Source organism: Venturia canescens, chromosome 2 (genome assembly GCF_019457755.1).
Source record: "Venturia canescens isolate UGA chromosome 2, ASM1945775v1, whole genome shotgun sequence".
In the NCBI taxonomy this organism is placed as follows: domain Eukaryota; kingdom Metazoa; phylum Arthropoda; class Insecta; order Hymenoptera; family Ichneumonidae; genus Venturia; species Venturia canescens.
In genome coordinates this window covers 26,973,368-28,126,800 of record NC_057422.1, presented here as the reverse complement: position 1 = coordinate 28,126,800, position 1,153,433 = coordinate 26,973,368, and the positions used below count along the sequence as shown (strand labels likewise).

At 38.2% G+C, this 1,153,433-nt stretch overlaps 13 protein-coding genes and 3 long non-coding RNA genes across 39 annotated transcripts; 9 read left to right on the top strand and 7 right to left on the bottom strand.

Moving 5' to 3' along the window:
- Nucleotides 1–34,004: 34,004 nt before the first annotated feature.
- Nucleotides 34,005–39,607, bottom strand: LOC122406337 (uncharacterized). The gene is made up of 4 exons (XM_043411735.1): nucleotides 39,233–39,607; nucleotides 38,935–39,025; nucleotides 38,527–38,578; nucleotides 34,005–34,102 (listed from the first exon to the last, which is right to left on the bottom strand). Exons 1-4 carry the CDS (start codon nucleotides 39,529–39,531, stop codon nucleotides 34,005–34,007), a joined length of 540 nt encoding a protein of 179 aa, XP_043267670.1. The 5' UTR covers nucleotides 39,532–39,607.
- An 8,571-nt stretch (nucleotides 39,608–48,178) lies between these two features.
- Nucleotides 48,179–48,769, top strand: LOC122406336 (uncharacterized). The gene has a single exon (XM_043411734.1). It carries the CDS (start codon nucleotides 48,179–48,181, stop codon nucleotides 48,767–48,769), a length of 591 nt encoding a protein of 196 aa, XP_043267669.1.
- A 27,850-nt stretch (nucleotides 48,770–76,619) lies between these two features.
- Nucleotides 76,620–136,577, top strand: LOC122407180 (uncharacterized). 3 transcript variants are annotated; one of them, XM_043413211.1, is made up of 18 exons: nucleotides 76,620–77,479; nucleotides 77,680–78,025; nucleotides 78,213–78,413; nucleotides 78,581–78,907; nucleotides 79,002–79,120; nucleotides 80,403–80,568; nucleotides 80,645–80,725; nucleotides 80,972–81,031; nucleotides 81,128–81,202; nucleotides 81,505–81,561; nucleotides 81,658–81,732; nucleotides 82,031–82,087; nucleotides 82,184–82,258; nucleotides 82,561–82,617; nucleotides 82,851–82,955; nucleotides 83,022–83,135; nucleotides 135,974–136,209; nucleotides 136,292–136,577. In XM_043413211.1, exons 8-18 carry the CDS (start codon nucleotides 80,980–80,982, stop codon nucleotides 136,496–136,498), a joined length of 1,110 nt encoding a protein of 369 aa, XP_043269146.1. In that variant the 5' UTR covers nucleotides 76,620–77,479; nucleotides 77,680–78,025; nucleotides 78,213–78,413; nucleotides 78,581–78,907; nucleotides 79,002–79,120; nucleotides 80,403–80,568; nucleotides 80,645–80,725; nucleotides 80,972–80,979; the 3' UTR covers nucleotides 136,499–136,577. The 3 variants fall into 3 exon arrangements, with proteins under 3 accessions (XP_043269146.1, XP_043269145.1, XP_043269147.1); XM_043413210.1 differs by having other exon boundaries at nucleotides 76,620–78,025; XM_043413212.1 differs by lacking the exons at nucleotides 81,658–81,732; nucleotides 82,031–82,087 and having other exon boundaries at nucleotides 76,621–78,025.
- Nucleotides 136,578–184,937: 48,360 nt separating this feature from the next.
- brun (trafficking protein particle complex subunit brun) lies at nucleotides 184,938–780,483 on the bottom strand. Of its 6 annotated transcripts, none has more exons than XM_043411897.1 (12): nucleotides 779,417–780,483; nucleotides 709,652–709,925; nucleotides 709,368–709,566; nucleotides 709,072–709,283; nucleotides 681,961–682,159; nucleotides 568,924–569,338; nucleotides 461,887–462,107; nucleotides 461,408–461,771; nucleotides 349,300–349,456; nucleotides 296,105–296,282; nucleotides 185,621–185,844; nucleotides 184,938–185,411 (listed from the first exon to the last, which is right to left on the bottom strand). In XM_043411897.1, exons 1-12 carry the CDS (start codon nucleotides 780,301–780,303, stop codon nucleotides 185,199–185,201), a joined length of 3,543 nt encoding a protein of 1,180 aa, XP_043267832.1. In that variant the 5' UTR covers nucleotides 780,304–780,483; the 3' UTR covers nucleotides 184,938–185,198. The 6 variants fall into 6 exon arrangements, 5 of the variants coding, with proteins under 5 accessions (XP_043267832.1, XP_043267835.1, XP_043267836.1 ...); XM_043411900.1 differs by having other exon boundaries at nucleotides 780,039–780,156; XM_043411901.1 differs by having other exon boundaries at nucleotides 779,427–779,515.
- Nucleotides 245,290–247,391, bottom strand: LOC122406450 (uncharacterized). The gene is made up of 2 exons (XM_043411906.1): nucleotides 246,258–247,391; nucleotides 245,290–246,166 (listed from the first exon to the last, which is right to left on the bottom strand). The coding sequence occupies exons 1-2, from the start codon at nucleotides 247,120–247,122 to the stop codon at nucleotides 245,325–245,327; spliced, it is 1,707 nt and encodes a 568-aa protein (XP_043267841.1). The 5' UTR covers nucleotides 247,123–247,391; the 3' UTR covers nucleotides 245,290–245,324.
- LOC122406452 (uncharacterized) lies at nucleotides 687,128–687,986 on the top strand. Its single transcript, XM_043411908.1, has 5 exons — nucleotides 687,128–687,173; nucleotides 687,271–687,349; nucleotides 687,464–687,575; nucleotides 687,662–687,752; nucleotides 687,824–687,986. Exons 1-5 carry the CDS (start codon nucleotides 687,165–687,167, stop codon nucleotides 687,914–687,916), a joined length of 384 nt encoding a protein of 127 aa, XP_043267843.1. The 5' UTR covers nucleotides 687,128–687,164; the 3' UTR covers nucleotides 687,917–687,986.
- On the top strand, nucleotides 780,207–780,625 carry LOC122406453 (uncharacterized). Its single transcript, XR_006259966.1, has 2 exons — nucleotides 780,207–780,321; nucleotides 780,477–780,625. It is a non-coding gene; the product is annotated as an uncharacterized lncRNA (long non-coding RNA).
- A 2,338-nt stretch (nucleotides 780,626–782,963) lies between these two features.
- Nucleotides 782,964–866,810, top strand: Mtmr6 (Myotubularin related protein 6). 3 transcript variants are annotated; one of them, XM_043411904.1, is made up of 12 exons: nucleotides 782,964–783,118; nucleotides 783,443–783,556; nucleotides 785,356–785,518; nucleotides 785,950–786,107; nucleotides 786,191–786,316; nucleotides 786,419–786,553; nucleotides 786,635–786,767; nucleotides 787,171–787,531; nucleotides 797,391–797,504; nucleotides 801,925–802,065; nucleotides 802,203–802,599; nucleotides 866,263–866,810. In XM_043411904.1, the coding sequence occupies exons 1-12, from the start codon at nucleotides 783,086–783,088 to the stop codon at nucleotides 866,395–866,397; spliced, it is 2,010 nt and encodes a 669-aa protein (XP_043267839.1). In that variant the 5' UTR covers nucleotides 782,964–783,085; the 3' UTR covers nucleotides 866,398–866,810. The 3 variants fall into 3 exon arrangements, with proteins under 3 accessions (XP_043267839.1, XP_043267838.1, XP_043267840.1); XM_043411903.1 differs by lacking the exon at nucleotides 797,391–797,504 and having other exon boundaries at nucleotides 787,171–787,648; XM_043411905.1 differs by lacking the exon at nucleotides 797,391–797,504 and having other exon boundaries at nucleotides 783,088–783,209; nucleotides 787,171–787,648.
- Nucleotides 866,811–915,718: 48,908 nt separating this feature from the next.
- On the top strand, nucleotides 915,719–916,868 carry LOC122406451 (uncharacterized). Its single transcript, XM_043411907.1, has 2 exons — nucleotides 915,719–916,766; nucleotides 916,849–916,868. The coding sequence occupies exon 1, from the start codon at nucleotides 915,726–915,728 to the stop codon at nucleotides 916,737–916,739; it is 1,014 nt and encodes a 337-aa protein (XP_043267842.1). The 5' UTR covers nucleotides 915,719–915,725; the 3' UTR covers nucleotides 916,740–916,766; nucleotides 916,849–916,868.
- Nucleotides 916,869–954,232: 37,364 nt separating this feature from the next.
- On the bottom strand, nucleotides 954,233–955,561 carry LOC122406335 (uncharacterized). The gene has a single exon (XM_043411732.1). It carries the CDS (start codon nucleotides 955,559–955,561, stop codon nucleotides 954,233–954,235), a length of 1,329 nt encoding a protein of 442 aa, XP_043267667.1.
- Nucleotides 955,562–974,876: 19,315 nt separating this feature from the next.
- Nucleotides 974,877–975,539, top strand: LOC122406334 (histone H3.v1-like). The gene has a single exon (XM_043411731.1). It carries the CDS (start codon nucleotides 974,877–974,879, stop codon nucleotides 975,537–975,539), a length of 663 nt encoding a protein of 220 aa, XP_043267666.1.
- Nucleotides 975,540–1,044,489: 68,950 nt separating this feature from the next.
- Cnx99A (Calnexin 99A) lies at nucleotides 1,044,490–1,130,806 on the bottom strand. 3 transcript variants are annotated; one of them, XM_043410950.1, is made up of 7 exons: nucleotides 1,130,551–1,130,806; nucleotides 1,130,129–1,130,387; nucleotides 1,127,123–1,128,078; nucleotides 1,126,821–1,126,961; nucleotides 1,125,471–1,125,596; nucleotides 1,078,107–1,078,289; nucleotides 1,044,490–1,047,270 (listed from the first exon to the last, which is right to left on the bottom strand). In XM_043410950.1, the coding sequence occupies exons 2-7, from the start codon at nucleotides 1,130,376–1,130,378 to the stop codon at nucleotides 1,047,160–1,047,162; spliced, it is 1,767 nt and encodes a 588-aa protein (XP_043266885.1). In that variant the 5' UTR covers nucleotides 1,130,379–1,130,387; nucleotides 1,130,551–1,130,806; the 3' UTR covers nucleotides 1,044,490–1,047,159. The 3 variants fall into 3 exon arrangements, with proteins under 3 accessions (XP_043266885.1, XP_043266886.1, XP_043266887.1); XM_043410951.1 differs by lacking the exon at nucleotides 1,125,471–1,125,596 and adding an exon at nucleotides 1,078,456–1,078,578 and having other exon boundaries at nucleotides 1,130,551–1,130,805; XM_043410952.1 differs by lacking the exons at nucleotides 1,078,107–1,078,289; nucleotides 1,125,471–1,125,596.
- A 1,243-nt stretch (nucleotides 1,130,807–1,132,049) lies between these two features.
- LOC122406081 (uncharacterized) lies at nucleotides 1,132,050–1,134,536 on the top strand. Of its 10 annotated transcripts, XR_006259901.1 has the most exons (5): nucleotides 1,132,133–1,132,147; nucleotides 1,132,704–1,132,811; nucleotides 1,132,930–1,133,108; nucleotides 1,133,794–1,133,972; nucleotides 1,134,300–1,134,536. It is a non-coding gene; the product is annotated as an uncharacterized lncRNA (long non-coding RNA). The 10 variants fall into 10 exon arrangements; XR_006259899.1 differs by lacking the exon at nucleotides 1,132,133–1,132,147 and adding an exon at nucleotides 1,132,050–1,132,064 and having other exon boundaries at nucleotides 1,132,704–1,133,108; XR_006259896.1 differs by having other exon boundaries at nucleotides 1,132,704–1,133,108.
- Nucleotides 1,134,537–1,135,661: 1,125 nt separating this feature from the next.
- On the bottom strand, nucleotides 1,135,662–1,139,563 carry LOC122406080 (uncharacterized). 4 transcript variants are annotated; one of them, XR_006259894.1, is made up of 6 exons: nucleotides 1,138,380–1,139,560; nucleotides 1,137,929–1,137,987; nucleotides 1,137,389–1,137,547; nucleotides 1,136,426–1,136,546; nucleotides 1,136,121–1,136,273; nucleotides 1,135,662–1,135,966 (listed from the first exon to the last, which is right to left on the bottom strand). XR_006259894.1 is itself a non-coding variant. In XM_043411297.1 (5 exons), the coding sequence occupies exons 3-5, from the start codon at nucleotides 1,136,544–1,136,546 to the stop codon at nucleotides 1,135,866–1,135,868; spliced, it is 390 nt and encodes a 129-aa protein (XP_043267232.1). In that variant the 5' UTR covers nucleotides 1,137,389–1,137,547; nucleotides 1,137,919–1,139,563; the 3' UTR covers nucleotides 1,135,662–1,135,865. The 4 variants fall into 4 exon arrangements, 2 of the variants coding, with proteins under 2 accessions (XP_043267232.1, XP_043267233.1); XR_006259893.1 differs by having other exon boundaries at nucleotides 1,137,919–1,137,987; nucleotides 1,138,380–1,139,559; XM_043411297.1 differs by having other exon boundaries at nucleotides 1,136,411–1,136,546; nucleotides 1,137,919–1,139,563.
- Nucleotides 1,139,564–1,143,307: 3,744 nt separating this feature from the next.
- LOC122406083 (uncharacterized) lies at nucleotides 1,143,308–1,145,056 on the top strand. Its single transcript, XR_006259905.1, has 2 exons — nucleotides 1,143,308–1,143,783; nucleotides 1,143,946–1,145,056. It is a non-coding gene; the product is annotated as an uncharacterized lncRNA (long non-coding RNA).
- A 1,129-nt stretch (nucleotides 1,145,057–1,146,185) lies between these two features.
- Nucleotides 1,146,186–1,148,706, bottom strand: LOC122406333 (uncharacterized). Its single transcript, XM_043411730.1, has 4 exons — nucleotides 1,148,576–1,148,706; nucleotides 1,147,840–1,148,358; nucleotides 1,146,642–1,147,776; nucleotides 1,146,186–1,146,371 (listed from the first exon to the last, which is right to left on the bottom strand). Exons 1-4 carry the CDS (start codon nucleotides 1,148,704–1,148,706, stop codon nucleotides 1,146,186–1,146,188), a joined length of 1,971 nt encoding a protein of 656 aa, XP_043267665.1.
- Nucleotides 1,148,707–1,153,433: the final 4,727 nt, after the last annotated feature.

Genomic DNA, 1,153,433 nt, shown 5'->3' with positions numbered 1-1,153,433 from the left:
GTCATTTATCTACCAATCACAAATCGGCGAATTGACAATATACAACTTCGTATTGTTGATCAGGACGGAGATTTAATAAATTTTCGCGGCGAAGTAATTACCATACGACTTCATATAAAATCTCGATGGGGATAATTTACAATCACCGTATTGGCAATATTAATAAGCCAACATGGGATTACGAAACCACCAGTCGTCGAACGACGCTGAAAGCGTTAACACCTCAAAACCTTCTACTATTAAAGAGTTTGGGTCTCAAAATTCGTGGAGTTGCCGTGTGAGAAATTATATGTTGTGCATTTGCTGCTTGCGATGGAGGAAGAAATCATAAACATCCAAACACCCGTCATGTTTGACGAATCCATCATACATTATGAGGTTCATGCTCATCAACCATACGCATCGTCAACATACAACAATAGTGATGAAATACGTATTTCAATCCAACATCAAGATTTATCAATTTTACCGAGCAAAAGTTCAATTTACATTTGCGGTGAACTGACAAAGGCGGATGGTACAGCGTTAGCTGCAACGAGCCTCGTCAACAATGCCATTTGTCATTTATTCGAGGAGGTGCGTTATGAACTTAACGCAGTTGAAATCGATCGTAATAAAAATGTGGGAATCACATCTCTCATCAAAGGATATACATCTCATTCGTCGGCGAGAAGTGCAATGCTTGAGAACACCGGTTGGCTCGATGTTGAGGAGACTCAACAAATTGTAGACGTAGCAGGCAACTTTGACGTATACATACCACTGAGCATGCTGCTGGGATTTGCTGAAGATTATCGAAAAGTGGTGGTGAATCCAAAACACGAATTGATCTTGACTAGATCACGTTCCGATGATAATGCAATAGTTCAAGCAGCCGCTGAAGATTATAAAATTACACTACGAAAAATTGAATGGCTCGTTCCATACGTCACCGTGGCAGATAAACGGAAAATTCAACTGTTGAAATTCATCGCCAAAGATACTCCAATTCCAATGAGTTTTCGTACGTGGGAATTGTATGAATATTCAATGTTACCAGCGACATCGAAACACGTGTGGTCTGTCAAGACATCCACACAGCTGGAAAAACCTCGATATGTGATCCTGGCGTTCCAAACAGGACGAAAGAGCGTTAAAAGGCAAAATGCGAGCAATTTTGATCATTCCAATGTTACCGATGTAAAATTATACTTAAATTCACAATGTTATCCCTATGGTAACATGAATTTGAATATACCGCAAAATCAGTATGCAGTACTATACGATATGTATACAAACTTTCAACCGATGTACTACAATAAGGAGGCCGAACCGTGGCTTACAAAAACGGATTTTCTCAAATATGCTCCTCTCATTGTGGTTGACTGCTCGAAGCAGAACGATTCTCTCAAGTCTGGGCCTATTGATGTACGCCTTGAATTTGAAACAAGCACAAATATTCCTGCTCAAACATGCGCATACTGTCTCATTCTACACGATCGCATCGTTGAATACAATCCTGTGAGTGGTGGGGTGAAAAAATTGGTATAAAGTCATGGTGATGATTTTACTAATCGTCAGTCGAGATGGACTTTATCGTTGATCTCCAGGGTTTTAAGGGCTCACGCAATGAATTTATCCCGAAAGAAATATCAATTATTCGAGCCAACGACAAAATTTATAAACCTCTAACGCTGTTCTTCAAATCACCATGTACTTGGGACGCGCTACCCGGTCGATATAAAATAACAAACAAATGGTTGGAACGAAATGTTCACGGGATTTCATGGGACTATGAGGGTCTACCATACAAAACAGCGAAAATAATCATTCAAACAATCTTACAACGAGCTCGTGCTATATACGTGAAAGGGAGCGAAAAGTCTTTGTGGCTGAAGAATTTCTTGGATCTGTCATCGGAAATTATCGATATGGAGACTCTGGACTGCCCATCGTTGCAGAAGTTGCCGAAAAGTCGCCTCGATTGTCCTCACCATCACCATAACAATCCGAAATACAATTAGAAATAGAGTGGATGCGATATAAAACAAAACCGGGGGGGGGGAAGTAAGTCGCTAACGAGTCCGAGCGTACAACGGTTAGGTCTTGCGCCGCGATGAGGAAAATTCGCGTACGGCGGGCGCGAATCCGCCGGATAAGAACGATTAGCGATTCGCCCCGCGATCTCACAGGTGCCGTAGATAGACGACAACCGATGCTCTGACATGGCAGGTAACAGGTAGCCAGTAACCCGACAAGCGGGGCTGGAGGTAATAGGCAAAAGATAACCCACGTCAGAACGAACGGTGTCGCAGGTAATGCAAGGCAAAAGGTAGCGGCACCCGGTCGATCGAGAGGGGTTAGAAAATAAAGTAATAGAAAAATTAACGTTGGGACGGTATGAAACGGATTGAAATTTAGGACGTAACGCCGCTCGCAAAAATATATCGGAAAGTGATCAAAATACGACACGCAGTAGACATCGTAGCGTGAAGGCTCAGGCAAAAGAAAGAATCGAGAAATATTCAACGCAAAAGGTAACAGGTACTGCCGTATAAACGACGCGCGACCACGCGAGCAAGAGAGATGGAACGAAAACAACGGCGCGAACGAACAGGCCGGCGAGAGCCTCGGCGCGTGCAGGGAGAGAGAGAGAGAGAGAACACCTTTACTGCGTGGAAGGTTCCAGCGCTTAATAACACATTACAACAGATTAGAACTCAAGCTCTTTGAAATATTTGAACGGAAAAGGCTTTAATTAATTAACGCGAAGACCAAATGGACTGTGAGTTCGATATTCAAGTCGAGCCCCGCCAAACTGCCGTACTAAAGAATGAGCACGGGAAGTATCGGCCACAATCTCGCTCGATACTTCGCCCCGTGCCCGACTACAACGGCCAAAACGAAAAACTCTACAGAAACCGGAACTATATTCCGAAACTCAAAAGGGACTCGACTTAACTAACGAACTCGATGGAGAAAGAGACGTGGACTTACCGAGGAACACGCTCGCCGCACCAGGACCAAGAAAACTCGACTTCGGGAAGGTTCGGCTGTTGACTCGTCGTAACGATGCTCGAAGAAAGACTAATTGGTGCGTGCGAGCGGTCCTCGCGATTCGGCGTTATCCCCACCACGAGGCCCAGGTACTGCAGCGCTTCACGCGTTAGGCGCGAACCCGAGCGCGAACTCGGGGTTCGCGCTGCCGCGCGGGATTTTCAAACGGGGATTGCGTCAGAGTCGTAATTACTGTTACGTTTGTTGCACGATCGGATCGAATACTGACTCCTCCACTGCTCTCACCTTTCCCGCTCACTCGAAACACTCCTCCCTACAAGATGACCGTGATCCGGGTGTCCTTCCTCTTGGGGATCCGGCGGGCAGCTCCGAAAGGCTGAGGGGAGGCCTCCCTCACGACTCCTGACGTCTAGGATGCGTGGTGGGCCCACAAAATAACCACCAGGCAAAACAGCACCTCACCTCCGGAAAACTCCCCCAGATCCCACCTGACGAGGCGCCGGTTCACGCGGACTTTGACACCCGAATCTACGGTAGTGCGGGCGGTGCAACTCGGGGTTGCTACGGCGGGAAATACACGGGCGGCGTTCATGAAATGGCCAATGCCAGCGTGTTATTTCAACCGCCCGCAGGTCGAGATTGTTTTTCGGTGCTCGTAGACGGTGTGGGAGGACGGGTTCTTGCGAGCGAGATCGGCTCGAACAGCCGGAGAGACAGCCGACAAGTTTTAATTGTTAGGCCCCTGTGGTAGCGACAACACCAACTCGTTCCAATATCGAACTCCACTGTCAAAACGCAACGTCATTATTACTCAAAAACAGACAAACTAAAATTCTCTCTCCACCCTGCACTCAGAGGTAAAAGGTAGTCACAGAAGGTAATTAACGCTCGGTCGGTAATATAGGCGCATTCTAAGCTAAACTTAAGAGCCACGTGGTGCTGAGTCTCACTCCGAACATCGCCCGACGAGTCGAGGGGCGTCAAAAGGACCGTAAACCCGGTCCACTGGTCGACAACGTCCGTACGAGTGGCGGGGCAGAAATGTCACGTCACAAACCCCCACCCCAGAATTTGTTTGGCTTGGTGCTGGGCGACGCTCGGCGATGTCGGCGATGGGTGGTTGGCGATGTCGGCGATGGGTGTGTTAAAGATTTTCAAGAGAACCGCGGAGCGATTAGCTATTTCCGTTGAGGCACCAGTGCCCTCTGGCTGCGGGCTCGTGCGGGTGAGAGATCCGGCCGAGAAGTGGCAGTTGAAAAGAGAGCGCGTTTAACGACGGTCGTGGAGTTGCGGACGAGTAGAAAAAGCAATCGAAGTAGAACCGGGTGTTATACGGGTGGCGGGACAGACTCTTGGTAGTCGTGTGTGTCGTGGGCGGGCGATCGACCTTTTCTCCAGAACGAGGGGAGGCGCGTCGGGTGGGTCTCGGGCGTCGCTGTGTGCGAGGCAGATCGCGTCCACGTGGCGTTAAACGAGAGCGCGCAGTGCGAGCGCGGGCCTGTGTGGCCGCCACCATCTTGCTTAAAACAATTCATACTCATTCTCTCTCTCTCTTAATAGCGATAGCCGCATTAGTTTTACCTATTCTCTTTCTCTCTATTCTCTATGTACGATGTTTTTCGAATAAATAATATGATTTGTATGCTCTAAAAATTCAGAAGTGGGATACGAAGCGCGCGTGCTGAAAAGAAAAATAATAAGGGTGCAGATATAGGCTATTGGGCCGGTGAATGGCAAGTGAAACTGACTTCGAGAAGTTCGCGGCGGCGCGAATGCAAGCAATGGGTCTAAATCGCACGCAAGGAACTCCGAGTCGTTTCGCGCCTGGGCGTGGTACTCCGCGAGATCAAGTGGCGACAGGTGTGAGGCCGGGTCAAAATGGCGCCCAAGACGCGGGCGCGAACAGCATACAAGTTGGCGGGCGGGAAACGCCGCAGAGCGAGACGGTGGGGCTCGAAACGGCCGAGCACGAAACTCGCCCGGAAGTATCGCAGGGAGCGGGGGAACCGCGGCCAGAAATGCAGGCGTTACGCGCGGAGGCGGCTAACGTACCGGCCGGGCCGTCCGGCAATACCAGTGGTCAGTCCGATTTCCGAACGGACCCGACATTACCGGCAGGTCAGTCGTCGGTAAACGAAGGAGCCCAGTCGACGCCGATGGTAAACGCGATTCAGGCCTTGGTCGCGAGTGGTAACATGGAACCCGTAGCGCAGTTATTCGCGGCGCTGTTGACGGGCCAACATCAACCGGCGAATTCGAGTGTGTCGTCGACGCCGACTTATCACATCGCGCCGAATTTAATGGGCGATATCGACAAATTTACGGGTGAGGATGATGGAGTGAGAGCTCGGGAATGGCTGGAGAGCTTGGAAGTGTCCAAAGAGTTGCACCACTGGTCCGATGATTATTTGCTCGCGGCTGCTCGCGCTAACTTGAGCGGTGGCGCGCGCGATTGGGCTCGAGCTCGAATGACGGAGTTACGCAGCTGGGACGATTTCTGTGAAGCATTCCGGGACACCTTTATCACTAGAGAGAACAAATCAGCACGGTGGGCCCGAATGCAAGCTAGGCGGCAAGATAAGAACGAAACTCTGTCGACGTATTTCCACGCTAAGGTCCGTTTATGCAGCTCGCTGGGATTGACGTTCGAGGAACAAAAGGAGGAGATCCTGGCAGGATTGTTCTCCCGTGAACTGTTTCAAACAGTCTTGCCAGCAACACACGCAAATCTCGACGAACTGCTACACAGCATTGTGGTGTACGATAGGTGCATTCGGTCGCAAGGAAGTCGGGGAAATAGTGAATCTACGGGTGCGAAAAATCGTCGCGGCAGCAGTGCTCAGTTGACGGCCGGACAATCAAGTGAAAAACCGAGAGAAGCGGGTTCTAGTGGCGGCCGACAGAATAAGCCCCACGGTCCTAAGTGTTACAATTGCAGGAAAATAGGTCATCTGGCGCGCGATTGCCCTGAGCCGTTTCGACCTAAAAAGTGTTTTAAGTGCAATCAGGTTGGGCATTTGAGTAATCAGTGCACGGTGAACGCCGCAGCGAGCACGTCGGTGCAAACGGTCGATCGCGTGAGTGACGTTTCGGTACGCAAATATCTGAAGAACGCGATCGTGAACGGCTGCGTGATGGGTGCGTTCGTAGATCCGGGGAGCGCGGAGTGCATTATTCGCGAGTCGACTGTAGCCAGGGAAAAACTAGAGGTGACGCCTTCGACTGTGTCATTAAAGCCTTTCGGTCCTCCGGGTGCGGCGGTGCCGAGTTTGGGTACAGTGATAGCGGACATAAACGTTGACGGAGTAGTGGTCACTGGAATCGCGATCCAAATAGTGCCGGACGACCACCAATCGGTGGATCTGTTAGTTGGTCGGCCGTTCACGGACCACGAGTCAGTTGATTATCATAAAGTGGGAAATTCTTTGATGTTTTGTTACGCGAATTTGGACACGGGGGAGTGCGAGGCACCTGCGAGTGCCCTACGGGTGACCGACGACGTCGAGATACCACCGCATTCGGTGTGCCTGCTCAGCGTGGCGGAAGGAGCAAGGCGGTATGTGGTACCGATGTCGAATGATAAGGAGCTTTGTGCGACTGTGCAACGAGGGACGCTCGCGATACGAGGGGTAGTGTCCGAAGTGTGCGTGATCAATCGACGTGAACTCAACCCGAACGATGTGAGGTTAGAAGACGTACAAGTAGGCCCAGGGCAAACGGCGGATACTTGCAAGGAGCTGTGTTTGTTACTGCGGGAGTTTCGCGACTGCGTATCCACCGGTCTACACGATTTAGGATGTGCTGTCGATGTAGAGATGCCGATCGTAATAAAGGAAGGGACGAGGCCGGTCTCCGGTAAACCGTATAAGACATCTATAGGTGAGCGTGAGAAAATTCGAGAAATTATTAGGGAGTGGAGGGAGGCAGGAATTGTCACCGACACGGAGTCTGCGTATGCAAGCCCTGTACTTTTGGTGAAAAAGAAAAACGGAGACTCGAGGCTTTGCGTGGATTTCCGCAAATTGAATGCAATCACAGAGCGGACGCATTTTCCACTCCCGAACATTGACGACCACCTGGCGCAAATTAGAGATAGCGCACTGTTTATTGTTCTCGACCTCGCGCACGGATATCTACAGATCTCATTGACCGCGGACGCGAGGGACAAAACGGCGATCATAACGCCGGAGGAAACGGTCGAATTTACAAGGATGGTGTTTGGGTTGATGAATGGCCCCGCCTATTTTTCAAAGGCCATGCATCGGGCACTAAGGCCTCTACGTGACAGTGTCGCTCTGTTTTATCTTGATGATATACTCATTCCAGGAAGAAATTGGCTGGATCTGCAACCGAAATTGCGAGCGGTGCTGGAGGCTCTGCGGAAAGCAGGCTTCACGATCAAGCTAGAGAAGTGCAAGTTCCTGTTCCCGAAAGTATCGTACCTGGGACACGAACTCTCAGCCGAGGGGATCGAGCCGGGTTCCGAAAAAGTGGGAGCGATTCGCGACTTTCCACCACCTGGAAACGTGCACGAGATACGGCGATTCCTAGGGCTGACGAGCTATTTTCGCAAGTTCGTGCCTCGCTTTGCGCACATCGCTCAACCTCTGTCGCGGTTGCTTAAGACGGGTGCCAGCTTCCAATGGGACGAAGACCAGCAATCGGCGTTTGAGTTGCTGAAAGCGCGACTGACTGAGCATCCGGTACTCCAAACGTTTGACCCGCGGGCTCTGACGGAGCTGCACACAGATGCGAGCGCAGCCGGACTGGCAGGTATGCTGTTACAGCAAGATTCAAAAGGTAACATGAAGTTAGTGTACGCTGTGAGTCGTCGGACGTCCGAGCCAGAGAGCAGGTACCACAGTAGTAAATTGGAACTCTTGGCGATTGTGTGGGCCGTCACGAGGTTACGGGCGATGTTAGCAAATATTGCTTTCACGGTGGTTACGGATTGTCAAGCCTTATGTTATCTAGATACACAGAAGTCCCTGAACCCCCAGGTCATTCGTTGGAACGACCTGCTGAACGAGTACACCTTCAAGATTGTCCATCGACCTGGCCCGAAAATGGCGCACGTGGACGCGCTGAGTCGGGCGCCGACCGAGTTTTCGGTAGAAATGGACCCGATTGGAGTTTTTACGGTCTTGTCGGAGGAAGATCTGGTAGTGATGCATCAAGAGATGGACGAGCGGATCAAATTGAAAAAGGAAATTTTGGCAAAACCCCAGCAGGAACGAACGAAGGAAGAGCGCGGGCATGTGCAGGGATACGAGGTGCATCGAGGTATCTTATACAAGGAGAAAAATGGGAAGCTGTTGTTCGTGATACCGTCGAGTATGCGAAAGGGGCTGGTGATTCGATTTCACGATTTGAAGAGCCACCAAGGGACCGAGCGGGTGACAAATCGGATTCTGGAGATTTATTATTTCCCGGGAGTACGCGCTTATGTGAAGCGACATATTCGGGCATGTCTTACGTGTGCCCTGGGAAAAACGAAACCAGGATGTCAGGCTGGTATCTTGCATCCAATACCCCCGGGTCGGCGACCATTCGCCGTGGTGAATATCGATCATCTAGGACCCTTCGTTACGAGTTCGAAGGGGAACAAATACGTATTCGCCATCGTCGACAATTTGTCGAAATTTGCCATCATTCGTCCTCTCAAGGACACCAAAACGGCAAGTGCACTGCGTATACTCAGGGAGTTCGTCGGCGACTTCGGACCTCCGGAGCGGATCATCTCCGATCGAGGCACCTGTTTTACTTCCAAGGCCTTCGAAGAGTTCTGTCGTGAGGAGGGGATTAAACATACCATGAATTCACCCCGTCACCCGCAAGCAAACGGACAAGTGGAACGCTTGAATGCCACTCTCATTCCGGCGATACGGGCGAACTTGGAAGATGACGAAGGGAGGACTTGGGACAAGCACATTCGTCAAATACAATCGGATCTGAACGAGATGAGAAACGCTAGCACGGGGATGAGCCCGTTTGAAGTGGTCTTCGGGTATGTGCCGCAGCGGGGAGAGGGCGAACTGCGCCAGTTATGTCATGAGGGCGCTTCGCAGGTGCGACCACCGAACGAACGACATGAGGCGGCGCGCCAGAACATCGTCTGTGCTCAACAAGGGATGAAGGAACGTCATGACGTGCGGCGGGCTCGAAATCCGAATTTTGGAGTGGGGAGCATTGTCTTTATGAGAACAGTCCCGCAATCCACGGGAGAATCCACCAAGTTGGCTCCAAAATATCGCGGGCCGCTCGTAATTGTCGATCAACTGCCGGGAGACACGTACCGCGTGGCTGACGTGGATGTAGATGGACAAGGTCGGCGCTATGCTTCCACGGCTCACGCATCGCAACTGAAGATTTGGGAGGCACAGGCTTCGGATTCGACGTCCGGGGAGGACAGCGACAGCGAGGGAGACCCGAAGGACCCTGTGGAGGTGTGCGACGGCGTGACAGCAGAGAATCGAAGGGCAAGTGTCAGTGAAAGTGAAAACCCTAATAACGACGCAGTTGAGAGCAGAGTGCGTGCGTCTACGCGAGTGAAGCGTCGTCCCGAGCGAATGCGCGATTATGTTGAGTGGTAGCGATAACGAGGACGTGAATCAAATGTATACTACTCGAGGGCTGTGCCTTTCTTACTGTGATGTTTTTTTTTGTTGTTTCCTATAAAAAAAAAGAGAGAGGAGAATAATTTTTCATACGGCACGCTCGAGGACGAGCGTGGGGTAGCGTGGGCGAGTGTTAAAGATTTTCAAGAGAACCGCGGAGCGATTAGCTATTTCCGTTGAGACACCAGTGCCCTCTGGCTGCGGGCTCGTGCGGGTGAGAGATCCGGCCGAGAAGTGGCAGTTGAAAAGAGAGCGCGTTTAACGACGGTCGTGGAGTTGCGGACGAGTAGAAAAAGCAATCGAAGTAGAACCGGGTGTTATACGGGTGGCGGGACAGACTCTTGGTAGTCGTGTGTGTCGTGGGCGGGCGATCGACCTTTTCTCCAGAACGAGGGGAGGCGCGTCGGGTGGGTCTCGGGCGTCGCTGTGTGCGAGGCAGATCGCGTCCACGTGGCGTTAAACGAGAGCGCGCAGTGCGAGCGCGGGCCTGTGTGGCCGCCGCCATCTTGCTTAAAACAATTCATACTCATTCTCTCCCTCTCTTAATAGCGATAGCCGCGTTAGTTTTACCTATTCTCTTTCTCTCTATTCTCTATGTACGATGTTTTTCGAATAAATAATATGATTTGTATGCTCTAAAAGGTGGTTGGCGATGTCGTGCTTCCTTCGGGTGACTCGTCTGGTGGCCCACTCGCACGAACGTGTCTTCCTGCTTCCGAATTGGTCTGGTGTGATGAATCTGCAACAGAGCTAGTTCCTCGGCTCGCCCTTCTCGGAGCCCAGATTTTACCAGTCCACCACGCCGTAGGCGTGCTCCATCTCCATCACAATTTGGTCCAGAATCGACATAAAAGAAAACTCAAAACGACAACGAGACTATAGCCGACAGGCTGAGCTCTGAAAACGGAAGCGAGAGTTACTGACGTCCGGGCTTAGCGAACTCGAAATTCGCTTCGCCCGGGACGATAGCGGACGGCTCCCGAGGACGAGGACAGGGGGGCGTGCGGGTTCCATACAATCAACAAACTAGATCTTCACAACGACGTCAAGTTTAATATGCAAACAAACCCATGATGGGAGTTCGGTTTTCCGAACGGTTCATAATATTTATGAAGACTTAGGCAGAAGGCACAAAGACGAAGCAAAAGGCAAATCAAAAAAAGGAAAGGCAGAAGAAAAAAAACAAGGAGCGAAAGATGCGAACGCACTGGTTAACGGGATGATTTAACCACGAGGCGGGGTAGTTTCCCGCTGGCCAAAAAAAAAAGAAAAGAAAAAAAAAAGGGGAAAACGTTAAGCAAGCGATTTAGTGGTCACACCCAAAACCAAAAAAGGAAAACAAAACAACAAAAAAAAAATCTTTTAGAGCGCACAGGTGGGAAGTGGGCGGGCGCTAAATGTTCTCCGGCCGGGAGGCCCGGGGTTCATCGTTGTCCCTTGCGGCGTCGATTTTCTTCGGCGTATAATGCGCCGTGGGCCGGGCAGGTCCGGACGGTGACGTTTAGTTTGCCGCACTTGAAACAGAACACCTGTGGTGGCCGCTCGCAAGACTGGCGACGGTGGGAGGTGCTTCCGCAGTTGTAACAGCGGCCAAAACGGGTGTCGGCCGTGCTGCTTGGCCCTGGTACCGCCGAGACTGTCGGTGTCGTAGAGCCGGCGGGGTTCGATGGACCCGGGGTTCGTTGTAAGTCCGGTTGGGTGGCGGGTCCTGGTCCGTGGGCTACTATCGTGGCACGCAGCGCCTGCTCGATGGTTGGTTGCAACGATGTGACCATGAGATGCTCGACGGCGTCGCGAAGGAGGTCTACGGTTCCGTCTGGGAGCCGGTGTCACGAGTCGGGCGCGAGGCGGTCTGAGTGTCGGCGTCCCGTGTGGTAGGGAACTCCCGGATCGTGGCCGACGAGCCCATGGAACGTGGGTGGCGCAGGCCCTCGTAAATAGGGCAAAACCCTGAGGAGCGATGCGTAAGCGCCAGGACCAAGGTAGACAGGGCCTCCAGGAATCCGGGCCTCACATACTCGCACGCTTCGAGGAGGTTGGCGTACGGACGCATGGGGTTGAATACCGGGTTACCGTCGATGTCTCTGAACGTTTGGCCCTCCATAGCGGCTATGAGCTTCTCCACCAGGTCCATCGCGGCCGAGTAACGCTGCTCCGAGGGTCGCGAGCGAGGATGTTGCGTCGGGGCCGGTTCCGGGTGGGCCGCGGGTGACTCAGGCGAGGCGGGTTGTCCTCGGCGCGGAGATCTGGGTGACCGGTCCCGCGGTGACCTCGGGGTTGGGGCCCTACGCGACCGGTTTCGCCGAGCTCTCGGGGTCGAGGGCGGTGATGACTCCTAATCGGACTCCCGCAAGAGCTCCTCCTCGGACGCACTCCCCAGGTCCACGAGGGGAAAAGACTCGGGGCTACGGGTTCTGTCGTATTCGTCCTCGGACGGCGGGGAGAGGTCCGCTGGATCTTCGTGGGTGGACGCAGGGCGTCGTCTCATGTCCCGACCGGGAAACTGATTCCACTAGGTCCTCAGACCGGTTCGTTGGCGGGGATCCCAGTAGTAGGTGGTGGCGCGATGAAGGGAAGAGGTAATAGGCAGCTCAGGTGAGAAGGTAGTGCGCAAGGTAGTGGCAGGCAAAAGCAAGGGATCGCTGTAAATACAAAAAAAAATAAACCAAAACCCACCGATTAGGTGTCAAACCCACAAGCAACGGGGAAGGTAACAGGGAATAGGGAGTTGGGTCCAGGGGTGGGAGGTCAGTCCACGTAAGGCTTGAGGTCCTGTACGTGGACTTTTCCGCTCCACGTTCCTTCCAGGTTCGCGAGCTCCATGACCACCGGAGATACTTTCCTCCGGATGATGAAGGGGCCATGGAACTTAGTCGCTAGTTTTGCGGCTATGTGTTGCGTCGCGGAGGATAGCACGTGCTGTCTTTTAAGAACCAGGTCTTCGACTCGATAATCGCGATCGCGGTGTTTCCGGTTATAGTATAGGGCCTGACGCTCTTGGGCTTCGTTGATCGCGATCCGCGCGAGTCTCCGCAACTCTTCCACGTTTTTCATACGTTCGGCCCAGGACTGTGGGGTGTGGGGCACCCGTCCTTGGCCGTCCGGAGGCAAAAGGTAGCGCGGAGGTTGCGGCTCCCGCCCGTAGTTCAAATACGCGGGAGTCGCCTGAATCGACGTGTGGTGGGCGGTATTATACGCGAAACGCAGCGCGGGTAGGTGTTCGTCCCATTCACGATGGTCCGGGCCGAGGTAGGACGTGATCATGGTTTTTATGACGCGGTTGACACGTTCGACGGGGTTAGATTGCGGGTGGTACGGGGCGATCGTCTGGTGTTTTACCCCCAAACGCTCCGTTGGCGCCCTGATATCGCGATTGACAAATTCGGTACCATTATCCGTGAGGAAGACGCGAGGATGGCCCCAGCGGCACGCGATTTCGTTCTCGAAGGCTTCCGCGATTTTCTTTCCGGTCGCTTTGCGGAGAGGGACGATTTCGATCCACTTAGTGAACAGGTCCTGGAGGACGAGCACGTAGGCAAACCCACTTTTACTGGGAGGTAAAGGTCCCATCACATCACCGGCAACTATGTCCCAGGGTCGGTCGAGGTTGCGTTTGCCCATGAGACCAACCGGGGCGGCTTGTTCAATTTTACACCGCTGGCAAACCGCGCATCTCCGCACGTACTTGGCCACGTCGCGAAACATATTGGGCCAGTAATATTGGATACTAAGGCGGTGGAAGGTTTTTTCCACGCCTAAGTGTCCGGCCTGCGGGACATCGTGAGAATTGACTAGAGCCTGCTGTCGGCGTTCGAACGGTAGCACGAGTTTCCAGGCTTCTAGGTCCCCAACTTCGAGGGCTGGAAATCGAGGGGGGCGGTGGTGGTACAGGCGGTCATCCTGACAACGCCAATCTGGATAGCGATCGGGCGCTCGGCGGACGGTACGAAATTTTCGATTGTACCACCGATCTTTACTCTCGAGAGGAGGGCCAAGCGCGGCACAGGTCTCTTCCGGAATGCGCGAAAGGGCATCGGGCACATGGTGCAGAGCACCCTTCCGATGAATGATTTGATAATTATATTCCTGGAGTTCCAAAGCCCAGCGTCCAAGACGCCCGGAGGGGTTTTTTTTATTATGCAGCCACCGTAAGTTCGAGTGGTCGGTTATCACGGTAAAGTGGTAACCTTCCAGGTAGCATCGGAATTTTCGCACTGCCCAAATGACGGCGAGGCACTCCTGCTCGGTGGTTGTGTAATTCCTCTCGGCGGCTATGAGAGCGCGACTCGCGTAAGCGATCACGTGTTCTACGTCGTCCACGGTCTGAGTTAAAACGGCTCCTAAACCCACGCTACTGGCGTCGGTTTGTAAGACAAAAGGTAATTCGAAATCGGGGCAACTCAGGGTCGGAGAGGTGGACAACCGTGCGCGAATTTCTTTGAATGCTTCTCGTTGAGGGGCTTCCCAGGACCAAGCTGACGTCTTTTTCAACAAGGAGGTGAGCGGGTTGGCTAAAGTCGCGAACGAGGGAATGAAACGGCGGTACCACGACGCCATACCGAGAAAACGACGGAGTTGTTTGATGTTGTGCGGCGCGGGATAATTCACGACCGGCGCGACCTTCTCGGGGTCGATCTGTAGCCCGTCGCGGTTGACTAGGAACCCGAGATATCTCACCTCCGACCGGCAAAATTCGCTCTTGTCTGCGTTTATGGTTAGCCCGGCATTACGGATTTTCGCCAACACGCGCTGTAACCATTCCAGATGTTCTTCGAACGTCGCGGTTACGATTATTATGTCGTCGAGGTAGACGTAGACGTGGGGTTGCATTTCGGGACCGATAAGCCGATCGAGCAATCGTTGAAAGGTCGCGGGCGCGTTGGTCAGACCGAACGGCATACGGCGGAACTGGAACAGGCCCATTCCGGGGACCGTAAAGGCGGTGATCTCCCGACTTTTCTCCGCTAATGGGATCTGGAAATACGCCTGACTGAGGTCGAGGGTGGTGATATAATTCGCTTGACGTAATCGGTCCAAAATACTATTCATCAAGGGGATGGGATACGCGTCTCTCTTCGTTACCTCGTTGACTTTCCGGAAATCGAGACAGAATCGTAATTTACCGTTAGGCTTTTTGACCATGACGATCGGGCTGGACCAATCGCTGCTAGATGGTTCTATTATCTCGTCGGCCAGCATTTCTCGGACCGCGTCGTGAATGGCTTTCTCGATAGCCGGCGAGACGGCGTAATAACGTTGCTTGATTGCGGCGTGTCCGCCCACGTCGATGTGGTGTTCCGTCAGGGAGGTGCAACCGGGTTTTTCGGGGGGTCGCGGTATTTCTCGATTAACTAGCGCCTTCAAGGTGGCGTCCTGGTCGGGTGTTAAGACTCTTAGCCCACAACAAAGGTAATTGACCGCGGCCTGGCTCATTTGGACCTCGAACGAGTGGACGCGACGCGGTTCGAACCAACTAAACCATTTCCCGCTTGCGAAATCAACAACCCAATGGGTGGCGCGCATGAAGTCCAACCCCAAGATACAAGGTAATACTAATACAGGTAACAGGTACGCAGTCAACCGAAAGGGACTGCCGTTTAGGTAAATAGTGGGGCTCACGACTTCACTCGCGATGGCTTTCTGTCCGCCGGCCATTTCTACGCCTCGCGGGCGGCAGCGTTCTCTTGAGATTCCCAGGTTGTCGACCCACTGGATCGCGAGGGGGCCGAAAAAGGTACGGCTGGAGCCGGAATCGAATAATGCTCGTATCGGATGCCCTTGGATGGTGAAAGTTACAAAGAAGGCAGTTGGACTTTCCCCCGTCTGGACGGTTCCGCACCAGATGGTTTCGCCGTCACGCGGCGTTCGTTTGAGGGGCGTTCGGGGTAGCTCGTCATTCAACCGCGGGGAGGCAGAAGGTAATTCGCGCGGTGATTCTTCGTTCGAAGACGACAAGGCAGAAGGTATTTCGTGCGGTAATTCGTCGTTCGAAGACGGTAAGGCAAAAGGTATGTCGCGCGGTAATTCGTCGCTCGAAGACGGTAAGGCAGAAGGTATTTCGCGCGGTAATTCGTCGTTTGAAGACGGTAAGGCAGAAGGTATTTCAGCGGTAACGGCGGGTACCTTTCGCGCTTTCAGAGGACCCGCCCTCAACGGTTTCCCGAACACGGACACTCGTTCGATTTGTGACCCCGGCGTCCGCAGCGATAGCAAAATACGGCTCGGGGCTCTCCACACGAATTAAAGCGGTGGCCTGGTTTCCCGCAATTCCAACAGTTCGCCGGTCGGGGGTTAGTCGCGGCGTTTCCCTCGTTGGACGGAGGGTGGTCCAAGAACGGGTTTAGCGAGTGGAGGGGCTCTGCGGTCGCGCTCGGTTTCGGCGACGGTGACCCGGTCGCTTTAGGAGGTTCCCTGCGTCGTTGTGGAGGTTTCTTCGCGGTCTTCTGTACGGCGTTGACCCTCTCCGAGGTCGGGGTGTTGTCGGGATCGTCCGACCGATATTCTCCCGCGAGGGAAGGGGCGTCTTCGTCCTCTACCTCTGGCCAGGTCTCTACCGCGGCGAATAGCTTTCGCGAGGGGCCGTTAGACTGGTTTTTCGTTCCCCGGTAGGCTAATTCTGGGCAAAGAGATTGGTTTGGAGCGGGTGGGGCGCGATACGTGCGAGAGACAGCGAAGCTCTTCTCAATCCTCACGGCGATGTGTTCGAACGAATCAAAGTCAAAGACGTCGTCTCGGTGGATAGTGATGTGTAGTCTGGGGATTAGATTTCGGTGCGCGTATTGGATTTGCTCCGATTCGCTCCAGGGAGGCTGGAGGCGATTAAACAGTCCCCGGAGACAGGTGAGAAAATCGGCAACGGGCTCGTCTAGACCTTGCGTTCGACGCATAATCTCCTCCCGCAGGGCGTATTGATAGTCGGGGTCGCCGAAACGTACGCGGCACGCGGACGCAAATTCCGCCCACGTGCTCCAACGGTCGCTATCGTTACGAAACCACTGTAGGGCGACACCGGTTAGGAAAAAGGGAATACAACGAATTAGTTCGGCGTCGCCGACAGGTACTAGCGCGCGGCCTTCCGAGATACGGGTTAGAAACGTGTCCACGTCCTCGCCTCGCCGTTCCGCGAACGAAATGTTCCACTTCTTCATCAGGTGCAATACGGAAGCAGCGGAGACGGGCGCGCGGGCATGGGTGTACTCTGAATTATGCCGAGGAGGTGGCTCGTATACTGACCTTGGTTCGCCGGTGGTGGGGGCGGTATAATGTGGAGGCGCTCGTCCGCCGAGGGAGTGTTCGCCGGTTCGAAAGCGTGGATCGCCGCTAAGATGGCTCCCGGACGGATGGTTCGCACCCACCGACGTTTGGGTACGTGGCCGTGCGCCGGTATGCGTGGGAGGAGTGCTCGCAGGGAGTCCCATCCACGGCTGGTGATTTAGCGGGCCTGGGCCTAGGTTGGTTCCCGCGTGGATCAACCGAGTCCAGATCTCTTGGTGGCTGGATCGCTCCGGCCCCAACTGAGGTTCGGGCTGGCCGCCGTTCACTCTCGCCGCCGATGTAATCGGGCCTTTAAGGCTTTCCGTGACTCTGGTCGAGTCGCCGGACCACTGGTACGATGCACTCAATCCGTCTTCTGGCGGCAGGGTACGACCCATGCCGGAGTCCATTTCGGCTAGGCCGGGGACCGATTGAATATCAGATATCCGCGGGTCGGTGCCGAACGTCAAATTCTCTCCACCCTCGGCGCCCGCAGGCGGAGGGGAGGACGTACGCGGTGGGCCTCCGCCGGATTTCTGGGAGCCGTTACGGTTTTCTTGCGGCATCCCGGCAATTAAGGCAAAAGGTATTGCGATCCGCGACGTGTAGCGCCACGGAAGAAAATGTACGCGGGGGCCGCCGGGGCGTGTAGTCACGGGAAATAGGGGCCACGCACGCACGAAACCAACCGGGTATAAGTTCGAGACGTTATAGGGTGCACGCGGTCCGAGTGACGAATTTCGGCGAATGAGTCGAATGCCGAATTATTCCGGGGCCGTTCCCCAAAACAAACCCCCGAATGGTTGACTGCGAGAGCTCGGGCAGCGCCGCGCACGGGACCCAAAATTATTACCCACAAAAAAAATGTAAACGTCAGAGAGGGAGGGAACTTGAATTCCAGAGAATAGGTACGAATTCAAATTCACCAGGTAATCAGGAAGCGGGGAGTAAATGAAAGAAAGAAAAGAATAAACGCCAAGATAGGACTGAAAAATTCGAACCCGGTAAGCACGGCCTCGAGTCCGATTTGGTAGGGAAGAACTCGAGTCCGAAGGTAATAGGTAATGATTCGAATTAGTCAGATAGGTACTGGGAAAGAATTCGATTCCGAAGAGAGTAAGCGAGAGTTTGAATCCGAAGGTAGTTCAAATTTGAATGACTCCAAATTCGAAAGGTAATAGGTAAGAATTCAACTCCACCAGGTAAAAGGTAAGGAATCGAACTCGTCGGAGAGAAAAAAAAATAAAGACGCCTGATTACGTCAAAGAATTTCACGTAATGTTCAGGTTCGTCAAAAATGGAAGAAGTACCCCAAAAAAAATAATGCCGTACTAGCCGACGCGTACTCGAGCTCAACGCAGTTTTAGTACCAGGGAATGACTGAACGATGTTTGCCTCGCGGCGTAGCACGTCCGCGAAATTGGTACTAGGGTATTGCGAACTGGGTACCGAACGTAAATAGGAATTAATAATGCGAAAAACTGACGATGATGCGAGTAGCCGAATTAACGATGGTGGTCGGTCGAAAGATGAACCGTTCGCTAACGCGAATACTCGAAGAATGGCTGTGCCGGACGAGTCAACTGGCGAGCGCCCGCTCTCCCCCTTCCGGGGTGGTAGGAGGAGGGGACTTGCCGAACGCTCGACTCCCGAAAAAAAATGGTTTTCGAGAAACCGCTCGAGGCGAAGTAAACAACGGATTAGCGCTTCGCGGAAGGCGAACGAATGTCGAAATAATCTTCCCGGTAACGTTGATGGCTCACGCGTGAGTGATTTCGAGTCTTCTGTACGAACAATAGAGACTCTGTTTACATGTTCGGGGCTCACGGCCAACCTCGTACGCTTCAGCGGGGCGAGTTCGAGAGATGGTCTTATGCCCTCGGTCGCGAGAATTGTTTATGTTGGGGCTAATTGCCAACGTGGTTTGAGTTCGACCCGTTGGTCTTATGCCCTCTTGCGCGAGGCAATCGTACGGGACACAACGACTTTGCGCCGTTCGGCCACGCGATACTATCCGCCGATGACACAAAGGATTAGGGAAAAGACACAAGATATCGAAACAGGCACAAGAATTCAAAGTAATTTCTTATAGTTAGGGAACAGGAGGAGCAAATATAGCTTAGTCTAAGCGGCATGACAGAGTGGTCGGAAGCACAAGCGATAAGCAGTAGAGAGAAAAAAAAAATGTAAACAAACGGAGAAGTTATTATTACGGGCAATATATCATGGCCCGACACAGGGTGTACGAATATTTCAACAGCAAAATCTCTCGTAGTCACACGAGAGGTAAAAGAAAAAACAAAGTTATTCGGGCACCTTCTACCAACCATGCCTCTGTTCTCGGGAGTGTCCGCTAAGCACAATAATCTATGAAATACTCACAATAGCTAGAAAGAAAAATACTCTATAAATCTCTCAATCTCTCCAAGCACGTCGAGGTCTCTCGTTCGCTCGAAAACAAAACCTTACAAATACACGACAATCGAAATCTCTCGACGCGAATGGACGCGAATCCTCGGCGTAGCCGTTAAAAAAATAAATCACAACGAAAAAGGTTATAGCGGAAATCGAAAGTCGACATTAAAATTCACGAAACTCTAATAAATTGTTACTTTCGGGCCCCACGTTGGGCGCCATTTGTAACGAATTTTTCCCGGGGAGGTACGATTCGTCCCTTTCCGGCTCACTCACCTCGCCTCGCGCTACTCTCCGGCTGCGAGAACGGACTGGGCGCCAGGTACAAAGTACCGCCGAATGAATCGACTTGAATTTCGTCGGATCTCGCGATGGTAACGTCAGGCAAAATTAGAATGTAGAGAGCACGAGGGAAACAAGTGACCGAGGACGGTCCGGCTACTCAGCTCAGCTGAGGTACAAAAGGTAGAGGGGGGGATCCTTGGGAGAGAGTGACAATTCATAACGCAACAAAAAAATATAGCCGACACAAATCAAGTAATTCAGAAAAGGTTTCACAATTTATTCGAAAGCTCGAGGAATAGATCAGAATACAGCGAGAGATATATTAGAAATAGAGTGGATGCGATATAAAACAAAACCGGGGGGGGGAAGTAAGTCGCTAACGAGTCCGAGCGTACAACGGTTAGGTCTTGCGCCGCGATGAGGAAAATTCGCGTACGGCGGGCGCGAATCCGCCGGATAAGAACGATTAGCGATTCGCCCCGCGATCTCACAGGTGCCGTAGATAGACGACAACCGATGCTCTGACATGGCAGGTAACAGGTAGCCAGTAACCCGACAAGCGGGGCTGGAGGTAATAGGCAAAAGATAACCCACGTCAGAACGAACGGTGTCGCAGGTAATGCAAGGCAAAAGGTAGCGGCACCCGGTCGATCGAGAGGGGTTAGAAAATAAAGTAATAGAAAAATTAACGTTGGGACGGTATGAAACGGATTGAAATTTAGGGCGTAACGCCGCTCGCAAAAATATATCGGAAAGTGATCAAAATACGACACGCAGTAGACATCGTAGCGTGAAGGCTCAGGCAAAAGAAAGAATCGAGAAATATTCAACGCAAAAGATAGAAAGTACTGCCGTATAAACGACGCGCGACCACGCGAGCAAGAGAGATGGAACGAAAACAACGGCGCGAACGAACAGGCCGGCGAGAGCCTCGGCGCGTGCAGGGAGAGAGAGAGAGAGAACACCTTTACTGCGTGGAAGGTTCCAGCGCTAAATCAAGAGACGCGGTAGCGGCTCGACGCCAAGTATTAAAAGGAAAAACTGCAGCGCAAAAGAAAAGCCAGCGCGAGCCCTGCCGCTACTCTTATATACGCGAATATGCCGGTTTTATGACGTCACAGAATTTTCAAATGGTTCTCACAAATAAACCATTTCATAAAAGAACTTGAAAATTTGTGACGATTTTTTTTCGATTTTTCTCTTTCCATTGGTCTTTGTTGCAAGTAAATCCGTCCAGTAGATCCTGAGATATGTAACGTTAGTGATTTAAAATCCATCATTTCGGGATTTTCATTTTCTTAGAGACAGAGGGGCGTAAGTTACGCTTGTTTACATTTGGACTTACGTCCTTTGCACGATTTCTTACTTTTGTCACACTCTACGTCACGCACTACGCTGAACGCGGCTACCCCCTCTCCTTCTGCGTCGCCGAGCGAGAGAGACAGAGAATGGGCGCACAGCGGGGGCAATACCAGCTCCTGGTTTGCGCATAAAATATGTATATAATTATATAATATATATTTTATTTATTAATATTAATTAATAATAAAATATTATTATAATAAATATTTTATTATAATTAATATATAACCCTCGTTTGCTGATAATTCCACCCATAAAAAAAACTTTAAACAAATTTTTTTTTTAATTGTAAAAAAAAATTCTTTCATAAAAAAAAATACAGAACAATTCGAAAAAAATTTTACAAATCTTGAAAAAACGTTATGTTAAAAAAAAACTAATCTGCATCTATTTTTTAAAGTGTCAAAAGAATCAAATACCAAGTAAAAAATAATACCATAAACTTCCCCTAGGGAAAAAAATGTTGGGACAAGTACATTGATGGTCTCTTGTTTCTGGATGACATAGAAAAAAGATTCAGAACCAGGAAAAAAATTCTATAGAAATAATAAACGAAAAATTGAAAACTTCAAAAAAATTCAACAAAAATGGAAAAACAATCGAAAAAATTCTGTAAAGAAAAATAAAAAATTTTCAAAAAAATTCATAAATATTGGACAAATTGAAAAATAAACTATCCAAGTTACATGCAGTATAAAAATGTATGATATCAATTGAAGGCCAAGTTTTTATTGATAATTTGAAATATTTATCGAACAAATCGCAAACTTTAATTGAAATTCATGATAATTATTTTCAAGAAAAAAGTTAATGAAAAAAAAGTCATAACGGAAGTTACGTGCAGTACTAAAATGAATTATATCAATTCGAGGTCAAGTATTTATCAGTTATTCGAAATATAATCTCCGGCGACAAATGAGCGTTGAGAATCCTTGTCGGGCTCACAACGTTTTATCAAAATTACTAAAAAATTAATGGAAATAAAATCATTAAAAATTCACATGAAAGTCATTCGTTACTTCAACAAGATACACACTGTAAAGAATCGATTCCCCTCCGACTTTCAGGATCCCCTGATTCCCCTGGTATTATTCACAACATTCAACTTCGATTGGATCGGTACAAATTATGTTCAAATACGTCTTAAACGTACTTGTCCGGCCCATCACTTTTTATTCAAATTGCTCATTCGAAAACAAATCAAAAACGAAGTTAATGCATAATATTAACACATGCATTAACTTCGTTTTTGATTTGTTTTCGAATGAGCAATTTGAATAAAAAGTGATGGGCCGGACAAGTACGTTTAAGACGTATTTGAACATAATTTGTACCGATCCAATCGAAGTTGAATGTTGTGAATAATACCAGGGGAATCAGGGGATCCTGAAAGTCGGAGGGGAATCGATTCTTTACAGTGTGTATCTTGTTGAAGTAACGAATGACTTTCATGTGAATTTTTAATGATTTTATTTCCATTAATTTTTTAGTAATTTTGATAAAACGTTGTGAGCCCGACAAGGATTCTCAACGCTCATTTGTCGCCGGAGATTATATTTCGAATAACTGATAAATACTTGACCTCGAATTGATATAATTCATTTTAGTACTGCACGTAACTTCCGTTATGACTTTTTTTTCATTAACTTTTTTCTTGAAAATAATTATCATGAATTTCAATTAAAGTTTGCGATTTGTTCGATAAATATTTCAAATTATCAATAAAAACTTGGCCTTCAATTGATATCATACATTTTTATACTGCATGTAACTTGGATAGTTTATTTTTCAATTTGTCCAATATTTATGAATTTTTTTGAAAATTTTTTATTTTTCTTTACAGAATTTTTTCGATTGTTTTTCCATTTTTGTTGAATTTTTTTGAAGTTTTCAATTTTTCGTTTATTATTTCTATAGAATTTTTTTCCTGGTTCTGAATCTTTTTTCTATGTCATCCAGAAACAAGAGACCATCAATGTACTTGTCCCAACATTTTTTTCCCTAGGGGAAGTTTATGGTATTATTTTTTACTTGGTATTTGATTCTTTTGACACTTTAAAAAATAGATGCAGATTAGTTTTTTTTTAACATAACGTTTTTTCAAGATTTGTAAAATTTTTTTCGAATTGTTCTGTATTTTTTTTTATGAAAGAATTTTTTTTTACAATTAAAAAAAAAATTTGTTTAAAGTTTTTTTTATGGGTGGAATTATCAGCAAACGAGGGACCATCAATGTACTTGTCCCAAGCTTTTTTTTCCCTAGGGGAAGTTTATGGTTTGATATCACGTCTTTTTTCTCAAAAGATCCTTATTTATGTTCAGATGACTATAAGATTTTAGTTTAAATATCTATGAATTGTTTATAATTTTCGGCGTATAACGTTGGTTTTCACGAAAAAAGACCTATTTTTCGTCGACATTATACTGAAAATATTTCGATAGAGGTTTTTTCTTGGACTTTGGTGATTTTTCTCCTTGTCTTCTAATATTTTTCGTCCATTGGGAACTCAAGAGCATGGAGCAATGCGTGTTGCGGGCCGAGATATGATTTTCGGCTGATAACGTTAGGAAAAATAAAGGAAAAGAGGAAAGATAGATCAAATTCAAGACACAACAAATCCAACGGAATTGGCCCTTTTTAAATGTTGCTTTTGCATTCTGAATCTAGACATTTTCGTGTCATTCAAAACGTGTCCCCGATGAAATATATTTCCAAAGTTTGCAAGTGACCGCTGAGATCCAATTATCTACAGTTTGATAGTTGCTGAAAAAAGGCACCCGGAAACATTTATTATGTCAGAATTCAAAGAAGCAAAAAAAACTGAGCGTACTTAATTCAACAGGAGCGACGGAATTCAAAGACGTTTAAGGTATCTGCATTGGTTTTGGAGAAAAACAATTTCAGGAGAATTCAGGAATGAATTTAAAAGTTTAAAAACTCAGAATAAAATAGAAAACGGAAAATTTAGGAATTTAGAAAAGCTGAAGACGTTTGTGATGAATTTTTGAGATTAAATGTTACGGTTGGAGTAAAAAATTTAAATGATTGGCACACATGCTGCGACACAAAAATATGAAAGTTTGAAGGTATTCGCTTCATACCGCAGTAATACAAACTTCAATAGTATTTAAAAAGAAATACTTTAAAACTTGCTAAACCAAGTTCTATTACTCATTCTCATAATCAAAGATAGGGGGTGATACTTAACACACATATTTATGCACAGAAATTTCAGAGTTCGCAGGTATCTGCTGCGATTCAATATATCTGCGCAATAAATTTTGAAGACAGCAATTTAAAATCTATCGATAAATGAGCAACTGAAGACTTCTGTGATGAGTTTTTTACTTCATATATATGTTACAGTTAGTTTTAAAAAGTAAAATGAGTGGCACAGTATATGAATTTTATAATTCGTAGATTTTTGCTGTATTTCAATAATCCAAATCTATAGTATTATAGAGAAAAGTTGGCAAAAGTCATGATGTTACGTTGAAATGACATAGCGAACATTGTATTCAGAAATTCTGTATGTTCTCATGGATGTTAGCAGGCATTATATTTGATCGCATCCAAAACGGAGCAACTGTAGACTTAGTGTAATGAATCTTTTCACTAATAATTCCACATTTGTAGTTTGCAAAGTGGGAATACTCAACATACATGTCATTTCATAAGTATTGTTGTCAAAATTTGTGTTTGCCTACTGCATTCCAAAGATTCGACTTTTCATATGATCAGCAAACAAAGCATCCAAAGACTTTTTGGAATAAGTTTCAAAATTTGTTACTCGACAGACCAGGTGAAAAAAGAATAACTACACTTATATCAAGACCAGAAACTGTTTTGAGAATCTGATGTACAAAATGTGAGATTGATGATCATAGCTGGAAACCTCTTGAATCACGTTACTACAATCAGCATGAAGAAATAGTAGAAAATCATAGGACACATATTAAGCAATTAATTAATGATATGTATCGATCCGCTGCAAACCGATGGAGTGAAAACAAGGATCGGAGAGGGCAGAGCCAAACTGAATATGAAGCAAAATATGGGAAACATGAGAAATAAATTAGAAAACATTTATTCAATTAAAGTTTACAACATCATTCTAACAGTTCTGTGTGTTTTTGTTGTATTTATTCATATATATAATCTGACGCCTTCATATATATAACCTAGCCTACTGACGATATATTTACACTGGACAATATTTCTCGCACTCTGTTTTAATTGAAAGATTATTTTAGTTAACGTTTATTTCCAGTCGAACAAAATCATGAAATCTTGAAGTTTTCGTTGACATATGCATCGCGCATTTTTTATATCCTTTTTCGCACACATATCACAGACTACATTTACGCGGCCGCTTTGATACTGGTTTAGTATATCACAAAATTTAACGAAATAAATAGTAATATGCACTTCGTTAGATGACGAAAATTATTTTTAGTTATCCCGCACGCACTTCGTAACATCATAACCCCAAACGTCAACATGACGTGAAACTTCGGCTGGTGACTTTCGAGCTCTCGGCATGTGACGTCAGTCCGTGACACCGCCGTGAAGTTAGACCGAGGGACATGAGGCCTTTGATGGTATTATATACAGACATGTCAAATTTCTAAATGTGTTAGTAACTTTTGCATAATCTTGAGCCTGTGCAAAGTTTTTTCTCAGCAATTACGCTACTGATCGTGTTGGTTTCGGGCTCATTCGAAAGATATTTTGAAATTTAGTCTCCAAACTAATTTTCGCTTAACAAAACATCTCTTGAGCTCCGCAATGCCAGAAAATGACATGCCAGTTTTACCCCCACCACCGCGAATCGTTTTATTCAGAGAAAAGATAGTCTCGGCGAGAGCCTCAGGCCAGCAGACGACAGGGCTGTCAATGTACTTGTCCCGAGACTCTACCGAGTCTCTTGATATAATATAATATATATATTATATTATACAATATATAATATAAAATGATAATAATATAAGAAAACAAAAAAATTGAATAATACGAATAACATTAAATAATAAATAATAAAAATAAAAAAATATAAAATTCTGGTCGACGCCGCTGGATTTTTCAAGGATGTCTAGGGCGATAGATCATGGGTTTTGGAGGACTAGGTTTAGGTACATTCTATCGCGAATTTCGATTTCTAGGTGGACGACCCCATAGTTTTTTATGTCCAGATATATTCCTCCATGGTTTTCGCGATCGAGGTTGACGGCTCCACAGGTTTCGATGTCCAGGTATGTTTCTCCATGGTTTTCGCGGTCTCGGATAATTCCTCCATGGTTTTCAATGTCTAGGCATGTTTCTTCATGGTTTTCGTGGTCTAGGATAATTCCTCCATGGGTTTTGATGTCTAGGTATATTCCTTCATGGTTTTCGATGTCTGGATATGTTCCTACATGGTTTTCGTGGTCCAGGCATATTCCTCCATGTTTTTCGTCGTCCAGGTATATTCCTCCATGGTTTTCAATGTTTAGGCATGTTTCATCATGGTTTTCGTGGTTCAGGTATATTCCTCCATGGTTTTCGATGGCTGGATTTGTTTCTCCATGGTTTTCGTGGTCTGGGTACGTTTCTTCATGATTTTCGCAGTCGAGGTCGACGGCTCCACAGTTTTCGATGTTCAGGTATGTTTCTCTCGGGTTTTCGTGGTCGAGGATAATTCCTCCATGGGTTTTGATGTCTAGGTATATTCCTCCATGGTTTTCAATGTCTAGGCATGTTTTATCATGGTTTTCGGGGTCGAGGTCGACGGCTCCACAGTTTTCGATGCCCAAGTATGCTTCTCCATGGTTTTCGTGGTCTAGGATAATTCCTCCATGGGTTTTGATGTCTAGGTATATTCCTTCATGGTTTTCGATGTCTGGATATGTTCCTACATGGTTTTCGTGGTCCAGGTATATTTCTCCATGGTTTTCAATGTATGGATATGTTTCTCCATGGTTTACGTGGTCTGGGTATGTTTCTTCATGGTTTTCGCAGTTGAGGTCGACGGCTCCACAGTTTTCGATGTTCAGGTATGTTTCTCTCGGGTTTTCGTGGTCGAGGATAATTCCTCCATGGGTTTCGATGTCTAGGTATATTCCTCCATGGTTTTCAATGTCTAGGCATGTTTCTTCATGGTTTTCGTGGTCTAGGATAATTCTTCCATGGGTTTTGATGTCTAAGTATATGCCTTCATGGTTTTCGATGTCTGGATATGTTCCTACGTGGTTTTCGTGGTCCAGGTATATTCCTCCATGGTTTTCGATGTATGGATATGTTTTTCTATGGTTTTCGTGGTCTACGTAGATTCTTCCATGGTTTTCGTGGTCCAGGTATATTCCTCCATGTTTTTCGTCGTCCAGGTATATTCCTCCATGGTTTTCAATGTCTAGGCATGTTTCATCATGGTTTTCGTGGTTCAGGTATATTCCTCCATGTTTTTCGATGTCTGGGTATGTTTCTCCATGGTTTTCGTGGTCTAAATTGATGGTTCCACAGTTTTCGATGGCTAGGTCTGAGTTTCCATAGTTTTTGTTCTCTAGGTATATTTCTTCATCATTTCCGTGATCTAGGTCGATGACTCCATACTTTTCGATGTCTAGGTATGTGTCTATATATTTTTCAATGTCTAGGTATATTCCTCCATGGTTTTGGATGTCCAGGTATATTTCTTCATAGTTTTAAATGTCTACGTATGTTCCTTCATGGTTTTCGTGGTCCAGGTATATTCCGTCATGGCTTTTGATGCTAGGTCAACAATTCCATAGTTTTCGATGTTTGGTTATGGTTCTCCATGGTTTTCATGGTCTAGGTCGACGGTTCCATTGTTTTCGATGTCTACATCGACAGCTCCATGGTTTTCGATGGCTAGGTATATTTCTCCATGGCTTTCGTCGCCTTGGTATGTTTCTTCATGCTTTTCGAGGTCTAGATCAACGGCTCCGTAGTTTTCAATGTCCAGGTATGTTTTCCCATTGTTTTCGTGGACTAGGTGGACGACTTCATAGTTTTCACTATCCCGGTCGATAGCTCCATAGTTTCCGATGTTAAGGTGAATTTGTCAATGGTTCCCGATATGAAAGTCAATGGCTCCATAGTTTCCGATAGTGTGGTGAGTTTTTCTAAGCTTTTCGATATCTAGGTCGTCGGCTCTATAGTTTTCGATGTCTAGTTTGGCGACTATAGGGTTTTCGATGTCTAGGTGGATGCCTTCGTATTTTTCAATATATATTCGACAATTTTATATTTCCCGATATTTAGGTAAACGGTGCAATGGTTTACGATATATTTCCTCATAGTTATCGATATCTAGATCTGCGATTTAATAGTTTGCATTGACGAGGCAGGTTCAGACGTTACAGAAGACCATTAAAAAAATATCACTGGACACCAATAACCATAAAGCTGTGGTCTTAGACATTGAATACCATGGAAACATCTCCTTGGACATTGCAAACCATTGACAGTATCCATGTCAACATGGAATCCATGAATGAAAAGAAGATAGTTTCAAAAATCATTTTTCCAAGTAAACAAGTGGAACTTTTCAAAAAAAGGAATAGGAAATGAAAATATCATCCCATTGCATAGGAATTTCCCAATCTTTCATTGGAAAATTCGATTTGCTGAATGGATAATCAAAATCGTCACCATTATTGCTTGTAAAAGGTTTCAACTCACATGAACATAACCGCACAGTTTTCGTCCGTCTATATAGAAAAATTGGCTGTGTCGATTGCTTTTGGCACATAGAGAAAAGCACTCAACTTGAAACAAATCGTTTTAAAAATTTTCGTCGAAGACGATGAATGTATTTTTTTTCTTAAGTAAATATTGTCACGCCTCTAAAAAATAAGCTAAATTAGAAAAAAAAATAATTGACAAAGTAAAAAAAGAACGCCAATTATTAAAAGGTCGCGACCGTAGTTTCCAATAATTTTCTATATTTGTATTATCAATAAAAAACTTCAAAATAGAAAAAAAATGAGATCGTTTTCTGAAGTTGACAAATATAGTGAATGAAAGACGATTCCTATATAGTTGTCACGTCTCGCAAAAAGAAGTGAAATCAGTAAATATTAAAACTTCAAAAAGTAAAAAAGGCACGCCAAGTATTAAAAGGTCGTGACCGTCGTTTTAAATGATTTTCTATATTCGCATTGTCAATAAATAAATTTTAAAAAATGTTTAACTGTGAAAAAATATGAGATCTATTGTAACATATACAGTGAATGAATTACGTTTCCTGTAGGAATTCTGAATTTTGGAAATAAAAAAAAATGAGATCATTTTCTAACGTAGCCAAGTACAGTGAATGAATTAAGGTTCTTGTGGAATTCATTCGTGTACACTTTTAGCCCTAATCCCTCACTTATTCATAAAAATTTTCCAGCAAACGTCACAGAGCAACAAAGGTTTCTCGAATGATTCTGCAATTATTAAGAGATTATCATCTGTTTTTATGCTAGCACGGGTTATAAACTTAAAACAGTTTACGCGTACAAGTGCATGCATTGTATCTATACGATGAACTGCACAAATTCATTTTCAACATTACACACAAGCTTGGCGTGCATGGTTTTCAATCGGAAGCTCGGCGAAGGAATGCCTCATCCGTCCATATATTTGAAGAAAACTTGATGATCCTCTCATGTAATTGTTTTTTAATTTGCCATCCCTTTTCCATCCAACTATTTTATTGAGTAGTTCGACGTAAGATCCCGCGCTGTGTACACAAAGAAAAATATCTATTCTTGACCAGTTTGACTGATAAATTCATTACTTCAAAAGTTTCGTATTCAACGCGTTTTCTTTTCTCAAATCAATGTTTACACAGCTTACTTCTTTGTTCATCCATTTCAATACTTGTGTAATTCATCCAATCATCTGCCCATTTGGTAAAAAAAAGAGTGTACGGACAAACGAGTGAAAGTGACGCGTCGATAAATTAAAATGCGTATGGGCATGAAAGAATGGCCGTATCTATCCGTACAAGATAAAGGCATATAAAGGGATTGATTGATTTCATTTCTTTATCCGTTCGTTTAATTGTTCAATTTTATCCACAAATTTCACCCATCTGTATTGTTTACCAAATCATTATATAACAGGGCCCCTCTTATTTTATTGGGGGATCGGTTTTTTTCACACTCGTTCATACAATTCTAATTAATTATTGTTTTCATAGTAAATTTAAACAATTGTCTCTTCCCGAGCTTCCGATTGAAAACCATGCACGCCAAGCTTGTGTGTAATGTTGAAAATGAATTTGTGCAGTTCATCGTATAGATACAATGCATGCACTTGTACGCGTCAACTGTTTTAAGTTTATAACCCGTGCTAGCATAAAAACAGATGATAATCTCTTAATAATTGCAGAATCATTCGAGAAACCTTTGTTGCTCTGTGACGTTTGCTGGACAATTTTTCTGAATAAGTGAGAGATTAGGGCTAAAAGTGTACACGAATGAATTCCACAAGAACCTTAATTCATTCACTGTACTTGGCTACGTTAGAAAATGATCTCATTTTTTTTTATTTCCAAAATTCAGAATTCCTACAGGAAACGTAATTCATTCACTGTATATGTTACAATAGATCTCATATTTTTTCACAGTTAAACATTTTTTAAAATTTATTTATTGACAATGCGAATATAGAAATAACACATTACAACAGATTAGAACTCAAGCTCTTTGAAATATTTGAACGGAAAAGGCTTCAATTAATTAACGCGAAGACCAAATGGACTGTGAGTTCGATATTCAAGTCGAGCCCCGCCAAACTGCCGTACTAAAGAATGAGCACGGGAAGTATCGGCCACAATCTCGCTCGATACTTCGCCCCGTGCCCGACTACAACGGCCAAAACGAAAAACTCTACAGAAACCGGAACTATATTCCGAAACTCAAAAGGGACTCGACTTAACTAACGAACTCGATGGAGAAAGAGACGTGGACTTACCGAGGAACACGCTCGCCGCACCAGGACCAAGAAAACTCGACTTCGGGAAGGCTCGGCTGTTGACTCGTCGTAACGATGCTCGAAGAAAGACTAATTGGTGCGTGCGAGCGGTCCTCGCGATTCGGCGTTATCCCCACCACGAGGCCCAGGTACTGCAGCGCTTCACGCGTTAGGCGCGAACCCGAGCGCGAACTCGGGGTTCGCGCTGCCGCGCGGGATTTTCAAACGGGGATTGCGTCAGAGTCGTAATTACTGTTACGTTTGTTGCACGATCGGATCGAATACTGACTCCTCCACTGCTCTCACCTTTCCCGCTCACTCGAAACACTCCTCCCTACAAGATGACCGTGATCCGGGTGTCCTTCCTCTTGGGGATCCGGCGGGCAGCTCCGAAAGGCTGAGGGGAGGCCTCCCTCACGACTCCTGACGTCTAGGATGCGTGGTGCGCCCACAAAATAACCACCAGGCAAAACAGCACCTCACCTCCGGAAAACTCCCCCAGATCCCACCTGACGAGGCGCCGGTTCACGCGGACTTTGACACCCGAATCTACGGTAGTGCGGGCGGTGCAACTCGGGGTTGCTACGGCGGGAAATACACGGGCGGCGTTCATGAAATGGCCAATGCCAGCGTGTTATTTCAACCGCCCGCAGGTCGAGATTGTTTTTCGGTGCTCGTAGACGGTGTGGGAAGACGGGTTCTTGCGAGCGAGATCGGCTCGAACAGCCGGAGAGACAGCCGACAAGTTTTAATTGTTAGGCCCCTGTGGTAGCGACAACACCAACTCGTTCCAATATCGAACTCCACTGTCAAAACGCAACGTCATTATTACTCAAAAACAGACAAACTAAAATTCTCTCTCCACCCTGCACTCAGAGGTAAAAGGTAGTCACAGAAGGTAATTAACGCTCGGTCGGTAATATAGGCGCATTCTAAGCTAAACTTAAGAGCTACGTGGTGCTGAGTCTCACTCCGAACATCGCCCGACGAGTCGAGGGGCGTCAAAAGGACCGTAAACCCGGTCCACTGGTCGACAACGTCCGTACGAGTGGCGGGGCAGAAATGTCACGTCACAATGTATATCTAGCATTGTGTGAACGAGGGATTTTCAAATAAACAAAACATTTCTACGATGAGACTTTTTCCATATTTTTATTGCAAGCCCTCCTCCTCCTCCTCCTCCTCCTCCTCCTCCTCCTCTCCTCCTCCTCCTCCTCCTCCTCCAATCAGTCTACAATATTTCATATTATTATTACTATAATTAGTATGATTTTTCAATAATGATCGCAATTATACATTTTTTTCTCTTCACGAAGATTTTGGAATATGTTTGAACAAAATTTTACTCCACTTGTCGGCAAACGTTTCCATGTAGAGTTCTCTCGCTTGAGCCGCCTCCAACAGCTTTTTGAATTCATCCTCGTCTTGGTCGAAAGCCTCGGAAAGTCTCCCCGGTAGAAAAACCATGAATTGACCTCCGATGTTGGCGACGTATCGTTTTCCAAATTTCGTTTTCACCGATCGAATATGATGAATTGGATGATCAGTCCCGACCTCAAGTTCAATCAGCTTCTTCGTTGGTATGTTGTTTTCCAGCGTGGCAACTTTGTTCAAAGATGTAAACTCCATTTTTGAAGAGTGATTTTTTTTCTCGTCTGCTCTCGAACTAATGCAGCAGCTGACTGACGACGACGTTGCTCTCGATTTCTCTTGAATTTTTAGGGTTATTCCCCCTCTACCTCATGCATGTCCTCCCTCTCCCGACATTTTCTACAATTTTTCCGTAGAGGGGCCGGAGCATCAATGTGATCTTCCATCGAAGACATATTCCAATGATCATGGCATCGACGCAACGATTGAATTTCAACGTCGGATTTGTAGTAATATGGAAAACGCTCCCACAAAACATCCGTAAAGTCACTGAAATATTTCTTCAACGTTGATGGTGATATAATGAGGAGTTCTTCCGCCGTCATTTCACGACGGCTCCGTATACAATAAATTGCATAAATATTCACTAGTTGTTCCATGATCCAACATTTTTCACACTCTCGACGTATTGCTCCTAGAGCATCAATATGAGTCGACATCCACGGTGGATTAAAATGATCGTGACAATATTGATAAGACTGAACTTCACTATCACTCTTCAAATGTTCACGTAATCGATCCCATAGCGATGGAATGAATTTACCATAATATTTTATGAGCAGAATCTTAGGAATTGATTCGAGTTCATTTTTAGTCAGCATCCAATGTTCTTTCAACGGATGGATCGCATACATACTCGCACATCTATCCATCTTGAGAATACTTTTCATACTGAAGTCTTGAAAAAAAAAAAAACAACTAAATGTCGAAAAAATCTTGAGACCTCTTATAGAATTATTGTAGAATTATTTTGCTGCAGACCCTTCCCTATCCGGCCCGCACATGAGCGATGACGAATCAATGGCATTTCAAACTGAATGTTTTCATCTCGACATACACCCAGAGTTCAAAACTCTTAGAGAATATTTTTTCTCGTTCACTCTGTCTCTCTCATGCTTTTGCTCTCTACGGTCATTCTATTTCTCTCACACCTCTCTCTCCAACTGCAGACCCTTCGTTATGCCCCCCCCCCCCCTCCCTTATCTGCATCCGAGGCGAAGACAAATCCGTAACGCACTGGTCATAAATTAACACGATTTTTCTCATTCCATCTCTCTCACACTCACCATCGGCTCTATCTCTCCTTCTTTTTCAAGGGCCGCGAGAATGTGTGCGACACACACACACGGCCCTACGGCGCGCGGCTTTCCCCTTCGCTGCCCCCCTCTGGCCCTGGCGCTTCCCCGCACACCGCTCCCCCCTCGCCGCCATTTGAGCCAGAACCGGCGTAGCCTTACTACTACTAATGTAGGAGAAATCTTGATTTTTCAAGAACGGACACCAATTCAATGCTAAATATTGTTTCGATAATTAATTTTTGATATTTTTTGGTCATACGACGAGCGATAGTAACGGAACCGTCTCCTTGCATGAATAACGAAGGCTCAGTAAGTTCCAACAATCGTTATTCGATTTGAGAACGGAAATTGCGCGATCATGTTGGAAAAAATCACGATTTATCATGAATAGAGATAATTCCGATAGAGGAGGCGGTTTCTTCGTAAAGTTTTTGGTATGCTCTGATCGTTTAAAACACCATGACTATTGGCTGCACCTCCTTGAATGAGTCACGAAGGCTCAGTGAGCTCCAACACTCTTTATTCGATTTGAGAGCAGAGATTGCTCGATCATGTTAGAAAAAATCTTGATATCTAAAGAATAGAGACGATTCCGATAGAAAAGGCGGTTTCTTCGTATAGTTTCTGGTGTGTTCCGACCTCACAACGAAACACGAGGATTGGATTTACCTCCTTGAATGAATTACGAAGGCTTAGTAAGCCTTAACACTCGTTATTCGATTGGGAAACATAGATTGCTCGATCCTGTTACAGAAAATCTCGATTTTTCGAGAATAGCGACGATTCCGATAAAAAGGGCGGTTTCTTCCTATAGTTTCTGGTGTGCTCCGACCTTACAATGAAACACGACGATTGGATTCACCCCCTGAAATAAATTACGAAGGCTCAGTAAGCCTTAACACTCGTTATTCGATTGGAAAACATAGATTGCTCGATCATGTTAGAAAAAATCACGACTTTTCATGAATAGAGATGATTCCGATAGAAACGGCGGTTTCTTCGTAAAGTTTCTGGTGTACTCCGAACTTACAACGAAACACGACGATTGGATTCACCCCCTTAAATAAGTTACGAAGGCTCAGTAAGCCTCAACACTCGTTATTCGATTGGAAAACATAGATTGCTCGATCATGTTAGAAAAAATCACGATTTTTCATGAATAGAGATGATTCCGATAGAAAAGGCGGTTTCTTCGTAGAGTTTTTGGTATGCTCTGATCGTCTAAAAAACCATGACGATTGGATTCACCTCCTTGAATGAGTCACGAAGGCTCAGTAAGCTCCAACACTCTTTATTCGATTCGAGAACAGAGATTGCTCGATCGTTTTCGAAAAAATCTCGTTTTTTCAAGAATAGAGACGATTTCGATAGAAAAAGCGGTTTCTTCGTATAGTTTCTGGTGTGCTCCGAACTTACAACGAAACACGACGATTGGATTCACTCCCTTAAATAAGTTACGAAGGCTCAGTAAGCCTCAACACTCGTTATTCTATTTGAGAGCAGAGATTGCTCGATCATGTTAGAAAAAATCTTGATTTCTAAAGAATAGAGACGATTCCGATAGAAAAGGCGGTTTCTTCGTATAGTTTCTGGTGTGCTCTGACCTCACAACGGAACACGAGGATTGGATTCACCTCCTTGAATGAATTACGAAGGCTCAGTGAGCTCCAACACTCTTTATTCGATTTGAGAACAGAGATTGCTTGATCGTTTTCGAAAAAATATCGGTTTTTCAAGATTAGAACCGATTCCAATAGAAAAGGCCGTTACTTCGTATAATTTTTGGTATGCTCCGATCATTCAATAAACCATGACGATTGGATTCACCTCCTCGAATGAATGACGAAGACTTAGTCAGCTTCAACAGTCGTTATCCGAGCTGGGAACACAGATTGCTCTACTAAATTCGGAAAAATGTCGATTTTACACGAACGGAGATGACTCCAATGGAGATATTTTTTTTTTTCATGTTATGTTTAATATTTTTAGGCTGTACAGAAAGCGGTTACAATTGGATTCATCTCCTTGAACGAATACGAAAACTTAGCGGCCTCGAACCCTCGCTACTGGTCTCGTGAAAGGAGTTCGTTTCACTAACTTCGAAAAAATGTCGATTTTTTTAAGAATGCCAACCAATGCAATGGAAAATGTGGTTCTTTTTCATATTTTGCAATATTTTTCTTCCGTCCAACAAACCCTTTTAATATATTTCTCTCTTTGCATAAAAACGAAGGCTGAGTTGACTCCAAAACTCATTATTCGACTTGAGGACAAAGATTGCTCCACCGAAGTAAAAAAAATATTTATTCCTCCAAAAAGGAGACGATTTTGATTTATACGTAGTGTACCTTGGTGTATTCTTGGGTATAAACAGAGCAAAAATCGTTGGATTTACCTCTCTGAATAAATAACGATGAACGCTCAGTCGCCTTCAACACTCGCTATTGATCTCGAGAACGGACACCGTACCTGATGCAAAAAAAATCGATATTTTTGTTCTCTCGGAGCTCCAACGAAAATCGTTAGTATATCAAAAACAAGTAATTTTCCTAAAATTTCAGATTTTTGAAAAATTTTTTCGATAGTGCTTAAGCCACTTTTCCATATGTTCCTGTTTTGTCTAAAATATCGCGAAATAAATTTTTGTTTTGCCCTCATAGCAGAAAGTTTTAGTACTCCATGAAATTGTAATCAAATAAAATCTTTTGACTTGAAAAAAAATTGAAAGGATAACTTTCCTAACTTATTTTTCCTTTTCTGTATATCTAGCTGTAAATTATGAGATTAACAAATGTGTTGCTAAAAATAGTTATTATTGACGTCCTTCCAAAAAAAGGGGTGGAAGTATTTTGCAAAAAAAATTTTTTTAATTTTGTCAATTTAATTTCTCTATTTCAAAAGGTGGTATTTCACCGTAGAAGACGTTATAATTCGGGTATTTTCTAGTTTTTCCATTTGTCATAACAATTAGGAAAATATTTAGACTGAATTTCGATGAAAAATAACTGTCGACCAATGAATGGAAAATCGTAAAAATGTTTCGTTCCGATCTGTTTGTTTACAATCAAAAACTATTTGAGTTTAAAGAGGAAGGCAACCTTGTACAATAGGCCTATTTCGATCTTATTAATTTAATTTTCTTTGAAATCCGCAAAAATAAAGAGATTGATTTTGGAAGTTTGATGAAAAATGTTTGCGATTTTGCAACCAGTAGTCTCCATTTTTTGCTAACAGAATTCGGTCAAAATATTTTACTAATTATATTGCACGAAAAACTAGAAAATTCCCAAATTTCAACATTTTCTGCGGAGAAATATCAGACTTTGTGTTGCGTGAAGGATCTGGTGTTGGTGGGGAGAAAATAAATGACACAATGCGTAGCGGGATAAAAAATGTAAAAAGGTTTTATTGCTCGTAGAGTAACGTGGACAGTATGCCCACGATTGAAAGTACACCCGAACCGATGCAGGTTACCCGAGTGAGAAGAGCCGGTCAACGTCGAACGAGGCTCGTTCGACGAAGCTACGAGGAGCGCTCGAAGCGTGCTTTCGCGTGCCCGATAGTTATCGTGAGAAATACCCGCAATCGATGAGAGAAAAGTCCGAATGAGTAGTCCAATTTGTTCCCGTGAATGTCCCGAAGATATTGAGCGAGGTATTTTTGGTGAAACACCGTAATTACCGGAGGGATTTAGCCGAAAGTGAAACTTGTACCGAGAAGCACGTCAGCATGCTGAACGACCGGATCTAGACTAGTCAATCAATATGGAGGTCGATGAAGACGCGCCGTGGGCATGCGCCACACGTCGCGTCGACCGCACCCGAATTGCTTGTCCAGTACGTGCTGACCCCCCGCGAGAGCGTGAGAACTAGAGCACGAAAAGCCCATTGTCTCACGTTTCCCGAATTCCCGAGCCCGCGAGCTAGCGACGCCCGCGGTGGGGCGAGCATTCGAGCCCGAGAGCGCTCGCCGGCACCGAAACCTCGCTAATTCCCAAACACTTTGAAATAAAGAATTTGAATTAGGCAGAACACAGCTTTATTTAGCACGTTGTCATTTTCGTACGATGCCCTAGTAAGCTTTTGTGCATAAAAATATATTTAATCTATGATTGAAAATACAGAAAAATTGAAATCAATCGCTTGAGAAAACGCAAAAATCATTGTTATAACATGTCATTTTCAAAAACTATGTTTTTCTAAAGTACATTCACCTTTTCTTTTGGAAGGACGACCAACAGTGTCATTTAGAGTCTCACGTTTTTTAATCTCATAATTTCTATCTAAATATAAAGCCAAAAAAAAAGAAATAAACTATGCGAAGTAGCCTTAAAATTTTTTTGAGAGTGACAAAATTTTATTAGGTTTATGGTTCCATGAAGGACTAACACTTTCTGCTATGAGAGCGAAAAAAAATTGCTTCGCGATTTTAGAGAAAAAAACAGGAAAATATCGAAAAGTGGCTTGAGCACTATCCAAAAATTTTTTTAACAATCTGAAATTTTAGGAAAATTACTTTTTTTTTGATGTACCAACGATTTCCGTTGGAGCTCCGAGAAAAAAAAATATCGATTTTTTTCCATCACCTTAACCTCCATACTGAGGAAAATTGAGATTTCCCAGAAATGGAGACGAATCCAATGCAAAATATGGTTTATCTCTGTAGTTTTTGATATTTTTTGACCAAATCGAAGATGAATACTCCGACACGAAAAAAGTAGCGGGAAGCAACCTTCTACGGGCTTTGCAGGAACAGGAAAAAGTGCAAATAGAAATAAAGAACCTAGACATGGCAACATTGATACTGAAAAACTTTTTATTTACGTGAATTTCTTTTTTTTTAATATTTTTCTTCTCCTCGTTTGAGAATCCGCGAAACTCGGGTGATTGAGAAGGCCCTAAACGTGGACTTGAATTGGAAGCGAAGAGATCCCTCGATGTAGATGGTCCCATTGACTGCACCAATGAAAGAGAGAAGCAACATATTTATTAATAGTGGGATCCCCCATTTTCATGTGGAAGTAATAACTTGGTTAAAAATATATTTAAAATCAAAAATTCAATTTGGCCCCGAACTCGAAAAAATTAGTAGAATTCATTAGAGTTAAACGAAAATTAGATGTTCTATGATCGTACTTTGAAAATTCAAACGAAGATATTATTCTTAGAATTTCCATTTTGGGTTCGTTGTCAGCTATCCGGAAATATTTTCAATTACGAAAATACCCTTCCTTGGGACGTGATAAAAAATACCAATGATGATTGAAGACTGTTCGTATTTATCGATATTACGAAATAAATGAAACATTCACCTTGTTCTTTTCTCTTCCACCATTCGCATAACCCGCTGATTTCATCTTTTCGTACTGCACAGCTGCACTTCCAATATCGTAAAAACTTTTACTGTAACAAAATGTAAAAAATATTTCTTCCATATTCTTATGGTAACCTTCAAGTTTAGTAATTAAATAAGAGGAAATACCTATACTCTTGACCCATACTAATTGACTCATAATGAATATTAATATGGACTCATTGAGTCATAATGAATATGGGTTCAAGTACGCATGCAATTAAATAGAGGAGAAAAGAGATGAACATAATACTTACAATTCACTATTTTCGGTTCGTTTTGAAGTTATCTTCCGAATACTGATGAAATCGTTCATGGAATCGCTATTCTTGCTTACAAATTTCCTCATGTAATCACGCCTTTTATCAGGTACCGGCCAGTCATAGACAGATTTAATGACCCCGTCAATGTCTCGCGAGTTGAACGTTCGTGGATTTTTTCCATTTTCACGAGACGCGGCAACCGCAACAACTACGCGCCCAAAAACTTCGGGAACATTTTTTATATTTTTATCGAATTTCTTTATATCTGTTCGATCATAATTTTGAGACGACATACTGTTAGTTTGAACACTTCAACTCAACTGATCAGTGATGTACTTTACAATGCGGCGGAGTACCGAGCGGACACACCGACCCGACACTCTGTCTTCTTCCTCCCGTATCTTGTGGGAGAGGAGAACCTCGGTACGGTGTCCTCGGCTCGCCCAAGAAATGGCGGGGGGGGGGGGGGGGGGGGGAGGAGAAGATGAACGGTGTCTAGTTGATAGGTGTCAAATTGACACCGTATGTCAGAGTCGACGACAATCGCTTTCGTGATTTCCTTATCGATTCCTAGCTTGTACCGTCTGAGGAGATCATGTATAGTTAGTAAAATACCATGTGACACCAAGAAAGGTATGCAGAAAACAAATCTCCCATTAGCCTCTAATATTCTTTCGCTGAAATGAAAAAGAACAACCGCTGGATCTATCTTCATCAAAGCTATCAAAAACCTCATATTCGGGTCACAAATTAGATCGATTCACCAATTTCGAACAGAACCTGGTTTCTGAATAAGCACGATGATTTTTTTCTTTAGTACCAGGATTTTTGTGACAAAATTCGTGATACCCTTTATCGTTGTTCTTTGATTCTGTCGTCGTTCATGATTAGTTCATGGAGGTAAATACAATTGTCAAGGCTTGTTGTTGTTCTAAAATTACTTAGAAAAACATAATTTTGCATTGGAGTCGTCGCCGTTCTTGAGAAATCCTGATTTTTCCCACATTGGTGGAGCAATTTCTGTCCTCAATTCGAGAAACGAGTGTTCGGAGATACCGTTCGGGGAAAATCGAGATTTTTACGGATTTGGTAGAGCAAGCTCTGTTCTCAAATCGAATAACGAATATTCGAGGAAACCGAGCCTTCGTTATTCATGCAAAGAGGTGATTCCATTTTTTTGTCTTGTACTACGGCCAAAGAGTATCTTAAGGTTCCAAAAAAAACCACGTTTTCCATTGAATTCGTCTACATTCTTGAAAAATCGAGATTTTTTCGAATTTAGTAAAACGAACTCCTTTCACGAGACCAATACAGAGGGTTCGAGGCTGTTATGCTTCCGTATTCGTTCAAGGAGATAAATCCAATTGTCACGGCTACTTGTACAGCCAAAATAAATCAAAAAATACTAAGAGAAACAACATTTAGCATTGGAATCGTTTCCATTCGTGGAAAATCGACATATTTCCGAATTGGGTGCAGCACTCTCTGTTCTCAAGTCGAACAACGATTGTTTAAGGCTACTGAACCTTTGTTATTCATTGAGAGAGATTAATCCGTTATAATGCTTTCATGTACGATCAAAGCATGCCAAAAACTATACGAAGAAACCACATTTTCCATCGGAATCCTCTCCATTCATGAGAAAACGAGATTTTTTCTAACATGATCGAGCAATCTCTGCTCTCAAATAGAATAACGAGAGTTGGAGCCTTCGTCATACATTCAAGGAGGTGAATCCAATTGTCATGGTTTGTTGCACGATCGGAACGTGTAAAAGACTATACGAAGAAACCGCCTTCCCTATCGGGAACGTCTCTATTCTTGAAACATCGAGATTTTTTCGAACATGATCGAGCAATCTCTGTTCTCAAATCGAAGACTCAGTAAGCTACAACACTCGTTATTCGATTCCAGATAAGAAATTGCTCGATCGTTTTCGAAAAAATCTCGATTTTTCAAGAATAGAGACGATGCCGATAGAAAAGGCGGTTTCTCCATATAGTTTCTGGTGTGCTCCGAATTTACAACGAAACACGAGGATTGGATTCACCTCCTTGAATGAATTACGAAGGCTCAGTAAGCTACAACACTCGTTATTCGATTCCAGATAAGAAATTGCTCGATCGTTTTCGAAAAAATCTCGATTTTTCAAGAATAGAGACGATGCCGATAGAAAAGGCGGTTTCTCCATATAGTTTCTGGTGTGCTCCGAATTTACAACGAAACACGAGGATTGGATTCACCTCCTTGAATGAATTACGAAGGCTCAGTAAGCCTCAACACTCGTTATTCTGTTGGAGAACAGAGATTGCTCGATCGTTTTCGAAAAAATGTCGATTTTCCGAGAATAGAGATGATTCCGATAGAAAAGGCGGTTTCTCCGTATAGTTTTTAGTATGCTCCGATCATTCAATAAACCATGACGATTGGATTCACCTCCTTGAATGAATGAGAAAGGCTCAGTAAGCCTCAACACTCGTTATTCTATTCGAGAACAAAGATTGCTCGATCATGGTAGAAAAAATCTCGAGCCTTCGTAATTCATTCAAGGAGGTGAATCCGTTATCATCGTTTGTTTTGCGGTTAAAGGGTGTTTAAAACTTGTCGAAGAAACCACATTTTGCATTGGACTCGTTTCCATTCTTGAGAAATTGAGATTTTTCCGACTTTGGTGGAGCAATCTCTCTTCTCAAGTTGAATAACGATTGTTTGAGGTTATTGAGCCTTCGTTATCTATTGAGGGAGATGAATCCATTGTTATTGGTTTGTTGTATAATCGAAGCATTACAAAAACTACATGAAGAAAACCATACTTTCCATCTCCATTCTTGGAAAATCGAGATTTTTTCCACTCAGGTGAAACGATTTTCTCTGTCTAGTCGAATAACGAATGTTCGAGGCTACCGAGCCTTCGTTATTCATGGAGGAAGATGATTGCATTATTTTGTTTCGTTGTGCGGCCAAAGAGTATCTTAAACTTCTAAAAGAAAACCACCACTTGTATTGGGTTCACCCCATTCTCCGTTCCGTTTCTATCGCTTGTCGTACGGCCAAAAAATATTAAAAATTACTTAGAGAAACAACTTTTAGCATTGGAGTCGTCTCCGTTCTTGAAAAATCTAGATTTTTTCTACATAACTGGAGCCAGTTTTTAGCAATAATCCTCGGTACTGTCAAAATAGGGTTGAATTTTTTTTGTCAGACCAGTCTGACCGTCGTGTAATCGTACGTCGAACGCTCTGAACACTTGTTACAACCAAGCGATCCAAGCATTAATGGAATTCAATGGTATAAACGAGAAAGAAAAATGGAACGAGTATGAGGAAGAGAATCAGAACCACAACGAAAACGCGTAGGAAGAAAGAGACGATGACAAGGACGAAGACTCAGACCTTTCGTTTTATAAACATTTACGCAGACTCTTTGTAAAACAAAATAATAATAATAATTTTTTTTTTTAATTTATATACCGGGGCTGGGGAAAATAGCATTTACGCACTGGGGGGGCCTGTAAGGCCCCCTGTGTGCCGGACTCTCCATTAGCGGAACTACCGGCTAAAAACCCCATCCCCGGTCTCCTAGCAACCACCCCGGAACCGCTTTCGCATTACTTCGGGGTGGCGCTCTATCTCCCTGGACGCCCCTCAGGGCGTCCCATCCTCCACGAAGGCCCGCTTGCGGCGGAGGACGACCTCAACAAAGAGGTCGACCTCCGCCCAAGGCTCTTCGCCCAGGAGCATAACCCGGACAATATTATCCGGAGTTATGCTCCAGTACCTTTCCTCCAGTGGGGCCCTCCACACTCTCCATTCCTCGCATTCGAAGAACGTGTGGAGGGCATCGTCCCGCGGGGATCCGCAGCATCGGCAGGACGGATCCGGAACCTTCCCCATTTTGTGGAGATAGGCCCGAAACCGTCCGTGCCCCGTCAGCATCTGGGTGAGGTAATAATTTATCTCCCCGTGCCGACGGTTGACCCAGGCGTCCAGCTGAGGTATGAGCCTCGCTGTCCACCTGGCCCGCGGATCCCCCTCCCATCTTTCTTGCCAGGTCCGCATACTCACGGCCCTGGCAAGCTCTCTCCCACGAGCCCGGTCCTCCGGGTTGCCCTGGTGGACGGACTTCCGCTCTTGGGCGAGGAGGTCAATTGGGATGACCCCGGCTATGACGAGCACGGCTGGCTCCGAGACCGTACGGTAGGAGCACGCGATGCGGAGGGCCCCTCTCCGCTGTACTCCGGCCATGCGCTTGCGGTATTTGTCGTACCGAAGCGCATCGGCCCAGACTTCGGCGCCGTAGAGCATTATTGACTCGGCGGTGCGTAAGAGGAGACGCCTCTTGCAAGGTCGGGGACCGCCAATATTGGCCATGACCCTGCTAAGAGACGTCGTTATCGCAGCCGCCTTGTCTGCTCTCCTCCTTATTTCTTCCCCGAAGGTGAGTCTCGCTGTATCGGAATATGCTTCTTGGTGAGGAGGACGATCTCGGTTTTAGCCAGCGCTAGCTCCAAGCCGTGGTCATCCATCCAAGAGCGGACCCGACGCATTACCTGGTTGAGCAGCATCTGTGCCGCCTCAACGCTTCTCGCGATGATGACGGCGGCAATGTCGTCCGCATACCCAACCAGAAAAGTGCCCTCAGGTATCTCCATACGGAGGATCCCGTCATACGTTACGTTCCATATGTCGGGACCCAGTATGGAGCCCTGGGCTGCCCCAGCCGTTACCTCCCGGCTCACCGGACCATCCGCGGTGGTGTACTCCAAGGAGCGGTCCTTCAGGTAATCCTCGAGCATCCTGAGAAGGTACCCGGGGACCCTGAAATCCCGCTCCAGCGCGCTCAAGGCGTCGCTCCACCGCACCGAGTTGAACGCGTTCTTCACATCCAGCGTGACCAGTAAACAGACGGGGCGGGAGAAGTGATTCCCCCGCTCCGTGCCCCTGGCTGCCTCGACAACCTCCTGGATAGCGCTGATCGTCGACCTCCCTTTCCGAAAGCCGTATTGCCTTGCGGAAAGGTCTCCAGCGGCTTGGAGGGCCGCGTGGAGGCGAGGTCGAAGAAGCTTTTCCAGGAGCTTGCCGGCTGTGTCTAACATGCACAGGGGTCTGTAGGACGATGGACTGTCCACTGGTCCGCCTTTGCCCTTACCGATTAGTACCAATCTTGCCCGTTTCCAGCAGCGAGGGAAAACCCCCGCAGCCAGGCAAGCGTTGTACATCGTCAGGAAGAGCCTCGGATGTCCTTCAACTGCGGCTTTCAGCACCTCTGCTGGCAGGCCATCTGGGCCTGGTGCCTTCTTGTTTTTGAAGGTCCGCGCCGCGCACTTTAACTCCTCTTCCGTAAAGAAGGGGAGTGGTGCGTCCTCCGGTGTTCGAGGGCGGCGCGGCAGCTTGGGATGATCGGGGAAAAGGGTATCGACGATATTGCCGATGATCCTCGCGTCCATGGGAGCGTTTTCGGAAAAGGCTCCCAGTGTTCGGAGGACCAATTTATACCCTAATCCCCAAGGATCGTTGTTGAGATCCTCTCCAAGCTGTTTCCAGCAGCGGCGCTTACTCTGCGCGATGGTCCGGCGGAGCACTTTTCTCGCCGCCTTGTAGGCGGCAGTGCTCGGGGCTCGTCTTATCTCTGTCGATCCCGCCACTTCGAAGACGATGTACTGGTGGTCGCTGGCTGTATAGTCCTCAACCACCCGCCACCGCCTCAGTTGCGGCAGGATTCTGTCCGACGTCATCGTCACGTCAGGGATGGAGTCTCCGAACCCTGGTCGTCTGTACGTCGGCGTGTTTCCCGTGTTTACCACTACCAGGTCCAGCCTTGCGGCCATCTCCAGTAGCAGTCGTCCGCGTCTGTTCGTTTCCGTCATTCCCCACTCGGTCGCCCTCGCGTTGAGGTCCCCCGCAACGATGACGTCCCCGGGCAGGTCCCTGATTCCGTCTTCTAGGAGTGCCACCTTCCTCTCGAACTCCGCCGCGGTGCAGTTGGGCGTCAGGTAGACACTGACATAAGTGACAGCGCCCACCCTGGCCCAGACGAAATCGTCCCCTGCCCCGCGGTCGGAGACTCGCGATTGGGCGGCACCCCTTACCCAGATAGCTGTGGTCTCAGTTTCGTTCGTAATGTACGTCTGGGTCGTCCTTCTCCTGTATGGCTCACACAGGATCAGGATGTCCGCGTCGTGTTCGTCGGCTATCTGTGGTAGGAGCATGTCCGCGGTCCTACTTCGGTTCAGGTTACCCTGGACTATTCTGTCCGTCTTCCGGCCTGCTTCCTGCACTCCTCCAGCGCGGCCCGAAACATGGCGCACCTTCCGGTGCCGGCGAGGTGCGCCACGTCCTTGTGCCCAGCTGCGGAGCACAGTGGACAGACCGGTTTGTTTTTGCAGTCCGTCGCGTGGTGTCCGGACGCGCCGCATTTGCGGCAGCATTTCGTCCTGTCCACGTCTTTACAGTCGGCCTTTACGTGGCCGAAGCCAAGGCACCTGTAGCATTTCGTCACCGTCAGTCTTTTTCGAACGCGGCAATGCACCCACCCAATCCCGATCCGTCCGCGCCGAAGCAGCGCATCGGCTTCCCGCAAATCAAGTTCGCAGACCGCCATGTAATGCTCGGCACGGTTCGGACCGAAAATGTGAACTCGAAAGTCCACGTCTCGTCCCGTCTCCCGTCGAAAAGCGTCCGTTACGTCTGCCGGGGTCGCAACGCAGTCCAGGTCCATGATCTCCAATTGCACGTTGGAGTTCAGAGCCCTGACGCTGCCCGCTTCCCCTATGGCGTCCTGCACGCATCGCTCGAATTCGTCGCGTCCGTCCGGTTTGCTTGCGTCCGCCTGAAGCTTCAGCAAACACAAACCGTTTTTGGTCTTCCTTAGAGTTGTCACCTACACGTGACTCTTCTTCGGATCGACCGTCGTCCGTATCTTGCGTACTATGTCCGAGTACGTCATGTCCGTTCCCGGTTTGACGAGAACGACCGTTCCCCTTTGCCGGGGGGCCGGACCGCTCTGGCCAGCTCGGGTTGTCGCGTCCGTTTTCTTTTTCTTTTTCTTCGTCTCGTTCCATGTGACCGTTTGCCAGTCCGCGGCCGGCACCATCGTCGGTGGCCTCTTTTGAGAGGACTCCGGCGTGGTTCCGGTCGCCGACCGTTTTCGTTTCGACAAACCGGGGACGTGAATGCTCGGGGACCCTATAAACGGGTCCTACCGAAAAGCGAATGTCCGGGGACTTCTATAAATGGAGTCGCCCGTAAGCGAGTGAAGGGGATCCCTATAAACGGGCTCTCCCCATGAATGAAGCCCGGTTTGTCACTACGGGAACCCACACTCACGCACACTCTACAGGGGGGAACACAGAACCCACAGGGAAAGGGGGGGACCTCAGGGGCCGCGCGTTGTCCCAGCGCGGTTCGTGGAGTCGCGACCACGAGGGACCCGTAGCACGATGGGACAAACAAATATGGAAATGCACAACAAAAACATTGACTTACCTCAGGTGGTAACCCCTTCTCAGGGGGAATCCACCCCTGGTTCCGATCGGGTGAAAGCCCCGGTGGCCATGGGCAGCGGCACGGATTCTGAGGGCCGCACCTTGTGCACGGTGAAGAGGAGGACGACCCGGACCAACAACACGGACAGGACGTTACTTAACTTACCGAGACGAAACAGGACGGACAGCGTATCTAGCGGGAGCAGCGCGGCAAGCTATGCTTCCGCCGTAGAGAACGCGCTACTGACGACGAAACAAACAGCCACAACGACAAGCAACAAACGAGACTTGACAGAACTGCTTCGGCTCATCCACGAGACGGCGACGAAAATGGCCGAAGCAGCAAACGTTCAGAAAAACATGAACATGACTGTCAAGACGGGAATCAAGACGATCCTCGAGACCGCGGACATTGCACTGCACATGCAGTCCGAAACGGCCTCCAAGGGACGTCTTGTAGACACTAACAAGACAGTGACGGGTACAAACAACAGCGAAGAGACGCCACGCACGAAACGGAAACGTTCGTCGAACGGATCCACGCCGGAGTCCTCCCAAAAGAGGCCTCCGACGATGGGACCGCCCACAGACTGGCAGACCGTTACAAAGACAAACAAGGACAAAACAAAAAAGAAAACGGACGCAAAGACTCGAGCTGACCAGAGCGGCCCGGCCCCCCGGAAACGGGGACTGGCTGTCCTGGTCAAACCGGGCACAGACACGACGTACTCGGACATAGTACGAAAAATACGGACGACGATCGATCCAAAGGAGAGTCACGTGCAGGTGACGACCATGAGGAAGACGAAGAACGGACTGTGTCTGCTGAAATTACAAGTAGAAGCAGACAAACCAGACGGACGCGAACAGTTTGGACGACAGATCCAAGACGTGATCGGGGAAGCGGGCAATGTCAGGGCTATGACCTCCAAGGTTCAACTGGAGATCATGGACCTGGACTGTGTGGCGACCCCGGACGACGTGACGGACGCGCTCAGGCGAGAGACCGGACGAGACGCGGACTTTCGGGTCCACATTTTCGGTCCGAACCGCGCTGAGCAGTACATGGCGGTCTGCGAACTTGATTCGCGGGAAGCCGATGCGCTGCTTCGGCGCGGCCGGATCGGAATTGGCTGGGTACATTGCCGCGTTCGGAAACGACTGACGGTGACGAAATGTTACAGGTGCCTGGGCTTCGGCCACGTTAAGGCCGAATGCAAAGGCAAAGACAGGACGAAATGCTGCCGCAAGTGCGGTGCATCCGGACACCTCGCGACGGACTGCAAGAACAAACCGGTCTGTCCACTGTGCTCCGAGGCCGGGCACAAGGACGTGGCGCACCTCGCCGGAACCGGCAGGTGTGCCGTGTTTCGGGCGGCGCTGGAGGAGTGCAGGAAGCAGGCCGGAAGACGGACAGAGTGATTCAGGGAAACCTGAACCGAAGTAGGACCGCAGACATGCTCCTACCACAGATAGCAGACGAACACGACGCGGACATCCTGATCCTGTGTGAACCATACAGGAGAAGGACGACTCAAACGTACATTACGAACGAGACAGAGACCACAGCTATCTGGGTAAGGGGTGCCACCCAATCCCGGGTCTCTAACCGCGGTGTCGGGGACGATTACGTCTGGGCTAAAGTCGGCGCTGTCACTTACGTCAGCGTCTACTTGACACCCAACTGCACCGCGGCCGAGTTTGAGAGGAAGGTGGCACTACTAGAAGACGGTATCAGGGACCTGCCCGGGGACGTCGTCGTTGCGGGGGACCTCAACGCGAGGGCGATCGAGTGGGGAATGACGGAAACGAACAGACGCGGACGACTGCTGCTGGAGATGGCCGCAAGGCTGGACCTAGCAGTAGTCAATACGGGACATATGCCGACGTACAGACGACCAGGATTTGGACACTCCATCCCGGACGTGACGCTGACGTCGGACGGTATCCTGTCACGGCTGAGGGGGTGGCGGGTGATCGAGAACTATACAGCCAGCGATCACCACTACATCACCTTCGAAATGGCAGGACGGACAGAAACGAGATGAACGAGAGCCCACCAACCCCCGCGGTGGAACCTTGATAGACTGGACGGACGAAAATTTTCTGAGGAGTTGATGGCAGCACCAGCTCCGACGACGAAAATTCCCCCCGAGCTAACTGGCCGGCAAAGGGCGGAGAGACTGACAGACGAGACGGCCAAACTAATAGGCGGCTTGTGCAACAGCACAATGCCGAAACGACGACAGGCACAGAAAAGACGACCACAATACTGGTGGACGGACGAGATCGCTGAATTGCGCAGGATTTGCCTGGCAAATCGGCGACGAGTGACGAGGGCTGGGGGCGGACCCGAAAGGGAAAACCTCCAGGCTATATACAAAACAGCACGGAAGACGCTGACGAAGGCAATACGGGACAGCAAGACGCGATGCTGGAGGAAGCTTTGCGAGGAGGTGAACGAGGATCCCTGGGGAACCGGTTACAAGATTGTGACCGGCAAACTAGGGGCCCGAGTTCCACCAGAACTCAAAGACGCCGAAACAGCAGGACGGATTGTTGACGGATTGTTTCCGACGCACCCGATACGGACGAACGTGACGGACGACGCTGACGTGCCGGCGCCCCCGTCTTTGTCGCTGAGGAGCTCACCAGAGCAACGAAGGCGATGAAGAGTGGTAAGGCGCCGGGACCAGACGGAGTACCGGCTGAGATCCTCCGGCTCGTGGCTCGCCTACGGCCGGAGATACTTCTCGACCTGTACAACACGTGCTTGACGACTGGAACGTTCAGCGGTCGGTGGAAAGAGGCGAGGCTCGTCCTTATCCCGAAAGGTAAGGGCGACCCTAACACGCCCTCGGCCTACCGACCGTTGAGTTTACTTGACACGACAGGTAAACTCTACGAACAATTACTGAGACCGAGACTGACGGACGCGATGCAGGCCGGAGGGGGTCTCTCCGACCTGCAGTTCGGTTTCAGGAGGGGTCGATCGACGATTGGAGCAATCCAAAAGGTGGTTGACTCTTTCCTGGAACTGGACAGACACTGCCACGCAGCCCGACCTATCGTGCTGCTGGCGACACTGGACATCAGGAATGCTTTCAACTCGGCCAGGTGGGTGGATATCTTGGAGGCGCTGAAAAGCAACTTCGGGATCCCACCTTACTTGGCTCGGGTTGTGGAGGATTACCTGAAAAACAGACGTATAACGTACGAGACGATAGAAGGACAGGTAACGAGACAGGTCACCGCTGGTGTTGCCCAGGGGTCGATACTGGGACCTGACTTCTGGAATGGCTTATACGACAGCCTGCTTCGGCTGGAGATGCCGCTCGGAGTGATCCTCGTCGCCTACGCTGATGACGTAGCGGCGGTGATTACAGAGCGATCTCCGGAACTAGCACAGTTGAAGTTGAACCAGACCATGAGGCGAGTAGGACGTTGGATGACGGACCACGGACTGCAACTCGCAACGGAAAAGACGGAACTGACGCTTCTTACGAGAAGACGTATACAGACGATACTGCCTATGACAGTGGGGACATACGAGACAGAGACCAAGGGGGAAGTCAAGTACCTTGGGGTAACCCTTGATACGAAGATGACCTTCTGGCCTCACATACAGAAGACGGCCCAGAGGGCGGCAGAGAGGATAGCATCCTTGAGCCGCCTGATGGCCAACACGACGGGACCGAGACCGGGGAAACGGCGACTGTTAATGGCGACAGCTCACTCGATTCTCCTGTACGGTGCGGAGATCTGGGCTGACTCCCTGCAGACAAAGAAGTACTGCAAGACGATGACGATGGTACAGCGACAAGGAGCGCTGCGAATCGCTTGCTCCTACCGGACAGTCTCTGCACAAGCTGTTCTGGTGGTGGCGGGCGTAATTCCCGTGGATCTCCTTGCGTTTGAGCGTAAGAGGGTCTACGGGAGCAGCGCGGACATAGGACGGAAGAACGCGGCAATTGCCGAGCGCGAAAGGACGATAGACACTTGGCAAGGACGGTGGACAAACGGAAACGATGGCAACTGGACGAGACGACTTATACGGGACCTGAGGCCGTGGCTCGGAAGGAAGTTCGGGGACGTGAATTTTTACGTTACCCAGCTCTTGACGGGGCATGGTTACTTCCGACGGTACCTCCACAGAATGAACAGAGTACGAACACCTGACTGTAAGTACTGTGGACATGAACGAGACGACGCGGAACACACATTTTTTGTGTGTGACCGCTGGACGAGACAGAGACAAGAACTGGAAATAACAGTTGGCAGTATTACTCCGGAGAATATCGTAGGGGTAATGCTGCACGAACCCGAATGGTGGCGCTTAGTCGCCACCTACACGGAAACGATACTGCGACGTAAGAACGCGGACGGCTGCTTGACGGATGACTGAGTAGACGGAGTGACGCGACGTTACGATAACGGTGGGACAGAACGGACGAACGAACACAGACAGAACCCCCAGTCAGAAGTAATATCAACATAGTCCCTGGCTGGGGGGAAGGACAACAAGGAGGTGGCGGCGGTTTTAGTGGGTAGGCCTGTTTTTTTGGGAGTCCCACATACCCATGTAGTCCGTAAGACTACATGGAATCCGTAAAAAGGATTTCCGCAACTCCTTGGTAAAAAAAAAAAAAAAAAAAAAAAAATTATTGTTGTTGTTGTTATTAATAATAATACTTTCAGCATTTCGTACGACGTCACTTTCGCAGACCGTCACCTGAAATTACGGAGCATTTTCGTCCGAGTGGTATGACGTCACGTGCCTCATCCTATCGGTAACACAGCTGACAGCCACCTGTCAAGTGTCACTTGGAATCAAACAGCGTTTCGCGTGAACATAGCCTCCGCGCGAAGTTGACTCTCAAACAAACGATATCGCTGTCGGCTGATCGTTGCTGGCCCCAGCCACGATCGCACCCGACTTCTACGCTACTGAAGCGTCGCCTGTCATGGCGCCAGGCGACCTTCTGATTCGTTGAGAAATGCAAAATTCTATTGCTTCTCATTTAAAAACTATTGCACTCACAGAAAAACGCCTTTGCAGTTTTGCTTAAAAATGCGTCCCGAACACGCCAGTAACGGGTTTATAGGTTATTCTGAATCACCCTGTATATTCCGAAAAAGCAAACACACAAAAGGCTCAACAAGACAAAAGATTCGGGGAGATAAAGAACGGACTTACCGAGGGACCCAGCTCGCCGCACAAAGATTAGGCTCGATGGTTTTGGCCGGAACGTGGACTCGTCAGTACGGTGCTCGGAATTCGACTAATTGTGCGTGCGAGCGGTCCTCGGTGTTCGGCGCTCTCCCCACCACTCGGACCCAGCACCGCAGCGCTCACACGCCGGGCGCGAACTAGCGTTCGGCCTCCCAGCTCGCGGATTCGCGGTAAATTCAAAAGTGAAGCGCGTACAGAAATTACTTTCTGCACCGCTTCCAGGCTACGCTTCATCGCATGATTTCCTCCGCTGTTCTCGCCTCTTCCGCCCACGTGAAACGCTCCTCCCGACTAAGTGGCTGTGATCCGAGTGTCTTTCCTCTTGGAAATCCGGCGGGCATCTCTGAAAAGGCAGAGGAGAGGCCTCCCTCATGACTCCAGACGTCATGAAATCACTGTGGACCCACGACGATAAGCCACCAGGCAATTGCAGCACCTCTCCTCCAGGAAACTCCCCCGAACCCCACCGACCGAGGCGCCGTATTGCACGGACCGTGACACCCGAATTCACAGCTGTGCGGACGGTGCAGCTCTCGGTTGCTACGGCGGGAGAGGCACGGGCGGCATTCAACGAATGGCCTATGCCAGCGTGTCCTCTCAGCCGTCCGCAGGTCGAGAGTGATGTTCGAAGCTCGAAGACGATGTGAGAAGAGTGCTCCCCCTGAGCGAGATCGGTTTGAACAGCGAGATAGTGTGGATGGTATAGATTAGCGGTACCCTCGGCCCAATGCGATGGAGGCAGGGCCAAATGTCGGAAACTACAGTAGATTTCTGAAATATTGGAATCAAGGTAACTCAACGAAAAACTGAACTCTCTCTCTCTCTCTCTTCCCGGCACGGGCCAGGATTAGGTAAAACAATAAGGTAATTGTCGCGCAACAGGTAATAGGCGCGCGTTCTTAAACTAAGTCTTAATTTTACGTAGCGGTGAGCCTCGTTCCGAACAGCGACCGACGAGTCGAAGTGGCGTCAAAATGGGCCGCAAACCCGGTCCACTGGTCGACACCATTCGTACGAGTGGCGTGGCAAAATGTCACGCCACAGCATTTACTCGACCCAAATTGTATAAACTGTATAAATTGTATAAATTGTATAAATCATTACGAGGAAATAGAAATACCCACAACACACGTATTATCTAGAGAATAATGAATTGAAATTGGTAGGGATATTCTGTAAGCTAAGAAGGTAGAAAAAAGGGAGTGGAGAGCACAGCCAAACTCAATGAAAGAAAATATTAGAATGCACTAGATAAGACACTTTTATTTAATCAACATTTTTTTTAATTTAAATGATTTCATTTATATACAACCAATTTCGCGAGTTTTTTTTCAATATAATTGCATGACATACAATTTAGGAAGGCACTCAGTTTGGAAAGAGCGTTTGAGGTTATAATGAACGAACGTTTTTTTTTCTCGCAACTCTCCTGTTGAAAGTTTAACTAAATAAGAACAAATGATTGCAAGAAAATTATGTCACAAAATAAACGTAAAAGTCAAAGTGTTTATACAAGGAGACATTTCCCAACATTAATGTTTATATATTAACAAACACTTGCGAACACATAGCCATGAGATTGATCTAAACCGCACTGTTTCCACGAAATTCGCATAACACATTTTACAGTTATATAAGAACTGTGAATCGAATTTACACATCTCGCACTGTTTCCCCGAAATTTTATTATATGGACGATGAACGAATTTACGCAGACGGTGACCGAACGAAATTATTTTGACAGTAGATATAAATTATGTGACACGAAGGGTGCGTTCGACTTGGACGCTTACATGCTTTCAGCGTCCGAACGTAGAGTATCGTAAAACAAACATGGGAACGATGATGTTACAAGAAGACTGACGGTGTGAAGATAGACGACAGGACCATTGAAAAGTTTTCTAATCGGCGATTGGTTGAAACCGGTATTTTCTCGGTGCGGATTGGCTATGAAAGGCATCAAAATGCTCTTATATGTGTCGGTCAGAACGCGTATACAGATACCTCCAGTTCATAAGTGTGTTAGTAACTTTTGCATAATCTTAGGTCTGTGCAAAGTTTTTTCTCAGCAATTACGGCACCGATCACATTGACTTTGGGCTCATTCGAAAGGGATTTTGAAAATTAGTCTCCAAACTGATTTTCGCTTTACAACAAATCTCCTGGGCTCCGCAATTCTAGAAAATCACATGCCAGTTTTACCCCCACCATCGCGAATCGGTTTATTCAGAGATAATATAGTCTCGGCGAGCTCGGGCCAGCAGATGACAGGGCTGTCAATGTACTTGTCCCGAGACTCTACCGAGTCTCTTGATCTTGAAAAAAATTTCGCACCCATAGGTGGGGTGAGGATAAAATGTTAGAATTACTCAATTTCGAAGAGCTAAAATCTCGGGATTATAAACTTTGAATGATGTTATTCGACTAGAGCTTTAAATGTCGAAAATAAATAAGTAGAAATTTCAAAGTTCGAACCATGTTTACATCGAAACAATCACCCATAGAACGATGACTAGAATATCAATTTTCCAAAAATTCGACTATCACTCTTTCGATTTATAAATTACCACAATCAGCAATACTGTGAATTTTATAATTTCGAATATATAATAACGAATGACAAAATATTAATGTTTTCAAAAAAGCGAAACACCGAAAAGTCGAACGGTTGAAATAGCGAAACACCGAAAATTCGAAGGATCAACATAGAGACAGTCTCTAGAGCGCAAAGTATACATTTTTCATTTGTTGCGCTTCCCAACGAGACCCACAGGAGGCACTACTTGGTGCACGGAGAAGTTATAATGGGTCGTAGGGTTTTTAGAGGTGGTGTGCTCTAGCGGCTAAAACGGGGTCTAGTACGTCACCGTCAGTTGGACCCAATGGAATGGAAAAAAAGCATAAAAATTTGCAAATTTTTTTTTCACACTTTTTCTCAAAATTGCGCAGAACATGTAGCTCTGCATTTTTTTTACCATAAGATCTTGAAATTATAAACTTGAAGCTTCAAAATGCGTTTTTTTAGACCTTGATACGAGCATTTTTCACTGAAATACCCCATTTTTAAAAATCACTAAAAATTTGGAAAAATCTTTTGACCCTATAATTTCTTTCGTTAGTGTAGTATGGAAGACCTTATTATTTGATCTGTATATTGAATACTAATATACAATAGCTTCGGAAAGTAGGAAAAAAAAATTTACACATAAACCAGATTTAAAAAATCCAAATTTCTCCAATGATGCAGAAAAATTGATATTTGAATCCAAGTTGGGGAGCGGCGCGATCAATTTTTTTTTACCCATATTAAGGGCCACCCTACTATATATATATATACGAGAACAATGCGGAATCCGAATGCCGTGACGTACTGACACCCGCTGCCGTGTTTAAAAAAAAACTTTTTTTTACATTATTTGAAATTGCAAAAAAAAAATTTTGCGCAATTTTTGTTGCACAAGATCATCATTAACATAATATCTGCAATAGAAATTGCAGACAAATTTTAGGGTACCATCGTTTAATTCAAATTTCGTGAAAATAAACATCGACAGTTTTTATCGTTGTTCGTCTCGGTAGACTACTGTTTCCTCATGAAGGGTGTTTATTTTCATATTGCATTACGACTTTTTAAAAGAAAAATTACGACTCTGCTTAAAAAGAAAAAAGAGATGTTTTCCTGAATTATGGCGTTCTTAGTATGGAATTTAGTTGAAAATAATTGGTGTGTAATAAGTTTGGAGATGAAGTGAAATGTAGAGAACCATTAAAAGGCCTACATTTTAATAAATATTCCAAAGCAGAAAGTTTTCTTGCAAGATAAAACAAAACGATATAAGTTTTTCGTTTTGAATGGGTTTACTGGACAAAACAACCTCCAAATCTAAGTCTCCGATTATGCATTCCTTGTACTGACCCTGCTGACCGGGTTCAAAATTCGTCATGTTGTACTAAATTTGGAGCCTCGTAGAATGGCAATAAATTCGAAATTTTGTCACAAAAAATATGAATTTTTTTTCTCAATATCGTCATTATACTATTGTCATCCACACAAACTTTAAAAGTCGGAGTGCAAACACTCGATTCGATTTCAAAAGAATCCATATTGATTCGATATTTAACCATGATGATTTATAATTGATTTGAAATAAATTTATTCAATATATCACTGATTATAAGTTTATATAGGTAAATTACTAACAAAATCTGATTATTATTCATTTTACCATTTTTTTCATCTAATTTACACGTAAATCTTTTGAGGACGTTAGTGAAATGCCATTACTGATAATTAATTAAACAACCGAAAATTTTCGTATATTTTTTAGTGTCCCAGTTTGCCTTAATTTTTCTCCAAATTTGAGAAAAACACTCGGTTTTGAGTAAACAGAAGTAGAGAAGATAAATTAAACTTTGACTTGGCCCATTAATGTCCAGACGGACGTTTTTCGTCTTATTTTTCAACAGTTATTATTTCTATGAAATCCGTTAGAGAAAAAATGAGGAATATCATCGTTTCCGACGCAAAATTTCTTTAGTTTCCAGAACCCGTGCACAAAAACTTCAAAAAATGCAACTCAACAAAATTGAATCCTTTTATTAAAGAAAAAAAACGAATTTTTTCGTTTCAACATTCCACTTAATCGACAATCTATCATCAAAGTTCGATCGAAATCCCTTGAGGGATAAGAGGTCAAGAAGATTTCGTGTCTATGGAACTTTATCTTCAAAATCCATATTAAATTATTACAAAATTCACCACGGTGAAGTCAAATATGGCAGCTCAAAGCTTAAAATATCCTTATACATCCCCCTTACCCATGCAGACACGACTGTTTTGTTTCATTTGCATGGAAAGCTAGATATATAAGGGTTTTTGGGGTCACGTATTATAAGTCCGTTACAAGATTTACCAAATTCAAACTGGCTGATCGAATATGGCGTACGAAAATTTCGAATCGCTGTTTTTTTTCGTGAAAATTGGTCGATGGCGTTCATTATGAATTTTTATCCGATTTTCCAACATCAAATGGTGGTCCAACATGGCGGACGAAATTCTCCAAATTTTTATATTTTCTTTGTGAATTCCCACGATGCTCGGAATTCCGGCGCGTGCCACGAAGGAATTTTTAAAAATATTCATGACTTGCTTGAGCATCTAAATATGGTCAGTTAAGTCAACGATCAGGAATTCGACAATACGTGATTTTTTTTTCTTCCAATACATTAGACCTGTATAGTATATTACGCACCTAGAGAGGGAAAGTAGACTACATCTAACCGCGAGCAAAATTGGGACCCGAGCCAAAGCGAAGGTGATAAACACGCGGTTTGACAGGTAGTCTAATTTCACTCCTGTGGAGTGTATACTATTTTTCACCACACATACACCGAAAATTCAACCGTCTGATTTCAGAAAGTTCCGCACACGTGTGGTGAAAAGATATGTATTCCTTTCTGTAAAAAAGATATAAGAACTTCACAGTGTCTATTTACTTTCCATAATGCAAGTGAATACTGGAATACGGTAAGTGGGTTAATGAACTATACTCCATGATCCTCCATTTCCAGCCATAAATTAGTTTTTGTGTGTTTCAACTTGTTCAAAACGTGTATACTAATTTAATTGTTAAAGAAAAGTTGGAGGTAATAGGAAAATAATCGGTGCACATTTACTAACAAGTAAGAAGATTACCCATGTGCAGTGGACAAACTTTTAGAATAAAAATTCATTTAAAGTTAAGTCCATTCTTTCATGTTCTGCTGATTAATCATCTTATAAATACACCTTAATTTATCATGCGGTATTGCAGATACTTATTTTCTGCAGAAACTGCACAGAAACAATCAAGTTAAATATTGTGGGGTGATTACTTAAAATAGTTCATCGACATTTGACATCACTTTTTACAGGTAAGTAATCTCTATTGGATTCAAACTTTACGAAGTGATTAACGCATTCAGTATTGAGACTAGATAACAGAGCATGCGGCCGTACCGACGGCAATTAGCAATACGCGTATCACTCAAAGAGAGGCGCCAGTGTACGGGCTCGCTTATCGACCCACGCCACGTAGATCACCAGAAAAGCCAATTTTCAATAATTTTCATTAATGAATTCAGTTTTCTAACGACAAAAGACGGAGATGTAAAGAAACATTTGTGCGAATCAATTAGTGGCAATTTCAGAGCAAGTTCATTTTAAAAAAACAAGAAAAATTTATCAAATCATTGCGAAGCAATGATTTCAAATTCAAACAGGTTTTGCGCGCTGTTGCGACCAGGCTCGCAAGAGCCAATCAAAAAATTCAGCCAATAGGCGAATTCTTCGAACAACCAATGGGAAAATTAAGTAGTTTTGATTGGCGATTGTGAATTACCGCACAAGCGCATTTCATTAAATTAAAAATTCACGATTGGTCGAAAGCAAGCGACCAATAATAAAGCACACCGAAGATAAAATTGGCCAATTAGAAATTTTAGAGCAAACAAAGAGTTCGAGATTAAATTCAATAGCGAATCAGAAAAATTGGCGCATTCCGCCAAAAATTATTATCATTATTCTCCCTTGTTATTTCGCATATAAAAAGGCGTCGAGAGCTAGTCTCGAGAGCCAGTCTTGCCCTCATCACGCTTGATTCGCTTACGCACGTCGATCTGCAGATTGAGCAACTCAGATCCGCTTACGCAATTCACCAGCCGATTCTGACTTCGCAACTCAGAATCCGCTTTGCAAAACGTAGATCACCACCGACTCAGTTTGGAAGGGCAGGCCCCATTCGGCTCCGTTTGGGTTCAAGATTTCCACTCTGGGGCACCGATCTGACCAGAAGGGCGGGGACAGTTCGATTTCGTTCTGGACCAAGATTTCTGCCAGATTACCCTTCCTTTTCCTGCCAAGAGAGCGGTGACCGTTCGGCTCCGTTCGGTCACAAGATTCTTAGGGGAATCCTTCCCTTCATGCCAGGAGGGCGGGGGCAGTTCGGGTTCGTTCTGCCTTAAGATTCCTGGGTGGATTGAATTCCGGTTGATAGGTGCCAACGTTTAAGGTAAACAATTAAGATCTACCTTACTTTTGTATGAAATCGTAAAATTCTAAACTGCGTGCGAAATTCAAATTTAATTGCGAAAATTCACTTCTTTAATTTAAATGCGAATCTCAAAATTTAATTGCGAAATTCAAATTTAATTCTTTAACTGCGAAACTCAAATTTAAGTGCGAAATTCAATTCTTCATTTGCGAAATTTAATTATTTGCGAAAATTAATTGCGTAGCCAAAATTCGTTAGTTGCGAAAATCTCAGTTTGCGAAATTTATTTGCGAAAGTCATTTCTTTAATTGCGAACTTAATTTGCGAAATTAATTTGTGAAGTTAACTCTTTAATTTGCGAAATTCTTTAATTTGTGAAATTAATTCTTTAATTTGCGAACTTAATTCTTTAATTTGCGAAATTTAATTGCTTCATCGCAAAACCAAATTTAGTATCTGCGAGATTTATTTGTGAAATTTAATACGTTATTGGCGAAAGTTAATTCCCGATTTGCGAAATTTAATTCTTTAAGTGAGAAACTTACCTTATTTTGAGAAATTTGCTCTTACTATTCTTTAAATGCGAGATTAAGTCATTTGCGTGCGAAAAATACCAAAAGCAATAAGGAAAAGTTCTTTTGCTTGAGCAAAAAACATTCTCCTTTGTAAGCAACTCACAGAAAACAACCAAAAAATTGTCTTTTTTGAATAAAACTTCTGATTTTTCACAGATCTTTCCTCGCACTCTTGTTTTTCTTTCATGCCTGCTCCTTTATTTTATAAGAAGCTCGAATCCACGCGTAACGGGGTGTTTTGACACAAAATAGTACCGTTACAGTATATACTATAGAGAACTTCCAAGGAAAATCAACTCAATGTTTCCTTAACGTAGTTCGATAGCTAAGTGCCGTATAAAAAATAGAGTGCAGCCCCCTTGCTGTGTGAACATTATTCGTTATGAAATGTCCCAAAAATCCTTCAAATTGAAGTTAATCAGTAAAATCAGTAAAAAATGTATGCTTACGACATTTTACTAAAATTTCATAATTGCTCGTGATTTTGGAATTTTTATATTTTTTGTTTTGTGTACGCCCTTGCTAGAAGACATCTTCATGCTGTACGCACATATACGAGCATACAAATGAATGCTCAGAAGGACGTCAATTGTGATAACACTGTACACAGGCAACTGTTTGAGACGAGCGCAGCATTCTAAAGTATAGTGATAATCATTGCCGGTTTCACTCAACAGCGTTGCCCTGTCGCGAACCTTGAAATTTTCCTACTCAAAATCTCATACGATTTTTATTACAATTAATTTTTTTTTCCAAAAGCTTTTTTTTTAAATTTTTTCTTTAGAAGATACTCTAACTCCGTGTTTTTTTTTTTTTAATTAAAATGGTAAAAACCGTTCTATTATTTCGGTTCACATTTTTTGTTTGACGATTACCATGTATTCAGATGGAGAAACTACAGAACTTTAACTTGCAATATCTGAAAAACTAAACAGTAGAACTACTTTTTTTTTAATCGATTCGTTAGATTTTTCTGCGCGACATATATTTTTTTCAAAGTTTTCGTAAGAAATCGTGTTTTGGTATTGAACAACCTTAATGTGTCACCTTTACGAAATTTCATTTCACTCGAAGATACAATGGTTGAGCTGTTAAGAGATCATCAGTAGTAACCGAAGCGTTCTGAGATTTGACAATATGTTTTTCGATCCAGCATTGCTTAAAAAGGATTGATATGAATGATATTGAGCGGATAGGTGGTATTGACGGATAGGTGGTTTAGAAGAAGTGAGGGTAAAACGAACTGGCGACGAAAGCACTAGCGGAGCGAAGATACCCGACCAGCAAGACAAGTGATATAGTATAGATATACTTGCTTGAACTTGAATAGCAACTTCAAAACTTTAATATCGCGGTAAATATTTTGAGTCACCAAAAACCATTTCAGAAGAAGTTTTGTCTTGTATTCTTAAATAGAAGCAGTATGGCGAATTTCGGTTCGAAATTCGGTATTCGCGTTTAGGAAGTTTATCATTTTTTTCATCATAGCACCGCGGGAAAAATTTAAACAATTCGTCTGCGAATCAACTTGGAATGATGCTATCTATTAAACAGTACTTTCTAATCAGCGCGCAATAAATTAATGGGGACTTTTCTTATGTAGAGTTGAAGTAGTGCGAAAATATTTTGAATTCCAACATTTCTAAACATCCCATGTAGTTGTGATCTGCGCGTCGGCGTACGCGCTAGTTACTCGCTCGTACACGCTCGCACTCGCTTGCGTAGTCGCTAGTTGATTACTTTGTTATGGTACTTCATTCTGTGATGACACGCCGAGCGCATCGTACTGATTAACAAATTTTCCACAGTATTCTTTCTTTTTGCATTTTTCTTTATTATTGGTATTATCAAGCTGCCTGCTAAGGCTAATAGCTTTTCGTATAAATAGTGCTACTTAAGTTTTTTTCATAATCCCGGTTATTCAGTAGTAGAGCTAGGCCGGTTCCCCCTCATGTAGGAATCTACCTTACCGACCGTCGGTAAAGTAGATTCCCTCTGTCGGTAAAGCAGATTCCCCCGTCGGTAAAGTGGGTTCTCCTTTTACCCCAAACGTCGGTAAAAAAGGATGAGCACTTTAACCCAAACGTCGGTAAAAAAGGATGAGCACTTTAACCCAAACATCGGTAAAAAAGGATGAGCACTCTAACCCAAACGTCGGTAAAAAGGATGAGCACTCTAACCCAAACGTCGGTAAAAAAGGATGACCGCTCTGTCCCAAACAAACCCAAACGTCGGTAAAAACCCAAACAGACGGTCATGCAGATTTCCAAACCCAAACAGTCGATAAAAGGATGTCCACTCTAACCCAAACAAACCCAAACAGTCGGTTATGCGGATTTTTAACCCAAACGAGTTATCGAACTGGGATCAAACCCAAACACGGTCAAAGTGGGATAGTTCACGCAAATGCCGATAGATGGCGTTCGAGTAGTGGAGATCTCGTGTGCGGAGCGTCGGCTGGTCGAGCATATAAGGCAGCGAGTAGCGCGTGGATTTCAGAGATTTCCCGGATATATTACAATGGTAAGTCTATCTCAAAATAATTTTCTGGTCCCAAAACCGGAACGCTTTAACCCAACAGACCCAAACGTGCGCGGAGTGTGCGCCTCAAGATGGCCGCCGCCAGGATAACCGCTGGCAGCTATCAAGCGAACCACCTGGTTAGGAGTTTACCGGCAAAGTCGATCACGCCGGCACAGGATAGTCACTGATAAACGTGTGGGGGTTCGAAATGCACGCCGCAAGATGGTCGCCGCCGGCTATCGGGATGGCCACCGCCAGCTGTCGGGATCGCGGATAACCACCGTCAGCTATCAGGAGAGCCACCTGGCGGCGTGGCTAAAGTTTACCGGCAGTCGGCGAGGCAGATCATGATTCTGCGGTGGGGGGATTCGAACTCTGTAGTTTTTGGCGGGAGATTCGAATGCCACAATGGCTAGGAGTTCCTACCGACCGTCGGTAAGATAGATCATGCTTCCGCGGTGGGGGATTCGAACGCTGTAGTTTTTTGTGGAAGATTCTAACGTCACAGTTTTGGTGGGAGATTCGAACATTGTATTTTTGGTGGGAGATTCGAACCTCACAGTTTTGGTGGGAGATTTGAATTCTGTATTTTTGGCTGGAAGATTCGAACGCCTCAGTTTTGGTGGGACATTCGAATACTGTATTTTGGGTGGAAGATTCCAACGTCACAGTTTTGGCGGGAGATCCGAACCCCCACAGTTTTGGTGCGAGATTTGAATTCTGTATTTTTGGCTGGAAGATTCGAACGCCTCAGTTTTGGTGGGAGATTCGAATACTGTATTTTGGGTGGGAGATTCGAACGCCACAGTTTTGGCGGGAGATTGGAATGCCACAGTTTTGGGTGGGAGATTCGAGCGCTGTAGTTTCGGGCGGGAACTGTCAGTCAGGATGGCCGCCGTCAGCTATCAAGATGGCCACCGTCAGCTATCAAGATGACCACCGCCAGCTATCCGGATATCAGGAGAGCGACCTGGCGGGATGGCTAGGAGTACCCACTGACCGTCGGTTAGGTAGATTCCCCGCTTTGACCCAAACAGCTATAAATACGAGGGCTTCAACCCAAACAGTCGGTAATGCAGATTCTTAAGCCCAAACAGACCCATACAGTCGGTAATGCAGATGTTCAACCCCAAACGTGCGCGGGGATGTGCGCGTCTCGAGATAGTCGACTATCAGGATAGTCCACATTAGCGACCGCTGTTGGTTAGTCGATACCTCCGGGGGGAGATACCCCGAAAACTAAATCCCGAGACGTTAGTGGTAGCGGTGGCGGACGTCAGACTGGTCTGAAAAAACAAACAAAGTCTCTCTAGTCCGGATTCTATACTAATTCCTTTGTTACGCGCCTCAGGATAGCCAGCTATCAGGATGGCCAACTATCAGGATAGTCAGCTGTCAGGATAGTTAAGGTTAGGATATTCAGCTATCAGGATAGTTGAGGTTAGGATAGTCAGCTATCAGAATAGTTGAGGTTAGGATGGTCGACCGTCATGATAGTTGAGGTAACGATAGCCATGGGTGGGACATTCAAAGTGCCGGCCTTGGGATAGACAGCTATCAGGATAATTGAGGTTAGGATAGCTAACTGTCAGGAAAGGTTAGAATAGCCATGAGCGGGAAATTCAAAGTGCCGACCTTGGGATAGCCGACTATCTAGATGGGCAGCTATCAGAATAGTGGAGGTTAGGATTGTCAACTGTTGTGATAGTTGAGGTTAGAATATCCGCGAGCGAGAAAGTGCTGGTCTTGGGAAAGCCGAATATCAAGATGGGCAGCTATCAGGGCAGTTGAGGTTAGAATAGCCATCAGCGGGAAATTCAAAGTGCCGGTCTTGGGATAGCCGACTATTGGCGATCAGGATAGTCAACTATTTGTCGCCAATGAACCCGGAGTAGGATCCCATTGGTGGACAGCGGAGACACAAACCCAGGACAGAATCTCATTCGTGGACAGCGGAGACACGAACCCACCGCCGAACCTCATTGGTGGACAGCGAACCCAGGGCCGAATCGCATTCGTGGACAGCGAAGACACAAACCCTGAGCAGAATCTCATTTGTGGACAGCGGAAACAGGACCGAATCTCATTGGTGGAGAGCGGAGCCAGGGAAGAATCTCATTGGTGGATAGCACAGACACGAAACCACCGTCGGAATAGTCGACTATCGGTAGATCATCCGAATAGTTGGAGTCATATACAAACCCAAACGTGCGGGGATTCAAAGTGCACGCCTCACGATAACCAACTATCGGGATGGCTAGCTATCAGGATAGAGAACTGTCAGGATAGTCGGCTATCGGAATAGTCAGCTAACAATAAAGTTGAGGCTAGCGCGTTATCAAAGTAGATTTCCATGCAAACACGACGTTACTGCAGACTTCACAATCCAAACACGTCGGTAGTGCAGATTTCCCAAACGAGTCTAAACACGTCGGTAATGCATGTTCCATACCCCCTCCACAAACACCCGGGGGCACGAGCTTACATACGGGTCTGGAAACTCGGTCGAATTCGGAGGGTCTCTTATTGAAGAAAATTTTAGACTGCATTGGCCGCTAGAGGCGCATCTGTCTTATGGACCACGATGGCTAGGGACGGGGCAGTAGAGGTATCTGCCTATCTCCGTCGCACCTGAAGATTATGATTATCCGGCAGGCAAGATCTCAGCGCAGCGTGTTGTCGATTTTCCACTGAAATTTTCATGCTTAAGGGATCTACCCCCACCACCAACATTTGAACCCAGTCTCCAAACCCGTATGTAAGACTGTGTCCGGGAGTGTGTGGTGGGATCAGGATAGCCAACTATTGGGATAGGCCAACTGCGGTGGGGGTTTTGAACACTACAGTTTTGGCGGGAGATTCGAATGTTGCATTTTCGGTTGGAGATTCAAACACTGCAGTTTTTCTGGAAGATTCTAACGCTGCAGTTTCAGTGGGAATCCAAACCGTCGGTAATTAAAATTCCCCAAACTAACTGTCGGTAACTAAAATTCCCCAACTATCGGAATAGTCGATTATCGGGATAGATGAATTCCTCATGCGGAAATGTTACCGGGCGGTGATTCGAACGTTTTGATGGGAGATTCGAACGTTGCAGTTCTGGAGGGCGTTTCGAACACTACCTTTTTGGCGAAAGGTTCGAACGCGCGGGCCGTGCGGAGCGATCGGAACAGCGAACTATCAGAATAGTTGAGATTAGAATAGTCAACTTTCGGGATATTTGAGGTTAGAATGATCAACTGTCCGGGTAGTTGAGGTTAGAACGGCCGACTATAAAGATAATTGAGGTTAAAATAGTCTAGTCGACTGTCAGCAATCAGGATAGTCGAGGTTAGAATGGTCAGTTATCGGATAGTTGAGGTTAGAATAATCAATTGTGAGGATAGTTGAGGCTACAATAACCGACTATCAAAATAGTTGAGGTTGGAATAGCCAACTATCAGGATACTTGAGGTTAGAATAGCTTCCGGATAGTCAGCGATCAGGATAGCCGACTATTGGGATAGAGATCAAGATGGCTGACTATAACCCATACTGTCGGTAATGGCTTACCAAACGGCCGATGTCCAAACGGACGGTGGGAAATTTAATTTGCAACCCGAGCCCACTGGCGGAAGATTCCGCTGTATTGGTGGGAGACTCGAACGCGCGTGCTCCCGATCAAGATAGCCGGCCATCAGGATAGTCGACTAACCTGAACCTTCAGTGATGCATAAGTTCAACTAGACGATCGAAACCCTACCCAAGCACACATCGTCAATGCCCTACTGAACCGAAACAAATGGTCGGTAAACCCGAACGGTCCGTAAACCCAACATTATTTCTCACTTGACAAGCTTTTAACAAAACGAACTCGTAGAATCCCATTGATAGGAAAAACGCGAACCCGAGCAGCGGAGACACGAACCCGAGCAGCGCAGACGAGAACCCGGGCAACGGAGACACGAACCCATCGTCGAAAATCCGAGTCGTGAGAAATTGAAAGCGCTGGATAGTTTTCGGCGAAAAATCCCTGGCGGGAGATTAGAACGCAGCAGTTTTGGTGAGTCATTCGAACGCTGCAGTTTCAGTGGAAGATTGGAACGCGCGGGCCCCGCGATCAGAACAGACAATAGCAGAGTTCCTTCTGGAAGCTCAGGCGCCCTCGCGATAACCTCCTGCTGGGAGATTAGAACGCTGCAGTTTTAGCGGGAGATTCGAGAGCGCGCGGGCTAGCCGACCATCAGGATAGTTGAGGTCAACTATCAGGATAACTGAGATTGACCATCGGGATAGTTGAGGTTTGAATAGTCAACCATCAGCAGAGAACAACAGGGCCGCGGGAAATGTAGTTCCACTTATGGACTATAAAGCGCGCAGCGACATGCTTCACACATTCAAAGTGTCGGGCAACCCCCTCCACCTCTCTCATATGTCGCTGCCAAGCAAGCCATAGCATACGAGCGATGGCCGATTCGTATGGAAAAGAAATTCTTCGTGTCATTTTTCTGATGCAATTCATGAATATCTGTAAATTACATGGACTTGTAACGGCAGTTTCATAAAACTTCAGAAGACGTAACAGTTGGATTTGAGGGCAATATCACAGTGTGGTTTCAATTTTTGCTGAGTTTCCAGACCTGTATGTAAGGCCGTGGTTCGAGCACACTGATAGTGACACAGTAGCTAATTCCAGCACTAAGCGGACTCCAGCCCATAGGGCTCGTTGTTCCAGGTAAATCTATGTTCTCTGCTATCAACATAGTTGAGGTTAGAATAGTCACGTTGATTACGTATTCAGCATTCGAGATACATTGTTCGTCTGAGTGATGCAATCCAACTCTTTTCCCTGGAGGCTGCACTGGACGACTTCGGAGGGGTCATTTTTCCGGTTATTTGGCGACGCTGTACAAGTGACGACGATGAGAGGCCACGTTGGTTGGTTCCAGGGCCCACTGTCGCGATGAAACAGCGATCTTTCAATGGACGGGTGGCTCACCAGTAGAATCTTGCGCAAGGTCAGGGCGCAGTGTGGGTTAGGGACAGGGTGCCGACGATGTCTCGAACAACGACGTTCGTCGAGCCCGAATCGTTGGCTGCGGATGGTGCTTGCGGAATACCCAACTGTCGGGATAGACAGCAATCAGTATAGCCGTCCATCAGGTTAGTCGGCGATCAGAATAGCCAGCTGTCAGGATAACTAACTATCGGGATGGTTAGCTATCAGGATAGTCGAGGTTGGGATATTCAGCTATCAGGATAGCCGAGTGTTGGAAATGGCCGAACAGACACGACCCGATATTTTGATCTGTACGAATCCAGAGTCGAATCTCAGTGGCGGGAAATCCAACTAATGTTCTAGTTAACTATTTGAATAGTTAAAGTTCACTATCAGAATAGTTAAAGTTAACTATCAGAATAGTTAAAGTTAACTATCAGAATAGTTGACTATCAAAAGCAGTTGAATGACAAAAGTATGACATCAAATGACAAAAGTATGAAGCAGTTGACTATCCGAATAGGTGAAGTTGGCTATGGTAATAGTTGCAGTGACTATCGGAATAGTTGCAGTCAATGATTAGAAAACACACGGTCGTTATTTACGTCTTGAGTGGCACAGTCAAACGTGTGCTCTTGGCATCGCCGACACGCGGCGACTTCAGAGTCCATCCCGAATCGCTGAAACCTCACTTTACCTGGATGGTGCTGTGCAGAATCGACCGAGGCACACTCTTGATCTCGTAGTAGGGTAATTGCCGTATTTTCACCATAGTTGTGTTTGAGTCAGAGATGCATGCTTTTGCACCTAGGAGCGGATCGTACCACGGTGACTCGAAGAAGAAAGTCCGTGGAGTCACCGCTTCATGATGTGGTTCCGCTGGAAGCCCTGTACGTTTACCACGTACTCCCGATCTCGTAGTAGGGTACTTGCCCCGTTTTCAGCATAGTTCGAGTCAGATATGCATGACTTTTGATTTTGGTTGAGTTCGTATCATGGTGGCTTGAACAAAAAAATCACTGCCAGTTCTTTGACGATGAACTTGCCGTGGTTCTGCTGGAAGCCCTATCTGTCCATCACGTACCCCGTGACTGACGAAGACGCATGCCACAATATAACGGATATGTTGCCCTGGGGACACTCTGGAGCTGTGAAGGGGCGTGGGCAGCACACGCGACTTCAGACATCGGCACGATGGACAACGTCGGAAAAATGCTCAAATAGTTCCTGCTTGAGAAGAAACTGGCAGCTTTGTGCGTAAACGGTTCAAGGCATTGATCTGAGATAAATCACGGATATGACCCGACAGCCATCGCCAGGCTCGACAAAAAATGTCTTCCTACTGAAACGCATCACGGACGCGTTCGAGAAGGATCCGATGATGTTCGAACAGATTTTACAGACCGACGAACTCCCAAAGTACATGGACGGTAACGAAATTAAATTGAATCCACCATTGATTATAAATAATCTTTATTTATTGGAACAAATCTTAGCAAAAATTACAAATCTGTTTTATTTATCCAACTATTGTGCGAGTTATCGAATCACTTTACGTAGACTCCACTCTTTTTTCTCCACGAAATGCATCTCAGGGGACTCATAAGAGCTCTTCTTCGTAGAAACTTATGGCAATGGGCTCAGTAGTCCTTCAGATTGTGTGTTACTGTCGAAGTCACCACTCGACTCACCGTGTGACCGACCTAAAACTTGAGTGCTTTGCGACGGCGTTCACGAGGCAATGTTTAGACTTTGACGGTAATAACTTCGTTCCTTTTCATGCCAGTAGTACCTGACGTTGCTGCGTCCCTGAATCCAGCTACACAGCGATACTGGCCTCGCGCAACTCCTCGATGATCGAGAAGATTTCGTTGACGTGGCCAGCCGATCGTTCGGCCACCAGCAGTCGATCTACCAGCTCATTCGGGTCGTCCCAGTATGCGTAGTTCATTCGCGTGTCCCTTCGCGCGACCTTGTATCGAGGCAAGACACTACCTGTTTTCTGCCCTCCGAAGAGTGCCACGTAGTTCTTGCACTTGCTACTATTTTTCTTGCGTATATCTTCGTCCGGACTGTAGTGTTTCCTGTGGGCGTCAGTGCTTTGCAGGATCTTTCCATACGTGTTCCGGTCTTCCGCGCTAACGAGCCGGGGGTCAGGCTCCTTTCTGAAGAGCAATTCGAACAAGCCGACGCTCGATTGATACTTGTCATCACCCACGACAACACTCTCCTTCTCGAAACGAATGGGTGAGTCTCCGATCATCGTTCTACCATACGGTAGTTTTCGAACTCCGTAAGTTGTGTCGAGATACTTCTTTCTGTTTGTGTGGAGCATGTGAAGATATTTGCTGACGGCAGGAGCCGATACTCCTTTCCTATCCTCCAGCACCTCATAATATTCGTCAAATGTGCGTGGGTCAGCACTGCGTGAATCAGCTCCTGCAGGACTCTGTTCACGTAGAGATCAGCTGGACTGTGTCCGTATAGATCAACGGAACTGTGTGTGCTCTGCAAGAGTTTAGGAGAATATTTACTGCCAGTCGCAGGACTCCCGAGTCGATGAAGCCATTATGTGCTTCGACCACTCAACTACGGAAGTCGTTTTCTGCTCAAACCATTTTTCTGCGGGAGTCGGTATCTGCTCCGGCCATTCTTCTACGGGAGTCGTTTTCTACTTCGACCATTCTTCTGTATCGTAATGTTTTGAAGGAATTTTCCATCTTATCGTGAGAGGTCTTAGGCTTCTTACTTGCATTAACAAGACGTTCGAGAGGTTCGACGATGGGTTTGAAAGTTTCGGTTATAGCTCTTTCCCTTGATTGTTTATCCGCCTTCTGAATCATGTACTTGCGTTTAACTTCATCTCTCATCTTTTCTCATCTGACTGAGCGTTCGTTTCTCGCGACGGAACTGCGCCGCCGCACCATCGCTTCGACCGTCGATGATGCACTGCGAAGTGTCACGCGGTGCGCAATATATTAATAGCAAAACAGGCGGAGGTTTTTTTGCACCTGTCAGATCTGCTTCCACGATTCTTATCGATTACGAGAAATCCGTTTATTGACGTCAACTATTCCAATAGTCAACCGCAACTGTTTCAATAGTCAACTACAACTATTCCTATAGTTGATTTCAAATGTTCGCATGTCAACTGCAACTATTCCAACAGTTAACTACGACTATTCCGATAGTTAACTACGACTATACACATACTCAACTGCACTATTCCGGTAGTCAACTTCACCACAAACATAGTCAACTGCAACTATTCCGATGGTTAACGTCAGTTCGTTGGCTTTCCCGCCACTGGGATTTCCAGCGATGGGATTCGACTCTGGGTTCGTTCGGGTCGAAATATTGGGCCGTGTTTAGTAGGCCATTACCGACAGTTGGCTATCCTGACAGTTGGCTATCCCGATAGCTGGCTACCCCAACAGTTGGCTATCCCGACGGCCGACTATTCCGATAGTGTCTACCTTCCGCGGCTCCAACGATCGATAAACGTCGTTGCTCAACGGCACCCTATCCCTAACACGATTAACTCAACACGGAAAAGAGTCTGCTTGCACTACTCAGATGAGATGTATGTGGAATATGTGATCAACCGTGTATGACCTCAATTATCCTGAGAGCAGAGATTTACCTGGAACCATATGGGCCGGAGTACACTTAGTGCCGGAGGGAGCCGCCGTGTCGCTATCGGTATGCTCGAACCACGGTCTTACGTACAGACCAGGAAACTCGACAAAAATTATCACCACGCGACGCTTTTATATTGCCTCCCCAGATAACCTCCAATTGTTACGTCTTCTAAAGTTTTATGAAACAGTAACTCTGGTTACAAGAGTCCATGTAATCTACAAATGTTCATAAATGTCATCAGAAAGAATTTCTTTCCTGGCCATCTCTCTCGTATGCTACGGCTTGCTTAGCAGCGACATACGAGAGGGGGTAAGCTGACACTTTGATTGTGTGATCGATACGTCACTGCGCGCTCTACAGCCCACAAGTGGAACTACCTTTCACAAGCGGCCCTCTACTGACTAACCTCTACTATCCCGATGGGTAATTATTCTAACCTCGATTATCTCGATAGTCAACCTTAACTATCCTGATGGTTGGCTGTCCTGACTGATGGTCGACCCCAACTGTCCTGATGGTTGGCTGTCCCGACTGATAGTCGACCTCAACTATCCTGATGGTTGGCTGTCTTGACTGATGGTCGGCTAGCCCGTCAAAACTACGTGTCTCCCGCCAGTAGGCTCTCTCGACAAGGCCTCCCTACCCTACTTACCGTTTGGGGTTAGTGGAAAATCTGCATTACCGACGTTAGCCATCCCGTCTACGCTGGACAATTGACTATCCCGTTCGCGAGGCCCGCCATTTAAATTCTCCAGTCCTCTACCCAGCGTCTCTATGTGACTCCAACTAATGGTCAACCATTTCGATAGTTGACTTTCACAATCGAGATAGTCAACGATGGGTTCGTATCTCCGCTGTCCACCAATGAGATCCTGCTCTGGGTTCGCTGAACGGCAATGGGATTCTCCCTTGGTTTCACTGTCCACGAATGGGATTCAGCCCTGGGTTCAATGTCCACCAATGGGATTCAACCCTGGGTTGGCCGACCTCCAATGGGATTTTGCTCTGCGTTCGTTCGGTAGGCAATCAGCGACAGTTGGTTGGCAATCCTGATCGCTGACTATTCCGATAGCCGACTATCCTGACAGTTCTCTATCCTGATAGCTAGCCATCCCGATAGTTGGTTATCGTGAGGCGTGCACTTTGAATCCCCGCACGTTTGGGTTTGTATATGACTCCAACTATTCGGATGATCTACCGATAGTCGACTATTCCGACGGTGGTTTCGTGTCTGTGCTATCCACCAATGAGATTCTTCCCTGGCTCCGCTCTCCACCAATGAGATTCGGTCCTGTTTCCGCTGTCCACAAATGAGATTCTGCTCAGGGTTTGTGTCTTCGCTGTCCACGAATGCGATTCGGCCCTGGGTTCGCTGTCCACCAATGAGGTTCGGCGGTGGGTTCGTGTCTCCGCTGTCCACGAATGAGATTCTGTCCTGGGTTTGTGTCTCCGCTGTCCACCAATGGGATCCTACTCCGGGTTCATTGGCGACAAATAGTTGACTATCCTGATCGCCAATAGTCGGCTATCCCAAGACCGGCACTTTGAATTTCCCGCTGATGGCTATTCTAACCTCAACTGCCCTGATAGCTGCCCATCTTGATATTCGGCTTTCCCAAGACCAGCACTTTCTCGCTCGCGGATATTCTAACCTCAACTATCACAACAGTTGACAATCCTAACCTCCACTATTCTGATAGCTGCCCATCTAGATAGTCGGCTATCCCAAGGTCGGCACTTTGAATTACCCGCTCATGGCTATTCTAACCTTTCCTGACAGTTAGCTATCCTAACCTCAATTATCCTGATAGCTGTCTATCCCAAGGCCGGCACTTTGAATGTCCCACCCATGGCTATCGTTACCTCAACTATCATGACGGTCGACCATCCTAACCTCAACTATTCTGATAGCTGACTATCCTAACCTCAACTATCCTGATAGCTGAATATCCTAACCTTAACTATCCTGACAGCTGATTATCCTGATAGTTGGCCATCCTGATAGCTGGCTATCCTGAGGCGCGCAACAAAGGAATTAGTATAGAATCCGGACTAGAGAGACTTTGTTTGTTTTTTCAGACCAGTCTGACGTTCGCCACCGCTACCACTAACGTCTCGGGATTTAGTTTTCGGGGTATCTCCCCCCCCCTCCCCCCGGAAATATCGACTAACCAACAGCGGTCGCTAATGTGGACTATCCTGATAGTCGACTATCTCGAGGCGCGCACATCCCCGCGCACATCCCCGCGCACGTTTGGGGTTGAACATCTGCATTACCGACTGTATGGGTCTGTTTGGGCTTAAGAATCTGCATTACCGACTGTTTGGGTTGAAGCCCTCGTATTTATAGCTGTTTGGGTCAAAGCGGGGAATCTACCTAACCGACGGTCAGTGGGTACTCCTAGCCATCCCGCCAGGTCGCTCTCCTGATATCCGGATAGCTGGCGGTGGTCATCTTGATAGCTGACGGTGGCCATCTTGATAGCTGACGGCGGCCATCCTGACTGACAGTTCCCGCCCGAAACTACAGCGCTCGAATCTCCCACCCAAAACTGTGGCATTCCAATCTCCCGCCAAAACTGTGGCGTTCGAATCTCCCACCCAAAATACAGTATTCGAATCTCCCACCAAAACTGAGGCGTTCGAATCTTCCAGCCAAAAATACAGAATTCAAATCTCGCACCAAAACTGTGGGGGTTCGGATCTCCCGCCAAAACTGTGACGTTGGAATCTTCCACCCAAAATACAGTATTCGAATGTCCCACCAAAACTGAGGCGTTCGAATCTTCCAGCCAAAAATACAGAATTCAAATCTCCCACCAAAACTGTGAGGTTCGAATCTCCCACCAAAAATACAATGTTCGAATCTCCCACCAAAACTGTGACGTTAGAATCTTCCACAAAAAACTACAGCGTTCGAATCCCCCACCGCGGAAGCATGATCTATCTTACCGACGGTCGGTAGGAACTCCTAGCCATTGTGGCATTCGAATCTCCCGCCAAAAACTACAGAGTTCGAATCCCCCCACCGCAGAATCATGATCTGCCTCGCCGACTGCCGGTAAACTTTAGCCACGCCGCCAGGTGGCTCTCCTGATAGCTGACGGTGGTTATCCGCGATCCCGACAGCTGGCGGTGGCCATCCCGATAGCCGGCGGCGACCATCTTGCGGCGTGCATTTCGAACCCCCACACGTTTATCAGTGACTATCCTGTGCCGGCGTGATCGACTTTGCCGGTAAACTCCTAGCCAGGTGGTTCGCTTGATAGCTGCCAGCGGTTATCCTGGCGGCGGCCATCTTGAGGCGCACACTCCGCGCACGTTTGGGTCTGTTGGGTTAAAGCGTTCCGGTTTTGGGACCAGAAAATTATTTTGAGATAGACTTACCATTGTAATATATCCGGGAAATCTCTGAAATCCACGCGCTACTCGCTGCCTTATATGCTCGACCAGCCGACGCTCCGCACACGAGATCTCCACTACTCGAACGCCATCTATCGGCATTTGCGTGAACTATCCCACTTTGACCGTGTTTGGGTTTGATCCCAGTTCGATAACTCGTTTGGGTTAAAAATCCGCATAACCGACTGTTTGGGTTTGTTTGGGTTAGAGTGGACATCCTTTTATCGACTGTTTGGGTTTGGAAATCTGCATGACCGTCTGTTTGGGTTTGTTTGGGTTTGGAAATCTGCATTACCGACTGTTTGGGTTTGTTTGGGTTTGAAAATCTGCATGACCGACTGTTTGGGTTTGTTTGGGTTAGAGTGGTCATCCTTTTTTACCGACGTTTGGGTTTGTTTGGGACAGAGCGGTCATCCTTTTTTACAGACGTTTGGGTTTGTTTGGGTTAGAGTGCTCATCCTTTTTACCGACGTTTGGGTTAGAGTACTCATCCTTTTTTACCGACGTTTGGGTTTGTTTGGGTTAAAGTGCTCATCCTTTTTTACCGATGTTTGGGTTAAAGTGCTCATCCTTTTTTACCGACGTTTGGGTTAAAAGGAGAATCCACTTTACCGACGGGGGAATCTGCTTTACCGACGGAGGAAATCTACTTTACCGGCGGTCGGTAAGGTAGATTCCTACATGAGGGGGGGCCGGCCTAGCTCTACTACTTTATTCCTATAATAGTGATTTTTAAGATCTTAGCATACGTTTTTTAGCTGTTAGTCTTGTACATTTTTTTCATATTTTTTGTGTACTGTGTGTTGTTGCGTTGTGTTGTGTCGGACATTTAATATGCCGCCAAGGCAGCAAAAACGTTTGCCCTTATCCGACCGCATTAAGGCCGGACGAGTTTTCCATAAGAGCGGTACATCTCCCGATGGCCGGACCATGTAAGTTTAAATAATTTTGGACAATTTTCTTCTTGCATGTTTATTATATGGCTGGTTTTTATACGGTCTCAACTTTCATTGACCATATAGCTATATTTTTACCAGCGGTTTACAAACATGTGCGTGAGGCGGAAAGGTCGAAGCGAAAAATTGTATTATAGTTGCGAATCTATTTTTCTTTTTCATACTGAATATAAATAATTCCCATTTTTTACGATCAATAATCAAAATGGATAAACGCCTCATATTTTGGAATTTTTCCAAAAAACATGCAATTTTTTTTATGTGTAAACATACACGGAAATGCTAGGGAATGTATCGTCTCGGACAATGGAAAACTACGGTAGCAATAGGGCTGTTGAATGGGACGACCGGGGTTTGTTTACATCCCGTTAGCATCCCTGTGGCCAGCTATTTCTTTGGCCGGTCTCATTCTCTCTCTCTCTCTCTCTCTCTCTCTCTCTCGCTCTCGCTAGATTGGACTGCTTGAATGGGTTGGCTAATGCCTGGACATAGTGATCTTAGTTTTCTGTTGCTTCTTCTACTACATGTACATTTTCAGGTCTTTTCGGTTATTTTATTTGTCTTTAGGTTTTTTAATATTTTAGTCTATTCCATTGTGTTATATATTTTTTTGCGCTTTGTTTCGCTGTTATTTTAAGAAGATCACGTTGTTCGTATTTTTTGCGTCGTCAATTCTGGGTTGTTATTTTTCTTTTGCGGTTTATGTGGATTTTGTTATTTTTAATTTCAAGTAATAGTTGGCTTCAACACATACGAAACTATATACTTTCTTTTCCTCTGCTCGGGAGAGACTTAGTTTCAATACTTTTGATCTATAATTCTTCCAACACTCCTTAAAAACTTTGATTTATGTAACAAAAACGCCGGTTATCCTCTGCTAATAAACAATTGACTTCAATATAATTCGACAATAAGTTTACCCTTCAGTGATAAAACAATTTGACTTTGATCCAATTGAAATTTTTTTTCCCACTCCTGAAAATGAAAGTGGGCTGCAATAAACTTGTTTTTCCTCTGCCAAAGAAAAGGTTGGTTTCAATATTTTTAGTTGAATTATTCTCCAACGCTCCTTTAAAAATTCAACGGATTTAATAATAGGTGAAAGATCCCTTACTAAAAAACGAATGGGCGTCAACATTTTCAGACGACAGATTTTTCTTTTACTGGAAGAGAGTTTGACTTTGATATCATTGAAAAAAATATTATTTTCCTGTGTTGAAAATGGAAGCTGGCTTCTACCAACTTGGCAAAACTTTCATTTCTCCTACTGGGAAAAATCAAGAATATTTATCCTTTGCTCAAAAACGACTTTGCTTAAATATATTTGTACTATAGTTTTTTACTTCGCTCTTGGAAAATTCCACTTTGATATAATTTCAGTGTTTCACTCCTCTGTCTAAGTAAAAGTTGACCTATACACATCCCAAAGAACTTTCCTCTCCACCGCAGGAAAAAATCCTGATTTCAATATCATTAAAAGTTTTTTACTTCCGCTGAAAATGGAATGAAAGATCGCAATGATGTTGGAAAAAAGGATTTCATTCCTTCGCTGATTAAAAAACCCAGTTGTGATATCTTAAGTGAATTATTTTCCTTCGCTCATTGAAAAAATTGACTGATACTATCAAAATAAGGGTTATTCCTTGCTAAAGAAAACACGCGGGCTTCAACATATTCAGACAATAGTTACTGAAAAAAAATTTGACTGCGATATCATTGAAAAGTTTATGTTTCTGTGATGAGAATGAAAACTGGCTTCCGTTAACGTGGAAAAACTTTCATTTTCTCCGCTGAAAAAAAATCAAATTCCACGATCTGTCATTATTCTCTTCTCTACGTTCTTTGAAAAATTCAACTAATGAAACTTGAACAACAGTTATTAAAAAGCATTTCATTGCTCTGCTGATTAAGAAACCCTGTTGTGATATCTTTGATGAATTATCTCTCTTGCTGGGAAAATTTTTTTTTCTCTCTGTTGGGAAAAAACTTCGTTTTAATTCAATATATTCGTACATTAGTTAATTACAAAGCATAAGTATGCACGTCGTATTCGTGCGTGATCCAATTTAGAATTCTAAAGGGTTTGTTTGAAATCATTTTAAAAAAATCGAATATAATGAATCCTTCAATCTTATTACATAGTGCATCCCTGTATTGAAATCATCTGTTCAATAATTGAAACAAACTTCAGTTCGATTTCTCTTGATTTCCCAGTTATCTACGCTGTAGTTGGAAAACTATTTATCAAGGGACGGCAAAATTACTAAATGGGCTTATAGAAGATGGACATCCCCATTCGCAATACTGTGTTCCAGACGATATGGTTGAGCATATATGTCGCTTTAAAACTGTGTTATCGGATGCTCTTTCTCGGCATTGGTACAAATTAAAAGATTTTTACGATGCGTATGCAGTTCTGTAAGTTTTTTCGCGTAGTTTCATAGTTTTTCATATGTGCTTTTATGTATTCTCTAAAATAGTTAGCTTTTACTATACTGATTCATTGATAAATCTCAAAAACCGTATCTTTACGGCAACGAGTAAGACGTACTATTTCTTCTTAGCTTGTTGATCGGAGTTCTCACTTTTATTGTTATGATTGCTATTCCCATATCAAGTCATCCAGAAGCAGCCAGCCATGTTTCATTCCGATCCATCAAGAGCTTTATGAAAGAATGCAGAAAGAAGCATTATCCCCCGAGTCCACATACGGTCCGTGAATTCGTGGATCGACTCGTTGATCCAGTGTTTGCTCGCAATCTAGAGTACGATAATGGTCGACTTTCTGTGCGTTTGATCATTGCCAACAGCAGTGCACAGCATGCCCTATTTTTCGATAAAAATTTCGTGCGGCAAGAAATGGCTGAGGTATCAAGGCTTCTTATTGATGGAACGTTTTGTTCGCGACCCCGGATTGATGGAGAATATGAATTGCTCACTATTATGGGGATAAAATTGAATCACGTAAGAATGAATTTGCATTTAAAGCATGCTAAAGTATAAAACTAACAAATTCGATACGGTACAACAAAATAACAGGGTATGAGGTATGTTTTATTATATTAAACGTGATTGCAAATTGGGTTATAAAAAAAATTCATGATTTGATAGCGAATCCGATTCTAATTATGTTTACTCTCACGGCCTCTAGGGCTTCCCCTTCATATGGGTCATCATGACATCAAAGACGCAAAATGCTTATGAAGCATGTTTGCAATATGTAAAAACACATATTCTGCATGCGCATAACATTCTTCTTGTAATGAGCGACTTTGAACGCGCATTGCGGAATGCTGTTTTGAAAGCATTTCCAACCGCTCTAAGTACGGGTTGTAATACCCATCACGATCGTGTAAGTATTTTGAGATTAGATGATATGATTTTTCAAGAAAGAGAATGAATAATAATATAAAATTGATTTATCATCAACGTAAAACCATACTATTGAAGTTGACGTTTCATCAAAACAATAAGTATCCAAGTATATGTCAATTAAAATAATCATGTACTGGATTTTAGGCGATATATAAGAAAGCCAGGGCCCTCCATCTTCAAAATTTATTTCGGATCAACGCAGAAGCCAAAAGTTTTTTCAAAAAACTCTGGCGTATTTGCCTGCGGATCATATTGCCAACCAATTCGAAACTATCAAGAATAGCTTAACACCGACAGTCCGAAGACAGCTGAACCCACTATGCGACTATTACGCCCGGTATTGGCTAGGAATTGTCAAGCCAGAGGGCTTTAGCGTCTATGGGCTTAGCTGTCGGACGAACAATATCGTGGTCTTATCACAGCAGACTAAGCACAGGATAGAAGCTCGCCCTGGTCCTTGGGACTTTGTTTGTAGGTTTTGTTTTTAGTCGAACGTAACTACACGCAATTCTTATTTTCAATAAAGGGATGAAATGGGATTAATATTGACAATTTTGTCCAACAGGCAAGCTACTCAAACTACAAGCCAACGTTCGATCGGACATCGAACACTTAAAAAAAATGTACCGATCGGCAGGCACGCACGTTATTCGACAGTCTTCAAGCAAAAGAAATTGATAAAAGGTTAGATTAAACAAAGATCATTTTGATTCCGAATCAGCAATAACTAAATGCCTTAGAGATAGGTTATCATATTTGTTTACCGTAATTTCAGTTTGTAATTTGCGAATATATTTTTACATTATTTGATAGTTTATATATCTATAATAATATTTCGAATATATATGGGTCATTCCATACCAAACCGACCAAACCGTGACCCCGACCATTTTTGATTTTGCTGAAAATTTTCTATTTTGTACTTACTGAAAGAAGTCATTCCTAATTATTTTAGATATTTTCTTCAACTTATCTGATCACAATAGATTTTTAAAAATTTCGTACAATTCTTTTGTAAACGCCCATAACTTCTTTAATAACAGAGATATCGAAATAAAATAGTAGGTCATTTTTTTCGTCTTGAGTTGTAGTTTTTTGAAAAAAGTACAAAAAAAATAACAAAATAAATTTTCATACTTTTTTTCCAGTTTCTAACCAAAAATATTTTGATCAAAAATATCGGTTTGAACACATTTATATTGCTACGTACACTACCAGGGCACAGTATCCCGACGACAAGCTAGAAAAGTTGAATGAAATTCTAACACAGAAAAAGTATTTTTTTTTTTTATTTTTAATTCATTAGAGTTTCATCGCATTATTTTCTAAAATTTTTTTAACCTGAAATGTTTGCTCTCGGCGTTGATCCAGATTTTTCGTGAACTATGGAGTCTTATTAGAATATCTATAAAGTAAAAGAAGATCCATTTTTATATTAGAATTTTTCATTGATAAATATGTTGAAAACCTTATTGATAAAATCTTGGAAAAAAATCTGATAAAATTCTAATTAATTAGAAAACGAAAAAAATAAAACTTTTTTTTCTGTCAAAATTCCATAAACAGAACCCCCATCGTTTTCGAGTTACGACATTGAATGTACTTGAGGCCCTCGGCCCGCTTCGCGGTATCAGAGCTACATCGCGCCTTATCGCGGGAATGTAAATATGTACTACAGTCACATGCATGTGTCACACAGGTACAGGCACCTGTGGGTGACTCATACATACGTCTGGAGCTACGTTACGTTCATATTTAATTCTCGCAAAAAGTCTACGAGACCGGAAATCAAACCGAGGGCCTCCCGATGCTCTGGTTTAGAGGCAAGTACGCTAACCACTAGACCAGAGCGCAAGTATTATTTGATACATTACTTAAATATGTGAAGACGTGTAAAAGCATCGGTTTTCCAAAACAAAAAAAGGCACATCTTGTATAATAGCTAATCTATTAATATTCCATTTAGCGTGGTGTGAGCTGCACATGCTTGAAATTACGGTAAATGAATTCATCGAAAAGGCAGCGGCTTTAAAAGGCAATCGAAATAATCATGGCTAATCACCAAGATATGCAAGAAAATGACGAGGCTCATGAACATGAGCTGCAGGAAACTCCATCGGTCAATCCGTTAGGTAAAATTGTTTGTTTACATTAATTCAGGCTTATGAATCATGTTCGCAAAGTACAATCTCCCCGGAATCATTTTAGATCCAGATTTCGAGCGAGAAATATTCTCTGAGGAACCACTCTGATGGCTCCTGGACAATTCCGTAACTTTTCAAGAAAATGGTAAATAATACCGATTAGTCGAAACAAATTTTGTATTCTGTTTAGGTAATAGACGAAAGGAAATACCACGAGTATCTTCCTTTCTTAAAAATGTCAAGTAGCTTCCTCCAAGATTTCAATTATATAATGAACGTACTAACTTTTTAAAATAAGTAACATTTAAAAAATTTGCTTAGATCATAATCATGATTTTAAAAAATACAATTTCGAATAAATTAAAAATATATATGAATTTTTTATCCGTAGAACAATTTATGCCGATTGTGATCGATGACGACTCGGACGCTTCGTCACTTGTTTCTAATGGTAATTTGCATAAGACTGTTTTTGGAACCATTTTTATTCTATTCGTTTATACTGGAATTGAAAACGTAATTGCTTTTGTACACTTATTCTTTGCAGCCAACAATGAAGATGTGGGAAATTTGCTTCTGGGTGATGAAGAACGGAGGACATTCCCACAACCCAACATAATTGGTAATTATTTTCGATTCATTGCAAGCACACAGCAGTATCTCAAAATATTCTCATTTTTAAATTGAAAAAGAAATTATACATAGTAATTGAAAGCTTCAATTGATACATGCATATTTTAACACGCTGACGTATTGAACTGTGAGAAAAAAGTAGGCGAACTTTCTCCACAACGGTCTATGTTCAATTAAATCGTGTTTATATTTTTAATGACTAACATTCAGAATAATTTGCATTGAATTTTTATTTAACCGATTGCAAATATCAGATGTAAGGAAATACCCTCATCATTTTTTACTCTATAGAAAACCAGCCGATTGTGATCGACGACGACTCGGACGCTTCGTCACTTGTTTTTAATGGTAATTTGCATAAGACTATTTTTGGAACCATTTTTATTGTATTCGATTATACTGCAATTGAAAACTTAATTGCTTTTGTACACTTATTCTTTGCAGCCGACAATGAAGATGTGGGAAATTTGCTTCTGAGTGAGGAAGAACGGAGGACATTCCCACAATCCAACATAATTGGTAATTATTTTCAATTCATTGCAAGCACAAAGCAGTATCTCAAAATATTCTCATTTTTAAATTGAATAAAAAAATTGTACATAATAATTGAAAGCTACAATTGATACACGCATATTTTACTGACGTATGAAACTGTGAGAAAAAAGTAGGCGAGCTTTCTCCACAACTGTCTATGTTCAATTAAATCGTGTTTATATTTTTAATGACCAACACTCAGAATAATTTGCATTGCATTTTTATCTAAGCGATCGCAAATATCAGATGCAAAGAAGAATCCTCATGATTTTTTGCTCCACAGAAAACCAGCCGATTTTAATCGACGACGACTCGGACGCTTCGTCACTTGTTTTTAATGGTAATTTGCATAAGACTGTTTTTGGAACCATTTTTATTGTATTCGATTATACTGCAATTGAAAACGTAATTGCTTTTGTACACTTATTCTTTGCAGCCAACAATGAAGATGTGGGAAATTTGCTTCTGGGTGAGGAAGAACGGAGGACATTCCCACAACCCAATATAATTGGTAATTATTTTCAATTCATTGCAAGCACAAAGCAGTATCTCAAAATATTCTCATTTTTAAATTGAAAAAGAAATTGTACATAATAATTGAAAGCTTCAATTGATACATGTATATTTTAACACGCAGACGTATTAAACTGTGAGAAGAAAGTAGGCGAGCTTTCTCCACAACTGTCTATGTTCAATTAAATCGTGTTTATATTTTTAATGACCAACACTCAGAATAATTTGCATTGCATTTTTATCTAAGCGATCGCAAATATCAGATGCAAAGAAGAATCCTCATGATTTTTTGCTCCACAGAAAACCAGCCGATTTTAATCGACGACGACTCGGACGCTTCGTCACTTGACAGGAATGGTAATTATTCATGAAATGACTTTCGAAATTATTATTATTTCATTGATTTATACTGCATCCAAATACTAAATTGTTCTTCTATGAGCTGCTTCTTCAGTCAACAATGAAAACATAAGAAATTTCAATGAAGAAGTATCAAGGGCATCCCCACAGTCCAATAACCCTGGTTATTGTTGATCTGATGCAAGCATGTGTCTCAAATTTTCTGAGGAATATTCTGTGTTTCATAATAGCAAATCCGCTTCCAAGGCAAAGGAGAGAGGAAATTACTCCAGACCCTCCAACCTCTTCGACAACACAGGCGTTGAAGAAGCAAAAACGCAACAAGCGTCGAAAAGGTTAGACAATGCATTCAGTAAAAAGCATGGCTTAGGAAGTATATCAATGATTGTTCGAAATTACAGATATGAGAAGAAGAGCGATTGTACGAAGACAAGATGCTTCAAATTCGGGAAATATCGAACTTGGGCAGCAGTTGAGTACAGCAGAGAACCGGCTCCAAAATATGCAGAACAATGGTAACGCATCACATTGTTCATTCACTAGACCGACTATTCGTTCATTTTCGATTGTATTTTTATGGAACACAATCATAAGCGTTGCTAAAAATTCGTGTCCAACACTCTATTAATTCTCGGCACTGCATGAAACAATTTTGATTACAAAATCAGCATCAGTAGGAAAATATTCAATATTAACAATAGCATGTTGGCTTTTATTTTGACCTATTTCAAACTAGTTTTATTATAGGATAAAGAGGATCTTGGTTTCTTATATGCATAATTTTGCAAATTCACTTTCCTTTGAAATGGAGTTTTCACTAACTTATTTAAACTACTTTTATTCACGACTCACTGCATTACTGAGTCTTATACGAGTCCTTATGTTAATCGGAACAGTGCAATATAAAATATCGATATGGAAAAAGATGTCATAACTCTATTTTGATTGCACGGAAATTAACCCTCGGGTACTTTGTAGATTCTCTTTTTGATGAACTAATTTTCTGGCTCAAACGTTGCAAGATCACTATCGACCCCAAATATGGATTCACTGAATAAGAATTCGGACCGCTAAAAATTCACAGCATTTCGAATTTGTCGCTCTTAATACTTAGCCCGAGAAAAACCGACAAAGCGGAAGGTTTGGGGAACAATAAATTAGTCAAAGTAGAAAAATAAAAAGATACAAACATTAGGAGCGACGAAAGAATTATAAGGGATGACATTGAAAATAGCGATGAGTATGTGTTATACCTTGAATTGTATTTGAAAGTGAAAAAGAACAATTGAACATGGAAAAGCAAGGTGAAGAGGAGGGAATTATTTGCTAAATGGTATTCAGCTAACCGAAGGATTCAAAGTTCCGGCCGCAATCGAGAGTAGTAAGGCTATGCCAGTTCTAACCCATGGGGCTCTCAGGGGGGAGCGGCGACGGGGGAGCGCGGGGACCGTTGCGGGGCTGCACGGCATGTGGAGGGGAAGGTTCTCGCACAGCGGGGGTGCGGCGGCACTTTGAAGAGACAAAAGATTTTTTTACACTATACCCTCCAATGACTGATTTATGTTATTTATATTTATATCAGATTGAACGAAATTTTCTTTTTAAAATGCTCTTGCCGAAGATGATCTTAATTATCGGACTCCGTGACCAAAGATGTTTACATGTCACACTAATGACAAATTTATGTGTCCGGTGTTACGTATTTTGTATTGTGGCGCAAGTTCCGACAAGATTTCTTTTTCAAAATGCCCCTCCCCCAATGTTTGCTTAGAGGAATATATTGTTTTTTTCTGAGAAAAAATGAAAGTTTGCATCAGACTGGAAGTATTTGCTCTCAATGACAGATTTATGTGTCCTGTGTTACATTCCTGAGATGGCGATTTCTTTTTTCAAAATGCACCTGCCCCTCCCTCGACAAATTTATGTGTCCTGTGTTGCATCTTTTGTATTCCTGAGGTGGTACAAGTTTCGACGAGATTTCTTTTTTCAAAAACTAGTTTTAACTCAGAGATTTCAGGGGGAGTGCGTTGCGGGGGCTGTGTGGAGGTCCTCAGAGTAGTGAGGAAGTAGAGGGGGGATGCAGTGGTCCTGCTTGCGGCATTGCATAGACAAAAGTATATTCGAGGAAAAAAGAATTCGCTGATGCCCAATAACAGATTTATGTTTCCTGCATAGAAAAGTCAGTTGAGACGAAAAGTGTTCTCAATTATTGGTATCCGTGACGAAGGAGACCCCTAATGCGAGATTTATGTGTCCTGTGCTACATTCCTGAGATGGCAATGAGATTTCTTTGGGAAATGCGCCTGCCTTCCCACCCATTTTTAGCTTAAAAGTTGTCAAGAAGAATGTTTTCCGAGAAAAACTATAAAAATTTTCACATTGGACTAGAAATCTTTACAGAGATGCACAATGACAGATTTATGTGTTCGCTGTTGCACATTTTTTAACCTGCAGAGGCATTTCTCAAAAAGTGTAAGAAGGGATTTTTTGAAGTCAACCGTACTTTCTCCACTTTCTCGATTAGATCTTGGGAATCACATTCGAGTTTCTAGAAAAGTCAAGATTTTTCCGCCCTCCTACTCATCCCCACCTCAGAACCGAAAAAAACGCGTATATAAAATGAAACAATTTTGAGGAAGGTCCAGACTCTGTTGAGACGACGTAACAGTTACGAGTCGAATTCCGTTCAGCGCATCATGTCTCTCACTGTCGACATTGCTACCGAGCAATTGCTGCGTATGCAAGCAACTCTCCTGCGGACGTTGGAGCAATTTTTGGTGTGGGAACACCAATGTGATACCCTCATCGAATCGTTGGAGGAGCAAGTTCGATCGAAACGACCACGACTGGGATATCACCACTCGGTCACTTGCGTCTCGAATGTTTGAAGCAGGCAACACGCCAACGCTTCATACATTGGGGCGGAGGATTAAATGATCACGGATTAACATGGCGCGAAATTGACAGCGCATTTGAGAATCGCTTGTCAACTGGCGCTGTGATTAATCGTGATCATATCGACCCACGAAAGTTTCTATTGGATGCGTATGAGCTTGTTGAAGAACAAGTGCAGGCTCATATTCGCAAACACAATAGCATCAAAGTGAACACTTCGTTTAACGGAGAGTTTACCGTGGGTGATAAGCGAGCGAATAAAAGTGTCAACACGGCAAATGTTGAACTTTTCACAACATCGGACCTGAGTGAGTCGTATCAGAAGCGAGTCGTGGAGCCGACTCTAAAATCGCTCGAGGAGTTCCAAGAGAGTGACAGCGGCTGAACCTTGACATCCATAACCAATCTAACAGTGAACATCAACAAGTATAATGCCTTACGTGCAGGATGTCACGTTTCATTGGCAAAATGGATACAGTTGAAAAGAGCGGTGGTGAATGTGAAATCGACGGATAATGCGTGTTTTGGATGGGCAATGACTGCTGCTCTACATCCGGTAGACCGATACAGTGATCGCACATCTTCTTACCCGCATTATTCAACGATATTCGACTTCCGAGCCATCAACTTCCCTATGACGTTGTACCAGATTGGGAGATTTGAAAAGATGAATAATCTCTCAATCAACGTCTATAGCGAGAACAAGGAAGTCATTTTACCAGTCCGTGTAAGCAAGGAGAAGAAGGAGCGGCACTTCAACTTGCTTTACATCGAAGACGTGTCGGGATGTGGAATCGGACACTTCGCGTGGATCAAGAATTTATCCCGGCTCGTCAACTCACAACTGAACATGAATGGGCACAAGAAATACATCTGTGATCGGTGAGTAAATTAATATAAACAACTGTAGTCATTTCTTTTTTTCACCATTATGATGAAATATTTAAAAAAGAATTTGAAATTATTATTGTTACAGATGCCTCCATTACTTCTCAACCATCGAAAAGCTGCAGTCCCATGAGGTGGATTGCGGTGTTATCAACGATTGTGCCGTTCGACTACCAGCTGAGAACGACAAATGGTTGGAGTTTACCAACGCGAATCGGAAGGAGCGTCTCCCGTTCGTGGTATACGCCGACCTCGAATGCATTCTGGAGAAGACCAGCGCTGAAGAGAGGGAGAAAAACAAAAACCAACATCATCGTGTCTTCAGCGTTGGATATTATGTAAAGTGCTCCTATGATGATTCGTTGTCAGGATATCACGAACGCCGAGGTGAGGACTGCGTGGAATTGTTCGTGGAAGAACTGAAACAATTAGCTTTGCGCGTTGAAAAAATTCTTCTAACGAACGTTCCGATGAAAACATTGAGTCCGCAAGAGTGGAGAAAATTTCGGGAAGACAAAAAGTGTCATATTTGCGAGAAACCTTTTGTCGAGGGTGATGAGCGTGTCCGCGATCATTGCCACCTGACAGGACAATTCAGAGGTCCAGCTCATTCAGATTGCAATTTAAACTATCAAAACTCTTTTTTCATGCCAATAGTGTTTCATAATTTATCCGGTTATGACGCGCATTTTATAATAAAAGAAGTAGCAACTGCGTTCGCGGGGAAAGTTGATTTGCTCCCGATAACAAAAGAGAAGTACATCTCCGTCTCGAAAACTGTTCAAACATCTGAAGACACGCGGAAAAATATAAAATTACGTTTCATCGACTCTTTCAGATTTCTCAATACAAGTCTCGATAAACTAGCTTCATTTTTAACTGCGGACAAACTCTTAACCTTAAAATCACAATTTCAAGATTTAGACCATTTTCATTTATTAACACGAAAAGGTGTCTTTCCATACGAATACATTGCTGGTTTGGAAAAGTTGGATGAAACGGAGCTTCCACCGCGAGAAGCATTTTACAGCTCTTTAACTGATTCAACAGTTTCCGAAAAGGAGTATGCACATGCGAAAAATGTGTGGGAACGATTTTCAACGCGAACGCTCGGTGAATACAGTGATTTATACTTAAAGACTGACGTATTACTTTTAGCCGATATCTTTGAGAATTTCCGCGATACTTGCCTGAAAAGTTACGGTCTTGACCCTGCGTTTTACTATACTCTCCCCGGATATACCTGGGATGCCATGATGAAATATACAAAGGTAAAGTTTGAATTGCTCACTGACATCGACATGGTATTGTTCGTGGAGAGAGGTATTCGAGGTGGTCTTAGTCAATGCTCCAAAAGACATGCTCGTGCCAATAACAAGTACATGAACTCATATGACCCATCTATTCCATCATCATACTTGATGTATTTTGATGTTAACAATTTGTATGGATGGGCAATGAGTCAACCATTGCCTTATGCAGATTTCGAATGGATTGAAGATCTTGCAAACTTCAACGTTGAATCTCTGCCATCAGACTCTGAAATTGGTTATATACATGAAGTTGATCTGGAATATCCAAAACACTTGCACAATGCACATAGTGATTTGCCATTTTGTCCAACGCATGATAAACCTCCGGGCTCGAAGCAAGAGAAGCTTCTTGCAACGGTGAATGCGAAAAAACGATATGTCATACATTATCGTGCATTGCAGCAGTGTTTAAAACATGGTTTGAAAATCACGAAAATCCACAGAGTCTTGAAGTTTAAGCAATCTTCCTGGCTCAAAACATACATTGATTTGAATACACAATTTCGTACACGTGCGAAAAATGATTTTGAAAAAAATCTATTCAAATTAATGAATAATGCTGTGTTTGGAAAAACCATGGAGGATGTTCGTAGTCACGTCCAAGTTAAACTGTTAACGGAATAGGCAGGTCGATATGGAGCAGAGGCTATGATCGCTAAATCTAACTTTCACAGTCGAAGTATTTTTGCGGAAAATTTAATCGCTGTAGAGTTGCGAAATCTTCAAGTTATGTTTAACAAACCGATATATGTTGGCATGTCTATTGTAACGTAATATTTTCCCCGATGGGTACGATCACGTCCCTTCTCAGCTCACCCGTCTCGTCCTCTCGCACCACTCTCCGGCCATGAGTGAATTGGGCGCCAGGTACGAAGTACCGCCGATTACTCGACTTTTGATTCATCCACTCTCAACGATGGTAACGTCAAATAATATAATTTACGACACAGAGGGAACGAGAGACACGCGTGACTGAGGACGGTCCGGCTACTCAGCTCATCTGAGATACTGAAAGGTAGAGGGGGGGATCCTTGGGGAAAAGGTAGCAATTCGCAACGCAAAAAAATAAGCCAAGACAAAGCAGAATTCTGGACATATTTCAGGCTTTATTCAAAGTGACCGAATAAGTTCGAATACAACAAAAGAGATAAATTATAACCGGGTTGGACTCGATACAAAATAAAGTTTGAGGGAAATTAATTCGGGGGGGGGCATCAGATCGCAAAACTTTGACTGCTCGCGCCGTAACGAGGGACTTCGCGCGGGGCGCGCCCGAATTCACCGAGTAATAACGTGGTTAACGATTCGCCTCGTGGTCTCCCGGGTGCCGTAGGTAATCGACAACCGATGCTCTGGCGTGCAGGTAAAAGGTAATCAGCCGTCCGCCAGGCGGATGCTCTAGGTAAAAGGTAAAAGGTAAGCAACGCCAGAACAGCCGGCGCCCTAGGTAATCCAAGGTAAAAGGTAATCAGCACCCGTTCGATCGCGAGGAATCCGGCGATACGCGACGAAAGGTAACCGAAGGTAACAGCGGGACGAACTTCGGCCAAGCGCGAGGTAACGCCGAAGTTCCCGCGCGTTCAGTGGAGGTAATACGAGCTGACGCGAATAAAGAATGCGATAAAATAGGGATAATGAGCGTCGGATTAATATTGGCGAAGATAACAGAAATGATGCAATAATACGAGATCATAATGCTCGCAGAAAAAGGTAACAGAAAAGACGGTAAGCGTCACACGAAATAGAGAAAGAACAATATAGGCGAAGGTAAAAATAACGGTTGAAAAAGATTCGATACGAAAGACAAAATATAACGCCGTATAAACGATGCTCGCCAGCGCGAGCGAGAGAGACAGAGCGCAAACAAACGCGAGGTAACGTGCTCGCTAGAGCCTCGGCGCGTGCAGGGAGAAAGAGAGAGAGAGGCGTCGTCGCGTGGAATATTCCAGCGCGTACGACGCAATTTCACAAAGACTCGAATTCTATGATTGACTCTACGTAGCGCGAAACTTTAAAGAAATGACTGAGACCAAATTAATAACGAAAAACTGATCAAGCTAAGCCCTTCAAAACGACAACATCAAAAGACGGGAAACACGGGAAGTATCGGCCGCAATCTCGCTCGATACTTCGCCCTCGTGCCCCACTAAAACGCAACATAAACTACCAACAACCGGAACTATATTCCGAAATAATAATAGAAAAGAAAAGGGCTCGACTAGATCAGTGAATTCGGTGGAGATAACGAGTTGGACTTACCGAGGAACGCTCGCTGCACAAAGGGGTGGTCGTTGGACTCGACTGCACGCTGACTCACCGGAATGAGGTTCGGAACTCGACTCATTGTGCGTGCGAGCGGTCCTCGCGATTCGGCGCTGTCCCCACCACCGGGCCCCGGTACGGCAGCGCTCTCACGCTGGGCGCGAGCCCGAGCGCGGACTCTTGGCTCGCGCTTTCGCGCGGGATTTTCAAATGAGGAGCGCGCAATGAACGTAATTGTGGTTACGCCTTTTGCCTGAACGGATTAATAACAACTCACCTCTTGTCCTCACCTTCCTCGCTCACTCGGAACACTCCTCTCGACTTGATAGCCGTGATCCGGGTGTCTTTCCTCTTGGGGATCCGGCGGGCAGCTCCGGAAGGACGAAGGGAGGCCTCCCTCACGACTCCGGACGTCTCGGAGACGTGGTGGGCCCACAAAATAAACCACCAGGTACAACAGCACCTCGCCTCCAGAAAAACTCCCCCAGATCCCACCTGACGAGGCGCCGGTTCACACGGACTGTGACACCCGAATCCACGGTAGTGCGGGCGATGCAACTCTGGGTTGCTACAGCGGGAAAGACACGGGCGGCGTTCAAAATATGGCCTATGCCAGCGTGCTCTTTCGGCCGCCCGCAAGTCGAGAATGTTATTCGATGCTCGGTGACGGTGTGAGAGGGTGATCCTTATGAGCGAGATCGGCTCAGACAATCGGCAAGCCTCAAGCAAACAAATACTGGTGAGAGGGGGGGGGGACCCCGGCGGGTGGCAACCCCAAATCACTCCACTATCAAACGAAGCTGTCAAAATACACGTGATTAGAACTTAAAAAAGGCGAACTAAAATTCTCTCTCCCTCTTCTTTGCACGCGGAGGTAACAGAAGGTAAAACAGGTAAATTTCGCTAGCAAGGTAATACACGGGTTAATAAACTAATACTTAATGATACGTGACGCTGAGTCTTGTTCCGAACATCGCCAGTGATCGTACGAGTGGCGGGGCAGAAATGTCACGTCACACTATTTTAGACATTTCAAAAACTTGTTTATATGAATTCCACCACGAGTTCATGATGCCGATGTATCAAAATAGATGTAAAGTCATGTATACGGATACTGATAGTTTAATTTACCATATTGAATGTGAAGATGTGTACGAGGACATGAAATGTAATCTCGACAAATATGACACTAGTGACTATCCCCATGACAACATCTATGGTATACCGCTAGTCAACAAAAAGGTCCCGGGACTCATGAAAGATGAAAACAATGGGGCCATAATGACTGAATTCGTTGGACTTAGATCGAAGATGTATGCGACGCGAGTTGAAGGTAAGAACGATGTTAAAAAAGCAAATGGAGTAAAAAGTAATGTTGTTGCCAGAACCATAAGATTTGAGGATTACGTGACATGCCTTAATCAGCAGATCGAGATGAAACGTTCTCAATCTTCAATTCGCTCGATATTACACAATGTCTATACCATCACAGAGACAAAAATTGCTCTAAGTCCACACGATGACAAGCGGTATGTCATACTTGGAACGGTAGACACGTTGCCATGGGGCCATTACAGTATTCCTGAATTTCCAGAAGCTATGGAGTCATAGATCATACGAATGTGTGCTCATGGGTGTTAAAGATTGAGAGAATATATTTGTACATTGAATGCGAAAAATTGTGAGAGTGGGAACTTGTTCTCAACATTTATACATTTTAATTAATTATACATTTATACATTGTAATAAAAATTCTGTAATGGAGGACTTTTCTCCTCAAAAATTTGTACATTTGGAATATATATATTTTGTAATTGATGTTAAATAAATTTTTTTGTGAAACTGTCATTCTTTTTCCTTCAATCTGCTCTTCGTGCGGAGAACTTGATTGGGAAAGGGTCGTAAAAATAAATCAGACTTTGAATTTTCCATCTTTATCGTTTACAAATCATTTTTATTTATCCAACTATTGTGTGCTTTGTCGAAACCTAGCCACTTTACAAACAACTGACTACCACGTTTCTTCAACACTTTTTCAATGAGATATATGTCGGGATATTTTGCTCGAAGCAGCTCTTGCTCGTAAAAACCACCTGCGATGGGCTCATCTTGATGATCTTTTATATTATATGTAACTGGATTAGTTTTTCTCACTCGATATATTGTGAAAATTTTAGTTGTCCAGTTTGGTGTATAACCTTTTTCGAATACATTCTTAAATTTACTTATGCGCACTTTATCGCCGATTTTTAATTTTGCTTGGTTTCCTACTTCAGATCTATTGTATACATTATTCAATAATTGTTTTTCATTCACAGCGTTCACATCTTTCGGTTTCATTTTTATCGTACGATGTAATGTATCAATATATTTTATAATTAATGTATCGAGAATATCGATCCATTTCCAGTTTCCGCGAAAACTAAATTGAATCCACATTTTATTCATAAGTGTACGATTGAAGCGCTCACAAATTGATACTTTCAAATTACTAAATGTAGAATACAAGTGTATATTATACTTTTTCATCAAAGCCTTAAAGTTCATATTATAAAATTCTTTTCCTCGATCGACGTGAAGATTTTTCGGTATGCGTCCTTTGCTGAGAATCGTCTCCATTGCAGCACTCACATCTTTTCCACTTTTACTCTTCAACGGTGCGGCCCAGGCGAATTTGGAGAATATATCGATGACGGTGAGGAGAAATTTATGGTTCTAGTTGTGTTGTGCATATGCAGACATATCTACAAGATCAGCTTGCCAAGTCTCATCCAGGCCGCGTATATCCACATGTCGACGTGGATAATTCCGCTGAGCTGGCTTATGCGGTTCTTCAACCACCGCAAGCTTCCTTTCACTCATTTTTTCTTCTCCCCCCCACGGTCCTCATCAATTGCAGAAGATAAGAGTCTGGAGGATTTTTCACTGACTTATCATTAGATGATCTCGTAAAAACTTCATATCATCATGAAGTTCTGAGATTTCTCTCTTTATATTATCAATTTTTTCACGGAGATGGGCGAGCTCGGTTCTCACACGCTTTTCTGCAGCCGCCACATTCGATTCACACTTTTGATTCGTTGTATGAGTCACACTATGAGTTATAGAATGAATGTGTTTGCTGAATGCACCGAGTGTTACAACATCTCGAGCATTTACTGGCTCACCAACGTTGCTCAGTCGTTTTTGTTCCAAGTCGTAATGACCGTCCGATATAATTTTGAATCCAGCACCTGGTTTACCCGGTGGACCTGCACCACGTCTACTCAACTTTCGTCCAAACACATCGACGCTCATGTTGGGAATGTGGATGAAAGCAAGCCATCACATGTTAATAAATGATTTCAGCTTCACGCAACTCCTCGATAATCGATATAATTTCATTCGAATGTGATGAATTTCCAGCAGCTTGCGATGCAAGCAATAAGCGAAGACGATCTACCAGCTCATTTGGATCATCCCAATGAACATAGTCGACAGAGGTATGCTTTCGTGCTACCTTATACTGAGGCAGAGCACCACCTTTCTTATCGTTGCTACCGAGCATTTGGGATATATAATTTTTAAATTTACTATTTTTATCCTGACGTACCGCACCCGTACGTTTATAAAATTTTTTATGATCATTCGTTGTGATGACAATTTTCTGATATTTCTCCAAGTCATTTGGTGTTACATATTTGAGTTCGGGCTCTTTTTTAAACAACAGTTCCACCAAGCCAATACTTTTGGGATACTTTTCATCTCCAACCACTATATGATCGAGTTCGAAATGAATTGGTGAATCACCAATCATTAATCTGTTTTGAGCGAGATTTCGTACTCCATACACGCTATCTAATCTTGTTTTGTTATTACTACGCAGTAAGCCCAGATATTCATGTATCAAATTATCAACATCTCCAGATGATTCCAAGTTATCATCGTCCTCATCATCATCATTATTATCTTCATGAATATCATTATCACTATTTTTAGTTAAGGGTACACCGACATTCTCATCAGTAATTGCATCATGCCAAATATCATCTTTGAAAGAAATATCTTGCTTCATGCTATTTTCTCCAAAATTTGGAGACTCTTCCTCCTCCTCCTCTTCCTCCTTTTTAACATTTACACGTTGATTCTTAATTTTAGGTTTTTTCGTATATGAAACTAGTTCTTCTAATGGTTCAACAATCAGTTTAAACACATCTTACATTTTCTGCCGAGCACTATCACGTTCACTTTTCAACATTCGATGTTTTCGTCTGATTGCATCACTCGCCTTGGCAAGTTCACTCAATACAGCCGTCTCCTTTAAAAGTTCTTTGGGCTTCATGTTGACACGAGTAAGTCAGACTTTAGACTGTCTTGTAAAATCCAGGGGAACAATTATTTATCATTATCATGATCATCATCGACAGTGAGGAAAGAATCAAATCCCCTTCTATATCTTCCAGCATTCAATTCACTGTCCTTGTCAATCGTGATGAATCCATACTTGTCCGATTTCCAAAACTTGACACACATTTTTTTGATACTTGCATAAGTCATATCCGTATTGACATGATCATTATATACATGCTTGAGGTTCATATCATCTTGTTTGAATAGCACTATAAAATTTGCATTGTCTCTCACGAGATGTTTCGGAATACGAGTATACGTCTGACAGAGATAAAAACTATCCACAATCTCGTGTCTTCCCATGGAAAAAAATGCTCTCACGTTGTCCTGTTTCTCACACGCTATATCGTCAAAGATGAATATGGAGTTTGGGCGAGCTTCACTAGGTGCCACAACTTGTTCATGCTCGTTAAATTGAAAAAATTCCACTCCTTCCACAGGTTTAAGCAATTGCTCGAGCAATCGGTATTTTGGCTGCTTCAACGATTTCGAGTATAGATATATATTCTCAAATCTCAAACCATTTGGATGTATTAGGAGCGTGAGTAAGGCATTCGTTTTCCCACAATTCGAGGGGCCACAAAATCCGGCTCGAATGCTGTTAGGTAGTAAGTTTCCATGACGCTTCTTCACACTACCCGCTCCAACAATAAATTCATCGAAATTTATTATGGGGAGTTGACCGCTCGAAACTTGTTTCTTCGACTTCATCTCGCGTGCGACTGATTGAAAAAATCATATAAATGCAACTTTATAATGTTGGAATAGTCAGTCGAGTTGTAACCACTGCAGAGTGATTATTGTACATGATAAACCTGGTAAAGGTTTGGTAAACAGTATAATCAACAATCTCCCCGTGGAACTACATCTACCGGGCTATCAATATTTTGGACCTGGTACGAAATTGATCAAACGTCTTGCTCGTGGTGATCCTGGTATAAACGTGCTGGACGCTGCGTGTAAAGAACACGATATCGCATATTCGAAAAATCGTGAAAACTTGGAAGCACGACATCTGGCGAATAAAATTTTGGCTGAACAAGCCTGGCAACGTGTAACCTCGAAAGACGCAAGTCTTGGTGAAAGAGCAAGTGCTTGGGCCGTGACAAACATTATGAAGGCGAAAAAGAAATTTGGTCTAGGTATGAAACGAGTGACGAAAAAGACCAAAAAAAGTGTTTGCCTGAAAAAGATCATTAGTGCCCTTCCTCGTACCCATCTTTGCCGGCCTTAGCGCCGTTGGTGCACTGTCTGGTGGAAGTGCTGCAATAGTCAAAGCTGTAAATGCTGCTGAAGCGGCTAAAAAGGAATTGGAGGAAAGTAAACGTCACAACAGAACACTCGAGGCCATCGCTTTGGGTAAAGGTTTACATCTGAAACCATACAAACAAGGTTTGGGTCTTTACCTCGGGACAAAAAACGTATAATCACGCTACCACATCATCCACTCACCGACATCGATCTGCTAAAGTATGCGAGAGCCATGAAAATTCGTAACTTTCGTGGCGTTTTCATGCGTGACACTTTACCTGAAAATGGACCACTCAAGCAAGAATCAGCAATCGTGAATTTGGATGAAAATGTGGGCCCTGGGACACACTGGGTTGCATATAAAAAGACTGCGCAACGAATCACATACTTTGATAGTTTCGGCAATCTCCCACCTCCACCCGAACTCATGAGATACTTCAATGTTGGTAGCGTGAAATACAATTATAAAAAGTATCAGGAATACGATACAATAATATGCGGGCATTTATGCTTGAAATTTTTGTGTGGACAACTAAATCGACGAGACAATTATGCACTATATAAATGAGGACTATGGATCTGCGTGTTTAGTTCTAAATCTGCGAGCATCATGGATGATAGTTTGACGATCACCACTACTGGATCATCCTCCATACTCGGGGCACAATTTTTTCCACCCATCGAACTATCGCCCGACAAAAATTATACTCTTGGACTCGTCGAGCTGCTCACATTCAATTCGATTCCAAATATCGACATTGGTTGCAATGAATTTCACGTTGGAAATCATGTGGTGACCATTCCAACGGGCAGCTATGAAATTGAAGATATTGAAAAATTTTTGAAAACTGAGTTGGCATCTAAAAACATACAAATTCAGCTTATGCCGAATAATTATACGCTACGTAGTGAAATTGAGTGTAATCAATCGATTGATTTTACATCCAAAAATTCGATTGGACCTTTGCTGGGTTTTACGTCGCATCGATTGGAGCCCAATAAAAGACATGTGTCCGATCTACCCGTGTCCATTCTCAAAGTGAACGCCATTCGAGTCGAGTGTAACATAACCACTGGTGCATACATCAACGGGCGAAAAGTTCATACAATTCACGAATTTTTCCCACCTGTACCGGCCGGCTATAAAATCATCGAAGTACCGTCGAGCGTCATTTATCTACCAATCACAACTCGTCGCATTGACAATATACAGCTTCGTATTGTCGATCAAGACGGAGATTTGATCAATTTCCGCGGTGAAGTCATCACCATAAGACTTCATATAAAATCTCAATGGGCATAATTTACAATCATCGTATTGGCAATATTAATAAGCCAACATGGGATCGCGAAAGCAGTCGTCGATCAACGCTCAAAGAGCTAACACCTCAAAACCTTCTACTATTGAAGAGTTTGGGTCTCAAAATTCGTGGAGTTCACGTGTGAGAAATTATCTGCTTTGCTCGTTGTGCATCTGCTGCCTACAATGGAGGAAGAAATCGTAAACATCCAGCCACCCGTCATGTTTGACGAATCCATCATACATTATGAGGTTCATGCTCATCAACCATACGCGTCGTCAACATACAACAACAGTGATGAAATACGTATTTCAATCCAGCATCAAGATTTATCAATTCTACCGAGTAAAAGTTCAATTCACATTTGCGGCAAACTGACAAAGGCGGATGGTGTAGCGTTAGCTGCAACGAGCCTCGTCAACAATGCCATTTGTCATTTATTCGAGGAGGTGCGTTATGAACTTAACGCAGTTGAAATCGATCGTAATAAAAATGTGGGAATCACATCTCTCATCAAAGGATATACATCTCATTCGTCGGCGAGAAGTGCAATGCTTGAGAACACCGGTTGGCTCGATGTTGAGGAGACTAAACAAATTGTAGACGTAGCAGGCAACTTTGACGTATGCATACCACTGAGCATGCTGCTGGGATTTGCTGAAGATTATCGAAAAATGGTGGTGAATGCAAAGCACGAATTGATTTTGACTAGATCACGTTCCGATGATAATGCCATAGTTCAACCAGCCGCTGAAGATTATAAAATTACACTACGGAAAATTGAATGGCTCGTTCCATACGTCACCGTGGCCGATAAACGGCAAATTCAACTGTTGAAATTCATCGCCAAAGATACCCCAATTCCAATGAGTTTTCGTACGTGGGAATTGTATGAATATCCAATGTTACCGGCGACATCGAAACACGTGTGGTCTGTCAAGACATCAACGCAGCTGGAAAAACCTCGATATGTGATCCTGGCATTCCAAACAGGACGAAAGAATAATAAGAGGCAAAATGCGAGTAATTTTGATCATTGCAACGTTACTGATGTAAAATTATACTTGAATTCACAATGTTATCCTTATGGTAATATGAATTTGAATATAGAACAAAATCAGTATGCAGTACTGTACGATATGTATACAAACTTTCAACCGATGTACTACAATAAGGAGGCCGAACCATGGCTTACAAAAGCGGATTTTCTCAAATTTGCACCTCTCATTGTGATTGACTGCTCGAAGCAGAACGATTCTCTCAAGTCTGGACCTGTTGATGTGCGCCTCGAATTTGAAACAAGCACAAATATTCCAGCACAAACATGCGCATACTGCCTCATTCTACGCGATCGCATCGTTGAATACAATCCTGTGAGTGGTGGGGTGAGAAAATTGGTATAAAACCGTACCATCAACTTCTTCGACCAACAGTCATCATGGATTTTGTCATCGATCTACAAGGCTTCAAAGGACCCATCAATGAGTTTATACTCAAAGAAATTTCAATCATTCGTGCGGACGTGAAGAATGCTGAACCTCTCACACTTTTCTTCGCACCACCGTATGCATGGGATTCTCTGCCGACAAAGTATAAAACGACAAACAAATGGCTGGAACGTAATTTTCATGGATTGTCATGGGATTTTGGTGTTATACCATACGATGCAGCAAGAGGAATAATTCAAACTATCTTACGCGGCGCTCATACCATCTTCGTAAAAGACTGCGAAAAGTCTTTATGGCTGACGAACTTTTTGGATCTGTCAACGGAGATTGTTGATTTGGAGACTTTGGACTGCCCATCGTTGAAAAAACTGCCGAATAGTCCATCGAATTGCGACCATCACCACCACACCAACGAATCGAAATTTAATTGTGCAACGAAGAATGTAAAATCTTTGCAAAGCTGGTTATACGTATATCATGCATTATGTAATAGAGGGATCTTGGAATAAACAAAACAATTTTTTCATAAATGTGTAATTTTATTTATACAATATTCCTCCTCCTCCTCCTCCTTCAACATACATTTCATCGATGATTCAGATATATACATTTGGTATTTGCTGTCCTCACGTCCGAGACGCGATATTCTTCGTTGACTTGAAGTTCTTTCAGCTTCTTGGCAGGGAGATACTCTGACTTTGCGATAATATTGTTGATGGCGGAGAACTCCATTATGGATATAGTTTTTTGAAATTTTCTTTAAAGAGCATGTCTTGACTCAACTTTACGAAGACGTGAAGTGATGCTTTTTTCTTCTGAACTCTGCTATTTGTAGTTTTTCCATCTATCCCTACCCCAAAACTGGATCATCCCCTTCCACACGCTTTCAAACAGGTTCAAACGTGATCTATATTGGAATCGATGCAATCTCCTCCGGTGGTCCTTTTTTCTGTACAGGCTCTTTGATTCCGCCGACGTTATGAACACGTGCATTCTAAACTTATTCAAACACGTTCACAGCATTTCCTACAATTTCGACGTTGCGGAGCCGGACCGTCAATATGATCGTCCATCGATGATACATTCCAATGTTCAACGCAACGACGTAATAATGCAATCTCACTATCGGATTTGTAATATTCGGGTAAACGATCCCACAGAATATCTGTATATTCACTAAAACATTGTTTAAAGACGGTAGGAGATATAATTTGGAGCTCCTCCGATGTCATTTCACAAGGATTTTTTATGCGTAGAGTCGTATAGATATTCACAAGTCGTTCCATTATGTGACACTTTTCACAATCTCGACGTTTAGGTCTACAAGAATCAATATGCGTATGTAGCCAGGGTTGATTAAAATGATCGTAGCACAATTGATATGATTGCACTTCACTATCACACTGCAAATACTTGGGTAAACGATTCCATAAAACAGGAATGAATGCACTATAATACTTCAAAAGCAAAGCCTTCGGTAATGATTCAAGTTCATTTGCTGTTAATGCCAATGGATGTTTCGCCGGGTGGATAGCATACATACTTGCACATCTTTCCATCTCGACCTCGACTTCAGTAATGATCCAATTTTGAAAAAAGAAATCTCGTCGAAACTTGTACCACCTCAGGAATACAAAAGATGCAACACAGGACACATAAATTTGTCGAGGGAGGGGCAGGTGCATTTTGAAAAAAGAAATCGCCATCTCAGGAATGTAACACAGAATACATAAATCTGTCATTGAGAGCAAATACTTCCAGTCTGATGCAAACTCATTTTTTCTGAGAAAAACAATATAATCCTCTAAGCAAAAATTGGGGGAGGGGCATTTTGAAAAAGAAATCTTGTCGGAACTTGCGCCACAATACAAAATACGTAACACCGGACACATAAATTTGTCATTAGTGTGACATGTAAACATCTTTGGTCACGGAGTCCGATAATTAAGATCATCTTCGGCAAGAGCACTTTAAAAATAAAATTTCGTTCAATCTGATATAAATATAAATAACATAAATCAGTCATTGGAGGGTATAGTGTAAAAAAATCTTTTGTCTCTTCAAAGTGCCGCCGCACCCCCGCTGTGCGAGAACCTTCCCCTCCACATGCCGTGCAGCCCCGCAACGGTCCCCGCGCTCCCCCGTCCCCGCTTCCCTCTGAGAGCCCCGTGGGTTAGAACTGGCATAGCCTTACTACTATCGAGAAAACGGGGGAGTGGGGGGTCGAATTGATGTTTTCCGGAAGAGAAATTGAGTATGGATTACAACCGATCTTCGAGAGGAAACAGAGACCGGCGAAAAAAAACAGCTGAAGATTTGGGGTATAATTAATTAGTCATAGTAGTAAAATATAACGATAAAAACATTAGGAGCGACAAAACAATTATAAGGGCAGATTTTGAACATGGTGATGAATCTAAGGGGAAAAACTTTGAATTAGGTTTGAAAATGAAAAAGAAAAATTGTACATGGAAGAACGAGAAAAAAGATGGAAATTATTTGCTGAGATGATATTCAGTTAACCCAAGAATTGAAAGTTCTGGCCGCTATCGAGAAAAAAGAGGGGTGGGGCGTCGGATTGAAGTTTTCCGGAAGAGAAATTGAGTATGGATTACAAACGATCTTCGAGAGGAAACAGAGACCAGCGAAAAAAAACAGCTGAAGATTTGGGGTATAATTAATTAGTCATAGTAGTAAAATATAACGATAAAAACATTAGGAGCGACAAAACAATAATAAGGGCAGATTTTGAACATGGTGATGAATCTAAGGGGAAAAACTTTGAATTAGGTTTGAAAATGAAAAAGAAAAATTGTACATGGAAGAACGAGAAAAAAGATGGAAATTATTTGCTGAGATGATATTCAGTTAACCCAAGAATTGAAAGTTGTGGCCGCTATCGAGAAAAAAGGGGGGTGGGGCGTCGGATTGATGTTTTCCGGAAGAGAAATTGAGTATGGATTACAAACGATCTTCGAGAAGAAAGAGAGACCGACGAAACAAGACAGCAGAAGATTTGGGGTACACTTAATTAGTCATAGTAGTAAAATAAAAAGATAAAAACATTAGGAGCGACGAACGAATTATAAGGGCTGATTTTGAACATGGCGATGAATGTGCGGGGAAACACTTTGAATGAGGTTTGAAAATGAAAAAATATACATGGAAGAACGAGGTGAAAAGATGGGAATTATTTACTTAGATGGTATTCATCTAACCCAAAGATTGAAAGTTACGGCCGCGATAGAGAAAACAGGGGGGTGGAGGGTCGAATTGATGTTTTCCGGAAGAGAAATTGGGTATGGATTACGAGCGATCTTCAAGCAGAAAGAGAGACCGACGAAACAAGACAGCAGAAGATTTGGGGTACACTTAATTAATCATAGTAGTAAAATAAGAAGATAAAAACATTAGGAGCGACGAAAGAATTATAAGGGCTGATTTTAAACACGGCGATGAATGTGTGGGGAAACACTTTGAATGAAACACTTTGAATGAAGTTTGAAAATGAAAAAGAAAAATTGTAACATGGAAGAACGAGGTGAAAAGATGGGAATTATTTGCTGAGATAGTATTCAGCTAATCCAAGGATTGAAAGTTCCGGTCGCGATAGAGAAAACGGGGGGGTGGAAACACTTTGAATGAAGTTTGAAAATGGAAAAGAGAAATTGTACATGGAAGAACGAGCTGAATAGATGGGAATTATTTGCTGAGATGGTATTCAGCTAACCCAAGGATTGATAGTTCTGGCCGCGATTGAGAAAACGGGGGGTGGGGGATCGAATTGATGTTTTCAGGAAGAACAATTGAGTATGGGTTACAAACGATCGTCGACAGGAAAAAGAGACCGACGAAACCAGACAGCAGAAGATTTGGGGTACACTTAATTAATCATAGTAGTAAAATAAAAAGATAAAAACATTAGGAGCGACGAAAGAATTCTAACGGCTGATTTTGAACACGGCGATGAATGTGAGGGGAAACACTTTGAACCTAGGAAAAAAAAAGTTGGGACAAGGACATTGATGGTCCCTCGTTTGCTGATAATTCCATCCATAAAAAAACTTTAAAAAAAATACAGAACAATCCGAAAAAAATTTCACAAATCTTGAAAAAACATTATGTTTAAAAAAAACTATTCTGTATCTATTTTTTAAAGTGTCAAAAGAATCAAATAACAAGTAAAAAATAAAAAACCGAAAAATCGGTCTTGAAATCATTTTGGAAACCGATGCCTCATTCTTCTTATTAGATTCGAACAGCTAAATCAACTGAAAAAAATTCCATCTAATTTACGTGCGGCATTAAAATTTATTATATTAATTCGAGGCCAAGTATTTTCCAATGAATTGAAAAAAGTTACCACTTGAATTACGTGCAGCATTAAAATTTATGATATCAATCGGTGGACAAGTATTTTATTAGTAACTCCAAATTTTGACATTATTAAATTCTTCTAAGATGCTTTTAAATCCAAAAAAATCACATGAAAGCTAGTCATATGTTACTCTATGGTGGCAGACACTTATAAGAAAATCAATTCTTCTCAGACTTTCAGGATCCTCTGGTATTATTCACAAAATTCGACGTCGATTGGATCGATACAAATTATGTTTAAATATGTGTTAAAAGTACTTGTCCGGCCCATCACTATTCATTTAAATAAAAATCAATCATGAAAAAATGGAATTGTATGGCAGAATCCGGTTAAACATTTATTGAAATGCGATTCATTATTAGTTTAATGTTCTTAATAACCTCTATAGGTTAGTTCTTATTCCGAATGGAATTCGTTTGCTGGAAGAATAAGTGAGAAGCAAAAATTGCCGTCATTGAATACAAACTGGAGAATTATTTTTTAAACTTGAACATATTTATTATGTACAATTATTTTCATTTATCAATGGACAATAATATCCCTTGTATATTGCGGAACAATTTCTTTGCTTTTTTTATTAAATTAGTGCAATTACGTAAAAATTACGTGAAGATAATTCTCTCAATTCCCTCTGCATGGATACTTGTGATCCATCAGTTCTAGACAAGCACTGATTATTTTTGGGATGAACAATTTAAACGGAAAGTGATGGGCCGGACAAGTGCTTTTAACACATATTTAAACATAATTTGTATCGATCCAATCGACTTCGAATTTTGTGAATAATACCAGAGGATCCTGAAAGTCTGAGAAGAATTGATTTTCTTATAAGTGTCTGCCACCATAGAGTAAAATATGACTAGCTTTCATGTGATTTTTTTGGATTTAAAAGCATCTTAGAAGAATTTAATAATGTCAAAATTTGGAGTTACTAATAAAATACTTGTCCACCGATTGATATCATAAAATTTAAGGCTGCACGTAATTCAAGTGATAACTTTTTTCAATTCATTAGAAAATACTTGGCCTCGAATTAATATAATAAATTTTAATGCCGCACGTAAATTAGATGGAATTTTTTTCAGTTGATTTAGCTGTTCGAATCTAATAAGAAGAATGAGGCATCGGTTTCCAAAATGATTTCAAGACCGATTTTTCGGTTTTTTATTTTTTACTTGTTATTTGATTCTTTTGACACTTTAAAAAATAGATACAGAATAGTTTTTTTTAAACATAATGTTTTTTCAAGATTTGTGAAATTTTTTTCGGATTGTTCTGTATTTTTTTTAAAGTTTTTTTATGGATGGAATTATCAGCAAACGAGCGACCATCAATGTACTTGTCCCAACCTTTTTTTTCCTAGAGGAAGTTTATGGTTTGATATCACGTCTTTTTTCTCAAACGTTCCTTATTTATTTTCAGTTGACTATAGGATTTTAGTTTGAATTTTTATTGATTATTTATGATTTTCGTCTTATAACGTTGGTTTTCACGAAAAAAGACCAATTTTTCGTCAAAATAGTACTGAAAATATTTCGTCACAGGTCTGTCCTTGGACTTTGGCAATTTTTTTCTTTGTACTTTGATATGTTTTGTCAATTAGAAGCCCAAGCGCACGGTCGCAAGCAAGTTGGAGGCCAGGATATGATTTTCGGCTTATTACGCTGGTTTCCACGAAAGAGGACCTATTTTGCGTCAAAATTTTACTGGAAATATTTCGTCACAGGTCTGTTCTTGGACTTTGGCGCTTTTTTTCCTTTTACCCTAATATGTTTTGTCCATTGGAAACTCAAGAGCATGTAGCAATGCGTGTTGCGGGCTGAGATGTGATTTCCGGCTTATAACGTTAGAAAAAAGAAAGGAGAAGAGGAAAGACAGATCAAATTCAAGACACAACAAATCCAACAGAATTGGCCATTTTTAAATGTCGCTTTTGCATTCTGAATCTAGACGTTTTCGTGTCATCCAAAACATGCCCCCGATGAAATATATTTTCAAAGTTTGCAAGTGGCCGCTGAGATCCAATTATCTACAGTTTGATAATTGCAGAAAAAAGGCACCCGAAAACATTTATTGTGTCAGAACTCAAAGAAGCAAAAAAAACTGAGCGTACTTAATTCTACAGAGCAACGGAAATCAAAGACGATTAAGGTACCTGCATTGGTTGTGGAGGGAAACATTTCATTTCAGGATAATTTAGAAATAAATTAGGAAATTAAGAAATTTAGCATGGGTTTTAGAAAAAGGAAAATTAAGTTGAATAGTAAAGCTGAGAACTATTGTGATGAATTTTTGAAATTACATGTTACGGTTGGAGTAAAAAATTAAAATGATTGGCACACATGCTGCGACACAAAAATATCAAAGTTTGAAGTTATTCGCTCCATACCGCAGTAATACAAACTTCAATACTATTTGAAAAGAAACACTTTAAAACTTGCTGAACAAAGTTCCATTACATACTACCATAATCAAAGATAGGGGGTGATACTTAGCACATATACTTATCCACAGAAATTTCCAAGTTCGCAGGTATCTGCTGCGATTCAATGTATCTACGCAATGAGTTTGGAAGACAGCAATTTCAAATCCATCCATAAATGAGCAACTGAAGACTTTTGTAATGAATTTTTCACTTCATATTTATGTTACGGTAAGAGTCAAAAAGTAAAATGAATGGCACAGTATATAAATTTTGTAGTTTGCAGATTTTTGCTGTATTTCAGTGATCCAAATATATAGTATTATAGTGAAAGGGTGTTAGAAGTCATGATGTTACATTAAAATGACATAGCGCACATAACATTCAGAAATTCTGTAGGTTTCCATGATGTTGGCAGGCATTATACTCAATCGCATCCAAAACTGAGCAACTGTAGACTTATCGTAATGAATGTTTTCACCAATAATTCCACATTTGCAGTTTGCAGAATAGGAATACTCAACATACACATTATTTCATAAGTATTGTTGTCAAAATTTGTGTTTGCCTACCGCATTCCGAAGATGTAACTTTTCATATTATCAGCAAAAAAAGCATCCAAAGACTTTTTGGAACAAGTTTCAAAATTTATTACTCGACAGGCCAGGTGGAAAATGTATAACTACACTTATATCAAGACCAGAAACTGTTTTGAGAATCTGATATACAAAATGTGCGAATAATGATCATAGTCGGAAACCACTTAAATCAGGTTACCACAACCAGCATGAAGAAATGGTAGAAAATTAAAGGACACATATTGTCAACCAATTAATAATATGTATCGATCCGCTGCAAACCGATGGAGTCAAAACAAGGATCGGAAAGGGCAGAGCCAGACTCAATAGGAAGCAAAATATGGGAATATTCAAAAATAATGATGACACAAAAAATAAATTAGAAAACATTTATTCGATTGGAGTTTCTCACATTATATATACTAACAATTCCATGTGTTCTTGTTTTATTAATTATCAACCATAATATTTCAGATCGCAAAAAGAAAATTTGACGTTATAAGTTGACGAACATTTTTTCTTACAACTTCCAGATCTATTTTTGATAAACTGATTTGCCTTAGTTATATTATTCACTAACTATGCGAAAGTATGTTACATATGTCCCGCACTTCGTAACGTCAAACCCCGGCCGGTTCGTTACCGCACAGCTATCAAAGGGAACTCGTATATATAACCGACATAATTACACATGATATATAATCACGCAACTGACGATATATTTACACTGAACAATATTCCGCGCACTCTGGTTTAATTGAAAGATTATCTCAGTTGACACTTATTTCCAATCGAATGAAATAATGAAATCTTGAAAAGTTTCGTTGACATATGCATCGCGCATTTTTTATATTTTTTATTTGCACACACAGATCACAGTCTACATTTACGCGGCCGCTTTTATACCGGTTTAGTATACCACAAGTTTTAACAAAATAAATATTATCCACTTTTCACTAACCATTTTCATTTATTAATTAGAGTCCGCACACAACAGCACTTTGGGGATCATAACCTTGTTACGTCCTAGCATTACGCTAAACGCCCCTCACTTTTTCTTTTCAACTCAAACGCTATCACAAGTATATTTCTAACCTTTATCATCATTTGTCGATACATAGTTCGTATCTGAGAATATATATAAACACAGAGCGTATCCAGACCATCCATAACAAATACATCCTGCGAGACACTCGGTGCTCGCACATATTTTTTTCCTCAACTGTCCATTCTCTAAACACTCACAACGCGCGCCCTAGACTCTCCCCGACGTTCCGGCGCCATAAATAATCCTGCAAGACGAGCGCGGAAAACCGTAAGCAAACACTCCAAGACCGATTTCCTATCCTTGAATTTATTATGAATGCAACATTTCCTAAATCCACAGGAAATTCCAGAACTGCGTTTCGAAACTCGCGTTTCCCACGAGTCCCGAAAACAGATGCTCTTATCTCAAGTGCAACACGCGCACATCTCAGAACTCCGCTCAACACACTTTCCCTAATTCTAAGAAATCTCGAGCGACTTTTCCTCCAATCATATCTCCGGAAAAGTCTCCCCCATATTCAAATCCAATCATCAAATCAGACGATACTTTTTACCCAATCCAAACTAAAAAACCACAGAGAACAAAACCCCTCTACAGCATCCTACCCCCAAAAAACACATCCTCCTCTCGAACTCTAACTAGGCTAAGAATCTTAGTTGTTAGTCAGTTAGCAGCGAACCTCGAAACAATTCAGATCAGAGAACTCTCCCTCTCTAATCCAAATCACTTGGGAGAACTCTGTCATAATCGCTAACTCAAAAGTACATAGAAAAACATTTCAATTTCAAAGTGTAAATTAGTGTAATAGTCAATCAATAAATTCATCAATATATTTTGTAGTGAACAAAATATCATCGCATACACTTATTTCGCGAAGCCTTCGACACCGCTCAACAATTGGAAAATCCTTCCAATTCGCGGGCACAACCTCAATAAAAAGGTCACGTATACCTGAAAATATAGTATATGTTCTCGGGCCTCGCACAAGTCCCAAAGAAGACTCACTGGCAGAGGTACTCAACGTACACTCTGCTTCTCTAAATCGGCGACTGTGCGCCCCCAACTAATCCTCCTTCCTGGGACGTAACAACCTCACCTGTCAAAATGACGTTCAGTATGAAAACAAGTCTCGGGTAGTTTCGGATGTGCGTATCAATGGATTGATATCATATAACCTATTTACAAATGATATAAATGATAAACTTATTTTCAGTCAAACGAATTAATGAAATCTTTAAAAGTTTCGTCGACATGCACCGCGTATTTTTTTATTTTATTCTTTTTTACGCACGTCGGATCACAGACTACATTTACGAGACTGCTTTTATACCGGTTTAGTTTAGCATTCCACAGGTTTTCGACAGGCAACCTGTGGAATGCTAAACTATCTCATCTAACGAAGTGGTACTATGCACTTCGTTAGATGATCAAAGTTTTCTTTATTTACCCCACACGCATTCCATAATGTCAAAACTCCATTTGTTTATACGATGATCGAAAACTGATACATGGTTTATATATATATATATGTCGAAGTAAAACAAAATTGGTTGATGGTGTTACAAAGACGTCAGGCATAGGTGCTTGGGTGAAATTGAAGTGAGGCACATGTCAAGAGATGGATCGTTGCTAAGGGTTGTTTGAAAAGAAAAGAGGAGTCAGTAAGAAAAAGGGATCCGACGTGTGCACTCGTGACAAGATCACCGAGTTTTTGTAATCGATCATAATTGAGAAAGCGAAAGTTGTTTAACGCGACAAATATGACGGAAAATCAAAACGAGACAAGTGATAATTTAAATAATTCGACATCAGAGGTGGGATCATTTCGTGGATTCGAAGCCACGGAATCTATGAGCCTACATAATACAAATAAAAATAGTGATGAATCGTGGCGATCGTTATTCGAACAACAAAATCGAAATTTTCTTGCATTATTGGAAGTTATTAAACCTCCGTCAATTAATAATAGTGTGCGGTTACTTGAGTTTGATCCGGATAAAAACGCTATTAATGCTAAAGCATGGATAACAACTGCCGATATTTGTATGACGGAACAACCATTACAAAATGCTGCTTTGATGATTGTGTTAAGTCGTGCATTGAAAGGACAAGCATCATCATGGTTATCGGAAATATCGTATCCTGGCATGACGTGGCAAGAATTCAAACAACTTTTCATAACACGATTTGAGTCACTAGAAACTCCTGCTGCATTTTTGATCAATTTGATGGGTGGTAAACCAAAAGAAGGTGAGTGTATTGCATCATATGCTGCTTCGATGATAACGTCATTGACGTCTCGATGGAAAAACTTGAGTATAGAAGAAATTGCGGTGTCTACTACATTGGCACATGTTGCACGATTGGATTCACGCATTCAACGTCTTGCATTTACTACTGATATCAAGACAAGAAATCAGCTTCATAATGAATTGAAAGCTATGTCATTTTTAAAACGAAAGTTTGTGGATAATTGTAATGACCGAAATGAAGGAAATGATTTAAAACAATCTAAGCAAATAACAGTATCTTCCGCTGTCAAGTGTTTTTATTGCAATAAAATCGGTCATAAAGCATCATCGTGTCGAATGAAGAAAGGAAATGAAAAACAGGATAGAGCAAATGATGTTGTCAAAGAATCATTCAAGAAGAATACTTCAAGTAAATCTTCAAACTCAGTCACTTGTTTCAAGTGCCAAAGGGTTGGTCACTATGCTTCACGTTGTCCGGAGAAAAATGGAAAGGAAAAAACTGGCAATATCATTGAACACCGTGTCGATATGTGTGTGGTTAATACACCTACGAGTGTGTTTCGGCAATCCGGTGAGCAGTTTTCATTTTGTTTTGATTCTGGATCTCAATGTTCTCTTATGAAGGAGACTATTGCTAATAAAATTCGAGGCAAGCGAATAAATAATGTTGTAGCTATGACTGGTATTGGGCAAACCAGTGTTAATAGCACTTTACAAATATTGTCTACAGTGCACATTGATGATATCACTTTTGAAATTCTTTTTCATGTATTGCTTGATAAATATTTACGTCATGACGTCATGATCGGAGCTGAAATATTGAGTCAGGGTCTGACTGTATTGATGACAGTGGATACATTAAAAATAACAAAAACATGTGTGGTTAACACTTGTAATGTAAAACCATACGAGTCTGGTTTTGAAAATATCAATACTGATATTCCAATGGAATTTAAACCAAAATTATTAGCTATTTTGAATGAATTTAAAGCTCAATTTGTGTGTGGAACTCCAAATGGTTGTGCAAAAGTGGAACCGGTACACATCCGTCTTAAAGATCCAAACAAAACCGTTTATCGACGCCCATATAGATTGAGTGAAGAAGAACGTAAAGTAGTTCGTGACAAAATAAAAGAGCTTTTGGATGCTCATATTATTCGTCCGAGTTCTTCTCCTTTTGCAAGTCCTATCCTTTTAGTCAAGAAAAAGGATGGTTCGGATCGAATGTGTATAGATTATAGAGAGCTAAATGATAATACGGTTCCTGAACGATTCCCATTGCCGTTGATATCAGATCAGATAAACAGGCTTTACGGATGTTATTATTTCACCGTTTTGGATATGGCTAGTGGCTATCATCAATTGCCCATGCATCCTGATTCTATTGAGAAAACTGCATTTATAACTTCGGAAGGTCACTTCGAATACCTTACATTACCGTTTGGACTTCGAAACGCTCCAGCGATATTTCAACGTTCAGTTATAAATGCTCTTGGGGATCTTGCTAATACATATGTCATCGTGTATATGGATGATATCCTGATAATTGGAACTCAAGATATAGAGGAATCCTTGAACAGAATTCACAATGTATTATGCACACTCATAAAAGCGGGATTTTCTTTTAATATTAAAAAATGTTCTTTCATGAAACAAAAAGTTGAATATCTGGGTTATGAAGTGAGTCGTGGTGAAGTGAGACCAAACTCAAAGAAAATTGAGGCTCTAATCGCCTTACCCCCACCACAAACGGTAGCTCAGTTGCGTCAATTTATAGGATTGGCATCATATTTCCGTCAGTTTGTGCCAAAGTTTTCCCAGATTATGGCACCGCTTTTTGCTCTGACAAGTTCTTGTACAAGAAATTTTGAGTGGAAACCAGATCATGAAGCAGTAAGACAACAAATCATCATTATATTGACCAATGAACCAGTATTGACAATATACAATCCAAAATATCCAACTGAATTGCATACAGATGCAAGCTCTATTGGATATGGAGCTATTCTTATGCAAAAAATAGAAGGAAAGTTACGAGTGGTGGCGTATTTCAGTAAACGCACTACAAATGCAGAATCAAAATATCATTCGTATGAGTTAGAAACTCTTGCAGTTGTAAATGCAGTTAAGCATTTTAGACATTATCTGCATGGTTGTGAATTTACAGTGGTAACGGATTGTAATTCACTTGCAGCATCACGAAAGAAGTTAGATCTTACTCCACGAGTTCATAGATGGTGGGCCTTTCTACAGGCATTTAATTTTGAAATTACTCACAGAAATGGCAAGAGTATGAGCCATGTTGATTTCTTCTCAAGAAATCCCTTACCTGAAATAGCTACAAAAAGGGTTGAAAAAGTTGAGCAAAAAGAAGTTTATGTGGCAGAACTCTCTGAACATTGGTTGGTTGCAGAGCAACAACGAGATACTGAAATCTTAAAATTAATTAATGATTTAAACAAAGAAGAAATGGATAGTGACTTGGCTAAAACTTTTGAGATTCGATCTGGAGTACTGTATCGGAAGATTCAACGAAATGGAAGATCAAGATGGTTACCAATTTTACCTCGAGCTCTCAGATGGTCTGTCATTAATACCACTCACGAATCCTTAATGCATTTGGGATGGGAGAAAACGTTGGAAAAGTTGTATGACCTTTATTGGTTTGAAAATATGGCTAAATTTGTGAAGAAATTTGTGGACAATTGTGCTACTTGTAAAATTGCAAAATCACATTCGGGAAAGATTCAAGCGGAGTTGCATCCAATTCCAAAGATTGCTATACCATGGCATACAATACATCTCGATGTAACTGGGAAGCTTAGTGGAAAAAATGACAGGAAGGAGTATGTATTCGTGATAATTGATGCGTTCACGAAATTTGTGATACTACAACACACTCTCCACATTGATGCAGTGAGCAGTATTAAAGCGTTATCGTTTGGGGTATCTTTATTTGGATCTCCGAAACGAGTAATTGCTGATCAAGGTCGCTGTTTTGCGAATTCAGATTTCAAAGAATTTTGTCATTCACATAAAATTGATCTTCATTTAATAGCAACTGGTAGTTCTCGTGCAAATGGACAAGTTGAACGTGTCATGAGTACACTCAAGAATATGTTAACTGCGGTGGAAACGAGTAAAGAACGTTCGTGGCAAGATGCATTGTCAGATGTTCAGTTGGCTCTAAATTGCACTGTTAATAGAGTTACTAAATGCAGTCCACTTGAATTATTTATTGGAAAAATCGCTAGGCCTTTGAAGTTAATGTTTGCAGAGGATGATGAATCTTCAGTTGACATTGAAGAAGCACGAAGATTAGCGGTGATAAACATGAATAAAAACGGTGCATATGATAAAATGAGATTCGATAAAACCAAAGCAAAAGTAAACAAATTCACAGTGGGAGACTTTGTCTTGCTCCAAAATGAAGAACGTAATCAAGCAAAACTTGACCCTAAATACAGAGGACCCTTTAAAATAACTGAAATTCTTGAAGGAGATAGATACGTTCTCACTTCTCTTGATTCTAAACGGACGTATAAATATGCTCATGACCGATTGCGGAAAATGCCGGATAGTAATATGCAGTCTGATAGTGGGGATCTAGACTCTTTGTGAGTTAAGCCTCATGATATCAAGAGACTCGGCAGAGTCTCGGGACAAGTACATTGACAGCCCTGTCGTCTGCTGGCCCGAGGCTCTCGCCGAGACTATATTATCTCTGAATAAAACGATTCGCGGTGGTGGGGGTAAAATCGACATGTCATTTTCTTGAATTGCGAAGCTCAGGAGTTATGTCGCAATTTGAAAATTGAACTTTCAGCTAATTAAGAAATTCTCTTTCGATTGCGCCCAAAATCAGCATGATCGGTGGCGTAATTGCTGAGAAAAAACTTTGCACGGGCTCAAGATTATGCAAAAAGTACCAACACATTCACGCAGCTGACGTATCCGTATATGGGTTCATACCGATACATACAAGGGCTTCTTGATGCCTATCATAACCAATCACCGGTGAGAATCTATCCGTCTCGACCAATCGCCGATGAGAAAGTTTCTGATAGTCCTCAATGTTTTCTTGTATACCGTCTGTTATCGTCTGTTATGTTATTATAAAGTGATTGCGATCGTAGCCCCGTGGATCAACGGTGCAAGATTTGCAAATTTCGTTTAAATAAATAAAACATTATTGGAAATAGCAGTGGATATAATCAATTTTATTTTTTTCATAAAAGAAGTTTCAATAATTTTCGAGCCCAATTCACGACAATAATATCTATAATAAATAAAACCTCAAAAGTGGATTAATTGATCTCATACAGTGTACTGAGAGTGAGTAAAATATTGAGAAGTGGAAACGTGAATAATGTGTATCGTGAAAATTAAGAATTATCTGTTCTACTTCGATATCGTAATATATACATAGATAGCAAATTTGCGAGATTTCGCGTCATGTTGACGTTTGGGGTTATGACCGCCGGAGTGCTGTTGCGTGCAGAGTGTAGAAAAATAAAAGTGGTTATTGAAAAGTGGAAGGAATCGATATTATTAATGACGTGACTAATTAGTGTTGAATAATAATAATAATAACAATGAGAAAAAAAACGTTCGTTCATTATAACCTCTAAAATGTTCTTTCCAAACAGAAATTTTATGTTGTGTAATTACATTAAAGAAAGAGGTGGATGGTTGTGTGTAAACGAATTCAAATAAATTTTAAAAAACTTTGGTCAAGTAATTCAATGTATTGTTGTCATAATTTCTTTCATTTAGTTTGGCTGTGTTCACCGGTCCCTTTTTTCCACCTCCTTAGCTTACAGTGTATTGTCATACCAATTTCTATTTGTTCTCCAGACAATACGAGAGATATTCGTATTTCTATTTTTTTATATTAATTTCAACAAGATAATTTGAAATATTTATAACAAAAAGCCTTCATGATTGCTTGTTCATACACCCAAGTTTTGAAAAATCTTTGGGCCATGTAAATGCATAGATATATTCACTTGAGTTGTTATATGATAAATTTGGAAATTTATTTCAATAAGTCATTGGGTGCTTAATTTTCATGATATCAAAATTTGTATCTTCGAAATGCAATGAACACCTCTAAAGTTCGACAAAGTGATGAAGTGACATGTATATTGAATATTTCCAGACCATGTTTGCGATTGGCATTGTGGGTTGAAAAATTCATGTCTGCAAGTCTACACCTGATCATTTTTGGATGTGATCAAATATTTTGTCTGCGGATAACCAAGGAGACATACAAAATTACAGCATTTTGCTTGCTTCAACATGCATCGTATCTGTCACTTTTTTTTTGAATGTGTCATAATAAGTTTCAAAAATGTGGTTCATGTAATTTTGAAGTGTTTTTCCCTATAGCACCAAAGTCTGTATAACTGGTACGTAGCAAGTACCTATGAACTTTGATATTTCTGTGAAATAGCAGGTATGCCAATCTTTTAACTTTTTGGTTCCGACTGGAATATATTAACAAAGATATTCATTACTAAAGTCTTCACCTACTTATTTCTGAATAGATCTGAAATTACTGTCTTCAGAAACTAATGCACAGATACATGAAACAATTTTGATTTCTGTTCTCTTTCAATTGCGCTGTCTTTTTTCTTTTTAACTATGGCTCTGCTCTTTCCAATCCTTATTTTGACTCCATCGGTTTGCAGTGGATCGATACATATTATTAATTGGTTGCCTAATATGTGTCCTGTGATTTTCTACTATTTCTTCATGCTGATTGTGGTAACGTGATTCAAGAGGTTTCCAATTATGATCATCAATCGCACATTTTGTACAACAGATTCTCAAAACCGTTTCTGGTCTTGATATAAGTGTAGTTATTCTTTTTCCACCTGGTCTGTCGAGTAATAAATTTTGAAACTTGTTCCAAAAAGTCTTTGCATGCTTTTTTTCCTGATAATATGAAAAGTTGAATCTTCGGAATGCGGTAGGCAAACACAAATATTGACAACAATACTTATGAAATGACGTGTATGTTGAGTATTCCTATTCTGCAAACTGCAAATGTGGAATTATTGGTGAAAACATTCATTACGATAAGTGTACAGTTGCTCAGTTTTCGATGCGATTAAGTATAATACCTGCCAACATCATGGAAACCTACAGAATTTCTGAATGTTATGTGCGCTATGTCATTTTAATGTAACATCATGACTTCTAACAACTTTCCACTCTAATACTATAGATTTGGATCATTGAAATACAGCAAAAATCTGCAAACTATAAAATTTATATACTGTGCCATTCATTTTATTTTTTGACTCGCACCGTAACATAAATATGAAGTGAAAAATTCATTACAAAAGTCTTCAGTTGCTCATTTATGGATGGATTTGAAATTGCTGTCTTCCAAACTCATTGCGCAGATACATTGAATTGCAGCAGATACCTGCGAACTTGGAAATTTCTGTGGATAAGTATATGTGCTAAGTATCACCCCCTATCTTTATGGTAATATGTAATGGAACTTTGTTCAGCAAGTTTTAAAGTATTTCTTTTCAAATAGTATTAAAGTTTGTATTACTGCGGTATGGAGCGAATACCTTCAAACTTTGATATTTTTGTGTCGCAGCATTTGTGCCAATTATTTAAATTTTTTACTCCAACCGTAACATGTAATTTCAAAAATTCATCACAAAAGTTTTCAGCTTTACTAATTATCTTAATTTTCCTTTTTCTAAATTCTATGCTAAATTTTTGAATTTCCTAATTTATTTCTAAATTATCCTGAAATTAAATTGTTTTCCTCCACAAGCAATACAGGTTCCTTAAACGTCTTTGAATTCCGTTGCTCTGTTGAATCAAGTACGCTCAGTTTTTTTTACTTCTTTGAATTCTGACATAATAAATGTTTACTGGTGCCTTTTTTCTGCAACTATCAAACTGTAGATAAGTGGATCTCCGCGGCCACTTGCAAACTTTGGAAATATATTTCATCGGGGGCATGTTTTGGATGACACAAAAATGTCTAGATTCAGAATGCAAAAACGACATTTAAAAATGGCCAATTCTGTTGTATTCGTTGTGTCTTGAATTTGATCTATCTTTTCTCTTTTCCTTTCTTTTCACTAACGTTATAAGCCGGAAATCATATCTCAGCCCGCAACACGCATTGCTACAAGCTCTTGAGTTTCCAATGGACAAAACATATTAGAAGACAAGGAGAAAAATCACCGAAGTCCAAGAACAAACCTCTATCGAAATATTTCCAGTACAATTTTGACGAAATTTAGGTCTTTTTTCGTGGAAATCAACGTTATAAGCCGAAAATCATATCACGACCTACAACTTGCTTTTCACCGTGCTCTTTGGTTCCTAATTGATAAAACATATTAGAGTACAAGGAAAAAAATCGCCAAAGTCCAAGGAGAGACCTGTGACGAAATATTTTCAGTACAATTTGGATGAAAAATAGGTCTTTTTTCGTAGAAACCAACGTTATAAGCCGAAAATCATATTTCGGCCTCCAACCCGCTTTCCATCGTGCTCTTTGGTTCCTAATTGACACAACATATTAAGGTACAAGGAAAAAAGTTGCCAAAGTCCAAGAACAAACCTGTGACGAAATATTTCCAGTTCAATTTTTACGAAAAATAAGTCTTTTTTAGTGAAACCCAACGTTATAAGCCGAAAATCATATCCCGGCCTCCAACCCGCTTTCGACCATGCTCTTGTGTTCCTGATTGACAAAACATATTAGAGTACAAGGAAAAAAATCGCCAAAGTCCAAGAACAGACCTGTGACGAAATATTTCCAGTTCAATTTTTACGAAAAATAGGTCTTCTTTCGTGAAAACCAACGTTATAAGACGAAAATCATAAATAATTCATAGAAATTTAAACTAAAATCCTATAGTCAACTGAACATAAATAAGGAACTTTTGAGAAAAAAGACGTGATATCAAACCATAAACTTCCCCTAGGAAAAAAAAGGTTGGGACAAGTACATTGATGGTCCCTCGTTTGCTGATAATTCCATCCATGAAAAAAACTTTAAAAATATTTTCTTTTTAAATTGTCACAAAAATGATTTTATAAAAAAAAATACAGAACAATTCGAAAAAATTTTCACAAATCTTGAAAAAACATTATCTGTAAAAAAAACTAATCTGTATCTATTTTTTAAAGTGTCAAAAGAATCAAATAACAAGTAAAAAATAAAAAACCGAAAAATCGCGCTTGAAATCATTTTGGAAACCGATGCCTCATTCTTCTTATTTGATTCGAACAGCTAAATCAATTGAAAAAAATTCCATCTAATTTACGTGCAGCATTAAAATTTATTATATCAATTCGAGGCCAAGTATTTTCTAATGAATTGAAAAAGTTACCACTTGAGTTACGTGCAGCACTAAAATTTATGATATCAATCGAAGGACAAGTAATTTATGAGTAACTCCAAATTTCAACATTATGGAATTGTTCTAAGAAGCTTTTAAATCGAAAAAAATCACATGCAAGCTAGTCATTTCTTACTCTATGGTGGCAAAGACTTATAAGAAAATCGATTCTTTTCAGACTTTCAGGAGCTTCTGATATTATTCACAATATTCGACGTCGATTGGATCGATACAAATTATGTTTAAATATGAGTTAAAAGTACTTGTCCGGCCCATCACTTTCCATCAAAATTGTTTATTCAAATAAAAATCAGGGCTTCTCTAGATCTGATCGAGCACAAATATTCATGCAGAGCGTATTTAGAGAGTTATCTTCAAGTAATATTCCCTTAATTGCACTAATTGATTAAGAATGGAAACGAACTGTCCTGTACTATACAAGGGATGTTATTGTGCATCGATAAATAAAAAACATTTTGCACATTAAATATGTTCAAGCTTCCAAAAATAACTCCCCAGTTGGTATTGGAATGACGACAATTTTTACTTCTCACTTTTTCCAGCGAACGAATTTCGTTCGGTATAACTAACCTATACTATTATTAAGAACATTAAACTAATAATAAATCGCATGTCAATCGATTTTCAACCGGACTCTGCCGTACAATTTCGTTTTTTTATGATTGATTTTTATTTGAATGAGTAGTGATGGGCCGGACAAGTACTTTTAACTCATATTTAAACATAATTTGTATCGATCCAATCGACGTCGAATATTGTGAATAATATCAGAAGCTCCTGAAAGTCTGAAAAGAATCGATTTTCTTATAAGTCTTTGCCACCATAGAGTAAGAAATGACTAGCTTGCATGTGATTTTTTTCGATTTAAAAGCTTCTTAGAACAATTCCATAATGTTGAAATTTGGAGTTACTCATAAATTACTTGTCCTTCGATTGATATCATAAATTTTAGTGCTGCACGTAACTCAAGTGGTAACTTTTTCAATTCATTAGAAAATACTTGGCCTCGAATTGATATAATAAATTTTAATGCTGCACGTAAATTAGATGGAATTTTTTTCAATTGATTTAGCTGTTCGAATCAAATAAGAAGAATGAGGCATCGGTTTCCAAAATGATTTCAAGCGCGATTTTTCGGTTTTTTATTTTTTACTTGTTATTTGATTCTTTTGACACTTTAAAAAATAGATACAGATTAGTTTTTTTTACAGATAATGTTTTTTCAAGATTTGTGAAAATTTTTTCGAATTGTTCTGTATTTTTTTTTATAAAATCATTTTTGTGACAATTTAAAAAGAAAATATTTTTAAAGTTTTTTTCATGGATGGAATTATCAGCAAACGAGGGACCATCAATGTACTTGTCCCAACCTTTTTTTTCCTAGGGTCAAAATTTTATTTAAAAAAAAAAAAAAAAATGTAATAAATTTCAGTAAAATTTATGAAGGAAACATTGAGAGGGCATTCAGGTTACAATGTATGTTCTATCAATAGAAATGTTACAAGAATTCTATCGCATAATAAAAATGCTGGAGATAAGTGTGAAATGAGAAAAGGGTATACCTATCACTGGATGTAAGTGATAGACGTATTGGTTATTCTGCCATTGGTAAACGAAAAGTATTCCACTGGATGTAAGTGATGGATCGTTTATTCTGTAATGAGTAAATGAAAGAGAATTCCACTGGATGTAAGTGATGAAACATAATGCGATATTAAATGAACTGCAGTTGTGACCTGATCAGCCCTAACTATGTAAAAGATTTAAAATAATAATAATAATAAAATATGAAGATTGTCAGGATTGACCGAGTCGATAATTATTGATTGTATATTATTACAGATGAGTCACATGGGGACATGTGACAAATCAGAATGGCCGTGTCGAAGTAAAACAAAATTGGTTGATGGTGTTACAAAGACGTCAGGCATAGGTGCTTGGGTGAAATTGAAGTGAGGCACATGTCAAGAGATGGATCGTTGCTAAGGGTTGTTTGAAAAGAAAAGAGGAGTCAATAAGAAAAAGGGATCCGACGTGTGCACTCGTGACAAGATCACCGAGTTTTTGTAATCGATCATAATTGAGAAAGCGAAAGTTGTTTAACGCGACAAATATGACGGAAAATCAAAACGAGACAATGAATAATTTAAATAATTCGACATATATATATAATATTCACGGCGTCTGAGCGCGGTCGGGGTAAGACTCAAAAGTTAGAAGGCCTAAAATGGCGAACAGGCATTCTGTATTCTGTATAACGCATATATAGATATACAGAATGCCTGTTCGCTATTTTAGGCCATCTAACTCTTGAGCCCCACTCGCAGTCGGCCTAGCAGCTGAAGGAGCCGACATCGTTGAGCCAATCAGAATTCGTAGAGACACAACTCTACTACCACTAACTACGTCAAAACGCGTATACGTATACGTCGAACTCGTGATGTGTCGGTAACTTTTGCATAATCTTGAGCCCGTGCAAAGTTTTTTCTCAGCAAATACGCCACCGAGAATGCTGATTTTGGGCTCATTCGACAGAGAACTTCTTAATTAGCTTAAAGTTCAATTTTCAAAGGCGTACATAACTCATGAGCTTCGCTATTAAAGAAAATCACATGCCAATTTTACCCCCACCGCCGCGAATCGTTTTATTCAGAGAAAGTATAGTCTCGGCGAGAGCCTCGGGCCAGCAGACGACAGGGCTGTCAATGTACTTGTCCCGAGACTCTACCGAGTCTCTTGATGAGGTTTGAAAATGAAAAAGGAAAATTGTACATGGAAGAACTAGGTGAAAAGATGGGAATTATTTACTGAGATGGTATTCAGTTAACCCAAGGATTGAAAGTTCTGGCCGCGATCGAGAAAAAGGGGGGGGTGCGGGGTCGAATTGATGTTTTCCGTAAGAGAAATTGGGTATGGATTACAAGCGATCTTCGAGAATAAAGAGAGACCGTCGAAACAAGACAGCAGAAGATTTGGGGTACACTTAATTAGTCATAGTAGTAAAATAAAAAGATAAAAACATTAGGAGCGACGAAAGAATTATAAGGGCTGAGTTTGAACATGGCGATGAATGTGAGAGGAAACACTTTGAATGAGGTTTGAAAATGAAAAAGGAAAATTGTACATGGAAGAACTAGGTGAAAAGATGGGAATTATTTACTGAGATGGTATTCAGTTAACCCAAGGATTGAAAGTTCTGGCCGCGATCGAGAAAAAGGGGGGGGTGCGGGGTCGAATTGATGTTTTCCGTAAGAGAAATTGGGTATGGATTACAAGCGATCTTCGAGAATAAAGAGAGACCGTCGAAACAAGACAGCAGAAGGTTTGGGGTACAATTAATTCAGAAAAATTTTCCAGCAAACGTCACAGAGCAACAAAGGTTTCTCGAATGATTCTGCAATTATTAAGAGATTATCATCTGTTTTTATGCTAGCTCGGGTTATAAACTTAAAACAGTTTACGCGTACAAGTGCATGCATTGTATCTATACGATGAACTGCACAAATTCATTTTCAACATTACACACAAGCTTGGCGTGCATGGTTTTCAATCGGAAGCTCGGGAAGAGACAATTGTTCAAATTTACTATGAAAACAATAATTAATTAGAATTGTATGAACGAGTGTGAAAAAAACCGATCCCCCAATAAAATAAGAGGGGCCCTGTTATATAATGATTTGGTAAACAATACAGATGGGTGAAGTTTGTGGATAAAATTGAACGATTAAACGAACGGATAAAGAAATGAAATCAATCAATCCCTTTTATCAAGAGACTCGGTAGAGTCTCGGGACAAGTACATTGACAGCCCTGTCGTCTGCTGGCCCGAGGCTCTCGGCGAGTCTATACTTTCTCTGAATAAAACGATTCGCGGTGGTGGGGGTAAAATTGGCATGTGATTTTATTGAATTACGAAGCTCAGGAGTCATTTAGCAACTTGAAAATTGAAGTTTAAGCCAATTGAGTAATTCTCTTTCGATTCCGCCCTAAATCAGCATGATCGGTGTTGTAATTGCTGAGAAAAAACTTTGCACGGGCTCAAGATTATGCAAAAGTTACCAACACATTCAAGAATTTATGCGTCTGTATTTATAAACACCATCAAAGGCACTTTGATGCTCTCGAGTTTCTGATTCGTTGGATCTGACGACATCCATTTTTAGACGTTGTGATTGGTTGTTGAAATTAGTTGTTGATGATTGGAAATCTGACGTCAACTTCAGAACGTAGCACACGGCGCAGCACAGCTGGTAATAGCAGTCATAAATTCGACCGATATACATATATATATGTACAAACCATGTGTCAGTTTTTGATCGTATGAACAGAGTTTCGACATTATGAAGTGCGTGCGGGATCAGTAAAAAAATAATTTTCATCATCTAAAGAAGTGCATATTACTATTTATTTTGTTATTTTTGATATATTAAACCGGTATCAAAGCGGCCGCGTAAATGTAGTCTGTGATGTGTGTGTGAAAAAGAATATAAAAAATGAGCGATGCATGTATGTCAACGAAACTTTTCAAGATTTCATTATTTCGTTCGGTTGGAAATAAGTGTTAACTGAAATAATCCTTCAATTAAACCAGATTACGAGAAATATTGTCCAGTGCGAATATATCGTCACTGGCGTGGTTATATATCATGTGTACATAGGTTATATATACGAATAAATAGAACAAAAATACACGCAACTGTTAGAATGATATTAGAAACTTTAATTGAATAAATGTTTTCTAATTTATTTCTTGTGTCGTCATTATTTTTAAACATCCCTATATTTTGCTTGATATTCAGTTTGGCTCTGCCCTCTCCGATCCTTGTTTTCACCCGCTCAGTTTGCAGCGGATCGATTCTTATTATTAATTCGTTCCCTAATATGTGTTCTATGATTTTCTACTCCTTCATGATGATTGTGGTAACATGATTCGAGAGGTTTCTAACCATGATCTTGAATTGCACATTTTGTAAATCAGATTAAAAAAAAAAATCTGGTCTTGGTATAGTGTGTAGTTATTCTTTTCCCATTAGGTCTGTCGAGTGATAAATTTGGAAACTTTTCCAGAAAGCCTTTGGTTGCTTTTTTTGCTAATGATATGAAAAGTCGTATCTTAGGAATGCGGTATGCAAACACAAATTTTGATAACAAAACTTATAGAATGACATGTATGTTGAGTATTTCCACTTTGCAAACTACAAATATGGAATTATTATAAAAAAAATTCATTCCGATAAGTCTACTGTTGCTCAGTTTTGGATGCGATCAAATATGATGCCTACCAACCTCCCCAGAAACTTACAGAATTGCTGAATGCAATGTGCGCTATGTCATTTTAATGTAACATCATGACTTTTGATAACTTTTCATTATAATGCTGTAGATTCGGATCATTAAAATACTGCAAAAATCTGTAAACTATACAATTTAAATACTGTGCCATTCATTTTACATTTTGACTCTAACTGTAACATCTATATGAAGTAAAAAATTGATTATAAAAGTCTTCAGTTGCTCATTTATGGATAGATTTGAAATTGCTGTCTTCGAAGCTCATTGCGCAGATACATTGAACCGCAGCAGATACATGCGAACTCTGAAATTTCTGTGGATAAATATATATGCAACGGATCACCCGTTATCTTTGATTATGGTAATATGTAATGAAACTTGGTTCGGCAAGTTTTTAAGTGTTCCTTTTCAAATAGTATTGAAGTTTGTATGACTGATATACAGCGAATACTTCCAAACTTTGATATTTCTGTGTTGCAGCGTGTGTGCCAATCATTCAAATCATTTACTCCAACCGTATCATGTAATCTAGAAAATTCATCACAAAAGTCTTCCGCTTTTCTAGATACTTCAATTTTCCTTTTTCTACTCCATTGTGAGTTTTCGAATTTCTAAATTAATTTCTGAATTGTCCTGAATAGGTTTTCCTCCAAAACCAATGCAGGTACCTTAAACGTCTTTGAATTCTGTTGCTTTGTTGAATTAAGTTCGCTTAGTTTTTTTTGCTGCTTTGAGTTCTGGCATAATAAATGTTAGAAGTTTTCGGGTACTTTTTTTCAGCAACTATCAAACTGCGGATAATTGGACCTCAGCGGCCACTTGCAAACTTTGGAAATATATTTCATTGAGGGCACGTTCTGGATGAAATGAAATCTCTAGATTCAGAATGCAAAAGCAACATTTAATGTGGGCAAATCTGTTGGATTTTTCGTGTCTTGAATTTGATCTATTTTTCATTTGAATTTTGAAGAAAAGGGATAAATAAAATCTGTTCTATTAAGGAAATCTTTACATCAGTTCTTTCTTGGTATGAAGACTTGGAAAAAATCGCCAAAGGCCAAGGACAGACAGGTGACAAAATATTTTCAGTACAATTTTGACGAAAAATAGATCATTTGTCGCGGAAACCAACGTTATAAGCCGAAAATCATATTACAGCCCACGAGACGCATTTCTTCACTCTCTTGGGTTCCTTTTACACAAAACATATTAGAAGATAAGGGGGAAAATCACCAAGGTGGAAGAACAAACCAATGCCGAAATATTTCCAGTACAATGTTGACGAGTAATTTGTTGTTTTTCGTGGAAACCAACGTTATAAGCCGAAAATCATATTATGGCCCACAACACGCATTTTTCATGCTCTTGGATTCCCAATAGACAAAACATATTAGAAGACAAGGAGAAGAATCACCAAAGTCCAAGACCAAACCAGTGCCGAAATATTTTCAGTACAATTTTGAAGACAAATTGGTCTTTTACGTGGAAACCAACATTATGAACCGAAATTCATTTCACGGGCCTCATCCCGGATTCCTTCATGCTGTTGAGTTCCTAATAGGCATAACATATTAGAGTATAAGGAAAAAAATCGCTAAAGTTCAAGGGCAGACTTGTGACGAAATATTTTCACTACAATTTTTACGAAAAATTGGTCTTTTATGGTGGAAACCAACTTTATAATCCGAACATCATACCTAGGGAAAATAAGATTGGGAAAAGTACATTGATGGTCCCTTATTTGCTGATAATTTCATGAAAAAGATTATCCCATAAAAAATGTTCGTATGAGAATGGAATCTATAAAAATGTACTAAGCAAATAATTCATAGAAATTTATACTAAAATCCTATAACCGTCATAACATAAATGAGGAACTTTTGAGAAAAAAGGCAAGATATCAAACCATAAACTTCCCCTAGGGGAAAAAAGGTTGGGACAAGTACATTGATGGTCTCTTGTTTCTGGATGACATAGAAAAAAGATTTAGAACCAGGAAAAAAATTCTATAAAAATAATAAACGAAAAATTGAAAAGTTCAAAAAAATTCATAAATATTGAAGACATTGAAAAATGTACTATCCAAGTTACATGTAGTATAAAAATGTATGATATCAATTGGAGGCCAAGTTTTTATTGATAATTTGGAATATTTATCCAACAAATTGGAAACTTTAATGAAATTCATGATAATTATTTTCACGAAAAAAGTTAATGAAAAAAAAGTCATAGCGGAAGTTACGTGCAGTACTAAAATGTATTATATCAATTCGAGGTCAAGTATTTATCAGTTATTCGAAATATAATCTCCGGCGACAAATGAGCGTTGAGAATCCGTGTTGCGCTCACAACGTTTCATCAAAATTACTAAAAAATTAATGGAAATAAAATCATTAAAAATTCACATAAAAGTCATTCGTTACTTCAACAAGGTACACACTTTAAAGAATCGATTCCCCTCCGACTTTCAGGATCCCCTGGTATTATTCACAACATTCAACTTCGATTGGATCGGTACAAATTATGTTCAAATACGTCTTAAACGTACTTGTCCGGCCCATCACTTTTTATTCAAATTGCTCATTCGAAAACAAATCAAAAACGAAGTTAATGCATGTGTTAATATTAAGGAATAGTAATTCCCGAGAAAATAATTTTCCTTCGAATCGCTCTTGTCAAAATGAAACGAAAATGAAAGATGAAGTTGATTAATCTATTTATATTATATGGAGTCATAATTCACAACAAAATCATTTTTCTCCAAATTCCAGGAATCCACGTGTCGTACTCGACTAGTGATATTTATCAAAATGTGTACGTGACTATAGACAAAAAACATTGCATGGCTGAGTAGGTTCGAAAATTTCTAGTAATGCGCCTGATTATTTCTCATTTTCATTGGTTCACTGAAGAAAATGAGAATAAGTGGATATTGCTATACGAACTTGCGAACAATCAAGTTCAAATTAATTGGAGATCTTATTTTTATTTCTATCCATTTTATTATATTTGTCATTATAGAACAGCCCTGATTTGTTTTCGAATGAGCAATTTGAATAAAAAGTGATGGGCCGGACAAGTACGTTTAAGACGTATTTGAACATAATTTGTACCGATCCAATCGAAGTTGAATGTTGTGAATAATACCAGGGGATCCTGAAAGTCGGAGGGGAATCGATTCTTTAAAGTGTGTACCTTGTTGAAGTAACGAATGACTTTTATGTGAATTTTTAATGATTTTATTTCCATTAATTTTTTAGTAATTTTGATGAAACGTTGTGAGCGCAACACGGATTCTCAACGCTCATTTGTCGCCGGAGATTATATTTCGAATAACTGATAAATACTTGACCTCGAATTGATATAATACATTTTAGTACTGCACGTAACTTCCGCTATGACTTTTTTTTCATTAACTTTTTTCGTGAAAATAATTATCATGAATTTCATTAAAGTTTCCAATTTGTTGGATAAATATTCCAAATTATCAATAAAAACTTGGCCTCCAATTGATATCATACATTTTTATACTACATGTAACTTGGATAGTACATTTTTCAATGTCTTCAATATTTATGAATTTTTTTGAACTTTTCAATTTTTCGTTTATTATTTTTATAGAATTTTTTTCCTGGTTCTAAATCTTTTTTCTATGTTGCCTTTATCTTGTACGGATACATACGGCCATTCTTTCATGCCCATACGCATTTTAATTTATCCACGCGTCACTTTCACTCGTTTGTCCGTACACTCTTTTTTTTACCAAATGGGCAGATGATTGGATGAATTACACAAGTATTGAAATGGATGAACAAAGAAGTAAGCTGTGTAAACATTGATTTGAGAAAAGAAAACGCGTTGAATACGAAACATTTGGAGTAATGAATTTATCAGTCAAACTAGTCAAGAATAGATATTTTTCTTTGTGTACACAGCGTGGGATCTCACGTCGGACTACTCAATAAAATAGTTGGATGGAAAAGGGATGGCAAATTAAAAAACAATTACATGAGAGGATCATCAAGTTTTCTTCAAATATATGGACGGATGAGGCATTCCTTCGCCGAGCTTCCGATTGAAAACCATGCACGCCAAGCTTGTGTGTAATGTTGAAAATGAATTTGTGCAGTTCATCGTATAGATACAATGCATGCACTTGTACGCGTAAACTGTTTTAAGTTTATAACCCGAGCTAGCATAAAAACAGATGATAATCTCTTAATAATTGCAGAATCATTCGAGAAACCTTTGTTGCTCTGTGACGTTTGCTGGAAAATTTTTCTGAATAAGTGAGGGATTAGGGCTAAAAGTGTACACGAATGAATTCCACAAGAACCTTAATTCATTCACTGTACTTGGCTACGTTAGAAAATGATCTCATTTTTTTTTATTTCCAAAATTCAGAATTCCTACAGGAAACGTAATTCATTCACTGTATATGTTACAATAGATCTCATATTTTTTCACAGTTAAACATTTTTTTAAATTTATTTATTGACAATGCGAATATAGAAAATCATTTAAAACGACGGTCACGACCTTTTAATACTTGGCGTGCCTTTTTTACTTTTTGAAGTTTTAATATTTACTGATTTCACTTCTTTTTGCGAGACGTGACAACTATATAGGAATCGTATTTCATTCACTATATTTGTCAACTTCAGAAAACGATCTCATTTTTTTTTATATTTTGAAATTTTTTATTGATAATGCAAATATAGAAAATTATTGGAAACTACGGTCGCGACCTTTTAATAATTGGCGTTCTTTTTTTACTTTGTCAATTATTTTTTTTCTGATTTAGCTTATTTTTTAGAGGCGTGACAATATTTACTTAAGAAAAAAAATACATTCCTCGTCTTCGACGAAAATTTTTAAAACGATTTGTTTCAAGTTGAGTGCTTTTCTCTATGTGCCAAAAGCAATCGACACAGCCAATTTTTCTATGTAGACGGACGAAAACTGTGCAGTTATGTTCATGTGAGTTGAAACCTTTTACAAGCAATAATGGTGACGATTTTGATTATGCATTCAGCAAATCGAATTTTCCAATGAAAGATTGGGAAATTCCTATGCAATGGGATGATATTTTCATTTTCTATTCCTTTTTTTGAAAAGCTCCACTTGTTTACTTGGAAAAATGATTTCTTCTCATTCATGGATTCCATGTTGACATGGATACTGTCAATGGTTTGCAGTGTCCAAGGAGATGTTTCCATGGTATTCAATGTCTAAGACCACAGCTTTATGGTTATTGGTGTCCAGTGATATTTTTTCATGTAATCATTCTTCTGTAACGTCTGAACCTGCCTCGTCAATGTAAACTATTAAATCGCAGATCTAGATATCGATAACTATGAGGAAATATATCGTAAACCATTGCACCGTTTACCTAAATATCGGGAAATATAAAATTGTCGAATATATATTGAAAAATACGAAGGCATCCACCTAGACATCGAAAACCCTATAGTCGCCAAACTAGACATCGAAAACTATAGAGCCGACGACCTAGATATCGACAACCTTAGAAAAACTCACCACACTATCGGAAACTATGGAGCCGTTGACTTTCATATCGGGAACCATGGACAAATTCACCTTAACATCGGAAACTATGGAGCTATCGACCGGGATAGTGAAAACTATGAAGTCGTCAACCTAATCCACGAAAACAATGGGAAAACATACCTGGACATTGAAAACTACGGAGCCGTTGATCTAGACCTCGAAAAGCATGAAAAAACATACCAGGACGACGAAAGCCATGGAGAAATATACCTAGCCATCGAAAACCATGGAGCTGTCGACGTAGACATCAAAAACAATGGAACCGTCGACCTAGACCATGAAAACCATGGAGAACCATAACCAAACATCGAAAACTATGGAATTGTTGACCTAGCATCAAAAGCCATGACGGAATATACCTGGACCACGAAAACTATGAAGGAACATACGTAGACATTTAAAACTATGAAGAAATATACCTGGACATCCAAAACCATGGAGGAATATACCTAGACACTGAAAAATATGTAGACACATACCTAGACATCGAAAAGTATGAAGTCATCGACCTAGATCACGGAAATGATGAAGAAATATACCTAGAGAACAAAAACTATGGAAACTCAGACCTAGCCATCGAAAACTGTGGAACCATCAACTTAGACCACGAAAACCATGGAGAAACATACCCAGACATCGAAAACCATGGAGGAATATACCTGAACCACGAAAACCATGATGAAACATGCCTAGACATTGAAAACCATGGAGAAATATACCTGGACGACGAAAAACATGGAGGAATATACCTGGACCACGAAAACCATGTAGGAACATATCCAGAGATCGAAATCCATGAAGGAATATACCTAGACATCAAAACTCATGGAGGAATTATCCTAGACCACGAAAACCATGAAGAAACATGCCTAGACATTGAAAACCATGGAGGAATATACCTAGACATCGAAACCCATGGAGCAATTATCCTAGACCACCAAAACCCGAGAGAAATATACCTGGACATCGAAAACTCTGGAGCCGTCGACCTCGACTGCGAAAGCCATGAAGAAACATACCTAGACCACGAAAACCATGGAGGAATCTACCTAGACCACGAAAACTATGGAGGAATGTACCTAGACCACGAAAACCATGGAGAAACATATCCATACATCGAAAACCATGGAGGAATATACCTGGACCACGAAAACCATGAAGGAACATGTCCAGACATTCAAAAGCAAGAAGGAATATACCTAGACATCAAAACCCATGGAGGAATTATCCTAGACCACGAAAACCATGCAGAAGCATACTTGGACATCGAAAACTGTGGCGCCGTCGACCTTGACCGCGAAAACCATGATTACACATGCCTAGACATAGAAAACCATGGAGGAATATACCTAGACATCGAAACCCATGGAGGAATTATCCTCGACCATGAAAACCTGAGAGAAACATACCTGGACTTCGAAAACTGTGGAGCCGTCAACCTCGATTGCGAAAACCATGAAGAAACATATCCAGACCACGAAAGCCATAGAGGAATATACCTAGACATCGAAACCCATGGAGAAATTATCCTCGACCACGAAAACCCGAGAGAAACATACCTGGACATCGAACACTGTGGAGCCGTCGACCTCGACTGCGAAAACCATGAAGAAACATAACTAGACCACGAAAACCATGGAGAAACATATCCATACATCGAAAACCATGAAGGAATATACCTAGACATCAAAACCCATGGAGGAATTATCCTAGACCACGAAAACCATGGAGAAGCATACTTGGACATCGAAAACTATGGAGCCGTCGACCTCGACCGCGAAAACCATGAAGAAACATGCCTAGACATTGAAAACTATGGAGGAATATACCTAGACATCGAAACCCATGGAGGAATTATCCTCGACCACGAAAACCCGAGAGAAACATACCTGGACATCGAAAACTGTGGAGCCGTCGACCTCGACCGCGAAAACCATGAAGAAACATGCCTAGACATTGAAAACTATGGAGGAATATACCTAGACATCGAAACCCATGGAGGAATTATCCTCGACCACGAAAACCCGAAAGAAACATACCTGGACATCGAAAACTGTGGATCCGTCGACCTCGACTACGAACACCATGAAGAAACATACCTAGACCACGAAAACCATGGAGGAATCTACTTACACCGAGACAACCATGGAGGAATATACCTGGATGACGAAAACCATGAAGAAACGTACCTAGACCACGAAAACCATGGAGGATTGTACCTAGACCACGAAAACCATGGAGAAAAATATCCATACATCGAAAACCATGGAGGAATATACCTGGACCACGAAAACCATGAAGGAACACGTCTAGACATTGAAAACCATGAAGGAATATACCTAGACATCAAAATCCATGGAGAAATTATCCTAGACCACGAAAATCATGGAGAAACATACCTAGACATCGAAAACTGTGGAACCGTCGACCTCGACCGCGAAAACCATGAAGAGACATACTTAGACCACGAAAACCATGGAGAAATATACCTTAGACATCAAGAACTATGGAGAAATACACCTGGACATTAAAAACTATGGAGAAATACACCTGCACATCAGAAACCATAGAGGAATATACCTAGACATCGAAACCCATAGAGGAATTATCCGAGACCACGAAAACCATGGAGAAACATACCTGGACATCGAAACCTGTGGAGCCGTCAACCTCGATCGCGAAAACCATGGAGGAATATACCTAGACATCAAGAACTATAGAGAAATACACGTGGCCATGAAAAACTATGGAGAAATACACTCGCACATCAGAAACCATGGAGGAATATACCTAGACATCGAAATCCATGGAGGAATTATCCGAAACCATGAAAACCATGGAGAAACATACCTGAACATCGAAAACTAAGGAGCTGTCGACCCAGACCTCGAAAACCATGAAAAAACATACCTTGACGACGAAAGCCATGGAGGAATATATCTGGACATAAAAAACTATGGGGTCGTCCACCTAGATATCGAAAATCGCGATAGAATGTACCTAAACCTAGTCCTCCAAAACCCATGAGCTATCGCCCTAGACATCCTCGAATAATCCAGCGGCGTCGACCAGAATTTTATATTTTTTTAGTTTTATTATTTATTATTTAATGTTATTCGTATTATTCAATTTTTTCATTTTATTGTATTATTATCATTTTATATTATAGTATAATATAATATATATATTATATTATATATTAATTATAATAAAATATTTATTATAATAATATTTTATTATTAATTAATATTAATAAATAAAATATATATTATATAATTATATACATATTTTATGCGCAAACCAGGAGCTGGTATTGCCCCCGCTGTGCGCCCATTCTCTGTCTCTCTCGCTCGGCGACGCAGAAGGAGAGGGGGTAGCCGCGTTCAGCGTAGTGCGTGACGTAGAGTGTGACAAAAGTAAGAAATCGTGCAAAGGACGTAAGTCCAAATGTAAACAAGCGTAACTTACGCCCCTCTGTCTCTAAGAAAATGAAAATCCCGAAATGATGGATTTTAAATCACTAACGTTACATATCTCAGGATCTACTGGACGGATTTACTTGCAACAAAGACCAATGGAAAGAGAAAAATCGAAAAAAAATCGTCACAAATTTTCAAGTTCTTTTATGAAATGGTTTTTTTGTGAGAGCCATTTGAAAATTCTGTGACGTCATAAAACCGGCATATTCGCGTATATAAGAGTAGCGGCAGGGCTCGCGCTGGCTTTTCTTTTGCGCTGCAGTTTTTCCTTTTAATACTTGGCGTCGAGCCGCTACCGCGTCTCTTGATTAGTCATTGTAGTAAAATAAAAAGATAAAAACATTAGGAGCGACGAAAGAATTATAAGGGCTGAGTTTGAACATGGCGATGAATGTGAGAGGAAACACTTTGAATGAGGTTTGAAAATGAAAAAGAAAAATTGTACATGGAAGAACTAGGTGAAAAGATGGGAATTATTTGCTGAGATGTTATTCAGCTAACTGAAGGATTGAAAGTTCCGGCCGCGATCGAGAAAAAGGGGGGGGGGGGGCGGGGGTCGAATCGATGTTTTCTGTAAGACAAATTGAGTATAGATTACAAACCATCTTCGAGAGGAAAGAAAGACCGACGAAACAAGACAGCAGAAGGTTTGGGGTACAATTAATTAGTCATTGTAGTAAAATAAAAAGATAAAAACATTAGGAGCGACGAAAGAATTATAAGGGCTGATTTTGAACATGGCGATGAATGTACGGGAAATATTTTCCATTCGGTTTGCATTGAGTTTAGCTATTATTGGAAAAGTGAGCAAAAAAAAACATCCATTCACTGGCCCATGTGCTATTCGTGAAGAATAGAAGCAAGTCTGAGATACCTTTGGGAATATAGTTAACGAATGAAGAAACCTAAGGAGAACTCAGTAAATTTTTTAAGTCATGTGCTCAAGGAAAACGGTATCTTTTCTTATTGGTCCCTCGTAACAACTCTATTTAAATGTTACATTCTTCAATTCGCGTCTTATATTTTAAACATGAAATTTTTCAATCCGAAAAAGTCATGCTGCGAATCAAACTGTATGAATCTGTTTTGATAATGGAATCCCAGGAAACTTAAGCCTTTCTTTTCAAAATTGTTCATCAAAAATTGAGCGTGATAGCTTGCCAGCAGTTGGGCATTAATTAGCAGCAGTCCAAAACGTTTATTGACATGAATTAACTCGTACCCAATAATATTGACGTTTCAAGAAAGGTTTATACGGATCATTTAAAAAATGAGTTGGCAGAAAACTGTATGAATTAGAACTCCCAAAACGTTTTCCTCTAAGGCTCCAGGATTTTATATAGAAGGTGAATAATTTTTGCTATTTTGGGTTCAGATGATTTGAATGATCAATTTCATCTCATTCCTGCTAAAAAATTATGAAGTTGTTTCGAACCGACGTTCGATTAGAGTATTTGTAACTGTTCTTATTTAATGTAGCCCTCAGTTTTTCTAGTTGTTTTACGCGGTGAAAAAAAATATCCTGCTTATACTCCATAATATTTATACCCGAATCAACATCACGTTCAAGGCGTGAAATAATTAAATTCATTCTTCATACGAATAAATTTGATGCTCTGGACAAAAAATATGTTTTCACACTTTCATTAAAAACAGAATCTTGTATTCACATCAATGCCTGCACTCATATTTTCATCTAAACAATTCCTTATTGAATAATGATCGATTGTCATGAACCTTGGCGCCAGACACACGATCCGTAGGGCCGCTTCTCTTCGGAGTCAACGTGGCCCGCGGTGAAGTTGGTGTTTGAGACATGTCTTAGTTATTCTTTGGGCCGCTTCTCCTCGGAGTCAACGTGGCCTTATGGTTTAGCTAATACTTGTTTTATGCGTTTATAAGAAATACGGTGTTCATGCGGTTTCGAGTCCAAGTTGACAGTTGCGTTGTAATTATTAACGAGTAACGGGGGTAAAAAGTATATAACTTTCATATTCAAAAAAGATTCAAGTTCCGGCTGTACCTAGGCGTCAGACACACGATCCGTATAACCTCTCCTTCTCCACGTTCATGTGACTTATAGTTTTCATAATGCTTGCTTTATGCACTTTTAGAAAATGCGATATTCATGTTATGCGGAGCTCATGTTTGTAATTTTTTTTCAATAATCAATAGATCTTTTACATTTAGATGTACATTGGGCCAATTCATTGCAAAATTATGTTATATGTTTTGCTTCCTCATCGAAGAAGCTTTGTGACGATGAAAAATTTTTTTTTCCAGTTTTCAATGTCAATGTGCTCAAAATGTTCCAAAACATCGAAAAATCATATCTAGAAAATATCCGGATGTGTGTGCGTGTGTGCGTGCGTGCGTGCGTGCATGCGTGTGAGTGTGTGCGTGTGTGTGTATGTTATGGTACTGCAAAATTCAAACGCTTATAACTCGGAAACGGTTTGAGATACAGGGCTACCGTTATACACAGATGTTAATTTATACAAGCTCTTCACTCTCTGATAATTTTGTCAGAATTTGTAAAAAATTACGAATCTGACGACGTTTTGAAATTTTATGACATTTTGAATTTTACAAAAATATGAATTTTTCAAAAAATCGTTCAACCGCTTCAATTTTTGGAAATCTTGTAAGATATTATGTATAAGTCTGTACTTCCTCTATACTTTTCAGCAAAGTTGTCAGAATTATTTAATTTCAGTGTAAATAGAAAAACAATGAAAATTGAAAGTTGCAAACTGTTTTTTCTGGTGGCTCGTCATTCAGTTGTTTTTTATGGATTTAAACAAAGAGATAAATTAAAGTTCGTAAAAGAAGGCAGAGAAAATAATGTATTTACATTATTTCCTTGTATACAAAAAAAATGCTGCAAATTGAAATTTGCAAATTGCTTCCTCAAGATGATCAAGATGCACGATGCTCAAAGCTTCCTCTATGAGGAAGCCAAAATGATAAATATAGCACCTCATAGAGGAAACTTTGAGCATCGTGCATCTTGATCATCTTGAGGAAGCAATTTGCAAATTTCAATTTGCAGCATTTTTTTAGGGTGCTTAAAAAAAATCGATTTTTTTTTTTTCGTGGGCCGAAGAGAGATGTTAGTACATATAAAAAAAGTGACTTTCCCAAACTTTGAGATTAAAAAAAATATATTTAGCGGTCCCACAAACGATATTTCTATGTTTTTTCCTATTTTGAGGAAAACTCGTTATGGAAAAAGTCTTAAAAAGTCATGAAACGTTATGCAAACATAAAATGCACTTTCTTTGTTGAATAAGTGAAATATTGTGAGCATAAAATACATTGGAATAATGCGCTGAACATGTGTATTCCAGTATACTACGCAAATTCATTGCAAAATTATGTTATATGTTTTTTGAATATTTAGCTCGGAAATAATTTTTCTCTGCGCTGAATATGAAGCATATTTTTCCCATGTTTTTTGCGAAGCCCCTAGCTCATGTAGCTGTTGAGCTTCGTCCTTGTCGTGGTCACAGTAGCTCTGTTTATATTGCTTCACGGTCTACAATGTAACAAGTACAAGTGCACTAGTACGAACAAAAATGTCATACGAACAGAAAAGTCTTTTGAGGGACCGTTTAATTAATGATTTTTTTTTTTAACACAAAGGTAAAGTCTCATGTATTCAAGGGTGAAGTGCATTTTATGTTTGCATAACGATTTATGATTTTTTTCATGACGTTTGTCCCCAAAACAGGAAAAAAAATACAAAAGTCGTTTGAGGGACCGTTATATATTTTTCAAAAGATCTGAAAATTTGAGTAAGTTATTTTTTTTACATATACTAACACCCCTCTTCGGCCCACGAAAAAAAAAAATATCGATTTTTTTTGAAGCACCCTAGTGTATATACATTTTCATGATTTTGCTGTTCATTTAGAGGTTAGTCCTGTCAAGTTGTTTTGATGAATTCATTTGTAATTTCAATAAATAATTAAGTAAATTGAAAAACTTAAATAAATTAATTTATTAAACGTAAATAATTTTTTTTTTTCAAATGTTGTTCAAATAGAAATAAAATTTTTTCAAATGTTGTTCAAATAGAAATAAAATGATTTTAAATACAAAAAATTAGTGTACTGCCATTCACAGCCTGGATTGAAAGGAACGTATTAATTTTTTAAATATTTTTTTCTTCCTAGGCCAGCAAATAAAAAAATATTTCGTAATGAATATAACCATAAGGACTGGATTTGAAAGAGTGATCCATGATATCATTTTTCAACCAGAAACAATACCCAAAGGAAAAGCTTTGGTGAAAGCAAATCATGTACGGAATGTCGAAGAACGGAGAACGAATGGAGAAAGTTTTTTAATCCAGGCTCAAGTTATAAGGCAAACTTCGGTCACATCTCCACCTTACTGTACAAAATTGAATGTGAGCATACAGGATTTTTTCATACTTATATCTATTTTCATTGTATCGATTATTATTAACTTCGTATAATACATTTTTCCAGATCAATGCAGTTCGGAAAGTCATTGGTGTTTCTTGCAATTGTGTTTACAATAAAAGCGGACGTTGTAAACATATAGCAGCATTAATTTACTATATCAACTGTGAAGACAGCTTAACCAAAACAGATTTTGAACAACAATGGTGTAACAAATTCTCTTTTCTTTTTTGTTTATCGTGTTCCTACTTGTACAGAGATTCACTCACATAGACGACATATATATATATATATGTTGAAGCATTGTAACAAACAACAAAATGATTTATTATAACATTGGCGTACAGTTGCACACATATTCCTTCTGACTCACAAGCCCAAAATAGTGATTGATTTTTTCTCCTTTTTGTTTTTTTTCTTTTACACAATGATATCGTACACGTTATAAATTTTTACGACTTTGATACAATGAATATACCTTGATATTTAATTTGAGATCATTTTGCAGGACATTCATCAATATGATACTAGAGATTAACTTATCTAATCTTGCTCCTTATTCCGACCGTTGCACCATCGATGTAGTGAATGTTCAGGTGGATATTTCGGTTGAAGCCTCGATGTACTGCGGAGGTGCTTTCGAATGCTTGACGTCCCTTTACGGTTACACGACGAGTCACAACTTTTTGTGATTGACCCAAGGTGACGCTCAGTTCGAGGCACGATCGATTCGAAGGAGTATTTTTATGGAGATTGTTTTTTGGGTTGAATACACTTTTTCTTTTCCCTCTTTTTTTATATATTGTGACGTGACATTTCTGCCCCGCCACTCGTACGGACGTTGTCGACCAGTGGACCGGGTTTACGGCCCTTTTGACGCCCCTCGACTCGTCGGGCGATGTTCGGACTGAGACTCAGCACCACGTAGCTCTTAAGTTTAGCTTAGAATGCGCCTATATTACCGACCGAGCGTTAATTACCTTCTGTGACTACCTTTTACCTCTGAGTGCAGGGCGGAGAGAGAATTTTAGTTTGCCTCTTTTTGAGTAATCATGACATTGCGTTTTGACAGTGGAGTTCGATATTGGAACGAGTTGGTGTTGTCGCTGCCACAGGGGCCTAGCCATTAAAACTTGTCGGCTGTCTCTCCGGCTGCTCGAGCCGATCTCGCTCGCAAGAACCCGTCCTCCCACACCGTCTACGAGCACCGAAAAACAATCTCGACCTGCGGGCGGTTGAAATAACACGCTGGCATTGGCCATTTCATGAACGCCGCCCGTGTATTTCCCGCCGTAGCAACCCCGAGTTGCACCGCCCGCACTACCGTAGATTCGGGTGTCAAAGTCCGCGGGAACCGGCGCCTCGTCAGGTGGGATCTGGGGGAGTTTTCCGGAGGTGAGGTGCTGTTTTGCCTGGTGGTTATTTTGTGGGCCCACCACGCATCCTAGACGTCAGGAATTGTGAGGGAGGCCTCCCCTCAGCCTTCCGGAGCTGCCCGCCGGATCCCCAAGAGGAAAGACACCCGGATCACGGTCATCTTGTAGGGAGGAGTGTTTCGAGTGAGCGGGAAAGGTAAGAGCAGTGGAGGAGTCAGTATTCGATCCGATCGTGCAACAAACGTAACAGCAATTACGACTCTGACGCAATCCCCGTTTGAAAATCCCGCGCGGCAGCGCGAACCCCGAGTTCGCGCTCGGGTTCGCGCCTAACGCGTGAAGCGCTGCAGTACCTGGGCCTCGTGGTGGGGATAACGCCGAATCGCGAGGACCGCTCGCACGCACCAATTAGTCTTTCTTCGAGCATCGTTACGACGAGTCCACAACCGAGTCTTCCCAGAGTCGAGTTTTCATGGTCCTGGTGCGGCGAGCGTGTTCCTCGGTAAGTCCACGTCTCTTTCTCCATCGAGTTCGTTAGATAAGTCGAGTCCTTTTTCGAGTTTCGGAATCTAGTTCCGGTTTTGTAGAGTATTTTTGCTTTGGCCGTTGTAGTCGGGCACGGGGCCGAAGTATCGAGCGAGATTGTGGCCGATACTTCCCGTGTTCATTCTTTAGTACGGCAGTTTTGCGTGGCTCGACTTGCCTATCGAACTCACAGTCCATTTGGTCTTCGCGTTAATTAATTACAGTCTTGTTCATTCAAATATTCCGAACATATCGAGTTCAAATCTGTTGTAATGTGTTATTAAGCGCTGGAACCTTCCACGCAGTAAAGTTGTTCTCTCTCTCTCTCTCCCTGCACGCGCTGAGGCTCTCGCCGGCCGGTTCGTTCGCGCCTTTGTTTTCGTTCCGTCTCTCTTGCTCGCGGGGTCGCGCGTCGTTTATACAGCAGTACTTTCTATCTTTTGTGTTGAATATTTCTCGAGTCTTTCTTTTGCCTGAGCCTTCACGCTACGATGTCTACTGCGTGTCGTATTTTGATCACTTTCCGATATATTTTTGCGAGCGGCGTTACGCCCTAAATTTCAATCCGTCTCATATCGTCCCAACGTTAATTTTTCTATTACTTTATTTTCTAACCCCCTCTCGATCGACCGGGTGCCGCTACCTTTTGCCTTGCATTACCTGCGACACCGTTCGTTCTGACGTGGGTTATCTTTTGCCTATTACCTCCAGCCCCGCTTGTCGGGTTACTGGCTACCTGTTACCTGCCATGTCAGAGCACCGGTTGTCGTCTATCTACGGCACCTGTGAGATCGCGGGGCGAATCGCTAATCATGTTCACCCGGCGGATTCGCGCCCGCCGTACGCGAATTTCCATCGTCGCGGCGCAAGACCTAACCGTTGTACGCTCGGACTCGTCAGCGACTTACTTCCCCCCCCCGGTTTTGTTTTATATCGCATCCACTCTATTTCTAATATGTCTCTCGCTGTATTCTGATCTATTCATCGAGCTTTCGAATAAATTGTGAAACCTTTTCTGAATTACTTGATTTGTGTCGGCTATATTTTTTTGTTGCGTTATGAATTGTTACTCTCTCCCAAGGATCCCCCCCTCTACCTTTTGTACCTCAGCTGAGCTGAGTAGCCGGACCGTCCTCGGTCACTTGTTTCCCTCGTGCTCTCTATATTCTAATTTTGCCTGACGTTACCATCGCGAGATCCGACGAAATTCAAGTCGATTCATTCGGCGGTACTTTGTACCTGGCGCCCAGTCCGTTCTCGCAGCCGGAGAGTAGCGCGAGGCGAGGTGAGTGAGCCGGGAAGGGACGAATCGTACCTCCCCGGGAAAAATTCGTTACAATATATATGTCCACAGTATGAATTATGCGACGGTTACAGACAATATAGCGTTTGATGACGGCGTGGTTGACGCAGACATATAGATATCGTTATACAGATCTATACAGAGATTAACAATTATATGTTCACGGTAAGGTGGTCGACAATCAAGTGTCCTTTCTCGATCGCACGGTTGAGCGACAGCTCGGATCGACCAATCAATTTTTCGGGAGAAGGGGCAAACTCCCTACTCGCTCACACACTACCTTACATTTATCCCCCTTATTTCGTGAATAAGATGACAAACGAATTAGTGAAGACACATTATGCGCGAAATAACAATGTACAGTACGAATGACTCGTTACGAGCCTCCATTAATAGAATATTTTTAACGGTAACTTAACATAATCCCTTTTTTTTTTTTTTTCGCATTTAATACCGACAAGCACGAGTAAGCTAAACTGGGCTGATGTATTTTTTTAAGCTACATCGATTATACACATTTTTTACGACATTGTGATTATCGGGATCTACTAGCATAAACGCGTTTTTTCCGATAATTTTCGCAATCCTGTATGGTCCCTGATAGAGGTGGAAAAATTTGGCAGTCACCCGTTCGTGAGCCCTGGATTGAAATGGTACTCTGAGTAAAACAAGATCACCGATTGACAATGTAACTTTGGAGACATTACGTTGTGCATTCTTTCTGTGCTCAAATTGTGCTTTTATACGTGTATTGGCGAGCATAATCTTATCATGATGACTGACTCTAATCCCTTGGGGAAATGTGACCAGCGCATCGATTTTTTCCGTCGGACGTTCCCCGAAATGCAACTCGTGTGGAGTAAATCCAGTACTGGAGTGTACAGTGACATTTAAAAATGATTCGATGTTAGCAATGTGTAATGCCCATTTGGTATGTACGTCGGAACACAGTGTGCGGAATAACGGACCCAATTCCCTCATAACGCGCTCGGTAGGATTACTTTGCGGATGTCGGATTGAGGAAAAGGTAATTTTAATTCCTTCTTGAGCGAGTCGGGACCTCCATATAGGTGACGTGAATTGAGTACCATTATCGGAAAGAATGGTCACCGGTTTACCGACTTCCTTGAGATAATTCGTAAGAATCCATTTCAATGCTGCTCTAGTATTGGCCTTGCGTAACGTATATAATTTGACATATTTTGAAAATGCATCAAGCACAACAAAAATGTATTCGGTACCTCCGACGGATCGAGGTAAAGGACCATAAAAATCGACCGTCACTAGCTCATTAGGTTGACTAGCGGGGATTAAATTAAATTCTCCCTGCATGGAATAGTTAAGGCATTTTACTCTCTGACATAGGTCACAGCTGAGTACGTATTGCTTAACCTGATCGCTCATGCGATCCCAATAAAAATGATTCCGAATATATGCCAACGTCTTCGAGATACCAGGGTGCCCGAGTTTATGATGAGTGAATTCGATCATTCGCTTCCCCAGTTCAATGGGAGTGACAACCAACCACCGATTATCTGTTGAGGCTCTAAACAAGATTTCGTGTTGTATTTGGTAGGGCATAGCTGCATTACTATCGCGTACGAGGGACATAAGCTTCAATATATGTTCGTCATTCTGCTGAAGTTTTTTAATATTTTTTAAATCCCTTTGTAGTGATTTTGGCAAAGCATCCCATGATTTTGATAATTTAAACTGGTTATACGATACCGATTTGTCTTTATTCTGGACGGTCAAATTTGCAGTGATTTTAGCGATGATGAGGTGGTGGGGATTTTTTATAGCCTCGAAATTTCCATTCGGGTTTCTACTGAAGAAATCTGCGACGAGATTATCCGCACCCGTACAATGTGAAACTGTAAAGCTATATTGCTGTAAATAGAGACTCCATCTGATGAGTCGAGATGTATGAAATGAGGTAGTATTCAAGAAGGTAAGGGCTTCGTGATCGGTGATGATCTGAAAATGAGCACCGACTAGATACACCCGCCATTTACTAATTGCATACACGATCGCGAGTAGTTCCTTTTCACTAGTGTTATAATTCGATTCAGCGGCGTTGAGACAACGGCTAACGAGAGAAATGATATAATTGTCACCCTCAGCATCAGTTTGATACAAGATACCGCTGATTCCCGTATCTGAGGCATCTGTTTGAATTTTGAAAGGGAGGCTTGATATCACGTGACTAAGCATCACGCTATTTGCAAAACAATCCTTTAAAGCCTGAAACGCTTTAGAATGATCCTCAGTCCATCTCCACACACTCTTGCTTTTCAAAAGATCGCGAAAAGGGTCAATAAAATGAGAGTGACGAACGCTGAACTGACGATAATACGTACAGACGCCAATAAATGACTGCAGTTCCTTGCGATTCGTGGGTTCAGCAAAATTGCGAATTATTTCCAACTTATCATGAGCAGGCTTGATGCCTTCAGTCGAAAGTATGAAGCCGAGAAAACTCACTTCCTTTCTGAAGAAGAGGGACTTATCAAGCCTTAATGTGAACTTGTGTTCTTGTAACCTGTGAAACAATGCATCGATATGTTTTAAGTGTTCGTCCACCGTTTGCGAATAAATTAAGAGATCATCGATGTAACAGGTTACAAATGAATCGAACTCGTTACCAAGGGCCATATTTAAAGCGCGGATAAATCCGCTCCCAGCAGTTTTTAGGCCAAAGGGAATCCTACAAAATTGGTAGAGTTGTGAGCCATACAAAAAAGCCGTATATGGTCGTGACTCTACCGACAGAGGAATCTGCCAATATCCATAGGCCAAATCTGTAGTGGAGAGAAATTTCGTCCCATGATATTTCTGTAATAACTCATTAATGAGCGGGGGGGACTCATTATCAGATTCAATAATATCATTGATGAACCTAGCGTCGAGACAAATCCGAATACGACCGTCCTTTTTTCGAACTATTCTCAGTGGATTGCAATATTGACTGGATGATCTTTCAATGATGCCCGCTTCTACCATTTCTTTTAATTCCTGACCTACAGCTTCGCGCAGTGCGAATGGAATCGGATACGATTTCCGAACGATCGCCTTTGAATCCTTTAGATGAATTTTGTGTTCATAGCTCCCTGCTCCGCACGTTTCATACGAAAATAAATAACGATATTTCACAAAAAGCTGGTGAAATTGGTTCCGGCAGTCCTCAGAGCATTCCGGTAACGAATCAACAATCACTTGAACATCTGACAAATATTCTTTTTCTTCATTGGTTTTATATAAATTACTACATTCGTACGATTCAACGCGAGCAAATTTTATTTCATTGAACGGCTCCGATTCCAGTTCCTCGATCTCGATATTTACTTCGCAATCAGTCATTTTTGTTTTTTCGTTGTTTTTTATATAAGCTGAGTTTAATTCTTTACTACTCTGCCCATCGGAGCATACATTGTCGAGAATAGCTTTCTTAATTTCAACCCTTTCGACACTGCCGTTGGCGCTATCCCCCATCCGTGCGTATTCGGTGTCGTCTGCAGGATAGCTTGTACGTAGAATTTGTATATATGTAATATCTTCATCTTTTGTCACGTTTATTTTATCGGGCGCGATTTTACCAAACGATACGAGTTCCGCCGGAATGTTTTTGTGATTAACAGTTATCGTTTTATAACAGAAATCTATGATAGTACCCGTACGGCTCATCCAATCACTGCCTAGAATCATAGGACTTGATAAATGAGGGACTACGAGAAAGACTGTTTCAATTTTTTGTTCCCCTATCATAATCTCGAGGCGAATCTGTTTCCTTACCGGCGTAGATTTTTTTCCTATAGCGCCAAGCACTACGATATTCGACACGGGCAGTTCGACAAGCGCGTTTATGTTTTTTAGATAATTGTAAAATTCTTCTGAGATACAGGTTATCTGGCTGCCGGTATCCAATAAAGTCTGAGTGGGAAATTGACATTGAAATGTTATTACGTGGGGACATAAAGATAATTCGAGTGAACTTTCTTTTTTGGGCATTTTCATATCCGTTTTGATTGTTGACGTGAGGTCCTCGAATAGATCATAGGGTGTACGGCGCACGTGGGGACCTTGGCTCATGGCACCGCATATTAGTTTAAATCTTGAGACTCAGTAGATTCACTTGAGAATTGTGGTGGTGGAAATGCTATCGACTCACCAGGAAGTTCATTAGCATGATACGTCGGAGGGGGTACGGAAAGATCTGGAATAGGATACCACGGCTGGGCATTGACGTCTATCCCCCGAGCACGATATGCGGTCGGGTGCGTGTTCAAATTATTATTCTGCGGATTATTAGCCTGGCGTGAATAGCCACTACTGCCGCTAGTATTTGGTGAATTATTCGAACTCAAACTATTGTTATTATTGTTTGCATTCGGGGTTACAGCACGTCTAACATCGCGATTACGACTTTCTTCATATGAAGAGTCAAGTTGAGCGAGAGCTCGGGCTACTACATTGATATCACCGTAATCAATTGTCACTAAAGCGTCACGAGCTCTCATCGGTAGTTGCTGAACGACACTATAATTGATTTCGTATTGATCGATTTTGGGAGTGAAATATTGCGTGGCGCTGGCCTGTTGATGAAAATACGTTTGCATGGGACCGTTCGACGGATCATATCAACGCGCGGACCACTGTGCTTTTAAACGCACCTGTGTCGGGATCGAATAAAATTCGTCTATGAATGACTTTTTGAATTCTTGGAATGTTTTATGTACCCCTTGTTGAGCCCGATACCAATCTTTCGCCCGCCCCTCTAATAACGTCTCCAATACTAACAGTTTGCAATCGTCCGGTACCTTTTTGATTAGAAAATATTTCTCCACACTCTCCACGAATTCATTAGGATTTAATCGGAAATCATTTCCAAATCTTGGTGGTTTAATGTTTAAATTCATTGACTGTATACCTCTCACCAGCCCGTTGAGCATACCTGTTCTTGTTTCCGGTGGCTCCTCACTTGAAAATGATGCATGTCGTAAATTCTCATTCTCGGCTCGCAGTTGCCGGACTTGTTCATTCATTCTGATCATGTCATTCCGCATGTCTTCTATTTCGTTAACGAGTCTCACTCTGACGTTCTCCCACTCTATACGTTGCCGGTTGATACGTTCTCTATCAATTCGCAATTGCTCGACTTCAGGAGCAACGTTACCTGCTACAGGATTATCATTCGTATTATTTAGTGACATATTTAATAACATAGGATTATCACTGTTCTCGAACGATTTCGCAGGCACTTGTTTTTTTGTTTTAGAACGAGTATTCATGAGATACTATCTATTTGTACATCCGATCAAAACAAGGTCATAAATTATTACACAAACACTTTCTTTGCTAGGGATTTGAATTCGATTTATGAAGAGAAGTGAAATGATCTCGGTTTCGAAATGTGTTTTCCACGACGTATTTCGTCGTGGCCCCACGTCGGGCGCCAATTGTAACAAATTCTCTTTTCTTTTTTGTTTATCGTGTTCCTACTTGTACAGAGATTCACTCACATAGACGACATATATATATATATATATGTTGAAGCATTGTAACAAACAACAAAATGATTTATTATAACATTGGCGTACAGTTGCGCACATATTCCTTCTGACTCACAAGCCCAAAATAGTGATTGATTTTTTCTCCTTTTTGTTTTTTTTCTTTTACACAATGATATCGTACACGTTATAAATTTTTACGACTTTGATACAATGAATATACCTTGATATTTAATTTGAGATCATTTTGCAGGACATTCATCAATATGATACTAGAGATTAACTTATCTAATCTTGCTCCTTATTCCGACCGTTGCACCATCGATGTAGTGAATGTTCAGGTGGATATTTCGGTTGAAGCCTCGATGTACTGCGGAGGTGCTTTCGAATGCTTGACGTCCCTTTACGGTTACACGACGAGTCACAACTTTTTGTGATTGACCCAAGGTGACGCTCAGTTCGAGGCACGATCGATTCGAAGGAGTATTTTTATGGAGATTGTTTTTTGGGTTGAATACACTTTTTCTTGCTCCCCTAGCCGAAAGTACGCACTTTCCGGCCGCATTTCAGGCCGGGAAGAGCATTTTTCGTGGCCGGCTAACTCGGCTAACTTCAGTGTGCTCTGACGATATTTTTGCGGCCGGTGATCCTTTAACATTTCGATATATGAATGTGAAGCCTGTATTCGTTGCCATGATTTTGTTTATTCGTTGCCAAGCATCATTATTATTTGCTTCAAGCGGGCGCGTATAGCGTAGCTTTTATCATTCATGTTATGCGCTATACTGCCATAAACCCGGACGAATAACATACATTTGTTCGTTCAGATGCGAAAACAGAAAATAATGTAACCGAACTAATAAAATGAATATGGTCGTCCGGAATAATGTTGTATTTCCAAATTCCAGGTTCATAGGAAAGCACATATTCATATAAATTGTCAAGTATAGTGGGAAATATTCATATATAAAAATTGTTAACTATCATGGGACTTTGAATCAGACATGTATCAACGAATTATTTATTTGTACTAATAATATTGTTGTATCATTGTGTGATATTTTGTGTGTGTTTTTTTACTTTTTGTTTATGTTTTTAATGCCCGCCCCGACCAGCAAAACCTCGGTTTCGCCTCGGTCCTGCAAAAGTCGGGCGGGCATCCCCCCCCCCCCCCCCCTCCTCGCAATTGCTAGTAATTATTGAACGTACTTTCGGCTACGGGATCAAGAAAAATAGTATACAACCCACGGCCCAAATGTTAGATGCCCTGGCATGTGCGACATGAAGGCCTCGGCTTCGCCTCGGCCTTCATATAGCACATGCCAGGAAATCCAACTTTCGGGCCTAGGGTCGTAATATACTATTTCTTTTCCCTCTTTTTATATATATATATGTCCACAGTATGAATTATGCGACGGTTACAGACAATATAGCGTTTGATGACAGCGTGGTTGACGCAGACATATAGATATCGTTATACAGAACTATACAGAGATTAACAATTATATGTTCACGGTAAGGTGGTCGACAATCAAGTGTCCTTTCTCGATCGCACGGTTGAGCGACAGCTCGGATCGACCAATCAATTTTTCGGGAGAAGGGGCAAACTCCCTACTCGCTCATACACTACCTTACAATGGGGAAAACCGACTGCTCGTCAATTGGCGCAAGAAAAGTATTCAAAAGGAAAATATTTCTGTGAAATGTTTTCTTCCCAAAAGAAGTTCAAGGTGAATACAAACAAGCTAGACCCGACGAGCTTGACGACACCTTCACCACTACGGACAATCATGCTTGAAGCGAAGAAAAATAAAAACGAAAAAGTAATTAATAACTTAATAAATGACATGTTAAAAACAGTAGAAGTGTTTCTTGAAAAAGATGAGTGCGAGAGGTATTTAAATATATTCTTTTTAATGTGCGATGCAAAAGCGACGTACATAACAAGTCAAGGGATTGAAAAAAATCTTCACGATTTTTACGTCAAGAAAATCGTTATGTCAAGATACGATATTATAAATTTGTGCTGTGAAACACTGAATCAGTCCAAATGTAATGAGTGGTTTCTTGCCAGAAATTTAAGAATATCTGCGAGTAAAAGTGCTCACAGTATTAAGAGGGGCGGGATCAAAATTCCGAATCGGAAATGACTAGAAAGTTCGAAATTCCGAAATTATTAGTTTATACCCAAACTCTGTTGGAAAAATCATAATACCGAAATTTTTTTGACAGATTTACCCATATAACGAAAATAATACTACATTCAAGAATTAAATGACAACGTTCACGTGACCAACTGGTATAGCGTCGACAACAAAACTTAGGAAAAAGCAACTATCAACTTCCTAGAATCAGAGAGTTCAAAATTCCGAAAAATTGCCTAATTAGAAATTTGACTTCCTGAAAAGCTAAGCTTCCTACGGTGAAAATTTCCGAAAAAAAAGAGTAAGCAGGCTAAATTTCCGTATTTAACCCTCTCGGACCGTATGTTGCTTCTACGCAACACGCGCTTCCAGGCCCAATGAAACTGCATCGGTCAGTAAGGTCGGGGTTCTAACTGCCTATTTCAATCAAGCAAGGTTAGATTGCACCTTAGATACTCCTAAATCAAGAGATAAACTGCTTTAACTCATCGAAATATCAATATGAAGTCGGCGTTTCATGTTGAGTTGGCGTTGTGTGAAAAGGTGCTTTAGTTATCGCAAAAGAAAAGTGGGTATAAATTTTTTTTTCGTACTCCAAACGTTATTTCCTTTCAAAGGGAAGCTAATATGATGTATTTAAGGTATTCGGTGCTAGATTCATTCGTAAATTTTCCTGATTTTGCTCCCCAAGGACCTGGTACTGCGCGCAGCGAACATTCAAAAATTCATATTTCCGAACAAAAAAACCGAAATGTCACAATGGATTCGGAAACTAGAAAGTATTTTGAGATAAAATTATGAAGGGAATCATTTTCGGTCAACGCGAAATAGGTCTCGGTCTGAGAGGGTTAATATAGTTACTATAAAAAATGAAGAGTGATCCAAAACTGTACAAGAATTCTACCACGCAAGAAATCGTCGAAAATATGTTATACCGAAAGATCAAAACTCCGAAAAAGTTTTACCCGAAAAACCAAAATTCCGAAAATTCGGATAAGTAGTAAGGCTATACCAGTTCTAACTCTGGGATCTCAGGGGGGAGCGGGGACGGGGGAGCGCGGGGACCGTTGCGGGGCTGCATGGTATGTGGAGGGGGAAGGTTCTCGGACAGCGGGGGTGCGGCGGCACTTTGAAGAGACAAAAAATTTGGGACAAAGGTTTTTTTTCACCGCACCCTCCAATGACGGATTTATGTTTCCGGTATCAGATTGTATTGGACGAAATTTTGTGCTCTTTCCAAAGATGATCTCAATTATCGGACTCCGTGACCTACGATGTTTGCATGTCACACTAATGACAAATTTATGTGTTTTGTGTTACATTTTTTTGTATTCTTGAGGTGGTGCAAGTTCCGACAAGATTTCTGTTTTCAAAACCAGTTTTAACCGATGGGCTCTTAGGGGGAGTGCGACAACGGGGAAGCGCATTGCGGGGGCTGCATGGTGTGTTGAGGTTCTCAGGGTAACAAAGAGGGGGAGAGGGGATGCAGCGGTCCTGTTTGCGGCATTGCATAGACAAAGTATATTTTCAGGAATAAAAAGAACTCGTGGATGCCCCCCCCCCCCCCCCCTCGAATGACTGATTTATGTTTCCTGCGGAGTTTTAAGAAAAGTCAGTTGAGAAGAAAAGTGCTCTCAATTATTGGAATCCGTGACGGAGACCCCTAATGAGAAATTTATGTGTCCCATATTACATATTTTTACATTCGTGAGATGGTGATGAGATTTCTTTAAAAATGCACCTGCCCTTCCCTCCAACTTTTGACTTGAGAGATGTTTAGAAGAATGTTTTCCGAGAAAAAAAAAATGTTCACATTGGACTAGAAATCTTTACAGAGATGCACTCGCTCAATGACAGATTTATGTGTCCGGTGTTGCACATTTTTAACCTGCAGAGGCATTTCTCAAAAGGCGCAAGAAGGGATTTTTGAAGTCAACCGCACCTCCTCGATTAGATCCTGGGTACCACATTCGAGTTTCCAGAAAAGTCAAGATTTTTCCTCCCTCCTACTCATCCCCACCTCAGAAACGAAAAAACGCGTATATAAAATGAAACAATTTTGAGGAAGGTTCAGACTCTGTTGAGACGACGTAACAGTTACATTTCGAGTCAAATTTCGTTCAGCGCATCATGTCTCTCACCGTCGACATCGCTACCGAGCAATTGCTGCGTATGCAAGCAACTCTCCTGCGGACGTTGGAGCAATTTTTGGTGTGGGAACACCAGTGTGATACCCTCATCGAATCACTGGAGGAGCAAGTTCGATCGAAACGACCGCGACTGGGATATCACCACTCGGTCACTTCGCAAATCTTGCGTCTCGAATGTTTGAAGCAGGCAACACGCCAACGCTTCATACATTGGGGCGGAGGATTAAATGATCATGGATTAACATGGTGTGAAATTGACAGCGCATTTGAAAATCGCTTGTCAACCGGTGCTGTGATTAATCGTGATCATATCGACCCACGAAAGTTTCTATTGGATGCGCGTGAGCTTGTTGAAGAACAAGTGCAGGCTCATATTTGCAAATATAATAGTATAAAAGTGAACACTTCGTTTAACGGAGAGTTTACCGTGGGCGATATAAGCGGGCAAATAAAAATGTCAACACGGGAAATGTTGAACTTTTCACAACATCGGACTTGAGTGAGTGGTATCGGAAGCGAGTCGTGGAGCCGACTCTGAGATCGCTCGAGGAGTTCCAGGAGAGTGACAGTGGCTGGACATTAACATCAATAACAAATTTAACTGTGAACATCAACAAGTACAACGCTTTGCGGGCGGGATGTCACGTTTCATTGGCGAAACGTATACAGTTGAAAAGAGCGGTGGTAAATGTGAAATCGGCAGATAATGCGTGTTTTGGATGGGCTATGACTGCTGCACTTTATCCAGCAGAAAAAAACAGCGATCGCACATCCTCTTACCCGCATTATTCAACGATATTCGACTTCCAAGGCATCAACTTCCCTATGACGTTGGACCAGATTGGGAAATTTGAGAAGATGAATAATCTCTCAATCAATGTCTATAGCGAGAAGGAGGAAGTCATTCTACCAGTCCGCGTGAGCAAGGAGAAGAAAGAGCGACACTTCAACTTGCTTTACATCGAAGACGTGTCGGGATGTGGAATTGGACACTTCGCGTGGATCAAGAATTTATCCCGGCTCGTCAACTCACAGCTCAATTCTGATGGGCACAAGAAATACATCTGTGATCGGTAAGTATTTTTAATATACAACTGTATACATTTCTTTACGATTATGATAATATACTGTAAATATTTGAAATTTTTTATTGTTATAGATGCCTTCATTACTTCCCAACCATTGATAAGCTGCAGTTCCATGAGGTGGATTGTGGCGTTATCAACGATTGTGCCGTTCGACTACCAGCTGAGAACGACAAATGGTTGGAGTTTACCAATGCCAATCGGAAGGAGCGTCTCCCGTTCGTGGTATACGCCGACCTCGAATGCATCTTGGAGAAGACCAGCGCTGAAGAAAGGGAGAAAAATAAGAGCCAACATCATCGCGTCTTCAGCGTTGGATATTATGTAAAGTGCTCCTACGATGATTCGCTTTCGGGATACCACGAACGCCGAGGTGAGGACTGCGTGGAACGGTTCGTAGAAGAACTTAAACAATTAGCTTTGCGCGTAGAAAAGATTCTTCTTACGAACGTTCCGATGAAAGAATTGTCTCCGCAAGAGTGGAGGAAATTTCGGGAAGAAAAAGAGTGCCATATTTGTGAGAAACCTTTTGTCGAGGGTGACGAGCGTGTTCGCGATCATTGCCACCTGACAGGGCAATTCAGAGGTCCGGCTCATTCAAATTGTAATTTAAACTATCAGAATTCGTTTTCCATGCCAATAGTTTTCCACAATTTATCCGGTTATGATGCACATTTTATAATTAAAGAAGTAGCAACTGCGTTCGCGGGGAAAATCGACTTGCTCCCAATAACAAAAGAAAAGTACATCTCCTTCTCGAAAACGGTTCAAACAGGCAAAGACACGCAGAAAAATATAAAATTGCGTTTCATTGACTCGTTCAGATTTCTCAATACGAGCCTAGACAAATTAGCATCCTTTTTAACTGTAGATAAACTCGCGACGTTAAAGTCGCAATTCTAAGATGTAGACCATTTTCATTTATTAACACGGAAAGGTGTCTTCCCGTACGAGTATATTGACAGTTTCGAAAAGTTGGATGAAACGGAGCTTCCACCGCGGGAAGCATTTTACAGCTCTTTAACTGATTCAACAGTTTCCGAGAAGGAGTATGCACATGCGAAAAATGTGTGGGAACGATTTTCAACGCGAACGCTCGGCGAATACAGCGATTTATACTTGAAGACTGACGTATTACTATTAGCCGATATCTTTGAGAATTTTCGCGATACTTGCCTGAAAAGTTATGGTCTTGACCCTGCGTTTTACTACACTCTCCCCGGATATACCTGGGATGCCATGATGAAATATACAAAAGTAAAGTTTGAATTGCTCACAGACATCGACATGGTATTGTTCGTGGAGAGAGGTATCCGAGGTGGTCTTAGTCAATGCTCCAAAAGACATGCCCGTGCCAATAACAAGTACATGAACTCGTATGACCCATCTATTCCATCGTCATACTTGATGTATGTTGATGTGAACAATTTGTATGGTTGGGCAATGAGTCAACCACTGCCGTATGCAGATTTCGAATGGATTGAAGACCTTGCCAACTTCAACATCGAGTCTCATCCATTTGAATCTGAAATTGGCTATATTCTTGAGGTTGATCTGGAATATCCGAAACACTTGCACGATGCACATAGTGATTTGCCATTTTGTCCAACGCATGACAAACCTCCGGGCGCGAAGCAAGAGAAGCTTCTTGCCACGGTGAATGCGAAAAAACGATATGTCATCCACTATAGTGCATTACAGCAGTGTTTGAAACATGGTTTGACAATCACTAAAATTCATAGAGTCTTGAAGTTTAAGCAATCTTCCTGGCTCAGAACATACATTGATTTGAATACACAGTTTCGTACACGTGCGAAAAATGATTTTGAAAAAAATCTGTTCAAATTAATGAATAATGCCGTGTTTGGAAAAACCATGGAGGATGTTCGTAGTCACGTCCAAGTTAAACTGTTAACGGAATGGGCAGGTCGATACGGAGCAGAGGCTATGATTGCTAAACCTAACTTTCACAGTCGAAGTATTTTTGCGGAAAATTTAATCGCTGTAGAGTTGCGAAATCCACAAGTCAAATTGAATAAACCGATATATGTTGGCATGTCTATTTTAGATATTTCAAAAACTTGTTTATATGAATTCCATCACGAGTTCATGATGCCGTCGTATCAAAATAAATGTAAAGTCATGTATACGGATACTGATAGTTTAATTTACCACATTGAATGTGAAGATGTGTACGAGGACATGAAATGTAATCTCGACAAATATGACACCAGTGACTATCCCCATGACAACGTTTATGGTATACCGCTAGTCAACAAAAAGGTCCCGGGTCTCATGAAAGATGAGAACAATGGGGCCATAATGACCGAATTCGTTGGACTTAGATCGAAGATGTATGCGACGCGAGTTGAGGGTGAGAACGATGTTAAAACAGCAAAAGGAGTAAAAAGTAATGTTGTGGCGAGGACCATAACATTCGAAGATTACGTGAAATGTCTCAATGAGCAGATCGAAATGAAGCGTTCTCAATCTTCAATTTGCTCGACATTACACAATGTCTATACCATCACGGAGACAAAAATTGCTCTAAGTCCACACGATGACAAGCGATATGTTATACCTGGAACGGTAGACACGTTACCATGGGGCCATTACAATATTCCCGAATTTCCAGAAGCTATGGAGGCATAGATCATTGTAAATACGAATGTGTGCTTGTGAATGTTAGAGATTGCGAGAATATTTGTACATTGAATGCGAAAAAAAAAAAATGTGAGAGTGAGAACTTGTTCTCAACATTGATATGAAATAAAAAAAATTTTGTGCGAGAGAACTTTTCCTCAAAAACTTGTAAAGTTGTAAATATATGTTGTAATTTATGTAAAATAAAAATTTTTTGTGAAAATCTGTCATTCTTTTTCTTTAATCTGCTTTTCATGCGGAGTTGGGGAAAGGTCGTAAAAATCAATCAGACTTTTGAATTTTCCATCTTTATTGTTTACAAATCATTTTTACTTATCCAACTATTGTGTGTTTTGTCGAAACCTAGCCATTTTACGAACAACTGACTACCACGTTTCTTCAATACTTTTTCAATAAGATATATGTCGGGATATTTTGCTCGAAGCAGCTCTTGCTCATAGAAACTACCTGCGATGGGTTCATCTTGATGATCTTTTATATTATAAGTAACTGGATTAGTTTTTCTAACTCGATATATTGTAAATATTTCCGTTGTCCAGTTTGGTGTATAACCTTTTTCGAATACATTCTTAAATTTACTTATGCGTACTTTATCACCGATTTTAAATTTTGCTTGGTTTCCAACTTCTGATCTATTGTATACATTACGCAACAGGCGTTTTTCATTCGCAGTATTCACATCTTTCGGTTTCATTTTTATCGTACGATGTAATGTATCATTATATTTTATAATTAATGTATCGAGAATATCGATCCATTTCCAGTTTCCGCGAAAACTAAATTGAATCCACATTTTATTCTTAAGTGTACGATTGAAGCGCTCACAAATTGATGCTTTCAAATTACTAAATGTAGAATACAAGTGTATATTATACTTTTTCATCAAAGCCTTAAAGTCAGTATTATAAAATTCTTTTCCTTGATCGACGTGAAGATTTTTCGGTATGCGCCCTTTGCTGAGAATCGTCTCCATTGCAGCACTCACATCTTTTCCACTTTTACTCTTCAACGGTGCGGCCCAGGCGAATTTGGAGAATATATCGATGACGGTGAGGAGAAATTTATGGTTGGAGTTGTGTTGTGCATATGCAGACATATCTACAAGATCAGCTTGCCAAGTCTCATCCAGGCCACGTATATTCACATGTCGACGTGGATAATTCCGCCGAGCTGGCTTATGCAGTTCTTCAACCACCGCAAGCTTCTTTTCACTCATTTTTTCTTCTCCCCCCCACGGTCCTCATCAATTGCAGAAGATAAGAGTCTGGAGGATTTTTCACTGACTTATCATTAGATGATCTCGTAAAAACTTCATATCATCATGAAGTTCTGAGATTTCTCTCTTTATATTATCAATTTTTTCACGGAGATGGGCGAGCTCGGTTCTCACACGCTTTTCTGCAGCCGCCACATTCGATTCACACTTTTGATTCGTTGTATGAGTCACACTATGAGTTATAGAATGAATGTGTTTGCTGAATGCACCGAGTGTTACAACATCTCGAGCATTTACTGGCTCGCCAACGTTGCTCAGTCGTTTTCGTTCCAAGTCGTAATGACCGTCCGATGTAATTTTGAATCCAGCACCTGGTTTACCCGGAGGACCTGCACCACGTCTACTCAACTTTCGTCCAAACATACCGCGCTCATGTTGGGAATGTGGATGAAAGCAAGCCATCACATGTTAATAAATGATTTCAGCTTCACGCAACTCCTCGATAATCGATATAATTTCATTCGAATGTGATGAATTTCCAGCAGCTTGCGATGCGAGCAATAAGCGAAGACGATCTACCAGCTCATTTGGATCATCCCAATGAACATAGTCGACAGAGGTATGCTTTCGTGCTACCTTATACTGAGGCAGAGTACCACCTTTCTTATCGTTGCTACCGAGCATTTGGGATATATAATTTTTAAATTTACTATTTTTATCCTGACGTACCGCACCCGTGCGTTTATAAAATTTTTTATGAGCATTCGTTGTGATGATAATGTTCTGATATTTCTCCAAGTCATTTGGTGTTAGATATTTGAGTTCGGGCTCTTTTTTAAACAACTGTTCCACCAAGCCAATACTTTTGGGATACTTTTCATCTCCAACCACTATATGATCGAGTTCGAAATGAATTGGTGAATCACCAATCATTAATCTGTTTTGAGCGAGATTTCGTACTCCATAAACGCCATCTAATCTTGTTTTGTTATTACTACGCAGTAAGCCCAGATATTCACGTATCAAATTATCAACATCTCCAGATGATTCCAAGTTATCATCGTCCTCATCATCATCATTATTATCTTCATGAATATCATTATCACTATTTTTAGTTAAGGGTACACCGACATTCTCATCAGTAATTGCATCATGCCAAATATCATCTTTGAAAGAAATATCTTGCTTCATGCTATTTTCTCCAAAATTTGGAGACTCTTCCTCCTTCTCCTCCTCCTCTTCCTCCTTTTTAACATTTACACGTTCATTCTTAATTTTAGGTTTTTTCGTATATGAAACTAGTTCTTCTAATGGTTCAACAATCGGTTTAAACACATCTTGCATTTTCTGCTGAGCACTATCACGTCCACTTTTCAACATTCGATGTTTTCGTCTGATTGCATCACTCGCCTTGGCAAGTTCACTCAATACATCCGTCTCCTTTAAAAGTTCTTTGCGCTTCATGTTGACACGAGTAAGTCAGACTTTAGACTGTCTTGTAAAATCCAGGGGAACAATTATTTATCATCATCATCATCATCGACAGTGAGGAAAGAATCAAATCCCCTTCTATATCTTCCAGCATTCAATTCACTGTCCTTGTCAATCGTGATGAATCCATACTTGTCCGATTTCCAACACTTGACACACATTTTTTTGAAACTTGCATAAGTCATATCCGTATTGACATGATCATTATATACATGCTTGAGGTTCATATCATCTTGTTTGAATAGCACTATAAAATTTGCATTGTCTCTCACGAGATGTTTCGGAATACGAGTATACGTCTGACAGAGATAAAAACTATCCACAATCTCGTGTCTTCCCATGGAAAAAAATGCTCTCACGTTGTCCTGTTTCTCACACGCTATATCGTCAAAAATGAATATGGAGTTTGGGCGAGCTTCACTAGGTGCCACAACTTGTTCATGCTCGTGAAATTGAAAAAATTCCACTCCTTCCACAGGTTTCCACAGGCTCGAGCATTTGCTCGAGCAATCGGTATTTAGGCTGCTTCGAAGATTTCGAGTACAGATATATATTCTCAAATCTCAAACCATTTGGATGTATTAGGAGCGTGAGTAAGGCATTCGTTTTTCCACAATTCGAGGGGCCACAAAATACGGCTCGAATGCTGTTAGGTAGTAAGTTTCCATGACGCTTCTTCACATTACCCGCTCCAACAATAAATTAATCGAAATTTATTATGGGGAGTTGACCGCTCGAAACTTGTTTCTTCGACTTCATCTCGCATGCGACTGATTGAAAAAATCATATAAATGCAACTTTATAATGTTGGAATAGTCAGTCGAGTTGTAACCACTGTAGAGTGATGATTGTACATGATAAACCTGGTAAAGGTTTGGTAAACAGTATAATCAACAATCTCCCCGTGGAACTACATCTACCGGGATATCAATATTGTGGACCCGGTACGAAATTGATCAAACGTCTTGCTCGTGGTGATCCTGGTATAAACGCGCTGGACGCTGCGTGTAAAGAACACGATATCGCATATTCGAAAAATCGTGAAAACTTGGAAGCACGACATCTGGCGGATAAAATTTTGGCTGAACAAGCCTGGCAACGTGTAACCTCGAAAGACGCAAGTCTTGGTGAAAGAGCAAGTGCTTGGGCCGTGACAAACATTATGAAGGCGAAAAAGAAATTTGGTCTAGGTATGAAACGAGTGACGAAAAAGACCAAAAAAAGTGTTTGCCTGAAAAAGATCATCAGTGCTGCAAAGAAAGCCATGGTTCGTAGTGGTGACCCCCGTGAAATCGTCATGTCAGCATTGAAAGGTGCGCGTGCCAGTGTTAAAGGTGTTAAAGTACGCACGCCTCGGGTTCTACCTGTACCTCGCAAAATCGGCGGTTTATTGCCCTTCCTCGTACCCATCTTTGCCGGCCTTAGCGCCGTTGGTGCACTGTCTGGTGGAAGTGCTGTAATAGTCAAAGCTGTAAATGCTGCTCAAGCGGCTAAAAAGGAATTGGAGGAAAGTAAACGTCACAACCGAACACTCGAGGCCATCGCTTTGGGTAAAGGTTTACATCTGAAACCATACAAACAGGGTTTGCGTCTTTACCTCGGGACAAAAAACGTATAATCACGCTACCACATCAACCGCTCACCGACATCGATCTGCTAAAGTATGCGAGAGCCATGAAAATTCGTAACTTTCGTGGGGTTTTCATGCGTGACACTTTGCCTGAAAATGGACCACTCAAGCAAGAATCAGCAATCGTGAATTTGGATGAAAATGTGGGCCCTGGGACACACTGGGTTGCATATAAAAAGAATGGTCAACGAGTCACATACTTTGACAGCTTCGGTAATCTCCCACCTCCACCCGAACTCATGAGATACTTCAATGTTGGTAGCGTGAAATACAATTATAAAAAGTATCAGGAATACGATACAATAATATGCGGGCATTTATGCTTGAAATTTTTGTGTGGACAACTAAATCGACGAGACAATTATGCACTATATAAATGAGGACTATGGATCTGCGTGTTTAGTTCTAAATCTGCGAGCATCATGGATGATAGTTTGACGATCACCACTACTGGATCATCCTTCATACTCGAGGCACAATTTTTTCCACCCATCGAACTATCGCCCGACAAAAATTATACTCTTGGACTCGTCGAGCTGCTCACATTCAATTCGATTCCAAATATCGACATTGGTTGCAATGAATTTCACGTTGGAAATCATGTGGTGACCATTCCAACGGGCAGCTATGAAATTGAAGATATTGAAAAATTTTTGAAAACTGAGTTGGCATCTAAAAACATACAAATTCAGCTTAAGCCGAATAATTATACGCTACGCAGTGAAATTGAGTGTAATCAATCGATTGATTTTACATCCAAAAATTCGATTGGACCTTTGCTGGGTTTTACGTCGCGTCGATTGGAGCCCAATAAAAGACATGTGTCCGATCTACCCGTATCCATTCTCAAAGTGAACGCCATTCGAGTCGAGTGTAACACAACCACTGGTGCATACATCAACGGGCGAAAAGTTCACACAATTCACGAATTTTTCCCATCTGTACCGGCCGGCTATAAAATCATCGAAGTACCGTCGAGCGTCATTTATCTACCAATCACAACTCGTCGCATTGACAATATACAGCTTCGTATTGTCGATCAAGACGGAGATTTGATCAATTTCCGCGGTGAAGTCATCACCATAAGACTTCATATAAAATCTCAATGGGCATAATTTACAATCATCGTATTGGCAATATTAATAAGCCAACATGGGATCGCGAAAGCAGTCGTCGATCAACGCTCAAAGAGCTAACACCTCAAAACCTTCTGCTATTGAAGAGTTTGGGTCTCAAAATTCGTGGAGTTCGCGTGTGAGAAATTATCTGCTTCGCTCGTTGTGCATCTGCTGCCTGCAATGGAGGAAGAAATCGTAAACATCCAGACACCCGTCATGTTTGACGAATCCATCATACATTATGAGGTTCATGCTCATCAACCATACGCATCGTCAACATACAACAATAGTGATGAACTACGTATTTCAATCCAGCATCAAGATTTATCAATTCTACCGAGTAAAAGTTCAATTCACATTTGCGGCAAACTGACAAAGGCGGATGGTGCTGCGTTAGCTGCAACGAGCCTCGTCAACAATGCCATTTGTCACTTATTCGAGGAGGTGCGTTATGAACTTAACGCAGTTGAAATCGATCGTAATAAAAATGTGGGAATCACATCTCTCATCAAAGGATATACATCTCATTCGTCGGCGAGAAGTACAATGCTTGAGAACACCGGTTGGCTCGATGTTGAGGAGACTAAACAAATTGTAGACGTAGCAGGCAACTTTGACGTATGCATACCACTGAGCATGCTGCTGGGATTTGCTGAAGATTATCGAAAAATGGTGGTGAATGCAAAGCACGAATTGATTTTGACTAGATCACGTTCCGATGATAATACCATAGTTCAACCAGCCGCTGAAGATTATAAAATTACACTACGGAAAATTGAATGGCTCGTTCCATACGTCACCGTGGCGGATAAACGGAAAATTCAATTGCTGAAATTCATCGCCAAAGATACCCCAATTCCAATGAGTTTTCGTACGTGGGAATTGTATGAATATCGAATGTTACCGGCGACATCGAAACACGTGTGGTCAGTCAAGACATCAACGCAGTTGGAAAAACCTCGATATGTGATCCTGGCATTCCAAACAGGACGAAAGAATAATAAGAGGCAAAATGCGAGTAATTTTGATCATTGCAACGTTACTGATGTAAAATTATACTTGAATTCACAATGTTATCCTTATGGTAATAAGAATTTGAATATAGACCAAAATCAGTATGCAGTACTCTACGATATGTATACAAACTTTCAACCGATGTACTACAATAAGGAGGCCGAACCATGGCTTACAAAAGCGGATTTTCTCAAATTTGCACCTCTCATTGTGATTGACTGCTCGAAGCAGAACGATTCTCTCAAGTCTGGACCTGTTGATGTGCGCCTCGAATTTGAAACAAGCACAAATATTCCAGCACAAACATGCGCATACTGCCTTATTCTACACGATCGCATCGTTGAATACAATCCTGTGAGTGGTGGGGTGAGAAAATTGGTATAAAACCGTACCATCAACTTCTTCGGCCATCAGTCATCATGGATTTTGTCATCGATCTACAAGGCTTCAAAGGACCCATCAATGAGTTTATACTCAAAGAAATTTCAATCATTCGTGCGGACGTGAAGAATGCTGAACCTCTCACACTTTTCTTCGCACCACCGTATGCATGGGATTCTCTGCCGACAAAGTATAAAACGACAAACAAATGGCTGGAACGTAATTTTCATGGATTGTCATGGGATTTTGGTGTAATATTATACGATGCTGCAAGAGGAATAATTCAAACTATCTTACGCGGCGCTCATACCATCTTCGTAAAAGGCGGCGAAAAGTCTTTATGGCTGACGAACTTTTTGGATCTGTCAACGGAGATTGTCGATTTGGAGACTTTGGACTGCCCATCGTTGAAAAAACTGCCGAAAAGTCCATCGAAATGCGACCATCACCACCACACCAACGAATCGAAATTTAATTGTGCAACGAAGGCTCACCCGTCTCGTCGGCTCACACGACTCTCCGGCCACGAGAGTGAATTGGGCGCCAGGTACGAAGTACCGTCGATTACTCGACTTTAATTTTATTCACTCTCTACGATGGTAACGCCAACAGATCACGATACTCAGAGTGCGCGAGAGACACGAGTGACCGAGGACGGTCCGGCTACTCAGCTCAAACTGAGATACAGAAGGTAGAGGGGGGAATCCTTGGGGAAAAGTAGCAATCAGGAACGCAAAATAACATAATCGACACAAGATAGTAATTTGGCAAAATACTCACAATTTATTCAACTCCGTGACGACGCGTAAAGGTACAAGAAAGACATTAATGGGGATCGACGCAAACAATCGAGAACAAAATAATAAGATACGAGATTCGGTGAACTTTTAAGGATCGGCCACGATTTCAAACGATATAATACAAGTGACGGGTAGAATCTGGATAATGAAAATAATAGAACTGATCTGTCGCTTCGCATATTCGCACGCCTCACATTCGGTATTTCGACACCCACGAATTGAGTGTCTTACAAGGAAAGTCTTTCCGCTGTCCCTCTCCGATTTTAATGAAACTTGAATATGTTATTCTACATCAAAATCTAAGAGACACGTATTTTTTTTTATCGGCGGAAAAATGTTTCTAGGGGGTGAAATCATCGCTTGAAGTTGAGACCTCCGAGGGGTACTTTTCAGGTTTCACCCATTTCCACTTGAGATAATCGAATGCACCCAAATGGATAATTACCTTAATGATAAACGATGAAAAATGCAACTGGTTTCACATCGGGGGGTTGCATAAGAAAAAAGTTATAAGGGTTGAAATTCACAAAATCGTTATAACAAAAAAACTATTGCACCTATTTCGATGAATTCAATTGCATTTTGAAGGGGGTAAAAAAATAGTAGATACGGGTTTTTGCGTTTTCCTCGCAAATCAAGTTAAGGGGGTGAACTACCCCTATGTATGTTTACGTTTAATCTCAATCAAACGGCAGTAATTCTTTTTTTTCTTGTTTCCTCTCCTCGTAATACGTTTTTTCTTCAAATTTACAACAACAATGTTGCGGATATACCATTCAATGAACGATTTTATCTAAATGCCAACTTATTTATAGGTGAATCTTCAGATGGAAAAGTATTTATATCTGACTTATCGATAATTCTGACCGATTTATATTTGGCAATTAGATAATAACATAGGCATACGATAAGCGCTTACACATATACTCATATTCGTTCCGGTTGATAAGACCAAGTTTTGGGATGACGTATAGAAAAACTACATAGTCGAGTAAAAAAAAGTGTACAATATGCTTATATCTTTTATTAATAATATGTCAACAGTCTAACAAAATAATCACTATAGCGATAAATAGAAGCGAACATATAATGGTGTGCTCTATTAACCGTTGTAAGTACTGCAGTAATGATAATCATCGAAAAAGTGTTTAAAACATAGCGACTTTTTGCACCAGGAACAATAGCAACATTTTCGCATCCTGGAACTTCACAATGTGAGTTGCAGGAATCTCCAAATGCAAAATCTACAGGATTCTCAAAATTCGCAGGTTTTTCTTCTATGTAACCACTTTTGTACCAAGAATATTTGAAAAGATCGATATAACGTGGTGACGACAGTTGGTTATGAACGAGTGATTGCAGCTTTATGATATTGTTTCTCAAATGCAAATTAATATCATAATTCATCAAAAGACAATTATCAGAAAAATGTCTAACAAAATTTTTCCATATTCGGAATCCAAAAACATCGAGGGGTTGGATTTTTCCGGTAGTTCCTTTAGGTATAATCATTACTTTCACATCTCTATTTGAAGGTTTCACATCAAGTACAGCTTGGGGACAGTGTCCAGTCCAAGAATCAATCAGTAATAATGATTTTGGGCCAACTTTCAGGAAAAATACATGCTCCAACCAAATTTTAAAATGATCTGAAAATAGAAAAACGTATTATTTTTTCAATCGAAAAAATGTTTACACAAAAACAGTGGATGTAATTTATACCTGAAGTAAGCTTCCCAGACTTGGATACTTCTATGTACACATTATCGGGTCTGAAAAGCGTTTTCTCCACTAATGGACCAATCTTGCCAGTTGGTTCTTTTAAAACTAAAAATAGAGGAGATAGCAGCTTGCCGTCAGCTGATAGGGTGATTCAGAAAGACTTCCCGTCCGGGTAGCCTCGGGTTCGGAACGATATTCTAAGAATTCCTACTTAGCCGTTTTGAAAAATTTAAGGTACTTTTCAAATGGTAGGCAATCGAATTTGAGCTTTTTCAGCCAATGAGAAGGTCGCTTGCCGCCATGATGTACGACGCCTCAGTGTCGTCTGTCATAGGGGCTAAAACGGGGCTCCCGCTCGCATTCAGAGCGAATATTTTTGCCGACTGTTTTGAAGGCAATGTCACACGACACGACTTTCGCGCAAAAAGAATCTGTCAGTGGTGTGACGTTAGTGATGTGTTGTGACAGGCGCGATGGCATAGCCTCTGCATTTTCGTGGCGGATTACAAACGGGATTAATAACATGGACTTGAGGTTGGAAGACACCGAGAAGGTTCAGCGGTAATCTTTGGGATAATTTTTGAATGATTTGGCGGAACTCCTGGAACTACTTCAAACGTGCAATACGTGTGTACACGTATGTCAAGGTAACATTAAACGGTTTATCGATTTTTTGTTTTCTACTAAATATTCCACGTTATCTCATCCTGCGATACTTGGAGAAATGATCAACTTTACATTTAATAAAAACTTGTCGTTTTTTTCTTTACTGTAAAGAAATGTGCCCACCATGAAAGTTGACATTAATTGCAGATTTATCGACGATTTACAACTATCTGCAATCTCTGGAGTCGCAAAAAATTGCACATACCGAATCGGGTAGTGTGCGAGGGATATTGTCACGAAAAGTTCCAGACGAAACGTGCGTTGGAAATGCACATGAAAAATCACGACCAGAGTCATGCTCCGCACATGTGCAACCACGAGGGTTGTGGCAAGCGTTATTACACGAGTAACGCATTGGACTGTAAGGTATTCGACAAGCCTTGTCGTTTAAAGGCGCACAATAGATCCCACACCAGAAGTAAACCTTACACCTGTAATTACCAGGATTGCACATGGGCGTTCACCTCCTCGAGCAAGCTCAAAAGACACCAGAAAAAGCACACGATCGAGACGATGCTGAAGTTTGCATCGTTGGAATGCAACGAAATTCTCTTTTTTCTTGACCAGATCCCAAGATTCTTATGCAATATTTAGTCAAGACAATAAAAACATATTTTTTTTAAGATACAAAGACGAAATCGATACGAAAATTGTCATGATTTTTTAATTTGAATAAAAAATTAATGTCGAAATTACGAAGTTGAAATAGTTATTCGGATAATATTTACGTTTTATTTTAACTTTAGGTAGCAGGGAACCAAATTTCTGTCTACGAAATTAAATCTCGAACGTCGTGTTCAAAAATTGGACTTTCGAGAAAAAATACGATGCGATGAATTGAGGACGAAGACGAAAACGAGGACGAAGACGAAGACGAGGACGAGGACGAAGACGAAGACGAAGACGAGGACGAAGACGAAGACGAGGACGAAGATGAGGACGAAGACGAGGACGAAGACGAGGACGAAGACAAGGACGAAGACGAGGACGAAGACGAGGACGAAGACGAGGACGAGGACGAAGACGAGGATGAAGACGAGGACGAGGACGAAGACGAAGACGAAGATGAAGACGAAGACGAAAACGAGGACGAAGACGAAGACGAAGCTGAAGACGAAGACGAATCACCATATTGACATTATAATTTAAAAATCGCCGCGAAACATCACTGACAAAGCTTTCCGTGAACTCCAGCATTTTATTCGCAACTCTTTCTTTCAATTCAATTTCGGTGATTGTGAATATTTAAATTTCGTCTCAAAGTTTCCGAAAATTATGTCTGCAATTTTCGTTCGAGTAGAAGAAAAAAATACGAAAATTCTCAAACCTAAAATGCCCAGCCACGACATAATCTAGAAAAATATTCGGTCGGCTGGTGGAAAAGTGAATTTTTTCGGTCATTTCACGTGTATACTCCATCCGGTACGGAATGGCATAAAACGTGTTTCTGACCTGTCTTTGTCGGTGCTGTTTCGCGGCGATTTTCAAATTATGATGTTAATATTGCGATTAATAATTTATTATTAATAAAACTCCATTTAATCATCTACATCGAACGATTTGTGAATGAGAATCAAGACAGATAAGTAACCAATCATTCTCGATTCTTTTATTTTACTACTAATACTTTGTTACGTAAATTTACTTGCTTCCAGGATCATTTGATGTGAATGGATAAATGGAGAACGATGAGCCTTCAATACCCGATGTAAATTCTAAGTCAATGAATCATTCCATTTCCAAAATATTGGGGATTTCGATTAATTCATTATTTACTGAGGAAAAAAATGTTATTGACAGATTTTACTCTTTATAATATCGAAAAAAACGTCAATCCTGCGCAAAGGAAGTGAGGCTTACTGAGACTTCGTGATTCATTCAAGGAGGTGAATCCAATTGTCGTGTTTCGTTTTACGGTCAGAGCATACCTAAAACTATACGATGAAACCGGTTTTATACTCGGAATCGTCTCTATTCTTGAGAAATCGAGATTTTTTCTAACATGATCGAGCAATCTCTGCTCTCAAATCGAATAACGAGTGTTGGAGCTTACTGAGCCTTCGTAATTAATTCAAGGAGGTGAATCCAATCCTCGTGTTTCGTTGTGAGGTCGGAGCACACCAGAAACTATATGAAGAAACCTCCTTTTCTATCGGAATCGTCTCTATTCTTGAGAAATCGGGATTTTGCGAAAACCATCGCGCAATCTCGGTTCTCCAACAGAATAACGAGTGTTGAGGCTTACTGAGCCTTCGTAACTCATTCAAGGAGGTGAATCCAATTGTCGTGTTTCGTTTTACGGTCGGAGCATACCTAAAACTATACGATGAAACCGGTTTTATACTCGGAATCGTCTCTATTCTTGAGAAATCGAGATTTTTTCTAACATGATCGAGCAATCTCTGCTCCCAAATCGAACAACGAGTGTTGAAGCTTACTGAGCCTTCGTAATTGATTCAAGGAGGTGAATCCAATCGTCGTGTTTCATTGTAACGTCGGAGCACACCAGAAACTATACGAAAAAACCGCCCTTTCTATCGGAATCTTCTCTATTCTTGAGAAATCGAGATTTTTTAGAAAACGATCGAGCAATCTCTGTTCTTGAATCGAATAAAGAGTGTTGGAGCTTATTGAGCCTACGTAATTCATTCAAGGAGGATAACCCAATCGTAGTGTTTGTTGTAAGGTCAGAGCACCCCAGAAACTATCCGAAGAAATCGCCTTTTCTATCGGTATCGTCTCTATTCTTTAGAAATCGAGATTTTTTCTAACATGATCGAGCAATCTCTGCTCTCAAATCGAATAACGAGTGTTGGAGCTTACTGAGCCTTCGTAATTAATTCAAGGAGGTGAATTCAATCCTCGTGTTTCGTTGTCAGGTCGGAGCACACCAGAAACTATATGAAGAAACCGCCTTTTCTATCGGAATCGTCTCTATTATTGAGAAATCGGGATTTTTCGAAAACCATCGCGCAATCTCGGTTCTCCAACAGAATAACGAGTGTTGAGGCTTACTAAGCCTTCGTAACTCATTCAAGGAGGTGAATCCAATTGTCGTGTTTCGTTTTACGGTGGGAGCATACCTAAAACTATACGATGAAACCGGTTTTATACTCGGAATCGTCTCTATTCTTGAGAAATCGAGATTTTTTCTAACATGATCGAGCAATCTCTGCTCTCAAATGGAATAACGAGTGTTGGAGCTTACTGAGCCTTCGTAATTAATTCAAGGAGGTGAATCCAATCCTCGTGTTTCGTTGTCAGGTCGGAGCACACCAGAAACTATATGAAGAAACCGCCTTTTCTATCGGAATCGTCTCTATTATTGAGAAATCGGGATTTTTCGAAAACCATCGCGCAATCTCGGTTCTCCAACAGAATAACGAGTGTTGAGGCTTACTGAGCCTTCGTAACTCATTCAAGGAGGTGAATCCAATTGTCGTGTTTCGTTTTACGGTCGGAGCATACCTAAAACGATACGATGAAACCGGTTTTATACTCGGAATCGTCTCTATTCTTGAGAAATCGAGATTTTTTCTAACACGATCGAGCAATCTCTGCTCTCAAATCGAATAACGAGTGTTGGAGCTTACTGAGCCTTCGTAATTAATTCAAGGAGGTGAATCCAATCCTCGTGTTTCGTTGTGAGGTCGGAGCACACCAGAAACTATATGAAGAAACCTCCTTTTCTATCGGAATCGTCTCTATTCTTGAGAAATCGGGATTTTGCGAAAACCATCGCGCAATCTCGGTTCTCCAACAGAATAACGAGTGTTGAGGCTTACTGAGCCTTCGTAACTCATTCAAGGAGGTGAATCCAATTGTCGTGTTTCGTTTTACGGTCGGAGCATACCTAAAACTATACGATGAAACCGGTTTTATACTCGGAATCGTCTCTATTCTTGAGAAATCGAGATTTTTTCTAACATGATCGAGCAATCTCTGCTCCCAAATCGAACAACGAGTGTTGAAGCTTACTGAGCCTTCGTAATTGATTCAAGGAGGTGAATCCAATCGTCGTGTTTCATTGTAACGTCGGAGCACACCAGAAACTATACGAAAAAACCGCCCTTTCTATCGGAATCTTCTCTATTCTTGAGAAATCGAGATTTTTTAGAAAACGATCGAGCAATCTCTGTTCTTGAATCGAATAAAGAGTGTTGGAGCTTATTGAGCCTACGTAATTCATTCAAGGAGGATAACCCAATCGTAGTGTTTGTTGTAAGGTCAGAGCACCCCAGAAACTATCCGAAGAAATCGCCTTTTCTATCGGTATCGTCTCTATTCTTTAGAAATCGAGATTTTTTCTAACATGATCGAGCAATCTCTGCTCTCAAATCGAATAACGAGTGTTGGAGCTTACTGAGCCTTCGTAATTCATTCAAGGAGGTGAATCCAATCCTCGTGTTTCGTTGTGAGGTCGGAGCACACCAGAAACTATATGAAGAAACCGCCTTTTCTATCGGAATCGTCTCTATTATTGAGAAATCGGGATTTTTCGAAAACCATCGCGCAATCTCGGTTCTCCAACAGAATAACGAGTGTTGAGGCTTACTGAGCCTTCGTAACTCATTCAAGGAGGTGAATCCAATTGTCGTGTTTCGTTTTACGGTGGGAGCATACCTAAAACTATACGATGAAACCGGTTTTATACTCGGAATCGTCTCTATTCTTGAGAAATCGAGATTTTTTCTAACATGATCGAGCAATCTCTGCTCTCAAATCGAATAACGAGTGTTGGAGCTTACTGAGCCTTCGTAATTAATTCAAGGAGGTGAATCCAATCCTCGTGTTTCGTTGTGAGGTCGGAGCACACCAGAAACTATATGAAGAAACCGCCTTTTCTATCGGAATCGTCTCTATTCTTGAGAAATCGGGATTTTTCGAAAACCATCGCGCAATCTCGGTTCTCCAACAGAATAACGAGTGTTGAGGCTTACTGAGCCTTCGTAACTCATTCAAGGAGGTGAATCCAATTGTCGTGTTTCGTTTTACGGTCGGAGCATACCTAAAACTATACGATGAAACCGGTTTTATACTCGGAATCGTCTCTATTCTTGAGAAATCGAGATTTTTTCTAACATGATCGAGCAATCTCTGCTCTCAAATCGAATAACGAGTGTTGGAGCTTACTGAGCCTTCGTAATTCATTCAAGGAGGTGAATCCAATCCTCGTGTTTCGTTGTGAGGTCGGAGCACACCAGAAACTATATGAAGAAACCGCCTTTTCTATCGGAATCGTCTCTATTCTTGAGAAATCGGGATTTTTCGAAAACCATCGCGCAATCTCGGTTCTCCAACAGAATAACGAGTGTTGAGGCTTACTGAGCCGAAACCACTGCGACTCCTCGAAGCTCGAGGCAGTCAAAAAGTAAACAAAGCTCTGCTTCGAAAACACGAAGAGAACAAAGTAGTTGGCGTGAAAAATATTGAAAAATAATTGCACCTCAGTACCTCATCGTCAGCGAGCATCGTAAAGAGTTCGTGCCTGCGATATCTTGTTGCCTAAAAAAAACGCGAAGATTTGAAAAAAATGAGTAAAAAAAAGGGCCCTAATGTGAGTGTAGAAAAGCGTGCGGCAATTATTGTACTCAGCAATGAAGGATTTACGATTCGTTACATTTCGGAAAGATTAAAAGTAGCGAAATCGACTGTAAATGACACGATAAAACGATTTCGGGAGACAAACTCAAACAGAGACAGAAAACGTACCGGGAGACCTCGTGTGACGACAAAAGCGGAGGATCGGTCGATGATTATTTTGTCGAAAATGAATCGGAAGCTAACGGCGACTAATATCCGATCGCAGTTCATCGAAAGTCGGAAAAAAATAATTTCAGTGACGACAGTTAAAGATCGTTTGAGCAGTGCCCAGTTAAACGGGAGAGTCGCAACAAAAAAGCCACTTTTGCGTCGTGGTAACAAAAAAAAGCGACTTAACTGGGCACGCAAACACAAAAATTGGACGATCGATGACTGGAAAAAAGTTTTGTGGACCGACGAATCCAAATTTGAAATATTTGGAGGGAAACGTCGGGTTTTCGTTCGCCGTGGAGCCCATGAGAAGATGCATCCTGATTGTGTGATCCCGACGGTGAAACACGGGGGCGGTTCCGTGATGGTGTGGGGCAGTTTTTCGTACGCGGGTGCAGGCGATCTCTATCGCGTAAAAGGGATTCTGGACCAGAGGGGATACCATGCCATTTTAAAAAATCATGCTTTGCCGTCCGGAAAACGACTGATTGGCAAAGGGTTCGTTTTCCAACAAGACAACGACCCAAAGCACACATCAAAACTTTGCTGGAAATACCTCGAGTCGAAGCAAAAGAGCGGCGATCTTCGGATTATGCAGTGGCCTCCTCAGTCGCCCGATCTTAATCCAATCGAGCTTTTGTGGGACGAGATAGATCGGCAAGTACGTAAAGGCACCCATTCGTCCGCCGAAAATCTATGGGACTCTCTCGTGAAAGCGTGGAACGAAACGAGCCAGGAGACCTGCCAAAAGCTTGTGGAGAGGATGCCACGTCTCGTCAAGGCCGTGTTGTCCGCGAGAGGAGGGTTTTTCGACGAGACAAAAGTTTAAAATGTGAGTACAAAATTTTATTCAATCATATTAATGGTTTTTATAACAATCGAGCACCCACCGGAAATCAAGAAAAAAAAAATTGAAAAAAAAACTATTTAAAAAAATTCGTATGATTTTACCATAAAATATTACAACTTTTTATCCTCTTGAGGTTTTTTTGTAAACCTCATCGTTTACGTGCTCCGGAGCAATTTTCAAAATATCCCATTTTGCATAAAAAACACTATAACTTTAGAAAAAAAAATGCTAGAGAACTTTATAAAAAAAGAAATTAAAGCTAAGGCTTCCCCCTTTAAGATTTTAATCCGAAAAATGCATGAAACAATTTTTTATCATAAACGGGGTTCATTCGAAAGTCAACAAAAAAATGACAAAAAATTGTCGTTTTCAAAAATCGGTGGGGGCTGTAAAAAAAATCGTGCATAATTTTTAAATAGGCCAAAATGAAGCTAAATGTTTCTATTTTGAAATGCCGCAAGGGAAATTTGCCTACATCATTTAACGGCAAAATGGCGCAAAAAATAGTATCGGCTCTCTTTTCAATTTTTGTCCGGAAACTTTCCGACGGTAGTGTACTCATATTCGTTCCGGTTGATAAGACCAAGTTTTGGGATGACGTATAGAAAAACTACATAGTCGAGTAAAAAAAAGTGTACAATATGCTTATATCTTTTATTAATAATATGTCAACAGTCTAACAAAATAATCACCATAGCGATAAATAGAAGCGAACATATAATGGTGTGCTCTATTAACCGTTGTAAGTACTGCAGTAATGATAATCATCGAAAAAGTGTTTAAAACATAGAGACTTTTTGCACCAGGAACAGCGAACAATAGCAACATTTTCGCATCCTGGAACTTCACAATGTGAGTTGCAGGAATCTCCAAATGCAAAATCTACAGGATTCTCAAAATTCGCAGGTTTTTCTTCTATGTAACCACTTTTGTACCAAGAATATTTGAAAAGATCGATATAACGTGGTGACGACAGTTGGTTATGAATGAGTGATTGCAGCTTTATGATATTGTTTCTCAAATGCAAATTAATATCATAATTCATCAAAAGACAATTATCAGAAAAATGTCTAACAAAATTTTTCCATATTCGGAATCCAAAAACATCGAGGGGTTGGATTTTTCCGGTAGTTCCTTTAGGTATAATCATTACTTTCACATCTCTATTTGAAGGTTTCACATCAAGTACAGCTTGGGGACAGTGTCCAGTCCAAGAATCAATCAGTAATAATGATTTTGGGCCAACTTTCGGGAAAAATACATGCTTCAACCAAATTTTAAAATGATCTGAAAATAGAAAAACGTATTATTTTTTCAATCGAAAAAATGTTTACACAAAAACAGTGGATCAAGAGACGCGGTAGCGGCTCGACGCCAAGTATTAAAAGGAAAAACTGCAGCGCAAAAGAAAAGCCAGCGCGAGCCCTGCCGCTACTCTTATATACGCGAATATGCCGGTTTTATGACGTCACAGAATTTTCAAATAGCTCTCACAAATAAACCATTTCATAAAAGAACTTGAAAATTTGTGACGATTTTTTTTCGATTTTTCTCTTTCCATTGGTCTTTGTTGCAAGTAAATCCGTCCAGTAAATCCTGAGATATGTAACGTTAGTGATTTAAAATCCATCATTTCGGGATTTTCATTTTCTTAGAGACAGAGAGGCGTAAGTTACGCTTGTTTACATTTGGACTTACGTCCTTTGCACGATTTCTTACTTTTGTCACACTCTACGTCACGCACTACGCTGAACGCGGCTACCCCCTCTCCTTCTGCGTCGCCGAGCGAGAGAGACAGAGAATGGGCGCACAGCGGGGGCAATACCAGCTCCTGGTTTGCGCATAAAATATGTATATAATTATATAATATATATTTTATTTATTAATATTAATTAATAATAAAATATTATTATAATAAATATTTTATTATAATTAATATATAATATAATATATATATTATATTATACAATATATAATATAAAATGATAATATTATAATAAAATAAAAAAATTGAATAATACGAATAACATTAAATAATAAATAATAAAAATAAAAAAATATAAAATTCTGGTCGACGCCGCTGGATTTTTCGAGGATGTCTAGGGCGATAGCTCATGGGTTTTGGAGGACTAGGTTTAGGTACATTCTATCGCGATTTTCGATTTCTAGGTGGACGACTCCATAGTTTTTTATGTCCAGATATATTCCTCCATGGCTTTCGTCGTCTAGGTATGTTTTTTCATGGTTACCGAGGTCTGGGTCGACGGCTCCTTAGTTTTCGATGTCCAGGTATGTTTCTTCATGGTTTTCATGGTTTCGGATAATTCCTCCATGGATTTCGATGTCTAGGTATATTCCTCCATGGTTTCTGATGTGCGAGTGTATTTCTCCATAGTTTTTCATGTCCACGTGTATTTCTCTATAGTTCTTGATGTCTAGGTATATTCCTCCATGGTTTTCGCGATCGAGGTTGACGGCTCCACAGGTTTCGATGTCCAGGTATGTTTCTCCATGGTTTTCGTGGTCTCGGGTAATTCCTCTATGGGTTTCGATGTCTAGGTATATTCCTCTATGGTTTCTGATGTGCAGGTGTATTTCTCCATAGTTCTTGATGTCTAAGGTAAATTCCTCCATGGTTTTCGTGGTCTAAGTATGTCTCTTGATGGTTTTCGCGGTCGAGGTCGACGGTTCCACAGTTTTCGATGTCTAGGTATGTTTCTCCATGATTTTCGTGGTCTAGGATAATTTCTCCATGGGTTTTGATGTCTAGGTATTTTCCTTCATGGTTTTCAATGTCTAGACGTTTTCCTTCATGGTTTTCGTGGTCCAGGTATATTCCTCCATGGTTTTCGTGGTCTAGGTACAATCCTCCATGGTTTTCGTGGTCTAGGTACGTTTGTTCATGGTTTCAATGTCTAGGCATGTTCCTTCATGGTTTTCGTCATCCAGGTATATTCCTCCATGGTTATCTCGGTATAGGTAGATTCCTCCATGGTTTTCGTGGTCTAGGTATGTTTCTTCATGGTGTTCGTAGTCGAGGTCGACGGCTCCACAGTTTTCGATGTCCAGGTATGTTTCTCTCGGGTTTTCGTGGTCGAGGATAATTCCTCCATGGGTTTCGATGTCTAGGTATATTCCTCCATGATTTTCAATGTCTAGGCATGTTTAATCATGGTTTTCGCGGTCGAGGTCGACGGCTCCTCAGTTTTCGATGTCCAAGTATGCTTCTCCATGGTTTTCGTGGTCTAGGATAATTCCTCCATGGGTTTTGATGTCTAGGTATATTCTTTCATGGTTTTGAATGTCTGGACATGTTCCTTCATGGTTTTCGTGGTCCAGGTATATTCCTCCATGGTTTTCGATGTATGGATATGTTTGTCCATGGTTTTCGTGGTCTAGGTACATTGCTCCATGGTTTTCGTGGTCTAGGTAGATCCCTCCATAGTTTTCGTGGTCTAGGTAGATTCCTCCATGGTTTTCGTGGTTCAGGTATATTCCTCCAGGGTTTTCGATGTCTGGATATGTTTTTCTATGGTTTTCGTGGTCTACGTAGATTCTTCCATGGTTTTCGTGGTCTAGGTATGTTTCTTCATGGTTTTCGCAGTCGAGGTCGACGGCTCTACAGTTTTCAATGACCAAGTATGAAGGACCACGAAAACCATGTTCCTTCATGGTTTTCGTGGTCCAGGTATATTCCTCCATGGTTTTCGATGTCTGGGTATGTTTCTCCATGGTTTTCGTGGTCTAAGTTGATGGTTCCACAGTTTTCGATGGCTAGGTCTGAGTTTCCATAGTTTTTGTTCTCTAGGTATATTTCTTCATCATTTCCGCGATCTAGGTCGATGACTCCATACTTTTCGATGTCTAGGTATGTGTCTACATATTTTTCAATGTCTAGGTATATTCCTCCATGGTTTTGGATGTCCAGGTATATTTCTTCATAGTTTTAAATGTCTACGTATGTTCCTTCATGGTTTTCGTGGTCCAGGTATATTCCGTCATGGCTTTTGATGCTAGGTCAACATTTCCATAGTTTTCGACGTTTGGTTATGGTTCTCCATGGTTTTCATGGTCTAGGTCGACGGTTCCATTGTTTTCGATGTCTACGTCGACAGCTCCATGGTTTTCGATGGCTAGGTATATTTCTCCATGGCTTTCGTCGTGCTGGTATGTTTTTTCATGCTTTTCGAGGTCTAGATCAACGGCTCCGTAGTTTTCAATGTCCAGGTATGTTTTCCCATTGTTTTCGTGGACTAGGTTGACGACTTCATAGTTTTCACTATTCCGGTCCATAGCTCCATAGTTTCCGATGTTAAGGTGAATTTGTCCATGGTTCCCGATATGAAAGTCAATGGCTCCATAGTTTCCGATAGTGTGGTGAGTTTTTCTAAGGTTTTCGATATCTAGGTCGTCGGCTCTATAGTTTTCGAAGTCTAGTTTGGCGACTATAGAGTTTTCGATGTCTAGGTGGATGCCTTCGTATTTTTCAATATATATTCGACAATTTTATATTTCCCGATATTTAGGTTAACGGTGCAATGGTTTACGATATATTTCCTCATAGTTATCGATATCTAGATCTGCGATTTAATAGTTTACATTGACGAGGCAGGTTCAGACGTTACAGAAGACCATGAAAAAATATCACTGGACACCAATAACCATAAAGCTGTGGTCTTAGACATTGAATACCATGGAAACATCTCCTTGGACATTGCAAACCATTGACAGTATCCATGTCAACATGGAATCCATGAATGAGATGAAGATAGTTTCAAAAATCATTTTTCCAAGTAAACAAGTGGAGCTTTTCAAAAAAAGGAATAGAAAATGAAAATATCATCCCATTGCATAGGAATTTCCCAATCTTTCATTGGAAAATTCGATTTGCTGAATGGATAATCAAAATCGTCACCATTATTGCTTGTAAAAGGTTTCAACTCACATGAACATAACCGCACAGTTTTCGTCCGTCTACATAGAAAAATTGGCTGTGTCGATTGCTTTTGGCACATAGAGAAAAGCACTCAACTTGAAACAAATCGTTTTAAAAATTTTCGTCGAAGACGAGGAATGTATTTTTTCTCTTAAGTAAATATTGTCACGCCTCTAAAAAATCAGCTAAGTTAGAAAAAAAATAATTGACAAAGTAAAAAAAGAACGCCAATTATTAAAAGGTCGCGACCGTAGTTTCCAATAATTTTCTATATTTGCATTATCAATAAAAAACTTCAAAATATAAAAAAAAAATGAGATCGTTTTCTGAAGTTGACAAATATAGTGAATGAAATACGATTCCTATATAGTTGTCACGTCTCGCAAAAAGAAGTGAAATCAGTAAATATTAAAACTTCAAAAAGTAAAAAAGGCACGCCAAGTATTAAAAGGTCGTGACCGTCGTTTTAAATGATTTTCTATATTCGCATTGTCAATAAATAAATTTAAAAAAATGTTCAACTGTGAAAAAATATGAGATCTATTGTAACATATACAGTGAATGAATTACGTTTCCTGTAGGAATTCTGAATTTTGGAAATAAAAAAAAATGAGATCATTTTCTAACGTAGCCAAGTACAGTGAATGAATTAAGGTTATTGTGGAATTCATTCGTGTACACTTTTAGCCCTAATCCCTCACTTATTCAGAAAAATTTTCCAGCAAACGTCACAGAGCAACAAAGGTTTCTCGAATGATTCTGCAATTATTAAGAGATTATCATCTGTTTTTATGCTAGCTCGGATTATAAACTTAAAACAGTTTACGCGTACAAGTGCATGCATTGTATCTATACGATGAACTGCACAAATTCATTTTCAACATTACACACAAGCTTGGCGTGCATGGTTTTCAATCGGAAGCTCGGCGAAGGAATGCCTCATCCGTCCATATATTTGAAGAAAACTTGATGATCCTCTCATGTAATTGTTTTTTAATTTGCCATCCCTTTTCCATCCAACTATTTTATTGAGTAGTTCGACGTGAAATCCCGCGCTGTGTACACAAAGAAAAATATCTATTCTTGACTAGTTTAACTGATAAATTCATTACTCCAAATGTTTCGTATTCAACGCGTTTTCTTTTCTCAAATCAATGTTTACACAGCTTACTTCTTTGTTCATCCATTTCAATACTTGTGTAATTCATCCAATCATCTGCCCATTTGGTAAAAAAAGAGTGTACGGACAAACGAGTGAAAGTGACGCGTGGATAAATTAAAATGCGTATGGGCATGAAAGAATGGCCGTATCTATCCGTACAAGATAAAGGCATATAAAGGGATTGATTGATTTCATTTCTTTATCCGTTCGTTTAATTGTTCAATTTTATCCACAAATTTCACCCATCTGTATTGTTTACCAAATCATTATATAACAGGGCCCCTCTTATTTTATTGGGGGATCGGTTTTTTTCACACTCGTTCATACAATTCTAATTAATTATTGTTTTCATAGTAAATTTGAACAATTGTATCTTCCCGAGCTTCCGATTGAAAACCATGCACGCCAAGCTTGTGTGTAATGTTGAAAATGAATTTGTGCAGTTCATCGTATAGATACAATGCATGCACTTGTACGCGTAAACTGTTTTAAGTTTATAATCCGAGCTAGCATAAAAACAGATGATAATCTCTTAATAATTGCAGAATCATTCGAGAAACCTTTGTTGCTCTGTGACGTTTGCTGGAAAATTTTTCTGAATAAGTGAGGGATTAGGGCTAAAAGTGTACACGAATGAATTCCACAATAACCTTAATTCATTCACTGTACTTGGCTACGTTAGAAAATGATCTCATTTTTTTTTATTTCCAAAATTCAGAATTCCTACAGGAAACGTAATTCATTCACTGTATATGTTACAATAGATCTCATATTTTTTCACAGTTGAACATTTTTTTAAATTTATTTATTGACAATGCGAATATAGAAAATCATTTAAAACGACGGTCACGACCTTTTAATACTTGGCGTGCCTTTTTTACTTTTTGAAGTTTTGTAATTTATACCTGAAGTAAGCTTCCCAGACTTGGATACTTCTATGTACACATTATCGGGTCTGAAAAGCGTTTTCTCCACTAATGGACCAATCTTGCCAGTTGGTTCTTTTAAAACTAAAAATAGAGGAGATAGCAGCTTGCCGTCAGCTGATATAGTCGGCTGAATAGTGTAACTGTGAGTCGTAGAAGAGACTGATTGTACAAGACATTGTACTTGCTTTTCTCCTTCGATCGCTAAAGTTCTTCCTGAATGCATTTCTAGTTGGAAGCCACTCTGATCTGCGTTAAATGTATTTGACAATTCGTACGTTCTAATATTTTGCTTTACGTCATAGACAAATTTTTGACTTTGTTGTTCCAAGACTTTTCCATCTTCAATTGTTTTGGATGTAATGAATTTATTAATTTTTCTCGATACGATACGATGAGCTGCTTTGAATGAGTTTATCCACGTACGAGATGCTTTGAAACGAAAATCAGTATGCCCTACTTCTTTTTGAGCATGCAAGGCCCATTTTTTTAAATCGGAATCGTGCACTATTAAACCAGCATCCACAGCAGCTTTGAAATTTTCCAAAGTGTATCTACAAATTCGTGCTAATTTTTCTTTGTATGTCCCCCCCTTGTTCAAATTGTGGGCCCACCGCCGCAACTGTCGTATAGATTGCACTTTCTTGAACTTTTGTTTAACACTTCCCAAACCTAAATTTCCTGTCTTCCCGCTGCGCCAATACTCAAAGGCCCTTAATTTGTACTCGTAAGATAAGTCTTCGTCATCACGAGTACATGTATCAGGCGGAAGTTCTGGTTCATGCAGGGCGTCTGCCCATTCTTGATCTTCAACAATTTCCATTTCCCGATCCTTAAATGGTTCCTCAAAATGCAAAGAATTTTCTTCTACCATGTCGAAACCACTGTATTCGTTCATTGCAGTCAACAAAATATTTTCAATGTTTTCTTTCAACTGTATATCATCGTTATTCACTGGCGAATCCGGTAAACGCATAACTTCAAAAGTTGCGAGAAGCATTCTAATAACGTTCAAAGGATTTATCTTCATTTTGATTAATACTTGCAACTTTGTTTTAAATAGTCTCGAATTGTAAGGCACTTCTTTTGTGTAAAATAAAACTAACCGTCTGTGGTGAATACATTCCGCGATCGCAGTTTTATCACTGCTTCTGCGTCGTATTTCAAATTTAATTTTGGGAGCGAGTCACAGACCGGACAGAGGTGACTCCGAAATAACACCGTCAAGTAGAGGGGGGAGATATGATAACTATGAAAATACGTCAGTATTTACGAAATTTTTGTGAAAAGTATAAGAAATACATATTTTTAAATTTATCTTGTGGTTTATTCATTATTAACTAATAAAAAAAATTGTTATTCGTAAAAGTTATCCAATCTATAATTTTTCGCGGAAAAAATAAATAAGTGAATTCTTTTAAACTATGGATGTAATTCGTATGAATACCGTAAAAAGTTACAAAAAATAAAGAATTCATAAAATGGTAGAATTTTCAACGGAAAAATTCGATTTTTTCCAATTTTCCTTGCTCAAGTAGATCAAATCCATTGTTTAAATAAATTTTGAATAGAATCTTTTAAGTATAACTAGAAGAGTCTCAAAAAGCCTTAAATAAAAAACAAACCATTAAGATTGGACGCATACTTTGGGTTCTATCACTTTCACCAGTTAGGAAAATGTAATTGCAGGAAAAATCCATCCATCTGTTGATATGTGGATGTTGTAAATTTGAAGAAAAAACGTATTACGAGGAGAGGAAACAAGAAAAAAAAGAATTATTGCCGTTTGATTGAGATTAAGCGTAAACATACATAGGGGTAGTTCACCCCCTTAACTTGATTTGCGAGGAAAACGCAAAAACCCGTATCTACTATTTTTTTACCCCCTTCAAAATGCAATTGAATTCATCGAGATAGGTGCAATAGTTTTTTTGTTATAACGATTTTGTGAATTTCAACCCCTATAACTTTTTTCTTATGCAACCCCCCGATGTGAAACCAGTTGCATTTTTCATCGTTTATCATTAAGGTAATTATCCATTTGGGTGCATTCGATTATCTCAAGTGGAAATAGGTGAAACCTGAAAAGTACCCCTCGGAGGTCTCAACTTCAAGGGATGATTTCACCCCCTAGAAACGTTTTTCCGCCGATGAAAAAAAATACGTGTCTCTTAGATTTTGATGTAGAATAACATATTCAAGTTTCATTAAAATCGGAGGGGGACAGCGGAAAGACTTTCCTTGTGAGTGATGACTCCTTTCCGGTGCCGTCATCGGTGCCTGCAGAACTGCTAGGATAGCCAACTGTCAGGATAGCCGAGTGTCAAGATAGCCGACTGTCAGGATAGCTGAGTGTTGGCCGAATAGACCCGATATTTCGATTCGTGGTAGGAAAGCTTGCGAACTAACATTCAAGTTGACTATCAGAATAGTTGAAGTTGACTATCAGAATAGTTGAAATTGACTATCGGAATAGTTGAAATTAAGAAACGGACCGTGAAAGCGCACCTGACAGCTTCGACCAGTTTGGGTATAAATATACCGGGCACTGCGTGACTTTGCACAGTTCATCATGGTTGGTCGAAGCGACAATGTGATGGACGAGTTCCGTCGTAAAAAACGAACGCTCAGGCAGCTGGACAAGATAAGAGATGCTGTTAAACGCAAGTACATGATCCAGATGGCGGATAAATAATCGAGAGAGAGAACAATCGACGGAGGATCGGAACACCTACAGAACGATCCTGCAAAGCACGAGCGCCTACAAGAAACACTACAGTCCGGACGAGGATATATGCAAGCAAAACAGCAGCAAGTACAAGGACTACGTGGCACTCTTCGTAGAGCAGAAGACTGGTGGCGACTTGCCTCGATACAAGCGAAGGGACGACTCGAACGAGTTGGTTGATCGACTGCGTCTGCTGCTACCCGAGAGATCGGCTGACAACCACGTCAACGAGATCGTCTCGATCATCGAGGAGTTGCACGAGCCCGGTATCGTCACATAGCTGAATACGCAACAACATGGATCTGAAATTATTGCTACCAAAGTCGAACGCAAAGCGGCCCAGTGTAACAAAGGACTATCGAGACATTGGGTTCTACGAACGTCTCCTAACATGTATCTCGATTTTTTCAATAAATGAATATTATTTATAATCTTGGCTTTGTCGGTAGCCGTTTGTACAATCCGCTGAAATCTATCTATAATGCGTTTCAATGGGCGTTAGTTATCGAGACTGGACTTTTGAGTCATATTCCGTCTCAGATCGATGACTCGGAAGATACCGTTTAGTTTCTGCAGAAAATACTCGAGCAGGGCGATTTTTTCGATGGTTGCTGCCCCCGCGTCCTCTACAGCGGAGGTGGGACTCCGAAGTGTCATCAATACGTGATGGACACATAGGGCTTCCAGCGGTACCACGGGTTCATCGAATTGGAGTGGCCACCGATACGATTTCAGCCAGGGTCAAAAGCCATTCATTTCTGACACAATGCCGAAAACGTGGTGGCAGGATTCGGTATGGACATGTCAACGATGCCTAAAGCTCACAAAGGCAAGTTTGACTGTGCCACTCAAGAATGAAATCAACGTTTCCGATTCTTAAGTATTCCAATAGTTAACTCCTACTATTCTGATAGTCAACTCCAACTATTCTGATAGTCGACTTCAACTATTCCGATAGTTGACTGCAACTATTCCGATAGTTAACGTCAACGTTAGTTCGCAAGCTATCCTGACAGTTGGCTATCCTGGCAGTTCTGCAGGCACCGATGACAGCACCGGAAAAGAGTCACCACTCAGAGGGTGATCTCGAATCAACGTAACTAACCTCAACTATCCGGATAGCAGTGATGGCGCTATATCTGTATGCTCGAATTGCCTTCCGGGAAACCTCAAAAGAATTTCTTCCCCCGGCTATCACTCGTATGCCTGCTCAGCAGAGGGGGAGGGGGTTAGTGATACGTCACTGCAGTCCATAAGTGGAACTATCCGCGTCCCCGATACTATCCTAACCTCAAATAATAATCTAACCTAGATTATCGCGATAGTTGACTGTCCCCCTAATTGGATTCTGCTCTGGAGACGCTGTCCCCAAATCAGATTCTGCCCTGGGATTCGCCAACCCACCAATGGGATTCAGTCCGGTCGGTAGGCGACAGTTGATTGGCTATCCTCATCCCTGATCGTTAGTCGGCCATCTTGATCGCTGACTATCTCAATAGTTGGCCTTCTTGATAGCTATCTATTCTGATCGCTGACTATCCAGATAGTTGACTATCGTGAAAGCTATTACCCAAGTATCCTAGTTATTTTAACCTGATCGCTGCGCTTTCGCCAATAGATTTAGCGTTCGAATCTCCCGCCAAAACTGCCGCGGGAGCGTCTCCACAGTTAGCGCTATAGGGTGGGGGGCGTGGAATCTGCCGACGTGTTCGGGAAATCTGCTTTGCCGTCATATTCGCGTGAAAATCTTGATAGCTGACTATTCCGATAGCCGAATCCCCACCACACGTTAGTATGTGACCATTCCAACTCTTAACGGTGGGTTCGTGTCTCCGACAATGAGATTCTGTTCGTGTCTGCGCCAATGGCATTCTGCTCTGGGTTCGCTGTCCACGAATGAGATTCTTCCCTGGGTTCGTTTGGTGGGCCATTGACGACAAATAGTTAGCTAGCCTGCACTTTGAATTTCCCGCTGTGGCTATTCTATCCTGATCGCTACTGGTCGGCTATCCCCAAGGCCTGCACTTCGAATTTCCCGCTCGTGTCTATTCTAGCCTGACAGTTGGCTATCCTAACCTTAATTATCCGGACAATCTTAACCTGAACTATTGTGACAGCTGACTATCCTAACCTCAACTATTGTGACAGCTGACTATCCTAACCTCAACTATTATGACAGCTGACTAACCTAACCTCAACTATTATGACAGCTGACTAACCTAACCTCAACTGTTGTGACAGCTGACTATCCTGACCTCAACTATTGTGACAGCTGACTATCCTAACCTCAACTGTTGTGACAGCTGACTAACCTCAACTATTAGTAATTAAAAACAATTAGTGATCTCGACCTAGAGAGAGAGAGAGAGATTTACCTTGTTCAGAACAGTCTGATGTCCCAGCGTCCGCCCGAGCTGGCACTAGCGTCTCCGGGGTATCCCCTAGAGGCAAAGAACGGCGGTCGGTAATGTAGAACCACTGGCTAGAGACGCGCACGGGTCAGTGATAGCTGCATATTTCGATAGTTAACTCATTAGATCATCGTTAAGATCGTCCGCGCACTTTCAATCTCGACTTGTTTGGACTCGTTTGTATCCGCTCATCCTCCAATAGTCTGAAGTTATAGTGAAAAATTTTAGTTACTGATAGTTCGGACCCCGCCAAAACATTTGAATCTCCCGCCAAAACTGCAGCGTTTGAATCTCCCGCCGAAACGACAGAGTAAAAAATTTTAGTGACTGGTAGTTCGGGTTCCCGCCAAAACTACGCAATGCAAATCTCTGGCCGAAACTACTGAGTTCAAGTGTCCCGCCAAAAACATAGCGTTCGAATCTCCCCACCAAAATTAAAGTTCAAATGTCTCACCAAAACTACAGAGTTTAAATGTCCCGCCAAAAACATAGCGTTCGAATCTCCCCACCAAAATTACAGAGTTCAAATGTCTCACCAAAACTACAGAGTTTAAATGTCCCGCCAAAAATACAGCGTTCGAATCTCCCACCAAAACTACACAGTTCAAATTTCCCGCCAAAACTACACAGTTCAAATCTCTCGCCAAAACTACAGGGTTAAAATCTCTCGTCGCGGAATCTGTTTTACCGACGGGTGGAGCAGACTACGTAGTCGACCGGAAGCGAGCGGGCCTTAAACCGATTCGTTTGGGTTAGAGCGACCATCTTTATTACGGACCGTTTGGGTTAGAGCTGTCAAGCAAGGGTCCCACTCGTGACCCCCACACGTTGTTGTACACTTGCAAAATATGATGATTAAAAAAAGGTACATGAGAGAATTATTATGGGATAGACTTACCATGGTGAGCCCTGAAAATTCTCTGAAATCCAAGCACTACTCGCTTCCTTATATGCTCGCCTAGCCGTGGCTCCGCACACGAGATCTCCACTAGCCAAATCGCTATCTATCGGCGCGAACCATCCAGCACGCGGACTTTGAATGTTTGGTCTCAGTTCAATGTATGGGTGTGAGCTCAGTTCGATGACCTGTTTGGGTTTGAGTAGGCATCCTTTTTTGCCCACGTTTGGGTTGTAAACAATATATATAAATACCTTGTAGTAAGAGAAAATAAAAACCCGTCATAATCAACCGCGTTGACTATTCCGATTTTTAACCATTCTGATAGTTAACTCTAACTTTCCCTCTAGTTAACTTCAACTATTCCGATAGTCGACTGGAAGTATTCCAATAGTTTACCGAATTCCATGGGGGTTGCCGGTAATGCAGAACCGCCTACTCTTCAGAGGCGCACGCACGTTCGAGAATCTGCATTACCGGCTCTTTGAACGTGTTTCAAAATCTGCATTACCGACTGTTTAGGTTTGAATCTGCCGTAGCAGCGACAAGTAGGAACTCCCGTCATCCTGACAGTTGGCCATCCTGATAGCTGTCTGCGGCTATCCTGACGCCCCTCAAAGCGGTCTCGCGGCAAGTAGGAACTGCCGACAGTTGGCCATCCTGATAGCTACCAGCGGCTATCCCCCGGCACGCTTCGAAGCGGTCTCGCGAGTGTGTTTGAGTCTGTTTCGGTTTGGGAAAACGGCCTTAGCGACTGTTTGGGAAAACTGCCTTAATGACTGTTTGGGAAAACTACCTTAACGACTGTTTGGATTTGGTTGGCTTAGAGCAGCCATCTTCATTACAGACCGTTTGGGTTAGAGCGGCCATCTTTATTACCGACAAATCGCCATCTATCGGCATTTACGCGAACTATACGGCGCGCGGAATTTGAATGTTTGGGTTTGTTTGGGTTAGAGGTCAGTTCGATGACCTGCTTGGGTTCGAGCTCAGTTCGATAACATGTTTGAGTTTGTTTGGGTTTGAGCTCAGTTTGATGATCTGTTTGGGTTATGTTCGGGTTTGAGCGGACATTTTTATTACCGACCGTTTGAGTATGTTAGGGTTTGGGTCATCCTTTTTACCGACCGCTTGGGTTTGTTTGGGTTAGAGCAGGGGATCTACCTTACCGGCGGTCGGTAAGATAGATTCCTACGTCGCGCCGAATCAGCATAGCTCTACTAATTTTTGAATATGAGGCATTTTCTCGGTCGGCTCAAAATTCTTCCGTTACCGTGAGAAATGAACATATAGGTACGCAAATACGCTGAGTTGAAACTAATTTTTTTATTGTTATTAGAAAGTGTTCTAAAATTCCAAAAAAAAATGAATGGATTTGCTTAGTGGGATTGAACCCGAGGACGTAACACTATCATTTTGAACCATCGAGTAAGCTGGAATTTTTCACGATGCTAGCGCTCAATTATTGTAGTGTTTTTATCTATAATAATAATAATCTTAGGATGTTGAGATTCTTAATTCAGAGCATTCGACGGTATATACGAGCAAGAACTCTAAAACTCTCCACGGGCTAAAGATTTTTAACCCAATTTTTGCATTCACTTCATCGGGATGCTAACTTCCGGTCGATAGCATCTCATTTTGAAAAATGTGGTTTTTGGTACTTATTTTGACAGAACTATTGATAAAATATATCAGGAACTGTAGAACTATGTCGGATGCTATAAGAACTCCACTTAAAGTGTGAGATGCTGAGAATTGAGATGCTAACTTCACACGAGTTAATTCTCTTTACTCTCTGGCGTATTTATTCTTTTCGCCATCCACACCAGCCTCCTTGAAAAAACAACCTCATTTCGGTATGAGAGAGGAATAGGGTAAATCATGACTTTATAGGGTTTGTGGGTACGTTCAGCCGTCAAATAGTTCAGACGTCCCAGTTTTTTATCGGTCATCGTTCGATGTAAGTTTTGTAGTGTTCAGAACTTCTCTTTTTCTATTACGGTAAGCCTGGAAGTTTCTTTCCAGGCGTATCCATATATGAATATATACGGACGGTTATATGCGATTCGAGTTTTTCCGCGAACCGTGTGTTTTTCCGCGGTTGTAGAGTTATTGCCGCACACTTAAACACTGAAGACCGAATTGAAACGACTTTTATTATCTTTTCCTTTAATTATAGCTCGTGAGAATTCCATTCCCTCTACGGTATTCGTTTAAACTAACAATAAATTTGATATTAATAATAACTATAATCATGATTATAATAATTTCTTTATTTTTCAGCTAGATGGCATCAGTGTTGCTTCTTTACAATATATATAAACATGGAACACTATGCCAAAACGGCTAAATTGACGCAAGAATTGAAAGAAATTGAGAAGTTTCTTTAATGGATAAGTAAAGTACATACATATTTAAGTTGAAATAAGAGATAAAAGGTCCAAATATGATTTCCAATGTAAAATGCCCGATACCCATGATGTCATCTCATCGCAGGCTGTACGTGAAAAGATTTAATACCGTTCTTTAAAAATTTTACGATCGCTAACAGAAATTTCGATGGGTGGTATAAAGCGCCATGTGTGACCTGCATTCACGAGTTCTGTACAAATTGTCACCGGGCTTGGATCAGACTTAGAGCTGCCACATTGGATATCAATTTTGTATTGTCCTGCTGTGAAGAATACTACTCGACACTCGTGATATGCTCGACCGTATTCCTGCAACTATATGAAACAATTAAAAAACCTTGACTTTATATTGCTCTATAAATTTCCAATAAAATCTATGATTCCATTATCAATTCTTTGAAGACAATAGAAAAGAATTATTTCTAAACTAGGATTTTATCCGAACAGTTTTATATTGAAATTTTTTGAATGAACTTTCATTGAAATCAATTTAAAGTTTAATTGAAAAAAGAAAACCAAATTACCGCTGGAAGAACGACTTTGTTTGCACCCGCTATTGATAACCGTGTATCCAACCTATAGTTATTGACACCATTTTGATGATCTTGATAGAAGCTTATAATCAGAGTGAGGTTGTGAAGAGGGTGTTTTAAGGCATTGCAGATTCCAACACCGATAGTCATATAATCGCCCAGCGTACATGTTATCTCGTCCTGGGCTCTCACCACAGCTTCGTCTATGATGATTTCTATAAACAAGATCGAAGTTAATATTGAGAAAAATATGATATTCCATAAAAACATCACTGGGAATGCGTTAGTGTTTGTTCAAAAATGAAAAAATTGTGTGCGTCGAATTCACACACAACTGAAGTGAAGTAAAACTTTTTGCATGTTATGGAATAGGGTGATTAAAAAAAAAAATCCGTTTTCGAATGGAACCAAGCTCACAAGTATTTTTTAAGTACCAGAATAGACCAGTTCAAACATGAGTCCTTAACATTAATATTAAATTAGTGCGCATCGCTCTTGTTGATTTCCCACAAGGATAACACAGAAGAGCTCATTTTTTCCTTCTGATTTTTGTATCTCACGAACGAGATGTCATACTGTAAAGTTCTTGGCATATATTTGTAGATAACTTAATGCTTTACAAAATAGGCATGATGTCATTTTTCGCTAAGTCAACTCAGTCAATAGCTATTCAAGGTTAAAAACGAAATTCTAATCTTTCTTAAAAAATATTCAAAAGTGAAAAAAAAATTAGAGAATACTAATTTCACAAAAAAAATTGATAAACCCACTGTAAATAATTTCCACACAAAAATTCGAAAAAAAATTCACAAATCATGAACAAAAATTACATTAAAAAAAAAAAAAATACAAAACTGTAATTATTTTTTAAAGTATCCAAAAAATCTAATAAAACGTAAGAAATAAAAACGGAAAAATAAAATGAAAAATATTTGAAAATCAAATGAGAAAAATTTCCTTCCAAGTTACATTCAGCATTAAAATTTATAATATCAATTCGAGGCCAAGTATTTAATGCTAATTCAGAAAAATCATCCCTACGGCAACTATCGGGAACTTGAGAAAGTTCTATGAATCAAAAGATATATTATTTGTGTTACGTGCAGCATTAAAATTTATGATATTAATCGGGGGACAGGGAGCAGTACGTTTTGGCGGGGCCGTTTGGGCGCGACCGTTTTGGCGCGGCCGTTTTGGCGCGAGCCGTTTGAGCGCTGGGACGTTTTGGCGCGGGGACGTTTTGAGGCCGCCGATTGGGCGCGAGGACGTATTGGCCCGGGGATGTTTTTGCACGCGAAGATTTTGGTTTTCGCGTAATAACGAAATCGGTCCTCATCTACATCCACCCCCATAATACGTTTTAGAGACTCTGCCGTGTCAAGAGACTCGGCAGAGTCTCGGGACAAGTACATTGACAGCCCTGTCGTCTGCTGGCCCGAGGCTCTCGCCGAGTATACTTTCTCTGAATAAAACGATTCGCCGTGGTGGAGGTAAAATTGGGAAGTGATTTTTTTGAATTACCGAAGTTATGAGTCATTTGAGGCTTTGAAAATTGAACTTTCAGTTAATTAAGAAATTCTCTTTCGATTGCGCCCAAAATCAACACGATCGGTGGCGTAATTGCTGAGAAAAAACTTTACACGTGCTCAAGATTATGCAAAAGTTACTGACACTCTTCGCGGTGCATCCTGGATACCTCTAAAATAGTTGAAAATGATGTTCTCACTTAAAAAATATGAACTTGATCAAAAAATTTTTCCAACAAAAGTTGTTGGTTTTGTGCTGAAAAATTTTTTGGTGATGAAAAAAAGTTATGTTTCCATTCGAAAAAAACATGTCGGCCATTCTAACGCCGCCATTTTGAATTTTGGATCCACAAACCAATTTTTATCAAACGTTCCCCTTCAACCCCTAAAAGTTTTGTTCCACACAATATTTGATCCGAGCAATATTTTCCGAGAAAAGTCAGGTGTAAGATTAAAATGGGACACCCTGTATATATAAACCATGTGTTAGTTTTCGATCATCGTATAAACAAACGGAGTTTTGACATTATGGAATGCGTGTGGAATAAATAAAAATAACTTTCGTCATCTAACGAAGTGCATAGTACTAAAACATGTGGAATGCTAAACTAAACCGGTATAAAAGCAGTCGCGTAAATGTAGTCTGTGTGTGTGTGAAAAAGAATAAAATAAAAAAATACGCGGTGCATGTCGACGAAACTTTTTAAGATTTCATTAATTCCTTTGACTGAAAATAAGTTTATCATTTAAATCACTTGTAAATAGGTTCTATGATATTGTCACGTCCCGCGTGTGATTTCAATATACGCGGTTCGTGACGACGGCAGTAGTAAGTCTATGCGGGTTCTGGCTCAAATGGGGGCGAGGGGTAAGCGGTGCGAGGGGGGAAGCCCCGCTACGTCATCCCCCGCGCCGTAGTCCAGAACCTATATAGCTATACTACTGTAGGCCCTATATCGGTGGAGGGGAGGGGGGAAGGACCCATGACGAAGGGTCTGCAGGTCCGGAGGAGGAGAGAGAGGGAGATAGCTAGATGGGGTAAATGGTGAGAATGAGAGAGAGAGATGAATGTTTCCGAAAGGAAATAGCATGCAAGTGAGAGAGAGAGATAAATGAAAAACTTAAATGATGGACTTTTATTAAACTGAACTGTTTTTCAAAACTTCATTTTCAAAGTTGATCTCAAGATGGATAGATGCGCGAGTATGTATGCAGTCCATCCATCGAAAGAACCTTGGACATTGACTAAAAATGAGCTCGAATCGATTCCTAAGGTTCTGCTTATAAAATATTATAGCAGATACATTCCTTCATTATGGGATCGATTACCTGAACATTTGCAAAGTGATAGTGAAGTGCAGTCATATCAATATTGTCATGATCATTTTAATCCACCGTGGGTGCGCTTTCATGTTGATAATCTAGGACCACTACGTCGAGACTGTGAAAAATGTTTGATCATGGAGCAACTAGTGAATATTTACGCAATTTATCGTATAAGAACCCCGCGTGAAATGACGACAGAAGAACTCATGATTATATCACCATCTACGTTCAAGAAATATTTCAGTGACTTTACGGATATTCTGTGGGAGCGTTTACCATATTATTACAAATCTGACGTTGAAATTCATTCGTTCCGTCGATGTCATGATCACTGGAATACATCTTCGATGGAAGATCATATTGATGCTCCTGCGCCTCTACGAAAAAATTGTAGAAAATGTCAAGAGAGTGGAAAACTTGCATGAACCTGTCTCTCGCCATGCACGGGAGCGCTGTAAGGGGCGGGGGGGGGGGGGGGGAAGTAACAGTATCACGTTTGAACCTGATCGTAGGATGCATAGTGAAGGACATGGGGGAGGTTTTCGTCGTGTTTAAACTTGTTCAGAGTTGCAGCTGCATGTTGCGATAGAAAAAAGGTAGAGGGGGAATAGCCGTCAAAGTTCTAGAGGAAGAATCGACAGGAACATCGTCATTCAGCTACCGCATCAGCCCGAAAACAGACGAGTTTCTTTTCTTGACCACCCAAAAAAAAAAAAAAGATAAAAATCACTCTTCAAAATGGATTTCTCATCATTGAACAAAGTTGCTACCTTGGAAAACAACATACCGACGAAGAAGCTGATTGAACTTGAAGTCAAGACTGATCACCCAATTCATCATATTCGATCGGTGAAAACCAAATTTGGAAAACGATACATCGTGAACATCGGAGACCAATTCACGGTCTTTCTACCGGGGAGACTTGCCGAGGCTTTCGACCAAGACGAGGGCGAATTTAAAAAGCTGTTGGAGGCGGCTCAAGCGAGGGAACTTTACATGGAAACGTTTGCCGACAAGTGGAGTAAAATTGTGTTCAAACATATTCCAAAATCTTCGTGAAAAGAAAAAAAAATGTATAATTGTGATCATTATTGAAAAATCATATTAATAATTATAATAATATGAAATATTGTAGGCTGATTGGAGAAGGAAGAGGAGGTGAGATATAAAATAAAAATATGAAAAACAAAAGTTATATATTATAAAATGTTTTGTTTATTCAAAAATCCCTCGTTCACGCAAAGCTAAATATACATGTAACCAACTTCGAAGCGATTTCACATTCGCTTTCGCACAATTATATTTCGAATTCCGATTATTGTGTCGGTGGTGTGGACAGTCGAGGCGACTTTTCGGCAACTTCTGCAACGATAGATAGTCCAGAGTCTCCATATCGATAATTTCTATTGATAGATCCAAGAAACTTCTCAGCCACGAAGACTTTTCGCTCCCTTTCACGTATATTGCACGAGCTTGTTGTAAGATCGATTGAATTATCACTTTCGCCGTATCGTATGGTATACTTCCATAGTCCCATGTCAATCCATGGAAATTTCGTTCCAACCATTTGTTTGTCATTTTGTATTGACAGGGTAGAGCGTCCCAATTATATGGTGACTTGAAAAACAGCGTCAGAGGTTCTGCATTCTTCACGTCTGCACGAATGATTGAAATTTCTTTGAGAATGAACTCATTGATGGGTCCTTTGAAGCCTTGTAGATCGATGACAAAATCCATGTTGACTGTTGACTGAAGAAGTTGATGGTACGGTTTTATACCAATTTTCTCACCCCACCACTCACAGGATTGTATTCAACGATGCGATCGTGTAGAATGAGGCAGTATGCGCATGTTTGTGCCGGAATATTTGTGCTTGTTTCAAATTCGAGGCGCACATCAACAGGTCCAGACTTGAGAGAATCGTTCTGCTTCGAGCAGTCAATCACAATGAGAGGTGCAAATTTGAGAAAATCCGCTTTTGTAAGCCATGGTTCGGCCTCCTTATTGTAGTACAACGGTTGAAAGTTTGTATACATATCATACAGTACTGCATACTGATTTTGTTCTATATTCAAATTCATATTACCATAAGGATAGCATTGTGAATTCAAGTATAATTTTACATCAGTAACGTTGCAATGATCAAAATTACTCGCATTTTGCCTCTTATTATTCTTTCGTCCTGTTTGGAATGCCAAGATCACATATCGAGGTTTTTCCAGCTGCGTTGATGTCTTGACTGACCACACGTGTTTCGATGTCGCTGGTAACATTGGATATTCATATAATTCCCACGTACGGAAACTCATTGGAATTGGAGTATCTTTGGCGATGAATTTCAGTAATTGAATTTTCCGTTTATCTGCCACGGTGACGTATGGAACGAGCCATTCAATTTTTCGTAGTGTAATTTTATAATCTTCAGTGGCTACTTGAGCTATTATTGCATTATCATCGGAACGTGATCTAGTCAAAATCAATTCGTGCTTTGCATTCACCACCATTTTTCGATAATCTTCAGCAAATCCCAGTAGCATGCTTAGTGGTATGCATACGTTAAAGTTGCCTGCTGCGTCCACAATCGGTTTCGTCTCATCGACATCGACCCAACCGGTGTTCTCAAGCATTGTACTTCTCGCCGATGAATGAGATGTATATCCTTTGATGAGAGATGTGATTCCCACATTTTTATTACGATCGATTTCAACTGCGTTAAGTTCATAACGCACCTCCTCGAATAAATGACAAATGGCATTGTTGACGAGGCTCGTTGCAGCTAACGCTGCACCATCCGCCTTTGTCAGTTTGCCGCAAATGTGAATTGAACTTTTACTCGGTAGAATTGATAAATCTTGATGCTGGATTGAAATACGTATTTCATCACTATTGTTGTATGTTGACGATGCGTATGGTTGATGAGCATGAACCTCATAATGTATGATGGATTCGTCAAACATGACGGGTGTCTGGATGTTTACGATTTCTTCCTCCATTGCAGGCAGCAGATGCACAACGAGCAAAGCAGATAATTTCTTACACGCGAACTCCACGAATTTTGAGACCCAAACTCTTCAATAGTAGAAGGTTTTGTGGTGTTAGCTCTTTGAGCGTTGATCGACGACTGCTTTCGCGCTCCCATGTCGGCTTATTAATATTGCCAATACGATGATTGTAAATTATGCCCATTGAGATTTTATATGAAGTCGTATGGTGATGACTTCACCGCGAAAATGGATTAAATCTCCGTCTTGATCGACAATACGAAGCTGTATATTGTCAATGTGACGCGTTGTGATTGGTAGATAAATTACGCTCGATGGTACTTCGATGATTTTATAGCCGGCCGGTACAGATGGGAAAAATTCGTGAATTGTATGCACTTTTCGCCCGTTGATATATGCACCAGTGGTTATGTTACACTCGACTCGAATGGCGTTCACTTTGAGAATGGACACGGGTAGATCAGACACATGTCTTTTATTGAGCTCCAATCGACGTGATGTAAAACCCAGCAGTGATGTAAAACCCGATTGGACTGGTGATGCACACCAGTCCAATCGAATTTTTGGATGTAAAATCAATCGATTGATTGCACTCAATTTCACTGCGTAGTGTATAATTATTCGGCTTAAGCTGAATTTGTATGTTTTTAGATGCCAACTCAGTTTTCAAATATTTTTCAATATCTTCAATTTCATAGCTGCCCGTTGGAATGATCACCACATGGGTTCCAACGTGGAATTCGTTGCAACCAATGTCGATATTTGGAATCGAATTGAATGTGAGCAGTTCGACAAGTCCAAGAGTATAATTTTTGTCGGGCGATAGTTCGATGGGTGGAAAAAATTGTGCCTCGAGTATGGAGGATGATCCAGTAATGGTGATCGTCAAACTATCATCCATGATGCTCGCAGATTTAGAACTAAACACGCAGCTCCATAGTTCTCATTTATATAGTGCATAATTGTCTCGCCGATTTAGTTGCCCACACAAAAATTTCAAGCATAAATGCCCGCATATTATTGTATCGTATTCTTGATACTTTTTATAATTGTATTTCACGCTACCAACATTGAAGTATGTCATGAGTTCGGGTGGAGGTGGGAGATTGCCGAAGCTGTCAAAGTATGTGACTCGCTGACCAGTCTTTTTATATGCAACCCAGTGTGTCCCAGGGCCCACATTTTCATCCAAATTCACGATTGCCGATTCTTGTTTGAGTGGTCCATTTTCAGGTAAAGTATCACGCATGAAAACGCCACGAAAGTTACGAATTTTCATGGCTCTCGCATACTTTAGCAGATCGATGTCGGTGAGTGGTTGATGTGGTAGCGTGATTATACGTTTTTTGTCCCGAGGTAAAGACCCAAACCCTGTTTGTATGGTTTCAGATGTAAACCTTTACCCAAAGCGATGGCCTCGAGTGTTCTGTTGTGACGCTTACTTTCCTCCAATTCCTTTTTAGCTGCTTGAGCAGCATTTACAGCTTTGACTATTGCAGCACTTCCACCGGATAATGCACCAACGGCGCTAAGGCCGGCAAAGATGGGTAAAAGGAAGGGCAATAAACCGCCGGTTTTTTGAGGAACAGGTAGAACCCGAGGTGCGCGTACTTTAACACCTTTAACACTGGCACGCGCACCTTTCAATGCTGACATGACAATTTCACGGGGGTCACCACTACGAATCATGGCTTTCTTTGCAGCACTGATGATCTTTTTCAGGCAAACACTTTTTTGTGGTTTGGTTCGTTTGTCCACTCGTTTCATGCCTAGACCAAATTTCTTTTTCGCCTTCATAATGTTAGTCACAGCCCAAGCACTTGCTCTTTCACCAAGACTTGCGTCTTTCGAGGTTACACGTCGCCAGGCTTGTTCAGCCAAAATTTTATCCGCCTGATGTCGTGCTTCCAAGTTTTCACGATTTTTCGAATATGCGATATCGTGCTCTTTACAAGCAGTGTCCAGCGGGTTTATACCAGGATCACCACGAGCAAGACGTTTGATCAATTTCGTACCAGGCCCACAATACTGATAGCCCGGTAGATGTAGTTCCACGGGGAGATTATTGATTATACTGTTTATCAAACCTTTACCAGGTTTATCATGTACAATCATCACTCTGCAGTGGTCACAACTCGACTGACTATTCCAACATTATAAAGTTGCATTTATATGTTTTTTTCAATCAGTCGCATGCGAGATGAAGTCGAAGAAACAAGTTTCGAGCGGGCAACTCCCCATAATAAATTTCGATGAATTTATTGTTGGAGCGGGTAGTGTGAAGAAGCGTCATGGAAATTTACTACCTAACAGCATTCGAGCCGTGTTTTGTGGCCCCTCGAATTGTGGAAAAACGAATGTCTTACTCACGCTCCTAATACATCCAAATGGTTTAAGATTCGAAAACATTTATCTATACTCGAAATCTTTGAAGCAGCCAAAATACCGATTGCTCGAGCAAATGCTTAAACCTGTGGAAGGAGTGGAATTTTTCCAATTTAACGAGCATGAACAAGTTGTGGCACCTAGTGAAGCTCGCCCAAACTCCATATTCATCTTTGACGATATAGCATGTGAGAAACAGGACAATGTGAGAGCATTTTTTTCCATGGGAAGACACGAGACTGTGGATAGTTTTTATCTTTGTCAGACATATACTCGTATTCCGAAACATCTCGTGAGAGACAATGCAAATTTTGTAGTACTATTCAAACAAGATGATATGAACCTCAAGCATGTGTATAATGATCATGTTAATACGGATATGACTTATGCAAGTTTCAAAAAAATGTGTGTCAAGTGTTGGAAATCAGACAAGTATGGGTTCATCACGATTGACAAGGACAGTGAATTAAATGCTGGAAGATATAGAAGGGGATTTGATTCTTTCCTCACTGTCGATGATGAAGATGATGATGATAAATAATTGTTCCCCTGGATTTTACAAGACAGTCTAAAGTCTGACTTACTCGTGTCAACATGAAGCACAAAGAAATTTTAAAGGAGACGGCTGTATTGAGTGAACTTGCCAAAGCGAGTGATGCAATCAGACGAAAACATCGAATGTTGAAAAGTGGACGTGATAGTGCTCAGCAGAAAATGCAAGATGTGTTTAAACCGATTGTTGAACCATTAGAGGAGTTAGTTTCATATACGAAAAAACCGAAAATTAAGAATGAACGTGTGAATGTTAAGAAGGAGAAGGAGGAGGAGGCGGGGGAGGAGGAGTCTCCAAATTTTGGAGAAAATAGCATGCGGCAAGATATTTCTTTCAAAGATGATATTTGGCATGATGCAATTACTGATGAGAATGTCGGTGTACCCTTAACTAAAAATAATGATAATATTAATGATGTTCATGAAGAGCACGACGACGACGATGATGATGATGATGATGATGATGATGATGATGATGATGATGACGATAATTTGGAATCATCTGAGGATGTTGATAATTTGATACGTGAATATTTGGGTTTACTGCGTAGTAATAACAAAACAAGATTAGATGGCGTGTATGGAGTACGAAATCTCGCTCAAAACAGATTAATGATTGGTGATTCACCAATTCATTTCGAACTCGATCATATAGTGGTAGGAGATAAAAAGTATCCTAAGAGTATTGGCTTGGTGGAACTGTTGTTTAAAAAAGAGCCCGAACTTAAATATGTAACACCAAATGACTTGGAGAAATATCAGAAAATTGTCATCACAACGAATGCTCATAAAAAATTTTATAAACGCACGGGTGCAGTACGTCAGGATAAAAATAATAAATTTAAAAATTATATATCCCAAATGCTCGGTAGCATCGATAAGAAGGGTGGTGCTCTGCCCAAGTATAAGGTAGCACGAAAGCATACCTCTATCGACTATGTTCATTGGGATGATCCGAATGAACTAGTGGATCGTCTTCGCTTATTACTCGCATCGCAAGCTGCTGGAAATTCATCACATTCGAATGAAATTATATCGATTATCGAGGAGTTGCGTGAAGCTGAAATCATTTATTAACATGTGATGGCTTGCTTTCATCCACATTACCAACATGAGCGTCGATGTGTTTGGACGAAAGTTGAGTAGACGTGGTGCAGGTCCTCCGGGTAAACCAGGTGCTGGATTCAAAATTACATCGGACGGTCATTACGACTTGGAACGAAAACGACTGAGCAACGTTGGCGAGCCAGTAAATGCTCGAGATGTTGTAACACTCGGTGCATTCAGCAAACACATTCATTCTATAACTCATAGTGTGACTCATACAACGAATCAAAAGTGTGAATCGAATGTGGCGGCTGCAGAAAAGCGTGTGAGAACCGAGCTCGCCCATCTCCGTGAAGAAATTGATAATATAAAGAGAGAAATCTCAGAACTTCATGATGATATGAAGTTTTTACGAGATCATCTAATGATAAGTCAGTGAAAAATCCTCCAGACTCTTATCTTCTGCAATTGATGAGGACCGTGGGGGGGAGAAGAAAAAATGAGTGAAAAGAAGCTTGCGGTGGTTGAAGAACTGCATAAGCCCGCTCGGCGGAATTATCCACGTCGACATGTGGATATACGCGGCCTGGATGAGACTTGGCAAGCTGATCTTGTAGATATGTCTGCATATGCACAACACAACTCCAACCATAAATTTCTCCTCACCGTCATCGATATATTCTCCAAATTCGCCTGGGCCGCACCGTTGAAGAGTAAAAGTGGAAAAGATGTGAGCGCTGCGATGAAGTCGATTCTCAGCAAAGGACGCATACCGAAAAATCTTCACGTCGATCGAGGAAAAGAATTTTATAATTTTGAATTTAAGACATTGATGGGAAAGTTTAATATTCATATGTATTCAACGTATAGTAACTTGAAAGCATCGATTTGTGAACGCTTTAACCGTACACTTAAGCACAAAATGTGGATACAATTCAGTCTGCGTGGAAGCTGGAAATGGACTGACATTCTTGATAAGTTGATTACAGAATATAATAATACTGTTCATCATACCATTAAAATGAAACCGAAAAATGTAAGTATGATGAATGAAAAACAAATACTGCATAATATTTTTAGCAAAACTTTTGTTGATGGTAATAAACGATTGAAATTTAAAATAGGCGATAAAGTGCGCATTAGTAAGTTCAAAAATGTATTTGAGAAAGGTTACACGCCGAATTGGACGACTGAAATATTTACAATAGTTCGAGTGAGAAAAACCAACCCCGTAACATATTATTTGAAAGATTATCGAGAGGAACCCATTGCCGGAGGGTTCTACGAACATGAATTGCTCAATGTTAAGTATCCTGATATATACCTTGTTGAGAAAGTAGTGAAAAAGCGTGGTAATCAGCTGCTCGTGAAATGGCTCGGTTTTGACAATACGCATAATACTTGGATAAGCAAAGATGATTTGTAAACAATAAAATGAAAAATAAGGATAAAAAAAAAAATGACTTTCCTTTTTTTCTTCTTGACTTTCAGTGAAGCACTTCGTCGTCAGATGTTTTATAATATGTCATTAGTTACTATAGAAAAATGCGACTGTATAGGTCCCAAATTATAAGGAAAAAAAAGGACAACAACACAATGGGTTTTCAGGAAAAAAATAATTTCTGTATTATTCCACTTTTTTTTTTCACATAAATATACATCATGTACAACATTAGTTTCTTTCTCTACGTCTACACACACACGCGCACACGCGCGCACACACACACACACACACACATTGGGCGTTTTTGCATTTTTATCCATATAAATGTACAACCAATTTTCACTCTATTACATATACATTTACATATACATATTTACAATGGTACTTTATAGTGTCCCCATGGTAGAGATTGCACGGTTTCGGGGATGACATATCGCTTGTCGTCGTGAGGGCTTAGGGCAACTTTTGTCTCGGAAATTGTGTATACTTGATGCAATGTTGATCGAATGCATGATTGACTACGAGTCATTTCAATGTCTTCTCTCAAACATTTTGTATAGTCATCGAAGGTTATAGTCCTTGCGACGACATTACTTTTAACACCCTTAACTTTTTTAATCTCCTTTTTACCCTCAACACGAGTGGCATACATTTTTGACCTAAGCCCCACAAATTCCGTCATGATGGCTCCATTGTTCTCATCTTTCATGAGACCAAGAACCTTCTTATTGATCAACGGCATATTATAAATATTGTCTATTGGATAGTCACTCGTGTCAAACTTACTGATATTACGCTTCATATCCTCATATACATCGTCACAACGAATGTGATATATAAGACTATCTGTGTCTGTATACATAACATTGCATTTATCACGATATAATGGAGCCATAAAATCATGATGAAATTCATATAAGCATGTTTTTGAAATGTCTAGAATAGACATGCCAACATAAATAGGCTTATTGAACTTTACTTCGAGATTACGCAATTCCACAGCAATGAGGTTTTCAGCGAATATGCTGCGACTATGGAAATTGGGTTTCGCGATCATTGCTTCTGCCCCATAACGACCTCCCCATTTTGTAAGTATCTTAACTTGTACATGGGTGCGTACATCTTCCAACGTCTTGCCAAACACCGCGTTATTCATTAATTTGAACATCGTTTTTTCGAAATCATTTTTTGCATGAGTTCGAAAGTGAGTGTTCAACTCAATGTAGGATCGAAGCCACGGAGATTGCTTAAATTGCAGTATTCGATGTATTTTCGAAATTTTCAGTCCATGACGCAAGCATTGTTGTAAAGCACGATAGTGAATTACATATCGCTTCTTATCACGAACCGTTGCAAGCAACTTCTCTTGTTTCTTACCTGGAGGTTTTTCATGTATCGGGCAAAACGGTAAGTCGATGTGCGCATCATGCAAACTTTCAGGATATTCTAAATCAACTTCAAGGATGTAGCCGATCGGTGAATCTATCGCGATTGATTCTACATTGAAGTTGGTAATGTCTTTAACCCATCTGATATCTGATTCGGGCAAACATTCAGTCATTGCCCATCCGTACAGATTATTTACATCGAAATACATGAGGTATGACGATGGTTCAGATGGATTAAATGACTTCATGTACTTGTTATTAGCCTTAGCGTATCTACAAGAACATTGGCTCAATCCACCACGGATACCTCTCTCCACGAATAACACCTGATCGATGTCTGTTAATAATTCAAACTTGATTTTTGTAGATTTTAACATTGCTTCCCAGGAGTATCCGGGGAGAGTGTAATAGTGTGCGGGGTCGAGGGTATATCTTTGTAAGCACGTTTCACGGAAGTTTTCAAATACATCTGCTAATAAAAGAACATCAGTTTTCAGGTATAAATCACTATATTCACCGAGCGTTCGAATTGAAAACCGTTCCCACACTTTTTCCGCATGTTCATACTCCGCGTTGCTAATATTCTCGTTCGTTAATGAACTGTAGAATGCTTCGCGTGATGGTAAGCATGTCTCATCCAATTTTTTCATACTATCTATATACTCGTATGGGAATACACCTTTACGAGTTAATAGTATGAAATCATCAGCTGTTACATGTGGAAATTGCGACTTTAAAATTTTTAGTTGATCTAATATTAGTAATGACGAAAGTTTATCTAAACTTTCCGGGAGGAATTTGTACGAATCAATGAATCGTAATTTAATGTTTTTTCGACTGTCTCTTGATGTTTGCACTGTTTTCGAAAATGAAATATATTTTTCCTTTGTCAGTGGGAGGACGTTGGTTCTCCCCTCGAACGCGGTGGCTACTTCCTTTATAATGAAGTGTGCATCGTAACCCGATAAATTATGAAATACAATCGGAATGAAAAAAGGATTCTTATAGTTCAAATTACAATTCGAATGGGCCGGCCCTCGGAATCGTCCCGTCAGATGGCAATGATCGCGCACCCGCTGTTCATTTTCCTCAAATGGTTCTTCACAAATGTGACAATATTTATTTTCGCGAAATTGTTTCCATTCAACTGGTGTGAGCTCTATCGTGGGGACCGTATGCAGTAAAACTTTTTCTATTTTTAACGCTAGCTCTTTTAAACAATTTACAAACCATTCTATACAATCATTACCTCGATGAGAATGATATCCGGACAATGATTCATCGTACGAACATTTCACGTAGAAACCTGTACTGAAGGCCCGATGATGCTGATGTTGATTCTTTTTCTTTTGAAGATCATCGGTATCCTCCAGGACACATTCCAAATCTGCATATACGATGAATGGATGACGCTCTTTTCGATCGGGGTGATTGAAATGTAGCCACTTGTCCTTGTTGCTTGGTAGCCGGACAGCACATTCATTCATCTCCCCGCAATCCACATCATGTGTTTGCAATCTTTCCCGCGTTGGAAAATAATGCAAACAACTATAATTTAAAAAGAAAATAAATTCAAGCATTACAATAGAAACAAAAATTTTAATATATATATATATATGTAGTTTATTTTTCTTGAAAAACTTATCGATCGCAGATGAACAGCTCCGATTTATGTTTGCTCAAATTGGATCCCACGAGACGAGATAAATTTTTTATCCATACGAAGTGACCAATTTGCCCCTCGCAAGAATTTTCCACGTATAATAAATTTACGTGTCTGTCCATTTTGTTGCGTGTCACATGGATCGGCACTATACGATCCTTCCTCATCCCATAAACATTGATTGAAATTTTATTCAATGCTTCAAACTTTCGCACACTGTTAACTGTTACGGGGAAAGAGATTCCTGTGAAGTTCAGCACTGTGGAGTAATGCGGGTAAGAGGAAACGCGATCACTATTATTCTCCGCGGGATATAGAGCAGCCACTACCGCCCACGCAAAACACGCATTGTCTCGTGATTTTACATTTATGACCGCTTTCTTCACACTCACATTTTTCGGAAGTCTAATGTGACACCCCGCACTTAATGGTTTATATTTATTAATGTTTAAACTTAAATTCATAATTCGAGCTAATGCCCACCCACTATCTCGTTCTTGAAATTCTTCAAGTGACGTCAGTGTGGGCTCAACAATTCGCTGCTCATACCATGCACTCAAGTCCGTCGATTCAAAAAGTTCGGTGTTTCGCACATTTATACTTTTATATGCATGCTTATCGCCCGCTGTGAACTCCCCATTGAAAACGGTGTTCACTTTTACACAATTATGTATTATAATTGACTCACGCACTTTTTCCAATACTATTGTCTTAGCATCTGTAAGGAATAGACGCGGATCAATATGATTATGGTTGATCACCGCACCGGTTGTCACTCGATTCTTAAATGCACTTTCGATCTCTCGCCAGATTAGACCACTATCACTTCCTGCACCAATGTGAACAAATTTTTGACTCGTTTGATGTTTCAATCCTTCTAGCCGTAGAATTTGAGCAGCAAGTCGATGGTGGAAACCTAGGCTCAAGCGAATGCGCTTCACTTGTGATTCCGCTTTTAACTCATCAATAAGTTCGTTGCACTTTTTTTCCCACTCATTATACTCTATGATGGAAGTGCAGAGTGCAGCTTGTTCACAAAGTTTCTTCTCAACATCTGCGAAATCCATGGTGGATAGAGACGTTGAGGAGGTGATAGAGGATGTGGACTGCGTGACAACTCAACCAAAACTGTGTCACTTTTGCTTGCCTTTTGAATAAAAACCTTTAACTCACAGGTAAAAAAAAAAAACAATTCTTTCTGTTCTATTTTTCTCAAACATAACGATGGAACAAATCTGTTGCGAAAACTCAGGTTTCCTTATTGATTAAAGATATGGTCACCGAAGGCTATCGCAAAAACATGCACATTTTTCGGAGTGAGGACAAATTCTGAAAAAAAAAATCTAAAGGAATATCTTTCAGACCGCTAATCACATAAGGGTTCCAGCGTAGACACGTTTCAAAATGGTCAACAATTTATCTCACATGCTATCTGAGAAAATAGTGTGAGAAAAAGGTACTGCAGAACCGCTAGAAGAAAAATTCACATTTAAATTCTTTCTGTTCTATTTTTCTCAAATATAACATTGGACAATCTGTTGGGCAAACTCAGGTTTCCGTATTGATTAGAGATATGGTCACCGAAGGCTATCACCAACACAAGCACATTTTTCGGAGTGAGGACAAATTCTGAAAAAAATCTAAAGGAATATCTTTCAAACCGCTAATCACATAAGGGTTCCAGCGTGGACACGTTTCAAAATGGTCAACAATTTATCACACATGCTATCTGAGAAATAGTGTGAGAAAAAGGTACTGCAGAACCGCTAGAAGAAAAATTCGTATTCTTTTCAGTTAGACGTGTATTTTTACTATCCCAGAGATAATGTAGGATTGGATGTAGATAGTAGGTGGAAGTTTGAGAGTTTTTTTTTTTCATCCATTCTATAAACTTTAGCATTCATTTTTGGATGATTAGGTAAAAATTTTTTTACCTTTTATTACACTGAATATCTTCAAATATGATGAGATAAGTGAGCTGTTTTTTTTTTTGTTTTTGAGAAAAGTGGGAAAAGCTTGCAGAGTGGGGTGAGTGCAAAAGGGAATAGCAAATTTGTCAGGAGCTCACAACTCTGCAAAGTTTTCTCAAAGCACAGTCATTTTTATTTTTGTTCGAGAGTCGATTCCCTTCGGTTTCTTCGTTTTTTATATTAAAAAGCAACACAATGTCAAGCAACGAAAACATCGTTCAATCCTGTGAATGTGATTCGACAAATCATGGATATCTCAAAGTGCGAAGTAAATTTACCGAAGAGGAGAAAAACATGTTAAACGAAGACTCTAAGGTGTGCATAGTCTCAGTGTATTATCGCACCGAAAGAGGTGAAAAATTGTGCGGTGTGTGCGTTCTTGGAGCGGGTGGTGAAATGTTTGAAAAACTGACCGCCGTGCGCATACATGAAACGAAGTCATGGAAAACTGTGTCTACAGCGAGTTGTCAGGATTGTAGGACTCGCTTATATCACGTCGTAACAGCAAATATCTGTCCGGACTGTGATCCATTTTAAAAAGAGTAAGTACCTTATTTTATTATTAATTTGAATGGAATCATGTCACAAAGAATTGAAAATTAATTTGAAAATTTTACTTCTATCTGTTTCAGAAACAGCATAAATATGAAAGATGATTCAAGAAAAATAAACACATATTAATACACACACACACACACACACACACACACACACACACACACACACACACACACACACACACACACACACACACACACACACACACACACACACACACACACACACACACACACACACACACACACACACACACACACACACACACACACACACACACACACACACACACACATTTTATTTTAAATTTGTATATTTCTTTCGTATAATATATGATAAATTTAACCTAAACGTGTAAGTTTATTTCATTCAACACTCGTCTCTCTCTCTCTCTCTCTCTCACTTGCATGCTATTTCCTTTCGGAAACATTCATCTCTCTCTCTCATTCTCACCATTTACCCCATCTAGCTATCTCCCTCTCTCTCCTCCTCCGGACCTGCAGACCCTTCGTCATGGGTCCTTCCCCCCTCCCCTCCACCGATATAGGGCCTACAGTAGTATAGCTATATAGGTTCTGGACTACGGCGCGGGGGATGACGTAGCGGGGCTTCCCCCCTCGCACCGCTTACCCCTCGCCCCCATTTGAGCCAGAACCCGCATAGACTTACTACTGACGGCCTCCTCCGACAACTGCGCGACTTGACAACGGAGCGTCCTTGAGTGCGACCTATGTGCGTTGCCTCGTGTCGCCGCTGGCCGGAAGCCCTCGGAATCCGCCCGATCAGCATCGCCTGATCGCGAGTTCGAGGGACCTATCCATGGGAACGACTAAAGTGCTGAGATGCTGAAAACCCCGTCACGACGATCGCTTGCGAGCTCTCGTCGCCGTGGCGAGGATTTTTGTACATTAGTTCCGTTTGCTCTTAAGTGACTCTCGGTCGTCCACGTGGATAACTCCGTAATTCAGCAAGCTCGCGGCGGGGTAGTAAATCCTGAAAGATTGGTGAACCGCACAGAGAACCATAAGGCTGTTTTCCGTTAACAAACGCGAAGTGAGCAACACACTGCCCCTTGCCTCACGGACGTTCTTTTGCCGAGTCTTGCAGACTTTTGCGTGCACCCTTTTCTTAAGTTTATTTCTCAATTTGTTATTCTTCATAAAACCAAGTTAATTCTGTGCGTGTGTGTGAACCGCGCGTCAAACGAAGGCGCGGTTATTGTGTGCGGAGCGGAATGGGAGAATTGTTCCCGTTCGTGTGATATAAACCTTTTTGTATCTTTCCTTTTCGCATACTTTTCACATCTATTTCTGTTCTCGTCACACCTTCTATTTCCATGTCAATAAATCTGATTTCCCGGTTAACCTTTTAAGCGGCAATGACGCCATATGGCGCACATTTTTTCTAGGCCCAAAGCGGCAATGACGCCATATGGCGCACATCGATTATCTCGTGATTAAGTCAATCAATTATCACCAAATTTGATACTCGGGGGTTTCTGGGGTCGCTGATTACGAATCCGCTCTCAAAATTTCGAAATTCGAAATGGCGGATCCAATATGGCGGCCGAAAATGCAAAAATTCATTCGAATCGGATAAAAATTGGTACTCGGGGGTTTTCGGGGTCGCTGATTACGAATCCGCTCTCAAAATTTTGAAATTCAAAATGGCGGATCCAATATGGCGGCCGAAAATTAAAAATTCATTTTAATCGGATAAAAATTGGTACTCGGGGGTTTTTAGGGTCGCTGATTACGAATCCGCCCTCAAAATTTCGAAATTCAAAATGGCGGATCCAATATGGCAGCCGAAAATGCAAAAATTCATTCGAATCGGATAGGCATTGGCATTCAGGGGTTTTCGGGATCGCTGATTACGAATCCGCCCTCGAAATTTCGAAATTCAAAATGGCGGATCCAATATGGTGGTCAAAAATCCGAAAATTCATTTGAATCGGTCGAAATTTAGTATTCTTCGGGGTCGCTGATTACGGAGTATATAAATTGAAAATAGAAGATTCTCTATGACACATATGAATTGATCATGTAAAATTTTTGCAATGGCACCTTTCTCTTCATATTGATTTTATATTAACCCTGAGTTTTTCAAGTTTTATATGTGAATAAATGTAACACAAATACTATTAAAAATTGCCCCGTGCATGGTCGGCATATGAGATATTGTTTTCGAATTATAAATTTTGAGGGCGGATTCGTAATCAGCGACCCCGAAAACCCCCGACTACCAATTTTTATCCGATTCAAATGAATTTTTCATTTTCGTCCGCCATATTGGATCCGCCATTTTGAATTTTGAAATTTCGAGGGCGGATTCGTAATCGATGACCCCAAAAACCCCCGAGTACCAATTTTTATCCGATTCAAACGAATTTTGTATTTTCGGCCGCCATATTGAATCCGCCACTTTGAATTTCGAAATTTTGAGAGCGGATTCGTAATCAGCGACCCCAAAAACCTCCGAGTACTAAATTTCGTAACAATCTGAATACTTTTTTTTCCCGCATTTTGGGCACTATGAGGCGAATTGGTTCTGCCGCTTAAAAGGTTAATAATTATTTGAGCGACCCAATCTCCTGCTTCGGGGCCCGTACGGGACCATATAGGCACCCTTTCGTTATCTCTTAAATTATTTCGATTACTTCATCACTTCAATATTGCAATATTTCGGTTATTCCCATAATTATCCAATTATTTTAATTTCGTTTAGACCGAACAAAATATCTACTAAATATTTCACATTTCAAAAATCCTACACTTTGTGTAGGTTGGTGGCAGCGAAAACCAAGTAAATTTCCCAATTACGTTCGTCCCTTCTGGACGTAACAATATCAATACATCGATACGCACATCCGAAACCACCCGAGACTTGTTTTCGTACTGAACGTCATTTTGACAGGTGAGGTTATGATCCCCAAAGTGCTGTTGTGTGCGGACTCTAATTAATAAATGAAAATGGTTAGTGAAAATTGGTTAATGTATATTTTGTTAAAACTTGTGGTATACTAAACCGGTATAAAAGCGGCCGCGTAAATGTAGACTGTGATCTGTGTGTGCAAATAAAAAATATAAAAAATGCGCGATGCATATGTCAACGAAACTTTTCAAGATTTCATTATTTCATTCGATTGGAAATAAGTGTCAACTGAGATAATCTTTCAATTAAACCAGAGTGCGCGGAATATTGTTCAGTGTAAATATATCGTCAGTTGCGTGATTATATATCATGTGTAATTATGTCGGTTATATATACGAGTTCCCTTTGATAGCTGTGTGGTAACGAACCGGCCGGGGTTTGACGTTACGAAGTGCGGGACATATGTAACATACGTTCGCATAGTTAGTGAATAATATAAATAAGGCAAATCAGTTTATCAAAAATAGATCTGGAAGTTGTAAGAAAAAATGTTCGTCAACTTATAACGTCAAATTTTCTTTTTGCGATCTGAAATATTATGGTTGATAATTAATAAAACAAGAACACACGGAACTGTTAGTATATATAATGTGAGAAACTCCAATCGAATGAATGTTTTCTAATTTATTTTTTGTGTCATCATTATTTTTGAATATTCCCATATTTTGCTTCCTATTGAGTCTGGCTCTGCCCTTTCCGATCCTTGTTTTGACTAGATCGGTTTGCAGCGGATCGATACATATTATTAATTGGTTGCCTAATATGTGTGCTTTAATTTTCTACCATTTCTTCATGCTGGTTGTGGTAACCTGATTCAAGTGGTTTCCGACTATGATCATTATTCGCACATTTTGTATATCAGATTCTTAAAACAGTTTCTGGTGTTGATATAAGTGTAGTTATACATTTTCCACCTGGCCTGTCGAGTAATAAATTTTGAAACTTGTTCCAAAAAGTCTTTAGATGCTTTTTGACAATTTTGACAACAATACTTATGAAATAACGTGTATGTTGAGTATTCCTATTCTGCAAACTGCAAATGTGGAATTATTGGTGAAAACATTCATTACGATAAGTCTACAGTTGCTCAGTTTTGAATGCGATTGAGTATAATGCCTGCCAACATCATGGAAACCTACAGAATTTCTGAATGTTATGTGCGCTATGTCATTTTAATGTAACATCATGACTTCTAACACCCTTTCACTATAATACTATATATTTGGATCACTGAAATACAGCAAAAATCTGCAAACTATAAAATTTATATACTGTGCCATTCATTTTACTTTTTGACTCTTACCGTAACATAAATATGAAGTGAAAAATTCATTAGAAACGTCTTCAGTTGCTCATTTATGGATGGATTTGAAATTGCTGTCTTCCAAACTAATTGCGCAGATACATTGAATCGCAGCAGATACCTGCAAACTTTGAAATTTCTGTGGATAAGTATATGTGCTAGTATCATCCCCTATCTTTGATTATAGTAATATGGAATGGAATTTTGTTCAGCAAGTTTTAAAGTGTTTCTTTTCAAATAGTATTGAAGTTTGTATTACTGCGGTATGGAGCGAATAACTTCAAACTTTGATATTTTTGTGTCGCAGCATGTGTGCCAATCATTTTAATTTTTTACTCCAACCGTAACATGTAATTTCAAAAATTCATCACAATAGTTCTCAGCTTTACTATTCAACTTAATTTTCCTTTTTCTAAAACCCATGCTGAATTTCTTAATTTCCTAATTTATTTCTAAATTATCCTGAAATGAAATGTTTCCCTCCACAACCAATGCAGGTACCTTAATCGTCTTTGATTTCCGTCGCTCTGTAGAATTAAGTACGCTCAGTTTTTTTTGCTTCTTTGAGTTCTAACACAATAAATGTTTTCGGGTGCCTTTTTTCTGCAATTATCAAACTGTAGATAATTGGATCTCAGCGGCCACTTGCAAACTTTGAAAATATATTTCATCGGGGGCATGTTTTGGATGACACGAAAACGTCTAGATTCAGAATGCAAAAGCGACATTTAAAAATGGCGAATTCTGTTGGATTTGTTGTGTCTTGAATTTGATCTGTCTTTCCTATTCTCCTTTCTTTTTTCTAACGTTATAAGCCGGAAATCACATCTCAGCCCACAACACGCATTGCTGCATGCTCTTGAGTTTCCAATGGACAAAACATATTAGAAGACAAGGGGAAAAATCGCTAAAGCCCAAGAACAGATCTGTATCGAAATATTTCCAGTACAATTTTGACGAACTTTAGGTCTTTTTTCGTGGAAACCAACGGTATAAGCCGAAAATCATATCCCGGCCTCCAACCCGCTTTGGACCGTGCTCTTTGGTTCCTAATTGACAAAACATTAGAGTACGAAGAAAAAAACTGCCAAAGTCCAAGGACAGACCTGTGACGAAATATTTTCAGTACAATTTGGACGAAAAATAGGTATTTTCGTAGAAACCAACGTTATAAGCCGAAAATCACATCTCGGCCTCCAACCCGCTTTTCACCGTGCTCTTTGGTTCCTAATTGACAAAACATATAAGGGTGCAAGAAAAAATAGCGCTAATGTCGAAGAACAGACCTGTGACGAAATATTTCCAGTGAAATTTTGACGCAAAATAGGTCCTTTTTCGTGGAAGCCAGCCTTATAAGCCGAAAATCATAAATAATCCATAGAAATTCCAACTAAAATCCTATAGTCAACTGAACATAAATAAGGAATTTTTGAGAAAAAAGACGTGATATCAAACCATAAACTTCCCCTAGGAAAAAAAAGGTTGGGACAAGTACATTGATGGTCCCTCGTTTGCTGATAATTCCATCCATAAAAAAAACTTTTAAAAAATTTTCTTTTTAAATTGTCAAAAAAATTATTTTATAAACAAAAATACAGAACAATTCGAAAAAATTTTCACAAATCTTGAAAAAACATTATCTGTAAAAAAACTAATCTGTATCTATTTTTTAAAGTGTCAAAAGAATCTAATAACAAGTAAAAAATAAAAAACCGAAAAATCGCGCTTGAAATCATTTTGGAAACCGATGCCTCATTCTTCTTATTTGATTCGAACAGCTAAATCAATTGAAAAAAATTCCATCTAATTTACGTGCAGCATTAAAATTTATTATATCAATTCGAGGCCAAGTATTTTCTAATGAATTGAAAAAAGTTACCACTTGAGTTACGTGCAGCACTAAAATTTATGATATCAAACGAAGGACAAGTAATTTATGAGTAACTCCAAATTTCAACATTATGGAATTGTTCTAAGAAGCTTTTAAATCCAAAAAAATCACATGCAAGCTAGTCATATCAAGAGACTCGGTAGAATCTCGGGACAAGTACATTAACAGCCCTGTCGTCTGCTGGCCCGAGACTCTCGCCGAGACTATACTTTCTCTGAATAAAACAATTCGCCGTGATGGGGGTAAAATTGGCATGTGATTTTATTGAATTACGAAGCTCAGGAGCCATTTAGCAACTTGAAAATTGAAGTTTAAGCCAATTGAGTAATTCTCTTTCGATTCCGCCCTAAATCAGCATGATAGGTGTTGTAATTGCTGAGAAAAAACTTTGCACGGGCTCAAGATTACGCAAAAGTTACCAACAAATTCAAGAATTTATGCGTCTGTATTTATAAACACCATCAAAGGCCCTTTGATGCTCTCGAGTTTCTGATTCGTTGGATCTGACGACATCCATTTTTAGACGTTGTGATTGGTTGTTGAAATTAGTTGTTGATGATTGGAAATCTGACGTCAACTTCAGAACGTAGCACACGGCGCAGCACAGCTGGTAACAGCAGTCATAAATTCGACCGATATACATATATATATGTACAAACCATGTGTTAGTTTTTGATCGTGTGAACAGAGTTTCGACATTACGAAGTGCGTGCGGGATCAATAAAAAAATAATTTTCGTCATCTAAAGAAGTGCATATTACTATTTATTTTGTTATTTGTGATATATTAAACTGGTATCAAAGCGGCCGCGTAAATGTAGTCTGTGATGTGTGTGTGAAAAAGAATATAAAAAATGCGCGATGCATGTATGTCAACGAAACTTTTCAAGATTTCATTATTTCGTTCGATTGGAAATAAGTGTTAACTGAAATTATCCTGCAATTAAACCAGAGTACGAGAAATATTGTTCAGTGCGAATATATTGTCAGTGGCGTCGTTATATATCATGTGTATAGGTTATATATACGAATAAATAGAACAAAAATACACGCAACTGTTGGAATGATATTAGAAACTTTAATTGAATAAATGTTTTCTAATTTATTGGTTGTGTCGTCATTATTTTTAAACATCCCCATATTTTGCTTGATATTCAGTTTGGCTCTGCCCTCTCCGATCCTTGTTTTCACCCGCTCAGTTTGCAGCGGATCGATTCATATTATTAATTCGTTCCCTAATATGTGTTCTATGATTTTCTACTCCTTCATGATGATTGTAGTAACATGATTCGAGAGGTTTCTAACCATGATCTTGAATTGCACATTTTGTGAAGCAGATTTTCAAAAAAAAATCTGGTCTTGGTATAGTGTGTAGTTATTCTTTTCCCATTAGGTCTGTCGAGTGATAAATTTGGAAACTTTTCCAGAAAGCCTTTGGATGCTTTTTTTGCTAATGATATGAAAAGTCGTATTTTACGAATGAGGTATGCAAACACAAGTTTTGATAAAAAAACTTGTAGAATGACATGTATGTTGAGTATTTCCACTTTGCAAACTACAAATATGGAATCATTATAAAAAAAATTCATTCCAATAAGTCTACTGTTGCTCAGTTTTGGATGCGATCAAATATGATGTCTACCAACATCCCCAGAAACTTACTGAATTGCTGAATGCAATGTGCGATATGTCATTTTAATGTAACATCATGACTTTTGGCAACTTTTCATTATAATGGTGTAGATTCAGATCATTAAAATACTGCAAAAATCTGCAAACTATACAATTTAAATACTGTGCCATTCATTTTACATTTTGACTCTGACTGTAACATCTATATGAAGTAAAAAATTGATTATAAAAGTCTTCAGTTGCTCATTTATGGATAGATTTGAAATTGCTGTCTTCGAAGCTCATTGCGCAGATACATTGAACCGCAGCAGATAACTGCGAACTCTGAAAGTTCTGTGGATAAATGTATACCCTAGGGAAAAAAAGGTTGGGACAAGTACATTGATGGTCTCTTGTTTCTGGATGACATAGAAAAAAGATTTAGAACCAGGAAAAAAATTCTATAGAAACAATAAACGAAAAATTGAAAAGTTCAAAAAAATTCAACACAAATAAAAAAACAACCGAAAAAATTCTGTAAAGAAAAATAAAAAAATTTCAAAAAAATTCATAATCATTGAAGACATTGAAAAATGTACTATCCAAGATACATGTAGTATAAAAATGTATGATATCAATTGGAGGCCAAGTTTTTATTGATAATTTGGAATATTTATCCAACAAATTGGAAAGTTTAATGAAATTCATGATAATTATTTTCACGAAAAAAGTTAATGAAAAAAAAGTCATAACGGAAGTTACGTGCAGTACTAAAATGTATTATATCAATTCGAGGTCAAGTATTTATCAGTTATTCGAAATATAATCTCCGGCGACAAATGAGCGTTGAGAATCCTTGTCGGGCTCACAACGTTTTATCAAAATTACTAAAAAATTAATGAAAATAAAATCATTAAAAAATCACATGAAAGTCATTCGTTACTTCAACAAGGTACACACTTTAAAGAATCGATTCCCCTCCGACTTTCAGGATCCCCTGGTATTATTCACAACATTCAACTTCGATTGGATCGGTACAAATTATGTTCAAATACGTCTTAAACGTACTTGTCCGGCCCATCACTTTTTATTCAAATTGCTCATTCGAAAACAAATCAAAAACGAAGTTAATGCATGTGTTAATATTAAGGAACAGTAATTCCCGAGAAAATAATTTTCCTTCGAATCGCTCTTGTCAAAATGAAACGAAAATGAAAGATGAAGTTGATTAATCTATTTATATTATATGGAGTCATAATTCACAACAAAATCATTTTTCTACAAATTCCAGGAATCCACGTGTCGTACTCGACTAGTGATATTTATCAAAATGTGTACGTGACTATAGAAAAAAAAACATTGCATGGCTGAGTAGGTTTGAAAATTTCTAGTAATGCGCCTGTTTATTTCTCATTTTCATTGGTTCTTACCGAATGGTATGTGTTCACTGAAGAAAATAAGAAGTGGATATTGCTATACGAACTTGCGAACAATCAAGTTCAAATTACTTGGAGATATTATTTTTATTTTTATCCATTTTATTATATTTGTCATTATAGAACAGCCCTGATTTGTTTTCGAATGAGCAATTTGAATAAAAAGTGATGGGCCGGACAAGTACGTTTAAGACGTATTTGAACATAATTTGTACCGATCCAATCGAAGTTGAATGTTGTGAATAATACCAGGGGATCCTGAAAGTCGGAGGGGAATCGATTCTTTAAAGTGTGTACCTTGTTGAAGTAACGAATGACTTTCATGTGATTTTTTAATGATTTTATTTTCATTAATTTTTTAGTAATTTTGATAAAACGTTGTGAGCCCGACAAGGATTCTCAACGCTCATTTGTCGCCGGAGATTATATTTCGAATAACTGATAAATACTTGACCTCGAATTGATATAATACATTTTAGTACTGCACGTAACTTCCGTTATGACTTTTTTTTCATTAACTTTTTTCGTGAAAATAATTATCATGAATTTCATTAAACTTTCCAATTTGTTGGATAAATATTCCAAATTATCAATAAAAACTTGGCCTCCAATTGATATCATACATTTTTATACTACATGTATCTTGGATAGTACATTTTTCAATGTCTTCAATGATTATGAATTTTTTTGAAATTTTTTTATTTTTCTTTACAGAATTTTTTCGATTGTTTTTTTATTTGTGTTGAATTTTTTTGAACTTTTCAATTTTTCGTTTATTGTTTCTATAGAATTTTTTTCCTGGTTCTAAATCTTTTTTCTATGTCATCCAGAAACAAGAGACCATCAATGTACTTGTCCCAACCTTTTTTTCCCTAGGGGAAGTTTATGGTTTGATATCACGCCTTTTTTCTTAAAAGTTCCTCATTTATGTTATGACGGTTATAGGATTTTAGTATACATTTCTATGAATTATTTGCTTAGTACATTTTTATAGATTCCATTCTCATACGAACATTTTTTATGGGATAATCTTTTTCATGAAATTATCAGTAAATAAGGGACCATCAATGTACTTTTCCCAATCTTATTTTCCCTAGGTATGATGTTCGGATTATAGGCAAGAGTACGATTTCCGAGGCGCCAAGTTTTGACCATGCAGTCTTCATAATTAGCCCAAAATAAGATGTTTTTCAAAAGTAAAAAAAATCGAAATTTTGCCTTTAAGGGGGTGAAACGGGGGGTTGAAAGTTGAAGTATCATTATGATGTGTATGCTCCCTAATTTGGACCATGTAGCGCCCTTTTTTTTATCGGAAATGATACTATCTTGCAGTAAAATGAAAATCAAAATTAAAAAAAATAAAAAAATTTAAGGGGGTGGAACGGTGATTTGGGGAAAATTCGTCGAAAACAATTCGTCAAATCACAATTCATCGAATCGCAATCCTTTGAAAATTTGTCGAAAACTCGTTAGAAATACTGTTTTTGATTTTTGGCTGGGTCCGGAATATCACTCAATAGGGTTTGTAACGTTGAGGCGCGTTTTTTTGTCATTTATAAAAATGTTGAAATTCATTTCTCCATTCGACACATCTTTGATGTGTGTGCGGAATCGTTGGGTGGGTTTAAAGCACCTTCGGTGTGTGTACGGAATAGTTGGGCGAGCTTGGAACACCTATGATGTGTGTGCGGAATCGTTGGGTACGTTTGAAGCACCTTCGATGTGTGTGCGGAATCGTTGAGCGGGTTTGAAGCACCTGCGATGTGTGCACGGAATCGTTGGGTGGGTTTGAAGCACTTTCGATGCGTGTGTGCGGAATCAATCGTTAAATCTTGGCCCATCCGAAATCGTACTTTCCCCAATGAATTGAAGTTATATTTTGTAACAATGTTCGCTTATACTGCCAAATAAACAAATGAACGTAAATTGAAACAGGAGATGGTAAACAACACAAGACAACCTCCACGTGGTGTTTTCCGGGTTACACTAATAGTCTGCAATTTAGCGCACACATTTTGAAAATCAAGGCGCAATGTTTTAATATGGCATTGAAACACTATTAAAAATACTATTTTATTCATCGAAAAATCATTTCAACGCAAGATATTAATACCCTCACGTATTCGCGTGCGTTAGAAATTTATCATCAATAGCCAAAAAAACACTTTTTTTCAACTTCAAATGGTCATAACTCCTTAAGGAAGCCGAATACGCAAAAATTTTATTCTTGTAATTCGTTTTAGAATGGTCGAAATATAACGAATCAATCGTCAAATCTTGGCGCCTCGGAAATCGTACTCTCCCCGGATTATAAAGTTGGTTTCCACCATAAAAGACCAATTTCTCGTAAAAATTGTAGTGAAAATATTTCATCACAAGTCTGCTCTTGAACTTTGGCGATTTTTTTCCTTATACTCTAATATGTTATGCCTATTAGGAACTTAACAGCATGGAGGAATCCGGGATGAGGCCTGCGAAATGAATTTCGGTTTATAATGTTTGTTTCCACGTAAAAGACCATTTTTTCTTCAAAATTGTACTGAAAATATTTCGGCACTGGTTTGGTCTTGGACTTTGGTGATTTTTCTCCTTGTCTTCTAATATGTTTTGTCTATTGGGAATCCAAGAGCATGAAGAAATGTGTGTTGTGGGCCATAATATGATTTTCGGCTTATAACGTTGGTTTCCCTGAAAAAAGACCGATTTTTCTTCAAAATTGTACTGAAAATATTTCGGCACTGGTTTGGTCTTGGACTTTGGTGATTTTTCTCCTTGTCTTCTAATATGTTTTGTCTATTGAGAATCCAAGAGCATGAAGAAATACGTGTTGTGGGCCATAATATGATTTTCGGCTTATAACGTTGGTTTCCACGAAATAAGATCTATTTTTCGTCAAAATTGTACTGGAAATATTTCGTCACAGGTCTGTCTTTGGACTTTAGCTATTTTTTTTCTTCTACTCTAATATGCTATGCTTATTAGGAACCCAAGAGAATGGTAGAAAGCGGGTTGGGGGCCGAGATATGATTTTCGGCTTATAACGTTGGTTTCCACGAAAAAGGACCTATTTTTCGTCAAAATTGTACTGGAAATATTTCGGCACTGGTTTCTTCTTCCACGTTGGTGATTTTCCCCCTTATCTTCTAATATGTTTTGTGTAATAGGAACCCAAGAGAGTGAAGAAATGCGTCTCGTGGGCTGTAATATGATTTTCGGCTTATAACGTTGGTTTCCGCGACAAAAGATCTATTTTTCGTCAAAATTGTACTGAAAATATTTCGTCACCTGTCTGTCCTTGGCCTTTGGCGATTTTTTCCAAGTCTTCATACCAAGAAAGAACTGACGTAAAGATTGCCTTAATAGAATAGATTTTATTTATCCCTTTTCTTCAAAATTCAAATGAAAGATAGATCAAATTCAAGACACGAAAAATCCAACAGATTTGCCCACTTTAAATGTCGCTTTTGCATTCTGAATCTAGAGATTTCATTTCATCCAAAACGTGCCCTCCATGAAATATATTTCCAAAGTTTGTAAGTGGCCGCTGAGTTCTAATTATCCACAGTTTGATAGTTGCTGAAAAAAAGTACCCGAAAACTTCTAACATTTATTATGCCAGAACTCAAAACAGCAAAAAAAACTAAGCGAACTTAGTTCAACAAAGCAACAGAATTCAAAGACGTTTAAGGTACCTGCATTAGTTTTGGAGAAAAACCATTTCAGGACAATTCAGAAATTAATTTAGAAATTCGAAAACTCACAATGGAGTAGAAAAAGGAAAATTGAAGTATCTAGAAATGCGGAAGACTTTTGTGATGAATTTTCTAGATTACATGATACGGATGGAGGAAATGATTTGAATGATTGGCACACATGCTGCAACACAGAAATATCAAAGTTTCGAAGTATTCGCTGTATATCAGTCATACAAACTTCAATACTATTTGAAAATTAACACTTAAAAACTTGCCGAACCAAGTTCCATTACATATTACCATAATCAAAGATAAGGGGTGATCCGTCGCATATATATTTATCCACAGAAATTTCAGAGTTCGCAGGTATCTGCTGCGGTTCAATGTATCTGCGCAATGAGCTTCGAAGACAGCAATTTCAAATCTATCCATAAATGAGCAACTGAAGACTTTTATAATCAATTTTTTACTTCATATAGATGTTACAGTTAGAGTCAAAATGTAAAATGAATGGCACAGTATTTAAATTGTATAGTTTGCAGATTTTTGCAGTATTTTAATGATCCGAATCTACAGCATTATAATGAAAAGTTGTCAAAAGTCATGATGTAACATTAAAATGACATAGCGCACATTGCATTCAGCAATTCTGTAAGTTTCTGGGGATGTTGGTAGGCATCATATTTGATCGCATCCAAAACTGAGCAACAGTAGACTTATCGGAATGAATTTTTTTTATAATAATTCCATATTTGTAGTTTGCAAAGTGGAAATACTCACATACATGTCATTCTATAAGTTTTGTTATCAAAATTTGTGTTTGCATACCGCATTCCTAAGATACGACTTTTCATATTATCAGCAAAAAAAGCATCCAAAGGCTTTCTGGAAAAGTTTCCAAATTTATCACTCGACAGACCTAATGGGAAAAGAATAACTACACACTATACCAAGACCAGATTTTTTTTTAAAAATCTGATTTACAAAATGTGCAATTCAAGATCATGGTTAGAGACCTCTCGAATCATGTTACCACAATCATCATGAAGGAGTAGAAAATCATATTAGGCACTATGACGTGACATTTCTGCCCCGCCACTCGTACGATCTGTGTCGACAAGTGGACCGGGTTTACGGTCCATTTTGGGACGCCCCTCGACTCACTGGCGATGTTCGGAACAAGATTCAGCGTCACGTATCTTTAAGTATTAGTGATTAACCCGTGTATTACCTTGCTAGCGAAATTTACCTGTTTTACCTTCTGTTACCTCCGCGTGCAAAGAAGAGGGAGAGAGAATTTTAGTTCGCCTTTTTTAAGTTCTAATGACGTGTATTTTGACAGCTTCGTTTGATAGTGGAGTGATTTGGGGTTGCCACCCGCCGGGGTCCCCCCCCCCCCTCTCACCAGTATTTGTTTGCTTGAGGCTTGCCGATTGTCTGAGCCGATCTCGCTCATAAGGATCACCCTCTCACACCGTCACCGAGCATCGAATAACATTCTCGACTTGCGGGCGGCCGAAAGAGCACGCTGGCATAGGCCATATTTTGAACGCCGCCCGTGTCTTTCCCGCTGTAGCAACCCAGAGTTGCACCGCCCGCACTACCGTGGATTCGGGTGTCACAGTCCGTGTGAACCGGCGCCTCGTCAGGTGGGATCTGGGGGAGTTTTTCTGGAGGCGAGGTGCTGTTGTACCTGGTGGTTTATTTTGTGGGCCCACCACGTCTCCGAGACGTCCGGAGTCGTGAGGGAGGCCTCCCCTCGTCCTTCCGGAGCTGCCCGCCGGATCCCCAAGAGGAAAGACACCCGGATCACGGCTATCAAGTCGAGAGGAGTGTTCCGAGTGAGCGAGGAAGGTGAGGACAAGAGGTGAGTTGTTATTAATCCGTTCAGGCAAAAGGCGTAACCACAATTACGTTCATTGCGCGCTCCTCATTTGAAAATCCCGCGCGAAAGCGCGAACCAAGAGTCCGCGCTCGGGCTCGCGCCCAGCGTGAGAGCGCTGCTGTACCGGGGCCCGGTGGTGGGGACAACGCCGAATCGCGAGGACCGCTCGCACGCACAATTAGTCGAGTTCCGAACATCATTCCGGTGAGTCAGCGTCGAGTCGAGTCCAACGACCACCCCTTTGTGCAGCGAGCGTTCCTCGGTAAGTCCAACTCGTTATCTCCACCGAATTCACTGATCTAGTCGAGCCCTTTTCTTTTCTCTTGTTATTTCGGAATATAGTTCCGGTTTGTGTAGTTTATGTTGCGTTTTAGTGGGGCACGAGGGCGAAGTATCGAGCGAGATTGCGGCCGATACTTCCCGTGTTTCCCGTCTTTTGATATTGTCGTTTTGAAGGGCTTAGCTTGATCAGTTTTTCGTTATTAATTTGGTCTCAGTTATTTCTTTAAAGTTTCGCGTTAAGTAGAGTCAATCATAGAATTCGAGTCTTTGTGAAATTGCGTCGTACGCGCTGGAATATTCCCCGCGACGACGCCTCTCTCTCTCTCTCTCTCCCTGCACGCGCCGAGGTTCTAGCGAGCACGTTACCTCGCGTTTGTTTGCGCTCTGTCTCTCTCGCTCGCGCTGGCGAGCATCGTTTATACGGCGTTATATTTTGTCTTTCGTATCGAATCTTTTTCAACCGTTATTTTTACCTTCGCCTATATTGTTCTTTTTCTATTTCGTGTGACGCTTACCGTCTTTTCTGTTACCTTTTTCTGCGAGCATTATTACCACGTATTATTGCATCATCTCTGTTATCTTCGCCAATATTAATCCGACGCTCATTATCCCTATTTTATCGCATTCTTTATTCGCGTCAGCTCGTATTACCTCCACTGAACGCGCGGGAACTTCGGCGTTACCTCGCGCTTGGCCGAAGTTCGTCCCGCTGTTACCTTCGGTTACCTTTCGTCGCGTATCGCCGGATTTCTCGCGATCGAACGGGTGCCAATTACCTTTTACCTTGGATTACCTAGGGCGCCGGCTGTTCTGGCGTTGCTTACCTTTTACCTTTTACCTAGAGCCTCCGCCTGGCGGACGGCTGATTACCTTTTACCTGCACGCCAGAGCATCGGTTGTCGATTACCTACGGCACCCGGGAGACCACGAGGCGAATCGTTAACCACGTTATTACTCGGTGAATTCGGGCGCGCCCCGCGCGAAGTCCCTCGTTACGGCGCGAGCAGTCAACGTTTTGCGATCTGATGCCCCCCGAATTAATTTCCCTCAAACTTTAGTTTGTATCGAGTCCAACCCGGTTATAATTTATCCCTTTTGCTGTATTCGAACTTATTCGGTCACTGTGAATAAAGCTTGAAATATGTCCCGAATTCTGCTTTGTCTTGGCTTATTTTTTTTTGCGTTGCGGATTGCTACCTTTTCCCCAAGGATCCCCCCCTCTACCTTTCAGTATCTCAGATGAGCTGAGTAGCCGGACCGTCCTCAGTCACGCGTGTCTCTCGTTCCCTCTGTGTCGTAAATTATATTATTTGACGTTACCATCGTTGAGAGTGAATGAATCAAAAGTCGAGTAATCGGCGGTACTTCGTACCTGGCGCCCAATTCACTCTCATGGCCGGAGAGTGGTGCGAGAGGACGAGACGGGTGAGCTGAGAAGGGACGTGATCGTACCCATCGGGGAAAATATTACGTTACAGCACATATTAGGGAACGAATTAATAATATGAATCGATCCGCTGCAAACTGAGCGGGTGAAAACAAGGATCGGAGAGGGCAGAGCCAAACTGAATATCAAGCAAAATATGGGGATGTTTAAAAATAATGACGACACAAGAAATAAATTAGAAAATATTTATTCAATTAAAGTTTCTAATATCATTCTAACAGTTGCGTGTATTTTTGTTCTATTTATTCGTATATATAACCTATGTACACATGATATACAACCACGCCACTGACAATTTATTCGCACTGGACAATATTTCTCGTACTCTGGTTTAATTGAAGGATTATTTCAGTTAACACTTATTTCCAATCGAACGAAATAATGAAATCTTGAAAAGTTTCGTTATTGACATATATGTATCGCGCATTTTTTATATTCTTTTTCACACACACATCACAGACTACATTTACGCGGCCGCTTTGATACCGGTTTAATATATCACAAATAACAAAATAAATAGTAATATGCACTTCTTTAGATGACGAAAATTATTTTTTTATTGATCCCGCACGCACTTCGTAATGTCGAAACTCTGTTCATACGATCAAAAACTGACACTTGGTTTGTACATATATATATGTATATCGGTCGAATTTATGACTGCTGCTACCAGCTGTGCTGCGCCGTGTGCTACGTTCTGAAGTTGACGTCAGATTTCCAATCATCAACAACTAATTTCAACAACCAATCACAACGTCTAAAAATGGATGTCGTCAGATCCAACGAATCAGAAACTCGAGAGCATCAAAGTGCCTTTGATGGTGTTTATAAATACAGACGGATAAATTCTTGAATGTGTTGGTAACTTTTGCATAATCTTGAGCCCGTGCAAAGTTTTTTTTCAGCAATTACAACACCGATCATGCTGATTTAGGGCGGAATCGAAAGAGAATTACTCAATTGGCTTAAACTTCAATTTTCAAGTTGCTAAATGGCTCCTGAGCTTCATAATTCAATAAAATCACATGCCAATTTTACCCCCACCACGGCGAATCGTTTTATTCAGAGAAAGTATAGTCTCGGCGAGAGTCTCGGGCCAGCAGACGACAGAGCTGTCAATGTACTTGTCCCGAGACTCTGCCGAGTCTCTTGATACCCCTTATCTTTGCGAATACAGCGATATACAGCGAATACTTCCAAACTTTGATATTTCTGTGTTGCAGCATGTTTGCCAATCATTCAAATCATTTACTCCAACCGTATCATGTAATCTAGAAGATTCATCACAAAAGTCTTCCGCTTTTCTAGATACTTCAATTTTCCTTTTTCTACTCCATTGTGAGTTTTCGAATTTCTAAATTAATTTCTGAATTGTCCTGAAATGGTTTTCCTCCAAAACCAATGCAGGTACCTTAAACGTCTTTGAATTCTGTTTCTTTGTTGAATTAAGTTCGCTTAGTTTTTTTTGCTGCTTTGAGTTCTGGCATAATAAATGTTAGAAGTTTTCGGGTACTTTTTTTCAGCAACTATCAAACTGTGGATAATTGGACCTCTGCGGCCACTTGCAAACTTTGGAAATATATTTCATTGAGGGCACGTTTTGGATGAAATGACAGACAGGTGACGAAATATTTTCAGTACAATTTTGACGAAAAATAGATCTTTTGTCGCGGAAACCAACGTTATAAGCCGAAAATCATATTACACCCCACGAGACGCATTTCTTCACTCTCTTGGGTCCCTATTACACAAAACATATTAGAAGATAAGGGGGAAAATCACCAACGTCGAAGAACAAACCAATGCCGAAATATTTCCAGTACAATTTTGACGAAAAATAGGTCCTTTTTCGTGGAAACCAACGTTATAAACCGAAAATCATATCTCGGCCCCCAATCCGCTTTCTACCATTCTCTTGGGTTCCCAATAAGCATAGAAAATTAGAGTAGAAGAAAAAAATAGCCCAACTCCATGGACAGACCTGTGACGGAATATTTTCTGTACAATGTTCACCAGAAATTTGTTGTTTTTCGTGGAAACCAACGTTATAGGCCGAAAATCATATCTCGGCCCGCAACACACTTTTCTCCATGCTCTTGGGTTCCAAATAGATAAAACATATTAGAGTACAAGGAAAAAAATCGCCAAAGTCCAAAGACAGACTTGTGACGAAATATTTCCAGTACAATTTTAACGAAAAATAGATCTTATTTCGTGGAAACCAACGTTATAAGCCGAAAATCATATTATGGCCCACAACACGCATTTCATCATGCTCTTGGATTCCCAATAGACAAAACATATTAGAAGACAAGGAGAAGAATCACCAAAGTCCAAGACCAAACCAGTGCCGAAATATTTTCAGTACAATTTTGAAGAAAAATTGGTCTTTTACGTGGAAACCAACATTATAAACCGAAATTCTTTTCGCGGGCCTTATCCCGGATTCCTCCATGCTGTTGAGTTCCTAATAGGCATAACATATTAGAGTATAAGGAAAAAAATCTCTAAAGTTCAAGGGCAGACTTGTGATGAAATATTTTCACTACAATTTTTACGAAAAATTGGTCTTTTATGGTGGAAACCAACTTTATAAGCCGAACATCATACCTAGGGAAAATAAGATTGGGAAAAGTACATTGATGGTCCCTTATTTGCTGATAATTTCATGAAAAAGGTTATCCCATAAAAAATGTTCGTATGAGAATGGAATCTATAAAAATGTACTAAGCAAATAATTCATAGAAATTTATACTAAAATCCTATAACCGTCATAACATAAATGAGGAACTTTTGAGAAAAAAGGCGTGATATCAAACCATAAACTTCCCCTAGGGAAAAAAAGGTTGGGACAAGTACATTGATGGTCTCTTGTTTCTGGATGACATAGAAAAAAGATTTAGAACCAGGAAAAAAATTCTATAAAAATAATAAACGAAAAATTGAAAAGTTCAAAAAAATTCAACAAAAATAAAAAACAATCGAAAAAATTCTGTGTGAGAAAAATAAAAAAATTTCAAAAAAATTCATAAATATTGAAGACATTGAAAAATGTACTATCCAAGTTACATGTAGTATAAAAATGTTTTGTTTGAATGATTTAATGACTCCCATAAGGGTTACATCCTCCTGTTTCACATTTCCTCTTTCTTATTCTATTCCTTCTTATTCTACCTTACATCTAACGCGTCGTCTTACTTCTATCTTACTTTACTATCGCCTTTATTCGCCTTCTACCTTTCCATTTTCCATTCCATCTATTTCTACCTTTTTACATTTTTTCCCTTTACATCCTTATTGCTCTATTCGTTTTATTTCCGCCTTTGTGTTCCTTCTCCTCCCCCTCTCTCCCCTCTCACTCCCCCCTCTCCCTCACCCTCTCCCCGTCTCCGACTTCCGTTTCCGCCCTTTCATTCCATTCCTTCTTTCATTCATCTGTGCCTCTTCCTTCATCTCCTCGGTCTTCGCTTCTCCCTCTCCTCCTTTCTTCCATCTTCTTCATCCATCCCTCCCCCTTTCCTTCTTGATCCAGAATCTCCCTAATTCTTTCTTCTACTCCTCTCTCTGACTCCTCCCCTCCACCACATCTATCTAATACATGCTCCCATGTTTCTTCCTCTTCCTCACATATTCTGCATTTTTTCTCTTCTACCCCCTTCCAATACTGGCCCTCTCTCATTTCGTTCCCCAATCTATATCTCCCTATCCTTCTGTATCTTTCCTCCCCCCAACCTGACCTCAAGTATTTTGGGACTTCCTCTGTTCTTATCTCTCTATACCATCTGTTGTATTTCGAATCCCTTATCCTCCTTTCCCTTTCTTCTCTCTGTTCTTCCCTGTCTCTCTCCATCCATTTTTCCATTTTTTGTCTTTCCTCCACCCTCCCCCTTTCCCTGCTTTCCTTTCTTCTTTTTTCCCATCCCGATAGCTCCCTGTTTCCTTGCTCTCTCCTTCTAGTCTCTTCCCAACAGATTCTCGCTAATTCGCTTCCCCTCCCCTCCTCTAATTTCTCCTCGTACTTCCATGCCCTCCTAGCCGCTCTTGTCCTTATTTTCTCCCTCTTCGTCTCCTCCCTTACCATGTACCCTGGTGTTGTCCATTCTAAGCCCATCGTCCACCTTATATACCTATCTTGCAGCCTTTCCATTCCCTGCCACTCCTCCCATCCCCATATTTCCACCCCGTATGCCATCACCGTCCACACCAGCGAGTCGTAAAGCCACATCCTCCTCTCCCAGTTCTTTCCGAATTTTCTTTTCCCGATCCCCCACACCTGTCTCATTACTATCGCCGCTTTCCTAACTCTATCTTTTATCCTGTAGGAATTCTGAATTTTGGAAATAAAAAAAAATGAGATCATTTTCTAACGTAGCCAAGTACAGTGAATGAATTAAGGTTCTTGTGGAATTCATTCGTGTACACTTTTAGCCTTAATCCCTCACTTATTCAGAAAAATTGTCCAGCAAACGTCACAGAGCAACAAAGGTTTCTCGAATGATTCTGCAATTATTAAGATATTATCATCTGTTTTTATGCTAGCACGGGTTATAAACTTCAAACAGTTTACGCGTACAAGTGCATGCATTGTATCTATACGATGAACTGCACAAATTCATTTTCAACATTACACACAAGCTTGGCGTGCATGGTTTTCAATCGGAAGCTCGGCGAAGGAATGCCTCATCCGTCCATATATTTGAAGAAAACTTGATGATCCTCTCATGTAATTGTTTTTTAATTTGCCATCCCTTTTCCATCCAACTATTTTATTGAGTAGTTCGACGTGAGATCCCGCGCTGTGTACACAAAGAAAAATATCTATTCTTGACTAGTTTGACTGATAAATTCATTACTCCAAATGTTTCGTATTCAACGCGTTTTCTTTTCTCAAATCAATGTTTACACAGCTTACTTCTTTGTTCATCCATTTCAATACTTGTGTAATTCATCCAATCATCTGCCCATTTGGTAAAAAAAAGAGTGTACGGACAAACGAGTGAAAGTGACGCGTGGATAAATTAAAATGCGTATGGGCATGAAAGAATGGCCGTATCTATCCGTACAAGATAAAGGCATATAAAGGGATTGATTGATTTCATTTCTTTATCCGTTCGTTTAATTGTTCAATTTTATCCACAAATTTCACCCATCTGTATTGTTTACCAAATCATTATATAACAGGGCCCCTCTTATTTTATTGGGGGATCGGTTTTTTTCACACTCGTTCATACAATTCTAATTAATTATATACATATACAGTGAATGAATTACGTTTCCTGTAGGAATTCTGAATTTTGGAAATAAAAAAAAATGAGATCATTTTCTAACGTAGCCAAGTACAGTGAATGAATTAAGGTTCTTGTGGAATTCATTCGTGTACACTTTTAGCCTTAATCCCTCACTTATTCAGAAAAATTGTCCAGCAAACGTCACAGAGCAACAAAGGTTTCTCGAATGATTCTGCAATTATTAAGAGATTATCATCTGTTTATATGCTAGCTCGGGTTATAAACTTAAAACAGTTTACGCGTACAAGTGCATGCATTGTATCTATACGATGAACTGCACAAATTCATTTTCAACATTACACACAAGCTTGGCGTGCATGGTTTTCAATCGGAAGCTCGGGAAGAGACAATTGTTCAAATTTACTATGAAAACAATAATTAATTAGAATTGTATGAACGAGTGTGAAAAAAACCGATCCCCCAATAAAATAAGAGGGGCCCTGTTATATAATGATTTGGTAAACAATACAGATGGGTGAAATTTGTGGATAAAATTGAACAATTAAACGAACGGATAAAGAAATGAAATCAATCAATCCCTTTATATGCCTTTATCTTGTACGGATAGATACGGCCATTCTTTCATGCCCATACGCATTTTAATTTATCCACGCGTCACTTTCACTCGTTTGTCCGTACACTCTTTTTTTTACCAAATGGGCAGATGATTGGATGAATTACACAAGTATTGAAATGGATGAACAAAGAAGTAAGCTGTGTAAACATTGATTTGAGAAAAGAAAACGCGTTGAATACGAAACATTTGGAGTAATGAATTTATCAGTCAAACTAGTCAAGAATAGATATTTTTCTTTGTGTACACAGCGCGGGATCTCACGTCGAACTACTCAATAAAATAGTTGGATGGAAAAGGGATGGCAAATTAAAAAACAATTACATGAGAGGATCATCAAGTTTTCTTCAAATATATGGACGGATGAGGCATTCCTTCGCCGAGCTTCCGATTGAAAACCATGCACGCCAAGCTTGTGTGTAATGTTGAAAATGAATTTGTGCAGTTCATCGTATAGATACAATGCATGCACTTGTACGCGTAAACTGTTTTAAGTTTATAACCCGAGCTAGCATAAAAACAGATGATAATCTCTTAATAATTGCAGAATCATTCGAGAAACCTTTGTTGCTCTGTGACGTTTGCTGGACAATTTTTCTGAATAAGTGAGGGATTAAGGCTAAAAGTGTACACGAATGAATTCCACAAGAACCTTAATTCATTCACTGTACTTGGCTACGTTAGAAAATGATCTCATTTTTTTTTATTTCCAAAATTCAGAATTCCTACAGGAAACGTAATTCATTCACTGTATATGTTACAATAGATCTCATATTTTTCACAGTTAAACATTTTTTAAAATTTATTTATTGACAATGCGAATATAGAAAATCATTTAAAACGACGGTCACGACCTTTTAATACTTGGCGTGCCTATTTTACTTTTTGAAGTTTTAATATTTACTGATTTCACTTCTTTTTGCGAGACGTGACAACTATATAGGAATCGTATTTCATTCACTATATTTATCAACTTCAGAAAACGATCTCATTTTTTTAAATATTTTGAAGTTTTTTATTGATAATGCAAATATAGAAAATTATTGGAAACTACGGTCGCGACCTTTTAATAATTGGCGTTCTTTTTTTACTTTGTCAATTATTTTTTTTTCTAATTTAGCTTATTTTTTAGAGGCGTGACAATATTTACTTAAGAAAAAAAATACATTCCTCGTCTTCGACGAAAATTTTTAAAACGATTTGTTTCAAGTTGAGTGCTTTTCTCTATGTGCCAAAAGCAATCGACACAGCCAATTATTCTATGTAGACGGACGAAAACTGTGCGGTTATGTTCATGTGAGTTGAAACCTTTTACAAGCAATAATGGTGACGATTTTGATTATCCATTCAGCAAATCGAATTTTCCAATGAAAGATTGGGAAATTCCTATGCAATGGGATGATATTTTCATTGTCTATTCCTTTTTTTGAAAAGCTCCACTTGTTTACTTGGAAAAATGATTTTTGAAACTATCTTCTTTTCATTCATGGATTCCATGTTGACATGGATACTGTCAATGGTTTGCAATGTCCAAGGAGATGTTTCCATGGTATTCAATGTCTAAGACCACAGCTTTATGGTTATTGGTGTCCAGTGATATTTTTTCTGTAACGTCTGAACCTGTTTCGTCAATGCAAACTATTAAAGCGCAGATCTAGATATCGATAACTATGAGGAAATATATCGTAAACCATTGCACCGTTTACCTAAATATCGGGAAATATAAAATTGTCGAATATATATTGAAAAATACGAAGGCATCCACCTAGGCATCGAAAACCGTATAGTCGCCAAACTAGACATCGTAAACTATAGAGCCGACGACCTAGATATCGAAAAGCTTAGAAAAACTCACCACACTATCGGAAACTATGGAGCCATTGACTTTCATATCGGGAACCATGGACAAATTCACCTTAACATCGGAAACTATGGAGCTATCGACCGGGATAGTGAAAACTATGAAGTCGTCAACCTAGTCCACGAAAACAATGGGAAAACATACCTGGACATTGAAAACTACGGAGCCGTTGATCTAGACCTCGAAAAGCATGAAAAAAACATACCAGGACGACGAAAGCCATGGAGAAATATACCTAGCCATCGAAAACCATGGAGCTGTCGACGTAGACATCGAAAGCAATGGAACCGTCGACCTAGACCATGAAAACCATGGAGAACCATAACCAAACATCGAAAACTATGGAATTGTTGACCTAGCGTCAAAGGCCATGACGGAATATACCTGGACCACGAAAACCATGAAGAAACATACGTAGACATTTAAAACTATGAAGAAATATACCTGGACATCCAAAACCATGGAGGAATATACCTAGACATTGAAAAATATGTGGACACATACCTAGACATCGAAAAGTATGGAGTCATCGACCTAGATCACGGAAATGATGAAGAAATATACCTAGAGAACAAAAACTATGGAAACTCAGACCTAGCCATCGAAAACTGTGGAACCATCAACTTAGACCACGAAAACCATGGAGAAACATACCCAGACATCGAAAAACATGGAGGAATATACCTGAACCACGAAAACCATGATGAAACATGCCTAGACATTGAAAACCATGGAGGAATATACCTGGACAACGAAAAACATGGAGGAATATACCTGGACCACGAAAACCATGAAGGAACATGGTTTTCGTGGTCCTTCATACTTGATCATTGAAAACTGTGGAGCCGTCGGCCTCGACTGCGAAAACCATGAAGACACATACCTAGACCACGAAAACCATGGAAGAATCTACGTAGACCACGAAAACCATAGAAAAACATATCCATACATCGAAAACCATGGAGGAATATACCTGGATCACGAAAACCATGTAGGAACATATCCAGACATCGAAAACCATGAAGGAATATACCTAGACATCAAAACCCATGGAGGAATTATCCTAGACCACGAAAACCCGAGAGAAACATACCTGGACATCGAAAACTGTGGAGCCGTCGACTTCGACTGCGAAAGCCATGAAGAATCATACCTAGACCACGAAAACCATAGAGGAATCTACCTAGACCACGAAAACCATGGAGGAATCTACCTAGTCCACGAAAACCATGGAGAAACATATCCAGACATCGAAAACTCTGGAGGAATATACCTGAACCACGAAAAACATGGAGGAATCTACCTAGACCACGAAAACCATGGAGCAATGTACCTAGACCACGAAAACCATGGAGAAACATATCCATACATCGAAAACCATGGAGGAATATACCTAGACCACGAAAACTATGAAGGAACACGTCTAGACATTGAAAACCATGAAGGAATATACCTAGACATCAAAACCCATGGAGAAATTATCCTAGACCACGAAAATCATGGAGAAACATACCTAGACATCGAAAACTGTGGAACCATCGACCTCGACCGCAAAAACCATGAAGAGACAAACTTAGACCACGAAAACCATGGAGAAATATACCTTAGACATCAAGAACTATGGAGAAATACACCTGGACATTAAAAACTATGGAGAAATACACCTGCACATCAGAAACCATACAGGAATATACCTAGACATCGAAACCCATAGAGGAATTATCCGAGACCACGAAAACCATGGAGAAACATACCTGGACATCGAAACCTGTGGAGCCGTCAACCTCGATCGCGAAAACCATGGAGGAATATATCTGGACATAAAAAACTATGGGGTCGTCCACCTAGAAATCGAAATTCGCGATAGAATGTACCTAAACCTAGTCCTCCAAAACCCATGATCTATCGCCCTAGACATCCTCGAAAAATCCAGCGGCGTCGACCAGAATTTTATATTTTTTTATTTTTATTATTTATTATTTAATGTTATTCGTATTATTCAATTTTTTTGTTTTATTATATTATTATCATTTTATTTATTATATATTGTATAATATAATATATATATATTATATTATATATTAATTATAATAAAATATTTATTATAATAATATTGTATTATTAATTAATATTAATAAATAAAATATATATTATATAATTATATACATATTTTATGCGCAAACCAGGAGCTGGTATTGCCCCCGCTGTGCGCCCATTCTCTGTCTCTCTCGCTCGGCGACGCAGAAGGAGAGGGGGTAGCCGCGTTCAGCGTAGTGCGTGACGTAGAGTGTGACAAAAGTAAGAAATCGTGCAAAGGACGTAAGTCCAAATGTAAACAAGCGTAACTTACGCCCCTCTGTCTCTAAGAAAATGAAAATCCCGAAATGATGGATTTTAAATCACTAACGTTACATATCTCAGGATCTACTGGACGGATTTACTTGCAACAAAGACCAATGGAAAGAGAAAAATCGAAAAAAAATCGTCACAAATTTTCAAGTTCTTTTATGAAATGGTTTATTTGTGAGAGCCATTTGAAAATTTTGTGACGTCATAAAACCGGCATATTCGCGTATATAAGAGTAGCGGCAGGGCTCGCGCTGGCTTTTCTTTTGCGCTGCAGTTTTTCCTTTTAATACTTGGCGTCGAGCCGCTACCGCGTCTCTTGATATGCCTTTCTAACCCCCCGTTACTCTTAAACCAAAAGCCTAAATATTGCACTTCCCTCACTTCCTCTATTCTTCTATCCTTCCATTTCCATTCTATCTTTTTCCTTCTCCCCCCTCCCTTCCTAAAAACCATCACCTTCGTCTTCTCCGTTTTCAGCTCCAGTTTTTTCTCCTCTAGATATCTCTCCAACCTGCTCATCATTCCTTTCATCTCCCCCTCCCCTTCCGCCAGTATCGTCCGCATACGCCAACGTGCAAATTCTTCTTCCCCCAATCTTTACCCCCCTCCCCCCATCTCCCCCTTGCCATTTCCTCCTCTAGGTCCGATATCAATACATTGAACAATGCCGGACTCAGTGGGTAGCCCTGTCTCACCCCCCTGACGGTCCAGAATTCCTCCTCTACCACTCCTCCTACCCTTACTTTATTCCTCGTTTCCTCATAAATCTCTCTAACCCTTTCTCTTATCCCTTCCCTTACTCCCCTTTTTTCCATCGTTTCTACCAACACCTTTCTGTCCACTGAGTCAAACGCCGCCTTTAAGTCCACAAACATCGCTATTACTTTCCCTTTTTTTTCCACACATCTTCTGCCCACCAGGTAATTCATCACGTATATGCTGTCTATTGTTCCAGTCCCTCTTCTAAAGCCCGTTTGGTTCGGTGGCACAATCCTCTTCTCTTCTATCTCCCTCTCTAGTCTTCTTGCTAACACCGTCGCATATATCTTATATAGCGACGGCATTACCGTAACCCCCCTATACTCCTCCACCCTCTTTCCTTCACCTTTTTTCACTATTGGTACTATTATCCCCTCCTCCCATTCCTTAGGCCACCCCTCTCCCCTCCACACTCTTCTGCATATCTCCCACGCCCTTTCTTCCGTCCTTTCCCCTCCGTATTTCCATGCTTCGTTCGGTATTCCGTCCCCTCCCACTGCTTTCCCCTCCTTTATTTTCTTTATCGCCTTCTTTATTTCCTCTCTGCTTATTTCCTTCTCCTGCCCTTGCCTCTCCCTGTATATCCTTCTCTCCTCCCTTTGCTCTCTTCCCCCCAATAGTTCCATAAAATATCTTTTCCACTCCTCCAGTGATATTCTCTCGTCTATTTTCTTCCTAATTTTCCTCCCCCTGTTCACTATCTCCCATACCTTCTCCTCTGTCCTAGCCTCTGCTATCTCTCTAATCAATCTATCCTGTTCCTCTTTTTTCTTTGCTTCACACAGCTCCTTGTATTCCCTCCTTTTCTCCCTGTACTCTTCTCTTCCCACCCGTTCCTCCCTCCAACCTCTTAGTGCTCTTCTCAGCTCCATCTTTCTGCCTATGCACTCCTCGTCCCACCATCCGCCTCTCTTTTTTTGTTCCCTCTCTTCTTCTATTTCCTCGCTCTCCCTCATCACTATTTTTATCTTCTCTTTTGTCCTTTCTGCTGTTGCCTGTATGTCCCCTTCTTCCGACTCTCTTCTTTCCATCTTCCTCCTATATTCTTCTTTCTTTCTCTCCGACCATTTTCCGCCCTTCCTATTCCTTATCTCCCTCTCTACTCTTCCCCCCTTCTTCCTTCCTCCCTTCCTTATTGTCACCACCAAAGGCTGGTGGTTCGACTCCACCCTGTCTTCCACTATTACGTTCCTTACTTTTCCTCTCGTTCTCTCATCCCCTATTACGTAGTCTATTACCGTTTCTCCTCTTCCTCCTGTGTATGTATACTCCCCTTCTTCGTTTCCCTGTATATTTCCGTTCAGAATCTCCCACCCCGTTTCTTCCACCAATTCTATTAGTTTCTTTCCATCCCCGTTTTTTACACTATCTTTTGATTTCCTCTCTATTCTCTCTTCCTCTACTCCTTTTACTCTCCCCCCATCCCTTCCTGTTCTCGCGTTAAAATCCCCTCCTATTATCGTCGTTTCCGTACTCTCTTGCCGCTCCATCCACTGCCTCATCTTCCTTATTTTTTTCCCCATATCTCCTTGTACATACACTCCTACTATTGTCCAAGTATCCTCTCCTGCTTTCACTCTCCCCGTTATTATTCCCTCCTCTTCCTCTTCCTCCCAATTCCTCTCCTCTATTATTTCCAACCTTTCGCTTATTCCTATCCACATCCCTCCCTTCGCCCTCCCTTTTCTATTCTCTCTTTTCGCCCACTGTCTCTTCCACTTGTACCCCTTCGGTAGTCTCCCGCTTATTCTTTCAGCCCCCTTTTCCTCGTGCCATGTTTCTATTAAAACTACCACCTCCCAATTCTTCATTTCCCTCCAAAAATCCTCTTCCTTATTCCCCACCCCTGCTACGTTCCAGAAGCTGATTTTCCACGTTTCCTCGCCCTTCTCTCTTTCTTGTCCTTCACCCTCCCCCTCTTCCCCCCTCTCTCTCAATCGTTTTTTGTCCCCTTTTCCTGTCCTATCTCCCTCGTTTCCCTGTGCACGCTTCTCTCCCTCTCCCTCCTTTCGTGCTCCGCTTCTCCGGTTTCCACTTTTTCCCCTTTCCAGTTCCTCAAGCCCCCTTCTTTCTCATCCCACCATAGCGTTCTGCCATCGATCTTTATTTTTCCCTGTCCTACCCATACCCTTCTCCCCTTTCTTCTTTCCTCTTCCCCTATTCTCCTTAGATTCCACTGAATTCTTTTTTCCTCCCAGGTTAGGTCGTCCTCTATCCATACTCTTCTTCCCTTCAAATCTCTTTTATTCCACATCACCTTTTTCTTCTTTTCCTCACTTCCCAGATTTACTTCTAATGTCCTCTCACCCTTTCCTCCCTTCCCTCTTCCTATTTCCTTCACCTCTTCCATTCTTCCCTCCACCCCTATCATTCTCATTACTCTATCCGCTACCTCTCTTGCCGGCCCTTCCCCCACCTCCCCTTTTATTATTACTTTCCTTCTTCTCTCCTCTCTTTCCCGCCTTTCCTCCTTCCTTTCCATCATCTGTACCCTCTGCTCTATTTCTTCCAGTCTCTTTCCCTCTTCGTTTCCTACTCCTTTCTCCTCTTCTTCCGTTCCTCCCCCTCTTCCTCTTTCCACTATTCTTCTTATTCTGTCCTCCATTAACTCAATCCTTCTCTTAACTTCTCTCTTTTCTTCCTCCCACCTTTCTTCTCTCTCTTTCATCTCTTCTCTCATCTTCGCTATATCCTCCTTCAGCTCCTTTGCATTCCACCTCGCTTCTTCTCTCATCTCTCTTAGCATTCTTTCTACACATATTTAACACATATTTAAACATAATTTGTATCGATCCAATCGACGTCGAATTTTGTGAATGATACCAGAGGATCCTTAAAGTCTGAGAAGAATTGATTTTCTTATAAGTCTCTGCCACCATAGAGTAACATATGACTAGCTTTCATGTGATTTTTTTGGATTTAAAAGCTTCTTAGAAGAATTTAATAATGTCAAAATTTGGAGTTACTGATAAAATACTTGTCCACCGATTGATATCACAAATTTTAATGCTGCACGTAATTCAAGCGGTAACTTTTTTCAATTCATTAGAAAATACTTGGCCTCGAATTAATATAATAAATTTTAATGCCACACGTGTATTAGATGAAATTTTTTTCAGTTGATTTAGCTGTCCGAATCTAATAAGAAGAATGAGGCATCGGTTTCCAAAATGATTTCAAGACCGATTTTTCGGTTTTTTTTTTTTTACTTGTTATTTGATTCTTTTGACACTTTGAAAAATAGATACAGATTAGTTTTTGCTTTAATATAATGTTTTTTCAAGATTTATGAAATTTTTTTCGAATTGTATTGTATTTTTTTTATAAAATAATTTTTTTTACAATTTAAAAACAAAAATTTTTTTAAGTTTTTTTTATGGATGGAATTATCAGCAAACGAGGGACCATCAATGTACTTGTCCCAACCTTTTTTTTCCTAGGGGAAGTTTATGGTTTCTTACTCTATGGTGGCAAAGACTTATAAGAAAATCGATTCTTTTCAGACTTTCAGGAGCTTCTAATATTATTCACAATATTCGACGTCGATTGGATCGATACAAATTATGTTTAAATATGAGTTAAAAGTACTTGTCCGGCCCATCACTTTCCATTAAAATTGTTCATTCAAATAAAAATCAGGGCTTTTTTAGAACTGATGGAGCACAAATATTCATGCAGAGGGATTTTAGAGAGTTATCTTCAAGTAATTTTCAAGAGACTCGGTAGAGTCTCGGGACAAGTACATTGACAGCCCTGTCGTCTGCTGGCCCAGGCTCTCGCCGAGACTATACTTTCTCTGAATAAAACGATTCGCGGTGGTGGGGGTAAAATTGGCATGTGATTTTCTTTAATTGCGAAGCCTATGAGTTATGTACGACTTTGAAAATTGAACTTTCAGCTAATTGATTAATTCTCTATCGAATGAGCCCAAAATCATCATTATTTGTGGCGTAATTGCTGAGAAAAAACTTTGCACGGGCTCAAGATTATGCAAAAGTTACCAACACATTCAAAAATTTATGTGTCTGTATATTATATTATAACACCATCAAAAGCACTTTGATGCTATCGAGTTTCTGATTGGTTGGATCTGACGACATCCATTTTTAGACGTTGTGATTGGTTGTTGAAATTAGTTGTTGATGATTGGAAATCTGACGTCAACTTCATAACGTAGAACACGGCGCAGCACAGCTGGAAACAGCAGTCATAAATTCGACCGATATACATATATATATGTACAAACCATGTGTCAGTTTTTGATCGTGTGAACAGAGTTTCGACATTACGAAGTGCGTGCGGGATCAATAAAAAAATAATTTTCGTCATCTAAAGAAGTGCATATTACTATTTATTTTGTTATTTGTGATATATTAAACTGGTATCAAAGCGGCCGCGTAAATGTAGTCTGTGATGTGTGTGTGAAAAAGAATATAAAAAATGCGCGATGCATATATGTCAACGAAACTTTTCAAGATTTCATTATTTCGTTCGATTGGAAATAAGTGTTAACTGAAATAATCCTGCAATTAAACCAGAGTACGAGAAATATTGTTCAGTGCGAATATATTGTCAGTGGCGTCGTTATATATCATGTGTATAGGTTATATATACGAATAAATAGAACAAAAATACACGCAACTGTTGGAATGATATTAGAAACTTTAATTGAATAAATGTTTTCTAATTTATTGGTTGTGTCGTCATTATTTTTAAACATCCCCATATTTTGCTTGATATTCAGTTTGGCTCTGCCCTCTCCGATCCTTGTTTTCACCCGCTCAGTTTGCAGCGGATCGATTCATATTATTAATTCGTTCCCTAATATGTGTTCTATGATTTTCTACTCCTTCATGATGATTGTGGTAACATGATTCGAGAGGTTTCTAACCATGATCTTGAATTGCACTTTTTGTAAATCAGATTTTCTTAAAAAAAATCTGGTCTTGGTATAGTGTGTAGTTATTCTTTTCCCATTAGGTCTGTCGAGTGATAAATTTGGAAACTTTTCCAGAAAGCCTTTGGATGCTTTTTTTGCTAATGATATGAAAAGTCGTATTTTACGAATGAGGTATGCAAACACAAGTTTTGATAACAAAACTTGTAGAGTGACATGTATGTTGAGTATTTCCACTTTGCAAACTACAAATATGGAATCATTATAAAAAAAATTCATTCCGATAAGTCTACTGTTGCTCAGTTTTGGATGCGATCAAATATGATGCCTACCAACATCCCCAGAAACTTACAGAATTGCTGAATGCAATGTGCGCTATGTCATTTTAATGTAACATCATTACTTTTGACAACTTTTTATTATAATGCTGTAGATTCGGATCATTGAAATACAGCGAAAATCTGCAAACTATACAATTTATATACTGTGCCATTCATTTTACATTTTGACTCTAACCGTAACATATATATGAAGTAAAAAATTGATTATAAAAGTCTTCAGTTGCTCATTTATGGATAGATTTGAAATTGCTGTCTTCGAAGCTCATTGCGTAGATACATTGAACCGCAGCAGATACCTGCGAACTCTGAAATTTCTGTGGATAAATATATAGCTACGGATCACACCTTATCTTTGATTATGGTAATATGTAATGGAACTTGGTTCCGCAAGTTTTTAAATGTTTCTTTTCAAATAGTATTGAAGTTTGTATGACTGATATACAGCGAATACTTCTAAACTTTGATATTTCTGTGTTGCAGCATGTGTGCCAGTCATTCAAATCATTTACTCCAACCGTATCATGTAATCTAGAAAATTCATTACAAAAGTCTTCAGCTTTTCTAAATACTTCAATGTTCCTTTTTCTATTCCTTTCTGAGTTTTCGAATTTCTAAATTCATTTCTAAATTGTCCGGAAATGGTTTGCCTTCAAAACCAATGCAGGTACGTTAAACGTCTTTGAATTCTGTTGCTCTGTTGAATAAAGTTCGCTTAGTTTTTTTTGCTGCTTTGAGTTCTGGCATAATAAATGTTAGAAGTTTACGGGTACTTTTTTCAGCAACTATCAAACTGTGGATAATTGAACCTTAGCGGCCGCTTGCAAACTTTGGAAATATATTTCATTGGGGGCACGTTTTGCATGAGACGAAATCTCTAGATTCAGAATGCAAAAGCGACATTCAAAGTGGGCAAATCTGTTGGATTTGTCGTGTCTTGAATTTGATCTATCTTTCATTTGAATTTTGAAGAAAACGGATAAATAAAATCTGTTCTATTAAGGAAATCTTTACGTTAGTTCTTTCTTGGTATGAAGACTTGGAAAAAATCGCCAAAGGCCACGGACAGACCGGTGACGAAATATTTCCAGTGCAATTTTGACGAAAAATAGATCTTGTTTCACGGAAACCAACGTTATAAGCCGAAAATCATATTACAGCCTACGAAACGCATTTCTTCACACTCTTGGGTTCCTAATACACAAAACAGATTAGAAAATAAGGGGGAATATCACCGACGTGCAAGAACAAACCAGTGCCGAAATATTTCCCGTATAATTTTGACGAAAAATCGGTCTTTTTTCGGGGAAACCAACGTTATAAGCCGAAAATCATATCTCGGCCTCCAACCCACTTTCGACCGTGCTCTTGGATTCCTAATAGACAAAACATATTAGGAGACAAGGGGAAAAATCATCGAAGTCCAAGAACAAACCTGTGCCGAAATATTTTCAGTAAAATTTTGACGAAAAATAGGTCCTTTTTCGTGGAAACCAACGTTATAAGCCGAAAATCATATCTCGGCCCTCAACCCGCTTTCTACCGTTCTCTTGGGTTCCCAATAAGCACAGCATATTAGAGTAGAAGAAAAAAAATCGCCCAAATCCATGGACAGACCTGTGACGGAATATTTTCTGTACAATTTTGACGAGAAATTTGTTGTTTTTCGTGGAAACCAACGTTATAGGCTGAAAATCATATTACGGCCCACAACACGCATTTCTTCATGCTCTTGGGTTCCCAATAGACAAAACATATTAGAAGACAAGGAGAAAAATCACCAAAGTCCAAGACCAAACCAGTGTCTAAATATTTTCAGTACAATTTTGAAGAAAAATTGGTCTTTTACGTGGAAACCAACATTATAAACCGAAATTAATTTCTCGGGCCTCATCCCGGATTCCTCCATGCTGTTGAGTTCCTAATGGGCATAACATACTAGAGTATAAGAGAAAAAATCGCCAAAGTTCAAGGGCAGACTTGTGACGAAATATTTTCACTACAATTTTTACGAAAAATTGGTTTTCTATGGTGGAAACCAACTTTATAAGCCGAACATCATACCCAGGGAAAATAAGGTTGTGAAAAGTACATTGATGGTCCCTTATTTGCTGATAATTTCATGAAAAAGATTATCCCATAAAAAAATGTTCGTATTAGAATGGAATCTATAAAAATGTACTAAGCAAATAATTCATAGAAATTTAAACTAAAATCCTATAACCGTCATAACATAAATGAGGAACTTTTGAGAAAAAAGGCGTGATATCAAACCATAAACTTCCCCTTGGGAAAAAAAGGTTGGGACAAGTACATTGATGGTCCCTTGTTTCTGGATGACATAGAAAAAAAGATTCAGAACCAGGAAAAAAATTCTATGGAAATAATAAACGAAAAATTGAAAAGTTCAAAAAAATTCAACAATAAAAAACAATCGAAAAAAATTCTGTAAAGAAAAATAAAAATTTTCAAAAAAATTCATAAATATTGAACAAATTGAAAAATGTACTATCCAAGTTACATGCAGTATAAAAATGTATGATACCAATTAGAGGCCAAGTTTTTATTGATAATTTGGAATATTTATTGAACAAATCGGAAACTTTAATTGAAACTCATGATAATTATTTTCAAGAGAAAAGTTAATGAAAAAAAAGTCATAACGGAAGTTACGTGCAGTACTAAAATGTATTATATCAATTCGAGGTCAAGTATTTATCGGTTATTCGAAATATAATCTCCGGCGACAAATGAGCGTTGAGAATCCTTGTCGGGCTCACAACGTTTTATCAAAATTACTAAAAAGTTAATGGAAATGAAATCATTAAAAATTCACATGAAAGTCATTCGTTACTTCAACAAGGTACACACTTTAAAGAATCGATTCCCCTCCTATTTTCAGGATCCCCTGGTATTATTCACAACATTCAACTTCGATTGGATCGGTACAAATTATGTTCAAATACGTCTTAAACGTACTTGTCCGGCCCATTTCTTTTTATTGAAATTGCTCATTCGAAAACAAATCAGGGCTTCTCTAAAATGACAAATATAATAAAATCGATAGAAATAAAAATAATATCTCCAAGTAATTTGAACTTGATTGTTCGCAAGTTCGTATAGCAATATCCACTTCTCATTTTCTTCAGTGAACACATACCATTCGGTAAGAACCAATGAAAATGAGAACTAATCAGGCACATTACAAGAAATTTTCGAACCTACTCAGCCATGCAATGTTTTTTTTTCTATAGTCACGTACACATTTTGATAAATATCACTAGCCGAGTACGACACGTGGATTCCTGGAATTTGAAGAAAAATGATTTTGTTGTGAATTATGACTCCATATAATATAAATAGATTAATCAACTTCATCTTTCATTTTCGTTTCTTTTTGACAAGAGCGATTCGAAGGAAAGTTATTTTCTCGGGATTTACTGTTCATTAATATTAACACATGCATTAACTTCGTTTTTGATTTGTTTTCGAATGAGCAATTTGAATAAAAAGTGATGGGCCGGACAAGTACGTTTAAGACGTATTTGAACATAATTTGTACCGAGCCAATCGAAGTTGAATGTTGTGAATAATACCAGGGGATCCTGAAAATCGGAGGGGAATCGATTCTTTAAAGTGTGTACCTTGTTGAAGTAACGAATGACTTTCATGTGAATTTTTAATGATTTCATTTCCATTAATTTTTTAGTAATTTTGATAAAACGTTGTGAGCCCGACAAGGATTCTCAACGCTCATTTGTCGCCGGAGATTATATTTCGAATAACCGATAAATACTTGACCTCGAATTGATATAATACATTTTAGTACTGCACGTAACTTCCGTTATGACTTTTTTTTCATTAACTTTTTTCTTGAAAATAATTATCATGAGTTTCAATTAAAGTTTCCGATTTGTTCAATAAATATTCCAAATTATCAATAAAAACTTGGCCTCTAATTGGTATCATACATTTTTATACTGCATGTAACTTGGATACTACATTTTTCAATTTGTTCAATATTTATGAATTTTTTTGAAAATTTTTATTTTTCTATACAGAATTTTTTTCGATTGTTTTTTATTGTTGAATTTTTTTGAACTTTTCAATTTTTCGTTTATTATTTCTATAGAATTTTTTTCCTGGTTTTATCCCTTAATTGCACTAATTTAATGAGATTGGAAACGAATTGTCCTGTAATATACAAGGAATGTTATTGTGCATCGATAAATAAAAAACATTTTGCACATTAAATATGTTCAAACTCCCAAAATAACTCCCCAGTTTGTATTGCAATGGCGACAATTTTTACTTCTCACTTTTCCAGCGAACGAATCTCATTCGGCATAACTAACCTATACTATTATTAAGAACATTAAACTAATAATAAATCGCATTTCAATAAATTTTTAACCTGATGCTGCCGTACAATTTCGTTTGTTTATGATTGATTTTTATTTGAATGAATAGTAATGGGCCGGACAAGTACGTTTAACTCATATCGATCCAATCGACGTCGAATATTGTGAATAATATCAGTAGCTCCTGAAAGTCTGAAATGAATCGACTTTCTTATAAGCCTCTGTCACTATAGAGTAAGAAATGACTAGCTTGCATGTGATTTTTTTGGATTTAAAAGCTTCTTAGTTAGACCAATTTAATAATGTCAAAATTTGGAGTTACTCATAAATTACTTGTCCTTCGATTGATAACATAAATTTTAGTGCTCCACGTAACTTAAATGGTAACTTTTTCCAATTGATTAGAATATATTTGCCCTCGGATTGATAATATAATAAGTTTTAATGCTGCACGTAAATTAGATGGAATTTTTTAAAATTGATTTAGCTGTTCGAATCAAATAAGAAGAATGAGGCATTGGTTTCCAAAATGATTTCAAGCGCGATTTTTCGGTTTTTTATTTTTTACTTGTTATTTGATACTTTTGACACTTAAAAAAATAGATACAGAATAGTTTTTTTTTAAACATAATGTTTTTTCAAGACTTGTGAAATTTTTTTCAAATTGTTCTGAATTTTTTTTTTATAACATAATTTTATTGACAATTTGTTAAAAAAATTTTTTTTAAAGTTTTAGTATAATATATTTTATACATTATATAATATTATATATTATATAAAATAATATATAATGGATGTTCCTTTCTCTTATGATTTCAGTTTATTGGAGAAGAATAAACAAACTGTGTTTCTCTGCAAATAGAGAAACGACAATTAAAGTTTATATCTTTCTCTATTCACATTACAATATCTTTCTTATCTGGTTACTCACGCACGACTGATCGTTCCCGATATATCTCCGATACTCCCTTTCTATCGGTGATTAGACTCACGAGTGGTGTAGAGAGGCGTGGCCTATTTAAGCCTAACGAAGGTATATCTCTTTCGTTACATCTCCCCTCCCCTGGGTGAAAATTTGTACGATTTTCAGTCTTCGTCCCTGTTATCTAACATCGGCAATAATTTTGTTATATGGAAAAGTCCAGTTTCTTGGTTTCGTTTTCCCGTTTTTATTTTGTATACTGAGTTGGATACCTTTTCTATTATTTGGAAAGGTCCAATTCTCAGTTCATCAAGTTTTTTCCTATTTAGCCTGTTGCCATTTTCTATATACACTAGATCCCCCGTGTTAAATTCATGATTCATTCGATTTTTGTTGAATATATTTTTGTTATATTCGTGCGATTTTCTTGTTCTTTTTAGAGCTAATTCTCTATCCTTTACCCAAACTTCTTTATTATTCCCTATTTTTATTTCTTCAGGTAAAATGCTGGTGTTTGTGCCCTCTAGTAAGTATCTAGGTGTGAAGCCTGTCACCGTATGTTCTGTTTCGTTATATTTATTTACGCATTCTCTGGCAATCGTTGTCCAGGCTCTTTTTTCTCCCTTCTCGTTTATTTTACATCTTGCTTTATTAACTATCGTTTGGTTTAGTCTCTCGTTCAGACCATTGGAGAAGGGCGTATTGACGGCCGTAAAAATTAATCTGACGTCGTTTTCTACCAAGAATTCCTTAAATTTTCTCGCATTAATTCCCGGATATTGGTCTGCGAGAATTGTTTCAATTTTGTTTGTTTCTAACACGGTATTTACTAGCTTGATAAATTCTACCGCGTTCTGGTTTTTTGATGTGGAGATGAACGCATATCTCGTAAAGTGGTCCACCAGTAGATGAAGGTATCTTTTTGTTGATCTTTGTCCCCCAAAGCCGCCGATGGTGTCTATTGACATTATCTCGAATGGTTTCGTTGCCGGCCCTAATTGTGACATCGATCCATACTTCCTTTGCCCTCTAGATTTATTTTTTATACATATTTCGCAGTTTTTACATACTTTCTCTATGTTCGCGATTATGTTCTTAGCTGTATAATGAGGACATATTCTATTCATCATTTGTTTAATCCCTAGATGGCACCATTCCGAGTGTATTTCTTTAATTAATTCTAGGCTTAGCTTTTCAGATAAGACTATCTTTTTCTTGTTTTTGATAATTTTATAGACCAGTCCGTCTACTTCTGTAAATTTTGTTTTGGTTTTTTGCAGTGTTTTATTCTTTTTTTGGTCTTTTTCTATTTCTGTTGTTTTTATTAGATTAGCTGTTTGTAGAATTTCTTCTGTATTTTCGAGTGGTTCGAGTACCGGGTTTCTACTTAAGCTATCTGCTTCAGCGTTATCTTTTCCCGGAATGTGTTTAATGTCAAAGTCGTATTGTGACAAATAATAAGTCATTTCGCCCAGTTCCTCGTCTCTCCTAGCTTTTACATTCATGTTCTCTAATGGCTTATGATCGGAAAATACTGTAAACTTTTTCCCTATCAGCCAGTGTTGCCAGTATTTTACGGCTTCTTTTATTGCCAGGCATTCCAAATAAATTGCTTTTTTCCTTCTTTGTGAGTCGTTGAGTTTCTTCGAAAAATATGCCACTGGTTTTTCTTTACCATTATTTTGTATTTGTTTAAATATTGCGCCAATGCCGTTTAGTGATGCATCTGTATAAATTCTTATTGGTAAATTGTTATCAAATATTGCCAACACTGGCTGAGAACATAGTAACTTTTTGATATCCGTGAAAGCCTTTTCGCAATTTTCCGACCATGTAAATTTTTCACCTTTTCGTAACAGTTTGTGTAACGGGTCTAGCAGTATTGAACTTTTCGGTATGTACTCGTGGTAGAAATTGATTTTTCCGAGAAACTGTCTAATATTCTTTTGCGTTTTCGGGGTGGGGAAATTTTGTATTGAAATCAGGTTGTCTTTCATTGGTTTTACTGTATTGTTTTCTATTATGTGTCCGAGGTATTTTACCGATTTTGTTGCAAATGTACATTTTCTGAATTTTAGTCTGAAGCCTTCGTTCGCTATTGCTTTTATGACTTTTTCTATGTGTTCTATGTGTTCTTTGAATGATTTTGAGAAAATTAGAATGTCGTCTATGTAATTTTCTGAAAAGTCTTTTAGGTTGTATTTTCTCAAGATATTCGATAAGATTCTTTGAAAAATAGCTGGTGCTGTTTTCAAACCAAATGGTAGGCACGTCCATTGGAAGTGTCCTTCCTGTGTAACGAAGCCTGTTTTCTGTCTATCTTCGATGCGTAATGGAATTGACCAAAAGGCAGAATTTATATCTAGTGATGTGTAGAACATGCAGTTTCTTGTTTTTATGATTAAGTCGTCTATTAAAGGGAACGACTGAGCTTGTGGTGTAACTATTTTGTTCAATTCACGAAAATCTATGCACAATCTTGATCGTTTATTTTCTTCTCTTTTGAATGCTAGGGTTACTGGTGCCGCGAATGGGCTGTAAGATTCTTCAATTAATTTATTTTCTAATAATCTTGCCACTTGGTTTTCTATCTCTTTTTTATCCTCCCAGGTGCATCTATATGGCCTCTTACTACAATATTTGTCTACCAGTAAGTCTATTCGAGCTTCGTAGTCCGTAACAGTGCCTACGTCATATTTATTTTTTGCAAACACTGTATTATAGTCGTTTATTAGTTTTTCGATCTCTATTTTTTGTGTGTCTTCCAAGTGGTTTAGCATCATATTAGACTCATGTTCTTCTACGTGTTCGTTAAAATTAACTTTAATTTCTTCCCTTCTGTTATTCTGGTTCACTGTGTTTATTTCCTTTCCTAGCCCTGTCTCTGTTCTGTCTGTCTTTATTTCTTTCTTTTGAGATATTCGTAGATTTTCATCTTGAATTAATTGGAATTCCTTTATCATATCAAGGCCAATAAGGAAATCTTCAAAATCATCTCTTTCTACAATAAATACGTCTACGTGTTTCTCTTTTTCGAAGATTTTTACTTTTATGGTTACTAGACCTTTTGTTTGTGTCACACCATTGACCGTTTTTAAGAATATTTTATTCGCATCATCTGTTTTTTCTTTTATATTTATTAATTTTGAGTTTATCAGAGAGACTTGAGAACCTGGGTCATATGTTCCGTTTACTTCTAGCTTATCTTCTAATAACATTTTCACTTTAATCAATGGTGTGATTATTCGTTTTTTTGTTCTGCATTCAAATTTACTTCTATTACCGAATTGCTTCCAATTACTCTAGCTTCCTTTTCGTTTTTCTTTTTAAACCAGCATGAGTCTTCGGGATGGTATCTATTGCCTTTGTTCAGTTTTTCGCAATTCCTGCATGGTTTTTTTTCTTCAAATTTTTTTTTATTGTCTTGCCTTTCCTCTTTTTTTTAAAAAAAACTACTCTTACTCACCAGATTCTCGCATTTTCGAAGTTCGTGGAGTAGCTTGGTCGAATCCTCGCAACTTTCCCTGTCTATCTTATTTCTAATAAATTCAGGCAATCCTGCTGCTACAAGCATCACCAGAGTCCTTGTGCCCATATCGCTGTCCATATCTCGTAGCAGTTTTTCTTTCTTCATAGCGTATTCCATCAGTGAGCCTTCTCTATATCTGTAGGATATAGCGTATACGCCGGTGCTCCATCCTTTGTCCGCGAATGATTCCAGAAATTTTTGCTTCCATTCAGTCCACTCAGCTTCTATCGTCAACGTCGTTAATGTTGCTGAGTGCCAATCCAAACATGGTTTGTCCAGAAATAGTCGCAGCATTTCGATCTTCATGTTATCCTTGTTGATTTCGAATCTCTCACACTCCTTTTCGAATGTTTCGAACCATTGTTTTGCATTTGTGTGCTTACACACAAACTTTTCGACCATGAATCTCTCTGCTACGTTTTTCAGATTACGTCGGTCTTCCTCCCCCCGTGTGGGTTCATGTGTTGTTGTTTCTTCTATCCGTTCTAGGTATGTGTCGTTGAACATGATATTACCGTCTTCATCGAAGTAAACCGCTTCTATCTCTTTTGTGCATGTGATCCACACCGTTCTTTCTTGGCCTCTTTGATTAAGACTTTTTTTTACTCTTTTATAGATTTCAGTTTTTAATAGTTCGTCGTGGACACTTGCGAATTTTTCGTCATCTGGCAGTGCGTATTTCTCCTTGTCCTCCGTTGTGATAGAGAGTATCACAAATTTGCTTGTTTTTTTATCGTTGGGTGATGCCACATATTTGAATGTGAATCCCAATTTCCTTGCCATTTTTAACCAGAATTGTCGTTTTATAATGGATGTTCCTTTCTCTTATGATTTCAGTTTATTGGAGAAGAATAAACAAACTGTGTTTCTCTGCAAATAGAGAAACGACAATTAAAGTTTATATCTTTCTCTATTCACATTACAATATCTTTCTTATCTGGTTACTCACGCACGACTGATCGTTCCCGATATATCTCCGATACTCCCTTTCTATCGGTGATTAGACTCACGAGTGGTGTAGAGAGGCGTGGCCTATTTAACAAGGGGACAGCACGGCAGTCGGATTTTTGTAATTTTTCGTACTCATGGTACGCGAAGTTCAGAGCTCGAATATTAATATCCCAAAGCAGTTCGGCGCCATATTCAGAAATTTTCGAGAAAATTGACTTTGAAGTTTTCGAGCGCACTCTTATCCCACAAAGATGCAATGATATTCGAACCGGGCTCGTGGCGTACCCGGTAGCGCTCGAGTCAAGTAATCGCGGGGTCGCTGGTTCAAGTCTCACTTCGAATTTTTTTTTTTTTTCATTTTTTTTAAATGAAAAAACGCAAGTCATTTTTCTAATTATCTCTTGATTATAAACATACATTTTCAAGTATCAATATTTATAACCAACAACATTTTTAGGATGCAAATGAAAAACGTCGGGTAAGGAATTGAATACTTTATTATTCGGTCTGTATTCGTTTGTTTTATACATCGGGTGTAATGTTACACGAGCCAGAGTGGTAACCATCGTAAAAACAAGGAAAACAGTAATTTTCACGGCATCTCGCACACCGTACAAACGCTGCATTGTTACATTCGCAATTTTTTTTCAATACATCGATCGGAAAACAAACTTCATTCACGTTCATGAAGATTTCTCTTTGATCGCAAAGTTTCGAAGCAAACCACGCATATCTGATCATGTTATTGAAGACCGGAGAAGACAACTGATGATGAACAATAGAATGAATTTTTATGCAATCTTCTCTATCATTAATTTCACGTTCTTGTTCAATCAGATAGGCGCAGTTCTGCAGACGCTTTATGAAATTTTTTACTTGGCGGTAAAAATACACGTCACAAGGTTGGACTAATGGAGTGCATTTTGGTGGAATTACCTGCACCGTGCAAGTAGGCAGATGCCTGTCATTTCGAAACACCTCACTGTACATCACAGTATCGGTTTGGCCTCCCCAGGAATCGATAATTAAGAAAAACTTTTCTTTTTTTACGTAGGGTTTCAAAACGTTGATTAAAAAATCTTTGTATAACTTTGTAGTCAATTTTCCCGATTTTGATGACGTGACTACGACGTTTCCGTATTTTTTTAGGTACTCGTCGATCGATTTTTGAACTCTGGGACCAAATGAACCTGTTGTTTCTTGTAGGCATACGAACACCAGGGGCAACAATTTTCCTGATAGGGTGACAGAGTACTGCGCAGTATAGGAATGGGTGACTTTATTCATATTCTGCCGCTTTACCAGCACTACTTTTGATTCTTTGGTCGCCAGAGTTCTGTCGAACGTCGACTGGTATTGGCATCCTGAAAAAAATAGAAAAGGAATAAATTGAAAATACTATATACGAAATTCTACATTAATTTATTATGGAAAATGAGAACAAATTTTGAATACCTGTTTGGTCTGTATTAATGACGAAATCGGGACCAAAGTTTGGTATAACATCACGAGCCTGGATACGAAAATCTTCTGCAGCTTCCAGGATTTCATCCAGCGTTGCGGTTTCTCTTTCCGTTACAAACTTCGTGATTTTTCTTTGGCGAATTCGATGTTTCCGTTTAAATTTCATAACCCACCTATCGGAAGCTTTGAAATCAAAATTTTCAAATTGACTCGCAGCCGATAAAGCCCACTGCTGCAAGTTCCGGGTTGTAACTTGTTGGTTGTTCTGTCGCGCTTCTTCAAAGCGATCGTAAGTCCACGAATCGATGGTCGCGTATTTGTCTGTCATGGTTCCTCCGCTTTTTACATGTTTTTCCCATTTTGGCAATTCCTCCATGCGCTTTAAGCGGCTGCACCCGTTTTTTTGCAGAACTTTTAGGCTCCATGTCGGATGTGCTCGAACTATATTGATAACTTTCCTTTTATAATCCAGCGGAATATTGTCCGTGTACAATTTCGCCCTTTTCTCCTCTGGCTCATAATTTTCAGAAGAATCTTCGTTGTCAGATGCAGGCTCGTCAAAAGCGTATTCTTCGTCCAATTCATCAAACATAATTAGTTCTTCATCCGTTACAAACTTTTTTTCTTGTAAAGTTTGTACTGTATAATGGAACAAGTCTTCTGCTAGTAACATTCCCTCTTCAGTAATTACCTCCGATGGTGTTGGTGCCACAAGATTATTTTGTGTGAGAATTTGCTCGTAATATACGAGGGCATCCTTCAATCGTAATTTTGAAACTTCACTGCACAAAGAATATTCAATATCATCTTGTGCCGTCGAAGGCCCAGGCACCTCGTCGTCTCCCACGCCCGACATTTTGATCTTTTTTTATCGAATATTCTACAAAATCGTGCACGACGCCGAAAAACAGTACTTGCTGCTCCGAAAACCAACGGTCGAATGCTACTTCAAACAGGCATTCCTTGCGGAAGACGCCGTATCCCTTCCACCCGTTCTGGAATTCCCAGAAATCTTTTGTGTACAAGCAGCTGTGCCCGCTTCGCAGGTAGTTGATCAGGACAAAGGCAACGATGTACGAGATAATCAAAAATAAGACTTGAATTTATCATTGACAATTATAATTACATATATGTGAATTAGCATAGATTTTATGATTTTTATCCCGGGATTATTTATTTATTTTTTTATAAATAATCACCTATTGTTATATATAAATAATATATGATCATATATGAGAAAATATATAATTATGTATAACTATAATGAATTTTGTACATAAATAACTATATATGGATTTTGTCCATATATAAACATATATAGATATATTATATTAATTATATATAATAATATGTGATTATATACAATAAAAATTTATCGGGATATTTAAATGACGGAGGTATACGAATTAAAAAAAAAAAAATGAAAAAAAAAAAAAATTTCAAAGTGAGACTCGAACCAGCGACCCCGCGATTACTTGACTCGAGCGCTACCGGGTACGCCACGAGCCCGGTTCGAATATCATTGCATCTTTGTGGGATAAGAGTGCGCTCGAAAACTTCAAAGTCAATTTTCTCGAAAATTTCTGAATATGGCGTCGAACTGCTTTGGGATATTAATATTCGAGCTCTGAACTTCGCGTACCATGAGTACGAAAAATTACAAAAATCCGACTGCCGTGCTGTCCCCTTGTAAGCCTAACGAAGGTATATCTCTTTCGTTACATATTATATTGATAAAAATATATTATATAATTCATCTATTATATAAAAAATGATATAAAACGTATTATGGCGGTGGATGTAGATGAGGATCGATTTCGTTATTACACGAAAACCAAAATCTTCACGGGCAAAAACATCCCCGGGCCAATACGTTCTCGCGCCCAATCGGCGGCGCCCAAACGGCAGCGCCAAAACGTCCCCGCGCCCAAACGTCCCAGCGCCCAAACGGCTCGCGCCAAAATGGCCGCGTCAAAACGGTCGCGCCAAAACGGCCACGCCAAAGCGTAACGTAGTCCGGGGGAAATGTGTTTTATTAATAATTCCGAGTTTTAACTTTATGAAATTGTTCTAATGTTCGTCACATCAATACATTCTTGTACCTTCTTACCGATTTGCTTTGCAAAAGTGAGAACATAAATTGGCTATCAGTAGGCAAGAAAAAGTCGTAATAGAAAAAAAACTCTTGTATCACGTGTAACTTGCTGTTGATGAGCTCAAGAACAAAAAACAACAGAGTGTGGAATGCGAAATCGACAGACTCGGTAGAGTCTCGGACCAAGTACATTGACAGCCCTGTCGTCTGCTACTGGCCCGAGGCTCTCGCCGAGACTATTCTTTCTCTGAATAAAACGATTCGCGGTGGTGGGGGTAAAATTGGCATATCATTTTGTCGAATTACGAAACTCCTGAGTCATCTAAGGTTTCGGAAATTTAACTGGAGACTAATTAATAAATTCTATTTCGATTGCACCCAAAATCAGCTATATTGGTGGCGTAATTGCTGAGAAAAAACTTTGCACGGGTTCAAGGTAATGCAAAAGTTACCAACGCATTCAAGAATTTGTGTCTGTATTTACAACACCATCAAAGGCACTTTGATGCTCTCGAGATTCTGATTGGTTGGATCTGACGACATCCATTTACAGATGGTATGATTGGTTGTTGAAATTGGTTGTTTATGATTAGAAATCTGAGGACAACTTCAGAACGTAGCACGGCAGCGCAGTAGACATTTGAAAAAGATGTAGCACGGTAACAGTAAACGTAATTTCAATCGAAAGACGAGTGTCAGTGTATAACTAGTTGTGATTGTAAGAAAAAGTACAGTTAATAACCAAGTGAATAAAAAAAAACAGACGTTCCTCAGTAATTACAGTTGTTTTGTGCAGTTATCGTAATCAAGAGACGCGGTAGCGGCTCGACGTCAAGTATTAAAAGGAAATACTGCAGCGCAAAAGAAAAGCCAGCGCGAGCCCTCCCGCTACTCTTTTATACGCGAATATGCCGGTTTTATGACGTCGCAGAATTGTCAAACGGCTCTCACAAACAAACCATTACAAGAAAGAAACTGAAAACTGGTGACGATTTTTTTTTATATTTCCCTTTCCATTGGTCTTTGTCGCAAGTAAATCCGTCCAGTCGATCCTGAAATATGTAACGTTGGTGATTTAAAATCCATCGTTTCGAGAACTTTCGTTTTCCGAGAGACAGAGGGGCGTAAGTTCAGCATGTTTACAATTGGACTTGTGTCCTTTGCACGATTTCTTACGTTTTGTCACACGCTACGTCACGCACTACGCTGAACGCCGCTACCCCCTTTTTTGTGCGTCGCCAAGCGAGAGAGGCAGAGAATGTGCGCACAGCGGGAGCAATACCAGCTCCTGCTCTGCAAAATCCAACCCTATGTCCAAGATTTCTCACGTGCAGGGCGGACAACGTGTGCTTTCGCATACGGCTATCAGGACTCTGGTCACACACACACACCCACACCCACACACTACACAAACATCCACACGCACACGCCTTTCGACAAACCGGGGATGTGAAAGCTCGGGGACCCTATAAACGGGTCCTACCGAAAAGCGTATGTCCGGGGACTCTTATAAACGGAGTCGCCCGAAAGCGAATGAAGGGGTTCCCTATAAACGGGCTCTCCCCGTGAATGAAGCCCGGTTTGTCATCACGGGCACTCACACCTACGCACACTCTACAGGGGGGAACACTGAACACACAGGGGGGGGGGGGACCTCAGGGGCCGTGCGTTGTCCCAGCGCGGTTCGTGGAGTCGCGACCACGAGGGACCTGTAGCAAAATGGGACAGACACAAATGGACATGCACAATAAAAACAGTGACATACCTCAAGTGGTAACCCCTTCTCAGGGGAAATCCACCCCGGGTTCCGATCGGGTGAAAGTCCCGGTGGCCACGGGCAGCGGCACGGATTTTAAGGGCCGCAACTTGTGCACGGTGACGAGGAGGACGACACGGACTAACAATACGGACAAGACGTTACTAAACCTACCGAGACGGAACAGGACGGACAGTGTCTGCAGCGGAAGCAGCGTGGCGAGCTACGCTTCGGCCTTTGACAACACGATACAGACGACGAAACGAACAGCAACAACAACGGGCGACAAACATGACTTGACGGAACTGCTGCGGCTCATCCACGAAACTGCGACGAAAATGGCCGAAGCAGCTAACGTACAAAAAAACATGAACATGACGGTAAAGACAGGAATCAAGACGATCCTGGAGACTGTTGACATCGCGCTGCATACGCAGATGGAAGCAGCCACAAAAGGCCGTCTTGTAGACAGTGACAAGACGTCGACGAGTAAAACGAACGACAAAGAGACGCCACGGACGAACTGGAAACGCTCGCCGACTGGGACCACGCCGGAGTCCTCTCAAAAGAGGCCACCGACGATAGAACCGGCCGCGGACTGGCAGACAGTTACACAGAAAGACAGAAACAAAACAAAAAAGAAATCAGACATGATAACCCGAGCTGACGGGAGCGGTCCGGCCCCCCGACAAAGGGGAACGGCTGTTCTCGTCAAACCGGGAACGGATATGACGTACTCGGACATAGTACGGAAGATACGGTCGACGGTGGATCCGAAGAAGAGTCACGTGCAGGTGACGACTCTGAGGAAGACCAAAAATGGTTTGTGCCTGCTGAAGCTACAGGCGGACGCAAGCAAACCGGACAAACGAGACGAATTTGAGCGACAGATACAGGACGCCATAGGGGAAGCGGGCAGCGTCAGGGCTCTGACCTCCAAGGTTCAATTGGAGGTCATGGACCTGGACTTCGTTGCGACTTCGGATGACGTGAAGGACGCTCTTAGACGAGAGACGGGACGAGACGTGGACTTTCGAGTACACATTTTTGATCCGAACCGGGCCGAGCAGTACATGGCGGTCTGCGAACTTGATTCGCGGGAAGCCGATGCGCTGCTTCGGCGCGGCAGGATCGGAATAGGCTGGGTGCATTGCCGCGTTCAGAAACGACTGACGGTGACGAAATGCTACAGGTGCCTTGGCTTCGGTCACGTAAAGGCCGACTGCAAGGACGTGGACAGGACGAAATACTGCCGCAAGTACGGCGCATCCGGACACCACGCAACGGACTGTAAGAACAAACCGGTCTGTCCACTGTGCTCCGAGGCGGGGCACAGGGACGTAGCGCACCTCGCCGGCACTGGAGGGTGCGCCATGTTTCGGGCTGCGCTGGAGGAGTGCAGGAGGCAGGCCGGAAGACGGACAGAATAGTTCAGGGAAACCTGAACCGAAGTAGGACCGCAGACATGCTCCTACCACAGATAGCCGACGAACATGACACGGACATCCTGATCCTGTGTGAACCATACAGGAGAAGGACGACCCAAACGTACATCACGAACGCGACAGAGACTACCGCTATCTGGGTAAGGGGTGCCGCCCAATCGCGAGTCTCCGACCGTGGAGTAGGGGACGATTTCGTCTGGGCCAGGGTGGGCGCTGTCACTTACGTCAGCGTCTACCTGACGCCCAACTGCACTGCGGCGGAATTCAAGAGGAAAGTGGCGCTCCTAGAAGACGGAATCAGGGACCTGCCCGGGGATGTCATCGTTGCGGGGGATCTCAACGCGAGGGCGACCGAGTGAGGAATGACAGAAACGAACAGACGCAGACGACTGCTACTGGAAATTGCCGCAAGGCTGGACCTGGTAGTGGTAAATACGGGAAACACGCCAACGTACAGACGACCAGGGTTCGGAGACTCCATCCCTGACGTGACGATGACGTCGGACAGAATCCTGCCGCAACTAAGGCGGTGGCGGGTGGTCGAGGACTACACAGCCAGCGACCACCAGTACATCTTCGAAGTGGTGGGACGGACAGAAACGAGACGAACTAGCTCTCACCGACCCCCGCGGTGGAACCTCGACAAACTCGACGGACGAAAATTTTCTGAGGAGCTGATGGCAGCGTCAGCTCCTGTGACGAAAATTCCCCCTGAGCTGACTGGCCGGCAAAGGGCGGAGAGACTAACAGACGAAACGGCCAAACTTATAGACGGCTTGTGCAACAGCACAATGCCGAAACGAGGACAGACACAAAAAAGACGACCACAATACTGGTGGACGGACTAGATAGCCGAATTGCGCAGGATATGCCTGGCAAATCGGCGACGAGTGACGAGGGCTGGGGGCGGACCCGAAAGGGAAAACCTCCAGGCCATTTACAAAATAGCACGAAAGACGCTGACGAAAGCAATACGAGACAGCAAGACGCGATGCTGGAGGAAGCTCTGCGAGGAGGTGAACGAGGATCTCTGGGGAACCGGTTACAAGATTGTGACCGGCAAACTAGGGGCTCGAGTTCCACCGGAACTCAAAGACGCCGAAACAGCAGGACGGATTGTTGACGGATTGTTTCCGACGCACCCAATTCGGACGAACGTGACGGACGACACGGACGTCCCGGCGCCCCCCGTCTTTGCCGCTGAGGAGCTCACCAGAGCAACGAACGCGATAAAGACTGGCAAGGCGCCGGGACCAGACGGAGTACCGGCCGAGATCCTCCGGCTCGTGGCTCGCCTACGACCGGAGATACTTCTCGACCTGTACAACACGTGCTTGACGACAGGAACGTTCAGCGATCGGTGGAAAGAGGCGAGGCTCGTCCTTATCCCGAAAGGTAAGGGCGACCCTAACACGCCCTCGGCCTACCGACCGTTGAGTTTACTTGACACGACAGGGAAACTCGAAACACGACGGGTCTCTCCGACCTGTAGTTCGGTTTCAGGAGGGGTCGATCGACAATTGGAGCAATCAACGATTGGTTGACTCTTTCCTGGAACTGGACAGACACTGCCACGCAGCCCGACCTGTCGTGCTGTTGGCGACGCTGGACATCAGGAATGCTTTCAACTCGGCCAGGTGGGTGGATATCTTGGAGGCGCTGGAAAGCAACTTCAGGATCCCATCATACTTGGCTCGGGTTGTGGAGGATTACCTGAAAAACAGACGAATAACGTACGAGACGATCGAAGGACAGGTAACAAGACAGGTCACCGCTGGGGTTGCTCAGGGGTCGATACTGGGACCTGACGTCTCGAATGATTTATACGACAGCCTGCTTTGGCTTGGGATGCCGCTCGGAGTGACCCTTGTCGCCTACGCTGATGACGTAGCGGCGGTGATCACAGAGCGATCTCCCGAACTGGCGCAGCTAACGTTGAACTAGACCATGAGACGAGTTGGACGTTGGATGACAGACCGCGGATTGCAACTCGCAACAGAAAAGACGGAACTGACGTTTCTTACGAGAAGACGCATACAGACCATACTTCCCATGAGGGTGGGGACGTACGAGACGGAGACCAAGGGGGAAGTCAAGTACCTTGGGGTAACCCTTGATACGAAGATGACCTTCTGGCCTCACATACAGAAGACGGCCCAGAGGGCGGCAGAGAGGATAGCATCCTTGAGCCGCCTGATGGCAAACACGACGGGACCGAAACCGGGGAAACGGCGACTGCTTATGGCAACAGCCCACTCGATCCTTCTATACGGCGCGGAAATATGGGCAGACTCCCTGAAGACGAAGAAGTACTGTAAGACGATGACTATGGTACAGAGACAGGGCGCGCTGCGAATCGCTTGCTCCTACCGAACAGTCTCTGCACAAGCTGTTCTGGTGGTGGCGGGCGTAATTCCCGTGGATCTCATTGCCTTTGAACGCAAGAGGATCTACGGGATCAGTGCAGACATAGGACGGAAGAACGCGGCAATTGCCGAGCGCGAAAGGACGATTGACGAAAGGCAAGGACGGTGGACAAACGGACACGATGGTAACTGGACGAGACGACTTATACGGGACCTGAGGCCGTGACTCGGAAGGAAGTTTGGGGACGTAAATTTTTACGTTACCCAGCTCCTGACGGGTCACGGTTACTTCCGGCAGTACCTCCATAGAATGAACAGAGTACGGACACCGGACTGTAAGTACTGTGGACACGAACGAGACGACGCGGAACACACGTTTTTCGTGTGTGTCCGCTGGACAGGACTCAGACGAGAATTGGAGACAACGATTGGCAGCATCTCCCCCGATAACATCGTCGAGGTGATGTTGCACGAACCGGAATGGTGGCGCTTAGTTGCCACCTTCACGGAAACGATACTGAGACGGAAGAACGCGGACGGCTGCTTGACAAATGACTGGTAGACGGAGTGACGCGAAGTTAAGAGAACGGTGGGACAGAACGGACGAACGAACACAGACAGAACCCTCAGTCAGAAGTAATACCAACATAGTCCCTGGCTGGGGGGAAGGACAACAAGGAGGTGGCGGTTTTAGTGAGTAGGCCTGTTTTTTTGGGAGTCCCGCATACCCATGTAGTCCAAAGACTACACGGAATCCGTAAAAAGGATTTCCGCAACTCCTTGGTTAAAAAAAAAAAAACCAACTCCTGGTTTACGCATATCGTATATTGAATTTAAATAATATGGGTGTTCCATTTTAATCTTACACCTGACTTTTCTCGGAAAATATTGCTCGGATCAAATATTGTGTGCAACAAAACTTTTAGGGGTTGAAGGGGGACGTTTGATAAAAATTGGTTTGTGGATCCAAAATTCAAAATGGCGGCGTTAGAATGGTCGACATGTTTTTTTCGAATGGAAACATAACTTTTTTTCATCACCAAAAAATTTTTCAGCGCAAAACCAACAACTTTTGTTGGAAAAATTTTTTGATTAAGTTCATATTTTTTAAGTGAGAACATCATTTTCAACTATTTTAGAGGTATCCAGGATGCACCGCGAAGAGATCTTTAACGTCCCAAGTGCAAGTGCGTTTGCGTGTGCGTCTGCATATGCGTGCATACGTGGAGGTGCATGTGTGTGTGTGTTTTTTATTTTCATTTTATTTTTCAACTTTTTTTAAAAAGAGGGGCATGCAATGCCTTTATGCCCATAGGTACGAGCTCACAAGGATTAGGTCTCTGCGGTTCGTCACTACCGCAGTATTTTCGGACTCCAAACCCTCCTTGTGAGTGTACTCTGATCCCTCCCTAGAGATGTTCAAAGATCCCTCCATTCATGTTTAAACATGCCTGAACTCTTCTCTCAAAACCATCAACTGTGCGTAGGAGAACATCTCTCGGGATCGCACGGCAGGCAGCTCTTATCCGCTCCTTCATGTTCTCTCGTGATTCACGTCGATACAAATTTTCAGCTCGGAAGTAATTGCCCCGACACCTCCCTAAAATAAGGAGTATATCAACGATTTCGTTGGGACTGAAATCAGCCATTGTTGCTAATTTTCAGAATTTTCCTCTAATTTAAGAACTTTTAAAAATTTTGCGAATCAAGAATTTTTCTCTGATTTCAGAACCTTTACAAATTTTCGATTTCGTCTCTTGCTAATGGCTGCGGAGTCAGAAGATAAACGTTTCAATCAATTTTTCATCCGTGGGCGATCACAATGACTTCTAAAATAAAAAATTCTTCTCTGATTTACAACTCAAAAGTAGGCGTAAGTCTCGCTTACGTGAACTTATCTTTAAGCGTAAGCCTCGCTTGCGTGTACTTATCTTTAAGCGTAAGCCTCGCGTACGATTAAAGGTAAGTTCACTTTGTAAGAGATTAAAGAAAACATCATTGGTAGTACTGACGTAGTCTGATTTTACGTAGTTCTCTTACTTTAAAGGTTTAAATCAGAGAAGAATTTTTTATTTTAGAAGTCATTGTGATCGCCCACGGATGAAAAATTGATTGAAACGTTTATCTTCTGATTCCGCAGCCATTAGCAAGAGACGAAATCGAAAACTTGTAAAGGTTCTGAAATCAGAGAAAAATTCTTGATTCTCGAAATTTTTAAAAGTTCTTAAATTAGAGGAAAATTCTGAAAATTAGCAACAATGGCTGATTTTAGTCCCAACGAAATCGTTGATATGCTCCTTACACGCAAACGCACTTGCACTTGGTACGTTAAAGATCTCTTCGCAGTACATCCTGGATACCTCTAAAATAGTTGAAAATGATGTTCTCACTTAAAAAATATGAACTTAATCAAAAAATTTTTCCAACAAAAGTTGTTGGTTTTGCGCTGAAAAATTTTTTGGTGATGAAAAAAAGTTATGTTTCCATTCGAAAAAAATATGTCGGCTATTCTAACGCCGCCATTTTGAATTTTGGATCCACAAACCAATTTTTATCAAACGTTCCCCTTCAACCCCTAAAAATTTTGTTCCACACAATATTTGATCCGAGCAATATTTTCCGAGAAAAGTCAGGTGTATGATTAAAATGGGACACCCTGTATATTTTATTTATTAATATTGAGTAATAATAAAATATTATTATAATAAATATTTGATTATAATTAATATATAATATAATGCATATAATATTATACAATATATAATAAACATAATATAATAATAATATTATAAAATGAAAAAATATAAACCCTGGTCGACGCCGCTGGATTTTTCGAGGATGTCTCATAGGTATTGGAGGACTAGGTTTAGGTACATTCTATCGCGATTTTTGATGTCTAGGTAGACGACCCCGTAATTTTTTATGTCCAGATATATTCCTCTATGACTTTCGACGTATAAGTATGTTTTTTCATGGTTTTCGCGATCGAGGACGACGGCTCCACAGTTTTCGATGTCCAGGTATGTTTCTTCATGGTTACCGTGGTCTCGGATAATTCCTCCATGGGTTTCGATGTCTAGGTATATTCCTCTATGGTTTCTGATGTGCAGGTACATTTCTCCATAGTTCTTGATGTCTAGGTATATTCCTCCATGGTTTTCAATGTCTAGACATGTTCCTTCATGGTTTTCGATATATGGATATGTTTCTCCATGGTTTTTGTGGTCTAGGTAGATTCCTCCATAGTTTTCGTGGCCTAGGTATGTTTCTTCATGATTTTCGCAGTCGAGGTCGGTGCTCCGCAGTTTTCGATGTCCAGGTATGTTTCTCTCGGGTTTTCGTGGTCCAGGATAATTTCTCCATGGGTTTCGATATCTAGGTATATTTTTCCTTGGTTTCTGATGTCCAGGTGTGTTTCTCCATAGTTTTGGATGTGCAGGTATATTTCTCCATAGTCTTTAAAGCCTTGGCATATTCCTCCATGGTTTTGAATGTCCACGTGTATTTCTCCATGTTTCTTGATATGTAGGTATATTCCTCCATGGTTTTCGTGGTCTAGGCATGTTTCTTCATGGTTTTCGCGGTCGAGGTCGACGGCTCCACAGTTTTCGATGTCCTAGTATGTTTCTCCCTGGTTTTCGTGGTCTACAATAATTCCTGTATGGGTTTTGCTGTTTAGGTATATTCCTCTATGGTGTTTAATGTCTAGACATGTTCCTTCATGGCAGAGATCGGCAAAATATATTTTCCATTTTTCATTTTTAAATTGATCAAAAATGCACATTGCAAAAATCATTATTATCAATTGATTAAAAATCATTAAATATTAAAAATTACATTGTCAATTGATCAACCAATTTCTATTTAATGGAGAAGATATTACCAATTGACGAAAAATTTTCAATTGAATGAGAAGATATTGTCAATTGACCGACCAATTTCAAATTGATGGAGGAGATCAAGAGACTCGGTAGAGTCTCGGGACAAGTACTGAAGCGAAACACCGACTCGAGAACTTTATTTTATTTTCATTTCAACGACATGGCACGCACGGGTGTTTACACCGGCGGCCATGTTGAAAAACTGTCACTTCGCGAAGCGGCGCTCGGGAAGCGAGGCGCTCAGCGCTGCCAACTCAATTTTGCTTTCACAAAATTCCCTAGATTCTCAAAATTCTTGATTTTATTCAATTTCAATTAAACGAACTCTTTTTTATTGAGCATAATGATGCGGATTGTTAAAGAAACGTGTTGTGGACAATTTGGTGAAAATTTCAGAGTAAAATCATTTAAATTTTTAAGTAAACTTTTCTTTGAAAGATCGAGCGTGCACAGTGCGCATGCGCGATGACCTACATTCAACAGGCACGTGCAAGAACGAGACTTTCGGCAAATTTGTGAATAAAATCAAATAAAAATAATCTTATGGACAGAATTGATAGAAAATAAAACAAAATAATGGAGAAAGTCATAAAATGAATTAAAATTGATTAAAAAACTGTTTTATTAAATTTTATTGAATTCTTGCACATGCGCAGTGTGACTACAGCTCGACTCGGCCAATTGGGACCTACGCGGGGGAGTTAGCGCACCAATCAGAGAATTTAGAGTGGGAGTCTCTGGTTCGAGATTAAGTCGCGCAGCGAATTAGAGTAAGGGACAAAGTCCAAGCGTATTATTATTATTATTTCCTTTGTTCGGGAGAGTATAAAAACCCGAGCGCAGAAGCTCCGGTAGCTAGTCTCGTCTTGAATCTCGCCACGCTAGACTCGCTAAAGCAACAATGCTCACTGAGCAGACAAAGAGCCAGTCACGTCTCGAAACCTTGAGAGCTCGACTCGCATGCCGATAACCAAAAGCCAGTCTTGCCTCCGGATTTCGCCGCGTGTACTCGCCATTAAAACGAGAATAAAGAAACATCAAATTTTCCACTCATTTTGAAAATCGCTCTAAAATCAAAGAGCAAAATAACATCGATATTATACCACTCAGAATTCAAATAGAATAACTCCTTTCCTCTCTCACGCTAAGAGGGCCGGGTTCATTCGATTTCGTTTGAACTCAAGATTCTTAGGTGAGAGTTTCCGATCTATCCAGGAGGGCCGGGACAGTTCGATTCCGTTCTGTCTCAAGATTCCTGGTAGATTTCCAATCCTTTTTTCTATCCAAGAGGGCCGTGGCCGTTCGATTTCGTTCGGTCACAAGATTCTTGGGTAGGACTCCTACCTTTCCACGCCACAGGGGCCGGGACAGTTCGGCTTCGTTCTGTCTCAAGATCTCTGGGTGGATTCTTTTCCATCAACGAATCATTGTTTTCTGAGTGGTGATCAAATTCATTAAAAGTCATTAAAACCAAGCAAGTTTTCTTTATTCTCAAAACGAGACAATTTCGAGTTATTTATTATTTTGAGTTAATTAAATAATTCCAAAAGCGAAATCACTCCCTAAAAATCATTATTTGAATTATATCGAGTCAAAAGAGTGAGATCAGCAAGAAATCCACTCGAACAATCAAATTTTTATTATATCGAGCCAAAAAATGAGTTTCTAAGAATTATAGCTCAATTATCAAATTATCAAATAAAATTAATTAAAAATTTATCAAAACCAGCGTTGGCGAGATTATTATTGTTATAATTGCGAGAAATATTAGAAATTTGACATTAAAAACAAATTCCTTCATGCGAGATATCAATTATTATAATTTCGAAAAATAAATAATTGTGAAATTCCAATACAAAGAAAAATACCGGAAACACAATTTTCATGCAAAACAAAATTCATTTATTTTTGTAATTTGATCCGTGAATATTCAAAATTTAATAAATAGTTTGTTACTTTCAATTTAATTTCATTGCACTTTTGTTTTTCTTTCATGCCCGCTCTTCTTAATCATAGAATTGCTCGAATCCACGCGTGACGGTGTGCACAAGCACAAACCTACCATTACAGTACATTGACAGCCCTGTCATCTGCTGGCCCGAGCTCGCCGAGACTATCTTTTCTCTGAATAAAACGATTCGCGGTGGTGGGGGTAAAATTGGCATGTCATTTTGTTCAATTACGAAACTCCTGAGTCATCTGTGGCTTTGAAAATTGAACCGGAGATTAATTAATAAATTCTCTTTCGATTCCACCCACAATTAGCATGATCGGTGGCGTAATTACTGAGAAAAAACTTTGCACGGGCTCAAGATTATGCAAAAGTTACCAATACATTCTAGAATTTATGTATCTGTATTTACAACACAATCAAAGGCACTTTGATGCTCTCGGATTTCCGATTGGTCGGATCTGACGACATCCATTTACAGATGTTATGATTGGTTGTTGAAATTGGTTGTTGATGATTGGAAATCTGACGACAACTTCAGAACGTAGCACGGCAGTACAGCAGATATTTAAAATATTTTATAAAAAAAAAATACAGTACAATTCGAAAAAAAATTGACAAATCTAGAAAAAACATTATGTTTAAAAAAAAAATATTCTGTATCTATTTTTTAAAGTTCAAAAAAATCAAATAACAAGTAAAAAATAAAAAACCGAAAAATCGCGTTTGAAATCATTATGCAAACCGATGCCTCATCCTTCTTATTTGATTCGAACAGCTAAATCAATTGAAAAAAATTCCATCTAATTTACGTGCAGCATTAAAATTTATTATATCAATTCGAGGCTAAGTATTTTCTAATGAATTGAAAAAAGTTACCACTTGAGTTACGTACAGCACTAAAATTTATGATATCAATCAGTGGACAAGTATTTTATTAGTAACTCCAAATTTTGACATTATTAAAATGTTCTAAGAAGCTTTTAAATCCAAAAAAAATCACATGAAAGCTAGTCATTCGTTACTCTATGGTGGCAAAGACTTATAAGAAAATCGATTTTTCTCAGACTTTCAGGATCCTTTGGTATTATTCACAAAATTCAACGTCGATTGGATCGATACAAATTATGTTTAAATATGTGTTAAAAGTACTTGTCCGGCCCATCACTATTCATTCAATAAAAAATCAATCATAAAAAAATGAAATTGTACGGCAGAATCTGGTTAAAAATTTGTTGAAATGCGATTCATTATTAGTTTAATGCTTTTAATAATAGTAGAGGTTAGTTCTTAGTCCGTATGGAATTCGTTCGCTGGAAGAATAAGTAGGAAGTAAGAATTGACATCATTGAATATAAACTGGAGAGTTATTTTGGAAGCATGAACATATATATTATGTACAATTTGTTTCATTTATCGATGCAGAACAAAATCCCTTGTATATTGCGGAATAATTTGTTTCCGTTTTTTATTAAATTAGTGCAACTAAGTAAAAATTACGTAAAGATAATTCTCTCAATTCCCTCTGCATGAATACTTGTGACTTGTGAACCATCAGTTCTAGACAAGCCCTGATTTTTATTTGGATAAACAATTTAAACGGAAAGTGATGGGCCGGACAAGTACTTTTAACACATATTTAAACATAATTTGTATCGATCCAATCGACGTTGAATTTTGTGAATAATACCAAAGGATCCTGAAAGTCTGAGAAAAATCGATTTTCTTATAAGTCTTTGCCACCATAGAGTAACGAATGACTAGCTTTCATGTGATTTTTTTTGGATTTAAAAGCTTCTTAGAACATTTTAATAATGTCAAAATTTGGAGTTACTAATAAAATACTTGTCCACTGATTGATATCATAAATTTTAGTGCTGTACGTAACTCAAGTGGTAACTTTTTTCAATTCATTAGAAAATACTTGGCCTCGAATTGATATAATAAATTTTAATGCTGCACGTAAATTAGATGGAATTTTTTTCAATTGATTTAGCTGTTCGAATCAAATAAGAAGGATGAGGCATCGGTTTGCATAATGATTTCAAACGCGATTTTTCGGTTTTTTATATTTTACTTGTTATTTGATTTTTTTGAACTTTAAAAAATAGATACAGAATATTTTTTTTTTAAACATAATGTTTTTTCTAGATTTGTGAAATTTTTTTCTCATTGTACTGTATTTTTTTTATAAAATAATTTTTTTGACGATTTTTAAATAAAATTTTTTTTAAAGTTTTTTTATGGATGGATTTATTAGCAAACGAGGGACCCTCAATGTACTTGTCCCAACCTTTTTTTTCCTAGGGGAAGTTTATGGTTTGATATCACGTATTTTTTCTCTAAAGTTCCTTATTTATGTTCAGTTGACTATAAGATTTTAGTTTAAATTTCTACGAATTATTTATGATTTTCGGCTTATAACGTTGGTTTTCACGAAAAAAGACCTATTTTTCGTCAAAATAGTACTGAAAATATTTCGTCACAGGTCTGTCCTTGGACTTTGAGGATTTTTTTCCATGTACTCTAATGTGTTTTATCAATTAGGAATCAAAGAGCACGGTCGAAAGCGGGTTGGAGGCTGCGATATGATTTTCGGCTTATATCGTTAGTTTCCACAAAAAAAAGACCTATTTTTCGTCAAAAATGTACTGCAAATATTTCGTCACAGGTCTGTTCTTGGACTTTGGCAATTTTTTTCCTTTAACTCTAATATGTTTTGTCAATTAGGAACCCAAGAGCACGGTGGAAAGCAGGTTGGAGGCGGAGATATGTTTTTCGGCTTGTAACTTTGGTTTCCACGAAAATAGACCTATTTTTCGTAAAAATTGTATTGGAACTATTTCGATAGAGGTTTGTTCTTGGACTTTGGTGATTTTTCTCCTTGTCTTCTAATATGTTTCGTCCATTGGGAACTCAAGAGCATGGAGCAATGCGTGTTGCGGCCTGAGATGTGATTTTCAGCTTATAACGTTAGAAAAAAGAAAAGAAAAGAGGAAAGATAGATCAAATTCAAGACTCAACAAATCCAACAGAATTGGCCATTTTTAAATGTTGCTTTTGCATTCTGCATCTAGACATTTTCGTGTCTTCCAAAACGTACCCTCGACGAAATATATTTCCTTTGCAAGTCGCCGCTGCGATCCAATTATCTACAATTTGATAGTTGCCGAAAAAAGGCACCTGGAAACATTTATTATGTTAGAACTCAAAGAAGCAAAAAAAACTGAGCGTACTTAATTCAACAGAGCAACGGAATTCAAAGACGTTTAAGGTACCTGCATTGGTTGTGGAGGTAAACAATTTAATTTCAGGATAATTTAGAAATAAATTTAGAAATTCAGAAATTCAGCATAGAATTTAGAAAAAGGAAAATTAAGTTAATTAGTAAAGCTGAAGACTTTTGGGATGAATTTTTGAGATTATATGTTACGGTTGGAGTAAAAAATTTAAATGATGGGCACACATGCTGCGACAAAAACATATGAAAGTTTGCAGGTATTCGCTCCATACCGCAGTATTGGCACACATGCTGCGCCACAAAAATATGAAAGTTTGAAAGTTTTCGCTCCATACCACAGTAATACATTTTCAATACTATTTGAAAAGAAACACCTTAAAACTTGCTGAACCAAGTTCCATTACATATTACCATAATCAAAAATAGGGTGTGATACTTAGCACACATATTTATGCACAGAAATTTCAGAGTTCGCAGGTATCTGCTGCGGTTCAATGTATCTGCGCAATGAGCTTCGAAGACAGCAATTTCAAATCTATCCATAAATGAGCAACTGAAGACTTTTATAATCAATTTTTTACTTCATATATATGTTACGGTTAGAGTCAAAATGTAAAATGAATGGCACAGTATATAAATTGTATAGTTTGCAGATTTTTGCTGTATTTCAATGATCCGAATCTACAGCATTATAATGAAAAGTTGTCAAAAGTCATGATGTCCCATTAAAATGACATAGCGCACATTGCATTCAGAAATTCTGTAAGTTTCTGGGGATGTTGGTAGGCATTATATTTGATCACATCCAAAACTGAGCAACTGTAGGCTTATCGGAATGAATTTTTTTTATAATAATTCCATATTTGTAGTTAGTTTCCAAATTTATCACTCGACAGACAGGGAAAAGAATAACTACCCAGTATACCAAGACCAGAAATTTTTTTGAAAATCTGATTTACAAAATGTGCAATTCAAGATTATGGTTAGAAACCTCTCGAATCATGTTACCACTATCATCATGAAGAAAGAGTAGAAAATCATAGGACACATATTAGGGAACGAATTAATAATATGTATCGATCCTCTGCAAACTGATGGGGTGAAAACAAGGATTGGAGAGGGCAGAGCCAAACTGAATATCAAGCAAAATATGGGAATGTTTATAAATAATGTTGATACAAGAAATAAATTAGAAAACATTTATTCAAGTAAAGTTTCTAATATCATTCTAACAGTTCCGTGTGTTTTTGTTCTATTTATTCGTATGTATAACCTATTTACACATGATATATAACCACGCCAGTGACGATATATTCGCACTGGACAATATTTTGTAATCTGGTTTAATTGAAGGATTATTTTAGTCAACACTTATTTCCAATCGAACGAAATAATGAAATCTTGAAAAGTTTCATTGACATATGCATCGCGCATTTTTTATATTCTTTTTCACACACACATCACAGACTACATTTACGCGGCCACTTTGATACCGATTTAATATATCATAAATTTTAACAAAATAAATAGTTATATGCACTTCTTTAGATGACGAAAATTATTTTTTTATTTATCCCGCACGCACTTCGTAATGTCGAAACTCTGTTCATGCGATCAAAAACTGACACACGGTTTGTATATATATATGTATATCGATCGAATTTATGACTGCTGTTACCAGCTGTGCTGCGTCGTGTGCTACGTTATGAAGTTGACGTCAGATTTCCAATCATCAACAACTAATTTCAACAACCAATCACAACGTCTAAAAATGGATGTCGTCAGATCCAACCAATCAGAAACTCGATAGCATCAAAGTGCCTTTGATGGTGTTATACTATAATATACAGACACATAAATTTTTGAATGTGTTCGTAACTTTTGCATAATCTTGAGCCCGTGCAAAGTTTTTTCTCAGCAATTACGCCACCAATAATGCTGATTTTTGGCTCATTCGATAGAGAATTTCTCAATTAGCTGAAAGTTCAATTTACAAAGTCGTACATAACTCATAGGCTTCGCAATTAAAGAAAATCACATGCCAATTTTACCCCCACCACCGCGAATCGTTTTATTCAGAGAAAGTATACTTTTATAATCTATATATAGTCTCGGCGAGAGCCTCGGGCCAGCAGACGACAGGGCTGTCAATGTACTTGTCCCGAGACTCTACCGAGTCTCTTGATCAAAAGACGTAGCACGGTAAGGCCTGCTACACACGGTCAATAATATTGCGCAATATAGGTGATTGCACAATATTATTGAACGTGTAGATGTAGTATTAAAACATTGCGCAATCATTGAACAGACGTTTGAGCTATCTTAAATTTATGGCGCACTACACACCATATAAACTTATTGTGCAATATTACTGTGCAATATTATTGACCGTGTGTGTAGCGGGCTTAACAGCAGACATAATTTCGATCGAAAGGCGAGTGTCAGTGTACAACTAGCTGTGATTGTAAAAAAAAGTACAGTTAATAACTGAGTGAATAAAAGAAAAAAATAGACGTTTCTCAAAAATTTGAGTTGTTTTGTGCAATTATCGTGATATATACGAAGATAGCACATTTGCGAGATTTCACTTCATGTTGACGTTTGAGGTTATGATCCCCAGAGTGCTGTTGCGTGCGGAGTGTAAAAAAATAATAATGGTTATTGTAATGTGGCAGGAATCGATATTATTAATGACGTGACTAATTATATAGTGTTGAATAATAATAATATTAATGAAAAAAAACGTTCGTTCATTATAACCTCTCAAACGTTCTTTCCAAACAGGAATTTTATGTTGTGTAATTACATTAACCCTCTCGGACCGTATGTTGCTTCTACGCAACACGCGCTTCCAGGCCCAATAAAACTGCATCGGTCAGTAAGGTCGGGGTTCTAACTGCCTATTTCCATCAAGCAAGGTTAGATTGCACTTTAGATACTCCTAAACCAAGAGATAAACTGCTTTAACTCATCGAAATATCAATATGAAGTCGGCGTTTCATGTTGAGTTGGCGTTGTGTGAAAAGGTGCTTTAGTTATCGCAAAAGAAAAGTGGGTATAAATTTATTTTTTGTACTCCAATCGTTATTTCCTTTCAAAGGGAAGCTAATATGATGTATTTAAGGTATTCGGTGCTAGATTCATTTGTAAATTTTCCTGATTTTGCTCCCCAAGGACCTGGTGCTGCGCGCAGCGAACATTCAAAAATTCATATTTCCCAACAAAAAAACCGAAATGTCACAATGGATTCGGAAACTAGGTATTTTGAGATAAAATTATGAAGGGAATCATTTTCCGTCAACGCGAAATAGGTCTCGGTATGAGAGGGTTAAAAAAAAATATGCGTGGTTGTATGTAAATGAATTTAGATAAATTTTGAATATCTTTGGTCAAGGAAAAGTGTCTAATCCAATGTATTGTTGTCATATTGTCTTCCATTTAGTTTGGTTGTATTCACCGGGCCCTTTTTCTTACCTTCTTAGCTTTTACAGTGTATCCATACCAATTTCTATTTATTCTCTAGACAATTCGTATTTCTATTTCCTTATATTGATTTCAATAAATTGAAAAATTCATAACAAAAAGCTTTCCATGATTGCTTGTTTATACACCCGAGTTTGAAAAAATTTTTGGGCCATGTAAATACATAGATATTGACTTGAATTGTTACATGATGAATTTGGAAATTTATTTCAATAAGTCATTGGTTGCTTATTTTTCGTAATATCAAAATTTGTATCTTTGAAATGCAATGAACACCTCTTAAGTTTAACAACATGATGAAGCGACATGTATATTGAGTATTTCCAGACCATGTTTACGATTGGCATTATGGATTAAAAAATTCATGTGTGTGAGTCTACGCCTGATCATTTTTGGATGTGATCAAATATTTCGTCTGTGTATAACCATGGAAACATACTAAATTACACTATTTCATTTACTTCAACATGCAGTGTATCTGTCACTTTATTTTTTGAATATGATGTTACGTCCCGAGAGGGAGGATTAGATGGGGACGCACAGTCGCCGATTTAGAGAAGCAGGGTGTGCTTTTGCGTACCGCTGCCGGTGTGTCTTCCTTGGGACTAGTGCGGCGCCCGCGGATACACGTTATATTTTCAGGTATACGTGACCTTGTGATGATGCTGTGCTCGTGAATCAGAAGAGGTTTCTAATCACGGAGCGGTGTCGAAGGCTTCACGTAATAAGTGTATGCGATGATATTTTGTTCACTACAAAGTATATTGATGAATTTATTGATTACACTTATTTACACTTTGAAATTGAAATGTTTATACTATGTAATTTTGAGTTAGCGATTATGACAGAGTTCTCCTAAGTGATTTGGATTAGAGAGGGAGAGTTCTCCGATCTTAATTGTTTCGAGGTTCGCTGCTAACTGACTTACAACTAGAGTCTTTTTGACTTGGTCGGAGTTAGAGGATGAGATGCATCTTGGGGGTTGGATGCTGTAGAGGGGAGTTTTTCTATAAGGTTTTTCAGTTTGGATTGGTTAATAGGTCGTAAAGTGGGTGTTTTGACTTGGTGATTGGATTTGAATATGAGGGAGACTTTTCCGGAGATATGATTGGAGGAAAAGTCGCGCGAGGTTTTCCCAGGATTAGGGAAAGTGTGTTGAACGGAAATGATAAGATGTGCGGATGTTTTTGAGATACGAGCATCTGTTTTCGGGACTCGTGGGAAAGACGAGTTTCGAAACGCGGTTCTGGAATATTCTGTGGATTTAGGAAATGTTGCATTGATAATAAATTCAAGGATAGCAAATCGGTCTTGGAGTGTTTACTTACGGTTTTCCGTGCTCGTCTTGTAGGATTATTTATGGTGCCGGAACATCGCGCGTCTAGGGCGCGCGTTGTGAGTGTTTAAAGAATGGACAGTTGAGGAAAAAAATATGTGCGAGCGCGGAGTGTCTCGCAAGATAGTAGTAAGGCTATACCAATTCGAACTCTGGGATCTCAGGGGGGAGCGGGGACGGGGGACCGCGGGGGCCGTTGCGGGGCTGCATGGTATGTGGAGGGGGAAGGTTCTCGGATAGCGGGGGTGCGGCGGCACTTTGAAGAGACAAAAAATTTGGGACAAAAGATTTTTTTGCTACTAATTTATGTTTCCGGTGTATCAGATTGCACTGGACGGAATTTTCTTTTGAAAGTGCTCTTTCCAAAAATGATCTCAATTATAGGACTCCATGACCAAAGATGTTTACACTTCTCTAATGACATATTTACATATTTTAATTCCTGAGGTGGCGCAAGTTCAGACGAGATTTCTTTTTTCAAAACCAGTTCTAATGTTTTCAGGGGGGTGTGGGGACGGGGGAGCGCGTTGCGGGGGCTGCATGGTGAAGGCGAAGGTTCTCGAGGTGCGTGGAGGGGAGAGTGGTGATGCAACGGTCCTGCCTGGGGCATTGCATAGACAAAGTATATTTGAGGAAAAAAAGAATTCGCTGATGCCCCCTCCAATGACAGATTTATGATTCCTCCGGAGTTTTGAGAAGAAAAAAGCTCTCAATTATTGGAATCCGTGACGAAGGAGACCCCTAATGAGAAATTCATATCTCCCGTATTACATTTTTTTACATTCGTGAGATGACAATGAGATTTCTGTTGTGCCCGTACATCGCACTCATTAAAACAAATTAAGCACTCTCAGCGCAAACGCAGCAATGGTAAAATATCGATGCTCCCGAACGAGCGCATCGACCCTCGATGTCAACATCGAAACTTCCAGAAGGAAATCTAGGTTATATTCGCACGAAAAGGGGAAAACCCCCAAATCTATAAAATTATCGACTAACCCAAAATTCGGCAGTCTTTGACGAGAATTGTAACGATTGGTCTCGAGGCAATAAAACCTCGAATTTGTAACTTCTTAAGGAGTTTCGGTACAGGCGATACAATGTTGCCATGCTAAACCATGCTAAAAACATGAAAAATTTCAAAAAGTTTAGAATTTTATAAAATTTGGTGAACATCTTCTTCAGTGCCAAATTTGACAATACAAATTATTTAAGATTTTTCTTCTACACAGTTATCGAGTAATTGATCACTAAAGTTTACGTGTATAAGGATAGCGTTTCCATATATATAGGTAAACCGTAAACTTCCCCTAGGGAAAAAAAGGTTGGGACAAGTACATTGATGGTCTCTTGTTTCTAGATGACATAGAAAAAAGACTCAGAACCAGGAAAAAAATTCTATAGAAATAATAAACGAAAAATTGAAAAGTTCAAAAAAATTCAACAAAAATAAAAAATAATCGAAAAAATTCTGTAAAGAAAAATAAAAAATTTTCAAAAAATTCATAAATATTGGACAAATGGAAAAATGTACTATCCAAGTTACATGCAGTATAAAAATGTATGATATCAATTGGAGGCCAAGTTTTTATTGATAATTTGGAATATTTATCCAACAAATCGGAAACTTTAATTGAAATTTATGATAATTATTTTCAAGAAAAAAGTTAATGAAAAAAAGTCATAACGGAAGTTACGTGCAGTACTAAAATGTATTATATCAATTCGAGGTCAAGTATTTATCAGTTATTCGAAATATAATCTCCGGCGACAAATGAGCGTTGAGAATCCTTGTCGGGCTCACAACGTTTTATCAAAATTACTAAAAAGTGAATGAAAATAAAATCATTAAAAATTCACATGAAAATCAGTCGTTACTTCAATAAGGTACACACTTTAAAGAATCGATTCCCCTCCGACTTTCACGATCTCCTGGTATTATTCACAACATTCAACTTCGATTGGATCGGTACAAATTATGTTCAAATACGTCTTAAACGTACTTGTCCGGCCCATCACTTTTTATTCAAATTGCTCATTCGAAAACAAATCAGGACTGTTCTATAATGACAAATATAATAAAATGGATAGAAATAAAAATAATATCTCCAAGTAATTTGAACTTGATTGTTCGCAAGTTCGTATAGCAATATCCACTTCTCATTTTCTTCAGTGAACACATACCATTCGGTAAGAACCAATGAAAATGAGAAATAATCAGGCACATTACTAGAAATTTTCGAACCTACTCAGCCATGAAATGTTTTTTTTTCTATAGTCACGTACACATTTTGATAAATATCACTAGTCGAGTACGACACGTGGATTCCTGGAATTTGGAGAAAAATGATTTTGTTGTGAATTATGACTCCATACAATATAAATAGATTAATCAACTTCATCTTTCATTTTCGTTTCATTTTGACAAGAGTGATTCGAAGGAAAATTATTTTCTCGGGAATTACTGTTCCTTAATATTAACACATGCATTAACTTCGTTTTTGATTTGTTTTCGAATGAGCAATTTGAATAAAAAGTGATGGGCCGGACAAGTACGTTTAAGACGTATTTGAACATAATTTGTACCGATCCAATCGAAGTTGAATGTTGTGAATAATACCAGGAGATCGTGAAAGTCGGAGGGGAATCGATTCTTTAAAGTGTGTACCTTATTGAAGTAACGACTGATTTTCATGTGAATTTTTAATGATTTTATTTTCATTCACTTTTTAGTAATTTTGATAAAACGTTGTGAGCCCGACAAGGATTCTCAACGCTCATTTGTCGCCGGAGATTATATTTCGAATAACTGATAAATACTTGACCTCGAATTGATATAATACATTTTAGTACTGCACGTAACTTCCGTTATGACTTTTTTTCATTAACTTTTTTCTTGAAAATAATTATCATAAATTTCAATTAAAGTTTCCGATTTGTTGGATAAATATTCCAAATTATCAATAAAAACTTGGCCTCCAATTGATATCATACATTTTTATACTGCATGTAACTTGGATAGTACATTTTTCCATTTGTCCAATATTTATGAATTTTTTGAAAATTTTTTATTTTTCTTTACAGAATTTTTTCGATTATTTTTTATTTTTGTTGAATTTTTTTGAACTTTTCAATTTTTCGTTTATTATTTCTATAGAATTTTTTTCCTGGTTCTGAGTCTTTTTTCTATGTCATCTAGAAACAAGAGACCATCAATGTACTTGTCCCAACCTTTTTTTCCCTAGGGGAAGTTTACGGTTTGATATCAAGCCTTTTTTCTCAAAAGTTCCTCATTTATGTTATGACGGTTATAGGATTTTAGTATAAATTTCTATGAATTATTTGCTTAGTATATTTTTATAGATTCCATTCTCATACGAACAGTTTTTATGGGATAATCTTTTTCATGAAATTATCAGCAAATAAGGGACCATAAATGTACTTTTCCCAATCTTATTTTCCCTCGGTATGATGTTTGGCTTATAAAGTTGGTTTCCACCATAAAAGACCAATTTTTCGTAAAAATTGTAGTGAAGATATTTCGTCACAAGACTGCCCTTGAACTTTGGCGATTTTTTTCCGTATACTCTAATATGTTATGCCTATTAGGAACTCAACAGCATGGAGGAATCCGGGATGATAGGCCCGAGAAATGAATTTCGGTTTATAATGTTGGTTTCCACGTAAAAGACCAATTTTTCTTCAAAATTGTACTGAAAATATTTCGGCACTGGTTTGGTCTTGGACTTTGGTGATTTTTCTCCTTGTCTTCTAATATGTTTTGTCTATTGGGAACCCAAGAGCATGAAGAAATGCGTGTTGTGGGCCGTAATATGATTTTCGGCTTATAACGTTGGTTTCCACGAAATAAGATCTATTTTTCGTCAAAATTGTACTGGAAATATTTCGTCACCGGTCTGTCCTTGGCCTTTGCCGATTTTTTCCAAGTCTTCATACCAAGAAACAACTGACGTAAAGATTTCCTTAATAGAACAGATTTCATTTATCCCTTTTCTTCAAAATTCAAATGAAAGATAGATCAAATTCAAGACACGAAAAATCCAACAGATTTGCCCACTTTGAATGTCGCTTTTGCATTCTGAATCTAGAGATTTCATTTCATCCAAAACGTGCCCCCAATGAAATATATTTCCAAAGTTTGCAAGTGGCCGCTGAGATCCAATTATCCACAGTTTGATAGTTGCTGAAAAAAAGTACCTGAAAACTTCTAACATTTATTATGCCAGAACTCAAAGCAGCAAAAAAAACTAAGCGAACTTAATTCAACAGAGCAACAGAATTCAAAGACGTTTAAGGTACCTGCATTGGTTTTGGAGGAAAACCATTTCAGGACAATTCAGAAATGAATTTAGAAATTCGAAAACTCACAATGGAGTAGAAAAAGGAAAATTGAAGTATTTAGAAAAGCGGAAGACTTTTGTGATAAATTTTCTAGATTACATGATACGGTTGGAGTAAATGATTTGAATGATTGGCACACATGCTGCAACACAGAAATATCAAAGTTTGGAAGTATTCGCTGTATATCAGTCATACAAACTTCAATACTATTTAAAAAGGAACACTTAAAACCTTGCCGAACCAAGTTCCATTACATATTACTATAATCAAAGATAAGAGGTGATCCGTCGCATATATATTTATCCACAGAAATTTCAGAGTCAATGTATCTGCGCGATGAGCTTCGAAGACAGCAATTTCAAATCTATCCATAAATGAGCAACTGAAGACTTTTATAATCAATTTTTTACTTCATATATATGTTACAGTTAGAGTCAAAATGTAAAATGAATGGCACAGTATTTAAATTGTATAGTTTGCAGATTTTTGCAGTATGTCAATGATCCGAATTTACAGCATTATAATGAAAAGTTGTCAAAAGTCATGATGTTACATTAAAATGACATAGCGCACATTGCATTCAGCAATTCTGTAAGTTCCTGGGGATGTTGATTGGCATTATATTTGATCGCATCCAAAACTGAGCAACAGTAGACTTATTCGAATGAATTTTTTTTATAATAATTCCATATTTGTAGTTTGCAAAGTGGAAATACTCAACATACATGTCATTCCATAAGTTTTGTTATCAAAATTTGTGTTTGCATACAGCATTCCCAAGATACGACTTTTCATATCATCAGCAAAATAAGCATCCAAAGACTTTTTGGAAGAAGTTTCAAAATTTATTACTCGACAGACCAGGTGGAAAAAGTATAACAACACTTATATCAACACCAGAAACTGTTTTAAGAATCTGATATATAAAATGTGCGATTGATGATCATAGTCGGAAACCACTTGAATCATGTTACCACAATCAGCATGAAGAAATAGTAGAAAATTATAGGACACATATTAGGCAACCATTTAATACTATGTATCGATCCGCTGCAAACCGATGGAGTCAAAACAAGGATCGGAAAGAGCAGAGCCAAACTCAATAGGAAGCAAAATGTGGGAATATTCAAAAATACCGATGACACAAGAAATAAATTAGAAAACATTTATTCGATTGGAGTTTCTTACATTATATATATACTAACAGTTCCGTGTGTTCTTGTTTTATTAATTATCAACCATAATATTTCAGATCGCAAAAAGAAAATTTGACGTTATAGGTTGACGAACATTTTTTCTTACAACTTCCAGACCTATTTTGATAAACTGATTTGCCTTATTTATATTATTCACTAACTATGCGAACGTTTGCTACATTTGTCCCACACTTCGTAACGTCAAACCCCGGCCGGTTCGTTACCACACAGCTATCAAAGGGAACTCGTATATATGACTTACATTATTACACATGATATGTAATCACGCAACTGATGATATATTTACACTGGACAATATTCCGCGAACTCTGGTTTAATTGAAAGATTATCTCAGTTGACACTTATTCCCAATCGAACGAAATAATGAAATCTTGAAAAGTTTCGTTGACATATATATGAATCGCGCATTTTTTTATATGTTTTATTTGCACACACAGATCACAGTCTACATTTACGCGGCCGCTTTTATACCGGTTTAGTATACCACAAGTTTTAACAAAATATACATTAACCAATTTTCACTAACCATTTTCATTTATTAATTAGAGTCCGCACACAACAGCACTTTGGGGATCATAACCTCACCTGTCAAAATGACGTTCAGTATGAAAACAAGTCTCGGGTGGTTTCGGATGTGCGTATCGATGTATTGATATCTTATAACCTATATTCACAAATGATATAAATGATAAACTTATTTTCAATCAAACGAATTAATGAAATCTTAAAAAGTTTCGTCGACATGCACCGCGTATTTTTTTTTTTTATTCTTTTTCACACACCAGACTACATTTACGCGACTGCTTTTATACCGGTTTAGTTTAGCATTCCACAGGTTTTAGTACTATGCACTTGGTTAGATGACGAAAGTTTTTTTTTATATATTCCACACGCATTCCATAATGACAAAACTCCGTTTGTTTATACGATGATCGAAAACTGACACATGGTTTATATATATATATAATATTTACGGAGTCTGAGCGCGGTCGGGGTAAGACTCAAAAGTTAGAAGGCCTAAAATGGCGAACAGGCATTCTGTATAACGCATATATAGATATACAGAATGCCTGTTCGCTATTTTAGGCCTTCTAACACTTGAGCCTCACCCGCGGTCGGCCTAGCAGCTGGAGGAGCCGACATCGTTGAGCCAATCAGAATGCGTAGAGGCAACAACTCTACTACCACTAACTACGTCAAAACGCGTATACGTATACGTCGAACTCGTGATGTGTCAGTAACTTTTGCATAATCTTGAGCCCGTGCAAAGTTTTTTCTCAGCAATTACGCCACCGATCGTGTTGATTTTGGGCGCAATCGAAAGAGAATTTCTTAATTAGCTGAAAGTTCAATTTTTAAAGCCTCAGATGACTCATAACTTCGGTAATTCAAAAAAATCACTTGCCAATTTTACCCCCACCACGGCGAATCGTTTTATTCAGAGAAAGTATACTCGGCAAGAGCCTCGGGCCAGCAGACGACAGGGCTGTCAATGTACTTGTCCCGAGACTCTACCGAGTCTCTTGATACATTCCGGGCATAAGAAATCTGCTTTAATGCGTAATTACTCGATAACTAAGTAGAAGAAAATTTTGAAAAAATTTGTGTTTTCGCACTTGACGTTGAAGAACATTATCACCAAATTTGATCAATTTCTTAATATTTTGACTTCTGTACCGAAACTCCTTAAATAAACTTATTGTTAACTTGTTGTAAAAGTATCGAGTTGGAGTTCAGCTCTTTTGGCCTAAATCCTTTAAATACTCGTCCTAGATAACTCGTTCCTTCGCGACTGTCTTCGCGGACACAACATTGGTGGCAGCGGTGGGATAGCCACGACTCGAGAAACCCGACGCGTCTACGATAGTCAAACGGAAGGAATTCAAATTGCTAAGGAGGACCGATAATTCTAGAAAAGTCGATGAATCGAACGGACGTTTGATCACCAATCATCGTATCCAAGGCAGACCGATTCAATTATCTTGACTACGTCAAGATTCAACCCAAAATACGACTGGAGCTGGAGCGGAAGAAATTCAACACGACAACAAATCCAAACATCATGTTAGCGATCATCTTACTGTAAGTGACGGAACATTATTAAATAACATTGTAATCCGCCAAAGCCAGTTTGTATATAAAAATTTATATGTCAGACGACGAGTACGCAACGTCTCAAGTTACCGGGCGTAAGCACTATACTTCAAAAAAGTAAAAAAAGAACGCCAAGTATTAAAAAATCGCCCCTCTAGTTTCGAATGATCTTTACTATATTTTCAGTAAATGAAAAATTTCCTTACCCATTATTTATTGCTAAAATGACATAGTAGGATGATCAAGATAAGAAAAAAAATATGAGATCATTTTAGCATAGCCAAGGATTTTGAATAAATTTCGATTTCTGCAAAGAATCATGTTACACCTCCAACTGTACTGGCTAAAGAGTTTTGTGACTTCAAGCGTTCCCAGAATGATTTTGCGATTAAGATAGTGTTATTCTAATTTAATGCACAAATTCACTGTCAAAATTACACACAAACTTGGCGTAGATGGTTTTCGAAAGGATGAAAAAAAAGAGTTGGGGGTGAAATTTTCAGATTTTTCAATGTGAAAGTTTTTTACATTACATGAAAATTGCAAGTTTTTTAGGACACGAAACTCTTTTATTGAAATGAAAAAAAATCACTATTCCCTAAGGGGTGAAAAATAAGGTTTAAGAGTGAAATTTTCAGATTTTTCAACGAGAAATTTTATGCTTTTCCACATAGAAACTGTATGTTTTTTGTAGAGCATGAACGTCCTTTATCGAAATAAACCAAAACTCCCGATTTGCCAAGGGGTGAAAAATGAGGGTTGGGGATGCATTTCAATAGAAGAGTCTAGTGTTCTAAAAAACTCAGAATTTTCATGTAATATAGCACAAAAACTCCCTATTAAGAAATCTAAAAATGTCATCCCCGAACCTTATTTTTCACCCTTTCGCAGGTAGCGAATTTTATTTTACTTCGATGAAAGAATCTGGTACCCTCAAAAACGAACATTTTTTATGTAATATAACGCAAAAATTTCCCATTGAAAAATCTGAAAATTTTACCTCTAACCCTCATTTTTCACCCCCTCGGGGATAGTGAATTTTATTCATTTTCATCCTAAAAAATTTGGATTTTCCACGTAATATAATATAAAAACATGCCGCTACCAAATCAGAAATATTCACTTTCAACCCTTATTTTCATCCTTTTCGAAGGTAGCTACATGAAAATTAAGATTGGGAATGAAATCAACAACCTCGAAAATCCCAAGAAACAAATTTTCATGTATTTCGGTAATTTATTGACTCGTGCCAGTTTTGGCACGAAAACCAGAAAAAAAAGCTTACTAGTCAACCGGTTAATAATAAAAAATCAAAAGTAAAAATGAAATTTTTTCCACTCTGTATATTCTAATACGGCTCCATAGTTTTCGAAAATTCCAGATCAATTTATTAAAGTACCATGTAGAAATTTTTGGTTGACAAAAATTAGCAAAAACATCTGATAAAATTTGAATGTGTTGGAATTGAAGAAGTAAAATTTTTTCTCTCCGAATTTTCCAAAAAATCCCGTTGTTTTACTACAGTTACCACAATCAATGTACTCGAGGTTCCGCTGAAAAATTAAAAAAAAAAAAATATATCAAAAATTGAGGAGACAAATTGTTTTATCTGAACTTGCGCCCCAGTTGAAAAAGGAATTAAACGAACGAAAATATCAATGTTTGTTGAAACGATGTAGTACCCGTAATGAAAGTCGTAGAGACTTTTCGAATTTACCAAAGTAAAGCTAAATGTCTTCTCTTCAAGATGCGCCTTGTTGCATCCAAATATCTAAACCAGCGGTGCAGTAGCATTAAAAAGAACGTGAGAACATTTTTGGATATGCGTATAGATCTCTCGCCACGTTACGACGAGTGGGAGAGAGAGGGAACGAGTCTTCGCGCGCTGTCTCTCGCGCTCGATCGGGCGCGAGTAGAGGAGATATCGCGTTCAGTGGACTGGGCGAAACGAAACGGGACAAAAGTAACGTTTCGATTTTAATTGCTTAAATCATCATATCTCGGGATTGAGTAAACGAATTTACTTGCAATAAGGATCAATTGAAAGAGAAAAATCGAAAAAAAATTATCACTAATTTTCAGATTTTTAACTACAATGGTTTATCCGTGAGAACGGTTTGAAAAACGTTATGACGTCATAAATCGACATATTTGCGTATATAAGAGTGCGGCAGGGCTCGCGCTGACTTTTCTTTTACACTTTCGTTTTTTTTTTTTAATACTTGGCGTCGAGCCGCTACCGCGTCTCTTGATTTCGCGCTCGCTCAATTCATTTTTCGACGATAAACTCGACTACAATCGCGAAAGAAAAAACGAAATCACCTCGCAAATTAGAAGGCGACGAAGTAGCGTCCAATCTTTCAATCGATCTCCGACATCGGAAGACGATTATTTAGACGCGGAAAATACGCCGGAAAATTCGGTAATAGAAACCACAAATCTCTTAGTATCAACAATGGTTGAAACGGTAAATTTAGACACAACGGGAGATAATCAGAATTCCGGAAATCCCGGAAACAGTCGAAATAATAATCCCGGAAATCCTGGAAATAATGGCGAAAATAATAGAGGAAATAATTCTCAATATTCCCCGCCAAATCACTCGCGAAATAACAGACTTCGAGGCTCAATGTCTCTTAAAGAAGCGCGTAGTTTAATTCCTCGATTCGTCGGTTCAAAACCGGAAGAAGCGCGAGAACTTGTAGATTCTTTTGCTCACGTCAAAAACATATTTTAGAAGAGGACCAAGAGATTCTCTTAGAATCAGTGTTAACTACTAAATTAACTGGTAAAGCTCGAGCAGAAGTACGATATAAAAATATTCCAGATTTTGAAACATTTAAATCCGTTATGTTAGAAATATTCTGCGGTACGAGAACCGTAGGAGCCCTCCAAACAGAGTTATATTCTTGCCGACAAAAATTTAATGAATCAGTAAAAGATTTCGGAAGAAGAGTAGAAGACACAATGATGGAATTAATTGATGCAAGTTTAACAAAGCACTCGACTATGATCGAACAGATGGCGGTAGAAAAGCACATAAGCGAAGTAGCCCTTTCGAGTTTCGCGCAAGATCTCAAACGCAAATACCAAACTATTATTAAAGCTAGGGCATATCCAACTCTTAACGAAGCAATCACCGCCGCGATGGACTAAAAGAAAATACAGCAGGGAACTCGAAGAGAACCCGGAAATAATACGGTTACTTGCAATAGGTGTAATAAAAAAGGTCACATTGCGCGCGACTGTAGGAGCTCAGGGAATAAAAACGGTAATAATGGTAACTACTATCAGCATTACCAAAATAAAAGCATAAATCCCATCTTCTGCAATTATTGCAAAAAACCAGGTCACGTGTATGCTAGAATAGAAAAAATAAAAATGGCGATGAAAGAAGAAACAATCAGAATAACCAAAATAGAAATCAAGGAAACAGAGGTGTTCAGGATTGAGCGAGGCCTCGACGGTAGCGCGAGAGAATTCGGGCCGGGGCTCTCGCGCTCCGCCGCTGGCGTCGCCAGTTCGCGGGTTCGGACATTTTGGGCGCGTGCAATTAGAGCAGCCGGGTGCTCGTTTCACGCGCTCACGGGGGGCGTCGCCACCTCCTGGGCAGTACTTAGCACGGGACCGGGGAAGCATACCGCGCATGTGCGCGGGGCTTCATCATCGATCTCCATGATTGATGCCGCAGTCTTGATCCGGTCGCTGAAGTGTGCAATACGGCTAATCACTGCATCTCACCTTCTCACCAGTTTTCGGTATCAAATTCGGGTTCTCTTATTCATTTTCGGTTCAAATCATTACACGGACTCTGCGCATTTAACGGAACATTCTCTCGGACTCATTTTTAACGGAATATCTCAAAAATCATCGGGTTCTCTCTCACGAGCACGCTTCGGTCGTCCATCTTGTTCGTCTCGCACGTGCTCGACGAACACCGGGTCAACTCGCCATTTTCATCATCGGGCTTAATCGCACTAATTGTCGGGCAAATACTGTACTTTAAGATAGAACAGCGGAACAATAAATTCCTCACTATTTTTCTCGCACCACCGGCGTACTTATTCTTCGTTTACCACCTACACCAGACTCCTTGCAAAAACAAGAGGAAATAATAATAATCAAAATAATCGCGAAAATCAAGGAAATAGGGGTAAAAACAGAGGTTATCAAAATAATAGACCAAATAACGGTCAAAATAATAATCAAAATCAAAATCAGTCAGGTAATACGGAAGAAAAGAAAACAATTGGGTCACTGAACCTAAGTCCCCTCGAGCGGACGGATTCGAGAAACAATACACGTGTCAGCTGTCCGGAGGCCGAGCGAGCTACAGGCTCATTCACACCTCAGGTGCCAAAGACACAGATAAGATTCGAAATCAATTCTTTCAATTACTTGGGAATGGCTAGCGATTTCTACATAACGTCACCGCATGCGATAAATTCAGCTCTTCTCTTGAAAGCCGATACGGGAGCCCAATGTAGTATAATAAAAAAGTGCGTCCTAAAAGAAGACACGGAAATTATCGATGAAACCGTCGAACTGACCGGCGTAGGAGGTAAGGCTTTCAACGCTCTGTGCAAGGTAATCATCGAAATCGAAACACCTGCCGTCAACATCCTTCATGGATTTTTCGTCGTTGACAACGACGTTCCAATTAAAACGGACGGAATATTGGGACTCGATTTTATCAAAAAACACAAAGTCGACGTACTGGGTGGCCAAATAATTAAAATTTACGGTCACGTCGAACCTTTGATCAACGGTTCGGGAAAATTAAAATTACCTCCCCGATCCGAAAGCGTCCACTACGTAAAAGCAAAAAATTTAGCAGTAGTATGCGTATCAGCCCGTGAAATCGAAAAAGGAGTAAAAATAGGGCAAAGAATAGTCGCTGAAAGAAGAATGACTTTTCCGATAACTTTTCTAAACACTCTAGATCAGGAAATTAGCATAGATAGACCCACTCTCGAAATAGAAGAAATCGACGTTACTGATCAAGAAAACGCCCCAAAACTCAACGTGGAAAATTCTCCCATTGAGGAAATCTACGTTGCCAACGCTGAAGAAAAAGGTAACAACGTAAGTCAAATAATGATGCAAATTGGTGAACATTCGCACCTCAACAAAGAAGAAGAAAAATTTCTACAAGAATTTTGCCAGGAATTCGGAGGTGTATTCCACCTGGAAGGAGAAACTCTGAGAAATACAAGCCTCGTGGAACATCGTATCTATACAAAAAAGGACACCGTACCAGTCAATATCCGACCGTACAGATTGCCCGAGAATCATAAACAAGAAGTGATGACTCAGACGCAGGAAATGCTTAAAGCCGGAATAATTAGGCCAAGCAGAAGTCCGTGGAACGCGCCACTACTGGTCGTTCCTAAAAAAGCAGACGCTCAAGGTAACATTAAAAAGAGAGTCGTTGTCGACTTCAGAAAATTGAACGAGGTCACCGAGGGAGATTCTTACCCTCTGCCCAATATCACAGAAATCTTGGACCAATTGGGAAAAGCAAAATACTTCACCACACTCGATCTTGCCTCTGGATTTCATCAAATTCCGATGGCGGAAGAAGACAAACAGAAAACCGCTTTTTCAACACCGTTGGGCCATTACGAATATAATCGAATGCCTTTCGGACTAAAAAACGCACCACCGAACTTCCAAAGATTGATGGATGCCGTTTTAGCAGGTCTTCAAGGTCTCAAATGTTACGTATATGTGGATGACATCGTAATTCATGGATCAAGCTTCAACGAACATAACGAACGACTACGAGATGTCTTCAAACGGTTGAGAGAAGCTCAATTAAAAGTACAACCGAAAAAATGCCAATTTCTGAGAAAAGAAACGCAATATTTGGGTCACATCATCACAGAAGTGGGAGTGAAACCCGATCCGGAGAAAATCAAGGCTGTAAAAAATTTTCCCTCGCCAAAAAATGTTGAAGAAGTCCAATCATTCCTGGGACTCGCAGGATACTATAGGAAATTTATTCAAGATTTTTCCAAACTCGCAAAACCATTAACAGAGCTGACAAAAAAGGACATAAAATTCGAGTGAAATGAGCATACACAGGCAGCGTTCGAGACATTAAAAGAAACACTCAGCACCGCACCAATACTTCAATATCCCGACTTCACGAAGCCGTTCGTCGTCACCACCGACGCATCGGACAAGGCTATCGGAGCCATCCTATCGCAGGGAAAAATAGGGGAAGATTTACCAATTTGTTATGCAAGCAGAACTCTAAAGAAAGCGGAAAGAAACTACTCAGCAACTGAAAAGGAAATGCTGGCAATTGTTTGGGCCGTAAATCAATTCCGCTCATATATTTACGGTACGAAATTCACTATCGTTATCGACCATCAACCCCTCACCTGGTTATTTAATGTAAAAGATCCAGACTCCAGATTAATGCGGTGGAGAATAAAATTGGAAGAATATACATATAAAATCGAATATAAAGAAGGCAAAAAGAACACTAATGCTGACACACTAAGTCGCATATATGCAATCACACGCAGTCAAAATAAAAACATTGATCAACCGTAAAAAGGAGGAAGAGGAAGGCCGCAAAAAATTAGCATCGACGCGCCTCCATCTTCCGCAACAACACCAGCCTTCTCGGACAATCGGTCCAGCCCTAATCATAATAGCCGATTTAATAATCAGCCGAGTGTGGCTGAAGATAAAAATGAGACGCCCATAGTGGACAGCGACGAAGGAGATAGCGAGAGTGAAACCGAACACCTCGACTCCGACGCGACGAACCTGTCAGAGAGAGACAGAAAAACAATACTACGAGAGTATCACGACACGCCTCTCTGAGGACACCCTGGAATAAAAAGAATGACGCAACGAATTCAAGAAAAGTATCGTTGGCCGGGAATGAAAAAAGAAATAAAAGAATACGTGACGAAATGCGTCAAATGTCAAAAGAATAAAGTAACGAAACTAAATCGAGCATCGATGATTTTTACCGATACTCCAGAAAGAGCATTTGAAAAATGAGCGGTCGATATAGTAGGACCTCTACCCGAAACCGACCGGAGAAATAAATATATTCTAACAGCACAATGTTTATTAACAAAATTTTCCGAAGCAATTCCGTTAGAAAATCAGGAGGCACAAGAAGTAGCAAGGGCACTGACCACTCGGATCATTTGCCAGCATGGACCTCCTCAAACCATTTTCTCCGATCAGGGAACGAATTTTCTGAGCGACGTTTTTAAGGAGACGTGCACATTACTACGAATCAAGAAAATTCAAACAACCGCATATCATCCACAATCAAACAGAGCATTGGAAAGATCCCATCGCACATGAGCAGAATATTTAAAACATTTCATTCAAGAGGATCAAAGGGATTGGGACTTATGGCAACCATACGCCATGTATACTGTGACGTGACATTTCTGCCCCGCCACTCGTACGATCTGTGTCGACCAGTGGACCGGATTTACGGTCCATGATTGGACGCCCCTCGACTCACTGGGCGATGTTCGGAACGAGACTCAGCGTCACGTATCTTTAAGTAGTAGTTTATTAACCCGTGTATTACCTTGCTAGCGAAATTTACCTGTGTTACCTTCTGTTACCTCCGCGTGCAAAGAAGAGAGAGAGAATTTTAGTTTGCCTGTTTTGAGCCCTAATGACGTTTGTTTTGACAGCTTCGTGTGATAGTGGAGTGATTTGGGGTTGCCACCCGCCGGGGTCCCCCCCCCCCCCCCTCATCAGTATTATTTTGCTTGAGGCTCGCCGATTGTCTGAGCCGATCTCGCTCATAAGGATCACCCCTCTCACACCGTCACCGAGCATCGAATAACATTCTCGACTTGCGGGCGGCTGAAAGAGCACGCTGGCATAGGCCATATTTTGAACGCCGCCCGTGTCTTTCCCGCTCTAGCAACCCAGAGTTGCACCGCCCGCACTACCGTGGATTCGGGTGTCACAGTCCGTGTGAACCGGCGCCTCGTCAGGTGGGATCTGGGGGAGTTTTTCTGGAGGCGAGGTGCTGTTGTACCTGGTGGTTTATTTTGTGGGCCCACCACGTCTCCGAGACGTCCGGAATCGTGAGGGAGGCCTCCCCTCGTCCTTCCAGAGCTGCCCGCCGGATCCCCAAGAGGAAAGACACCCGGATCACGGCTATCAAGTCGAGAGGAGTGTTCCGAGTGAGCGAGGAAGGTGAGGACAAGAGGTGAGTTGTTATTAATCTGTTCAGGCAAAAGGCGTAACCACAATTACGTTCATTGCGCGCTCCTCATTTGAAAATCCCGCGCGAAAGCGCGAGCCAAGAGTTCGCGCTCGGGCTCGCGCCCAGCGTGAGAGCGCTGCCGTACCGGGGCCCGGTGGTGGGGACAACGCCGAATCGCGAGGACCGCTCGCACGCACAATCAGTCGAGTTCCGAACATCATTCCGGTGAGTCAGCGTCCAGTCGAGTCCAACGACCACCCCTTTGTGCAGCGAGCGTTCCTCGATAAGTCCAACTCGTTATCTCCACCGAATTCACTGATCTAGTCGAGCCCTTTTCTTTTCTCTTATTGTTTCGGAATATAGTTCCGGTTTTTATAGTTTATGTTGCGTTTTAGGGGGGCATGAGAGCGAGGTATCGAGCGAGATTGCGGCCGATACTTCCCGTGTTTCCCGTCTTTTGATATTGTCGTTTTGAAGGGCTCAGCTTGATCAGTTTTTCGTTATTAATTTGGTCTCAGTAAATTCTTTAAAGTTTCGCGCTAATGTAGAGTCAATCATAGAATTCGAGTCTTGGTGAAATTGCGTCGTACGCGCTGGAATATTCCACGCGACGACGCCTCTCTCTCTCTCTCTCTCTCTCCCTGCACGCGCCGAGGCTCTAGCGAGCACGTTACCTCGCGTTTGTTTGCGCTCTGTCTCTCTCGCTCGCGCTGGCGAGCATCGTTTATACGGCGTTATATTTTGTCTTTCGTATCTAATCTTTTTCAACCGTTATTTTTACCTTCGCCTATATTGCTCTTTCTCTATTTCGTGTGATGCTTACCGTCTTTTCTGTTACCTTTTTCTGTGAGCATTATTACCTTGTATTATGGCATCATCTCTGTTATCTTCGCCAATATTAATCCGACGCTCATTATCCCTATTTTATCGCATTCTTTATTCGTGTCAGCTCGTATTACCTCCACTGAACGCGCGGGAACTTCGGTGTTACCTCGCGCTTGGCCGAAGTTCGTCCCGCTGTTACCTTCGGTTACCTTTCGTCGCGTATCGCCGGATTCCTCGCGATCGAACGGGTGCCAATTACCTTTTACCTTGGATTACCTAGGGCGCCGGCTGTTCTGGCGTTGCTTACCTTTTACCTTTTACCTAGAGCATCCGCCTGGCGGACGGCTGATTACCTTTTGCCTGCACGCCAGAGCATCGGTTGTCGATTACCTACGGCACCCGGGAGACCACGAGGCGAATCGTTAACCACGTTATTACTCGATGAATTCGGGCGCGCCCCGCGCGAAGTCCCTCATTACTGCGCGAGCGGTCAAAGTTTTGCGACCTGATGCCCCCCCGAATTAATTTCACTCAAACTTTATTTTGTATTGAGTCCAACCCGGTTATAATTTATCTCTTTTGCTGTATTCGAACTTATTCGGTCACTTTGAATAAAGCCTGAAAAAGGTCCCGAATTCTGCTTTGTCTTGGCTTATTTTTTTTGCGTTGCGAATTGCTACCTCTTCCCCAAGGATCCCCCCCTCTACCTTTCTGAGTACTTCGTACCTGGCGCCCAATTCACTCTCATGGCCGGAGAGTGGTGCGAGAGGACGAGACGGGTGAGCTGAGAAGGGACGTGATCGTACCCATCGGGGAAAATATTACGTTACAATACATACAATACAACACCCCATTCATCTACAGGATTTACCCCGTATGAATTGAGGTATGGTCAAAAACCTGTTCTACCGACTGCATTCAAAGAGCCGCCAAGAACCACATATTCGTACGACGACTATGCAGCCGAACTTCGAGAATGACTCCGGGCGACTTGGCAAGTCGCGAGAGAGAAATTAGTGAAAAAAAGGAGAAAATAGCGGAAACGGCAAAAAACATCGAATATCGCGTTGGCGATAAAGTACTGCTGCTCGACCCAACAGTTCGTCGAGGCAGGTCAGCGGAATTAACGCCAAAATGGACAGGACCGTTTGAAATAAAAACAAGGATTCATCAGGGAACTACAGTATCGGCAGGGGACGCAAAACCGTCCGAGTACACGTGGAGCGGATCAAGCCCTACGTTACCCACTAGCCGACCGCAGTAAGCCTCGTCGGTATCACAGCAGACATAAAAACCGCTGTTCGGTAACCGCTAACTCTACGCGGTACTTCATGCGCGACAAATTGAAAAAGTAAAACCGGCAAATAAAACATATGGGCAAGAGATTTATGTACCCAGCTATACACATGCATCTACGAAACACACAATAATAATAATAAAATAAGATAATAATGATAATTCAGATAATACTAAAGGGACGCACTAAATAAACATGAATAAACGAGAATTTGTAAAACCAAAACAAAGTATTGTTGATTTATTAAACCAGACAAAGCTTAAATTACAAATTAAATTACAAAGCTTAAAATTACAAAAGAAAATAAGTTGAAAATATAAAAATTAGCTAGTCTGCATCATAAGCAGTGGCAACATCCAAAGGGTGAGACCAAGCCGGATGATCCCAGTCATCTTCCGGGTGTAGCTGGCCCCACCGCCCTTCAAACATCCAACGGATGAAACGAGTGTCGAACCCCTCGATTCCCCGGGGCCGACCGAACTCGTCTTTCGGCTCAGCCCGACAATACCGACGGAACTCGCAAAATCCTCAATAAATTCCTGCAACAAAAAAGGAAAAGGGAATTAAATAAAATAGGAAATTATACAAGTAAAAATAAATAAAATAAATGAAAATAACTTACAATAAATTCCTCACGGAAAACACGTGCCGCAAACTCCAGAATGGTGCCACGACGCCGTTTCGGCAAAGGGGGCCCATACAAAACGCGCTGAAAAGAAAGAAGAAACATGTTAAAAAATTAAAAATAAATTCATTATATAGATCCATATCTATACACAATTCACTTTATTTTAAACTTACCGACACTTCCGTACGGCGGGTTTACGCTACGACGAAATACATCGCTTGTCTCAAATTAATATGGACAATATTGGCCATTTTACTTGGAATGAAACGCACTCAAAAACGTTAGTACACTAAGTGAATACGGAAGACATTCGCGGTAAAATCAAAGACGAACGGGTATTTCAAAACGCAAATTCAGCGAATTGACAAGTAGTCGGAAAAGAAACAGAAAATAGGGGTCAAAATCCTTTCAAACACACGAGAAAAGAAATATCCTACAATAGCCACCCGACGCACTTACCGACATCGCGATAAGTTGATTTCTACCGTACCGATCGACTAGGGACTAACTCAAACAACCCATTACAGGTGTGCGAACGCAATAACAGTCGTAGGAGGGATCGAATCATCGGTAATCAATGAATACCCAATGAACAAATTTCAAACATCGCCAGGAATATACTTCGAGGAAATAGGATCATTATATTTGGTAAAAGGAACATGGAAATTAGTAATCCACATGGATCTACACTATATGGAAAGAAAAGCAGACGATTTATTCAAAACACTAGAAACTATGGAAAAAATATGCAACAAAACGACAGACGATTCACTATGTTCCACCGTAGACAGCACATTAAAACCATTATTGGAGAAAGTCAGTTCCTCAATAACAGCAATATACAACTTCGTAGGCACGGGAGAAAATAGAAACAAAAGGGGATTAATTAACGGTCTAGGATCAGTAATCAAAGCAATAACTGGGAATCTCGACCATGATGACGCAGAAAAAATCGATAAAAACATTGACGACATAATAACAAGACAAAAAACTGACGAAGATATGCTAAAAGAAAATGTACAAATTCTACAATCTACACTAAAACTCTACAACGAATCTACTTCCGAAATAATAGACAAAATGGACAATTTAATGCATATGATAGAAAGAATTAAAAACACGGTAGAAGGTCAATTTTCAACAATAAAAAGGAAACAAATGATAGACGAAAATATAAACGTATTTACAGCGACAGTCGAAGCTTTTACAAGCGACGTAAATCAACTAGCAAACTTTTTAACAGAAATTTACAAGGGAACAATAAACCCTACGATAATTTCACCTAAACAATTAGCCGACTATTTAATAGAAGCAACTCCTTACATTCCTAAAGGATTAAACTTTCCAACAATCATTAAGAGTAGTGAAATAACTAACTTACTGAAAAAAGCAGAAATCACTAGCTATACAGCAAAACTACGATTTGTTCTAATCATAAAATTCCCTTCAATCGCAAGTTCAATTTTGAAAGTCAACAAAGTCTACCCACTACCTACGAAAAACAATGAAAATCAGTTCCAATTCATAGAAACTACATCTAAAATAATAATCGTTGACAACTACAAAAGAATGTATATAACAATGTCTGAAGAAGATTTAAACAAAGCCAGAAAAGTCGACAATATTTATTATTATAAACCTAAACAATCACTACAAACAATAAACGGCAATACGCCATGCGAAATAGCGGTTTATTTAGGAAATAATCCCGAAAAACTATCTTGTTATCAACGAATTGTAAAACTCGAGAAAACATTAATAATCGCACTAGAAAAAGAAGGTAGATGGCTATTCGTAGCCCCAAAACCCGAAAGCGTAAGAATAGATTGTAAAAATAAATCTACGACACATGAAATAATCCACAATACAGGATTATGATTTCAAACTACCTTTAAGAAATAATATAATCAAATTGCAATCTTTATCTCATAATCAGTTGTCTTCTCCAAGGTATCAAAATTTGTTTCGATATGCTTGGTACAAAAGGGGTTTACAAGCGATAAAACTGAAGAATTTGTCAACCCTGTCAAATTTTCTTTCGGACAATCATCGACACCTCAATGTGATGTTCAAGGTTGTGAGAAATTGGCAATAATAAGATGTTCGTGGTGTAAGAAATTACTTTGCTTACAACACTTTTTTGATAAATACCATTACTGCACGGACTATAAAAACTAATAATAAATCTGAAAACTATATTAACGTATTATGATGGTAGTTGAATATGTATTTTTGAGTTTGAACACATTACAATAATATATATAAGTTGTTGTGCTACCGTACAACAATATAATTAAGAATAAAAATGTTTTTATAATGATATAAGGTATCACGACGAAAGGGGTGATTTACCCCCTTAAAACCGAATTTTTCCGAAAAACCCCGAAACACGTATCAACTAATTTTTCGACCTGTACAAAATGCAGTTGGTACCGTTCGAATCGGAAGAATAGTTTTTATGGTACAGAATAAAATTTTCGAATTAGAGGTTGTTCACCCCTTAAAAACCCTTTCCCCTAAAAAGTCTTAGGCGCGTTTTCGATGATTTATCAATATAAATATTTTAGCGTTGGTTTCATTCGAATACCTAAAGCGCTTATATGCAAAACTGAGAAACCACCCCGTGAGGTGCCCATCTTCGGGGGTTGTTTTCACCCCGTTAAACCGTTTATGGGCCGATAAGAAAAAATACGTGTCTCTTAGTTTTCGATGTACTACAATATATATAAATTAGATCAAAATCGGAGGGGTCGACCTCCCTATGTTTCCTTGTAAGATCACTGTGCACGGTAGCGGCATGTACATAAATCGGCTCAATTTTGCTCAACTCTCACAAATCACTGTTCACAGTGAGTCCCTCCCCTTTGTGAATGAGGTTCGAAATCTAGGTGTAACGTTCACTTCTAATCTCTCTTGGCATAAAACATTCTTTCGCTCTCCAAACGTATTCATTTCATACTTTACAAGCTTAAATATCACAGGTCTGCCCTGCCATTTAACCTTCGAGTCACCTTGGTCTCTACCTTGATTCTTCCGATCGTGGATTACTGTTGTATTGTTTTCATTGACCTGACTGATGAGCTTAATACCATTCTTCAGCGTGTCTTCAACTGCACCATCAGATTTATATTTGATCTCCGGCGTGACTCCCACATTTCGCCCTATACACGCGAGCTCGGTTGGCTCAGTCTGTCCTCTCGTCATCTCTATTTTCTTGAGATTACCACCTTTAATGTGATTGAAGGCAATTCGCCTGCTTATTTGAATGAGTTGTACATTCGGGCACCTCCTTCTCTACGGCCGTCTCGTCAATCTGTACCTTCCACCTTTTCCATTCCCCATTTTAGGACCACAACCCTGCGGAACTCTTTTGTTCTCTCGGGTATCTATTTTTGGCACTCCTTGCCGATATCCATTACTGCCTCTGCTACCCTCTCCTGCTTTAAATCTAGGCTCTTCAGGTTCCTTTTTAACTAAGAAACTTGATTTTGCATTATTTTCTATCCTAGGGTACTCACTCTGTTTGCTGGTTATCTTCCTGCATTTCTTACTTTTTCATATTATTTGCACTTTTACGCTTTAATATAATTATACTACTCCTACTCTTATTTTCATCTTGCTCACCTTTTACCTCTCGTCAGTAATTCTTGTTAGCCCTTCTGGATCAAATTTAGTTTTTATTCTACTCTAAGTATTTTTAGTTCTTTATAGTTTAGTTTCTGCCTTACTTTGCTTATTTTATTTTTTGTTTTCTATTGCTCTGTAATCTATCATGTAAGCCATCTTTAATGTGCCCCATAGCTCGCTAGGGCATTAATAAATGTAATCAATCAATCATTCAATTCATACGGGGTGAATCCTGTAGATGAATGGGGTGTTGTACTGTGTATCTACATGGCGTGTGGTAACCATAAATCCCAATCTCTTTGATCCTTTTGAACAAAATATTTCAAATATTTTGCCAGAGTACGATGGGATATTTACAATGCTCTATTTGACTCTGGATGATATGCGGTTGTTTGAATTTTCTTGATGCGTAACAATTTACACGTTTCTTTAAAAACGTCGCTCAGAAAATTCGTTCCCTGATCAGAGAGGATGGTTTGAGGAGGTCCATGCTGGTAAATGATCCGAGTGGTCAATGCCCTTGCTACTTCTCCTGATTTTCTAACGGAATTGCTTCGGAAATTTTTGTTAATGGACATTGAGCTGTTAGAATATATTTCTTTCTCCGGTCGATTTCGGGTAGAGGTCCACTATTGACTGCGCATTTTTCAAATGCTCTTTCGGGAGTGTCAGTGATAATCATCAGTGCTCGATTTAATTTCGTTACTTTATTCTGTTGATATTTGTCGCATTTCGCTACGTATTCTTTTATTTCCTTTTTCATTCCCGGCCAGCGATACTTTTCTTGAATTCGTTGCGTCATTCTTTTTATTACAGGGTATCCCCCCAGAGGCGTGTTATGATACTCTCGTAGTATCGTTTTTCTGTCTCTTTCTGGCGGGCTCGTCGCGTCGGAGTCGAGGTGTTCGGTTTCACTCTCGCTATCTCCTTCGTCGCTGTCCATTTTGGGCATCTCATTTTCATCTTCAGCCACACTCGGCTGATTATCAAGTCGGCCATTATGATTAGGGCTGGACTGATTGTCCGAAGAGACTGGAATAGTTGAAGAAGATGGAGTCGCGTTGGCCCTGATTTTTCGCGGCCTTCCTCTCCCTCTTTTTTGCAGCTAATTCGTGTTTTTGTTTTGACTGCGCGTGATCGCGTATATGCGACTCAGTCAGTACGTCAGCATTTGTATTCTTTTTTCCCTCTTTATATTCGATTTTGTATGTGTACTCTTCCAATTTTATCCTCCACCGCATTAATCTGGATCCTGGATCTTTTACGTTAAATAACCAGGTGAGAGGTTGATGATCGGTGACGATGGTAAATTCTGTTCCATAGTAGATGTACGGGCGGAATTGATTTACTGCCCAAACGATCGCTAGCATTTCCTTTTCTGTTGCTGAATAATTCATTTTTGCTTTATTTAAAGTTCGACTTGCATAGCAGATTGGCAAATCTTCTCCTATTTTTCCTTGCGACAAGATGGCTCCTATCGCCTTATCCGATGCATCTGTTGTGACGATGACTGTCTTGGTAAAATCGGAATATTGCAGGATTGGTGCGGTACTAAGAGTTTCCTTTAATTTTTCCAAAGCTGCTTGCGTATGTTCATTCCATTCGAATTTTTTATCAATTCCGTAAGCGGTTTTGCGAGTTTTGAGGAATCTTCAATGAATTTTCTATAGTATCCTGCAAGGCCTAGAAACGATTGAATTTCTTTGACGTTTTTTGGTGCAGGAAAATTTTTTACCGCTTTGATGTTTTCCGGATCGGATTTCACTCCCGCTTCTGTGATGATGTAACCCAAGTATTGCGTTTCTTTTCTCAGAAATTGGCATTTTTTCGGTTGTACTTTTAATTGAGCTTCTCTTAACCGTTCGAAGACTTCTCGTAGTCGGTCGTTGTGTTCCTTGAAACTTGATCCGTGAATTACGATATCGTTCAGATATACGTAACATTTGAGACCTTGAAGACTTGCTAAAACGGCGTCCATCAATCTTTAGAAGGTCGATGGTGCGTTTTTTAATTCGAAGGGCATTCGATTATATTCGTAGTGGGCCCAACGGTGTTGAAAAAGCAGTCTTTTGTTTATCCTCTTCTGCCATCGGGATTTGATGAAATCCAGAGGCGAGATCGAGCGTCGTGAAGTATTTAGCTCTTCCTAATTTATCCAAAATCTCGGTGATATTGGGTAGGGGGTAAGAATCTCCCTCACTGGCCTCGTTTAATTTTCTGAAGTCGACTACGACTCTCTTTTCGATGTTACCTTAAGCGTCTGCTTTTTTAGGAACCACTGGTAGTGGTGCGTTCCGTGGACTTCTGCTTGGCCTAATTATTCCCCGCTTTAAGCATTTCCTGCATCTGAGTCATCACTTCTTGTTTATGATTCTCGGGCAGTCAGTACGATCGAATATTGACTGGTACGGTGTCCTTTTTCGTGTAGATGCAATGTTCCACTAAGCTCATATTTCCTAATGATTCTCCTTCCAGGTGGAATACATCTCCGGATTACTGGCAAAATTCTTGTAAAAATTTTTCTTCTACTTTGTTAAGGTGCGAATGTTCGCCAATTTGCATCATTATTTGACTTACTCTGTTACCTTTTTTTTCGGCGTTGACAACGTAGATTTCCTCGGTGATGGGAGAATTTTCCAACGTTAAGTTTTTGAACATTTTCTCGGTCAATAACACCATCAATTTCTTCTATTTCGAGAATGGGTCTGTCTATGCTGATTCCCCGATCTAGAGTGTTTAGAAAAGTGATTGGAAGAGTCATTCTTCTTTCAGCAACTATTTCTTGCCCGATTTTTACTCCTTTTTTGATTTCGCGGGCTGATACGCATCCTACTGCAAGTTTTTTTAGCAATTACGTAGTGAATACTTTAGGGGGTAATTTCAATTTCTCCGAACCGTTCACCAAAGGCTCGACGTGGCTATATATTTTGATTATGCGGCCACCCAATATATCGACCTTGTGTTTTTTCATGAAATCGAGTCCCAATATTCCATCCGTTTTAATTGGAACGTCGTTATCGACAACGAAAAATCCATGAAGAATGTTGACGGCAGGCGTTTCGATTTCGAGAATGACTTTACACAGGGCGTTGAAGGCTCTTCCTCCGACGCCTGTCAGTTCGACGGTTTCATCAATTATTTCGATATCTTCTTTTAGAACGCCCCTTTTAATTATGCTGCATTGGGCCCCCGTATCAGCTTTCAAGAGAAGAGCTGAATTTATAGCATGCGGTGACGTGATATAAAAATCGCTAGCCATTCCCCAGGAATCAAAAGAATTTATTCCAAATTTTATTTGCGTTTTTTCCGCCTGAGCTGTGGATGAGCCTGTAGCCCGCTCGGTCTCCAGACAGCTAACGCGCGCATTGTTTCGCGAAGCCGTCCGCTCGAGGAGACTTAATTTCAGTAACCCAATTGTTTTCTTTATGCCTCGGCTATTACCCCTGTTTTCTTGATTTCCGCGATTATTTTGATTATTATTATTTCGTCTGTTTTCTTGATTCCTATTTTGGTTATTCTGGTTATTTCCTCGTTGATCGCCATTTTTATTTTTCCTGTTCTATCAATCATCATAGAAATGATCTGTTTTTTTGCAATAATTGCAGAAGACGGAATTTATGCTTTTATTTTGGTTATGCTGATGGTAGTTACCATTATTACCGTTTTTATTCCCCGAGCTCCTACAGTCGCGCGCAATGTGACACTTTTTATTACACCTATTGTAAGTAACTGTATTATTTCCGGGTTCTCTTCGAATCCCCTGCTGTATTTTCTCTTCGTTAATCGCGGCTGTTGTTGCTTCGTTAAGGGTTAAGTATGCCCTAGCTTTAATAATTGTTTGATATTCACGTTTCAGACCTTGAGGGAAACTCAAAAGGGCTACTTCGCGTATGTGCTTTTCTACCGCCATCTGTTCGATCATAGTCGAGTGCTTTTTTATGCTCGCGTCGATTAATTCCATCATTGTATCTTCTACTCTTCTTCCGAATTCTTTTACTGATTAGTTAAATCTTTGTCGGCAAGAATACAACTCTGTTTGAATGGCTCCTACGGTTCTCGTACCGCAGAATTTTTCTAACATAACGGATTTGAACTTTCAAAATCTGGAATATTTTTATACCTTACTTCTGCTCGAGCTTTACCAGTTAATTTAGTAGTTAGAACGGATTCCAGGAGAATCTCTCGGTCCTCCTCTAAAATATGTTTATTGACGTGAGCAAAAGAATATATAAGTTCTCGCGCTTTTTCCGGTTTTGAACCATCGAATCGAGGAATTAAACTACGTGCTTCTTTAAGAGATATTGTGCCTCGTAATCTGTTAGTTCACGAGTGATTTGGGGAGGAATTTTGAGAATTATTTCCTCTATTATTTTCACTATTATTTCCAGGATTTCCAAAATTATTATTTCGACTGTTTCTGGGATTTCCGGAATTCTGATTATCTCCCGTTCTGTCTGAATTTACGGTTTCAACCATTGTTGATACTAGAGGGTCAGAAGTGGATTCTAATACCGAATTTTCCGGCGTATTTTCCGCGACTAAATAATCGTCGTCCGATTTAGGAGATCGATTTAAAGATTGGGCGCTACTTCGTCGTCTTCTATTGTGCGGGGTGGTTTCGTTTCTTTTTTCGCGATTTTAGTCGAGTTTATCGTCGAAAAATGAATTGAGCGATCGTGAGATAGTACTAACTCCCGGTAATTTGAGACGTTCAGCGTACTCGTCGTCTGACATATACATTTTTACATACGATCTGGCTTTAGCAGAATTTGATAATGTTCCGTCACTTACGGTAAGATGATCGCTAGCATGATGTTCGGATTCGTTGCCGTGTTGAATTTTCTCCGCTCCTGCTCCACAGTCGTATTTTGGGTTGAATCTTGACGTAGATCGGTCTGCCTTGGATGCGATGATCAGTAATCGAACGTCCGTTCGATTTATCGACTTTTCTAGAATTATCGGTGCTCCTCAGCAATTTGAATTCCTCCCGTTTGACTATCATAGACGTGTCGGATTTCTCGAGTTGTGGCAATCCCACCGCTGCCACCAATGTTGTATCCGCGAACCAATCGTTACAATTATCGTCAAAGACTGTCGAATTTTGGTTAGTTGGTAAATTTATAGATCGAGGATTTCCCCTTTCTCGTGCGAATATAACCTAGATTTCCTTATGGAAGTTTCGACGTTGACATCAAGGGTCGATGCGTTCATTCGGGAGCATCGATATTTCGCCATTGCTGCGTTTGCGCTGAGAGTGCTTAATTTGTTTTAATGAGTGGGATGTACGGGCACAACAGCGCTGATTACAAATATGATAGGCAAAACGATTTTCTCAAAGTTTTTCGCGTTTATTGCGATAAATGCTGACGCTAGAGAAAAATGTTTTTGAATAAAAGTTGTAGGCCATTTAGTAATGGACATTTTTGGGTCTATACAATTTTTGTTCAGAACCAGTGGTTTTGAAGATAAATGCGAAAATTGTTAAAAATTTATATATGTTGGGAAAACTACACTAAACCCAAAGATGCTCCGGATCCGCCCAACGACAGACACATTTAAATTTAATTTAATTCCACACACATTTAAAAGGGCCGGACGCCGGCACAATTATTCCACACACATCCAAAGATGCTCCAGCCACACCTAACGATTACACACACCTCTAATAGTGCTTCCACGCACGCGCGCCCACACACACACACAGACACAGACCCGCCCAACGATTCCACAGACATCCAAAAGTACTCAACTCCTGCCCAACGACTCCTCCCACACATCCTACAAATTTTGTTTGAATTATTTCTCTCAAAAATCTATATACGAACGATAAACGTAAAAAAGAAAAGTGGCTTGATCATTATCTAAAAAATTTTTTTTTAATCGAAAATTTGAAAAAATCACTTCGAATTGATGTACTACCTATTTCCGTTCGAGCTCCGAAAAAAAATATCGATTTCTTCGCATCACCCTAATCTACAGGCTTCGAAAAATCGCTGGAAATGAATTTTTTCATGAATTGAATACGTACCCCATTGCAACGGGCTCATTCGCACGAGATCCAGCATGTCTTGAGTTAAAGTTATACCCGAAAGGGTTGCTTTTCCCGTGAGTTCAGTGCCAAATAATTGCCATCGCAGATCAACCAAAGAAGCAATATGCTCAGCACACAGCTTTTTTAGTTCCACTTCATCGCCGGCTTCATTGAGCTGTTGTAAAATTAAACGGTATGAAGAGTGTCAACATTGAAATGTGAGGTGTTTAATGTTTATTTTATAATTAAAAATCAATTGGATGGATTTACATAAAGCTTTGGGTAATTATGCATTTCGTTTGGGTTTCAATATTCGAGATTAATACGACGATTCCGCACATACATCGAAAAATGTTCCGGGCATGCACGCGCGATTTGTGTGCGGAATCATCTGGTGGATTCAGAACGCTTTCGATTTGTCTACAATTGTCATTAGATTATTTGATTATCAGTTTTCAGAAGTATATTCCAGACCAGGTGTGTATGTAGCCACCTGTCCCAATATGAACTCCAAAATATTGAGAGACTCAGTAAAGTCTCAGGACAAATACATTGACAGCCCTGTCGTCTGCTATCCCGAGTCTCTCGTCAAGATCAAGAGACTCAGTAGAGTCTCGAGATAAGTACATTGACAGCCCTGTCGTCTGCTGGCCCGAGGCTTTCGCCGAGTATACTTTCTCTGAATAAAACGATTCGCGGTGGTGGGGGTAAAATTGGCATGTCATTTTGTTCAATTACGAAACTCCTGAGTCATCTAAGGCTTTGAAAATTTAACTGGAAACTAATTAATAAATTCTATTTCGATTGCACCTAAAATCAGCTATATCGGTGGCATAATTGCTGAGAAAAAACTTTGCACGGGCTCAAGATTATGCAAAAGTTACTAACACATTCAAGAATTTATGTGTCTGTTCAGGATTGAGCGAGGCCTCGACGGTAGCGCGAGAGAATTCGGGCCGGGCTCTCGCGCTCCGCCGCTGGCGTCGCCAGTTCGCGGGTTCGGACATTTTGGGCGCGTGCAATTAGAGCAGCCGGGTGCTCGTTTCACGCGCTCACGGGGGGCGTCGCCACCTCCTGGGCAGTAATTAGCACGGGACCGGGGAAGCACACCGCGCATGTGCGCGGGGCTTCATCATCGATCTCCATGATTGATGCCGCAGTCTTGATCCGGTCGCTGAAGCGTGCAATACGGCTAATCACTGCATCTCACCTTGTCACCAGTTTTCGGTATCAAATTCGGGTTCTCTTATTCATTTTCGGTTCAAATCATTACACGGACTCTGCGCATTTAACGGAACATTCTCTCGGACTCATTTTAACGGAATATCTCAAAAAATCATCGGGTTCTTTCGCACGAGCACGCTTCGGTCGTCCATCTTGTTCGTCTCGCACGTGCTCGACGAACACCAGGTCAACTCGCCATTTTCAGCATCGGGCTTAATCGCACTAATTGTCGGGCAAATACTGTACTTAAGATAGAACAGCGGAACAATAAATTCCTCACTATTTTTCTCGCACCAAAGGCGTACTTATTCTTCGTTTACCACCTACACCAGACTCCTTGCAAAAACATTTTGGTCCTTCGAGCCGGATCTGGTGGTAAGTGCGCGCGGAGTGGGTGTAAAAGGTGAGTGAAAATTCAGTGGGAACAGTTTCAACGGGCTTTTCACGGCGCATCGCATCTCAACGGTACTTCGAACATTCTCGTCTCCACGGCGTGGTTCGCACGTGGTTCGAGTTCAACGGGCGGCCATCTTGGTCATCGACCGTGCACTCTCATCGATTCTTCGATCTCAACGGGTTTTTTCTCAGTGAGTCTTCACATCGGGTGAGTTTTTTCGCAAACTTTATTCATCAATTTATTTGGGAAAATGGACATCAGTGCGGGAAGTGAAGCAAGTGTGCGGTCGCGGGCTCAGCGGTAGCGCTTTCTCTCTCACTCTCGGCGCGCGGGAACATTGGCGTCGATCTCGGCTCTCATTCTCGGGACGCTCACCGCGCGGCGCGGCGCGGCGCTGCGCAGTCGGTAATCAGTCACTGGCATCGGGTCACGGGCGGTAAAGTAACGGTCACATTACCGCGCATCGGTAATTTATCGGTTTTCCACGGGATTCGGACATTCGGCGGCAACTCATCGGCTAAACTCAATGCATGGACAATTCTCACGACCGTTACGGGCAATTACTCGGTTTTTCACACCTTTTTGGGCAATCTGGGGTACTTTTCGGGAGTGGCCAGTGACTTCGGGCAAAATCAACGGACATTTCTCATGGGTTCTAGCAGTGATTAGTGACACTTCGCATTCGGGTTTACAGTGACGTTCCGTTATCGAATTTTGGACAAATTCGCGGGTGCTTTATCGGTATTCTGTGCACTTTCGGAATTAACGGTGACAGGTGGCGCGGGTCGGGCGGGTTCGGGGCCACCTCGTCTCTTCAAGCATTTCGGGCTTGTACAAAAAATACGGACTGCAGCATTCATACTCCGGGACAATATCCTCCGGTTTTTTTTGGGATTTTTGTCGGTTTATTGGGCTCCACGCAATTCTTTGGGAGCAATTGGGTCCCTTTCTCATTTGGATCGGATACCTCGCATTTTCGGACGGTTCTATCATTCGGTTGCGCTCAACAGGTAACATGTCGGACGGGGAATCCTCACACCCAAAATCGGAGCCGGGCGAAGAGCATCGGGTTCTCCTCGTCCCCACGGGACACGAGGTCGCTCCTCCAACGGGACCACCGGGATCCTCCTCACCGCGGCGGGACGTCTCCCCCGCAGCCTCACTCCAGGAGCTGGACGCGGGCAATCGGGATTTGACCTCACGCTCACGGGATAATTCTTGATCGGGCAGCCGGGAACCGTCACCGGGCACACGGAATCCACCCCGAGCGGGTAATCGGGCAACGGGACCGCTCGAGCTCAAGGTGGCTACACAGAACGCTCGGGTAAAACTCCTGGAGTCACTGCTCACTACGGTGACTCAGGCGGTCGCACGGGATTTCACCGCTTCGCAGCTCGACAATTTGCGGGTGCAGTCGACGGAGCTGTGGAGCAAATTCTCACAGGTGCACGACGCGATCTCGGAGTCGTGCACGCCAGCGTTCCTATCGGGAGCATACGTCACCGGGGACGTATATTCGCAGGCGTTCCACCTGCACCAGCGCATCACCTCAATCATTTCTCGGTTTCGGGACGAGATTCAGCCTTCCTCAACGGGAGCTTCCACATCGGGCGGCGCTGCAGCCATCGGGAGGGAGAATCTTCCGAAGATCTCTCTACCCACATTCACCGGGGACTTCTCAGCCTGGATTTCATTTCGGGATCTATTCACATCTTTGGTTCGGGACAACGCATCGCTCACTGATGTCGAGCGTATGCACTATTTGTGGACGGCCACATCGGGAGAGGCGGCGAAACTCATCGCCAGCCTCGCAATAGAAGCCGAATCTTTCGCAACGGCTTGGGAGATTCTCTCGGATCGGTACAACGACACACGGGTGCTCATCCGCTCTCACCTGGACAGCATTTTTCGCACAACGGTCATCTCACCAAACTCTGCACGGGATCTTCGCACTCTCATCCACGACGTCTCGGAGGCGTACAACTCACTCCGGGTTCTGGGGGCACCTATCGACTACTGGGACTGGGTTCTCGAGTATGCGATCACGCGACGTCTCGACACCTCGAGTCGCGTCGCCTGGGAAACAAAAGCGGGCCAATCACCAAATCAGCCAAAATTGGCAGAATTGCGGGCGTTCCTCACCAATCGGGCTCGGGCTCTTGAGGGCTCTGCTGTCTCCACGGGTCCTCCTCACTCTCGGAGCGGAAGCAACACGGGATCGGGCAAATCAGCACCGGGTACATCCTCAAGGCCGTCAGCAAGGGCTCATGCGGCAACAACGGGGAGCCAGCAATCATGCTCGCTCTGCCAGCAGGCGCACTTCATCGTCGCCTGCCCCAAATTTCGGGAGCTCACCAACGAGCAACGGCGGGAAAAGGTGCAGTCCTTGCGGCTGTGCTTTAATTGCTTGGGTCGGCACAACGTGTCGTCGTGTCAGACGACGACGAAGTGCAAGGAGTGCGAACGGAAGCATCACACCATGATCCACGTCGGGTGGAGTCGGGACGGGAGCACTCCTGCACCATCACGTTCGGTCAAGTCGGGCGAGGCATCGGGAGCCTCTACGGCGGGACCATCCTCATCAAGCTCTGCATGAGACAACGGGGCATTAACTTTGTCCGCCTCGGGAGCCGCCAGGCCGGCAGTTCTTCTCGCAACGGGTCAAGCTAACCTCATCACACCACACGGAGCTTCTCACCGGGTACGAATGTTGATCGACACGGGCGCGGAGATCACATTCATCACTGCTTCTCTCGTGCAGCAACTCAAGCTTCACCGGGAAGCATCGGTAATACCGATCATCGGGATCGGCGGGACGCATTCGGGCCACACGCGCGGGGTGGTTAGCGTAAAGCTTCGGTCTATGCACTCATCGAACATTGTCTCAATAAAAGCTCACATTTTGTCAAAGTTAATGCCTACTCTCCCTTCATTTACACCTCCTAACATCTCACTTTCTCATCTGCAAGGTCTTCCACTTGCAGACCCGGAATTTCTCTCACCAGGGTCCATCGATTTAATTCTCGGGGCTGACATCTATGGGCAACTCATTCGGGAGCAGATCAAGCGGGGGCCTCACGGCACACCGATTGCACAGAATACGGTTTTCGGGTGGATCGTTCTCGGTCCTATGGACTCTTCTCAACAGTCAGCCGGGTTGGTTCATCACGCTGCAGTGGATCACGGGTATCAGGAGCTTCAGGATCTCCTCACACAGTTTTGGGTACAGGAAGAAGTCTCGGGCTCGGGCGAATCGCACCTCACTCCTGACGAGCAGGAATGTGAGACTCATTTCTTGACGACACACAAACGGGACTCAGACGGGCGGTACGTCGTCAGATTGCCGGTTAAATCCGCATCGGGGACATTGGGCGGGTCTTTTCACACAGCTTCTTCCTGTCTCCATCGACTACAATGCAAACTCAATCGGGATTCAAGCTACATGGGTCTCTACGACACGTTTCTCGGGGAATACGAATCATTGGGGCACATGACTCGAGTCTCGGGCAATCACGCCCAGCTCGGGCCCATTTACTACTTGCCGCACCACAGGGTGCTCACCACAAAGTTACGTGTTGTATTCAACGGGTCGTGCAATTCAGATTCGGGAATTTCGCTTAACGACATTCTGCACACGGGCGCGAAACTGCAGCGAGATATTTCGGACGTTCTCTTGTGGGTCAGACGACACCGTTTCGTCTTCGCGACCGACATCGTTAAGATGTTCCGGCAAATTCGGGTTTACGAAAGTGATTGGGACTTACAACACATTTTATGGGTGGACGAGGGCGGGCGGGTCGTTCCATTCCATCTCACCACGGTCACTTACGGTACTCGGTCAGCACCATTTCTCGCGGGACGGGCCCTGGATCAACTGGTTACAGACGAGGGCGGGAAATATCCCGAAGCTGTCGCCCCTCTTACAAAGAGGCGATATGTGGACGATATTTACGGCGGTGCTGACCAGCTCGCAGATCTCATCACGCAAGCGGAGCAACTCATCGGGATTTGTACAGCGGGCTGCTTTCCTCTGGCCAAGTGGCAGAGCAATCATCCGGAGCTTTTCACGGCGGTCGGGGCGACCTTATCAACGGAAAACGCTCGGGTATTTGAAGAATGTGAGACAAAAGTCCTTGGTCTCGCATGGCTTCCTCACACGGATGTGTTCAAATTCACGGTTCACAAGTACACAGCCGGGGACGGGATCACGAAACGCATCATTCTCTCGGAGATCGCACAATTATACGATCCATTGGGTTTTCTCTCACCGGTAACGATTCGAGCCAAAGTTCTCTTACAAAGGCTTTGGTTAGAAAAGTTAAATTGGGACGACCTCGTGTCAACGGAAGTTCGCAACTCCTGGGTCGCGTTTCGGCAGGAACTATCGCATATCGGGACGGTTTCGGTACCGCGGTGGCTCAACATCGTGACGGGTACATCGGTCGAACTACACGGGTTTTCGGATGCATCTAAACTAGCAATGGGCGCAGCTGTGTACGTTCGGGTTTCGGGCGCGGGTAATCAAACAACGGTCTCACTAGTCTGCGCTAAGACTAAGGTCGCACCGATCAAACGGCTCACAATTCCTCGGTTGGAGCTCGCAGCAGCGGTGCTGCTTGCTAAACTCACACACCACGTGCAAAACGTGCTGGGCCTTGATGACTCACGGGTATACCTATGGACGGACTCAATGGTAACGCTCACTTGGGTCACTTCTCATCCTTCACGGTGGAAGGATTTTGTTCGGAATTGGGTATCACTGGCACAGGAGCTCGTGCCACGGGCCCAATGGAGATTCACACCGGGTCGGGATAATCCAGCAGATTGCGTATCACGGGGGCTAACCATCTCACAACTCGCGCGACATTCATCATGGTGGGACGGGCCTCACTGGTTAGCAAAAGACTCATTCCATTGGCCAACTCAACGCATCGGGACGGGGGACGCAGCGGCGCTCGAAGAGCGGCCAGGTCTTACACTCTCACTCGCAACATCACCCTCACCGGTTTACGATCTCATCTTGAAATACTCATCTCTCACACGGTTGTTGCGAATCACCTCATGGCTCTTCAAGGTGATTACAAACCTGAAAAGAGCGGGCGACGGTACATCGGGTTCAGCCAACATCACACCGGGAGACCTGGAGAACACACGGCTTTATTGGGTGAAAGCCATTCAGGGAGCATACTTCACTTCAGAGCTTAAAACACTCACATCGGGCTACACTCTCCCGAAATCGCATCCGATCACGCGATTAACGGGCTTCATAGATCATCAAGGCATTCTCAGGGTGGGAGGACGGCTGAAGCACTCAGCCTTACACCCTGATTGCAAGCACTCAGTCATTCTCCCTCGGGACTCACCACTTACGGCACTTCTCATCGCTGATGCCCACGAGCGCACTCTCCACGGCGGGACTCAACTCACTTTGGCTTATCTACGGCAGAGCTGCTGGATCATCGGCGGGCGTGGGCCAGTACGCTCATACATTTTGCGTTGCGTGCGGTGCGCGCGCTTCCGGGCGCTCAAGGCACAGCAACTAATGGGTCAGTTGCCAATCTCACGGGTTACGCCGGCAAGGCCGTTTCTCTTCTCGGGGGTCGACTACGCGGGGCCAGTTTCACTCAAAAGTTGGCGCGGGCGTGGGAGCAAATGTCACAAAGGCTGGTTGTGCATTTTCGTTTGTTTCGCTACCTCCGCTATGCACCTTGAAGTTGTTACAGATTTAACCACGGACGGGTTCCTCGCAACACTCAGACGGTTCACGGGCAGACGCGGGATTCCGCACACGATCCAAAGTGATTGCGGAACCAACTTTCAGGGTGCAGCAGCGGAGCTACGACAATTATTCAAAACGGGTACACGGGAATCCGAACTCATTCAGCACACTGGGGCAACTGACGGGATTAAATGGGTGTTCAACCCACCGGGGGCACCTCATATGGGCGGAAAATGGGAGGCCGCAGTCAAATCGGTCAAGTATCATCTCCGGCGGACGATTGGGGATGCCAGTCTCACGTTTGAAGAATTTACGACTCTTCTCACACAAATTGAGGGCATACTCAACTCGCGGCCGTTGGAGCCTCTGTCGGATGACCCGGATGATTATTCGGTTCTCACCCCTGGGCATTTTCTCATCGGGGACACACTCACCTCCATTCCTGAGCCCTCATTACGGGATGTGCCTCAAGGGCGCCTCACACGGTGGCAATGGCTCCAGGAGCGGGTTCAATACTACTGGGAGCACTGGTCATCGGGATACCTGCAACGGCAGCAGGCTATATCAAAATGGCATCATCCGAGTCACGACATCCGGGCCGGGTCTATGGTTCTACTCATGAACGAAAACACGTCGCCCACAAAGTGGCCACGGGCACGGGTCACACAACTACATCCGGGAAAGGACGGGCTCACACGGGTGGTTACTCTCAAAACGGCGACGACCACACTCACACGGCCTATCACCAAACTGGCACTCTTGCCAGTGCCTCAACCGGGATCAATCGACAGCACTGCTGCCGATGGCGGGCGGAATGTTCAGGATTGAGCGAGGCCTCGACGGTAGCGCGAGAGAATTCGGGCCGGGCTTTCGCGCTCCGCCGCTGGCGTCGCCAGTTCGCGGGTTCGCACATTTTGGGCGCGTGCAATTAGAGCAGCCGGGTGCTCGTTTCACGCGCTCACGGGGGGCGTCGCCACCTCCTGGGCAGTAATTAGCACGGGACCGGGGAAGCACACCGCGCATGTGCGCGGGGCTTCATCATCGATCTCCATGATTGATGCCGCAGTCTTGATCCGGTCGCTGAAGCGTGCAATACGGCTAATCACTGCATCTCACCTTCTCACCAGTTTTCGGTATCAAATTCGGGTTCTCTTATTCATTTTCGGATCAAATCATTACACGGACTCTGCGCATTTAACGGAACATTCTCTCGGACTCATTTTAACGGAATATCTCAAAAAATCATCGGGTTCTTTCGCACGAGCACGCTTCGGTCGTCCATCTTGTTCGTCTCGCACGTGCTCGACGAACACCGGGTCAACTCGCCATTTTCAGCATCGGGCTTAATCGCACTAATTGTCGGGCAAATACTGTACTTAAGATAGAACAGCGGAACAATAAATTCCTCACTATTTTTCTCGCACCACCGGCGTACTTATTCTTCGTTTACCACCTACACCGGACTCCTTGAAAAAACAGTGTCTGTATTTACAACACCATCAAAGGCACTTTCATACTCTCGAGTTTCTGATTGGTTGGATCTGATGACATCCATTTTCAGATGTTATGATTGGTTGTTGAAATTGGTTTCTGGTGATTGGACAACTTCAGAACGTAGCACGGCAGCTCAGCGGACATTTAAAAAAGACGTAGCGCGGTAAGACCTGCTACACACGGTCAATAATATTGCGCAATATAGGTGATTGCACAATATTATTGAACATGTAGATGTAGTATTGAAACATTGTGCAATCATTGAACAGAAGTTCGGGCTATCTTAAATTTATGGCGCACTACACACCATCAAGAGACTCAGTAGAGTCTCGGGACAAGTACATTGACAGCCCTGTCGTCTGCTGGCCTGAGGCTCTCGCCGACACTATCTTTTCTCTGAATAAAACGATCCAAAAAAAAAACTTTGAAAAAAATTATTTTTAAAAATTGTAAAAAAATTATTTTATAAAAGAAAATACTGAATAATTCGAAAAAAATTTCACAAATCTTGAAAAAAACATTATCTTTAAAAAAAAACTAATCTGTATCTATTAGGGTGATTCGTTTTGAGCGAACATTTTTTTTTCTTTACTCCCGCAGCCAAATATCATTCTTTACGCTGAAAAAAAGACCCTGCCCAAAGGGGATCTCTGAATTTTAATTCTAAGTACTTTTTTTTCAATTTTGAAGATTTCCCATTTAAAATACATGTAAATTTTTATTTTTTTTTCTTTAATTTTTATAACTTTACGGCATTTGATGGTATCATTACACCCACAAATAGGTTTTCTTCAGAATTGAACGCTCTACAAAAGTCCCCATTGCAGCGAAACCGTAACTCACACTGGTGAGTAATTGCGGGTCGCTAAACCTGATTTTTTCATGATATTATCATGAGTTCAGCCATTATCTCGTTAACAACGAGAGCTACAGAAAAAATGTGAATAATGAACTTTTAGGAAATTTAATTTCCTACAAAAAAGGTCTTATAAATGTAAGCGATACAATTGATAGTTTGAGAGATATTCAACATTTAGAAAAATAATTTGCTGAGAATCGATAAAATTGCTAGTTTTATGTCTTTTAAATCATCAAAACACTCAAAAAAAGTTATTTATTTTTTCATAAATAATATTTTTATAATTATTGGAAAACGTAATATGACATTAATAAGAATTTTTTCATTTAATAATTGTTTATTTATTACCAACCTTTTTATATGCAGAATCATTTAATCATTTCAATACACCTTCGTTTTCAATTTTAAATTCAGTTGAGTTACAGAGTAAATAACGTAGCATTGCTATCCAAAATAATTTTATTTTCTGAAACCCAATTTTAATTACTATAAAAAACGAAATTTTGTCAATTTGTGTCGTTATCAGTTCACTAAGTGTTAAGGTGATTTATCACTTGCGTAAGTGCGAGAGAAATTGCTGCAAAATGGTTACACGGTTCACTCGGACACTCTTGATTTTTCGAGAAAAATAAACGTTACACCTCTGATAAAATGAGAATAGCATGTAACTCATATTTTCTTTGAAATATCAAGCTACTTGCAATAAACCGTGCAACAGGATTTTTACCGATTAAACAAGTAATAGATCACCAATTAGTCATTGTCTAGTTGAATTTCAAATTAATATAAAAAGGTTAAAATTGATCATTGTGATCATGGAAAATTGTATAATTTCTCATGACGAATTTGTGAAGCCATAAACCTAGCAATTTTATCGATTTTCAGCAAATTATTTTTCTAAATGTTGAATATCTCTCAAACTATCAATTGTATGGCTTACATTTATAAGACCATTTTTGTAGGAAATTAAATTTCCTAAAAGTTCATTATTCACATTTTTTCTGTAGCTCTCGTTCTTAACGAGATAATGTCTAATCTCATGATAATATCAGGAAAAAATCAGGTTTAGCAAAGCGCAATTACTCACCAGTGTGAGTTACGCTTTCGCTGCAATAGGGACTTTTTTAGAGCGTTCAATTCTGAAGAAATCCTATTTGTGGGTGTGATGATACCATCAAATGCCGCAGAGTCATGAAAATTAAAGAAAAAAAAATAAAAATTTACGTGTATGTTAAATAGGAAATCTTCAAAATTGAAAAAAAAGTACTTAGAATTAAAATTCAGAGCTCCCCTTTGGACAGGGTCTTTTTTTCAGCATAAAGAATGATATTAGGCTGCGGGAGTAAAGAAAAAAAAATGTTCGCTCAAAACAAATCACCCTAGTATCTATTTTTTAAGGTTTCAAAAGAATCAAATAACAAGTAAAAAATAAAAAACAGAAAAATCGACCTTGAAATCACTTCGGAAACCGATGCCTCATTCTTCTTATTTGGTTCGAATAGCTAATTCAATTAAAAAAATTCCATCTAATTCACGTGCAGCATTAAAATTTATTATATCAATTCGAGGCCAAGTATTTTCTAATGAATTGAAAAAAGTTACCACTTGAGTTACGTGCAGCACTAAAATTTATGATATCAAACGAAGGACAAGTAATTTATGAGTAACTCCAAATTTTGACATTATTAAATTGTTCTAAGAAGCTTTCAAATCCAAAAAAATCATATGCAAGCTAGTCATTTCTTACTCTATGGTGGCAGAGACTTATAAGAAAATCGATTCTTTTCAGACTTTCAGGAGCTTCTGATATTATTCACAATATTCGACGTCGATTGGATCGATACAAATTATGTTTAAATATGAGTTAAAAGTATTTGTCCGGCCCGTCACTATTCATTCAAGTCCCTTTTTATCTTTCGGAGCTTTTCTCCATAGTGCGTCCGACGAATTATTCATTTAGAAATCATACTAACCATGGATTTGAAATTCCCCTACATAGAACCGCAACTTTGAGAAATTCTTTTTCCATGGCAACAATGTATTTCTGGAACTCTCTTCCACTTTCAATCACGTCGTCTCCGTCTCTTGTGGTTTTCAAAAACAGGTTACATGAATATCTTTTTGAGAAAGAAAGTGATAATATTCTTATTATTATTACTTAAAGTATGTATTTCTATCTGTCTCATTCATGCTCATCGCTTACTCCTGTCGCATGGCCTTTTATAATCCAGAAAGAAATTCGTGCAGTCTAACAAAGAGTATCTGCATGGTGACGGCACGGTGACTACGCGGCACTGCACGCGTGCCGTTACATACCCGTTATGTCTGTCCGAACATGACTGATTTCTAACGCCACGGCGTAACGGCACGGCGTGCTTATACCGTGCCGTTACGTGCTGCATTCGCATACACTTCAGAAGCGGCACGGCAACAGCACACAAGGGTCACATGAGGCGAGCATAGATGTTGCCGAGACTGCACAGTCCCGGCACGTTGTGTACACTCTGTGGCGTCGAAAGCTGCAGCACTGAGCCTAATCGGTGCTGTTACCGCCCATCATCTAATGCAATGCAGCGCTTCGCTGTCTGCAGGGTCGTTGAATGGTTAAAATCATTTTTCAAGTCTCCATTCTCCATACGAGTCAAATGATAAAAGTCCTAATTTAATCTATTCGATTATAATTTCATTATACAGTATCAATTTTTCATTTATTGATTGCAAAAAAAAGAATTTTTTTGATTTCAATGCTATGTAAAAATTTTTTTTTTCGGTTGGTTGATCAAACTTTTCGAGAACTGATAAATAATTCACTAATTTCACTTCGAATGAATGAGGCATTGGAATGCCGTAACCAACGACAGAAATAGTGCCAGACAGCTCTGTCGCTTAAGGATATTTGGTACAGGCTTACAATGTTGCCATGCTAAACCATGCTAAAACATAACAAAAGATCAGAATTTTATAAAATTTGGTCAACATATCCGTTAGTGCCAAATTTGACAATACAAATTTTTTAAGATTTTTCTTCTGTACAGTTATCGAGTAATTGATCACTAAAGTTCACGTCTATAAGCATAGCGTTTCCATATATATATATATATATATATATATACAGGGTGTCCCATTTTAATCTTACACGTGACTTTTCTCGGAAAATATTGCTCGGATCAAATATTGTGTGGAACAAAACTTTTAGGGGTTGAAGGAGGACGTATGATAAAAATTGGTTTGTGGATCCAAAATTCAAAATGGCGGCGTTAGAATGGCCGACATGTTTTTTTCGAATGGAAACATAACTTTTTTTCATCACCAAAAAATTTTTCAGCGCAAAACCAACAACTTTTGTTGGAAAAATTTTTTGATTAAGTTCATATTTATCAAGTAAGAACATCATTTTCAACTATTTTAGAGGTATCCAGGATGTACCGCGAAGAGATCTTTAACGTACTAAGTGCAAGTGCGTTTGCGTGTAAGGAGCATATCAACGATTTCGTTGGGACTGAAATCAGCCATTGTTCCTAATTTTCAGAATTTTCCTCTAATTTAAGAACTTTTAAAAATTTCGAGAATCAAGAATTTTTCTCTGATTTCAGAACCTTTACAAATTTTCGATTTCGTCTCTTGCTAATGGCTGCGGAGTCAGAAGATAAACGTTTAAATCAATTTTTCATCCGTGGGCGATCACAATGACTTCTAAAATAAAAACTTCTTCTCTGATTTAAAACTCTAAAGTAAGAGAACTACGCAAAGTCAGACTACGTCAGTACTACCAATGATGTTTTCTTTAATCTCTTACAAAGTGAACTTACCTTTAATCGTAAGCGAGGCTTACGCTTAAAGATAAGTTCACGTAAGCGAGACTTACGCCTACTTTTGAGTTGTAAATCAGAGAAGAATTTTTTATTTTAGAAGTCATTGTGATTGCCCACGGATGAAAAATTAATTGAAACGTTTATCTTCTGAAACACGTCAACAGATGTGGTTTCAGCAAGACGGTGCACCCGCTCACTGGGCTCATGTTGTTCGAAATCATCTGGATACAACATTTGGTCAACGGTGGATTGGTCGAGACGGTCCTGCAAATTGGCCTCCAAGGTCACCAGATCTTACGTCTCCTGATTTCTTTTTGTGGGGGTACTTAAAAGACGCTGTCTTCCGTCAAGCTCCAACAACACGAGAGAACATGAAGGAGCGGATAAGAGCTGCCTGCCGTGCGATCCCGAGAGATGTTCTCCTACGCACAGTTGATGGTTTCGAGAGAAGAGTTCAGGCATGTTTAAACATGAATGGAGGGATCTTTGAACATCTCTAGGGAGGGATCAGAGTACACTCACAAGGAGGGTTTGGAGTCCGAAAATACTGCGGTAGTGACGAACCGCAGAGACCTAATCCTTGTGAGCTCGTACCTATGGGCATAAAGGCATTGCATGTCCCTCTTTTTAAAAAAATTTTAAAAATAAAATGAAAATAAAAAACACACACACATGCACCTCCACGTATGCACACATATGCAGACGCACACGCAAACACACTTGCACTTGGTACGTTAAAGATCTCTTCGCGGTGCATCCTGGATACCTCTAAAATAGTTGAAAATGATGTTCTCACTTAAAAAATATCAACTTAATCAAAAAATTTTTCCAACAAAGGTTGTTGGTTTTGCGCTGAAAAATTTTTTGGTGATGAAAAAAAGTTCTGTTTCCATTTGAAAAAAAACATGTCGGCCATTCTAACGCCGCCATTTTGAATTTTGGATCCACAAACCAATTTTTATCAAACGTCCCCCTTCAACCCCTAAAAGTTTTGTTGCACACAATATTTGATCCGAGCAATATTTTCCGAGAAAAGTCAGGTGTAAGATTAAAATGGGAGACCCTGTATATCATGTGTAATAATGTAGGTTATATATGCGAGTTTCCTTTGATAGCTGTGTCGTAACGAACGACACAGCTAACTGTTCGCACAGTTAGTGAATAATAATACAAATAAGGCAAATCAGTTTATCAAAAATAGGTCTGGAAGTTGTAAGGAAAAATGTTTGTCAACCTATAATGTCAAGATTTCTTTTTGCGATCTGAAATATTATGGTTGATAATCAATAAAATAAGAACACACGGAACTGTTAGTATAAAATGTGAGAAACTCCAATCGAATAAATGTTTTCTAATTTATTTCTTGTGTCATCATTATTTTTGAATATTCCCATATCATGCTTCCTATTGAGTTTGGCTCTGCTCTGTCCGATCCTTGTTTTGACTCCATCGGTTTACAGCGGATCGATACATATTATTTATTGGTTGCCTAATATGTGTCCTATGATTTTTCTACTATTTCTTCATGCTGATTGTGGTAACGCGATTCAAGAGGTTTCCAACTATATGATAATCAATCGCACATTATGTACATCATATTCTCAAAACAGTTTCTGTTCTTGATATAAGTGTAGTTATTGTTTTTCCGCTGGATTGGATGCTTTTTTTGCTGATAATATGAAAAGTCGAATCTTTGGAATGCGGTAGGCAAACACAAATATTGACAACAATACTTATGAAATGACGTGTATGTCGAGTATTCCTATTCTGCAAACTGCAAATGTGGAATTATTGGTGAAAACTTTTATTACGATAAGTCTACAGTTGCTCAGTTTTGGATGCGATTAAGTATAATGCCTTCCAACATCAGGGAAACCAACAGAAATTCTGAATGTTATGTGCGCTATGTCATTTTAATGTAACATCATGACTTTTAACAATTTTCACTATAATACTACAGATTTGAATCATTGAAATACAGCAAAAATCTGCAAACTATAAAATTTATATAATGGACCATTCATTTTACTTTATGACTCTCACTATAACATAAATATAAAGTGAAAAATTCATTAGAAAAATCTTCAGTTGCTCATTTATGAATGGATTTGAAATCGCTGTGCTCCGAGCTCATTGCGCAGATACATTGAATCGCAGCAGATACCTGCGAACTTTGAAATTTCTGTGGATAAGTATATGTGCTAAGTATCACCCCCTATCTTTGATTATGGTAATATGTAATGGAACTTGGTTCAGCAAGTTTTAAAGTGTTTTTTTTTCAAATAGTATTGAAGTTTTACTGCGGTATGGAGCGAATACCTTCAAACTTTCATATTTTTGTATCGCAGCATGTGTGCCAATCATTTCCATTTTTTACTCCAACCGTAATATGGAATCTCAAAAATTCATCACAAACGTCTTCAGCTTTTCTAAATTCCTAAATTTTCCTTTTTCTATTCTTATCTGAGTTTTTAAATTTCTAAATTCATTTTTAAATTCTCCTGAAATTGTTTTTCTCCAAAACCAATGCGCAGGTACCTTAAACGTCTTTGAATTCCGTTGGTCTGTTGAATTAAGTATGCTCAGTTTTTTGCTTCATTGAGTTCTCACATGATAAATGTTTCCGGGTGCCTTTTTTCTGCAACTATCAAACTGAAAATAATTGGATTTCAGCGGCCACTTGCAAACTTTGGAAATATATTTCATCGGGGCACGTTTTGTATGACACGAAAATGCAATTCAGAATGCAAAAATGATTCAGAATGCAAAAACGACATTCAAAAATGGCCAATTCTGTTGGATTTGTTGTGTCTTGAATTTGATCTATCTTTCCTCTTTTCCTTTCTTTTTTCTAACGTTATAAGCCGAAAATCATATCTCCGCCCGCAACACGCATTGCTCCATGCTCTTGAGTTCCCATTGGACAAAACATATTATTAGGTGTACAAATAAGTTTTAGGACACTTCGATTTTGTATCATAACAGCTATTCTAAATTAATTCAAAGGTCCCGCTCACTTATCATAGATGGCGCTTGATATGTAGTATTGAAACGTAAAGGAGTCACAAACATAATCTATAAATTCTGTAAATTAAACATGCAGCCCGATAAGCTATTTATTAGACTCTGCATTCGCTATGAATTCCATCAAGGAAAAAGTGTTAGAAAGCGTGTGAATCGATGTGTTCTGTCCTCGGAGACAACATTGTATCTAAAAGTACATGTGAGTATTGGTATAAGCGATTCAAAGAAGGTGATTTCGACGTTAGTGACCGTGAACGCACCGGGCCTCCTGTAAAGGCAGACGATCAGGAACTGCAAGCGTTGCTGGATGAAAACTCTTGTCAGACGGAGAAACAACTTTCGGAACAGCTTGGAATAACTCAACAAACTGTTTCTTATCGTTTAAAAGCAATGGGTAAGATTCGAAAAGGAACAAAGTGGGTACCACACTTTCTGACTCAAGAAAATAGAAACAGCTGTTTTAACATTTGTGTGAGTCTTTACAACAAGCAACATAGAAAATCTTTTTTGTGGAAAATTGTGACCGGCGATGAAAAGTGGATTTATCAAGAGACTCGGTAGAGTCTTGGGACAAGTACATTGACAGCCCTGTCGTCTGCTGGCCTGAGGCTCTCGCCGAGACTATCTTTTCTCTGAATAAAACGATTCGCGGTGGTGGGGGTAAAACTGGCATGTCATTTTCTGGCATTGCGGAGCTCAAGAGATGTTTTGTTAAGCGAAAATTAGTTTGGAGACTAAATTTCAAAATCTCTTTCGAATGAGCCCGAAACCAACACGATCAGTAGCGTAATTGCTGAGAAAAAACTTTGCACAGGCTTAAGATTATGCAAAAGTTACTAACACATTTAGAAATTTTACATGTCTGTATATAATACCATCAAAGGCCTCATGTCCCTCGGTCTAACTTCGCGGCGGTGTCGCGGACTGACGTCACTTGCCGAGAGCTCGAAAGTCACCAGCCGAAGTTTCACGTCATGTTGACGTTTGGGGTTATGATGTTACGAAGTGCGTGCGGAATAACTAAAAATAATTTTCGTCATCTAACGAAGTGCATATTACTATTTATTTCGTTAAATTTTGTGATATACTAAACCAGTATCAAAGCGAAAAAGGATATAAAAAATGCGCGATGCATATGTCAACGAAAACTTCAAGATTTCATGATTTTGTTCGACTGGAAATAAGCGTTAACTAAAATAATCTTTCAATTAAAACAGAGTGCGAGAAATATTGTCCAGTGTAAATATATCGTCAGTAGGCTAGGTTATATATATGAAGGCGTCAGATTATATATATGAATAAATACAACAAAAACACACAGAACTGTTAGAATGATGTTGTAAACTTTAATTGAATAAATGTTTTCTAATTTATTTCTCATGTTTCCCATATTTTGGTTCATATTCAGTTTGGCTCTGCCCTCTCCGATCCTTGTTTTCACTCCATCGGTTTGCAACGGATCGATACATATCATTAATTAATTGCTTAATATGTGTCCTATGATTTTCTACTATTTCTTCATGCTGATTGTAGTAACGTGATTCAAGAGGTTTCCAGCTATGATCATCAATCTCACATTTTGTACATCAGATTCTCAAAACAGTTTCTGGTCTTGATATAAGTGTAGTTATTCTTTTTCCACCTGGTCTGTCGAGTAACAAATTTTGAAACTTATTCCAAAAAGTCTTTGGATGCTTTGTTTGCCGATCATATGAAAAGTCGAATCTTTGGAATGCAGTAGGCAAACACAAATTTTGACAACAATACTTATGAAATGACATGTATGTTGAGTATTCCCACTTTGCAAACTACAAATGTGGAATTATTAGTGAAAAGATTCATTACACTAAGTCTACAGTTGCTCCGTTTTGGATGCGATCAAATATAATGCCTGCTAACATGCATGGGAACATACAGAATTTCTAAATACAATGTTCGCTATGTCATTTCAACGTAACATCATGACTTTTGCCAACTTTTCTCTATAATACTATAGATTTGGATTATCGAAATACAGCAAAAATCTGCGAATTATAAAATTGATATACTGTGCCACTCATTTTACTTTTTAAAACTAACTGTAACATATATATGAAGTAAAAAACTCATCACAGAAGTCTTCAGTTGCTCATTTATCGATAGATTTTAAATTGCTGTCTTCAAAATTTATTGCGCAGATACATTGAATCGCAGCAGATACCTGCGAACTCTGAAATTTCTGTGCATAAATATGTGTGTTAAGTATCACCCCCTATCTTTGATTATGAGAATGAGTAATAGAACTTGGTTTAGCAAGTTTTAAAGTATTTCTTTTTAAATACTATTGAAGTTTGTATTACTGCGGTATGAAGCGAATACCTCCAAACTTTCATATTTTTGTGTCGCAGCATGTGTGCCAATCATTTAAATTTTTTACTCCAACCGTAACATGTAATCTCAAAAATTCATCACAAACGTCTTCAGCTTTTCTAAATTCCTAAATTTTCCGTTTTCTATTTTATTCTGAGTTTTTAAACTTTTAAATTCATTCCTGAATTCTCCTGAAATTGTTTTTCTCCAAAACCAATGCAGATACCTTAAACGTCTTTGAATTCCGTTGCTCCTGTTGAATTAAGTACGCTCAGTTTTTTTTGCTTCTTTGAGTTCTGACATAATAAATGTTTCCGGGTGCCTTTTTTCAGCAACTATCAAACTGTAGATAATTGGATCTCAGCGGTCACTTGCAAACTTTGGAAATATATTTCATCGGGGACACGTTTTGAATGACACGAAAATGTCTAGATTCAGAATGCAAAAGCAACATTTAAAAAGGGCCAATTCCGTTGGATTTGTTGTGTCTTGAATTTGATCTATCTTTCCTCTTTTCCTTTATTTTTCCTAACGTTATCAGCCGAAAATCATATCTCGGCCCGCAACACGCATTGCTCCATGCTCTTGAGTTCCCAATGGACGAAACATATTAGAAGACAAAGAGAAAAATCACCAAAGTCCAAGAATAAACCTCTATCGAAATATTTTCAGTATAATGTCGACGAAAAATAGGTCTTTTTTCGTGAAAACCAACGTTATACGCCGAAAATTATAAACAATTCATAGATATTTAAACTAAAATCTTATAGTCATCTGAACATAAATAAGGATCTTTTGAGAAAAAAGACGTGATATCAAACCATAAACTTCCCCTAGGGAAAAAAAAGGTTGGGACAAGTACATTGATGGTCCCTCGTTTGCTGATAATTCCACCCATAAAAAAAACTTTAAACAAAATTTTTTTTTAATTGTAAAAAAAAATTATTTCATAAAAAAAAATACAGAACAATTCGAAAAAAATTTTACAAATCTTGAAAAAACGTTATGTTAAAAAAAAACTAATCTGCATCTATTTTTTAAAGTGTCAAAAGAATCAAATAACAAGTAAAAAATAATAAACCGAAAAATCGCGCGTGAAATCATTTTGGAAAGCGATGCCTCATTCTTCTTAAGAGATTCGAACAGCTAAATCAACTGAAAAAAATTCCATCTAATTTACGTGCGGCATTAAAATTTATTATATTAATTCGAGGCCAAGTATTTTCTAATGAATTGAAAAAAGTTACCATTTGAATTACGTGCAGCACTAAAATTTATGATATCAATCGGTGGACAAGTATTTTATTAGTAACTCCAAATTTTGACATTATTGAATTGTTCTAAGAAGCTTTCAAATCCAAAAGAATCACATGCAAGCTAGTCATTTCTTACTCTATGGTGGCAGAGACTTATAAGAAAATCGATTCTTCTCAGACTTTCAGGATCCTCTGGTATTATTCACAAAATTCGACGTCGATTGGATCGATACAAATTATGTTTAAATATGTGTTAAAAGTACTTGTCCGGCCCATCACTATTCATTCAATAAAGAATCAATCATAAAAAAACGAAATGGCACGGCAGAATCTCGTTAAAAGTTTGTTGAAATGCGATTCATTATTAATTTTATGTTTTTAATAATAGTATAGGTTAGTTCTTATTCCGAATGGAACTCGTTCGCTGGAAGAATAAGTGGGAAGTAAAAATTGCCCGCATCGAATGTAAACTGCAGAGTTATTTTGGAAGCTTGAACATATACATTATGTACAATTTTTTTCATTTATCGATGCACAATAATATCCCTTCTATATTGCGGAATAATTTGTTTCCGTTTTTGATTAAATTAGTGCAATTAAGTAAAAATTACTTGAAAATAATTCTCTCAATTCCCTCTGCATGAATGCTTGTGATCCATCAGTTCTAGACAAGCTCTGACTTTTATTTGGATAAACAATTTAAACGGAAAGTGATGGGCCGGACAAGTACTTTTAACACATATTTAAACATAATTTGTATCGATCCAATCGACGTCGAATTTTGTGAATAATACCAGAGGATCCTGAAAGTCTGAGAAGAATCGATTTTCTTATAAGTCTCTGCCACCATAGAGTAAGAAATGACTAGCTTGCATGTGATTCTTTTGGATTTGAAAGCTTCTTAGAACAATTCAATAATGTCAAAATTTGGAGTTACTAATAAAATACTTGTCCACCGATTGATATCATAAATTTTAGTGCTGCACGTAATTCAAATGGTAACTTTTTTCAATTCATTAGAAAATACTTGGCCTCGAATTAATATAATAAATTTTAATGCCGCACGTAAATTAGATGGAATTTTTTTCAGTTGATTTAGCTGTTCGAATCTCATAAGAAGAATGAGGCATCGCTTTCCAAAATGATTTCACGCGCGATTTTTCGGTTTATTATTTTTTACTTGTTATTTGATTCTTTTGACACTTTAAAAAATAGATGCAGATTAGTTTTTTTTTAACATAACGTTTTTTCAAGATTTGTAAAATTTTTTTCGAATTGTTCTGTATTTTTTTTTATGAAATAATTTTTTTTTACAATTAAAAAAAAATTTTGTTTAAAGTTTTTTTTATGGGTGGAATTATCAGCAAACGAGGGACCATCAATGTACTTGTCCCAACCTTTTTTTTCCCTAGTTTAAATATGTGTTAAAAGTACTTGTCCGGCCCATCATTTTTTATAATTGATTTTTATTTGATTGAATAGTGATGGGCCGGACAAGTACTTGTAAACATAATTTATGCCGATCAAAAATCGACGTCGAATATTGTGAATAATACCAGGGAATCCTGAAAGTTTGAGAAGAATTGATTTTCTTCCAAGTCTCTGCCACCATAGAGTAACAAATTACTATACCTTTGATGTGTTTTTTTTTTTTTTATTTAAACGCTTCATAGAGCAATTTCATAATGTTAAAACTCGGAGTTACTAATAAAACACTTGTTCTCCGATTGAAAACATAAATTTTAGGTCTGTACGTAACTCAAATAGTAACTTTTTTGATTCATTCGAACTCTCTCAAGTTCCTGATGGTTCCCCCATAAGAATGAAAACCATAAACTTCCCCTAGGAAAAAAAAGGTTGGGACAAGTACATTGATGGTCCCTCGTTTGCTAATAAATCCATCCATAAAAAAACTTTAAAAAAAATTTTCTTTAAAAATTGTCAAAAAAATTATTTAAAAAAAAAAAATACAGTACAATTCGAAAAAAATTTCACAAATCTAGAAAAAACATTATGTTTAAAAAAAAAATATTCTGTATCTATTTTTTAAAGTTCAAAAAAATCAAATAACAAGTAAAAAATAAAAAACCGAAAAATCGCGTTTGAAATCATTATGCAAACCGATGCCTCATCCTTCTTATTTGATTCGAACAGCTAAATCAATTGAAAAAAATTCCATCTAATTTACGTGCAGCATTAAAATTTATTATATCAATTCGAGGCCAAGTATTTTCTAATGAATTGAAAAAAGTTACCATTTGAATTACGTGCAGCACTAAAATTTATGATATCAATCGGTGGACAAGTATTTTATTAGTAACTCCAAATTTTGACATTATTGAATTGTTCTAAGAAGCTTTCAAATCCAAAAGAATCACATGCAAGCTAGTCATTTCTTACTCTATGGTGGCAGAGACTTATAAGAAAATCGATTCTTCTCAGACTTTCAGGATCCTCTGGTATTATTCACAAAATTCAACGTCGATTGGATCGATACAAATTATGTTTAAATATGTGTTAAAAGTACTTGTCCGGCCCATCACTTTCCGTTTAAATTGTTTATCCAAATAAAAATCAGGGCTTGTCTAGAACTGATGGTTCACAAGTCACAAGTATTCATGCAGAGGGAATTGAGAGAATTATCTTCACGTAATTTTTACTTAGTTGCACTAATTTAATAAAAAACGGAAACAAATTATTCCGCAATATACAAGGGATTTAATTCTGCATCGATAAATGAAACAAATTGTACATAATATATATGTTCAAGCTTCCAAAATAACTCTCCAGTTTATATTCAATGATGTCAATTTTTACTTCCTACTTATTCTTCCAGCGAACGAATTCCATACCGACTAAGAACTAACCTCTACTATTATTAATAGCATTAAACTAATAATGAATCGCATTTCAACAAATTTTTAACCAGATTCTGCCGTACAATTTCATTTTTTTATGATTGATTTTTTATTGAATGAATAGTGATGGGCCGGACAAGTACTTTTAACACATATTTAAACATAATTTGTATCGATCCAATCGACGTTGAATTTTGTGAATAATACCAAAGGATCCTGAAAGTCTGAGAAAAATCGATTTTCTTATAAGTCTTTGCCACCATAGAGTAACGAATGACTAGCTTTCATGTGATTTTTTTTGGATTTAAAAGCTTCTTAGAACATTTTAATAATGTCAAAATTTGGAGTTACTAATAAAATACTTGTCCACTGATTGATATCATAAATTTTAGTGCTGTACGTTACTCAAGTGGTAACTTTTTTCAATTCATTAGAAAATACTTGGCCTCGAATTGATATAATAAATTTTAATGCTGCACGTAAATTAGATGGAATTTTTTTCAATTGATTTAGCTGTTCGAATCAAATAAGAAGGATGAGGCATCGGTTTGCATAATGATTTCAAACGCGATTTTTCGGTTTTTTATTTTTTACTTGTTATTTGATTTTTTTGAACTTTAAAAAATAGATACAGAATATTTTTTTTTTAAACATAATGTTTTTTCTAGATTTGTGAAATTTTTTTCGAATTGTACTGTATTTTTTTTTTTTAAATATTTGATAATCCGAAACACAAATATCATTGGGTTGACCCCGGCGAGCCGACAACATCCACGCCAAATGAGCCAAATGAATCAAGAAATTGAGAAGAAACGCTCATTTTCTGGTAAAGGAAAACGTCCAGTAAACCTGCTCCATGACAACACGCGCCCTCACGTGGGTAAACCGGTCAAGGATACGTTACTAGCGCTTGGATGGGAAGCTGTACCACACCCGGCGTATTCACCAGACTTAGCCCCATCCGATTATCATTTATTCCGGAAAATGCAGAACGATTTATCTGACGTGCGATTCAAAACATTTAAAGAAGTGGAAAAATGGCTCGCTAAATTTCTCACCTCGCAAGACGAAAGTTTCTTTGCGAAAGGCATCCGCGAGTTACCTGAGAGATGGCTGAAGGTCATTCAGTGCGATGGAGATTACTTCGATGAATAACTGTGTTTTACTTCTTTTTTAATAAATCTTGAATTTTTTGAAAACTGTCCTAAAACTTATTTGTACACCTAATAGAAGACAAGGGGAAAAATCACCACGGTGCAAGAACAGACCTGTGACGAAATATTTTCGGTACAATTTTGACGAAAAATAGGTCTTTTTTCGTGAAAACCAACCTTGTAATACGAAAATCATGAATAATTCATAGAAATTTAAACTAAAATGATATAGTCATCTGAACATAAATAAGGAACTTTTAAGAAAAAAGACTTGATATCAAACCATAAACTTCCCCTAGGAAAAAAAAGGTTGGGACAAGTACATTGATGATCCCTTGTTTGCTGATAATTATACCCTTGGGAAAAAAAGGTTGGGACAAGTACATTGATGGTCTCTTGTTTCTGGATGACATAGAAAAAAGATTCAGAACCAGGAACAAAATTCTATAGAAATAATAAACGAAAAATTGAAAAGTTCAAAAAAATACAACAATAAAAAACCATCAAAAAAAATTCTGTAAAGAAAAATAAAAATTTTCAAAAAAATTCATAAATATTGAACAAATTGAAAAATGTACTATCCAAGTTACATGCAGTATAAAAATGTATGATATCAATTAGAGGCCAAGTTTTTATTGATAATTTGGAATATTTATTGAACAAATCGGAAACTTTAATTGAAACTCATGATAATTATTTTCAAGAAAAAAGTTGATGAAAAAAAAGTCATAACGGAAGTTACGTGCTGTACTAAAATGTATTATATCAATTCGAGGTCAAGTATTTATCAGTTATTCGAAATATAATCTCCGGCGACAAATGAGCGTTGAGAATCCTTGTCGGGCTCACAACGTTTTATCAAAATTACTAAAAAATTAATGGAAATGAAATCATTAAAAATTCACATGAAAGTCATTCGTTACTTCAACAAGTTACACACTTTAAAGAATCGATTCCCCTCCGATTTTCAGGATCCCCTGGTATTATTCACAACATTCAACTTCGATTGGATCGGTACAAATTATGTTCAAATACGTCTTAAACGTACTTGTCCGGCCCATCACTTTTTATTCAAATTGCTCATTCGAAAACAAATCAGGGCTGCTCTAAAATGACAAATATAATAAAATCGATAGAAATAAAAATAACATCTCCAAGTAATTTGAACTTGATTGTTCGCAAGTTCGTATAGCAATATCCACTTCTCATTTTCTTCAGTGAACACATACCATTCGGTAAGAACCAATGAAAATGAGAAATAATCAGGCACATTACAAGAAATTTTCGAACCTACCCAGCCATGCAATGTTTTTTTTTCTATAGTCACGTACACATTTTGATAAATACCACTAGTCGAGTACGACACGTGGATTCCTGGAATTTGGAGAAAAATTATTTTGTTGTGAATTCTGACTTCATATGATATAAATAGATTAATCAACTTTATCTTTCATTTTCGTTTCATTTTGACAAGAGCGATTCGAAGGAAAATTATTTTCTCGGGAATTACTGTTCCTTAATATTAACACATGCATTAACTTTGTTTTCGAATGAGCAATGTGAATAAAAAGTGATGGGCCGGACAAGTACGTTTAAGACGTATTTGAACATAATTTGTACCGATCCAATCGAAGTTGAATGTTGTGAATAATACCAGGGGATCCTGAAAATCGGAGGGGAATCGATTCTTTAAAGTGTGTAACTTGTTGAAGTAACGAATGACTTTCATGTGAATTTTTAATGATTTCATTTCCATTAATTTTTTAGTAATTTTGATAAAACGTTGTGAGCCCGACAAGGATTCTCAACGCTCATTTGTCGCCGGAGATTATATTTCGAATAACTGATAAATACTTGACCTCGAATTGATATAATACATTTTAGTACAGCACGTAACTTCCGTTATGACTTTTTTTTCATCAACTTTTTTCTTGAAAATAATTATCATGAGTTTCAATTAAAGTTTCCGAATTGTTCAATAAATATTCCAAATTATCAATAAAAACTTGGCCTCTAATTGATATCATGCATTTTTATACTGCATGTAACTTGGATAGTACATTTTTCAATTTGTTCAATATTTATGAACTTTTTTGAAAATTTTTATTTTTCTTTACAGAATTTTTTTTGATGGTTTTTTATTGTTGTATTTTTTTGAACTTTTCAATTTTTCGTTTATTATTTCTATAGAATTTTTTTCCTGGTTCTGAATCTTTTTTCTATGTCATCCAGAAACAAGAGACCATCAATGTACTTGTCCCAAACTTTTTTTCCCAAGGGGAAGTTTATGGTTTGATATCACGCCTTTTTTCTCAAAAGTTCCTCATTTATGTTATGACGGTTATAGGATTTTAGTTTAAATTTCTATGAATTATTTGCTTAGTACATTTTTATAGATTCCATTCTCATACGAACATTTTTTTATGGGATAATCTTTTTCATGAAATTATCAGCAAATAAGGGACCATCAATGTACTTTTCACAACCTTATTTTCCCTGGGTATGATGTTCGGCTTATAAAGTTGGTTTCCACCATAGAAAACCAATTTTTCGTAAAAATTGTAGTGAAAATATTTCGTCACAAGTCTGCCCTTGAACTATGGCGATTTTTTCTCTTATACTGTAATATGTTATGCCTATTAGGAACACAACAGCATGGAGGAATCCGGGATGAGGCCCGAGAAATTAATTTCGGTTTATAATGTTGGTTTCCACGTAAAAGACCAATTTTTCTTCAAAATTGTACTGAAAATATTTAGACACTGGTTTGGTCTTGGATTTTGGTGATTTTTCTCCTTGTCTTCTAATATGTTTTGTATAATAGGAACCCAAGAGAGTGAAGAAATGCGTCTCGTGGGCTGTAATATGATTTTCGGCTTATAACGTTGGTTTCCGCGACAAAAGATCTATTTTTCGTCAAAATTGTACTGGAAATATTTCGTCTCCTGTCTGTCCTTGGCCTTTCGCGATTTTTTCCAAGTCTTCATACCAAGAAAGAACTGATGTAAAGATTTCCTTAATAGAACAGATTTTATTTATCCCTGTTCTTCAAAATTCAAATGAAAGATAGATCAAATTCATAACACGAAAAATCCAACAGATTTGCCCACTTTAAATGTCGTATTTGCATTCTGAATCTAGAGATTTCATTTCATCCAAAACGTGCCCTCAATGAAATATATTTCCAAAGTTTGCAAGTGGCCGCTGAGGTCCAATTATCCACAGTTTGATAGTTGCTGAAAAAACGTACCCGAAAACTTCTAACATTTATTATGCCAGAACTCAAAGCAGCAAAAAAAACTAAGCGAACTTTATTCAACAAAGCAACAGAATTCAAAGACGTATAAGGTACCTGCATTGGTTTTGGAGGAAAACCATTTCAGGACAATTCAGAAATGAAATTAGAAATTCGGAAACTCACAATGGAGTAGAATAAGGAAAATTGATGTAACTAGAAAAGCGGAAGACTTTTGTGATGAATTTTCTAGATTACCTGATACGGTTGGAGTAAATAATTTGAATGATTGGCACACATGCTGCAACACAGAAATATCAAAGTTTGGATGTATTCGCTGTATATCAGTCATACAAACTTCAATACTATTTGAAAAGGAACACTTAAAAACTTACCGAACCAAGTTCCATTACATATTACCATAATCAAAGATAAGGGGTGATCCGTCGCATGTATATATATCCACAGAAATTTCAGAGTTCCCAGGTATCTGCTGCGGTTCAATGTATCTGCGCAATGAGCTTCGAAGACAGCAATTTCAATTCTATTCATAAATGAGCAACTGAAGACTTTTATAATCAATTTTTTACTTCATATAGATGTTACAGTTACAGTCAAAATGTAAAATGAATGGCACAGTATTTAAATTGTATAGTTTGCAGATTTTTGCAGTATTTCAATGATCCGAATCTACAGCATTATAATGAAAAGTTGTCAAAAGTCATGATGTTGCATTAAAATGACATAGCGCACATTGCGTTCAGCAATTCTGTAAGTTTCTGGGGATGTTGGTAGGCATCATATTTGATCGCATCCAAAACTGAGCAACAGTAGACTTATCGGAATGAATTTTTTTTATAATAATTCCATATTTGTAGTTTGCAAAGTGGAAATACTCAACATACATGTCATTCTATAAGTTTTGTTATCAAAATTTGTGTTTGCATACCGCATTCCTAAGATACGACTTTTCATATCATTAGCAAAAAAAGCATCCAAAGGCTTTCTGGAAAAGTTTCCAAATTTATCACTCAACAGACCTAATGGGAAAAGAATAACTACACATTATACCAAGACCAGATTTTTTTTTGAAAATCTGATTTACAAAATGTGCAATTCAAGATCATGATTAGAAACCTCTCGAATCATGTTACCACAATCATCATGAAGGAGTAGAAAATCATAGAACACATATTAGGGAACGAATTAATAATATGAATCGATCCGCTGCAAAACTGATGGCGTGAAAACAAGGATCGGAGAGACGAGAGCCAAACTGAATATCAAGCAAAATATGGGGATGTTTAAAAATAATGATGACACAAGAAATAAATTAGAAAACATTTATTCAAGTAAAGTTTCTAATATCATTCTAACAATTCCGTGTGTTTTTGTTCTATTTATTCGTATGTATAACCTATTTACACATGATATATAACCACGCCAGTGACGATATATTCGCACTGGAGAATATTTCTCGTAATCTGGTTTAATTGAAGGATTATTTCAGTCAACACTTATTTCCAATCGAACGAAATAATGAAATCTTGAAAAGTTTCGTTGACATATGCATCGCGCATTTTTTATATTCTTTTTCACACACACATCACAGACTACATTTACGCGACCGATTTGATACCGGTTTAATATATCACAAATAACAAAATAAATAGTAATATGCACTTCTTTAGATGACGAAAATTATTTTTTTATTGATCCCGCACGCACTTCGTAATGTCGAAACTCTGTTCATACGATCAAAAACTGACACATGGTTTGTACATATATATATATATATGGGTCGAATTTATGACTGCTGTTACCAGCTGTGCTGCGCCGTGTGCTACGTTCTGAAGTTAACGTCAGATTTCCAATCATCAACAACTAATTTCAACAACCAATCACAACGTCTAAAAATGGATGTCGTCAGATCCAACGAATCAGAAACTCGAGAGCATCAAAGTGCCTTTGATGGTGTTTATAAATACAGACGCATATATTCTTGAATGTGTTGGTAACTTCTGCATAATCTTGAGCCCGTGCAAAGTTTTTTCTCAGCAATCACAACACCGATTATGCTGATTTAGGGCAGAATCGAAAGAGAATTACTCAACTGGCTTAAACTTCAATTTTCAAGTTGCTAAATGGCTCCTAAGCTTCGTAATTCAATAAAATCACATGCCAATTTTACCCCCACCACGGCGAATCGTTTTATTCAGAGAAAGTATAGTCTCGGCGAGAGTCTCGGGCCAGCAGACGACAGGGCTGTCAATGTACTTGTCCCGAGACTCTACCGAGTCTCTTGATACATCCATAAAAAAAATATGAATTTTTTTTTTTTTAATTGTAAAAAAATTACTTCATAAAAAACAATACAGAACAATTCGAACAAAATTTCACAAATCTTGAAAAAACATTATATTAAAAAAAAACTAATCTGTATCTATTTTTTAAAGTGTCAAAAGCATCAAATAACAAGTAAAACATAAAAAACCGAAACATCACGCTTGAAATAATTTTGGAAACTGATGCCTCATTCTTTTTATTTTATTCGAACAGCTAAATTAATTTAAAAAACTTCCATCTAATTTACGTGCAAGTATTTTCTAATCAATTGAAAACAGTCACCATTTGAGTTACGTGCAGCATTAAAATTTATGATATCAATCGAAGGACAAGTAATTTATGAGTAACTCCAAATTTCAACATTATGGAATTGTTCTTAAAAGCGTTTGAATCCAAAAAAAATCATATACAAGCTAGTTATTTCTTACTCTATGGTGGCAGAGACTCATAAGAAAATCGATTCTTTTCAGGCTTTCAGGAGCTTCTGATATTATTCACAACATTCGACGTCGATTGGATCGATACAAATTATGTTTAAATATGAGTTAAAAGTACTTGTCCGGCCCATCACTTTCCATTAAAATTGTTTATTCAAATAAAAATCAGGGCTTTTCTAGAACTGATGGAGCACAAATATTCATGCAGAGGGAATTTAGAGTAATTGTTTAAAATCGAATGCTCGAGAGAGAGAGAGAGAGAGATCGAGGTAGACGCAGTGGGTGATGAAGCATCGAGAGTGAATCCGTTGGCGGCGACAATAGAGCGGGGATGAATGATGAACGATGCCGGCGAGCCCTAGCGCTCGTGGAATGAAGTAGTCGAAATTTTGTTTGTCTTCACTTTCAAGGAGGTGAAACACCTCATTTATTTTACAAAAGGTTATTATTCTGATCCTTTGGATCGGGTACATAGAGGCGTTCTCGCCAAATTAATGGAGGGTAAGTAGTCGTGACCCGCCACCGTGAGCCTTTGAAGCTGACCGGTGGAACCGGGCACGGTGGTGTGTGCGGAGAGCCTTCCCTGGTGGTGCTGATCTCGGCGGCTTGTGAGACCGGCTCAGGACCCGGCAGATGGGGTGCCGTTACTGGCGCTCGGCTCGGAGTGGTCGCTGCTTCCCACTCGCTGTCTGAGCTGGCTTCCACCTGGATGCCTCGGTGAACTCGGCAAGCTGGCCGAGTTTGAGTGCCGGTGGAGGTGGAAGCTGGTGGAGAATTCGGCAGTGGCAACAGCAAGGGGAGAGCCCCGCCGAAAGATGGAGAAGTCCAGCGCCTGAGCCGGTCGTCGAACGGGTAAAGCGTAGCCCTGGGCGGACGAGTGAGCCGGAATTTCAGCCCCGAGATCGGGATGAGCTTCCACGGTGGCGGCGTTGCTGCAGCCTTCGCAATGCGGCGTCGTGCTGGTGGGTCTCGTGTAACGAGAAGAGGGTAATCAATGGGAGTGAGTATAGCTCAGCCCAGAGAGGGTTCGAATTTGATCCGATTTCGGCTTCGATCTTTGCCGTTTATATTCTCTTCCGGGGAACGCACGGCTGACGCGAATCTGATCGTTCGTGCGCCACCTCGCGGTGGTGGTGTGACTTAAACGAAGAGTCTCCGCTGAGTAGCCGCGTAGCGGTGATTGAGAGAGTCAGGGGTGTGCGCGAGCGCGATAGATCGAAGGCAGGCTCGGGAGGTGCTGCCGCGCTGCGTGCTTCGATGGTGGCTTATGGGTTCGAACGCAAGGGGCGGTGCTCTCCTTCTGTGGAGCCTCTTTCTCTCTCTATCTCGATTTTGTCAGTTCTTATAAGTAATCTCCAAGTAATATTCCCTTAATTGCACTAATTTAATAAGAATGGAAACGAATTATCCTGCCATATACAAGGGATGTTTATGTGCAGCGATAAATAAAAAACATTTTGCCTATTAAATAGGGTAATATGGGGCAAAATGGACACTGTGTCCGTTTTGCCCCATAAAGTTGAATTCCGGGGCAAAACGGACTTTCCCAAAAATGAAATTTCATAAAATGCATAAAATTTTTTTTTCGGTTCCAAATCATGTCCTAACCATAAATCATGGTAAATTGTTGAATTTCACGGTAACATCCTCAAAAAATTCAAGTTTCAGAGCAAAATAGATCCCAAACTACTTTCTCACTATCTATTCGCTTTTTTGACTTATTTTTAAAAACCACAATAGTAATCAAAGTACGAATAAGGAAAAAAGGTTTTTTATTACTCATAGTTGACATCTTCGTCTTCAACAATTGTACACAAGGTGTGTGCCCATTTTTTGCATGTTACACAGGAGATCCAATTTTCGGAGGACGACAAATATATAACCCTTCGCAATAAATGCAAGTAACGTCTTTAAAAGACGAGGACTTAGCTGTCTTGGTGAGCTTTTTTTTTCTGTCTGCTAAACTGCTACATTTCGAAAAATTTCGGTATTTCGATTTGGATGCCTCTTGAAGGTTGTATCCGTTGTGCCCCGAAATTTTTTTTTGAAGAAATTCCGGAAACTAGGACCATGAATCAATGGTGGGACTCCGATATAATGCGAACACGAAATATACCCCAGCACGATGGACCCAAAGTTGATTTTTTGCATTCCTCAAAAACTTGACAGAAATGGGATATAAGATTTGACTTATTTCTTTTCATTCACATCCAAGGAATGGAGCCTGAGTGGTCCCATTTCTTTTCTCATATTACCGAGTTGACATCCTATTCGGAAACAGTCGCTTGGAACGGCTGCATTTTGAAAAATGTTGATTTTTATGCGTCTAAGGGGCTGTGTCCGTTTTGCCCCGAAATTTTTTTTTGAAGAAATTCCGGAAACTAGGACCATGAATCATTGGTGGGACTCCGATATAGTGCGAACACCAAATATACCCTAACACGATGGACCCAAAGTTGATTTTTTGCATACCTCAAAAACATGACAGAAATGGGATATAAGATTTCACTCATTTTTTTCATTTACATCCAAGGAATGGAGCCTGAGCGGTCCCATTTCTTTTCCCATATTACCGAGTTGACATTCTGTTCGATAAGAGTCGCTTGGAACGACTGTATTTCGAAAAATGTCGGTTTTTCGATTTTTATGCTTCCGAGAGGCTGTGTCCGTTGTGCCCCGAAATTTTTTTTTTTACAGAATTCGGGAAACAAGGACTGGGCATCAATTTTGGGACTCAAAAATAGTTGAAAGACCATATGCTCATCAATGAAACTTGCTTAAATCCTTAAGTGTCCATTTTGCCCCATATTACCCTATGTTCAAGCTTCCAAAATAACTCCCCAGTTTGTATTCCAATGACGGCAATTTTTATTTCTCACTTCTTCCAGCGAACCAATTTCATTCGGCATAACTAACCTATACTATTATTAAGAACAGCAAACTAATACTAAATCGCATTTCAATAAATTTTTTACCGGATTCTGTCGTTCAATTTCGTTTTTTTATGATTGATTTTTATTTGAATGAATAGTGATGGGCCGGACAAGTACTTTTAACTCATATTTAAACATAATTTGTATCGATCCAATCGACGTCGAATATTGTGAATAATATCAGAAGCTCCTGAAAGTCTGAAAAGAATCGATTTTCTTATAAGTCTTTGCCACCATAGAGTAAGAAATGACTAGCTTGCATGTGATTTTTTTGGATTTAAAAGCTTCTTAGAACAATTCCATAATGTTGAAATTTGCAGTTACTCATTATATACTGCTTGTCCTTTGATTGATATCATAAATTTTAGTACTGCACGTAACTCAAATGGTAACTTTTTTCAATTTATTAGAAAATACTTGGCCTCAAATTGATATGAAAAATTTTAATGCTGCACGTAAATTAGATGGAAATTTTTTCAATTGATTTAGCTGTTCGAATCAAATAAAAAGAATGAGGCATCGGTTTCCAAAATGATTTCAAGCGTGATTTTACAATTTCCTTATTTTTTACTTGTTATTTGATACTTTTGACACTTTAAAAAATAGACACAGATTAGTTTTTTTTTAAAGATAGTGTTTTTTCAAGATTTGTGAAATTTTTTTCGATTTGTTCTGTATTTTTTTTATAAAATCATTTGTTTGACAATTTAAAAAAAAAATTTTTTCAAAGTTTTTTTTATAGATGCAATTATCACGAAAAGTGTAAAAAAAAATTCCATTCGAAAAATTATAAAACCAAGTGTAAATAATTTTAACAGAACAATTCGAAAAAAGTTCCACATCGATGCCTCATTCTTTTTATCCTGTTCTAAAACCCAAATCAATTGACAAAAAAATTCATCTAAGTTACGTGTAGCATTAAAATTTATGATATCAATTCGAGGCCAAGTATTTAATGGTAATTCGGAATATTCATTCTGATGGGGGAAGCATCAGGAACTTGAGAGAGTTCTAATGAATCAAAAAAGTTACCATTTGAGTTACGTGCAGCACTAATATTTATGATATCAATCGAAGGACAAGCGTTTTATTAGTAATTCCGAGTTTTTAACTGCCGACTGCCCGCAGGGCCAAAAGACGGGAGTTATGCGTTTCACTGCGATCAGTGCGTGGGGGGATATTCCTTTGTCGCCAGTTTTCTCGAAAACGGTGATAGTTGTCTTAACCAATTTTGTGCTTGTCCTTCTGTGAGTGGCAGAGAGTGTTCTAAAGCAAATTTAATCAAAATCTATTGAATATTTTCCTTTTTAATTGATATTTACGCTATACTCAGTTTAAATATATCGCATCATATTCGACTATCGACTACTTCACGCTGTTCTGGATCGCCTTTCATTCAGCTCTCAGCTATTAACGATCCGCACTACCGATGGCGGTGCTCGTGTCCCACGGAAATATGGCGCTATTGAAGTGCAATTTTGACAACAATTATGCATGATTTTTATTAGTTTTTTTTCCTAAATTATTTCTGGAAATAACGACACGAATGCAAAAAAAAATGCACCACTGATTTGTTACTCTTCCAATTTTTTTTTTCTATTACTCAACCCATGAATCGAGAAGTCTGCTGTTTGTTGTGGACACTGCATGTGAAACGGAGAATGCAAGCTGATACGAAGCTAATAAACAAATTGGGAAACTTGACAAAAGAAAGTCTTATTGTGTGCAGGACACTGAATTGTCGGATATGCAGCTCACAGTGATGTTACAACATTGTGTCACATTTTTGGACATTTTTTCTCGAAGTACATGTTCAAAAAATATACAGTACTTATTAGGACAGTTAATCATTCATTTTTTTTTAGTACAACGTGTACAATTAATACGACGATCGAAAAAAAAAATCAACAATTTCATTAACTTTTTTTCATTCAATAAGACTGATTTGATGGTATTCTACAAAAAAAACCAAAAAATAACGATTGATAGGCAAAAATAAAGGAAGAAAACTCCCGACTGAAAAAATTATATAGTGTATTGAAAAATATAGTGAAAACGAGAAAATATCATGTAAAATAATAATAAAAATTATTGGGACTGAGAAATCGTAGTGAACTTTAAAAATTATGAAATAATAAATGCTTTAGTAATAAAAAAAAATGAGTGTTCGAAAAAACGACTTTGTTAAAAAAAATGTTTGAAAAAAAGGTTTAAAAAAATTTATGTTATAAAAACAACTTTGTAAAAATAATGTTTTAAAAAAACATTTAAAAAACTCCCGACTGAAAAATTGTATAGCGTATTTAAAATAAAACGAAGTCGAGAAAAAAATGAATGTTAGAAAAAAACAATATTGTAAAAAAAGGATATGCGTTTCCAGAAAATGATTTTTAAACTCTTTTTCTTAAGAAAGTTGCAGTAAACTTTGAAAAGACTGAAATAAAAATAGATTAATAATAAGATAGATAAGAAACCATTTAATACAACTCCCTTAAGATTCGATTTTTATGGTTAATATGGATTGATGGTAGTTAAGTCATTTATAAAATGAAAACTTTCCTTACCCATTATTTATTGCTAAAATGACATAGTAGGATGATCAAGATAAGAAAAAAAATATGAGATCATTTTAGCATAGTCAAGGATTTTGAATAAATTTCGATTTCTGCAAAGAATCATGTTACACCTCTAACTATACTGGCTAAAGAGTTTTGTGACTTCAAGCGTTCCCAGAATGATTTTGCGATTAAGATATTGTTATTCTAATTTAATGCACAAATTCACTGTCAAAATTACACACAAACTTGGCGTGGATGGTTTTCAAATGGAAGCTCGGGAAGACACGATTGATCAAATATACTATTCAAAATTAATGGTTTGATGAATCAAATAGATTCCTGAGATAGTGTATAGATGAAAGAGATTAATGAAGAAAATAAAATAATTAGCAAATATGAATGATATAATGAATTATTACACAATAAATATCCAGGCGAATGGTTTAAATTATTGAATCAACAAACGAATAGAATGTGGAGAAAGTATGGTTTTAGGAATAAAAGAAATAGACAATCTGGTGAATGAATTAGAGAATGGGATACAGAATACTTGTGATGAACCAGTATATGGATAGGTAGACAAGTAAAAAATTCATACGTGGCTGGATGAAGGATAACGAAATAAGAAACAAATGAATTAGTGGGCATTGAAATTCGCTCTAGATGCAGACGGATGGAGCATTAGCATTCCTTCGCCGAGCTTCCATTTGAAAACCATCCACGCCAAGTTTGTGTGTAATTTTGACAGTGAATTTGTGCATTAAATTAGAATAACAATATCTTAATCGCAAAATCATTCTGGGAACGCTTGAAGTCACAAAACTCTTTAGCCAGTATAGTTGGAGGTGTAACATGATTCTTTGCAGAAATCGAAATTTATTCAAAATCCTTGGCTATGTTAAAATGATCTCATATTTTTTTTCTTATCTTGATCATCCTACTATGTCATTTTAGCAATAAATAATGGGCAAGGAAATTTTTAATTTACTGAAAATATAGTAAAGATCATTCGAAACTAGAGGGGCGGTTTTTTAATACTTGGCGTTCTTTTTTTACTTTTTTGAAGTATTTTTATAGTGATTTCGCTTTTTTTTTAGAAGAGTGACAATTAGTAAATATTTTGGAAAATTATACATTTTTTCTTATCTCCAAAAAATTTTTTACAAATGATTTGTTTAAAGTTGAGTAACTACCTTCAGATGGCGAAAGCAATCAACGCTACTAAATATTTATTTTTTCTATGTTGACGGACAAAAACTGTTTAGTCAATTTCAAATGATGTAAATCTTGTCTATATTAGAATGGTCTTATATTTTTTTCCCTATCATGAAACAAATAATGAGGAAGAAAATTTCAAATTAACAATGATAATATGGGAAGATCATTCAAAACTAAGGTTGCGGTCTTTCAATATTTGTCGCGCTTTTTTTTTACTTTTTTTCAAGTGTTTTCACTACCGAGGAAAAATTTCCGAATAAAAGACCAAAAATGTTCTGCGCTCTTTTTTCTTCTACTAGGCCACTGGTTTAGATCTCGGATACAAGAAGGAGCATTTTAAAGGGAAGAGCTTACTTTGGTTTATTTTGGTTTACTTTGGTTTATTCGAAAAGTCATTACGACCCTTTTTACGGGTGCTACGTCATTTCGAAAGACGTTGATTTTTGGTTTGTTGGATTCCCCTTTCAATTGGACCGCGTTTTCACATGAAATTTTTTCTCCTCAATTCTACGAGCGAATCCTCAAAAGTTGAGGTTTTAGATTCAATTTTTTTATTGGAAACGATTTTTTCGCTCAATCATCGCGTTTTTAGCAAAAAAAAAATTTTGAAAATTCCCGCGTATCGCGAGAAATATTAAATTTCACACAATATTTCAAGCGTAAAAAGAGTCGCGTCAGTGATTGTTTATTCACTAAATTTTTTTTAACATTTTCCGCCATGCAATTTTCAGTGAAACTTCAAGTACCTCGATTGTCGTAACTCTGAAAAAATGAGGTTTTTTAATGAAATTTGAAGGAAAAGTTTTACCTTTTATTCAATTTCAGCTCATGGGAATGATATCAGATTTTTTTAATTTTTTACTTCAAACAGTTATGGATTGATCTAGGTTTTTCGAGAATCATGAAGTCGTATTAGAATATTCAACGTAGAAAAAGTGTCATTTTTGCTTTTGAATTTTTTATTGATCGATTTCTTTATAATAAGACATGGCACGAAATACTGAAATGCATTCTTGAGAAACTCATAGAAAAAATACTGTGAATTGTGTAAAAAGTACTCATAAAATGTTTGTCTCATATCAAAGAAACTACCTTTGGTGTACAGCACTTTTTTTCACAATTCACGAAATTCACAAGTTTTTAAAAAACGAGCATTGGCATCTCATACCACGTATTCGCTCTGTGTACATGGGCGGAGCCAAAAATCTAATACTACTGCACTAATAGTATTAGTGTATTCATGCATACTGCCAGCACCACCGTAAATGGAACTCCGGCGTTTTTGGGGGAACACGTATACACGACACACGCTCACTTTCAAAGTAGTGCGAGCGCACTACTTTACGCGCACGGAGCGAATAACCTGTTGACTGGTATATACAAAAAAAGTCGGGTCAGTTCTGGTAATAATGTATGATATGCGTACATAATGAAATCTTGTTTAAAATTTTCAACCGATTGGGATGAAAAAGGGTTTACGAGGATTTTTGGTGTTGCCGAATCGACTTCCGGGCTTAATTTTCACCTTGAAAGAGGTGAAAATCGAGCGTTAAGGCTAATATTGTTAGATTTTTCAATGGAAAGTTATTATGCGATATTACCCGAAAATTCCAAGTTCCACACTAGACTCTTTTGTCGAAATAGAACTAAATTAACTATCCCCGAAGAAATTAAAAATAAGGGTTGGGGTGAAATTTTCAGGTTTTTCAATGGGAAGTTTTTATGCTATATTACATAAAAAGTATTCGTTTTTGAGGATACCAGATTCTTTTATCGAAATAAAATAAAATTCACCACCCGCGAAAGGATGAAAAAAAAGAGTTGGGGGTGAAATTTTCAGATTTTTCAATGTGAAAGTTTTTTACATTACATGAAAATTGCAAGTTTTTTAGGACACGAAACTCTTTTATTGAAATGAAAAAAAATCACTATTCCCTAAGGGGTGAAAAATAAGGTTTAAGAGTGAAATTTTCAGATTTTTCAACGAGAAATTTTATGCTTTTCCACATAGAAACTGTATGTTTTTTGTAGAGCATGAACGTCCTTTATCGAAATAAACCAAAACTCCCGATCTGCCAAGGGGTGAAAAATGAGGGTTGGGGATGCATTTCAATAGAAGAGTCTAGTGTTCTAAAAAACTCAGAATTTTCATGTAATATAGCACAAAAACTCCCTATTAAGAAATCTAAAAATGTCATCCCCGAACCTTATTTTTCACCCTTTCGCAGGTAGCGAATTTTATTTTACTTCGATGAAAGAATCTGGTACCCTCAAAAACGAACATTTTTTATGTAATATAACGCAAAAATTTCCCATTGAAAAATCTGAAAATTTTACCTCTAACCCTCATTTTTCACCGCCTCGGGGATAGTGAATTTTATTCATTTTCATCCTAAAAAATTTGGATTTTCCATGTAATATAATAAAACTTCAAAAAGTAAAAAAGGCACGCCAAGTATTAAAAGGTCGTGACCGTTGTTTTAAATGATTTTCTATATTCGCATTTTCAATAAATAAATTTAAAAAAATGTTTAACTGTGAAAAAATATGAGATCTATTGTAACATATACAGTGTATGAATTACGTTTCCTGTAGGAATTTTGAATTTTGGAAATAAAAAAAAATGAGATCATTTTCTAACGTAGCCAAGTACAGTGAATGAATTAAGGTTCTTGTGGAATTCATTCGTGTACACTTTTAGCCCTAATCCCTCACTTATTCAGAAAAATTTTCCAGCAAACGTCACAGAGCAACAAAGGTTTCTCGAATGATTCTGCAATTATTAATAGATTATCATCTGTTTTTATGCTAGCTCGGGTTATAAACTTAAAACAGTTTACGCGTACAAGTGCATGCATTGTATCTATGTACTGCACAAATTCATTTTCAACATTACACACAAGCTTGGCGTGCATGGTTTTCAATCGGAAGCTCGGGAAGAGACAATTGTTCAAGTTTACTAGGAAAACAATAATTAATTAGTATTGTATGAACGATTGTGAAAAAAACCGATCCCCCAATAAAATATGAGAGGCCCTGTTATATAATGATTTGGTAAACAATACAGATGGGTGAAATTTGTGGATAAAATTGAACAATTAAACAAACGGATAAAGAAATGAAATCAATCAATCCCTTTATATGCCTTTATCTTGTACGGATACATACGGCCATTCTTTCATGCCCATACGCATTCTAATTTATCCACGCGTCACTTTCACTCGTTTGTCCGTAAACTCATTTTTTTACCAAATGGGCAGATGATTGGATGAATTACACAAGTACTGAAATGGATGAACAAAGAAGTAAGTTGTGTAAACATTGATTTGAGAAAAGAAAACGCGTTGAATACGAAACATTTGGAGTAATGAATTTATCAGTCAAACTAGTCAAGAATGGATATTTTTCTTTGTGTACACAACGCGGGATCTCACGACGAACTACTCAATAAAATAGTTGGATGGAAAAGGGATGGCAAATTAAAAAACAATTACATGAGAGGATCATCAAGGTTTCTTCAAATATATGGATGGATGAGGCATTCCTTCGCCGAGCTTCCGATTGAAAACCATGCACGCCAAGCTTGTGTGTAATGTTGAAAATGAATTTGTGCAGTACATCGTATAGATACAATGCATGCACTTGTACGCGTAAACTGTTTTAAGTTTATAACCCGAGCTAGCATAAAAACAGATGATAATCTATTAATAATTGCAGAATCATTCGAGAAACCTTTGTTGCTCTGTGACGTTTGCTGGAAAATTTTTCTGAATAAGTGAGGGATTAGGGCTAAAAGTGTACACGAATAAATTCCACAAGAACCTTAATTCATTCACTGTACTTGGCTACGTTAGAAAATGATATCATTTTTTTTTATTTCCAAAATTCAAAATTCCTACAGGAAACGTAATTCATACACTGTATATGTTACAATAGATCTCATATTTTTTCACAGTTAAACATTTTTTTAAATTTATTTATTGAAAATGCGAATATAGAAAATCATTTAAAACAACGGTCACGACGTTTTAATACTTTATAGATATACAGAATGCCTGTTCGCTATTTTAGGCCTTCTAACTCTTGAGCCCCACCCGCGGTCGGCCTAGCAGATGGAGGAGCCAACATCGTTGAGCCAATCAGAATGCGTAGAGGTAACAACTCTACTACCACTAACTGCATCAAAACGCGTATACGTATACGTCGAACTCGTGATGTGTCAGTAACTTTTGCATAATCTTGAGCCCGTGCGAAGTTTTTTCTCAGCAATTACGCTACCGATCGTATTGATTTTGGGCGCAATCGAAAGAGAATTTCTTAATTAGCTGAAAGTTCAATTTTCAAATTGCGACATAACTCCTGAGCTTCGTAATTCAAGAAAATGACATGTCAATTTTACCCCCACCACCGAAATCAAGACACTCGGTAGAGTCTCAGGACAAGTACATTGACAGCCCTGTCGTCTGCTGGCCCGAGGCTTTCGCCGAGTATACTTTCTCTGAATAAAACGATTCGCGGTAGTGGGGGTAAAATTGAAATACCATTTCGTTCATTTATAGAGCTCATGAGTCATTTCAGGTTTTCAAAATTGAACTGGACATTAATTAGAAAATTATCTTTCGAATGAGCCCAAAATCAGCATGATCGGTGGCGTAATTGCTGAGAAAAAACTTTGCACGGGCTCAAGATTATGTAAAAGTTACTAACACATTCATGAACTCGACGTATCTGTTATACATTTTCTGACCAGTACATATAAGAGCATTTTGCTGCCCTTCTTAGCCAATCCCCGCCGAGGAAATACTGGCTTCAGTCAATCGCCGATGAGAAAACTTCTCATTGGTCTTGTCGACTGTTTTCACACCGTCGGTCTTACTTTACTTGTCATATGTTCGTTTATAAAATAACATCTGTTCATTATGGTCTTGTGGACTGTCTTCACATCGTCGGTCTTACTTGTCATATCGTTTAAACATCTGTTCGTTATATCTGTTTACGGTTTCGTCGGTTTTCCGTTATTGTTCACTACATCGACTGTTCGAAATAATTTCATTCCTCCATCGTTTTTTCTAATTCGGCCATCGTTTTGTTTGTTCGAAAATTTTCGGGAAATAGTGCGAGATGTGTGAATTTGATTATCAAAGATATTTATAAAATGTGTTATTATTGTGAGTTTTCGTTCACGAGTGTTTGTTAATTCTATAAGTTAATGTTTCCTTAAACACGGACTTCTCGCTATATTGTGACAATTGGTTATCATTCCTTTGAATTTTCAACATAACCTATTTTCCATATTTTCCATATCCATTCTCATTCTGGTTTTGTATTCTTTGTCAATTCTTCAATAGAAAGAATCGAAATTGATATTGAGGACATTCTGGTTTTGTTCTGTTCGAAATTGATATTGAGGACAATCTTCCCCACTTGGTGTTGGATGAAAGGGGATGGGATTGTAACAACTAAAATTGCCTGTTTCAGAAGTCTTCTCAAACTCTTTCAACATTGAAAAATGTATGCACCGTAAAAGAATTGGAGCAGGGTTCGATTTGCCTGTCCAGCATCAGAAGTTTTCATAAACTCTGACAAAATTGAAAAATGTTTTCACCATGAGGAATTGGAGCGTGGTTTGATTTGCCTGTTCAGCGTCAGGTCTTCTCAAACTCTGGCATCGTTGAAAAATGTATGCACCATAGAGGAATTGGAGCGTGGTTTGATTTGCCTGTTCAGCGTTAGGTCTTCTCAAACTCTGACATCATTGAAAAACATATGCACCGTGGAGGATATGCATTGGAGTGGGGTTTGATAATAAATGAACCACCTCTCGGTCATACTAAAATGGATGAATCTCTCTCCCAATTTATTGAATTTCATCACTATCCCTGCTTTCAACTGGGTAAACATTAGTTATGAAATTTTTCAATTTGTTAGGGTAATTTCATTTCATATGTATTCTTGAAACAGTGAGAGTCATTGTACTTCCTGCTGAATATGCTGGCACTTTGGTCGAGCATGGTCATCAAGTTTGAACAATATTTGATAAAAAAAACTTGTTATGTTTAAGAATAAGCGTCAAGAATTGAATGACAGAATAGATTGTCAGATAGAAGAAGAGGAAATGCTGAAGAGGAAAAAGGGTACGATGACCTGAACAACAAGATTTTTGGCTCTGAAAGAATGGAATCAACATTGACATCAAGGACAATCTTTCGCACTTGATGCTACATGAAAAGAATGGGATTGTGTCGGGGCCAGGCGGCTGGGACAGTCTCCCAAATTCGTCCAGCGTCAGAAGATTTCTCAAACAAATAGGAAAAAAATTGTACATCCGTCCCACCATCAGCATTACGGCTACCTCATCTACAATTTATGCAAAATTCTCAGGTTCGTCCAGTGGGAAATATTCAAAATCTTTAAACTTTTGATATTCTAAGTGCTTTCGAAAGTTTTTCATATATATTTTCGAAGTGTAGTGTTAGATGTTTGTTTTGAAAGTATTAATCAAGAGACTCGGTAGAGTCTCGGGACAAGTACATTGACAGCCCTGTCGTCTGCTGGCCCGAGGCTCTCGCCGAATATACTTTCTCTGAATAAAACGATTCGCCGTGGTGGGGGTAAAATTGGCAAGTGATTTTTTTGAATTACCGAAGTTATGAGTCATCTGAGGCTTTGAAAATCGAACTTTCAGCTAATTAAGAAATTCTCTTTAGATTGCGCCCAAAATCAACACGATCGGTGGCGTAATTGGTGAGAAAAAACTTTGCACGGGCTCAAGATTATGCAAAAGTTACTGACCCATCACGAGTTCGACGTATACGTATACGCGTTTTGACGTAGTTAGTGGTAGTAGAGTTGTTGCCTCTACGCATTCTGATTGGCTCAACGATGTCGGCTCCTCCAGCTGCTAGGCCGACCGCGGGTGAGGCTCAAGTGTTAGAAGGCCTAAAATAGCGAACAGGCATTCTGTATATCTATATATGCGTTATACAGAATGCCTGTTCGCCATTTTAGGCCTTCTAACTTTTGAGTCTTACCCCGACCGCGCTCAGACTCCGTGAATATTATATTATATATATATATATAAAAACCATGTGTCAGTTTTCGAATATCGTATAAACAAACGGAGTTTTGACATTATGGAATGCGTGTGGGAGTTATCTTCAAGTAATTTTCCCTTAATTGCACTAATTTAATAAGAATGGAAACGAATTGTCCTGTAATATACAAGGAATGTTATTGTTCATCGATAAATAAAAAACATTTTGCACATTAAATATGTTCAAACTTCCAAAATAACTTCCCAGTTTGTATTGCAATGACGGCAATTTTTACTTCTCACTTTTTCCAGCGAACGAATTTCGTTCGGCATAACGAACCTATACTATTATTAAGAACATTGAACTAATAATAAATCGCATTTCAATAAATTTTTAATCGGATGCTGCCGTCCAATTTCGTTTGTTTATGATTGATTTTTATTTGAATGAATAGTGATGGGCCGGACAAGTACTTTTAACTCATATTTAAACATAATTTGTATCGATCCAATCGACGTCGAATATTGTGAATAATATCAGCAGCTCCTGAAAGTCTGAAAAGAATCGATTTTCTTATAAGCCTCTGCCACCGTAGAGTAAGAAATGACTTGCTTGCATGTGATTTTTTTGGATTTAAAAGCTTCTTAGACCATTTTAATAATGTCAAAATTTGGAGTTACTCATAAATTACTTGTCCTTCGATTGATATCATAAATTTTAGTGCTGCACGTAACTCAAATGGTAACTTTTTTCAATTTATTAGAAAATACTTGGCATCGAATTGATATAATAAATTTAAATGCTGCACGTAAATTAGATTGAATGTTTTTAAATTGATTTAGCTGTTCGAATCAAATAAGAAGAATGAGGCATCGGTTTCCAAAATGATTTCAAGCGCGATTTTTCGGTTTTTTATTTTTTACTTGTTATTTGATACTTTTGATACTTAAAAAAATAGATACAGAATAGTTTTTTTTAAACATAATGTTTTTTCAGGATTTGTGAAATTTTTTTCGGATTTTTAACAATATTCGACAACGTTTTTGGATCGATACAAATTATGCTTAAATATGTGTTAAAAGTACTTGTCCTGCCCATCACTTTTCATTTAAATTTTTCATTCAAATAAAAACCTATAATAAAATAACGAAATTGTACGGCAGAATCCGGTTGAAAATTTACTGAAATGCGATTTATTATCCGTTTAATGTTTCCGATAAAAGTATGGGCTAGTTCTTATCCCATATGGAATTATTTCGCAGGAAGAAAGGAGAAGTAAAAATTGCCATCATTGTAATATAAATTGGGGGGTCATTCTAGAAGCCTAGACATATTTATTGTACAAAATGTTTTTCGTTTATTTATCGATGTACAGTAATATCCCCTATATAATATAGGAGAAGGATATAGTTCCGAAAGGGACACTTCGATTTGATCACCCAGCCTTTGCACACATAAAAAGGAGGTTAAAACAAGATCACACCTAAAATTTTAAACGTGGCAAATGTTTTTTTAAATTTTTATTACCATTTTTGTCTGGCGGTAGCCAACATGCGAAGACGCGCACAGAGCACCATCGATGTGTGTGCGGAATCATTGGGTGAGTTTTAAGCACCTTCAATGTATGTGCAGAATCGTTGGGTGGGTCTGAAGCGCTTTCGATGTGTGTGCGGAATCGTTGGGTGGGTCTGAAGGACCTTCGATGTGTGTGCGGAATCGTTGGGTGCGTCTGCAGCACCTTCGATGTGTGTGTGAAATCGTTGGGTGGGTTTGGAGCACCTTCGATGTGTATGCGGAATCTTTGGGTGGGTTTGAAGCACCTTCGATGTGTGTGCGGAATCTTTGGGTGGGTTTGAAGCACCTTCGATGTGTGTGCGAAATCGTTTGGTGGGTTTGGAGCACCTTCGATGTGTGTGCGGAATCGTTGCGTGGGTCTGAAGCACCTTCGATGTGTGTGCGGAATCGTTGGGTGGGTTTGAAGCACCTTCGATGTGTGTGCGGAATCGTTGGGTGGGTTTGAAGCACCTTCGATGTGTGTGCGGAATCTTTGAGTGGGTTTGAAGCACCTTCGATCTGTGTGCGGAATCGTTGGGTGGGTTTGAAACACCTTCTATGTGTGTGCGGAATCGTTGGGTGGGTTTGGAGCACCTTCGATATGTATCCGGAATCTTTGGGTGGGTTTGAAGCACCTTCGATGCGTGTGCGGAATCTTTGGGTGGGTTTAAAGCACCTTCGATGTGTGTGCGAAATTGTTTGGTGGGTTTGGAGCACCTTCGATGTGTCTGCGGATTCGTTGGGTGGGTTTGAAGCACCTTCGACGTGTGTGCGGAATCGTTGGGTGGGTTTGAAGCACCTTCGATGTGTATACAGAATCTTTGGGTGGGTTTGAAGCACCTTCGATGTGTGTGCGGAATCTTTGGGTGGGTTTGAAGCACCTTCGATGTGTGTGCGGAATCGTTGGGTGGGTTTGAAGCACCTTCGATGAGTGTGCGGAATCGTTGGATGCGTTTGAAGCACCTTCGACGTGTGTGCGGAATCGTTGGGTGGGTTTGGAGCACCTTCGATGTGTATGCGAAATCGTTGGGTGGGTTTGGAGCACCTTCGATGTGTGTGCGGAATCGTTGGATGGGTTTGAAGCACCTTCGACGTGTGTGCGGAATCGTTGGGTGGGTTTGAAGCACCTTCGATGTGTGTGCGTTATCGTTAGGTGGGTTTGAAGCACCTTCGATCTGTGTGCGGAATCGTTGGGTGGGTTTGAAACACCTTCTATGTGTGTGCGGAATCGTTGGGTGGGTTTGGAGCACCTTCGATATGTATGCGGAATCTTTGGGTGGGTTTGAAGCACCTTCGATGTGTGTGCGGAATCTTTGGGTGGGTTTAAAGCACCTTCGATGTGTGTGCGAAATCGTTTGGTGGGTTTGGAGCACCTTCGATGTGTGTGCGGAATCGTTGGGTGGGTTTGAAGCACCTTCGGCGTGTGTGCGGAATCGTTGGGTGGGTTTGAAGTACCTTCGATGTGTGTGCGGAATCGTTAGGTGGGTTTGAAGCACCTTCGATATGTGTGCGGAATCGTTAGGTGGATCTGGAGCACCTTCGATTCCGCACACACATCGAAAAGTGCTCTGTGCGCGTCTTCGCGAGTTGGCTACCGCCACACAAAAATGGTGATAAAAATTTAAAAAACCATTTGCCGCGGTTGAAATTTTATGTGTGATCTTATTTTAACCTCCTTTTCATGTGTCCAAAAGCTGGGTGTTCAACTCGAAGTGTCCCTTTCGGAACGACAGCCTAGGAGAATTCATTTGCAATTGTTATTAATCTCACGCAATTGAGTAAAAATTATTTGGAAATAACTTTCTCAATCCCCTCTGTATGCATCAGTATGATCCATCAGTCCTAGAAGGGCCCTGATCTTTATTTGAATGAAAAATTTAAATGAAAAGTAATGGACCGGACCAGTATTTTTAACACATATTTAAACATAATTTGTACCGATTCAAAATTGACGTCGAATATTGTCAATAATACCAGGGGATCCTGAAAATCTGAGGGGAATCATTTTTCTTCTTAATCTCTGCCACCATAGAGTAACAAATTACAATACCTTTGATGTGATTTTTTTTTTATTCAAACACTCCATAGAACAATTTCATAATATTAAAACTCGGAATTACTAATAAAACGTTTGTCCTTCAATTGATATAAATTTTAAGGTGCACGTAACTCAAATGGTAACTTTTTTGATTCATTAGATTAAGTTCCTGATGGTTTCCCCATAAGAATGAATATTGCGAATTATCCTTAAATACTTGGCCTCGAATCGATATCATAAATTTTAATACTGCACGTAACTTGGATGGAATTTTTTGTCAATTGATTTAGCTTTTAGAATAATATAAAAAGAATGGGGCATCGACGTGAAACTTTTTTTTCGAATTGTTCTGTTGAAATTATTTAAACTTGGATTTATAATTTTTTTTATGAAATTATTTTTATACTTTACATCTATACCTACGGTAAACGGTACTACTGCACTAACTACGACACACACACACACACACACACACACACACACACACACACACACACACACACACACACGCGCGCGCGCGCGCGCGTATTTCAGAGCCGTATTTCAGAGGATAATATGATTTCCTTCAAATCCTCTTATTCCCTTAAAGGTCAAGTTCCAAAAAACTGCGGAATACTTTTTAAATTACTTGTATTCTAGAATATAAACGTGGAATTTCAAAGTCATCAGCCAAAAAATACTCTCCCTCAGATAAAATTTAAAACCTGTCTTTCACGCTCTTAAAAACCAAATTTCGATTTTTTTTACTCTTGCAAAAAGTATTATTTTTGGCCAAATATGAAGACTACACGGCCAAAACTTGGTGCCACAGATATCGTAATTTCCCCGAGATTTGGTGATTAATTTCAGATTTTAATCGTCATCCCCAAACGCCCCGCCGGGGGCTCTGCCCTTAGACCCCCAGTGCCTGCAGTTGGATATATTACGGATATTTAAGATCGAAAGAATGTATATAGGGAAGTGAGGATGGAGCCCGTTTGCTAAATATTTATTACATTTAAGGCACCTGGAATGATATCTTTTAAAAACATTCAATGCTCCTGGTTATCCCCTTGAAGGTAAAGTTTCAAAAAACTGCTGGATACTTTTCAAATTACTCTTAGTCTATTTATCCCCCGTATCATATTTATGCGAAATTCCAAGGATATCTGCCAAAAAATACTGCATCTCATAAAAAATTTCAAACCCAAGTTTTACCGCCTTAAAGACCGAATGTCAAATTTCGTAACTCTTGAAAAAGTTTTATTTTGGTCTAAATATAAAGACTGCATCATCAAAACTTGGGGCCACAGATATCGCTATACTGCCCAAATCGCGTCCGGTATTCCGCGTAATAATTTCTTAATCTCAACTTATCAAAGAGAAATTTACAAAAATCATCTCGTATCCCCGGAATGTTACGTTCCCCACTTGAAATGCTCCTAATTCAGTTTTCATTTTTTGTGATAAAACAAGGATCCACGTCAGGAAAAAAATTTTCCGTCAAGTTTCGAGTATTATATATTATAACTAAAAGTGCGCATAACTCCTTAAGGAGGCCGAAACGGCAAATTTTTTATTCTTGAAAATCTTCTTATTTTAGCCCAAATATTCAGAATCAACCGTTAAATCTTGGCGCTCCGGAAACCGTAGAATCCCCCAAAGTCGAAAAACAAAACCATTTTCTTTATAAAGAGTGACTGCAAAATTTTTGTGAAGAATGAAAACTGATTATGAAGTTTATTCATTTGTATTGTGACGTGACATTTTGAGCCACGCCACTCGTACGGTTCCGTGTCGACCAGTGGACCGGATTTACGGTCCTACTTGACCGACGCACGCCGACTCACGGGGCTGGACCAATCGGAGACTCAACTGGCGTAAAGGCGAAGTATTTTAGTTGGTTTTATTTTATGAAGTATGATTCTGTCTTTTCGGCGAAACGCATGTAATTTCATCGCGTAACCCGCGAAAACGTGTTAACGCGGTCGAGAGTGTGTCAAGAGAGGAGACTGAGAGAGATAGAGCCTAGTAATTTTCTTTTTATTGCACTTTGGCCCATTTCACCCCACGTCGTTGCCCTTACGCGGGAAAACGCGCTAGTGTCTCAGCACAGTTCGTAAAAATAGTTTTTTTTGGTTAAATCACGTGCTCGAGTGCGGATCCGTATTCCGGGTTTATTCATCGAAATCTGTGAGTCGGTGTCAAGGACTAGCGCCGGAAAAAGGCCCAGTGTCAGTGGCCGCCCGCTAGTCCTCCTACCGTAGCAATCAAGAGTTGCAATCCCACCATCGTATCCTTGGGAACCGTGGTCCGAGTCAAATCGGCGCCTCGTCTAATGGGGTTCGGGTTCGTTTCCGAGTTGGAGGTGCTGAATTTCCTGGTGGTTCAACAGTGGGCCCACCGTGGGTTCAGGGACGCTTGGATTCATGAGGGAGGCCTCCCCTCTTTCCGGAGACGAACGCCGAATGGCCCTAGAGGAAGGCAACCAAGGAACGATTATTTGGAGGGACCTGTACTCGAACGCGGGGTTTGAGAACCGTATCAGCCACATCGATCCTCGTTCGCTGGATCGAAGTGGGGATAACATTCCAATGGAATACGCGAAAAACTCCGAAATACCACGTGAGGCGTGAGGATAGGAGAGACGGAGAATAATCCAGTGCTGAGACACGGGCGCGTGGCCCTTCGTGGGGGGTAATGAGTGGTGGGGATAGCGCGAATTCTGGAGCTCTTGCCTACGAACGAGGCGAGGGATCACCAGTCTACGATCGATAACCGGTGCTGTGAGTCGAGTGTAAGTGCCTTTTGGATTACCTAGCTGGTCTTGGCTGATTCGGAGGAACTCTCGGTGAGCTCGTTCCTCTTTTTCTCCATTGTCGCGTTCGGCCCCATGATTCCCTGATTATTTGGCGTGTCCTTTGCATTATCTTAGCGTTTATTATATTTGATTTCGCGAGCCACGCGGTCGTGTTCTTTTGCGATAGTCTCGCGTTCATCTCCGCGTGGTAATAATTTTGAGTTTGGGGAATCACGGGGAAGGACAATCACGATCCGAATCGGCCTTTCTTTATTGGGAATTATTTCATTCATATTAGAGTATTTTCTGTGAGGATTTTGAGGGTATACTATGACGAATATTACGTCGTAATATTCCCGATTTTGTAACTTCGTATTTGTGAACCCCCGGGTTCGCCTCAGTCTCTCTCTCAGCGCGCGCTCAAGGCCGGCGTCGTCCTCGCGTGTTTACCTTTTTTTTCCTTTCGCTTCGCACTCGCCGTGCGTGTTATCTCTCGCCGGGTTTGCTACCTTATATCCCGGCTTATTCTGTCTTGTGTATTTTCGTAGTCGAATCTCCCGGGCGAAACAGTATTACCTCGTCGGAATTTATTCTTTTGCGTACGATTATTACGTTATTATGTTTTGCTTTGTAAGTGGAATTCGTCAAGTTGCCTACAAGCCACGACGCGATTCCATCCTTTCTTTATCGGGATTTATTTCTTTCGCGTGCGATTCCTGCGTCATTAGGTTATATTATTCTTGTGTAAATGGAGCCGTCAAGTTGCCTACAAGCCACGATGCACCGCTGCTTACCTATCCGTTTCGGACTACCTCGCAGCGGTGATTCCATACTTTCTCTATCTGTTTATTTCCTTCGCGTGCGATTACTACGCCGTTACATTATAGTTTTCTTTTGTAAATGGAATTCGTCAAGTTGCCTACAAGCCACGACGCATCGCTGCTTACCTACCCATTCTGGACTACCTCGCAGCGGTGATTCCATATTTTCTTTATCGGGTTGGATTATTTCGGGTGCGATTATTGCGTTATTATATTTTGCTTTGTAAATGGAGCCACCCTTTAGCGGGTCAGGTGAGTCGAGAAGAGACAGGTTGGACCCTTTGCGGGGAAAAATCTCGTTACAGTATAGAATCCAAAATGTTTGTTCATTTTTGTATAGAATCCAAAAAGAACAATCATTTTTTTTTTTGTTAAAAGCGAACACGCAAAATCAGAAATTCATTTTTATTTTATAAATAAAAAGGGGAGAGTACGATTTCCGAGGCGCCAAGATTTGACGATTGATTCTTTATATTTCGACCATTCTAAAACGAATTACAAGAATAAAATTTTTGCGTATTCGGCTTCCTTAAGGAGTTATGACCATTTGAAGTTGAAAAAAAGTGTTTTTTTGGCTATTGATGATAAATTTCTAACGCACGCGAATACGTGAGGGTATTAATATCTTGCGTTGAAATGATTTTTCGAAGTATGAAATAGTATTTTTAATAGTGTTTCAATGCCGTATTAAAACATTGCGCCTTGATTTTCAAAATGTGTGCGCTAAATTGCAGACTATTAGCGTAACCCGGAAAACACCACGTGGAGGTTGTCTTGTTGTGTTGTTCTGTTTTGTTGTTTACCATCTCCTGTTTCAATTTGCGGTCATTTGTTTATTTGGCAGTATAAGCGAACATTGTTACAAAATATAACTTCAATTCATTGGGGAAAGTACGATCTCGGATGGGCCAAGATTTAACGATTGATTCCGCACACACGCATCGAAAGTGCTTCAAACCCACCCAACGATTCCGCGCACACATCGCAGGTGTTCCAAGCCCGCCCAACTATTCCGTACACACACCGAAGGTGCTTTAAACCCATCCAACGATTCGGCAAACACATCAAAGATGTGTCGAATGGAGAAATGAATTTCAACATTTTTATAAATTAAAAAAAAAAATGCGCCTCAACGTTACAAACCCTATTGAGTGATGTTCCGGACCCACCCAAAAATCAAAAACAGTATTTCTAACGAGTTTTCGACAAATTTTCAAAGGATTATGATTCGATGAATTGTGATTCGACGAATTGTTTTCGACGAATTTTCCCCAAATCACCGTTCCACCCCCTTAAATTTTTTAATTTTTTTAAATTTTGATTTTCATTTTACTGCAAAATAGTATCATTTCCGATAAAAAAAGGGCGCTACATGGTCCAAATTAGGGAGCATACACATCATAATGATACTTCAACTTTCAACCCCCCGTTTCACCCCCTTAAAGGCAAAATTTCGATTTTTTTTACTCTTGAAAAACATCTTATTTTGGGCTAATTATGAAGACTGCATGGTCAAAACTTGACGCCTTTGAAATCGTACTCTTGCCAACAAAAACTCAAAAAATCATTGTACATAATAATTTTGTTATTTTCAAAGGTCAAAAACACCGCATTTTCGTTGTTTTTTCATGTCCGCTCTTTATTCATTTAAAAAGCTCGAATTCACGCGTAACGGTGTGCACTAGCACAATCGTACCGTTACAATATATTTATGTGAACCTGCAATATCCTCTGAACTTCTGTCATTATTTTTCTTATTAATGAAATTTTCAAAACAATTAAGAACGCGATGGATTTTGTAAATAGTTTCTGACAGCGAAATTGCTTCGATATAAATGCACGTGTCTAGATTCGAGGTAGTGACTCGTTATTCTTTTTCGGGAGTATTCGACACTTTCATGCTATCAAAGAATTTTTCGATATAATGATGGTATTTGAAAGAAAATATTAAAAATTTGCAGCCTCTCTTTTATGAATAACGATCATAATTGAACAATGAGTGACGAAGAAGCTTCAGAATCCATATTTTCAGAACTCGCTGATCCCGTAAAGAAATAACATAATTTTGAATGTTTGTAATTTTTTTCCATTACCATGGATAGTTTGTTCAAGGGGTATCGATTAACTGGCACTGGTATACGACATGGTTCTCTTCCTTCCATATATATACACTTGTTTTGAGTATAGTGCAGCTCCATCTCGTGATTCGTCAAGTTAATGACGTCCAATACTAGATAAAATTTAGCTGGTCTGGAATGAAAGGAGAAAAAATTAAATTATTTAATTAATCAAAACAATGGGTGAAGAATGACGCACTCAATCTCACGACACCAAATGGATGGTCCTAACAAATATTGTGATTTTTTTACAGCATTTTCATCTTCAAGTTTTTACCAACGAAAATTATTTCATTGTAAAGATGATTTCTTATTATTTGTACTTCTCGAATTACGTTTGATTTGGAGGGATATAGAATTTTCAAGACTCCAATCACTCCTCCACATATTAAATGGCAATATGTATATAATGGGTGAATACATCAGGGGATGTCGAAAAAAGTGTTTTTATTCTTTAAAGTACACCCTTGAATAGGTTCAGTATTATCTAAAGTCGCGGCAGCGACTCTGAAACAAGTACATTTATAAGATATGACGAGTTGCTGCCAGAGACTCTTTAGTGGAGCGATAGCGTTTCCAATTGTTTTCGAAAATTTTCGAAATTTGTTTTTTAATCAATAATTAACTATAGTATTTCGGAGAATATTATAAGTTGACATATTTTTTATTTTTTTGTCTTTCGATTGCGACCTCTTCGAACTCTGTAGCTTAACGCGTTGAAGAGATATTAATTATTTATTTTTTAATTGAACCAAAAAATGGGTTGGATTTTTGCACACATTTTTGATGTTTATCAAGAGACTCGGTAGAATCTCGGGACAAGTACATTGATAGCCCTGTCATCTGCTGCTGGCCCGAGGCTCTCGCCGAGTTTACTTTCTCTGAATAAAACGATTCACGGTGGTGGGGGTAAAATTGGCAAGTGATTTTTTTGAATTACGAAATTTGTAAGTCATCTGAGGCTTTGAAAATTGAACTGGAGATTAATTAATAAATTCTCTTTCGATTCCACCCAAAATCAGCATGATCGGTGGCTTAATAGCTGAGAAAAAACTTTGCAGGGGCTCAAGATTATGCAAAAGTTACCAATGCATTCAAGAATTTATGTGTCTGTATATTATAACACTATCAAAGGCACTTTGATGCTCTCGAGTTTTTGATCGGTTGGATCTGACGACATCCATTTTCAGATGTTATGATTGGTTGTTGAAATTGGTTGTTGATGATTGAAAATCTGACGTCAACTTCAGAACGTCGCACGGCAGCATAGCAGACATTTAAAAAAGAGCACGGTAACAGCAAGCATAATTTCGATCGAAAGACGAGTGTCAGTGGATAACTAGTTGTGATAGTAAAAAAAAGTACAGTTAATAACAGAGTGAATAAAAGAAGATGTTTCTCAGAAATTACAGTTGTTTTGTGCAGTTATCGTAAAATACATAGATGTGAGAGATTTCACGTCATGTTGACGTTTGAGGTTATAATCCCCAGAGTGCTGTTGTTGCGTGCGTAGTGTAAAAAACTGGATATGGTTATTGAAAAGTGGAAGGAATCGATATTATTAATGACGTAACTAATTAGTGTTAGATAATTATCATAATAATAAGGAAAAATATGTTCGTTCATTATAACCTCTCAAACGTTCTTTTCAAACAGAAATTTTATGTTGTGTAATTACATTAAAGAAAAAATATGCGTGGTTGTATGTAAATGCATGAATTCAAATAAATTTTGGAAAACTTTGGTCAAGTAAAGCTGTCTAATTTGATGTATTGTTGTCATATTTTCTTTTATTTAGTTTGGCTGTGTCCCCCGGGCCCTTTTTCCCACCTCTTTAGCTTACAGTGTATCCATACCAATATCTATTCAATATCTTGTTACGTCCCAGTATCAAGCTGGACGACCCTCACTTTTTCGTTTTACATCTTCAAATCGTCAACACCATTCGTCGATAAATCAAGAGATGCGGTAGCGGCTCGACACCAAGTATTAAAAGAAAAAACGGGAGTGTAAAAGAAAAGCCAGCACGAGCCCTGCCGCACTCTTATATACGCGAATATGTCGATTTATGACGTCATAACGTTTTTCGAACCGTTCTCACGGACAAACCATTACAGACGAAAATCAGAAAATTGGTGATGATTTTTTTTTTTCGATTTTTCTCTTTCAATTGATCTTTGTTGCACGTAAATCCGGTCATTCCATCCCGAGATATAGTGATTTAAGCGATTAAAATCGAGTGTTTCGGTACGCTCTTGTCACTTGGAGTCAGAAAGGCTAGTAGCGTCTGTTTATAACATACGGACATACTCCCTTTGCACGAAACGTGACTTTCGTCCTGTTTCGTTTCGCCTAGTCCACTGAACGTGCTATCCCCTCTAATCGCGCCGGATCGTGCGGGAGAGACAGCGCGAGAAGACTCGTTCCCTCTCTCTCCCACTCGTAGTAGCGTACCTGGCGAGAGAACTATACATAAAAGTAAAAAAGGCACGCCAAGTATTAAAAGGTTGTAACCGTAGTTTTAAATGAATTTCTATATTTCCATTGTCAATAAATAAATTTGAAAAAAATATTAACTATGAAATGGGAGAGCGGCTGGTCCGATGGACAAAGATCCGGGCCCACAATCCGCGGGTCCCGGGTTCGAATCCCGGCCAAGACACCAATGAAAAATTGAAAATGTTTTTCAAGTGTTTTCTGCTGTTACCGCGGGTGGTTCGGACTCCACCTTTATAAATCCATGGCCTAGCACCTCTATGTGATACGTGTGCGGTCGCGGTATACGGCTTTGGGGGCCTCCGTGGACGGTTCTCATCGTGCGGATGGCCCTCTAGCCGTGTACTGGCTGGCGCAACGTATCACAGTAGAGGGGTGCATGATTGAGCACCTCTGATGGAGGCGCTTGAGCGTGCTCGCACTGCCACCAGAGGGGATCAACCAAGTACCGGCTGTATCGGCAAGGTTTTCTGCAGTTTCCCTTCGCCCTCGGCAAATGCGATACAGTGGGGAGTAAGTCGGCTGCAGCCGCAATAGGAGGGGAAAAATGAAATAAGGGAATAGGGGGGGATTGTAAAAAGGCAGAATGCCGTACACTGGTAACAATAAAAATAAAATGTTAACTATGAAAAAATATGAGATCTATTATCAAGAGACACAAAAGAAACGCCAGCGCGAGCCCTGCCGCTACTCTTATATACGCGAATATGCCGGTTTTATGACGTCACAGAATTTTCAAACGGCTCTCACCAGCAAACCATTACATGAAAAAATCTAAAGACTGGTGACGATTTTTTTTAAATTTTTCCTTTTCGATTGGTCTTTGTTGCAAGTAAATCCGTCCAGTCGATCCTGAGATATGTAACGTTAGCGATTTAAAATCCATGTTTCGGGAACTTTCGTTTTCTGAGAGACAGAAGGGCGTAAGTTCAGCATGTTTACAATTGGAATTACGTCCTTTGCACGAATTCTTAAGTTTTGTCACACGCTACGTCCGCACTACGCTGAACGCGGCTACCCCTTCTCCTTGTGCGTCGCCGAGCGAGAGAGACAGAGAATGTGCGCACAGCTGGGGCAATACCAGCTCCTGGTTTACGCATAACATATGTTATATTTATATATAATATCTTTTATTTATTAATGCTAATGAATAATAAAATATTATTATAATAAATATTTTATTATAATTAATATACAATATAATGTATCAAGAGACTTGGTAGAGTCTCGGGACAAGTACATTGACAGCCCTGTTCGTCAGCTGGCCTGAGGCTCTCGCCGAGACTATCTTCTCTCTGAATAAAACGAAACCATAAACTTCCCCTAGGAAAAAAAAGGTTGAGACAAGTACATTGATGGTCCCTCGTTTGCTGATATATCCATCCATAAAAATAAACTGAAAAAAATTTTTTTTTTAAATTGTCAAAAAAATTATTTTATGAAAAAAATATAGAACAATTCGAAAAAAAATTCATAAATCTTGAAAAAACATTATCTTTAAAAAAACTAACCTGTATCTATTTTTTAAAGTGTCAAAAGAATCAACTAACAAGTAAAAAATAATAAACCGAAAAATCGCCCTTGAAATCATTTTGAAAACCGATGCCTCATTCTTCTTATTTGATTCGAACAGCCAAATCTATTTTAAAAAATTCCATGTAATTTACGTGCAGCATTAAAATTTATTATATTAATTCGAGGACAAGTATTTTCTAATAAATTGAAAAAAGTTACCATTTGAGTTACGTGCAGCACTAAAATTTATGATATCAATCGAAGGACAAGAAATTTATGAGTAACTCCAAATTTCAACATTATGGAATTGTTCTAAGAAGCTTTTAAATCCAAAAAAATCACATGCAAGCTAGTCAATTCTAACTCTATGGTGGCAGAGACTTATAAGAAAATCGATTCTTTTCAGACTTTCAGGAGCTTCTGATATTATTCACAATATTCGACTTCGATTGGATCGATACAAATTATGTTTAAATATAAGTTAAAAGTACTTGTCCGGCCCATCACTATTCATTCAAATAAAAATCGATCATAAAAAAACAAAACGGCAGCATCCGGTTGAAAATTTATTGAAATGCGATTTATTATTAGTATAATGTTCTTAATAAATAGTATAGGTTAGTTATGCCGAATGAAATACGTTCGCTGGAAGAAGTGAGAAGTAAAAATTGCCGTCAATGCAATACTAACTGGGGAGTTATTTTGGAAGCTTGAACATATTTAATGTGCAAAATGTTTTTTATTTATCGATGTACAATAACATCCCTTGTATATTACAGGACAATTCGTTTCCATTCTTATTAAATTAGCCCAATTAAAGGAAAATTACTTGAAGATAACTATCCAAATTCCCTCTGTATGTATGTTGGGCTTCATCAGTTCTACAAAAGCCCTGATTTTTATTTGAATAAACAATTTTAATGATAAGTGATGGGCCGGACAAGTACTTTTAACTCATATTTAAACATGATTTGTATCGATCCAATCGACGTCGAATATTGTGAATAATATCAGAAGCTCATGAAAGTCTGAAAAGAATCGATTTTCTTATAAGCCTCTGCCACCGTAGAGTAAGAAATGACTAGCTTGCATGTGATTTTTTTGGATTTAAAAGCGTCTTAGACCAATTTAATAATGTCAAAATTTGGAGTTACTCATAAATTACTTGTCCTTCGATTGATATCATAAATTTTAGTGCTGCACGTAACTCAAATGGTAACTTTTATCAATTCATTAGAAAATACTTGGCCTCGAAATGATATAATAAATTGTAATGCTGCACGTAAAATCGATGGATTTTTTTAAAATTGATTTGGCTGTTCGAATCAAATAAGAAGAATGAGGCACCGGTTTCCAAAATGATTTCAAGGGCGTTTTTCGGTTTTTTATTTTTTACTTGTTATTTGATTCTTTTGAAACTTTAAAAAATAGATACAGAATAGTTTTTTTTAAACATAATGTTTTTTCAAGATTTGTTAAATTTTTTTCGAATTGTTCTATATTTCTATTATAAAATAATTTTTTTGACAATTTAAAAAAAAAAATTGTTTTAAGTTTTTTTTTATGGATGGAATTATCAGCAAACGAGGGACCATCAATGTACACGTCCCACCCTTTTTTTCCTAGGGGAAGTTTATGTTTTGATATTACGTCTTTTTTCTCAAAAGTTCCTTATTTATGTTCAGGTGACTATAGGATTTTAGTTTAAATTTCTATGAATTATTTATGATTTTCGGCATATAACGTTGGTTTTCACAAAAAAGACCTATTTTTCATCAAAATAGTACTGAAAATATTTCGTCACAGGTCTGTCCTTGGACTTTGGCAATTTATTTCTTCGTACTCTAATCAAGAGACTCGGTAGAGTCTCGGGACAAGTACATTGACAGCCCTGTCGTCTGCTGGCCCGAGGCTCTCGCCGAGTATACTTTCTCTGAATAAAACGATTCGCCGTGGTGGGGGTAAAATTGGCAAGTGATTTTTTTGAATTACCGAAGTTATGAGTCATCTGAGGCTTTGAAAATTGAACTTTCAGCTAATTAAGATATTCTCTCTAGATTGCGCCCAAAATCAACACGATCGGTGGCGTAATTGCTGAGAAAAAACTTTGCACGGGCTCAAGATTATGCAAAAGTTACTGACACATCACGAGTTCGACGTATACGTATACGCGTTTTGACGTAGTTGGTAGTAGTAGAGTTGTTGCCTCTACGCATTCTGATTGACTCAACGATGTCGGCTCCTCCAGCTGCTAGGCCGACCGCGGGTGAGGCTCAAGTGTTAGAAGGCCTAAAATAGCGAACAGGCATTCTGTATATCTATATATGCGTTATACAGAATGCCTGTTCGCCATTTTAGGCCTTCTAACTATTGGAATGCGTGTGGGATAAATAAAAAAAACTTTCGTCATCTAACGAAGTGCATAGTACTAAAACCTGTGGAATGCTAAACTAAACCGGTATAAAAGCAGTCGCGTAAATGTAGTCTGTGATCTGTGTGTGAAAAAGAATAAAATAAAAATGAAATGCATGTCGACGAAACTTTTTAAGATTTCATTAATTCGTTTGACTGAAAATAAGTTTATCATTTATATCATTTGTAAATAGGTTATATGATATCAATACATCGATACGCACATCCGAAACCACCCGAGACTTGTTTTCATACTGAACGTCATTTTGACAGGTGAGGTTATAATCCCCAAAGTGCTGTTGTGTGCAGACTCTAATTAATAAATGAAAATGGTTAGTGAAAAGTGGTTAATATTTATTTTGTTAAAACTTGTGGTATACTAAACCGGTATAAAAGCGGCCGCGTAAATGTAGACTATGATCTGTGTGTGCTAAAAAATATAAATAAATGCGCGATGCATATGTCAACGAAACTTTTCAAGATTTCATTATTTCGTTCGATTGGAAATAAGTGTCAACTGAGATAATCTTTCAATTAAACCAGAGTTCGCGGAATATTGTCCAGTGTGAATATATCATCAGTTGCGTGATAACATATCATATGTAATAATGTAGGTCAAGAGACGCGGTAACGGCTCGACGCCAAGTATTAAAAGAAAAAACTGCAGCGCAAAAGAAAAGCCAGCGCGAGCCCTGCCGCTACTCTTATATACGCGAATATGCCGGTTTTATGACGTCACAGAATTTTCAAATGGCTCTCACAAATAAACCATTTCATAAAAGAACTTGAAAATTTGTGACGATTTTTTTTCGATTTTTCTCTTTCCATTGGTCTTTGTTGCAAGTAAATCCGTCCAGTAGATCCTGAGATATGTAACGTTAGTGATTTAAAATCCATCATTTCGGGATTTTCATTTTTTTAGAGACAGAGGGGCGTAAGTTACGCTTGTTTACATTTGGACTTACGTCCTTTGCACGATTTCTTACTTTTGTCACACTCTACGTCACGCACTACGCTGAACGCGGCTACCCTCTCTCCTTCTGCGTCGCCGAGCGAGAGAGACAGAGAATGGGCGCACAGCGGGGGCAATACCAGCTCCTGGTTTGCGCATAAAATATATATATAATTATATAATATATATTTTATTTATTAATATTAATTAATAATAAAATATTATTATAATAAATATTTTATTATAATTAATATATAATATAATATATTGTGACGTGACATTTTTGCCCCGCCACTCGTACGAATCGTGTCGACCAGTGGACCGGGTTTACGGCCCATTTTGACGCCGTTCGACTCGTCGGGTGTTGGTCGGAACGAGACTCATCGTCACGTAATTATAAGATTTATTTTTAAGAATCGCGTATAGTACCTTTCGAGCGACAATTTACTAAGTCTAATAACCGTTACCTTTTACCTCGGTGCAAGGAAGAGAGAGAAATTCTTGATTGTTTAATATTGAGTTTGATGAAGTTTCCTTTTGACTATTCCGTTTGTTTTTTTGAGAGATTTGGTGTTAACGTCATCACATTGGTCCCCGCGAGCATTAGTTATTTGTCGATACTTTCCTGCTGTTCGAGCCGATCTCGCTCGCAAGAATCATCCCTCTCACGCCGTCTTCGAGTACCGAAGAACATTCTCGACCTGCGGGCGGTTGAAAGAGCACGCTGGCATAGGCCATTTATTGAACGCCGCCCGTGTCTTTCCCGCCGTAGCAACCCAGAGTTGCACCACCCGCAATACCGTGAATTCGGGTGTCAAAGTCCGTGTGAACCGGCGCCTCGTCAGGTGGGGTCTGGGGGAGTTTTCTGGAGGCGAGGTGCTGTTCTTGCCTGGTGGCTTATCTTGTGGGCCCACCGCGACATCCGGAGTCGTGAGGGAGGCCTCCCCTCGTCCTTTCAGAGCTGCCCGCCGGATCCTCAAGAGGAGAGACACCCGGATCACGGTCATCTAGTCGAGAGGAGTGTTTCGAGTGAGCGGGAGAGGTGAGAGCAGCAGAAGGGTAATTATTGCGATATTGGGTAAAGAAGCGTAACGGGAATTATCCTCCGTACACGCTCCCTTGTTTTGAGTTTCCCGCGAAAGCGCGAGCAAAGACTCTGTACTCTAGTTCGCGCCTAGCGCGTGAGCGCCGTTGTGCATGGGCCTAGTGGTGGGGAGAACGCCGAATCTGGAGGACCGCTCGTACGCACTATCAGTCTTCTTCCGATCACCTCACCGGCGAGTCACCAATACCTCCCGATCATCGAGGTTCCTTTGTCTTTCGGCGTGCGACGAGCGGGTTCCTCGGTAAGCCCTTTCTCTTTCTCCCGGAATGATTAATGGAGTTGAGCATTTTGAGTTTCGGAATTTAGTTCCGGTTTATTTGGCGTTTCGGGGAACATGTGTGTCGAAGTTTCGAGCGAGATTGCGGCCGATACTTCCCGTGTTCCCAAATTTTATAGTTTTGCGGCTCAGCTCCACTAATCGATTCGATATTAATTTGGGTCCATTCAGTATAGTTTATTTGACGTAATCTTGTTGCGCATTAATTAATTAAGTTTGAGTTTTGTAATGTCGAATTTTGGTAGTACGCGCTGGAATATTCCACGCCGCTACGTTTCTCTCTCTCCCTGCACGCGTTGAGGCTCTAGCGAGCACGGTCGTTCGCGCGATGTTTTCGCCCTGTCTCTCTCGCACTTATTGTCGCGCGTCGTCTATACGGCGATTTATTCTGTCTTTTGTATTGCGTATTTTTCAGCCGTTCCTTTTGCGTTCGCAGTTATTTCTTTTTCTCTATTTCGTGACGATCGTATTATTTTGTGCCTCTCTATGGCGAATTATCTTACGGCACTCTTCCGTTACCTCTGTTACCGTTTCAAAGATTATCTGGCTATTAGTTTCTGTGATTTATTTTATCGTATAACGCCGCTACCTTCGTATTATTGTACTGATCGTTCGGGAATTTCGGTGTTACCTCGCGCTTAGCCGAAGTCGCTTCACTATTACCTTCGATTACCTTTCGTCGCGAATTATTTTAGGGTTACCTAGCGTCAATTACCTTGCCTATGTTGCCTATGACGCTCTCGCGAATTATTTAGGGTTACCTAGCGTCAATTACCTTGCCTATGTTGCCTATGACGCTCTCGCGAATTACTTTCGGGTTACCTGGTGTCGATTACCTTTTACCTAAATTTACCTAAGACACCGTTTGTTCTGGCGTTGGTTACCTTTTACCTGTTACCTAAGGCATCTGCTCGTCAGACCGCTGATTATCTTTTACCTACAATGCCAGAGCGTCGGTCGTCGATTACCTACGACACCCGCGAAATTGCGATGCGCTTACCGATCACCTGAATTACCTGATGAATTCGAGTAAGCCACGCGCCGAAACCGCGTTGTCGTCCGATACGTATTGGCCATGCGATTCTAGCGAGCCGTAAATTGAATTTCCTTTTCCACTCTTATTTTATGTAGAATCCAATCTCGCGAGAATTAATCTTTTCTTGTACTTTTGTTTATTTGAATAAATTGTGAATCTTTTCTGAATCTTCTGTCTGTGTCGATTATTTGCTTTGCGTTGTGAATTGCTACTTTTCCCCAAGGATCCCCCCCCTCTACCTTTTGTATCTCAGATGAGCTGAGTAGTCGGACCGTTCTCGGTCATTCGTTCCCCTCGTGTACTCTAAGTTCTAGTTTTGCGTTGCGTTACGATCGCGAGAATCGACGAAAATAAAGTCGATTAATTCGACGGTACTTTGTACCTGGCGCCCAGTTCATTCTCGCAGCCGGAGAGTCATACGGGAAGGAGCGGGTGAGCCGAGAAGGGACTGGATCGTACCCTTACGGGGAAAATCTACGTTACAATATATATCATATTATACAATATATAATAAAAATGATAATAATATAATAAAATAAAAAAATTGAATAATACGAACAACATTAAATAATAAATAATAAAAATAAAAAAATATAAAATTCTGGTCGACGCCGCTGGATTTTTCGAGGATGTCTAGGGAGATAGCTCATGGGTTTTGGAGGACTAGGTTTAGGTACATTCTATCGCGATTTTCGATTTCTAGGTGGACGACCCCATAGTTTTTTATGTCCAGATATATTCCTCCATGGTTTTCGTCGTCTAGGTATGTTTTTTCATGGTTTTCGAGGTCTGGGTCAACGGCTCCTTAGTTTTCGATGTCCAGGTATGTTTCTCCATGGTTTTCATGGTTTCGGATAATTCCTCCATGGATTTCGATGTCTAGGTATATTCCTCCATCGTTTCTGATGTGCGAGTGTATTTCTCCATAGTTCTTGATGTCTAAGGTATATTTCTCCATGGTTTTCGTGGTCTAAGTATGTCTCTTCATGGTTTTCGCGGTCGAGGTCGACGGTTCCACAGTTTTCGATGTCTAGGTATGTTTCTCCATGATTTTCGTGGTCTAGGATAATTTCTCCATGGGTTTTGATGTCTAGTTATATTCCTTCATGGTTTTCAATGTCTAGACGTGTTCCTTCATGGTTTTCGTGGTCCAGGTATATTCCTCCATGGTTTTCGATGTATGGATATGTTTCTCCATGGTTTTCGTTGTCTAGGTACAATCCTCCATGGTTTTCGTGGTCTAGGTATGTTTCTTCATGGTGTTCGTAGTCGAGGTCGACGGCTCCACAGTTTTCAATGACCGAGTATGAAGGTCCACGAAAATCATGTTCCTTCATGGTTTTCGTGGTCCAGGTATATTTCTACATGTTTTTCGTCGTCCAGGTATATTCCTCCATGGTTTTCAATGTCTAGGCAGGTTTCATCATGGTTTTCGTGGTTCAGGTATATTCCTCCATGGTTTTCGATGTCTGAGTATGTTTCTCCATGGTTTTCGTGGTCTAAGTTGATGGTTCCACACTTTTCGATGGCTAGGTCTGAGTTTCCATAGTTTTTGTTCTCATCATTTCCGTGATCTAGGTCGATGACTCCATACTTTTCGATGTCTAGGTATGTGTCTTCATATTTTTCAATGTCTAGGTATATTCCTCCATGGTTTTGGATGTCCAGGTATATTTCTTCATAGTTTTAAATGTCTACGTATGTTCCTTCATGGTTTTCGTGGTCCAGGTATATTCCGTCATGGCTTTTGATGCTAGGTCAACAATTTCATAGTTTTCGATGTTTGGTTATGGTTCTCCATGGTTTTCGTGGTCTAGGTCGACGGTTCCATTGTTTTCGATGTCTACGTCGACAGCTCCATGGTTTTCGATGGCTAGGTATATTTCTCCATGGCTTTCGTCATCCTGGTATGTTTTTTCATGCTTTTCGAGGTCTAGATCAACGGCTCCGTAGTTTTCAATGTCCAGGTATGTTTTCCCATTGTTTTCGTGGATTAGGTTGACGACTTCATAGTTTTCACTATCCCGGTCGATAGCTCCATAGTTTCCGATGTTAAGGTGAATTTGTCCATGGTTCCTGATATGAAAGTCAACGGCTCCATAGTTTCCGATAGTGTGGTGAGTTTTTGTAAGGTTGTCGATATCTAGGTCGTCGGCTCTATAGTTTTCGATGTCTAGTTTGGCGACTATAGGGTTTTCGATGTCTAGGTGGATGCCTTCGTATTTTTCAATATATATTCGACAATTTTATATTTCCCGATATTTAGGTAAACGGTGCAATGGTTTACGATATATTTCCTCATAGTTATCGATATCTAGATCTGCGATTTAATAGTTTACATTGACGAGGCAGGTTCAGACGTTACAGAAGAATGATTACATGAAAAAATATCACTGGACACCAATAACCATAAAGCTGTGGTCTTAGACATTGAATACCATGGAAACATCTCCTTGGACACTGCAAACCATTGACAGTATCCATGTCAACATGGAATCCATGAATGAGAAGAAGATAGTTTCAAAAATCATTTTTCCAAGTAAACAAGTGGAGCTTTTCAAAAAAAAGGAATAGAAAATGAAAATATCATCCCATTGCATAGGAATTTCCCAATCTTTCATTGGAAAATTCGATTTGCTGAATGCATAATCAAAATCGTCACCATTATTGCTTGTAAAAGGTTTCAACTCACATGAACATAACCGCACAGTTTTCGTCCGTCTACATAGAAAAATTGGCTGTGTCGATTGCTTTTGGCACATAGAGAAAAGCACTCAACTTGAAACAAATCGTTTTAAAAATTTTCGTCGAAGACGAGGAATGTATTTTTTTTCTTAAGTAAATATTGTCACGCCTCTAAAAAATAAGCTAAATCAGAAAAAAAATAATTGACAAAGTAAAAAAAGAACGCCAATTATTAAAAGGTCGCGACCGTAGTTTCCAATAATTTTCTATATTTGCATTATCAATAAAAAATTTCAAAATATAAAAAAAAATGAGATCGTTTTCTGAAGTTGACAAATATAGTGAATGAAATACGATTCCTATATAGTTGTCACGTCTCGCAAAAAGAAGTGAAATCAGTAAATATTAAAACTTCAAAAAGTAAAAAAGGCACGCCAAGTATTAAAAGGTCGTGACCGTCGTTTTAAATGATTTTCTATACTCGCATTGTCAATAAATAAATTTTAAAAAATGTTTAACTGTGAAAAAATATGAGATCTATTGTAACATATACAGTGAATGAATTACGTTTCCTGTAGGAATTCTGAATTTTGGAAATAAAAAAAAATGAGATCATTTTCTAACGTAGCCAAGTACAGTGAATGAATTAAAGTTCTTGTGGATTTCATTCGTGTACACTTTTAGCCCTAATCCCTCACTTATTCAGAAAAATTTTCCAGCAAACGTCACAGAGCAATAAAGGTTTCTCGAATGATTCTGCAATTATTAAGAGATTATCATCTGTTTTTATGCTAGCTCGGGTTATAAACTTAAAACAGTTTACGCGTACAAGTGCATGCATTGTATCTATACGATGAACTGCACAAATTCATTTTCAACATTACACACAAGCTTGGCGTGCATGGTTTTCAATCGGAAGCTCGGCGAAGGAATGCCTCATCCGTCCATATATTTGAAGAAAACTTGATGATCCTCTCATGTAATTGTTTTTTAATTTGCCATCTCTTTTCCATCCAACTATTTTATTGAGTAGTTCGACGTGAGATCCCGCGCTGTGTACACAAAGAAAAATATCTATTCTTGACTAGTTTGACTGATAAATTCATTACTCCAAGTGTTTCGTATTCAACGCGTTTTCTTTTCTCAAATTAATGTTTACACAGCTTACTTCGTTGTCCATCCATTTCAATACTTGTGTAATTCATCCAATCATCTGCCCATTTGGTAAAAAAAAGAGTGTACGGACAAACGAGTGAAAGTGACGCGTGGATAAATTAAAATGCGTATGGGCATGAAAGAATGGCCGTATCTATCCGTACAAGATAAAGGCATATAAAGGGATTGATTGATTTCATTTCTTTACCCGTTCGTTTAATTGTTCAATTTTATCCACAAATTTCACCCATCTGTATTGTTTACCAAATCATTATATAACAGGGCCCCTCTTATTTTATTGGGGGATCGGTTTTTTTCACACTCGTTCATACAATTCTAATTAATTATTGATTTTATAGTAAATTTGAACAATTGTCTCTTCCCGAGCTTCCGATTGAAAACCATGCACGCCAAGCTTGTGTGTAATGTTGAAAATGAATTTGTGCAGTACATCGTATAGATACAATGCATGCACTTGTACGCGTAAACTGTTTTAAGTTTATAACCCGAGCTAGCATAAAAACAGATGATAATCTCTTAATAATTGCAGAATCATTCGAGAAACCTTTATTGCTCTGTGACGTTTGCTGGAAAATTTTTCTGAATAAGTGAGGGATTAGGGCTAAAAGTGTACACGAATGAAATCCACAAGAACCTTAATTCATTCACTGTACTTGGCTACGTTAGAAAATGATCTCATTTTTTTTTATTTCCAAAATTCAGAATTCCTACAGGAAACGTAATTCATTCACTGTATATGTTACAATAGATCTCATATTTTTTAAAATTTATTTATTGACAATGCGAGTATAGAAAATCATTTAAAACGATGGTCACGACCTTTTAATACTTGGCGTGCCTTTTTTACTTTTTGAAGTTTTCATATATACGAGTTCCCTTTGATAGCTGTGTGGTAACAAACCGGCCGGGGTTTGACGTTACGAAGTGCGGGACAAATGTAACAAACGTTCGCATAGTTAGTAAATAATATAAATAAGGCAAATCAGTTTATCAAAAATAGGTCTGGAAGTTGTAAGAAAAAATTTTCGTCAACCTATAACGTCAAATTTTCTTTTTGCGATCTGAAATATTATGGTTGATATTTAATAAAACAAGAACATACAGAACTGTTAGTATATATAATGTGAGAAACTCCAATCAAATAAATGTTTTCTAATTTATTTCTTGTGTCATCATTATTTTTGAATATTCCCATATTTTGCTTCCTATTGAGTTTGGCTCTGCTCTATCCGATCCTTGTTTTGACTCCATCTGTTTGCAGCGGATGGATACATATTATTAATTGGTTTCCTAATATGTGTCCTATGATTTTCTAATATTTCTTCATGCTGATTGTGGTAACATAATTCAAGTGATTTCCGACTATGATCATCAATCGCACATTTTGTATATCTGATTCTCAAAACAGTTTCTGGTGTTGATATAAGTGTAGTTATACTTTTTCCACCTGGTCTGTCGAGTAATAAATTTTGAAACTTGTTCCAAAAAGTCTTTGGATGTTTTTTTTGCTGATAGTATGAAAAGTTGAATTTTCGGAATGCGGTAGGCAAACACAAATTTTGACAACAATACTTATGAAATAACGTGTATGTTGAGTATTCCTACTCCGCAAACTGCAAATGTGGAATTATTGGTGAAAACATTCATTACGATATGTCTACAGTTGCTCAGTTTTGGACGCGATTGAGAATAATGCCTGCCAACATCATGGAAACCTACAGAATTTCTAAATGTTATGTGCGCTATGTCATTTTAATGTAACATCATGACTTTGAACAACTTTTCACTATAATACTATATAGAGTTGGATCATTGAAATACAGCAAAAATCTGCAAACTATAAAATTTATATACTTTGCCATTCATTTTACTTTTTCACTCTTACTGCAACATAAATATGAAGTAAAAAATTCATTAGAAAAGTCAACTTTTCTCTATAATACTATAGATTTGGATTATTGAAATACAGCAAAAATCTGCGAATTCTAAAATTGATATACTGTGTCATGCATTTTACTTTTTAAAACTAACTGTAACATATATATGAAGTAAACACTCATCACAGAAGTCTTCAGTTGCTCATTTATGGATAGATTTTAAATTGCTGTCTTCAAAATTTATTGCGCAGATACATTGAATCGCAGCAGATACCTGCGAATTCGGAAATTTCTGTGCATAAATATGTGTGTTAAGTATCACCCCCTATCTTTGATTATGAGAATGAGTAATAGAACTTGGTTTAGCAAGTTTTAAAGTATTTCTTTTTAAATACTATTGAAGTTTGTATTACTGCGGTATGAAGCGAATACCTCCAAACTTTCATATTTTTGTGTCGCAGCATGTGTGCCAATCATTTAAATTCTTTACTCCAACCGTAACATGTAATCTCAAAAATTCATCACAAACGTCTTCAGCTTCTGTAAATTCCTAAATTTTCCGTTTTCTATTTTATTCTGAGTTTTTAAACTTTTAAATTCATTCCTGAATTCTCCTGAAATTGTTTTTCGCCAATACCAATGCAGATACCTTAAACGTCTTTGAATTCGGTTGCTCTGTTGAATTAAGTACGCTCAGTTTTTTTTGCTTCTTTGAGTTCTGACATAATAAATGTTTCCGGGTGCCTTTTTTCAGCAACTATCAAACTGGATAATTGGATCTCAGCGGCCACTTGCAAACTTTGGAAATATATTTCATCGGGGACACGTTTTGAATGACACGAAAATGTCTAGATTCAGAATGCAAAAGCAACATTTAAAAAGGGCCAATTCTGTTGGATTTGTTGTGTCTTGAATTTGATCTATCTTTCCTCTTTTCCTTTCTTTTTCCTAACGCTATCAGCCGACAATCATATCTCGGCCCGCAACACGCATTGCTCCATGCTCTTAAGTTCCCAATGGACGAAACATATTAGAAGACAAGGAGAAAAATCACAAAAGTCCAAGACTAAACCTCTATCGAAATATTTTCAGTACAATTTCGACGAAAAATAGGTCTTTTTTCGTGAAAACCAACGTTATACGCCGAAAATTATAAACAATTCATAGAAATTTAAACTAAAATCTTACAGTCATCTGAACATAAATAAGGATCTTTTGAGAAAAAAGACGTGATATCAAACCATAAACTTCCCCTAGGGAAAAAAAAGGTTGGGACAAGTACATTGATGGTCCCTCGTTTGCTGATAATTCCACCCATAAAAAAAACTTTAAAAAAAATTTTTTTTTAATTGTAAAAACAATTATTTCATAAAAAAAATACAGAACAATTCGAAAAAAATTTTACAAATCTTGAAAAAACGTTATATTAAAAAAAAACTAATCTGCATCTATTTTTTAAAGTGTCAAAAGAATTAAATAACAGATAAAAAATAAGAAACAGAAAAATCGCCCTTGAAATCATTTTGGAAACCGATGCCTCATTCTTCTTATTTGATTCGAACAGCTAAATCAACTGAAAAAAACTCCATCTATGTTACGTGCGGCATTAAAATTTATTATATTAATTCGAGGCCAAGTATTTTCTAATGAATTGAAAAAAGTTACCATTTGAATTACGTGCAGTATTAAAATTTATGATATCAATCGGTGGACAAGTATTTTATTAGTAACTCCAAATTTTGACATTATTAAATTCTTCTAAGAAGCTTTTAAATCCAAAAAAATCACATGAAAGCTAGTCATTTCTTACTCTATGGTGGCAGAGACTTATAAGAAAATCGACTCTTCTCAGACTTTCAGGATCCTCTGGTATTATTCACAAAATTCGACGTCGATTGGATCGATACAAATTATGTTTAAATATGTGTTAAAAGTACTTGTCCGGCCCATCACTATTAATTCAATAAAGAATCAATCATAAAAAAACGAAATGGCACGGCAGAATCTCGTTAAAAGTTTGTTGAAATGCGATTCATTATTAATTTAATGTTCTTAATAATATTATAGGTTAGTTCTTATTCCGAATGGAACTCGTTCGCTGGAAGAATAAGTGGGAAGTAAAAATTGCCGTCATCGAATGTAAACTGCAGAGTTATTTTGGAAGTTTGAACATATACATTATGTACAATTTTTTTCATTTATCGATGCACAATAATATCCCTTCTATATTGCGGAATAATTTGTTTCCGTTTTTTATTAAATTAGTGCAATTAAGTAAAAATTACTTCAAGATAATTCTCTCAATTCCCTCTGCATGAATACTTGTTATCCATCAGTTCTAGACAAGCCCTGACTTTTATTTGGATAAACAATTTAAACGGAAAGTGATGGGCCGGACAAGTACTTTTAACACATATTTAAACATAATTTGTATCAATCCAATCGAATTTTGTGAATAATACCAGAGGATCCTGAAAGTCTGAGAAGAGTCGATTTTCTTATAAGTCTCTGCCACCATAGAGTAAGAAATGACTAGCTTTCATGTGATTTTTTTGGATTTAAAAGCTTCTTAGAAGAATTTAATAATGTCAAAATTTGGAGTTACTAATAAAATACTTGTCCACTGATTGATATCATAAATTTTAATGCTGCACGTAATTCAAATGGTAACTTTTTTCAATTCATTAGAAAATACTTGGCCTCGAATTAATATAATAAATTTTAATGCCGCACGTAAATTAGATGGAGTTTTTTTCAGTTGATTTAGCTGTTCGGATCAAATAAGAGGAATGAGGCATCGGTTTCCAAAATGATTTCAAGGGCGATTTTTCGGTTTATTATTTTTTACTTGTTATTTGATTCTTTTGACACTTTAAAAAATAGATGCAGATTAGTTTTTTTTTAATATACCGTTTTTTCAAGATTTGTAAAATTTTTTTCGAATTGTTCTGTATTTTTTTTATGAAATAATTTTTTTTACAATTAAAAAAAAAATTTTTTTAAAGTTTTTTTTATGGGTGGAATTATCAGCAAACGAGGGACCATCAATGTACTTGTCCCAACCTTTTTTTTCCCTAGGTATGTTTTGTCAATTAGAAACCCAAGAGCACGGTCGCAAGCGGATTGGAGGCCGGGATATGATTTTCAGCTTATAACGTCGGTTTCCATGAAAAAAGTTCTATTTTTCGTCAAAATTGTACTGGAAATATTTCGTCACAGGTCTGTTCTTGGACTTTGGCGATTTTTTCCTTGTACTCTAATATGTTTTATCAATTAGGAACCCAATAGCAGGGTGGAAAATAGGTTGGAGCCCGGGATATGATTTTCGGCTTATAACGTTGGTTTTCACGAAAAAAGACCTATTTCTCGTCAAAATTGTACTGAAAATATTTCGTCACAGCTCTATTCTGGGATTTTGCCGATTTTTTCCCTTATACTCTAATATGTTTTGTCAATTAGGAACCCAAGAACACGTTCGCAAGCGGGTTGGTGGCCGGGATATGATTTTCGGCTTATAAAGATGGTTTTCACGAAAAAAGACCTATTTTTCGTAAAAATTTTACTGGAAATATTTCGTCACAGGTCTGTTCTGGGACTTTGGCGATTTTTTTCCTTGTACTCTAATATGTTATGTCAATCAGAAACCCAAGAGCACGGTCGCAAGCGGGTTGGAGGCCGGGATATGATTTTCGGCTTATAACGTTGGTTTCCGCGAAAAAAGACCTATTTTTCGTAAAAATTGAACTGGAAATATTTCGTTATAGGTCTATCCTTGGACTTTGCCGAATTTTTTCCTTGTATGCTTTGTCAATTAGGAATCAAAGAGCACGGTGGAAAGCGGGTTGGAGGCCGAAATATGATTTTCGGCTTATAACGTTAGAAAAAAGACAGAAAAAGAGGAAAGATAGATCAAATTCAAGTCACAACAAATCCTACAGAATTGGCCATTATTAAATGTCATTTTTGCATTCTGAATCTAGACATTTTCGTGTCATCCGAAACATGCCCCCGATGAAATATATTTCCAAAGTTTGCAAGTGGCCGTTGAGATCCAATTATCTACAGTTTGACAGTTGCAGAAAAAAAGGCACCCGGAAACATTTATTATGTTAGATACTCAAAAAAGCAAAAAAAACTGAGCGTACTTAATTCAACAGAGCAGCGGAATTGAAAGACGTTTAAGGTACTTGCATTGGTTTTGGAGAAAAACAATTTCAGGAGAATTTAGAAATAAATTTAGAAATTTAAAAACTCAGAATAGAATAGAAAAAGGAAAATTTAGGAATTCATAAATGCTGAAGACGTTTGTGATAAATTTTTGAGATTACACGTTGCGGTTGGAGTAAAAAATTTAAATGATTGGTACACATGCTGCGACACAAAAATATAAAATTTTGAAGGTATTTGCTCCATACCGCAGTAATACAAACTTCAATACTATTTGGAAAGAAGCACTTTAAAACTTGCTGAACAAAGTTCCATTACATATTACTATAATCAAAGATAGGGGGTGATACTTAGCACATATACTTATACACAGAAATTTCAAAGTTCGCAGGTATCTGCTGTGATTCAATGTATCATCTGCGCAATGAGTTTGGAAGATAGCAATTTCAAATCCATCCATAAATGAGCAACTGAGGACTTTTGTAATGAATTGCTCACTTCATATTTATATTACGGTGAGAGTCCAAAAGTAAAATGATTGGCACAGTATATAAATTTTATAGTTTGCAGATTTTTGCTGTATTTCAATTATGTAAATCTATAGTATTATAGTGAAAAGTTGTTAAAAGTCACGATGTTACATTAAAATGACATAGCGCACATAGCATTCAGAAATTCTGTAGGTTTCCATGATGTTGGCAGGCATCAAGAGACTCGGTAGAGTCTCGGGACAAGTACATTGACAGCCCTGTCGTCCGCTGGCCCGAGGCTCTCGCCGAGACTATACTTTCTCTGAATAAAACGATTCGCGGTGGTGGGGGTAAAATTGGCATGTGATTTTCTTTAATTGCGAAGCCTATGAGTTATGTACGACTTTGAAAATTGAACTTTCAGCTAATTAAGAAATTCTCTTTCGATTGCGCCCAAAATCAATACGATCGGTGGCGTAATTGCTGAGAAAAAACTTTGCACGGGCTCAAGATTATGCAAAAGTTACTAACACATATATGGATTTACTGTGTCTGTACAGAACACCATCAAAGGCCTCTTGATGCCAGCTATAACCCATTTCTATGGAAGCTCGGGTCCCGGGATCGCGGCTACAGAAATAATGAGTTGTGATTGGTCAGGACACTTGCTGTACCGTTCCAGCGGAATACAGTTTATGAATATATATACAAGACCATCAGTCAGCCGTCAGTTATTGATGTTATAACAAACGGATTTTCGACATTACGAAGTGCGGGGTGACAAAAAAATATTTTTCATCTAATAAAGTGTTAAATATGTATTTATTTTATTAAAAATAGTGGTATGTGGTGTCATACAGTATTACGAAAACCAGACATATAGTGACTTTGACGTGATATATAATACATCCATCTGTCAGTTTTTGATGGCATAAGCAAATTAATAGCAACAGCGATCTGAATGATAAAATTTCGGAGAAATAGTGCGAGCTGTATGAATTCGATTCAAAATTCTTATATGACTATAAAAAAAAAATGTTATGTAAGTTTTGTGAAAACCATGTGGGTTAGTTTACGCTCATCGCAATCGGTTCGCGAGTGTTTGTTATATAGAACATATATTAGTATTGGGAAATTTCTCCTTGTACAAATTCTTTGATATTTTACGTTTATTTATGACATAATTTTGTTGCCATCCTGGTTCTGGTTCTTCAAAAATTTTCAACGGGAGTTATGTGAGAAAAATAAACTTTCGCTCATTATATAACCTCTCAAACGTTCTTTCCAAGCAGAAATTTTATGTTGTGTAATTACATTATAGAAAAAATATGCGTGATTGTATGTAAATGAAAGCAAATAAATGTTGAAAAACTTCGGTCAAGTAAAAGTGTCTAATTCAATGTATTATTGTCATATTTTCTTTCATTTCGTTTGGCCGTGTTCACCGGGCCCTTTTTCCCACCTCCTTAGCTTACAGTGTATCCATACTAATTTCTATTCATTCTCTAGACAATTCGAGTGACATTCGTATTTCTATTTCCTCATATTGATGTCAATAAATTGGAAAATTCATAACAAAAAGTTTTCATGATTGCTTGTTTACAAACACGAGTTTTAAAATATCTTTGGGCCATGTAAATACATAGATATTCACTTGAATTGTTGCATGATGAATTTGGAAATTCATTTCAATAAGTCATTGGTTGCTTATTTTTCGTGATATCAAAATTTGTATCTTCCAAATGCAATGAACACATCTTAAGTTTGACAACATGATGAAGCGACACGTATATTGAGTATTTCCAGACCATGTTTACGATTGACATTATGGATTAAAAAATTCATGTGTGTGAGTCTACGCCTGATCATTTCTGGATGTGATCAAATATTTTGTCTGTGTATAACCATGGAGACATACTAAATTACACTATTTGATTTACTTCAACATGCAGCGTATCTGTCTGTCACTTTTTACACTATTTGATTTACTTCAACATGCAGCGTATCTGTCACTTTATTTATTGAATATGCCATAATAAGTTTCAAAAATGTGGTTCGGGTAATTTTAAAGTTTTTTGCCCCATAGCACCAAAGTTTGTATTACTGGTACGCAGCGAATACCTATGAACTTTGATATTCCTGCGAAGCGGTAGGTGTGCCAATCTTTTCACTTTTTGGTTCCAACTGTAATATATGAATGAGATACATGAAACAATTATGCGTTCTGTTCACTTTCAAGTGCGCTGTCTTTTTTCCTTTTAGTTTTGGCATAATAAATTTTATGAATCGGTGGTAATTTTTTCTGTCTGTACCAAAATTTAGATGAATAAATCGCAGCGAATACTTGCAAATTTGGAAAATTCTGTGTATTGACATGCATGCCAGGTATTAGTACTTCCTTTTTTTGATTATGGAATATCGATATCTACAAATAATAAAAATTATACATGAATTATAGGATTTGGAAATGGATTATAAATAATAATCAATAATAAAAAATAATGATGAATGATACAAAAAGTCAGCGATGGCCTGTTTATGAATGGCATAAGAAGTTATGTTTTCAAAATGCAATGCTCATATTAAAAAGTAAGCAATTCTGTTGGTCTTGACGCACTTCATACTTTTTCTTTTGTCCGGTTGAACCTTGGTGGCTACATGCAGAGTTTGAAAATTTTGTGCATCGACGTGGGTGCGTCAACTTTCTATCTCTGGGAATGATAATACGAATGGAAAAGATTGCTTCAAAAAGTCCTTGGAAGCACGTTTTTTAATGAAATAAAAATAACTAGCATTAGAATTCATTAAACATATGTGAAAATTGCGAATTCTGGTGGACTTGGTGAACATTATATATATTTTTTTCTTTCTCCTTCTGTCAAATTTTAAGGAAAATCAATCGAAAAATTCGTTTCATTGAAAAATCTTCATGTTTTCTTTATTCACAATGATTTCATCAAAACAGATGAAAACAAAATTTATAAATGAAGGGGGAAAATTCCACAATGATACAAAATATTGAAAAACCTTACGGAATATGATTTTAATCCCAAAAAATTATAGACACGTTCGAAATGGTTGAAAAATTGAGGATATCACTTCAAACATTCGAAGAATATCAAACTGTTATAAATTGTACAAAACTTAAAGAAAATCATTGGAGAAAGGAGAATTATTTTTAAATATCACAATAGAAACATTGGAGAACTTGAGAAAATCTTATTTAAGAATATTTTTTGTGGTTTAGAACTACCACAGAAAAAAGATTTGATATCAAGCCGTAAAAATCCTTTCTCGGAGAAAAAAAATTTGGACAATTACATTGATGATCGCTCGTTTTCGCATTATACCAAAAAAAATGTAAACAAAACTTCTTAAATCACACAACAAAAATGATTTCGAACCGTAAGAAAATATCAAATATATTACAATCCTACAGCATTAGTGTATAATGTTCTTCACTAGTATACTGATTGTGCGGTATCAGTCTTTTTTCAACGAATCAGATGTTACAAGCCAAAATCATATCTCGGCCTCCAACCCGCTTTCCACCGTGCTTTTGGGTTCCTAATTGACAAAACATATTAGAGTACAAGGAAAAAAATCGCTGAAGTCCAACAACAGACCTGTGACGAAATATTTCCAGTACAATTTTGACGAAAAATAGGTCTTTTTTCGTGAAAACCAACGTTATAAGCCGAAAATTATATCTCGGCCTCCAACCCGCTTTCCACCATGCTCTTTGGTTCTTATTTGACAAAACATATTAGAATACAAGGAAAAAAATCGCCAAAGTCCAAGGACAGACTTGTGACGAAATATTTTTAGCACAATTTTGACGAAAAATAGGTCGTTTTTCGTGGAAACCAACGTTATAAGCAGTAAATCGTAAATAATTCATAGCAATTTAAATTAAAATTATATATTCATCAAAACATAAATAAGGAACTTTCGCGAAAAAAGACGTGATATCAAACCATAAACTTCCCCTAGGGAAAAAAAGGTTGGGACAAGTACATTGATGGTATCGTGTTTGCTGATAATTCCATCCATAAAAAAAAAACTTGGAAATCGATGCCTCATTCTTCTTATTTGATTCGAACAGCTAAATCAATTGAAAAAAATTCCATCTAATTTACGTGCAGCATTAAAATTTATTATATCAATTCGAGGCCAAGTATTTTCTAATGAATTGAAAAAAGTTACCACTTGAGTTACGTGCAGCACTAAAATTTATGATATCAATCAGTGGACAAGTATTTTATTAGTAACTCCAAATTTTGACATTATTAAATTGTTCTAAGAAGCTTTTAAATCCAAAAAAGATCACATGAAAGCTAGTCATTCGTTACTCTATGGTGGCAAAGACTTATAAGAAAATCGATTTTTCTCAGACTTTCATGATCCTTGGTATTATTCACAAAATTCAACGTCGATTGGATCGATACAAATTATGTTTAAATAAGTGTTAAAAGTACTTGTCCGGCCCATCACTATTCATTCAATAAAAAATCAATCATAAAAAAACGAAATTGTACGGCAGAATCTGGTTAAAAATTTGTTGAAATGCGATTCATTATTAGTTTAATGCTTTTAATAATAGTATAGGTTAGTTCTTATTCCGTATGGAATTCGTTCGCTGGAAGAATAAGTAGGAAGTAAAAATTGACATCATTGAATATAAACTGGAGAGTTATTTTGGAAGCTTGAACATATATATTATGTACAATTTGTTTCATTTATCGATGCAGAATAAAATCCCTTGTATATTGCGGAATAATTTGTTTCCGTTTTTTATTGAATTAGTGCAACTAAGTAAAAATTACTTGAAGATAATTCTCTCAATTCCCTCTGCATGAATACTTGTGACTTGTGAACCATCAGTTCTAGACAAGCCCTGATTTTTATTTGAATAAACAATTTAAACGGAAAGTGATGGGCCGGACAAGTACTTTTAACACTTATTTAAACATAATTTGTATCGATCCAATCGACGTTGAATTTTGTGAATAATACCAAGGATCCTGAAAGTCTGAGAAAAATCGATTTTCTTATAAGTCTTTGCCACCATAGAGTAACGAATGACTAGCTTTCATGTGATTTTTTTTGGATTTAAAAGCTTCTTAGAACAATTTAATAATGTCAAAATTTGGAGTTACTAATAAAATACTTGTCCACTGATTGATATCATAAATTTTAGTGCTGCACGTAACTCAAGTGGTAACTTTTTTCAATTCATTAGAAAATACTTGGCCTCGAATTGATATAATAAATTTTAACGCTGCACGTAAATTAGATGGAATTTTTTTCAATTGATTTAGCTGTTCGAATCAAATAAGAAGAATGAGGCATCGATTTCCAAGTTTATACTTAATCGCATCCAAAACTTACAAGGAAACATAGGGAGGTCGACCCCTCCGATTTTGATCAAATTTATATATGTTGTAGTACATCGAAAACTAAGAGATACGTATTTTTTCTTATCGGCCCATAAACGGTTTAACGGGGTGAAAACAACCCCCGAAGATGGGCACCTCACGGGGTGGTTTCTCAGTTTTGCATATAAGCGCTTTATGTATTCGAATGAAACCAACGCTAAAATATTTATATTGATAAATCATCGAAAACGCGCCCAAGACTTTTTAGAGGAAAGGGTTTTTAAGGGGTGAACAACCTCTAATTCGAAAATTTTATTCTGTACCATAAAAACTATTCTTCCGATTCGAACGGTACCAACTGCATTTTGTAGAGGTCGAAAAATTAGTCGATACGTGTTTCGGGGTTTTTCGGAAAAATTCGCTTTTAAGGTGGTAAATCACCCCTTTCGTCGTAATACCTTATATCATTATTAAAACATTTTTATTCTTAATTATATTGTTGTACGGTAGCACGACAACTTATATATATTATTGGAATGTGTTCAAACTCAAAAATACATATTCAACTACCATCATAATAAGTTAATATAGTTTTCAGATTATTATTAGTTTTTATAGTCCGTGCAGTAATGGTATTCATCAAAAAAGTGTTGTAAGCAAAGTAATTTCTTACACCACGAACATCTTATTATTGCCAATTTCTCACAACCTTGAACATCACATTGAGGTCTCGATGATTGTCCGAAAGAAAATTTGACAGGGTTGACAAATTCTTCAGTTTTATCGCTTGTAAACCCCTTTTGTACCAAGCATATCGAAACAAATTTTGATACCTTGGAGAAGATAACTGATTATGAGATAAATATTGCAATTTGATTATCAAGAGACTCGGCAGAGTCTCGGGACAAGTACATTGATAGCCCTGTCGTCTGCTGGCCCGAGGCTCTCGCCGAGACTATATTATCTCTGAATAAAACGATTCGCGGTGGTGGGGGTAAAATCGACATGTCATTTTCTTGAATTGCGAAGCTCAGGAGTTATGTCGCAATTTGAAAATTGAACTTTCAGCTAATTAAGAAATTCTCTTTCGATTGCGCCCAAAATCAGCATGATCGGTGGCGTAATTGCTGAGAAAAAACTTTGCACGGGCTCAAGATTATGCAAAAAGTACCAACACATTTACGCAGCTGACGTATCCGTATATGGGTTCAGACCGATACATACAAGGGCTTCTTGATGCCCATCATAACCAATCACCGGTGAGAATCTATTCGTCTCGACCAATCGCCGATGAGAAAGTTTCTGATAGTCCTCAATGTTTTCTTGTATACCGTCTGTTATCGTCTGTTATGTTATTATAAAGTGATTGCGATCGTAGCCCCGTGGATCAACGGTGCAAGATTTGCAAATTTCGTTTAAATAAATAAAACATTATTGGAAATAGCAGTGGATATAATCAATTTTATTTTTTTCATAAAAGAAGTTTCAATAAGTTTCGAGCCCAATTCACGACAATAATATCGATAATAAATAAAACCTCAAAAGTGGATTAATTGATCTCATACAGTGTACTGAGAGTGAGTAAAATGTTGAGAAGTGAAAACGTGAATAATGTGTGTCGTGAAAATTAAGAATTATCTGTTCTACTTCGATATCGTAATATATACATATATAGCAAATTTGCGAGATTTCGCGTCATGTTAACGTTTGAGGTTATGACCGCCGGAGTGCTGTTGCGTGCAGAGTGTAGAAAAATAAAAGTGGTTATTGAAAAGTGGAAGGAATCGATATTATTAATGACGTGACTAATTAGTGTTGAATAATAATAATAATAACAATGAGAAAAAAAACGTTCGTTCATTACAACCTCTAAAATGTTCTTTCCAAACAGAAATTCTATGTTGTGTAATTACATTAAAGAGGTGGATGGTTGTGTGTAAACGAATTCAAATAAATTTCAAAAAACTTTGGTCAAGTAATTCAATGTATTGTTGTCATAATTTCTTTCATTTAGTTTGGCTGTGTTCACCGGTCCCTTTTTTCCACCTCCTTAGCTTACAGTGTATATTGTCATACCAATTTCTATTTGTTCTCCAGACAATACGAGAGATATTCGTATTTCTATTTTTTTATATTAATTTCAACAAGATAATTTGAAATATTTATAACAAAAAGCCTTCATGATTGCTTGTTCATACACCCAAGTTTTTAAAAATCTTTGGGCCATGTAAATGCACAGATATATTCACTTGAGTTGTTACATGATAAATTTGGAAATTTATTTCAATAAGTCATTGGGTGCTTAATTTTCATGATATCAAAATTTGTATCTTCGAAATGCAATGAACACCTCTAAAGTTCGACAAAGTGATGAAGCGACATGTATATTGAATATTTCCAGACCATGTTTGCGATTGGCATTGTGGGTTGAAAAATTCATGTCTGTAAGTCTACAACTGATCATTTTTGGATGTGATCAAATATTTTGTCTGCGGATAACCATGGAGACATACAAAATTACAGCATTTTGCTTGCTTCAACATGCATCGTATCTGTCACTTTTTTTTTTAATGTGTCATAATAAGTTTCAAAAATGTGGTTCATGTAATTTTGAAGTGTTTTTCCCTATAGCACCAAAGTCTGTATAACTGGTACGTAGCAAGTACCTATGAACTTTGATATTTCTGTGAAATAGCAGGTATGCCAATCTTTTAACTTTTTGGTTCCGACTGGAATATATTAACGAAGATATTCATTACTAAAGTCTTCACCTACTTATTTCTGAATAGATCTGAAATTACTGTCTTCAGAAACTAATGCACAGATACATGAAACAATTTTGATTTCTGTTCTCTTTCAATTGCGCTGTCTTTTTTTTTTTTAACTATGGCTCTGCTCTTTCCGATCCTTGTTTTGACTCCATCGGTTTGCAGCGGATCGATGCATATTATTAATTGGTTGCCTAATATGTGTGTCCTAGGATTTTCTACTATTTCTTCATGCTGATTGTGGTAACGTGATTCAAGAGGTTTCCAATTATGATCATCAATCGCACATTTTGTACAACAGATTCTCAAAACAGATTCTGGTCTTGATATAAGTGTAGTTATTCTTTTTCCACCTGGTCTGTCGAGTAATAAATTTTGAAACTTGTTCCAAAAAGTCTTTGGATGCTTTTTTTGCTGATAATATGAACAGTTGAATCTTCGGAATGCGGTAGGCAAACACAAATATTGACAACAATACTTATGAAATGACGTGTATGTTGAGTATTCCTATTCTGCAAACTGCAAATGTGGAATTATTGGTGAAAACATTCATTACGATAAGTGTACAGTTGCTCAGTTTTCGATGCGATTAAGTATAATACCTGCCAACATCATGGAAACCTACAGAATTTCTGAATGTTATGTGCGCTATGTCATTTCAATGTAACATCATGACTTTTAACAACTTTCCACTCTAATACTATAGATTTGGATCATTGAAATACAGCAAAAATCTGCAAACTATAAAATTTATATACTGTGCCATTCATTTTATTTTTTGACTCGCACGGTAACATAAATATGAAGTGAAAAATTCATTACAAAAGTTTTCAGTTGCTCATTTATGGATGGATTTGAAATTACTGTCTTCCAAACTCATTGCGCAGATACATTGAATTGCAGCAGATACCTGCGAATTTGGAAATTTCTGTGGATAAGTATATGTGCTAAGTATCACCCCCTATCTTTATGGTAATATGTAATGGAACTTTGTTCAGCAAGTTTTAAAGTATTTCTTTTCAAATAGTATTAAAGTTTGTATTACTGCGGTATGGAGCGAATACCTTCAAACTTTGATATTTTTGTGTCGCAGCACGTGTGCCAATTATTTCAAGAGACGCGGTAGCGGCTCGACGCCAAGTATTAAAAGGAAAATCAGCAGCGCGTAAAGAAAAAGCCAGCGCGAGCCCTGCCGCACTCTTATATACGCGAATATGCCGATTTTTGACGTCACAGAGTTTTCAAACGGCGCTTGCGGACAAACCATATTATTAAAAAATCTAAAAATTGGTGAGAATTTTTTTTCGATTTTTCCCTTTCCATTGGTCTTTGTTGGAAGTAAATCCATTCAGCCATTCCCGAGATATGTCTCTTTAAAGAATTGAGACCGAACGCTTTACGATAAATTTCATTTCTTAGAGACAGAGAGGCGTAAGTTGAGCATGTTTACGTTCGGACTTACGGCCTTTGCAGGCCTGGTATACATTTCTCGACTCTCCTGTCACACAGTACGCTGAACGCGGCTACGCCCTCTCTTGCGCGTCGCCGAGCGAGAGAGACAGAGAATGTGCGGACAGCGGGGGCAATACCAGCTCCTGGCTTACGCATAACTCGTATTATTATATAATATATATTTTATTTATTAATAAATAATAAAATATATTATAATAAATATTTTATTATAATTAATGTATAATGGAATATATATATTATATTATACAATATATAATATAATATAATAATAATATAATAAAATGAAAAAATATAATAATGAAAATAAAATTAAATAATAAATAATAAAAATAAAAAAATATAAAATCCTGGTCGAAGCTGGATTTTTCGAGTATGTCTAGGTCGACGACCCTGTAGTATTTTATGTCCGGATATATTCCTCCATGGCTTTCGTCGTCTAAGTATGTTTTTTCATGGTTTTCAAGGTCTGGGTCGACGGCTCCTTAGTTTTCGATGTCCAGGTATGTTTCTCCATGGTTTTCGTGGTCTCGGATAATTCCTCCATGGATTTCGATGTCTAGGTATATTCCTCCATGGTTTCTGATGTGAGAGTGTATTTCTCCATAGTTTTTAATGTCCAAGTGTATTTCTCTATTATTCTTGATGTCTAGGTATATTCCTCCATGGCTTTCGCGTTCGAGGTCGACGGCTCCACAGTTTTCGATATCCAGGTATGTTTCTCCATGGTTTTCGTGGTCTAAGTATGTTTCTTCATGGTTATCGCGGTTGAGGTCGACGGCTCCACAGTTTTCGATGTCTAAGGTATGTTTCTCCATGGTTTTCGTGGTCTAGGATAATTTCTCTATGGGTTTCGATGTCTAGGTATATTCCTCCATGGTTTCTGATGTCCAGGTGTATTTCTCCATAGTTTCGGATATCCAGGTATATTTCTCCATAGTTTTTAACGCCTAGGTATATTCCTCCATGGTTTTGAATGTCCACGTGAATTTCTCCATATTTCTTGATATCTAGATATATTCCTCCATGGTTTTCGTGGACTAGGCATGTTTCTTCATGGTTTTCGCGGTCGAGGGCGATGGCTCCACAGTTTTCGATGTCCGAGTATGTTTCTCCATAGTTTTCGTGGTCTAGGATAATTCCTCCGTGGGTTTTGCTGTCTAGGCATATTCCTCCATGGTTTTCAATGTCTAGTCATGTTTCTTCATGGTTTTCGTTGTCCAGGTATATTCCTCCGTGGTTTTCGTGGTCCAGGTATATTCCTCCGTGGTTTTCGATGTATGGATATGTTTTTCCATGGTTTTCGTGGTCTAGATAGATTCCTCCAAGGTTTTCGTGGTCTAGGTATGTTTCTTCATAGTTTTCGCAGTCGAGGTCAACGGCTCCACAGTTTTTGATGTCCAGGTATGTTTCTCTCGGGTTTTCGTGGTCTAGGATAATTCCTCCATGGATTTCGATGTCTAGGTATGTTCCTCCATGGTTTTCTATGTCTAGACATGTTTTTCCATGGTTTTCGTGGTCCAGGTATATTCCTCCATGATTTTCGATGTAAAGATATATTTCTCCATGGTTTTCGTGGTCTAAGTAGATTCCTTCATGGTTTTCGCAGTCGAGGTCGACGGCTCTACAGTTTTCGATGTCCAGGTATGTTTCTCTCGGGTTTTCGTGGTCTAGGATGATTCCTCCATGGATTTCGATGTCTAGGTATGTTCCTCCATGGTTTTCTATGTCTAGACATGTTTCTCCATGGTTTTCGTGGTCCAGGTATATTCCTCCATGATTTTCGATGTAAAGATATATTTCTCCATGGTTTTCGTGGTCTAGGTGGATTCCTCCATGGTTTTCGTGGTCTAGGTAGATTCCTCTATGGTTTCGTGGTCTATGTATGTTTCTTCATGGTTTTCGCAGTTGAGGTCGACGGCTCTACAGTTTTCGATGTCCAGGTATGTTTCTCTCGGGTTTTCGTGGTCTAGGTATGTTCCTCCATGGTTTTCTATGTCTAGACATGTTTCTCCATGGTTTTCGTGGTCCAGGTATATTCCTCCATGATTTTCGATGTAAAGATATATTCCTTCATGGTTTTCGTGGTCTAGGTATGTTTCTTCATGGTTTTCGCTGTCGAGGTCGACGACTGCACAGTTTTTGAGGTCCAGGTATGTTTCTCTCGGGTTTTCGTGGTCTAGGATAATTCCTCCATAGGTTTCGATGTCTAGGTATATTCCTCCATGGTTTTCAATGTCTAGACATGTTTCTTCATGGTTTTCGTGGTCCAGGTATAGTCCTCCGTGGTTTTCGATGTATGGATATGTTTCTCCATGGTTTTCGTGGTCTAGGTGGATTCCTCCATGGTTTTCGTGGTCTAGGTAGATTCCTCTATGGTGTCGTGGTCTAGGTATGTTTCTTCATGGTTTTCGCAGTTGAGGTCGACGGCTCTACAGTTTTCCATGTCCAGGTATGTTTCTCTCGGGTTTTCGTGGTCTACGATAATTCCTCCATGGTTTTCGATGTCTAGGTATGTTCCTCCATGGTTTTCAATGTATGCATATGTTTCTCCATGGTTTTGGTGATCTAGATAGATTCCTCCAAGGTTTTCATGGTCTAGGTATATTTCTTCATGGTTTTCGCAGTCGAGGTTGACGGCTCCACAGTTTTTGATGTCCAGGTATGTTTCTCTCGGGTTTTCGTGGTCTAGGATAATTCCTCCATGGGTTTCGATGTCTAGGTATGTTCCTCCATGGTTTTCATGGTCCAGGTATATTCCTCCATGGTTTTCGTGATCTAGGTAGATTCCTTCATGGTTTTCGTGGTCTAGGTATGTTTCTTCATGGTTTTCGCAGTCGAGGACGACGACTCCACAGTTTTTGATGTCCAGGTATGTTTCTCTCGGGTTTTCGTGGTCTAAGATAATTCCTCTATAGGTTTCGATGTCTAGGTATATTCCTCCATGGTCTTCAATATCTAGGCATGTTCCGTCATGGTTTCCGTGGTTCAGGTATATTTCTCCATGGTTTTCGATGTTTGGATATGTTTCTCTATGGTTTTCGTGGTCTAGGTAGATTCCTCCATGGTTTTCGATGTCTACGGGGACAGCTCCATACTGTTCGTTTGTGGGGTATGCTTCTCCTTGGCTTTCGTCGGCTAAGTATGTTTCTACATAGTTTTCGATGTCCAGGTGTATTATTCCATCATTTTTTTTATGTCTAGGTATGTCCCTCCATGGTTTTCGTTTTTTTTCATGGTTTTAGTGCGCGAGGTCGCCGGCTTGATAGTTATCGATGTCTAGGTATGTTTCTCGATATTTTTCGTGGTCTAGGTTGACGGCTCAACAGTTTTCGATGGCTAGGTCTATTTACATAGTTTTTGTTCTCTAGGTATATTGTTCCATCATTTCCGTGATCTAGGTCGATGGCTCTATAACTTTCGATGTCTAGGTATGTGTTTACATAGTTTTCAATGTCTAGGTATATTCCTCCATGGTTTCGGATGTCCAGGTATATTTCTCCATAGTTTTCAATGTCTAGGTATGTTCCTTCATGATTTTCGTGGTCCAGGTATATTCCGCCATGGTTTTTGATGCTAAGTCAACAATTCCATACTTTTTGATGTCTGGATATGCTTCTCCATGGTTTTCATGGTCTAGGTCGTCGGCTCCATTGTTTTCGATGGCTACGTCGACAGCTTTATGGTTTTCGATGGCTAGGAATATTTCTTCATGACTTTTGCCGTCTCGGTATGTTTTTCCATGCTTTTCGAGGTCTAGATCAACGGCTCGGCAGTTTTCAATGTCCAGATATGTTTTCCCATTGTTTTCGTGGACTAGATCGACGACTTCATAGTTTTCACTATCCCGGTCGATAACTTTATAGTTTCCGATGTTGAGGTGAATTTGTCTATGGTTTCCGGTATGAAGGTCAACGGCTCCATAGTTTCCGATGGTGCAGTCAGTTTTTCTAAGGATGACTACGTTGACGACCGCATGGCTTTCGATGTCTAGATTGACGACTGCATGGTTTTCGATACCTTGGTCGATGGCTCTATTGTTTTCGATGTCTAGGTTGGCGACTATAGGGTTTTCGACGTTTAGGTGGATGCCTTCATATTTTTCAATATATATTCTACAATTTTATATTTTCCGATATTTAGGTAGACGGTGCAATGGTTTGCAATATATTTCCTCATAGTTATCGATATATAGATCGGCGATTTAACAGTCTGCATTGAGAATGCATGTTCTGACGTTATAGAAGACCATGAAAAAATATCACTGGACACAAATAACTATAAAGCTGTCGTCTTAGATATTAAATAGCATGGAAACGTTTCTTTGGACATTGCAAACCATTGACAGTATCCATGTCAACATGGAATCCATTGAAAGAGAAGAAGAAGAAGAAGATAGTTTCATAAATCAATTTTCCAAATAAACAAATGGAACTTTCCAAAAAAAGGAATAGAAAATGAAAATATCATGCCATTGCATAGGAATTTCCCAATCTTTCATTAGAAAATTTGATATGCTGAATGGATAATCAAAATCGTCACCATTATTGCTTGTAAAAGGTTTCAACTCACATAAACATAACCGCACAGTTTTCGTCCATCTACATAGAAAAATTGGCTGTGTCGATTGCTTTTGCCACATAGAGAAAAGTACTCAACTTGAAACAAATCGTTTTAAAAATTTTCGTCGATCACGAGGAATGTATTTTTTTTCTTAAGTAAATATTGTCACGCCTCTAAAAAATAAGTGAAATCAAAAAAAAAAATAATTCACAAAGTAAAAAAAGAACGCCAATTATTAAAAGGTCGCGACCGTAGTTTCCAATAATTTTCTATATTTGCATTATCAATAAAAGACTTCAAAATATTAAAAAAAATGAGATCGTTTTCTGAAGTTGACAAATACAGTGAATGAAATACGATTCCTATATAGTTGTCACGCTTCGCAAAAAGAAGTGAAATCAGTAAATATTAAAACTTCAAAAAGTAAAAAAGGCACGCCAAGTATTAAAAGGTCGTGACCGTTGTTTTAAATGATTTTCTATATTCGCATTTTCAATAAATAAATTTAAAAAAATGTTTAACTGTGAAAAAATATGAGATCTATTGTAACATATACAGTGTATGAATTACGTTTCCTGTAGGAATTTTGAATTTTGGAAATAAAAAAAAATGAGATCATTTTCTAACGTAGCCAAGTAAAGTGAATGAATTAAGGTTCTTGTGGAATTCATTCGTGTACACTTTTAGCCCTAATCCCTCACTTATTCAGAAAAATTTTCCAGCAAACGTCACAGAGCAACAAAGGTTTCTCGAATGATTCTGCAATTATTAATAGATTATCATCTGTTTTTATGCTAGCTCGGGTTATAAACTTAAAACAGTTTACGCGTACAAGTGCATGCATTGTATCTATACGATGTACTGCACAAATTCATTTTCAACATTACACACAAGCTTGGCGTGCATGGTTTTCAATCGGAAGCTCGGCGAAGGAATGCCTCATCCATCCATATATTTGAAGAAACCTTGATGATCCTCTCATGTAATTGTTTTTTTAATTTGCCATCCCTTTTCCATCCAACTATTTTATTGAGTAGTTCGTCGTGAGATCCCGCGTTGTGTACAAAAAGAAAAATATCCATCCTTGACTAGTTTGACTGATCTAGAGTCGCGGTAGTGACTCAAAGACAAGTACATTTATGACGTCGCTGCCAGAGACTCTTTACAGGAGCCATCGCTTTTCTACTTGTTTCGAAAATTTCTTTCTTCAATAAAATAATAATCACAGAATTTCATAGGATATTTCAACTTGACGTATTTTTTATTTATTTTTTTCTATCGATTGCGACCTCTTGCAACTCTGTAGCTTAACGCATTCGAAAGATATTAATTATTATTTTTTTAATTTCATCAGAAAATTGTGCATTTTTTCGCACACATTTTTGATGTTTATTTGTTTCAAGAACTAGGGATATCTGGTTCCAAACATATTTTGTATACCTATATATTTCCGTGTCTGACATTTCTATTATGTGCATGAAATAATGAGGTTGGAACGCCGTCAGTGTCCAAGTTGACCTAACATCGTGACCATGGATGACACCTATATATATTGTGATCGTGATCGTGATATGAAAGCTCACTGATTTTAGTGCGCAGTTACTGTGTTAGTGGTATTTTAATTCAATAATCATTTAGTAATCATACATGTTCGGGAATTAACGAGGTTTCGGTGCCGGCGAGCGCTCTCGGGCTCGAGTGCTCGCCCCACCGCGGGCGTCGCTAGCTCGCGGGCTCGGGAATTCGGGAAACGTGAGACAATGGGCTTTTCGTGCTCTAGTTCTCACGCGCTCGCGGGGGGTCAGCACGTACTGGACAAACAATTCGGGTGTGGTCGACGCGACGTGTGGCGCATGCCCACGGCGCGTCTTCATCGATCTCCATATTGATTGACTAGTCTAGATCCGGTCGTTCAGCGTGCTGACGTGCTTCTCCGTTCAAGTTTCACTTTCGGCTAAATCTCTCCGGTAATTATGGTGTTTCACCAAAAATATTTCGCTCAATATCTGCAGGACATTCACGGGAACAAATTGGACTACTCATTCGGACTTTTCTCTCATCGATTGCGGGTATTTCTCACGATAACTATCGGGCACGCGAAAGCACGCTTCGAGCGCTCCTCATAGCTTCGTCGAACGAGCCTCGTTCGACGTAGACCGGCTCTTCTCACTCGGGTAACCTACATCGGTTCGGGTGTACTTTCAATCGTGGGCATACTGTCCACGTTACTCTACGAGCAATAAAACCTCTTTACATTTTTTATCCCGCTACGCGTTGTGTCATTTATTTTCTCCCCACCAACACCAGATCCTTCACGCAACAATACATTTTTTATATACTAAAGATATCATGAGCATGATATTGTGTTAGTGGTGTTTTGAACTCAAATTCGAATTCTATTTTTTTGACAAGTGCTGGTGAGAATGCGGATGTGAAATTGTACTTAGGTCGACGGCTCCATGGTTTTCGATGTCTAGGACGACGGATCCATGGTTTTCGATGTCTAGGTCGACGGCTTCATGGTTTTCGATGTCTAGGTATATTTCTCCATAGTTTTCGATGTCCAAGCATATTGCTCCATGGTTTTCGATGTCTAGGTATACTTCTCCATGGTTTTCGAAGTCCAGGCATATTGTTCCATAGTTTTCGATGTCTAGGTATATTTCTCCATGGTTTTCGATATCTAGGCATATTTCTCCATGGTTTCCGATATCTAGGTCGACGGGTCCATGGTTCCCGATGTCTAGGTCGACGGGTCCATGGTTTCCGATGTCTATGTCGACGGCTTCATGGTTTTCGATGTCTAGGTATATTTCTCCATGGTTTTTGATGTCTCGGTATATTTCTCCATGGTTCTCCATGTCTAGGTCGACGGGTTCATTGTTTCCGATGTCTAGGTAGACGGCTTCATGGTTTTCGATGTCTAGGTATATTTCTCCATGGTTTTTGATGTCTCGGTATATTTCTCCATGGTTCTCCATGTCTAGGTTGACGGGTTCATGGTTTCCGATGTCTAGGTAGACGGCTTCATGGTTTTCGATGTCTAGGTATATTTCTCCATGGTTTTCGATATCAAGGCATATTTCTCCATGGTTTCCGATGTCTAGGTCGACGGGTCCATGGTTTCCGATGTCTATGTCGACGGCTTCATGGTTTTCGATGTCTCGGTATATTTCTCCATGGTTTTTGATGTCTCGGTATATTTCTCCATGGTTTTCGATGTCTAGGTATATTTCTCCATGGTTTTCGACGTCTAAGTATATTTCTCCATGGTTTTTGATGTCTAGGTATATTTCTCCATGGTTTTCGATGTCTAGGTATATTTCTCCATGGTTTTCAATGTCTAGGTCGACGAGTCCATGGTTTCCGATGTCTAGGTCGACGGATTCATGGTTTTCCAGGTCTAGGTCCGTGGCTCCATTGTTTTCGATGTCAAAGCAGATATCAGCCCCAATAATTTTTTTGCCACGAATTTTGATAGTTATTATTCATTCTCCGAAAATTAGAATCACGAAGAACACTATTGTTGTTTTCTTGAAAAAGTAGTAATTGGACAGGGGGTATTGCAAAATGCTTGAGAATTTGGAAGTTACCGTTAGTCGATTCTCAATTGATTGAACAGTTTAAATTTGTGGAAATGAAATGATCAATTATGGAAATTAATGAAAACTAATGAAAAATGTATTGCCAATTGACGGAAATTTTCCAATTGATGGAGAATGTTTTGCCAAATGCCGTAAATTTGTCCATTAAATAAAAAGTTTTTGGTCAATCGATGAAGACCAGATCGTTCTTCGTCAATTCGCCCACAATGTTGTTAAATGATTATATATTTATCGATAATGAGCGATACAATTTAGACATGGAATACGATAGATTGATGGAGATCGGGGGTTTTTGGGGCTGCTGAGCGCAATTCCAGTATCAGATTTCCTAGATTTCAAAAATTCAAAATGGCGGATCTTATATTCCAAACCACTTTTTGAAAAATTGATCCAACTGGCCTGAAACTTGTTATTCAGAGGTGTCGCTGAACATGAATCTACCGCCGACTTTTCAAAATTTCAAAAATTCGAAGTGATGAATCTGATATTTCGAATGATTTCTTGAACAACAATGCAATTGGCCCGAAACTTGTTACTGAAAGGTTTCCGGGATCGCTGAGCAGAAATCTGATGTCGAATGTTTAAAATTTCAAAAATTTAAAGTGTCAAATATAATATCTTGAAGGACTTTCTTAAAATCAATCCCATTAACCTGAAATTATTTCTCGAGAGTTTTTGTGACTGCTGAGCACAATTCCGATGTCAGATTTTCATAATTTCGAAAATCAGAAGAGTCGACCTAGCCATCGAAAGCTATAGAGCTGTCGACCTGTCAATATCGAAAACCATGGATCCGTCGAACTAGACATCGGAAACCATGGATCCGTCGACCTAGACATCGGAAACATGGACCCGTCGACCTAGACATCGAAAACCATGGAGGAATATGCCTTGACATCGAAAACCATGGATAAATATTCCTCGACATAGAAAACCATGAAGAAGTATACCTAGATATCGAAAACCATGTTGCAATATGCCTGGACATCCAAAACCATGGAGTAATATACCTAGACATCGAAAACAATAGAGGAATATGCCTTGATATCGAAAACCATGGAGAAGTATACCTAGACACCGAAAACCATGGAGCAATATGCCTGGACATCGAAAACCATGGAACCGTCGACCTAGACATCGGAAACCATGGAGAAAAATAACTAGACATCGAAAATCATGGAGCCGGTAGACCTAAGCGTCGAAGATCTTCACGGACGTATCGCATACTATGTATGCGTAAACCAGACAATGTATGATCTACCAATTGGTTAAAAAGGTCTCTAGAATTGAATTTTATATGATCAATTGACAGAATATTTTGGATCAATTGAAAAATTATCGTCAATTGGCAATATCACCTTTATTAATTAGAAATTGGTTGGTCAATTGGTAATATCTCCTCCATCAATTGGAAATTTTTTGTCAATTGGTAATATCTCCTTCATCAATTAGAAATTGGTTTTTCAATTGACAATGTAATTTGAAATAATGACTGATTTAAATTTTTAATCAACTGATAATAATTATTTTCCCAATGTGCATTTTTGATCAATGTAAAAATTAAAAATGAACAAATTTGTTTTTGACGATCTCTGGATGATACTAAGGTCGAGAAAAGAAGTTGGCCGAGAAACGCCAAAAATAGTTATGTGTTTTTCTTAGAACAAATTGAGAAATAAATCAACGATAACAGATCACATCTATATATTGTCGTAATATAAAAAAGAGATGAACCGGTCTTCACTATTATGATTTCGATTTTTTAATATCTTGTTAAATTTCAAGTTCACGGTGCACAAAAAGTCGGCAAATAAACATGAAATACAGCATGAATGCTGTGAAAAACTGAAGACAAGTACATTTATGTCCCCTGGACAGCCCTCGTCAAATATTAATTCATTACAACGTATGAAAAACTATGATCAAAAAAAATTCAACACCTATAAAAAATTACAAGCTCGTCATAGCAGCTCAAGAAAACATGATTGAACCCTCAAAAAATAAAATCATACATTGTTTCTTGAAATTGAAAAAGGAAATTGAAAATTGTCCGAGTAAAAGTCTGCTTCTAAAAAAAACTATCCAAAAACCAAACTCATCATACACTTTATGAAAAACCTTCTTCGTTATCATTCAAAAGAATATCGAACCTCGTAAAAACACGCTTCCTTCCAAATAATTATTACAAAATAATTCACAAAAATGACGTCTCAAATGACCATCTCAAATGCATTAATGAATAACCTCGAACCTGTGATATGGAAATACGTAATCTCAAGACGTTCCGCTCAAAGGAACTGAATGTTGTCAAATAAGTGCAAAAGTGAAAAGTACATTGCATTGAGAACCGAAAAAATACAAATGTAGTATATTTAAAGAAGATTAAAAAATACAAATAATCAAATGATAAACAAAAGAAAAACAAAAACACAAAAAAATCGCAAACACAAAAAGTTATAATAACAAAAAATTACGAAGATTTTAACTTACTGAATAGTCAACTAAATTATTGAATTTTAGCCGTTGTGAAATCATCTTCTAATGGGCTTTGAGAATACTCGTCTGCCTCAGAACGTTTTAGCTAAATTACTAAAAGATCGACAACCATAAAAGTTACAAAATCTTGATTTTAAGCAATTATATAGAAGAACAATGCCACCCATTTTTTTTATAACCAGCACATATAAAACTGTGGTTAATTTCGAGTTGAGAATACTCTTCCAGCCCAAGGAGTCCTGACTGAGTTACTATTCGACAGTAGAAACTTATAAGGAAACCGAAATCTTCCTGCCCATGACTTTTTGAGAAAATGGCTAATCCAAAATATCATATCAAAGGTGAAGTCATTTCTCACTTTATGATAGTAGAGATTTATAAGAAAATCGATTCTTCTCCGACTTTCAGGATCCCCTGGTATGATTCACTACATATTCGACGTCGATTGGATCGGTACAAGTTATTTTTAAATACGTGTTAAAAGTACTTGTCCGGCCCATCACTTTCTATTCAAATTGCTCATTCATAAGAAAATCAGGGCTCTCCTAAAATTGATGAACCACAAGTATGAATTCGGAGAGAGTTGACAAAAATATCTTTAGGTAATTGAATAAATTGTGAAAAAAATCTAATCGAATTTCCCCGTATTTTACAAGGGATTTCATTGTGCATCCATAAAATAAAAAAAATATACTTTGCACGATACAAATTTTCAAGCATTCAAGATAACTTCTCAGCTTACATTGCAAAATGATAGCAATTCTTACCTCTCATTTCTTTCAGCGAAGAAATTCCATAGTCAGTATAGGAACCATCCTATACTAATGCTGAGAATATTGAAATGATAATATGTCGCATTTTTCGAAAAATTTCGATCGGACTCAGCCATACAATTGTATGTTTATTTTTTATATCCACGTATACAATTTTATCCGGTTAAAATCAATAAATATCAACAGTTAAGTAAACACGAGCGTTTCGAGGAATTCAAAGAAATATGATTTTTTTGTTCCATGATATTAACATATGGATTAGCTTCGTTTTTGATTTTTTTATGAATGAGCAATTTGAATAGAAAGTGATGGGCCGGACAAGTACTTTTAACACGTATTTAAAAATAACTTGTACCGATCCAATCGACGTCGAATATGTAGTGAATCATACCAGGGGATCCTGAAAGTCGGAGAAGAATCGATTTTCTTATAAATCTCTACTATCATAAAGTGAGAAATGACTTCACCTTTGATATGATATTTTGGATTAGCCATTTTCTCAAAAAGTCATGGGCAGGAAGATTTCGGTTTCCTTATAAGTTTCTACTGTCGAATAGTAACTCAGTCAGGACTCCTTGGGCTGGAAGAGTATTCTCAACTCGAAATTAACCACAGTTTTATATGTGCCGGTTATAAAAAAAATGGGTGGCATTGTTCTTCTATATAATTGCTTAAAAGCAAGATTTTGTAACTTTTATGGTTGTCGATCTTTTAGTAATTTAGCTAAAACGTTCTGAGGCAGACGAGTATTCTCAAAGCCCATTAGAAGATGATTTCACAACGGCTAAAATTCAATAATTTAGTTGACTATTCAGTAAGTTAAAATCTTCGTAATTTTTTGTTATTATAACTTTTTGTGTTTGCGATTTTTTTGTGTTTTTGTTTTTCTTTTGTTTATCATTTGATTATTTGTATTTTTTAATCTTCTTTAAATATACTACATTTGTATTTTTTCGGTTCTCAATGCAATGTACTTTTCACTTTTGCACTTATTTGACAACATTCAGTTCCTTTGAGCGGAACGTCTTGAGATTACGTATTTCCATATCACAGGTTCGAGGTTATTCATTAATGCATTTGAGATGGTCATTTGAGACGTCATTTTTGTGAATTATTTTGTAATAATTATTTGGAAGGAAGCGTGTTTTTACGAGGTTCGATATTCTTTTGAATGATAACGAAGAAGGTTTTTCATAAAGTGTATGATGAGTTTGGTTTTTGGATAGTTTTTTTAGAAGCAGACTTTTACTCGGACAATTTTCAATTTCCTTTTTCAATTTCAAGAAACAATGTATGATTTTATTTTTTGAGGGTTCAATCATGTTTTCTTGAGCTGCTATGACGAGCTTGTAATTTTTTATAGGTGTTGAATTTTTTTTGATCATAGTTTTTCATACGTTGTAATGAATTAATATTTGACGAGGGCTGTCCAGGGGACATAAATGTACTTGTCTTCAGTTTTAAATTCATTACTCCAAATGTTTCGTATTCAACGCGTTTTCTTTTCTCAAATCAATGTTTACACAACTTACTTCTTTGTTCATCCATTTCAGTACTTGTGTAATTCATCCAATCATCTGCCCATTTGGTAAAAAAATGAGTTTACGGACGAACGAGTGAAAGTGACGCGTGGATAAATTAGAATGCGTATGGGCATGAAAGAATGGCCGTATGTATCCGTACAAGATAAAGGCATATAAAGGGATTGATTGATTTCATTTCTTTATCCGTTCGTTTAATTGTTCAATTTTATCCACAAATTTCACCCATCTGTATTGTTTACCAAATCATTATATAACAGGGCCTCTCATATTTTATTGGGGGATCGGTTTTTTTCACAATCGTTCATACAATACTAATTAATTATTGTTTTCATAGTAAATTTGAACAATTGTCTCTTCCCGAGCTTCCGATTGAAAACCATGCACGCCAAGCTTGTGTGTAATGTTGAAAATGAATTTGTGCAGTACATCGTATAGATACAATGCATGCACTTGTACGCGTAAACTGTTTCAGCTTTATAACCCGAGCTAGCATAAAAACAGATGATAATCTATTAATAATTGCAGAATCATTCGAGAAACCTTTGTTGCTCTGTGACGTTTGCTGGAAAATTTTTCTGAATAAGTGAGGGATTAGGGCTAAAAGTGTACACGAATGAATTCCACAAGAACCTTAATTCATTCACTGTACTTGGCTACGTTAGAAAATGATCTCATTTTTTTTTACTTCCAAAATTCAAAATTCCTACAGGAAACGTAATTCATACACTGTATATGTTACAATAGATCTCATATTTTTTCACAGTTAAACATTTTTTTAAATTTATTTATTGAAAATGCGAATATAGAAAATCATTTAAAACAATAAATTTTTTACTCCAACCGTAACATGTAATTTCAAAAATTCATCACAAAAGTTTTCAGCTTTACTAATTATCTTAATTTTCCTTTTCCTAAATTCTATGCTAAATTTCTGAATTTCCTAATTTATTTCAAAATTATCCTGAAATGAAATTGTTTTCCTCCACAAGCAATGCAGGTACCTTAAACGTCTTTGAATTCCGTTGCTCTGTTGAATCAAGTATGCTCAGTTTTTTTTACTTCTTTGAATTCTGACATAATAAATGTTTCCGGGTGCCTTTTTTCTGCAACTATCAAACTGTAGATATAATTGGATCTCCGCGGCCACTTGCAAACTTTGGAAATATATTTCATCGGGGGCATGTTTTGGATGACACGAAAATGTCTAGATTCAGAATGCAAAAACGACATTTAAAAATGGCCAATTCTGTTGTATTCGTTGTGTCTTGAATTTGATCTATCTTTTCTCTTTTCCTTTCTTTTCACTAACGTTATAAGCCGGAAATCATATCTCAGCCCGCAACACGCATTGCTACATGCTCTTGAGTTTCCAATGGACAAAACATATTAGAAGACAAGGAGAAAAATCACCAAAGTCCAAGAACAAACCTTTATCGAAATATTTCCAGTACAATTTTGACGAAATTTAGGTCTTTTTTTGTGGAAACCAACGTTATAAGCCGAAAATCATATCACGACCTACAACCTGCTTTTCACCATGCTCTTTGGTTCCTAATTGACAAAACATATTAGAGTACAAGGAAAAAAATCGCCAAAGTCCAAGGAGAGACCTGTGACGAAATATTTTCAGTACAATTTGGATGAAAAATAGGTCTTTTTTTGTAGAAACCAACGTTATAAGCCGAAAATCATATCCCGGCCTCCAACCCGCTTTCGACCGTGCTCTTGTGTTCCTGATTGACAAAACATATTAGAGTACAAGGAAAAAAATCGCCAAAGTCCAAGAACAGACCTGTGACGAAATATTTCCAGTTCAATTTTTACGAAAAATTGGTCTTTTTTCGTGGAAACCTACGCTATAAGCCGAAATTCATATCCCGGCCTCCAACCCGCTTGCGGCCGTGCTCTTGGGTTCCTAATTGACAAAACATATTAGAGTACAAGGGAAAAAATCGCCGAAGTCCGAGGACAGACCTGTGACGAAATATGTCCAGTACAATTTTGACGAAAAATAGGTCTTTTTTCGTGAAAACCAACGTTATAAGACGAAAATCATAAATAATTCATAGAAATTTAAACTAAAATCCCATAGTCAACTGAACATAAATAAGGAACTTTTGAGAAAAAAGACGTGATATCAAACCATAAACTTCCCCTAGGAAAAAAAAGGTTGGGACAAGTACATTGATGGTCCCTCGTTTGCTGATAATTTCATCCATGAAAAAAACTTTAAAACAAAATTTTTATAAAAAATGGGCAAAAAAATTATTTTATAAAAAAAATACAGAACAATTTGAAAAAAATTTCACAAATCTTGAAAAAGCATTATCTTTAAAAAAAACTAAACTGTATCTATTTTTTAAAGTGTTAAAAGAATCTAATAACAAGTAAAAAATAAAAACCGAAAAATCACGCTTGAAATCATTTTGGAAACCGATGCCTCATTCTTCTTATTTGATTCGAAGGGCTAAATCAATTTTAAAAAATTCCATCTAATTTACGTACAGCATTAAAATTTATTATATCAATTCGAGGCCAAGTATTTTCTAATAAATTGAAAAAAGTTACCATTTGAGTTACGTGCAGCACTAAAATTTATGATATCAATCGAAGGACAAGTAATTTATGAGTAACTCCAAATTTCAACATAATGGAACTTTTTTAAGAAGCTTTTAAATCCAAAAAAATCACATGCAAGCTAGTCATTTCTTGCTCTATGGTGGCAGAGACTTATAAGAAAATCGATTCTTTTCAGACATTCAGGAGCTTCTGATATTATTCACAATATTCGACGTCGATTGGATCGTTACAAATTATGTTTAAATATGAGTTAAAAGTACTTGTCCGGCCCATCACTTTCCATTAAAATTGTTTATTCAAATAAAAATCAGGGCTCTTCTAGAACTGATGGAGCACAAATATTCATGCAGAGGGAATTTAGAGAGTTATCTTCAAGTAATTTTCCCTCAAGTGCACTAATTTAATAAGAATGGAAACGAATTGTCCTGTACTATACAAGGGATGTTTTTGTGCATCGATAAATAAAAAACATTTTGCACATTAAATATGTTCAAGTTTCCAAAAATAAGTCCCCAGTTTGTATTGGAATGACGGCAATTTTTACTTCTCACTTCTTCCAGCGAACGAATTTCATTCGGTATAACTAACCTATACTATTATTAAGAACATTAAACTAATAATAAATCGCATTTCAATACATTTTTAACCGGATTCTGCCGTACAATTTCGTTTTTTTATGATTGATTTTTATTTCAATAAATAGTGTTGGGCCGGACAAGTACTTTTAACTCATATTTAAACATAATTTGTAACGATCCAATCGACGTCGAATATTGTGAATAATATCAGAAGCTCCTGAAAGTCTGAAAAGAATCGATTTTCTTATAAGTCTCTGCCACCATAGAGCAAGAAATGATTAGCTTGCATGTGATATTTTTGGATTTTGTGTTGTGACGTGACAATTCGACCCGCCACTCGTACGAATCGTGTCGACCAGTGGACCGGGTTTACGGCCCTGTGGACGCCGCTACGACTCTTCGGGTGGTGCTCGGAAGGGGAACTCCTCATTGCGTAGTTTTAAGTTTGTATTAAGAATTCTCTACTTTACCTGCGGAGCGCTATTTACCGCGCGAGACTCATTACCTACTGCGTGCTGGGGCAGAGAGAGAGAGAGAGAGAGGAAAATTTGAATTGGTCCGAGTAGTTCTCGTAATGTCATAATCTGATTAGTATTTCAGCTGCTCTTTTCACGTGAAAGTTTCGGTGTTGCCTCCATCGCTTCGGACTCACACATCGCTCGATACGTCGTGAGGTGGCTCTTCGTTCTACCCGATCTCGCTTAAGAGGATTGTTCCTCCCAAAACTTCGAGCATAAAACATCACTCTCGGCCCGCGGACGGCTGAAGGGACACGCTGGCATAGGCCACTTGTGAACGCCGCCCGTGCCCTTCCCGCGGAAGGAACCGAGAGTTGCACCGTCCGCTAGACCGTGAATTTGGGTATCGCTGTCCGTGAGACACGGCGCCTCGCCCAGTGGGGTCCGGGGGAGTTTCCTGGGGGAGAGGTGCTGTATTGCCTGGTGGTGGGCCCACCGTGATCCTGTGGGACGCCCAGGGTCGTGAGGGAGGCCTTTCAGAGATGCCCGCCGGATCCCCAAGAGGAAAGATGCCCGGACCACGATCGTCAAATCGGGAGGCACTATCCGAGTAAGCGGGGGAAGCGAGAACGAAGATGTAGAGTATCAGCGACTCATCCAGTAAGAAGCGCGGCGGAGAATCAATTTCGCGCACGCTTCCACTTTCAAAATTGCCGCGAAAGCGTGAGCCGGGGCCCACACTTCGGCCGCGCCTAGCACCCGAGCACTGCGATGTGATACCCGAGTGGTGGGGATAGCGCCGGGCTCCGAGAGCAGCTCGCTCGCATAAATTAGTCTACTTCCGAGCACCCGATCGGCGAGCCACGTCCCAAATTGCTGCGTCATCGATCTTTCTTCGTGCCTTTCCTTTGTGGCGAGCTGTTCCTCGGTAAGTCCGTCTTTCTCTCCACGAGTTCTTTCATCTCGTTGAGCCTTCCGTTCTCGTTTAGTGTAATTTCGGAATATCGTTCCGGATTATGAGTTGGTTTTATTGCGATTTAGTGGGGACGCGTGGATTGCGGTACCGAGCGGGATTGTGGCCGGTACTTCCCGCTTCTCCAGTCCTTTTGATTTTGTGGCTCAATTAGGTGAACGAGCTCGATATTAGTTTGGTCCCTAAATATAGAATAACTGTAAAAAACAGGCGTTATAATGTTCTTTCAATTTTGCCGATTGCGCGTTCGAAATTTCCACGCATTATTTTTCGAGTCGCTGTATCTCTCTCTCCCTGCACGTGCTAAGGTCGCTAGCGAGCGCGCTCGGTCGCGCAATGTTTTCGCGGCGTCTCTCTCGCTCTTACGTTCGCGCTACGGCTTGTATGGTGGCTCACACCTCGTATTGTATTAATTGTATTTCGTTCCTTTCTTCGTCCTTCGTTACCGCGTATCGGCTCGAATAATGTGTCGTGGATCGCATCAGGACTTTATTCGTGCGTAGTTTCTCCGCATTATTTTCTCATTTATTTCTCGCTTTTATTTACTGTATCGGTTCGAGATGTGAGGAAATCTCGGCGTACCTTCCGCCTGACCGAAGTTTCCTTCGCTGTTACTTGTGATACTCGCGCGTTACCTCTCGGATTACCTAACGTCAATTACCTTGCCTACGTTGCCTATGACGCTCTCGCGAATTATTTTAGGGTTACCTAGCGCCAATTACCTTGCCTATGTTGCCTATGACGCTCTCGCGAATTATTTTAGGGTTACCTAGCGTCAATTACCTTGCCTATATTGCCTATGACGCTCTCGCGAATTATTTTTGGGTTACCTAGCGTCAATTACCTTGCCTATGTTGCCTATGACGCTCTCGCGAATTATTTTAGGGTTACCTAGCGTCAACTACCTTGCCTATGTTGCCTATGATGCTCTCGCGAATTACTTTAGGGTTACCTAGTGTCCATTGCCTTGCCTATGTTGCCTATGACACTTTCGCGATTATCTCTCGTTACCTGCGGAATCCGGTCGGACCGTGTGCGTGATCGGCGATTACCTACTCGGACTCGGCGAAGCCTGTAAACGTGCGAATACTAGTATTCGAACCTGCGCTCTTTATCATTCTTCGTATCTCGACCGCACAACCAACTCTGTTAATTTGATCTCCTTCGATTTTGTCCATTAGTGTAAATTCGATCTGACAGAATAAACTGTTATTTAACATTTAATTTCCCGTTGTTTCGGCTATATTTTGTTTGTGCTGTAATTCGTGTTGCGACCATCGCTACCCTCTCTCAAGGATCCCCCCTCCTCTACCTTTCGTACCTTAGCTAAGCTGAGTAGCCGGACCGTCCTCGGTCACGTGTGTCCCTCAGGAACTTGTTATTCTTTTGTTTAATTAAGTTAACATCGCGAGAAGGGGAAAAATCAAGTCGAGTAATTCGGCAGTGCTCTGTACCTGGCGCCCATCCCATCTTCGTTGCCAGTGAGTTCATGAGGAGGCGCAGCTCGTGAGCCGAGAAGGGACCGATCGTACCTTCTTCGGGAAAATCGTTGTTACAGTGTTCACTGAAGAAAATGAGAAGTGGTTATTGCTATACGGACTTGCGAACAATCAAGTTCAAATTACTTGGAGATATTATTTTTATTTCTTTCCATTTTATTATATTTGTCATTATAGCCCTGATTTGTTTTCGAATGAGCAATTTGAATAAAAAGTGATGGGCCGGACAAGTACGTTTAAGACGTATTTGAACATTATTTGTACCGATCCAATCGACGTTGAATGTTGTGAATACTACCAGGGGATCCTGAAAGTCGGAGGGGAATCGATTCTTTAAAGTGTGTACCTTGTTGAAGTAACGAATGACTTTCATGTGAATTTTTGATGATTTTATTTCCATTGATTTTTTAGTAATTTTGATAAAACGTTGTGAGCCCGACAAGGATTCTCAACGCTCATTTGTCGCCGGAGATTATATTTCGAATAACTGATAAATACTTGACCTCGAATTGATATAATACATTTTAGTACTGCACGTAACTTCCGTTATGACTTTTTTTTCATTAACTTTTTTCGTGAAAATAATTATCATGAATTTCATTAAAGTTTCCAATTTGTTCGATAAATATTCCAAATTATCAATAAAAACTCGGCCTCCAATTGATATCATACATTTTTATACTGCATGTAACTTGGATAGTACATTTTTCAATTTGTTCAATATTTATGAATTTTTTTGAAAATTTTTTATTTCTCCTTATAGAATTTTTTTTGGTTGTTTGTTATTTTTGTTGAATTTTATTGAACTTTTCAATTTTTCGTTTATTATATCTATAGAATTTTTTTCCTGGTTCTGAATCTTTTTTCTATGTCATCCAGAAACAAGAGACCATCAATGTACTTGTCCCAACCTTTTTTTCCCTAGGGTATTATTTCTTAAAGGTAGTTTGAGATCATAATCGAGTAACAAGACAGTGTCTGAAAAATGTCGAGCAAAATTCTTCCATATTCTGAATCCATATACATCGAGTGGTTGACTTCTTCCGGTTGTACCTTTTGGTATGATCATTGTTTTGATGCTTTTTCCAATCGGTGTAACCTGCCTGACTACTTGTGTGCAATGTCCACTCCATGAATCTATCAAAAGTACGCTTTTTGAACCGATGTTAGGGAAAAAGACCTTTTCCAGCCACATCTTAAAGTGATCTGCAAAATTCAAGATAACGTTTGTTTTAATTTTTCTTTGCATATGTAGAATTGACAGATTTTGAAACAATTTTTTTTTCTTATAGCTGAAAATACAAAAGAAGGTAGGGTATACAAATACCTGAAGTGAATTTTCCTGACTTGGAAGCAGTCAAAAAGATATTACTTGGTTTGAATAAGGTCGTCTCTATAATTGGTCCAAATGTTCCGGAAGGTTCTTTCAAAACAATGAAAAGTGGCGATAGTAATTTTCCCTCTGCAGATATTGTGGGCTGTATAGTGTAGCTGTGAGTTGTCGAAGACACTGACTGCACAAGGCATTCGATTTGTTTTGTGCCTTCTACTGCCAATGTTCGTCCTGAATGCATTTCTAATTGAAACCCACTTTGGTCTGAATTGTATATGTTTTGTAAACCATATTGTTCAAGAAGAGATTTAATTTCATTAACGAAGTTATCTGCATCTCTTTGCAAATCTGCTCCTTCCTCTACAGTTTTTCGGGTTACAAATTTGTTAATTTTTCGAGATGTTATACGGTGAGCTTTCTTAAATTTCAACAACCACCAATCGGAAGCCTTGAACTCCCAGCGTCTTCAAATCCCATCTCTTTTTGTGCTTGTAGGGCCCACCTCCGAAGATCCACATCATGAACAATTAAGTCGGCATCAACAGCACTCTTCATATTTTCCAATGTATATTGAGATATGCGAGCTAGTTTTTCCATGTATGTTCCACCTTTGTTGACTTGATGAGCCCAACGTTTTAATTAACTTTTAGATGTCACTTTTTTGAATCGGTGTTTAACAGTGTCTACGCTTAAGTTCTTTTTCTTTCCGCTCCTCCAAAATTCAACTGCTCTTCTTTTATAATCATAGCTCAAATCTTCTTCATCGGTCGAACATATATCGTATGGTATTCCACGACTCCATTCCATCGCATTATCTTCTATAGGATTCGTCTCACACTCTTTATTAGGCTCTTGAAAATCTAAAGTATTTTCTTCAATATATTTCATTCCGGTAAAATCTTGTATACTTTGCAGTAAAAATTTTTCGATATTTTCTTTCAATTCCCGCTCTTCATTATTGATTGGGCTTTCAGCAATGTTCATCGCTTCAAACGTGATCAATAAAAGTCGTATAACATTTAATGGATTTACAATCATTTTGTATTACGCGTGCAATAGCGGTGTATATTTCACTTGAATATCCCGTGACGAACTGATATTTGTCTCCAAAAATTGCTTTCAGGAATATGAAAATATACGCAACACCCAAGCCAGATAAGCACGCTTGGCAGAACGATAAACAAGGAGACAGATGGCACAAGGCTACAACCTACGCACAACTATAACTACGCACATATCTATCTTCCGAATAACAGTCATATCACGATAAAATCACGATTAAGACACTTTGGAGTTTGGTAATCGGCGATGGATATCAAAGCCGTGATATTTTTATTCCGTTGTACTCTGATGTATCATTTAAGAGTATGGATCAGTCGACTAACCTCACTTGGAATTTTTGAAATTGGAATTCTCTGACACGGTTTGATCGATTAAAAAAAAGCTCTGTCAGCCTACGCAGAACGATGGCAAAAATCGACTGACAGAGCCTTTTTTTAATCGGTCAAACTGTGTCAAAGAATTTCGATTTCGAAATTTGCAGCTATCTCGCTCGCACTCACGGTTGCGATATACCGACTGATCCATCCTCTTTATATAAAGTTAAAAGCGTAGCATGGAGTGTTCACATCATTTAATATGGATATACATACTATACTTTATAATTAAATCTAATTTTCTATATTTTTCTGAACGGGGCTCTGCGGCAGGAATTCCTTTCGAATGTACAACATTCTATGGTCTATAGCTTATCACATTTAAATCTATGCTTTATTTCCATTCATAATAATTAAATCGTAACTCACAAAGGGGCGATGTGGAAATTATCGATACGGGGATGATCTCGCGTAGAAATATGGTCAAAGGTAAACTTATTTTCGAGTTTGAAGACATTCCAATAATATATATAAGTTGTCGAGCTACCGTACAACAATATAATTAAGAATAAAAATGTTTTTTGTAATGATATAAGGTATTACGACGAAAGGGGTGATTTACCACCTTAAAAGCGAATTTTTCCGAAAAACCCCGAAACACGTATCGACTAATTTTTCGACCTCTACAAAATGCAGTTGGTACCGTTCGAATCGGAAGAATAGTTTTTATGGTACAGAATAAAATTTTCGAATTAGAGGTTGTTCACCCCTTAAAAACCCTTTCCCCTAAAAAGTCTTGGGCGCGTTTTCGATGATTTATCAATATAAATATTTTAGCGTTGGTTTCATTCGAATACCTAAAGCGCTTATATGCAAAACTGAGAAACCACCCCGTGAGGTGCCCATCTTCGGGGGTTGTTTTCACCCCGTTAAACCGTTTATGGGTCGATAAGAAAAAATACGTGTCTCTTAGTTTTCGATGTACTACAACATATATAAATTTGATCAAAATCGGAGGGGTCGACCTCCCTATGTTTCCTTGTTAGCAACTGTAGGCTTATCGTAATGAATGTTTTCACTAATAATTCCACATTTGCAGTTTGCAGAATAGGAATACTCAACATACACGTCATTTCATAAGTATTGTTGTCAAAATTTGTGTTTGGCTACGGCATTCCGAAGATTCAACTTTTCATATTATCAGCAAAAAAAGCATCCAAAGACTTTTTCGAACAAGTTTCAAAATTTATTACTCGACAAACCAGGTGGAAAACGAATAACTACACTTATATCAGGACCAGAAACTGTTTTGAGAATCTGATGTACAAAATGTGCGATTGATAATCATAGTTGAAAACCTCTTGAATCACGTTACCACAATCAGCATGAAGAAATAGTAGAAAATCATAGGACACATCTCAGGCAACGAATTAATAATATAATAAGGAACAAATAGTACAGGTTCTTAAGCGGATACGTGATAATCAGTAGTTTATTTGCTAAATTACATAATATAAAGGTTGGATTAGAATGCCTAGATGACATAGTAAAATTTCATCGCGAGAGAGAGAGAATCGGAGCTGAGATGTGAATCGGAGAAGACGCCTCGCGTACCGCGTGGCGACTCGGCGCTTCGCAAGATGGCGGGCAGTCACACAGACGCGTACACTATTTAGAGTCAGTATACCGAGCGCGTGGCCCTAATGCAACAGGCACACAGCCTATACCGTCGGACAAACCGTCGGTGCCACGGAACCGCCACCCACACCCAGATACGACCCACTCACTACGTGTCCTTGTCGCACACACAACCGGAACCTCAAGGCCATACGTGTCCTCTCTTGCCGAGACCCGAAACGCACTACTCGTTTCTCGTTCGGCGACGCTGTCCCACGTGAGGCAGTGTCGCCCCAGGCGCCTGTCGGCGCGACACCTATGCGCTGGAGTGATGCGCGGTAATAATAGAGCTCAGCCCGCAGGCTTTCATTATCAAATATGTATCGATCCGCTGCAAACCAATGGAGTCAAAACAAGGATCGGAAAGAGTAGAGCCAAACTCAATAGGAATATGGGAATATTCAAAAATAATGATGACACAAGGAATAAATTAGAAAACATTTATTCGATTGGAGTTTCTCACATTATATACTAACAGTTCCGTGTGTTCTTGTTTTATTAATTATCAACCATAATATTTCAGATCGCAAAAAGAAATCTTGACATTATAGATTGACGAACATTTGTCCTTACAACTTCCAGAGCTATTTTTGATAAACTGATTTGCTTTATTTATATTATTATTCACTAACTGTGCGAACATTTGTTACATTTGTCCCGCACTTCGTAACGTCAAACCCCGGTCGGTTCGTTACCACACAGCTATCAAAGGGAACTCGCATATATAACCTACATTTTATTATACATGATATATAATGACGCAAATGACGATGTATTTACACTTGATAATATTCCGCGCACTCTGGTTTAATTGAAAGATTATCCCAATTGACACTTATTTCCAATGAACGAAATAATGAAATCTTGAAAAGTTTCGTTGACATATGCATCTCGCATATTTTTATATTTTTTATTTTCACACACAGATCACAGTCTCCATTCATGCGGCCGAGTATACCCCAAGTCTCAGTCACAGTCTCCATTCATACCGGTTTAGTATACCCCAAGTTTTAACTAAATAAATATTAATATGCACTTCGTCAGATGACGCGAAAATTATTTTTATTTTCCAGCACGCACTTCATAACATCATAACCCCAAACGTCAACATGACGTGAACTTCGGCTGGTGACTTTCGAGGTCTCCAGCTCCTTAGCTTTTCGCCAATCTTCCTTGCTTTTTTCATTGAATGGCATTGGTCCAGAAATTTTCTCACTCTTCATTGGTTGCAACAAAATTTCTCTCACCGGGGATTAGTGATCATGGGGGCCAAGGGACCTATGTTTGTAGCGGTTGGAGTACGCGTTTACAGATACACTAAATCCTTAATGTCTTATTTTGCATAATCTTAAACCCATGCATAGTTTTTTCTCAGAAATTACGTCACCGATCATGATGATTTCGGGCTCATTCGACAGAGAACTTTTAAATTAGCTGAAAATTCAATTTTCAAAACCATACATAACTCATGAGTTTCGTAATTTAAGAAAATCACATGCGAATTTTACCCCTACCACCGCGAATCGTTTTATTCAGAGAAAGTATAGTCTCGGCGAGAGCCTCAGGCCACCAGACGACAGGGCTGTCAATGTACTTGTCCCGAGACTCTACCGAGTCTCTTGATTCGCAGTGGTGGGGGTAAAACTGGCATGTCATTTTCTAGAATTGTTGAGTTCAAGAGATGTTTCATTAAGCGAAAATTAGTTTGGAGACTAATTTTCAAAATCCCTTTCGAATGAGCCCGAATCCAACACGATCAGTAGCGTAATTGCTGAGAAAAAACTTTGCACAGGCTCAAGATTATGCAAAAACTACCAACACATTTATAAATGTGACGTGTATGTATATAATACCATCAAAGGCCTTATGTCCCTGGGGCTAACTTCACGGCGGTGTCGTGGACTGACGTCACATGCCAGCAACTCCACCTCGTCGCTATATAACCGAGATATTATGAAAAAGGGTTATATTGTTTTGACATTGCGAAGTTTGGGATGTGTGTATCGTGTGCTTGATAAATTCGTGATAATCAGTTAATTGTGTCATTCTTTTCTCCGTGAATTCTTTCTAAACATAGATTTATTTAAATGAATAATTGGTTGAATGTAAATAAATTCCAATAAATTTTTTAAAACTTTTATCAAATAAAAATGTCTAATCCAATGTATTTTTGTCATATTTCCTTAAATTTAGTTTGGCCGTGCCTAAGGTTCCTAAACTACACAGGTTGTCTCATTGACACGCTTATGGGCCGGGGACGTAGCGGCGAGGAGGGGTCGTGACGTCACAGAGAACCCTCCAGAGTCGCTCATTCTACGGCTCCCAGTGGTTATCAATTTAAAGATACCACATGGCCAACATCGAAAAAAGCATATGAATTAACATTGAAGGATGATTAGTGGGTGCTAACCGATGATATTTAAAAATATTATTTAAATCGAATAACCGTATAATAACATTTAATAAATAATTTGTATCTATTGACTGGTTTTATTATTATTAAGCGTACGAAAACATTGTCATTTTTTCTTTTAAATCTAACCCAAAAACAATATCGACGTACCACAAATGGATTGATAAGAAGAATATCCCGCCGTACAAAACAAAATTTGAGCTTTAAATAAGATAACATATTAAAATAACTAATAACAGTGATGATATAAACAGTTAAATAATCGGTAAATCGCGGCACCACCTATAACTGGCTTATTAATTTTTTTACAGGTATGTTATGACTAAAAAACATTATTACTACACGTATCATCATGGCGCATGACCTTGGATCGGAGAAAAAAAAAATTTCGGAATGGATTTTTTTAGAAATATCTTTTATTATATATATTGTGACAGTTTTTTTTTGTCAACACTGTCAAGGAAAGAAAAGCTAAATCGAAGGCTCGGGGAAAAATCTCCTCCCGTCTCTAACGCTCGATACTTTGGCCACACAACGACTTCGCAAAACCTTTATAAAATCGAGACTTTTACAGAATAATTAATTGTCGCTAAGCGACTTATTTTATTTGTTTCCATGCGAGCTATCCGGAGGAAATAGGCAGGGAAGATAGAATTTTTGGAAAATCATAATCCAAGGGACAAAACATTCAAAACGTCGGCGTACTTCGAGCAGGGCTCGTACGCAAGAATACCGTTACGTCCCGTACAACACACTCACACACACAATTCCACGATACACGCTCGGACATAGCTTCGAAAATTCGAGAAGATCGAGAATTTGAAATTCGGAAGGAGTCATCGTCGTAGCAGTGCCGAAACCAGGGGAGTCCTGTCTGGAGGGACGTCGAACCCTTTTGAAGTTTCAGGATCTAACATCGAGAATCCAGGATCCGACGTTGTAATACTCCTCTTTCCCGTTAGTATTCGCGACAATAAATGTAAAATATAGGCCAGGGGTTATAGCTAACATCAAAAATTAAAATATTCAATCCCGCGAAAATTCGGGGCCCCGTCTAACGCCTAACGTCGAAAATTTCGAGTGACGCACCTGTCACTCAGTGAGCGAAGAGGGAGAGGAGGGGTGATAGCGCGCTACGGAACGAGGCCGGACTTCGACAGATTTTCGTGAAGTATCGAGCGGGCTGGACGTGATTCCTAGAGAACAGACAGAAACGTGAGTTTTGTCTTCCATTGTCCGTTTTGTTCGGTGGATTCTTGCAAGGAAAATAAAGTAACTCCTCCCGGGAATTATTATTCTTAATTAGATTCGCTCTTGTATAAAACGGGAAGAATAATTCGTATTTAGTCCCGGAATAAAGACTCGAGAAAACGCGGTCACGGCGGTGACTCTACCACGTGGAAATTCAGCCGGTAGTTGTTCGCGTGTCGATCTCGCGAGGCAATTTCTTCTAAAGTAAAGTCGTGAAAAAGTTGCGTGGCCGTCGCGAAATCTCTAAATTTTTGTGTCGTCGTACTATAACGATTGTTCGAGAAAACGTGGGAAGGAGTCGCGAGTTAGTATAATTGTGTGTGAGGGAGAGAGAGAGTGGATCGGGATTTCGATCGTGCGCCGTGGATTATAGCTCGGCCGAGTTACCGAATAGCGGGAGCCCGGTGATTTCATTTTCCTCTCGAAAAGAAAACTAAAATCTTTGATATTCTGACCGCGAGTAGAACCGCGACAGAATCAACGAGCTCGGTATAGTTTTTTTATAGCGAGTGTAGGATCCCGATCGGGTGCGTGTGTGAAGATCGCAGTGTGACTTCGCGACTCTTTCTCTCGTTATTATTGCGTAAATCTCCCGATAAATTCTCATCGAAGTAGAAGATAATTGTTGGAATTATTTTTCCGTAAATTTTTCAAAAGGAACAATAAGATTGATTACATATTTCTCACTGATAATTTGGCCATTTATTTTCCGACTACCCCGCCCTTCCCGTTGAGTAAAGCCGGTCAACCGTCTTTTTCTCTCTTTGTCGAGTCGCGTTGCGACTGGCGCCCACGGAGTTTTTCTCCGGTAAAATAAATCGAGAAAGAGAGAGAACGACTTTTGTGACATTAAGTTTTGTTTGACAAAAATTGTGGTCACAAATTTGGCGCCCGACGTGGGGCCAGTTGGGAAAATTTCATCGCGAGGTTTTACATCGTTACGGGAATATTGGCAGAATTTTCAGTTGAGAGTTTCAGTGAAATATTTAAGATCAAAAGTTAGTGAAAATATTCGATGAAGATTCGAGTGGTTTGAAAGTTTTTTTTTCCTTCCTTTCGGCTGTAGTTGCTTCGCGACATCGGAACGCGCGTTAGAATCACGCGTTTGTGTTTATGTTTCTTTCTCTCTTTCTTTTCGTTCTCGCTCGCCGGCCGTGTTTACGTGTTCACGTGTTTGTCACGAAATTTTGAGGCCTTGACGACAATAAGAGCCACAAAATTTTATCATTGCGCTCGCCTCGATCGAAATAATATTCTTGAAATAAAATTAGATCATATTGTTCCGTAAATCAACTTTGGGAAATCCCCGTTATCATTTCATGTACTTGGTAATACATAATTCAAATTACTGATTATTTAAATTGATTATTCTGATTTTTGGTATTTGAAAATTATTTATTTATTTGTTTATTTAATTATTGAGAATTTTTGGTTGTTTTTTTTTTTTGTGTGTTTTTGTATTTCTTTTTGACAATTTAACTGATTTTTCCTTATGTTTTGTGTTTTATGTTCCTTTTTGTTTAGTGTTATTTTTTTGACCATTTTTGTTTTTTCAGTTTTGATTTTCGACGTTGACAGACGTTACGGAAAACTTCTTGAAATTTATTTTCTTTTTACGTTATATTGGACACTAATCTTTCATTTTTCTCGCCCGTCGGACGCTCCAGGTCACTGAAGCAATAGAAATATAGATTCCCGGATTTCACCAAACAACCAAATAATATCCCGAATATATAAGAGGAAAAATATCTCGAGGATCAGCAGCGGTAGAGGTAGAAGTTGAGCGAAGAGAGATAATAGAGAAAAAGCTTCATAGAATTTATAAGAGGAGATAATCTTTTGATAGATTTGTAAGTTTTTGAACATTTAGCGACTCATCATTCATTATTGTTGTTATCAATAATATAACCGCTCTCTAATATTTTATATCGGAACTATAGTTGTTATTTCTTTAAATTTCGCTATTTAACTATGGCAGTTCGTGAGGTTCTAAAACCTTAGGTTAAATTTGATTTTCCCGATTAAAATTTTTGTTTAGTCAATAACTTTCGATAAAATTCGATATTAAATTTCTTAGTAAGTTATATTTTCACATTTTTACCGTGATGAACGGATTCGTTCTCTATCTAGGCTGTTTAATAATTTTTTTTTGTGAATCTCAATTATTTTTTTTACGTTAACCTTTTGCAACATTAATTTATTACGAATTCATATTGTCGGAAATAATTTGATCGAGTCACTAAATATAGTGTTTTGGCTACCAATTCTTTAAAATTGATATTTTGAAAGGAGAAAAAGAGAACGGGATTTGGATGTAATTTAAAATATTATAACGGACAATCGTTATTTTACATTGGAATTTGGAACTTTGGAAAATACGTCATTGGGACGTTAATTTGGTTAAAGCGCTTTTAGGTTAATAATCTTTTTCCGGAATTAAGATAAATTAGGAATATTAAACAGTTGGATAAGTTAAAATTAGTAGAATATTGCGCTTTGTAAACAATCGGGATTATCCGTGGCGCGAGAAATTGCAGCCTGAGGCCCGTCATTTGTATGATGTTGATTATTGAAATTTCCTTGATTTTATTTCATTGTAATTGTTATAACTCTGATTATTTCGGCTTATAGTCCTGTTTGATTTCACGCCCAACTCGCACAACCACTGGTGAATAAAATAGTGACTTAGTTTACTTTTTGGAAAAATTATTTAATTTGGCCTATTGAAAAATTTGGGAATTTGAAATGGCTCAACGGGAAGGAATTTATTCTGTGCGTTTGTTGGACGAACTTTCGGATGAGAATATCCGTACTGAACTTGCGAGACGACACGCTTCCACAGAAGGGAATAGGCAAGAGATGTTGGGTCGGTTACGTTATCTTATTCGGCGACCGTTTAGTCCTGAATATGATGAGACTGGTTTTACCGAATGGCATGCTCGAAACGCATTAGATCTTGCCTTCGATCCTCGAGTTCGTTCTACAATTTCAAACAGAATAGATCGTAGCACAGAAGCACCTCACACAACCTCTCACTATCGAGTTAGTTTTGTGTACCCCCCTGTAACGTGTGTCGAATCGCGCCCGATAAATGATTTTGTTTCAATTTCCATACCAGCAGATAACGGGAATAGTAGAGTTACGGATTCGGGAATAGAAACAACAGGGCCTAGCGTCACGTCGGTCCCGTTATCAATAAATAATTTCCCGGTTAATCAATATGTGAATGCCACATCGACCTTCCTACACACCACCCAAGCTACGAGTACAATTATGTCCAGTGGGTGTTCTCAAAATGGAGCGATACCACGTCGTTTGAATCGTACTGAGGTGGAGTGGTCGGAGGCGGTTCCTGTAATTAATGAAGATCACATCGTACACAGATCTACGCCGGTGACGACCGAACTTCCACCTGATTTATCGATCACATCCCGCCCTGCGTATGATACAATAAGGAAATGGAATTTAAAATTTTCGGGTTTGGCAGGAGAGGATATAGAGACTTTCCTGGTTCAAATTGAAGAGCGTCGCGCGATGGTCGCAGTTTCTGATCGGGATTTATTGAATTGCCTCCCAACATTTTTGGAGGGATTTGCGATTCATTGGTTCCGGAACAAGAGACAATTATGGGGATCGTGGGCTGATTGTGTCACTGCTTTACGTACTCGGTTCGGAGATCCGAATTTTCAGTTCACGTTGCGGGATCAGATTACGCGTCGGCGTCAAGGAGAATTCGAGCCGGTCGCGAATTATTTAACCTGTATGAGAACGATGTTTGACCGCGTTGAACCACCAATGGGAGAACAAGAACGAGTAAGCTACGCACATCATAATCTCCAGTCGCGATTGAGAATTCTAATACGTAGAAAAAATCTGTCTACAATGGATGAGTTAGAAGAAACGGTAGTAGAATTGGAGCGTAGTTATGACACCGAGGATATAGCTCCTATTCCTCCCGAGAAATTCGTATTTCCCGATTTGGCCTATAAACCTCCGCCTTCGGAGTCCAGGAAGAAGTCAGTTAACTTTTCCGTTGTTCCGAAATCGGGAGGGCAAACTCGCCAACATTTTCCGTCTTTCCGCTCACCAACACCGTCTAGGGCACAGGATAATTCCGCTCAAAAATCGGCGACTCAAACCTCCCGACCACAACCTGCTAGTAATACACAAGATGTAAATACTTCGGAAAAGAAAGATTTGATATGCTGGAATTGTCAGAAACCGGGACATTTAGCTAATAGTTGTACCGAACCTCGATCTCTTCATTGCTACCGTTGTGGAAAACCAGGCGTAACCACACGCAAGGAACACAATTGTCCGGGAAACGCGAAACGGGGTCAAGATTAAGGGCCGATACGACTCCCGTACGTTCACAACTGGCCCCACTCTTCTTCAACTTCTCAAATCGAAGAACTATTCAAGACTTTTGTAGTTCGTCAATAGATAGTCATACTCAATTGATCCTAGTAGTTCAAGCAGAAATTAGGAACCATAAGATACCGGTGATGGTCGATAGTGGATCGACTTACACCTATGTTGGTCCGGAGGGAGTTTTGTTACTTGCGAGATTGGGTTTCGTTCGCACTGAGGTCCCAGAGCGGCTGAGTACGATAGCTAATGGCGAACAGATCTCTTGTAACGAAGAAGTAGTTTTCCCAATATCAATTGAGGGTCGGAGCTGTGAAATTGTGGCGAGGGTGTTTCCGAGCCTTCCTGTCCCATTCCTATTGGGCTTAGATTCACTAAATAATCTTGGATTAGTTATAGATCATTATCGACGTGTTTGGCATTTTTCCGGATGTGCTGAAATTGAATACCGGTTCGAATCTGTGGAGGTATCGGATAGGTTGGATATTTGTTCTGCTCTTTTAGATCTGACCGTTGTTGAAGCGGGCCAATTAAACGAATTTTTGTCAGTAGAGATCCCATTGATGTCGGAAGCCGTTGGTAAAACATCCTTAATCGAACATAAGATTGACGTAGGAGATAATACTCCTATTAAACAGCGTTATTATCCGGTGACTCCGATCGTTAGAGACGCGATTTATGAGGAAGTAGATCGTATGCTCGCGGCGGATGTCATAGAGGAATCAAAAAGCGATTGGAGCACTTCTATTGTTATGGTAAAGAAACCGAATGACACGTACCGGTTCTGTCTCGATTTTCGGCGCGTTAATAGCGTGACGAAAAAGGATGCTTATCCTCTTCCACATATGGACGACATTCTGGACAAATTGAGATGTGCTAGGTATATTTCTACTATCGATCTGAGTCAAGCTTTCCATCAAATTCCACTTGAAGAGTCGTCCCGAGAAATCACAGCATTTACTGTTCCCGGTCGTGGCCTGTTTCAATTTAAAAGAATGCCTTACGGTCTCACTAATGCTCCCGCAACTTTCCAACGTCTTTTGGACAAATTGATTGGTCCTGAAATGGAGCCACACTCGTTTGCGTATCTCGATGATATTATAGTCTTAACGGAAACTTTCGAAGAACATCTTCCGTGGTTAAAGAGAGTTTTGAATCGGATCCGGGAAGCTGGTCTTTTGATCAATCCCGAAAAATGTGAGTTTTGTTGCTCTGAGGTGAAGTATTTGGGATTTCTGGTTAATCAGAGAGGGTTACAGATCGACCCGGCTAAAACCAAGCCGATTCATGGGTATCCTGCCCCGGTTAACGTATCTCAGCTCCGGAGGTTCCTCGGAATGACGTCATGGTATCGACGTTTCATACCGGCATTCGCAACTGTTGCCGAACCCCTCACTCGGTTATTGAAAAAGAAAAACTCGTGGAAATGGGAAGCAGAACAACAGGAGGCAATGGATCGTCTCAAACACGCTTTAGTTGAACCACCGACATTAGCTCGTCCCGACTTCTCGTTGCCTTTCACTCTCCAGACAGACGCAAGCTCGTTTGGAATTGGCGCAGTTCTGACACAGTCCGAAGACGGTGTGGAACACCCGATTGCCTATGCTAGTCGTACATTATCGGATGCAGAGCGTAACTACACTGTTACCGAACAAGAGTGCTTGGCTATTTTGTGGTCGATTCGAAAGTTCAGAGGTTATCTCGAAGGTTATCCTTTTACGGTAATTACGGATCATGGTAGCTTGACGTGGTTAAAGTCTTTGAAGGATCCTCAAGGTAGACTCGCGCGATGGGCTCTGCAGATGATGCAGTATAATTTTGAAGTAAAACATAGGAAAGAGGCATTACATCACGTTCCCGATGCTCTATCTCGTATGTATGAGTCTGAGAAATTGGATACTCCTGCCGACACCTTAGAGGACGAATTTCCCGAAATGATTTTACCAATATTAGATGTGAATGGTCCCCAAGAAATTGGCCCTCAACTACCTTTCATGGCTGATAGTTGGTATTCGAGACGGTGGTTAGAGGTGAGGGCTAATCCTGCGCGTTTTCCCGATTGGAAGATAGTAGATGACAAATTATACGTACGACGGCGGATAACTCGGTTGATTCCCGAAGACAGTGAGATAGAATGGAAATTAGTTGTCCCGAAACAGGAACGGGCGCGAGTTTTATATGAGTGTCACGATGTGCCACAAGCTGGCCATTTAGGAATTGACAAAACCTTCCAACGAATAGCCATTTCATATTATTGGCCTGGTCTCTTTAAAGATGTAGCTCGGTATGTGAGGAGGTGCGATACGTGCCAACGTACAAAGGTCGTACAAGCTCCACCGAACGGATTGTTAGGTAGGAGGGTGGTTGAGAAACCTTGGGGAGTAGTTGCTACCGATATAATGGGACCATTTCCACCGAGTAAGACAGGCTTTGTGTATGTATTAGTAATCCAAGACCTTTTTACCAAATATATCGAATGTTGTGCCTTACGTAAAGCCACAGGAAAGGCGATACAGGAGAAGCTCAACGATCTTGTTGTATGTCGACACGGAACACCTGACGTTATCCTGACAGATAACGGAACGGAATTCGTGAATAATACATTAGAGACTTGGATACAAGATAAAGGTATTCTTCATACCACAACACCCCCATACCATCCACAAGCCAATCCTGTGGAAAGGGTCAATCGTGTCCTTAAATCCATGATTGTCTCATTCCTGGGGAATGACCACCGTGCATGGGATGTAAATCTCCCGGACTTTAGATACGCGTATAATACCGCATATCACTCAGTTCTTGGCTGTAGTCCCGATTATTTAAATACTGGGCGAATTCCGAAACCGCATAGTTTCTATCGTCGAACGGAAGTTGGGGAGTTAGAAGAGATTCTTCCCCGTCCCGTCGAAGAATGGTCAGAACACATGAAAAAATTGACAGAACTACGAGAACGGATCCAGTATGCCTTAGAGGAAGCATATCAAAGGGAGGCAAAGCAATATAATAAACACCGTCATATCATTACGTTCAAAGTAGGCGATCTAGTATTGAGAAGGCAACGTATTTTGTCCTCTTCTTCCCAACATATTGCAGCTAAACTTGCTCCACGTTATCAGGGCCCTTATCGGGTTAGTAGGGTCATTTCGCCAGTGGTTGTCGAGTTAATAGCTGATGATGGTACTAAAGTCCCGAAAGTAGCGATTGCCGATCTAAAAAGGTATTATGATCCCGGTTATCCGGATGATTTAGATACTGAGAATGAGCGAAGCGAGGAAAATTGCCACTCTGCTGGGATACATCCTGGGGAGAGTAATGAAGAAGTGTTCGGGGGACAAAGGAGTCAGCCGATCCCGTGAATTGGCCAAAGAAATACTACATGAATATCAAGAGTGGACACAGCGGGCCCAATCCGAACAGCACGACGAACGTCTCGAGAATGTGTCGAGAATTCTGGGTGAAGCCTGGAATCGGATTATCCGAATGGAGGATAGTCGAGAGAGCACTCTCCTTATGGAGATCGAATTGGCACGGCAAGCGGACTTAGAACCTGATTCTCTGAGTGATGTACTACAGTCTGAAGCGGATGTGGAGCAATCTGTCGCTACAAGCCCAGTCAAATTCTCTTTGAAGCCAGAGAAAAATGCGTCCGAAGAAAATTCAGAGGTGGAGGTTCCCGAAACAACAGAGCAAGCCCGTGCTTCACTGCTGAATTGGATGGGAGTTGGGAAACGCCGGGATCCAGACGGTTGTTGGAATTGTGGAGAGTTGGGTCATCATCGTCCCCAGTGTCCAAAACCCAAAGGCAACCAAGTGTACTGTTACGGCTGTGGTAGACGCAAGGTCACCATGCGTACTTGCCCTGATTGTCGACAGATGTGGCTAGCGGAAGGAGGCCCTCTTGCCCCCAGGCGACATTAACTTTCCCGATTACTTGATTCGATATTTCAAAATTACAGTTTACATAAAATTATAGTTTACATTCTTCAAATTAGCATTTAAGGGACTATATCGACCGTACTCACTACCTGTCTAAGATTGCCGGTTGACTTCCCGAGAGATATTATGTTATCATTAATTATATTATTTTTTTTCTTTTATTTAGACTCTCCCGTATTATAGTACGTTGTGAATTTTAAAAAAAAAAAAAAAAAAAAATAAATCGTCTTCCTTCTCCGTTTTTCCCCGAAACTCCAATCATTGGTTCGTTAGTTTTGTCTGTACTGTCTTGTGGTCGTAATGTCGGTCCAGTCGAGTAAGAAAGAAAACGTCCGTTTCAAAATACTAAGAGTTATAAAGGCTTTGCGCAGTAGAGTTGTGGCCGTGACATGGAGTTATTTTTAGTTGTCAATTCCCGGGGGGAATTGCGAGAGTTCATTGACCGGGACGGTCAATGTCTGGAAAGGGGGAGTTGTGACAGTTTTTTTTTGTCAACACTGTCAAGGAAAGAAAAGCTAAATCGAAGGCTCGGGGAAAAATCTCCTCCCGTCTCTAACGCTCGATACTTTGGCCACACAACGACTTCGCAAAACCTTTATAAAATCGAGACTTTTACAGAATAATTAATTGTCGCTAAGCGACTTATTTTATTTGTTTCCATGCGAGCTATCCGGAGGAAATAGGCAGGGAAGATAGAATTTTTGGAAAATCATAATCCAAGGGACAAAACATTCAAAACGTCGGCGTACTTCGAGCAGGGCTCGTACGCAAGAATACCGTTACGTCCCGTACAACACACTCACACACACAATTCCACGATACACGCTCGGACATAGCTTCGAAAATTCGAGAAGATCGAGAATTTGAAATTCGGAAGGAGTCATCGTCGTAGCAGTGCCGAAACCAGGGGAGTCCTGTCTGGAGGGACGTCGAACCCTTTTGAAGTTTCAGGATCTAACATCGAGAATCCAGGATCCGACGTTGTAATACTCCTCTTTCCCGTTAGTATTCGCGACAATAAATGTAAAATATAGGCCAGGGGTTATAGCTAACATCAAAAATTAAAATATTCAATCCCGCGAAAATTCGGGGCCCCGTCTAACGCCTAACGTCGAAAATTTCGAGTGACGCACCTGTCACTCAGTGAGCGAAGAGGGAGAGGAGGGGTGATAGCGCGCTACGGAACGAGGCCGGACTTCGACAGATTTTCGTGAAGTATCGAGCGGGCTGGACGTGATTCCTAGAGAACAGACAGAAACGTGAGTTTTGTCTTCCATTGTCCGTTTTGTTCGGTGGATTCTTGCAAGGAAAATAAAGTAACTCCTCCCGGGAATTATTATTCTTAATTAGATTCGCTCTTGTATAAAACGGGAAGAATAATTCGTATTTAGTCCCGGAATAAAGACTCGAGAAAACGCGGTCACGGCGGTGACTCTACCACGTGGAAATTCAGCCGGTAGTTGTTCGCGTGTCGATCTCGCGAGGCAATTTCTTCTAAAGTAAAGTCGTGAAAAAGTTGCGTGGCCGTCGCGAAATCTCTAAATTTTTGTGTCGTCGTACTATAACGATTGTTCGAGAAAACGTGGGAAGGAGTCGCGAGTTAGTATAATTGTGTGTGAGGGAGAGAGAGAGTGGATCGGGATTTCGATCGTGCGCCGTGGATTATAGCTCGGCCGAGTTACCGAATAGCGGGAGCCCGGTGATTTCATTTTCCTCTCGAAAAGAAAACTAAAATCTTTGATATTCTGACCGCGAGTAGAACCGCGACAGAATCAACGAGCTCGGTATAGTTTTTTTATAGCGAGTGTAGGATCCCGATCGGGTGCGTGTGTGAAGATCGCAGTGTGACTTCGCGACTCTTTCTCTCGTTATTATTGCGTAAATCTCCCGATAAATTCTCATCGAAGTAGAAGATAATTGTTGGAATTATTTTTCCGTAAATTTTTCAAAAGGAACAATAAGATTGATTACATATTTCTCACTGATAATTTGGCCATTTATTTTCCGACTACCCCGCCCTTCCCGTTGAGTAAAGCCGGTCAACCGTCTTTTTCTCTCTTTGTCGAGTCGCGTTGCGACTGGCGCCCACGGAGTTTTTCTCCGGTAAAATAAATCGAGAAAGAGAGAGAACGACTTTTGTGACATTAAGTTTTGTTTGACAAAAATTGTGGTCACAATATATATATATCGATCGAATTTATGACTGCTGTTACCGTGCTACGTTTTTTTAATGTCTGCTGTGCTGCCGTGTGCTACGTTCTGAAATTGACGTCAGATTTCCGATCAACAACAACCAATTTCAACAACCAATCACAACGTCTAAAAATTAATGTCGTCAGATCCAATCAATCAAAAACACGAGAGCATTAAAGTGCCTTTGATGGTGTTCATAAATACAGACGCATACATTCTTGAATATGTTGGTAACTTTTGCATATTCTTGAGCCCGTGCAAAGTTTTTTCTCAGCAATTACACTACCGATCATGCTGATTTAGGGCGGAATCGAAAGAGAATTACTCAATTGGCTTGAACTTCAATTTTCAAGTTGCTAAATGGCTCCTGAGCTTCGTAATTCAATAAAATCACTTGCCAATTTTACCCCCACCACGCCGAATCGTTTTATTCAGAGAAAGTATAGTCTCGGCGAGAGCCTCGGGCCACCAGACGACGGGGCTGTCAATGTACTTGTCCCGAGACTCTACCGAGTCTCTTGATATTCATGTCGCTTCATCGCATTGTCAAACTTTGGAGGTGTCCAAAACATTTTGAAGATACAAATTCTGATATCACAAATATTAGGCACCCAATGACTTATTGAAATAAATTCCCAAATTCTCCATGTAACAATTCGAGTGAATATCCATGCATTTACTTGGCCCAAATACGTTTTTAAAACTCGTGTGTATAAACAAGCAATCGCATGACGACTTTTCGTTATAAATTTATAAATAATTTGGATAAAATCAATGTAAGAAAATAAAAATACACAACATACATATTTTCTAGAGAATGAACAGAAGGATGCACTGTAATATAAGGAGATGGAAAAAAAGAACCAAATGGCACAGCCAAACTAAATGAAAAAAAAATATGACAATAATACATTGAATTAAACACCTTTACTTGAGGAAAATTTTAAAAAATTTATTTGAATTCATTTACACATAACCAATTAAGCGTGTTTTTTCTTTGATATAATTGCACTACATAACTTTTCTGGTTGGAAAGAACGTTTGAGGTTATAATGAACGAACGTTTTTTCTCGCAATAACTCCGGTTGAAAGTTCAAAGGAAACCGAACAAGGATTGTGAAAAAATTATGTCACAAATGTACGTAGAGTCAAGTGTTTATACGAGGAGAAATTTTCCAGCACCGATATCTTAAATATCAACAAACACTCGCGACCGATTGACATGGGAGTAAAATAACCCGCACTGTTTTCACAAAACTCACGTAGTTCATTTTATAATCATATTAGAACATCTAATGGAATTCTCACATCATGCACTATTTTCCCGAAATTTTATTATTTAAATCGCTGTCGCTACTCGTTCGCTCGTACCGGTACCATCGAAAACTGACAGATGGTTGTACACGGTACATATAGGTATATTATGCGTTCAGGGAGCTAAGCGCGGAGCGCGGTCGGTCAGCTGGAGTGAGCCGAGATCGGTGAGCAAATCAGAATGCGTCGAGGCAACAACTCTACTGGCACTAACTACGTCAAACACGTATACGTATACATCGAATCGGGGTTGTGTTAGTCATTTTTGTATAATCTTGAGCCTGTGCAAAGTTTTTCTCTGCAATTACGCTACTGATCGTGTTAGTTTCGGGCTCATTCGAAAGGGGATTTCAACATTAGTCTGTAAACCAATTTTTGCTTTACAAAAAATCTCCTGAGCTTTCCAATTTCAGAAAATGACATGCCAGTTTTACCCCCACCACCGCGAATCGTTTTATTCAGAGAAAGTATACTCGGCGAGAGCCTCAGGCCAGCAGATGACAGGGCTGTCAATGTACTTGTCCCGAGACTCTACCGAGTCTCTTGATATATTTTCATTATGATATGACGTATGGCGTGTTGTTTAAATGCTAACTAGATGAGGTTATAAAGATCGCGAAAGTGACAATTCACCGACACTGTTCAAATTTTTTCCGGTTCTGTAGAAAATAGATAAAAACAGGACAATATTTTAGTGAAAGTGATGAGAAAAAAGGGAAGAAGAATAAAAGAGAAATACAGGCCGAGGAGTCCAAGAGTGTTATGTGATGGAAAATAAACCGAAAATTGTCAACAACGTACGGATTGATGATATAAAATATTTTATATAACCCAACCACGTTTTCCTCGCTTTTCGAGCCTGTCGGTGTTACGGAAAGAAATTGTGTTACCGACTGTTCCAGTAGATTAGTGGCGGGGAGTACGGAAAACACCACTTTTAACACCTTAGAGTTAAACCACCTTTTAACTCCTTGGCGTTAAAAGTAGTGTTTTACGTACTTCTCACCACTAATCCACTCCAACAGTTAGTAAAACACTTACTTTCCGTACCGCCGGCACGCTTGAAAAAGCTGGGAAACGTGGTTTGGTTATACAGGGTGAGGCGCTAACTATTGCCACTTTAAATATCTCGGTAATTACTGACGTTACAAAAAAATATTTCAGACAAAAGTTTGATGGTGCGAAAGGGTTCATCAAATGCGACCATTTTTTTCATTTCAGTGGAGGCGCTGATGCACGGTCAAGTTCACCTCCACTTTTTTAAAGAGTACGATACATTTTTTTTTTCAACCTTCTTGTAACGTATGGCGAACTGCATAAAAAACATCCGGGGGTCAAAGTTGTTCAAGGTCATTCAAGATCAAAAAGTGACATGAACTTTATTTTAATGTGAAATGAACTTACTTTACATAAGGTGTTCAAAGTGATTGCCATTGGAATCAATGCAGTACTGCAATCTCCTTGTCACAGATTGCGTAGAATTTCTTATCACTTCGGCACTGATCGAATCACATGCCCGAACAATTCTCTCTCGCATATCATCAGGCGTAGTTGGACGTTCTTTGTAAACACGATCTTTGAAGTATCCCCACAAAAAAAAATCTAGAGGCGTCAAGTCTGGCGAACGAGCCGGCCACGATACACCTCCTCCGCGTCCAATCCATCGATTTGGAAATCTCCGTTGCAACTCATTTCTAGCTATCAGCGAAAAATGTGCCGGACACCCATCGTGTTGATACCACATTCTGTTCCTAGTTTCTAAAGGTACTTCTTCCAATAACGGACCTAATGATTCCGCACGATATGCGAGAGAGAATTGTTCGAGCATGTGATTCGATCAGTGCCGAAGTGATAAGAAATTCTACGCAATCTGTATTCTACGCACCTTATGTAAAGTAAGTTCATTTCACATAAAAATAAAGTTCATGTCACTTTTTGATCTTGAATGACCTTGAACAACTTTGACCCCCGCATGTTTTTTATGCAGTTCACCATGCTCTACAATAAGGTTGAAAAAAAATGTATCGTACCCTTTAAAAAAGTGGAGGTGAACTTCACCGTGCGTCAGCGCCTCCACTGAAATGAAAAAAAATGGTCGCATTTGATGACCCCTTTCGCACCATCAAACTTTTGTCTGAAATATTTTTTTGTAACATCGGTAATTACCGAGATATTTAAGGTGGCAATAGTTAGTGCCTCACTCTGTATATAAAGTATCGTGTGCATCTCGAAGGCAGGGTGGATCTTTTACGCCTCCTTGTTACACAATGTACTATAGAAAGGTTTGTTTAATATGATTCGAATAATTTCAATCGCTAAAAGTCACGTACGCGTCCTATAGCCCATTAACGCTCTCTCCGCGCATGCGTCGTAGTCGCTTTTAACATTCATCATTATTAATTTATTTTTGTTACATTGATTTGACTTGTAATCATTTTTCTTCGATTCATTATAATTTCCCGCTTCATTTGAGCCTAGTTACAATATTTTACAGGATCGCGTTGAATTTTAATTAACAAAACAAAAAAATATAATAGTTCGAGTTTTTAATACGCGGCGCCGCTAGTGTCGCGCTCCGCCGCTTGTATCGGGCCTTTATATTGCCCATCAGTACGGTCCCCGCCGGTCAGCAGTGACGCGTCTCACCGGTCGTTGTACGCGCTCGGTCAAAAACATTGCGCCGCGTCGCGATGTTTTTCGAGGTTAGGTTGGGGTTCTAGTCAATTCGGGTTTATTCGGGTCGTTCAGGAGGAGGTTACGTTACAATATATATCTTGAAATGTAATCCGGATTCTGAAACATTAGAAATAAAAATCCATGCCTCCGCTCTTTCTCATCAGCTCTCTCTCTCTCTCTCTCTCTCTCTCTCTCTCTCTCTCTCTCTCTCTCTCTCTCTCTCTCTCTGAGCGGGAAAGTGACGTTAATTTCTGTTCCGTATAAAGTTTATGTTTTACCTGTGAAATAATAATCAGTATATATTTTCATAGTGTATTAGTTGTGATAGTTGTGCTCAGGATCATTGTGTTGTATTTTACTTATCTGTAAAACATCGAAATTTCTCAATTATTGAAATTTTTCAACTCAACGTGTGACTCCATGAGGATCTGTCAGTTGTAGCCACACAGTTCACCCTTGTTCAAAAGTGTTTTTGTGTGTTTGTATTAGTGCAATCAATTCTTCACCTTAATTTTTCTTCTGTGTGTATTTGAGCACTTGAAATACTGTATATGCTTGCTATAGTGGCGTTATTTTGCTATTATGAGAATTTTCTCATTTATTTTTTCTTAATTTCTGTGACTTTTTCGGCATCGAATATCACGTACTAGCTGCTTACATAACCCTATTCTGTCAGTGATTATAACGTACACGTATATACCAGTGTTATCAACTATCGATCTTAATCGCTTAATCAAGGAGGGCATTGGTTGCAGCTTCTAAGAACACTCTCTGAAGTTAGCTGGCGTGTTTGATCTGATTATCTCCAGTCTCTACCTTATCGATCAACGTCTACCTAACTCTTATATCTTAGCCATCTCTGTTTTATCGATCAGTAACTCCTCATTAGCGCGAACTATTTCAAATTTCAAATTTGTAAAACTTTTGTCTGTGCGCTTTTGTGAGTTAATCATGACGAAACGCTGTGTTCTGTGCAAGCGTATGGCTAAGGAGAACTTTGTCATTGTTCGGGTCCGTGTAATGACACTTATCATATTGAATGTGCATCGACTAAATTCGAACTTGATCTTCAAGATAATGAGCAATTTAAAACCTTTTGCTGTGGCCCTTGTCTCTTACGTAATCCTCCGATACCACACAACGTGCTAACTTCTGAACCATCAGTGCCCATCACTTTAGAAGAAGTTATACGTCAGATGCAAGCCAATACTGCTACAATAAATGAAAACTTGGCCTCTATACAGAATCAGATAACATCTAGATTCGAGTCTCTTTCTGAGACTATAAACGGGGTTGTTCAAGACATTTCACACCTCCGGTCGGAAGTCACTAATCTCACCACGACTCAAGCAAACATGGGAGAGACAATTTCGGTGGTTCGAACTGAAGTCTCTACTTTTAGTGATCAGACTACCATTATTGCAGCTGAGAACGTTGAATTACGAAATCAAATGGAAGGCATATTGACTAACGTTGCCAATCTGAACATGCAGGTCAGCTCTCCTGGAATCTTGATCCGAAATATTCCAACATCTCTAACTGATTCACCGAGAACATTAGTGGACAAGATTTTCACTTCCCTTGGTGTAGCGGAATTCAAGTCGGATATTATTGACGTTCGTGATCTCGAGAAAAAGCAACATAGTGCTATAGGTGATCAACTAGCAGCCACTTCTCTGGCTCGTGCTCGATCTTTTCTTGTTCGCTTGAAAACATCATCGGTGCGTGATGAAGTCCTACTCAAAAAGCGTAGGAAAAAAGTGCTCACTATTAATGAAGTATTCTCTATCAACACGAGTGGAAATATCATCATAAAGGAGTTTCTCCGTCCTCAAATTCATAAATTTCTTGGGCAAGTTCGCTCCATTACAAAGGAGAGAGGGTGGAAATATGCCTGGGCTACATCGCATGGAGTTCTGGTTCGGAAGACTGATGGTTCTGAAATACTTTCTATCAATTCCGAAACCGACTTCTCCAAGATCACCTGACTACTGCAAAATTCAACCTCCTGTTCAACATTGGCCACCAAGTCATCATCGACTCAAAATAAGAAGATTGTACCCTGTGATAATTCATTAATTGTAGCCTAATTTAATGCTAATTCTATACTCGGCCATATTGATCAAATACGAGCTTATTTTTCTCTTAACTTTGCGCACATTATTTCAGTCTCTGAGACTTGGCTCCACTCTAAAATATCTGATGATTTAGTAACGATAAATAATTATGCACTCATCCGTAATGACAGAGAGGGTAAATTTGGAGGTGGCGTAGCATGTTATGTCCATGATTCTCTAAGAGTTAAGATCCTTGCTTGTTCTTCTAGCCAATTTTCTAATGCGCCTGAATACATTATTCTAGAGATTCGTACCACTGCTAACTCTACACTTTTACTTGTATCGATGTATAGAAGGCCTAAAGGTTTACTCTTTCACACTTTTATTAACGACTTTTTACGGTTTTCTCAATTTTACGAAAATATCATTATTTCAGGAGACCTAAATTGTGATCTATCATGCTATAATTATGAAGGAAATTACTTGAGAGACCTTGTCTTCTCACAAGCTCTCCATATTATTGAATCTGATACTACACATCATACAAAAAGTTCCGACTCATGGCTCGATGTATTTATCATTGACAATCCCAACAAAATAACTTCGTTTAACAAATCTGAGGTGCCTTTTATCGCTCGCCATGATCTCCTCACTTTACGTTATACTTTTCCAGTGAATCGCCATATTCAACGTTCAGTTATCAGGCGAACTTTAAAAAATTTTAGTGAATCTGAGTTTACCAAAGCACTTTCCTCTTTGATAATGGAAAGTAATCTTTTATCATTTGATCTATGTCAGTCTACCTATAATCTTGACCTTTTGTTGGACTCTCTTTGTAAATCAATACTTACTTCCCTCGATATTCATGCGCCTCTCAGTACATTCAAAATAAATAAGCCACTAGCACCGTGGCTAACTGATGAATTGAAAACTCTTATAAAGCAGAAGAATGTAATGTATAAGCAAGCTAAAAGATCAGGAAATATTCTGACCATGGCTATTTACAAACAATTAAGAAATGATGTATCTCTTAGGTTGAGAAATGCTAGAAATAAGTACTACCTCGATAGAGTGACCTCTACTAGAGACCCTGCGACCCTCTGGCGTGTGCTCTCTAATATTGGTTTGATTCGTACGAATTCTTCTTCTCCATTTACATTTTTCTCGCGTGAAGAACTTAATGCGTTTTATGTTCAGGTCTCTTGTGCCACTTCGCTATGCTCCTTTGATTTACTATTAAGCACACTTGCTCCATTAGATGTAAATAAGCCGATTTTTGAATTTTCTAATATTACTACTGACTCTTTACTGAATACATTCATGGCTAAATCTACTACTTCTTTGTCTGCTGGACCTGATGGTCTCTCGCCATTTGCTCTGCGTAAAGGTTTAACGTCTATTTTACCTGCACTTGTATCTGTGTTTAATAACTGTCTTTGGCTTGCTTATTTTCCATCTCTATGGAAAAAAGCATATATTCGAGCACTAATTAAAGCTAACCCTCTAGCTACACCCTCTGACACTAGACCGATAGCTAACCTCAGTGAATCGGCTAAACTTTTTGAAAGATGTCTGTATAATCAAATTACTGTTTTTCTTGAAAGATACAAGTTGCTGGACACTTATCAGTCAGCATATCGGGAACGATTCAGCACTCAAACTGCCCTGCTTCGCCTTTGTCACGACATAAAAGAAGCTGTCGATAAAAGGATGGTGACCATCTTGATTTTATTTGACTTTAGTAAAGCTTTTGATACAGTACCACATTCCAAATTACTTATCAAGCTACGTGGCTTTGGATTTTCCGATCATGTTTTGAAATTCTTTCACTCTTATCTTACGGGTAGATCGCAGGCCTTCATTGATAGTTCTGGAATCTGTTCTAACTGGGCTTTTACTACTTCGGGTGTACCTCAAGGTTCAGTTCTTGGCCTACTTTTGTTCTCTCTTTTCATCAATGATATCGGTAGTGTTCTTTCTCATAACAAACATCTCATCTTTGCAGATGATACACAAATTTACTGTAGTTGTCATCCTGCCGAAATTGTTGATGAATTGAATAAAATGACAAAAGATGTACAAGCAATTTCCAACTACGCTTCAAGAAATGGTTTAAAGCTGAACTTGAGTAAATCCAAAGTTATCATACTTGGTAGCAGCCGATATGTCAATAATCTAAACTACAATTCCCTTCCTGTCATAAATATCGACGGCGTCACTCTTCCTTACGCACATGACGTCCGAAATCTTGGAGTCATGTTGTCGTCAAACTTGTCGTGGGCTAAACACATAAATAATATCTCGAGCAGGGTAAATGGAGTGTTGTATCGTCTTCGATATCATAGAAATGTACTCTCGACAGAAGTTAAAACCTCAGTGGTAGTTACTCTGGTTTTTCCAGTGCTCGACTACTGCTGTATGGTCTATAATGACCTCACGGTGGATCTAAATACTAAGCTGGAGGTTTTGCTAAACTCAGGTATTCGATATATTTTCAACTTAAAACGAGATGAACATATAACTCCTTATCGAAGACAATTACGTTGGCTATCTGTAAAGTCTCGTCGTCTCTACTTTATTGGTATCATGGTTTACCGTATTCTAAACAATCGTGCACCTAGTTACTTGACTGAACTCTTTCCGCGAGTAAGTGAATCTCTAAGGTCTAGCAGTCGAAGAGAAGCGTATACTTTCCATATTCCAGCACATCGTACTAGCTCTTTCAAAAATTCATTTGTTTTAACGGCTATTTACTTCTGGCACTCTCTACCGAATGTAATTCGCACCTCACCATCACTTAATGTTTTAAAGACTCGCCTGTTTTCATATTTGTTCGAAGTTATTGATGTTCAACAAGCAAATATGTGACTTATATTAGTGAACCACAGTTCCAATATTCTTGTATTATTCATCATTCTTTCTCTTCATCTATTTTTATACTGTTTGCTTCATCAAAACCCATCTTATGGTTTCATTGCGTTAATTATTACTACTTATTAACTTGATACTTATGAATTTATTTCGTTAAATATTACTACTTGTAAACTTTATACTTTTGTTACTTTTAGCCTCAAGGATTTGTCCAAGGCTTAATAAATTTATCAATCAATCAATCAATCTCTCTCTCTCTCTCTCTCTCTCTCTCTCTCTCTCTCGAGGTGAGAACGTGAGAAAAATCAGTCCGTATTTAATCTTATTTTTCAGTGGTTTTCTGTATGAAACCTTATGTACTAGTCACATACATTAATTGTTCATAGTGAAGTGAATATTTTTAGCCATCAGTGTCAGTTTTCCGGTGAATAGTCTCTGTGTATTTGCCGTTTTAGAGAATTGAATTTTTCATCGATCCGGTGTGTCTCAGTGAACCGCCTTATTACGTAACACTTGACAGTTAGCTACTTGAGTCGTATTGCTCTTGTAGTGTGAATACAACATTTCAATTATTATTGAAATCGTGTTCTGCTCTCATAATTTTATGTTTATTTATTGTGAAATGCCTCATTTTTTCTTCATTAGTTGAGTGTTTTTTAATCATTCTGACAAGTGTTGTGCTGTATTTCACATATACTTTCTCATCAGTATATTGGATTGTTCTATGTGTTGCTCGATCGATATTGATCTTAGCCATAGATTGTGAACTATATGATGTCAATCAGTACTACTCACTGTCTGAAGTAACTCACCTTCTAGCATGTATCTACTTGCTCTTTATTACCGACTGTTGGTAACTCTAAAACAATCATCGCTATACTTCTACTCTTCTTTATTGATCTGAATTACTATCACCTAGTGTACATTATTACTACTGTACATACTGTACATATTAAGTGAGTTTAAGTTACGTTTAGCATATCAATCATGTCTAAACGCTGTCCGATTTGCAAGCGTGCTCCAAAGAGTGACTTTATTGTCTGTGGTGGTGAATGCAATAACACTTTTCACATCAACTGTGCATCTACGGAATATGAGATTGATCTTCATAATGCTTCCTATAATTTTCTATGTGGTCCATGTCGTCTGCGCAAATTAAATCAACCATCTGATTCCAAGGTCACCGAATCACAGCTTACCTCTGCTGCCGGTCACTCTAATATCAATTGTGTTACGACAACCACTTTAGATGATATTTTAAAACAACTTCAGTCTAACTCTGAGTCCGTCAATGCAAATTTTGTAACTTTTCGTGCTGAAATGACGTCTAAACTCAATGACAGTTTAGCCTCGATTCAGAATACAGTCTCGGATCAACTTACAACCATCTCTGAAACATTAAATGGTGTTGTTAGCAATATTAATGATCTCCGTTCTGATGTCTCAAATGTAGTTACTGCCCAAAGAGCTATGGCACAAGATATAACAACACTACAATCTGATGTTGCTGAATTGAAAGCTGAGGCTGTAGCACTGAAAAATGATAACTCTAATTCCAATGCATTGATTAGTGAAGTTACATCATCTATCATGAGTCTGCGCTCTCAAATTCATTCGCCAGGTCTAATGATTCGTAATCTTCCGATTACCCTTCAGGACTCTCCGAAAGTGATGGTTGAAAAAGTTTTGAATGCTTTAGGCGTTCCTGAATTGGCTTCAGATATTTATGACATTCGTCCCCTCCCAAAAAAGCCGCAAGGAACAATTGGAACAAACAAAATACGTCGTCATCTTTTCTCGTCTGCTTCAAATCCACGGCAGCACGTGATCAAGCACTAATCAAGAAACGTGCGAAAAAGATTCTTTCGATACGTGATGTCTTCTCAATAAACAGCAATAATAATATTATTGTTAAGGAATTCCTACCATAACATATAATTAAATTGCTAATGCAAGCACGTCATATTGCCAAGGAGAAGGGCTGGAAATATACCTGGGGTACCTCTTATGGAGTCTTCACCCGAAAAACTGATGGATCTGAAATTCTTAATATCAACTCTGAGGCAGATCTTGTGAAAATTACATGACAAACATCGTCTATTGAGTCAACGTCGCAGTCTCTTCAAGATACTTCTGGATTCTTCGGAGCTGTTAACGATCACGATACGCTGCAAATTTCTCAATTAAATGCTAACTCTTTACTTGGCCATATCGATCTCATTAGAGCACACTTCTCATCTGATTTCTCTCACATTATTTCTGTCTCTGAAACATGACTTCATTCTGGTATAATAGATGATATGGTCAGTCTAAATAATTATATGTTAATCCGAAATGATAGAGTTGGTAAGCAAGGAGGTGGTGTAGCCTGCTATGTACATGAAACTTTAAAAGTCAAAATTCTTGCATCCTCACCATCGTAATTCTCGAATGCACCTGAATATCTCATTCTTGAAATTTCACCTGTCGAATCTGTTTCTCTTTTATTTGTATCAATGTACAGGAGACCGAAAGGACTTCTTTTTCACACCTTTCTTACTGACTTTTTGCGCTTTTCACTTTTTTATGAAAATATAATAATATGCGGCGATTTAAATTGTAATTTATTGAGTCAAAACTTTGAAGGAAACTATTTAAGAGAACTTGTGTATTCAAATGCGCTTCATATTGTTCCGTCTAGTGCTACGCATCATACAAATTCCTCTGAATCATGGCTTGATGTTTTTATAACTGATGATAATAGCAAAGTTGCCAATTTCTCTCAATCCGAGTCTCCATTCATAGCTGGCCATGATCTCATTAAATTATATTATAAATTTCCAGAAAAAATTTGCACTTCTCGAACTGTAGCCAGGCGTACACTAAAACATTTTGATGTTACACAATTTTGTCAAACTGTGAGGTCACTGCTCGTTATAAACTTGCTTCCATCTGTTATTTTCTGCTCAACTGATGAACTCGATTCTGGTGTTCTGAGTTTATGTGATCAATTATTAACTTCTCTTGATATCCATGCACCTTTCATGAAGTTCAAAGTTAGTAAGCAGGTTAACAATGATTGGTTACAATGATTGGTTCCCTGGTTAACAAATGATTTGAAATATAGTATTAAACATAAAAACTCACTCTACAAAAATGCCAAGAGAACTGGAAATGTATTAGCTATGGCAATTTATAAGCATTATAGAAATGAACTTTCGTTGCGAATAAAAACAGTCAAAAATGATTTCTATTACAAAAGAATACTGGCAGCTTCGAATTCGTCAAATCTTTGGCGTGAACTAGCAAACCTTGGATTAGTCAGACCTAGATTGTCATCGCCGTTTATGTTTTTTACACTTGATGAACTCAATATTTATTATGCTCAAATCTCGAATCTTCATCCGCCATGTAATTTTAATAATTTTCTCAGCTCGTTACCCCCTTTTCCTGTCAATCGTGATATTTTTTGCTTTTCTGAGATCACTAGTGGATGTCTTTCAAATTTACTATTGTCTAGAACTTCATCCTCACTCACTGCTGGTCCTAATAATATTTCTCCGTTTGCTTTAAGTAAAAGTTCAACTGAAATACTGCCAGTACTTCTTTCTATTTTTAATAATTGTATTTTGCTGTCTCACTTTTCTTCGCCATGGAAGAAAACTTACATAAGACCGCTAATAAAATCTCATCCCCCAACTTCACCATCTGATACACGACCCATTGCTAATCTTTGTGAAGAATCTAAATTATTTGAACGAGCCTTGTTTGATCAGATTTTCAATTTTATTAATGTGCATGATTTACTTGATCCGAGGCAATCTGGATATCGCAAGGGGTTCAGCACTCAATCTGCACTCTTACGTTTGAATCATGATATTAGGCGTGCTGTTGATGAGCGGAAGGTGATGATACTTATATTATTCAACTTCAGTAAGGCATTTGATACTGTTCCTCATCAGAGATTACTAGCCAAGCTCTATGACTTGGGCTTCTCAGTTGATGCTCTTAAATTAATTTCCTCTTATCTAACTGATAGAGAACAAGCATGTGTTGACAGCTCAGCAAATTGTTCAAGTTGGTTAGCTACATCGTGTGGAGTGCCTCAAGGCTCCGTTCTTGGTCCGTTACTTTTCTCGCCATACATAAATGACATTGGTAATGTTCTTTCACACTGTGATCATCTAATTTTTGCCGACGACACGCAAATTTATCGAAAATGTCCCCCTTCAGCCCTAGTAACGGAACTTGATTGTATTTCTCATGATGTTCAGGCTATTTCCAATTATGCTATAGGTAACGGACTCAAGCTTAACTTGAGTAAGTCCAAGATTATGATACTTGGCAGTAATAAATTTATAAATACTATCAATACAGATCTTTTGCCACCTATTGTTATAAATGGTGTCACCCTTCCGTATGTCAATGAAGCACGCAACCTTGGTGTTTTCATGACTTCGAATTTATCATGGACCAAGCATGTCAACAGTATATCTAGCAGGGCAAATTTTGTTTTCTATCGTTTGCGGTACTCGCGTAACCTTGTGACACAACCTGTGAAAACTAGGCTCGTCACTTCATTTATTTTTCCGATCATTGATTATTGTTGTGTTGTTTATAATGATCTTACGAGTGATTTAAATTCTAAATTAGAAACGATACAAAATACTGGCATTCGTTATATCTTCAATCTCAGAAGAGATGAACATGTCACTCCATATCGCAGGAAATTGAGATGGCTCACTGTAAAGTCGAGAAGACTCTATTTTATAGGTATATTGACGTATCGTATTGTTAGTGGTGATGCTCCTTTGTATTTGCGTGAACTTTTGTTCCTTCTCAGCACTCTGATCGCTCAAATAGTAGACGTATGCGTGATGTTTTTCATATACCAACACTACGTACGGCCACATTTCAAAAATCGTTCGTCTTGGTGGCAATCTACTTTTGGCATCAATTACCTGTTGAAATACGCTCAATTCAAAGTTTAAATAATTTTAAGTCTCGTCTTTTTACGTATCTGTTTGAGTGTGAAGATCCTAATTTAAGTGATTAATGTTATCAGTAGTGTATTGATTATCTCTCATCGTTTTTATTTTAATCTTATTTGTAGCTTTTTGATGTTATCTTTCATCAACTTTCTGTTTTTATTCTATTTTATATTTATTCTACTTCTATTGGTTGTAAAACACTTATTATTTTTCCACTGAAAATGTATGATTTTATGAATGTTAATACTGCCCTATGGATACTTCCAGGGTCAAATATATACTCAATCAATCTCTCTCTCCCTCTCCCTCTCCCTCTCCCCCCCTCTCTCTCTCTCTCTCTCTCTCTCATAGTGTGGACGTCAATCATATCGTGCTGTCAGAAGTACAACGATTCTGTAAGAACTAACCACCGGAATAAATTTCCTTCAATCAAGTAATAAGTGTAAGATTACAAACAACAATACGATATTGAACAATCATCGGAATTTTGGTGTGATAAGGACTATGCGGAAATTATAAAGTGACAAATTTTCTCGGAAAACAACAACGAAGAAAGACTGCTGAGGCAGTAGAAACATCTGCGCAAGCGCAGCCCGCGCTCGCCATATCGGTGAGTATTATCACATCAATATTGCCACTCATCGGCCACACACGATACCAGCAATCACAATCAGCTGACCACTGTTGTGTTGGCGCATGCGCACCTGGAGCGGCTGGAGCACCAACCAATCACAGCCACATAGAAGTGTAGGATCATTAATCGATAATAGTGGTCCGTCTAATACTTCCCAGGGCGTGGTGGTGCGCCACCTGTTGGATCGTATGGGAGGAGCGGGATTACTTAATCATATCGATCGGTATGATAGAGAGGAAGAACTAGAACCAAAACTAAAATAAAAATAAACACACGTAGCTAGAGAAATTATTAACAAAGAAATAAAGAACATATCCATAATTAAAGAATGGTCATGTCAGGCATGTAAAAAAGAAATACTCACAGAAGTAATAAGATGTATACCATGTATGAAAAGTTATCACCCGGGATGCATATCGAAACATAAAGCTTATAATTCATCTAATGAGCTGATCCTGTGTAATGGGAAAAAAGAAAGAATAATAAGAGATAGAATAAAAACAAAAGGAAGAAGCGATAGTCTCAGTAGTAACGGCAGTATGAAGGAGAGTAGGGAGAGAGATGATACGGAAGATAGAATGAGGAAAGAAAAGAGCGAGCAAGTGACATCTAAAAAAGTGATAGCAACACAAAAGAAAACAGAAGAAGGAGATAATGACGAAGACGGCGAGGGAAAAGAAGAGGAATCGAGGGGAATAGATGAAAACATTGAGAAAATATTAAAAATAGTTAAAAACATTAGAGACGAAAATATTAGTAAACAGGCTATAAAGAAGATAGTGAAAGAAACAGTAGAGAAAGAAATGGCACAGATTAGAAGAGAATTACAAGAAATCAAAAGGACTCTAACGGAATTAACAAATAGCATAGGGAACAACTCAGAAGGTACGAATAGGAGTGGACCTAGAAGTTACGTGGACGCGATTAAACAAAATAACAGGAAGGAAAATCTGCTTATTGTGAAACCAAAAGAACAACAGGAAAGCGAAACCACAAAGAATACAATTATTGAAAAAATTCAAATTAAAACTCTACCGATTGGAGTGTCGAGGATGACAAAAGGAAATAATGGGTCATTAATAATAGGATGTGAAAGTGGAATGGAGGTGGAACAACTGAAAGATACAATGCAAACCATGATAGGGAAGGACTTTGAAACGATAGTACCTAAACAGAAACAACCGAAGATAAAAATCACGGGAATTAATAAGGAGGCAATGGAACTCTCGGACGAGGAAATCATGGACTCACTAAAAGCCCAAAATAGATGGGTAAATGTTCAATTAAAAATAATCAAAAGACTGGCACCAAGGAAAAGCAGGGAGAGAGGTAACAGTAGGGAAGAAGAAGGGTCAATTATAATTGAAACGGATATAGAAACACATAAAATAATATTGCAAAAAGAAAAGTTAAATCTGGGATGGCGAAAATGTAGAGTATTTGACTTTGTAATAATAATAAATATGCTTCCAACATATGAAAAACTGATGGAATTGGCGGTAAAGAACCAACTGGAAAAATTCCTTGAATCAAACGATATCCTCATAGAGCAACAATGGGGCTTTCGTAAGAATTACTTGTGCGAAACAGCTCTACAATCGACCCTGGAAGACTGGAAGATAGCAGTGAGTGAAAAGAAAATAGTAGGAGTATTATTCATGGACTTAAAAAGGGCATTTGAAACAGTGGATAGATTAAGACTGATAGCAAAAATGGAATCATACGGAATAAAAGGAACAGTGTTAAATTGGTTCAAGTCATATGTTAATAATAGATACCAACGGGTAAAACTGGATAATGAAATATCAGAAAAAATAACCACAGAATATGGGGTATCACAGGGCTCTGTACTTGGACCAATTCTGTTTCTTATATATATTAATGATATAATGAAAGCAAAAATAGGCGAATCCGAAATTCGGTTATTTGCAGATGATACATTGATATATGTGATAGGAAATAGTATAGAGGAAATGGAAAAAGGATTGCAAAAAGCGTTATGGAAAGCGGAAAAGTGGCTAAACATAAATAAGTTAAAAATGAATGAGAATAAAACAAAATACATGGTGGTAAGAAGCACGAAAAAAGAGATGGTCAGAGAAACGAGGCTAACAACAAAAGGAGGAAAAGAATTGGAAAGGGTTAACATGATGAAATATCTGGGCGTGTTAATTGATGATAAGTTAATGTTTAAGGAACACTGTGATTATATGCTTAAGAAAATCGGTAAAAAAATAAGTTACCTAAACCGCATAGGGAACGAAGTATCGGTATATACTAGAAATATTATTTATAAAACCATAATAGCTCCACATTTTGATTATTGTTCTACGCTATTAATTAATATGGGAAAAACAGAAATGGACAAACTACAAAAAGGCCAAAACCGTGCAATGAGAGCTATACTTCATGTAAATAAATATACCCGCATTCGGGATATGTTAGAGACGCTATGCTTTATGTCAATAAAAGAACGAATGAAATATAATATTAATATTTTTATATATAAAGCTCTCCATAAATTAATGCCAAAAGAAATAAGCGATAGATTTCAAATAAAAGAGGAAAGAAATATAAGAACACGACAAACAGGAGAAATAGTACTAACAATGAGGAAAACAAAAAATGCGCAGAAGAGCCTGTTCTATGAAGGAATTAAAATGTATAATGAATTACCTATAGAATTAAAAAATTGTAAAGAATTTAGCAGTTTTAAGTCCTTACTAAAAGTATACATACTAAAGGAAAGAACATGAAATGTACAACTTATTGTAACTGAATAGCTGAGAAAGCTAAATATATATGAATCAATCAATCAATCAATCTCTCTCTCTCTCTCCCCCCCCCCTCTCTCTCTTTCTCTCTCTCTCTCTCTGACTTGGAAAAGGATACAGAAGTGTTTAAAATCAAAATAGTGAAAAAAAGCAGAAACAGAAAGGGTAATATCGATATTATTGTAGAAACGGATCCGAAAACTCACAAAACGATAATAGAAGGGAATAAATTAAAAATAGGATGGAAAAAGTGTAAGGTTTTCGATTACATAAGTGTGCTGCAGTGCTATAAATGTTGGGGATATAGCCATATGGCTAAAGAGTGTAAAAATATGATAAGATGTAGGAAATGTGCGGGTCCCCACCAGGAAAAAGAATGTTCGATAGCAGCAAACAAGTGTTGCAATTGTGAATATCTGATAAAAAAGTATAAATTAACAGAATCAAGAATGGATCACCAAGCAACAGATCGCACATGTGAACTTTATCAACGGATGGTAACACGAGCACAAAAAAATATTTCATACTCTGGAGAATAGCAACGACAGATCCAAAAAAAGAATAAAGAACGAAGTATAATGCTTCTTAATGCACAGGGATTCTTAAAAAATAAAGACAAAATAGAAAAGCATATGATAGAATACAAACCGGAAATCTTATGCCTTACTGAGACACATGTGACGGAAGAAGTGAATGATTTTGAACTTAAAATAGTAAATTATCAGACTATACGATGTAATAGTGCTAGTAATAGAACAGGAGGAGTATTAACGTATCTAAAAGTAAATATTAGCTATGAAGAAATCACCAATGTAAATAGAGATGGGAATGTATGGATTAGCACGATAAAATTAATAGGGAAATATGAAGGAATGACATTATGTAACATATACCATTCACCAAACAGAAGTGATGGGAGATTTATACAAGAAATAACTGAAGAATGTGAAAATATAATAGACAAAGGACGAGCAATAATTGTAGGAGACTTCAACATAGACGTAAACAAAAACAACCACTATGCTAAAAGATTATTAAGGAATTTATCAGAACTAGGACTAAAACAGTATGTGTCAAATCCAACAAGAGTAACTAAAACTTCGAAAACCACAATTGATCTAGTCTTCTCAAACTTTTTTATAAAAACAAAGGTACTCCCTACTCCAAAAATAAGCGACCACCAAATTGTAAATATATTATTAAATGGAGAAAACAGAAATATTAAGGACAAGGAAATTTTAAAGCGTGACTATAAAAAAATAAATGTAGATATGTACATAGAAATTTTTAATATGAGTTGTGACAATTTTTATTTTTCACGGTTGTCACAAATAAAGAATGTGAGAAAATAGGACTCGAGGAGACAATTTCCCGTCTCGCTAGCTCGTTACTTCGGCCACGCATCGACTACGCCGATCTTTTGTAGAATAAAAATTATGGGAAACATCTAATTTACGCCACGCGATTAATTTTATTTTATTTTCATGCGAGTCGTCCCGTAAAATTGGAAAGAAGGATCGGAGTTTGGTCAGGAGTTCACGAATTGAAGGACAGAACATTTGATACATCGGCGTACTTCGAGCAGGGCTCGTACGCAAAATACAATCACGTCACACCAACACACACAATTACAGATCACTCGCCACAGAGTATTCTCGAAAGTTCGAGAAGATCGAGAATTTGAAATTTGGAAGAAGTCATCAACACCGCTACATCGAAAACTCAGGGGAGTCCTGTCAAGAGGGGCGTCTGACCCTTAGAAAATATAAAAATCATCGGCAGTATCGTAATTCATAATGTGAAAAATCTCTTCTCCTCCCGTCATAAAAATATTCATCGTCGTTATAATCGGGCCAGGGGTTAAGTCACATCATAAAGAACCAATTAATTCTTCCCGCGAAAATTCGGGACCCCGTCTAACGCCCCACGAGCATAATTCATGCCACACACCTGTCATAGGGCGAGCATAGATCGAGAAAAGGGGAGAGAGAAGAGCGGTAACGTACTGCGTAACGAGGATCGATATCCTCAGATTTTCGTGAAGTATCGAGCGGGTGAGACATGTGATCTCGAGAGCGCGTAATACCGTGAGTCTTACTCTATTCATTGTCCGTTTTGTTCAAGCGAACTCTCGGGGAATGATTATCCCGGAAATTATTGTTCTTTTTGACAAATTTCGTGATCTTTTGGAAACGGGAGAAGTTATTCACGATCGATCCCGATATGAAATTGAAACTTGAGAAAAACGCGGTCACGGTGGCGATTCCGACATGTGCGATTCAGCCAGTAGTATTTTTGCTCGTGTTCCGATCTCGTGGAATCTCCCGAGGACGATTAGTGTTCGGGCTAATTGCGTGGCCGACTCGAAAATCTCAAATTTGGTTAATAATTGTTTTGTTCGAGAAAAGTCGTGAGAAAGAGTCGGGAAACAGTGTGGAAGTGTGAGTGAGAAAGAATGAGTGGATCGGGATTGCGAACGCGTGTAACGGGTAATAGCTCGGCTGAGTAACCGAATATCGGGGGCTCAGTAATTTTATCCATCCCGTAATTATTTTTTATCGAATTTTCCATCTTAAATAATTATCTGACCACGAGTAGATCCGTGACAGAAAGAACGAGCTCGGTATGATTTATAGTGAGTGTAGGATCCCGATCGATTGTGTGTGAAGATTGTAGTGTGAGTTCGTGACTTTTTCTCCCGTCTTTATTTCGCGGTTCTCCCGGAAAAATTCTCATCAAGATTGGATTATTGTAAAGTTGAAAAGTGATTGTTAAAATAACAAATAAGATATCATCCATTTAATAGTTTTTGGTTTTGCCAGTTATTCTCCAGCTCACCCCGCCCATACCGCTGCAAGCCAAGCCGGCAAATCATCATTTTCCTCCGATCATACTGTGTCACCCCGGTGACTGGCGCCCATGAGAATAAGACCTTTTTCTCAAAAATATAAAGCAGTATGAACGGAAGAATTTGATTTTGTGACAAGTCGGGAAAATTTCGGTCACAAAATATAAAACAGAATAAATATGACACATGTATTTCGGTAGACCAAATGGCCGACAATTATGTAAAGACAACAATAGACACAATAGACGAATTAGCTCCAGTGGAAACAAAAAAGGTGAAAGTAAAATGGATAAACAAACCGTGGATAACAAATGAAGTCAAGATAGCACAAAGAAATAGAGATAATGCGTATAGAAATGCATGTCAAACAAACAAAATGGATGATTGGCTATTATACAAAAACGAGAGAAATAAAGCAGTGCAAATAGCAAGATTACACAAAAAAAAATACTATGAAAATAAAATTGATCGATATAAAACAGATTCTAAAAAAATGTGGAAAGAGCTGAAACAACTTATTGGGACAAAAAAGCAAACAGAGGAAGTGGAATATATAATTTTCAGAGGAGAAAAATATACAAAACAGAAAGACATATGTGAAAAATTTAATGAATATTTTGTTACGAGTATCAATGAAATAATAAAAGAAATAGAAACTGAACCACAAAATTACAATATAGACAGACAAGTAGAAATAAAACTTGAGATGTTCAGAAGGGTCGAATGGGACGAAGTAAATAAGATAATTAAAAATCTTGAAAACAAAAAAGTTACAGAAGAGGGTATTACAGCGGAAATAATGAAATTAAACTGGAAAGCAAATAGCGCAGCATTCCTTACAGTGATAAACAAATCACTGGAAACAGGTATATTTCCGGAGAAATGGAAAACATCACTGATAATACCGATCCAAAAAGTAAAAGGAAGCAAGAAAGCTGAAGAATACAGACCAATTAACATTTTGCCCATTTATGAAAAGATCATTGAAAAAATAGTTCAAACAAGATTAATAGAATATCTGGAAAAATATAAATTAATAACAGAACATCAATCAGGTTTTCGTAAAGGTATATCCTGTGAAACGGCACTACAAAAAACGTTAACTGAATAGCGAGAATATATGGACAAAGGGGAAATGATAGGAGTAGTATTCGTAGATCTTAAACGTGCGTTCGAAACACTCGATAGAAATATACTAATAGGAAAATTACATAAATACGGTATTGGAGGAAAAGTTCTTGAATGGATAAAATCATATTTAACTAACAGGAAACAAAAAACTAAATATCAGAATATGGAAATGTTAATGTAAATCAGAATATGAAAATGGAAATGTAAAAATCAGAAATGGAAATCATCTATGGAAATGTTAATACCACACGGGGTTCCGCAAGGATCAGTCCTGGGGCCATTGTTATTCATTATATACATAAATAATATTGTAAATGAGCTTAGATGGATTAAATGTAACATGTTTGCCGACGATATGATATTTTATGTAAATAGTGACAACGTAGATATAATTGAACAAAAACTAAATCGAGAGCTTCAAAATATTGCAAAATATTTGAGATCAAATGCACTAAAATTGAATATACAAAAAACGAAATTCATGCTTGTAAAAGATCATAGGAAACAAATACAACAAAACAAATGTAATATTGAAATAGACAAAAAATTAATTGAAGAAACCAAAGAGACAAAATATTTGGGAATCGTAATTGACCAACACTTATTATTTAACCAACAAGCGGAATATATGATAAAGAAAATTGCTAAGAAAGTCAATTTTATGTACAGGATCAATAGACATGTCTCAATGTATACACGTGTCACTATTTACAAGTCTATAATAGCTCCACATTTTGAGTACTGCAATACCTTAATGTTAAATTTCAGTAAAATAAGTATACAAAGATTGCAGCGAACACAAAACCGTGCACTGCGAGCAATACTGAGATGTGATCGATATACCCCAATAAATAGGATGTTGGAAACGCTGTGCTTGATGAGTATTAGACAGAGAATATTTTATAATACATGTATATTTATTTATAAAATAGTTAACAATATGGCACCTGAATACCTGACGAGAAACATACGACTAACGGGAGAAAATCACAATTATAATACTAGAAGCAGAGGTCAAATACAAATCAAACGGTGTAGAACAAAAACAGCTGAAAAATCAATAACACAAATAGGATTCTCTATGTATAATGAACTCCCAAATGAAATAAAAATTATAAAATCTCTAAATATTTTTAAAAGGAGTCTAAAAGAATATGTAAAAATCAATGTGAACGCTGTCGTATGAATGGAAAAAAAAAAAATCGTCAGATGCTGAGTAAGTAAATAACTGTGAAAACGTGTCAGTAAGCTTGTAAATTTGGATCTCCTGTGGACAGGAAATGTAGTAGCTGCTAAACGAAGCTAATAAACGATCCATCAATCAATCTCTCTCCCTCTCCCCCCCCCCTCTCCCTCTCTCTCTTGAGAAGGAAAGACGTGTCATACTATTCTGTCACTACAAAGTTATATTTATTGTGGAAAATGTGATAAGAAAATATGAAAATTAGTGCAAAATTATAGTTAATTGAGTGAGGAATCCTGTGATCATTTTCAATTTATGTTAAAGTGAAAATTACTGTATTAAAATAAACAATTTCTATCTGAGGTGCCGCTTGTCGTAATTTTTGGCGGTTTGATATAACGGAAATCGTGTACCTGTGAAATTGTTACTAGTGTGTGTGTGTGTGTTCACCTACTGTATTTCACTGTTTAAAACTTTCTCGTCAGGTCATTTTGTTAATTTCGAATGTGTTATCTTAGTACTCACATCTATAGACACTCTTTAAACTGGTCTGACATTGAGTTTTTGTAAGAAAAATACTATCCGTGTGTTCTTGGATTGCTAGTGCCTGTTAAACATAACCTCATCTGTCAACGGACTGTCACCAATACATAGATCATCAAATCGATTCCGGATTGCTATGCGGTCAGTGGATCTGCTGCACACTCTCTGAAGTTAGTCGTAATCGCTGGACTAATTTCTCTTTACCTCGTTACCGACTGAGTGTCTCGGAAAACAGAGTTTACCGTTACCATCGCAGCATTGGTATAACGATTTGAACTGTCTTATGTCATATTGACATCGAAGTGTTTTATTTATCGCGTTTTCATTTATTCATAAATATTATTTGACGCGAAAAAAGATGTTGTGGCTTGCACAGGTGGTTGCAAGCACATTTTTCATATTAATTGTGCTTCGGCGGAATATGAGCTAGACTTATTGGACAGTGAGCATTTAGATAATTTTTACTGTGGTCCATGTCGTCTGAAGTTTGGTCCCTCACAACCTGAGCCATCACCTGGTGTGCAATCATCTACGACTACACTGGATGAAGTTATGAGGCAACTTCAGGCCAATGCAAATACCGTCAACTTGCACTTAACATCATTAGAGGATCAAATGACTACAAGATTTGAGTCCCTGTCCGATACCTTGAATAATGTAGTACAAGATATTGCTCATCTTCGTTCTGAGGTATCTAATCTGGCCAATACGCAAGAGACGATGGGGCAAGTTGTCTCTGGATTGCAAACGGATGTAGTTACTCTTAATAGCCAAAATGAGGCTATAATAGCTGAGAACATCGCTCTCAAATCGCAGATGGCGAGTATTTTAACATCGGTTGCTAATTTGAATTCCCAATTGAATTCCCCTGGCATTATAATCAGGAATTTACCAATGGCTACAAATGATACACCTCGAATTATGGTAGAGAAGGTTCTCACTGCTCTTGGAGTGCCCGAACATGCATCTGATATTCTTGATATTCGGGGCCTGGAAAGAAAATCACACGGTGCCATCGGAGTTCAACAAAGTGTGCAAACTCATCCTCGATCATTGACTCTTTTGGTGCGCTTTAGATCGACTGCAGTACGTAATGATGTTTTAGCCAAAAAGCGTGTAAAGAAGATTTTGTGTTTGAGGGAAGTTTTCTCTCGTAATCTAAATGGAAACGTTGTTATTAACGAGTTTCTCCCGCCAAAAGTACATCATCTCCTCGGGCAAGTTCGTGCTATCACGAAAGAAAAAGGATGGAAACATGCGTGGGGTACTTCTCGGGGGGTGTTTGCACGTAAAACAGATGGCTCTGATATCATCACAATTAGTTCCGAAGCTGATTTGGCAAACATTGTCTGACTACCTACATGCGGCATCTCTAGTTCAACACTGCAGTCGAAGAATTCATCGAATATTCAGCGCAACACTGTTTTTAATGATAGTACTCTAAAGATTAATTTATTCAATGCAAATTCGCTCCTAGGTCATATTGATTTAATTAGAGCTCATTTTACGACAAACTTTGCTCATATAATTTCCATCTCTGAAACATGGCTGCATTCCCATCATATTGATGAACTAGTTAAGCTTAATAATTATGTACTCATTCGGAATGACAGAGAAGGAAAGCAAGGAGGTGGTATTGCGTGTTATGTCCACGACTTACTTAAAGTTAAAATTTTATCTCTCTCTCCTAGTCAATTTTCAAATGCTCCAGAATACATCATACTGGAGATTCGTACCAACTCTAATTCTTCTCTTTTATTTGTTTCGATGTATAGAAGGCCAAAGGGTTTATTATTTCATACTTTTTTGGAAGATTTTTTACGCTTCTCTCAATCTTATGAGAATATTATTTTGTCTGGAGACCTAAATTGTGATCTTTCTAGCAACAACTACGAGGGAAACTATTTGAGGGATTTGGTTTTTTCGCAAGCTCTTCATATTGTTGAATCTGGTACCACACATCATACAAAAAATTCTGATTCGTGGATTGATGTATTTATCATTGATAATCCAAGTAAGCGTATCTCATTTACAAAAACTGAAGCACCTTTCATAGCTGGACATGATCTATTAGAATTATGCTACAAATTGCCTGAAATAGTTTCTCTTAATCATACTTGTACTAAGCGAACACTGAGGAATTTTAATGATTGTGAATTTGTCGAAACATTAGACTCATTATTCACAGTCAATAATTTGCTCCCATCGATGACGTACACTTCTTACGATCAACTGGATGAGGTGGTTGACTCTCTATGTAGTCAGATTCACAACTCACTAAATATTCATGCTCCATTACGCACTTATAAGAGTATAAAACGGTTAGCCCCATGGTTAACAGAGGAGCTAAAAAGTCGAGTCAAATTAAAAAATGTCTTGTTTAAACAAGCGAAGAGATCGGGTAACGTTTTGGGCATGGCCATTTACAGAAAATTTAGAAATGAACTTTCATTGAGTATAAAACATGCCAAAGATGAATATTATCGTAATAGATTATCATCTACCACAAATCCTGCTTCACTGTGGCGTGAGCTCTCAAATTTGGGTCTAATTAGATCGAATTCACTGTCACCTTTTAATTTTTTCACATGTCATGAATTGAATATGTTTTATGCTCAAGTCTCAAATTCTGCTCCGCCGTGTGAGCTTGAATTACTATTAAGCACACTAAATCCGTTACCTGCGGAGGAGCCTGTCTTTGAATTCTCTGAGATTTCGGTTCAAACGTTACATGCTATAATTACTTCGAAATCTTCTACGTCCTTAACTGCTGGACCAGATAATGCACCTCCTTTTGCCTTATGCAAGGGTATTTCAGTTATACTTCCATTACTTGTGTCATTGTTTAATAATTGTCTCCGACTTGCACACTTCCCATCTTTGTGGAAAAAAGCCTACATTAGACCACTTATTAAAACAAATCCTCCAGCAAAACCCTCTGATACTAGGCCAATTGCCAACCTCAGTGAATTGGCCAAGCTTCTTGAGCGTTGTGTGCATGATCAGATTTATGCATTCTTGAATACGTACAATCTGCTAGATCCTCGTCAATCGGCGTATCGTAGTAGTTTCAGCACCCAGACGGCTCTACTTCGTTTATCTCACGACATTAAAGAGGCGATCGATAACAGGAAAGTAACTATATTAATTTTATTTGATTTCAGTAAAGCATTTGATACCGTGCCCCATACTAACCTACTTGCCAAACTACGCAATTTTGGATTTTCAGACAACGTATTAAAATTTTTTCACTCCTATCTCACAGGCAGATCTCTTGCTTGTATTGACAATGCTGGAAATTGTTCAGACTGGGTTAAAACGACATCTGGTGTGCCTCAAGGATCTGTTCTTGGGCCACTCTTGTTCTCTCTATTCATCAACGACATTAGCAAATCACTCGTACATAGTAAACATCTTACTTTTGCTGATGATACCCAAATCTATAGTAGTTGTTTCTTTCCTGATATTGCAGATGAAATAAATCTAATGACGCGTGATGTTACAGCCATAGCTGATTTTGCATTAGCAAATGGTTTAAAATTAAACCTGAGCAAATCCAAAGTGGTGATATTTGGCAGCAGTCGGTTTGTTGGCAAATTAGATTTAAATATGCTTCCCACAATATCAATAGATGGTGTTACTCTCCCCTATGTCAATGAGGTACGGAATCTTGGTGTTTTTATGTCATCGAATTTATCTTGGGCCAAACATGTGAATAGCATTTCTAGTAGAGCAAACATGGTGTTATATAGACTGAGGTATCACCGTAATGTTTTGTCGTCTGGGGTTAAGACTATGGTCGTTACAGCATTGTTATTTCCGGTTCTTGACTATTGTTGTATGGTCTACAATGATCTTACCGTCGAATTAAACTCTAAGCTGGAGGTTTTGATGAACAGTGGTATCCGTTACATTTTTAATCTCAGAAGGGATGAACACATCACTCCCTATCGGAGACAGTTAGGTTGGCTGACAGTTAAGTCACGTAGACTGTATTTCATTGGTATTTTAACCTACCGTGTACTACATCACCAGGCACCGGCCTACTTAATTGAACTTTTTCCGAGGGCAAATCAGTCTCATAGATCAACAAATCGACGGTCTCATGAGACGTTTATCATTCCCGCTCATCGCACATCAACGTTTCGAAACTCTTTTATTTTAACAGCCATGTACTTTTGGCACTCGTTCCCAGATTATATATGTAATTCGTCATCTACTGATGTGTTTAAAACAAGCTTGCTTTCCTATCTGTTTGAGATAGAAAACTCCGATTAAATCTATACTATAATTTATTTTATGTTGAGATAGCATGTGCTAAGCTGCCGACGCTTTGCTGACGATTTCTTATATGTCTCTAAAAATTCATTAATATTTTTATGCACATTTATTATTGTACAGTGTACGCTTACATCATTTTTGAGATAGTGCATGTTAATGGTTCTCACATTGTTTTTTTTTTTTTTTTTCATGTTACTCTTTTTCATGTTTTATTACAATTTAATTTAATTTTGTATCATTTATAACTTTATCTGTATTCTTAGCCTTATGGATTTATCCAAGGCAAATAAACTCTTCAATCAATCAATCAATCAATCAATCTCTCTCTCAATCTCTCTCTCTCTCTCCCCCCCCCCTCCTCTCCCTCTCCCTCTCTCTCTCCCTCTTCCTCTCTCTCTCCCTCTCCCTCTCCCTCTCTCTCTCTCTCTCACTCTCGACAGTGAGAGTGCTCAGAAAATTTTGTTCCGTATAAAGTTTCTTTTTATCTGCGAAAATATATAGTATAAATGTATTTATTGTGCTTATGTTGTGAAAAGTAGTGTTAAACACCATTGTGTGATATTAAATAACGTTTGTGATGGCTAAACAGCTTAATTTCTGTGATTTTTACTCCGACAGTGACTCGTTTGGAAACTGACAGTTATTGATACATGTTGTTCCAACACATCGTTGTATGTCTGTGTCAGTTCAAATCTTTCACTTAGTTATTTCACTGTTGCTGCAGCTGATTTCCAAACTGTTCACATTGCACCAGCTCTATTTTGTGGCTATATCCACCGTACTGGGTCAGACTTATCGTTATTTATTACTAATATTATACGTTTTATTGATATACAAAATCTCTGAAAGCTGATTACATAACCTGATCTGTCAGTGATACGCACAAACACAACAACGCTGATATATCGACATATGATCGAAATAACCTTATCAGTGAAGGCACTGTCAGTCTAAACTTTATATTCACTGAAGTAGGCAGGGACATTAGTCCAGTTTTCCTTTGTCTTTGATCTCTACCTTATCGACCTCAACTGATATCAACAGATCAGATATTCATCGGCGCGAATTTTTGCGATTTCAAATATCTCGAACCTTGAATTTGTAAACGCACATGTAAGAGATGACGAAACGATGTGTTATTTGTAATCGACTCGCAAAAAATGATGTTATTATCTGTACCGGTCCGTGTGAGAAAATTTTTCACAGAAATTGTGCTTCGAATGAGTATGAAGTCGATTTACTCGTCATCGAACAATTCAAGATCTTTCGCTGTGGACCCTGCCTCATGAGTAATCCTCCTGAATCACAAGACTCGTCAGCCTCCGATCCACCTGCGCCTGTCACGCTGGAGGTATTAATGCGTCAGATGCAAACTAATGCAGCAGCAATGAATGCAAACTTTGCATCATTACAAAGCCAAATTACATCGAGATTTGAGACCCTTTCCGAAACCATTAACGGTGTGGTTCAGGATATTTCTGAACTTCGTACACAGGTCTCAAATCTCACCACAACACAAGGAAATATGGGACAAGCTATCACTGTGGTGCAAACCGATGTTACTACTCTGAGTGATCAAACTACCCGCATAGCTGCTGAGAACGTCGAACTAAAATCTCAGATGAACAATATAGTGACCAACGTCGCGAATCTAAACGTTCAGCTCGCCTCACCGGGTATCCTGATTCGTAATCTACCTGCAACCTTGGTTAAATCGCCTCGATCATCAGTGGAAAAAATCTTTACCTCTCTTGGGGCAGCTGAACTTACGTCTGATATTTTAGATGTCCCCAGTCTTGATAAAAAGCTCCCTGGTACAATTGGCAACCAACAAACCACTCCGTCTCGGGCTCGCTCGCACTCTCTCTTGGTTCGCTTTAAATCATTATCTGTACGCAATGAGATTTTATCAATGAAACGTAAGAAACGAATGCTCACCATTAACGAGATATTCTCCGTAAATACAAATGGAAACATCATAATTAAGGAATTCCTCTCTCCTCAAATGCACCAATTTCTTGGCCGAGTTCGCACCATCACAAAGGAACGAGGATGGAAGCATGCCTGGGCTACCTCGCGCGCAGTATTTGTGCGTAAGACCGAAGGTTCTCCTATACTTAAAATCAACTCAGAAGCTGACTTTGCCAACATCACCTGACTATCACGTGGCTCACCCTCCCGTTCACCGTCAACGATTGGAACCTCATTGACTCGTCAAACGAAGATTGTACCTTCAGAAAACTCACTAATTATTGCCTCGTTCAACGCAAAATCTCTGTTAGGCCATATCGATCAAATCAGAGCTCACTTTTCTCTCAATTTTTCTCATATTATCTCAGTCTCTGAGACTTGGCTCCACCCTCAACTCTCGGATGATTTGGTCAAATTAAATAACTATGCACTAATTCGTAAAGATAGAGAGGGCAAGCTAGGTGGTGGCGTAGCATGCTACGTTCACGAGTCACTCAAAGTTAAAATTCTTAGTTGCTCACCAGGTCAATTTTCGAATGCTCCCGAATATATTATTCTAGAAATTCGTACTGTAAATAACTCCACGCTGTTATTTGTCCCTATGTATAGAAGGCCCAAAGGCTTGCTGTTTCATGCTTTTATTGATGATTTCTTACGCTTTTCCCAATTCTACGAAAACATTATAATATCTGGTGATTTAAACTGTGATCTATCTAGTCTCAACTATGAGGGAAACTACTTAAAAGACCTGATTTTTTCTCAAGCACTTCATATAATTGAATCTGATACAACTCATCAAACGAAAAGTTCGGACACATGGCTCGACGTTTTTATTATCGACAATCCCGACAAAATAGTTTCTTTTTACAAGTCTGAAGCGCCTTTTATTGCAGGCCATGATATTCTAACCCTGCGGTATGCGTTCCCCGCGGACCAATATAAACAGCACATAATCATAAAACGCACGTTAAAAAACTTTAATATTATCGAATTTACAAAAACACTTGGTATTTTACTTGAGAACAATAACCTTTTATCTTTCGACTCATGTGACTCCACTATTAAACTCGATACCATGCTCGACTCTGTACGCAAACAAATACTGCAGTCACTTGACATTTACGCGCCATTTATCAAGAGACTCGGTAGAGTCTCGGGACAAGTACATTGACAGCCCTGTCGTCTGCTGGCCCGAGGCTCTCGCCGAGACTATACTTTCTCTGAATAAAACGATTCGCGGTGGTGGGGGTAAAATTGGCATGTGATTTTTTTTAATTGCGAAGCTCATGAGTTATGTACGGCTTTGAAAATTGAACTTTAAGCTAATTAAGAAGTTCTCTGTCGAATGAGCCCAAAATCAGCATTCTCGGTGGCGTATTTGCTGAGAAAAAACTTTGCACGGGCTCAAGATTATGCAAAAGTTACTGACACATCACGAGTTCGACGTATACGTATACGCGTTTTGACGTAGTTAGTGGTAGTAGAGTTGTGCCTCTACGCATTCTGATTGGCTCAACGATATCGGCTCCTCCAGCTGCTAGGCCGACCGCGGGTGGGGCTCAAGAGTTAGAAGGCCTAAAATAGCGAACAGGCATTCTGTATATCTATATATGCGTTATACAGAATGCTTGTTCGCCATTTTAGGCCTTCTAACTTTTGAGTCTTACCCCGACCGCGCACAGACTCCGTGAATATTATATATATTGAAACGGCACTCCCTTTTATTTTAAAGAAATATCACATTTGAATCCCGCGCCACGCGAGCTCGTACTTAGCCGCTCGACGCGACTCTCCGTGGCTCGGCGTAAAGGCTATTGTCTTATTGAATAAACTCTCTTCTCCCACACAATTACTCTTATTTTATGTCTCAAAGACACTATTAATTTCATTTTCAGAAAAGGCAAGGTTCAATTGAATAAAACAAATTAAAAATCCAGTCGAAAAGACAATTAAGAGAGTTCAGGTAAAACTTGTCCAGAAAACTCCAATTGCGTGCTGGCTCCAACGGAAATGACCAGTCACGAGCGAGCACTTGGTTCTAGGAGAAATAATGCTCCGAAATGATGTCAATTTATTAATTTCACGTTTACTAAAGACAAACTTGATCCATAGAAACTTAAAAAAGCAGAATACAATTTTTGTTCCTTAAAAACATTTATTTTCACACAGAAATCATTTATTTTACAAAAGCGAGGGAAAACAGCCTCTAGTTTGTCCAATTACAGTTCGGGAGGGAATTGGGGAACCAATCCCAGAATTTAGCAATCGAAACTCTGGTTCGAGTTTATTTTCCAAGCGAATCACAGTTCAAGTTATTTTTAGAGTGAATTATGATCATTATTCCTTTGTCTAAATCAGTATAAAAGGCCGTGCGGAGCAGCAACGGCAGCTCATTCTTGAATCAGCTCTCGCTCTAGTACAGAGGTAGTGACTCTGGAAACAAGCTCCAGCAAACCCTAGACCTTAAGAATTCCAAATTTCACGCCGAGAGGGAGGGGTCTGTGCGATTCCGTGCAGGCCAAAGATTCGAGGGTGAAATTCCTTTCCGATCACGCCAAGAGGGAGGGGACTGAGCGATTCCGTTCAGGCCAAAGATTCGAGGGTGATTTTCTATCCATTCAGTTTGAGAGGGAGGGGACCTTGCGATTCCGTGGGGTCTGAAGATTCTCAAACTTGATCCATCTTTCCTATGCTAAAGAGGGAGGGGACCCTGCGATTTCGTGGGGTCTGAAGATTCTTGGTATAGGACCATTTTCAAAATTGTCCTTTTTAATTTGTTGGAAGCATTAATCATTTATTTTGAGAGCATAAGCCTCCACTATTCTCTTAGAAGCGAGGGCTGATTAAAATAAAAATTAATTTAATTGTCAAGAAAAATTTAATCAATCTCAGTTGATTTATATTGAGCCAGTCCAACAATAGCCTTTAAAATTGTATAGAAGCAGAGAATTAGACGGATTGATTAAATTTGAGAATTGAGAGAAATAGGAATTAATTTCTGATCTCACAGATCAGAACTTATAAGAATTTATCAAAGAGAACAGAAATAATTACAATTGGACACGTTTCTTGATATTCGAGAGAGAAATCATAAATTGGACAAGTTTCTTGGACAAGTTTATTGAAATTAGAGAAAGAAAACCTAAAATTGGACAAGTTATTGATATTAGAGAGATATTTTCATTCGTACCACGAAACACCAACGATTCGCATCGCATTCTCATTTGTTTAATAAAGTTACTTTGAATAAACACTATTATTATAATTTTACACACAAATCCTTAATCTCTCGTTCATTTCATGCCTGCTCCTAAATTTTTAGTAGCTCGAAAACACGCGTAACGGGTGACGTCATAAAAGCGTACCGTTACAATATATATATATAAACCATGTGTCAGTTTTCGATCATCGTATAAACAAACGGAGTTTTGACATTATGGAATGGATGTGGGATAAATAAAGAAAACTTTCGTCATCTAACGAAGTGCATAGTACTAAAACCTGTGGAATGCTAAACTAAACCGGTATAAAAGCAGTCACGTAAATGTAGTCTGTGATCTGTCGTGTGTAAAAAAGAATAAAATAAAAAAATACGCGGTGCATGTCGACGAAACTTTTTAAGATTTCATTAATTCGTTGGACTGAAAATAAGTTTATCATTTATATCATTTGTAAATAGGTTATATGATATCAATACATCGATACGCACATCCGAAACCACCCGAGACTTGTTTTCATACTGAACGTCATTTTGACAGGTGAAGTTATGATCCCCAAAGTGCTGTTGTGTGCGGACTCTAATTAATAAATGAAAATGGTTAGTGAAAAGTGGTTAATATTTATTTTGTTAAAACTTGTGGTATATTAAACCGGTATAAAAGCGGCCGCGTAAATGTAGACTGTGATCTGTGTGTGCAAATAAAAAATATAAAAAATGCGCGATGCATATGTCAACGAAACTTTTCAAGATTTCATTACTTCATTCGATTGGAAATAATTGTCAACTGAGATAATCTTTCAATTAAACCAGAGTGCGCGGAATATTGTTCAGTGTAAATATATCGTCAGTTGCGTGATTATATATGATGTGTAATTATGTAGGTTATATATAAGAGTTCCCTTTGATAGCTGTGTGGTAACGAACCGGCCGGGGTTTGACGTTACGAAGTGCGGGACATATGTAACAAACGTTCGCATAGTTATATAGGGACTCAAGAGACGCGGTAGCGGCTCGACGCCAAGTATTAAAAGGAAAAACTGCAGCGCAAAAGAAAAGCCAGCGCGAGCCCTGCCGCTACTCTTATATACGCGAATATGCCGGTTTTATGACGTCACAGAATTTTCAAATGGCTCTCACAAAAAAACCATTTCATAAAAGAACTTGAAAATTTGTGACGATTTTTTTTCGATTTTTCTCTTTCCATTGGTCTTTGTTGCAAGTAAATCCGTCCAGTAGATCCTGAGATATGTAACGTTAGTGATTTAAAATCCATCATTTCGGGATTTTCATTTTCTTAGAGACAGAGGGGCGTAAGTTACGCTTGTTTACATTTGGACTTACGTCCTTTGCACGATTTCTTACTTTTGTCACACTCTACGTCACGCACTACGCTGAACGCGGCTACCCCCTCTCCTTCTGCGTCGCCGAGCGAGAGAGACAGAGAATGGGCGCACAGCGGGGGCAATACCAGCTCCTGGTTTGCGCATAAAATATGTATATAATTATATAATATATATTTTATTTATTAATATTAATTAATAATAAAATATTATTATAATAAATATTTTATTATAATTAATATATAATATAATATATATATTATATTATACTATAATATAAAATGATAATAATACAATAAAATGAAAAAATTGAATAATACGAATAACATTAAATAATAAATAATAAAACTAAAAAAATATAAAATTCTGGTCGACGCCGCTGGATTATTCGAGGATGTCTAGGGCGATAGCTCATGGGTTTTGGAGGACTAGGTTTAGGTACATTCTATCGCGATTTTCGATTTCTAGGTGGACGACCCCATAGCTTTTTATGTCCAGATATATTCCTCCATGGCTTTCGTCGTCAAGGTATGTTTTTTCATGGTTTTCGAGGTCTGGGTCGACGGCTCCTTAGTTTTCGATGTTCAGGTATGTTTCTCCATGGTTTTCATGGTTTCGGATAATTCCTCCATGGATTTCGATGTCTAGGTATATTCCTCCATGGTTTCTGATGTGCGAGTGTATTTCTCCATAGTTTTTCATGGCCACGTGTATTTCTCTATAGTTCTTGATGTCTAGGTATATTCCTCCATGGTTTTCGCGATCGAGGTTGACGGCTCCACAGGTTTCGATGTCCAGGTCTGTTTCTCCATGGTTTTCGTGGTCTCGGATAATTCCTCTATGGGTTTCGATGTCTAGGTATATTCCTCTATGGTTTCTGATGTGCAGGTGTATTTCTCCATAGTTTTTAATGTCCAGGTGTATTTCTCCATAGTTCTTGATGTCTAAGGTATATTTCTCCATGGTTTTCGTGGTCTAAGTATGTCTCTTCATGGTTTTCGCGGTCGAGGTCGACGGTTCCACAGTTTTCGATGTCTAGGTATGTTTCTCCATGATTTTCGTGGTCTAGGATAATTTCTCCATGGGTTTTCGATGTATGGATATTTTTCTCCATGGTTTTCGTGGTCTAGGTACAATCCTCCATGGTTTTCGTGGTCTAGGTACGTTTCTTCATGGTTTTCAATGTCTAGGCATGTTTCTTCATGGTTTTCGTCATCCAGGTATATTCCTCCATGGTTGTCTCGGTGTAAGTAGATTCCTCCATGGTTTTCGTGGTCTAGGTATGTTTCTTCATGGTGTTCGTAGTCGAGGTCGACGGATCCACAGTTTTCGATGTCCAGGTATGTTTCTCTCGGGTTTTCGTGGTCGAGGATAATTCCTCCATGGGTTTCGATGTCTAGGTATATTCCTCCATAGTTTTCAATGTCTAGGCATGTTTCTTCATGGTTTTCGCGGTCGAGGTCGACGGCTCCACAGTTTTCGATGTCCAGGTATGTTTCTCTCGGGTTTTCGTGGTCGAGGATAATTCCTCCATGGGTTTCGATGTCTAGGTATATTCCTCCATAGTTTTCAATGTCTAGGCATGTTTCTTCATGGTTTTCGCGGTCGAGGTCGACGGCTCCATAGTTTTCGATGTCCAAGTATGCTTCTCCATGGTTTTCGTGGTCTAGGATAATTCCTCCATGGGTTTTGATGTCTAGGTATATTCCTTCATGGTTTTCGATGTATGGATATGTTTCTCCATGGTTTTCGTGGTCTAGTTATGTTTCTTCATGGTTTTCGCAGTCGAGGTCGACGGCTCCACAGTGTTCGATGTCCAGGTATGTTTCTCTCGGGTTTTCGTGGTCGAGGATAATTTCTCCATGGGTTTCGATGTCTAGGTATATTCCTCTATGGCTTTCGTGGTCTGGATATGTTTCTTCATGGTTTTCGCAATCGAGGTCGACGGCTCCACAGTTTTCGAAGTCCAGGTATGTTTCTCTCGGGTTTTCATGGTCGAGGATAATTCCTCCATGGGTTTCGATGTCTAGGTATATTCCTCCATGGTTTTCTATGTCTAGGCATGTTTAATCATGGTTTTCGCGGTCAAGGTCGACGGCGCCACAGTTTTCGATGTCCAAGTATGTTTCTGCATGGTTTTCGTGGTCTAGGATAATTCCTCCATGGGTTTTGATGTCTAGGTATATTCCTTCTTGCTTTTGAATGTCTGGACATGTTCCTTCATGGTTTTCGTGGTCCAGGTATATTCCTCTATGGTTTTCGATGTATGGATATGTTTCTCCATGGTTTTCGTGGTCTAGGTACATTCCTCCATAGTTTTCGTGGTCTAGGTAGATTCCTCCATGGTTTTCGTGGTCTAGGTATGTTTCTTCATGGCTTTCGCAGTCGAGGTCGACGGCTCCAGAGTTTTCGATGTCCAGGTATATTTCTCTCGGGTTTTGGTGGTCTAGGATAATTGCTCCATGGGTTTCGATGTCTAGGTATATTCCTCCATGGTTTTCAATGTCTAGGCATGTTTCTTCATGGTTTTCGTGGTCCAGGTATATTCCTCCATGTTTTTCGTCGTCCAGGTATATTCCTCCATGGTTTTCAATGTCTAGGCATGTTTCATCATGGTTTTCGTGGTTCAGGTATATTCCTCCATGGTTTTCGATGTCTGGGTATGTTTCTCCATGGTTTTCGTGGTCTAAGTTGATGGTTCCACAGTTTTCGATGGCTAGGTCTGAGTTTCCATAGTTTTTGTTCTCTAGGTATATTTCTTCATCATTTCCGTGATCTAGGTCGATGACTTCATACTTTTCGATGTCTAGGTATGTGTCTACATATTTTTCAGTGTCTAGGTATATTCCTCCATGGTTTTGGATGTCCAGGTATATTTCTTCATAGTTTTAAATGTCTACGTATGTTCCTTCATAGTTTTCGTGGTCCAGGTATATTCCGTCATGGCTTTTGATGCTAGGTCAACAATTCCATAGTTTTCGATGTTTGGTTATGGTTCTCCATGGTTTTCATGGTCTAGGTCGACGGTTCCATTGTTTTTGATGTCTACGTCGACAGCTCCATGGTTTTCGATGGCTAGGTATATTTCTCCATGGCTTTCGTCGTCCTGGTATGTTTTTTCATGCTTTTCGAGGTCTAGATCAACGGCTCCGTAGTTTTCAATGTCCAGGTATGTTTTCCCATTGTTTTCGTGGATTAGGTTGACGACTTCATAGTTTTCACTATCCCGGTCGATAGCTCCATATTTTCCGATGTTAAGGTGAATTTGTCCATGGTTCCCGATATGAAAGTCAACGGCTCCATAGTTTCCGATAGTGTGGTGAGTTTTTCTAAGGTTGTCGATATCTAGGTCGTCGGCTCTATAGTTTTCGATGTCTAGTTTGGCGACTATAGGGTTTTCGATGTCTAGGTGGATGCCTTCGTATTTTTCAATATATATTCGACAATTTTATATTTCCCGATATTTAGGTAAACGGTGCAATGGTTTACGATATATTTCCTCATAGTTATCGATATCTAGATCTGCGATTTAATAGTTTACATTGACGAGGCAGGTTCAGACGTTACAGAAGAATGATTACATGAAAAAATATCACTGGACACCAATAACCATAAAGCTGTGGTCTTAGACATTGAATACCATGGAAACATCTCCTTGGACACTGCAAACCATTGACAGTATCCATGTCAACATGGAATCCATGAATGAGAAGAAGATAGTTTCAAAAATCATTTTTCCAAGTAAACAAGTGGAGCTTTTCAAAAAAAGGAATAGAAAATGAAAATATCATCCCATTGCATAGGAATTTCCCAATCTTTCATTGGAAAATTCGATTTGCTGAATGCATAATCAAAATCGTCACCATTATTGCTTGTAAAAGGTTTCAACTCACATGAACATAACCGCACAGTTTTCGTCCGTCTACATAGAAAAATTGGCTGTGTCGATTGCTTTTGGCACATAGAGAAAAGCACTCAACTTGAAACAAATCGTTTTAAAAATTTTCGTCGAAGACGAGGAATGTATTTTTTTTCTTAAGTAAATATTGTCACGCCTCTAAAAAATAAGCTAAATCAGAAAAAAAATAATTGATAAAGTAAAAAAAGAACGCCAATTATTAAAAGGTCGCGACCGTAGTTTCCAATAATTTTCTATATTTGCATTATCAATAAAAAATTTCAAAATATAAAAAAAAATGAGATCGTTTTCTGAAGTTGACAAATATAGTGAATGAAATACGATTCCTATATAGTTGTCACGTCTCGCAAAAAGAAGTGAAATCAGTAAATATTAAAACTTCAAAAAGTAAAAAAGGCACGCCAAGTATTAAAAGGTCGTGACCGTCGTTTTAAATGATTTTCTATATTCGCATTGTCAATAAATAAATTTAAAAAAATGTTTAACTGTGAAAAAATATGAGATCTATTGTAACATATACAGTGAATGAATTACGTTTCCTGTAGGAATTCTGAATTTTGGAAATAAAAAAAAATGAGATCATTTTCTAACGTAGCCAAGTACAGTGAATGAATTAAGGTTCTTGTGGAATTCATTCGTGTACACTTTTAGCCCTAATCCCTCACTTATTCAGAAAAATTTTCCAGCAAACGTCACAGAGCAACAAAGGTTTCTCGAGCGATTCTGCAATTATTAAGAGATTATCATCTGTTTTTATGCTAGCTCGGGTTATAAACTTAAAACAGTTTACGCGTACAAGTGCATGCATTGTATCTATACGATGAACTGCACAAATTCATTTTCAACATTACACACAAGCTTGGCGTGCATGGTTTTCAATCGGAAGCTCGGCGAAGGAATGCCTCATCCGTCCATATATTTGAAGAAAACTTGATGATCCTCTCATGTAATTGTTTTTTAATTTGCCATCCCTTTTCCATCCAACTATTTTATTGAGTAGTCCGACGTGAGATCCCACGCTGTGTACACAAAGAAAAATATCTATTCTTGACTAGTTTGACTGATAAATTCATTACTCCAAATGTTTCGTATTCAACGCGTTTTCTTTTCTCAAATCAATGTTTACACAGCTTACTTCTTTGTTCATCCATTTCAATACTTGTGTAATTCATCCAATCATCTCCCCATTTGGTAAAAAAAAGAGTGTATGGACAAACGAGTGAAAGTGACGCGTGGATAAATTAAAATGCGTATGGGCATGAAAGAATGGCCGTATCTATCCGTACAAGATAAAGGCATATAAAGGGATTGATTGATTTCATTTCTTTATCCGTTCGTTTAATCGTTCAATTTTATCCACAAATTTCACCCATCTGTATTGTTTACCAAATCATTATATAACAGGGCCCCTCTTATTTTATTGGGGGATCGGTTTTTTTCACACTCGTTCATACAATTCTAATTAATTATTGTTTTCATAGTAAATTTGAACAATTGTCTCTTCCCGAGCTTCCGATTGAAAACCATGCACGCCAAGCTTGTGTGTAATGTTGAAAATGAATTTGTGCAGTTCATCGTATAGATACAATGCATGCACTTGTACGCGTAAACTGTTTTAAGTTTATAACCCGAGCTAGCATAAAAACAGATGATAATCTCTTAATAATTGCAGAATCATTCGAGAAACCTTTGTTGCTCTGTGACGTTTGCTGGAAAATTTTTCTGAATAAGTGAGGGATTAGGGCTAAAAGTGTACACGAATGAATTCCACAAGAACCTTAATTCATTCACTGTACTTGGCTACGTTAGAAAATGATCTCATTTTTTTTTATTTCCAAAATTCAGAATTCCTACAGGAAACGTAATTCATTCACTGTATATGTTACAATAGATCTCATATTTTTTCACAGTTAAACATTTTTTTAAATTTATTTATTGACAATGCGAATATAGAAAATCATTTAAAACGACGGTCACGACCTTTTAATACTTGTAATTACGTGTTTGGGCGACTTAAAATAACAAAATACGAAAAGAATTAATTTCCAAAAAATATAGCGCGGCGAAGTTCAGAGCGGTGCCGGTTGTCCCGCTCGGGCTCATGCCTACCGGCCTAAGATGGCCGCCACCTGTCAACAACGACGAGCGTGGTCGCCGCGATGTTTTGTCCGCGATCTAAAGATCGCGGAGTTTCGTTAATTTCGACGGGCTCGGGCCGTCGCGCGAGTGTTCCGTTATAGTATCTATTTTTTAAAGTGTCAAAAGAATCAAATAACATGTAAAAAATAAAAAACCGAAAAATCGCGCTTAAAATCATTTTGGAAACCGATGCCTCATTCTTCTTATTTGATTCGAACAGCTAAATCAATTGAAAATAATTCCATCTAATTTATGTGCAGCATTAAAATTTATTATATCAATTCGAGGCCAAGTATTTTCTAATGAATTGAAAAAAGTTACAACTTGAGTTACGTGCAGCACTAAATTTTATGATATCAATCGGTGGACAAGTATTTTATTAGTCACTCCAAATTTTGACATTATTAAATTGTTCTAAGAAGCTTTCAAATCCAAAAAAAAATCACATGAAAGCTAGTCATTTGTTACTCTATGGTGGCAGAGACTTATAAGAAAATCGATACTTCTCAGACTTTCAGGATCCTCCGGTATTATTCACAAAATTCGACGGCGATTGGATCGATACAAATTATGTTTAAATATGTGTTAAAAGTACTTGTCCGGCCCAGCACTTTCCGTTTAAATTGTTTATCCAAATAAAAATCAGGGCTTGTCTAGAACTGATGGATCACAAGTATTCATGCAGAGGGAATTGAGAGAATTATCTTCAATTAATTTTTACTTAATTGCACTAATTTAATAAAAAACGGAAACAAATTGTTCCGCAATATACAAGGGATATTATTGTGTATCGATAAATGAAAAAAATTAGACATAATATATATGTTCAAGCTTTCAAAATAACTCTCCAGTTTTTATTCAATGAAGGCAATTTTTACTTCCCACTTATTCTTCAGCGAACGAATTCCATTCGGAATAAGAACTAAAATATCCTATTATTAAGAACATTAAATCAATAATTATTTATTTATTATTAATAATAATTATATTATTAATAATTTCTATAATTCATTATAATGAATCGCATTTCAATAAATTTTTAACCAGATTCTGCCGTACATTTTCGTTTTTTTATGATTGAATTTTTATTGAATGAATAGTAATGGGCCGGATAAGTACTTTTAACACATATTTAAACATAATTTGTATCGATCCAATCGCCGTCGAATTTTGTGAATAATACCGGAGGATCCTAGAAGTCTGAGAAGAATCGATTTTCTTATAAGTCTCTGTCACCATAGAGTAACAAATAACTAGCTTTCATGTGATTTTTTTGGATTTAAAAGCTTCTTAGAACAATTTAACAATGTCAAAATTTGGAGTGACTAATTAAATACTTGTCCACCGATTGATATCATAAAATTTAGTGCTGCACGTAACTCAAGTTGGAACTTTTTTCAATTCATTAGAAAATACTTGGCCTCGAATTGATATAATAAATTTTAATGCTGCACATAAATTAGATGGAATTATTTTCAATTGATTTAGCTGTTCGAATCAAATAAGAAGAATGAGGCATCGGTTTCCAAAATGATTTTAAGCGCGATTTTTCGGTTTTTTATTTTTTACTTGTTATTTGATTCTTTTGACACTTTAAAAAATAGATACAGATTTGTTTTTTTTTTCGAATATAATGTTTTTTCAAGATTTGTGAAATTTTTTTCGAATCGTTCTGTATTTTTTTTATATTTTTTTTTATTTTTTTCAAAGTTTTTTTTATGGATGGTTTAAACGTTATGAATTTTTGAACTGTGATGTCTCGGATCAATTCGGTGTAAAATTAGTCCACAGGATCCCATATGCTTCTCCATGATCTCTACGATTCTCGGGGGTTCCGTTTATCTGCGATCAAAAAACCAAGGAGCGTTTTGATTTATAAAGCAGTGGGTATCGCCTGAATTCAAATGATACAGAAATATTAAAAATTGAAGGATTATCGAGCTATGCAACATTTTGAAAAATTGAAATCAGGTGTTTCAAAATAGAAAAATCCTTCAATTTTCAATATTTCTGTTTGATTTTAATTCAGGTGATAACCACTGCTTTAATAATCAATACGCTCCTTGGTTTTTCGATCTTAGATAAACCGATCCCCCAGAATCGTGGAGACTATGAAGAAACATGTTCCTGTGGAGTAGCTTTACACCGAATCTACCAGAGATATCAGAGTTAAAAAATCCTACCATAGAGTTGAAATACCATTGAATAAACCCTTCAAATTTCAAAAGGCTATATTTTTTTTCCTTGCCTCTATAAAATCGCGAAACAATCCCACAAAATCCGGTTGCCACACGGGGTGACCACCTTATGTTGGATTTAATTATTCCAATCTATCAATATCGCGTTGTCTGAAAAAAAGATTCGAATGCCTTAGTCGTTGAAATCCTGTTGTTATTTAACGACATTGAAATTCGTTGCGATTTTTTGAGTTTTAAAATAAATTAGCCGTAATTTGATTAAAAAATTTTTGTTCCCTTTTTTTCGATATCTCTTTCAACGAGACGGGGAATAATTTTAATTAAAAATTTATTCAATAAATGTCTTTTTGCAAGTACATTCTGATGGGTAATAATCATTACATCTGAACGGTAGTCTCAGTGAATGAACTCTACATATGTTACTCATGTAGTGTGCATTCCTTGGAACGAACAAAAAATGAATTAACAATAACAGAATATTATCTATATTGTGCCCTAACATGAAGAATTTGATTTTCCAATAATCTGTAAAATTTTTTCAAGTTCACAGTGCACAAAAAGTAGTCAAATCAAATCATAAATAACAGCATGAATGCTGTGGAAAATTTGGAGACAAGTACATTTATGTTTTATGCCACCTGGACAGTAGTCTCAGTGAAACCCCATGTGACACTCGTGTAGTTCAAAACACAAATGCACAATGATTTATAAGAAGTTGTTCGATCTATTCTCTCGAAACTTGCTTCAAATGGCCAGCTCATTACTGAAGGTTATAAAAAAAGACCATTCCAAACGTAATGAAAAAAAAAAATTAATCTTCTAAATCTTGGTAATGTATGAAAAACGTTTGATTCAAAGGAACAAAACGTTGTCAAATAAATGCAAAAGTGACGAGTACATCGGATGTCGAATGAAAAAAATTCAAAACATAATGGCATGTAAAAAAAATTTCCAAACCAACTGTAAATTATTTAAACAATTAAGGAGTTTCGGTACAGGCGATACAATGTTGCCATGCTAAACCATGCTAAAAGCATAAAAAATTTCAAAAAGTTCAGAATTTTATAAAATTTCGTGAACATATTCTTTAGTGCCAAATTTGACAATACAAATTTTTTAAGATTTTTCTCCTACACAGTTATCGAGTAATTGATCACTAAAGTTGACGTGTATAAGCATAGCGTTTCCATATATATATAGGTATACATTCCGGGCATAAGAAATCTGCTGTAATGCGTAATTACTCTATAACTAAGTAGAAGAAAATTTGTGTTTTCGCACTTGATGTTGAAGAACATTATCACTAAATTTGATCAATTTCTTAATATTTAGACTTTTGTACCGAAACTCCTTAAGAAAAGCTTTCACACATCATGAAAAAACATTATATTAAAAAAAATACAAATCCGTAAATATATTTAAAGGAAAAAAAAATTCAAATAGAACGTGAGAAATTCATGCCTACGGGAAGCATCCGGAACTTGAGAAAGTTCTAGTTATAATCAAAAAAGTTACCATCTGAGTTATGTGCAGCACTAAAATTTATAACATCAATCGGAGAATGAGTATTTTATTAGGATATAATCCACAATTTTTCACAATATGAAATTGTTCTGAGAAGCGTTCAAATCCAAAAAAAATCAGGATCCCCTGGTATTCACAATATTCGACGTCGATTTCGTATCGGTACAAATGATGTTTAAATATGTGCTATGCTTGTGTCATTTAAGGCCCAGTAATCGTGTTCCTTTAATTTTTTGCAAAACTTTGATCTCTTGGGGCAGAAAAACAGTTCGCCCAATCAACTTGCAATTTGGTAGAGTTATTGTGGATACATCGAGCTGTAAAAATGATACTTCACATGCGTGATTTCATTGATATTCGTAAATTTGCAGTCGATTTTCTGAACAGCTGTAAAAAGCCATTTTTTACTTTTTTTTCAAATGAATATTGAGAATAGAACAATAGGAATTCCTTCGTAAATAGGGTAAGCATTTTATATTACGTTCATTCAAGTTTCCAAAACCGTCCTTGGAATTACTGTGCGATGATTTTTCGCTGAGATATCAATGATTCAATACGAAAATGCCTTTTTTTTATTCAGCCATCAATATCTCCGAAATAAAAAATCGTACGGAGACTTCTAAAAAACGAAATTGAAGGTCAATGGACAAGCTACCCGATGCTTATATTGATTTGGATTGCAAAAATTTTTTCAAGACTGTGCACACTCGGGAAAAAAATAAAAAACTTGCAGGTTTTTCCTCTCAAGATATTTCATGAAATTCCTCAGTATCCGCAATTTGTGAGTGAAAAATGGCCGGATATTTTCAAAGTCGAAGAACAAAGCTTAAAAATGTTTCTTTATTTATCGTGATATGAGTATTTTTGACTTTCAAATATTAGGAAAAAAAATGACGGAAATTTTTTGTTCCTTTAATTGTTTCCAGTAGTGTATTTGAAGAGTGGAAGAGAGCAGCGCGCAAGAAGAAGCAGGAAGGCGTAATATTGTTGCACTCTCCTTGCCCACTGCTCTCCCCCACTCTTTGTAGAAGTTTTGGGAGAACTACTTTTTTATATAAAAAGCGGAGTTATGAAGAAAAACAGACTCTTACGTTTCTGCAGGAAGAACATCCCAACTGGTGATTTGAACACTCGGTAATATTTCAATCGTCACAAAAACTGACGAAATTCGACAATAACCAGCAGCGAGTCCAGCACCACCAGAGTATTTTATTCTCAATTCACCCTCGGTTAGGTTTGAAGCAGGTATTGGTGCCGCTAGCGTTGATAAAGTCGTATTCGCCGACATCTTACTACTTAGAAGGTTCGGGCCAAGGCCCGATCGGAGTGATGATGTGAGCTCGGATTGCCTTTTAATATGTTCCGAGGGCGAATTCAGACGAGATGGCAGAGAACTGTGCCCCGAATGCCACATCGAACCACACATTTGACTCAAGTACGCACTATTAGACATTTCTGAAATATAGCACCAGTAAGAAATTATCACTCCAGTGAATAGAGAATATATAATTGTTTAATAATGATGGGGGGGGGGGGGGCAATTTGAAGTTAAAAAATCACAAATGCTCACGATTGTGTGCCGTTGGAGCTATAAAATCTGTTGCGGCATACAAGTACAGAGTTATACTTGCACTTGCACCAGGCTGAAGAGGTAGCTGCATTTTCAAGTTTTCTTCACTCCATTTAAATATCTTTTCCTCTGTTATTGCATCCAAAGTTGATTGCATGGAAAGTTCGATTATTTCGATAGATACCAACCCAGTATTCGTCAGTGTAATTGTGCATTCAGAGCTAAAATATAAATATATTAAAATAAGTATGGGCCCCATGAATAATGCTGGAATTACGTTTTGAGACAAAAATTTACTAGGTTTCAGCATGAATGTAAATTGTAAACGTGATTAGCATGAACTAACTTAATTTATGACAGTCACTTTAAAACGTTTTCTGGGTTTGTTTCCGAAAAAAAAATTTCAGTAAATGCATCGGTCCGAGCTACTTAATTCTAGACATGAACAGGTATGAAACAGGCAGAAAGATCCGGATTTCCGTTGAAAAATTATCAAAATATAATTTAAAGTTCAAAAAAATTCAACAAAAATAAAAAACAATCGAAAAAAATTGTGTAAAGAAATATAAAAAATTTTCAAAAAAATTCATAAATAATAAACAAATTGAAAAATGTACTATCCAAGTTACATGCAGTATAAAAATGTATGATATCAATTGGAGGCCAAGTTTTTATTGATAATTTGGAATATTTATCGAACAAATTGGAAACTGTAATGAAATTCATGATAATTATTTTCACGTAAAAAGTTAATGAAAAAAAAGTCATAACGGAAGTTACGTGCAGTACTAAAATGTATTATATCAATTCGAGGTCAAGTATTTATCAGTTATTCGAAATATAATCTCCGGCGACAAATAAGCGTTGAGAATCCTTGTCGGGCTCACATCGTTTTATCAAAATTACTAAAAAATTAATGGAAATAAAATCATTAAAAATTCACATGAAAGTCATTCGTTACTTCAACAAGGTACAAACTTTAAAGAATCGATTCCCCTCCGACTTTCAGGATCTATATATATATGCATTGTAACGAATTTTTCCCGGGGAGGTACGATTCGTCCCTTCCCGGCTCACTCACCTCGCCTCGCGCTACTCTCCGGCTGCGAGAACGGACTGGGCGCCAGGTACAAAGTACCGCCGAATGAATCGACTTGAATTTCGTCGGATCTCGCGATGGTAACGTCATGCAAAATTAGAGTGTAGAGAGCACGAGGGAAACAAGTGACCGAGGACGGTCCGGCTACTCAGCTCAGCTGAGATACAAAAGGTAGAGGGGGGGATCCTTGGGAGAGAGTAACAATTCATAACGCAACAAAAAAATGTAGCCGACACAAAACAAATAATTCAGAAAAAGTTTCACAATTTATTCGAAAGCTCGATGAATGGACTAGAATACAGCGAGAGATACATTAGTAAGAGAGTGGATGCGATATAAAACAAAACCGGGGGGGGGGGGGAAGTAATTCGCTAACGAGTCCGAGCGTACAACGGTTATGTCTGGCGCAGCGACGAGGGAAATTCGCGTACGGCGGGCGCGAACCCGCCAGGTGAGAACGATTAGCGATTCGCCCCGCGATCTCACAGGTGCCGCAGATAGACGACAACCGAGGCTCTGACATGGCAGGTAACAGGTAGCCAGCGACTCGACAAGCGGGGCTGGAGGTAATAGGCAAAAGATAACCCACGTCAGAACGAACGGTGTCGCAGGTAATGCAAGGCAAAAGGTAGCGGCACCCGCTCGACCGGGGGGGGGGGGGGGGTTAGAGGATAAAATACTAGAAAAATTAACATCGGGATAGTATGAGAACGGATCGAAATTTAGGGCGTAACGCCGCTCGCAAAAATGTATCGGAATATGACTAAAGTACGACACGCAGTAGACATCGTAGCGTGAAGGCTCAGGCAAAAGAAAGAATCGAGAAATATTCAACGCAAAAGATAAAAGGTACTGCCGTATAAACGACGCGCGACCACGCGAGCAAGAAAGACGGAACGAAAACAAAGGCGCGAACGAACAGGCCGGCGAGAGCCTCAGCGCGTGCAGGGAGAGAGAGAGAGAGAACAACGTTACTGCGTGGAAGGTTCCAGCACTTAATACCACATTACATCAGAATGGAACTCAAGATCTTTGAAATATTTGAACGGAAAAGACTTTAATTAATTAACGCGAAGACCAAATGGCTTGTGAGTTCGATAGTCAAGTCGAGCCACGCAAAACTGCCGTACTAAAGAATGAGCCCGGGACGTATCGGCCACAATCTCGCTCGATACTTCGGCCCCGTGCCCGACTACAACGGCCAAAACGAAAAACTCTACAAAAACCGAAACTATATTCCGAAACTCAAAAAGGACTCGATTTAACTAGCGAACTCGATGGAGAAAGAGAGAAGTGGACTTACCGAGGAACACGCTCACCGCACCAGGACCAAGAACTCGATTTCGGGAGGGCTCGGTTGTAGACTCGCCGGAACGGTGTTCGGAAAAAGACTCATGGTGCGTGCGAGCGGTCCTCGCGATTCGGCGTTGTCCCCACCACGAGGCCCAGGTACTGCAGCGCTCCCGCGCTAGGCGCGAACCCGAGCGCGAACTCTGGGCTCGCGCTTTCGCGCGGGAATTTCAAACGGGGAGTGCGTCAGAATCATAATCGTTGCTACGCTTGTTGCACGATCGGATCAAATACTTACTCCTCCACTGCTCTCACCTCTCCCGCTCACCCGAAACACTCCTCCCTACAAGATGACCGTGATCCGGGTGTCTTTCCTCTTGGGGATCCGGCGGGCAGCTCCGGAAGGCTGAGGGGAGGCCTCCCTCACGATTCCTGACATCTAGGATGCGTGGTGGGCCCACAAAATAACCACCAGGTAAAACAGCACCTCACCTCCGGAAAACTCCCCCAGATCCCACCTGACGAGGCGCCGGTTCACGCGGACTTTGACACCCGAATCTACGGTAGTGCGGGCGGTGCAACTCGGGGTTGCTACGGCGGGAAATACACGGGCGGCGTTCATCAAATGGCCAATGCCAGCGTGTTCTTTCAACAGCCCGCAGGTCGAGATTGTTTTTCGGTGCTCGTTGACGGTGTGGGAGGAAGGGTTCTTGCGAGCGAGATCGGCTCGAACAGTCGGAGAGCAAGCCGACTAGTATTCATTGCAAGGCCCCGGTGGCAGCGACAACACCAACTCGTTCCAATATCAAACTCCACTGTCAAAACGCAACGTCATGATTACTCAAAAATAGGCAAACTAAAATTCTCTCTCCACCCTGCACTCGGAGGTAAAAGGTAGTCACAGAAAGTAAGTATCGCTCGGTCGGTAATATAGGCGCATTCTAAGCTAAACTTAAGAGCTACGTGGTGCTGAGTCTCACTCCGAACATCGCCCGACGAGTCGAGGGGCGTCAAAAGGGCCGTAAACCCGGTCCACTGGTCGACAACGTCCGTACGAGTGGCGGGGCAGAAATGTCACGTCACAGCATATATTGTGACGAAACACTCGCGCGACGGCCCGAGCCCGTCGAAACTAACGAAACTCCGCGATGTTTAGATCGCGGACAAAACATCGCGGCGACCACGCTCGTCGCTGTTGACAGGTGGCGGCCATCTTAGGCCGGTATGCATGAGCCCGAGCGAGGCAACCGGCGCCGCTCTGAACTTCGCCGCGCTATATTTTTCAGAAATTAATTCTTTTCGTATTTTGTTATTTCAAGTCGCCCGAGCACGTAATTACGATCAAAATTTTCAGAAAAATAACATGAGTTTAAGAAAAATGATCACAAGTCAAATTAATAATGTAAAATCCAATCACAATGAAAAATGTAAAAATCGACTGCGACGCATGCGCGGGCAGAGCGCCATCAATGCGCATTGATGGGCTATAGGACGTGTACGTGACTTTTAGCGATTATAATTTTACGAATCATATTAAAACAACTAACAATGTTAAAAAATGAAAAAAATTAAATAATAATAGATCAAATTCAGGTTTTTGTTGTTAAAAATCGAAATAAGCTGAAAATCATAAAAAGCGGTAGTCCGCGCATCGTATGTTAGCCCGCTCGACCAACGGGCGAGCGTGAATCATGGCATTGGGCCAATCAGAGGAGGCGTTACAGAAAGGTGCGCAGAACTGAGCGAAAACGGAGATTCTCGGCGCTCGAGAATTTTGTAGTGGGGACACGGGTATAAGAAGTGCTGCGCGACTCATTCGGCAGACAGTTCTCCCTGGCTAAAGAATCAACTCGGACCTCTCTTAGCACACCTCTACATCAGCCTCAGCAATACTAAACCTATCCTCAAAATTTCTGGGGTTCCCGTAGCGCGAACTCTCGGATCGACTCGGCGACGTCTCGATCCCATAGCCCGTGGACGGTGAATTGCCTATTTTCCTTGGATGCCTGGATTCTCGGAGCGACTCGGCGACGTCTCGATCCCATAATCCAGGGTCCGCACCCAACCTCTAAAAAATTTTCCGGCTTTCCGTTGCACGGAGTTCTCGGATCGATTCGGTGACGTCTCGATCCCATAACACGTGGACGGGAAGTTACCTCTACCCTGTAGATGCTCGGACTCTCGGAAAGATTCGGCGACGTTTCGATCCCATAGCCCGCGGTCTACTTCCTACCTTTTCACACTTTATTTCTTTCTTATTGTTGAGGAGGATTAAAAAATTATCCTATTATCAAAAATTAAATTCTCGTTTGAAAAACATTGTCCGAGGTGTTCCAGGTAGGGAGATCTAGATCTATTTTAGAAAATAATCATCCAAGAGGCGATAGATAACACTAGAATTTATATCGAATCAAAAACGGAGATAAGAATTGTAAAAGTGAGAAATACTCTTAGTTGATTTTAAAAGAAAGCGTAACAGGACATCGGAAAAACCGCGTCAAACGAATTATAGCACGAAGCATTGAATCGAGAGGTTTTTAAGCTCGAGGCGTATCGAAAGATTAGAACGAACGCGACCATTTAATTTAAAATTGTTTTATTTCTAATTATTATTTTTGTACAATTAAATTCCGAAAATTAAGAAATTAAAAATTATCTCAGACAGAGAATGTGCAACGTTTTCGGGTCTGTCGAGTCTTTTTCTCGGCAGATCCGATTAAACAAAGCAAGACAGTTTAAAACCAAAAAAACAAAATTGTTTTCGAATTAGCGAGCCAAGGCGCAAAATTTCTTTTATTTTTGTCAGAATTCGGTCAAATAATTGAATAAAATTGATTATTTTTATATTTTACCAAAATTAACAGTGTCCGCGTTTCCTTCATACCTGCTCCTTATTATTAAGGTTGCTCGAACCGACGCGTGGCGGCGTTCAGGCCAGATCGGCAAGAGCGTTTCGTTACAATATAGATAAACCATAAACTTCCCCTAGGAAAAAAAGGTTGGGACAAGTACATTGATGGTCCCTCGTTTACTGATAATTCCATCCATAAAAAAAACTTTAAAAAAAATACAGAACAATCCGAAAAAAATTTCACAAATCTTGAAAAAACATTATGTTTAAAAAAAACTATTCTGTATCTATTTTTTAAAGTGTCAAAAGAATCAAATAACAAGTAAAATAAAAAAAAACCGAAAAATCGCGCTTGAAATCATTTTGGAAACCGATGCCTCATTCTTCTTATTTGATTCGAACAGCTAAATCAATTGAAAAAAATTCAATCTAATTTACGTGCAGCATTTAAATTTATTATATCAATTCGATGCCAAGTATTTTCTAATAAATTGAAAAAAGTTACCATTTGAGTTACGTGCAGCACTAAAATTTATGATATCAATCGAAGGACAAGTAATTTATGAGTAACTCCAAATTTTGACATTATTAAATTGGTCTAAGAAGCTTTTAAATCCAAAAAAATCACATGCAAGCTAGTCATTTCTTACTCTACGGTGGCAGAGGCTTATAAGAAAATCGATTCTTTTTAGACTTTCAGGAGCTGCTGATATTATTCACAATATTCGACGTCGATTGGATCGATACAAATTATGTTTAAATATGAGTTAAAAGTACTTGTCCGGCCCATCACTATTCATTCAAATAAAAATCAATCATAAACAAACGACGAAGCAGCTCCTGAAAGTCTGAAAATAATCGATTTTCTTATAAGCCTCTGCCACCGTAGAGTAAGAAATGACTAGCTTGCATGTGATTTTTTTGGATTTAAAAGCTTCTTAGACCAATTTAATAATGTCAAAATTTGGAGTTACTCATAAATTACTTGTCCTGCGATTGATATCATAAATTTTAGTGCTGCACGTAACTCAAATGGTAACTTTTTTCAATTTATTAGAAAATACTTGGCCTCGAATTGATATAATAAATTATAATGCTGCGCGTAAATTAGATTGAATTTTTTTCAATTGATTTAGCTGTTCGAATCAAATAAGAAGAATGAGGCATCGGTTTCCAAAATGATTTCAAGCGCGATTTTTCGGTTTTTTTTTATTTTACTTGTTATTTGATTCTTTTGACACTTTAAAAAATAGATACAGAATAGTTTTTTTTAAACATAATGTTTTTTCAAGATTTGTGAAATTTTTTTCGGATTGTTCTGTATTTTTTTTAAAGTTTTTTTTATGGATGGAATTATCAGTAAACGAGGGACCATCAATGTACTTGTCCCAACCTTTTTTTCCTAGGGGAAGTTTATGGTTTGATATCACGTCTTTTTTCTCAAATGTTCCTTATTTATGTTCAGTTGACTATAGGATTTTAGTTTGAATTTGTATTTATTTATTTATTTTTCTTTTTTATTTTGTTACCAGTGTACGGCATTCTGCCTTTTTACAATCCCTCCCTATTCCCTTATTCCATTTTTTCCCCTCCTATTGCGGCTTCAGCTGACTTACTCCCCACTGTATCGCATTTGCCGAGGGCGAAGGGAAACTGCAGAAAACCTTGCCGATACAGCGGGTACTTGGTTGATCCCCTCTGGTGGTAGTGCGAGCACGCTCAAGCGCCTCCATCAGAGGTGCTCAATCATGCACCCCTCTACTGTGATACGTTGCGCCAGCCAGTACACGGCTAGAGGGCCATCCGCACGATGAGAACCGTCCACGGAGGCCCCCAAAGCCGTACACCGCGACCGCACACGTATCACATAGAGGTGTTAGGCCATGGATTTATGAAGGTGGAGTCCGAACCACCCGCGGTAACAGCAGAAAACACTTGAAAAACATTTTCAATTTTTCATTGGTGTCTTGGCCGGGATTCGAACCCGGGACCCGCGGATTGCGGGCCCGGATCTTTGTCCAACGGACCAGCCGCTCTCCCTAGTTTGAATTTCTATGGATTATTTATGATTTTCGGCTTATAACGCTGGTTTCCACGAAAAAGGACCTATTTTGCGTCAAAATTTTACTGGAAATATTTCGTCACAGGCCTGTTCTTGGACTTTGGCGCTTTTTTTCCTTGTACCCTAATATGTTTTGTCAATTAGGAACGAAAGAGCACGGCGATAAGTGGGTTGAAGACAGAGATATGATTTTCGGCTTATAACGTTGGTTTCCACGAAAAAAGACCTAATTTTCGTCCAAATTGTACTGAAAATATTTCGTCACAGGTCTGTCCTTGGACTTTGGCGATTTTTCCCCTTGTCTTCTAATATGTTTTGTCCATTGGGAACTCAAGAGCATGTAGCAATGCGTGTTGCGGGCTGAGATATGATTTCCGGCTTATAACGTTAGAAAAAAGAAAGGAAAAGAGGAAAGACAGATCAAATTCAAGACACAACAAATCCAACAGAATTGGCCATTTTTAAATGTCGCTTTTGCATTCTGAATCTAGACGTTTTCGTGTCATCCAAAACATGCCCCTGATGAAATATATTTCCAAAGTTTGCAAGTGGCCGCTGAGATCCAATTATCTACAGTTTGATAGTTGCAGATAAAAGGCACCCGGAAACATTTATTATGTCAGAACTCAAAGAAGCAAAAAAAAACTGAGCGTACTTAATTCAACAGAGCAACGGAAATCAAAGATGTTTAAGGTACCTGCATTGGTTGTGGAGGAAAACAATTTCATTTCAGGATAATTTAGAAATAAATTTAGAAATTCAGAAATTTAGCATGTAATTTAGAAAAAGGAAAATTAAGTTAAATAGTAAAGATGAAACCTTTTGTGATGAATTTTTGAAATTACATGTTACGGTTGGAGTAAAAAATTAAAATGATTGGCACACATGCTGCGACACAAAAATATCAAAATTTGAAGGTATTCGCTCCATACCGCAGTAATACAAACTTCAATACTATTTGAAAAGAAACACTTTAAAACTTGCTGAATCAAGTTCCATTACATATTACCATAATTAAAGATAGGAGGTGATACTTAGCACAAATATTTATCTACAGAAATTTTAAAGTTCGCAGCTATCTGCTGCAATTCAATGTATCTGCGCAATGAGTTTGGAAAACAGCAATTTCAAATCATTTTCATTCAATTTCAAATCAAATTTCAAAGCATAAATGAGCAACTGAAGACTTTTCTAATGAATTTTTCACTTCATATTTATGTTGCAGTGAGAGTCAAAAAGTAAAATGAATGGCAAAGTATATAAATTTTATAGTTTGCAGATTTTTGCTGTATTTCAATGATCCAAATCTATATAGTATTATAGTGAAAAGTTGTTCAAAGTCATGATGTTACATTAAAATGACATAGCGCACATAACATTCAGAAATTCTGTAGGTTTCCATGATGTTGGCAGGCATTATACTCAATCGCATCCGAAACTGAGCAACCGTAGACATATCGTAATGAATGTTTTCACCAATAATTCCACATTTGCAGTTTGCGGAATAGGAATACTCAACATACACGTTATTTCATAAGTATTGTTGTCAAAATTTGTGTTTGCCTACCGCATTCCGAAGATTCAACTTTTCATACTATCAGCAAAAAAAACATCTAAAGACTTTTTGGAACAAGTTTCAAAATTTATTACTCGACAGACCAGGTGGAAAAAGAATAACTACACTTATATCAACACCAGAAACTGTTTTGAGAATCTGTTGTACAAAATGTGCGATTGATGATCATAATTGGAAACCTCTTGAATCACGTTACCACAATCAGCATGAAGAAATATTAGAAAATCATAGGACACATATTAGGAAACCAATTAATAATATGTATCCATCCGCTGCAAACCGATGGAGTCAAAACAAGGATCGGATAGAGCAGAGCCAAACTCAATAGGAAGCAAAATATGGGAATATTCAAAAATAATGATGACACAAGAAATAAATTAGAAAACATTTATTCGATTGGAGTTTCTCACATTATATATACTAACAGTTCTGTGTGTTCTTGTTTTATTAAACCATAATATTTCAGATCGCAAAAAGAAAATTTGACGTTATAAGTTGACGAACATTTTTTCTTTCAACTTCCAGACCTATTTTTGATAAACTGATTTGCCTTATTTATATTATTCACTATATATAACTATGCGAAAGTTTGTTACATATGTCCCGCACTTCGTAACGTCAAACCCCGGCCGGTTCGTTGTTACCACACAGCTATCAAAGGGAACTCGTATATATAACCTACATAATTACACATGATATATAATCACGCAACTGCGACGATATATTTACACTGAACAATATTCCGCGCACTCTGGTTTAATTGAAAGATTATCTCAGTTGACACTTATTTCCAATCGAATGAAATAATGAAATCTTGAAAAGTTTCGTTGACATATGCATCGCGCATTTTTTATATTTTTTATTTGCACACACAGATCACAGTCTACATTTACGCGGCCGCTTTTATACCGGTTTAGTATACCACAAGTTTTAATAAAATAAATATTAACCACTTTTCACTAACCATTTTCATTTATTAATTAGAGTCCGCACACAACAGCACTTTGGGAATCATAACCTCACCTGTCAAAATGACGTTCAGTATGAAAACAAGTCTCGGGTGGTTTCGGATGTGCGTATCGATGTATTGATATCATATAACCTATTTACAAATGATATAAATGATAAACTTATTTTCAGTTAAACGAATTAAAGAAATCTTAAAAAGTTTCGTCGACATGCACCGCGTATTTTTTTATTTTATTCTTTTTTCACACGTCGGATCACAGACTACATTTACGCGACTGCTTTTATACCGGTTTAGTTTAGCATTCCACAGGTTTTAGTACTATGCACTTCGTTAGATGACGAAAGTTTTTTTTATTTATCCCACACGCATTCCATAATGTCAAAACTCCGTTTGTTTATACGATGATCGAAAACTGACACATGGTTTATATATATATATATATAATATAATATTCACGGAGTCTGAGCGCGGTCGGGGTAAAACTCAAAAGTTAGAAGGCCTAAAATGGCGAACAGGCATTCTGTATAACGCATATATAGATATACAGAATGCCTGTTCGCTATTTTAGGCCTTCTAACACTTGAGCCTCAACCGCGGTCGGCCTAGCAGCTGCAGGAGCCGAAATCGTTGAGCCAATCAGAATGCGTAGAGGCAACAACTCTACTACCACTAACTACGTCAAAACGCGTATACGTATACGTCGAACTCGTGATGTGTCAGTAACTTTTGCATAATCTTGAGCCCGTGCAAATTTTTTTCTCAGCAATTACGCCACCGATCGTGTTGATTTTGGGCGCAATCTAAAGAGAATTTCTTAATTAGCTGAAAGTTCAATTTTCAAAGCCTCAGATGACTCATAACTTCGGTAATTCAAAAAAATCACTTGCCAATTTTACCCCCACCACGGCGAATCGTTTTATTCAGAGAAAGTATACTCGGCGAGAGCCTCGGGCCAGCAGACGACAGGGCTGTCAATGTACTTGTCCCGAGACTCTACCGAGTCTCTTGATACAGAATGCCTGTTCGCTATTTTGATCGTTCGCTGTTTCGACCCCCACCCTCGAAAATTTCTAGTAATGTGCCTGATTATTTCTCATTTTCATTGGTTCTTACCAAATGGTATGTGTTCACTGAAGAAAATGAGAAGTGGATATTGCTATACGAACTTGCGAACAATCAAGTTCAAATTACTTGGAGATATTATTTTTATTTCTATCCATTTTATCATATTTGTCATTATAGAACTTCCCTGATTTGTTTTCGAATGAGCAATTTGAATAAAAAGTGATGGGCCGGACAAGTACGTTTAAGACGTATTTGAACATAAATTGTACCGATCCAATCGAAGTTGAATGTTGTGAATAATACTAGGGGATCCTGAAAGTCGGAGGGGAATCGACTCTTTAAAGTGTGTACCTTGTTGAAGTAACGAATGACTTTCATGTGAATTTTTAATGATTTTATTTCCATTAATTTTTTAGTAATTTTGATAAAACGTTGTGAGCCCGACAAGGATTCTCAACGCTCATTTGTCGCCGGAGATTATATTTCGAATAACAGATAAATACTTGGCCTCGAATTGATATAATACATTTTAGTACTGCACGTAACTTCCGTTATGACTTTTTTTTCATTAACTTTTTTCGTGAAAATAATTATCATGAATTTCATTACAGTTTCCAATTTGTTTGATAAATATTCCAAATTATCAATAAAAACTTGGCCTCCAATTGATGTCATACATTTTTATACTGCATGTAACTTGGATAGTACATTTTTCAATTTGTTCAATATTTATGAATTTTTTTGAAAATTTTTTATTTTTCTTTACAGAATTTTTTTCGATTGTTTTTTATTTTTGTTGAATTTTTTTGAACTTTTCAATTTTTCATTTATTATTTCTATAGAAACCATCATCCAGAAACAAGAAACCATCAATGTACTTGTTCCAACCTTTTCTTCCCTAGGGGAAGTTTATGGTTTGATATCACGCCTTTTTTCTCAAAAGTTCTTCATTTATGTTATGACGGTTATAGGATTTTAGTATAAATTTCTATGAATTATTTGCTTAGTACATTTTTATAGATTCCATTCTCATACGAACATTTTTTATGGGATAATCTTTTTCGTGAAATTATCAGCAAATAAGGGACCATCAACGTACTTTTCCCAATCTTATTTTCCCTGGATATGATGTTCGGCTTATAAATTGGTTTCCACCATAAAAGACCAATATTTCGTAAAAATTGTAGTGAAAATATTTCGTCACAAGTCTGCCCTTGAACTTTGGCGATTTTTTCCCTTATACTCTAATATGTTATGCCTATTAGGAACTCAACAGCATGGAGGAATCCGGGATGAGGCCCGAGAACTGAATTTCGTTTTATAATGTTGGTTTCCACGTAAAAGACCAATTTTTCTTCAAAATTGTACTGAAAATATTTCGTCACCTGTCTGTCCTTGGCCTTTGGCGATTTTTTCCAAGTCTTCATACCAAGAAAGAACTGACGTAAAGATTTCCTTAATAGAACAGATTTTATTTATCCCTTTTCTTCAAAATTCAAATGAAAGATATGTTATGGCCGAGCCATTTATTTATAAATTACTGGTTAGATAGTTTAAAGTATATTAATTAATTGTCATAAATGTATTTTATCAATTAATCGTATAATTTCGAAACGCTCAGTACGAGCCGCTTCCTCTTGTGAAACCGAATTCCTCATACTATACGAAACCTCTTTTAGTCAATTGTGAAACGTATTTCACAGATTCTCAGATTTTCGAGTTCCTTCACCTCTAAGAAATGTAAGCGAAATGCACAATTCATTGCGAGAACCCCGAACAACACTCATTCGCTTAGACACACTTTTATATTTTTGCATACGCATTTGCTCAACCATCCAAATTCTTACGTTGCAATTTCCTAATATCGGAAGCATCGATAGAGAATTGACAACAAAAATTCGTCAGTCTTTCGCTAATCTTCGGTCTAAGCGGAGCTCCTCAGGTATTATTACCTCGAGTCCGAGTCTTGTTCCAGGTTCTTACAAGATAGTTAATAGTTACGCGTCTTCGAATCTTCGCGATCAAGCATCACTGCTCGAGGGCTAGTGAGGCACTGAGGTGCAGCTATTTCTTGGAGGCAAATAAGAACTCATTAATCAATTATTCACATACCCAACCCTTCCAAGTACTAATAAGAAAAATCCAGAGATCAAACATTATTTCGACATATTATATTCTCAAATTATCGAGTGTACTACGCGATCTGTGTACGTGGGTGTGCCGACTACACTGTCTTCGAGGAGACCCGCAACGTTCAGCGTCAGCACGTCTCAAATTACGCGTAGAACATCGACCGTAAGTCCAAAACTGTATCACTTTTTATTTCATTTATGTTATGTGATTGTAAACAAGAGGAAGTAGACTGCGATCTTATTCAACTGTAATCTAAATCTCTAATGCCGACTCCTTAATAAACAAGCTAACTCGTTACTTTTACCCGATATTTCTGTGTCTTGACCTACATCAATCTCCTTGAAATTCCATATTGTATATTAGCAACCGTAATAGGTGCGCCTAGCGCTTTAATAGCTATTCCGAACATCTACTATTTTTATCTCTTCTCCTTTTTACTAAATTGTTTATTTGTTCCTCTGAGAAATTAGTAACTTTAATATTTGTTATTCGTTATTTTCCTCTCAGCCCGCGCGTTCTCACGTTCGGGCGTAACAAATTGGTGGCAGCGGTGGGATGGCTACTACTAATACGGTTGACTTTTCAATATAATTTAATGTCAAAAATTTCGGAAATTCCATTCAACTAAGTTCTTTTAATCGTGTGATTTCCGTACTTTCGGCAATAATTTGATAAATTAGATTTGCAGTTATCTCTAAGATTCATCTTTTTATAAAGGTTTCGGAAGTATTTCCGAAAATGCCTGCTACTGAAGTTTCAGTTCAAAATCAAACTATGCTTGATAATTCCGCTTATTTGGATTATCTCGCAGTTAAGGATGCTATTGACAAAATTCCCAGATATGATGGAAGAAATTGGAAATTCCCGGATATGAAACTGAAATAAAATCATTACAACAGGGCCTTCCGGAAGGAGCCGAAAATAGGGTAATAAATGGCATCCTGGCCAGGCTCAGAGGAAGAGCTCGTACACATGTCGAAGGAAAATCATTTTCTTCTATCAAGCAAATTCTTAAAACCCTTAAAGAAAAATTCTCTCCTGGTTTAGATTATGAATATTATCGCAGTCAAATCCTCGATGCGGGTATGAGAAGCGATGAAGACGTATCAGATTTCTATTCACGCCTTCAACGTTATATTCGTAAAGCAGTCAGCGAAATCGAGGAGACCGAGAGCGAAAACGTCGCTAGTTCAACAAAAAGTCGACTCGAGGCTCGTGCCCTCGATGTTTACATTGATGGTTTGCCTGACGCTATGAGGAATTATGTTTTAAGTCGCGACCCTGCAACATTTCAATCCGCTCTAGAACTCGCTCAAAAATATGAAGGGCGCACCCGACGTTCGCGTAGTCGAATGTCAGCGCGCAAGGATTATAAGGAAGCGCGACGGAGCTATTATCAAAGGGATAGTTCCTCAGACGATAATTGTCGGTCTCTTTCTCGCGATAGTCATAATCGGGATTCTTCACCGTATCGTCGTACATATGCTATTTCCATCGACGAAATGTGTAACGATTGTAGACATTGTCCCTGTAGATCTCGTGGACGTAGTAGTCGAGATTCAACGAGTCGGGACGGTGACAGGAGCTATACTCCACCGAGAGGCATACTCAAACGCGAAAATAGAGATAGATATTCTCGCGATCATAAGCGGGACCGCGACTCCTCGGAGCGATGTGAATCGGTATCGCCGCGAGGTTTTTCCCCTCGCAGAGAGAGCACACCTCCGCCCCGTAAAATTAATGCCGATGCGAACGAAATTTCTTTAAACGAGAAATCCAGTCGTCCGAACGACGCGTCGACGGCTGCTCAGCAAAAATCGCGTCTAACACCGAGTGTGAATTTCCAATAGTTACGGTAAATTTAAAAAAGAATTCTCGACAGCCAAAATCTGTTGTAGAAATAGACGCCCCGGAATTAAAAAATAAGAAAGGAAAAGTTTTGGCTGATAGCGGCGCGGTTATTAATATGATCGAAGTCAATGCTCTTTGCGGAAACACTATGATCGATACAGATGATCGGGTGGGAGTATTGGGTATTTCGGATGGAGAAACGTTAAACGCAATTGGTACGACTACGTTACACATATTCGAACGATCAGTAAAATTCTATGTTTTCAAGACAACACTTCCATCTCCAGGCGTGGGTCTTTTGGGAGAAGAATACTTCGTACTAGAAAAAGCAGAAATCTTGTATCATCACAATGCTTTAATAATCACTAGTCGTCCGACAAAACCGATATTTTTCGTCTCGGAATACGAAAAAAGACGTGTACCTAATTTTACGGCAAGTACTGTAGAGTTAGAGTCTTCTGAGACACCTGACACCGCTGAGTCAGAAAACACGGCTCCCGAGTTGACTCATATTACTGTCCGTGCCCGCACGCGACAACCGGTCAAAATCAACTTAAAAGCTACAACGTTACAAGAAGGATATATCCCTCGAATAACAGCTGACGATGGCCTATTTCTCGGTGAAGCTGCTGTGAAAAATTCAAATGGCACTTGTTACATTATGGCGATAAATACAACAGAACAAGATGTTGAAATAGAAATCCCTCCTCAACATCTTATACCATTTGAATATCGAGGCCCGCCGGAAGAAATTTCTGACTCCGACTCACTTGATGAAAACGTTATTGTAGGAAAAGATCGAGTTACCGCGATACAAGATCAATTAAGTCTCGATCACCTCAACGACGAAGAATCGGAGCATGTACGCTCTCTTATAGCAGCGTATCCTGACCGTTTCCATTTACCTGGTGATAAACTTGGTCGTTCGAATCTGATGAAGTGTACGATACCAACTACAGATGACCTACCAGTAAATACACGTCAGTACCGATATCCCGTAGTCCATAAAGAAGAAATTAAACGGCAGATGGATAAACTCTTAACCGAAGGAAAAATTCATCCGAGTACTTCGCCGTATAATTCACCGTTATGGATTGTTCCCAAAAAAGCAGGTACCGACGGAAAACGTAAATGGCGCGTTGTAATAGATTATCGCGCACTTAATGAAAAAACTTTACCTGATGCTTACCCACTTCCCAACATAACCGACATACTGGATCAATTGGGAGGAGCGAGATACTTCAGCATTTTTGATCTCGCTAGTGGATTTCACCAAATCGAGATAGACCCTAAGGACCGCCCGAAAACCGCATTCTCAACCCCTGAAGGCCACTATGAATTTGCAGTAATGCCCTTTGGTTTGCGCAATGGCCCTCCAGTCTTCCAAAGACACATGAATGTGGCTTTAACGGGGCTCAACGGCATAGAATTATTCGTTTATCTCGATGATGTCATCATATATGCACCGTCTTTGGAAGAACACGGACGAAGAGCGCGGAATCTTTTTACTCGCCTACGTCAATGTAATCTTACTCTACAAACGGAAAAATGCCAATTCCTTCGCACGGACGTGACGTATTTGGGTCATATAATTTCTCGAGACGGAGTTCGGCCGGATCCTATGAAAATCGAAGCGGTCCAAAAATATCCTGCTCCCACGAATGTGAAGGAAGTACAGCAATTTAATGGCTTCGCTAATTACTATCGACGATTCATCAAAGATTTTGCCATTAAAGCTAAACCACTCAGCGATTTGTTAAGAAAGGATAAGAAGTTCGAGTGGACTGAAAAAGAACAGAATAGTTTCGACGCAATTCGTGAAGCTCTCTGTGCTAAACCAGTCCTTCAATATCCGGATTTCAGCAAACCATTCATTCTTGCAGCGGATGCTTCGGATGCTGGACTCGGCGCCGTCCTGGGTCAAATGATTGACGGAAACGAACGTCCAATAGCTTACGCCTCACGTACACTGAACCCTGCTGAAAAGAATTATCACAGTAACGATAAAGAATGCCTTGCAGCAACCTGGGCGATAGGGTATTTTCGACCGTACCTTTATGGCCGAACCTTCACCCTAGTTACTGACAATCAAGTCGTCGCGTGGCTGCATAATATGACTGACCAATCAAGTCGACGTGCACGTTGAAGAGCCAAAGTGGGAGATTATCATTTCACTACGAAATATAAACCAGGGAAACATAATCAGAATGCAGATGCTCTCTCTCGTAACCCGGTAACCACTACCGACGTCATCATAGCATTCCCGACTTTACCGACTGGTTCGAAACCGTGCACAAATCCGGCTCCAAAACCCTTGACGTCGATTCTACAACGACCGAGAGCTCGTGCACCCACCGACACCGGATCTACGAGACCTTCGACATCTAAGTTAATCCGAGGCCCCGAATCAATCGGAACTCGAGTCAAATGTCGAGAGGAAATCAGACCAAGCGCAAGGCGTGCCACTTATAAAGAGCCAGACTCTGAGGCCCCTAGTGACGAATCGTCGACGGATAATGTTCCACCGATTTCCAGTGTTCATCGTAGCATGATGCCCAGCATAGATCCAAGGACAATCCTGAATCATCTGTCGACCCCTGGGATATCGATGACGATGTATTCACACCGGAGGTTGAAGTACCAGTAGAAAATCCTATCGTCGAGATAATTCCTCCAGCTTCAAGTGAGAGTGAACCGGAAATTGCAGACAGGACATTAACGCCAGAAAAACCAGTTTCCAAGTCAACTCCTAGTAAAGCCTCTTCAGGATTTTTAGAAGAGTTGAAAAATTCATTTTCACGCTTCGACGAATCTATACGCATGCGAGAGGAGCTGGATGAAGCTACGGGCGATGATGAAGACCACCCTTCATCCCCAGAAGATCTGCAATATCTGTTGGAAAAAGGACAACGCTGTATAGAAGACCTTTGCAGCGCCCTTAAAGAACATGGCGTTGAAGTACCAGGATTAGCTTCGAACCCACCTTCGGAAACCCAATCAGCTGAGACCTCGAATATTACCCCAAGTACCAGGAGATCAACTATCCCAACTCCGTTACCTACATACAAACCTATGGCTAAATCGAGCCCTTTGGCGGGAATACCGAATACCATTTCCAGATCAATAATCCCCGATATGCGGAAAGATGCCAAAAAACAGGCTTCAACTCCTCCGAAGCCAGTAAAATTGGATTATCCACCGTCAATTGAAACTAGAAAATCTAGCGACATACAAACGATAATCATTGATGCGGACTCGAGTGATACCGATGACAAAGTCAGTTCACTTGAAACCGCAGAAAATTGTGTCGTCAAACAATGCAGAGAGGCTCTGACCTACTACAAGGATAACCTCGCTCATTTTATTAACGCGGACTGTCAATCGCTAAACACGATTGGAAACTTGCTGTCTGATCTGAATAAAATCGATCAGGATAATTTACGGAACAGTAACTTGTCGAAAGGGCACGTAGCCGTAACGAATAAAGGGAAACTTAAGATCTTCAGTATAGTCAATAAGAAGCATCATTTTGACAAGGCTAGCTTCCAGGACACCATTAAAGGGTTGGAAAATCTACGCATCGCCGTAGAACGTTACAAAATTCAATGTCTAAGAATTTCGAAATCCGGCGATGACCTTGAAGACATGCCGTATGATACGTTAAAAGAATTGCTGGAATGCATATTCCATGGGATACCAATCACCATCGTAATTTGTAGTGGTTTTACTCAACTGGACCCACCATTAGCACAGCGGACCGCTATGATCCGAGAAGCTCACGAAAGTCTGGTTGGAGGACACAAAGGAATCGCTAAAACTTATAAACGATTACGGGAAAGGTATCAATGGAAGGGTCTCAAAGAAGACACTGAGAATTTTATACGACAATGCAAGATTTGTCAAGAGGAAAAACTCCTCAGAATAAAAACGCGGATGCCTATGCTTATCACGGATACGCCTTCGAACACTCTGGAGAAGATTGCCCTCGATACCGTTGGTCCTCTACGAATCACTCCCCGTGGAAACCGACATATTCTGACGATTCAGGATAATCTTTCTAAGTTCTGCGCAGCCGTTCCAGTGCCAAACATTAAAGCCGAGACTTTAGCTTTGGCGTTAAGCAAACACTGGATTGCTCAATACGGCCCACCCAAGACCATACTGACCGATCGTGGTACCGCATTTACGAGCAAGCTCTTCGAACAACTAGCTGAAATATTTAAAGTGCAGAGAGTAACAACCACTGCTTACTGCCCTCAGTCAAACGGATCGCTCGAACGTAGTCATGCGGTCTTAGCAGATTATTTGAGAGCCTTCCACGATCGTTTTGATGACTGGGACGAACTTTTACCATTCGCAATGCACGCCTAGAATACTGCTGTTCACTCCGCAACAAATTTCACGCCTTTCGAAGTCATGTATGGAAAACCTGCGCGACCGATATCCGAGTTTCCGTCGCTCGAAAAAATTGATACGTATACCGAGTTCATGTCGGACTTAGTAACTCGACTCGATGAAATTCGACGAACTGCGACGAGGAATCTCGATGCAGCAAAACATCGCTCGAAAGAACAATACGACAGAAAAATAAATACAGTCCCTTTCAAAATCGGCGATGACATTTACGTTCTAAAAGAACCTCGCGTAAATAAATTAGACTCCTATTACCGAGGACCGTATGAGGTTGTTGAGATCACAGAAAAAGGAAATATAATCTTCCTTAATAGTCACGGCAAACTTGAAATGAAACATCCTAATAAACTTAAGCTGGTTCATTAGTAATTGTACACAAGTGTTTGTTACAGATTCAGGCCATGGAGTATTTCATCTTTGTTACGCTCTTGCTCTGCTCGTCATCTATTCAAGCAGGACCAGGTTACCACGTGCGCGAAATTCTGGATCACCCAGGACTCTTTTATGAACGTCTTCCCGATGTCAAAATCACCCCTACAACGTGGAAAATCGTTTCGTACATCGATGCTGAAGTACTCCTCAAATACCAACCATGGAACCCGTCACAACCATACCAACTTATGAATGACTGTCGCACTCACCTTCCGCTAGATCAGTGCGAGAGCCTGATCCCACGAGCACGCTTGAATAATCGACTGGAGGAAATAAATTGGCTAAGAAAACAAATTACAGGTGTTACATCACCGCAGGTCGCGTCACCGCTAAGTCGACAACCTAGACGCCGGAGAGCACCCCTAGCCTACATAGGAACGATTTCCCACGCATTATTCGGAACGATTACTGAGGATGAAGCCCAATTCTACGAAGACCGCATTGCCCAGCTGGAACGGGATAAAAGCGAGCTTGCTCATCTGATGGAAAACGCTACGCATATCGCCCGAGGCGCAGTTAACAATTTGGGAACGCACTTGAAGATAGCCGAGCGCAACATCGCCAAAATTATCAACACCACCACGGAGCTTCGAAGATCGTTCATCCAAGAAAAAACTGAGATACATAAACTGTAGTACGCTTTCCACCTGCTCCTTCTGTCCAATACTATGTTAGATACCTCAGACCTGTACATTAGGAAACTACAAGAGCTCCACGACATTATACGTGAAGCACAACGAGGACTAATCCATCCAAGTTTGCTCTCCCTGGACCAATTGATTGAAGCTGCGAAACATATAAAAAGCAACACGAGTCTCGAGTTCCCTATCTCTCTAAAGGATCTCCATACGACGGATATTTCTACCGTCAGCCATTTAAGCACGAAATATAGAAATGGCCTACTCCTGATCAGCCTGACAGTGCCACTTCTGGAACAGTCGCCCTTCCAACTATACCGACTATATCCATGTTTGAAGCATCAATCTGGCTTTAAAATGAATCAAGGAACAGCTTATGTTCAACCAAACCAACCATATCTCGCTTTGAGCAATGAACGAAGCAAATTCTTCTCCTTTGATGAAGAATATCTGAAGCAATGTTACCATCAGTCAGACACATATATATGCCCTATAAAGGTTGCTCTTCGAGAGATACATACGGCAGACACCTGTGAAGCTGAACTACTCCTCTCGCCTACACCCGCAACGCTCAAAAAATGCGAAATTAGGTTGACTATAAATTCTCAACCTCAATGGACATATCTGGAAAATACGCACGGCTGGCTCTACTCAGTTATAGACCCTGAAACGTTGCATATTCAATGCCGAAACGGAATCTCTACAAATTTGGCCATTCAAAAAACGGGCATACTACAAATGGAGGCTGGATGTACGGCCTTCTCTACAAAAGTGACTTTGCCGCCGATGGACCAAATCTCCTCATCCATTCAAAAGGTTTATTACCCGCCCGCTTCACTCAACATCACACAGCTGTCGCCTACTATATCAGAAGCAACGGACGAATTAACACCAATTTTTCTTTCCGCTAAAACTACATCGTTAGACGGCCAACTACATCTTGCAGATATTAGCCTTAAAATGGCCGAAAACCACCTGAAGGAAATAGCGAAAAGCAAGCCTGCAAGATGGTATCATAACCCACAAACATGGACTTTCAGCGGCGTAGGATTGTCGTTAGCCGCGTTAACTGGACTGTTCCTTTACGCACTTCGGAACAACCTTCTATCTTTACTTTTGAACTGTGGCCTAGCATGCTGCACGCCAAAACGCCGCTCACCGCGTTTCCATCCGAAGGATATCATTGGTCCACCGATAGCCTTGAATCCTCCGAGACTACCTGCGGAACCCCCTCGTGCAGCACCACCGTTACCAAAGCGTGAAAAATTCGAAATAACTTTGGTATCCTAAAATCATTTACATCCTTTAAACTATCTGTGACTCGGGGACGAGTGACGTGAAGCACGCGAACGTCATTCCAGCACTTCAATTCAAGGGGGGGGATGTTATGGCCGAGCCATTTATTTATAAATTACTGGTTATATAGTTTAAAGTATATTAATTAATTGTCATAAATGTATTTTATCGATTAATCGTATAATTTCGAAACGCTCAGTACGAGCCGCTTCCTCTTGTGAAACCGAATTCCTCATACTATACGAAACCTCTTTTAGTCAATTGCGAAACGTATTTCACAGATTCTCAGATTTTCGAGTTCCTTCACCTCTAAGAAATGTAAGCGAAATGCACAATTCATTGCGAGAACCCAGAACAACACTCACTCGCTTAGACACACTTTTATATTTTTGCATACGCATTTGCTCAACCATCCAAATCCTTACGTTGCAATTTCCTAATATCGGAAGCATCGATAGAGAATTGACAACAAAAATTCGTCAGTCTTTCGCTAATCTTCGGTCTAAGCGGAGCTCCTCAGGTATTATTACCTCGAGTCCGAGTCTTGTTCCAGGTTCTTACAAGATAGTTAATAGTTACGCGTCTTCGAATCTTCGCGATCAAGCATCACTGCTCGAGGGCTAGTGAGGCACTGAGGTGCAGCGTTTCTTTACTTCTTGGAGGCAAATAAGAACTCATTAATCAATTATTCACATACCCAACCCTTCCAAGTACTAATAAGAAAAATCCAGAGATCAAACATTATTTCGACATATTATATTCTCAAATTATCGAGTGTACTACGCGATCTGTGTACGTGGGTGTGCCGACTACACTGTCTTCGAGGAGACCCGCAACGCTCAGCGTCAGCACGTCTCAAATTACGCGTAGAACATCGACCGTAAGTCCAAAACTGTATCACTTTTTATTTCATTTATGTTATGTGATTGTAAACAAGAGGAAGTAGACTGCGATCTTATTCAACTGTAATCTAAATCTCTAATGCCGACTCCTTAATAAACAAGCTAACTCGTTACTTTTACCCGATATTTCTGTGTCTTGACCTACATGAATCTCCTTGAAATTCCATATTGTATATTAGCAACAGTAATAGGTGCGCCTAGCGCTTTAATAGCTATTCCGAACATCTACTATTTTTATCTCTTCTCCTTTTTACTAAATTGTTTATTTGTTCCTCTGGGAAATTAGTAACTTTAATATTTGTTATTCGTTATTTTCCTCTCAGCCCGCGCGTTCTCACGTTCGGGCGTAACAGATAGATCAAATTCAAGACACGAAAAATCCAACAGATTTGCCAACTTTAAATGTCGCTTTTGCATTCTGAATCTAGAGATTTCATTTCATCCAAAACGTGCCCCCAATGAAATATATTTCCGAAGTTTGCAAGTGGCCGCTGAGGTCCAATTATCCACAGTTTGATAATTGCTGAAAAAAGTACCCAAAGACTTCTAACATTTATTATGCCAGAACTCAAAGCAGCAAAAAAAACTAAGCGAACTTAATTCAACAGAGCAACAGAATTCAAAGACGTTTAAGAGTCATCGAGGGATGGCTTAGGCAGCGCCGAGTGGAGAAAGCCCGAACTAAAAATCGTAAATTCCGGATTACGTCGCGAATATCTTCGCTAGGTGAAAAAAGAAAATATTTAAAAATACGTTGAATTTACCTGGTTCCGGCTGTGGTCTCTTTTCGAACATTAAATAAATATCACTGACACAATAAATTTACAAAGATATGATGCGGTTACCTTGCGCCATGACAGCTCTGACTCCAGACACAAACTTTAATTTATTAAAAATTATCTGTACGTTTGCCGTAACAGAAGGGACCACAGCCGGAATCGCACTACTTCACTGCACATTTCGAAATTTTCCGATCCCGATTTCGATGAAAACTCGCGAAGTAATCCGGTAAACGGCAAACTTAGCGTGCACACTGGCCCGCGGCCATTTTGACACTGCGAGCCGTGGGTATTGGGTTCCGCATGCTAACCACAGGTTCGCTAGTCTCGATATCGGTAAAAACGCATTAGCAATACTGTCGGTAAGATGATATTTGGGAAATAATAATCAGCGATTTCTAAATTTTTTCGCTGTCGTTAGCTCATGGTCTTTTTTCAGAGTCCCACGACTCCCTTTGAAATTTTTTTTTTTTTCGGTCTCCACACGTATGTCTCATTCGATTCAGAATCGAATGAAACGTGTTTGTGAATGATCGTGGGAGGACATTTTATCGATTTTTGCAATTTTTGAAAAATGTCAAAGTCCCCGGATCTCTGACTTTCGTGTCCCACGACTCCCTTTGAAAATTTTTTTTTTTTCGGTCTCCACACGTATGTCTCATTCGATTCAGAATCGAATGAAACGTGTTTGTGAATGATCGTAGGAGGGCATTTTTTCGATTTTTGCAATTTTCGAAAAATTTCAAAGTCCCCGGATCTCTGACTTTCGTCAGAGTCCCACGCTCCCTTTAAAATTTTTTTTTTTTGGTCTCCACACGTGTGTCTCATTCGATTCAGAATCGAATGAAACGCGTTTCTGACCCATCGTGAGAGGACATTTTTCTGATTTATGAAAATTTCGAAAATTTTCAAAGTCCACGAACCTCGAAATTTTTTCAAAGTCCCACGGCTCCTTTCGAAAGATTTTTCTTCATCATATGGGACAGCAAAAAAATTTAACTAAATAAAAAAAAAATAAATGGCTCGGAGTGAGATTCGAGCCCAAGACCCCTAAAATTGTAATTCTGTGCGCTACCTACTGGACTGATAGACACTTTACAATAATCTTATAACGAAACTTCTATATAAATTGTGAATTCAGAATTCATATGTAAGTTCAATTATATTTCATATATTACATGTCTCGTAGCGTAGTAGATAAAGCATGATGAGACATGTAATATTTGAAATATAACTGATCTTACATATAAATTGTGAATCATGATTTATATAGGAGCTTCGTTTAATTCGAGGATAGTATGTCTGGTAGTCTAGTGGGTAGCGCACCAGAATGTAGCCTCAGAGATCCTGGGCTCCAATCTCACTTCGAGCGAATGTATTTTTTTTTTATTTAGTTAAACTTTTTTGCTGTCCCGTATGATGACAAAGATGACATAAATATTTCGAAAGGAGCCGTGGGACTTTGAAAAAATTTCGAGGTTCGTGGACTTCGAAAATTTTCGAAATTTTCATAAATCAGAAAAATGTTCTCTCACGATGGGTCAGAAACGCGTTTCATTCGATTCTGAATCGAATGAGACACACGTGTGGAGACCAAAAAAAAAAATTTTTTTAAGGGAGCGTGGGACTTTGAAAAAACTTCGAGGTTCGGAGACTTTAAAAAAATTCCGAGATTCGAGGACTTTGAAAAAATTTCGAGGTTCGTGGACTTTGAAAATTTTCGAAATTTTCATAAATCGGAAAAATGTCCTCTCACGATGGGTCAGAAACGCGTTTCATTCGATTCTGAATCGAATGAGACACACGTGTGGAGACAAAAAAAAAAAAATTTTAAAGGGAGCGTGGGACTTAGAAAAAAAACTCATGAACGGACCGCGGCGACGGGTCGAGATCGTGCTTGCACTCGATACGACATGGAAGCAACAGCTGTTATTTCGCTGTCCTTGTCGCTCGCATTGGGCTGGCAGAAATCAATAGTTGAAATATTTATCGCTAGGCGCGCTAGTGTCGATTCGTGGCTAGTTCAGACTTTTCCACCGTGAGGCGCTACCCTCGATTTTGAGTTGGTCACGTGAGCTCGATGACTCTTAAAATGGATTGATTCCGTAAAATTACCCGTTCAACGATTAATTCGTTGGAGAATACGATTACGCGAATATGAATACACCTTCTGTTACAAACCTGGGCGACTTAATTCAAACGCAGATGCGTTATCACGGAACCCGGTTGTACCTGACGCTACGGTATTACCTATATCATCTGGTGCCAGGAAGCCACCGATTACCACGGTTCCCCGTAAAGCTGCAGCTTCAAAACCATTAGCAAAAACAATTCAACCACCTGCAAGCAAGGGCAAGCCTTTGTCTACCGTATTGGAAGATTCAAATGTACCAAGAAGTACCATTGGTGAACGAGTCAGAAATCGTAAAATAATTACTACAGGCCCTCCTGTAGTCCCAGTAAAAATCCCTCGAACTCAAACCCGGGCAGCATCGACAAAAACGAGCTCCGGCTCCTCTGACACAGAACGAAGACCCCCTACTGTGCGGGCCCGGAACAGCGCTTTTCCTAGCCTGGCCGAAAAGAGGACAATTACCACCAGGGCTACGAAAGTCCCAGAACCTCCACCTTGGAAGCGTTACACAGACGCATTACGATTCGCATTTGATATTAATGAGTCTCTAGAGGAAAACACCACCTCCTCCGAAACAGAAAATTTACCCGCCCCTGTAAATAACCAAAATATAGTTGAAAAACAAGGAAGCCCAAAGGTAAATCAATATTGGTTGGACAATAATCAAAACAATGTTAATTAATAACTTTTAGACACCCTGTGGGTAGATCGACACCCGCCGTTACACAAAATGAAGAAGAGATAAGTAGCGAAGAAGAAGACCGCCGGCAACCTGAACCAAATTTACGACTAAATTTCAACAACTCCGAAAGCGAGTCTGAAGTAAGCAACCCAGAAGTGGCAGAAGAAGTACCAGTCAAAAATCCTGGAAGAACAGTTTCCCAGACCATAATTCCTGGAGTTTATTACCCCCACATGTGCAAAAGCGACAACCTCTTACAAGTAACCACCACAAACGAAAATTTAACTTATCATAAAAATAATTATCTACATTTCATATCAGCCGACTGTGAATTCACGACGGTCGTATCAAGACTATTGATAGAAACAGACAAAATTTATCCACAAGATTTAAAATTCAAAAAGCCAAAGCGTAAACAAGTTTTAGTAACAAACAAAGGAAACTACAAAATCCTGAGTGCGGTACTAATTAATAAACATTTTGATACATATTCAGTTCAGGAACTCAAGGAAGTACTCCTCACTGTTAAGGACACAATTAATAAATATCAAATTAAAACACTCAGAATTTCAAAACCGGAAGATATGCTAGAAAATTTTAGCCCCTCCTTTATTGCGGATCTATTAGAGGAATGCTTAGGAGAATGTGAGTGTGCAGTTACAATTTGCCGCGGGAATGTAACAATTCCAGACGAGGCTATGCGACAAGAAATAATATCTGAATAGCACGAGAGTTTAATCGGTGGACACAAAGGTATTACAAAAACGTATAAGAGAATTCGAGAACGATTCTATTGGCCAAATCTCAAGGATGAGGTAACCGAATACGTGAGATCATGTCCCGAGTGTCAACAACAAAAATTGACTAGAATAAAAACTCGTGAACCTATGATCATCACGGACACCCCATATGAAGCCTTCGACAAAATTTCCATTGACACCGTAGGACCGTTGCCCGAAACCCCAAATGGAAATAGACACATCTTGACCGTTCAAGACAACCTCACAAAATACTGTATTGCCGTCCCTATACCAGACATAAAAGCCGAAACAATAGCTGACGCTCTAGCTGGAAACGTAATCATTCAATTTGGTACACCAAAAATCATTCTGAGTGATCAAGGTAGATCATTTGTCGGGAAGGTTTTTAACAATTTAGCCAGAATTTTGAAAATAAAATATCTAACCACTTCCGGTATCACCCTCAAACCAACGGCTCATTGGAAAGAAGCCACATAGTTCTAGCAGAATTCATTAAACATTACATAGATAAATTCGAAGACTGGGATAAACTTGTTCCTTTTGCCATGTTTTCATACAACACATCGGTACACGAGTCCACAAAATTTACGCCCTTTGAGCTAGTATACGGAAGAATAGCTCGAACTCCAAGTTCTTTTCCCCCTCCCGAGAAATTAGAAACCTATAGAAGTTATCTATATGAACTCACCTCTCGATTCGACGAAATGAGGAGATTCGCGTCGAAATCTTTAATTAAATCAAAGTACCGCTCGAAGCAATATTATGATAAAAAGGTACATAGCGAAAATTTCAACCCTGGAGATATGGTGTACGTACTAAAGGAACTAAAAAGAGGAAAGTTTGACAATTGTTACATTGGACCTTATCAAATTACACAATTATTAGACAGGCACAATGCTGTACTCGAAACCTCAAAAGGAAAAAGAATCTTAAAACATTTAGATAAACTGAAACCGTATAGAGCCAGAAGAAGCATCGCAACTCTTCTTTAGAAAACGCGTCACATGCCATCGCCGCGCCAGCAAAACTAATAAAATAGAGAGAGGAACTACCCCAAATTAATGAATAGGGCCTACGAGTATGAAAATCCACACCTACACTAGAAAATCGTATACCCCAGATCTCCAGAAGTTCAACACATACAACTACAAGTACTACGGAGTTGTTTACATGAGAACGAATACATAAACATAACATTTAAACTCTCGCACACACTCTCTCTCTCTCTCTCTATGCTCTCCATTAGTATGGAAAATTTGGATCATACGAGAAAATCTTCTCCTTTTTTTTCCCCTCCTTATTGTACTCGCAAGGAAGGGATGAGGTTTGACTATAAAAGGGAAGAAAATCCCGACTAATATTCAGTCTAACAAAATTTTTCGTGGTGTCACATCAGAAATTCAGAGTAAAGTTCGTGGTAGTATAGTAGTCAAGTCGCTTCTAACTTAGAAAATTCGAAAAAAAAAAAAATCATACCCCTTCCAAACAACTAGACGAACCGCGACATTCACCATCAAAACCATCAAAGCATTCAACCTTGCCTATAGGTATTTGAGATTTATTTCAATTCAAAATAATCAACATATTCCAACCATTTTTTTTTACAGAAGATAATTATTATTTCCAAGTGTCGTATTTTTGTTTTAAAATCAACGAGGAAAAACATTGATGTTTGACTGAAGCCAATTTAATTCTATCAATAACATAAGGAGAGCTTTCCTTTCCATGTATCAAATTTTTTTTTTCCCCCTCTTTACTTCATGAAATTTTCGTTGAGTCTCACTAACATGCAAAACCTTTCCGGGACCAAGTGCAGAAACGTTTGCACGCCCATCACAACGCTGATCCATTGACGAGAATAAGTGCAGAAACGTTTGCACGCTCGTTTCCTTTTTGGGAATAAGTGAAGAAACGTTTTCACGCCCAACTGATACCCAAATCCATTGACACGAACAAGTGCAGAAACGTTTGCACGTTTGCTCCTTCCTACGGAGAGAATAAGTGAAGATACGGTTTCACGCACACCATACCTTCTCCAACACAGGAATAAGTGAAGAAACGTTTTCACGCCCGTGAAACCTTTAACTAACCATGGGACGAAGTCATCGTGCCGGAAGAAAATTTCAACTGCGAAAACTTCATGCACAGCAATCGAGACCAGAAACAAACCAATTGAATTATTTTCAAATTAGAAATATTCAACAAGAGCTCAGTCAAAGACCATCAATTATTTCCATCGAAACTGTTACCCCGAAAATTTACATAAAAAAATTAATTCCAGTCGACTTACCCCCGAAACGTCCAACCGACAATATACCAGAAAACGACCCACGGTTACCGAAATACCAACAAATCAACAAATACTTCAAAAACTTTTATCTACTTGAGAAGACCGAATCAATTTATCAACCACCCAGTAAGTCTTTTAATCACGAAACAATAATAGATATTTCCCTTTTTAACATATAATCAACCATATTTAACAAGCATGCATATCTCGGAATCAGATCTTAACTTTTTAAACGAACAAAAAACATTAGATTGGTTATATGAAATCCCTGCCACCAGAATACCGGGTAGAAATTACGAATTCTATAAGAGCATTGCTCAATCCAGATGTGTTAAAACCGTTTTAGAAACCTCTGTATGGTACATAGATACTTATGCCAGAACTTTTTGTAATGATTGCTACAAAGATATAACTGCGGATGAAACCGAAAAACCCGGGAAAATGGTCAAAACCCACCGGTTAGTGCCAGGACGCCATTACGGGGCATGCTGTAATATTTGTGGAATAGGATTATTAAATACGCGTACAAGTGCATGCATTGTATCTATACGATGAACTGCACAAATTCATTTTCAACATTACACACAAGCTTGGCATGCATGGTTTTCAATCGGAAGCTCGGGAAGAGACAATTGTTCAAATTTACTATGAAAACAATAATTAATTAGAATTGTATGAACGAGTGTGAAAAAAACCGATCCCCCAATAAAATAAGAGGGGCCCTGTTATATAATGATTTGGTAAACAATACAGATGGGTGAAATTTGTGGATAAAATTGAACGATTAAACGAACGGATAAAGAAATGAAATCAATCAATCCCTTTATATGCCTTTATCTTGTACGGATAGATACGGCCATTCTTTCATGCCCATACGCATTTTAATTTATCCACGCGTCACTTTCACTCGTTTGTCCGTACACTCTTTTTTTAACCAAATGGGCAGATGATTGGATGAATTACACAAGTATTGAAATGGATGAACAAAGAAGTAAGCTGTGTAAACATTGATTTGAGAAAAGAAAACGCGTTGAATACGAAACATTTGGAGTAATGAATTTATCAGTCAAACTAGTCAAGAATAGATATTTTTCTTTGTGTACACAGCGTGGGATCTCACGTCGGACTACTCAATAAAATAGTTGGATGGAAAAGGGATGGCAAATTAAAAAACAATTACATGAGAGGATCATCAAGTTTTCTTCAAATATATGGACGGATGAGGCATTCCTTCGCCGAGCTTCCGATTGAAAACCATGCACGCCAAGCTTGTGTGTAATGTTGAAAATGAATTTGTGCAGTTCATCGTATAGATACAATGCATGCACTTGTACGCGTAAACTGTTTTAAGTTTATAACCCGAGCTAGCATAAAAACAGATGATAATCTCTTAATAATTGCAGAATCATTCGAGAAACCTTTGTTGCTCTGTGACGTTTGCTGGAAAATTTTTCTGAATAAGTGAGGGATTAGGGCTAAAAGTGTACACGAATGAATTCCACAAGAACCTTAATTCATTCACTGTACTTGGCTACGTTAGAAAATGATCTCATTTTTTTTTATTTCCAAAATTCAGAATTCCTACAGGAAACGTAATTCATTCACTGTATATGTTACAATAGATCTCATATTTTTTCACAGTTAAACATTTTTTTAAATTTATTTATTGACAATGCGAATATAGAAAATCATTTAAAACGACGGTCACGACCTTTTAATACTTGGCGTGCCTTTTTTACTTTTTGAAGTTTTAATATTTACTGATTTCACTTCTTTTTGCGAGACGTGACAACTATATAGGAATCGTATTTCATTCACTATATTTGTCAACTTCAGAAAACGATCTCATTTTTTTTTATATTTTGAAATTTTTTATTGATAATGCAAATATAGAAAATTATTGGAAACTACGGTCGCGACCTTTTAATAATTGGTGTTCTTTTTTTACTTTGTCAATTATTTTTTTTTCTGATTTAGCTTATTTTTTAGAGGCGTGACAATATTTACTTAAGAAAAAAAATACATTCCTCGTCTTCGACGAAAATTTTTAAAACGATTTGTTTCAAGTTGAGTGCTTTTCTCTATGTGCCAAAAGCAATCGACACAGCCAATTTTTCTATGTAGACGGACGAAAACTGTGCGGTTATGTTCATGTGAGTTGAAACCTTTTACAAGCAATAATGGTGACGATTTTGATTATGCATTCAGCAAATCGAATTTTCCAATGAAAGATTGGGAAATTCCTATGCAATGGGATGATATTTTCATTTTCTATTCCTTTTTTTGAAAAGCTCCACTTGTTTACTTGGAAAAATGATTTTTGAAACTATCTTCTTCTCATTCATGGATTCCATGTTGACATGGATACTGTCAATGGTTTGCAGTGTCCAAGGAGATGTTTCCATGGTATTCAATGTCTAAGACCACAGCTTTATGGTTATTGGTGTCCAGTGATATTTTTTCATGTAATCATTCTTCTGTAACGTCTGAACCTGCCTCGTCAATGTAAACTATTAAATCGCAGATCTAGATATCGATAACTATGAGGAAATATATCGTAAACCATTGCACCGTTTACCTAAATATCGGGAAATATAAAATTGTCGAATATATATTGAAAAATACGAAGGCATCCACCTAGACATCGAAAACCCTATAGTCGCCAAACTAGACATCGAAAACTATAGAGCCGACGACCTAGATATCGACAACCTTAGAAAAACTCACCACACTATCGGAAACTATGGAGCCGTTGACTTTCATATCGGGAACCATGGACAAATTCACCTTAACATCGGAAACTATGGAGCTATCGACAGGGATAGTGAAAACTATGAAGTCGTCAACCTAATCCACGAAAACAATGGGAAAACATACCTGGACATTGAAAACTACGGAGCCGTTGATCTAGACCTCGAAAAGCATGAAAAAACATACCAGGACGACGAAAGCCATGGAGAAATATACCTAGCCATCGAAAACCATGGAGCTGTCGACGTAGACATCAAAAACAATGGAACCGTCGACCTAGACCATGAAAACCATGGAGAACCATAACCAAACATCGAAAACTATGGAATTGTTGACCTAGCATCAAAAGCCATGACGGAATATACCTGGACCACGAAAACTATGAAGGAACATACGTAGACATTTAAAACTATGAAGAAATATACCTGGACATCCAAAACCATGGAGGAATATACCTAGACACTGAAAAATATGTAGACACATACCTAGACATCGAAAAGTATGAAGTCATCGACCTAGATCACGGAAATGATGAAGAAATATACCTAGAGAACAAAAACTATGGAAACTCAGACCTAGCCATCGAAAACTGTGGAACCATCAACTTAGACCACGAAAACCATGGAGAAACATACCCAGACATCGAAAACCATGGAGGAATATACCTGAACCACGAAAACCATGATGAAACATGCCTAGACATTGAAAACCATGGAGGAATATACCTGGACGACGAAAAACATGGAGGAATATACCTGGACCACGAAAACCATGAAGGAACATGGTTTTCGTGGTCCTTCATATTTGGTCATTGAAAACTGTGGAGCCGTCGACCTCGACTGCGAAAACCATGAAGAAACATACCTAGACCACGAAAACCATGGAAGAATCTACGTAGACCACAAAAACCATAGAGAAACATATCCATACATCGAAAACCATGGAGGAATATACCTGGACCACGAAAACCATGTAGGAACATATCCAGAGATCGAAAACCATGAAGGAATATACCTAGACATCAAAACTCATGGAGGAATTATCCTAGACCACGAAAACCATGAAGAAACATGCCTAGACATTGAAAACCATGGAGGAATATACCTAGACATCGAAACCCATGGAGCAATTATCCTCGACCACGAAAACCCGAGAGAAACATACCTGGACATCGAAAACTGTGGATCCGTCGACCTCGACTACGAACACCATGAAGAAACATACCTAGACCACGAAAACCATGGAGGAATCTACTTACACCGAGACAACCATGGAGGAATATACCTGGATGACGAAAACCATGAAGAAACATGCCTAGACATTGAAAACCATGAAGAAACGTACCTAGACCACGAAAACCATGGAGGATTGTACCTAGACCACGAAAACCATGGAGAAAAATATCCATACATCGAAAACCATGGAGGAATATACCTGGACCACGAAAACCATGAAGGAACACGTCTAGACATTGAAAACCATGAAGGAATATACCTAGACATCAAAACCCATGGAGAAATTATCCTAGACCACGAAAATCATGGAGAAACATACCTAGACATCGAAAACTGTGGAACCGTCGACCTCGACCGCGAAAACCATGAAGAGACATACTTAGACCACGAAAACCATGGAGAAATATACCTTAGACATCAAGAACTATGGAGAAATACACCTGGACATTAAAAACTATGGAGAAATACACCTGCACATCAGAAACCATAGAGGAATATACCTAGACATCGAAACCCATAGAGGAATTATCCGAGACCACGAAAACCATGGAGAAACATACCTGGACATCGAAACCTGTGGAGCCGTCAACCTCGATCGCGAAAACCATGGAGGAATATACCTAGACATCAAGAACTATAGAGAAATACACGTGGCCATGAAAAACTATGGAGAAATACACTCGCACATCAGAAACCATGGAGGAATATACCTAGACATCGAAATCCATGGAGGAATTATCCGAAACCATGAAAACCATGGAGAAACATACCTGGACATCGAAAACTAAGGAGCCGTCGACCCAGACCTCGAAAACCATGAAAAAACATACCTTGACGACGAAAGCCATGGAGGAATATATCTGGACATAAAAAACTATGGGGTCGTCCACCTAGAAATCGAAAATCGCGATAGAATGTACCTAAACCTAGTCCTCCAAAACCCATGAGCTATCGCCCTAGACATCCTCGAATAATCCAGCGGCGTCGACCAGAATTTTATATTTTTTTAGTTTTATTATTTATTATTTAATGTTATTCGTATTATTCAATTTTTTCATTTTATTGTATTATTATCATTTTATATTATAGTATAATATAATATATCTCCCCTAATTTCTGCCGCCTTGACGTGGTGGGGGGGCTTACGTGTCCCTCACTATTCTGAGCTCAGCCCAGAGAGGGGCACAACTAAATGGCAGGACCCGGGTGAAGAATCGGACTTCACTGCGGCACGTCCCCTGGCTGGTCAACAGGGGATGCCCTTTTACTCAGTAGAGTTTAAGGGTAAGAGGAAATAGCTCCCTTACGCATCGGACGACCGAGTTTTGGCTCTCCGGTGGGTATGTCCCCGAAAGGGGAACGCCCTCTAGATATAGAGGGTAGGAGTGAAATAACTCTCGTGGACCAAAGCAAACCGATACCTTCCATGTGCTGCCTGCTACAGGTGGGAGGGGCCGAGCTCCGATGAACCCCTGAGCTATGCCGGCGGGGCCTTCGGGTACCCATAGGTCCTACCATGCCGGACAGGTCGGAGGCGAGGAGCCAGAGACTTAAAAGTAGCATTCGGGGAGACAACCCTTAAACAAAAACATTTTGAAGAACGATGCAATGAGTAAGAACTTAAATTCTTTACCTCAAGCGAGCAGCCTCAAAGAGGTGAATCTCGCCGTCGATTCCGATCGGGTGCAAGCCCCGGTGGTCGGCGTAAATGGTCCCACGGATTTTGGGGGGGACCAATTATCCATTGCAGGCGAGGGGAGGATGGGAGGCAAAGAGGCGTTGCGGAGCTACGCGTCGGCTGCGAAGTCGAACACGGACTCGGGCGCACTCGATTTGACGTCCCCCGAGAACGGGCGAGACACAGAAAGGCGTAAGGGGAAAGAGGGCTCCAGCTACAGCATGGTAGCCAATAACGAAGGCCGCTCGGTAGAACAACGCCGAGGGAACCTCCTAGACACGAAGGCAGCGGCTCAGAAGCCGAATGGCGCGAGGAAGAAGCGGCAGCGTTTGCAGCGCACGAAAGAGGAGCTCGTCGAGTTAAGAGAGCTTCTTATCGTTAGCGAAGAGCAAACGCAAGCCGGTCTCGCTGAAATGAGGAACCTGGTCCGGAAGATGTTGGATGCGATTAAAAAACAGCCTAACGTCAACCGGACCGTGAAGGACGGCATCCCTGCTCTGGTGGAGCAACTAGAGCAGTTGGAAGAATCCAGGCGTCCATTACAGCGGCTGAAAAGCTTGCTGGACAGCCCGGACCCTCCAGAGCGGGATGAAACAAGCCCCGAAGCAAGCCCCGGTTTAACCACGACAGAGCCCACCCCATCAACATCACGGGGAGGGCAAAAACGCTCGGCAACGAGCTCTCCCGTGGCCCCAACACCACTGGCCGTGAAGAAAAAGCGGGAGGGTGGCTCCCCAAAAAACAACGAGGGGGAAGGCTGGACCGAGGTCGCGGGGAAAAAGAAAAAGAAAAAGAAAAAGAAGAAGAAGAAGAAGAAAGAAGGAAGCCCAAAGGAAGGGACTGCAGTAGTAGCAAAAGAACTGCACACTACAGTACCCCCAGAAGGCACAACGCGGCGAAAGAAAGCGGCTCGACCAAAACCGGACGCTATCCTGCTTAGGCCAGCCCCGGGGAAGTCTTATAAAGACGTCTTGGGCTCAATTCGTAAATCGATTGAGCCCGAGACATGCGGGGTCGACATAAGGGAGATTCGGCGAACGGTTGCAGGTGACGTCCTGGTTGAGCTGCAGAAAACCACGGCGGAGGCTAGGGCCTCCTTCTTCGAAACCGTCAGAAAAACGGTGGTAGGTGCAAGCTATGCCAGGGAACTGGTCCCCAGGACAAAACTGGAGATCGACGACCTGGACTGCTGCACCACGAGGGAGGAGGTCGAAGAGGCGGTGCGAAGGGTCCTGCCGGAATACGCTGGGGTCCTGCAGATTAAACTGACCCGGCCCAATTCGCGCGAGCAAGTGGCTGCAATTGTGACCGTTGACGAAGAAAGCGCCACGGTACTTTTGCAGTCCGCCCGCGTAAAGATCGGGTGGGTCAGCTGCAGGATTCGGCGGCGGGTGGACGTACCGAGGTGCTTTAAGTGTCTCGGCTATGGCCACCACGGCCATCGGTGTACCGGTGTGGACCGCAGCAAGGCCTGCTACCGGTGCGGCGCAGGGGATCACACAGCATCGGGCTGTAAGGAAAGCCCGAAGTGCTTCCTCTGCGCTGAGGTTGAGAACGACCCTGAGGTCTGTCGTCACATTGCGGGGTCGGGCCGATGCGGAGTATTCCGTAAGGCCCTTGCAAAGGCCAAGCGGTGATGGCGGTAGTCCTCCAGGGGAACCTCCACCGGAGCAGGGTGGCCGATGACCTCCTGGCGCAGATCTGTCTCGAGAAAGCTGCTGATATTATACTCATCAGCGAGCAGTATCGGGACAGGGAAGGCCCAGGATGGTACTCGGACACCCTCGGCACGGCGGCTATATGGGTCCCGGATCGACGACGTCTCCAAGTCGTCGACCATGGTTCGGGCTCCGGCTTCGTTTGGGTGAGAGGCGGCGATGTTACCTACGTCAGCTGCTACTTCACTCCGAACGAGCCGATCGCGGATTTCCAGGCCAAACTCGATGGCCTGGAGGACGCAGCCCGGACCATGGAGGGCGAGCTGGTAGTGGCCGGAGACTTCAACGCCAAGGCGTTGGAGTGGGGGGAACCCTGGCAAGACTCTCGGGGTGGTCGAATCCTGGACACGACGTCCAGGCTCGGGCTGGTGGTCCTTAACACCGGCTCGACGTCCACCTTCCGAAGGCCAGGGTTCAGGGAGACGATCCCTGACGTCTCCCTAGCGACGGAAAACCTGACATCACGAGTCGAGGACTGGAGGGTGATCGAGGACTATACAGCCAGCGATCACCAGTACATCACGTTTCGTATACGTGATGTAGCTCCAGTCCGGGCCCGACAACATCAGGGCCCTGTCAGGTGGAACGTCGCAAAGATGAACCCCGAAAAGTTGTCTCCGGCCCTCATACGTGGCCAGCGAGCTCTATCCGGGACCCGACAAGGAGGAATCCCGCCCATGCAGGCCGAGGAGACGGTGGAGGTGGTTATGAGCCACCTTCACCGGGCCTGTAGGGACGCCGTGCCGCGGGTGAAAGCCCGGGGTGGACGACGTCCCGTATATTGGTGGACGGACGAAATCGCGGAGCTGAGGCGGGAGTGTCTCCGAACGAGGAGACTCGCCCAGCGAGCCCGGCGCCGCGATCCCGACGCAGCCTCGAGCACTGCCGCCTACAAGGCGGCGAGAAAAGTGCTCCGCCGGACCATCGCGCAGAGTAAGCACCGCTGCTGGAAACAGCTTGGAGAGGATCTCAACAACGATCCTTGGGGATTAGGGTACAAATTGGTCCTCCGAAAACTGGGAGCCTTTTCCGAAAGCGCTCCCATGGACGCGAGGATCATCGGCAATATCGTCGACATCCTTTTCCCCGATCATCCCAAGCTGCCGCGCCGCCCTCGAACACCGGAGGACGCACCACTCCCCTTCTTTACAGAAGAGGAGTTAAAGTGCGCGGCGCGGACCTTCAAAAACAAGAAGGCACCAGGCCCAGATGGCCTGCCAGCAGAGGTGCTGAAAGCCGCAGTTGAAGGACATCCGAGGCTCTTCCTGACGATGTACAACGCTTGCCTGGCTGCGGGGGTTTTCCCTCGCCGCTGGAAACGGGCAAGATTGGTACTAATCGGGAAGGGCAAAGGCGGACCAGTGGACAGTCCATCGTCCTACAGACCCCTGTGCATGCTAGACACAGCCGGCAAGCTCCTGGAAAAGCTTCTTCGACCTCGCCTCCACGCGGCCCTCCAAGCCGCTGGAGACCTTTCCGCAAGGCAATACGGCTTTCGGAAAGGGAGGTCGACGATCAACGCTATCCAGGAGGTTGTCGAGGCAGCCAGGGGCACGGAGCGGGGGAATCACTTCTCCCGCCCCGTCTGTTTACTGGTCACGCTGGATGTGAAGAACGCGTTCAACTCGGTGCGGTGGAGCGACGCCTTGAGCGCGCTGGAGCGGGATTTCAGGGTCCCCGGGTACCTTCTCAGGATGCTCGAGGATTACCTGAAGGACCGCTCCTTGGAGTACACCACCGCGGATGGTCCGGTGAGCCGGGAGGTAACGGCTGGGGCAGCCCAGGGCTCCATACTGGGTCCCGACATATGGAACGTAACGTATGACGGGATCCTCCGTATGGAGATGCCTGAGGGCACTTTTCTGGTTGGGTATGCGGACGACATTGCCGCCGTCATCATCGCGAGAAGCGTTGAGGCGGCACAGATGCTGCTCAACCAGGTAATGCGTCGGGTCCGCTCTTGGATGGATGACCACGGCTTGGAGCTAGCGCTGGCTAAAACCGAGATCGTCCTCCTCACCAAGAAGCATATTCCGCTACAGCGGGATATGCAGGTGGGAGAGGCGACGGTACAGACGACGGCGTCGGTTAAGTACCTGGGGGTGAGTCTCGATTCGAGACTCACCTTCGGGGAAGAAATAAGGAGGAGAGCAGACAAGGCGGCTGCGATAACGACGTCTCTTAGCAGGGTCATGGCCAATATTGGCGGTCCCCGACCTTGCAAGAGGCGTCTCCTCTTACGCACCGCCGAGTCAATAATGCTCTACGGCGCCGAAGTCTGGGCCGATGCGCTTCGGTACGACATATACCGCAAGCGCATGGCCGGAGTACAGCGGAGAGGGGCCCTCCGCATCGCGTGCTCCTACCGTACGGTCTCGGAGCCAGCCGTGCTCGTCATAGCCGGGGTCATCCCAATTGACCTCCTCGCCCAAGAGCGGAAGTCCGTCCACCAGGGCAACCCGGAGGACCGGGCTCGGGGGAGAGAGCTTGCCAGGGCCGTGAGTATGCGGACCTGGCAAGAAAGATGGGAGGGGGATCCGCGGGCCAGGTGGACAGCGAGGCTCATACCTCAGCTGGACGCCTGGGTCAACCGTCGGCACGGGGAAGTAAATTATTACCTCACCCAGATGCTGACGGGGCACGGACGGTTTCGGGCCTATCTCCACAAAATGGGGAAGGTTCCGGATCCGTCCTGCCGATGCTGCGGATCTCCGCGGGACGATGCCCTCCACACGTTCTTCGAATGCGAGGAATGGAGAGTGTGGAGGGCCCCACTGGAGGAAAGGTACGGGAGCATAACTCCGGATAATATTGGCCGGGTTATGCTCCTGGGCGAAGAGCCTTGGGCGGAGGTCGACCTCTTTGTTGAGGTCGTCCTCCGCCGCAAGCGGGCCTTCGTGGAGGATGGGACGCCCTGAGGGGCGTCCAGGGAGATAGAGCGCCACCCCGAAGTAATGCGAAAGCGGTTCCGGGGTGGTTGCTAGGAGACCGGGGATGGGGTTTTTAGCCGGTAGTTCCGCTAATGGAGAGTCCGGCACACAGGGGGCCTTAGAGGCCCCCCCAGTGCGTAAATGCATTTTCCCCAGCCCCGGTATAAAAAATAAAAAATAATATAATATATATATTATATTATATATTAATTATAATAAAATATTTATTATAATAATATTTTATTATTAATTAATATTAATAAATAAAATATATATTATATAATTATATACATATTTTATGCGCAAACCAGGAGCTGGTATTGCCCCCGCTGTGCGCCCATTCTCTGTCTCTCTCGCTCGGCGACGCAGAAGGAGAGGGGGTAGCCGCGTTCAGCGTAGTGCGTGACGTAGAGTGTGACAAAAGTAAGAAATCGTGCAAAGGACGTAAGTCCAAATGTAAACAAGCGTAACTTACGCCCCTCTGTCTCTAAGAAAATGAAAATCCCGAAATGATGGATTTTAAATCACTAACGTTACATATCTCAGGATCTACTGGACGGATTTACTTGCAACAAAGACCAATGGAAAGAGAAAAATCGAAAAAAAATCGTCACAAATTTTCAAGTTCTTTTATGAAATGGTTTTTTTGTGAGAGCCATTTGAAAATTCTGTGACGTCATAAAACCGGCATATTCGCGTATATAAGAGTAGCGGCAGGGCTCGCGCTGGCTTTTCTTTTGCGCTGCAGTTTTTCCTTTTAATACTTGGCGTCGAGCCGCTACCGCGTCTCTTGATCACAAACGCCGTATCAAAGCGATGATTGTATTCTGGCTTGGATTTTCAATAGAGTTGACGTAGAAAGTGGGCGCGAAGTCGTGGTAAATTGGACCGAATAAATTTTCCAAGTTTCTAATTATAAACACCTAGATCTGTTCCAGGATACCGATCATGCCAAACCTTAGTACAGAATATTACGTAAATTCAACCAGTTCCTCAGCACCACGTATCGTACAAAGACATCTTAAGAGACATTTAGTAATTTTTATCGCTTATGCAATAGAAATTCGTCGATCACGGCACCAACGTAGAGAGGAATTGTTAAAACTTTGAAAAGAAGACACCCGTAATAAAAGTCTAGTATGGTGGGACCCCGAAGCAAATCCCGGGGACATTTTTTACCTGCGATCCTTGTTTGGCCTCGCACCCCTACCTACCAGAGAGAGAGAGAAACTGATCCCCACTGGGAACATCTGGCAAAACAATAGCATGAACTCGTGCATGAACTCCTCCTATTTAAAAAAAAAAAAAAAAAAAAAAAAAAAAAAAAATTTGCCCTAAAAGCCCTAAAAAAAAACACATGCCTTTTTCCAAGCCTGCTAACCATAAAACAGCAGGACACTTTAAGACCTCTCTAAAGAGGCAACATAGTAGCAATTGGCATGCACCCTCACGTATATCGCTAGGACGTAAGAAGCTCTCCAGTTATAAATATGCTATTTTCTCTCATTGACTTCAGTAAATACTAAGGATAAACGTACATTTTCTTATTATTAAGGCTATACAAATAACCCTATTCCTATCGATTTAGATTTCAAGTCCAGCAATATTACCAGTAGGCAATAAATAAGTTTATAGATTTTTTTTTTTTTTTTTTTTTTTTTATAAAAATGTAATATACGGAGTACAAAACGCGAATAGGAATATTCCTTAGTAGATAGCATTAAAAACACAGGACAATGGACATCAACTAGCCACTCAGGTTAGATAATCAAGAGACTCGGTAGAGTCTCGGGACAAGTACATTGACAGCCCTGTCGTCTGCTGGCCTGAGGCTCTCGCCGAGACTATCTTTTCTCTGAATAAAACGATTCGCGGTGGTGGGGGTAAAACTGGCATGTCATTTTCTAGAATTGCGGAGCTCAAGAGATGTTTTGTTAAGCGAAAATTAGTTTGGAGACTAAATTTCAAAATCTCTTTCGAATGAGCCCGAAACCAACACGATCAGTAGCGTAATTGCTGAGAAAAAACTTTGCACAGGCTCAAGATTATGCAAAAGTTACTAACCCATTTAGAAATTTTACATGTCTGTATATAATACCATCAAAGGCCTCATGTCCCTCGGTCTAACTTCGCGGCGGTGTCGCGGACTGACGTCACATGCCGAGAGCTCGAAAGTCACCAGCCGAAGTTTCACGTCATGTTGACGTTTGGGGTTATGATGTTATGAAGTGCGTGCGGGATAACTAAAAATAATTTTCGTCATCTAACGAAGTGCATATTACTATTTATTTCGTTAAATTTTGTGATATACTAAACCAGTATCAAAGCGGCCGCGTAAATGTAGTCTGTGATATGTGTGCGAAAACGGATATAAAAAATGCGCGATGCATATGTCAACGAAAACTTTTCAAGATTTCATTATTTTGTTCGACTGGAAATAAGCGTTAACTAAAATAATCTTTCAATTAAATCAGAGTGCGAGAAATATTGTCCAGTGTAAATATATTGTCAGTAGGCTAGGTTATATATATGAAGGCGTCCGATTATACATATGAATAAATACAACAAAAACACACAGAACTGTTAGAATGATGTTGTAAACTTTAATTGAATAAATGTTTTCTAATTTATTTCTCATGTTTCCCATATTTTGCTTCATATTCAGTTTGGCTCTGCCCTCTCCGATCCTTGTTTTCACTCCATCGGTTTGCAGCGGATCGATACATATCATTAATTAATTGCCTAATATGTGTCCTATGATTTTCTACTATTTCTTCATGCTGATTGTGGTAACGTGATTCAAGAGGTTTCCAGCTATGATCATCAATCTCACATTTTGTACATCAGATTCTCAAAACAGTTTCTGGTCTTGATATAAGTGTAGTTATTCTTTTTCCACCTGGTCTGTTGAGTAACAAATTTTGAAACTTATTCCAAAAAGTCTTTGGATGCTTTGTTTGCTGATCATATGAAAAGTCGAATCTTTGGAATGCAGTAGGCAAACACAAATTTTGACAACAATACTTATGAAATGACATGTATGTTGAGTATTCCCACTTTGCAAACTACAAATGTGGAATTATTAGTGAAAAGATTCATTACGCTAAGTCTACAGTTGCTCAGTTTTGGATGCGATCAAATATAATGCCTGCTAACATCCATGGGAACATACAGAATTTCTGAATATAATGTTCGCTATGTCATTTCAACGTAACATCATGACTTTTGCCAACTTTTCTCTATAATACTATAGATTTGGATTATTGAAATACAGCAAAAATCTGAGAATTATAAAATTGATATACTGTGCCACTCATTTTACTTTTTAAAACTAACTGTAACATATATATGAAGTGAACACTCATCACAGAAGTCTTCAGTTGCTCATTTATGGATAGATTTTAAATTGCTGTCTTCAAAATTTATTGTGCAGATACATTGAATCGCAGCAGATACCTGCGAACTCTGAAATTTCTGTGCATAAATATGTGTGTTAAGTATCACCCCCTATCTTTGATTATGAGAATGAGTAATGGAACTTGGTTTAGTAAGTTTTAAGTAATTCTTTTTAAATACTATTGAAGTTTGTATTACTGCGGTATGAAGCGAATACCTCCAAACTTTCATATTTTTGTGTCGCAGCATGTGTGCCAATCATTTAAATTTTTTACTCCAACCGTAACATGTAATCTCAAAAATTCATCACAAACGTCTTCAGCTTTTCTAAATTCCTAAATTTTCCGTTTTCTATTTTATTCTGAGTTTTTAAACTTTTAAATTCATTCCTGAATTCTCCTGAAATTGTTTTTCTCCAAAACCAATGCAGATACCTTAAACGTCTTTGAATTCCGTTGCTCTGTTGAATTAAGTACGCTCAGTTTTTTTTGCTTCTTTGAGTTCTGACATAATAAATGTTTCCGGGTGCCTTTTTTCAGCAACTATCAAACTGTAGATAATTGGATCTCAGCGGCCACTTGCAAACTTTGGAAATATATTTCATCGGAGATACGTTTTGAATGATACGAAAATGTCTAGATTCAGAATGCAAAAGCAACATTTAAAAAGGGCCAATTCTGTTGGATTTGTTGTGTCTAGAATTTGATCTATCTTTCCTCTTTTCCTTTCTTTTTCCTAACGTTATCAGCCGAAAATCATATCTCGGCCCGTAACACGCATTGCTCCATGCTCTTGAATTCCCAATGGACGAAACATATTAGAAGACAAGGAGAAAAATCACCAAAGTCCAAGAATAAACCTCTATCGAAATATTTTCAGTACAATTTCGACGAAAAATAGGTCTTTTTTCGTGAAAACCAACGTTATACGCCGAAAATTATAAACAATTCATAGAAATTTAAACTAAAATCTTATAGTCATCTGAACATAAATAAGGATCTTTTCAGAAAAAAGACGTGATATCAAACCATAAACTTCCCCTAGGGAAAAAAAAGGTTGGGACAAGTACATTGATGGTCCCTCGTTTGCTGATAATTCCACCCATAAAAAAAACTTTAAACAAAATTTTTTTTTAATTGTAAAAAAAATTATTTCATAAAAAAAATACAGAACAATTCGAAAAAAATTTTACAAATCTTGAAAAAATGTTATATTAAAAAAAAACTAATCTGCATCTATTTTTTAAAGTGTCAAAAGAATTAAATAACAAGTAAAAAATAAAAAACCGAAAAATCGCCCTTGAAATCATTTTGGAAACCGATGCCTCATTCTTCTTATTTGATTCGAACAGCTAAATCAATTGAAAAAAATTCCATCTAATTTACGTGCAACATTAAAATTTATTATATCAATTCGAGGCCAAGTATTTTCTAATGAATTAAAAAAAGTTACCATTTGAATTACGTGCAGCACTAAAATTTATGATATCAATCGGTGGACAAGTATTGTATTAGTAACTCCAAATTTTGACATTATTGAATTGTTCTAAGAAGCTTTCAAATCCAAAAGAATCACATGCAAGCTAGTCATTTCTTACTCTATGGTGGCAGAGGCTTATAAGAAAATCGATTCTTCTCAGACTTTCAGGATCCTCTGGTATTATTCACAAAATTCGACGTCGATTGGATCGATACAAATTATGTTTAAATATGTGTTAAAAGTACTTGTCCGGCCCATCACTATTCATTCAATAAAGAATCAATCATAAAAAAACGAAATGGCACGGCAGAATCTCGTTAAAAGTTTGTTGAAATGCGATTCATTATTAATTTAATGTTCTTAATAATAGTATAGGTTAGTTCTTATTCCGAATGGAACTCGTTCGCTGGAAGAATAAGTGGGAAGTAAAAATTGCCGTCATCGAATGTAAACTGCAGAGTTATTTTGGAAGCTTCAACATATACATTATGTACAATTTTTTTCATTTATCGATGCACAATAATATCCCTTCTATATTGCGGAATAATTTGTTTCCGTTTTTTATTAAATTAGTGCAATTAAGTAAAAATTACTTGAAGATTATTCTCTCAATTCCCTCTGCATGAATACTTGTGATCCATCAGTTCTAGACAAGCCCTGACTTTTATTTGGATAAACAATTTAAACGGAAAGTAATGGGCCGGACAAGTACTTTTAACACATATTTAAACATAATTTGTATCGATCCAATCGACGTCGAATTTTGTGAATAATACCAGAGGATCCTGAAAGTCTGAGAAGAATCGATTTTCTTATAAGTCTCTGCCACCATAGAGTAAGAAATGACTAGCTTGCATGTGATTCTTTTGGATTTGAAAGCTTCTTAGAACAATTCAATAATGTCAAAATTTGGAGTTACTAATACAATACTTGTCCACCGATTGATATCATAAATTTTAGTGCTGCACGTAATTCAAATGGTAACTTTTTTTAATTCATTAGAAAATACTTGGCCTCGAATTGATATAATAAATTTTAATGTTGCACGTAAATTAGATGGAATTTTTTTCAATTGATTTAGCTGTTCGAATCAAATAAGAAGAATGAGGCATCGGTTTCCAAAATGATTTCAAGGGCGATTTTTCGGTTTATTATTTTTTACTTGTTATTTAATTCTTTTGACACTTTAAAAAATAGATGCAGATTAGTTTTTTTTTAATATAACATTTTTTCAAGATTTGTAAAATTTTTTTCGAATTGTTCTGTATTTTTTTTTATGAAATAATTTTTTTTACAATTAAAAAAAAATTTTGTTTAAAGTTTTTTTTATGGGTGGAATTATCAGCAAACAAGGGACCATCAATGTACTTGTCCCAACCTTTTTTTTCCCTAGGGTCTATATACCCCTAAGAAAAATATCAACGCCATGATTCCATCTATACTATACAGGGTGTCCCATTTTAATCTTACACCTGACTTTTCTCGGAAAATATTGCTCGGATCAAATATTGTGTGCAACAAAACTTTTAGGGGTTGAAGGGGAACGTTTGATAAAAATTGGTTTGTGGATCCAAAATTCAAAATGGCGGCGTTAGAATAGCCGACATGTTTTTTTTTCAAATGGAAACATAACTTTTTTTCATCACCAAAAAATTTTTCAGCGCAAAACCAACAACTTTTGTTGGAAAAATTTTTTGATTAAGTTGATATTTTTTAAGTGAGAACATCATTTTCAACTATTTTAGAGGTATCCAGGATGCACCGCGAAGAGATCTTTAACGTACCAAGTGCAAGTGCGTTTGCGTGTGCGTCTGCATATGCGTGCATACGTGGAGGTGCATGTGTGTGTGTTTTTTATTTTCATTTTATTTTTCAACTTTTTTTAAAAAGAGGGGCATGCAATGCCTTTATGCCCATAGGTACGAGCTCACAAGGATTAGGTCTCTGCGGTTCGTCACTACCGCAGTATTTTCGGACTCCAAACCCTCCTTGTGAGTGTACTCTGATCCCTCCCTAGAGATGTTCAAAGATCCCTCCATTTATGTTTAAACATGCCTGAACTCTTCTCTCAAAACCATCAACTGTGCGTAGGAGAACATCTCTCGGGATCGCACGGCAGGCAGCTCTTATCCGCTCCTTCATGTTCTCTCGTGATTCACGTCGATACAAATTTTCAGCTCGGAAGTAATTGCCCCGACACCTCCCTAAAATAAGGAGCATATCAACGATTTCGTTGGGACTGAAATCAGTCATTGTTGCTAATTTTCAGAATTTTCCTCTAATTTGAGAACTTTTAAAAATTTCGAGAATCAAGAATTTTTCTCTGATTTCAGAACCTTTACAAATTTTCGATTTCGTCTCTTGCTAATGGCTGCGGAGTCAGAAGATAAACGTTTCAATTAATTTTTCATCCGTGGGCGATCACAATGACTTCTAAAATAAAAAATTCTTCTCTGATTTACAACTCAAAAGTAGGCGTAAGTCTCGCTTACGTGTACTTATCTTTAAGCGTAAGCCTCGCGTACGATTAAAGGTAAGTTCACTTTGTAAGAGATTAAAGAAAACATCATTGGTAGTACTGACGTAGTCTGACTTTGCGTAGTTCTCTTACTTTAGAGTTTTAAATCAGAGAACAATTTTTTATTTTAGAAGTCATTCTGATCGCCCACGGATGAAAAATTGATTGAAACGTTTATCTTCTGATTCCGCAGCCATTAGCAAGAGACTAAATTGAAAATTTGTAAAGATTCTGAAATCAGAGAAAAATTCTTGATTCTCGAAATTTTTAAAAGTTCTTAAATTAGAGGAAAATTCTGAAAATTAGCAACAATGGCTGATTTCAGTCCCAACGAAATCGTTGATATGCTCCTTACACGCAAACGCACTTGCACTTGGTACGTTAAAGATCTCTTCGCGGTACATCCTGGATACCTCTAAAATAGTTCAAAATGATGTTCTTACTTGAAAAATATGAACTTAATCAAAAAATTTTTCCAACAAAAGTTGTTGGTTTTGCGCTGAAAAATTTTTTGGTGATGAAAAAAAGTTATGTTTCCATTCGAAAAAAACATGTCGGCCATTCTAACGCCGCCATTTTGAATTTTGGATCCACAAACCAATTTTTATCAAACGTCCCCCTTCAACCCCTAAAAGTTTTGTTGCACACAATATTTGATCCGAGCAATATTTTCCGAGAAAAGTCAGGTGTAAGATTAAAATGGGACACCACAAAAAAAAGTCGGACCCATTCTGGTTTTGTATCATATGTGTACATATTGAAATAACTTTTTCAATTTTCAACCGATTTGAACAAAAATTGGTATACAATGGTTTTTTGAGTCGCTGAGTCGATTTTTGAACTTAATTTTCACCTGACTACCTTTGGAAATGGGGAAAATCGAAGGTTGAGGGTGAGATTTTTCGTTTTTTCAATGGATTTTCATGCTATATGACATGAAAATTTTTAGTTATTTAGCACATTGGACTCTTTCATCGAAATCAAACAAAATTCGCTACCCCCCAAAAACGTGAAAAATAAGGGTTCAGGGTAAAATTTGTTAATTTATCACTGCGAAAATTTCATGCTTTATCACATGAAAATTCCAAGTTTTTCAGAATACAAGACGCTTTTATCGAAATAAAACAAAATTCACTACCCCCAAAGGGGTGAAAAATAAGGGTCGCGGGTGAAGTTTTCATATTTTCTAGCTAAGTTTGGAAATGGAATCAGGAACCTCGAAAATCCTCAGAAATAAATTATCGTGATTTTCGGTAACATATTGGTTCGTACCAGTTTTGGCACAAAAACTGGAAAAAAAACTCACCAGTCAACCGGTTAAAAGAAAATAGTAGGGTAATACAAATTATTTCTGCTAAACAGTTCAAAAGAGAGAAAGAGAGAGAGAGAGAGAGAGAGAGAGAGAGAGAGAGAGAGAGAGAGAGAGAGAGAGAGAGAGAGAGAGAGAGAGAAGAGCGGTGAAGGCAGAGTTAGTGATAGAATTACGTATCGGCAAGCAATGTGAAATTAGCCCACATGTTGATATTTGTCTTTTATAAGAGGATGACGAGTGAAAAAAATTCAAAACATAATAGTATGTAAAAAAAATTACGAAACCAATTGTAAATAATTTCAACAAAACAATTAAGAAAAGCTTTTACAAATCATGAAAAAATATTATATTAAAAAAAAATACAAATCTGTAATTATATTGTAAAGGGAAAAAAAAATTTAAATAGGACGTGAGAAATTTAATCTTACGGGACGCACCCGGAACTTTAGAAAGTTCAAGTGAATCAAAAAAGTTACCATCTGAGTTATGTGCAGCACTACAATTTATGGCATCAATCGGAGGATAAGTATTTTATTAGTATATAATACATAATTTTTCACAATATGAAATTATTCTGAGAAACGTTCAAATCCAAAAAAAAATCGCATCGAAGGTAAAAGTCATTTGTTACTCTATGGTGGCAGAGACTTACTTAGAAGAAAATCGATTCTTCTCAGACTTTCAGGATCCCCTGGTATTCACAATATTCGACGTCGATTTCGTATCGGTACAAGTTATGTTTAAATAGGTGCTAAAAGTACTTGTCTGGCCCATCACTTTTCATTCAAATTGCTCATTCAAACAAAAATCAGGGCTCTTCTAGATCTGATGAATCACATCTATGCGTACAGAGGGAAACAGAGGGAATTTAAAAAATTACCTCCAAGAGATTTTAACTTAATTGCATTCATTATAAAAAAATGCAAACAAATTTTTCTGTAATATCCAAGAGATATTATTGTGTATTTATGAAAAAGTATCCTTCGCACGATAAGCATTGTCCAGCCTCCAAATTAACTCCCCAGTTTATATTGAAATGACGGCAATTTTTACTACACATTTTATTCTTCAAACGAATTTTATTCGTTATAGCAACTAATCTATTCTATTACTGAAGATATTCAGCTGATAATAAATCGCAATTCAATAAATTTTCGAGCAGATTCGTCTGTACAATTTCATTTTTTTATGGTCACGTACACAATTGCACTTTGTTGAAATCAACATTAAAAAATGAGTGCGACACGGGCATTTCTTGAAATTCGATGAAAAGTGATTCCCTAGTGTATTACTATATACACTTTCTTAAAAAAAAATTTTCGATATATCAGAATGTAAAGCCTCTATCCGTTGCAATGGTTTTGTTTACTCGATGCCATGAATTGTTGGGAAGAGATAGTTGCCGCCGAGCATATGTGGAATGATGTCCAAATTCAAGTGGGCGTGTAACGCCAGCGTTAATGCTAGTTCCATAAAAATAACGCAGAAATTAACGTCTAGTTTGATTTTTATTTGAATGAGCAATTTGAATGAAAAGTGATGGGCCGGACAAGTACTTTTAGCACATATTTAAACATAACTTGTACCGATACGAAATCGACGTCGAATATTGTGAATACCAGGGGATCCTGAAAGTCTGAGAAGAATCGATTTTCTTCTAAGTAAGTCTCTGCCACCATAGAGTAACAAATGACTTTTACCTTCGATGCGATTTTTTTTTGGATTTGAACGTTTCTCAGAATAATTTCATATTGTGAAAAATTATGTATTATATACTAATAAAATACTTATCCTCCGATTGATGCCATAAATTGTAGTGCTGCACATAACTCAGATGGTAACTTTTTTGATTCACTTGAACTTTCTAAAGTTCCGGGTGCGTCCCGTAAGATTAAATTTCTCACGTCCTATTTAAATTTTTTTTTCCCTTTACAATATAATTACAGATTTGTATTTTTTTTAATATAATATTTTTTCATGATTTGTAAAAGCTTTTCTTAATTGTTTTGTTGAAATTATTTACAATTGGTTTCGTAATTTTTTTTACATACTATTATGTTTTGAATTTTTTTCACTCGTCATCCGATGTACTCGTCACTTTTGCATTTATTTGACCACGTTTTGTTCCTTTGAACCAAACGTTTTTCACGCATTACCATGATTTAACAGATTCATTTTTTTATTCATTGCGTTTGAAATGGTTTTTTTTTATATCCTTTAGTAATGAATTGCTCATTTAAAGCAAGTTTCGAGAGAACAGATCGAACAACTTCTTCTTATAAATCATCGTGCATTTGTGTTTTGAACTACATGAGTGTCTCATAGGGTTTCACTGAGACTACTGTCCAGGTGACATCAAACATAAATGTACTTGTCTCCAATTTTTTAACAGCACTCGTGCTGTTACTTATGGTTTTATTTGACTACTTTTTGTGCACTGTGAACTTGAAAAAATTTTACAGGATATTGGAAAATCAAATTCTTCATATTAGGGCACAATATAGATGACATTCTGTTATTATTAATTCATTTTTTGTTCGTACCAAGAAATGCATACTACATGTATGAGTAACATATGTAGGGTTTATTCACTGAGACTACCGTTCAGATGTAATGATCATATTATCACCCATCAGAGTGTACTTGCAAAAAGACATTTATTGAAAAATTTTTTAATTAAAATTATTCCCTGTCTCATTGAAAGAGATATCAAAAAAAAGGAAACAAAAATTTTTTAATCAAATTACGGCTAATTTATTTAAAAACTCAAAAAATTACAATGAATAATAAATTTCGATGTCGTTAAATAACGACAGGATTTCAATGACTAAGGCACTCGAATCTTTTTTCAAGATAACGTGATATTGATCGATTGGAATAATTAAATCCAACATAGGGGGTCACCCCGCATGGCGGCCGAATTTTGTAGGGTTTTTTCGCAATTTTCTTGCGGCAAAGAAAAAAAAACATAGACTTTTGAAATTTAAAGGGTTTATTCAATGGTATTTCAACTCGATGGTAGAATTTTTTAACTCTGATATCTCTGGTAGATTCGGTGTAAAGCTACTCCACAGGAACCCATATGTTTCTTCATAGTCTCCACGATTCTAGGTGATCGGTTTATCTGAGATCAAAAAACCAAGGAGCGTTTGGATTAGTAAAGCAGTGGTTATCACCTAAATTAAAATTATACAGAAATATTTAACATTGAAGGATTTTTCCGTTTAGAAAAACCTTATTTCAATTTTTCAAAATGTTGCATAGCTCAATAATCCTTCAATTTCGATATTTCTGTATGATTTTAGTTCAGGCAATAGCCCACTGCTTTACAAATCAAAACGCTCCTCGGTTTTTTGATCGCAGATAAACGGAACCCCCGGGAATCGTGGACACCATGGAGAAGCATATGGGATCCTGTGGATTAATTTTACACGGAATTAACTCGAGACATCAGAGTTAAAAAATTCTATCATAAAGTTGAAATATCAATGAATAAACTCTTTAAATTTTAAGTCTGTGTTTTTTTCTCGTCGCAAAAAATCGAGGAAACCCCAAAAAATGCGGCTGCCATGGGGGGTGACCTCCTCAAGCCGAATCAGTTTTTTTGAAAATAAAAATCGTTTTATTATGCATGCAAGTTGTTTTAGGTATTTTAATACCCACTAGGGTGGTAGTTATTTGGGATCAAATTTATTTTACCCTTTTCGCCCCCTAAATTGGTTCGAAATACATAAAAAGTAATGCTGTAATTTTGTCAGATTTGTAGAACAATGCTCAACCCTCGACCATGGGGGTTGAAGTTTTCTGTTCATAATACATGGAATTTTTCTGCGTTTGTGGTCACGATTATACTGTGGGCCTCAATACATTTGGAAAATTTTGAAATTTCCATAAATTGTTTTACAAGCATGTTGCTACACGAAAAAAATTTTCAATACTCCTACCCTTAAAATGTTATATAGCATCACTATAAGAACCCATTAATGCGCAAAACGACAATTTTGGACACACAATTTCAAGTACGCAGTTTTAACTAAAGAACAAAATCTGATATAGGGGGTTTTTGAGAGTGCTCTTTCAGAATCTTGCATTTATTTTGTAAAATTAAATCAAAATCTTCATTATTTATTCGTTTTTAATTGAAAAGTCAAGATTTTCTAACACTTTTTTTTTCAAAGCGATTTCCCTTACTGTTGCTGCTCTCAAATAACCATATTATCGCCAGCAAAGATGTTCTTAAGGTCGGACGAGTCCAGAACACTGGTTATAAACACTTTTTTCAAACTCAGTTTTTGCATAATGGCGGCTTTTGCAAAACAGCATGATGAAAATCTGTATGATTTTTTTTCTCGAAAGTCTTGACATAACAAAGAAATGTTCCAGAACAAAAAGTATTGAGAATCTTCTAAAGAATACGTGTGATTTTTTTCAAAAATTTTCTAGCTATTTTACCACCCTAATACACACATATACACACACGCGGACATATTTTATTTCGAACTTAAATTTTACTTTGTTGGAATTGAAGTGAAAACTCTCCGTGATTATCAATTTAGTCCTTTTGATGAAAAAATTTCCACCAATGCAAAAAAATACTGATTGCCTCAGTTTCGATTTGCCAATAGAAATTTTGTAATCAAGCACTTTCGAATAGTCTGTTATACGTTTACAGACAATGCGATTATACTGCCTTTCTATATTTTTGTAGTCCCTGGCTCTTTTTCGTCATTCCTGTTTTGGGTTATTTTATTACAAGACGATGCCGCGTCTTTAGATATTCTGCAATAACAAACATCGACAAGTCTGATGATACAATCAGAGAGAGAGCTGATGAGAAAGAGCGAAGGCATGGATTTTTATTTCTAATGTTTCAGAATCCGGACTACATCTCAAGATATATATAGAAAAAATCTAACCTTTCTAAATATTTTTACCATCAATCCGAACGTTGTTGACAATTTTCGGTTTTTTTTCCGTTACACAACACTCTTGGATTCCTCGGTCTTTATCTCTTTCTTCTTCACTTTTTTCTCACCACTTTCACTAAAACATTGTACTGCTTTTATTTATTTTCTACAGAACCGGAAAAAATTGGAACAGTTTCGGTGAATTGTAACATTCGCGATCTTTATAACCTCATTTAGTTAGCATTGAAATAACACACCATACGTCATATCATAACGGAAATATATAGGTATATACTTGTACTACCGACCGGGATATCGGTGAACTGTCAAATCGCGATCTTTATAACCTCATTATCTATCAGCATAAACAACACACCATACGTCATACGACACGAAAATATATAGGTATATATTGGTATTATGGCACCAGAAAAAAAATATATCGGTATATAAAATGTATTATGGCACCAGATTTGTCACTAGATAAAAAACAAATAAACATCAAAAATGTGTGCGAAAATCTGACCCATTTTTTGATGCAATTAAAAAATAAATAATTAATATCTCTTCAACGCGTCAACCTACAGAGTTCGATGAGGTCGCAATCGGAAGAAAAAAAATAATAAAAAATATGTCAACGTATAATATTCTCCGAAATGATATAGTTAATTAATTATTGAAGAAACAAATTTTGAAAATTTTCGAAAACAATTGGAAACGCTATCGCTCCGGTAAAGAGTCTCTGGCAGCAACTCGTCATATCTTATAAATGTACTTGTCTCAGAGTCGCTGCCGCGACTCTAGATACAGACTACATTTACGCAGTGCTCTTATTCCAATTAAGTAATACCTTATGTAGTAAAAATCAGCGTTGAAATTCGTATAAGCGGTACGTAAAACTCGGAGTAACCAGCCGGTCTGGTTATTCCGGAAGTTAAATATCATTTGTACGCATTGTTACACCCGTTTTTACTATACATAAAGTGTTACTAAATCGGAATATAAGTGCCGTGTAAATGTAGTGACAGCATATAGGAGCTCATGTAAACTATAGGTTCCCACGTATAGCAAATAGAACGGCGTATATCACTACTATTTTATATCTATACTAAAACACGTATTTTTGGGTATATAGCGCTGATTATTCAGTCCCTCTCACTCGCACACACACGACTAACGCATCATTCTCTCTCTCTCTGCTTCGATATCTTCCTCCTCTTTTCTGGTTTTACGATGCGGCTGACTGGCGGAACAAACAGTAAATAATCAACAAAAATTATCTGTTATGTTTCTCATCAGAAACAATGATTTTCCACATACAGATTTTATTTTGGAATATTCCGAATTATAATTTCAATTTGGACCAATTTAAAGTATAAAATTGTTTTGAAATTGAAATGTATTGGCATATAAAAAAAATCACCGTCAGAATAAAAAAAGTTGAATAATATGCATTTTAAACTCATAAAAAAAAATTATTTTCAGAATAATTGTACTGCATCTTGCAATTCCGAAAGTAAAATACTTGCAAATGTTAATTATTGAATGAAAATGTATTTTCCGTATGTATTTCTAAAGAATTGCCATACTCCGCAAATTTTGGAAATTCCATATTTAACTAGAATTTCGAAAATTTCCAATAACTCCATTCAATAGTTGTTTCTCCGTGAATTAGGGGCTTCATAAAATTCACCAACCCACAAAACGGAAAAAGAAACTTTGAAGAGTATTCTTTTGTATAAAATAAAAGAGATGAATTCAATTATTGTACGTCATGATTCACTTGCCAAAAACGTGTTTATCGTAGTATCGGAAAAGAATTTTCTTTCCTGGCATTGATAACCGTGCAGTAGTGATCTTATTTACTGATACTTACTTTTGTTTAGTTTTATTAACCCCTGCATTGCAGCAAAAAAAATCTTTAACCTTTCAGATACCGTTTTTAACATAGTAAAATTGGGTGGGCAGATCTTGTGTCAATGACCCTTTTCATTACTAAAGTATATATCATGCAGAACTCGGAAATGTTTTTTTTTCCATCATATCAACTTTTTTTTTACACTGGCCGTACGTTCGACCCGTTTAGTAATGGGAAAAAACTGAAATTTCAAAATGTAAGTAGATTCTTCTTGTAAACAAATTCTTTGGGGCCAAAAGTTCCGAAATCGGAAAGTTGAATTTTCGATGCATGTGTGGTAAAAAACAGTATACGCTCCAGTGGAGTGAACTTAGACAATTTCGAACCGTGTGCAGAATTGTCGCCCGAGCCGAAAGTGAGTGCGATAAGCGAGAGGTAGTCTACTTTCCCTCCCTGGATGCGCAATATAATATTTTTTTTAATTCGTAAAGCCGTTATTTTTTCAATTGAAGTTAGTACAAGCTCTTCGTGTATAGTCGATATTGATAGATGTAAACCAAAGTGATGCAAAAAAATCGATATTTTTTTTCTCAGAGCTCTAACGGAAATCGTTAGTACATCCAAAAAAGTAATTTTCCCAAAATTTTAGATTAAAAAAAAAATTAGGTAGTGCCGAAGGCACTTTTCGACATTTTTCTGTTTTTTTTTTCTGACAAATCGCGGAGCAAAAATTTTTTTTTGTTTTCATAGTAGAAAGTGTAAGTGTTTCGTGGAATCATAATTCTAATAAAAATTGTCACTTTTGAAAAAAAATGTGAAGGCTACCATGCATAATTTATTTCTTTTTTTTCTGTATATTCAGCCATAAACCATGAGATTAAAAAACATGTGGCTACGAATGGCAATTTTGGTCGTCCTTCCAGAAGAAGGAGTGAATGTCCTTTGCAAAAAAATATTTTTTCGGTAATTATGCAGAAGTGGGGCTCCACCTACAATCGGGTTGAATTTTTATATTTATTTTTTTTATGAATATAAAACATGAAAACACGCAATATTGTGGTGGCGCATGACTTTGGAGATCAAGAAAAATTTTTTTTTTCATTTTATTCTTTATACATTGAAAATAAAGTTATTATGCGTGTATATAAGTACGTTTAATGGTTGATTTGAAGGCTACATGGATGGCAAAGGTTGCGCTCCTTGGCTTGGCTACTCCGGGGATTTTGACCTAAAAATTCCACCCATTTTACTTTTCAAGAATTTTTTTCTTTTATTTTTTTAATTTGAACAAAGAAAAAAGAAAATTCTTGAAAAGTAAATGGGTGGGTCTCCCCGGAGTAGCCCAGCCAAGGAGCGCACCGTTTGCCATCCATGTTACTAGTGAATATGAATGGTTGTTTTGAGAACCGTCTTTTTGTATACATAAGACTGAAATAATCGTCATACGAATGTTGACATATATCCGAATCAGTGTTGCCATTGTAAGTACGAATTTATCAGAATTTCTCATAATTCTATAAATTTGCAAATTATGGGAATTTAAATAATCTTAGCCACCTTCCGCCACCATAAAATACATATTCCCATGCCATAGTATAGTCCTGAATCCAGAAAAAATTATTTGGAGTTGTTTTGGGGTGGAGCCCCACTTCTGCATAATTACCATTTTTTCAAAATTACATTTTATAAGAAATATTTTTTTACTCAAGCGATTGATTTCAATTTTCCTGTATTGTTCATACAAATATGTATTTTCATGCACGAAAACTTGTTAGGGCATCGTACAAAAATGACAACAAACCCAAATAAAGCTGTATTTTGCCAAATTCGAATTCTTTATTTCAAAGTCTGATATTTTACCGCAAAAGACGTTAAAATTTCGGAATACTCCAGTTTCCTCATGCGTTATAAAAATTAGTAAAATATTTTGACCACGTTCTGTTGGAAAAAATAAAGACAAAAGAATATAAAAACAAAAATATTTTTCATCAAACTTCCAGAATCAGCCTCGTAATTTTTGCGGATAAAAAAAAATTAAGTTGACAAAATCGGAATAGGTCTGTTCCACAGAATTGCCATCCGGTACAAACTCTAATAGTTTGTTTGTAATCAGACAGTTTGGAACTCAAATTTTTTACAATTTTACATTCATTAGCCTACATTCATTTTCCATCAGAATTCAGTCAAAATATTCTACTAATTTGTCGAACAATTAAGAAAACTAGAAATCCTCCAATTATAACGTTTTCCAGACTTCGACATACAGAACTTGAATTCAGAAAAAAATTGAAAAACTGTTTTTGCAATATACATTCACCCCTTCTTCTACAAGAACGACGAAAATTGCCATTTTTGTAGTGACACGTTTTTTAATTTCATAACTGATAGCTAAATATACAGAAAAAAATAAAAAAATTATGCAAGGTAGTCTTCACATTTTTTTTTGAAAGTGACAAATTTTATTAAAATCATGACTCCATGGAACACTAATACTTTCTGCTATAAATGCAAAAAGAAAAATTTTTACTTCCCGATTTTTCAGATAAAACAAGAAAATATCGAAAAGTGCCTTGAGCATAATAAAAACGTTTTTAAATTTAAAACTCTGGGAAAATTAGTTTTTTTTATGAACCAACGATTTCCATTGGAGCTTCGAAAAAAAAAATAGCGACTCTTTTTGCATCACCCTAATGTAAACCCTGTGTATAAAATTCAGACATTATCGGATTACTGATTTTTCCGTAATTGCAGTCATATAAGTTTTTCTCACCATACTGTAGTATGGTGTAGAAAGTAAAAGAGTTCAGCTATAGAACGTTAGTCTTCGTTTTCCATTCAAATGCTGAAAAATAGGTGAAAATTGCGCGCAGGCATGGGCGAAAACGACCGGGCACGCGGAAATGGTCGAGCGGTGCGGGTGGAACAGCAAACACGGGTAAGACGCTCAGTACGCTTCTTCTTCTTCTCTTCCTGAATGGCTATCTCCCACTGAAGGCATGTGCCACGCTCAGTACGCTTGAATTACTAAATATTCGCCTTCCCGCGGCAGCCGTTCGACCCTCACCATTCGACCACAACCGTGCGCTGGGCCGCAGGCATTGAAGCTTCTCGCTTCGGCCGCAGCGTTGCGCAAGAGGTGTTTCTCGTATGCGCACTATCCTCCGGGAGTGCATATATTGCCGGAGCCGCTACGTGACGCGACTGCCTGCAGAGTCGGCCATGTACCCTTATACCAGTATAGGTTGAACGTGTTTTATAAAACACATTCCCCATGCTGGTATCTAACAACGCTGCAAGTTTCTTTGATTTTTGCCAGCTTTGGAAAATTAATACTTTTCATGTATAGCTTGGAGAAAAATATATTTTCGAGAAACCGATAGAATAATCCAAGATGTTTATTTTTAAAAAAATTCCATAATTTCATGATGTAAAATACTTCATATTTACGAGTAACGAAATTTATCATATAATTAAACAAGCAATGATCGCAAGTTCCATAAAAATGAATATTAACAAAAAATGAGTTGCTAATTTATCAATAAATAAACAAATACATATCTGTGACGGCACAGTGCAGACCACGTTCCATTAATTAGGTGTGCCACCCACGTGACGCTGGTAGAAAAAACGTTACATATTGTTGAAATCTCATGTTAAAACAAAACGCTAAATGTTGTTAAAATCTCGCGTTAGAATAACGTTACAATGTAACGTTATAATGCTGGTATAACGTAACGTTATTATGCTGTTGAGACCTAACGAAAAAACACCGTTAAAACATGACGTTATAATACTGTTCAATTGTAACGCTAGATTGACGCCATGACCTAACGCTAGAATGCTGTTGGAACCCCAACGCCACGTTGGAGTTAGAAACGCGCCACACTTGTAGCGTTACTCGCTAATGCCAAATGAATATGAAAATAGCGAAGTAGATGGCGCGCTAGTGGCGTTACGGCGTGACGCCGAGCTCCACAGGCTAACGCATTTCTGGCGTTCATCTGACGCTAGAATTTTCTGAACGCCACGTTTGGTTATCGGGGATGTTATAGTTATTGGGAACCCAAGAGCACTGTGCAAAGCGGGTTGCGGTCCGAGATATGATTTTCGACTTATAACGTTGGTTTCCACGAAAAAAGACCTATTTTTCGTAAAAATTGTACTGAAAAAAATTCGATAGAGTTTTGTTCTTGGACTTTGGTGATTGTTCCCCTTGTTTTCTAATATGTTTTGTCCGTTAGGAACTCAAGAGCATGGAGCAATGCGTGCTCCGGGGGGAGATATGATTTTCGGTTTATAACGTTAAAAAAAAGAAAGGAAAAGAGGAAAGATAAATCAAATTCAAGACACAACAAATCCAATAGAATTAGCCATTTTTAAATGTCGCTTTTGCATTCTGAATCTAGACATTTTCGTGTCATCCAAAACGTGCCCCCGATGAAATATATTTCCAAAGTTTGCAAGTGGCCGCTGAGATCCAATTATCTATAGTTAACAGTTGCAGAAAAAAGGCACCCGGAAACATTTATTATGCCAGAACTCAAAGACGCAAAAAAAACTGAGCGTACTTAATTCAACAGAGCAACGGAAATCAAAGACGTTTAAGGTACCTGCATTAGTTGTGGAGGAAAACAATTTCATTTCAGGATCATTTAGAAATAAATTTAGAAATTCAGAAATTTAGCATGGAATTTAGAAAAAGGAAAATTAAGTTAAATAGTAAAGGTGAAAATTTTTATGATGAATTTTTGAAATTACATGTTACGGTTGGAGTAAAAAAAATAAACCTGCAACACAGCACGAATGCTGTAAAAAAACTAGAGACAAGTACATTTATGCCCTCTGGGAAGTCATCTGTAAAATCATGGAAATCAATGGTCGTAAGACTTTAAATCCAAGAAACAAAACGTTGTTAAATAAATGCAGAAGTTGCCGAGCACATCGCACTACGAACAAAAGAATTACAAAAGAAGAAAAATAGGACACAACAAATTACAACCACAAAGAATACAAAGACAAAACATTACAAAAACAAATTGCGACTAAAATAAATTAAGATCATAAAAATTTTTAAAAAATTACCCACGGAAAAAAATTATATACCAAAAAATTGAAACAAAAAAAATTTGGCCGTTGTACTTGGCGTTTTTTTTCTAGCTAATATTATCTAATTTACCTGTATCTTATACTCACAAATTCGAAAGTCGAGTAAAACGCCAAGTACAACGGCCAAATTTTTTTTGTTTCAATTTTTTGGTATATAATTTTTTTCCGTGGGTAATTTTTTTAAAATTTTTTTGATCTTAATTTATTTTAGTCGCAATTTGTTTTTGTAATGTTTTGTCTTTGTATTCTTTGTGGTTGTAATTTGTTGTGTCCTATTTTTCTTCTTTTGTAATTCTTTTGTTCGTAGTGCGATGTGCTCGGCAACTTCTGCATTTATTTAACAACGTTTTGTTTCTTGGATTTAAAGTCTTACGACCATTGATTTCCATGATTTTACAGATGACTTCCCAGAGGGCATAAATGTACTTGTCTCTAGTTTTTTTACAGCATTCGTGCTGTGTTGCAGGTTTATTTGACGACTTTTTGTGTACTCGAAATCTGAAATTTTATGGGATACATTGAAAAATTGAAATAATGATCATAAAATTGAAACATCTGATCACCCAATAAAGCAGTTTATATATTCACCTACACCCAGCTCTCTCTATATATTTATTTTGACATGCTGAAGCCGAATTCCAAAATACCGTGAAAATAGGTGAAAATTGCGAAAAATGGTCGTTGAGCAAAATTTTGTTGACCGCAATCTAGAATGTTTCTCGTGTTTTTCGAAAGTTCTGATAAACAAGGTTTCAGACAATATTTCGGATTTTTCGATTCTCACAAGTGACCCATGAATCTCATTGTCAGTATCCACTTATATATTTGAAGCCCCTGGCTCAAGGAATGTCTTGGTATGAATCAGTTGAGATTTCACACAATCTGGACAAGCGATGAGAATTTTTATTATGAGGTCCAAAAGCTTGGAATATTTCCATGAGGCGCCCGAGACTTTGTAAAACCATGTTGACCAATTGATTTTGTTCTTCCGAACAGATGTACCAATATTGCGATCGTAAAAAATCACTCCGTATCGGTTTGAAGTTAAAAGTATTATTAGTGTTCAGGATTGAGCGAGGCCTCGACGGTAGCGCGAGAGAATTCGGGCCGGACTCTCGCGCTCCGCCGCTGGCGTCGCCAGTTCGCGGGTTCGGACATTTTGGGCGCGTGCAATTAGAGCAGCCGGGTGCTCGTTTCACGCGCTCACGGGGGGCGTCGCCACCTCCTGGGCAGTAATTAGCACGGGACCGGGGAAGCACACCGCGCATGTGCGCGGGGCTTCATCATCGATCTCCATGATTGATGCCGCAGTCTTGATCCGGTCGCTGAAGCGTGCAATACGGCTAATCACTGCATCTCACCTTCTCACCAGTTTTCGGTATCAAATTCGGGTTCTCTTATTCATTTTCGGTTCAAATCATTACACGGACTCTGCGCATTTAACGGAACTTTCTCTCGGACTCATTTTTAACGGAATATCTCAAAAAATCATCGGGTTCTTTCTCACGAGCACGCTTCGGTCGTCCATCTTGTTCGTCTCGCACGTGCTCGACGAACACCGGGTCAACTCGCCATTTTCATCATCGGGCTTAAACGCACTAATTGTCGGGCAAATACTGTACTTAAGATAGAACAGCGGAACAATAAATTCCTCACTATTTTTCTCGCACCACCGGCGTACTTATTATTCGTTTACCACCTACACCAGACTCCTTGCAAAAACAATTAGCAAATTGTGCACCCTTTCCACTGCAAAATCTATCGACGTCAAAAAATCGAATTGAAACTTGAATATTACTTCAGAAATCAATTGACTGTAGAATTTTAATTAAAATTGAACATGACGCTAAACGAGTTTATCAGTTGTGCAGTTTATATTCTGTTTTAGGATGTTTTATCAAAAGGTAATGATTAAAAATGATGAATACAACGTTTTTATCACTCCTTCTTTCGGATCAACAAAATCTTTGCCGGTTCGTTTGCCTGTTTTGCTTTTGAACCAAGCAAATTTCCGGGTCCCTTCCTATTATTGTACCGCGAAACAAGACTCTGCAAGACCGGAAACGAAAAAAAAAACACGCATTAGTTTTGCTATGGCTGAATTTTCAAAAACCCAAGATTTCGCGATGTCGAGGACGAAATGAACGGTGGTGTGAAAATAATATATCAACTCGAGGAAAATACAAGAAATAATTCCCTGTCCGTCGAGTAAAGCTCGAATGACCGAGGAATGACCTTCCACAAGAAAAGCGAGTATAAAGTGTACGTAACAAGTTCTAATACTTTGGGAATCCATGAGCTTGGTTCGTTACGACAAAGTCTCCAAAACTTCTGTGTGAAATGAAAAATACCACCAAGCGGAACCATCTGACATTGCTCTGACTCGATAGCATACCATGAATAAATGACGAATGAGAAATAGTGAAGCTGCGACAACCCTCTTCCACATTTATCAGCACTGGGGATCAAGGGACGCGGTAGCGGCTCGTATTGTTACAAGATTCTGCAATCGAAAACATGCAATTACTGTTTTACTTTGGAAAAACGTTTATCAGAAAATCTTTTAATCATAAATGACATTTCAAATGATTTGATTCCATCCAATAGTCGTAAGACTTTTAAAAGTTCTCTTTAAATTCAAGTCAATAATGAACATTTTTCTGCTTACTGACAACTATAAACTACATGGCAGAACACACAGCACAGGCATTATTAGCATTTTTTTATAGAAGTATCCAAAAGTCTGAGAATTTCAAAACCATTGTCACCAGCTTGTACGTATGCAATTACAATCGCAAGATCTCTATCATCATTTTCTTTTCAGACCACCAGAAATTTTCTCAATGCGTCGAGCCCTTAACTAGAATTAAACTTTCTTAGTGTTTTTCCATACAATGGGTTTGCTTCTTCGGTAGATATTTTTGTAGTCTTTGATCTTATTCGTCACTCCTATCTTGGGTTATTTTATTTATATTTTTCAATGGAATCTATCCAATTTTTGATAAAATAGCATAATGACAATGATAATGATCATCTACAAATCTGATAATATTCAATTTTGGAGAGCTGATGAAAATTGTCGCCATGACAAAGATGCAGAGGCATGGATTTATTTATTTATTTAAATCTCCTTTAAAATGTAAAAGGATATTTAAAAACCAATTTCTCGTGAATTATTGAATAAAATGTTTTCCATATGATATAACAAATGAAACGAAAATGGAATGTGTAGGGAATTGAAATCTGAGAATATAATCAAACAAATATCGTAGACGAATATAAATTCTTCATTCGTTATTAAATAAAATGTTTTCCATGAGAATTGAATAAAGAATCAAAAATGTAATGTGTTAAATTGAATTATTGTAAAAATAGATATATTCAACAAATATACCCATCTATAATATTCAATTCAATTCTACACATTTCCGTTTGGATTCAATATTTATATCATACACAATACATTTTATTTGAAAATTTATTCCGAACTAGGGTGCATTCCGTGCGATTAAGCGTGTGAATAGTATTCTTGTAGCGCTGCAGCGCTACTTTTATTGCAACAGCGTCTTCAAGCCTACCAATCTTGAAGCAGTTCAATAAGAATAAACAGGAGTACAGGGGGATGGCTCCATAGTTTTCGATGTCCAGGTATATTTCTCAAGAGTTTTTGATGTCTAGGTATATTTCTCTACGGCTTTCGATGGCGAGGTCAACGGCTCCATAGTTTTCGATATTTAGGTCGCTATAGTTTATGGGGTCGAGAACAATCTCTCAATGATTACCATGTTAACACTGTTATTGTCATTGTTTTTCGATGTTTGAGAGGACGTTTCCATGTTTCATCATCTTTTTCATCTCGTATCATGTTTCATTAGGTTCCAGTATCTAGATTGACAGTTTCATGTTTATCAGTGTCCGGTGATATTTATTCACGATATTCTGGGTTCTTGAAATCTCCCCTGTTATTGAAGACCATGGTGTCTTTGATCGGGATATCGATAACCATGATGAAATATATCCAGACATCGCAAACCATTGAGTCATCGACCTCGACATCGAAAGCTACGGGGAAAATACCTAGACATCAAAAACTGTGGAGCCGTCGACCTGGACATCGAAAACTATAGAGCTATCGACCCAAACTTTGAAAACCATGGATCCATCAACCTAGACATCGCAAACCGTAGAGAAACATAGCTAGACATGGAAAATTATGGAACCGTCGACCGGGATAGCGAAAACTATGGAGAACTATACCTGGACATGAGAAACAGTGGAAAAAAATATACCTAGACATTGAAAACCATGAAGAAATATATCTGCACATCGAAAACTATGGAGGCGCCGACTTAAATGTCGAAAACCTTGCAGTCGTCGACCTAGACATCGAAAACTATGGAGCCGTCGATCTGGACATCAAAAACCATGGAACCGTCGGCCTAGACATAAAAAACCATGGAGCCTTCGACCTAGACATCGAAAACCATGGAGCTGTCGACCTAGACATCAAAAGCCGTTAAGAAATATACCTAGGGTCGAAATCTATGAAGCCGTCGATGTGAATGGCAACGACTATCATGAATCATACCTAGACATCGAAAACCATGAGGAAATATACCTAGACATCGGAAACTACGGACCCATCGACCTAGACATCGAAATTCTTGGAGCCGTCGACCTAGACATTGAGAATCGTGGAGAAATATACTTAGACATCGAAAACCATGGAGAAATATACCTAGACTTCGAAAATCTGGGAGAAATCTATCTAGACATCGAAAACCATGGAGCTGTCGACCTAGACTTCGAAAACCTGGGAGAAATCTATCTAGACATCGAAAACCATGGAGCCGTCGACCCAGAAATCGAAAACTATCAAGCCACCTACGAGAGATGGATTTTGCTTGTGCCCTTGGTGAAAAGGGGTCGAGATCGTTTCTCTACTGCGTATGCACCGACACATCATTCTAACCTCGTACGATGACGCGCATAATTATTTTTTTCCTGCAAGTTTTGCTCATACAAAAAATAAAGAATGTACGAATGTACATTTGGCGCATTCTTTACTTAAATTCACTCCAATGCTTATCATCAACGATAAGCACGAGTAAAAAAAAGCCCAATCCAACGATTTACTCGATAGCATCATACCTACTAAAAGAACATTAAACGATAGCATCACACCGACTAAAAGAACATTAAAAAAAAGATTCGGCCACAATACGTGACTCAGATTTCTTGGTAAAACGAACATGTGGTATCCTTTAATCCCTGAATGATTCGATAACATTTCGTGAAATTGACAGCTTAAATTTTGAATACAACGGGGAACTGTCACTTTCCAAATTTTTGAAGCATGAACAGATTCATGGAAATATATAGGTATACAATTTGTATTATGACACCAGAAAAAAATATATAGATATATAAAAAGTACTATGGCACCAGATTTGTCACTAAAGAAAAAACAAATAAACATCAAAAATGTGTGCGAAAAAATGCAACATTTTTTGATGAAATTAAAAAATAAATAATTAATATCTTTTCAATGCGTTAAGCTACAGAGTTCGTAGAGGTCGCGATCAAAAGATAAAAAAAAATAAAAAATACGTCATCTTGCAGAATTCTTTGGAATACTGTAATTATTCAGTTATTAAAGAAATAAATTTTGAGTGTTATCGAAAACAGCTGAAAAACACTCTCGCTCCGGTAAAGACTCTCTGGAAGCGACTCGTCATACATAAATGTACTTGTCTCAGAGTCGCTACCACGACTCTAGATTAAAATGATTGGCACACATGCTGCGACACAAAAATATGAAAGTTTGTAGGTACTCGCTCCATACCGCAGTAATACAAACTTCAATACTATTTGAAAAGAAAAACTTTAAAACTTGCTGAACAAAGTTCCATTCCATATTACTATAATCAAAGATAGGGGGTGATACTAGCACATATACTTATCCACAGAAATTTCAAAGTTCGCAGGTATCTGCTGCGATTCAATGTATCTGCGTAATTAGTTTGGAAGACAGCATTTTCAAATCCATCCATAAATGAGCAACTGAAGACTTTTGTAATGAATTTTTCACTTCATATTTATGTTACGGTGAGAGTCAAAAAGTAAAATGAATGGCACAGTATATAAATTTTATAGTTTGCAGATTTTTGCTGTATTTCAGTGATCCAAATTTATAGTATTATAGTGAAAAGTTGTTAGAAGTCATGATGTTACATTAAAATAACATAGCGCACATAACATTCAGAAGTTCTGTAGGTTTCCATGATGTTGGCAGGCATTATACTTAATCGCATCCAAAACTGAGCAACTGTAGACTTATCGTAATGAATGTTTTCACCAATAATTCCACATTTGCAGTTTGCAGAATAGGAATACTCATCATTATTTCATAAGTATTGTTGACAAAATTTGTGTTTGCCTACCGCATTGCGAAGATTCAACTTTTCATATTATCAGCAAAAAAAGCATCCAAAGACTTTTTGGAACAAGTTTCAAAATTTATTACTCGACAGACCAGGTGGAAAAAGAATAACTACACTTATATCAAGACCAAAAACTGTTTTGAGAATCTGATGTACAAAAGGTGCGATTGAATGTGTCACATAAGGTTCAATCTTTTAACTTTTTGGTTCCTACTGGAATACATTAACGAAGATATTCATTACTAAAGTCTTCACCTACTTATTTCTGAATAGGTCTGAAATTACTGTCTTCAGAAACTAATGCACAGATACATGAAACAATTTTGATTTCTGTTCTCTTTCAATTGCGCTGTCTTTTTTCTTTTTAACTGTGGCATAATTAATTTCATGAATCTGTGGCACTTTTGTCTGTCTGTATCATAACGTAGATGAAGAAATTGCAGCAGATACTGGCAAACTTTGAAAATTCTGTGTTTACACTTGTGCGCCAAGTATTAGCACTTCCTATTTTTGATTATGGAATATGCGTATTGAAGCGAAACACCGACTCAAGAACTTTATTTCAACGACATGGCACGCACGAGTGTTTACACCGGCGGCCATGTTGAAAAACTGTCACTTCGCGAAGCGGCGCTCGGGAAGCGAGGCGCTCGGCGCTGCCAACTCAATTTCGATTCCACAAAATTCCCTAGATTCGTGAAATTCTTTATTTTACTCAATTTCAATTAAATAAACTCTTTCTTATTGAAAATAATGATGCGGATTGTTAAAGAAACGTATTGTGGACAATTTGGTAAAAATTTCAGATTAAAATTATTTAAAAACTTAAGAAAACTTTTCTTTGAAAGATCGAGCGTGCACAATGCGCATGCGCGATGACCTACTTTCACAGGCACGTGCAATAGACGCAGTCACGAGCAAATAATTAATTAAAATGAAATAAAAATGTTATTGTTTAGAAATTTGTTAGAAATCATAGCAAAATAATTGAAAAAGATACGAATTGTGCATAAAAACAATAAAAATTGAGTTTATTAAATTTCATTAAATTCTCGCACATGCGCAGTGTGACTGCAGCTCGACTCGGCCAATTGGGCCCCACGCGGGGGAGTTAGCGCACCAATCAGAGAATTTAGAGGAGGAGTCCCTGGTTCAAGATTAAATCACTGAGCGAATCATGAAACGGGACAAAGTCCATCGTATTATTATTATTATTTCCTTTGTTTGAGAGGGTATAAAAACCCGAGCGCGGAAGCTCAAGGGGCTAGTCTCGTCTCGAATCTCGCCACGCTAAGAGCCAGTCACGTCTCGAATCCCTGAGAGCTCGACTCGCATGCCAAAACAAAAAGCCAGTCTTGCCTCCGGATCTCGCCGCGTGAACTCGCCATAAAATCGAGAATAAAGAAACATAGAATTTCCACTCATTTCAAAAATAGCTCTAAAAACAAAGAGTAAAATAACATCGCTATTATCCCACTCAGAGTTCAAACAGAATAACACCTTTCCTCTCTCACGCTAAGAGGGCCGGGTTCATTCGATTTCGTTTGAACTCAAGATTCTTAGGTGAGAGTTTCCGATCTATCCAGGAGGGCCGGGACAGTTCGATTCCGTTCTGTCTCAAGATTCCTGGTAGATTTCCAATCCTTTTTCTATCCAAGAGGGCCGTGGCCGTTCGATTTCGTTCGGTCACAAGATTCTTGGGTAGGACTCCTACCTTTCCACGCCAGAGGGGCCGGGACAGTTCGGTTTCGTTCTGTCTCAAGATCTCTGGGTGGATTCTTTTCCATCTACAAACCATTGCTTTCTGAGTGGCGATTAAATTCATTAAAAATTATTAAAACCAAGCAAGTTTCTTTATTCTCAAGCTGGACAGTTCCAAATCAGCTATTATTTTTCAAATTGAACTAACAAAATTATTCAAAACGAGACAATTTCGAGTCATTTATCATTTTGAGCTAAATAAATTATTCAAAACAAATTTAACTCACTGAAAACAATTTATTTGAATTATATCGAGTCAAAAGAGTGAGATCGATCAGAAAAATCCACTCGAACAATTAATTTGGATTGTATAGAGTCAAAAAGTGAGTTTCTAAGAATTATAGCTCAATTATCAAATTATCAAATGATCGAATTATCAAACAAAATTAATTTATCAAGACCAGCGTTGGCGAGAGAATGATTGTTATATTGAAAAATTATTATTGCAAGCGAAACTATTAATTGTTATTATTCTAATAAAAGCGAGCGTAAATTCATGCGAAGTTTATGATAATTAATTCTGCGAAAATTATTCTTTTTACAAAGAAAAATACCGGAAATAAAATTTTACATGCGATTAAAATAAAGCGAGAAAAACTCAATTTCAAATAAAAAGCCTTTATTTTTGTAATTTGGTTTAAAACAATTAAAAATTGAATAAAACATTTGTCATTTCAATCTAATTTCATTTTACTTTTGTTTTTCCTTCATGCCCGCTCTTCTTTATTATCGAATTGCTCGAATCTTGGCGTGACGGTGTGCACAAGCACGAACGTACCGTTACAGTATATATAAATTATGAAAATTATTTAAAAATTATAGAATATGGTAATACATAAATAATAAATAATTCAAAATGGTACAAAAAGTCAGCGGTGGCCCATTTATGATTGGCATAAGAATTTATGTTTTCAAAATAGATATATATATTAAAAAATAAGCAAATCTGTTGGTCCTGACACACTCAATACTTTTCATTTCTCTGATTGGAACTCAGTCGCTACATGCAGAGTTTAAAAATTTTATACATCGACATGTGTACATCAACTTGATATCTCTGGGTATGATACTGTGAATAGAAAAGAATGCTTCAAAAAGTCATTGGAAGTTTCCTGGTGGACTTGGTGAGCATTATATATATTTTTTCTCTCTCTCTTTCTGTTAAAGTTTACGGAAAATCAATCAAAAAATTCGTTTCATTGAAAAATTTTCATATCTTTTTTATTCACAACGATTTGATTAAAAAAATTGAAAATAAAATTCATAAATGAGGGGGGGAAATTCCTCAATAATACAAAGTATTCGTAAACGTTACGGAAAATAGTTTTAATCCCACAAAATTGTGGACACATTCGGAATCGATGAAACATGAGGGGATCATCGTGTTTCATCATCATCATCACCATCATCATGAGGGAAACATGAGGAAACATCAAACATTCGAAGAATATCAAACTGTTATAAGTTGCAGAAAACTTAACGAAAATCATTGGATAAATTATTTTCGATTATCATAATAGAAACAGTGGAAAACTTTCGAAAACCTTATTTGAAAATTTAGAACTACCACAGAAAAAAGATTGGATATCAAGCCGCAAAAATCCTCCCTCGGAGAAAAAAAATTTGGACAAGCCCTAGCGGATTGTACTTTTTTTGACCAATCGTTACATCCGTTAGGGAGTACATTGATGATCGCCCGTTTTCGCATTATACCACGAAAAATGTAAACAAAAATTATCAAATTTCGCAATGAAAATTATTTTAAACCGTGAAAAATATTCAAATACATTAAAACCCGGCGGTATTAGTGAATGATTTATCCACTAATATACTGATTATCGCGGTATTTTCAACGTTAATAAGAGTTTTCAATTGAATTTCAAGCATTGGACACACGAAACAAATATCTAGGGTTAAAATTGTTGACTATAATTATTTGTCAAAATACGGCTTTCGATCAAGAGACTCGGTAGAGTCTCGGGACAAGTACATTGACAGCCCTATCGTCTGCTGGCCCGAGGCTCTCGCCGAGACTATACTTTCTCTGACTAAAACGATTCGCGGTGGTGGGGGTAAAATTGGCATGTGATTTTCTTTAATTGCGAAGCTCATGAGTTATTTACGGCTTTGAAAATTGAACTTTAAGCTAATTAAGAAGTTCTCTGTCGAATGAGCCCAAAATCAGCATTCTCGGTGGCGTATTTGCTGAGAAAAAACTTTGCACGGGCTCAAGATTATGCAAAAGTTACTGACACATCACGAGTTCGACGTATACGTATACGCGTTTTGACGTAGTTAGTGGTAGTAGAGTTGTGCCTCTACGCATTCTGATTGGCTCAACGATGTCGGCTCCTCCAGCTGCTAGGCCGACCGCGAGTGGGGCTCAAGAGTTAGAAGGCCTAAAATAGCGAACAGGCATTCTGTATATCTATATCAAGAGACGCGGTAGCGGCTCGACGCCAAGTATTAAAAGGAAAAACTGCAGCGCAAAAGAAAAGCCAGCGCGAGCCCTGCCGCTACTCTTATATACGCGAATATGCCGGTTTTATGACGTCACAGAATTTTCAAATGGCTCTCACAAATAAACCATTTCATAAAAGAACTTGAAAATTTGTGACGATTTTTTTTCGATTTTTCTCTTTCCATTGGTCTTTGTTGCAAGTAAATCCGTCCAGTAGATCCTGAGATATGTAACGTTAGTGATTTAAAATCCATCATTTCGGGATTTTCATTTTGTTAGAGACAGAGGGGCGTAAGTTGCGCTTGTTTACATTTGGACTTACGTCCTTTGCACGATTTCTTACTTTTGTCACACTCTACGTCACGCACTACGCTGAACGCGGCTACCCCCTCTCCTTCTGCGTCGCCGAGCGAGAGAGACAGAGAATGGGCGCACAGCGGGGGCAATACCAGCTCCTGGTTTGCGCATAAAATATGTATATAATTATATAATATATATTTTATTTATTAATATTAATTAATAATAAAATATTATTATAATAAATATTTTATTATAATTAATATATAATATAATATAATATAAAATGATAATAATATAATGAAACAAAAAAATTGAATAATACGAATAACATTAAATAATAAATAATAAAAATAAAAAAATATAAAATTCTGGTCGACGCCGCTGGATTTTTCGAGGATGTCTAAGGCGATAGATCATGGGTTTTGGAGGACTAGGTTTAGGTACATTCTATCGTGAATTTCGATTTCTAGGTGGACGACCCCATAGTTTTTTATGTCCAGATATATTCCTCCATGGTTTTCGCGATCGAGGTTGACGGCTCCACAGGTTTCGATGTCCAGATATATTCCTCCATGGTTTTCGTGGTCTCGGATAATTCCTCTATGGTTTTCGATGTCTAGGTATATTCCTCTATGGTTTCTGATGTGCAGGTGTATTTCTCCATAGTTTTTAATGTCCAGGTGTATTTCTCCATAGTGCTTGATGTCTAAGGTATATTTCTCCATGGTTTTCGTGGTCTAAGTATGTCTCTTCATGGTTTTCGCGGTCGAGGTCGACGGTTCCACAGTTTTCGATGTCTAGGTATGTTTCTCCATGATTTTCGTGGTCTAGGATAATTTCTCCATGGGTTTTGATGTCTAGGTATATTCCTTCATGGTTTTCAATGTCTAGACGTGTTTCTTTATGGTTTTCGCAGTCGAGGTCGACGACTCCACAGTTTTCAATGACCAAGTATGAAGGACCACGAAAACCATGTTCCTTCATGGTTTTCGTGGTCCAGGTATATTCCTCCATGTTTTTCGTCGTCCAGGTATATTCCTCCATGGTTTTCGATGGCTGGATATGTTTCTCCATGGTTTTCGTGGTCTGCGTATGTTTCTTCATGGTTTTCGCAGTCGAGGTCGACGGCTCCACAGTTTTCGATGTTCAGGTATGTTTCTCTCGGGTTTTCGTGGTCGGGGATAATTCCTCCATGGGTTTCGATGTCTAGGTACATTCCTCCATGGTTTTCAATGTCTAGGCATGTTTTATCATGGTTTTCGCGGTCGAGGTCGACGGCTCCACAGTTTTCGATGCCCAAGTATGCTTCTCCATGGTTTTCGTGGTCTAGGATAATTCCTCCATGGGTTTTGATGTCTAGGTATATTCCTTCATGGTTTTGAATGTCTGGACATGTTGCTTCTTGGTTTTCGTGGTCCAGGTATATTCCTCCATGGTTTTCGATGTATGGATATGTTTCTCCATGGTTTTCGTGGTCTAGGTACATTGTTCCATGGTTTTCGTGGTCTAGGTACATTGTTCCATGGTTTTCGTGGTTCAGGTATATTCCTCCAGAGTTTTCGATGTCTGGATATGTTTCTCCATGGTTTTCGTGGACTAGGTAGATTCCTCCATGGTTTTCGTGGTCTAGGTAGATTCCTCCATGGTTTTCGTGGTCTAGGTATGTTTCTTCATGGCTTTCGCAGTCGAAGTCGACGGCTCCACAGTTTTCGATGTCCAGTTATGTTTCTCTCGGGTTTTCGTGGTCTAGGATAATTCCTCCATGGGTTTCGATGTCTAGGTATATTCCTCCATGGTTTCAATGTCTAGGCATGTTTCTTCATGGTTTTCGTGGTCTAGGATAATTCTTCCATGGGTTTTGATGTCTAGGTATATGCCTTCATGGTTTTCGATATCTGGATATGGTTTTCGTGGTCTACGTAGATTCTTCCATGGTTTTCGTGGTCTAGGTATGTTTCTTCATGGTTTTCGCAGTCGAGGTCGACGGCTCCACAGTTTTCAATGACCAAGTATGAAGGACCATGAAAACCATGTTCCTTCATGGTTTTCGTGGTCCAGGTATATTCCTCCATGTTTTTCGTCGTCCAGGTATATTCCTCCATGGTTTTCAATGTCTAGGCATGTTTCATCATGGTTTTCGTGGTTCCGGTATATTCCTGCATGTTTGTCGATGTCTGGGTATGTTTCTCCATGGTTTTCGTGGTCCAAGTTGATGGTTCCACAGTTTTCGATGGCTAGGTCTGAGTTTCCATAGTTTTTGTTCTCTAGGTATATTTCTTCATCATTTCCGTGATCTAGGTCGATGACTCCATACTTTTCGATGTCTAGGTATGTGTCTACATATTTTTCAATGTCTAGGTATATTCCTCCATGGTTTTGGATGTCCAGGTATATTTCTTCATAGTTTTAAATGTCTACGTATGTTCCTTCATGGTTTTCGTGGTCCAGGTATATTCCGTCATGGCTTTTGATGCTAGGTCAACAATTCCATAGTTTTCGATGTTTGGTTATGGTTCTCCATGGTTTTCATGGTCTAGGTCGATGGTTCCATTGTTTTCGATGTCTACGTCGACAGCTCCATGGTTTTCGATGGCTAGGTATATTTCTCCATGGCTTTCGTCGTCCTGGTATGTTTTTTTATGCTTTTCGAGGTCTAGATCAACGGCTCCGTAGTTTTCAATGTCCAGGTATGTTTTCCCATTGTTTTCGTGGACTAGGTTGACGACTGCATAGTTTTCACTATCCCGGTCGATAGCTCCATAGTTTCCGATGTTAAGGTGAATTTGTCCATGGTTCCCGATATGAAAGTCAATGGCTTCATAGTTTCCGATAGTGTGGTGAGTTTTTCTAAGGTTTTCGATATCTAGGTCGTCGGCTCTATAGTTTTCGATGTCTAGTTTGGCGACTATGGGGTTTTCGATGTCTAGGTGGATGCCTTCGTATTTTTCAATATATATTCGACAATTTTATATTTCCCGATATTTAGGTAAACGGTGCAATGGTTTACGATATATTTCCTCATAGTTATCGATATCTAGATCTGCGATTTAATAGTTTGCATTGACGAGGCAGGTTCAGACGTTACAGAAGACCATGAAAAAATATCACTGGACACCAATAACCATAAAGCTGTGGTCTTAGACATTGAATACCATGGAAACATCTCCTTGGACATTGCAAACCATTGACAGTGTCCATGTCAACATGGAATCCATGAATGAAAAGAAGATAGTTTCAAAAATCATTTTTCCAAGTAAACAAGTGGAGCTTTTCAAAAAAAGGAATAGAAAATGAAAATATCATCCCATTGCATAGGAATTTCCCAATCTTTCATTGGAAAATTCGATTTGCTGAATGGATAATCAAAATCGTCACCATTATTGCTTGTAAAAGGTTTCAACTCACATGAACATAAAAGCACAGTTTTCGTCCGTCTACATAGAAAAATTGGCTGTGTCGATTGCTTTTGGCACATAGAGAAAAACACTCAACTTGAAACAAATCGTTTTAAAAATTTTCGTCGAAGACGAGGAATGTATTTTTTTTCTTAAGTAAATATTGTCATGCCTCTAAAAAATAAGCTAAATTAGAAAAAAAATAATTGACAAAGTAAAAAAAGAACGCCAATTATTAAAAGGTCGCGACCGTAGTTTCCAATAATTTTCTATATCTGCATTATCAATAAAAAACTTCAAAATATAAAAAAAAATGACATCGTTTTCTGAAGTTGACAAATACAGTGAATGAAATACGATTCCTGTATAGTTGTCACGCCTCGCAAAAAGAAGTGAAATCAGTAAATATTAAAACTTCAAAAAGTAAAAAAGGCACGCCAAGTATTAAAAGGTCGTGACCGTCGTTTTAAATGATTTTCTATATTCGCATTGTCAATAAATAAATTTTAAAAAATGTTTAACTGTGAAAAAATATGACATCTATTGTAACATATACAGTGAATGAATTACGTTTCCTGTAATAATTCTGAATTTTGGAAATAAAAAAAAATGAGATCATTTTCTAACGTAGCCAAGTACAGTGAATGAATTAAGGTTCTTGTGGAATTCATTCGTGTACACTTTTAGCCCTAATCTCTCACTTTTTCAGAAAAATTTTCCAGCAAACGTCACAGAGCAACAAAGGTTTCTCGACTGATTCTGCAATTATTAAGAGATTATCATCTGTTTTTATGCTAGCTCGGGTTATAAACTTAAAACAGTTTACGCGTACAAGTGCATGCATTGTATCTATACGATGAACTGCACAAATTCATTTTCAACATTACACACAAGCTTGGCGTGCATGGTTTTCAATCGGAAGCTCAGGAAGAGACAATTGTTCAAATTTACTATAAAAACAATAATTAATTAGAATTGTATGAACGAGTGTGAAAAAAAACGATCCCCCAATAAAATAAGAGGGGCCCTGTTATATAATGATTTGGTAAACAATACAGATGGGTGAAATTTGTGGATAAAATTGAATAATTAAACGAACGGATAAAGAAATGAAATCAATCAATCCCTTTATATGCCTTTATCTTGTACGGATAGATACGGCCATTCTTTCATGCCCATACGCATTTTAATTTATCCACGCGTCACTTTCACTCGTTTGTCCGTACACTCTTTTTTTTACCAAATGGGCAGATGATTGGATGAATTACATAAGTATTGAAATGGATGAACAAAGAAGTAAGCTGTGTAAACATTGATTTGAGAAAAGAAAACGCGTTGAATACGAAACATTTGGAGTAATGAATTTATCAGTCAAACTAGTCAAGAATAGATATTTTTCTTTGTGTACACAGCGCGGGATCTCACGTCGAACTACTCAATAAAATAGTTGGATGGAAAAGGGATGGCAAATTAAAAAACAATTACATGAGAGGATCATCAAGTTTTCTTCAAATATATGGACGGATGAGGCATTCCTTCGCCGAACTTCCGATTGAAAACCATGCACGCCAAGCTTGTGTGTAATGTTGAAAATGAATTTGTGCAGTTCATCGTATAGATACAATGCATGCACTTGTACGCGTAAACTGTTTTAAGTTTATAACCCGAGCTAGCATAAAAACAGATGATAATCTCTTAATAATTGCAGAATCAGTCGAGAAACCTTTGTTGCTCTGTGACGTTTGCTGGAAAATTTTTCTGAAAAAGTGAGGGATTAGGGCTAAAAGTGTACACGAATGAATTCCACAAGAACCTTAATTCATTCACTGTACTTGGCTACGTTAGAAAATGATCTCATTTTTTTTTATTTCCAAAATTCAGAATTATTACAGGAAACGTAATTCATTCACTGTATATGTTACAATAGATCTCATATTTTTTCACAGTTGAACATTTTTTAAAATTTATTTATTGACAATGCGAATATAGAAAATCATTTAAAACGACGGTCACGACCTTTTAATACTTGGCGTGCCTTTTTTACTTTTTATGCGTTATACAGAATGCCTGTTCGCCATTTTAGGCCTTCTAACTTTTGAGTCTTACCCCGATCGCGCTCAGACTCCGTGAATATTATATATATATATATAAATCATGTGTCAGTTTTCGATCATCGTATAAACAAACGGAGTTTTGACATTATGGAATGCGTGTGGGATAAATAAAGAAAACTTTCGTCATCTAACGAAGTGCATAGTACTAAAACCTGTGAAATGCTAAACTAAACCGGTATAAAAGCCAGTCGCGTAAATGTAGTCTGTGATCCGACGTGTGTAAAAAAGAATAAAATAAAAAAATACGCGGTGCATGTCGACGAAACTTTTTAAGATTTCATTAATTCGTTTGACTGAAAATAAGTTTAACTTATATATGATTTGTAAATAAGTTATACGATATCAATACATGGATACGCACATCCGAAACCACCCGAGAATTGTTTTCATACTGACCGTCATTTTAACAGGTGAGGTTATGATCCCCAAAGTGCTGTTGTGTGCGGACTCTAATTAATAAATGAAAATGGTTAGTGAAAGTGGTTAATATTTATTTTGTTAAAACTTGTGGTATACTAAACTGGTATAAAAGCGGCCGCGTAAATGTAGACTGTGATCTGTGTGTGCAAATAAAAAATATAAAAAATGCGCGATGCATATGTCAACGAAACTTTTCAAGATTTCATTATTTCATTCGATTGGAAATAAATGTCAACTAAGATAATCTTTCAATTAAACCAGAGTGCGCGGAATATTGTTCAGTGTAAATATATCGTCAGTTGCGTGATTATATATCATGTGTAATTATGTAGGTTATATATACGAGTTCCCTTTGATAGCTGTGTGGTAACGAACCGGCCGGGGTTTGACGTTACGAAGTGCGGGACATATGTAACAAACGTTCGCATAGTTAGTGAATAATATAAATAAGCAAATCAGTTTATCAAAAATAGGTCTGGAAGTTGTAAGGAAAAAGTTGTGTCAACATTATTTTTGAATATTCCCATATTTTTTTTCCTATTGAGTTTGGCTCTGCTCTTTCCGATCCTTGTTTTGACTCCATCGGTTTGCAGCGGATTGATACATATTATTAATTGGTTGCCGAATATGTGTCCTTTAATTTTCTACCATTTCTTCATGCTGATTGTGGTAAGCTGATTCAAGTGGTTTCCGACAATGATCATTATTCGCACATTTTGTATATCAGATTCTCAAAACAGTTTCTGGTGTTGATATAAGTGTAGTTATACTTTTTCCACCTGGCCTGTCGAGTAATAAATTTTGAAATTTGTTCCAAAAAGTCTTTGGATGCTTTTTTTGCTGATAATATGAAAAGTTAAATCTTCAGAATGCGGTAGGCAAACACAAATTTTGACAACAATACTTGTATTGAATGAAATAACGTGTATGTTGAGTATTCCTATTCTGCAAACTGCAAATGTGGAATTATTGGTGAAAACATTCATTACGATAAGTCTACAGTTGCTCAGTTTTGGATGCGATCGAGTATAATGCCTGCCCACATCATGGGAAACTACAGAATTTCTGAATGTTATGTGCGCTATGTCATTTTAATGTAACATCATGACTTCTAACACCCTTTTACTTTAATACTATATATTTGGATCACTGAAATACAGCAAAAATCTGCAAACTATAAAATTCATATACTGTGCCATTCATTTTACTTTTTGACTCTTACCGAAACATAAATATGAAGTGAAAAATTCATTAGAAAAGTCTTCAGTTGCTCATTTATGGATGGATTTGAAATTGCTGTCTTCCAAACTAATTGCGCAGATACATTGAATCGCAGCAGATACCTGCGAACTTTGAAATTTCTGTGGATAAGTATATGTGCTAGTATCACCCCCTATCTTTGATTATAGTAATATGGAATGGAACTTTGTTCAGCAAGTTTTAAAGTGTTTCTTTTCAAATAGTATTGAAGTTTGTATTACTGCGGTATGGAGCGAATACCTTCAAACTTTGATATTTTTGTGACGCAGCATGTGTGCCAATCATTTTAATTTTTTACTCAAACCGTAACATGTAATTTCAAAAATTCATCACAAAAGTTTTCAGCTTTACTATTTAACTTCATTTTCCTTTTTCTAAATTCCATGCTAAATTTCTTAATTTCTAAATTTATTTCTAAATTATCCTGAAATGAAATTGTTTTCCTCCACAACCAATGCAGGTACCTTAAACGTCTTTGATTTCCGTTTCTCTGTAGAATTAAGTACGCTCAGTTTTTTTTGCTTCTTTGAGTTTTGACACAATAAATGTTTTCGGGTGCCTTTTTTCTGCAACTATCAAACTGTAGATAATTGGATCTCAGCGGCCACTTGCAAACTTTGGAAATATATTTCATCGGGGGCATGTTTTGGATGACACGAAAACGTCTAGATTCAGAATGCAAAAGCGACATTTAAAAATAGCCAATTCTGTTGGATTTGTTGTGTCTTGAATTTGATCTGTCTTTCCTCTTTTCCTTTCTTTTTTCTAATGTTATAAGCCGGAAATCACATCTCAGCCCGCAACACGCATTGCTACATGCTCTTGAGTTCCCAATGGACAAAACATATTAGGGTACAAGGAAAAAAATTGCCAAAGTACAAGGACAGACCTGTGACGAAATATTTTCAGTACTATTTTGACGAAAAATAGGTCTTTTTTCGTGAAAACCAACGTTATAAGACGAAAATCATAAATAATCCATAGAAATTCAAACTAAAATCCTATAGTCAACTGAAAATAAATAAGGAACTTTTGAGAAAAAAGACGTGATATCAAACCATAAACTTCCCCTAGGAAAAAAAAGGTTGGGACAAGTACATTGATGGTCCCTCGTTTGCTGATAATTCCATCCATAAAAAAAACTTAAAAAAAATTTTTTTTTAAATTGTAAAAAAAATTATTTGATAAAAAAAAATACATAACAATTCGAAAAAAATTTCACAAATCTTGAAAAAACATTATATTAAAACAAAAACTAATCTGTATCTATTTTTTAAAGTGTCAAATGAATCAAATAACAAGTAAAAAATAAAAAACCGAAAAATCGGTCTTGAAATCATTTTGGAAACCGATGCCTCATTCTTCTTATTAGATTCGAACAGCTAAATCAACTGAAAAAAATTCCATCTAATTTACGTGCGGCATTAAAATTTATTAGATTAATTCGAGGCCAAGTATTTTCTAATGAATTGAAAAAAGTTACCACTTGAATTACGTGCAGCATTAAAATTTATGATATCAATCGGTGGACAAGTATTTTATTAGTAACTCCAAATTTTGACATTATTAAATTCTTCTAAGAAGCTTTTAAATCCAAAAAAATCACATGAAAGCTAGTCATATGTTACTGTATGGTGGCAGAGACTTATAAGAAAATCAATTCTTCTCAGACTTTCAGGATCCTCTGGTATTATTCACAAAATTCGACGTCGATTGGATCACTTATTGTCACTTATTCTTCCAGCAAACGAATTCCATTTGGAATAAGAACTAACCTATACTATTATTAAGAACATTAAACTAATAATGAATCGCATTTCAATAAATGTTTAACCGGATTCTGCCATACAATTCCATTTTTTCATGATTGATTTTTATTTAAATGAATAGGGATGGGCCGGACAAGTACTTTTAACACATATTTAAACATAATTTGTATCGATCCAATCGACGTCGAATTTTGTGAATAATACCAGAGGATCCTGAAAGTCTGAGAAGAATTGATTTTCTTATAAGTCTCTGCCACCATAGAGTAACATATGACTAGCTTTCATGTGATTTTTTTGGATTTCAAAGCTTCTTAGAAGAATTTAATAATGTCAAAATTTGGAGTTACTAATAAAATACTTGTCCACCGATTGATATCATAAATTTTAATGCTGCACGTAATTCAAGTGGTAACTTTTTTCAATTCATTAGAAAATACTTGGCCTCGAATTAATCTAATAAATTTTAATGCCGCACGTAAATTAGATGGAATTTTTTTCAGTTGATTTAGCTGTTCGAATCTAATAAGAAGAATGAGGCATCGTTTTCCAAAATGATTTCAAGACCGATTTTTCGGTTTTTTATTTTTTACTTGTTATTTGATTCATTTGACACTTTAAAAAATAGATACAGATTAGTTTTTGTTTTAATATAATGTTTTTTCAAGATTTGTGAAATTTTTTTCGAATTGTTCTGTATTTTTTTTTTATCAAATAATTTTTTTTACAATTTTTAAAAAAAATTTTTTTAAGTTTTTTTTATGGATGGAATTATCAGCAAACGAGGGACCATCAATGTACTTGTCCCAACCTTTTTTTTCCTAGGGGTTTATTATTTGAAAACAATAAGAAAGAGATTATTTGCAAAAATTCAATTTATTCTAGCATACATGACATAGTATTCCTCGATAAATCGACCAATGTTTCAATTTCGCATTCCACACTCTGTTGATATTTGTTCTTGAGTTCATAAACAGCAAGTTACATGAGATAAAAGAGAATTTTTTACTATTACAACTATTTCTTGCCTACTAATAGTCAATTGTTTTTCTTAAATTTGCAAAACAAATAAGTAAGGACATACAAGAATATATGGATGTGGCGAGTACTGTTGTATCGTATGTGAATATTTAAAAGCAAAGTGAATAATTAAAAGATTGGTTCTATAAAATTTTCCATTTTCTGAACGTAGAGTATATAGTTTTTATTTCTTTCTTAACCCAGCGTGATTGTGCATGGTTAGCTCAGCTTAATGTAATCCGAAAAACAAGATTACCGAACTCTTGAGAAAAAAGATCTGATACAGAATATCAAAAATTCCCCTAGGGAAAAAAGGTTGGGACAAGTACATTGATGGTCCCTTGTTTCCTGATCATATCACGAAAAATGTGGAAAAACAATTCCATAAAAAAATTATTAAACCAACTGTAAACAATTTCAACAAAACGTATAAACAAAAATTCACAAATCCTGAAAAAACATTACATTAAAAAAATACAAATCTGTAATTATTTTTTAAAGTGTCAAAAAAATCAAATAAAACATAAGCAATAAAAAAATGACAAATAAAAAAAAGTTTTTTTCAAATCAATTGAAAGAAATTTCCATCCAAGTTATATCCAGCATTTAAACTTATGATATCAATTCGAGGCCAGGTATTTAAAGATAATTCAGCATATTCATTCCTACGATATAATAGATTAAAATTGCCAATTCTGTTGGATTTGTTTTGAATATTATTTATTTTTCGTCAAAAATTGCTTAAGTCTAGGGATAGATCTGTGCCGATAATTTTTTACATTAAATTTTACGAAAAAAAGTCTTTTTTCGTCGAAACCACAGTGATAAACCGAAAATCATATCTCGGCCTCCATCGCGCATTCCTCCGTGCTCTTGGATCCCCAACGAGCATAACATATTAGAGTACAAGGGAAAAAATTGCTCAAGTCCAAGTACAGACTTGTGACGAAATATTTTCAGTACAATTTTGACGAAAAATAGGGTATTTTCTCGGAATCCGACGTTAAGGAAGTTGAGGCTGTACAGTCTTTCTTTTTACCCAAAAATTATGATCTGTACCTTTCAAAAGTTAGGCCAGTTTACAGTTCGGCAATATTACTTTAAAGAAAAGTTGGGGGAAAAAAGACGAAAAACTGGTGAAAGCTCAGTCGAAAACACGAACGGTGACGATCCTAGCCTCCAAAAACTGCACGGGAAACAGATTATTATTAATATAATCTCAGAAAATCTCCTAATAAATCTGAAAAAAATTGACATTATTCAGCAAGTCTTGCTTATGTTGCCAAAAAATTTTATATTTTTAGTATCATTTTTAACGGAGATACTGAATGTTTCTTAACTTCCATAAGATTACATTTTATTTGGCCCAAATTGTTATTGATTTTTCTCAGCAACGACGCTTCTAACATGTCTGAAAATTTAACTGATTTTTTTTTACACTTCCCTTTATAAGATTCATTCGGTTTGAAAGCAACGACATCATTTTCATTCTAATGCCTCAACTTCCTTAAGAGCCGAAAATCATATTCCTACAGCCAACATGAATTTCCCCATGTACTTGGGTTCCTAATGGACATAAAGTGACGTAAAAAGAACGCGCCTGGAACTCTACCCCTGCGGTGGTGCGGGAAATAGTTCACAGTATCATATCATTATCGTGAGTGTTTAAAATCTTTGAAAATGCTCAAACAAAATAATAATCTTAAAAAACATACTAACAAAATAACACATGAAAATTGGAACTTAAATTCTATAGCCGTCAAAATGAAATCGAGGAAGTCGAGAAAAAAAAAGTGATATCAAACCCCAAAATTCCCCTAGGGAAAAAAAAGGTTGGGACAAGTACATTGATGATCCCTTGTTTCTGGATGACATAGAAAAAATATTCAAATCCAGGAAAACAATTCTATGGAAACAAAAAACGAAAAATTGAAAAGTTCAAAAAATTCAACAAAAATTAAAAACAATCGAAAAAAATTCTATAAAGAAAAAGTAAAAAATTTTCAAACAAAATCATAAATATTAAACAAATTGAAAAATGTACTATCCAAGTTACATGCAATATAAAAATGTATGATATCAATTGAAGGCCAAGTTTTTATTGATCATTTGGAATATTTACCCAACAAATCAGAAACTTTGATTGAAAAAATGACGTTTTATGCATAGGAGTCACTAATCATTCATAATAATTATTTTCGAGGAAAAACAAGCTCATGAAGCAAAAGTTTGTGACGTGACAATTCGACCCGCCACTCGTACGAATCGTGTCGACCAGTGGACCGGGTTTACGGCCCTGTGGACGCCGCTGCGACTCGTCGGGTGGTGCTCGGAAGGAAAACTCCTCATTGCGTAGTTTTAAGTTTGTATTAAGAATTGTCTACCTTACCTGCCGAGCGCTATTTACCGTGCGAAACTCATTACCTACTGCGTGCCTGGACAGAGAGAGAGAGAGGAAAATTTGAATTATCCCGAATAGTTTTCGTAACACCATAATTTGATTAGCATTTCAGCTGCCTCCTTTAGCGTGAAAGTTCGGTGTTGCCTCCATCACTTCGGACTCACACATCGCTCGATACGTCGTGAGGTGGCTCTTCGTTCTACCCGATCTCGCTTGGGGGGATGGGCCCTCCCAAAACTTCGAGCATAAAACATCGCTCTCGGCACGCGGACGGATGAAGGGACACGCTGGCATAGGCCACTTGTGAACGCCGCCCGTGCCCTTCCCGCGGAGCAACCGAGAGTTACACCGACCACTAGACCGTGAATTCGGGTATCGGAGTCCGTGAGACACGGCGCCTTGTCCAGTGGGGTCCGGGGGAGTTTCCTGGGGGAGAGGTGCTGTATTGCCTGGTGGTTGTGTCGTGGGCCCACCGTGATCCTGTGGGACGCCCAGGGTCGTGAGGGAGGCCTCCCCTTTGCCCTTTCAGAGATGCCCGCCGGATCCCCAAGAGGAAGGATGCCCGAACCACGGTCGTCAAATCGGGAGGTCCTACCCAAACAGGCGGGGGAAGGGAGAATGAAGAGGTGTGGTATTAGATAATCATCCGTTAAGAAGCGCGGCGAAGAATCATTTTCGCGCGCGCTTCCACTTTCAAAATTGCCGCGAAAGCGTGAGCCGGGGCCCACACTTCGGCCGCGCCTAGCAACCGAGCGCTGCGATGTGATACCCGAGTGGTGGGGATAGCGCCGGGCGCCGGGAGCAGCTCGCTCGCATAAATTAGTCTACTTCCGAGCACCCGATTGACGAGCCACGTCAAGATTGCTGCGCCACCCGTCTTTCTTCGTGCCTTTCCTTTTGTTGCGAGCTGTTCCTCGGTAAGTCCGTCTTTCTCTCCATGAGTTCTTTTATCTCGTTGAGCCTTCCGTTCTCGTTCAGTATTTTCGGAATATCGTTCCGGATTAAAGTTTAGTTTATTGCGATTTATTGGGGACGCGTGGGTTGTGGTACCGAGCGAGATTGCGGCCGGTACTTCCCGCTTCCCCAGCCCTTTTGATTTTGTGGCTCAATTAGATGAACGAACTCGATATTAGTTTGGTCCATAAATTTAGAATGATTGTGGAAAACAGACGTTATGCTGTTCTTCCAATTTTGCCGATTGCGCGTTGGAGATTTCCACGCATTATTTTTCGAGTCGCTCTATCTCTCTCTCCCGGCACGTGCTAAGGTCGCTAGCGAGCGCGCTCGGGCGCGCAATGTTTTCGTTGTGTCTCTCTCGCTCCTACAACGCGCTACGGCTAGTACGGTGGCCCACCTCTCGTTCTGTATTAATTATATTTCGTTCTTTTCTTCGTCCTTTGTCACTGCGTATCGACTCGAACACTGTGTAGTGGATCGCATCAGGACTTTGCTCGCGTGTAGTTTCTCCGCATTATTTTATAATTCATTACTCGCTTTTATTTATCGTATTGGTTCGGGATGTGAGGAAATCTCGGCGTACCTTCCGCCTGGCCGAAGTTTCCTTCTCTATTACTTGTGATACTCGCGCAGTACCCCTCGGATTACCTAGCGTCATTACCTTGCCTATGTTGCCTACGACGCTCTCGCGAATTATTTTGGGGTTACCTAGCGTCATTACCTTGCCTATGTTGCCTACGACGCTCTCGCGAATTATTTTAGGGTTACCTAGCGTCATTACCTTGCCTATGTTGCCTACGACGCTCTCGCGACTTATTTTAGGGTTACCTAGTGTCGATTACCTTGCCTATGTTGCCTATGACACTCTCGCGATTATCTCTCGTTACCTGCGGAATCCGGCCGAACCGCGTGCGTGATCGGCGATTACCTACTCGGCCTCGGCGAAGCCTGTAAACGGGCGAATACTAGTACTCGAACCTGCGCTCTTTATTACTCTTCGTATCTCAACCACACGACAAACTATGTTAATTTAATCACCCCGATTTTGTTCATTATTTGTAATTCGACCTAACGGAATAAATTGTTATTTAATATTTAATTCCCCGCTGTTTCGGCTACATTTTGTTTGTGCTGTAATTCGTGTTGCGACCATCGCTACCTTCTCTCAAGGATCCCCCCTCCTCTACCTTTCGTACCTCAGCTGAGCTGAGTAGCTGGACCATCCTCGGTCACGTGCGTCCCTCAGGAACTCGTTATTCTATCATTTAGTTAAGTTAACACCGCGAGAAGGGGAAAAATCAAGTCGAGTAATTCGGCGGTACTCTGTACCTGGCGCCCATCCCACCTTCGCTGCCGGTGAGTTCATCAGGAGGCGCAATCCGTGAGCCGAGAAGGGACCGATCGTACCTTTTCCGGGAAAATCGAGGTTACAAGTTATAAAGAAAGTTACGTGCAATACTAAAATTGATTATATCCATTCGAGGCCAAGTATCTATCAGTAATTCAAAATATAATCTCCAGCAACAAATAAGTGTTGAGAATCCTCATCGGGCTCAGAACGTTTCATTGAAATTACTAAAAAATTAATAGAAATAAAAAATTGCAGAATCTTCCTTTTGAATAATAAGAACGATGGCAACCTTTTTTTTAACCAGAACATATGAAAATCGGTAAAAACTCACATGAAAGTCATTCGTTACTTCAAGAAGGTACAGACTTTGAAAAATCGATTCCCCTCCAACTTTCAGGATCGCCTGGTGTTATTCACAACATTCAACTTCGATTGGATCGGTACAAATTATGTTCAAATACGTCTTAAACGTACTTGTCCAGCCCATCACTTTTTATTCGAATTGCTCATTCCAAAAAAAAATCAAAAACGAAGTTAATCCATATGTTAATATTAAGGAACAGTAATTGCCAAAAAAATAATTTTCCTTCGAATTACAGGAATCGCTCTTGTTGAAATGAAACTAAAATCAAAGACGAAAGTGATCAATCTATTTATATGATATGGACTTATCATTCACAACAGAATCATTTTTCTCCAGGAATTCCAGGAATCGCGCGTGTCATACTTGACTCGTGATATTTATCAAAATGTGTGCGTGACTATCGAAAAAAAAACATTACAATGCTGAATAGATTCAAAAATTTCTTGTAATGAGACTTATTATTTATCATTTTCATTGGTTCCTACCGAATGGTATGTGTTCACTGAAGGGAATGTGAAGTGGAAATTGCTATTATTGCAATACGAACTTGAGAACAGTCAAGTTCAAATTACTTGGAGATGTTCTTTTTATTTCTATAAATTTTATTATATTTGTGATCATAGAAGAGCCCCGATTTTTTTTTGGAATGAGCAATTCGAATAAAAAGTGATGGGCTGGACAAGTACGTTTAAGACGTATTTGAACATAATTTGTACCGATCCAATCGAAGTTGAATGTTGTGAATAACACCAGGCGATCCTGAAAGTTGGAGAGGAATCGATTTTTCGAAGTCTGTACCTTCTTGAAGTAACGAATGACTTTCATGTGAGTTTTTACCGATTTTCATATGTTCTGGTTAAAAAAAAAGGTTGCCATCGTTCTTATTATTCAAAATGAAGATTCTGCAATTTTTTATTTCTATTAATTTTTTAGTAATTTCAATGAAACGTTCTGAGCCCGATGAGGATTCTCAACACTTATTTGTTGCTGGAGATTATATTTTGAATTACTGATAAATACTTGGCCTCGAATGGATATAATCAATTTTAGTACTGCACGTAACTTTCTTTATAACTTTTGCTTCATGAGCTTGTTTTTCCTCGAAAATAATTATTATGTATGATTAGTGACTCCTATGCATAAAACGTCATTTTTTCAATCAAAGTTTCTGATTTGTTGGGTAATTATTCCAAATGATCAATAAAAACTTGGCCTTCAATTGATATCATACATTTTTATATTGCATGTAACTTGGATAGTACATTTTTCAATTTGTTTAATATTTATGATTTTGTTTGAAAACTTTTAACTTTTTCTTTATAGAATTTTTTTCGATTGTTTTTAATTTTTGTTGAATTTTTTGAACTTTTCAATTTTTCGTTTTTTGTTTCCATAGAATTGTTTTCCTGGATTTGAATATTTTTTCTATGTCATCCAGAAACAAGGGATCATCAATGTACTTGTCCCAACCTTTTTTTCCCTAGGGGAATTTTGGGGTTAATTAGAGTCCGCACACAACAGCACTTTGGGGATCATAACCTCACCTGTCAAAATGACGTTCAGTATGAAAACAAGTCTCGGGTGGTTTCGGATGTGCGTATCGATGTATTGATATCATATAACCTATTTACAAATCATATAAATGATAAACTTATTTTCAGTCAAACGAATTAATGAAATCTTAAAAAGTTTCGTCGACATGCACCGCGTATTTTTTTATTTTATTCTTTTTTACACACGTCGGATCACAGACTACATTTACGCGACTGCCTTTATATACCGGTTTAGTTTAGCATTCCACAGGTTTTAGTACTTATGCACTTCGTTAGATGACGAAAGTTTTCTTTATTTATCCCACACGCATTCCATAATGTCAAAACTCCGTTTGTTTATACGATGATCGAAAATTGACACTTGGTTTATATATATATATATATATATATATATATATATATATATATATATAATATTCACGGAGTCTGAGCGCGGTCGGGGTAAGACTCAAAAGTTAGAAGGCCTAAAATGGCGAACAGGCATTCTGTATAACGCATATATAGATATACAGAATGCCTGTTCGCTATTTTAGGCCTTCTAACTCTTGAGCTCCACCCGCGGTCGGCCTAGCAGCTGGAGGAGTCGACATCGTTGAGCCAATCAGAATGCGTAGAAGCACAACTCTACTACCACTAACTACGTCAAAACGCGTATACGTATACGTCGAACTCGTGATGTGTCAGTAACTTTTGCATAATCTTGAGCCCGTGCAAAGTTTTTTCTCAGCAAATACGCCCTCGAGAATGCTGATTTTGGGCTCATTCAACAGAGAACTTCTTAGTTAGCTTAAAGTTCAATTTTCAAAGCCGTACATAACTCATGAGCTTCGCAATTAAAGAAAATCACATGCCAATTTTACCCCCACCACCGCGAATCGTTTTATTCAGAGAAAATATAGTCTCGGCGAGAGCCTCGGGCCAGCAGACGACAGGGCTGTCAATGTACTTGTCCTGAGACTCTACCGAGTCTCTTGATATACAAGGGATATTATTCTGGATCAATAAATGAAAAAAATTGTATATAATATATATATGTTCAAGCTTCCAAAATAACTCTCCAGTTTATATCCAATGATGGTAATTTTTACTTCCCACTAATTCTTCCAGCGAACGAATTCCATTCGGAATAAGAACTAACCTATACTATTATTAAGCGCATTAAACTAATAATGAATTGTATTTCAACAAATTTTTAACCAGATTCTGCTGTACAATTTCATTTTTTATGATTGATTTTTTATTGAATGAATAGTGATGGGCCGGACAAGTACTTTTAACACATATTTAAACATAATTTGTATCGATCCAATCGACGTTGAATTTTGTGAATAATACCAAAGGATCCTAAAAGTCTGAGAAAAATCGATTTTCTTATAAGTCTTTGCTACCATAGAGTAACAAATGACTAGCTTTCATGTGTTTTTTTTTGGATTTAAAAGCTTCTTAGAACAATTTAATAATGTTAAAATTTGGAGTTACTAATAAAATACTTGTCCACCGATTGATATCATAAATTTTAGTGCTGCACGTAATTGAAGTGGTAACTTTTTTCAATTCATTAGAAAATACTTGGCCTCGAATTGATATAATAAACTTTAATGCTGCACGTAAATTAGATGGAATTTTTTTCAATTGATTTAGCTGTTCGAATCAAATAAAAAGAATGAGGCATCGGTTTTTAAGTTTTTTTTTATGGATGGAATTATTGCATTATTTCGAGAAAGTTATAGGAACGATTATTCGTTTGAGTTTTGAGAAAGCGCTGCGTATTACGCGCAGAAAATGTTGAGTTATCTTTTGTCTCCCTCTCCCTGCACGTGTCGAGGGCTCTAGCGAGCGCGCTCGCCGCGCGATGTTTCCGTTGCGTCTCTCTCGCTCTCATTGTCGCGTTCGGAATGTTCGGCGGTTAGCCAAGCCATTGTTTTTCAGTATTTTTGTTTCGAGTCTTTTTATATTGCGCATCTTTTCTGATATTCTGCTGTATTATTTCTTGCCTCACGATAGACGACTTTTCTGTTATCTTTTTCAAGTATTCTATTGTGAAATTCTGTTAATTGTCCTCGTCGATCTTATTTACACCTATCTTTTGCCTTTCGCGTTGCGCCTGAGTATTGTTCCAAATCGCGGAGCGCTAGCGTTCGCGATCTTTGTCGCCGTGGTGTAGGTTAGCTCGCAGATGAATCATTGGGTACAGAATTACCGGGTGTCGATTACCATTTGCCTTTGCGCTACCTACGACACTCGCGTAAGTTACCTGGGATTGTTTCACAATGGTCATTTTGTTGCCTCCCCTGCCGTAGTGGTCATCGCGTTACAATTTCCGTCATAGCAGTTACCTATTATCTATTATCTTGTTACGTCCCAGGAGGGAGGATTAGTTGGGGGCGCACAGTCGCCGATTTAGAGAAGCAGAGTGTACGTTGAGTACCTCTGCCAGTGAGTCTTCTTTGGGACTTGTGCGAGGCCCGAGAACATATACTATATTTTCAGGTATACGTGACCTTTTTATTGAGGTTGTGCCCGCGAATTGGAAGGATTTTCCAATTGTTGAGCGGTGTCGAAGGCTTCGCGAAATAAGTGTATGCGATGATATTTTGTTCACTACAAAATATATTGATGAATTTATTGATTGACTATTACACTTATTTACACTTTGAAATTGAAATGTTTTTCTATGTACTTTTGAGTTAGCGATTATGACAGCATTCTCCCAAGTGATTTGGATTAGAGAGGGAGAGTTCTCCGATCTTAATTGTTTCGAGGTTCGCTGCTAACTGACTAACAACTAAGATTCTTAGCCTAGTTAGAGTTCGAGAGGAGAATGTGTTTTTTGGGGGTAGGATGCTGTAGAGGGGGTTTGTTCTCTGTGGTTTTTTAGTTTGGATTGCGTAAAAAGTATCGTCTGATTTGATGATTGGATTTGAATATGGGGGAGACTTTTCCGGAGATATGATTGGAGGAAAAGTCGCTCGAGATTTCTTAGAATTAGGGAAAGTGTGTTGAGCGGAGTTCTGAGATTCGCACGTGTTGCACTTGAGATAAGAGCATCTGTTTTCGGGACTCGTGGGAAACGCGAGTTTCGGAACGCATATCTGGAATTTTGTGTGGATTTAGGAAATGCTGCATTGATAATAAATTCAAGGATAGGAAATCGGTCTTGGAGTGTTTATTTCTGGTTTTCCGTGCTCGTCTTGTGGGATTATTTATGGCGCCGGAACGTCGGGGAGAGTCTAGGGCACGCGTTGTGAGTGTTTAAAGAATGGACAGTTGAGGAAAAAAATATGTGCGAGCGCCGAGTGTCTCGCAGGATGTATTTGTTATGGGTGGTCTGGATACGCTCTGTGTTTAAATATATTCCTAGATAAGAACTATGTATCGACAAATGATGATAAAGGTTAGAAATATACTCGTGATAGCGTTTGAGTTGAAGAGAAAAAGTGAGGGGCGTTTAGCGTAATGCTAGGACGTAACAATCTATTACCTGTAGCTACCTTGTGAACGCGGGTAGGTCGTTTGCGGCATTTCGTTACCGGCGTGTAATTAGAGCTAACGCGAAGGCGAATCAAAAATATCGTTTCTCCGAGTTATTATTTTGTTAAATGGCGAATCGAACTATTGTTTTCTGAATTATCAATCTCTTTCAAATTAACTGGCGTGATTTCCCATTTCTCTCTTTGTATAATTTGTTTTCTCATCTAAATGGTTAATAAATGGCGAATACTGTTCTGCATTTTATATTTTGTTGTTGACTATTTCTTTTGTGTTTTGTCATTGCTACTTTGTCCCAAAAATCCCCCCCCCCCCTCTACCTTTTGTATCTCAGATGAGCTGAGTAGTCGGATCGTCCTCGGTCATTCGTTCTCCTTGTGTACTCTAAGCTCTAGTTTTGCGCTGTGTTACTATCGCGAAGACCGAAAGAAAATAAAGTCGATTAATTCGACGGTACTTTGTACCTGGCGTTGGTTCATTCTCGCAGCCGGAGAATCATACGGGAAGGAGTGAGTGAGCCGAGAAGGGACTTGATCGTATCTCCCCGAGAAAATCTTGTTACAAGGTATATACTTGTACTACAGATCGGGATATCGGTGAACTGCCAAATTCGCGATCTTTATAACCTCATCATCTATTAGCAAAAAACACACCATACGTTATACGTCACGAAATTATATAGGTATATTAGGATGTGTCGAAAAAAATCGATATTTTTTTTTTCGGGCTCCACAAGCATTTTTGTTCTTATTATGCCAAACGATGAAGCTAGCCGAAAGGAGAGCCCGAAATAAAATTATTTCGGCCGGCCCACCGCATACTTCAATTTTCCATAAAAATAACACGTGAAAAAAAAACTTCGGTGAACATTGTTCCATATCATCTTTAAGAAAAAATGCACAGATATTCTACTTACGTATTTTTGTAGAGAATTGAATTCCCTACAAAAAAAGTCTTTAGAATCATTGGCCTAGAACCAACCGTTTAATGGCTACAGCAGTTTAAAGTTTCTAACGTCACCTAGCCAGATTTCGCATGTATCATTTCCTATTTTCGAGGTCGCTCCCTTTAACGGTGCTGTTTAAATTGCGCTAAAGCCTATGTTTTTTTATATTTAAAAAAAATTAAGACTGAAGCAGTTCGATATTACACCAACGTGTGCGCTTACAGCGCTCAAACGGTTCGGTATAACGCCATAACATGTAATTATAATAAGTTAATCAATTCAATTGTAAGCACGGGAAATAAATTGAACTGTTCTCTCTCTCTCTCTCTCTCTCTCTTTCTCTCTTCCTATGTATATTTGAATCTGTGCATTTGGTTTGGTTAATTGAATTTCATAATTTATTCAAACAAATAGTGGAAAGACAAACAATTTATGTCGTTCGTTCAAACAAATGAGAACAATATGTACCCGATATTTTTGCCTAGATAACGATCCTAGAAGCTATTTTTGAAAAACTATACTTAAAAATAGTTTTCAGTCCAATTTAAACAGTACCATTAAAAGGAGCGACCTCGAAAATACAGAATGATACATGCGAAATCTAGCTAGGTGACGTTAGAAACTTCAAACTGCTGTAATCGTTGAACGATTGGTTCTAGGCCAATGACTCTTTTTTTGTAGGGAATTCAATTTTCTACAAAAATACGTTAGTAGAATATCTGTGCAATTTTTTTTTACAGATGATATGGAACAGTGTTCACCGAAGTTTTTTTTCACGTGTTATTCTTATGGAAAATTGAAGTATGCAGTGGGCCCGCCGAAATAATTTTATTTTGAGCTGTCCTTTTGGCTAGCTTCATCGTTTGGCATATCAAGAAGAAAAATGCTTATGGAGCCCGAAAAAAAAAATATCGATTTTTTTCGACACACCCTAAGGTATATATTTGTATTATGGGACCAGAAAAATAATATGTAGGTATATAAAATGTATTATGGCACCAGATTTGTCACTAAATAAAAAACAAATAAACATCAAAAATGTGTGCAGAAATCCGACCGAATTATTTATGATTTTCGTCTTATAACGTTGGTTTTCACGAAAAAAACCTAGTTTTCGTCAAAATTGTACTGGACATATTTCGTCACAGGTCTGTCCTCGGACTTCGGCGATTTTTTCCCTTGTACTCTAATATGTTTTGTAAATTTGGAACCCAAGAGCACGGCCGCAAGCGGGTTGGAGGCCGGGATATGAATTTCGGTTTATAGCGTAGGTTTCCATGAAAAAAGACCTATTTTTCGTAAAAATTGAACTGGAAATATTTCGTCACAGGTCTGTTCTTGGACTTTGGCGATTTTTGTCCTTGTACTCTAATATGCTTTGTCAATCAGGAACACAAGAGCACGGTCGAAAGCGGGTTGGAGGCCGGGATATGATTTTCGGCTTATAACGTTGGTTTCCACGAAAAAAGACCTAAATTTCGTCAAAATTGTACTGGAAATATTTCGTCACAGATCTATTCTTGGACTTTGGCGATTTTTTCCCTTGTCTTCTAATATGTTTTGTCCAATGGGAACTCAAGAGCATGTAGCAATGCGTGTTGCGGGCTGAGATATGATTTCCGGCTTATAACGTTAGAAAAAAGAAAGGAATGAGGAAAGACAGATCAAATTCAAGACACAACAAATCCAACAGAATTGGCCATTTTTAAATGTCGTTTTTGCATTCTGAATCTAGACAGTTTCGTGTCATCCAAAATATGCCCCCGATGAAATATATTTCCAAAGTTTGCAAGTGGCCGCGGAGATCCAATTATCTACAGTTTGATAGTTGCAGAAAAAAGGCACCCGGAAACATTTATTATGTCAGAATTCAAAGAAGTAAAAAAAACTGAGCGTACTTGATTCAACAGAGCAACGGAATTCAAAGACGTTTAAGGTACCTGCATTGCTTGTGGAGGAAAACAATTTCATTTCAGGATAATTTAAAAATAAATTAGGAAATTCAGAAATTTAGCATAGAATTTAGAAAAAGGAAAATTAAGATAATTATTAAAGCTGAAAACTTTTGTGATGAATTTTTGAAATTACATGTTACGGTTCGAGTAAAAAATTTAAATAATTGGCACACATGCTGCGACACAAAAATATCAAAGTTTGAAGGTATTCGCTCCATACCGCAGTAATACAAACTTTAATACTATTTGAAAAGAAATACTTTAAAACTTGCTGAACAAAGTTCCATTACATATTACCATAAAGATAGGGGGTGATACTTAGCACATATACTTATCCACAGAAATTTCCAAATTCGCAGGTATCTGCTGCAATTCAATGTATCTGCGTAATGAGTTTGGAAGACAGCAATTTCAAATCCATCCATAAATGAGCAACTGAAGACTTTTGTAATGAATTTTTCACTTCATATTTATGTTACGGTGCGAGTCAAAAAATAAAATGAATGGCACAGTATATAAATTTTATAGTTTGCAGATTTTTGCTGTATTTCTATGATCCAAATCTATAGTATTAGAGTGGAAAGTTGTTAGAAGTCATGATGTTACATCAAGAGACGCGGTAGCGGCTCGACGCCAAGTATTAAAAGGAAAAACTGCAGCGCAAAAGAAAAGCCAGCGCGAGCCCTGCCGCTACTCTTATATACGCGAATATGCCGGTTTTATGACGTCACAGAATTTTCAAATGGCTCTCACAAAAAAACCATTTCATAAAAGAACTTGAAAATTTGTGACGATTTTTTTTCGATTTTTCTCTTTCCATTGGTCTTTGTTGCAAGTAAATCCGTCCAGTAGATCCTGAGATATGTAACGTTAGTGATTTAAAATCCATCATTTCGGGATTTTCATTTTCTTAGAGACAGAGGGGCGTAAGTTACGCTTGTTTACATTTGGACTTACGTCCTTTGCACGATTTCTTACTTTTGTCACACTCTACGTCACGCACTACGCTGAACGCGGCTACCCCCTCTCCTTCTGCGTCGCCGAGCGAGAGAGACAGAGAATGGGCGCACAGCGGGGGCAATACCAGCTCCTGGTTTGCGCATAAAATATGTATATAATTATATAATATATATTTTATTTATTAATATTAATTAATAATAAAATATTATTATAATAAATATTTTATTATAATTAATATATAATATAATATATATATTATATTATACTATAATATAAAATGATAATAATACAATAAAATGAAAAAATTGAATAATACGAATAACATTAAATAATAAATAATAAAACTAAAAAAATATAAAATTCTGGTCGACGCCGCTGGATTATTCGAGGATGTCTAGGGCGATAGCTCATGGGTTTTGGAGGACTAGGTTTAGGTACATTCTATCGCGATTTTCGATTTCTAGGTGGACGACCCCATAGCTTTTTATGTCCAGATATATTCCTCCATGGCTTTCGTCGTCAAGGTATGTTTTTTCATGGTTTTCGAGGTCTGGGTCGACGGCTCCTTAGTTTTCGATGTTCAGGTATGTTTCTCCATGGTTTTCATGGTTTCGGATAATTCCTCCATGGATTTCGATGTCTAGGTATATTCCTCCATGGTTTCTGATGTGCGAGTGTATTTCTCCATAGTTTTTCATGGCCACGTGTATTTCTCTATAGTTCTTGATGTCTAGGTATATTCCTCCATGGTTTTCGCGATCGAGGTTGACGGCTCCACAGGTTTCGATGTCCAGGTCTGTTTCTCCATGGTTTTCGTGGTCTCGGATAATTCCTCTATGGGTTTCGATGTCTAGGTATATTCCTCTATGGTTTCTGATGTGCAGGTGTATTTCTCCATAGTTTTTAATGTCCAGGTGTATTTCTCCATAGTTCTTGATGTCTAAGGTATATTTCTCCATGGTTTTCGTGGTCTAAGTATGTCTCTTCATGGTTTTCGCGGTCGAGGTCGACGGTTCCACAGTTTTCGATGTCTAGGTATGTTTCTCCATGATTTTCGTGGTCTAGGATAATTTCTCCATGGGTTTTGATGTCTAGGTATATTCCTTCATGGTTTTCAATGTCTAGACGTGTTCCTTCATGGTTTTCGTGGTCCAGGTATATTCCTCCATGGTTTTCGATGTATGGATATTTTTCTCCATGGTTTTCGTGGTCTAGGTACAATCCTCCATGGTTTTCGTGGTCTAGGTACGTTTCTTCATGGTTTTCAATGTCTAGGCATGTTTCTTCATGGTTTTCGTCATCCAGGTATATTCCTCCATGGTTGTCTCGGTGTAAGTAGATTCCTCCATGGTTTTCGTGGTCTAGGTATGTTTCTTCATGGTGTTCGTAGTCGAGGTCGACGGATCCACAGTTTTCGATGTCCAGGTATGTTTCTCTCGGGTTTTCGTGGTCGAGGATAATTCCTCCATGGGTTTCGATGTCTAGGTATATTCCTCCATAGTTTTCAATGTCTAGGCATGTTTCTTCATGGTTTTCGCGGTCGAGGTCGACGGCTCCACAGTTTTCGATGTCCAGGTATGTTTCTCTCGGGTTTTCGTGGTCGAGGATAATTCCTCCATGGGTTTCGATGTCTAGGTATATTCCTCCATAGTTTTCAATGTCTAGGCATGTTTCTTCATGGTTTTCGCGGTCGAGGTCGACGGCTCCATAGTTTTCGATGTCCAAGTATGCTTCTCCATGGTTTTCGTGGTCTAGGATAATTCCTCCATGGGTTTTGATGTCTAGGTATATTCCTTCATGGTTTTCGATGTATGGATATGTTTCTCCATGGTTTTCGTGGTCTAGTTATGTTTCTTCATGGTTTTCGCAGTCGAGGTCGACGGCTCCACAGTGTTCGATGTCCAGGTATGTTTCTCTCGGGTTTTCGTGGTCGAGGATAATTTCTCCATGGGTTTCGATGTCTAGGTATATTCCTCTATGGCTTTCGTGGTCTGGATATGTTTCTTCATGGTTTTCGCAATCGAGGTCGACGGCTCCACAGTTTTCGAAGTCCAGGTATGTTTCTCTCGGGTTTTCATGGTCGAGGATAATTCCTCCATGGGTTTCGATGTCTAGGTATATTCCTCCATGGTTTTCTATGTCTAGGCATGTTTAATCATGGTTTTCGCGGTCAAGGTCGACGGCGCCACAGTTTTCGATGTCCAAGTATGTTTCTGCATGGTTTTCGTGGTCTAGGATAATTCCTCCATGGGTTTTGATGTCTAGGTATATTCCTTCTTGCTTTTGAATGTCTGGACATGTTCCTTCATGGTTTTCGTGGTCCAGGTATATTCCTCTATGGTTTTCGATGTATGGATATGTTTCTCCATGGTTTTCGTGGTCTAGGTACATTCCTCCATAGTTTTCGTGGTCTAGGTAGATTCCTCCATGGTTTTCGTGGTCTAGGTATGTTTCTTCATGGCTTTCGCAGTCGAGGTCGACGGCTCCAGAGTTTTCGATGTCCAGGTATATTTCTCTCGGGTTTTGGTGGTCTAGGATAATTGCTCCATGGGTTTCGATGTCTAGGTATATTCCTCCATGGTTTTCAATGTCTAGGCATGTTTCTTCATGGTTTTCGTGGTCTAGGATAATTCCTCCATGAGTTTTGATGTCTAGGTATATTCCTTCATGGTTTTCGATCTCTGGATATGTTCCTACATGGTTTTCGTGGTCCAGGTATATTCCTCCATGGTTTTCGATGTATGGATATGTTTCTCTATGGTTTTTGTGGTCTACGTAGATTCTTCCATGGTTTTCGTGGTCTAGGTATGTTTCTTCATGGTTTTCGCAGTCGAGGTCGACGGCTCCACAGTTTTCAATGACCAAATATGAAGGACCACGAAAACCATGTTCCTTCATGGTTTTCGTGGTCCAGGTATATTCCTCCATGTTTTTCGTCGTCCAGGTATATTCCTCCATGGTTTTCAATGTCTAGGCATGTTTCATCATGGTTTTCGTGGTTCAGGTATATTCCTCCATGGTTTTCAATGTCTGGGTATGTTTCTCCATGGTTTTCGTGGTCTAAGTTGATGGTTCCACAGTTTTCGATGGCTAGGTCTGAGTTTCCATAGTTTTTGTTCTCTAGGTATATTTCTTCATCATTTCCGTGATCTAGGTCGATGACTTCATACTTTTCGATGTCTAGGTATGTGTCTACATATTTTTCAGTGTCTAGGTATATTCCTCCATGGTTTTGGATGTCCAGGTATATTTCTTCATAGTTTTAAATGTCTACGTATGTTCCTTCATAGTTTTCGTGGTCCAGGTATATTCCGTCATGGCTTTTGATGCTAGGTCAACAATTCCATAGTTTTCGATGTTTGGTTATGGTTCTCCATGGTTTTCATGGTCTAGGTCGACGGTTCCATTGTTTTTGATGTCTACGTCGACAGCTCCATGGTTTTCGATGGCTAGGTATATTTCTCCATGGCTTTCGTCGTCCTGGTATGTTTTTTCATGCTTTTCGAGGTCTAGATCAACGGCTCCGTAGTTTTCAATGTCCAGGTATGTTTTCCCATTGTTTTCGTGGATTAGGTTGACGACTTCATAGTTTTCACTATCCCGGTCGATAGCTCCATATTTTCCGATGTTAAGGTGAATTTGTCCATGGTTCCCGATATGAAAGTCAACGGCTCCATAGTTTCCGATAGTGTGGTGAGTTTTTCTAAGGTTGTCGATATCTAGGTCGTCGGCTCTATAGTTTTCGATGTCTAGTTTGGCGACTATAGGGTTTTCGATGTCTAGGTGGATGCCTTCGTATTTTTCAATATATATTCGACAATTTTATATTTCCCGATATTTAGGTAAACGGTGCAATGGTTTACGATATATTTCCTCATAGTTATCGATATCTAGATCTGCGATTTAATAGTTTACATTGACGAGGCAGGTTCAGACGTTACAGAAGAATGATTACATGAAAAAATATCACTGGACACCAATAACCATAAAGCTGTGGTCTTAGACATTGAATACCATGGAAACATCTCCTTGGACACTGCAAACCATTGACAGTATCCATGTCAACATGGAATCCATGAATGAGAAGAAGATAGTTTCAAAAATCATTTTTCCAAGTAAACAAGTGGAGCTTTTCAAAAAAAGGAATAGAAAATGAAAATATCATCCCATTGCATAGGAATTTCCCAATCTTTCATTGGAAAATTCGATTTGCTGAATGCATAATCAAAATCGTCACCATTATTGCTTGTAAAAGGTTTCAACTCACATGAACATAACCGCACAGTTTTCGTCCGTCTACATAGAAAAATTGGCTGTGTCGATTGCTTTTGGCACATAGAGAAAAGCACTCAACTTGAAACAAATCGTTTTAAAAATTTTCGTCGAAGACGAGGAATGTATTTTTTTTCTTAAGTAAATATTGTCACGCCTCTAAAAAATAAGCTAAATCAGAAAAAAAATAATTGATAAAGTAAAAAAAGAACGCCAATTATTAAAAGGTCGCGACCGTAGTTTCCAATAATTTTCTATATTTGCATTATCAATAAAAAATTTCAAAATATAAAAAAAAATGAGATCGTTTTCTGAAGTTGACAAATATAGTGAATGAAATACGATTCCTATATAGTTGTCACGTCTCGCAAAAAGAAGTGAAATCAGTAAATATTAAAACTTCAAAAAGTAAAAAAGGCACGCCAAGTATTAAAAGGTCGTGACCGTCGTTTTAAATGATTTTCTATATTCGCATTGTCAATAAATAAATTTAAAAAAATGTTTAACTGTGAAAAAATATGAGATCTATTGTAACATATACAGTGAATGAATTACGTTTCCTGTAGGAATTCTGAATTTTGGAAATAAAAAAAAATGAGATCATTTTCTAACGTAGCCAAGTACAGTGAATGAATTAAGGTTCTTGTGGAATTCATTCGTGTACACTTTTAGCCCTAATCCCTCACTTATTCATAAAAATTTTCCAGCAAACGTCACAGAGCAACAAAGGTTTCTCGAATGATTCTGCAATTATTAAGAGATTATCATCTGTTTTTATGCTAGCTCGGGTTATAAACTTAAAACAGTTTACGCGTACAAGTGCATGCATTGTATCTATACGATGAACTGCACAAATTCATTTTCAACATTACACACAAGCTTGGCGTGCATGGTTTTCAATCGGAAGCTCGGCGAAGGAATGCCTCATCCGTCCATATATTTGAAGAAAACTTGATGATCCTCTCATGTAATTGTTTTTTAATTTGCCATCCCTTTTCCATCCAACTATTTTATTGAGTAGTCCGACGTGAGATCCCACGCTGTGTACACAAAGAAAAATATCTATTCTTGACTAGTTTGACTGATAAATTCATTACTCCAAATGTTTCGTATTCAACGCGTTTTCTTTTCTCAAATCAATGTTTACACAGCTTACTTCTTTGTTCATCCATTTCAATACTTGTGTAATTCATCCAATCATCTCCCCATTTGGTAAAAAAAAGAGTGTATGGACAAACGAGTGAAAGTGACGCGTGGATAAATTAAAATGCGTATGGGCATGAAAGAATGGCCGTATCTATCCGTACAAGATAAAGGCATATAAAGGGATTGATTGATTTCATTTCTTTATCCGTTCGTTTAATCGTTCAATTTTATCCACAAATTTCACCCATCTGTATTGTTTACCAAATCATTATATAACAGGGCCCCTCTTATTTTATTGGGGGATCGGTTTTTTTCACACTCGTTCATACAATTCTAATTAATTATTGTTTTCATAGTAAATTTGAACAATTGTCTCTTCCCGAGCTTCCGATTGAAAACCATGCACGCCAAGCTTGTGTGTAATGTTGAAAATGAATTTGTGCAGTTCATCGTATAGATACAATGCATGCACTTGTACGCGTAAACTGTTTTAAGTTTATAACCCGAGCTAGCATAAAAACAGATGATAATCTCTTAATAATTGCAGAATCATTCGAGAAACCTTTGTTGCTCTGTGACGTTTGCTGGAAAATTTTTCTGAATAAGTGAGGGATTAGGGCTAAAAGTGTACACGAATGAAATCCACAAGAACCTTAATTCATTCACTGTACTTGGCTACGTTAGAAAATGATCTCATTTTTTTTTATTTCCAAAATTCAGAATTCCTACAGGAAACGTAATTCATTCACTGTATATGTTACAATAGATCTCATATTTTTTCACAGTTAAACATTTTTTTAAATTTATTTATTGACAATGCGAATATAGATTGAAATGACATAGCGCACATAACATTCAGAAATTCTGTAGGTTTCCATGATGTTGGCAGGTATTATACTTAATCGCATCGAAAACTGAGCAACTGTACACTTATCGTAATGAATGTTTTCACCAATAATTCCACATTTGCAGTTTGCAGAATAGGAATACTCAACATACACGTTATTTCATAAGTATTGTTGTCAATATTTGTGTTTGCCTACCGCATTCCGAAGATTCAACTTTTCATGTTATCAGCAAAAAAAGCATCCAAAGACTTTTTGGAACAAGTTTCAAAATTTATTACTCGACAGACCAGGTGGAAAAAGAATAACTACACTTATATCAAGACCAGAAACTGTTTTGAGAATCTGTTGTACAAAATGTGCGATTGATGATCATAATTGGAAACCTCTTGAATCACGTTACCACAATCAGCATGAAGAAATAGTAGAAAATCCTAGGACACACATATTAGGCAACCAATTAATAATATGCATCGATCCGCTGCAAACCGATGGAGTCAAAACAAGGATCGGCAAGAGCAGAGCCATAGTTAAAAAGAAAAAAGACAGCGCAATTGAAAGAGAACACAAATCAAAATTGTTTCATGTATCTGTGCATTAGTTTCTGAAGACAGTAATTTCAGATCTATTCAGAAATAAGTAGGTGAAGACTTTAGTAATGAATATTTTTGTTAATATATTCCAGTCGGAACCAAAAAGTTAAAAGATTGGCATACCTGCTATTTCACGGAAATATCAAAGTTCATAGGTACTTGTTACATACCAGTTATACAGACTTTGGTGCTATAGGGAAAAACACTTCAAAATTACATGAACCACATTTTTGAAACTTATTATGACACATTCAAAAAAAAAGTGACAGATACGATGCATGTTGAAGCAAGCAAAATGCTGTAATTTTGTATGTCTCCATGGTTATCCACGGACAAAATATTTGATCACATCTAAAAATGATCAGGTGTAGACTTACAGACATGAATTTTTCAACCCACAATGCCAATCGCAAACATGGTCTGGAAATATTCAATATACATGTCGCTTCATCACTTTGTCGAACTTTAGAGGTGTTCATTGCATTTCGAAGATACAAATTTTGATATCATGAAAATTAAGCACCCAATGACTTATTGAAATAAATTTCCAAATTTATCATGTAACAACTCAAGTGAATATATCTATACATTTACATGGCCCAAAGATTTTTCAAAACTTGGGTGTATGAACAAGCAATCATGAAGGCTTTTTGTTATAAATATTTCAAATTATCTTGTTGAAATTAATATAAAAAAATAGAAATACGAATATCTCTCGTATTGTCTGGAGAACAAATAGAAATTGGTATGACAATACACTGTAAGCTAAGGAGGTGGAAAAAAGGGACCGGTGAACACAGCTAAACTAAATGAAAGAAATTATGACAACAATACATTGAATTACTTGACCAAAGTTTTTTAAAATTTATTTGAATTCGTTTACACACAACCATCCACATCTTTCTTTAATGTAATTACACAACATAGAATTTCGGTTTGGAAAGAATGTTTTAGAGGTTATAATGAACGAACGTTTTTTTTCTCATTGTTATTATTATTATTATTCAACACTAATTAGTCACGTCATTAATAATATCGATTCCTTCCACTTTTCAATAACCACTTTTATTTTTCTACACTCTGCACGCAACAGCACTCCGGCGGTCATAACCTCAAACGTCAACATGACGCGAAATCTCGCAAATTTGCTATCTATGTATATATTACGATATCGAAGTAGAACAGATAATTCTTAATTTTCACGACACACATTATTCACCTTTTCACTTCTCAACATTAAATTTTACTCACTCTCAGTACACTGTATGAGATCAATTAATCCACTTTTGAGGTTTTATTTATTATACATATTATTGTCGTGAATTGGGCTCGAAACTTATTGAAACTTCTTTTATGAAAAAAATAAAATTGATTATATCCACTGCTATTTCCAATAATGTTTTATTTATTTAAACGAAATTTGCAAATCTTGCACCGTTGATCCACGGGGCTACGATCGCAATCACTTTATAATAACATAACAGACGATAACAGACGGTATACAAGAAAACATTGAGGACTATCAGAAACTTTCTCATCGGCGATTGGTCGAGACGGATAGATTCTCACCGGTGATTGGTTATGATGGGCATCAAGAAGCCCTTGTATGTATCGGTCTGAACCCATATACGGATACGTCAGCTGCGTAAATATGTTGGTACTTTTTGCATAATCTTGAGCCCGTGCAAAGTTTTTTTTCAGCAATTACGCCACCGATCATGCTGATTTTGGGCGCAATCGAAAGAGATATTCTTAATTAGCTGAAAGTTCAATTTTCAAATTGCGACATAACTCCTGAGCTTCGCAATTCAAGAAAATGACATGTCGATTTTACCCCCACCACCGCGAATCGTTTTATTCAGAGATAATATAGTCTCGGCGAGAGCCTCGGGCCAGCAGACGACAGGGCTGTCAATGTACTTGTCCCGAGACTCTACCGAGTCTCTTGAAAAATCCTATAGTCAACTGAAAATAAATAAGGAACTTTTGAGAACAAAGACGTGATATCAAACCATAAACTTCCCCTAGGAAAAAAAAGGTTGGGACAAGTACATTGATGGTCCCTCGTTTGCTGATAATTCCATCCATAAAAAAAACTTAAAAAAATTTTTGTTTTTAAATTGTAAAAAAAATTATTTTATGAAAAAAATACAGAACAATTCGAAAAAAATTTCACAAATCTTGAAAAAACATTATATTAAAGCAAAAACTAATCTGTATCTATTTTTCAAAGTGTCAAAAGAATCAAATAACAAGTAAAAAATAAAAAACCGAAAAATCGGTCTTGAAATCATTTTGGAAACCGATGCCTCATTCTTCTTATTAAATTCGGACAGCTAAATCAACTGAAAAAAATTTCATCTAATTTACGTGCGGCATTAAAATTTATTATATTAATTCGAGGCCAAGTATTTTCTAATGAAATGAAAAAAGTTACCACTTGAATTACGTGCAGCATTAAAATTTATGATATCAATCGGTGGACAAGTATTTTATTAGTAACTCCAAATTTTGACATTATTAAATTCTTCTAAGAAGCTTTTAAATCCAAAAAACTTTTCATCACTTTCCGTTTAAATTGTTCATCCCAATAATAATCAGTGCTTGTCTAGAACTGATGGATCGCAAGTATCCATGCAGAGGGAATTGAGAGAATTATCTTCAAGTAATTTTTACGTAATTGCACTAATTTAATAAAAAAAAGCAAAGAAATTGTTCCGCAATGTACAAGGGATATTATTGTGCATTGATAAATGAAAATAATTGTACATAATATATATGTTCAAGTTTAAAAAATAACTCTCCAGTTTGTATTCAATGACGGCAATTTTTGCTGCCCACTTATTCTTCCAGTGAACGAATTCCATTCGGAATAAGAACTAACCTATACTATTATTAAGAACATTAAACTAATAATGAATCGCATTTCAATAAATGTTTAACCGGATTCTGCCATACAATTCCATTTTTTCATGATTGATTTTTATTCAAATGAATAGTGATGGGCCGGACAAGTACTTTTAACATATATGTAAACATAATTTGTATCGATCTAATCGACGTCGAATTTTGTGAATAATACCAGAGGATCCTGAAAGTCTGAGAAGAATTGATTTTCTTATAAGTCTCTGCCACCATAGAGTAACATATGACTAGCTTTCATGTGAGTTTTTTGGATTTAAAAGCTTCTTAGAAGAATTTAATAATGTCAAAATTTGGAGTTACTAATAAAATACTTGTCCACCGATTGATATCATAAATTTTAATGCTGCACGTAATTCAAGTGATAACTTTTTTCAATTCATTAGAAAATACTTGGCCTCGAATTAATATAATAAATTTTAATGCCGCACGTAAATTAGATGAAATTTTTTTCAGTTGATTTAGCTGTCCGAATCTAATAAGAAGAATGAGGCATCGGTTTCCAAAATGATTTCAAAACCGATTTTTCGGTTTTTTATTTTTTACTTGTTATTTGATTCTTTTGACACTTTGAAAAATAGATACAGATTAGTTTTTGCTTTAATATAATGTTTTTTCAAGATTTGTGAAATTTTTTTCGAATTGTTCTATATTTTTTTTATAAAATAATTTTTTTTACAATTTAAAAACAAAAATTTTTTTAAGTTTTTTTTATCGATGGAATTATCAGCAAACGAGGGACCATCAATGTACTTGTCCCAACCTTTTTTTTCCTAGGGGAAGTTTATGGTTTTCGAAAACTTTTCCCCGGTAATATATGGGCCATTCCATGTCCATTCAACGACTTTGTGACGGTGAACCTCTTTGATTTTTTTCATTTTTCAATATGTAATATATGTATAGTTCTCTCACCAGGTACGCTACTACGATTGGGAGAGAGAGGGAACGAGTCTTCGCGCGCTGTCTCTCCCGCTCGATCGGGAGCGAGTAGAGGGGATAGCACGTTCAGTGGACTGGGCGAAACGAAACGGGACAAAAGTAACGTTTCGTGCAGAGAGCGTATGTCCAAATGGAAACAAACGCTACTTAAGTCTTTCTGACTCCAAACGACTAGCGCGTACCGAAACACTCGATTTTAATCGTCTAAATCATCATATCTCGGGATTGAATGAACGGAATTACTTGCAATAGAGATCAATTGGAAGAGAAAAATCGAAAAAAAATCATCACTAATTTTCAGATTTTTAACTGTGAGTTCGAAAAACGTTATGACGTCATAAATCGACATATTCGCGTATGCAAGAGTGCGGCAGGGCTCGCGCTGGCTTTTCTTTTACACTCTTGTTTTTTTCTTTTTAATACTTGGCGTCAAGCCGCTGCCGCGTCTCTTAACTATACCTTTGATGTGTTTTTTTTGTTATTTAAACGCTTCTTAGAGCAATTTCATAATGTTAAAACTCGGAATTACTAATAAAACACTTGTCCTCCGATTGATATCATAAATTGAAGTGCTGCACGTAACTCAAATGGTAATTTTTTTGATTCATAAGAACTTTCTCAAGTTCCTGATGGTACCTGTAGGAATAAATATTCCGAATAATCATTAAATACTTGGCCTCGAATTGATATCATAAGTTTTAATGCTGGCCGTAACTTGGATGGAAATTTTTTTCAATTGATTTTTTAAAACTTTTTTATTATTATTTTTCGTTTTGTTTTTAATTCTTACGTTTTATTTGATTTTTTTGACACTTTAAAAAATAATTCCAGATTTGTATTTTGTTTAAAGTAATGTTTTTTCAGGATTTGTGATTTTTTTTTAATCGTTCTGTTGAAACTGTTTACAGTTGGTTTAATAACTTTTTTATGGTTGTGCTTTCTGAAAAATAAAAATGAAGCTTTTGCTATTCCTTCCGAAGCTGTTATGGCGAAAAGTGGAGAAAAAAATTTCCACTAGATAGGCAACGAGTTCACGAAAGCCATAAATAAAGCGCCTGCCAGCACCGAAAAATGTATTGAAAATATTACGAGGCAGCAAATTGTAGCTCGATTTGTTCTCTTTAAAATGACTTTTATAAAATTCGATTTTGTTGATTTGTGACCGAGCTAGTAAACTTTTAATGTGGACAGAAATTTCAACCGGTGAACCTAAACATTGAAGGGGGCGGGGAGGGGGGGGGGGGTATTTGACATAGTATTCGAACTTATTTCTGATAGCCCTAATTACTCACCTTTCTCCCCCATAAAGGGATACACTTGCGCTGGTAACAATATTTTCACCCGAGCTGAAGCTAGCAGTTTGCGGCAGGCTCGTAACGATTTCAATTTTCGGCAACGCTGGAATTATTTCGACCATATAATGTGGATATGGTGTAGCTTTTATATATTTCAATCGACAATTCGACTTGACTCCCAGTGTATGAGTGCTGAAACCCAAAATCTCAAGATCTCCGACCTCTTTCGGCGTACCAGCCAAAGTAACAACAATCGGTCTTGATTCGGCAGGGAGAGTAATACTCTCGGGAAGAGATTCGAAAACAATACCGTTCGTCAGTAACCGCATATTAGAGACGTTGAGTTCGAAGGGTAGAGGATTTATCAGTTGGATCGAAACTTCACAAATATCACCTTCCACCCATAAGTAATCTGGAAATAAAAAAATACTTAAAATTAAAATTCATAAAAAAATAAATTGATTAAACTTTATTCATTTTTTTCAAATTGTTATCGTCGACTCATTAGCACACAGACATTTTTCTTTTCTTTTTTGAAGGTGATTGAATGATAATTTCAATATTTCACCGTGAAAAAAAAAACACTTTTCTGATCTACCAATTGGTACAAGTTTATTCTGATTGCAAATTCAGTGACATCAATTTGGAATCAAAAAAGGACAAAATACGTTTGTAGAACTGTAGTCACGGGAACATTGAAGCGAATCGCTCAGCCGTAAACACAAAATTATAGCCAGTTAAGGGACAACACCAATGTGACCCCCTGTTTTTTTGCCGTTTTTCAAGAATTTTTTTTTGTGGGAAAAAAAGAGTATTGGAATATGAGCAAAAATAATCCATCAGCATAGTAATAAAACTTGATATTAAACAATACACATGAGAGCGTGCTCGCAGTCCTAGAAGTTTGTTTATATAACGAATATACAGATAAAGAAAGAGGTCGACACAAGGCCCTTTGTCGTTAGAGTCAGAGTCACTTTTTCGACCACTGCAACGCTCAGTTTATCGATAGATCTCTTAGAGCAAAGTTCATTGAATAAAATATATAATTGCTCTGCTTAAACTTTGTGCCATTTATTTCAAAACCTGCTTCCATAATCCAATAGGTTATGGGCCCAGGCACATAATAAGATACATTTAAAAGTTTTACTTGAAAATAATGAATATTGATTTACGATAAAATAATCTATATTTATTGATGGTGAAATATTGGTCGTGGTAATTGAAACTATAGTGAAGTTCAAATAGTTATCATGAGTGACGATATTGATAAAAAGACAAAAAGAAACATTACGCCGTTTAACGGTGAAAAATACAGTATATGGAAAATGCGAATGTTTGCCTTGATCGCGGAAGGAAATGCGTCATGTGTACTTAAAAGTGATCCACCAGAAAAAATGACAGAAGATTGGGAAACTAAGGAAAGATTTGCGAAAGGTGCCATAATTGAACATTTGAGTGATTCCGCACTTGGAGTCGCGAAAGACGATGATACCGCGCGTGAAATATTCAGAAAATTAGATTCTCTATATGCAAGATAGAGTTTGGCATCTCAGCTGACTATGGAGAAGAAATTGATTACTCTCAAATTTAAAGAAGATACTTCCTTGACAAAACATTTTATTCTATTTGATGAAACGATTGTCGAACTTGAAGCCGCCGGAGTAAAACTACAAGAAACAAGTAAAATTGCTAAACTCCTTCTAACTATGCCGACAAGCTACGATCCAGTGACAACAGCAATTCAAACGATGGCCGATGATAAAGTGAATCTTACGTTTGTAAAAACAAGACTCCTAGACTATGAGATAAAAATACAAAATGAGAGAAACGACACAAGTGGTAAAGTGTTGCAAACAGAAGTTCAACATCAAGATAAATCACAAAAACAAAACAGAAATGGAAAAAAATTCAACAACCGTCGACAGAATTTTAAACAAAAATCAATCAATAAATTTGCCCGGGGATCCAACTTTCAACAATATCAGCAAAACACGAAATACAAGAAAAATAATCACAACTTAAAAAATGATAATAATAAAAGGTGTGATTTCTGCGGACGAAGAAACCACGAGGAAAAAGATTGCTATTATAAGCAAAGAAAGCAAAACTCGGAGGACCGTCAACGAACAATCCAGACAGTGCAATTTCAAGATACTGAAGGTTTCGGTTTCATGACTGGAGTTCGAGTGTCATCTAATAAGCCGATTGACACAGAAGATAAGTTGACTTTTATTCTTGATTCTGGAGCAACTCATCATTTGACTAATCGAGATGATGCCTTTTCGAAGGTATGGGATTTGCCAGTACCAGTGGAGATAACAGTGGCGAAGAAGAACGAAGTTATCATGGCGACGAAGAGAGGAACCATAGAAGTGACGACAGATCAGGGAGTATCAGGAATCCTTGAGAACGTGCTATACGCTCCGGAAATTCCGTATACCTTATCAAGAGACGCGGTAGCGGCTCAACGCCAAGTATTAAAAGGAAAAACTGCAGCGCAAAAGAAAAGCCAGCGCGAGCCCTGCCGCTACTCTTATATACGCGAATATGCCGGTTTTATGACGTCACAGAATTTTCAAATGGTTCTCACAAATAAACCATTTCATAAAAGAACTTGAAAATTTGTGACGATTTTTTTTCGATTTTTCTCTTTCCATTGGTCTTTGTTGCAAGTAAATCCGTCCAGTAGATCCTAAGATATGTAACGTTAGTGATTTAAAATCCATCATTTCGGGATTTTCATTTTCTTAGAGACAGAGGGGCGTAAGTTACGCTTGTTTACATTTGGACTTACGTCCTTTGCACGATTTCTTACTTTTGTCACACTCTACGTCACGCACTGCGCTGAACGCGGCTACCCCCTCTCCTTCTGCGTCGCCGAGCGAGAGAGACAGAGAATGGGCGCACAGCGGGGGCAATACCAGCTCCTGGTTTGCGCATAAAATATGTATATAATTATATAATATATATTTTATTTATTAATATTAATTAATAATAAAATATTATTATAATAAATATTTTATTATAATTAATATATAATATAATATATATATTATATTATACAATATATAATATAAAAAATAATAAATAATAAAAATAAAAAAATATAAAATTCTGGTCGACGCCGCTGGATTTTTCGAGGATGTCTAGGGCGATAGATCATGGGTTTTGGAGGACTAGGTTTAGGTACATTCTATCGCGAATTTCGATTTCTAGGTGGACGACCCCATAGTTTTTTATGTCCAGATATATTCCTCCATGGTTTTCGCGATCGAGGTTGACGGCTCCACAGGTTTCGATGTCCAGGTATGTTTCTCCATGGTTTTCGTGGTCTCGGATAATTCCTCCATGGTTTTCAGTGTCTAGGCATGTTTCTTCATGGTTTTCGTGGTCTAGGATAATTCCTCCATGGGTTTTGATGTCTAGGTATATTCCTTCATGGTTTTCGATGTCCGGATATGTTCCTACATGGTTTTCGTGGTCCAGGCATATTCCTCCATGGTTTTCAATGTTTAGGCATGTTTCATCATGGTTTTCGTGGTTCAGGTATATTCCTCCATGGTTTTCGATGGCTGGATTTGTTTCTCCATGGTTTTCGTGGTCTGGGTATGTTTCTTCATGATTTTCGCAGTCGAGGTCGACGGCTCCACAGTTTTCGATGTTCAGGTATGTTTCTCTCGGGTTTTCGTGGTCGAGGATAATTCCTCCATGGGTTTTGATGTCTAGGTATATTCCTCCATGGTTTTCAATGTCTAGGCATGTTTTATCATGGTTTTCGGGGTCGAGGTCGACGGCTCCACAGTTTTCGATGCCCAAGTATGCTTCTCCATGGTTTTCGTGGTCTAGGATAATTCCTTCATGGGTTTTGATGTCTAGGTATATTCCTTCATGGTTTTCGATGTCTGGATATGTTCCTACATGGTTTTCGTGGTCCAGGTATATTTCTCCATGGTTTTCAATGTATGGATATGTTTCTTCATGGTTTTCGTGGTCTGGGTATGTTTCTTCATGGTTTTCGCAGTTGAGGTCGACGGCTCCACAGTTTTCGATGTTCAGGTATGTTTCTCTCGGGTTTTCGTGGTCGAGGATAATTCCTCCATGGGTTTCGATGTCTAGGTATATACCTCCATGGTTTTCAATGTCTAGGCATGTTTCTTCATGGTTTTCGTGGTCTAGGATAATTCTTCCATGGGTTTTGATGTCTAAGTATATGCCTTCATGGTTTTCGATGTCTGGATATGTTCCTACGTGGTTTTCGTGGTCCAGGTATATTCCTCCATGGTTTTCGATGTATGGATATGTTTTTCTATGGTTTTCGTGGTCTACGTAGATTCTTCCATGGTTTTCGTGGTCCAGGTATATTCCTCCATGTTTTTCGTCGTCCAGGTATATTCCTCCATGGTTTTCAATGTCTAGGCATGTTTCATCATGGTTTTCGTGGTTCAGGTATATTCCTCCATGTTTTTCGATGTCTGGGTATGTTTCTCCATGGTTTTCGTGGTCTAAATTGATGGTTCCACAGTTTTCGATGGCTCGGTCTGAGTTTCCATAGTTTTTGTTTTCTAGGTATATTTCTTCATCATTTCCGTGATCTAGGTCGATGACTCCATACTTTTCGATGTCTAGGTATGTGTCTATATATTTTTCAATGTCTAGGTATATTCCTCCATGGTTTTGGATGTCCAGGTATATTTCTTCATAGTTTTAAATGTCTACGTATGTTCCTTCATGGTTTTCGTGGTCCAGGTATATTCCGTCATGGCTTTTGATGCTAGGTCAACAATTCCATAGTTTTCGATGTTTGGTTATGGTTCTCCATGGTTTTCATGGTCTAGGTCGACGGTTCCATTGTTTTCGATGTCTACATCGACAGCTCCATGGTTTTCGATGGCTAGGTATATTTCTCCATGGCTTTCGTCGCCTTGGTATGTTTCTTCATGCTTTTCGAGGTCTAGATCAACGGCTCCGTAGTTTTCAATGTCCAGGTATGTTTTCCCATTGTTTTCGTGGACTAGGTTGACGACTTCATAGTTTTCACTATCCCGGTCGATAGCTCCATAGTTTCCGATGTTAAGGTGAATTTGTCAATGGTTCCCGATATGAAAGTCAATGGCTCCATAGTTTCCGATAGTGTGGTGAGTTTTTCTAAGCTTTTCGATATCTAGGTCGTCGGCTCTATAGTTTACGATGTCTAGTTTGGCGACTATAGGGTTTTCGATGGCTAGGTGGATGCCTTCGTATTTTTCAATATATATTCGCCAATTTTATATTTCCCGATATTTAGGTAAATGGTGCAATGGTTTACGATATATTTCCTCATAGTTATCGATATCTAGATCTGCGATTTAATAGTTTGCATTGACGAGGCAGGTTCAGACGTTACAGAAGACCATTAAAAAAATATCACTGGACACCAATAACCATAAAGCTGTGGTCTTAGACATTGAATACCATGGAAACATCTCCTTGGACATTGCAAACCATTGACAGTATCCATGTCAACATGGAATCCATGAATGAAAAGAAGATAGTTTCAAAAATCATTTTTCCAAGTAAACAAGTGGAACTTTTCAAAAAAAGGAATAGGAAATGAAAATACCATCACATTGCATAGGAATTTCCCAATCTTTCATTGGAAAATTCGATTTGCTGAATGGATAATCAAAATCGTCACCATTATTGCTTGTAAAAGGTTTCAACTCACATGAACATAACCGCACAGTTTTCGTCCGTCTATATAGAAAAATTGGCTGTGTCGATTGCTTTTGGCACATAGAGAAAAGCACTCAACTTGAAACAAATCGTTTTAAAAATTTTCGTCGAAGACGATGAATGTATTTTTTTTTCTTAAGTAAATATTGTCACGCCTCTAAAAAATAAGCTAAATTAGAAAAAAAAATAATTGACAAAGTAAAAAAAGAACGCCGATTATTAAAAGGTCGCGACCGTAGTTTCCAATAATTTTCTATATTTGTATTATCAATAAAAAACTTCAAAATAGAAAAAAAAATGAGATCGTTTTCTGAAGTTGACAAATATAGTGAATGAAAGACGATTCCTATATAGTTGTCACGTCTCGCAAAAAGAAGTGAAATCAGTAAATATTAAAACTTCAAAAAGTAAAAAAGGCACGCCAAGTATTAAAAGGTCGTGACCGTCGTTTTAAATGATTTTCTATATTCGCATTGTCAATAAATAAATTTTAAAAAATGTTTAACTGTGAAAAAATATGAGATCTATTGTAACATATACAGTGTATGAATTACGTTTCCTGTAGGAATTCTGAATTTTGGAAATAAAAAAAAAATGAGATCATTTTCTAACGTAGCCAAGTACAGTGAATGAATTAAGGTTCTTGTGGAATTCATTCGTGTACACTTTTAGCCCTAATCCCTCACTTATTCATAAAAATTTTCCAGCAAACGTCACAGAGCAACAAAGGTTTCTCGAATGATTCTGCAATTATTAAGAGATTATCATCTGTTTTTATGCTAGCACGGGTTATAAACTTAAAACAGTTTACGCGTACAAGTGCATGCATTGTATCTATATGATGAACTGCACAAATTCATTTTCAACATTACACACAAGCTTGGCGTGCATGGTTTTCAATCGGAAGCTCGGCGAAGGAATGCCTCATCCGTCCATATATTTGAAGAAAACTTGATGATCCTCTCATGTAATTGTTTTTTAATTTGCCATCCCTTTTCCATCCAACTATTTTATTGAGTAGTTCGACGTAAGATCTCGCGCTGTGTACACAAAGAAAAATATCTATTCTTGACCAGTTTGACTGATAAATTCATTACTCCAAAAGTTTCGTATTCAACGCGTTTTCTTTTCTCAAATCAATGTTTACACAGCTTACTTCTTTGTTCATCCATTTCAATACTTGTGTAATTCATCCAATCATCTGCCCATTTGGTAAAAAAAAGAGTGTACGGACAAACGAGTGAAAGTGACGCGTCGATAAATTAAAATGCGTATGGGCATGAAAGAATGGCCGTATCTATCCGTACAAGATAAAGGCATATAAAGGGATTGATTGATTTCATTTCTTTATCCGTTCGTTTAATTGTTCAATTTTATCCACAAATTTCACCCATCTGTATTGTTTACCAAATCATTATATAACAGGGCCCCTCTTATTTTATTGGGGGATCGGTTTTTTTCACACTCGTTCATACAATTCTAATTAATTATTGTTTTCATAGTAAATTTAAACAATTGTCTCTTCCCGAGCTTCCGATTGAAAACCATGCACGCCAAGCTTGTGTGTAATGTTGAAAATGAATTTGTGCAGTTCATCATATAGATACAATGCATGCACTTGTACGCGTAAACTGTTTTAAGTTTATAACCCGTGCTAGCATAAAAACAGATGATAATCTCTTAATAATTGCAAAATCATTCGAGAAACCTTTGTTGCTCTGTGACGTTTGCTGGAAAATTTTTATGAATAAGTGAGGGATTAGGGCTAAAAGTGTACACGAATGAATTCCACAAGAACCTTAATTCATTCACTGTACTTGGCTACGTTAGAAAATGATCTCATTTTTTTTTATTTCCAAAATTCAGAATTCCTACAGGAAACGTAATTCATACACTGTATATGTTACAATAGATCTCATATTTTTTCACAGTTAAACATTTTTTAAAATTTATTTATTGACAATGCGAATATAGAAAATCATTTAAAACGACGGTCACGACCTTTTAATACTTGTTATCAGTACGACAAATTCAAAACTCTGGTATGACAGTTATTTTTCATAAAAATGGCAAAACATCCATTGAAAGAGGTGACAAAATCATCGCAAATGGTAAGTCAGTTTATAATTTGATATGTGTTGACTTAATCATTCACAAGAAAATGTGTAATAATGCAAATGCAAATTCAAGCACATATAAACTTTGGCATGAGCGTTTAGGTCATATGGGCAAGTCAAAATTCCTAGAAATGAAAAGGAATAATTTGCTTTTCGATCGCAAAGAATTAGAAGCTATAAATCCCACGAATGACATTTGTGAAGCTTGTGTTTACGGAAAACAAGCACGTCTCAGCTTTTCAAAAGAAAAGGACAGATCACATGTAACAAGACCATTATTTGTCATTCATTCAGATGTGTGTGGACCAATCACACCTCCTACAATTGACGAGAGAAGATACTTTGTAACTTTCATAGATGAATTTACTCATTACACTGTTGTTTATTTATTCAGTCATAAATCCGATGTTTTAAAACGGTTTCAAGACTATGTTGCTAAAAGTGAAGCACATTTCAATTTAAAAGTAGCTCACTTGTATTGTGATAATGGAAAAGAGTATCTCTCAAATGAATTTAAATCTTTCTGTACGGAGAAGGGAATACAATACCACTTAACAGTACCGTATACGCCTCAACAAAATTCCGTAGCAGAACGTATGAACAAGTCATTGACTGAGAAAGCACGTGCTATGATACACGGGGCAGAGTTGAGCAAAGAATTTTGGGGAGAAGCGATTTTAACCGCAGCTTATTTACTAAACTTATCCCCGACGAAAGCTCTTCCAGCAAACAAGATCCCGTACGAACTGTGGCACAATAAAAGGCTAAGCGTCAATCATTTAAAGATTTTCGGTAGTACCGTGTATGTTCATGATAAAAATCGAAAGAGTAAATTCGATAAACGTTCATTCAAAGGAATATTTATAGGCTATGAGACAAATGGCTATAAAGTACTGAACACAGAAACAAATAAATTTATCATTGCTCGCGATGTTATTTTTGATGAAATAAATTTCAAAAATTCGCGTCCTCTCGTACAAAGTAAAGGGATTGAAAAAGAAAATTCCAATATTGAAAAACAAGTCAAAGAATCCGATCTTAACGAAAATTCTAGTGCCATTAAAAGGCAAAAACTAGAAATTGGCCAAAATTCTGAAACAAATGAAAGGGAAGAGAGTGAAATTAACAAATCTGATTATCAAACAGATAAAGTTAATAAAGCGTCATTCGAAGACGAAACTATCTCTCAAGAAAGTTCGAAAAGAAACGAACTACGACGAAGTGTACGTCTTAAAAACATGCCTACTATTTCTTATAATGAAGAGCATTGTTCCTATATAAGTGCACAGTCGACCGTCTCTGACATTCCCAAAACATTTGAAGAAATTAAAAATCGGGGTGATAGACTTGAGTGGGAGAAAGCAATGAAAGATGAAATTGCTTCCCTTATAAAAAATAAAACTTGGGATGTAGTGACCTGTCCGACTAATAAAAATATTGTAGGTTGCAAATGGATATTTGTAATAAAAAATGATATTTATGGAAACCTAACAAAATATAAAGCAAGACTTGTAGCCAAAGGTTTTAGTCAACAATATTTATCAGACTACAATGAGACGTTTGCACCTGTAGCTCGAATCACGACGTTTCGAGTTCTCTTAGCTTTTGCAAATCAAAACAATTTATTAATTCATCAGATGGATGTAAAAACAGCCTTTTTGAATGGTCTATTAAAAGAGGAAATATACATGCAAGTACCAGAAGGAATGAAAACCGATAAAAATAGTGTTTGTAAACTAAATAAAGCCATATATGGTTTGAAGCAATCAGCTCGGTGCTGGTTTCAACATTTCGATAAAATTCTCAAAGAACAAGGATTCAAGAATTCCTCAGTAGACTATTGTTTGTATTTTCTTGACAGAGGTCATATAAACAAAAACATTTATGTCATTTTGTACGTTGATGACATTTTGATAATTACATTCGAAGAAAACAGAATGAAAAATTTCAAACGATATTTAATGAATCAATTCTCAATGGTAGACATGAACGAAGCAAAGTTTTTCATGGGAATAAATATTGAAAGAAAGAACAATATAATAACTCTAGATCAAAGTGCATATCTCGAAAGAGTTCTCAAAAAATTCAACATGAATGATTGCAATGCAGTTAGTACTCCTTTACCAGTAAAGTTAGATTACACTGCATTGAATTCAGAGGTGACTTACGAAGCACCATGTAAAAATCTCATAGGATGTTTGATGTATGCAATGTTGTGTACACGACCTGATTTAAGCTTAGCTCTCAATTTGCTATCAAGATTCCAAAACAAAAACAATCAGGAATTATGGCAATGTTTGAAAAGAGTTTTAAGATATGTTAAAGGATCGCTGAAACTGAAATTGATTTATAAAAGAAATGATTACAAAGATATGCTGACTGGGTTTGTCGATTCCGATTGGGCAGGCAATGAGCTTGATCGTAAAAGTACATCTGGATTTTTATTCAAATTATTTGATCAAAATACTATATCTTGGAATACGAGAAGACAAAATTCAGTTGCTACATCCTCTACAGAAGCCGAATACATGGCTCTCTATGAAGGAGTGAAAGAAGCGTGCTGGTTAAAATTTTTATTAAATAGTATTCATTTAGATATGCCCTCTCCAATCGTCATTTACGAAGACAATAATGGGTGTATTGCAATAGCCAACAACCCCACGGATCATAAACGATCAAAGCATATCGATGTAAAATATCACTTTTCAAGAGAAAAGGTTGAACAGAAGGTAATAACTCTGAAATATATTCCAACAGGTCAACAACTAGCGGATGTATTTACGAAACCACTACCAGCAGTGCAGTTCATGAAAATCCGGAAACAAATAGGCCTGGAAGAAATCTAATCTTAGCATACATGTTATACAATAATGTTAATCATTACTGGTCTGATTGGGTTTTTATTAACGAGGGGTTTTTCCCAATCCATGCAACAAATGTTGGACCATGTCTATATATTCCCCGAAGTAAAATAAAATTGAATAAGATTAAAAGCAAAAGAGCAAAATTTGATATATATCATGATGGACTATTTTTGAGTGGGAGTATTGGAATATGAGCAAAAATAATCCATCAGCATAGTAATAAAACTTGATATTAAACAATACACATGAGAGCGTGCTCGCAGTCCTAGAAGTTTGTTTATATAACGAATATACAGATAAAGAAAGAGGTCGACACGAGGCCCTTTGTCGTTAGAGTCAGAGTCACTTTTTCGACCACTGCAACGCTCAGTTTATCGATAGATCTCTTAGAGTAAAGTTCATTGAATAAAATATATAATTGCTCTGCTTAAACTTTGTGCCATTTATTTCAAAACCTGCTTCCATAATCCAATAAAGAGATATTCTAAATTTTTGTTTGTTTTGTTTGTTATTTACTGAAGATACATAAAATTTTTTTTTAATTTTTCACGCCCCATGGTGGCGCTAGGGAAGCTCCCGCGTCAGGTGCTGTTGCCTCTGCAGTGATCCGCGGCACGCAGCGCAAAACTGTCTTCAAAGTCGATCTGAAAAAAAAATACCGAGTGTTTTCGTTAATAAAATGACATTTTGAAGAGAAGGATTTGAAAAATATTGATTTTTAAAAAATAGGCACGCTTTTGATATTTAAGGTCGATTTTCGAGTAAAATTTCTCGTCGAAAAAGGCTATAACTTTTTTTTTTTTTGAGATATCGGAAAAATCCTATGTACTTCTTTAGATAATCCAGTTATATTGATGCAGTCAAAATTTGAAGTCGATCGGATAAAAATTGCTTGAGTTCGGCTGCGTGCCGCACTCAAAAAATTGGTTTTGAGAAAAACGCATTCAAAATTAAAAATTTGTTAATTTATGTGATAAATTGAAAAAAAAATGTTTACCTTTAATCAGCGATTCCGGCACCATATAGCCGGCCTTCAAAAAGCAAATCAAGGTCCCCAGCATCTTTTCTCGAACTTGTAGAGGCTCTTCTTTCTTCTTTTGCAGCATCCGTGAGCGAGCACTCCACCTGCTCGATCCGCGCTACGTCGGTTTCAACGCAAAAATTGAAACAATTTGGGCCGATGGTTACCCCCAACGTCTCCATAACTGTCATGAGGCTTCTCAGGCCATCGTTGAATAATGATTCCGCGATATCAGCGGCAATACCGACGATTTTTTTGCTCCCGTACTAACACTTGGGGGCTATTGCCTGAACTGATTTGTTGTAGCTATCGTTATTGTTTTGCGTAAAGCTTCCGCCACGATCTGTCGCCTGAACCGATAACTCCATCCTCCATACCAATTTCCAACGAAATTCTCTTCTCTTCAAGTGCAGCCTTTTGTTTGCTCACTGCGCTCACAGCTTGAGTGGCAATCGAAATCGAATTTACGATTCGATCGTAGAAAGATTGAAATATGGGGCGCGGTAGGTTCATAAATGCACAAAACTTCATCAGGCCATTCAAACCGACGCCAAGAAGACGCATACAGAATACGATCCGACAATGTATTTCGTATGCATTGTCAATCATAGGACACGAATTAATTTGCACTTTTTTACAATAGCCGCAATCAACCTCAATTTTGAATCCGAGTCCGCGCAAACTTTTTTCAGTAAACTTTACCTAGGCAAAAAAAGGTTGGGACAAGTACATTGATGGTCCCTTGTTTCCTGGTCATATCACGAAGAGTGTAAAAAAAATTCCATAAAAAAAAATTATAAAACCGAGTGCAAATAATTTCAACAGAACAATTGGAAAAAAATTTCACATCGATGCCCCATTCTTTTTATCTTATTCTAAAAGCTTAATCAATAGACAAAAAATTCCATCCAAGTTACATGCAGCATGAAAATATATGACATCGATTCGAGGCCAAGTATTTAAAGGTAATTTACAATCCATAAAAAAACTTGAAAAAATTTTTTTTTTTTAATTGTCAAAAAAATTATTGTATAAAAAAAAACCCTAGGGAAAAAAAGGTTGGGACAAGTACATTGATGGTGTCGTGTTTGCTGATAATTCCATCCATAAAAAAAAACTTGGAAATCGATGCCTCATTCTTCTTATTTGATTCGAACAGCTAAATCAATTGAAAAAAATTTCATCTAATTTACGTGCAGCATTAAAATTTATTATATCAATTCGAGGCCAAGTATTTTCTAATGAATTGAAAAAAGTTACCACTTGAATTACGTGTAGCACTAAAATTTATGATATCAATTGGTGGACAAGTATTTTATTAGTAACTTCAAATTTTGACATTATTAAATTGTTCTAAGAAGCTTTTAAATCCAAAAAAAAATCACTTGAAAGCTAGTCATTTGTTACTCTATGGTGGCAGAGACTTATAAGAGAATCGATTTTTCTCAGGCTTTCAGGATCCTTTCGTATTATTCACAAAATTCAACGTCGATTGGATCTATACAAATTATGTTTAAATATGTGTTAAAAGTACTTGTCCGGCCCATGACTATTCATTCAATAAAAAATCAATCAATTTAAAAAACTTTAAAATTACCCGAACCACATTTTTGAAACTTATTATGGCATATTCAATAAATAAAGTGACAGATACGCTGCATGTTGAAGTAAATCAAATAGTGTAATTTAGTATGTCTTCATGGTTATACACAGACAAAATATTTGATCACATCCAGAAATGATCAGGCGTAGACTCACACACATGAATTTTTTAATCCATAATGCCAATCGTAAACATGGTCTGGAAATACTCAATATACGTGTCGCTTCATCATGTCGTTGTCAAACTTAAGAGGTGTTCATTGCATTTCAAAGATACAAATTTTGATATCACGTAAAATAAGCAACCAATGACTCATTGAAATAAATTTCCAAATTCATCATGCAACAATTCAAGTGAATATCTATGTATTTACATGGCCCAAAGATTTTTTAAAACTTGGGTTTATAAACAAGCAATCATGAAAACTTTTTGTTATAAATTTTCCAATTTATTGAACTCAATATGAGGAAATAGAAATACGAATGTCACTCGAATTGTCTAGAGAATGAATAGAAATTGGTATGGATCTACTGTAAGCTAAGGAGAGATGGGAAAAAAGGGCCCGGTGAACACAGCCAAACGAAATGAAAAAAAATATGACAACAGTACATTGAATTAGACACTTTTACTTGACCGAAGTTTTTCAACATTTATTTGCATTCATTTACATACAATCACGCATATTTTTTCTACAATGTAATTACACAACATAAAATTTCTGTTTGGAAAGAACGTTTAAGAGGTTATAATGAGCGAAAGTTTATTATTCTCACATAACTCCCGTTGAAAATTTTTGAAGAACCAGAATCAGGATTGCAACAAAATTATGTCATAAATAAACGTAAAATCAAAGAATTTGTACAAGGAGAAATTTCCCAATACTAATATATGTTCTATATAACAAACACTCGCGAACCGATTGCGATGAGCGTAAACTAACCCACATGGTTTTCACAAAACTTACATAACATTTTTTTTTTATAGTCATATAAGAATTTTCAATCGAATTCATACAGCGCGCACTATTTCGCCGAAATTTTATCATTCAGATCGCTGTTGCTATTAATTTGCTCATACCATCAAAAACTGACAGATGGATGTACTATATGTCACGTCAAAGTCACTATATGTCTGGTTTTCGTAATACTGTATGACACCACATACCACTATTTTTAATAAAATAAATACATATTTAACACTTTATTAGATGAAAAATATTTTTTTGTCACCCCGCTCTTCGTAATGTCGAAAATCCATTTGTTATAACATCAATAGCTGACGGCTGACTGATGGCCTTGTATATATATTCATAAACTGTATTCCGCTGGAACGGTACAGCAAGTGTCCTGACCAATCACAACTCATTATTTCTGTAGCCGGGATCCCGTGACCCGAGCTTCCATAGAAATGGGTTATAGCTGGCATCAAGAGGCCTTTGATGGTGTTCTGTACAGACACAGTAAATCCATAGATGTGTTAGTAACTTTTGCATAATCTTGAGCCCGTGCAAAGTTTTTTCTCAGCAATTACACCACCGATCGTATTGATTTTGGGCGCAATCGAAAGAGAATTTCTTATTTAGCTGAAAGTTCAATTTTCAAATTACGACATAACTCCTGAGCTTCGCAATTCAAGAAAATGACATGTCAATTTTACCCCCACCACCGAAATTTACTTTATTCAGAGATAATATAGGCTCGGCGAGAGCCTCGGGCCAGCAGACGACAGGGCTGTCAATGTACTTGTCCCGAGACTCTACCGAGTCTCTTGATACAGAACAATTGGAAAAAATTTCACAAATCTTGAGAAAACATTATCTTTAAAAAAAACTAATCTGTATCTATTTTTTAAAGTGTCAAAACAATCAAATAACAAGTAAAAAATAAAAAACCGAACAATCGCGCTTAAAATCATTTTGGAAGCCGATGCCTCATTCTTCTTATTTGATTCGAACAGCTAAATCAATTTAAAAAAATTCCATCTAATTTATGTTCAGCATTAAAATTTATTATATCAATTCGAGGCCAAGTATTTTCTAATAAATTGAAAAAAGTTACCATTTAAGTTACGTGCAGCACTAAAATTTATGATATCAATCGAAAGACAAATAATTTATGAGTAACTGCAAATTTCAACATTATGAAATTGTTCTGAGAAGCTTTTAAATCCAAAAAAACCACATGCAAGATAGTCATTTCTTACTCTATGGTGGCAGAGACTTATAAGAAAATCGATTTTTTTTAGACTTTCAGGAGCTTCCGATATTATTCACAATATTCGACGTCGATTGGATCGATACAAATTATGTTTAAATATGAATTAAAAGTACTTGTACGGCCCACCACTATTCATTCAAATAAAGATCAATCATAAAAAAACCAAATTGTACGGCAGCATTTGGTTAAAAATTTAATGAAATGTGATTTATTATTAGTTTAATGTTCTTAATAATGGTATAAGTTAGTTATGTCGAATGAAATTCGTTCGCTGGAAGAAGTGAGAAGTAAAAATTGCCGTTATTGCAATACAAACCGGGGAGTTATTTTGGAAGCTTGAACATCTTTAATATGCAAAATCTTTTTTATCTATCGATGCACAATAACATCCCTTGTATATTACAGGATAATTGGTTTACATTCTTATTAAATTAGTGCAATTAAGGGAAAATTACTTGAAGATAACTCGCTATATTCCCTCCGCATGAATATTTGTGCTCCATCAGTTCAAGAAAAGCCCTGATTTTTATTTGAATAAACAATTTTAATGGAAAGTGATGGGCCGGACAAGTACTTTTAACTCATATTTAAACATAATTTGTATCGATCCAATCGACGTCGAATATTGCGAATAATATCAGAAGCTCCTGAAAGTCTGAAAAGAATCGATTTTCTTATAAGTCTCTGCCACCATAGAGTAAGAAATAACTAGCTTGCATGTGATTTTTTTGGATTTAAAAGCTTCTCAAAACAATTCCATAATGTTGAAATTTGGAGTTACTCATAAATTACTTGTCCTTCGATTGATATTATAAATTTTAGTGCTGCACGTAACTCAAACGGTAACTTTTTTCAATTTTTTAGAAAATACTTGGCCTCGAATTGATATAATAAATTTTAATGTTGCACGTAAATTAGATGGATTTTTTATCAATTGATTAGCCCTTCGAATCAAATAAGAAGAATGAGGCATCGGTTTCCAAAATGATTTAAAGCAACATTTTTCGGTTTTTTATTTTTTAGTTGTTATTTGATTCTCTTGACATTTTAAAAAATAGATACAGATTAGTTTTCTTTTTTAAAGATAATGTTTTTTCAAGATTTGTGATTTTAATCGTAAGCTTCGTAAAGCTTACGAATTTTTTCCATCTTCTTCAAGTTTTTTCGCCGTATTTATAAATATTGCTTTCAATTTTTTTGATGAAATCATTTTGAATATAAAAGATATGATGGATTTGTAATGAAACAAATGTATTCGTTCATTTTTCCCAAAATTTGACGGAAATAGAGAGAGAGAAAGAAAAAGAACATATAATGCCCACCAAGTCCACCAGAATTGGCCTTTTTAAGAAAAATATATCGCATTCCGAAGCTAAAAATTTTTATTTTATTAAAAAATGTGCTTTCAATAACTTTTTGAAGCATTCTTTTCTATTCATATCAAGAGACTCGGTAGAGTGTCGGGACAAGTACATTGACAGCCCTGTCGTCTGCTGGCCCGAGGCTCTCGCCGAGACTATATTATCTCTGAATAAAGTAAATTTCGGTGGTGGGGGTAAAATTGACATGTCATTTTCTTGAATTGCGAAGCTCAGGAGTTATGTCGCAATTTGAAAATTGAACTTTCGGCTAATTAACCTTTTAAGCGGCAATGACGCTATATGGCGCACATTTTTTCTGGGCCCAAAGCGGCAATGACGCCATATGGCGCACATCGATTATCTCGTGATTAAGTCAATCAATTATCACCAAATTTGATTCTCGGGGGTTTCTGGGGTCGCTGATTACGAATCCGCTCTCAAAATTTCGAAATTCGAAATGGCGGATCCAATATGGCGGCCGAAAATTAAAAATTCATTTTAATCGGATAAAAATTGGTACTCGGGGGTTTTTAGGGTCGCTGATTACGAATCCGCCCTCAAAATTTCGAAATTCAAAATGGCGGATCCAATATGGCAGCCGAAAATACAAAAATTCATTCGAATCGGATAGGCATTGGCATTCAGGGGTTTTCGGGATTGCTGATTACGAATCCGCCTACGAAATTTCGAAATTCAAAATGGCGGATCCAATATGGTGGTCAAAAATCCGAAAATTCATTTGAATCGGTCGAAATTTAGTATTCTTCGGGGTCGCTGATTACGGAGTATATAAATTGAAAATAGAAGATTCTCTATGACACATATGAATTGATCATGTAAAATTTTTGCAATGGCACCTTTCTCTTCATATTGATTTTATATTAACCCTGAGTTTTTCAAGTTTTATATGTGAATAAATGTAACACAAATACTATTCAAAATTGCCCCGTGCATAGTCGGCATATGAGATATTGTTTTCGAATTATAAATTTTGAGGACGGATTCGTAATCAGTGACCCCGAAAACCCCCGAGTACCAATTTTTATCCGATTCAAATGAATTTTTCATTTTCGTCCGCCATATTGGATCCGCCATTTTGAATTTTGAAATTTCGAGGGCGGATTCGTAATCGATGACCCCAAAAACCCCCGAGTACCAATTTTTATCCGATTCAAACGAATTTTTTATTTTCGGCCGCCATATTGAATCCGCCATTTTGAATTTCGAAATTTTGAGAGCGGATTCGTAATCAGCGACCCCAAAAACCTCCGAGTACTAAATTTCGTAACAATCTGAATACTTTTTTTTTCCCGCATTTTGGGCACTATGAGGCGAATTGGTTCTGCCGCTTAAAAGGTTAAGAAATTCTCTTTCGATTGCGCCCAAAATCAATGTGGTGTAATTGCTGAGAAAAAACTTTGCACGGGCTCAAGATTATGCAAAAGTTACTAACACATCGATGGATTTACTGTGTCTGTACAGAACACCATCAAAGGCCTCTTGATGCCAGCTATAACCCATTTCTATGGAAGCTTGGGTCCCGGGATCCCGGCTACAGAAATAATGAGTTGTGATTGGTCAGGACACTTGCTGTACCGTTCCAGCGAAATACAGTTTATGAATATATATACAAGGCCATCAGTCAGCCGTCAGTTATTGATGTTATAACAAACGGATTTTCGACATTACGAAGTGCGGGGTGACAAAAAAATATTTTTCATCTAATAAAGTGTTAAATATGTATTTATTTTATTAAAAATAGTGGTATGTGGTGTCATACAGTATTACGAAAACCAGACATATAGTGACTTTGACGTGATATATAGTACATCCATCTGTCAGTTTTTGATGGCATGAGCAAATTAATAGCAACAGCGATCTGAATGATAAAATTTCGGAGAAATAGTGCGGGTTACAGCTCGTTTGGGCCAAAACCATTTGAGCCAAAATCATTTGAGCCAAAAAACAAGCGAGAATCGTGTAACTCTTGAAAGTGATGTAAGATGGCGCCACCGCTGTTTTGTCGATAATCTGACAATAAAACTACCAGAAACGATGAATTTCGAATAAGTTTGTATGCTTAAATCCATTTAATTTCACAGATTGGAAATACGGAAAAAAAAAAAAAAATCTGACAATAGTAGATTCGACGGAGATACCCGAAGGTGTACTTGATTTGACTAGTTCGGGTAGCGGATTCCGGGCATCCGGAATACGAGACCACAGCTGTGCATTCGAATCAGAAAAGAATTTCAAGCAATATATATAGTAATACTGATAATATTAGCGACAACATGGGGATGGCAGTATAATAACAAGAATGCTCGTGAAAAGTGTAATTGGGAAGCGGTGATCTTTGTTACGCATTGTATAAATTATTTATCAATAAAGTGGAAACACAACGATGAAAACACAATGTGATAAATTTTTTTTATTGTGTTATATAATTGCTAATTGACCAAGTAATTTTCAATTGATGGTAGACAGCGCCAAGGTTATCAAGAGACTCGGTAGAGTCTCGGGACAAGTACATTGACAGCCCTGTCGTCTGCTGGCCCGAGGCTCTCGCCGAGTATACTTTCTCTGAATAAAACGATTCGCCGTGGTGGGGGTAAAACTAGCAAGTGATTTTTTTGAATTACCGAAGTTATGAGTCATCTGAGTCTTTGAAAATTGAACTTTCAGCTAATTAAGAAATTCTCTTTAGATTGCGCCCAAAATCAACACGATCGGTGGCGTAATTGCTGAGAAAAAACTTTGCACGGGCTCAAGATTATGCAAAAGTTACTGACACATCACGAGTTCGACGTATACGTATACGCGGTTTGACGTAGTCAGTGCTAGTAGAGTTGTTGCCTCTACGCATTCTGATTGGCTCAACGATGTCGGCTCCTCCAGCTGTTAGGCCGACCGCGAGTGAGGCTCAAGTGTTAGAAGGCCTAAAATAGCGAACAGGCATTCTGTATATCTATATATGCGTTATACAGAATGCCTGTTCGCCATTTTAGGCCTTCTAACTTTTGAGTCTTACCCCGACCGCGCTCAGACTCCGTGAATATTATATTATATATATATATATATATATATATATAAACCATGTGTCAGTTTTCGATCATCGTATAAACAAACGGAGTTTTGTCATTATGGAATGCGTGTGGGATAAATAAAAAAAACTTTCGTCATCTAACGAAGTGCATAGTACTAAAACCTGTGGAATGCTAAACTAAACCGGTATAAAAGCAGTCGCGTAAATGTAGTTCTGTGATCTGTGTGTGAAAAAGAATAAAATAAAAATGAAATGCATGTCGACGAAACTTTTTAAGATTTCATTAATTCGTTTGACTGAAAATAAGTTTATCATTTATATCATTTGTAAATAGGTTATATGATATCAATACATCGATACGCACATCCGAAACCACCTGAAACTTGTTTTCATACTGAACGTCATTTTGACAGGTGAGGTTATAATCCCCAAAGTGCTGTTGTGTGCAGACTCTAATTAATAAATGAAAATGGTTAGTGAAAAGTGGTTAATATTTATTTTGTTAAAACTTGTGGTATACTAAACCGGTATAAAAGCGGCCGCGTAAATGTAGACTATGATCTGTGTGTGCTAAAAAATATAAAAAAATGCGCGATGCATATATGTCAACGAAACTTTTCAAGATTTCATTATTTCGTTCGATTGGAAATAAGTGTCAACTGAGATAATCTTTCAATTAAACCAGAGTTCGCGGTATATTGTCCAGTGTAAATATATCATCAGTTGCGTGATAACATATCATATGTAATAATGTAGGTCATATATACGAGTTCCCTTTGATAGCTGTGTGGTAACGAACCGGCCGGGGTTTGACGTTACGAAGTACGAGACAAATGTAACAAACGTTCGCATAGTTAGTGAATAATATAAATAAGGCAAATCAGTTTATCAAAAATAGGTGGAAGTTGTAAGAAAAAATGTTCGTCAACCTATAACGTCAAATTTTCTTTTTGCGATCTGAAATATTATGGTTGATATTTAATAAAACAAGAACACACAGAACTGTTAGTATATATAATGTGAGAAACTCCAATAAAATAAATGTTTTCTAATTTATTTCTTGTGTCATCATTATTTTTGAATATTCCCATATTTTGCTTCCTGTTGAGTTTGGCTCTGCTCTATCCGATCCTTGTTTTGACTCCATCGGTTTGCAGCGGATGGATACATATTATTAATTGGTTTCCTAATATGTGTCCTATGATTTTCTAATATTTCTTCATGCTGATTGTGGTAACGTAATTCAAGTGTTTTCCGACTATGATCATCAATCGCACATTTTGTATATCAGATTCTCAAAACAGTTTCTGGTGTTGATATAAGTGTAGTTATACTTTTTCCACCTGGTCTGTCGAGTAATAAATTTTGAAACTTGTTCCAAAAAGACTTTGGATTTTTTTTTGCTGATAGTATGAAAAGTTGAATCTTCGGAATGCAGTAGGCAAACACAAATTTTGACAACAATACTTATGAAATAACGTGTATGTTGAGTATTCCTATTCCGCAAACTGCAAATGTGGAATTATTGGTGAAAACATTCATTACGATATGTCTACAGTTGCTCAGTTTTGGATGCGATTCAGTATAATGCCTGCCAACATCATGGAAACCTACAGAATTTCTGAATGTTATGTGCGCTATGTCATTTTAATGTAAAATCATGACTTTGAACAACTTTTCACTATAATACTTTATAGATTTGGATCATTGAAATACAGCAAATATCTGCAAACTATAAAATTTATATACTTTGCCATTCATTTTACTTTTTGACTCTCACTGCAACATAAATATGAAGTGAAAAATTCATTAGAAAAGTCTTCAGTTGCTCATTTATGCTTTGAAATTTGATTTGAAATTGAATGAAAATGATTTGAAATTGCTGTTTTCCAAACTCATTGCGCAGATACATTGAATTGCAGCAGATAGCTGCGAACTTTAAAATTTCTGTGGATAAATATATGTGCTAAGTATCACCTCCTATCTTTAATTATGGTAATATGTAATGGAACTTGATTCAGCAAGTTTTAAAGTGTTTCTTTTCAAATAGTATTGAAGTTTGTATTACTGCGGTATGGAGCAAATACCTTCAAATTTTGATATTTTTGTGTCGCAGCATGTGTGCCAATCATTTTAATTTTTTACTCCAACCGTAACATGTAATTTCAAAAATTCATCACAAAAGTTTTCATCTTTACTATTTAACTTAATTTTCCTTTTTCTAAATTCCATGCTAAATTTCTGAATTTCTAAATTTATTTCTAAATTATCCTGAAATGAAATTGTTTTCCTCCACAACCAATGCAGGTACCTTAAACGTCTTTGATTTCCGTTGCTCTGTTGAATTAAGTACGCTCAGTTTTTTTTGCTTCTTTGAGTTCTGACATAATAAATGTTTCCGGGTGCCTTTTATCTGCAACTATGTTTTGGATGACACGAAAACGTCTAGATTCAGAATGCAAAAGCGACATTTAAAAATGGCCAATTCTGTTGGATTTGTTGTGTCTTGAATTTGATCTGTCTTTCCTCATTCCTTTCTTTTTTCTAACGTTATAAGCCGGAAATCATATCTCAGCCCGCAACACGCATTGCTACATGCTCTTGAGTTCCCATTGGACAAAACATATTAGAAGACAAGGGAAAAAATCGCCAAAGTCCAAGAATAGATCTGTGACGAAATATTTCCAGTACAATTTTGACGAAATTTAGGTCTTTTTTCGTGGAAACCAACGTTATAAGCCGAAAATCATATCCCGGCCTCCAACCCGCTTTCGACCGTGCTCTTTGGTTCCTAATTGTCAAAACATATTAGGGTACAAGGAAAAAAAGCGCCAAAGTCCAAGAACAGACCTGTGACGAAATATTTCCAGTAAAATTTTGACGCAAAATAGGTCCTTTTTCGTGGAAACCAGCGTTATAAGCCGAAAATCATAAATAATCCATAGAAATTCAAACTAGGGAGAGCGGCTGGTCCGATGGACAAAGATCCGGGCCCGCAATCCGCGGGTCCCGGGTTCGAATCCCGGCCAAGACACCAACGAAAAATTGGAAATGGTTTTCAAGTGTTTTCTGCTGTTACCGCGGGTGGTTCGGACTCCACCTTTATAAATCCATGGCCTAACACCTCTATGTGATACGTGTGCGGTCGCGGTGTACGGCTTTGGGGGCCTCCCGTGGACGGTTCTCATCCTGCGGATGGCCCTCTAGCCGTGTACTGGCTGGCGCAACGTATCACAGTAGAGGGGTGCATGATTGAGCACCTCTGATGGAGGCGCTTGAGCGTGTGTCACGTCCCGCGTGCGTTAGGGCACATCCGCGGGGCGTGACGACGCTCTTGAGACTTGGCAACGGAGCGACCTTGGCTCGACCTCTGTGCGTCGCCTCGTGCCGTCGCGAGTTGTGGGCCTCGGAATCCGCTGGCTCAGCATCGCCTGACCCGGGTTTCGAGGAGGAATATCCTTGGGTGCGACCGGGGTGCTGACGGCGCGGGAATATCACGCCACGACGATGGCTTTCGAGCAATCGTCGCCGTGGCTGATATTCTCGGCCTTAGTTCCGTTTGATCTTCTCAGACACTCGGTCGTCCCCACGGATAACTCCGTAAGTTAGCCACTCGCGGCGGTTAAGTAAAACCTGAAATAAAGGTGAAACCGCACAGAGATCGTCAGCCTAACTTTCGTTAATAACGCGTAGTGAGCAACGCACTGCCTCTTGCCTCACGGACGTTCTGTTGCCGAGTCTTGCAGACTCTTGTGTGCACCCCTCTATCAATCTTCTCTCACTTTTCATAATTTTTCGTTATTTCCCTTCGGTGTGTGTGTAAGCGTGTGAGACCACCGCGCGTCAATTGTAGCGCGGTGCTGCGGTGTGCAAGAGTGGAAAAGGGAGGGGAGAATTGTCCCCTCAAAACCGATAACTGTAAGTTCTATTTTCTGTTCATGTTCTACGTTTCTCACCATTTTATTACTTTCAATAAATCTGCACTATTTGTTCAATAAATTACAAGTAATAAATTGTCCTAGTTTTATTGACACCTTGAGCGTTCCCGTCAACTTTCCCCGGGGCCCGTACGGGACCATAGGCGAATCTAAAATCTCGGGAAATCCTACGCTTCACGTAGGTTGGTGGCAGCACTACTCATAGACCGTCTCAAATAATCATCATCTTTGTTCGTCCCTTCTGGACGTAACACGTGCTCGCACTGCCACCAGAGGGGATCAACCAAGTACCGGCTGTATCGGCAAGGTTTTCTGCAGTTTCCCTTCGCCCTCGGCAAATGCGATACAGTGGGGAGTACGTCGGCTGCAGCCGCAATAGGAGGGGAAAAAATGGAATAAGGGAATAGGGAGGGATTGTAAAAAGGCAGAATGCCGTACACTGGTAACAAAATAAAAAAAAATAAATAAATAAATAAATAGAAATTCAAACTAAAATCCTATAGTCAACTGAACATAAATAAGGAACTTTTGAGAAAAAAAACGTGATATCAAACCATAAACTTCCCCTAGGAAAAAAAGGTTGGGACAAGTCATTGATGGTCCCTCGTTTGCTGATAATTCCATCCATAAAAACACTTTAAAAAAAATACAGAACAATCCGAAAAAAATTTCACAAATCTTGAAAAAACATTATGTTTAAAAAAAACTATTCTGTATCTATTTTTTTAAGTATCAAAAGTATGAAATAACAAGTAAAAAATAAAAAACCGAAAAATCGCGCTTGAAATCATTTTGGAAACCGATGCCTCATTCTTCTTATTTGATTCGAACAGCTAAATCAATTTAAAAACATTCAATCTAATTTATGTGCAGCATTTAAATTTATTATATCAATTCGATGCCAAGTATTTTCTAATAAATTTAAAAAAGTTACCATTTGAGTTACGTGCAGCACTAAAATTTATGATATCAATCGAAGGACAAGTAATTTATGAGTAACTCCAAATTTTGACATTATTAAATTGGTCTAAGAAGCTTTTAAATCCAAAAAAATCACATGCAAGCTAGTCATTTCTTACTCTACGGTGGCAGAGGCTTATAAGAAAATCGATTCTTTTCAGACTTTCAGGAGCTGCTGATATTATTCACTATATTCGACGTCGATTGGATCGATACAAATTATGTTTAAATATGAGTTAAAAGTACTTGTCCGGCCCATCACTTTCTATTAAAATTGTTTATTCAAATAAAAATCAGGGCTTTTTTAGAACTGATGGAGCACAAATATTCATGCAGAGGGAATTTAGAGAGTTATCTTCAAGTAATTTTCCCTTAATTGCACTAATTTAATAAGAATGGAAACGAATTGTCCTGTAATATACAAGGAATGTTATTCTACATCGATAAATAAAAAACATTTTGCACATTAAATATGTTCAAACTTCCAAAATAACTTCCCAGTTTGTATTGCAATGACGGCAATTTTTACTTCTCACTTTTTCCAGCGAACGAATTTCGTTCGGCATAACGAACCTATACTATTATTAAGAACATTAAACTAATAATAAATCGCATTTCAATAAATTTTTAATCGGATGCTGCCGTCCAAATCAAAAGCAACATTAACTTACTTTTATCGTGACAGGAAGAATGCATAAAATACATAAAAATTCATAAAAATTACATAAAAAACACCCCCGAGTAAGGTCGAAGACGACTTTTATTATACTTTTAACAGTGATTTTCCGCAATGTTTGCGGTTTTTTGAAATTTACTCAAAATTTTGGGGATGTATCGGCGCATTTAACCTTGGATTTAGATTCAGCGCATCAAATTTCATAAAAAACACCCCCCCGAGTAAGGTCAAAGACAACTTTTATCATGCTTTTAACAGCGATTTTGAGCCATTTTTGCGGTTTTTTGAAATTAACTCAAAATTTTGGAGGTGTATTGGCCAATCTAACACTGGATGCGGATTCAGCGGGCCAAAATACGTAGAGACTGTTGAGTCCGATTCTATCCGCAGACAACTTTTTTTTGTATGCCGGTGTAATTTGATGAAGCTTTCATCAAATCCGCATTTATTGATTTTCGTACAAACCGTATTGGATTCAAACGGTTTGACAATTGAAAACATGAAATAACGCACAGAAAATCTTTACGGTCGATGTAATGTTGGGTCAGATGAAACGGATCCATCGGGTCGTATGGAATGGAAAAAATTAAGCGTTCTTTCTTCATCTAGTTTGTGTCCATTCGTTGAATAGCAATGTTCTGTTACGATTAATTTGATACGATAATTCGATCGTTGGATTAAGATTTTAGGGGGAATCGATCGATGCTAAGTCATTGTACAAATTTATCATGACAAAAAGGTTGGAATTGGATCACTCAATTAACGACTGAATGTTTTGATAACTTTTTGACTTTCGATCGAATAATCTATACCCGAGCTTGCCAAAGTACTTTTTTAGTCCTTGAGAGCGATATTTGTATTTAATACAGCAGTAAGTTGAGTAAACATTTCAAATCGTATATTTTTCAGAACGCCTTCGAAAAAATCGTCCAAGTTTCGCATCAGAGTTTTAAACAATTCTTCAAGTGATATTTATGGCAAGAGCCTGAGCCTTTTCTGGGGATTTCTTTTAAAAATCGAAACTTACGAAATAACTAGAACATAAGATCGTTTTCCTCACTCCATTGATTTCAGTCTCAGTGTTTACCGAAGACTTACCAAACATGGCTGATGATAAAATTCATCAACGGGAATGAATAATACACCGAGCGATACGACAATGATCGTTCATTGTATATCCATTGTCAAGCATTCTCGTAAACGAATACGGGATTTATAGTTACGACAAACGAGATTTACGCATAATCGAATTTAAATAATTACTATTCCTGATTTATTATTTAACATAATAAAAAAACAATTATCATATTGTATTTTCATCGTTGTGTTTTGTTGGGTTCAACCGCTTTATTGATAAATAATTTATACAATGTTGCGCAACAACGATCAACGCTTCTCAATTGTACTTTTCATGAGCCATCAGCGGGAATGAATAATACACCGAGCCATACAACCAGAGAAAGGAGAAAAAAAATGTTCAATTTGTAATTTTTGCATTGATCGAAAATGCACACTCGGAGAATTGTTATTAACAATTGACAGAAACTCAGTAAATATTTCAAATGACATCATCAATTGCCTGAATAATTGGTAATTGATGGAAACTTCATTCCAAATGATCTTTAAATTTCCAATTGGTGGAGGAGATATTACCAATTGACGATGATTTTCCATTGAATCCAAAATGTTCTGTCAATTGACCATAAAATTTCTATATTTTTTTATGTGTAGGTATATTTCTTCATAGTTTTCGCTATCTAGGTCGACGGCTCCATGGTTTCCGATGTCTAGATATATTTTTTGCACGGTTTTCGATGTCTAGGTCGACGGCTCCATATTTTTCTACGTTTTGGACAACGGCTCCATAGTTTTCGATATCTAGGGATACCTCGACATCAAAAACTATGGAGCCGAAGACGTAGATAGCAAAAACTATGAAAACATATATCTAGACATCAGAAACTATGGAGAAACATACCTAAACATCGAAAACTATAGAAGCGTCGACCAAGACATCGAAAAGCGTAGAGAAATATACCAAAACATGGGAAAATATGGAATAATATACCTAGACATCGGAAACTATGGAGCCGTCCATCTGGGTAGTAAAAACTATTAAGGAATGTACCTAGGCATCACAAACTATGGAGCCGTCGACCTAGACATCGAAAACCGTAAAGAAATATACGTGGACATCCATAACCATAGAGCCGTCGACCTAGATAGCGAAAACTATGAAAAAATATACCTAAACATCGAAAACTATGAAGCCGTCGACCTAGACACCAAAAACCATGGAGAAATATACCAAGACATCGGAAAATATGGAGAAATATACCTAGAAATCGAAAACTATGGAGCCGTCGACCTAGATAGCGAAAACTATGAAAAAATATACCTAGACATCGAAAATCATGGAGCCGTCGACCTGGATAGCGCAAACTATTAAGGAATATATCTAGACATCGAAAACCGTGGAGAAATATACCTAGACATCAAAAACTATGGAGCCGTCAACCTGGATAGCGAAAACGTTATTAAGGGATATACCTAAACGTTGAAAACCGCGGGGAAATATACCTAGACATCGATAATCATAGAGCCGTCGACCTAGACATCGAAAACTATGGAAACGTCGACCCAGACATCGAAAACCGCAGAGAAATATACGTGGACATCGAAAACTATGGAGCCGTCGACCTAGATAGCGAAAACTATGAAAAAATATACCTAGACATCGAAAATCATAAAGCCGTCGACCTGGATAGCGAAAACTGTTAAGGAATATACCTAGACATCGAAAACCGTGGGGAAATATACCTAGGCATCAATAACCATAGAGCCGTCGACCTAGACTTCGAAAACCGTGGAGATATATACCCAGACCTCGAAAACTATGAAGCCGTCGACCTAGATAGCGAAAACTATGAAAAAATATACCTAGACATCGAAAATCATGGAGCCGTCGATCTGGATAGCGCAAACTATTAAGGAATATACCTAGAGATCGAAAACCGTAGAGAAATATACCTAGACATAAAAACCATGAAAACGTCGACCCAGAGATCGAAAACCGCAGAGAAATATACGTAGACATCGAAAACTATGAAAAAATATACCTAGACATCGAAAATCATGGAGCCGTCGACCTGGATAGCGAAAACTATTAAGGAATATACCTAGACATCGAAAACTATGGAGCGTTGACCTAAGTAGCAAAAACTATGAAAAAATATACCTAGATCTCGAAAACTATGGAGCCGTCGACCTAGACATCAAAAACCATACGTAGACATCGAAAACTATGGAGCCGTTGACCTAGGTAGCAAAAACTATGAAAAAGTATACCTAGACATCGAAAACCCTGGAGAAATATACCTAAACATCGAAAATCATGGACCCGTCGACCTGGATAGCGAAAACTATTAAGGAATATACGTAGACATCGAAAACCGTGGAGAAATATACGTAAATATCAAAAACCTTGGCGCTGTTTACCAACAATTAGAAATTACTTGGTCAATTAGCAATTATATAACACAATAAAAAAAATGTATCCCATTGTGTTTTCATCGTTGTGTTTCCACTTTATTGATAAATAATTTATACAATGCGCAACAAACATCACCGCTTCCCAATTACACTTTTGACGAGCATTTTCGTTATTACTGCCATTCCCATGTCGCTAATATTATCAGTATTACTATATATATTGCTTGAAATTCTATTCCGATTCGAATACACAGCGTGGCCTCGTATTCCGGATGCCCGGAATCCGCCAACCGAACTAGTCAAATCAAGTACACCTTCGGGTATCTCCGTCGAATCTATCAGATTTTTTTTTTTTTTTTTTTTTTTTTTTTAAAGAAAATAGAGAAGGCTTTGAGGTTCTTTACCTCATACAGCCTGTACAAACATGTTTTAACTTAATTTCCTACTTTTACAAAAGATTCAACAATATTTAGATGATATTTCCTTACAGTGCTAGATAAAAATATTGATCTTATTAATAAACTGCGCTATTGGTCCCACTGACGCCTTATTAGCGGAGTGAAGTAAGCTCTCCAAGCAATATGGCGGGAATTCTTTCGATTTTACAAGTTTAGCTGTTAATATTCCCCTTTCATTATCGAATTTATCACATTGCCAAAACACGTGGTTCGGATCTTCTTCTGCTTTCCCACAATCACACAATGCTGACCGAACAATATTCAGTTTTTTTAAGCTTGCTTTTAAGGAGGAGTGCCCGCTTCGTAATCTATTGATAGATACAATTCCTCTCCTACATAAGTTAAGCTTATCAAACCACGGACGCGTATCTTGCTTATAATAATATTCAAAGTATTTTTTCCCTTTTAGACCTGATGATGCCAAACACCATTCGTGAAATTCCGCATTCTTTAACATTTTCCAGTGAGCTTTAAAATCTAAGTAAGGAACTAACAGTTGAGTGTCTCTTCCTGACATGATGGCTTCTTTTGCCGCAGTATCGACGATTTCATTTAACTCAACCCCTCGGTGACCGGGGATCCAATAAAACACTATTTCTTTTCCACTTTGTTTTAAATTTTTGAGATTATCTTTAATGGAGTAGTTCAAATATGAATATCGATGCACTTGAGGAGAGCCCGCGAGAGATTCGAGGACGCTTTTGGCATCGGAAAAAAATGCGAATTTACGTGCGTCAATTGTTTTAATAATTTCCAAAGCCTCCCTAATCGCCATTGTTTCTGCCGTATATATGGACGCATATTTCGTTGCTCTAAACATTTTGGTTTCGTTATTGTCTCCCCTAAAAATTGAAAATCCAACGAAAGGCTTATTTTCCATTTTGGATCCATCCGTGGAAAAGACGATCGATTCTTCCAAGGCTTCCTTAAATTGCTCTTGAAATCCCTTTTCACAGTCTTTCATTAATTGTATCTCTTTTCCTTCTTGAAATGAAACAATCGGTTTAAAAAAAAGGGAGTTATACTCATAGCTAAAACAATGAGGTTTCGGAGATTGCGCAAATAAGAAGCTTACACGATCAAGATCCTGGAACGTTTGAACTATTAGCGGTTTATCTCCTCGATGTACTACTGTAGGATTCTCGAATGATTCACACAACTTCTTCAGCGAGGGTATAATCTTGTGGCCAGGGTTTACCAGCACTCGTGTTAAATAGTTCCGACATAAATATCTAAACCTTATATCTAGAGGAGGTTCTTTGGCTTCCGCAAGAATCACATTTGTTGGTGTGGATTGTCTAAAACCCAACGCAATACGCAAGGCCTTATATTGTATCCTATCCAATTTTATCATTTGGGCTCTACTGCATTTGTGAAACAAAAATGCTGCATATTCAATGCGTGATCGAATTAGAGCTATATATAATCGCATTAAAAGAGTAGGATCTGCCCCCCACCATGTGTGTCCTAAACTCATTAGTATCTTTATTGGATTCTGGCATTTTTTAACAATAGACAAGATCTGAGGACTACAATTTAAATTTTCGTGAAAATATAAACCCAAAAATTTAGTCACTTTTGATGAGTTTAATCTGGTGTTAGAAATATACATGGCTGGCTGGAACGAAAGTTTATCTTTACTAAATACGCAAAGTTTGCTTTTTTCAGGAGCGATACTTAAACCGCTACTATCAAGAAATTCCATCATGGCCGTAACCGAATTTTCAATCTCCTCTATTGCATCGCGCACGAAAGGTGCTTCTGCGTAAATTGCAACATCGTCGGCAAAACTAATAATTTTACACTGTTCCGTCAATCTTTGTTCTAGCCCTGCCGTGTAAATCGTGTACAAAATAGGACTTAATACACTCCCTTGAGGTAATCCACGAAAGCTCCATCTTATTTCGTCCATTTCACCGAATCTGATATTGAGTTCCCTTGCTGATACCAGGTTATATACAAAAGCTAAAAGCCGCGGAGGAGAACCAAGTTCCTTCAAGCGCTTGATCAAAACTTCAGCCAAAACATTATCATATGCACTGTGAATATCAATAAACAAGGCCGCTACGTATGTATTGCTTTCAAAAGCATTCATTATGTCCGTATTTAAAATCGCTAGATTGTCTACGCAAGAACGCGACCGTCGAAAGCCAAATTGAGAGTCCGGTAATTTCATGTTATACTCTAACCACCAATTCAGCCTAAAGTTTATCATCCTCTCGAAGACCTTAAGAAGGCACGGAGCCAAAGAGATCGGCCGCATTTTTGTATTATCACTCTTTGGAATGAAAAAAATTAAATATTTTTTCCATTCGTTCGGAAACTTACCCGACTTGTAAATATCATTATAGATTTGTAACAAAGCGCTTCTTGCTTCGAAAGAAAGTTTTGTAATAATCATATAGTCTATACCATCAATACCTGGACTAGATTTTGTTCTTAAATTTACTAAAGCATAGTCAAGTTCATCCTCCGTAAAAGCTACGTCTAAAAAAGGGTCACCCTCTTCTTTAAATTCTGGTGGTTGCGCCTCAACCCACCCTGGGCAGAGACTATTGCAGACTTTTTCCACATTCTTAAGTTTTTCTTCATTGTATTCATTAGCGGTTTCTACGTAGTTCCACCTGTTTTTAAAGGCCTTGACCTTTCTCCATACGAAGGATGGATTCGTATTCTTGGTTAGTGTTTCACAAAATTTTTGAAAACTTTCCCTCTTTATCCTTCTTAAACCATACTTTACCTTAGCATCAGCTCGTTTATAGATAATAAATCTTTCGTAAGATCGATTACATTTAAAGCTCTGTAAAGCCGCCTTTCTTAATCTAATCAACTTATCGCATTCTTCGTTCCACCACACCGCTGGAGGAGCTTTTGTGTGCTTTGATTCCTTTCCTGAGTGAGAGGTCGCTTTTTTGGGAGTATTCTTTTCTATACATGAAACTAAGATAGATACAAAAGTAGAGTATTTAACTTGAATATCCGTATCCCCGTTACCTATTAATTCATATTCTTTCTTTGATATCGTCCGAAAATTGGACCCAATTGGTCTTTTTAGAGTAAAGTCTATTTTTTTTAAATGCATTTTTACCGGGGTCGAAACTGATGTCATATTCTATGCGAATGGGATAGTGATCACTGCCCCATAGTTCTTTTTCAACTCTCCAATTACAGCTTAGAACCGATGCACAATCCACAAAACTTATATCTATAGCAGACTCCGTACCATATTGTTGCGATAAATAGGTCATGTCACCATTATTTAGTACACTAATTTCTAGGTCTTCTATAGCCTCTGTAATATTACGACCCTCAATGTCCTCTCTAAAGTCTCCCCATAAACCGTTGTGGGCATTAAAATCCCCCAGGATGATAAACTTTTTGCCTATGAACTGAGAAAAGAAGTTTGACCATACATTCTTTGGAATGTGATTATCCGGAGCTATGTATACCGAGACAATCAGTATTTTGGTGTTTCGACCTAGTACTTCAATACCGCAAATCTCCAATTGACCTTGACAATCATCGATATTAGATAATACTTTATATTTCAATTTCCTATTAATGATGATTGCAACGCCGCCTCCTGGGCGATGAAAACGATCTTTTCTTACTACATCAAAACCTCTTATATATAGAGAGTCTTGTGGTTTAAGCCATGTTTCTGATAAGACGAAAATATCAATATTTTTACTTTTAAATTCAATCTCAGGTACTTTGAGTCTAATACTTTGACAGTTCCATTGAACTAGACTTATACCTCTATGTGTGAGAGCCATCTTTGGAGAAAATATCAGAAGTTCCTCTTATGTTCTGCGTTCTTTCGTGTTTGCCGTGATGTTCTATTTGACTGTGATGTGTACTACTCGAACTATCTTCACGGTCTGGTCCTGGATCGGAGACCCGATTAGCCTCGACGTGCAACTGCACTGTCCTGAAAAGCCTCTTCATGAGGCTAGCCATGTCTGGTACTATTGAAATCGCCAACAGTAGCTCTTGAATATCCTCTCGTATTCCTATCTGTGTCGTCTGTGTCGATTCTGACGGTGATACTTTTGATGATTGAAGTCCTTTCTTATTTGACGCAACTTGACTGTAAGTCATCGGGTTTTGCTTTTTACTTGTGCCTGCACTTCTCATTTCCTCATTATTTCCTTGTGCATTTTGGAGGATAGGAAAATCTCTGTGATCGAATGCCGTCCGAACTGGTCTCGCTTCATTTTCGATTTTTCTTCGAGCTGTAAGGAACGATACATTATCTTGTGCCATAATCTCGTTTATTTCCTTGGCTTTTTCATAGTCAGGGCATTTACGATCAAGTGTTCTGTGGGATCCACCACAGTTAATACACTTAGGGAGAAACTCGCATTGGTTCTTTTCACAATGTTTCTCTTTTGCACACGAGAGACATCTCTCTACTTCTTTACAATATTTGCTAATGTGTCCAATAAGACCACAGCGGTAACATTGTCGGACTGGCAATATATAGGGGTAAGTGCCCAGTATCGCTCTCCAACATTTGACTTTTTTCGGAATATCATTGTTTCTGATCTCCACACCCACAGATTCAGAACCATCTCTTCTCATTTGTCCTTCTACGAATATGCGCTTGGTAAAGCGAAAAGCGCTTACAGCTCTTAAATCGGGATTTTCCTCATTCAAGGTTTCTATTAGCTCTTCCATAGAAACATCCGAAGGAATCCCTCGGATCACCATACGTCTGAACACTCGAAAATAAGGGATCGACGTTATAATTCCCTTTTCTCTCAAAAATGGATTAGTAAGTGTAGAATTGGCAGTACTTTTTGACTTGAATTCGAGTTCAAATGTTGTTCTCGAAAGCTTACTAATTTGCTCGAATTTGACTTGTGCTTTAACCAGTGTTCTGGAAATTTCGATAATGTTGATCGCCTTACCCTTTTTTCCTGTGTCCTCACTTTGGTCTTTAGGTATACGTACGTGAACTACCCAGGGGCCTTTATCATTTTTGTCGTAGCACAGCTTTTGATTATCATCTGCCGACGGGCGGCCTGTAGTTTGCCTCTCCTCTGACTCCATGAATTGGCTATTTTCGTCATCCAGATCTCCATTTGTTGAGTTCTCGGAATTTCCCTTACGCTTCTTCTTTGACTTGCCCATACCTGCTTCTTCCAATAGGCTCTCCAGCAATTGATGCTCTTCTTCCGAATCCTTCTCGCTTTCTTCGTTCTCGTTTCTCCTCTTCCCTTTATTGTATCGTTGTACATCTTCAAAACTTTTATCTGTATCTACACTTCTTTTATTCTTTTTATATGTTTTTCTTATGGAACCGCCAGTGGCGGAGCCATGCACGTGTGCCACTTTTGAGGTTAAAAAACCTCCACTTTGTTGTACTGTTTTAACCACCTTTGCCCTTGAGTTTATTTTACTCTTTACTAACTAAAATTAAGACCTTTTACCTGACTGACTTTAAGATATATTGATTCGATAAAACCTTTACTGGGACAATTGCTTGAAAACTTTTTACAATCCCTCGATCCGCTCGAACCCCTATTCGCTCGGTTTCACCCGACCAAATCCACTCAAAATAAAAATCAAATCTATCAGATTATCGACAAAATAGCGGTGGCGCCATCTTACATCACTTTCAAGAGTTACACGATCCTCGCTTGTTTTTTGGTTCAAATGATTTTGGCTCAAATGGTTTTGGCCCAAACGAGCTGTAACCATAGTGCGAGCTGTATGAATTCGATTCAAAATTCTTATATGACTATAAAAAAAAATGTTATGTAAGTTTTGTGAAAACCATGTGGGTTAGTTTACGCTCATCGCAATCGGTTCGCGAGTGTTTGTTATATAGAACATATATTAGTATTGGGAAATTTCTCCTTGTACAAATTCTTTGATTTTACGTTTATTTATGACATAATTTTGTTGCAATCCTGGTTCTGGGTTCTTCAAAAATTTTCAACGGGAGTTATGTGAGAAAATATACAAACTTTGGTGCTATGGGGCAAAAACTTTAAAATTACCCGAACCACATTTTTGAAACTTATTATGGCATATTCTATAAATAAAGTGACAGATACGCTGCATGTTGAAGTAAATCAAATAGTGTAATTTAGTATGTCTCCATGGTTATACACAGACAAAATATTTGATCACATCCAGAAATGATCAGGCGTAGACTCACACACATGAATTTTTTAATCCATAATGCCAATCGTAAACATGGTCTGGAAATACTCAATATACGTGTCGCTTCATCATGTCGTTGTCAAACTTAAGAGGTGTTCATTGCATTTCAAAGATACAAATTTTGATATCACGTAAAATAAGCAACCAATGACTCATTGAAATAAATTTCCAAATTCATCATGCAACAATTCAAGTGAATATCTATGTATTTACATGGCCCAAAGATTTTTTAAAACTTGGGTTTATAAACAAGCAATCATGAAAACTTTTTGTTATAAATTTTCCAATTTATTGAACTCAATATGAGGAAATAGAAATACGAATGTCACTCGAATTGTCTAGAGAATTAATAGAAATTGGTATGGATCTACTGTAAGGTAAGGAGAGATGGGAAAAAAGGGCCCGGTGAACACAGCCAAACGAAATGAAAAAAAATATGACAACAATACATTGAATTAGACACTTTTACTTGACCGAAGTTTTTCAACATTTATTTGCATTCATTTACATACAATCATGCATATTTTTTCTATAATGTAATTACACAACATAAAATTTCTGTTTGGAAAGAACGTTTAAGAGGTTATAATGAGCGAAAGTTTATTTTTCTCACATAACTCCCGTTGAAAATTTTTGAAGAACCCAGAACCAGGATTGCAACAAAATTATGTCATAAATAAACGTAAAATCAAAGAATTTGTACAAGGAGAAATTTCCCAATACTAATATATGTTCTATATAACAAACACTCGCGAACCGATTGCGATGAGCGTAAACTAACCCACATGGTTTTCACAAAACTTACATAACATTTTTTTTTATAGTCATATAAGAATTTTGAATCGAATTCATACAGCTCGCACTATGGTTACAGCTCGTTTGGGCCAAAACCATTTGAGCCAAAATCATTTGAACCAAAAAACAAGCGAGGATCGTGTAACTCTTGAAAGTGATGTAAGATGGCGCCACCGCTATTTTGTCGATAATCTGATAGATTTGATTTTTATTTTGAGTGGATTTGGTCGGGTGAAACCGAGCGAATAGGGGTTCGAGCGGATCGAGGGATTGTAAAAAGTTTTCAAGCAATTGTCCCAGTAAAGGTTTTATCGAATCAATATATCTTAAAGTCAGTCAGGTAAAAGGTCTTAATTTTAGTTAGTAAAGAGTAAAATAAACTCAAGGGCAAAGGTGGTTAAAACAGTACAACAAAGTGGAGGTTTTTTAACCTCAAAAGTGGCACACGTGCATGGCTCCGCCACTGGCGGTTCCATAAGAAAAACATATAAAAAGAATAAAAGAAGTGTAGATACAGATAAAAGTTTTGAAGATGTACAACGATACAATAAAGGGAAGAGGAGAAACGAGAACGAAGAAAGCGAGAAGGATTCGGAAGAAGAGCATCAATTGCTGGAGAGCCTATTGGAAGAAGCAGGTATGGGCAAGTCAAAGAAGAAGCGTAAGGGAAATTCCGAGAACTCAACAAATGGAGATCTGGATGACGAAAATAGCCAATTCATGGAGTCAGAGGAGAGGCAAACTACAGGCCGCCCGTCGGCAGATGATAATCAAAAGCTGTGCTACGACAAAAATGATAAAGGCCCCTGGGTAGTTCACGTACGTATACCTAAAGACCAAAGTGAGGACACAGGAAAAAAGGGTAAGGCGATCAACATTATCGAAATTTCCAGAACACTGGTTAAAGCACAAGTCAAATTCGAGCAAATTAGTAAGCTTTCGAGAACAACATTTGAACTCGAATTCAAGTCAAAAAGTACTGCCAATTCTACACTTACTAATCCATTTTTGAGAGAAAAGGGAATTATAACGTCGATCCCGATCATAGTATTCGCTCGGGAAAAGTACATTGACAGCCCTGTCGTCTGCTGGCCTGAGGCTCTCGCCGAGACTATACTTTCTCTGAATAAAACGACCATCCATAAAAAAAACTTTAAAAATATTTTCTTTTTAAATTGTCAAAAAAATGATTTTATAAAAAAAAATACAAAACAATTCGAAAAACTTTTCACAAATCTTGAAAAAACATTATCTGTAAAAAAAACTAATCTGTATCTATTTTTTAAAGTGTCAAAAGAATGAAATAACAAGTAAAAAATAAAAAACCGAAAAATCGCGCTTGAAATCGTTTTGGAAACCGATGCCTCATTCTTCTTATTTGATTCGAACAGCTAAATCAATTGAAAAAAATTCCATCTAATTTACGTGCAGCATTAAAATTTATTATATCAATTCGAGACCAAGTATTTTCTAATGAATTGAAAAAAGTTACCACTTGAGTTACGTGCAGCACTAAAATTTATGATATCAATCGAAGGACAAGTAATTTATGAGTAACTCCAAATTTCAACATTATGGAATTGTTCTAAGAAGATTTTAAATCCAAAAAATCACATGCAAGCTAGTCATTTCTTACTCTATGGTGGCAAAGACTTATAAGAAAATCGATTCTTTTCAGACTTTCAGGAGCTTCTGATATTATTCACAATATTCGACGTCGATTGGATCGATACAAATTATGTTTAAATATGAGTTAAAAGTACTTGTCCGGCCCATCACTATTCATTCAAATAAAAATCAATCATAAAAAAACGAAATTGTACGGGAGAATGCGGTTAAAAATTTATTGACATGCGATTTATTATTAGTTTAATATTCTTAATAATAGTATAGGCTAGTTATACCGAATGAAATTCGTTCGCTGGAAAAAGTGAGAAGTAAAAATTGCCGTCATTCCAATACCAACTGGGGAGTTATTTTTGGAAGCTTGAACATATTTAATGTGCAAAATGTTTTTTATTTATCGATGCACAATAACATCCCTTGTATAGTACAGGACAATTCGTTTCCATTCTTATTCAATTAGTGCAATTAAGGGAATATTACTTGAAGATAACTCTCTAAATTCGCTCTGCATGAATATTTGTGCTCGATCAGTTCTAGAGAAGCCCTGATTGTTATTTGAATAAACAATTTTAATGGAAAGTGATGGGCCGGACAAGTACTTTTTACTCATATTTAAACATAATTTGTATCGATCCAATCGACGTCGAATATTGTGAATAATATCAGAAGCTCCTGAAAGTCTGAAAAGAATCGATTTTCTTATAAGTCTTTGCCACCATAGAGTAAGAAATGACTAGCTTGCATGTGATTTTTTGGATTTAAAAGCTTCTTAGAACAATTCCATAATGTTGAAATTTGGAGTTACTCATAAATTATTTGTCCTTCGATTGATATCATAAATTTTAGTGCTGCACGTAACTCAAGTGGTAACTTTTTTCAATTCATTAGAAAATACTTGGTCTCGAATTGATATAATAAATTTTAATGAAGCACGTAAATTAGATGGAATTTTCTTCAATTGATTTAGCTGTTCGAATCAAATAAGAAGAATGAGGCATCGGTTTCCAAAATGATTTCAAGCGCGATTTTTCGGTTTTTTATTTTTTACTTGTTATTTGATTCTTTTGACACTTTAAAAAATAGATACAGATTAGTTTTTTTTACAGATAATGTTTTTTCAAGATTTGTGAAAAGTTTTTCGAATTGTTCTGTATTTTTTTTTATAAAATCATTTTTTTGACAATTTAAAAAGAAAATATTTTTAAAGTTTTTTTTATGGATGGAATTATCAGCAAACAAGGGACCATCAATGTACTTGTCCCAAACTTTCTTTCCTAGGGGAAGTTTATGGTTTGATATCACGTCTTTTTTCTCAAAAGTTCCTTATTTATGTTCAGTTGACTATAGGATTTTAGTTTAAATTTCTATGAATTATTTATGATTTTCGTCTTATAACGTTGGTTTTCACGAAAAAAGACCTATTTTTCGTCAAAATTGTACTGGACATATTTCGTCACAGGTCTGTCCTCGGACTTTGGCGATTTTTTCCCTTGTACTCTAATATGTTTTGTCAATTAGGAACCCAAGAGCACGGCCGCAAGCGGGTTGGAGGCCGGGATATGATTTTCGGCTTATAGCGTAGGTTTCCACGAAAAAGACCTATTTTTCGTAAAAATTGAACTGGAAATATTTCGTCACAGGCCTGTTCTTGGACTTTGGCGATTTTTTTCTTTGTACTCTAATATGTTTTGTCAAGCAGGAACACAAGAGCACGGTCGAAAGCGGGTTGGAGGCCGGGATATGATTTTCGGCTTATAACGTTGGGTTCCACTAAAAAAGACTTATTTTTCGTAAAAATTGAACTGGAAATATTTCGTCACAGATCTGTTCTTGGACTTTGGCGATTTTTTTCCTTGTACCTTAATATGTTTTGTCAATTAGGAACCAAAGAGCACGATGGAAAGCGGGTTGGAGGCCGAGATATGATTTTCGGCTCATAACGTTGGTTTCTACGAAAAAAGACCTATTTTTCATCCAAATTGTACTGAAAATATTTCTTCACAGGTCTCTCCTTGGACTTTGGCGATTTTTTCCTTGTACTCTAATATGTTTTGTCAATTAGGAACCAAAGAGCACGGTGAAAAGCAGGTTGTAAGTCGTGATATGATTTTCGGCTTATAACGTTGGTTCCCACGAAAAAAGACCTAAATTTCGTCAAAATTGTACTGGAAATATTTCGATAGAGGTTTGTTCTTGGACTTTGGTGATTTTTCTCCTTGTCTTCTAATATGTTTTGTCTATTGGAAACTTAAGAGCATGTAGCAATGCGTGTTGCGGGCTGAGATATGTTTTCCGGCTTATAACGTTAGTGAAAAGAAAGGAAAAGAGAAAAGATAGATCAAATTCAAGACACAACGAATACAACAGAAATGGCCATTTTTAAATGTCGTTTTTGCATTCTGAATCTAGACATTTTCATGTCATCCAAAACATGCCACCGATGAAATATATTTCCAAAGTTTGCAAGTGGCCGCGGAGATCCAATTATCTACAGTTTGATAGTTGCAGAAAAAAGGCACCCGGAAACATTTATTATGTCAGAATTCAAAGAAGTAAAAAAAACTGAGCGTACTTGATTCAACAGAGCAACGGAATTCAAAGACGTTTAAGGTACCTGCATTGCTTGTGGAGGAAAACAATTTCATTTCAGGATAATTTAGAAATAAATTAGGAAATTCAGAAATTTAGCATAGAATTTAGAAAAAGGAAAATTAAGATAATTAGTAAAGCTGAAAACTTTTGTGATGAATTTTTGAAATTACATGTTACGGTTGGAGTAAAAAATTTAAAGAATTGGCACACATGCTGCGACACAAATATATCAAAGTTTGAAGGTATTCGCTCTATACCGCAGTAATACAAACTTTAATACTATTTGAAAAGAAATACTTTAAAACTTGCTGAACAAAGTTCCATTACATATTACCATAAAGATAGGGGGTGATACTTAGCACATATACTTATCCACAAAAATTTCCAAGTTCGCAGGTATCTGCTGCAATTCAATGTATCTGCGCAATGAGTTTGGAAGATAGCAATTTCAAATCCATCCATAAATGAGCAACTGAAGATTTTGTAATGAATTTTTCACTTGATACTTATGTTACAGTGCGAGTCAAAAAATAAAATGAATGGCACAGTATATAAATTTTATAGTTTGCAGATTTTTGCTGTATTTCAATGATCCAAATCTATAGTATTAGAGTGGAAAGTTGTTAGAAGTCATGATGTTACATTAAAATGACATAGCGCACATAACATTCAGAAATTCTGTAGGTTTCCATGATGTTGGCAGGCATTATACTTAATCGCATCGAAAACTGAGCAACTGTACACTTATCGTAATGAATGTTTTCACCAATAATTCCACATTTGCAGTTTGCAGAATAGGAATACTCAACGTACACGTCATTTCATAAGTATTGTTGTCAATATTTGTGTTTGCCTACCGCATTCCGAAGATTCAACTTTTCATATTATCTCATTTGACAGAGAACTTCTTAATTAGCTAAAAGTTCAATTTTCAAAGCCGTACATAACTCATGAGCTTTGCAATTAAAGAAAGTCACATGCCAATTTTACTCCCACCACCGCGAATCGTTTTATTCAGAGAAAATATAGTCTCGGCGAAAGCCTCAGGCCAGCAGACGACAGAGCTGTCAATGTACTTGTCCCGAGACTCTACCGGAGTCTACCGAGTCTCTTGATTCGCGGTGGTGGGGGTAAAATTCGCTTGTGATTTTCTTAAATTACGAAACTCATGAGTTATGTACGGCTTTGAAAATTGAACTTTTAGCTAATTAAGAAGTTCTCTGTCGAATGAACCCAAAATCAGCATGATCAGTGTCGTAATTTCTGAGAAAAAACTTTGCACGGGCTTAAGATTATGCAAAAGTTACTAACCCATTCAGGATTTGACGCATCTGTATACGCGTACTCCAACCGCTACAAACATAGGTCCCTTAGCCCCCATGATCACCGATGCCTGGTGAGAGAAATTTTGCTGCAACCAATGAAGGGTGAGAGAATTTTTGGGCCAATGACATTCAATAAAAAGAGCAAGGAAGTTTGGCGGAAAGCTCGAAATCACTAATCACTCGAAAGTCACCAGCCGAAGTTTCACGTCGTGTTGACGTTTGAGGTTATGATGTTAGGAAGTGCGTGCGGGAAAATAAAAATAATTTTCGCGTTATCTAACAAAGTGTATACTAATATTTATTTTGTTAAAACTTATGGTATACTAAACCGGTATAATAAAAGCGGCCGCGTAAATGTAGACTGTGATCTGGGTGTGAAAATGAAAAATATAAAAAAATGCGCGATGCTTATGTCAACGAAACTTTTCAATATTTCATTATTTCGTTCGATTGGAAATAAGTGTCAACTGAGATAATCTTTCAATTAAACCAGAGTGCGCGGAATATTGTCAAGGGTAAATATATCGTCGGTTGCGTGATTATATATCATGTGCAATAATGTAGGTTATATATGCGAGTTCCCTTTGATAGCTGTGTCGTAACGAACCGGCCGGGGTTTGACGTTACGAAGTGCGGGACAAATGTAACAAACGTTCGCACAGTTAGTGAATAATAATATAAATAAGGCAAATCAGTTTATCAAAAATAGGTCTGGAAGTTGTAAGGACAAATGTTCGTCAATCTATAATGTGTCAAGATTTCTTTTTGCGATCTGAAATATTACGGTTGATAATTAATAAAACAAGAACACACGGAACTGTTAGTATATAATGTGAGAAACTCCAATCGAATAAATGTTTTCTAATTTATTTCTTGTGTCATCATTATTTTTGAATATTCCCATATTTTGCTTCCTATTGAGTTTGACTCTGCTCTTTCCGATCCTTGTTTTCACCCCATCAGTTTGCAGCGGATCGATTCATATTATTAATTCGTTCCCTAATATGTGTCCTATGATTTTCTACTCCTTCATGATGATTGTGGTAACATGATTCGAGAGGTTTCTAACCATGATCTTGAATTGCACATTTTGTAAATTAGATGTTCAAAAAAAAATCTGGTCTTGGTATAGTGTGTAGTTATTCTTTTCCCATTAGGTCTGTCGAGTGATAAATTTGGAAACTTTTTCAGAAAGCCTTTGGATGCTTTTTTTGCTGATGATATGAAAAGTCGTATCTTAGGAATGCGGTATGCAAACACAAATTTTGATAACAAAACGTATAGAATGACATGTATGTTGAGTATTTCCACTTTGCAAACTACAAATATGGAATTATTATAATAAAAATTTATTCCGATACGTCTACTGTTGCTCAGTTTTGGATGCGATCAAATATAATGCCTACCAACATCCCCAGAAACTTACAGAATTGCTGAATGCAATGTGCGCTATGTCATTTTAATGTAACATCATGACTTTTGACAACTTTTTATTATAATGCTGTAGATTCGGATCATTGAAATACTGCAAAAATCTGCAAACTATACAATTTATATACTGTGCCATTCATTTTACATTTTGACTCTAACTGTAACATCTATATTATGAAGTAAAAAATTGATTATAAAAGTCTTCAGTTGCTCATTTATGGATAGATTTGAAATTGCTGTCATCGAAGCTCATTGCGCAGATACATTGAACCACAGCAGATACCTGCGAACTCAGAAATTTCTGTGGATAAATATATATGCGACGGATCACCCCTTATCTTTGATTATGGTAATATGTAAATGGAACTTGGTTCAGCAAGTTTTTAAGTGTTCCTTTCCAAATCGTATTGAAGTTTGTATGACTGATATACAGCGGATACTTCCAAACTTTGATATTTCTGTGTTGCAGCGTGTGTGCCAATCATTCAAATCATTTACTCCAACCGTATCATGTAATCTATAAAATTCATCACAAAAGTCTTTCGCTTTTCTAAATACTTCAATTTTCCTTTTTCTACTCCATTGTGAGTTTTCGAATTTCTAAATTCATTTCTCAATTGTCCTGAAATGGTTTTCCTCCAAAACCAATGCAGGTACCTCAAACCTCTTTCAATTCTGTTGCTCTGTTGAATTATGTTCGCTTAGTTTTTTTTTGCTGCTTTGAGTTCTGGCATAATAAATGTTAGAAGTTTTCGGATACTTTTTTTCAGCAACTATCAAACTGGATAATTGGACCTCAGCGGCCACTTGCAAACTTTGGAAATATATTTCATTGGGGGCACGTTTTGGATTAAATGAAATCTCTAGATTCAGAATGCAAAAGCGACATTGAAAGTGGGCAAATCTGTTGGATTTTTCGTGTCTTGAATTTGATCTATCTTTCATTTGAATTTTGAAGAAAAGGGATAAATAAAATCTGTTCTATTAAGGAAATCTTTACGTCAGTCCTTTCTTGGTATGAAGACTTGGAAAAAATCGCCAAAGGCCAAGGACAGACAGGTGACGAAATATTTCCAGTACAATTTTGACGAAAAATAGGTCTTTTTTCGTGAAAACCAACGTTATAAGCCGAAAATCATAAATAATTCATAGAAATTTAAACTAAAATCCTACAGTCATCTGAACATAAATAAGGAACTTTTGAGAAAAAAGACGTGATATCAAACCATAAACTTCCCCTAGGAAAAAAAAGGTTGGGACAAGTACATTGAAGGTCCCTCGTTTGCTGATAATTCCATCCATAAAAAAAACTTAAAAAAATTTTTGTTTTTAAATTGTAAAAAAAATTATTTTATGAAAAAAATACAGAACAATTCGAAAAAAATTTCACAAATCTTGAAAAAACATTATATTAAAGCAAAAACTAATCTGTATCTATTTTTCAAAGTGTCAAAAGAATCAAATAACAAGTAAAAAATAAAAAACCGAAAAATCGTGCTTGAAATCATTTTCGAAACCGATGCCTCATTCTTTTTATTTGATTCGAACAGCTAAATCAATTGAAGAAAATTCCATCTAATTTACGTGCAGCATTAAAATTTATGATATCAATCGGTCGACAAGTATTTTATTAGTAACTTCAAATTTTGACATTATCAAATTGTTCTAAGAAGCTTTTAAATCGAAAAAAAATGACATGAAAGCTAGTCATTTGTTACTCTATGGTTGCAGAGACTTATAAGAAAATCGATTCTTCTCAGACTTTCAGGATCCTCTGGTATTATTCACAAAATTCGACATCGATTGGATCGATCCAAATTATGTTTAAATATGTGTTAAAAATACTTGTCCGGCCCATCACTTTCCGTTCAAATTGTTTATCCAAATAAAAATCAGGGCTTGTCTAGAACTGATGAGTCACAAGTATTCATGCAGAGGGAATTGAGAGAATGATCTTCAAGTAATTGTTACTTAATTGCACTAATTTAATAAAAAACGGAAACAAATTGTTTCGCAATATACAAGGGATATTATTGTGCATCGATAAATGAAAAAAATTGTACATAATATATATGTTCTAGCTTCTAAAATAACTCTCCAGTTTATATTCAATAGCGGCAATTTTTACTTCCCACTTATTCTTCCAGCGAACGAATTCCATTCGGAATAAGAACTAACTTATACTATTATTAAGAACATTAAATTAATAATGAATCGCACTTCAACAAATTTTTAACCAGATTCTGCCGTATAATTTCGTTTTTTTATGATTGATTTTTTATTAAATGAATAGTGATGGGCCGGACAAGTACTTTTTACACATATTTAAACATAATTTGGATCGATCCAATCGACGTCGAATTTTGTGAATAATACCAGAGGATCCTGAAAGTCTGAGAAGAATCGATTTTCTTATAAGTCTCTGCCACCATAGAGTAACAAATGACTAGCTTTCATGTCATTTTTTTTCGATTTAAAAGCTTCTTAGAACAATTTAATAATGTCAAAATTTGAAGTTACTAATAAAATACTTGTCGACCGATTGATATCATAAATTTTAATGCTGCACGTAAATTAGATGGATTTTTTTTCAATTGATTTAGCTGTTCGAATCAAATAAGAAGAATGAGGCATCGGTTTCGAATATGATTTCAAGCACGATTTTTCGGTTTTTTATTTTTTACTTGTTATTTGATTCTTTTGACACTTTAAAAAATAGATATAGATTAGTTATTTTTAAAGATAATGTTTTTTCAAGATTTGAGAAATTTTTTTCGAATTGTTCTGTATTTTTTTTTGTAAAATAATTTTTTTTACCATTTCATTTATATCTTCATGAATATCATTATCACTATTTTTAGTTAAGGGTACACCGACATTCTCATCAGTAATTGCATCATGCCAAATATCATCTTTGAAAGAAATATCTTGCTTCATGCTATTTTCTCCAAAATTTGGAGACTCTTTCTCCTCCTCCTCCGCCTCCTCCTTTTTAACATTTACATGTTCATTCTTAATTTTAGGATTTTTCGTATATGAAACTAGTTCTTCTAACGGTTCAACAATCGGTTTAAACACATCTTGCATTTTCTGTTGAGCACTATCACGTCCACTTTTCAACATTCGATTTTTTCGTCTGATTGCATCATTCGCCTTGGCAAGTTCACTCAATACAGCCGTCTCCTTTAAAAGTTCTTTGCGCTCCATGTTGACACGAGTAAGTCAGACTTTAGACTGTCTTGTAAAATCCAGAGGAACAATTATTTATCATCATCATCATCGACAGTGAGGAAAGAATCAAATCACCTTCTATATCTTCCAGCATTCAATTCACTGTCCTTGTCAATCGTGATGAATCCATACTTGTCCGATTTCCAACACTTGACACACATTTTTTGAAACTTGCATAAGTCATATCCGTATTGACATGATCATTATATACATGTTTGAGGTTCATGTCATCTTGCTTGAATAGCACTATAAAATTTGCATTGTCTCTCACGAGATGTTTCGGAATACGAGTATACGTCTGATAGAGATAAAAACTGTCCACAATCTCGTGTATTCCCATGGAAAAAAATGCTCTCACATTGTCCTGTTTCTCACACGCTATATCGTCAAAGATGAATATGGAGTTTGGGCGAGCTTCACTAGGTGCCACAACTTATTCATGCTCGTTAAATTGAAAAAATTCCACTCCTTCCACAGGTTTAAGCATTCGCTCGAACAATCGGTATTTTGGCTGCTTCAACGATTTCGAGTATAGATCTAGAGACGCGGCAGCGTCTTGAGGCCAAGTATTAAAAAGAAGTTTTGTAGGCAGAGCGAGTCAAGACGGCCGTGTATCTTTACTTGAGATTGGTCGATTTCCCCTGACTCGTGAAGTTGAAGTGGCCGCCATTTGTTGGAAATTAGTCGGATGAAAAAAATAACAGTGGGACATGATAATGTGATGTATGCGCTTGGTATGATGAAAAAAATTAGTTTGGTGTGACATTGGGAAAAAGGTTAAAATGCAGTTATGAAAATTAGGGGGTGCAATTTCAGGATCGAAAATTTTCTTCAAGAATATATACATGTCTACTTTCCGTTCCCTTTCCATGGGTGAAAATTTGCTTATCGGGATAAATTCTTGGAATTGGAGCTCGAATCGGGTAGCAAAAAATTCTCAGAATTCGAGCTCGAATCGAGTAGCAAAAAATTCTCGGAATTGGAACTCAAATCGTTCTGAGCTATAATCTTGGAGGTTAGACCAACAAACTCATTTATATGATAGGCATATAGAATGCCAACGCGGGCAACGGGGGTCCAGGGGGCGGAGCCCCCCGCGAAAGGGGAATAAAATTTTTATTTGACCAGATTACAGAGTAACAAAAAAGCGAAAGTGATATTTTCGAGTCTATAACACTTGGATATGCAGAATAGCGATAGTTCGAAAGGCTCTCGCTCTCGCTTTTCATCGAAAAGGCTTTCAAAGAGGCGAGAGAGCGAGGTAGAGAGAACGAAAACGAGAGCGAGAGAGAGATTAAGAGAAAGCAAGCGAGCAAGAGAGAGAAAGAGATTGATTGATTGATTTGATATTTATTTGCCTCAGTATAACTTTTAGGCAGATTGCAGATTAACAACATGAATTAATATATATTCAAAGTAATCAATATTCAAAATATAATAAAATAGAAAGGTACTAACTAACAAAATTATAAAATACATGAGTCGTTCAAAAAAATATAAAGATAAAGACCGCAGCTACAACAACTAATATGATCCTCGCAACAGCCCGATATCCTTGTGAATGAGCTCCAAGTGGTAGCTCAAACATTCCTAGAACAATATAAATATGCGTAATATATATATCAATCAATATCTCGCACGCTCAGCATCCAGGAGAAACGTGTACAACTTGAGCTACAAAGAGAGAGGGAGAGATAGCGAGAGGGCGAGAGAGAGAGAACGAGGGCGATAGAGCGTAAGAGAGCGAGGTAGAGAGAACGAGAACGAGAGCGAGGGAGAGCGAGAGAGAGATTGAGAGCAAGCAAGCGAGCAAGAGAGAGAAAACGAGGGCGAGAGCGGGAGAGAGCGAGAACGAGAGTGAGAGAGAGAAAACGAGAGCGAGAGAGAAAGAGAGAGCGAGAACGAGGGCGAGAGCGGGAGAGAGCGAGAACGAGAGTGAGAGAGAGAACGAGGGCGAGGGAGAGGTCGAGAGAGAAAGGGAGAGAACGAGGGCGAGAGCGAGAACGAGAGTGAGAGAGAGTGAGAGAGAGTGAGAGAGAGAAAGCGAGCGAGCAAAAGAGAGAGAAAGAGAGAGAGAGAGAGATTTGATTGATTGATGTTTATTAGCTTTCTCAGCTATTTGTAGTATATTTGTTTACAAAATTTCTTACATCTAGGTACTATTTTACTGTGTATGTGTAAAATAAGTTTCCTCCTGCATACTCATTGATTTTCAGAAACGTATCGCTCTATTACCATTCTGTCATGTTATTCTTTTAGCGTTCTTTCACACATTGCACCTGCCGTGTGTCATTCACCTTTATAAACCTGATGACTGACATCACCCGATTTTGCACTATCTGCAGTTTATTCAACTCATTTACACTCATACCATTATTCGAAACTACCATACATATACTATTCCGACAATCCTTTTTTACTCTAATAATTCTTTCATAATTCTTTCACAATGCGGTCACCAAATCATATTTTCACACCATCGCTCACAAGAATGATTCTTCTATATCAAGAGACGCGGTAGCGGCTCGACGCCAAGTATTAAAAAAAAAAACGAAAGTGTAAAAGAAAAGTCAGCGCGAGCCCTGCCGCACTCTTATATACGCGAATATGTCGATTTATGACGTCATAACGTTTTTCAAACCGTTCTCACGGATAAACCATTGTAGTTAAAAATCTGAAAATTAGTGATAATTTTTTTTCGATTTTTCTCTTTCAATTGATCCTTATTGCAAGTAAATCCGTTTACTCAATCCCGAGATATGATGATTTAAGCAATTAAAATCGAATGTTTCGGTACGCTCTAGTCGCTTGGAGTCAGAAAGACTTAAGTAGCGTTTGTTTATCTTTGGACATACGTCCTTTGCACGAAACGTTACTTTTGTCCCGTTTCGTTTCGCCCAGTCCACTAAACGCGATATCCCCTCTACTCGCGCCCGATCGAGCGCGAGAGACAGCGCGCGAAGACTCGTTCCCTCTCTCTCCCACTCGTCGTAGCGTGGCGACAGATCTATACGCATATCCAAAAATGTTCTCACGTTCTTTTTAATGCTACTGCACCGCTGGTTTAGATATTTGGATGCAACAAGGCGCATTTTGAAGAGAAGACATTTAGCTTTACTTTGGTGTATTCGAAAAGTCTCTACGATTTTCATTACGGGTACTACATCGTTTCAACAAACATTGATATTTTCGTTGGTTTGATTTCTTTTTCAACTGGGCCGCAAGTTCAGATAAAACAATTTGTCTCCTCAATTTTCGATATATTTTTTATTTTTTTATTTTTCAGCGGAACCTCGAGTACATTGATTGTGGTAACTGTAGTAAAACAATGGGGTTTTTTGGAAAATTCGGGGAGAAAAAATGTTACTTCTTCAATTCCAACACATTCAAATTTTATCAGATTTTTTTGCTAATTTTTGTCAACCAAAAATTTCTACATGGTACGTTAATAAATTGATCTGGAATTTTCAAGAACTATGAAGCCGTATTAGAATATACAGAGTGGAAAAAATTTCATTTTTACTTTTGATTTTTTATTATTAACCGGTTGACTAGTAAGCTTTTTTTTCTGGTTTTCGTGCCAAAACTGGCACGAGTCAATAAATTACCGAAATACATGAAAATTTGTTTCTTGGGATTTTCGAGGTTGCTGATTTTATTCCCAATCTTAGTTTTCATGTAGCTACCTTCGAAAAGGATGAAAATAAGGGTTGAAAGTGAATATTTCTGATTTGCTAGCGGCATGTTTTTATGTTATATTACATGGAAAATCCAAATTTTTTAGGATGAAAATGAATAAAATTCACTATCCCCGAGGGGGTGAAAAATGAGGGTTAGAGGTAAAATTTTCAGATTTTTCAATGGGAAATTTTTGCGTTATATTACATAAAAAATGTTCGTTTTTGAGGGTACCAGATTCTTTCATCGAAGTAAAATAAAATTCGCTACCTGCGAAAGGGTGAAAAATAAGGTTTGGGGATGAAATTTTTAGATTTCTTAATAGGGAGTTTTTGTGCTATATTACATGAAAATTCTGAGTTTTTTAGATCACTAGACTCTTCTATTGAAATGCACCCCCAACCCTCATTTTTCACCCCTTGGCAGATCGGGAGTTTTGGTTTATTTCGATAAAGGACGTTCATGCTCTACAAAAAACATACAGTTTTTATGTGGAAAAGCATAAAATTTCTCGTTGAAAAATCTGGAAATTTCACCCTCAAACCTTATTTTTCACCCCTTAGGGAATAGTGATTTTTTTTTCATTTCAATAAAAGAGTTTCGTGTCCTAAAAAACTTGCAATTTTCATGTAATGTAAAAAACTTTCACATTGAAAAATCTGAAAATTTCACCCCCAACTTTTTTTTTCATCCCTTCGCGGGTGGTAAATTTTATTTTATTTCGATAAAAGAATCTGGTATCTTCAAAAACGAATACTTTTTATGTAATATAGCATAAAAACTTCCCATTGAAAAATCTGAACATTTCACCCCAACCCTTATTTTTAATTTCTTCGGGGATAGTGAATTTAGTTCTATTTCGACAAAAGAGTCTAGTGTGGAACTTGGAATTTTCGGGTAATATCGCATAATAACTTACCATTGAAAAATCTAACAATGTTAGCGTTAACGCTCGATTTTCACCTCTTTCAAGGTGAAAATTAAGCCCGGAAGTCGATTCGGCAACACAAAAAATACTTGTAAACCCTTTTTCATCCCAATCGGTAGAAAATTTAAAACAAGATTTCAATATGTACGCATATCATACATTATTACCAGAACTAACCCGACTTTTTTTGTATATACCAGACGACAGGTTATTCGCTCCGTGCGCGTAAAGTAGTGCGCTCGCACTACTTTGAAAGTGAGCGTGTGTCGTGTATACGTGTTCCCCCAAAAACGCCGGAGTTCCATTTACGGTGGTGCTGGCAGTATACATGAATACACTAATACTATTAGTGCAGTAGAATTAGATTTTTGGCTCCGCCCACGTACACAGAGCGAATACGTGGTATGAGATGCCAATGCTCGTTTTTTAAAAACTTGTGAATTTCGTGAATTGTGAAAAAAAGTGCTGTACACCAAAGGTAGTTTCTTTGATATGAGACAAACATTTTATGAGTACTTTTTACACAATTCACAGTATTTTTTCTATGAGTTTCTCAAGAATGCATTTCAGTGTTTCGTGCCATGTCTTATTATAAAGAAATCGATCAATAAAAAATTCAAAAGCAAAAATGACACTTTTTCTACGTTGAATATTCTAATACGACTTCATGATTCTCGAAAAACCTAGATCAATCCATAACTGTTTGAAGTAAAAAATTAAAAAAATCTGATATCATTCCTATGAGCTGAAATTGAATAAAAGGTAAAACTTTTCCTTCAAATTTCATTAAAAAACCTCATTGTTTCAGAGTTACGACAATCGAGGTACTTGAAGTTTCACTGAAAATTGCATGGCGGAAAATGTTAAAAAAAATTTAGTGAATAAACAATCGCTGACGCGACTCTTTTTACGCTTGAAATATCGTGTGAAATTTAATATTTCTCGCGATACGCGGGAATTTTCAAAATTTTTCTTTTGCTAAAAACGCGATGATTGAGCGAAAAAATCGTTTCCAATAAAAAAATTGAATCTAAAACCTCAACTTTTGAGGATTCGCTAGTAGAATTGAGGAGAAAAAATTTCATGTGAAAACGCGGTCCAATTGAAAGGGGAATCCAACGAACCAAAAATCAACGTCTTTCGAAATGACGTAGCACCCGTAAAAAGGGTCGTAATGACTTTTCGAATAAACCAAAGTAAACCAAAATAAAACAAAGTAAGCTCTTCCCTTTAAAATGCTCCTTCTTGCATCCGAGATCTAAACCAGTGGCCTAATAGAAGAAAAAAGAGCGCGGAATATTTTTGGTCTTTTATTCGGAAATTTGATTCGGAAACTGATGAACCACAAGTATGAATTCGGAGAGAGTTGACAAAAATATCTTTAGGTAATTGAATAAATTGTGAAAAAAATCTAATCGAATTTCCCCGTATTTTACAAGGGATTTCATTGTGCAACCATAAAATAAAAAAATATACTTTGCACGATACAAATTTTCAAGCATTCAAGATAACTTCTCAGCTTACATTGCAAAATGAAAACAATTCTTGCCTCTCATTTCTTTCAGCGAAGAAATTCCATATTCAGTATAGGAACCATCCTATACTAATGCTGAGAATATTGAAATGGTAATATGTCGCATTTTTCGAAAAATTTCGATCGGACTCAGCCATACGATTGTGTGTGTATTTTTTTATATCCACGTATACAATTTTATCCGGTTAAAATCAATAAATATCAACAGTTAAGTAAAACACGAGCGTTTCGAGGAATTCAAAGAAATATGATTTTTTTGTTCCATGATATTAACATATGGATTAGCTTCGTCTTTGATTTTTTTATGAATGAGCAATTTGAATAGAAAGTGATGGGCCGGACAAGTACTTTTAACACGTATTTAAAAATAACTTGTACCGATCCAATCGACGTCGAATATGTAGTGAATCATACCAGGGGATCCTGAAAGTCGGAGAAGAATCCATTTTCTTATAAATCTCTATTATCATAAAGTGAAAAATGACTTCACCTTTGATGTGATATTTTGGATTAGCCATTTTCTCAAAAAGTCATGGGCAGGAAGATTTCGGTTTCCTTATAAGTTTCTACTGTCGAATAGTAACTCAGTCAGGACTCCTTGGGCCGGAAGAGTATTGTCAACTCGAAATTAACCTGAGTTTTATATGTGCTGGTTATAAAAAAAAAATGGGTGGTATTGTTCTTCTATATAATTGCTTAAAAGCAAAATTTTGTAACTTTTATGGTTGTCGATCTTTTAGTAATTTAGCTAAAACGTTTTGAGGCAGACGAGTATTCTCAAAGCCCATTAGAACATGATTTCACAACGGCTAAAATTCAATAATTTAGTTGACTAAGAGTAAGTTAAAATCTTCGTAATATTTTCTTTGTAATTTTTTGTTATTATAACTTTTTGTGTTTGCGATTTTTTGTGTTTTTGTTTTTCTTTTGTTTATCATTTGATTATTTGTATTTTTTAATTTTCTTTAAATATACTACATTTGTATTTTTCCGGTTCTCAATGCAATGTACTTTTCACTTTTGCACTTATTTGACAACGTTCAGTTCCTTTGAGCGGAGCGTCTCGAGATTATGTATTTCCATATCACAGGTTCGAGGTTATTCATTAATGCATTTGAGATGGTCATTTGAGACGTAATTTTTGTGAATTATTTTGTAATAATTATTTGGAAGGAAGCGTGTTTTTACGAGGTTCGATATTCTTTTGAATGATAATGAAGTAGGTTTTTCATAAAGTGTATGATGAGTTTGGTTTTTGGATAGTTTTTTTAGAAGCAGACTTTTACTCGGACAAAACCTTTTTCAATTTCAAGAAACAATGTATGATTTTATTTTTTGAGGGTTCAATCATTTTTTCTTGAGCTGCTATGACGAGCTTGTAGTTTTTTATAGGTGTTCAATTTTTTTTGAGCATAGGTTTTCATACGTTGTAATGAATTAATATTTGACGAGGGCTGTCCAGGGGACATAAATGTACTTGTCTTCAGTTTTTCACAGCATTCATGCTGTATTTCATGTTTATTTGCCGACTTTTTGTGCACCGTGAACGTGAAATTTAACAAAATATTAAAAAATCGAAATCATGATAGTGAAGACCGGTTCATCTCTTCTTTATATTACGACAATATATAGATGTGATCTGTTAACGTTGATTTATTTCTCAATTTGTTCTAAGAAAAACACATAACTATTTTTGGCGTTTCTCGGCCAACTTCTTTTCTCGACCTTAGTATCATCCAGAGATCGTCAAAAAAAAATTTTTTCATTTTTCATTTTTACATTGATCAAAAATGTACATTGGGAAAATAATTATTATCAGTTGATTAAAAATTTAAATCAGTAATTATTTCAAATTACATTGTCAATTGAAAAACCAATTTCTAATTGATGAAGGAGATATTACCAATTGACAAAAAATTTCCAATTGATGGAGAAGATATTGTCAATTGACCAACCAATTTCCAATTGATGGAGGAGATATTACCAATTGACCAACCAATTTCTAATTAATAAAGGTGATATTCGCAATTGACGAAAATTTTTCAATTGATGCAAAATTTTCTGTCAATTGATCATATAAAATTCAATTCTAGAGACATTTTTGATCAATTGGTAGATCATACATTGTCTGGTTTACGCATACATAGTATGCGATACGTCCGTGAAGATCTTAGACGCTTAGGTCTACGGCTCCACGATTTTCGGTGTCTAGTTATTTTTCTCCATGGTTTCCGATGTCTAGGTCGACGGTTCCATGTTTTTCGATGTCTAGGTCGACGGGTCCAAGGTTTTCGGTGTCCAGGCATATTGCTCCATGGTTTTCGGTGTCTAGGTATACTTCTCCATGGTTTTCGATGTCAAGGCATATTCCTCCATGGTTTTCGATGTCTAGGTCGACGGGTCCATGGTTTCCGATGTCTAGGTCGACGGATCCATGGTTTCCGATGTTTAGTTCGACGGATCCATGGTTTCCGATGTCGAAGTCGACGGATCCATGGTTTTCGATGTTGACAGGTCGACAGCTCTATGGCTTTCGATGGCTAGGTCGACGCTTCTGATTTTCGAAATTATGAAAATCTGACATCGGAATTGTACTCAGCAGTCACAAAAACTCTCGAGAAATGATTTCAGGTTAATGGGATTGATTTTAAGAAAGTCCTTCAAGATATTATATTTGACACTTTAAATTTTTGAAATTTTAAACATTCGACATCAGATTTCTGCTCAGCGACCCCGGAAACCTTTCAGTAACAAGTTTCGGGCCAATTGCATTGTTGTTCAAGAAATCGTTCGAAATATCAGATTCATCACTTCGAATTTTTGAAATTTAGAAAAGTCGGCGGCAGATTCGTGTTCAGCGACACCAAAAACCTCTGAATAACAAGTTTCAGGCCAGTTGGATCAAATTTTCAAAAAGTCGTTTGGAATATTAGATCCGCCATTTTGAATTTTCGAAATCTAGGAAATCTGATACTAGAATTGCACTCAGCAGTCCCAAAAACCCCCGATCTCCATCAATCTATCGTATTCCAAATCTAAATTGTATCGCTCATTATCTATAAATATATAATCATTTAACAACATTGTGGGCGAATTGACGAAGAACGACCCGGTCTTCATCGATTGACCAAAAACTTTTTATTTAATGGACAAATTTACGTCATTTGGCAAAACATTCTCCATCAATTGGAAAATTTCCGTCAATTGGCAATACATTTTTCATTAGTTGCCAATAATTTCCATAATTGATCATTTCATTTCCACAAATTTAAACTGTTCAATCAATTGGGAATCGACTAACGGTAACTTCCAAATTCTCAAGCATTTTGCAATACCCCCTGTCCAATTACTAGTTCTTCAAGAAAATAACAATAGTGTTCTTCGTGATTCTAATTTTCGGACAATCAATAATAACTATCAAAATTCGTGGCAAAAAAATTATTGGGGCTGATATCTGCTTTGACATCGAAAACAATGGAGCCACGGACCTAGACCTGGAAAACCATGAATCCGTCGACCTAGACATCGGAAACCATGGAATCGTCGACCTAGACATTGAAAACCATGGAGAAATATACCTAGACATCGAAAACTATGGAGAAATATACCTAGACATCAAAAACCATGGAGAAATATACCTAGACGTCGAAAACCATGGAGAAATATACCTAGACATCGAAAACCATGGAGAAATATACCGAGACATCAAAAACCATGGAGAAATATACCGAGACATCGAAAACCATGAATCCGTCGACCTAGACATCGGAAACCATGGACTCGTCGACCTAGACATTGAAAACCATGGAGAAATATACCTAGACATCGAAAACCATGGAGAAATATACCGAGACATCAAAAACCATGGAGAAATATACCGAGACATCGAAAACCATGAATCCGTCGACCTAGACATCGGAAACCATGGACTCGTCGACCTAGACATTGAAAACCATGGAGAAATATACCTAGACATCGAAAACTATGGAGAAATATACCTAGACATCAAAAACCATGGAGAAATATACCTAGACGTCGAAAACCATGGAGAAATATACCTAGACATCGAAAGCCTTGGAGAAATATACCGAGACATCAAAAACCATGGAGAAATATACCGAGACATCGAAAACCATGAATCCGTCGACCTAGACATCGAAAACTATGGAGAAATATACCTAGACATCAAAAACCATGGAGAAATATACCTAGACGTCGAAAACCATGGAGAAATATACCTAGACATCAAAAACCATGGAGAAATATACCTAGACGTCGAAAACCATGGAGAAATATACCTAGACATCGAAAGCCTTGGAGAAATATACCGAGACATCAAAAACCATGGAGAAATATACCGAGACATCGAAAACCATGAATCCGTCGACCTAGACATCGAAAACTATGGAGAAATATACCTAGACATCAAAAACCATGGAGAAATATACCTAGACGTCGAAAACCATGGAGAAATATACCTAGACATCGAAAACCATGGAGAAATATACCAAGACATCAAAAACCATGGAGAAATATACCGAGACATCGAAAACCATGAATCCGTCGACCTAGACATCGGAAACCATGGACTCGTCAACCTAGACATTGAAAACCATGGAGAAATATACGTAGACATCGAAAACTATGGAGAAATATACCTAGACATCAAAAACCATGGAGAAATATACCTAGACGTCGAAAACCATGGAGAAATATACCTAGACATCGAAAGCCTTGGAGAAATATACCGAGACATGAAAAAACCATGGAGAAATATACCGAGACATCGAAAACCATGAATCCGTCGACCTAGACATCGGAAACCATGGACTCGTCGACCTAGACATTGAAAACCATGGAGAAATATAGCTAGACATCGAAAACCATGGAGAAATATACCTAGACATCGAAAACCATGGAGAAATATACCTAGACATCGAAAACCATGAAGCCGTCGGCATAGACATCGGAAACCATGGATCCGTCGACCTAGACATCGGAAACCATGGAGAAATATGCCTAGATATCGAAAACCATGGAGAAATATACCTAGACATCGAAAACCATGGACCCGTCGACCTAGACATGGAGAACCATGGAGAAATATACCTAGACATCGAAAACTATGGAACAATATGCCTGGACTTCGTAAACCATGGAGAAGTATACCTAGACATCGAAAACCATGGAGCAATATGCTTGGACATCGAAAACTATGGAGAAATATACCTAGACATCGAAAACCATGGAGCCGTCGACCTAAGTACAATTTCACATCCGCATTCTCACCAGCACTTCTCAAAAAAATAGAATTCGAATTTGAGTTTAAAACACCACTAACACAACATCATGCTCACGATATCTTTAGTATATAAAAAATGTATAATTACTAAATGATTATTGAATTAAAATACCACTAACACAGTAACTACGCACTAAAATCAGTGAGCTTTGACATGACGATCACGATCACAATATATATAGGTGTCATCCATGGTCACCATGTTAGGTCAACTTGGACACTGACAGCGTTCCAACCTCATTATTTCATGCACATAATAGAAATGTCAGACACGGAAATATATAGGTATACAAAATATGTTTGGAACCAGATATCCCTAGTTCTTCAAACAAATAAACATCAAAAATGTGTGCGAAAAAATGCACGATTTTCTGATGAAATTATAAAAATAATAATTAATATCTTTCGAATGCGTTAAGCTACAGAGTTGCAAGAGGTCGCAATCGATAGAAAAAAATAAATAAAAAATACGTCAAGTTGAAATATCCTATGAAATTCTGTGATTATTTTTTTATTGAAGAAAGAAATTTTCGAAACAAGTTGAAAAGCGATGGCTCCTGTAAAGAGTCTCTGGCAGCAACGTCATAAATGTACTTGTCTTTGAGTCACTACCGCGAATCTAGACACATATTTAAACATAATTTGTATCGATCCAATCGACGTTGAATTTTGTGAATAATACCAAAGGATCCTGAAAGTCTGAGAAAAATCGATTTTCTTATAAGTCTTTGCCACCATAGAGTAACGAATGACTAGCTTTCATGTGATTTTTTTTGGATTTAAAAGCTTCTTAGAACATTTTAATAATGTCAAAATTTGGAGTTACTAATAAAATACTTGTCCACTGATTGATATCATAAATTTTAGTGCTGTACGTAACTCAAGTGGTAACTTTTTTCAATTCATTAGAAAATACTTGGCCTCGAATTGATATAATAAATTTTAATGCTGCACGTAAATTAGATGGAATTTTTTTCAATTGATTTAGCTGTTCGAATCAAATAAGAAGGATGAGGCATCGGTTTGCATAATGATTTCAAACGCGATTTTTCGGTTTTTTATATTTTACTTGTTATTTGATTTTTTTGAACTTTAAAAAATAGATACAGAATATTTTTTTTTTAAACATAATGTTTTTTCTAGATTTGTGAAATTTTTTTCGAATTGTACTGTATTTTTTTTTATAAAATAATTTTTTTGACAATTTTTAAAGAAAATTTTTTTTAAAGTTTTTTATGGATGGATTTATTAGCAAACGAGGGACCATCAATGTACTTGTCCCAACCTTTTTTTTCCTAGGGGAAGTTTATGGTTTGATATCACGTATTTTTTCTCTAAAGTTCCTTATTTATGTTCAGTTGACTATAGGATTTTAGTTTAAATTTCTACGAATTATTTATGATTTTCGGCTTATAACGTTGGTTTTCACGAAAAAAGGCCTATTTTTCGTCAAAAATGTACTGCAAATATTTCGTCACAGGTCTGTTCTTGGACTTTGGCAATTTTTTTCCTTTAACTCTAATATGTTTTGTCAATTAGGAACCCAAGAGCACGGTGGAAAGCAGGTTGGAGGCCGAGATATGTTTTTCGGCTTGTAACTTTGGTTTCCACGAAAATAGACCTATTTTTCGTAAAAATTGTATTGGAACTATTTCGATAGAGGTTTGTTCTTGGACTTTGGAGATTTTTCTCCTTGTCTTCTAATATGTTTCGTCCATTGGGAACTCAAGAGCATGGAGCAATGCGTGTTGCGGCCCGAGATGTGATTTTCAGCTTATAACGTTAGAAAAAAGAAAAGAAAAGAGGAAAGATAGATCAAATTCAAGACTCAACAAATCCAACAGAATTGGCCATTTTTAAATGTCGCTTTTGCATTCTGCATCTAGACATTTTCGTGTCTTCCAAAACGTACCCTCGACGAAATATATTTCCAAAGTTTGCAAGTCGCCGCTGCGATCCAATTATCTACAATTTGATAGTTGCCGAAAAAAGGCACCTGGAAACATTTATTATGTTAGAACTCAAAGAAGCAAAAAAAACTGAGCGTACTTAATTCAACAGAGCAACGGAATTCAAAGACGTTTAAGGTACCTGCATTGGTTGTGGAGGTAAACAATTTAATTTCAGGATAATTTAGAAATAAATTTAGAAATTCAGAAATTCAGCATAGAATTTAGAAAAAGGAAAATTAAGTTAATTAGTAAAGCTGAAGACTTTTGGGATGAATTTTTGAGATTATATGTTACGGTTGGAGTAAAAAATTTAAATGATGGGCACACATGCTGCGACACAAACATATGAAAGTTTGCAGGTATTCGCTCCATACCGCAGTATTGGCACACATGCTGCGCCACAAAAATATGAAAGTTTGAAGGTTTTCGCTCCATACCACAGTAATACATTTTCAATACTATTTGAAAAGAAACACCTTAAAACTTGCTGAACCAAGTTCCATTACATATTACCATAATCAAAGATAAGGGGTGATCCGTAGCATATATATCTATCCACAGAAATTTCAGAGTTCGCAGGTATCTGCTGCGGTTCAATGTATCTGCGCAATGAGCTTCGAACACAGCAATTTCAAATCTATCCATAAATGAGCAACTGAAGACTTTTATAATCAATTTTTTACTTCATATATATGTTACGGTTAGAGTCAAAATGTAAAATGAATGGCACAGTATATAAATTGTATAGTTTGCAGATTTTCGCTGTATTTCAATGATCCGAATCTACAGCATTATAGTGAAAAGTTGTCAAAAGTCATGATGTCCCATTAAAATGACATAGCGCACATTGCATTCAGAAATTCTGTAAGTTTCTGGGGATGTTGGTAGGCACTATATTTGATCACATCCAAAACTGAGCAACTGTAGACTTATCGGAATGAATTTTTTTTATAATAATTCCATATTTGTAGTTAGTTTCCAAATTTATCACTCGACAGACCTAATGGGAAAAGAATAACTACCCAGTATACCAAGACCAGAAATTTTTTTGAAAATCTGATTTACAAAATGTGCAATTTAAGATTATGGTTAGAAACCTCTCGAATCATGTTACCACAATCATCATGAAGAAGGAGTAGAAAATCATAGGACACATATTAGGGAACGAATTAATAATATGTACTGATCCTCTGCAAACTGATGGAGTGAAAACAAGGATCGGAGAGGGCAGAGCCAAACTGAATATCAAGCAAAATATGGGAATGTTTATAAATAATGTTGATACAAGAAATAAATTAGAAAACATTTATTCAAGTAAAGTTTCTAATATCATTCTAACAGTTCCGTGTGTTTTTGTTCTATTTATTCGTATGTATAACCTATTTACACATGATATATAACCACGCCAGTGACGATATATTCGCACTGGACAATATTTTGTAATCTGGTTTAATTGAAGGATTATTTCAGTCAACACTTATTTCCAATCGAACGAAATAATGAAATCTTGAAAAGCTTCGTTGACATATGCATCGCGCATTTTTTATATTCTTTTTCACACACACATCACAGACTACATTTACGCGGCCGCTTTGATACCGGTTTAATATATCACAAATTTTAACAAAATAAATAGTTATATGCACTTCTTTAGATGACGAAAATTATTTTTTTATTTATCCCGCACGCACTTCGTAATGTCGAAACTCTGTTCATGCGATCAAAAACTGACACACGGTTTGTATATATATATGTATATCGATCGAATTTATGACTGCTGTTACCAGCTGTGCTGCTGCGTCGTGTGCTACGTTATGAAGTTGACGTCAGATTTCCAATCATCAACAACTAATTTCAACAACCAATCACAACGTCTAAAAATGGATGTCGTCAGATCCAACCAATCAGAAACTCGATAGCATCAAAGTGCCTTTGATGGTGTTATACTATAATATACAGACACATAAATTTTTGAATGTGTTGGTAACTTTTGCATAATCTTGAGCCCGTGCAAAGTTTTTTCTCAGCAATTACGCCACCAATAATGCTGATTTTGGGCTCATTCGATAGAGAATTTCTCAATTAGCTGAAAGTTCAATTTACAAAGTCGTACATAACTCATAGGCTTCGCAATTAAAGAAAATCACATGCCAATTTTACCCCCACCACCGCGAATCGTTTTATTCAGAGAAAGTATAACCTCGGGCCAGCAGACGACAGGGCTGTCAATGTACTTGTCCCGAGACTCTACCGAGTCTCTTGATACGAATGGAAAATATTGCTTCAAAAAGTCCTTGGAAGTACGTTTTTTAATGAAATAAAAATTGCTAGCATTAGAATTCAATAAACATATATGAAAATTGCTAATTCTCGTGGACTTGGTGAACATTATATATCTCTTTTTCTTTCTCCTTCTGTCAAATGTTAAAGAAAATCAATCAAAAAAATCGTTTCATTGAAAAATCTTCATATTTTCTTTATTCACAATGATTTTATCAAAAAAATTGTAAACAAAATTTATAAATGATGGGGGAAAATTCCACAATGATACAAAATATTGAAAAACCTTACGGAATATAATTTTAATCCCACAAAATTATGGACCTGTTCGAAATGGTTGAAAAATTGAGGGTATCACTTAAAGCATTCGAAGAATATCAAACTGTTATAAATTGTACAAAACTTAAAGAAAATCATTGGAGAATTTATTTTTAAATATCACAATAGAAACATTGAAGAACTTTAGAAAATCTTATTTAAGAAAATTTTTTGTCGTTTAGGACAACCACAGAAAAAAGATTTAATATCAAGCCGTAAAAATCCTCTCCCGGAGAAAAAAAATTTGGACGATTATATTGATGATCGCCCGATTTCGCATTATACCACAAAAAATGTAAACAAAACTTCTTAAATCACACAACGAAAATGGTTTCGAAGCGTAGAAAATATCAAATATATTAGTATCCTACAGCATTAGTGTATAGTATTCTTCAGTAGTATACTGATTGTGCGGTATCAGTCTTATTTCGATGAATCAGATGTTACAAGCCAAAATCATATCGCGGCCTCCAACCCGCTTTCCACCATGCTCTTGGGTTCCTAATTGACAAAACATATTAGAGTACAAGGAAAAAAATCGCCAAAGTTCAAGAACAGACCTGTGACGAAATATTTCCAGTAGAATTTTGACGAAAAATAGGTATTTTTTCGTGGAAACCAACGTTATAAGCAGTAAATCGTAAATAATTCATAGACATTTAAATTAAAAAGATATAGTCATCAAAACATAAATAAGGAACTTTCGAGAAAAAAGACGTGATATCAAACCATAAACTTCCCCTAGGGAAAAAAAGGTTGGGACAAGTACATTGATGGTGTCGTGTTTGCTGATAATTCCATCAATAAAAAAAAACTTAGAAACCGATGCCTCATTCTTCTTATTTGATTCGAACAGCTAAATCAATTGAAAATAATTCCATCTAATTTAAGTGCAGCATTAAAATTTTTTATATTTATTCGAGGCCAAGTATTTTCTAATGAATTGAAAAAAGTTACCACTTGAATTACGTGCAGCACTAAAATTTATGATATCAATCGGTGGACAAGTATTTTATTAGTAACTCCAAATTTTTACATTATTAAATTGTTCTAAGAAGCTTTTAAATCCAAAAAAAATCACATAAAAGCTAGTCATTTGTTACTCTATGGTGGCAGAGACTTATAAGAAAATCGATTTTTCTCAGACTTCCAGGATCCTTTGGTATTATTTACAAAATTCAACGTCGATTGGATCGATACAAATTATGTTTAAATATGTGTTAAAAGTACTTGTCCGGCCCATCACTTTCCGTTTGAATTGTTTATCCAAATAAAAATCAGGGCTTGTCTAGAACTGATGGATCACAAGTATTCATGCAGAGGGAATTGAGAGAATTATCTTCAAGTAATTATTATCTAACTGCACTAATTTAATCAAAAACGGAAACAAATTGTTCCGCAGTATACAAGGGATATTATTCTGCATCGATAAATAAAAAAAATTGTACATAATATATATGTTCAAGCTTCCAAAATAACTCTCTAGTTTATATGCAATGATGGCAATTTTTACTTCCCACTTCTTCTTCCAACGAACGAATTCCATTCGGAATAAGAACTATAACCTATACTATTATTAAGAACATTGAACTAATAATGAATCGCATTTCAACAAATTTTTAACTAGATTCTGCCGTACAATTTCGTTTTTTTGAGATTGATTTTTTATTGAATGAATAGTGATGGGCTGGACAAGTACTTTTAACACATATTTAAACATAATTTGTATCGATCCAATCGACGTTGAATTTTGTGAATAGTACCAAAGGATCCTGGAAGTCTGAGAAAAATCGATTTTCTTATAAGTCTCTGCCACCATAGAGTAACAAATGACTAGGTTTTATGTGATTTTTTTTGGATTTAAAAGCTTCTTAGAACAATTTAATAATGTAAAAATTTGGAGTTACTAATAAAATACTTGTCCACCGATTGATATCATAAATTTTAGTGCTGCACGTAATTCAAGTGGTAACTTTTTTCAATTCATTAGAAAATACTTGGCCTCGAATAAATATAAAAAATTTTAATGCTGCACTTAAATTAGATGGAATTATTTTCAATTGATTTAGCTGTTCGAATCAAATAAGAAGAATGAGGCATCGGTTTCTAAGTTTTTTTTTATTGATGGAATTATCAGCAAACACGACACCATCAATGTACTTGTCTCAACCTTTTTTCCCTAGGGGAAGTTTATGGTTTTATTGACTATTTTCCGATTCATTACATAATGGAATCTCGAATGGGGCGAGCTTCGAGGAATTCATAAAGCAATTCAATTGTTCAAAATATATGATGTCGTGGCTATTGTAAGGAATTCATGAAATTGGTAGACTTTCGTATTCGATTCAATGAACAATTCTAAATAACGTTGAAATTTGATGGTTACCAATGATAACACCATCACACAAAAAAAAGTGGTCAGTACTTTTGACTAGACCCATGTAATTCTATGTATTTTGACGCGCTGAATCAGAATTTGGGGCCAGTTCAGCGCCTACACCCAACAATTTTAAGTAAATTGCAAAAAACTACTAAAAATCCCAAATAATCGCATTTTTGGGTATTCAAACATCCTTCTTGACCTATATAATGCATGATTTTCATGTAATTTGATCCGCTGAATCAGAATTCGGAGCCAGTTCAGCACCTACACCCACCAATTTGGAGTAATAATCGCATTTTTGAGTCAAACAAATTTTTTTCGATCTATATCATGAATGATTTTTATGTAATTTGATGCGGTGAATTTAAATGCAGAGTTATTTTAGCATATACACCTTAACAATATTGAGTAAGTAACAAAACGCATTTTTAACCACTAAAAATTTGTTTTTACCTTTATCATGTAATTTTTATGTAATTTGATGTGCTGAATTCGTATATATTTTCATTAATTTTTTTGATGTCGGAAAAGATGGACTACACGTACAGGTAGTCCAGTAACACGTTGTTACTGCCAGTGGGTCGTTTCGACTTGGTGCGAACAGCGTTACTCCGACTAGTAGGCAAGTAAAACGTGGATAGTTCTAATGGGTCATTCTGACCCGTCGCAAACAGCGTTACATGCACTGATGGCCGAGCAACACGTCGTTACTAGCGTTGCATCATTTTGATCCGGTGCGAACAGCGTTACACGTATTGTTACAAGTTTTTACTGCCATTGGGTCGATTTGACCCGGCGTAAACAGCGCCATACGCACTGGTGGCCCGGAAACACGTCGTTTCTACCATTGGGTCATTTAAACCCAGGGACCACTGCATTACACGTGCAGGTAGTCCAGTAATACGTTGTAACTCCATCGGGTCATTTTGACTCGGTGCGAACAACGGTACACCGACTGGTAGCCGAGTAAAACGTGGATAGTGCCAATGGGTCATTCTGACCCTTGGCAGATAGCGTTAGACCTACTGATAACCGAGTTACACGTGGTTACTACCATTGGGTTATTTTGACCCAGGAGTCACTGCATTACACGTACAGGCAGTCCAGTAACACGTTGTAACTGCTATCGGGTCATTTTGACCCGGTTCAAACAGCTTTATACCGATTGGTAGCCGAGCAACACGTCATTACGACCATTGGGTCAGTTTGACCCGCGGTAAAAATGATTATCCTTACTTAAAAAATGTAATGCAATGTGTGAAGCAAATTTGATACCATTTCAAAATGCAATGTGATGAGAAAGAAAAATTTTCTACATTACAAAATTCAATGTAATGAATGATGAAATTTTTTTCCATTACAAAATTCAATGTAATGAGTGATGGAATTTTTTTCCATTACAAAATTGAAAGTAATGAGTAATGGATTTTTTTTCCATTAAAAAATTCAATGTAATGAGTAATGAAAATGGTAATGCATTACAAAAAGTAATGCATTACTTACAACCCTGGAGCTGTTGTGCTGCCAGTTAAGGGGGTGAATTACCCCTATGTATGTTTACGTTTAATCTCAATCAACCGGCAGTAATTTTTTTTTCTTATTTCTTCTCCTCGTAATACGTTTTTTCTTCAAATTCTCAACATCTACATATCAACCGATGGATGGATTTTTCCCGAAATTACATTTTCCTAACTGGTGAAAGTAATAGAACCAAAAGTATATCTCCAATATTAATGGTTTGTTTTTTATTTGAAGGTATTTTGAGACTCTTCTAGTTATACTTAAAAGATTCCATTCAAAATTTATTTAAAAAATGGATTTGATCTACTTGAGCAAGGAAAAAATCGAACTTTTCCGTTAAAAATTCAACCACTTTATCAATTTTTTTTTTTGTAACTTTTTACGGTATTCATATGAATCACATCCATAGTTTAAAAGGATTCACTTATTTATTTTTTCCGCGGAAAATCACAGATTGGATAAATTTTACGAATAACAATTTTTTTATTAGTTAATAATGAATAAACCACAAGATAAATTTAAAAATATGTATTACTCATACTTTTCACAACAATTTCGTAAATACTGACGTATTTTCATAGTTATCATATCGCTGTAACCTTTAGTTGATGTGGTAGGGGAGAATAGATAATGACAAATTCAAAGCTGTCTCAGATAATGTCCAATAAGGAAGCGTGAATATTTATTCAGAAAGAACACCATTCAAAATAAAATATACAGAAAGCAATAGAAAGAAACAAAACCAAAATCCGTTGAAATAACCCAAATCTCGATATATCCGCTCACTCACTCACATACAAAAAAATATACTGTCAAACACACTTTTCGATAAATTCGCTAGTCTCCACGCCAATACACAATTTCGTAGGAAAGAGTTCGTTAAAGTTTTTTTTTTCTTGATTGTAACTTATCTCGAATATCGTCGTGTGAGCGGACGTCCCTCGTTGGCTCATTCGCTCCCAGAACCTCGGAATTTGACGTTTCCTTCGTCTTTTTGTTAGATGAAATTTTCGATGATGCTTTGTCACCACGGGATGGGTTAACGACGCTGGCCAGGCTGATTCATACCCGTAGATCGTGAGAAATATATCGACGATAGAAGTCGGTGGTGTGAGAAGTCGACGGTTCGGAGGTCCCGGAGCGAAAGAGGACGAGAGACCAAAATTTATCGGGATCTCGTCGATGGAAATCAGAAAAGTGGGGAGGCAGGACAAACCATCATCTCGCTCGATCCCCGGATCGAGAATCCGCGGGGCGCGGGAAATTTGAAAGATGAAAATCATCTTACAACGCTCTCCCTTTTATGCGACTCCTCTATTAGACGAGGTAGGTACATAAAATCGGTAACAAACCCAACGAAGTGCCGGAAAGGCCCCGGCGGATGAATTCCTCTTCAACAGAGAATGTTCTTGGTTTTCCAATAAGACTTCATGGATCCCTCCAGAAAGCGAGAGCTGTAAACCTCGGTCTTGAGACTCCCTGTAGGTACCGGGCTTTATCCACGGTAGCGATGACTTGCAGATCGAAGTGGGAATCTTCCCGGAAAGTAGAGCTCGGAAAGTTCCATGAGCGATACCGATGAGACCTATGGAGCCGTTACTCAACAATAAAATGATAAGTCCGTAACACACAAAAATATGTGACGCATAACCAAAGAATTAAAGCGCGATCACATTTGTCGACAATTGCCGGCTAAACATTCATACACGCTTACTTCATTCATACCTACTACAAAGGTTATCTTTCATCTTGTAATTCCATACGATTTGCTAGCTTCGTCAAGAACAGAGAATTCGTAGTCAACATATACAGATTCCCCGATATTGGAATCGTGTCGTACTTTATACATAAAGAACAAATAACAAATAACGCGCGTCATAATCCGGGACATTGCCCGGATACGTCATTTACAATTGAACATTCAGACATTTTTCTTTTCTCTCTCATTACCTTTCTTACAGTGAACTTATCTAAATTAATCGACAGGGGACATTCGAGCGGAACCATTACCAACAACAATATTACGCACCGGTCTTGAAATAATATTTTCTCAAATTCCAGCGATTATAAGTACCAATCTCCAGGGTATCATCATATACCTCACAGAGTACAAAAGCATTGGCCCCGATACATCTCAAAATTTTGTACGGACCCTCGAATACATGAAAAAATTTCTTAGTCACGCGATTGAGCGCATTCGAAAGATGACTTACACGTAACAAGACTAAATCCCCAGGCATAAGGATGATTTTCGAGACGGAACGCTGTTGCTTTTTTCGCCGTTCGAAATTTTTTTAATTCTCTCGAGCCAAAGTTAGCATATATTCGTGGGTCACTCCGGGGTGGGGGTCAAAACAGCGAACGATCAAAATAGCGAACAGGCATTCTGTATATCTATATATGCATATATTGAAGCGAAACACACTCACAAACATTTTATTTCAACGACATGGCACGCACGAGTGTTTACATCGGCGGCCATGTTGGAAAACTGTCACTTCGCGAAGCGGCGCTCGGGAAGCGAGGCGTTCAGCGCTGCCAACTCAATTTCGCTTCACCAAAATTCCCTAGACTCGCAAAATTCTTGATTTTATTCAATTTTAATTAAATAATATTATTCTTGTTCAGAAAATTAATGCGGATCATTAGAAAAACATACTTTGAACAAATGGGTGAAGATTTCAAAGTAAAATCATTTAAAAATTTAAGAAAACTTTTCTTTGAAAGATCGAGCGTGCACAGTGCGCATGCGCGATGACCTACTTTCAACAGGCACGTGCAATAAACGTAGTCCAGAGCAAACAATCAATTAAAATAAAAGAAAAATGTTATTGTTCAGAAAATTAATAGAGAATGAAACAAAATAATGGGGAAAGTTATAAAATGAATTAAAATTGATTAAAAAACTGTTTTATTAAATTTTATTGAATTCTTGCATATTCGCAATGTGACTACGGCTCGACGTTATTATTATTATTTCCTTTGTTCGGGAGAGTATAAAAACCCGAGCGCAGAAGCTCCGGGAGCTAGACTCGTCTCGAATCTCGCCACGCTAGGAGCTAGTCTCGTCTCGAATCTCGCCACGCTAGGAGCCAGTCACGTCTCGAATCCCTGAGAGCTCGACTCGCATGCCATAACCAAAAGCCAGTCTTGCCTCCGGATCTCGCCGCGTGAACTCGCCCAAATTTTAAGAATAAAGAAACATAAAATTTTCGCTTATTTTCAAAATCGCTCACAAAAACAAAGAACCAAATAACATCGCTGATATCCCACTCAGAATTCAAATAGAATAACACCTTTCCTCTCTCACGCTAAGAGGGCCGGACCCTCATTCGATTTCGTTTGAACTCAAGATTCTTAGGTGAGAGTTTCCGATCTATCCAGGAGGGCCGGGACAGTTCGATTCCGTTCTGTTTCAAGATTCCTGGTAGATTTCCAATCCTTTTTCTATCCAAGAGGGTCGTGGCCGTTCAATTTCGTTCGGTCACAAGATTCTTGGGTAGGACTCCTACCTTCCCACGCCAGAGGGGCCGGGACAGTTCGGCTTCGTTCTGTCTCAAGATCTCTGGGTGGATTCTTTTCCATCAACGAGTCATTGTTTTCTGAGTGGTGATTCAACTAATCAATTAATTCATTTTCAATCAAATCTGAGTATTTTCTTTATTCTCAAAACGAGACAATTTCGAGTCAATTATTAAATTGAGCTAATAAATTATTCAAAACCAAATTACTCACCAAAAATAATTTATTTGAATTATATCGAGTCAAAAGAGTGAAAAAGCAAATAAAATTCACTCGTCACACTCAATTTGTATTGTATAGAGTCAAGAAGTGAGTTCGTAAAATTAAAGCTCAATAAAAAAAACAATTACTAAAGACAGAGAATCGATTAAGCAAGCGTTGGCGAGAGAATAATTGTTACATTTGAGAAAAATTATTATTGCAAGCGAAACTATTAATTATTATTATTCAAATTAAAGCGAGCTTAAATTTATTGCAAAATTTATTATTATTAATTCTGCGAAAATTATTTTATTGAAGAAAAATACCGGAAATAAAATTATTCATGCGAAATAAAATCTAATAAATCACGATTTCGAAACGGAAACCATTTATTTTTGTAATTTGATTAAAAAAACATTCAAAATTGAATAAAACACTTGTCATTTCAATCTAATTTCATTTTACTTTTGTTTTTCTTTCATGCCCGCTCTTCTTTAACATAGAATTGCTCGAATCCACGCGTGACGGTGTGCACGAGCACAAACGTACCGTTACAATATAGATATACTGAATGCCCTGTTCGCTATTTTGTCGTTCGTTGTTTTGACCCCCACCCGGTCACTCCGACAGAGTTGGGAAAATTTATCAGTTTCTTTATTTTATCTTGAACAGATTCGCCAGAGTGTAATTCTCACGGTGCGAATCCCGTACTTTAATGAACATCTCCTCGATTTTCGACAAATACATTACCAATTTGGTATGTTTATCGGCGCACAAAGTTCGAAAGAGTCGCCCCAGCTCTCGCATAACGCGTTCAGTGGGGTTAGATTGCGGGTGACGAATGGAACTAAATAAAACTTTTATCCCGGCGGATTCTAATTTCTCTCTCCACGCTCCCGACGTAAACTGCGTGCTATGGTCGGATAAAATTCGCTTTCGTTTACCAAACTTGGGACAAAACGACTCGAAGATTTTCTTCAAACAAGTATTGACGTTTGCCTTTTTAATTGGATAGAGGCTCACGTGCTTAGAAAAAGCATCGAGCATCACGAAAATGTACTGTATTCCTCCGCGAGCCATAGGAAGGGGGCCATAGAAATCTACGGTAATCGAATCGTTCACACCGTTGGACGCAACGTAGTTGTATGCCCCTTCCATGGATACGGATAAATATTTGACTCGTTGACAGAGGTCACATTCAAGCACATATTTTTTTACTTGTGAGCGCATGTTTTTCCAAAAATAAAATTGTCGAAGATATTCGAGGGTTTTAACCACCCCTGGATGGCCTAATTTCTCATGAATTTTCTCAACTAATAAACGCTGCAGTTGCTTTGGTATAACCACAGTCTAGCCGCCTAATCGGTTTCCACGATGAAATAAAATATGCTCATGACAGAGAAAGCGAGTGTTCTCGTTATTCACCTGGCATTCATCAATAAGCTTCTTAATCTCTTCATCTTGAGATTGTAATTTACTCAAATTCTTCAAATCGCGAGCGAGATTTGTAACGTACTGTAGCATGGCCATAGTTACGAGCGATACATCTTCCTTGCATTTGAAGGGCAAAAAACATTGATGAAGCGAAGAAATGACTATCCGATCGACGGTTTCTTCGTGAAAATCTTGAGTCGGATTTCTACTGAAAAAATCTGCCACGACATTATCTACACCTCGACAATAAGACACCGAAAACGAATATTGTTGCAGTAAGAGACACCATCGACTAATTCGAGAATTTTGGAACGATGCAGATGGTAAAAAAGTCAGTGCCTGGTGATCGGTGATAATTGTGAAGCGTGTTCCAATTAGATATACGCGAAATTTTGTAACCGAATAAACAATCGCAAGGAGCTCTTTTTCTGTGGTAGTGTAGTTGTTCTCACATTTCGTCAAACATTGAGAAACCACACTTATCACATTATGCTCTCCTGCGTCGTTGATCTGGTACAGAATCTCATTGATCCCGTAATTGCTCGCATCAGTTTGAACGCGATAGTCTCGACCCGGAATTATGTGTTTAAGGCAAATACAATTGCGAAAATCCGTTTTTAGCTGTTCAAACGCGCGTCTATGAAGCTCCGTCCACTTCCAATTCTGACCTTTCTGAAACAATTCCCTGAGCGGTGCTACCGAGATACTTTGATTGACGTTGAATTGGCGGTAATAATTGCACACACCCAGGAATTGGTGTAATTGTCGAGTGTTTCTGGGCTCAGAAAAATTGAGAATCGAGTCGAGTTTGTGAGGGTCAGGGACGATCCCTTGTTCCGATATCAAAAATCCAAGGAAAGGAACCGTAACTTGAAAAAAATAACATTTGGACAATTTGAGGGTGAAATTATACTCCGATAATCGCTGAAAGAGCTTATCTAGAACGCGAAAATGTTCATCCTTCGTTCGCGTTCCGATTAAAATATCATCAATATAAACGGATATATTATCCTGAAAATCTCTCTTAAGAGCAAAACTTAGACTTCGAATAAATTCGCTTCCTGCCGTTTTAAAGCCAAGTGGAATGCGACAAAATTGAAACATATTTGAATCAAATACAAAAGCCGTGTACTGCCGAGACTCTTTGTGTAGTGGGATTTGCCAGTACCCGTGAGTCAAATCAATTTTAGAAAACCAACGAGAACCGTGAAATTTTTGCATTACTTCATTAATTAAGGGGGGGGGGGGGATTCATGGTCATCCCTCAATGATTTCATTTAAGTGTCGCGCATCTAAACATACTCTGACAGATCCATCGTCCTTTTTAACGATCCTTAGTGGATTGCAGAAATTACTAGCTGCTCTCTCAATTACTCCATTCTTCAACATTTTATATATTGCCTGAGCGGTGGCTTCTCTAAATTGAAAAGGCACTGGATAATTATGTTTTATTCGCAGCTTGTTCGTAGTTACCGTAATTCTATGCTCGTATCCTATCGCACATCCGGGCTTATCTGAGAATAATTTCTTATGATTTGATAACAAACTACAAAATTGTTCTTTCTCCGATTCCTCTAACCGCGTTGCATTGAACGTTGAAAAGCATGATTCAACGGGGTCAATTGATACACTATACTCGAAACTGCATCAGGTTTATTGCCATTTTGATGTTTTTCTACATTATTTTTATGAATTTCATCGTTTTCCATCGCTCGAGCTACCTTACTAACTATTTCTTTATTCACATTAGTTTCATCTTTCTGATTCGTTTGTATTTTATCCATATTGACGCTTCTTTCTTCCGCGTTTTTTTCACATTTTTCATTATCATATTTTAAAGTTTCAACACTCGGATCAATAACATCCTCCTCAACTCGTAATTCATTAGCTCGAACGACGTACACATGAATTTTTTCATTATCTCGGGAGGCAAATAACATCGAGGCATACGACACTTTAGTTCCTCTAATCTCAATCTTATTGCTTCGATAATCGATAATTACCTCATTTCTCGACATCCAATCGTGCCCTAATATAATCTCAGAAGAAAGAAATGGGGTGACCAGAAACGTATATCCGATCACCATCTGATCGAGGGTAATTTGGACGTATATTTGTCGCTTTACCGACGTACCTTTTGTTGCGATAGCGGTTGACACCAAAATATTGGACACCGGGAATTCCTCTATTCTCATAATGCTTGATAATTGAATGTATAATTTTTCTGAAATCGCTGTAACTTGGCTTCCGGTATCAAGTAAGGCTACTATCTCTAATTTATCAATTTTTATTTTCAAATGAGGACTTTTTACAAACGATCTCACCGCACTCGAAGCTTTTACCTCCGCTCCTTCTTCGACACCTTCTAGCAAATCCTCAACGAAATCGAATCCTAATTGACACGCTGTCGGAACGGAGTACAGCGCATCATTATTCAGTTTAAATGCCCGTTATTATTTGGCTTCGGAACCCACTGCGATTGATTATTAGTACTCGCGTAATGGTGTGCAGCTAGTGGAGGGGGATATCTCGTGTCTGGTAATGTAAAATTCGGTGTTCCACTATTTTTGTACATATTATCATGAGAGTAATTTCCATTGTAGCCGTGATTATTCGTCTGGCTTCGTTTTTCGCGACGATTATTATTTCGATTTTGTTGTTTACGACGATTATTATGTCCGGGATCGTGAATTTCTAATTGATTTATACCCGGTCCATGGTATCTCGGTTGAAAGTTACTCTGATTTTGTTTCGCCTCCCGAGAATTCCTCTCCCCCCGAACCGCGTCAAGATTGGCGAGAGCCTGTGCTATGGTTACAGTATCCGTGAAATTTACCGTAGAGAGGGTTTCTCTCACCCACGCCGGATATTGTTGAACTATATTAAAATTAATTTCAAAATCGGATAGTTTCGGAACAAAATAACGTGCTTGAGCCGATTGTCGATAAAAATATGTTTGCAGAGATTCGCGCTGGATGTCACACTTTCGTTCTGTCCACCGTTTCTTAAATCGTACGCGGACTAGCACCGAATAAAATTCATCCAAAAATTGCTTTTTGAAATCTTCGAAATCATTAAAGTTTGCTTTCAAGTTATACCATAAGCTTGCCTTTCCCTCGAGAGAATACTCTACGATTGTCAACTTTCGATTTTCTTTTATATTTTTCGTTCTAAGAAACTTTTCCAATTCTTTCATGAATTCCGCGGGATGCTTTTCAATCTCGTCACTAAATTTCGGAGTTTTAATGTCAATATGAGTGTTCTGTACATTACTTATGATCGCTGTAATATCCTCAGCCACACTTCTCATGTTTGTTTGGCCTTCACGCGTTGTCTCTGTCGGATTACCCGATTGTTGTTGGTTACGGGTCGCCTGAGCATCGAGTCGCGCTCGCAATTCTTCTAGTCTCGCTCTCTCTTGCCGTAGTCTCTCCCACTCTTGATCAAAATTCACGCTATCTATTGACTCCATATTTATCGCTGGATTATCGTTCCTGTCAATATTTGAATTTATATTGGTGGTTTTTCTTTTTCGTGCAATGTGAAGAGATTCGGCTTTTCGTTTTCTGGAATCTAGTAAAGGCAATAATGATTTATTCAAAACAGTCGATTTTGCTCGAGTTGCTCGTGGCGAGAGAGTTTTACTGACTTTCGGCATGAGAGATTATTATTATTATTATTATTATTATATTATATTATTAAGTAATAATTTTTTAAATTTTATTCTATTTTTTATGGAGTTTCTAGCCTCCTAGTTGGGCGCCAAATTGTAACCTTTAGTTGATGTGGTAGGGGAGAATAGATAATGACAAATTCAAAGTTGTCTCAGATAATGTCCAATAAGGAAGCGTGAACATTTATTCAGAAAGAACACCATTCAAAATAAAATATACAGAAAGCAATAGAAAGAAACAAAACCAAAATCCGTTGAAATAACCCAAATCTCGATATATCCGCTCACTCACTCACATACAAAAAAACATACTGTCAAACACACTTTTCGATAAATTCGCTAGTCTCCACGCCAATACACAATTTCGTAGGAAAGAGTTCGTTAAAGTTTTTTTTTTCTTGATTGTAACTTATCTCGAATATCGTCGTGTGAGCGGACGTCCCTCGTTGGCTCATTCGCTCCCAGAACCTCGGAATTTGACGTTTCCTTCGTCTTTTTGTTAGATGAAATTTTCGATGATGCTTTGTCACCACGGGATGGGTTAACGACGCTGGCCAGGCTGGTTCATACCCGTAGATCGTGAGAAATATATCGACGATAGAAGTCGGTGGTGTGAGAAGTCGACGGTTCGGAGGTCCCGGAGCGAAAGAGGACGAGAGACCAAAATTTATCGGGATCTCGCCGATGGAAATCAGAAAAGTGGGGAGGCAGGACAAACCATCATCTCGCTCGATCCCCGGATCGAGAATCCGCGGGGCGCGGGAAATTTGAAAGATGAAAATCATCTTACATCTCCCCCCTTTACTTGACGATGCTATTTGGGAGTCACCTCTGTTCAGTCTGTGACTCGCTCCCAAAATTAGATTTTAAATACGACGCAGACGCAGTGATAAAACTGCGATCGTGGAATATATTCACCACAGTCGGTTATTTTTATTTTACACAAAAGAAGTGCCTTACAATTCGAGACTATTTAAAACAAAGTTGCTAGTATTAATCAAAATGAAGATAAATCCTTTGAACGTTATTAGAATGCTTCTCGCAACTTTTGAAGTTATGCGTTTACCGGGTTCGCCAGTGAATAACGATGAAATACAGTTGAAAGAAAACTTTGAAAATATTTTGTTGACTGCAATGAAGGAATACAGTGGTTTCGAAATGGTAGAAGAAAATTCTTTGCATTTAAGGATCGAGAAATGGACGAAGACTTATCTTACGAGTACAAATTAAGGGCCGTTGAGTATTGGTGCAGCGGGAAGACAGGAAATTTAGGTTTGGGAAGTGTTAAACAAAAGTTCAAGAAAGAGCAATCTATACGACAGTTACGGTGCTGGACCCACAATTTGAACAAGGGAGGGACATACAAAGAAAAATTAGCACGAATTTGTGGATACACTTTGGAAAATTTCAAAGCTGCTGTGGGTGCTGGTTTAATAGTGAACGATTCCGATTTTAAAAAATGGACCTTACATGCCCAAAAAGAAATAGGGCATATTGATTTCCGTTTCAAAGCATCTCGTACGTGGATAAACTCATTCAAAGCAGCTCATCGTATCGTATCGAGAAAAAATAAATTCATTACATCCAAAACAATTGAAGATGGAAAAGTCTTGGAACAACAAATTAAAAAATTTGTCTATGACGTAAAGCAAAATATTAGAACGTACGGATTGTCAAATACATTTAACGCAGATCAGAGTGGCTTCCAACTAGAAATGCATTCAGGAAGAACTTTAGCGATCGAAGCAGAAAAGCAAGTACAATGTCTTGTACAATCAGTCTCTTCTACGGCTCACAGTTACACTATTCAGCCGACTATATCAGCTGACGGCAAGCTGCTATCTCCTCTATTTTTAGTTTTAAAAGAACCAACTGTCAAGATTGGTCCATTAGTGGAGAAAACGCTTTTCATACCCGATAATGTGTACATAGAAGTATCCAAGTCTGGGAAGCTTACTTCAGGTATAGTTTACATCCACTGTTTTTGTGTAGACATTTTTTCGAATGTAAAAAAAATACATTTTTCTAATTTCAGATCATTTTAAAATTTGGTTGGAGCATGTATTTTTCCCGAAAGTTGGCCCAAAATCTATATTGCTGATTGATTCTTGAACTGGACACTGTCCCCAAGCTGTACTTGATGTGAAACCTTCAAATAGAGATGTCAAACTAATGATTATACCTAAAGGAACTACCGGAAAAATCCAACCCCTCGACGTTTTGGGATTCCGAATATGGAAAAATTTTGTTAGACATTTTTCTGATAATTGTCTTTTGATGAATTATGATATTAATTTGCCTTTGAGAAACAATATCATAAAGCTGCAATCACTCGTTCATAACCAACTGTCGTCACCATATTGTTATATATATGGTACATAAGTGGTTCCATAGAAGAAAAACCTGCGAATTTTGAGAATCATGTAGATTTTGCATTTAGATATTCCTGCAACTCACATTGTGAAGTTCCAGGATGTGAAAATGTTGCTATTGTTCGCTGTTCCTGGTGTAAAAAGTGGCTATGTTTTAAACACTTTTTCTTCATACCTCGGTCGAAAGTACGCACTTTCGGCCCCGATTTCAGGGCCGAAAGTTCAATATTCTTGCATTGATAAAAAAAAAAACACGCTCGCTGTGACAGCGGGCGCAATAGTATATTACACACCTAGGGCAGGAAAATAAGGAAAGTCTCAGATCACATGTAATTGTCGGTCGAGGCGAAGCCGAGGCTGACACACATGTGGTCTGAGGCTTCACTTTTTCCTGCCCGAGGTGTGTATACGATTTTTCTGTCCGACGCAGGCGGAATGTGGCAACTTCGGCCCGCCGTATACACACCTCGGGCAGGAAAAAGTAAAGCCTCAGACCACATGTTTGTCAGCCTCGGCTTCGCCTCGGCCGACGATTACACGTGATCTGAGACTTTCCTTATTTTCCTGCCCTAGGTGTGTAATATACTATTTTCTATATTCCGAAAGGTTTGACGTAATTATTTTTTTTACTTTTAACGTTTGACGTTTGAACCGATATTGCTTACGTGTTTTTTGAAGGTTGTGTCTAGACATCCGCAAACCATACGAATAAGGTTAGGCATGTTATTCATTCGGAAATATGTTATGGAAATGCCATATTATTTCCAAGCACTATTATCAAAACAGTACAAATCCGAACGAATAACATACATTTATCCTTCCAGGTAAAATCAATGTGAAAGCCAAAAATAAAGTGACCAGACTGATAAAATGAATATAGTCGTTCGGAATAATGATCTATTTTCAGGTTCCTAGGAATGCAAATATTCTTATTAATTATCTTTGCTAATATCTTGTTTTTTTTATGCCTGCCCCCCCCCCCCCCCCCCGACCAGCAGCTCTCGGTTCGCTCGTGCAGCAAATGTCGGGGCAGGCATCAAAATATCTTCCATCGATCGATGCGTATTTCGGAAGAAACGTACTTTCGACCGGCTATGAAGAAAAATAGTATACACCACACGGGCAGAAATTTGATAGGAATATCAAACTTTCTGCCTTTGTAGTGTAATATACTATTTCCATGATTATCATTACTACAGTACTTACAACGGTTAATAGAGCACACCATTATACAGGGTGTCCCATTTTAATCTTACACCTGACTTTTCTCGGAAAATATTGCTCGAATCAAATATTGTGTGGAACAAAACTTTTAGGGGTTGAAGGGGGACAGTAGTAAGGCTACGCCGGTTCTGGCTCAAATGGGGGCGAGGGGGGAGCGGTGTGCGGGGAAGCATCAGGGCCAGAGGGGGGCAGCGAAGGGGGAAGCCGCGCGCCGTAGGGCCGTGTGTGTGTGTCGCACACATTCTCGCGGCCCTTGAAAAAGAAGGAGAGACAGATCCGATGGTGAGTGTGAGAGAGATGGAATGAGAAAAATCGTGTTAATTTATGACCAGTGCGTTACGGATTTGTCTTCGCCTCGGATGCAGATAAGGGAGGGGGGGGGGCATAACGAAGGGTCTGCAGTTGGAGAGAGAGGTGTGAGAGAGATAGAATGACCGTAGAGAGCAAAAGCATGAGAGAGACGGAGTGAACGAGAAAAAATATTCTCTAAGAGTTTTGAACTCTGGGTGTATGTCGAGATGAAAACATTCAGTTTGAAATGCCATTGATTCGTCATCGCTCATGTGCGGGCCGGATAGGGAAGGGTCTGCAGCAAAATTATTCTACAATAAATCTATAAGAGATCTCAAGATTTTTTCGACATTTTGTTGTTTTTTTTTTTTCAAGACTTCAGTATGAAAAGTATTCTCAAGATGGATAGATGTGCGAGTATGTATGCGATCCATCCGTTGAAAGAACATTGGATGCTGACTAAAAATGAACTCGAATCAATTCCTAAGATTCTGCTCATAAAATATTATGGTAAATTCATTCCATCGCTATGGGATCGATTACCTGAACATTTGAAGAGTGATAGTGAAGTTCAGTCTTATCAATATTGTCACGATCATTTTAATCCACCGTGGATGTCGACTCATATTGATGCTCTAGGACCAATACGTCGAGAGTGTGAAAAATGTTGGATCATGGAACAACTAGTGAATATTTATGCAATTTATTGTATACGGAGCCCTCGTGAAATGACGGCGGAAGAACTCCTCATTATATCACCATCAACGTTCAAGAAATATTTCAGTGACTTTACGGATGTTTTGTGGGAGCGTTTTCCATATTACTACAAATCCGACGTTGAAATTCAATTGTTGCGTCGATGCCATGATCATTGGAATACGTCTTCGATGGAAGATCACATTGATGCTCCGACCCCTCTACGGAAAAATTGTAGAAAATGTCGGGAGAGGGAGGACATGCATGAGGTAGAGGGGGAATAACCCTAAAAATTCAAGAGAAATCGAGAGCAACGTCGTCGTCAGTCAGCTGCTGCATTAGTTCGAGAGCAGACGAGAAAAAAAATCACTCTTCGAAAATGGCGTTTACATCTTTGAACAAAGTTGCCACGCTGGAAAACAACATACCAACGAAGAAGCTGATTGAACTTGAGGTCGGGACTGATCATCCAATTCATCATATTCGATCGGTGAAAACGAAATTTGGAAAACGATACATCGCCAACATCGGAGGTCAATTCATGGTTTTTCTACCGGGGAGACTTTCCGAGGCTTTCGACCAAGACGAGGATGAATTCAAAAAGCTGTTGGAGGCGGCTCAAGCGAGAGAACTCTACATGGAAACGTTTGCCGACAAGTGGAGTAAAATTTTGTTCAAACATATTCCAAAATCTTCGTGAAGAGAAAAAAATGTATAATTGTGATCATTATTGAAAAATCATACTAATAATAGTAATAATAATATGAAATATTGTAGACTAATTGGAGGAGGAGGAGGAGGAGGAGGGCTTGCAATAAAAATATGGAAAAAGTCTCATCGTAGAAATGTTTTGTTTATTTGAAAATCCCTCGTTCACACAATGCTAGATATACATATAACCAACTTCTGAGCGATTTCACATTCGCATTCGCACAATTGTATTTCGGATTGTTATGGTGATGGTGAGGACAATCGAGGCGACTTTTCGGCAACTTCTGCAACGATGGGCAGTCCAGAGTCTCCATATCGATAATTTCCGATGACAGATCCAAGAAATTCTTCAGCCACAAAGACTTTTCGCTCCCTTTCACGTATATAGCACGAGCTCGTTGTAAGATTCTTTGAATGATTATTTTCGCTGTTTTGTATGGTAGACCCTCAGTCCCATGAAATCCCGTGAACATTTCGTTCCAACCATTTGTTTGTTATTTTATATCGACCGGGTAGCGCGTCCCAAGTACATGGTGATTTGAAGAACAGCGTTAGAGGTTTATAAATTTTGTCGTTGGCTCGAATAATTGATATTTCTTTCGGGATAAATTCATTGCGTGAGCCCTTAAAACCCTGGAGATCAACGATAAAGTCCATCTCGACTGACGATTAGTAAAATCATCACCATGACTTTACACCAATTTTTTCACCCCACCACTCACAGGATTGTATTCAACGATGCGATCGTGTAGAATGAGACAGTATGCGCATGTTTGAGCAGGAATATTTGTGCTTGTTTCAAAATCAAGGCGTACATCAACAGGCCCAGACTTGAGAGAATCGTTCTGCTTCGAGCAGTCAACCACAATGAGAGGAGCATATTTGAGAAAATCCGTTTTTGTAAGCCACGGTTCGGCCTCCTTATTGTAGTACATCGGTTGAAAGTTTGTATACATATCGTATAGTACTGCATACTGATTTTGCGGTATATTCAAATTCATGTTACCATAGGGATAACATTGTGAATTTAAGTATAATTTTACCTCGGTAACATTGCAATGATTAAAATTGCTCGCATTTTGCCTTTTAACGCTCTTTCGTCCTGTTTGGAACGCCAGGATCACATATCGAGGTTTTTCCAGCTGTGTGGATGTCTTGACAGACCACACGTGTTTCGATGTCGCTGGTAACATTGGATATTCATACAATTCCCACGTACCAAAACTCATTGGAATTGGAGTATCTTTGGCGATGAATTTTAACAGTTGAATTTTCCGTTTATCTGCCACGGTGACGTATGGAACGAGCCATTCAATTTTTCGTAGTGTAATTTTATAATCTTCAGCGGCTGCTTGAACTATTGCATTATCATCGGAACGTGATCTAGTCAAGATCAATTCGTGTTTTGCATTCACCACCACTTTTCGATAATCTTCAGCAAATCCCAGCAGCATGTTCAGTGGTATGCATACGTCAAAGTTGCCTGCTACGTCTACAATTTGTTGAGTCTCCTCAACATCGAGCCAACCAGTGTTCTCAAGCATTGTACTTCTCGCCGACGAATGAGATGTATATCCTTTCATAAGAGATGTGATTCCCACATTCTTATTACGATTGATTTCAACGGCGTTAAGTTCATAACGCACTTCCTCGAATAAATGGCAAATGGCATTCTTAACGAAATTCGTTGCAGCTAACACTGTACCATCCGGCATTGTCAGTTTGCCGCAAATGTGAAGTGAACGTTTACTCGGTAGAATTGATAAATCTTGATGCTGGATTGAAATACGTATTTCATCACTATTGTTGTATGTTGACGATGCGTATGGTTGATGAGCATGAACCTCATAATGTATGATGGATTCGTCAAACGTGACGGGTGTTTGGATGTTTATGATTTCTTCCTCCATCGCAAGCAGCAAATGCACAACATATAATTTCTCACACGGCAACTCCACGAATTTTGAGACCCAAACTCTTTAATAGTAGAAGGTTTTGAGGTGTTAACGCTTTCAGCGTCGTTCGACGACTGGTGGTTTCGTAATCCCATGTTGGCTTATTAATATTGTCAATACGGTGATTGTAAATTATCCCCATCGAGATTTTATATGAAGTCGTATGGTAATTACTTCGCCGCGAAAATTTATCAAATCTCCGTCCTGATCAACAATACGAAGTTGTATATTGTCAATTCGCCGATTTGTGATTGGTAGATAAATGACACTCAATGGTACTTCGATGATTTTATAGCCAGCCGGTACAGATGGAAAAAATTCATGAATTGTGTGAACTTTTCGTCCGTTGATGTATGCACCAGTTGTTATGTTACACTCGACTCGGATGGCGTTCACTTTGATAATGGATACCGGCAAATCAGACACGTGTCTTTTATTGGGTTCCAATCGACGCGATGTAAAACCCAAAAGAGGTCCAATAGAATTGTTCGATGTAAAATCAATCGATTGATTACACTCAATTTCACTACGTAGCGTATAATTATTCGGCTTAAGCTGAATTTGTATGTTTGTCAACTGAGCTTTCTCAATATTTTTCAATATCTTCAATTTCATAGCTGCCCGTTGGAATGGTCAACACTTGCGTTCCAACATGAAATTCATTGCAACCAATGTCAATATTTGGAATTGAATTGAACGTGAGCAGCTCGACGAGTCCAAGAGTATAATTTTTGTCGGGCGATAGTTCGATGGGTGGAAAAAATTGTGCTTTGAGTATGGAGGATGTGCCAGTGATGGTAATAGTTAAACTATCATCCATGATGCTCGCAACTTTAGAACTAAACACATAGCTCCATAATCTTTATTTATATAGTTTATAATTGTCTCGCCGATTCAGTTGATTACACAAAAATTTTAAACATAAATGTCCACATATTATCGTGTCATATTCTTGATATTTTTTATAATTATATTTCACGCTACCAACATTAAAGTATTTCATGAGTTCGGGTGGAGGTGGAAGATTACCAAAGCTGTCAAAGTATGTGATTCCTCGGGCAGATTTTTTATAAGCAACCCAGTGTGTACCAGGTCCCACATTATCATCCAAATTAACGATTGCTGATTCTTGCTCGAGTGGTCCGTCCGCAGGTAAAGTGTCACGCATGAAAACACCGCGAAAGTTACGAATTTTCATGGCTCCCGCATATTTTAGCAGATCGATGTCGGTGAGTGGTTGATGTGGTAGCGTGATTATACGTTTTTTGACCCGAGGTAAAGACCCAAACCCTGTTTGTATGGTTTCAAGTGTAAACCTTTACCCAAAGCGATGGCCTCGAGTGTTCGATTATGACGCTTACGTTCGTCCAATTCCTTTTTAGCCGCTTGAGCAGCATTTACAGCTTTGACTATTGCCGCACTGCCACCCGACAATGCTCCAACAGCGCTAAGACCGGCAAAGATGGGTACGAGGAAGGGTAATAAACCGCCGGTTTTTTGAGGGACAGGTAGAATCCTAGGCGTGCGTACTTTAACGCCCTTTACACCAGCTCGCGCACCTTTCAGTGCAGACATTACGACTTTACGAGAATCATCACTACGTATCATTGCTTTCTTCGCAGCACCGATAATCTTTTTCAGGCAAACACTTTTCGGGCGTTTCATACCCAATCCAAATTTCCTCTTAGTCTTCATAATGTTCGTCACAGCCCAAGCACTTGCTCTTTCACCGAGACTCGCGTCTTTCGAGGTTACACGCTTCCAAGCTTGTTCAGCCAAAACTTTATCCGCCAAATGTCTTGCTTCCAAATTGTCGCGATTTTTCGAATATGCGATATCGTGCTGTTTGCAAGCTGCGTCCAGCGGATTTATACCTGGATCACCACGAGCAAGACGTTTGGCCAATTTTGTGCCAGGTCCACAATATTGATAGCCTGGTAGATGCAATTCCACCGGGAGATTGTTAATTAGACTGTTGACAAGACCTTTGCCATGCACAATCATTACCACGCGGTGGTCGCAACACGACTGATCAGTATTATATTATAAAGTCGCATTTATATGATTTTTTCAATCAGTAGCATGCGCGATGAAGATGAAGAAACAAGGTGGTCAACTTCCCGTAATAAATTTCGATGAACTCGTAGGTGATGCAAAGAAAGTGAAGCGTCATGGGAACATACTACCTAGTAGCATTCGTGCCGTGTTTTGTGGACCATAGAATTGTGGAAAAACGAATGCTCTACTTACGCTCCTGATACATCCAAACGGTTTGAGATTCGAGAACATTTATCTCTACTCGAAATCGTTGAAACAGCCGAAATATCGACTTCTCGAGCAAATGCTCAAACCCGTGAAAGGAGTGGAATTCTTCCCATTTAACGAGCATGAACAAGTTGTGGCCCCCAGTGAAGCTCGACCAAACTCAATATTTATCTTTGATGATATAGCATGCGAAAAGCAGGATAATGTAAGAGCATTTTTTTCCATGGGGAGACATGAGATTGTGGACAGTTTTTATCTATGTCAAACGTATACCCGTATCCCGAAACATCTTGTGAGAGATAATGCAAATTTTGTTGTACTATTCAAGCAAGACGATATGAATCTAAAACATGTGTATAATGACCATGTGAATACTGATATGACTTATGCGTGCTTCAAAAACATGTGTATAAAGTGTTGGAAGTCGGACAAGTATGGATTCATCACGATTGACAAGGAGAGTGAATTGAATGCTGGAAGATATAGAAGAGGATTTTATTCCTTCCTCACCGTCGATGATAAATGATTGTTCTTTCAGTTTTAAAGACAGTCTAGAGTCTGACTTGCATACGTCAACATGAAGAGCAAAGAACTTTTAAGGGAGAAGGCTGTATTGAGTGAACTTGCCAAGGCAAGTGATACAATCAGACGGAAACATCGAATGTTGAAAAGTGGACGTGATAGTGCTCAGCAGAGAATGCAAGATGTGTTTAAACCGATTGTCGAACCATTAGAGGAGCTAGTCAAGAGCCGCGGTAGCGGCTCGACGCCAAGTATTAAAAGGAAAAACTGCAGAGCAAAAGAAAAGCCAGCGCGAGCCCTGCCGCTACTCTTATATACGCGAATATGCCGGTTTTATGACGTCACAGAATTTTCAAATGGCTCTCACAAATAAACCATTTCATAAAAGAACTTGAAAATTTGTGACGATTTTTTTTCGATTTTTCTCTTTCCATTGGTCTTTGTTGCAAGTAAATCCGTCCAGTAGATCCTGAGATATGTAACGTTAGTGATTTAAAATCGATCATTTCGGGATTTTCATTTTCTTAGAGACAGAGGGGCGTAAGTTACGCTTGTTTACATTTGGACTTACGTCCTTTGCACGATTTCTTACTTTTGTCACACTCTACGTCACGCACTACGCTGAACGCGGCTACCCCCTCTCCTTCTGCGTCGCCGAGCGAGAGAGACAGAGAATGGGCGCACAGCGGGGGCAATACCAACTCTTGGTTTGCGCATAAAATATGTATATAATTATATAATATATATTTTATTTATTAATATTAATTAATAATAAAATATTATTATAATAAATATTTTATTATAATTAATATATAATATAATATATATATTATATTATACAATATATAATATAAAATGATAATAATATAATAAATCAAAAAAATTGAATAATACGAATAACATTAAATAATAAATAATAAAAATAAAAAAATATAAAATTCTGGTCGACGCCGCTGGATTTTTCGAGGATGTCTAGGGCGATAGATCATGGGTTTTGGAGGACTAGGTTTAGGTACATTCTATCGCGAATTTCGATTTCCAGGTGGACGACCCCATAGTTTTTTATGTCCAGATATATTTCTCCATGGTTTTCGCGATCGAGGTTGACGGCTCCACAGAATTCGATGTCCAGGTATGTTTCTCCATGGTTTTCGTGGTCTCGGATAATTCCTCTATGGGTTTTGATGTCTAGGTATATTCCTTCATGGTTTTCAATGTCTAGACGTGTTCCTTCATGGTTTTCGTGGTCCAGGTATATTCCTCCATGGTTTTCGATGTATGGATATGTTTCTCCATGGTTTTCGTGGTCTAGGTACAGTCCTCCATGGTTTTCGTGGTCTAGATACGGTTCTTCATGGTTTTCAATGTCTAGGCATGTTCCTTCATGATTTTCGTCATCCAGGTATATTCCTCCATGGTTGTCTCGGTGTAGGTAGATTCCTCCATGGTTTTCGTGGTCTAGGTATGTTTCTTCATGGCTTTCGCAGTCGAAGTCGACGGCTCCACAGTTTTCGATGTCCAGGTATGTTTCTCTCGGGTTTTCGTGGTCTAGGATAATTCCTCCATGGGTTTCGATGTCTAGGTATATTCCTCCATGGTTTTCAATGTCTAGGCAAGTTTAATCATGGTTTTCGCGGTCGAGGTCGACGGCGCCACAGTTTTCGATGTCCAAGTATTCTTCTCCATGATTTTCGTGGTCTAGATACGGTTCTTCATGGTTTTCAATGTCTAGGCATGTTCCTTCATGATTTTCGTCATCCAGGTATATTCCTCCATGGTTGTCTCGGTGTAGGTAGATTCCTCCATGGTTTTCGTGGTCTAGGTATGTTTCTTCATGGCTTTCGCAGTCGAAGTCGACGGCTCCACAGTTTTCGATGTCCAGGTATGTTTCTCTCGGGTTTTCGTGGTCTAGGATAATTCCTCCATGGGTTTCGATGTCTAGGTATATTCCTCCATGGTTTTCAATGTCTAGGCAAGTTTAATCATGGTTTTCGCGGTCGAGGTCGACGGCGCCACAGTTTTCGATGTCCAAGTATTCTTCTCCATGATTTTCGTGGTCTAGGATAATTCCTCCATGGGTTTTGATGTCTAGGTATATTCCTTCATGGTTTTGAATGTCTGGACATGTTCCTTCATGGTTTTCGTGGTCCAGGTATATTCCTCCATGGTTTTCGATGTATGGATATGTTTCTCCATGGTTTTCGTGGTCTAGGTACAGTCCTCCATGGTTTTCGTGGTCTAGATACGGTTCTTCATGGTTTTCAATGTCTAGGCATGTTCCTTCATGATTTTCGTCATCCAGGTATATTCCTCCATGGTTGTCTCGGTGTAGGTAGATTCCTCCATGGTTTTCGTGGTCTAGGTATGTTTCTTCATGGCTTTCGCAGTCGAAGTCGACGGCTCCACAGTTTTCGATGTCCGGGTATGTTTCTCTCGGGTTTTCGTGGTCTAGGATAATTCCTCCATGGGTTTCGATGTCTAGGTATATTCCTCCATGGTTTTCAATGTCTAGGCAAGTTTAATCATGGTTTTCGCGGTCGAGGTCGACGGCGCCACAGTTTTCGATGTCCAAGTATTCTTCTCCATGATTTTCGTGGTCTAGGATAATTCCTCCATGGGTTTTGATGTCTAGGTATATTCCTTCATGGTTTTGAATGTCTGGACATGTTCCTTCATGGTTTTCGTGGTCCAGGTATATTCCTCCATGGTTTTCGATGTATGGATATGTTTCTCCATGGTTTTCGTGGTCTAGGTAGATTCCTCCATGGTTTTCGTGGTCTAGGTATGTTTCTTCATGGTTTTCGTGGTCTAGGATAATTCCTCCATGGGTTTTGATGTCTAGGTATATTCCTTCATGGTTTTCGATGTCTGGATATGTTCCTACATGGTTTTCGTAGTCCAGGTATATTCCTCCATGGTTTTCGATGTATGGATATGTTTTTCTATGGTTTTCGTGGTCTACGTAGATTCTTCCATGGTTTTCGTGGTCTAGGTATGTTTCTTCATGGTTTTCGCAGTCAAGGTCGACGGCTCCACAGTTTTCGATGACCAAGTATGAAGGACCACGAAAACCATGTTCCTTCATGGTTTTCGTGGTCCAGGTATATTCCTCCATGTTTTTCGTCGTCCAGGTATATTCCTCCATGTTTTTCGTCGTCCAGGTATATTCCTCCATGGTTTTCAATGTCTAGGCATGTTTCATCATGGTTTTCGTGGTTCAGGTATATTCCTCCATGTTTTTCGATGTCTGGGTATGTGTCTTCATGGTTTTCGTGGTCTAAGTTGATGGTTCCACAGTTTTCGATGGCTAGGTCTGAGTTTTCATAGTTTTTGTTCTCTAGGTATATTTCTTCATCATTTCCGTTATCTAGGTCGATGACTCCATACTTTTCGATGTCTAGGTATGTGTCTACATATTTTTCAATGTCTAGGTATATTCCTCCATGGTTTTGGATGTCCAGGTATATTTCTTCATAGTTTTAAATGTCTACGTATGTTCCTTCATGGTTTTCGTGGTCCAGGTATATTCCGTCATGGCTTTTGATGCTAGGTCAACAATTCCATAGTTTTCGATGTTTGGTTATGGTTCTCCATGGTTTTGATGGTCTAGGTCGACGGTTCCATTGTTTTCGATGTCTACGTTGACAGCTCCATGGTTTTCGATGGCTAGGTATATTTCTCCATGGCTTTCGTCGTCCTGGTATGTTTTTTCATGCTTTTCCAGGTCTAGATCAACGGCTCCGTAGTTTTCAATGTCCAGGTATGTTTTCCCATTGTTTTCGTGGACTAGGTTGACGACTTCATAGTTTTCACTATCCCGGTCGATAGCTCCATAGTTTCCGATGTTAAGGTGAATTTGTCCATGGTTCCCGAAATGAAAGTCAATGGCTCCATAGTTTCCGATAGTGTGGTGAGTTTTTCTAAGGTTTTCGATATCTAGGTCGTCGGCTCTATAGTTTTCGATGTCTAGTTTGGCGACTATAGGGTTTTCGATGTCTAGGTGGATGCCTTCGTATTTTTCAATATATATTCGACAATTTTATATTTCCCGATATTTAGGTAAACGGTGCAATGGTTTACGATATATTTCCTCATAGTTATCGATATCTAGATCTGCGATTTAATAGTTTGCATTGACGAGGCAGGTTCAGACGTTACAGCAGACCATGAAAAAATATCACTGGACACCAATAACCATAAAGCTGTGGTCTTAGACATTGAATACCATGGAAACATCTCCTTGGACATTGCAAACCATTGACAGTATCCATGTCAACATGGAATCCATGAATGAAAAGAAGATAGTTTCAAAAATCATTTTTCCAAGTAAACAAGTGGAGCTTTTCAAAAAAAGGAATAGAAAATGAAAATATCATCCCGTTGCATAGGAATTTCCCAATCTTTCATTGGAAAATTCGATTTGCTGAATGGATAATCAAAATCGTCACCATTATTGCTTGTAAAAGGTTTCAACTCACATGAACATAACCGCACAGTTTTCGTCCGTCTACATAGAAAAATAGGCTGTGTCGATTGCTTTTGGCACATAGAGAAAAGCACTTAACTTGAAACAAATCGTTTTAAAAATTTTCGTCGAAGACGAGGAATGTATTTTTTTTCTTAAGTGTCACGCCTCTAAGAAATAAGCTAAATTAGAAAAAAAAATAATTGACAAAGTAAAAAAAGAACGCCAATTATTAAAAGGTCGCGACCGTAGTTTCCAATAATTTTCTATATTTGCATTATCAATAAAAAACTTCAAAATATAAAAAAAAAATGAGATCGTTTTCTGAAGTTGACAAATATAGTGAATGAAATACGATTCCTATATAGTTTTCACGTCTCGCAAAAAGAAGTGAAATCAGTAAATATTAAAACTTCAAAAAGTAAAAAAGGCACGCCAAGTATTAAAAGGTCGTGACCGTCGTTTTAAATGATTTTCTATATTCGCATTGTCAATAAATAAATTTTAAAAAATGTTTAACTGTGAAAAAATATGAGATCTATTGTAACATATACAGTGAATGAATTACGTTTTCTGTAGGAATTCTGAATTTTGGAAATAAAAAAAAATGAGATCATTTTCTAACGTAGCCAAGTACAGTGAATGAATTAAGGTTCTTGTGGAATTCATTCGTGTACACTTTTAGCCCTAATCCCTCACTTATTCAGAAAAATTGTCCAGCAAACGTCACAGAGCAACAAAGGTTTCTCGAATGATTCTGCAATTATTAAGAGATTATCATCTGTTTTTATGCTAGCTCGGGTTATAAACTTAAAACATTTTACACAATATGATACAAGAACCTTTTATAAAGAAAAGCACAAATACGCGTACAAGTGCATGCATTGTATCTATACGATGAACTGCACAAATTCATTTTCAACATTACACACAAGCTTGGCGTGCATGGTTTTCAATCGGAAGCTCGGGAAGAGACAATTGTTCAAATTTACTATGAAAACAATAATTAATTAGAATTGTATGAACGAGTGTGAAAAAAACCGATCCCCCAATAAAATAAGAGGGGCCCTGTTATATAATGATTTGGTAAACAATACAGATGGGTGAAATTTGTGGATAAAATTGAACAATTAAACGAACGGATAAAGAAATGAAATCAAACAATCCCTTTATATGCCTTTATCTTGTACGGATAGATACGGCCATTCTTTCATGCCCATACGCATTTTAATTTATCCTCGCGTCACTTTCACTCGTTTGTCCGTACACTCTTTTTTTTACCAAATGGGCAGATGATTGGATGAATTACACAAGTATTGAAATGGATGAACAAAGAAGTAAGCTGTGTAAACATTGATTTGAGAAAAGAAAACGCGTTGAATACGAAACATTTGGAGTAATGAATTTATCAGTCGAACTAGTCAAGAATAGATATTTTTCTTTGTGTACACAGCGCGGGATCTCACGTCGAACTACTCAATAAAATAGTTGGATGGAAAAGGGATGGCAAATTAAAAAACAATTACATGAGAGGATCATCAAGTTTTCTTCAAATATATGGACGGATGAGACATTCCTTCGCCGAGCTTCCGATTGAAAACCATGCACGCCAAGCTTGTGTGTAATGTTGAAAATGAATTTGTGCAGTTCATCGTATAGATACAATGCATGCACTTGTACGCGTATTTGTGCTTTTCTTTATAAAAGGTTCTTGTATCATATTGTGTAAAATGTTTTAAGTTTATAACCCGAGCTAGCATAAAAACAGATGATAATCTCTTAATAATTGCAGAATCATTCGAGAAACCTTTGTTGCTCTGTGACGTTTGCTGGACAATTTTTCTGAATAAGTGAGGGATTAGGGCTAAAAGTGTACACGAATGAATTCCACAAGAACCTTAATTCATTCACTGTACTTGGCTACGTTAGAAAATGATCTCATTTTTTTTTATTTCCAAAATTCAGAATTCCTACAGAAAACGTAATTCATTCACTGTATATGTTACAATAGATCTCATATTTTTTCACAGTTAAACATTTTTTAAAATTTATTTATTGACAATGCGAATATAGAAAATCATTTAAAACGACGGTCACGACCTTTTAATACTTGGCGTGCCTTTTTTACTTTTTGAAGTTTTTGTTTTTCTACGCGCTGTTTCCACTTTATTTGCTCGGCAAATGACAATTTTGTATTCCCCTGTGTTGTTATCCATTTTTACCCTTTCTGTTGACTCCATTCCAGTCACTTCCATGTATGATGACTTCTCTTCCTTCTGTAATTGTCAATTCACCCACCCTGCTCTTCTCTTTTCTTCTTACATTGCCCTTTTGTACGTAGGATATTCCCGGTCCAACGCAGTATGTTCTTCGTTTATTTTCAGGCCGTACTATTGATATTTAAACATACAGTTCACACATCGAGTTTTCGACTCTGTACATTCCTTCGCGTTATGATTTCCTGCGCATTTACTACATTTTTCTTCTCTTGTGCAATTCTTTGCTATATGGTAAAAACCCCAGCACTTGTAACATCTTTTCACGTTCACATGATTAAAAACTAGACATTTTTCCCAACCAACATTGAGTTTTCCTTTGGCTAATAACACATTATGTGTCTGCTCATCGACTTCTATTATAATTGATCCTTCACCCCTGTCAAGATCTCTCCCTTTTCTCGCTTCATTCACTGTCTGGCCTTTTTTTCCAAAGATCCGTTTGACAAATTGAATTTTACCTTCTACGAGTGATTCAGTTCCATTCTGCATCTTAATTGTATCAACGAGTTGATTGTCTTCCAATTGCATTTCTTCTTCGTCAATATTTATAATCTTCAATTTTGGTTTCGTCTGTGTTGATTCTGTCACTTTGAAATCCTCTCCCATTTTATCTTGCATTTTTGCTTTCAGCGTTTCAATTTCTTCTCGTGTGTCACAACTCAGAATCACCGTTCCATGGTTGCCTTTCTTCAGTCTTGTCACACCCACAGCCATATTTTTGATATCCACTCGTTCCTTTATTGCTTTTTTTGTAGCCTCACTTTCTTGTGGTTTGTTAGGTTTAATAATTATAACCTTCTCTTTCTGTTGTTTATTCGCATCCTGGCTGTATGATACCGTTGGTACTGTTACGGGTTGCCCCGTCTCTTCCTTCAATAATTTTCTAAACTCCTCTATTACATATTGCATTTCTTCACGGACTATCTCCTTGATAATTTTTCTAATTTCGTTCTTACGTACCATCTCATCCTTCATTTCTTTCACAGTCGTAATTATCCAGTCAATTTTTACTCCTGCAGCTGACGGTGTACCACCACTACTACCTCCCACCGATGATGATCTATCTCGACTATTCTTCCGTTCCATTGTTGGCGTTGTTACCTTCTTCTGAATAATTTGCTCAAATGGTCCCGGGCACGGCACTACTTCCTTCTGTTCATTTAGCACTTTATGCTTAAACTTACATCCCGGGTGAAAGAATCGTTTCACGCAGGACTTGCACTTCAACACATTTGTCGAGATATATTTTTTACACGCAGAACACTTAAATTCATCAAAATCCGTCACCTCTATTATAGTTGAGTCATTGACACTCATGCCGGTAATAAATACCGTCTATATCACAAAACATAGAGTTAAGGCCCGCGACGTATATTACATACGCCCGGGGTTCAACGTTCTTAGCAACGACGTTGCACTTTTGGCAACCGCTCGGCACCTCGTAATTAATGGCGAGTACGTGTCATTAATTATCACCGATCAAAATTACGAAGTATAAACTCGATTTTAACTCATAAAATCAAGATATTTTCGCGAAATTTGCACTATTATGACTCTCTTTAATAAAATACAACTTTTTAGCTGTCTTCCAGAAATTTTCGACCGGTTTTACCCATAGGAAAATCGGTTTTTCTACGGAGCGACTTCAAACACGTCCGCACTCCCGCGAGAGAGAGAGAGAGAGAGAGAGAGATTTATAATTCTCAGAGGATCTATTGTTAAACATCTTACTATTTCTCCGTACATTTAAAGGTGGTAATTCGATTTTTACTCGTTGGAATTGATATTGATTTCCATTTTTTTCTCTCATTCATCATGCTGAATCTCATTCATCTCATTTTGAATGATCTCATGCTGAATGAGGCGTGTATGGTTTTTCAAACTAATAATTGTTAAAAATAATTTCAGCAAATAAACTCCTCATAGGCCTGTGCTAGCAGCGACTTCATTGAGCTTTCTATTTTATTAAAAATGAACGATGTCGTGATAATTTCATGTTGTTCCATACAACGTATGCTATAATTGCTGAATGAGATCGTGGCGATATTATGAGGGCAACGCATTCTCCCATGGAGGGGTAACAGAGAGGATTTGACTGTTCAGTTAATATTTGAAATAATCGGGAGCATAATAATATTGATATTCGTATCAATATCAAATTTATATGTGAGTGTTTACAACTTTTATGTTCAATATTTCACAAATTTTACGATATTATGATTTGTCTAATACAGTATTCTATCATTTTGTATTAATACCTTAGATTCCATTGATGCATCGGTGCATCATTCCACTTCTTGCTGATCGGAATTAATATACATTTGATGAGGTAGTGGATATTTTATTTTGTTAATACGACGCAAATTATGATCGCTAAACACGATTGTAGACACGATGAGGGCAACGCATTCTCCCGCGGAGGGGTAGCAAAAAGTAAAAATGTATATACAGTGAAGAAAATTTTCGATCGTGAAATTATGGTGCCTAATTTTTACAACTCCTAAACCAAATCCTATGATCTCATAATGTAGTTAGTTGGACTTCCGTATTTTTCATCGGATCAATCTTCTACCAACGGTGACCACTTCTACTTTACAATCATGGGAAATTATCTAATCTCGAGTACAGATACGCTGCTTGTATTATCTAGCCTCGACAAGCCTATAAAGTATATAGTTGGATTTGAACGCCCAGTTATCATCTGAAATAACCGAGGACATAAGTAAGGTTCTGTCTAATGGGTATTTATCACTACCATTATGAACGTTTCTGAAGCTATGTCAATATCAACTTTATATATGATGTGAGTGTTCATAACTTAAAGATAAGTAAAAAAATTACGCCAAGTATTAAAAAGCGCAAACTTGTTTATAATAATACTTATTATATTTTCCCCTCTAATTATTTATTCTGTTTCTTTGCAAAAATATAATCATATCAATTTAATCAAGCCAAGTACTAGTGATGTTTGTTTTTTATTATTTTGTTTACAAATTTAGAAAAAAAAACTCAAACTTTTGAACAAAAACTTGGCGTGCATGGTTTTTCAAACTAATAAGTGTTCAAAATAATTTCCGTAAATAAACTCCTCATAGGCCTGTGCTAGCAGCAACTTTATTGAGATTTCTATTCCATTTAAATGAACGTTAAATTCAGAAAAATGAAAGTTAAATTCAAATATAGTATAGTATAAACGAAGTAATCAAATATCATATGATAAAAAAAAACTCCCTTCAAATATAAGCACAAGTTTGAATATCCAAAAAAACTAATAAACTTGTCTTAATCGGCGTACTATTTAGTCCTTAAATTTAAAAAATCACAGACACGATGTTAGATGCATGTATACACGTGTACCTATGTATGTAATTGAATTAAAGTTTCTTTCAATTTGCCTCCGATACAGGGTAATGAAAAGCATCCTTACCGAACTCATTTGAATAGGAAGGAGCAAGAGCAACAAGAAGAATGTAAAATAGCCAAATTCGAGAAACCAGTGTAGAGAAACAGTGGTTTACTTTGGTGTATACTTCGGTCTATTTTGAACAATGAGAAGATTGGGAGAAGCAAGAAAAACAAAAAAAACGTAAAATAGTAAAAATTTGAATACTGGTGTGCATTGTTCATTTAGGTACATTTTGAAAAACCATGCACGCCAAGTTTTTGTTCAAAAGCTTGAGTTTTTTATTCTAAATTTGTAAACAAAATAATAAAAAACAAACATCACTAGTACTTGGCTTGATTAAATTGATATGATTATATTTTTGCAAAGAAACAGAATAAATAATTAGAGGGAAAAATATAATAAGTATTATTATAAACAAGGTTGCGCTTTTTAATACTTGGCGTAATTTTTTTACTTTGAAAAAGTTTTTTATGGAGATACTACACACACGAATGCTGTAGGCTAGTAATATATTTGATATTTTCTGACGGTTCGAAATCATTTTCGTTGTGTGACTTAAAAAGTTTTGTTTGCACAATCAGTATACTAGTGGAGAGTGTTATACACGAATGCTGAAGGATTGTAATATATTTGATACTTTCTTACGGTTCGAAATCATTTTCGTTGTGTGACTTAAGATGTTTTGTTTACATTTTTTGTGGTATAATGCGAAAACGGGCGATCATCAATGTAATTGTCCAAATTTTTTTTCTCCGAGTGAGAATTATTACGACTTGATATCAAATCTTTTTTCTGTGGCAGTTCTAAACGATAAAAAATATTCTTAAATAAGATTTTCTAAAGTTGACCAATGTTTCTATTGTGATATTTAAAAATAAGTTCTCCACTGATTTTCTTTAAGTTTTATACAATTTATAACAGTTTGGTATTCTTCGAATGTTTGAAGTAATACCCTCAATTGTTAACCATTTCGAACGTGTCCATAATTTTGTGGGATTATAATCATATTCCGTAAGGTTTTTCAATATTTTGTATCATTGTGGAATTTTCCCCCTTCATTTATAAATTTTGTTTTCATCTGTTTTGATGAAATCATTGTGAATAAAGAAAACATGAAGATTTTTCAATGAAACGAATTTTTGGATTGATTTTCCTTAAAATTTGACAGAAGGAGAAAGAAAAATATATATATTATGTTCACCAAGTCCACCAGAATTCGCAATTTTCACATATGTTTATTGAATTCTAATACTAGTTATTTTTATTTCATTAAAAAACGTGCTTCCAAGGACTTTTTGAAGCAATCTTTTCCATTCGTATTATCATTCCCAGAGATAGAAAGTTGACGCACCCACGTCGATGCATAAAATTTTCAAACTCTGCATGTAGCCACCAAGGTTCAACCGGACAAAAGAAAAAGTATGAAGTGCGTCAAGACCAACAGAATGCTTACTTTTTAATATGAGCATTGCATTTTGAAAACATAACTTCTTATGCCATTCATAAACAGGCCATCGCTGACTTTTTGTATCATTCATCATTACTTTTTATTATTGATTATTATTTATAATCCATTTCCAAATCCTATAATTCATGTATAATTTTTATTATTTGTAGATATCCATATTCCATAATCAAAAAAAGGAAGTACTAATACTTGGCATGCATGTCTATACACAGAATTTTCCAAATTTGCAAGTATTCGCTGCGATTTATTCATCTAAATTTTGGTACAGACAGAAAAAATTACCACCGATTCATAAAATTTATTATGCCAAAACTAAAAGGAAAAAAGACAGCGCACTTGAAAGTGAACAGAACGCATAATTGTTTCATGTATCTTCGTTGGAACCAAAAAGTGAAAAGATTGGCACACCTACTGCTTCGCAGGAATAGAAGTTCATAGGTACTCGCTGCGTACCAGTAATACAAACTTTGGTGCTATGGGGCAAAAAACTTTAAAATTACCCGAACCACATTTTTGAAACTTATTATGGCATATTCAATAAATAAAGTGACAGATACGCTGCATATTGAAGTAAATCAAATAGTGTAATTTAGTATGTCTCCATGGTTATACACAGACAAAATATTTGATCACATCCAGAAATGATCAGGTGTAGACTCACACACATGAATTTTTTAATCCATAATGCCAATCGTAAACATGGTCTGGAAATACTCAATATACGTGTCGCTTTATCATGTTGCCAAACTTAAGATGTGTTCATTGCATTTGGAAGATACAAATTTTGATATCACGAAAAATAAGCAACCAATGACTCATTGAAATAAATTTCCAAATTCATCATACAACAATTCAAGTGAATATCTATGTATTTACATGGCCCAAAGATTTTTTAAAACTTGGGTTTATAAACAAGCAATCATGAAAAGTTTTTGTTATGAATTTTCCAATTTATTGAACTCAATATATGAGGAAATAGAAATACGAATGTCACTCGAATTGTCTAGAGAATGAATAGAAATTGCTATGGATTGTGACGTGACATTTCTGCCCCGCCATTCGTACCGACGTTGTCGACCAGTGGACCGGGTTTACGGCCCAGTTTGACGCCGCTCGACTCGTCGGGCGATGTTCGGAGTGAGACTCAGCACCACGTAACTCTTAAGTTTAGCTTAGAATGCGCCTGTATTACCGACCGAGCGTTACTTACCTTCTGTGACTACCTTTTACCTCCGAGTGCAGGGTGGAGAGAGAATTTTAGTTTGCCTATTTTGAGTAATAATGACGTTGCGTTTTGACAGTGGAGTTCGATATTGGAACGAGTTGGGGTTGTCGCTGCCACAGGGGCCTAGCAATGAATACTAGTCGGCTTGCTCTCCGACTGTTCGAGCCGATCCCGCTCGCAAGAACCATTCCTCCCACACCGTCTACGAGCACCGAAAAACAACCTCGACCTGCGGGCGGTTGAAAGAACACGCTGGCATTAGCCATTTTATGAACACCGCCCGTGTATTTCCTGCCGTAGCAACCCCGAGTTGCACCGCCCGCACTACCGTAGATTCGGGTGTCAAAGTCCGCGGGAACCGGCGCCTCGTCAAGTGGGATCTGGGGGAGTTTTCCGGAGGTGAGGTGCTGTTTTACCTGGTGGTTGTTTTGTGGGCCCACCACGCATCCTAGACGTCAGGAATCGTGAGGGAGGCCTCCCCTCAGCCTTCCGGAGCTGCCCGCCGGATCCCCAAGAGGAAAGACACCCGGATCACGGTCATCTTGTAGGGAGGAGTGCTTCGAGTGAGCGGGAAAGTTGAGAGCAGCGGAGGAATAAGTATTTGATCCGATCGTGCAACAAGCGTAGCAGCAATTATGGCTCTGACGCACTCCCCGTTTGAAAATCCCGGGCGAAAGCGCGAACCCAGAGTTCGCGCTCGGGTTCGCGCCCAACGCGGGAGCGCTGCAGTACCTGGGCCTCGTGGTGGGGACAAAGGCGAATCGCGAGGACCGCTCGCACGCACCATGAGTCTTTTTCCGAACACCGTTCGGGAGAGTCTACAACCGAGCCCTCCCGAAGTCGAGCTTTTGGTCCTGGTGCGTCGAGCGTGTTCCTCGTTAAGTCCACTTCTCTTCCTCCATCGAGTTCGCCAGTTAAGTCGAGTCCTTTTCAGTTTCGGAATATAGTTCCGGTTTTTGTAGAGTTTTCGTTTTGGCCGTTGTAGTCTGGCACGGGGCCAAAGTATCGAGCGAGATTGTGGCCGATACTTCTTGTGCCTATTATTTCGTACGGCAGTTTTGCGTGGCTCGACTTGACTACCGAACTCACCTTTCATTTGGTCTTCGCGTTAATTGATTAAATTATTTTCCGCTCAAATATTTCGAAAATCTCGAGTTCAAGTCTGATGTAATGAGGTATTAAGCGCTGGAACCTTCCACGCAGTAACGTTGCTCTCTCTCTCTCTCCCTGCACGCGCCGAGGCTCTCGCCGGCCTGTTCGTTCGCGCCTTTGTTTTCGCTCCGTCTATTTTGCTCGCGTGGTCGCGCGTCGTTTATACGGCAGTACCTTCTATCTTTTGCGCTAAATATTTCTCGATTCTTTCTTTTGCCGGAGCCTTCATTCTACGATACCTACTCCGTGTGGTGCTTTAGTCACTTTCTGACCTTTTTTTTTTGTTTGTTGCGAGCGGTATTACGCCCTAAATTTCAATACTCTCTCATACCATCTCGATGTTAATTTTTCTACTATCTTGTTTTCTGACCACCCTCTCGGTCGAGCGGGTGCCGCTACCTTTTGCCTTGAATTACCTACGACACCGTTCGTTCTGGCGTGGACTATCTTTTGCCTACTACCTCCAGCCCCGCTTGTCGGGTTGCTGGCTACCTTTTACCTGCCATATCAGAGCCTCGGCTGTCGGTTATCTACGGCACCTGTGAGATCGCGGGGCGAATCGCTAATCGTTCTCACCCGGCGGATTCGCGCCCGCCGCGCGCGAATTTTCCTCGTCGCGGCGCAAGACATAATATTTGTACGATCGGACTCATTAGCGAATTACTTTTCCTCCCGATTTTATTTTATATCGCATTCGCTCTCATTCTGATGTATCTCTTCCTGTACTCTGGTTTATTCATCGAACTTTCGAATAAATTGTGAAACTTTTTCTGAATCGTTTGTTTTGTGTCGGCTACATTTTTTTTGTCGCGTTATGAATTGTTACTCTTTCCCAAGGATCCCCCCCTCTACCTTTTGTACCTCAGCTGAGCTGAGTAGTCGGACCGTCCTCGGTCACTTGTTTCCCTCGTGCACTCTACACTCTAAATTTTGCATGACGTTACCATCGCGAGATCCGACAAAATTCAAGTCGATTCATTCGGAGGTACTTTGTACCTGGCGCCCAGTCCATTCTCGCAGCCGGAGAGTAGCGCGAGGCAAGGTGAGTGAGCCGGGAAGGGACGAATCGTACCTCCCCGGGAAAAATTCCTTACAGGATATACTGTAAGCTAAGGAGAGATGGGAAAAAGGGCCCGGTGAACACAGCCAAACGAAATGAAAAAAAATATGACAACAATACATTGAATCCATCCATGAAAAAAACTTTAAAACAAAATTTTTATAAAAAATGGGCAAAAAAATTATTTTATAAAAAAAATACAGAACAATTCGAAAAAAATTTCACAAATCTTGAAAAAGCATTATCTTTAAAAAAAACTAAACTGTATCTATTTTTTAAAGTGTTAAAAGAATCAAATAACAAGTAAAAAATAAAAACCGAAAAATCGCGCTTGAAATCATTTTGGAAACCGATGCCTCATTCTTCTTATTTGATTCGAAGGGCTAAATCAATTAAAAAAAAATCCATCTAATTTACGTGCAGCATTAAAATTTATTATATCAATTCGAGGCCAAGTATTTTCTAATGAATTGAAAAAATTACCACTTGAGTTACGTGCAGCACTAAAATTTATGATATCAATCGAAGGACAAGTAATTTATGAGTAACTCCAAATTTCAACATTATGGAATTGTTCTAAGAAGCTTTTAAATCCAAAAAAATCACATGCAAGCTAGTCATTTCTTACTCTATGGTGGCAAAGACTTATAAGAAAATCGATTCTTTTCAGACTTTCAGGAGCTTCTGATATTATTCACAATATTCGACGTCGATTGGATCGATACAAATTATGTTTAAATATGAGTTAAAAGTACTTGTCCGGCCCATCACTATTCATTCAAATAAAAATCAATCATAAAAAAATGAAATTGTACGGCAGAATCCGGTTAAAAATTTATTGACATGCGATTTATTATTAGTTTAATGTTCTTAATAATAGTATAGGTTAGTTATACCGAATGAAATTCGTTCGCTGGAAAAAGTGAGAAGTAAAAATTGCCGTCATTCCAATACCAACTGGGGAGTTATTTTTGGAAGCTTGAACATATTTAATGTGCAAAATGTTTTTTATTTATCGATGCACAATAACATCCCTTGTATAGTACAGGACAATTCGTTTCCATTCTTATTCAATTAGTGCAATTAAGGGAATATTACTTGAAGATAACTCTCTAAATACGCTCTGCATGAATATTTGTGCTCGATCAGATCTAGAGAAGCCCTGATTTTTATTTGAATAAACAATTTTGATGGAAAGTGATGGGCCGGACAAGTACTTTTAACTCATATTTAAACATAATTTGTATCGATCCAATCGACGTCGAATATTGTGAATAATATCAGAAGCTCCTGAAAGCCTAGCTTGCATGTGATTTTTTTGGATTTAAAAGCTTCTTAGAACAATTCCATAATGTTGAAATTTGGAGTTACTCATAAATTACTTGTCCTTCGATTGATATCATAAATTTTAGTGCTGCACGTAACTCAAGTGGTAATTTTTTCAATTCATTAGAAAATACTTGGCCTCGAATTGATATAATAAATTTTAATGCTGCACGTAAATTAGATGGATTTTTTTTCAATTGATTTAGCTGTTCGAATCAAATAAAAAGAATGAGGCATCGGTTTTTAAGTTTTTTTTTTATGGATGGAATTATCAGCAAACACGACACCATCAATGTACTTGTCCCAACCTTTTTTCCCCTAGGTGTAAAATTTTGGCTGAACAAGCCTGGCAACGTGTAATCTCGAAAAACGCAAGTCTTGATGAAAGAGCAAGTGCTTGGGCCGCGACAAACATTATGAAGGCGAAAAAGAAATTTGGTCTAGGTATGAAAGGAGTGACGAAAAAGACCAAAAAAGTGTTTGCCTGAAAAAGATCATCAGTGCTGCAAAGAAAACCATGATTCGCAGTGGTGACCCCCGTGAAATCGTCATGTTAGCATTGAAAGGTGCGCGTGCCAGTGTTAAAGGTGTGAAGTACGCACGCCTCGGGTTCTACCTGTACCTCGCAAAATCGGCGGTTTATTGCCCTTCCTTGTACCCATCTTTGCCGGCCTTAGCGCCGTTGGTGCACTGTCTGGTGGAAGTGCTGCAATAGTCAAAGCTGTAAATGCTGCTCAAGCGGCTAAAAAGGAATTGGAGGAAAGTAAACGTCAAAACCGAACACTCGAGGCTATCGCTTTGGGTAAAGGTTTACATCTGAAACCATACAAACAGGGTTTGGGTCTTTACCTCGGGACAAAAAACGTATAATCACGCTACCACATCAACCACTCACCGACATTGATCTCCTAAAGATGCGAGAGCCATGAAAATTCGTAACTTTCGTGGCGTTTTCATGCGTGATACTTTGCCTGAAAATGGACCACTCAAGCAAGAACCAGCAATCGTGTATTTGGATGAAAATGTGGGCCCTGGGACACACTGGGTTGCATATAAAAAGACTGGTCAACGAGTCACATACTTTGACAGATTCGGCAATCTCCCACCTCCACCCGAACTCATGAGATACTTCAATGTTGGTAGCGTGAAATACAATTATAAAAAGTATCAGGAATACGATACAATAATATGCGGGCATTTATGCTTGAAATTTTTGTGTGGACAACTAAATCGACGAGACAATTATGCACTATATAAATGAGGACTATGGAGCTGCGTGTTTAGTTCAAAATCTGCGAGCATCATGGATGATAGTTTGACGATCACCATTACTGGATCATCCTCCATACTCGAGGCACAATTTTTTCCACCCATCGAACTATCGCCCGACAAAAATTATACTCTTGGGCTCGTCGAGTTGCTCACATTCAATTCGATTCCAAATATCGACATTGGTTGCAATGAATTTCACGTTGGAAATCATGTGGTGACCATTCCAACGGGCAGCTATGAAATTGAAGATATTGAAAAATATTTGAAAACTGAGTTGGCATCTAAAAACATACAAATTCAGCTTAAGCCGAATAATTATACGCTACGCAGTGAAATTGAGTGCAATCAATCGATTGATTTTACATCCAAAAATTCGATTGGACCTTTGCTGGGTTTTACTTCGCACCGATTGGAGCGCAATAAAAGACATGTGTCTGATCTACTCGTGTCCATTCTCAAAGTGAACGCCATTCAAGTCGAGTGTAACATAACCACTGGTGCATACATCAACAGGCGAAAAGTTCAAACAGTTCACGAATTTTTCCCATCCGTACCGGCCGGCTAGAAAATCATCGAAGTACCGTCGAGAGTCATTTGTCTACCAATCACAACTCGTCGCATTGACAATATACAGCTTCGTATTGTTGATCAAAACGGAGATTTGATCAATTTCCGCGGTGAAGTCATCACCATAAAACTTCATATAAAATCTCAATGGGCATAATTTACAATCATCGTATTGGCAATATTAATAAGCCAACATGGGATTGCGAAACTAGTCGTCGATCAACGCTCAAAGAGCTAACACCTCAAAAGCTTCTACTGTTGAAGAGTTTGGGTCTCAAAATTCGTGGAGTTCGCGTGTGTGAAATTATCTGCTTTGCTCGTTGTGCATCTGCTGCCTGCAATGGAGGAAGAAATCGTAAACATCCAGACACCCGTCATGTTTGATGAATCCTTCATACATTATGAGGTTCATGCTCATCAACCATACGCTTCGTCAACATACAACAATAGTGATGAAGTACGTATTTCAATCCAGCATCAAGATTTATCAATTCTACCGAGTAAAAGTTCAATTCACATTTGCGGCAAACTGACAAAGGCGGATGGTACAGCGTTAGCTGCAACGAATTTCGTTTGACAATGACAAAATGACAAATGACAATGCCATTTGTCATTTATTCGAGGAAGTGCGTTATGAACTTAACGCCGTTGAAATCGATCGTAATAAGAATGTGGGAATCACATCTCTTATGAAAGGATATACATCTCATTCGTCGGCGAGAACTACAGTGCTTGAGAACACTGGTTGGGTCGATGTCGATGAGACGAAACCGATTGTGGACGTAGCGGCAACTTTGACGTATGCATACCACTGAGCATGCTGTTGGGATTTGCTGAAGATTATCGAAAAATGGTGGTGAATGCAAAGCACGAATTGATTTTGACTAGATCACGTTCCGATGATAATGCAATAATAACTCAAGTAACCACTGAAGATTATAAAATTACACTACGAAAAATTGAATGGCTCGTTCCATACGTCACCGCGGCGGATGAACGGAAAATTCAATTATTCAAATTCATCGCCAAAGATACTCCAATTCCAATGAGTTTTCGTACGTGGGAATTATATGAATATCCAATGTTACCGCCGACATCGAAACACGTGTGGTCAGTCAAGACATAAACGCAGCTAGAAAAACCTCGACATGTGATCCTGGCATTCCAAACAGGACGAAAGAATAATAAGAGGCAAAATGCGAGTAATTTTGATAATTGCAACGTTACTGATGTAAAATTATACTTGAATTCACAATGTTATCCTTATGGTAATATGAATTTGAATATTGAACAAAATCAGTATGCAGTACTGTACGATATGTATACAAACTTTCAACCGATGTACTACAATAAGGAGGCCGAACCATGGCTTACAAAAACGGAATTTCTCAAATTTGCACCTCTCATTGTGATTGACTGCTCGAAGCAGAACGATTCTCTCAAGTCTGGACCTGTTGATGTGCGCCTCGAATTTGAAACAAGCACAAATATTCCAGCACAAACATGCGCATACTGCCTCATTCTACACGATCGCATCGTTGAATACAATCCTGTGAGTGGTGGGGTGAGAAAATTGGTATAAAATCGTACCATCAACTTCTTCGGCCAACAGTCATCATGAATTTTGTCATCGATCTACAAGGCTTCAAAGGACCCATCAATGAGTTTATACTCAAAGAAATTTCAATCATTCGTGCGGACGTGAAGAAAGCTGAACCTCTCACACTTTTCTTCGCACCACCGTATGCATGGGATTCTCTGCCGATAAAGTATAAAACGTAATTTTCATGGATTATCATGGGATTTTGGTGTTATATCATACGATGCGGCAAGAGGAATAATTCAAACTATCTTACGCGGCGCTCATACCATCTTCGTTAAAGGCTGCGAAAAGTCTTTATGGCTGACGAACTTTTTGGATCTGTCAACGGAGATTGTCGATTTGGAAACTCTGGACTGCCCATCGTTGAAAAGATTGCTGAAAATTCCATCGAAATGCGACCACCATCACCACACCAACGAATCGAAATTTAATTGTGCAACGAAGAATGTAAAATCTTTGCAAAGCTGGTTATACGTATATCATGCATTATGTAATAGAGGGATCTTGGAGAAAACAAAACAATTTTTTCATAAATGTGTAATTTTATTTATACAATATTCCTCCTCCTTCAACATACATTTCATCGGTGATTCAGATATATACATTTTTGCGTTGAGAATATTAGAAATCTCTTTGAGAAAATTCAATAGCGTTCCAATCACCACCGAGATATTTCATGTATAGTTGTCCACAATGAGCCGTTTCCAGAAGTTTCTCGAATACCGCTGGATTCTGATCGAATGCCTTGACAACTCGCGGTGGAAGGAATACGGTGAATTCATTCCTAATTTCGGCGACGTATCTTTTTCCGCATTTGGTATTTGCTGTCCTCACGTCCGAGACGCGATATTATTCGTTGCTTGGAGTTCTTTCAGCTTCTTGGAGGGGAGATACTCTGACTTTGCGATGATATTGTTGATGACGGAGAACTCCATTTTGGATATAGTTTTTTGAGATTTTCTTTAAAGAGCAAGTCTTGACTCAACTTTATGAAGACGTGAAATGATGCTTTTTTCTTCTGGACTTTGCTGTTTGTAGTTTTGCCATCTACCCCTACCCCAAAACTGAATCATCCCCTTCCACACGCTTTCAAACAGGTTCAAACGTGATCTATATTGTGATCGATGCAGTCTCCTCCGGTGGTTTTTTTCTGTACAGGCTCATCTCTTTGATTCTGCCGACGTTATGAACACGTGCATTCTAAACTTGTTCAAACACGTTCACAGCATTTCCTACAATTTCGACGTTGTGGAGCAGGACCGTCAATATGGTCATCCATCGATGATACATTCCAATGATCAACGCAACGACGTAATAATGAAATCTCACTATCGGATTTGTAATATTCCGGTAAACGATCCCACAGAATATCTGTATATTCACCAAAGTATTCTTTGAAGATTCTTGGAGATATAATTTGAAGCTCCTCCGATGTCATTTCACAGGGATTTTTTATCCGTAAAGTCCCATAGATGTTTACAAGTCGTTCCATAATCGAGCACTTTTCACAATTTCTACGTCTGGGTCTAACTGAATCAATATGAGTTCGCACCCAGGGTTGATTAAAATGATCGAAACACGATTGATATGATTGCACATCAGCATCGCACTGCCAATATTTGGGTAAACGATCCCACAACGAAGGAATGGAATTACTATAATGCTTTAAAAGCAAAGCCTTCGGCAATGACTCAAGATCATTCTCCGTTAATGTCGATGGATCTTTCGCTGGATGAATAGCAATAGCATTTTCAAAGCAATCAGGATTGGGGGCGAGGGGTAGGGGAGGGAGGGGGGTGGGGGGAAGGGCAGGTGCATTTTGAAAAAGAAATCTCGTCGGATCTTGCGCCATCTCAGGAATGTGGAGATATGTAACACCGGACATTTATCACTAGACGTCGTGTGACGTGCAATTCTCGGAATTACAATATATTTGTTCAAAGATACAAGTCTCATGTGAAAAGTCAGGGGAGGGGCATTTTCAAAAGAAATCTCATGAAAACTGGCGCCATCTCAGGAATACAAAAATATGTTTGTTTAGAGTAGTGCTTTGGTCCGATAATCAAGAGACTCGGTAGAGTCTCGGGACAAGTACATTGACAGCCCTGTCGTCTGCTGGCCTGAGGCTCTCGCCGAGACTATCTTTTCTCTGAATAAAACGATTCGCGGTGGTGGGGGTAAAACTGGCATGTCATTTTCTAGAATTGCGGAGCTCAAGAGATGTTTTGTTAAGCGAAAATTAGTTTGGAGACTAAATTTCAAAATCTCTTTCGAATGAGCCCGAAACCAACACGATCAGTAGCGTAATTGCTGAGAAAACACTTTGCACAGGCTCAAGATTATGCAAAAGTTACTAACACATTTAGAAATTTGACATGTCTGTATATAATACCATCAAAGGCCTCATGTCCCTCGGTCTAACTTCGCGGCGGTGTCGCGGACTGACGTCACATGCCGAGATCTCGAAAGTCACCAGCCGAAGTTTCACGTCATGTTGACGTTTGGGGTTATGATGTTATGAAGTGCGTGCGGGATAACTAAAAATAATTTTCGTCATCTAACGAAGTGCATATTACTATTTATTTCGTTAAATTTTGTGATATATTAAACCAGTATCAAAGCGGCCGCGTAAATGTAGTCTGTGATATGTGTGCGAAAACGGATATAAAAAATGCGCGATGCATATATGTCAACGAAAACTTTTCAAGATTTCATTATTTTGTTCGACTGGAAATAAGCGTTAACTAAAATAATCTTTCAATTAAATCAGAGTGCGAGAAATATTGTCCAGTGTAAATATATTGTCAGTAGGCTAGGTTATATATATGAAGGCGTCAGATTATATATATGAATAAATACAACAAAAACACACAGAACTGTTAGAATGATGTTGTAAACTTTAATTGAATAAATGTTTTCTAATTTATTTCTCATGTTTCCCATATTTTGCTTCATATTCAGTTTGGCTCTGCCCTCTCCGATCCTTGTTTTCACTCCATCGGTTTGCAGCGGATCGATACATATCATTAATTAATTGCCTAATATGTGTCCTATGATTTTCTACTATTTCTTCATGCTGATTGTGGTAACGTGATTCAAGAGGTTTCCAGCTATGATCATCAATCTCACATTTTGTACATCAGATTCTCAAAACAGTTTCTGGTCTTGATATAAGTGTAGTTATTCTTTTTCCACCTGGTCTGTCGAGTAACAAATTTTGAAACTTATTCCAAAAAGTCTTTGGATGCTTTGTTTGCTGATCATATGAAAAGTCGAATCTTTGGAATGCAGTAGGCAAACACAAATTTTGACAACAATACTTATGAAATGACATGTATGTTGAGTATTCCCACTTTGCAAACTACAAATGTGGAATTATTAGTGAAAAGATTCATTACGCTAAGTCTACAGTTGCTCAGTTTTGGATGCGATCAAATATAATGCCTGCTAACATCCATGGGAACATACAGAATTTCTGAATACAATGTTCGCTATGTAATTTCAACGTAACATCATGACTTTTGCCAACTTTTCTCTATAATACTATAGATTTGTATTATCGAAATACAGCAAATATCTGCGAATTATAAAATTGATATACTGTGTCACTCATTTTACTTTTTAAAACTAACTGTAACATATATATGAAGTAAACACTCATCACAGAAGTCTTCAGTTGCTCATTTATGGATAGATTTTAAATTGCTGTCTTCAAAATTTATTGCGCAGATACATTGAATCGCAGCAGATACCTGCGAACTCTGAAATTTCTGTGCATAAATATGTGTGTTAAGTATCACCCCCTATCTTTGATTATGAGAATGAGTAATAGAACTTGGTTTAGTAAGTTTTAAAGTATTTCTTTTTAAATACTATTGAAGTTTGTATTACTGCGGTATGAAGCGAATACCTCCAAACTTTCATATTTTTGTGTCGCAGCATGTGTGCCAATCATTTAAATTTTTTACTCCAACCGTAACATGTAATCTCAAAAATTCATCACAAACGTCTTCAGCTTTTCTAAATTCCTAAATTTTCCGTTTTCTATTTTATTCTGAGTTTTTAAACTTTTAAATTCATTCGTGAATTCTCCTGAAATTGTTTTTCTCCAAAACCAATGCAGATACCTTAAACGTTTTTGAATTCCGTTGCTCTGTTGAATTAAGTACGCTCAGTTTTTTTTGCTTTTTTGAGTTCTGACATAATAAATGTTTCCGGGTGCCTTTTTTCAGCAACTATCAAACTGTAGATAATTGGATCTCAGCGGCCACTTGCAAACTTTGGAAATATATTTCATCGGAGACACGTTTTGAATGATACGAAAATGTCTAGATTCAGAATGCAAAAGCAACATTTAAAAAGGGCCAATTCCGTTGGATTTGTTGTGTCTTGAATTTGATCTATCTTTCCTCTTTTCCTTTATTTTTCCTAACGTTATCAGCCGAAAATCATATCTCGGCCCGCAACACGCATTGCTCCATGCTCTTGAGTTCCCAATGGACGAAACATATTAGAAGACAAAGAGAAAAATAACCAAAGTCCAAGAATAAACCTCTATCGAAATATTTTCAGTATAATGTCGACGAAAAATAGGTCTTTTTCGTGAAAACCAACGTTATACGCCGAAAATTATAAACAATTCATAGAAATTTAAACTAAAATCTTATAGTCATCTGAACATAAATAAGGATCTTTTGAGAAAAAAGACGTGATATCAAACCATAAACTTCCCCTAGGGAAAAAAAAGGTTGGGACAAGTACATTGATGGTCCCTCGTTTGCTGATAATTCCACCCATAAAAAAAACTTTAAACAAAATTTTTTTTTAATTGTAAAAAAAATTATTTAAATACAGAACAATTCGAAAAAAATTTTACAAATCTTGAAAAAATGTTATATTAATAAAAAACTAATCTGCATCTATTTTTTAAAGTGTCAAACGAATTAAATAACAAGTAAAAAATAATAAACCGAAAAATCGCCCTTGAAATCATTTTGGAAACCGATGCCTCATTCTTCTTATTTGATTCGAACAGCTAAATCAATTGAAAAAAATTCCATCTAATTTACGTGCAACATTAAAATTTATTATATCAATTCGGACTAAGTATTTTCTAATGAATTAAAAAAAGTTACCATTTGAATTACGTGCAGCACTAAAATTTATGATATCAATCGGTGGACAAGTATTGTATTAGTAACTCCAAATTTTGACATTATTGAATTGTTCTAAGAAGCTTTCAAATCCAAAAGAATCACATGCAAGCTAGTCATTTCTTACTCTATGGTGGCAGAGACTTATAAGAAAATCGATTCTTCTCAGACTTTCAGGATCCTCTGGTATTATTCACAAAATTTGACGTCGATTGGATCGATACAAATTATGTTTAAATATGTGTTAAAAGTACTTGTCCGGCCCATCACTATTCATTCAATAAAGAATCAATCATAAAAAAACGAAATGGCACGGCAGAATCTCGTTAAAAGTTTGTTGAAATGCGATTCATTATTAATTTAATGTTCTTAATAATAGTATAGGTTAGTTCTTATTCCGAATGGAACTCGTTCGCTGGAAGAATAAGTGGGAAGTAAAAATTGCCGTCATCGAATGTAAACTGCAGAGTTATTTTGGAAGCTTCAACATATACATTATGTACAATTTTTTTCATTTATCGATGCACAATAATATCCCTTCTATATTGCGGAATAATTTGTTTCCGTTTTTTATTAAATTAGTGCAATTAAGTAAAAATTACTTGAAGATAATTCTCTCAATTCCCTCTGCATGAATACTTGTGATCCATCAGTTCTAGACAAGCCCTGACTTTTATTTGGATGAACAATTTAAACGGAAAGTGATGGGCCGGACAAGTACTTTTAACACATATTTAAACATAATTTGTATCGATCCAATCGACGTCGAATTTTGTGAATAATACCAGAGGATCCTGAAAGTCTGAGAAGAATCGATTTTCTTATAAGTCTCTGCCACCATAGAGTAAGAAATGACTAGCTTGCATGTGATTCTTTTGGATTTGAAAGCTTCTTAGAACAATTCAATAATGTCAAAATTTGGAGTTACTAATACAATACTTGTCCACCGATTGATATCATAAATTTTAGTGCTGCACGTAATTCAAATGGTAACTTTTTTTAATTCATTAGAAAATACTTAGTCCGAATTGATATAATAAATTTTAATGTTGCACGTAAATTAGATGGAATTTTTTTCAATTGATTTAGCTGTTCGAATCAAATAAGAAGAATGAGGCATCGGTTTCCAAAATGATTTCAAGGGCGATTTTTCGGTTTATTATTTTTTACTTGTTATTTAATTCGTTTGACACTTTAAAAAATAGATGCAGATTAGTTTTTTATTAATATAACATTTTTTCAAGATTTGTAAAATTTTTTTCGAATTGTTCTGTATTTAAATAATTTTTTTTACAATTAAAAAAAAATTTTGTTTAAAGTTTTTTTTATGGGTGGAATTATCAGCAAACGAGGGACCATCAATGTACTTGTCCCAACCTTTTTTTTCCCTAGGGGTTGAGATCTTTTCTGAAAAGAGCAGGTCACTTTTTCAAAAGAAAATTCCGTCCTATGCAATCTCATGATCACACCGGAAACATAAATCAGTCATTCGAGAAGTGCGGCAATCTTTTGTCATCAAAGTGCCGCCGCACCCCCGCTGGCCGAGAACCTTTCCCCTCCACATACCATGCAGCCCCGCAACGGTCCCCGCGCTCCCCCGTCCCCGCTCGCCCCGGAGATCCCAGAGTTAGAACTGGCATAGCCTTACTACTAACGTCAACATGACGACGTGAAACTTCGGCTGGTAACTTTTGAGCTCTCGAGCTCCTTAGCTTTCCGCCAATCTTCCTTTCTCTTTCTATTGGATGTCATTGGCCAAAAAATTCTCTCACCCTTCATTGGTTGCAACAAAAATTCTCCCACCAGGGATTGGTGATCATGGGGGCCAAGGGGCCTATGTTTGTAGCGGTTGGAGTACGTATACAGATACGTCAAATCCTGAATGTGTTAGTAACTTTTACAGAATCTTAAGCCTGTGCAAAGTTTTTTCTCAGAAATTACGACACCGATCATGCTGATTTTGGGCTCATTCGACAGAGAACTTCTTAATTAGCTGAAAGTTCACTTTTCAAAGCCGTACATAGCTCATAAGCTTCGCAATTGAAGAAAATTACATGGCAATTTTATCCCCACCACCGCGAATCGTTTATTCAGAGAAAGTATAGCCTCGGCGAGAGCCTCAGACTCAGACGACAGGGCTGTTAATGTACTTGTCCTGAGACTCTACCGAGTCTCTTGATATGACATTCGTATGGTCTGTAAGAATAGCATTGGAAATGAAAACTATCGAAATTTATATCATCGAGTGAATACAAATTCAGAGAATGAAAATTCGATTTAACACTTAGTCTGCTAAACAGTCAATCGAGAATATAAATTTCAAATTACTTATTTTTTATCAATCTAATATTACAATTTTAAAAATTTCGAAATATCGGTCGTTCTACAATTCGGTTATTCGACATTTTTTTACCCCACCTTTTTTAAAGTTTACTGCTATTTTCTTAAGCAACGGAGTTTGAAGATAAATCATTTTTTGAAAACACATATCTTTTTTACAATGTTGTTTTTTTCTAAAACTAATTTTTTTCTCCACTTCATTTTATTCCATCAACATTACTCGTAACCAAATCGATCCTTATCAAATGATTCTAAGGCAGTATACATGGCACTGTAAAAACGTGTTTACTAAAAAATTTAAAGTTATCTACTCACCGACTTTACTCTTTGAAGTATTTTTTCTCTCCAATGATCCGAAGTTTATTGGGGTAAAGAGAAATGGCCCGTGATCTTCTTTGACGCGTTCAATTTTTTGCGGCTGCAAATGGGGCTGAAGATTTTTCAAAACGAAAGACTTTGTTGTTGGTATATTTATCAAATTAGCGGGTGGTACGACAATTCCTGAGTCTAGAACCTGTTGTCAGAAAAAAAAATGAGAAAGATTTTTTGAGCTCATATGTACGGGGTCCCCACTCTTACGTGAAGAAATAACAAATTCATGATTATTATGAGTTTACTTGTGTGTATGAGATAAGGTTTGCAGTTCATATAATTTTCTTAACCGGTTGACCGGTATTGTATCATATATGTATATTGTATTCACCAATTATGGAATGAATTTATGCCGGAGGGTCTGAATTATGAGTACAGGTCATTGCTTTTCAATAGTTCGTGTCACTGTGAGCTTTCATGATTCTTTTCAAATTTTTCTGTTGAGCCGTTTTGAAGTTATAGAGGTTTGAAAATTTGCGATCGTTGATTTTTTGTGTTAGAAATATCGAATCCCTGAATTATTTTTTGGAATATTGAATGTTAATAATATTTATATAAAAAAATCTCAGCTTATTGCTAAAAATATTTTGAGTATTCTCAGATATCTGGAAAATCCCGAAAAAAAACGATTATAGCTTTAAAATCGCTTTTTTCCTAATGTATCATTTAAAAAATTTTCTTACTTATAATTTTCGTAAAGTTCAGATTTTTTTACAAAGGAACAGTACTATTTTATTTTGGGATTCTTAAAAAATCAACCACAAAACAATTGAGTTGAATATGAATTATCGGTGTGTGCTATGCTGCCGCAACGATCATCACGTTATTTCTGAGTTGAAATTCCTTGTTAAAAGAATTTCTATGTCAACAGGGTCGAAATCAGTTGTTGCGTCCGCGAAGACCGTCGCGAAGGGACGAGTTATCAAGGACGAGTATTTAAGGGACTTAGGCCAAAAGAGCTGAACTCCAACTCGATACTTTTACAACAAGTTAACAATAAGTTTATTTAAGAAGTTACAAATTCCAGGTTTTAGTGCCTCGAGACCAATCGTTACAATTCTCGTCAAAGACTGTTGAATTTTGGTTAGTTGGTAAATTTGTAGACTCGGGGGTTTTTCCCCCTTTCGCGACAATATGGCGTGATATGCTTTCTCAAAGTTTCGGTGATGACATCGAGGGTCGATGCGCTCATTCGAGAACGTCGATATTCCGCCGTCGATACATTTATGCTGAGAACGCTTAATTTATATACTCTTTATTTTAGGAGTGCGATGTACGGGCACAACACAGTGAAGACAATAAAGATTTAGAGCAATTTGAATAAAAAGTTATGGACCACACAAGTACTTTTAACACGTATTTAAACATAATTTTATGATGTTAAAATAAATGAAATATCACAGATAACGCTCTTAAGAGGATGGATCAGTCGGTATATTACAACCGTGAGTGAGAGAGAGATAATTGCAAATTTCGAAATCGAAATTCTTTGACACAGTTTGACCGATTAAAAAAAGGCTCTGTCAGTCGATTTTTGCCATCTTTCTGCGTAGGCTGACAGAGCCGTTTTTTAATCGATCAAACTGTGTCAAAGAATTTCGATTTCGAAAATTCCAAGTGAGGTTAGTCATCTGATCCATACTCTTAAGCGCGTCAATGTTGGAATGTTGGAAAACATCATTTTGGGGTAGTTCTAAATCATATAAACTGTTTTTCAATAAGGTTTCTTAATGTTTTTGAATGTTTTATGAGATGTTTAAAAAAACTTTCCTCAATAATTGTCGTTAATTTTTATGCATTTTATAATGATTTTGATGTCCTTCGAATGATTGAAGTAATCCCCTCAATTTGTTCACGATTTCTAATTAATGTTTCCACAATTTTGTGAAATTAAAATCATTTTCCGTAAGGTTTATGATTTTTTTCGATCGTTGTTGAATTTGTTCCCCTTATTTATAATTTTTGTTTGTAATTTGTTGTTGAAATCATTTTTACCCCTAATTACTCACTTGGGGTCTAAACGACCCCATTTGTTTTTTATAGTTCTGACGTTTTCCAGCAAGCGACACTGTAGAATATTGTGCAACACTGTGTAATGCAGTGTCGTATGGTGCCCGTGCTATTCCCTGTTGTTGCGACGCATTGTGTAACACAGTGTTGCTCTGTGATGTTTGCTGAAAAATGTTCCTAAAGAAGTGTGAGTGATTAGGGTTAATAGAAAAACATATGAAGACTTTTCAATATGTTTAGAAAAGGGCATAGTTCGTCGTTCTCGCGTGAGGCCCTCAGTCGACGGTTGATCTCTCGTTTGAGCCAAGTGGTGCCGTGTACCTCTGCGCGCGCCTCCTTGCCTTGTGTTCCGCACGCCGGTAGCTATAAACCGGCACTTTCTCGCTCTCTTCCCTTCGGATCGTGACGCGCGACGGATCGATACTTCCTCACGATTACATTTCTATTTTCGGGATTTTCTTTCCTTCGCATTGTGTCGTATGAAAGTGTTCGTGAGTGTCGCGATTTACGACCGCGTCATTCTCGTCCATCGAAATACGAAGATCAGAATTTGCTTCGGTGTTTTTCACTTTGACTTCGCACAATATTCTTTCGGAAATCATTCCATAACCGGCTCTCTTCGATGGCTTCGCCGCCATATTGACTCTCTGTAACTCTTCGATACGAATAAAGACTGATATTTTTGGATATTTTTTACACTGAATACTTTGCCTTCGTTTTCGTTCTTTTTTACAATACAAATTTTTACACTCCCATCCTCACAAACCAGGAATTCCTTCGAAATTAAACACAATAAAACAAATTTTTTTTTAATTGATTTTCCTCAAAATTTGACAGAAAGAGCGGGGTCGAAACTCGAACTGGTTAGAAAATCTAGAAAACACGCTGCGATTGAATCTTATTCACTTCAGAGAAACCCATCTGAAGATTTACAATTTTTTTTCAATTTTCTGTCGGATTCTCCTCTAGAAACACTTAAACCCCTGCGCGGATACGATTCGCATCGATCGACGAGTAAGGGATAGCATCATGAGCGCTCGATTTTCACAAATTTGGGAGTGGGACTAAAAGTAATCGCCGAACGAACCAAATTCGATATGGAGCACGATTTTTTCCGAAAGTATTGCACTTTCGGAAGATTATTGAAAACAATTTGTGCTCGATTTCGTTTCCGGTTCGCTCCGCTATTGAAATTCCCCGCCAGCTGCGGCGTTGAAGCTCGAACTCGTCAGAAAATCTGGAAAACACGCTGCGATTAAAACATATTTACTTCAGAGAATCCCATCTGAAGATTTGCAAATTTTTTTTCAGTAATCTGCCGTATTTCAAATATGTAGTAATCGACAAAAGAACTGAATCTGATATGGAGCGCGATTTTTTTCAAAAGTATTGCACTTTCGAACGATTATAATAATTATTCGTGCTCGAGTTCATTCTCGATTCGCTGTGGGATTCAAATGCCCTGCTATCTAATGCGCCGAAACTCATGCTACCCCCAACATCTGAAACACACAGAGATTCAAGAATCAAGGGTGTCCCATTTTAATCTTACACCTGATTTTTCTCGGAAAATATTGCTCGGATCAAATATTGTGTGCAACAAAACTTTTAGGGGTTGAAGGGGGACGTTTGATAAAAATTAGTTTGTGGATCCAAAATTCAAAATGGCGTCGTTAGAATGGCCGACATGTTTTTTTCGAATGGAAACATAACTTTTTTTCATCACCAAAAAAATTTTCAGCGCAAAACCAACAACTTTTGTTGGAAAAATTTTTTGATTAAGTTCATATTTTTTAAGTGAGGACATCATTTTCAACTATTTTAGAGGTATCCAGGATGCACCGCGAAGAGATCTTTAACGTACCAAGTGCAAGTGCGTTTGCGTGTGCGTCTGCATATGCGTGCATACGTGGAGGTGCATGTGTGTGTGTTTTTTATTTTCATTTTATTTTTCAACTTTTTTTAAAAAGAGGGGCATGCAATGCCTTTATGCCCATAGGTACGAGCTCACAAGGATTAGGTCTCTGCGGTTCGTCACTACCGCAGTATTTTCGGACTCCAAACCCTCCTTGTGAGTGTACTCTGATCCCTCCCTAGAGATGTTCAAAGATCCCTCCATTCATGTTTAAACATGCCTGAACTCTTCTCTCAAAACCATCAACTGTGCGTAGGAGAACATCTCTCGGGATCGCACGGCAGGCAGCTCTTATCCGCTCCTTCATGTTCTCTCGTGATTCAGGTCGATACAAATTTTCAGCTCGGAAGTAATTACCCCGACACCTCCCTAAAATAAGGAGCATATCAACGATTTCGTTGGGACTGAAATCTGCCATTGTTTGCTAATTTTCAGAATTTTCCTCTAATTTAAGAACTTTTAAAAATTTCGAGAATCAAGAATTTTTCTCTGATTTCAGAACCTTTACAAATTTTCGATTTCGTCTCTTGCTAATGGCTGCGGAATCAGAAGATAAACGTTTCAATCAATTTTTCATCCGTGGGCGATCACAATGACTTCTAAAATAAAAAATTCTTCTCTGATTTAAAACTCTAAAGTAAGAGAACTACGCAAAGTCAGACTACGTCAGTACTACCAATGATGTTTTCTTTAATCTCTTACAAAGTTGGCACCTTTACAAGACTACCACAAAAATAGTCTACCTTTAAGAATCTCTACCGCTCGATTTCCACCAAGGAAATGTCGACCTACAAAATAACATTATCACGTCTGAAACTACCAAAATTTTTTCACTACCATAGTAAGTTTACCAGCGATAGATCACTACCATAATAAATCTCTACCAACCCAATCTCTACCACTATCCTACTTTACCGACGAAAGCTATGCCACAGCCATGTCTACCATCATAATGGTCAACCGCGAAAAAATCTTTACCAAGCGTCATACCTACCATTGATGAAGATAAATTTTTACCGTCGATAACTCATCATTTCATGATATTTTTTTCAAAAAGTCTCCATAGATGGCAGCATTAATCATCAACATAAAAATTTGCGCGAAGCACAGTAGTGAACCGTTTTGAATTAAACTATCATTTATTTGTATCAATTGTATTGTATTAATACAGATGACGGTTTTAATCAGCATCGAAAGAAAATTTTGCAGGAAGCCATTTTGAATGTCAAATGTAAGAGCCCAAATCAAAGTTGCACGATTAATTGTCAAATTTTTCATCAGTTGTGTTTTATTTTCAATGAGATAGCTTTATATATCGGTTTCTGTAGCTGAATTGCACATTCGGGATTGTTGCTGCATCGAAGATGTACCGAAATGAACATACGTGGGCGCGTGATCTACGAACTTGTAAGCAATTGCAATTAAAGTAAATGTAAAATAATAAAAAAAATTTGTAACGAAACCTTCATGGAAGTGTAAATAATAGTTAAAGTTTTGCATTAATTTTTTATTTCATTGCAGGGACGTTGGGAGAAGATCAAAAACTGATATTATTGAGAGCTTTCAGTTATGACAATCTATTTCGGACACGATGGAGTCATGTCAAATATGTTGTTAATGAGGACATTTGGGGGTAAGTGTTTTTTATCTTTGGTTTAAAAATAATTAATCATTTCAAAGTATCATACTTTCTAAGTTTTTGCGTTAAATTAATTGTAGCAAAATGGCTGAGGAACCAATTTTTGTTCGGAGACAAAAAACCCCGCTGGAGCTGTACGATCGGTGGTGTTTATTAATTGATAAATTCGAGGTAAGTTATCAAGTATTATTATTATTTCAATTAAATTACAAATAACCTAACAGAATTTATACATTTTTCAGGAAATTCGAAAGGTTCCGAAAGAAGATCGTTGGTGTAAACATTATTGGGAAAATTACGGCTTATTAAGACGATTCTACAAAGACTGTGAATAATGAAATATTATTAATTATGTCTATATCCTAACGTAAATAAACCTATATCCTAACGAAATAAAATCGTCTTCCCTTGGTATTCAACAAATTATTATATGAATGCCAATTTATATTAATAAATGGCATTGTAACTAATATGAAATGTAACAATAAAAATTCATTGTAACTGAAAGTGTTTTATTTCTGTTGCTAGTGTTTCATTTTCAGTATCGGTGTGCTTGTATATAATGAATGGTTCATCATACGAATGTTCGTTAAAAAAATGATAGTTTCGACGATCTTTTGTTTTATATTATAGTTGCTATGACGACGTGCTTTTTGTTTTCTGTGCTAATGAAATATTTTAATAGTTATAATAGAGGCGTCGAAAAATAGTTCGATTACGATGATCGTGGTTCCGGGCCAACGTGTAAGCAGCTTGCGTTTCCTCCATGAAGGCCATATTTACCACCGAGACGTCAGATTCGAAGAAGACGAAAATAAATACGTATGTTCCCAAAGGACCACACAATCGCGATGTCCAGTGGTTAGCAAAGTGTCAGTAAACGGAGATATAGTTATAACAGGGCAACACTCGCATCCACGGCGGAATCTTGAAAACTTACTACGATTGGAAAGTATGAAGAAGGAGTTGAAGAGACATGCAACGATAAGTCAGGATCCACCAAACGAAGTCTTCAATGCAGTTTGTCGACAGTGAGTGTCAATAACACACGGCTATCCATGATATGCCCGTGGATATTACGAATTATAATTTTCCAGGTAATATATATATATATAAGTAAATATTTTAATAGTTTTATAATAAATTAAAGGTTTATGGATATTGCCCATCTTATCCATCCACTGGTGGGACGAAAAATTGTCGATAGGGAACGGCGGAAACACCGGCCCTTACTTCCCAGAACCATTCCTCATCTCGGTTTCATGCTCGATGATTTTCAAGATGCAAAAGACATTTATCTTGGAGAAGTGCAAGGGACCGATGATAGCTTGGGATATGTGTTTGGTTCCAAAACAATTCTTCAAGCAATGACGGATTTAACAGAATTACACATGGATGGCACGTTTCGTGTAAGTTTTTTTTCGTTAATTTATGTTAATTTTCGTTCATTATATGTAATTAATGGGTATAAGAAAATAAGATTACTTTTACTCCTTATAGTCTGTTCCTGACCAGCCTAGATGTGCACAACTTTTTATAGTCCATTTCAGATTGATGGATGTGGTAATTACTTTGCTGTTACCGTTGTTTTATTTCTATTTTTTTTTAAATATTTTTATTCACATTTTTTTTTAATGACAGGGTATTTCTCCATTCTTCGTTCTATGTGAACGGAGGACAGCTGAAATGTACGTAGCAATTTTGAATTTTCTCTGCGATAAAGTTCCTGGTTTGAAAGAAAATATCAGAGAAATTTCAGGAGATTTCGAAAGGGCTCTTATAAAAGCCATTCGGATAGTTTTTCCACAGGCAAGATACGTAGGATGTTGGTTCCATGAAACTCGAGTAAGTATAACCGATATTTTTTCTCACAACTTAAATGCGTACGTTGGAAATAAAATTGTAACCTACGATTTCATAGAATAATAATTAAATAATGTTCACCATTAAATTCAATAGAGTGTGACCAGGAAATGGCGTAGATTGCACTTGAACGAAGCACCGCCAAATATTTTATACATGGCATGGGCTCTGCCGTTGGTTCCACCAGAGAAATTTCCGGAAGCTTTCGAAGTCATTTATGAGCAGTCACAACGATTCACCAGACTTTTCCCTCGAATGAAAAACTTTATTGATTATCTACGAGAAACATGGATTTCTCATCCAGAATACGTCTCGGTCTTTGGTTCTGTTGCAAGAACCAATAATTTTTCTGAATCATGCAACCGACGTATCTTGACAAAATTAGGAGGAACTCGTCCCAATTTATTCAAGTTCATCTGTAAGTATAAAATTTGAATATAATTAATAAAGGTTCTATGCTTATTATCATTAATTTAGATTCCCATGTTTTTCCCTCTGTTCACTGTAATTATTAAATTGTTAATAACATTTTTATATTAATATTTTTCCCTTTTTACTTACTTTCGTCCATTGTGTATGAAAACTCCTTAATCTTCCTTTTCACAATAGCTGGAATGTCTAATATAATCAAAGACGAGACCTTAAAGTTCAACAGAATACAAGAAGGACATGATCTAACGATGGATCGAAAAAGATCCCAACTTATTATTGATACGCGGATACAATCGTTCCAAAATCGACTTCGCGTTGGAAGGTATATTTAATAATATTGGCAAACAAATTTTTGCATTGATAAATTTAAGAACAAGTATAATAAAAATTAATTTCATTACTTTTCCTTTTAATTACAGAATAAGCATGCATGAATTTTTAAGAGAAGTCGTGAAACGGAAAGTCGACATCGCCATTCACCAGGCAAACTTACGATTGGACGGTAAATATTTGATTCGGCGAACCGTTCGTTCTCCAGGCATAAGATTAAAACAAATTTTAATTATTGATTGCAGATGAAAATTATAACGAAATTGACGAACTACCGGACGTGGAAGATTTATACCCTGACGATCATCAGTATCCTCGAGCTTCCAGAACCCATCCAAGACAGCATGCATATTATCCTGTACATCAACAGAATATTCTCAGTGAACCGCACCTCCGGAAAAGGAACTTCCAAGACCGCCGAAGGAATCCTTCTGCTCGAATTAGAAATCCACATCGACGAAGTAACGAGTCTTTCACATTAGAAGACCTTGTGCCGGCTGATGAAATTGTTGATATTCCAATAGACACAAACAAAGAACAGGGTACACATCAAGAGCATACAACAGTAGCTGAGGCAATGGAAACGAACAATGGTGATTATCAGATTTGTAAAAATAATTATAATTACAATAATAATGATCAATATTTTCATCGACACAGAACTGCAATTTGAAGATGTGGTCAACGTTCAACAGCTGCCTCATGATTTACAACAAGAGCATCATCGTCAGCAAGCTCCGGAAGCTGCTCAACCTGTGGCTAATGAGCTAGTAGCAAATACAGAGGAAAATGCTGATGGTATATACTTATCTTTTTTTACAATTTTATTTGCATAAAACATTTCTTCCTATTGTTACATTTCATTGATTTGGCTATTTTCATTTAGCAGATGAACCCTTTCCAGTGAATATGTTTGATGAAATCGAGCCAGAACAACCAGCCATTTATGAACAATTACAAGTCTTGGATTTCCCTCAAGATGTAGTAGCGTCAGGAACAGCTGGAATTTGTGTTTGCTGTTTAATAAACCGCCCAAAAATTTTATTTTTACCATGCGGTCATTTATGTCTGTGCATGAAATGCAATTTGGGCCGAGATATATTAGACGATGGTAAAAAACAACGCGACCCTTCCTTTAAATCAATATGTCCGATTTGTGCTGAGCCGTATCAGACGAACAGAGAAATTTTCTACTCATCCTTAGAGTGACAAATGTTTTTAATTTACTTATATTCATATATTTTTATTTTAGCACAGCTTATCGATATCTTACGAAGTTAGATGACACATAATTGACTACGATAATTTTAATTTGCTTTGTATGTATATGATAAAATTAACATGACCTGACATTAAAAGAATAAAATGTTAAATCCAGAAAATATAATAATATGACAGCTTCGGCTTCATAACCTTTTAACACTCAAAATGGTTCACTACCATGCTTCGCGCAAATTTTTATGTTAATGATTGATGCCGCTATTTATGAAGACTTTTTGAAAAAAATATGAAATGATGAGTTGTTATCGACGGTAAAAATTTATCTTCATCAATGGTAGGTATGACGCTTGGTAAAGATTTTTTCGCGGTTGACAATTATGATGGTAGACATGGCTGTGGCATAGCTTTCGTCAGTAAAGTAGGATAGTGGTAGAGATTGGGTTGGTAGAGATTTATTATGGTAGTGATCTATCGCTGGTAAACTTTACTATGGTAGTGAAAAAATTTTGGTAGTTTCAGACGTGATAATGTTATTTTGTAGGTCGACATTTCCTTGGTGGAAATCGATCGGTAGAGATTCTTAAAGGTAGACTATTTTTGTGGTAGTCTTGTAAAGGTGCCACAAAGTTAACTTACCTTTAATCGTACGCGAGGCTTACGCTTAAAGATCAGTACACGCAAGCGAGGCTTACGCTTAAAGATAAGTTCACGTAAGCGAGACTTACGCCTACTTTTGAGTTGTAAATCAGAGAAGAATTTTTTATTTTAGAAGTCATTGTGATCGCCCACGGATGAAAAATTGATTGAAACGTTTATCTTCTGATTCCGCAGCCATTAGCAAGAGACGAAATCGAAAATTTGTAAAGGTTCTGAAATCAGAGAAAAATTCTTGATTCTCGAAATTTTTAAAAGTTCTTAAATTAGAGGAAAATTCTGAAAATTAGCAACAATGGCTGATTTCAGTCCCAACGAAATCGTTGATATGCTCCTTATTTTAGGGAGGTGTCGGGGCAATTACTTCCGAGCTGAAAATTTATATCGACGTGAATCACGAGAGAACATGAAGGAGCGGATAAGAGCTGCCTGCCGTGCGATCCCGAGAGATGTTCTCCTACGCACAGTTGATGGTTTTGAGAGAAGAGTTCAGGCATGTTTAATTAAACATGAATGGAGGGATCTTTGAAAATCTCTAGGGAGGGATCAGAGTACACTCACAAGGAGGGTTTGGAGTCCGAAAATACTGCGGTAGTGACGAACCGCAGAGACCTAATCCTTGTGAGCTCGTACCTATGGGCATAAAGGCATTGCATGCCCCTCTTTTTAAAAAAAGTTGAAAAATAGAATGAAAATAAAAAACACACACACATGCACCTCCACGTATGCACGCATATGCAGACGCACACGCAAACGCACTTGCACTTGGTACGTTAAAGATCTCTTCGCGGTGCATCCTGGATACCTCTAAAATAGTTGAAAATGATGTCCTCACTTAAAAAATATGAACTTAATCAAAAAATTTTTCCAACAAAAGTTGTTGGTTTTGCGCTGAAAATTTTTTTGGTGATGAAAAAAAGTTATGTTTCCATTCGAAAAAAACATGTCGGCCATTCTAACGCCGCCATTTTGAATTTTGGATCCACAAACCAATTTTTATCAAACGTCCTCCTCCAACCCTTAAAAGTTTTGTTCCACACAATATTTGATCCGAGCAATATTTTCCGCGAAAAGTCAGGTGTAAGATTAAAATGGGACACCCTGTATATTGTAACGTAACTCTCTTGCCGACCTGGCCTGAACGCCGCCACGCGTCGGTTCGAGCTACCTTAATTTTAAAAGGAGCAGGTATTTTAACACGTACTTTTAACACGTATTTAAACATAATTTGTACCGATCCAATCGACGTCGAGTGTTGTGAATAATACCAGGGGGTTCTGAAATTCAGAGAAGAATCGATCTTCTTAGGCCTGCTACACACGGTCAATAATATTGCGCAATATAGGTGATTGCACAATATTATTGAACGTGTAGATGTAGTATTGAAACATTGCGCAATCATTGAACAGAACTTTGAGCTATCTTAAATTTATGGCGCACTACACACCATACAAATTTATTATGCAATATTACTGTGCAATATTATTGACCGTGTGTAGCGGGCCTTAGAAGTCTCTACTGCCAAAGGGTAACAAATGACTCGAACTTTGATGTGTTTTTTTTAGATTAGCCATTATACCAAAAAGTCATGGGCAGGAAGGTTTCGGTTTCCTTATAAGTCTCTGCTATCGTAAAGTAACTTATGACTTCACCGTTACTTGGGCCGGAAGAGTATTCTCAACTCGCATTTACACACAATTTTATATGTTCTGATTTTTCATATGTACTGATTATAAAAAAATATTGGTTGGCATCGTTCTAATTGTTAGAAAGCAAGATTTTGAGATTTTTTGTAGTTGCTGATTTTCTGCTAATTTCCATAAAGCGACCTGAGTCAGACGAGTATTCTTAACGCGTATTAGACCAATTTCATAATGTTAAAATTGCGAATTACTAATAAAATACTTGTCCACTAATTGATATCATAAATTTTACAATTGTACATATGGGGTATTCCATGCGTAACGAGACAGGTTTCGGCCGAGAGTTTCAAAATTTTTTGTCCGTTAAAACATCGTTTTCTTGTATCATATGTAAGAATTCATTCAGTTTGGACAATAAGAAATAGAAAAAAAAGGAAACATCCTTGTCAAAATATTATAGATCTCTGATAATTAACCTTATATTTCAGAAATTCTCTTTTCTCGTTTCATACACCACACTAATTCGAATCTATCGCCGTCGTCACACTCGCATTCGCTCTCATACATACATTCGTTTTGTCGGCGGTACACATAAACAATCAATGGTTGATTCTATGATTTGATATAATTAAAAAGTTTCGAATAACTTATCTTGTCGAGAAGATGATCTTCGTTGGCTCTTGCCCGAGGACTAGAAGCTGAGATTTCGGTATAACAGGAACGGATCACTCGCCAATGTAACGCTGGCCAGCTTTATACTTGTAAAAGAGTCTTCTTATGATCCCACCTCGTTGACGTCCCCGAGCGAAGAGAGCTCTTACAATTTCGGAATTGATCTCAATCTTAGATTTCCAAGTGGGGATAGCCCCATAAGGGTTACCATTCGTACACAAAAGTAAATCAAAAGTTCATTCAGGGCGCGCAATTTCAATTTACGCGTTACACATATAAAAACATTTCTATATAGTTATGAACCCCAATTAAGACTTGGTTTTTGTGAAGTCCTAATAGAAAAATAAAAAAAAAAAAATATTTTACATACCTTTAATTGTGTGTCCCGTAAGGGTTAATACAGCAAAAATTAAATCCGACCAGTGCATTTTGACCGAAAAAAGCGCTCTTTTTTATAAAGCTGATGAAATATGAATCCGATTTGTAAAGAAAAATGTATAGCCAAAAATCGGAGATAAAACCAGTTTTTATTTTTTTTCGGCCTTAGGGTCGATTGGATTTTATCAAAAATTTTACAGGATATAGTTCAACATGTGAGAAACGTTCGGTAAAATTTTCAGCTTGCCTTCATTTTTTGTTCACTGGCAATTAAATGTGTAGTTACTCTGAAATAGTCGACGCTTCCTTCCCATCGGAACTCGTTTCGTAAAAACTGGACATAGCTTATCGGTGCTTAAGTTGGAAGACTCTCATGGCATTTGATTGGTGCGTTAGTTGGGACACAATACTTGCACGTGATTGGGCGAAGCCCCCCGTTCAGACTGTCTGGTCGACGAAACTGCCTCTCTCCACGGTCCGCGTGAACCGTGATAACCAGCTGGTTTATCACAGCTACGGTCTGTTTAATGAACAGCTTGAAAAAGTCTACATTTTACAAACATAGACGGTCCATTTGGTTTATTTGCGATGGTGAAAAACTACTGCCACAATCCGTTCAACAAAAAAAAATCATAAAAACAAGCGTGCGCGCGTGAAACTGGTAACTATGCACAAAATCGAGAGGGAGCCATCATTGACATTAGGACTTCATCTTCTTCATCTCGCATGGACTTCCGCTACCAAATGAAGAAATTGAAGATAATCGACGTAGACCGGAACCGGGAAATGCATTTGGATCTTCAGATAAATCGTATTGCATCGAATTTTCCATAAGTCAGCTTGGATCTTCTAACAAATCGGATATTATTCATGTCGCTATGAATCAACTTGATCCTAAACACTCAGCAAAATGCGATGCTAGTAATCTCGCTACAAATCAACTCAGATGGTATTTCAAGATGATAGTGATACGGAAAATCATGCGAAGCAACCCGGAGGTTTTTCTCAATATTCGTCAGTTAGTGAAGGAAAATCTGAACCAACTTCATCACATCAAAGTTTCGCAATTTCCAATCACAATAGTGGACTTCGAAAATTGCTCGAAGCCTTAGATGAGTCACCAATTTTGAAGAAACGTAAACACATCGTTAGATACTCTTCTGCTAAAAAGCAGAAAGTTATTGGGAAGGTAAACGAATTTTTAAAAACTGGTTTGAATGAGTCCGCAATGACCGTTGACGAAAAGAAATATCGGCTGTACGATGAGATGATACATCAAATTCACAACAAATTTAACAAGGAAACGACTTCTCGTCGAGATAAAATACAGCTTCTTCCTTTTTTGCCGCAAAGTCTGTCTTGCCACAAAAACCAAGTCTTAATTGGGGTTCATAACTATATGAGTAGATCCATTGGATTTCGCCCAACTTCTCGGGAGGGGTCTTTCGATTTTGCTCAAACTTGGGTACTTTAAAGTACCTTAAAAACTATGCCCAAATACCAAATTTGAACTCTCTAAGTAAGTGCTCAAGGTCACGAGAACGAGCCTTATAAACATAAAAAAATGACCATTTTTTGCCTCGTTTTAAGATGATGGTTCACACAAACTTTACGTTCAAGTCAAATAATATTGGTTCCATTTTTTTTAGTATACTATCTAGATTATAAAAAAACGTGGTTCAGTCTTCCAGATCATGAGGCCTTCCATTGTGATCAGGTTAAATTAACCTTTTAAGGGTACGTTACGTTTTGGCGCCGCCGTTTTGGCACGAGCCGTTTGGGCGCGAGGACGTTTTGGCGCCGCCGTTTGGGCGCGAGGATGTTTTGGCGCGGGGCCGTTTTGGCGTCGCCGTTTGGGCGCGAGGACGTTTTGGCACTGGGACGTTTTGGCGCCAGAATGGGTTTTGGCACTAAAGAATATGTTCAGCAAATTTCATTAAATTCTTATCATTTTGAAATTTTTAATGTATTTAACATGGTTTAGCATGGCAACATTGTATCGTCGCTATCCACCCTCCTTAAAATACTAAGGCGAAATAATCGAAAAATTGATTCATGGAAAAAATTGTACTGAGACAATTACCCGAGAAAAAGAGACTTGATTTGAAAGACTTGGAAAAGAAAAAAAAAATAATATTTGATAAATTGATGATCAATTTAAAATTTTATTTCAGCTATTTTACCGTTTATTTGCAATGGTAAGCCTAAAGGGGAAAAAACCAAAGACATACTTCGAAAGTACAAACATCAAGACACGATTTATGCCCTTTATTATTGAAAAATAATATGTTAAGGCTTCCGTATCGTGGATTGAAAAAAAAAAACAGACCTCGAAAATTGCGACTTTTTTGCTTTATTTTGCAAAAATATAATAAAAAAAGGGTTTTAACCAAATTTATATGGCACCATTGAAAAGAGCGCCCTCGAAAATAGTCGACGAAGAAGCTTACGAATTTTTTCGACGACGTTTTCATAGTGAATAATCCCGTAGAAAATGGTACATGCGAAAGGTGTCTTTTGGACGTTAAAGGGTTAATTAAAAATTTCCATAAAATGACCATTTTCAAATTGATGCTACAGGCTTCTTTCTAGCTGAATTGACTTCTAATATGGCTCATTTTTTTCTTTTTTTATACCTTCCAGGCGAGTCATGCCGAAAATTTGGATTGCGTGAAGAAGCCTAGAGAGATATCATTCCAAAGTTGGTCTTTTTCGGAATTTTACGAAAAATCGCTAACTTTGACCGTGCACCACGGATTTCTGTCAACTCCGAAGTTCACAAAAATTTGGTGACACGATATAATATCACATGAAAAAATATCACACGACAAAATATCACGGACAAAAATCACCGCGACAAAATATTCCACGACAAAATATCCCCGTGATTAAATATCACAAGACAAAATATCACGCGACAAAACATCCCCGTGATAAAATATCACTACGATAAAATATCACACTACAAAATATTACAATGAACATTCATCGAAGCCAGGCACGAATTTTTCAAATCGATTGATGTGTTCGACACTGTGTATACATGTGAGTGGTGTGTTTAAGACTATGGATAACGGTAACGTAGGTACGCGAGAGTGGGGATAATCCCTGATACACAGGGGCTAACGTATGTAAATAATTATAATGAGAATTCAGTATTAAGTCTGTATTCAATTGTGTGCGTGCGTGTGTGTGTTTGTATTTATGTGTGCTCGTGTTTGTGTTTATATGTGTGTTTGTGTGCGTGCGTGTTTGTGTTTGTATTTGGGTGTGTTTGTATGCGTTTTTTCGTATATACTGGTTGTTTTGAGAACCAATGGTGGTTTTGAGGGCGGTCCTCAAAACAACCATTCATTAGCAACATGGATGGCAAATGTTGCGCTCCTTGGCTGGGCTATTCCGGGGATTTTTTCCTTAAAATTTTCCTTAAAATTTCCTTAAAAAAAAAAAGACCCACCCATTTACTTTTCAAGAATTTTTTTCTCTTATTTTTTTAAATTGAACAAAGAAAAAAGAAAATTCTTGAAAAGTAAATAGGCGGAATTTTAAGGAAAAAATCCCCGGAGTAGCCCAGCCAAGGAGCGCAAAGTTTGCCTCGTGTGTTTTTTTTTGTCGTGTGATATTTTGTCGCGGTGATATTGGGTGTGCGTGAAGGAAGCCATGTTACTTTAAGTTTGTTACTTGAAGAATGTTTTAAACCTGACATCACCAGCATGAATGCTGTAAAAAACTAGAGACAAGTACATTTATGTTTTTTGAGCAGTCACCTGTAAAATCATGGAAATCAATGGTTGTAAGACTTTTCATTCAAGAAAGAAAACGTTTTCAAATAAATACAAAAGTGGCCAAGTACATCGGATTACGAACATGATTATGATTCCATTTTTCAAAAAATGTACTACTGTTTTTATGGTAAATATATATACACCTGTACTGAAAACTTCGAAAAACAGCCTTAAAAAAAATTAGAAACACTGCATCATACATTTTTCAATGACAAAGCACTCGGAGTTATGTAATTTTCAGCAGGCTGTAAAGAGTGATGGATGTTCGGACCAAGAAATTCCTCGAAGCGGGTCATTCTAGATACAAAGAACTACTCTCACCTAAATTTTTGTGAACTTCGGAGTTGATAGAAATCCGTGGTGCACGGTCAAAGTTAGCGATTTTTCGTAAAATTTCAAAAAAGACCAACTTTGGAACGATATCTCTCTAGGGTTCTTCACGCAATCCAAATTTTCGGTATGACTCGCTTGGAAAGTATAAAAAACGAAAAAAATGAGCTGTATTAGAAGTCGATTCAACTAGAAAGAAGCCTGTAGCATCAATTTGAAAATGGTCATTTTATAGAAATTTTTAAAATCTTGAAAAAACATTATCTGTAAAAAAAACTAATCTGTATCTATTTTTTAAAGTGTCAAAAGAATCAAATAACAAGTAAAAAATAAAAAACCGAAAAATCGCGCTTGAAATCATTTTGGAAACCGATGCCTCATTCTTCTTATTTGATTCGAACAGCTAAATCAATTGAAAAAAATTCCATCTAATTTACGTGCAGCATTAAAATTTATTATATCAATTCGAGGCCAAGTATTTTCTAATGAATTGAAAAAGTTACCACTTGAGTTACGTGCAGCACTAAAATTTATGATATCAATCGAAGGACAAGTAATTTATGAGTAACTCCAAATTTCAACATTATGGAATTGTTCTAAGAAGCTTTTAAATCCAAAAAAATCACATGCAAGCTAGTCATTTCTTACTCTATGGTGGCAAAGACTTATAAGAAAATCGATTCTTTTTAGACTTTCAGGAGCTTCTGATATTATTCACAATATTCGACGTCGATTGGATCGATACAAATTATGTTTAAATATGAGTTAAAAGTACTTGTCCGGCCCATCACTATTCATTCAAATAAAAATCAATCATAAAAAAACGAAATTGTACGGCAGAGTCCGGTTGAAAATTTATTGACATGCGATTTATTATTAGTTTAATGTTCTTAATAATAGTATAGGTTAGTTATACCGAATGAAATACGTTCGCTGGAAAAAGTGAGAAGTAAAAATTGCCGTCATTCCAATACCAACTGGGGAGTTATTTTTGGAAGCTTGAACATATTTAATGTGCAAAATGTTTTTTATTTATCGATGCACAATAACATCCCTTGTATAGTACAGGACAGTTCGTTTCCATTCTTAATCAATTAGTGCAATTAAGGAAATATTACTTGAAGATAACTCTCTAAATACGCTCTGCATGAATATTTGTGCTGGATCAGATCTAGAGAAGCCCTGATTTTTATTTGAATAAACAATTTTGATGGAAAGTGATGGGCCGGACAAGTACTTTTAACTCATATTTAAACATAATTTGTATCGATCCAATCGACGTCGAATATTGTGAATAATATCAGAAGCTCCTGAAAGTCTAAAAAGAATCGATTTTCTTATAAGTCTTTGCCACCATAGAGTAAGAAATGACTAGCTTGCATGTGATTTTTTTGGATTTAAAAGCTTCTTAGAACAATTCCATAATGTTGAAATTTGGAGTTACTCATAAATTACTTGTCCTTCGATTGATATCATAAATTTTAGTGCTGCACGTAACTCAAGTGGTAACTTTTTCAATTCATTAGAAAATACTTGGCCTCGAATTGATATAATAAATTTTAATGCTGCACGTAAATTAGATGGAATTTTTTTCAATTGATTTAGCTGTTCGAATCAAATAAGAAGAATGAGGCATCGGTTTCCAAAATGATTTCAAGCGCGATTTTTCGGTTTTTTATTTTTTACTTGTTATTTGATTCTTTTGACACTTTAAAAAATAGATACAGATTAGTTTTTTTTACAGATAATGTTTTTTCAAGATTTGTGAAAATTTTTTCGAATTGTTCTGTATTTTTTTTTATAAAATCATTTTTTTGACAATTTAAAAAGAAAATATTTTTAAAGTTTTTTTCATGGATGGAATTATCAGCAAACGAGGGACCATCAATGTACTTGTCCCAACCTTTTTTTTCCTAGGGGAAGTTTATGGTTTGATATCACGTCTTTTTTCTCAAAAGTTCCTTATTTATGTTCAGTTGACTATAGGATTTTAGTTTAAATTTCTATGAATTATTTATGATTTTCGTCTTATAACGTTGGTTTTCACGAAAAAAGACCTATTTTTCGTAAAAATTGAACTGGAAATATTTCGTCACAGGTCTGTTCTTGGACTTTGGCGATTTTTTTCCTTGTACTCTAATATGTTTTGTCAATCAGGAACACAAGAGCACGGTCGAAAGCGGGTTGGAGGCCGGGATATGATTTTCGGCTTATAACGTTGGGTTCCACTAAAAAAGACTTATTTTTCGTAAAAATTGAACTGGAAATATTTCGTCACAGGTTTGTTCTTGGACTTTGGCGATTTTTTTCCTTGTACCTTAATATGTTTTGTCAATTAGGAACCAAAGAGCACGATGGAAAGCGGGTTGGAGGCCGAAATATGATTTTCGGCTTATAACGTTGGTTTCTACGAAAAAAGACCTATTTTTCATCCAAATTGTACTGAAAATATTTCGTCACAGGTCTCTCCTTGGACTTTGGCGATTTTTTTCCTTGTACTCTAATATGTTTTGTCAATTAGGAACCAAAGAGCACGGTGAAAAGCAGGTTGTAGGTCGTGATATGATTTTCGGCTTATAACGTTGATTTCCACGAAAAAAGACCTAAATTTCGTCAAAATTGTACTGGAAATATTTCGATAGAGGTTTGTTCTTGGACTTCGGTGATTTTTCTCCTTGTCTTCTAATATGTTTTGTCCATTGGAAACTCAAGAGCTTGTAGCAATGCGTGTTGCGGGCTGAGATATGATTTCCGGCTTATAACGTTAGTGAAAAGAAAGGAAAAGAGAAAAGATAGATCAAATTCAAGACACAACGAATACAACAGAATTGGCCATTTTTAAATGTCGTTTTTGCATTCTGAATCTAGACATTTTCGTGTCATCCAAAACATGCCCCCGATGAAATATATTTCCAAAGTTTGCAAGTGGCCGCGGAGATCCAATTATCTACAGTTTGATAGTTGCAGAAAAAAGGCACCAGTAAACATTTATTATGTCAGAATTCAAAGAAGTAAAAAAAACTGAGCGTACTTGATTCAACAGAGCAACGGAATTCAAAGACGTTTAAGGTACCTGCATTGCTTGTGGAGGAAAACAATTTCATTTCAGGATAATTTGAAAATAAATTAGGAAATTCAAAAATTTAGCATAGAATTTAGAAAAAGGAAAATTAAGATAATTAGTAAAGCTGAAAACTTTTGTGATGAATTTTTGAAATTACATGTTACGGTTGGAGTAAAAAATTTAAATAATTGGCACACATGCTGCGACACAAAAATATCAAAGTTTGAAGGTATTCGCTCCATACCGCAGTAATACAAACTTTAATACTATTTGAAAAGAAATACTTTAAAACTTGCTGAACAAAGTTCCATTACATATTACCATAAAGATAGGGGGTGATACTTAGCACATATACTTATCCACAGAAATTTCCAAGTTCGCAGGTATCTGCTGCAATTCAATGTATCTGCGCAATGAGTTTGGAAGACAGCAATTTCAAATCCATCCATAAATGAGCAACTGAAGACTTTTGTAATGAATTTTTCACTTCATATTTATGTTACGGTGCGAGTCAAAAAATAAAATGAATGGCACAGTATATAAATTTTATAGTTTGCAGATTTTTGCTGTATTTCAATGATCCAAATCTATAGTATTAGAGTGAAAAGTTGGCAAAAATCATGATGTTACGTTGAAATGACATAGCGAACATTGTATTCAGAAATTCTGTAGGTTTCCATGATGTTGGCAGGTATTATACTTAATCGCATCGAAAACTGAGCAACTGTACACTTATCGTAATGAATGTTTTCACCAATAATTCCACATTTGCAGTTTGCAGAATAGGAATACTCAACATACACGTCATTTCATAAGTATTGTTGTCAAAATTTGTGTTTGCCTACCGCATTCCGAAGATTCAACTTTTCATATTATCAGCAAAAAAAGCATCCAAAGACTTTTTGGAACAAGTTTCATAATTTATTACTCGACAGACCAGGTGGAAAAAGAATAACTACACTTATATCAAGACCAGAAACTGTTTTGAGAATCTGTTGTACAAAATGTGCGATTGATGATCATAATTGGAAACCTCTTGAATCACGTTACCACAATCAGCATGAAGAAATAGTAGAAAATCATAGGACACATATTAGGCAACCAATTAATAATATGCATCGATCCGCTGCAAACCGATGGAGTCAAAACAAGGATCGGAAAGAGCAGAGCCATAGTTAAAAAGAAAAAAGACAGCGCAATTGAAAGAGAACAGAAATCAAAATTGTTTCATGTATCTGTGCATTAGTTTCTGAAGACAGTAATTTCAGATCTATTCAGAAATAAGTAGGTGAAGACTTTAGTAATGAATATCTTCGTTAATATATTCCAGTCGGATCCAAAAAGTTAAAAGATTGGCATACCTGCTATTTCACAGAAATATCAAAGTTCATAGGTACTTGCTACGTACCAGTTATACAGACTTTGGTGCTATAGGGAAAAACACTTCAAAATTACATGAACCACATTTTTGAAACTTATTATGACACATTCAAAAAAAAAGTGACAGATACGATGCATGTTGAAGCAAGCAAAATGCTGTAATTTTGTATGTCTCCATGGTTATCCGCAGACAAAATATTTGATCACATCCAAAAATGATCAGGTGTAGACTTACAGACATGAATTTTTCAACCCACAATGCCAATCGCAAACATGGTCTGGAAATATTCAATATACATGTCGCTTCATCACTTTGTCGAACTTTAGAGGTGTTCATTGCATTTCGAAGATACAAATTTTGATATCATGAAAATTAAGCACCCAATGACTTATTGAAATAAATTTCCAAATTTATCATGTAACAACTCAAGTGAATATATCTATGCATTTACATGGCCCAAAGATTTTTCAAAACTTGGGTGAATGAACAAGCAATCATGAAGGCTTTTTGTTATAAATATTTCAAATTATCTTGTTGAAATTAATATAAAAAAATAGAAATACGAATATCTCTCGTATTGTCTGGAGAACAAATAGAAATTGGTATGACAATACACTGTAAGCTAAGGAGGTGGAAAAAAGGGACCGGTGAACACAGCCAAACTAAATGAAAGAAATTATGACAACAATACATTGAATTACTTGACCAAAGTTTTTTAAAATTTATTTGAATTCGTTTACACACAACCATCCACCTCTTTTTTTAATGTAATTACACAACATAGAATTTTTGTTTGGAAAGAACGTTTTAGAGGTTATAATGAACGAACGTTTTTTTTCTCATTGTTATTATTATTATTATTCAACACTAATTAGTCACGTCATTAATAATATCGATTCCTTCCACTTTTCAATAACCACTTTTATTTTTCTACACTCTGCACGCAACAGCACTCCGGCGGTCATAACCTCAAACGTCAACATGACGCGAAATCTCGCAAATTTGCTATCTATGTACATATTACGATATCGAAGTAGAACAGATAATTCTTAATTTTCACGACACACATTATTCACGTTTTCACTTCTCAACATTTTACTCACTCTCAGTACACTGTATGAGATCAATTAATCCACTTTTGAGGTTTTATTTATTATAGATATTATTGTCGTGAATTGGGCTCGAAACTTATTGAAACTTTTTTTATGAAAAAAATAAAATTGATTATATCCACTGCTATTTCCAATAATGTTTTATTTATTTAAACGAAATTTGCAAATCTTGCACCGTTGATCCACGAGGCTACGATCGCAATCACTTTATAATAACATAACAGACGATAACAGACGGTATACAAGAAAACATTGAGGACTATCAGAAACTTTCTCATCGGCGATTGGTCGAGACGGATAGATTCTTACCGGTGATTGGTTATGATGGGCATCAAGAAGCCCTTGTATGTATCGGTCTGAACCCATATACGGATACGTCAGCTGCGTAAATGTGTTGGTACTTTTTGCATAATCTTGAGCCCGTGCAAAGTTTTTTCTCAGCAATTACGCCACCGATCATGCTGATTTTGGGCGCAATCGAAAGAGAATTTCTTCATTAGCTGAAAGTTCAATTTTCAAATTGCGACATAACTCCTGAGCTTCGCAATTCAAGAAAATGACATGTCGATTTTACCCCCACCACCGCGAATCGTTTTATTCAGAGATAATATAGTCTCGGCGAGAGCCTCAGGCCAGCAGACGACAGGGCTGTCAATGTACTTGTCCCGAGACTCTGCCGAGTCTCTTGATTCATTTAACGTGATCACAATGAAAGGCCTCTTGATCTGGATGACTGGATCATGCTTTCCCATAATCCAGATGGTATACTAAAGGAAATGGAACCAGTATTATTTGACTTGAACGTAAAGTTTTTGTGAACCATCATCTTAAAACGAGGCAAAGAATGGTCATTTTTTGATGTTTATAAGGCTCGTTCTCGTGACCTTGAGCACATAGAGAGTTCAAATTTGGTATCTGGAGATAGTTTTTAAGGTACTTTAAAGTACCCAAGTTTGAGCAAAATCGAAAGACCCCTCCCGAGAAATGGGGCGAAATCAAATGATACAAGAAAACGATATAGTAACGAACAAAAAATTTTGAAATCCTTGGCCAAAACCTGTTTAGTTACGCATGGAATACCCCATAGTTTGAGGAAAAATGATAGAGATCATAGAGTTGATGAGAATCACAACTCTATGAACGTTCTGTGATAATAGACATTACCAAAAAATATTCATTAATTTATTTATTAAATCATTGTATTATTTCCATATCGTTGAATTTTATTGATATTTTAATTTGGTACCAAAAAAGTTAATAAGTACACATTGATCCAAAAAATATTTTAATTATTATTTCAATTCATCTTACTCTATCAGAGCCTTCGCAGTTCTTACGTCCTCTTCCATTCCCATGTACAATCGTCAATTCGGTTTCTTATCGTCCATAAATTTATTATCAGCTAAAATGGGTGCACTTAAATTAATTGTGCCGCCTTAAAAGCGTACGCAAAAGCGTCCATTTACGTACCGCGTGATATAAAATTTATTAGTTTTTAATACGCGGTGCCGCTAGTGTCGCGCTCCGCCGCTTGTTTGGGGCCTTTGTGCCCACCAGTTCGACCGCCACCGGCCAGCAGTGACGCGGCTCACCGGTTGTTGTCGTGTTCAGTCAAAACATCGCGTCGGATCGCGATGCTTTTCGGGGTTAGGTTCGCTTTCGAGTCGATTCGGGTCGTTTGGAAAAACGTTACGTCACAATATGTATAGATGGCTCCAAACAATGAGAACATTGATTATTATCTAATAATAAATTAACAGTTTGCTCCATATTATCAGTTTGAATAGATTCAATAAATATTGGAGAAAAATTTAAAGTTCTTGGAACCAATTCACTGGCATTGACCGGAGAGCAGGTTTGTATGAGGCTGGACGCAGCTGGCAGACCATTCTGAGATAATACCGATTCTTCATTTCCTTTTCCGTCTTCTACTTTTTTCCCTTCTAATGTTTCTTCAGCATCGTTCATAATGACTGGATCATCGTTCTTTTTATTTTTCTTCAAATGCCTTTGCAATCGACTGCTCTGTGAAGTATCTGGCAAGTTGCACGAAGGAACTGCACTGGCTTTCAAATATTGCTTCTACGATGAATGATCTGGTAATATATATTGTAATGTTACTCTTTTGTGTCAGAGCACCCCGTTACGCGTAGATTCGAGCTACTTATCAATTAAAGGAGCAGGCATGAAAGAAAAACAAAAGTGTGGAAAAAGATCTGTGTGAAAGTAACAAAAGCAGTTTTATTCAAATTTAAGTTCTATTCTGTTACAAAAATATGTCGTTTTTTCGAAGTTTATTTAGCTCTGGTATTTTTCTTTGTCAAGCAATGGTTCATAAAACAATTCATGAGCAAACAATTCCGCACGCAAACAGACCAATCTCTTATAATCTTGTCAAATTCCGCAACTAAAAGGATTTCTAACGCAGTTATTTTGCAAATGTGAATTTCGTGTTTGGTAATTTTTATATTGCCTAGATGTTATTTCGTAAATTTTAGCTATCTCGCATTACATCATTTTTATTTATCAATTTTTAAATTTCTTTATTTTGCAATTTTAAACTCCGCAAATGTTAAATTCGTTACTCCGCAATTTTTAAATCTCTACACGGATTGATGAAGATTCGCTACAAAGAAAAGGATGAAGCTAAGATTTCGTGATACAAATTTTTGAGTTTAAATCAAATCATTGGATTGAAAGGAAAACCCCTACCGAAAAAGATTAGAGTCACCCCGGAATCTTGAGGCCAAACGAAACCGAACTGCCCCCGCCCTCCTGGTATGACGGAAATGATTCCCCCTCGATTCTTGTGATTGAACGAAGCCGAACGGTCACCGCCCTCTTGGTTGGAAAAGGATAGGTAACCCGGCAGAAATGTTGATCCAGAACGGAATCGAACTGTCCCCGCCCTTCTGGTCGGATGGATGGCTCAGTGTGAAAATCTTGAACCCACACGAAATCGAATGGGGCCTGCCTTTTCACAATGAAGTGGAGGTTGAATAACAATTTGGCGGACTTCGTGGTTGTTCCTGATTCGCTCTTTTATTTAATCGCAAACCCGTTAATTGACTCTAAATTTCCTGATTGGTTCGGGTTTGATTTCGTATGATATTTTATTGGTTGCATGATTCTGACCAATGATAAATTTTGATTTCACTCAACTGCGCTTGAGCGAAAACTCGTAATCGCCAATTGAGGATGAGTCGTTTTCTCATTTGTTGCTTCAAGGCCTCATGTATTGGCGGCATTTTGTGATTGGCTCTTAAAAGCTTGTCGCCGCCGCGCGCGAGTTGGGTTTGAATTTGAAATAGATGCTTGATTTTTATGACACAAAATTTTCTTAAGTTTTTGAATGCATTTGCTCTGAGATTGCCATCAATTAGTCTGTACAAAGATTCTCTATATATTTGACCTTATTTTCCAATGAAAAATGAATTATTTACTGTAAATCTGTGGGAATTGCTTTTCCCTGTGATCTATGTCGGGCGGGTCAATAAGCGAGCCCGGGCGCTGGCGCCTCTATTGACCGCGCGTTGCCGCGTCGGTACGGCTGCGTACGCTATTGTCGCGGTATCGTTCGTCTCAATATATTGATAAAATATACAGTAAAAGTTATTTATCATGAAATAGAGCAACTATATAGATAACACTCCAGTCAATTCTGAGATCATACAATTAATTTTGAGGTTATTCATTAGAAAAATGTATATTAACATACCTGGTAGTATATAATCGGTTTTCTTGATATGCAGAGAGCACACGTGGACGTTATTGTTAGTGTTCTTCATTTTTAAAGCATTTCTCCATGCTTTTGCTTTATCGCAGCTTATCACATTTCCAAAAATATCTTTGCTGTATGCTAACCTCTCACCAGTTCTCGGAATGGAGTGAAAACGAAGGTTCAAATCTTTTTGTGATTGGCTGTGGCAACCATTCACCCAACAATATCTTCTAGCACTTGATTTTTTTCTTGGGGAGAATCTTGCACCCTCCATAATATTTCGATTCACTTTAAATTGATAAATATTCACGCTCACTCACGAGTATTATGTATATTCCAAGCATACGTAACAAAAGTTTGCATCGGTGAACTACTTACAAAAACTGCTACCAAATGCCGCGGCAAAAATGTCAGATCCCAATACACACACGTCAAGTTCGTGATGTGTATAGTAACTGTTGCATAACCTTAAGGCCGTGCAAAGTTTTTTTTTTAGCAATTACGGCATCTATTATGCTGATTTTGGACGCCATTGAAAAGAATTTCTTTATTAGCTAAAAGTTGAATTTTGAAGTTGTGAAATGGCTTCTGAGCTTCGTCATCCCATAAAATCATATGTCAATTTTACCCCCACCACCGTGAATCTTTTCATTCAAAGAAAGTATAGTCTCGGCGAGCCTCTAGCCAGCAAATAATAGGGCTGTCAATGCACTTGTCCCGAGATTCTACTGAGCTTTTTGATGGCTGGACTACGAGTGTCTTCCAAAATTTTATCGAAAAGGTCCGTCATAAAAGTAACGTAATGGTTCATTTTTTAATTAGTGACATCTTTTTACGCTGACTTGTGAATGAAATATGAATCAGCCATAACATTAAAAAAAAAAACTAATTGGATTATACGTACAAGTGGTATTGGAGCGCCTTCGCATTGTTGTGAAGCACTCTGAAGTTGTAAAGCGATATCCTTACGTTCTGTAGGGCTCAGGTAATTGTACATTATTTGAAGTAAAAATGTCATGTGTCTAGTTGCAAGAGCAGGATTCCCCATTCTATTGGCAGCGGCTATAAGCTCGTTTATAACTTGAATCTGAATAGCTGGCCAGCCCCTTCGATAATCTGAATTCGGGTTTTAGTAAAAAGTATGTATTCCACCAATAGAAGTACTGCTCCTTTGAAAAAAATGTTTTATAGTTCCTATACCTTGTGACATTTCTGTTGGATCCATAGACAATCTGAATCCAGGTGTAGCTTGCAACATTAGATTGTAACATTGCCTCCAATCAGGTTCCGGGTTATTTTTGGAGACATGCCTTGTCGCTGCTAAACGCAAGCAGAATGAAGCTTTCCTCAAGAATCCAAATGATGAATACAGCTCAGATAACATTGTAAATCGATCAATCTGAAACATTCATTGTCGAAGAATAAAAAAATACATTTTATCATAGAGTTGAAATGCACATTTTCTCCAACAAAATGAACTGTACCTTCTCTTGATCATTCATCGTTAAATTGATTAATACAACATTGTTGAGAAAAGACGCAGCTTGAAGAGTGCAGTTTTGTTCAATTGAGATTCTGGTAGCTTTGAAACTAGCTTCCGTTTCGATGATTCCTGCATTTTGGTATTTGCTGTAGTGTACTATCGCTTCACGGTACTTTTTGGGTATATCTTCGGGTGGTAATATATTTGGCATTTCAGCCTTGATCTCTTCACTTGCTAGCGACACGCGTAAAGGCATTGGAGGTTGGAAGCTGAATCTGAAATGTATGAAAAGGGTTATTTGATTTATGACATCAATTTATCTTTGTTATCCGCTATTCACCATTAAGGAGTTTCGGTACAAAAGTCTAAATATTAAGAAATTGATCAAACTTGGTGATAATGTTGTTCAACATCAAGTGCAAAAACACAATTTTTTTCAAAATTTTCTTCTACTTAGTTATCGAGTAATTACGCATTAAAGCAGATTTCTTATGCCCGGAATGTATACCTATATATATGAAAACGCTATGCTTATACACGTGAACTTTAGTGATCAATTACTCGATAACTGTGTAGAAGAAAAATCTTAAAAAATTTGTATTGCCAAATTTGGCACTAAAGAATATGTTCACCAAATTTTATAAAATTCTAAACTTTTTGAAAATTTTTATGTTTTTAGCATGGTTTAGCATGGCAACATTGTATTGCCTGTACCGAAACTCCTTAATAGAATCGCTTAATAATTTAATGTATGTGTTACGTCCAGAAGGAACGAACGCAGTTAATATTGTAACATTGTGGAATACAACGTTGCGAGGACGATTCGAATTAAGTGTGGAAGGCGGCCTGGATAGCTCAGTTGGGAGAGCACTCGACCGGGAGTCTGGCTGTGACTGCGGGCGAGTGAGCACATGCCTCTTTTCTCGGTCCGCCAAGTCCTCTGTTATCTGTGCTAATAGTGGCCGAATCAGGTGTAAAAATACCTATTGGTTTTTTGTTCTCATAAGCTGGATGACTATTACTGCCCTCATTTAGCGCGCTAGACCGACTATCTGTGCGAATACGTTTTTTTTTTTTCTATTTAAAATTAGTTCTTTTACGGAGTGATAATCTCGCGTCGGCTCGTGGCCTCATGGCAAGATGGCTGATCCACACCTTGCAAACTCTACACCCAAAGTGAACGACCCGGCGAAACCTGAAATTGAAAACTGACGCAGGATAAGAACTTTCCGAAGCTTGGGTCAACACAGCTTGAGCAGCTTCTCAAGCAGACCCTCAAAGAAAATAACAGCAAACCGCAGATTTCAAAGGTAAAACCAAACCTTGCTTCATCTCGAAAAAGGAGAAATCGATCTCCCTCTATTAAGCCGGTAGCCGGCTCTCACAATTGCCCGTCTACCTCAGTAGAAGAATGGGAAACTCCGAAACGGCCCAGTAAGCGCCCCACTACAAAATCAGTAGTCGATAAGAAGGCTGTTAGCCTCACCGATAATAAATATCAGGCCTTATCTGATAACTGCGATTGGACCGACTGTGACTCCGAACACACTGAGCCCATAGACAACGAGGTACTCTTATCAAAAAAAAAGAGAAGCCTCCTCCAATCTACACTACTAAAACTTCAATGAAAGATTTAATAACTATCATCAATAACTTAATGATACCAAAAAATGGAATCACCATTCATGAAAACAAAACGAACGAGAGCATAAACCACACTATTTACGTGGCGGATTTGAAACATCACAGCAAAATCTTAGAGGCAATCAATTCGCTCGACCTTGAGTATTATACATTTACTCCAAAAAACCAAACTCCCAAATCGTTCCTTATCAAAGGTATCAAAGGGGATTTCTCTTCAGAGGACATCAAAAATGAATTAACCGAATTAGCCATCCCTGGCGTGAAAATTCTATCTGTCTCGAACTTTCACTTCGACAAAAGACAACCTGACAAACATCATCACTTAATTCAACTATCTAACGATAGCCCCTTGGAAGACCTTCTCAAAATAAGAGCAATCGCTTATCAAAGAATAAAATGGGAACGATTAAGGAAGCCCCTCATTTACCAATGCCGGCGATGCCAACGTATCGGACACTCAGCAAAAAACTGCCACTTAGAATTTCGCTGCGTAAAATGTGCCCAAACACACGGCCCTGGGAACTGCGCCATCGTAAAAGACGGCAACAAAGATTTACTAAAATGTGCTAATTGCGGACATCCGGGCCACCCGGCTTCCTATAAAGGCTGCCCCTACATTAAACTTGCCATAAGTGTAAAAAAAAAATAAAACAACATAAAATAACCGCAATTCAAAACAAAATTGAGCACCTCAGAACGACGCAACCAAACGTCTCATTCGCCCAAGCTACGAGAACACCGGAATCAGTCCGCCAGACTCCCGACTCTGGAGCCCCAATCGAAGACGCTCCGACGACCTCAAAAAGGACACCGTCATTTCATCAGCAGGCTCAGATCCACGCAGAGAAACCTCGCCCGGACTATCAACCTAATTGGATCAACGACCTTAAGAAAGATTTGGCCTCAATCATCACAGATCAACTAAAATCCATCGCGAACCAGGTCGCAGCAAACACAGCAAGAATCGACCTTCTGTTTAACTCCTTATTTCAAGAATAATGGCTGACACTCGATCAAATTTTAATTCTATCAACATAGCCGCCATAAACGTTAATTCAATAATTGCGTTACATAGAAGACTTGAACTGCAGAATTTCCTTGAAAAAAATAATCATGATATAATACTACTATCCGAAACGAAACTCAACCCTCGACATAAACCAGTCTTTCAAAATTACCACTTGATCCGAACCGATAGACCTAATTCCACACAAGGAGGAGGTACGGCCATACTAATAAAAAATAATATTCCATTCGAAATAATAAATGATCCGTCCTCTAGCTCTAACAAAATTATCAAGAGACTCGGTAGAGTCTCGGGACAAGTACATTGACAGCCCTGTCGTCTGCTGGCCTGAGGCTCTCGCCGAGACTATCTTTTCTCTGAATAAAACGATTCGCGGTGGTGGGGGTAAAACTGGCATGTCATTTTCTAGAATTGCGGAGCTCAAGAGATGTTTTGTTAAGCGAAAATTAGTTTGGAGACTAAATTTCAAAATCTCTTTCGAATGAGCCCGAAACCAACACGATCAGTAGCGTAATTGCTGAGAAAAAACTTTGCACAGGCTCAAGATTATGCAAAAGTTACTAACACATTTAGAAATTTGACATGTCTGTATATAATACCATCAAAGGCCTCATGTCCCTCGGTCTAACTTCGCGGCGGTGTCGCGGACTGACGTCACATGCCGAGAGCTCGAAAGTCACTAGCCGAAGTTTCACGTCATGTTGACGTTTCGGGTTATGATGTTATCAAGTGCGTGCGGGATAACTAAAAATAATTTTCGTCATCTAACGAAGTGCATATTACTATTTATTTCGTTAAATTTTGTGATATACTAAACCAGTATCAAAGCGGCCGCGTAAATGTAGTCTGTGATATGTGTGCGAAAAAGGATATAAAAAATGCGCAATGCATATGTCAACGAAAACTTTTCAAGATTTCATGATTTTGTTCGACTGGAAATAAGCGTTAACTAAAATAATCTTTCAATTAAATCAGAGTGCGAGAAATATTGTCCGGTGTAAATATATCGTCAGTAGGCTAGGTTATATATATGAAGGCGTCAGATTATATATATGAATAAATACAACAAAAACACACAGAACTGTTAGAATGATGTTGTAAACTTTCATTGAATAAATTTTTTCTAGTTTGTTTCTCATGTTTCCCATATTTTGCTTCATATTCAGTTTGGCTCTGCCCTCTCCGATCCTTGTTTTCACTCCATCGGTTTGCAGCGGATCGATACATATCATTAATTAATTGCCTAATATGTGTCCTATGATTTTCTACTATTTCTTCATGCTGATTGTATGGTAACGTAATTCAAGAGGTTTCCGGCTATGATCATCAATCTCACATTTTGAACATCAGATTCTCAAAACAGTTTCTGGTCTTGATATAAGTGTAGTTATTCTTTTTCCACCTGGTCTGTCGAGTAACAACTTTTGAAACTTATTCCAAAAAGTCTTTGGATGCTTTGTTTGCTGATCATATGAAAAGTCGAATCTTTGGAATGCAGTAGGCAAACACAAATTTTGACAATAATACTTATGAAATGACATGTATGTTGAGTATTCCCACTTTGCAAACTACAAATGTGGAATTATTAGTGAAAAAATTCATTACGCTAGGTCTACAGTTGCTCAGTTTTGGATGCGATCAAATATAATGCCTGCTAACATCCATGGGAACATACAGAATTTCTGAATACAATGTTCGCTATGTCATTTCAACGTAACATCATGACTTTTGCCAACTTTTTTCTATAATACTATAGATTTGGATTATTGAAATACAGCAAAAATCTGCGAATTATAAAATTGATATACTGTGCCACTCATTTTATTTTTTAAAACTAACTGTAACATATATATGAAGTAAACACTCATCACAGAAGTCTTCAGTTGCTCATTTATGGATAGATTTTAAATTGCTGTCTTCAAAATTTATTGCGCAGATACATTGAATCGCAGCAGATACCTGCGACCTCTGAAATTTCTGTGCATAAATATGTGTGTTAAGCATCACCCCCTATCTTTGATTATGAGAATGAGTAATAGAACTTGGTTTAGCAAGTCTTAAAGTATTTCTTTTTAAATACTATTGAAGTTTGTATTACTGCGGTATGAAGCGAATACCTCCAAACTTTCATATTTTTGTGTCGCAGCATGTGTGCCAATCATTTAAATTTTTTACTCCAACCATAACATGTAATCTCAAAAATTCATCACAAACGTCTTCAGCTTTTCTAAATTCCTAAATTTTCCGTTTTCTATTTTATTCTGAGTTTTTAAACTTTTAAATTCATTCCTGAATTCTCCTGAAATTATTTTTCTCCAAAACCAATGCAGATACCTTAAACGTCTTTGAATTCCGTTGCTGTGTTGAATTAAGTACGCTCAGTTTGTTTTGCTTCTTTGAGTTCTGACATAATAAATGTTTCCGGGTGCCTTTTTTGAGCAACTATCAAACTGTAGATAATTGGATCTCAGCGGCCACTTGCAAACTTTGGAAATATATTTCATCAGGGACACGTTTTGAATGACACGAAAATGTCTAGATTCAGAATGCAAAAGCAACATTTAAAAAGGGCCAATTCTGTTGGATTTGTTGTGTCTTGAATTTGATCTATCTTTCCTCTTTTCCTTTCTTTTTCCTAACGTTATCAGCCGAAAATCATATCTCGGCTCGCAACACGCATTGCTCCATGCTCTTGAGTTCCCAATGGACGAAACATATTAGAAGACAAGGAGAAAAATCACCGAAGTCCAAGAATAAACCTCTATCGAAATATTTTCAGTACAATTTCGACGAAAAATAGGTCTTTTTTCGTGAAAACCAACGTTATATGCCGGAAATTTTAAACAATTCATAGAAATTTAAACTACAAATCAATTCGAAAAAAATTTTACAGATCTTGAAAAAACGTTATATTAAAAAAAACTAATCTGCATCTATTTTTTAAAGTGTCAAAAGAATCGAATAACAAGTAAAAAATAATAAACCGAAAAATCGCCCTTGAAATCATTTTGGAAACCGATGCCTCATTCTTCTTATTTGATTCGAACAGCTAAATCAATTGAAAAAAATCCCATCTAATTTACGTGCAACATTAAAATTTATTATATCAATTCGAGACCAAGTATTTTCTAATGAATTGAAAAAAATTACCCCTTGAATTACGTGCAGCACTAAAATTTATGATATCAATCGGTGGACAAGTATTTTATTAGTAACTCCAAATTTTTACATTATTGAATTGTTCTAAGAAGCTTTCAAATCCAAAAGAATCACATGCAAGCTAGTCATTTCTTACTCTATGGTGGCAGAGACTTATAAGAAAATCGATTCTTCTCAGACTTTCAGGATCCTCTGGTATTATTCACAAAATTCGACGTCGATTGGATCCATACAAATTATGTTTAAATATGTGTTAAAAGTACTTGTCCGGCCCATCACTATTCATTCAATAAAGAATCAATCATAAAAAAACGAAATGGCACGGCAGAATCTCGTTAAAAGTTTGTTGAAATGCGATTCATTATTAATTTAATGTTCTTAATAATAGTATAGGTTAGTTCTTATTCCGAATGGAACTCGTTCGCTGGAAGAATAAGAAGGAAGTAAAAATTGCCGTCATCGAATGTAAACTGCAGAGTTATTTTGGAAGCTTGAACATATACATTATGTACAATTTTCTTCATTTATCAATGCACAATAATATCCCTTCTATATTGCGGAATAATTTGTTTCCGTTTTTTATTAAATTAGTGCAATTAAGTAAAAATTACTTGAAGATAATTTTCTCAATTCCCTCTGCATGAATACTTGTGACTCATCAGTTCTAGACAAGCCCTGATTTTTATTTGGATAAACAATTTGAACGGAAAGTGATGGGCCGGACAAGTACTTTTAACACATATTTAAACATAATTTGTATGGATCCAATCGACGTCGAATTTTGTGAATAATACCAAAGGATCCTGAAAGTCTGAGAAGAATCGATTTTCTTATAAGTCTCTGCCACCATAGAGTAAGAAATGACTAGCTTGCATGTGATTCTTTTGGATTTGAAAGCTTCTTAGAACAATTCAATAATGTAAAAATTTGGAGTTACTAATAAAATACTTGTCCACCGATTGATATCATAAATTTTAGTGCTGCACGTAATTCAAGGGGTAATTTTTTTCAATTCATTAGAAAATACTTGGCCTCGAATTGATATAATAAATTTTAATGTTGCACGTAAATTAGATGGGATTTTTTTCAATTGATTTAGCTGTTCGAATCAAATAAGAAGAATGAGGCATCGGTTTCCAAAATGATTTCAAGGGCGATTTTTCGGTTTATTATTTTTTACTTGTTATTCGGTTCTTTTGACACTTTAAAAAATAGATGCAGATTAGTTTTTTTTAATATAACGTTTTTTCAAGATCTGTAAAATTTTTTTCGAATTGTTCTGTATTTTTTTTTATGAAATAATTTTTTTTACAATTAAAAAAAAAAATTGTTTAAAGTTTTTTTTTATGGGTGGAATTATCAGCAAACGAGGGACCATCAATGTACTTGTCCCAACCTTTTTTTCCCTAGGGTTGAATTTACGATAATCAAAATAGCCACGACCCAATTTAAAAACATATATATAATAAGTATTTACGCCACTAACGACAATAGATCTCTCTTCATCAAGGAATTAGACATTCTGTTCGGCAAATTAAAATTAAATCTCCCAGATAATTACTATGTCATTGCAGGAGACTTTAACGCCAGACGTAAAGCCTGGGGGGACCGCGTCGACAATCAAAGAGGCAAATACTTCGCACAATGAGAGGCCAAGCAAGGCGTACTTTTCAAAATAAAAACACTTATACCAGCCCAGCATACATACCACCCAGCCCATTCGATACTCGACATTGGTATCACCGACTCCAGATTAATCCTACTAAACTCTCTTAACGGCAAAATAAATACACTCCCATACGACAGCGATCACGCCGCGCTCTCCTTCAGAATCCAACTTAAACATGATAACATAACGATGATATCCCAAGCCCAACCCGTTAAACGCTATAACTACAAATTCACCAATTGGCGTAGATTCAAGAATAAATTACACGAATTATACACAATATCAATACCCCCCAACAAGAACCTATCAAATATCGAGATAGATAACTACCTAAAGCAAATAAACGAGATCATTATGAACACGATAATAGCTACAGTCCCCGTAATTACCCCCAAAGACAGCCCCCTAAAATATCAAAATTCCCGTACCACAGCCTTACAGCGGCATAAATCTCAATTAATCACAATACTTCATACATTACACAACCTCGACCCAACCAACCGAACTTTACAAAAAAAGAACATAAAAATCGCACTACAAACGGTTCGCAACAATCTAAAAGCCGAAATAAAAAAATCTACAGAGAAATTCTGGTCTAACCAAGTCAAAAAAATAGATTACCGTGATCCAGCCAAATTTTTTCCTGTTATCAACCGACTCCTCCGCCCAAATAACTGGTCGCAAATTGACAATATACATATCGACAAGAACGATCTCCCTTTACTTCAACGAAGCTCTTGTAATCTACAAAAAACAGCGATCGAAAACGACAAATATATCATTACCTCTCCTATCGATAAACTCAATGCTGTAGGGGCATTCTATGAAAAAATCAACTCCCCCGTCCTCTTAATAATGGAATGAAAATAGCCACAATTGTCAATAATGCATCAGCTCAAATAAAACTTAACCTCAACATCGCCAGGAACGATAACGTAACTATCACAAATTTCTCCAACAACAATAAAGCCTACAATCCTAACCCCAATAATATGATCATACACCCCTTTTGTAATATAAACTCTCTTGATAAAATACTTAAAAAACTACCGAACAAAACCTCTTCAGGCCTAGACAACATACCTCCAATAGTACTCAAACATCTCCCAGACTCTATAACCCAAGCTCTAACGATTCTCTTTAATAACTCAATCAACAATCATTATTTCCCCAAAATCTGGAAAAATGCGAAGGTTCTCCCGATAATAAAAAAAAATAAAAATCCCAACGACCCCTCCAGCTACCGCCCAATAAGCCTCACTCCAGTCATAAGCAAAGTCTACGAAGCTATCATAAACAATAAAATACTCACTCACTGTTCCATCAATAATATCATCCCCGATGCCCAGTTCGGCTTTAAATACAACCACTCCACTACTCACGCCGCCCATAAACTACTCTCCGAACTAAACTCTTGGGTAGGGAACAGCCAAATTGTTGGAGCCGCCTTGCTTGACCTCGAAAAGGCCTTTGACTCCGTCTGGATCGACGGACTTCTATACAAATTAAAAAAAAAAATTTTCCGGATTGGCTCATACTTATAATTTGGGACATGATTTCCAACAAAACTTTCGTCACATGGGATGGCCTTAATGTCTCCTCAGTAACGTTTAATATAAAAGAAGGACTTCAACAGGGCACAGTTAACTCGCCGATCCTATTCAATATATTTACCAGCGATCTTCTTAACTCTTTTGACATGAACGCAAACAACTCCAACACGAATACAATCGCGTTCGCAGACGATCTCATTGTTTACACTAAAAGCAACCGAGCAAGTATTGTCCGACAAGAACTGGAAAAAATCACTAATAAATTAAATCAATATTATTGTACTTGGAACTTGCGTATCAATCCGTTAAAGTGTGAAACTATTCTCTTTAAAAAACCAGTTGACTCCCTTTCGTCAAAAAACAAAGCTGGTAGTACAAACTTTTTTATTGAAACCACCATACCGGGTTCTAATATAACCCAACGAATCCCCCACAAAAAAACCGTCAAATATCTCGGGATTCACCTTGATTATCTACTTAGAGGTAACACACATTTACAAATTCAACTGGAAAAAGCTAAAAAAGCGATCGCGGCTAACAGCGCAATTTTTTATAACAAAATCTTAAGCTCTAAAACTAAAATAATTTTATATACATTATTAGTAAGACCTATAATCACATATGCCGCCCCAGTATGGTGGAACACGAGCCAATCTGTCATAGAACAACTTCGAGCCTTTGAAAGAAAATGCCTTCGAATATGCCTTTCGCAGTATAGATCGGCTGACAGTGAATTCCAGCACTACATTAGCAACAACAATATTTACAAACTAGCTAACATCCCGAGAATTGATTCGTTCGCAATCAAACTTATAAGAAACTACTACAGTAACTTGCCTAAAATTCAAAATGAAATATTACACGACATTGCTTCTCAAGATCCTTTAATATCTGAGCGCCAGTTAAAAACCGGATACACTACACCTCAAACCTTCCTATACTGCGATGACCAAGGCCTCATTCAAAACGTAAACAACATCCCCATTTTATACCACTGGAAAAGAAATAAGGCCGACAAACGTATCACGTTACGCCCTGACGACCTGACCACTAGCCCAGAAAAATTCACAGGATCCACAGCGCTTCCCCCTTGCGACCGCACCGATTTCCATAGACTTAATTTTGCAAAATATTGGTGGCTGAACATAAACTCAGCACACTTAACCCTTCTAAATAGAACTAAACGAACACGTGAATTAAATAGAAACAGAAACCGAGGTCGTCATAGACAATAAATAATCTTCGATAGCCAAAATCTGGGAAACTCCCTGCTGTATTATAATGTACATATTTCTAATCATAGAATAGTTCGTATTGTGATATCAAGAGACGCGGTAGCGGCTCGACGCCAAGTATTAAAAGGAAAAACTGCAACGCAAAAGGAAAGCCAGCGCGAGCCCTGCCGCTACTCTTATATACGCGAATATGCCGGTTTTATGACGTCACAGAATTTTCAAATGGCTCTCACAAATAAAGCATTTCATAAAAGAACTTGAAAATTTGTGACGATTTTTTGTCGATTTTTCTCTTTCGATTGGTCTTTGTTGCAAGTAAATCCGTCCAGTAGATCCTGAGATATGTAACGTTAGTGATTTAAAATCCATCTTTTCGGGATTTTCATTTTCTTAGAGAAAGAGGGGCGTAAGTTACGCTTGTTTACATTTGGACTTACGTCCTTTGCACGATTTCTTACTTTTGTCACACTCTACGTCACGCACTACGCTGAACGCGGCTACCCCCTCTCCTTCTGCGTCGTCGAGCGAGAGAGACAGAGAATGGGCGCACAGCGGGGGCAATACCAGCTCCTGGTTTGCGCATAAAATATGTATATAATTATATAATATATATTTTATTTATTAATATTAATTAATAATAAAATATTATTATAATAAATATTTTAATATAATTAATATATAATATAATATATATTATATTATACAATATATAATATAAAATGATAATAATATAATTAAATAAAAAAATTGAATAATACGAATAACATTAAATAATAAATAATAAAAATAAAAAAATATAAAATTCTGGTCGACGCCGCTGGATTTTTCGAGGATGTCTAGGGCGATAGCTCATGGGTTTTGGAGGACTAGGTTTAGGTACATTCTATCGCGATTTTCGATTTCTAGGTGGACGACCCCATAGTTTTTTATGTCCAGATATATTCCTCCATGGCTTTCGTCGTCTAGGTATGTTTTTTCATGGTTTTCGAGGTTTGGGTCGACGGCTCCTTAGTTTTCGATGTCCAGGTATGTTTCTCCATGGTTTTCATGGTTTCGGATAATTTCTCCATGGATTTCGATGTCTAGGTATATTCCTCCATGGTTTCTGATGTGCGAGTGTATTTCTCCATAGTATTTCTCTATAGTTCTTGATGTCTAGGTATATTCCTCCATGGTTTTCGCGATCGAGGTTGACGGCTCCACAGGTTTCGATGTCCAAGTATGCTTCTCCATGGTTTTCGTGGTTTAGGATAATTCCTCCATGGGTTTTGATGTCTAGGTATATTCTTTCATGGTTTTGAATGTCTGGACATGTTCCTTCATGGTTTTCGTGGTCCAGGTATATTCCTCCATGGTTTTCGATGTATGGATATGTTTCTCCATGGTTTTCGTGGTCTAGGTACATTCCTCCATAGTTTTCATGGTCTAGGTATATTCCTCCATGTTTTTCATCGTCCAGGTATATTCCTCCATGGTTTTCAATGTCTCGGCATGTTTCATCATGGTTTTCGTGGTTTAGGTATATTCCTCCATGGTTTTCGATGACTGGATATGTTTCTCCATGGTTTTCGTGGTCTGGGTATGTTTCTTCATGGTTTTCGCAGTCGAGGTCGACGGCTCCACAGTTTTCGATTTCCAGGTATGTTTCTCTCGGGTTTTCGTGGTCGAGGATAATTCCTCCATGGGTTTCGATGTCTAGGTATATTCCTCCATAGTTTTCAATGTCTAGGCATGTTTTTTCATGGTTTTCGCGGTCGAGGTCGACGGCTCCACAGTTTTCGATGTCCAAGTATGCTTCTCCATGGTTTTCGTGGTTTAGGATAATTCCTCCATGGGTTTTGATGTCTAGGTATATTCTTTCATGGTTTTGAATGTCTGGACATGTTCCTTCATGGTTTTCGTGGTCCAGGTATATTCCTCCATGGTTTTCGATGTATGGATATGTTTCTCCATGGTTTTCGTGGTCTAGGTACATTGCTCCATGGTTTTCGTGGTCTATGTAGATTCCTCCATGGTTTTCGTGGTTCAGGTATATTCCTCCAGAGTTTTCGATATCTGGATATGTTTCTCCATGGTTTTCGTGGACTAGGTAGATTACTCCATGGTTTTCGTGGTCTAGGTAGATTCCTCCATGGTTTTCGTGGTCTAGGTATGTTTCTTCATGGCTTTCGCAGTCGAGGTCGACGGCTCCACAGTTTTCGATGTCCAGGTATGTTTCTCTCGGGTTTTCGTGGTCTAGGATAATTCCTCCATGGGTTTCGATGTCTAGGTATATTCCTCCATGGTTTTCAATGTCTAGGCATGTTTCTTCATGGTTTTCGTGGTCCAGGTATATTCCGTCATGGCTTTTGATGCTAGGTCAACAATTCCATAGTTTTCGATGTTTGGTTATGGTTCTCCATTTTTTTCGATGTCTACGTCGACAGCTCCATGGTTTTCGATGGCTAGGTATATTTCTCCATGGCTTTCGTCGTCCTGGTATGTTTTTTCATGCTTTTCGAGGTCTAGATCAACGGCTCCGTAGTTTTCAATGTCCAGGTATGTTTTCCCATTGTTTTCGTGGACTAGGTTGACGACTTCATAGTTTTCACTATCCCGGTCGATAGCTCCATAGTTTCCGACATTAAGGTGAATTTGTCTATGGTTCCCGATATGAAAGTCAACGGCTCCATAGTTTCCGATAGTGTGGTGAGTTTTTCTAAGGTTTTCGATATCTAGGTCGTCGGCTCTATAGTTTTCGATGTCTAGTTTGGCGACTATAGGGTTTTCGATGTCTAGGTGGATGACTTCGTATTGTTCAATATATATTCGACAATTTTATATTTCCCGATATTTAGGTAAACGGTGCAATGGTTTACGATATATTTCGTCATAGTTATCGATAACTAGATCTGCGATTTAATAGTTTACATTGACGAGGCAGGTTCAGACGTTACAGAAGACCATGAAAAAATGTCACTGGACACCAATAACCATAAAGCTGTAGTCTTAGACATTGAATACCATGGAAACATCTCCTTGGACATTGCAAACCATTGACAGTATCCATGTCAACATGGAATCCATGAATGAGAAGAAGATAGTTTCAAAAATCATTTTTCCAAGTAAACAAGTGGAGCTTTTCAAAAAAAGGAATAGAAAATGAAAATATCATCCCGTTGCATAGGAATTTCCCAATCTTTCATTGGAAAATTCGATTTGCTGAATGGATAATCAAAATCGTCACCATTATTGCTTGTAAAAGGTTTCAACTCACATGAACATAACCGCACAGTTTTCGTCCGTCTACATAGAAAAATAGGCTGTGTCGATTGCTTTTGGCACATAGAGAAAAGCACTCAACTTGGAACAAATCGTTTTAAAAATTTTCGTCCAAGACGAGGAATGTATTTTTTTTCTTAAGTAAATATTGTCACGCCTCTAAAAAATAAGCTAAATCAGAAAAAAAAATAATTGACAAAGTAAGAAAAGAACGCCAATTATTAAAAGGTCGCGACCGTAGTTTCCAATAATTTACTATATTTGCATTTTCAATAAAAAACTTCAAAATATAAAAAAAAAAATGAGATCGTTTTCTGAAGTTGACAAATATATTGAATGAAATACGATTCCTATATAGTTGTCACGTCTCGCAAAAAGAAGTGAAATCAGTAAATATTAAAACTTCAAAAAGTAAAAAAGGCACGCCAAGTATTAAAAGGTCGTGACCGTCGTTTTAAATGATTTTCTATATTCGCATTGTCAATAAATAAATTTAAAAAAATGTTTAACTGTGAAAAAATATGAGATCTATTGTAACATATACAGTGAATGAATTACGTTTCCTGTAGGAATTCTGAATTTTGGAAATAAAAAAAAATGAGATCATTTTCCAACGTAGCCAAGTACAGTGAATGAATTAAGGTTCTTGTGGAATTCATTCGTGTACACTTTTAGCCCTAATCCCTCACTTATTCAGAAAAATTTTCCAGCAAACGTCACAGAGCAACAAAGGTTTCTCGAATAATTCTGCAATTATTAAGAGATTATCATCTGTTTTTATGCTAGCTCGGGTTATAAACTTAAAACAGTTTACGCGTACAAGTGCATGCATTGTATCTATACGATGAACTGCACAAATTCATTTTCAACATTACACACAAGCTTGGCGTGCATGGTTTTCAATCGGAAGCTCGGCGAAGGAATGCCTCATCCGTCCATATATTTGAAGAAAACTTGATGATCCTCTCATGGAATTGTTTTTTAATTTGCCATCCCTTTTCCATCCAACTATTTTATTGAGTAGTTCGACGTGAGATCCCGCGCTGTGTACACAAAGAAAAATATCTATTCTTGACTAGTTTGACTGATAAATTCATTACTCCAAATGTTTCGTATTCAACGCGTTTTCTTTTCTCAAATCAATGTTTACACAGCTTACTTCTTTGTTCATCCATTTCAATACTTGTGTAATTCATCCAATCATCTGCCCATTTGGTAAAAAAAAGAGTGTACGGACAAACGAGTGAAAGTGACGCGTGGATAAATTAAAATGCGTATGGGCATGAAAGAATGGCCGTATCTATCCGTACAAGATAAAGGCATATAAAGGGATTGATTGATTTCATTTCTTTATCCGTTCGTTTAATTATTCAATTTTATCCACAAATTTCACCCATCTGTATTGTTTACCAAATCATTATATAACAGGGCCCCTCTTATTTTATTGGGGGATCGTTTTTTTTCACACTCGTTCATACAATTCTAATTAATTATTGTTTTTATAGTAAATTTGAACAATTGTCTCTTCCCGAGCTTCCGATTGAAAACCATGCACGCCAAGCTTGTGTGTAATGTTGAAAATGAATTTGTGCAGTTCATCGTATAGATACAATGCATGCACTTGTACGCGTAAACTGTTTTAAGTTTATAACCCGAGCTAGCATAAAAACAGATGATAATCTCTTAATAATTGCAGAATTATTCGAGAAACCTTTGTTGCTCTGTGACGTTTGCTGGAAAATTTTTCTGAATAAGTGAGGGATTAGGGCTAAAAGTGTACACGAATGAATTCCACAAGAACCTTAATTCATTCACTGTATAGTTTATACTCTTAGTCTAAGGTAACTGCCTACACATATCGATGGCGAGGTTTTTTTTTTGTTTGTCTCTCCCTTATCTCTCTCTTTTTCCTCTTGCCTTATAATCATACGCCTGGCAGTGCGTATACAAATTTCTAGCTTTATGCGTTACTTAAACCAAATAAAACTACGACACCCCTACATTAAATATGTATAGTACTACGAGCCCTACATAGAAGCTAGGCATATGTACTCACAAACACGAAAACTATGGTTTATTTTTTTTATATGTTTATTTCTAACCGTAAGACACTATATTTTTCATGAGACCTAAATAAACATTTTTTAAAAAAAAAAAAAAAAGGAGAGCACTCGACCGGCAATCGAGAGGTCCCGGGTTCGAACCCCGGTTCAGTCCCTGCCGCATTTTTTCGGATCGTTCCTCCTATCCCGATTTTTCTACCATCACAATATATATTTAATTAGTTTCGCTGAACACAACGAAACATAAAAAACAATTCGCTTACATTAAAAAAAAAAATAAAAATCTGTAATTCTTTTGTAAAGTGAAAAAAAATTTAAATAAAATATGAGAAATAAAAAATTAAAATATCGCGCTTGAAAACATTTTGAAAAACGATGCCCCGTTTTTCTTATCTTATTGTAACAACTAAATCAATTTAAAAAAATTCATCTAAGTTACTTACAGTATTAAAAAACCATAAACTTCCCCTTGGAAAAAAAAGGTTGGGACAAGTACATTGATGGTCCCTCGTTTGCTGATAATTGCATCCATAAAAAAAACTTGAAAAATTTTTTTTTTAAATAGTAAAAAAAATTATTTTATAAAAAAAAATACAGAACAATTCGAAAAAAATTTCACAAATCTTGAAAAAACATTATATTAAAACAAAAACTAATCTCTATCTATTTTTCAAAGTATCAAAAGAATCAAATAACAAGTAAAAAATAAAAAACCGAAAAATCGGTCTTGAAATCATTTTGGAAACCGATGCCTCATTCTTCTTATTAGATTCGAACAGCTAAATCAACTGAAAAAAATTCCATCGAATTTACGTGCGGCATTAAAAATTATTATATTAATTCGAGGCCAAGTATTTTCTAATGAATTGAAAAAAGTTACCACTTGAATTACGTGCAGCATTAAAATTTATGATATCAATCGGTGGACAAGTATTTTATTAGTAACTCCAAATTTTTACATTATTAAATTCTTTTAAGAAGCTTTCAAATCCAAAAAATCACATGAAAGCTAGTCATATGTTACTCTATGGTGGCAGAGACTTATAAGAAAATCAATTCTTCTCAGACTTTCAGGATCCTCTGGTATTATTCACAAAATTCGACGTCGATTGGATCGATACAAATTATGTTTACATATGTGTTAAAAGTACTTGTCCGGCCCATCACTATTCATTTGAATAAAAATCAATCATGAAAAAATGGAATTGTATGGCAGAATCCGGTTAAACATTTATTGAAATGCGATTCATTATTAGTTTAATGTTCTTAATAATAGTATAGGTTAGTTCCTATTCCGAATGGAATTCGTTCGCTGGAAGAATAAGTGAGAAGCAAAAATTGCCGTCATTGAATACAAACTGGAGAGTTATTTTTTAAACTTGAACATATATATTATGTACAATTATTTTCATTTATCAATGGACAATAATATCCCTTGTATATTGCGGAACAATTTCTTTGCTTTTTTTATTAAATTAGTGCAATTACGTAAAAATTACTTGAAGATAATTCTCTCAATTCCCTCTGCATGGATACTTGTGATCCATCAGTTCTAGACAAGCACTGATTATTATTGGGATGAACAATTTAAACGGAAAGTGATGGGCCGGACAAGTACTTTTAACACATATGTAAACATAATTTGTATCGATCCAATCGACGTCGAATTTTGTGAATAATACCAGAGGATCCTGAAAGTCTGAGAAGAATTGATTTTCTTATAAGTCTCTGCCACCATAGAGTAACATATGACTAGCTTTCATGTGATTTTTTGGATTTGAAAGCTTCTTAAAAGAATTTAATAATGTAAAAATTTGGAGTTACTAATAAAATACTTGTCCACCGATTGATATCATAAATTTTAATGCTGCACGTAATTCAAGTGGTAACTTTTTTCAATTCATTAAAAAATACTTGGCCTCGAATTAATATAATAAATTTTAATGCCGCACGTAAATTCGATGGAATTTTTTTCAGTTGATTTAGCTGTTCGAATCTAATAAGAAGAATGAGGTATCGGTTTCCAAAATGATTTCAAGACCGATTTTTCGGTTTTTTATTTTTTACTTGTTATTTGATTCTTTTGACACTTTGAAAAATAGATAGAGATTAGTTTTTGTTTTAATATAATGTTTTTTCAAGATTTGTGAAATTTTTTTCGAATTGTTCTGTATTTTTTTTTTTAAATAATTTTTTTTACAATTTAAAAAAAAAATTTTTCAAGTTTTTTTTATAGATGCAATTATCAGCAAACGAGGGACCATCAATGTACTTGTCCCAACCTTTTTTTTCCAAGGGGAAGTTTATGGTTTGATATCACGTCTTTTTTCTCAAAAATTCGTTATTTATTTTCAGTTGACTATAGGATTTTAGTTTGAATTTCTATGGATTATTTATGATTTTCGTCTTATAACGTTGGTTTCCACGAGAAAAGACCTATTTTTCGTCAAAATAGTACTGAAAATATTTCGTCACAGGTCTGTCCTTGGACTTTGGCAATTTTTTTCTTCGTACTCTGATATGTTTTGTCAATTAGAAACCCAAACGCACGGTCGCAAGCGGGTTGGAGGCCGGGATATGATTTTCGGCTTATAACGCTGGTTTCCACGAAAAAGGACCTATTTTGCGTCAAAGTTTTACTGGAAATATTTCGTCACAGGTCTGTTCTTGGACTTTGGCGCTTTTTTTCCTTGCACCCTAATATGTTTTGTCATTTAGGAACCAAAGAGCACGGTGAAAAGCGGCTTGGGGGCCGAGATATGATTTTCGGCTTACAACGTTGGTTTCTACGAAAAAAGATCTAAATTTCGTTAAAATTGTACTGGAAATATTTCGTCACAGGTCTGTTCTTGGACTTTGGCGATTTTTCCCCTTGTCTTCTAATATGTTTTGTCCATTGGGAACTCAAGAGCATGTAGCAATGCGTGTTGCGGGCTGAGATGTGATTTCCGGCTTATAACGTTAGAAAAAAGAAAGGAAAAGAGGAAAGACAGATCAAATTCAAGACACAACAAATCCAACAGAATTGGCCATTTTTAAATATCGCTTTTGCATTCTGAATCTAGACGTTTCCGTGTCATCCAAAACATGCCCCCGATGAAGTATATTTGCAAAGTTTGCAAGTGGCTGCTGAGATCCAATTATCTACAGTTTGATAGTTGCAGAAAAAAGGCACCCGAAAATATCTATTGTGTCAGAACTCAAAGAAGCAAAAAAAACTGAGCGTACTTAATTCTACAGAGCAACGGAAATCAATGACGTTTAAGGTACCTGCATTGATTGTGGAGGAATACAATTTCATTTCAGGATAATTTAGAAAGAAATTTAGAAATTAAGAAATTTAGCATGGAATTTAGAAAAAGGAATATTAAGTTAAATAGTAAAGCTGAAAACTTTTGTGATGAATTTTTGAAATTATATGTTACGGTTGGAGTAAAAAATTAAAATGATTGGCACACACACTGCGGTACAAAAATATCAAAGTTTGAAGGTATTCGCTCCATACCGCAGGAATACAAACTTCAATACTATTTGAAAAGAAACACTTTAAAATTTGCCAAACAAAGTTCCATTCCATATTACTATAATCAAAGATAGGGGATGATACTAGCACATATACTTATCCACAGAAATTTCAAAGTTCGCCGGTATCTGCTGCGATTCAATGTATTTGCGCAATTAGTTTGGAAGACAGCAATTTCAAATCCATTCATTAATGAGCAACTGAAGACCTTTCTAATGAATTTTTCACTTCATATTTATGTTACGGTGCGAGTCAAAAAATAAAATGAATGGCACAGTATATAAATTTTATAGTTTGCAGATTTTTGCTGTATTTCAATAATCCAAATCTATAGGATTAGAGTGGAAAGTTGTTAGAAGTCATGATGTTACATTAAAATGACATAGCGCACATAACATTCAGAAATTCTGTAGGTTTCCATGATGTTGGCAGGCATTACACTCAATCGCATCCAAAACTGAGCAACTGTAGACTTATCGTAATGAATGTTTATCACCAATAATTCCACATTTGCAGTTTGCAGAATAGGAATACTCAACATACACGTTATTTCATAAGTATTGTTGTCAAAATTGTCAAAAAGCATCCAAAGACTTTTTGGAACAAGTTTCAAAATTTATTACTCGACAGGCCAGGTGGAAAAAGTATAACTACACTTATATCAACACCAGAAACTGTTTTGAGAATCTGATATACAAAATGTGCGAATAATGATCATAGTTGGAAACCACTTGAATCAGGTTACCACAATCAGCATGAAGAAATGGTAGAAAATTAAAGGACACATATTAGGCAGCCAATTAATAATATGTATCGATCCGCTGCAAACCGATGGAGTCAAAACAAGGATCGGAAAGAGCAGAGCCAGACTCGATAGGAAGCAAAATATGGGAATATTCAAAAATAATGATGACACAAAAAATAAATTAGAAAACATTTATTCGATTGGAGTTTCTCACATTATATATACTAACAGTTCCGTGTGTTCTTGTTTTATTAATTATCAACCATAATATTTCAGATCGCAAAAAGAAAATTTGACGTTATAAGTTGACGAACATTTTTTCTTACAACTTCCAGACCTATTTTTGATAAACTGATTTGCCTTATTTATATTATTCACTATATAACTATGCGAACGTTTGTTACATATGTCCCGCACTTCGTAACGTCAAACCCCAGCCGGTTCATTGTTACCACACAGCTATCAAAGGGAACTCGTAAATATAACCTACATAATTACACATGATATATAATCACGCAACTGACGATATATTTACACTGAACAATATTCCGCGCAGTCTGGTTTAATTGAAAGATTATCTCAGTTGACACTTATTTCCAATCGAATGAAATAATGAAATCTTGAAAAGTTTCGTTGACATATGCATCGCGCATTTTTTATTTTTTTTTATTTGCACACACAGAACACAGTCTACATTCACGCGGCCGCTTTTATACCGGTTTAGTATACCACAAGTTTTAACAAAATAAATATTAACCACTTTTCACTAACCATTTTCATTTATTAATTAGAGTCCGCACACAACAGCACTTTGGGGATCATAACCTCACCTGTCAAAATGACGTTCAGTATGAAAACAAGTCTCGGGTGGTTTCGGATGTGCGTATCGATGTATTGATATCGTATAACCTATTTACAAATGATATAAATGATAAACTTATTTTCAGTCAAACGAATTAATGAAATCTTAAAAAGTTTCGTCGACATGCACCGCGTATTTTTTTATTTTATTCTTTTTCACACACAGATCACAGACTACATTTACGCGACTGCTTTTATACCGGTTTAGTTTAGCATTCCACAGGTTTTAGTACTATGCACTTCGTTAGATGACGAAAGTTTTCTTTATTTATCCCACACGCATTCCATAATGTCAAAACTCCGTTTGTTTATACGATATTCGAAAACTGACACATGGTTTATATATATATATATATAATATAATATTCACGGAGTCTGAGCGCGGTCGGGGTAAGACTCAAAAGTTAGAAGGCCTAAAATGGCGAACAGGCATTCTGTATAACGCATATATAGATATACAGAATGCCTGTTCGCTGATCTAGGCCTCACCCGCGGTCGGCCTAGCAGCTGAAGGAGCCGACATCGTTGAGCCAATCAGAATGCGTAGAGGCAACAACTCTACTACCACTAACTACGTCAAAACGCGTATACGTATACGTCGAACTCGTGATGTGTCAGTAACTTTTGCATAATCTTGAGCCCGTGCAAAGTTTTTTCTCACCAATTACGCCACCGATCGTGTTGATTTTGGGCGCAATCTAAAGAGAATTTCTTAATTAGCTGAAAGTTCGATTTTCAAAGCCTCAGATGACTCATAACTTCGGTAATTCAAAAAAATCACTTGCCAATTTTACCCCCACCACGGCGAATCGTTTTATTCAGAGAAAGTATACTCGGCGAGAGCCTCGGGCCAGCAGACGACAGGGCTGTCAATGTACTTGTCCCGAGACTCTACCGAGTCTCTTGATTAATGATATCAATTCGAGGCCAAGTATTTTCTATAAAATTAAAAAAAGTTACCACTTGAGTTACGTGCAGCACTAATATTTATGATATCAATCAGAGGATAAGTAATTTATGAGTAACTCCAATTTTCAACATTATGGAATTGTTCTAAGAAGCTTTTAAATCCAAAAAAATCACATGAAAACTAGTCATTTCTTACTCTATGGTGGCAGAGACTTTTAACCTTTTAAGTGGCAATGACGCCATATGGCGCACATCGATTATCTCGTGATTAAGTCAATCAATTATCACCAAATTTGATACTCGGGGGTTTCTGGGGTCGCTGATTACGAATCCGCTCTCAAAATTTTGAAATTCAAAATGGCGGATCCAATATGGCGGCCGAAAATTAAAAATTCATTTTAATCGGATAAAAATTGGTACTCGGGGGTTTTTAGGGTCGCTGATTACGAATCCGCCCTCAAAATTTCGAAATTCAAAATGGCGGATCCAATATGGCAGCCGAAAATGCAAAAATTCATTCGAATCGGATAGGAATTGGCATTCAGGGGTTTTTGGGGTCGCTGATTACGAATCCGCCCTCGAAATTTCGAAATTCAAAATGGCGGATCCAATATGGTGGTCAAAAATCCGAAAATTCATTTGAATCGGTCGAAATTTAGTATTCTTCGGGGTCGCTGATTACGGAGTATATAAATTGAAAATAGAAGATTCTCTATGATACATATGAATTGATAATGTAAAATTTTTGCAATGGCACCTTTCTCTTCATATTGATTTTATATTAACCCTGAATTTTTCAAGTTTTATATGTGAATAAATGTAACACAAATACTATTAAAAATTGCCCCGTGCATGGTCGGCATATGAGATATTGTTTTCGAATTATAAATTTTGAGGGCGGATTCGTAATCAGCGACCCCGAAAACCCCCGACTACCAATTTTTATCCGATTCAAATGAATTTTTCATTTTTGTCCGCCATATTGGATCCGCCATTTTGAATTTTGAAATTTCGAGGGCGGATTCGTAATCAATGACCCCAAAAACCCCCGAGTACCAATTTTTATCCGATTCAAACGAATTTTTTATTTTCGGCCGCCATATTGGATCCGCCATTTTGAATTTCGAAATTTTGAGAGCGGATTCGTAATCAGCGACCCCAAAAACCTCCGAGTACTAAATTTCGTAACAATCTGAATACTTTTTTTTTCCGCATTTTGGGCACTATGAGGCGAATTGGTTCTGCCGCTTAAAAGGTTAAGAAAATCGATCCTTTTCAGGTTTTCAGGATCGTCTAGTATTATTCACAATATCCGACGTCGATTGAATCGATACAAATTATGTTTAAATATGAGTTAAAAGTACTTGACCGGCCCATCACTTTCCATTTAAATTATTTATTCAAATAAAATCAAGGTTTCTTCAAGTAATTTTCACTTAATTGCACTAATTTAATAAGAATGGAAACGAGTTGTCCTGTAATATACAAGGGATGATATTGTGCATCGATAAATAAAAATCCTTTTCAACATTAAATATGTTCAAGCTCCCAAAATAACTCCCCAGTTTGTATTGCAATGACAGCAATTTTCACTTCTCGCTTCTTCCAGCAAACGAATTTCATTCGGTATAAGAACTAACCTATACTATTATTAAGAACATTAAACTAATAATAAATCGCATTTCGATCAATTTTTAACCGGATTCTGCTATTTATCGATATACAGTTATATCCCCTGTATATTATAGAAGAATTCATTTGCAAGTGTTATCAATTTAACGCAATTAAGTAAAAATTACTTGAAAATAACTTTCTCAATGCCCTCTGTATTCAAACATAATATTATTTAAACACCGATCCAAAATCGACGTCGAATATTATCAATAATACCAGGGCATCCTGAAAAACTGAGGGGAATCGATTATCTTCTAAATAAATAATAAATAAATAATAATAATAATAATAATAATAATAATAATAAATAAAAATGAAAACTAATAATAATAAATAAAATGAAACAATCTTTGAAAAAATGTTTACATACGAAATAAAAGTGCTCGTCACATCGATATATTCTTGTATCTTCTTACCTATTTTTTTTGCAAAATTAAGAAGAAATATTAGCTATTAGTAGGCAAGAATTTCAACATTTTCAATAAAATAGTAATAGTAAAAAAGTCATTTTTATTTCGTGTAGTTTGCTATTGATGAGCTCAAGAACCAAAATCAACAGAGTGCGGAATGCAGAATTTAGTTGATTTATCTAGGAATGCTCTGTCATACATGCTGGAATAAATGAAATTTTCGTAAATAATGTTTTTTTCCTTTCTTATTAAATATCAAATTTTCGTAAATAATGTTTTTTTTTTTTATTTCTTATTAAATATCAAATGAGAACAAATAATTATAGTCAACAATTTAAACCATGGATGTTTGTTTTGTGTGGCGAATGTTCGAAGTTCTCTTCAATACTCTTATTAACGTTGAAAATACCCCATAATGGGTATATTAGTGGATAGCATTATCCACTAATACCGTAGGATCTAGAGACGCGGCAGCGTCTTGAGGCCAAGTATTAAAAAGGAATTTAGTAGGCAGAGCGAGTCAAGACGGCCGTGTATCTTTACTCGAAATTGGTCGATTTCCCTGACTCGTGAAGTTGAAGTGGCCGCCATTTGTTGGAAATTAGTCGGATGAAAAAAATAACAGTGTGACATGATAATCAAGAGACTAGGTAGAGTCTCGGGACAAGTACATTGACAGCCCTGTCGTCTGCTGGCCCAAGGCTCTCGCCGAGACTATATTATCTCTGAATAAAACGATTCGCGGTGAATAAATGAATATTCTGAATTATCATTAAATACTTGGCCTCGAATTGATATCATAAGTTTTAATGCTGGACGTAACTTAGAAAGAAATTTTTTTCAATTGATTTTTTAAAAAAATTTTATTTTGATTTTTCGTTTTTTTATTTCTTACGTTTTATTTGATTTTTTTGATAGCTAAAAAAATAATTACAGATAAGTATTTTTTTAAATGTAATGTTCTTTCAGGATTTGTGAATTTTTTAAAATTATTCTTTGGAAATTCTTTTTGGTTTGATAATTTTTTTTATGGAATTTTTTTTCACATTTTTCGTTATATGATCAGGAAACAAGGGACCATCAATGTACTTGTCCCAATCTTTTTTTCCCTAGGAGAATTTTTGATATTTTATATCACGTCTTTTTTCTCAAAAGTTCTGCAATCTTGTTTTTCGGGTTACATCAAGCTAAGCTAACCATGCACAATCACGCTGAGTTCAAAAAGAAATAAAAACTATATACTCTACGATCAGAAAATTGAAAATTTGATTGAAGCAATCTTTTAACTTTTCACTTACAATTAGCTTTTAAATGTTCACATACGAGACAAAAGTACTCGTCACATCGATATATTCTTGTACCTTCTCACCTACTTTTTTGCAAAATTGACAAAAAAATTGGCTATTAGTAGGCAAGAGAAATGAGTAATATTAAAAAATTCTCTTTTATCTCATGTAATTTGCTGTTGATGACCTCAAGAACAGAAATCAACAGAGTGTTAAATGCGAAATTTAAATATTGGTCGATCTATCGAGTAATACTCTGTCCTACATGCGAAATAAATTAAATTTTCGTAAATAATCTTTTTCTCATTTTTTTCAAATTATAAATCAAAAGCCGTAATATGACAAATAGTTATAGTCAACAATTTAAACCCTGGATGTTTGTTTTGTGTGTCCAATGCTTGAAATTCAATTCAAAACTCTCATTAAGGTTGAAAATACCGCCGAAATCGGTATATTAGTGGATAATACCATTCACTAATGCTGCAGGATTGTAATGTTTTTGAATATTTTTCACGGTTTAAAATAATTTTTATGGCAAGATTTGAGAATTTTTGTTTACATTTTTTGTCGTATCATTCAAAAACGGCCGATCATCAATGTACTTGTCTAAACTTTTTTCCTCCGAGAGAAGATTTTTGCGCCTTGATATCAAATCTTTTTTCTGTGGTAGTTTCAAATTTTTAAATAAGGTTTTCGAAAGTTTTCCAATGTTTCTTTTATGATGTTTAAAAATAATTTATTCAATGATTTTTGTTAAGTTTTGTGCAACTTATAACAGTTTGATAATCTTCGAATAAAATTGACGTGATCCTCCCAATTTTTCAACGATTCCGAATGTGTCCACAATTTTGTGGGATTAAAATCATTTTCCGTAACGTTTATGAATATTTTGTATTATTGTGAAATTTTCCCCCGTCATTTATAAATTTTATTTTCAATTTTTTTGATGAAATCGTTGTGAATAAAAAAGATATGAAGATTTTTCAATGAAACGAATTTTTTGATTAATTTTCCTTAATATATGACAGGAGATAGAAAAAAATATAATAATGCTCACCAAGTCCACCAGAATACGCAATTTTCAGATATGTGTATTGAATTCTAATGCCAGAAATTTGTATTTCATTAATTAATGTGCTTCCAATGACTTTTTGAAGCATTCTTTTCAATTCATATTACCATACCCAGAGATATCAAGTTGATGTACACTTGTCGATGTACAAAATTTTTAAACTCTGCATGTAGCCCCTGAGTTCCAATCAGAGAAAGAAAAAGTATGAAGTTTGTCTGGACCAACAGATTTGCTTGTTTTTTAATATGTATGCATTGCATTTTGAAAACAGAAATTTTTATGCCAATCATAAATGGGCCACCGCTGATTTTTGCACCATTTTTAATTATTTATATATTTATGTATATCTATTATTTTCTTATTATATGTATATCTATAATATTCTATAATTTTTTAATAATTTTTATAATTTATATATACCCATATTCCGTAATCAAAAATAGGAAGTGCTAATACTTGGTGCAGATGTCTAAACACAGAATTTTCAAAGTTTTCCAGTATCTGCTGCGAATTCTTCATTTACGTTATGACAGACAGAAAAAAGTACCACAGATTCATGAAATTAATTATGCTAAAACTAAAAAGAAAAAAGACAGCGCACTGGAAAGTGAACAGAAATCAAAATTGTTTCATGTATCTGTGCATTGGTTTTCGAAGACAGCAATGCTTTTTAGACCTTTTTTTTCAGACCTATTTAGTAATAAGTAGCTGAAGACTTTAGTAATGAATATCTCGTTCATATATTACAGTCGGAACCGAAAAGTGAAAAGATTGGCATACCTGCTGCTTCACAGAAATATCAAAGTTCATTGGTACTCGCAACGGACCAGTCATACAGACTTTGGTGCTATGGGGAAAAACACTTCAAAATTACCTGAACCACATTTTTCAAACTTATTCTGTCACATTCAAGAAAAAAAGTGACAAATACGATGCTTCTTCAAGCAAGCAAAATGCTGTAATTTTGTATGTCTCTATGATTATACGCAGACAAATTATTTGATCACATCCAAAAATGACCAGGCGTAGACTTACAAACATGAATTTTTCAACCCATAATGCCAATCGCAAACATGATCTGGAAATACTTGATATACATGTCACTTCATCACTTTGTCGAACTTTAGATGTGTTCATTGCAATTTCGAAGATACAAATTTTGATATCATGAAATCTAAGCACCCAATGACTTATTCCAATTCATCATGCAACACCTCAAGTGAATATTTATGCATCTACATGGCCCAAAGATTTTTCAAAACTCTGGTGTATGAACAAGCAATCATGAAGCCTTTTTGTTATAAATATTGAGAATTATATTGTTGGAATCAATATGATGAAATAGAAATACGAATATCTCTCAAATTGTCTCGAGAATGCACTGTAAGCTAAGGAGGTAGGAAAAACGGCCCGGTGAACACAGCCAAATTAACCCTAGAACGCATGACTGGGGTGTGAGCACACCATACGCGAACTTCAAACTACGCTCCCGTCCTAACAAGCGACATTATCGATCGATTATCGACGGATTTTTTTATATATAAATTCAATTGAAATTAGTTTTATCGTACATCATTCTTTTCGTTATAAAAAAAACGAAGAAAATGGTGTAGGATAAAGTCAGTTTAGCATCGTAGGACCGGATTTATAAGCAGAAAAAGAGTGGGATGCGTTCAAACCCCGGTCATGAGGTTGAGGGTATGAAAAAAGGCACATGGGGTGTAGGGTTAAATAAAAGAAAATATGACAACAATACATTGGATTAGACACTTTTACTTGACCAAATTTTTTCAAAATTTATTTGAATTCATTTACATACAACTACGCATATTTTTTCTTTATTAATGTAATGACACAATATAAAATTTCTGTTTGGAAAGAACGTTTGAGAGGTTATAATAACCGAACGTTTTTTTCTCATTATTATTATTATTCAACATTAATTAGACACGTCATTAATAATATCGATTCCTTCCACTTTTCAATAATCATTTTCATTTTTTTATACTCCGCACTCTGGGGATCATAAACTCAAACGTCAACATGACGTGAAATCTCGCAAATGTGCTATCTTCGTATATATTACGATAACTGGACAAAACAACTGTAATTTATGAGAAACGTCTGTTTTTTCTTTTATTCACTTAGTTATTAAGGAGGGTGGATCGCGACAATACAATGTTGCCATGCTGAACCATGTTAAAAATATTAAGAATTTCAAAATGATAAGAATTTTATAAAATTTGGTAAATGTATTCTTTAAAAATATATAAGAGGATATAAATTTTTTTAGATTTTTCTACCAAATAGCTCTCAAGTAATTAAAAACTAAAGTTCACGTGTATAAGCATGGAGTTTACATATATATAGTTATACATCTCGTGCATAAGAACTTCGATTTAACGCTCAATTATGCGATAACCATGTGGTAAAAAAATTTGAAAAAAATTGTATTTGTACACAAGATGCCAAAGAATGTTATCACCAAATTTTATCAAGTTCTGATTATTTTGATTTTGTGATCCACCCTCCTTAACTGTACTTTTTTTACAATCACAGCTAGTTTATACACTGACACTCGCCTTTCGATCGAAATTATGTCTGCTATTACCGTGCTACGTCTTTTTTAAATGTCTGCTATGCTGCCGTGCGACGTTCTGAAGTTTTCGTCAGATTTCTAATCATCAACAACCAATCATAACATCTGTAAATGTATGTCGCTAGATCCAACAAATCAGAAACTCGAGAGCACCAAAGTGCCTTTGATGGTGTTGTAAATACAGACACATAAATTCTTGAATGTGTTGGTAATTTTTGCATAATCTTGAGCCTGTGCAAAATTTTTTCTCAGCAATTACGCTACTGATCGTATTGGTTTCGAGCTCATTCGAAAGGGATTTTGAAAATTAGTCTCCAAACCAATTTTTGCTTAACAAAACATCTCCTGAGCTCCGCAATTCTATAAAATGACATGCCAGTTTTACTCCCACCACTGCGAATCGTTTTATTCAGAGAAAGTATACTCGGCGAGAGACTCAGTCCAGCAGACGACAGGGCTGTCAATGTACTTGTCCCGAGACTCTTGATAAAAAATTCTATTTGTAGTATAATTAATCAGGGCTGTCAAGTACAACGACAGCCCTGTCGTCTACTGGCCTGAGGCTCTCGCCGAGACTATCTTTTCTCTGAATAAAACGATTCGCAGTGGTGGGGGTAAAACTGGCATATCATTTTCTAAAATTGCGGAGAACAGGAGATGTTTTGGAAAGCGAAAAGTAGTTTGGATACTAATTTTTAAAATCCCTTTCGAATAAGCCCGAAACGAACACGATCAGTAGCGTAATTGCTGAGAAAAATCTTTGCACAGGCTTAAGATTATGCAAAAGTTACTAACACTGACCTCCACCTCGTCGCTATATAGATAACCGAGATATTATGAAAAAGGGTTATGTTGTTTTGACAATGCGAAGTTCGGGATGTGTGTATCGTGTGCTTGATAAATTTGTGGTGATCGGTTAATTGTGTCATCCTTTCCTATCGTTAATTATATTTCTAAACATAGATTTATTTGAATGAATAATTGGTTGAATGTAAATGAATTCCAATAATTTTTTTAAAACTTTTATTGAATAAAAATGTCGTCTAATCCAATGTATTTTTGTCATAATCTCTTACGTTTAATTTGGCCGTGCCCTCTAGTCCCTTTTTTCCACCTATTTAGCTTACAGTGTATCCATACCAATTTCTGTTCATTCTCTGAACTATATATGTTGTGACAATTTTATTTTTGGCGATTGTCACAAACGGAAATATGACATGAAAAGATGTCTTTCGCAGTCTCCCGTCTCTCGCTCGTTGCTTCGACCACGCACGACCACGCAAACCTTTTGTAGAATAAGGATTTAAGAATAATGAATTTATACCCCGTGATTTATTTTTATTATTTTTCATGCGAGCCGTCCCGAAAACTAAGATCTCGATAATTCAGAGAGGAAAACCAGTCATCGTTGTATCAGTGTATTTCGAGTGGAGCTCATACACTTGGTTACTTCCCGGAAAGATCACAACATCGGCGTACTTCGAGCAGGGCTCGTACGCAAAACACATTCTTGTCACATCGAAACACACAATTACAGGCCGCCCGTTACAGAACATTCCCGAAGATTCTGGACGATTGAAATTTCAAATTCTGAAGTCATCGACATCTCAGGGGAGTCCCGTCTAGAGGGGCGTCAAACCTTTTTCGGAGTTCCAGAATCGTCAATTGAGATGGGAATTAAACATCGGCAAATTTCTGTTCCCGTCGTTAGTCTACGTCGTATGTCATATTCGGGCTAGGGGTTATTATAAACGCTGTTGAATTAATAATTACTCCCGTGAAAATTCGGGGCCCTGTCTAACGCCCATTATAGAAAATTGACGCGACGCACCTGCTAACAGTTGAGCGAAAATCGAACGAAGGGAGAAGGAGGGGTGGTGACACGCTGCGTGACGAGGATCGATCTCGTTAGATTTTCGTGAAGTATCGAGTGAGCCAGACGTGGAGATCTCGAGAGTTGAGTGTGACTGTAAGTTCCCGCTTTCTTTCATTGATCTGTAATCGATGACCTCTCGAAGAATTTATCCGAACATTATTGTCTTCACGGCGAATTGTATACTCGTCGTATCGGATAGTTAAATTCAATTAATCCCGTCAAAAGAGCCAAAACCTCTCGAGAAATACGGTCACGGTGACGGTTTCGCCTCGCGACTTTTGTTCAAGCTTAGAGTTTGTTCTTTTTCTGTTCGTACCCGCGTTCCCAGCTAGTGAGCGGGGTTTTTCCGACAAAATTAAAAGTAAAGTAAATGTAGCTTGCGTGGCCGTGCTCGAAAATCTCCGTGTCGTGATAACTGTGCGAGGATTCGTGGGGAAAAAGTCGGGAATATTTGAGTAAGTGTGAGTGAGAGAGAGTGAGTGGATCGGATTCGCTTACGCGTGCGATGGGAAAACAGCTCGGCCGAGTAACCGATTAGCGGGGACTCGGTGATTTCTTTCATCCCGTGAATATTTGTAACATCGTAATTTTCCATCTAAGAATTCCCTGACCACAAGTAGTTCTGTGACAGGACGAAACGAGCTCGATATTAAATTATAAAGTGTGTAGGATCCCGATCGTGTGTGAATGTGGTTCGCGACGTTTTCCCCCGAATTGCGTGGTAGTCACGTTAAAATTCTCACCAGCGATATAAAAATTTGTTAATCAAATATACGAATAAACGAAGTGTTCAACTAATCTTTAAATTGTAACATCAAATTGTGAGTTGAGATTCCAAGTTATTCTTCCTTTCGCCCACCCCCATCCCGCTGCCAGCCAAGCCGGTCAACATTTTCTCTTTCTCTTTTTCGTCGAGTCGCTCAGCGACTGGCGCCCACGGGATTTTTCCCGAAACAAAAATCGACGAGAGAGAGAAACGGAGAGTTTTGTGACAAAGTTTGAAAATACGAAAATTTCGGTCACAATGTATTGAGACGAACTAGATCATAGAGCGTACGGCCTTACCGACGGCAATGAGCGATACGCGTATCACTCCACGAGAGGCGCCAGCGTACGGGCTCGCTTATCGACCCGCACCACATAGATCACCAGAAGAACCAATTTTCATTAATTTCATTGAAAAAATTATTTCTCGTCAACAACAAAAGATTGAATTGAATAAGAAATTTTGGTGCGAACTAACCAGTGGCAATGTCAGAGCAAATCAATTTCATAAAATAAGAAAAACTTATCAAAGCAATCAATTCAAATTTAAATAGTTTTCGCGCGTCACTGCGACTAAGGCTCGTAAGAGCCAATCAAAAAACTCCGCCAATAGGCGAATTTTTCAAATCTCCAATAAGAAAATTACTTAGTCTCCATTGGCGAGTATGAATTATTGCACAGGCGCAGTTCATTAAAACGAAATTTCACTATTGGTCGAAATTAAGCGACCAATAATAAAGCACACCGAGGATAAAATTAGCCAACCAGGAATTTTAGAGCAAACGAAGGTTCGAGATCTTAATAAGCGAGCGAATCAGAAATCTCACGAGCCCGCCAAATTATTATGATTATTTCACGTTGTTGTATCGGCCCAGTATAAAAAGGCATCGAGAGCGAGTCTCAGTAGCCAGTCTTGCCCTCATCACGCTTGATTCGCTTCCGCACGCCGATCTGAGACTGAGCAACTCAGATCCGCACACGCAATTCACCAGCCGATTCTGACTTCGCAACTCAGAATCCGCTTTGCAAAACGTAGATCACCACCGACTCAGTTTGGAAGGGCAGGCCCCATTCGGCTCCGTTTGGGTTCAAGATTTCCACTCTGGGGCACCGATCTGACCAGAAGGGCGGGGACAGTTCGATTTCGTTCTGGACCAAGATTTCTGCCAGATTACCCATCCTTCTCCTGCCAAGAGGGCGGTGACCGTTCGGCTCCGTTCGGTCACAAGATTCTTGGGGGAATCCTTCCTTCCATGCCAGGAGGGCGGGGGCAGTTCGGGTTCGTTCTGCCTTAAGATTCCTGGGTGGACTGAATTCCGGTTGACAGGTGCCAACGTTTAAGGCAAAAACTTAAGATCGACTTGACTTTTGTAAGAAATCAATTATTTAATTTGCGAAATCGATTATTTAATTTGCGACATCAATTATTTAGTTTGCGAAATCGATCATTTAATTTGCGAAATCAATTATTTAATTTGCGAAATCAATTATTTAATTTGCGAAATCAATTATTTAGTTTGCGAAATCAATTGTTTAGTTTGCGAAATCAATAATTAATTTGCGAAATTGACTCTTTAATTTGCGAAAGTCAGCTCTTTAGTTTGCGAGATTGATTCCTTAATTTGGAAAAGTTAATTCTTTAATTTGCGAGATCTAATTCTTTACTTGCGGAATTTATCCGTAATTGCGAAAATTGCCGTTCTAAAGGCGAAATCAATCTTTAAAGGCGAGGTCAAGTCATCAGCGTGCGATCATATTTTTATAAAAGAAAAATACCAAAAGCAATAAGGACAAGTCCCTTTGCGCGAACCAAAATTCTCATTGTACACGACTCACAAGCCACATTTTGAATAAACTTTTTGTTTCTTCACAGATCTTTCCTCTCACTTTTGTTTTTCTTTCATGCCTGCTCCTTTACTCTATAAGAAGCTCGAATCTACGCGTAACGGGGTGGTCTAACAGAAAAGAGTACCGTTACAACTTTGGCGCCCAACGTGGGGCAGGCATTGCAAAAGGAAAGCAAGGGTATTGACGCTTAAGAGTTCGTTTTTATGAAAATTATTCGAGGGCTAACAATGGCAGAAAATAAAACTCAAACGGATGACGCTACTGCAGATTCCGGATTTCAAAATCCCGATCATGAATTACAAACCAATGATTTCACGATTCCTCCTCCAGGTGCGGGAAATATTTTCAATGAGAGTAGAGCGAATTTTGGGGATGAGTTAGCGGGTAATCAAAAAGAAGAGAATAGATTAGAAGAGTTCGGTACACCTAAATCAGACCGGGGTAAAATAGAATTTGGAGAAGTTAACAATCAATTGTTAGTGAGCCTAGTAGAAACAATGCAAGAGATGAAGAGCCAAGTTCAAAGCATGGCAAATGAAATTGCAAAAAACAATCAAGCGACTAGGGAATTAAAAACCGAGTTTAACGACAAATTAACCGTCATGCATGCCCAAATTGCAGCAGAAGTACACAAGATTTACGACCCTATCAAACGTCATCTCACAGGTCTTACACGCATAGTTCAGGAAAATGAGTCAAAAACCGCGGTACAGGAAGTTAGCATTGCCCAAATTCAATTGGACGTAAACGCGATAAAGAAACGGGTTGAAACATTAGAGAACACCGGTAAATTTCACATCCCTAACACTGAGAGCACTAGGATCATTCCAAGGCCCAGTGAAGAAATTGAGAATGAAGACTCAGAAAATGAAAATGACCATCTAGAAAGGCGGACGTCCCCGAGGGAAATCTCCTTACATTCAAATAAAATTAAAATAAAGCCCCCAACCTTTGACGGTTCGAGTAACAAATGACCAATTAAATTTATTAAAGAATTTAGGCAATATTGCGAAGTGACAGACCCGACTCTCGGAGAGATGAAATATTTGCTCGGTCAAAGTCTAGAAAAATCAGATAAAGAATGGTGGGTTTTGGTAGAAGATCAGGTCGATGATTTCGAAGAGCTTGAAAGAAAATTCATAAGTAGATTTTGGAGCCATGAAGTCCAGCGTCGTGTTCGGAAAGAACTTGAATTCGGAAAGTACCCGGAGAAAGATAAAAAATTAACGAGAGTCGAGTATGCGATCCGAACTTTCGGATCGGCTCGAGATTTAGTTCCCCCTCCGAGTGATCGAGACATCGTGGCTTCATTGTCACAACATTTCACGGAGGAAATTAGGGCCACGATCATAAGTCGCGGATTCGAGACCCTCGATAAATTAATCGAATTCTTAGAAAAGTTAGACCAAAGTGGACCGGTAAATGCCACAGTAAAGGAGGAAACGCCTCAGAATCAGAAAAATCAGAACAGCGAGCAGCGGCCTTTCCGCATGCCCCCGCAGAATAGCTGGAACAATAGTGGGGGGTATCACAATAACTCGAATAGAGGCTATTCCAATTGGCAAAATAATCGCCAAAACAATAATGGGTGGAATCAAGGCAGCAACGGAGGCCATAACAGTTGGAATAACCGTTCTTACCATCAAAATCCCAATCAAAGGCCGAATAACGGTGGCTTTAGTCAGCAGAGTGGGGGGGCAATACGGGCAAAACCGCTCAAATGCCAATTCAAACCCAAACTGGAGTCCTCCGAATCAAAATCGGGGACCACCCCAAAATAATAGCGGCTCCAGGCCCTTGCCAGGCGATAGCTTGAGACAACCTCCCATTCAGACCATTGAAATTACACCAGATCCTCAGCCTTCGACCTCAAAGACGGGAAACGAGTAGGCGTTGTACCTGCGCCCAACGATGAAAAGAAAAACAATAAAAATATCAAAGCGCGAGGTGCAACGAAAAAGGAAAAAATCAAGGAAATAGGAAAAGATATAAATTTTAAATCCTGTGACGTGACATTTCGCCCCGCCACGCCCGTACGAACCCGTGTCGACCAGTGGACCGGTATACGGCCCATACTTTTGCCGACGCCCGCCGCCCGCCGGTTTCATTCGGATGAAGATTCTTTAGTTTTAGCTGCGTCACGTAAAGTTAACTTTGCCTTACTTTGAATTCTTGAATTTCTTCCTTTGTATTATTTATCGCCTACCTGCGCACACGCCATCACGAATTGCCTGTAAAAAGAGAGGGAGACGCGCATTTGTAGTACCTACTCGTATGCTATCTTTTGTCGATCGTCGACGGACTTGAGGTCGAATCGTTGTTTCGCGACTATGCCTCGTGAGAGTTCCCTCGGGATCACCGAAGTACCTCGTTTCCTTCCCTTCCCCTCTGCCGACCGCGCGCGCGGGTCGCGCTTTCGCGTGCTCAATTTCTCTGTGTGAGGTTCGCGTGTACTTCCCTGTCAGCGTATCGGGGATTGGGCTCCGCACAACCGAGCTCAGCCCAGTGGGCGGTCAGAGGATCACGCTGGTTTTATCGGCCAATTTGAACGCCTCCCGTGACCTCTTCGCCGAAGCAACCGAGAGTTGTCCCGTCCACCGTCGTCCGCCCGGGCACTACAGTTCGGGAAACCGGCGCCTCGTCCAGTGGGGCTCGGGATTATCCACCGGGAGTCGGGGTGTAATCTTTGCCTGGTGGCGCCTAGTGGACCCACCGTGGCTCGAAGGGACGCCCCGAGTCGCGAGGGAGGTCTCCCCCCGGCTCTCCGGTAACGTCGGCCGAGTCCCCAAGAGGAACAGTGTCCGAGCCTCGACAAAACCACCGAACGCGGTCGGGAACTTTGCCCGCAGAACCCTTCATTTTTTGACTCCGGCGTTAGCCACCACCGGGCGCGTGAGAGGTTAACTCTCCCACGTGCCCGATTTTCGTATTTGCCGCGGGAAGCGCGGTGCGCGAGCAACCACAAGTCCGCTCGTGAGACGCGGGAGCGTGGCCCGTAGCGTGCGGCCCGGCGGAGAGGGGGAAGTGCCGAGACGGCGCACCGGCCAGCGTGCTAGTCAGTCTTCATCTGAACAGCGCGGCGGACGGTGCCTCCTACCTGACTTGAAGGGATCTCTCGGTAAGCCCGCTCCTCATGTTTCTCTTCATGCCTGTTCTCGTGTCTCTAGTCCCTTTTCTTTTAATGTCGTTTCTGGGGGATCGAGTCCCTGACGTCTACCTGTAAATTGTGCCTGATGAGAGATCGTGGAAGGGAATTGTCGGCCTCGCGGCCGGCGATCGTCCCGACTCTTTCTCCGTCGTCTTGCGGATATTTCTGGGATGAAACACGAGGACAGGAGCGATATTGTTTGGCCGATTGCTGATTCCGTCTATTCGTTTCCCTAGTTTTCGCCTCAAGTCTCTCGCCGTCGCGTTATTACATTTTTCGTCATATTACCTGGCGACTAGCGCGTGCGCTAGCGCCCTGCCTATCTCTCTCTCTTTCGCGTTGTCGCGCTTCGGGATGTACGGCGTTGAGCCCCGGCTTTGTTTATCCTAATATTTTACGTGCGCTTCTTCCGTCTCGCGTGTTACCCCGTCGTTGTAATGTAACTACTCTGATTTGTCCTCGGTATTGCCCTCGCGCGTTGCGCTGAGTCGATCATAATATCTTTCTGTCGAATCTTACCTGCGCTTACCTACAGCCTCCGCGGCTGTTCAATTTTTCCCTGCGCTTTACCTACGGTACTCGTTACCGGTTACCTGCGCCTTACCTCCGGTACTCGCTACCGGCTACCTGCGCTTTACCTACGGTGCATGTCGCCGTTTGTCCTCGACCTGCGTTCTATCTACGGCCATCGGCCCCTGCGGATGTTACCGGCGTGTTACCGTTTCGTTCTGAGGCACTCACTGTATTCTCTACCCATGTTTTCTTATGAATTTCTTGTCAGCATTAAACGGTGAATAAAATTGTTAATAATTTACTGATCCATTGATTTGTGTCGGCTACATTCTTTCGTGTCGTGAATGGTTGCCTTTTCCCCAAGTACCCTCCCCTCTACCTTTAGTAACTCAGAATCGAGCTGAGTAGTCGGGTCATCCTTCGTCGCGCGGGGAATCACGGGGTCGTGTATAACCTTCCAATTCGGGTGGGCAAAATTAAGTCGATTTCATCGGCGGTACGCTCGTACCTGGCGCCCAGCCCACCCGGGGCCGTGTGGACTCGTGATTCTCCTCATCGTGAGCGGAGAAGGGGCGAGGCAACCCTCTCGGGGGAAATGTCTCGTTACAATCCATAAATGCAATTGCGATAAACACTATCTTTAGCGACACTAGGGAGTTTCTAATGGGAGAAGAGATCAATGAGGAAGAAGTCCCAATAGTCGAATGTCCTGAGATATATGCTGAAATCGAAGGGATTCAGGTGACAGCTCTCGTTGATTCGGGTTCCAAAGTGACTACGATTTCCGAAGAATTCTATCTTGAGAATAAAGAAAATTTAAAAAACTGTCCACTTTTGCCTGTGACGGGAGTCACGGTGAAAGGAGCGATTAAAGGAAAAATGACGAAAATTAGACATCAAATAATGGCTGCCACACAAATTGGCGAAATTAAAACTTTTATAAACTATTTGATCATACCTGGCTTAATAAGAGATGTGTTATTGGGAGTAGACTCGCTCCAACCTTTAAAGAGTTTAATAGATTTGGGAGAAATGAACCTCCAGGTGAAATACAATGAAATCACTCAAACGATACCCACGGTGGGGGCATTGAAAAAGAAAAATTTAATTAAAGATGAGAGTATGGGAGAAAGGAAAATCAAAAAAGGAATTGAAACAGTTTTGATAGGAGAAAAAGGGAGTAAATTTGTGGGTGACAATAATCAAGGGAAGATAGAAGACGAATTTGATAAAGGAGTTAATGTTGTGGAGAAAGTCAAGGGAGTCATTGAGGGAGAAATTAAAACAGAAGAAGAAAAGGGAGTAGATAACGTTAGTGAAATGGGTGATAAAAATGTTGTAGAAAAAGGAGAAATCAAATTTGTGCAAACTAGAAACTCGAAAAAGGAGTCTAATAAAAGAATCAAGAGTAACGAGAAAATTATTAAGCCAGAGGATTTAGAAATAAAAGAAAAGAATACTCAGTCAATTCAAAATTTAACTTTTAACCGTGAAGATAATAGAATTACTATTGAAGAAATAAACGAAATCGTAGATCAAACCGGACTCTCCCAAAATGAAAAAGAAAATCATAAACAGGTACTTTGGAACAGGCGAGACGTCTTTCGCAAAGAAACTGGTCGAATCTCTGTTTACGAGCACAAATTAAACATCACGACGGACAACCCGATTGTGGCCCATGCATACGAGGTGCCCTTAATACACCGTGAAAAAGTTGACAGGGAAATAGAAAAGCTATTGAGGTACGGTATAATAAGAAGATCCAATAGTCCTTGGATTAATCCAATAATTCCCGTGATCAAAAAGGACGAATCAGTCAGGTTGTGTCTAGACGCCAGAAAACTGAATCAAGTTATGGAGGGAGATTATGAGTCAGTCCCTAATATTGAAGAAGTCTTCCAAAAATGTCACTCGGCAAAAGTCATGACCACCTTAGATCTAACTAATAGTTTTTGGCAAATACCACTACATCCAGATTCTATGAAGTATACAGCCTTCCGGTCTCGCGGTAAAGTCTATGAGTTTACGGTAACTCCCTTCGGTTTGAAAACTAGTACAGCTGCTCTATTAAGGGGTTTAGACATCGTGCTTCGGGGTTTGGGTGATCACGTGATCAACTTTGTGGACGATTTACTCTGCATTTCATCCAGTTTTGAGGAGCACATGGAACATCTCGATGAACTTTTGGAACGTCTGGAAAGTCACGGGATGACGATCAAATTAAAGAAAGCAAAATTTTTTCGAAAAGAGGTCGAATTTTTGGGACATGTTTTAACAACCGAGGGAATCAGGCCTCAGCCTGAGAAGATCCAAGCAATACACAATTTTCCGGCTCCCAGAAACGTGAAACAATTAAGGGGTTTTCTTGGGTTAATTAACTATTACACTAAATTCACGAGAAATCATGCTGAAGAAACCATCCCTCTACTCAAGCTCTTAAAGAAAGAAACAAAATGGAACTGGGGAGATGAAAAAGAAATAGCTTTCCAAAGAATCAAAGACTTGTTCGTAAATGACGTGTTGCTCAGACATCCAGACCCACACAGGGAGTATATCCTACAAACAGACGCGAGTAACTATGCTTTGGGGGGCACTCTGGCCCAATACGATGACGACAAAGAATTAGGGGTAGTGATGTTTGCGAGCCGAACGTTGAAAGGACCGGAATTAGCTTATACCACAACGGAAAAAGAATTGCTAGCTATTGTTTGGTCATTAAAGAAACTGAGAACCTACCTTTTTGGTGCAAAAATTCGAGTCATTACGGACCATCAAGCTATAACTTTCTTAAAGAACAGTCAGCTACTGAACGAGAGATTGACGCGATGGATTTTGGCCATACAAGATTATGATATAAAATTTGAATACTGCCCTGGAGCGAGAAACGTTGTCGCGGATGTTCTAAGCCGTTTGAATCCACCTGATACGGGGGGCAAAAAGGGAAAAGATTTCATTATCAACACCGTGCTCGCGATAAAGCCATCTAGAGAACTAGAAAACATGATAAAAAGCATCGGAGACTGGCAAACGAGGGATGACAAAATGCGCAAATTAAAAGAAAAACTCGAGAATCAAGAAAAAGAAGAAAACAGTAAATTTGAGATAAAAAATGATATCCTAGTAAAAACAAGCAATAGAAACTCAGGTAAAGTCGTGTTACCAAAGGAAATTTTTCAACGGTTAGTCTCTGAAACGCATCTAATGTATGGCCATATTGGCGCAAAAAAGGTTTGGAAAATGCTAAATGAAGATTTCACGTATCCAAAAATGTATCACTCGGTAAGAAAGATCCTTGCTCACTGTGATTCGTGTCAGCGGAATAAAGTCCCGAATCAGCACTCGTTTGCCGCACAGCAAAATATTGTTCCCGAAGGACCGGGAGATATCGTATCAATCGATTGTTTTGGTCCTTTGCCAGCCTCTCAAGGGGGAATGAAACACATTCTCGTCACTATAGATGCTTTTTCTAAATTTGTTCAACTATATCCGTTAAAAGCCGCAACTGCTCCAGCGACAATAAACAAAATATTCAATTATTTCATTCCGGAATTTGGTAAACCTCGGAAATTACAGTTCGACCACGGAACTCAGTTCACCTCTCGTCTATGGCTAAACAAACTAGCAAGTGAGGGAATTCAACCTATCTTTTCTTCCATAAGGCATCCCCAGGGCAATATTGTTGAGAGGGTCAATCGAGAAATAGGCAGGTTCTTTAGAACATTTTTAATCGATAAACACACCGATTGGATAAAATGGGTCAAAGTAATCGAAGATTGCATGAACGAAACGTACCATGAAACAACCGAGATGACCCCCTTAGAAATTCAAAAGAACGAAAAACCTCAGAGAATCTGGAACAATTGGTTGAAAATACAAAAGAATGACAATCTCATAGATGAATATAACCATCCAGTGGAAAGAAGACTCATGCTAGCAAGAGACAGAATCGAAAGAAAAGGGCGGCGAAGAGCCGAAAAATTCGATCGAAGCCATAAGTTGATTCAGTTTCAAGTTGGCGATTTAGTCTTAGCGAAAGCCTGTAACGTGAGCGACCCTGTCAACAAAAAGATGGCAAAATTTTTCTCAATATACGAGGGCCCATATAAGATTAAAAAGCAAGTCGCCACAGCGACATTTATAATTGAAAACCCTGAAAATGGCGTGGAAAGGGGCATGTACCATACCGCGAATTTAAAAAAGTACGAAATTCAAATGGAAAATGAAAATGACGAATAGTGTCGCTACATTGGAACGTTGACATGAGAAAAATCAAAAAATTTCACGGGTTGGAAAGATTCTCGGGAAAGAACGGTCATGTTACCCTATATTCTCTACGGACTACTCTTGCAGTGACCGACTTCACACCTCAGAAAAAATTTTCGAGCAATTTGTCCCTTTAAACCAGAGCCACATGTATAGCAGACGTTCACGAGCAAAAATTGAAGAAAAGTTAAGGAAATAAGGTAAAATCTCCACTTAAATCGTATTAAAACAATGAATTAAGTAGACGGAAAGGGTCTAAACGTAAAATTAAAATCATTCATAGAGAGACATGGACGTATCGACGCAAACAATCGACCCGGTCGAAAAGAAAAACTTTTCGATGCAGACAGGTGGTTGCGGAGAGTGGGAGGTGAGAGAAAAGGAAGAGGGATCGAAGGAGGTAGAGAGATTTCCGGCGGGATATAAGAAGATCGGGAAGGGATGGTCAATAAAACAGGCCACGGCGAGTCAGACCGCAGCGCCCAAAAACAAAGGGACGCAGGTATTTCTGTGGCGGCTCGTGCCCATCGAAATCGGTGAGGGAAAAAGATCTGACCCTAACAGGCTCAATGACTTCATCAAGGAGTCCCGATTCCGCCAAATTGTCGAGGAGTTTCGACTCCCCACTCTTCTCTCTCCGATTCGTGACGAACCCGGGGAGGAAAATTTCAAAGTACCTTTCACAACCGGGGAGTGGGCTTCCACTCGGAAAAAGAAGGCAATGGAAGAAAGGGAAATAGAACTAAGAAAAAGGAGAAGGGAAGCGGAGAAGAGAGAAAGACAAAAATATAGAGAAGAAATGGCTAACATCAACGAATGGAGGGAATGGAAGCCGGAAGAGTTCTATTGGAAAGAAAGGGAAGGGAGTGAAGAATAGGGTGTGCTCCGGCGTTATTATGAACAATTTAAATTTTTTTTTAAGGAATCCAGCGTGTTTCCTTACGTGATTTAGAGTAGGGTGTGCTCCGGCGTTATTATAAACCAAGTGATATTTTTTTAAGGAATCCAGCGTGTTTCCTTACGTGACTTAGAGAGTAGGGTGTGCTCCGGCGTTATGAAGAACAAAGAAAAGTTTTTTTTTAAGGAATCCAGCGTGTTTCCTTACGTGATTTAGAATACTAAGAACAAAGTGATTTATTTTTGGAAATATCTCACGCATTTTAAGCGTGATTATTACATTTTTTCTTGACAAGGAATTTAGTGCAATTTCTTTTTTTTTCATTTTGAGAAATATTAACCAGATAAATTTTTTTTGGGGTGAAGTCTCTTAAGATTCGCGACGATCAATGTCGAACATTATTCACCAAGTGAAATATAAAATTTTTTTTTGATGATCAAACAAAGCGCAGATATATTTTTGTTCAAAGGAGAAGTGAAATCATTGGAGAGACTGAAGTTTTTTTTTATTAGAGAAGGACCAAATAAGCGACACTTTTCTATGCTGGAAGATAGGAAGCCTACATTTTTTGACCTCAAACAATTGTCGGGAAACGAAAGTGCATAAAAATTTTTTTTTGAGCAGAATGTCAAATGAAGAAATTTTTTTTTGAGTTACAAACGCTACACAAACAAGCTATATTTTTTTGTTTGTGTCGAAAGACTATGATAGAGCGAAGATTATATTTTTTTATAAGTCAGTTGAGGATAAGAATTTTTTTTTGTGAAATAACAAAGATATCACGATGAGTTTTCTTTGCTATAAACAATGTTACGAGTATTATTTTTTTGTTATCTATCGAGCATCTAATGCCGACGGAGAGGAACCGAGTCCGACAAAACAATTTGTCGAAACGAAAGACTGAATAAAAACAAGATTTATTTTCTTTTGAAACAGAACAAATTTTGGTATTTTTCTTTCCCTTGTAAACACAGACTAATATTATCCTAGGTGTCAGATAAATAAAAAACTCGAAATTCGCCTGAAATTGCCACAACCTTTCAAATTTATCAAGAATTTTGTTCTTAATACTTTTATTATTTCGAGTGACACCAAATTTAAGAATCTCAAACGTCACTAAAAGAGAGGGCAGCACTTTAGCGGAATGGTAGGGATAAAAATTGTAAACCCCCACTCCCCGAATCGACGAATCAGAGCATCGCAGACAGAAAAAGAGGGAGGCGGCCGCACGAAAAGAGGGAGGCGCCGAAGCAGTATAAAACCGGGTGAGCCGAGCAACTGCTCAGCAGTCAGCGACCAGCCAAGTTGGAAGCAACACCTCGAACTCGAACAGATTAGTCAGCTCTTATCCAGCCAACAAAAAAATGATTCACCAAGTCGTTCCTGGCGTCCAGATGCCATCACCATGGCCAACCAGCTGGGAAGGCACCTTCGATATACAAATCCTGGAGTTTCTCAACCCCACGAATTTCACATATACTAAACCAATCAAGCTGGAGGAGCTGGGCAAATTTGAGGAGGAGATGCTTTTCGACATCGTCGGCGGATACCCGTATACGGGGCCAACATCGAACAACTATTATGCTGTCATGGAAGGGGATAGTATGTGTCGAGGTGAACTACTACACGTAGAAGATGGCGAGGCAACTCTAAAACTTATTGATTGGGGCACGACTCTTGTCCATCCGCTCCATGATCTATTCAAACTACCTCTTAAATATGACGCAATACCACCATTCTGTACAAAGGCTTACATCGGCAATATCCAGCCCTTTCACGGAGATCGGTGGGAGATGACCTGCAGTACTCATTACAAACAAAAATTGGTCAACAAAACGTCAAGAATCACCATTATCAGAGACCATCCGACCCGAGAGGGACACGAGGTGGAACTTTTCATCACTCCATATCAAATCAACCTAGGAGAGACCCTTGTAAAAAATCAATTTGCTCAATACGGTGAATACGACTACTGCCTTCTCGATGATATCCAATGTGCATCACCTGCGGAGATCCATTATCTTCTGGATGGGGAGCTTCCAGCATCATTCGATCCAGTGGCCACAGAAATTAGCCAACGCGAACATCTAGAGTTTCTGGACCTGGAGTTGGAACAGGAAAAAGAGGTTGAGCTTATGACCTAACTACTTCACCCACGAGCCCCTCAACATCGGCAAGGAGCTCATCAACACCTTCCAAGGCCACCGCCATCATCACCACCGTCGATCATCGCCCTGTCCTCCCATTGCCCCGACTTAGCATTGCGTTATTTACGATCCACGATTTTATGTTTTTTTTTTTGAGAACAAAAACAAAATTTTCGAGTCTCAAATTTCCTTTTTTGTTCTGGGGGGCGTTGAGACGAACTAGATCATAGAGCGTACGGCCTTACCGACGGCAATGAGCGATACGCGTATCACTCAACGAGAGGCGCCAGCGTACGGGCTCGCTTATCGACCCGCACCACATAGATCACCAGAAGAACCAATTTTCATTAATTTCATTGAATAAATCATTTCTCGTCAACAACAAAAGACTGAATTGAATAAGAAATTTTGGTGCGAACTAACCAGTGGCAATGTCAGAGCAAATCAATTTCATAAAATAAGAAAAACTTATCAAAGCAATCAATTCAAATTTAAATAGTTTTCGCGCGTCACTGCGACTAAGGCTCGTAAGAGCCAATCAAAAAACTCCGCCAATAGGCGAATTTTTCAAATCTCCAATAAGAAAATTACTTAGTCTCCATTGGCGAGTATGAATTATTGCACAGGCGCAGTTCATTAAAATGAAATTTCACTATTGGTCGAAATTAAGCGACCAATAATAAAGCACACCGAGGATAAAATTAGCCAACCAGGAATTTTAGAGCAAACGAAGGTTCGAGATCTTAATAAGCGAGCGAATCAGAAATCTCACGAGCCCGCCAAATTATTATGATTATTTCACGTTGTTGTATCGGCCCAGTATAAAAAGGCATCGAGAGCGAGTCTCAGTAGCCAGTCTTGCCCTCATCACGCTTGATTCGCTTCCGCACGCCGATCTGAGACTGAGCAACTCAGATCCGCACACGCAATTCACCAGCCGATTCTGACTTCGCAACTCAGAATCCGCTTTGCAAAACGTAGATCACCACCGACTCAGTTTGGAAGGGCAGGCCCCATTCGGCTCCGTTTGGGTTCAAGATTTCCACTCTGGGGCACCGATCTGACCAGAAGGGCGGGGACAGTTCGATTTCGTTCTGGACCAAGATTTCTGCCAGATTACCCATCCTTCTCCTGCCAAGAGGGCGGTGACCGTTCGGCTCCGTTCGGTCACAAGATTCTTGGGGGAATCCTTCCTTCCATGCCAGGAGGGCGGGGGCAGTTCGGGTTCGTTCTGCCTTAAGATTCCTGGGTGGACTGAATTCCGGTTGACAGGTGCCAACGTTTAAGGCAAAAACTTAAGATCGACTTGACTTTTGTAAGAAATCAATTATTTAATTTGCGAAATCGATTATTTAATTTGCGACATCAATTATTTAGTTTGCGAAATCGATCATTTAATTTGCGAAATCAATTATTTAATTTGCGAAATCAATTATTTAATTTGCGAAATCAATTATTTAGTTTGCGAAATCAATTGTTTAGTTTGCGAAATCAATAATTAATTTGCGAAATTGACTCTTTAATTTGCGAAAGTCAGCTCTTTAGTTTGCGAGATTGATTCCTTAATTTGGAAAAGTTAATTCTTTAATTTGCGAGATCTAATTCTTTACTTGCGGAATTTATCCGTAATTGCGAAAATTGCCGTTCTAAAGGCGAAATCAATCTTTAAAGGCGAGGTCAAGTCATCAGCGTGCGATCATATTTTTATAAAAGAAAAATACCAAAAGCAATAAGGACAAGTCCCTTTGCGCGAACCAAAATTCTCATTGTACACGACTCACAAGCCACATTTTGAATAAACTTTTTGTTTCTTCACAGATCTTTCCTCTCACTTTTGTTTTTCTTTCATGCCTGCTCCTTTACTCTATAAGAAGCTCGAATCTACGCGTAACGGGGTGGTCTAACAGAAAAGAGTACCGTTACAGTATATTGTATATTTCTATTTCCTCTTATTGAGTTCATCAACATAGTTTGAAGATTTATGACAATAATTGTTGTTCGATCTGATCGCTTGTTTATACAACCGAGTTTGAAAAAAATCTTTGTGCCAAGTAAATGCATAGATATTTACTTGAGTTGTTATATGCTGAATTTTGACGTTTATTTCAATAAGCCATTGGGTGATTTGTTTGATGTAGAAAAATAAGCAACTCTGTTGGTTTTGACACGTTTTATACTTTTTCTTTCTCCGGTTGAACCTTGGTGTCTACATGCAGAGTGAAAATTTTATGCATCCACATGTGTGCATCAACTTTCTATCTTTGGCTATCGTAATGTGAATAGAAAAGAATTCTTCAAAAAGTTATTGAAAGCACATTTTTTAATGAAATAAAAATTTATTGCTTCGAAATGCAATATATTTTTCATAAAATGGCCAATTCTGGTGGACTTGGTGGGCATTATACGTTCTTTTCTCTCTCTCTCTCTCTTTGCGGCAAATTTTGGGGAAAATCATCGACAAATACATTTGTTCCATGAAACATCCTTCATATCTTTTTTATTCAAAATGATTTCATCAAAAAAATTGAAAGCAATATTTATAAATAAGGCGAAAGAACTTCACGAAGATGGAAAAAATTCATCAAGAGACTCGGTAGAGTCTCGGGACAAGTACATTGACAGCCCTGTCGTCTGCTGACCCGAGCTTGCCGAGACTATCTTTTCTCTGAATAAAACGATTCGCGGTGGTGGGGGTAAAATTGGCATATCATTTTGTTCAATTACGAAACTCCTGAGTCATCTGAGGCTTTGAAAATTGAACTGGAGATTAATTAATAAATTCTCTTTCGATTCCACCCACAATCAGCTCGATCGGTGGCGTAATTACTGAGAAAAAACTTTGCACGGGCTCAAGATTATGCAAAAGTTACCAACACATTCTAGAATTTATGTATCTGTATTTACAACACAATCAAAGGCACTTTGATGCTCTCGGATTTCTGATTGGTCGGATCTGACGACATCCATTTACAGATGTTATGATTAGTTGTTGAAATTGGTTGTTGATGATTGGAAATCTGACGACAACTTCAAAACGTAGCACGGCAGTACAGCAGATATTTAAATCAAAAGACGTAGCACGGTAAGGCCTGCTACACATGGTCAATAATATTGCGCAATATAGGTGATTGCACAATATTATTGAACGTGTAGATGTAGTATTGAAACATTGCGCAATCATTGAACAGAAGTTTGAGCTATATTAAATTTATGGCGCACTACACACCATATAAACTTATTGTGCAATATTACTGTGCAATATTATTGACCGTGTGTGTAGCGGGCTTAACAGCAGACATAATTTCGATCGAAAGGCGAGTGTCAGTGTACAACTAGCTGTGATTGTAAAAAAAAGTACAGTTAATAACTGAGTGAATAAAAGAAAAAAACAGACGTTTCTCAAAAATTTGAGTTGTTTTGTGCAATTATCGTGATATATACGAAGATAGCACATTTGCGAGATTTCACTTCATGTTGACGTTTGAGGTTATGATCCCCAGAGTGCTGCTGCGTGCGGAGTGTAAAAAAATAATATTGGTTATTGTAATGTGGAAGGAATCGATATTATTAATGACGTGACTAATTATATAGTGTTGAATAATAATAACTGAGACGTAACGCTCGCGTAGCGGCCCGAGCCCGCTCGAACTATTGAATATTGCGCGAACCGAAAACATCGCGGAGCGATGACGGGCGTGCGACCCGACCGGCGGCCATCTTGGCTACTGGCACAAAGGCCCGAGCGAGCCGGCGGGCAACGCACTGAACGGCGCCACAAGCCCCAAATTCGAACCAAAATTGTATTTTTATTTTCAATTATTCCCAATCCTTTTATTAATTAATATGAACGTAATTAGGGTCAAAATGACGGGAAAAATGGCAGCTATCCGAGGAAAATAATAAAAAGACTAAATTTGGTAACAAATTTGTAACATAGAAAAAAGATTCAGAACCAGGAAAAAAATTCTATAGAAATAATAAACGAAAAATTGAAAACTTCAAAAAAATTCAACAAAAATAAAAAACAATCGAAAAAATTCTGTAAAGAAAAATGAAAAATTTTCAAAAAAATTCATAAATATTGGACAAATTGAAAAATAAACTATCCAAGTTACATGCAGTATAAAAATGTATGATATCAATTGGAGGCCAAGTTTTTATTGATAATTTGAAATATTTATCGAACAAATCGCAAACTTTAATTGAAATTCATGATAATTATTTTCAAGAAAAAAGTTAATGAAAAAAAAGTCATAACGGAAGTTACGTGCAGTACTAAAATGAATTATATCAATTCGAGGTCAAGTATTTATCAGTTATTCGAAATATAATCTCCGGCGACAAATGAGCGTTGAGAATTCTTGTCGGGCTCACAACGTTTTATCAAAATTACTAAAAAATTAATGGAAATAAAATCATTAAAAATTCACATGAAAGTCATTCGTTACTTCAACAAGATACACACTGTAAAGAATCGATTCCCCTCCGACTTTCAGGATCCCCTGGTATTATTCACAACATTCAACTTCGATTGGATCGGTACAAATTATGTTCAAATACGTCTTAAACGTACTTGTCCGGCCCATCACTTTTTATTCAAATTGCTCATTCGAAAACAAATCAAAAACGAAGTTAATGCATGTGTTAATATTAAGGAACAGTAATTCCCGAGAAAATAATTTTCCTTCGAATCGCTCTTGTCAAAATGAAACGAAAATGAAAGATGAAGTTGATTAATCTATTTATATTATATGGAGTCATAATTCACAACAAAATCATTTTTCTTCAAATTCCAGGAATCCATGTGTCGTACTCGACTAGTGATATTTATCAAAATGTGTACGTGACTATAGAAAAAAAAAACATTGCATGGCTGAGTAGGTTTGAAAATTTCTAGTAATGCGCCTGATTATTTCTCATTTTCATTGGTTCTTACCGAATGGTATGTGTTCACTGAAGAAAATCAGAAGTGGATATTGCTATACGAACATGCGAACAATCAAGTTCAAATTACTTGGAGATATTATTTTTAATTCTATCCATTTTATTATATTTGTCATTATAGAACAGCCCTAATTTGTTTATATTGTTAATATTGTTAAAAAACAATTTTAATGGAAAGTGATGGGCCGGAAAAGTACTTTTAACTCATATTTAAACATAATTTGTATCGATCCAATCGACGTCGAATATTGTGAATAATATCAGAAGCTCCTGAAAGTCTGAAAAGAATCGATTTTCTTATAAGTCTTTGCCACCATAGAGTAAGAAATGACTAGCTTGCATGTGATTTTTTTGGATTTAAAAGCTTCTTAGAACAATTCCATAATGTTGAAATTTGGAGTTACTCATAAATTACTTGTCCTTCGATTGATATCATAAATTTTAGTGCTGCATGTAACTCAAGTGGTAACTTTTTTCAATTCATTAGAAAATACTTGGCCTCGAATTGATATAATAAATTTTAATGCTGCACGTAAAATAGATGGAATTTTTTTCAATTGATTTAGCTGTTCGAATCAAATAAGAAGAATGAGGCATCGGTTTCCAAAATGATTTCAAGCGCGATTTTTCGGTTTTTTATTTTTTACTTGTTATTTGATTCTTTTGACACTTTAAAAAATAGATACAGATTAGTTTTTTTTACAGATAATGTTTTTTCAAGATTTGTGCAAATTTTTTCGAATTGTTCTGTATTTTTTTTTATAAAATCATTTTTTTGACCATTTAAAAAGAAAATATTTTTAAAGTTTTTTTTTATGGATTAGAGTATAAGGAAAAAAATCGCCAAAGTTCAAAGGCAGACTTGTTACGAAATATTTTCACTAAACAATTTTTACGAAAAATTGGTCTTTTATGGTAGAAACCAACTTTATAAGCCGAACATCATACCCAGGAAAAATAAGATTGGGAAAAGTCCATTGATGATCCCTTATTTGCTGATAATTTCATGAAAAAGATTATCCCATAAAAAATGTTCGTATGAGAATGGAATCTATAAAAATGTACTAAGCAAATAATTCATAGAAACTTATACTAAAATCCTATAACCGTCATAACATAAATGAGGAACTTTTGAGAAAAAGGGCGTGATATCAAACCATAAACTTCCCCTAGGGAAAAAAAGGTTGGGACAAGTACATTGATGGTCTCTTGTTTCTGGATGACATAGAAAAAAGATTCAGAACCAGGAAAAAAATTCTATAGAAATAATAAACGAAAAATTGAAAAGTTCAATAAAATTCAACAAAAATAACAAACAACCGAAAAAAATTCTATAAGGAGAAATAAAAAATTTTCAAAAAAATTCATAAATATTGAACAAATTGAAAAATGTACTATCCAAGTTACATGCAGTATAAAAATGTATGATATCAATTGGAGGCCGAGTTTTTATTGATAATTTGGAATATTTATCGAACAAATTGGAAACTTTAATGAAATTCATGATAATTATTTTCACGAAAAAAGTTAATGAAAAAAAAGTCATAACGGAAGTTACGTGCAGTACTAAAATGTATTATATCAATTCGAGGTCAAGTATTTATCAGTTATTCGAAATATAATCTCCGGCGACAAATGAGCGTTGAGAATCCTTGTCAGGCTCACAACGTTTTATCAAAATTACTAAAAAATCAATGGAAATAAAATCATCAAAAATTCACATGAAAGTCATTCGTTACTTCAACAAGGTACACACTTTAAAGAATCGATTCCCCTCCGACTTTCAGGATCCCCTGGTATTATTCACAACATTCAACGTCGATTGGATCGGTACAAATAATGTTCAAATACGTCTTAAACGTACTTGTCCGGCCCATCACTTTTTATTCAAATTGCTCATTCGAAAACAAATCAGGGCTATAATGACAAATATAATAAAATGGAAAGAAATAAAAATAATATCTCCAAGTAATTTGAACTTGATTGTTCGCAAGTCCGTATAGCAATAACCACTTCTCATTTTCTTCAGTGAACACTGTAACAACGATTTTCCCGAAGAAGGTACGATCGGTCCCTTCTCGGCTCACGAGCTGCGCCTCCTCATGAACTCACCGGCAACGAAGATGGGATGGGCGCCAGGTACAGAGTACTGCCGAAATACTCGACTTGATTTTTCCCCTTCTCGCGATGTTAACTTAATTAAACAAAAGAATAACAAGTTCCTGAGGGACACACGTGACCGAGGACGGTCCGGCTATTCAGCTTAGCTAAGGTACGAAAGGTAGAGGAGGGGGGATCCTTGAGAGATGGTAGCGATGGTCGCAACACGAATTACAGCACAAACAAAATATAGCCGAAACAACGGGAAATTAAATATTAAATAACAGTTTATTCTGTCAGATCGAATTTACACTAATGGACAAAATCGAAGGTGATCAAATTAACAGAGTTGGTTGTGCGGTCGAGATACGAAGAATGATAAAGAGCGCAGGTTCGAATACTAGTATTCGCACGTTTACAGGCTTCGCCGAGTCCGAGTAGGTAATCGCCGATCACGCACACGGTCCGACCGGATTCCGCAGGTAACGAGAGATAATCGCGAAAGTGTCATAGGCAACATAGGCAAGGCAATGGACACTAGGTAACCCTAAAGTAATTCGCGAGAGCATCATAGGCAACATAGGCAAGGTAGTTGACGCTAGGTAACCCTAAAATAATTCGCGAGAGCGTCATAGGCAACATAGGCAAGGTAATTGACGCTAGGTAACCCAAAAATAATTCGCGAGAGCGTCATAGGCAACGTAGGCAAGGTAATTGACGTTAGGTAATCCGAGAGGTAACGCGCGAGTATCACAAGTAACAGCGAAGGGAACTTCGGTCAGGCGGAAAGTACGCCGAGATTTCCTCACATCTCGAACCGATACAGTAAATAAAAGCGAGAAATAAATGAGAAAATAATGCGGAGAAACTACGCACGAATAAAGTCCTGATGCGATCCACGACACATTATTCGAGCCGATACGCGGTAACGAAGGACGAAGAAAGGAACGAAATACAATTAATACAATACGAGGTGTGAGCCACCATACAAGCCGTAGCGCGAACGTAAGAGCGAGAGAGACGTCGCGAAAACATTGCGCGACCGAGCGCGCTCGCTAGCGACCTTAGCACGTGCAGGGAGAGAGAGATACAGCGACTCGAAAAATAATGCGTGAAAGAACATTATAACGCCTGTTTTTTTACAGTTATTCTATATTTAGGGACCAAACTAATATCGAGCTCGTTCACCTAATTGAGCCACAAAATCAAAAGGACTGGAGAAGCGGGAAGTACCGGCCACAATCCCGCTCGGTACCGCAATCCACGCGTCCCCACTAAATCGCAATAAAACCAACTCATAATCCGGAACGATATTCCGAAATTACACTAAACGAGAACGGAAGGCTCAACGAGATGAAAGAACTCGTGGAGAGAAAGACGGACTTACCGAGGAACAGCTCGCCACAAAGGAAAGGCACGAAGAAAGATCGATGACGCAGCAATTTGGGACGTGGCTCGCCGATCGGGTGCTCGGAAGTAGACTAATTTATGCGAGCGAGCTGCTCTCGGCGCCCGGCGCTATCCCCACCACTCGGGTATCACATCGCAGTGCTCGGGTGCTAGGCGCGGCCGAAGTGTGGGCCCCGGCTTACGCTTTCGCGGCAATTTTGAAAGTGGAAGCGTGCACGAAATTGATTCTCCGCCGCGCTTCTTACTGGATGAGTCGCTGATACTCTACATCTTCATTCTCGCTTCCCCCGCTTACTCGGATAGTGCCTCCCGATTTGACGACCGTGGTCCGGGCATCTTTCCTCTTGGGGATCCGGCGGGCATCTCTGAAAGGCCTCCCTCACGACCCTGGGCGTCCCACAGGATCACGGTGGGCCCACCACCAGGCAATACAGCACCTCTCCCCCAGGAAACTCCCCCGGACCCCACTGGGCGAGGCGCCGTGTCTCACGGACAGCGATACCCAAATTCACGGTCTAGCGGACGGTGCAACTCTCGGTTCCTTCCGCGGGAAGGGCACGGGCGGCGTTCACAAGTGGCCTATGCCAGCGTGTCCCTTCAGCCGTCCGCGGGCCGAGAGTGATGTTTTATGCTCGAAGTTTTGGGAGGAACAATCCTCTTAAGCGAGATCGGGTAGAACGAAGAGCCACCTCACGACGTATCGAGCGATGTGTGAGTCCGAAGCGATGGAGGCAACACCGAAACTTTCACGTTAAAAGAGCAGCTGAAATACTAATCAGATTATGACATTACGAGAACTACTCGGGCCAATTCAAATTTTCCTCTCTCTCTCTCTCTCTGCCCCAGCACGCAGTAGGTAATGAGTCTCGCGCGGTAAATAGCGCTCCGCAGGTAAAGTAGAGAATTCTTAATACAAACTTAAAACTACGCAATGAGGAGTTCCCCTTCCGAGCACCACCCGAAGAGTCGTAGCGGCGTCCACAGGGCCGTAAACCCGGTCCACTGGTCGACACGATTCGTACGAGTGGCGGGTCGAATTGTCACGTCACAACACAAAATCCAAAAATATCACATGCAAGCTAATCATTTCTTGCTCTATGGTGGCAGAGACTTATAAGAAAATCGATTCTTTTCAGACTTTCAGGAGCTTCTGATATTATTCACAATATTCGACGTCGATTGGATCGTTACAGATTATGTTTAAATATGAGTTAAAAGTACTTGTCCGGCCCAACACTATTTATTGAAATAAAAATCAATCATAAAAAAACGAAATTGTACGGCAGAATCCGGTTAAAAATGTATTGAAATGCGATTTATTATTAGTTTAATGTTCTTAATAATAGTATAGGTTAGCTATACCGAATGAAATTCGTTCGCTGGAAGAAGTGAGAAGTAAAAATTGCCGTCATTCCAATACAAACTTATTTTTGGAAACTTGAACATATTTAATGTGCAAAATGTTTTTTATTTATCGATGCACAAAAACATCCCTTGTATAGTACAGGACAATTCGTTTCCATTCTTATTAAATTAGTGCACTTGAGGGAAAATTACTTGAAGATAACTCTCTAAATTCCCTCTGCATGAATATTTGTGCTCCATCAGTTCTAGAAGAGCCCTGATTTTTATTTGAATAAACAATTTTAATGGAAAGTGATGGGCCGGACAAGTACTTTTAACTCATATTTAAACATAATTTGTATCGATCCAATCGACGTCGAATATTGTGAATAATATCAGAAGCTCCTGAAAGTCTGAAAAGAATCGATTTTCTTATAAGTCTCTGCCACCATAGAGTAAGAAATGACTAGCTTGCATGTGATTTTTTTGGATTCAAAAGCTTCTTAGAACAATTCCATAATGTTGAAATTTGGAGTTACTCATAAATTACTTGTCCTTTGATTGATATCATAAATTTTAGTGCTGTACGTAACTCAAGTGGTAACTTTTTTCAATTCATTAGAAAATACTTGGCCTCGAATTGATATAATAAATTTTAATGCTGCACGTAAATTAGATTGAATTTTTTTCAATTGTTATGATATATGCATGAATACCGTTTGCATCATACTTTTTGAGTGATACAAATGTGACTTATAATAACTCTTTACTATTATGCAGGAATCACACGTCGTCCGTTGCAAACGCTTACTAAAAAACTTTGCACCCAATCCGGTTTCATTGAAAGCGATCGTCGTGGTCGTCACAGTACGAGACCAAAGAAAATTTCTGACGAGATTCGACAAACCGTCTTCGATCACATAAAACTATTTCCCAGTGTTGAATCACATTATTGCCGAAGTGACAGAAAAATTGAATACTTGGAACCAGGTTTAAACATCAGTAAAATGTACAGAATGTACAAAATATGGTGCAGTGATAATGGTATGCCGGAAATAGCTGGAGAACAGATTTACAGACATATCTTCAACTACGAATTCAATTTATCGTTTTTCAAGCCAAAAAAAGATCGTTGCGATGATTGTGAAAAATTTACAAACATAGCAAATGAAAATGAAAAAGAAAAAGCTCGAATCGAATGGTTTATGGAGCATCAAAAAAATAAAGATACCGCCAGAAATCTGAAAGCAAAAGATATTCAAGAGGCTAAAAAAAATGATTCGATCTCCGTGGCCTGTTTCGATTTACAGAAGGTCCTCTCAATTCCAAAAGCAGAAACATCATCATTATATTACAGACGGAAAGTTTCATGCTACAATTTCACGATCTTCAACATCACGTCTCGTAATGGCACATGTAATTTTTGGAATGAGACTATTGGCAAGAGAAGAGCGAATGAAATCGCAAGTTTTGTCTGGAGGTATATTTCAAAAGAAATTGAAACTCAGCAGGTCAACGATCTAGAGTCGCGGTAGCGACTCTGAGACAAGTACATTTATGTATGACGAGTCGCTTCCAGAGAGTCTTTACCGGAGCGAGAGTGTTTTTCAGCTGTTTTCGATAACACTCAAAATTTATTTCTTTAATAACTGAATAATCAAGAGACTCGGTAGAGTCTCGGGACAAGTACATTGACAGCCCTGTCGTCTGCTGGCCCGAGGCTCACGCCGAGTATACTTTCTCTGAATAAAACGATTCGCCGTGGTGGGGGTAAAATTGGCAAGTGATTTTTTTGAATTACCGAAGTTATGAGTCATCTAAGGCTTTGAAAATTGAACTTTCAGCTAATTAAGAAATTCTCTTTAGATTGCGCCCAAAATCAACACGATCGGTGGCGTAATTGCTGAGAAAAAACTTTGCACGGGCTCAAGATTATGCAAAAGTTACTGACACATCACGAGTTCGACGTATACGTATACGCGTTTTGACGTAGTTAGTAGTAGTAGAGTTGTTGCCTCTACGCATTCTGATTGGCTCAACGATGTCGGCTCCTCCAGCTGCTAGGCCGACCGCGGGTGAGGCTCAAGTGTTAGAAGGCCTAAAATAGCGAACAGGCATTCTGTATATCTATATATGCGTTATACAGAATGCCTGTTCGCCATTTTAGGCCTTCTAACTATTGAGTCTTACCCCGACCGCGCTCAGACTCCATGAATATTATATTATATATATATATATATAAACCATGTGTCAGTTTTCGATCATCGTATAAACAGAGTTTTGACACTATGGAATGCGTGTGGGATAAATAAAAAAAACTTTCGTCATCTAACGAAGTGCATAGTATTAAAACCTGTGGAATGCTAAACTAAACCGGTATAGAAGCAGTCGCGTAAATGTAGTCTGTGATCTGTGTGTGAAAAAGAATAAAATAAAAATGAAATGCATGTCGACGAAACTTTTTAAGATTTCATTAATTCGTTTGACTGAAAATAAGTTTATCATTTATATCATTTGTAAATAGGTTATATGATATCAATACATCGATACGCACATCCGAAACCACCTGAAACTTGTTTTCATACTGAACGTCATTTTGACAGGTGAGGTTATAATCCCCAAAGTGCTGTTGTGTGCAGACTCTAATTAATAAATGAAAATGGTTAGTGAAAAGTGGTTAATATTTATTTTGTTAAAACTTGTGGTATACTAAACCGGTATAAAAGCGGCCGCGTAAATGTAGACTATGATCTGTGTGTGCTAAAAAATATAAAAAAATGCGCGATGCATATGTCAACGAAACTTTTCAAGATTTCATTATTTCGTTCGATTGGAAATAAGTGTCAACTGAGATAATCTTTCAATTAAACCAGAGTTTGCGGAATATTGTCCAGTGTAAATATATCATCAGTTGCGTGATAACATATCATATGTAATAATGTAGGTTATATATACGAGTTCCCTTTGATAGCTGTGTGGTAACGAACCGGCCGGGGTTTGACGTTACGAAGTGCGGGACAAATGTAACAAACGTTCGCACAGTTAGTGAATAATAATATAAATAAAGCAAATCAGTTTATCAAAAATAGCTCTGGAAGTTGTAAGGACAAATGTTCGTCAATCTATAATGTCAAGATTTCTTTTTGCGATCTGAAATATTATGGTTGATATTTAATAAAACAAGAACATACAGAACTGTTAGTATATATAATGTGAGAAACTCCAATCGAATAAATGTTTTCTAATTTATTTCTTGTGTCATCATTATTTTTGAATATTCCCATATTTTGCTTCCTATTGAGTTTGGCTCTGCTCTATCCGATCCTTGTTTTGACTCCATCGGTTTGCAGCGGATGGATACATATTATTAATTGGTTTCCTAATATGTGTCCTATGATTTTCTAATATTTCTTCATGCTGATTGTGGTAACGTAATTCAAGTGGTTTCCGACTATGATCATCAATCGCACATTTTGTATATCTGATTCTCAAAACAGTTTCTGGTGTTGATATAAGTGTAGTTATACTTTTTCCACCTGGTCTGTCGAGTAATAAATTTTGAAACTTGTTCCAAAAAGTCTTTGGATGTTTTTTTGCTGATAGTATGAAAAGTTGAATCTTCGGAATGCGGTAGGCAAACACAAATTTTGACAACAATACTTATGAAATAACGTGTATGTTGAGTATTCCTACTCCGCAAACTGCAAATGTGGAATTATTGGGGAAAACATTCATTACGATATGTCTACAGTTGCTCAGTTTTGGATGCGATTGAGTATAATGCCTGCCAACATCATGGAAACCTACAGAATTTCTAAATGTTATGTGCGCTATGTCATTTTAATGTAACATCATGACTTTGAACAACTTTTCACTATAATACTATATAGATTTGGATCATTGAAATACAGCAAAAATTTGCAAACTATAAAATTTATATACTTTGCCATTCATTTTACTTTTTGACTCTCACTGCAACATAAATATGAAGTGAAAAATTCATTAGAAAAGTCTTCAGTTGCTCATTTATGCTTTGAAATTTGATTTGAAATTGCTGTTTTCCAAACTCATTGCGCAGATACATTGAATTGCAGCAGATAGCTGCGAACTTTAAAATTTCTGTGGATAAATATATGTGCTAAGTATCACCTCATATCTTTAATTATGGTAATATTGAGTATTCTCACTTTGCAAACTACAAATGTGGAATTATTAGTGAAAAGATTCATTACACTAAGTCTACAGTTGCTCAGTTTTGGATGCGATCAAATATAATGCCTGCTAACATCCATGGGAACATACAGAATTTCTGAATACAATGTTCGCTATGTAATTTCAACGTAACATCATGACTTTTGCCAACTTTTCTCTATAATACTATAGATTTGGATTATTGAAATACAGCAAAAATCTGCGAATTATAAAATTGATATACTGTGTCACTCATTTTACTTTTTAAAACTAACTGTAACATATATATGAAGTAAACACTCATCACAGAAGTCTTCAGTTGCTCATTTATGGATAGATTTTAAATTGCTGTCTTTAAAATTTATTGCGCAGATACATTGAATCGCAGCAGATACCTGCGAAGTCTGAAATTTCTGTGCATAAATATGTGTGTTAAGTATCACCCCCTATCTTTGATTATGAGAATGAGTAATAGAACTTGGTTTAGTAAGTTTTAAAGTATTTCTTTTTAAATACTATTGAAGTTTGTATTACTGCGGTATGAAGCGAATACCTCCAAACTTTCATATTTTTGTGTCGCAGCATGTGTGCCAATCATTTAAATTCTTTACTCCAACCGTAACATGTAATCTCAAAAATTCATCACAAACGTCTTCAGCTTCTCTAAATTCCTAAATTTTCCGTTTTCTATTTTATTCTGAGTTTTTATATTTCTAAATTCATTTTTAAATTCTCCTGAAATTGTTTTTCTCCAAAACCAATGCGCAGGTACCTTAAACGTCTTTGAATTCGGTTGCTCTGTTGAATTAAGTACGCTCAGTTTTTTTGGCTTCTTTGAGTTCTGACATAATAAATGTTTCCGGGTGCCTTTTTTCTGCAACTATCAAACTGGATAATTGGATCTCAGCGGCCACTTGCAAACTTTGGAAATATATTTCATCGGGGACACGTTTTGAATGACACGAAAATGTCTAGATTCAGAATGCAAAAGCAACATTTAAAAAGGGCCAATTCTGTTGGATATGTTGTGTCTTGAATTTGATGTATCGTTCCTCTTTTCCTTTCTTTTTCCTAACGTTATCAGCCGAAAATCATATCTCGGCCCGCAACACGCATTGCTCCATGCTCTTGAGTTCCCAATGGACGAAACATATTAGAAGACAAGGAGAAAAATCACAAAAGTCCAAGACTAAACCTCTATCGAAATATTTTCAGTACAATTTCGACGAAAAATAGGTCTTTTTTCGTGAAAACCAACGTTATACGCCGAAAATTATAAACAATTCATAGAAATTTAAACTAAAATCTTACATTCATCTGAACATAAATAAGGATCTTTTGAGAAAAAAGACGTGATATCAAACCATAAACTTCCCCTAGGGAAAAAAAAGGTTGGGACAAGTACATTGATGGTCCCTCGTTTGCTGATAATTCCACCCATAAAAAAAACTTTAAAAAAAATTTTTTTTGAATTGTAAAAAAAATTATTTCATAAAAAAAATTATTATTATATATTTTTTAAAGTGTCAAAAGAATCAAATAACAAGTAAAAAATAATAAACCGAAAAATCGCCCTTGAAATCATTTTGGAAACCGATGCCTCATTCTTCTTATTTGATTCGAACAGCTAAATCAACTGAAAAAAACTCCATCTAATTTACGTGCGGCATTAAAATTTATTATATTAATTCGAGGCCAAGTATTTTCTAATGAATTGAAAAAAGTTACCATTTGAATTACGTGCAGCATTAAAATTTATGATATCAATCGGTGGACAAGTATTTTATTAGTAAATCCAAATTTTGACATTATTAAATTCTTCTAAGAAGCTTTTAAATCCAAAAAAATCACATGAAAGCTAGTCATTTCTTACTCTATGGTGGCAGAGACTTATAAGAAAATCGATTCTTCTCAGACTTTCAGGATCCTCTGGTATTATTCACAAAATTCGACGTCGATTGGATCGATACAAATTATGTTTAAATATGTGTTAAAAGTACTTGTCCGGCCCATCACTATTCATTCAATAAAGAATCAATCATAAAAAAACGAAATGGCACGGCAGAATCTCGTTAAAAGTTTGTTGAAATGCGATTCACTATTAATTTGATGTTCTTAATAATAGTATAGGTTAGTTCTTATTCCGAATGGAACTCGTTCGCTGGAAGAATAACTGGGAAGTAAAAATTGCCGTCATCGAATGTAAACTGCAGAGTTATTTTGGAAGCTTGAACATATACATTATGTACAATTTTTTTCATTTATCGATGCACAATAATATCCCTTCTACATTGCAGAATAATTTGTTTCCGTTTTTTATTAAATTAGTGCAATTAAGTAAAAATTACTTGAAGATAATTCTCTCAATTCCCTCTGCATGAATACTTGTGATCCATCAGTTCTAGACAAGCCCTGACTTTTATTTGGATAAACAATTTAAACGGAAAGTGATGGGCCGGACAAGTACTTTTAACACATATTTAAACATAATTTGTATCGATCCAATCGACGTCGAATTTTGTGAATAATACCAGAGGATCCTGAAAGTCTGAGAAGAATCGATTTTCTTATAAGTCTCTGCCACCATAGAGTAAGAAATGACTAGCTTTCATGTGATTTTTTTGGATTTAAAAGCTTCTTAGAAGAATTTAATAATGTCAAAATTTGGATTTACTAATAAAATACTTGTCCACCGATTGATATCATAAATTTTAATGCTGCACGTAATTCAAATGGTAACTTTTTTCAATTCATTAGAAAATACTTGGCCTCGAATTAATATAATAAATTTTAATGCCGCACGTAAATTAGATGGAGTTTTTTTCAGTTGATTTAGCTGTTCGAATCAAATAAGAAGAATGAGGCATCGGTTTCCAAAATGATTTCAAGGGCGATTTTTCGGTTTATTATTTTTTACTTGTTATTTGATTCTTTTGACACTTTAAAAAATATATAATAATAATTTTTTTTATGAAATAATTTTTTTTACAATTCAAAAAAAATTTTTTTTAAAGTTTTTTTTATGGGTGGAATTATCAGCAAACGAGGGACCATCAATGTACTTGTCCCAACCTTTTTTTTCCCTAGGGTTACAGTATTCCAAAGAATCCTGCAAGATGACGTATTTTTTATTTTTTTTTATCTTTCGATCGCGACCTTTACGAACTCTGTAGCTTAACGCATTGAAAAGATATTAATTATTTATTTTTTAATTTCATCAAAAAATGTTGCATTTTTTCGCACACATTTTTGATGTTTATTTGTTTTATTTAGTGACAAATCTGGTGCCATAATACATTTTATATATCTATATATTTTTTTCTGGTGTCATAATACAAATTGTATACCTATATATTTCCATGAATCTGTTCATGCTTCAAAAATTTGGAAAGTGACAGTTCCCCGTTGTATTCAAAATTTAAGCTGTCAATTTCACGAAATGTTATCGAATCGTTCAGGGATTAAAGGATACCACATGTTCGTTTTACCAAGAAATGTGAGTCACGTATTGTGGCCGAATCTTTTTTTTAATGTTCTTTTAGTCGGTGTGATGCTATCGTTTAATGTTCTTTTAGTAGGTATGATGCTGTCGAGTAAATCGTTGGATTGGGCTTTTTTTTACTCGTGCTTATCGTTGATGATAAGCATTGGAGTGAATTTAAGTAAAGAATGCGCCAAATGTACATTCGTACATTCTTTATTTTTTGTATGAGCAAAACTTGCAGGAAAAAAATAATTACGCGCGTCATCGTACGAGGTTAGAATGATGTGTCGGTGCATACGCAGTAGAGAAACGATCTCGACCCCTTTTCACCAAGGGCACAAGCAAAATCCATCTCTCGTAGGTGGCTTGATAGTTTTCGATTTCTAGGTCGACGGCTCCATGGTTTTTGATGTCTAGATAGATTTCTCCCAGGTTTTCGAAGTCTAGGTCGACAGCTCCATGGTTTTCGATGTCTAGATAGATTTCTCCCAGATTTTCGAAGTCTAGGTATATTTCTCCATGGTTTTCGATGTCTAAGTATATTTCTCCACGATTCTCAATGTCCAGATCGACGGCTCCATAGTTTTCGATGTCTAGGTCGACGACTGCAAGGTTTTCGACATTTAAGTCGGCGCCTCCATAGTTTTCGATGTCCAGATATATTTCTTCATGGTTTTTAATGTCTAGGTATATTTTTTTTCACTGTTTCCGTTATCCAGGTCGTCGGCGCTATAGTTTTTAATGTCTAGGTATACTTCTCCATGTTTTTCGATGTCTAGGCATATTTCTCCATGGTTTTTCATGTCCAGGTATAGTTCTCCATAGTTTTCGCTATCCCGGTCGACGGTTCCATAATTTTCCATGTCTAGCTATGTTTCTCTACGGTTTGCGATGTCTAGGTTGATGGATCCATGGTTTTCAAAGTTTGGGTCGATAGCTCTATAGTTTTCGATGTCCAGGTCGACGGCTCCACAGTTTTTGATGTCTAGGTATTTTCCCCGTAGCTTTCGATGTCGAGGTCGATGACTCAATGGTTTGCGATGTCTGGATATATTTCATCATGGTTATCGATATCCTGATCGAAGACTCCATGGTCTTCAATAACAGGGGGGATTTCAAGAACCCAGAATATCGTGAATAAATATCACCGGACACTGATAAACATGAAACTGTCAATCTAGATACTGGAACCTAATGAAACATGATACGAGATGAAAAAGATAATGAAACATGGAAACGTCCTCTCAAACATCGAAAAACAATGACAATAACAGTGTTAACATGGTAATCATTGAGAGATTGTTCTCGACCCCATAAACTATAGCGACCTAAATATCGAAAACTATGGAGCCGTTGACCTCACCATCGAAAGCCGTAGAGAAATATACCTAGACATCAAAAACTCTTGAGAAATATACCTGGACATCGAAAACTATGGAGCCATCCCCCTGTACTCCTGTTTATTCTTATTGAACTGCTTCAAGATTGGTGGGCTTGAAGACGCTGTCGCAATAAAAGTAGCGCTACAAGAAAACTATTCACACGCTTAATCGCACGGAATGCACCCTAGTTCGGAATAAATTTTCAAATAAAATGTATTGTGTATGATATAAATATTGAATCCAAACGGAAATGTGTAGAATTGAATTGAATATTATAGATGGGTATATTTGTTGAATATATCTATTTTTACAATAATTCAATTTAACACATTACATTTTTGATTCTTTATTCAATTCTCATGGAAAACATTTTATTTAATAACAAATGAAGAATTTATATTTGTTTGATTATATTCTCAGATTTCAATTCCCTACACATTCCATTTTCGTTTCATTTGTTATATCATATGGAAAACATTTTATTCAATAATTCACGAGAAATTGGTTTTTAAATATCCTTTTACATTTTAAAGGAGATTTAAATAAATAAATAAATCCATGCCTCTGCATCTTTGTCATGGCGACAATTTTCATCAGCTCTCCAAAATTGAATATTATCAGATTTGTAGATGATCATTATCATTGTCATTATGCTATTTTATCAAAAATTGGATAGATTCCATTGAAAAATATAAATAAAATAACCCAAGATAGGAGTGACGAATAAGATCAAGGACTACAAAAATATCTACCGAAGAAGCAAACCCATTGTATGGAAAAACACTAAGAAAGTTCAATTCCAGTTAAGGGCTCGACGCATTGAGAAAATTTCTGGTGGTCTGAAAAGAAAATGATGATAGAGATCTTGCGATTGTAATTGCATACGTACAAGCTGGTGACAATGGTTTTGAAATTCTCAGACTTTTGGATACTTCTATAAAAAAATGTTAATAATGCCTGTGCTGTGTGTTCTGCCATGTAGTTTATGGTTGTCAAGTAAGCAGAAAAATGTTCATTATTGACTTGAATTTAAAGAGAACTTTTAAAAGTCTTACGACTATTGGATGGAATCAAATCATTTGAAATGTCATTTATGATTAAAAGATTTTCTGATAAACGTTTTTCCAAAGTAAAACAGTAATTGCATGTTTTCGATTGCAGAATCTTGTAACAATACGAGCCGCTACCGCGTCCCTTGATCCCCAGTGCTGATAAATGTGGAAGAGGCTTGTCGCAGCTTCACTATTTCTCATTCGTCATTTATTCATGGTATGCTATCGAGTCAGAGCAATGTCAGATGGTTCCGCTTGGTGGTATTTTTCATTTCACACAGAAGTTTTGGAGACTTTGTCGTAACGAACCAAGCTCATGGATTCCCAAAGTATTAGAACTTGTTACGTACACTTTATTCTCGCTTTTCTTGTGGAAGGTCATTCCTCGGTCATTCGAGCTTTACTCGACGGACAGGGAATTATTTCTTGTATTTTCCTCGAGTTGACATATTATTTTCACACCACCGTTCATTTCGTCCTCGACACCGCGAAATCTTGGGTTTTTGAAAATTCAGCCATAGCAAAACTAATGCGTGTTTTTTTTTTTCGTTTCCGGTCTTGCAGAGTCTTGTTTCGCGGTACAATAATAGGAAGGGACCCGGAAATTTGCCTGGTTCAAAAGCAAAACGGGCAAACGAACCGGCAAACATTTTGTTGATCCGAAAGAAGGAGTGATAAAAACGTTGTATTCATCATTTTTAATCATTACCTTTTGATAAAACATCCTAAAACAGAATATAAACTGCACAACTGATAAACTCGTTTAGCGTCATGTTCAATTTTAATTAAAATTCTACAGTCAATTGATTTCTGAAGTAATATTCAAGTTTCAATTCGATTTTTTGACGTCGATAGATTTTGTAGTGGAAAGGGTGCACAATTTCCTAATAATACTTTTAACTTCAAACCGATACGGAGTGATTTTCTACGATCGCAATATTGGTACATCTGTTCGGAAGAACAAAATCAATTGGTCAACATGGTTTTACAAAGTCTCGGGCGCCTCATGTAAATATTCCAAGCTTTTGGACCTCATAATAAAAATTCTCATCGCTTGTCCAGATTGTGTGAAATCTCAACTGATTCATACCAAGACATTCCTTGAGCCAGGGGCTTCAAATATATAAGTGGATACTGACAATGAGATTCATGGGTCACTTGTGAGAATCGAAAAATCCGAAATATTGTCTGAAACCTTGTTTATCAGAACTTTCGAAAAACACGAGAAACATTCTAGATTTAGGTCAACAAAATTTTGCTCAACGACCATTTTTCGCAATTTTCACCTATTTTCACGGTATTTTGGAATTCGGCTTCAGCATGTCAAAATAAATATATAGAGAGAGATGGGTGTAGGTGAATATATAAACTGCTTTATTGGGTGATCAGATGTTTCAATTTTATGATCATTATTTCAATTTTTCAATGTATCCCATAAAATTTCAGATTTCGAGTACACAAAAAGTCGTCAAATAAACCTGCAACACAGCACGAATGCTGTAAAAAAACTAGAGACAAATATATTTATGCCCTCTGGGAAGTCATCTGTGAAATCATGGAAATCAATGGTCGTAAGACTTTAAATCCAAGAAACAAAACGTTGTTAAATAAATGCAGAAGTTGCCGAGCACATCGCACTACGAACAAAAGAATTACAAAAGAAGAAAAATAGGACACAACAAATTACAACCACAAAGAATACAAAGACAAAACATTACAAAAACAAATTGTGACTAAAATAAATTAAGATCATAAAAATTTTAAAAAAATTACTCACGGGAAAAAATTATATACCAAAAAATTGAAACAAAAAAAATTTGGCCGTTGTACTTGGCGTTTTACTCGACTTTCGAATTTGTGAGTATAAGATACAGGTAAATTAGATAATATTAGCTAGAAAAAAAACGCCAAGTACAACGGCCAAATTTTTTTTGTTTCAATTTTTTGGTATATAATTTTTTTCCGTGGGTAATTTTTTTTAAATTTTTATGATCTCAATTTATTTTAGTCGCAATTTGTTTTTGTAATGTTTTGTCTTTGTATTCTTTGTGGTTGTAATTTGTTGTGTCCTATTTTTCTTCTTTTGTAATTCTTTTGTTCGTAGTGCGATGTGCTCGGCAACTTCTGCATTTATTTAACAACGTTTTGTTTCTTGGATTTAAAGTCTTACGACCATTGATTTCCATGATTTTACAGATGACTTCCCAGAGGTTTTTGTTTCTGGAGCGATAATTGTGGTGGACAAAATCGCAATCAAATTTTATTTTCAATGTACTTGACAGCTGCTAACGACTTCAAGATTAAAATTACTCACAGGTAACAAATTTTTCTTTATCATATTTAAATTAATAATCTGTCTACAGTTATTTTTTGCCTTGTACTTTATGTATGGGACATTTTTTTGGAATCCGTCATGCGAGTGGATCAGGGGGTTTTCAATCGCCTTGTAACTTCAGTATTCGAGTAGATATGTTAAATAAGAAGCACTTTTTTTAGATTTTGAATTGATACTTTGGTTGCTAGTCGAAAAAATGACCCATACGTAAAAGGTCAAATATAACTAGAAATAGATGACCAATTTAAAAAATATCAGGGATATAGCTATAAAGAAAAAAAATATAAAGGAATTTTGTGTATTGGGTTTCAAAAGAATGGCCCATATAACTTTATTTTATTTTATTTGTATTAAGTAGTAAATATTAACTTAAGTTTAATTAAATTGTATTGCAGATTTTTGGAGAAAGGACACACCCAGAATGAGGGTGACTCGATGCATGCGGCAATCGAAAGAGGTTGCCAGCATAAATCGGTTTATACCGAAGAAGAATGGTATGCAATCCTGAAGTCAGCAAGGCCCTCGAAGCCGTATGAGGTGAACGTGGTCCAACAAGAACAAATTTTCGACTTCGCTGAACTAGCGAAAAAATTTCAAAATTGGAAATCGATTCGCATTTCCGAAATTCGAGAAATTTGTTTTGATGGAAGCGTCGAAAAGATAAATTTCAAATATAGCTTTGATGATAGAGCTATCTCGGCTTCTGTTACAAAAAAAAACTGTGAGTGGACCGATTTTATACCAAAAAAAGCTTATAGCGAAAAGATCCGACTTTCAAAATCTAAAATTGATGATATTAGGTTTATGTGCGATAAAGGACTGAACCTGAAAATTGTCGATCGTTCTATGAAAATATAATTTCTTAATTTTTCAAAAATTTGTTTGTTCAATACAGTTTAAGAAAATTGAAAAACCTTACAGATAGAGTGGCTCTGCATACTAAAGTACCCCGAATGCCAGTGCTGTATCAATGAAAATATATTCACTGTTCGAGATAGCACGTTCTTCCATTATAATCTGAAATAACACGTTCTTCTATCACAATTTGAGATAGCACGTTGTTCTATCACAATTTGAGATAGCACGTTTTTCTATCACAATTTGAGATAGCACCTTCTTCTACCACAGTTTGAAATAGCACGTTCTTCTCTCAAGATTTGAAATAGCGCGTTGTTCTATCACAATTTGAGATAGCACGTTGTTCAATCATAATCTGAAATAGCACGTTTTTCCATACTGCCGTCGAAATGAGGAGGGAAAATTCCTCAATGATACAAAATATTCATAAACCTTACGGAAAATGATTTTAATCCCACAAAATTGTGGACACATTTAAAATTGTTGAAAAATTGAGGGGATCATTACAAACATTTGAAGAATATCAAACTGTTATGAACTGCACAATGATGCTGAAGTTTGCAACGCTGGAGTCCAACGATTTGAAATGAAAAAAAATTTTCGACTCTCCGGTTTTTTATTTCACGAATAATTTCAAAAGGTTGAAAAACTATGAATTCCAAATTTTGGAAGCAAAAAAATTTCCGGAACACCCCTTACAGTAGGGTTGAAATGGAAAATAATTCGCCAAAATCACGGTATGGGGATTCTCCAATTTTTTATTTCACGAATATTTTTCAATGATCAAAACACACCAACATGCCAAATTTCAATCAAAAATATTCTCCGGAACAACCCTTTTCAGGGGGTTGAACATTAAAATAATTCCCCAAAATTACGGTATGAGGATCCTCTAATTTTTTATTTTGCCAATATTTTTTTATGATCAAAACACACCAACATGCCAAATTTTAATCAAAAATAATTTCCGGAACAACCCCTTCCAGGGGGTTGAAGATGAAAATAATTCGCGAAAATTACGATATGGGGATTCTCCAATTTTTTATTTCACAAATATTTTTCGATGATCGATACACGCCACCGTGCCAAATATCAATCAAAAATATTTTTTGGAACACCCTCTTTTAAGGGGTTGACATGGAAGTTTTTCAAAACTGAATAAAAGTCTTCCCACGACGGGTCAGAAACACGTTTCAGCCTATTATGAATCGAATGAGATATACATGAAATGACCGAAAAAAGTTCCTTCTGAGGAAATGTCGTGGGACTTCGATGAAATTCGGGCTCGTGTTCAACACAAAAGTTGGAAAAAATGATAAATTACGAAAAAAATCATAAACCTCACTGAAAATTATTTTATTATTTTAAAAAATTGCGTGAACGAATTTAAATACGTAGGAAAACTTTGAGGATCACTGTAAAATATTTAAAGAATTTCAAAATCGTTTGCACAAATCTTGATGAAAATCATTTGAAACACAATTTTTTGAATATTACTATAAAAAAAAATGCAACGGTATGAAACTTTTGTTTACGCTTGTGTGAAAACAATAATTACTTGAAAATTTCAAATAGAATAAATAGTTAAAAATTTTTCTATGTTCCATAAATCAATAAAATCCCCTCTCGATGAAAAAAAAATCGAACTAGTATTTATATTTTTTTCTTGTTTTAAAATCATTTTCAGTAAGGTTTGAGACTTCTTTTTACAATTTTTGTGATATAATGCAGAAGTGGGCAATCATCAATGGACTTATACAAATTTTTTTTCCCGAGAGATTTTTATTCAATCGTAATATTCCGGTTCTTTCAATGCATAGAAGAAATTTGACAATTTTGAATCAATTCTAAAAATGCAAGTATCTACAGTGGCTGATTCAGTAGTGACCCTTTAGCTTTTTGATCTTGTCCGCAAGTTCTTTTAACCCTGCAGTCCAGCCCTAGCCAGGCATTGACTAAAAGCTAGTGAGGGTGCTTTTGAATCTCGACTCATCATTTGGAAAAAAATCAATAATAAGTTATTTGACGACGCTGAAGTTTCCAACGTTGGAGTCCAACGAAATGAACGCAAAAAACGTTTGTAATTCACCAATTTTTTATTTCACGAATCGTTGGTGCAGCTTGAAAAACTACGAATCGCAAATTTGGCAGGGAACAAAATAGGAGAATTACTGGAATTATTGGAGAGTTTTTTTCGATCATTTCGTTGGACTCCAACGTTGGAAACTTCAGCGTCATGTTATTTGCTGTAAAAGGCTTTACACATTATCTTATTATTGGTTGTAATGATAGAGACACAATAAGAAAAAAGCTTATCAATTTGAAACATGTTTTTTACAGCTAATTCATTGACATCTTAAAAATAACTAGGTTTCCTAAGTCTTTTTGGGAATGTTACTTTTGCCTGCTCCTACCATGCCTTTCATTTAGCCGATAAAAAAAAACTGAGCTTAGATGATTGATGCCGATGAAACAAAAAATGAACTAGAAAAGATATTACAGAATTAACTAAGCAAACCTTTGTTTACCCGGACTGCCCTCCTGCAATGATGAATTTCTTTGCAGTGGTAAGTTCCTACGCATATTGGGATAAAGAACAATGACAGATGCTGCACAGAGGCCCTCCAATGCAGCTCCTAGCCATAACCAATCGTTGACTCCTTGAAGAATAGTTGCAGCTGAATTATAGTGACTTAGTGCGTCTGAATGTAAGCTAGCTTGAAGACACAAATCCCCAAGATGTTTGGTCATACGTCCAATACATCTCTTCCTGTTGTTTCTTGACTCCATATCAAGCCCAATAAAATCCTTCTTCTCAAAAGGTGCCACAATTAAAGATACTCGTTCACTTTTTTCTCTTGACCTTTCTAGTCTCTTAGATTCCAGTATCCAGAAGAGCAGGTTTAAACATTCCATGATCTCAGTTTCTAATTCAGGACAAGATTCATCCAGAAAGAAGATACCGCTTGTCTTAAAATTTGATGGAGTTGTGAACCCTAGGGGAGGTTCCTTTAGACTGTTAGATTTTACAGGCCCAAAGAGAACTGTACGCGAATCATAAAGTGTCGAAGAATACCTGACTTTTAGAGTCTCATGTATACGACAGAGCTCATTTAACTCTGTTTGATCATTGTATTTACCAAAAGTAATAAGACCCAGTAATCTGCGATGCGTTTGAAAATCACCCCAATCACTGTTCTCAACAGGATAATCTTTGACAAAACGGGTGAAAATTTCGCGAGTCGATCCACTTGAATCTATCACCGTCAAACAACTACCACTTTTCATTATACGCTCGCACAATTTTGTCACAAGGTTTTGTTTTATTTGAGTGCCAATCGGGCGCAAAAGGACCAACAGGGTTCCATGATCGTGACATGTCTGCTCGTAATCGGAAAACGACATTTTACGAAATTATTGTCCGTAAGAAATCCTTTGTTTATTAAGTATCAATACTAAAAATAACTTTCATAAACGATTTGTTAGTTTTTATAACCGTTTCATGAGGTTATTAGATCAGTCCATAATCACGGTGATTAATTCAGGTGTTGATGACACTCCAATTTTCTTATTTTCAGTGCCAACGACCGTTGTGAAAGCATCACTGTCTCATCATGCGTATAATTTTTGTAGTTTAACTTATCGTGTCACTCATTAAATATACACCGTAATTGTATGTTTCAACAACTAGAAAAATCTAAAAAAATGATCTTAGCTTTGACGTTTATTAAGCTTGTTTTTTATTTTTCTTGTCCACTGTCATTCGCATTATGAACGATGATCTAGAAATAATAAAAAAATGTAATGGTATCCTATCGACGCAGCTTTGCAAGTTGTAAAGCAAAAATGAAAATTAGAAACCACCCTTCTAATGTGAATCCATATATTTTTTACTCAATATCAGCAAATTAAGTCAGAACCGGTTGATGCAGAACGCTTTTAGGTTAAAGCATTGAATAATTTGTTATGTGTGTTGTTGACTGAGCTGAGCCCAACCGTTGGCCTAACTCTAATTTTTCTAATTTTTTAATGATCCTCATATTTGGGTGGTCGTTGTTAACAGTACCACAATCAAAATGTTTTTTAGCAGTCACAAGTTATTACACAATCAAATCAATGAAACTTAGCTGCAAGTTAGTCAAACATTTTTTAATTTTTCATGCAATCAATCAATTGGATCAAGTGTTCTACTGATGGAGAATCGTTCGGTGGTTACAAATATTTTTATTGTATCATTAAGTAGTGAGTAGATTATTCAATATCTGAAAAATATTTATTCAACATTGGCGGCTATGCATTCAAAAGGTCTGTTCGCGCTGGCTGAACTTTCTACACTTTTCTGCACTTTCGTGAGTTAGGCCCGCTACACACGGTCAATAATATTGCACAGTAATATTGGACAATAAGTTTGTATGGTGTGTAGTGCGCCATAAATTTAAGATAGCTCAAACTTCTGTTCAATGATTGCGCAATGTTTCAATACTAGGCTTGCTACACACGGTCAATAATATTGCGCAATATAGGTGATTGCACAATATTATTGAATGTGTAGATGTAGTATTGAAACATTGCGCAATCATTATTGAACAGAAGTTTGAGCTATCTTAAATTTATGGCGCACTACACACCATACAAACTTATTGTGCAATATTACTGTGCAATATTATTGACTGTGTGTAGCGGGCCCTACATCTACACGTTTAATAGTATTGTGCGATCATGTATATTGCGCAATATTATTGACCGTGTGTAGCGGGTGGTAGCGGGGGTAGCGGGCCTAACATGACGTGAACGCAACCGGCGACACCGCGTTCACTTCAAATCGAACACGTTTTATGGCCGTTTTCTCCGACGCGGTTCAAATTCAGTTCAATTTTTTTCATATACCTTCGAGATAGGATGAACCGAGTTTAAACTCAGATTAACGTTGGAGAAAACGGACATATGCGGCAGACTTCCATCCCTACCAGAAACATCTCTACCAAAATTCAATACTACCAATTACATCTCTACCAAAATGCATTTCTATCCTAAAAACAAGTCCCGTAACATTTCTACCACGATAAAACACTACCCCGCAATAACTCGACACATTTACATCCTCTTACAAAAAACATCTCTACCAAAATTCAATACTACCGATTACATCTCCACCAAAATTAATGTATATCCAAAAAACAAGTCCCGTAACATTTCTACCACGATTAAAACACTACCCCGTAACAACTCGGCACATTTACATCCTCTTACTAAAAATATCTCTACCAAAATTCAATACTATATGCTAATTACATCTCCACCAAAATTAATGTATATCCAAAAAAGAAGTCTCGTAACATTTCTACCACAATTAAAACACTACCCCGTAACAACTCTACCAAAATGAATATAATTCATTTTATTAATGTCTACCACGTAACATCTCTACCAGAAAATATTTCCACCACATAAAATGTCTATCCGTATACATATCACAAAACCTCCACTTTTGTTGGTAAGGAAGGGTTAACTTTTATAAAAAGATAACCTATTTAACCGTGAAAATTGAGTCATTCGAGTCATTAAAATCTTTTAATGAATCAATTAACCTATTTAACCGTGAAAATTGAGTCATTAAAAGATTTTAATGACTTGAATGACTCAACTTTCACGGTTAAATAGGTTTATCTTTTTATAAAAGTTAACCTTTCCTTACCAACAAAAGTGGAGGTTTTGTGATATGTTTACGGATAGACATTTTATGTGGTGGAAATATTTTCTGGTAGAGATGTTATGTGGTAGACATTTATAAAATGAATTATATTCATTTTGGTAGAGTTGTTACGGGGTAGTGTTTTAATCGTGGTAGAAATGTTACGGGACTTGTTTTTATTTGGATAGAAATACGTTTTGGTAGAGATGTAATTGGTAGTATTGAATTTTGTTAGAGATGTTTCTGGTAGGGATGGAAGTCGTCTGCCTCCAAGTCCAATGTACCCCGTGTGTCTTAGGTATACGATGTCGATGATAGATGTCGTAGTAAGCGTTTTGTTGTAGAGGTGCCGTACATACATCTGACATCGTCGTGTCTATCTATAGTCTCTGTTCATAAACGTAGTTTATGGCAGTTTGTTAAATAAGGTCTTTTTTTAACCTGTATTTTTTTCGGACTGTTCCTGAATGTGATATTGTTCAGCGCAACAATACAATGAATGTCATGGATGAGATTAAAGTTGGAAAGGTTTGTACTTTCGATGAGTATAATCTAAATCTTTAGAGGACGGGACGGGTCCCTTTAGGGACCACCTGCTTGGTCGGAGACTTGTCCTGAGGTATACATTTGATTTATATATGTATTACACGATTTGAAAGATGTCGATTTGAACTGAAAATTTCCCGTCCTCTAAAGGTTAATCAAAAATCTTCGTTCTTAAAATGGTGACAAGTTTCAAATAAGAACTGATTTGGGTTGAAACCTAAATTGATTTTTGTGTTTTTTTTTGATGTTACAGATCAACATCTTTCTTTTTTTATAATGAGTCATAAATAACTATTTTAATTTCAGGTCGAAAATGTTCGTATGCTCGATCGGTTTACTAATAACCATTCTACTGGTACCTTGTTTCTTACACCCACTCATCTTATTTTTAAAGATCAGAATGGAAAAAAAGAAATATGGGTAAGTCACCTATGTTCCATTTTTTTCCATCCGATTAATATTTTCCTTTTGCTGTGTACATTTCATTCAATTATAGGTAATACATGAATTTTTAAACTACTAGATTTTTTAAGGTATTCCTTTTGCAGGACCATATTTTTTGGTGTCGCAAACTGGGGTACTTGACATTTGGACTAAGTCCTAACCTCTGAGAAGTCGCTGTAATATGGGAAAAGCTTCTGCTTCTGCCATTTTTCTAACTTCTATTGTTAATATCTTTTTTCAACATTTGATGATCCTTTTTTTTTTATTTTTTTATCTTTATTTTTTATTTTTTTATAATATTTATTTTATTATTATTATTATTATATTATTATATTATATATATAATATAATATATATATAATATAATATAATATATTATATTATAATATTATTATAATATTATTATAATATAGATAAAAATAATTTATCATCGCTATGGATTCCTTACATTTTTTTCTATCCGTGGGACAGTTTGTATCAGGTATTCAGTATATGAATTATTGAATAGAAATGTGGTCATGATGGAATCTCCGTAAACTCCCGTATAAATTTTATGATTTTTGAAATTTTAATTCTTCATTAAATATTCGATAACCTGACCCGAAATTTCGTCAATCTATTCGCATGCACTTGTATTTGACTGTAAATTAATAGTATATTACACACCTAGGGAGGGAAAGTAGACAACTTCAAACCGTGGGCAGAATTGTCACCGGAGCTGAAGGCGAGGGTGATAAACAGGTGGTTTGAGGTGGTCTAATTTCATTCCCGTGGAGTGTATACTATTTTTCACCACACATGCACCGAAAATTCAACCTTCCGATTTCGGAAAGTTGAACTTTCAGCGCAGGTGTGGTAAAAAATCAATTTTTTGTAGAGAGTTCGGATTCGTGAAAGGAATACCTTAAAGACTGCTTTTTAAACTCATGCGGAAATATGTTATAGGAATGTCAGACTATTTCCAAGCATTGTTACTACAATAACACTATGATCCTACGAATCTGGACAAATAATATATTTTTTTTCATTCAGATGAAGTCAATCTGAAAACAAAATAATATTATCACACTCATTAAATGAGTATAATTTTCCAGAATAATGATGTATTTTTAAGCTCATAGGAAAGCAAATATTCATATAAATTGTCAATTATAGGGAGAAGTATTCATAAAAATTGTTAATAATTATAGTGGCAAATGAATATGTGTGAAATAAATTAATTAAAAGCAGTGTCACATAATGAAAGTACACAGGATAAAAATTCTCAGCAATATATAATTTGTCCGATGTGAGATATTGGGTTACCGGACAACTATACAGTATGTTTCTTAAATATATGCCATTTGCCTTCACAAACAAATGCAGAATTTTTCACAAAATGTTGTGCTAATAGAATTATATTTTATTAAATGACTGAATAATATATTGAAGGCAATTTGCAGCTGTTCTGCAAGAGTACTTTTTTTTTTCATTTTTTACAACCGATACGTTTTTCTTTTTGAATTTTGCCACGTGCTCCCAATTACTTTCTGTACAGTGATTAATGCCCAAGTCAATCCATAGCTAAGGTCATCATCATAGTCAAAGACAGGATCTAATTTTTTTATTTTTTTATTTTTAATCTTTGGAAAATTCAAGTATTTCCATAGCATTTATTCACTAATGCAAACTTCAATGTCAAACGATTTTCCATTCACAATTACAAAAAACGAATCAACCTGTTTCATCTCATTCATATTTTTTTTATTTGTTTATCAATAACTCTTGCTTTCTAGGTTTGGAATACACATATAGCTGTTGTGGAAAAACAGCCATTAACTACAACAGGATCACCATTGTACATAAAGTGTAAACACTTTCTGACTGTTACATTCATAATATCTAAGGAACGTGATTGTCATAATATTTATGTGACACTCATGAAACTTTCATTTCCAGGTAATGATTTTGTCCACTAATTCTTTAAGACATAATTTATTGTCATAATACTGTTCAAAATGGCAACCAAATGCTGTGTTGGAAAGTTGTATCATTAGTTATAAATAATTGCGAGATAGTTATAAATAAGTGCAAAAATTAGATAACGAAAATAATCAAAAGCTCTAATTTAATTAATGGATATAGTTCAGAAGAAGACAAATAAATTGTGGGAATATCAAGGAGTTACAACTTTAATAAAAAACCAATGATCCAAATTTCTGATAGGAAGATGAAAAAGAATTGTGGAAATGAAGTTTTAACTTTGCTCCCTTTTTCAATTATATTTTTTTAATCTCCTCTTTGTTCCGTTTTGTCACAAACGAATAAATACAATTGCAAAGATTTTAGATTTATTCTCTAATGATCAATACTTTCTTTGGGGCTTGCAGTAAAATTGGAAGATTTATATTGCTTCAAATTTCGAACATTAGAAGATTCGGAAATCCAAAGAGATGGCTGGAATTCTTTCGACATCCAAAATGAATTTCAAAGGCAGGGAGTACCAAATAAAGAGTGGAATCAGACATATCTTAACACGAACTATGAGGTATATATACCATCCTTAATTACATGCGGAATCGATTATCTGACTGAATTTTTGTTCATTCATTTTTACTTGGTTGGTTTTAGCTCTGCGACACTTATCCAAAATACTTGTACGTTCCAGCCTCATGCTCAAATCAAACTTTGATGGGGAGTGCAAAATTTAGGAGTAAAGAACGATTACCAGTTCTCACTTATTTACATTCAAATAAGGTTGAAAAAATTGATTGATCTAGAAAATCAAATATCTATGAAAAAGCATAATCATCCAGTATCCAAAATTGGAAAAAATTTATAAAAATTGTCTATTTTCAGGCTGCGATTTGTCGTTGCAGTCAACCTCTTTCAGGCTTTAATGCTCGTTGTCCTGAGGATGAACAAATGCTGTATCAAATTCTGTGTACTAATCCCAATAGCAAATACATGTATGTCGTCGATACGAGGCCAAGAGTACGTTTCAAGCAGTATTTCGGAATTCAACTACAATCAAAAATTTTTAACACTTGATAATTTGTGTCATTGGATTTATAGATCAATGCTATGGCGAATCGTGCTGCTGGCAAAGGATATGAAAATGAGAATTTTTATGACAATATCAAATTTCGCTTCTTTGGTATCGAGAATATACATGTCATGAGAGCCAGTTTGAGCAAATTAGTCGAATGTAAGTTAACTATTTAGCGTCAGCTGATTTTTGTGGAAAAGCTTATTTTGGAAAATCTTCATTCATCTTATTTTTGTACCCTTTTCAATTTTTTTGTATTTTACTTAACACGAACGCACAGTTTCAGTTGAAAAATAGAAATCTCGAATTATCTTTTGAAAAGTTCTACCGAATGTCAAAATTTCCTTGCTAAAATTTTATTTCGCAATAAAAAGAGTTTTAATTTTCATCAACAACATTATGAGAATTTAATCTTTTTATTCAATATAAAAATTCGTTGGAGTATCACAATCTTGAGAATGCAGTTTTAATTTCACTCCTTTCAGTTGTTTTCATAGAAATCCACTAAATGTACAATTGTTCACTACTGTAATTGATATTTTGGATATTTTGTCGTGCCTAGTGCAAAGGAGTTCCTCAATAGGTTCATTCCTGAGTGGTTTAGAGAGCAGTGGCTGGCTGAAGCATATCCGTTCCATCCTTGAGACCGGTTGGTTCATAGCACGTGCAATTTCCAATGGAACCAGCGTAGTTGTTCATTGCAGTGACGGATGGGATAGAACAGCTCAAGTCTGTTCGATAGCGGCTCTGCTTCTAGATCCATTCTATCGTACTATGCAAGGCTTTCAAACTCTTATCGAAAAAGACTGGCTATCCTTTGGACACAAGTTCAGTGATCGCTGCGGTTACATTAGCAGCGATGGAAAAGAAGTTGCACCAATATTCACTCAATTCATCGATGCTACTTATCAGTTGCTTCAACAGTATCCTTACATGTTTCAATTTAACGAATGGTTTTTGTTGTCCCTCCATGATGACGTTCATAGTTGTCAATATGGCACATTTGTTGGTAACAGTGAAAGAGAACGACAGACCCTAAGGTACTTCATTTAACGTGTTCTAGTTTACTAATTTGGAACTGCAGTTTAATCAATTAAGAGGATGGATCAGTCGGTATATCGCAACCGTGAGTACGAGAGAGATAGCTGCAAATTTCGAAATCGAAATTCTTTGACACAGTTTAACCGATTAAAAAAAGGCTCTGTCAGTCGATTTTTGCCATCATTCTGCGTAGGCTGACAGAGCCTTTTTTTAATCGGTCAAACTGTGTCAGAGAATTTCAATTTCGAAAATTCCAAGTGAGGTTAGTCGACTGATCCATACTCTTAATGCGCAAGCCAATAATTTTGTACATTCATGTTCAAGTACACAGTTTTAATTGAAAAACAAAATATTTCTTCAAAATATTGTATAAAAGATTTTTGAGGGTTCTCTTTCAGAATTGGGCCTTAATTTCGTGAAATAAGATCAAATTATTTATAATTTTTGGGTTTGAAATACAATAAAATTAAGTTTTTTCAACCCCTATTCTTCTTTTAATAGAACTTTGTTGCTGTTGCTGTCTGATGCGGCAAATGACTATATCGCCAGCATTAGAAACCTTGGTTATGAACTTTTTTCATAACCAGACATCATGAAAAATTTCATTATTTTTCTTAAAAACCATTTTAATAGTATATTGTGCGCTTAGGGAGTAAAGTAGATCCTTCTCTACACACATATCGTTGTAGACAGATTCGCGTGTAGGGAGGCCTACTTTACTTCCGAGGTGCACATACTATTTTTTTTCCCACCGATGTGGAAAGTTCGCTAACGTATACAGTGTAGGTAATGAATGAACAGAGAGTTCAAAACTCGCTGAATTTTTTTCAGGGTTTATGAAAATTTATAAAAAAAATTGATTAATAACAGCGATTTATTTTTAAGTAGAAGAATAAAGTTTAAAAAAATAAAAATTTCGGAAGAAACCATTTTTTTTCAATAAAAAATTTATAAATTGAAAAAAATTTAATTTTTCAACGCTGAAAAAAAATCACAAATCATGAAGGAGATGAAAATTTTTCGAATTTTGAGAAACCAGATTTTTTTTTTAAATAAAAAAAGAACGGAATTTTAAGAGTTTTGAAAAAAATCATTTTTTTAAATTTCCAAACCATTTTTTAAACTTTTCAAAAGCCAAAAAATTTGCGATTTTTCTGCAATTTTTCTTTCAATACTTCAATTTTTAACATTCCGTAAATTTCTTTTTCGAAATTTTATTTCATTAAATAATTCCAAAAAATTCACCCTTTAATTTTGATCTAGGATTTCAATAGAAAAAGAAAGACAAAAAACAAATCTTTCGTTTCGTTTATTATCAATTTAGTACAATGTTTTTCGAAGTTAATTCTTTAAAATATACCAAGAATCGAGATTCATCAACACTAGTAGTTTTTTTATCCTTTTGCCATTGTTCAAAACCTTCCCAGCACTGTATATATTTCTTTTTTGATGTACAAGGGATCAGTTCATTACTACTTGGTTCCTCAAACACAAAAAAATACAACGAATTGAAAAAATAAAATAGGTTATGAAATTCACGCACCAAACATCAGCTGACAAGTCGCCACGGACAGTGAACTGTTACCGCTGGCTGTGTTGCGCATGCGCAGCGCGACTTTTGTATGTTTTCCCAAGAGGGCGAAGTTTTTACTTTTTTTACTCTACAGAGGGAATCGTTGCGAACTTTACACGTCGGTGGGGAAAAAAAAGTACTTTTCAATAGTATCGAAAAGTTGGCCAACAGTTTAAATTGTCATTTTACGCATTAATAGGTTAAGTATTTAGAAGGTTCTAAGTTTCAAGCGTAGAAGGCACAAAATGATTATAAGAATTTTCATTTCAACCGATTAGGACAATCATTCCATCATCTTTAAAGAAACGGTTTTTCGCATTTTTTTATTGCCTACACTTGGTAACTCTCTTCATACTCGGGGATTAATATGCGAACCGGAGTATGGCTTCATGATTACTTAATCAAGACAAGCTTGACAAGACAAATTGCAATAACTTCCTACTGATCATCACTGAAATCAAGAGACGCGCCCTGGCTGATCACGATACCATAAAATTTCGGTATCCGTTATCGGTATCGTTTGGTACGTTTTTTTCCGAAACTTCGGTATGACTACAGATACGGAACCCACGCAACTTCGGTATTGATACCGAACAGATTCGGTATGACTACTAATTCGGTACCCGCGCAGCTTCAGTATCGATACTGAAACTTTTCGGTAGGACTACTTTTTCCACGAAATTTGGAAAAAACCGAATCATTTGAGGAAGACTCGAACACGCGGCCATCGGAGTTTGAGTCAAGTGCGCTATCCACTACGCTACCAGACAACTTGTATTCAAGAAACAACTAGACTCATATATAAATTATGAATCACGGTTTATATATGAGTTCCGTTAGTCCTTGGATATAAGATATTTGGTGGCGTAGTGGATGGCGCACCATACTCGAACTCCGAGGGTCCCGGGTTCGAGGCTCTCTCAGATGATCTGGTTTTTTTCGACTTTTAAATGCAACAACGATGGTTTTTGCTTGGGTTCCGAATCAGGATTTATATCGATTCTGTTTCGTATCGATATTGAATCTGCGTGGGTTCCGAATCGGTTGTTATACCGAAAAGTTTTGGTATCGATACTAAAGGTGGGTTCCGAATCAGTTGTCATACCGAAAAGTTTCGGTATCGATACCGATGCTGCGTGGGTTCCAAATCGGCAGTCATACCGTGAAGTTTCGGTATCGATACCAAATAGAATCAAATTGGGATATATACCGTATTCGGTTAAATCGGTATCGATACCGAAATATTTCGGTTAAAAATGTATCAAACGATACGATATCATACGGTATCGCGATCAGCCAGGGCGGTAGCGGTTCAACACTAAGTATTAAAAGAAAAACCAGCGTGTAAAAGAAAAGCCAGCGCGAGCCCTGCTTCACTCTTATATACCTGAATATGCCGATTTATAACCTCACAGCATTTTTCAAATCATTCCGACAGATGAACCGTTGCAATTATATACGGTGTAATTATTTTTGGCTGATTTTTCAGCTTCAATTAGTCTTTGTTACACGTAAATCCGTTCAGTGAATCTTGAAATTCGGGATGTTCGGGATACTGTGCTTTATTGGGATCAGTCGGGCGTAAGTTACTACAAATAAGCGGAACATACGCCCGTTTAATAACAAAGAAAGAACATCCCTTTGCGTCGCGTCATTCAGTCCACTGAACGCGCCTATTCCCTCTATTTCCGCGCCAACAACCGAGAGAGAGAGAGACAGAAAGAGGCGCACAAAGCCTGTTTCCTCTTATCTCGCTCGCATTCGTAGTAGTGTGCCGGACTCGATTTTAGAGCGTAATATAAATAAAAATATTTTAATGATTAAAAATTCGATTTTGGACGCAAATAGACCTGTTTGAAAACACCATTTGTGCACGGTATAAGAAATTTCATTGGCTTTTGATTAAGTCATGTCCTATTTCGAAGGACATGGCTAGGAAATGAACAGTCTCACGAAAGTTAATGGGAAAATGCAAAATGCATCACCGTGACGGTCTTGAAAACTCGAATCAGCCTAACAGTTGATGAAACTCCCAAGTCGTTGAGAATTGAATTATTCATTTTATCTTTATTAAATAAATCATTTATCAAGAGCACGACATACTATAAGCCGTCATAATTGAATATTCAACATGAATCAAACTAATTGTGAATAATTTTAATTTAAGGTGGATGGGTGACGGCTACGTGATTTTTGCAGTAACTATATTTTTCGAAAATTTCAAAAGACGAAACTTGCTTGAAAACAATAATTTTATTATTTTAGAAATATAATTGGGAACGAACCAACATTTTTATACATTTCTATTACGAAAAAAACGTTTGAAGAGTTCATTTTGACTAGCGTGGTGCAGCAGCTGCCGCTGCTGTTGATGTCACGCTGTCAGTTTTGTTTACAAACTTTATAGGTTATGAAGTGAGTTTACTGTCCAAAGTAGTATTGTAGTGGAAGAAAATGAAAAAATGAATGATCAAAAAGTTTACTGGGATAAAAATCGTCGTTTTATAAAAATTTACAAGAAAACGTGGCGAACGACAAAATATGACCAAAAGGTAGAACTGACGTCACATGTGAACGTATATTGAATGCAGCGTTGTCAAACGTTACTGATCCATTTGTCGTGTAATCTGAATGACTTCTCATGAGATGTTTTTTCATATTTCAGTTGATTTTCAACGGTAATGTTAAAAAACTAAAATACTCATGTATTCTTGAATATCCACAAAATACAACGATCGATTTTTTTTTGCAAAATCTTGGATATAACAAACGAAAAAATTCAATAACTTTTCATGTGTGTACGGCTTTCATATGCCGGAGTGATAGGTGTTAGAGAAAGGTTAATATTCAATAATTAATTTGCTGCTAAACTACACGGTAAATAGCGTCGAAATTTTGCAAATCTATCCAGTACGTATTCATTTTTGCCTACCAAAAATATCATCGCGTAATCTTGGATAGCGAATATTCACCCATCGACCTTAAGCTGTTTTTTTTACTTGACAGGAGTAGTCGTTCCTTCATTACCTCTAGAGGACCGGAAAGCCGATATATCAGCTCGCCCTGTGATATGAACTTTGTATATAGTTAATCTGTGATACCAGACACTAATTTGGGCACTTTTCAATGGCAATTTGAACTTCTCAATCTCGGCCCTCTGAGGTTAAATAAAAGAAAATCATTCCATTTAAAGCGATTTTTGCGCGACAATTTGTTTCTTTTTATTTTTGTTCAGAAATCCGCGATCGCATTCGCCGGTTAACGAAAATTATGTTTCGCTCGAAGTTTTGAATTAAATTGATTTTTTTATTACGTGTTTTACGCTAGTTTTATAATCGCTCGTTTCAAAATCAAAATTCGAAAAGATTTGATAATCCCAAAGTGTTTTTGAATTTATATAAGAAAAGATTTTTATTTGATCAATCGTCGCACTATAACCTTGAAATCGTACCGTGTCCTTTTAAATTATCAAAAATTTACCGAAATTACAATAAAATCTGACTCATGCTAGTTTGTTTTCAATTTTAAATTTAAAACTTATGCACAAGAAAAATTTGCAAAATTTACAAAAATCCAATATTATTTACAAGAAAAATCTTCCTTGATTCTCGTTAAGCATAAAAAGTTGAAAAAATAAAGGTTAGGTTAGGAATGCGAAACCCAGACTACGGGATCGAAACGTCGCCGAATCTGTCTAATGTCCGGTGCATTCGCAAGGTTAGGTTATTTACTGTCCGTTACGGAATTCGACCGTCGCCGAACCCTTCCAATATCCCAGGGATCCAGACAAATTAAGGATAAGTGAGTTATAATGTTTTCTAGGATCAGGATGAGTGTTTGAGGACAGCGTTTGCTCTGAGTAAGGTAACTGAGAAAGGGGTTTTCGGGGTAGCTGACAACGAATCTGCATTCAAAATGTTGAAATTCCGAATGGTGAATTCAATATGGCTCAGGATCAATATAATAATGATCCTGAATAATACACTCCACTCGGTCAGCATTGTTTTTTGAATGCTAGTCGCTGTGTTAAATTCACTATTTTTAGGATTTTTAATAGCTTATTTATGATTAAAAAATATTTAGCACTGATTCGCTATCAGCGACTTCGATATCCCCTGAGTACTCACTTACACTTTCACTAAACGATTTTTTTCGTTTTAAAAATTTGTTTATCGCCATATGGAATTCGCCTTTTGAAATTTCGACATTTCGAATGCAAATTCGTTGTCAGTTACCCCGAAAACCTACGAGTACGCGCACTTTCACTTTCAATTAACGATTTTTTTTCACTTGTGGTCTGTCATATTGAAGTTACCATTTTGAATTAAAAAATTTCGAATTCGAATTCGTAATCAGTAGCCTCAAAAACCCCCTAGTATGGATTTGGGTATGGAAATCCAAAAACTTCGAGAGATCATGATTTTTATTTAGTAAATTAGCTATTTTTCAATGTTCCATTATTTATTGAAACTAAATCGACAATGATTTCGTATTATTTCATGTAAGAAATCTTAGACAAGTTAATTGATTAAGTGTCCGACTTTATTCTATCAACAGAACTATTGCATAATGATATTAGCACGTTGTAGTGGAGTGGTGTGTTCCACTCCGCGTCTTGTCCAAATCTGCCCCAGCCCTTCGCGTTGAGACCCGAATCCCTTGCCCTTGGACATAAGGCCCCATTGTACTCCCTAAGCGAGGCGAAGTGTCCTCAGGCATCTCAAGTGCTGGTGATGATATCACCAAACTTCTCGCCTTACGAGATAGCATCGAGCATTGCTTTCATTCATATCGATTCATATTCTCAATTATATGATTGGTAGTACGAAAGTGTTTGAACAATCTTTAACAGAAAATCAAAATTTTTCAAAATTGTTTCCAGAATCGAGATCTACGTGGAAAAGTACGTCAGAACAACATAGTTATAATTTGTCTAGACAATTTGTTTGAACAAATTTTAAACAAATGACAAAAAATAAATTTTTTCAAAATTATTGATTACGAGAAATAATTTATTGCTGATGTTTGTTTCACTGTTTGTTTCAAAAATTTATGTGATATGATGATATGGAGAAAGTATGATGAAAAATTGAAATTGAAGTTTTTTCCAGAATTGTGATCTGACAAGCGGGAAAATAGTGGAATAATTTTGCACAAAATTCGATTAAAATAAATTTTAAATAATTTCAACAACTTGATTTATTTTATAGAACAATTGTTTAAATAATTCAAATAATTTGTTTAAACAATCAGTAGCGACATTTTTATTTGTTTTTTTTTACAAGGAGTTGTGAAATCTTTTTTACAGATGCCTACTAGTCTTGCGAACTACGGGGGTATGTAGAACTCCCAAAAAAAATAGGCCTATCCACTAAACCACCACCTTCTTACTGTCCTCCCCCAGTCAGGAACTGAGATGATATCTCTTCTGACTGGGGGCTCTGTCCGTGTTCGTCTGTTTGTACGGTTCATCTGTATTTTGTAACGTCACGTCACTTCGCCTGTCTAGGCGGACGCCTGTTAGGCAGCCGTCCGCGTTCTTCCGCCTCAATATGTTTTCCGTATTGTAACGTAACGCTCTAACCGACCCGAGTTACCTTCTTCTTCTCTTCCTGAATGGCTATCTCCCATTGGGGGCATGTGCCACGCCCGAGCTACCTTAATGAAAAGGAGCAGGTATGCAAGAAACGAGTGGGGATCAGAAGTTAGAACGACTAAAATTTCGAACAGGCATTCTGTATATCTATGGGTCATTCCATACCAACCCGACCAATCCGTGACCCCGACTATTTTTGATTTTGCTGAAAATTTTCTATTATTTTGTAACTACTGAAAGAAGTCCTTCCAAATTTTATTAAATTGTTTCCCCAACTCATCTGATCACAATAAATTTTTCAAAATTTCGTACAACTTTTTGTGAACGCCCGTAACTTCTTCAATAATAGAGATATCGAAATAGAATAGTAGGTCATTTTTTTCGTCTTAAGTTGTAGTTTTATGAAAAAAATAACAAAATGAATTTTTATACTTTTTTTTTTAGTTTTTAACCAGAAATATTTTTTTTTCAAACTTAGACCGTTTTGATTTTTTTCAAAAAATTCACCACGTTTTAATGGACCTTTTTACACATGCAGAAAAATTTTTAGCTTGTGAAATTCATAACTTGTTACTTCATTTTCTATTTTTTACCTCGTGTCAAGCAATAAAGCGTTTTTCCCCCTTGAATGGACAACGCAAGTAATAGAGAAGAGATATTCCGCTTCATTTTTGTTTTTTTTTTATTGTCTCTACGTCTACGACCTTTTTTGTGGTTATTACGTCATTTCAAAAACGTCCGTTTTTTTACCCTTTTTATTCCCTTTCTAGATTAAATTTTTTTGTCCTCAATTCTGCGAACGAGTCTTCGAAGGTTCTTAGCTTCAATTTTGTAATTGGAAAAATTTATTGCAATCATTTTTTGCAGAATTATCACGTTTTTACAAAAAGAAGACAAATTTTCTAAACTGTCCCGTACCACCAAAACTATTGAGTTTTACAGAATATTCCAAAAATAAAAAAAGTTGCGTTTGTAATTGTTTTAGGTATAGGAATTTTTTAAATATTTTTTTTTAGAAATTTCTTCCTTCATTATTTTTTAAGTAAAACCTCTAGTACATCGAAAGTCGTAACTCGAAAACGATGAGGTTCTTTTTATGAAATTTTGACAGAAAAAGAAATTTGTTTTTGTCCTTTTCCAATTCATTAAAATTTTATCAGACGTTTTTCCAAGATTTTATCAGTAAGGGTTTCAAGATATTTATCAATGAAAAATTCAAATATAAAAATGAATCTTCTTTTACTTTAGATATTCTAGCACGTCTCCAGAGTTCACAAAAAAAAACCGGATCAACGCCGAGAATAAATATTCCAGGTTAAAAAAATTTTAGACAATAATGTGATGAAATTCTAATGAATTAAAAATAAAAAACGATTGTTTATTTCCCTGTTAAAATTTCATTTAACTTTTCTGGATTTTTGTTCGGAAACTTTGCCCCGGTAGTATACGTAACGATTTAAATGTGTTCAATCCGGTTAATATATACGATTGGAATAATTTTGAATCAAATCACTCTACTGCGGTGTCCATTCAAGGAGGAAATACGCTTTTCCGCTTGACACGTGGTAGAAAATAGAAAAAAAAGTACCAAGTTATGAATATCACAAGCTAAAAATTTTTCTACATGTGTAAAAAAAGTCTATGAAAATGTGGTGAATTTTTGAAAAAAATCAAAACGGTCCAAGTTTGAAAAAAAAATATTTTTGGTTAAAAACTAAAAAAAAATTATAAAAATTCATTTTATTATTTTTTTTGTATTTTTTTCATAAAACTACAACTCAAGACGAAAAAAATGACCTACTATTCTATTTCGATATCTCTGTTATTGAAGAAGCTACGGGCGTTCACAAAAAAATTGTACGAAATTTTGAAAAAGCCATTGTGAACAGATGAGTTGGGGAAAAAATCTAAAAAAATTAGGAACGACTTCTTTCAGTAGGTATAAAATAATAGAAAATTTTCAGCAAAATCAAAAATGGTCGGGATCACGGATTGGTTGGTTTGGTATGGAATGACCCCTATATATGCGTATATATTGGGTAATTTTTGAGTAGTAAAAAAAAATATTAAAACAGTAAAAATGGAAGTACCACGAAAAGTATGATTGCACATACGCATGTACATTTTCGGTTTCTCTCACACTCATCGCCATGGGCTCGTCTGATTGGGCGAGGTGAGCGAAAATTGAGAGGGAAATATACGTTGGTAGAGACAGAAATACCTTATACACAGTGTAGGCCTCTTAAGGTCCCCACTCTTACATTTAGTCGTGAGCCCTGACCTACAAGCAGGGTAGGAGCAAGAGAGAGTGGTGGGCACGCACATTTTCGCTTTCTCTTTCTTTCATTTAGGCAGTACTAGTTAGTTAGCCTGCGTTATACGAACGTTGATAAAAGCCCTATTCACTCCAAGCGTGTGGGCGGAGCCAAAAATATAATACTACTGCACTAATAGTATTAGTGTATTCATACATACTGCCAGCGCCACCATAAAGGGGGCTCCTGCGTTTTTGGAGACATACAGAATTATACACTGTGACCAATTTTTCTAATTTGCCTTAAAACCACAAAAGTTTGCCATCTTTTTCTCGTCTCGATTTATTATTTTATTGGGTGCCAGTCGCTCATGCGACTCGAGAGAGAAAGATAGAAAACGGTGACCAGCTATTTCAGCGAGAAAGGACGAGGTAATTCTCAAAAGAAAAGAATTCGAGCACGAAAGAAACTTGTAACTATAAAATGCCAGCCTTTATTTAACAGTTATTTATTAACAATTATTTGATTAACAACTATTTATTTTCTCGATACGGGATAATATTTTTAGTTATCAAATTTAACGTGACAATATGGGTTTTACGCGGGAAAATTCACGAAAGTTTACTGCGAGAACGAGAAAACCGTGGAGCATGTACGCACGCGACGCTCACACTCTTTCGGTCAAGACCTACACGCTGTACACTCTAAAACGAGCCCGTTTCTTTTATATCGTCCCGGGACTACTCGTGGACGAGATATCTAAGATAATGATGATGTTCCTCGCTTCGAAATGACCGCGAACCCGCTAGTCGGTGTCCAGGCCGGACTAATATTGAAATACGCGAATTTGATTTTCTTGACCGCACACAACCGTTCATTCACTCTTTTACAACCTGTTCTACGACCTTCCCGCACCCAAGTGTTCCCGAAAATTCTCATTAATTACTTTCACGACACGAGGGAGATCTCCGCTAACGGCCACGATGCGAAATTCTGTCCGGAATATTTTCACGACCTACAATAACCCGGGAGCCGAGAACACGCGTGACAAAATTCAAGGTTTCAATCAAAGGAAGCACACTTTGAGGCAATCGGTGACCGCGACCGAATATATTATTTCGGGATCCAATATTCAATTTATCTTTATTCAATTAACCGAACGATAGTGACAATAATAATCAGGAAACCCCGAGCTCACTAACCGAGTTCGAAAAGCGAGAGGAGAGGAACTTACAGCGTCCTTAATTTTTGTCGTCCGTCCAGTCGAACACCCAGCGAAAATCTAACGACAATCCACAGGGCAGCGTAACTGCTTCTCCCTTCCCCCCTTGGCTCTCAATACTTCTGAAAATGACCGACAGGTTCGTCGTAATACGAAGTAAGCGTGCAAGCGTGAGACAGGGTCGTTAGTTGTCACCGGTTTAAATTCTTCTTACGGTGGGAATTTCTCTCTTCGTACCCCTAGCTTGCAACTTAATATTTCCGACGATAATTGACCTTTCCCTTTTTATGATCCAAAAGCCCACGATATATCGGGATTATAAAAGAACGATGTTGTTTCTTGACGGCGGGAGAATAGAAGTTTTCGATGTTTTTCCCCTGATTTGAACTTCGCTCAGCGACGGAGAGACGAAACCAACGATGGAAAACGAAGATATCGTAGCTCTCCTAAATCCTTGCTCTGTTCTCGTGGTCTTCCCTGACTTGCAAATCTCACTGGGCAAGAATCGATGAGTGTACGAGCTCTGCTCGAAGTATGTAGACGTGAGATTGCTAACTTCCCTTTTCCAATTTCCCCTCTCGAATCTCGAAAGACTCTGACAATCGTTCTCGCTCCTCCCGCTTCTCAAAAGACTCCATCCATCGCTATCGCTCATAGCATGGAACAAAATAACATTCCCGGTCGTTTGTATTATAAATGCGGAGAAATCTTAACCTAACCGACTCTACGAGATCGCTGTGTGGCCGGGGTGTTAGACGGGAGGGACTCCAGCGTACTTTCGCCTTTTTCTCGTCCTTTTGGGACGATATAAAAAAAAACATCGTTACAACACATACACACGCTCACTTTCAAAGTAGTATGTGTACGTGCACAGAGCGAATAGGGGCAAGTGATAGAAATTGTGCGCGTATATTTTCTCTTCTCTCTTTTTCTTATTGCCAGTTCATGGAAAATATACATCTCAGTAAAGCGTGTGTGAGTTCTGAGTTCAGTAGCGTTACACGAATGATATGAAAACCACGCATGAAACAATAAAATTAAGTGATTTTATGAAAAATTTAAAAATTACAATAAGTGTAACACTTTTTAACAGAGGAAGTAATCCTCTACGAAAAATGACAAAGAAGTTTGTTCATGAAACGAAAAATTTTATTTTTACAGTTTATGAAAAAAAATCTCTCATCGATTCAACTTGAAATGGTGATAGCACCAAAACAATTGTTGTGGTTTTTGTGTGATTTTTTTCTAGAGAGTTATGATACGATGATCAGAGGTCTCAATAGTTTTTATCTTTGAAAAGACGAATTACACTTTCCCAACTTCGCCGTATAGTCCAATCATCTTGACATCAGCTCTATTTATGAACTGTAGAGGTCAGGCAATTTTTTTATCGGATGTTTGGACCTGTAGGAATATAGCCCTAAGTTTCCGTAAAAATCAAAGTTGCATTTTAGTAATAAAATACTATTGAAATATGAAAAACCTTTTTTTCAGTTTATACTTTTGGAATGTGTTCTATCGAAAAAAGTTTCAAATAAAAGTTGTTCATCATGACGTCTTCTATAAAAAAGGTTCTATAAAAATATGAGAAATACGCAATTAATTTTCGTTTTTGTAACCTCAAACAATTGTTTATCAAAATATCGGTTGGAAGTTCATATATGATGGAGGGGAACCGAACCCCTAGAGAATGGTGTAAGATTTATCGAACTGCGAGATATAGTTTAGCAACAATCTGTAATCATTGAAAAACCTTTAGCATTCAATAGAATTTTTCGATGAAGGCTTACAGCGTACAAAAAAATCGAAGAGCTTCGAGTCATTGTGCACAAGCGATATGGAAAATTGTTCTTGTTTAAAATAAATACTGTATTTTGACGTCTTCCGATTTTTTTTTTTTATCAACAAATAGCAATTCTGACTAAAGTTACAAAGGTATCTAAAAAATTTTAGCACTATTATAGAGTATTTTCATAAGTTTAATAATTAAATACTGAGAGACGATATATTTTTGATTTTTATTTTGTTGATTAATTATAAGCGCAACATGTTCATGATATAAGTGTTCGATCAAGATGGCTGATTCTCTCTTATTTTTTGATCGTTCCTTCTTATCCTCTTTCTCTTGATATTGCTTTATTCTCATATCAGTACATACGTAATGCCATTACTCTCATATTCCTACAGTATTCAATGCATTTTCGAAAAGCGAACAATTAAAAATAAAAGTCGAATATGTAATATGATGAGAGGGCGCCCTCACTCCGTTGTACTGCGCGGGCGGTTAAGCTGACAAATTTGATCCATAAAAATGACCGTAGATTAATTTTTTTTTATTTCACGTGTTTTTTTCTCGTGAACTCGATGGTACCCTTAAAAATTATGTTTGCCTCATAGCAAACCCATGATCATTATTTCTACAAATTTTACATATATCAATGCTTGAAAATTATTTCATTATGAATGAGAAAGGGTATCATAAATAAATATTCCCTCCGGTAATGTTTCATTCATTACAATGATGAACTTTAAACTGCTATTTTGAGAAACAATTGATTGCAATCGTAAAAACAAATAGTGAATATTTTTCTTCATTTGCAATTAACCGCCTAATTAGCAATGCTAGCACATTTCTGGTTAGGACTTTTTTCACAGAAGACGTAATGATGAACAATTTTTATTGGAAACTTTTTTCGATAGGACGCGTTCCAAAAGTATTTATTTATAAAAACCAGCTTTTCAATTTTCAACCAATTCTCATTGCTGAATTGCATATTGGATTTTTACAAAAACTCGAGGCTATGTTCTCATAGGTCCAAACAACCTATTAAAAAATTGTCTAATATCTGCACTTCTTGAATAGACAATATGGCTAAAGGTGACTAGACTACTAGGGGACCTCGCGTCTCCCTCGAACATTTTGTGGTACTCTGGGTGTAGAAAGCATGACAAATTTTGAATTCAACAAACTATACAATGTATGAAACATTTTATTCACGTTTCTGTAGTTGCGATATTTCCTTCTTTTCATCTTTATTGACTATCTCCCTCGTTATAGAGAATGGCCAATTTCCATATTTTGGTAAGAAGCCATAGAAAATCACGGTAAATTCTGTGCATTATTATTATATAGGCGTTATTATACTCAAGATTGGTTGATTTACTCTTACTCGTGGACTTAAAGTTTAACTTTTCTTTGAAATTAAACTAATTACCTTTGGCGCAAAAAATAGAGACAAATGATTTCACTCTGAAACAAGAGTAGAACCATATTTCTAGGGGTACAATTTCATATTCACTAGCGGTACTGCGGATACTCCGTATATATTATATCTGTTTGTGGGACTTCACAAAAAATATCGGAATGGAGCTTTGGACCTGAAATAAGCTAATTTTCTCACATAGCAGCGAGTTTTCGATATATTTATAGTTCAAAACCGATCATACCCTCATCGCGGTCGGTATTTGTCTGATTCAAGTAGTATTCCGTTAGAATTCAAAATTGGATTCACAAGCATTAAAATCTTAGCCAATAAAATAATACATCTGAAAACAACGATAAAAACTTCACATTACAAAGAGTTCTTCACTGCCATTGTTAATGTGCATTTTTTCCAATGGGATTCTAGATTATCCGAGAGAACAGATTCTCTTTGGAGCGGTGTAGCGAAACACATCAACGAGTACATCAATCCTCTGTACGCGTGTAATCGTTACAAAGATGATAGCAATAAAGTTTTGCAACCGAAACTCTCGCCGCAGAGTATAACGTAAGTTTTAAAAAATAAGTATCTATTTAATATTATTTGAGCAAGTGTTATTATATTCATTGATTCTTGTTTGTACGTTTTCATTTTTTAAATGTACTAATATACATTTTTTTCTAAATGCTTACCCCCATTGATAGTCTCTGGCGAGGCCTCTACTTTAGATTCGAGAGTGGTGTTCATCCTCGTGAAACTTGGCAAGACGTTTTACTAACTACTCATGACCACTCTTTCTCTTTGGAAGATCACGTCAAATTGCTTCTGAAGCATGTTGATTCTCTGAGAAACTTAATCGACGTGAAAACGTCGCGAAGCAAGAGTACCCAAGACCAGTATAATTATGACTATACCATCGATAATGATCATTCGCCAAATAAAACCATCGAGGACCAAAGGAATGATGAAACAATAGTGAAGGATAGTATGATGATTGAACAATTGGAGAGCGAATTGAAGAGTGTTGCCCTAGAATGGAAATCATCGAGAAAAATCGATGAATGCATTTGCTCAACGATGTTTGACGTTTTTAGTAAAAAGGTGAATTTCACAAAATGAAATTGTCTCATTATCTATTTACAATAAAATTCAAATGATGCAGGCTTGATATAACTTATCGAGATTTTTAAGTTTATCAAACAAGTTGAAGTCAAGATCGTAAAAAGCCATTGAGAGTACGTTTTTCAAATATTGAAAGTAAATGCTTCTGATAGTAATGAAAGATTGGAAAATTTAGATATCTTTATTCTAAATTCTATACTACTAGATCTAAAATTAAAATAACAGCGTTCATAATTCGAATGATTACGGCTATATATTTTGTGAAAATAAAAAAAATCTTTTTTAATCGAGTCGTAGAAATTAGTTTTAACCGGTTAACTGGTATAGTAAAAAAAAGTCAGGCCTATTTTGGTAATTGGTCAAATGGGTATAAAGGGTGATTCTTATTCGGGGTTGAATTTTTTTTCAAATTCCCCCCCGCCCCTCTGGTTCGATTCAAAATCACTAAAAAAGACACTACGAAAAATCTGGGGTCAGTAAAAAGTGGGAAAGGGTGTTGACAAGTCCGGTCATCGTTTTTACTTCAATCGAATTTGTGTTTGCTTTATCTTTGGCTGCTATTATTTTTCTATCTACAAATCACGTCGAGCCCTCCCAGTGTATTTGAAACTCTTGTCAATCGTCATTAAGAACAACCATTTAAGTATTTATGTAACATATAGTCGTTGAAAATTGAAACTACGTTATGCGTATTGTTCAATTCTAAGAAGTAAGCACGTCATGCGTCCACCTCTAATTGTTACAACTAATTATCTCTGTCTGCGATGCATTATTTTCTCGTATGCCCAGGAGTTAATCATCAGATGATTTTTTATTCTCTGCTTCTGAATTTCGATAATAGACAATTTTTCTATCGTTTTTCTATTCGTGGAGAGAATCATATTTTCTAAAATTTCTAGATCATTTCTTTGATATTTTCTTCATAACCTGGAGGAAAAACGGTACTGTTATATGCCATTACTGAATTTATGTCTGTCGTTTCCGGGATCCATTGCTCAATAATAGCCTTTTTTCAGCGTCAATGAAACAAAATAATTTTGTTTCATTGACTTATGTCAGCTTATCGAGAATAATGAAAGTGATGTATCTGAGAAGCAACCTCAAGAGGATGTCTTTGCTCTGTTTAAATACGGAGCTCGATGTACTTTGTTGTCATCATTGTTTCATTTGTTGTCATCGGTGTTTTGATGTGAATTCTGAGGAATTTCTTTTTAACGTGATAGTCAGACGCTATGTTGAGAGACACGAAATAAAAGATTTGTTTTGAGAACTTGTTTGTCAATAGATAGTCGAACGTATAATGCCTAAAGACTTTTTGATGAATAATTCGCAATAAGATGCTATTCCAGAACTATCGAGTGTTCTATGTCGGCATTTCATATGAAAGTTATAAAAGATTTAAGATTATTTAAGGAGATTAATATTTGAGGATAGAATTTGTAATTAAGGTGGCTTGGACTATGAGGAGGGAACTTATAAAATATCAGAAAGACTATCGTGCTAGCTGGACGTTGTACCAGGAGATACGATATCCGGAACGAGAAGGGCTTTCCCAAGGTAGTGTAATAGTTAGACCCTATGCCGCAGAGACTATAATAGGAAGAAAGATTGGAATAAAATGATAGGTAACTGGCCACAGCAGAAAAACATATATAATAATATGTTATATAAATGTTATATAATAATGTGTCAATACGTAGGTCACTCGGTAGGCCTTGTCGTTTTACTATAAAATTTTATTGTTTTTCAAAATACCGTCACTTAACACGCACTTATTCATACGCTCAAACCAGTTATCAAACCAGAGATTCCACTTCTCTTCTGGGATCGAAGCACCACATTCTTCCCAAGCAACCAAAATCTCTTCATCTGAATAAAACTTGCGCCCTTTTAGTTGGTTCTTTACGTACGGGAAGAGTGCGAAATTGCAGGACGCTTGGTCGGGACTGTAGGACTGTAGGGCGGGTGATCTAAGAGTCCAATACCGGAAGACGCCAGAAATTCCACAGTTTGCCTAGTGCGATGAGCATGCCAAGTGTGCGTTGAGCAAGCCAAGTCATGATTCAGCAGCCAAGTGTGCAGTTGACGCTTTGGTCGCAATTCTTTAAGCGTACTCATTAGCGGGATCAGACATGATTGAATATACCATTCTGCAGTAACAGTGCGTTGTGTATCTAATGAAATTGTTTTGATTATGCCGCGACGACCAAAAAAAACTACGATCATTTTTTTTTGACTGAACGTGACTGCTTAGGCATGGTTGGATAGTCTTCATTTTCAAAAACCCATACGCGACTTTTAGATTTCGTTGGAACATCATAATAATATAACCACGTTTCCGTTACAATTGCAGAAACCTCAGAAGAACGTCCTGATTTAAATTTAGTATGCATCTTTTTGCACCAATTTACTCGACAGTTTCTTTGTTCGTCAGTCAGTTTGTGTGGAACAAAAAGTGTACAAACTTTGCGTACCTGCAAATAGTCATGTAAAATTTTATTTACAGCCCATGCAGAAATGTTTCCTCAATTTGCTTGTATGTGATTCTGCGGCTTTCTTTAATCAGTTTTTCAACAGCTGCCGCTGTTTCGGTAGTAGTCACTTCACTCGGCCGGCCCGGACGCGAATCGTCTTCTAAGTCAAACGCACCTCTTTCAAACTGTTTATACCATCGCTCGACAGTCCTGAAAGATGGTGCTGTATCACCCAATATACGGTTCATTTCTTCGTAACATTGTTTACGAGACAGCTGACGTTGAAAATTGTAATAAATTAAAATAAACAGATAACTTGTAATAATGAAGCTGAATAACAGGACTTACCTAGTGACCTACGTATAAAATGCCTTTTTTTGAAACGATTCGGACTTATAGACACCATTTTCCATTATCCCACTGACCACAGCTTTTTGGTGGTATCTTTTTTAGTGATTTGGAATCGAACCAGGTCGCGAATTTAAAAAAAAAAAATTCAACCTGAAATCCTAGGGTACAGTGCATATATTACGGTAGTTCAAAAAAATCGACTATTTTTATTTTTTCAAAGCTTGTGTTTCAATTTTTGCAGTGAGGGGAAAAAAGATGCCTGACGAAATTTGAATTAAAAAAAAAATTTTTTAGAGGTCGCTCATCGTGATTTTCTATTTTCCATTTAAATAACACGGAGAAGCAGGGTTGCAAAATTTGTAATGAAAAAGTATCACTCATTACTTTTTGAATTTGTAATGGAAATGAAATCCATCACTTATTACTTTAAACTTTGTAATGGAAAAAAAATTCCATTACTCATTACTTTGAATTTTGTAATGAAAAAAAATTCCATCACTCATTACTTTGCATTTTATAATGGAAAAAAATTCCATCACTCATTACTTTGAATTTTGTAATGGAAAAAAATTCTATCACTCATTAACTATGAATTTTGTAAAGTGAAAAATTTTTTTTACTCATCACATTGCATTTAGCAATGGTATCAAATTTGTATCAGACATTGCAGTACATTTTTTAAGTAAGGGTTTTTACCGTGGATCAAACTGACCCAATGGTCGTAATGACGTGTTACTCGGCTACCAGTCGGTGTAACGTTGTTCGTACCAGGAAAAAATGACCCGATGGCAGTTGCAACGTGTTACTGGACTACCTGTGCGTGGACAAGTACACGTCTTGAATGCGATTATTATTATTATTTTCAACTAGAATATGTAAACGTAATATAATATGTAAACATTTGTCGAAACGTATTCCACTCGTGATTTTTTGCCAACTTTATTTTTTCTTCTCTATTGTTTAATAAAGATAAATCTGACTAAGCTTCAACATTTTTCGGCAGATGTTTTGGCTTTTCGAAGAATTGTACGGCGCTAGAAAAAGACGATAATCCATTATCACTGACATTATCTGAAGCAAAAGAAAAATCTCTCCCGAATTGGTTCTGGTTCCTTATCCGCGAATCATAGCGTAGCAGCAAAGCAAACCTGTAGAATCTCAATGTTACGTCGATGGATTTTTTTTATACTTTCGGCCACTCTAAGCGTTTCAAATTAAAAATAAATAGCTCGTAATATTGACTATTTTCCGATTCATTACCTAATGAAATCTCGAACGGGGCGAGCTTCGAGGAATTCATAAAGCAATTCAATTGGCGAAATTGGCAGACTTTCGTATTCGATTCAATGAACAATTCTAAATAACGTTGAATTTTGATGATTACCAATGATAACACCGGCATACAAAAAAAAGTGGTCAGTACTTTTGACTAGACCCATGTAATTCTATGTATTTTGACGCGCTGAATCAGAATTTGGGGCCAGTTCAGCGCCTACACCCACCAATTTTATGTAAATTGCAAAAAACTACTAAAAATCCCAAATAATCGCATTTTTGGGTATTCGAACATCTTTCTTGACCTATATAACGCATGATTTTCATGTAATTTGATCCGCTGAATCAGAATTCGGAGCCAGTTCAGCACCTACATCCACCAATTTGGAGTAAATTGTGAAAAACCGCTAAAATTGTAAAATAATGGCATTTTTGAGTCAAACAAATTTTTTTCGACCTATATCATGCATGATTTTTATGTAATTTGATGCGGTCAATTTAAATGCAGAGTTATTTTAGCATATACACCTTAACAATATTGAGTAAGTAACAAAACGCATTTTTGACCACTAAAAATTTGTTTTTACCTTTATCATGCATGATTTTTATGTAATTTGATGTGCTGAATTCGTATATATTTTCATTAATTTTTATGATGTTGGAAAAGATGGACTACACTTACAGGTAGTCCAGTAACACGTTGTTACTGCCAGTGGGTCGTTTCGACTTGGTGCGAACAGCGTTACTCCGACTAGTAGGCAAGTAAAACATGTATAGTTCTAATGGGTCATTCTGACCCGTCGCAAACAGCGTTACATGCACTGATGGCCAAGCAACACGTCGTTACTAGCGTTGCATCATTTTGACTCGGTGCGAACAGCGTTACACGCATTGGTACAAGTTTTTACTGCTATTGGGTCGATTTGACCCGGCGTAAACAGCGCCATACGCACTGGTGGCCCGGAAACACGTCGTTTCTACCATTGGATCATTTAAACCCAGGGACCACTGCATTACACGTACAGATAGTCCAGTAACACGTTGTAACTCCATCGGGTCATTTTGACCCGGTGCGAACAATGTTACACCGACTGGTAGCCGAGTAAAACGTGGATAGTGCCAATGGGTCATTCTGACCCTTGGCAGATAGCGTTAGACCTACTGATAACCGAATTACACGTCGTTACTACCATTGGGTTATTTTGACCCAGGAGTCACTGCATTACACGTACAGGCAGTTCAGTAACACGTTGTAACTGCTATCGGGTCATTTTGACCCGGTGCGAACAGCTTTATACCGACTGGTAGCCGAGCAACACGTCATAACGACCGTTGGGTCAGTTTGATCCACGGTAAAAACCCTTACTTAAAAAATGTACTGCAATGTCTGATACAAATTTGATACCATTGCTAAATGCAATGTGATGAGTAAGAAAAATTTTTCACTTTACAAAATTCAAAGTAATGAGTAATGGATTTTTTTTCCATTAAAAAATTCAATGTAATGAGTAATAAAAATGGTAATGCATTACAAAAAGTAATGCATTACTTACAACCCTGCGGAGAAGACGTTACTAGCTGCTTTTGAATTTTATTCCTCGCCGACGGATCTTTTCCATCCTTTCCCGTTCTGCTGGTATCATAGGATATTACCCTTACTGTAGAGCTATGATCCATTACTCCAAACATCATTTTCACCCAATTTTTCCAACTCAATTACATTGGACGTTTCAATTTATATATGGACAGATCCATTACTTTTCGACGAAAATGTGCGCGCTTAGGTCAGCATTTTTGATGATGATTTTTTCCTTGAAAGTACTTCAGAAAAGGAAATGATCCTCAAAATTTGAGCTCAATTCGATCAAACTCGGCTGCTGGAGAATTTTTTGAAATATCAAAAAAATCCGTTTTTTAATCATTTTCAAAAGTTTGCGTTTTACCGACTATATTACTTAGAGATTCCGTTCAAGCGGAATTCTTTTCGGTAAACGTCCTACTTTTAAGAAAAAAATATATATTAGTGATAAACTCAAATCCGGCTCAGCTGGTAGCCATCAATTAAACCACAGGGCTGTGCAGGGTTTTTGGGGGTATATTCAGCTGTAAAAGACATACTCAACATTAGTCATTTCATGATTATTTGAAATTTGGCTATTGGTTTTCTGAAAAACCATAAATTACCTTTTTTCCTGTTTTTTTCAAATGCACGACAAGGATCGAAAAAAAAATTCTTCAAGATCGCAGCGGAACCTTGTAGGACATTTATTCCAGTTTTCAGGACTGCCCTTCACTTTCCTGTGCGACCATTGGTTGCCGAGATATCGTCGATTAAAGACAAAAGGGTCCTTCATCTTGATTCAAAGTTTAACATTTCAGCAAAAAATGGTCCTACTGAAGTATTAAAAAAAGCAAATTGAAGCTAAATAAACCAGCTATCCAGTCCATACCATGGCTTAGTTGAAAAAAATAAATCTACGCTTGTGGAATTGATAAAAAAGCATAAAAATTTGCAAATTTTTTTTCTCACACTTTTTCTCAAAATTGCGCAGAGTATGTAGTTCTGCATTTTTGCCATAAGATATTGAAACTAGAAACTTGAAGCTTCAAAATCCGTTTTTTTAGACCTCGATACGACCATTTTTCACTGAAATACAACATTTTGAAAAATCACTAAAAATTCGAAAAAATTTTTTGACCCTTTAATTTTTTTCATTAGTGTAGTATGGAAGACCTTATTATTTGATGTGTATATTCAAAACTAATATACAATTGTTTCGGAAAAGATGAAAAAAAAATTGACACATAAACCAGATTTAAAAAATTCAAATTTCTCCAATCATGCAGAAAAATTGATATTTGAATCTAAGTTCATGCTTACAGGTACGTCTTCCTCTTAACGGACGTAGCTGCGGCTTTGCGTAGATTTTTTTTTTATCATTTGGAACCGTTTTGTGGGGCGGCACGATCAATTATTCTTTTACCCATATTAAGGTTCATCCTAATAAATTTATATATATAAATTGAAACGTCTAATGTAATTGAGTTGGAAAAATTGATTGAAAATGATATTTAGAATAATGGATCATAGTTCTACAGTAAAGGTAATATCATATGATACCGGCAGAACGGGAAAGGATGGAAAAGATCCGTTGGCGAGGAATAAAATTCAAAAGCAGCTAGTAACGTTTTCTCCGTGTTATTTAAATGGATAAAAGAAAATCACGAAAAAGTTTGTTTAAGAACTCAAATTTTGTCAGGTATCTTTTTTCCCCCTCACTGCAACAATTGAAACACAGGCTTTGAAGAAATAAAAGATGCACCTTAGTGTACATCTTGAAATAACGTTTTTAATTTTTAACCGATTTTAATAAAAATTAACACCCGACGGTTTTTTAGGTCGCTGATTCCATTTCTGCACTCAATTTCTTATTGCTATCCTTGAAAGGGATGAAAATCGAGGGTTGACGGTAACGGGTTAGATTTTTAAATGAAAAGTTTGAAAGCTGTATCATATAAAAAATATATGTTTTTTAGAGCACCAAACTATTTTATCGGAATAATAGTATATTACACCACATGCGCAGTGCGGGGCTAACAAACTTCTGCCCGTGTGATGTATACTATTTTCCTTCACAGCCTGACGAAAGTACATTTCTTCCGAAATATGCATCTCTCGATAGAAGATGTTTTGATGCCTGCCCCGACATTTGCTGCACGAGCGAGGCGAGTGCTGCTGGTCGGGATGGGGGGACAGGCATCAAAAAACAAGATTAGCAAAGATAATATACATATGAATATTAGCATTCCTATGAACCTGAAAATAGATTATTATTCCGAACGACAATATTCATTTTATCAATCTGGTCACTTTATTTTTGGCCTTCGCATTGATTTTATCTGAAAGGATAAATGTAATAAATGTATGTTATTCGTTCGGATTTGTAGCAGAATAGTGCTGTTTAGATAATAGTGCTTGGAAATAATATGACATTTCCATAACATATTTCCGAATGAATAACATAAGTAGTATGTGGACCACTATGGCGACCCCCACTCCCACCCCCACTCCTACCCCCACTCCTCGGCCTCCCCTGCCAGCTCGATTTTTTCGAGTGGCGGGGGAGGTGGGGGGTGGGTGTGGAGGTGGGGTGTGTGGAGCCGTCATAGTAGCCCGCATGCTTTTTTATCGTTTTATTGTTTTTACATACAATTTGAAGATACATGAAATCTTCATGAAGTATAAGTATGATTATGAATATGTATTAAGAATATTGGTAACAATATGATTAAAATGGTTGGTCATGAGACCGTGTTCAGAAAAGGGCATAGTTCGCTGTTCTCTCGTGGGAGGCCCTCAGTCGACGGTCGGTCTCTCGCTTGAGCTCGGCGGTGCTGTGCACCTCTGCGCGCGCTCCCCTCCCTCGTGCTCCTCTTGCCGGTGGTGACCGGCGCCTTCCTTCCCTTTTCTGTTCGGAACGTTGTGCAAGACACCACGTGTCTTTGCCTACCTTTGGTCTCATTTTCACTCTTCCAACAGTTCTCTTCTTCTTTCGGTTACGTTTTCTAAGTGCGCGTTTTAGTCTCGCGATTTACGCCCGTGAAATTATAACGTTCACTTCGATTGATTCACCGGCATTTTCCAAATTCTCTGTCATTATCGGAAACGACTCATTAACGGCTCTCTTCGAACACTTCGTCGCCATCTTGGCCACCTGTGAACTCTTCGATATTTCAACATTGTGAACTCTTCGACAAACAATAAAACTGTGATATTTTTGCCACCTTTTTTTACACAAACATTCTTCGTTTCGAATTCTTTCGTTTTTTTTTACCTGGCCATGCAACCTGTCCACAATCTCCCATTCACAAACCAGGTAATCTTCTCAAAAAATTAACATGGTCCTTCGAGCCGGATAGTGATTTGGGAACTCGTGGGCATTTTGTGTAATTTCGGTGTGCTTCGGTCGAACTTCGTGGAGAAAAAATTTGTCGGACTTCTGTAACCTAGTGATCTTCCAAAGTGAAAAGTGCGGTGAAATCTCGTGAGTGGGAACCACGTATTGTGCGCGCGCGAGCCGGTATTGACCTCCGCTTTGTGCGGATCTTCGTACCGCTGTCTTCGTCACTCTCGCCACGCTTCCAGAACGTTCTCCGCTCTAGTTCCTCATTCGAGCTCAGGACTCTTCACGGAGCACTTCGATCTCTCGGGACTGTGGCTGACCGCACTCAGCGCATCAACCGTTCTCTTCTATCACTCGCCGAGTGAGCATCGAGCCGTAAGTACTTGAACACTTCTCCCATAGTGACGTGCTTCGCTCAACGGCTTCCTTCGACAGTGTTCGATTTATTCTCGGGAGTGATTATTCTGCGGCTCTTCATAAACGCTTTCAGACATTCTTTCGGGTTCGATTCCGTTCTCTCGGGTCGCCGTACTACGCGAGTGCAAACTTGTTCTTGATCTCGAACTCTTCGATTTTTTTGATTGATTTTTTCTTCGACGTTTCGTGAGTGATTCATCGCGATACTCGAAACTTCCTTTTTCACGCATTTTTTTTGAACGATCCGCGAGTGATTTCGCCGCGATTTTCGAAATATACTTTTGTTCATTCTCCCGGAATTTTCGCGAGTGATTTCGCCGCGATTTTCGAAATATACTTTTGTTCATTCTCCCGGAATTCTCGCGAGTGATTTCGCCGCGATTTTCGAAATACTTTCTGTTCCTGTTTCCGGAAAATTCGCGAGCGATTTCGCCGCGCTCTTTCAGACACTTTACGTGCATCCCTCGGGTTTTTCGCGAGTGATTTCGCCGCGTTTTCTCAGACATTTTGGGCGCAGTTTTCCGGATTCTTCGCGAGCGATTTCGCCGCGCTCCAGACACTTTACGTGCATCCCTCGGGTTTTTCACGAGTGAGTTCGCCGTGTTTTCTCAGACATTTTTTGCGCAGTTTTCCGGATTCTTCGCGAGCGATTTCGCCGCGCTCTTTCAGACACTTTACGTGCTCCCCTCGGGTTTTTCGCGAGTGATTTCGCCGCGTTTTCTCAGACAATTTGTGTGCAGTTGTCCCGGATTTTTCGCGAGCGATTCAGCCGCGCGCTTTCAGACGCTTTACGTGCATTCCCTCGGGTTTGTCGCGAGTGTTATCACCGCGATACTCAAACGTTGTTTTTTCGCATTCCTTCGGACATTGGTTGCAAGTGTTTCGCCCAATATTTCAGGCTCTTTCGCGAGTGATCTACCGCGATATTCTTGGACATTCTCTTCGCACCTTTTCGGATTTCTCTTCAAGCGTCTCGCCATGACTACGGTTCAAGCCAAAGTTGACCGTCGTATCGCCGGACTCTACAGTACATTCCAGTGCATAATTGGCTTCGCTGAAAATGCACAGGAGGCTGCTACATGTAACACTTCACGAGTGCTCGCAGCGACGCGCTTAGAGCTACTCGAAGCAGAATGGACACGTTTTAAATCGGAACATGCGGCCCTCCTAGATATGAACTTGCGAAAACCTACAAGAGCAGGCGTATTTCCGGGAGTCCGTAGAGGCTCAATGCCTTCAGGCTTATGAGACGGCTAAAGTAGCCTATCTCACGATCAAAGAGCATTACGACCGCACCGAACCTACCGGCGCGATTCTCGCCGACGTCTCAGCCGCCGAGTGTCAGGTCGCTCTTCGTCGGTCCCTTCCAGAAATCAAATTAAAGACATTTTCCGGAGAATTCTCAAAGTGGCGGGAATTTCATGATGTTTGTTTCCATGGTTGGTGAGAACACATACATCACCTCCGTGGAGAAGATGCATTATCTTCGCACCTCACTAAAGGGAAAGGCAGCTCAATTGGTTCCGAATCTTCCTATTTCGGCTTCTTCGTTCGCAGCAGCTTGGGACATTCTCGTTGAACGGTATGAGAATAAACGCCTCCTCATCACGGCTCAGCTCGATTGTTTGCTCGGCATCCCAAACATAACTACTCGGTCCGGTAAAGCTCTTAACAACCTTCTCAACATATTGTCTGAGGTCCTCCACGCCTTACAAGCGCTGGAGGTCCCCATTCAATCGTGGGACTGCATCTTGGTTCACATCGTCGCTTCAAAATTGGATCAACCTCTTCGTGAACAATGGGAAGTTAAGCTCGGCGCTTCGAAAGAACCGGCATCTCTTCAACAACTTCGGGATTTTCTCAATACGCGGGCTCGGGCTCTGGAGAGCATCGAGATTCGTGTGCCTCAACACTCTTCTCGGCAGTCTTCAAACGCAACGCCTTCATCAAAACCGGCCACTTCGCGAACTTCCTCTTCATCGGGCGCCGTCAAGGCATATACAACGCAGGTCCCTTCGAAGGGTACGATCCCTACAACTGTGGATCACAAAGCCGCTATGGCATCCACGAAGCCTCTAAATCCAGGCGGTTCTGCAACCCAGTGTTGTCATCATTGCCTAGGCCAGCACTTTGTCGCGAAGTGCCCCAACTTCAAGCAGCGGACCCCTCAAGAACGTCGGACAATCGCCGAACAGAGACGATTATGTTTTAATTGCCTCGGACCTCATTCTGTGGTAAATTGCAAAGTCACCGGACGGTGTGCCGAGTGCAGTGGCAAACATCATATCTTAATTCACACCGGATCCATCTCGGTTACCCCTTCACCACCTTCCGGAGCTTCTCATCCGAAACCGACGGCGTCTTCGTCGCCGAATGAGCCTCAGGCTTGACTCCTCCAGAGTCACCTATCGGATACGTCAAAAGGAGCAGTTTCAACGGGCACTTCGCGCAGCAGCGCCCCGCTTTCATCGGACACTTCTACTACAATCGTAATTCCATCGGACTCTTCGAACACCCTTCTAGCCAACGCAACCGTTGCCTCATGCAATCGGCCGTCAGTGCTTTTGGCTACTTGCCTAGCGCTTATTTCCTTCTCAGCCGGTCTTACTTCTAACATCCGGATTCTCATCGATCCCGGTTCTGAACTTTCGTTCATTTCAGAACGCGTAGTGCAATCCTTGCAGTTAAAGCGCCAATCGGCCTCATTAAATGTGTTAAGCCTCGGCAATCAACGAACTGGGCGCACGCGGGGAGTAGTCACCGCTCACCTCTCGTCTCTTCACGACTGCTCGGCTTCCTTCTCGGCCACTGCGTTCATTCTCCGGGTTCTAACCACGTCTCTTCCTTCATTCACTACAACGGGTCGGAAATCCTGGCATCACCTCAATGGCTTACAGCTAGCCGATCCGGATTTTCTTCAACCTCGGCCCATCGATCTCATCATCGGAGCCGACTCTTACGGCAAACTAATTGAATCAGAAGTGATAAAAGGCCTTCCTACCGAACCAATCGCGCAACAAACGTTGTTCGGATGGATAGTGCTCGGGCCAATATCGGAAACTAGCCCTACTCCGGCATCCCTTCATCACACTTCAATCGAGGATGACGTGTCCCTTCAACTTCGGAAATTTTGAGAATTGGAAGAACTTCCGTCAGATTCTGCTCCAACTAAAGATGAGGATACAGAATTTTACGAGCAACACTTCAGAAGCACGCATACGCGCGTCGCTTCGGGTCGCTACACTGTTCGGCTTCCCTTCAAACTGCCTCCAACGTCACTCGGAGATTCCTCATCACTTCACCGACTTCGATCTCGGTTGGCTGAAAACGAGCATATCAACCAGCTGTACAAGGACTTTCTTCAAGAATACGAGGCTCTTCATCATATGATTCCGGTTTCCGATGTAAGACCGACGAAACCGTGCTTCATCCTTCCGCATCGCGGAGTCGTGCGTGAGCACAGTATCACCACAAAACTTCGTGTAGTTTTCAACGGGTCGTGCAAAACTAACACCGGTTTCTCGCTAAACGACATACTTCACACTGGGCCAAAACTCCAACAGGACATTTCAGACGTACTTCTATGGATTCGGCAGCATCGGTATATCTTCGCTACGGACATTACCAAAATGTAACGGCAAATTCTCATACACCCGGACGATCAAGACTTCCAACGGATTCTCTGGTTCGATTCCAGAAACGAGCAGATCAGCTATAAACTCACAACCGTAACTTATGGTTTGAGTTGCGCCCCGTATTTAGCTATTCGGGTAATGCTTCAGCTTGTCGAAGACGAAGGCCATGAGTTCCCTCTGGCCGTTCTTCCGTTAACCTTTTAAGCGGCAATGACGCCATATGGCGCACATTTTTTCTGGGCCCAAAGCGGCAATGACGCCATATGGCGCACATCGATTATCTCGTGATTAAGTCAATCAATTATCACCAAATTTGATACTCGGGGGTTTCTGGGGTCGCTGATTACGAATCCGCTCTCAAAATTTCGAAATTCGAAATGGCGGATCCAATATGGCGGCCGAAAATGCAAAAATTCATTCGAATCGGATAAAAATTGGTACTCGGGGGTTTTCGGGATCGCTGATTACGAATCCGCTCTCAAAATTTTGAAATTCAAAATGGCGGATCCAATATGGCGGCCGAAAATTAGAAATTCATTTTAATCGGATAAAAATTGGTACTCGGGGGTTTTTAGGGTCGCTGATTACGAATCCGCCCTCAAAATTTCGAAATTCAAAATGGCGGATCCAATATGGCAGCCGAAAATGCAAAAATTCATTCGAATCGGATAGGCATTGGCATTCAGGGGTTTTCGGGATCGCTGATTACGAATCCGCCCTCGAAATTTCGAAATTCAAAATGGCGGATCCAATATGGTGGTCAAAAATCCGAAAATTCATTTGAATCGGTCGAAATTTAGTATTCTTCGGGGTCGCTGATTACGGAGTATATAAATTGAAAATAGAAGATTCTCTATGACACATATGAATTGATCATGTAAAATTTTTGCAATGGCACCTTTCTCTTCATATTGATTTTATATTAACCCTGAGTTTTTCAAGTTTTATATGTGAATAAATGTAACACAAATACTATTCAAAATTGCCCCGTGCATGGTCGGCATATGAGATATTGTTTTCGAATTATAAATTTTGAGGACGGATTCGTAATCAGTGACCCCGAAAACCCCCGAGTACCAATTTTTATCCGATTCAAATGAATTTTTCATTTTCGTCCGCCATATTGGATCCGCCATTTTGAATTTTGAAATTTCGAGGGCGGATTCGTAATCGATGACCCCAAAAACCCCCGAGTACCAATTTTTATCCGATTCAAACGAATTTTTTATTTTCGGCCGCCATATTGAATCCGCCATTTTGAATTTCGAAATTTTGAGAGCGGATTCGTAATCAGCGACCCCAAAAACCTCCGAGTACTAAATTTCGTAACAATCTGAATACTTTTTTTTTCCCGCATTTTGGGCACTATGAGGCGAATTGGTTCTGCCGCTTAAAAGGTTAATACAAGGATGATATGTCGACGACATTTTCGGCGGAGCTGATTCTGTCTCAGAACTTCGAGAAATCTCTCTTCAATTAGAAAAAATTTGTACTCGCGGTTGCCTTCCACTTCAGAAATGGACTTCAAATTCACCAGCGGCTCTTCAACATCTAGACTCTTCAGCCTTACAACCTGAAGCAGTTTCGATTAAATCGGAGGATTCAACGACGAAGCTTTTGGGCCTAGTCTGGGATCCAAGCAACGACGTATTCCGGCTCAACCTTCAGTCAAACTTCTCGTCAACAATAACTAAGCGGATCGCACTCTCGGAAACTGCTTCCTTATACGACCCTCTTGGTTTCATCTCTCCGGTAGTTATTACGGTTAAAATCTTCATGCAGGAGCTCTGGCTCGCAAAACTGCAGTGGGATGACCTTCTCCCGGAACGACTTCAACTTCGGTGGTGGCAATTTCGCGAAAGCTTGAGCGATTTACCCCTCATTTCGCTTCCTCGGTGGCTACATTCGTCTCCAACGGACTCAGTCGAACTTCATGGGTTTTCTGACGCTTCGCAGCTAGCCATGGCTGCTGTGGTTTATCTTCGAACGTCTTCTCCGGACGGCTCGACTTCTGTCACGCTCATCTCTTCGAAAACAAAAGTAGCCCTTCTAAAACGGCTAAGCATTCCTCGCCTCGAGCTTTCGGCTGCTGTCCTTCTGGCTCGGCTCATTTCGTACGTCCAGAAAATGCTTCCGCTAAACGGCGCGCCTGTATATCTCTGGACGGATTCGTCAGTCACTCTCACCTGGGTCTCTTCACAACCAGCTCGCTGGAAAGACTTCGTCAGGAATCGAGTTTCACTCATCCAGGATCTAACTTCAACGGCAAAATGGCGCTTCATTTCCGGAAAGGAGAATCCAGCCGACTGTGCGTCACGAGGACTGACTCCTCTTCAATTATCTCAGCATCCTCTCTGGTGGTCCGGACCAGCTTGGCTAGCAAATTCTTCAGAAACTTGGCCGGCACAACCGATAAATCTTCCGATGGACGCTCCACTCGAGCATCGTCCTGGTTTAATCTTCGCGTCCAATGTCGAACCCATCGGCGATATTTGGGACCTAGTCATGCGATAACCTTCACTGATACGACTTCTACGCATCACGGCAATGTGCCAACGGGCTCTTCATCGGTTCAAGCGCTCTTCACCGTCTCTGACGGTTATACAGCTCACTCCAGACGATCTTGAACAAGCAAGGCTCTTCTGGGTGTTGCATACGCAATCGGCTCACTTCCCTGCAGAACTTCGATCACTTTCAAACGGAAACTTTCTCGCTCGGGGTCATTTCCTATCGGCCTTGACCCCCTTCATTGATTCACTTGGAACTCTTCACGTCGGGGGACGCCTACAGTATTCAATGCTAAATTCGGGAGCAAAACATCCGGCTATCATTCCTCGTCATTCAACGTTCACGACGCTCGTCATCGCTGACGCGCACGTCAAGACTCTTCACGGCGGAACTCAATCGACCTTGACGCTCCTTCGTTCCAACTACTGGATCGTCGGAGGTCGAGCACCCATTCGATCCTTCATTCTTCGCTGCACAAAATGTGTACGGTTTCGAGGACTTCGAGCGCAACAGCTCATGGGTCAACTTCCGGTCAGTCGTGCCACGCCTTCTCGAGCATTTCTTCACACCGGACTTGATTACGCCGGACCCTTCACGGTAAAAACATGGCGAGGCCGGAATACTAAAACGTACAAGGGGTATCTGGCTGTCTTCGTCTGTTTCTCAACTTCAGCTGTTCACTTGGAACTTGTGACGGATTATACTTCGGACGCCTTCATAGCTGCCTTTCGACGGTTCGCGGGACGTCGAGGCATCTGCCACACGCTCTATAGCGATTGCGGGACGAACTTCATCGGAGCTGATGCGCAACTTCGAGAACTTTTCAAGGACAGTGCGGCAGAAACGACACACATACTCTCTTCCCTCACAAACATCGGGACTCGGTGGTCCTTCAATCCTCCTTTGGCCCCACATATGGGAGGAAAATGGGAGGCCGCAGTCAAATCGGCCAAACATCACCTTCAACGGGTTATCGGGGACTCATCGCTTACGTATGAAGAATTTACAACTCTTCTTACGCAAGTCGAGTCAGTGCTAAATTCACCTCCGCTGGGCGCCATGTCAAACGATCCGGACGACTTCTCTGCCCTGACTCCTGGCCACTTCCTCATCGGCGAGGCCCTCAATTCGGTGCCAGAACCTTCGCTCACTTCAACTCCGGAGCTCAAACTTCCGCGGTGGGCCCAAATTCAATGGAGATTCCAGCTGATCTGGCAGCGCTGGTCATCCGACTATCTTCAACACGGTTTAGCCACTTCCAAGTGGCGACATCCTCGGAACGAGATCCAGGTTGGCTCCCTGGTCCTCGTCACGGACGAACGACTTCCGCCTTCAAAGTGGCCGCTCGCCAGAGTGGTCTCACTTCATCTAGGGGAAGACGAACTCACCCGAGTCGTCACACTTCGCACGGCATCATCGAGCTTCACGCGGCCCGTTTCAAAATTATGCATTCTTCCGGTCACTTCTTCGACAACATCGGTTGCCGAAGGCGGGGAGTATGTTCAGAAAAGGGCATAGTTCGCCGTTCACTCGTGGGAGGCCCTCAGTCGACGGTCGGTCTCTCGCTTGAGCTCGGCGGTGCTGTGCACCTCTGCGCGCGCTCCCCTCCCTCGTGCTCCTCTTGCCGGTGGTGACCGGCGCCTTCCTTCCCTCTTCTGTTCGGAACGTTGTGCAAGACACCACGTGTTTCTACTTTTGGTCTCATTTTCACTCTTCCAACAGTTCTCTTCTTCTTTTGGTTACGTTTTCTAAGTGCGCGTTTTAGTCTCGCGATTTACGCCCGTGAAATTATAACGTTCACTTCGATTGATTCACCGGCATTTTCCAAATTCTCTGTCATTATCGGAAACGACTCATTAACGGCTCTCTTCGAACACTTCGCCGCCATCTTGGCCACCTGTGAACTCTTCGATATTTCAACATTGTGAACTCTTCGACAAACAATAAAACTATGATATTTTTGCCACCTTTTTTTACACAAACATTCTTCGTTTCGAATTCTTTCGTTTTTTTTTTACCCGGCCATGCAACCTGTCCACAATCTCCCATTCACAAACCAGGTAATCTTCTCAAAAAATTAACAGATCGTCAATTAAAGACGCTTTAGATGTAGCAGACAGACCGCAACCAGCATCTGCCATCAGTATAGGGGCTAGGCCGTTTCTGGATCAGGGATCTCAGGGGGGTGCGGGGACGGGGGAGCGCGGGGTCTGCAGCGGGGCAGGGTATGCAGCGGGGCAGGGTATGCAGCGGGGAGGGTCTGTAGTGGGGGAAGGGGGAGCGTAGGGTCTGCAGAGGGGGTCTGTAGAGGGGATTGCAAGGAGAGAGATGGAACATGAATGTGAGAGAGAAAGGAGATGGGAAAAATGGGGGTTTGAAAGTATTTTTTTTTTTAACATTTTCTTTCAATTGCTTTTTCAAATTTATTACAAAATAGAATTAACATGAAAATTCAGTTACATCATAAAAATTTACAAATAAAAATACATTGAAATCTAATTTGATATATACAAATGAAAATTTAATTTTATTGAACTCGATAAATATATAGATTTTATTTTTCTAATTTTATGCGGCTTCATCCCCTGCAACAGAAAAATCCCACCCAAATTCTTATTTTTTTTTGTTTTTCTTACAAAAGAAGGGTAATGAAATTAAGTATAAAACTACTTACCGTTATTTCTTGCATACTCCACAAGTATTGTATGCGATGAACAGGGTGAGTGGCCGATCGCAGTTGTAACACCAGGCGTCCCCCATAACCTCGTACGGCCCGACGTGGTGCTCAAAATGGGCCACAGCACGCCCATAGGTTTCCGGGTCCCGTATGAAACAATCGACACATATACGATTGTCCATACGGTCTGTATAATATGATTTTATCCTACAGACCCGGGTCGAGGGTGCCATGACTAACGCTGTCGGCCGCGTCAGCCGCAGTTGAGTCGATTCCCCCTCATCGACGGAGGAATCCGACTCAAAACCTTCCTCCGCCGGTTCGATTTGATGAAACTGGACATCTCGCCCATAGTAAGCAAAGTCCCGCTCCATTTCATCGAGAATGTTATTCACTTCTTCGTCGTTTAATTCATCGATATAATCTCCATTATCGTGCACATTATTGTCCTGATTATTGACATTACCTCCGTCGTCGTCGTCGTCGTCGTCATCTGAGATATCAATAATCATATTATCTCTTTCACCACCCACATCATTGTCCACACTAACTTCATCACCTTCGTTGTCTGAAATGTCAATCACCATCACTTCTTCCTCATCACTACCATCATTACTCACGAGATCGACGATCTCCACTGCACTTTTACACGATTCAAAATTTTCGAACATCTTGTACGTTAATTTTCTTGCGAAAAAAGAAAAAATTGACGGGCGATGAGACTGGCAAAGTCTTCGACGGTTTTTGAAGGTTTGACTATTTTGCCGTAAGGGAAATGCCCTTTTAAAACATTTACAGGAGAAAAAAGAGGGGGAATGGGTTGTGTCACACCTACTATTTGAAACTATTTGCAAGCATAGCATCCTTCCCTTGAGAAAAAATTTGGAAACTCTCACCTTTCCCCCCGCAAAAAGTGGAAGTACTATGAAAATGACCACCAGGATACCAAAGACCTGCAATAACCGTAGTAATAAAAAAAAGGGATAGACTAGCCCTGAGTGAAAGTTTTTCCGGTCAGCGCGAAAAAAAAAGTGACAGACTAGTCCTGAGCGGAAATTTACCGTACGTTGCGGGGTATCTTCGAATAGCCCTTTTACAATTCAATTTGAAACACATTGGAAGACTTTTTCTCATGGGTCAGTGGATTGAAAAAAAAAAATGTGAACACCTGCACTTCCCGTCCTTCGCAAAGATGCATTCCAAGAATTTTCACCTGAATAGATGTCGTATTTTTCTAAATTCAGGTTAACCAGCACTCGGGAAATACTGATGATGAGAATATGGAGTGAAAAAAAAAATTATTAGATTGAGATGGAGAAAAGTATATGAACTGGTTTATAAAACGGAAGTGGGAGTGAGTAAATTTTTCAAAAAGACTTGAAAGGAAAAAATAAAAATCATTTCACAAGTTGAGCTCAAGATGGATAGATGCGCGAGTATGTATGCAATCCATCCGTTGAAAGAACATTGGATGCTGACCAAGAACGAACTCGAATCGATTCCTAAGGTTCTGCTCATAAAATATTATAGTAAATTCATTCCGTCATTATGCGAGCGATTACCTGAACATTTGCAAAGTGATAGTGAGGTTCAGTCTTATCAATATTGTCACGACCATTTTAATCCACCGTGGATGTCGACTCATGTTGATCATCTCGGACCATTACGTCGAGAGTGTGAAAAATGTTTGATCATGGAGCAACTAGTGAATATTTATGCAATTTATTGTATAAGAAACCCTCGTGAAATGACGGCAGAAGAACTCTCAATTATATCATCATCAACATTCAAGAAATATTTCAGTGAATTTACGGATATTCTGTGGGAGCGTTTACCATATTATTACAAATCTGATGTTGAAATTCAATCGTTTCGTCGATGTCATGATCACTGGAATACATCTTCGATGGATGACCATATTGACGGCCCAGCACCTCTCCGTCGAAATTGTAAGAAATGCTCTGAACGTGTTTGAACAAGTATGCAGGTGTTTGCAACACATTGGTGAAGTCAAAAACGGATGAGCCGAGGGATAGTCGGGGGAGGCTGCGCTGATGCGAGCGTTGATCAAGTTTAAACCTGTTTTTCCTTTTTTAAATGTGTAGTAGGGGATGATTCAGTTTTGGGGTAGGGATGGATGAAAAAACTACAAATAGCAGAATCCAGAAGAAAAAATCATCACTCCACATCTTCGTAAAGTTGAGTCAAGACTTGCTCTTTGAAGAAAAATCTCAAAAACTACATCCATAATGGAGTTCTCCGCAATCAACAAAATCATCACCAAGTCAGAGTATCTTCCTTCCAAGAAGCTGAAAGAGCTGCAAGTCAACGAGGAATATCTCGTCTTGGACGTGAGGACAGCAAATACTAAATGGGGAAAACGATACGTTGCCGAAATCGGGAATCAGTTCACCATATTCCTACCGCCGCGAGTTGTCAAGGCATTCGACCAGAATCCGACGGTATTCGAGAAACTTCTGGAAACGGCTCATTGTGGACAACTCTACATGAAATACCTCGGTGGTGATTGGAACGCAATTGAGTTTTCTCAAAGAGATTGTTAATATTTCTCAACAAAAAAAATTTGAATCGTCAATGAAATGTATATTATGTTGAAGGAGTAGGAGGAGGAATATTGTATAAATAAAATAACACGTATATGGAAAAAAAAATGTTTTTGTTTATTCAAAGATCCCTCTATTACATAATGCATGATATACGTATAACCAGCTTTGCAAAGATTTTACATTCTTCGTTGCACAATTAAATTTCGATTCGTTGGTGTGGTGGTGGTGGTCGCATTTCAATGGACTTTTCGGCAGTTTTTTCAACGATGGGCAGTCCAGAGTTTCCAAATCGACAATCTCCGTTGACAGATTCAAAAAGTTCGTCAGCCATAAAGACTTTTCGCAGCCTTTTACGAAGATGGTATTGGCACCGCGTAAGATAGTTTGAATTATTCCTCTTGCCGCATCGTATGGTATAACACCAAAATCCCATGATAATCCATGAAAATTGCGTTCCAGCCATTTGTTTGTCGTTTTATACTTTATCGGCAGAGAATCCCATGCATACGGTGGTGTGAAGAAAAGTGTGAGAGGTTCAGCATTCTTCACGTCCGCACGAATGATTGAAATTTCTTTGAGTATAAACTCATTGATGGGTCCTTTGAAGCCTTGTAGATCGATGACAAAATCCATGATGACTGTTGGCTGAAGAAGTTGATGGTACGGTTTTATACCAATTTTCTCACCCCACCACTCACAGGATTGTATTCAACGATGCGATCATGTAGAATGAGGCAGTATGCGCATGTTTGTGCTGGAATATTTGTGCTTGTTTCAAATTCGAGGCGCACATCAACAGGTCCAGACTTGAGAGAATCGTTCTGCTTCGAGCAGTCAATCACAATGAGAGGTGCAAATTTGAGAAAATCCGCTTTTGTAAGCCATGGTTCGGCCTCCTTATTGTAGTACATCTGTTGAAAGTTTGTATACATATCGTACAGTACTGCATACTGATTTTGTTCTATATTCAAATTCATATTACCATAAGGATAACATTGTGAATTCAAGTATAATTTTACATCAGTAACGTTGCAATGATCAAAATTACTCGCATTTTGCCTCTTATTATTCTTTCGTCCTGTTTGGAATGCCAGGATCACATATCGAGGTTTTTCCAGCTGCGTTGATCTCTTGACTGACCACACGTGTTTCGATGTCGCCGGTAACATTGGATATTCATACAATTCCCACGTACGAAAACTCATTGGAATTGGGGTATCTTTGGCGATGAATTTCAACAGTTGAATTTTCCGTTTATCCGCCACGGTGACGTATGGAACGAGCCATTCAATTTTTCGTAGTGTAATTTTATAATCTTCAGCGGCTGGTTGAACTATTGCATTATCATCGGAACGTGATCTAGTCAAAATCAATTCGTGCTTTGCATTCACCACCATTTTTCGATAATCTTCAGCAAATCCCAGCAGCATGCTCAGTGGTATGCATACGTCAAAGTTGCCTGCTACGTCCACAATCGGTTTCGTCTCATCGACATCGACCCAACCAGTGTTCTGAAGCATTGCACTTCTCGCCGATGAATGAGATGTATATCCTTTGATGAGAGATGTGATTCCCACATTTTTATTACGATCGATTTCAACTGCGTTCAGTTCATAACGCACTTCCTCGAATAAATGACAAATGGCATTGTTAACGAAATTCGTTGCAACTAACGCTGTACCATCCGCCATTGTCGGTTTGCCGCAAATGTGAATTGAACTTTTACTCGGTAGAATTGATAAATCTTGATGCCGGATCAAAATACGTATTTCATCACTATTTTTGTATGTTGACGACGCGTATGGTTGATGTGCATGAACCTCATAATGTATGATGGATTTATCAAACATGACGGGTGTCTGGATGTTTACGATTTCTTCCTCCATTGTAGGCAGCAGATGCACAACGAGCAAAGCAGATAATTTCTCACACGCGAACTCCACGAATTTTGAGACCCAAACTCTTCAATAGTAGAAGGTTTTGAGGTGTTAGCTCTTTGAGCGTTGATCGACGACTGGTTTCGCAATCCGATGTTGGCTTATTAATATTGCCAATTCGATGAGTGTAAATTATGCCCATTGAGATTTTATATGAAGTCTTATGGTGATGACTTCACCGCGGAAATTGATCAAATCTCCGTCTTGATCGACAATACGAAGCTGTATATTGTCAATGCGACGAGTTGTGATTGGTAGATAAATGACGCTTGACGGTACTTCGATGATTTTATAGCCGGCCGGTACAGATGGGAAAAATTCGTGAATTGTATGAACTTTTCGCCCGTTGATGTATGCACCAGTGGTTATGTTACACTCGACTCGAATGACGTTCACTTTGAGAATGGACACGGGTAGATCAGACACATGTCTTTTATTGAGCTCCAATCGACGCGACGTAAAACCCAGTAAAGGTCCAATCGAATTTTTGGATGTAAAATCAATCGGTTGATTGCACTCAATTTCACTGCGTAGCGTATAATTATTCGGCTTAAGCTGAATTTGTATGTTTTTAGATGCCAACTCAGTTTTCAAATATTTTTCAATATCTTCAATTTCATAGCTGCCCGTTGGAATGGTCACCACATGATTTCCAACGTGAAATTCATTGCAACCAATGTCGATATTTGGAATCGAATTGAATGTGAGCAGCTCGACGAGCCCAAGAGTATAATTTTTGTCGGGCGATAGTTCGATGGGTGGAAAAAATTGTGCCTCGAGTATGGAGGATGATCCAGTAATGGTGATCGTCAAACTATCATCCATGATGCTCGCAGATTTTGAACTAAACACGCAGCTCCATAGTCCTCATTTATATAGTGCATAATTGTCTCGTCGATTTAGTTGCCCACACAAAAATTTCAAACATAAATGTCCACATATTATTGTATCGTATTCCTGATACTTTTTATAATTGTATTTCACGCTACCAACATTGAAGTATCTCATGAGTTCGGGTGGAGGTGGGAGATTGCCGAAGCTGTCAAAGTATATAACTCGTTGACTAGTCTTTTTATATGCAACCCAGTGTGTTCCAGGGCCCACATTTTCATCCAAATTCACGATTGCTGATTCTTGCTTGAGTGGTCCATTTTCAGGTAAAGTGTCACGCATGAAAATGCCGCGAAAGTTACGAATTTTCATGGCTCGCGCATACTTTAGGAGATCGATGTCGGTGAGCGGTTGATGTGGTAGCGTGATTATACGTTTTTTGACCCGAGGTAAAGACCCAAACCCTGTTTGTATGGTTTCAGATGTAAACCTTTACCCAAAGCGATGGCCTCGAGTGTTCGGTTGTGACGTTTACTTTCCTCCAATTCCTTTTTAGCCGCTTGAGCAGCATTTACAGCTTTGACTATTGCAGCATTTCCACCAGACAGTGCGCCAACGGCGCTAAGGCCGGCAAAGATGGGTACGAGGAAGGGCAATAAACCGCCGATTTTGCGGGGTACAGGTAGAACCCGAGGCGTGCGTACTTTAACACCTTTAACACTGGCACGCGCTCCTTTCAATGCTGACATGACGATTTCACGGGGGTCGCCTCTACGAATCATGGCTTTCTTTGCAGCAGCGATGATCTTTTTCAGGCAAACACTTTTTTTGATCCTTTTCGTCACTCCTTTCATACCTAGACCAAATTTCTTTTTCGCCTTCATAATGTTTGTCACGGTCCAAGCACTTGCTCTTTCACCAAGACTTGCGTCTTTCGAGATTACACGTTGCCAGGCTTGTTCAGCCAAAATTTTATCCGCCAGATGTCGTGCTTCCAAGTTTTCACGATTTTTCGAATATGCGATATCGTGTTCTTTACAAGCAGCGTCCAGCGCGTTTATACCAGGATCACCACGAGCAAGACGTTTGATCAATTTCGTACCAGGTCCACAATATTGATAGCCCGGTAGATGTAGTTCCACGGGGAGATTGTTGATTATACTGTTTACCAAACCTTTACCAGGTTTATCATGTACAATCATCACTCTACAGTGGTTACAACTCGACTGACTATTCCAACATTATAAAGTTGCATTTATATGATTTTTTCAATCAGTCGCATGCGAGATGAAGTCGAAGAAACAAGTTTCGAGCGGTCAACTGCCCATAATAAATTTCGATGAATTTATTGTTGGAGCGGGTAGTGTGAAGAAGCGTCATAGAACTTTACTACCTAACAGCATTCGAGCCGTATTTTGTGGCCCCTCGAATTGTGGGAAAACGAATGCCTTACTCACGCTCCTAATACATCCAAATGGTTTGAGATTTGAGAATATATATCTATACTCGAAATCGTTGAAGCAGCCAAAATACCGATTGCTCGAGCAAATGCTTAAACCTGTGGAAGGAGTGGAATTTTTTCAATTTAACGAGCATGAACAAGTTGTGGCACCTAGTGAAGCTCGCCCAAACTCCATATTCATTTTTGACGATATAGCGTGTGAGAAACAGGACAATGTGAGAGCATTTTTTTCCATGGGAAGACACGAGATTGTGGATAGTTTTTATCTCTGTCAGACGTATACTCGTATTCCGAAACATCTCGTGAGAGACAATGCAAATTTTATAGTGCTATTCAAGCAGGATGATATGAACCTCAAGCATGTATATAATGATCATGTTAATACGGATATGACTTATGCAAGTTTCAAAAAAAAGTGTGTCAAGTGTTGGAAATCGGACAAGTATGGATTCATCACGATTGACAAGGACAGTGAGTTGAATGCTGGAAGATATAGAAAGGGATTTGATTCTTTCCTCACTGTCGATGATGATGATAAATAATTGTTCCCCTGGATTTTACAAGACAGTCTAAAGTCTGACTTACTCGTGTCAACATGAAGCGCAAAGAACTTTTAAAGGAGACGGCTGTATTGAGTGAACTTGCCAAGGCGAGTGATGCAATCAGACGAAAACATCGAATGTTGAAAAGTGGACGTGATAGTGCTCAGCAGAAAATACAAGATGTGTTTAAACCGATTGTGGAACCGTTAGAGGAGTTAGTTTCATATACGAAAGAACCGAAAATTAAGAATGAACGTGTTAATGTTAAGACGGAGGAGGAGGAGGAGGAGGAGGATGAGGGGGAGAAGTCTCCAAATTTTGGAGAAAATATATAGCATGCAGCAAGATATTTCTTTCAAAGATGATATTTGGCATGATGCAATTACTGATGAGAATGTCGGTGTACCCTTAACTAAAAATAATGATAATAATAATGATGTTCATGAAGAGCATGATGATGATGATGACGATAATTTGGAATCATCTGAGGATGTTGATAATTTGATACGTGGATATTTGGGTTTACTGCGTAGTAATAACAAAACAAGATTAGATGGCATGTATGGAGTACGAAATCTCGCTCAAAACAGATTAATGATTGGTGATTCTCGAATTCATTTCAAACTCGATCATATAGTGGTTGAAGATGAAAAGTATCCCAAAAGTATTGGCTTGGTGGAACTGTTGTTTAAAAAAGAGCCCGAACTCAAATATGTAACACCAAATGACTTGGAGAAATATCAGAAAATTGTCATCACAACGAATGCTCATAAAAAATTTTATAAACGCACGGGTGCAGTACGTCAGGATAAAAATAGTAAATCTAAAAATTATATATCCCAAATGCTCGGTAGCAACGATAAGAAGGGTGGTGCTCTGCCTCAGTATAAGGTAGCACGAAAGCATACCGCTGTCGACTATGTTCATTGGGATGATCCGAATGAACTAGTGGATTGTCTTCGCTTATTGCTCGCATCGCAAGCTGCTGGAAATTCATCACATTTGAATGAAATTATATCGATTATCGAGGAGTTGCGTGAAGCTGAAATCATTTATTAACGCGTGACGGCTTGCTTTCATCGACATTCCCAACATGAGCGTCGATGTGTTTGGACGAAAGTTGAGTAGACGTGGTGCAGGGCCTCCGGGTAAACCAGGTGCTGGATTTAATACAACGCCAGACGGTCATTATAATTTGGAACGAAAACGATTGGGAAACGTTGGCGAGCCAGTAAATGCTGGAGATGTTGTAACACTCGGTGTAATGAACAGTCGCATTAACTCTATGATTCGTAGTGCAACTCATACAACGAATCAAAAGTGTATATCGGGTCTGTCTACTCTAGAAAAGCGTGTAAAAGATGATTTCACCACTCTACGCAAGGAGATGAAAAATTTGGAAAGTACTATCGCGAAGCAAATAAAAAATGATCTCGCCAGCCTATTCAATGAGATGAAAGATTTGGAAAGTGTAATCGCTGAGCTTAAAAGTGACTTTCAACTTTTACGAGACGTTCGAATGGATGTGAAACGAATGAAAAAATCGACTCAGTCTTGAAAAAAAAAAAATGTAGATAGGACGTGTTTTTGTTGATGAGCGAGAAAATGAGTGAAAAGAAGCTTGCAGTGGTTGAAGAACTGCATAAGCCAGCTCGGCAGAATTATCCACGTCGACGTGTGGATATACGTGGCCTGGATGAGACTTGGCAAGCTGATCTTGTAGATATGTCTACATATGCACAACACAATTCCAACCATAAATTTCTCCTCACCGTCATCGATATATTCTCCAAATTCGCCTGGGCCGCACCGTTAAAGAGTAAAAGTGGAAAAGATGTGAGTGCTGCAATGCAGTCGATTCTCAGCAAAGGACGCATACCGAAAAATCTTCACGTCGATCGAGGAAAAGAATTTTATAATACGAACTTTAAGGCTCTGATGAAGAAGTATAATATACACTTGTATTTTACATTTAGCAACTTGAAAGCATCAATTTGTGAGCGCTTCAATCGTACACTTAAGAATAAAATGTGGATTCAATTTAGTTTTCGCGGAAACTGGAAATGGATCGATATTCTTGATATGTTAATTACAAAATATAATAATACTATACATAATACGATTAGAATGAAACCGAAAGATGTGGACACAACGAATGAGAAACAACTATTGCGTAATATTTTCAATCAAACTGCAGCGGGAAAGAAGCGAGCTAAATTAAAAATTGGAGATAAAGTGCGTATAAGTAAATTTAAGAATGTATTTGAGAAAGGTTATACTCCAAACTGGACAACTGAAATTTTCACAATATATCAAGTGAGAAAAACCAATCCAGTCACATATAATATAAAAGATTATCAAGAGGAGCCTATTGCAGGCAGTTTCTACGAACAAGAGCTACTTCCTGTTAAATATCCCGATATATATCTTGTAGAAAAAGTATTGCAAAAACGTGGTAGTCAGTTGCTTGTTAAATGGTTAGGTTTTGATGACGCGCACAATAGTTGAATAAATAAGGATGATTTGTAAAAATGAAAAATAAAAAATGTGAAAAAAAGGACTTGCTGATTTTTTTTTTCTTTCTATAGCATACCCCTCCAATTCTCGAGACTCGTATGGTCAAGCCTTATATTGTAGAGGTCTGAGTTTAGAAAAGCAGGTAGAATGAAAAAGGGACTTGTAGACCTGGTTCTTTTTATTCAACACAAAAATGTACAATATTGAAGAAAAATATTCTCTCTCTCTCTCACGCTTACATACATATTTACATTTCAACTATATCAAATTTTTGACAGATCTTAAACCTGCATCTCTTCTTGGGAAATGTTTGAGTACATGGGGATCTTGTAGTGACCCCACGGCAATGTCTCCACCGTCCCCGGTATAATATAACGCTTGTCATCATGTGGGCTCAGGGCAATTTTTGTTTCTGAGATGGTATATACCTGATGTAATGTTGAACGAATTGCTGATTGACGACGTGTCACTTCAGTCTCTTCGTTCAAACATTTTACAAAATCATCAAAGTTTATTGTTTTCGCAACAACATTGCTCTTCACACCCTTAACCTTCTTTACATCTTTTTTACCCTCGACACGCGTGGCATACATTTTTGACCTGAGCCCCACAAACTCCGTCATAATGGATCCATTATTCTCGTCCTTCATGAGACCCGGAACCTTTTTATTGACAAGCGGAATTTGGTAAGCATTGTCAATGGGATAGTCACTCGTATCAAATTTGGAGAGATTTTCTCGCATATCTCGATAAACGTCATCACACTCTATTTCATATATCAAACTATCTGTATCTGTATACATTACTGAACATTTATCCCCATACTTTGGAGTCATAAACTCATGATGAAACGTATACAACCATGTTTTCGATATATCGAGAATTGACATGCCTACGTATATTGGTTTGTCAAATTTCACCTCAAGCTTGCGCAATTCAACAGCTATCAAGTCTTCAGCAAAGATACTGCGACTGTGGAAATTCGGTTTTGCAATCATCGCTTCCGCTCCATATCTACCATTCCACTCTGTTAACAATGAAACATTTTTACGTTCGCGCACATCTTCCATCGTTTTACCGAAAACTGCATTATTCATTAGTTTATACATATTTTTGTCAAAATCATTCGTTGCACGCGTTCGCAATTGTGTGTTCAGATCAATGTAGCCTGCCAGCCATGGAGCTTCAGCAAATTGCAATATCCTATGTATTTTCTTGAGTATGAGCCCATGACTCAGACAGTGTTGTAGAGTTCGGTAATGGATAACATAGCGCTCTTTATCGAAAACGGTTGCAAGTAACTTTTCTTGTTTCTTACCCGGTGGTTTTCCATGTTCAGGACAAAAAGGTAAGTCTTTGTGTTTGTCATGCAAGTGCGCCGGATACTCCAAATCAACTTCAAGTATATAACCTTTTGTCGGATCTGGAGAGTTTATATCAAAGTTCGAGATGTCTTCGAGAAACTCAAAATCTCGATACGGTAATGGCGTTTTCATTGCACTTCCATACAGATTATTTACATCATAGTACATAAGGTATGTGGAAGCTTGTGATGGATCGAACGATTCCATGTACTTGTTATTTGCACGTGCATATCTCCTCGAACATTGACTTAAACCCCCGCGTATACCTCTCTCAATAAACAATACCATATCAATGTCGGTGAGTAGTTCAAATTTAATTCCAGTAAATTTAAGCATAGCATCCCAGGTGTACCCTGGGAGAGTGAAATAATATGCTGGGTCAAGCCCATAACTTTGTTGAGAACTAACGCGGAAATTTTCAAAAATATCTGCCAGTAAAAGGACATCCGTTTTCAAATAAAGATCGCTATATTCCCCCAGCGTTTGAATTGAAAATCGCTCCCAAACTGTTTGTGCATGTTGATATTCACTTTCAGAAATTGTTGTGTCTGCTAAAGAACTGTAAAAAGCGTCCCGAGGTGGAAGCTCTGTATCATTTAATTTTTCAAAAGAGTCGATATATTCATACGGGAAGACTCCTTTTCTCGTCAAAAGAGTGAAATCATCGTGTGAAATATTTGAAAATTGTGATTTTAAAACTTTAAGTTGGTCAATCAACAGGAGCGATGCTAATTTATCAAGACTTGAACTCATAAATTTGAATGAATCAATAAAACGGAGTCTTATCTGTTTTCTATAGTCATGTGACGATGATTTAACTGTTTTTGAAAAAGAAATGTATTTTTCTTTTGTTAAAGGGAGTAAATCGATTTTCCCCTCAAACGCTGTGGCCACCTCCTTTATTATGAAATGCGCGTCGTAGCCCGATAGATTGTGAAAAACAATCGGAATGAAAAATGAATTTTTGTAATTTAAATTGCAATTGCCATGAGCCGGACCTCGAAACTGCCCCGTTAGATGGCAATGATCGCGTACACGTTGTTCTTTCTCGACAAAGGGTTTCTCACAAATGTGACAATTTACGTCCTCTCGAAATTTTTTCCATTCAGCTGGCGATAATTCCTTCATCGGGACATTTTTTAGTAAAATTTTTTCTACGCGGAGTGCCAATTCTTTCAACTGTTCCACAAACCATCCAATACAATCTTCACTACGACGTGAATAGTATCCCGATAAGGATGAATCGTATGAACAGCTAACGTAAAATCCTATGCTGAAAACTTTATGATGGTGCTGCCTATTCTTTTCTCTTTCTCTCTCACCCGTCTTCTCTAATACGCACTCCAGGTCAGCATAGACGATGAATGGTAGGCGCTCCTTCCGATTATGGTGTGTGAATTCCAACCATTTATCGTTTTCCGCTGGTAATCGTATGGCACAATCATTCATCTTGCCACAATCCACCTCATGAGCTCGTAGCTTGCTCTTCATTGAAAAATACTGCAAACACCTGTAAAATTATCATGAATATTACCACATATTTTTGGGTGAAAAAAATGTTACATATATAAGTATAGAAATTTACTTACCGGTCACAAATATATTTTTTGTGGTTCTTGCTGCTCAGTTGGCTGCTCACTAAACGGGATAGATCTTTAATCAGTGTAAAGTGGCCAATTCTGTCCCCTTCCTCGTTTTCAATGTACAACAAATTGACGTGTCTTCCTCTTTTGCGCTTAGTAATGTAAAGAGGTGCAATACCACTTTTCGTTATACCATACACATTTATCGAGACATCGTTCAATTGCTCAAATTTTTTAATTTGATTCAGCGTCATCGGAAAGTCAATGTTCTGAAGATTCAGAATCGACGAGTAGTGCGGATACGAACTTTGACGATTAACTTTTAGTTCAGCTGGGTGGAGAGCGACAACCACAGCCCAAGCGAAACATGCGTTGTCATTTGATTTAACGTTGACAACGGCTTTTTTCAACATTATTTCTCGCGGCAATCGAATGTGGCACCCCGCACGCATCGGATTATATTTATTGATATTTACCGTGAGATTGGTGATTGAAACCAATGTCCATCCACTATCACATTCTTGAAACTCGTCAAGTGATGCCAAAGTGGGCTCAATCACTCGCTCTTCATACCACTCTTTTAAATCCGACGTTTGAAAAAGTTTCACATTAGCCGTATTGATACTTTTATGAGCACGCTGATCACCCGTAGCAAACTCGGCATTGAACTCTGTATTAACTTTAACACTATTAAATTTTACTATACAATCCTTCACTCGCTTTTCAACCAAATCGTATGCATCCTTCAAGAACTGGCGTGGTACTATGTAATTTCGATTGATCACGGTGCCAGTCACTATGCGATTCACGAACGCTGAATTAATTTCTTTCCAGACTAATTCTCGATCGTTTAGTCCTGCGCCGGTATGTTGAAACCGTGAACGTGTGACTTCCAGTAACCCTTGCAAACGTATTATTCTCGCAGTTACAGAGTGTTGATGTCCTGTGCTCAATCGAGGGCGTTTATTCGGCGAAACTTGCTCTTCCAACGATTCAATAAATTCAAGACATTGTTTTTCCCAATAATTATACTCTTCCACCGACTTTATAGAAGCTACTTGTTCGCGCAACAGTCTTTCAACATCGATACCGTTGGTATGAGCCATGGTTGTTGAAAGCGAAAAAAAGTATGTTGTTGACTCGAAGACGATCCGTCGCAAAGTGTGAAAATGTTGCTAACAAAATCATGGTCATCTCTCTTATATATATTTCCTAAAAAAAGCACATTTTGAGCATAGGTGGCGGGAGTGCATGAATGTGGGGGAAAAAATGCAAAAGTATCGATGTAAACCTATTGGAATATTTTCCTTCTATGTTAGCATGAAAAACGTTGCTACTTTATTTTTCCACGAAGTCATTTTTTCTTAACAAAGTGAGAGTTTAAAATATGTGTGGGAAAATGCAGACATCACAATGTCTATTGGTTTTGAAATTTTTAAAAGAAGAAATGTTGCTGCTTTTTTCCGTGAAGTCAACTATTTTTATTATTAACAAAGCCGTGGGGGTGTGAGAAAATGCAAGTCTATTGAAAACATTTTTATGTCAATGCGAAAAATGTTGTTTGAAAAACTGTGGCCGCTTTTTTCACGTAGTGAGCTGCTCTCACATTGTTGGAGATAGAAAATTTCGTGGAAATGGAAAATAGCCGGCTTTTTACTTTCGTTACACCGGTCTACATGAACAATAGGTCAAGGGAAAGGATGTGGGTGAGCACCCTCCCGTTGAGTAAAAATTTCTAGCTGGACATATTTTTCAAACACTATGACTCAATTGTGTTCGAATGCGATGGGAAAAGTGGCTCCACGTCTCCTAGAAGACACTGAAATTACCTGTTTGGAATTTTTTCTTTTATGTCAATGCGAAAAAATGTTGTTTGAAAAAAAAAATGTGGCCGCTTTTCTTTTTTCACGTAGTCAGCTGCTCTCACATTGTGGGAGTATAAGATTTCATGAAAATGGAAATTAGCTGGCTTTTACTTTCGTTACACCGGTCTACATGAACAATAGGTCAAGGGAAAGGATGTAGGTGAGAGCACCCTCCCGTTGAGTCAAAATTTCTAGCTAAACATATTTGTTCAGACACCATGTCTCAATTATGGTCGAATGCAATTTTACGATGGGAAAAGTCGCTCCACGTTTTTTCATAGAAGACATAGCCCACGGGGGTGGCAAGGCTTGAAAAAATTTCACCCTATTGTGTCAATTTTCATTTTTGTTTACGGCAGGTTGTCCTCAGCGGGAACTTCCGGAGAAAAAAAAACGAACCCCCTCCGCAATAGCATGATGTTTCCCTTTCTCTATCACATTCATCTTCCATCTCTCTCCTGGCAATCCTCTCTACAGATCCCCCGCTGCAGACCCTGCCCCGCTGCAGATCCCGCGCTCTCCCCTTCCCCGCTACAGACCCCCCCCCCCCCCCCCACTACAGACTCCCCCGCTGCATACCCTGCCCCGCTGCAGACCCCGCGCTCCCCCGTCCCCGCACCCCCTGAGATCCCTGATCCAGAAACGGCCTAGCCCCTATACTGCCATCGCTAATTTCTGGCTGATTTTTTCTCGTATTGTTAAACGCCTTCTCTTAATTTTCCGCCGTAAACGCTGCTTAGAGATTTTTGGGATTTCCATCGCAATAGTTTTAATCAATGTGTCCCGACATATTTTAACATCATTTCCGATGCCCGTAAGCCATGATTTGTGTGTGTTAATACTATGACTTACTGCTCGTAAACTAGAGAAGAACTCGGCCTCCGTAAGCTGGACTTGAAACAGGTTGTTATGCCATACAGTTTCTACGTCATGATTTGTTTCGTTTTGAATAATAATTACGGGCTGGTTAGCATGTTCCTCAAACTTCAATAAATAACGAACACCTTTCATGACAGTGTGCTGTGATGGTGTAGATGATCTTTTTTCTAATTGAAAACCTGCATGGTCCTCTTCTCCCTCCGACCATTCCTCTTTTTTTTCGTTATGTATCGATGATAGAGTGCAGCTACTGTAGGCCGGTAATACTGTTTTTCTATTTTTTCTAAAAAACCGAGAAATAATCATAAAGCGCTCTTCAAAATCAACCCACGCAGCAGGGTCCAGCACGATCCAACCACAGTTGTCACAAGTAATATGTATTACTATTTTCGGATCACTATTGTTATGAGCGTCCAAACCAACCCATACACATTTCGAGGCCTCCGTATTTAAGGGGTATAATGCTGATAATAATGACAGCTTCGGTTTCAAACCTGATGGCCGTAATCTCTTCTTCTTTTCATTTATCTTCTCGTTCAGATCCATGACATTTCTCGTAATAACAACGGTCAAAGTCAATTCTGGGCCGGCTTGAAGCGTATAAGTAAAGCACCGTCACGCGCACATTTCACCATTTGCTTGAAAAACTCTTCGTCTTCATCAAATGCTTTTGTAAAACGAGCTGGTAGATAACATGTGAATTCGTTTTTCACATCGATCATATAATTTACACCATATGCTGTATTAACCTGTCGAATATCCGAAAGACGGTAGTCTTGATCGCTAGACAGTGCAGATAATTTTTTCACGTCCAAGGAGGCACGAATGAGACTGATTTTGTTGATGCGTGAAAAGTCCATCGCTGATTTTTAAGCTTGTTACTTCACGTGATAAAAAATTTAATTCCGCTCTGTACCGTATGATATTTTTGATATGGGCGATATCTTTTATGAGACGATCCACACGTAATTTCAGCTCGCGTCGTTTTTTATGCATACGATTTGAATAGACTATTTTTTGGTCCGGTGTCTTCGTATCGTACTACGGTACAAGATAGATGCACTCCTTGCTGCGAATCATTTATATACGGGCATCCCCTCTTAAGAGCGAATATTCCCCCACCACCCCATCACAGATAGTACATATTTTTTGCAAAGCATGCAAAATTATGAAATACGAGACACCCGCAAAAAACGTGAGCGTGAACAACAGTTTTGAATGCAGTATACATTTTTTTCTTCAAACTGATCACGGTTATTAAAACTTCTAATCTTATTAGAAACAGAATCAACCATCACACTTTTATCACAGTGGCTGATAAAGTCTTTGTAATAATCATGCACTATTCGGTCATTGCGCGACAAGTCGCTTGAAAATATGCTTCTGAACTTATCAATACCGAACCCAGAACACATATAATGAAGAAACATAATGAAATACTGTCCGCAACATTGTGAATCCGCACTCTGAAGTTGAGAAGTGTTGCATCTGAAGATTCTACAGTTCCTTCGGAGGCTGCTGAGGTGCTGAGGGATGATCGGGGGCAATCCGTAGCTATCGAAGAACCAACCGACTCCATTTCGATTGACGTAGAAACCGACCCAGTGGGTACCTGGCTATTTGTGTCCATCATTATTAGCCACAAATGCTGTTGGTTTACCCCGCACCTTAGGGATACGGTAGCCGGATATACGCCTACTGTATGGTCCTTGATGCCTTGAAGAGCGTGTAGAATTTGAAGACTGTTCATAATAATTGACAGTTAATCAAGACCGCTATTTCTCTTCACAGATTACCACGATGGGCCACACCGTTCTTTGGTAGTTCTATATTTCCGTAAAGAACCAATACGATCGTTGTGAGATAGCCATGCTTTAATTCTTAAAGCATTGTCAAGAGAGCATGCGTACACGGTATTTTTTTTTTCACGTAGCATTCCATGATGAATACACGTTGTTATAGATTCAGAAAGATTGTGAAATGACGGCTCCTCAAAGTCATTTTCCAGATTTATAATGAAGCACCCTGTGAGCTTTTCTAGATATTTTGATTTGGTTGAGCCTCTAGTGAAGACTCGATCAGCACTCAGCACAGCCTCTTTCAAAATATTGTTTATGTCTTGTAGGCTTGTAGAGCCTTCAGACCACCTAACCCCGTGGTAATACCGTTGTAACCACGCATTTTCTCTTTTCAAATTATTCGGTAGTTCATTATAGATATGAGGAGGTTTTATTAGCCAGTGGCCTGTGTACGAACACTGCACAGACGCTATTGCAACTTCTTTTGGTACGAAAGAACGCGATTTATCTTTTAAGCCCTGTATATCTACAATGATGTTCATGATAGCTCTCTTCAACAGCAACTAACCATTTCACTGTTTAGAGAAGCTCTTTTTTTATTCAGCCACTGAAGTCCACAATTACCTGCCGTGACGCATCAATCTCCAACACATTATCATACTCAGCATACACAATGCAGTTAACTGTTGTACTTAATGCTTCCTCAAAACGGACCTCAATTTTGACACTACCATGGCGTACCAGATTCCAGTGGGTGTTACTATTTGCCGAAAAATCGGGTGTAAGATCAAAAGCAAAGAGACAATATTCTAGAGGGTAATTACTACGCGAGACCGTGTTCCCTTGATTTAAAAAATGAATACCTGTACCTGAAAATAAAGTATGATAAGCATCTACGTATAGACCAGAGGTACCAAAGCGCGGTTGTAGAGGTTTTGACGGTATTTGATTACCGTCCAGGTACAGAGAAAGATAATTAATTTTATAATTATCGAAATTGAAGGGGTTCGACGCTCTATTACCGTTGAAAGCCTTATTATCGACAAATCCTATAATGATTCGTTTAGGTAACTGCCCTAATATGACGTTGTCCAAGGTATCACCGTGTACCCCTGCATGCATTGATATAGCTTTAACCTCTACGCGTGTTAGCGGGTACTTTGCGGTTGCTTTAGTCAGAGCCCAAGCGTGAGCTAAAAGAACACCTGGGGCTATTTTTGCCCTTCTTACAAGAAGAGATGCCGCACTAACATGAATATTATAATCAGGTGAGTTTGTCATAAGACAAAAAGCCTCATTTGTGCGTACAAGTCGTAAACGCATTTCGACTTATGGCGCAGATGACCAAGAAGGTCAATCTCACCACTGTCTGTTGGGATATCTCTACGAGCAGCAAAACCTGTATTAGAAGACCCTAAAGTATCCATTTTACCAGCTGTATCACTATACCATAGAACAGTCGTAAGGTGTGACGATTTTGCACCAACACCATAATTCAATAATGTTTCAATGTATGCTCTGTACGCGTACGCGTTATTTGGAGGCGATACGAGTTTTTGGTTCAAGAAAATATCGACTTGATTAAACATCGAATGCAGTAAATTATTAACATGGGCTACTTCCGATATTAATTCAGGCTTTGCGTTTGTTGAAGTAATTTTAACCTTTAAACTCAACATAGTATGCGCTAGATCAATGTACTCATCCCCCTGCCCTGGCACTACGAATTCAATAGGTGCATCATCAGTGAGAGATGATATAGGCTTATAGTACACCCACTGTGTTCCTTCTATAGTTGTTTGCGTTGGCGGTAACGTAAACAACTCAAGCTCTGATTTCAAACACTCGCATGAATGTGTGTGTAAAAAAGCCATTTTTTCAATGAATAGATCTAAGAGAAAATATCAGACACTGTTCTTGATTTAGTTTTTACCTTCCTCTTTTTTCTTCTTATTGTTTTAAGACTGCCAGAAGATCTTGTCCTTCTAACCGCTTTTTTTTTTATACAGACGCTTCGCTTTCGTTGGGTAGAACGTGTGTTTCGCTTCTTCTTCTTTTTGCGAGCGATACATCGCTGTGTACTGTCGTTGAAGGAATGCATCAGTTTACGAATTTTCGAATCTTTATAACCTGAACCGCGCCTCAGTTTATTAATTTTTTCTTCAGCTTTATGTTTTAAATTTTCTCCCGATTCACGTAGCCGCGTTTTGAAGGCCTCTCGCGGCCGTACGCCGGTCTCTATATCGTTTATGACGTTGATACCTGACCTTAAAGCTTCTTTACCCACCGTTTGTGCTCCTTGTCTTAAGAGCGGTATGATACGTCGAAAAAGACCCCCTAAGAAACTACCTATCCCATGTCCCCGCTGGTTCGGGGACATACGTTTGAACTGTAGTGTCACCGTCAGCGTTCCTTCCTCGAATGGTATAGGTAACCCAAACTCGTCTCTTGTATCAATATCTATTGTTTGAAAATTCGTACGTAACAAGGGTATGTAATGAGGTGGTGAGAAACTACGGATTTTCATAGAACCGTAGCTATAATTGTTAGAAGCGTCAGATGAAACGACACGTAATAAGAGCGTGTGTACATCTCCTGTAATATACAGTTCACAAATATCTGTATACACAAAAAACATATCAGGAATTCTGTTAGTCAAACTTGCCAGTTTTGGTGCTGTGTATGGTGATTTATGCTGCACCACAAGACCTATTGAATGCGTAAAACCTAAAATTTAATTTAATATAGGAGAGAAGCGGAAAGAATGTTCTATATTTGTACAATTACGGCAGATGCGTAATCGTATAGGTTAACACCTAATAAAATGAATCATTACGATTTATATTTTGATACACAGACGGGTGCTGGTTCCAGAACAGGTTATGGTGGGATTAGTCATGTATACATTGGCTCCCCGAACAGATTAAGAGGGGATGGCAGCCAATGTATATGCAAAAAAAATATTTAGCATATAAGTCGATAGGCGATGATAATGAGACCATTTGAATTCAATTCAATCGTTTCAATGCGCAAAATGAAATTTGAGATTGTAGAGGTGTTTTACCCCCTTAATCTGTTTTCTTGGTAAAATCAAAAGACACGTCAACTTGAATTCTTTTTACTCTTCAAAATGTTGTCTATTCCATTAAAATCGAATGGAAATTTAAAAAAAAAAAAATTATGAATGTCAGGGGGTGAATCATCCCCATGTAATAGGGGTGCATAAGAAGTTGGACATGTCATATAGGTAATTTGACGTGATAACTATTTTGCAATTGGTTTCGTTACGATCGGTTGAGTGCTTCTACATGAAACACTCACCAGGTGCAAAACATACCGAACTTTGGGGATTGATTTCACCCCTTGTTGCGTGAAGATCTGGTGTTGGTGGGAAAATAAGTGACGCAATGCAGGTCGGCGTAAAACGTGTAACAAGGTGGTGCTTTATTTGATGTCGATGGTAAAGTTACAATAAAGGAATGTCCCGACAATGAATGATAGGCCCGAAATATTGGCCCGGTGAGATAGAACACGTGAGAAGTGACCCGGTCGTCGTCGTCGAACGCACGTTCGACGATGCCGTAAGGATAGCCGACGCGTGCTCGCGCTTGCCCGAAAGATAATCCCGAAATATATGAGGAATCCCGCGGTTGTAGGTCCCGTAAAACGTGTCAACTTGTAGCAGAGAATGTCCCGAATGCGTTGAGCACAATAGTTTTAGAGTAGCGCCCGAAATGTGTGAAATATTGCCAAAAGGTAAAGATGAAGAACACGGAGCACGTCAGCACGCTGTACGACCGGATCAAAGACTAAAGAATCAATATGGAGATCGATGAAGACGCGCCGTGGGCATGCGCCCCACGTCACGTCGATCGCGCCCGAATTGCGTGTCCAGTACGTGCTGACCCCCCGCGAGAGCGTGAGAACTAGAGCACGAAAAGCCCATTGTCTTACGTTTCCCGAATTCCCGAGCCCGCGAGCTAGCGACGCCCGCGGTGGGGCGAGCGCTCGATCCCGAGAGCGCTCGCCGGCACCGAAACCTCGCTAATTCCTGAACATTCCGCCCGCCATCGGCAGCCGTGCTGTCGATTGATGAAGGTTCGGTGAAGAATGACGGAGTAGTTGCATCCAGGTTGTAAGGCTGAAAGCTTCCGCCTTTCTTCAACTCGAAGACTGCCCGCTGAAGTGTCCGGAGCTCCCGTGAGGAGTGCGTTCCCGGGTTGGCTTCCCCCGTGAAGCCGTGAATGCCAAGTCTCCCGATGAAATGAGTGTGTCGGACGACCCGTAACCCTGCTGACCAGGTTTGTAAGCGCCTGGAAAGCCAGAACTAGTGTCCCAACAACCGTATGAGCCCCGAGTACCCATGAACCGTGATGAAGGGCTGGTGAGTATCGTGAGTTCGTGAGAATGGACTTGGTTGCTCGTCGAGTATCGCCGAGTTGACCGTCCCGATGAAGCTTGTAGCCGAGGGAGGAGATTGTGCTAACCGGTGTGGCCCGTGCCACCAGGTTGAAATCGCTATAGCTGGTTGAGGGTTAGCACGTGAGTTTCCCGCCCGAAGTATGAGAAACCGAATTTTCCCGCCCGAGGTAGAGGCTCCCTTGGCCCTAATGAATGTGCTCTCGAACTGCCGAAGTTCGCATTGATGCGAGATGATCCCGTCAAGAAATGGAGCCCGATTAAATTGAAGGCGTAGCCGTTGAAGTCATCACCCGTTTTTCTGAGTTTTTCTGCCCATCGCGGCACTCTCGAGTGCGCGCGCCCGGTCTGTAATGAATGTCCGAATGAGTGAGAAAGACGGTGGTTCCCGCGTCCGACCTGCTTCTATTTCCCAGGCTTCCCGCGTTTCTGGGTCGAAGCGTCTCCCGATGAGATAGACGAGAACCCAATTCCAATGTTCGATAGGGGCTCCCAAGACTGTCAAAGCGTTACACGCCTCCGTAATCGTGTGAAGAAGTTCCTGTAGATCCCGAGCTGACCGTGGTGAGATGACGTCACTGCGAAGGAGGCTTTCCAAATGTGAGGACACTGCGAGTTTTTTGTTCTCGTAGCGTTCCACTAGAGTCTCCCAGGCGGTCGAAAACGAATCCGCCTCGATAGCCAGGCTAGCGATTAACTTCGCAGCCTCTCCCGTAACAGATGCCCGTAGGTAATGCATCCTCTCTACGTCAGTGATGTCCCTGTTGTCCCGAACTAGTGAGTTGAACATGTCCCGAAATGAAGCCCACTCCGAATAAGCTCCCGCAAACGAAGGAAGAGTAATTTTTGGTAAACGCTCCCGACTCCAGAACGAGTGTGCCTCGTCCGATCCCGCTCGTCGAGGTGGCTGAATTTCGTCCCGTAGCTTGGCGATTCGTGCGGTGATGTCGCCATGGAGGCTGAGCGCCTGAGAATACACATCGTCTACAACGTAGCGATCCGCCAAAAACTCAGCAGCACAGGCATCAGTAATGACGTCGTGCACTGCAGAGAATTTTTCCCAAATTGCAGTTGAGGAGGCGTGTATGTCCTGTAGTTCCGAATATGAAAAATCTTTCGATTCGCCCGCTGTGACCCGACCGTGAATGGTTTGAAGCAATTTCACCCTAGAATTTTGCGTTGCAACTGTAAGTTGCTGTGAACCAGACCCGAGACCCGGTGATTTAACATTGAACTTTTCGTCGCTTGGCATGGCCGTTTCTGCGTGCGCGAGCAAAGCGTCCGAAAAAAAAACCGACTAGTGCCAGAAAATCACCAAAAGTACCGCCAAAGGATCTGGAAATGTCTGATCGTGTCACTTGCGCCGAGCCGCCCGAATGTTCCCGAAAAAATTTGAAAAAGTGGCAAAAAATGTCCCGAACCCGTAGGCACCCGCCGATGAATTGTCAAAAAAAAATCGACAGCCCGGTGAAACGACACTGTTCGAGAATTTAGACGAGAAAAAATGCCCGATACAGCACTGGCTCGAATGAAAATTCGCGCACTGAAAAATGTTCTCAATACCGCACTTGAGTTTCCCGAAAACGATGAGGTAATGTCCGAACTCACCAGTATAGTCGAAGAAAAGATTGAGGGGCGGTCGAGAACCCGGGAGAGAACGCTGAGAAGCGCCGGTGCACCAGTAGATTCCCAAGATGGCCGCCGTGTGGTCGAACCACGTCAGCCCGCGGCGGCACGCCGAAGCCCGATGAAAAGATGAGATTCCCGATGAAAAAATTCGTGCAACTTCCCGATGAGTCCGTACCGAAGCACTTTTTCCACTCTTTTCACACACACACACACACACACACACCAACTGCGTCACCCACCAGATCCGGCTCGAAGGACCAAAATGTTGCGTGAAGATCTGGTGTTGGTGGGAAAATAAGTGACGCAATGCAGGTCGGCGTAAAACGTGTAACAAGGTGGTGCTTTATTTGATGTCGATGGTAAAGTTACAATAAAGGAATGTCCCGACAATGAATGATAGGCCCGAAATATTGGCCCGGTGAGATAGAACACGTGAGAAGTGACCCGGTCGTCGTCGTCGAACGCACGTTCGACGATGCCGTAAGGATAGCCGACGCGTGCTCGCGCTTGCCCGAAAGATAATCCCGAAATATATGAGGAATCCCGCGGTTGTAGATCCCGTAAAACGTGTCAACTTGTAGCAGAGAATGTCCCGAATGCGTTGAGCACAATAGTTTTAGAGTAGCGCCCGAAATGTGTGAAATATTGCCAAAAGGTAAAGATGAAGAACACGGAGCACGTCAGCACGCTGTACGACCGGATCAAAGACTAAAGAATCAATATGGAGATCGATGAAGACGCGCCGTGGGCATGCGCCCCACGTCACGTCGATCGCGCCCGAATTGCGTGTCCAGTACGTGCTGACCCCCCGCGAGAGCGTGAGAACTAGAGCACGAAAAGCCTATTGTCTCACGTTTCCCGAATTCCCGAGCCCGCGAGCTAGCGACGCCCGCGGTGGGGCGAGCGCTCGATCCCGAGAGCGCTCGCCGGCACCGAAACCTCGCTAATTCCTGAACACCCCTTAAAAATAACTTTCAGCCGATAAAACAAATACGTGTCTGTTATTTTTCGATAACCTATATTCTATAAAAAAAATATTGAAATCGGAAGGGGACAGTGCTCGAAATAAAATTTGACGACTTAAGGGTGTTTTACCCCCTCAATTTTTTTGATCTGAGGAAAACCCAAAAACACGTCGATTTTATTTTTTTTGCTCTACAAAATGGCGTTTGTTTTATTAGAATCGGACGGTAAATTTTTTTTATACAAAAAAATTCTGGATATTCGGGGGTAAATCATCCCCATGTAATAGGGGTGCATAAGAAGTTGGACATGGTTATTTGACATGCAGAATATTTTGCAATTGGTTTCGTTTCGATCGGATGAGTGCTTCTATATGAAACACTCTACCAGACGCCAAACATGCCCAACTTCGGGGGTCGAATTCACCCCTTAAAAATCACTTTCAGCCGATAAAAAAAAATACGTGTCTCTTATTTTTCGATGGACTATAAAATATAAAAAAATTATCAAAATCGGAGGGGGACACTAAAGTACCTTTCCTTGTGAGAATCGACCCCATTGTAGCACTCACATCTTTTCCACTTTTACTCTTCAACGGTGCGGCCCAGGCGAATTTGGAGAATATATTGATGACGGTGAGAAGGAATTTATGGTTGGAGTTGTGTTGTGCATATACCGACATATCTACAAGATCAGCTTGCCAAGTCTCATCCAGGCCACGTATATTCACATGTCGACGTGGATAGTTCCGCCGAGCTGGCTTATGCAGTTCTTCAACCACCGCAAGCTTCTTTTCACTCATTTTTTCTTCTCCCCCACGGTCCTCATCAATTGACGATAAGAGTCTGGAGGACTTTTCACTGACTTATCATTAGACATATGATCTCGTAAAAGCTTCATATCATCATGAAGTTCTGAGATTTCTCTCTTTATATTATCAATTTTTTCACGGAGATAGGCGAGCTCGGTTCTCACACGCTTTTCTGCAGCAGCCACATTCGATTCGTTGTATGAGTCACACTATGAGTTATAGAATGAATGTGTTTACTGAATGCACCGAGTATTACAACATCTCGAGCATTTACTGGCTCGCCAACGTTGCTCAGTCGTTTTCGTTTCAAGTCGTAATGACCGTCCGATGTAATTTTGAATCCAGCACCTGGTTTACCCGGAGGACCTGCACCACGTCTACTCAACTTTCGTCCAAACACATCGACGCTCATGTTGGGAATGTGGATGAAAGCAAGCTCTCACACGTTAATAAATGATTTCGGCTTCACGCAACTCCTCGATAATCGATATAATTTCATTCGAATGTGATGAATTTCCAGCGGCTTGCGATGCGAGCAACAAACGAAGACGATCCACTAGTTCATTCGGATCATCCCAATGAACATAGTCGACAGAGGTATGCTTTCGTGCTACCTTATACTTGGGCAGAGCACCACCTTTCTTATCGTTGCTACCGAGCATTTGGGATATATAATTTTTAAATTTACTATTTTTATCCTGACGTACTGCACCCGTGCGTTTATAAAATTTTTTATGAGCATTCGTTGTGATGACAATTTTCTGATATTTCTCCAAGTCATTTGGTGTTACATATTTGAGTTCGGGCTCTTTTTTAAACAACAGTTCCACCAAGCCAATACTTTTGGGATACTTTTCATCTTCAACCACTATATGATCGAGTTTGAAATGAATTCGTGAATCACCAATCATTAATCTGTTTTGAGCGAGATTTCGTACTCCATACATGCCATCTAATCTTGTTTTGTTATTACTACGCAGTAAACCCAAATATCCACGTATCAAATTATCAACATCCTCAGATGATTCCAAATTATCGTCATCATCATCATCATGCTCTTCATGAACATCATTATTATTATCATTATTTTTAGTTAAGGGTACACCGACATTCTCATCAGTAATTGCATCATGCCAAATATCATCTTTGAAAGAAATATCTTGCTGCATGCTATATATTTTCTCCAAAATTTGGAGACTTCTCCCCCTCATCCTCCTCCTCCTCCTCCTCCGTCTTAACCTTTTAAGCGGCAATGACGCCATATGGCGCACATTTTTTCTGGGCCCAAAGCGGCAATGACGCCATATGGCGCACATCGATTATTTCGTGATTAAGTCAATCAATTATCACCAAATTTGATACTCGGGGGTTTCTGGGGTCGCTGATTACGAATCCGCTCTCAAAATTTCGAAATTCGAAATGGCGGATCCAATATGGCGGCCGAAAATGCAAAAATTCATTCGAATCGGATAAAAATTGGTACTCGGGGGTTTTCGGGGTCGCTGATTACGAATCCGCTCTCAAAATTTTGAAATTCAAAATGGCGGATCCAATATGGCGGCCGAAAATTAAAAATTCATTTTAATCGGATAAAAATTGGTACTCGGGGGTTTTTAGGATCGCTGATTACGAATCCGCCCTCAAAATTTCGAAATTCAAAATGGCGGATCCAATATGGCAGCCGAAAATGCAAAAATTCATTCGAATCGGATAGGAATTGGCATTCAGGGGTTTTCGGGTTCGCTGATTACGAATCCGCCCTCGAAATTTCGAAATTCAAAATGGCGGATCCAATATGGTGGTCAAAAATCCGAAAATTCATTTGAATCGGTCGAAATTTAGTATTCTTCGGGGTCGCTGATTACGGAGTATATAAATTGAAAATAGAAGATTCTCTATGACACATATGAATTGATAATGTAACATTTTTGCAATGGCACCTTTCTCTTCATATTGATTTTATATTAACCCTGAGTTTTTCAAGTTTTATATGTGAATAAATGTAACACAAATACTATTCAAAATTGCCCCGTGCATGGTCGGCATATGAGATATTGTTTTCGAATTATAAATTTTGAGGGCGGATTCGTAATCAGCGACCCCGAAAACCCCCGAGTACCAATTTTTATCCGATTAAAATGAATTTTTCATTTTCGTCCGCCATATTGGATCCGCCATTTTGAATTTTGAAATTTCGAGGGCGGATTCGTAATCAATGACCCCAAAAACCCCCGAGTACCAATTTTTATCCGATTCAAACGAATTTTTTATTTTCGGCCGCCATATTGGATCCGCCATTTTGAATTTCGAAATTTTGAGAGCGGATTCGTAATCAGCAACCCCAAAAACCTCCGAGTACTAAATTTCGTAACAATCTGAATACTTTTTTTTCCCGCATTTTGGGCATTATGAGGCGAATTAGTTCTGCCGCTTAAAAGGTTAACATTAACACGTTCATTCTTAATTTTCGGTTTTTTCGTATATGAAACTAACTCCTCTAACGGTTCCACAATCGGTTTAAACACATCTTGTATTTTCTGCTGAGCACTATCAGGTCCACTTTTCAACATTCGATGTTTTCGTCTGATTGCATCACTTGCCTTGGCAAGTTCACTCAATACAGCCGTCTTCTTTGAAATTTCTTTGCGCTTCATGTTGACACGAGTAAGTCAGACTTTAGACTGTCTTGTAAAATCCAGGGGAACAATTATTTATCATCATCATCGACAGTGAGGAAAGAATCAAATCCCTTTCTATATCTTCCAGCATTCAACTCACTGTCCTTGTCAATCGTGATGAATCCATACTTGTCCGATTTCCAACACTTGACACACTTTTTTTTGAAACTTGCATAAGTCATATCCGTATTAACATGATCATTATATACATGCTTGAGGTTCATATCATCTTGCTTAAATAGCACCATAAAATTTGCATTGTCTCTCACGAGATGTTTCGGAATACGAGTATACGTCTGACAGAGATAAAAACTATCCACAATCTCGTGTCTTCCCATGGAAAAAAATGCTCTCACATTGTCCTGTTTCTCACATGCTATATTGTCAAAGATGAATATGGAGTTTGGGCGAGCTTCACTAGGTGCCACAACTTCTTCATGCTCGTTAAATTGAAAAAACTCCACTCCTTCCACAGGTTTAAGCATTCGCTCGAGCAATCGGTATTTTGGCTGCTTCAACGATTTCGAGTATAGATATTAGGGTGCTTCAAAAAAAATCGATATTTTTTTTTTCGTGGGCCGAAGAGGGGTGTTAGTATATGTAAAAAAAATGACTTACTCAAATTTTCAGATCTTTTGAAAAATATATAACGGTCCCTCAAACGACTTTTGTATTTTTTTTCCTGTTTTGGGGACAAACGTCATGAAATAAATCATAAATCGTTATGCAAACATAAAATGCACTTCTCCCTTGAATACATGAAACTTTACCTTTGTGTTGAAAAAAAAAATCATTAATTAAACGGTCCCTCAAATGACTTTTCTGTTCGTATGACATTTTTGTTCGTACTAGTGCACTTGAACTTGTTACATTGTAGACCGTGAAGCAATATAAACAGAGCTACTGTGACCACGACAAGGACGAAGCTCAACAGCTACATGAGCTAGGGGCTTCGCAAAAAACATGGGAAAAATATGCTTCATATTCAGCGCAGAGAAAAATTATTTCCGAGCTAAATATTCAAAAAACATATAACATAATTTTGCAATGAATTTGCGTAGTATACTGGAATACACATGTTCAGCGCATTATTCCAATGTATTTTATGCTCACAATATTTCACTTATTCAACAAAGAAAGTGCATTTTATGTTTGCATAACGTTTCATGACTTTTTAAGACTTTTTCCATTACGATTTTCCTCAAAATAGGAAAAAACATAGAAAAATCGTTTGTGGGACCGCTAAATATTTTTTTTTTAATCTCAAAGTTTGGGAAAGTCACTTTTTTTATATGTACTAACATCCCTCTTCGGCCCACGAAAAAAAAAAAATCGATTTTTTTTGAAGCACCCTAAAAAACATATAACATAATTTTGCAATGAAATTGTGTAGTATACTGATGTTCAGCGCATTATTCCAATGTATTTTATGTTCACAATATTTCACTTATTCAACAAAGAAAGTGCATTTTATGTTTACATAACGTTTCATGACTTTTTAAGACTTTTTCCATGATGATTTTCCTCAAAATAGGAAAAAACATAGGAAAGTCGTTTGAGGGACCGCTAAATATTTTTTTTTTAATCTCAAATTTTGGGAAAGTCACTTTTTTTACATGTACTAACATCCCTCTTCGGCCCACGAAAAAAAAAATCGATTTTTTTTGAAGCACCCTAATAGATATATATTCTCAAATCTCAAACCATTTGGATGTATTAGGAGCGTGAGTAAGGCATTCGTTTTTCCACAATTCGAGGGGCCACAAAATACGGCTCGATTGCTGTTAGGTAGTAAGTTTCCATGACGCTTTTTCACACTACCCGCTCCAACAATAAATTCATCGAAATTTATTATGGGGAGTTGACCGCTCGAAACTTGTTTCTTCGACTTCATCTCGCATGCGACTGATTGAAAAAATCATATAAATGCAACTTTATAATGTTGGAATAGTCAGTCGAGTTGTAACCACTGCAGAGTGATGATTGTACATGATAAACCTGGTAAAGGTTTGGTAAACAGTATAATCAACAATCTCCCCGGGGAACTACATCTACCGGGCTATCAACATTGTGGACCTGGTACGAAATTGATCAAACGTCTTGCTCGTGGTGATCCTGGTATAAACGCGCTGGACGCTGCTTGTAAAGAACACGATATCGCATATTCGAAAAATCGTGAAAACTTGGAAGCACGACATCTGGCGGATAAAATTTTAGCTGAACAAGCCTGGCAACGTGTAACCTCGAAAGACGCAAGTCTTGGTGAAAGAGCAAGTGCTTGGGCAGTGACAAACATTATGAAGGCGAAAAAGAAATTTGGTCTAGGTATGAAACGAGTGGTGAAAAGGATCAAAACAAGTGTTTGCCTGAAAAAGATTATTAGTGCCGCAAAGAAAGCCATGATTCGTAGTGGTGACCCCCGTGAAATAATCATGTCAGCATTGAAAGGTGCGCGTGCCAGTGTTAAAGATGTTAAAGTACGCACACCTCGGGTTCTACCTATACCTTGCAAAATCGGCGGTTCATTGCCCCTCCTCGTACCCATCTTTGCCGGCCTTAGCGCCGTTGGTGCATTATCCGGTGGAAGTGGCTGCAATTGTCAAAGCTGTAAATGCTGCTCAATCGGTTAAAAAGGAATTGGAGGAAAGTAAACGTCACAATAGAACACTCGAGGCCATCGCTTTGGGTAAAGGTTGTGACCGATTTTTCAAGTGCCACAAAATCAAATTCCTCCGCTCATACTATTTTATGTTTTCGAGAAAAGTTCTTATCCTCGTGGGCGCCAGCCACCGAAATGACATAGTATGATCGGAGGGAAATGATGATTTGCCGGTTTGGCTTGCAGCGGAATGGGCGAGGTGAACTGGAGAATAACTGGCAAAACAAAAATTAAATGCATGATATTTTAATTACTAAATTAACAATTACTTTGAAAATTACAAACGTTAACCTCGATGAGAACTCTGCCGGGAGAACCGCGAAATAAAGACGGGAGAAAAAGTCGCGAACTCACACTACAATCTTCACACACATTCGATCGGGAGCCTACACTCACTATAATCTATCACGAGCTCGTATTTTCTGTCACGGTTCTACTCGTGGTCCGAAATTCGTTAAAGATGGAATACGATGACAAATAATTACGCGATGAATAAAATTACTGAGCCCCCGATATTCGGTTACTCAGTCGAGCTATTACCCGTCACACGCGTTCGCAATCCCGATCTACGCACTCTTTCTCACTCAAACTCTCTTACACATATTCCCGACCTTTCCTCTCAACTTTACAAGAAATGAACGATTACTAAACAAAATTTGAGATTTTCGCGTCGGCCACGCAACTGAAAATTTATTCGGCTTTACTTTTCTACCCCGAACTTTACGGAACGCGGGCGACAAGGAAATCAAAAGCCGACTTTCTACGGGACAGAGCCGCTGCCGTGACACATTTTCTCGATGTTCAAACTGATTAGACCGAGCGAAATTGCACAATAACATGAAATGAATTATGCAATATTAATTCACGGGAATAATTATTCAAAGAGTCCATCGACCGAAACGAACAACGAAAGGTTGAACTTACGGCGTATGAGACTGATCCCCGAGATCGCACGTCCAGTTCGCTCGATACTCCACGAAAATCTGAGGATATCGATCCTCGTTACGCAGCGCGTTATCATCCCTCCTTTCCCTCTTCGCTCTAAATTTTCATACGTTACACGACAAGTACATCGCACGAAATCTTTACCATGGGCGTTAGACAGGGCCCCGAATTTTCGCGGGATTAATCATTCGATCTTTTTACCATTTCTATAACCCCTAGCCCAGATCCGATGTTTACTATAGCGATTAATAACGGGAAGGAGAAATATTCCGACGTCATATCTTGAATTTCTGTCGAAGATCCTGAAACTGTCAAAAGGTCTGGCGCCTCTCTAGACGGGACTCCCCTGAGTTTTCGATGTAGCGGTGTTGATGACTCTTTACAAATTTTAAATCTCCGATCTTCTCGAACTTTCGGGAATATGGTGCGTGTCACTTGTAATTGTGTGTGTGTGTGTGTGTGTGTTGGTGTGACGTGATTGTATTTTGCGTACGAGCCCTGCTCGAAGTACGCCGACGGTTCAAATGTTCTGCCCTCCAATTTTGAATTCGACTCTCCCAAATTACATGAAATAATAAAATTAACAAATAAATTCAATAATGCTTTTCTTTAAACAAGGCCCTACGGAAATCTTTGTGGAATTGTTGCGTGGTTGAAGCATCGAGCGAAACGAACGGGAGAGCGTCCATGTCAGCTCTTTTATTTGCTTATTATTTTTCGTCCAAAATAAAAAATCGTCACAAGGTTTACATCTGAAACCATACAAACAGGGTTTGGGTCTTTACCTCGGGACAAAAACGTATAATCACGCTACCACATCAACCACTCACCGACATCGATCTGCTAAAGTATGCGAGAGCCATGAAAATTCGTAACTTTCGTGGCGTTTTCATGCGTGATATTTGGATGAAAATGTGGGCCCTGGGACACACTGGGTTGCATATAAAAAGACTGGTCAACGAGTCACATACTTTGACAGCTTCGGCAATCTCCCACCTCCACCCGAACTCATGAGATACTTCAATGTTGGTAGCGTGAAATACAATTATAAAAAGTATCGGGAATACGATACAATAATATGCGGGCATTTATGCTTGAAATTTTTGTGTGGACAACTAAATCGACGAGACAATTATGCACTATATAAATGAGGACTATGGAGCTGCGTGTTTAGTTCAAAATCTGCGAGCATCATGGATGATAGTTTGACGATCACCATTACTGGATCATCCTCCATACTCGAGGCACAATTTTTTCCACCCATCGAACTATCGCCCGACAAAAATTATACTCTTGGGCTCGTCGAGCTGCTCACATTCAATTCGATTCCAAATATCGACATTGGTTGCAATGAATTTCACGTTGGAAATCATGTGCTGACCATTCCAACGGGCAGCTATGAAATTGAAGATATTGAAAAATATTTGAAAACTGAGTTGGCATCTAAAAACATACAAATTCAGCTTAAGCCGAATAATTATACGCTACGCAGTGAAATTGAGTGCAATCAATTGATTGATTTTACATCCAAAAATTCGATTGGACCTTTGCTGGGTTTTACGTCGCGTCGATTGGAGCGCAATAAAAGACATGTGTCTGATCTACCCGTGTCCATTCTCAAAGTGAACGCCATTCGAGTCGAGTGTAACATAACCACTGGTGCATACATCAACGGGCGAAAAGTTCAAACAATTCACGAATTTTTCCCATCTGTACCGGCCGGCTATAAAATCATCGAAGTACCGTCGAGCGTCATTTGTCTACCAATCACAACTCGTCGCATTGACAATATACAACTTCGTATTGTTGATCAAGACGAAGATTTGATCAATTTCCGCGGTGAAGTCATCACCATAAGACTTCATATAAAATCTCAATGGGCATAATTTACCATCATCGTATTGGCAATATTAATAAGCCAACATCGGATTGCGAAACCAGTCGTCGATCAACGCTCAAAGAGCTAACACCTCAAAACCTTCTACTATTGAAGAGTTTGGGTCTCAAAATTCGTGGAGTTCGCGTGTGAGAAATTATCTGCTTTGCTCGTTGTGCATCTGCTGCCTACAATGGAGGAAGAAATCGTAAACATCCAGACACCCGTCATGTTTGATAAATCCATCATACATTATGAGGTTCATGCACATCAACCATACGCGTCGTCAACATACAAAAATAGTGATGAAATACGTATTTTGATCCGGCATCAAGATTTATCAATTCTACCGAGTAAAAGTTCAATTCACATTTGCGGCAAACCGACAATGGCGGATGGTACAGTGTTAGCTGTGATGCGGTTAACGAATTTCGTTAACAATGCCATTTGTCATTTATTCGAGGAAGTGCATTATGAACTTAACGCCGTTGAAATCGATCGTAATAAGAATATGGGAATCACATCTCTTATGAAAGGATATACATCTCATTCGTCGGCGAGAAGTACAATACTTGAGAACACTGGTTGGGTCGATGTCGATGAGGCGAAACCGATTGTGGACGCAGCAGGCAACTTTAACGTATGCATACCACTGAGCATGCTGCTGGGATTTGCTGAAGATTATCGAAAAATGGTGGTGAATGCAAAGCACGAATTGATTTTGACTAAATCACGTTCCGATTGTCACAACCGACAATAAATTTTTATTATTTTATTTTTCTTTTGCAACTTAACTAAAACGAACTCGAACTAAGTGCGCATATCACCTAATCAAGACAGCGAATATAACGCATAGACATATCATTACCAACGACACGTGCCCGACGCAAGTGTTCTGGGTTTTACGAAACTCCCATCCGAGCACTACTGCCCTAAATTTCGGGAATTCACCAATTGATTACACAGATGTTTTCTATTTATAAGGACCACAAAATAGAACTCTGAACACTTGTGTAAAAAGGCCAAGATTTGCAGTACAACTTGCATTCCGTTCCGTACCTAGATTTGCGTTTATACTGTTCGCAGTAGTTCGGTTGTCATTCGGTTAGCCGTCTTATACTTAACCTCTGGACGAACTCCAGGTCTTCTGTAGAAGAGAGCGAGTCAACTCCAGAAACGAAGGTGTTAAGGTATTTTACTCCGATACGAGACTTTAAATATTTTCCAATCATCTTGACTTTGACTTCGAATATTTACGATCGATCACGAAATCCAATAACGACCGCGCATCGACGAGTTGAAGACACCTCTCCGGTAACGTACCACGTATCATACCAAATAGTATCACTCATTGTAACTTACGCAATATCCAGAATATATAGAGAATCCTAGATCCCTCTATCATATTCTACAATTGTACTTTACTAACACCTTACATTGTATCACGAACATATAGAGAATCCTAGATCCCTCTATCATGTTCTACTACTGTATTTTACTAAAAATCTATTTTCATTAAAGAGTGTATAAAGAATCCTAGATCTCTTTGTCCACGACTTTTTATACCTTTCCTCAATCGCAACTAGACAAAAGCAAGACTTCTCAAGGTCTCTCAGCGTGCGTCCACGATACTCAAACGAGTATATCTATATAATAACGCTCTGCGTATACATGCTGAATGGAAAAGTCTATGGGACATAGCGTTTGCCGCTCGACGCTCTAACACCCGAACCTTTCCTTCACGCCCCTCCGGACGTGACACGATGATAATGCAATAGTTCAACCAGCCGCTGAAGCTTATAAAATTACACTACGAAAAATTGAATGGCTTGTTCCATACGTCACCGTGGCGGATAAACGGAAAATTCAACTGTTGAAATTCATCGCCAAAGATACTCCAATTCCAATGAGTTTTCGTACGTGGGAATTGTATAAATATCCAATGTTACCGGCGACATCGAAACACGTGTGGTCAGTCAAGACATCAACGCAGCTGGAAAAACCTCGATATGTGATCCTGGCATTCCAAGCAGGACGAAAGAATAATAAGAGGCAAAATGCGAGTAATTTTGATCATTGCAACGTTACTGATGTAAAATTATACTTAAATTCACAATGTTATCCTTATGGTAATATGAATTTGAATATAGAACAAAATCAGTATGCAGTACTGTATGATATGTATACAAACTTTCAACCGATATACTACAATAAGGAGGCCGAACCATGGCTTACAAAAGCGGATTTTCTCAAATTTGCACCTCTCATTATGATTGACTGCTTGAAGCAGAACGATTCTCTCATGTCTGGACCTGTTGATGTGCGCCTTGAATTTGAAACAAGCACAAATATTCCAGCACAAACATGCGCATACTGCCTCATTCTACACGATCGCATCGTTGAATACAATCCTGTGAGTGGTGGGGTGAGAAAATTGGTATAAAACCGTACCATCAACTTTTTCGGCCAACAGTCATCATGGATTTTGTCATCGATCTACAAGGCTTCAAAGGACCCATCAATGAGTTTATACTCAAAAAAATTTCAATCATTCGCGCGGACGTGAAGAATGCTGAACCTCTCACACTTTTCTTCGCACCACCGTATGCATGGGATTCTCTGCCGATAAAGTATAAAACGAAAAACAAATGGCTGGAACGTAATTTTCATGGATTATCATGGGATTTTGGTGTTATACCATACGATGCGGCAAGAGAAATAATTCAAACTATCTTACGCGGCGCTCATACCATCTTCGTAAAAGGCTGCGAAAAGTCTTTAGGGCTGACGAATTTTTTGGATTTGTCAACGGAGATTGTCGATTTGGAGACTTTGGACTGCCCATCGTTGAAAAAACTGCCGAAAAGTCCATCGAAATGCGACCACCACCACACCAACGAATCGAAATTTAATTGTGCAACGAATAATGTAAAATCTTTGCAAAGCTGGTTATACGTATATCATGCATTATGTAATAGAGGGATCTTTGAATAAACAAAACAATTTTTTCATAAATGTGTAATTTTATTTATACAATATTCCTCCTCCTCCCCCTTTCTTCAACATATCATACATTTCATCGGCGATTCAGATATATACATTTTTGCGTTGAGAATATTAGAAATCTCTTTGAGAAAATTCAATACCGTTCCAATCACCACCGAGATATTTCATGTATAGTTGTCCACAATGAGCCGTTTCCAGAAGTTTCTCGAATACCGCTGGATTCTGATCGAATGCCTTGACAACTCGCAGTGGCAGGAATACGGTGAATTCATTCCTAATTTCGGCGACGTATCTTTTTCCCCATTTGGTGTTTGCTGTCCTCACGTCCGAGACGCGATATTCTTCGTTGATTTGGAGTTCTTTCAGCTTCTTGGCGGGGAGATACTCTGACTTTGCGATGATATTGTTGATGACGGAGAACTCCATTATGGATATAGTTTTTTGAGATTTTCATTAAAGAGCAAGTCTTGACTCAACTTTATGAAGACGTGAAATGATGCTTTTTTCTTCTGGACTCTGCTATTTGTAGTTTTTCCATCTATCCCTACCCCAAAACTGGATCATCCCCTTCCACACGCTTTCAAACAGGTTCAAACGTGATCTATATTGGAATCGATAGTCTCCTCCGGTGGTCCTTTTTTCTGTAGAGGCTCATCTCTTTGATTCCGCCGACGTTATGAACACGTGAATTCTAAACTTGTTCAAACACGTTCACAGCATTTCCTACAATTTCGACGTTGCGGAGCCGGACCGTCAATATGATCGTCCATCGATGATACATTCCAATGTTCAACGCAACGACGTAATAATGCAATCTCACTATCGGATTTGTAATATTCGGATAAACGATCCCACAGAATATCTGTATATTGACCAAAGTATTTCTTGAAGATGGTTGGAGATATAATTTGGAGCTCCTCCGATGTCATTTCACAGGGATTTTTTATCCGTAAAGTCCCATAGATGTTTACCAGTCGTTCCATAATCGAGCACTTTTCACAATTTCTACGTCTGGGTCTAACTGAATCAATATGAGTTCGCACCCAGGGTTGATTGAAATGATCGAAACATAATTGATATGATTGCACATCAGCATTACACCTCAAATACTTGGGTAAACGATCCCATAACGTAGGAATAGAATTACTATAGTACTTTAAAAGCAAAGCCTTCGGCAATGACTCAAGTTCATTTTCCGTTAATGTCGATGGATCTTTCGCTGGATGGATAGCATACATACTCGCACACCTTTTCATCGCGACGTTTACTTTCAGAATAAGCGTTCGATGTGAAAATTTTTTTTCTCGGAAAACATTCAAACAACTCTCAAGTCAAAAGTTCGGGGAAGGGCAGGTGCATTTTGAAAAAGAAATCTCGTCGGATCTTGCGCCATCTCAGGAATGTAGAGATATGTAACACTGGACATTTATCATTAGACGTCGTGTGACGTGCAATTCTCGGAATAACAATATATTTGTTCAAAGATACAAGTCTCAAGTGAAAAGTCGGGGGAGGGGCATTTTTAAAAAGAAATCTCATGGAAACTGGCACCATCTCAGGAATGTTAAAATATGTAAGACACATAAATTTGTCACTAGAGTAGTGCTTTGGTTCGATACTTGAGATCATTTTTGAAAAGAGCAGGTCACTTTTTCAAAAGAAAATTCCGTCCAATGCAATCTGATGATCACACCGGAAACATAAATCAGTCATTCGAGGAGTGCGGCTTTTGTCGTCAAAGTGCCGCCGCACCCCCGCTGTCCGAGAATCTTCCCCCTCCACATAGCATGCAGCCCCGCAACGGTCCCCGCGCTCCCCCGGCCCCGCTCCCCCCTGAGAGCCCCGTGGCTTAGAACTGGCATAGCCTTACTACTAAAGAAGGTCAAGAGACGCGGTAGCGGTTCGACGCCAAGTATTTAGAGAAGATACATTATTTCCTTGTATACAAAAAAATGCTGCAAATTAAAATTTGCAAATTGCTTCCTCAAGATGGTCAAGATGCACGGTGCTCAAGATGCACGATGCTCAAAGCTTACTCTATGAGGTGCTATATTTTTCATTTTGGCTTCCTGCATCGTGCATCTTGACCATCTTGAGGAAGCAATTTGCAAATTTTAATTTGCAGCATTTTTTCTGTTGTAACGCATTTTCCCACGGATTTCGTACTGGAATTCGAGTAACGAGAACGATTTGAAATTTCTGTAACGTGACTTCTTGGAACTGAACCCCCCACCTTCAGTCTCCTCGTTTAATCGGGATGTTAACGGGTTCTTCAAGAACCTTCGCAACTAATCCACCCTCATAATAATTAAATTGTCGATGTTCGAGAAACTTCGCTGTTGACGTTGGATCTTGGTGCTGATAGACCCACCGAGAGTTCGACGGTTCAGGGTGAGGGCTTCGAGTTAGCGTCCCACCGCTCGATGTTTTAAAACTCGTACTCGATGACCAATAAGATCTACGATGAATTGACGGACGACCTTCTACATTCTGCCCAATTTTTCTGCTATCAATTCTTCTTCAGCGGCTCGTCGCTCGCTCATAAAATGTCTAAATGTGAAACAAAAAAAATAAAAATAGAATTCACAATAATGGTGACGTCATCGCATGAGACTTTTTCAGAGAAGTATTTGTTTCAGAAGAATTCAGACAACGTCGAAAGACGTATTCCCCCGAGCCATCTCTGTCGAATTTCACATTTCTCAGTGACGAGCAAAATTGCCACGTCACACTGTATATTTAGCTATAGTTCATGAGATTAAAAAATGTGTGGCTACAAATGGCCATTTTTGTCGCCCTTCCAATGAAGAAGCAGTAAATATACTTGGTAAAAACATAGTTTTTCAAAATTACATATTGCAAAAAACATTTTTGTGTTTTCTGAAGCGATTGATTTCAATCTTCCTGTATCAAGAGACGCGGTAGCGGCTCGACGCCAAGTATTAAAAGGAAAAACTGCAGCGCAAAAGAAAAGCCAGCGCGAGCCCTGCCGCTACTCTTATATACGCGAATATGCCGGTTTTATGACGTCACAGAATTTTCAAATGGCTCTCACAAATAAAGCATTTCATAAAAGAACTTGAAAATTTGTGACGATTTTTTGTCGATTTTTCTCTTTCCATTGGTCTTTGTTGCAAGTAAATCCGTCCAGTAGATCCTGAGATATGTAACGTTAGTGATTTAAAATCCATCTTTTCGGGATTTTCATTTTCTTAGAGAAAGAGGGGCGTAAGTTACGCTTGTTTACATTTGGACTTACGTCCTTTGCACGATTTCTTACTTTTGTCACACTCTACGTCACGCACTACGCTGAACGCGGCTACCCCCTCTCCTTCTGCGTCGTCGAGCGAGAGAGACAGAGAATGGGCGCACAGCGGGGGCAATACCAGCTCCTGGTTTGCGCATAAAATATGTATATAATTATATAATATATATTTTATTTATTAATATTAATTAATAATAAAATATTATTATAATAAATATTTTATTATAATTAATATATAATATAATATATATATTATATTATACAATATATAATATAAAATGATAATAATATAATAAAATAAAAAAATTGAATAATACGAATAACATTAAATAATAAATAATAAAAATAAAAAAAATATAAAATTCTGGTCGACGCCGCTGGATTTTTCGAGGATGTCTAGGGCGATAGCTCATGGGTTTTGGAGGACTAGGTTTAAGTACATTCTATCGCGATTTTCGATTTCTAGGTGGACGACCCCATAGTTTTTTATGTCCAGATATATTCCTCCATGGCTTTCGTCGTCTAGGTATGTTTTTTCATGGTTTTCGAGGTTTGGGTCGACGGCTCCTTAGTTTTCGATGTCCAGGTATGTTTCTCCATGGTTTTCATGGTTTCGGATAATTTCTCCATGGATTTCGATGTCTAGGTATATTCCTCCATGGTTTCTGATGTGCGAGTGTATTTCTCCATAGTATTTCTCTATAGTTCTTGATGTCTAGGTATATTCCTCCATGGTTTTCGCGATCGAGGTTGACGGCTCCACAGGTTTCGATGTCCAGGTATGTTTCTCCATGGTTTTCGTGGTCTCGAATAATTCCTCTATGGGTTTCGATGTCTAGGTATATTCCTCTATGGTTTCTGATGTGCAGGTGTATTTCTCCATAGTTTTTAATGTCCAGGTGTATTTCTCCATAGTTCTTGATGTCTAAGGTATATTTCTCCATGGTTTTCGTGGTCTAAGTATGTCTCTTCATGGTTTTCGCGGTCGAGGTCGACGGTTCCACAGTTTTCGATGTCTAGGTATGTTTCTCCACGATTTTCGTGGTCTAGGATAATTTCTCCATGGGTTTTGATGTCTAGGTATATTCCTTCATGGTTTTCAATGTCTAGACGTGTTCCTTCATGGTTTTCGTGGTCCAGATATATTCCTCCATGGTTTTCGATGTATGGATATGTTTCTCCATGGTTTTCGTGGTCTAGGTACATTCCTCCATAGTTTTCATGGTCTAGGTATATTCCTCCATGTTTTTCATCGTCCAGGTATATTCCTCCATGGTTTTCAATGTCTAGGCATGTTTCATCATGGTTTTCGTGGACTAGGTAGATTACTCCATGGTTTTCGTGGTCTAGGTAGATTCCTCCATGGTTTTCGTGGTCTAGGTATGTTTCTTCATGGCTTTCGCAGTCGAGGTCGACGGCTCCACAGTTTTCGATGTCCAGGTATGTTTCTCTCGGGTTTTCGTGGTCTAGGATAATTCCTCCATGGGTTTCGATGTCTAGGTATATTCCTCCATGGTTTTCAATGTCTAGGCATGTTTCTTCATGGTTTTCGTGGTCTAGGATAATTCCTCCATGGTTTTCAATGTCTAGGCATGTTTCTTCATGGTTTTCGTGGTCTAGGATAATTCCTCCATGGTTTTCAATGTCTAGGCATGTTTCTTCATGGTTTTCGTGGTCTAGGATAATTCCTCCATGGGATTTGATGTCTAGGTATATTCCTTCATAGTTTTCGATGTCTGGATATGTTCCTACATGGTTTTCGTGGTCCAGGTATATTCCTCCATGGTTTTCGATGTATAGATATGTTTCTCTATGGTTTTCGTGGTCTACGTAGATTCTTCCATGGTTTTCGTGGTCTAGGTATGTTTTTTCATGGTTTTCGCAGTCGAGGTCGACGGCTCCACAGTTTTCAATGACGAAGTATGAAGGACCACGAAAACCATGCTCCTTCATGGTTTTCGTGGTCCAGGTATATTCCTCCATGTTTTTCGTCGTCCAGGTATATTCCTCCATGGTTTTCAATGTCTAGGCATGTTTCATCATGGTTTTCGTGGTTCAGGTATATTCCTCCATGGTTTTCGATGTCTGGGTATGTTTCTCCATGGTTTTCGTGGTCTAAATTGATGGTTCCACAGTTTTCGATTGCTAGGTCTGAGTTTCCATAGTTTTTGTTCTCTAGGTATATTTCTTCATCATTTCCGTGATCTAGGTCGATGACTCGATACTTTTCGATGTCTAGGTATGTGTCTACATATTTTTCAATGTCTAGGTATATTCCTCCATGGTTTTGGATGTCCAGGTATATTTCTTCATAGTTTTAAATGTCTACGTATGTTCCTTCATGGTTTTCGTGGTCCAGGTATATTCCGTCATGGCTTTTGATGCTAGGTCAACAATTCCATAGTTTTCGATGTTTGGTTATGGTTCTCCATTTTTTTCGATGTCTACGTCGACAGCTCCATGGTTTTCGATGGCTAGGTATATTTCTCCATGGCTTTCGTCGTCCTGGTATGTTTTTTCATGCTTTTCGAGGTCTAGATCAACGGTTCCGTAGTTTTTAATGTCCAGGTATGTTTTCCCATTGTTTTCGTGGACTAGGTTGACGACTTCATAGTTTTCACTATCCCGGTCGATAGCTCCATAGTTTCCGACATTAAGGTGAATTTGTCTATGGTTCCCGATATGAAAGTCAACGGCTCCATAGTTTCCGATAGTGTGGTGAGTTTTTCTAAGGTTTTCGATATCTAGGTCGTCGGCTCTATAGTTTTCGATGTCTAGTTTGGCGACTATAGGGTTTTCGATGTCTAGGTGGATGCCTTCGTATTGTTCAATATATATTCGACAATTTTATATTTCCCGATATTTAGGTAAACGGTGCAATGGTTTACGATATATTTCGTCATAGTTATCGATAACTAGATCTGCGATTTAATAGTTTACATTGACGAGGCAGGTTCAGACGTTACAGAAGACCATGAAAAAATGTCACTGGACACCAATAACCATAAAGCTGTGGTCTTAGACATTGAATACCATGGAAACATCTCCTTGGACATTGCAAACCATTGACAGTATCCATGTCAACATGGAATCCATGAATGAGAAGAAGATAGTTTCAAAAATCATTTTTCCAAATAAACAAGTGGAGGTTTCAAAATAAGGAATAGAAAATGAAAATATCATCCCATTGCATAGGTATTTCCCAATCTTTCATTGGAAAATTCGAGTTGCTGAATGGATAATCAAAATCGTCACCATTATTGCTTGTAAAAGGTTTCAACTCACATGAACATAACCGCACAGTTTTCGTCCGTCTACATAGAAAAATTGGCTGTGTCGATTGCTTTTGGCACATAGAGAAAAGCACTCAACTTGAAACAAATCGTTTTAAAAATTTTCGTCCAAGACGAGGAATGTATTTTTTTTCTTAAGTAAATATTGTCACGCCTCTAAAAAATAAGCTAAATCAGAAAAAAAAATAATTGACAAAGTAAGAAAAGAACGCCAATTATTAAAAGGTCGCGACCGTAGTTTCCAATAATTTACTATATTTGCATTTTCAATAAAAAACTTCAAAATATAAAAAAAAAAATGAGATCGTTTTCTGAAGTTGACAAATATATTGAATGAAATACGATTCCTATATAGTTGTCACGTCTCGCAAAAAGAAGTGAAATCAGTAAATATTAAAACTTCAAAAAGTAAAAAAGGCACGCCAAGTATTAAAAGGTCGTGACCGTCGTTTTAAATGATTTTCTATATTCGCATTGTCAACGAATAAATTTAAAAAAATGTTTAACTGTGAAAAAATATGAGATCTATTGTAACATATACAGTGAATGAATTACGTTTCCTGTAGGAATTCTGAATTTTGGAAATAAAAAAAAATGAGATCATTTTCCAACGTAGCCAAGTACAGTGAATGAATTAAGGTTCTTGTGGAATTCATTCGTGTACACTTTTAGCCCTAATCCCTCACTTATTCTGAAAAATTTTCCAGCAAACGTCACAGAGCAACAAAGGTTTCTCGAATAATTCTGCAATTATTAAGAGATTATCATCTGCTTTTATGCTAGCTCGGGTTATAAACTTAAAACAGTTTACGCGTACAAGTGCATGCATTGTATCTATACGATGAACTGCACAAATTCATTTTCAACATTACACACAAGCTTGGCGTGCATGGTTTTCAATCGGAAGCTCGGCGAAGGAATGCCTCATCCGTCCATATATTTGAAGAAAACTTGATGATCCTCTCATGTAATTGTTTTTTAATTTGCCATCCCTTTTCCATCCAACTATTTTATTGAGTAGTCCGACGTGAGATCCCACGCTGTGTACACAAAGAAAAATATCTATTCTTGACTAGTTTGACTGATAAATTCATTACTCCAAATGTTTCGTATTCAACGCGTTTTCTTTTCTCAAATCAATGTTTACACAGCTTACTTCTTTGTTCATCCATTTCAATACTTGTGTAATTCATCCAATCATCTGCCCATTTGGTAAAAAAAAGAGTGTACGGACAAACGAGTGAAAGTGACGCGTGGATAAATTAAAATGCGTATGGGCATGAAAGAATGGCCGTATCTATCCGTACAAGATAAAGGCATATAAAGGGATTGATTGATTTCATTTCTTTATCCGTTCGTTTAATCGTTCAATTTTATCCACAAATTTCACCCATCTGTATTGTTTACCAAATCATTATATAACAGGGCCCCTCTTATTTTATTGGGGGATCGTTTTTTTTCACACTCGTTCATACAATTCTAATTAATTATTGTTTTTATAGTAAATTTGAACAATTGTCTCTTCCTGAGCTTCCGATTGAAAACCATGCACGCCAAGCTTGTGTGTAATGTTGAAAATGAATTTGTGCAGTTCATCGTATAGATACAATGCATGCACTTGTACGCGTAAACTGTTTTAAGTTTATAACCCGAGCTAGCATAAAAGCAGATGATAATCTCTTAATAATTGCAGAATTATTCGAGAAACCTTTGTTGCTCTGTGACGTTTGCTGGAAAATTTTTCAGAATAAGTGAGGGATTAGGGCTAAAAGTGTACACGAATGAATTCCACAAGAACCTTAATTCATTCACTGTACTTGGCTACGTTGGAAAATGATCTCATTTTTTTTTATTTCCAAAATTCAGAATTCCTACAGGAAACGTAATTCATTCACTGTATATGTTACAATAGATCTCATATTTTTTCACAGTTAAACATTTTTTTAAATTTATTCGTTGACAATGCGAATATAGAAAATCATTTAAAACGACGGTCACGACCTTTTAATACTTGGCGTGCCTTTTTTACTTTTTGAAGTTTTAATATTTACTGATTTCACTTCTTTTTGCGAGACGTGATTTTTCATACAGATATATATTTTTAAACACAAAAACTTGATGGAGAATCGTATAAAAATGTCAACATCCCAAATACATCTGTGTTTTGCCGAATTCAAATTCTTTTTATTTTATAAGACTTATGATTCCATACATTCTCTGCTAATGAAGCAAAAAAAAAATTTTTGCTTCGCAATTTTTGAAAAAAAAACCGGAAAATATCGGAAAGTGGCTTGACCAATATCTAAAAAATTTATGAAAAATCTGAAATTTTGGGAAATTATTATTTTTTTTTGATGTACCAATGATTTCCATTGGAGCTCTGAGAAAAAAAAATATCGTTTTTTTGCATCACCCTAGTAAATTTTTTTTGACAAAAGAATTGACCATATTTTTGACCCTGCTGTTTATAAACTATTCTTATTAAACGAGTTGAATTGTTCATTTTTACAGTATCACTGTTGGTCCTGCGGCAACGTTCTTTGTAAAAGATGCATAGGCGATCAAACTGTCTTAATCGGACATTTAAGCCAACGAGCCGTTCCAACGTGTAAATCGTGCTCGCAAAACTCGCCAGTTTCGTCTTGATTGCTGAATGGATATTCGCCATTGCTCATGTTTACCGATTTGGAATCTGGATGTGAACACCACTGTGTGCATTTTTATGCCAGTGGTATTTGGGATTGCGTTTACATCCGTTCTATCCGATAAGATTAGTTTAAGAAAGCGTTCTCATACTTTTGTATCTGGTAAGAAAAAATAGCCGTGAAAGATCGACCGTATAACGCTCGTCCACCGTGCGTTACTCTGGTGGAGTGATACATATTTCTGCTAAGGTAGATTTTTTATAAGCTTGCGAATTCAGTCTTAAACACTTCTTGGTACGATCTCGAGAGACGTAGCCGACAAGAGTCGAAGTTTAGAACTAGAAATACTTGTGAATGTTTTATGAATGAAATAAGAAAAAATAATAAATTTAATTTTGTTAAACTTAAAAACAATGGAATGAATTTTTATTTCGAAAAAAAACGTGTGGCATAACATAAAATTGGTAGCAGCTTAAGAGTACGGATTAGTCGACTAACCTCATTTGGAATTTTCGACATCGAAATTCTTTGACACAGTTTGACCCATTAAAAAAAGGCTCTGTCAGCCTACGCAGGACGATAGCAAAAATCGACTGCGGAGCCTTTTTTTAATTGGTCAAACTGTGTCAAAGAATTTCAATTTCGAAATTTGCAGCTATCTCTCTCGCGCTCGCGGTTAAGATATACCGACTGATCCATCCTCTTAAAAGGATAATTCAAACCAGTGTTCGAGGTCATTGACTTAAGAGGGAGGTAAGGTATTTAATTTTTTTTTTGTTTTTGACATCCACGAAGTTGGCACCACACTTTTAAGTTACAAATATTTTAAAGGTTGTTCCAGGTTGTTCTAGATTTGTTCTGCATTGTTCCAAAACGGCATGAGGCTGAGACTAAAATATTCGGAGAAAATTGAAAAAAAGACGATTTTAGAGCTGGCACCGCACTTTTAAGATATCGTGATTCTAACGGTTGTTCTGTGTTCTAGGTTTTTTCTATATTGTTCCAAAATATCGCGTCAAGAAAAAATTTATTTATCACTAATTTCGCGATGAACAATTTTTAACCTAGCACCACATTTTCGAGCTACGGCGATTGTAATGGCTGTTTTGCGTTGTTCGAAGTTCGTTCAACATTGTTCCAAAATATTGCGTTCGGAAGAAAATTATTTTTGAAAATTTTTGAGAGAATTGTGTATTCAACTAAAGTCCCACCTCTACAAACTAGCAGTTTTAGGGTTGTTCCAGGTGGTTCCAGGCTTGTCCAAGATTTTTTAAAGTTAGTTTCACGTTGTTCCAGCATATCTTGTTTAAAAAAATTGGTTTTTCGAAAATTTCCAGAAAATTGATTCTACAGCTGTCGACTTAATTCGGAGAAATCGCTACTATGTGGATTGTTCTGAGTTGTTCTAGGTTTTTTCTAGTTTTATCAAGTCTCTCCCCATTCTTCCGCAACAGCTCGTTTCAAAGAAATTTATTATTCAGAAACTTCAAGAAAATTTATTTTCTGCATCGCACTGGGATGCTAGCACAACCTTTATTTCTGCGATAGAAAATTGCAGTCGCAAATCAGAACGTAATGAACCTTCGTTCTTTTACAAAATCCATGAAAATGTCAGCTTAATATTTAATTTTAGAGAAATAATTTTATTTATTGGTAGTGCATCGCACTGAGATGCTAGCACAACTCAGCACAACCTTTATTTCTGCGATAGAAAATTGCAGTCGCAAATTAGAACCTAATGAACCTTCGTTCTTTTACAAAATCCATGAAAATGTCAATTTAATATTTAATTTTGAAGAAATAATTTTATTTATTGGTAGTGCATCGCACTGGGATGCTAGCACAACTCAGCACAACCTTTATTTCTTCGATAAAAAATTGCAGTCGCAAATCAGAACGTAATGAACCTTCGTTCTTTTACAAAATCCACGAAAATGTCAATTTAATATTTAATTTTAGAGGAATAATTTTTTTTTATTGGTAGTGCAGCGCACTGGGTTGCTAGCACAACTCAGCATAACCTTTATTTCTTCGATAAAAATTGCAGTCGCAAATCAGAACGTAATGAACCTTCGTTCTTTTACAAAATCTATGAAAATGGCAATTTAATTTTCCTATGGCAAATATCTGCAATGCATGATTTTTTAACATTGAAAAATGCAGACCGCCTGCAATTCAAGTAAACCATGTAATTCTTTTATTTAGCCATATACTTCAAGCATTACTTATGCGCCCGTGGACGCATCAAAAAAGGCGTTCTCGAAGACTGGCTTTGTTACTGCTATTTTTTTATGCAAAATGCAATAAAAAATTATTCCTACATGTACTCTTATATATTATTGATAAACGATAAAAAAAAAGTAGCTCGATCTTTTTCCAATAAAAAAAAAAATCATTCAATTTATGCCTTTCTTGCTGGGTTCAGAGTAGTGCTACCCTTCTAGATGAGTAAAAAATGATTGGATATCAATAAAAAAAAAACAAATTGACGATTTCTTATCGATTGACATTGGTTACGCGAACTTATTTTAACGTTATGGTTACGCATATGCAAGGAGGACCACGAGCAGGTTGTCAATACCCTCGTCGTTTTTTTTTATTACTGTTTTTGTTTAATTTTTTTTGATTTTTCAAATTTTTAAATTTGTTTTGTTTTTTTAATTTTTTTAAATTTATTATTATTATTATTATTATTATTATAAAAGGAATGATTTTTACAAAATACTTTTTTAATCAAATTTTTGTTGTGTAGTGTTTCCAATTTTCTCGTGTTGCCTTTTCTCAAATTTTAGAAATAGGATGCCTTAAAATTCGATCAATCTGAAACTTCTTTGGATGTAATCTTTACAAATAAAAAGTTTTTGAAACTATTGAATTTTATGTATCCAACGTTGAAAACGATAAATAACTTGAAAATCTAGTCCTCTTAAATTCTGAGAAGAAGCTGATGCTTCTTGAATCTTCTCTTGTCGGCTTTTTTTCACACTTTATGAAATACGATGCCTGAAAATCCAACTTAACTGAAATTTCTCGCGATATAAGCCTCATAACTATGGAAGCTTTTAAAACTATTCAATTTTGTGTAGTCATGGTTAAAAACTTAACAAATGCTTGGGCATTTCAGAAAACTTTTAAATTATCCAATTTGGTACACTTTTGCCGCATTATCAATTTACTCTTTTTTTTGTTTTTTCTCCAAACTTTTTAGAATACGACACGTGGAAAATTCAACCAAACTAGAATTTTCTGGTTTTCAACCTTACAACTAAAAAGCTGTAAAAGCTATTGAGTTTTATGTAGTCAACTTTGGGAACTATTAAAAACTCGGAGACCTATGAAACCTTCCAAATGATTAAATTTGATACAGTAGTCGCTTTTTGAATTGGTCATTTACAGTCGAATGTAAATGCAGAACACCGGATTGATGGTGGCATTTGTTGAAATCTGTTTTAGATAGACCTAAAACTCTCGGTCAAACTAACATTACTATTTGTGACCTATGTGAAGATGGCAACTGAGCAAACGATAATTGATTTTAGTGAGTTCCATTCAATTGTACCAGGAATGTACCCGTTTGTACCGTTATTTAAATCGTTTGTACCTTAAGGAAGTGGTATATATAGGGGTTGAAAAATTTGGTCTGCAACCCACTTAAAGATGCACGATTTTTTTTAATACGATCTCGAAGAATATCGTTTGTACGGGATTATACCGACACCAAAACTTCGAATAGCATGTTTTGAAAAAAAAAATTTTAATTATTTTTTCGTTTTCTTTAATTTTTCAATGTTGTCTTGTCAACGTGAAGTATACAAGGTGAGACTGATTCTGTCCTGCTAAGAGGGTGTAGACGAGAAGAAACCGAGCCCTGCTCGTCAAATTCAATCAATTCGTTGAACACGGACAACTCATCGCCAAAACCATAGTTTTGATCGGTGTTTTTCTCAGTCGGATTATTTCCGTCTGCGTCATGAAAGTACAATCGAAGTACTCGGCGATACAGACGGGTACAAACAACGAGAAACCGAGCACAGTTCCTGAACTTCTATTATCCCCTTACATTTTTATCGATGTTCTCTCGAAGAATATCGTTTGTACCGGCTTGAACGAGGTTTGTACCCAATCCTACTCGTATGATACTCAATCGTACCGCTTTTCGAATCGTTTGTACCCCACAGGAAATAAGAATTTTTGAGAATTCGGTATAAACGATATTCTTCGAAAAAACATCGAAAAAAATGTAGATTTTTGGAGTTGATAACAAACTGTACTTGCTCGACCGTAAATTTCTCATTTCATGTGAGGTACAATCGATTCGAAAAGCAGTACGATTCAGTATCAATCGAGTACGATTGGGTACAAACCTCGTTCGATCCGGTACGAACGATAATTTTCGAGAAAACATCGAAAAAAATGTTGATTTTTGGAGTTAGTTGCGAACTATACTTCCTCAACCCAAAAATTCTAATTTCTTGTGAGGTATAAACGATTCGAAAAGCGATACGATCCAGTATCAATCGAGTAAGATTGGGTACAAACCTCTTTCGATCCGGTAGAAACGATAATTTTCGAGAAAACATCGAAAAAAATGTTGATTTTTGGAGTTGGTGGCGAACTATACTTGTTCGACCGTGAATTTCTTATTTCCTGTGAGGTACAAACGATTCGAGAAGCGGTACGATCCAGTATCAATAGAGTAAGATCGGGTACAAACCTCTTTCGACCCGGTACAAACGATAATTTTCGAGAAAACATCGAAAAAAATGTTGATTTTTGGAGTTAGTTGCGAACTGTATTTTCTCAACCGGAAAATTCTCATTTCTTGTGAGGTATAAACGATTCAAAAGGCAGTACGATCCAGTATCAATCGAGTACGATTGGGTACAAACCTCGTTCGATCCGGTACGAACGATAAATTTCGAGAAAACATCGAAAAAAATGTTGATTTTTGGAGTTAGTTGCGAACTATACTTCCTCAACCCAAAAATTCTTATTTCCTGTAAGGTACAAACGATTTGAAAAGCGGTGCGATTTAATAATAATCGAGTACGATTGAGTACAAACCTCGTTCAATCCGGTACAAACGATATTAGCCGACTGAGATTGAAAAAACATTTCTTATCGATGTTCCTATCCGTCGATATACGGTACGAACAGTTACAAACGATTAGGAATCGAGAATCTTTCATAAAATTTCTGTATTCCATTAAATATATGAAACATCCATTTTTTATGAGTGTTTCCATATGCTTAATGAAGATACAAATGACATACTCAGCTGTACAAACGAGTACAAACGATTAGGAACCGAGTCCTGTTCGCAAAATTCTGATATCTCGTCGATTACTCCGAATAATTGAGAATTTCAGTTTCGATCATAGTTTTCGTTTGCGTGATGGAGGTACAAACAACATACTGAGCGGTACGAACGGGTACAAACGATTGTAAACCGACCCTTGCTCGTAAAACTCGATTATTACTTTCAGTGGCTGATTGAGATGAAAAAAACATTTCTATACTGACTGTTCTCATCGGTTGATTTGAGGTACGAACGAAGTACTCAGCGGTACAAACGGATACAAACGATTAGGAAGCGAGCCCCTCCCGTAAAATTCCATTGTTAAATAGACTATATACTTTAAAAATGCATTTCCGAACCGCGTTTCCGTCTGTGTAGTGAGGTACTAACATCATAACATACTTATTGCCATAAACGGGTACGAGATATGTGAAACCGAGTTCCACTAGTAAAATTGTATTATCTTCTTGAATTGTCGAATCAGTACAAAAATAAAATTCAGATCAGTGTTTTTACTCAGAGGATTAATTTCAACCTGAATACAAAATGGTACTCCCGGGCACAAACAATCGAGAAATAAGCCGCATTCGAGAATTTGCATTATCGAGTACAGTAGCCGTAATATTTTCAAAAGTTATGTATCATCGGTGTTTCCGTCTGTTAAATTGAGGTACACATGAAATACTCAATGAAGTAAGTGAGTACTAACGCTGAGAAACCAAGCCATATTTTATCCAGTAAATCATTTCATCTCATTTTGGTATAAGCATTAGACTGCAGTAGTAACGGACTCAAACTATAGAAATCTGAGTATCATTTGTAAAATTCTGTTATAAAATTGTAGAGTCATGTCAATATCAAATTTTTCGTCGATGTTGCATCACACAATTAATTTTTTAACACAGGGAAAGATTGCGTCAGGGACAAATTTTTTTTTTTCATGGTATAAATTTCGCATTTATAAAAAAATTCTCGCATTAGGATGCTCACTATTCAAGTGCTATTTATCTGCTATGTCGTTGGTTCTCGTTGGTATTTCTAGAATAACCGCAATATCGTCCGAGTACGCGCCCTGGCTTGCATAAATCATTCAAGTTTAATATGAAATTTCAAATGTTAAACTCGTAATCAGTCAAACTCTTGGGTACTCCGTTTTACCCACATAGAGTGATACCTTGTTTATATTTTTTTTAATGTTATGATACTGATCTTGAATTCTGAAAAGTTCATAATGACATGTTCAAACATGGTCGAAATGTAAGCTTTACTCATACCAGATGCTTCTTCAACGATTTAAAATAACCTTGAAGTAATATGACGATGCATTTGCTATTCCCAACTCATCAAAATATGTTACTTGTTTTAAATTCAGTAATCTCAATATTATCATGAGTTACCAGTTTCTTTAGTATTCCAACTGTTTTTTTAGATTTCCAATGTCCATAGTAGATGCCATAGTAGATTCAGAATTTGAAAAACTATCAAATTCGAATTTAAAGATTTACAAAACTCAATAGTGCCACGTTTTTGTAAAAAGAACATTATTTTGCTTGGTTGGTTCACCATTAGAACCACATTTTTTATTTTTGATAATTCTTCATTTGAGTTCCATAATTCGCATCCAACCACCTTACAACCCGTAAATTATGAGGTTTTTAAAAATAAACAAATCGAAATATTCAGTATTAAATTGAAAAAAAATGTGATTTGCTATTTTGAATTTCAGAAATTCGATATCCGATTCGAATTCGGTAACTCAATTAAGCCTATAGTGTAGCGAAACACACGTGCGACGGCCCGAGCCCGTCGAAACGAACGAAATTCCGCGATCTTTAGATCGCGGACAAAACATCGCGGCGACCACGCTCGTTGCTGTTGACAGGTGGCGGCCATCTTAGGCCGGTAGGCATGAGCCCGAGCGGGGCTACCGGCGCCGCTCTGAACTTCGCCGCGCGATATTTTATCGAGATTAATTCTTTTTGTATTTTTTTTATTTTAAGTCGCCCGAGCACGTGAATATGATCAAAATCATCAGAAAAATAGTACGAGTTTAAGAAAAATGATCTGAAGTCAAATCAATGTGACAAAATTAAGGTAATAATGAAAAATGTGAAAAGCGACTACGACGCATGCGCGGGCAGAGCGTTGATGGGCTATAGGACGCGTACGTGACTTTTAGCGATTATAATTTTACGAATCATATTAAAACAAATAACAATGTCAAATTAAAGAAGAAATTGAGTAATAATTGATCAAATTGAAGTTTTTATTGTTTAACATCGGAATAAGCTGTAAATCATAAAAAGCGGTAGTCCGCGCATCGTATGTTAGCCCGCTCGACCAACGGGCGAGCGTGAATCATGGCAACGGGCCAATCAGAGTAGGCGTAATAGAAAGGTGCGCAGAACCGAGCGAAAACGGAGATTCTCGGCGCTCGAGAATTTTATGGTGGGGACACGGGTATAAGAAGCGCTGCGCGACTCATTCGGCATTCAGTTCTCCCTGCCTCAAGGATCAACTCGGACCTCTCTGACAACACTGACCAAGCACTCTGCTCTAAAATTCATAAATTCCTTTCCTAAATTTTCCTGGATGCCTGGAATCTCGGAGCGATTCGGTGACGTTTCAATCCCAGAGTCCAGGGTCCACTCTTAGTTTTTCCAAATTTCCGTTGCACGGGATCTCGGAGCGATTCGGCGACGTTTCAATCCCAGAGCCCGTGGACGGTGAATTACCTAACCTAGTGGATGCACAGGATCTCGGAGCGATTCGGTGACGTTTCAATCCCAGAGCCTGTGGTCTACGCTATCCTGTCATATTCCATAGTAGATTCTATTTTGTCATTTTATGACCGTTAAAAGCAGAGCTGTAAATTCTTTCTTTTTTTGGGTTAATAAAAATTTTAAATTCAAATTTGATAAAAATCTTGTCCGAGTTGGCCGGGTACGGAGACCTAACGCAAATTAGAAAATTAACAAAAATCCAAGAGGCGATAGATCGAGTTAAAATTATATCGAGTCAAAACAAAATTGAAAAATTGTAAAAGCGAAGAGATCCTCTTGGATTCATTTATATTTTTTTTTTAGAGAAAACAAGCGTAACAGGACATCGGAAAAACCGCGTCAAACGAATAATAGCTCGAAGCATTGAATCGAGAGGTTTTTAAACTCGAGGCGTGTCGAGAGACTAGAACGAACGCGACCATTAATTTTAAAATTGTTTTATTCCTAATTATCATTTTTGTACAATTAAAATTCGAAAATTGAGAAATTAAAATTATCTCAGACAGAGAATTTGCAACGTTTTCGGGTCTTTCGGGTCTTTTTCTCGCCAGATCCGATTAAACAAAGCAAGACAATATTAAAATCAAAATACAAATTTTATTTTCCGCGAGCCAAAGTGCTAAATCTTCTTTATTTTTGTTAAATATCGATCAAAATTGAATAAAATCGATTATTTTATTATTTTCACAAAATTAACGGTGTCCGCGTTTCCTTCATACCTGCTCCTTATTATTAAGGTTGCTCGAACCGACGCGTGGCGGCGTTCAGGCCAGGTCGGCAAGAGCGTTTCGTTACAATAGATACCAAAAAAGTAGTAACATTGTCATAGTTTATTCACCATTCTCTCCTAAGGTCAATACACAACAATGGATTTTAGATATAAATGAATTTCTTCGATATTCAACCTATCAACTGGTAAGCGCTTAAGCCGTTTTTCGAGGTAAAACTGCTACGATCGAGGGCTTATTTCGGTAAAATTATTTGGGACGTTTCTCGTTTTGAAGACGTTCATAAGCAGATACTCATCGATTCCGAACACCCCCTCGATGTCCAGCCTCCACGTGGCATACTCTGGGGTCACGACTTTCAGTCGACATCTAATAGTGGGAGTTTTTTTCTGTTTCTAGGTACATATTGACTCACCATCTCGTGAACCGTTAAAAAATATAATTACAGATTCAAGTTTAACGGCCTAAAAAACCCAACAATACCGTGTTGTGTATCATGATATGAGTGTGAGTGAGTGCGTGACCGAGCGGGCGTAGCTCACACCGGACCAGGCTCAGTAGAGTGTGTACTACCGGCCCACACTGAATAGTGTACCCCGAACGGCCGTCTTATACCTCGTGTATGGTTACTTTAATAAATTCAAGTATTTCATTTTCGCATAGTTTTGGCTGTTGCACTTATTTCCCCAATACACCACAACCAGGCCCCCGGCACTCGAGCTTTTTCTTGTCCCCCTTACGTGTCTATGCCGCTAGAGGCGCTGGGAGTCATGTAGTCCACACGATACTCGCGTAATACGCGTTCACAGCGTACATATTGTAAATGATTAAACACCTTAAACACTTTATATCCTTTATATCTAATCAATTTTGACCTTGGAAGGAACAATTCACATTGACGAGAGAACCTTTTTTTTCTGTATTAAAATATTGTTTTATGTGAATTTTATTTCGAAATTAATTATAGTAATAATAATGGTAAAAATTACAATACCTATTGATATTCAATCTTTTTGAAAAGATTTGAACATTCACAAAGTATTACGAAATTTAATGTATTTCTACGTGATTTAAAAACGTTATAAATTTGGACGTAAATTCATTGAAAATGCCGATGTTTATATTAAGTTCATAAAAGTTTGTCGAACACTAGCTTCTCGAATATTCAGAAAAAAAACGAAGTCGAAAACGAGGGTGATTAAAAACGACAAGAAATTGGAAAAATATTTTTATTTCATTTCAATAACTAGGTTGAACAATGTTTCGCAATTTTTTTCTTCATCTGGTTGTTTTTTGTTTGTTTCTTGATTCATTTGATTTTTTGAAATAGAACCGGTTTCCATATGTTTCTGCAGAGTGTCTTCGCAGTTTTCACTCAGTTTTTTTTTACACTCGTTCAAATCCGATTTTAGCTGCTCCCGTACACTCACAGCTCTGTTTTTAGCTCTTACAGCTGATTTATATTTGGACTGTAAGTGCTGTATTTGGCTTCTTTTTTTCGGTGACAGAATTAATCGTAATCGTTGAGTATATTTGGGCTTTTTGCATCTCCGCAATCTTCTTACGATTTTGTTTCTCGTTTCAGTGCAAAACTGACAAACTTTAGAGTTTGATAATAATAATGCGCACTTGACACTGCGTAAACAACCATCATCATCTCTGTTAATTGAATGGCAAGTAGTCGACGGGACGTCAGGTGCCAATGAGAAACCTTGACAAATGTTCAGATTATTAATTGTCAACAGAACATCTTCAAGTTCATCTCTGGTAGATATTTTCAAGCTGAAGGTACATTGCGAAGGATCCAAAGTGTGCCCTGCGACATTGATTTGAAGTGAACCATCGGATGTAACAAATACTTCTTTTAAATTCGATACTTTAAAAAAAGTATTGACTCTCTTGCATTTCTGAAGATATAAGTGAGTTAAAATGGTTTCTCCACATTGAATACTTTGATTCATCCATCCTGGGGGCATGTTCAGAGTACCCTGTAATTGATCAGCCAAACATTTTTCTTCAACATTATTCAAAAAAGCACCAACGGGAGATGGAGCATCCTCATGTTGTTCATGACGTTCATCAGTGATAGGTTGCTCAATATTTCGTAATGATTCTATTTCAATCCAAGGAAATATTGATGGCACTGCCCCTTTTCGTAAGCGGGGAATTTTGTAGGAGCTCTGGATTACAAAAAATATGTTCCAAAAAACATTATTATGCTATTATTTGATTGACATAAATTTTTAAATCATTCGTTTAATAAATTCAACTTACAATGCCAAGAATTGAACCATCGGGCCCCAATATCTCACGGTGTTTTAGAATGTCGTTCGTTGTAAAATGTTTCTCACAAACAGTTTGGCCGTGTTTAACCTTAAAATTTTTTCGACGTAAGGCCTTTTTCCATAATTCTATACTAGTTTCGTTTTTGGGAACACGAAAAAAATGGACTTTTTCCGTGTTCGAGTTGTAACCCGACGTACAACCAACAGATATACACCGCGGCATATTCACTTGTTTAAATTTTGCTGTATATGAAAAGAAACAGACTTAAAAAGCAGTATACTATATGGAAAGCGAATTACACTAATCAAAACGAATTTTATTTAAAGTAATCGATGCACTTCACTTAAATCTGTGTTGTATACACTCGAAAATGAACGTCTTTACTTATCACAGAATGCACAGAATATTCGCATAACCTCAAACAACAATCATACACCGCTGAACGAACCAGAAAAACTGAACGGATCTAACCAACAAAATCACGGTATATAAGTGTATGAGTAGGACTACATGACCACCAGCGCCTCTAGCGGCATAGACACATAAGGGGGACAGCGTTTATACAGACAAATGGACTGAGTGCAGGGGGCCTGACCACAACTGGCGACGAGGATGGGTGAACAGTGATCGGAAATTAAGGCATGTGCCATCGAACAGGGAGGTGTTCGCAAATGGAGAAAGCTGTTTTGGAATCGAACAAGTCACGGGAAATGGAAGTGTGGAAGTGAGTGCTAAAATAGAAATTCATGGAGCATAACAAGCCAGGAACTGCCTGGATACAAAATCTAAATATGAATCAACTATTACAAGAGTTGAGAGCTCGTGGAGTGCAGTGCAGGGATGACGAACTGTTTAACGACCTAAGGGAACGATTAAGAGAAAACATTAAAACTGAAGAGCAGACAAAAGAAATCCAAAAAGGGATTTTCGAAGAATCCATATCATTAGCGAGAGATTCGGAAATTGAACCAGAACCGGAGCTAGAAGGAAGTGAAACGGTTAACACAGAGTTAATCGTAAACGAATCGGACGAGGACAGCGACATGGCAAGCGACTATAAGATAGAATTCAAACTCGAGGACGGAGATTGGGAGATTTTCACTGAAAAAATGGAGTGCTACTTATTGAGTAAAAATATAACTGACAATAAACTCCAAGTTGCAACATTAGTCACCCGACTGAGCAATGAGGCGCACGCGTTATTAAAGCAACTAGTTGCACCAGCAAAAATCATGGACAAATCGTATGCAGAACTAATTAAAACTATGACGGGTCACCTAGCTCCCAAACCGTCAGAAGCAATGGAACGTTGCACATATCACACCGCTAGACAGAATTCGGAAGAAACGGTTGCTGAATTTATCGCGAGACTAAAAAAATTAGCGCTTCACTGTAATTTTGACAATTTAAACGAAGCGTTAAGGGATCAGCTTGTATGCGGAGTAAAAGACAAGGAGATTCGCATCAAGTTGTTCGAAGAAAAAGCATTAACGTTTGATAAAGCCCAAGAAATCGCAATGTCAAGAGAAGCGGCAGTAATAAATGCGTCCACGTCGAGCAACACCTTGGAGCAAAAAAACACGAAGGAAATGGTCTACGCTATACATGACGGTAGACAGCATCGCCCAGGGCAGCGAGCCGGGGGGGTAGGAAGAACGAGAAGTGAGAATGCCGAAAGTACGGGCCAGCAACAGCAGCCGCGGCAACAACAGCAGAGGCAGCGAGCAACCGACGGATTATCGATACCGCGAAACGAAAACAGCCTAACCTGCTACTGTTGTGGGAAGCCGAACCATGTGAGCAGCGAGTGTCGTTTCCGAAATTATAATTGTAACTACTGTCATCAGAAAGGGCATCTAGAGAGAGCGTGCAAAAGAAAAGAAGCGGGGAGCCAACTATCCAGGACAACAGTGAACAACATCAGTGAAGAAGCAGAGAAGGGGGAGCCGGAGCCTGACCACAGAACCGACTATTTCGCATTGGAGATAAGTGAAAAAGCGAGCGAGGTAAATTATAAGTACGAAAAGAAAAACATAAGCGATGCTAAGCCGATGTTTGTAAACCTTCTTATAAATGGCGTCGAACTAGAAGTTGATACGGGAACGTATGCGTCGGTTCTTTCACATAAATTTTATAACGAAAACTTTAGCGATGTTAAAATATCAAAAACGATATCGGAGTTAAAGGCTTACGGGGGCATCAATTTAGAGCCGATCGGGAAGTTAATTAATTTGGAAGTCGAATTTAACAACAGAACTCGCCGTTTGAGCTGTTTTGTTTTGCCGGGATCGGGCCCGGCTTTAATAGGTCGCGAGTGGCTTTTGCAATTTGATGTTTGGGCTTTAAATTTCCCAAAGAAAGAAGCAAACGAAATAAATAAAATTGAGGAAACGACCGTGCGCGACTGCGTTGTACGGAAGTATCGATAACTGTTCAGCGACGAACCGGGATTATACAATAAGAGTAAAACAAAAATACACTTGAAAGAAGATTCGCGCCCGATCGCATCAAAGTGTAGGCACGTAGCGCATGCGTTAAAACCATTAGTCGAAAAGGAGATAGAACGCTTTGTAAATCTTGGTCATTTGGAACCTGTAGATGTATGCGAATGGGCTACGCCCACCGTCCCGGTATTGAAAGGGAACGGGGAAATTCGTATATGCGGGGATTTCAAAACAACATTGAACCCGTATATAATTACAGATAAATATCCACTCCATACAATTGATGATATTTTTGCAAAGCTGCAAGGCGGAGTCTCCTTTTCCGAGTTGGATTTGAAGCACGCTTACATGCAGTTTCCGGTAAATGAGAGTTGTGTAAATTTGCTCACAATTGTTACGCATAAGGGGCTTTTCCGGTATACGAAAATTCCAGAAGGGGTGTCACCCGCACCGGCAGACGTACAAAAAAAAATGGATGAGTGTTTGCGCGGTATAGACGGTACCATTGCATACCTCGATAACATTTACGTGACGGGACGAACCAATGAGGAACATGAGCGAAATTTAGAAAAGGTATGCGCCCGATTACAAGAATGCAATTTACGATTGAATTTAAAAAAATGTAGTTTCATGCGAAATAAAATTGATGTCCTGGGTTACGTTATTGATAAGAACGGGCTGCACAAATCGGCGTCAAAAATCTACGCGATGACAAACGCTCCGCGTCCAACTAATAAAAAAGAACTAGCATCGCTGCTAGGGTTAATCAATTTCTATGCTAGATTTCTAAAAAACCGAGTTGCTACTATGAAACCGTTATATGACGCATTGAAGGCAAAGAAACTCGAATGAAACAGCGAATGTGAAAAAGCTTTTAACAGTGTCAAAAACGAGCTGATTTCACCGGAATTTTTAGCTCACTACGATCCCAAAGAGAATATGGTATTAGCCTGTGATGCGTCCGATTACGGATTGTCCGCAATTCTATCACACCAATATAAAGATGGGACCGAAAGACCTATAGCGTACGCCTCTAAGAAAATACCGGTTAACGAGCAAAAACGCGCTATCATTGACAAAGAGGCTATGGCCATCGTGTTTGGATTCAAGAGATTTTACCAGTATGTATTCGGAAAAGAGATAACGTTACGTACAGATAACAAGCCGTTACAATTGATCCTTGGGCCAAAAAAGGTATCCCAGTAACCGCAGATAATAGATTGCAGAGATATGCATATAACTTATCCGGGTTCCGATACAAAATTGAGCATGTAAAATCGGAAGCAAATGCTAATTGCGATGCACTTTCGCGACTTCCAGTCGAAGATGATACGGACCTATCTGAAATTTGTGGAAATGAATACTCTCACATCTATTATCTGGAGAATAAAACGGTCGCATTTGATAGTAAAATACTAGAAAAGGAAAGCAAAAAAGATAAAGTGATCGGCGACGTTATTCGATACGTCAGAAGCAATTGGCCTAGTTTTGACGAGTTATCAGGCGAAATACTGTCGTACTACAAAAAAAGATTTGAATTAACAGTAGAAATGGGTTGTCTATTTTGGGGGGTACGTGCGTGCATTCCTGAGAGTATGCGTACAACAATACTAAAGGAGTTACATGCGACAGATTTCGGGATCGTCAAAATTAAAATGTTTGCACGATCGTATGTAGGCTGGCCAAGTATAGACCAAGTGATAGAAACCATTGTTAATGCATGCAAAACATGTTTAATGGAACAAAAAAAAAACCAGCGAAAACACCACTGACAATGTGGCCGTGGCCAAGCAAAGTATGGAGCCGTATTCATTGTGATTTCGCAGGGACATTTTTCGGATGTATGTACCTAATTATAGTTGACGCGCACAGTAAGTGGCCGGAAATCATCAATTGCAAGAAAAACACAAAAGCGGAAAACTTAATATCTATATTTAAAGAGTTAATCGCGTGACTAGGACCTCCGTTACATTGCGTCACGGACGGGGGACCACAATTCCGTAGCGCTGAATTTGCAAATTTTCTAAAAAGAAATGGGATATTCCATTCATTTTCGCCACCTTACCATCCAGCTACAAATGGTGCGGCAGAAAACTTCGTTCAAACATTCAAAAACAAAGTGACGAAAATCGTAAAAAGCGGGGAAAAAGTGGAAGATGCAGTGAATATGTTTCTGAGCGATTATCGCAGTTTTCCACATTGTACGATAGGCAGATCTCCAGCGAACTTGATGTGCAATCGAGACCTACGAACGCGTTTTGACTGCCTGAAACCAAGTGTGTTACAGACAGTAGAGAAACATCAGCGGGCGCAAGTTCTCTCGAGAGGAGGACGTAGACAAATTAGTGTAAGTGTAGGTAACGAAGTCCTGGTAGACGCCCACGGGGTAATAAACGAAAAACGCATAGCGGGCGAAATTGTAAAACAAACCTCGCCGTCTACATTTATAGTAGAAACCGAATCGGGAAAGTTTCAGAAAAGACATATCGATCAGATAATCAAACCAACCTTGCGGCGCTCCCCCCGACTGAACTGTAATTAAAACAGCGGGAGGGTTGTTGTGTATCATGATATGAATGTGAGTGAGTGCGTGACCGAGCGGGCGTAGCTCACACCGGACCAGGCTCAGTAGAGTGTGTACTACCGGCCCACACTGACAAGGAAAGTCTTTCCGCTGTCCCCCTCCGATTTTAATGAAACTTGAATATGTTATTCTACATCAAAATCTAAGAGACACGTATTTTTTTTTTATCGGCGGAAAAACGTTTCTAGGGGGTGAAATCATCCCTTGAAGTTGAGACCTCCGAGGGGTACTTTTCAGGTTTCACCTATTTCCACTTGAGATAATCGAATGCACCCAAATGGATAATTACCTTAATGATAAACGATGAAAAATGCAACTGGTTTCACATCGGGGGGTTGCATAAGAAAAAAGTTATAGGGGTTGAAATTCACAAAATCGTTATAACAAAAAAACTATTGCACCTATCTCGATGAATTCAATTGCATTTTGAAAAGGGTAAAAAAATAGTAGATACGGGTTTTTGCGTTTTCCTCGCAAATCAAGTTAAGGGGGTGAACTACCCCTATGTATGTTTACGCTTAATCTCAATCAAACGGCAGTAATTCTTTTTTTTCTTGTTTCCTCTCCTCATAATATGTTTTTTCTTCAAATTTACAACATCCACATATCAACAGATGGATGGATTTTTCCTGCAATTACATTTTCCTAACTGGTGAAAGTGATAGAACCCAAAGTATGCGTCCAATCTTAATGGTTTGTTTTTTATTTGAAGGCATTTTGAGACTCTTCTAGTTATACTTAAAAGATTCTATTCAAAATTTATTTAAACAATGGATTTGATCTACTTGAACAAGGAAATTTGGAAAAAATCGAATTTTTCCGTTGAAATTTCTACCATTTTATGAATTCTTTATTTTTTGTAACTTTTTACGGTATTCATACGAATTACATCCATAGTTTAAAAGAATTTACTTATTTATTTTTTCCGCGAAAAATTATAGATTGGATAACTTTTACGAATAACAATTTTTTTTATTAGTTAATAATGAATAAACCACAAGATAAATTTAAAAATATGTATTTCTTATACTTTTCACAAAAATTTCGTAAATACTGACGTATTTTCATAGTTATCATATCTCCCCCCTCTACTTGACGGTGTTATTTCGGAGTCACCTCTGTCCGGTCTGTGACTCGCTCCCAAAATTAGATTTGAAATACGACGCAGAAGCAGTGATAAAACTGCGATCGCGGAATGTATTCACCACAGTCGGTTATTTTTATTTTACACAAAAGAAGTGCCTTACAATTCGAGACTATTTAAAACAAAGTTGCAAGTATTAATCAAAATGAAGATAAATCCTTTGAACGTTATTAGAATGCTTCTCGCAACTTTTGAAGTTATGCGTTTACCGGATTCGCCAGTGAATAACGATGAAATACAGTTGAAACAAAACATTGAAAATATTTTGTTGACTGCAATGAACGAATACAGTGGTTTCGACATGGTAGAAGAAAATTCTTTGCATTTTGAAGAACCATTTAAGGATCGGGAAATGGAAATTGTTGAAGATCAAGAATGGGCAGACGCCCTGCATGAACCAGAACTTCCGCCTGATACATGCACTCGTGATGACGAAGACTTATCTTACGAGTACAAATTAAGGGCCGTTGAGTATTGGCGCAGCGGGAAGACAGGAAATTTAGGTTTGGGAAGTGTTAAACAAAAGTTCAAGAAAGTGCAATCTATACGACAGTTGCGGCGGTGGGCCCACAATTTGAACAAGGGGGGGACATACAAAGAAAAATCAGCACGAATTTGTGGATACACTTTGGAAAATTTCAAAGCTGCTGCGGATGCTGGTTTAATAGTACACGATTCCGATTTAAAAAAATGGGCCTTGCATGCTCAAAAAGAAGTAGGGCATACTGATTTTCGTTTCAAAGCATCTCGTACGTGGATAAGCAGCTCATCGTATCGTATCGAGAAAAATTAATAAATTCATTACATCCAAAACAATTGAAGATGGAAAAGTCTTGGAACAACAAAGTCAAAAATTTGTCTATGACGTAAAGCAAAATATTAGAACGTACGAATTGTCAAATACATTTAACGCAGATCAGAGTGGCTTCCAACTAGAAATGCATTCAGGAAGAACTTTAGCGATCGAAGGAGAAAAGCAAGTACAATGTCTTGTACAATCAGTCTCTTCTACGACTCACAGTTACACTATTCAGCCGACTATATCAGCTGACGGCAAGCTGCTATCTCCTCTATTTTTAGTTTTAAAAGAACCAACTGGCAAGATTGGTCCATTAGTGGAGAAAACGCTTTTCAGACCCGATAATGTGTACATAGAAGTATCCAAGTCTGGGAAGCTTACTTCAGGTATAAATTACATCCACTGTTTTTGTGTAAACATTTTTTCGATTGAAAAAATAATACGTTTTTCTATTTTAAGATCATTTTAAAATTTGGTTGGAGCATGTATTTTTCCCGAAAGTTGGCCCAAAATCATTATTACTGATTGATTCTTGGACTGGACACTGTCCCCAAGCTGTACTTGATGTGAAACCTTCAAATAGAGATGTGAAAGTAATGAAAAAAACTTTAAAAAAAATTTTCTTTAAAAATTGTCAAAAAAATTATTTTATAAAAAAAAAATACAGTACAATTCGAAAAAAATTTCACAAATCTAGAAAAAACATTATGTTTAAAAAAAAAATATTCTGTATCTATTTTTTAAAGTTCAAAAAAATCAAATAACAAGTAAAAAATAAAAAACCGAAAAATCGCGTTTGAAATCATTATGCAAACCGATGCCTCATCCTTCTTATTTGATTCGAACAGCTAAATCAATTGAAAAAAATTCCATCTAATTTACGTGCAGCATTAAAATTTATTATATCAATTCGAGGCCAAGTATTTTCTAATGAATTGAAAAAAGTTACCACTTGAGTAACGTACAGCACTAAAATTTATGATATCAATCAGTGGACAAGTATTTTATTAGTAACTCCAAATTTTGACATTATTAAAATGTTCTAAGAAGCTTTTAAATCCAAAAAAAATCACATGAAAGCTAGTCATTCGTTACTCTATGGTGGCAAAGACTTATAAGAAAATCGATTTTTCTCAGACTTTCAGGATCCTTTGGTATTATTCACAAAATTCAACGTCGATTGGATCGATACAAATTATGTTTAAATATGTGTTAAAAGTACTTGTCCGGCCCATCACTTTCCGTTTAAATTGTTTATCCAAATAAAAATCAGGGCTTGTCTAGAACTGATGGTTCACAAGTCACAAGTATTCATGCAGAGGGAATTGAGAGAATTATCTTCACGTAATTTTTACTTAGTTGCACTAATTTAATAAAAAACGGAAACAAATTATTCCGCAATATACAAGGGATTTAATTCTGCATCGATAAATGAAACAAATTGTACATAATATATATGTTCAAGCTTTCAAAATAACTCTCCAGTTTATATTCAATGATGTCAATTTTTACTTCCTACTTATTCTTCCAGCGAACGAATTCCATACCGACTAAGAACTAACCTCTACTATTATTAATAGCATTAAACTAATAATGAATCGCATTTCAACAAATTTTTAACCAGATTCTGCCGTACAATTTCATTTTTTTATGATTGATTTTTTATTGAATGAATAGTGATGGGCCGGACAAGTACTTTTAACACATATTTAAACATAATTTGTATCGATCCAATCGACGTTGAATTTTGTGAATAATACCAAAGGATCCTGAAAGTCTGAGAAAAATCGATTTTCTTATAAGTCTTTGCCACCATAGAGTAACGAATGACTAGCTTCCATGTGATTTTTTTTGGATTTAAAAGCTTCTTAGAACATTTTAATAATGTCAAAATTTGGAGTTACTAATAAAATACTTGTCCACTGATTGATATCATAAATTTTAGTGCTGTACGTTACTCAAGTGGTAACTTTTTTCAATTCATTAGAAAATACTTGGCCTCGAATTGATATAATAAATTTTAATGCTGCACGTAAATTAGATGGAATTTTTTTCAATTGATTTAGCTGTTCGAATCAAATAAGAAGGATGAGGCATCGGTTTGCATAATGATTTCAAACGCGATTTTTCGGTTTTTTATTTTTTACTTGTTATTTGATTTTTTTGAACTTTAAAAAATAGATACAGAATATTTTTTTTTTTAACATAATGTTTTTTCTAGATTTGTGAAATTTTTTTCGAATTGTACTGTATTTTTTTTTTATAAAATAATTTTTTTGACAATTTTTAAAGAAAATTTTTTTTAAAGTTTTTTTATGGATGGATTTATTAGCAAACGAGGGACCATCAATGTACTTGTCCCAACCTTTTTTTTCCTAGGGGAAGTTTATGGTTTGATATCACGTATTTTTTCTCTAAAGTTCCTTATTTATGTTCAGTTGACTATAGGATTTTAGTTTAAATTTCTACGAATTATTTATGATTTTCGGCTTATAACGTTGGTTTTCACGAAAAAAGACCTATTTTTCGTCTCAATAGTACTGAAAGTATTTCGTCACAGGTCTGTCCTTGGACTTTGAGGATTTTTTTCCATGTACTCTAATGTGTTTTATCAATTAGGAATCAAAGAGCACGGTCGAAAGCGGGTTGGAGGCTGCGATATGATTTTCGGCTTATATCGTTAGTTTCCACAAAAAAAAGACCTATTTTTCGTCAAAAATGTACTGCAAATATTTCGTCACAGGTCTGTTCTTGGACTTTGGCAATTTTTTTCCTTTAACTCTAATATGTTTTGTCAATTAGGAACCCAAGAGCACGGTGGAAAGCAGGTTGGAGGCCGAGATATGTTTTTCGGCTTGTAACTTTGGTTTCCACGAAAATAGACCTATTTTTCGTAAAAATTGTATTGGAACTATTTCGACAGAGGTTTGTTCTTGGACTTTGGTGATTTTTCTCCTTGTCTTCTAATATGTTTCGTCCATTGGGAACTCAAGAGCATGGAGCAATGCGTGTTGCGGCCCGAGATGTGATTTTCAGCTTATAACGTTAGAAAAAAGAAAGGAAAAGAGGAAAGATAGACCAAATTCAAGACTCAACAAATCCAACAGAATTGGCCATTTTTAAATGTCGCTTTTGCATTCTGAATCTAGACATTTTCGTGTCTTCCAAAACGTACCCCCGACGAAATATATTTCCAAAGTTTGCAAGTGGCCGCTGCGATCCAATTATCTACAGTTTGATAGTTGCCGAAAAAAGGCACCTGAAAACATTTATTATGTTAGAACTCAAAGAAGCAAAAAAAACTGAGCGTACTTAATTCAACAGAGCAACGGAATTCAAAGACGTTTAAGGTACCTGCATTGGTTGTGGAGGTAAACAATTTAATTTCAGGATAATTTAGAAATAAATTTAGAAATTCAGAAATTCAGCATAGAATTTAGAAAAAGGAAAATTAAGTTAATTAGTAAAGCTGAAGAGTTTTGGGATGAATTTTTGAGATTATATGTTACGGTTGGAGTAAAAAATTTAAATGATGGGCACACATGCTGCGACACAAACATATGAAAGTTTGCAGGTATTCGCTCCATACTGCAGTATTGGCACACATGCTGCGCCACAAAAATATGAAAGTTTGAAGGTTTTCGCTCCATACCACAGTAATACATTTTCAATACTATTTGAAAAGAAACACCTTAAAACTTGCTGAACCAAGTTCCATTACATATTACCATAATCAAAGATAAGGGGTGATCCGTAGCATATATATTTATCCACAGAAATTTCAGAGTTCGCAGGTATCTGCTGCGGTTCAATGTATCTGCGCAATGAGCTTCGAAGACAGCAATTTCAAATCTATCGATAAATGAGCAACTGAAGACTTTTATAATCAATTTTTTACTTCATATATATGTTACGGTTAGAGTCAAAATGTAAAATGAATGGCACAGTATATAAATTGTATAGTTTGCAGATTTTCGCTGTATTTCAATGATCCGAATCTACAGCATTATAATGAAAAGTTGTCAAAAGTCATGATGTTGCATTAAAATGACATAGCGCACATTGCATTCAGAAATTCTGTATATTTCCATAGATGTTGGCAGGCATGATATTTAATCGTATCCAAAACTGAGCAACTGCAGACTTATCATAATGAATCTTTTCACTATTAATTCCACATTTGCAGTTTGCAAAGTGGGAATACTCAACACACATGTCATTTCATAAGTTCTATTGTCAAAATTTGTGTTTACCCACTGTATTCCGAAGATACGACTTTTCATATCATCAGAAAAAAAGTCTCCAAAGGCTTTCTGCAACAAGTTTCCAAATTTATCACTCGACAGACCAAGTAGAAAAAGAATAACTATACTTATACCAAGACCAGAAATTTTTTTTGAAAATCTGATTTACAAAATGTGCAATTCAAGATTATGGTTAGAAACCTCTCGAATCATGTTACCACAATCATCATGAAGAAGGAGTAGAAAATCATTGGACACATATTAATGAACGAATTAATAATATGTATCGATCCTCTGCAAACTGATGGGGTGAAAACAAGGATCGGAGAGGGCAGAGCCAAACTGAATATCAAGCAAAATATGGGAATGTTTATATATAATGTTGACACAGGAAATAAATTAAAAAACATTTATTCAAGTAAAGTTTCTAATATCATTCTAACAGTTCCGTGTGTTTTTGTTCTATTTATTCGTATGTATAACCTATTTACACATGATATATAACCACGCCAGTGACGATATATTCGCACTGGGCAATATTTTGTAATCTGGTTCAATTGAAGGATTATTTCAGTCAACACTTATTTCCAATCGAACGAAATAATGAAATCTTGAAAAGTTTCGTTGACATATGCATCGCGCATTTTTTATATTCTTTTTCACACACACACATCACAGACTACATTTACGCGGCCGCTTTGATACCGGTTTAATATATCATAAATTTTAACAAAATAAATAGTTATATGCACTTCTTTAGATGACGAAAATTATTTTTTATTTATCCCGCACGCACTTCGTAATGTCGAAACTCTGTTCATGCGATCAAAAACTGACACATGGTTTGTATATATATATATGTATATCGATCGAATTTATGACTGCTGTTACCATCTGTGCTACGCCGTGTGCTACGTTATGAAGTTGACGTCAGATTTCCAATCATCAACAACTAATTTCAACAACCAATCACAACGTCTAAAAATGGATGTCGTCAGATCCAACCAATCAGAAACTCGATAGCATTAAAGTGCCTTTGATGGTGTTATACTATAATATACAGACACATAAATTTTTGAATGTGTTGGTAACTTTTGCATAATCTTGAGCCCGTGCAAAGTTTTTTCTCAGCAATTACGCCACCAATAATGCTGTTTTTGGGCTCATTCGATAGAGAATTTCTCAATTAGCTGAAAGTTCAATTTTCAAAGTCGTACATAACTCATAGGCTTCGCAATTAAAGAAAATCACATGCCAATTTTACCCCCACCACCGCGAATCGTTTTATTCAGAGAAAGTATAGTCTCGGCGAGAGCCTCGGGCCAGCAGACGACAGGGCTGTCAATGTACTTGTCCCGAGACTCTACCGAGTCTCTTGATTATACCTAAAGGAACTACCGGAAAAATCCAACCCCTCGATGTTTTTGGATTCCGAATATGGAAAAATTTTGTTAGACATTTTTCTGATAATTGTCTTTTGATGAATTATGATATTAATTTGCATTTGAGAAACAATATCATAAAGCTGCAATCACTCGTTCATAACCAACTGTCGTCACCACGTTATATCGATCTTTTCAAATATTCTTGGTACAAAAGTGGTTACATAGAAGAAAAACCTGCGAATTTTGAGAATCCTGTAGATTTTGCATTTGGAGATTCCTGCAACTCACATTGTGAAGTTCCAGGATGCGAAAATGTTGCTATTGTTCCTGGTACAAAAAGTCGCTATGTTTTAAACACTTTTTCGATGATTATCATTACTGCAGTACTTACAACGGTTAATAGAGCACACCATTATATGTTCGCTTCTATTTATCGCTATGGTGATTATTTTGTTAGACTGTTGACATATTATTAATAAAAGATATAAGCATATTGTACACTTTTTTTTACTCGACTATGTAGTTTTTCTATACGTCATCCCAAAACTTGGTCTTATCAACCGGAACGAATATGAGTATATGTGTAAGCGCTTATCGTATGCCTATGTTATTATCTCATTGCCAAATATAAATCGGTCAGAATTATCGATAAGTCAGATATAAATACTTTTCCATCTGAAGATTCACCTATAAATAAGTTGGCATTTAGATAAAATCGTTCATTGAATGTTATATCCGCAACATTGTTGTTGTAAATTTGAAGAAAAAACGTATTACGAGGAGAGGAAACAAGAAAAAAAAGAATTACTGCCGTTTGATTGAGATTAAACGTAAACATACATAGGGGTAGTTCACCCCCTTAACTTGATTTGCAAGGAAAACGCAAAAACCCGTATCTACTATTTTTTTACCCCCTTCAAAATGCAATTGAATTCATCGAGATAGGTGCAATAGTTTTTTTTGTTATAACGATTTTCTGAATTCAACCCCTATAACTTTTTTCTTATGCAACCCCCCGATGTGAAACCAGTTGCATTTTTCATCGTTTATCATTAAGGTAATTATCCATTTGGGTGCATTCGATTATCTCAAGTGGAAATGGGTGAAACCTGAAAAGTACCCCTCGGAGGTCTCAACTTCAAGGGATGATTTCACCCCCTAGAAACATTTTTCCGCGGATAAAAAAAAATACGTGTCTCTTAGATTTTGATGTAGAATAACATATTCAAGTTTCATTAAAATCGGAGGGGGACAGCGGAAAGACTTTCCTTGTGAGTAGTGTACCCCGAACGGCCGTCTTATACCTCGTGTATGGTTACTTTAATAAATTCAAGTATTTCATTTTCGCATACTTCTGGCTGTTGCACTTATTTCCCCAATACACCACAACCGTAGTTCATTATAATTACGTAATTTTCTCATTTATGTCTACTATATTGCATCCACCATCTTGAATTCTCAAATTTTGCTCTCAGATTCGGATTCAGTGTCCTCAAAAATCTTTTAATACTGAGTTTCATTGAAATTAGGCTTTTATTAAATCACACAAAGTTTATAGGATATATTCGATGCATGTATATTGTAACGGTACGATGGTGGCAGAACACCCCGTTACGCGTGAATTCGAACTTCTTATAAATAAAAGGAGCAGGTATGAAAGAAAAACCAATAGAAATTTAACAAAAGAAATGTTTTATTCAAATTGATGTGTTTTGTTTCTTGGTTGTAACAATGAATATGAAAGTGAGTTTTTTTTTTTTTCCAAGCACTTTTCTTTTTGAGTAGTTCGCAAATAATATCGTTCGCGAAATAATTAAGTCACAGATAATGAAGTTCGCAAAGAATTGAATTTCACAAAATAAAGCTCATGAATAAAGTTCGCAATGAATAAGGTTTCGCATGAGTGCAAGAGTTCGCAAAGAATTAAGTTTCGCAAATTAACGTTCGTAAACAATAAAGCTCGTAAAGGATAGAGTTTCGCAATTAATAAAGTCCGCACGGAATAACATTTCGCAAAATAAAGTTTGTAAATGATAAAGCTCGCAAATTCGTAAATAATAATTTTCGCAATTTAATCACGTTTCGCAAAATTCAGAAAGTTTTTTTTTTTTTATGTTTTGAGAAAGTTTCGCAGAATTTTACGTTTTGATAAGTTTCGCAATGTTAAGATATTTTGGGTTTGGTAACGCTCGCAATGTTTTAGAAATCTTTGATAACTCTTTCGCAATATTTAGAGAGTTTCGATTTAATAACGCTCGCAATGTTTTTAGAAATTTTTGATAAATCTTTCACAATGTTTAGAAATTTTTGATAACGTTTCGCGATATTTTAGAGGTTTTTGATAGAAAATGATTCCAAACTCAGGAAGCCAAGATTTTTGAGAAAGATGGACTCGAACCCACCCAGGAATCTTAAGACAGAACGAAATCGAACTGTCCCCGCCCTCCTGGCATGAGTGAAAGGAATCCACCAAGAATCTTATGATCGAACGAAGCCGAACGATCACCGCCCTCTTGGCAGACAAGGAACAGGTAATCTAGCCAGAAATCTTCAGAGGGAACGAAATCGAACCCTCCCCGCCCTCCTGACTAGATCGGTGCCTCACACTGACAATCCTGAACCCAAACGAAATCGAATGGGGCCCGCCCTGTCAGTATGAGTCGGTGGTTTATAAAAATGCTTCCTGAGCTCGTTTTTTGAATTAATTTGCGTAATGCAGACTCTGGTTTCCTAGGCCAGAGTCGGCGAGTTTGCGTAATACGGATCCGAGTTGCGAGTCTCGAGATCGGCTTAGTGAAAGCGGGCCTAGCGTGATGAGGGCTAGACTGGCTGCTAAGGCCAGTTCTCATTGCCTTCTTATACTCGCTCGAAACGACTACAAATCATCATAATAATTTTTGTCGCATTGCGACACTTTTCGCCCATTCGCTAATCAAATTAATCTCGAACCTTATTATTTTGTTGGAAATTCCCGATTGGTTAATCTTTGCGGGTTTGCTTTTTGTGATTGGTTGACCAATGATTAATTTTGGATTTTCTAGTTCTACGCAGCCGCGACACTTCATTGAGCCAATCGATGATGGATGGTCTCTTTATTCGTTGTCCTTGAAGTTTATCTTATTGGTCGGATTTTTTGATTGGCGAATGTGCGCTTGTTCTTCGGCGCGCGCGAAATACCTTTGAATTTGAATTAGCCTGAGTTATATTATGTCGTAAATTTTCTTTGATTTATCAGTGATTTGAGTGTGAGATTTCCACCAACCTAATTCTCCTTAATTGTTTTGTCAGGTTTAGAGATTTTATGCTAACGGATTGGAGTTTATAGAAGTAAAATTTCTTAAAGAAGTTGTTAACGTGTATGATCGATGCGAGGTGGGTCGATACGCGAGCCCAGGCGCTGGTGCCTCGATTGATTGATTGTCGTACCGCTCTCTACTTTATCGGTACGACCGATAACTATCTTATCGACCCGTCTGGATCGTCTCAACGCCCCCCAGAACAAAAAAAGAAATTTTGAGACTCACAATTGGTTTTTTTTTGTTCTCAAAAGAAAATAAAAACGCAGAGCTACTTTGGGTCTATGGAGGACAGGGCGATGATCCATGGCTGGTGATGGTGATGACACTTTTTTCAAGATCACAGGTACAGCTATTCGGCTGGGAGTTCGATCTCTTTCTCTTGTTCGAGCTCCAGATCCAAGACTTCCAGACGTTCGAGTTGGTTGATTTCGGCTGCTACTGGGTCGAATGAGGGTGGTAGCTCTCCATCCAGGAGATAATATATCTCCTCCGGGGATGCACATTGGATGTCATCCTCGAGGCACCATTCGTATTCGCCTTGTTGAGCAAGTTGGTTTTTTATGAGGTTCTCCCCCACATTAATTTGGAATTGTGTGACGTGGAGCTCCACCTCGTGTCCGTCTCGAGTCGGGTGGTCTTGGATAATTGTGATTTTGGCCCTTTTGTTGGTGAGTTTTCGTTGGTAGTGAAGACTACACGTCATCTCCCACCGGTCCCCATAAAAAGGTTTAATATTGGAAATGTATGCCTTGGAGCAAAAAGATGGTGCCCGGGCATATTGTAATGGTAGTTGGTAGACATCGTGATATGGATGCATCAGTGTCATCCCTCGATTCGAGTCACTTTCGTCTTTACAAATAATAAGTTTGGTCATGTTGGCGTGGCGTAACTTCGCTTTATCACAGCAAAAAAAATAAAAAAAATATCATTTAATAATAGAGAAAAAAAAATGAGAAACTGAGTACGTTGCTTTCGTCCCCTGGACTTACTCAAAATAAAAAAAAAATAGTTTTCTTCTTTATGCGATTCGAAAATTATTCGAAATTTTCTTTTTACGTTTTATCTTTTCATTCTTTATTTCTACTTCTTATTTCTAATTCTTATTTTCTAATTCTTATTTTCTAATTCTTATTTTCTAATTCTTATTTTCTAATGATTTCACTCTTTGCTCTCCACTTCCTCCTCATTCCAATAAAATTCTTCCGGCCCCCACTCAGTCCATTCTTTAACTTTTCTTATTCCCTCCCTGTACTCTTCTCTTTGTCTTTTTTCCTCCTCTCTTCTCCTATTTCTTTTCTCTATTTCACTTTCTGCCTGTCTTTTATTATTATTTTTTTTTCTTCCCCTCCATTCCTCGGTCGTTATTGGGACCTTAAAATTGTCCGTATCGGGATTGTCGTGAATTGGAGAGAGCATGGCCGGTACGCGAAATTCTTCCACTATCTGCCGAAATCTCGAATCCTTGATAAAATTAAAAAATTTTTCAGGATCGGATTTGCGGCCGATGTCGATTCGCGTCAATCGCCACATGAAAACCTGAGTCCCTTTCGTCTTTGCCGGTGTCGTTTGGCACTCGGTCGATTGTCGGTTCGATTTCCCGGGCGGAGCCTTTTCCCTCTCTATCACGAATCTCTCGACTTCTGTGATGCCGGCATCCCCGTCAACCGCCTCCCAAGCGCCCGCACTCCCAGTTTGCATCACGAAATTTTTCGTTTCGATTACGGGGACCGTTTGTGTGGATGCGTCCATTTTTTTCTAATTATTTCAAAATTTATTTATTTGGAGAGCTCTTTGGCAATTTTTGTAATAAATTTTTACCTTTTTCTTTGAGAATTTTGTCGTTTTTCTTGGTGCTTACCGCTCCTCTTACACACGTGTCGTTTTGCCGAATTTTTGGAAACAATTGTGAAGTTAGCTATATCTATTTTGCTCGGCCCGGCGTACCTAGGTAATATGACCGTAACTTTCCGCGCATCTTTCCAGCCCTCTCTATTGTTGGTCATTTGCCTCATTGTTCTCGATTTTATAAGTTTTTAGATTGGCCGTATGGTACATGCCTCTTTCTATATTGTTTTCCGGATTTTCTATTATAAAGGTTGCGGCCGCGATCTGTTTTTTGATCCGATAGGGCCCTTCGTATATCGAGAAGAATTTTGCCATTTTTTTGTTTGCAGGGTCACTCACATTACAAGCTTTTGTCAACACTAGATCCCTGACGTGGAATTGGATTAGTTTATGTTTGACATCGAATTTTTCGGCTCTTTTTCGTCCCTTTCTCTCTATTCTATGTCTCGCAAGCATGAGTTTTTCTTGGATTGTCTCGTTTTGTTCTAAGTTCGGATCTCTTTCGATCTTGAGCCAGTTTTGCCAAATTCTTCGGGGTTTTTCATTTTTTTGTAATTCTACGGGCGTCATTTCTGTTGTCTCATGGTACGTCTCGTTCATGCAATCTTCTATAACTTTCACCCATTTGATCCAATCTGTGTGTTTATCGACTAAAAATGTTCTGAAGAACCTGCCAATCTCCCGATTTACTCTTTCTACGATATTCCCCTGGGGATGTCTTATTGACGAAAAAATAGGCTGTATGCCCTCGGCAGCCAATTTGCTTAGCCATAAACGAGAGGTGAATTGAGTCCCATGATCAAATTGTAACTTCCTTGGTTTCCCAAATTCCGGAATATAATGATTGAATATTTTATTTATTGTCGCTGGGGCGGTTGCGGTTTTCAGAGGATATAGAGCGACAAATTTTGAGAAGGCATCTATTGTGACGAGAATGTGTTTCATTCCCCCTTGAGAGGCTGGCAAAGGACCAAAATAATCGATCGACACGATATCTCCTGGTCCTTCAGGAATGATATGTTGCTGTGCGGCAAACGAGTGCTGATTCGCGACTTTATTCCGTTGACATGAATCACAATAAGCAAGGATTTTTCTAATAGAGTGATACATTTTTGGATAAGTGAAATTTTCATAAATTATTTTCCAAACTTTCTTGGCTCCAATATGGCCATACATTTGATGTGTCTCTGAAACTAACTGATGGAAAATTTGTTTTGGTAGCATGATTTTACTTGATTTTAATAGAACATTACCTTTTATTTCAAATTTATTGTTTTCAGCATTTTCTTGATTTTCTAATTGTATTTTAATTTGACGGAGGTATTCATCCCTCGTTTGCCAGTCTCCGATAATTTTAATCATCTGTTCTAATTCTCTTGACGGTTTTGTGGCAAGCATTGTATTAATGATTAATTCTTTTCCCCTTTTGCCCCCCGTGTCGGGTGGATTCAAACGACTTAGAACATCCGCGACAACATTTCTTGCTCCAGGACAATATTCAAACGTTATATCGTAATCTTGGATAGCCAAGGTCCATCTAGTTAATCGTTCGCTTAATAATTGACTATTTTTTAAGAACGTTATAGCTTGATGGTCCGTGACGACTCGAATTTTTGCTCCCAAAAGATACGTTCTTAATTTTTTCAAGGACCATACGATCGCGAGCAACTCCTTTTCAGTGGTTGTATATGCTAGCTCTGGTCCCTTTAGAGTTCTACTTACAAACATTACTACTGATAATTCGTTATTTTTATCGTATTGGGCCAGAGTGCCCCCCAAAGCGTAATTACTCGCGTCAGTTTGCAGAATGTATTCTTTACTCGGATCTGGATGTTTGAGCAAAAATTATTCATGAATAGTTCTTTGATTTTTTGAAAGGCAACTTTTTCTTCATTACCCCAATTCCATTTTGTTTCTTTTCGTAATAATTTCAACAACGGTATTGTTTCTTCCGCATAATTTTTAGTGAATTTAGTGTAATAATTGATCAGACCAAGAAACCCTCTTAATTGCTTTAAATTTCTGGGAGCCGGAAAGTCATGAATGGCTTGAATTTTCTCCGGCTGTGGTTTTATTCCTTTTGTTGTGAGGATGTGCCCCAAGAATTCTACTTCCTTACGGAAAAATTTTGCCTTTTTTAATTTTATCGTCATCCCATGTCTCTCTAATCTTTCTAAAAGTTCATCGAGATGTTGCATGTGTTCTTCAAAACTTGCCGAGAAACATAATAGATCGTCAACAAAATTTATCACATGATCGCCGAGCCCATGCAAAACGATGTCTAATCCCCTTAACAATGCGGCTGTACTTGTTTTTAACCCAAATGGTGTGACTTTAAATTCATATACTCTACCACGGTACCGAAAAGCGGTATACTTCATTGAATCAGGGTGCAATGGTATTTGCCAGAAACTATTCGTTAAATCTAGTGTTGTCATGATTTTGGCCGAATGGCATTTCTGGAATACTTCATCGATGTTTCTTTATCACGGGTATGATTGGGTTGACCCACGGACTACTCGACCTTTGTATAATTCCATATTTAATTAATTTATCAATTTCTTTGTCCACCTTTTCACGATGCACTAGTGGTACGTCATAGGCATGCGCAACTATTGGCGTTTCGGACGTAATTTTTAATTCGTGTTTATACACTGCTATTCGGCCCGTATTTTTGCGGAAAACGTGTCTTCGATTCCACAGAATTTGTTTGTGGACCTGTTTTTCTTCTTCGGAGAGTTCGGTTTGGTCTACGATTTCATTAATTTCTTCCGGTGTAATTTCATCGTTATTATTTTCTTGATTGACATTTAGATTTTGAATTGGCTGCACATTTTTTTCACTAATAATTTATTTTGTTCTTAATTTTGGCACTGGCTTAATAGTTTTCCCTCGACTTTTGATTTTATCATTTGATTCTCCCCTTAATTCATCATTTTTCTTTTCAGTTTTGATTGCCCCCCAGCTAACAACATTCCTTTTTACTTCTTTTGCTTTTTCAATAACTTCATCTTCAACAACTTTTTCTTCCTTTACTTTAGCTTCACTTTCAACATTTTTCTCAGTGTCTACTTCTTCCATTTTGACTTGATCAACTTCAGTTACTTCTACTTCTCCTTCTTCATTTTTAATAACTTCTTCAATAACTTTTCCTCCCACTTTAATAACTTTTTCAATTTTTTTATCCCTCCCAAAACATTGGCTCCATTATTTTCTCCCAAATCATTAACTCCTTTTTCAACTTCTTTCTCAATTTTACTTCCTCTCTCTTTAATCAAAACTGTTTCACTTTTTTCCCCAATTTTTTCTTTTTCAAATGATCCCACTGTTGGAATAGTTTCAATTACATCATTATACTTTACCTGGAGACTCATCTCTCCCAAATCGATCAAACTTTTCAAGGGTTGTAGTGAATCTACCCCCAACAACACATCCCTTATTACGCCAGGTATAATCAAAAATTTGATAAATGTTTTTATTTTGCCAATCTCAGTTACAGCCATTATTTGATATTTGATTTTAGTCATTTTTCCTTTAATCGCCCCTCTCACTGTAACTCCCGTCACAGGTAGAAGAGGACAATTTTTTAAGATCTCTTTATTCTCAAGATAGAATTCTTCCGAAATCGTAGTGACCTTTGAACCTGAGTCCACGAGAGCAGTTACCTGAATTCTCTCGATTTTGGCATAGATCTCGGGGCATTCAACGATTGGTACTTCCTCTTCGTGGATCTCCTCCCTCATTAAGAATTCTCGCGTGTCAGAGAAAATAGTATTTATTGGTATTAACGCATCGAGTTTTTGGTTCTCTTGATTCTTATTGTTAAGATTTTCCGTTGTACCTCGCATTTTTCTATAATTTTCATTTTTTTGATTTTTCGTATTTATTGCGGGTACAACGCCTACGCGTTTCCCGCTTTTGACGTAGATGGTTGAGGTTCTATTTGGGCCTCAATTGTTTGAATCGGTGGTGGCTGTGGATTGTTATTCGGAGGTGGCCGATATCCCCCGTTGTTTTGCGGTGGTCCCCGATTTTGGTTCGGCAGACCCCAATTCTGATTCGTCTGATAGTTTGGGAGATTCTGCCCCCCAGGTCCCCCATTTGGCCGATTAAAATTCCCGTTAGGTGGCCTTTGATTGTTGTTTGGCGGGTAATTACGATTTTGTTGGTTATTCCAATAGTTATAACCCTCGTAATTGCCTTGTTGCCAACTATCATTTGGGCGTCTATTCTGCCAGTTTGGGTTTCCTCTACCTTGATTATTTTGATAGCTCCCCGTATTAGTGAAATTTGGCTGAGGCATTCGGAATGGTTTTTGATCGCTAGGTTGCCCTTTTTGATGCTGTGGAGTTGGAAGAGTTTCCTCTTTCGTTCCAGGGTTCACAGGCCCGCTTTGATCGAGTTTTTCTAGAAATTCTATTAAATCTTCGAGGGTCTCGAATCCACGACTTATAATCGTGGTTCGGATCTCCTCGGTGAAATGTTGCGAGAGTGAAGCGACAATGTCTCGGTCATTTGGGGGTGGGATGAGATCCCTAGCAGCCCCGAAAGTTCGAATCGTATATTCGACTCGGCTTAATTTTTTGTCTTTCTCCGGGTATTTTCCGAACTCAAGATCTTTCCGAACCTTTCGCTGGACCTCGTGGCTCCAAAATCGGTTTATGAATTTTTTTTCGAGGTCATTCAAACTATCGACCTCATCCTCAACCAACGCCCACCACTCTTTGGCCGTTTTCTCTAAAGTCTGCCCGAACAAATATTTCATTTCTGTCATTGAGGGGTTCGTGACCTCATAATACTGCCGAAATTCTTTAATAAATTTTATCGGGCGCTTAGTACTCGATCCGTCAAAAGTCGGGGGTTTTATTTTAATCTTGTTCGGGTGTGAGGGGTTTCCATGTCGAAACTTACGCCTCTCCCTGTCGACCTCCTCATCATCCGATATTTTGTCAAGATTTTCTTTACTGGGTCTGGGGATAATTCTAGTGCTCTCCGTATTTGGACTTTGACTGTTTTGGTTTGTCTCAAGATTTTCTAATCGTTTTTTTATTGAACAGACTTCCAACTGAATTTGAGCCACGTTTACTTCGGTTACCGCGCTTTTTTCCTCATTTTCTTCCACTATTCTTGTGAGTCCGGTCACATGTCGTTTAATTGGTTCATAGATCTTATGTACATCTGAAGCTATTTTTGCTTGAATTACCGTTAATCTTTCCGTAAACTCTGCTTTTAAATCTTTCGTCGCTTGGTTGTTTTTCGCGACTTCATTGGCCATGCTTTCGATTTGTCCCTTCATTTCATGCATCGACTCAACCAAACTCATTAATAATTGATTATTTACTTCCCCGAATTCTATTTTGCCCCGATCTGATTTCGGAGTCCCGAAATCTTCTAATTGATTCCCTTCTTTCTCTATCTCGAGTTTATTCTCAAATTCCTCCCCAAAATTCGCCCTAGACTGATTAAATATGTTTCCAGCACCCGGAGGAGGGAGCGTGGTAGTGAAATCGTTAGTGTTAATATCTTCTTCGGGATTTTGATACCCTGAATCCGCCGTGGCGTTATCTACTTGATTTTTGTTCTCAGCCATTTTTAGATTTCGAATAATTTTCATAAATGTTTAGATTCGTCACCCTTGCTTTTCTTTTGCAATACCTGCCCCGCGTTAGGCGCCAAAGTTGTAACGGTACAATGGTGGCAGAACACCCCGTTACGCGTGAATTCGAACTTCTTATAAATAAAAGGAGCAGGTATGAAAGAAAAACAAGAGCCAATAGAAATTTAACAAAAGAAATGTTTTATTCAAATTGATGTGTTTTGTTTCTTGGTTGTAACAATGAATATGAAAGTGAGTTTTTTTTTTTCCAAGCACTTTTCTTTTTGAGTAGTTCGCAAATAATATCGTTCGCGAAATAATTAAGTCACAGATAATGAAGTTCGCAAAGAATTGAATTTCACAAAATAAAGCTCATGAATAAAGTTCGCAATGAATAAGGTTTCGCATGAGTGCAAGAGTTCGCAAAGAATTAAGTTTCGCAAATTAACGTTCGTAAACAATAAAGCTCGTAAAGGATAGAGTTTCGCAATTAATAAAGTCCGCACGGAATAACATTTCGCAAAATAAAGTTTGTAAATGATAAAGCTCGCAAATTCGTAAATAATAATTTTCGCAATTTAATCACGTTTCGCAAAATTCAGAAAGTTTTTTTTTTTTTTATGTTTTGAGAAAGTTTCGCAGAATTTTACGTTTTGATAAGTTTCGCAATGTTAAGATATTTTGGGTTTGGTAACGCTCGCAATGTTTTAGAAATCTTTGATAACTCTTTCGCAATATTTAGAGAGTTTCGATTTAATAACGCTCGCAATGTTTTTAGAAATTTTTGATAAATCTTTCACAATGTTTAGAAATTTTTGATAACGTTCCGCGATATTTTAGAGGTTTTTGATAGAAAATGATTCCAAACTCAGGAAGCCAAGATTTTTGAGAAAGATGGACTTGAACCCACCCAGGAATCTTAAGACAGAACGAAATCGAACTGTCCCCGCCCTCCTGGCATGAGTGAGAGGAATCCACCAAGAATCTTATGATCGAACGAAGCCGAACGATCACCGCCCTCTTGGCAGACAAGGAACAGGTAATCTAGCCAGAAATCTTCAGAGGGAACGAAATCGAACCCTCCCCGCCCTCCTGACTAGATCGGTGCCTCACACTGACAATCCTGAACCCAAACGAAATCGAATGGGGCCCGCCCTGTCAGTATGAGTCGGTGGTTTATAAAAATGCTTCCTGAGCTCGTTTTTTGAATTAATTTGCGTAATGCGGACTCTGGTTTCCTAGGCCAGAGTCGGCGAGTTTGCGTAATGCGGATCCGAGTTGCGAGTCTCGAGATCGGCTTAGTGAAAGCGGGCCTAGCGTGATGAGGGCTAGACTGGCTGCTAAGGCCAGTTCTCATTGCCTTCTTATACTCGCTCGAAACAACTACAAATCATCATAATAATTTTTGTCGCATTGCGACACTTTTCGCCCATTCGCTAATCAAATTAATCTCGAACCTTATTATTTTGTTGGAAATTCCCGATTGGTTAATCTTTGCGGGTTTGCTTTTTGTGATTGGTTGACCAATGATTAATTTTGGATTTTCTAGTTCTACGCAGCCGCGACACTTCATTGAGCCAATCGATGATGGATGGTCTCTTTATTCGTTGTCCTTGAAGTTTATCTTATTGGTCGGATTTTTTGATTGGCGAATGTGCGCTTGTTCTTCGGCGCGCGCGAAATACCTTTGAATTTGAATTAGCCTGAGTTATATTATGTCGTAAATTTTCTTTGATTTATCAGTGATTTGAGTGTGAGATTTCCACCAACCTAATTCTCCTTAATTGTTTTGTCAGGTTTAGAGATTTTATGCTAACGGATTGGAGTTTATAGAAGTAAAATTTCTTAAAGAAGTTGTTAACGTGTATGATCGATGCGAGGTGGGTCGATACGCGAGCCCAGGCGCTGGTGCCTCGATTGATTAATTGTCGTACCGCTCTCTACTTTATCGGTACGACCGATAACTATCTTATCGACCCGTCTGGATCGTCTCAATATATACACGTCATATCAATTTTGGTATAGAAATTTTCCGCCCATCATTATCATTTAACTGGTTAGGAGACGAGAAAAATCAGAAACCGAACTTCGTTTACTGATTTTCAGTATAACTCTAAGCAACCAAGTTACAATCAGGAAAAACATTTTATCGTTGTGTACATTTTCCTGTTTCTGATGATTACAAATAACAGAAATCTACACTACATTTTTTTGTGAGTACTCTGTGTGAAATTTCCTTTTTTTCAATCTTGAACTCTCACAATTAGAAAAAGTCAAAATCTCTCTTGAATACGTAGCAGTCCTGAAGTGCGTGTTTAGGCTTGTATGACAGGTAGTAGTGAGTATCCCCCACTACGTGCGGTAGTTCCCACTCCTCGCAGTATCCAGCCTACGTCAGTCAGGTCATGCGCAGTGGTCCGCAGTTTTATTCCCACTACTTACAGTAAGCGCTCCCCGCTTTGCAGTCGGTTCACGGCGTCATTGAGGTCTCGCGTAAAGAAACGAAGCAAGTTTCTTAGAAATTCTGCTGTTCCTGACTACATCGCTGTTATGCTTTTGGCTATTAGCTTTTCTTAATAAAAAAACCATCATCATAGTTGCGGTGATACCGTTGTGAATTATTCTTTTATTTTATATTTTGATATTATAATTTAAGCAGATTCTGAATAACCGTTGAAAAAACATTGTACCACATTTGATTTTTTTAATGGTAGGGTTATATATATTGTAACGTAACCTCCTCCTGAACGACCGAATCGACTCGAACCCGAATATAACCTCAAAAAAACATCGTGACGCGGCGCGATGTTTTGACCGAGCGTGTACAACGACCGGTGAGACGCGTCACTGCTGGCCGGCGGCGGCCGTACTGGAGGGCAATACAAAGGCCCGATACAAGCGGCGGAGCGGGACACTAGCGGCGCCGCGTATTAAACACTCAAACTATTATATTTTTTTGTTTTGTTAATCGTTGTTTCAACGCGATTTCGTAAAATATTGTAACTAGGTTCAAATGAAGCGGAAAATTATAACGAATCGAAGAAAAATAAAGAAAAGATTATTTCTTTTAGAAAATTGGTGTCTCAATTCAAATAAAACAAGACGCGTGTTTATGACGCATGCGCGGATAGAGCGTTAATGGGCTATAGGACGCGTACGTGACTTTTAGCAAATGTAATTATTCGAATCATATTAAAACAACTAACAATGTTAAAAAATGAAGAAAATTAAATAATAACGGATCAAATTGAAGTTTTTGTTGTTGAACATCGTAATAAGCAGAAAAACATAAAAAGCGGTAGTCCGCGCATCGTATGTTAACCCGCGCAACCAACGGGTGAGCGTGAATCATGGCAACGGGCCAATCAGAGAAGGCGTTACGAAAAGATGCGCAGAACCGATCCGAAAATCGAAAATTCGGCGTTTGATAATTTTATGGTGGGGACACGGGTATAAGAAGCGCTGCGTGACTCATTCGGGAGGCAGTCCTTCCTCAAAATTCTGACTCGGAACAAAAAGGCTGACCTCAAACATTCTTCCTGATTTTAGTGTTACGTCCCGGTATGATTTGATCTTACCGTGGTCGCAACGGCGCTTCAGTTTCGGTCAGCTGTGAGAGACCGGGGATTGAAGCGGTGTCGAGTGACAGACGAACCCTTTTATTTTACAATTTGGATGGAACCCACTTACCTTTTCGCTGTCGCTTAAGATATTCGAAAAGAGTGCGGTGATATCTGTGGCAATGGTGCGGTCCCTCGTTCTACAACACCCGGTATGCAGCCGACGGCGATTGGAAAGAGACGAGTGGAGAATAGCGGGCGGGTCCGTTGTCCGCGGATATATTCGCGCAGGTGTAATAAAAACGGAACTCCGCGCGTTAAGTATTTAAAACAATAAAATTATATTCAAAATAATGAATTGATAATGCGATACAATTTTGGAACAGTTTTAATATTTGTCAGAGCGACCAAAGCCGGAGGAGAACCGATCGGTTTAATTCGCGAATCAAGACTGACTGCCCTTTTGCATTTTTCCCACTGACTCCGGCTATCTTGTCCGAGTCAGTCGAAAATGCTTAGGCCGAGGTTCCCATGATCTTGAATTGATGCTTCAGCATTTTCTCATGGCAAACCGTCTCACGGCGTTCGTCGCTGCTGATTTGCGTTTTCTTATCGCTAGGTGAGACGGACCGCGAGCGGTTCGTCTCTTCGAATAATTATTCAATTAACGTAATTTACTACGTTAATTATTTATTATATTTCTATAGATTCTATTAGGCAAAAATCAAAACGAATCTCCAGGACGTAACACCTCCCCCTTTAAGAAGAACGCTATGCTTGGGCTTAGCGTTCGATGAGAGAAACGTTCGTTGAGTTTCGTTTTGAGATTTTGCTTTCTTATTTTAATACGCTTATAATATTTTAATTTTATTTCGAGGCGTCGCGTATACGATGGCTCGTCGTCGCTGCATACGAAAGGCCCTTCTTTCGTGCTACATTGTAAGGCATTTCGTTGACTTTGTTCGTTTATTTTCTTTTAATTTATGTTCGGTTCGTTTTGGTTATTTATTGACCTTTCCATGATCTTCGGGTGTTGATCTTTTGATTTTCTTGATTTATTTATTTAAGTCTGATGCAGTGCTGCAGCTCTGCATGCGGGATGCAAACAGCCGCGCTGAGAGCTCGGGGTTGACACCAGCCAAGCTCGTTACTGACGTGGTTGCTGGTAGGTGAGGATAAGGCGTTCGTTTCGGTGGTTCGGGCGGCGGAGAGGATTCACGTTGTTTTGTTTCCGTTTCGTGTCCAGCTTCGGTGTCTTCGTCGCGTCGGTTGGTTTTGCGATGCGCTAAGGTGACGAGCAGTCCGGTAATCGAACTCCATATTGCTCCGAGGAGGTGAATGCTCCATCCATATAATGCGTGGAGGGCGTATCCCTGGATGCATGTATCGGTTACGAACTTGATTGCTGCGAGCACCAAGAGCACACCGACGACGCCTCCGCTGGCTGAGCCGAACTTCATGAAGCCGTTCCAGAATTTAGCTGCTGCGTTCTCGGCGATGTGGTTGAGCGTTTCTTCGTCGAGAAATTCGCGAATGGATACACTGCCGGCTGGTACTTGGTATCCAATTGTTCCTCGAGCGATGTTATTGAGCAGCGCTGGTTTTTCGGCCGGGAACATTATTCGCTCACGCAGCTTATCGATATCGGTTTCAGAATATATGCCACTACTGGCGAGATTTCCAGGTGATGCGTACTTCCATTCGGGTTGCGACAGTGGCGCCAAAGATTGTGGTGGCATAACTTCTATCGGATTTGGCGAGAGTCGGTACCAGGTCCCTTCGATTTAGTATTGTGCAGGAACGAGGGGGTCGCAATTTATTTGCGTCGCTGATCTCACAAGCATTCGCGACGTTGCTGAAAGGTAGAACGACTGATTCCTGTAAGTAACTGGGAGCTCTTGGTAACACTCCTCGGTTCGCCTTATTTTGCACTCGACGGGAATGCACTTGATAATGTGTGCGACTTCTCCGGCGATGACGGACATGTACCCGGGACCCTTCATAACGGTTCGAGCGAATCTTTCTGGTAATAGCGCAGCAATTGACAGTGCGCCCTGTAGTATTTGCCTTTCGAGGTTGCACCTCTGCGTAACTACGTCCTTGTAGAGGCTTTTCATTTGTTTGCGGACGTGTTTTTCGACATAAATGAATTTCGAGTTGATGTAGGAAAACATGTCGAGATTGTTCACCGAAATTTTCCTTTTGATGGCGAATGACTGCCCCTTTTCCGTTTCCAGAATGAATAACTTTGGGTGTTCGGTTTTTATGAGCCGATACCCGCAAACGAGGTACTCGGACGTTTTAGCTAGCGCAAACGTAGTTTGTTCGGTCACGAGCGTGTATACGTCGGGTAGTCGCGACCCGTCTTCAATTATGGTGAATTTGGATGCCATTCCTTCGTAGAGGACGTCGTACATCTCGAAGTTGCACGTGTCGGGTGGCGTAGTTTTCCAAAATGCGCTGTTTCCGTCGATGTCGATACAGTTGCCATTTGCTAGTTGGCATTGCGTTCCAGATTGGAGTGTTATTCTTCCGCCTTGCAGATTGACCGCCGCCTGGTAATTGAACAGCGATATCTTCACTGATGCTTGTACGAAAACCCCACTCCATGTTCCGAACGGGTCGCTGTACTGAGTTCCCTCGCATCTGCCGTTCGCCGACGTCGACCCGGCCAGCGTGATGCTTCTCGTCGTGGTGTCGTTGCGTCGAAGTCCGTGGATTTCCGCTGAATAACCGAGTTGGATAACTCCGGTCTCGTGTACGCGACGGCAGGATGTCTCGTCCAGTTCATGTAAGTATTCTTGAAAACCGTTGACGACTAATGAGTTGTAGGACGACATTCCGCAGTAATGCACGAGGCGGGATATTTCGACTCGACACTGAACTACTACGGTGTCCGAAAATTCAGATAATTGGAGTAGCTGTATGTACGTCTGCGTTGGTTCCGGTTCTTTTAACGGGATGTCGCATTCTTTGACGTCGTTCAGCGATAGCGTCGTGACGTTCAACGTTGATCCTCCACAGTCGTAGCCGACCAGGCCCTTGATTTCGCGCAGCCCTCCGATCAGTAGGAGCGTTGTGATCAGGACAAGCGTTTCGCTGAATCTCTGGTCACCCTTTCCCATTTTCCTCACGTTCTGCAAAAATATTTTTACGATAATTTTGTTTTCCTTAGTTTGTTCGCGTGAACTATTTTAGGTTTGCCCTTATGTTTAATTTTTACGTTAGAGTCTGTTAGGATTTCGAGAACTTCGCAAGGGTCGGTATATTGGTCGTAGAATTTTCCGATTTTAGGTTCTTTTAGGAGGAGGACCATGTCTCCGACTTTGAAGTTTTGGACATTTTGTTTACGATCGTAGTAGGTTTTAGATTTTTCTTTCGCGGCTCGTAATTTTTCGGCGGCGAGTTCTTGGAGGCCGTGAATTTTTGTGAAGAGTCTTCGCAGGTATTCCGCGTACGTCGGCTCCTGTTCTTCGATTCTGTCGCTCCTGGCTGGTTGTCTCGCTAATTTTCCATACACGAGCTCGTGCGGCGTGAAACCCGTACTCTCGTGCTGGCTGGTGTTGTACGAGAACATGGCCATTTCCAAGAATTCGTCCCAATCGTTTTCTTTGTTGACGTAGTGTTTGAGATACTCGACGAGCACGTGGTGCGAACGTTCGATGGATCCATTCGACTGCGGATGGAATGACGTCGTCTTGTATTGTTTGATCCGGAGTTTCCTGGCCAGACCCTTCATGAGGTCGCTGCAGAAATTTGTACCTTGATCCGTCAGGACTGCTTTTGGGGGGCCGAAATGAGCGATAAAGTTTTTAACGAAGGCGTCGGCTATATCTGATGCCCTCGTGTGCTGCAACGCGATTGCTAACGAATATTTCGTTAGCAGATCTTGGATCGTTAGGATATTCGTGTTGCCTTTACGTGTAGCGGGAAACGGGCCCAAGATATCCATCGCTATTTTGTCGAAGGCACTGCCCGGGGTGTCCGTTATCAGCATAGGTTGCCTCGTTTTGACTCGTACGAGTTTTTTCAGTTGACAACTGCGGCATTGTTGGATGTATTCCTGGATTTGAACTTTCATGTTCGTCCAGAAGTAGTTTTCCCGAATTCGCTTGAAGGTTTTCGTGACGCCCTTGTGTCCGCCGACCAACGAATCGTGGCATTCTTCGATGATGTTTCTTCTTTCTTCGGGGGCGGGGACGCGCACGAGTTGTTCGCAAACCGTGAGTTGTATTGGTAGATCGTTCAGGTGGCTTTCCACCATTGACAGCGTGTCCGCCCAGGGGATGTTGTCCAAAACGTTTGTTTTCGCGATGCTTACTGATTTTAACATTAATTCAACCATCACATCGCGAAGGGACTCTATGGATTCATTCAAGTCTTCCCTCGCGGCGTTAGCTCTCAAATCGTTTTTTATTGGCAACCCGATCAATACACGGTTCCCGATGCGTTCTACTCCTGCTCGTGAAAGGTTGAGACTTTGAAATATTGGTAAAATTAATGCGGATGCCAAATCCTTGGCTCCGTCGTCTACCGCTTGATTTTTTGTTGTTACGAAAAATACCAGATTATCTTTTCGCATTGAGAGTGTGTCCCTGGTTCCGATTATCCTAAAATTTTCGGCAGGTTCCGGTGAACTTGATCTACATGAGTCGGCGGAAGAATCGGTTGAACTGGCTGGAGTGTTATCGGGTGTGACTAGATTTTCGTCGCTAGATATTTCGTCAATTTCAGAATCGTCATTGTCAATAAGATTTGTCGACGGCGGTTCGGCCACATGGCTTTGCGAACAGCTGCCTTGTATCGGGTCAGCCGATTCTTCCCTCGCGACCTTTTGTTTTTTCGCGCTGTGAAAGACGATTTCGTCCTCATCTCCGGATGAATCGGGATGGCCTCTTGTCCGTACCGGTGTTACGAGAAAAACTGATTTATCATGCTCAGGGGGGTTGCGTGACAGTGCATCGGCGTTGCTGTTTGTCCTCCCTGGCTTGTAAATGATTTTATATTGATAATTTGCCAGTTTGAAACGCCAGGCGACCAGTCGATTAGCGGGGTCCTTAACCGAGTGCAGCCAAACTAATGGTTTGTGGTCTGTCACCAGTGAAAACTCCCTACCGTAGACGTACGGCCTAAAATAATTCACGCAATACACAATCGCTAAACATTCCTTTTCAATCACAGGGTATTTTTCCTCTGCTTTGTTCAGAGTTCGCGACGCGTACGCTATCGGTCGGTCGCTGCCTATCCTACCTTGGCTGAGTACACCACCGATCGCGGTCGCCGATGCGTCCGTTGTAATGATAAACGGCGCTGTAAAATCGGGATGTTGTAACACGGGTTCTTTACAGAGCGACTCCCTCAAAGTGGTGAACGCTTCTTCTTGAGCATTGTTCCATTTGAAAACCGTGTCCTTTTTCAACAGTTGCGTGAGTGGTCTCGCGGTACCGGAAAAATTGTTTATAAATTGGCGGTAGTACCCGGCCAAGCCAAGAAACTGTTTTATTTTCGTAGGACTGGTCGGCCTCGGATAATCTTTTAACGCCTCTAATTTTTTGGGATCCGGTCGGACACCATCTTCGCTTATAACGTGACCTAGGTACACAACCTCTTTGCGCAGAAATTCGCATTTATCTGGCTGGAGTTTTAAGCATGCTTTTCGTAATCGGTCGGTAAGTTTTTTGAATTTTGATTCATGTTCTTGCAAAGAACTCGCGTACAATACAATATCGTCGAGGTACACAAAAAGTTCGGTTCCTTGTAATCCGCACAGCACACGGTCCATCAGACGTTGGAACGTGGCTGGGGCGTTTTTGAGCCCGAAGGGCATTCGCGAAAACTGGTAATGCCCGAACGGCGTTGAGAATGCCGTTTTGTGCGCGTGTTCCCCGTGGAGTGGAATTTGGTGGAATCCGCTCGCCAAATCAAATACAGAGAAGTATTTCGCGCTTCCCAATTGGTCGAGGATATCCGTTATGTTAGGAAGGGGATAGGCGTCGCCGATTGTTTTTTCGTTTAATTTACGATAGTCGATTACCATCCACCATCTAGGATTCCCCTGTGAATCGGCCTTTTTCGGCACGATCCACAACGGTGAGCTATATGGGGAATCTGAGGTCTCGATTATTTTCCCGTCGATCAAATCGCCGATTTGTTTTGTGATTTCGTCTTTATGCGCTGGCGGAAAGCGGTATTGTCGCGTAAAGACGGGCTGATCGTCGGTCGTTATTATTTTGTGCTCGATGGCATTTGTTGAATTTAAAAATTCTCCGGGAATTTGAAAAAGATCGTGCGCGTCCAGAATTGATTTTTCAACGCTTGCTCGCTCCTCATCGTTAAGATGGTCGAGTCGTAGCAGCGATTTTATTTTTGATAATGCGGAATTTTTGTCGGCTGTACTTGACTTTACTGTCTGGACTCTAGGATCGTGCGTACGACGTTCGTCACTAGGCTGATCCCGCGAATTTTCGCTCAGGTCTTGCGAATTTTCTTCGTCGCCTGGCGGTTCGCGTGGATTCTTGTCTTTTCCCGGTTTTTCGTCGAGGAGCTCAAATGCCTCTAAGGTCACCGTTGGGACGGCGAGCTCCACGTCTTCTTCGGTCGTGTTGAACGCTCTCATATACGCTACGCCCTTTATATTGGACACAGCAGCTTCGCCTATATAGATCCCGTTTTTACTTTTTAAACGCGGAACGTAGCCTTGATTAATCTCGGTGTTTTTAACGCGCACGTAATACACGCAACTCGATCGGCTTGGAATTTTTACGGTTTCGCGGTTTTTGAAGGGTAACACGCGGTCATTCCATTTTACGGCTTCCGCGTCCCAATCTATTGCACCTCGATTTAATCCATAAAATTCCGCCCCCAAAATCGCGTCTTGATTTATCCCGAATGAATTTTCCACCACGTGAAACTCCGACGGAGTTCCCAATATATCTAATATCGTCGATCCGATAGTGTATACGGGTTCGTCAGTAATTCCCTGCAGTTTTAAGATATCGTTCGTGTTTATGTTGATTTTGTCCGTTAGCGCCTGAGTTTTTATCAAATTGGGGTCCGATCCGGAATCTACTAGGAACTCGGTCTTTTGATTTAATTGTGGGCCCTCGAACTCTACGACTGGGACGAATGTACTCCGGTTTAAGTGGATGTTGACGGTTCGCACTCGTCGTTCACCTGCACCGGTTTGACAGGGCGCTGGTCCGCGATGTCCTTGCGGCTTGCACCCTGTGAGGCCGAAGGTTGTTTTGCGTTTTCCGAATTCTCGGTTTCGCGAAGTCGTTGATAACAAACGCTTTCCGTGTGGCCTGTACGCTCGCAATACGTACAGGTTGGTCGAGGTTTTTCATTGCCCTGGGGACGGTTATTATTTTGTTTGCCCGAGTCGCGTCCTCCCTTGCTTTCGGGTCTTTGCGGTTTTTTCTCGGGGTGTTTGATGTAGCAGTCGGCGTCGACGTGCCCGGGTTTTTTGCAATATTCGCATTTTGACGAATTTGGTTTGCCCTGGCCTGCCGCGTTCGCGTAACTTTTCGCGCTTCTAGCAACCTCTTGAAAACGCGTTTTATCCCGGTCCATTTCCTTTTCGACCTTTATCGCGGTTTGATAGGCCGCGGCTAGGTTACTGCACCCTTCGAATTTCAGCCGTAAACGAAAATCGGGCGGGAGCCCTGCGATGAAGGATTCCATCGTTTCCTCTTCGAGTTCCAATTTTTGCATTCGCGATAGACGACCGGACGATTCGGTTTCGCCGTCGCAGATCGCCGAGTGGAGGTCCTTGACGCGGCTGATATAATCGAGGACGTGTTCCGTTTTGCCCTTTATCACGTTTCCCAGTTCGCCCCTGAGTTGATTCACCGATTTCGCGGTTCCGAAAATGTTTTTGAGGCGATCGGTTAACGCGGCGACAGTTCGAAACGTGTCGTCTTCGATCGCGGTGTATGCGCGCCCTTTTAATCGGTTACGTAGGAGACGCGTAAACGTCGGTTCGAGAGGTGGCGAGATCATGTCTTTCGCTCTTTTGCACGCCCGAATAAATTTCAAGATCGGGATATCATCGCCACTAAACGTCGGGACTGATTCGAGAATGTCCTTAAACGATAAGTGCGTGCTTAGTCCCGAGTAAGGCTCTGTAACTGGAAGAGTTTCCGCTGGTGGATCTTCGTTACGCGCTCTCAATTCGGCTAGCTCGTTTCTGAGTTCCCGTAGTTCTTGTCGCAACGCGGAATTAATGTCTCGCGAATCGCTGGGTTCGCCCTCGTTTTCGCGTTTGACAATCGCGGGGTTTGAGTTTTTTTCCGCGTCTAGAACAGCGAGTTCTCTCTCTTGAATTTCTATGAGTCTCTCTTCGTATTCTACCTCGCGAGCCTTATTAATTCTTTCGATTTCGATCAACTCGCGCTGTTTATTTAGTAATTGATTTTGCAATTCGTTAAGTTCTTCCTCCATGAGCGCGCTCAAGCCAAGGCCACGGTCTACGTTGTTTTCACTCATATTTTCTTTATTAGAATTTACCACTTCGATTCGCTAGGTCACTTGCGGATTTCGCCGGTCAATCGACACATGTATCCCACCGCTGTCACCAAAAATGTTACGTCCCGGTATGATTTGATCTTACCGTGGTCGCAACGGCGCTTCAGTTTCGGTCAGCTGTGAGAGACCGGGGATTGAAGCGGTGTCGAGTGACAGACGAACCTTTTTATTTTACAATTTGGATGGAACCCACTTACCTTTTCGCTGTCGCTTAAGATATTCGAAAAGAGTGCGGTGATATCTGTGGCAATGGTGCGGTCCCTCGTTCTACAACACCCGGTATGCAGCCGACGGCGATTGGAAAGAGACGAGTGGAGAATAGCGGGCGGGTCCGTTGTCCGCGGATATATTCGCGCAGGTGTAATAAAAACGGAACTCCGCGCGTTAAGTATTTAAAACAATAAAATTATATTCAAAATAATGAATTGATAATGCGATACAATTTTGGAACAGTTTTAATATTTGTCAGAGCGACCAAAGCCGGAGGAGAACCGATCGGTTTAATTCGCGAATCAAGACTGACTGCCCTTTTGCATTTTTCCCACTGACTCCGGCTATCTTGTCCGAGTCAGTCGAAAATGCTTAGGCCGAGGTTCCCATGATCTTGAATTGATGCTTCAGCATTTTCTCATGGCAAACCGTCTCACGGCGTTCGTCGCTGCTGATTTGCGTTTTCTTATCGCTAGGTGAGACGGACCGCGAGCGGTTCGTCTCTTCGAATAATTATTCAATTAACGTAATTTACTACAGTAGTAAGGCTACGCCGGTTCTGGCTCAAATGGGGGCGAGGGGGGAGCGGTGTGCGGGGAAGCGCCAGGGCCAGAGGGGGGCAGCGAAGGGGGAAGCCGCGCGCCGTAGGGCCGTGTGTGTGTGTCGCACACATTCTCGCGGCCCTTGAAAAAGAAGGAGAGATAGAGCCGATGGTGAGTGTGAGAGAGATGGAATGAGAAAAATCGTGTGTGACATTTAATTAATTTATGACCAGTGCGTTACGGATTTGTCTTCGCCTCGGATGCAGATAAGGGAGGGGAGGGGGGGGGGGCATAACGAAGGGTCTGCAGTTGGAGAGAGAGGTGTGAGAGAGATAGAATGACCGTAGAGAGCAAAAGCATGAGAGAGACGGAGTGAACGAGAAAAAATATTCTCTAAGAGTTTTGAACTCTGGGTGTATGTCGAGATGAAAACATTCAGAAGGGTCTGCAGCTCAAGAGCAAAATTATTCTACAATAATTCTATAAGAGGTCTGAAGATTTTTTCGACATTTTTCTATAAGAGGTCTGTCCGCTCAAGATTTTCAAAATTTAGTTATTTTTTGATATCCGATAGTTGCCGAGTGTAGGAGAGAGAGATGGGTGGTTTCAATAGGCTGAAATAGACTTTACTCATTTAGATTGAATTTATTGTATATTTTACAGAAAAACAAATTCTATAAAAAAGTTTATGCGTTTTATTCATAATGTCTGCTTTCCGATCGATGCTGGCACTGAAACAGATCAAGGTAAAAGTTTGAATAAGAATTTTCAAATCTATGCAAAAATTTTGCTCATCAATGAGGTACTTACCCCTTATTCAATCTAGATCACAGTCTGGACAGATATTCTGCGTCACCACCTGGTAGAGACGAGTCCTACAGTCCTGACAACTCGATGCAGAGGCAATATTCCAATACTCTGTTCTATGCTTTCGCACCGCTGTGAGCTTCTCGAACATTTCACCTCCAGCCCCGAGAACACAGACACCACACAATTTTTCGCCACGTTCGGTGCGGTAATATACCGAGACAATGCACACTCTCGATTTTTCACTCAAATTCAGTTTTTCTTCTTCAGTGAATGTACACCACACTTTTTCATATACATCATGTGTTGAATCACATTCACTAACTGTAGTAACCACCGATTCGTTTTGCGACATTGTTTTCTTCAAATAACTGAAGGGAGCGGAGTCTCGAACAGAAATGAAAATGTTTTGAAAAACCTCTTGTTCCAAATTTGGTGTTGCATCCCCTCTCTTCAAGTTTTTCCCCAAAAACGCACTTTTCTCAGAGATGACCCTCGAGCAGAAATAGTAAAAAAATTATCTCTACAAGCAACGTTAAAATCTACTCTCACGCTTTCTTGCAGACGAAAAAAAAGATGGCCGCGAGTACAATATATGATCTGAGATGCTGTAGTGAACTCGAAAATTCTGAGAAATCCTTTTTCCTTCCATCATATCTCGAGGAAAAAGTCTCTCTCTCTCTCTCTCTCTCTCTCTCTCTCTCTCTCTCTCTCTCTCATATTTAAATCTAGATGAGCAAAAAACGACGACTCCCAGCGATGCTCCCGAATAGGGCTCAATCTTCAGTTTGACTATTAAGCCCGAAAGAGTAAACACGAGAGGGACTGTGTCGTAAAACTCGACCGCATCATGTCTCTCGTCACCGACGTTGCTACGCGAAGCAATGGCTGCGTATGCAAGCGACTCTTCTTCGGACGTTGGAGCGATATTTGGTGTCACGAAAAAAGATGGCCGCGAGTCGAAACAATTTATGATCTGAGATGCTGTAGTGAACTCGAAAACTCTGAGAAATCCTTTTTCTGTCCATCATATCTCTCCCTCCCTTCCATATTTAAATCTAAATGACCAAAAGCGACTTCCGTCGATGCTTCCGAAAAGGGCTGAATCTTTGGCTTGACTAGTTAGTAAGTATCGAACCCCGAAAGAGTCAACACGACGAGATAACTTGAGAATGACTCTATCGTAAAACTCGACATCAACGCATCATGTCTCTGGCCACCGACGTTGCTACAGAGCAATTGCTGCGTATGCAAGCAACGCTTCTTCGGACGTTGGAGCAATATTTGGTGTGGGAACACCAGTGTGATACACTTATCGAATCGTTAGAGGCGCAAGTTCGATTGAAGCAATCACGACTGGGATGGCACCACGCAATCACTTCGCAAATCTTACGTCTCGAATGTTTGAAGCAGGTAACACGTCAACGCTTCATACATTGGGGCGGCGGAGTATCGAATGATTGTGGATTAATATGGCGAGAAATCGAGAGCGCATTCGGAAATCGCTTGTCAACCGGGGCTGTAATTAATCGTGATCACATCGACCCACGGAAGTTCTTACTGGATGCATTTGAACTTGTTGAAAAACAAGTGAGTGCTCATATACGCAAGTATAGCAGCATTAAAGTGAACACTTCGTTCAATGGAGAGTTCAGCGTGGGTGATAAGCGGGCGAATAAAAGTATCAACACGGGAAATGTTGAACTTTTTACAACATCGGATCTGAGAGAGTGGTATCAGAAGCGAGTCGTGGAGCCAACTCTGAAATCGCTCGAGGAGTTCCAGGAGAGTGACAGTGGCTGGACCCTAACATCAATAACCAATCTAACAGTGAACATCAACAAGTACAATGCTTTGCGTGCGGGATGTCACATTCCATTGGCGAAACGCATACTCTTGAAGAAAGCAGTCGTTAATGTGAAATCACGAGATAATGCGTGTTTCGGATGGGCAATGACTGCTGCACTTCATCCAGCAGAACAAAACAGTGATCGCATATCTTCATATCCACATTATTCGACAATATTTAATCTCCAAGGCATCAAATTTCCTATGACGTTGGATCAAATTGGGAGATTTGAAAAATTAAATAATCTCTCAATCAATGTGTATAGCGAGAAGAAGGATGTGATTCTGCCAGTGCGGGTGAGCAAGGAGAAGAAAGAGCGACATGTCAACTTGCTTTACGTCGAAGACGTGTCAGAATGTGGAATTGGACATCAAGAATTTATCTCGGCTCGTCAGCTCACAACTCAATACTAATGAGCACCGGAAATACGTTTGCGATCGGTAAGTAAATTGTTATACGAGTGTACTTCTTTTCCCCTTTATAATTGTGACAAAATATTAAAAAGAATTTGAAATTTTACAGATGCCTCCATTACTTCGCAACCATCGAAAAGCTGCAGTCACATGAGGTGGATTGCGGCGTACTCAACGATTGTGCTGTTCGACTACCGGGTGAAAACGACAAATGGCTAGAATTCACGAACGCCGCCAATCGGAAGGAGCGTCTCCCGTTCGTGGTATACGCCGATCTCGAGTGTATCTTGGAGAAGACCAGCGCTGAAGAGAGAGAGAAAAACAAGATCCAACATCATCGCGTCTTCAGCGTTGGATATTACGTAAAGTGCTCTTACGATGATTCATTATCGGGATATCACGAGCGCCGAGGTGAGGACTGTGTGGAATGGTTCGTCGAAGAACTAAAACAATTAGCTTTGCGCGTTGAAAAAATTCTCCTAACGAACATTCCAATGAAACAATTGACTCCGCAAGAGTGGAAAAAATTTCGGGAAGACAAAGAGTGTCATATTTGCGAGAAACCTTTTGTCGAGGGTGATGAGCGTGTTCGCGATCATTGCCACCTGACAGGCCAATTCAGAGGTCCGGCTCATTCAAATTGTAATTTAAACTATCAAAATTCGTTTTTCATGCCAATAATTTTTCATAATTTATCCGGTTATGATGCGCATTTCATCATAAAAGAAGTTGCAACTGCGTTCGCGGGGAAAATCGATTTGCTTCCGATAACAAAAGAAAAGTACATCTCCTTCTCGAAAACGGTTCAAACAGGCAAAGACACGCGGAAAAATATAAAATTACGTTTCATCGACTCTTTCAGATTTCTCAATACGAGTCTCGATAAATTAGCATCTTTTTTAACTGCCGACAAACTCGTAACGTTAAAATCACAATTTCAAGATGTAGACCATTTTCATTTATTAACGCGGAAAGGTGTCTTCCCGTACGAGTATATTGATAGCTTTGAAAAGTTGAATGAAACGGAGCTTCCACCGCGGGAAGCATTTCACAGCTCTTTAACTGATTCAACAGTCTCCGAAAAGGAGTATGCACATGCGAAAAATGTATGGGAACGATTTTCAACGCGAACGCTCGGTGAATACAGCGATTTATACTTAAAGACTGACGTATTACTATTAGCCGATATCTTTGAGAATTTCCGCGATACTTGTCTAAAAAGTTATGGTCTTGACCCTGCGTTTTACTACACTCTCCCCGGATATACCTGGGATGCCATGATGAAATATACCAAAGTAAAGTTTGAATTGCTCACAGACATTGATATGGTATTGTTCGTGGAGAGAGGTATTCGAGGTGGTCTTAGTCAATGCTCCAAAAGACATGCCCGTGCCAATAACAAGTACATGAACTCGTATGATCCATCTATTCCATCGTCATACTTGATGTATTTTGATGTGAACAATTTGTATGGATGGGCAATGAGTCAACCACTGCCTTATGCAGATTTCGAATGGATTGAAGACATTGCAAACTTCAACATCGAGTCTCATCCACTTGACTCTGAAATTGGTTATATACTGGAGGTTGATTTGGAATATCCAAAACACTTGCACGATGCACATAGTGATTTGCCATTTTGTCCAACGCATGATAAACCTCCGGGCACGAAGCAAGAGAAGCTTCTTGCAACGGTGAATGCGAAAAAACGATATGTCATACACATATCGTGCATTGCAGCAGTGTTTGAAACATGGTTTGAAAATCACAAAAATACACAGAGTCTTGAAGTTTAAGCAATCTTCCTGGCTCAAAACATACATTGATTTGAATACACAGTTTCGTACACGTGCGAAAAATGATTTTGAAAAAAATCTGTTCAAATTAATGAATAATGCTGTGTTTGGAAAAACCATGGAGGATGTTCGTAGTCACGTTCAAGTTAAACTTTTAACGAAATGGGCAGGTCGATACGGAGCAGAAGCTATGATTGCTAAATCTAACTTTCACAGTCGAAGTATTTTTGCGGAAAATTTAATCGCTGTAGAGTTGCGAAATCTCCAAGTCATGTTTAACAAACCCATATATGTTGGCATGTCCATTTTAGATATTTCAAAAACTTGTTTATATGAATTCCATCACGAATTCATGATGCCGACGTATCAGAATAAATGTAAAGTCATGTATACAGATACTGATAGTTTAATTTACCATATTGAGTGTGAAGATGCATATGAGGACATGAAATGTAATCTCGACAAATATGATACCAGTGACTATCCCCCAGACAACGTCTATGGCATACCGCTTGTGAACAAAAAGGTCCCGGGTCTCATGAAGGATGAGAACAATGGGGCCATAATGACTGAATTCGTTGGATTGAGATCGAAAATGTATGCGACGCGAGTTGAGGGCAAGAACGATGTTAAAAAAGCTAAAGGAGTCAAGAGTAATGTTGTTGCGAGAACCATAACATTCGACGATTATGTGAAATGCCTCGGTGAGCAGATTGAAATGAAGCGTTGTCAATCTTCAATTCGCTCAACATTACATAATGTCTATACGATCACGGAGACGAAAATCGCTCTAAGTCCACACGATGACAAGCGATACATTATACCTGAAACGATAGACACGTTGCCATGGGGCCATTACAGTATTCCCGAATTTTCAGAAGCTATGGAGGCATTGTGAATGTGTGCTTACGAGTGTTGGAGATTAAGAGTATATTGAAGGCGAAAAAAAAAAAAAAAAAATTGTGAGAGTGAGGACATTTATACGAAATAAGAAAATTCTGTAAGAGAGGAATTTTCCTCAAAAACTTGTACATTTGTAATTGATGTAAAATAAAATTTTTTGTGAATCTCTGTCATTCTTTTTCCTTCGAATCTGCTGTTCGTGGGGGAAAGGTCGTTAAAATAAACCAGACTTTGAATTTTTCATCTTTATTGTTCACAAATCATCCTTACTTATCCAACTATTGTGTGTATTGTCGAAACCTAGCCATTTCACAAACAACTGACTGCCACGCTTCTTCAACACTTTTTCAATTAGATACGTGTCGGGATTTTTTGTTCGAAGCAGCTCATGCTCGTAGAAACCACCTGCGATGGGCTCCTCTTGATAATCTTTTATATTATAAGTAACTGGATTAGTTTTTCTCACTCGATATATTGTAAAAATTTCCGTTGTCCAATTTGGCGTATAACCTTTCTCAAATACATTCTTAAATTTACTTATGCGTACTTTATCGCCAATTTTGAATTTTGCTGGTTTCTCCCCATCCACAGTTCTATTATATACGTTATGCAATAGTTGCGCCTCATTCGCAGCGTTCACATCTTTCGGTTTCATCTTTATCGTATGATGCTGTGTAGCATTATATTTCTCAATTAAGGTTTCGAGAATATCAATCCATTTCCAGCTTCCGCGAAAACTAAATTGCATCCACATTTTATTCTTGAGTGTACGATTGAAGCGCTCACAAATTGATGCTTTCAAGTTGCTAAATGTTGAATACAAATGTATATTATACTTTTTCATCAGGGCCTTAAAGTCCGTATTGTAAAATTCTTTTCCTCGATCGACGTGAAGATTTTTGGGTATGCGTCCTTTGCTGAGAATTGATTCCATTGCAGCGGTGACATCTTTTCCACTCTTACTCTTCAATGGTGCGGCCCAGGCGAATTTGGAGAATATATCGATGACGGTGAGGAGAAATTTATACTTGGAGTTGTGTTGTGCATATGCAGACATATCGACAAGATCAGCTTGCCAAGTCTCATCCAGACCGCGTATATCCACTCGTCGACGTGGGTAATTTCGTCGAGCTTGCTTGTGTAGCTCCTCTACCACCGCGGCATGCTCATTCTCTCGCAACTTTTCACTTTTTAAGCTCCGCGATTGCATTTTCCAAATCTTTCATCTCCTTCAACAGGATGGTAAGATCATCTTTTATTTGCTCCGCGATTGTACTTTCCAAATTTTTCATCTCCTTGCGTAGAGTGGCGAGATCATCTTTTACACGCTTCTCTAGAGCAGCCGCATTCGATTCGCACCTTTGATTCGTTATATGAGTCACACTATGAGTTATAGAATGAATGTGTTTACTTAATGCACCGAGTGTTACAACATCTCTGGCATTTATTGGGTCGCCAACGTTTTCCAATCGTTTTCGTTCCAAATCGTAATGACCGTCTGATGTAATTTTGAATCCAGCACCTGGTTTACCCGGAGGACCTGTACCACCACGTCTACTCAACTTTCGTCCAAACACATCGACGCTCATGTTGGGAATGTGGATGAAAGCAAGCCCTCACATGTTAATAAATGATTTCAGCTTCACGATCCGAGCAATAAACGAAGACGATCCACTAGTTCATTCGGATCATCCCAATAAACATAGTCGATAGAAGTATGCTTTTGTGCTACCTTGTACTGGGGCAGAGCACCACCCTTCTTATCGTTGCTACGCAGCATGTGGGATATATAATTTTTGAATTTACTATTTTTATCCTGACGTACTGCACCCGTGCGTTTATAAAATTTTTTATGAGCATTCGTTGTAATGACAATTTTCTGATATTTCTCCAAGTCATTTGGAGTTATATATTTGAGTTCAGGCTCTTTTTTAAACAACAGTTCCACCAAGCCAATACTTTTGGGATACTTTTCATCTCCAACCACTATATGATCGAGTTCGAAATGAATCGGTGAATCACCAATCATTAATCTGTTTTGAGCGAGATTTCGTACTCCATACAAGCCATCTAATCTTGTTTTGTTATTACTACGCAGTAGACCCAAATATTCACGTATCAAATTATCAACATCTTCAGATGATTCCAAATTATCGTCATCATCATCATGATTATCATTATTTTTAGTTACGGATACATCGACATTCTCATCAGTAATTGCATCATGCCAAATATCGTCTTTGAAAGAAATATCTTGCTGCATGCTATTTTCTCCGAAATTTGGAGACTCCTCCTTCTCCTTCTCCTCCTCCTCCTCCTCCTCCTCCTTCTTAACATTCATACGTTCACTCTTAATTTTCGGTTTTTTCGTATACGAAACTAGCTCCTCTAATGGTTCGACAATCGGTTTAAACACATCTTGCATTCTCTGCTGAGCACTATCACGTCCACTTTTCAACATTCGATGTTTCCGTCTGATTGCATCACTTGCCTTGGCAAGTTCGCTCAATACAGCCTTCTCCCTTAAAAGTTCTTTGCTCTTCATGTTGACGTATGCAAGTCAGACTCTAGACTGTCTTTAAAACTGAAAGAACAATCATTTATCATCGACGGTGAGGAAGGAATCAAATCCTCTTCTATATCTTCCAGCATTTAATTCACTCTCCTTGTCAATCGTGATGAATCCATACTTGTCCGACTTCCAACACTTTATACACATGTTTTTGAAGCACGCATAAGTCATATCAGTATTCACATGGTCATTATACACATGTTTTAGATTCATATCGTCTTGCTTGAATAGTACAACAAAATTTGCATTATCTCTCACAAGATGTTTCGGGATACGGGTATACGTTTGACATAGATAAAAACTGTCCACAATCTCATGTCTCCCCATGGAAAAAAATGCTCTCACATTATCCTGCTTTTCGCATGCTATATCATCAAAGATAAATATTGAGTTTGGTCGAGCTTCACTGGGGGCCACAACTTGTTCATGCTCGTTAAATGGGAAGAATTCCACTCCTTTCACGGGTTTGAGCATTTGCTCGAGAAGTCGATATTTCGGCTGTTTCAACGATTTCGAGTAGAGATAAATGTTCTCGAATCTCAAACCGTTTGGATGTATCAGGAGCGTAAGTAGAGCATTCGTTTTTCCATAATTCGATGGTCCACAAAACACGGCACGAATGCTACTAGGTAGTATGTTCCCATGACGCTTCACTTTCTTTGCATCACCTACGAGTTCATCGAAATTTATTACGGGAAGTTGACCACCTTGTTTCTTCATCTTCATCGCGCATGCTACTGATTGAAAAAATCATATAAATGCGACTTTATAATATAATACTGATCAGTCGTATTGCGACCACCGCGTGGTAATGATTGTGCATGGCAAAGGTCTTGTCAACAGTCTAATTAACAATCTCCCGGTGGAATTGCATCTACCAGGCTATCAATATTGTGGACCTGGCACAAAATTTGCCAAACGTCTTGCTCGTGGTGATCCAGGTATAAATCCGCTGGACGCAGCTTGCAAACAGCACGATATCGCATATTCGAAAAATCGCGACAATTTGGAAGCAAGACATTTGGCGGATAAAGTTTTGGCTGAACAAGCTTGGAAGCGTGTAACCTCGAAAGACGCGAGTCTCGGTGAAAGAGCAAGTGCTTGGGCTGTGACGAACATTATGAAGACTAAGAGGAAATTTGGATTGGGTATGAAACGCCCGAAAAGTGTTTGCCTGAAAAAGATTATCGGTGCTGCGAAGAAAGCAATGATACGTAGTGATGATTCTCGTAAAGTCGTAATGTCTGCACTGAAAGGTGCGCGAGCTGGTGTAAAGGGCGTTAAAGTACGCACGCCTAGGATTCTACCTGTTCCTCAAAAAACCGGCGGTTTATTACCCTTCCTCGTACCCATCTTTGCCGGTCTTAGCGCTGTTGGAGCATTGTCGGGTGGCAGTGCTGCAATAGTCAAAGCTGTAAATGCTGCTCAAGCGGCTAAAAAGGAATTGGACGAACGTAAGCGTCATAATCGAACACTCGAGGCCATCGCTTTGGGTAAAGGTTTACACTTGAAACCATACAAACAGGGTTTGGGTCTTTACCTCGGGTCAAAAAACGTATAATCACGCTACCACATCAACCACTCACCGACATCGATCTGCTAAAATATGCGGGAGCCATGAAAATTCGTAACTTTCGCGGTGTTTTCATGCGTGACACTTTACCTGCGGACGGACCACTCGAGCAAGAATCAGCAATCGTTAATTTGGATGATAATGTGGGACCTGGTACACACTGGGTTGCTTATAAAAAATCTGGCCGAGGAATCACATACTTTGACAGCTTTGGCAATCTTCCACCTCCACCCGAACTCATGAAATACTTTAATGTTGGTAGCGTGAAATATAATTATAAAAAATATCAAGAATATGACACGATAATATGTGGACATTTATGTTTAAAATTTTTGTGTAATCAACTGAATCGGCGAGACAATTATAAACTATATAAATAAAGATTATGGAGCTATGTGTTTAGTTCTAAAGTTGCGAGCATCATGGATGATAGTTTAACTATTACCATCACTGGCACATCCTCCATACTCGAAGCACAATTTTTTCCACCCATCGAACTATCGCCCGACAAAAATTATACTCTTGGACTCGTCGAGCTGCTCACGTTCAATTCAATTCCAAATATTGACATTGGTTGCAATGAATTTCATGTTGGAACGCAAGTGTTGACCATTCCAACGGGCAGCTATGAAATTGAAGATATTGAAAAATATTTGAAAGCTCAGTTGACAAACATACAAATTCAGCTTAAGCCGAATAATTATACGCTACGTAGTGAAATTGAGTGTAATCAATCGATTGATTTTACATCGAACAATTCTATTGGACCTCTTTTGGGTTTTACATCGCGTCGATTGGAACCCAATAAAAGACACGTGTCTGATTTGCCGGTATCCATTATCAAAGTGAACGCCATCCGAGTCGAGTGTAACATAACAACTGGTGCATACATCAACGGACGAAAAGTTCACACAATTCATGAATTTTTTCCATCTGTACCGGCTGGCTATAAAATCATCGAAGTACCATTGAGTGTCATTTATCTACCAATCACAAATCGGCGAATTGACAATATACAACTTCGTATTGTTGATCAGGACGGAGATTTGATAAATTTTCGCGGCGAAGTAATCACCATAAGACTTCATATAAAATCTCGATGGGGATAATTTACAATCACCGTATTGGCAATATTAATAAGCCAACATGGGATTACGAAACCACCAGTCGTCGAACGACGCTGAAAGCGTTAACACCTCAAAACCTTCTACTATTAAAGAGTTTGGGTCTCAAAATTCGTGGAGTTGCCGTGTGAGAAATTATATGTTGTGCATTTGCTGCTTGCGATGGAGGAAGAAATCATAAACATCCAGACACCCGTCATGTTTGACGAATCCATCATACATTATGAGGTTCATGCTCATCAACCATACGCATCGTCAACATACAACAATAGTGATGAAATACGTATTTCAATCCAACATCAAGATTTATCAATTTTACCGAGCAAAAGTTCAATTCACATTTGCGGTAAACTGACAAAGGCGGATGGTACAGCGTTAGCTGCAACGAGCCTCGTCAACAATGCCATTTGTCATTTATTCGAGGAGGTGCGTTATGAACTTAACGCAGTTGAAATCGATCGTAATAAAAATGTGGGAATCACATCTCTCATCAAAGGATATACATCTCATTCGTCGGCGAGAAGTGCAATGCTTGAGAACACCGGTTGGCTCGATGTTGAGGAGACTCAACAAATTGTAGACGTAGCAGGCAACTTTGACGTATGCATACCACTGAGCATGCTGCTGGGATTTGCTGAAGATTATCGAAAAGTGGTGGTGAATGCAAAACACGAATTGATCTTGACTAGATCACGTTCCGATGATAATGCAATAGTTCAAGCAGCCGCTGAAGATTATAAAATTACACTACGAAAAATTGAATGGCTCGTTCCATACGTCACCGTGGCAGATAAACAGAAAATTCAACTGTTGAAATTCATCGCCAAAGATACTCCAATTCCAATGAGTTTTCGTACGTGGGAATTGTATGAATATCCAATGTTACCAGCGACATCGAAACACGTGTGGTCTGTCAAGACATCCACACAGCTGGAAAAACCTCGATATGTGATCCTGGCGTTCCAAACAGGACGAAAGAGCGTTAAAAGGCAAAATGCGAGCAATTTTGATCATTGCAATGTTACCGATGTAAAATTATACTTAAATTCACAATGTTATCCCTATGGTAACATGAATTTGAATATACCGCAAAATCAGTATGCAGTACTATACGATATGTATACAAACTTTCAACCGATGTACTACAATAAGGAGGCCGAACCGTGGCTTACAAAAACGGATTTTCTCAAATATGCTCCTCTCATTGTGGTTGACTGCTCGAAGCAGAACGATTCTCTCAAGTCTGGGCCTGTTGATGTACGCCTTGAATTTGAAACAAGCACAAATATTCCTGCTCAAACATGCGCATACTGTCTCATTCTACACGATCGCATCGTTGAATACAATCCTGTGAGTGGTGGGGTGAAAAAATTGGTATAAAGTCATGGTGATGATTTTACTAATCGTCAGTCGAGATGGACTTTATCGTTGATCTCCAGGGTTTTAAGGGCTCACGCAATGAATTTATCCCGAAAGAAATATCAATTATTCGAGCCAACGACAAAATTTATAAACCTCTAACGCTGTTCTTCAAATCACCATGTACTTGGGACGCGCTACCCGGTCGATATAAAATAACAAACAAATGGTTGGAACGAAATGTTCACGGGATTTCATGGGACTATGAGGGTCTACCATACAAAACAGCGAAAATAATCATTCAAACAATCTTACAACGAGCTCGCGCTATATACGTGAAAGGGAGCGAAAAGTCTTTGTGGCTGAAGAATTTCTTGGATCTGTCATCGGAAATTATCGATATGGAGACTCTGGACTGCCCATCGTTGCAGAAGTTGCCGAAAAGTCGCCTCGATTGTCCTCACCATCACCATAACAATCCGAAATACAATTGTGCGAATGCGAATGTGAAATCGCTCAGAAGTTGGTTATATGTATATCTAGCATTGTGTGAACGAGGGATTTTCAAATAAACAAAACATTTCTACGATGAGACTTTTTCCATATTTTTATTGCAAGCCCTCCTCCTCCTCCTCCTCCTCCTCCAATTAGTCCACAATATTTCATATTATTATTACTATTATTAGTATGATTTTTCAATAATGATCACAATTATACATTTTTTTCTCTTCACGAAGATTTTGGAATATGTTTGAACAAAATTTTACTCCACTTGTCGGCAAACGTTTCCATGTAGAGTTCTCTCGCTTGAGCCGCCTCCAACAGCTTTTTGAATTCATCCTCGTCTTGGTCGAAAGCCTCGGAAAGTCTCCCCGGTAGAAAAACCATGAATTGACCTCCGATGTTGGCGATGTATCGTTTTCCAAATTTCGTTTTCACCGATCGAATATGATGAATTGGATGATCAGTCCCGACCTCAAGTTCAATCAGCTTCTTCGTTGGTATGTTGTTTTCCAGCGTGGCAACTTTGTTCAAAGATGTAAACTCCATTTTTGAAGAGTGATTTTTTTTCTCGTCTGCTCTCGAACTAATGCAGCAGCTGACTGACGACGACGTTGCTCTCGATTTCTCTTGAATTTTTAGGGTTATTCCCCCTCTACCTCATGCATGTCCTCCCTCTCCCGACATTTTCTACAATTTTTCCGTAGAGGGGCCGGAGCATCAATGTGATCTTCCATCGAAGACGTATTCCAATGATCATGGCATCGACGCAACGATTGAATTTCAACGTCGGATTTGTAGTAATATGGAAAACGCTCCCACAAAACATCCGTAAAGTCACTGAAATATTTCTTGAACGTTGATGGTGATATAATGAGGAGTTCTTCCGCCGTCATTTCACGAGGGCTCCGTATACAATAAATTGCATAAATATTCACTAGCTGTTCCATGATCCAACATTTTTCACACTCTCGACGTATTGGTCCTAGAGCATCAATATGAGTCGACATCCACGGTGGATTAAAATGATCGTGACAATATTGATAAGACTGAACTTCACTATCACTCTTCAAATGTTCAGGTAATCGATCCCATAGCGATGGAATGAATTTACCATAATATTTTATGAGCAGAATCTTAGGAATTGATTCGAGTTCATTTTTAGTCAGCATCCAATGTTCTTTCAACGGATGGATCGCATACATACTCGCACATCTATCCATCTTGAGAATACTTTTCATACTGAAGTCTTGAAAAAAAAAAAAAAAACAACAAAATGTCGAAAAAAAATCTTGAGACCTCTTATAGAATTATTGTATAGAATTATCCGGCCCGCACATGAGCGATGACGAATCAGTAGCATTTCAAACTGAATGTTTACATCTCACATACACCCAGAGTTCAAAACTCTTAGAGAATATTTTTTCTCGTTCACTCCGTCTCTCTCATGCTTTTGCTCTCTACGGTCATTCTATCTCTCTCACACCTCTCTCTCCAACGGCAGACCCTTCGTTATGCCCCCCCTCCCCTCCCTTATCTGCATCCGAGGCGAAGACAAATCCGTAACGCACTGGTCATAAATTAACACGATTTTTCTCATTCCATCTCTCTCACACTCACCATCGGCTCTATCTCTCCTTCTTTTTCAAGGGCCGCGAGAATGTGTGCGACACACACACACACGGCCCTATGGCGCGCGGCTTCCCCCTTCGCTGCCCCCCTCTGGCCCTGGCGCTTCCCCGCACACCGCTCCCCCCTCGCCCCCATTTGAGCCAGAACCGGCGTAGCCTTACTACTTACTACGTTAATTATTTATTATATTTCTATAGATTCTATTAGGCAAAAATCAAAACGAATCTCCAGGACGTAACATTAGCAAGCAATCTAACCTATCCTAATTTTCCTGGATGCCTGGATTCTCGGAGCGATTCGGCGACGTCTCGATCCCATAATCCAGGATCCACACCTAACCTCTAAATTTTCCAAGCTTTCCGTTGCGCGGAGTTCTCGGAGCGATTCGGCGACGTCTCGATCCCATAACACGTGGACGGCAAGTTACCTTAACCTTCCAAATGCTCAGACTCTCGGAGGGATTCGGCGACGTTTCTATCCCATAGCCTGGGGTTTGTTCCTTAACTGAACTTATTTTTTTTTTTATTATTCTTTTGCCTGCTATAATCAGGAATGATTTTTCTTGTAAATTGATTTGTAAATTTGTAAATTCTCTTTTTAAATTCAAAGTTGTAATTAATCGAGTCCGAGTTAAACAAAACCGAGATTTCTGTAAAGTTTGTAAATCTTGTAAATTTCAAATAATTAAAAAGGCCGCGGTACGAATTTGAGGTTATATCGCGTCAAACCTATAATAAACTCTTTTATTGTATAAAATCGAAACATGATTGAATTATTGAAACTTATATTTTGAAAATAGGCGAAAAACGCGTAAATTAAAAATTGTTCAAATTTGAAACGGTGAGTGAAACAAAATTTTTCACAATTGGCGAGCGCGATCGCGAACATTTCACGACCACAAATCAAAAAAAAAATTTATCCTGTGAAATCAATCAAAATTGAATAAATCGGAATTGTTAAATTCTTCAAAATCTAAATTCCGCGTTCTCACGTTTCTTTCATACCTGCTCCTTTTAAAATTAAGGTAGCTCGAACCGACGCGTGGCGGCGTTCAGGCCAGGTCGGCAAGAGCGCTACGTTACAATATATATATCCACAAATGTATATATTTTAAGATTTTATCAATTTCGGATTCTCTCGCCTTTTGTAAGCCAGCGGAAATTAAATGTAGCGGTTCATTGCGTATCATTGCGTTATTCTTTCGAAGCCAAAAAAACAAGATTTTTTTTCTGCAGCATATTTTTCTTTCTTTTGGCTGAAACCATTATTCATTCAAAATGCCTGCACCACCAGCTTATACAGTTGACGAAATTTTTGAAGCGTTCAAAGATTTGCACTTTCATTACGTAGATCAGAATAATGAGTGCAAGCCGAATTCATTATCTGATCCAGTATGGACTCATGCTCATGAAAAGTTGCCGAAAATGAGATTTTGCACACATAAAGTCGAGCCCTTTTACGTACATTGAAAATGACAAGCCAACTTTAGCGCCCGGCTGGACAAACACGCTCTATTCTTTGTTGTGGGAAAATTTAAAGCTTCCATGCCCATTTGCATTCCAATATGCCACAATCAACGACAATCCTGGAGAAATTTTTTTAACAGTCCGCGGAAAATGTCGAGAATGCTGCAACGTCGTACATATTTATCTGCCAACACTTATATTGTTAGACGAAGGAATGGCTATAAACGTTTCCACTCTTGATACCATCAATGTTAAACACGAAAAGAAACGGTATTTAACCGGCTCAGAACGGTTGGCCGTTGTAAAAGAGTTGCAGGGAAACAGTGTATATTAGGGTGGTTCAAAAAAATCGACTATTTTTATTTCTTCAAAGCCCGGGTTCCAATTATTGCAATGAGGTGAAAAATGATGCCCGACAAAATTTGAGCCCTTAAAAAAATTTTTTAGAGGTCGCTCATCGCGATTTTCTATTTTTCATTTAAATAACACGGGGAAGACGTTACTAGCTGCTTTTGAATTTTATTCCTCGGCAACGGGTGAGGGTACGACAACGCCCAAGGTGGTTTTTTGTAGGGATTTGAACGCTCTATAAAAAAAGTCTCTTGTCGTTTTACGCTAAACCTACTCCTACAAAAGTTATTCAACGTCAAAATTGGCTTTGAAGAAAATTTCGACATTTTTTCACTTTTCCGGCGAAACTATCGACCTTGTCACAAAACGCTGTGGAAACTTTTTCGGAAATCATGTGATTTAGTATAATATCGTGTTCTTAGATTGTTACAAAATTGAATAATTTATAATAAAACTACATTATGAGGTTATTATTAGAGGAAAACTGCAATTTCCGTTGCAGTTTTCCCAACCCAAACCCAAACAAAAAAAGTTCCAAGTTCCATTGAGTCATTAGGTAATGCTTATTTTTAGTGAAAATTCCAAAATGCATCGGATTTTTCCACCGTCCATTTAAAATTTATTTGGGGCATTAATTTTTTTTTACTGAAGAATGCAATATAAATTCAGATTTAATGTTATTTGAATTAACCCGGCGTGTGTATGCTGGGACTTTAAAGGAACAGTCGAAATTTCGAACTCAAAATTCTTTCTTGTCGATAGAAGGTCGATAGAAGGCAGGCTCCGGTTACCCCCCCCCCCCCCCCTAAAAATCTAGGTAGTAGTAGGGACTAAATGCCTAAGGGACCGCCGGTTCTGGCAGTTTACCTAAAAACGCCAGTGAGTGTAAGTCGCTCCCGTTCTCTGAAAGGGTCAGTGTACACACCGCGTCAGTATTTTCTAAGGTAAGTGGATAGTGTTGTATTTTTCGTTTTCGTAGTTTTTCAGTTTTTTTTATACTGAAATGAATGTTGCATGTATTTGATGCTGTTGCGGCTTTTTTTTACGAACTTTAACCTCGATAAAAAAACTTTTTTTGTATTTTTGGCGTATCAATCGGTTGTTTTTCCATTCTTTCTAGCAGTTTTTCAAAATGGGTATAAGGAGCTCATCCCAGATAAGGGACAGTTTACATGACCGTCGTTCCCAAGTATTTTACGATCAGGAAAGTGAGAATGAATCCGACGGGGAAGAGATTCACGAGGACATACCCAGTGAAGAAGATGGCAACGAGGACCACGATTTCAATTATCATCAATATATCATTCCTTTGTTTTTTGAATAATAAAAAATCATTTTTGTATCGTAAAATTACCTTTTCGTTTATTTTATGACACGCATGAATCCATAAAATGTTCCCCATTTTCAGGTGCTCAAATAATTCAACTTTTTGGAACCCACGCAAAAAACACTATATTCTTTTGAAGGCTCATAGTCAAAACCCTAGAACCGTTTATTTTTAACATTTGTTTATTTTGGAGTTACAAATTTGTTAACAAAAGTCCGCTTTTCCCACATTTTAGACGATTGTTTCATTTTTATTAACAACGGTTTTGAACTTTTGAGTTAGGTAGCTGCAGGGTCATGTAGTAGACACTCCAATAAGTAACCCAGAATTTTTTCAATTTTTTGGAAGCCTACAAAACTTTGTAAACTTGACTGTTCCCTAAAGTACCCAGTATACACACCGGTCACCGAAAAATATAGTGGACACACGCCGGGTTAAGTATAAATTGAAACGTCTAATATAATTGAGTGGAAATAATGTTTGGAATACTGGATAGCTCTACAGTAAGGGCTATGAACCATTATTCCAAACATCATTTCCACTCAATTTTTCCAACTCAATTACATTAGACGTTTCAATTTATACTTAATTCGAATAACTTTGAATCTGAATTTATATTGCATTCTTCAGAAAAAAAATGAATGCCCCAAAAGAAATTATAAATGGAAGGTGGAAAAATCCGATGCATTTTGGAATTTTCACTAACAATAAGCATTACCTAATGACTCAATGAAACTTCGAACTTTTTTTGTTAATATAACGATTCACTCAACGGAAATTGCAGTTTTCCTCTAAGAATAACCTCATAATGTAGTTTTATTATAAATTATTCAATTTTGTAACAATCTAAGAACACGATATTATACTAAATCACATGATTTTCGAAAAAGTTTCCACAGCGTTTTGTGACAAGGTCGATAGTTTCGCCGGAAAAGTAAAAAAATGTCGAAATTTTCTTCAAAGCCAATTTTGACGTTGAATAACTTTTGTAGGAGTAGGTTTAGCGTAAAACAACAAGAGACTTTTTTTATAGAGCGTTCAAATCCCTACAAAGAACCACTTTGGGCATTGTCGTACCCTCATCCGTTGCCGAGGAATAAAATTCAAAAGCAGCTAGTAACGTCTTCCCCGTGTTATTTAAATGAAAAATAGAAAATCGCGATGAGCGACCTCTAAAAAATTTTTTTAAGGGCTCAAATTTTGTCAGGCATCATTTTTCACCTCACTGCCATAATTGGAACCCGGGCTTTGAAGAAATAAAAATAGTCGATTTTTTTGAACCACCCTAGTGTATATACCTGGCGAAGAGAAAATGCCAATCAGAAGATGGAGTTCGGTGACATTGAGCCTGCACATTTGTATTCTGAAGATGTACTGTGAAAATCTAAACAACTTGAAAATGATAAACAATTGGGTCTTGTTAACGTTTCTGAGCCGATCCGGTCTATAGAAAAATTACAGTACGAGGCTGAATTTGCGGGTTTTCTAAAAGAAGTGTGTTCGAACAAGTTCTACACTTTTTATTGGAGTCCAGAGCAAGTATACTTGTATAAAGAAAGTATCAAATGTAAAGATTGTGGAGCTGGCGCTTTGTCAATTGACGCAACGGGTTCCGAAATAAGCCGAATCAAAAGACCGGACGGATCCAGCCGAAATATATTTTTGTATCAAGCGGTCGTTCCATTCCACGGTAAAATTCTACCTGTGTGCCAAATGATGTCAGAAAAGCATGACGCTAATATAATATCGTACTGGTTGACAGAATGGCTGCGCTACGATGTGCCGAATCCCACAGAAGTGGTAACGGATTATTCTTTGGCATTGCTGAACGCAGTTTGTATAGCGTTTAACGATTGCTGCTTGAGCAAATACATTGATGCCTGCATCAAATGGCTTCTGTCACCCGACGAAAATCCACGATCGCCGTGTATATCGCGCATTGACATTGCGCATTTAATCAAATTTGTCTGCGGATGGAAATGCTTTCAAGAAAAACATTTCAGCGTGAAGGATTTTTTGTAAGATGTGTTGGACTTCTAACAAAATGTGATAGCATCAATAGTTTTCGGGCTCTATTTTGCGATGTTTTGCAAGTCGCTTTGTCAGAAACAGAGTCCATCTAGGCTATTGAAGCTATTAAAAACGATGCTCATTGTTATGAATACGAAAATGATACTAAAATATCTGATCATATCGATGGCAATGAGAACAGTCCCGATGATTGCACGACTGTGTCCGAATTCATTCGTAATCTTGTTCCTGAATGTAAATCCTCTTTAGTCGATGGTGACCGACCGAATCCCTATCAGTGTCATGATTTTGCAATGAGTCTCATCAGATTGGCGAAGCACTTTCCTCTGTGGACAGCGGTTATGGCACGAGATAAGTCGTCAGTCGCCACATCTTCATACAGTGAAGAGTATTTTCGAGAGGTCAAGCAACTAATTTTGAGAGGAAAATCGGGCATAAGGGTCGACAAATTTTTAGTCATACACATGCGATCGATTGTAGGAACGACGAAAATTCTTCATGCCTTGTATCAAGATGGAAGCGATGCATTACAGCCTCGACGAAATATAAGGAAGTGAAACGAGAGAAAGTCCATGAGAAACAATGCGAAAGTGACGAAATACTGAGGCGGGCTCGAAGAATGGCGATGAGCTATCTAACAGCGAGGTCATGATGGGCGAGAATGAAGTCACGTGGGGCGTGGCCAGGCTGAGTGAGGACAATGTCATGGAGGACAAGATTACGAATGGTGACGATGAGATCATGGGGGATCAGATCAAAAAGAACGAAGTCATGAGGGACGATGGTACAGATGACAGCGAGGACGAAATGTTGGGTGACAAGGAAGCTCAATCGGGTAAGTTGGTAGTAGAATCCCCGGGAATCAAGAATAACTGTAACGACATACTCGATACGTGTAATTCCGAAAATAGCGATTGCCCAAATACGTATCTGAACGAGAAAGAAATATGGAAAGGTAAGAGCCGAGACAAAAAGAAACGCGGAAAATTTTTACGCTCATGTCCCGACATCCAACATCGCCATGGACGACCGAAATGTGTAACATTCACTGTTCCATTATTAAAAAATGGATTGCTTCTTGGGCCCGTGAAGTTGAAAAACAAACAAATTATGGTCCGTAACACATATCGAGTCTGGGCGAGCTATCAAAATTACGTCGAATGTACGAAAAATCGTTTTTTCGACTTTGTAAAATTACTAGATAAGGCCGGCTGCACGAAAAAAGTTTACAAGGAAAGAGCTGAATTAATAGCCGAGATTAAACAAGTTGATGGTGGAGTCCTTGATTGTGTTACGTCGCGGGTTTGTGTCCACCAGAAACGGATAGACTAAGAATCGACCAAATGGCGAATTAACCCAAGTAACGGTTTATTCGAGGTCCCTGTGTTTGGAAGGGGGTTTTCCCCTCCGGGATTGGAACCGCTTGCGCTGCCGATCTGCGTTGGCGATAGGGTTGGAAAAGGCGAAATAAATTAAATGGCGAAGTAGCGAGCACTTACCTTTTCCTCGTAGCGGTGAAGCGTTTAGGGTGTAAAGCGACTTACGGAGTGTCCGGGGGAGTCTCGATTTCAGGGGGTTCGGGAGTGCGAACCCTGATTATTGTTGACGCCTCCGAAGAGACTGGTGATACAGCACGATACAATTTGGGCGTGCCCTCGATGTTCGGGCTCAAAAGACGCCCGGTTGGGTACTCCTTGCTGATCACGTATATTTTGCAATGAAGAGTGATTTGAGAAATAATCTTGACGGATGGTTTCGATGGTCGTTCCAGATTTACGGATTTGAGTTTTGAAGAGCTTATTATTTTCAGAGTTCTGGGTAAATGAGAAATAAACAGATGATTCGAGTTTGACGAAAAGAAATACGCTCGTTCCCTTTTATTTAGTAAAGAGTTCGAAATTACAGGACGGCGGACGAACCGTTGCAACTTAATTAAAACGCGAAGAAAAATATGATTTTTACAATAGGTGTACGCGGTGAATTTTTGGCAAACTTGCTCGAGAGGTTTTCTCGAAACGCGCGAATCGAAGCAACCCGAATACCGGGAACGCGTATCGCGGTCCGTATTCGCTTGACGAGTCGAACAAAACAGAATTTCCGGAGTTTATGCGCACAAGAATTTCCGTAGTGGGGAGACACACTAATAATTTATCGGATGAGTCTAAATTTAAATTTAATAAAATTGAATTGAATTGATTGATTGATTAATTAACTGAATTTGGTTGATTGGTTAATTAATTGAATTGGTTAAAACGGGACTATTCGAGATTGATTTGTAAATTATTGAAATTTTGAAGGTAAATTTAAATTTTCGAAATAAGATTATTTGGGCTCGAATTCTTGGATTCACGTGGGGTGATTCAAAAATAAAGAAAAACGCGGGATTAAATTTGAATCGCTGAAATGATTTCAAGTTGTGATCGAAATTTAAATGTTGAATTGACAAAAATAAGTTAAAATACAAAATCGTGGAAACTATGTGAACCTGAAGTTTGAGTTTCGAATCAACGAAACAAACCCAAGATCACAGTTACCGATTCGAACTGTTAAAGCAAGCTTGTGGTTTGGAATTCGAATTAACGAAATAAACGCAACCTTGAGATTTTTAAATTTGAATTAATTATAAAGATGGTGAAACGTAAGTTTGTTTGGATAAATTAAGTCAATATGGATCAATGTGCCGACTCTTGAATTATTAGATGGTTTAATTTAATAGAGTGGACTTACTCGAATATTCGAAGGCAAAAGGGGTGAACTGGATTTTTCTCGTGGCGCACAAACTTTTACAGAATCGAAACACTTGATTCTGAAAGTGACACTCGCGAACGCGATATGCAGGTTGCTAGGATTTTATTTAGAAATACAAAATTATGGAAAAAAAACAAAACAAGGCAGATTTGAGCCGGTACCGACACTCAAACACACGCGCTTCGCGAAGCTCGAGAGTTATGACCACAACCGACGCGATTAAAAATGAATTTGCTCGGACACGAATATACTCCGAAAAAATTGAGTGAGCGAAGCGGGTGAGTGAAGATCGAAGACTGACTGACTCCTTGACACTTTTCGACTCCTCCGATTCGCGAATGGAGGGGGTCCAGGCATTAATCTTTCGCTAACAAGGAAAGGTACTTTAGTGTCCGCCTCCGATTTTGATAATTTTTTTCTATGTTATAGTCCATCCAAAAATAAGAGACACGTATTTTTTTTTATCAGCCGAAAGTTATTTTTAAGGGGTGAAATCAACCCTCAAAGTTGGGCATGTTTTGCGTCTGGTAGAGTGTTTCATATAGAAGCACTCAACCGATCGAAACGAAACCAATTGCAAAATGTTCGGCATGTCAAATAACCCATATGACATGTCCAACTTCTTATGCACCCTTACGGCAAAGGGATGAACCACCCCCGAATATTCAGAATTTTTTCGTATAACAAAAACTTACAATCCGATTTTAATAAAACAAACGCCATTTTGCAGAGCAAAAAAAAATAAAATCGACGTGTTTTCGGGTTTTCCTCAGATCAAAAAAATTAAGGGGGTAAAACACCCTTAAAATGTCAAATTTTGTTTTGAACACTGGCCCCTTCCAATTTTAGTATTCTTTTCATAGAATGTAGCTTATCAAAAAATAAGAAACACGTATTTTTTTTATCGGCCGAAATTTATTTTCAAGGGGTAAAATCAACACCCAAAGTTGGGGATGTTTTGCATCTGGTAGAGTGTTTCATATGGAAGCACTCAACCGATCGAAACAAAACCCATTGCAAAATGTTCTGCATGTCAAATAACCTATATGGCATGTCTAACTTCTTATGCACCCTTACTGCAAAGGGGTGAACCACCCCCGAATATTCAGAATTTTTTCGTATAAAAAAAACTTACAGACCGATTTTAATAAAAGAAACGCCATTTTTCAGAGCAAAAAAAATAAAATGTACGTGTTTTTTGGTTTTTCTCGTATCAAAAAAATTAAGGGGGTAAACCAGTCCTAAAATCTTGAATTTCACTTTGCGCATCGAAATGTTTACATTCAATTCATATGGTTCCTTTATCATTGCGTATCGACTTATATGTTAAATAATATTTATTTCACATATTCATTGGCTGACATCATAATCGTATAGAGAATCGAATACTTTGACATGCTTTACGTGAGAAGTGTTAGTTTTCGTTCTATTTATATAAGTTTCTATTTTGAACGATTTACGAAAACAGAATAAAACTCAAATATCGAGAGTCGCATCGACAATTCCCCGCCCAGAATGCAAACAAAGCTGACTCAAACCTTGCCATATTCTTATTCATATCAAGAACCGCTATAGCGGCTCGTAGCCAAGTATTCTTAAAAAAGCCAGCTGGCTCAGCCTAATGCTTGAGAGATATCCGAAAAACAAAAAAAATCTGTTTTTGTGATGATGTCAGATTAAGCCACCCATATCATTTAGCACAGACGATAGAATTTTCATATAGGAATAATAAGTTTCACTTCGTACTTCCATCTCAATTGTCATTCCTACATTCATTTATTGATCATAATTTGAACAGTAATGATATTCTTCGAAAAAATGTTTGAAACACAAGGACTTTTTACACCATGAACATCTTATTACGGCTACATTTGTACACCCTTTCATTTCACATTGAGTTTGGGATGACATACCGAAAGCAAATTCAATGGGGTTTTCGAAATGCTCAGGTCGTTCTTCAATATACCCACTTTTGAACCAGGCATATCGAAATAAATTTTTGTACCTCGGAGATGATAATTGATTATGTACTAGAGACTGCAGTTTGATTATATTATTTCGTAAATGTAGATTCAAATCATAATCAAGTAACATGATACTGTCGGAAAAATGTCTGACATAATTTTTCCAAATTCTAAATCCGAAAACATCAAGGGGCTGAATATTTCCCGTCGTCCCTTTTGGTATAATCATTGTAACAATCTCTTTATTATGCGGTGTAGCTTCGTCGACAACTCTGGGACAATGTCCACTCCAAGAGTCAATCAAAAGGACACTTTTCTCACCGACGTTTGGGAAAAACACTTCTTGAAGCCATGTTTTGAAATGTTCTGTAAACAAATGCATTTAATATAAGTAGCAGATCTATTTTTCACAATCAAAGTATCATATATGTACAAACGTACCTGATGTTGCCTTGCCAGATTTCGATACACTTATGAAGACATTGGAAGGTTGAAAAATGGTTTGCTCTACGATCGGTCCCAACCGTCCAGAAGGCTCTTTCAAAATTATAAGAAGTGGTGACAGCAATTTTCCTTCCGCGGAAATTGTTGGCTGTATGGTATAACTATGAGTCGTCGCTGAAACGGATTGTACAAGGCATTCCACTTGTTTCGTACCTTCATCTGCTAAAGTTCGTCCTGAATGTATTTCTAATTGGAATCCACTTTGATCGGAATTATAAATGTTTTTCAAGCCATATTCCTTAATTTTTAAGTGAACTTCAGACACGAATTTATGAGCAAGGTTTTGTAATTCTTTCTTGGATTCGACGGTCTTCCTCGTTATGAATCTATTAACTTTTCTACTTGTTATTCGATGCACTTTTTTAAATTTTTTAATCCATGTTGGGGATGCGCTGAAACGCACATCTTCGTGTCCGATTAATTTTTTAGCCTGTAACGCCCACCTTTGCAGATCGATGACGTGCACAATGAGTCCTGCGTCTATGGCGCTTTTGAAATTATTAATTGTATATTCAGAAATACGCGACAATTTCTCCTTGTAAGTACCGCCTTTATTCAGTTGATGAGCCCAGCGTCTCAACTGGCGCGCCGACTTGACAAGTTTGAAACTCTTTTGAACTGTTTCTATTTTCCTATTTCGTTTCGTTTTAGCACTTCTCCAAAATTCTACCGCTTTTTGTTTGTACTCATGGCTCAAATCTTCTTCATCGTCAGTACACGTTTCAAGGCTTAATGGAGATTCTCCAAGACCCCATTCGATGTCATTATCTTCGACAGGTTCTACTATGACATCTTTAAAAGGTTCTTGAAAATCTAATGTCGTATCTTCCACGATTTCTAACTGATTGAACTCTGCCATAGAAGCCTTCAGAATTCTCTCGAAACTTTCTTTCAATTCCACTTCATTATTGTTAACAGGACTGTCAGGAATGTTCATTACTTCAAATGTAAGAAGCAACAGTCTTATTACGTTCATTGGGTTGATAGACATGTTAATGACAATACGTTATTCACAATAGCGGACACGGTAGTGACAGATCAACAATCAAACAGCAACTAAACTTCTGGAGTAATATAAAGTCAGTTTTAGCTTCTTCATCTTGAGTGGGTGGCTTAATCTGACATCATCACAAAAACAAATTTTTTTTTGTTTTTCGGATATCTCTCAAGCATTAGGCTGAGCGAGCTGGCTTTTTTAAGAATACTTGGCTACGAGCCGCTATAGCGATTCTTGATATGAATAAGAATATGGCAAGGCTTGAGTCAGCTTTGTTTGCATTCTGGGCGGGGAATTGTCGATGCGACTCTCGATATTTGAGTTTTATTTTGTTTTCGTAAATCGTTCAAAATAGAAACTTATATAAATAGAACGAAAACTAACACTTCTCACGTAATGCATGTCAAAGTATTCGATTCTCTATACGATTATGATGTCAGCCAATGAATATGTGAAATAAATATTATTTAACATATAAGTCGATACGCAATGATAAAGGAACCATATGTTGTGCCCGCGAAAACCGTCTCGGAGGGATGAGTGATCGTGGACGAGGTATTTAAAGGTTTATTGCCAATAAATGAGTTGAACTCCAGCTCAATACTTTAAAACAGGTTAACAATGGGTTTATTAGATAGAGTTTTACAAAGTCAAAGTTTATTTGCCTTGAGACCAAATGATTGACGTGTTACTGGAATTTTGGCTGACTCTCGCAGACTGCCTGATTCGGGCAGTGTCAAGTGTTTTTGTACATTCGTCGATTTCCTCTAAAATGGTATCAATTTACCCCTACTATTGGATATTCGTTCTCGATCGTTCTCGGGCGATCGGTGGCATGACGCTCCGTCAGCATTCTCAGGGTGTGCACTTCTTGGGGTCGATAGACTCCAGCGTGAGTTTTGAGAATCGCGAATTAGCAATTCTACTGAATTAGCTTAGTTGCTGAATCTTTATGTACTGCCAATTTTGGTGTTACCATGGGCACAACACATATGAATTGAATGTAAACATTTCGATGCGCAAAGTGAAATTCAAGATTTTAGGACTGGTTTACCCCCTTAATTTTTTTGATCCGAGGAAAACCAAAAAACACGTCCATTTTATTTTTTTTGTTCTGAAAAATGGCGTTTCTTTTATTAAAATCGGATTATAAGCTTTTTTTATACGAAAAAATTCTGAATATTCGGGGGTGGTTCACCCCTTTGCAGTAAGGGTGCATAAGAAGTTGGACATGCCACATAGGTTATTTGACATGCAGAACATTTTGCAATGGGTTTTGTTTCGATCGGTTGAGTGCTTCTATATGAAACACTCTACCAGATGCAAAACATCCCCAACTTTGGGTGTTGATTTCACCCCTTGAAAATAAATTTCGGCCGATAAAAAAAATACGTGTTTCTTATTTTTTGATAAGCTACATTCTATGAAAAGAATACTAAAATTGGAAGGGGCCAGTGCTCAAAACAAAATTTGACATTTTAAGGGTGTTTTACCCCCTTAATTTTTTTGATCTGAGGAAAACCCGAAAACACGTCGATTTTATTTTTTTTTGCTCTGCAAAATGGCGTTTGTTTTATTAAAATCGGATTGTAAGTTTTTGTTATACGAAAAAATTCTGAATATTCGGGGGTGGTTCATCCCTTTGCCGTAAGGGTGCATAAGAAGTTGGACATGTCATATGGGTTATTTGACATGCCGAACATTTTGCAATTGGTTTCGTTTCGATCGGTTGAGTGCTTCTATATGAAACACTCTACCAGACGCAAAACATGCCCAACTTTGAGGGTTGATTTCACCCCTTAAAAATAACTTTCGGCTGATAAAAAAAAATACGTGTCTCTTATTTTTGGATGGACTATAACATAGAAAAAAATTATCAAAATCGGAGGCGGACACTAAAGTACCTTTCCTTGTAAGTGTCACACGGTAACTGGAGCTATAGGGCCGACCATGCACGTAGACCGGATGCTAGCAGTGCGAAAAATATCAGTAGAAACTCCACGTGCGTCGCTCTAGACTAAACCGAGGCGAGCTCGGACGCCCGGATGGAGATAAGAGATTCGCGTCGCCTCTCGGCAGACGTTTGCTTCGCGTAATCAGAAACTATGGGAAGGTATTCGTGCAACTTTGACTTATACAGGTCGGCTCGGAACTCTCCCGTTACCGTGAGAAACTTCATTTTGGAACGGTCTTGCGTTTTCGCTATCGCTGCGAAACATTATTTTTATAGTACTCCCGTGGTATTAATATAACAAGTATTTTTTAAAAATCCCCAAAAAAATAAAATTCGTTTACGGGGTTGAACCCGAGGACGTAACAATTATAAAATGAATGTGAGTAACCTCATAAAGCATCTGTATAAGGATGAACCATCATACACAATCCGTCACAATTGTATGTCCTGCAACCAAGAAGATGAGGAACAGGCTGCTGTAGTCGATGTGAACGTACATCCGTTTTATACTCATGGTATGAAAATTTTGCAGCAAGTTTTACGAGACCGACTACACCGAAAGAAGTATTCAGTTTGCAAGTCACACGACGTTGTATCAACGATTGCAAGTGGTAACCACATGATTGTAGACATTGAATGTCTTCAGTGGATTCGGCTTGCGGAGAATCTTGGATATCCTGATTGGCCAGGAACTCTAACAATAGGTCAGATCCCAGAAAAAATTGAAATCGAAAATCTGACTTATGCTCTACAGATGGCAATCGAATTTGTTGGCAGTTCACAATCAGCTGAGCACTCCGACGTAAAGTCAGAAAAATCGATGGGTCATTACATAGCTCACGTGCGCCGTGTCACGGGCCGGTGGGAGGTTCATAATGACCTTCTAAATGGCAGTAAGTCAATAATAGCGTCGTCACGGACGTTATTAGAAAAGAGACAGTTGTCTATTTTCATTTTCATTAAAACGGATTGAGAAAGAAATGCGCTATGCATTAAACAAGCCATGTGCGCTAAATTATGTTAGAAAGACAAAGTATGTTCGCATAATGAGAAAACCATTTTAGCCTATTTTGATAGGACTAATCACCTAGGACTTCTTTGATCGCAAAAATCTTTTTATTTATTTTTCTTGTTTTCTTTGAGTTTTTTTAAATATGAAAATTCGATCGCCAAAGATCTTTTTGTTTTTTGTTTTGTTCCTTTTTTATATATGAGAATTACATACTTGGTTGAAATAATTCTTCCTGAACTGAACTCAGCACCCTCGTCTGCTTGGGTTGCAAAAAATCTTTTCATTTCTTCTTTTGTTTGTTTTTGTGGATTTTTCTAATATTCACAAATTAGACCATTGATTGGCTTAAAAATATTATTTTTGTTTGGTCGTATGCGTCGGAAACGGAAATTGAAAAAAAAATCAAGGACATTTTTTTTCAATCTAACACGAATAGAAATACAATGACTAAAAATATATCTAGGTATAAAAAGATTTCTGCTTTAGCCCATCTTGAACACCAGGGCTCCATTCAATTTTTTTTTCATTTTTATTTCATGTTTATGTAAATGTCTTCAACATTCGTCGGATAGTACTGCTACTACTTACTTCGTTCATTGAGTAGGCTTAGAAAAGTCAGTTTCGTTTTATTATCAAGTTTCGTAATTGTCGATGTCTTTTTACTCTTACTGCGCACTAATCGATGCACACATCGACCAGATGAATTATTTTTATTTGTCTAGAACGAAAATTTTTAATTTGCAAACGCAATTTTCTTCATGAGTGTGAAAAAAATGAAGTGAAAAAATACAGATTTTTTATGTGAAAAAAAAAGTTTTAAAAGACCTTTACAATTAATACAACCTTTATGAATGGTGTTGAGGCATCGACTCAAGTGTATGGAGTGAACCATCGGAGTAAAAAAAAATGAAAGAAGAGTATCCGGAAAAAGAAATTTGCATATTAATAATCCCAATCATCCATTAGTGACATAAACATTACGAACCTGGACAACTACAACAAACAGAAAAAATAAGAAATCAAATCGGGTTGACAAATGTCGAGAATTATTAATCTCATGATTCTGGGGATCGTACGAAAAGAATAGGCATACCATTGGGAGGGTATTCATCACATTAGAATTATGAAAACGTATTGAGTTTTCGCTAGGACAACACATTGGGTTGTAGTGTGAAAAGAACGGGAAAAGCTCAATATCGAGAATAAGCTGCCGCGACTTACTTTTGAAAATCACATGTTTTATAATTGACAACCATTCATTCTATGGCAGGAATCAAATAACGCTCTTGGCTGATTGAATGGTAGACACGATGAAGACAATGACTGTTTATCACTATAAACAACTGGATATAACGGATTGCAATAAAAATATGCAGTACTAGTAATGGATAAACAGGTCGAAAATCCAGTTGTGCTTTCGAATTACGACAATTACAATAGACAGCTGAAATATCAGCAGAACAATGATGCCGATCTGAAATATATTTTTGATGTAATGAGGCTATTCCACGAAATAATTGAATTTGAAGAACACTGCTGGATTTCTCATTGTTGTACCAGTGTGAACCGCTAAGATTGTGGTATGTGCCTCCATCACGCAGACGGAGACTATGATCGAAATTTAATTTCTCAATTATTCGGAGTATTCAACGAGATATGTGATTTTTACGAACAGGACTCGGTTCCCAATCGTTCGTAGCCGTTTGTACCGCTGAGTACTCTGTTCGAATCTGAAGCCGACCGATTTAAGACAGTCAGGAGAAATGTTATTTTCATCTTAATCAGCCACTTAACGAAATAATCGAGTTTCACGAGCGAGGCTCGGTTTTCAATTATTTGTACCTGTTTGTACCGCTCAGTACTTTGTTTGTACCTCCATCACGCAGACCGAGACTATGATTGAAACTTAATTTCTCAATTATTGGGAGGATTCAACGAGATATCGGATTTTTACGACAAACAGGACATCGTTCCCAATCGTTTGTACCCGTTTGTATAGCTGAGTATGTCGTTTGTATCTCCATTAAGCACATGGAAACACTCATAAAAAATGGATATTTCGTATGTTTAATGGAATACGGAAATTTTATGAAAGATTCTCGATTCCTAATCGTTTGTAACTGTTCGTACCGTATATCGACGGATAGAAACATCGATAAGAAATGTTTATTCAGTCTCAGTCGGCTAATATCGTTTGTACCGGATCGAAAGAGGTTTGTACCCAATCTTACTCGATTGATACTGGATCGTACCGCTTTTTAAATCGTTTGTACCTCACAAGAAATGAGAATTTTCCGGCTGAGAAAGTACAGTTCGCAACTAACTCCAAAAATCAACATTTTTTTCGATGTTTTCTCGAAAATTATCGTTTGTACCGGATCGAACGAGGTTTGTACCCGATCGTACTCGATTGATACTGGATCGTACTGCCTTTTGAATCGTTTGTGCCTCACAAGAAAGAAGAATTTTTGGGTTGAGGAAGTATAGTTCGCAACTAACTCCAAAAATCAACATTTTTTTCGGTGTTTTCTCGAAAATTATCGTTCGTACCGGATCGAAAGAGGTTTGTACCCAATCTTACTCGATTGATACTGGATCGTACCGCTTTTCGAATCATTTATACGTCACAGGAAATTAGAATTTTTGGGTTGAGGAAGTTTAGTTCGCAGCTAACTCCAAATATAAACATTTTTTTCGGTGTTTTTTCGAAAATTATCGTTCGTACCGGATCGAACGAGGTTTGTACCCAATCGTACACGATTGATACTGAATCGTACTGCTTTTCGAATCGATTGTACCTCACATGAAATGAGAAATTTACGGTCGAGCAAGTACAGTTTGTTATCAACTCCAAAAATCTACATTTTTTTCGATGTTTTTTCGAAAAATATCGTTTATACCGAATTCTCAAAAATTCTTATTTCCTGTGGGGTACAAACGATTCGAAAAGCGGTACGATTGAGTATCATACGAGTAGGATTGGGTACAAACCTCGTTCAAGCCGGTACAAACGATATTCTTCGAGAGAACATCGATAAAAATGTAAGGGGATAATAGAAGTTCAGGAACTGTGCTCGGTTTCTCGTCGTTTGTACCCGTCTGTATCGCCGAGTACTTCGATTGTACTTTCATGATGCAGACGGAAATAATCCGACTGAGAAAAACACCGATCAAAACTATGGTTTTGGCGATGAGTTGTCTGTGTTCAACGAATTGATTGAATTTGACGAGCAGGGCTCGGTTTCTTCTCGTCTACACCCTCTTAGCAGGACAGAATCAGTCTCACCTTGTATATTTCACGTTGACAAGACAACATTGAAAAATTAAAGAAAACGAAAAAATAATTCAAATTTTTTTTTCAAACATTTTTTTTTTCAAAACATGCTATTCGAAGTTTTGGTATCGGTATAATCCCGTACAAACGATATTCTTCGAGATCGTATTAAAAAAAAATCGTGCATCTTTAAGTGGGTTGCAGACCAAATTTTTCAACCCCTATACCATCCCCTTAAGGTACAAACGATTTAAATTACGGTACAAACGGGTACATTCCTGGTACAATTGAATGGAACTTACTAAAATCAATTATCGTTTACTCAGTTGCCAACTTCACATAGGTGATAACTTGAATTGATGATAACTATGGAAATGTGTCAATATTTACCGAATTTTTGTGAAAAACATAAGGAATAGATATTTTTGGAATTTGTCTTGGGGGTTATTCAATATTAATTAATAAAAAAAATTGTTATCTGTAGAAGTTATCCCATCAGTAATTTTTGGCGGGAAAAAGTGAATTCTTTCAAACTATGGATGTGATTCATATGAATACCATGGAAAGTTACAAAAAACGAAATGATGAAGTGGTAGAATTTTCAACCGACAAAATTTTATGTTCTCGCATTTTTCTTGCTCAATTAAGTAAAATCCATTGTTTAAATAAATTTTGAATAGAATCTTCTAGGTATAACTAGAAGAGTCAGTTTGCCTTCAAATGAAAAATAAACCATAAGGATTGGACGCATACTTTAGGTTCTATAACTTTCACTAGTTATGAAAATGTAATTTCGAGACAAATCTATCCATCATTTAAGATGTAAATATTAAAAATGTGAAGGAAAAACGTATCACGACCAGAAGAAATAAGGAAAACAAAAAATTACTGCCGTTTTATTGAGATTTGATGTAAACATATATAGGGGTAGTTCACCCCCTTAACTTGATTTGCGAGAAAAACGCAAAAACACGTATCTACTATTTTTTTACCCTCTTCGAAATGCAATTAAGTTCATCAAGATAGGTGCAATACTTTTTTTGTTATAACGGTTTTGTGAATTTCAACCCCTATAACTTTTTTCCTATGAAACCCTCCGATATGAAAACAGTTGCATTTTTCATCGTTTATCATTAAGATAATTATCCATTTGGGTGCATTCTATTATCTCAGGTGAAAATAGGTGAAACCTGAAAAGTACCCCTCGGAGGTCTCAACTTTAAAGGGTGATTTCAACCCCTAGAAACGTTTTTCCGCCGATAAAAAAAAATACGTTTCTTTTAGATTTTGATGTAGAATAGCATATTTAAATTTCATCAAAATCGAAGGACGTCAGCAGAGAACCTTTCTTTGTTAGACCAACTCGGCGGAGCAAAATATTTTTCAATTTTCGATTTAGCATCCGGATTCCACCAAATAGAAATGGATCCATCCGATAAACATAAAACGGCATTTACGACCCCTCACGGTCACTACGAATTCAATAGAATGCTATTTGAGTTAAAGAATGCACCAGCTACTTTCCAACGTTTAATGGATCTTGTGCTTAAAGGTTTTCAAGGTAACGACCTGTTTGTATACCTAGACGATATAGTTATTTACGCTCGCTCTTTAGACGAACACAACTCAAAATTCAAGAAACTTGCTGAACGCTTACGCAGCGCTAATCTCACACTTCAAACAGATAAGTGCGAATTTTTGAGAACGGAGGTACGTTATCTGGGTCACCTTATATCAGCTGACGGTGTAAAACCCGATCCCAAAAATATCGAGGCAGTTCAAAAATTCAACGTACCTAAAACACCAAAAAACGTTAAAGAATTCTTGGGACTCGCAGGCTACTACCGCCGCTTTATAAAAAATTTCGCAGCAATAGCAAAACCTTTATCAGACTTGACGAGCAAAAATGTCGAATTTCATTGAAACTCAGAACATCAATTAGCATTCGAAACACTACGTGACAAGCTGTGCTCTACTCCAATTCTTCAATACCCAAACTTTGCAGAACCTTTTATCGTGACAACCGACGCATCAAACTACGCTGTCGGTGCAATTCTTTCACAAGGAAAAATCGGTCAAGACCCCATGGTAGCTGCCGCTTCCCGGGTCCTCAGTAAAGCAGAAAGGAATTACTCCACCACCGAAAAAGAGATGGTCGCAGTGCTCTTCGCCATCAAGACCTCTAGACCTTATCAAGAGACTCGGTAGTCTTGGGACAAGTACATTGACAGCCCTGTCGTCTGCTGGCCTGAGGTTCTCGCCGAGACTATACTTTCTCTGAATAAAACGATTCGCGGTGGTGGGGGTAAAATTGGCATGTCATTTTCTTTAATTGCGAAGCTCATGAGTTATGTATGGCTTTGAAAATTGAACTTTTAGCTAATTAAGAAGTTCTCTGTCGAATGAGTCCAAAATCAGCATGATCGGTGTCTTAATTTCTGAGAAAAAACTTTGCACGGGCTTAAGATTATGCAAAAGTTACTAACACATTGAGGATTTGACGTATCTGTATACGCGTACTCCAACCGCTACAAACATAGGCCTCTTGGCCCCCATGATCACCAATCCCTGGTGAGAGAATTTTGTTGCAATCAATAAAGGGTGAGAGAATTTTATGGCCAATGACATTCAATAAAAAGAGCAAGGAAATTTGGCGGAAAGCTAAGGAGCTCGAGAGCTCGACAGCAGAAAGCACTCGAAAGTCACCAGCCGAAGTTTCACGTCGTATTGACGTTAGGAGTTACGATGTTATGAAGTGCGTGTGGAAAATAAAAAAAACCATAAACTTCCCCTAGGGAAAAAAAGGTTGGGACAAGTACATTGATGGTCTCTTGTTTCTGGATGACATAGAAAAAAGTTTCAGAACCAGGAAAAAAATTCTATAGAAATAATAAACGAAAAATTGAAAAGTTCAAAAAAATTCAACAAAAATATAAAACAATCGAAAAAAATTCTGTAAAAAAAAATAAAAAATTAAAAAAAAAAATCATAAATATTGAACAAATTGAAAAATGTACTATCCACGTTACATGCAGTATAAAAATGTATGATATCAATTGGAGGCCAAGTTTTTATTGATAATTTGGAATATTTATCGGACAAATTGGAAACTTTAATGAAATTCATGATAATTATTTTCACGAAAAAAGTTAATGAAAAATAAGTCATAACGGAAGTTACGTACAGTACTAAAATGTATTATATCAATTCGAGGTCAAGTATTTATCAGTTATTCGAAATATAATCTCCGGCGACAAATGAGCGTTGAGAATCCTTGTCGGGCTCACAACGTTTTATCAAAATTACTAAAAAATTAATGGAAATAAAATCATTAAAAATTCACATGAAAGTCATTCGTTCAACAAGGTACACACTTTACAGAATCGATTCCCCTCCGAATTTCAGGATCCCCTGGTATTATTCACAACATTCAATTTCGATTGGATCGGTACAAATGATGTTCAAATACGTCTTAAACGTACTTGTCCGGCCCATCACTTTTTATTCAAATTGCTCATTCGAAAACAAATCAAAAACGAAGTTAATGCATGTGTTAATATTAAGAAACGGTAATTCCCGAGAAAATAATTTTCCTTCGAATCGCTCTTGTCAAAATGAAACGAAAATGAAAGATGAAGTTGATTAATCTATTTATATTATATGGAGTCATAATTCACAACAAAATCATTTTTCTCCAAATTCCAGGAATCCACGTGTCGTACTCGACTAGTGATATTTTTCAAAATGTGTACGTGACTATAGAAAAAAAACATTGCATGGCTGAGTAGGTTCGAAAATTTCTAGTAATGGGCCTGATTATTTCTCATTTTCATTGGTTCTTACCGAATGGTATGTGTTCACTGAAGAAAATCAGAAGTGGATATTGCTATACGAACTTGCGAACAATCAAGTTCAAATTACTTGGAGATATTATTTTTATTTCTATCCATTTTATTATATTTGTCATTATAGAAAAGCCCTGATTTGTTTTCGAATGAGCAATTTGAATAAAAAGTGATGGGCCGGACAAGTACGTTTAAGACGTATTTGAACATAATTTGTACCGATCCAATCGAAGTTGAATGTTGTGAATAATACCAGGGGATCCTGAAAGTCGGAGGGGAATCGATTCTGTAAAGTGTGTACCTTGTTGAAGTAACGAATGACTTTCATGTGAATTTTTAATGATTTTATTTCCATTAATTTTTTAGTAATTTTGATAAAACGTTGTGAGCCCGACAAGGATTCTCAACGCTCATTTGTCGCCGGAGATTATATTTCGAATAACTGATAAATACTTGACCTCGAATTGATATAATACATTTTAGTACTGCACGTAACTTCCGTTATGACTTATTTTTCATTAACTTTTTTCGTGAAAATAATTATCATGAATTTCATTAAAGTTTCCAATTTGTCCGATAAATATTCCAAATTATCAATAAAAACATGGCCTCCAATTGATATCATACATTTTTATACTGCATGTAACGTGGATAGTACATTTTTCAATTTGTTCAATATTTATGATTTTTTTTTTTAATTTTTTATTTTTTTTTACAGAATTTTTTTCGATTGTTTTATATTTTTGTTGAATTTTTTTGAACTTTTCAATTTTTCGTTTATTATTTCTATAGAATTTTATTCCTGGTTCTGAATCTTTTTTCTATGTCATCCAGAAACAAGAGACCATCAATGTACTTGTCCCAACCTTTTTTTCCCTAGGGGAAGTTTATGGTTTGATATCACGCCTTTTTTCTCAAAAGTTTCTCATTTATGTTATGACGGTTATAGGATTTTAGTATAAATTTCTATGAATTATTTGCTTAGTACATTTTTATAGATTCCATTCTCATACGAACATTTTTTATGGGATAATCTTTTTCATGAAATTATCAGCAAATAAGGGACCATCAATGTACTTTTCCCAATCTTATTTTCCCTAGGTATGATGTTCGGCTTATAAAGTTGGTTTCCACCATAAAAGACCAATTTTTCGTAAAAATTGTAGTGAAAATATTCCGTCACAAGTCTGCCCTTGAACTTTGGCGATTTTTTTCCTTATACTCTAATATGTTATGCCTATTAAGAATTTAACAGCATGGAGGAATCCGGGATGAGGCCCGAGAAATGAATTTCGGTTTATAATGTTCGTTTCCACGTAAGAGACCAATTTTTCTTCAAAATTGTACTGAAAATATTTCGGCACTGGTTTGGTCTTGGACTTTGGTGATTTTTCTCCTTGTCTTCTAATATGTTTTGTCTATTGGGAATCCAAGAGCATGAAGAAATGCGTGTTGTGGGCCATAATATGGTTTTCGGCTTATAACGTTGGTTTCCACGAAATAAGATCTATTTTTCGTTAAATTTGTACTGGAAATATTTCGTCACAGGTCTGTCTTTGGACTTTGGCGATTTTTTTCCTTGTATTCTAATATGTTTCGTCTATTTGGAATCCAAGAGCATGGAGAAAAGTGTGTTGCGGGCCGAGATATGATTTTCGGCCTATAACGTTGGTTTCCACGAAAAACAACAAATTTCTCGTCAACATTGTACAGAAAATATTCCGTCACAGGTCTGTCCATGGAGTTGGGCTATTTTTTTTCTTCTACTCTAATTTGCTATGCTTATTGGGAACCCAAGAGAATGGTAGAAAGCGGGTTGGGGGCCGAGATATGATTTTCGGCTTATAACGTTGGTTTCCACGAAAAAGGACCTATTTTTCGTCAAAATTGTACTGGAAATATTTCGGCACTGGTTTGTTCTTCCACGTTGGTGATTTTCCCCCTTATCTTCTAATATGTTTTGTGTAATAGGAACCCAAGAGAGTGAAGAAATTCGTCTCGTGGGCTGTAATATGATTTTCGGCTTATAACGTTGGTTGCCGCGACAAAAGATCTATTTTTCGTCAAAATTGTACTGAAAATATTTCGTCACCTGTCTGTCCTTGGCCTTTGGCAATTTTTTCCAAGTCTTCATACCAAGAAAGAACTGATGTAAAGATTTCCTTAATAGAACAGATTTTATTTATCCCTTTTCTTCAAAATTCAAATGAAAGATAGATCAAATTCAAGACACGAAAAATCCAACAGATTTGCCCACTTTAAATGTCGCTTTTGTATTCTGAATCTAGAGATTTCATTTCATCCAAAACGTGCCCTCAATGAAATATATTTCCAAAGTTTGCAAGTGGCTGCTGAGGTCCAATTATCCACAGTTTGATAGTTGCTGAAAAAAAGTACCCGAAAACTTCTAACATTTATTATGCCAGAACTCAAAGCAGCAAAAAAAACTAAGCGAACTTAATTCAACAGAGCAACAGAATTCAAAGACATTTAAGGTACCTGCATTGGTTTTGGAGGAAAACCATTTCAGGACAATTCAAAAATGAATTTAGAAATTCGAAAACTCACAATGGAGTAGAAAAAGGAAAATTGAAGTATCTAGAAAAGCGGAAGACTTTTGTGATGAATTTTATAGATTACATGATACGGTTGGAGTAAATGATTTGAATGATTGGCACACATGCTGCAACACAGAAATATCAAAGTTTGGAAGTATTCGCTGTATATCAGTCATACAAACTTCAATACTATTTGAAAAGGAACACTTAAAAACTTGCCAAACCAACTTCCCTTACATATTACCATAATCAAAGATACGGGGTGATCCGTCGCATATATATTTATCCACAGAAATTTCAGAGTTCGCAGGTATCTGCTGCGGTTCAATGTATCTGCGCAATGAGCTTCGAAGACAGCAATTTCAAATCTATCCATAAATGAGCAACTGAAGACTTTTATAATCAATTTTTTACTTCATATAGATGTTACAGTTAGAGTCAAAATGTAAAATGAATGGCACAGTATTTAAATTGTATAGTTTGCAGATTTTTGCAGTATTTTAATGATCCGAATCTACAGCATTATAATGAAAAGTTGTCAAAAGTCATGATGTTACATTAAAATGACATAGCGCACATTGCATTCAGCAATTCTGTAAGTTTCTGGGGATGTTGGTAGGCATCATATTTGATCGCATCCGAAACTGAGCAACAGTAGACTTATCGGAATGAATTTTTTTTATAATAATTCCATATTTGTAATTTACCATGTTACCACAATATCATGAAGGAGTAGAAAATCATAGAACACATATTAGGAAACGAATTAATAATATGAATCGATCCGCTGCAAACTGAGCGGGTGAAAACAAGGATCGGAGAGGGCACAGCCAAACTGAATATCAAGCAAAATATGGGGATGTTTAAAAATACGCTGTGGCTATTCGCACCCTTTTTTCGTACGTTTAAGCGTGCGTCGTACGTTTAAGCGTGCGTCGTAGGTTTAAGAGTGTGTCATACGTTTAAGAGTGCGTCGTACGTTTAAGAGTGTGTCGTGCGTATATAATAACCATAAAGGCTTAGAGACACGCTGCACGCCTTTTTAGAGAGATGTCTGCATTATCGATCAACAGCAAACGACCAACTGCTAATTCTCCGAAACATCTCCCTCCCTCTTAGAGATAAATATTTTCTTTTCTTGAAACAATGGTGTATAACGATTGTTTGTCTATATTGCCCCATCCACGCCTTCATGAATGTGTATAGTTTACGCACGCACACTCATGAAAGTATTATGTCTCTATTGAATAATGGAAAAGGTATATACTTACATACGCACGCACATAAGAAATTCCACAATAAATTTTGTGATCATGGATAAGATAATAAGTTAATATTTCTTTATTGCCTTTTTTTTATTCAATATATATATGCTACTTATGTCTTCAAATTATTTAAAGAAAAAAACTGGACGAAAATTACGAAAAAAAAACCGATTTTAGTTTCTTTAGCCTTTGCACTGAAGGCAAAACCACGACCTCGCTCTCGGTGCTCGTTTTAAATCCGCGCATTCAAAATGATGCCAAAGTAAGCATTGGTCGCACAGCACACACTTGTCCGTTGCGCTCTCCTTACAGATGCCACAAGTGAATACACCGCTATTCTTCTTCTTTTCAATCGCTTTCGTTAGCGAAATAAATGTTTTTCCTTCAAAATATGGCTCGACCAATCTTATATCAACCGATTTATCGACGAGGGAGTCCGGCAAATGAATAAGGTCGATATCCTTCTCTACGATAGAATATTCACCTTCTCGTGCGGCTTCTATTTTGTGCTCGTCGCCACATAAAAAATTAAGAAGATCGAGCGTTTGTTCGTACTTGTCTTTATTTCGGAATCCGGCTGTATTTGTTTTCTTGTTCACTGCCCCCTTTTTACTCGCACTCGTTGCTAAGTGCCCTGATGGTCGACCAATCAGTTTTATAGGAGTGGGCATTTTTATTTGCGATAAGCGACATTCGATGTCTGCTTCGTGAACTAGGGCTGTTGAAGAACATTCAATTTAACCAACATTTACTTCTTCGTTTGGTTCGAATTCCGTAAGGTCATTTAGCTTTAGGATTTTTACTTCATGCCCTTCGCTCCAAGAATGGCAAATGGTCTTCAAAATGTCCATCCTGTTGTCAAACCGAGGACCACATGCATTGCTCGCCAAATCGATTAATTGTTTTGCGAACGGAGTTATTTTTCTTCTCTTATCTTGAACGGAAACGGGCTTTTTCGATATTACAGTGTGTACTGACGGTACCGGGGAGTCTACAGTTTTTTGAATTTGTAATCCCGACTGGTTAAAAGATCGATGATTTTCCATTACGTATTGTCTCGTCCATCGTTGATTGCACAATTCTTCAGCGAATAGCGGCATACCAAAGTGTTTGCGAACAGCGAAGATATGACGACACGGTAGAAGAGAAGATGTCCAGACTTCGCAATGACATACCCGATCGCTCGCTTCAAGATTCGCTCGATTTGATTTTATGATGCATTTTTTTTCTGTTTCATCAATACATTCGTTTATTTGAATATATTTTACTTTTTCCAATTCACCGAGAACGGTAGGAAAAACAAATGGCATCAAATATCTTTTAAATTTGTATTCATCGGTCTCCGCGCTATAGGGTTCAACCGGAACTTTCAAAAAAGCTTTTGCCAATTTTGCATTTGCCTCGAAATTATGCGAGCGGAGCCAGCCGAAAAACTTGTTAATAAATTCCACCAATGAACTATTTTTTTGGACAACTTGTTTGATTTTTCCGTTCATGGACTCCAATCGTTTGTTGGTCATGTTTTTTAAATTTCCGTCGGTCATGCTATAAGCTGTCCAATCCTCCCGGATTTCGTGCCAGTTTTTTACAAAATAATTCAAAACTTGGTCTGGAGCTATTTCGCGAAACTGGGTGTACAGTTTATCATATTCGTCTTCTGATGAACTATACACCATTCGCTCCAGCAGTTTTAGACACTCGACTTTTTTAGTTCCAGCGATTTCGGTCGAGATAGCTCTTTTAAATGTTCTTAACGTGTGGAACCGACAAATGTAGACTGGAACACCCGAAAAAACTTCTTTCAATACATCGCGCTCCAGAAGATCTTTGTCTCCCATTATGCTCCGGATTCTGGAGCAAGCTTCGGTATTGGCATCCTTAAATGTTCGTAGAAACCACTCGAACGTTGGGCGATTTTCGTTGGCAAGCAATCCAACTCCAACGACTTCGGTGAGACCATTACCATCTTCTACTACGAGAAGCATCACCGTGAGACGTGTTTTGAGGAGCATATATGTGCCGTCGATAAATACTATGTCGGGCCACGCCGACATAGAATTTTTCATATCTTCGGTAATGAAAAACAAGCCCTTGAAATTCCTCTCTTCTTCCAACACTTTAACCGTTGCACCTGCCAAAAATTACAACTCGATAATAAGCTGTTCAGAATACATGAAGAAGATTTTATCGCTATAATTATAATAGTATACAAAGAGATGGCAAAATTATCAGATAGAAATTTTAATTTGAACTTACCATAGTCTTTTTCTAACAGCGCGACAGCTTTCGAAAGATTTTCGTCGTCCAAGCACTTAAGTTTTGCTCGTATGTTCGAAAAATCTTTCAGAGTTACATGTTTTTTTTTTCATCGATGACTTTGTTCTGCAACAATTTAAGATTACAGCCCATTTTTATAAATTTTTCAACCTCGGTGCGACTCCCTGGTGATAATCTTCGGTTTTCCGGAAGAGTATCGAAGAAGACCTATAGAAATATTAAATAAAATTACAAATTGTTTTTTTTCGAAAGAATACCGAAAACATCATGCTTGATTTTTTTTCTGATAACGCAATGATTGTAAATGGTTTTTGGAGAGTTATAAATATGCAATTTTCATTGGTAAAATTCAAAATATTTTGTTCATAAATAAATCCATTATTCAATAAAAAACAGAGCTCAAATATTTTTTCATGTGGCCGTGAAATCTCAAAAAGTATTTCGTCGATCAGCTTTAGATTTTTCAGGCTCATGTCTCACGAAGGATTTTTCGCGATATTCACGTTTAATGAGGAGACGGTGGTTTTACAGATAAATAAATTTATTTGTCCTTTAAAAACCTCATTTTTCTTCATGAAAAAGCTTTCGTTCCTGTTTTTATCTTCATATGCCAAATGAGCCTACACAATTTAAGCCAGTCGTCAGTAAAATATTTTTTGTGATTTCATAGTAATAAAAAAAACTAGCGGTTACGAATAATTGGCATTAGTCAACTTCAATCATTTTTTTCATATTTACCATTTATTGTTCAATTGAAAATAAAATATTATTTAAACTATAAGAATTCAACTCGATTTACCATTTCTTCCGGCATGACTTTAAAAAATAACAATGCTTTGAACTATTTTTTTTCTCCGACCTTGAGATCTTAAAAATTATTTTACCGAATCGCTCTTAATTGTTTAGACTCATGCCACTAATCAGAAACTAACGAAAGAATTAAACATTTTTTGCAATTTCCATGTTTACCGAGATGACAGTGGTATGACAGAAAAATCAATGTATTTGTCCTTCAAGAACTAGATCTCAGTTAATAATCTATGAATTACAGTATCTATCAATTTAATAATTCGGTCATGAACGTTTTATATCTATACCTTTGATGTTGGGTGATTTGAATGGTTGCAATTAATTGTTTTGATCTCCAACCATTGACGATCTTTTGTAGCCCGTACTGTCATTGAAAAAGGACATCCTTGTTTGTAGGTACTATATGGAAAAAAATGTTCATAAGTACAAACCACTTGTCAGAGATCAGTATGAGAGATTCTTTTACATTTCTTCTGTATGTTGAATATCTGCAAATCAGTTTTGTCGCAAATTTTTTATTTAAATTTTGGCGAGAATATTTAACCATAATTCGCACTACAATTTATATGCATAGTTATATTTAAATGATTAATTAAAAAAATGCAATTTAAATAATTTATTAGGGTACATGTTTTCACATGTATAGTTTAAACAATGTTTACCATTCAAAAATAATGCAGAAATCTTCGTGAGTCGTGATAGAAAAATACTGTGAGAGAAAGTCTCATGGAGAGGGGCTGACGAGTTAATATATTCGTTTATGTTAAACAATTTCTTCCCTATACTACAATTCCTTGATATATTTACCTGCTTTGCCGATAACCCTTCACATCTGTTCGGCAATTACGACCAAACTTGCAGCTATAGCTGATTTTTTTATACCTGATTAATTCTTGATTTTTTTCGTCAGGTTTAAGACGTTCGCTATTTCTCGTTGTTATTACCTGTCTCTGATCGTGTTCGTATTGTTGCAAGTATTTTTTTAATTCTTCAAAGCTTTCGAATTTCTTGCCCATTCTTTCCTCAGACAAATCCATTATTCAAGTGCACTACGAAAATAATATAATAAAAAATGTCGTACCAACAAACATGGACATATTTTTTACCAACATATATTAAAACGAATATATTTTAATATTGTACAAGTTATTTTAGAAAAATCGATTACAACTGTCTCAACTTTACATTTTGTCTCAATGTTGCATACGATATCAAGACTGGATTCACTAATCACGTAACATAATTATTGGCAAAAAATATGTTTTTAATGATAAATATTGCACAGAAAATTGTATTTTAAAAAGGGGTTGCCATAGAAAAACGCAAATATAATATCTTACCTTTATGACACGAACTGATGAGAAAACATTTCAATTAATTGAAACAAAAATCAATAATACTTATCAAATTGCTGGCACTAAATCAATATCGTATATGATGTTCGAAGACAATCCGAAATGTATAGCGACTGACTGACCATCCACCGAAACAACGAAACTAACCGTAGCGCATGGAGTGTTTTGTGTTGAGCGATACGCGCGAAGGAAAGAGACAGTTATATGTTTGTTTTGATTGCTGGTTCACGCACAGGACAAACTTTCTTACAGTCTCTAAAGAACTAGCCTCGATGTTGCATCGGTAGATAGCAATATAGCAGTAAAAAATAATAAAGAAGGTTATAATAAAAAAACCTTCACGATCATAACTTTAACACTTCCTTTCTTCATTTTATATGGAATTGCATTGACCATATGACCACACGTATTGTCGTAACGCGTATCTCATATATACCACGCAGTTTGTAAGAGTGTTCGCAGTTCTCTTTTTTTCGGATTATCCAGTTACACTCTTGATTTTAAAAGGTAAGTGAAGACAATATGAGTATATTTATTGACTGAACTTCGTAAAAATAAAGGATTAACGAATGAAATACAAGAAATCATGATTCTGGTGACGAACAAAGACGGACGAATAAATTCAATAACAAACTTTAAAAAAAGTAGCACCATTACGTGATATAACAACGATTATCGATAATAATATTCCTCAAAAGTTGATTACACATTGCTCAAAGGAATAAATATTTAAAAGGTCATTTCTCAATTCTTTTCTTATGCAAATCGAATTTGTCAATTTTTTAAAATTGTTAATTAGTTTTTTTCAAATTTTCTGATCTTTTTTGTATCTCAGTTTAAAAATTTTTGTAACAGCTGTAGTAGGTGGTGCACTATGGCGACCCCCACTCCTATCCCCACTCCTTTCCCCCACTAGGCCGAGCGGCCGGCGTTGTGGGCGAGAGGTTTGCGGGTGTGCGGAGGGGGGATGAGCGTGTCGCCATAGTGCACCATCGTTTTTTCAGGTATATATATATATTTTTATTTTATATTTCTGAAAAAATATAAAATAAAAAATCTCTCTCTCTATATTAATTTTATTTTTAAAAGGGATAAAAAAAAGCAGAAAATAAAAATAAAAAAATAAAAATTAAAAAAGAAAAAAATTAAAAATTAAAAATATATATCGAGAAACTTACCAGGGTGACGTGCCTCTCTCTCTCGCCCCGATCCAGACTCCACGGCGCTGGCTCGCACGCCACTGTTTTTTTCACGCGCGCACACACACACACACACACACTACTCCTCAGGGTCGTCAGGGGCTGCAGCAACGCCGACGAGCCCGTCTTCAGCCCCTTCGTCGTAGCCGCGATAGCCGTCCGGTAACTCGTCCACGAGAACACCCCCGAGCTCCCGGCCGTCCTCGTCAAACAGCTGGATGCTCAGGGGGTGGCGTGTAGGAGGGCCCACGGCCCTAGCCGTAAGAGGCCCCTCGCACAGCGCCTCCATCTCATGGGCCGGATAATGGAAGGCCTCTAAGTAGGCGACGCTGCGGAGGGAGCACTCTAGCACGAGCGCCGGTATCGCCTCTAATGCCGCTGACGGGTGGTACAGGCAGTTTAGCTCGTAAAACTCACTGTCACCATGATCCACCAGATGCACCTCGACAAAGTCACCGCTATCGCAGTACACGATCTCCCCACGGTACGCAATACGCGAGCCCCGCAATACCACCACACAGCACACACCCGGCGTTGCCTCCTCGCGTTGGAGGGGCCGGCCCAACCTCCTGTCTATAAATTCACTGTGCATTAAATTTACCACGTGGAGGTACAATTGTTCAAGAGCGTCGGTACGGATGTATAGGGACGCGACGCTCAAGAACCGTATGACGCGGCACGTAAATGAGTGGCACAAAAACTCATAATCCCGGTAGCGCGGATACACTTTTGGCGAAAAAATAAAAAAAAGAAAAAACTTGTAGAGGAGCAGTATATAAACGAGGCCGGGACGAGATACTCGCGCACGGTTCGGTTGAAGGACGTGTATGTTGAGTATGATTCCTATTCTGAAAAATGCAAATGTGGAATTATTGGTGAAAACTGTGACGTGACATTTTGCCCCACCACTCGTACGAAGTGTGTCGACCAGTGGACCGGGTTGACGGCCCATTTTCCACGACTTTTCGACTCGTCGGGTGTTGGTCGGAGCCGGACTCATTATTGCGTAATTATTGTATTAAGTTCGAAAAACCGCCTACATTACCGATTTGAGAGATTTTAGTTAATTTTAGCTACCTGTTACCTACGTGGCGGGAAGAGAGAGAATTCCGTTGTCTATTTTTGAGTTTAATCTGACGTTTATTTACAGAGAATTTCGTTGTCTATTTTTGGATTTAATCTGACGTTTATTTAAAGTAAAATTTCATTGTCGTTTTGGGATATTTGGTGTCGCCTCCGCGACTGGGTTTGCGAACCGTCTTTTATTGTGGCGATGCTTTGCTGTTGTTCGACCCGACCTCGTTCGCGAGAAACACCCTCCCACACCGTCTTCGAGTTACGAGCATCATTCTCGACCAGTGGACGGCTGAGAGGACACGCTGGCATAGGCCATTCGTTGAACGCCGCCCGTGCCTCTCCCGCTGCAGTAACCGAGAGTTACACCGTCCGCTACACCGTAAATTCGGATGCCACGGTCCGTGCGATACGGCGCCTCGTCAGGTGGGATTCGGGGGAGTTTTCTGGAGCCAAGGTGCTGTTTTGCCTGGTGGTTTATGTCGTGGGCCCACCATGACTTCTAGACGTCCGAAGTCATGAGGGAGGCCTCCCCTCGGTCCTTCAGAGCTGCCCGCCGGATCCCCAAGAGGAAAGGCACTCGAATCGCGGCAATTAAGTCGGGAGAAATGTTTCAAACGGACGAGAGAGGTGAGAGCAACAGGGAGGCAAATTACCGACGTGGCGCTTCTTAATTTGAATTCCCGCGAAAGCCTGAACTACGAGCCTATGCTCTGGCTCGCGCCTAGCGTGTGAGCGCTGCGGTTCGCGGGCCTAGTGGTGGGGATGGCGCCGAATATTGAGGACCACTCGTTCGCACAATTTGTCTTGTTCCGATCACCTCACCGGCGAGTCAGAAGTCCGAGTCTGCAGTCATCTAGGTCTCTTTTGTCTTTTCTTCGGGTGCGATGAGTGATCTCCTCGGTGAGCCCACTACTCTTTCTCCCCGGGTTCCTTGATAGAGTTGAGCGTATGGTTTCGGAATTTAGTTCCGGTTTTCTTTGAGTTTTGTTGCCTGGTGGCCTTTTCTTTGAGGGAGATCTGTGTGGCGAAGTAGCGAGCGAGATTGCGGCCGCTACTTCCCAATCTCCATTATTTTTCGTGTAGTTTATTGAGACGCTCAACTCTATCAGAGGATTCACTCTTAATCTGGTTCAATGCATTATTATCTGATTTCGAAGATGGTGTGAACGATTATTCGTTCGAGTTTTGATAAAGCGCTGAATATTGCGCGCAGTAAAGTTTGAGTTCGCTTTTGTCTCTCTCTCCCTGCACATGTCGAGAGCCCTAGCGAGCGCGCTAGCCGCGCGATGTTTTCGTTGTGTCTCTCTCTTTCTCATTGCCGCGTTCGGGATGTACGGCGGTTAGTCAAGGCATTATTTTTCAGTATTTTTCTCCCGTTTCTTTTATATTGCGCCTTCTTTCGTGCCTGCTATTGTATTATTTCTTGTCTCACGATCGACGTATTCTCTGTTACCTCTTTTGAAGTATTCTATTGTAAAATTGCGTTATACTCCGTCGTCGATCATAATTTCGCCTATCTTTTGTCTTTCGCGTTGCGTCCGTGCATTGCCCAAAATCGCGGGCTTCTATCTTTTGTGATTCCTGTCGCCGTGTGGTAGGTTAGCTCGCGGATGAATTATTGGGTAGTAAATTACCAGGTGTCGATTACCTTTTGCCTTTGCGCTACTTACGACACCCGCGTAATCTACCTGGAATTGTCTCACCGTGGTCACTTTGTTGCCTACCCTGCCTTAGTGACCAAGGCGTTACAATTTCCGTCATAGCAGTTACCTATTACCTATTGCCTATTGCCTGTAGTTACCTTGCGGACTCGGGTAGGTCGTTGGCGACGTTTAGTTACCTACTTGTAAACAGGGCCAACGCGATGGCGAATTAAAATTACCATTTTTTCCGAATTATTATCTTTTTCCGTTTAACTGGCGAATCTAAACTATCGTTTCCTGAAATATTATTTTGTTGAACATTAATTAGCGATCTCGTATTTTTCTCCTGTATAATTTGTTTTCCGCTAAAAATTGTGAATAAATGACGCATTCTGTTTCGAATTTTATATTTTGTTGTGGGCTATTTCTTTTGTGTTTCGTGACCACTACTTTGCCCCAAGGATCCCCCCCTCTACCTTTTGTATCTCAGATGAGCTGAGTAGTCGGACCGTCCTCGGTCACTCGTTCCCCTCGTGCACTCTAGACTTTAATTTTGCGTTGCGTTACCATCACGAGAATTGACGAAAATCAAGTCGATTAATTCGACGGTACTTGGTACCTGGCGCCCAGTTCATCCTCGTAGCCGGAGAGTAGCGCGAGGCGAGGTGAGTGAGCCGAGAAGGGACAGATCGTACCTTCCCGGGAAAATCTTGTTACAAAACATTCGATACGATAAGTCTACAATTGCTCAGTTTTGGATGCGATTAAGTATAATACCTGCCAACAACATGGAAAACTACAGAATTTCTGAATGTTATGTGCGCTATCTCATTTTAATGTAACATCATGACTTCTAACAACTTTTCACTCTAATACTATAGATTTGGATAATTGAAATACAGCAAAAATCTGCAAACTATAAAATTTATATACTGTGCCATTCATTTTACTTTTTGACTCTCACCGTAACATAAATATGAAGTGAAAAATTCATTACAAAAATCTTCAGTTGCTCATTTATGGATGGATTTGAAATTGTTGTCTTCCAAACTCATTGCGCAGATATATTGAATCGCAGCAGATACCTGCGAACTTTGAAATTTCTGTGGATAAGTATATGTGCTAAGTATCACCCCCTATCTTTGATTATAGGAATATGTAATGGAACTTTGTTCAGCAAGTTTTAAAGTGTTTCTTTTCAAATAGTATTGAAGTTTGTATTATTGCGGTATGGAGCGAACACCCTCAAACTTTCATATTTTTGTGTTGCAGCATGTCTGCCAGTCATTTAAATTTTTTACACAACCGTAACATGTAATCTCAAAAATTCATCACAAACGTCGTCAGCTTTTCTAAATTCCTAAATTTTCCGTTTCCTTTTCTACTCTGAATTTTTTATTCCTAAATTTTCCTTTTCCTTTTCTACTCTGAATTTTTTAATTTCTAAATTCATTTCTAAATTCTCCTGAAATTGTTTTTCTCCAAAACCAATGCAGGTACCTTAAACTTCTTTGAATTCCGTTGCTCTGTTGAAATAAGTACGCTCAGTTTATTTTGCTTCTTTGAGTTCTGACATGATAAATGTTTCCGGGTGCCTTTTTTCTGCAACTATCAAACTGTAGATAATTGGATCTCAGCGGCCACTTGCAAACTTTGGAAAGATATTTCATCGGGGGCACGTTTCAGATGAGACGAAAATGTATAGCTTCAGAATGCAAAAACGACATTTGAAAATGGCCTATTCTATTGGATTTGTTGAGTTGTGAATTTGATCTATCTTTCCTCTTTTCCTTTCTTTTTTCTAACGTTATAAGCCGAAAATCATATCTCGGTCCGCAACACGCATTGCTCCATGCTCTTGAGTTCCCAATGGACAAAACATAATAGAAGACAAGGGGAAAAATCACCAAAGTCCAAGAACAAACCTCTATCGAAATTTATACAGTGCAATTTTTACGAAAAATAGGTCTTTTTTTGTGGAAACCAAAGTTACAAGCCGAAAAACATATCTCGGCCTCCAACCCGCTATCGACCGTATTCTGTAGTTCCTAATTGACAAAACATATTAGAGTACGAAGAAAAAAATTGCCAAAGTCCACGGACAGACCTGTGACGAAATATTTTCAATACTATTTTGACGAAAAATAGGTCTTTTTTTTGTGAAAACCAACGTTATAAGCCGAAAATCATAAATAATTCATAGAAATTTAAACTAAAATCCTATAGTCTACTGAACATAAATAAGGAACTTTTGAGAAAAAAAACGTGATATCAAACCATAAACTTTCCCTAGGAAAAGAAAGGTTGGGACAAGTATATTGTTGGTCCCTCGTTTGCTGATAATTCCATCCATAAAAAAAACTTTGAAAAAAATTATTTTTAAAATTGTAAAAAAATTATTTTATAAAAAAAAAAACTGAACAATTCGAAAAAAATTTCACGAATCTTGAAAAAACATTATGTTAAAAAAAAATTAATCTGTATCTATTTTTAAAAGTGGCAAATGAATCAAATAACAAGTAAAAAATAAAAAACCGAAAAATCGCGCTTGAAATCATTTTGGAAACCGATGCCTCATTCTTCTTATTTAATTCGAACAGTTGAATCAATTTAAAAAATTTCCATCTAATTATGTGCAGCATTAAAATTTATTATATCAATTCGAGGCCAAGTATTTTCCAATAAATTGAAAAAAGCTACCATTTGAGTTACGTGCAACACTAAAATTTATGATATCAATCGACGGACAAGTAATTTATGAGTAACTCTAAATTTTGACATTATTAAATTGGTCTAAGAAGCTTTTAAATCCAAAAAAATCACATGCAAGCTAGCCATTGCTTACTCTACGGTGGCAGAGACTTATAAGAAAATCGATTCTTTTCAGACTTTCAGGAGCTGCTGATATTATTCACAATATTCGACGTCGATTGGATCGATACAAATTATGTTTAAATATGAGTTAAAAGTACTTGTCCGGCCCATTGTCACATCTTTCGCAGGTTTACTGCAAATTATGATTTGGTTTTTTGGTGAACAATGTACTAGTCAATTTGAAAACCTGCTCGTAAAACTTCAAGTTAAAATTATGTTGTAATTCGTTTTGCCACTTGTCCGTATTGCCATGCTCGTTTTACTCGTAGATTTGGGGTTACTTGGGATTCGTTGGGGTTATTTGGGGTTACTTGGGGTTACTTGGGGTTACTTGGGCTTAGTTGGGGTTACTTGGGGTTACTTGGGGTTAGTTGGAGTTACTTAGGGTTACTTGGGGTTATTTAGGGTTACTTGGGATTACTCTGGCGTTACTTTGGGTTAGTTGGGGTTAGTTGGCGTTACTTAGGATTACTTGGGGTTATTTGAGGTTATTTGGGGTTAGTTGGGGTTACTTGGGGTTAATCTGGGGTTACATAGGGTTACTTGGGGTTACTTGGGGTCATTTGGGGTTACTTGGGGTTATTTGGGGTTAGTTGGGGTTACTCGGGTTACTTGGGGTTACTCTGGGATTACTTGGAGTTACTTGGGGAACCCCAGAGTCACTTGTCCGTTTTGCCTGGGGATACTTGGGGAATTGTTAGAATAAGATAAAAAGAATGGAGCATTGTTTTATGAAAAATGTGCTTCCAATGACTTCTTAATGCATTCTTTTCTATTCATATCATCATACCCAGAGATGCAAAGTTGTTGCAGCACACATGTTGATGCACAAAATTTTCATCCGGAAATTGTCCGGATCCTGCCGGACAATTTCGTTTTTTTATGATTGATTTTTATTTGAATGAATAGTGATGGGCCGGTCTTTTAACTCATATTTAAACATAATTTGTATCGATCCAATCGACGTCGAATATTGTGAATAATATCAGCAGCTCCTGAAAGTCTGAAAAGAATCGATTTTCTTATAAGTCTCTGCCACCGTAGAGTAAGCAATGATTAGCTTGCATGTGATTTTTTTGTATTTAAAAGCTTCTTAGACCAATTTAATAATGTCAAAATTTAGAGTTACTCATAAATTACTTGTCCGTCGATTGATATCATAAATTTTAGTGTTGCACGTAACTCAAATGGTAACTTTTTTCAATTTATTAGAAAATACTTGGCCTCGAATTGATATAATAAATTTCAATGCTGCACATAATTAGATGGAATTTTTTTTTAATTGATTCAACTGTTCGAATCAAATAAGAAGAATGAGGCATCGGTTTCCAAAATGATTTCAAGCACGATTTTTCGGTTTTTTATTTTTTACTTGTTATTTGATTCATTTTCCACTTTTAAAAATAGATACAGATTAGTTTTTTTTTAACATAATGTTTTTTCAAGATTTGTGAAATTTTTTTCGAACTGTTCAGTATTTTTTTTTATAAAATAATTTTTTTACAATTTTTAAAAACAATTTTTTTCAAAGTTTTTTTTTATGGATGGTATTATCAGCAAACAAGGGACCAACAATGTACTTGTCCCAACCTTTTTTTTCCTAGGGGAAGTCTCTTTATGGCGGGCAATTCTTACTTTTGACAGACCACCGACCTCTCGCATGGGTCGATTCATTGAACGACCCAAATTCACGCGTACTCAGATGGAGAGAACGCTTGAAAGAATTCGATTACAAAATCGATTATAAACCGGGAAAGAAAAATACTAACGCGGACGCACTATCGCGCAACCCAATAACTCTCCCGATCAAGTTTAAATGGCGAATAAGTCAAACACCCACAGGTGGAGAAATATTAAGCTTAAACCCAGGCATCGCCAGAACACACTCTTCAACTTCAAATTCAGATAAAAAAAACGAATAAACTAAAAATTTCTCACTCTACATCGGAAAGAGATCAAAAAGGTCCTTCCATATTAAATTCTACCCCAGAGCTAACGGACTATAGTGATACGGAAATTCCGGGAGAAACGTACCTTAGTCAAAGTGGCAAAAGAACAGATAAAAGCTTAAATCAAACTCAGCGGTCTGATCAACCGACGGAGAAAACATCAAACTCAGAGCTCGAGGAAATAAATTCGTCCCAAACCACTAGTTCAGAACATCATACGAATTTACGAGAGCAACAAAAACAAAAGAAAACGAGTTCGTCCAAATCAAGCAGCACAGAATATCATACGATCTCACTTCTGTTACGTCGCGGGTTTGTGTCCACCAGAAACGGATAGACTAAGAGTTGACCAAATGGCGAATTAACCCAAGTAACGGTTTATTCGAGGTCCCTGTGTTTGGAAGGGGGTTTTCCCCTCCGGGATTGGAACCGCTTGCGCTGCCGATTTGCGTTGGCGATAGGGTTGGAAAAGGCGAAATAAATTAAATGGCGAAGTAGCGAGCACTTACCTTTTCCTCGTAGCGGTGAAGCGTTTAGGGTGTAAAGCGACTTACGGAGTGTCCGGGGGAGTCTCGATTTCGGAGGGTTCGGGAGTACGAACCCTGATTACTGTTGATGCCTCCGAAGAGACTGGTGATACAGCACGATACAATTTGGGCGTGCCCTCGATGTTCGGGCCCAAAAGACGCCCGTTTGGGTATTCTTTGCTGATTATGTAGACGTTGCAGATGAATGTTATCGTGGAAACTACTTTGATGCTCGGTTTCGATGTTCGTTCCAGATTTACGGATTCGAAATTCGCAATGTTTAATATGTTTAGAGTTCGGGATGAGTGAAAGTAAACAAATGCCACGATTTGTTGAAATGAAATGCACTTATTCCCTTTTATTAACACGAGGAATCGGTCGAGATTACAAAATGTCAATTGAACCGATTAAAATTGGATTACGATGAGTAAAATAATTTTTATAATTGATATTCGCGGCGAGTATCTGGGAAAAGAACTTCGTCGTTGTTACAAAACGAAACATGCGAATCTGAGCAACCAAGGTATCGAAGGTAGGTATCGTGGTGCGTATGCACTTGAAAAAGTCAGTGGAGTAAAACGGAAATTTTCGGGGCAAACACCCTCGAGAATTCCCGAGATGAGCCGAAAGCGCGAATTCTTGGGATGAGAACGTACACGTGTTTGAAATGTGAGTTATCGCGATTAATCCGAGTTTGGAATTTCGATTTCAATTTATTGAAACAAATCGCACTTGAAGGTTAAGTTGTCAAAAGAAAAGAACGTTCGAAAATCAAATTATTAAATTATCAGAGGAAGGCAACTTGAAATTTATTTGCTGATCGTTGAAATAGAATTTACTTGATAGTTAAATCGCAAATCATCACGACACGTCAAGGTCGAATCGTGAGTTACGGGAATAAAAGTAAATTTAAATTTGGATCGTTGAGATAAAAATCGTTCGAAAACTAACTTGTGAATTATTAGGATCTTGAAATTTAAATGTGAATCATCGAAATAAAAATCATTTGAAGATTAATTTGTAAATTATTCAAGTCATGAAATTTTTAATTTGAATTATTAAAATGAGAGTCGCTTGAGAAATTCACTTGTAAATTATTAAAATCGTGAAATTCTAAATTTGGATTGAAGAAGAAAAAAAATAAAATTACTCGAGCAATTAATTTGTATTTAAAAGCGATTTTGGGAATTAAGTTACTGAAATAAGTTCGCAGTGAAAATTGTCGAAAATGAAGACACTTGGAGGTTAAGTTGAATTGCCAAAAATAAAGATGACCTTGAATTTAATTTCGAATTTGTCGAGATAACTTCACTCACGAATTAAACTGGAAACTATTGAAATAACAACAATCTTGAAATCGGATTTGAGTTAGAATAAATTCTCTTGAAAATTATATCTTCAGCTGTTGAAATTAGAATTCGCTCGAAAATCAAACTTCCAATTGTCGAAATGAAAATTCACTCGATGATTAAACTTGTATTTAATGAGACACTCACTTTAAAGTTAACTTTTGAATTGACGAAATTAAATCCTGCTCAATAAATAAATTTCAATTTGCCAAAAGAAACACTTGAAAATAGTCGAAGTAAAACAATCCCAAATTTAGAATTCCGAATTATTGAAATAACGTAAACTTGAAGTTTAAATTTCGAATTAACGAAATAAACTCAAGATTGAAATTTCCAATTCGAATAATTGGAACAAGCTTCGAATTTGAATTTCGAATTATCGAAACAAATGCGAGCCTGTGAAGTTAAATTTGAATTGACGAACGAAACCTTGAAATTTTAAGTTTTAATTATTGAAATAAACTTACTCGGAAATTTAGTCGGGATTTGGCGAAATGAAACGAAGATGGAAATCTCGGACAACACACACTTCGAAACTTGTTAAAGTGAAAATGAAAATTTGCAAGTTGACGTGGAGCGACGGGCTTGAGAATTCTCGACACGAACAGCCCACAAATCACTGTTAATAATGATGGTCGCGACCACGATACGACGGTTGCTAAGATTCTACACATAAAAATACAAAAATAGAAAAACGAGGAAAATTTGAGCCAATACCGACCCTCAAACACTCTCGTTTTGTGGGTACACTCGCGAATTCTAACTATCGCCGGCACAAAAATGGTTAGAGAAATATTACTAACTCGTAAATAACCGGACAAGAGTATATTCGAAGAGGTGACCAAGTGAAACGGGCGAACGAGGATCGAAGACTAACTAACTCCTTGACACTTTTCGACTCCTCCGATTCGCGAATGGAGGGGGTCCAGGCATTATTCTTTCGCTAAGTGTCCCACGGTAACTGGAGCTATAGGGCCGACCATGCACGTAGACCGGATGCTAGCAGTGCGAAAAATATCAGTAGAAACTCCACGTGCGTCGCTCTAGACTAAACCGAGGCGAGCTCGGACGCCCGGATGGAGATAAGAGATTTGCGTCGCCTCTCGGCAGATGCTGGCTTCGCGTAATCAGAAACTATGGGAAAGTATTCGAGCAACTTTGACTTATACAGGTCGGCTCTCTCTCGCTACCGTGAGAAACTTAATTTTGGAACGGTCTTACGTTTTCGTTATCGCTACGAGACATTATTTTTATAGTCGGTTGTGGTTTTCTTAATTGATTATTAATATAACAAATATTTCTTAAAAATCCCCAAAAAAAAAATAAAAATTCATTTACGGGGTTGAACCCGAGGACGTAACACTTCCAAGACGGGAAGAAAAATTAAAAATAAATTCGTCTAAATCAAATAACTTAGAGCACCATACGAATTTATCAAAAAATTCTAAAACAGATTCGTCTAAATCAACAAATTCAAAGCATCACACGAATCTGTCTCCTAATCAAAATCAAAATCGCCAATCTCAAATTGACGATCCAGAAAGTCAAGAACTCTATCAAGAGACGCGGTAGCGGCTCGACGCCAAGTATTAAAAGGAAAAACTGCAGCGCAAAAGAAAAGCCAGCGCGAGCCCTGCCGCTACTCTTATATACGCGAATATGCCGGTTTTATGACGTCACAGAATTTTCAAACGGCTCTCACAAACAAACCATTTCGTCAAAGAACCTGAAAGCTGGTGACGAATTTTTTTCAATTTTTCCCTTTCAATTGGTCTTTGTTGCAAGTAAATCCGTCCAGTCGATCTTGAGATATATAACGTTAGTGATTTAAAATCCATCGTTTCGGGAACTTTAATTTCTTAGAGACAGACGAGCGTAAGTTTAGCATGTTTACATTTGGACTTACGTCCTTTGCGGGACTGGTATACATTTTTCGGCTCTCTTGTCACGCACTACGCAGAACGCGGCTACCCCCTCTCCTTGTGCGTCGCCGAGTGAGAGAGACAAAGAATGTGCGCAGAGCGGGGGCAATACCAGCTCCTGGTTTACACATGACATATGTATATATTTATATATTTTACTTATTAATATTAATCAATAATAAAATATTATTATAATAAATATTTTATTATAATTAATATATAATATAATACAATAATAATATAATAATAAAAATAAAAAAATATGATCGACGCCGCTGGATTTTTCGAGGATGTCTAGGGCGATAGCTCATGGGTTTTGGAGGACTAAGTTTAGGTATAGGTACATTCTATCGCGATATTCGATGTCTAGCTCGACGACCCCATAGTTTTTTATGTCCCGATATATTCCTCCATGGCTTTCGTTATCTAGGTATGTTTTTTCATGGTTTTCGCAGTCGAGGTCGACGGCTCCACAGTTTTTGATGTCCAGGTATGTTTCTCTCGGGTTTTCGTGGTCTAGGATAATTCCTCCATGGGTTTCGATGTCTAGGTATATTCCTCCATGGTTTTCAATGTCTAGACATGTTCCTTCATGGTTTTCGTGGTCTAGGTATATTCCTCCATGGTTTTCGATTTAAGGATATATTTCTCCATGGTTTTCGTGGTCTAGGTATATTCCTCCATGGTTTTCAATGTCTAGACATGTTCCTTCATGGTTTTCGTTGTCTAGGTAGATTCCTCCATGGTTTTCGATGTCTACGTGGACAGCTCCATACTGTTCATTTGCTAGGTATACTTCTCCTTGGCTTTCGTCGTCTAGGTATGTTTCTACATAGTTTATGTCGATCATATGTCCAGGTGTATTATTCCATGATTTTTTGATGTCTAGGTATATCCCTCTATGGTTTTCGTTTTTTTTTTCATTGTTTTCGTGGTCGAGGTCGACGGCTTCGTCGTTATCGATGTCTAGGTATGTTTCTCGATAGTTTTCAATGTCTAGGTATGTTCCTTCATGGTTTTCGTGGTCCAGGTATATTCCGCCATGGTTTTTGATGCTAAGTCAACAATTCCATAGTTTTTGATGTCTGGATATGTTTCTCCATGGTTTTCATGGTCTAGGTCGACGGCTCCATTGTTTTCGATGGCTACGTCGACAGCTCCATGGTTTTCGATGTCTAGAAATATTTCTCCATGGCTTTCGTCATCTTGGTATATTTTTTTATGCTCTTCGAGGTCTAGCTCAACGGCTCCGCAGTTTTCAATGTCCAGCTATGTTTTCCCATTGTTTTCGTGGACTAGATCGACGACTCCATAGTTTTCACTATCCCGGTCGATAGCTCCATAGTTTCCGATGTTGAGGTGAATTTGTCTATGTTTTCCGATATGAAGGTCAATGGCTCCATAGTTTCCGATGGTGCGGTAAGTTTTTCTAAGGATGTCTAGGTTGACGACCGCATGGTTTTCGATGTCTAGATTGACGACTGCATGGTTTTCCATATCTAGGTCGACGGCTCTATAGTTTTCGATGTCTAGGTTGGTGACTATGGAGTTTTCGACGTCTCGGTGAATGCCTTCATATTTTTCAATATATATTCGAAAATTTTATATTTCCCGATATTTAGGTAGACGGTGCGCAATGGTTTGCAATATATTTCCTCATAGTTATCGATATCTATATCGGCGATTCAACAGTCTACATTGACAAAGCAGGTTTTGACGTTATAGAAGACCATGAAAAAATATCACTGGACACAAATAACTATAAAGCTGTCGTCTTAGACACTGAATACCATGGAAACGTCTCTTTGGACATTGCAAACCATTGAGAGTATCCATGTCAACATAGAATCCATTGAAAGAGAAGAAGAAGAAGATAGTTTCATAAATCAATTTTCCAAAAAAACTAATGGAGCTTTCCAAAAAAAGAATAGAAAATTAAATTATTATCCCATTGTATAGGAATTTCCCACGCTTTCATTGAAAAATTCGATTTGCTGAATGGATAATCAAAATCGTCGCCATTATTGCTTGTAAAAGGTTTCAACTCACATGAACATAACCGCACAGTTTTCGTCCGTCTACATAGAAAAATTGGCTATGTTGATTGCTTTTGTCAAGTAGAGAAAAGCACTCAACTTAAAACAAATCGTTTTAAAAATTTTCGTTTAAGACGAGGAATATATTTCTTTTCTTGAGTAAATATTGTCACCCCTCTAAAAAATAAGTGAAATCAGGAAAAAAAATAATTGACAAAGTAAAAAAGGAACGCCAATTATTAAAAGGTCGCGACCGTAGTTTCCAATAATTTTCTATATTTACATTATCAATAAAACACTTCAAAATATGAAAAAAAATTAGATCGTTTTCTGAAGTTGACAAATACAGTGAATGAAATATATATGTATATGATACTATATAGTTGTCACGCCTCGCAAAAAGAAGTGAAATCAGTGAATATTAAAACTTCGAAAAGTAAAAAAGGCACGCCAAGTATTAAAAGGTCGTGACCGTAGTTTTAAATGATTTCTTATAATTGCATTGTCAATAAATAAATTTAAAAAAAAATTTAACTATGAAAAAATATGAGATCTATTGTAACATATACAGTGAATGAATTACGTTTCCTGTAGGAATTCAGAATTTTGAAAACAAAAAAAAATGAGATCATTTTCTAACGTAGCCAAGTACAGTGAATAAATTAAGGTTCTTGTGGAATTCATCCGTGTACACTTTTAGCCCTAATCCCTCACTTATTCAGAAAAATTTTCCAGCAAACGTCACAGAGAAACAAAGGTTTCTAGAATGATTCTGCAATTATTAAGAGATTATCATTTGTTTTTATGCTAGCTCGGGTTATAAACTTAAAACATTTTACACAATATAATACAAGAACCTTTTATAAAGAAAAGCACAAATACGCGTACAAGTGCATGCATTGTATCTATACGATGTACTGCACAAATTCATTTTCAACATTACACACAAGCTTGGCGTGCATGGTTTTCAAATGGAAGCTCGGCGAAGAAATGCCTCATCCGTCCTTATATTTGAAGCAAACTTGATGATCCTCTAATGTAATTGTTTTTTAATTTGCCATCCCTTTTCCATCCAACTATTTCATTGAGTAGTTCGACGTGAGATTCCGCGCTGTGTACATAAAGAAAAATATCCATTCTCGAATAGTTCGACTGATAAATTCATTACTCCAAATATTTCCTATTCAACGCGTTTTCTTTTCTCATATCAATTTTTACACAGCTTACTTCTTTGTTCATCCATTTCAGTACTTGTGTAATTCATCCAACCATGTGCCCATTTGGTAAAAAAATGAGTGTACGGACAAACGACTGAAAGTGACGCGTGGATAAATTAGAATGCGTATGGGCATGAAAGAATGGCCGTATCTATCCGTACAAGATTAAGGCATATGAAGGGATTGATTCATTTCATTTCTTTATCCGTTCGTTAATTGTTCAATTTTATCCATAAATTTCACCCATCTGTATTGTTTACCAAATCATTATATAACAGGGCCTCTCTTATTTTATTGGGGGATCGGTTTTTTTCAAAATCGTTCATACAATACTAATTAATTATTGTTTTCATAGTAAATTTGAACAATTGTCTCTTGCCAAGCTTCCATTTGAAAACCATGCACGCCAAGCTTGTGTGTAATGTTGAAAATGAATTTGTGCAGTACATCGTATAGATACAATGCATGCACTTGTACGCGTATTTGTGCTTTTCTTTATAAAAGGTTCTTGTATCATATTGTGTAAAATGTTTTAAGTTTATAACCCGAGCTAGCATAAAAACAGATGATAATCTCTTAATAATTGCAGAATCATTCTAGAAACCTTTGTTTCTTTGTGACGTTTGCTGGAAAATTTTTCTGAATAAGTGAGGGATTAGGGCTAAAAGTGTACACGGATGAATTCCACAAGAACCTTAATTCATTCACTGTACTTGGCTACGTTAGAAAATGATCTCATTTTTTTTTGTTTTCAAAATTCTGAATTCCTACAGGAAACGTAATTCATTCACTGTATATGTTACAATAGATCTCATATTTTTTCATAGTTAAAATTTTTTTTAAATTTATTTATTGACAATGCAAATATAAGAAATCATTTTAAATTCGATATACGACAAACACAGGCGAAAAATCTTAAGGAGCAAGAAAGATCGCGATAAACGACATAAAGCCTACAACACTTCAAAATCTCGGTCATCACGCTCCTCAAACGAACAGGAGGACAATACGGCTAAACCAGCCCCTCCAATTACAATAAATCATAGAACTCCTTCATCCTCAAACCAAGAATCAGATGAAGAACAAAACCAACCCTATATAACGCCTGAAAACTCACACTCTGAAAATTCCGACCCGGAAGACCAGATGGTAGTCCTATCGCCACATCATCCAAGCACACCCATACCTGGGCCTAACAATAAATCTGACGAAAATCCGCTCTACCTAACCCCTCGAACACCTCCGATCGACAAAAACCACATCTCAGCAAAGAAACCTAAACTAACACCAAGAGCTCCAGAAAAACGCACACCAAGAGAAGCAGAACTTACACCACCCCCTCCACAACGCGTGAAAAGGAAACTGCAAACCGCTAACGACTCTCCTATGGAAGAGAGCAATTTGGACCTAGAAAAGGAATTCCACATTAACGAATCACCTCCGGAACTTATTCGAACACCAGAGGAAACTAAATCTCCAACCCCTTCTCCACGTCAAAATAAAAATACAGACGCCGAGGAATCTATGGAGGTACCCTCCCAGAACGAAACTAACAACCAAGAAAATCCGGGCAGAAAAATAATTGAAACAATAATTAATGAAAAAAGCCCCGATTTCACACCCATCTCAAACAATACAACCCAAATAACAATTCCAGAAATATCTCAGAAACCAAGCGTAATTAGACCACCTCTGATAGCAACGCGCAAATCTTCAAGAGAACGCAAACCGAAACGTACTGCACAGAGATCGGACAGCACCTCCATGAGACGAGAGTACGTACACGACAGAAAAAACCAAAAGCACTAAATCACACACTTACATTGGCACACAATGCAACAAACTCGAACACAAAAACCCTTGCACCAAAACCAAATGTAAACAGTACTCTGAGAGAGAACAGAAATTTAATCTCAGACCAAATAAACTAAGTACCTTCGGAAAATGAAATCGCTTACGTCGAGGACAATTTAGGGCCCTCTTCAGGTGACGAAAGGCCATCAAACACACCAACACACATTCCAATTACACCGACTGTAAAAATCAATACGCAGCCGCAAATCGAGAATAGCCCAAACAATATTAAAATCGAAAGTGAAAACGAAAACGACAACACCGTTAATATTATAGAAACAAACGATAATCTGGAGATGACCAGAGACAACTACGTATGTTTCATATCAGCAGATGGAACCATGTCAAGCGAAATAAGGAAAAGACTGATTGAACTAGGTTTTCTCACTCTATCCCCCTCGAACAAATTGGAAATAGGCCAAGTACTAGTTTCAGGTACAAAGAGTAAAAAAACATTTGGTCTAGTCGTCCAAGAAAACGATACATCACCTCTCATTTTGGAAAATTTCACTAAATCTTTTCAAAATCTAAAAACAAAAATGGAAGAACTTAAAATAAGAACGGCAGCAATTTCTGAAAAAGAAGCAATTTCGACATCGCAACATGGTTCAAAATAAAAAATCTTATTCGCCAAATTTTCGCACATTCAAAAATTCAAATTAAAATTTGCAAAGACGAGATCATGACCCCACCTCAGGAGGACTGACTCAATATAATAAGAGAATTTCACGAAGCCCCAGCAGCAGGTCATAAAGGTGTAACTAAAACGTACAATCGAATTCGTCAAAAATATTTTTGGGACAACCTTAAAAAACAGGTAGAAGACTACATCAGGCAATGCGAAAGTTGCCAAAGAAGGAAACTGGTTCGAATAAAAACGAAACAACCTATGGTCATCACCGACACCCTTCTCAACATGTTTGACAAAATCGCAATGGATATAGTTGGACCGATAACACCGGTATCAAACCAAGGTCATCGTTTCATTCTCACCATTCAGGACAACCTCTCTAAATTCTCTTTCGCAATTCCACTCATGAGCGCGACTGCAAACGAAATCGCTGACGCACTAGTAACAGAATTCATATGTTTGTGCACTTGCCCCAAAATAATTTTAACCGATCAAGGTGCAGCATTCGTTGGCCGCATTATGAAACAGTTGTCGAAAATCTTCAAAATTAAACAAATTAAAACAACAGCTTTTCATCCACAATCGAACGGATCCCTCGAACGAAACCATCAGGTACTCACAGACGACCTGAAACACTATACTAACAAGAAAGACTGGCATAAATGGCTTAAACCAGCCACCCTTTCTTACAACGCAAGCGTACATGAAGGTACGAAATTCTCACCATATCATATAGTCTTCGGTAAGGAGCCTCGACTCCCATCTCAATTCACACACGTGGACGATTTTATTACATTTGACGATCACATAAAAAACCTCGCGACACAATTACAAGAAGTACGACAATTAGCGCGAAACAATTTAGAAACCGCAAAAATAAAGTCGAAAGCCTATTATGACAGGAAAATCCGTCAGGTAAAATTCGATATCGGCGATAAAATATACCTAATAAAAAACCCGAAAACCGGAAAATTCGACGATAACTACAAAGGTCCATACGTAATCACACGAGTCTTCCCAGATCAAAACGATATCGAAATTGAGCTCGAAAACAAGAAAAGGAAAATTATCCATTGTGACCGAGTCAAAATAGCACACTAAAACACACTAAAAGGGAACAACTCTTCAGAATTCACATAACAAAAAAACTGTCAGGACCATGGACGATGGACGAGTGATGCTGCTCCTCTCCTTCTTAACCATCTCATGGCAATCAAACCACGCGCTGATCGCATACGATTGCGGAGCACCGGCGATGAACATCACAACCTTATCACTACTAGACATCAAAGAATGCCACATTCCGATACACAAACCAACGGTCTCAACATCGAAGATCCAACTACTACAAAGAATACAATTTTCGCAAATTAAAGTGCGGCAGTGCAAAATTGAAATACACAGAACAATTCGTCATTGCGGCTCATTTTCCCACAACTCGGCCGTAGAAAATGGCATCGTAGAATTCACCCAGGAAACATCTGCGGAGGAATGTCGAAGAATACACTCATCCAAGACTTATCAGGCATACAACATTCTTTTCAATAAGTTGGCGATGAATTCATCCAACCCAAGACCCGTCACGATGGCAGGTACAGTCGATAAACATGGATCGTGTCAAGGAACATCATATTCTGGCCCCTACGGCAACTGGGAAAACGTAGTAGTCATAGGCCAACTCTACATCAATATTTACGAATGCATAGCAGAAGTGAGCCTCGACCTAAACGAAGTCGTTCTACGATCAGGCAACCGTTGCAAACACACACTAGGATGATGCCTCGACTGGGAGGGAGGATTCACTTATTGGGACCCCCTACCCAACGAACATGGCGGATTCAAAAACTACGAAGTTAGCTATGAGGACAAAGCTGAAAGAATAAAGGACACCCAAGGTTCTCTGAACAGAGAAGAAATATTCTCTATCACCTCAGCAGACATAACATTCGCACTGGCAGTTAGAGGGCAAACTTCGGTATGTGGCTACAAGCTTATCAGAACTGAGCATCCCAAACTTTTTATACTTGAACAAACGAATAGGGATGTCTTCACCACCAAACACATATCGGTCATGAATATGGATATATTCGCATATATGAATTCAAAATTTTTATACGTCGCAAAACATTTCGGAACTCAAATAATCAGCCTGTATAACAACGTCATTAAACAAGAGTGCGAAATCGAAAAACGGGTTCTTCGAAACACACTAGAATTTGCATCCCTCGCCCTAGCTGAATTCGCTTACCACTACATGAACGAGCCGGATTATATAGCACATGTAGCGGGCGAAGTAATCCCTATCGCAAAGTGCGTACCGGTCAACATAGCAATAAGAAGTACTGAAGAATGTTACGAAGAACTCCCAATTAAAAGGGGAAACGAGTCATTATTTTTGATGCCGAGAACGCGAATCATAACAAGAACCGGACATCAAATAGAATGTAACTCTTTCCTCTCACCTATGTACCGCATCAACAACAAGTGGTACCAATCCTTGCCACAACGAGCGCCAGCAATAATACCAGAAGAAATCATAGCCATGACGCAGCCTTCGTGGAACTTCATAACCCCCGCACACTTAGCAGAGAGCGGAATATATTCGTCTCGTGATCTCGAGAATCTTCGTACAAGCATCATGTTCCCAGTAGAAAGGAATGCAGTCTTAAACACGATCGCTCGAGGTGCAACAGGTCACAGTGCAGTTGACCAAGATATAACAATTACCCACTGGATCAACGACGAACTCATAAAAGAATCGATAGAAAGAGCCTGGAGAAAACTATACTCATTCTTCAATGCAGTGGGCACATTTAGCGCCACACTACTTGGTATGTGGGTCACCCTAAAAGTTGCAAAATTCATCATCGACACCTTGGTACATGGGTACGCACTCCATTCTATTTACGGTTGGAGTTTATGGCTCATAGGGTCAATCTGGGACTCACAAGGAACATCACTTTGGTGTCCCCCTCCGATTTTCTTGAAACTGCTGTATGTGAAAGAGCATTCGAAAGTAAGAGACACGTATTTTTTTTTATCGGCGGAAAAACGGTTTTAAGGGGTGAAACCACCCTTGAAAGTAAGGCATGTCAGGGGGTGATTTTGCAGTTTCACCAACAAGCACTCAACTGATTTTGATAAAACCAAAACCAAAATGTTTCGTATCTGAAGTGATGAAAAGTTCACCATGTGCACGAAAAAAAAAACAGGGGATTAACCACCCTTACATTCTTATATTTCTCACACCACAATGAAAAGGAACGAATATGATGGAATGAAACGGGTTCGATTTCCATGAAAACATGAAAATAAAGCTCACGTGTTTTTGCATTTTTGCAAAATAGCAGTCTTAAGGGGGTGAACTACCCCCTTTTTGAATTTTCGTACTGTAGGTGGTTTATTTTTGTTTCACACGTTTTTGCTGATTCGAAATATTATAATAGTTTCGAATCAAGATATTCTGACGTATCGAAGTCAATACAAGACTCTGAAAGGGTGAATCTCCCCCACTCGATTTTTCTCTTTATTCGCTATTTCAAAATTTCTCCCTGCATTTTGTTCAATTTGGTTGCTCTGCATCGAAATTACAAATTTAATAATTTTAGGAACATATAAAACTCGTTTTGACCTGGATGGCGGCGGTTTGGGGGGGGGGGGGGGGGGTTCCCACAACTACTTTTTCGGTGATCATAGAAAGCTTGTAAACTGCACGTAAATGAATAGATACCATGCTACAGATAAAAATGTCTCTATAAAACACTTTCTTAACTTTGGCGGAAAAATAGAGGCGTAGACATATAACCCCGGTGTTTGTGCTGGATAAGAATGTTATCAAGTAGTTATGATCACCTGATATTTTTGGCATTCTCACACACCAAATAACATTAGTCATTCCGAATATTCTTGAGTCATGCATCAGATAAAAACGTTATCAGGCATCGTGAGATTAATAAATATATTTTTCTTTCGATACTTATTTTCGAAGGCGGTAACCATTAGCATTGTACTAGTGCATATTTGAGTGAGCTCCAAATCGTGCGTGCTTTTTCTGTGCTTTTGGTGTATTGTGCCTACTACTTTTACCAGCATGAAAGTCAACCCAATCAACGTTATCAAATTGTTACTGGCTACATTTGAGGCTATGAACATTGCACAAACTCCTGTTAATAATGTAGAAATAGAGATTGTTTAAATCAATAGCGATGCGGAACGAGCGAGGATGGCTTTCTTCGACGAGAACCGTCGTTCGATGGGCGGCTGATGATCGATGAGTTGAGAGAGTGCGAGGAGCACTAGTAAATGAGATAGGCTTGTGTTTTAACCAACTTTCATGGAGGTGGGACACCTCATTTATTCAAAAGGTTATTATTGTGATCAGTTCGATCGATTACAATTAGGCTTTTTCGCCACAGTAGAGAAGGGAGAGTTTTTGTGACTCGCCACCTCGATCCTTCCAAGGAGATGGCTGGAATGGGGCAAGGCGGAGAGCCGGTCTCTTCTTCGTCGTTAAGCGGTGTCAGCGGCTCTGGCCCCGGCAGTTGTGGGGCTCGAGCTGGGGCTCTGGCTGATGCTGGAGAGGGCTCCCACTCGCTATCGGAGCTAAGGTCCGCCAGGATCCCTCTGTGTACTCTGCAAGCCGGCCTGGTTTGCGTGCTGGTAGAGGTGCACTCTCGAAGAGAGTCAGGCAGAGGCGACAAGCAGGGCAGCGTTCCCCCGTATGATGGTGACGTCCAGCGGCGCTGCCGATCGTCGTATTTGTGCAGCGTCGCTCTTGGAGGGCGTGTGAGATGATACTTCAAGCCGGTGATCGGAACTAGCTTCCACGCTGGAGGAGCGGTCTCGAGTGGTGAGGCTGCCGTCGTGGATGGCGATGCTAGCATGAGCTAGGCAAAAGGTAGTCTCTTGGAGCGATACTCTTAGTATTGTAGCCCAGAGAGGGTTCGAATTTGATCCGATGCTAGGTTCGAGCCGTGCCGTATTTATTCTCTCCAGAGAAACTTAGGACTGACGCGAATCCGATTGCTGAAGCGCCACCCTCCGGCGGCTCATTGTACTGAGCGAGAATGCTCGAGCTGAGCAGCCACGTAGCGGGGATCGTGGGAATCAAGGCGATCGCGCGCGAGAGCTGGGAGAACGATTGAGTAGGGAGGTGCCGCCCCGAATCGTGGATCGCGCGAACCTCGTGGGTTACTCGTCGGTATCTCCCTCTCTCTCGGCAGCGCAGTGTATCATGAACAGAGATGAAGGAGAATTTCGAAAAAATTTTAATCGATTCTATGCAAGATTACAACGGGATTGAGATGATACGGGAAGAAACTCTTGATTTTCAAGAACCATTTAAAGAGTTCGAAGCAATTGCTGTTGAAGATATCATATGGCAAAAGGATGATGATGTCGATTCCGACGCTTGTTCTGGGGACGATGAGCTGAGCTATGATTATAAAAAAAAAGCTGTTGAATATTGGAGATCTGGTAAAAAAAAGAATTACAGTGTTGAAACCGTCAAACAAAAATATAAATCTGTAAAATCCATACGGCAGTTACGACGCTGGGCACAACAACTGAACAAGGGTGGTACATATAAAGAAAAACTAGCTCAAATTTCTGAATACACATTACGGAATATGAAAACTGCTGTAGACGCTGGTGTCATTGTTCATGATATTGACCTTCGAAAGTGGGCTCTACAGGCACAGAAAGAAATAGGCCATGAAGATATACGATTCAAAGCCTCTCATAACTGGCTATGGAAATTTAAGAAATCGCATCGCATTGTTTCCAGAAAAATGAATAAATTTATAACAAGAAAAACTGTGGAGGAAGAAACGCTTCTGCAAACAAATGCGGACAAATTTGTTCAAGATGTTAAATTACTAATAGAAAAGTATGGGTCAAGCAATGTATATAATTCGGACCAAAGCGGTTTTCAACTGGAAATCCATTCAGCACGAACTTGAGCGATGGAAGGATCGAAAAAAGTTGAATGTGTTGTACAATCAGTGTCTTCAACGACCCATAGCTACACGATTCAGCCAACAATAAATGCCAACGGGAAACTACTTTCTCCACTTTTCATAGTATTAAAGGAGGCAAAAGGTGAATTTGGACCAAGAGTAACGAACGAATTGTTTAAGCCAGATAACGTCATAGTAACAGCATCAAAATCTGGGAAACTTACTTCCGGTGCGTATTATCGTTAAGGGTGCATCAACTTTTTCCAAAATATAGTTATAAATATATAATTTGTTATATGTTTACAGATCATTTTAAAATTTGGATGGAAAACGTTTTTTTCCGAATGTTGGAAGTGACAATGTATTACTGATTGATTCCTGGAGTGAACACTGCCCCAAAGTTGTACGTGAAGCCATCCCTCATGATAAAAAAATCATCACAATGATTATCCCAAAAGGTACAACTGGAAAAATTCAACCGCTTGATGTATTTGGATTCAGGATATGGAAAAATTTTGTACGACATTTTTCAGATAGTGTTCTATTAGTGGATGCTGATATAAATTTACATTTGAGGAATAATATAATCAAACTGCAATCTTTGACCCACAATCAATTGTCATCTCCACGCTATATCAATCTTTTCAAATATTCATGGTTTAAAAGTAATTATATTACGGAAAAACCGGAATATTTCGAAAATCCTGTTAATTTTGGGTTCGGTCAATCAAAAACACACTGTGAAATACCTGGTTGCAATAATATAGCGATTATAAAATGTGCATGGTACAAAAAATCTTTGTGTTTGAAACATTTTTTTGATGAATATCATTATTGTACAACGTATGAGCCATAATTGCTGGAAATAATAGGTTTTATTATATTTTATTTCGATATATGTATTTATCTAATAAAATCCGATTGTATACTATGAGACGGTTAATGAATTGTTAATGTGTATTGAAGTTTGATTTAAAAAATGTTAGTTAGTAAACAAGATCACCAGCATGGAACTTATTCAGACTTCAAAGTTGAATCGTAGTAAATATCAAATGGCTCCCTTCCTCCTTCCCTTGCCCCGCCAAGATTGAGGTCAATACAATTATTATACGTTCCTAAAATTATTAAATTCGTAATTTCGATGCAGAGCAACCAAATTGAACGAAATGCAGGGAGAAATTTTGAAATAGCGAATAAAGAGAAAAATCGAGTGGGGGAGATTCACCCTTTCAGAGTCTTGTATTGACTTCGATACCTCAGAAAATCTTGATTCGAAATTATTATAATATTTCGAATCAGAAAAAACATGTAAAACAGAAATAAGCCACATACAGTAGGAAAATTCAAAAAAGGGGTAGTTTACCCTCTTAAGACTGCTATTTTGTAAAAATGCAAAAACACGTGAACTTTATTTTCATGTTTTCATGGAAATAGAACCCGTTTCATTCCATCATATTCGTTCCTTTTCATTGTGGTGTGAGAAATATAAGAATGTAAGGGTGGTTAACCCCCTGTTTTTTTTTCGTGCACAGGGTGAACTTTTCATCACTTCAGATACGAAACATTTTGGTTTTGGTTTTATCAAAATCAGTTGAGTGCTTGTTGGTGAAACTGCAAAATCACCCCCTGACATGCCTTACTTTCAAGGGTGGTTTCACCCCTTAAAACCGTTTTTCTGCCGATAAAAAAAAATACGTGTCTCTTACTTTCGAATGCTCTTTCACATACAGCAGTTTCAAGAAAATCGGAGGGGGACACCAAAGTGATGTTCCTTGTCAGTCACGAACTTCCTTCTTCACCTCGCCAGAGGAATAAAGACAGACACGAACAGCGGTCACAACCAAACAACAAAAGACGAAGAAATACCACTGGGGATAATCAACACTAACGCCCCACCCAGCACAAGCGAGGCCCAAGCGTCACAAGCCTTTTCTCTCTGCCCCCCGCCAGGTACCGAAAGAACAACGACTCCCACTTGGCAACCACATACACGTCCAAGCATTACGGGCAACGAGAACATTTAAAAAATAATCTAAACGATAATAATAATTACTAATAATATAATTACTAATAATAATAATTACTAATAATATAATTACTAATAATAATAATTACTAATAATATAAGAAAGCAATTAAACCCTTCCCAAGACAAAAAACAACTCTCTTCGCTTCTTTCCTCTCCTTTTCTATTTCTTCCCCCTTTTCCGACGAGAAACGAACAGACGAGTAACAAGGAAACGCACACGGGAACAACCAACCCAACGACGACAACGAAAAACTTAAGATAAAAGCGACGAACGACAAATATAGCCAACGAGGTCACAAAAAAAATTCCATTGAATAAGAATATCTCTTTATTTTTATTTATTCTCCTACTACCCTTAAGGTAGAGAAGCGAACAAAATCCCAACTACAAACTACTCGCACAAATCATACGACACGCACACACATACTCATACTATCAATCGGCATCATACGCGGAGAGAATCCCATCTGGGTGACGCCATGCCGGGTGGAACCAATTTTCCTCTGGGTGAAGTTGGCCCATGCGACCTTCAAACAACCAGCGGATGCACCACAGGTCGAAGCCAGACTCGTTGGTAGGCTCCAACCACCACTTCATCCCAGAACGGAACGACTCCCGATCCTCTCGACAATAGCGTCTAGCTTCCCGGAAAATTTTCTAGAAAAACACAAATTATGAATAATCTGTAAACTCCTTCCTTTCCCTTTTCCTCAAAGAACCAGCATAGCATCAAACACTTACGAGAAACTCTTCCTTATATCGGTGCGCAATCGTGGCTACCCGAACGTCATACGAATCCAAATTAAATCGTCTCTTCTTACGGTCCAAGTAAGTAGCATCCTACAAAATGCAGTAACACAAAGAATTAATAAAATTCGCCAAATAAATGATTTACTCACAATTCCACGAACACAACACTTACGGCAAATACAGCCGAGTGAGCCCTCGCCAAGATCTTAACCGCCGTTGTCTGGGGACTCTTCGAATCGATCGGCACAGGATAACCGCAAGACATTTTATTCTCTCACTAATTCTCTCTCTTCTTCCGAAACTTCCAAAAGAACGCTCAAACGATTATGGGGAGATTGCCAAAACACAACCAATATAAACCCTTTCTCCCACCTTATTTCGTTTCCCTCACCTTTCTCCAGAAGAAATGACGTATGCAAATGAGCATGGTAGAAACACCCCTACAATGAGCGGTACACTCATCGAACTCTGTAATAACTCATCTTACTCATTTAAGATATGTAGTTAACAAGAGGCAATAAGCCTATGCTAATAAACTTCGGAACTAGGATAACCTTTTGTGAAAATTTACGGTAAGAACAGACTATAATATAAAGAATCACTTACCTTATTGTAAGTCGACAAACGACGATGACAATTTTTTTTTCTCCTACGATTAAAACTTCACCATCTATAAAAAAAACTTAAAAAAAATGTTTTTAACAAATTGTCAAAAAAATTATTTTATAAAAAATATACAGAACAATTCGAAAAACATTTCACAAATCTTGGAAAAACATTATCTTTAAAAAAAATCTTATCGGTATCTATTTTTTAAAGTGTCAAAAGTATCAAATATCAAGTAAAAAATAAAAAACCGAAAAATCGTGCTTGAAATCATTTTGGAAACCGATGCCTCATTCTTCTTATTTGATTCGAACAGCTAAATCAATTGAAAAAAATTGCATCTAATTTACGTGCAGCATTAAAATTTATTATATCAATTCGTGGCCAAGTATTTTCTAATAAATTGAAACAAGTTACCATTTGAGTTGCGTGCAGCACTAAAATTTATGATATCAATCGAAGGACAAGTAATTTATGAGTAACTCCAAATTTTGACATTATTAAATGGTTCTAAGAAGCTTTTAAATCCAAAAAAAATCACATGAAAGCTAGTCATTTGTTACTCTATGGTGGCAGAGACTTATAAGAAAATCGATTTTTCTCAGACTTTCAGGATCCTTTGGTATTATTCACAAAATTCAACGTCGATTGGATCGATACAAATTATGTTTAAATATATGTTAAAAGTACTTGTCCGGCCCATCACTATTCATTTAAATAAAAATCAATCATAAAAAAACGAAATTGCACGGCAGAATCCGGTTAAAAATTTATTAAAATGCGATTTATTATTAGTTTAATCTTCTTACTAAAAATAATATAGGTTTAGTTATGCCGAATAAAATTCGTTCGCTGGAAGAAGTGAGAAGTAAAAATTGCCGTTATTACAATACAAACTGGGGAGTTTTTTTGGAAGCTTGTACATATTTAATGTGTAAAATGTTTTTTATTTATCGATACACAATATCATCCCTTGTATATTACAGGACAATTCGTTTCCATTCTTATTAAATTAGCGCAATTAAAGGAAAATTACCTGAAGATAACTCTGTAAATTCCCTCTGCATGAATATTTGTGATCCATCAGTTCTAGAAATGCTCTGATTTTTATTTGGATAAACAATTTAAACGGAAAGTCATGGGCCGGACAAGTACTTTTAACACATATTTAAACATAATTTGTATCGATCCAATCGACGTTGAATTTTGTGAATAATACCAAAGGATCCTGAAAGTCTGAGAAAAATCGATTTTCTTATAAGTCTCTGCCACCATAGAGTAACAAATGACTAGCTTTCATGTGATTTTTTTTGGATTTAAAAGCTTCTTAGAACCATTTAATAATGTCAAAATTTGGAGTTACTCATAAATTACTTGTCCTTCGATTGATATCATAAATTTTAGTGCTGCACGCAACTCAAATGGTAACTTGTTTCAATTTATTAGAAAATACTTGGCCACGAATTGATATAATAAATTTTAATGCTGCACGTAAATTAGATGCAATTTTTTTCAATTGATTTAGCTGTTCGAATCAAATAAGAAGAATGAGGCATCGGTTTCCAAAATGATTTCAAGCACGATTTTTCGGTTTTTTATTTTTTACTTGATGTTTGATACTTTTGACACTTTAAAAAATAGATACCGATAAGATTTTTTTTAAAGATAATGTTTTTCCAAGATTTGTGAAATGTTTTTCGAATTGTTCTGTATATTTTTTATAAAATAATTTTTTTGACAATTTGTTAAAAACATTTTTTTTAAGTTTTTTTTATAGATGGAATTATCAGGAAACGAGGGACCATCAATGTACTTGTCCCAACCTTTTTTTTCCTAAAGGAAGTTTATGGTTTGATATCACGTTTTTTTTCTCAAAAGTCCCTTATTTATGTTCAGTTGACTATAAGATTTTAGTTTAAATTTCTATGAATTATTTATGATTTTCGGCTTATAACGTTGGTTTTCACGAAAAAAGACCTATTTTTCATCAAAATAGTACTGAAAATATTTCGTCACAGGTTTGTCCTTGGACTTTGGCGATTTTTTCCTTGTATTCGAATATGTTTTGTAAATTAGGAATCAAAGAGCACGGTGGAAAGCGGGTTGGAAGCCGAGATATAATTTTTGTCTTATAACTTTGGTTTCCACGAAAAAGACCTGTTTTTCGTCAAAATTGTACTGAAAATATTTCGTCACAGGTCTGTTCTTGGACTTTGGCGATTTTTTTCCTTGTATTCTAATATGTTCTGTCAATTAGGAATCAAAAAGCACGATGGAAAGCGGGTTGGAGGCTGAGTTATCATTTTCGGCTTATAACGTTGGTTTCCACGAAAAAGACCTGTTTTTCGTCAAAATTATACTGGAAATATTTCGTCACAGGTCTGTCCTTGGACTTTGGCGATTTTTCCCCTTGTACTCTAATATGTTTTGTTCATTACCAACCCAAGAGCATGGTGGAAAGTAGGTTGGAGGCCGAGATATGATTTCCGGCTTATAACGTTAGAAAAAAGAAAGGAAAAGAGGAAAGATAGATCAAATTCAAAACACAACAAATCCAACAGAATTGGTTATTTTTAAATGTCGTTTTTGCATTCTGAATTTACACATTTTCGTGTCATCCAAAACATGCCCCCGATGAAATATATTTCCAAAGTTTGCAAGTGGCTGCTGAGATCCAATTATCTACAGTTTGATAGTTGCAGAAAAAAAACACCCCGAAACATTCATTGTGTCAGAATTCAAAAAAGCAAAAAAAAACTGAGCGGACTTAATTCAACAGAGCAACGGATTTCAAAGACGTTTAAGGTACCTGCATTGGTTGTAGAGGAAACCAATTTCATTTTAGGATAATTTAGAAATAAATTTAGAAATTCAGAAATGTAGCCTGGAATTTAGAAAAAGGGAAATTAAGTTAATTAGAAAAGCTAAAAACTTTTGTGATGAATTTTTGAAATTACATGTTAGGGTTGGAGTAAAAAATTTAAATGATTGGCACACATGCTGTGACACAAAAATATCAAAGTTTGGAGGTATTCGCTCCTTACCGCGGTAATACAAACTTCAATACTATTTGAAAAGAAACACTTTAAAACTTGCTGAACCAAGTTCCATTACATATTACCATAATCAAAGATAGGAGGTGATACTTAGCACCTATAATTATCCACAGAAATTTCAGAGTTCGCAGGTATCTGCTGCGATTCAATGTATCTGCGCAATGAGTTTGGAAGACAGCAATTTCAAATCCATCCACACATGAGCAACTGAGGACTTTTGTAATGAATTTTTCACTTCATATTTATGTTACGGTGAGAGTCAAAAAGTAAAATGAATGGCACAGTATATAAATTTTATAGTTTGCAGATTTTTGCTGTATTTCAATGATCCAAATCTATAGAGTATTATAGTGAAAAGTTGTTAGAAGTCATGATGTTATATTAAAATGACATAGCGCACATAATATTCAGAAATACAGTTGGTTTCCCTGATGTTGGCAGGCATTATACTTAATCGCATCCATAACTGAGCAACTGTAGACTTATCGTAATCAATGTTTTCACCAATAATTCCTTATTTGCAGTTTGCAGAATAGGAATACTCAACATACACATCATTTCATAAGTATTGTTGTCTACATTTGTGTTTGTCTACCGCATTCTAAAGGTTCAACTTTTCATATTATCAGCAAAAAAAGCATCCAAAGACGTTTTGGAACAAGTCTCAAACTTTATTACTCGACAGACCAGGTGGAAAAAGAATAACTACACTTATGTCAAGACCAGAAACTGTTTTGAAAATCTGATGTACAAAATGTGCAATTGATGATCATAGTTAAAAACCTCCTGAATCCCGTTACCACAATCAGCATGAAGAAGTAGTAGGAAATCAGAGGACACATCCCAGACAACGAATTAATAATATGTATCGATCCGCTGCAAACCAATGTAGTCAAAACAAGGATCGGAAAGAGCAGAGTCAAACTCAATAGGAAGCAAAATATGGGAATAATCAAAAATAATGTTGACACAAGAAATAAATTAGAAAACATTTATTCGATTGGAGTTTCTCACATTATACACTAACAGTTCCGTGTGTTCTTGTTGTATTAATTATCAACCATAATATTTCAGATCGCAAAAAGAAATCTTGACACATTAAAGATTGACGAACATTTGTCCTTACAACTTCCAGACCTATTTTTGATAAACTGATTTGCCTTATTTATATTATTATTCACTAACTGTGTGAACGTTTGTTACATTTGTCCCGCACTTCGGAACGTCAAACCCCGGCTGGTTCGTTACGACACATAGCTATCAAAGGGAACTCGCATATTGTAACGAAACGCTCTTGCCGACCTGGCCTGAACGCCGCCACGCGTCGGTTCGAGCAACCTTAATAATAAGGAGCAGGTATGAAGGAAACGCGGACACTGTTAATTTTGGTAAAATATAAAAATAATCAATTTTATTCAATTATTAGACCGAATTTTGACAAAAATAAAAGAAATTTTGTGCCTTGGCTTGCTAATTCGAAAACAATTTTGTGTTTTTTGTTTTTAAACTGTCTTGCTTTGTTTAATCGGATCTGGCGAGAAAAAGACCCGAAAGACCCGAGAACGTTGCAAATTCTCTGTCTGAGATAATTTTTTAATTTCTCAATTTTCGGAATTTGATTGTACAAAAATAATAATTAGAAATAAAACAATTTAAAATTAAATGGTCGCGTTCGTTCTGATCTCTCGATAAAAAAAAGCTCTCGATTCGATGCTTCGTGCTATAATTCGTTTGACGCGGTTTTTCCGATGTCCTGTTACGCTCGCTTTTGAAATCAAATAAGACTTACTTTTACAATTTTGAATTTCTTTTTACTCGATATAAAATCAATCTTAAACTATCGTTTCTTGGATTATTATTTTCTAAATGGGTCTAGATTTCCCTGTCTGGACCACCTCGGACAATGTTGTTCAAATGCGAATTTAATTCTTAATAATAGGACCCTAGGGAAAAAAAGGTTGGGACAAGTACAGTTAAAACAGTTAATGCCTGGACCTATCAATTGTTACCGACCGTTCAAGTTGCATTATGACAGGTCCAGGCATTAATGGAACATAGTGTACATTGATGGTCTCTTGTTTCTGGATGACATAGAAAAAAGACTCAGAACCAGGAAAAAAATTCTATAGAAATAATAAACGAAAAATTGAAAAGTTCAAAAAAATTCAACAAAAATAAAAAATAATCGAAAAAAATTCTGTAAAGAAAAATAAAAAATTTTCAAAAAAATTCATAAATATTGGACAAATTGAAAAATGTACTATCCAAGTTACATGCAGTATAAAAATGTATGATATCAATTGGAGGCCAAGTTTTTATTGATAATTTGGAATATTTATCGAACAAATCGGAAACTTTAATTGAAATTCATGATAATTATTTTCAAGAAAAAAGTTAATGAAAAAAAGTCATAACGGAAGTTACGTGCAGTTCTAAAATGTATTATATCAATTCGAGGTCAAGTATTTATCAGTTATTCGAAATATAATCTCCGGCGACCAATGAGCGTTGAGAATCCTTGTCGGGCTCACAACGTTTTATCTAGAGTCGCGGTAGCGACTCTGAGACAAGTACATTTATGTATGACGAGTCGCTTCCAGAGAGTCTTTACCGGAGCGAGAGTGTTTTTCAGCTGTTTTCGATAACACTCAAAATTTATTTCTTTAATAACTGAATAATTACAGTATTCCAAAGAATCCTGCAAGATGACGTATTTTTTATTTTTTTTTATCTTTCGATCGCGACCTCTACGAACTCTGTAGCTTAACGCATTGAAAAGATATTAATTATTTATTTTTTAATTTCATCAAAAAATGTTGCATTTTTTCGCACACATTTTTGATGTTTATTTGTTTTTTCTTTAGTGACAAATCTGGTGCCATAATACATTTTATATATCTATATATTTTTTTCTGGTGTCATAATACAAATTGTATACCTATATATTTCCATGAATCTGTTCATGCTTCAAAAATTTGGAAAGTGACAGTTCCCCGTTGTATTCAAAATTTAAGCTGTCAATTTCACGAAATGTTATCGAATCATTCAGAGATTAAAGGATACCACATGTTCGTTTTACCAAGAAATCTGAGTCACGTATTGTGGCCGAATCTTTTTTTTAATGTTCTTTTAGTCGGTGTGATGCTATCGTTTAATGTTCTTTTAGTAGGTATGATGCTATCGAGTAAATCGTTGGATTGGGCTTTTTTTTACTCGTGTTTATCGTTGATGATAAGCATTGGAGTGAATTTAAGTGAAGAATGCGCCAAATGTACATTCGTACATTCTTTATTTTTTGTATGAGCAAAACTTGCAGGAAAAAAATAATTACGCGCGTCATCGTACGAGGTTAGAATGATGTGTCGGTGCATACGCAGTAGAGAAACGATCTCGACCCCTTTTCACCAAGGGCACAAGCAAAATCCATCTCTCGTAGGTGGCTTGATAGTTTTCGATTTCTAGGTCGACGGCTCCATGGTTTTCGATGTCTAGATAGATTTCTCCCAGGTTTTCGAAGTCTAGGTCGACAGCTCCATGGTTTTCGATGTCTAGATAGATTTCTCCCAGATTTTCGAAGTCTAGGTATATTTCTCCATGGTTTTCGATGTCTAAGTATATTTCTCCACGATTCTCAATGTCTAGGTCGACGGCTCCAAGAATTTCGATGTCTAGGTCGATGGGTCCGTAGTTTCCGATGTCTAGGTATATTTCCTCATGGTTTTCGATGTCCAGGTATATTTGTCCATAGTCTTCGATGTCTACGTATATTTCTCCATAGTTTTCGATGTCTAGGTATATTTCTTCATGGTTTTCGATGTCTAGGTATGATTCATGATAGTCGTTGCCATTCACATCGACGGCTTCATAGATTTCGACCCTAGGTATATTTCTTAACGGCTTTTGATGTGTAGGTCGACAGCTCTATGGTTTTCGATGTCTAGGTCGAAGGCTCCATGGTTTTTTATATCTAGGTCGACGGTTCCATGGTTTTTGATGTCCAGATCGACGGCTCCATAGTTTTCGATATCTAGGTCGACGACTGCAAGGTTTTCGAGATTTAAGTCGGCGCCTCCATAGTTTTCGATGTCCAAATATATTTCTTCATGGTTTTCAATGTCTAGGTATATTTTTTTCCACTGTTTCCGTTATCCAGGTCGTCGGCGCTATAGTTTTTAATGTCTAGGTATACTTCTCCATGTTTTTCGATGCCTAGGCATATTTCTCCATGGTTTTTCATGTCCAGGTATAGTTCTCCATAGTTTTCGCTATCCCGGTCGACAGTTCCATAATTTTCCATGTCTAGCTATGTTTCTCTACGGTTTGCGATGTCTAGGTTGATGGATCCATGGTTTTCAAAGTTTGGGTCGATAGCTCTATAGTTTTCGATGTCCAGGTCGACGGCTCCACAGTTTTTGATGTCTAGGTATTTTCCCCGTAGCTTTCGATGTCGAGGTCGATGACTCAATGGTTTGCGATGTCTGGATATATTTCATCATGGTTATCGATATCCTGATCGAAGACTCCATGGTCTTCAATAACAGGGGAGATTTCAAGAACCCAGAATATCGTGAATAAATATCACCGGACACTGATAAACATGAAACTGTCAATCTAGATACTGGAACCTAATGAAACATGATACGAGATGAAAAAGATAATGAAACATGGAAACGTCCTCTCAAACATCGAAAAACAATGACAATAACAGTGTTAACATGGTAATCATTGAGAGATTGTTCTCGACCCCATAAACTACAGCGACCTAAATATCGAAAACTATGGAGCCGTTGACCTCGCCATCGAAAGCCGTAGAGAAATATACCTAGACATCAAAAACTCTTGAGAAATATACCTGGACATCGAAAACTATGGAGCCATCCCCCTGTACTCCTGTTTATTCTTATTGAACTGCTTCAAGATTGGTGGGCTTGAAGACGCTGTTGCAATAAAAGTAGCGCTGCAGCGCTACAAGAAAACTATTCACACGCTTAATCGCACGGAATGCACCCTAGTTCGGAATAAATTTTCAAATAAAATGTATTGTGTATGATATAAATATTGAATCCAAACGGAAATGTGTAGAATTGAATTGAATATTATAGATGGGTATATTTGTTGAATATATCTATTTTTACAATAATTCAATTTAACACATTACATTTTTGATTCTTTATTCAATTCTCATGGAAAACATTTTATTTAATAACAAATGAAGAATTTATATTCGTCTACGATATTTGTTTGATTATATACTCAGATTTCAATTCCCTACACATTCCATTTTCGTTTCATTTGTTATATCATATGGAAAACATTTTATTCAATAATTCACGAGAAATTGGTTTTTAAATATCCTTTTACATTTTAAAGGAGATTTAAATAAATAAGTAAATCCATGCCTCTGCATCTTTGTCATGGCGACAATTTTCATCAGCTCTCCAAAATTGAATATTATCAGATTTGTAGATGATCATTATCATTTTCATTATGCTATTTTATCAAAAATTGGATAGATTTCATTGAAAAATATAAATAAAATAACCCAAGATAGGAGTGACGAATAAGATCAAGGACTACAAAAATATCTACCGAAGAAGCAAACCCATTGTATGGAAAAACACTAAGAAAGTTTAATTCTAGTCAAGGGCTCGACGCATTGAGAAAATTTCTGGTGGTCTGAAAAGAAAATGATGATAGAGATCTTGCGATTGTAATTGCATACGTACAAGCTGGTGACAATGGTTTTGAAATTCTCAGACTTTTGGATACTTCTATAAAAAAATATTAATAATGCCTGTGCTGTGTGTTCTGCCGTGTAGTTTATGGTTGTCAAGTAAGCAGAAAAATGTTCATTATTGACTTGAATTTAAAGAGAACTTTTAAAAGTCTTACGACTATTGGATGGAATCAAATCATTTGAAATGTCATTTATGATTAAAAGATTTTCTGATAAACGTTTTTCCAAAGTAAAACAGTAATTGCATGTTTTCGATTGCAGAATCTTGTAACAATACGAGCCGCTACCACGTCCCTTGATCCCCAGTGCTGATAAATGTGGAAGAGGCTTGTCGCAGCTTCACTATTTCTCATTCGTCATTTATTCATGGTATGCTATCGAGTCAGAGCAATGTCAGATGGTTCCGCTTGGTGGTATTTTTCATTTCACACAGAAGTTTTGGAGACTTTGTCGTAACGAACCAAGCTCATGGATTCCCAAAGTATTAGAACTTGTTACGTACACTTTATACTCGCTTTTCTTGTGGAAGGTCATTCCTCGGTCATTCGAGCTTTACTCGACGGACAGGGAATTATTTCTTGTATTTTCCTCGAGTTGACATATTATTTTCACACCACCGTTCATTTCGTCCTCGACACCGCGAAATCTTGGGTTTTTGAAAATTCAGCCATAGCAAAACTAATGCGTGTTTTTTTTTTTCGTTTCCGGTCTTGCAGAGTCTTGTTTCGCGGTACAATAATAGGAAGGGACCCGGAAATTTGCCTGGTTCAAAAGCAAAACAGGCAAACGAACCGGCAAACATTTTGTTAATCCGAAAGAAGGAGTGATAAAAACGTTGTATTCATCATTTTTAATCATTACCTTTTGATAAAACATCCTAAAACAGAATATAAACTGCACAACTGATAAACTCGTTTAGCGTCATGTTCAATTTTAATTAAAATTCTACAGTCAATTGATTTCTGAAGTAATATTCAAGTTTCAATTCGATTTTTTGACGTCGATAGATTTTGCAGTGGAAAGGGTGCACAATTTCCTAATAATACTTTTAACTTCAAACCGATACGGAGTGATTTTCTACGATCGCAATATTGGTACATCTGTTCGGAAGAACAAAATCAATTGGTCAACATGGTTTTACAAAGTCTCGGGTGCCTCATGGAAATATTCCAAGCTTTTGGACCTCATAATAAAAATTCTCATCGCTTGTCCAGATTGTGTGAAATCTCAACTGATTCATACCAAGACATTCCTTGAGCCAGGGGCTTCAAATATATAAGTGGATACTGACAATGAGATTCATGGGTCACTTGTGAGAATCGAAAAATCCGAAATATTGTCTGAAACCTTGTTTATCAGAACTTTCGAAAAACACGAGAAACATTCTAGATTTAGGTCAACAAAATTTTGCTCAACGACCATTTTTCGTAATTTTCACCTATTTTCACGGTATTTTGGAATTCGGCTTCAGCATGTCAAAATAAATATATAGAGAGAGATGGGTGTAGGTGAATATATAAACTGCTTTATTGGGTGATCAGATGTTTCAATTTTATGATCATTATTTCAATTTTTCAATGTATCCCATAAAATTTCAGATTTCGAGTACACAAAAAGTCGTCAAATAAACCTGCAACACAGCACGAATGCTGTAAAAAAACTAGAGACAAGTACATTTATGCCCTCTGGGAAGTCATCTGTAAAATCATGGAAATCAATGGTCGTAAGACTTTAAATCCAAGAAACAAAACGTTGTTAAATAAATGCAGAAGTTGCCGAGTACATCGCACTACGAACAAAAGAATTACAAAAGAAGAAAAATAGGACACAACAAATTACAACCACAAAGAATACAAAGACAAAACATTACAAAAACAAATTGCGACTAAAATAAATTAAGATCATAAAAATTTTAAATAAATTACCCACGGAAAAAAATTATATACCAAAAAATTGAAACAAAAAAAATTTGGCCGTTGTACTTGGCGTTTTACTCGACTTTCGAATTTGTGAGTATAAGATACAGGTAAATTAGATAATATTAGCTAGAAAAAAAACGCCAAGTACAACGGCCAAATTTTTTTTGTTTCAATTTTTTGGTATATAATTTTTTTCCGTGGGTAATTTATTTAAAATTTTTATGATCTTAATTTATTTTAGTCGCAATTTGTTTTTGTAATGTTTTGTCTTTGTATTCTTTGTGGTTGTAATTTGTTGTGTCCTATTTTTCTTCTTTTGTAATTCTTTTGTTCGTAGTGCGATGTACTCGGCAACTTCTGCATTTATTTAACAACGTTTTGTTTCTTGGATTTAAAGTCTTACGACCATTGATTTCCATGATTTTACAGATGACTTCCCAGAGGGCATAAATGTACTTGTCTCTAGTTTTTTTACAGCATTCGTGCTGTGTTGCAGTCAAAATTACTAAAAAAATAATGAAAATAAAATCATTAAAAATTCACATGAAAGTCATTCGTTACTTCAACAAGGTACACACTTTAAAGAATCGATTCCCCTCCGACTTTCACGATCTCCTGGTATTATTCACAACATTCAACTTCGATTGGATCGGTACAAATTATGTTCAAATACGTCTTAAACGTACTTGTCCGGCCCATCACTTTTTATTCAAATTGCTCATTCGAAAACAAATTAGGGCTGTTCTATAATGACAAATATAATAAAATGGATAGAAATAAAAATAATATCTCCAAGTAATTTGAACTTGATTGTTCGCAAGTTCGTATAGCAATATCCACTTCTGATTTTCTTCAGTGAACACATACCATTCGGTAAGAACCAATGAAAATGAGAAATAATCAGGCACATTACTAGAAATTTTCGAACCTACTCAGCCATGAAATGTTTTTTTTTCTATAGTCACGTACACATTTTGATAAATATCACTAGTCGAGTACGACACGTGGATTCCTGGAATTTGGAGAAAAATGATTTTGTTGTGAATTATGACTCCATATAATATAAATAGATTAATCAACTTCATCTTTCATTTTCGTTTCATTTTGACAAGAGTGATTCGAAGAAAAATTATTTTCTCGGGAATTACTGTTCGTTAATATTAACACATGCATTAACTTCGTTTTTGATTTGTTTTCGAATGAGCAATTTGAATAAAAAGTGATGGGCCGGACAAGTACGTTTAAGACGTATTTGAACATAATTTGTACCGATCCAATCGAAGTTGAATGTTGTGAATAATACCAGGAGATCGTGAAAGTCGGAGGGGAATCGATTCTTTAAAGTGTGTACCTTGTTGAAGTAACGAATGACTTTCATGTGAATTTTTAATGATTTTATTTTCATTATTTTTTTAGTAATTTTGATAAAACGTTGTGAGCCCGACAAGGATTCTCAACGCTCATTGGTCGCCGGAGATTATATTTCGAATAACTGATAAATACTTGACCTCGAATTGATATAATACATTTTAGAACTGCACGTAACTTCCGTTATGACTTTTTTTCATTAACTTTTTTCTTGAAAATAATTATCATGAATTTCAATTAAAGTTTCCGATTTGTTCGATAAATATTCCAAATTATCAATAAAAACTTGGCCTCCAATTGATATCATACATCAAGAGACGCGGTAGCGGCTCGACGCCAAGTATTAAAAAAAAAACGAGAGTGTAAAAGAAAAATAAGCGCGAGCCCTTCCGCACTCTTATATACGCGAATATGTCGATTTATGACGTCATAACGTATTTCAAACTGTTCTCACGGATAAACCATTGCAGTTAAAAATCTGAAAATTGATGATGATTTTTTTACGATTTTTCTCTTTCAATTGATCTATGTTGCAAGTAAATCCGTTCATTCAATTCCGAGATATGATGATTTAGACGATTAAAATCGAGTGTTTCGGTACGCGCTAGTCGCTTGGAGTCAGAAAGACTCAAGTAGCGTTTGATTACCTTTGGACATACATCCTTTGCACGAAAAGTGACTTTTGTCCCGTTTCGTTTCGCCCAGTCCACTGAACGCGATATCCCCTCTATTCGCGCCCAATCGAGCGCGAGAGACAGCGCGCGAACACTCGTTCCCTCTCTCTCCCACTCGTCGTAACGTGGCGAGAGATCTATCAAGAGACTCGGTAGAGTCTCGGGACAAGTACATTGACAGCCCTGTCGTCTGCTGGCCCGAGGCTCTCGCCAAGACTATACTTTCTCTGAATAAAACGATTCGCGGTGGTGGGGGTAAAATTGGCATGTGATTTTCTTTAATTGCAAAGCTCATGAGTTATGTACGGCTTTGAAAATTGAACTTTAAGCTAATTAAGAAGTTCTCTGTGGAATGAGCCCAAAATCAGCATTCTCGGTGGCGTATTTGCTGAGAAAAAACTTTGCACGGGCTCAAGATTATGCAAAAGTTACTGACACATCACGAGTTCGACGTATACGTATACGCGTTTTGACGTAGTTAGTGGTAGTAGAGTTGTGCCTCTACGCATTCTGATTGGCTCAACGATGTCGGCTCCTTCAGCTGCTAGGCCGACCGCCGCACTCAGCCTCCGTGAATATTATATATATATATATAAACCATGTGTCAGTTTTCGATCATCGTATAAAGAAACGGAGTTTTGACATTATGGAATGTGTGTGGGATAAATAAAGAAAACTTTCGTCATCTTACGAAGGGCATAGTACTAAAACCTGTGGAATGCTAAACTAAACCGGAATAAAAGCAGTCGCGTAAATGTAGTCTGTGATCTGTCGTGTGTAAAAAAGAATAAAATAAAAAAATACGCGGTGCATGTCGACGAAACTTTTTAAGAATTTATTAATTCGTTTGACTGAAAATAAGTTTATCATTTATATCATTTGTAAATAGGTTATATGATATCAATACATCGATACGCACATCCGAGACTTGTTTTCATACTGAACATCATTTTGACAGGTGAGGTTATGATCCCCAAAGTGCTGTTGTGTGCGGACTCTAATTAATAAATGAAAATGGTTAGTGAAAAGTGGTTAATATTTATTTTGTTAAAACTTGTGGTATACTAAACCGGTATAAAAGCGGCCGCATAAATGTAGACTGTGTTCTGTGTGTGCAAATAAAAAATATAAAAAATGCGCGATGCATATGTCAACGAAACTTTTCAAGATTTCATTATTTCATTCGATTGGAAATAAGTGTCAACTGAGATAATCTTTCAATTGAACCAGAGTGCGCGGAATATTGTCCAGTGTAAATATATCGTCAGTTGCGTGATTATATATCATGTGTAATTATGTAGGTTATATATACGAGTTCCCTTTGATAGCTGTGTGGTAACAACGAACCGGCCGGGGTTTGACGTTACGAAGTGCGGGACATATATAACAAACGTTCGCATAGTTATATAGTGAATAATATAAATAAGGCAAATCAGTTTATCAAAAATAGGTCTGGAAGTTGTAAGAAAAAATGTTCGTCAACTTATAACGTCAAATTTTCTTTTTGCGATCTGAAATATTATGGTTGATAATTAATAAAACAAGAACACACGGAGCTGTTAGTATATATAATGTAAGAAACTCCAATCGAATAAATGTTTTCTAATTTATTTCTTGTGTCGTCGGTATTTTTGAATATTCCCACATTTTGCTTCCTATTGAGTTTGGCTCTGCTCTTTCCGATCCTTGTTTTGACTCCATCGGTTTGCAGCGGATCGATACATATTATTAATTGGTTGCCTAATATGTGTCCTTTAATTTTCTACCATTTCTTCATGCTGATTGTGGTAACCTGATTCAAGTGGTTTCCGACTATGATCATTATTCGCACATTTTGTATATCAGATTCTCAAAACAGTTTCTGGTGTTGATATAAGTGTAGTTATACTTTTTCCACCTGGCCTGTCGAGTAATAAATTTTGAAACTTGTTCCAAAAAGTCTTTGGATGCTTTTTTTGCTGATAATATGAAAAGTCGAATCATTGGAATGCGGTAGGCAAACACAAATTTTGACAACAATACTTATGAAATAACGTGTATGTTGAGTATTCCTATTCTGCAAACTGCAAATGTGGAATTATTGGTGAAAACATTCATTACGATAAGTCTACAGTTGCTCAGTTTTGGATGCGATTGAGTATAATGCCTGCCAACATCATGGAAACCTACAGAATTTCTGAATGTTATGTGCGCTATGTCATTTTAATGTAACATCATGACTTCTAACACCCTTTCACTATAATACTATATATTTGGATCACTGAAATACAGCAAAAATCTGCAAACTATAAAATTTATATACTGTGCTATTCATTTTACTTTTTGACTCTCACCGTAACATAAATATGAAGTGAAAAATTCATTAGAAAAGTCTTCAGTTGCTCATTTATGGATGGATTTGAAATTTTTAAAGTGTTTCTTTTCAGTATTGAAGTTTGTATTACTGCGGTATGGAGCGAATACCTTCAAACTTTGATATTTTTGTGTCGCAGCATGTGTGCCAATCATTTTAATTTTTTACTCCAACCGTAACATGTAATTTCAAAAATTCATCACAATAGTTTTCAGCTTTACTATTTAACTTAATTTTCTTTTTTCTAAATTCCATGCTAAATTTCTTAATTTCTAAATTTATTTCTAAATTATCCTGAAATGAAATTGTTTTCCTCCACAACCAATGCAGGTACCTTAATCGTCTTTGATTTCCGTTGCTCTGTAGAATTAAGTACGCTCAGTTTTTTTTGCTTCTTTGAGTTCTGGCACAATAAATTTTTTTGGGTGCCTTTTTTCTGCAACTATCAAACTGTAGATAATTGGATCTCAGCGGCCACTTGCAAACTTTGGAAATATATTTCTTTGGGGGCATGTTTTGGATGACACGAAAACGTCTAGATTCAGAATGCAAAAGCGACATTTAAAAATGGCCAATACTGTTGGATTTGTTGTGTCTTGAATTTGATCTGTCTTTCCTCTTCTCCTTTCTTTTTTCTAACGTTATAAGCCGGAAATTACATCTCAGCCCGCAACACGCATTGCTACATGCTCTTGAGTTCCAAATGGACAAAACATATTAGGGTACAAGGAAAAAAAGCGCCAAAGTCCAAGAACAGACCTGTGACGAAATATTTCCAGTTAAATTTTGACGCAAAATAGGTCCTTTTTCGTGGAAACCAGCGTTATAAGCTGAAAATCATATCCCGGCCTCTAACCCGCTTGCGACCGCGCCCTTGGCTTTCTAATTGACAAAACATATCAAAGTACAAAGAAAAAAATTGCCAAAGTCCAAGGACAGACCTGTGACGAAATATTTTCAGTACTATTTTGACGAAAAATAGGTCTTTTTTCGTGAAAACCAACGTTATAAGACGAAAATCATAAATAATCCATAGAAATTGAAACTAAAATCCTATAGTGAACTGAAAATAAATAAGGAACTTTTGAGAAAAAAGACGTGATATCAAACAATAAACTTCCCCTAGGAAAAAAAAGGTTGGGACAAGAACATTGATGGTCTCTCGTTTGCTGATAATTCCATCCATAAAAAAAACTTAAAAAAATTTTTTTTTTAAATTGTAAAAAAAATTATTTTATAAAAAAAAATACAGAATAATTCGAAAAAAGTTTCACAAATCTTGAAAAAACATTATATTAAAACAAAAACTAACCTGTATCTATTTTTTAAAGTGTCAAAAGAATCAAATAACAAGTAAAAAATAAAAAACCGAAAAATCGGTCTTGAAATCATTTTGGAAACCGATGCCTCATTCTTCTTATTAGATTCGAACAGCTAAATCAACTGAAAAAAATTCCATCTAATTTACGTGCCGCATTAAAATTTATTATATTAATTCGAGGCCAAGTATTTTCTAATGAATTGAAAAAAGTTACCACTTCAATTACGTGCAGCATTAAAATTTGTGATATCAATCGGTGGACAAGTATTTTATTAGTAACTCCAAATTTTGACATTATTAAATTCTTCTAAGAAGCTTTTAAATCTAAAAAAATCACATGAAAGCTAGTCATATGTTACTCTATGGTGGCAGAGACTTATAAGAAAATCAATTCTTCTCAGACTTTCAGGATCCTTTGGTATCATTCACAAAATTCGACGTCGATTGGATCGATACAAATTATGTTTAAATATGTGTTAAAAGTACTTGTCCGGCCCATCACTATTCATTTAAATAAAAATCAATCATGCAAAAATGGAATTGTATGGCAGAATCCGGTTAAACATTTATTGAAATGCGATTCATTAGAAGTGTTGAATTGGGTGTGTAATTTTGACAGTGAATTTGGGCATTAAATTAGAATAACAATATCTTAATCGCAAAATCATTCTGGGAATGCTTGAAGTCACAAAACTCTTTAGCCGGTACAGTTGGAGGTATAACATGATTCTCTGCAGAAATCGAAATTTATTCAAAATTCTTGGCTATGCAAAATAATCTCATATTTTTTTTCCTATTTTGATTTCCCTACTATGTCATTTTAGCAATAAATAATGGGAAAGGAAATTTTTCATTTACTGAAAATATATTCGAAACTAAAGGGGCGGTTTTTTAATACTTGGCGTTCTTTTTTTACTTTTTTGAAGTATTTTTATAGTGTTTTTATACTGCATGTAACTTGGATAGTACATTTTTCAATTTGTCCAATATTTATGAATTTTTTTGAAAATTTTTTATTTTTCTTTACAGAATTTTTTTCGATTATTTTTTATTTTTGTTGAATTTTTTTGAACTTTTCAATTTTTCGTTTATTATTTCTATAGAATTTTTTTCCTGGTTCTGAGTCTTTTTTCTATGTCATCCAGAAACAAGAGACCATCAATGTACTTGTCCCAACCTTTTTTTCCCTAGGGGAAGTTTATGGTTTGATATCACGCCTTTTTTCTCAAAAGTTCCTCATTTATGTTATGACGGTTATAGGATTTTAGTATAAATTTCTATGAATTATTTGCTTAGTATGTTTTTATAGATTCCATTCTCATACGAACAATTTTTATGGGATAATCTTTTTCATGAAATTATCAGCAAGTAAGGGACCATAAATGTACTTTTCCCAATCTTATTTTCCCTCGGTATGATGTTCGGCTTATAAAGTTGGTTTCCACCATAAAAAACCAATTTTTCGTAAAAATTGTAGTGAAAATATTTCGTCACAAGACTGCCCTTGAACTTTGGCGATTTTTTTCCTCATACTCTAATATGTTATGCCTATTAGGAACTCAACAGCATGGAGGAATCCGGGATGATAGGCCCGGGAAATGAATTTCGGTTTATAATGTTAGTTTCCACGTAAAAGACCAGTTTTTCTTCAAAATTGGACTGAAAATATTTCGGCACTGGTTTGGTCTTGGACTTTGGTGATTTTTCTCCTTGTCTTCTAATATGTTTTGTCTATTGGGAACCCAAGAGCATGAAGAAATGCGTGTTGTGGGCCGTAATATGATTTTCGGCTTATAACGTTGGTTTCCACGAAATAAGATCTATTTTTCGTCAAAATTGTACTGGAAATATTTCGTCACCGGTCTGTCCTTGGCCTTTGGCGATTTTTTCCAAGTCTGCATACCAAGAAACAACTGACGTAAAGATTTCCTTAATAGAACAGATTTCATTTATCCCTTTCTCGTATTCTGGTTTAATTGAAGGATTATTTCAGTTAACACTTATTTCCAATCGAACGAAATGATGAAATCTTGAAAAGTTTCGTTGACATATGCATCGCGCATTTTTTATATTCTTTTTCACACACACATCACAGACTACATTTACGCGGCCGCTTTGGTACCGGTTTAATATATCACAAATAACAAAATAAATAGTAATATGCACTTCTTTAGATGACGAAAATTGTTTTCTTATTGATCCCACACGCACTTCGTAATGTCGAAACTCTGTTCATACGATCAAAAACTGACACATGGTTTGTACATATATATTGTGACGGGGTTTTTCGTCACTGCTGGCTGAAATGGTTAAAAATAAAAGGGGAATAAAAATGAAATAAATAAGGAATCAGTATTTAGTAGAAAGAAATGATAACAAAAAAATAGGCTTTATTTCACCAATTTGGGCGCCAGTTAGTTTTTACAAAAAAGTAACAAAAATAAATCAGGTCGATCTCTTCGGATCTCGAATGTTAACAACAGAGGACTCAACTACTACGGCTAATGCGGGGGGAAATGTACAGAACGGGGCTAGCTCGGAGAAAGAAAAAGAAAACGGTGGAAAATGGCTCAATGCTTTTGAGACTCAATATCTTCGGGTCGATGGGCACCTGTCGCTCAGGCGTCTTACATATACCCGTGAGGTTGCAAACGATAAAAAGAAACAATTACAATAATGGTTCGGCGAAATACGATGCGCGACTCGACGAAAAAGCCGGTGGGCTAGGAGTGGGGGGGGGGGGGGGGTAGATCACGCTACAAAGGGGCTTAATACTAGCACCACAGCACTCACTCGCATTTAACGCAAAAAGAATAATCTCCAAGATAAATCACAACCAAGGGAGAATCGATCACGAGCCAGAAGGGCTCGGGGAAAATTCGACCATGAAACGTGACCGGCGAAATCGAGACGCGATCTACGACGAAGATGGCGAGACAACCACGTATCTTCGTCGCAGAGTCAAGAGAGTGAAAACGACTTACTTGGCGCTGAGATTATGCGTCGTACGGTTTTTCGGGCTCAAGATTGCCGCTATGGTCTCCAAGGATCAAGCCGGTGGTCGTTGGGACAAAATAACTGGGGTCGAACGAAACAAAACTACAAGTCAGATTGCAAGTACTGGGAACTGGGCCGTGGTACGCACGCCGGAGTCGTGATGGAAGTGAGTGATCTCCGTGCTCGCTCGTCGTTCTTCCTCGTTGGGCATAAATTATTGATTATTGATCCTTGCGCGCGCCGATGATCATCCAATCGGACTTTTCTATCTCACGCAGGAGTAGCGACTCGGGGACGAGGGAGGGTGAGGAAGGAAAAGGGCTAACGACGAGAGCTATCGATTGGCGATTGATTGCTTGACGGCGCGGCGCTGTTATCAGCCGGCTCGATCGATGGCGCCGCCTGGACGAAGCTCGGCCCTGGGGCGCGAATTTTCGGTTCACTAATTCGTGATAACAGCGGGCTTTTTACAAGTGGGAGGGATCGTAGTCGGTGAATTTCACGAGTAGACAATTGCGAGCGAGTGCCAAGACGGCCGAAGAACTTATGGCTAATAATAATGGCGATACAGAAAAATGACTGATTAAAATAACATAAGAATATGGTGCGATGCGCAATTAGTTGAAAATGCCAGAAAAATATAGCGATTTTTGACGCTTCAAAAGTGAGTGAGCGGTGTGGTGGATTCCACCACGACGCGGGGCGTTGCGGCTCTGCCACAACGTCACAATATATGTATATCGGTCGAATTTATGACTGCTGTTACCAGCTGTGCCGTGCCGTGTGCTACGTTCTGAAGTTGACGTCAGATTTCCAATCATCAACAACTAATTTCAACAACCAATCACAACGTCTAAAAATGGATGTCGTCAGATCTAACGAATCAGAAACTCGAGAGCATCAAAGTGCCTTTGATGGTGTTTATAAATACAGACGCATAAATTCTTGAATGTGTTGGTAACTTTTGCATAATCTTGAGCCCGTGCAAAGTTTTTTCTCAGCAATTACAACACCGATCATGCTGATTTAGGGCGGAATCGAAAGAGAATTACTCAATTGGCTTAAACTTCAATTTTCAAGTTGCTAAATGGCTCCTGAGCTTCGTAATTCAATAAAATCACATGCAAATTTTACCCCCACCACGGCGAATCGTTTTATTCAGAGAAAGTATAGTCTCGGCGAGAGTCTCCGGCCAGCAGACGACAGGGCTGTCAATGTACTTGTCCCGAGACTCTACCGAGTCTCTTGATACAGACACATAAATTTTTGAATGTGTTGGTAACTTTTGCATAATCTCGAGCCCGTGCAAAGTTTTTTCTCAGCAATTACGCCACCAATAATGCTGATTTTGGGCTCATTCGATAGAGAATTTCTCAATTAGCTGAAAGTTCAATTTTCATAGTCTTACATAACTCATAGGCTTCGCAATTAAAGAAAATCACATGCCAATTTTACCCCCACCACCGCGAATCGTTTTATTCAGAGAAAGTATAGTCTCGGCGAAAGCCTCGGGCCAGCAGACGACAGGGCTGTCAATGTACTTGTCCCGAGACTCTACCGAGTCTCTTGATCACTGTCTTGTTCGGTTTTAATCGATGTCGGTACTGATTGATCAACTTCATCGTCTATTGTCTCGTCAATGTTTCCAGCTGAATCGTTTGCGACCACATCTTCATTATTGGAAGCAATTTCTTCCATCGTGCTATTTTCAGGAACCAACGAACCCGATTTTTCGCCATTATCTTTTGATTTGGTTTTTTTTGCAAGCAACATCACGGTTCCGTCTTCCTCACAATTCGTGCCTCTCGGAGCTTTTCCTAAATCGATGTTTAGTACATATTGCAAATTATGTTTAAAATGTTTAGCGGATGGATTATCGTTATGGCCAGAACGACTTCGCAAAACTGAAAATTGATTTTCTAATGGATCTTGATTCAAACGAGTTGTTAAAAGATAAAGAATTCCCTCCATGCGTAGATCATTCCATAACATTAAGATTGATTTTATAGCCATTTTCAAACCTGCAAAACAAGGTGGTTTTGGACTCCCCTCCACGGTCCATTGATCTATCCACGGAAGCGCACTTTCTAAACACTGCTGAACTTGAGGGGATTTTTCTGATAATGCTTTTTTCAAAGGGTTGGGATCGTTCGCGGATCGACTATTGAGATAATCGAAAATATCATTTAATTTTTTGATGAAATTAGCTGTCGCGATGTTACTTGGACTTTTTATATCTCCCTTCATTCTTCCCGTAGTCATTGCGGCGGAGACGGAAGCGCTAAAAACTTGGGTAGCATACCGTACGGTCATACGCTGGAAGGCATTTGGATCGATGTGGCGATCGGTGAATTTAGGCGCAGCTTTACATGCTTTATTGCGTTGCGCATTGTGAAGTTCTCTAATTGCGCTCCATGATAACGGCGAATTCCCTATTATGAAATCTTTGGAGTACAAATTGTTCCGGATACTTTTAAACAAATGAGGGACATCGAAATTGTGATAAATTTTATGGCCTGATAATATCACAAAAGGTGTATCCTCATTTATTCCCATGGCGTTGATGGCTTTCCTGTTAGGAGCTCCTTGGTCGCACACCATGGATCTCACAACAAATCCAGCAGCAAATACAGCACTCACAACCGTAGTGATAATGTCCTGTAATTGCACACCATTCATGTTTCCATGTGACACGTAAAATTTGATCACATTTTGCGACTTTATCGGTACGACCAAGATGACCTAGATCTTCGTACCCTTCCACAAGATCTTCTTTCGGATTATATTCCAGCACCTGTTTGATTGCCATTTCGTCCCACATCAAAACGCATTGACGTTGATATTCATCTAATGTCGAAGCTTTTATCTTTAGCAACTCAAAAACTTCAGTGCTAATTCCGGTCGTTAAATTCAAATCATTAACCCACTGTCTAATTAAAGTTACACAAGGCAAAGCGAGCTTTTTCTTTTCCCTCAAGTAATTGTAAGCTTTCGCTGAAGTATAAAATAAACTCAAAGCAAATTGTTTTTCTTCATCTAACCACGGCGAGACTTTAAGATGATTTAATTGCATTTTCAAAAGCAACAAACAGTTTCCATCAAGAAAATGAGAAGCAGCATCGATTATTTCAGGAATTGACAAACGTTTCACTGTTTTTCTTTTGAGATTACGGATTTCTTGACGAGCTTTTTTTAATTTCATTGCTTAAGTTTCGTTCTTCTTCATTAAAAGAATCTCTCGTCGGGATAAAGGAGGATCATTACGCGGCTGCGCAGCCACATCACGCGATACAGCAACATCCGCGGATCCCGAAACGCTCGGTTTCGATTCGATCGGATTCATTGATTCAATGGAAACATTCGATTGAACCAGATTACCAACGAAAATATTCACAGCTGGTAGTGCGTTATTTTTTAATCTTCGCTTACCCTTGATGGCTTTGTTCTCAACGAAATCTGTTATTTCAAAATGCGCCGAACAGATACGCTGATTTTCCAACTTTCGAGGTTCGATCTCCAACCACTCATTCCTCCCAGCTCGGACGACCCACTTTTTAAAGCTAAAAACACCGTAAAAAGCTACATGCAGAATGACATGCTTCGTGAACCCTTAAAGATCCCGTCGAAAAGTGAAGACATTCATTTAATTTATGAAGAGGGTTTTAATTTATACGAATTGCGCTGATTTATTTGAAAAAAAAAACAACAGCAGACAAATAAAAAATGTGAAAGTTGTGAAATTACCAAATTTTGTTACAAAACCCTTTTCGGTAAATGAATATCTGAGACCAGTAGGTAAGTCTGGGACCAAACGGGACACGAAGGAAAATTTTTTCTTTTCAGAACCTTGTGAAGCATTGTTTCTGTTTCACTCTTAAAAACTAAGAAATATACTATATATACTGTAATTTTTTATATAATATACTATATGTACTGTAATTTTTAACTTTTTTCAATAATTTAAAAGGAAAATAATATTTTTGGTGTGGACAAAACGAGTACCTCGCAAAACTTGGTAAAATTTTCCTTGCTCCAATATCATCCCAATAAAATGTACCTTGATTGTTTTTTTTAAAGAAGCAGTCAAAGTAAATTGGATGAAAATTGAAGTGATAAAACTTTTATGAATTTTTGAGATTTACCTCGTTTTGCCTCGCCGAAAGTATTGTTTTTCTTTTTAATTTGCACAAATTACGGTACATTTATTGGTTTTCAAGAGTGAAAAATAGACAAATATTCTCAAAACTCTTGACTGGTATTTTTAAAGAAGCAGCTTTAAAGAAGAATTGAATGAAGGGGTGAAAAAGCAAAAAAAAAGAAATTTCGAAATACATAAGTTGGAAGAATGGTAAAAAGCTTCCGTAGTTATTCGAGGACTCCGATTTGCCCCGGACTTCTTTATGTTGAATCGAACAAGCATTCTCATTCTTGTGGCAAAAAAAAAATGAAAAAAAAAATTTTCGAAATTCATTCAATGCATAAAAAATTCGAAGCATCGCGATGCAAATTAAATCAGTCATAATGTTTCTCGTAAGTAAAACAGGTCGTAAAAAAAGTATAGATAATATAGCTGAGGATTAATATAATTAAAGGTCGTGAGAGAGACATCTGAAAAATAGTGAAATGGTTTACTCCGTCATCCTTGAAATTTTAAAAAATATAATAGTTACACCTTATTCTTTGATAAAACTGTGTGCGGCTCATATTTTCTTCGAACTATCAAGACATTTGGAAAAAACCGTGTGATAGGATTTTCATCGACCATACAACTGATAGATGACCTTAATTGCAAAAAAAATTATACATCCACAGATTATTGAAAATGAAAAATGCAGAATATTAGACATAACAAAGTGTATAGTTTTTTATACCACCATGCATTCAATTTTGCCCGAAAGGCGTGTTTCGATTATAAAAAACGCTCGTTCTTATCACGAAATTTGAAAGTCACGAAAATGGAACACATTTATTGCAGTTTTACCCTTAATTCGCAATAGAGCTGAAAGGAGAAAACAAGTGCAACCTTCGAAAGTGCATAAATTGAGAACACGATTCCTGTTTTCTAATATTACTGTATATTGGTATAATGATTTTAATTATTAATTGTGAAAACAAAACGAAACTTGAAAATGACTATTTTCTCAATTCATTTTGCAAAAATTTAATAGAACAAATGATTTTAACCAAATTCAAAAAAGCAACCACGAAAATAGTCGACAATGTAGTTACCAAATTTTTCAAGACATTTCTAAACATGCTTTTCTAATTTATCAAATAAAATGATAGGAATGCATCTGTCAATAGTATGGTGTATGTTAAAAATTGTAGATAAATCATTCTCGTGCGAGCGTTATTGCAGAGTGAATTATTTACAATTACCTTATTGTGGCTGTCAGAGAAGCATATCCTTTGATTGCTATTTATTGCATCCTGATGAAAACACTGAGTTTTTAAAATAAATTGTGTTGGTCGAGATGAATCTACTTTTGCAACGTTTATTATTGAAATTCCTTTATGCTTATCATTCAAGTACATACCGTTCGATATCGTCACGAGGAAATCGGTGGAAACTGAGATCGGACTTCTTCAGTGCGGAATTACAGCATCCGTTGTAAGCACAGCGGTTATGCTCAGGCATTTTTTACTTTAACTTTAACTTTGATTTTAACTTTAATGAATAAAATGCAAAAGTATTGTTAAATGTAGAGAGAAAATACGATTCTTGCACAATAGATAAAACCAATTCTCGAAAGTCACACACGTGCTATGCCGCCGGGAGACGTTTAGCGAATGTCCGCGATATATTGTTGCTCTTCGAGAAAAAATGTGGAAGCAGTTGAAAACAGATGAAGGTAGAGGTGGAAAGGGGTACGAAAAGGACAAAGCGAAAACAAACCGATATCCGGGGACAAGCAAAACACGGGCCTTTAAATGGAATTAAAAGTCCGTAAGGCTGTCAGAACCTTTACGCACGTCGATGCAACAAAGTATGAAATTCTTCATATAACTGAAAATTTTAATATTTTAAATCGTAGTGGCTTAGAAGTCGAGACAGTTCATTAATAATCACTGTAATACCAGTAACAATTTTTACCAATAAGAAAGTTTTTCCAAACTGTTTTTCGAAAAAAACATTTGCCTAAAACTTTTTTCTGTAAGGAGTCAAGATTTTACTTTTTAACCCCATTCAAAATAATAGTTCAATCGTCATAAACCAATTTCTCATTCATAATTAATCATTTTTTTAGAAAATAAAGAAACCAAATTTCACGTTTAGGAATCGAACGATGAACCTTCGCGTTGTGAAACGTGCACGCTAGTCGGATACCTATTTCGAACTTGAAAAGTTACGTAACATTAATCGATCCCATTCATTAGAAAGGCTTAATATCTTGAATGGTTTATTTGCTGAACTGTCTAGAAAAAAAGCATCTTTATCGTTTATTATAAAAAAATACATTTTTACTATAGCGGAAATTCTATTCATTAATAAAAACGTGTGCATGCTTGGGGTCTGGGGTCAGGTTGCCTTGCATCGGGACCCCAAGTACCCCAAGTAAGCATGGCTGAACGCATGGGTGCGAGAATGCGCGCGCAAGGACCCCAGCGTCAGTGTGTGCGTGCTCATGTATATTGCACACCGCCATGGTGGCCGGGGTCGGTACTAAGCGGACCCCAGCCAAGTGCGCCCATATGGCCTGATGTTCCATGTAAATCTATGTTCTCTGGTATCATGGTCAGAGAATGGAGATCAGGCGAGGACCGGACCCGGGAAGCACTCATGGCGTATACGTGCGTCGCGTTTGGACAGACTTACAGACAAGGGAAGACCTTTGTCTGTCCCTTGTCAATTCTATGCCCAATCGCATGCACTGCGTCATAGAGAATAACGGGTCCTGGATTGATTACTAATCATCGTTTCTGGTAAACACTTACATTCATTTTCACAAGAAATGTTAATAATTCTTTCCCGTAATTTGCAGTTTATTAAGGAGTACAATCGTATTATTTCCAAGTGGTTCACATAGAAATAATTTGAAAATAAAACCCAAAAAAGTTTGTATGTTCGGGTGATGAAGGATAAAGTGAAAGGGAACGACAAAATTAAAATTTTTTAATGCCAACTTTCCAATTTGTTATTTTTCACTGTAAACAGAATAGTTTTAGAAACTGCTATAAAACTCATTCGGACTTTTATCCTAAAACTATTTGTTGGTAGCGTATATACATTTAATAAACAATTCTACGTGTTTAAACATCGGATGAAAAGTACACAACAAGAATATATGATAAAAACATTTTAATCATTTTTCGCATCTGGAAACATATTTCGTAATAGTGTAAATTCTATTATTCAATTACAGTTACTCCAAAAGTTCTTAATGGGATTTGCTTAACAAACCATAACTTGGACTTTGAAGTGTGAGAACCATGCTTCGATCTTGCAAGAAAACTGTTTGCAGAAAACGCTTTTCGACGCAAAACAGTAAGGAGTTTTCTAGGACGTTATCTTTCCAATTGATACGAGATGGCATTTCGCACAGAGTCATATGTCTAGAAGCGGAAATGCATTCCCAAAATCCGATCATTCTCCCACTGGGAGGAACGAAAGATAAGATCAAAAAGGTAATTGATACTCAAATCTTACATCGATCTCGAGTCTAGGTGATTGATCCATCCTTTCAAAAGAAATTAAAAAGAATCATGGCAGCATTCAAGTTGGTAGGGTGTTAGATCGGGTCTAGATCTTTCTATAATTAACCTCTAAAGGACCGGGAAACCTATATATCGGCTCGCCCTGTGATATGAACTTTGTCTATAGTTGACACGTATTACCAGGCACTATTTTGGGCACTTTTCAAGGGTGACTGTGATTCTCGAATTTTGGCCGTCTAAAGGTTAACAATGCGTTTTTTTAATTCTGCAGTTACTATTCTGCGGCCCTGTCCCGGTATGACTGGAGTTTTCTTCACTTCTTTCAATCGAGGTCGGGCTTCGGTTATTGTTGAGAACGGGTACCCCTGAACATATCGGCATAGCCGTTCGTCTTACTCCGTAGTCGTTTGCAGTGGGCACTTCTTATTCTTCCAGTGGTCACGGAGTGCCGCGTGTCCACCTCTCGCATGGCGATTCACCCATAGTTTAACCGTTTTTATGTTGCCATATTTTATTCGCCGACATTCCCTTGCTTAACCCGAATAATTATTACCGCAGACTGATGGATCAAAAATGAATTATTAAATAAAAAATGTTACATTCGTTGAAAAGATCAGTGAATGAAAATTTCTTTTATTACAAAACGGAAATGTCAGCATGCGTAATATAAGCATAGCTCAACGCCTCCGGAAACTTGCTATTCAACTGGAGAACAGAGATCGCTATACCAAGTAAGGAAAAATCTTGATTTCTTAAAAATGAAGATTATTCTGATGCAAATTTTTATTTCTCCATTCAGTGTGTTTTATTGGGATCCAATATACAGGGTGATTCAGAAAAACTCACTGTCCGGTGACAGTCGAGTTCGGGACGATGCTGTGAGCAATTCTACTTAAGCGTTTTTTGAAATTCGAGTCAGTTTTCAAATGGTGAGCAATAGAATGAGAGTTTTTGGAGCCAATGAGAAGGTCGCTCGCCGCCATGATGGGCGACGCTTCAGTACCGTCTAACATAGGGGCTAAGACAGGGCTCACGCTCGCTTTAGGACCACCTGCAACTATCGGGAAATGGTTTGACCGTTGGTCAATACATAAATTCTGAGAGGCTGATATTAGGATTGTGCGATGATAATGGACGGAATATCAAGTAGAAATTTAACAATTTATTATACAGTTTTCGTAAAAGTTTATAAAATCTTGATGAACAATGAGAAATGAAATTATGAGGTTTTGTTTCTTCATTTGCTTTTAAACACGTATTTAAAATCGCGAGTTCATTTTTGTAATGGATCTTTTTCATGGAAGACCATATGATGAATGACTTATTTGAATTTTTTCACGAATAGACTCGCTTCAGAGGTAAAAACTGAAAAAAATGGATTTTTTGACAAACGACCAATATGCGAACGACTAAAACAAAAACGAAGATGAAAACGCGGATGAAGGACGAGGACGAAGAAGAAAACCAGGAGGAGGACGACGACGAAGACGAAGACGAAGACCAGGACGAGGACGAAGACAGCCCAGAGCGAAGGCGAAGACGGAGACGAAGACGAGGACGAAGATCAGTACGAGGGCGAAGACTAAGACGAAGACGAAAACGAGGACGACGACGAATCGCCATATTGACATTATAATTTAAAAATCGCCGCGAAACAGCACCGAAAAAGCTTTCCGTCGACTCCAGCTTTTTTATTCGCAACTCTTTCTTTCAATTCAATTTCGGTGATTGTGAATATTTAAATTTCGCCTCAAACTGTCCGAAAATTCTGTCTCCAATTTTCGTTCGAGTAGAAGAAAAAAATACGAAAATTCTCAAACCTAAAATGCCCGGCCACGGCATAATCTAGAAAAATATTCGGTCGGCTGGTGGAAAAGTGATTTTTTTTCAGTCATTACGTGTATACTCCATCCGGTACGGAATGGCATAAAACGTGTTTCTGACCTGTCTTTGTCGGTGCTGTTTCACGGCGATTTTCAAATTATAATGTTAATATTGCGATTAATAATTTATTATTAATAAAACTCTATTTAAACATTTAAATCGAACGATTTGTGAATGAGAATCAAGACAGATAAGTATCCAATCATTCTCGATTCTTTTATTTTACTACTAATACTTTGTTACGTAAATTGACTTGCTTCCAGGAACATTTGATGTGAATGGATAAATGGAGAACGATGAGCCTTCAATACCCGATGTAAATTCTAAGTCAATGAATATTTCCATTTCCAAAATATTAGGGATTTCGATTAATTCATTATTTACTGAGGAAAAAAATGTTATTGACAGATTTTACTCTTTATAATATCGAAAAAAACGTCAATCCTGCGCAAAGGAAGTGAGGCTTACTGAACCTTCGTGATTCATTCAAGGAGGTGAATCCAATTGTCGTGTTTCGTTGTACGGTCGGAGCATACCAGAAAATATCCGAAGAAACCGTCTTTTCTATTGGAAACGTCTCTATTGATGAAAAATAGTGATTTTTTCGAACATGATCGAGCCATCTCTGCTATCAAATCGAAAAAATATACCTAGGGTCGAAATCTATGAAGCCGTCGATGTGAATGGCAACAACTATGATCAAACACATCTAAACATCGAAAACCATGAAGAAATATACCTTGTAACGCTTTTCCCGGGTGAGCTACAAATTACCCCAATTCCTTTGTTGTTGGACGCCAGCCGAGGCTTTCTCCTTGACACATTTTTATTGAATTTAAACAAAAGAAATAGGCTCAAGAATTGACCAGACTAGCTTTCGATATTCTCGGTAGAGGGGTGTGAGCCTTCTGGAGGAAAATAATTACGGGAATGCAGAGCCGGGATTACAAATATGATTTATTAGAAAACAAAATAGGAAGAAAAAAAGATAATGTTAAAAAGTTTCCAAATAATTCAGTTGATAATTCCGTCAATATAATATTTGATTAACAAATGTCACCTCTGTTGAATATCTGTTCTCGGATATAATTCAAACGATAATATCTCACAATTTACAATACGAAAGTAAGGCGTAGCCTACGAAATTACGATACACTGGGTCTCGGTGACAGAACACGAAATTACGATAATTCTTAACCTAGGACTCTGATCCGGATGTAAATCTTTAATTTAACGAATCCCTCTCGGCAATTCTATTAATTCCACAACGATAAGAAATTTACTATTGATTTGATTTGATTTGATTTGATATATATTTCCGCCCAAGCAAGCTAAAGGGCGCATGAACAAAGAAAGTACATAGTTTATAATAATAACAATTTAAATAGAGCGCTGTCGTAGAGAAAGGATACAATATTAAAAAAAATTAAAATTAAACACACAATTTAACGAAACTTAGAACTAGAGTAAAAGATAGTTTACAAACGCATAGAACTGATCGACTGTAGTACGGAGTAACCAGATGTGAAACTGGAATACTGAGATAATGATCGTGGACGCAGAGCTACTGATCAATTGTGTTTACGCAGTGAGTTCACGGTGTAATAGATAAGCGCGATGAACAAACAAATCGAAAAGGACGTTAGAATTCAATTCATTCGTGCGACAAAGTAACCATTCGATATCGTTCAATTTTCCGATATTTCACCGATTTTAATTTTACGCGCAAAATAATACAAAAACGAGACAAAATGATGAACGAGACAACGGCTCACCGCAATAGTTTCAGAAATTGTAACTCCGGCAATTATCTTCGAGATTACAAATCGACTTCGGGGCATTGGCTTCTCGAAGGCAAAAGATGAGGATCAAAAGAATGTGTCCTTCCTCGTTGTGGTCCGGATTTCGAGTAACGAGATCGATTCGAAATTTCTATAACGCGGTAGTATGGAACCTAACCCCCCACCCTTAGCCTCCTCGACTGATGAAGATTTTAACGGGTTCTTCGAGAATCTTCGCGAATAATTCGCCCTCATGATTTCAAATTGTCAACGTTCGAGAATATTCATGTTGACAATATCGACGTTGGATCTCGGTGCTGGTAGACGCACCGCGAGTTCGACAGTTCGGGGTGAGGGTTTTGAGTTAGCGTCCCACCGCTCGATGTTTTAAATCTCGTACTCGATGACCAATGAGATCTACGATGAAATGACGGACGATCTTCTATATTTGAACTGCCTAATTTCTCTGCTCTCGCTTCTTCCTTAATTTTTCCGACGCTCGTCGCTCGCTCATAAAATGTTTAAATGTGAAACAAAAGTAGTATAAAATAAAATTCATAATATTGGTTTCTTTATCGCTTGAGACTTTTGAGGAGTATTCGTTCGAGAGGAATTCAGACAACGTCGAAAAACGCCTTCCCCTGAGCCATGTTTGAGGAATTATACATTTTTAAGTGACGAGCAGAATTGCCACGTCACAACCTAGACATCAAAAACTATGGAGAAATATACGTAAATATCGAAGACTATGGATGAATATACCTGGACATCGAAAACCATGAAGAAATATACCTAAACATCAAAATTCTTGGAGCCGTCGACATTGAGAATCGTGGTGAAATATACTTAGACATCGAAAACCATGGAGAAATATACTTAGACTTCGAAAACCTGGAAGAAATCTATCTAGACATCGAAAACTCTCTGGAAGCGACTCGTCATACATAAATGTACTTGTCTCAGAGTCGCTACCGCGACTCTAGATATGGTCAGTCTAAATAATTATATTTTAATCTGAAATGATAGACTTGGTAAGCAAGGAGGTGGTGTAGCCTGTTATGATCATGAATCTTCAAAAGTCAAAATTCTTGCATCTTCACCATCTGAATTTTCGAATGCACCTGAATATCTCATTCTTGCGATTTCACTTGTTGAATCTGTTTCGCTTTTATTTGTATCAATGTATAGAAGACCAAAAGGACTTCTTTTCCACACCTTTCTTACTGACCTTTTGCGTTTTTCTCTTTTTTATGAAAATATAATAATATGCCGCGATCTAAACTGTAATTTATTGAGTCGAAACGTAGAAGGAAACTATTTAAGAGAACTTGTGTACTCAAATGCGCTTCATATTGTTCCGTCTAGTGCTACACATCATACTAATTCCTCTGAATCATGGCTTGATGTTTTTATAATTGATGATAACAGCAAAGTTGTTAATTTCTCTCAATTGGAATTTCCATTCATAGCTGGCCATGATCTCATCAAATTATATTATAAATTTCCAGAAAAAATTTCCACTTATTGAACTGTAGCCAAGCGTACACTAAAACATTTTGATGTTATACAATTTTATCAAACTGTGAGGCCACTGCTCGTTGTAAACAACTTGCTTCCATTTGTCACCTTCTGCTCAACTGATGAACTTGATTCTGGTGTTCTGAATTTATGTGATCAATTATTAACTTCTCTTGATATTCAGGCACCTTTCTTGAAGTTCAAAGTTCGTAAACAGGTTAAGGAAGTACCCTCGGTAAATCAATTAACAAACAGAAAATTATAAAAATTTGTAAAGATGTCAAAATCTTTCGAAAAATGACTTAGTTAAAATTTTGTGACCTTTGGTTGACTTTGAAAAGAGATATAAATGATTTAATTTGAAGCAGTTAACATGGAGTCTTATGTGAATCTGTAATTCAGACGCACTTTTCAATTTATAACGTTGAAGTTAACAAACAGATTTTTATAAAATTTGGAGAAAATATTAACGAATGTCCAATGAACATTTTTCTTTTTGGAAAACATGCAAAGCTTCTTTGTGTTCTAAGAAAAGACTGGAAATAAGACAAGGTTTTTGAGCAACACGCAAATGTGGCAACACCGCAGAATTGTAGGTTATGGCGCTTCATTCGAATATAAGTAGAGCAGCACTTTCGAAACCGTCTGAACATGCGCAAATTGAGCCAACGATAGAAACACAGTATTGCAAAAGAATTATAATATATTTGTAACGAACATTTTGTGTGTTTCGTGCATCAATTATTTTCGGAAACAATAAGAAATAGAAAATATGAAAAGAAGACACCGTCAATTTAATCATTTTTTAAGTCTTCTTTGAGGTTAGGGATGTTTCATTTCCCGTACACACTTGGGATTTCTTTACCCACGGATGAAAAACGAAACACGCAGAAGCTGGGTACTGGCCGATTGTAACCTTTCTTATACGCAACTATACGTAGATTCACTGCTATACGTGAGCACGTACACTAACTCAGGGGCTACGGTGTTGCCAAAATATATACTGCGTTACTCATATTGAAGACTAAAACTCTTCGACTCACTACGTACCGAGGGTACTTCGTTAACTAATGATTTGAAATCTTGCATCAAACATAAAAACTCACTCTACAAAAATGCCAAGAGAACTGGAAATGTATTAGCTATGGCAATTTATAAGCAGTATAGAAATGAACTTTCGTTGCGAATAAAAGAGGACAAAAATGATTTCTATTACAGAAGAATACTGGCAGCTTCAAATTCGTCAAATCTTTGGCGTGAACTTGCAAACCTTAGACTCGTCAAACCTAGATTGTCATTAGCGTTCACGTTTTTTTCACTTGATGAACTTAATATTTATTATGCTCAAGTCTCGAATCTTCATCCGCCATGTAATTCAATAATTTTCTCAGCTCGTTACCCCATTATCCTGTTATTCGACATATTTTTTGTTTTTCTGAGATCACCAGTGGATGTCTTTCAAATTTACTATTGTCTAGAACTTCATCCTTACTCACTGCGGGTCCTAATAATATATCTCCATTTGTTTTAAGTAAAAATTCAACTAAAATCCTGCCAGTACGTCTTTGTATTTTTAACAGTTGTATTTTAATCTCTCACTTTCCTTCGCCATGGAAGAAAACTTATATTAGACCGCTAATAAAATCTCATCACCCAACTTCACCATCTGATACACGACCTATTGTAACGTAACCTCCTCCTGAACGACCGAATCGACTCGAACCCGAACATAACTTCAAAAAAATCATCGCGACGCGGCGCGATGTTTTGACCGAGCGCGTACAACGACCGGTGAGACGCATCACTGTTGGCCGGCGGCGGCCGTACTGGAGGGCAATACAAAGGCCCGATACAAGCGGCGGAGCACGACACTAGCGGCGCCGCGTATTAAAAACTCGAACTATTATATTTTTTCGTTTTGTTAATTAAAATTCAACGCGATTTCGTAAAATATTGTAACTAGGCTCAAATGAAGCGGAAAATTATAATGAATCGAAGAAAAATAAGGAAAAGATTATTTCTTTTAGAAAATTGGTGTCAATTCAAATAAAACAAGACGCGTGTTTATGACGCATGCGCGGATAGAGCGTTAATGGGCTATAGGACGCGTACATGACTTTAATTATTCGAATCATATTAAAACAACTAACAATGTTAAAAAATGAAGAAAATTAAATAATAACGGATCAAATCGAAGTTTTTGTTATTGAAAATCGGAATAAGCAGAAAGACATAAAAAGCGGTAGTCCGCGCATCGTATGTTAGCCCGCGCAACCAACGGGCGAGCGTGAATCATGGCAACGGGCCAATCAGAGAAGGCGTTACGAAAAGATGCGCAGAACCGATCCGAAAATCGAAAATTCGGCGTTCGATAATTTTATGGTGGGGACACGGGTATAAGAAGCGCTGCGCGACTCATTCGAGAGGCAGTCCTTCCTCAAAATTCTGACTCGGAACAAAAAGGCTGACCTCAAACATTCTTCCTGATTTTAGCAAGCAATCTAACCTATCCTAATTTTCCTGGATACCTGGATTCTCGGAGCGATTCGGCGACGTCTCGATCCCATAATCCAGGGTCCACACCTAACCTCTAAATTTTCCAAGCTTTCCGTTGCGCGGAGTTCTCGGAGCGATTCGGCGACGTCTCGATCCCATAACACGTGGACGGCAAGTTACCTTAACCTTCCAAATGCTCAGACTCTCGGAGGGATTCGGCGACGTTTCTATCCCATAGCCTGGGGTTTGTTTCTTAACTGAACCTATTTTTTTTTTATTATTCTTTTGCCTGCTATAATCAGGAATGATTTTTCTTGTAAATTGATATGTAAATTTGTAAATTCTCTTTTTAAATTCAAAGTTGAAACTAATCGAGTCCGAGTCAAACAAAACCGAGATTTCTGTAATGTTTGTAAATCTTGTAAATTTCAAATAATTAAAAAGGCCGCGGTACGAATTTGAGGTTATATCGAGTCAAACCTATAATAATTTCTTTTATTGTATAAAATCGAAACACGATTGAATTATCGAAACTATTATTTTGAAAATAGGCGAAAAACGCGTAAATTAAAAATTGTTTGAAACGGCGAGTGAAACAAAATTTTTCACAATTGGCGAGCGCGATCGCGAACATTTCACGACCACAAATCAAAAAAAGAATTTATCCTGTGAAATCAATCAAAATTGAATAAATCGGAATTGTTAAATTCTTCAAAATCTAAATTCCGCGTTCTCATGTTTCTTTCATACCTGCTCCTTTTAAAATTAAGGTAGCTCGAACCGACGCATGGCGGCGTTCAGGCCAGGTCGGCAAGAGCGTTACGTTACACTATTGCCAATCTTTGTGAAAAATGCAAATTATTTGAGCGAGCCTTGTTTAATTAGATTTTTAATTTTATTAATGTGCATGATTTACTTGATCCAAAGCAATCTGGATATCGTAAGGGGTTCAGCACTCAATCAGCACTCTTACGTTTGAACCATGATATAAGGCGAGCTATTGATGAGCGGAAGGTCATGATACTTATATTATTTGACTTCAGCAAGGCATTCGATACTGTTCCTCAACAGAGATTACTGACCAAGCTTTATGACTTCGGCTTTTTAGTTGATGCTCTTAGATTAATTTTCTCTTATCTAACCGACAGAGTACAAGCATGTGTTGACAGTTCAGCAAATTGTTCAAGTTGGTTAGCTACATCGTGTGGAGTACCTCAGGGCTCGGTTCTTGGTCCATTACTTTTCTCGCTATGTTCTTTCACACTGTGACTATCTAATTTTTGCTGATGACACTGTTATGGCCGAGCCATTTATTTATAAATTATTTTTTAGATAGTTTAAACTATAAGTGTATTTTATGACTAAATCGTATATTTCCGAAACCTTCAGTACGAATCGCTTCCTCTTGTGAAACCGAATTCTTTCTAGTATACGAAATTAACCTCTTTTAGTCAATTGCGAAACTCATTTCACGGAATCTACAAATTTCAAGTTCCCTAACCTTTAAGCAACGTAAACGAAATGCGCAATTCATTGCGAGAATCCGGAAAGACACCCGCTCACTTAGACCTACTTTTATATTTTTGCATACGCAATTGCTCAACAATTTAAATTCTTACTCTGCAATTTCCTAATATCGGAAGCATCGATAGAGAATCGGCAACCAAAATTAATTAGTCTTTCGCTAATCTTCGGTCTAAGCGGAGCTCCTCAGGTATCTCTACCTTGAGTCCGAGTCTTGTTCCAGGTTCTTGCAAGATAGTTAATAGTTACGCGTCTTCGAATCTTCGCGATCAAGCATCACTGCCCGAGGGTTAGTGAGGCACTGAGGTGCAGCGTTTCTTTACTTCTTGAAGGCAAATAAGAACTCATTAATCGATCATTTATATATCCAAACCTTCAAAGTACTAATAGTAAAATTCCAGCAATATAATTTCAATATATCATATACTCAAATTTATCGATTGTACTACGCGATTTGTGTACGCAACGCCCTGCGTCAGCACGTCTCAGATTACGCGTAGAACATCGACCCGTAAGTCCAATCTGTATCACCTTTTATTTCACATAATTCTTATGATTGTAAACAAGAGGAAGTTGACTGCGATCTTATTCGTCCGTAATCTAAATCCCCAATTCGGATTCTTCAATAAACAAGCTAACGTGTTACTTTTACTTTCTGTTTGTGTCTTGACCTATATCAATCTCCCTAAAATTCCATATTGAATATTAGCAACCGTCGTAGGTGCGCCTAGCGCTTTAATAGCTATTCCGAACATCTACTATTTTATTTTTCTCCCTTTTTCTCTATTATTTATTTGTTCATCTGAGAGATTAGTAACTATAATATTCGTTATTTCCCTCTCAGCCCTCTCGTTTTCACGTTCGGGCATAACAAATTGGTGGCAGCGGTGGGATAGCTACTACTAATACGGTTGATTTTTCAATATACTTTGATTTCAAAAGTTTCAGAATTCCCATTCAATTCGGTTCTTCCAATTTCGTGATTTCCGTACTTCCGGTAATAACTCGATAAATTAATTTATAGTTAAAAAGATTCACGGTTACTACAAGGATTTATCTTTTAAGGAGATTTTCGGAAGCATTTCCGAAAATGCCTGCTACTGAAAATTCAGTTCAGAATCAAACTATGCTTGATAACTCAGCTTATTTGGACTATCTTGCAGTTAAAGATGCCATTGATAAAATCCCCAGATATGATGGAAGAAATTGGAAATTCTCGGAATATGAAACTGAAATAAAATCATTACAACAGGGCCTTCCCGAAGGAGCCGAGAATAGAGTAATAAATGGCATTTTAGCGAGGCTCAGAGGAAGAGCTCGTACACATGTCGAAAGAAAATCTTTTTCTTCTATAAAACAAATTCTTAAAACTCTTAAAGAAAAATTCTCTCCTGGATTAGATTATGAATATTATCGCAGTCAACTCCTCGATGCACGTATGAGAAGCGATGAAGACATATCAGATTTCTATTCGCGCCTTCAACGCTATATTCGTAAAGCAATCAGCGAAATCGAGGAAACCGAGAGCGAAAACGTCGCCAGGTCAACGAAAAGTCGACTCGAGGCTCGTGCCCTCGATGTTTACATTGATGGTTTGCCTGACGCTATGAGGAGTTATGTTTTAAGTCGCGACCCTGCAACCTTTCAATCCGCTCTAGAACTCGCGCAAAAATATGAAGGGCGCATTCGACGTTCGCGTAGTCGGATGTCAGCGCGCAAAGATCATAAAGAAGCACGATGGAGCTACTATCAAAGGGATAGTTCCTTTGATAGTAGAAATTCAACGAGTCGAGACGGAGACAGGAGGTATACTCCGCCGAGAGGCATACTCAAACGCGAAAATAGAGACAGATTTTCCCATGATTATAAACGAGACCGGGATTCCACGGAGCTACGTGAATCGGTATCGCCGCGTGGTTTTTCCCCTCGTAGAGATAACACACCTCCGCCTAGTAAAATTAATGCCGATGCGAACGAAATTTCTTTAAACGAGAAACCCAGTCGTCCGAACGACGCGTCGACGGCTGCTCAGCAAAAATCGCGTCTAACACCAAGTGTGAATTTCCAATAGTTACGGTAAATTTGAAAAAGAATTCACGACAACCAAAATCTGTCATAGAAATAGTTGTCCCGGAACTCAAAAATAAAAAAGGGAAATTTTTGGCTGATAGCGGCGCGGTTATTAATATGATCGAAGTCGATGCTCTTTGCGGAAATACTATGGTCGATACAGATGATCGTGTGGGAGTATTGGGTATTTCAGAGGGAGAAACGTTAAACGCAATCGGTACGACCACGTTACGCATATTTGAGCAATCGGTAAAATTCTATGTTTTCAAGACGACACTTCCTTCTCCAGGTGTGGGCCTTTTGGGAAAAGAATATTTCATACTAGAAAAAGCAGAAATTTCTTACCATCACAATGCTTTGATAATTGCTAGTCGTCCGACAAAACCGATATTTTTCGTCTCGGAATATGAGAAAAGACTTGTACATAATTTCACGGCAAGTACTATCGACTCAGAGCCTTCTGAGACATATGACACTGCTGACAAGGAAAGGTACTTTAGTGTCCGCCTCCGATTTTGATAATTTTTTACTATGTTATAGTCCATCCAAAAATAAGAGACACGTATTTTTTTTTATCGGCCGAAAGTTATTTTTAAGGGGTGAAATCAACCCTCAAAGTTCGGCATGTTTTGCGTCTGGTAGAGTGTTTCATATAGAAGCACTCAACCGATCGAAACGAAACCAATTGCAAAATGTTCGGCTTGTCAAATAACCCATATGACATGTCCAACTTCTTATGCACCCTTACGGCAAAGGGGTGAACCACCCCCGAATATTCAGAATTTTTTCGTTTAACAAAAATTTACTATCCGATTTTAATAAAACAAACGCCATTTTGCAGAGCAAAAAAAAATAAAATCGACGTCTTTTCGGGTTTTCCTCAGATCAAAAAAATTAAGGGGGTAAAACACCCTTAAAATGTCAAATTTTGTTTTGAGCACTGGCCCCTTCTAATTTTAGTATTCTTTTCATAGAATATAGCTTATCAAAAAATAAGAAACACGTATTCTTTTTTATCGGCCGAAAGTTATTTTTAAGGGGTGAAATCAACCCCCAAAGTTGGGTATGTTTGGCATCTGGTAGAGTGTTTCATATGGAAGCACTCAACCGATCGAAACAAAACCCATTGCAAAATGTTCTGCATGTCAAATAACCTATATGACATGTCCAACTTCTTATGCACCCTTACTGCAAAGGGGTGAACCACCCCCGAATATTCAGAATTTTTTCGTATAATAAAAACTTACAATCCGATTTTAATAAAAAAAATGCCATTTTGCAGAGCAAAAAAAATAAAATGGCCGTGTTTTTCGGTTTTCCTCGGATCAAAAAAATTAAGGGGGTAAACCAGTCCTAAAATCTTGAATTTCACTTTGCGCATCGAAATGTTGACATTCAATTCATATGGTTCCTTTATCATTGCGTATCGACTTATATGTTGAATAATATTTATTTCACATATTCATTGGCTGACATCATAATCGTATAGAGAATCGAATACTTTGACATGCGTTACGTGAGAAGTGTTAGTTTTCGTTCTACAGGTTCTACTATGACATCTTTAAACGGTTCTTGAAAATCTAATGTCGTATCTTCCACGATTTCTAACCGATTGAACTCTGCCATAGAAGCCTTCAGAATTCTCTCGAAACTTTCTTTCTCGTAGTCATGTATTCTTAAAAAAGCCAGCTCGCTCAGCCTAATGCTTGAGAGATATCCGAAAAAATAAAAAAATCTGTTTTTGTGATGATGTCAGATTAAGCCACCCACTCAAGATGAAGAAGCTAAAACTGACGTATATTACTTATATTACTAGAGAAGTTTAGTTGCTGTTTGATTGTTTATCTGTCACTATCGTGTCCGCTATTGTGAATAACGTATTGTCATGAACATGTCTATCAACCCAATGAACGTAATAAGACTGTTGCTTCTTACATTTGAAGTAATGAACATTCCTGACAGTCCTGTTAACAATAATGAAGTGGAATTGAAAGAAAGTTTCGAGAGAATTCTGAAGGCTTCTATGGCAGAGTTCAATCGGTTAGAAATCGTGGAAGATACGACATTAGATTTTCAAGAACCGTTTAAAGATGTCATAGTAGAACCTGTAGAACGAAAACTAACACTTCTCACGTAACGCATGTCAAAGTATTCGATTCTCTATACGATTATGTCAGCCAATGAATATGTGAAATAAATATTATTCAACATATAAGTCGATACGCAATGATAAAGGAACCATATGAATTGAATGTCAACATTTCGATGCGCAAAGTGAAATTCAAGATTTTAGGACTGGTTTACCCCCTTAATTTTTTTGATCCGAGGAAAACCAAAAAACACGGCCATTTTATTTTTTTTGCTCTGCAAAATGGCATTTTTTTTATTAAAATCGGATTGTAAGTTTTTATTATACGAAAAAATTCTGAATATTCGGGGGTGGTTCACCCCTTTGCAGTAAGGGTGCATAAGAAGTTGGACATGTCATATAGGTTATTTGACATGCAGAACATTTTGCAATGGGTTTTGTTTCGATCGGTTGAGTGCTTCCATATGAAACACTTTACCAGATGCCAAACATACCCAACTTTGGGGGTTGATTTCACCCCTTAAAAATAACTTTCGGCCGATAAAAAAGAATACGTGTTTCTTATTTTTTGATAAGCTATATTCTATGAAAAGAATACTAAAATTAGAAGGGGCCAGTGCTCAAAACAAAATTTGACATTTTAAGGGTGTTTTACCCCCTTAATTTTTTTGATCTGAGGAAAACCCGAAAAGACGTCGATTTTATTTTTTTTTGCTCTGCAAAATGGCGTTTGTTTTATTAAAATCGGATAGTAAATTTTTGTTAAACGAAAAAATTCTGAATATTCGGGGGTGGTTCACCCCTTTGCCGTAAGGGTGCATAAGAAGTTGGACATGTCATATGGGTTATTTGACAAGCCGAACATTTTGCAATTGGTTTCGTTTCGATCGGTTGAGTGCTTCTATATGAAACACTCTACCAGACGCAAAACATGCCGAACTTTGAGGGTTGATTTCACCCCTTAAAAATAACTTTCGGCCGATAAAAAAAAATACGTGTCTCTTATTTTTGGATGGACTATAACATAGTAAAAAATTATCAAAATCAGAGGCGGACACTAAAGTACCTTTCCTTGTGAGTCAGAAAACGCGATTCCCGAGTTGACCCATATTACTGTCCGTGCTCGCACGCGACAACCGGTCAAAATCAACTTAAAGGCTACTACGTTACAGGAAGGATATATTCCTCGAATAACAGCTGACGATGGCCTATTTCTCGGTGAAGCTGCTGTGAAAAATGAGAACGGCATGTGCTACATTATGGCAATAAATACAACAGAACAAGATGTTGAAATAGAAATCCCTCCTCAACATCTTATACCGTTCGAATATCGGGGCCCGCCGGAAGAAATTTCCGATTCTGATTCACTTGATGAAAATGCTATTATAGGGAAAGATCGAGTCACCGCAATCCAAGATCAATTAAGTCTCGATCATCTCAACGACGAAGAATCGGAACACGTACGCTCTCTTATAGCGGCGTATCCTGATCGTTTTCATTTACCTGGTGATAAACTTGGCCGTTCGAATCTTATGAAATGTACGATACCGACTACAGATGATTTACCAGTAAATACACGTCAGTATCGATATCCCGTGGTCCATAAAGAAGAAATTAAGCGGCAGATGGATAAACTTCTAACCGAAGGAAAAATTCATCCGAGTACTTCACCGTATAATTCACCGTTATGGATTGTCCCCAAAAAGGCAGGTGCTGACGGAAAACGTAAATGGCGCGTTGTAATAGATTATCGTGCACTCAATGAAAAGACTTTACCAGATGCTTACCCACTCCCCAACATCACCGATATACTGGATCAGCTGGGAGGCGCGAGATATTTTAGCATCTTTGATCTAGCTAGTGAATTTCACCAAATCGAGATAGATCCTAAGGATCGCCCGAAAACCGCATTCTCAACTCCCGAAGGTCACTATGAATTCGCAGTAATGCCCTTTGGACTACGCAATGGACCTCCAGTCTTCCAAAGACACATGAATGTGGCTCTAACGGGACTCAACGGTATAGAATTATTCGTTTATCTCGATGATGTCATCATATATGCACCGTCCTTGGAAGAACACGGACGAAGAGCGCGGAATCTTTTTACTCGTCTGCGTCAGTGTAATCTTACTTTACAAACGGAAAAATGCCAATTCCTTCGCACGGACGTGAAGTATTTGGGTCACATAATTTCTCGAGATGGAGTTCGACCGGATCCTATGAAAATCGAAGCGGTCCGAAAATATCCTGCTCCTACGAACGTGAAGGAAGTACAACAATTTAATGGCTTCGCTAATTACTATCGGCGATTCATTAAAGATTTTGCCATTAAAGCTAAACCACTCAGCGACTTGCTAAGAAAAGATAAAAAATTTGAGTGGACCGAAAAAGAACAGAATAGTTTCGACGCAATTCGTGAAGCTCTCTGTACTAAACCAGTTCTCCAATATCCGGATTTCAGTAAACCATTCATTTTTGCCACGGATGCCTCAGATGCTGGACTCGGTGCCGTCCTGAGTCAAACGATTGACGGAAACGAACGCCCAATAGCCTATGCATCGCGTACACTGAATCCTGCTGAAAAGAACTATCACAGTAACGATAAAGAATGCCTTGCAGCAACTTGGGCGATAGGGTATTTTCGACCGTACCTTTATGGCCGAACCTTCACCCTAGTTACCGACAATCAAGTCGTCGCATGGCTGCATAATATGACTGACCAATCGAGTCGACGAGCACGTTGGAGAGCCAGAGTGGGAGATTATCATTCCACTACGAAATATAAACCAGGGAAACTCAATCAGAATGCAGACGCTCTTTCTCGTAACCCTGTAACCACCACCAACGTCATCATGGCATTCCCGACGTTACCTGCCGGTTCAAAACCGCGCACGAATCTGGCTCCAAAACACTCGACTTCTATTCTGCAACGACCAAGAGCTCATGCACTCACTGACACCGGATCCATGAGACCCTCGACCTTTAAATCAACCCAAGGCCTCGAAACAATTGGAACCAGAGTCAAACGTCGAGAGGCAGTCAGACCAAATGCAAGGCGTGTCACTTACAAGGAACGAGACTCTGAAGTTCCCAGTGACGAATCATCAACGGATAATGTTCCACCGATTTCTAGTGCTCATCGTAGCATGATGCCCAGCATGAAGAAGTCAAAAGACAATCTTGGACCATCTGATGGTCCCTCAGAAACGGAAAATATCGTTGATGAGGTATTCACACCGGAAGTCGAAATACCAAAGGAAATGGAAAACCCTATCGTCGAGATAATTCATCCAGCTTCAAGTGAAAGTGAACCGGAAATTGCGGATAGGACATTAACCCCAGAAAAACCAGTTTCCAAGTCGACTCCTAATAAACCCTCTCCAGGATTTTTAGAAGAGTTGAAAAACTCAATTTCACGCTTCGACGAATCTATACGCATACGAGAGGAGCTAGATGAATTTGCGGATGATGATGATGATCACCCTTCATCTCCAGAAGATTTACAATATCTGTTGGGAAAGGGACAACGCTGTATAGAAGACCTTTGCAGCGCCCTTAAGGAACATGGCGTCGAAGTACCAGGATCAGTTCTGAACCCGCCTTCTGAAACCCCAACAGCCGAGACCTCGAATATTATTCCGAGTACTAGAAGATCAACGATTCCGACTCCGTTACCCACCTACAAACCTGTGGCTAGATCGAGTCCTTTGCCAGGAATATCGAATACCATTTCTAGATCGGTAATCTCCGACATGCGGGAAGACGCCAAAAAACCGGCCCCAATTCCTCCGAAGCCGGCAAAATTGGATTGTTCAGCATTAAATGAAACTAGAAAACCTAGCGATATACAAACAATAATCATCGACGCGGACTCGAGTGATACCGACGACAATGTCAGTTCACCTGAAACCACAGGAAATTGTGTCGTCAAACAATGCAGAGAGGCTCTGACCTACCACAAGGATAACTTCGCTCATTTTATTAACGCGGACTGTCAATCGCTGAACCCGATCGGAAATTTGCTGTCTGACCTGAATAAAATCGACCAGGAAAATTTACGGAACAACAATCTAGCAAAAGGGCACGTTGCCGTAACGAGTAAGGGACAATTCAAGATCTTCAGTATAGTCTCTAAGAAACATCATTTTGACAAGGCCAGCTTCCAGGACATCACTAAAGGGTTAGAAAATCTGCGCCTCGCCGTAAAACGTTATAAAATTCAATCTCTGAGAATTTCGAAACCCGGCGATGACCTCGAAGACATGCCATATGATACCTTGAAGGAATTATTAGAATGCACATTCCATGGAATACCAATCACAATCGTAATTTGGGGGCGGAGTTGAAATTCCGAACGGTGAGAAATCAGAAGGCTCAAAAGTCCCAAAATCTAGCCGGGATTCGAAATATATAGATATATCGCACTAGCGAGATTTTCGAACTTTTGAGCCTTCTGATTTCTCACCGTTCGGAACTTTAACCCGGCCCCGTAATTTGTAATGGTTTCACTCAACTGGACCCACCATTGGCACAGCGGACCGCTATGATCCGTGAAGCACATGAAAGTATGGTCGGAGGACACAAAGGAATCGCTAAAACTTACAAACGACTACGGGAAAGGTATCAATGGAAAGGGCTCAAAGAAGACACTGAGAATTTTATACGACAATGTAAAATTTGTCAAGAGGAAAAACTCCTCAGAATAAAAACGCGCGTGCCCATGCTTATTACGGACACGCCTTCGGACACTCTGGAGAAGATCGCCCTCGATACCGTTGGTCCTCTACGAATCACTCCTCGTGGAAACCGACATATTCTGACGATCCAGGATAACCTTTCCAAGTTCTGTGCAGCCGTACTAGTTCCAAACATTAAAGCTGAGACTTTAGCTTTAGCGTTAAGCAAGAACTGGATTGCCCAGTATGGCCCGCCCAAGGCCATCTTAACCGACCGTGGTACCGCATTCACGAGCAAACTCTTCGAACAATTAGCTGAAATATTTAAAGTACAGAGAGTAACAACCACTGCGTACCGTCCTCAGTCAAACGGATCGCTCGAACGTAGTCATGCTGTCTTGGCAGATTATTTGAGAGCCTTCCACGATCGTTTTGATGACTGGGACGAACTTTTGCCATTCGCAATGCACGCCTATAATACTGCCGTTCACTCTGCAACGAATTTCACGCCTTTCGAAGTTATGTATGGAAAGCCGGCGCGACCGATATCCGAGTTCCCGTCGCTCGAAAAAATTGATACGTATACCGAATTCATGACAGACTTAGTAACTCGACTCGATGAAATTCGACGGACTGCGACGAAAAATCTCGAGGTAGCAAAACATCGCTCGAAGGAACAATACGACAGAAACGTTAATACAGTCCCTTTCAAAGTCGGCGATGACATTTACGTTCTAAAAGAACCTCGCGTAAATAAATTAGATTCCTACTATCGAGGACCATATGAGGTCACCGAGATCACTGAAAAAGGAAATATCATCTTCCTTAATAGTCATGGCAAACTTGAGATGAAACACCCTAATAAACTTAAGCTGGCTCATTAATAATTTTACACAAGTGTTTGTTACAGATTCGAGTCATGAAGTATTTCATCTTTGCTACGCTCCTGTTCTGCTCGCCCTCTATTCAAGCAGGGCCAGGTTATTACGTGCGCGAAATTCTAGACCACCCGGGACTTTTTTACGAACGTTTACCCGATGTCAAGGTCACCTCGACAACGTGGAAAATCGTCTCATACATTGACACTGAAGTACTCCTCAAATATCAACCATGGAATCCATCGCAAGCATACCAACTTATGAATAACTGTCGCACTCATCTTCCGCTAGATCAGTGCGAGAGCCTGATCCCACGAGCACACTTGAATAATCGACTGGAGGAAATAAATTGCCTAAGAAAACAAATTACAGGTGTTACATCACCGCAGGTCGCGTCACCGCTAAGTCGACAACCTAGACGCCGGGGAGCACCCCTAGCCTTCATAGGAACGATTTCCCACGCATTATTCGGAACGATTACTGAGGATGAAGCCCAATTCTACGAAGACCGCATTGCCCAGCTGGAACGGGATAAAAGCGAGCTTGCTCATCTGATGGAAAACGCTACGCATATCGCCCGAGGCGCAGTTAACAATTTGGGAACGCACTTGAAGATAGCCGAGCGCAACATCGCCAAAATTATCAACACCACCACGGAGCTTCGAAGATCGTTCATCCAAGAAAAAACTGAGATACATAAACTAGAGTACGCTTTCCACTTGCTCCTTTTGTCCAATACTATGTTAGACCTAGGGAAAAAAAAGGTTGGGACAAGTACATTGATGGTCCCTCGTTTGCTGATAATTCCACCCATAAAAAAAACTTTAAACAAAATTTTTTTTTAATTGTAAAAAAAAATTATTTCATAAAAAAAAATACAGAACAATTCGAAAAAAATTTTACAAATCTTGAAAAAACGTTATGTTAAAAAAAAACTAATCTGCATCTATTTTTTAAAGTGTCAAAAGAATCAAATAACAAGTAAAAAATAATAAACCGAAAAATCGCGCGTGAAATCATTTTGGAAAGCGATGCCTCATTCTTCTTATGAGATTCGAACAGCTAAATCAACTGAAAAAAATTCCATCTAATTTACGTGCGGCATTAAAATTTATTATATTAATTCGAGGCCAAGTATTTTCTAATGAATTGAAAAAAGTTACCATTTGAATTACGTGCAGCACTAAAATTTATGATATCAATCGGTGGACAAGTATTTTATTAGTAACTCCAAATTTTGACATTATTGAATTGTTCTAAGAAGCTTTCAAGTCCAAAAGAATCACATGCAAGCTAGTCATTTCTTACTCTATGGTGGCAGAGACTTATAAGAAAATCGATTCTTCTCAGACTTTCAGGATCCTCTGGTATTATTCACAAAATTCGACGTCGATTGGATCGATACAAATTATGTTTAAATATGTGTTAAAAGTACTTGTCCGGCCCATCACTTTCCGTTTAAATTGTTTATCCAAAGAAAAGTCAGAGCTTGTCTAGAATTGATGGATCACAAGCATTCATGCAGAGGGAATTGAGAGAATTATCTTCAAGTACTTTTTACTTAATTGCACTAATTTAATAAAAAACGGAAACAAATTATTCCGCAATATAGAAGGGATATTATTGTGCATCGATAAATGAAAAAAATTGTACATAATATATATGTTCAAGCTTCCAAAATAACTCTGCAGTTTACATTCGATGCGGGAAATTTTTACTTCCCACTTATTCTTCCAGCGAACGAGTTCCATTCGGAATAAGAACTAACCTATACTATTATTAAAAACATAAAATTAATAATGAATCGCATTTCAACAAACTTTTAACGAGATTCTGCCGTGCCATTTCGTTTTTTTATGATTGATTCTTTATTGAATGAATAGTGATGGGCCGGACAAGTACTTTTAACACATATTTAAACATAATTTGTATCGATCCAATCGACGTCGAATTTTGTGAATAATACCAGAGGATCCTGAAAGTCTGAGAAGAATCGATTTTCTTATAAGTCTCTGCCACCATAGAGTAAGAAATGACTAGCTTGCATGTGATTCTTTTGGACTTGAAAGCTTCTTAGAACAATTCAATAATGTCAAAATTTGGAGTTACTAATAAAATACTTGTCCACCGATTGATATCATAAATTTTAGTGCTGCACGTAATTCAAATGGTAACTTTTTTCAATTCATTAGAAAATACTTGGCCTCGAATTAATATAATAAATTTTAATGCCGCACGTAAATTAGATGGAATTTTTTTCAGTTGATTTAGCTGTTCGAATCTCATAAGAAGAATGAGGCATCGCTTTCCAAAATGATTTCACGCGCGATTTTTCGGTTTATTATTTTTTACTTGTTATTTGATTCTTTTGACACTTTAAAAAATAGATGCAGATTAGTTTTTTTTTAACATAACGTTTTTTCAAGATTTGTAAAATTTTTTTCGAATTGTTCTGTATTTTTTTTTATGAAATAATTTTTTTTTACAATTAAAAAAAAATTTTGTTTAAAGTTTTTTTTATGGGTGGAATTATCAGCAAACGAGGGACCATCAATGTACTTGTCCCAACCTTTTTTTTCCCTAGGGGAAGTTTATGGTTTGATATCACGTCTTTTTTCTCAAAAGATCCTTATTTATGTTCAGATGACTATAAGATTTTAGTTTAAATATCTATGAATTGTTTATAATTTTCGGCGTATAACGTTGGTTTTCACGAAAAAGACCTATTTTTCGTCGACATTATACTGAAAATATTTCGATAGAGGTTTATTCTTGGACTTTGGTGATTTTTCTCTTTGTCTTCTAATATGTTTCGTCCATTGGGAACTCAAGAGCATGGAGCAATGCGTGTTGCGGGCCGAGATATGATTTTCGGCTGATAACGTTAGGAAAAATAAAGGAAAAGAGGAAAGATAGATCAAATTCAAGACACAACAAATCCAACGGAATTGGCCCTTTTTAAATGTTGCTTTTGCATTCTGAATCTAGACATTTTCGTGTCATTCAAAACGTGTCCCCGATGAAATATATTTCCAAAGTTTGCAAGTGACCGCTGAGATCCAATTATCTACAGTTTGATAGTTGCTGAAAAAAGGCACCCGGAAACATTTATTATGTCAGAACTCAAAGAAGCAAAAAAAACTGAGCGTACTTAATTCAACAGGAGCAACGGAATTCAAAGACGTTTAAAGTATCTGCATTGGTTGTGGAGAAAAACAATTTCAGGAGAATTCAGGAATGAATTTAAAAGTTTAAAAACTCAGAATAAAATAGAAAACGGAAAATTTAGGAATTTAGAAAAGCTGAAGACGTTTGTGATGAATTTTTGAGATTACATGTTACGGTTGGAGTAAAAAATTTAAATGATTGGCACACATGCTGCGAAACAAAAATATGAAAGTTTGGAGGTATTCGCTTCATACCGCAGTAATACAAACTTCAGTACTATTCAAAAAGAAATACTTTAAAACTTGCTAAACCAAGTTCTATTACTCATTCTCATAATCAAAGATAGGGGGTGATACTTAACACACATATTTATGCACAGAAATTTTAGAGTTCGCAGGTTCCGCTGCGATTCAATGTATCTGCGCAATAAATTTTGAAGACAGCAATTTAAAATCTATCGATAAATGAGCAACTAAAGACTTCTGTGATGAGTTTTTTACTTCATATATATGTTACAGTTAGTTTTAAAAAGTAAAATGAGTGGCACAGTATATCAATTTTATAATTCGCAGATTTTTGCTGTATTTCAATAATCCAAATCTATAGTATTATAGAGAAAAGTTGGCAAAAGTCATCATGTTACGTTGAAATGACATAGCGAACATTGTATTCAGAAATTCTGTATGTTCCCATGGATGTTAGCAGGCATTATATTTGATCGCATCCAAAACGGAGCAACTGTAGACTTAGTGTAATGAATCTTTTCACTAATAATTCCACATTTGTAGTTTGCAAAGTGGGAATACTCAACATACATGTCATTTCATAAGTATTGTTGTCAAAATTTGTGTTTGCCTACTGCATTCCAAAGATTCGACTTTTCATATGATCAGCAAACAAAGCATCCAAAGACTTTTTGGAATAAGTTTCAAAATTTGTTACTCGACAGACCAGGTGGAAAAAGAATAACTACACTTATATCAAGACCAGAAACTGTTTTGAGAATCTGATATACAAAATGTGAGATTGATGATCATAGCTGGAAACCTCTTGAATCACGTTACTACAATCAGCATGAAGAAATAGTAGAAAATCATAGGACACATATTAAGCAATTAATTAATTATACGTATCGATCCGCTGCAAACCGATGGAGTGAAAACAAGGACCGGAGAGGGCAGAGCCAAACTGAATATGAAGCAAAATATGGGAAACATGAGAAATAAATTAGAAAACATTTATTCAATTAAAGTTTACAACATCATTCTAACAGTTCTGTGTGTTTTTGTTGTATTTATTCATATATATAATCTGACGCCTTCATATATATAACCTAGCCTACTGACGATATATTTACACTGGACAATATTTCTCGCACTCTGTTTTAATTGAAAGATTATTTTAGTTAACGCTTATTTCCAGTCGAACAAAATCATGAAATCTTGAAGTTTTCGTTGACATATGCATCGCGCATTTTTTATATCCTTTTTCGCACACATATCACAGACTACATTTACGCGGCCGCTTTGATACTGGTTTAGTATATCACAAAATTTAACGAAATAAATAGTAATATGCACTTCGTTAGATGACGAAAATTATTTTTAGTTATCCTGCACGCACTTCGTAACATCATAACCCCAAACGTCAACATGACGTGAAACTTCGGCTGGTGACTTTCGAGCTCTCGGCATGTGACGTCAGTCCGCGACACCGCCGCGAAGTTAGACCGAGGGACATGAGGCCTTTGATGGTATTATATACAGACATGTCAAATTTCTAAATGTGTTAGTAACTTTTGCATAATCTTGAGCCTGTGCAAAGTTTTTTCTCAGCAATTACGCTACTGATCGTGTTGGTTTCGGGCTCATTCGAAAGAGATTTTGAAATTTAGTCTCCAAACTAATTTTCGCTTAACAAAACATTTCTTGAGCTCCGCAATGCCAGAAAATGACATGCCAGTTTTACCCCCACCACCGCGAATCGTTTTATTCAGAGAAAAGATAGTCTCGGCGAGAACCTCAGGCCAGCAGACGACAGGGCTGTCAATGTACTTGTCCCGAGACTCTACCGAGTCTCTTGATACCTCAGACCTGTACATTAGGAAACTACAAGAGCTCCACGACATTATACGTGAAGCACAACGAGGACTAATCCATCCAAGTTTGCTCTCCCTGGACCAATTGATTGAAGCTGCGAAACATATAAAAAGCAACACGAGTCTCGAGTTCCCTATCTCTCTAAAGGATCTCCATACGACGGATATTTCTACCGTCAGCCATTTAAGCACGAAATATAGAAATGGCCTACTCCTGATCAGCCTGACAGTGCCACTTCTGGAACAGTCGCCCTTCCAACTATACCGACTATATCCATGTTTGAAGCATCAATCTGGCCTTAAAATGAATCAAGGAACAGCTTATGTTCAACCAAACCAACCATATCTCGCTTTGAGCAATGAACGAAGCAAATTCTTCTCCTTTGATGAAGAATATCTGAAGCAATGTTACCATCAGTCAGATACATATATATGCCCTATAAAGGTTGCTCTTCGAGAGATACATACGGCAGACACCTGTGAAGCTGAACTACTCCTCTCGCCTACTATATCAGAAGCAACGGACGAATTAACACCAATCTTTCTTTCCGCTAAAACTACATCGTTAAACGGCCAACTACATCTTGCAGATATTAGCCTTAAAATGGCCGAAAACCACCTGAAGGAAATAGCGAAAAGCAAGCCTGCAAGATGGTATCATAACCCACAAACATGGACTTTCAGCGGCTTAGGATTGTCGTTAGCCGCGTTAACTGGACTGTTCCTTTACGCACTTCGGAACAACCTGTTATCTCTACTTCTCAACTGTGGTCTGGCATGCTGCACACCAAAACGTCGCTCACCACGTTTCAATCCTAAGGATATCATCAGTCCACCGATAGCCGTGAATCCTCCGCGACTACCTGCAGAACCACCCCGTGCAGCACCACCGTTACCAAAGCGTGAAAAATTCGAAATTACTCTAGTATCCTAAAACGCTTCACATCTTTAAACTATCTGTGACTCGGGGACGAGCCACGTGAAGCACGCGAACGTCATTCCCGCACTTCAATTCAAGGGGGGGGATGTTATGGCCGAGCCATTTATTTATAAATTATTTTTTAGATAGTTTAAACTATAAGTGTATTTTATGACTAAATCGTATATTTCCGAAACCTTCAGTGCGAATCGCTTCCTCTTGTGAAACCGAATTCTTTCTAGTATACGAAATTAACCTCTTTTAGTCAATTGCGAAACTCATTTCACGGAATCTACAAATTTCAAGTTCCCTAACCTTTAAGCAACGTAAACGAAATTCGTAATTCATTGCGAGAATCCGGAAAGACACCCGCTCACTTAGACCTACTTTTATATTTTTGCATACGCAATTGCTCAACAATTTAAATTCTTACTCTGCAATTTCCTAATATCGGAAGCATCGATAGAGAATCGGCAACCAAAATTAATTAGTCTTTCGCTAATCTTCGGTCTAAGCGGAGCTCCTCAGGTATCTCTACCTTGAGTCCGAGTCTTGTTCCAGGTTCTTGCAAGATAGTTAATAGTTACGCGTCTTCGAATCTTCGCGATCAAGCATCACTGCCCGAGGGTTAGTGAGGCACTGAGGTGCAGCGTTTCTTTACTTCTTGAAGGCAAATAAGAACTCATTAATCGATCATTTATATATCCAAACCTTCAAAGTACTAATAGTAAAATTCCAGCAATATAATTTCAATATATCATATACTCAAATTTATCGATTGTACGACGCGATTTGTGTACGTGAGTGTGCCGACTACACTGTCTTCGAGGAGACCCGCAACGCCCTGCGTCAGCACGTCTCAGATTACGCGTAGAACATCGACCCGTAAGTCCAATCTGTATCACCTTTTATTTCACATAATTCTTATGATTGTAAACAAGAGGAAGTTGACTGCGATCTTATTCGTCTGTAATCTAAATCCCCAATTCGGATTCTTCAATAAACAAGCTAACGTGTTACTTTTACTTTCTGTTTGTGTCTTGACCTATATCAATCAACCTAAAATTCCATATTGAATATTAGCAACCGTCATAGGTGCGCCTAGCGCTTTAATAGCTATTCCGAACATCTACTATTTTATTTTTCTCCCTTTTTCTCTATTATTTATTTGTTTATCTGAGAGATTAGTAACTATAATATTCGTTATTTCCCTCTCAGCCCTCTCGTTTTCACGTTCGGGCAAAACAACACGCAAATTTATCAAAAATGCCCTGATTCAGCCCTAGTAACAAAACTTGATCGCATTTCTCACGATGTTCAGGCTGTTTTCAATTATGCTATAGACAATGGACTTAAACTTAATTTGAGTAGGTCTAAGATTATGTTACCTGGTAGTAATAAATTCATCAATACTATTTATACAGGTCTTCTGCCACCTATTGTCATTAATGGTGTCACCTTTCCGTACGTCAATGGAGCACGCAACCTTGGTGTTGTCATGACTTCAAATTTATCTTGGACCAAGCATGTCAACAGTATATCGAGCAGGGCTAATTTTGTTTTCCATCGTTTGAGATATTCTCGTAACCTTGTGACACAACCTGTCAAAACTATGCTCGTCACTTCATTTGTTTTTCCAATCATCAATTATTGTTATGTTGTTTATAATGATCTTACGAGTGATTTAAATTCTAAATTAGAAATAATACAAAATTCTGGCATTCGTTATATATTTAATCTTAGAAGAGATGAACATGTCACTCCATATCGTAGGAAACTGAGATGACTTACTGTGAAGTCGAGAAGACTCTATTTTATAAGTATAATGACGTATCGTATTGATAGTGGTGCTGCTCCTTCGTATTTGTGAGAACTTTTTGCTCCTTCTCTCATCGCTCAAGTAGTAGATGTATGAGAGATGTTTTTCATATACCGACACAACGTACGGCTACATTTCAAAAATCGTTCGTCTTGGTGGCAATCTACTTTTGGCATCAATTACCTGTTGAAATACGCTTAATTTAAACTTTAAACAATTTTAAGTCTCGTCTCTTTACGTATCTGTTTGAGCGTGAAGATCCTAATTTAAGTAATTTAAATAATTAATGTTAACATTTGAGTATAGATTACCCCTCATCGTTGTTATTTTAATCGTATTTATAGCCTTTCGATGTTATTTTCCATCAAATCTCTGTTTTATACTATTTTTTTTAAATTTATTCTATTTTTATTGTTTTTCCACTGAAAATTTACGATTGTTTAAACTGCACTATGGATACTTCCAGCGCCAAATATTGTTACGTAAAGACCCGGAAAAACGGAGCATCTTTCTGCATGAAAATCTTTGACTGAATTTTCAAATTTGTTTTATTTCTATTTGTACAATAAAAGACGCTTGAGCTATTTGTCGTGTTCCCGCTTATTTTATATTCCTTTCCTGCACGCTTTGCATGAGATTTTTTAGAAAAATGGGATTCGGTATTTTAATTGATTGACAGACGATGTCCTGGATGCCTAACCGCTTGAGTCTGGATCTTTACGCTTCCTGTCAATTCAAGAGTGTTGTACACTTATTCTTTTACAATTTTGTTTCTTTAATCGCTTTGAAGCTACACAAACTTTATACCACAGCCTCTTGAATTAATGCTTTTATTTGATTTTATTCGCTTTTGTTTGATAAGAATTTGTTAAACGATTTATTTCGACTTGAGTGTCGTACGATGGCCCAAATGGACAACGAATTATGGAACTATTAAATTATTTATCAATTCTTAAATTAATTGGTTCGTTTTGCCGAACCAATTCGGATAATTTCAAAACAATCTTGAATTTAATAAAAATAAATCATACAATCAATTATTTACTGCTTCTAATCTCAATAAACCCAAAAAAGATAGGTGGAAAAGATAGAAAGTTTGTGCTAGACCACGGGCCTCAAACGTCGTCGAATGGCACCAATGTTCAAAGACACGTGCGTGCAACGAAAATTCGGAAATTTTTAGGTTATTTGGAGTCGACCCTGGACTACGGGATCGATACGTCGCCGAGTCTCACCAATATCACAGGCATCCAAAGGAAAAATAGAAAAAAGGATTTTTAGGTTGTACTAGAATAGAATGTATTTTTCTATTTGAGGTTAGGAGAGTCCTTCCAGGAGATCTGAGTTGTTTCTAGAGGTAGGGTGGACTGCCTCCCGAATGAGCCGTGCACCGACTCTTATACAGCGTTCCCCACTCTAAAATCTCTCAAACGCCGAATTTTCGAGTTTCGGACGCGTTCTGCGCATTCTCTTGTAACGGGCTTCTCTATTGGTTCTATTGGTTCTATTGATTCTATTGGTTCTCTATTGGAATCTACCATGATTCGCGCCTTGTTATTGGCCGAACGCTATTTTGCCCGATGTGCCGAATTCCGCTTTTTATGATTTACAGCTCAGCGTGATTTTCAAATAATAAAAATGTAATAACAATTGACATTATTTAATTATTTGTACCATTTGGCTTCATTGTTTTATTTAGTATTGTTAAATTCAATTTTATTCAGAAAATCGGGAAAAGTCACGTTCGGGTTCCTATAGCCCATGATCGCTTTCCCCCGCGCATGCACCGTAAGCCCGCGTCTTGCTTTATTTGAAATAGTACAAATTTTCTAGAAGATTTAACCTTTTCATCAATTTTCCTGAATAGCGGCCATTTTTCCCGACATTTTGAGCCTAGTTACGCTCATTTTGGTTAACAAAAAGCTTAAAAACAGTTAAAATAAAAGAATATAATTTTAGTGTGATTTTTCGTCAAGTGGCGCTGTTCAGAGCGTTGCCCGCCGGCTCGCTCGGACCTTTGAGCCAGTAACTAAGGTGGCTGCCGGTTGGGACGCACGCTTGTCCATCGCTCCGTGATGTTTTTAGTTCGCGTGACATGTCGGTCGTTTGAGCGAGTTCGGGCCGCCCCGCGGGCGTTACGTTTCAATATATATTCAATCAATCAATCAATCAATCAATCAATCAATCAATCAATCAATCAATCAATCAATCAATCAATCAATCAATCAATCAATCAATCAATCAATCAATCAATCAATCAACCGACCGACCGACCGACCGACCGACCGACCGACCGACCGACCGACCGACCAACCAACCAACCAACCAACCAACCAACCAATCGCACGCACGACTCTCAAAGGTGCGGCAACAGTGGCCTTAACAGCTGTTGTCAGTCACCATGTGCCTATCTGTCCACCTCCTCGTGGTGAGAGTCGGACAACGGTGAGTTTTCATTTTTTCGAGTTATGGAATCCACTGGCTAAGTGATGGAAGGCTGTATTTCGTTGCTTAAGGAAGTTGAGGCATTAGAATGAAAATGATGTCATCGCTTTTAAACCGAGTGCATCTTATAAAGTGAAGTGTAAAAAAAAATCGGTTAAATTTTCAGACAGTTTAGGAGCGTCGTTGCTGAGAAAAATCAATAATAATTTGAGCCAAATAACATGTAATCTTATGGAAGTCAAGACACATTCAGTGATATCTCCGTTAAAAATGATGCTAAAAATATGAAATTTTTTGGGCAACATGAACGAGGCTTGCTGAATAATGTCAATTTTTTTTCAGATTTATTAGGAGATTTGCTGAGATTATATTAATAATAATCTGTTTCCCGTGCAGTTTTTTTAGGCTAGGATCGTCACCGTTCGTGTTTTCGACTGAGCTTTCACCAGTTTTTCGTTTTTTTTCCCCAACTTTTCTTTAAAGTGTATGCAACATTGCCAAACTGTAAACTGGCCTAACTTTTGAAAGGTACAGGTCATAACTTTTGGATAAAAAAAATGACTGTACAGCCTCAACTTCCTTAACTAGTTATTATTGAGTTTCTCCTTTCCACGCTCAGGCAAACTCATATTTTCGAACTATGAATATTTCATTTCCTTTTTTCTGAGTGATGGGCTCATTTGCGACCCATGGTTTCTTTCTGACTTTTGTTTCTCTTCATTAGTAGAAATTTTGAAGCCAGTAAAAAAATTTGACCTTGAGTTTCGGGGTCAAGGTCAATTTTGCGGGTTCATGTTAAGGGGTAATTTTTGCCGAACGTGACCTCGAGAATCACCTGGCGAAGTGGCGACACATAATTTTTATACACCCTGAACAATGGGGCCCCATGTCCAAGCACTAACGGATTCGGGTCTTGGCGAGAAGGACTGAGGCAGATTTGAACGAGACGCGGAGTGGAACACACTACTCCACCACGACCCGCTAATATCATTGTGCAATACTTCTGTTATTAAAATAAAGTCGGAAACATAATCAATTAGTTTGTCCAAGGTTTCTTACATATATCTAATCAAATCCCGGTTGATATGCCAAGGAACAAAGTAATTTGCTACGTAATAAATTGAATGCATGGAAATCTGTTTGAATATCCGCTAAACGATGCCGGGACGCGTGTGGGTACTACTTCTCCTCGGAGGTACATTTTCTTATACTTCATTGCAAGAAAATTCGTACCGGATCAACAAATTCGATGGTAACGCGGGTCTATATTATGAACATGAAGGTCCCATGCACGTACAACGCACGGATTGGTGAATTACGCGGCACATCGATAACTACAAATTCATAGCAGCCATTCCGAATGAGATCGATAACATCGAGAGAATTGAAAAGGAGTGTCGACGATATAATAGCCGTTTCAGACGCAAAAAAACTGCTCCGAAAAGCCTATATACTGATTCGTCTGAACCACGCGCATGACATGGTGGCTGAACTCTAGGCAATCACCGGCCGACGAGATTTACAAGTCGCCAGTAAGCCTCTAAAATTGATAAAAAAACGTGCGGCTCTATTCGGGTTTATCGGTAGTATCAGTAAATCACTGTTCGGTACCGCGACTCAGGAAGACGCCGCATTTCTATCCGGCCAAATCGACCGGTTGTTTGTTGACCAGAAGAGACCATCCATTTACGCGATAAACAAATGCATATCGTGGAAATTAAAGCCGGCCATACACGCTACGGTATACCTGACAGGCTTGCCTGTGCAGTTGTGCCTGCGTAGGTTGACCGGAATGTGTATGGCGACAGACCTGTGCAGGTCTTTTGACCTGCGCAAGCGACCGGAGCAAAATCGAAAATCAATTTTTTCGGGTCTGACCATGCGGTGGATCTGAGTGTCTGTGGATGTCTTTCGATGCCCCATACACGCTACGCGTCAGGTTGACCTGTACAGGCACAAGTACACAGGCAAACCTGTCAGGTATACCGTAGCGTGTATGGCCGGCTTAAGCTTCAAGACCTGCATAATGAACACGTCACAGAAGTTCAGCGCGTCAAGGACGTGTACCGGATCATGTCGGAGATGCACACGGAATTACGCGAAATCGCGAACTTGACTACCATCGCATATTAAAATTTGACGATAATCAATTGCAGTAATCGGATCATTGATCAAATCGAAAACTATATCGGCGCATGCGAAAAATACATATCTATCATCGGATGCGCGATAAACGGTCGCTCTGATCCTAGCGCGATTTCCAGGCCTCAGCTTCTCACTATTGCTCAAGAAGCTGAAATATATGATGGTGGTCTAGAATTCCCGTATCCGATCTCGTACCTACGCCTGGAAAATTTAGTGCATTTAGTGCGCACCGATATATTGTCTCAGGAATCACATGGGAGCAAGGAAATCATATGAAAATAGATGCAAAAAAGTATTCAATAACACGGGGTGTGAAATAACTGAAGGAGTAAGACACATAAATACATTTCACGATTCAATAAAATTTTATTATAGCCTCAATCTTTATTTTTAATTTTTTAGCTATCCTGTAATAATAAGTGATTAGACATTGAAACAAACTCTCAATGCCTTCCAAGTGCTAAATTGGTGATCAACAATTTTTCATAACATAACTATAATACTACGTATTCATTAAATGGATTCCACAGAAATTCGACTTTGTTGTTTCTTTATAGTTACCAGTGTTAAGGCCAATACTCCACGAAAAAAGATAATCTTCCATTTAGGACTTCTAAAAAGATCGCTCCAGGAACGTTTGGTTATTTTACTGTTGCAAAAAATTATAATGTAAAATTACCAATTTTTTAGTGTCTAAGTGAATGTTTCAGTTCCGAATAAAAAATCTATCTCAACATCTGAGTTGGAAAAACAAGAATTTAGAGGCTTAACTGAAATCTTCAATTTGATACGATATTCGAATATCAGGGTTCGCAGCACGACAAATCTATGTATTATTTTTTTATCCTCAATCAACTCTATGGGTGTTAGCTCAGTTCAATTATACCTCTGTTCATAATTATCTCCCTTGAAAATAACTGTATGAGTAATTAACCTGAGTTCAGAAACAACTCTTTGTAAAATATTTCTATGGTAAATCATCCTTTTCATATCATCTTTATGTATAGTCATTTTTATTCATATATGTAACTCTATACTTCAATTTTTGCAAGAAATATCTATTACGATATGACTCTGACTTTTCATTTCTAATCATGTACAAATTCATTCTGATAAAACGTTACATGAAATAATCGGTAATCAAGTCGCTCTGCTTTATTCGATGAATGAATAGCAGCGAATATAGCAGTGAGTGAATGAATTAATGAGGATATATTCATCGAATTTGCTATATTCGATAAATTACCCTCATGAATTCATTCACCGAATATAGCAACGCGACTTGATTGTCGATCATTTCATGATTCAAGTTTTATCGGAATGGAATTGTACGTGAATAAAAATGAAAAGTCATAAAGTTGTATCTCGATAGAAATTTTTTTGCAAATATTTAAGCATAGAGTTGTATATGAATGGAGATGACTCAACATAAAAATGGTTTGGAAAAGATGATTTAACATAGAGTTATTTCTGAACTCAGTTTAATTACACATACAGTTATTTTCAGGGGAGACGTTTATGAATAGCGATGTATTTGAATAGTACTATTACCTACAGTATGGAATTAGAATAAAGAAATAATATATAGTTGTCGAGCTGCCATTATAATTTTTAGCAGTAGAATAAAATAATCTGAACGACACTGGGGACAAGTCTAATAATTTTCTGGAAAGATTTTAATTTAAAAAAGTGAAATTTCCGTTAAATTCTCAAGAAATTAAGGGAAATATTTTTTTATTCGCGATATGTACAGAAGCTTCAAAGAAATTAAAAAAAAATTTGTTGAATTGAAAAAAGTATAAACATCTGAATATCGCATTGGTAAAACCTGAGAAAATTTTTTGAAAGGTGCAAAAGATGAAAAAACTCTTCGTGAAATATTGACCCGATTACTTGCGCCTATGAGAAAAAAGAAAAGTTAATTAGATTCAATCATCTCAATAAAAATTCACTAATGTATGAAATTCGAAATTATGATCGATCGTTCTTAAAACATAGGATCCCAACTTTACCGCGGTCAAGTGCCCCGTGCGTTAATTGCCCATTAGATATATCTATATGAAAGGGCATATGTATATATATATATATATATATATATATGCATGGACAGCTGGTCGCTGTAGTTAAGACCCTACCTATTGAATCTGCGTGATGTGGATGTCAGATTTCCGTAGAAATTGTAATGCACGACTTTCAATAAATTACATTTTTTTTCAGCCTAACTCAACTTTCTCTATGAGGCATACATGATCGTGAACTGAATGATAAAAACATTTTTGAACATCCAGAAAGTAGAACCATTTCCATTTCATTTTCATCGGGAGCGAAATAATGACAGAGTAAGCATTATCTAAACTGAATGATAATTATTCGAAAAGTGATAAAGGATCAAAATCCATACTAGAGCATGAAAGGCAATGTGTATGTTCGATGTAAACAGACGATTCTCTTTATCAATCGATGTAACCAAGCAATCTGTTGTTGATAGAAATTAGAATCAATTTTATTGGATAAACCATGGCACTCAGTTCTGAAGAATACATGTATGATTTATTTTAGACACGAAGGTGCCTATGGTTTCCGTATTGGTTGAAAAGTATATAAGATAAGATGTTAAAGTTTACAAGAGTAGGAAGAAAATTAATTTGGAACGCAGTAGTCAGGCGATCATTTTTTCAACATTGGAAAATCGAGAAAGTTTCAAAAAATGTTATGGCAAAGTGAAAAACGAAAACATCTGTGATGTTGCTCCAAAGATACGAGCGTTCGGATACGGTTCGGTCCTTTCGTTTCATTTTTTTAAAGGAATGTGATGCCGCTAGCCCAAAGATCCTTTTCACAGTTAAAAACACGTAATTTCGTATTTCAAAGACCAAAATTGTAATCGCAATAGTGTAATAATAATAATAATAATAATAGACTATGATCTTCCATCATATTGATCATCAATGAGATGTGTATCTGGTGTGGAATGTGAATATATTACAGAGCTTCGAGACGACGGCAATAGATTTACTTTACGTTGCTTTGACCCGTTTTTTCCATTAGCTCCTCTTGCGATTCTATGAATTCTTTATTTGGTTTCCTCCGTCGTGGTCCATCTGCAACGATCGACGATTGTTTCTGCAACAAAGATGTTTGTATAGAAAACTCATCGTAACTGATGAATTTAATAAAATTCAATCTAAAAAATCCTTGAAGGACATTTTCGGATTTGGTAAGAAAAATAGGGTTTTGGTAACCAGGAATGATGATACAAAAAATGTTTGATAAAATCTGATAGTTTTGGCCGATAGAATAAAACAAAAGGTAATTTTTATTTTTGATACAAAATATTCCAAACCTAACGGTCTTTAGCCACCTCGTGAAAAATCTGCCTTTTTGAAAATTCCAAGAAAAAACTCTAGGTCATGAAAAAAATAACACTTTATTTTTCCAAAAATCAAAGTGAAACTCGAACGATCCTTCTTGAGATTCCTCGTTCGGAAGTTGATTAAATTTTAGATGCCTAGTACTAGGTTTTTTAAGATGGAAAAATCCGGAAAGATAGGCACATTCAAAAAGCAAAATAAGGCTGAAATTGTTTAACCATTCCAGTCACAGTGGGACTGCTACGGTCCCACCCAATAAAAAATTACCGCAAAGCTCTAATATTAAACCAATTTCACTGAAAATAGGTATATAGGGATTTTTATAGTCGCTGATCATGAATATGAGGTCTGATTTTGAAAATTCAAAATGGCGGATCTAATATGGCGGACGAGAAATTGCAAATACTTATCAATTCTTGAAACCTTGGTACTCACGGGTTCTCAAGGTCGCTGAGTACAAATCAGGCATTCGATTTTGAAGTTCAAAGTGGTAGATCCCAAATGGCGAACGTAGAGTTCCAAATACTTATTAAATTTTCTAAAACTTTGTACTCAGGAGTTTTTAAAGTCGCTGATTAGAAATTCGGCATTCAATTTTTGAAATTCAGAATAACGTATCCAATATGACGAACATGAATTTTCAAAAAAACAAAAAAAAACGATAAAAAAAGTGGAATTAGATGCTCTCCACATCCTCGTAGTTAGTTCCGGGTCCTAAAAGAGAGCCCCAAATGCGTCGTCAAAAAATGTGAACTTCGTGACAGAAAAAAAATCGTTCGAGGAACAAGTTTCGATAATTTTCTATACTTTTTCATCAACAATATTGGATCCAAGATTTTGGATTGAAGAATTACAAAATTCTAGCTTGAGATTCATTACCAGGACTGCTAAGAACCTCGGAGGAACAAGTTTCGCGTTGTCCTATCAAAGATTTTTAATTTTTTCAATTTTTCATCCACGGTCTTAAATCTGCCATCTTAAATTTAGAAATAATGAAATTCTAATTGAAATCCCTCAAGAATAAATTGAGGCCGAAATATTGAATAGAAAGATATATAAAACTTAACGCCTATTATATTGGATCGACTATTTTGAATTTTCAAAATTCAATGCCGGATTCATAATCAGCTGTCACGTCCCGCATTTAGTCATCATTAAATGCGAGACTTGATAACGATTCCTCTCAATGTTAATATGTTTCTTTCATTAAAACTGCTAGAACGTCCTTGATACGGTCAGTACACGTTGCCTTGTACCATTGCAAATCGAAGAAGCCGCTTGGAATCCGCCGATTCGGTATCGCCTAATCGCGACCTCCGAAGTGGCTCGTGGATACCCTTGGAAACAACTAAAGTCATAATTTAAAGACTAAAGTGCTGAGATGCACTGAAAACCCCGTCACGACGATCGCTTTCGAGCTCTCGTTGCCGTGGCGAGGATTTTTATACATTAGTTCCGTTTGCTCGATTTTGATTCTCGGTCGTCCCTGTGGATAGCTCTATAATCCAGCTAGCTCGCGGCGGGGTAGTAATTCTTGGTACAATTATACAGGTGAACCGCATAGAGGTCATAAGTCTGGGTTCCGTCAAACCACGCGAAGAATCTCGCGACTTAATAGTGTTAAAATTTTCCAAAATTTATATCTCTTCATTTGTAAACCTTCGATTATTTGTGTGTGTGTGCGCGCGCGTGCGTGTGTGTGTTTGTGCGTGTGTGTGTCTGTGATATACGTCTGCCTCGAACAAATATTTATATTAATCCTCTGTAATATCAAAATTCAACCTTCGGATTTATACTATATACCTTATTTCAGACCAATAAACTCAAAATCTTTGTTCCAACTCGTAATTCTCGTCTATCTCATTAATTAATTAAATCTAATTAATTGAACCTCTGAGTGATCCCATCAACCTATTCCGGGGCCCGTACGGCATCATATAGGCCAATTCAAATTTTGCTTTTAAACAGTATGAAAATCCTACACGCCGTGTAGGTTGGTGGCAGCATAAATTCTTGTTCTTTTAGCATTCTCGAATTCGCCTAATTAAACATATATATTAACTGCGTTCGTCCCTTCTGGATGTAACACAGCGACCCCGAAAACCCCTCCAAGTACAAGTTTTTAGAAAAATTAACAAGTATTTGGAACTTCACGTCCACCATATTAGATCCGCCATTTTGAATTTTCACAATCTAATGCTAGCTTAGTAATCAGCGCCCCCAAAAACCTTTGGGTACAAAGTTTTAGAACAATTAATAAGTATTTGGAATTTCACGTCTGCCATATTGAATCCGCCATTTTGAATTTCGAATATCTTATGCCGGATTCGTAATCAGCAATACAAAAAACTTCTGGTTACCAATTTTCATGGGAGTTGATGCAGATGAAAAATGCATAACTGGAAGGGTTGAAAAGGTTGGAACGTTAGCCGAAATGCAAAATTTTGTTTTTAAAAATGTATAGAATTAGTTGGACTACTCAGAATGTTCACGATTTTTTTCAATTTTTTTCATCGCAAAACACCAGGGGAAAAAATGATTCAATATACATATAATTTCAAATGCGGTTAGACGGGAAAGATGATCAGGCGATGAGTTGTGGTATTATTTTGACAATGTAACGCCAAGATAAACTATTTCTAACAACGCCTGAACACAAACTAAATCTCCATAAATGATTTAAAAAAAACGTCTTGCCCACCGAAAAGTATTTAAGGTAGAACGGTACCATATATCAAAAAAGAGGGATTTTGATGAAAATTGACAAATACGTTCGAAAGTTTGTAAACTATTTATTCGCGAAATTTCAACGGGTTCGACCATTCCGTTTTCTGAGAAAATTGAATTAGGTTTTTACATTGGATCTTATAGAAAAGCATAAAAAAACGCGAAAAACTACTGTGAAAAAAGTCACTTTTTAATAAAACGAACACTAGTATATGAACCGAGTGTCAAGATAACTCTCGCGGAATTTTCAGTGATTTCATCGTACCGTTTATCTGCAATGTGCAAAAGAAAATTAATAAACGATATTTGTCTCTCTTCTTGCGGACACAGCTTCAAACGCGGCAACGTCACATCGATCAACGCACTCTCGTATACTTATATATAAAAGTTCGACTTACAGCTTACCCTCGAGTTTGAGCAGAGCGACAAACAGTCAAAAACTGAACCCGTAACCCTGCATTGCTACTGTCAAACCAAATGTTTGATGTTTTGAAATATAAAACAAGAAGTTTTTTCGCCAAAATTAGGAATGTTATGGTTAAAATAATTATTCTTTCATTTTAAAGTACACAATTATCATATTTCCATGTAAATTGAAAACCAGAAACTAAATTCACGTGCAGTTGGTAAGACAAGGGACTTTTCATGTTAAAAGCATAGGAGCACCCCCCTCTCACCGCCTGCCTCACAAAAGAGGTGCCGTTCTATCTTAATATTTAATCAAGAAGGTATGATGACATGAAAAACTTTGAGTCGCGATTGAATGAATATGGCAACGCTGCGTGAACTAGTGACCAGAACCTGAAAATATTTAGTACCACGAATTTTAGCCTCCCCGGTTTGAAATGTCAATGCAAACATCGCTCATGCATTTTAAACATAAAATTGTTCCTGTTTTCTAAATAAATACGTGTCGTTATTTTAACTTTATAAATCAAATATGAATTATATATTTGTCTAAACTGTCATTTGATTAAACTGGAGCGCTCTGCCGTCTTTAAGAGCATGGATCAGTCGGTATATCGCGACCGTGAGTCCAAGAGAAATAGCCGTAAATTTTGAAAGAAAAATTTTTTCACACCGTTCGTCCCATCAAAATAAAAAATGAACCAGCCTTTTTTTGTCATCGTCCTGCATGGGCTGATCCATTTCATGATCGGACTAACGGTGTCAAAAAATTTCAATTGTGAGGAGCGATTAGGGGGCTGATTCATATTCTTAAGTCAAAATTGTATTCATTCCATTTCATTATGTTTTTTTTTTTTTCGATAATATGGATACAACAACCACAGAGTGCATGATACTCCTGCACAAGACTGTGTGTATGAATAATATGAGGTTTTCCATGTGAAACCGGCAGACTTTTTACTTGACCTCTGCTAATTTAGTTAATTTTTTTTTAGGTGATTACATTGTTGATCTCTGAAGACATACTAAATTCTTTTTCTGATTTTTCTGAACAGCCTTTATTGAAAAAAATAAGTGTGCTTCAGTCCAAACAGCTAAAGTAAAAGTTTTTTCGCAACACAGTGACTCCAAGTGAATCCAATGTGACGATTTTATTTTCGATATCCCTTCGTCGCAAATGACGATAAAAATAAAGAACGTAGAAAGACGTTTTCCCATATATTTTGTTCAATACTTCGGCCACGCATCAAGTACGTAAAGATTCTGTAGGACAAAGATTAGGGAAGGAAACATGTATTTCATCACGCATTTATATTTTATATATTTCCATATTAATAATTCTCGGTTGATTGGAATTGGGATCCAAAGGAAGGCTAATCGTCGTTACAACTGTATTTCGAGCGGGGCTCATACATTTGACCGTTTCCCGAACAAAATAAAACGAAGGAAAGATTCCGAGGAGAGGGGAAAACACCCGAAACATCGACGTTACTCGCTACAGAATATTCCCGAAAGTTCGAGCAGATCGAAATTTTCAAATCCGCAAGGAGTCATCAACATCGCTACACCGAAAACTCAGGGGAGTTCCGTCTAGAAGGGCGTCAGACCTTTTAGAGTTTCAGGATCTTCGATCGAAATCCGAATTGAGAATCGGAATATTTTCTTCTTCCGCCGTCGTTTATCGTAATCATCGTTATTCTCGGGCTAGGGGTTATTATCTTCAAAATACTATCATTGAAAATTAAATAATTAGTCCCGCGAAAATTCGGGGCCCCGTCTAACGCCCATTAGAAAAAATTGATACGACGCACCTGTCACTGGACAGTTGAAAATTAGGGAAGAGGGGTGGTAACGCGTCCCGTAACGAGGATCGATATCCTCAGATTTTTGTGAAGTATCGAGCGGACTAGACATGCGATCCCGAGAGCTTTGTCACCCCGTAATTTCAATCTTTTATTTTCGTGTCGTTCGGTGAACTCTCGCTCCAAAGAATTATTCCCGAGAAATATTGTAGCGTTGTTATTTTCGCTTCTTTTCCAAAACAGGAAGATTAAATTAGAGATCAATCGTTTGTCGAGAACGACCCAAGAAATCTGTGGTCACGGCGGCGTCTCCGCCACGTATTGAATTGGTCTTCATAATTTTATTTCACCATAATCTGCGTTCCGATAGCTTGAAATAAGATCCCAAAATTATAAAACTGTAAAATCAGTGAAACGCAAATTGTGTGGCCACACGCGAAAATCTCAAACTTGGCTTAGTAATTGTTCGTTTAGTAAAAGTCGTCGGAAAAAGTCGGGAATACGTGTGGGGAAATATAAGTGAGAAACAGTGCGTGGATCGGGGATTCTTGTGTACGCGAAGGGAAATAGCCTGGCCCAGTAACCGAATATCAGAGGCTCGGTGTTTTATTCACTGCCGAAAATTTCATTAACAGGAAAATTCCATCTTTAACAAATTTCTGACCGCGAGTAGAACCGTGACAGAAAATACAGGCTCGATAGATTATAGTGAAGATAGATATAGAGATAGATTATAGTGAATGTAGGTCTCCGATCGAATATGTAAATACCGTGTGATTGTGAATTTGCGACTATGTCTCCCGTCTTTTGGTTTAATTCGTGGTTTCGCCTGGTAAAATTCTCCTCGCGATAAACTTGTTATTTTTCATATTCATTTGTTAAGCGTGATTAATTTTCCCGGATTCTGTTAATAATTGTTGAAAAGTGGCTTAAGAATAAAAAGCTAACAATTCTTCATTTCAATTGTGTGTCTTTGTCAATTATTTTCCGGATCACTCCGCCCTTCCCGCTGCAAGCAAACTATCATTTTCCTCCGATCAGTGCGAAATGTATAAATTCGATTTCAGTCTTTATATAACTGTAAAATGTGAAAAACTTCAAAAAGTAAAAAAGGCACGCCAAGTATTAAAAGGTCGTGACCGTCGTTTTAAATGATTTTCTATATTCGCATTGTCAATAAATAAATTTTAAAAAATGTTTAACTGTGAAAAAATATGAGATCTATTGTAACATATACAGTGAATGAATTACGTTTCCTGTAATAATTCTGAATTTTGGAAATAAAAAAAAATGAGATCATTTTCTAACGTAGCCAAGTACAGTGAATGAATTAAGGTTCTTGTGGAATTCATTCGTGTACACTTTTAGCCCTAATCCCTCACTTATTCAGAAAAATTTTCCAGCAAACGTCACAGAGCAACAAAGGTTTCTCGACTGATTCTGCAATTATTAAGAGATTATCATCTGTTTTTATGCTAGCTCGGGTTATAAACTTAAAACACTTTACGCGTACAAGTGCATGCATTGTATCTATACGATGTACTGCATAAATTCATTTTCAACATTACACACAAGCTTGGCGTGCATGGTTTTCAATCGGAAGCTCGGGAAGAGACAATTGTTCAAATTTACTATGAAAACAATAATTAATTAGAATTGTATGAACGAGTGTGAAAAAAACCGATCCCCCAATAAAATAAGAGGGGCCCTGTTATATATCGATATGGTAAATAATACAGATGGGTGAAATTTGTGGATAAAATTGAACAATTAAACGAACGGATAAAGAAATGAAATCAATCAATCCCTTTACATGCCTTTATCTTGTACGGATAGATACGGCCATTCTTTCATGCCCATACGCATTTTAATTTATCCACGCGTCACTTTCACTCGTTTGTCCGTACACTCTTTTTTTTACCAAATGGGCAGATGATTGGATGAATTACACAAGTATTGAAATGGATGAACAAAGAAGTAAGCTGTGTAAACATTGATTTGAGAAAAGAAAACGCGTTGAATACGAAACATTTGGAGTAATGAATTTATCAGTCAAACTAGTCAAGAATAGATATTTTTCTTTGTGTACACAGCGCGGGATCTCACGTCGAACTACTCAATAAAATAGTTGGATGGAAAAGGGATGGCAAATTAAAAAACAATTACATGAGAGGATCATCAAGTTTTCTTCAAATATATGGACGGATGAGGCATTCCTTCGCCGAGCTTCCGATTGAAAACCATGCACGCCAAGCTTGTGTGTAATGTTGAAAATGAATTTGTGCAGTACATCGTATAGATACAATGCATGCACTTGTACGCGTAAACTGTTTTAAGTTTATAACCCGAGCTAGCATAAAAACAGATGATGATCTCTTAATAATTGCAGAATCAGTCGAGAAACCTTTGTTGCTCTGTGACGTTTGCTGGAAAATTTTTCTAAATAAGTGAGGGATTAGGGCTAAAAGTGTACACGAATGAATTCCACAAGAACCTTAATTCATTCACTGTACTTGGCTACGTTAGAAAATGATCTCATTTTTTTTTATTTCCAAAATTCAGAATTATTACAGGAAACGTAATTCATTCACTGTATATGTTACAATAGATCTCATATTTTTTCACAGTTAAACATTTTTTAAAATTTATTTATTGACAATGCGAATATAGAAAATCATTTAAAACGACGGTCACGACCTTTTAATACTTGGCGTGCCTTTTTTACTTTTTGAAGTTTTAATATTTACTGATTTCACTTCTTTTTGCGAGGCGTGACAACTATACAGGAATCGTATTTCATTCACTGTATTTGTCAACTTCAGAAAACGATGTCATTCTTTTTTATATTTTGAAGTTTTTTATTGATAATGCAGATATAGAAAATTATTGGAAACTACGGTCGCGACCTTTTAATAATTGGCGTTCTTTTTTTACTTTGTCAATTATTTTTTTTCTAATTTAGCTTATTTTTTAGAGGCGTGACAATATTTACTTAAGAAAAAAAATTCATTCCTCGTCTTCGACGAAAATTTTTAAAACGATTTGTTTCAAGTTGAGTGCTTTTCTCTATGTGCCAAAAGCAATCGACACGGCCAATTTTTCTATGTAGACGGACGAAAACTGTGCGGTTATGTTCATGTGAGTTGAAACCTTTTACAAGCAATAATGGTGACGATTTTGATTATCCATTCAGCAAATCGAATTTCCCAATGAAAGATTGAGAAATTCCTATGCAATGGGATGATATTTTCATTTTCTATTCCTTTTTTTGAAAAGCTCCACTTGTTTACTTGGAAAAATGATTTTTGAAACTATCTTCTTTTCATTCATGGATTCCATGTTGACATGGACACTGTCAATGGTTTGCAATGTCCAAGGAGATGTTTCCATGGTATTCAATGTCTAAGACCACAGCTTTATGGTTATTGGTGTCCAGTGATATTTTTTCATGGTCTTCTGTAACGTCTGAACCTGCCTCGTCAATGCAAACTATTAAATCGCAGATCTAGATATCGATAACTATGAGGAAATATATCGTAAACCATTGCACCGTTTACCTAAATATCGGGAAATATAAAATTGTCGAATATATATTGAAAAATACGAAGGCATCCACCTAGACATCGAAAACCCCATAGTCGCCAAACTAGACATCGAAAACTATAGAGCCGACGACCTAGATATCGAAAACCTTAGAAAAACTCACCACACTATCGGAAACTATGAAGCCATTGACTTTCATATCGGGAACCATGGACAAATTCACCTTAACATCGGAAACTATGGAGCTATCGACCGGGATAGTGAAAACTATGCAGTCGTCAACCTAGTCCACGAAAACAATGGGAAAACATACCTGGACATTGAAAACTACGGAGCCGTTGATCTAGACCTCGAAAAGCATAAAAAAACATACCAGGACGACGAAAGCCATGGAGAAATATACCTAGCCATCGAAAACCATGGAGCTGTCGACGTAGACATCGAAAACAATGGAACCGTCGACCTAGACCATGAAAACCATGGAGAACCATAACCAAACATCGAAAACTATAGAATTGTTGACCTAGCATCAAAAGCCATGACGGAATATACCTGGACCACGAAAACCATGAAGGAACATACGTAGACATTTAAAACTATGAAGAAATATACCTGGACATCCAAAACCATGGAGGAATATACCTAGACATTGAAAAATATGTAGACACATACCTAGACATCGAAAAGTATGGAGTCATCGACTTAGATCACGGAAATGATGAAGAAATATACCTAGAGAACAAAAACTATGGAAACTCAGACCTAGCCATCGAAAACTGTGGAACCATCAACTTGGACCACGAAAACCATGGAGAAACATACCCAGACATCGAAAAACATGCAGGAATATACCGGAACCACGAAAACCATGATGAAACATGCCTAGACATTGAAAACCAAGGAGGACGACGAAAAACCATGAAGGAACATGGTTTTCGTGGTCCTTCATACTTGGTCATTGAAAACTGTGGAGCCGTCGACCTCGACTGCGAAAACCATGAAGAAACATACCTAGACCACGAAAACCATGGAAGAATCTACGTAGACCACGAAAACCATATCCAGACATCGAAAACCATGAAGGAATATACCTAGACATCAAAACCCATGGAGGAATTATCCTAGACCACGAAAACCATGAAGAAACATGCCTAGACATTGAAAACCATGGAGGAATATACCTAGACATCGAAACCCATGGAGGAATTATCCTAGACCACGAAAACCCGAGAGAAACATACCTGGACATCGAAAACTGTGGAGCCGTCGACCTCAACGGCGAAAGCCATGAAGAAACATACCTAGACCACGAAAACCATGGAGGAATCTACCTAGACCACGAAAACCATGGAGAAACATATCCATACATCGAAAACCATGGAGGAATATACCTGGACCACGAAAACCATGAAGGAACATGTACAGACATTCAAAACCATGAAGGAATATACCTAGACATCAAAACCCATGGAGGAATTATCCTAGACCACGAAAACCATGGAGAAGCATACTTGGACATCGAAAACTGTGGCAACGTCGACCTCGACCGCGAAAACCATGAAGAAACATGCCTAGACATTGAAAACCATGCAGGAATATACCTAGACATCGAAACCCATGGAGGAATTATCCTCGACCACGAAAACCCGAGAGTAACATACCTGGACATCGAAAACAGTGGAGCCATCGACCTCGACTACGAACACCATGAAGAAACATACCTAGACCACGAAAACCATGGAGGAATCTACCTACACCGAGACAACCATGGAGGAATATACCTGGACCACGAAAACCATGAAGGAACACGTCTAGACATTGAAAACCATGAAGGAATATACCTAGACATCAAAACCCATGGAGAAATTATCCTAGACCACGAAAATCATGGAGAAACATACCTAGACATCGAAAACTGTGGAACCGTCGACCTCGACCGCGAAAACCATGAAGAGACATACTTAGACCACGAAAACCATGGAGAAATATACCTTAGACATCAAGCACTATGGAGAAATACACCTGGACATTAAAAACTATGGAGAAATACACCTGCACATCAGAAACCATAGAGGAATATACCTAGACATCGAAAACCATAGAGGAATTATCCGAGACCACGAAAACCATGGAGGAATATATCTGGACATCGAAACCTGTGGAGCCGTCAACCTCGATCGCGAAAACCATGGAGGAATATATCTGGACATAAAAAACTATGGGGTCGTCCACCTAGAAATCGAAATTCACGATAGAATGTACCTAAACCTAGTCCTCCAAAACCCATGATCTATCGCCTTAGACATCCTCGAAAAATCCAGCGGCGTCGACCAGAATTTTATATTTTTTTATTTTTATTATTTATTATTTAATGTTATTCGTATTATTCAATTTTTTTGTTTCATTATATTATTATCATTTTATATTAATTATAATAAAATATTTATTATAATAATATTTTATTATTAATTAATATTAATAAATAAAATATATATTATATAATTATATACATATTTTATGCGCAAACCAGGAGCTGGTATTGCCTCCGCTGTGCGCCCATTCTCTGTCTCTCTCGCTCGGCGACGCAGAAAGAGAGGGGGTAGCCGCGTTCAGCGTAGTGCGTGACGTAGAGTGTGACAAAAGTAAGAAATCGTGCCAAGGACGTAAGTTCAAATGTAAACAAGCGTAACTTACGCCCCTCTGTCTCTAAGAAAATGAAAATCCCGAAATGATGGATTTTAAATCACTAACGTTACATATCTCAGGATCTACTGGACGGATTTACTTGCAACAAAGACCAATGGAAAGAGAAAAATCGAAAAAAAATCGTCACAAATTTTCAAGTTCTTTTATGAAATGGTTTATTTGTGAGAGCCATTTGAAAATTCTGTGACGTCATAAAACCGGCATATTCGCGTATATAAGAGTAGCGGCAGGGCTCGCGCTGGCTTTTCTTTTGCGCTGCAGTTTTTCCTTTTAATACTTGGCGTCGAGCCGCTACCGCGTCTTTTGATATGCGAGTTATTTCGTGAAAACAGTTCAATCTCATGACAATCTGTTCGCGAGCGTTGGTTAACATACAAGATATTAATGTTGGAAAATGTATTCTTGTATAAACACTTTGACTTTACGTTTATTTGTGGCATAATTTTCTTGCAATCATTTGTTCTCATTTCGCTAAATATTCAACAGGAGTTGTGAGAAAAAAAAAACGTTCGTTCATTATAACCTCAAACGTTCTTTCCAAACTATGTGTCTTTCTAAATTGTATGTCGTGCGCAATTATATTGAAAAATGAATCCAAATAAATTTAAATTATTTCAATTAAGTAAAAGTGTCTAATCGAATGGATTGTCATATTTTCTTTCATTTAGTTTGGCTGTGCCCTCCAGTCTCTCTTTCCACCGCCTTGGCTTACAGACTATACATACCAATTTCGATTAATTCTCTAGACAATATGTGTGTTGTGTCTATTTCTGTTTCCTCGTAATGATTTTCACAACATAATATGAAAAATTTATAACGAAAAGTCTTTGCACGGGCTCAAGATTATGCAAAAATTACTAACACATCGCCGATTCGATATATATGTATACGCGTTCGGCGTAGTTACCGGTAGTAGAGTTGTTGCCTCGACGCATTCTGATTGGCTCACCGATCTTGGCTCACTCTGACCGACCGCGCTTAGCTCCCTGAACGCATAATGGTAATATATCTATTATGGTGGTCCTTAATAGGGGTGTTGACGAATTTCGATAAGTGCGCCCCTCAGTTACGTTCGAAATAAATAAAAAAAATTCTGTACGAAACCTGAGCGCTGTAGGCCAATGAGAAGACGTGCCTGCAATCTCGTTCTGTTTCCCATTTGAAAAACATGGGTTTTTTAGATTAACTCAGTCATTATTTTTTTAAAGTGCTCCTAAGCATTGAAAAAAAAAATTATTTATATAAATCTATTTTTAATTTACATATCTAGGTGTAAATTTTTTTTTCATGGCGTTATCATAACCCTTACGCCCCCCATCCCCCTTATATTATAACCGATGATGAATGAGTCAACTTGACTACTTGTTTTTAACTGCTTGGTGCTTCACTGTATGTCACCCATCAAAAAAAAGTCTTATATATGTAATAAGTTTTTAAAAATGATAATTGTACGTGTTGGAGAAAATATTTGTTTTAATTAGCGTACTCTAAAATACATTGATTACACTTTTTTCAAAATAATAACAAAAATTAAAATCTTTTCATCACCGTTTGTTTTTTAGGGTCGGGAAAACGTTTACGATATTCTGACACAATCTGAAGAATATACTTCTTTTGATCTTCGTTCCGTGTGAGAATATTGTTATATTCTTCCATTAAATGGACTGCTTTCTCAGCCGTATCATTTACAACCTTTAAATGCTTGTCCACATGTAAACCTTTTTTGAAATCGTCATCTTGAGGCCAAAAAGAGGGATCAGTTTCAAAAAATTCGTACTTTATCTTTGGGATTTATCTGTATGCGATTAGAGTAATCCTCTTCGGTTTCGTCACTCGTGTTTAACTCGAGCAACATTTTTCGTTCCACGCATAGTGATATTTCTTCGTCAAAAAACGACATCGCTGCAGTTTGCGGGTTGAGATACCACAAGTGCTTTATGAGTTTTTGAATTGTAACTCGAGAAATATCAGGATCAATTGACTTGTAATTATCAAGTTTTATCAAAAACTGCAAGTCGTGGTTCGGTGCTTGAGGTGCAAATGGAGCTGTAAACCATGCTCTTACGTATATTAAAACAATAAAAATACAAATCTCAGCAATTGCTTTTTGTTCTTTTGAAGTTAACCAAAAGCTTTCGCGAAACAAATATATTTTCAAGCAATAGATCGCCTTTGCCATCCAACGAGCATGATGATACGGGGAACCGGAATATAACACTGTTACGTCCTAGCATTACGCTAAACGCCCCTCACTTTTTCTCTTCAACTCAAACGCTATCACAAGTATACTCCTAACTTTTATCATCATTTGTCGATACATAGTTCTTATCTAAGAAGATATTTAAATACAGAGCGTATCCAGACCAACCATAACAAATACATCCTGCGAGACACTCGGCGCTCGCACATATTTTTTTCCTCAACTGTCTATTCTTTAAACACTCACAACGCGCGCCCTAGACTCTCCCCGATGTTCCGGCGCCATAAATAATCCTACAAGACGAGCACGGAAAACCGTAAGTAAACACTCCAAGACCGATTTCCTATCCTTGAATTTATTATCAATGCAACATTTCCTAAATCCACAGAAAATTCCAGAACCGCGTTTCGAAACTCGTGTTTCCCATGAGTCCCGAAAACAGATGCTCGTATCTCAAGAACATCCGCACATCTTATCATTTCCGTTCAACACACTTTCCCTAATCCTGGGAAAACCTCGCGCGACTTTTCCTCCAATCATATCTCCGGAAAAGTCTCCCTCATATTCAAATCCAATCACCAAGTCAGAACACCCACTTTACGACCTATTAACCAATCCAAACTGAAAAACCTTATAGAAAAACTCCCCTCTACAGCATCCAACCCCCAAGATGCATCTCATCCTCTAACTCCGACCAAGTCAAAAAGACTCTAGTTGTAAGTCAGTTAGCAGTGAACCTCGAAACAATTAAGATCGGAGAACTCTCCCTCTCTAATCCAAATCACTTAGGAGAACTCTGTCATAATCGCTAACTCAAAAGTACATAGTATAAACATTTTAATTTCAAAGTGTAAATAAGTGTAATAGTCAATCAATAAATTCATTAATATATTTTGTAGTGAACAAAATATCATCGCATACACTTATTTCGTGAAGCCTTCGACTCCGCTCCGTGATTAGAAACCTCTTCTAATTCACGAGCACAGCATCATCACAAGGTCACGTATACCTGAAAATATAACGTGTGTCCTCGGGCGCCGAACTAGTCCCAAGGAAGACTCACCGGCAGCGGTACACAAAAGCACACCCTGCCTCTCTAAATCGGCGACTGTGCGTCCCCATCTAATCCTTCCTCTCGGGACGTAACAACACCATGAGACGGAGTAATTCCGATAAATATTTGAGTTAATTCCAGTAACTCTTGATAACCTTCCCTTGGCTGACTATTCATCGACCTTTTTTCCACGAATGATTCGATACTTTCGATATGCTCGATTAATATGTTTTTGACATCCGCATCTTCGATTCCATTTTTCCATGAGGTGTGATCTGTCTTAGTCCATGATTCTTGAAATCTTTTAAAAATAGCGACGTTTGGGCCGCTCGATGCAGGCATTTTTTGATCGAAAACACTTCTTAGAATGATCTCAAATATATGGTGACGGCAAGGTAAGAATAAAATATCTCGTTTCTAAATCTGTTCTAAAACGACTCCTGCGCCTTTTATGTGACCGAGGTTAGAAGCTGTCGTATCGCAGCATAGTGCCTTGATTGTACGAGAGAGGCCCTAATCCTCAAGTACTTCGTATATAGCGTTTGCTTGGGATATACCAGTTCCGTCCTCTAACTCTGGTACTCCCAAAAGTTTCTCGACATTCTCATTCGTTATGACGATAGGTAGTCTGTCAATTACCTCATGTTTCAATACATTGGGCAGCATTTTTTTATCCCAGTGCAAGACGACTGCATCGAGTTTCATTTCCTTAAATACTCGTTTAATATTTATGGCTTTTGCAGCCCACAATTTTTCTCTGTAGCGTCGAATTGACGTTCTATTAAGAACCAACGAGTTGAGGTCGTATTGTAAAGATTGAACAACGGCAGCAATTACATGGACGGCATCTCTGTCGCTTAATTTGCACTTATATAATACCGCGACGATTTTCTCGTTAATTATATTCACGCTCCCACATGATCGTTTGGGCTGCGACGGTCCGGCTTCAGACTCATCGATTAAGAGAACCGACGAATCCATATCATCGTCTATAGAAACGTTAGAATAAGTGCCAACGCTCCTTTAACTCAGTGTGTTTAAGGAAGTACCCTCGGTAAATCAATTAACAAACAGAAAATTATAAAAATTTGTAAAGATGTCAAAATCTTTCGAAAAATGACTTAGTTAAAATTTTGTGACCTTTGGTTGACTTTGAAAAGAGATATAAATGATTTAATTTGAAGCAGTTAACATGGAGTCTTATGTGAATCTGTAATTCAGACGCACTTTTCAATTTATAACGTTGAAGTTAACAAACAGATTTTTATAAAATTTGGAGAAAATATTAACGAATGTCCAATGAACATTTTTCTTTTTGGAAAACATGCAAAGCTTCTTTGTGTTCTAAGAAAAGACTGGAAATAAGACAAGGTTTTTGAGCAACACGCAAATGTGGCAACACCGCAGAATTGTAGGTTATGGCGCTTCATTCGAATATAAGTAGAGCAGCACTTTCGAAACCGTCTGAACATGCGCAAATTGAGCCAACGATAGAAACACAGTATTGCAAAAGAATTATAATATATTTGTAACGAACATTTTGTGTGTTTCGTGCATCAATTATTTTCGGAAACAATAAGAAATAGAAAATATGAAAAGAAGACACCGTCAATTTAATCATTTTTTAAGTCTTCTTTGAGGTTAGGGATGTTTCATTTCCCGTACACACTTGGGATTTCTTTACCCACGGATGAAAAACGAAACACGCAGAAGCTGGGTACTGGCCGATTGTAACCTTTCCTATACGCGACTATGCGTAGATTCACTGCTTGTACGTGAGCACGTACACTAACTCAGAGGCTATGGTGTTGCCGAAATATATACTGCGTTACTCATATTGAAGACTAAAACTCTCCGACTCACTACGTACCGAGGGTACTTCGTTAAAGAGGTCTCATCGCTTTATGCCAATTCAACGAATTCTCCTACAACAAATTATTATCATTTTGAGTTGTATCAAATATAAATAGACCCTTCGCGTACACAAAACCCCCATTTCCGCACCTCGTAATATAAAATTTCGTATAACACGCGTACGAGAAACTTTTTTGTCCTAGTGTTATAATGTACTATCATCATGGCGAACAGTTTTCAGAAATATTGCTATAAAACGAGTCGGTAAATTTTTTTGACATTTTTAAAAGGTTCTCGAAATGTAATGCGACAACATTTTCTTCTGAAAAATATTTTGTTAGCGTCAACTAACGCACATTTACGTATAAACAAGATTTTCAGACGTATTGCTGTGGGTTTTTTTTTAGTCTCATTTCTAATTTTTTTAAGTGATCCTCTGAGTTCGGGCGACACTATTAACTTCTGAAAAATATGTTTCCGGTATCTTAGAGCTATCATTCAACTACCTTCCAATAATCAGACATATTGCTATAAAACATGTCGACTAAATTTTTTGACATTTTTGAAAATTCGGTCACATCAAACGTTACGCGGAAAATTTCTGATATGGATATTTTTAAGTTCAGGACAATCGTGGCTATCAGTTTGATGCGGTTTTGGCCGTATTGCGATGAGACCGAAATTTTGGTTGTGGGCTCTCGTACTGTAACCTCAAACGTTCTTTCCAACCAGAAAATTTATGTAGTGCAATTATATCAAAGAAAAAACATGCGTAACTGATTAAGTGTAAATGAATTCAAACATTTTTTTTAAATTTTCCTCAAGTAAAGGTGTATAATTCAAGGTATTGGTGTCACACTTTTTTTTCATTTAGTTTGGCTGTGCCCTTTGGTTCCTTTTTCCACCTCTTCAGATTACAGTGCATTTCTGTTCATTCTCTAGAATGAACAGAATGAATAGAATATGTATGTTGTGTATTTTTATATTCTTACATTGATTTCATCTAAATTATTTATAAATTTATAACGAAAAGTCGTCATGCGATTGCTTGTTTATACACATGAGTTTTAAAAACATATTTAGGCCAAGTAAATGCATAGATATTGACTTGAATTGTTACATGGAGAACTTGAGAATTTATTTCAATAAGTCATTGGGTGCCTAATATTTGTGATATCAAAATTTGGATCTTCAAAATGCAATGGATACCTCTAAAGTTTGACAATGTGATGAAGCGAAATGAATATTGAGTATTTCCATGTCATGTTTGTAATTGGCATTATAGGTTAAAAAATTCGTGTCTGTAAGTATACGTCTGATCATTTTTGAATGCGATCAAATGTTTGGTTTACGTATAACCATGGAGACATACGAAAATGTGGTTCAGGTAATTTTGAAGTGTTTTTCCCCTGCAGTATCAATGTTTGTATTAATGATATGCAGCGAGTTCCTACAAACTTTGATATTTCTGTGAAGCGGCAGGTGTGCCAATCTTTTCACTTTTTGGTTTCGACTGTAATATATGAATGAAGAAATTTTATTACTAGAGTCTTCAATTGGTTATTTCTGGATAGGTCTGGAATTACTGGCGTCGAAAACCAATGCACAGATACATCAAACAATTTTGAGTTCTGTTTGCTTTTAATAGTGCGCTGTCTTTATTACTTTTAGCGTTGTCAACATTCATTTAATGAATCTGTGGTACTTTTTTCTATCTGTATCAAAATGTAGATGAATAAACCGCAGTGGGTACTTGCAAACTTTAAAACTCCTGTATATTCACATGTGCGCCAAGTATTATAACATCCTATTTTTGATTACAGAATATGGGTACCCTAGGGAAAAAAGGTTGGGACAAGTATATTGATGGTACCTCGTTTCCTGATCATATCACGAAAAATGTGAAAAAAAATTGCACAAAAAAAATTATTCAACCAACTGTAAATAATTTCCACACAAAAATTCGAAAAAAATTTCACAAATCATGAAACAACATTACATTTAAAAAATCCAAATCTGTAATTATTATTTGAAGTGTCAAAAAATTCTAATAAAAAGTAAGAAAAAAACGAAAAATCAATACGAATAATTTAAAAAAATCAATTGAAAAAAATTTCCATCTAAAAGTTACGTTCAACATTAAAACTTATGATATCAATTCGAGGCCAAGTATTTAGTGATAATTCAGAATATTAATTCCAACGGGTACCATCAGAACTAGAGAAAATTCTTATAAATCAAAAAAGTTACCATTTGAGTTACTTGTAGTATTAAATTTACGACAGTAATCGGAGGACAAGCGTTTTAGTAGTAATTTCGAGATTGAACATTATGAAATTGTTTCAAGGAGCGCGAAATCCAAAAAAAACACATCAAAGGTATAGTAGTAGTTTGTTACTCTAGGGTGACAGATACTTGGAAGAAAATCGATTCTTCTCAGACATTCAGGATCCCCTGGTATTATTCACAATATTCGACCTCGATTTTAGATCGGTACAAATTATCTTTAAATATGTGTTAAAAGTACTTGTCCGGTCCATCACTATTCATTAAAATAAAAATCAATCATAAAAAAACGAAATCGTACGGCAGAATCCGGTTGAAAATTTATTGAAGTGCGATTTATTATAAGTTAAATGTTCTCAATAATAGTATAGGCTAGTTCTTATACCGAATAGAATTCGTTCGCTGGAAGAAATAAGAAGTAAAATTTGCCGTCATTGCAATATAAACTATATTTTAGAAGCTTGTACATATTTATTATGTAAAACGTTTTTAATTTATTCATGCACAATTATATCGCTCGTATATTGCAACAGACTTCGTTTTCATTTTGTGTTAAATCAACGCAATTGAGAAAAATTACTTGAGAATAACTTTCTCAATTCCCTCTGCATGCATACTTACGATCCATCAGTTCTAAAAGGGCGCTGATGTTTATTTAAATGAAAAATTTCAATGAAAAGTGATGAGCCGGACAAGTACGTTTAACACATATCTAAACATCATTCGTACCCATCCAAAATCGACATCGAATATTGCGAATAATACCAGGGGATCTTAAAATTCTGAGAGCGTCAATTTTCTTCGCAGTCTCTGCCAGCAGATAGAGTAACGAAAGAAAAGGAAAAATTGCCGTCGTTGCAATATTAACTGAGGATTTATATTAGAAGCTTGAACATATTTATTGTGCAAAATATTTTTCAACTATCCATGCACAATAATATCCCTTGTATATTACAGGAGATATCGTTTGCATTTTTTATTTAATCAACTTTCTTGAAAATATCTTCCTCAATTTCCACTGTACGCATACCTATGATGCATCAGATCTAGAAGAGCCCTGATTTTTATCTGAATAAACACTTTAAATTAAAAATGATGGGCCGGACAAGTACTTTTAACTCATATTTAAACATAATTTGTATCGATCCAATCGACGTTGAATTTTGTGAAAAATACCAAAGGATCCTGAAAGTCTGAGAAAAATCGATTTTCCTATAAGTCTTTGCCACCATAGAGTAACAAATGACTAGCTTTCATGTGATTTTTTTTGGATGTAAAAGCTTCTTAGACCAATTTAATAATGTTAAAATTTGGAGCTACTAATAAAATATTTCGTCACACGTCTATCCTTGGACTTTTGCAATTTTTCCCCTTGTTTTGTCCATTATATGTTTTGTCCATTAGGAACCCAACAGTATGGAGAAATACGTGTTGCGGGCCGAGATATGATTTTCCGCTTATATCGTTGGTTTCCACGAAAAAAGACCTATTTTTCGTCAAAATTGTACTGAAAATATTTCGTCACAGGTCTATCTTTGGACTTTGGTGATTTTTTCCCTTGTACTCTAATATGTTTTGTCAATTAGGATTCCAAGAGCATGGTGGAAAGCGGGTTGGAGGCCGAGATATGATTTTTGCTTGTAACATCTGATTCGTCGAAAAAAGACTGATACCGCACTATCAGTATACTAGTGAAGTATACTATTCACTAATGTTGTAGGATTGTAATATATTTAATATTTTCTTACGGTTCGAAATCATTTTCGTTGTGTGATTTAAGAAGTTTTGTTTACATTTTTTGTGGTATAATGCGAAAACGGGCGATCATCAATGTAATTGGCCAAATTTTTTTTCTCCGAAAGAGGATTTTTACGGCTTGATATCAAATCTTTTTTCTGTGGTAGTTCTAAACAATAAAAAATATTCTTAAATAATATTTTCTAAAGTTCTCCAATGTTTCTATTGGGATATTTAAAAATAATTTCTCCAATGATTTTCTTTAAGTTTTGTACAATTTATAACAGTTTTTGATATTCTTCGAATGTTTGAAGTGATACCCTCAATTTTTCAACCATTTCGAACGTGTCTATAATTTTGTGGGATTAAAATCATATTCCGTAAGGTTTTTCAATATTTCGTATCATTCTGGAATTTTCCCCCGTCATTTATAAATTTTGTTTTCAATTGTTTTGATGAAATCTGTGTGAATAAAGAAAATATGAAGATTTTTCACTGAAACAAATTTTTTGATTGATTTTCCTTAAAATTTGACAGAAGGAGAAAGAAAAAAATATATATAATGTTTACCAAGTTCTCCAGAATTCGCAATTTTCACATATGTTTATTGAATTCTAATGCTAGCAATTTTTGTTTCATTAAAAAACGAGCCTCCAAGAACTTATTGCAGCAATCTTTTCCATTCATATTATCATACCCAGAGATAGGAAGTTGACGCACCCACGTTGTTGCACAAAATTTTCAAACTCTGCATGTAGCCACCAAGATTCAACCGGACAAAAGAAAAAGTATGAAGTGCGTCAAGACCAACAGAATCGCTTACTTTTTAATATGAGCATTGCATTTTGAAATTTATGCCATTCATAAATCGCTGAATCATAAATCGCGATGGCTTAGGCCATCGCTGAATTTTTGTAACACTCATCATAATTTTTTATCATTGATTATTATTTATAATCCATATCCAAATCCTATAATTTTTATTATTTGTAAATATCCATATTCCATAATCAAAAATAGGAAGTACTAAGTACCTAGCATGCATGTCAATACATAGAATTTTCCAAGTTTGCAAGTATCCACTGCGATTTATTCATCTAAATTTTAATACAGACCAAAAAAATTACCACCGATTCATAAAATTTATTATGCCAAAACGAAAAGGATAAAAGACAGCGCACTTGAAAGTGAACAGAACTCATAATTGTTTCATGTATCTTCATTCATATATTTCAGTTGGAACCAAAAAGTGAAAAGATTGGCACACCTACTGCTTCACAGGAATATCAAATTTCATAGATACTCGCTGCGTACCAGTAATACAAACTTTGGTGCTATAGAGCAAAAAACTTCAAAATTACCCGAACCACATTTTTGAAACTTATTATGGCATATTCAAGAAATCAAGTGACAGATACACTGCATGTTGAAGTAAATCAAATAGTGTAATCAAAAGACTCGGTAGAGTCTCGGGACAAGTACATTGACAGTCCTGTCGTCTGCTGGCCCGAGGCTCTCGCCGAGACCATATTATCTCTGAATAAAACGATTCGCGGTGGTGGGGGTAAAATCGACATGTCATTTTCTTGAATTGCAAAGCTCAGGAGCTATGTCGCAATTTGAAAATTGAACTTTCAGCTAATTAAGAAATTCTCTTTCGATTGCGCCCAAAATCAGCATGATCGGTGGCGTAATTGCTGAGAAAAAACTTTGCACGGGCTCAAGATTATGCAAAAAGTACCAACACATTTACGCAGCTGACTTATCCGTATATGGGCTCAGACCGATACTTGATGCCCATCATAACCAATCATCGGTGAGAATCTATCCGTCTCGACCAATCGCCGATGAGAAAGTTTCTGACAGTCCTCAATGTTTTCTTGTATACCGTCTGTTATCGTCTGTTATGTTATTATAAAGTGATTGCGATCGTAGCCCCGTGGATCAACGGTGCAAAATTTGCAAATTTCGTTTAAATAAATAAAACATTATTGGAAATAGCAGTGGATATAATCAAAAGTAAAAAAGGCACGCCAAGTATTAAAAGGTCGTGACCGTCGTTTTAAATGATTTTCTATATTTGCATTGTCAATAAATAAATTTTAAAAAATGTTTAACTGTGAAAAAATATGAGATCTATTGTAACATATACAGTGAATGAATTACGTTTCCTGTAATAATTCTGAATTTTGGAAATAAAAAAAAATGAGATCATTTTCTAACGTAGCCAAGTGCAGTGAATGAATTAAGGTTCTTGTGGAATTCATTTGTGTACACTTTTAGCCCTAATCCCTCACTTATTCAGAAAAATTTTCCAGCAAACGTCACAGAGCAACAAAGGTTTCTCGACTGATTCTGCAATTATTAAGAGATTATCATCTGTTTTTATGCTAGCTCGGGTTATAAACTTAAAACACTTTACGCGTACAAGTGCATGCATTGTATCTATACGATGTACTGCACAAATTCATTTTCAACATTACACACAAGCTTGGCGTGCATGGTTTTCAATCGGAAGCTCGGGAAGAGACAATTGTTCAAATTTAATATGAAAACAATAATTAATTAGAATTGTATGAACGAGTGTGAAAAAAACCGATCCCCCAATAAAATAAGAGGGGCCCTATTATATATCGATATGGTAAATAATACAGATGGGTGAAATTTGTGGATAAAATTGAACAATTAAACGAACGGATAAAGAAATGAAATCAATCAATCCCTTTACATGCCTTTATCTTGTGCGGATAGATACGGCCATTCTTTCATGCCCATACGCATTTTAATTTATCCACGCGTCACTTTCACTCGTTTGTCCGTACACTCTTTTTTTTACCAAATGGGCAGATGATTGGATGAATTACACAAGTATTGAAATGGATGAACAAAGAAGTAAGCTGTGTAAACATTGATTTGAGAAAAGAAAACGCGTTGAATACGAAACATTTGGAGTAATGAATTTATCAGTTAAACTAGTCAAAAATAGATATTTTTCCTTGTGTACACAGCGCGGGATCTCACGTCGAACTACTCAATAAAATAGTTGGATGGAAAAGGGATGGCAAATTAAAAAACAATTACATGAGAGGATCATCAAGTTTTCTTCAAATATATGGACGGATGAGGCATTCCTTCGCCGAGCTTTCGATTGAAAACCATGCACGCCAAGCTTGTGTGTAATGTTGAAAATGAATTTGTGCAGTACATCGTATAGATACAATGCATGCACTTGTACGCGTAAACTGTTTTAAGTTTATAACCCGAGCTAGCATAAAAACAGATGATAATCTCTTAATAATTGCAGAATCAGTCGAGAAACCTTTGTTGCTCTGTGACGTTTGCTGGAAAATTTTTCTGAATAAGTGAGGGATTAGGGCTAAAAGTGTGCATGAATGAATTCCACAAGAACCTTAATTCATTCACTGTACTTGGCTACGTTAGAAAATGATCTCATTTTTTTTTATTTCCAAAATTCAGAATTATTACAGGAAACGTAATTCATTCACTGTATATGTTACAATAGATCTCATATTTTTTCACAGTTAAATATTTTTTTAAATTTATTTATTAACAATGCGAATATAGAAAATCATTTTAAACGACGGTCACGACCTTTTAATACTTAGCGTGCCTTTTTTACTTTTTGAAGTTTTAATATTTACTGATTTCACTTCTTTTTGCGAGGCGTGACAACTATACAGGAATCGTATTTCATTCACTGTATTTGTCAACTTCAGAAAACGATGTCATTTTTTTTTTATATTTTGAAGTTTTTTATTGATAATGCAAATATAGAAAATTATTGGAAATTACGGTCGCGACCTTTTAATAATTGGCGTTCTTTTTTTACTTTGTCAATTATTTTTTTTTCTAATTTAGCTTATTTTTTAGAGGCGTGACAATATTTACTTAAGAAAAAAATACATTCCTCGTTTTCGACGAAAATTTTTAAAACGATTTGTTTCAAGTTGAGTTACTTTTCTCTATGTGCCAAAAGCAATCGACACAGCCAATTTTTCTATGTAGACGGACAAAAACTGTGCGGTTATGTTCATGTGAGTTGAAACCTTTTACAAGCAATAATGGTGACGATTTTGATTATCCATTCAGCAAATCGAATTTTCCAATGAAAGATTGGGAAATTCCTATGCAATGGGATGATATTTTCATTTTCTATTCCTTTTTTTGAAAAGCTCCACTTGTTTACTTGGAAAAATGATTTTTGAAACTATCTTCTTTTCATTCATGGATTCCATGTTGACATGGATACTGTCAATGGTTTGCAATGTCCAAGGAGATGTTTCCATGGTATTCAATGTCTAAGACCACAGCTTTATGGTTATTGGTGTCCAGTGATATTTTTTCATGGTCTTCTGTAACGTCTGAACCTGCCTCGTCAATGCAAACTATTAAATCGCAGATCTAGATATCGATAACTATGAGGAAATATATCGTAAACCATTGCACCGTTTACCTAAATATCGGGAAATATAAAATTGTCGAATTTATATTGAAAAATACGAAGGCATCCACCTAGACATCGAAAACCCTATAGTCGCCAAACTAGACATCGAAAACTATAGAGCCGACGACCTAGATATCGAAAACCTTAGAAAAACTCACCACACTATCGGAAACTATGAAGCCATTGACTTTCATATCGGGAACCATGGACAAATTCACCTTAACATCGGAAACTATGGAGCTATCGACCGGGATAGTGAAAACTATGCAGTCGTCAACCTAGTCCACGAAAACAATGGGAAAACATACCTGGACATTGAAAACTACGGAGCCGTTGATCTAGACCTCGAAAAGCATAAAAAAACATACCAGGACGACGAAAGCCATGGAGAACCATGGACGACCTAGCCATCGAAAACCATGGAGCTGTCGACGTAGACATCGAAAACAATGGAACCGTCGACCTAGACCATGAAAACCATGGAGAACCATAACCAAACATCGAAAACTATGGAATTGTTGACTATGAAGAAATATACCTGGACATCCAAAACCATGGAGGAATATACCTAGACATCGAAACCCATGGAGGAATTATCCTAGACCACGAAAACCCGAGAGAAACATACCTGGACATCGAAAACTGTGGAGCCGTCGACCTCGACTGCGAAAGCCATGAAGAAACATACCTAGACCACGAAAACCATGGAGGAATCTACCTAGACCACGAAAACCATGGAGAAACATATCCATACATCGAAAACCATGGAGGAATATACCTGGACCACGAAAACCATGAAGGAACATGTCCAGACATTCAAAACCATGAAGGAATATACCTAGACATCAAAACCCATGGAGGAATTATCCTAGACCACGAAAACCATGGAAAAGCATACTTGGACATCGAAAACTGTGGCAACGTCGACCTCGACCGCGAAAACCATGATTAAATATGCCGAGACATTGAAAACCATGCAGGAATATACCTAGACATCGAAACCCATGGAGGAATTATCCTCGACCACGAAAACCCGAGAGTAACATACCTGGACATCGAAAACAGTGGAGCCGTCGACCTCGACTACGAACACCATGAAGAAACATAAGTAGACCACGAAAACCATGGAGGAATCACCTACACCGAGACAACCATGGAGGAATATACCTGGATGACATAAACCATGAAGGAACATGCCTAGACATTGAAAACCATGGAGAACCGTACCTAGACCACGAAAACCATGGAGGATTGTACCTAGACCACGAAAACCATGGAGAAACATATCCATACATCGAAAACCATGGAGGAATATACCTGGACCACGAAAACCATGAAGGAACACGTCTAGACATTGAAAACCATGAAGGAATATACCTAGACATCAAAACCCATGGAGAAATTATCCTAGACCACGAAAATCATGGAGAAACATACCTAGACATCGAAAACTGTGGAACCGTCGACCTCGACCGCGAAAACCATGAAGAGACATACTTACAAGGAAAGGTACTTTAGTGTCCGCCTCCGATTTTGATAATTTTTTTCTATCTTATAGTCCATCCAAAAATAAGAGACACGTATTTTTTTTTATCGGCCGAAAGTTATTTTTAAGGGGTGAAATCAACCCTCAAAGTTCGGCATGTTTTGCGTCTGGTAGAGTGTTTCATATAGAAGCACTCAACCGATCGAAACAAAACCAATTGCAAAATGTTCGGCTTGTCAAATAACCCATATGACATGTCCAACTTCTTATGCACCCTTACGGCAAAGGGGTGAACCACCCCCGAATATTCAGAATTTTTTCGTATAATAAAAACTTACAATCCGATTTTAATAAAAGAAATGCCATTTTGCAGAGCAAAAAAAATAAAATGGACGTGTTTTTTGGTTTTCCTTGGATCAAAAAAATTAAGGGGGTAAACCAGTCCTAAAATCTTGAATTTCACTTTGCGCATCGAAATGTTGACATTCAATTCATATGGTTCCTTTATCATTGCGTATCGACTTATATGTTGAATAATATTTATTTCACATATTCATTGGCTGACATCATAATCGTATAGAGAATCGAATACTTTGACATGCGTTACGTGAGAAGTGTTAGTTTTCGTTCTACAGGTTCTACTATGACATCTTTAAACGGTTCTTGAAAATCTAATGTCGTATCTTCCACGATTTCTAACCGATTGAACTCTGCCATAGAAGCCTTCAGAATTCTCTCGAAACTTTCTTTCTCGTAGTCATGTATTCTTAAAAAAGCCAGCTCGCTCAGCCTAATGCTTGAGAGATATCCGAAAAAATAAAAAAATCTGTTTTTGTGATGATGTCAGATTAAGCCACCCACTCAAGATGAAGAAGCTAAAACTGACGTATATTACTTATATTACTCGAGAAGTTTAGTTGCTGTTTGATTGTTTATCTGTCACCATCGTGTCCGCTATTGTGAATAACGTATTGTCATGAACATGTCTATCAACCCAATGAACGTAATAAGACTGTTGCTTCTTACATTTGAAGTAATGAACATTCCTGACAGTCCTGTTAACAATAATGAAGTGGAATTGAAAGAAAGATTGCCAACATGGACCTTCCGAAACCATTCTTTCCGATCAAGAGACTCCGTAGAGTCTCGGGATAAGTACATTGACAGCCCTGTCGTCTGCTGGCCCGAGGCTCTCGCCGAGACTATACTTTCTCTGAATAAAACGATTCGCGGTGGTGGGGGTAAAATTGGCATGTCATTTTGTTTAATTACGAAACTCAAAAGCCATTTAGCAACTTAAAAATTGAAGTTTAAGCCAATTAATAAATTCTCTTTCGATTGCGTCCAAAATCAGCATAAACGGAAGCGTAATTGCTGAGAAAAAACTTTGTACGGGCTCAAGATTATGCTAAAGTTACTGACACATCACGAGTTCGACGTATACGTATACGCGTTTTGACGTAAGTTGGTGGTAGTAGAGTTGTATCTCAATGCATTCTGATTGGCTCACCGATCTCGGCTCACTCCAGCTGACCGACCGCCCTCAGATTCGACTCCTTGAACGTATAATGGTAACTATATGTATCGTGTACATCCATCTGACAGTTTTCGATGGTATGATCGAACGAGAGTAGTATAACTACTCGTTCGACTAGTAACATGACTATAAAATGTGCTATGTGTGTTTTGTGAAAACAGTGCGGGTAAAAATAGTTGGTTTACTCTCATGACAATTGGTTCGCGAGTGTTTGTTGATATATAAGATATCATGCAGTGTTGGGAAATTTCTCCTAGTATAAACACTTTAACTCTACGTTTATTTGTGGCATAATTTTTTCGCAATCCTCGCTCTTATTCCTTAGAATTTTCAACCAGGGTTATTACGAGAAAAAAAAGTTCGTTTATTATAACCTCAAACGTTCTTTCCAAATTTGTGCTGAATATTGTTTTCCAAATTTGTACTCAAAATGTATTGAGAACATTAAACTTATAATAAATCGCATTTAAATAAATTTCCAACCGAAACTGCCGTATAATTTCGTTTTTGTATGATGGATTTTTATATCAATGAAAAATTTCAATGAAAAGTGATGGGCCGGACAAGTACTTTTAACACATATTTAAACATAATTTGTACCGATCCAAAATCGACGTCGAATATTGTCAATAATACCAAGGGAGTCTGAAAGTCTGAGGGAAATCAATTTTCTTCTAAATTCTGCCACCATAAAGTAACAAATTACTATACCTTTGATGTGATTTTTTTTTTGGATTTGAACGCTTCATAGAACAATTTTATTTAAACTCGGAATTACTAATAAAACGCTTGTCCTCCGATTGATATCATAAATTTTAGTGCTGTACGTAACTTAAATGGTAACTTTTTTGATTCATTAGAACTCTCTCAAGTTCCTGACGGTTCCCCCATAAGAATGAATATTCTGAATTACCCTTAATTACTTGGCCTCGAATCGATATCATAAATTTTAATGCTGCACGTAACTTCGATGGAATTTTTTGTCAATTGATTCAGCTTTTAGAATAAGATAAAAAGAATGGGGCATCGGTGTGAAACTTTTTTCGAATTGTTCTGTTGAAATTATTTACACTTGGTTTTATAAGTTTTTTTATGGAATTTTTTTTACACTTTTCGTTTTATATATGTATATTATACGAAGATATTGTAAGTACTTGCCTAAGTTTCTTATTTTGTCTCTTCTAAATCTGTCCTTCCTCCTATTTTTCTTATTTTGGGTCCTCAACTTCCCACCTTGAGAATAGAGTCGAACTAATGGAATTAATTATTGATTGCTAACTCCTGATGGGATAAGCTGCCGCCTAACATATCTGTTAAAGGAATATTATTTGAACTAGAGCCCTGATAGCCATTGACCCAGGCCGCGTCAAGTGAGGGTAATTCGTTAAATACAACGAGAGGAGTAATACCCGTCTCAACCCAAACCTTCAAAGAAATTAATAATAAAAGTTCAGAAATCAAATACATTATTTGGATATTATACTATACGTAAAATTATTGAGTGTACTGTGCAATTTATGTATGTGAGTGTGTCGACTACACTGTCTTCGAGATGACCCGCTACGTTCCGCGTTAGCACGTCTCAAATTACAGTAAAACATCTACCCAAGTCCCAAACTGTATCACCTTTTATATCGTATATAAATTCTTATGATTGTACCCAAGAGACAGTAGACTGTGATCTTTTTCGACTGTTATTTAAATCTCCTATTTTCATTCAGGGATAAATTAGCGAATTTTCCTTTTGAAGCTCCTGTTTATACCATTTTTTCCAACATTCCAAATAATATATTGTCAACTGTAATAGATGCGCATAACGCTCTTATAGCTTTTCCGAAAATCTACTATTTATATCTATTTTCCCTTTTTACTCTTTCATTTATTCGTCCATCTGAAAGATTAGTAACTTTAAGATTTATTATTCATTATTTTCTTTCAACCCGTTCGTTTTTACGTTCAAGCATAACAGACTCATTGTAACCACGTAAAAAAAATTAACCAAATTGGCGGGGACCGAGGAAAAAGTCCGCCGATTTCATATGGAATTTATAGATTATTTATAGATTGATTTACTTTGTTTATTTATTTATAATTATTTGTAATTATTGTATATAATTATTTATAATTAATTATATTGATTATCAATTATTTATAATTATATAAACAATTATTTATTTATAAATTATAATTAGATACGTATCCAGTAATTAGATAATCGATCATGTATTGTATACATTGTATTCGTATACATCGTCGATTGTAAGCTGCTTGTAAGTTAATATTGCTTACCCCACCCCAATGTATAAGCATAGGAACTTCGTGCCTTTCCCCTTCTTCAGAAAGATTCAACATCAACGTTAAGGAGTTTCGGTACAGAAGTCAAAATATTAAGAAATTGATCAAATTTGGTGATAATGTTCTTCGACATCAAGTGCGAAAACTCAAATTTTTACAAATTTTTCTTCTACTTAGTTATCGAGTAATTACGCATTAAAGCAGATTTCTCATGCCCGGAATGTATACCTATATATATGGAAACGCTATGCTTATACACATAAACTTTAGTGATCAATTACTCGATAACTGTGTAGAAGAAAAATCTTAAAAAATTTGTGTCGTCAAATTTGGCACTAAAGAATATGTTCGCCAAATTTTATAAAATTCTGAACTTATTGAATTTTTGAATTTTTTTAGCATGGATTAGCATGGCAACGTTGTATCGCCTGTACCGAAACTCCTTAATACAAAGCAAGGAAGCTTCTTATTCTTTGAGCAATATATACCTTTTGGCTGTCTGCAATATCTTCAGTCCCATGATTGTCGCGTTCATTTTCAGTTTCCTTGGTCTCGATCTCGGGTTCCAAATTTTCGGTCTGGGGCACTTGATCGTCGATACCCAGATTTTCATTGAGATCTTCAATACAATCAAGAGACACCTTGTCTTCGGCAACGTTGTCTTGTTTACCCTAACAATTGGTATGGCATTATTTATTTACAAAGGCTAGTTCACGAAATAAGAACAGAAATATTCTTGCAATAATAAATTTAATGTTTCGAAAAATTGCGTTGCGTACTGGAGGATATGGTAGGACCGATTGATTTCTAAGGTTGGGTGATTACAGAATACTTTACCTGGGAGACAAAGCAGCAACAATAGACTATCAGAAGGATGGGTAGCCCAGCGACTAATATATATACAGCCCACATCCAAGGATGTTCAGCGGTGAACGCCATGAATTGACGCCAAATGCTCCACTACGATAGAAAAACAGTGCTGGGTTAATAACCCCTACGAAATATGGTTATTTTAACATATCTTTATCTATGTTCTTCATAAAACCTATGGACTTCAAAAAATTTATCTCTCATTTTCGCGTACTTGAAACACGTTTCAATATCAAACAACAAAAGGAACAGGCAATTACATCTCTTTCATTCCATTACTAGGTGGTATACAGATATTGAATCCTTTTTGACGGGTCTCATAATCCAATGGCTCGAACAAGCAGGAATTACTGTTGAAGCCATTTTTTTGTGTGAGGTTTCTTTTTTCGACTCTTTTCAAGAACTTTTTTGGGGAACTTAACAAAAGTACAGCTGCGAAATTTTTACCACATATGAATCAACGTTTTGAGCACTATTCGTGATTTTTTTAGCCTGGAATGGGTACTCTCATTGCTAAGCAAACATTGTTCATGGAACATTCTCAAAAAAACGGACAAGTGAACATTTATTTACAAATGAATTTACCTATTTAACGAGTTTATAACGTATTTATTTATTCATTAATACGTTTTTTACACAAACCACAAATAGAGGTAATGATGCCCAGCAACGTGGAGAGCGGAGGTAAGAAGACAGCAGCTGAGCACACGCCGTCGGGACTTGAGCGGAGATATATTACATGAAGAGCATCTGCTCAGCTGTCCCCCCCCTATCCTTGCTCTCCGCGTGTCTGCGCATCATATACATCTAATACAGCCTTGCCCTCTTTCCGCCGCCGGTAGCCTTATTCTCTCGAAGTGCCGTTTAATTTCGTTTTCCCAGATAAGTAGAACGCTCGCAATTGTACCCAAAAAAAAAATATTGAAGTGAAACTTCTATGGGAGGTATTAGAATTTTTTGTCACAATAAAGCGTTACGGCCGCGTGGAGGGGGTATATGATATATCGCGTGGTGAGAGGCGGCAGCGGGCACTTCAACCCACGAAGTCTGAACTAGTCTTGGAAATAGAATCATCAAAAAACATTAAACAGTTGGTTTTTGACCATTGGAAGAGGTCGCGAAAAAACACCAGAATTGCTGATAAGATTCAACAAATTGCCAAAAGTTAAATATTAATATTTTTCGATAGTTCACGTTCCAAAACTAGTTAAAATTTCATAGATTGAAATCCCGTTCGATTTCGATCGCTTTGGATTCAGAGACATGGTAGCAACTCAGTGCAGAGTATTAAAGGAAAAACGAGTGAGAGCCTAATATGCCTAATTATATCCTCATAGTGTTTTTTAAACCGTTTCCACGGATAAACCATTGCAGTTAAAAATCTGAAAATACTATTCCTCGAAAAAACGATTCTTCGAAAACGTTTTCCCGGAAAAACATTTCCCCGTTAGATCCTCAACCATTTTACCACTAACGCGCGCTTGGCCGCAGCATTGAAGATTCTCACTTCGGCTACAGCGTTACGCAAGGAAGAGGTTTTTCCCGTACGCGCATTATCCTCTGGGAATGCATATATTGCCGGAGTCGCTACGTGACGCGGCCGCCTGCAAAGTCAGCCATATACCCTTATACCACTATATGTTGAACGTTTGGTATCTCACACATTTCCCATGCTGGTATATAACACTGCAAGTCTCTCTGATTTGTCAACTGTAAAAAATTAACAATTCTCATGTATCTTGGAAATAAAGGCAGGGTGTCAAGTCTACAATGGGCAACTCTACATCGTGTCATCTCGCCAGTGTATCTCTCCATCGTTGAAACTCTCCAACCGTAGCAACTCTACATCGTGTCAAGTCTTCAAGCGTGTCAACTCGCCAACGGGGTGAGTCCCGATCGTAGCAACTCGACATTTCCCCGATTCTCGTTTATCCCCACTCTTCATCGTGAGACTCAGGATCGCACGGGGAAAATCCCCACTATGCCGGGCAATATGCCTTCGTTGAAACTCTCCAACTGTGTCAACTCTACATCGTGTCAAGTCTTCAACCGTGCCAACCCGTCATCGGGGCAAGTCCCGATCGTAGCAATTCGATATTTCTCCGACTCTCGCTTATCCCCACTTTTGACCGTTAGACTCGGGTTTGCAGGGAAAAGGTCCCCACCATGCCCCACCTAATCAAAATCCTAATCTAATCTCCTAATCAAAATCGGCACATATTTCAATCAAATGTTAACATTAATTTAATCATGTCCATTCTCTTCATATGCAGATGAATTTAAATTGAATTGAAAAAAAAACCATATCTGTGAGAATCGATCTCGAGTTTTTCATTTGTGAAACGGGAACTCCACCATCGTGCTACCGCACATTTTGAATGAAAAGCAATGCAGCCTACATATAAATTGTGAATCAGCGAAATCCGTAAGGACTATGCTCCGAGAACAGCACGTCATACGGTTTATTTTCTGCCAACAAGATAGATATTACGCATTTACGGACGGATTATTAGACATTTACTGGACGGCGGGCTATTGGAAAGAGAAAAAAATGACAGACGATTGTATGATTTCAAATTTTTTCTATCTACTAGTGCAACTCAAAAAAATACGCGCTGACTTCAACAGTTCTGTGTGCAGTATTCGATAAAGAGCACCATCACGCCTTCTAACGGAATTATTTTATAATCGATCTAACAACAGATTTATTGCAAAATGACAAGAGATCCTCTTTCTATTGAGGCATAGTCATGGCAATTATTGTACATTGGCCCGTTCGTGAGTTACAAAATTAAAAAGTCACCAGTGATTATTCAAATGGGAAACAGAAAATCGTTATGAGCGATCCCTAAAAAATTTTTTGAAGAGCTGAAATGGGGACAGGACTTGATGATATTGGAAAAATTGAAGGGTATTCTTTGGAAAAAAAAACATTTCTGTTTGACACACTCTAATAAATATATACCAAGAATATTGGAATAAATATTTTTCGAATTGGTTCAAGAAACTAATAAGTTAGGATGTTGGAGTACTTATCGCTATATAATGAAGAGTTGTTTATCATTTCAAAATATTATAAAAAAATCTATTATGATTGTCATGAATGTTTGCTCGTAGCATTATTGAATGACAAAATCATAAAAGAATAATTCTATTTGAAATTTGTCGATAAGCTAGAGAGCTGACGAACCAGGCAGCCGTACATACGGAAAGATCGATACGCTGCAAAGATTTTCGTCACGTATAAGCGGATCTGTGGGAAAAGTACAGTCAACGAAAAATACGAGCACGTATAACAGTCGAGGAAACGTCGCATTGCTACGATCGGGACTTGCCCCGATGACGGGTTGGCACGGTTGAAGACTTGACACGATGTAGAGTTGACACAGTTGGAGAGTTTCAACGAAGGCATATTGCCCGGCATAGTGGGGATTTTCCCCGTGCGATCCTGAGTCTCACGATGAAGAGTGGGGATAAACGAGAATCGGGGAAATGTCGAGTTGCTACGATCGGGACTCACCCCGTTGGCGAGTTGACACGCTTGAAGACTTGACACGATGTAGAGTTGCTACGGTTGGAGAGTTTCAACGATGGAGAGATACACTGGCGAGATGACACGATGTAGAGTTGCCCGTTGTAGACTTGACACCCTGCCGAAATAAATATTCTTTCCAAAAACCGATGGAAAAATTCAAGGTGTTTAATTTTAAAAATTCTTCCATAGTTCAATAATGTAAAATTTTTCAATATTTACGAGTAACAAAATTAATCGCATATTAAATAAGCAATTATCGTAAGTTCGATCAAAATGAATATTAACATCAAATGAGTTATGGGTTGATGAATAAATGATTAAATAATTATTTGTAACGGCACAGTGCAGACCATGTTCTATTATTGGGTGCGCCGCCCACGAAAAAATCCACGTAACACTGGTAGAAAAAACGGTAGATATTGTTCAAATCTCACGCTAGAATGATCTTATGACGGTAACGTTATAATGCTGGTATAACGTAACGTTATTAAGCTGTTGAGACCTAACGTCAAAACACCGTTAAAACGTAACGTTATAAAGCTGTTCAACTGTAACGGTAGATTGATGCCACAGCCTAACGCTAGAATGCTGTTTGAATGCCATCGCTAAGTTGGCGTTTGAAACACGCCACACTGTAGTGTTACTCGCTAGCACCAAATGAATATGAAAATGGCGAAGTAGGTAGCGCGCTAGTGGTGTTACAATGTAACGCGGAACATTATAAGTGGAAAAACCATTCCCTACATGAGAGATTCTCTGTCAAACCGGCCACTTTTTTTCGACTATCTCAGATCTATAGGGTTATTGAATGTAAAACACTCCTATAACTTTTTTTTTCTTTAATGCGAGTATTATTTATTTTACAACTTATTTTAGTACAGTTTCTTTTTTCTCTTCATAGCCACAGCTCTCTCGTTTTACAACCACAGCTCTAGCTGCCTATTTCCTTCTGCCAACCTCTTCATTTTCTGTTCATTAGTTGGCACCCCTTTCTTGCCCGACGCGCCGCCTCGCGGCTGCTCGAGGCCCGGGATCGCTACAGATCTACCCCATAACTGATTATATCAAAGTACTACTAAAAAGCACTCTGTGTCAATTTTTTCAGATTTTTAAATTCATAATTTTAGAAAATATTGTTTTTTTTCAAATGGATATATATCGGAAACTTGAAGTAACTGAAAAAAAATGTTTTCACATAAAAGTTGTAGTTTCGTGTTAGCTTTCGAGCGGATGACTCAAAATAATTTTTACGTTCTGGTAACGATGTTTTTTTACGAAAAAAAGGGAGAATTAATTTTTTATTCAGAAACAGCCATTTTTTTGGCTGAAAAAATTACAACGTTTTCCAATATGTTTGACGATATCGCTAAAAAATCGCCAGAGTGGCACGGATCGAGATTCTAGGGTAAAAAAATGAAATTACACAAATTAATTTTTTCATACCCGGTATCTCGATCCGTACCACTCTGGCGATTTTTTTACGAGATCGTCAAACATACTGTAATTTTTTTACTGTAATTCACTCTGTAATTTTTTCAGTCAAAAAAGACTGGCTATTTTTGAATTAAAAAAAATTAATATTTGTGATTTTATTTTTTTTACCCTAGAACTTCGATTCGTGCCACTCTGGCGATTGTTTTACGATATCGTTAAACAAATTGGAAAACTCTGTAATTTTTTCAGCCAGAAAAAAATGGCTGTTTCTGAATAAAAAAATAATTTTCTCTTTCGGTAAAAAATCATCGTTACCAGAACGTAGAAATTATTTCGAGTCGTCCGCTCGAAAGCTAACACGAAACTACAACTTTTATATAAATACATTTTTTTTTCAGTTACTTCAAGTTTCCGAGATATATTCATTTAAAAAAAAAACAATATTTTCTAAAATTATGAATTTAAAAATCTGAAAAAGTTCACATAGAGTGCCGTTTAGTAATACTTTGATATAATCAGTTGTGAAGTAGATCTGAGATGGTCAAAAAAAAAGTGGCCGGTTTGAAAGAGAATCCCTCACATGGAACATCTATTTTTTCAGAAACTTCGTGATTAATTTCATAGTAATCAACAATAATAAGGTGTAGTTCCAAAAAAACAATTTCTCCGATAAAATAAGAAGTTATTCGAAATTTCGTATACTTATGTAATTTGATGCGTTAATGATAAATAAGATAGTGAAAATGTCTACGAATTCGATTGTCAAGAATTTTGAGTTGGATGTGAACATATAGAAAAGTGTCCTCGTTTCCGTCTTCCCACCAACCCTTTTGGATATTTTGTTAAATACCTGTATAAAATCCGAACGCGAGCGATGGCTATTTAGGAAAGAGCGGAGGAGAGTCCCCCGAGACTGACGATTAAAATTTTAAGTCAATGATGATAAGTATCATCAGAGAAAGTTTCAGAATAGTCTCGGCGAGAGCCTCAGACCAGCAGACGACAGGGCTGTCAATATATTTGTCCCAAGACTCTAATGAGTCTCTTGAAATCACGTCTTGTATTTCGCAAAAATAAAAAAAAAAACGCGAAAAAACGCAGAACCGCGCCTAACCGTATTGTGGAGTATTTGGCCGGCATCATCAACAACAACAACGTAACTTCCATAATCAATAATCATATCTTCTTTGCTGCGATAAATTTTTATGTGTGTTTATTTATATTCTGGAGCTTATATACCGTTAGGTTTCAGATGCCCCACCACTCTACATTAGGTTTTTAAAAAAATACAGTCACCTTTCTGTTGTTACTCCCCACCCTCCTTTTTGATCCCCTCCCTTCATCCAAGCCCCTCTTCTTTCCCTTCCTCGTCGCTTGTCTTTCTTCTCTGCGTCGTTCCACTCTCCCTTCTTCGCGTCTTTTTCCTCTTCCTCGTCCTCGATCTCCCCTCTCTCCCTTTTTTCGTTCCACCTCCAGCTCGTTCCATTTACTTTTATCCCGCTCGTCTCGATCTATTCTATTTTCTCCCTTTCCTCTTCTCCCCTGTTACTTTTTTCCTCACAATGGATTTTGTTTGTTTCGTCCACTAAGTCAAAACCTCCTTCACACTGATTCCTGTCGTCTCCATTTCGTTGCTCATCTTTAACCTCTTCACTGGTAGTAGAGCATTTGAGAATAAAGTGACCATTTCGAGTAAACGATATTTTGCTTACTATCAACTTGAAATTCGGCAGTCGGGGGTTTTTGAGGTCGCTAATTACGACCGTGCCCTCAAAATTTCGGAAATCGAAATGGCGGACCGAAAATACAAAAAATGTTGAATGAAAGCGAAAGTTGGTACTCGGGGGGTTTTTGGGGTCACTGATTACAAATCGGCATCAAACAATTGTTTGTATTATCGGTCCGCCGTATTGGATCTACCGTTATGAATATCGGTAGATTTTGAGGGCGGACTCGTACTCAACGACCCCAACAACCCCCGAATACCAACTTTCGCTTTTATCAAACGATTTTTTGTACTATCGGTACGCCATATTGGATCCGCCATCTTCAATTACGAAATTTTGAGTGCAGATTTGTAATCAACGACGCCAAAAGCCCCCGAGTACGGGTTTTGGTTTTGAAGTATGAAGAATTTTCGTATATAACGCATTTTTTTTCGACAGCCCGCCGTATGACGGGCTCACCAGTGGAGGGGTTAAAGTTCTTTCTTGCCTTTTTCGTCTTCCATCTCCACTACCACTATCGCCTCCTCTCCCATCTGCATTCTTTTAATGATCTTCTTCACTTTCATTTTTCTCAACGTCCCTTTTTTCACCCTTCTTCCATTCCCTCGATGTCTCTCTCTCTTCCGCTTTACCCATGTCTCTCACACACACATTCCTTCTCCTCTTCTCTTTTTCCGACTGCTCCAGCCTCAATCAGCTCTCTTTTTTTTCTTTACGTCGCTATTCAGAAAAGGGCATAGTTCGCCGTTTTCTCGCGTGAGGCCCTCAGTCGACGGTTGGTTTCTCGTTTGAGCTCAGCGGTGCTGTGCACCTCTGTGCGCGCCTCCCTCCCTCGTGCTACGCATGCCGCTAGCAAACCGGCGTCTTCTCACTCTCTTCCTCGTAGATCGTGACACGCAACGGATCGATACCTTCGTTACGATTCTAACCTTTCAAGTTTCGGGAAAATTCTTCTTCTTTCGACTTGGTCGATTTCGTATAAAAGTGTTCGAGAGTTTTCGCGATTTACGCCCGCGGTAATTCTCGTACAGCGGACTACGAAATCCGGGATTTTCCTCGGTATTTGTTCGGCTTTAACTTCGATTTATTTCATTCGGGAAACTTCAATCACCGGTTTCCTTCGAACGCTTCGACGCCATATTGGTACACTGTGAAATCTTTTATTAATAAATCTGTGATATTTTTGACATTATTTTTACACGGAACACTTCGCCTTCGTTTTTATTTATTTCATTCCGGCAATACAATTATCCACGATCCCATCCTCACAAACCAGGAAATATTCCTTCAAAAAATTACAGTCGCTCTTTTCTTTCCATCCTCCATCTCTTTCTTTGTGTTTACCATCGTCCGTCCTCCTCTTTCTCACCTCTTTCACTCCCCTTCGTTGATCTTTCTCTTTCTCCTTCATTGTTCTCTTCTCTCTTCTCCTGTAGTCCCGCCCTCTTTGCTCCTTCCTCTTTTCTTTCTTCCCCCACCATCTTCATCCAATCCACTTCGCATTCCTATCTCACTTTTCTTCTCTTCCCTCCTCTTTTATTTCACTTGCCACCTCACCCCCGACTTTCTCCTTATTCTTCCTCACTCCTTCTCTCATATGCCTCTCCCTCTACCTCTGATTTTTTTTGTGCTCTCTTCTTTACGTCTTTTTTTTCTTTTGTCCTCTATGCTGCTATATTTTCCTTTACCTATCTCCGCTCTTCTTTCAGCTCTTTCAATTTTTTCAACAAATCCTCTACCACCTCCATCACATCCTTCCCGATTACCACTTCCATCCTTTCTATTGTTCTTTCGATATTTTCCTCATTACACACATTTTCTCATTACACTTCTTTCCTCTGCTGCGGTTCAGAGACTACTGTCTTCTCTCTTCTCTCCTTTCCTCTTCTCCGACCTGTTGTCCGCTCTTTAGTTTCTCCGTCTCGTTATGTCTCCTTTTCCCTTCCATACTTCTTCCTTCCTTTCAATTACCCTCGATGCCGGTCACTTTCGAGCCGACTTGGGTCTTTCCGTTGCTTCTGGTTCTCTTCCCTCTTCGATCTTTCGCTCCAGTGACTCCAGTCAGGGGTCTGGCACTCTAGACCCCCCCCCCCCCCCACTCTTCTTATTTGGCTTCAGCGTCGAAATCATAGCCAACTTACGGACGAAAAATTATTCAAGGTGAAAGCGTACACTAGGGGCGGGATGTTCCAACTTATAGGTAAGCCTATCTGACAGTTAAAGGTCTACAAGTCAATGCTTTTACCCGCCAGATAAGCTACCTAGAAGTTGGAACAACCCGCCCTAAGGGTGGTAGACCTGAGGTTACCTGAGGGATATGAGCTCTACGACAGAGTTGGAGGGGATGGTTGAGACATTGCCCCGACGGCACCAATTTTGACCGCATAAAGCGTTTGCGTTGAAATAATAACCTCACTTCTTCTACATAGAAACATATAGATATATAGAATAAGAAGAAAACGCTAAACAAAATGAATGTAAGCCTATGAACTCTTATTCTGAGATAATATTATCGTTAGGTGAAATTATTTTCCATGGAACTGTTTATTAAGCTGCTGTGATGAGCATGTATTAATTTCTATTTACTTACTCGAAATCCGTGATTTGGATCATTCGTTCAGCGTTCGATCGTCTTACCCTCTTAATTAAATACTTTTTTTTATTTGGGAAAAAATCTTTAGTGAATTAATTCGTCTTTTTCGATAGTTTCATATGTGAATGATTAGTTTTTGCAGTAGAAAATCAAAATTCTCAATTACTATTATGATCTGATGGAAAATCCTACTTGTTTATGAGAGCTGTCAATAAAGTTTTTCTAAACGCGCCGATTTCAGAATTGAACCGCGGTGACGTTCATTATATTTGATTTTTTTTTTAATCAAAAACGAAAACCATGGAGTCAAATTTAATTTCCGTTGTGTGAAAAATCCATAAGTTCGATAGTTATTTTTAGGGCGAAATAAATTATTATATGCAAATGAAAATTGAGAAATTAGAAAAAAATTGAGTCTATTATCCCTAAAAGAATCATTTGAAAGAAAATTCGAATTCACTTGAAGTAGTTCGTTTTTCTAGGTTTATATTTTTTTTAATATTTGACCTTGAGCTGGTGCCGCGTCTATTGATATAAGAGTCTGAAAAAAAAACAAAAGACACAATAATGAGTCGACGCCAAGTATTAAGGTATTACTGGATGGATAACCCAGCCGATAAATTGTATCTGATCGGAATTTCCGTACTTCGTGATGCAATAAAAATCTGAAAAAATTCAGCAACATTTGCAAAGCTATGAAACTACAATTATCAACAATAATATTTCCCAAAAGTTATTAATAAATTGTTTAAATAGACTATTTTTTTTAACAATTTTACAGTAAACCCTTGTTTTTTTTTACGAATCGAATGTGCGCATTTTTCTGAATGCTCATGATTTTTTACAGAATTTTCGTGGATTTTTGAAATTCCCTCTTTTGAATTTTTTAAGTGGCTCTATTTGTGCATTTTTGATCCAGTAACCTTGAGACTTTTCAAAACTGATGGTAAATATGTTTTCTAAAACATATCCAAAATTCAAATTTTTAAAAATTTTTTTAAGAAATTTCAAAAATCCACGAAAATTCGGAAAAAATTCATGAGCATTCAGAAAAATACACACATTTGATTCGTAAAAAAAAAACAACAGGTCACCGCAAAATTATTGAATAGTTAATTGTTTAAACAACTTTTTATTAACTTTTGGGCAATATTATTGTTGATAATTGTTGTTCATAGCTTCCCAAATGTTGTTGAATTTTTTCAGATTTTTATTGCATCACGAAGTACGGAAATTCCGATCAGATATCATTTGTGCTCGAGCTATTCATCCAATTATACCTTAAAAGAAAATTATAAATATAATTCTTCTTCTATTGATCGGCCAAGTGAAAAGATATCATAAATAAGAAATCATCTAGTCCGGTGCCCAGCTGACAAGGGATTTCCAGAGCACGTCAGCTGCGCCATCCAGCTTTAAAAAACTCAATAAAACTTTATGACGCAATTTTCTATATACAGTTAATTCCAACTGTTGATACGGAATCCCCACTATTTTGAGTGATTTTATGAAAAACTCCGGAAACGTCCGTGGATTTTGATGAGCGTTCTGCCATTTTCGAAAAATTTGCTCAAATGAACGAAGATTTTTGCACTTCTACTTTGAGTATTTTTTGAAATTATATAGGGGAATCAGGGCAAAACGGGATACCTAAAAAAATATTGAACTTTTCAGAAGTTTGGGAAGCTCAGTCTATTTTTTACTCCCAAAAACTAAGAAATGTACTGGAATTCTTTTCAATTTTCAAAAAATTCCGAGGCAAAACGGGGTACTCCTCAAAAACTCATGAAATTTTTTTTTACTATGATTTTAATTCAATGCACCTTGGGTGTATTTTGCACCCGGAACCGAGTGCTTTTGACTTACCACTGTAAGCGTTGAAAGCGATCTCAGCGCGTACAACGCTTTAACGTACATCGAACGCACCCTCTGTAATTCAATTCAAATTTAATGATATGGGCAGTATTACGATATCTGTGGCCCCAAGTTTTGACTATGTAGTCTTTATATTTGGCCCAAAATAAGACTTTTTTCAAGAGTGACAAAAATCGAAATTCGGCCTTTTAAGGGGTAAAACAGGGGGTTGAAAGTTGAAGCATTATAATGTTTGTGGTCCCTAATTCTGACGATAAAGCGTCTATATTCCATCGAAAATCAGACTTTTTTTTATTTACTCAAGATCCAAGTTCGACCATTAAGGGGGTGATAGAGTGGTTTCAAAATTGCAGCGTTTTTATAATGTATGTTATTTGTGGTCGCTAATTCTGACCATGCAAACTTTTTTAAACAAAGATAATCGGAACTCGGCCTTTGAGGGGGGAAAATGAGAGACATGAAGTTTGCATATTATATTATTTGGGGTACCTAAATTGTTTTAAAAAAATTTGCAAATTAAATGTGTTCTTTCGGGGGCTCTGCCCCGCGGGGGGTTTCGCCCCCCCCCCGACCCCCCGTTGATGGTTGCGTTTGCGGATATAGTTCCGAAAGGGACACTTCGATTTGAACACCCAGCTTTTGCGAAAACACACATAAAAAAGAGGTTAAAACAAGATCACACCTAAAATTTCAACCGCGGCAAATGTTTTTTAAAATTTTTATCACCATTTTTGTGTGGCGGTAGCCAACTCGCGACGACGCGCACAGAGCACCTTCGATGTGTGTGCGGAATCATTGGGCGAGTTTTGAGCACTTTCAATGTATGTGCGGAATCGTTGGGTGGGTCTGGAGCACCTTCGATGTGTGTGCGGAATCGTTGGGTGGGTTTGAAGCACCTTTGATGTGTGTGCGGAATCGTCGTTAGGTGGGTTTGGAGCACCTTCGATGTGTGTGCGGAATCGTTGAGTGGGTTTGGAGCACCTTCGATGTGTGTGCGGAATTGTTGGGTGGGTCTGAAGCACCTTCGATGTGTGTGCGGAATCGTTGGGTGGGTCTGCAACACCTTCGATAAGTTCCAAATAACTGCCGAACACTTTTTAAATTACTCATATATTCTAGAATATAAACGTCGAATTTCAAGAAAATCTGCCAAAAAATACTTTCTCTTAGAAAAAATTTAAAATCTCTGTTTCACCCCCTTAAAAGCCGAATTTCGATTTTTTTTACTCTTTAAAAAAGTCTTATTTCGGGCCAAATATGAAGACTACATGGCCAAAACTTGGGGCCACAGATATCGTAATATCCCCATGATATGAATAATAACGAAGATTGCCAATGTTTATTTTGTAAAAATTTGTATTCTTTATCTACTGAATCATGGATTCAGTGCTAAAATTGTGCGGAGTGGGCACATGATTCATGTGCAAGTGTAACCACACATGATGGTCCGCAAACATATATCTGCGATTAGTGTCGTAGACAGTAATCTGCAAGGCAGTAATTGCAGATATACAAATACTTTTTGTATATCTGCAAAAACGTTTTCACTTTGAAAGTGATGTAAAAAAAGAGAATTTGAAAAAAACGAATTTTTTTTAAAAAGAAAAATCAAAATCCAAAAGAAACAAGATATTTTGGAAAAAATATGTTTCATGTTCTTTTCGGACAAATATAAAAATTAAAAAAAAAAAAAAAAAACAAAAAAATTTCTCTCATTTTTCGCATATCCCGTTTTGCCCCGGTCTCCCCTATATTTTTACGTTTTAGATTGTTTTTTCAGCTCGAGTGCATTCAACTTCTCTGTATAATTGTTTCACTATATAATCGTTTGGTTGTGATTTCCGACCAATTGAAACATTTCTTTTATGACATAATAACTCTAAAATAGTCAATTAAAAATTTCGACGGAAGCCATCTGAATACACATATACGCACATCCGAGACTTGTTTTCATAATCAATTGCACGGAATGTTGAAAGATTAAGTAATAAATTTTGGAAAGTTACACTTAAAACAGTATGCAATGCTGTTGTTTTACCAGCAATAGCACAGAAAATAGAATTTGAATAAATAAAAAATGCAAAAAGGATTGGAAAGAAAACCGGTCGTCACGAATGAGGCTCGATCTCCGGACTATTTAATTATACGATGTGACGTGACATTTTTGCCCCGCCACTCGTACGAATCGTGTCGATCAGTGGACCGGGTTTACGGCCCATTTTGACGCCTCTTCGACTTGTCGGACGATGTTCGGAGCGAGACTCAACTTATATAATATTAAGTTTTATTGTAAGAACTCGCCTGTGTTACCTGTTGCGCGACAATTACCTTGTTTTACCTAGTCTCTGCATATGCAGGGAAGAGAGAGAGAGATGTCGTTTATTTACTTGGAGTTATCTTAATTCTAATGTAAAGAAAATCGCGACACGGATATATGTGTCGTCGCCTTTCTTAAGGTTCGAATGTACCGCGCGATCGATGAGACCGACAGATGGCGAAATGGATCACAAGATCAAGCGGAGAGTTTTGAGCGAGGGAGAGAGGAAAAGAATCTCGGGCAGAAGAATAAGAGCATGGCTATCGCTGAACCTGTACAAGAAACATAACATAATTAAATAGAAGGAAATAGGCGCTTCAAATGTTGTTTCTTTGATTTTACAGGTAGAATTAAAAATAATTGATAACCTGTACATAGTGTAAGTAAAAAGGCTAATAAACTTTGATTTTACAGAGAAACGCAATTGAGTCTCAACCTAACCTAAATCTTGATAAAGGAACATCCATTACAAAACAACATTTGAGTAAATATTTCAAGATAATGGACAAATTAAGATTCGATTTCAAGATGAGGGGATCAGCGGATGGAAAATCAACAATACTATGCATAATCTCAATAGGCACACCGAATGGTCGCACCTTTGAGATACCAGACGAATATCAACCAACAAATTTACACAAAGAATTGACAACATCACAAATATTTGCTAAGGTAAGGAAGACACTAACAAAAAGACACCAACAACGAAAGGTCTGGATAGGTCTAACAGAAGATTTATCGAAAGTATATCTGGATGAAGAAGAAAATTTACAGTTTGGAGATTACTATTTGGAAGATATCACAGAAAAAGTAGTTGCAGAAACTAACCAGAATGCTACAGACGAGACCATAAATAAACTATTAGAAAAGGTGCTAGAAGATAAACAACAAAAATCAGAAACTCAGAACTTGGGGAAAATAGCAAAGGATTTCATGATCGAAAAATTTGATGGGAAAAGTTCAAACGCCCAACAATGGATACCAGAATTTGAAAAAGAATGCGAACGCTGCATGATAATAGAAGACAGGAAAATAATTGAAACTTTAAGATTTTTCCTCGAAAAAGCTAGTGCAGATTGGTACGGTTGCATGATTTTAAAATTTACAGTAGAATCAGAATGGAGCACATGGAGGAAAAACTTCTGTGAAACATTTGCAAACAAAGGATGGTCTCCAATTAGATATGCCCTAGCCTTTAAATATCAAGCAGGGTCCTTACTTGATTATGCACTAAAAAAAGAAAAATTGTTACTGGAGATTCGAAAATCAATAGATACAGCAACACTAATAGATCTCATAGCAGTTGGCTTACCCAACTACGTGTCTGACAAAATTGATAGAGAAAACTTACAAGAAACTGAATATCTCTACAATGAAATCGGTAAATTAGAACATTTCGTTAACAAAAAAGGAAGATATTCTGATGGGGAAACAAAAAAAAGCTGAAGAAAAGAAACCATGCCAAATCTGTGAAAAGGGAAATAAGGGCAAACGCTTTCACCCTGAAGCGAATTGCTGGTTTAAAGAAAAAAACGGAAGATATAAAAAGACAGATCCGATAAAAACTGTTAATAATTCAGAATTAGAAATAGAACTGAATGAAAGAAATCCAAAAAACTAGAAATAACACCATTAATAAAAATCGAGTTATTACTGAATGACACACTAGCAGTTTCGGGAATTTATGACTCGGGCTCAAATGTATCATTAATCAATGCAAAATTATTAAAAATAAAACAGAAAAACCCAGAGAATACACAAATGACAAACTTGAAAACTATTAATGGTGTAAGGAAAACAAAAGGTATGGTAACCTTGAAAATAAAAATTTACGATATCGAGAAAACTATGGACATCCTCATTGTCGATAACGAAAATTTTAATTACGATTTCCTGGTTGTTCTAGATTGCATTAAAAGTTTCAACTTAATCCAAAATGAAAACTTAGAGATCAGACAAGGCAACAACAAAGAAATAAATGGGAACCCCCCGAATAAAGAGGATATAAAGAATGAAAATGTCGAAAGTCCTAATGTACTAGGTGACAATCACAAAGAAAATGAAGCTTCATGTTCAGAAGGATTAAAACAAGAAAACCAACACAAATGTGAAGTAAATTTTAACGAGCATATAAACACTGAGGAATTTGAAATCTTAATAAATCATTTGAGTTTACAACAACAAACGGTAATTGACAAATTAATTGATAAACACAGAACAGTATTTGCGAAAGATAAATATGATGTCGGCACTGTAAGAGAGTACGAGGCCCATATAGATCTAATAGTGGATAAATATTGCTACAAACGTCCATACAGATGCACGATTGAAGATCGAAAAGAAATAGAAAACCAAATAGCAAAGCTGTTAGAAAAAAACCTTATCGAGGAATCATACAGCCCGTTTGCTGCACCAGTTACTTTGGCATACAAAAAAGAAGATGAAAGAAAATCAAGACTCTGTATAGATTTCAGAGAACTGAACAAAATCGTTGTTCCTCAATCGCAACCTTTCCCATTAATCGAAGATTTGATGGTGAAAACAGTAAACAGCAAATACTTCACAACGTTAGACATCAACTCAGCATTTTGGTGAATCCCTCTGAAAATTCAGGATAGACACAAGACTGCATTTATAACACAAGAGGGTCACTTCCAATGGACTTGCCTCCCATTTGGTCTAAAAACAGCTCCAGCAATCTTCCAGAGAATACTAAGCAACATCATAAGAAAATACAAATTATCGGATTTTGCGGTAAATTTCATAGACGACATCATAGTCTTTTCAAAATCTTTCGAAGAACACATGACGCATCTATCACAACTGCTAGAAGCAATACTAATTGAAGGATTTAGGCTGAAATTTTCAAAATGCACTTTCGCAAATAATTATGCAAACTACTTAGGCCACAGAATAGAAAATAACTCAGTAAAACCTCTGAAAGATTACTTGACGGCCGTAAAGAACTTTCCAATTCCAGAAACGAGAAAAAATGTACGTCAGTTTCTGGGGAAAATAAACTTCCATCATAAATTCATACCACACAGTGCAATCACTCTGGACCCGCTACACAACCTCCTGAGGAAGGAAGTAAAATTCAACTGGTCAGAAAAATGTCAAGAAGCATTTGACAAAATAAGATCGTTAATGTGCTCAGAACCGGTTTTAAAAATTTTCGATCCAGAGGTCCCCATTGATATCTACACAGATGCGAGCATCAAAGGAGTGGGAGCAGTGTTAAAACAAAAAAACGAAAACGGAGATAGTAAACCAGTGGCTTATTTTTCAAAAAAACTAACTGAGGCCCAAAAGAAAAAGAAACCGATATATTTGGAATGCTTGGCAATAAAAGAAGCCGTTAAATATTGGCAACATTGGCTAATAGGAAAAGAATTCATAATATACTCCGACCATAAACCCTTGGAACATATGAACTTGAAGGCTAGAACGGACGAGGAACTTGGGGATTTAACATACTACTTATCCCAATACGATCTGAAAATAAAATATAATCCAGGAAAATCAAACCAGGAAGCAGACTGCTTAAGTAGGAACCCGGTTCTAGAGCCTCACGAAAACACAGATGACTTCTTAAAAGTGGTAAATTTAATTAATTTAACAGATATAAAAAATGATCAAAATAAAAACATCAAGATACAACATGACAAAAACAAACTGACAAAGAAGAACGAAGTTTACTACAAACAGACTAAAAGAAGAGAAAAAATCATATTATCAGAAGGGCTAAGCAAAATCCTGATAGGAAAAGTGCACAAAACCTATTGTCACATCGGAAGAACACAAATGCTGAATAAAATAACACCACTGTATACAGCAGAAAATCTCACGGCGAACATAAAGAAAATCTGCGATAACTGTGAGATCTGTATAAAGAACAAATCGAGAAGAAAATCTAAAAATGGATTGATGTCACACCTGGGCCCAGCAAAATACCCGTTCGAAATCGTATCCATCGATACCATCGGAGGCTTTGGCGGATCTCGTTCAACAAAACAATATTTACATCTGCTGGTTGACCATTTTACGAGATACGCTCACATATTAACATCGAAAAATCAAAACTCCAAGGACTTCTGTTTAAAATAGTTATTAAATAATAAAGAGTAAAAAAAAAATAGATAGAAATGTTCATTGCCTACTGTTGCTAAATACTTCCCAAACGCACACAACCTGAACGGTGAACCAAATACCGAAACCTGAGAGGAGGCCTTGATGCTTCAGTAGTTTCCTAGGTAACGAGGACAACACAATTTTTGTCTCGGGAGAGAAAGAAAAAATCACGGGTTGAGAGAAGATCATCGATAGAAAAAGAACGACATTAATTGAGAAAAATAAGGAAATCACAATTTTGGTATATTTCTATTGGTTCAGTTTTTTTGTCGTGATCCTCATAATCAAGGGATTACCAAATGAGCGATTTTAAGTTCCACACATAGATTGAAAATTTTGGTCCTTCGAGCCGGATTTCAGTAAGTACGAGATGCACATCGAACATATCGAGTTTAGAATTGAACAACAGTCGGTGTATATGAACTTAATTACTCAAGCGTATCAAAATCTTATTCAACGATCAGTCAATCACATTAACCGAACGCGAATCTTAATTCGAATTGAATCATTAAAAGAACAGTGGGAGAACTTCACTATTGCTCATGATGCAATCAATTTAGCAATACGACAATTGAATGATCAAATGAAACATGAAATCAATCAACGTTCATATTTCAAAAATGACCTGTACACCAAAACATACGAGCAGTATCTCGAAAACTTAGAAAAAATGACTGATCTATTAACCAATCACTGCGAAATCGATCATAGACCGCAATCGTCATCGTCATCTTCGCAACCTTCAATTCAAACAATTACGTGTCAAGCACCTCGTCTCCCTCGAATTGACCTTCCCAAATTTAACGGGAATCTAGCAGATTGGCTCTCGTTTCGCGATCTGTTCTCATCGCTCGTGCTCGCAAATCCCACAATTTCATCCGTGGAAAAACTCCAATATTTGAAAACCAGCCTACAAGGATCAGCAGCGCAACTTTTGAAAAATACCTCTCTTGTCTCTGACAATTTTCAAAAATCATGGGATGCACTCATCTCATTTTACGAAAATAAACGACTGATAGTTCAAACAGCTTTACAATCGCTGTTCGCAATTAAAAAGGTCTCTAAGGAGTCAGCTAACGAAATTGAATATTTATACACATCGATCACTCAAATTGTTCGAACATTGGAAACGTTGGAAAGACCGGTTCATACTTGGGACGACATATTCGTATTTTTAGTAACTCAAAGATTGGATTCAGAGTCACTAAAAAATTGGGAAAATCAATTAGGTGTCTCAAAAGAATTACCAAGCTGGGAGCAGATGCGAGAATTTCTATTAACCCGAATGTTGTCATTACAAGCAGTCGAGAATTCTCAATCACAAAAATCAGTAACAGGTGTCCGTCAAGCAGTACGATCTCATGTCACCGGACATGACAATAATTCAGGGAGCTATTTGAATCAAATTAACTCCTGCTCTCTATGTTCAAATGATCATTATTTGTCCAGCTGTCCCGACTATAAAGGAAAATCTCCAAAGCATCGAAAAGAATTTGTTATCGACAAAAAATTATGCTTTAATTGCTTAGGACCACATCAAGTCTCGAATTGTAGATCGACTAAACGATGTTTTCAATGCGGAAAAAAACATCACTCTACCCTCCATTTCTCAATTCAACCAAAAACCACCGAAATCAAAGAAAGTAGTGAGACACATTCACTAGTGACAACTAGAACAAACCCATCCGTTCATCAGACTCTTTCATTTGGACAAAACAATCGTCAACTTATTCTATTACCAACAGCTCAAATTAAAGTACGCGATACATTTAAAAATGTATTACAAGTGCGAGCTTTATTAGATCAAGGATCAGAAATTTCACTCATAACTGAAGCATTAACTCAACGATTGAACCTACCACGACAATCAGTTTCGGTTCCAATTACAGGAATCGGAGGACATAGTTCTGGCAATACCAGAGGAATTGTCAAAATAGAATTTGCTCCGCATTTTAATGAGTCATTTACGAACATCGTTAAAGCTCATATACTACCCAAATTAACATCGTCAATTCCGTCAACACAAACCTCGATCTCACGATGGCCGCATCTTAAAAATCTTCAGTTAGCAGACCCTAATTTCATGCAGCAAGAAAAAATAGACTTATTAATCGGAGCTGATTTATATGCTCAATTGTTAAAAGGTCCCATAATTAAAGGTAACAAAACAACGCCCACTGCTCAGCTTACAACATTAGGTTGGATTCTCTCTGGACCTTTAACCTGTCAAGAAGCCGGAAAAATTCAAGAAAAGAAAATACTCAGCTGTTCAATCGATCAGAACCTTCAAACACTTCTGGAAAGATTTTGGTATCAGGAAGAAGTCAAACCAAAAAATGAAAATCCATTGACAACTATTGATCAACAATGCGAAGATCATTTTCGTCAAACGCACTCACGAGACTTCAACGGAAGATATACAGTCAGATTGCCGTTTAAAAATTCTATTGACAAATTAGGCAATTCACAACCAGCTGCTTATCAAATGTTGAACCATCTGCAACGGAAATTCGACTCATCACCATCGTTCTTATCGACCTATTCGAAATTTCTCTCGGAATATGAACAGTTGAAACATATGATTCGAGTTCCTGAGGGAATTCATGAACCCGAACACGTTTTTTATCTTCCTCATCATGGAGTCGTTCGTGAAACCAGTGTTAGCACTAAACTACGAGTTGTGTTCAATGGCTCGTGTAAGGTTACCAATGGAAAATCGCTTAATGAATTACTTCATACTGGACCAAAACTCCAAAATGACATATTCGACGTCTTAATATGGTTGCGACAATTCAAATACATATTCAATGCCGATATTGAGAAAATGTATCGTCAAATTGATGTCCATCCTGAGGATTGGAAGTATCAAAGAATTTTGTGGAAAATTCATCAACAAATCATAAAATATGAGCTCACCACTGTCACGTACGGACTGGCTTGTGCTCCATACCTAGCTCTCCGATGCGTTAATCAATTAATCAAAGATGAAGGAAATAAATATCCTTTGGCAATTGACACAATGAATCACGGAAGATATGTAGATGATATTTTTGGTGGAGCTGACACTATTGAAAAGGCACAGGAAAAAGCACACCAAGTCTTTGAATTATGTATGGCGGGCGGCTTCCCTTTGAGAAAATGGAATAGCAATAGTACTCAAGTTCTTAATCTCATCCCATCTATTTTTCACACGACTAATTCCTCAATATCAATTCAAGATGATGTCATTCGGACTCTCGGATTATCTTGGAAACCGCAGTCCGATTCTCTGCAATTTAAATTCGCCCATTCACCGCCAATCAAAATAACAAAAAGATACGTTCTCTCTAAAATCGCTCAATTATTTGACCCACTTGGACTTCTATCACCAATTTTCATTCGATTAAAAATCTTTCTTCAAGAATTGTGGGCAATTAAATTAAACTGGGATGAACTCTTACCGGCAAATCAAATACAATCATGGAATCAAATCGCACATCTATTAGACGAGTTGGATAATATTTCAATCCCACGATGGTTAGGTACGAATACGGAAGCTCAGATTGAATTACATGGTTTTTGCGACGCTTCGCAATTAGCAATGGCAGCCGCAGTTTATGTCAGAACCGTGGATAGTCACCACAATGTTTCAGTTACACTATTATGTTCTAAAACAAAAGTTGCTCCTATCAAAAGAATGACTATTCCTCGATTGGAGTTATCGTCAGCTGTGATTCTAACGAAACTTACAGCACGGTGTCAACAAATTTTGAAATTGGTAGACGTTCCTTGCTATCTTTGGACGGATTCATCAATTGTTAATGTGTGGATTAATAGTCACCCTTCACGATGGAAAGATTTCGTTCACAACAGGGTTTGCTACATTCAAGAGACTTTGCCCACTGCTCAATGGCGACATGTACCAGGCATTATAAATCCAGCTGATTGTGCCACACGAGGAATGTCAGCAATAACACTTCGATCTCATACTATTTGGTGGCACGGACCACCTTGGTTGTCAAAAGATCCATCGCATTGGCCATCTCACATTTCAGGCAATTCAGAGCCAACCTCAGCACCGGAACTCCGAATTATAACAAAACATTCTGTTGTTCATATTGGAATTCAAGTAGAAACATGGAATTTACTCAATCGTTATTCGTCACTTAATCGATTATTACGAATTACTTCACTGTGTCAACGATTTGTTAAACTCTTAAAGAAAACTACGATATCTTCATCAAATCGAGTGATAACTCCTTGTGAAATACACGAGGCAAAAAACTATTGGATAAAAATCATACAACAACAATATTTCGCACATGAAATTCAAACAATAATACAGGAAAAGAATCTTCCTAATTCAAACTCATTGATTCGATTAACTCCATTCATTGACGCTGACGGGTTGCTGAGAGTTGGTGGAAGATTAAATCATTCATCGTTAAATTCAAACGCAAAACACCCATACATTTTACCAAAAGATAATCAATTATCATGGCTCATTATAAAACATGCGCATGCCCAAACTCTGCATGGATCTACCCACGAGACACTCGCTTATATTCGATCTCAATACTGGATTATTGGAGGGCGAAATCCTGTTAGATCATTTATCCTTAAGTGTGTTAAATGCACACGATATCGTCAATCAAATGCTCAACAACGAATGGGACAACTCCCAGCCGCCAGAGTTACTCCATCGAGAGCCTTTCTTCATACTGGCGTTGATTATGCAGGGCCTTTCTCCATAAAAACTTGGAAAGGAAAAAATGCTCGATCATACAAATCTTGGATAGCTTTGTTCATTTGCCTATCAACATCTGCAATTCACTTGGAATTGGTTACTGACTATTCTACGGAAGCATTTATCGCTGCTTATAAGCGATTTATCGGAAGACGAGGAATTTGTGCAACATTAAGCAGTGATTGCGGCACTAATTTCAAGGGAGCTGATCAAGAATTAAGAAAACTATTTACATCGTCATCCAAAGAATTGAACGAAATTGCATCAATTATAGCTAATGATGGAACAACCTGGAAATTTAATCCGCCATCTGCACCGCATTTTGGAGGAAAATGGGAAGCCGGAGTCAAATCAATGAAGTACCATTTGAGGCGAGTCATGGGTGATTCCTTATTAACCTATGAAGAAATGACTACATTGCTTATTCAAATCGAATCAATTCTTAATTCCCGCCCAATCTGCCCTTTAACAAATGATCCTGATGATTTAACTGTCCTTACTCCTGCTCATTTTTTAATTGGCGAATCACTCATAGTGATTCCTGAACCCAATTTGGAACATCTTCAAGCATCTCGGTTATCAAGGTGGCAACTCTTATCACAAATGATTCAGAGTTTTTGGCGTCAATGGTCGCAAGGCTATATACAACGGCATCTGTCAATGTATAAATGGAATAAATCGTCACCCAATCTGTCGGAAGGAACTCTAGTTTATATTATTGATGAACGATATCCTCCAGGTAAATGGGCCTTAGGAAAAATCATTCAACTTCATCCAGGAAAGGATAACCTTGTTCGAGTTGCAACTGTGAAGACAAATACTTCTATTTTCAAACGACCAATTGTTAAGTTGTGCCCATTAAATATAGACTAATATTCGTTGCTTACGACAACGAAGGCGGGCGGCATGTTTAAAATAGTTATTAAATAATAAAGAGTAAAAAAAAAATAGATAGAAATGTTCATTGCCTACTGTTGCTAAATACTTCCCAAACGCACACAACCTGAACGGTGAACCAAATACCGAAACCTGAGAGGAGGCCTTGATGCTTCAGTAGTTTCCTAGGTAACGAGGACAACACAATTTTTGTCTCGGGAGAGAAAGAAAAAATCACGGGTTGAGAGAAGATCATCGATAGAAAAAGAACGACATTAATTGAGAAAAATAAGGAAATCACAATTTTGGTATATTTCTATTGGTTCAGTTTTTTTGTCGTGATCCTCATAATCAAGGGATTACCAAATGAGCGATTTTAAGTTCCACACATAGATTGAAAAACTTCATAAAACTAACCAAGAATGTAACACAAAATTACAACATCGACACAATATTAACGGACCAATATCCTGGCATAAACTCGAAGGAATTTAAGGAATTTCTGAAAGAGGAAAACATCAAGATGATTTTCACTGCGGTGGATACACCATTTTCAAATGGTCTCAATGAAAGATTGAACCAAACCTTAATTAATAAAATAAGATGCCAAATAAATGAAAACGAAGGAAAAATTGCATGGACAACCATCGCACAAAAGTGTGTCGAGGCATACAACAAAACAGAACACACAACAACAAAATTCGCTCCAAAATACTTACTAGAAGGGGAGAATATAAATATTCTACGACAGGAATTAAAATCAAGATATACAGACGACGATCTGGAAAAAGACAGAAAACTAGCCCTGGAAAACACGATAAAGTCCCACAATTATAATAAAAAAAATTTTGACCAGAACCGAAAAGAATTAAAATTAGAGGTAGGAGATCGAATCTACGTAGAAAATGGGAATCGACTAAATAGAAAAAAACTACAAGAACTGAGAATTGAACCATATGAAATATTAAAGAAAATTTCCAACTCAATTTACGAAATCGACACCGGACACAAAAAACCAGAATCAAATTTGTTTCATATTACAAAACTGAGCACTGAACAATTACTTCATATACCACGCATAATTGTTTTCTTCGGAGGGGGGAGATGTAAAGAAAATCGCGATACGGATATATGTGTCGTCGCCTTTCTTAAGATTCGAATGTACCGCGCGATCGATGAGACCGACAGATGGCGAAATGGATCACAAGATCAAGCGGAGAGTTTTGAGCGAGGGAGAGAGGAAAAGAATCTCGGGCAGAAGGATAAGAGCATGGCTATCGCTGAACCTGTACAAGAAACATAACATAATTAAATAGAAGGAAATAGGCGCTTCAAATGTTGTTTCTTTGATTTTACAGGTAGAATTAAAAATAATTGATAACCTGTACATAGTGTAAGTAAAAAGGCTAATAAACTTTGATTTTACAGAGAAACGCAATTGAGTCTCAACCTAACCTAAATCTTGATAAAGGACCACCCATTACACTAATATTCCAGAAATCTGATTTAGTTTTCGAGATTTGGCCCTGCCTCCACCACATTGGACCTCGTGTACCGCTAGTTTATTCCATCTAAGCTATCCTGCTGTTCAAACCGATCTCGCTCACGGGAATCACTCTTCTCACACCGTCTTCGAGCTCTCGACCTGCGGACGACTGAGAGGACACACTGGCATAGGCCATCCGTTGAACGCCGCCCGTGCCTCTCCCGCTGTAGAAACCGAGAGTTGCTCCGTCTGCAAAGCTGTGAATTTAGGTGCCACGGTCCGTGCAATACGGCGCCTCGGTCGGTGGGGTTCGGGGGAGTTTCCTGGAGCAGAGGTGCTGCAATTGCCTGGTGACTTATCGTCGTGGACCCACCGTGACTTCATGACGTCTGGAGTCATGAGGGAGGCCTTCCCTCTGCCTTTTCAGAGAGGCCCGCCGGATCCCCAAGAGGAAAGGCACTCGGATCACAGCCATTTAATTGGGAGGAGCGTTTCCCGGGGGCGGGAGAGGCGAGAACAGCGAAGGAAATTATGCAGTTGGGCATGACGTAAAAGTAAGCATGACGTAAAATTTTGAAATTACCACGAATGCGCGAGCTGCGAGTCCGAATGCTAGTTCGCGCCCGGCATGTGAGCGCTGCAGGGGACCGCTCGCACGCACAATTAGTCTAGTTTCGAGCATCGTACCGACAACTCAGCGTCCAGGCCTATCATCGAGCCATTACCTTTGTACGACGAGCTGGGTTCCTCGGTAAGTCCGTTCTTTTTCTCCTCGAGTTATTTGTCTTGTTGAGCCTTTAGTTTTTCGGAATATAGTTCCGACTTTAGTTTTCTTTTATGTGGCGTTTCGAAAAATCTGTGAGGCGAAGTATCGTGCGAGATTGCGGCCGATACTTTCTGAATCTCGAATATTTTGTGTCACGCTCAGCTCGACAAATCAACTCGCTATTAATTTGGTTCAAGATTTTGTCTGTATTATTTCGTAAAAAAGCAATTATTGAGGATCATTTGAGTTTCGCTGTGCAACGCGCCTGAATATAGCACGCAATATCTTTTGTGTATCTTTGTCTCTCTCTTCCTGTACGTGCCGAGGTCTCTAGCGAGCGCGCCCGGTCGCGCGATGTTTTCGTGCTATCTCTTTCGGTCTTACTGTCGCGCTACGAGCTATACGGCGGTTAGCAACTTCTTTGTTTTTATATATTTTTCGTTCGTTCCTTTTGTATCGCGTATTATTGTAGTTGTAGTTTAACTGGTATAGTCTCTCTCTTATATTGTATTTTTACATCGCGCAAAACTTTAGTTATATTACTTATCATTCTCTTGTTACCTTGCCATTCGCATTATCTTTACCTACAGCCTTTGCGGCCGATTGTGCGAGAGAACCGTGAGTGCGAGAGAGATAGCTGCAAATTTTGAAAATTAAATTTTTCCACATAGTTAGTCTGATCGAAAAAATAAAAATGTCATCGGATTTTTCCGATCGTGCTGCGTACGATGACATTTTTATTATTTTAATCGGACGAACGATGTCAAAGAGTTTCAATTTCAAAAATTCGAGGTGTGATTACCGACTGATCCATCATCTTAACTTAAGACGCTCGATTCGTTGGTGTCGAGTAATTAATATTGAGGTGTTCGACTATGCGAACCGGCAATTACACTCTACTTTACTACTGTTTTACTTTCCGATATTATTACTTTATTTGAAATTAGTCCTACACGTTTCTGTCAACCGAATCCTGCGTTCAGTTCCATCACCTTGTTCAAGTTCAATCACTGCGCTCAGTACCTGTTTTCTTGTAAATTTCGTACCGTCAAAGAATTGTGAATAAACGGTGAATATTTTGTTGAATCGTATAACCTGTGTCGCCTACTTTTTTTCGTGTCGCGAATTGCTACTGTTTCCCCAAAGGATCCCCCCCTCTACCTTTCGTACCGCAGCTTGAGCAGAGTAGCCGGACCGTCTTCGGTCACTCGGGTCTCTCGTTCACTCTGTGTCGTATATTTTGTTATTTAGCGCTACCATCGTTGAGAGTGGATAAACTAAAAGTCGAGTAATCGGCGGTACTTCGTACCTGGCGCCCAATTCACTCTCGTGGCCGGAGAGTCGTGGGAGAAGACGGGACGGGTGAGCCGAGAAGGGCCGAATCGTACCCTCGCGGGGAAAATCTCGTTACAACGAATAGCACGGTACCACTGGACTACGCCATATAGTTCAGATGAAAAGAATAAAACTTATATATAAATCGTGGAACACATTTTATATTCGAGTTCTGTTGTTCGTCAATTACAAATGTGGGGCTAATTTTTACGAAATTTTCAACTTCGGTTTTTAAGGTTCTGACGATCAAACAAATACCGTCGAGCACGATGTTTTGGGATGGAGCGAGTGTTTCGTCACAATATATATATTGTAGCGTAACGTTCCCTGAACAACCCGAATCGACTTGAACCCGAACATGACCTCGAAATACATCGCGACGCGACGCGATGTTTTTACCGAGCGTGTACAAACGACGGGTGAGCTACGTCACCGTTAGCCGGCGGCGGCTGTACTGGTTGACAATACAATGGCCCGAAACAAGCGGTGGCACGTATATATTTTTTTCTTTTGTTAATTAAACGCGATCTCAGAAAATTATGTAACTAGGCTCAAATGAAGCGGAAAATTATAACGAATCGAGGAAAAATAATTTCGACATAAAAAATTTGAAATAAATTCGTGAAAATAATAAAATAAAAATGCGCTTTACTGCGCATGTGTAGATCGAATGTTCTCGAATCAGCCTCGACCCAAGCAATTTTTCGACCATATTAAATCTTTTTAAATTGAACTTTGTTATGAGATAAAACATTTGTAAAAATTGTTAAATAATAAATAAAATCAAATTTTCAGATCATGTCAGAATTTTCAATTCATGAGAATGGGCCAATCCAATACAGCTTTACAAAAAAGTGCGCAGAACCGATATAAACTTGAGATTTTCGGCGTTTGATGATTTTATGGTGGGGAAACGGGTATAAAAAGCGCTGCGCAACTCATTCGGCAGGCAGTTCTTTTTCAAAATTCTGACTCGGAACAATAAGGCTGACCTCATACATTCTTCCTGATTTTGGCAAGCAACCTAACCAATTCTAATTTTTCCTTGGATGCCTGGAATCTCAGAGCGATTCAGCGACGCTTCAATCTCAGAGTTCAGGATCCACTCCTAATTTCTAAATATTCCAGATTTCCGTCGCACGGGAAATCGGAGCGATTCGGCGACGTTTCAATCCCATAGCCTGTGGGCGGTAAATTACCTAACCTTGCAGATGCTCAGGGTATCGGAGAGATTCGGTGACGTTTTGATCCCATAGCCTCGGGTTTGTTCCTTAACTTGACCTATCCTTTTTATTCTTTTGCTTGCTAGAATCAGGGACGAATTTCCTTGTGAATAATTTGTAAATTCTTTCTGTAAATGTTTTTTTTTTTTTTTTTTTTTTTTTAATTCAAACTTGATACAATTGAGCTTGAGTCAGATTAAATTTTTTTTTTCATTCGTGTAAACTTTGTAAATTTTGTAAGTTCTTTGATAATCCAAAAGGCCGCGGTGAGAATTCGAGGTTATATCGCTTCGAATTAATGATATATTTTTTTTTATTGTGTAAAATCAAACACTTTTGAATTATGGAATTTTTAAAATTTTTTATGTTATTTTGAAACGAGCGAAAATCGCGCAATTAAAAATTATTCAATTCGAAAACAGCGAGCGGAATTAAATTTCCCCCAATCGGCGAACACGATCGCTAATATTTCAAGATAATCGATCCAAATCAGAATATCCTGTAAAATCGATAAAAATTGAATAAATCCGAATTAATACATTTTTCCAAAGTCAAAATTCCGCGTTCTCACCTTTCTTTCATACATGCTCCTTCTCATTAAGGTAGCTCGAACCGACGCGTAGCGACGTTCAGGCCGGGTCGGCGAGAGCGTTTCGTTACAATATATATTTATAAGTTATTCCACCAATTATAGAATTAATTTGTGCCGGAGGGTTTGAATTATAAGGAATCATTGCTTTTCAAAAGTACGTGCCACCGAGAGCCTTTATGATTTTTTTCAAATTTTTTTGTCGAGCAGTTTCGAAGTTATAGAGAGGTTTGAAAATTTGAAAATTTGCAATTGTTGACTTTTGTGTTGGAAATGTCGAACATCTGAATTATTTTTAGAAACATTAAACATAGTGATTCTTATGTGAAATATCGCAGCTTTTCGATGAAAATATTCACAACATTCTTCAGTATCAGGAAGATGCCGAAAAAAAGTGATTATAACTTTAAAATCGCTTTTTCTACCAATATATCATTTAAAAAATAAAAAAAATAGATTCTTTTTGAAAAGTTCAGACTTTTTACGACGGAATAGTCCTATTTTCTTCTGGAACTCTGAAAAAATAAACCATAAAACAATTAAGTTGAAAGTTGTATTATGAATTATCGGTGTGTGTCGTGCTGCTGCAATGGTCATTATGTCATTTATGGGTTGAAATTTCTTGTTAAAAGTGTTTCTATGTCAACAGCGTTGAAATGAATGAAGATAATAAAGATTTATAATATTTATAATACATCTTATCACCTTTCCTTACAATATTTATGTTTTCTCGCACCTGTCATGTTTGTTATATCAAGAGACTCGGTAGAGTCTCGGGACAAGTACATTGACAGCGCTGTCGTCTGCTGACCTGAGGCTCTCACCGAGACTATATTTTCTCTGAATAAAACGATTCGCGGTGGTGGGGGTAAAACTGGCATGTCATTTCCTAGAATCCGGAGCTCAGGAGATGTTTTATACAGCAAGAAGACTAATTTTCAAAATCCCTTTCGAATGAGTCCGAAAACAACACGATCAGTAGCTTAATTACTGAGAAAAAACTTTGCACAGGCTCAAGATTATGCAAAAGTTACTAACACATTTATGGATTTACTGTGTCTGTATAGAACACCATCAAAGGTCTCTTGATGCCAGCTATAACCCATTTCTATGGAAGCTCGGGTCCCGGGATCCGGGTGACAGAAATAATGAGTTGCGATTGGTCAGGACACTTGCTGTACCGTTTCAGCGGAATAAAGTTTATGAATCTCTACCTATATATGGGTCATTCTATGTCAATTCAATGACGTTGTGACGGTAATCCTCTTCGTTTTTTTTTATTTTTTAATATATTTTTATACATGTTAATCTGAAAAATATAAGCTGAAGACATAGTCTTTAGCTAAATTTTTAGCTCGTTATCTCCACCCGTTCCGGAGTCATCAATTTTTGCTTAAAAAATGTATATCTTTGACTATAACTATGATAATGTCACTTAATACAAGTCATTTTTAGTAAATATTCGATATCGCGGCACCAGCGATAATCAGGCTGAATTTTTTTTTCATATTCTCTAATAATTTGGTTAAACCATAGCCAGTCATATTAAGCAGACGCATGGTATTTAAAAAAAAAACTATTTTTTCAGTTGTTTTACAAATTTGACAAAGTTTACAAATTTTGTTCGACAAAATCTGCCAAATCAATTCGCGCGCGCGCGCGTGTGTGTGTGTGTAGCTACAGAACTCATGAGCACATGATGATCAACATGATGATGTTCGAATCAAAACAAACGAGACAAAACAAAACACAAAATGTGTGTGTGTGTGTGTGTGTGTGTGCGCGTGTGCGCGTGTGTGCGTGCGTGCGTGCGTATGCGTGTGCGTGTGCGTGTGCGTGTGTGCCAGGAACTGTCGGATTTGTTTGCACTTCACTGACGACGATGAGACTATCATATGAGTGGCTACATCGCCGATTTCCTTTTCCGTCGTGCACATCCATCCCACAGCAACCGCTTTTTGTTTTGGTTTGTTCGGGTTTGTTGGGTTGTTTGCGTTTGTTCGGGTTGTTCGGGTCACGACTGCAGGATTGGATCATCAGCATGATGATGTTCGACAAAGTCGAATCAAAACAAAACACAAAATGTGTTAGGGTTTATTTTGGTTTGTTCGGTTGTTTGCGTTTGTTCGGGTCACGGCTGCAGAGTTGGAGGACGAGTGAAAGTGAGACTGAGAGTCAAATGTGTGTTAAATATAATAATAATAAGAATAAAAATGTTTTCTACCTAAAAAACGTCATGCGCCCACATAAGAAACCTTTTTATATTGTAAGAGCAATTTCTTCATTTTCGTATTTCGCGCGAGTTGTGCTCACTCGATCTTGTGATCGAGCTATTAATCTGGGCGTGTCCTGCTCCCTATTCACGCACTTCAAAGTTTTCGGGAGCTCGCACTCTCCGAAAATTTCGTTCTATTGCTCCGGGACCGTCGAAGGGAAAACATCGCACTCTATTTCGATTGAGTTAGACACTTCTCGCATCGATCTGAATTTTTGGGCTTGGCCACCCGAATTTTTATCACCTTTCTGAAGAGAAGACCACGAATTCGCCTGGTGACCGCCGTTCATTTATCCCAAGATTCCCGGAGAGAAAGAGACAACGAGGGATTACACTACTAACAAGATAAGTCAAACGACCGAATTTTCCACCTCTCTCAAGGAAACATAGGGAGGTCGACCCCTCCGATTTTGATCTAATTTATATATGGTGTAGTACATCGAAAACTAAGAGACACGTATTTTTTCTTATCGGCCCATAAACGGTTTAACGGGGTGAAAACAACCCCCGCAGATGGGCACCTCACGGGGTGGTTTCTCAGTTTTGCATATAAGCACTTTATGTATTCGAATGAAACCAACGCTAAAATATTTATATTGATAAATCATCGAAAACGCGCCCAAGACTTTTTAGGGGAAAGGGTTTGTAAGGGGTGAACAACCTCTAATTCGAAAATTTTATTCTGTACCATAAAAACTATTCTTCCGATTCGAACGGTACCAACTGCATTTTGTAGAGGTCGAAAAATTAGTCGATACGTGTTTCGGGGTTTTTCGGAAAAATTCGCTTTTAAGGTGGTAAATCACCCCTTTCGTCGTAATACCTTATATCATTATAAAAACATTTTTATTCTTAATTATATTGTTGTACGCGTAGCACAACAACTTATATATATTATTGGAATGTGTTCAAACTCAAAAATACATATTCAACTACCATCATAATACGTTAATATATTTTTCAAATTATTATTAGTTTTTATAGTCCGTGCAGTAATGGTATGCATCAAAAAAGTGTTGTAAGCAAAGTAATTTCTTACACCACGAACATCTTATTATTGCCAATTTCTCACAACCTTGAACATCACATTGAGGTCTCGATGATTGTCCGAAAGAAAATTTGACAGGGTTGACAAATTCTTCAGTTTTATCGCTTGTAAACCCCTTTTGTACCAAGCATATCGAAACAAATTTTGATACCTTGGAGAAGATAACTGATTATGAGATAAAGATTGCAATTTGATTATATTATTTCTTAAAGGTAGTTTGAGATCATAATCGAGTAACAAGACAGCGTCTGAAAAATGTCGAACAAAATTCTTCCATATGCTGAATCCATATACATCGAATGGTTGACTCCTTCCGGTTGTACCTTTTGGTATGATCATTGTTTTGATGCTTTTTCCAATCGGTGTAACCTGCCTGACTACTTGTGTGCAATGTCCACTCCATGAATCTATCAAAAGTACGCTTTTTGAACCGATGTTCGGGAAAAAGACCTTTTCCAGCCACATCTTAAAGTGATCTGCAAAATTCAAGATAACGTTTGTTTTAATTTTTCTTTCATATGTAGGATTGACAGATTTTGAAACAATTTTTTTTTCTTATAGCTGAAAATACAAAAGAAGGTAGGGTATACAAATACCTGAAGTGAATTTTCCTGACTTGGAAGCAGTCAAAAAGATATTACTTGGTTTGAATAAGGTCGTCTCTATAATTGGTCCAAATGTTCCGGAAGGTTCTTTCAAAACAATGAAAAGTGGCGATAGTTATTTTCCCTCTGCAGATATTGTGGGCTGTATAGTGTAGCTGTGAGTTGTCGAAGACACTGACTGCACAAGGCATTCGATTTGTTTTGTGCCTTCTACTGCCAATGTTCGTCCTGAATGCATTTCTAATTGAAACCCACTTTGGTCTGAATTGTATATGTTTTGTAGACCATATTGTTCAAGAAGAGATTTAATTTCATTAACGAAGTTATCTGCATCTCTTTGCAAATCTGCTCCTTCCTCTGCAGTTTTTCGGGTTACAAATTTGTTAATTTTTCGAGATGTTATACGGTGAGCTTTCTTAAATTTCAACAACCACCAATCGGAAGCCTTGAACCGAACGTCTTCAAATCCCATCTCTTTTTGTGCTTGTAGGGCCCACCTCCGAAGATCCACATCATGAACAATTAAGCTGGCATCAACAGCACTCTTCATATTTTCCAATGTATATTGAGATATGCGAGCTAGTTTTTCCATGTATGTTCCGCCTTTGTTGAATTGATGAGCCCAACGTTTTAATTAACTTTTAGATGTCACTTTTTTGAATCGGTGTTTAACAGTGTCTACGCTTAAGTTTTTTTTCCTTCCGCTCCTCCAAAATTCAACTGCTCTTCTTTTATAATCATAGCTCAAATCTTTTTCATCGGTCGAACATGTATCGTATGGTGTTCCCCGACTTCATTCCATCGCATTATCTTCTATAGGATTCGCCTCACACTCTTTATTAGGCTCTTGAAAATCTAAAGTATTTTCTTCAATATATTCCATTCCGGTAAAATCTTGCATACTTTGCAGTAAAAATTTTTCGATATTTTCTTTCAATTCCCGCTCTTCATTATTGATTGGGCTTTCAGCAATGCTCATCGCTTCAAACGTGATCAATAAAAGTCGTATAACATATAATGGATTTACAATCATTTTGTATTACGCGTGCAATAGCGGTGTATATTTCACTTAAATATCCCGTGACGAACTGATATTTGTCTCCAAAAATTGCTTTGAGGAATATGAAAATATACGCAACACCCAAGCCAGATAAGCACGCTTGGCAGAACGATAAACAAGGAGACAGATGGCACAAGGCTACAACCTACGCACAACTATAACTATGCACATATCTATCTTCCGAATAATAGTCATATCACGATAAAATCACGATCAAGACACTTTGGAGTTTGGTAATCGGCGCTGGATATCAAGGCCGTGATATTTTTATTCCGTTGTACTCTGATGTATCATTTAAGAGTATGGATTAGTCGACTAACCTCACTTGGAATTTTTGAAATTGAAATTCTCTGACACGGTTTGACCGATTAAAAAAAGGCTCTGTCAGCCTACGCAGAACGATGGCAAAAATCGACTGACAGAGCCTTTTTTTAATCGGTCAAACTGTGTCAAAGAATTTCGATTTCGAAATTTGCAGCTATCTCTCTCGCACTCACGGTTGCGATATACCGACTGATCCATCCTCTTTATATAAATTTACAGAGCGTAGCATGGAGTGTTCACATCATTTAATATGGATATACATACTATACTTTATAATTAAATCTAATTTTCTATATTTTTCTGAACGGGGCTCTGCGGCAGGAATTCCTTTCGAATGTACAACATTCTATGGACTATAGCTTATCACATTTAAATCTATGCTTTATTTCCTTCATAATAATTAAATCGTAACTCACAAAGGGGCGATGTGGAAATTATCGATATGGGGATGATCTCGCGTAGAAATATGGTCAAAGGTAAACTTATTTTCGAGTTTGAAGACATTCCAATGATATATATAAGTGGTTGTGCTACCGTACAACAATATAATTGAGAATAAAAATGTTTATATAATGATATAAGGTATTACGACGAAAGGGGTGATTTACCCCCTTAAAAGCAAATTTTTCCGAAAAACCCCGAAACACGTATCGACTAATTTTTCGACCTCTACAAAATGCAGTTGGTACCGTTCGAATCGGAAGAATAGTTTTTATGGCACAGAATAAAATTTTCGAATTAGAGGTTGTTCACCCCTTAAAAACCCTTTCCCCTAAAAAGTCTTGGGCGCGTTTTCGATAATTTATCAATATAAATATTTTAGCGTTGGTTTCATTCGAATACCTAAAGCGCTTATATGCAAAACTGAGAAACCACCCCGTGAGGTGCCCATCTTCGGGGGTTGTTTTCACCCCGTTAAACCGTTTATGGGCCGATAAGAAAAAATACGTGTCTCTTAGTTTTCGATGTACTACAACATATATAAATTTGATAAAAATTGGAGGGGTCGACCTCCCTATGTTTCCTTGTCAGATCGGCAGGAATTTGGCGTTTCCCGTCGCATCTTCGACGGCCGTCTCATTGAATTTTTGTTTGTATGATCGTGTGTGCGAGGATGTGTGTGTGCCTGAGCGAGCGAGCGCAAATCGACGACAAAATGATTCGGGCAATTTAATGTTCAATTTTTCTTTTCGTTTTTATTTGTTCTGACCATCAGGTTGAATTTTCAAATGTATATCATATCTCTAGTGAACTCCGCCTGCACTAAATAATACATGCATAATTTGTGTTCTCGAATTATTTTTAATCATTCTTTTCTTCATAGTATGTGAATATCGCCTCAATTCCATTATCGTAACCTTTCGAAGGCAGTAATATCTTACAATATTGTTCACAGGTCATAAAAAAGATGTAAAAAAAATTTCAGCCCGATTATCTCTGGTGCCACGATACCGAATATTTACCCTTTTAACACATATTTAACCCTTTGAGTGCACACTTCTTGCGTTTTCTATATGCTTGTGGGATCAAAACGACCCAGTGTGTACTTTAAGGGTTAAACATAATTTGTAAAGATCTAAAATCGACATTGAATATTGTGAATAATACCAAGGGATCCTGGAAGTCTGAGAAGAATCGGTTTTCTTCCTAGTTTCTGTCATCATAGAGTGAGAAAAGACCTTTGATGTTTTTTTTTTTTTTAAATTTAAACGCTTCTTAGATCAATTTCATAATGTTAAAACTTGGAATTATTAATAAAACACGTCCTCCGATTGATATCATAAATTTTAGTGCTGTACGTAACTCAAATGGTAACTTTTTTGATTCATTAGAACTCTCTCAAGTTCCTGACGGTTCCCCCATAAGAATGAATATTCCGAATTACCCTTAAATACTTGACCTCGAATCGATATCATAAGTTTTAATGCTGGACGTAACTTACAAGGAAAGTCACCTTAGTGTACCCCCACAACCTGGGTTGAAAAAATTACATTTTGTAGTTCACATCTAAGTATATACCCTCACAAAAAATTAGCTGCCCACTCGCATATTTAAGGAGTGAAATTAATTCCTCAAAATCGGTCGTTTTTTCGTTTTTCGTTGATATCTCCGTAACTAAAATAGATACGGCAAAAGTTTAAATGGCAAATTTATTCGTTTTTCAGTGCTTTGCAATAATATATAATCGTTAATTGTATAGCTTTTTATATTCATTTTATTTTCATAAAAAAACGTGTTTTTTTGTACATTTTTCTCTACTTTTCCATGGTAAACCTAATTATTCCGATTCGAAATTTAATCATATCAATCTATATTGGTTTTTTTCCGACACAAGCGCTCATTAAAAGGAGTCAATTTTTTCAAACGCAAAATTTTTAATCAATTTCAACTGATAACATGTTTTCATCAAACTATGAGGTGGGTTTCTTAAAATACGTTTTATTTTTCTATGATATCCTATCTATTGTGTTAAACACTGATATATCATTAAGGAATAAGGCTCTAAACTAAAATAGATACGGCAAAAGTTGAAATGGCAAATTTATTCATTTTTCAGTGCTTTGCAATAATATGTAATCGTTAATTGCATAGCTTTTCATAATTATTTTATTTTCATAAAAAAGCGTGTTTGTTGTACATTTTTCTTTATTTTATCGTCGAAAAAGTTTTTACTTTACCTGAAAATAAAACAAAATTAGAAAAATTATCAAATAGAAAATGAGTGTATCCAGGTATGCGTTCTACCCTTGCCTTAAAATACTCATGAATCATTTACCTTTAGTTTAGTTTTGTGCATCCATTAATTGTAGTACAAGCGAATAACTATCAGATGATATTTTCCATGTTATATAAAACTTTATTCAATATATATATTTCCATATTATTTCCTAGAAACCTTCAATTCATGTATTCTCGTTATTTAGATGTCTAGGACTCATGACAAGTAGAATAGAAAACCCTGCCATGCACTTATTAGTTCTTTTACCTTCGTATTATGGAATGTATTCATTACAATAATGATACTCCTCAAAAAAATGTTTGAGACACAAAGGTTTTTTGCACCACGCACATGTTATAACAACTAAATCACCACAAATCTGACATCGTGGTTCCGAATTATCTCCAAAACCAAACGTCACAGGATTAATAAATTCAGGGGGTACTTTTTCTATATAGCCACTTTTGTACCATGCGTATTTGAACATATTAACATAACGTGGAGAAGACAGTTGATTGTGAACAAGTGACTGCAGCTTAATAATGTTATTCCTTAAATGTAGATTTATATCGCTACCGGAAAGAATAGCTATGTCTGAAAAGTGCATTTGTCCTGTTGTTCCTATTGGAATAATTTCTAATACAATTTTTTTATGAAGAGGAGTTACTTCATTAAACTATCCCTGGACAGTGTCCACTCCAAGAGTCGATCAAGAGCGCGCTGCCGTCACCAACATTCGGAAAATAGATTTCTGTTAGCCACTTTTGAAATGATCTGTCGAAAAAACGAAATATTTAGTATGATTTGGTTTGCTATATTTAATTTGCCGCCCGTATATATTACTTGAATAGTTCATACCTGATGTTAACTTTCCCGATTTTGATGCCGAAACAAAAACGTTTCTGGGTTTAAACAACGTTTTTTCTACATGTGGGCCAAAGTCACCACTGATTTCTTTTAATACAAGATATAACGGCGAAAGTAATTTTCCATCGGCCGATATCACTGGTTGAATCGTATACGAATGGGTTGTCGAAGATATGGATTGAACAACGCATTAAATCTCTTTTGATCCTTGGTTTGCAAGAGTGCGACCGGAATGCATTTCAAATTGGAATCCACTTTGGTCCGATTTGTAAACGTTTTCCAGACCAATGTCGTTGATAACGTTATTTATAAACTCTTCAGCCGTTTTTGCAAGATTTTTTGAGTCTTCTAAAGTTTTCCTGGTAATAAACTTTGTAATTTTTCGAGACGTTATGCGATGTGCTCTTTTGAACTTATTCACCCAATTTTTTGATGCTTTGAATCGTGCATCGGAATTCATGAAATCTTTATGCGCGGTCAAAGCCCATCGTTGCAAATCAATATCATGTATGATCTTGCCACATTCAGTTGCTTCAATGAAGCGATTTAAAGTATATTGAGATATTTCATTCAATTTTTCTTTATAAGTCCCACCTTTATTTATTTCATGAGCCCAACGCTTTAATTGTGTTTTAGAAATATCTTTTCTAAAACGATGTGCCACCGTACGAATATTTAAATTTTTTGTTTTTCCACTTCTCCAATACTCCACAGCTTTCTTCTTGTAATCAAATGAGAGTTCATCTTCATTTTTTTTACAATGAGATCCATCTGGTTCATCGGATGAAATTGAATCCCATTCCAATTCACTATCTTCTACACTTTCAGGCTCATGGTGTTTGAATTGTTCTTGAAAGTGTAGAGTTTCGTCTTCTTCAATTTCAATTCCCGTGTATTCGTTTATGCTTTCAATTAAAAACTCTTTAATTGTATTGGCTAATTTTATTTCACTTTAATTCACCGGTGTTTCGGGCAAATTCATCGTCATAAAATAAGTCGACAAAATATGTATGACATTCGTTGGATTGATATGCATTTTTAAAAAAGTTCGTAGTATTCAATACGTACTCAACAATGCACACCTATGATCAGAGAACTTTAGTGAACGGGAACCGCTTTAAAACTAACTTAAATGTGACAACAATGAGATTATATAGAGCCTTATCTTTTACTGGGGTGCGTCACGTTTCGGCGCAACCGTTTCGGCGCGAGGACGTTTTGGCGCGGGACGTTTTGGCGCGGGACGTTTCGGCGCGGGGACGTTTCGGCACGAGGACGTTTCGGCGCGAGGACGTTTGGGCGCGGGGACGTTCTGGCACGAGAACGTTTCAATAAATCAAGTTGTTTCAGTTTCGATAATAAATTCATTTCCGTGGTAAAATAAACTCTTGAGCACTTTTATAAAAAAGCGTTTTTCACAGAACGAAGAAAAACAGTAAACTGACGGTGTGGGACCGGACAGTATACATTGTTACATCCATGTTATTGCGAGAAGACTGCATATTATAGTCTTTCTAAATCGTATGGAGGTCGATTCGCGTAGAATGTTTTTGAAAAACAGTATTCACGGTTCTCCCATTCGAAAATAAATCCACTGAATGAATATGGCATTCCATGCCAAATCGACCATAATAAAATAAGAGTTATTTCGCAGGATACGGGATGAGATGGTACTCACGATGATTAACTTAAAATTTTAATAGTCATTCTCGGGGGGCGAAGCCCCCCGAACCCCCCACCGAGGGCTCTGGCCTCGGCCCCCGCGGGGGGCTTCACCCCCTGCGACCCCCATCGCCCGTGTTTCAATCCTCTGCGAGGGTTTAACCGTTTAACATCGACAAAGTGTGTGTGGGTGTACGGAGATGGATCGTTTTTGTTAACTATTTATTACCATTAACGCGCTCGAAATAGTCATATAAAAAATTTTGGGGTCTATTTTATTAAAAAAATCGTCATTATGTTCAATATCGTAAAAAAATAAATACACGATGAATTTGATAATTCAATCACATGAGCGCGGCTGTACAGTCGCGCCGAAACGTCTCGCGCCCAAACGGTTCGTGCCCAAACGTCCCCGCGCCGAAACGTCCTCGCGCCGAAATGTCTCGCGCCCAAACGTCTCGTGTCGAAATATCCCTGCGCAGAAACGTCCTCGCGCCAACATGTCTCGCACCCATACGGCTGCGCCGAACCGGTCGCGCCAAAACGGCCGCGCCGAAACGTCCTGCTCCGCTTTTACTGATATATTACTGTTTAACACAATAGATAGGATATCATAGAAAAATAAAACGTATTTTAAGAAATCCACCTCATAGTTTGATGAGAACATGTCATTTGAAATTGATAAAAAAATTTGCGTTTGAAAAAATTGACTCCTTTTAATGAGTGCTTGTGTCGGAAAAAACCAATGTAGATTGATATGATTGAATTTCAAATCGGAATAATTAGGTTTACCATGGAAAAATAGAGAAAAATGTACAAAAAAACACGTTTTTTTATGAAAATAAAATGAATAAAAAAAGCTATACAATTAACGATTATATATTGTTGCAAAGCACTGAAAAATGAATAAATTTGCCATTTAAACTTTTGCCGTATCTATTTTAGTTACGGAGATATCAACGAAAAACGAAAAAACGACCGATTTTGAGGAATTAATTTCACCCCTTAAATATGCGAGTGGGCAGCTAATTTTTTGTGAGGGTTTATACTTTGATGTGAACTACAAATAGTATATTACGACCCTAGGCCCGAAAGTTGGATTTCCTGGCATGTGCTATATGAAGGCCGAGGCGAAGCCGATGCCTTCATGTCGCACATGCCAGGGCATCTAACATTTGGGCCGTGGGTTGTATATTATTTTTCTTGATCCCGTAGCCGAAAGTACGTTCAATAATTACTAGCAATCGTGAGGGGGAGGGGGGGGGGGGGGGCGCCCGACTTTTGCAGGACCGAGGCGAAGCCGAGGTTTTGCTGGTCGGGGCGGGCATTAAAAACATAAACAAAAATTTTGTAAAGAAAAATAAAAAATTTTCAAAAAAATTCATAAATATTGAACAAATTGAAAAATGTACTATCCAAATTACATGCAGTATAAAAATGCTGCAAATTGAAATTTGCAAATTGCTTCCTCAAGATGATCAAGATGCACGATGCTCAAAGTTTCCTCTATGAGGTGCTATATTTATCATCTTGGCTTCCTCATAGAGGAAGCTTTGAGCATCGTGAATCTTGATCATCTTGAGGAAGCAATTTGCAAATTTCAATTTGCAGCATTTTTTTTGTATACAAGGAAATAATGTAAATACATTATTTTCTCTGCCTTCTTTTACGAACTTTAATTTATCTCTTTGTTTAAATCCATAAAAAACAACTGAATGACGAGCCATCAGAAAAAACAGTTTGCAACTTTCAATTTTCATTGTTTTTCTATTTACACTGAAATTGAATAATTCTGACAACTTTGCTGAAAAGTATAGAGGAAGTACAGACTTATACATAATATCTTACAAGATTTCCAAAAATTGAAGCGGTTGGACGATTTTTTGAAAAATTCATATTTTCGTAAAATTCAAAATGTCATAAAATTTGAACCACTCAACCGATATTCCCCAAATTCAACACCAACCTTCCTATTATGATAATCTATTTATAAAAAAAAAAATTATTAATAAATCTCTAAATTTTCAAAAGTTAGAGCGTCGACACCCTTTTTATGAAAATTTCAAAACGTCGTCAGATTCGTAATTTTTTACAAATTCTGACAAAATTATCAGAGAATTTTGCAGTATCATAACACACACACGCACGCACACACACACACACACACACACACACACACACACACACACACACACACACACACACACACACACACACACACACACACACACACACACACACACACACACACACACACACACACACACACACACACACACACACACACACACACACACACACACACACACACACACACACACACACACACACACACACACACACACACACACACATCCGGACATTTTTTCTAGATATGATTTTTCGATGTTTTGGAACATTTTGAGCACATTTTGAGCACATTGACATTGAAAACTGGAAAAAAAAATTTTTCATCGTCACAAAGCTTCCTCGATGAGGAAGCAAAAATAAAAAAACACACACGAAAATATCACACAATAATACAACAATATTATTAGAACAAATAAACAATTCGCTGATAAATGTCTGATTTAAAGTATCATGATAGTTAACAATTTCTATATGAATATTTTCGGCTATACTTGACAATTTATATGAATATGTACTGCTTTCCTATGAACCTGGAATCTGGAAATACAACATTATTACGGACGACCATGTTCATTTGCCGGTTACATTATTTTCTGTTTTTGCATCTGGACGAACAAATGTATGTTATTCGTCCGGATTCATGGCAGTATAGCGCATAACATGAATGATGAAAGCTACGCTATACGCGCCCGCTTGAAGCAAATAATGATGCTTGGCAACGAATAAACAAAATCATGGCAACGAATACAGGCTTCACATTCATATATCGAAATGTCTTTTTTTAAGAAAGGATCACCGGCCGCAAAAATATCGTCAGAGCGCACTGAAGTTAGCCGAGTCAGCCCGCAGCCGGCCACGAAAAATGCTCTTCCCGGCCTGAAATGCGGCCGGAAAGTGCGTACTTTCGGCTAGGGGAGCAAGAAAAGGTCGAAAGTACGCACTTTTGACCCCAATTTCAGGGCCGAAAGTTCAACATTCCTGCATTGGTAAAAAAAAAACACGCTCGCTGTGACAGCGGGCGCAAAAATTTTTTTCTTGCTCCCCTAGCCGAAAGTACGCGCACTTTCCGGCCGTATTTAAGGTCGGGAAGAGCATTTTTCGTGGCCGGCTAACTCGGCTAACTTCAGTGCGCTCTGACGATATTTTTACGGCCGGTGATCCTTTAACATTCCGATATATGAATGTGAAGCCTGTATTCGTTGCCATGATTTTGTTTATTCGTTGCCAAGCATCATTATTATTTGCTTCAAGCGGGCGCGTATAGCGTAGCTTTTATCATTCATGTTATGCGCTATACTGCCATGAACCCGGACGAATAACATACATTTGTTCGTTCAGATGCGAAAATAGAAAATAATGTAACTGAACTTATAAAATGAATATGGTCGTCCGGAATAATGTTGTATTTCCAAATTCCAGGTTCATAGGAAAGCACATATTCATATAAATTGTCAAGTATAGCGGGAAATATTCATATATAAAAATTGTTAACTATCATGGGACTTTGAATCAGACATGTATCAACGAATTATTTATTTGTACTAATAATATTGTTGTATCATTGTGTGATATTTTGTGTGTGTTTTTTTACTTTTTGTTTATGTTTTTAATGCCCGCCCCGACCAGCAAAACCTCGGCTTCGCCTCGGTCCTGCAAAAGTCGGGCGCCCCCCCCCCCCTCCCCCTCACGATTGCTAGTAATTATTGAACGTACTTTCGGCTACGGGATCAAGAAAAATAATATACAACCCACGGCCCAAATGTTAGATGCCCTGGCATGTGCGACATGAAGGCATCGGCTTCGCCTCGGCCATCATATAGCACATGCCAGGAAATCCAACTTTCGGGCCTAGGGTCGTAATATACTATTTCTGCACACCTCAGTCGAAAGATAACATTTCTGCGCTGTTAAAACTGCACGCGCTTCATTTGTCTCGGCGGGAGCAAAAACTTTTTTCTATATTCCGAAATGTTTGACGTAATTATTTTTTTTACTTTTGACGTTTGAACTGATGACGTTTTAACTTTTGACGTTTGCTTACGTGTTTTTTGAAAGGTTGTATCTAGTCATCCGCAAACCGTACGAATAAGGTTATGTTATTCATTCGGAAATATGTTATGGAAATGCCATATTATTTCCAAGCACTATTATCAAAACAGTACAAATCCGAACGAATAACATTCCTTTTTCCTTCCAAATAAAATCAATGTGACAGCCAAAAATAAAGTGACCAGGCTGATAAAATGAATATAGTCGTTCGGAATAATGATCTATTTTCAGGTTCATAGGAATGCAAATATTCATATTAATTATCTTTGCTAATATCTTGTTTTTTTGATACCTGCCCCCCCGACCAGCAGCACTCGCTTCGCTCGTGCAGCAACTGTCAGGGCAGGCATCAAAACATTTTCTATCGATAGATGCGTATTTCGGAAGAAACGTACTTTCGACCGGCTATGAAGAAAAATAGTATACACCACACGGGCAGAAATTTGGTAGCCCTGAACTGCGCGTCAAACTTTCTGCCCTTGTGGTGCAATATACAGGGTGTCCCATTTTAATCTTACACCTGACTTTTCTCGGAAAATATTGCTCGTATCAAATATTGTGTGGAACAAAACTTTTAGGGGTTGAAGGGGGACGTTTGATAAAAATTGGTTTGTGGATCCAAAATTCAAAATGGCGGCGTTAGAATGGCCGACATATTTTTTTCGAATGGAAACATAACTTTTTTTCATCACCAAAAAATTTTTCAGCGGAAAAACCAACAACTTTTGTTGGAAAAATTTTTTGATTAAGTTCATATTTTTTAAGTGAGAACATCATTTTCAACTATTTTAGAGGTATCCAGGATGTACCGCGAAGAGATCTTTAACGTACCAAGTGCAAGTGCGTTTGCGTATAAGGAGCATATCAACGATTTCGTTGGGACTGGAATCAGCCATTGTTGCCAATTTTCAGAATTTTCCTCTAATTTAAGAACTTTTAAAAATTTCGAGAATCAAGAATTTTTCTCTGATTTAAGAACCTTTACAAATTTTCGATTTCGTCTCTTGCTAATGGCTGCGGAGTCAGAAGATAAACGTTTCAATCAATTTTTCATCCGTGGGCGATCACAATGACTTCTAAAATAAAAAATTCTTCTCTGATTTAAAACTCTAAAGTAAGAGAACTACGCAAAGTCAGACTACGTCAGTACTACCAATGATGTTTTCTTTAATCTCTTACAAAGTGAACTTACCTCTAATCGTACGCGAGGCTTACGCTTAAAGATAATTTTACGTAAGCGAGACTTACGCCTACTTTTGAGTTGTAAATCAGAGAAGAATTTTTTATTTTAGAAGTTCTATTATTAAAAAAGAAAATAGTATTTTACTCCAAACGAAAATCCGATTGAATAGCACCCGTTTCTAAAATTACTATTTTTACGAAATTTCCCGCATTTTTGCAACGCTGCCGTAGCGATAATTTTTCACGTAAACGGCTTTAATACGGTTCCAATTTTTCATCTAGGTATATTCTATCAATAAATATACGAATATTTGTATATTACAACGTTCCGTTTCATACACAACCTCTCAAAGCTACTTTGTTTCTAAAAAGTCGCTGTTTTCAACCAACTGGGAATTTTATCTACCTCAATGAAATGGCTTGAAATTTTCAGGGAATGTACCTTATTCTATACCCAAACAAGGGTGGGGCTTAAAAGTTCGTTATTTTTGGTCTTCTAACTTTTGAGCCCCACCCCACATTTTTTTCACGTTTATGGCACTATCATTGACTTTTTTAATTACACCTAATGAAATTACTCGAATTTTGTATCATGTCAAAGAAAAAACATAAAAAACGCCATGGAAGTGAATACTTGTATGCGTTTTGCTGACGCGACAAATTATTTCCGCCGATGAATTAAAGATGTTGTTGAGTCCCGAAACGCAAAAGATGATAAATTTTCACGACAATAAAGAAGCTCTTTATTGAACCATTAAAATTAACAAATTAAATGTAGTCTTAAGAAAAGTGATATAACTTTACGATAATTTTTTTTTACCTCTAAATTTTTTAATATTTACAATATACTGAAAGTAGCGGAAACCAAAGGAAGTTAATGGATTAATATTTCTTCCATTTATTCTAAAAATTGTTCCTGACAAAATGTTAATTTTTTAGTAATGAGCTTCTTTATTGTTATGAAATTTTCACACGACTTTTTTTAATACTTCACACAAAAACATACCACATTTCCAGAATTTTATCATATTATGAGTTTCGGGACTCAACATACAAGTATTCACTTCCATGGCGTGTGATTGCACACACTCTACGTTTTTTATGTTTTTATTTCAACTTGATATAAAATTAGAGTAAATTCATTGCGTGCAATTAAAAGTCATTGATAATACCATAAACGTAAAAAAAAATACGGGAAACTGGAACATTTCGAAAATTCATAGCTCACTGACCAGCTAAAACCCATTCTAAAATTTTCCAGTATTGTTTGGGTATGGATTTAGGTACATTCTCTGAAAATTTCAAGACCTTCCATTGATGTAGAAAAAATTTTACATAATTCTTTTAATCAGTCTCAAAATATTAAAGGAATTACGTGATCTTAAAAGAAAAATAAATCACAATGATAGAAAAAAAAATAAGTTTTTTAATTTTTTCTACAAGAAATTATTTGAAGCCCATTTTGCAATAAGGCTCAAAAATTTTGTTTTTTAACACAGAATTTTGTGAATTTTTTTGAAAAAAATCGAAAGTGTCCCATTGAACTAAACACCAATTTTTTGACTAAAAATAGCTGAAAAAGCATAAAAGAAATTATTTTTCCATTTTTCAATTTTTATTTAGAAAGAGGATTGAAAATAATAAAAAAAATGACCCGTATCAAGTGGCATTATCATAATTATAGTCAAAGATATACATTTTTTAAGCAAAAATCGATGACTCCGGAATGAGTGATCGTCGTTGAATTGACATGGAATGACCCATATACAATGTCGAGCTGCTGAGTGTCAAATTGATACCCTGCCGGAAAATTCATAAAAAAAAATTCGGAAAAAAAATCTAAAAAAATTATGGTGACTAAAACAATTGCAGTCGCAACTTTTTTTTACACTCGAAATCTAATAAATTTCGAAATCTGTGAAATCTAATAGATTTCGAAATACGCGGCAATTTCCAAAGTTTTTCTTTTTTTGCTGAAAACATTTTAATTCTGCGAAAAAAACCGTATGAAACTTTTCCAAAAATAAAATTGTAGCCAAGACTTGAGGGTGTTTGAGGCTCGCAGAATTGAGGGCAAAATTTTTTATCTGAAACCGGAATCCAATTGAGCGGAAATTAAAATGTCAAAACTGAATATTTTTGAAATGACGTAGTATCCATAAAAAAAGCCTTGGAGACTTAAAAAAAAAAAAAACCAATAAAGCTGAATGTTTCCCCTTTAAAATGCGTCCTCTTGCAACCAAATATCTACACTACCGGTATACTTGTACAAAAAATAACACAAACATTTTTTGGGACTTTTGTCCGGAAACTTTTTCTTAGAAGTGTATGTGTTTGCTGTACAATAAAAAATGATCGGTAATTTGGATTAATGTTCTCAACAACAAAAGCGTGGAAGCTGGGTTCGAACGTACTACGCGCAGAGATTGTCAAGGCTTTAAAAAATACCTCACGAGATCTTCGAACCAGGTACCAGACGTATAGTGCGACAGGTATGGTACAGTAGAAAAAATAAAGAGCCCACCAACCCGGTTTGTGGTTCATAGAATGCATCATCCGGCCCCATACACTCGACTATACGAGCATTTGAGTACCCCCGAGTGATTAATGGATAAAAAAATTATGACAAAGCATTAAGTTAATTTTTGGACATGCACTTCAGACTTCAGATGAAGAAAAAATGTATGCTTCATTTTCTTTCTGTACCTGAGGGATTCTCTGTCAAACCAGCCACTTTTTTCGATCATCTCAGATTTGCCTCATAATTGGCTATATCAAAGTACTACTAAAAGGCACTCTATGTGAATTTGTTTAAATTTTCAAATTCATAATTTTAGAAAATACAGCTTTTTTCAAATGAATATATCGCGGAAACTTTTAGTCACTGACTCGAAATAATTTTTGCATTCTGGTAACGATGTTTTTTTTACCTAAAGAGGGATAAATTATTTATTTATTCAGAAACAGTCATTTTTTCCGTCTGAAAAAATTACAGTTTTCCAATAAGTCTGACGATATCGCAAAACAATCGCCAGAGTGGCACGGATCGAGGTTCTAGGGTAAAAAAAAATGAAATCACAAAAATTGATTTTTTTTATTCAAAAACAACACAGTCTTTTTTGACTGAAAAAATTACAGAGTTTTTCAGTATGTTTGACAATCTCGCGGAAAAATCGCCAGAGTGGTACAAGTCGAGGTACCGGTATAAAAAAATTAATTTGTGTGATTTAATTTTTTTTACCCTAGCACCTCGATCCGTGCCACTCTGACGATTGTTTTGCGATATCGTCAGACATATGTGAAAACTCTGTAATTTTTCCGCCAAAAAAATGGCTGTTTCTGAATAAAAAAATAATTCCCCCCTTTTTCCGTAAAAAATCACCGTTACCAGAACGTAAAAATTATTTCGAGTCGTCTGTTCGAAAGCTAACACGAAACTACAACTTTTACGTGATAACATTTTTTTTTTCCGTTAGTTCAAGTTTCTGAGATATAATCATTTGAAAAAAAAAACAATATTTTCTAAAATTATGAATTTAAAAATCTGAAAAAATTCTGTGTATTTTAGTAGTACTTTGATATAACCAGTTATGAGGTAGATCTGCGATGGTTGAAAAAAAAGTGGCCGGTTCGACAGAGAATCCCTCACCTATGTGATCAAGGTTTGGTAGCTTGTAAATTTAATATTGTAATTAATTTTTTTTTTTATTTATTTCCATTTTTTTCATGAAATATAAGTTTTCGTCTTTTTCGTGGAGGTATTACTCCACTCTTCCGAATGAGAGATTTAGTACTCACACTATTTTCCGCTATTTTCATACGACGAATTTCGAATGATTCGTCAGCCCATTGTTTTGCGACATCCTCGTCGTCAGTGATAATAATATTATCAAAAAGAATGTCTGGTGACATAGACCACAACTCGAATCCTACTGCAAACTGTAAAAATAATTTAAAGTTAAATTAAGAAGATTGAAAAGTCTTGTGAATACAAATTTCACGCTAGTTGTTATATAGTAAAAAAAAATATAAATATGTAAATTGAAAAAAGTACTCTTCTGAACTGTGAGAAAATAATTTTTCATGTCGTTAAAACTCACAACCGGTAACATGCGAAATGGATGTTCATCATTGTAGTAGTGAGGATTGTGAATCAGGCGAGGTTTCCATTTTCCTTTATAGTTTGGATTGTTTATTAACGCAGGTGACCATTTTCCTTTATAGCGAGGATTTTTTTTCAGTTTTTGTTTGTAAGGGCCACAACCGGTAGTTTCTTCGCATTTTGGATTTGGTATATCTGGTGGTCCCCATTCACCATCCATATCAACATCCCAATCATCAGGTTTAACAGAATCTGGATTAGGAATCATGGGAGGTTCATCTTCAAGCCAACCGTCCGGCATCGTGTCATCTTCGTCAACAATTTGAGCAGGTGCATCTTCATCCCAATCCTCAGGTTTTACTGCCAATGGATCAGGAATTTTTTCTCTGTTATCCCAATCCTCGGGTTGTACGTCATCTGGATCCTCAATTTCCAAAGGTGGATTAACCGGTGGTGTGAAATCATCGAGCAAAGAGCCTTCATTCACAATTTTATTATCAACTTTTATAATGAACGTATTATCAGGTTTTAATACAAGCGTGTAAAGATGCGGGATTTTGTCTTTGAAATAATCCTCAAGTCTCTCTTTAGGTTTCTTTGCATGTTTCTCCTCGATCGTACCATTTAATGGGTTCTTATGACGAAATATAAAATGTAATTTATGGTCATTGTCACATTTGTCTGGTCCAAACATAATCGTGTACGGTGTTTTGTCATTGAAAGTTTTCAAATCTGCATGCTCAGGATGCTCAGTCAGAAGCTTCAAATAAGCACCACCGCACTCTTGCCCTTCTTGAAAATTTACTTCATATTGAACTACCAAAGGTTTGTTCAAAAAAGTAAAAGGCGTGCTCAAGAACGTTGCAATTGCAGCATGACGTGCTTTACTCTTCAAAACCAGGCCTAAATCACCATCTTGTATGCTTCTCGTTGGTTCCTCAACCGACCAGATTCCTGCCGTTATTCATACTAATTATAAATTAAGAATATATATTCTACATTATAATTATTATATATTCTATATCTATTTATATTATATACGAATTCGTATCAATTATACATCAGGAATTTCATTTTTTAAGTATGACTAGATTTTTCAAAATTATTAACTCTCGACTGCTCGCAGAACAAAAAAGACGGGAGTTATTCGTTTCACGACGATTAGCCATGACACTTTAACACAATTTTTTTCAGGAAAGATCACACTTGTCTTTACCAATTTTTGCTTGTGTTTTCTATATGTGACGGACAGTGTTCTTCAACATATTATATCGAAATCTATGGTGAACTCAATTATCTCCCAACCTTACACGGTTGCACACTATGACTTTCACTTCAAGGTATTATTTTCGAATAAAAAATGATGAACTCTGAAAAGTGTGGAATAAAATAATGTCTCAAAGAAACATAAAAACTCCCGACTGAGAAACTCCTTCATTTAAGGAGTTTCGGTACAGAAGTCAAAATATTAAGAAATTGATCAAATTTGGTGATAATGTTCTTCAACATCAAGTGCGAAAACACAAATTTTTTCAAAATTTTCTTCTACTTAGTTATCGAGTAATTACGCATTAAAGCAGATTTTTCATGCCCGGAATGTATACCTATATATATGGAAACGCTATGCTTATACACGTAAACTTTAGTGATCAATTACTAGATAACTGTGTAGAAGAAAAATCTTAAAAAAATTGTATTGGCAAATTTGGCACTAAAGAATATGTTCACCAAATTTTATAAAATTCTAAACTTTTTGAAATTTTTTATGTTTTTAGCATGGTTTAGCATGGCAACATTGTATCGCCTGTACCGAAACTCCTTAAGAAAATAGAAGTAAACTTTACAAAGTCTGAATTAAAATAGATGTCAGGCTTTCCATCGAGAGATGTCTTTACTTCTTATTCAATGATTTGATTAGAAACATCTCCCGACATCTATTTTATTTCAGACTTTTTAAAGTTTACCATTATTTTCTTAAGTGGAGAAGTTTTTTTAAATTAGATCTTGTCCTGCAATAAACTATTCTTCTCAAAAATACTAAATTATACATTTATTTACATATGGGCAAATAATTGCTTATCTCCCAGGAGTCTGAATAAATCTTGAGAATCTTCGAGAGTCTCAGAGTGAGCAACGTTTGCAAAAATTTTAATAAATACATAACTTAGCATTTTTCGAAAGATTAGTCTTTCGAAGGGTCCTTCGAGGGATGTTGAAAAAATTAGTCATCCTAAAAAATGAAATTTCTAATTGGTGCCCCACAAGTGAGAGCCAGTGCTGTAATTACACGAATATGCGTTTTAAAGAATTCCCAATTATATAAGCTTCTAGAGTTATTTCTCCATTCACCAAAAAACTATGTGGAAAATGGCTTATTTTTTAGTGGACTTCATTCATGTGGTATGATAACGTTTCCTTTACCTCACAGGTCCAGAAAAAACTCAAAAGAATGATTGATTTAATATTAAGAATTTAGAATTATTAATTTAATATTAATATTAATATTAATAATTTAGAATTGTGTTCTATTATTGTTATTCTTGTTCTGTATTTGTAATATCATCTATATACTAAATAGTACACCACAGAGGAAAAACTCCAATGTAAAGTTATTAAAATTGACAGTTTTTCAAGTCATTTAGATTCCATTTAATGAACTGTGATTGATGTTAAGCCTGATGAAATATAATATGACGATCCTCGAATGTTGTCTTTGATGAATCCGAAACTCTTAGAATAAAAATTCATACTTTGCAAAGAAATTTTAAACATTGGTGAAATATACAAGATTAATAACACAAGTGTATCATGAATTTCTAAATAATATTAAAATAAAAATCTTGTTTAAAATGAGAGTCAATCAGCACAATTTTTGGAAGAATATAATGCTTGAAAAATATTTGTATCAAAAGAAAGTAGGCACAAGTATTACAAGGAACAAGGGAAAAATGAAAATGAATAGCTGTTGAAGGAAATGGATGAACTATAAAATAGTTAATATTACCATCATATTTTGAAATATCTTCATCCGTATCATCTTTTATAGCTTGTGATATTTGCCAAGTTTTGTTGAATCTCTCGACATCATCAAAATGTTCAGCAATGTAAGCAAAACCTCGAGGAATTGGACTTGCATAGACAGGTTGTTGTTCTAAAGAAATCGTTCCTTTTTCATCATGACTTTGTGTAGCAGAGAGACGATAGAAGGAAACAATAAAGAGCAGAACACATGTACAAGCTACGAATTTCGCCATTTGTTGTCTCTGTCAATAGAAATAACACAAACACAATGCAATATGAAAAGATGTGAATTTTTTCTGAAAATTATCACATTAATTGACCGGGAAAATGTCAGATCTAAATTAAGTTGAGGAAAATGGAAATAAATCACATTAAATTTTCTTGATAGAAGTTCAAAATATTTACCGATTATAAATTAAACTATCATCAAATATTCGATTCACAGGACGATGGCATAATTCAGATAACCCGTGATAAATGAATTCACGTATTGCATTTAATTAACTTATAAATTATAATCTAATCTGTTTATACACGTAAGAGTTCTTTTTTTTACACTCTCCTCGTGTGTGTTCCAAAAGCAGAGAGGGCCGAAAACATGGAGTTTAGGAGCAACGAAAACTGCGAAAGCTATCACCTGGGGAGTATTATCAAATGAGAAAGAAGAAGAGAAGAGGGGGGAGACTTCAAAAAATTTGTATATGTATGTATGACCCGTGTGTATGGCTTGGCTTATAGCGTGTTTATAAGCAGGGGTATGGATGCTCCAATGAATATTGAACACCTATAATGATATTTCCACGCGGGCGTGTTTGAAAAATCATTTCCAACATTAAAAAAATGCACGAGTTGCACAAAGTTATATAAAACTAGCCCCTTGATTTTGACTTTCGCCTTTTTTTTAATTCATTATGATTTTCGACATTAGTCTGTGAATGTTTGATTAATTTAAACGTTTGGTAACCAATATTTTTTTATAAATAAGTCATTGAACGTTTGAACGTAAAGATAGCCGACATATATACGTATATTGCGTGAAATAGTTCGGATAAAATACTTAAATCGATGCAGAATCGTCTGGTAGCGACGAATCCATGAAACATAGTCTTTGGTAATCAATTATTTATCAATAAAACGTAGATATAAACTATTCACTAATAGTCAGCTGATGGAGTAAACTTGGCCGACCAAGTATTCTATTTTTCGACTAGTTTCATTTCGCATCGACTTTGTTTATAGAAAATCGTCTGGTGGTGCTTGGTAGTTTAAATATAATCTTTGGTGAAATCCTTCGTTAACATCAATTGAAAAACTATCGGAGATCAGTTCACGAGAACGAAGTGCTCTGATTGGTTATCGGAGTCAGGTTGAACGGAGCAAGCATACATAAGTTTTGTTGCTGTTGTCACAGTCTTACATACGGGTTTGAAGTTCTGTATAGTTAGCGGAATAAAACAACAATTCTTATTTTTTATTGTTGCTATATCTTGGGAATTATTCTCGCAATTTTTTGCCGTTATTATTATAACGTTCAAAAAACTATTTTATTAATAGTAAATTAAAAAAGATTGGGCGTATAGTTGGCGGAAAGTAACTTGAAAATCGTTTATTTTTTACAAAATCAACCAGAAATTATCTGGGAAATGCATGTGTAATATTGAATAATTTATGAAGTGATTTTTTTATCACAATAACGCGAAAATTGAATCAATGGATTTTTCTGATGTATACCCAGCTGACCCATCTTCCATATTGAATGTACGTGTAGGATGCGCGCACTAGTATGCGTGTTTCTTTAACTCGCCATCTAATACCGCTCATACATTAAAACTCACTACTCAGTAATCGATTCGGAATATATATTGGTGGAATGGAGGATTAGAATATCAATCAAGAGACTCGGTAGAGTCTCGGGACAAGTACATTGACAGCCCTGTCGTCTGCTGGCCCGAGGCTCTCGCCGAGATACTTTCTCTGAATAAAACGATTCGCCATGGTGGGGGTAAAATTGGCATGTGATTTTATTGAATTACGAAGCTCAGGAGCCATTTAGCAACTTGAAAATTGAAGTTTAAGCCAATTGAGTAATTCTCTTTCGATTCCGCCCTAAATCAGCATGATCGGTGGTGTAATTGCTGAGAAAAAATTTTGCACGGGCTCAAGATTATGCAAAAGTTACCAACACATTCAAGAATTTATGCGTCTGCATTTATAAATAAACACCATCAAAGGCACTTTGATGCTCTCGAGTTTCTGATTGGTTGGATCTGACGACATCCATTTTTAGACGTTGTGATTGGTTGTTGAAATTGGTTGTTTATGACCGGAAATCTGACGTCAACTTCAGAACGTAGCACACGGCAGCACAGCAGACATCAAGAGACTCGGTAGAGTCTCGGGACAAGTACATTGAGTGTCATAAAGTTAGCCGGGCAACTTTGAATTTTCAACTTTTTAATAATTAATATCTCAAGGTGGTCGCGTGGTGGTCGATGGTAGCGCAATTAAAATGCTTGGTGGTTTTTAATTTTTAATAAATACATCATTTTAATTTTTAGCATCAAGTTAGCCGGCCAAAATTAATTTTACTGTGAAAGGACTTGGATAATATGCTTAATCGATGCAGAATCACTTGGTGGTCACAAATCGACAAGTTACAACCCTTGGTAATCAGTAATTCATTTAATAAACATAAAAAAAAGAATTCAATATTCAGTCTAGAAAATCCCCCGTGGTGATGCTTATGGTGACGTAATTAGAACGCTCTGATTGGTCGGTGAAAAGATTCAACGGCCAAATGAAAAAAATGTCGAGGTGAGATGTGAAAAGAAAGCGAGCGTTTACAGATGCTGAACCTAGATGTCGCACTGAGCATTTTCATCGATAATTTTCACGATTGGCACGATTACCGAATTTCCAAGTGAGGTTGTCAACTAATAGGGAGATGGCGATACCCGAATGCGGTACGGGGTTTGTTTTGAATAAACTGAGTGAGGTTATTAATTTGGAAATGGTTCTGAAGATTACTAAGTATACAAAATAAGTTAAACGAAGCTATAATAATAATTTAAAATCAATAATAATTGTTTACTCGTTTCTCATCATAATAGTTTAACATTATTGTTGTTCCTGTCCTCAACTTTTTTATACAATTCATCATATATGCACTCGGTTGTTCGCAATGGCAATGCATGTTTCATCGAGTTTTATATGAATTAGTAATTTGAATTAAACGAGAACATAATAAAAATGCTTTCGATTTATTTTAGTCGCTTATTGTTATAAACGTAAAGTATTTAATTTTATTTTCGCGAAAATGTATCTTTTTCATGACTTTATAATTCGTAGTAATTGCGAATTAATAAAAATAAAATGATTTAATAAACTTTGGAAATATTAATGCAAACACATTCAAGAGCCATATTTGTATATAACGTTGCTGCGTTATTTTGATGTAAAAGCTGGTAATCAACAGACAATCGGTTACTCCATCCTCTTGACTATTGCAAGGTTATCTCATGTTGCTCAATATTTGGCTCAAGCAGATATCCTTTCAAATTATTTGTGTCGAATGAATTGAAAAAATATTTGAACTTACAAATAATATGCTCTGCTATGATTCAACTGTTAGATTTTATTTTCTTAAAGAGTAATGAGAAAACAAATCTGCGAGGATCTGCACTTGACACAAGCTCGTCACTGTCATGGTGTAAAAGGTGCGCACAGCTCTCTATTGATGTTTAAAGATAAAAACACCGAATGCAATGATGCCCCGCCGCAATGATGAACTCTTGAGAGACTCCTTGAAAAAAAGGTGACAAAACATGGTAAGATGAATCAACAAGACAAGCATTTTTTCAATCTTTATTTTCACATTTGTTAAATTCAATTGGAAACATCATAATTTTACCAATCTCATTTTTTCACCAGTTGCAGCTGTATCAAGTTTTAAATTCTTGATTTAATATTGTGAATTACTGAAATCGAATCTATACAATACATTCACTGTAGAAATCATTAAAATGCAATTGTTGGAAGCTTAAATTTCTAATTCATCTAATCTGGAATATAAATCATTGCTGTGTATATCTTTATTCATTTGTTTTGAATGCAAAATTTACGTCGTTATTTTATTTTCTTGGATTTATTTGCAGAGTTCGGTGGTATCCCTTCCAAAAGAACACGAGGAGTTCTTTTAACAATAAAACATAAATTAGGAAAAAAAATTAGATTAATGGAATTCAATTCGCTCGAGTAACAAAAAAAATAATTAAAAAAACATGTGCGACAAGCGAAAAGCTTGTAACGATGGAAATGTAAAAAACGTATAACGTGTATGCAATTCAATAATAATAAAAAAACCTTCAACTTATGGTGTCTTACAAGGAAAACATCTCTATATCGTGTAACTTTTTTTTCCAAAATAGAGGGTCTCCTACAAAATGTAAAACTAGCTTTCAGATTTTCTTTTGCATTAACGCAACTGATAGACCGCTGAAAGAGCTATGCGCTTGGATAAACAAAATAACAAACATTTTTCTTTGAACTTCATAAATTTTTGGAAAAAATTTTTCTGTATAATATTAACCGGTTTCCAAGAACGAGAATTCGAGAAAACTATGGACCATCTGCAAATGAAAAGAAGCCAGTTGATAGAAAACTTGAAGATATTTGGAAGGAAACTCGAGCTGTACCGGATCTCCGAAAGAGAAGGAATGAGTATCCCATGCACGAAACTATTCATCTGTGGATTTAACGAGCTCATGTAGATAAAGATATTCTTTCGAACTCTGTACGGTCAAATTAACGGGCGAATTTTCAATTTCTTATTTTATTTGATTAGTTTTGAGCGTTATTTCGTATCCGTTTCGAGCGATGTACGTATCAACTGCAGCCACTGGCAATTAAAATACAAACCTCTCATAACTGAACTATTCTCCAATACTATCGAATATATTATTTATGTCGAATTCTTCCGTTATCAGAAAATACAACTATTGATTGCATGAAAATTTTGATGGATCTTTTTGTGAATTACTAAAATTAATTTGACATTAATTTCAATTCATTTTTACTGAAAATTTGATTTATTAATAAAATTTATAAGTTCATTTGCCGCTATTGATTTTGAATACCATTCGTAAGTATTGAAAAATAAATATAATTCCGGAAAAGTAATAGTTTCCTGTAGAAAATCGTGTGTTGAAAGGTTTCAATTCATTTCCCATGATTTCATTTTTACTACTTAGTTCAAAATATTTATACAACAGGTAAAGAGAATGAGATAACTCCAAAATTAATTCGGCTTTTTTGCGGGCGAAACTGCTACTACATACTTCGAGAGGGCCAACGATATAAGGAAACGTCCTTGATACCCTTTCGAAAAAGTACTCTCCACCTTGCAACTTTTTTATCCCCGTGAGTAAATTATTGTTATGATCTCATTCATAACTTTCCCGTTTATTTGTTATTCATAAATAAATTTGTAACAGGACGATCAATAAATTTAAAACATCTAAATTCTATATATAATTTATTTTACATACAAAAGTATTAGGGGTGACTGATGCAAAAATTATTTTATTTATAGAAAATTTTCAAGTAATGTGACCAACTGTAAATTTTACATCGATATTATAATATTCATATACAATCATTCCGGCATTGACATTACATATTCTGGGATAAGCCCTATTAAGTGTAGTAAGCGTTTCTCGGGGTCAGAGAAGATAAGATCCATTTCTGTCAATGAAATTCGTACTGTTGCTCTTTTCAAAACTGCATACTTCGATACAGTCTTTGACACCCATCCTTTGATTGTCTGAAACAAAAATGATTACCGATTCAACCATGACCTCTAGGCCTTTTTTATTTAATAAACCACATTGCAATATAAAAAAATAGAATAAATAATCAATTATTAGTGTTTGCTTGAGAGTGTTCATCAATGTTCTGAACAATTTCACACTACGTACTTTTTGCACAAGATCTGTTGAAGGGTCCATCAACCGCCTGGTCAGTTAGAATGTCTGTGTTCATTTCCATATATGTAACAACTGTGGTCCAATGTTTATCGACCTGAAGCTCAGCACTTACGCAGACCGCCTCTTCATTGTTGTTATGCGGAGCTGAAATGCAATGCGAAATTAAAATTCAAATCATGATTGTTGCCGTTGGATACATTTAATTGAAAATAAAAAGTAGCATTAAAATAGTTTATATTATAGAATGAAAATTTGTAACCAGAACAATCTGATATTCTTACTTATTTTGATAGTACCTTCATGACCGGTTACCAAGCTGTATTCGTCCACGTGAAGAAAGTTGAAATTTTTTAGACAGAGATGGCTTGGGGCCCATGATAAGGCCACCGGGACGAAACAATAAACACAACGATACATCTGAAAAAGAAAAAATAAATGTAGAGCATTTAGTACGTTTCGAGTAAATCTATCTATTAATATTATTTTCAGGTATAAATTACTTTCAAAAAGAAGTCGATAACGTGGAGTTGAAAAGTTCGTCTCGTGCTGCTCCATGCCAAACATGTGAAAGTTATTTGGACGTTAAATCCAAGCATACTAATTTTGACACGACGCATGCACAAGGATATGATTTGAAAAAGAAATTAGAATGGATATATTTAAGGTAATCAGTTGTTTGAGTGCGAGATCGAGATAGCTGAAAAAGGGTTACACATTTTATTCGGAGAGGCTTGATATTTCGAGAAAAATAAAAGTTACACGTTGTTCTCTGACGAAAGGGGAACAGCGTGTAACGCATTTTTTCCTCGAAATATCAAGCCTCTTCGAATAAAACGTGTACCAAGACTTTTACTACAAAGTGTAACTTTTGTATTTCTCGAAATATCAACGATGTCCGAGTATACCGTGTAACCGTTATTTTCCGTTATCTTTCTCACACTCAACCAACTCATAGATGGCCTTAACCCATGCAGAACCGCGTAGAGAAATGTTCGAAATTAGTCAATTCAAGTGACAGTCGAATAGTACGAAAAAATGCCATTTTTTGATTTCGCTACTGTCGCATTCGCGTGGTTTCTGGTAACGCAATTGGTAAGAAAGATTAATCTAAATTTTATTAAAATTTTTATAAACGCGTTTTTATGCAGTTCCAATTGAATGCAGAATATGTTATTATTACTGCTAAAAATTTTAATGCTAAAACAAATTTGCATGCTCATTTTTCATGATTTATGGAAAAATCTTGAGATTGTTTTTACCGTAATATTTAGGTGACTCGCACGCCCTCTATTTTCCACACATTCGTTTTTTATCTAGATGTTTCGGTTATTGTCTGATGAACATCGGAATCGGTTACTATTGTCGAATTTTTTTCACATTCAAAAAAGCTCCTCGTGGACTCTCGAATGTCGTCAAAGCTAAAGTTGTAAAAAAAGAAAAGTTAACAAGTAGTTCGAAAAAAAAGTCTTTGCACATTTATTTAAACGTCGATATGTGAAAATGGGTTGAAAATAATTTTTAATTTGTTCAACTATTATTCATCTTAGAAAGCATTAACGTATAGAGAGGTCAGTATTTTTTGTCATTATTTAGGATCACGGGTACTCAACGGGAACATGGTGGAACAAATGTCTGCCATGTGCTTGTTTTTTAGTCCCGCCTGGAAAGTGGGAAAAAATGAACGAATGCTGTTAAATATATATAAAAAATTCTAGATGGCTGTTTGAAAATTTTATAAAATTTCAATTGCGATAAAACGAGAAAGTTAATTTAGAAATGTAATGCTTACAATGTATTACATTATAATCTTGAAGGCCGTGTCATATCCACTGAGCCACTATGAGTACGATGATGCTAGCTTCAAATTTAAAACGTAAAAATTTCAATTAAACAATATGTTGAAAATTTTTTGTTAGATGAGAAAGTACTAAGATTTGGGTTGAACAAAATTTTGACTCAATGTTCACTGAAAATATCGTAATAAATTACAATATTTGTATGTAACCTTTCACGAGTTGTACGTAACGTTCTTGAGATGATTCAGCTTTCTTCAAAGTATCTTGTGTGCATTTTTTAAATGATGACAACGCTTGAAATTAATATTGAATATATTCTGCAATTTTTTTTATCATGCCAAGTAGTAAAGATAGAAAATAACATCAAACCCCTCAGTCAAACTCCATTAACTTTTAGAATCTTTTCACATAAGGTGTTACTCGATTAAATGTAGTATTATATCATTGTTATTACTTTAGATTGTGCCACTGGATTATTTGCAAAATGCCTGGTAAAGCGAGAGTTTCCGAAGAAGATGCAATCAACTTGGTGAAAGCTTTTGCGATACATTTTACAACTGAGAAGCTTCCAAAATATTCATCAGAAGTATGGAAAAAAATGAGTCAGCAAACCAATGGAGCATGGTCGTCTCTCAATGTATATATAAATGTCAGAGAAGATCGACGTAGAATCCTCAGCAAAGCTCGATTTGCATTGAATATCTGCGTAATTAAAGAAAACAATGACTGTATAGAATCCTACTCTTCGCATTCAGATGAAGATACCGAGAAGAATGATGAGGACTCATGGTCGCCCGTTGATTTAAATAATCCCAGTACTAGTTCGGACGAATTAATTGAACTCGAATTAGTATTAACAGAAAACGAGTGGGATGCCTTTAAACCGACTGAGCGACGTGGAAAAAAACAAAGGTTCTACCTAAAGAAAAAAGTGTGGGGCAACATGTTTAGATTAGCGCTGTGGCAACAGCACAAGTTACCCTGTGCGCTTTCACTTAAACGGGCTGAAGTAACCCTGATCAATAACGGAACCACGTTTAAAATAAAGATTCTTGGCCGGTGTATAAGTAAAATCTGTGGAAATAAAATCACCGCTTCTGGCGAGAAACAAGTGAGTGAGAAAGGCCTACGTCTAAAAGTGGAAACGCGCGAGGTACGAAACGCGTTTCATGAACAAGTTACGACAAATTTGAATGGAGAGCGTCGACTGGAGGTACAACAGGCATTGGAAGCAAAAGGGTGTAAAATCTGGCAACGAGAACAAGCTCGATTGTACATGGATCATGGTGACCCAGTGCCTCCCTTTATACCCAAAAGCCCTGTTCTACGGAATGCAAAGAAAGAAAAAATTAATAGAGATCTTGATATACGACCAGATGATGGAAATGATGTCGTCCGGACCATTTCAAACTTGTCGATAACTTCAGAGTTCGCAGGCATAATCACTTGGACGGGTATGAACCCTTTCTTTACATTTTACTTTACACCAGCTGGAATGCACGCCTATAAAGATTATTGTCGGATCGAAAAAGGTGGAGCAACAATATCGTTAGATGCAACAGGAAGTCTGGTCAAAAAAATTGTCCTCATTGACGGAGTCCTGAGTGGGCATATTTTTCTGTATTCAATAGTTATCAATTTTGAGAATACAACCTTACCTGTTTATCACATGCTCTCTGAAGCTCACGGAGTCGACATAATAGAATTTTGGCTGATGCATTGGGTTCGAGCCGGTGCCCCGAAGCCAAAAGTGACTGTCTGTGATTATTCAAGGGCTCTCCTTGTAAGCCTATGCAAAGTGTATAACAATTGTACGCCCAAGGAGTACGTTGAATGGGTCTTTTCAATTGCTATTAACAATGGTACATTGGTGAGACCTGGGATTCCTGGCACGATCCATCGAGTCGATGTCGCCCATGTGACGCACATGGTTGTTCGCTGGAGTTGTTTCAAATCTGTCAGACAACGATGTATTAAAGAATTTTATCTTCGCTGTGTTGCACTTATGGTGGATTCAACGTCGGTAGAAGAGTTCGGGGAAATTTTTGTACTCACCTGTGCAGTTGGGCTTCAAGACTATGAAGATAGTGTAATGAATTTGCCTGGAGCGAAATCGACGAGAGAAGCAAGGGAACGGCTTGAAGATCGTATTGCTGATCACAAAAGCAATATAGATATCGATACCATCGACAAAGTGTCAGACAAAGATGAGTTCGCTGATGGAAAAAAAGGAGGTTATGGTCCTCTCGAGTCCGAACCCGATCCGATCGAATCAGCCGAGTCAAGTACACTGTTAGTGTGGTTAACAAACCAAAAAAATAAGGCGGAAACAACTTTAACTGAAGGAAAAAATTTGAATCCGTTTTACTTGCCAGATTTTGTCCAACAGCTTTTCGATTTAGCGAAAGAATTTCCACTATGGACCAGCGCAGCCATTCCACCTTCCATTCCACGGCCTATTCCTCACGCTTCTTCCAGCTATGCTGAAGGCTATTTCAGCGACATAAAAACGAGGGTCCTCAAAAATACCCCACCGCCTCTGCGGGTAGATAAATTCATCAAAATCCATATTCGAGACATTTCAGGTCAAGCGTTACTTTTTTCATCTAATATAATTGCTTTCAATCAAAAAATTCGGACGTTAAAAAAGATGGAAGTAAAGATCGATGACAAAGAGAAAAGAACTATAAAGAAAGAAGAACCTCTTCAAAAACCAAGATGCCTCGATCAAAATGTTTCTAATCGCAGCAAAGCGGATCTAATGTCTCGAGAAGATTGGAGAGGGAAAGCGTCCCATGGTAGAAAATATATACTCGATGCAACAGATGACTCGCTTCTTGAGTTTTGTGAGCCAATAATGTCGTCATCTCGCTTTGAGGGGGATAACCGTACCTTATTAATCGATGGAAGTACCGATGCGGCATTAAATGTGCTGTCCAATATATCTCTTGATCATGATTATTGTCAAAGCAACCTGGTAACAATGCCGGAAAGGAAGGAACTCGAAGATGATCAGTCCCAGCTGATAGAGACAGCGCAGCAATTGATCACAAGTCCATTGAGTGTTCTCCATGAGCCAGTTGCCGGTGCTGAACCAATGCTAGACCTTTGCCCACCATTACCTGCAGAAATTCCAAATAACTTGGTTTCAGTCAAGCACAAATTGAGAAAGAAAAAACCATCAAAGTATTACAACCCATGTCCGGACATTCGGCAGCGTAATATTCTTACCTCAAATACGAGTAAGGCCGTACTTTTACCAAATGGAAGCATTTGCGATAAACCCGTCAAAGTCAATGGGAATAAAATTTTTGTGAAATCCACATGCTCATTTGACTCCCTTGTGCATATCTTGATGACCAGTGCGCTAGACAACCTCGAATACTCCAGCATCCTGAAACAATCATCGAATGAAACTTTGCAATTCGTTTGGGCACTCATTAACAGCGGAGTCACAAAAGAGATTTTACAACAAAGAGCAGAGCTTCTCAAACATTTGGAGTACCCCTGTTTGCCCGGACCAAACACAGAAAACAGAATCTTTTCATATTCCTTAAATGCTTGGGACAGTATTGCAAACATGGTAGTAAAGGCTCTGGACTCATGTCCCAGCGTTTGCATAACTGAAAAATGTACTGGATGCGAAGGCTTATCACATGTTCAACACTATCTTACCCCAAATCATAAGAAGATAGAGATGAATGGTTTTGAAGCTTTAGAAGATGCTCTAAACTTTCAACTAGTGCAGCATGGTATTTTGTGTCGACGATGCGGATCAGAATCAACGGCACACATGAAACTAAATATCCACGTTCTGATAGATCTTGACATCCGTTCGAGTACCGAGTTAGGCGTGGCTAAAACAGGATTGAAATGTAAATTAACACAGTTGCCATCATCTATAACTTTCAGAGTTAGCGAAGAATTGCGGTCGACGTACAGGTTAGTTTATTTTACTTTTCAATTGATCTGACAAATCTGCCTCATTCAAAATATCACATGTCATTTTGCAGATCCATTAATTTCTTTCCTCTTTTTTGAGCCTTAATAAAACGAAATAAAAAAACAGGAAGCACTTCCTGCAATGCCATTTAACAGATTTCTGAAGGTTTTGAAAAAATTGACTGGGAGACATAACCTAAAACTATTGGTAAAATGGTTTTGTTTAATGACATTGAAAAACTCTATAAATGTATATGCGTTATTTGTTGATAAGGTTCAGGTCAGAACGCTGCTGCATATAACCTGCGGCAAGGAGCGGTGTTACAATTTTAAAATACAGAATAAAATAACCTAAGAAAACTAGTAGCTATATTTGTATATGAGCAGCCCAATGTAGAAAGAAATAAAATAAAGTACATAATTACCGATTGGCATCATTGCTATTACAGGTTGATTGGAGTTACAACGTACAATGCTGCTCATTTTGTAGCGCACTGCCGTCGATCGATAGGGATTTGGCAATTGTACAACGATATGAATTTCAAAATCGTGAAGAGCGTGCTGAGCAAGGATGTTGAGCCACATCTGGCCGTGTACCTGTGTGAGAAACACCTGTGATATTACATGCAGACAAAACCCTCAACTATCTTTCATGAAATTCACTATTCGGACATACGCATGTCCCATGTCGCATATACAGAAACATTTTACACTATGTGATGTGAAAAGTCCAGTCCTAATGTATGTACTTATAAAATCATTTCATAATTACTTGAGGCCAGAGCATCGCTGAGTTTATCCAGTTTTTGGTTGCAAGAATTCACAAAAATGAATTATTTCACAAAAATGAATTATTTAAATTTTATGAAAATGTTGAATTTATTTTCTCACCTTACTTATTTCAACAATTTTTTAACGTTCTTATGAGAGTCTCCTTTGATTTTGACTCTAAAGCCATCAGATTCATGTAAAACTTAAGCTATTTGTTCATTTCCCTTTATATATCTAAACAACATATTTTTCTGCATATTGCCAAACGTAGATAAGTGCTCGATTTCTAATGAATTCCTCATATTGGCTTCGTACTGAGAAGCCCTGATTTATGATAACTTACCACAAAAATTGCTATGACGCGTAATAAATACTCCATTTCCGAAAAACACGTTCGGAGCAGGCTTTATTTCCAATCAGCCAACGTGCTGCAATGAATATGTAGTTGAAAAAATGCGCGATGAATATATACTACGTAAATGTACAGTACTCGCGATTCACGAAATTATGGAGAAAAATATAGTAAAACGAATAAATGACAGATATAAAAAAGGAGTTGGTCTACTATTTCCGCCATTTTGCGTTTGAGCTCTTAGCTCTTGGTATGCTCGGTATGTACCACGTATGTACGGTATGTATTCACCATAGATGTCGCGCCGCTATAATTATTGCACTTCCCCTATTGCTATTCATTCTTTCTTGTCTCCTCCTTTTTTTTAGTAGCTATACTATCTCCCTGTTGGGGCATATTCCAAAGCCTCCTACTACTATATATGTTCTATTTTCTGTGACACGATTGCTCAATTTATAATTCAAATCAAAACATTCAACATATTCAAATCAAATCAAAATTCAATCAAAACAACAATATTATTAGTGTAAATAATAGCTAGTGGTATATTTTCATTTAATTTACAATCTATATAGTACAAAAATCTATAACCGCATATCTTTTAAATTTTCATGTGAAGTCATTTGTTTTAATTATAGAAATAAAGGACATCGACATTTTTTTTACGTCTGACAATCGATTAGGAGATTTAGAGATTCAACAAAGTTTATATTTCGTTTATATTTATGAAATATTACATAATTTTTCGTTACACGACATTACAGGGTTGTATCGTACATAACTCGACCTCAAGGTGAGCGGCAAATTTTTCACCTAGCTGGACAGGACGCTGATCGATCGAAAATCATTTTCAATTAAATAATTCTGGCCATGAAATGCTCTAAGAATCTATAATATTTAATAAAAGACAAAATTTAAAGAATCACTGATAGACGCAGGATTGTTGCACTTTCAGCGTGTGCAGGGCAGATGTTGTCAAGGAAGTGCTGCTGGCGCTGTTGAAGGACAATTTATTATTAAAAAACTAAAAAAAAATAGTACCCTTACAATATTCGAGGCATGTAAAAACTGTGCATGTGTCACAGCAGGCTGTGAATACTTGTAACAAAAGTCAGAGAATCTAGTTTATACCGATATTTTGATGGAGCAAAGAATATATCCACAATTGAACGTTGATTTGATTTGTTCGCTTTTCAATTTTTTTGCTTGCCTCAAAAACACTGGTTATAAAAGCTGCGGAAATTTATACAGCCAAAACAATTCAATGGTTTCAACACAACGTTGAGAAATTTTCTAAAATAATCGGTAAACAATAAAAATAAATGCTTGATTGAGCAAAACACTTGTGCTCGGGATTACAAATTGCAGACGTATATATATATCAATCAAAATGTGCGATCTGTATTGTATAACAGGTAAAAAAAAGAATGTTGTTTATAAAAAGTACAAATATACGCGTGTGCAGTAAAGAATGAATGTATATTTAATAATAAAGAAAAAATAAAAAGATCGACCAAAAATTTTACATTAGTTATCAGACACCTTAAGTTGACGGTTTTTTTATTATTATTGAATTGCATACACGTTATACGTTTTTTACATCTCCATCGTTACAAGCTTTTCGCTTGTCGCACATGTTTTTTTAATTATTTTTTTTGTTACTCGAGCGAATTGAATTCCATTAATCTAATTTTTTTTCCTAATTTATGTTTTATTGTTAAAAGAACTCCTCGTGTTCTTTTGGAAGGGATACCACCGAACTCTGCAAATAAATCCAAGAAAATAAAATAACGACGTAAATTTTGCATTCAAAACAAATGAATAAAGATATACACAGCAATGATTTATATTCCAGATTAGATGAATTAGAAATTTAAGCTTCCAACAATTGCATTTTAATGATTTCTACAGTGAATGTATTGTATAGATTCGATTTCAGTAATTCACAATATTAAATCAAGAATTTAAAACTTGATACAGCTGCAACTGGTGAAAAAATGAGATTGGTAAAATTATGATGTTTCCAATTGAATTTAACAAATGTGAAAATAAAGATTGAAAAAATGCTTGTCTTGTTGATTCATCTTACCATGTTTTGTCACCTTTTTTTCAAGGAGTCTCTCAAGAGTTCATCATTGCGGCGGGGCATCATTGCATTCGGTGTTTTTATCTTTAAACATCAATAGAGAGCTGTGCGCACCTTTTACACCATGACAGTGACGAGCTTGTGTCAAGTGCAGATCCTCGCAGATTTGTTTTCTCATTACTCTTTAAGAAAATAAAATCTAACAGTTGAATCATAGCAGAGCATATTATTTGTAAGTTCAAATATTTTTTCAATTCATTCGACACAAATAATTTGAAAGGATATCTGCTTGAGCCAAATATTGAGCAACATGAGATAACCTTGCAATAGTCAAGAGGATGGAGTAACCGATTGTCTGTTGATTACCAGCTTTTACATCAAAATAACGCAGCAACGTTATATACAAATATGGCTCTTGAATGTGTTTGCATTAATATTTCCAAAGTTTATTAAATCATTTTATTTTTATTAATTCGCAATTACTACGAATTATAAAGTCATGAAAAAGATACATTTTCGCGAAAATAAAATTAAATACTTTACGTTTATAACAATAAGCGACTAAAATAAATCGAAAGCATTTTTATTATGTTCTCGTTTAATTCAAATTACTAATTCATATAAAACTCGATAAAACATGCATTGCCATTGCGAACAACCGAGTGCATATATGATGAATTGTATAAAAAAGTTGAGGACAGGAACAACAATAATGTTAAACTATTATGATGAGAAACGAGTAAACAATTATTATTGATTTTAAATTATTATTATAGCTTCGTTTAACTTATTTTGTATACTTAGTAATCTTCAGAACCATTTCCAAATTAATAACCTCACTCAGTTTATTCAAAACAAACCCCGTACCGCATTCGGGTATCGCCATCTCCCTATTAGTTGACAACCTCACTCGGAAATTCGGTAATCGTGCCAATCGTGAAAATTATTTTTTTTATTATTTTATTTTTATTTTTAGGGGCTTCGAGCTCCATCTTGCACGTGCCCATGCTGCCCCGTCGGTAAGGTAAGTTCCTTACTGACTGATGATTGATACATATGTTTTAACAATTCGATTCTGTCTTAAATGTATGGATTAAAGCTTTTGTTTGTTAGATTCTTAAATCTATCTTATTCACAAAAACAGCTAAAGCTCGGATGGCTTTCTTGGATTTCGATGCCATTACCGCAGCAATCGAATATGGTACCCGCATTTTACATTTGGTCAAAGTCGATACCAGTTTTTTCCGTGGCTCTATATACATTGGACATTGCCAGAAAACGTGGTCTGCCGTATCCTGAGACAATCCGCATACACACATATCACTCTCAACAATATTAATCCTATTTAGGCTATGATTCAGAGAGCTATGATTACTTCTTATTCGATTTAGGGATACTATCGCTTTTCTGCTTATACATAATTTTTGGTACCACGGTTTTGAGTCAAATTCAAAAAACTCCTCGAAATATTTTTTCCCCTTGATTTCTCTGGTACTTGAGTACCAGTTTTTTTGTTCATTGTTCATTTCGACCTTAAATTTATGGAATATATCAGTATATGGTACCAGAAGCTGGCAGTATATCCCATCTCTGATAGCATTCTTGGCTCCTTTGTCTACGATTTCATTATATCGCACACCAACGTGGGCTGGTATCCAGAAGAATTTTACCATTTTGTTATTTTCTGCGAGTCTGTAAGCAAGTTCCTTAATTTTTAAAATCAGGTACGACGTTTTCGTATCCACGTGATGCGAATCACACGACTTTAGCACGCTACTAGAATCTGAGAAGATATAAGCTTTTGGGATGTTTAGCTTTTGAATTATTTGGAGAGTTTCTACTATAGCCATAGCTTCTGCTGAAAATATACTAGTTTTCGAATCTGATCTACGTTTAGTGAGTGTAGAGGTGTTGGTTCTGAACGTTGCGAATCCCACAAATTGTTCCTCGCCCATTTTAGAACCGTCCGTGAAAAACATTTCGATTTTTTCCCTGCTAACTTCCTCATTGAAGATAGCCAAAAATTCTGATTGGGGTGATGGGGAGCTTTGCACTATGAGGCCTTCTTTAAAGGAAATCACCGGCCGGTACATGGTAATAAGAAATTCTGTGTTACAAAGATGAGGGAATTCAAATGAAGCGACTATGTGAGAAAATGGTTCTATCTCCTCGAAGCACTTCACCATTAAGGGCTTTGCTAGGCTTGTTACCAGGAGAGGATGATTGAAACTTTCCGAGGTTTCCCTGACTATATCAATCAACGGATGGCCTGAAAAGGATAGTACTTTCGTCAGAAATTTTTGACACAGGTATTTTTTTCTTAGTCTCAGCGGCGGTTCTCTTGGTTCGGCAAGTAGAATATTTGTTGGTGTCGAAGTTCTGAACCCTAAGGCTGATCTGATGGCTTTGAATTGAATACGGTCTAATTTAGACAATAAATTTTGGTCACTCGGTTCTACTATGAATGTTGCATATTCGATTCTCGACCGAATCAGTGTTTTATAAAGATTCATCAATATGATTGGGTCAGCGCCCCACCACGTATGTCGTAAACAGTTCATGATCTTTAAGCTGTTGTGGCAAGATTGGACTACTTTGTCGATGTGCTTTTTCCATTTAAGGTTGTGTTCGAAGATCACTCCCAGAAATTTAACTTGACTTTGAGGTTTAATTCTGACGTTGTTGATTTTCATTGAGAACCTGTTAAGAGTTTTAAAGTCCTTTCTTGTAAAAATTACTAATTGTCATTTAGAGGGTTCTAACTCTAGGCCGCTTTGACTGAGGAATTTATTTATATTTTCGACAGATCGTTCTACGATGTCAAGACTCTGTTGTATTGGATTTCTGCCTGAGAATAGTGCTATGTCGTCTGCGAATTGTAGGATTCCGCACTCTTCTAGTACCTCGTTCTCTATTCTTTTTGTATAAATGTTGTAAAGAAGAGGGCTTAGCGAACTCCCTTGAGGTAATCCTTTAAAAGTCGTATAGATTGCGTCTGCTCCACTTATTCTACAGTGGAGATTTCTCTCGCATACTAGGTTGTAGATGAAGTTTAATAAGTTTACTGGAATTTTTAGATCTTTTAGTCGGTTGATAAGGATGTCCGCTAGCACATTGTCATAAGCTCCTTTTACGTCCAAAAAGACACTAACTAAATGATTTTTTCGAACAAACTCGTTGTCTATTTTGGCTCGTAGGATGGCGAGATTGTCCACGCATGATTTCTGCTTTCTAAATCCATATTGCGATTTCGCTATGAGCTGATTCCTCTCTAACCACCAACTAAGTCGGGTATTTATCATTTTTTCTATAATTTTTAATAAGCAGGGTGCAAGAGAGATCGGTCTGAACTTGTTAGCAGTCGTCTTCGGGATAAAAAAGATTACGTACTCTTTCCACTCTTGTGGAAAATCCTGATTTCTTAATATTTCGTTATATAAGCCCAGTAAGTGTGATTTAGTGGACTCTTTGAAGTGTTTGATTATATTGTAGTCGATACCATCTAGCCCCGGAGCTGATCGTAGTTTTGCCGAAAGGATTGCTTTGTTCAATTCTTCGATCGAGTATGGAGTATCTAAGAATTCTACCTGGTTCTCTACTTTGAAATTTGGTTTTTCTGTCTTGGCCCATGGTGGGCATATTAAAAGCAAGTTGTTAATTATAGCTTCTTTTTTGGTCTAACTATCAATAATTCCTGTCTGATTTGACTCACAAGGAAAGGTACTTTAGTGTCCGCCTCCGATTTTGATAATTTTTTTCTATGTTATAGTCCATCCAAAAATAAGAGACACGTATTTTTTTTATCGGCCGAAAGTTATTTTTAAGGGGTGAAATCAACCCTCAAAGTTCGGCATGTTTTGCGTCTGGTAGAGTGTTTCATATAGAAGCACTCAACCGATCGAAACGAAACCAATTGCAAAATGTTTGGCATGTCAAATAACCCATATGACATGTCCATCTTCTTATGCACCCTTACGGCAAAGGGATGAACCACCCCCGAATGTTCAGAATTTTTTCGTATAACAAAAACTTACAATCCAATTTTAATAAAACAAACGCCATTTTGCAGAGCAAAAAAAAATAAAATCGACGTGTTTTCGGGTTTTCCTCAGATCAAAAAAATTAAGGGGGTAAAACACCCTTAAAATATCAAATTTTGTTTTGAGCACTGGCCCCTTCCAGTTTTAGTATTCTTTTCATAGAATGTAGCTTATCAAAAAATAAGAAACACGTATTTTTTTTTATCGGCCGAAAGTTATTTTTAAGGGGTGAAATCAACCCCCAAAGTTGGGCATGTTTTGCATCTGGTAGAGTGTTTCATATGGAAGCACCCAACCGATCGAAACAAAACCCATTGCAAAATGTTCTGCATGTCAAATAACCTATATGACATGTCCATCTTCTTATGCACCCTTACGGCAAAGGGATGAACCACCCCCGAATGTTCAGAATTTTTTCGTATAACAAAAACTTACAATCCAATTTTAATAAAACAAACGCCATTTTGCAGAGCAAAGAAAAATAAAATCGACGTGTTTTCGGGTTTTCCTCAGATCAAAAAAATTAAGGGGGTAAAACACCCTTAAAATATCAAATTTTGTTTTGAGCACTGGCCCCTTCCAGTTTTAGTATTCTTTTCATAGAATGTAGCTTATCAAAAAATAAGAAACACGTATTTTTTATTATCGGCCGAAAGTTATTTTTAAGGGGTGAAATCAACCCCCAAAGTTGGGCATGTTTTGCATCTGGTAGAGTGTTTCATATGGAAGCACCCAACCGATCGAAACAAAACCCATTGCAAAATGTTCTGCATGTCAAATAACCTATATGACATGTCCAACTTCTTATGCACCCTTACTGCAAAGGGGTGAACCACCCCCGAATATTCAGAATTTTTTCGTGTAATAAAAACTTACAATCCAATTTTAATAAAACAAACGCCATTTTGCAGAGCAAAAAAAAATAAAATCGACGTGTTTTCGGGTTTTCCTCAGATCAAAAAAATTAAGGGGGTAAAACACTCTTAAAATATCAAATTTTGTTTTGAGCACTGGCCTCTTCCAGTTTTAGTATTCTTTTCATAGAATGTAGCTTATCAAAAAATAAGAAACACGTATTTTTTTTTATCGGCCGAAAGTTATTTTTAAGGGGTGAAATCAACCCCCAAAGTTGGGCATGTTTTGCATCTGGTAGAGTGTTTCATATGGAAGCACCCAACCGATCGAAACAAAACCCATTGCAAAATGTTCTGCATGTCAAATAACCTATATGACATGTCCAACTTCTTATGCACCCTTACTGCAAAGGGGTAAACCACTTCCGAATATTCAGAATTTTTTCGTATAATAAAAACTTACAATCCGATTTTAATAAAAGAAATGCCATTTTGCAGAACAAAAAAAATGGACGTTTTTTTTGGTTTTCCTCGGATCAAAAAAATTAAGGGGGTAATCTTGAATTTCACTTTGCGAATCGAAATGTTTACAATCCAATTCATATGGTTCCTTTATCATTGCGTATTGACCTATATGTTGAATAATATTTATTTCACATATTCATTGGCTGACATCATAATCGTATAGGGAATCGAATACTTTGACATGCTTTACGTGAGAAGTGTTAGTTTTCGTTCTATTTATATAAGTTTCTATTTTGAATGATTTACGAAAACAAAATAAAACTCAAATATCGAGAGCCGCATTGACAATTCCCCGCCCAGAAGGCAAACAAAGCTGACTCAAGCCTTGCCATATTCTTATCCATATCAAGAATCGCTATAGCGGCTCGTAGCCATGTATTCTTAAAAAAGCCAGCTCGCTCAGCCTAATGCTTGAGAGATATCCGAAAAAATAAAAAAATCTGTTTTTGTGATGATGTCAGATTAAGCCACCCACTCAAGATGAAGAAGCTAAAACTGACTTTATATTACTCCAGAAGTTTAGTTGCTGTTTGATTATTTATCTATCACTATCGTGTCCGCTATTGTGAATAACGTATTGTCATGAACATTTCTATCAACCCAATGAACGTAATAAGACTGTTGCTTCTTACATTTGAAGTAATGAACATTCCTGACAGTCCTGTTAACAATAATGAAGTGGAATTGAAAGAAAGTTTCGAGAGAATTCTGAAGGCTTCTATGGCAGAGTTTAATCGGTTAGAAATCGTAGAAGATACGACATTAGATTTTCAAGAACCGTTTAAAGATGTCATAGTAGAACCTGTAGAACGAAAACTAACACTTCTCACGTAAAGCATGTCAAAGTATTCGATTCTCTATACGATTATGATGTCAGCCAATGAATATGTGAAATAAATATTATTCAACATATAAGTCGATACGCAATGATAAAGGAACCATATGAATTGAATGTCAACATTTCGATGCGCAAAGTGAAATTCAAGATTTTAGGACTGGTTTACCCCCTTAATTTTTTTGATCCGAGGAAAACCAAAAAACACGTCCATTTTTTTTTGCTCTGCAAAATGGCATTTCTTTTATTAAAATCGGATTGTAAGTTTTTATTATACGAAAAAATTCTGAATATTCGGGGGTGGTTCACCCCTTTGCAGTAAGGGTGCATAAGAAGTTGGACATGTCATATAGGTTATTTGACATGCAGAACATTTTGCAATGGGTTTTGTTTTGATCGGTTGAGTGCTTCCATATGAAACGCTCAACCAGATGCCAAACATGCCCAACTTTGGGAGTTGATTTCACCCCTTAAAAATAACTTTCGGCCGATAAAAAAGAATACGTGTTTCTTATTTTTTGATAAGCTACATTCTATGAAAAGAATACTAAAACTGGAAGGGGCCAGTGCTCAAAACAAAATTTGATATTTTAAGGGTGTTTTACCCCCTCAATTTTTTTGATCTGAGGAAAACCCGAAAACACGTCGATTTTATTTTTTTTTGCTCTGCAAAATGGCGTTTGTTTTATTAAAATCGGATTGTAAGTTTTTGTTATACGAAAAAATTCTGAACATTCGGGGGTGGTTCACCCCTTTGCCGTAAGGGTGCATAAGAAGATGGACATGTCATATGGGTTATTTGACATGCCAAACATTTTGCAATTGGTTTCGTTTCGATCGGTTGAGTGCTTCTATATGAAACACTCTACCAGACGCAAAACATGCCGAACTTTGAGGGTTGATTTCACCCCTTAAAAATAACTTTCGGCCGATAAAAAAAAATACGTGTCTCTTATTTTTGGATGGACTATAACATAGAAAAAAATTATCAAAATCAGAGGCGGACACTAAAGTACCTTTCCTTGTTAGACGTCGAAAACCATGGAGAAATATACCTAGACATCGAAAACCATGGAGAAATATACCGAGACATCAAAAACCATGGAGAAATATACCGAGACATCGAAAACCATGAAGCCGTCGACATAGACATCGGAAACCATTTAGAAATATGCCTAGATATCGAAAACCATGGAGAAATATACCTAGACATCGAAAACCATGAAGCCGTCTACCTAGACATCGGAAACCATGGACCCGTCGACCTAGACATGGAAAACCATGGAGAAATATACCGAGACATCAAAAACCATGGAGAAATATACCTAGACATCGAAAACCATGAAGCCGTCGACATAGACATCGGAAACCATGGACCCGTCGACCTAGACATCGGAAACCATGGAGAAATATGCCTTGATATCGAAAACCATGGAGAAATATACCTAGACATCGAAAACCATGAAGCCGTCGACATAGACATCGGAAACTATGGACCCGTCGACCTAGACATCGGAAACCATGGAGAAATATGCCTAGATATCGAAAACCATGGAGAAATATACCTAGACATCGAAAACCATGAAGCCGTCGACATAGACATCGGAAACCATGGACCCGTCGACCTAGACATCGGGAACCATGGACCCATCTACCTAGACATCGAAAACCATGGAGAAATATGCCTAGATATCGAAAACCATGGAGAAATATACCTAGACATCGAAAACTATGGGAAAATATACCTGGACTTCGAAAACCATGGAGAAGTATACCTAGACATCGAAAACCATGGAGCAATATGCTTGGACATCGAAAACTATGGAGAAATATACCTAGACATCGAAAACCATGAAGCCGTCGACCTAGACATCGAAAACCATGGATCCGTCGTCCTAGACATCGAAAACCATGGAGCCGTCGACCTAAGTACAATTTCACATCCGCATTCTCACCAGCACTTCTCAAAAAAATAGAATTCGAATTTGAGTTCAAAACACCACTAACACAATATCATGCTCATGATATCTTTAGTATATAAAAAATGTAAGATTACTAAATGATTATTGAATTAAAATACCACTAACACAGTAACTGCGCACT

What these genes read in the sequence shown, in the direction of transcription:
- LOC122406337 (XM_043411735.1), bottom strand. Translation starts at nt 39,531, where the DNA reads ATGTCGTCTCAAAATTATGATCGAACAGATATAAAGAAATTCGATAAA. An exon ending in CGAACCGAAAATAGTGAATT is followed by an intron (nt 39,026 to 39,232) that starts GTAAGTATTATG and finishes ATTTTGTTACAG; the next exon opens with TAAAAGTTTTTACGATATTG. An exon ending in CGCTTCCAATTCAAGTCCAC is followed by an intron (nt 34,103 to 38,526) that starts GTTTAGGGCCTT and finishes GACTCATTCAAG; the next exon opens with GAGGTGCAGCCAATAGTCAT.
- LOC122406336 (XM_043411734.1), top strand. Translation starts at nt 48,179, where the DNA reads ATGCTCCTACCACAGATAGCAGACGAACACGACGCGGACATCCTGATC.
- LOC122407180 (XM_043413211.1), top strand. Translation starts at nt 80,980, where the DNA reads ATGCCGATTGTGATCGATGACGACTCGGACGCTTCGTCACTTGTTTCT. An exon ending in CCCACAACCCAACATAATTG is followed by an intron (nt 81,203 to 81,504) that starts GTAATTATTTTC and finishes TTTACTCTATAG; the next exon opens with AAAACCAGCCGATTGTGATC. An exon ending in TTCGTCACTTGTTTTTAATG is followed by an intron (nt 82,088 to 82,183) that starts GTAATTTGCATA and finishes TATTCTTTGCAG; the next exon opens with CCAACAATGAAGATGTGGGA.
- LOC122406450 (XM_043411906.1), bottom strand. Translation starts at nt 247,122, where the DNA reads ATGTCGGGCGTGGGAGACGACGAGGTGCCTGGGCCTTCGACGGCACAA. An exon ending in CATTAATACAGACCAAACAG is followed by an intron (nt 246,167 to 246,257) that starts GTATTCAAAATT and finishes TATTTTTTTCAG; the next exon opens with GATGCCAATACCAGTCGACG.
- LOC122406452 (XM_043411908.1), top strand. An exon ending in GGCGCGTGATCTACGAACTT is followed by an intron (nt 687,350 to 687,463) that starts GTAAGCAATTGC and finishes ATTTCATTGCAG; the next exon opens with GGACGTTGGGAGAAGATCAA. An exon ending in GTTAATGAGGACATTTGGGG is followed by an intron (nt 687,576 to 687,661) that starts GTAAGTGTTTTT and finishes AATTAATTGTAG; the next exon opens with CAAAATGGCTGAGGAACCAA.
- brun (XM_043411897.1), bottom strand. Translation starts at nt 780,303, where the DNA reads ATGTCGTTTTCCGATTACGAGCAGACATGTCACGATCATGGAACCCTG. An exon ending in AAGGCGCTCCAATACCACTT is followed by an intron (nt 682,160 to 709,071) that starts GTACGTATAATC and finishes TTCTGACAACAG; the next exon opens with GTTCTAGACTCAGGAATTGT. An exon ending in GATGTTCTTCCTGCAGAAAC is followed by an intron (nt 349,457 to 461,407) that starts GTAAGAGTCTGT and finishes CTTTCATTCCAG; the next exon opens with ACCAGCTAAATTTTATCTAG.
- Mtmr6 (XM_043411903.1), top strand. Translation starts at nt 783,086, where the DNA reads ATGAATGTCATGGATGAGATTAAAGTTGGAAAG. An exon ending in ATCTTAACACGAACTATGAG is followed by an intron (nt 786,108 to 786,190) that starts GTATATATACCA and finishes GGTTGGTTTTAG; the next exon opens with CTCTGCGACACTTATCCAAA. An exon ending in AGAGAACGACAGACCCTAAG is followed by an intron (nt 787,649 to 801,924) that starts GTACTTCATTTA and finishes ATGGGATTCTAG; the next exon opens with ATTATCCGAGAGAACAGATT.
- LOC122406451 (XM_043411907.1), top strand. Translation starts at nt 915,726, where the DNA reads ATGCAAGCAACGCTTCTTCGGACGTTGGAGCAATATTTGGTGTGGGAA.
- LOC122406335 (XM_043411732.1), bottom strand. Translation starts at nt 955,561, where the DNA reads ATGAAAAATTCTATGTCGGCGTGGCCCGACATAGTATTTATCGACGGC.
- LOC122406334 (XM_043411731.1), top strand. Translation starts at nt 974,877, where the DNA reads ATGGTAGTCCTATCGCCACATCATCCAAGCACACCCATACCTGGGCCT.
- Cnx99A (XM_043410950.1), bottom strand. Translation starts at nt 1,130,378, where the DNA reads ATGGCGAAATTCGTAGCTTGTACATGTGTTCTGCTCTTTATTGTTTCC. An exon ending in TGAAAATAGCGGAAAATAGT is followed by an intron (nt 1,125,597 to 1,126,820) that starts GTGAGTACTAAA and finishes ATGCTCGTATAG; the next exon opens with TCGAGTGTATGGGGCCGGAT. An exon ending in ATATTGCAGACAGCCAAAAG is followed by an intron (nt 1,047,271 to 1,078,106) that starts GTATATATTGCT and finishes TCTTTGTTGCAG; the next exon opens with AAACAATCGTCGATCGTTGC.
- LOC122406080 (XM_043411297.1), bottom strand. Translation starts at nt 1,136,546, where the DNA reads ATGTATCGTTGTGTTTATTGTTTCGTCCCGGTGGCCTTATCATGGGCC. An exon ending in TGAAGGTACTATCAAAATAA is followed by an intron (nt 1,136,274 to 1,136,410) that starts GTAAGAATATCA and finishes ATTGCATTTCAG; the next exon opens with CTCCGCATAACAACAATGAA. An exon ending in CAACAGATCTTGTGCAAAAA is followed by an intron (nt 1,135,967 to 1,136,120) that starts GTACGTAGTGTG and finishes TTTTTGTTTCAG; the next exon opens with ACAATCAAAGGATGGGTGTC.
- LOC122406333 (XM_043411730.1), bottom strand. Translation starts at nt 1,148,706, where the DNA reads ATGGGCCAAGACAGAAAAACCAAATTTCAAAGTAGAGAACCAGGTAGA. An exon ending in CTCAGTCAAAGCGGCCTAGA is followed by an intron (nt 1,147,777 to 1,147,839) that starts GTTAGAACCCTC and finishes AACTCTTAACAG; the next exon opens with GTTCTCAATGAAAATCAACA. An exon ending in GGATATACTGCCAGCTTCTG is followed by an intron (nt 1,146,372 to 1,146,641) that starts GTACCATATACT and finishes GGATTGTCTCAG; the next exon opens with GATACGGCAGACCACGTTTT.